This window comes from Triturus cristatus, chromosome 3_2, assembly GCF_964204655.1.
Source record: "Triturus cristatus chromosome 3_2, aTriCri1.1, whole genome shotgun sequence".
Classification (NCBI taxonomy): domain Eukaryota; kingdom Metazoa; phylum Chordata; class Amphibia; order Caudata; family Salamandridae; genus Triturus; species Triturus cristatus.
The window spans coordinates 517,320,437-518,473,869 of NC_140584.1; the positions used below are offsets into that span (position 1 = coordinate 517,320,437).

At 45.2% G+C, this 1,153,433-nt stretch overlaps 2 protein-coding genes across 9 annotated transcripts; one reads left to right on the top strand and one right to left on the bottom strand.

Annotated features, from left to right (window-relative positions):
- Positions 1–57,844: 57,844 nt before the first annotated feature.
- BMAL1 (basic helix-loop-helix ARNT like 1) lies at positions 57,845–560,980 on the top strand. Of its 5 annotated transcripts, none has more exons than XM_085648204.1 (20): positions 57,873–57,993; positions 183,018–183,141; positions 218,600–218,725; positions 233,713–233,860; positions 254,611–254,631; positions 272,793–272,831; positions 306,054–306,092; positions 307,549–307,706; positions 325,503–325,582; positions 339,190–339,282; positions 379,461–379,578; positions 389,809–389,958; positions 420,667–420,913; positions 429,237–429,343; positions 453,599–453,749; positions 479,078–479,166; positions 494,395–494,503; positions 509,402–509,495; positions 530,730–530,832; positions 560,351–560,980. In XM_085648204.1, the coding sequence occupies exons 4-20, from the start codon at positions 233,721–233,723 to the stop codon at positions 560,509–560,511; spliced, it is 1,899 nt and encodes a 632-aa protein (XP_085504330.1). In that variant the 5' UTR covers positions 57,873–57,993; positions 183,018–183,141; positions 218,600–218,725; positions 233,713–233,720; the 3' UTR covers positions 560,512–560,980. The 5 variants fall into 5 exon arrangements, with proteins under 5 accessions (XP_085504332.1, XP_085504333.1, XP_085504334.1 ...); XM_085648205.1 differs by having other exon boundaries at positions 420,670–420,913; XM_085648206.1 differs by lacking the exon at positions 254,611–254,631 and having other exon boundaries at positions 57,845–57,993; positions 272,767–272,831.
- Positions 560,981–592,110: 31,130 nt separating this feature from the next.
- Positions 592,111–726,321, bottom strand: BTBD10 (BTB domain containing 10). Of its 4 annotated transcripts, none has more exons than XM_085648212.1 (8): positions 726,174–726,321; positions 687,256–687,452; positions 659,457–659,742; positions 656,577–656,679; positions 643,839–643,959; positions 618,460–618,657; positions 606,547–606,657; positions 592,111–595,843 (listed from the first exon to the last, which is right to left on the bottom strand). In XM_085648212.1, exons 2-8 carry the CDS (start codon positions 687,407–687,409, stop codon positions 595,533–595,535), a joined length of 1,284 nt encoding a protein of 427 aa, XP_085504338.1. In that variant the 5' UTR covers positions 687,410–687,452; positions 726,174–726,321; the 3' UTR covers positions 592,111–595,532. The 4 variants fall into 4 exon arrangements, with proteins under 4 accessions (XP_085504338.1, XP_085504337.1, XP_085504336.1 ...); XM_085648211.1 differs by having other exon boundaries at positions 687,238–687,452; XM_085648210.1 differs by lacking the exon at positions 726,174–726,321 and adding an exon at positions 697,476–697,698.
- Between the last annotated feature and the right edge of the window lie 427,112 nt (positions 726,322–1,153,433).

Genomic DNA, 1,153,433 nt, shown 5'->3' on the forward strand with positions numbered 1-1,153,433 from the left:
TGTTTGGTGGCTCCGGTTCCTTTTGAGTGGGAGGGGTATCAAATTCCTTAAGACTTAGATGTGAGTCCATAGACTTAGATGTAGCTGTGAGTCCATCTATACCTGTGGATTGTTTGCTGGGCAATGACCAGGAGTGTAACACCTGGAAGGAGGTGGAGCTCAGGTCCCACATAGAGATGTTGGGATTGACTGAGTAGGTGTGCTTCACCACACAGTCCATGGCACTACAAAAGGGTAGTCAGAAGGACCTGGAGCCTGAAAGAGTGTCCCTGGTTCCTGCCAAGAAGGGGGAGTGCAAGGGGCATGAGAGAGCCACTCCAGAACCCACGAACTGGGAGGAGGCTGAACCTGAGGGGGACACCCCGGAATCTACAGGTGAAAATATGGCCAAACTGGGGAACCTGCTGGAGCTGGAGTGGCAGCAAATCGCCCCCCCCCCCCAGGTAGGAGTTCCTGGGCAGTGCAGAAAGAATGTCATACTCTTGTGGGTCTTCTGAAGGAGGCCCAGGCAGCTGGTGACGCCTCTGGAATTTACCTGATTTACTGGGAGAATGATCTCTTGTAAAACGAGCCTAAGGTTGCTGATCCTGGGGCAGTCCATGTGCTGGTGGTACCCCTGCGCTTCAGAGCTTTCCTATTGGGTCTGGCTAATGATGTGCCTCTGGCAGCTCATTTGGGGCAAGACAAGACTTTTGACAGGCTTGTCACCCTCATCTATTGGCCTCAAATGAGGAAGGCCTCAGATGCATTTTGCAGGTCCCGTCGTACCTTCCAGACGAGTGGCAAAACTGGAGGGAGATGTAAGGATCCACTGTAACCCTTTCCTTTTGTGAGCACCCCGTTTGAGCAGGTGGGCATTGAAATTGTGGGGTCTCTGAATCCCAAGACAGCCATGGGCAACTGGTTTGTCCTGGTTTTGGTGGATCAAGCCACCCGGTACCCAAAAGCTATCCCTCTGAGGACACTTCTAATTCTTTGTCATGCCTTTTGGGTGGAAGAATGCCCCTGCCACCTTCCAGCGATCGATCAACCAGGTTCTGGTTAGATTGGAAAACTTCAGTGTAGCCTACCTTGATGATATTGCAGCCTTCAGCTCTAGTTGGGAGGACCATTTGCACCACCTCCAGGAAGTGTTGAAGGCCCTGCAGAGTGCAGGCCTCACTATGAAAACTAGCAAATGCCAGATAGCGTAGAGGTCAGTGGTATACTTGGGACACCAAGTAGGGGGCAGAAAGGTGCAGCCCCTGCAACCAAAGATTGCTAGCAAATTGGCAGTCCCTCCAGACAGCACAACAGCTCTTTTTCCAACCAGAATGTACTTATACCCATTTTATCATTTGAAGAAGGGAGACTTCAAAGCTAGGTCTTTGTAGTTGTCACGGTGGCCGGGGAATTCTCTCCTCAGGATGACGCTGATGCTTTAATGGGGTCCACCTCCCATCCGTCCCCAGTCCGGAAAACGTGTGACACACACGGACTGTGGAGACAGGTGGGCGAGGGAAGGAAGGGAAGGAGCAGCTGGGAGAGGGATCTGGAACGAAACAAGCACACCATAAGAAATACGTCACTTGTGACCCTCCCGTTACCTCCCCACCACTCTGTAGTCGTGTTCTCACCTGCTACCGTCCCACCCTTATGAAGGAGGGTCCCCTGGCCTGGAACGACGTGTAGCTCAGTTGAACGAGAGCACTGGCTAACGGTCGCAGAGCCAGGGCGGACCCTTGTGACTGGTTCGGATGGTCAATGGGGCGCGGCCTCTCTGGGAGCAAAGACCAGCACTTCGAATGCAGTGCTTAATGCCCCAGAGCGCGCCCACGGATCAGGGTCAAACACGGAGAACAAAGAAAGACGCCTCCCTGAAGGCAAAATGTAAAACAGTACTCACAGTTACGTAGAACTGAGAACGGAGCGGGCGCTGCGACTCTGAACCCGGAACTCCGTGGGCAGAGGAGCGCCCCTGTTCGCGCTTCGACTCTGGACCCGGCACTCCGTGGGCAGAGGAGCGCACCTGTTCGCGCTGCTACTCTGGACCCGGAACTCCGTGGGCAGAGGAGCGCCTGGGATTTCTTCAAGGAGACTGGAATGTTGAGGGCACAGATCTCTCAGACACCTTGCCAGTGTCGGGGGTCGCCGGCGAGGTTTTCACCTTCGCGCTACCACTCTGGACCCGGTACTCCGTGGGCAGAGGAGCGCCGGTGGTGACTTCCGGGAGGCTGGGACGCTGAGAGCAGGGAACTCCCCGAGGTCTTCCTCGCGTCGGGGCTGCCGGCGAGGACACACCGCTGGAGCAGGGGAGTCTGGATCGGAAGGACGAGGGCGAGGCCGAGGACACAGGACTGGAACATTGCGTCAGCACAAAGGTTGAGACTGGACAGGCAGGAATCATCGGCACCGCTCATTGTCCGTCGGCGGCTTTATCCGCTGTCGCGCTCGGCGCAGGTCACGTGGGGCGTGTTCCGCCGGGCGTTCTGGGAAATGTAGTTCCCATGGAGTCCGTTTGGCGGGGAAGGCGTTGCGGTGATGCGAGCAGCGCGCTACCGGTTCTCGCCACCTGACAGTACACCCCTCTCCCCACCGACTCATGCGCTGAGAGCAGCACCGGGCTTGCCGGGGCAGCGGCGGTGAAAAGCAGCCACCAGGAGGGGGGCGTGGATCGCCGTAGCCGGCTCCCACGAATGTTCTTCCGGACCATACCCTTTCCATGCCAAGAGATACCACACCCGGCCCCGCACCAGCTTGGAATCAAGTACCCTCTCCACCACGTATTCCCGCTCGTGTTGCACCCATACAGGAGGAGGGACTCGCTTCACCGGACAAAGCGAGGGTTTGAGCAACGAGACGTGGAACACGGGGTGTATGTGGATGTGCGCCGGGAGACGGAGCTGCACGGCTACAGGGTTGATGTGACGGACCACTGAACAGGGGCCTATGAACTTGGGTATGAACACACTGGGTTTTTTGAAGGTGATGTTTCTTGTGGACAACCATACTTTATCCCCCTTGCGGTATACGGGATTGGGCCTACGGTGCTTGTCGGCCTGCGCCTTGTACCTCTCCTTTGCTAGGCGAAGGTTTTCGCGGGCAGTCGTGAGGGTCGAGCGTATCTGCGCGAGTCGGTGTTGGAGATCGGGCAGAGTGACGCAAGAGTGTGGGAGCAAAAAAGGGGTGAAACGAGGGTGAAACCCAGAAGAGAGGTAGAAGGGAGTGTGTTGTGTGGAAGCATGGACGGTGCTGTTGTAAGCTATCTCAGCTACCCATAGCCAATCCACCCAGGCCTCAGTGGCTTTGTTCACGTAGCAGTGGAGGTACTGCTTCAGGGTTTGGTTGAGGTGCTCAGTTTGGCCATCGGATTGGAGATGAAAGCTTGTGGACAGGGATGATTGAATACCCAACTCGGTGCACCAGACCTTCCAAAAACGGGCGGTGAATTGGGACCCTCTGTCCGACACGATCTCCAAGGGAAGGCCGTGTAGCCTCACCATGTCTTTTAACATGAGCTTTGCCAAGGTACCTGCCGTGGGTATCTGCTTGCACGCTATGAAATGCCCCATCTTGGTGAGGTAATCGATGACGACCACGATAGCCGTGCAGTTCTGGTCTTTAGGTAGTCCTACTATAAAATCGATGGAGATCTTTTCCCACGGAGTCATAGGGGTTGGCAGTGGACGCAGGAGGCCTTGTTTCTTGCAGCGATCAGTTTTCATCTGGACGCATGTGGAGCAGTTCTTGACCCAGCGCAAGACATCCGGCCGAACCAATGGCCACCAGAACTGTCGCAGAACCTTTTCCAGGGTCTTGGAGCCACCCATGTGACCGGCGCTGGGGGCGTCGTGACACCAGCTGAACATGAGTTTTCGGAGGCGGAGAGTAGGGACCAGAACCCGGGATCCACACAGAGGGAGGCCTTGCTGCATTCGCCACTCCCTGTGACTGCGCAACCAGGACGACCAAGCGAATGCTCTGATGCCTCGTTTCACTCCATCTAGTAACGATTCGGTTTCCACTCCTCCCACCACGTTGTCGGGGGCTATGATAGATCGTTCTGTGTCCGCCGAGGGGAGACAGGCCATACCCTGGCGGGACAAGGCGTCCGCTTTTTGGTTCTGTGTTCCTGGTCGGAACGTGATGAGGAAGTGGTACTCCGCGAAGAATAGCATCCACCGTTGTTGTCTGGGAGTGAGATGCCGAGCTGACCGTAAAAACTGGAGGTTGCGGTGGTCGGTGTAGACCGTCACCTAGTGCTGCGCTCCCATCAGCCAGTGTCTCCATTCCAGGAAGGCTTCCCTTATGGCCAGCAGCTCTTTCTCGGCGATGGTGTAGTTCTTTTCGGTGGGGTTCAGTTTCCTGGACATGTAGGCCACGGGATGGAGATGGCCGGTGTCTGGATGTCTCTGTGACAGAACCGCCCCTACTGCGATGTCAGAGGCGTCCGCCTCTACTATGAACGGGAGTTCGGGTTTGGCGTGGCGCAGTATAGGGGCGGTGGTGAAGGCTGTCTTGAGCTGTTCAAACGCCCTCTGCGCCTCGGGATGCCAGGAAAACAGAACACCTTTGCGAGTTAATCTCGTGAGAGGGGCCACCAGTTGGGAGAAATGGTGGATAAAGCGCCGGTAGAAGTTGGAGAAGCCGAGGAAGCTTTGGACGTCTTTGACAGTTTGAGGTGGAGGCCACTTCACCACGGCTTGCACTTTCCGATCCGACATGACTTGTCCGGCGGGGGTTAGAAGAATGCCCAGGAATTCCACTATAGTCACGTGAAACTCACACTTAGTGAGTTTACAGTACAAACGGTGTGCACGAAGGGCTTGCAAGACCTGTCTCACATGGACGACGTGTTCCTTCGAGTTGGACGAAAAGATAAGGATGTCGTCGATGTATACTATGACGAATTTGTCCAGGTAGTCTCTCAAGGCCTCGTTGAGGAAGAACTGGAAGGCGGCAGGGGCGTTGCAGAGCCCGAAGGGCATAACAAGGTATTCGAACAACCCATACCGCGTCTTGAAGGCCGTCTTCCATTCGTCCCCCTCTCTCATCCGAACCAAGTGGTACGCCCCACGTAGGTCCAGCTTGGTGTACAGGGCCACCTCCCGGACCTGTTCGAGTAGCACCGGGATTAACGGCAAGGGGTACTGGTTCTTTATAGTTACTGCATTGAGCGCGCGATAGTCAATGCAGCAGCGCAACTCGCCGTTGGCCTTCGGGATGAAGAAGAGAGGAGAGGCCGCGGGTGACCGGGAGGAGTAAATGAATCCCAATGCGAGGTAAGTGTCCAGGTACTCTCGGAGGTGGCTCGTTTCGGGACCCGTGAGAGCATAGACAAGGCAACAGGGGACGATAGCGCCGGGTTCTAGGTCGATGCGGCAGTCGTAGGCCCGATGAGATGGCAGCTCTTCGGCCTTCTGTTTGTCAAAGACGTCCGAATAGGAGCTATACCAAGCCGGAAGGACCACTTCTTTCTCCGCTGCCGTGGCGATGTGTTGCGGAGAGGCCAACGGAGGGGCTGGCGACGACTCGGTCAGCGTACAGTGTTGACGGTAAAAGGTGGAACAAAAGGAAAGGGTGTTCGCGGACCACTCTATGGTTGGTTCGTGTTTTCTTAACCACGGTAGCCCCAGAATGAGCTTGCACCGGGGAGCTTTGATGATGTTCAAGGCCAGCCATTCGCCGTGGGTTTTCCCTATGGTCATCCAGAGGGCCGGCGTGACATAGCGAATGGGCCCTGAGTCCAACTCCTTGCCGTCTACTGCATAGACGAGTTCAGGCGTGTGTATAGTTAGAAGAGCAACCCTCAACCTCTGGGCTTCGGTCTCGTCCAAAAAGCAGCGAGTGGCACCTGAATCGATCATGGCCCGAATAGTCCGAGTGGTATGGTCAATCTCTACTTGAAGCGTAAGGAAGAAGTGATCCGGTTCTGCATCCGCGTCTGCCTCGACAGAAGGGATGGAGTGGTAGCATGAAGGCTTCCCTTTGTGGTCCTTCAAGCCCGGGCGTTTCCCGCCTCCCCATCTCCTGTCACTGCCGCGGCTTGTCCTGCGCGAGGCCTCCTGACCTTGGGTCGAACGGGACACTCTCAGAGATAGTGACCTTTTTTGCCTACAGTACAGACAGAGGCCCTGTTTTCTGCGGTAGTCTCTCTCGCTCAGCGTTAGGGACGCTCTTACCGCCCCTATTTCCATGGGCTCGGGCCGGGCCGGTCGGTGGTCAGGTGTTCGCATCAGGTCAGAGGACGGAGGGGGTCTTTCCTTCCTCCTATGGTCCCCCTTTCTCTCTCGGAGGCGATATTCCAACCGTGAGGCAAGCTCCACCATCGCGGCACAGGTGCGTTTTTGGGGGTCTATTTGAGCGATGACGTCCTTCAGTTCCTCCGTCAAACCCCGGTAAAAGATGGCTGATTGTTTCGACTCCGGCCAGTCCGTTTCCGCCACCAGCCTCCTGAAATTGTTGAGGTATCCGAGGAAATCGGAGCTGCTCTGTTTGAGGTCGAGAAGATCACGGTCCGCGGAGAAGGTGTCGGCCCGTCGGTCGAATGTCTTCTCGAACTCCACGTGGAACGTATCCCAATCATAGAGCAGGGCGTCGTCCCTCCTGACGATAGGGATTGCCCATTGAGCCGCATCTCCTGACAGGTACGAGATAAGGAAAGCCACCCTGGACTGGTTAGTAGTGAACAGCTTGGGCTTACAGTGGAAATGTAATAGGATCTGCGTCATGAAGACTTGCACTTTCTGTATATCCCCATGGAACCGCTCAGGAGGGGCCAGGGGAACGTGCGTGGGCATCTCAACCACTACCTGGGGCGCGGGGGCAGGCCCTATGGGCCCGGCATCAAAGGGGTTCCTTTGGAGCCGGTCCATCCGGGAGTGGAGGGCAGCAGTCTCCTGCCGTGTTGCGGCTAGCTCTCCCTGGACAAGGGCCAGGGCCGCCAACACATCCTCTAAGATGGCCATCCCCTAGGTCAGCGCGATCGGGAGGAGCGTTAATTCGTGGGCCGATGATTCTGTCACGGTGGCCGGGGAATTCTCTCCTCAGGATGACGCTGATGCTTTAATGGGGTCCACCTCCCATCCGTCCCCAGTCCGGAAAACGTGTGACACACACGGACTGTGGAGACAGGTGGGCGAGGGAAGGAAGGGAAGGAGCAGCTGGGAGAGGGATCTGGAACGAAACAAGCACACCATAAGGAATACGTCACTTGTGACCCTCCCGTTACCTCCCCACCACTCTGTAGTCGTGTTCTCACCTGCTACCTTCCCACCCTTATGAAGGAGGGTCCCCCGGCCTAGAACGACGTGTAGCTCAGTTGAACGAGAGCACTGGCTAACGGTCGCAGAGCCAGGGCGGACCCTTGTGACTGATTCAGATGGTCAATGGGGCGCGGCCTCTCTGGGAGCAAAGACCAGCACTTCGAATGCAGTGCTTAATACCCCAGAGCGTGCCCACGGATCAGGGTCAAACACGGAGAACAAAGAAAGACGCCTCCCTGAAGGCAAAATGTAAAACAGTACTCACAGTTACGTAGAACTGAGAACGGAGCGGGCGCTGCGACTCTGAACCCGGAACTCCGTGGGCAGAGGAATGCCCCTGTTCGCGCTTCAACTCTGGACCCGGCACTCCGTGGGCAGAGGAGCGCACCTGTTCGCGCTGCTACTCTGGACCCGGAACTCCGTGGGCAGAGGAGCGCCTGGGATTTCTTCAAGGAGACTGGAACGTTGAGGGCTCAGATCTCTCAGACGCCTTGCCAGCGTCGGGGGTCGCCGGCGAGGTTTTCACCTTCGCGCTACCACTCTGGATCGGTACTCCGTGGGCAGAGGAGCGCCGGTGGTGACTTCTGGGAGGCTGGGACGCTGAGAGCAGGGAACTCCCCGAGGTCTTCCTCGCATCGGGGCTGCCGGCGAGGACACACCGCTGGAGCAGGGGAGTCTGGATCGGAAGGACGAGGGCGAGGCCGAGGACACAGGACTGGAACGTTGCGTCAGCACAAAGGTTGAGACTGGACAGGCAGGAATCATCGGCACCGCTCGTTGTCCGTCGGCGGCTTTATCCGCTGTCGCGCTCGGCACAGGTCACGTGGGGCGTGTTCCGCCGGGCGTTCTGGGAAATGTAGTTCCCATGGAGTCCGTTTGGCGGGGAAGGCGTTGCGGTGATGCGAGCAGCGCGCTACCGGTTCTCGCCACCTGACAGTAGTGTATAAAACCCTGCCCTTCCTGGCTCTGGCTCCAGACACACTACAGGTTGGGTAGACAGCTCTTTGTGTGGGGACAGGCTCAGTCCTAGGTGCTGGTCCAGGTGCAAGTGTCAACTCCTCCCACCACTCTAGCTCAGGAAGACCCACAAGCCTGGTTATGGGCCATCAGGATATGCTGAGCTATAGAGAGTGAATTAACAAAGCCCAACTGTCATCCAACCCAGATTTGTATTCAAGGGACGGACAGAGGCACATAATGGTTAAAGTAAGAAAATGCCAACTTTCTAAAAGTGGCATTTTCAGGCTTGCAATTTAAAAACCAGCTTCTTTAAAAGATGTGTTTTTAATTTGTGAGTCCAGAGACACAAACTCCAATGTTCTATCTACTCCCAACTGGAAGATACTCTTGTAAAGTGCTACAAGGCAGCTCCAAAACCTGCCAATATGAGAGATAGGGCTTAATGTAGTGAAAAAAACGAATTTAGAATGTTTTCACTACTAGGACATGCAAAACTCAAAGGCACATGTCCTACCATTAAATACACTGCATTGCCCCTGGGACTACCTAGGGCCTAACATAAGGGTGCCTTACATGTAGTAAAAGGGAAGGTTGGGGCCTGGCAAGTAGGAACATTTTCCAGGTCAGCATGGCAGTTTAAAACTGCACACACAGGCTCTGCAGTGACAGGCCTGGGACATGTTTGAAGGGCCACACGTGTGGGTGGCACAATCAGTGCTGCATGCCCACCAGTAGCATTTGATTTTTAGGTCCTGGGCACGTGTAGTGCATTGTACTATGATCTTATCAGTAAGTCAAATATGCCAATCATGGAGAAACCAAATGCCATTACATTTTAGCACTGCACTTTAGCACTGGTCAGCAGTGGTAAAGTTATCAAAACCCTAAAACCAACAAAATGAAGTTCAGCACACAGTCAAAAACATGAGGTCAGAAGCAAAACGACAGGGGAAACCATGCCAAAAGATGCCAGTTCTAACATGTGTCCCTCCTAGCAGAACATGGGGAGATCTTTGCTAAGACCCAGAAAGAGGTGAGAGCCTTCTTGGGTCTGTCCGGTTACTACAGGAGATTCGTCAAGGGATACAGCACCATTATTACCCCCTTGACAGAGCTGGCTTCCAAGAAGTGCCCCATCAGGTGATTTGTACAGAGGCATGACAGACTGCTTTTGACACCCTGAAAGAAGCCATGTGCACAGCGCCCATGCTCAAGGCTCCTGATTTCTCCAATAGATTTATGGTACAGGCTGAGGCCTTGGAGCATGACATGGGGGCCGTGCTTTCACAGCTAAATGAACCTGTAGCTTTCATCAGTAGGAGGTTACTTCCCTGGGAACAGAGGTGGAGCACAATAGAAAAGGAAGCTTTTGCTGGGGTCTGGGCACTGAAGAAGCTAAGACCCAACTTGTTTGGGCTCACTTCTGAGTTCAGACAGACCACATGCCTCTCAGATGGTTAATACAGATGAGGGGTGAAAACCCTAAATTATTGAGGTGGTCCATCTCCCTACAGGGAATGGACTTTACGGTGGAACACTGTCCTGGAACTGAACAGGCCAACCCTGATGGTTTTTCTAGCTTTTTCCAATTTAGTGAAGAGAACTCCCAAGAGGTTGGGTAGTTCTCCCACGTTCACGTAGATGTAATGTATTACAAAGCATTAGTTTGTTTTGTTTTTACACTGCTACAGGCTCTGTCTTTAATGCTTTACACCCGATTCAAAATGCAAGTCAGACCAAGCACCTTTGCCAAATCGTGTTTTCCCCTACATTCTGGTATTTGAAGTGCAGCTTATCCCGTTATGAATTTCATAAAGGGCCACAGATCCCAGATGGCAAGTATAAACATGGACTGGTTGACCTATAGTGGGAGCTGCTGATGCTGCTTGTGCAATGGGCGGACCACAAGCCCCAGTTCTCTTCGTGGCAGGGAGCCACAGTACGCTGCCGGCTGTTTTTCGACCAGGAGGTGCCTGTCCAAAACCCACCAGGATCTGGCAGACCGGGAGCCGCTGTTACTGCTTGTGCAAGGGGTGGACAACAAGACCCAGTTCTCTTCATGGCATGTAGCCGCAGGACGCTGCAGGCTGTTTTCGCGCCAGGAAACGCTTGCCAAAAACGCACCGCGGGAGCCACTGTTGCTGCTTGTGCAAGCCTGCGGACCACAAGCCCCAGTTCTCTGCGCGGCAGGGAGCAGCAGGACGCTGCTGGCTGTTTTAGTACCAGGAGGCGCTTGTCAGAAACCCACCAGGGCTACTGCGGCGCAGGAGCCGCTGTTGCTGCTTGTGCAAGGGGTGGACCACTAGCCCCAGTTTTCCTCGCGGCAGGGAGCTGCAGGATGCAGGACGCTGCCGGCTGTTTTCGTGCCAGGAGGCGCTTGTCAAAAGCCCACCAGGGCTCCCACAGTGCGGGACCCGCTGTTGCTGCTTGTGCAAGCCTGCGGACTACAAGGCACAGTTCTTTTCGCGGCAGGGAGACGCAGGACGTTGCCAGCTGTTTTTGTGCCAGGAGGCGCTTGTCAAACATCCACTTGGGCTCATGCAGTGTGGGACGAGCACATGACACGCCCGGGCACGTGCCCAGGTAAAGACCAGGCCAAGAGCAGACGCGTCTGCAGCCCATCTGCGGCCGACCGAGGCTGCGCTGGGCCACGTCCCTTGGTTTGGTTGTAAGGACTAAGGTACTGTGTGCTTCTTTATTTTGTTATAATCATGAATTCTGGCAGTGTGCTCTATTCTCCAGCTGGCTGTCTTCCTTCTTTTTTTGTAATCTGTGCTAGTGTTTTAAGCTCCCGTTGCCCTGTTTCATGAGCCCCATATAACGTGCTTAGGGGGCCACTCAGACTCTAAGAGACTCTGAGAGATTTGCTTAGCACCCATTGCATGCCCTGATTAATGGGGAAAAAAAATAACCTGCTGGGGCAACAGGGGGAGCTAATGCCACCACTATAGACTCATTCCTTATCAGGGCAGCCAACGTTTTCTCTAAGGAGATAGCGCTGACTGAATTGAGGCTATTTCTAGAAGCAGACAAGATTAGCCAGCATTTGCTGTCATTAGACAACCACGATATTGACAAGAATGCAAAACCCGGTATTGGCCCCAGATCCTCACCTACACTAGCACTTTATACAACGACCACTAATGGCGCTAACGGCAACGATGGGCAGTCAATCGTAGAAAAGGAATCCGCTCCGGTAGGGCCCCCAACCAAAAGACTGGGGGTGGGGGGGGGAGGGGAGAGTGACTCGGTCCCAACTACAGAGCAAGCCTTCATTACATGTTAATACAGATATGGGCCAATTGATAGACATGTTACTCCCCAGGCTGGAACTTCTGCTTAAAACGTTGCTAGCCCCCGTATGCTCACGGTTGGAAGGTATTGAGGCAAAGCTGCAGGCCTTCTCTGTGATAGCACCTGGCCCGATAAACCCTGGCACAAACCATGTGGCTGTGGGAGGCAGTAGAGTGGGTTTACACATGCGTGCCTGATTTACACAAGCCCCACAACTAAAGTTTACTGCAGCGCTGTTCTGCTCGATTTTCCCGGCCTTCTTGTGAGGAACAATAATGGAATGTGACTTCAGTCTCTTATCATTCAAGTCTAAGGGTTAGAGTAGTGAATGGAGCCTATTTACTAGGCACTTCGACATGATTCTGTGCTCTTCCCCATAGATCAGGGCTTGCACACATAGCCTAGGGGATAGATTCGTTAGTATTAGGGATAACCTGTCCTGTAGTGAGGGTATTTCATGGAGCTGTGCTGAATTCAGGCCTGGTAGGCCTCAAACGGGAGAGACTCCATCTTTCTTTCTGCTCCGGCAGCTTGGGATGCTTCTAGGTCAAATGTAATGTTTTAGTTATGAGGTGTTATTCGCTTGGAGAGAACCGGTTCAGGCCGGCCCTTATCGAAGGATTGTATTTTTCTTCATGCCGAAGACACTACATCAGGCCGGCCGGCTGGGAACGTGTCCTTGGTACGGGGAGGTACAAGAATTTGGTGGGCGGCAGGTTACGGGCCGGAATTTTCCATGAGGAAACGCACCTCTATATTAGTGAAAGTCTGAGGCAGTTACATGTTCAGTCCGCAGGCGGCATCTAGCCGTTAGCAGTAAAGCTACTACTTATTCCAGGGAAGACAGACGCCATCTTGAAGGCGGAGAAGAACCGAGAGACAGATGCTCTCCTAGCAGAATAGCCAGAGAGGAGAGAGTATCCGATAAGGAAGAGGTCCCAGTGACTCGGAGAAGGGTGATTCCAGGCGAGCCGAGGCACAGACGAGAAGGGAACCTAGATGACCACTGAGTGCAGGCTACATACTACTAAGGTGATGTCGACCCTTTCTTATTAGAGTGTACAACTTAATCTTTCACTTTTCTTTGCAGGTTATGTGTTATAGTGTAATGTTATGTGATTGCGTATGTAATGAGTAATAAAGTACCCAGTTTGTAGTGAACCAACATGTGCTGCGTGTTCTTGTATGAGAGGGTAGCCTATTCTTCTAGTCAGCTGCGGCTACATGAACAGATGTTAACCCTGATCAGGTAAGTGGTAACTGAATAAGGGAAAGAGGAGCCCCTTGAACCTGAGAACAGGCTATGCTCGAACTGGCAATCCTTGTGTGATCTGATGAATAGTGAGACTGATTCCCTTTTTGTATGTTATGGTGATCATAGGATGAACTGTCGTATGAGACTGCCGTCTGGGTAGAGAGGTCTGGATTCGTAGGGGATCGCGAGGCCGCCACTTGTGATACTGTCGTATGGGCAGAGAGGTCTGGATTCGTAGGGGATCGCGAGGCCGCCACTTGTGATACTGTCGTATGGGCAGAGAGGTCTGGATTCGTAGGGGATCGCGAGGCCGCCACTTGTGCTGAGACTGCCGTCTGGGTAGAGAGGTCTGGATTCGTAGGGGATCGCGAGGCCGCCACTTGTGATACTGTCGTATGGGCAGAGAGGTCTGGATTCGTAGGGGATCGCGAGGCCGCCACTTGTGCTGAGACTGCCGTCTGGGTAGAGAGGTCTGGATTCGTAGGGGATCGCGAGGCCGCCACTTGTGATACTGTCGTATGGGCAGAGAGGTCTGGATCCGTATGGGATCGCGAGGCCGCCGATTGTGCTGAGACTGCCGTCTGGGTAGAGAGGTCTGGATCCGTATGGGATCGCGAGGCCGCCACTTGTGCTGAGACTGCCGTCTGGGTAGAGAGGTCTGGATTCGTATGGGATCGCGAGGCCGCCACTTGTGATACTGCCGTATGGGCAGAGAGGTCTGGATCCGTATGGGATCGCGAGGCCGCCACTTGTGCTGAGACTGCCGTCTGGGTAGAGAGGTCTGGATTCGTGTGGGATCGCGAGGCCGCCACTTGTGATACTGTCGTATGGGCAGAGAGGTCTGGATCCGTATGGGATCGCGAGGCCGCCGATTATAAGAGGTCTTGGTATGTATAGTAGGAATTCCCTGTCCTTAGGTGGTAGATATTTGTGGTTGCACTATTGTAAATAGGCCCTAGGGAGGGGGTAACGTTCTGTCTGGGTTAGTGAGGCTCTGATGAGCGGGTTCTATCTGATCCGAAAACCCAAGCAGAACATTTGGCGTCACAAACCGTTTACGACTCCTGTGTGCGTTGTGGTTGTATCGTGTTTGCTTTCGGCGCGTGCGTGGTTTCGTTTGTATATTATTTCTTTATATTTGTGAGTGTAGTCTTTTTTTTTTCTTTTTCTTCTTTCTTCTTTCTCTTTTTCTCTTTTTCTTTCTTTTCCGAGATGTTTTCTAGAAAGTCGAAATCTACTTTTAAGTTGCCCGTTGATATTCCCGGCTGGGATTCAACGCCTTATGAAGCCTTAGCCCGTGAATGGGCTGATTCTACTGGTTTGAGTGAGAATTGGAATTCTTTTTTGGAGCTGGCGGAGCCGGCTAATGTGATTACTTGTTTACAGAAGGCGCCGGTATCTAAGGGTGATGAGCTTCCCGTTTTGGGGCGCAGAGGTTGGATTGTTCCGTCTGCGTACAGGATTCTGCATGAGAGGTTGTTGAAGTTACAGAACTTGCATAAGCATTTGGAAGCGAACTTTGTTGAGATTCAGAATGCTCATACTTTGTTGCGGTGTCAAAATAAGTTGCTTGCTGACAAACTTGAGACGTACCAAACTATTGCCGAGATGGCGGCTGTGCGAATTGCTCGTTATAAATACAAAAATCGGCGTGGTCGGGTTTCAAAGCGAAAGGTGCGTCTGGTCGTGGCGAAAGCCGGACTGGATTGGAATCCTGATGAATGGGATGGTAATATCTGGAACTCGAGTGATTCTCCTTCCTCGGGTGAGGAGTCTGCCAAGCGCGAGTCCTCTCGCTCCGGCCGTGATTGTAAGTCTGCTTCTTGCGCCTCTGATGGTGCACCCTGTGATTGCGCTCGTCCTTCGAGCGGGGTCGATGCTTCTTACACTGATTGTTCCTCTACGTGTACTGGTCGAGCTCCTTGTGATGCTCGTCCTGCGGTCTCGGTGCATCCAGTTTTTCGGCGGAAGTTGCAGCAGGCTCCTGGTGCTCCGAATGGTATTGCTTTAGACTCTTTGGAGGATTTTACTCAACAAGAAATTAGTGATATTTTGCAGCGATTTCGGCAGCGAGCTGGTGAGACCTTACTCACATGGATGGTGCGCCTTTATGAACTGGGCGCTGCTGGCATTATGTTGGATGCTGGCGATTGTTTGAAGTTTTGTTCCTTGAGTTCGGATTCTACTGTACAGGATCATTTTCGTAACTTTAATGTTGGTGGTCAAATTTCTTTGCTTCAATTGGCGACTGAGGGTTGTAATCAAAAATATCCTACTGAGTCTGACTGGCCTGTGAATGACAAACCGTGGTATACTTTGCGCGATGCTGCGCAACGTCTCAAAGAGGAGGTGATGAAAACGGCAATTTTTCTAAATACTGCTGACAGGTTGCTTGATGGTTTCTTGACATCTTCTGTGCGGAATCGTATTATTCGTTCTTCCCCTGTTGCTTATAAGCAGGTCATGATGACTTTATTGATTAATCAGACTGGTAACATGTTATCTGTGGTGCTGGAATCGGTACGCCAACTCGGTGAGTTGGGTGAGTGGTTTAAACCTGAACGGCAATCCCGGCCTGACACTCGTACTCCTGGTGACAATAAACTTACTAGACGTGATATGTTTTTTGGTCTTATGGCCGATGGTGTGCGGAAGGAGGACATTGATGGTGAGACTACCGTTTGTGGGAAATGTTTCGCAAACGTGGCTTGGATCGAAAGGAGGGTGCCCGGGGTGTTCGGACAACTGAGTGTGATCGTGGTTTTTCTGACGGTAGCGGTGATGACGACCGCCGTGGGCGCTCTGATCGTCGTGATGATCGACGTTATGTACGTGATTTGTCCCCCCGTCGTGAGAGAGACAGGGAGAGAGAGGGGGAAAGAGAGAGGGGGAGAGATGATTATGTTAACAGCAGACGTAGAGATGATAGGGATCAATCCCCTGAGTTGAGAAGGAGAGAGGATCGACACATATTGGCCGATCGAAACCCGCAGTACAATGCAGAGAACAGGAATCCATTTCGTAATGGAGATGGATATGAACAGGAGGTATCGATACCTGGGAAACGTGAGAGTCTTTATCCTGATTTATCCTGGTACACAGAACGCAGTAAAACTGACTAGGAAATAGGTCAAGCTCCAGTACACAGATGGGCTCACAGAGATAATAGACCCTATGTAGATATTGATATTTATTGGAGACATCGTAATATCCAAAGGGCCCGAGCATTGGTAGATACAGGAGCGGAGGCCACTCTTATTCATGGAAAATGAATGAAGTTTAAAGGTCAGCCTTTTACAATTACCGGATTAGGTGGAAAGGAAACTCCCGCAGTTCAAACTTTACTTGAAATGAGAATAGGTAGAATTCCTAGAAAAGAATACTCTGTATTAGTGGTGCCACTCTTAGAATTCATAATTGGAATTGATATTTTGAAAGGAATGACTTTGCACTTAGATGATGGATGTTACCAATTTGGAACTAAACATTATATATCGTCCAGGCCTGTACGGGTTGGTCGTTTAAGAATGCCCCCCATAAAAGTTCCCCAGGCGACAAAAGTGGTTCGTCAGAAGCAGTATCGTATTCCAGGTGGTCATGAAGAGATTAGTACCACTATTCAGGAGTTGGTGGATGCAGGAGTTATAACCCCAGTTACTTCTGCTTGGAATAATCCTGTTTGGCCTGTACGTAAGAGTGATAATTCTTGGCGCATGACTGTTGATTATCGAGAATTGAATAGACACACACCCCCTTTGACTGTCGCAGTACCGGATGTTATTACCCTAATTGAAAGAATCCAAAAACATCCAGGTACATGGTATGCGTCCATTGATATTGCTAATGCTTTCTTTTCGATTCCGATTGCCCCTGAGTGTCAGGAACAATTCAGTTTTACGTGGAACGGGCGTCAGATGACGTTTAGAAGTCTTCCCCAGGGCTATGTGCATAGTCCTACGATATGTCACCGGCTGGTGGCAGAGCATTTGGCTGAGGTACCGGTTCATCCGCGAATTCAGATATGTCACTATATTGATGATATTTTGATCCAAGGTGAAACACAAGAGGAAGTTCAGACCCAATTGGACAGAGTCATTGAGTGCCTGCGTGAGAAAGGTTGGGAAATCAACCCGGATAAATTACAAGGTCCGTCCCAGGCTGTGAAATTTTTGGGTATTAATTGGCATGAGGGGCACCGAGAAGTGATCCCTCAGGTTAAACAGAAAATTCTTGATTTTGCAGTTCCGAGGAACAGGAAAGAAGCCCAAAGCTTCATTGGTTTGTTTGGTTTTTGGCGCCAGCATATTCCTCATTTGAGTCAAATATTGGCCCCTTTGTACCGTGTCACTCGTAAAAAGAATGCATTTGAATGGGATAAACCACAGCAAGATGCGTTCAGTCTGGCAAAAGAAGCAATTCAGCATGCTCTGGATTTATGGCCTGTATGTGATGGTGATGTGGATTTGAATGTGTCTGTACAAGGCCTTTATGCGAATTGGAGTTTGTGGCAGAAACAAGGCAAGAGTAGAGTACCGTTAGGTTTCTGGACCAAAAAGTTACCTGATGCTGGTGAGCGTTATACACCTTTTGAGAAACAGTTACTTGCATGTTATTGGGCTCTGGTGGATACCGAGCAATTGACTTTGGGACATGATATAGTTTTGCGACCTGAAATTCCTATCATGCAGTGGGTTATGAGTTCGCCGAAAACTCACCGAATTGGACACGCTCAAGAGGCGAGTGTGATTAAATGGAAATGGTATATACAAGACAGGGCACGTGTGGGACAAAAAGGAGTTGCATCTTTGCATGAGCAGGTGGCACGGGCGCCATCGACTGAGACTGAGAGTGAATGTTCCGTACCTTTAGTACAGGAGTCTCCTGTTCAGTGGGGTAGACCTTTTGATGATTTGTCCGCAGAGGACAGAAACCATGTCTGGTTTACGGATGGTTCAGCAAGGTTCATAGGGACGAAACGGCATTGGAAGGCAGTGTCCTATAATCCGATCACACAAAAATTGCTGAGTACAACTGGTGAGGGTAAAAGCAGTCAATTTGCTGAACTCTATGCTGTTTATCAAGTTCTGAAACAAGAGTTACCTGGCACATGTCATATTTTCACCGATTCTTGGTCTACTGCCAATGGACTGGCAGTTTGGTTACCGACTTGGCATTCCCATAGTTGGAAAATCCATTCAAAAGAACTGTGGGGAAAAGAATTATGGCAGGAGATTTGGGAAATGCTCCCACAGAGTACTGTTACAATCTTCCATGTGGATGCTCATACCCCGATAGACTCTCTTGACAAATTCTTTCATAACATTGCAGATGAGAAATCTAAAATTGCTGAGGCAGTGGTTGACAGGCAAGATTCTGATCTTGCGGGATTGGCGAAATGGGCCCACCAGAAAGCAGGACACTTTGGAGAGAAAGCCACTAGCAGGTGGGCTGCTGATCGAGGAATTTATATTCCCCTAGATTTAATTAAAAATGTTATTCTACATTGTCCCATTTGTCAGCATATCAGGCAGCGCAAAGTGCCCCAAATTGTTAAAGGTCATTTACATCGCGGGAAATTACCCGCTCAAATTTGGCAGATTGATTACATCGGTCCACTTCCTATGAGTAGGAATTGTCAATATGTTTGCACTATTGTTGATACATACAGTGGCCTGTTGGTGGCCTTTCCCTGTAAGCAAGCTACCCAATTGAATACTATTAAAACATTGGAATTGATTATGATGTATTATGGTGTGCCCTTCCAAATTCAATCTGATAATGCATCCCATTTTCGTGGAAGATTGGTACAGGAATTCTGTGTGGAAAACAATATTGAATGGGTGTTTCATATACCATATTATCCACAGGCCTCAGGTCTTGTGGAGAGGTTGAATGGACTGCTGAAAAGCCAGTTACGTAAATTAACAGATGACAAGTATAAGAATTGGCGAGACTTTTTGCCTCAAGCGCTATTGATTTTGAATAACCGTCCTTTTCTAAATGCTGAATCCCCACTTATGCGTTTGTTTCCTCCGAATGTTGATGCTAAGCCCAATGAAATCAGAGAGACTGTGATGTACTGGGAGATTACTCCCGGAGCTTTGGCTCCATGTAGAGCGACCCCAGGGTCGGCAGGTTTAGACTTGCATGCCATGGATGATACCGTTATAAAAAGTAAGGATCGAGTCATCATTGAAACTGGTGTTGGTGTTCATATACCAACTGGAAATTTCGGATTAATCGCCCCTAGATCGGGGCTGGCTGTAAAAGGCATTCAGGTGCTTGGAGGAATAATTGATAGTGATTATCAGGGAGAGATTAAGGTGCTCCTGCTGAATAGCAGTGAGGTTGACTTACTGATACATCAAACTGACCGAGTGGCTCAATTGCTAATAATGCCTGTTTTCAGTGGTGAGATCACAAAAGGCACTGCCCCAACGTTGCTAACTGTACGAGGCCAGAAAGGTTTTGGCTCCACAGATAATCCTGGGGCCAGAGTTTGGGTGCAGTCGCCTAAGAATCCCCCTGAGCAAGCAGAAGTCATTGCAACCGGTCAAGACAACACCATTTTAGTTATGAGACCAGGGAAAGATAGCTGGGAAGCAGTCCCGGCTGACAAATGTTACTTACGAGAATGAATAATGCTTGTATTTGATTCTCTTTCAGATCATTCTTTGGACTGTTGCTGCAGGATGTGTCGGCGTTGGACTCCTTTTGGGCTGGTACGACGAGAGAGGAGGGATCCCATCAACCCGGGCTGAATTGAGAACCCGAGTGTCGCGTTCCTTCGCTGCGTGGGATTCGTCGTCGAACTTTTGGATTACATTGGCCAAACAAGTGACTAAAGCCCCTCATTTCTGCTTGACACCGATGAGATCGGTGACGGACATTCTAGCGACTTGTTTAGTGGCTGTCCCTGCTTCATTGGAGACTTTGACTCATATTTTTAATATATCAAATGCTCGCCCCAATGTTCTTCTGGGCGATTTCGCTGCCCATGAGTATTGCCCCTTGTGTACTGTACTGTCAGACCCGATACCCCCCATCCAGTCCCAAATAGTTACTTATAACATCACACAAGGTGATTTGTGTTTTTTCCTTACTTGTGATCCTAGTGCGATTTCTGAATGTATGCGTTTAAAATTGAAAGGTGCCACTTCATTCACCGCTCATGAACGAACTTTGTGCCTTCAAAGGACACCTAAAACATGTACTTCTGTTCGGAATAACATGACTTGCAAGAGTTTGGTGGTTACCCCCAGTCATTATCGCACGATGTTACTACCTGCCGGATGGCTTTTCTCATGTGGTAATACTTCCTGGCCATATATTCCCGCAAATATTTCTGGAGGCCCTTGTGCCATTACTAGACTGAGCTTGTTAATGTTTTCGTCACATCCGAATGCCAACTCTCGTGTGATTCGAGATACAGTGAGGTTACAGGAGGATTGTGACTCATCTTTGCATTTATATTCCAAGTCTGAATACCTTAGCCTGGCTATTTCAATTGTTGGTGTTCCTGCTTTGGCAGTTTATAATGCCAAATCTATTGGGAAAATGGCCTGCTGGATGGTAAAATCCATCAATCATACTTCTACAGTCCTGTCTGACATGCTATTAGACGCCCAGGGTGAACGTAGGGCTATCTTGCAAAATCGAGCGGCCATTGATTATCTTTTGCTTAAACATGGACACGATTGTTCTGATTTTGAGGGTCTTTGTTGTTTTAACTTGTCGGATCATACAAAATCCATTCAAGCTCACATTGATAAACTACATGACTTGACAGAAGAAGTTAGAAAACACATTGACCAGGGCTGGTTTGACTGGCTCTTTAATTGGTTACCTGATTTGCATATGTTACGTCAGATATTAGGAGGTATTCTGATTACTATCGGCATTTTGATTTCTATCTGTTGCTTTATTCAGTGTATTCCTTCACTACTTCAATTCTGCACACCTGGTGCTAGACATAGATCAGTTAGTCTTGTTTCATATTATTCTTCCACAGATATTAGTTCTGTTTAATGAATGTATAATAGACTGAAGTCAAGGGTGAAATGTTCTGCTCGATTTTCCCGGCCTTCTTGTGAGGAACAATAATGGAATGTGACTTCAGTCTCTTATCATTCAAGTCTAAGGGTTAGAGTAGTGAATGGAGCCTATTTACTAGGCACTTCGACATGATTCTGTGCTCTTCCCCATAGATCAGGGCTTGCACACATAGCCTAGGGGATAGATTTGTTAGTATTAGGGATAACCTGTCCTGTAGTGAGGGTATTTCATGGAGCTGTGCTGAATTCAGGCCTGGTAGGCCTCAAACGGGAGAGACTCCATCTTTCTTTCTGCTCCGGCAGCTTGGGATGCTTCTAGGTCAAATGTAATGTTTTAGTTATGAGGTGTTATTCGCTTGGAGAGAACCGGTTCAGGCCGGCCCTTATCGAAGGATTGTATTTTTCTTCATGCCGAAGACACTACATCAGGCCGGCCGGCTGGGAACGTGTCCTTGGTACGGGGAGGTACAAGAATTTGGTGGGCGGCAGGTTACGGGCCGGAATTTTCCATGAGGAAACGCACCTCTATATTAGTGAAAGTCTGAGGCAGTTACATGTTCAGTCCGCAGGCGGCATCTAGCCGTTAGCAGTAAAGCTACTACTTATTCCAGGGAAGACAGACGCCATCTTGAAGGCGGAGAAGAACCGAGAGACAGATGCTCTCCTAGCAGAATAGCCAGAGAGGAGAGAGTAGCCGATAAGGAAGAGGTCCCAGTGACTCGGAGAAGGGTGATTCCAGGCGAGCCGAGGCACAGACGAGAAGGGAACCTAGATGACCACTGAGTGCAGGCTACATACTACTAAGGTGATGTCGACCCTTTCTTATTAGAGTGTACAACTTAATCTTTCACTTTTCTTTGCAGGTTATGTGTTATATTGTAATGTTATGTGATTGCGTATGTAATGAGTAATAAAGTACCCAGTTTGTAGTGAACCAACATGTGCTGCGTGTTCTTGTATGAGAGGGTAGCCTATTCTTCTAGTCAGCTGCGGCTACATGAACAGATGTTAACCCTGATCAGGTAAGTGGTAACTGAATAAGGGAAAGAGGAGCCCCTCGAACCTGAGAACAGGCTATGCTCGAACTGGCAATCCTTGTGTGATCTGATGAATAGTGAGACTGATTCCCTTTTTGTATGTTATGGTGATCATAGGATGAACTGTCGTATGAGACTGCCGTCTGGGTAGAGAGGTCTGGATTCGTAGGGGATCGCGAGGCCGCCACTTGTGATACTGTCGTATGGGCAGAGAGGTCTGGATTCGTAGGGGATCGCGAGGCCGCCACTTGTGATACTGTCGTATGGGCAGAGAGGTCTGGATTCGTAGGGGATCGCGAGGCCGCCACTTGTGCTGAGACTGCCATCTGGGTAGAGAGGTCTGGATTCGTAGGGGATCGCGAGGCCGCCACTTGTGATACTGTCGTATGGGCAGAGAGGTCTGGATTCGTAGGGGATCGCGAGGCCGCCACTTGTGCTGAGACTGCCGTCTGGGTAGAGAGGTCTGGATTCGTAGGGGATCGCGAGGCCGCCACTTGTGATACTGTCGTATGGGCAGAGAGGTCTGGATCCGTATGGGATCGCGAGGCCGCCGATTGTGCTGAGACTGCCGTCTGGGTAGAGAGGTCTGGATCCGTATGGGATCGCGAGGCCGCCACTTGTGCTGAGACTGCCGTCTGGGTAGAGAGGTCTGGATTCGTATGGGATCGCGAGGCCGCCACTTGTGATACTGCCGTATGGGCAGAGAGGTCTGGATCCGTATGGGATCGCGAGGCCGCCACTTGTGCTGAGACTGCCGTCTGGGTAGAGAGGTCTGGATTCGTGTGGGATCGCGAGGCCGCCACTTGTGATACTGTCGTATGGGCAGAGAGGTCTGGATCCGTATGGGATCGCGAGGCCGCCGATTATAAGAGGTCTTGGTATGTATAGTAGGAATTCCCTGTCCTTAGGTGGTAGATATTTGTGGTTGCACTATTGTAAATAGGCCCTAGGGAGGGGGTAACGTTCTGTCTGGGTTAGTGAGGCTCTGATGAGCGGGTTCTATCTGATCCGAAAACCCAAGCAGAACCTTTGGCATCACAAACCGTTTACGAAACCTGTGTGCGTTGTGGTTGTATCGTGTTTGCTTTCGGCGCGTGCATGGTTTCGTTTGTATATTATTTCTTTATATTTGTGAGTGTAGTTTTTTTTTTTTCTTTTTCTTCTTTCTTCTTTCTCTTTTTCTCTTTTTCTTTCTTTTCCGAGATGTTTTCTAGAAAGTCGAAATCTACTTTTAAATTGCCCGTTGATATTCCCGGCTGGGATTCAACGCCTTATGAAGCCTTAGCCCGTGAATGGGCTGATTCTACTGGTTTGAGTGAGAATTGGAATTCTTTTTTGGAGCTGGCGGAGCCGGCTAATGTGATTACTTGTTTACAGAAGGCGCCGGTATCTAAGGGTGATGAGCTTCCCGTTTTGGGGCGCAGAGGTTGGATTGTTCCGTCTGCGTACAGGATTCTGCATGAGAGGTTGTTGAAGTTACAGAACTTGCATAAGGATTTGGAAGCGAACTTTGTTGAGATTCAGAATGCTCATACTTTGTTGCGGTGTCAAAATAAGTTGCTTGCTGACAAACTTGAGACGTACCAAACTATTGCCGAGAGGGCGGCTGTGCGAATTGCTCGTTATAAATACAAAAATCGGCGTGGTCGGGTTTCAAAGCGAAAGGTGCGTCTGGTCGTGGCGAAAGCCGGACTGGATTGGAATCCTGATGAATGGGATGGTAATATCTGGAACTCGAGTGATTCTCCTTCCTCGGGTGAGGAGTCTGCCAAGCGCGAGTCCTCTCGCTCCGGCCGTGATTGTAAGTCTGCTTCTTGCGCCTCTGATGGTGCACCCCGTGATTGCGCTCGTCCTTCGAGCGGGGTCGATGCTTCTTACACTGATTGTTCCTTTACGTGTACTGGTCGAGCTCCTTGTGATGCTCGTCCTGCGGTCTCGGTGCATCCAGTTTTTCGGCGGAAGTTGCAGCAGGCTCCTGGTGCTCCGAATGGTATTGCTTTAGACTCTTTGGAGGATTTTATTCAACAAGAAATTAGTGATATTTTGCAGCGATTTCGGCAGCGAGCTGGTGAGACCTTACTCACATGGATGGTGCGCCTTTATGAACTGGGCGCTGCTGGCATTATGTTGGATGCTGGCGATTGTTTGAAGTTTTGTTCCTTGAGTTCGGATTCTACTGTACAGGATCATTTTCGTAACTTTAATGTTGGTGGTCAAATTTCTTTGCTTCAATTGGCGACTGAGGGTTGTAATCAAAAATATCCTACTGAGTCTGACTGGCCTGTGAATGACAAACCGTGGTATACTTTGCGCGATGCTGCGCAACGTCTCAAAGAGGAGGTGATGAAAACGGCAATTTTTCTAAATACTGCTGACAGGTTGCTTGATGGTTTCTGGACATCTTCTGTGCGGAATCGTATTATTCGTTCTTCCCCTGTTGCTTATAAGCAGGTCATGATGACTTTATTGATTAATCAGACTGGTAACATGTTATCTGTGGTGCTGGAATCGGTACGCCAACTCGGTGAGTTGGGTGAGTGGTTTAAACCTGAACGGCAATCCCGGCCTGACACTCGTACTCCTGGTGACAATAAACTTACTAGACGTGATATGTTTTTTGGTCTTATGGCCGATGGTGTGCGGAAGGAGGACATTGATGGTGAGACTACTTCTCGTTTGTGGGAAATGTTTCGCAAACGTGGCTTGGATCGAAAGGAGGGTGCCCGGCGTGTTCGGACAACTGAGTGTGATCGTGGTTTTTCTGACGGTAGCGATGATGACGACCGCCGTGGGCGCTCTGATCGTCGTGATGATCGACGTTATGTACGTGATTTGTCCCCCCGTCGTGACAGAGACAGGGAGAGAGAGGGGGAAAGAGAGAGGGGGAGAGATGATTATGTTAACAGCAGACGTAGAGATGATAGGGATCAATCCCCTGAGTTGAGAAGGAGAGAGGATCGACACATATTGGCCGATCGAAACTCGCAGTACAATGCAGAGAACAGGAATCCATTTCGTAATGGAGATGGATATGAACAGGAGGTATCGATACCTGGGAAACGTGAGAGTCTTTATCCTGATTTATCCTGGTACACAGAACGCAGTAAAACTGACTAGGAAATAGGTCAAGCTCCAGTACACAGATGGGCTCACAGAGATAATAGACCCTATGTAGATATTGATATTTATTGGAGACATCGTAATATCCAAAGGGCCCGAGCATTGGTAGATACAGGAGCGGAGGCCACTCTTATTCATGGAAAATCAAAGAAGTTTAAAGGTCAGCCTTTTACAATTACCGGATTAAGTGGAAAGGAAACTCCCGCAGTTCAAACTTTACTTGAAATGAGAATAGGTAGAATTCCTAGAAAAGAATACTCTGTATTAGTGGTGCCACTCTTAGAATTCATAATTGGAATTGATATTTTGAAAGGAATGACTTTGCACTTAGATGATGGATGTTACCAATTTGGAACTAAACATTATATATCGTCCAGGCCTGTACGGGTTGGTCGTTTAAGAATGCCCACCATAAAAGTTCCCCAGGCGACAAAAGTGGTTCGTCAGAAGCAGTATCGTATTCCAGGTGGTCATGAAGAGATTAGTACCACTATTCAGGAGTTGGTGGATGCAGGAGTTATAACCCCAGTTACTTCTGCTTGGAATAATCCTGTTTGGCCTGTACGTAAGAGTGATAATTCTTGGCGCATGACTGTTGATTATCGAGAATTGAATAGACACACACCCCCTTTGACTGTCGCAGTACCGGATGTTATTACCCTAATTGAAAGAATCCAAAAACATCCAGGTACATGGTATGCGTCCATTGATATTGCTAATGCTTTCTTTTCGATTCCGATTGCCCCTGAGTGTCAGGAACAATTCAGTTTTACGTGGAACGGGCGTCAGATGACGTTTAGAAGTCTTCCCCAGGGCTATGTGCATAGTCCTACGATATGTCACCGGCTGGTGGCAGAGCATTTGGCTGAGGTACCGGTTCATCCGCGAATTCAGATATGTCACTATATTGATGATATTTTGATCCAAGGTGAAACACAAGAGGAAGTTCAGACCCAATTGGACAGAGTCATTGAGTGCCTGCGTGAGAAAGGTTGGGAAATCAACCCGGATAAATTACAAGGTCCGTCCCAGGCTGTGAAATTTTTGGGTATTAATTGGCATGAGGGGCACCGAGAAGTGATCCCTCAGGTTAAACAGAAAATTCTTGATTTTGCAGTTCCGAGGAACAGGAAAGAAGCCCAAAGCTTCATTGGTTTGTTTGGTTTTTGGCGCCAGCATATTCCTCATTTGAGTCAAATATTGGCCCCTTTGTACCGTGTCACTCGTAAAAAGAATGCATTTGAATGGGATAAACCACAGCAAGATGCGTTCAGTCTGGCAAAAGAAGCAATTCAGCATGCTCTGGATTTATGGCCTGTATGTGATGGTGATGTGGATTTGAATGTGTCTGTACAAGGCCTTTATGCGAATTGGAGTTTGTGGCAGAAACAAGGCAAGAGTAGAGTACCGTTAGGTTTCTGGACCAAAAAGTTACCTGATGCTGGTGAGCGTTATACACCTTTTGAGAAACAGTTACTTGCATGTTATTGGGCTCTGGTGGATACCGAGCAATTGACTTTGGGACATGATATAGTTTTGCGACCTGAAATTCCTATCATGCAGTGGGTTATGAGTTCGCCGAAAACTCACCGAATTGGACACGCTCAAGAGGCGAGTGTGATTAAATGGAAATGGTATATACAAGACAGGGCACGTGTGGGACAAAAAGGAGTTGCATCTTTGCATGAGCAGGTGGCACGGGCGCCATCGACTGAGACTGAGAGTGAATGTTCCGTACCTTTAGTACAGGAGTCTCCTGTTCAGTGGGGTAGACCTTTTGATGATTTGTCCGCAGAGGACAGAAACCATGTCTGGTTTACGGATGGTTCAGCAAGGTTCATAGGGACGAAACGGCATTGGAAGGCGGTGTCCTATAATCCGATCACACAAAAATTGCTGAGTACAACTGGTGAGGGTAAGAGCAGTCAATTTGCTGAACTCTATGCTGTTTATCAAGTTCTGAAACAAGAGTTACCTGGCACATGTCATATTTTCACCGATTCTTGGTCTACTGCCAATGGACTGGCAGTTTGGTTACCGACTTGGCATTCCCATAGTTGGAAAATCCATTCAAAAGAACTGTGGGGAAAAGAATTATGGCAGGAGATTTGGGAAATGCTCCCACAGAGTACTGTTACAATCTTCCATGTGGATGCTCATACCCCGACTCTCTTGACAAATTCTTTCATAACATTGCAGATGAGAAATCTAAAATTGCTGAGGCAGTGGTGGACAGGCAAGATTCTGATCTTGCGGGATTGGCGAAATGGGCCCACCAGAAAGCAGGACACTTTGGAGAGAAAGCCACTAGCAGGTGGGCTGCTGATCGAGGAATTTATATTCCCCTAGATTTAATTAAAAATGTTATTCTACATTGTCCCATTTGTCAGCATATCAGGCAGCGCAAAGTGCCCCAAATTGTTAAAGGTCATTTACATCGCGGGAAATTACCCGCTCAAATTTGGCAGATTGATTACATCGGTCCACTTCCTATGAGTAGGAATTGTCAATATGTTTGCACTATTGTTGATACATACAGTGGCCTGTTGGTGGCCTTTCCCTGTAAGCAAGCTACCCAATTGAATACTATTAAAACATTGGAATTGATTATGATGTATTATGGTGTGCCCTTCCAAATTCAATCTGATAATGCATCCCATTTTCGTGGAAGATTGGTACAGGAATTCTGTGTGGAAAACAATATTGAATGGGTGTTTCATATACCATATTATCCACAGGCCTCAGGTCTTGTGGAGAGGTTGAATGGACTGCTGAAAAGCCAGTTACGTAAATTAACAGATGACAAGTATAAGAATTGGCAAGACTTTTTGCCTCAAGCGCTATTGATTTTGAATAACCGTCCTTTTCTAAATGCTGAATCCCCACTTATGCGTTTGTTTCCTCCGAATGTTGATGCTAAGCCCAATGAAATCAGAGAGACTGTGATGTACTGGGAGATTACTCCCGGAGCTTTGGCTCCATGTAGAGCGACCCCAGGGTCGGCATGTTTAGACTTGCATGCCATGGATGACACCGTTATAAAAAGTAAGGATCGAGTCATCATTGAAACTGGTGTTGGTGTTCATATACCAACTGGAAATTTCGGATTAATCGCCCCTAGATCGGGGCTGGCTGTAAAAGGCATTCAGGTGCTTGGAGGAATAATTGATAGTGATTATCAGGGAGAGATTAAGGTGCTCCTGCTGAATAGCAGTGAGGTTGACTTACTGATACATCAAACTGACCGAGTGGCTCAATTGCTAATAATGCCTGTTTTCAGTGGTGAGATCACAAAAGGCACTGCCCCAACGTTGCTAACTGTACGAGGCCAGAAAGGTTTTGGCTCCACAGATAATCCTGGGGCCAGAGTTTGGGTGCAGTCGCCTAAGAATCCCCCTGAGCAAGCAGAAGTCATTGCAACCGGTCAAGACAACACCATTTTAGTTATGAGACCAGGGAAAGATAGCTGGGAAGCAGTCCCGGCTGACAAATGTTACTTACGAGAATGAATAAAACTTGTATTTGATTCTCTTTCAGATCATTCTTTGGACTGTTGCTGCAGGATGTGTCGGCGTTGGACTCCTTTTGGGCTGGTACGACGAGAGAGGAGGGATCCCATCAACCCGGGCTGAATTGAGAACCCGAGTGTCGCGTTCCTTCGCTGCGTGGGATTCGTCGTCGAACTTTTGGATTACATTGGCCAAACAAGTGACTAAAGCCCCTCATTTCTGCTTGACACCGATGAGATCGGTGACGGACATTCTAGCGACTTGTTTAGTGGCTGTCCCTGCTTCATTGGAGACTTTGACTCATATTTTTAATATATCAAATGCTCGCCCCAATGTTCTTCTGGGCGATTTCGCTGCCCATGAGTATTGCCCCTTGTGTACTGTACTGTCAGACCCGATACCCCCCATCCAGTCCCAAATAGTTACTTATAACATCACACAAGGTGATTTGTGTTTTTTCCTTACTTGTGATCCTAATGCGATTTCTGAATGTATGCGTTTAAAATTGAAAGGTGCCACTTCATTCACCGCTCATGAACGAACTTTGTGCCTTCAAAGGACACCTAAAACATGTACTTCTGTTCGGAATAACATGACTTGCAAGAGTTTGGTGGTTACCCCCAGTCATTATCGCACGATGTTACTACCTGCCGGATGGCTTTTCTCATGTGGTAATACTTCCTGGCCATATATTCCCGCACATATTTCTGGAGGCCCTTGTGCCATTACTAGACTGAGCTTGTTAATGTTTTCGTCACATCCGAATGCCAACTCTCGTGTGATTCGAGATACAGTGAGGTTACAGGAGGATTGTGACTCATCTTTGCATTTATATTCCAAGTCTGAATACCTTAGCCTGGCTATTTCAATTGTTGGTGTTCCTGCTTTGGCAGTTTATGATGCCAAATCTATTGGGAAAATGGCCTGCTGGATGGTAAAATCCATCAATCATACTTCTACAGTCCTGTCTGACATGCTATTAGACGCCCAGGGTGAACGTAGGGCTATCTTGCAAAATCGAGCGGCCATTGATTATCTTTTGCTTAAACATGGACACGATTGTTCTGATTTTGAGGGTCTTTGTTGTTTTAACTTGTCGGATCATACAAAATCCATTCAAGCTCACATTGATAAACTACATGACTTGACAGAAGAAGTTAGAAAACACATTGACCAGGGCTGGTTTGACTGGCTCTTTAATTGGTTACCTGATTTGCATATGTTACGTCAGATATTAGGAGGTATTCTGATTACTATCGGCATTTTGATTTCTATCTGTTGCTTTATTCAGTGTATTCCTTCACTACTTCAATTCTGCAAACCTGGTGCTAGACATAGATCAGTTAGTCTTGTTTCATATTATTCTTCCACAGATATTAGTTCTGTTTAATGAATGTATAATAGACTGAAGTCAAGGGTGAAATGTTCTGCTCGATTTTCCTGGCCTTCTTGTGAGGAACAATAATGGAATGTGACTTCAGTCTCTTATCATTCAAGTCTAAGGGTTAGAGTAGTGAATGGAGCCTATTTACTAGGCACTTCGACATGATTCTGTGCTCTTCCCCATAGATTAGGGCTTGCACACATAGCCTAGGGGATAGATTTGTTAGTATTAGGGATAACCTGTCCTGTAGTGAGGGTATTTCATGGAGCTGTGCTGAATTCAGGCCTGGTAGGCCTCAAACGGGAGAGACTCCATCTTTCTTTCTGCTCCGGCAGCTTGGGATGCTTCTAGGTCAAATGTAATGTTTTAGTTATGAGGTGTTATTCGCTTGGAGAGAACCGGTTCAGGCCGGCCCTTATCGAAGGATTGTATTTTTCTTCATGCCGAAGACACTACATCAGGCCGGCCAGCTGGGAACGTGTCCTTGGTACGGGGAGGTACAAGAATTTGATGGGCGGCAGGTTACGGGCCGGAATTTTCCATGAGGAAACGCACCTCTATATTAGTGAAAGTCTGAGGCAGTTACATGTTCAGTCCGCAGGCGGCATCTAGCCGTTAGCAGTAAAGCTACTACTTATTCCAGGGAAGACAGACGCCATCTTGAAGGCGGAGAAGAACCGAGAGACAGATGCTCTCCTAGCAGAATAGCCAGAGAGGAGAGAGTAGCCGATAAGGAAGAGGTCCCAGTGACTCGGAGAAGGGTGATTCCAGGCGAGCCGAGGCACAGACGAGAAGGGAACCTAGATGACCACTGAGTGCAGGCTACATACTACTAAGGTGATGTCGACCCTTTCTTATTAGAGTGTACAACTTAATCTTTCACTTTTCTTTGCAGGTTATGTGTTATATTGTAATGTTATGTGATTGCGTATGTAATGAGTAATAAAGTACCCAGTTTGTAGTGAACCAACATGTGCTGCGTGTTCTTGTATGAGAGGGTAGCCTATTCTTCTAGTCAGCTGCGGCTACATGAACAGATGTTAACCCTGATCAGGTAAGTGGTAACTGAATAAGGGAAAGAGGAGCCCCTCGAACCTGAGAACAGGCTATGCTCGAACTGGCAATCCTTGTGTGATCTGATGAATAGTGAGACTGATTCCCTTTTTGTATGTTATGGTGATCATAGGATGAACTGTCGTATGAGACTGCCGTCTGGGTAGAGAGGTCTGGATTCGTAGGGGATCGCGAGGCCGCCACTTGTGATACTGTCGTATGGGCAGAGAGGTCTGGATTCGTAGGGGATCGCGAGGCCGCCACTTGTGATACTGTCGTATGGGCAGAGAGGTCTGGATTCGTAGGGGATCGCGAGGCCGCCACTTGTGCTGAGACTGCCGTCTGGGTAGAGAGGTCTGGATTCGTAGGGGATCGCGAGGCCGCCACTTGTGATACTGTCGTATGGGCAGAGAGGTCTGGATTCGTAGGGGATCGCGAGGCCGCCACTTGTGCTGAGACTGCCGTCTGGGTAGAGAGGTCTGGATTCGTAGGGGATCGCGAGGCCGCCACTTGTGATACTGTCGTATGGGCAGAGAGGTCTGGATCCGTATGGGATCGCGAGGCCGCCGATTGTGCTGAGACTGCCGTCTGGGTAGAGAGGTCTGGATCCGTATGGGATCGTGAGGCCGCCACTTGTGCTGAGACTGCCGTCTGGGTAGAGAGGTCTAGATTCGTATGGGATCGCGAGGCCGCCACTTGTGATACTGCCGTATGGGCAGAGAGGTCTGGATCCGTATGGGATCGCGAGGCCGCCACTTGTGCTGAGACTGCCGTCTGGGTAGAGAGGTCTGGATTCGTGTGGGATCGCGAGGCCGCCACTTGTGATACTGTCGTATGGGCAGAGAGGTCTGGATCCGTATGGGATCGCGAGGCCGCCGATTATAAGAGGTCTTGGTATGTATAGTAGGAATTCCCTGTCCTTAGGTGGTAGATATTTGTGGTTGCACTATTGTAAATAGGCCCTAGGGAGGGGGTAACGTTCTGTCTGGGTTAGTGAGGCTCTGATGAGCGGGTTCTATCTGATCCGAAAACCCAAGCAGAACAAGCGCAAATGGGGCGACCCATCGAAATAAGTCCTCGAGTCAGATGGAGACTCAAGGAGATGGGAATGTCCGGGCCACTAACAATAAATTAGACACCATTATACAGGAGAACGACGTGACAGGGGCAGCATATTTAAAGGAGTCTTCACTTGCTCCACTGACCACAAACTCATCCCCAATGCCCAGTGCAGGTCTCTCGACTTCCCTAGAGTTGCCCCCGGAGTCAACGCCCCTAGTGGCTATTTTGCTAGGAGTTCCCCCCACCACCCAAGGTTCAAAAGAAACCACAGTGGACATTATACACGAGGTTACTTATTGGTGTGACAGCAATGTATCAAATGGGCACTTTCTATCCCCCCACATTATTATGGCCAGAAGGGTGGGCTGGGTGGGCTACAGGGTTAGGAAAAACATGGCAGGAGATTGTGTAGTAATTAATGTAAGACATCCTGCTCATATTAAAAGCACTCGTTGAGAGTACTTTACTTTAGACCTCTAAAACATCAATCAAGTCTGTTTCCCTGCAGTACTTTAATCAAACTAATCTTTTCCGCCCCATTTTCCCCAGCCCGTTCACCCTAAGGCCGGCTAGAATAGCCCAGGCTGACACTGGTAAGTCTGTACTTCCTTTTACCAATAGATTTGATCCCCTGCAAGAACAGGGTGGTCTAGATGGTAATGACTGACTACCTCCTGCTGGGGTTGAGCTGCAGGGCCCAAGTATTGTACCGAAGATGGGTAATGTTTTCACCTATCCACTCAAACTAACTTCCACTGTCCTAGATTCTTCTTGTCTAAAGATCTGGTCCTGGAACATAGCTGGTCTTAGAGATAAAGGTGATGATGTTTCATGACAGAGGCTGACAGTGTGTTGTTCACATAATTGCACTAAAGGAATGTGGGACACTACTGAGAATTTTTATTAGGATGGCTTTACTTCCTAGTTTAAAAATTCAGTTCCAGCTATAGAAGGTAGACCGAAGGGAGGTCTTCTTCCACTTGTTTCACTTAAACTCATTGTACTAGACTCCTCCCTCTCCATGAACCATCCGGTCAACGCCATCACCTCCAGCTGCTTCAACACCCTCCACATCCTCCGCAAGACTTTCAAGTGGATACCCCCGGAGTCAAGGAAGACAGTCACCCACACCCTCATAACCAGCAGGCTCGACTACGGGAACACTCTCTAGGCCGCCATCAACAAGTCTCTACTCCGCAAGCTCCAGGTGATACAGAACACCGTCGCCACACTCGTCCTTGGACGCCCCCAACACGAACACATCAGCCAACACCTACAGAACCTTCACTGGCTCCCCGTCGAGAGGAGAATCACCTTCAAATTACTCACACACGCCTACAAATCCCTCCACAACACCAGACTCCAATACCTCAATCAGAGAATCACCTTCCATGCACCCAAGAAAAACCTCCGATCTGCCAACCACGCCCTCGCCGAAACCCCAGGCATACGCAGAACCAGAACAGGGGGAAGAGCCTTCTCCTGCATCGCGGACAAGACCTGGAATGAGCTCCTGATCGACATCAGACGCACCCCCTCCCTGAACACCTTCAGGAAGGCCCTCAAGACATGGCTCTTCAACTGAACGGAGCTGCAGACCCTTCCCTCCAACCCCCCCCCCGCCCCCCAACGCCTTTAGACCCTCGCGGCTGAGTGGTGTGCTTACAATTCCCTGATTGATTGATTAATAGGTGACTTTAACATGCATCTCTGACACTTGGGCTCTATTTTCATGGAGGGGCCACATAGATGCCCTATCTCTAGTGTCCCACTTTGAACATACGGAATCAGGCCATGTAATTGAGGAATTCCTGGCTGCAAATAGCTTGTTCTGTCTAGAATAGCTGGGCAAGGATGCACCAGTCTGCACTTTTGCAGGCAGGGGTTTCTCTAGTACAATTGACTTCATATTGGTCTCTGCTCCCCTAGCCCCCGCAGTTTACAAGCTGATGGTCTCTTGGACCACTTACAGCGACCATAACCCTCTAATGCTTGAACTGGTGAACTGCATTGAAGCCCGTAGAGCGGAGGGTAGGAGCATTCCAAACTCTGACCTTAGCACAAAAATCAAGCCCGTAGGTAAAAATGGACAAAGGTGGTACCCAAGACTTTTTTAGATAGCCTATATGCAGAGTGTGCCGATGAGATTCTGCTTTGCATGGATACGAGATCATAGGACAGAGTAGTTTTAAATGCATTTGATAAAATACCAAAGTGCATATCCAATGGCCTTATGATTAAAACCAGGCCCATAGGCACCAAGGAGTGAAGGTGGTTTGATGGTACCTGCACAAGGGCCCATGGGAATTTAATCCACGCCCTCAAGCAATGCCCGAGGGATGAGGCACTGGCTAGATCTGCTAAGGGGACCTATAAATCCGCAACCCAAAATAGGAAGAATATCATTAGGGCCCAGGCCTGGGAGGCACTTGATGTGGCAAGTGTGCTGACAGACAGTACAAAGTTCTGGGAAGTGGTTAATAGCCCCATCTTTTCAGATACAGCAAACGCTAAATCAGATTGTCCCATAGCTGCCGAAAGATGGGTTCTACACTTTGGAAGATGATGTAGGGGGGTTCGATATACAGTGGAACTCTGGTATAGATAGTGCCCCATTGCATTTTAATACTGAAGAGGTACAAAAAGCTATCCTGCCCACAGCTGGAGGGAAAGCGCCTGGCCTGGATGGGGTACCAGCAGATCTATTTAAAGCAGACTCCCTAACGTGGGCCAGGATCCTTACATTAGTGTTTTTATTTTTTTTAAATAAACATTATTCGTGCTCCGCAGGTCATTATACATACTACTGTATCTTTCAGGTTTAAGGCATAATTCTCTGACATGCGGCCTTTAGACTGTATCTCTCTCCCATTTCCTGATAAATCCCTTTAAATGTCCATGTTTCCTGCATTATTTCCTGTTATGCCAACTTATCCCTGTAACTCCCTCCCACACCAGCTGTCGGATATCTGTATTCCTTTTACTGTCTGAGTAATGTATTGTTTGTTCAATTATCCTACGTTTGTGTACCCTGTGAGTTCTATGAGTTGGTTGTCCCAGTCTGTGACTTCGCTACTATTGAGAGCTGTAGGTCAGTTATCATTACCGTCCATGCTTGGAGGTCATCTACAAATTTTTCGTCTCTCCCAACTTGTTTCATTCTTACTCTCTCTGCAGTTGCCCATTCACACGTCTTTCAAGCATACTTCGGGTATGTCGGTTATTGCCATTCAATTGCACACGCGGGCCTGGTTATCATGTGCCGTCCTTGCCCCATATACAACATTACCTGTAGAGTTCCCATTATCGGAGGTTTCTCTGGGAATGTTGGCCATATCTCACTGGCCACCTGCGAGATCTTTGCATATTGCAAGTACTGTCCTCTGCCTAGATCAAAGGAGGTCTCCGCATTTTCCGGCGTAATAAACTGCCCATTGTGGTATAAGTCTCCCACCGTCAGGCATCCTCCTGTTTTCATTTACGGATTGACATTGATTCTGCGATCTTAGCGAACCCTGGAATTGCCCACAGGGGGGCGTCAGGCGCATATGGTGCCTGCCACACCACTCTTCTGATTGTGTTTTCCCAGACTTCCGCGACGTATCTAATAAGGTACAGAGAATTGCACCGGCGACTCCTCTACCTCTCATTAATAATTCCGGTAGGGAACCTCCCTCATACGACCCCTCCAGCAGTCTTTTTTCCCAGTTATCCTGGTCAACCAACCAGTGGATCGCATGCTGTAATTGTGTGGCCATATAGTAGTATTCAATACATGGGACCTCCACCCCACCCATTTGCCAGGGTCTCTGTAACGTTGACAGACTAACACGCTTGCGTTTGGGACCCCACAGCAGGTCTGTCATCAGGATATCTTGTTTTTTAAAAATACTGGGCGTACTTTTATACAATAAGAAATAGCTCTGCACACTTGTAAGCATTAGATATGAACAATCCACAATAAGGTACGTCTATAGTACAGTTGTTTGCTTAAAAAGGAGTCGATATGTTCTGTTGGTATTGAATTTCATCTTATTTCACATGTATACTTTTTTTGCAACCGCCAACGCGTTTCGTCCACAATCGGACTTCTTCAGGGCTCACAATATAGATTTTTTTTCTATTTTCAAATATCCAATTCCAGTATGTCTAATCGAACCTGTTTGAGAGGAAATGTTTCCAGACATTGTGCATCTATAATTTCCTTGCGCGATCATCTGGTTCGGGGAACCTCGTTCCGAACCAGATGATCGCGCAAGAACGGGTGCACACTATCACCGACATACGCCTAGCCCTCAGGAAATTATAGACGCACAATGTCTGGATAAAGTTCCTCTCAAACAGGTTCGGTTAGACATACTGGAATTGGATATTTGAAAATGGAAACAGTCTATATTGTGAGCCCTGAAGAAGTCCGATTGTGGACGAAACGCGTTGGCGGTTGCAAAAAAAGTATACATGTGAATAAAAGATGAAATTCAATACCAACAGAACATATCGACTCCTTTTTAAGCAAACAACTGTACTATAGACGTACTTTATTGTGGATTGTTCATATCTAATACTTACAAGTGTGCAGAGCTATTTCTTGTTGTATGTTCTTAGAGGAACCAGTTAGGTCTCTCCTGGTTTCTCTATTTTGGGAACTAGGGGTTTGTGTCCCAGGCTCCTTTGCACCTTGCTTTGTGGCTAAACTACAGAGATGTTAAGACTGGTGCGGGTATTCATGCTTTGATCCCCATTTCTTCGTGACGTAATTTTATACAATGAATTTTGTAGTGCATACATACATCTCGACAAAATGACATTTTTTGTAATTGCAACCTTTCCCATAAGAGATAATCGCAAGTGCCTCCAGAATCGCACTGAGCTATGAATACCTTCTACCACCCTGACTATCTTGAGCTCCAGGAACCTTTCAGCTGGCTGTGCCAGTCTAAGCCCCAAATATCTAAGGGGGTCAGTCGTCCAGGGCAAGCCCACCTCAGGTAGCATGTCCACGGACAACTTGCCAAACACCCCAGTGGCAGTAATTTCAATTTCTTTGGGTTCGCCCGGAGGCCAGACACCTTTCCGAATTCCTTCAGCAATAGCTAACAGAACTGGGATTGAGCTAGTCGGCTGTCTACAATACATCTGAGTGTCGTCAGCATACATTGAGACCACATGAGTAGTATTCCCCACTTTGATTCCCCATTCCTTTTAACCGATTTCTGAGCACCCAAGCCAGTGGCTCAATGGCCATAGCAAATATCAGGGGGGATAGGGTGCAGCCCTGCCTTGTATCCCTCTCCAGTTGGAATGCCCTTGAAATTCTAACCCCTGCCTTCACCCTAGCGCTGGGCAATGTATAAAGTAATTGTACCCACTTGATAAACCCCGCGCCCACACCCATTTTTTGCAGTGTTTCCCATATAAAGGGCCAAGCCACCAAATCAAATGCTTGTTCAATATCTAGGAGGACTAAGGCATGTTCCTCCTGCATTATACCCGGGTTGTGCCACACATGGGCTAATCATCTCAGATTGAACATGGTGTTACGACGTGAGATAAATCCCGCTTGATCTGGGTGGATCAGGTGTGACATATGGGGGAGAAGTATGCTTGCCAGAATGCTACTCAGCTCCTTCACATCTATATTTAGGAGCAAAATCGGTCTGTATGAATTCGGTCACTGTGGGTCTCTGTCTTGTTTTGGGATCATTATCACTAAGGCTTCTCGCATTGAGTCCGGCAATCTCTGTGCGTGAAGTACCTCGTTATACACCTTCACTAATCTGTCCACTAATATTGGTGTGAATTGTTGGTAAAATTCTACTGGGAAACCATCGTTTCAGGGTGATTTCCCTGATTTTAGGCGTTTAATAGCCCCCAGTATCTCTTCTCTAGTGATAAGACCCCTTAGAATTTCTTCCAGCCCCTGATCTAGTTGGGGTAATTCAACAGAGGACAGAAACTCCTCTAGTTCGATACTCGAAGGCTCGGTACCCTTCCCATACACTTCGGCTAAGTGCCCAGCGAGTATTTCAATGATGCCCATTTGCGTGTACACCGGTTTCCCAGCCCCATCTTGAAGATTCAATATTGGTTCCGTGGACAATTCCATTCTCAGTAATCTGTCTAACATTGCCCAACTTATTTCTCTCCCGGTGGAGGCGCTGCCGGTACACAGTGTAGTCATGCTTTTCTAGACGTTTCCATTCCCCTAACAATTCAGCCATAGCTTCGCACCACTCCCCTTACTTCTGTGGGACTACGTGTAGCCTCTCCTCAAGCCTGGACAACCTACGTTCCTGATCAGCTATATCCTTTATTAGTTGCTTCCTTACACTGTATGCCGTATGTATACAGACCCCTTGAAGGACAACCTTCATGGCGTCCCATTCATATGCTCTGTTCGAGGCTGACCCCCAGTATTCTTCAAAGTATTTGGTTAATGCCGTCAATACCGCTCTCTCAAAAGGAGGGTCCAGCAATGCCTCCGCCCTGAAGCGCCACGTAGGGATAGTTGGTTTAGGACTATCGCCCTCAAAACTAAGCAGAACCGGTGAGTGGTCTGAAATGTATCTTGCTTGATACGATACCCCCTTAACTTCCCGAGCTAGTGGTGGTGAGACAAAGCAGTAGTCCAGACGGCTAAAAATATTAGTAGCTGGCATGTGGCATAAGATTGTTTTCTGTGTGGGGTTACGTTCTCTCCATATGTCCGTGAGTTGCATTTCTCTGAGCATGTCTGTCAATGTTCCAGTCATATGTAGTTTGGTGTGCAATCATGGAGGCTCCCGGTCTAGGTTTACATCTAAGACGCAATTTACATCCCCAAGCATTATTATCGCCTCCCCCATGTACAGCGCAGCTTTCGCCATGACAGACGGGAAGAAATTTGGACAATCTATATTTGCAGCATAAATATTTACACAATTCCCTGCCCTCCAATGTACCATGCACAATCACATTTCTTCCTTCTGAGTCCACTAGCTGATTTAAACACTTGGAGGGAACCCCGGGTGCGACCCAGACATGAACACCTCTTGCGAAACCTGAATAAGATGTGGCATATAACTGTCCCCTCCATCTGCATCTCAAACACGGGATTGCATCCCCCCACACATGAGTCTCCTGTAGGCATGTTATTGACACTTTATATCTTTTCAAATAAGCATATACCCTTCTGCGTTTCTCGAATGCTGCCAGCCCCGGGAACATTCCATGTGAGAGTTTTTGCCACCTTCCTCCCATTGTCACTAGTCCCCCTTTTACAGACTGTTTGTGGACTTGGACTGTCACTCCATCGATACTGAAAAGAAGCCGCTGCATCTTCGTGGACATCCGACTTACCCCAACTTTTGCAGCTAAGGAAACATCCCTACCCCCCCCCCCCACCACCTGGGCAACCCGGCTACACCCCATGCTTCTCCTACCCGGCAAGACGGGACTCTCCTTAGCCGCCCTATACCTCCCTAGCTAAAAATTTACAACTGAATAATGGCTATAGCTCCAGCGGATCTGTAGCACAACACCAAGCTAACTTAAACTTTTAACTTTGCGAGCCAGAGTTTCACCCTAACAGACCTACAAGCAACCAGACAGGCAGTCGGGTGCGAGGCGGAGGATCTATCTCCTGGACTGCGGCCCGGTCCCTAAGGGGGATGAACAGGAACCCCTGCCAGTTGTTGCAATGCTAATACCCAACACATCCCCTTGTTTGTACAGACTTTCCACTACCGACTTTACAATCCCTTATCTGATACTGTGCGTTTAAGCCTCATTGTCCCCTCTCATCTTGCTTCTTCCCTCGACTAGAGGGTGTCCGGCACTACGTCCTGTGATCCTCCCTCCGAATCATGGGTCTCCTCCATCTGTAAAGTTACATCTGAATGTACTCTGATTTGTCCTGGACTGATGTCTCGCTCCTCCTGTGACTTCTGGGCGGGCCGGGTTCTGTCGCTTGATCGCCCCCCTTCGCCAGGATCTGTCAGATCCCCCCCGAGTGCCAGGCTCGCATCCGACAGGCCCGCTACATCTAGCCATGACGTTGCCACCTCCACCGTCTGAAAGAAGCACGACTTTCCTTTGTGCTCCATCCGCAGCTTGGCCCAGTAGAGCAGACTATACTTCAACCCAGCCTCTCGCAGCTGGCGTTTCACTGCCAGGAATGTCCTCCTCCGTTCCTGGACCCGCTGTGTATAGTCAGGAAAAATCGCAACAGAGTGACCTTGGTACGTCAGCTGTCCCTTCGCTCTGGTGGCCTGGAGGATAATGTCTTGCTCCCTGTATTTAAAAAAGCAGGCTATGATCGCTTTTGGGGGGTCCCCCATTCGAGGCGGCGGACCCAGTGCTCTATGGGTTTTCTCAATAATGAAGAACTTAAATGGTCGGGGTGCCACTTCATTAACAATCCAATTCTCCAGAAAGAGATCCGTGGACTGACCCTCCGCCTTTTCAGAAAAACCAATGAAGCACAAATTGTTCCTTCTGCATCCTCTGCGCACTCATCAAGCTGCACTACTCTTTGTTGTAATCGCACCATCGAGTCCTTGAGTGAGGGGACCTCTTGCTGCATGGTCTCCACATTTTGCTCCACGGCAGATACCCTAGCCGAGACCTTGTGAAGATCGCATCTCAGGAGATTCACCTCTATTGCCATGGCGTCAATCCTATGTACCATATCTTCTCTGGATGACTGGATCGCCGCCATAATCTCCGCCAGTGATGGAGACGTGTCTGGGAGATGTCGCATTCCGTCCTCCTATTCTTCCAGATTCGCTGCCGCCCCGGCCGGCTCCGCAGGGCACGGCTGTGCATTATTGGAGATTTTATTGGACAGTACCTTGGTGGCCTTCTCCTTCACCATCTCGCCAGTTATGTTCAGGTCCAGGGGGTCCAGTCAGAGACCAATATTCTCTCTTCCGAAGGGCCATTACGCCAAAGGGCACTTACTGCTCACTTTCACCCGAGGTATACTCGTCACCCTCAGTTACTTGGAGTTATTGGAGTACCTCGGAGATCAGCCTGCCCCCACCTCACTCGGGCCTTGGAACCAACAATGTCTCGATAGCACCCAATCACACCGATCAGTCTCGTTATCTTTGGCACCGCCTCTGCCCATGGCACGTCTCAGGCTGTCGCAGCTTAGAGGCCCAACTGCGTCTCTGCTCTCCTGCTACGGAGCTGGCTATGCGTTCTGTACTGTTGTTGTGGGCCCGGTAGCCCAGCCTGGCACTCGGTTGTTCCGGCTCCTTTATTTAGTTTATTATTTTTTATTTTCCCCTTTGTATCCAGCAGACCGCAGAGGGGCTCCATTGGGTCCGCCCCCCTCAATAGTGATGGAGCAAGGTTTTACATAAAAAGAAACTTGCTCATATGCAATCCTCTTGAATAACCTGTAATACTATAATCAGTCTGTCCGTGAGTACTAAAAGTGCACCACATTCAACATATTGTATCTAGGGGACACTTTTCTATGTGCCTTACTAATAAATAACCCGAGTGTTCTAAAATGGCAGCCGAAAACGCGGGAATTCTTCTGCGCATGCGTCTACTACATCTACGTAGTATGACGTTTTCTGTCGCTTGGGGGGAAAACTTTCCAGCTGCGCAATAGCTTCTAAAATGGCGGCTTTAAAGTAACGCACTAACGCACAAGCTGAGCTGAAACTAACCCATGCAAGTTCTACTAAGCTATTAATGCAAAAGATGTATTAAGTAAATGGGGTTAGAGTATAAGTAAGTGGTATACGGTGAATTCATTTAAGTTTGTATTCTAACGTGTTTTTCTTTGACTTTATTAATAGTTCATATTTGGGCCTTGGAGGGTGACCGCGTCTCTGTATCCTTGTGGCTTCTACGCATGTGCAAAACGTCTGCTTATTCTGAACAAGTGAACTAAATTAACTGGCTGCCAAACCCTAAGCCCAGCAAGAACGTGGGAAATCAACTTTTGACCCTACGAGAGGAAAGAGAAGCAACATTGTAAAAGAGACTTATCGGTTCACATATGAATTGCTTGTGGGAATAAAGCTTGTGGGTATTAAAATTAAGGGGCAGGGGAACTAGACAATAGATTAAAGAAAATGATTGCACTTAGTATGGTGTGATGTCCTCACCCCACTGCTTGGCCCAATCAAATTGCGGGTGAACATGGAATTGAAACATTTGGGGGTGGATCATTCATTTGAATTGGTATAACAGAGGTAAGTTCTAGTTAGTTAGACACCCTTGATGCTGAGATGCTGATGCTATGCTGAGATGCTACTCGATTTTGCTTCAATCTGAATGAAGAGTCCAACACTAGGGAAAATTCACGGAACAACCGAGGAGGCACATCTAGGAAGGGGTCCGGACGAGACCGAGCCAGAGAGAGTAGCACCAGAGAGGGGTGTAACGCTGGCATTACACTAGAAGAGGTCACCTTTTCCCTGTCCCAAACCTGTCCTGAATCCTTGACTCTCTGATGTCGGGGTCCTCACACCATTCTAGGTAAATATAACTGTAGGGTAAATGCTCCGTACTTGCTCTCTGTCCTTTCTCTCCTCAGGTGCTGTCATTGCAAGATTTTATTAATGAAAACTGATTATGAGCTAACTGTACTATTTTTCCTGATGGAGACTTCTGGTATATTCATGTGTATTTGATTTGACTCACAAATTTATTAATTCAGATCAAATTTTAAAACTCCTTCTGAGTCTGTGGTTCTTTAAAATAAAGATAAATGCATTGTTGTCTTTCCTCCCTATTCTAATCTACTACTAGATCTTTCTAAAGTGCATTTACTCAGGAGACAGGAATGGTAAGAATACTGGTATAAGGCTTTCCTAGGGTAAAATAAAATTGATGACCAGTGGATATATACTAGCTCATTCAGTGTGTGAATGTATATGGGCCCAAATGAGTGTTGTGTGTATGAATGTGTAGAGCTGGTAAACTCCGCTGCATCAGTTTTACTTGGTAGCAGAGGCATGGTTAGTGTAGTTAGTTAGATGAGGAGTGTACTTGAAAGTTGAATTATTGATTTATGTTTAACAAAAACCCGTTATGTATTGTTTTATGTTGTCTGGAAATTCCCGGGAATATTGAATAGTGGGTGGTGAATGGAAGCAACACTACAGTGAGGTTATTGGTCTGGATCGAGAAAGTGCTGACAGTTATGCAGGACTGGAAGCACTAAGTTAGGGAAAAATTCTTGTATGTTAGTGAGAATAATTGATAGCGAGTAGTTCGCTGGTGAAATTTTGGTATTATATCACCTAGAAAGGGTAATACTGAAGGAGTAGCAGGTTCTGCTTGTGTGAAGAGTAAGCGGAAAGGTTTTACTCGTAGTGTGTGAAGAGTAAGCAGAAGAATTTTACTCGCAGTGAAAGAAATCTTACTATTCTTTGAATTAGTGGGTCAGACACAATAGCAAATGGTTTGTGAGAAAATAAGTTTTCGCATTACCTTGTAAAGGAGGGGTCAGTTGCGGGTGCTGCACCGACGTCACTGAGAGCCGCGCTGGGATTTGTTGAAACAGTGGGCATGTAGCTGATGCGAAATTGTAAAGGAGGGGTCAGTTGTAAGGAGTGATACTGACTTCACAGAAAAGCCGCGCAAGTATTGGCCGAGCGAGCGAGCAGAGTAAAAGTTGATTGCACCGCAGACTAGAAAACGCGCTGGTATTGGAGAACTATTAGAATCAAAACAAGCGTTTGATTGGCCATCCAAAATAAGAATCCCGAGAATAATGATAGATAATGGAGTTTGTATGGATGATACAACTTTAACAGGGACTTGAAGATTTATAGGGTTTGCTTACGAGCAGTACCTTAACAAGCACAAGCACGCAATGTACGGAGAAAAGAGAAAAATTACAATTATGCAAAAGGTTAAGAATTATTTCAAAAAGGATAAACCCATTAAGAGTAGAGAAGGGATTCTCATTCCTCCTCCAAATACGCCTGCATCATACATGATGGTGGAAAGAGGCTATCATACCTGTGTATGGTTAGAAAATTGGTTAGAATACACAGAGGATGATGGTATATTAGCATTTCCTGAGTACGGAAGTTTTAATGGAAGAATATTGTACAATTTAAGAACACGAATGAATGAATTAGAACCCAGACCTAGATTGACTCAATATGAGACTTTAGAAGAGAGGGAAATGGAAGCCTTTGAACGTGATAGACCATGAAGTAACAGGATCTTAAGCAAATTTCTCAGAGAGACTAGAGATAGTCAAATGAAACAATGGAGACAGGCCATGGTGGCAGAAGGTTTATATCCTGTGTTAACATCAGAAGAGTAGGGGTGGGCGGAATTTGCGAAATTATCGCGAAAATGTTAAAAATCTCCGCAAACACGCGGAAATATCGCGAAGATGCAGAAGTTTTTTTCCTGCCCGTTCGCGGTATTTTCTGCGTGGTCGCGGCTCGCCAACTTAATCATGCGGTGGCTCGCGGGCGCGGCCATCTTGTTTTCACTCTTCTCGCGGTGCATGATCGCGAGAAGAAAGACGTGATCGCGCGACCAATGACATTACTGCGGGCGCGAACTGTCGCGAGGCAGCGCAAATGGCTACCAACAATCCAACACCTCGTGGAGAACGTGACCGGATCGGGAAAACTTGTCGGCGAACGCGGGGATTCAGGTAAGGCGATCGCGCGCGAGAATGTATTATTTTACAGCGTGAGCAAGAAACAAATTATCGCTAAGCTGCGGAATGCGGAAATTTTGACATTTTCGCGCTCTCCGCGGAACGCGAAAATGTCAAATTATCGCAATTTCCGCGAGCGGAAAAGAAATTTAGCCCAGGCCTACAGAAGAGCAGATGGGAGGTAAATGTACAGAGAAAACCAAGCACTTAAGAATGATAGATAACGAAGAAGCAGAAGAAGGGTATTTAGAAGACGTATTGATGAAAAGTCCTCCACCTTTTAATGAAGAATTTGATAGAATAACCCCTTGTGCCCCAATGGTAAAAACACCTTTGGTTCCACAAATAGTACATAACACCGTCAACAGGGTACTTCAAGAAAAGGAAGCAATAAATAAGAATAAAGATCAACTGATACAGAAAATAACTCAGATGAATATCCATCCTGATGCCTTGACCATACCAGTGACAATAGGTCCAGTAGTTCCATTGTATGGAGAAAAATCAAACTGTCCTAAAGTTCCTATAATGCCTACCCCAAGTATAGAACCTAGAAAAGAAAAGGTAATAATAGATGATCAAGCAAGTGAATGTGAATCAGTAATATCATTGATGGATTTGCCCATACGGGAGCCAATGATGGAAACCCCGAAAAGAAATTTGCCCAGATGTTCAAAGGAAGTTAGATTAGAAACATCATCAGAAACTAGAAGTGCCACAATAGTAACGCCAGAAGATATAGAGAGATGGTCTCAAGAAATAGAGAAGCCAAAGTCTCACCCAAAATTATTAGACATTTTTAAATTGAGAGTAGAATTGGAAGAAATGGTTGCTGGAAATGTGGGTCTAGACAGATTAAACTCATACAGTGAGGAAGAATTACTGTTTATTTGTAGAAGCATTACACGAAATTCAAAGGCATTCCATGAAAAGCTGACAAATTTGGGCATCGGAAATGGGAATTGACATAGGGAAATCAAAGGTGTTGCAGAAACCATATAGAATAGAATTTTCTGATAAGGATTTGGAGAACATGAATGTGTCTGGAAGAAAGTTACAGATCAGAGAGTTGTTATTTCTGTTACAAAAGTGGGGAGATTTTGAAAGATGGAAAGTTAAATGGGCAAAGAAAAAGGAAGAAGCACATGTAAATCAAACGACATCTGAATATGTCATGAGGGAAACAGAAAAAGCTGAGTGGTTGTATCCGATGAGAGAGGTACCCTGAGGGGGGTACGTAGATGTGCCATGGAATAGACAGGATATTTTGTCTTTTACAAATGATTTCCCAAAACTGAGAGAGAAACCAGTGGACTGGTACAGACAGGTTGAGAGGTTTGTGAAAGTTTCAGAAGTTTTATTGAAGGATCTGCATGGTCTGTTTGACATAGTAGTACCTGCAGATTTGTGAACAGAATGTAAGATTACTGTGGATTGGCCTAGTGAGGAATATCCAAGAGACGCAAAAACAGGAGCCCCGTCAGAGGATGTAATGAAAAAGTATCATCAGGTAATCACCTTTCTAAAGAGTAAAATTCCCCTGAAAGAAACCAATTGGGTAAAGATAGACAGAACACCTCAAGAAAATAATGAGTCTGTACATGCCTACTACGAAAGTTTTTTACAGGTGTTCAAACAGTAGAGTGGGTTTGAAAGTTTAGAAAATAAAGACATGACCCATTTTGTGTATCAATTTGTGTCTGGGCTGAGATTGGATATATCTCAAATGATTAAGCAGCACATGCTGTGCTGGCAGTCAAAGCCCATTGAAGAAATGTTAAAATATGCAAAATATTGTGGGGACGAAATTGATAACAAGCGAAAAGCTTTAGAAGAAAAAGTAATGTGGGCTCAAGTAAAATTAGCTGAACAGCAAGAGCTCCAATTAAATAAACAGTCGGAAAATCAAGGAAGAGCACAAGGTCAAGGTGATAATAATGGGGGAAAGCCACGGGGAAGATGAAATCGGGAAGAGGCAAAGAAAAAATTCCCTTGTCACGGGTGCTGAAAGTTGGGGCATTGGAAGAACGAGTGTAAAGCTATACAAATTAATAATGCCCCGAATCAAAATTTAAATCCACAGACGCAGAATGAGGTGTTAATGAGTCATCAGCAACAGGGTATAGATCTTCAGAGTCATTTGCCACCTGCCCCTAAATCAAATTTTGTGAGTCAAGCCAAGTACAGTGTGGACGCCGGATTTCCAGAAGGAAGTGGTAAGAAAACTTTTGTAACATCACAGTTTCTTTTGCAGGACCCACTGATTGATTATGATCAGGAATGACGGTGCCCGAGTGGGGAGGAAGGGGAGTGCGTACTTGGCGCATCCCTACCGGTAGTTCAGTCAGGACCTTACATAGAGGGTAAAGTAAAGGGAAATGATATTACCTTCTTGTTGGATACTAGTGCTACCAGGTCTACTGTGAGAACAGCAGACATTCCTAACCTCTCCCTCTCGGGAGAGAATATACAAGTTGTAGGTGTTTCAATCAAACGGATTAGCACTCCAATCACAGAACCCATGGAGGTGCGAATTGGTAATTTTAAAGAAATGCATAAGTTTGTGGTTTGTGACTCATGCCCTGTAAACTTGCTTGGGAGAGATCTGTTGTGCAAAATGAATTGCACTATAATTTGCACACCGGATGGTGTTGCAATACAAACACCAGATGAAGATGGAGTTTATAAGTTCATGTTAGCTAAACAGGGAACAGAAGTAAATGAATTATATTCAATGATGACACAATTACCTGCAGAAGTCAAATTGACTGTAAATGCAGAAATATGGGAGTTTACTGGAAAAGAAATAGGATTAGTGGCAAATGTAGATCCCGTAAAAGTGACTGTGACAATACAAAATGAGTCCAGAAGTAAAGGCAGGTGTCGCAGCAGAGATAGAGCGATTGGTCGAACAAGGTATCCTGGTAGAAATAATGAGTAGCCCCTGTAATTCACCCATAATTGGCATTAAGAAACCTAACGGAAAGTATAGGGTGGTTCAAGACCTCAGGAAAATTAACAAGATTATTGTACCATGCTGCCCAGTAGTGCCTAATCCAGCTGTGATACTTTATCAGATACCATGGAAAGCAGGATGGTTCACAGTAATCGATTTGTGTCATGCATTCTTTTCTATTCCTAAGCATCCAGATAGTAAGTTTTTATTTTCATTCAAATTTGAAGAGCATGTTTATGTCTGGAATCTTGTGCCTCAAGGGTACATAGAAAGCCCTTCAATCTTTAATCAGATTTTCAAAAGAAGCCTTGAATCTCTTGTATTGCCCATAGAGTCAGACCTGTTGGTGGCGTCAAACACGCTAGAGGACTGTGTTACTGATTCAATTGCATTGTTAAATCATTTGGCAAAGGGTGGACTTAAAGTGTCCCCTGAAAAACTTCAGTTTTGTAAAAATTCAGTTAAATACCTAGGACATCAAATAGAAAGAGGAGTTAGAAGGGTGACCTCCCAAAGAATCCGAATAATAAGACAAATGCAGTTGCCACGAACCCAAAAAGAAATAAGAATGTTCCTTGGAGTTGTAGGGTATTGTAGACAGTGGATTGTAGGATTTGCTTTACTAGCCAAAACTCTGATACAAATTACCAGAAAGAGAGCAAAAGATCCTACAGAATGGGATGAGGAAAGTATAGGATCTTTTAGAAAATTGCGCGAATACTTGTTTGAAGCACCTGCTTTAGGCATGCCCGACTATTCAAAAGAATTTGCATTATTCTGCTATGAGTGGGGTAATTGTGCGCTTTCGGTCCTAACACAGAGACACGGATTAATGAGAAGACCAGTGGCATATTTTTCTGCTACCTTGGACCCTGTGGCCTGTGCATTACCAGGTTGCCTGAAAGCTGTGGCTGCAACTTGCATAAGCATAGAACAGAGTGAGTCAATTGTGATGGGACACCCAGTCAAGGTGTATGTTCCTCATGCAGTAGTGATTTTACTGACCAGGACCTGAACACAGTACTTAACTCCGAGTAGGCTGACAAAATATGAAAGAATAATACTGGGAGCTGAAAATGTGACGATAGTGAGGTGTACTGTTCTTAATCCAGCTACCTTACTACCTGATCCTTACGAAGAGGAAGTGAGAGATGAAGCTGAACATGAATGTCTCGATGTGAATGAATTTAGCACTAAACCACGTCATGACATACAAGAAGAACCTTTGAAAAATGCAGAACATGAGCTGTTTGTAGACGGCTCATGCATGAGACATGAGGAGGGGGAATTGAGTGCTACTTACGCTGTATGTACATTAACTGGAATAGTCGAAGCATCCTATTTACCAGAAGTCAGATCTGCACAAGTCGCTGAATTGATGGCTTTAATTAAAGCATGCAAAATTGGGAAATATTGGAGAGTAACCATATTTACTGACAGTCAATATGGTTATGGGGTTGTGCATGATTTTGGCCAACTGTGGATGCAGAGGGATTTCCTGACTTCTTCAGGGACTCCTATTAAAAATGGAAAAGGATTACTGGAGGCAATTCAATTACCATAAGAGGTGGCCGTGGTTAAGTGTGCTGCTCACCAATCAGGAAAGGACTATGTGACAGCCGGTAACCGATATGCTGACCAGGTTGACCAACATTGTGCAAGGCATAAGATTGCCTTAAACCAGAAAATCGAAACTTGTGGAATCAGCTGCCAACTTATGCTACTTGCAGGAGTGGGGACCTGGGAGGAGGTGAAAGATCTGCAGGATGCAGTAGACATGAGAGAAAAGGAAGAGTGGGTGAAAATAGGATGTCAAAGAAGGGCAGAAGATGGTGTGTGGGTTTGTTCTGATGGCAGACCAGTCATGCCAGACAGTATGGCTAGAATGTACCATGGAAACACACATGTGGGCAGGGATGCAATGATTCGACTCTTCAGACAAGATTGGTTTAACGCAAAGTTCAGGAATGTAGCAGAGAGCCTTTGCCAGAGATGTTTAATATGTCAACAAATGAACCCTGGCAGGAAAACTGTGTTCTGCATGGGAGAGATTGGAAAGGCAGAAGGTCCTTTTGTGAGACTCCAGTTAGATTTCATTCAACTGCCTGCTTGTCGAGGGTTGAAATATGTATTTGTCATAGTTTGTTTATTTTCAAAGTGGGTAGAAGCATACCCGACCCGAAGAAATGACAGCTTGACAGTGGCCAAACTTTTACTAAGAGAACTTATTCCTAGATTTGGTTTTCCAGTAACGATTGAATCAGATAGAGGTTCTCATTTTAATAATGAAATAATTCAACTAATCTGTGAAGCGTTCAAGGTCGAACAAAAATTGCACTGCGCTTACCGTCCAGAGGCTTCTGGAGTGGTAGAACAATTGAATGGCACAATCAAGTCAAGACTCAGAAAGGTGAGTGCATCCACCCCACTGGAATGGCCTGAAGGTTAGCCTCTTGTTCTGATGGGATTCAGAAGTATTCCAAACAGAAATACTGGACTGAGTCCCCATGAAATACTCATGGGAAGAGCAATTAGACAAGCATGTGTACCAGGACACATGCTGCTGAATATAACTGATGAATTGGTTTTGGAGTATTGCAAAGAGTTGGCTGACAGAGTGCGTTCTATCTCTCATCAGGTTGGGGAAGACGCTTTCAACAGACAGCTGAGCCACTCGCATGATCTGAATCCCAGTGACTGGGTAGTTGTGAAGAATGACACTCGAGAATCGTGCCTGGCACCAAGGTGGGATAAACTGCATCAAATTATATTGACTACCTCAACCGCTGTAAAGTGTGCAGGGTTGCCTAATTGGATTCATGCAAGCCATACCAAAAGGGTACCAGCTCCTGAAGAAGAAGAGTTACAAGTGAAACCAGAAATCGATGATGCTGAAGGTTGTGCAGCTGAAGAACTTGCTATAGAAGATCCTGAAGTAGCTGCCCAAGATCGACCAAGCACTTATCAGGATGACTGGATCCCAGTGGTGGACATACCTGAAGTACTTATAAGAACTAGAAGTCAAACACAGTTAGATAGACAGGAGGAGAGTGTGGACCAGACAGGAATAGAAGAATTCGCTCAGGAAAGTAGGGAAACGACTGTTAGGGAGCCTGAGCAGGAACAGCTAAGGAGATAACAATATACTCAGACAGAAGAAACTCAAAGCCCCAGTCCGGAGTCTGAGGAGGGACAGTTAGGACTTAGACAAAACGTTCAGGCAGAAGAAGGTAAAAAGGTAAAAAGACCTGAACAGGACCAGATAGGCATAGAAACACAAGTTCAGGATACAGAAGAAAAAACCAGATATCACCAGTCCTGAACAGGGTCAGATTAAGGCAGATGAACGCATCCAGGTAGAACAGGCCGAAATAATAAGCCCTGGACAAGGTCAGATAGTGAGGAAATCTGAAGACGAAGCTGATCAAGTTGTGCCAAAATCTAAAGAAAATAAGAGGGGTCTTGAAGAACCTGGCAGTGCAGTGAAGTTTAAGCAAAGTCGAAAAGGTGATAATTGGCCAAGAATTATCAAGAGACTGAGATATCGACTTCAGACAATCAGTGAAGAACCTGATCAAGTAAATGAAGTAACTAGTCAATCTGGACCTTCCAAAGTAATACCAAAGCGAAGGAGTCAAAGACTGAACACATTGAATAACAAGTTCAAGGATCCTGAATGGACATATGTTATTCTGGAAGACTTTGAAGATCTCAATTTAAATGAAGAAAGTGATGAAGAACTGAGTGTTGAACAGGTTAAAGAAGAAGTGACACTGACCTGAAAGAGAAAAGTCGCCTAAGGTGTTATCTCATACAAGGTTCTGAAGTTAAGAAGATATAATCTTATTGCCCAAGATGTCTGATAATAAATTTGCTGGAAAACCAAAACAAAGCTGTATAAAGAAGTGTTGTAGGATCTGTATATGTAGTTTAATATTAGTCCTCATAATATGGGTGATATTAGCAATAGCTATTCCCTATTTGATGGTGACTGACAAACAGAATAGTACTAATGCACATACAGAAGTTGCAAACATTAAGGGCAATAGAGTAGACTTAGAAACACCAGATGAGTTAGATTTACACCACACTGTAGATAAGAATGAAACTGATTTAAAAGTATTTGCAAATCTCTTAGGACATTATGTAGAAACTATGGAACTTAGTGATTGTTACATTTGCATGAAATTGCCAAGCTCAGTAGCTGAAGGGGTAACTTACCATCATTTAGCATTAACATATGGTATTTCATGTAGTGTACTAGCTAGTTTAGTCTATCGAACTGGAAAACTGCAGTATTATTATTCAAATGTAGATGTAATATTTTCAGACGTTCCCATGCGAATGAGCATGAAACCTGTCCTTAGTACTAATGACTCACAATTCATGGGTGAATATTTCCTAACAATGAAGACAATAGATATAGCTGATGCACATAAGCGCAACCTAACATGTAAATTACATGAAGAAGAAAAGATATTTTTGAATTTGATAGAAAACAGGAGACAGGATTTCCAAAGAAGAGCCTCTGAACCGAAACCTCAGATACCTAAATGGGCTGAAAGGGAAGACCTTTTAGTAACTGGCAAGACTCATGCTGCTATGTCTCTGGACTTTGAAAAGAAAGGGAAAATCTGTCTCCATAGACTTAAAACAGAATATAACAATGTATTTATTGGTTCCAGTGAATGTGAGCATAATTTTCAAGTAATTGGGGGTTGGGGACTAAAAGGAGGAACTGATCCAGTATTTCCTGGAATTTATTATATTTGTGGAAACAAAGCCTATTTCAGGTTGCCTGATCACTGGTATGGGAGTTGCTATTTCGGAATAGTATTCCCTAAAGTCTATCACGTTAAAAGAATCACTGGAAACAATAACGACAGTAGTGGACTAACTAGATATAAGTTTTTATGAAATAGTCGGTGATATATTTGGTGCATTGATACCTTCAGTGGGGGTTCTGCTAAATTCTCGAAAAATGTGTCAATTGTCAACAGTAGTTGGTCGGTTATCTACTGACACTGCTGGAGGATTTTTACTGATCAGTAAAGAATTAGTTGCTGTTAGATCTATGGTTTTGCAAAATCGACTTGCCCTTGATATCTTATTGGCAAAAGAGGGTGGAGTCTGTAAAATGATGAAACCGCAACATTGTTGCACGTATATACCTGACAAAAGTGTAGAGATTGGAAGATATATAAAAAATATTACACATTTGGAAGAAGAACTGAAACCACTGGAGGTTGACAGCGTATGGAAGAAAATAACAAATAGTTTTTCCACCATCAGTAGTTGGTTTTCTAATATAGGCAAAGGTATCTTAGGTCAAATATCATTGCCAATCATGGGCATAACTTTGCTAGTTTTGATGATAATGTGTTGTCACAAATGCAGTTGGAAAAGAAAGAAGTGCGAAGTGAATGAGAAAGGTAGGAAAAGAAAATTAGAAGAAATACGACTTGAAGAATTGAAGGGAAATATCTACAAAAGAATGAAAGTATCACAATTTAGGAAAAATAAAGGAAAGAATAAAAGATTTGAAGACATCGAAATGGTAGAATGCTAAAGTTGGCATCTGATTTAGTAAAATTTTGTGATGGCATAAAATGCCATCAGAGAGGGGGTTGATGGAGCAAGGTTTTGCATAAAAAGAAACTTGCTCGTATGCAATCCTCTCGAATAACCTGTAATACTATAATCAATCTGTCCGTGAGTACTAACAGTGCACCTCATTCATCATATTGTATCTAGGGGACGCTTTTCTATGTGCCTTACTAATGAATAACTCGAGTGTTTCTAAAATGGCCGCCGAAAACGCAGGAATTCTTCTGCGCATGCGTCTACTACATCTACGTAGTATGACATTTTCTGTCGCTTGTGGTGAAAGCTTTGCAGCTGCGCAATAGCTTCTAAAATGGCGGCTTTAAAGTAACTCACTAACGCACATGCTGAGCTGAAACTAACCCATGCATGTTCTACTAGGCTATTAATGCAAAAGATTTATTAAGTAAATGGGGTTAGAGTAGAGTTAAGTGGTATACAGTGAATTTATTTAAGTTTGTATTCTAACGTGTTTTTCTTTGACTTTATTAATAGTTCATATTGGGGCCTTGATGGGTGACCACGTCTCTGATTCCTTGTGGCTTCTTCGCATGCGCAAAACGTCTGCTTATTCTGAACAAGTGAACTAAATTGTCTGGCTGCCAAACCCTAAGCCCAGCAAGGACATGGGAAATCAACTTTTGACCCTATGAGAGGAAAGAGAAGCAACATTCTAAAAGAGACTTATCGATCCACATATGAAATGCTTGTGGGAATAAAGCTTGTGGGTATTTAAATTAAGGGGCGGGGGAACTAGACAATAGACTAAAGAAAATTATTGCACTTAGTATGGTGTGATGTCCTCACCCCACTGCTTGGCCCAAACAAATTGCAGGTGAACATGGAATTTAAACATTTGGGGGTGGATCATACATTTGAATTGGTATAACAAAGGTAACTTCTAGTTAGTTAGACACACTTGATGCTGAGAAGCTGATGCTATGCTGAGATGCTGCCCGATTTTGCTGCAATCTGACTGAAGAATCCAACACTAGGGAAAATTTGCGTAACAACCGAGGAGGCACATCTAGGAAGGGGTCCGGACGAGCCCGAGCCGGAGAGAGTAGCACCAGAGAGGGGTGTAACGCTGGCGTTACACTAGAAGAGGTCACCTTTTCCCTGTCCTGAATCCTTGACTCTCTGATGTCGGGGTCCTCACATCATTCTAGGTAAATATAACTGTAGGGTAAATGCTCTGTAGTTGCTCTCTGTCCTTTCTCTCCTCAGGTGCTGTCATTGCAAGATTTTATTAATGCAAATTGATTATAAGCTAACTGTACTATTTTTCCTGATGGAGACTTCTGGTATATTCATGTGTATTTGATTAGACTCACAAAATTATTAATTCAGTTAAAATTTTAAAACTCCTTCTGAGTCTGTGGTTCTTTATAATAAAGTTAAATGCATTTTTGTCTTTCCTCCCTATTCTAATCTACTACTAGATCTTTCTAAAGTGCATTTACTCAGGAGACAGGAATGGTAAGAATACTGGTATAAGGGTTTCCTAGGGTAAAATAAAATTGATTACCAGTGGATATTTACTAGCTCATGGAGTGTGTGAATGAATATGGGCCCAAATGAGTGTTGTGTGTATGAATGTGTATAGCTGGTAAACTCTGCTGCATCAGTAGGCCCAAGCAGTGTTCAGCACAAAGCCTCTCTCCTTGCAAGGGGGGGGGGGTGATCCTTCTTATCCCCACCGCAGTGCTGGTGCTTCTTCAAGAGTGTGGCCTTTCCTCATCTCCCACTCAGGATGTAATGCCTGGGTGGAGGTGGGGGCCGGGAACCATCAGCGTGTGCCCCCCCTGCCTTCTCACCACTATGGCTAGTTTTCAGCGGTGGCTTCCAATCCGGGCTGCTCCAAAACCGCAGCCCCAATGTCTCCTTATGGCCACTTGCGGCATGGCAAGGTTAACTTTCTGGGCCCAGGTGCAATGTGCACGAGTCAATCCCCGGAGCTCTGTGCCTCGCTCCAGGCTGGCCCGCTGCTCCCCCTGCCGCCATTAAACGTTGTTGTCCGCCTCACTTCCTGTCGTGCGACTGGACCCCAGGTCTTCTTGTTCTCGAACGGGCTCACAACAAGATGGCGCCTTGCGGCCTCTGACGTGGCAGCTTCTCTGTCGTCCGCCGCTGACCCTGGAGTCGATTTTTGACTGCTGATGGGCTGAGTGGGTCAGCATCAGCTTCCAAACCTATGAGGGGTGTTCATGGAGTCTGGGATATGCAGGATGTATGCCGGATAAGCGATCACCGGCGGGAGCTCCGACAAACTCAACATGTCCGCCATGCGTCCAAGCCACGCCCCCTAACATGAGTGTTTACTGCGGCTTGTTCTTGTGATCTTTCCCCTTCGTGGTCAATGGCCACTATTATACCTATTTTTAAAACGGGCTTGAGGGATGATCCAGCATGTTATCGACCAATTTTCCTCCTGGACTCAGCTACAAAAATCATGGGGAAAGTGGTTCTGGATCGGATAACCACCTGGTTAGACAAGTTTAATATTGTCTCAGACTTACAGTATGGCTTTAGACTGGGGAGAGGGTGTTAGACCAGTGTATTAACCTACATTTGTTGGTGGGGAAGAATACAATAGCAAAAAAGGGATCTTTGCACATGGCCTTTATGGATCTATGTCAGCTTTCAACTGCATCAACAGATCCAAGTTATGGTCAATTCTTTTGGGGTTGGGTCTTGAGGTGGATCTAGTGGCCTTTCTACACTCTGCCCATAATAACACCAGGGCAACTGTGAGATACAATGAGGATGGTTGTGTGTACGCTTCCTGGGCCGTCAAGAGAGGGGTCAGGCAGGGGTGTATACTGGCCCCCCTACTGTTTACACTCTACATTAACAAGTTAGGGGACATCCTCTGGGCTACCAGAAGAGACATCCCGAGAGCTGGTGCCAAACTTATACCCGCACTTCTGCATGCAGATGATGCTGTGTTGTTTGCCAGGACAAGTGTGGGACAACAAAAACTTTAAGACACTTTTAGAGATTTATAAACTCGCTTTATCTAGCAACCAATTTTTCTTAAATCACATACCATGACAATTGGCTCTAAGAAGGCTGCAAGGTGTAAGTATTTCTGCAGGGGGCTGAACTCACTAAAGTCCAAACCTTCCCCTATCTGGGTGTGCTGTTTGACGATAACGGGTCGTCGGTTGCGCAGAGAGCACACAAAGAAAACGTTCTGGCAAGGGCGGTGGGGGCTACTATGGACTTTGCGAGAAGGCTGGGAACAAAGCCCGCCCTTGCACTGTTAAAAGTGTATAGGGAAAAATGTATCCTGATGGCCTCCTATGGCTGTGACGTGTGTGTATCCCCGCTTTCACAGTGCACAAGGAGCTTGACATGTCTGATCATACTGCAGTTGCACCTTTAGTACGATGGATGAGAATTTGGTCCTCCCCAGTCCCCACCCTGAATCAACTTTTTATAGTGGACTGCATGGCTCTGGAGCTGGTTCTGCGTATTCCTTGGCTAGGGTACATAGCGGAGCAGATGAGAGGTCTAAGCTGCCCCGATCTGTACACAAACCCCAGACTGTTACAGCCTACTGACATCAGGAGGATTACATCCCAGTTTCTGGCCAGGCGATAGGAGGAGAGGAGGGTGTGGAAATTGTTAAGCCCACAGTGAGAACTTACATCACACTTAGTTCATGCCCACAGGCGCTCCCCTAACCTGTCTCGTGTCAGTAACGTCCATCCTTGTTTCCTATTAACCAGACTCAAACTGAATCTTATCCATTGGCTACTAACCTTTCCAAAAGGCTTCTTGAAGCCTGGGGACTCAAGGCCATGTCCCTGTGACGATTTTTCCGATCAGGACACTTTGCACTTTACTCTTTTTTGTGAATTGTATGTCCCTCTGTGTAAAAAATACATTCTTCCGCTTCTGACCCCATGTCAATTTGTCCAAGTAAGACCAGCATTACTATACCTGCAGATACTCTCCTAGAGGAATTTGTACCCTCCCTGATGAAATGCACAAGAATAGTATCTCTTTTTAATAATGAGCCATATATCTATTTTACCCTCTTCTTAAACATGGTTTTAGGGAAATGTATATGTGTAAAATGTATTCACTGTGTATTTATGGTGCTCTATTGTCTTGCTCTAATAATTGCTCCTGGTGCTCTATTGTCTTGCTCTTATAATTGCTTCTGGTGTATTTATGGTGTGATTTATGGCTTTTATTAGCCGAATAAAGAATATTTGACTGACTGACTGCCCTATAGTGTGGAAAAAAGGAAACTTCAAAGCTGTGAAACCGACTTTGGCCACAGACTCTAACTCAGAAGGTTGTGTAACTGGTATAAGAGCTTGCTTCCAGGACGTCGCAATCTGATCACTGCAGTGAGAGCATTAACCAATTGCTGAGATACAATTTCTGAATCTGCAGGTAACGTGCTTCTCAGCAGCAAATATACGAACTCACGTTTCATTACAGCACAGCACCCTTAAGCAAGATGGCGGATAGGAGATTCCTTGTTGCCGCTGCGTCACGTGATAACTGCGCTTAGCCCTCACCCCTCCCGCCGGGATTCTCGGTCTACAAATAAAGGATAAAGCAGATAGTGATGCAACTGAAATGCAGGTAGCTCTTCTGCAGTTGCGGATTGGCTAGGGCAGACCAAGAGCGCACCCTGATTGGCGGACTTTTTCCCTGGGTCATCGGTGAACGTCATTGGCTGAAAAGTAGGTTAGTGGTGCGACATTTAGTGAAGGCAGAAAGTAGGTCAGGGATGGGGCTGCTGTTTACAGCCTCGCTGTGTGTTACATAGATCCAGGGAGCGAGGCGCTGTCACTGGAGCTGCTGCTGGTGAGTACCCCAGCCTTGCTAGCCTGGCACGTTTTGAAGTACTCACTGGGATGACGCCGGCTCTTTCCTGGTAGGAGAGTGAGATTTACTTTGAAAGGTGTGAAGGGTGCGGGTTTCAATTATACAAGACTGATTCAGAGATGTTGGCTTGAATGCGGATATGGGGGTTAAGCGCAGATGTAGACTCACTGCTGAGAGGTGCGACTCAGAGCTGTCAGCAAATCTCCGGGAACAGGGACTAGCCGAGTCCGAACCCGGCTCTGTCAGCTGGTGGTTACGGGATGCTGCCGCACTTCTGTGCCCTGTGTCGCACAGCTGGTGCCTTTAAGAGGCTCGCGTTGAGGGCCGAGCCTGGCCGACGCGGTGAGCGGCAGGTTGTGATCCTGTTGAAGGGGTGCGTCTCACTCCAGGTAAGGAGACATTTGGGGATCCAGCAGAGGGTTTACTTGAGCTACATCTGAGACACGGACGGGCACGAAAATCAGAGATGGCAATTTAAGACATCACCTCCCCTAATGTGGCATGCTACTAGAGGTGGTCAAGCCACTGACAGCTCGAGCCAAGTGCCTGGCTCGGTTGGAGATCCTCTTGGAACCTCAAGCCCAAGTCTAACCGGGATTTCACGGGAGGACATATGACTGCAGCTTCTACAGACCCTCCAACATGGGCAACAAGGTTCGAATCCTGGCGAATCTCCATGCCCCGAAAAAGGGTATATAAGGTTGTATATTTCTGAGTGTTGAGCGAGATTCGCCCATCTAAAAGTGGCAACAATGATGTCCTGCCCGTCACCTTGTCTCTAATCTCATCCTTCAAGAATTAAGGTGGCAGTATTAGCATTTGTTGTACGAAAGAGATACTCGTCTAGTGGCTGAATTGCACACTGTGAAACCAGTGGCATAATGCAACCTCCCCAACCTCCCTTCTGCACAATATGATCAGGGGCCCCTTGGGCTTAATGGATGCCTCTGAAGGTTTGTGGCCTCTCTGTGCAGCAGGCTGCAGGAGTCTGCATTATGCATGAACCTAGAAATCTGGAATCAATCCCATTTTTTTTTTGCTTCGCTGAATTATGTGATCCTAGGCAAATCATTTATTTCGCCGAACTCCCTCATTGTTCATTATCAAGCGCAAATTCAAATACGTAAGTTGTACATTATCACATATGAGCGTTCATTCAAATGGTGCGCCCGGGATGTGCACTGTACAACAACCTCTCTTCTAGTGAGTTAATAGCCTATCATTTTGCTCCATCCATACTAAGAATCTAGGCCACACACAGGGTCACAAGGCAACTAACTTACTTCTTACTTTACTGTTAGCATTGTCATCAGCGTGGGGGAATGTTTCTCAGCGTGTTTTAAAATACTCTCGCTTGTAATATTTCTCAATGCTGAGATATAATCTGATGTACTAAGGTGAGATGCTTCCACGTGTAAAGAAATGCACTATTTTTTAGTGCTTAAAACAATTTATTATACTCTAACTTGATGTTTATTACATACTTTACATGCCAAATATAATCAAGGCTAGGCTTTTACTCGGGCTCTTGGAGTCAGAGCCGACCCGTGGCTAGGCTCTTCCTTTTAATTTATTGTCTCGTACTCCTCTTGATGCAACAAGCAGCAAACGAGACCCGAGTGCTCAAGGTTAGAATTTTGTGGTCCAAATGAGGGCCAGGCACCATATTAAACTGCTCTTAAGGCGCAATTTGTATTGACCGGGCATTAGTGAAAAATCATTCTGAAAAAGATTTCTGAGTCGCTCGTCGATTTGAAGAGAATCAATATGGCATTTTATGTCTTTGATTAAAACATCGTTGTTTATGTAAACAAATAAAAAGTGAGGTCCGGCCCTGGATGTTTGTACCCTTTTCTTTCAGACTGCGCTTTGGGTTTGCATAAGAGCCCACTTTTACACCTTCTGGTCACCTTTTTGGATGCTAGAGCAAGATCCATTCGCCTTCTGTAAGCACCTCTGCGTGAATCTGCATCATATCCACTCTTATTCGTTTGCTCACTGACTATCTGACCGTGCAGGAGGATGATCGTTCTGCAAAAGCATGACTTGGTTCTCTTTACTCATACCAGCCCTCTCAAGCCTTCAGCCACATCCCTTGCGCTCTAGTTGGCTGTATACATCATACTTGTCCCCTTCCCACGCTGCATCTACTCTTTCTCACTGCACTCCTTCCCGTGCGCTCGGTCATTGTACCTCCATACCTGCTCCCTGGCCGCCTCAGCCTCACGTCACTCCGCCCCCTTCCTAGCGCTGTTACCTTGTGTCTATCACACAAGTGAGTGACCCTTTTCATGACCCTTTCTGCTACTCGACACACGTCTCTTGTTTATCGGTTCCCCCGTTCTTGCCCTAGGTTGCTTCACGTCACACCAGCCCTACCGTCTCTTTACAATGTTCGGACGTCAGCATTCCGAGTCTCTTTGGCACCGCGCGGCTGGTTTTCATAAACCACTGCCGCGCAGCGCAGCACATTATGGACTGAATGGAGACCGCCGCTACAGCCAGATAAAGCCGCCTACGTTTTATTGTTAAGTCGGTGTTTTGTTTGAGCCTGCAGCCGATTTACTTGCGCAATATAAACTGGCACGTCTCAGTTGATTGCAGTATAGTGGCTAAACATCTGCATATTAACCCTCCATCCTGAAACCTATAAATAATCATAATTTTTGTCACTGCTCTCCTGTAAATGTAAGTTGCCGTATTTTTTCTCACTTAATTTTTTTTCTCCGTGTTGGACAAAATGTGTCAAAGCTCATATTTTCAATTCACAAAGTCTTAAATACTGAAACTGCCATAAATATTTTTGGGTGCAAATGGTACGAACTTATGTCATAGGGAGAAACAAGCGAGTTTTGTAACCTCATACATTTTTGAACATGGTCTATTTCCATTTCTGTGGGCCTGATTTGTAAATACCATTTACACTTACATATTCATTTGCACCGAATACATGGAGTGTGCAGCCATCTGGACTCGTGAAAAATGAAAATATGTCTGCCTTTTATAAATACTTTTCATAAACGCAATCATTGGTTTGGTGATAAGGAACCAGCACTTCGGTTTTTAGCTCACAGATGTGTTTTCTAAGCACATGCATGAAACAGCTGTTCTCATTAAACAGGCAGAAGGTTGAGGTTTGAGGTAGTCCATGGAACTGCATCGGGGTCTTGCCACACGCCAGAAATCCAGCGCTCTAAAACGTAGAAGAAGATATGCCGATAAGAAATACGTCTATTTACACCCCACTGCCAACTGTGTGCAGTAAACGTGATGAAAGGCCATGGCAATATTTTTGCCTTGGTTTTAGGGCGTTATACAGATCCTTTCCTCAAATTGAATTCCTCTCAATAGCACCTTAATAGGTTATACGGATGGCTACCGAAATTACATTACAGTGGAAAACTAGATTATGCCGTTAAAGCAAGCAACATTATGTGCCAATTTGCTCAGTATTATTCAAATAGAGGCAAGTAATGTAGCATAACATGGCATCCGTACTTCACGTTGACCTATCAGGGATTGTTGGTTCAACAATCAATGTTTATTGTTATCCAACATATTGATACTCATTTTATCAATCTCAGACAAATGAAACGCTCAACGGACGACCTACTAAGATTAGTACCTGTGAACATGAGGCCACTTCCAGCTCCCTGAAATGGCTGCATTGGTTCCCTGACCCACCAGACCCCACATATCTACCTATCTTCACATTTTAGCTCCCTTTGATAACAAAGGTGACATCAATGCTAAATATAATATGTAGACTTCTTAAGAAGACAACTAAACTCATTCGTCAGTCTCTATTCCAAGCGTTATCCCATAACAATCACAAGTCATAACGGTAATTGTTATGCGATAACACTTGGAATAGAGAATGACGAATGAGTTTAGTTGTCTTTCGACTACGTTTAGTTGTCTTTCTGTGACACAGAAACAGTTTTATTAGTAGCAAGTGGTTAAAACCAATATGCAGCGACATGGGCACTCGCGACTACCGGTCCGCTCTGCGCATTCTAAAATCTGATCCTAGTATCCTATTTTCATGCCGAGTGGCTACGTTTTTAGGCTGAGCCTGGCTAATTAGAATCAGAGCTACTTGAGGTGTGACCCCAATGTAGACAGTTACGACTTATCATAGGTGTATAAACCATATACTGTACTGGTCTGCCCCTTAACTCTCAAAATATTAACTTTGACATAGATAGCACTAGCATCGTAAATATTCTTATACACTGCTTACTATGATTGATTTCTCCCTTATATGTACAAAGTATCCTAGAATGAATTCTTTTTATGAAATTTGTTTAAAGCTTTTAACTAAATATGCTGCTATTAATTTTATCTCATGAGACTTTTAAACAACCCTCTGTACTACATTGGTCCTTTATTGTACAGATTTGTTTTTATTGCATAGATGCTGTTCCATGCTTTTATGATACATGCTTTCGAATAAAGCTATTTGAAAGTGAAAGTTCTATTAGTATTCGCATTTTTGAGCTTCCAGAGTAAAATAATTTGTGTAAAGCAGCCACTCACTGTGTTGCCTCAATCAGAAACACACATACATGCAAGCAGTGTTTTTTTTAATGAAAGGCATTTCTTTCGAATTCTCTGGACCCCACTGAAAACGTGTTCGAAGTTTCTGATTTACTCTGTGCTCACTCCGTATGGCCTCTATAAGCAGAAAAAAAGACATACACTATGGAGTTTTTTTGGTACATTGCATATCAATTACATACGTGTTTCTTAACGAGGCTCTTACTGATTAAAACTATAGGACTTTAAAAAGGAATACAACATGTTTGGTCTCATTCTCCTTAACTTGAATGCCATGAGGAAATGACCAGTGCTTTGAGAACAGTGGGTTGCAAACATACGTTGGCATGAATGATGAAACAAACAGTTTCAGAGAGTTTTTCCAATTGGATTGGCACTTAAGGTTGTAGTTTGTTGCAGTGAAACAAAGCTCCAGCCCATCAGTTTTCCCCCAACACATATTAAAGTGAGACAATAGTAAGGTAATCAAATTGGTTTTCCGAGGGTGTGTCCACAATGCTTGGTGTAGTTGCTTTGATTATTGTAGCCATAAAAACCTTCATGACATGGTTGGCAGCACTCTGTTGTGTATTCGAGGACTACTGTCTGGTTTGTAACCTAGTGAACTGAGCCATATTGTGAATAAGGGAAAAAACAGTCAAATCAGACTGTAAAATAATTTGATGGGAGCAAGTTTGTCGTGTGATAGGGGCGAGCAACAAGGTCTCGTTCCCATGCCCCATCTATTTAATCTGAAGCTCCGTCATTTCAGTATCAGTTTGGTTAATGCTAAACAATTTTTATGGACCTACCTATTGTACTGTATCCTTATGCAGATGACATTCGATTCCAAGACAGAACACCTACCGGTCTCCAGCAAGCTCTAGATATTTTGTTGTACCACACAGTGTGTCATTCCGTGGTTGTTATCTTCATTAATGCCCAGGTACTGTGCTTTGCAAGGCGCCCACTAATCAGAATTGGTTATATATATTTGGGTGAAACAATTAATCATAAACTGAACAGGAGCCTGAATTACCCGATGAAAAGGAGCAACACCATAAATATGCTATGTAGTTTTTATAGCAACTGCGAGTATATTTTTCTGGGGGCAATTTTCAAAACGTAAAGATTGGAACTCGTACCTCCCATAACTTATGGTGCTGTGGAATGGCTTTGTCACATCAGGCTTTGTATTATACTTGCGTGAGGTCGGAATGTGGAACCTATGACCGGATTCTACATTCCTATGACCGCGGTGGGATTTCGACAACAGGCAGTTGGAGCTGGGCTGGCAGGGAAAGAACTGCTGATGGTCGCAAGGGGAGTTCTATATATAAATAAATCTGTTCATGAACTTACCTGCTCTGTCGACTCTTCATCTGGCTACAAGTCTTTCCAGTGACGAGTTGGGAACTGCTCTCTGGCCGTTTTAAGTCGAGCCTGGGCAGCGCATGCGCTGCGCTGCGAGCCATGCTGTATTGGAGTATGGACCTGAAGCCCTGCCCACTCTTCACCCATATTTGTCATTGGCTTGTGTCATTGTCCTTTGTAAATGCTGGCCTCTGAGTCTTTAATAGGCTTCTTAGCCCCTCCTTAATACCGCCTTGTCTTCATTTGTAACCTCCCATGAGAACTGGCCCTTTTACTCTGTTGTTACACGGTACGTCTTATTTACTATTTAAGCACTAGTTTCTTGAATTGTTTCTCCTACTGCAGGCACCACATGCTTTCCTGCAACATTCAATGCGTCATGCGTGCTTTTATGGGGCTCTTTTACAAAAAAAGCAGTTTGTCAACTTGACAAACAAATGCTTTTTTGGTAAAAGCTCCCCATACCATGTTTTTCACTTTAATAGAGGCCACGGGCTTTTCTTCAGACATGGCTTGTCTAAAGAAAGGGGCGTGGCCTCCATCAACGTGAAGGCACTGCATGGGATGATTGTAAACAACAATCATTTGCAATCCAATAGGTCTCGCATTTTAGAAACTTTGACCTATTGGTATTGTACATGACATTGCATTTTATTATTGCAGGGTTGTTAAACACAAATAAAAGACATTGTCATTACAATGCCAATAGCTCAAAATCACGCAGTTGTGAGACTTATTGCATTGCAGATGCTTGTTTCAGATTTATCAGTGTCTGCTCGTTGAAGGTGATCAGAATTCAGCTCAGTTCTGCACAGTGTCAAAGTATTCATATTTGTCTTAAAAGTATCTGTGGCTAATAATAAAGTGCTCCCTGTGCTAATCTACACAGAACATGTTGCTCAAAGTCGTCTAGAGTTCAGCGGTTATGTCTTCTTTTGTATAGACTGGATCAAAATACTTAACTGCATCTCCATTTTTATGATAGTAATTCAATTCTCCATCGATTTAAGGGTGGGATTAAACATCAGTAAATCTAATTTGCATGTATGGCAGAAAATCAAATTATTGCCGGGAAACAATCATACACTTTATTCGTCACTATGAGAGAAAATGTCTTTTAAGCATGTACATTGAATAAGTAACACTGGTTCCTTCGGATTCAATTACATAACAAATGAGCACATCACTGTTTAACTCTGCTTCAGGTAATACCTAAGTTGCACGTTTTGGACATCAGTCTAAAGAATAACTTGGCAATAGATACGTCAAGCAAAGCAGAGTTTTTTTTTAAACCTAAATTATAGTTTGCAACCATACCCAGTAAAGTTGCTACAAAAGAGTGATGGTGCAGTGCTTAAAACTGATTCAAATTTGTCTGAATAAAATGGTAGTACAACACAAATGTTTAGATGCTAGAGTACAAACTTCAAGAAATGTGGGAGCCAAGTTGTTAATCAAGTAATGGTCATTTGGTTAAAGGGATTGTTGTGTTAGTTAACTTGTCCTTCCTTAGTGTTTAGGCTGTTTGTAGTAAGGTGTCCCATGCGCTCTCATGGGGGCACAGAATGTTTACATATAATGTCGTGTCCACATTCTGCTTTTGCCATTCTGGGTGTTCTGTCAAACAGTTACCTTTGGACAGAAACACTGGGAACGCGAGAGGAGCGGTCTTGGGCTCTTGTACTCTACGGAACATTTTTAATAAATTACTTGCTTCAGAACCTGGACGGTTCCCATTATCTATCACATAGCAGGGATCCTATTTGTTACAATCCAAACTTTGGGCCTGATTACAAAGTCAGACGGACTGGCACCGACAGGCCGCTGGTGGTGCCCCTCCCGACAGACAGGCTATCGGTCTGACCACTGCATTTCAATGCAGGTGGTTGGACCGCAGAGGTCTTGTGGAAAGACTGCAGCCTACAGCAGGATCTAGGATCCCGTTGTGCCGGCGGTCGGAATCGTATCCCTTACATGGAGGCGATGCCTAAGCAGGTACTGCTGTAGGGGTTACGATATCCCTCTCCGACAGTCTTTTCTGGCGGTCCAACTGCCATGAAAAGGCCATCGGAAACAGATGTTTGGGCCCCAAGCAGGGCCCCTATTACCTGTGGCCACTGTAAAGTGACCCCACACATTCATGCAGAATATTGCCTTGCACACGGTGCACAGATGTGACAAAGTGTTTTTTTCCTCTGAGGCTTGTGCCGCGGCCCTTCTCCTGGGCTGCAGTGGAAAAAAGCACTTTCCGACCGCCACCACTGCAGTCAAATAGTAATTTGACAGTCGGACCGTCGATTGCTTGTCGGGGGTCTCCTGACTGCTGCAACATCGGTCGGCGGTCCGCCCACCCGATATTGTAATCTGCCCCTTTCTTTTTTATCAATGTTCCAACCCTTAAAGCAAAAGATACCATGCTGGGTCCCCATCAGGACAGAGGAAATAGGGAATGCTGAGTCAAGCTCCACCTTCAGATGATATAGTAGCTATTTTGCAAGTGTGCACCTATCTCTTGAAGAATCCGCATGGGAGAGGATTCCTGGTTTAATGATCACTTTTAATATAAGGACTCTCATACTTAGGAACATCAAGAAACTTCAAAGGAATTGCTTGTCTCGTATGCAGCATAATATTGTTTCTCTGTCTGCTTTACAGGTTTAATGTTAACAACATATTGCTAATTCTTTTAAACCTTAAGTGCATTATGATATTTTCAAATTCGAGTTGCCTTTTAAACATCTTAAACTAATGCTTGGATTAGAATTTTAAGCGATAGCATATAATAGTAAATTCTTTAGATGACAGATAAAGTAAAATCACAGACTGTTATATGCCTGCTATCGAGTAATTATAAAAAATGTTTATTAATACTATATATAGTCTGTTAAACTGTGAGAGATTATTTAGTTTAAAAAAATCATTAGACAGTTAAACACTTACAAATCTTCCTATGCGTATTAAACCAAGAGAAACCTACGGACCACCCGGAGTACGTAAAAAAATTTGCACATCAAATAAGAAACCTTCTTTTTTCCATCCTTGTATTTATTCCATATTTAAATGGAACAGGCTTAAAAAATAAATGTCTTGATGATTTAAATATATACAATGCATGTACATTGGAACAACGCAGCCTTAGCCCACAGCCACAGTTCCTATCTCCATCGAGGAGAGTTTTCACTCTGCCTCAGCGAGAAAAAATGGGTTTAGCCCAATTCGGAATTTTAATAATACCTTTTGCACTGAGGAGTTGAGTAACCCTAAAAATTATGGGTACATGGTTTTAATCCTGTCAGAACTCTCTTAAAAAGAAGGTGGAACTCTTTAAGGCTTGGCAACTTAGTTCTCTAAGCCTGGATTCAATAGATCATTTTTCATTTAATCCCTTCTTCGATAAGAGTTGGGGTTCTTCAGTCTTAAAATCTTTTATCTTACAATATTTGGCTATGCAGTAAAGCGGTTCCTTAGATGTCCCACCTACCTTAATTTGTTCTGGCAAATCCCATTGGTGTAAAGGGTTGACACTTTGATGTAGTTGCTCTTAACTGTCTTTGCTAAAACAGTCTACTTGGGTTCATTGCTTACTGTTACAGGATTTCAAATTGTCTTCAACTCTTAAAGCTTGAACCATGGCACATAAAGGGAGTCCTAGGAAAATTTTAAGAGATTTACCTTCAGTTTTCTCCCAATTAAGCATTCAACTAAAGTATAAAATCGCAGCACCAAATCTTTGTGGTGGGACTATCGCTTTATATGCCCTAAGCACAGGATCTAAAGAAGGATCACCAAAATCCCTTTTGAATTTCTTTAGCCCTTCAATCATGGTCTGTGCCCGAGGTTTTTAAGGTGTTGAGATGCATTTTCCAATCTAATTTCTTATTAAAAGTAATTCCTAGGTATTTATAGGAAGACGTTTCTTCCACTATCCCCTTCCCAGTCGAAAAATTAAAGAGGTTACAATTTTCCCTATCACAAAGACTTTTTTGTTTTCTCCAAATTAATTGTTAAACGTTTTCCTGACACTATTTATTAAGCAGTCCCATTTGCTTCATGTCCACAATTGCTAGATCATCTATATATTGTAAACAATGGACATGCCTCCCCCATCCCAATTCTTAGGGCAAGAAGCATGTATTTTCTATAGAGTTGCGGGAAGGTCAGCAAGGTACAACATGCAAATAAGATGGGAGCTAGAATACATCCCAGTTGGAGGCCCTTCTCAATTGGGAGTTTGTGTTATAACGCTTATCTATTACAACCTCGTCCCAGTTCCCGCTGTAAAGTGGTCTCAACACCTCTAACAGGCTTCTGGATATATTCATGCCTCTTAGTTTTCCTCATAGGGTCTCCCAGTTTACTAAATTAAAGGTAGATCGGAAATCCATTAAGCAACAGAATAGATTCCCCTGTGTTTCCATTGCTTTCTGGCCCATCGCCAAGAGGCTAGAACAATTTGTTGAATGCCACTCTTTGAAAACACCTTGCTTGATAGGAACCTGTTCAATACAATCTATCCAATCCTTCGTTTATTAGTGTATTGCTTTTGCTTAGTTTTGCCCCTACATCTATTAGATTATTTAGATGGTAATTTTTGGGGTCAGAGAGACTGTTTTTCAAGATTGGCTTAAATACCGCACCTTCCCAATTTAAGGTAAATGTCCTTCAGTAGTACTTGATTGGAATACTTTGGAGATGAAACGAGACCACCAGGCTGTATTTCTCAAACTACTCACTTTTTTACATTTAGCTTGGTACACATTGCTAAAGTTTACTCCAAAACTCAAAGGACACATTATATATATTCTAATTATCATCCGTGGTTTTCAGGCAACTGCTAGAGAATATAAACAAAGCACAGAAACTGCAAAGTCTTCCTGAATAATATAAATAGTATCTGTATTGGTCCCAGGAACTGAACTATTGGAACTGTGGTGATAGTTTGATGTGATTGGTTTAAGTTATCTATTTGTTGTTTGTATAGTGCCAGTTAGCTGCCCGCTGGAAGCTTCAGTGCACCTTTTCCAGTATATAAAGGTCTAGGACAGATACAAGAGATTTTAATTTTAATATGTACGTATACACAGCCTATATTGTTTACAGACATGAATGCAGTAAACCTTGGAACTGCATCTAATGCAAGTGGAACGATTCTTGATGGAGGGCTGGAATATGGAAGGCTAGAAGCCTGACATGCAAAAATGTTTCATGCCTGTGTGCCAGTATTCGGAGAAGGGTGGAGTGTGTCAAGGTGCGACTTTAATTTGTATTTTCTGTCTGGTTTGCAAGGATGCCATAATTACCCTCCATTTAATATAATGTGTGTCAATGGCATAGAGGTTTTCTACTTTATAAAATAAAGTCATAGCTATCCTTGCTCCGATTGAAAACAGTTGTATCTGAACACAACTGTACTTTCCCCACATCACTCCATGGATATAATAACTGTGCATCCCTCTTACAAAAAAGGTACAGTGACTAAGTGTGTAGCAGACACGTCAAAGTAAATTGAGTTTTGACTTTTATAATATTGGACATAATCAATGACAAGTTCAGAGATAGCAAAGCTGTCCCTCCCACTGTTGCAATCTGTTACCTACAGTTTGCACACAATTACCTGTAGCAGACACACTAATCAAATGAGCTGCTCTATGCCAGGCATACTGACCGTGTACAAAATGTAGTTAGGATTGGAACCCAGTGTCCAACGAGATGGAGTACAGATTGGAGCTCACCACACCTTGTCCCATTAATTCTCTTTATGATTCAGTAGTATCATCTTTACTCCCAGTATAGTACTGAACACCCTCACAAATGAATGTTCAAAGTAAAAAACGCCTGTGATATCCATGACCTCATCCTACATAAGGGCACCCACTTCCTGTCAATTACTGAGTCTTGGTTAAACAATTCCACAGTCTCTGGCCAAGTCATCCTCTTTTCACTGTATAGCAACATCCTTTGTTATTAAATTCGTGTAATGGCACATGTTTATTTGAATATCAGTAGAACCAGTATTATTAATTTTTAAAGTTGTTAAGAAGAAAACTAGTGCCTACAATTTCAAAACACCAACCACGGATATCTAGACATGCGAGACCGGGGCAAAGTCGAAAGTTATGGCCGACCGCAATGAAGCGCGGGGTCAGATATAAAGAGTGGACTGGGCCCGGTCTGGGCTTACCTTCAGGCTTAGAAGAAATTTAATGTAAAAATGTCTGATTAGATAAAGCTCAGCAGGGTAAGGCTGCAGGCGCTGTCCGAGGGGGAGTAGTGGTCGGGGAGCCAATGGATAAAGTTGTGGTGAAGATTTCTACGTTAGGGCTTAGTTTTTTTGGGGGGAGTCGGAAATATCTAGCTGGACTAAGCTGCAGGCTGTAGCCAACGAAGCATCCACAAGGCCAAAATACCCCTTTTGTGAAGAGCCACTGAACAGAATTTGCTACGGAGAAGCTGCCGCGAAGTCAGGCCGCCGGCCATGCACCTTGGGCGGATCGATAAGCAGGTAGTTCCCGGTCTCCTCTAGGTTCTAGGCCCACTAGTAGCATTTTATTTTCATGTCCTCGGTATATGGTGTACCACTTTACTAGGGACTTATAAGAAAGTTAAATATGCTGATCAGGTGTAAGCCAATTTTACCATGTTTTAGGGATGAGCACAAACACTGAAGCACCGGTTAGCAGTGGTACTGTGCTCAGAGTCCTACGGCCAGCAAAAAGTAATTCAGAGAAATAGGAGGGTGAAGGCAAAAAGTTTGGGGGAGGACTACCCTAGGGCTGGCAGGTCTAACACCACATGTTGCCTTGGTCTGTGTGACCTTCTGCCATCGACCCAAGAAATGCCTTTCTACTTTCCAGTTTGATAACCTACACCTTGCACGTCATATTCTAACTGTCTCGGGCCGAGATTGTATTCTGGGTGATTGAAAACCTGTGCTTATGATCCATCAGATGCATATAGCCAGAGCATTTTGAACATGTGGACTTCCTTGACTTGGTCCAACTGGTTAATAAACCCATCTTGTGTCTCCCTTTTGATGCAAAGACATTAGAAACTATACCAACTGCCCTCTCAGCTGAATTAAATAACCTAAGTGGCAGCCAGTCAGGCTTCAGGCCCCACAAGGGCACATAGAGAATTCTACTAAATAACAGGAAAGAAAGCCCTACTTCCCAGGACAGGGCTGCCCCTATGCACTGATCTTTTTAGACCCCTCCGCTGCTTTTGATACCATTAACTTCCAGGTGATAATTAATCAACAGTCCACATTGGCTGCCATGATTGGAACAGCATTGCCATGGTTTGCTTTATTACTGCAAAACTGAGCTCAAGTCAGATTCAGTCTATTTCTCTTCAGAACATTCAACATTAAATGTAGCATTCCTCAGGGCTCAGCCTTATCGCCAGCTTAATTTAACACTTTCTTGCAACCACAGTTTCCCCCCATCTGCCATCTTAGACTCTTAGATGATAGGAAATCACATGTGGAAGATAATGAAGTCTACCTCAAGCTTTCAACTTATTCTGACAACCTATTCACCTTATCTCACTGACTTTCTCAGGTATATCTGTGGATGCAGAATAATAGATTCTGTCTTAACAGCACACAAACTGAAACTCTGCTTGAAGACCCTGCCTGTCCAACCCCATTTCCCTCTTCTGTAAATAGAGGTACTGGAAACACCCCCTCAATTCCTACTGACAAAGCACACAATGTGGTCGTGCTATATGATAGTGATCTATCCTTTTTTACAGCAGAAAGTGTGGTTGTCAAAATAGTTTACTACCATCTGCGCCTGCTAAATGGAGTTCTGGCACTATTGCGCTGCTTTCAGAAAGTTGTCCTATTCCTAGGTGTGGTCATGCCACACGTGGGTTACAGGATATGTTTATATATTGGTCTCCCTGCATACCTCTTGAAAAACAGTTTGATCTGATATTACACTACTATAACACATCTGCCTTGAAATGTGTCCTGGTGAAACAGATGTGCCAAAAAAGCAGTTACCAGAGGACTACTGGCTCCTCTAATTTAGAAATAAATCTGAGGTAACCCAAGTCACTTGATGGAAGCCCCACTGAAACTGTTGTATTAAGTAACACCAGTTCCAGAAGGACGAATCCATATAGAAAACAAGTGCTGGCAGGAGTGCTGAAATAAATAAACTGGAGCGAGGAGTGTCAGGACAACTTGTAGGAGTGAGAAGCATCAGGAAGACAGGTTGGAGTGAGGTGAGACACTGGACAGGAGTAGTTGGCGTGAAGAAAAAATTATGTAAAGCAGCACTGGGGACCTTTACTACTGGATGCAGAAGAGACAGTTGTGAAGCAACTTCTTGGAGGTTGAACACATTTTTGTAGTTCTCAGTACCTAATGCATGCATACTGAGAGTTATTAGGAACACTTCTCTTTAAAGCATACACAATGCAGATTTGTGTAGAAGAGACACTACTCCTTGTCGCTTGTGAAATACATACCTAAATAATTTCTGTGCAGATGGCATTTTTTGCTAATGCCACTATCAACCTTATGGAAAGAATTACAATATTTTAAAAAATAAAAATTTGTGGTAGAAATTGGTTTAATATTAAGGAAGGCTAATTTCAGGACCAAACATGAGAAGTAAGGTGAGTTTATGCATCCAAGTCTTTATGTTTGTAACATTCCTTACTAATGGCCTAATTATAAGTTTGACGATCCACTGTACCGCCAAACCCAATGTGGAGGTGTGGTGGCGATTGGGGACTGCCACACCAGCGGTCCGATGTCGGTATTACGACTGTGTCGGTCGGACCGCCATAGGGCTTACAAAACTTCCAGGGATCTGCTATCCCTGGCTGCGGCGCGGCTGTCTAAAGCTACAATATGCTTGGCAGTGCCACAGCGGCACTGCCACACAAATTACAAATTTCCTCACCACCAGAGTCTCATGACGGTGCTCATGCCATGAAAATGCTGGCGGTGAGGAAGGGCCTGGGAATACATGCATTGAATGCCCCCTGTGTGCATGCACTCAAGATCCTGCACGGCATGGACTGCAAAGTCCATACCGTGCAGGATCTTGCTTTGGTGCTCCTTCGGCACTGCAGTTCAAACGCTCACATATGAGCCTCTGAACAGCACCGCCGCACCTCCCTCCCACGAGACCACAAAATGACTTGTAATCTGGCGGCTGGGCGGCGGTTGACTGTGGCGGTGTGGGAGCGGGGCGCCGGCATGGTTACCCGCTCCCACACCACCAAAGTCGGTATCCGGCCCTAATTCTCTTCAATGGCTCCAACTAAATTAAACAACTTGGCCCTTACAAACTGACTAAAAACCTCAATTCTTTAAATAGGTCCCTATTGTCATCCTGATTTTCCAGATGCAGTAGATTTGGTGAATGATCGCTCCGTATTCAGTGCTCCTTCCTATGAACCTCCCCACCTCTTCATTTGAGACTGGAAAATGACCACCTCATATTTGGAATACCCTTGAAGACTCACTTCTTTACCATAGGATTTGAATAATTGAATCCTCTCCGCAGCTGTCTCTCCAGCTTGATCCGACGTCCTGCTGGTCAGGTGCCTAAGATCAGCTTTGCCTGCTCATAGGGGCTCTCAGGATCCTGTCTTTAAAGGCTCTGTCATCTGTTGGATACACATTCGAAGTTGGGCAATCTCTGCTACTTTCTGAGTGATATAACCTGAAACTAAACCCTTGCCAGAATTGAAGGCTATGACCAGCTTCCAGTTGCAAACAGTTCTCGTCAGTAAGGACATTAAAAACCATTTTGGGCCAGTGACTTGCCCCCTCCGAGCTGTCTCACAATGGAATTGGATCCTGTGCTTCTAGATAGCTCTTGTGGTTGCTGTACCAACTGTAGCTGTGTTATTAGGCTAGAAACCCATGACATTCAGTCTGCACACATTTCAGGATTGATAATTAACATATTCTGACCTGGAGTGATTCATCTGTAGCGCTCGATTTATACATTGGCCTTGCAGCAATAATAAACTGCTAATCCTTTTATCTGGTAATGGAACCGTCAACGTGCACCAGGGATGACGGTAGACTTTCCGCTTGTAGAGCGGTTAGAGGGTAAACACGAACACTTTATTTTGCATGACATTGAGCAGTACAGTAATGCCAAACAGATTCTCTTAATCCAGGTCCCTGCTCTGCACCCTGTTTATCTACTCTTCTACTCACCCCATCTTGTGCCCTGGCTTTTAATTTTCACCTGACCGATCTCTGTGAATGAGTTAAATGGAGGCCTTGTAGTATGCGATTTAGCTCCACATACAGAAAAGAATTACCATGGCAACAGGCATTCGGTAGGATCATTAGTACTAAATGCATTACTCTTCGCGAAACAAATATCACTTTTATAGCGAAGTGCTCTATCCATCTCCACGTAAAACTCACACTTGTGGCAAGTGCAGAACTCTTAAAGTAACAAAAATCAACAAACTATCCAACTGAAAGCAGCATCGTCTTTTAGCTCAATATATCACAGAATAATACTTCAACAATCCACATACTCAACATATATACTCACGCGTGCATTTACTGATTTAAAAATACGTTTATTAGCTGTGTCAGGACTTGTTTTCTTCGCTAAATCTGCAAGAGACGAATATGTCTTCAAAGCTAACGTAAATCATAAATATATTTCAGATTCCAAACCAGGGAAATGCTTGTTGTGAGATCTGAGAACCTTAAATTGCAGTGAGCGGAAACCATGAAAACAAATGGCAGTCATATCATTGTCGCTAAATTTTCTTCAAGCCAATGCTTTCCCGGGGCTGCTTCAGACTGCTTTGCGCAGGGGCTACGGAGACCTATGTAACACGTAAGTGGGGTTGGGGTGGGGAGGGCAAGAGGATGGCTTCATATGCTGAGAAGTCAACTTGTAAAAGTGCCATGTTGATGGATCACCTCGCAGTCACATGTTGCAGAACCATAAGTTTGCTGGAACAGGTCAATGTTCAGGGCTTTTCTAATTCTCAATCATTATTTTGAGGCAGAGGTTGAGTGGGAGTGTGTTTCAGTGGGAGAAGCGTTGCACCTGTAGTGTTTCACTCCCAAAATGTTTGTACCTCGTCTGGTATAGTCACTGTCTGATTTGTCTCAAGGTCTTTAGGCACCTGGAATGGATTTGCACATTTGGAGAGGTAGGAGGAGGCTGCAATGTAATTAACTGTATCCATAAGGCACCTGTTGCTCTATTGAGAACAAGCAATGTGATCTCTGTGTGATCCATGGACGGAACACCTCAACTCTAGGATGGTATAGTGCTTCATGATTCGGCCTTTTGCAGCATTGGCAATGCTTTGGCAAAAAATCCAGCACACATTGCATTAAAGTGATCGAATCTGTACAGTAGCACTTTTAAAACAAGGGAACATGTTTCAGACAGAAGCAGCAGAGTCACAATTTCAGAGGTCAAATAATAATTGGTAGAATGTGAATTTAGGGATGTTCACCTGTGGTGGTATAGTATCAATTGACTCCCAGGTTGTGGACCGTTTGAGACAGAGAATGTCGAAGTACTAAAGAGGGAGGAAAGTCATTTGAAAACACGGTAGGATATTACCCAACCTTAGAAGCAGGATCTGTACTTTTGATTCATAGAGTCAGAACCTTTTTGATTTTCTATTTTTGGACCTGTTAGGCCGTCAATATGTTCATGATCCTCAGAGTTAATGTGAATCTGACTGATATTGGCTTACATGTGTTAGTTAACATATAATGATTAAAGGATGTTTGCAAGGGGTGCCATTGTATGTGTTGAATAGGGCTGCTAACAGTCAACCCTTGTAGGAATGGTGGAAGTGGGTAGGCAAGAGTTAAATGCTTACCATGTGAGGCCTGTTGTACAGAAAGTAGACCAGGTTTTTAAAGTCTGTTTGTCTGATGCCAAATATTCTTTAGTGCTGTTCTAGGAACAGTTTGTGGTGTATTGTGCCAAAGACTGATGAAAGGCAGAGGAGGGTTTACACACAGGCTTGATCATGGTTTAAAAGCGTGGGTAATTCTTATTTATTTTTAGGCAACATCTCTATCCATCACCAGTTATCAAACCTAGATTGGGTGTGGATGAGTAGGGGATACTGCTAATACTGTTTGAGGTGGGCATAGAGCTTTTCACCCTCATCCTGGATTTGTTTTAAACTCTTTTTATTGAACATACCGCAGGTTATCAGTACATTGCAAGCGATCATTGACAACATTGCATCAACTTGTCTATCATAAACCATGTCCATCCCTCATCTTGGATTTTTGATCAGCAGAGCAGACTAAAGTTGTTATAAGAGCTATGGCTTGGCACTGCCTTCTTCAGCAACACGTTGATTGGTGCATTCTTTAGTTTCTAGGGCTCAACATCTTGTTTAAGTGACACCTTAATCAGCTTTGTATAGTAGTGAGGCCTTAGGTTTCAGTCATTAATTTAGCTCAAGTAATTGTAACTGATCTTTGAAACGATGGTGGCAGTGTTATTCAACAAATAGTTGTTTCCTCAGAGTCATCTTGGATGAAGACAACCAAATGGTTGCCAGTTCATGGAATGCTCTGAAAAGCTGTTGATGATGATGATGAGGATTGATTTATAAAGTGTACTAATACCCAAAGGTCTCGTGGCACTTTAAGAGGTAGCAACAGAATTAGGCTCAAGAGTAGCAGTTATAAGGTAAAAAGATGGGTCTTCAGTAATTTACAAAATAGAAATTGATTTAGGTTGGAAATGTAATTTGAGAGGGAGACTGTTTCAGGTGGAAGCAGTGATTATAGAAAAACCTCAATATTCAATTGAGGATTTTTCTGAATGAGGAATAGGCACTGAGAAGGACCTAAGAGTACAGGTGGGTATGAAGAAGGCGAACAAAAAGGACATGTAGATTTTAAGTTGGAGAGGGAACAGTGCCTTCCGACGGATATAGTGTCTTTAAGATGATACGTTTTGAAATAAATTGGGAGCCAGTGTAGAGATTGTAGCTTTGGATTGTTTAGTAGCTGTAAAGATCAGACTTGCAGTAGCTTTTTTGTATGAGTTTGTGAGTTGAAGATGCTGCGAGACCAATGTATAGAGAATTGCAGTAGTTCAGCCTGTTCAATATTGGGAACTAGACTAAGATCTACCTGGAAGCCAGAGGAAGGAGGGAAGTTATTTTCCTTAATACAAATTCTGAAAAAAAATATGATGTGGTGAGTTTGAAGATGTGAGCTCTGAAAAAGAGGCTGGAATCCAAGGTCTCTCCCAGATTGTGAGTTGATTCATCTGGGGTGGGAGTTGTGCGAGACGAGCTAGACCACCAGCAGAAAAAAAGTCATGTTTACCAAAAACCAGTGCTTCTGTTGTATCGCTATTCAGGCAAAGGTAATTATCCTTCAATCAGGTTGCCAAAGTTAGCAGACAGGATTTGGATTGTGTGTGCATCAACAAGGAAACCTTTGAGCCTAATCATAATTGGGTTTTGTCAGCATAGACTAAAAATGACAGTCCAATTGATGCTACATGTTTTACAAGAGCGACGACATAAAGGTAAAAAAGAGTGGGGCTAAGGGATGATCCTGGAGGCACACCACAGAAATCAGGTTTGAAGGCAGAGTGTGAGGCAGAGAGAGAACAGCTTGTGCTTGTCTGCATGTAAAGGAGCCAAGCCAATGAAGCACTGTTTAACCTCCCCGTATACCTATCTCTCTCTCATCTTTTTTAACTGATATTATGGGAAACCATGGCAAAAGCGGCAAAATGGTGAAGGTGGAGGACAATAGCACTGCTGCTCTTTTCCAGCACACACCTGATGTTGTTGTTTGTTGCCACGATCAACACTGTCTTGGTGCTAAGACCAGAATGACATATTGATATGGGAGTGGAATTCCAGGATCTTAGAAAGGGATGGCAAAAAGAAGATTAACTGGTAGTTGGATAGTTGAAGAGTTTCCAATGTGGACTTTTTCAGAAGAGGAAAAAATTGCCCATTTCCTGGAATCTGGAAATTGACCAAATGTCTGGCACTTGGAAGTGCGGGGTGGAGGAAGGAAGTTTTTACCAAATGTCAAGGAATTACATCCGAGGGAGTGCCGGTTGATATTGCAGTGAGGTGACTCTTGATGTCCTCCATAGTAATCTCTTCAAAGGAAGTCCATTTTGACAAGTTGATTAAATCGGATAGAACCCTAGGTGGGGTGGAATGTTAGGTTGGATTGATCAATTTTGCTATTTTGTTGTGGAAAAATCCTGAAAGTTTGTTACGAAATGTTTGGAAGAGTGTGTGTTGTAACAAGGACCTTAGGGTATGCAAGAGATCTAAAAATGAGAAAACCTCCTTAGAGGAATTATGTGAGTTACGAATCTGGGTGTGGTAGTAGTGTGAACTGGAGTGTGTGACTAGTTCTAATTTGTATTCTTCTCTGGCAAACGTACAGTTTAAGAGACTCTCCAGATTCCTGCAATGCTTTTTTGCTGTGTGGAGGCCTTCATTGTATCATGGGGCCCAAGGCATGCTTCTGTGAGACCTTGTTAGCTGAAGAGAGGCAGTAAGCTCAAGGATATTATTAATTCATAGATTAAATTGGTCTGTCACTGTTGCCAGAAAGGGATGATCTGGTTGATTTGAAGGCAGAGTGTGAACCTTATGTTTGGCTCAGTTAGAAGTCAAAGTAGATACATGAGGACAGGGAAAATGTGTCCTCATTGGAGGTGTAGTCATAGGAAAACAGACCCTTGTGGTCAGTCCATGAAAATTCAGATGCCTCTACTAGTGAGACCAGATCTTCTTGGACAAACACGTTATCAAGGCTATGACCTCTTTTTTGTGAATGTGTTATTAAAAGGCGGCTTGTGACAAGTGTACTGAATTGCATATATCAATAAGTTCTTTATTCTGATTATTGTTAGGATTATCAAGGTGTAGGTTAAAGTCGCCTAGAAGCATTAAACTAGTGGAGTGGACAAAATGGACCAACACAAATTCTTGAAGTGAGTAAAGTGAGTTTTTAATAATACTGCTTGAAGGGTGGTGTACCAACAAAACTCACACGGTCAATTGATGATTAAGCAATTGTCAAGGCTAGGGATTCGGAATACCGGTGAGGAGTGATTTCCCAATTAGCCATCTGGAGAAAGGATTTAAACAAAAAGGTGATTCCGCCTCCTGATTTAGAAGATCGAGTAGTTTGATAAATGGAATTATCTGAAAATCAAGCTAGGGCAATGTCAGGGGAGAACTGTTCTTTTAACCATGTTTCTCCATCTGCAATTAAATCAGAGTTGTAGTCAATAAGATGCTCCTTGAAATCTATTGTATCCGTAAAAAGGGATCAGCAAACCAAGTAAGTTGCCGTAGGCCTCCACATGACGTCAGTAATGGAAGACGAGCAATAAACTGGAAGTGGGGGAAAAAACTTTCTCCGCTGTTGTGCAGACCGGAGAGTAAAGTGCAAATGCTAAATCAGATCAACAAGTAGCCTCTAACCTAAAAACCTTCCAGCATCTGCCAAGTATTTTAAAATCGTTATCCAATGATAGAAACAGGTAGAAACAGTGGTCCAAGTTGTTGTCTTCAGATCTGCAATTTTTGGATGGGTACTTGTGTTAGGGGAAGAATGTTTGAACTCTCTGATAGTTGCAACTTGCTATGCAGACTGCAATGAGATTAGACTTCTTCCACTATCTTTCCAAGGCTCTGCTTGGTTTACCAGACTGGGTAGTGCTTCAAAGAGCCCTCAATTATATTCTGATTTTGCACATTACACTGTTTTGATCTAGATGGCATTATTTCCATTAAGGCAGGCGTTTAATATGTGTGATTGAGTGCAAGCACCCATGTGGCTGATATCTGCAGCAGATTGGAGAATTGTTTTCCACGTTATTGCTCGTATTTCTGGACCATATTCTAGCAGGTCTGCAGGCTTATGGTTAAGAGGAGCAACTTAAGATTTACCACAGGACTGAACCAGGAAAGTGGTAGGTGGTATGATGTGACTAGATTTAGATTCTGGAAAAAAAGTTTGCAGCGATATTTGTCTTATGGGTAGAGTTACATTTTTTTTATTTAGAAGTAGACTAGGCTATCAGAATTAACAATTACTATTGGATAGCACAAATTGAAGGGGTCATACACCCAGGTGCTCAACTAAGACGAGCGAGCACTTCAACTTATTCATGTCTGTGTGTGTGTGTTGGTTCAAATATAGAATCTCTGTATACGGTGCTGATAGAACCATTCTTTGTGAGTGGTATGCTCCCGGTCAGTCAAAGGTGAGCTATGGTCTATAGATGCACTTAATAAATAGGCACTTAAAAACATGAGATGCGGCTCCTCATGTCCTTTGCATCTGATTTTGCATTGAGGAGTATGCATTGAATTGAATGTGGTTGGGGCGAGAGAAGTTGTGGAGGAGGATCTAGTTGGGCGTGGAGGAAGTAGTGTGGCCATTGTGGTGTATTTGTGGGTGCACACAGGACAGTCAGTGGTTATTGCGCAGTATCCTGTGTGTTTGCTGTCATTTATCCCTGACCTTCCAGGGACATCAATAATATTTTAATCCAATTTCGGAATCCAAATTTCTATCTTGGGGTACTTGATCGAGTATAGGGAGGGCAGTTGTATATTGAAGGGTTTCCCTGGGGCTATGGTGAAATAAGCCTAGGTGTAGCATGAAATAATAATAGCACCTTGTACAACCTGTGGCCAGCGAGTGCTACTGCTCCAGGAAAGAATATAAACTTTTTGTACATTTAAATGAAACAGGAAATAATTATGCTACAGAAAAAATCCTCAAAACCTTCCCTCCCTTTGTGGGACTTGGATACAACAGCAAACATTTTAATAGTGTTTACTTGCTATGCGCTAAATATAGTTGTTTGTATAGAAAATGTTATCCTATCAGCTTTGGTTTGGTGACCTTTTGCAGACTTGGAAATCTTCAAGTTTACTATTTTGTTTGAAAAAAAACAAGGTGTTAATGGAACAGAGGTGCCTGGCAAATAAAAAAACAAGCGTATAGAGTAACAATATTGCAGTGATGTTTGTGATTTTGTATTTTAGTTGTCTTCGAGCTTACCGAAAACCGAAGGAGTCATTCTAGTCCTGGACCCTTGATTTACCTCCATAAAAATTTAATTGTCCAGAGATTTTAATTTTAGATTTGTGTTGACATTCACCTCGCTGTTCAGATCAGCTACTCGACCGAAAACTTCATCTTGGAAGAAACTAGCTGTATATAAGATGTTTGTCCTTTGAGACTCACATGTTATGTTATGCAGCACTTATAGCGCGCACGGATACTCGAGAGTGTCCCGGCGCGGCGCATACTCTGGACTTTGTTCTTTCATCAATCCCTTTGGCGCTTGTTTTGGCTAAAACCACAGATAAAACATTGAATATCCTCTGCTTTTTAATCAGTTGTTGGCTGTGGGCGAGGGGTAGCCATCGATGTTCGTGGATGGGCATTTGGTTTGATTGTCATCGCTTTCTCAGAAGACTCGGATTCTTGTTGTGAATCACTGATTTCTGCTATTTTTTGACAATGTTTTTCCAGGCTTTTTTCCATTGTATACAACTTGTAGTAATTGTTTTTACAATAATAAAATATTTGACCCTCTTCACCCATCAGTTTCAATCTTTTGTGTACTTCGTTTTGCCGTGTTTCTGCAGCATCTCAAAATCTATTCTGGCCAGCTGCAGTTGATGTTAGTTTATCTTTTGGATTAGTTTGGCATATGACACATTTTTCTTTGTTTAAGGAGTCCTCAGATTTTGTAGTTAGCAACACTCTGTCAGGAAGTAAAGATCCTCTGCTATCTACCACCTGCTTCGCTCATGAATTTGAATCGACAGAAAACCTGAAACAAAACAATATGAATATAATTTGCCAATATGATGGCTAAAACACATCATTATAGAGATTCCATTTTGGAAATGGCAGAATGACTGCCCTGAGGTGTTGTTTTCTGTCTCTATAAGACTATTTGACCCCCAAAACCTATGTTTTGACACCAAAATAAAGTATATAGGTCTGAAATATAACATCATCACTGCAACAAATCCTCCATTTTTAAAAATGTCGCACAGAAAAATTCGGCCTGGATCAACAATATCTACCCAAGCGAAATTACTTCTCTAATGATGCAAAAACAAAAATCAAAAATGAAAATCTCTGGATAACCATTTTCTTTCCGGAGGTATATCAGGGTGCCGGGATTATTCTTGTTCTCTGCTTTTTTGCCTGTTTTTCCTTCTGTGAAAACGTAAAGAGGATGTCACATAGGCATGATATATGCGCAGGGAGTCGTACTGTAAGCTTGCAACCTCTCTCGGGCAAAAGGTGGCAATGAGGGACGTAAGGGAGTTCTCAGCTTTCAGGGATGATTAAGCAAGTACTAAATTATTTCCATGCTCGACACGAGTTGCTTAGTTGTTTTTCTATTTTAGTGCAGAATATTGGGCGAGAGTTTCATACAGGTCTGCTGAGTGGACAATTGGTTTAGCTTTTGAGTGTGACTGTTGTTGTAGTACAGACAAAAGAGTGATTTAATCATTTAAACATACTGAGGCCGAGAGCACTTTCCCTCACTCTAAAGTCCTGTACAAGCATTAAGACAATCTATGTTAATTTAAAGAAACACACCATTTTTGTACCAAAACAACCCACTGTCTGCTTGGAGATCTCTCTCTGTCCCAGCAACCCAGCTCCTTTTGTTCACTGTGGAAGATTCAGATGAACCTTTTCCTAACCATTAGGAATGCAGAATGCCTTGGCACTTAATTCAGATACCGGGCAACAGGATATTTGGTAAATGCACTTTTTTGATGAACTGATCAGCATATGTTTTTTATTTTAATGCACATCTTGGATGTGGTAGGCCAGATTAAACATATTAAAAGTAGCAATGGCCCATATACAAATAAAGAATATCATGTAATTAAGATCACGTTGCTTAAGATTTAATCATTATTCATGAAATCAATTCATAACTATAAAGAATAATAAAAAAAACACTCCTTATGATTTTCTTATGAGCACCTTTTCCTTCCTGAGATCTGCCCATGCCCCCCTCAAGTAACCTCTTCCTAAAACAAGAGCAGCCTTTAAAGTGTACTGAAGAGCCTGACTCTTCTACCTCCAGTGTATGTCCCACCCAGCTCACGGGAATGCAGCAATATGTCTGAGGGGATTCCGCAACCTCCTCATGTTGCTTTAGTCAGCCCTGGGTATCCCAAAATGAAAACTCTAGTATTTTATGTATTCTCACTTTCACAGACACAAATACAAATACACCCAGCATACAACACACATGCTGCACAGTCCTACAAGCTAAATTAATGTAGGACAAGGGTGAGCTAAACACACATCAGCTGAACTTTATGTCAGTGAGCCGTATGCCACACTCCAGTGACACAGATAAAAAGGCCATCTCACTTCTTAAAACCTATATCAGGGGCTGTCAGAATTTGACTAAGTTTTTCAGGCGACAGGACATTTGTGTACTCTTTATTCCACAGTGAAGCCCTTCTTTTCTTTCATGTGCTGCATCTATACCATTCTGTTTGTATGCCATTCAGTGAACATGCAGACTGAAAGTGTACAGCTGCTCTGTAAGTCATTGTCCCCATCTTTAAATAAATATTCAAGTATGAATTTTCTTTGAGGTTGGTAAACTATAACTGTGCCTCCTATGTTTAAATGTGTACAATTGATGCACTTCATACTGAAAACCCTAAAATGTATACACCACTCCACCACCTTTCCACAACAGACAAACCTTGTTCTTTCCTGAATTTCTATTATAGTCGAACAGTGTCTCAAAATAGAAATATAGGTGTTTCTCTTTACTAATTTCCTTCTTTTTATACATCTCATGTTTGTAAGCTGTACTAAAACCTTTGGTAGAGCACCCCTGTGGTATAGCCAATCCCACGTTTCAGATATACCTTAAACTGAGGCCATCTCCTTGATCTATTGGTACCCTGATTGTTGCATGAAAGAAAACCAAAATATTTGCAGTGTTTTTCTGACCGCTTTTTTCCCCAGGTTCTTTCTCTAATATATTTGCAGTGGACATAAAAGTCTGATTTTGAGTGCCTTTACAGTGCATTTTAGCTTCTTTGGTTGCAAATACATGAAGTCTTTAAGTAATATAGTTTTAAATATTTTTGATTTGAAATGCCTAATCATGCTAGTCTGGGACTAATTCTGAGTGATTCCTGTAAATCCTTTGTCTGTCGTCGCTCCTCTTTCTCTGTAGATGATCCGAAAGGACTCAGTCTCACATTTTGTCAGCAATACATAAAATTAGCAATTTTGTTGTGCTAAACACAAACTAGTGGGAGTAATCCTTTCTACTACATCACACTTTAGAATGATTGTATATATAATATATTCTACAAAGTTCCTAAGTGCCGCTATTGTATATTGCCCTGAAGATGTTCTCATAAATATATTTAATTGCTAGACTGAAAAGTTGACTGCTTCTCCACATTAGCTTTGGAAAATCTCATTTTCTTTCTAGTTAGGTACTAAATGCAAAGACTGTTAATCTAGAGTGAGTGGTTGTTGCACCATCGAAGGCCGTTTAGATAAACTTGTATCTTATATTTTATGTGACTTTGTTGGTGTATATAAATGAATGTGACTCTCATGAGAATTGTACATAGATTGTTATGTGATTGCTGTTTTAGCTTTGAAAAAAACGAAATTCTGAAAAATCTTTTTTTTTATATTCGTATTCAAAAATCCTTTGTTTATTACATCAATCTTTTATTAATATATTTTTTAGAACTGGCACAGGGTGCGTTTATTTTCCTTCTCCCATTAAACTTATTAATTAATTTTTCTTTCACAAAGAACCACTAAGATATATACTTGAGTGGATCTATAGACCAGTAATTTAATTTCAACAATTCTATAACCCCAAACAATTCCTTCAGGAGTTTCTTTGTAGTTATTAGTCTATAGTTACCCATTTCCTGAGGTATGACTATGATCCAGCGTGAACCCAATATTTTGGACAGGGACGAGCGTTCAATAATTTCATGTAATGTGGCCCATACACATACACCCAAATTGTTCCTGTTGCGCTGGGGTCAAGTTAGCGTTTCTTCACATGCAATACGTAGTCATTAATTTACACAAATTCTCATTTCATCACCTCGGGTCAATTCATCATCTACTTGATCGATGGATCAATTAGTTCATTAATTGAAGGTCAATAGTCATTTCAAATCATTGACAAACACAAATAACCACAAGTTTCTTGTAAATTGTTGAATTTTATCTAACTTAATGCATACATTCGGGAAAACACCTCATGAGAGAGAATACAATCTAACATTAACCTAGCAAGTGATCAATCTCAGCAAATACATTGTCGCATGGAGGGGATAGATGAAGAGACATCAGGCAATAATCATCAATTCAAATTCTCAATTCGGAAAGAAAGAAGAAGAAACAAATGCGCAAAAATTTGAATTACTCGAGTTATCAAAGATACCAACCCAAGGAAATAAGGACGTGGAAAACCACCACACTGGCCTAGGTAGAGGCAAGGGACCCCCGATCAGAGTGTCAGAGATCAAAGTCTTAAGATCAGGATAAGGACAGGCCTGGATCAACTAGGCCTCTCTGCAACCTGACAATCAGCAACGCTCCCTCACTTTCCCGTCTCCCTCAAAGATCCCGTGACCGCAACCAGACAGCACCACCGACATCGACGACTACTAAGTCACCTATTCTTTATACCCTTTTCGTACATGTCCATCTCACTAAAGTTGCTAATGCCATCCATTCTAGCTATGAGATTGGTTAAAACAAGGGGTGGATGGTCACTTGACATTAGATCATGCTTTCTTCTACTACACCATTGTTCATTTTCGTTTCCCACCTATCAATATACATCCCTACTCTCTCATGAGGAAAAAGTTACAGGATGAGGACAAAGTTTATAAATTTTATAAATTCGCAGACTTTCACACGGGAGCCCAGAAGTTGGCTGCACGTCAAGCGTAGTGTCCTTCACCGCATCACATTCTTTCAGCAGGCTCAGCAAGTTTTTCCACACTGTCACGTGGTTCGTGCGCGCTGCAAGTTTCACTCATCACAGTTTGGTCAAGTTTAAAATGATCACGACTTGTCCATTTACTAAAAGTACTGAAAACAGACATTAATTAATAATGTGGTAATGAAACGTTCACGGTTAACCACCCTCCTTCACCTAGATCCACATTAGCAGTTATTCCAGCAAAGCATAAGTAAAAGCAATGTTACTTAAGCATCACACAACATGCCTTTCAGGGCACAATTGCGCACAATTTGCAGTGGAAGCCACTCATAACACATTCTACTCACCATATTATTACATGTTCGATTATTTACGTTTGGTGAATATTAATTTTCATGTGATTTGCAAAGCGGTTTACCCTCATGTAATGTATGGGTGCACATTAGTATTCTATCTACTTAACGTTAGTATATGTTACGGGGGTACTCAACAAGAGCGGGTTTCTTCACGAATCCCCGCTCCATCAATCCCCCTGTGATGACTTTTGAAGCCATCACAAATACTCACCATACCAAGTACCACCTTTTGTGTTATTTAATGCTCCAGTATCTTTCTCCTTTTTCATGGCACTCACATCTAACTTTCATCCTATCATAATATTCTTCATTGATTTCCTCAAGCTCTATCTCCTCTCTTTTTCTCTTCACTCCTTTCTTTTTATACCTTTTATGTAATGCAACTTTCTTTCTTTTTATGCACTTACAACATTTATACGCTATTATTAATACTAAAATTACTATTGCTGTTGAAACTATGGTCATTACTACTTTCCCTAAAAGACTTTCTCCAAACGTTGTGAACCAATTTTTCACAGCTGTTAGACTTTTTCCAACTCTTTCCCAAATACCGTCAAACTCCAGTTGGGATAAATCCTTGTATAACTTCATAATATTTCTAATGTATCCTTCTATCCCTTTAATTTTATAAGGGATATATGTACAGCAATGTTACATTTTTAACATTCCACAGACTCCACCCTCTTTTGCCAAAATAATATCAAGGGCAAGTCTATTTTGGAAAACCATTGATCTGATTGCCACCCTTTCGGTATCAATCCTCAAAAAGCCTTCCGCAGTATCTGTTGTTAATCGATCAACTACTGTAGACAGTTTTAGAATTTTATGCAAATTTAATACTACCCCAATTGATGGTATTAGTGCAGAAAATAAATCACCCACTATTTCAATAAAACTAGCTCTCTTTCTGCGTGTTAGTCCTTGTTTTATTTAATTGACACTATTATCCTTTAGGTTTAAATGATAAACCTTTGGAAACACAATCTCAAAGTAGCAACTCCCATACCAGTGTGCAGGTAACCTAGAATAGGCTTTTCTACCACATACATAGTATATCCCTGGGAATACAGGATCAGTTCCACCCTTTAATCCCCAACCTCCTGTAATTTGAAAGGTATGTTCACATTCACTAGTGCCAATGAAATAATTATTGTAGTTAGTCTTTGAGCTCAATAAGCATAAATTCCCTTTCCTCGACCAGTCTAAAGACATTGCAGCATAGCTTTCACTCTTTTAATAATTTTCTTCCTTAAATGCCCAAGGTGGTAGTTGTGTCTTTTGTTCAACCGCTTTTCTCTGGAAGCTCTCTCTTTTATGTTCTACCATATCCAAAAACAATTGTTCCTCCTAATGCAGACAGGTTAAGTTATTTCTATAAGCATGGTCTAAATCTAATGGCTTGGTAATATGGAAGAACTCACCCGTATAACGTGCATGTTTAGCACTTTCTACTTTGTTTAGTCTACCTATTATTGGTACCTTTTGAAAATACCAAATCTACATCTGTATACTGATACTCCAATTTACCTTCCATGTAAAATAGACTACTAAGGACACTACATGAAACAGCATATGTTAGAGAAAGGTGATGATACGTTAAACCCTCAGAGACAGAAGAGGGTAATTTCATGCAAACATAACAATCACTCACATTCATGGTGTTAGTCTATTCATACAATAAAGGACAAACCCTTAGAGGTGGAGGAAGTTAGTGACCCACCCCCCCGCTACAGCATGGATGCCTGTCTTCTGCAATTCCCGAATATCAGTCTCAATCAATCTCTCTCTTTTATGAAAAACCTCAAGTCTGGTTCACCCTCAGACCCATATCCAGCTAAAGTTTTGTCAGCCATAGCTGAAGTGATCAATCCGGTTGTTAATTCAGTTTTAAACACCACATTGCGGGAGGGCCTTATGCCTCAAATCTGGAAAAACACCCAGATCTCCCTCTTTTAAAAAAAACCTACGGCAGACCCTGAGGTTACCAGCAACTATAGGCCTATCTCCCTCCTGCCCTTTTTCTCCAAGGTCTTGGAGAAATATGTGAACAAAGTTATTTAGAACTTCGCAGAGGCCAACGCTCTCCTACACCCCAGTCGTTCGGGTTTCAGAGCCAATTTCAGCACTGAAACTGCCTGTTAGAGGTTGTGCGACGATTAAAGCCACGTTGGATAGAGGAGGGAGTGCGGTTTTGGTGTTGCTCGACCTCTCCGCGGTCTTCGATACTGTCCCCCACAAGCACCTTTTGCAGAGACTTGAGGGGGGCGGGTTTGGAGGCACGGTATTGAAGTGGTTGACATCCTTTCTCAGCAACCGCTCTCAAACAGTCTGGCACCACCTTTTTCGGCAGTTATCCCGCCCTTGAATGTGGGGGTTCCGTAGGGATCGATTCTCAGTCCCATGCTGTTTAATTTGTACATGGCCCCTCTTGCCCTTCTCTCAGAGAAGCATGGTTCTATGATAGTATCATACGCGGACGACACTCAATTGTTGTTCATGTGCGAGAAGGGCTGTGACTTCGATGGGACCAGTATAAAGAACTGCCTTTCTGAGGTCTTTTTGTGGTTTAGTTGTAATCAACTAAAATGCAACTCTGATAAATCAGAGATTATTTTCTTTGGCCCTCGTTCACACGAAGCTTGGCACTCTTGGTGGCCACAAGACATGTCCCCCCCCATCGTCGGAGGTCACTACTGTGAAAAATCTGGGGGTCAAATTGGATTCTGCACTTTCTATGAAGGTGCAAGTCCAATCAGTGGCAGGTACCTGTTTTGGGACATTGAAAAAGTTCCTCCCCCTACTACCAGTCTCATCTTAAAACAGTTGTCCAGGCCTTAGTGATATCGAGACTGGATTACGTTAATTCTTTGTATCTGGGACACCCAGAGTACCTAATAGGCCGTCTGCAGATTATTCAGAACATGGCAGCCAGGGCCATCTTCCTTACTAGACCCAGGACACAGACCTCTCATCTCCTGTCCTCACTGCACTGGTTTCCAGTGCAAAGAAGAATCCATTTCAAAGCCTTAGTCCTGGTCTTCAAAGCTTTCCATGGGATCGGGGCCCCATATCTAAGGGAAAGATTTCAGCCTCACATGCCTCAGCACTCTTTAAGATCTTCTACCCAGTACTTGATCTTGACTTCGAAGGTCAGGCTCTCATGAATAGGGGGAAGATCTTTTCATGTAGTAGCATCCTGACTCTGGAACAGCCTTCCCCCCCTGTTGCGACAGATCCCGGACCTTCTGACCTTTAGGCGGAATCTGAAGACTGGGGGCCCGATTCACAGAATTAACTTAAGACTAAATCCTAAACTTACTACTTTGTGGTATTCACAGAATGCACTTACTACTTTTGGTATTCACAGAATGCACTTACTACTTTTGGTATTCACAGAATGGATTTACGACTACTAACTTTACGTCCGCACTCGGGCCGGAAATTCCGGCCCGGAGGCGGAGCTTCCGGCCCGGAGGTGGGGAGTCCGGCCGGAGGTGGGGAGTCCGGCCGGTGGCAGAGATTTAGCCATGGCTGAAATCTCCACCTCCGGCCCGGAAGCTCCGCCTCCGGCCTGGAAGCCCCGCCTCCGGCCCGGAAGCTCCGCCTCCGGGCCGCGGACGTAAAGTTAGTAGTCGTAAATCCATTCTGTGAATACCAAAAGTAGTAAGTGCATTCTGTGAATACCACAAAGTAGTAAGTTTAGGATTTAGTCTTAAGTTAATTCTGTGAATCGGGCCCATTGCTTTTCCAGCTTTAGGCTTCTTTCTGGTTCTGTGGTTGGGGGCGACTGTCTGTCAGAGGTTAAGGTGGTCTTTTCTCAGCGCCGGGTCACTCTTCTGAGTAGCCGTGCGCTCTACAAATTCCAGATAACATAACATATCACAGTAAATACATTTAGCGAAAAATCATTATCTGATTCTTTATGATGGAGTATGCATCCATCTAACTGTTTTCCATTAGTACTTATGGTCTGTTTAGCAACATCTTTCATTCTTTTAGGAGACACTTCATTAGTATTATTTCTAGTGTTATTCACATCAAAAGTTGGTATGACTACTGTTAATAGGATCCATATAAGTGTTAGTACGAAAATATTACAAAAGCAAAACTTAACACATCTACGTTTTAGTTTAGATTTTGGTTGTTCAATCACTTTGGTCTTCGCCATTGAAGTATGCTACAAAAATAGAAAAGTCTAACAATTTCTTTTCGCCAAGTCCTAGGAAAAATCTAAATGAACTTCTACCTAAATAGAAAAGTGTGGTGATGGGGGGGCGCTAGAGAGCCCGAAGCAAGATGGTCTCAGATTAGTGCAGCTCTGCTGGTCAGGGACATAATCCTGCAAGTATCCTGTCCTTCTCTGCGATAAAGGTTGGCATATCGTGGCGGCCCTGTATCCCCTGCACCTGGGCAGCGAAACAATATGACTGTGGTGTTCCTTGGAGCCGTTTAGGCGCTTCATTTTATCGACCAGTGCGGATTCGCGGATCGCGAGTGAAATGGCAGCTGGAGTCCGGCGAGATAAGCGGCGGCTCGACTGAAGTTGCGGGCGCGCTCCGGACACTTGTTGTGAGGTGGCTGTGAGGGGGCTGCTGTGTGAGGAGCTCAAGGTGCCTCTGCAGAGTACTACGAGGCGCCGCTGGTGGTCATCTCTGATCGGCAGCCTCGGTGGTGAGCGGAAGGGCGCCGGGACTGTTCGCGCCGACTGGGCGGGCTTGCTTGGTCTCCAGCACTGAGATCGCTGCGGCTGCAGATGGACGCGGAGCGCTTGTGGCCCCCTGTGCTCGACTGGCCTGGAAAGTGACGTTGGGTGAGTGCAGGCTTACGGGTGGTGTTCTCTGGCGGCCTTTGAATGCTGCATTGGCGGGAGCAGTCTGCCTGCCTGTATTGGGGAGAAGCGCGAGACGCTCGGCGCCTGCCATTTTACAGCGTGGGTAACTCCTGACAGTGAGAACGGCTCCCTGGGACGGTGGGGGTTGCGGACTTGGTCTGCTTGCTCCCCACAGCGCTCCACATACCTTTAATTGCCCTGGGTCGTGTCTATTTGGATTACTGAAGCGCGTACACAGTGCTTCTTGACCGGTCAGCTTCTCCCTCAAGTGTATAAGCACCCATCGCCTTTCTGAACTCTGTAGGCAACCGGCCCCCAGAAGGTGGAAAAGGCTGGGAGAGTCGGCACAGCACATCAGGGGGCTCTCATTGTTAGCTACATGCGCCCTAGGGTACTGCTCTCTCAGTCCCCTCACCGATGGACTGGTGAAGTCGCTGACTGCTACTGAACAGGATAGTCCTTGCAGAGAGTGACCAGGAGGTTGGGCACATTTAGTAAAGCACATTTGTGGAATAGCGGCGTGCTGAGTTGGTTCATTGCTGAGATGGGGAAATCGGATAAGCAGGTGCAGCCCAAAATATCTTTTGAATCCAAGCGCCTTAAGACTGCGGTGTCGCAAGCAGCATCTGATAATGAAACGGACATGAAGGCTGGGGGCACTAGTAAGCTGGAACTAATGTTGCTGACCATGCAGCAGAGCCTACGTACCATTGATGGCTAAATAGACAACATTAACCTCCGCATTGATAACATGGCGTTGAAGCTAGACAAGCACGGAGAGCGCTTGAATGAGGCCAAACAGCGCATTGTAAACACCGAGGACAGGGTGGGCAGCACGGCTAAATCCTGCGCACAGATGGAGAAGCTGCTCGCAGTAATAAATGCGAAGAATGAGGATTTGGAAGACAGGTCCCTACGCAACAATCTGCGCAACAATCTGCGCGTTCTTGGGGTTCTGGAGTCCACCAATGTAGGGAGGATGGAGCTTTACATAGAGGACATGCTTAAAACTTTATTTGGCGCAGAGAAATTCTCCAATATGCTGGTGGTTGAGTGGGCACATAGGTCATTGGCGCCACGTCCAGTTCCGGGGGCGCCTCCCCGGCCAATCATCGCTCGGCTTCTTAACTTTAGGGACCGGGACACGGCCCTTCGGCTGGCAAGAGAGCTGGGCCCTACTCAATATCAGGGCGTGGAGGTTCAGCTATTCCCGGACTTCACAACAGCGGTGCAGCAGGCGAGGCGTGAGTTTCAACCAGCGAAAGAACGCTTGCAGGCGATGAAGGTCCAATACGCCATGCTGTATCCAGCGCGACTACGCATACATCACGACGGAAAGACCAAGTTATTCACGACTCCCAAGGACGCCATGCAATACATCAAGCAGCTTGAGCGCAGAGATTCTACACGAAGGGCTGGAGAGGAGGCGGACAATGAAGACCGATGGCCTAGGCAATTGGCTGGGTTGATCTGGTATTTTATTGTAGGGTGGTGGCTGAATAGAATGGTTGGTTTGAAAATGGGGCTGAGATGTAATGCGACTGGTATTTTTGTCTGAGTTCGGCATTCTAGTGCGCTGTCTAACATGAGAGATGTCACTAATGTTCATGACTATGATGATTTGCGCTTTGAATGCCACTATAGCTTCTGTCCCCAGCACTTGATTTTTCTGCTGTTGCTGTTTGGGTGTTGGGGTGAGCGGAGTAGTGTGCCGAGGCATATATGGGGACCTTCGAGGTATCCTGATGGAGGTCCTATGACAGTAGAACTTATCGCAGGGATAGTACCGAGTGTACTCTGACCCCCCCTTATTACAATGAGGGGGTCACTGGGCAGCTGCCATCCTCCATGAGGGTGATACCCGCACAGTTAAGAGCAGTAGTTATCTTTAAGGAGCAGGCTAGCTGCTCAATGTGGGCTGGGAGGGGGGGATTAAACTGGCTGTTCAGTTATGTGAGTTTCCTAAGTGTATTTGGGATGCTCGGGTGGGAGGGGATCCCGGTTGGGGAATTGTTTAGAGATTCATTCTTGATTTACAGAATACTAAGCTGGCAAATGGTTGCTGTATATAGGTCACATGCTGTATATGCCAAGTATGTTGTTGCTATAAATGTGAATGCCGCGGGCAGAGGGTAGAATAAACTGGGTAACGTGGAATGTTAGGGGGCTTAATAATCCCCAAAAGACTAGGCAGGTATTGGCGTACCTTGACTGTCATAATATACAGGTGGCGTTGTTGCAGGACACTCACCTAACCAGGGCCGCAGCCTCCACTATAGCCACAAAATGGGCAGGCGCCAGGTTTAGCTCCTCGTATTCCTCGTATGCGCGGGAAGTGATGGTCCTCATAAAAAAGAGTGTTCCATTTGTCAGCACATATGAGGAGGTTGATGAGAATGGCCGCTATGTGATTGTTCAGGGTAAGCTATGTGGTAAGCCGGTTACCATAGTAAATGTGTATGGGCCTACTTTCTATGTTGAGCTATGGAACAAAGTGTATTTGTTACCGCCTACAGCGCTGATATGTGGGGGGGATTTTAATGTGATATTGGATGCTGCCCTGGACCTCTGCACTGCTTCAGATATTCCCACCAAGAAGGCCGCACAAGCACTACACACTGGTATGCAAAATTTAGATCTATTGGATGTGTGGAGATTGTGGCATCTGGGGGTACAGGAGGGTACGTGCCACTCATTTTCACATAAGTCATGGTCTCGTATTGACTATTGGTTGATCACGGCAGATGTTAATACATGGACTACTGGGGTTGTGCATCTCCCATGCACGTTATCTGATCACTCCCCTGTAAAACTCACTATGGCGATACCCACTTACATGCCTCCTCTCTTTCAATGGAGATTACAGCCCTCTGAGCTGCTAGACCAAGTGCTCAGGGAGGGAGTGCGTGAGGTTATAGCGAATTACTTCACCGAAAATGCAGGATCAGTACAGAGTCTTGGCACTATATGGGAAGCGTTTAAGGTTACTATACGGGGGTGTGTATAGGCCTGCAGGCTGGGGTGCTTAGATCACTTCGGGCCTCCATGGTTCGGCTGGAAAGTGAATTGGGGCAGCTGGAATGGCAGTATGAAGTGGCGCCAGATGCGGCATTACTTGCCTCTATACACTCCGAAGTCACAGAGTACAATGAGGATATTAATATGTGGGGCGATAGTGAAGTGCTGGATTTCAGTTTGTAACTCTCCTCGCACTTTACGTTGGGTGGTTCCCTCATTTATCGCCCCCCCGGCCCGGCTAGCTCCTTTCTCAGGGCCTTTAGTGATGCCGTGGTGAAACGGGCAATTCGTTTTTCTCACTACCTGGTCCTAGGAGATGTTAACCTTCATCTTGACCAGCCAGAGTCCAGTGATTCCAGAGATTTTCTGGAATCACTCAATCTGGCTCAACTTTCACAATGGGTTCGCCTTCCCACGCATCAGGGAGGCCATTTATTAGACCGTATCTGCTCTAATTACCCCATACAGGCCGACCAGCCTCGGCCGCTTTCCTGGTCAGACCACTTTCTTGTCTGGGAGGTTCAGCAGCAGAAGTTGCCGCTGGAGTCTAATTTGCCCCCAATGTTTCGCAAAATTGATCCTCAGCATTTTAATAGTGCCTTAGTTTCTTCGCGGCCTATGTGTCAGCAGGACCTGGAAGAGTGTTTGTTGGGGTTCACCAAATGGATCTCTAATTCAGTGACCGCGCTTTCTTCATCTCTTTCTTCTAGGCTCGCTAGAGATTCCCCCTCCAAACCCTGGTTCTGATTATGCTGGACCTCTCGGCGGCATTCGACATGGTGCCTCATCCCCTTCTCCTTGCTCGCCTCTTGGAAATTGGCATCGCTGGTTCCGCTCTGGGCTGGCTCACTTCCTTCTTGTCCAACAAGTCGCAGCAGGTCTGGCTTCCTCCTTGTGTTTCAGCTTCCCAGCCAGTTCCCACAGGCATTCCGCAGGGATCTTCCCTTAGCCCCTTGCTCTTTAACATCTATGTCACCCTGCTGATATATTTAGCGGAGGAGCTCGGGGCTAAGGTGATCGCATATGCGGACGACACTCAGTTGCTGTTTACCTGCTCAGCACTGCTTGTCTTCGGTGTTTCATTGGTTAGCTCAGGCCCAACTGAAGTGTAATGAGGATAAATCCGAAATACTTCTTTATGGCAAATTTCCTCCTAACTTTAGAGAGTCACTATGGCCGGCAGAGTTTCCCCTGCCTAGTATGTCAGACAATGCTGTAAAAAATCTGAGCATTTGGTTTGAGGAGAACTTAACTTTTGCTACAAGATTAAGAAATTGGCGGGGTCCTGTTTTGACATTTTGAAATCTTTGAGTAAGTTTCTGCCTCTTCTCCCAAAGGATGCGAGTCTGTGCATTGATTCTTTCTCGCCTGGACTATGCTAACGCGCTTTATGTCGGGTCCCCCGGCTATTTGGTGAAGAAGCTCCAGGTGGTGCAGAATACAATGGCCCGCCTCCTTCTGGATCTTCCCAGAGAAAGTAGTGTGCGCTTTCACTTACGCTCCCTACATTGGCTTCCTATGGAGTTGCGGATTAAATTCAAGGTTTTGTCTATTGCCCATTCCGCCCTGTATGGTCGTGGACCCAGCTATTTGCAGAAGAAGTTCTCTTTTTACCTACCGTCAAGACAACTGCGCTCTGCATCCAAATTGCTGGTTCAGGCCACTCGTTTCATCCGCCAAAGGTTGGGCGGCTGCTCCCTTGTTCGGAAGGTGGCTCTTGGTTGGAACGCCTTGCCTTTGGCTGTACGTAGTATTCAAGACACTCGGATTTTTAAGAAAAAGCAACCTGGGCAGACTGTATGCCTTTTAGACAAGACGCTTCCAGAGCTCCAGCTAGAGTACAGACAGCATATCCAGCGCACAATTCACCTCTTTCATTCCTTAAACAGAACGCATCTACAAACAGTTTGCAATCAGACTCTTCCAGTGGTTCCAGTGGTTCATCTGAGATATCTGGGCAGGGCTTGGTGCAAAGCTATGTTACTTCCAAAACAATCATGTTCTGCTTCTTCTCTCACCTCTTCACACATCGAATTTGGTAACAATGTGGCAGGGTTCACAGTAGTGCATCTTGCCACGGTTAAATTTTCAGCACCTAGGATTACCCTCTCGTACTTAGCCAGCCGACTATTTGTCATATGTTGAGTTCGAGTACCAGTAAAGAGTATTTCAACAGAATGTGGTACATAGACTTTTACTGGGTAACCAATCACAATTTATTCACTCTGTTCCAAACTCACACAAGTGGCAGCCACAGCTTTTAAGCAACCTGGCAATGCTTCGGCCACTGAGTCAAGAGTAGCAGAAAAATTCGCTATTGGACGCCAGGCCATTCGTGTTTCTGAGTTAAGACCGCAAGCGCACAACCATCTCTCTCACAACAGTATATTGCAAATTCTTTAGAGTAATCTGGCATACCCAGGGCCGGTGCCTGGCAAAGACTGTTTCACATTCTATTGAAAGACTCCATACTCTCCTCGTTCAACACAATTGGATCGGTCACATCTTTTCTGGTCAATTTCTGTAAAGGCTTTTCAATCAATGAAAACCCACATTTCCACTGCCTACAATATCCGACCATTCCCAAAAACCTTCTCACTTCTTTCTGATTCCGGGGATAGATACATCTTTTTGATTATACTGATTCTCTCTGGGGTCACTTTCCTAGTCCTTTTTCAGTCTTATGACCTAAGTACTGAACTTCCTGTCTACAGTACTATAACTTTGATGGGTAGACTTTGTGTCCACCTTCAGCCAAATGATTCAACAAAGCAATGGAGTTGGTTACATATGCTTCATGAGTTTTGGATGCCAACAGTAAGTCATTAATGTATTGGCTCAGAACAGAGTTTCCGGGCAATTTCAAAGTTTCCAGACATTTTTTCAAGATCTGATTAAAGATTGAGGGATTTTCAGTCTACCCTTGAGGAACTCGGCACCGTGCTAAAACATGATTTCTGAACCGGAAGGCAAACAAATTCGCAAACTATCCGGATGCAAGGGGATGGAAAAGAATGCCTGACACAAATCAATGACTGTATACCATTCAGCATCACATGGGATCTGATACAGAATTGCAGCAGGGTTTGGCACTATTGGGCAACACGGTACAACAATTTTATTCTCTTTTCTCAGGTCTTGAACTATTCTATATTTTCCGTTAGGCTTTTTGATACCAATAATGGGAGAGTTACAAGGACTGCTCATTATCTCTTTTAGGATACCTTGTTCAATAATCTGAGCAATCACGGGCGTGACTCCAGCAATTATTTCTTGACTCCTCTTGTACTGGGCGGTATTGGGGTACACTGCTCCATCCTTTACTATTACTTGAATAGGGTCCACATTTCTCATTACGCCAATTTCTTTACCAGTAAAGTCCCACACATCTGGACTCACAGTACCTTTCAAATCCTCTGGTAAATCTTCTTCAGTCAGTAATGAATATAATTCTTTTACTTCTGACTCTCGTTGGGACATCAATAATTTGTATTCAACATCCTCATCCGGTGTCATTATTGCAACCCCATCCGGTGTACAATAAATAGTGCAATTAATTTTTCACAACAAATCCCTGCCCACGATATTCACTGGACTAGTATCACACACTACAAACCAATGCATGTCTTTGACATTTCCAATGTGAACTTCTATTGGGGCTGTAACAGGAGTTTTTATGTGTTTGTTTGCAACGCCTACAACTTGTATAGTTTCTCCCGAGTGGGGTAGGTTTGGGATTTCCGCTGTTCTCACAGTGGAATGGGTAGCACCAGTGTCCAATAAAAAGGTGACATCTTTTCCTTATACCTTTCCATCGATAAATGGACCTGACTAATCTACTGCTAAAGATGCGCCAAGTATGCACTCTTTCTCCACCTCAGGCACCATCATTGCAACAACTCAAACTCATTCTCACTATCACGCTCCAAATACTGCGAAACAAGCGGACTCTTACCAAACTGCTCTTCTCCTCTAAATCTCGAACTGGTACTGTACAGCTGCATATGAGCATTCACATTTGGAGGTATGGGCAGTTGTGGCACCTGTAACTGGATGGTAACTACCTGCTGCTGCTGCTTTCTAATCACTTCATTCTGCATCTGTGGATTTAAATTTTGATTTGCACCATTACCCTTTTGTGCAGATCTACACTTTTTCTTCGAATGTCCCAACTTCCCGCAAGCATGACAAGGACATTTCTTTTTAGATTCTTCTCTACTCATTTTAAGTTTTCCTCGAGTCTCACTGTTTGTCGATCCCTCTTGACCCTGGTTCTGTGAAACAGTATTTGTCTCCTGTTGCTGTTCAGCCAATTTTACTTGAGCCCACATCATTTTCTCGCTTAGCTTTTTCAATCGAGAATCAATGTCATCGCTACAGTACTTTTCATATCTCAAAATTTCGTCACTAGACTTGCTTTGCCAGCATCGCATATGTTGTTGTAGCATCGCACTAATTTCAGGTCTCTATAAACAAACCGATACACAAAATGTCTCTTATCATTATCGCCAATGTTTTCAAATCCATTATACTGTTTAAACACCTGTAACAACCTCTCATAATAGGCATGGACAGATTCTTTAGGCTTCTGGGTTGTTCTGTCAATTTTCACCCAATCTGTTTCCTTTGGACTGATTTTCTCTTTTAAAAAGGTAATAACCTGATGATACTTTTTCATCACCTCTTCAGATGGGGCACCTGTCTTTGAAACTCTGGGATATTCATCTTTTGGCAAATCAACCGTAATCTTGCATTCGGTCCACAAATCTGCAGGAACCACTATTTCAAACAACTTATCTAAATCTTTCCGCAACACTTTGGATACCTTCACAAATCGATCCACTTGTTTATACCATTCAACCAGTTTTTCTCTTACTCTTGGAAAATCATTTGTAAAAGACAATATATCTTGTCTGGTCCAGGGTATGTGGACATACCCACCACCTGGAACCTCTCTCATGGGACAAACCCTTTCTGCCTGCTCCGTTTCCTTTACGGGAAACATGGATGTGCCTTTCCCACTAGCTTCCTCCTTCTTTTTCACCCATTTACTTCTCCATTTTTCTATCGTTCCCCATTTCTTCAAGCTATTCATAATTTTTTTTATCTGCAATCTTTTTCCAGACGTATTCAAACTTTCTAAATCTTTGTCAGTAAAGCCCATGCGGTACGGTTTCTGTAACACCTTTGATTTCTCAATATCAACCCCAAATTCATTTGCTACTTCTGACAATTTCTCGGGAAAATTCTTTGTTCTCCAAGTAATACTCTTACAGAGAAACAACAACTCATCCTCCGCACAAGTCCCTAATCTTTCTGGACTTATCGTCCCAATAATCATTTCTTCCAAGTCTACCTTCAATTGGCTTACATTCACACCTTTAGGCTGAGTATCTGTCCTTGTTAATTCCTTTACCCAATTACTAAGCTCTTCTGGGGTTAGACCCGTCGAACCTCCTATGGGAGTCATATTTTGACCTAAATTTCTTGGCACTAACTAGGTATTTCTTTTTGGGGTTTCGGTCATTAAATCTCCATTTAGTAGATCCAACAAGGTATTATTTGATCCACTTTGACTCTCGTTACTCACTATGTTACTACTTCTTGGAACGGTTAAAGTAGGTATTTTCTGTAATTACAAGTTTTCTCCAATTAGAGGAATCACAGGACCTATAGTTACAGCTTCAGCATTTAAATTTAATTAATTCAATTTCTGTACCTGTTCTATTCTTGCCTTATTAAACAGTCTAGCTTAATTCTCTCTTATTTGTTTAGCTAAATCAGTGACTTGAGGAGTTAACGGTGTCATGTTTATCATTCGTGGGGCACTCGGAGTCACTTCCCCTGAACTCTCCTCATATGGTGGGGGTCTTTTTGTCATTATATCCTCCAATAATTCATCATCCGATTCATTCACACCCTCTCTAGATGTTTCCAGGTGCTTAGATTTCTCTTTACATTTATCTCCCGTTTGACCCTCCCCTGTCAAAACTGAGTATAATCCTGCAGTCACTACAGCCTTTCTCCATCTTTTCATTTGATCCTCCCGCCTTTCAAATGGATAACCTCCGAACATCGTCTTGTCTCTCCTTCCCCCTCGATCCTTTTCTCTCTCAAATGCATCCATTTCCCATTCTTCCAGTGCTGCATACTGAGTAAGTCTTGGATTTGGCTCTAAGGAGTCCATTTTCTCTCCATCATCTTTTGTATACCAGTTTTCCAGCCATACACACGTATGATACCCTTGCGCCATCATCATATAAGATGTGGGCGTTTTCGGAGGTGGAATAGGAATTCCCTACCTTGTCACAATTCGCATATCTTTATTGAAAAGATTCTTTAGTTTCTTCCACAAACCCATCATTATGGAACAAATCCTTTTATTGATTTAGTTGGAAGGCATCTCAACTCATGTACACAGCCAATCGCCTACAATCACAGGGGCCGGCCACTAAAAGACAATGCATAGAGTATGTATATACACCCACAGCTTTAATGACGACATCCTGGAGGCTGGCAGCTCTTAAAATCAAGCTTAAGGAATAAGCTTTTGTACCGCTTTGTTCGCCATAAGTTGGCAGGGTATGCTCAGACGTGAGTCACTTGCTCACTTTGCCACTGGATTCAAGCAAGCCTGGCTGAAGACGGCTGAAATGCCAGAAACCGGTCCTAGGAAGCTTGTTTCCGGTCCAGGGAAGGCATGGCTTGGCAGTTCGGGCTGGACTGTTCCCATGAGGCACAGGGTCAGACTGATTTGCATATGGCCATGTCTGAACTGGGGTGGCAGAGTGGGCTAAAGAATGGTGATGGATCAAACCCAGATCTGTTGACTGGGTGTGAGTGTTTGATTGGTTCTGATGCTCCGTCCATCACCACCCCCCTTTTGTACCGCTTTGTTCGCCATAAGTTGGCAGGGTATGCTCAGACGTGAGTCCCTTGCTCACTTTGCCACTGGATTCAAGCAAGCCTGGCTGAAGACGGCTGAAATGCCAGAAACCGGTCCTAGGAAGCTTGTTTCCGGTCCAGGGAAGGCATGGCTTGGCAGTTCGGGCTGGACTGTTCCCATGAGGCACAGGGTCAGACTGATTTGCATATGGCCATGTCTGAACTGGGGTGGCAGAGTGGGCTAAAGAATGGTGATGGCTCAAACCCAGATCTGTTGACTGGGTGTGAGTGTTTGATTGGTTCTGATGCTCCGTCCATCACCACCCCCTTTTGTACCGCTTAAGGAATAAGAACAGCGTACACTGGCAAAGAACAGTGCAGGTGCAGAAACGAGAACCCACCAAACAAACAAAAACCCCACCGTCACATCAACCCCCCAGAAGAAAAGGGAAAATAAAGGGGGACCCGTACCAAGGTTTTCAGGAGCTATATAATGACCCGTTCCACCCACCAAGCTCGACCCCAGTCCTCCCGCAAACCCAGCTGGAGAACTCCTTTTTCCTGTGCTGGAGGTATCAGATGTAGGACTTGCAGGAGTTTGGGGCAGGTGACCTCGCGGAGGTCTTTCAATAGTAACATTATAAAAGGAGCCCAAAGTTCTGTATATTTCTCGCTCTTCTGATCTTGAACCAGCGAGAGGCGTTCCATGGCAAAGGTCATCCAGAGTCTTTGGAGCCAAGCTGTGTGATACAGAACAATGGTAGTACCCCAATAAACCAATATCGCTTGCCGCGCCTCAAGTAATGCTAACGCCATCTGCCCACCTCGCAATGACCGCAACGGGAAAGTGAGTGGGTTCGAGAGTCCCAGCAGGGTGTAGGCCGGGAAACGAGGAATCTCAGTTTCAAATGCTGTGTCGATATCATTGAGTACTTACTACCAAAATCTCTCTAGCCTCGGGCAGTGCCAGAAAAGATGTGCGAGGGAGGCCGTCAGGCCGCAACCCCGCCAACACTCCTATGTGTGGTTCTTGTCCCATTGGTGGATACGAGCCGGCGCAAGATACCAAGGTCTGCGACCTTGAACGCGGATTCAGTCCCAGCAGTGTTGTATGGAGTGTGGTGGGCTCTGTAATGGATGTTGTCCCATTCCTTGTCGTAAAGGGCCCGCCCCAATTCCGCCTCCCTCCGAAGTTGACCTCGTGAGCGCTTCCCTGTCTTGTGTGGGACAAGGAGGACATAAAGATCCGCTATGAGATGCTTGTCATCTTTCTTATTCGCTATCCATTTCTCAAAAGGGGCAAGCTTATGAGAGACATGTGGTAGATAGACCCCAGAGGTAGCCCAGTGCCAAAGCTGTAGGTAATAGAACTCGTCGGTTCGGGGAAGGTCGAGGTCCTGGCGAACCCGGTCAAAAGGAATGATACCATCGAGGTCGAATAAGTGGCCCAAGCGCTTACAGCTTGCTTCCCTCCATCGCTGGGCAACCGCAGTCTTACATCCCAGGGGGAAATCCGGCTTATTAACCATCGGCGTCATCGGGGAGGGGAAGGTTGTAAGGCCTCTCGATAGCGCCACCACGTCCCACACCTTCATTGTCGCTGCCGTGACTGGGTAGGAGTAGAGACAACGCGATCGGTGAGGGAGCCAGACTTCACACCAGACATTCGCGCCGGCTACCGCCTGGTCCATGAAGGTCCAGTGCTTCTCGGAAAGTGGGCGGTTCCACTCCAGCACATATCCAATGTGTGCAGCCTGTAGATATCTGTGGACTAGTGGCAGGTTCACCCCCCGTCACTTTTGGATCGTGACAGTCGTGCCATAGAGAGGCGTGCCTTCCTGTTGCCCCAGATGAATTTGTTAATGGCAAGCTGCAAAGCTTGCAGGGCTTTAGGTGGTGGTACTAAAGGCAGAGTCTGGAACAGGTAGAGTATTCACAGCAGGACCGTCATTTTTACTACTGTGATGCGCCTGAACCAAGACAAATTGAGTTTAGTCCACCCGTCCAGCACTTTCCGAGTCTGGGCCACTAGAGTCGAGTAGTTCAGCTCCAACGTGTGTTGGAGTGAGGGGGTCAGGAGAATGCTCAATGGTCGCTAGATCAATACAGAGGGAGAGTCATCCGGAGGACCTCCACCTGTGCTTTGGGTAAGGACAAATTGAGCACCTGGGACTTGCCAAGATTGACCTTAAAGCCAGAGAGTCGTCCAAAGGACTCGAGTTCTCCGACCAGCGTGGGGAGGGAGGTGAGAGGCTGCGCGAGGGAGACATCATCCGCATAGAGGCTTATTTTGTGAGTATCGCCTCCGAACCGGAGACCCTGGATGCCCAGGTGATCACAAATTTTCTGTGCGAGGGGTTCAATGTAGAGGGCGAATAAAAGGGGCGAGAGTGGACACCCTTGGTAGATACACTGCACCCATTGGGCGAAGCTGGGGCCGAACCTGAAGCCCCGCAAAACGTCAAAGAGATATTTTCAGCATACTCTGTCAAACGCTTTTTCGGCATCTACGGAGAAGAGCACGGCACCCACCTAGGAGCGATGAACACTGTCCATGAGGTGCATAATGCGTTTGGTATTGTCGCCGCCCTGGCAGGTGGGAATGAATCCTGCCTGATCTGGATCAATTTGGCCCGCCATTAGGGGGTTCAGCCGAGATGCTAGTATGCCCGTGAAGAGCTTCGCATCGATGTTAAGCAGCTAGATCGGGCGGTAGGAGCTACAGAGCCCTGGGTCCTTATTAGGCTTAAGGATTACAGAAATCGCTGCCTCAGACATAAAGTCCCTAACCGCCCCACTGTCCTGGAAAGATTTGAACAGCCGGGTTAAGAGGTGAGCTAATTCGTGACAAAATGTTTTATTAAACAGGGCACGGTAGCCGTCGGGGCCCGGGGATTTGTCGAGCTTCAGCCGAGAGATAGCTGAGATAACCTCTTCTATCCGAGTGGGATCTTCCAGGGGTTCTGCCTGCACTTTAGGGAGGCGGGTAAAGTTCCTAGATTCCAGGTACTCGCCTGCGTCAGGGGGGCCATTTGCATCCGCACTTTAGAGAGATTGGTAGAATTGTCGAAACTCCTCCACGATCTGGGAGTCCAGGTGGAACTCGTAGCCCGTAGACCCTTTTAGAGAGGGAATAGCCCCTGCCACTGCCCTGGCGTGCAATCTCTGTGCTAACATCCTCCCACATCTATCACTACCCAAATAAAACTTATGGGGGAGGCGGGGCAAAGCATATTCCGCCCTGTCAAGGTCTATACGTTTAAGAAGCATCCGCTACTTTTCCAATGACCGCCAAACCCTCGGGCCCCCGTGCGTTTGTGTATCGCTTCCAGTTCTGCCACTTTCTTTTCCAGGCCCTGACGGGCTTCCTTACACTTTCGGGTATCAGCAGAGGAGATTGCTATAAATTCCCCGCGTATCACCACTTTGAGAGTTTCCCAAACAGTAGCTAGAGGGGTGTCGCCAGTGTCATTGTGTTTAAGGTAGTCCAAGGGCTTGGCACGTGCACTCTCTACAGTGCTTGGGGAATGTAGGAGACCTACGCGCATCCGCCATCTAGCCGGAACGTGCCCAAACCTTTCTGGTCTTATTGGAAATAGAGATATGTGCATGGTCAGAGAGAGAGCGTGTGGCTATAGAGGTGTCACTGATCCTGGGGAGCAGCGCATTAGAGACCAAGAACATGTATAGACGTGCATAGGATTTGTGAGCCGCAGAGTAATGGGTGTAATCTCGCATGTCTGAATGCTTAAGGCGCCAGACATTGTGAAGGCTGCTATCGGCCAGCCATTGCTTACCTTCCGAAGAGAGGGCACCCACCTGTGTGTAGTGCTGATCCGATCGGTCACAATCGTTGTCCATGACCAGGTTCAAGTCCCCACCCACCACCAAGGCAGAATCCGGGGAGGCCAGGCCTTCTGCAACATGCTTGCGTAAAGAGGGCTCTTGATGTGCGTTAGGTGCGTAAATATTAATCAAAGTGAGAAGCTCGGACCCCCATTGAATCCGGGGAGCTAAGACCCTGCCCTTGGACTCATAAAAAATGGACAGTACCTTGCCTTCGAATTTCCCCCCCAGAAGGATGGCCACCCCGTTCTTTTTCGCTGCTCCTGAATACCAGTATTGACAAGGGAATCACCGCATGCGCATATGGGGAGTGTCCTTAGCAAGCAAGTGGGTCTCCTGGAGCAGACAGATATCCTCCTCGGAATGTTCCAGTAAAGAAAGAATCTAAGTGCGCTTTGCAGGGTGGTTCAGGCACCTAACATTAAGGTTCACAATTTTTAGATCTCTAACCATAACGGGTGGATGTTAGCGTGCAGGGTGCAGCCATAGAATTTAGGGAGAAAAGCACAAATGTTAAGCTGGAGTGAGTGTGGGTCGATGAGAAGGAGATGGAAGCGCAGGGCCTGGTACGGGAAACCCCTAAAAGGAATACCAACAATCACAAATAATAAGACAACCATCCGTAACTCAACCCCAAAAAGGAACAATAGACATAAGTCCGCTAATAAAGGAAGAGCATAAGGGGTCGTGACTTTGGCGGTAAGCCGCAGAACAAAGTACCTGGTAAACCAAGAACAGTGGAGGGGCAGTCTGCTCATCTGGGAGAAGAGACAGTCCCAGGTGCCCCCCCAGCTTCACTCCGTGACACCCATCCCCGTGAAATTGATTGAGGTGCTCAAGTATAACTTGTACGATCTTGAGGCTGAGAGAGAGAGGAGAGCACAGCCTCCCGTTCCTTAGCCATCGCCTCCGGGTCTGGTTTCGCAGAGGCTGACGGTTTACCAACAGTTTGCCATCTTGGGAGTCTCCGTGTGGGACAGTCTCTAGGGCCTTCCCTCTGCTCTGTAGTCATAGTGTTGTCCAACCCCAGCAGGTCAAGAGCCTGATCGAGCGAGCGAATCAGTCGCAATTTCCCTTGATGCTTAAGAATGATGCAAAAGGGATGGCCCCATGAATATGGAATGCCATTGTCGCGAAGATGGGAGGTGACCAGTCTGAATTCTCTCCTTTTGGTTTACGTGGACGCTGCAAGATCCTGGAAGAGGGCAGGTGAGTGCCCCTGAAACTGAATCGGCTGTGCCGCACGGCTTTGCGTAGGATTTGCTCCTTAAGCTGGAAGTCATGCACGCAGACGAGTATGTCAGGCGGGGAGGCCTTCTCTCCCCTGGGCAGGCCCACACGATGCACCCGGTTCATCTGCACCTCCCGATGGCCGTCGTTTCCCAACACCTGCCAAAAGAGGGCCATGATGTAGGATCTAAGGTCACCCCCCTCTGCTCGCCAGGGCACCGCACGGATGCGGATGTTGTTCCTCTGTGAGCGGTTCTCGAGATCCTCAGCGTGGGCCTGCAGGTCCAGGTTTTGATCCCGCAGCCGGAGTACTTCCTGCTGTAGCTGGTGAAGGTCGTCTTCCCAGCTCAATTTGTGCTCCTCAAGGACAGCCACCCTTTCGCCTACCTCGTCTATGTCCCGCCGGATATCTTTGAGATCAGCAGAGAGCTGGCCCTTCAAGTCTAGGATGTCCTTTTTGATGGTGGAGAATAGCTCCATCATGAAGGCTTTCGTAGCCGGGCCGTCTGCCCCTTCCAGTCGCTCCGATTGTCCTGGGGCGTTGCGTTTGCAGTGTCAGGGCCGCTTGACTGTTTGAGCAGCAAGTCTTTGAGGGACTTCTCCCTCTTCGCTCTGGCTGATGCCATGGTGCTGTGCTGCGCCCGAGGAGGTATCTAAAGGACTTCCGTGATTATGTAGCCCAATAGCCCCACCGGGCCCAAGGAGTCGACCGCTCCGCTGTGCTGGCCGGAGACCGTAGATGCAAGCTACAGGGTTGGTGCCCGGGGTATGTGCGTTCGTGGTGCGCGGCGGGAATGCGCCCAGTCTTGCAAGTCCTCCTCGACTGGGCCCCGCGCTTTCCAGGCGGCCCTGCCCTCCTCAGAGATCTTGATGCCCAGGCGGCAAGATGGCGCGTGGAGAGACCTTGGTCCGCTCGGGCTAGCAGTCGTGTGAGGGGCCCGGTGATATCACAGGCCTGGAAGTGTCGTGGGATGCACGATTTTCAAAAGGGCACAATATCGGCTCGTGGCCCCCATTACCGGCATCAGTCCAGTTCCCCCACCTGCTACGATAGTGGGCCTTCAGTCTTTGCGCCCCATCCATCAGCCGGGGGCGCTCGGGGGGGGCGGGAACTTGATGGTCAGCTGGGCCCCCACCCAAAGTCAAGGTCAAGCCAGCGAAGCAGCCCCTGCGAAGACGGGCCCCACCCCAGGCAGGATCGCTAGTGCCGGGCAGGCCCTCACTCACCTGTGACCCAAATGGCTGATACGGTGCTCTCCGGGAGGTCTTCAACTGCGTTGGGCGCCGACTCCCGCGCCGGGACAGACAGGCCACGGGTCCGGTTACTCTCTTAGACCCCATGGAGTGGTGCTCCCAGGCCCCAGGCTTAAAGACTTCCAACGCGCAGGCCAGGGCAGGGGAGGAGAGAAAATGGCAGGCGATCTTCAGGCCCCCAACGGAGCGGTCACTGCCTCCCCGTGCCGATCCGGAGGCTCTTTAGCTGTGTGCTGCATCTACCCCAATAGACAGCCGTTGCTCAGTGCACCGGCTCAGGGGTTCTCACCGTTGCGTGCAGCACCCAGGTCCGTCTGGAAGCACGGCCGCGTCCACTACAGTTACCACTCCAGCTTCTTTGCGGTCCGGCTAGGCACCGAAGCAGGGAGCGCCGAGGCGGCCGCCCGTAACCTCCGCACTGGCACCGGAGGAATCACGTTTACATTCCGGTCCCCGTGTGCATATTTGGGAACCGGGAATGGGGCAGAAACAAGGCCATAGAGCGGCAAAGCCAGAGGGACGGAATCGCGCATCCTACCGTGCCGCCATCTTGGCCACGCCCCCCACAAACCCATCTTTAGACTGTCTTTTATTAATAATTTCCACTGCACCAAAACACAAAAACCTTTCCGGACTTCTCTTTATTCAATTGTCACCCCTTGTCCTATCCCAGCGTATCTTACATTAATTAGCCAATCTCAATAAGCTATGTAATTTCAGTTTTGTCCAATGTCAGCGCGACTCACACTAATCACCACTCCCGCTGTCTGACCAATGCCAGCGCGGCACCTTGTGATGTCCGTATCACTCCTGCTACTGACCCTCCCTTTACAATCTGCTCCTCGCTACACACCCTCTGTTTCCTCCAATACCAGCGTGCCACCTTGATGTCAGTATCGCTCCTACCACTGACCCACACTTCACAAAATCTTACGGCAATATTTTTCTGAGTTTTTCTTTAAAAAAAAATTAGTTATAACATAAAATGACAATGCTACCTTGTCCATTCCACTAAGTAAAGAGATAGTATTCACTTTTCAAAGAGATTTTCTTACACTACAAGCAATAATAACATCCAGCGTCATTTCACTTTTCTGTCAAGCTCCGGAATTACCTATCGGCTCCTCTCAAGATCGCACCGAGGTATCACAAGAGGGTCTCTTGACGTACAAAGAGGGTTGTCCTGTTACTGATCTCGGCTTCCCTTACCAGAGTTACAAATACGGTGACACTTCACTATCACAATCTTTCCTTTTTCACAAGAACATTTCCCTAAACATAATACTGACAGCCCTACCTGGCTTTTCAGTATTATCACAACAGACAAGGTACTTCTGCAGTGTGATTTCTTTACCACACTCTTCAAATTCCTTCCCGGGATTCCTCAGGCACCTTCTGTACCTGTACTCTTAGACAACATATAAACAAGAACACTGACTCTTTAGGTTAAAATTATATAACGAGTATTCAGTAACTATTACCTAATCAATCAATAATTAACCATCGCTCTGCTACCAAGTAACTGATCCAGCGCGAACCCAATATTTTGGACAGGGACAAGCATTGAATAATTTCATGTCCTGTGGCCCATACACATACACCCAAATTGTCAATGTTGCTCTGGGTTCAAGTTAGCGTTTCTTCACATACAATACATAGTCATTCATTTACACAAATTCTAATTTCATCACCTCGGGTCAATTCATCATCTACTTGATCGATGGATCAATTAGTTGATTAATTGAAGGTCAAATTCAAATTCAAAAATCTTTATTTCGGTTATTGCTAACCATAAAAGACATACATAAAATATACAATTCATTATTACAAAAACACCAACCATTTCAGTACAAAAAAAGAGTGCTTTCTAAAGTATGGACACAAAACGAGGGGCATGGTTTCACTGGTCCAGGCAGTTTCTCAATCTAATACATAGTTTTAAAAATTCCTTAATTTGGAGAATACTGTCACTGTGCAAAAGCTGCAGGTACAAGAGAGCCGGTCTGATTTGTTTAAAACCAAGTTTTTTTAAAAGAGTCACTAAATATAATTTACGAGGAAATTCATAGAATTTGCATAAAAAGATAAAATGCAGCATATCCTGCGGAGACTTTCCGTCGCAGCCGCAGGGTGCTGCCGATTTATTAAAAATGTCACACTTAGGTCGAATAAGCAGGTGATGGAATTGATTAAACCTAAATCTGGTCAGTAAAAATTTCTCATGAGAAGACAAAGACCCTTCCAAATATGGTTCGATGGCCACGGTAGTCTTAAGCATAACAAACTTTCTCACACTTGGTTTCTGAAGCTCCACATCTTCTCTCATAGTCCTCTTATCCAATAGAAATGATTGTTTAATTTGCTCCAGATCTCCCCTTGTAATTAATTGTGGTTTGGAAAAGAGTTCAGGGCGACCAAGTTTATCAAAATTTGATTTTAGGTAGCTTAGCCAAGGAGAGCTCAGTGCTTTGTCCAGTGACAAGAAGTCCTTCATGATTAGGTGTGTTAGGGGTATGTTCTCATTTAGCCAAATTTTAAGCCAAAACATCAAAGGGCGTAAGGAAAGCAAATCACATAAATATTGAGACCCCAACTCCTCATGAACAGCAAGATTAGCCGTACCAGGTGGGACACACAGTAGACGCTTCATGAAACGATTTTCAACAATCTGTAATTGCTCTCCATTAACATACCCCCAAAGTTCACTACCATAGGATACAGTTGCCACAGACTTAGCATTGTACAATTTCAACATCGCACAGATTGGCTTTTTTCCCAATTTGGTGGCAAAATTAAATATTGACGCATTAACCCTCACCATCTCACCCAATTTAATTTTGTATCGAAGAGAACTCCTAGGTAAGAAAATGTTTTAGTTGAAGGGATTATTTCTCCGCCAATCCTAAATTGGAAGGGTTTTCTTGGTTGCTGTCCAACTTGTAATACAAAAGATTTAGTGTTGTTTACCAAGAGGTCTCTATCTCTCATAAATGTATTAAATGCTGTTAACAATGATTGCAGTCCCCTCTCGGTTCTAGATATAAGTACTGCATCATCTGCATAAAGAAGTATTGGAATTCCTCGCCTACCAACTCTAGGACAGTCAGCATGAACATCTTGTAACACCCCATCTAAGTCATTAATATAAAAGTTAAAAAGAAAGGGGGCCAGGATACAGCCCTGCCGGACACCCTTTCCAATACTAAAATTATTAGATACACTCAAATCCAGGGAATATCTCACATTGGCACTGGTATTGTAGTGTAGGGCAACCAAAAAATCAACCAAACCGCTATCAACCCCTTTTGACCTCATGGACTGCCACAGCTTACACCGGTTGACACAGTCAAACGCTGAAGACAAGTCCATAAAGGCAAGATGAATGGTACCTTTCTGTATTATAGTATATTTGCTTAAGATCAGGAAGAGGTTAAGGCATTGAGTAGTTGTTGATCGGCCTTTACAAAATCCGTACTGCGAGGGAGACATAATATTCTTTTCCTCCACCCACTCTACCAATCTTTGCAGTACAATTCTTCCTACAATCTTGACCATAGAATCTAATAAAGAAATCGGTCGGTAGCAGTGTGGGCTACCCTTGTCACCCTTTTTAAAGACCGGGACAATTGTGGAAACACCCCATGATCGTGGACATCCTTCTTTTGTAGCTGCATTAAAAACTGACTCTAGAATCGGTGCCCAAAAACTAGGATCAGATTTATACAAATCAGGGGGAATCCCGTCCGGGCCGGGAGCTTTTCCACCTGTGATTCCCTGTATGCCCTCCAAAACTTCAGCTCTATTAAAAACAATCTGTACACCAGTTTTACTACAGTCAGGTGTAATATCCATGTCCTCTGTGCAGCAGTATAACTTTTTGAAGTGCACTTCCCACTCCTCCTTATATATGTAACTTTCAGTACCATTTCCCGGGTCCTGTGTCAAAAATGGTTTTCTCATCAGGGCCCAGAAAGCTGTACTACTTCCAAGGGTGGCAGGATCTAAGATCGCTAACCACGCCTCTTCCCTGAGAAATTCCTTATGTCTTGCGATAGTTTTTTTGTAGATCATTCTACATTGCTGGACATCAGCTTTTATCCTAGGCTTGGATGACAATGCTACTCTTAGGTTTTTAGCTGCTAGAGAACAATCCTTGTTAAACCACCATGGACCTTTTAAGGAGTCCGAATTTTTTATAGGTACTGATAGTAATTGAGATACCTTCCCTGCTAAACAGTTGAAGGCATTTAGGACAGTGTTGGGGGTGCATCCACTTGTGTGCATAACGAAATTTCGTCAGCACAAGTTGTTTTTATTTTGGTGTACAGCTGATCAGGGGTTACCATGGACCATCTCAGTCGGCGTCTGCCATCAGTGGTATTCACCCTACCGATAAGGGGTTCCACTCTTTCTTTTGCTATCAGTGGACCCCTCATAAGAGCAGTGAGAGGATTGTGGTCACTGAATTCACTGACTTCAATAGAGAAGGATCCCACAAAAGACTGCATTACGGTTGTTAACAAAATAAAATCTATAAAAGTTGCCCTGCCATTCCCCTTGAATGTTGGGGTATCAAAGCACTTATTCGGGGCCATCAATGCCATCATAGGAGTTAGTTCTAACTCATTAAGCATATTATTGAGGTGTTCCCCCTCAGTTGTGTGCTCAAAATGAAAATTCTCACAGTCCGGGCAATTAAATTCTGTGATCATTTTAAAAAGAGGGTCTCCACAGGGATGAACATTAAAATCCCCGACCACCATGAGGTTGTGAAGACAACCCTTCATGGAGTTACTAATAAAGGAATTCAATGTAACTATCTGACTAGAGTTGGTACTACAATTAGTGGAATTATAAAAATTGACCAGACCGGCCATACAGTTATCTCCATTTAAAACTAAACCAATAATGCCAGTGTGGTTTGTTGTAATTCTCCGAACCTTACAACATAAAACTATAGAGATAAACACAACCAAGCCCCCCTTTGGTCTACCCCTGTTAGTTGCTACTGCCGGTACGTAGTAGGCCTTATACCCTTCCAGGAAGTAATTACAATCGATTGACCAAGTTTCCTGTAGACAGATAACTTGGTACTTTTTAATATACTCAATCCAATTGCAATCCTCCATTTTGGAACCAAGACCCGCAATGTTCCAAGAGATTATATTATTAGAGTTGTTGACGGCCAAAATACATTCCGAACATTCCATATCCATTAAGCCACGAGTTGCCTGCCCACCGGATACCTCCTGTCAGTCGCATAGCTCTAATCCCGAGAGGACATCAAATCTGTTGTGAGTTACAATGTTAAAACCATTACCTCTCTGTAACCCCACATTTTGAACGTAATCCTCATTGGGAGGCAGTGACTGTGAGGGTATACGTGATCTAAATGGGCCAGGGGTTGGTGGATTTCTAATAAAATGGGAATAAAAAAACCCCAGTGGGCGTATGCAAATACTGTTAGGAGTGTTGGCCAATGCAGCAGCTCTAAGTAGAACTGTAGCAGCATGCTGAGGATGCCTAAAATTAATGATAATGCAGTCACCATTTGTTGTCTTGCTAGATGATCCAATCCAGCTCACCCTTCCTGTTGTTAATATTTGATCTGCATACTTAACGGGAAACCCACAATTCTTGTTAAGCCAGAAAACCGTCCTATTCTTTAAAGAGTCATGATTTTCTTCAGGCACCTGATATGCTTGGGGCTGAATGGGTGGGACATTTGTGAGTACAGCCACGTAAGGAGCGCAATCAGGAGGAAGGTTTACATGACGATTTTTCTTAATGTGGCTATGGGGCAAATTTCCCTCAAGAGATCTCGTATTAATGGTATTCTGCATTGTTAATGTCGTGGGATCCGATAAGACAGGATCAACAACAACCACTGTATTCTGTGTGTTAATCTGCCTATTTAATGGAATATTGGATACACTTCCTTTTGATGATCCCGGGTCATCCACAGTTGGTCTATTATTTGCTGCATCAGATTTACCTGATACTCCAGCCAGGTGGGATTTTAACAGGCCACCTAGTCTTTCTACTTCTAAGGCCATAGTATCTAATTTGGCTAGCAATGGTTGCATCAACTCAACAATTTTTGCCTCTAATTTTCCCTCCAGTGAGTGAAATAGAAGTCTTAATGGTTCAGGGGCGATATTAGAACTCAATCCGCCCATGCCACTACCCTCTCCTAGATTCTTTTGCAGTCCCCCACTGTTAGAGACTCTATTGCCCCTCCCGGTTTTACTCTTGCAATAATTGCCCACGCGCTTAGCTTGCACCTTCCTGCACAGTCTCATTGGTCTTTGCTGGGGCGATAGGGGTGATAAGGGTGATGACTCTTCCTCTATTAGATCAGAAGCAACTTCAAGGTCATCTGCAGTCTGATCTAAGTGTGTTTGTGCTGCAATGATTACAGCAGCCCCGCTTCCCTCGTCCAGTCCATCTATAGGAGCTGTGACTATCAAAGGAGACGATAATTCAGCACACACGACAGAATCATTACCTCGCCCTAGGGAAGCTCTACGGGTGTTGTTAATTTGGGTCCCCTTTTGCACCAGATAGTTATCCATAGAACCCGCCCCCTTGGTGGGTTTATTCGTCTTGACCTTAGACATAATAGCAACCCTAACAGTAATCCTTGGAACCGGGGACTATACAACCGGCTAACTTCACTTAGACCCTGCGAATAACCACAATAACAATAACAACAAAGTATAGTGACTACACAGGGTCTGTCTCACATACGTACAAAGTCCGTGGCCCAGTCCAGTCTCTTCTGTCCTCTGAGGGCCTCAGAGGGCCCGCCCTTTGTCTGGGCTTCGTCCGGCGCCAGCCCGCGCGCGTCCCGCGACGCGGGAGAAGCGGCGTTCTTTTAAGCGCCTCCGGGCGCTTGGTCAGCGTGTGTGGGGCGCTAGGGCGCCTGGGAAATGCAGTTTTTCAGCCCACGCCGGGGCGATGTAGTGACGGCAATACAGGCCAACGGGACCAACGTATTAGTTGATTAATTGAAGGTCAATAGTCATTGCAAATCATTGACAGACGCAAATAACCACAAGTTTCTTGTAAATTGTTAAATTTTATCTAACTTAATGCATAAATTCGGGAAAACACCTAATGAGAGAGAATACAATCTAACATTAACCTAGCTCGTGATAAATCTCAGCAAATACATTGTCGCATGGAGGGGATAGATGAAGAGACAGCAGGCAATAATCATCAATTCAAATTCTCAATTCGGAAAGATAGAAGAAGAGACAAAAGCAGAAAAATTAGAATTTCTCGATTTATCAAAGACACCAACCCAAGGAAATAAGAACGTGGAAAACCACCACCCTGGCCTAGGTAGCGGTAAGGGACCCCTGATCAGAGTGTCAGGGATCAAAGTCTTAAGATCAGTATAAGGACAGGACTGGATCAAGTAGGCCTCTCTGCAACCCGACAATTAGCAACGCTCGCTTACTTTCCCGTCTCCCGCAAAGGTCCCGGAAACGCAACCAGACAGCACCACCACTGACATCGACGACTACTACCCCCGCCCCTAAGTCACCTATTCTTTATACCCTTTTCGTACATGTCCATCCCATTAAAGTTGCTAATGTCATCCATTCTAGCTACGGGATTAGTTAATATGAGGGGTGGATGGTCACTTGACATTAGATCATGCTTTCTTTAACTACCCCATTGTTAATTTTCGTTTCCCACCTATTCAATATACATCCCTACTCTCTCATGAGGAAAATGTTACAGGATGAGGACAAAGTTTATACATTTTATAAATTCGCAGACTCTCACACGGGAGCCCAGAAGTTGGCTGCAAGTCAAGCGTCGTGTCCTTCACCGCATCGCACTCTTTCAGCAGGCTTAGCAAGTTTTTCCACAATGCCACGTGGTTCATGTGCACTGCAAATTTCACTCATCACAGTTTGGTCAAGTTTAAAACATGGTGACTTGTCCATTTACTAAAAGAACTGAAAACAGACATTTATTAATAATGTGGTAATGAAACTTTCACTGTTAACCACCCTCCTTCACCTAGATCCACATTAGCAGTTATTCCAGCAAAGCATAAGTAAAAGCAATGTTATTTAGTGTTACTTAAGCATCACACGACATGCCTGTTAGGGCACAATTGCGCACGATTTGCAGTGCAAGCCACTCATAACACATTCTACTCACCATATTATTACATCTTCGATTATTTACGTTTGGTTAATATTAATTTTCATGCGATTTGCAAAGCGGTTTACCCTCATGTAATGTATGGGTGCACATTAGTATTCTATCTACTTAACATTAGTATATGTTACGGGGGTACTCCACAAGAACGGGTTTCTTCTCGAATCCCCGCTCCATCAACTAGATTGCACAAGCATGTTTATAACATTTTTCAAAGAAGCCTCATTGATTCCCTCTGCCTACCTACAGCTAAAGAAATGTCCCACTGTTGGTTCCAGATATATCCAGATAAACTTCTTCACTAAAGCGGAGGATTTATGGTGGAAGACCACAGGAAGAAAGAACAGGATACAGAAAAAAAGATACAGGTACCTAGGGAGAATGATCCTCCTAATAAGGTTGCAACGCCTGATGAGTCCCAGATGGAAACGATTTTACTTCAGAAAAGCGTCAACGAAGTGTTGAAACAGCTTCCCATAATTATTCTCGAGGATCTCCGAGGCATTAATATTTAAGATAACTCCCAGATAGTCCAGTGACTGGCCCTCCTCACATCCTGTCCTGACGGAGTAACATTAAATAAGATCTGGGCTTTGTCTGAATTCACCTTATAACCAGATACCTCCCCAAATGCCTGGGCAGCTGAGACCACTGCTCTTAAACCACTTACTGGAGCAGGTGTCAAGACAGCCTCATCATCAGCATATGCAAGGATTTTAACCTCATGAAGATGCAATATTAGAAAAGCTCTCAATCCAGATGTGAAAAGCAGCCATTTTCAGCTCTTCATTACCAACTTACTTCTCTTATGCAATTTGTTTGCAAAGACTTCAACACAAATATTTAATTTTCCACCTTGAGATCTCAATGAGTATCAATTAAAGCTTTTAGAGAGCTATGCAAAAGTTAGGTGAGGAAGAAAATCTAGTCTTCCATCTTAAGTTTTTTTGTTGGAATGACCAAGTGAGAGGTTCAGAACTCTTACGCTGGATTTGCTTTTTGTTCAAAGAGCCCTGCCAGATTATCCATTTGAGCCTCTAGAATCTGCTGATGTTGAAGTTCTCACTTTGAAAGTAGTGTTTTTAGTGGCTGTTACTTCAGCAAAAAAGTAGGATAATTAGTAGCAGGGCTGCATCATCCTTTCTTTTTGTCTAGGATGATAGATAGTTATTTTAAGATTTGACCCTGCCTTGCTTCCTAAGGTGTCTACAGCAGTTAATAGTAAAAAATCTTGCCGGAGTGTTTTTCCAACTCCTTCCTTGCCTGAGAAGGGGAAGTTGCGATTGTTATGTGTGAAGAGAGCATCGTACATGTATACCAATAGATCATCTTCATTCAGAAGAAGTGATTCCTAGTTTGTGGTATTAGGTGCCTCAGGCCAAAGGAAAATGATTCTTCATTAACTATTAGCAGGTGGATTAGGTCCACTCCCATTTTCATTAACCACGCTCGCCAACTGGAATTACTTTATTTTGAGCAAGGTGGTATGAGTTGATCATATATAATGTCACTTTCCTCATGTCTGGAAAGACTCATAGAAGCTTTCTTACCAGTCCTCAAGAAACCAATGTAGACGCATTGCTTGATGGATACCAAGTGGTGGGACCCCGCCATTAAAAGGGTGCAGAAGGTTTCTGGCGTTTTGCAGATTTTATAAGTTATTGCCATTACACACAATGCCATCAATGGACCAGAGGGGCATTGGTGTGCAACCATACCCACTCAGATTAGACATCGAATTCACTTCAGTCATTAGGTGCAAGGGGCTTACAAAAGTCCCCTTACATGCCTGTGGTATCATGCAGAGAGCTGAAGTAGTAAATTATGCTTTTTTAGTTATGGAAATGTGTGCAGTATAAGATGAACAAGGAGAATCTTTTAATGCAAACACCTTGTTGAACACTGTCTTGGTTCTTGTGAAATTGCAAACTAATGGGATGCACAGAGTCCTAGAATAAGCAGTTTATAACATCACTAGGCTATCATTTCCTGCACGGGGCACCTTCAACAAACGGTATTCCTTTTGATAATAAAATAGCACTTGCAAGCTTGCACACACTCATCCATTTATACTGGAATTCGCATGTTTGTTTTTTTGTGCTTTGACGTCAAGTTTCTGAATTAATTTCTGATTTGAAGCATCTCCACAGTAGGTAGCTCGTTTAGCTCCAGAAAGGCATGTTTCTTAACTGGATCAGCAAGCGGGCTTGATATTACCTTTAATTCGTATTGTTACAATGTAGAAAACCTTCCTGGAAGTCTATGTGAATTGCATTCGGGGGCTAGCAAAAGAGTAGCGAACACCAAATATTGCATTGTCTTTTTTCCTTTTACACTAAGTTTAGTTGTCAAATAATCCAATGGAATAATGCAGGTTTCGATTAATTCTCAGATATGTGCAATACTGCCACAACTTTTACTTATAATGAGTGACCATGTGTATAATTCCCTTTGAGCCTCAGAAGTGTCTGGTTTACAGTTCAAAATGTAAGGCTCAGGGAGCTGTTGACTTATGAAAGACCGCACATCATGCCAAGAGACTACTGTTGTACTTGTATTTCCAGACTCTACTTGCAATGCCTAACTATCAAACGTAAGTTCCTGGCAGCCAGGCTTTTTGTGAGGTCTGGGACAAACATATCAGCCTGGGCTCACATATCACCATCTGGCGATCTCTAGTACTTCAAGCCATGTCATCCTTCATGAATAAACCAGGGAGGTTTGTTTCAAATTCTATAACTACATTTTTGCAGCAGGAGTGCTGTAGCCCTGGAAAAGCACTGACCTGGGAACTAATGCTTTCTCTCAGTTTTTTATGACAATGCGCAATCTTACTGCATTACTTATAGATACTTTTGTAGTGTTTGAGAAGACATTAATCAGAAATCCACTTCCAGAGAGAGAGCACCAGACTTGTATCTAGAATTTTACTAACTAGAAACCTAACTGCCACTGCTACCTGAGATAAGAGACAGTAAATAGAGATGGCTTCAGAAAGAGATAATAGCGGAGAGAGTGTAAAACGGCAAGCAAGGTAAAGATATGTTTCCCACTCATTTTTTACTTCTTTTCTTGGCAAGCAACAGTTTACACTGCGGAGGTAATCAACAATAGGGTAGTTTTTAGGTCTCGCCTGGCGTTAGCAGTGCGCATGCACTGCTCTCACCATGCAAGGGCTTCTTGGAATCGATACGATTCCAGAAGCTCACTTTCTGCTCCGCCCATGTTTTGCATTGGTGCGTAACATTTTGCGTAACCAGTTATGCAAAACCGGGTGTTATGATTGTCCAGGAGGCTTTTTAGTCCCTCCTGGTTACGACCCTGTCTGTTTTAGGCCCGGGACTGGATCTTTTACTTGCGGCGGGAGACAGTGTCTCCTAATTAGCCGCTAAGCACTTTTTTCCTTTTTGGGAGCATTGCTCTTTAAATTTTAAATACGCTCCGTTCCCTCTTGCAGCTGTTTTTTTTTATTTATTTAATCAGCTGAACCATTCTTTATTGGTCGCTCGCTATATTCAGGCTTACAGACAGATGTTTTTTGTTTTTTTTAAAGCACTGCACACGCTGCAGATTTAACATGGTGAGCACACCTTTCATTTGTGCTGGGGCTCGCCAAAATCAACTTGTAAAAATACTTTTTTTTTCTCCCCATCAACACCAAATTACCACACTTTAACAGTGGTACCCGTGCGTTCATTGTCAGCAGTTGGGCGGCTTCAAACACTTCCCCCGTTCTCCCTGCGTGACTGCGTTGGCCTGTTGTGTTGCTAAGGGCCGAGATCCCTACTACAGCCCTTGCAGAGCAGGCGCGACGGACTGCTGCAGGTTTGCTTACATCGGATAGATGGCCCTTCGCCTTTCATCTGACGATAATCTGGGTAACTTGAAGGGCAGTGTGAATTAATAGGCTGGGGTGGCTCGGCTTGTTATTAGCACTTTGCAGATCTAGAGCGAACCTGACCGGAATGTATTGGAGGGTTTTACGAGAGCAGCACTTCTGTTCCAGTGGCTCCTCGCCGCGCTTTGCTCCTTGGCTTACTTGTGGAAAACCATGACTTCAACAAACGGCTTTCACCGTCTTTTTCCTCGATTTGTTCCCCTGTGAAATGGATCCAAAAACAACACTTTGGCTTCAAATGTCTTCAGGCCTTTTTATATTCGAACATGCAGCTGTAGATTTAGAAGTGAGGGTGGGGGGGTGGCACAGCTCTTTTTCTCTTCCCATTGCTTGTTTAGTCATGCAATACGCATGTGCTGTGTAGGGGTGTGCGTGATTTAATTCAATATTTTGAAGAAAGCAAGGTGGGGTTCGCTCACTTATTTAGTGCCACACAAAACGCCAGTGTTTCCATCGGCGAGACGCCGATTTCCAAAGAAAACATTAAAATCTGTGTTTGAAAGGAACAAGTTTCTGCTTTTTTGTGTGAATATTTTCGTCATCTGCTGGGCACTGCAGGAAAAACTTATTTATGCAACATGACTCGTATTTGGCAAATTAGTTTGTGGTATGAAACGTTTTAAATGGCTGTTTAAGCTCTTCACACAAGTATTTATGCCGTTTCTAAGCGCAGTGGGCTGTTGGCTCTATTATCTACTTTAATGCTAGTGAATTTAATGACCATGGTACATTCAAAGGTGTGACAGTTTTGCTAAGATCCGATAGGATGACTAAAAGGTAGCCATAGAGGTCATCTGTTAGTCATCTTCCCGGTAAGACACTTCATTAATACATGCCATCAACCAACAAACTGTGAAAGCCCTTGCGTCAGCTAAGTATATATATGTTTGTTTGATTTGGTGACCATTAAACCACAAACTCAAAAAATACATGTACAAACAACCATCATAAACATATAAATCACCAGAAGGGGAAAAATAAAATTATCCAAATATATATCATGTATATGAACATTGAGACTACGTGATTGGTAAATAGTAACAAGCAGGATCCAACTGGGACAAAACTTTAATCCGGACACCAAAATAAAAGTGTTCCCCATTAGCGAGCAAGAGAGATGATAAAGTGGCCCACCTTTGCAAATCAGGGCAGTTTTGAACTTGTAAAGACATACTGTATCGGTATTTTGCAAGGTAGTTGGGGGAGGAGCTGCATGCGTTTGTGTTTGCTGCAGTCAATACTTGTGACAACAATATCATTGACATCAACAGGAAACAAGCATTAAAAATGCAATAGGTCTCGCCTTTCATTAAGTTAAAACCATTTTCTTTGCTATACAATACCATTATCAAAGCAAATGGCTTTAACTTAATCAAAGGCGAGACCTATTGCATTTTCAATGCTTGTTTTTCTTGTGGTGGGTTTTTAATGTCTAGTCGCTTTCTAGGCCGAGTTTAAGCTAGCCCCTCGCCCCCCGTTAATTTATACAATTAATTGAATGCACCATTACATCTACATTTGTATCATTTACATACGTTCCAATCAGCGTGTTCCATAAAACTCTGTAGAATTGATTACTTACAGAGACTGACTAGAAGAGTGACAGCCTACACATTTAAGGTTCTTATGAAGAAAGCTTAAATCACCAAATTCTTATTTTAAAACGTGTGAGTTTTGGAAATGATCCTGAGCACCACCAGCCCCCTAGAAATCTCCTTCTGTTTAAAAGAGAAAGTTTATCACCACCTACTCAACATTGCAGAGTTGATTAGCAAAAATCGGTATGCCCTGAACACTCATAATGGCCGCTACAGTCCAATTGAGTAAGCATGAAACAGTCTAGCAGCTGGCTTTTTTGCCTTTGTACAATAAATAGTCAAAAATGCCATTAATGAAAACAAGCATTGGCAAGGCCAATAGGTCACACCTATGCAAGAGCTATTGGGTTTGCCAATGTGTTTTAGCTATGTTGTTCACCAGTGTGGCTATTGTTCAGAATGACTAAAAGTTAGTGGCATAGAGAAGAGTGGCGTGTGTCATAGAGTAGCATTACATAGAGTGGAGCAGAGTGTCGTAGAAAGAAGTGGCGTGGAGTGGACTGTTAAGGAGTTGCGTGGATTGTTGTAGAGTGGAGGGCCTTAGTGGAGTAGAATAGGGTGACAGGGAGTGTCTTAGAGTTGAGTAGAGTGGAGGGGCTTGGAGTGGGTCAGAGGGTAGTGTCATGGAGCGGAGTAAAGTAAAGTGTCATAGAATGGAGTAAAGTGTTTTAAGGTGTCATAGTGGAGTTTAGTGGCTTGGAATGTAGTGAGTGGGATAGAGTGGAGTGTTGTGAAGTGGAGTTTCCGGGAGTAGGATAGAGTGGTGTGGCGTGGAATTGAAATTTGTGGACTAAAGTGTCATGGAGTGGAGTGCCATAGAGTGGAGTGATGTGGAGTGTCCAAGAGTAAAGTGTCATGGACTGGAGAAAAGTGTTGTGGAGTGGAGTGTCATAGAGTGGAGGGACGTGGAGTGTCATAGAGTAGAGTAAAGTATTATGTAGTAGTGTTGTAGAGTGGCGTGGATTTGAATGTTGTAGAGTGGAGTGGCCTAGAGTTAAATGGCATGGATGTGGATAGAGTAGAGTGGCCTCGAGTGGAGTGGCGTAGCATACAGTGCCGTGGAGTGTAGAAAAGTGGCATAGATTGTCGTAGAGTGGAGTGTCGTAGAGTGGCATTGCGTGAAGTGACAAAGAGTAAAGTGTTGTGGAGTGGCGTAGAGTGGAGTATTCATGGTATGGTAGTGCACTGCCATTACAGACAACACATTTTCAGTTGAAATTACCATTACATTTGAACAGACCTACAGGTTTACTGACAAAACTGCACAGCACACAAATGATAATGTGTGGAAATGGCATCACCTACTGCATTGATTTGTTTTGGTCCTATTCAAATATTTGTTTCCACCACACTTCAGAATTACAAAAAAATTGCTTTATTTGTGCTTTCCTAATTTAAATGTATTCTGAAATATTTGTACATTTCATTTACAGACATTTAAATTTTGCTGTGTGATAGAAAAAAAGATCTTTCCTTTCACACCACCATATTGTCACATAAGTTCTCTCACTTTGAAGTCAGAGAAAGAAAAGTAAACACCGAGCTCCTTTGGAAACGTTAAAAGACAGAGCCTGACATTTGTCCTCTGTCTTTGAATGCACAACAAATGTGACAAAATTACAACATTTTAAGACCTATTTACAGAAAGCGATCACTCGCGGAAGAATACAGTAAACATGCTATACTCTATGGGAAGAACAAAGACATGCTGGACAACCTAAAACATAAAGCCAGCAAATAGAAAGCAAGCACATAAGGGTTACAAAACGCAAAGCCAATGGTAAGAAATTGGTGGAATGCATTCTCAGGGAAGCTTTCAGAATATTCCCAAGAAGTCGTTTACAAATTAGTCAGCTCCGCTGTATGGTAGACTTCGACCTAAAGACACAATTTAGGTGTTTTAGAAAATAATCCAACCGTCAATTGACCAGTGGAGGGCAAGTCTCCCGAAACTTATCTGCAGTGCTGAAAAGATATACAATGTCCTCTTCTTTCAAAACTGTTGTGCCCACGCAAAGTAACAATTTGCATGTTTCAGATGTTAGCTGAGTAACTGTACGCAGTACGCTCCTACGTGTATGTAAGCATTTTGCTTTTTTAAATCTGTTTTCGCGTATATAGGCATTTTGCTTTTTTATCAGTTTTTATTTATTATCGCCCACCCTACATGCACTCACTGCTTAAAATATGACAATTTGATAGAACATTTAAATCACTGAATGAGTTTTGATTTTGAAGAAATACAAATATATCTATTACATAGACAGCCAGAACCACTCTTGGGTAATTTATGTATGTCAGTTTAAAGTGAATTAAAGCGTTTTAATGATCTACACTTCCCACCTTTATGCTGAACTGTTAATATGTAATTTTGAGCTACTTACACCCAATATGAATGTTGCGCCTCGGCGAGACTATAGAGGGCAGATGGGGTTATCAGTGAGACAGATAATACACACACTCTTAATTCATTTATATTTTCCTCAGAGTGCTGGATTTGTCCAGTCGTAGCAAATTGATTAGCAAACCAAAATAAGCCTTTTCTGTGGAACGTTCTCCAGAACCATAACTACACAGCTATTATCACTATTGTTAAGCTTGCTCACCTGTTGGTCTTCTATTTTTTTTAACTGGCAATATACGTATTCCAAATATATACTATTCATAAGTGTAATACAAAGCAGTTTATGTGGAAATAAATGTACCAGCAATAGATATCGTGCAATAAAACAGTTAGTTTATGTAGTAAGGAGCCAGGAAATAGGTGATGTCTTGAGTAGATTTATTGTAGGGTTACATGGATGAGGAGCTAGCTTGAAGGCAGCCATCTCCAACAGACACCAACTCAAGAATAAACCATGTACATTCTAAAGTATCTAAGCAGCAGGAGAAACCAATGCATAACAATTAAAGACTAACAATAATAGGATTAATAAAACAGTTAACTATTATCTAATTTAACAGATTACTACATTACCTTCCCTTCTTCTAACAAGAAAAAAACCAAAGACAACAAAAAAAAATTAATCTCTATACCTATCAGGTTTAACAACAACATGGGAACTCCTCCTGACATTCCTCGGGACAGATTCCGTTCCAACAGAAAAGCTACTATCACGTTTGGAGTATACATGCTGAGCAGGACATTGAACTTTGGCAACCTTGCTTAGGTTCCACCAAAATCCACCTTTGACTTGAATATCATTGCCCACCATCTTAATTACCTTGACAAGTGGAACAAATTTGCTTTCACCTTTGTTAACATGCACAGACTTCTTGATCTTAACAGAATCCCCAACCTTGAGGATAGTGGTCTTCGAACCTCTCTTAGTGTCAAAACAATCTTTATGCTTAGCTTGTGTGGAATAAACATTACTTTTTACTATAGACATCAATTTCAGGACATCTGACTCCGCATTTATCCACTTGGACATCCACCGTGGACAAAAAGATGTATTTGGCTTTCTTCCCCTCATCAATTCAAAAGGAGAGACTTTGGTGGATGAATGTGGGGTGGTTCTATAAAACCATATCATGCTGTTAAGGGATTTAAAAATATCATGGTTGCTAGCTTTAGCCCATTTCACGCAGTCCCCAATCACTCAATTCATCATTTCAACAAGTCCATTCCCTTGAGGATGATAAAGAGAACTTATTATATGCTTTACACCAGAAACAGACAAGAAAGATTCTAAATCTTTACTGACAAACTGTTTCCCATTGTCTGAAACAAGTATTTCAGGAAATCCTTCCCTAGACCATACCTCGCTTAAAAAATCCATAATACTTTTAGTGTCCGCTTCCCTGACAAGTTTGTACTCAGGCCACTTGGATGCATAATCAACCAGAACCAAAATAAATCTTGAATTACCATTAAGTGTCATGCAAGGTCCCATGACATCCACACCTAGTTTCACCCAAGGATGGATAGAACACTCAACACGCATAAGAGGAGGAACTGAAATGTGAAGGAATTTGTCTGATGGTCTGCAAATACAACAATCCATTACAAACTCATCAATTTCTGAATCCATTCCCGGCCACCAAAACGTGTCACGAATGCGACGCTTGGTAAAGGAGGAATCTAAATGTCCTTCATGAGCTCTAACAATAATCCCTTTTTTGAACGAGTGTGGAGGAATAAGTTTGTCATTGCGTAGCAAAATACCATCTTCCAAAGAAATTTCATCCTCAATTTTAGAAAATGGTTGAAGTGAAGGAGGCAGAACTTTTTCTCTTGGCCACCCATTTCTAACTAGATTCCACACTTCTTGAAGTATACAGTCATTGCTAAATGCTACTCTCCATTCGTCTTCAGAACAAAACTTGAGCTCAGGAATGTCCACTCCTGCCACAAGACAATCCTCTTCAATAAGGTCAGAAAAAGAAACTTCATTCTCATGAATATCAGTGGGAGGAAAACGAGAAAGAAAATCTGCCCTCCCATTCTTACCCCCAGAGATGTGTCTGATATTGAATTGATATTGGAGCAACTTAGTAACCATTCTCATGATTTTGGGAGTGCAACACTTTACTCAGACTACCACCCAAGATATTGACAAGAGGCTTGTGATCAGTTTGGAGTAAAAAACGCTTTCCCCACACATATGGGCGAAAGTTTTCAATGGCCCATGTGCAGGCCAATAGTTCCTTCTCGATGACTGAGTATTGCAACTCAGGTGACCTTGGTACTCTAGATGCAAACCCAATAGTTTTTTTTAACTCCATCCTCCACTTGTGTCAGGGTGGCACCTAGCCCTACTTGACTAGCATCAATGGTTAAGCAGCATGGTAAACTGGGGTAAAAGGGCTTTGAGTGCAGCACTTTTCCTTAAGAGATCTTGAACTTCCCCAAACGCCGACACACATTCATCACTCCAAACAAATGTAGTCCCCTTTTTAAGGAGATTACTAATGGGGTGTATTATTGTGACATAATGAGGAATAAACCTTGAATAATATTCACAAAGACCCAGTTGAGATTTGACTCCGGTTTTGTCAGTGGGAGTAGAAGCATTGGTAATGGCATCCAGGAGACCCGGTCTATGTTTAACACCATCTTGAGTGAGAACATGACCTGAGTACGCTACTTCGGTACAAAAGAATTTGCATTTTTCTAGTTTTAGAACAACTCCATGTTGCTGAAATAAATCCAACACTTTGTGCAAAATGAGGTAATGTGAAGAAGCATCTTTGGCAAAGATAAGTACATCGTCTTGAAAGACCAACTGTCCGTCAACTCCCTTAAGGATGTTACACATTACCCTCTGAAATACCGAAGCAGACGATGCCAAGCCAAAAGGCATGCGCCGATACTGAAATGTGCCTAGAGGGGACACAAAAGCAGTAAGATGACGGAAATACGGATGCAATTCAACCTGTTGATGTGCGCTGGCAAGGGCAAGCTTGGTGAAGAATTTGGCACCTTCAGTGGATGCAAAAAACCCATTAATTTTCGGAAGAGGATGTGAGTCAATCCAGATCTCCTTAATGAGAGATCTTAAGTCAACACACACCCTGAGTTGACCACACCTCTTCCTAGCAACAACCAAACGCGATAGCCAAAGAGAGGACTCAGTTGGCTCTATAACACCTTTCTCACACAGTTACAACAATTCCTTCTCTAGGTAATCTCTCACACTATAAGGTACGCCCTTGAGTTTGTGTTTGACAGGTAACGTCCCTTCTTTAACTATGATTCTGTGTTTAAAACCCTGAATTTGACCTAAATCAGAGCTGAAAACAGAGGGAAATTTGTCTTTAAGTATTTGAACCTCATCGGAATACCCTACAACAAGGACTTGCTCTTTGGTTCCAGGTTTAAGGATCATTCCAAAAAGTCCTTGGTGGAACCACCCTAGAATGTTTAGTTCTTTTAGAGCAATATAGATCTTCCCTTTTATTCTCCTTCCATTGAAGCACATCTTCGCTTAAAAAAACCCCCAAAAGGTCAATTTTATGACCCTCGTGTGACACAGGCGTGCGTTCAGGGGGAAGAAGAGGTTGACTACCCTCCCATGTTTCATCAAAAAGTTTTTTCGTGATCATAGTTATTTTAGCACCAGAGTCAGCTAAAAGCTTAATACAATTGCTTCCTACAGAAATGTCAATGATGGGGTCAACACAGGACTTGGGATCACCTTCAACGACATCGCTGGCAGTTGGTCTGTGAAGTTCTCAAACCTACAGTCTGCTGCCAATCTGCGCAAAACAGAAATATAACAATCAACGTCTTCGCTTTCAGATTGCTTCCTCTTAAAAAATGTATGCCTGAAAACCATGAGGCTTGGCTGCTTGTCAAAGCGAAGTTTGAGCTTCTGAACAGTGTCTCTGTATTCATCGTTTGGTGTGCCTTCTTCTTGAGGTAAATCTACTTGAACACAGATCTTCCTTCAAAACCCAGAGAATGTAAGAGTAAACATTTCTTTCTATCCACACTGAATCTAACTGCCCATATGGCTCCTAAATAAGTTTCAAAGGCGTCATGCCAAACCTCCCATCTGATAGCTGGTTCTCCCGGGGTGTCTAGAGATGCTGGAGGCGGGTTGTAAGGTGCACATTACTATTGTAGAAAAAATGTTATAAGGAAGAAATTGGGTGTGTGTATCACTGGTGAAAATGTACACTACAGTTGCCAGAAAGTGGTGGAGATATGTTGTACAAGTAATGATTTGTGTGTCACCGTGAAGTGCACACTGTAGTAACCTGTAAGAATGGTGTGCGCGTCACCGGGTGAAACACACAAAAATAGTGGGAAAGAACAAGGTGGAAATAAATAGTAGAACTGAAATGGATAATAAAAGAGACCAAGCTGTGCGGATGAGCGATATTGACATCACGTTTATTGTTTAAATTGAGTGAAACCACCTGTGCGCATCAGCATTAACACTTGTAGGCTGAGCGCAACATGATGCGTTGAGAATTTGAAATAAACAAAGACAGCTGTGCGCATCAGCGTTCAAAATTGCAGGCTGAGCGCAAGACGGGACACAGAGCGTTAACTAGATTAAAGCATATGGTGCGCGTCAGAGTTAATAGAAACAGTCTGTTCGCATCAGCGTTGAACGGTTGCCAGGAAAACGAAAGACGCTGACGTCAGCGTTAACAGGAACGGTATCTGCGCATCATCGGTGAAGGGTTGCCAGGAAACAGAAAGGTGCTGATAGTCACGTAGGGCCGTATTGCATCAGGGAACAGGAACGCGCTGACGGTGATACGCTGGGACGATAACGCCACAGGAGACGCATTCAAATGCAGAGAGACCTCGCGCTTTCTTCAAGGGCTCGAGTGATGAAAGACTGCATGCACAAGATATGTCGTGTAACAGGTGAGAGAATCTTGGAGCTTGGAGCGTGCAAGACAGTGGCGAGAGAAAATTTAAATAATTCTCTCAGCGCAACAACGTTGGAAATATATGCTAAGTTGAAGAAGGATGGCAAAGTCTTGAAACAAGCACAAGTAGCGCCAGTAACAATAATAAGTCTTATTGAAATCAAGAGAAAAGTATAGTGTAGGGGTGCATTCCGAAGAGTGGAATGAAATCAAAACGCCCTAGCGTGTCTGCTAACTTGACTGGTACAGAAGAAAATCTTCAAACACGTTGTTGAAGACAAGGTATCTCTTGTGGGAAAACAGACTTGAGGCTAGAGGCTTGAGATAAGACAGACTTGAAGCTTGAGGCATGGAGCTTGAGGCTTAAGTTGTCTTTATTGTAGGCAAATCTCATAGAAGAGATATCTTGCACGCTGGATAGTTTATGTAACCATCCTAGTCGCCAATCAAATGTAGTAAGGAGCCAGAAAACAGGTGATGTCGTGAGTAGATTTATTGCAGGGTTACATGGAAGAGGAGCAAGGCTTGAAGGCAGCTAGCTCCAATAGACACCAACTCAAGAATAAACCATGTATATTCTAAAGTATCTAAGCAGCATAACAATTAAAGACTAACAATAATAGAAGAATTAATAAAACAGTTAACCATTATCTAACCTAACAGATTACTACAGTTTACAATGTATATCAGTTAAAAGCATTTAAGTTTTACTAATTTCATCCAGGTCTCCAGGAATCAATATACTAGGCCAGTCAAGATAAGGGGCCCAGACGTTTCCTTGATTAGGGTGACATAAAACATATTTTTTTTAAATCGTGGAGAGATGTGAACATAAATGTGAACATGAGTCAAATTTTATCTCCAAGTCCACTTCCTCAATTGTGACTTTACCAGTTGGATGATCACCCTTGTGACCACCCACCTGAAACACTTTCTATTTTTGACTTTGTTTCCTTTCTTTTTACCATTTCCCTCCTGAACATTTTGCAAAGTGTCCTTTTCTTCCACATGCTTTACATGTGGATTGTAATTCTGGACATATGAGTGTGTTAGCCTTGTGTCCTGTTCTCCCACATCTGTAACATGCGCCTCTAAAGTACAATGTAATTTTCCCTTCTATCCCTAGTGTAACTTTTTGTTTAACCTGACACACTGCTTCCTCTTATCAGCAGCTTCCAATTTCGATGTATTCTTTGCGCTACTCAGCTCATGAATGCACTTTGCCTTGTGTTAAACCCGTTTAGCAATTGCAGTTACTTTTTCAAAAAGTGGCAGCTCGTCCTTTAACAAGAGTTCCTCTCTTATTATTTCATTAAAGCAAGGCGAAAGTAATGCCTTGCCATAATCGTGCTTATGCATGGCAGATAGTGTCCACCTAATTTCAATACACATATCTCATATTGATTTAACAACCTTTGATCTTCTACACTTAGTTCAGGTAAGTTTTCTAAACTTTTTTGACCCTCACTTCCAAGACAATGTAACAGTAATGAGTATTTCCATTTGGACCTTAATTTGGTACCACAGATCTTTGCATAATTGGCAAATATTTTCTTCCACTTTTGCCACTTAGCAGGTTCTCCTGGACTGCATAAGAAAAATGTTGGAAGAGTGACGTTCTGCATATCGCAGTTTATGAGTTATTAAAATGACACAAGTTCCAGTCCCAATTTTCTCCTCCTTCACCAATTTACCTTTGTGTGGTTAGAGTAAACTTAAATACACCCACACATCACCAGTCATGCAATAAAATAAAGTATTGTTCTTCATGTAATCTCAGGTGTGCCTGTCACTGACTTGATAGGCCACAAGCAAATAATTTCCTCATAAATTAATCACCTCAATGCAGTATTCAGCTGTGAAGTTCTTGCTTGAAAATTATCCCACAGCAGACAGTTACTCAGCGCCAGACTTGGAGATATAATGAAATTAACCACAGAGTTGCTTTAAGTACAAAACAAACAGTGTGCCTATTACCAATTTGCACAGGCACTAGTGGTGTGCCTATCACCGAGATAGGCAGGCTCTGACTCCAGCACTTCCAAATTAGCATATATCTCAGTGTTAAGTTCTTTGCTCACTCTTACTTTTAGATGCTCCCAATACACTTTTATAGGATATCTCCCAATCAAAATAGCCAGCGATATGCATCATGCACAGCATCTTACTGTAGACGGTAGACCTTGTTTTTCAGAAACAAAATAGTGGCTGTGCATCAGTACGCAAGCAATTGGGTTCTTTTCTAGGAAAATAGACATTGTTTCACTCAAAAACACGATGGCACCAACTTCAGCAATCAGGTTGCTTCTTCATTTCGTGCAGCAATTCTTTTCTCTGTGAAGTCTCCCACCAACACACAAGCATCCTAATTAAGGAACAGCATTTTCCAAGTGTGACCAGGTAAGCTGTGCCTCATGATGTTGAGGTGCAGGCTTTCATCAATAGGTGTATCCCATCCTCATTGCCATTGCATGTTGTCTTATGGATGCCAAGCAGTACTCATACCAAGTTCAATGTAGGACAGCTCTTGAATGCATCTCAGCCATCAATCGCCAAGTCTGAACTGACTCCTCTTAGAACTACCCAACATTCCTCCCCTTAGGATAGAATCTACAGTGTGAGGCATTCCATCTGAGAACCCTTACTAGGTCATTTCACAAGCTACAAGTAACAAATGGCATGGCAAGGTATATGTGAGGAAAAGATGGCAACGTAGGGCTGACAGTCGGAGTTACAATGAGAGAGCTTTGAAAGATCTGGAAGAAGTTACTCTCTCATTAAGGGGCACAGAGTTTCTTTTCTTTACTTCACACCCCATAGCAGGCAGTAGAATAAGATTAGTTTCCTAAGGATCGAGACTACAAATGTGACTGCAAGGCAAATATAACCGCAACAAATTTTAAAAATCCTCGTAGTTATCACAGGTGTCTAGCAGTGCTGGTCTACTTTGCTGTAGCATGCGGGCAGGGTACTAGACCACTTAATTCGCCCTTGCTCTCCTTTAGGTCTTCCTGGCATGGTTGAGTCAGGCCGCACAGTGGTTGCTTCACTGAGTCTGTGCTGATGGCTGGGAGGAAGAAGGAAGCCTACTGACCCGATGCTGCTCTCCTTGCTCACAGGGCCCCCCAGAACGTACAGGTCATCCGTCAAGAGGGAAGATGGAGACATCACTTCCAAGCGTGGAGGTTCCTGGGGGAGATCTTCAGGAAGGTGTCTTTATAGAGAGACCCACTCCTCAGCCCTCGCAAAAAAACAAAGGACAGTGGCTAACTTCTTTCATGCTCTCCCTCGCATATCAGAAGATAATGATCTCCAGCAACTACAATAACCATATCATGGATTCGTCTCTGAGCATTCTGGAGTTGCTGTTGATTTGCCCAGCCAGCAGGTGGCACAAACTGTAGAACCTGAAAAGAATTCAGGGCTCAAAAGCTGGCTGCTTCAGGCACCGGACTGGAAAAAGGTTCCAGAGTGTAGATTTTTTCGGGGTCGGCAACTCAAGCTCTATTTAATTGATGGTCTACTAACATTCGCAACATCGCTAATACTTGGCATGTTTATTGATTTTTTTTCATTTATTTTTTTTCCTTTAGGTTGCGATAGGTTGGATTCTTCTATGGCACTGTTTTCTAGGCTGTCAGACCTGCTAAATTAAGTGATTCACTGGGAGGGTGTTTTGGTCTAACCATATGATTCCTCCTAAGATCACAGGACAGGGGGGTTGAATCCTATCGATGGCAGGTGGAGGTTGGTTTGGGAGATCAGCAGTTTTTGCGGTGGGTGGTCAGGTGGAGATGGGCATTAGGGTGGTTATTCGCTGGGTGGAAGGTAGGTTAAGAAATTCAAACATGGCAAAGTGTTAGGAAAATGACAGAAGAATTCCTAAAGAGTAGCAGTAACAGATTAGAAATTTTAATGTGTGACTCTAGTTAAGGAAAATCTTGTATCCGGGATCTTCATATAATTTTGTGGAATATTAATGGTTTCAGAATGCCTGCTACATTGAAAATCTGGTTTATCACAGTAGACACATCTTAACCATGCGAGATTTAGGCTAAGAAAATGGTTATAAGTTATTAGTTACTTTAGAATATGAAAAACCGCAATGAGGGTTGCACTGTTCTCTCAGGAGTGAGGCTGGAGTGTTGCTGGGGCTAAAACTGTGATTCAGGAAGGTGGCTAATTGCCAATGTCAAGAAAGATCACTGGTTTCTTGTTCAGTATATTGTTCTAATGAAGATGGTTTTGCATTTTTTTGGGATTAGGGAACTCTATCAATGTCAAGGCCCTATTCTACTTAGTGGAGATTTTAACCTGCCATTAGATTCCTGACAAGACTTAAGAGTCAGACACACACAAATGCGTAAATCGGAGAGGATATGGCATTATGGCCAGAGCTGCTGAATTTCAAACTGAGGAACCAGGTTTGAGCCTCAACAGCAAATTGCAGAGATCAGGGTGGTAGCATCAGTATCCTAGAAGATATGCAGTGGTCCAACACAATCTGGATGGTGGAGATACTACAGACCAAACGGAATTCTAGATCACACCACCTGCAGACCAATGCTTATGTACAAGAAGCATTTGCAATGCAATAGGTCTTGCATAATAAAAGTGTGAGCAGTTGGCATTGCTAATAATAATGCAACACTAGCTATTGGCATTGTAAATGATAATGGCATTTATGTGTTTGCTTTATAAAATAGATAAAAAAGGCATTGTCATGAACAATGCCAATAGCTTAAACTTTTGCAAAGCGAGACCTATTGCATTGCAAATGCTTGTTTCAGTACTGCAGGTTTTTTTAAGTTTTAGTCACTACTCAAAATGAAATCCATTTTATCAGTGTTGCCAGTGCTCCTTTATGTTCAATGCCATAAATAAAACACAATGTTCTAAGCAGATTGCTAAATAGCATCTCCAGCCCCGATCACAATTTCTCACTTCATGCTGGACAGTGGGCACCCTGTTTTCATGCAGCGCCAAGACGGGGTGAACTAATGCACAGACTGAGGTCTGTCAGCCTCCGAGGCTCAAATCATTCCTTGCAACAGTCCGCTATGTCAAGGTATTGCCATGTGTACAGCACACACTCTGCAACAGCAAGTGGTTTCAAAGTTGAGGGTGACTTCCCAAACTTTCCCGAGGTGTTCATCGTGTTTGGTGACAGCGTATTTATGCTGACAGCCCAAAAAACTGGTTGTGTGTGTGTGGTTGTGTGTGTGTGTGTGTGGTTGTGTGTGTGTGGTTGTGTGTGTGTGTATGTGTGGTTGTGGTTGTTTGTGTGGTTGTGGTTGTTTGTGTGGTTGTGTGTGTGGGTGGTTTTGTGTGTGGTTGTGTGTGTGTGGTTGTGGTTGTTTGTGTGGTTGTTTGTGTGGTTGTGGTTGTGTGGTTGTGTGTGTGGGTGGTTTTGTGTGTGTGTGTGTGTGTGTGGTTGTGGTTGTTTGTGTGGTTGTGTGTGTGTGGTTGTGTGTGTGTTTGGTTGTGTGTGTGTGGTGTGTGTGGTTGTGTGTTTGTGGTTGTGTGTGGTTGTGTGAGTGGTTGTGGTTGTGGTTGTGTGTGTGGTTGTGTGTGTGTGGTTTTGGTTGTGTGTGGTTGTGTGTGGTTGTGTGTGGTGTGTGGTTGTGTGTGTGTTGTGGTTGTGTGTGTAGTTGTGGTTGTGTGTGGTTGTGCATTTGTGTTATAGTGTGTGTGGTTGTGTGTGTGTGCGGTTGTGTGGTTGTGGTTGTGTGTGTGTGGTTGTGAAGACTCAGGATTAAAAACATAACACGGTGGCTGGTGAAGTCTATACTAATGAGAATTTCTATACTACTTTTAGAGACCAAGAAAAGATTGACGAAAAAAAACCAGTACATTTCTAAGCCTGTGCATTCAGTTTTTACATGTTTCTTTCTTGCCACTTCATAGGTCAGTCAGCCCTGAGTGGGGGGGCCCCCTCCATGTACTTTGCAGGGGGGCCTCATCAGGTTTTGTTACGCCCCTGGTTAGCTCAGCTCCCCATTCCTCTAAAAATGTTTGTCTAGTTGCTCCGCTGGTTGACGGTCCTTTTTTCGCGCAGATCTGGCCTTCAAGCAATTTGATTCACTTTAAGTAGAGCATGTTCTTGCTTGTGTTTGTGGGCGTCTTATGGCTTTTGTACATGTATGAATGTTCGTGTCTGTGTGTATATGTGCCTGTGGGTAGGAGTCTTTCTTTTTGGCAGTGCGTGCGTATTGGTTTTGTCCCATGTATCAGTTTGTACATGAACACACGTTGCCAGTCTGTATCAGCTCTAGGTTGTGTGTGCGTCAATGTTTGTGTGCGTTTGCCTTTGTGCGTGCATGTCAATGTTTCTGTCATTGTGCGTCCGGAATTGTGCTATGGGTGTTATTTTTTGATTGCATGTAAGTTGGTGTGTCCGCTTGTACGTGTATATGCTTGTTAGTGTGTGTATCTCAATCTGCTCGTCAATGTATGTATTTGTGGGTCGGTATGTGTTTATAAATTGGTGTATGTGTTGCTGTTAGTATGTGCGTGCGTAAGGAAATGTGCCAGTGCGATTGTGTGCATATGTTCATGTTGAAGCCTCGGTGTGTCAAGTGTGTTAGCCGGTGTCCGTGTATGCAGTTGTGCCTCTAAGTGTGCTTCTCCGCGTTAGTCGGAGAGGATAGGTGTGAGTTGTGTGGTAGTTTACGTGTATGAAGATGTGTCAGTACTATGTTACCAACAAGCCTTCTCTTGGCGCTAAAAATAGACCGGAATTGTGACATAATTAACCTGCTAACCTTACGAAACAGGGTAGTGAATAGATGGGTTTTACGGGGACTTTCTGGAAGCATCGTAATCAGTGATTGCCCTCGGGCTAGCTGGCAAAGCGTTCCAGGCGTTCGGGGCGTACAAAATAGCTGTGTGATGGGCTTCCAGTCAGTGAGGCCGTGTGGGCCGGCCCTTGACACCCCAGGGCCTCCCCACAGACGCGCGAGCCAGAGGGAGCGGCCTCAGCTGTCAGAGAAGAGGGCAGAGCTTGCCATGCACGCCGTGGAACAGGCGTGGAATGTTTACAAGGGGAAGCCTGTAGGATAAGAGGGGTAAAGAATGGGAAATGTGCAGGAGAGGCTGCAAAAAGAGATCTATGCAATGAAAGGGAGGAGAGAAAGAAAATATGTAGATGAGACAATGCTGAGATAGGAAGGAGAAGGGTGTAGCGGGGCAATATAAAGGACGTAACGTAACTGGTGCTCATGTAAAGCACTTCCTTCGGGTCGAGTTCGCTCTATATAAATCAGCAATAAAAATAAAAAAAAGATTGGAATGTGCCGTTGTATAGGGTGAGTAGAGGAGCTAACCATGAGTAGGGGTTGACGATATACATGGGTCATGTGTAGGGGAGATGATGGCAAAGGCGGCATCTTATGGAGAAGGGTTGTAGATACTGAAACGGGCAGTGGGCTGGAAGGTGAAGCAGTGTAGGGAAATATGTAGGGTGTAGAAAAGTCAAAGAAAGGGTATATAAACTAAGCTGTACAGAGAGTTGTAGAGGGGTAGAGCCTAAGACGTGGGTTACTGAAGAAGAAATTTGTTGGGGACAAAAGGTGTCATGGGAGGGAGAGGGTGCATAGGCAGACATGTTTAGAGGAGTAGATGTACTGGAGTAAATGTCTGGGGGGTGCTGCATGGCACGTGCAAAGGACAGTGCACCGAAGAGGTAGTGAATGGAGCATGTGAATTGTTTCAGGCTATGATATAGAGTGAGACATAGATATGAAAGGCAGGGACTCTAGAAGGAACAAAATGAAGGGGGGGTGAAGTTATTGGGGTACTGGAATGATAAGGAGGAAGTCTGCAGTGCTGGGAAAAGGAGGGCACATGGGTATGAAAGGATGAGGTGCAGCAGAGGGCCGCGCTGTATAAAAGGGAAGGTTAAGGAAACAAGGAAGTTAACCGCGGGGCCAAAGTGAAAGTGATTGCGGGGGAAAAATGCTACCGCCGGCCACAGCTTGCAGTGCATGTGCGTGAGTTTTGCGCGCAGCAGTAATCACGCCATATGACGCCTCTGCTCAAGCGCTCTCCCGCGCACATGCACTGCAATCTGTGGCCGGCGGTAGCATTTTTTGAAGCCCTTACTTAAAGTCTCGCCAGACCAGCGCAGGCACTGGGTCAGGCGAGACCTAAAAAGATGGCAACTTGCCACGTCCACGCTTCAATGTCTAGAAAGACAAAGACCAACACCTGATTGCATTTAAATCAGCAGCTCTGATTTTTACCACAGATTTTAAGATGAGTGGGCCTAGAGATACTTTAAATAAGTCAAACATTCTACACCTCTTAAATAACATACCTTCGCTTTCCTACCTTACATCGGCACACCTGGTATCAGTGAAATGTATTAACTATTCCTGTATCGGTCATAGAGAGTCCACACTGACAGAGTGGTTCGACATTGCAGATGCAAAAAATAACATTTCAGAAACCAAGCAATTCAAGGAGTGGGGCATCCTCATCAACAAGCCAGTGATGAAAAAATATCCTCACATCCTGTCAGAGAGGCATCATGCTTCGGCATCTTGAGAGGAACAAAGCAAATAACACCCAGTCTAGGGGTAAAAAAGATCACAGTATAACTGACAAGGGACATAGGAGACATCTTCCTTACTGAAGTGGCAATAGCACACACAAACACCCATCGCATTGATCAGTCCGACTGTCCCTGGCTACCAGTGGCCCTTGCAACAAAGGGGCTGTAAAATTCCTAGCACCAATTGAAGAATTTAGAAAGCACTTAGAGCCACAAACAAGATAATGAGCTGGAACGGGACAGGCTTAAACTCTTTAATGGGCAATGAACATACCATGGAACATCTGTACATTGTATGCCTGCAAGAAACATGATCGACCATGCCTGTCTTCATTCCAGGTTACTACTCAATCCACACAGGAGCTCATAAGAAAAATCTGTTTGGGAGACCAATGGGAGATCTCTCCATCTACGTGAAACTGGATTTGCAGGTTAAGGCAAAGGAATGGAGGAAGTACTCCTGCAACATGCAGGTTCTCAAACTCAAAGGCCTGCTAATGGATGGAACATACATCTACTCCTATTGTGGTGGTAAATCTGTACGTCAATCCACACACGGATGTGAAAACTATGAATGAAAGAAATATCTGCGACCTGATAAAAACCCTCCTCTACGATTACCCAGGATACGAGTGCATAGTGGCTGGTGACTTTAGCACACACGATGTGTCAACCTGGGAAATACTGCAGGGATCGTTCCTGCAACATTTTAGAAGCTTGCTTTAGTGAATTGGAGTTGGAAATACATGTACTCCCTGCTAGCCCCCAGGGAATTCTGGGGTTATGTAAACAGACTGGCAACCACAACCACTGGCAAGGAGAACGCTGTTCCAGTTGACAAATGGACTACTCACATAGGAAAGCTTCCTGTAGACCCCGCTAAAACAAGGGCCACCATCAAGATCTCACTGGCTAATGCCTTAGAGGTCTTGGAGGAGAACCCAATCGTAGTCTCCACAAACGAGACGTTAAGCATCCTGAACAGCAACATTTAAATACAACAGGAAAAAATTTACGTTGAATGTTGGTTTTGAACATGTGTTGTTTTTGGGCAAATTATTAATCTCCCTGTGCCAAATTGTAAGCGGAATAGTGCTTTGCATGGGCCGATAATATGGTGCATACTGGGCAAATAAGGCAATTACATATTGGAAACCGCCACTTCTGAACAGCTAGTAGGGCTTGGGATATGAGATATGCAGCATCTTAAAAGGGCCAGGAAGAAGCCAATTGTATACTAGTGAAATATTAATTAAAAAACAGCATTTGTGCATGTTAGATAGGGCTGGGGATGTCGCAGGCAGCTATACGGCTGGAACAGAATAAATTGTGGTGTAACCGTCGGTGCAGCTGATGTTGGAACTTTGGAACTGAGTAGAGTGTTAGTGTTGGCTTAAAATGCTGTTGTTATGGGCAAATTATTTAATCTCCCTGTGCCCACTATAATTAAATGTGTCCTTGTGAAACACAACAGGTGCTTATCTAAAATGCTCAGATACCTTGTGTGCAAGTTCACGGGATATAAAACTGCATAAAAAAATTAGATGTAGGGCTAACATGCACTTACATATAATACGTAGCGTCTTGCAAATGCCAGCAAAACCTGAATCATAATCAATTGTAAGCAGAATTGTGCTTCTAAGCAAAAGCTTTGTTAACCCAAAAACATTAATTTTCTCGCAAGGGCCAGTAAAACGAGTGAATCACAGTCAATTGAAAGCGAAATGGTGCTTCTAAGCCAAAGCCTGGTTAACCTCAAAATATTAATTTTCTATAAAATATGCAGAATTTAAAAGCAACGCTGAAAAGGTCACAGCGAGTGTTGATTTTGAAGACTGAAAGCAATTAACCAACCCAACGGGCACATGAAATCCCAGCTAAACACGGGCTGAGTTAAAAAACAATTAAAAAAAGAAAAATGAAAAATGAAAAAGAAAGACTATTATGCAGAGAGAATTTTGATTTCATTAAAGACAAACGGAGGCTAATATTATGCAAATACGTTTATTTGCTGCCCAACATGCAGCCCTTTAAATAATGTAAACACATCACAATAAATAGAACATTAGCAACATCATAAGAAGACAGTGCAGACTCATATCTTCCTCTTGGGCTGCGATGACACAGGCGCACAACGTGGCATTCCAGATGCTCCTAAACATTGTTATCTGAGAAAAGAAATCACAGAAACACTGTATAGTGAAAGGAATAATGACAGAAATATGCAGTGCAGAAAAATGAAGCGAAAGCCAATATCAGCATATTAAAGAATACTAAACCCTAACCTCTGCGGGAGCAGAGGGTGGGATAATGTTAGCCTCCATTTGTCTTTAATGAAATCAAGATTCGCTCTTCATAATAATTGGAGAATCGTCATTTCATTACAAGACTGGAGGCTACCATTATGCATGTTAGAAGCCATGTAGAGCTGCACTGCTAACATGCTCTATTGGTCTCAAATAGAACTTTGAGACCAATCTGAGGCTTTAAGTATTTCGGGCAGGGAGCCCCTGCCCCAAAATACCTGGCTAGCCATTGCTCCCCTAGAAGAGTGAGCTCCAAATCTAGAGAGATCCACGCCAGCCTCATGCATAATCAAATGAACCCATCTGGCTAGGGTGGCTGAAGAGACATGTTTAAAAGGACTAACACATGACAGAAGAAGTTGATCAGTACCAACAGGTCTAAAAGTAGAAATTTTATTTTCATAACACTTCATGCAGTTCACAGCACACAGTTTTTCACACTCGTGAATAAAGGGATAGAAGACAGATTCTGACATTGTTTTAGTTCTTTTCCAAATATCGAAGTGAACAACTTCGGAGGAGTAGTACCTATTAGAAAGTTCCAGTCTGAGATCAGACACAAGAGAGTCCCCAGTTTCATGGAGACCCTTTTAAGGGGGAGTAAATCATTGACAGGCCAGGAAAGAAAGAGATTAAAGATAAGGTTAACGTCCCAAAATGATTTATAACAAGCCTTGGGAGGGCTCCTTAATATTATACCCTTCATAACCCTTTTGATTAGAGGGTTGCTACCAATAGCAAGGTTATTAATCAAAGCATGGCCCGAAGAAATGGCTGATCTGTACCAATTGATAGTTCTATAAGAAAGACCTGACTCATAGAGATAGGCAAGGTAGTTGGCTACCTGTTGTAGAGAGGTCTGTACGGGATCCAGATCCCTTTCCAGGCACCAACAAGACCACTTTCTCCAAACACCCGTGTACCTCTTCCTCGTTCCTGGTGCCCATAAATCTTCCAAAAGGCTCTTAGCCTCTCCTGAAAGGTCAGAATATCTTCCTGAATCCCTGAAATCCTCCAGACAAGAAGTTCATCTTCCCTTCTAGAACCAGTGGATGTTCTTCTCCGTCTGGACCCTGGAGAAGGCCTAAGGATGATGGGATCAGTCATGGAAAGTCCACCGCTAACTCCATTACCCCAGGGAACCAAACCTGGGATTTCCAGAAGAGTGTTACAAGAATGATGGAGCAGGACTCCAGTCTCACTTTCCACAACAATCTCTGAATCATTGAGAAGGGGGAAAAAGTGTAACCCTTGATCCCTTCCCAAGATTTGGAGAAAAGCATCTACCCCTGACGCATTCGGGTCTGGTCTCCAGCTGAAGTAACTCTGAACTTGGTGAGTTAGTCTGCTGGCAAACAGGTCTATTAGAATTGGACCCCATAATTCCTGAATCGGGGAGAACGTCTCGGGATTCAATTTCCAATCGCTGGAATCGTGGAGATAACGAGAATTCCAGTCTGCCCTCAAACTCCTGATTCCCGGAATGAATTCTGCCCTGAGAGAATTCTTTTGATCCCAACAAAAATACCAGATTTGTTTGGCGATATCTGAGAGATTCTTGGATCTCGCGCCCACCCCAGGCGATTTATATAAGAGACAGCTGAAAAATTGTCTAAGTGGATTAAGGTATTGGAGCTCTTTAAAGCTCATAAGTGCATTCAGAGCTGCCAACATCTCCAGGGAGTTTATATGACGGGATTGTTCCTCTAAGGACCACCTCCCCCCAATCTCTAAATTGTTTAGGCGAGCACCCCAACCGCAGTTGCTTGCATATGATTCTAGGGTAAAATCATAAAACATTTCCGAAAATAGCTTTTCCATTCCAGGCTTGAAGGTTTTTCAACCACCAGTGAAGATCTTCTCGAGCGTCCTCAGAGAGGGGAACTGAGTCTTCGTACCACAGGCCTTTCCTCAAGCCTAGAGCTTTTAGTCTTTGTAAGCCCCTGTAATGAAGCGAACCAGGTGAAATAGCCTGGATGGAGGATAATAGAAGACCTAGAACCCTGGCTAGGTCTTTCAGACGGATTAAGTCTTTCGAAAGGATAAATGAGATTTGTTCTTTTATCTTGGTAACCTTTTTGTGTGGAAGAATTAGGTTGGAAAGAATAGTATTTACCTGGAAACCGAGGAATTCCAACTCCTGTGTAGGGAGCATGATAGATTTCTCTTTATTTATGATGAAGCCCAAGTTCTGAAGGAGGTCTACGGTCATTTGTAAATGTTCCAGGATTACCAAACTGTCTTGAGACATAATGAGGATATCATCTAGATAAATTATTAGATGAACCCCTCTCTCCCTGGGATAAGAGACCACTGGCCACAGGACCTTGGTGAAACACCAAGGTGCTGAGGAGAGGCCGAAGGGAAGACACTGGAACTGATAAAGGGTACCTTTCCAAGTAAAACAAAGGCACTTTTGACAGTCCAGTTTTACCAGCCAATCTTTGGCTGGCAAGAAGTCCCTCAAAAGATGGATACCCTCCATCTTGAAGTGTCTGTACGTTAGAAAGTTATTCAAATATCAAAAGTTTTAGATTTATGACGGGACGCCAACCCTTGTCCTTCTTTTTGACTAGAAAGATAGTACTTAAAAAGCCTTTTGAAATTTCTGATAAAGGGATCTTTATAATGGCTCCCTTTTCTAACATTTGGGAAATCTCCAATCCTATCAGCTTTGAATTTTCCGTATCTAAAGTCATCTCCCTTGGAAGCTTTATCTGGAATGGTTTTTCCCAAAGATCTATCCAGAGCCCCACTACTGTTTGCAAAACCCAGGGGTCGTGAGTAATTCTTGACCAATTGTGTGCAAAATGGTTCAGTCTTCCTGCCACCTTTGAGAGGAAAGAAGACTTTTGGCTTACCTTGATAGGTTTGATTGGTGGATCTGAGTCTGCCACCACGGGATCTTGAACCCCTCCCTCTCTGGGGGTAGAAATTTGAGTTGGAGCGGTATCCTCTACTGAAATGGTATGAGCCTCTTTCATCTTGTGGATAAAATTGGGACCTGTAGGAACTTCAGCTGACAGACTGTCCCCTCCAAAAACTGCGTGACCTCCAAAGACTCTGCATGCTTGATTGGTCTCTACTGAAAGCGTTAAAGGTGGACACATACTTGCCCAGGGATTTAAAAAAATTGTCTCAAAATAATAGACCCTTTGCGTCACGCATTTCCTCCCTAGCAGAAAGATCGGCGAGCTTGGGGTTCATTCTCAAAAGAACCGCTTTCCTACGCTTGGTAATGAGAATGGCGTTACCAATGAAGCAGATTGCTCGTTGTGCCCAACCTCTTAAGAGTTCAGTGTTAACCGTGGGTATTGTTGGTCCTAGCCTTTCATATCAAGGATCTTAGACAAAGGACCAAGAACATCGAGTAATTTGTCTAGGCATTGCTTAAGACATTTTTCAATTCCTTTTCTGGGGTCCCTTCCAGATTTGAAGAGGAAGGTGATCAACTCGGGGTCAGGGTTGAGGGTATTGCAAATCTTTTCCTCCTCTGAGGGCACTCGTTCCACAGTAAATTGCGTGTTTCTCTATTTGGAGGCTTCCTCACCCACTGAGACAGGTATTTTCCGACGTGGTCCATAGGCCACCATTCGGAATTGCGAGTGTGACGAATAGCAGTAGTGTTAAGCATCTCCCCACCCAGGGGATCTTTGACAACAGAGGATGAGATTGAGGGTTGATGCAAGCCCACATCAAGATCCTCCAAAGTATCCTGAGGATCAGAAATGAACTCATCCATCCCTAGTTCCTCATAGACCGGGCATTCGCGAAGGATATGTAGGGAATCATCATCAAAGTCATTTGTACCGTAAAGGTTACTGCATTCTATCATGCCGCTACGGGCAACTCTTCTCTCCATTTCAAGGTATTGGGATTTCTCTTTTGTACTGTAAGAGCACCAACAACTATTGTAGCGCGTGAGCTACCAATCTCAAATGCATGGGTAAATAATGGTGCTATTTGCACTCTATCTGTCTACTATTTTTGTTTTAAAATGAGAGAGAGGTGGACGGAAAGAGGCTCCGGCTCAACCAGGCAACGGTACGCGCTCGAGATAATGAGCCGTAACCCAGGTAACCTGATTCTGAGTCGGAGGCTGGAGCGCAGCGTTACCAGCACGCCTGTGGCATAATAGCACGCTCTCGCGTCTCCCAGAGGGTTGCTAGGAGACACAAGAGTCAAATGACGCGAGCTCTGGTTTGAGACTCGTTTCCCCTCTCTTGTTTTTTTTGTGTGCCAATAGAATAAAAGATTATTAAGCCCGTAAATGGGCTTAAGGGCTTGACTGAAGGAGATTGAATCGCCCGAACACGCTTGATTCAGTAAATGCGACGCGCTCGCATAAAATGAACGCCGTCAACCGGCAGGGGGTAATTATTAGGATAATAACACTATCCCTGGTCCTTCGGACGATCGCAGAGTGATTGGAAGGAAAAAGAAGTGAAAGCCACTCCCCGCCATAAATTGGACAGGGGAGGATGGCGAGCTGTAAAGGAAAACCTGTTGTTAATTACAGGGGGAAAAAAACGTAGGTAAAGTAGGAAAAAGACTTGTGTTAAACTAATACAGCTCACCAATAAAAAGTAATACAAGAGTATTAAAAATCATAAATACAGTTAAGGATATGTAATGCCAATGAATGAAAAGTGTACTTAGCAGTGTCAGGAGCAGCAAACAAAAGAGGAAGATAGGAGTCTGCACTGTCTTCTTATGATGTTGCTAATGTTCTATTTATTGTGATGTGTTTACATTCTTTAAAGGGATGCATGTTGGGCAGCAAATAAAGGTACTTGCATAATGGTAGCCTGTGGTCTTGTTATGAAATCGCTCCATTACCTTGCATGCGAGTTCACAGGATATAAAACTGCCAAAAAAGTAAACGTAGGGCTAAATATGAAACAGGCACTTATAAAGCATTTACATATAATACGCAATGTCTCACAAGGGTGCAGTAATATGTGTGAATTAGGATCAATTGTAAGCAAAATGGTGCATTCAAGCAAAAGTCTCGTTAACCCAAAGATTTTAATTTTCTTGCAAAGGCCATTAAAACGTGTAAATCGTTGTCAATTGGAAGCGGAATGGTGCTTCTAAACAAAAGCCTTGTTAACCCAAAATTATTAATTTTCTACAAAATATGTACAATTTAAAAGCTTCAGTGAAAAGGTCATGGCGAGTTTGAAGACCGAAAGCAATCCAAGATTAACAACCAGCCCTAGGGGGCACACTGAATCCTAACTAAACATGGACTGAGTTGAAAACAACAAAATTCAACTCTCGCAAATGTGAGACCTAGTGCATTGCAAAGGCTTGTTGATCTCTGAAATGGAGGTGACAGCAGCCATAGGAAGGCAGGGACCATGACGCAAGGCCATGCGTTTCAAAAGCAGGAGGGAGGAGGAGGCAGCTACAGCCAAAACAGACCTCGGTCTTTGAGTATAGAGGAAATGTGGCAAGATAAGAGCAAGATTTACAGCCCTGTTTACCACAGAGCTTTGTAAACCACGAGCAGTGGTCACAAGCTCTGAGTAACAACACATGTAACAGGGGCTGTCTTCAAAAATGGGCGGAACTTTTAAAGCCTTTATCCTTAATACAGCATGTCTCCCGGAGACAGTGCAAGCGCTGCCTAGGCGAGACCTAAAAAAGGGGCCAAAACCTCACCTGAAAACTACAGGTTTATAGCCCTATTGTACGTAGATGGTAAGGACTTTGGATTGTACTCCTTGGTGAGCGTAGGACTAAATAAACGAAAATAACATCATTCCATACTATCAGACGGGGTTTAGGCCGAACTCCTCAACTATGGACAATGTTAATTCTCTTTCCTACCTGGGGCCAAGGCCATTGAAACATCAATGCCCCCACTCTATGCCTGTTTCGTCGATGACAGCCCTGCTTTTGATGGAATCGACCGGAACACCCTCTGGATCAAACTCACGGTAAAGCATTACATTACAAAATCCGGTGACTCTGACCAAATCAATTAATCTCCCTGTGCCTACAAAATCAATGTGACCTTGTGTAATATAACTAGTGCTCATGTAAAATGCTCCAATACCTTAAGGTTGAGTTTGGGGAATACAAAACTGCAAAAAGAAATCCAGAACTGCACTTAGACAGCTCATGGATAATTATGCCCTGTTGGGTGTGTGGTCATTCTGCCAACCTGCAGAACTTTCTTTCACTTATTTTTCCATTCCACATCACACACTCCCCCGGAACTATGTTTCTTGCAGAACACAGTCTATTCCAAGTCTAGTAAAAAAAAAAAAAAATTGAGAAACCTATCAGATCTCAAGCCCCTTTATTTGTTAGAGCAAATGATAGTTGCTCAAGGGACGTTTGATCAAAACTCCTATTAGATATTAGCTTTCAGAGTTATATGCTCAATCATTGGGGAGTTTATCAGTAATAGCGAGGGATCCATGTCAATATGGATGCTTTGAAGGCAACAATTTAGATAAAAAAAAGAAAGAAAGAAGAGCTTAATGATAAACATTTGCGTGCATGTCTATTGCCATTGGAAATTGTTCACACATGGCAGTATTGTGTTGAATTGGCCACCCTATTTAAACAAGCATTGGCATAGCCAATAAGTCCCGCTTTTGGGGCCCTATAAGTGTTTAGCCAGATGTATTTGCTTTGCCAACGTCTTTAAGGTACATTGTAGAGCAGAATGGATGCTGTGCAGTATGTTGAAAAGTTAAAATTACAAAGTGTTGTAAGCATTTTTGTTACTTTATACATAACCAATAAGATATTATTTGTTCTTTGCCTTTTATGCTTGAAACATTTATTTTGTTTAGTCATTTGTGGACTGTATTTCAATACTTCAGCTGAGCAATAATGCACACTTATTGGTTCCTCCCCATGGTTGAGTTGCAATACAAGTAAAATGTGCAATCGCATTTTCAGCTGCTAGTGTGCTCTCTTTCCAAATGTCTCATGGCTACGAAGAATTGGCTGCATTTGAGTGTTATGGACTGATTTGTAATTCTCTCTACTTTCAGTAAAGCGTCTTCCACCGACTGGTGTCATTGGAGGGGAAATTTGTTTTGGGGCTGCCTAATGAATAAATTAGCTGTACCTCTGCTTTCTGACTCCTGAGTCCATGCCAAATCGCACTGATACCTGGGAGGAGTAAACATTTACAAAACTGTTGAGCGCTCTGAGCTTGCCATCAGAGTTGATGTGCCAAGTAACTGAAGGCACTTTACCAATGACATGTTAGGGGTGGAGAAAATGTTCAATCAATAAATCGCTCTTGAGCCTCCAGGCAAATCCACTTTTTGGTTGATTGATAGATACAGCAATGAAGGGGACTGCAAAATAGGAGTAAATAAAACTGCCACTACAGTCTGCCTCTTATTATTGTGCCTTAGGATCCAGCTGCTAGCTCTGACATGGTCCATAGGTGTGTGAACTGATTCTTGCTTCAAAAGGTTTTTGGTTTAAAAAAAGTCTGAGACCAACGACCCACCTGGTCCATGAATGTAGCTTCATCCCCGCTTTCTTTTCTACCATGAGTGTAATAGACGTCTTGTTTGTATTTTGCATATAATACATAGATATATTTATCCCTCACCTGATTGTTGCATGAGATGCTTTATAAACCCCAACTGGATGCTGTCAGAAAATAACAGCTGCCCAGTTAAAGCACCGAAAGACAAGGTCCTGCCCGCTGTAACCCTGTCATATGAGATTCTTGCTGACAATTAAAACGAACTAGTCCTGCACAGCTCATATACAACTAGGTGGTGCCTAGAAGTGCCGAAATGCAGCTGTGTGTGCAACATTAGCCCAAATAGAATAACTAAAAAAAAAAAGAGGGAGCAGTTTCCAAGGAAGGAATGGGAGCATAGTGGAGGGAGGACAGCCAGAGTAAGGGGCATGACAATAGGCAGTGTAAAGGAAATGATTGGGCGAAATTTGCAGACCTGGGCTTAGAAAGGGCAGGCAGTGGCACAGATAGGAGGCAGGGCGGGAGCATTGTGCTTCTATTTGTAGAGAGATGGGAAGGGTGGGGACAGGGAGAAAGTTGGAATCAGTGTACCGGAAAAGAAAATAGCCTGGTGTAGTGAATAATTTGTAATTCTATTTATATAGCACTTAGTACCTCTGGAGAGGCGTTGAAGTGCTTTTCACAGCTGAGAGCATGCTTTTGTGCCAACTGAGTCACACTAAAAGTTAATCTTATGAATGTCAGTTTTCAGCTCCATAATGGACAAAGAATGGCGACGTGAGAGGCCAGTGAGGCTACCCTACGATATGAATAATTACATACAGGGAGCTCCAGTCTTAGATCCCATAACAGAACCTTAGTCAGATCAGATGCCCTAGCCAGGATCACTAAATAATGATTTCAATGACCGTGCTCGCCCTTTATAATCCTTCACAAAGTTTAAGCATCAACAGGGGTGGCTTTGAGAATTATGCAGACACATCATCTCTGGTCTTATCCTCACACTCTATTCTGGTGATTGCAACTTTCATACCCACCCACTCGAAGAGTTTCGAGGCAGACACCAGTAACATAAGGCTTTTTGCAACTCACCATAATAAATAGCACACTTCAGTTTTAACATGTGAGTCCGTGGTGGAGAACAATCCTTAGCTGGGGTGTGCCATTGGATGGAATTCTGGAAGTTGCAAGCCTGGCATATGATATACCATGCACAGGGATATACAGATGTACAGACCAGTTTATGCCTGACATCATGTAAGTCCAAGCACCCGTTTCCGCTAGGGCAATCTACGGCTTGATAGCAGACCATTCCCCTATCCTATCAGAGGGAAAATAATTCTCAGGGGTGGTAGAATATAGGCTTGCCTCCCCTTCACTTAACCTGGCTTCTAGGATCTAAGCAGGTTAGTTACAGTAGTTTTAACATTCACGCCAGCGCTGCCCCTCCTATGATTCATAATTTTAAACAAACTTGCTAAAAGCAGTGAAGTCCTTTTCAATGGCTGTGATGTCACATTCCCGGAATACGATAGCCAAGCATGTGGCCACAATGCAAATTTGCAGGCACGTCACTCCCACAATACGATGGCCAGTAACTGATGTCATGGTCGAGTTGTGACATCATGCAACCTATGACGTCCCCCACCTGATGAAGTGCGCTGATGCCATCGATGTTGGTGCTATTGAGTAAGTCGCTCCCGCATTTCCCCCTTAGCATGGCCTTGGCCTCTTCCAGGTCACCTCCTGCGCAAGCTACGAGGAATTCGGCGGGGCCATTGAAGTGAACGGCCGGCGACTAAATATAGACCACGGGAGGGGGGGCAGGAAGAAAGTGAACACAGATAATGGGAGGGGGGCTGGAAGAAAGTGAACACGGACAGCGGGAGGGGACGGGATTAAAGGCAACGCAAACTATGGCAGGAGGGGGGGGTGAACCAAGTCAACAAGGATGGCGCTCCGAGAGAGCTGCAGGCCTCGGATCATGAACAGGAAAGCTGACGCAAAAGAAAAAGAAGGGAACAGACACTATATGTGGCCCATATTGAAAGGATCCATGTAGCAGGGCCGGTTGCCAGGGCGGGAACAAAACATCTACAAGGCATGACAAATGTACTCTACTAAAGAACAAAAACTGGAATTTATATAGGCGGGCCAAGCAACTAATGAAAAGCTGTGGGCGCTTGATAGTGTGTTCAAACTCACAGAGGGATTACAGCATGCTCACTGCCTCAAAGCTCGACTTAAAAAGGTATATCTTTGATCACTTAATAACTCTTCAGATGCTGATTAAAAAGAAAATGTAGGACAAAGCCATTTAAAGGGCTCATCTGCTGTATGGCCAGAGAACAAACTAGTAGAAATTCGATACATTGTATCAAAAATCCTGAAGATCAGGAGGGGTTAGCCAAGAGGGGATTCAACACGTTTTTTAACCATATTACTAATTATTATATGATGAGGATTGAGCTTGCTCTCTTGATGAGAATAATGAATATTTAGAGCTGTCTTAATACACTGACAGGATATCAAAAAGCAGCTCTTGAATCCCCTATTTCCATCTTGATATAGAAAGGGCAATTAATAAGCTAGCATCTGGCAAGGCAGCTGGTCTAGATATGCTACCTACTGAAACCTATAAGACATTTTCGAGTAGTCTCAGTTCAATGATACATACATTTCTTATATCAATAAATTGAGGCGGGGAGATGCCACCATCCTGAAAGGAAATACATATGTCCATTTCTAAAGAAAGATAAAGATCCAACACTATGCAGCTCCTACTGGTCAATTTCTCTTATTAACTCAGATTAAGAAATATATATACCAGAATAGTAGCTAATAGTTTGGCGACTATCATAACCGGACTAGTGGATCTCATGCAACACTGGTTATTCCTGCCAGAGACACTACCTCACACATTAATTTGGCAATATCTGTATTCAACATGGCTGGTATGCTTGTTTAACCTACCGAGATGATCCTCTTGAATGCTGAAAAAGCATTTGATTGGGTCTCCTGGCAATTTCTTTGGGCTGTTATGAACATTATTAGCTTCAGACCTACCTTTCTGTCAAGGATAAGGGCACTTTATCAAGATCTATCAGCCCAGATTGCTTGTATGGGCGGAATTTCCGATAGTGTTGTTATTAATCGTGGAACCTAACAGGGCTGTCCCATCTCCCTGCATCCGGTTTGCTTTATATATGGAACCCTACATCTGGATGTTCAAGCATCTAAAAACTCTCCCTCGTTTAATTATTCATAGCAAAGAAGTTAACTTGCTGGCATACGCAGGTGATCTATCCATATTATCTTCTGATACCATGGGAGCCATGCAGTCTAATGAGGAAACAAAGATACCATTTGGCCGGATTCCAGTTGTAAATTAATATAGATAAAATACAGATTTTGAGAAATGTAATTTCTGACAGTACAGATAAGTGCTTTGTATCTTCAGCTAAATATTTTTTAGCTCAAATCTCCATTCAAATGTAACAAGTAATTTCCCTAAATGATGATACAATCTTTGCTGAATCCTTGAATATGATGAAAAAATGGGTTGGACTAGATTTGTGTCTTGTTGGACACTGCAGTTTATTTAAATGATTATTTTTCAGAGATATTCATATTTTTAGGGCTATTTCTTCATAGGAAAGACCTACTTTACAAAAATTGAATCAGACAATTGAACCATTTGTATTCAGTTTATTTACTATACAAACCATGAAAGATAAATGCAATGCTTAATTAAAACAAGTAAAACAATGTCTATTTTCATTAATACATCTCATCACAGTTCCTGATTCATGTCTTCTTAATATGTAAGACTGTATCTCTCTAGAATCACCTGTTGAACAAAAGTGACTATTGCAAAATAAATTGCTGGTTTATGGAATTATTGTAAATATGTAAAAGTCGGTCTCTACTGATTAAAATTTCTTTTAACAAGTACAGGTTTTTAAAAAATGCTCTCAGATTTTTAAAAAGCATACAGAAAAGTAAAAAGAGCAGGGTGTTCTGCTTAGACCTCCCATCACACGGACATTTTGATCTTATCTTAGTTCATTGGCCCACTTTGAAGAAATTCGACCATTCAGCCTGAATTGTGTCAAAATCTAGCAATGCTGTGTCTTTACTACCGTCCTAAGATATGATTGAATACCTTTGTTCAGCATCTATGTTTAGGAAGTTTTCACTGTTTTTTTAACTTCATTAGTACCCATTACTTCAACTATAAAACTATTACACAGCATCTTCATGTGAGAGATCCCCGGACATTGCAAGGCCGACGCCCCTTCCCCGCTCCTACCTGTGGACTCAGCCTGGGGAAGCAGTCCTCGAGAACTCCCACGATCGGCCAGTCCCATTCCGGAGGCGGACTCCGCCCCGTGACCCTCAGAGGCGAGCAGGTCCTGGCTCCGACAGGAGTGACCCGGAAGGGGGAGGGATTAAACCCGGATGTCCTTCTTTACTGCAGGTGAAAAGGAGGACCGAGAGAGGAGTCGGGCGCACTTGTGCCGGAGAGAGACGGGAGACGGAGGAAGCAGCGAAGGCGGAACGAGAACGAGAAGAGGACCGAAGCGAAACAGAGAGCGTGGAAGAGCAGACCGAGGAGCCGGAGGACCGAGGAGTAAGCGCGAGGTTGCAGAGGACCGAAGAGGAGGAAACCGCAGAGGGTCCGGACGAGGCGTGGTGCGAGGACTGGTGGACCCCACAGGAGGAGGCTGGAGAGCGGCCGCAACCAGGAAGTGTTGCGGCGGGGCCGCCTCCCTGGGGAATCCATCCCGACCAGACTGGAGCAAGCCACCGGGGGAGAAGACCGCAGAGAAGAAGACGAAGCAGAAGAGATCCGAAGACCACATCAAGAGTCCCTGATATCTGAACCACCGGCCATATCACCTGATGTCAAAATAAAAACCTATCCACTGGCTCACTATATTCAGCCTCCGCGTCTGTTTATCCGGCCCGCCCTCCCACAAGTGGTGTCAGAAGTGGGATCCACCGGAGACATGGAGGCTGTAATCGCCCGAATGGCGGATAACCAAGAAAGCCTGGGGAAGGCCATGGAGAAATTTCTCACCATCGTAGAAGAAGACCGGGGAAAGCTGCAACAGGCCCTTACCAATCAGGGACAGACGCATGACACGGCTATGGGGAAGATTGCCGACGTGTTGGGACAGCAAAGAGGTCCGAGTACCCTCCCGTCGGTGATACTGCAAAAGTACGTAGCCGGGGAGGATCCTGAATATTTCTTTAACAATTTTGAACGGATGGCTCTGGCCGCCGCCTGGCCAGCAGATAAATGGGGACAATACCTGGGACCTCTCCTGTCTGGAGAATTACAAGCATCCTACCAAGCCACTAACATCCTGGGTACAACCCCATATGCAGATATCAAACAATGCATCATGGAACGGTTAGGAGTGGACGACGAGTGTTATAGGATGAAGCTACGCCAGATAAAGGAAGGACCCCAAGAAACCCCTAGGGCCCTATATTTCCGGGTGAGAGACATGGCGGATCGGTGGTTAAAGCCCACTACCGCCACGAAAGAAGAGATAATGGCCAAGGTCTACTTAGAACAATACCTGACCTCACTCCATCCCCCAATACAAAGATGGGTAAGGCAACATGCACACCTTACGTTGGAAATTGCTGTGGACATTGCCAGTGCCTACAACAGAGCACAGGAAGTGCAAAAAGGACGGGAAGAGACAAACTGGAAACCTGGCTCAAGCGGGGCCCATCGACCTCCCAGACCTCTACTCAACAGAAAACCAGACCCCGTCACCATCATCCCCGGACCCCCTATCTTCAGACCTCCTGGACTCCCGGTGGTGCGAGCCTCAGCCCCTGGACCTCAGTGTTACGGATGTGGAGGACTGGGTCACATAGCTCGGTTTTGCCCACAAAAAGAGGAGCCAATGGAAATTGGCATGACCAGGAACTTCTATTGCCTTCCCCCGAAGAATGCTAACCCTCCTTATCGCTGTGAAGTGGCTGTCAACGGACAACGAATGACGGCCCTTGCGGATACAGGATGTCGACAGAGTGTGATACGCCCCCAGGATTTGGGAACCCGAATCGGACCGGTGGAAGGAACTGTGAACATCCAATGTGTCCATGGAGACACTAAGACGTATCCCACAACCCATGTCCAGGTTCAAACTTCCACGGATCCGGGGTCAGCGTTAAAAGTGGGCCTCATTCAGCGCCTCCCAGAACAGGTCATCCTAGGCAATGACTATCCCCATTTGCCCGCTTTACTCCAGGAAGCCCCGCCTTCGGACAAAGACTGGTTGAACACTGCCCCTTTCTCCCAAGAAGAAAATCCCGAGTGGCCCCCTTCCAAAACCCGGAGATCCCGAAACCAAAAAAGAAAGGAAAAAGGGAAACTCCTATGCGCCCTTCCAGCTCTTCCAATTGAAAATCCGTGGGAGCACAATCGTCAATTCCTTACGGCCCAACAGGAAGACCCGGTCCTACAGGAAGCCTGGAGTAAAGCCCTGGCGCAGGAAGATCCATTGCACGTATGTCCTTATTTCTTTGTCAGAAATGGGCTTCTGTATCGGAAGGCAGATCCCCACAGCAACCCTCAGTTACTGATCCCTTCCCCGTTCCAAGAAAAGGTCCTCTATTTGGCACATAGTCATCTCTTAGGGGGGCATTTCGGGGAGGAGAAAACGGAACAGTTAATCACCCGACAGTTCTACTGGCCAGGTATTTACAAGAAAGTAAAGATGTACTGTCGGGAGTGCCCGGTATGCCAACTAAATAGCCGATACCGCCCACCCCGAGCTCCCTTGCATCCCCTACCCATTCTCGACGAACCATTTCGTCGAGTGGGTATGGACGTCATTGGTCCCATCTTACCTTCCCGAAGCGGATGTCGGTACGTGCTGGTCCTCGTCGATTACGCGACGCGGTTCCCTGAGGCCATAGCTCTACGACACCCAAACGCTACGGCCATAGCCAAGGCCATGATTACAGTGTTCTCTCGGGTAGGTTTCCCAAAAGAGGTCCTTACGGACCAAGGAACCCCGTTTATGTCAAAGGTCATGAAGCAAGTATGTACTCAGTTGGGAGTCAAGCAAATAAGAACAGCGGCATACCATCCCCAAACGGATGGATTGGTGGAGCGGTATAATGCCACTCTGAAAACTACCCTCAAAAAACTCCTCGACCTTGAAACCAAACGGTGGGAGGATCTGTTACCCCTAGCCTTGTATGCCATCCGCTGCCAAACCCAGAAAAGCACGGGGTTCTCCCCCTTTGAGTTATTATATGGACACCAACCCCGATCCCTGTTAGACATGGCCCGGGAGGCCTGGGAAACCGAACCTAACAGTAGTACACCCCTGATTGATTATGCCTCAAACCTGAAAACCCATCTGGGACAGATCCGCACTATCGTGCGAAACAATATGGAAAAAGCACAAGAGGCCCAAAGATCCCAATATAATAAAAGAACAAAGGATAGGTCCTTCAATGTAGGGGATGCTGTACTCCTGCTGATGTCGTCTTCTGACCATAAGCTGTTGGGTCAGTGGCAGGGACCCTACTTGATTCTAGAAAAAGTGACCCCCGTTACCTATAAAATCGAGTTGGATAAACAGAGAGGCACATCCCAAGTGTATCATGTAAATCTCTTAAAGAAATGGGAGGGACCCCTTCCTATATTAACCTCCCTGAACGTACCCCAAACCCCTTTATACTGCCAGTGTATAGATAAGGAGGTGCCGGGCGACAAAGCCGCTATGCTGATAAACTCCCTACTCCCGTTACAAGATGTATTTTCCAACACTCCGGGAAAGACCTCTGTGGTAGAACACGCCCTCAAAACCGTCCCCGGGAAGGTGGTACGCCTAAGACCTTATCGTGTCCCTGAGGCCCGCCGACAGGTCATACGCAGTGAAGTCCACCAAATGTTGCAAATGGGGGTCATAGAACCCTCGGTGAGCGAGTGGAACTCACCTATTGTGCTCGTACCGAAGCCTGATGGTTCGGTGCGTTTCTGCATTGATTTTAGGGAAGTCAATAAGGTGTCCGAGTTCGATACCTATCCCTTACCTCGGGTGGATGAAATGGTGGAGAGGATAGGAAGAGCTAAGTACGTCAGCACCCTTGATTTGTGCAAAGGGTACTGGCAAATCCCTCTGCGCAAACAAGACCGAGAAAAAACAGCGTTTTCCACCCCTGATGGCCTATATCAATTTGTCATGTTACCTTTTGGTTTACACGGGGCTCCCGCCACATTTCAGCGGGCTATGAATCTCATCCTGCGACCCCACGAACGGTATGCTGGGGCATATATTGATGACATCATAGTCTACAGCGAAACCTGGGAGCAGCATCTGTCCCATCTATATAGAGTGGTCCAAACCTTGGGGAAATATGGGTTTAAAATAAACCCGGCGAAGAGTCACTTAGCTGCCCAAACGGTACATTATCTTGGCTATTTACTTGGGGAAGGTATGATTAGGCCTCAAGATAAAAAACTGGCAGCCATATCCCAGATACCCTTCCCACGTTCCGCAAAAGCACTGAGAGCATTTCTGGGTTTACTAGGGTACTATAGGAGGTTTATACCTCGCTTCTCCCACCTAGCCGCTCCTCTCACCGACCTACTACGAAAGTCCGTGAAAACCGAAGCCAGACTGAGGGATCCCAGCCCCGAGGTAGTACAGTCCTTTCTCGCTTTGAAATCCACCCTAACAGCAGACACTGTATTAGCCAGTCCTGACTTTTCCTTGCCCTTTATACTCCAAACCGATGCATCGGACCAGGGTCTGGGGGCCGTGTTATCCCAGAAGAACGACCAGGGGGAAGAAAAACCCATCTTGTACCTTAGCCGGAAACTGTACCCCCGGGAACGGAACTATGCCGTCATAGAAAAAGAAGCCCTAGCCATCAAATGGGCTATTGACTCTTTGAAATATTACCTCGAGGGACGAGAGTTCACCCTTTTTACTGACCATGCCCCCTTGGAATGGCTCGCCCGCAACAAAGGAAACAATGAAAGAATACTGAGGTGGTTTTTGTCTTTACAACCCTATAGATTCCACACCCTGCATAGGAAAGGTGCAGACCAAACCAACGTGGACTTCCTTTCCCGCTATCCCTGTGACACCCCCAGTAGAGAGACAGCAAGGGAAAAGGGATGTGAGAGATCCCCGGACATTGCAAGGCCGACGCCCCTTCCCCGCTCCTACCTGTGGACTCAGCCTGGGGAAGCAGTCCTCGAGAACTCCCACGATCGGCCAGTCCCATTCCGGAGGCGGACTCCGCCCCGTGACCCTCAGAGGCGAGCAGGTCCTGGCTCCGACAGGAGTGACCCGGAAGGGGGAGGGATTAAACCCGGATGTCCTTCTTTACTGCAGGTGAAAAGGAGGACCGAGAGAGGAGTCGGGCGCACTTGTGCCGGAGAGAGACGGGAGACGGAGGAAGCAGCGAAGGCGGAACGAGAACGAGAAGAGGACCGAAGCGAAACAGAGAGCGTGGAAGAGCAGACCGAGGAGCCGGAGGACCGAGGAGTAAGCGCGAGGTTGCAGAGGACCGAAGAGGAGGAAACCGCAGAGGGTCCGGACGAGGCGTGGTGCGAGGACTGGTGGACCCCACAGGAGGAGGCTGGAGAGCGGCCGCAACCAGGAAGTGTTGCGGCGGGGCCGCCTCCCTGGGGAATCCATCCCGACCAGACTGGAGCAAGCCACCGGGGGAGAAGACCGCAGAGAAGAAGACGAAGCAGAAGAGATCCGAAGACCACATCAAGAGTCCCTGATATCTGAACCACCGGCCATATCACCTGATGTCAAAATAAAAACCTATCCACTGGCTCACTATATTCAGCCTCCGCGTCTGTTTATCCGGCCCGCCCTCCCACACTTCAATTCTGTTTAAAAGTAGTAAACTATAGATTCAGGGTTTAACGAACAAAACAGATTAATCTTCAAAGCAATATATGTTTTTAACATACAGTTGCAGAACTTTAGATACATAGTCCAGATAAAAATCTATGATTGTCTTCATTAATTATATTTCAGCTAAAGGATTGGCTGTATTTTTATAGTATCTTCAAGATGACCCATTCCTAATTCCTTATGTAATATGTATTTGGCGGTCCTCTGAGTTCTGCAAGGAGTCTTGTAAGAAACCGATTCTCTGTTCTTTGGAGTGCAGTGTTATCAGTGAAGCCCCAGATTCCCGCTCCAAATGTGGTGGCAGATAAGCATTTACTATTATAAATTGTACAAATGAATTAAATTAGCTGTTATTTAATTTAAAGGCAAATCTAATAATTCTCTCAAAGGATTTATTGAGATTCTGTAGTCTAATATTTCTTAGGTTTCCCCAATTTCCAGTGGGGTCAATTTGCAGCCCCAGGTATGTGAACTTGGTCTCTCTGTTAAGTTTTATGACATTAATGTTATGACTTGGAACCATAAATCATTTTTAATTACATCTATTTGATTAAAAAACAAATCTCCAGATTTCAGAAACCATCTTTGGTCAAAGACATTATGGTGCCTAAAAGTCTATTGATAAAGCATTGGAAATCTTCTAGTTTGACGACTAAGATTTGGTTTGCAGCAATGTCTGTTTTATTCTGATTGAAAAGCGTGATACCGGAGATCAGGAAAACGTTGGTTACTGTTACGAGCCATTGTCTTCATCTCTGACTTAATATGTTGGGATTATTTTATGTGTGTTATGCTGAATTGTGCCTATATGTCTGGCATGCTGCATTGTGCCTTCTGTTCTATCATTTTGCCTTCTGTTTCCTAATCAGTGAGTTTATTTATAATAATTATTTATCAAGTAAGCACTTACGTTTTACTTCATTTAAGTTTGTTTATGCATGTCTATGATGACATACATCTCTTTTACTTTTCTGTTTTTTAATATTGAACTCTACATTTTTATTTCTGCCATGGGCTAGGGATGACCAAAGATACCCAGCTGCATAAACAATGTTTTTCAGTGTAATTACCACTTGACAGGCTTCCCTGATGTTTCACGGAACTGGGCTGATGCTGAAACATATCAAAATATTAATATCTCAGTTCGAGTAAGTCAGCGGTATTGTTGTTTGGGATGCCCATATGGCTTTGCATGGATAAATTATAAAAGCCTCCCCCTTCCCACACCTAACTTCTCCCTGAACAGACAGAAGTGCATTTTCAGTCCCCTCCCTCTTTTAAATCGAAATGTAACTGTTCATTTGGCTCAAAGTTTTGGAAAATACAGTGAGCAAAAAAAGATAATTTGACTTTTGATGTGGCATGACAACCTCAACTCAATAGCTACACTTGATGTACCTCACTACTGACCCATGAAATATTTACCCAATTCTAGTAGAGAGGCCTAAGGAAATGCACGCCTTTAGCTTATGCCTTTTTGAACGCTTATTGGCACTTCTGCTACAGAGCCCTCCTGAGAGGGCTGATGTTAAGCACACACAATCGCCAGGATGATGCTGGGGCAATTGCTCAAGAAAAGATTAGGCCCAAAAGCTATCATGAATTGTTTGCAGAACATTCGCAACATGCTTGAAAAACACTTGTGGCGATGTGGGATGGGCTGGTAGGCAGGACATGGGTTTGGGAAGGAGCTCATTGTCTTAATTGGTCTCCTGTACCATCATGAAATTCATAGCACAACCCTCTTTGGGAGGGTTTGGCACAGTACCATACTCACTCTGGAGTAAATGTGGTGGTGGGGTCTGTGAGAACTGTACAGATTGACATAAAGTCACTCTCTCAATAGTACTGTACCTCCCCTTTTGCGCATCCCTGCTTGGCTCTCTGGCACTACTTAACTTATATGAAGCATTGTTAAGGAAGAAACCTCCCTGCTGAAATAAAACTATACTGCCTTCTCGGGGAAACAGGAGAATTCTTCTCCCCTTTTCCTTGAATCCCTTATGCTCAGAATTCTGATCCAGGTCTGGGAAAATTAATTTCCTCACTTGGTTGACAAGGCTATATTGTTCCACTTCTGCTAAGGAAACTGTCCGGTGGAATGAGCTAGCTCACAGAGCTGTGTGTTGGTAAGCTGAAAAGATCATGGCCACTGAGGAAGGTGCTGTCACGAGCCACCCTAAACCATATTCATTGATTTCCGAAAATCCAGTACTGAAGGTCTGTTAGTTTGAATACAAAGAATCCTGTGAATCTATGGAATGCCTGCTAACTTGTGCTGGGACAGATCAAGCATTCCAATGCCACTGTGGTTGTGGAGTGTCCAAAACCATTTTGCCAAGTGGAGACAAGTTAGGAGAGTTAGTTGTGGAACTTGTGTGGAATTTTGAATGTGGATTCTTACAAATATGTGACGTTTCTATAACTTCACCATTACAGCAGCATTTTGCATCAGGTTAGTCTACCGGATTTCCCGCCTGTTCTTCTCCTTCAATGAACGTCTTCAGTTTATTACTGTCTCCTAGTAAACATTTTGGATAAAGCAACTCTTTTCTTTTTTTTTTTTTGAAAAGATTTTATTGTGCATAAAGGGGTTACAAACACGGGCCTACAACCACCAGGGCCGGCCGCTAGTAGTCAAAGTGTTCCAGCATATCAGAAAACAATGGCTAGCCCACAGGGGCTCCGCACTATCGCAGTAAATCAGACTGCACATAAAGGAAATCAGAATACACACTTTTAGTATAAATAACAACAAAAAGGAAAAATACAAAAATACAACAAACAAGGCGAAACGACTGACGAAGGGCGGCGAACACCAGCCGGGGGAGTCAACACCTAACCACCCGAGGGCGGTCAATAAAAGAAGACCTGAGAGGGAGGGGGGGGGCAACGAGAGAACCAAATCTGTACTCCTAAGTACGAGATGCACAAGGAACCCTCAAGGATCAGGGGGACGAGGCAACCCCGGACGTATCTACCAAAGGGGGAGCACAGATAGACCCACGATACGCGTTCCACTGCCCCCAAATTTTACCCCAAGCCCCCGGCTTACCACGGGCCACATACACCGTTTTCTCCCTGAACATGCACCAGTCCATGTTTTCCTTCCAGACGGACACGGTGGGAGGCCGCTGGGAACCCCAAAGCTGCGCAATATCTCTCTTTGCAATCATGTTCCCCAAGGCCGCCCACCGAGCCTGAGCCGCATTGCAGTCATTGGGCTCCCATACATTCAGCACACAACGACGCACCTCCGGCAGCAGAGCGACCCCGGTGACTCGTCTCATGATGTCATGCACCCGGCGCCAGTATTCCGCCACCTCGCGGCATTCCCATAGGATATGGAGAAAAGTAGCATTGAGCCCGCAGCCACGCTTACAGAGTCCGTCGTCTGAAAACCCCATCGAGACCAGGCGGGGGCCCGTCACATATACACGATGGAGAATCTTAAGCTGGACCAGGCGGAGACGGGCCGGGATGGCCACCTCCTTAGGGGATGACAGTGCAGTCTGCCAGTCCTCATCGTCCAGCTCCACCCCATCTCCCGTCCATGCCTCCCGAAGACGCACCAAGAGGTCAGCCCGATTGTTTATCAGTTTTTTTGTAAATCAGGGAAATAGTACTGTCGGGGACGTGACCGTCGAGTATGCGGTCCTCGAGAGGCGAAGAAGAAGGGACCGTGGTCCCCTCCCCAAAGACCGAGAGCAGGGCGTGCCGAACCTGTGCATAACGGAAGAACTCTCTGTCACTAAGCTCATACTCGCGCTGAAGCGCCGCGAAGGATTTAACCGCACCTTTAACCCACAGGTCCCCCACTCTGCTGATGCCAATCGTATCCCAGCGCTCAAAGCCTTTCGTTGTCCAGAGGTTTCCCAAGCGGTCTGAGTCGAATAGAGGAGTGGCGCACGTTAAACGCTCACTCCAGCCCATCGCAACGTTAGCCGCCTTCCATACACGGACCGCAATCCTGGTAGGGCCCGTAAGGGCCCTACCAGCTGACCGCGAGTAAAGCGCTCTGTTATAGTTACCGCCGGGGAGCAGGAATTTATCCATCTCATATGCCGGGTTCGAACCAGGAGCGTACGTAGCATGATTAATGGCAGACAGCTGGGAGGCCCAATAGTACCGTCTAATATCAGGAAGCGCGATGCCCCCGTCATACCAGGAAAGAGTCAGCTTGGCCAACGCGATACGCGATCGCCCGTCCCAAACCAGTCTCCTCTGCAGACTCTCCACCTCCCTAAAGTAGGCCGCAGGAATGACATCAAAGGAGTTCTGGAGTGCATAAAGGAATCTGGGAACGGACATCATTTTAAACAGCGCCGCGCGACCAAGCGGAGACAAGGGCAGCTTACACCACCGAGCCGTATCTGCCCTCAAACGCCAGAGTGGAGACAGGAGATTCTGCTCATAGCGGACCGCCGGATCCAACGAGACGTACACCCCCAGGTATTTAAAGCCGGACTGAGATATTTGGAGCGGAAGCCGAGGCGGCAAGAGAGGAAAACCACCAGAGATAGGATACACACAAGATTTGGACCAGTTGATTATCAGACCCGAGTTTTTCCCGAAGGAAGTAAGGACATCAAAGAGAACGTTGAGCGACTTCCGCGGCGAGGTGAGATACAGGAGAATATCATCCGCGTACAATGAAACCCGATCCTCGAAGCCCGGGGCCCACCGGAGCCCCCTAATCGAGGGCTCCCAACGGAGCCAGGCAGCGAGCGGCTCCAGGGCGAGAGCAAAGAGCAGCGGGGACAACGGGCACCCCTGCCTAGTTCCCCTCCCGAGAGCGAAAGGCCGAGAAACCCGCCCATTGACAACCACCTGAGCCATTGGTCCAGCATAAAGGAGCTTCACCCAGCCAAGGAACCCCTCCCCAAACCCAAACTTCGCCAAGACGGCCCAAAGAAATGGCCATTCAATGGTATCAAAGGCCATCGTGGCGTCTAGGGAAACCAATATGGCCGGTTCAGCCAAGTACTCAGCCCTAGCAAGGACGCCGTGCAGACGCCGTAAGTTGAGAGCGGTATTACGATGTGGGATGAAGCCACATTGATCCGGATGTATCAAGTCACATATAACGCTCAGCAAGCGATTAGCGAGGACCTTAGCAAGAATTTTGGGTTCGGCATTCAGCAGGGAAATAGGCCTATAGGAGGCACAGCGGTCACGTGGCTTACCCTCCTTGGGAATCACTACTATAGTAGCCAGACGCTGGTCGTCAGGAAGGGAACCCCTCTCGAGCGATTCCTGAAACATATGACGGAGGAAAGGCGCGATTTTATCCGGGCGCAACTTATATAGTTCAATCGGCAGGCCGTTGGGGCCCATAGCCTTGCCCGAGCGGAGGGAGCGAATCGCAGTAGCCATCTCTTCGACAGACAAAGGGGCATCCATCAGCTCGCGGTCATCGACGGATAAGCCGGGCAGGGCAATATCCCGAAGCAGAAGACGAGAGTCGTCCTCATCTCTATCGGACACCGGGGAGTACACTGTACGGAGGTGGTCAGCAAAACACTCAACAATCTCACCAGGCTCAGTCACACACACTCCATCCGACACCCGAAGCTCCGGGACCACACGATTCACTCTCTCCTTCTTGTCCAACCAGGCAATCAGCTTACCCGCCTTGTCTCCAGCGTCATACAACCTGCCCTGCTGCTCCCTGTATATAGTCTTGGCAGCATCAGTGACGAGAGACTTATATTCAAACTGCTTCAGGCTGAGGGCATGCAGCCCATCCGGGGTGACACCCGCCTCCAAGGCTGCCTCCAGCCCCGATATTTCAGTCTCCAGCGTCACAACCGCCTCTCTCTTGACCCTCTTGGCCTCCACTATCTGGGACAGGGCATGCCCGCGGAGCACTGCTTTGAAAGCTTCCCAAAGGGACACCGAGGACAACACCGACCCCTCATTCTCAGAAAAATATTGATCAATCGACTTAATCAGGCTATCACGGATCTTGGGGTCTCGCAGGTACCAAGGGTTAATAGGAGCGATCCGGCCAGCGGACCGCGACCCGGTGTCAAAAAGCAACCACAGTGGGGAATGATCAGAAATACCCCTGGCCAGGTGTTTGACCTCTCGAATCCGAGCAGCCTGGGCCGCGGGCATAAGGAAATAGTCCAGTCTGGAGAGACTCCCATGGGCCCCAGAGTGAAAGGTGTACTGACACTGTGTCGGATGCATTAACCTCCAACAGTCCACCAGACCGAAGGTCTCCAGGAGCCCGCCCAGCCACGCCTGGGCAGCAGGGAGGGCCCTGGGCGGATGACGGTCCAGGTCACCCGAGACAACCGAATTAAAGTCCCCACCCATAAGCAAAAGACTGTCAGGAAGCCCAAGCAACATACGACCCAAGTCTGAGAAGGTGGAGTTCTGGAGGCCCGGGGGAACATAGACTGAGATCAAGGAAAGGGACTGCCCCTCCCACCTCCCAGTCAGAGCCACATAGCGCCCTCTGTCGTCTGGGACCACCCTGGTGATCTCCAACGGAAGTGAAGCTCGCAAGAGAATGCCCACCCCTCTCGAACCAGTGGTGAAACCAGAGTGGGCCACAAGTCGATATCCCCCCCTGTTCATAGCCCGACAAACATTGCCAACCAGATGCGTCTCCTGTAAGAACACCACATCAGGAGTCAGACGACGCAGATATTGCAGCACAACACCCCGTTTGATACGGTCCCCCAATCCATTGACGTTCCAAGACATCAATCTCAACCCGTCCCCCCCCATCCCATCCAGTAGATCAAAGGCCCCCTAGCAAAGAGCTCAACACCCAAGGATGAACCATAGCCAATACTTCGCCTTGAAAACAAAAAACACAAATGCAAACAACCCCCCCCAACTCCAACACCCCCCACCCTGCACCCCTGCGGTCCAAAAAACCACCCCAACTTGCAGTGTGCCTGTCGCCCTACAAACCCCATTCTACGAAAAGACCCCGGAGGAGGAAAGGGACCCGTCCCCGCCCGCTCCCCACACACAACATAGTGAAACAAAATGCACAAAAGAAGTAGAACCCAGCCGGACAGTACAACCTGGCAGAGTCTGGGACCATAAGTCACTCCAAAGGAGACCCACCACCCTCGGTACCGGCAGAGGGCCCAGTCCGGTCACCCCGGTCTGGCAGCGAATCCAGCCAGTCACTCACAGTCACAGGAGAGTCAAAAAAGGTAGTCCGATCTTCATGTTCCACTCGGAGCCTTGCAGGATAAAGCATAGAGTACTTGAGACCGAGGTCCCGGAGACGCCGCTTCACCCCCTGGAAGCCCATCCGCTGTTTCTGGACAAGTTGGGTGAAGTCCGGGAAAAAGTTAATGGGCGAGTTCTCATGTCGGACCGGGCCATGAACCCGTGAGGCCTGCAGAATCGCGTCTCGGCCTCTGTAGTGGAAAAGTCTCGCAACGATAGGCCTCGGGGGGGCACACGGTCGCGGCCGGCCACCTGGGACTCGACGGGCCCGCTCCACAGCGAAAAACTTACTCAGGCCAGCGGGAGCAAGATGTTCGAGGATGAGCTCCTCGACCTGAAGATCAACCGGGCGGTTATCGGAGGTCTCCGGAACGCCTATGACGCGGATGTTATTGCGGCGGGCCCGTCCCTCGAAGTCTTCCAGCCGCCGGGCCATCAGATCGTTGGCCGACTTGAGATCGCCGAGAGTGGCCTTCAGGTCCGACACGTCCGTCCCAAGGGAGGACGTCCGCATATCCAGCGATTGAACCCTCTCGTTGGTCTTAGAGAGATCCGCCCGGATTAGGGTAATGTCAATGGCCACAGTGTCGATTTTACGGGCCAAGGCCTCGTACTGTGTAGCGATGGTCTCTCTGATGCCCGTAATGGCGCCCATGATGTCCTGCAGGGACAGATCCGGAGAAACGGACGGGCCACCACTGGCGTCATCCGGGGGGACATTGGCTGTCCCGGGGGATCCTTTACCCTGAGTGTAGCGGTCCATGTTGTTCGTCTGGACCGGTCCCCCACGTAGGGATGTCTTGGTCTTACGCCTCTCGGGGTCTCCCCTGCCTCCCATGAGAACCTCGATCGCCGAAGGGGACCACCGAGGAAGCGTCGAGGTGGCACAGACCAGGCAGACGTGTGTCGCACCACAGGCCGCAATATGGCGGAGCGAAGGGACCACCGTCAATGAGCACACTGGCAGCAGACTAAGCCACCGGCATCAAGCGAAGGCAAAATGGAAGCCCAGTCGCACCAGGCAAGTCCACAGTCCAGCCCCTCAAAGACCAAAAGTGAAACCGAAAGTGATGTGACGGCCACTGGCACCGCTCCGCTGCCGTTGTTGTTCAACTACGCCCCGGCTCCACAGATCACCCTCGCATCGGGCACTGCCGTAGGGTGGGCCTCAAAAGTTCAAATCACCATAACTCCGGATTGCCAGGTCCGATTTGATTTCCGAAATGAGTTTAGTGTTCAGCCAGCATTCGTCTCCCAGATTCCATCAACCGGGTCAGGATAGATTCAGGATAAATTCCGAGGAGCAGCAAGGGTCCGGGGAGCCCTGTGCTCACGCGACCATCTTGGATGCGCGCTCAGCAACTCTTTTCTTGACTTTTATTCACTTTCATGTGGTTCTAATTGTTATTGTTTTGTTTTCTATAACGTCTGGACTCTTCAGTTTATTCTGCTTAGTTGGCTAGGGACATGTTATTTTTTTCCCTAAACTTGAGTTAGACCTTTAAGACTTTTATTAATTGTATTATTATTTGGTTTTGGTGTTACATATATAACAATTCAAATATCTTGTTTTTGAAGGTTGATTTGTCACTCTTACAGCACCAAGGAACCCTCTCTGGATTTTCCATTTCTTTTATGATGTCTGTTGGAAAATGGCCCTCTCTAAAGAGTCACACCGGACTTTTTGCTGAATTCTTTTTGTTGCCTTTATGATTCTGAGCACTTTACCACTGCTGACCAGTGCTAAAGTGCATGTGCTTCTCCTCTAAACATAGTGACATTGGCGTATATACCCAATTGACATATTTAGTTTTTTATTTAGATTGTGCTACACAGTGAAGTAGCCTTTCAAACCTATCTCAGACCTGCGATTGCAAGGTTTGTGTATGCAGTCTACTGCCACTTTGACTTGGCATTTAAATCCACTTGCCAAGCCTTAAACTCCTCTTTTATTATACATAAGTCACCACTAAGGTAGGCCCTAGGTGGCTCTAAGGACAGGGTTCTGTGTAATTAAAAGGTAGGACATGCACTTTTTAAGTTTTGCATGTCCTGTTGTTGACAGACAGCTAAACTCATTTTTCACTTCTATGAGGCCTACTCATAAGACTATTGTGGATATTTCACATCAACTATTTTTTCTTTTATTAGTGATAGCTTATTACCCTACAGATCCCCTGCCCGAGTGCTTACATATGTTGCTAACACTAGTTCTTTTTCTTTTCCTCACAGTATTTCCCTATTTCTAATTCTTCTTCTCTGGTCTTCTGCCTTGTATTAAATATTTTTTCCTCTATCACACAAATGTTGTAAATTTTCTGAATTGGGTATTTCCTTTTATTAACAAATGACTGTACATCCATATAGTGATTGTTTGTCTGTATGTTAATTTTTCAGCCCAGAAGAAGCCCATGCTTGGGCGAAACGTGTTGGCTGGTTGATTTCTCATGGAGTACAACAAAGAATAAAGACACTTTGAATTTACTTATGTGTAACTTGTTTTTTAGAAATTTATATGCGCTTAAATGCTTGTTGCTTATGTATTCTCTCTCATCCCACACAATTTAGTCTAAGCATGGAACTGCAATAAGTACATTTCTACATTCAACAGATAAATGTGCTCTCATGTGCATGGCCAACAGGTTATAGTTGTATACAGTACAATGTAATCATCTAAAAACATTTCATTGCCTGACAGCTCATAGAATGGCACATATGCAGTTATGCAATTTTCACAAGGGAATAATATATATATTTTTTTAACTGTCACTGACCTGGGACTTGTGAGTGACAGTAGTGATAATCATTTCGCCCTTTTACATATTTAAAAATAAATACAGACATAAGAATAGATAATTTTCCGTCTGTATTTATCTGTGAAAATCACTCAAAACAGAAAATTGGTAGCCTTTGTTATAGCCTACCTTCATTGTTTTCCATAGGAGTGTGTTGCAGTGCCAATGGTTGACCATGTGTGGTGCTTGACACACACCAAGGCTGGGTTTGAGTACATTTAAGTCTGTTTTGACACTGTTAGGGTGGTAGTGGAAATTTATTTGGTGAATAGCAATTTCCTTAATCTTATGTAGATGTGTATTTTGTATTGGCTTGTCTCGACCTAAAACCATCCTTAAATTCCCCTTATCCTTACTATTTTATAGTAATTATTGCCAGCTTTACTGTTACCTCCACTTGTCACTGCCTTTTTTTCTGCTAAATCCTATATTTACAAGTGCCGAGATCTCCACACAGAAAAGACAGGAGAGGTGGAAATCTCTGGTTTAGGTTTGTGAATTGCATTTTGTAGTGAATCAGGTAGGACTACTTTACGTGCTCCAAAATGTCATTAATCAATCGAGTTCAAAGACTTCATTATGTGTTTGAAGCTGTTGGGAGCACCAACAAAATGTGATAGAAAAGGTGCTGTGCATGTTGCTCGATGTCTTCATAGCAGAGACTGCAGGATGCTTGAGAAGGATTACATTTTTCGTAAATCAGCAAGGTAAAATGTAAACATTTGCAAACCTAAATTAAAGGCCTGCAGAAATTTACTTTAAGAAGCTATAGAGTGTTAGTTGTTAATGCGAACTATTCACTCTTTCAAGGCTAAAATCAGGTTGGCATCTGTGGTGTTCTGTGAACTTCTCCAGGTACTTAAAGCTGTATAGAAGAGCTGAAGCAAAGAAGGTGGAGAGGGACTGGCTAAGTTTTTTCTTTTCTTTTCTATTTTTTTCATTTTATTTTAAATAAATTGTGGGGCATGGTGCATTCTAAAGTTCAAACTGCAGTAATACTGTTCATAGCTGATATGGTTTGAATATAATATTAGTTATATTTATGAGAAATTTGAGCAATAGTGCACTTTAATTCTAATTTCACCAGTAGCATTGTTCATGACTGGCATGGCTTAAATGCCTTTTTAAAGAGTGGGCCTCATCCAGGAAGACCGTGTAAAAGCTGGAGAAATTATTACTTTTGAAGTACACAGTGACGCTAACATTTGTCTGGACTGGATAGAGCTCAAAGACTACTTTATTTTGGCCCGAACATCTCCAGAAACTGATTTGAAAATATGTATTTTGACATACATTGAGCAACTAATTGTGAGCAGAATTTAATATGACTATCATGCATGGCGGGCGAGGTGAGAAATAGTCTTCCCCGAGTATTAGATGGGTAACAGCATTTTTTAGGACGTTTGAATTGTAGGCCTACTTCCTGTTTCAATAATTTGTCTTGTTTTATTTGTTCGTACTGTCTCCACTCCCTCATGCTCACGTGTCAGGCTTTTCAAACTAGGCCACGGTATTCAACCGCCTTTCTATCAGACTGTGACTTTGTGTTTAGAAATGGCAGCTCTCCTTATGTTCTCTCAGCAGTGCCTAATTGAAGCCGGAGGTTGACAGTGGGGGGCACCAGCCCTTATTTTATGGGACTGGCACTTATTTTTCCGTATCAGATATTTACAAAGTGCAAAAGAAGGAAAAACATACAGATCGGAAAGATGGAGGAAGAAAAAGATGGCAAAACAGTCACAAACCGAAAAAAGGAACCTGCTAAAGGGGGTAGGGATTGTCTGGTCGTCGAGTAAAGACTACCAACCTTGGTATTCAGCCAGCGGAGGTTCAATTGCACCGCCCGCCAGCTTTTGAGCAGAGGTACGGCACAGATTAAGCACTGTCTCTCAGGAGTATTGGTTAGAGGTATCAAGGGTTTTACAGCTGCTGTTTACAAAATTAGGCAGTGGACCTGTACAAAAGGCACTGTACACCAAAGTGAACCTTTGGTAAGTTTGAAGACAGTTCAAAGCCTCTTACTCACCACCTTCACGTCTCGGTTGTTGACACAACTCTGTTCAGCTGCATGAAACAAGTTCTAAGTCAGACCCACTAAGTCCTGAAGCTGCCACTGGAGGCAGAGTTTTTATGTTTCCATATCCGTGTGTGAGACGCTTTTTTACTTTGCCTTCTGAGATTTATGGATCTGTTGCTGTGTTTTTAGTTGGGGTGTGCAAAACTCTTGTCATTTGCTGTAGCCTAATTACGCACAATTACGTGAAATTATGCCTAATTACCTGACATGCGTCTTATACTTAAATAGAATTACCCTGTTGGTTCGAGTAAAAATTCAACTTGAAAAAGTAATTTTGAGTTGATTACCAGTTCTTCTCATTCAAAACACTGACACTCTCATTCATATTTGAAGTTTTGCACTCAAAAATTATTCGAACAGTCCACTTGAGTAAACAATCTACATGAAATCCTGCATGTAAGACCTGACCGAATGGTACATTTGTGTTCAAATTTCTACCTGAAACTATGCAATGTGGTGCATTCTTATTTTGTTTGTGTATAGTTTGTTACACAAAATTACCAAAATTATGCTGGCATAATTAAAATTTCGCCCACGCCTAGTTTTTAGTAACATTTGATTCGTTTAAGCTCAAAACAACAGTTGTTCTAGTTAAAATGAAAAAACGATTCAAATGCAGCATATCCATAAATATACAGAAAGTGTAGTTTCTGTAGAATCACACTACTCTAGAGAACAATTTTTGCATCTCTTGTAGGGTTGAATAAATAACAAAACATTTACACAAGCACAACAACTGCCTAAGTCCCTGACCTTTCAACCAATAATAGCTTGCAGGCCCCATGTGGAACACTTTCTACAGATGAGCAGTATGGTCATAACCCAAATTATGTAGGTTGTCACTCATCCGTCTCACTTCCTCTCTCCGTTTTAGCATTTTATATGCACATGTATCAGTAATGTCACACCCAACATAAACTAGAATCCCACTGACAAATTCTCAGCAAGCTGTCAGATGTGTCTCCTTCTCAAATATCAGTTCCAGCATGGGTGAGCATCTCATAAGTGTAGGTGTCAGTGACTACAACATATGCCTACTTCTTAACTGGTACACACAAAACTATATTTGTGTGCATCGCTCAACTATATGTGCTGGCACCTTCGGAACACATTTAATTTGACTTCAATTTTAAATGTGTGACACTGTTGAGTTTCTGACAACTCGCCCACGGACGAAAATGAGAACGTATCTAGTTCCACCTGCTGCCATTTTGTTGAACATGAACTTAATTTGTGTCAGAGCTTGGGTAGAGGACATTTTAGGTTACTGTTAATTTAATGAACCGTCTCACTTAAAAACTGTTTCCAAAATCAGAAATTTCATTAACATTCATGTGATAAAAATGTAATTGTCATTGTCTTTTCTTCAAAAGTTAGACATAACTTAATGCACAACCTCGTTACAAACTTGCAACAGGTTTTGCAACAATACCTGCTCACCTTATCCCAGTGTCAAATATAATAAAATGTTCCCTTTTGCCTATTTTTAGAGTATCTCAGTAGTGCCTCCATTTCACGCAATAAGTTCCTTGTTTATTTTCATTCAAAATAATTTTGGGCGCAAATGTTAATAATTAACCTAAGACGGTTGTGAAGTGAATCTTTCCATTTAACGGTAGAAGTCGCCTCACTCTTTCATCAATATGAACTGGACCTGTCCCATGCCAGGTAGCCAAAGTTTTATGGTCAGCAATGTGGCTAAGGCTCCATCAAAAAAATTGGATAAACTCCAAAACGTACTATGACGAGTTACAGAAAAAGAATTAACCAACAGGATGAAGTAAGTTCTTTATACAATCAGTGTATCAAGTCCCACCATCTATCCTAATTCTTGCATCATAGAATAAATGTTCCTCCGCTGCAAGATGGGCGTCAACTTCATTGATGAAACAAAATGAAGTTCACAGTAATAAACAATTGTTCACACTAATATTGGATGTAAAACATTATTTTGTTTATTAACTTTTAATCAGACAATTGAACCTTTAGATCATCCCAGTTTCTGTTGTAGATATTGCTAACTCACATTCCGATTTGTTAGCTTGAATCCAGTGGCAAAGTGAGCAAGGGACCCACGTCTGGGCATGCCCTGTCTACTTAGGCCGAACAAAGCAAACACAGTAAAATGGTGGACGTAGTGTTGAAACTTTTCAGGCACTCATCCCCAATCAGTATTTGATCTGGGTTAAAACCATCATCATTCTTTTGCTCACTTCACCACCCCAGTTGACACCCAGTCTTGACCCTGCTCCTCATGGGAACAGTTCAGCCCAAACTGTCAAGCCAGGTCTTCCCTGGACTGGCAACAAGCATCCTGGGAACGGTTTCAGAGAAACACCCCTCATCAGCCAGGCTAGCTTGAGTCCAGCGGCAAAGTGAACAAGGCACCCACATCTGGGCATACCATGCCAACTTAGGCTGAACAAAGCAAATACAATAAGATGGATGGAACACTCACCCCCAGCTACCATTAGATCTGGGTTAAATCCATTAGCATTCTTTTCCTCACTTCGCCACCCCAGTACAGACCCAGCCATATGCAAATTAGCCTTGACCCTGTTCCTCCTGGGAACAGTCCAGCCTGACCTGCCTGGTCCGTAAACAAGCATCCTTGCATCAAATATCAAACAAATACAATTACATTTTAAAATAAACTTTTTGTAGTGCAAATTAAGTAAAATTAAAAAATATTTTACATTAAAACACTTCCCTCCCTACTACAATAAAAAAGAAATGACAAACGTATACAAAATTGTTATAAAATGAACAATTATATAAATGTATTAAAATGAAAACCATTACTAAAACTGACCTTAACAAAATGTAATGATTACATAAACTGATCAATTAACAATTATTTAAATATTATCAAATTAAAATAACCATTAATTAATTCACATAATTACCAGATAAAAAATTATATTACATAAAGCATTTTATAAATTAAAATTTGACTCCTTTTAAAGGGTAGATATAGTGCAGCATACCTACTTCTGGTCACTTCATGTTGCTTACAGCATTTCCATGTGCTACACATTTTCTAGCAGTACAGAAAACAAACATGTATTACAAAGTGCAAGTGTAGATACTTTTTTTCAGTTTAATGCTTTCATTTACAAAACACCTATTGAGTCATTGCACCTTTATATTACAGGCAAGCAAATATCCAGTCCTATTGGTTGTGCAGCACCTGTACATGGACTGCGCCAAGTCTATAACATTCTCCACTCTAAAACCATTGGCATGAAAATGATGTTAATCTTTTGGAGCATCGCACTCCTGCTTGGTTTTAGGCATCTTTATTACCCCTGCTGTATTGTGTAACTTGGCCGTTCTAACTTAGAACGTTCCTTCTTTTTTGTTGTTTTTTGCTGTTTTGGTTTTTGCGTGTTCCGGGAATCTTGGAATTAACTATAACGTTAACTTTGGATGGGAATATCTGTAAATAAATCATAGTTTGTTTACCTATTATAGTACAGTAAAAGGTCGTAGTCAGTGTGTGGATAGTTTGGAACGTGCCCCTTAACACACTCATATTATCCCAAGGAGCATAATAGAACGCTTTTTTTCTAGATCATGAAACTTTCCATGCAAAGAAAAAGGGGAACAATTTAAAACAGAAAAAGTGTATTTCCATAACACCTAATCTCCTGTGTTGACAATCGTGCAGGAGTATTTTATAGTGGGATTACCATGGAAGTGTACAACATGAATGTACACTTTCGAAGGTGTATTCCTTGCAAATCAGTAAATACCAGAAAGGCATAAATTGATGCAAATGATCAGAATAACATTAGGTTGAATGAAAGAAATTTTTCGGTATCAGGCTTTTAAGCAGTGGTAGCGATTTTTTGGTAGTTTTATCCAGACTCCTACTATTGAGACAAGACCGTCGGTTCTCTGTAGTATCATTATTTTCTTTTTTATAAACATTATAATTTTCGACAAAAAGGAGAACATGGACAGAAAGAACCACAAAATGATACATCAAATATCAAGTGATGTTAAATCAATTCGATACAGAGGTAATTCCAACACGTATAAGAGCATTAATACACACAACAGTACAGACCACAAGAGGGTACAAACATTCTCAAGTAAGGTGACTTAGTAAATGCTATAATAATTGAGACTGTTTCGTGACTGGTGGGATAAGAAAAGGGTGCAGCGTGGGGTTAGTAGGGGTCCTGGCTCTGGGTGTCTGGTTCCAGAGAGAGCACATAGAGGTTGCTAAATATCTTTCAGTCTAGCAGTGGGGGGTTGCAACATGGCATATACCTCACTTTTCATATTGCAAAATGTCATGCTGTGTAGCCATGCCTTAATATTGGGGTGGTTTCCTCTGCCCCAGTGTAATGCTATCTCTCTCTTCACCAATAATAGAGCTATAGCAAAGAATCTGCGGGCACACTTCGGTACATCAGCCACATAGCCCAGAAGTGCCACCAAGGAGGATGGCTTGAGAATTGTCGATCATGTGGGAAGGGGTGCTAAACACGTCAGTCTAAAATGTGGTGATAGGGGTACAGGCCCACGTTAGGTGAGCAAAGTCTGTCTTTGGAGATCTGCGTTACATAAAGAGGACCTTGAATGGTCGAGGTTGGCCAGGTCTACAGAGGTGGTGTAATGTGTGAAGATGGTTGGAGGATATCCTTTTAGGATGGCCTAGTTCTCATTCCCATCTCATCGCAACCTTGCTGTCACTTGTACGTTTGAAGGCCCTGCAGGCACAATGAAGTTTTAGCAACCATGTTATTCCGCTCCATGTCCGTTGTTAACATTTTCAAGGGGGTAAAATCGTCTGGAACCAAGGGGCAAGAAAGGATTCAAGAGCGCAGTGTCCCATGCAGTCATCGATGTATGAATTTGTCTATATAGGTGGCGTTAGTGAACCTATTGTGTTCCGCATGGAAAATCACATGCCCGTCCGGGAACAAATCACCCAAAAAGTTTGCGTCAGGTCAATGTATGTTGGACAGTTTTTTTGATTGTCAAAGGTAGCCATGGATTTTTGTGAGAGAGAATGTGCAGTGGAATACAAAAAGTCACTGCCTGGACGCGACTGAGTTTTCTCCAGATCCAACACATGGTAGACAATGTCTGAATATCAGAGGGGTCTAACTTGAGGCACTGTGATAATAGAGCCGCCAGGAGTGTCACACCCGCCAAATCGCGCTCGCGTTTAGCAAGGGGAGGCGGCCATCCGGGTGGTACCAATAGTGTGCAAACTGGGCCTGAGCCAAGAGGAAATATGTCTGAACCTCAGGAACTGCAAACCCTCCCCAATCGTAGGGAAGGAAAAGAGTGTCCCAGTTGATCCGGCGCCTGCAACCAGCCCAAATCAATTTCAAGAGTAGACTACCCAATATGAGGAAAATTAGTTTGTCAATGGTGTAGAAATTTTTAAAAACAAATACAAGAAGAAGGGGAGTGCAACCAGTTCAATAATGGCCATCAGACCCGCCAGGGACAGACTAAGCTGAATCCATCGCTCAATTGGGACTGTAAGCCTGTCCACGAGGGGACCATAGTTGAGGTGTATCTCTTGTTCATTGTTTCTATGTAGAATTATACCCAAATACTTGGTTGAGTCTACATCATTTAAGAGGGTATTCACAGGCTGAGTGATTAATGACTTCCGTCGGGGGGAATAGTTCTATTTTCTCCCACTTAATATGTAGACCAGAGAGGCCACCGATTTGAGTAATTTCTCACACTAAGGGTGCCATGCAGGTTGTCCAAGGGGTGCTGAATAAATAGCAATATGTCATCCGCATACATAGAATGAAGCAATAGGGCAGGTTTAAAATGTAGACCATGGTGTGTGTGATTTTCTTGAAGATGGCGCACCAGGAGGTCCGTGGCTATAATGAATAAAAGGGGCGATGGGGCATCCCTGCCTAGTGCCTCTGGAGATAACGAAGGGCTCAGATATAGAGCCATTCACCCATAGGCGGGCTACTGGGTCAGAATACAGAAGCTTGATCAGGGAAATGCCGCCCCCCCCACCCCCGCCCCAGAGAAACCCAGTCTCTGCAACGTTGCATGGCGAAAATGCCACTTTAAAGAATCAAAGGTCATCTCCGCACCTAGAAGGGCGACAGCTGCAGGTACATCTGGGGAAACCCTGTTGAGGGCTGAGAACACCGTACGCAAATTGAGGGAGGTGGACCTATGCAGATCAAATCTGATTTGGATGGGTGAGACCTGGTCCAACAGTAATGACACTCTGTTGGCAACCACCTTGCAATTAAGCAAGGAAAGGGGCCTATAAGAGGCGCAGCTATGTGGATCTTTACCGAGTTTGACCAAAGGGGTAACCAATGCTCCTCGTAGTGAGGGCGGAAGGATTCCAGTGTTGAGGGCCTCGGCGTGCATATCTTATAAGTGGGAGAACAAGGATATCCTTATATGCTTTGTAAAAGACACCTGTGAGGCCATCAAGGCCGGGAAGCCTGGAGCTGTCTAGATAATCTCTTCACTAGAGATGGGTTCGCTCAATATTTGACGTTGCCCTTTGGTAATCCAAACCCAGAGCTATTTCCTCAAAATATGATGTTTCGTCAGGATCCAACCATGAGGTGTACAGTTGTATATAGTATGACAGTTATTCACAGATGTTGTCCTCATTAGCGGTAACCCGGTATCCCCGTCCAAATGGAATTCAGTGATACATTTTGGGCCTCAACTGGGGAGCTAGAGATGAGCCAGAGTGCAGCCCGGGCGTTCTCCCTCCGCAGATCTGCAGGCTACAGAGTATTAACTTAGAGAGGATGTTTCCCTTTCAGCCTGTTCCTGGAATTCAGCAATTAGAATGGAGTGTCTGTGGAGCGAATCTGACCCAGGGTGTTGGAAGTTGGCCCTGTCAGTGTCGGTGAGTTCGGCCTCTACCTGCACCATACTGTTTCGAATGTCTCAAAGGTTCCCTGCATGTTTCCAAATACAAATGCCATGTATGTATGCTTGGAAGGTATCCCATAATGTAGCTTGACTGCGAACAGATCCCGAGTTTAGCTCAAAATATTCAAGAATGAAGTCATGGACTTCTGAACGGAAAACAGTGTCCAAAAGTGCTGTACCAGGGAAGTGCCACTGCCGCCTCAACACCCCTGAGTAGGGGATATCAAACACTAGCTTTGCTGGGGCACGATCTGATAATGTACTTGGCTATACGTCTTTCAGCCACGGACCTGCACTTGCAGATAAGTGCCAGTAGTCTATCCGTGTCCATACCGTGTGGGGGCTGAATAAAACATTTATCCGGCGTCGTTGAGTGGCAGAAACGCATGCATCTTTAAGAGAGTGTGTGCCAATGATATCATTTAGGACGCACAGCACATGTGGATTACCACCAAAATTTAAGTTGCTAGTGTCCAGCAAGAGGTCAAAAATCTGATTAATATCCTCACCCAGCAATATGATGGTGATAACAAATTGCCATCAATTCCTGGAAAAAGGAGATATCATCTATGTGGGGGGCATAGACATTCAGTAGAAGGACCGGCTGTCCCAGCAGTGTGCCGGCCACGAGGACATAACAGCCATTCTTGTACGCAGCAGTAGTATGATGGCAGAAGGGGAGACTTGAATGGATGAGTATGCATACATGGTGGGACTATAGCTGGCAAATAATCTATGGGCCCCCAGGATGCTGCAAACATAGGGGATGGTTGTGGAGGGAGGTATGTCTCTTGCAAAAAAGTGATGTTTACACCATGTCTAGTGAGATATGACGGTACCTGTTTGCCTTTTCAAGGATTAAGGCCACTGATATTCCATGTCATAAACCTGAGATCCAGCAGCTGTTTGCTACCCCGAGGAATTGTTATAAAAAGAGCAGTTGTGTAGGCAGTTGTGTGCTTAAGGCAAAGGGCGGTCTCATCCAACATGCTAAGGATACAAAAAGAAAACAATACACACTTAAACCACCAAACACCCCCCACACCAACCAATAATGACCAAGTGAATCCCAACAAGGCCCAGAAAACAAACAAGAAACCCAACATGTGTACTTTGGAGTATTCCTTGGAGAGCAAGCAACACTCTAGCAATCAGATCCCTAATTTCAGAGCAATACCTGGTGAGGGTGCATAACTTTGGATTTCAAGAGAAAGGTTACTTCGAGATGCAAGTGAGAAGGATCATTAACAAGAGTAATCAGCCAGCGGACACAAAATATGAATGTTAGTGGTAGTGGAAGAGTCAGGGAGCATATTAGACTGGCAGAAAGAGGTCTGTGTAAGAGTTTTTATTGGGACCCATCTGTTTGCATAAGGTCAGCACCTTTGGCAGAGTGTCAAAGAATAACGACTTGCCATCTAAACCACCAGGAGCCTTGCTGGATACAGCATGCCATATTGAAGCATCTGTATGAGAAGCAGGGCTTTAATGTCATTAAAGTTTTGCTGCTCTTCATGTACAGAAAGTGTGAAGTCGAGGTATAAGGAGATCGTGGCACTCTGATACTGCAATGGACCCTCCTCCTGGGCCTGACGAAGCACAGTGTCTCTGTCTCTGTTAAGCAAGTGTGTGACAATGAGGTGTTGGGGGGGGCACCCGAAGGTGTATGGGGACCCAGCGATCTGCCACAAACGTGGACGTGAAGTGTTGGGTACCGAATAGGTAAGTGAGTAGTCGCTCCACAAAATTTCTCAGGGTGCCCCATGTATGTATATTCTGCAAGTCCCACTATGCGAACATTATTCCTGTGTGAGTGCACCTCGAGATCTTCATTATTTTACCTCTGTGATGACAGAGACCGGGTAGGTTCTCAAATGCACTTCACATCAGGGCACAAGTTGTGTCCAAAGCCAGCTAAAATGTAGCTTGATCTCTGCATCCACGAGAGGGGACCCTTTACTTTCCCTATTTGGGTTGTTGGTTTACCACTAATGCAGGTATAATCTTTTTGCTTCAACTTGATGGTAGTGATTGGATAAATACACACTTATATCACTGTGTAGATTAGGAATTCAGGTCCTGATGAATTGCCTTTGAAATGTCGACCAACCTATGCACTAGTTCATGAGCTGATACAGACTATCACTTCTGATTACAGCCATTAATTTTGATTTTAACCTAGAGAAGGGAACCCACTAAATAAAAATATTATTAGGGTACTTTAGCTCACCCACATTTACACTAACTACACCTGAGAGCCCATACACGTACACCCTTGCTTCACATATGGCAAAAAAAACAAAAGATCTCCAGAAAAGAGCCCCTTTGTGGGTGCCAGTCATACACTGCAGAGCTGGCCAGACGAGGGGTATGCTCTATGATGAAGCATGATGTCCTTCTGGGTATGTGAGGGTTCTTGCTCCTGAGTATTGAGATGCCCCCCATCTGGATCCTCAGCTCAGGTTTTGGAGCATTTATGCACGTTTTGTCCTTTAGCTTAATTTTTTATAGCCTCTGCTTTCAGAAGTGACCGTCTTCTCCATTCGCCTGCTCACAGAGACCACACCATCCTCAAGGTCAGAGACTCGTTCCTCCGCCGCGTCAAGCCTAGTGCCATGCTGCACTCCAAACGTTCCCCCATGCAGTCCAGTTGTTCAGCCTGGGTGTCGAAACAGGCGTTGGTGGTGCTGAATCCCGCTTGTAGGTCTACAGTAAAAGCCACAGTACTCCCTTGTGGATCAGTGACCTGAGTCGTGCCGGGGCAGTACTTCGCATCAGATAGGAAGTCGGACTTTGCGGTTGCCGTGGCATGGTAAAGGTGAGCTCATGCTGTTTTGGGTCTCCCGACTCATGGCGATCAGTCCACAGAGCACACAGCGTTGATGGCTGAGGCAGGAGCTGTGCCCGCCATGCTTGTGAAAGGAGTAGTTGTGGTAGAGGGGGTACCACGTGTACCCAAAGGCCAAAGCAAGGCCCAGACTGTGCTTGATCCTGCAGGTGTCAGTGGGAGGATGCAGGTAGGGGCTTGAGGCAGAGAACAATGGAAGTAGATGGGACCGGCGTTGAGTAGCTCAGACACCACCCAGCCCCTCACACACAATGGGAAGTGCGAGCTGGGGAGGGGGTACAAGGAAAGCAAGCATGTCTTCGAAGAGCAGTATATGGTTTGGCTGAAAGGTAGGGGAGACCTCGAGGTGCAGGACCCAACCAGTTTACAGAGGCTTCCCAGTAGTGTGGCAGTGGCTAAACAGTGGGTGGCAGCCGGCTCAGGGGCTAAAGGAAGATCACAAAGGGGGGCAAGCAGTGTACTCACAGGCAGGATCTTCCTCATGATCCAACACCAATGCAGAGGAGGTGGGAGTCTCCACCGTCTCCTAGAACCAAGCGTGTTGTGCAAGTCAGAGGGTAAACCCGCTCCGGTGAGCATAAACAGACTGCAGGGTACCCTCGAGCCGTTGCAGCGCCGGCCGTCAGGTGTCAGGATACTCCGCAACAAAGTGGCGGAATGAGAGCAAAGGAGGAGGTGGCATCACCCACGAGCCATACCGTCAAGGCGCGAATGAAGTCCAATCAAGGAGGCAAAGGGTCCAACATAGCCCATGCGCAGGAAGGCTCAGACAGAGTCTGCAGAGGCCCAATGCACGCCGATGGATCCCCAAGGTGACCGCGGCCGGCAGGAGGTGTAGCTAGGAGGCAGGGAGGCCGGCGCAGGCTCCAGGGCGAGACGGGGGAAGCACAGATGGAGGGCCCAGTGAGGTTCCTTAGCCTCTAGGCTAGGCCTCTCCTAACCATCTCCAAACTACAGCTCTATGGCTATTCATCGTGGCAGCAGCTGGCATAAATCAGCTCCACCGGTGAAAGGGGATCAGCATCTTGTCCCTCTGATGGTTAGGGATTGCTTGGAATACAGTAACCCAAAGATGATGACTATTGGCACCGGAGCTTGTCTGCCCTATGCCTATTTCGGTCAACGGCATGGCCATGCCCCTCGCTCTCTTTGGTATCATTGACTCATTGCTTCGATTGATGAAGATTTTACAGTGTCTTGAATGCTCTTCAGGAAGACATGACTACTGTAATACGTGTGCAGAGTTTTAAATACTTTTTGTTAATATTGTAATAGTAGGATACAATACTTATTTTATACATTGCGAGTAGTGGTACAGTTGTTTACAATGATGGTTTCATGTGCCATTATCTCACAATTTTTGCTTAGCAGTGTCCAAAGATATTTGTATCTTGATCCGGGATTTGCAGCTGTTTTTGTTAAGAAGTCTTCCCGACTACTCGTCCTAATTTTGACCACTTTGTTCCTCTTGAACAGTCGGCTGTTATTAAACTTCTCTCCGAGATTCGTTCTGGATCTCCGCTTGATCCTTGCCCTGCATCGGTTCTGAGACTGGCTCCGGATATCATCGGAGAGGCCTTAACCCCATTGTTTCGGTTTATTTTTCTATCTGGTTGCTTTCCCACTCTCTGGAAAACTGCTTCAGTTCTTCCCCTACTAAAAAAACCCAACCTGGATCCAAAAGACCCGAGCAGCTATAGGCCCATTTCTCGTCTTCCCTTTCCAGGCAAAATGATAGAGAAAAATATGAATAATCAATTAAGCCAATTTTTGCAACTGAGTTCGTCCTTGGATCCCACACAGTTTGGGTTCCGTGCTGATCATAGCACCGAGCTCTCACTGCTGAAGTCCACCAATGAGATCAGAGAGGCCCTGGATCAGGGTGGAGCTGCCATTCTCATTCTTTTAGATCTGTCGGCCGCATTTGATACGGTCCATCATCAAGTTCTGATGGACCGTCTTGACAGTGGTAGGGGTTGGAGGTAAGGCATGGGATCTTTTAAAATCCTTTCTGACTGACAGATCACAAACGGTGGATCTCGACAGATATAGCTCTAGGCCTTTTGCTCTTCCTTGTGGTGTCCCTCAGGGGTCATCACTTAGCCCTACATTATTTAATCTTTATGTCACCCCGTTGGCCACTTTGGTTAAATCTTTTAATTTCCAGTTGTCATCGTATGCTGACGACACACAAATTGTGCTGTCCATCAAAAAAGGGGCAGAAGCTGAAACAGCCTCCAAATGCCATAATTGTATCCAGGCTATTGCTACCTGGATGAAAGCAAACTGCCTTAAGCTTAATGCGGAAAAGACCGAGGTTGTACTCTTCGGGAATATCACCAATCTTTGGACCCCTGACTGGTGGCCGACGTCTATGGGGAAGCTTCCTGTTCCAGTCACTAAAGCGAAAAACCTCGGGGTGATTGTAGATGCAAAATTGTCCTTTGAAGATCAGGTTAGCAGGGTTGTCTCTTCTTGTTCCTTCACTCTTAAACTTCTGTGGAAAATTTGATCTTTTCTCCCAGAAGACTGCCTAAGAATTGCAGTGACGGCACTTATCCTCTCACGGCTGGATTATTGCAATGGTCTTTTCATCAACATTCAAAAGAAACATCTTTCCAGACTCCAGACCATGCAAAATGCTGCGGCCAGACTCCTTACTGGTATCCCCAGATTTACCTCAGTAAAGGATGGAATTAGATCTCTACACTGGCTTCCGGTAGCGGCACGAATTCAGTTCAAGGCACTATGTCTAGTCTTTAAAGCCCTTAACGGCATTGGCCCAGACTTTTTAAAACAATCCATTCAATGGTATGTGCCAGGCAGAACTCTGCGATCAATGCAGTTTAAACTCGCCATCCTTCCTCGCTACCGCAAACTTAGCTGGGGTGGCAGAAGTTTTTCTCACTGTGCCATCAAGGCCTGGAATGGCCTTCCCTTTCATCTTAGGAATTCCTCGGAACTGCTTGCCTTCAGAAAGGGGCTAAAGACTTGGCTTTTCTCATAAACTCTTTGTGTTTTACTCAGCTGTTTGGGCAGAAAGTGCATAGCGCCAGGACACCTCAGGGTAACAGTGCGCTTTAGAAATCTTGTTAACATTAACATTAACATTAACTACCGTATGCTGGGGATTTTTTTTCTCTTCCAGAATAATGAAACTGATGAGATTAAACATCCAGCTCTTTTAAAAATATATCATCTGTTCGGGCTGATGACAGTTTTTTTTTCTTCTGCCAACGCCCTCTAATTTAGATTTTTTCCCCCAGTTACTCATTTCTTTCTCTATACAATGTATGGCCATTGAAGACCAGACCCAAAGATGCAAATCTGTATTGCAATGTTTTCTTGCAGGGGCTCGAGTACAGTTCCAGAAAACAACACTTGGTATTGTGTTGTGTCATGGTTTCTTCTGTTTTACGTAGCCTTCTCACCACCACTTCCCTATATTCTCCTATTTTACCACATTTTCACGTCGTTTATACTAGATAATCACCTGAAGTGTTAAATTTGGGAAAAGCATCTGACTTGCTTTGGTATATTTTATTGAGGACCATTTTAGGTGCAATAGATTCTGAATAAGTATTTCCATTGTAATAAATGAAATATTTCCTTACTGGAGCTAGCTTTTTGATAATTTATTGCAACTTCCTATTGCTTGTTAGTTAGTGAGCTTTGCAAGCTCACTTTCAATTATGTGCATGGCCATTCATCTGCTAGGGCTTTATATATGGCCGAAATATAACGTCCTGATCCAGTAGTGAGGTTAATGTCTGTGATTTCAGAGGTCTGTTCCAGAATTGTGGCCAGAGAACCCTCCTCTTTCATGTTAGTCTGGCATAAAATAGGAACTGCTCTGGCTATATTTGGTGTCCGTCTTTCATTTTATCAAATGGTTTCATTTTTTCCGTCTGTACTTAAGGCTCCTATCTTAATGCACCCGGCCTAAGTTAAACCTGCATGGCCAACTTTTTTCTCTGGCACATTTACCTCAGAGTAGAGCCACATGATTGTCTTTATGGGGGCGGTTGGAGGGCTACCCTTAGTACAGAGCACGGCCTATTTGCCCAGATGAACTATGAGCACTCTGATTCTTGAATCTGGACCAGGGTGTCTTCACTATTGTGAAAAGAAAGCTGCAAGCTACTTGGTAAAGTTAAAAGAATATCGACAGCTCTTTCATAAAATGTTGTGGCTGTGATTAGTCAGCTTTTCCTTGAACCAAGATTGGCAGACATTCCAATAAGTTATGATTCAAAATGTACATGTTTTGTAGGTTTGCACAGGTGTTTGAATACAACACCGATAGAATGCTGAAATTATCAAAACTGAAATAGCTCTTCCAAAAACACGCTGTGAAAAATATGTAAAGCATTGTGTAATATTTTCTGGAAGAGAATCAGCGAATTTTATTGGTTAGTACACTGCACAATTTAGAGGAACATATTGCTGCACTAGAAGTGGCGTCTGTAAGATCCCTGCAAGGTCTTTGATATAACATCTATGATCCATTTGAAACAAAACATTGAATGTTTAAATAGCTGTCCATATATTCTCTCAATCTGTTTTGTTGTAAACAGTGTTTTAATAGTAGTATGTTTTTTTTCTAGGTTGATCCTGGATATCTTAGATACCAAATGTTAATCAATCATTCAGAAATAAACCTTCTTTCACAATGGAAAAGCAGAGCTCATTTCATCTGACCTACAAATCATCTCTCAAGTAAATACTTAAGTAAGTATTCAAATACACCTGTATACATTATTTTTTAACATAAAGTAACAAACTGTTATACATAAAAATAGAACTCCAGGACTTGTATAGATAAAAAAATGTTTCACACAATTCTTTTGCAGGGCCTAAGGGCACGATCCATACAAAATACTGTGTACCTGTGTGTTAATTAGTTGTGCAAAAAGTAGGTTTTTTTCTTTTTAATAATGAGAAAACCACTTACCACTACGCAAATCGGACAGTACGTTGTTGGATGGAGATGAAGGGAGGTGCTGAGGGACTTGCCATATTTTATAAACTTCCACAAAATTGTATCTTTAAATTCAAAAACTTTTGCAGGACTTTCAAATAAGCCTCCAAACCCTTTCTCTCCTTGTAATAGTGACGTTGCCTTCAGCCATAGTTCATATGTCCCTGTATAAGAAAGAGAAGGGGGGAACATCCTAAGGGGCCGATTCCAATTTCGTCCAGAAGGGCTCCGAACGATGGTCGGAGCCCTTCCGACCGAATCGGAACATGTCAGCCCGATTCTTTTCCGACAGCCATTCCGATGGGCTCGGTCGGAAAGGAATCCGACTCAGATTTCTGGATGGCTGACGACATGCTCGGAGAGCCCGTCCGCGGTCCGGAAATCCCTCAGTACTCCCCCGGCTGCCTATTTACGACCAAGGGAGTACGATGGCAGTTTGTCACTGCCTTTTCGTGCCAGTCTTTCTGGCACGAAAAGGCGGTCGGAAACTGTCTTTGGGGGCCCCAAGTAGGGCCCCCATGGGTGCGAGGCTGCCGAATGGCAGCCTGGGGGCACCTATGGTGCCCCTCTGTGGATCCCTGCACCCGGTGGCAGGCACCTCGGGGTGCCGGCCACAGGGTGCAGGGATTATTATTTGGGATCTTGTAAAGCGCGAACTGTCGCCAATTACAGGCATCCTGGCGCTGACAGAGTCTGAGGAAGAAAGAAGACCACAGAAGACGAAAGGCTAGCCAGGGAACAGCCACGTTTTTACCTTTTTTCTAAAAGGCAAAAGTTCATCAATGTGTCTGATCTCATTGGGAAGGGTGTTCCAGAGTCTAGCAGCGGTGACCTCAAAAGATCTGCCTCCGGATCTGACCTTCTTGAAACTGGGAATGACCACCAGTTTGGCATCCGAAGATCGGAGAAGTCTAGTAGGGACGTACCACGTAAATTTAGATTGAAGAGGGACAGGGCCAGAGCCATGGAGGGCCCTAAACACAATACAGAGGGCCTTAAATTGCACTCTCTGTCTAAGAGGGAGCCAGTGCAGTTGTGCCAAGGCGGATAGTCCATGGGATCTCCTCGGAAGCCCCAGGGCTAGTTTTGCAGCCGCAGATTGGACTCTTTGGAGCCTGTCTAATAGGTACTCCGGGGCCCCTAACAGGAGGGCATTGCAGTAGTCCAACCTGCTCAAGATGGTACATCTAACTATTTGGGCGCGCGCCTGGGTGGGCAAGAGGGGCAGAACTTTCCTTAGCGAGCGCAGGATGGCAAAGCAGCAGGCAGAGGTTTTCTGGACATGTGTCTCCATGCTGAGCTTGTGATCAAGCATGACCCCCAAGTTACGGACCGAGTCTACAGGTTGTACATTAGAGGCTGTTTCCGGGGGCCAGAAGTTGCTAGGAAACGAACAGGGAATCCTCGAGCCACTATTAAAAAGCACCTCAGTTTTCCCTGCATTAAACTGGAGAGAATTGTTCTTCAACCATCTTGAGGTCTCCCGCAGGCAGTTGTGAAAGGTCTCTATGGAGATGGAGTCTTCTCCTTCCAGAGAGAGAATCATCTGCGTGTCATCTGCGTAGTTGATGGTTTTAATGCCGAAGCTTTTGATCAAAAGAATTAGTGGCCTAAGGTAGACATTAAAAAGTATTGGGCTGATAGCAGAGCCCTGTGGGACACCGTGCGCCACCGGAGAGAAAGCAGATTGAAAAGGAGGTAGAGATACTGCTTGTTGCCTGTCCTGCAGAAAAGAGTGGAACCACTGCAGAGCCGTATCCCTCACTCCTGCCTCCCATAAGCGTCTCAGTAAAATCCCATGATTCACCGTGTCAAAGGCGGCAGACATATCGAGCAGTATCAGAAATGATGCCTGACTTCTGTCTGCTCGCCTTTGTAGTTCGTTCATGGCGATAACCAGGGCTGTTTCGGTTCCGTGCGCAGGCCGGAATCCAAATTGGTCTCTGTCTAGTAATAGATGATGCTCCAGATGGTGGGAGAGGGTGTTACTGACCACCCGTTCCACTATCTTAGCAGGGAACGGCAGTAGTGAGATGGGCCTGTAATTTTTCGAACAGTCAGGGTCAAGGGAGGGTTTTTTCAGCAACGGGGAGACTAAAGCTTGTTTCCAGAGGGCAGGGACACTGCCAGTCAGCAGAGATTGCTGACAGATTAAATGGAGCGGGGGGAAAAGTTCTGCTTCACACTCTTTCCAGATTTTAGGGGGTATTGGGTCCAATGGGGACCCAGACACAATCCCTCTAGCTATCTTGGTAAAGATTTCAAAAGTTAGCGGTGGAAACCTGCAAAGGAGTTCTTCTGGGGACCGATGCATGATTAGTGCTTGATTCTCCAGAGTACCGGTGTTCATAGAAAAGGGATTACCTGCAATAGGAGAAATATCCAGTTCGTTAAGGATAAGTTCAATTTTCTCCTTGAAGAAGAAGGCCAAATTGTCACAGAGGTTCTGGGAAGGGACGATCAGGTTTTTACAAGACTCCGGGTTGGTGACGCTATTTAAGATGCTGAAGATACTCCTGGAATTTTTAGTAGTATTACAGATCAAGGAGGAGTAGTAGTCGGCTTTCGACTTTTTAATGAGAGTTTTGTACGCGTGGACCTTGGTTTTCCACGTGTCTTTACAAGTTATATTATACTCACGTCTCCAACTTCTCTCAGCTTGTTTACATTCAAGCTTTAATTGTTTTAGGTCAGAGTTAAACCAGGGAGCAGAGTCTTTGCCCCTACAGGTCCGGGTTTTGAGGGGGGCGTGGGTGTCGACCACCCTAGAAATATGAGAGGCAAGGGAATTGTAGTTGTCGGTTGTGCTTTTATTTGCATCAAAGATTTGTTGTAAATGGAACATTTCGCCCAAAGAGATATCACGTGAGAGAGCCCTCCAATCTCTGCATTTGATTACCTTAATCGGTGCCGGTACTTTGTAAGGGTCAGTTGTCTTATGAAGACAAAATTTAACCAGTGAGTGGTCAGTCCAATCCATTGGAAGAATATCTCCCATTACCACTAAGTCAGGTGCCGCAAAGATCAAATCAAGCAGATGACCGGATTTATGGGTAGCCTTGAAGGTCAGCTGCGAGAGGCCAAAGCTGTCGCAGGTAGAAAGTACATTCTTAAAAGCTACGTCAAGGGTACCGTTCTGCCATAGATTGAAATCGCCAAGTATAAACAGTTTCTGATGAGATAAGGCGATATTGGTTAAGGTGTTAATTAAGGCTTGTTGCTGCTGAAGGCTGAAAGCTCCCGGTGGACGATAGCACAGAATCCCTGTAATGCTGTTTCCAGCGGGGGTCTGAATTGAAAGTCCTAGTAACTCAGTGCCCAAAATAGGGTCAAGAGTAAGGATTTTAATGCTACAAGAGGCTCTGAAAATGACTCCCACACCTCCGCCTCTGCCAGTAGACCTAGGGAGGTGGAGACATTTAAACCCTGGAGGGCATGCAAATCCCGGATCAACCAAGCAGTCAGGACGTGTCCATGTTTCTGTCATGAAAAGGATGTCAAGTTCATGAGAATCAATCAGGAGTTGGATCTCTGTGTAGTGTTTGGGCAGAGACCTGACGTTTAGTAGCCCACAGTGAAAAACATTGTCACTTAGTACATCAGCTCGGGTAAGGGAGGAGGGTAGGAGGGACAGTGTTCCTTTGTTGACACCCTGAATACCTATTTGAATGAGCTCCTCTCTGGAATAGGGAGGCCTATTTGGGAGCGGAGCCTGGTATAAAGGGTCAAAACCGGCAGCATGAGGGGCCCAAGGCCCTACCTTGGCGCGGACGGGATGAACTGCACCCCTGCTTTTCACAATGCAAGCATGCATTCCGCTCGGAATGCATGCTTGCATTGGGAAGTATACGAGTGCGACCGAACACTGTTCGATCGCATCGTACTTGCAGGGCCGTAACCGGCGACAGCAGGTCGGTCGGTCGGTTACGGCTCCTGACCGATGTCGGACGGACCCGAGTCCGTCCGACATCGGAATCGGCCCCAATGGGATAGGCTAAGGAGTTTTTCCACTCCTTGAAGAAAAAACATAAACTGTACTGTAAATATATGCCAAAAACTGGTCATTATTAAAGGGTCAGAGGGCAGTCATATGGCTAGTAGATTTATTCATGGAAATGTATGTATATCACACAGTTTTGAGTGTAACCCTTAGAATTCCGTTAATGGCCTAGGTATAGTTGTACATCAATGTCCCTAGGCTTAATTTTGTTTTGTGACAGGGATGCTAATTCACTGATATTTGTAGTTCTGATAGAATGGGAGCGGGTCTTTTGCAAAAGGAAGCTAAGGTATGCATAATGGATTGATTTCAATCAATTTTTTCTTTTCAGTTCTACACATATTTTGTTAGAATGTCAGCCACTCATTGAAGCAGTGATCTTTACTACTGTTTACCGCCAATTCAATAGTCAACCCTATATTTTCCAAAAATAGATATTATCATGGTATCCAAAATTTGTCTTTGATTAGTCATTTTCCATATGCGATAGTTACTTGTCAGGATTTTTTTTTTCATAAAGTTGTCATGAAAGATCACCCTTTTTCAAAAAGCTAAACTAGGCGAACCTTTTCTTTTTAATTGCAAAGTTCTGCGGGGGCTATTCACCAAGGCACCTTCCAGTATGTAAAGTAGTACGCTTGTAGTACTTCTTTACACTCTGTTAGACCTGTCAGCCCTTTGGGTGGTCCCTCCTCATCATTATTTATTTTGTCCCACTTTTGCCTCAAACCCTGTTAGAATTTTTCCTTTTTGGGAACCACCAGACTTTTTAGTATTGATGCAGATTCAGGGAGCCATTTTATCTACCCCTGGAACTTCTGTCTGAGGGCCTGAAACACAAAATGGTGGCCACCCATTGTCACCTGTGACATCACTGGAACCTACCAGCACCTTCCAGAACATTTCAGAACCCTGTGACAGTTGGAGGCGGTTTAGAATGTTGGGAAGCTAAGTCACGGTTGGCAGTTGGAGTTGGCAGTTGGCACCTGACTGGTGAAGAGAGAGGAGCACAGAACTGAAGGAGGAAGGAGTGAGGCAACAGGGGTGGAAACTTGTGCCTGGAGTGGGGTCCAGAAACCCACCCTTGATACTAGTCCCTGCTGACTGAGCCCAGCCTGGAGCCCTGTGTGGGAGAAAGCAAGAGGAACCATCTTAAGGACCTGGACAGCAGGAACAGGCCTTAAAAGTAAAGAACAGCAAGTTCCTGACCTGGTTACTGGTAACTTCTTGAAGTCCGACGTCGAGAAGCCTGGAGACCTGGAGCCCGAGGTGGAGAAGCGGCGCTGACTGGAAAGCAGACGTCGTACCCGGAGCCGCCAGAGGTCGAGAGAGGGTGCCGACGGAGGTCGTGGAGAGTACCAGAGGTCGAGGAGGAAGTCACCCGAGGTCGAGTGAGCGGCGTCGACGGGGGAGTGAAGTCCGCCCTCCGGAGTTGCCAGAGACCGAGGTGAAGCGTGTCGGAGGTCGGGAGTGGAGATCGCACTCCGGAGTCGCCGGAACCTGAAGAGAATCGTGCCGGAGGTCGGGAGTGGAGGTCGCACTCCGGAGTCGCCGGAACCTGAGGAAAGGAGCACCGGAGGTCAGGAGTGGAGATCGCACTCCGGAGCCGCCGGAAGTCGACATCGAGCCAAGGCCGCCCGACGTCATCGAACCGGAGCCGCCCGAAGTCGACATCGAGCCAAGACTGCCCGACGTCATCGAACCGGAGGTCGACATCGAGCCGAGGCCGCCGACATCGAACCGGAACCGCCTACCGACGTCGTCAAGAACTGACATTGCGCCGAGGCCGCCGACATCGAACCGGAACCGCCTCACGGCGTCGACACGACTCCAGCGGCGTCGGAGCTTCATAAAAAGGGCAGTAAGTGGAATAGAGGGTGCCTAAGGCCCTGTGGAGCCCTAAGAGACCATCCTAGAGGCTAGAGAGGTGCTGGAACCAGCTTGATAGTGCCAGGGGTGAGCTGAGACTAATACAGAGGGGTTGTGTAGTGTGGGAGAGCCAGATCTCTAGTTTCCCCCTTGATCTACCTCAGTTTAGGCCTCAACCTTGTCCAAGCCAAGTAGTACACCCCTCAGGTCATCCAAAACTCTACAAGCTGGGATTGGGTCAAATCATCCCATAGTACCTCAGGAATGTGAACTGATTTTCAAGTGTCACTGTTGGCTTTTATTATTTATTGAGAGCACTGTATTTATTGAATTCATCCTATTTATTGCCTCACAGTATTTATTGCCTCACAGTATTTATTGTTTCACAGTATTTATTGTCGCACAGTATTTATTGTCTCGCAGTATTTATTGCCTCATAATATTTAATTGCCTTTTATGTAATGCACTTATATTTATGCCTGGATTATTTATGATCTACCTTATTTATTGAATCGTTGAAGTATTATTTATTTGACGTACCCTTCCACAGGAAAAGCCTTGTGTACTGTGATTGTATTATTATTTATTTAATCAGCAACTAAGAGAAAAGAAGATAAAGAGATATATTTTCAGTATAATTTTTAAGGTGTAGAGTCGTTTTTGGAACGGATGCACGCATAGTTATTGTGTGGGTATGACGTATGCTTAGCACGGTGCCTGACCCCTGACCACTCGAGCCAAGCTACCACAGTGTATGTCTGGGAGAACACCACCACCCTTCCGGTGTGGGAGTGTTTTTCTAACACACTCCCTTACATGCTTTTGCGAATTTGGCCCAGTGAGAAATTGGGTTGTTGGTTGAGAGGGAGTTAAACCCTGCTCAAGCAATAGCCACGATTCCCGTCAGGGTGAACCACTAAAGTCACTACATTTACAGGTACTTAAAACTCTGGTAGCTGGATACACAAGCTGTCAGGCTTAACTTGGAAGGAATGTGTAAAGTATTTATGCAGAACACAAACAGTAATAAAGTGGAAACACAACATAAGAAAAATCCCACACCAATTTAGAAAAATGAAGTAAAATGGTATAAATTATTTGACACCAAAACAACCAGTAGAATCAGAGATATGCAATTTAAAGAATTAGGTAAAATAGTGCCTAAAGCACAAAGTGTCAACTGTGGTTATCTGGTCGCACCAGACTGGGACAAAGTCACAAATTCAGGCAGACTGCAATGGAGCATGGACCGGATACAGGGCCTAAGCTACTCCTGCTGAGTAATGTACCTTAAATTCTGGTTGCAGTGGTGTGCATTTGTGCGTTGGAGATGCGTTGCCTTGCAGCGGTTTATGAAGAGCTGTTGGGCTCCGAAGCGAAGCTGCGAGGAGTTACATTGCGCTGCATCAGTTCTGCTGAATACCAAAGCTGGGTTGGCAGGGAGCCTTTAACCCCACTTTTAGAGTCCAGGACTGAAGGGGCACCACTTGAGGGGATTCAGTCCCAAAGCAGATAGATTCCAGGTGCAGAGTTCAAAATGTATGTATGAGCAGGAATTGAAAGATTGAGGTTGCCGGGGTTTCTATTAGGTATATGGGCCTAAGTCCAGCAAAAGCCACAAGATGCCAACGATTTGATGCTGCAATTCAAACTTCCAGAAATTGCATGGTGTTGCAAATATAATTTACAAATTTGGGTTGGATCACTGACACAATATCAAAATCAACAATATTGTGTAACACAAATATTGTGTCAAAAATATTGTTTACACAAAAATATTGTGTCCCTCAATTATTTTAGACTATATATAAAATATGCTTACACAATAAAGTCATAAAAGTATAAACGATGTATTAAGATAAAATATATTAATTCATGTACACAATAAACATAATATAAAACATTGAAGAATCCCAAATACACATATACAAAAAATATTGTAAAAATAGTATAAACATTAAAATAAAATAAAATATATTAATGCTATAAACTCTATTTAACCAACATTATTTAAAATTTTGGAGTCTCAGAATATGAAATATACTATTCCCACTCTAGTTCATGCAACGGTAGGGAGAGATTTGGACATTGTAGGCATACAACTTACTATTCCCACTCCAGTCTGTGTAACAGTAGGGAAAGTGTTGGGTTGCAGAGGGGTGACATTTACTATTGCCACTCCAGTCAGTGCAACACTAGGGAAAATGTTGGACCTTTGAGGGCTAAATTGTACTATTCCCACTCCAATCTGAGAAATGGTTGGGAAACCATTGGATTTTGGAGGGGTGAGGTTTACCATTCCCGCTTCAAACAGCGCAGTAGTAAGGAAAGTGTCAGATTGCAAATAAGTTAATTTTACTGTTCCTATTGTAGCCTAAAGAAGCAAGGGAAAGTTTTTCCCTTCAAACACATTACATATAGAAGTAACGCCATGAATGTAGAAAACATCTCAAACTCTTGATATAAACATTAATAATGAACATATTTATATACATGTACATAGATATACATGTTTAAAAAATAAATTTACATAATTACAGTTCATTAAAATAATTATCAATTAATAAAAATGTGTTATTCATTTGTTAATTAACTTTGCAACCTATACCCTTACAAACCTAGCTGCCCACACCTACAATGTCCCTTAAAAAAATAAGTATTCCATAATTTACATTTATTAAATGATTAACCATTAAAAATTGTTAATTATTACTTCATTTACTTCCCACCCCGACCCCTACAAACCAGTTAAATAATTAACTAAAAATATATTAATTATTTAACTTCCTATCCTAGACCTCTACAAACCTAGCAGCCTCCAACTAAAATGTAACTTAAAACAACAAGTGTTCCATAATTTGCCTAATAAATATTAAGTAATTAACCATTAAAAATGGTTAATTATTACTTCATTCATCTCCCACCCTTTACCTCTACATACCTAACAGCGTAAAATAACATATAATGAAAATAAATCAGTGGTACATAATAAATATCAATCATATAGTTAAATAATGTTTTAAGTAATTCATAATTATTATTAGCTAAGTAACTTTCTACCCTAGCCACATATAAACCTAACAACCCACTACAGCATTATAAATTACTATGCAAAATGTAATACATTTTAACTCACTAAAACTAACTTTATATAAACAATAGCAACAAATAAAATTAAGATATTAATTAAAACATTCAAATAACTTAGGATGGCTGTGCAATACATATGTGCAAGTAAATGTCTTGTAAATATATTTTCGTTAGAAAATCTCCTTGAGATATGTAAGGGATATTGTATTGAAGACCACTCATCTTGAAGTGAATAGTGGGGATATTTATTTGTTGAGATCCTTCAGATCTATATTCATGGGGAACTCCCCTGAAAACTTCAGGACCAAAAAACTCTTGAATACCAACCTATCCCCGATTGCTCTTGAGGAGCCTGAACAATAGGCTTCTTTTGGATCAAGGACACAGTACTCTCCAACATCGCCTTCCGCTTGATCTTATTGATTGGACCAATAGTTTTCACCACTATATTATTGAAAATAATATTATTAAAAACAATATAACTTATCCCAAAAAAAGCATATTCTCGTCAATGATATTTGTGCATCACGATATTTGTGTATCACAATGCATCGTTCTTGACTTTATTGAGATTCCAAGTATGCAGACTCCCTGGTGATTGCTGTCTAATTGTAGTGTGCAAGACTTTTCTTCTCTTGTCAGTGAAGCCCCTGTATCAGTGTTTGGGGTTTATGGCACTCTTCTGGGAATACATCCCAGACACGCCCTCCCAGGACTTGTAAACTTCCACTTTTCCATAAAATATCTCGGCATATTGGACGATTGGTATATCATGGACAGCCTGAGGGAACAAGCCTCTCAAAGGTGCTGTGTTTCCGACTATTAAAAGTCTGACCTCAGGAAAGCTTAACTTAGGTGGACAGTGCCAAAGGCCTGACCCAAGGCAGCTATGTATTCTGCTCTGCTAAGCCCCACTTGTCTAGGCACAAACATGGCTGTGAACTGAACAAGATGGTACGTCTAATTAGTAATGTATTAGGAGGAGATAGAGGATGCAGAGCTCTGCTTGTTTTATTCCAGATTGTTGGAAGAACAGGACAGAAGATAAAGGCAGCAACCTGCCAATGTTTGTGATCCCTTACACACATGCAAAGGCACACCTACCCCGTACAACCCCTTACTTATTGAAAGGGAATTCCCCATTTGGCAAAGTTCTATTGGAGATTTGTTCTGACTGCCTTTAGGCACTTTCTAAAAGCCACGTTTACTAAAGTCATAAAATTTCAAACCTAAAATTACTTCATATATTTTAGGTTTGGAATTTTATGGCTTACTCTTCAAAAAAATAAAGTAGATTGAAGCCAAGTATCCTTGAATTACATTCCCTTTCATGATGAATGAAACTCTAGAGATTGTATTTTTCGAAACAATGCTGTACGTTTTGAAGCTGCCATGGCAACGTTTTTAAGTGGGAAGGTGTGCTGGAATGGAGTTGGCATGCCTGTGTGACTAAATTAATGGTTATTCTAGTTTTGAAAAAAATAGTCTTTAGAGTGTTATATTTACCATGAAATTGAATCATTTCAAACCTATTGGTGTGTAAAGTTGCGAATCGTGTTACTAGTAAATTCACAGGATTTTTTTTAACGTGTAATTTTGCAAAACTCGTGAAGATTAAAAGAGAAAACGAAAATGGAAGCTCCATCGGTCATTTTCGGCCACAAGAAACTGTTCTGCTGCAGTGAGTAGGTGGACTGGTGCTTCATGTAAACTGTCACCATTGGAGCCAGCAGCCCTGGTTATTCTTTGACCCATTTCTGACACTTGACAGTTCCCTAGAAATTCCCCCGTTATAGTTAGGTCAGCTAACTATAACTCGCGCCCCCGCAATGCACTGCTGATGATGTCACATATTACATCACTCATGACATGGTCAGTGACATCACTGATGACATCACTGATGACATCTCAAATGACATCACTGATGACATCATCCAGTGACTGTGTGTTTCTATAAAGTTTAAATATGTTTTATATATATAGGGAAAGGCCTATGGAAGAATGAGTGGGTGTATAAGTGTGTGAATGGATGATTTAGTAGATGCGTGACTGACTATAAGTGAGTGATTAAATCTATGTAACTGCGGACTAGTGACTAAACTGTGTGAATGTCTGTATCTGTCTGTTTGTTGGTGTTTAAGCAGCTGCATGGGTTTGTGAACAGCTACATGAGTGTCTATATGGGTTATTGATTGGTTGTCTAAGTATCTGTATGGGTGCCTGAGTGTTTGAGTGTGTGTGACTGCATAGATGTGTGAGTTGGTGATTCAGTGGGTGCATGGTTTTAAGAGTGCAACTGTGATGGACTGTATGGGTGGGTGAGTGTATGTATGGTTGTGTTAGTGAGTGAATATATATTTCATTAGTCCATGTGTAAAATACTACATATGTGAACGGCAGTATATATGTATGTTGGAGTACAGAAATAACTATAACTGAGAGTGTGTGATAGTGTGAGTGGCTGTATGGATGAGTGTATGCTTGTATCATTGATTGTATAAGACCATAACAATTTGCTAGTATTTGTATGAGTATTTGAGCTTGTTCGTGTATAATTGTATAGGTGAGTAAATGGCAGTGTGATTAATTACTTGGATGACTGAGTATATGTGTGAGTAACTCTGTGGATGAATAGCGGTGTGGGAGTGTCTATATAGGTGTATGAGTGCATATGATAGTCCTGTACTGAATGACCATAAGTATGAGTGAATGTACAATGAGTGAGTGGATGAGTGTTTAGACCTAAGAGTCAGTGATGGGGTATGTACTTATTGGTGTTGGATTGTCTATGGTTTTTAGAGTGGCAGTATGTAATTTAGAGTGGGTGTATGAAAGGTTATATTAGGGTGTGACAAGAAGCATCAAATGATCACATGAATGACATCATCAGTGATGTCATCAGTGATGTCATTTGAGATGTCATCAGTGATGTCATCAGTGATCTCACTGGCCATGTCATGAGTGATGTAATATGTGACATCATCAGCAGTGCATTGCGAGGGCGCGAGTTATAGTTAGCTGAACTAACTATAACAGGGGAATTTCTAGCGTTTTGTACGAGGGAAATGTCCAGCTAACTATAACACCCCTGAAACCTATGGTTTTTTCACTGAATTTCTAAGGTTTTTTAAATGCCAATTCCTAACTATAACGTGCATGAAACCTATGGTTTTTTCAGTGAATTTCAAAGGTTTTTTAAATGCTAATTCCTATCTATAACTTATCTCTAAAGCTATGATGTTTATTGATTTTCATTGGATTTCTAAATGTTTCTATTTCAGTGTGTCAATTCCTTTAAATATGCTTTTCTAAATATTTTTTACCATTTTTTTTACTTATTATTACAATTCTTTTAAAAATGTAAAAATATTATTTGTTTTTCGTTTAAATTTTTTTTTTTTCCTGCTTTCGAATGTTGACAGACACTTGACAGCCAATTAGCATTCAGCGCTTGATCGGAAGGGTGCGCGCTCGGTTCGCAGAGGGTGCGCTCAGGGTGCGCATTGGGTGCGCGGATCCTCCGAGGCGATAGATATATCTATCTTTTTTACTCTAATTTTCTCAGGAACTACTGAACGGATTTACACCATTTATGCAAAAGGCACGGATCTGAACTAAGGACTACCTCTTTGCCAAATTTGGTGTAATTCCGTTCAGCAGTTCGGGCTGTAGCTGCGTCAACAGGTCCTATGGGAAATTGCATGGGGAAAACGCGTTTTGGGACTCCCCTTTTTTCTCGGCCCCTGCTTGACGAATCACCACAAAACTTTCAGGATAGGAGCGGACCGGAGCTGGCCAAAAGTTTGGAAAATTTCACGAAGATTCGTCAACCGGCGCCAGACTTATTGGGAATAGAATGTTGCGGATTTTCTATGGAAAATAGGTCCTAACTATAACTATCTACTGGCGACCACCAGTAGATAATGTGTGTGTGTGTGTGTGTGTATATATATATGTGTGTGTGTGTGTGTGTGTGTGTGTGTATATATATATATATATATATATAACAAAACCGCAAGAACAGCGTAAACGCTGTGAAGCCTTCCCCTCACTCACTTATGATGGTGGTCCGCAGCGAGGTGGCAATCCTCTATTTCTGACAACAACTCTGTAATTCTCCTCTTACTCGAACCAACAGCAGCCTCGGACACCTTTTAGCTTCCAAACAGTCCTTATTGGAGCAGCGAACAAACGACCAACTCAACGCGTTCCGGGATAAAACCCTTGCTCACGAGTATAGCGTTGATCAACCAGGAAGTGTTTTTTAACTAATCATGTGATTACAAAAGGGTAAACAGTGAAAACATACTCCGTGGTTTTCGTTTACTTCACGAAACCGCTGTGTTTTTTCAACATAACTTTACAAATAATTTTCATGACATTACGTTTGTCAAGGCTGGTAGCAGACCTCAAATTTAACTGGTTGTGTACATTACTGCCATAATGCTAAGACATTTAACATGTGTGATATTTAGATATCACCCAAGTGGGCATAATGTCCGAATACGTTCAAGTTCATAGGTAAAGAACGCCCAATTTCGGGTTAACAATGCACATTCGCTCTGAAACGTGGCTTCAGTGAAAATTCAAAATACCACCTTCAGCAATTAAATAACTTCCAAGTGACCCATAGTACCTCTTAATTATAACACTTCTTGATCTTCAACACTGAAAATTACATTAATTAAAACCATTTTTTACATCAGTTATAAACATACAGTGGCTGCCGACTTTCAATTCAACAGTGCGGAAACCACCTGATGACAGTAAAGTAATGAATGTGCCTATGTTATTACCCCAAATGTACTGCCAATTCTTCATCACAATTGTGGCTTATAGGGGCCAGAGTTCTATACTGGATTATAAGTTTAGATTCTAGACGTCTAAGATCCTGGACCCTATTGCCTCCTCTTTCATTACTATTTACTGAGTCGAGAACACAAAAGCTAAGTAAATCACTGTTCTGACTGTGGTGACTTGCAAAGTGGCGTGCTATAGGGTACTGTTTGTCGCCATGTTTAATGGCGCGCAAATGTTCTAAAATCCTGATTTTAGCTTTATGAATGGTACTTCCAATGTATGCTTTTTTACATGGGCAAAATAAAGCATAAAATGCAAAATCTGTATTGCATGTGGTGTGTTTCAAAATTCTGTAAGGCTTGTTCTCTGGGGAAAGTATACATTCTTTGCAATTTTTACTGTGTTTGCATGCTTTGCACTTTCTGCATGTATAAAAGCCTTGTACTCCTAGGGTGTTAACATGTGTGGGTTCTATAGCTCTGCACAGCGTATCTTTCAGTGATTTTGCTTTTCTGTACGTAATCTGCGGAAAAGTTTCAACATTCATTGATAGGTCTTTGTCTGTGTGTAGTACCGGCCAAAATTTATTGAGGCTTTTTCGTACCTTATGAGCTTGATTGTTGCAGGTAGTGATGAACCTGATTTTATCAATTTCTTCAACGTTTTCGTTGACTTTATCAAACAACAATGATTCTCTAGGTCTTTTGGCCACTTCTGCTTTTGCTTTGTTAATTTGTGTGAGCAGTCCTGTTCTTGGCCTGACCTCCAGCGAGTGCGTTCCACCGGAGCGGCAACTCTTTCAAATTACATTTGTGTGGCCAAGCCCAGACCACGGCTACGCACCACCACGAGACCCAAGTGGGTCCGCAGCAATGCACTTGCTATGCACCGCGGAGCTGGAGGGGCCCCTTTGAATTTCCAGGACGCTTTGCAGAACTTTGTTTGTCCCATGAGGAAATTGCAACACGTCTTAAAGGCCAGCACCCACATGGGTATTATAATTAGGACTTCCAGTCCCATCATGCAGCAGTGTTACTCACCTGATTTAACATGAGGTTTGAAATATGCAAAATAAAGAAGGGACTGCCTTTTAAAACTGCTGTTGCCTCGCACTGTGTTTTAGTCTGCCCAGAAGAAGGGCGGTGTCCCGAAACGCGTAGGCAGCGTTTGCGTGTGGGGAGAAGATTTGTGTGAGCAGTCCTGTTCTTGGCCTGACCTCCAGCGAGTGCGTTCCACCGGAGCGGCAACTCTTTCAAATTACATTTGTGTGGCCAAGCCCAGGCCACGGCTACGCACCACCACGAGACCCGAGTGGGTCCGCAGCAATGCACTTGCTATGCACCGCGGAGCTGGAGGGGCCCCTTTGAATTTCCAGGACGCTTTGCAGAACTTTGTTTGTCCCATGAGGAAATTGCAACACGTCTTAAAGGCCAGCACCCACATGGGTATTATAATTAGGACTTCCAGTCCCATCATGCAGCAGTGTTACTCACCTGATTTAACATGAGGTTTGAAATATGCAAAATAAAGAAGGGACTGCCTTTCAAAACTGCTGTTGCCTCGCACTGTGTTTTAGTCTGCCCAGAAGAAGGGAGGTGTCCCGAAACGCGTAGGCAGCGTTTGCGTGTGGGGAGAAGATTTGTGTGAGCAGTCCTGTTCTTGGCCTGACCTCCAGCGAGTGCGTTCCACCGGAGCGGCAACTCTTTCAAATTACATATATATATATATATATATACACACACACATATATATATTATAACAAATACATAAATGGGTTATAATTAACTGGTAAGTTTTTACAACACATATACCTTTACCATACATGCCTTAACATCGCAAATTTTGTTGTAAAGGCATATGTGTGGTATAGACTTGCTTATAGGGAGTGTTTCAGTTATTGTAATGACCGCGTTATAAAGCCATGCGTGGTAATGGCTTGCGGAGTTCAGTGAATCATCCCAACCTCACATGTCAACTCTGCTATTACGGCTCTTGACGTTGCTTCCGCGGATGGGGCCTCTGTTGGAATGATTGTTAGATGCAGAGAAGGCCTTCGACCGGGTTTCTTGGCCATTCCTCTTAGTTATGGGGGCCTCAGGATTTGGCCCGCCTTTTAAATCTAGGGTTCACTAACTTTATTGTGGCTTGAAAGCTAGGATTTGCAGCTCTGGCTCACTTTCGGACCCTGTTGAAATCTTCTGAATCAACCAGCAGGGCTATCCTTTATCACCTCAGCTGTTCATGCTATTTATCAAGCCATATATTCATGCTCTTAAACTGTGCATGGGTATTCACTCACTGCACATACATCGATTTGATGTGACAGTCCTTGCTTATGAAGATGATGGCAGTAATAACTCCTACCCCAGCACGGCTTTTAGTGCAGTGGAGGCGGTCGCACAGTATAAGCTCAACCTCGATAAAACACAGGTTCCGTCTAATACTATCCATGATAAGAGGTGAGTATATTTGGCTACCTATCTGGGGGTAGAATTGTCTTTACGAGTGAAGGATATCATTGAATACAAATATGGGAAAATTCATCAACAATCAATCGCGTTCAAGAACAAGTGTAACCATCTATATCTTGGTCTGATTAGGCAGTGTAATCTCATTAAAGTGATTATTCTTCCCCAATATTTATATATTTTTAGATGGATCTTCCTCTCTCTTTGTACTGCTTTCTTTAATAAGTTTGAAGCCTGTTGGTAGAAGTTCATTTGGAGTTCTAAGAAAGAAATCCAGTTGTAGGATACAGCTATTTCCACAACCCTGTGATAAAGGTGAGGTCTTCATCCCAACACTGCGGCTGTAGTATCTGGTTACTTTAGTGTTGTGACTTTGGCTGGTTATGGACATGGATGTTGGATTGTATATTTATGAATGATCTACCTCTATGGGACTCCATTGCCCCCTGTATTGGCATGATCGACACTGTCAACTTTAAGAGGACCCGTATCAAGCCTCTGAGGGTGTTCCATCTAATTCAGGGGTATCCTAAAATTGTATTTCCAGACGCCACCCTATTTAATCCATTTACGTATCTGGGATACACCCTTCTCTGTATCCAACATAGCTTCCGGAAGAGCTGGGAGGCAGCTAAACTGTACACTTTAGGACAAATGTTTGAGGGTGATGTACATTTTCCCCTTGCGACTTTGTAGCAATGGTTTTCTCTTCATGTATTGGTTTCTTTAGGTATTTACAAATCCGACTTTTCATAACTGGCATCAGAAAAGATGAGATTGGTTGCCTGCAAAATATTCTTTTATATTTTCTAATGAGAGCTCCTGAGAAGGGGAACATTAGCCTAGCCTATAAGTTCATTCTTTCGGCTGCGATGGAGCAATGGGTTGATCTCTTCCAGCTAAGAGAAGATGAATGGAGCAGGCTTCTTGGTATATAAGTGACTGAGGATGATATGAGGGTTAGTAACTCTCTTGCGCAGAGTGTCCTCAATGTCTCTCTAATAAAGGCTCATCATATCAAATGAATTCATGACTTTTATTATATCCCCATTGTTTATTCATCATGAAGCTTAGAAGGGATAAGAAGTGCTTTATGTGTGGGGCTGATGGGGCAAATGCAGTTCATATCTTTGTTGATTGCCCAGTGCTATGTAATTACTGGGCTTTTATTTTTGGGACAGTTAACAGCATCTTTCACGTTGATATTGCGTGGGATTCTAAATTAATTATGTTGGGGCACTCACCTGCTATCATACCAAATATTGTGGGGTTATATTTGTTTTTGTCTTGTTCTGGCACAATATTGTTTATTAAGCGGGGCTCCAAGTCTCTGGGTATGGTGTCATATCATTTTGAATACATGTTCTTAGGAACTTTCTTTGTCAGAGAACGATGCTCGAAGGAGGCTGAAAGGATTTGGGACCCAATCAAACTTTGAATGGGTCAGACTCTGTCTGGCCGAAACACCATTTCTTTTCTATGATGGTTACACTTGGGCCACAAATGACCGCTTTGGTGCGACGCTTCCTTTATTAGTATTGTTTTGATATATTTCTGCTTGTATATACCAGATCCTGTTGATATTACTTCCTCAGATGTTATTTTGCTCTTTAGTGTGGATAATGTTCTCCAATAAAAAAAAAGACAACCTCCTCTCAGCTCGCCACTGTATATAAAAACAAATCCATCTTCGATGACCGCTCAGCGTATCAGTAAACTATGCATATACCACAGGACGTTATTCAGATTTATCATTTAACCATATCAGACATTCCCAAGTGTCCCCACTCCTGCCTACGTATTGTTTGCAATTGGAAGACTCTGATAATGATGATGGGCATTTTGGACTGGCTTATAGTCCTACCCAATCACATGTAAAGTGCCAAGACGATGATGACGACAAGGAAAATGGGAGATTACTTTCTCCAAGACAGAGTGAAGTCTCGATCTGAACTCTATGATGCTTTTGAAGAACCATATTCTTTTGAGGAGCCCTGTGATGAGCAACCTCATTATCAGGAGGATACGATACAAGTGCCACTAGCATTAATGACCGCTCTCCAAACGATGTTGGCAGACTATCATAGAAGATTACCCAAGACAAGTGCACTGGCAATCCTGCACCAGCAGGATTCTCCGAAGCTTTGCTTCTTCTCCGTGTACTCCTCGATTGCAACAACTGGGAAATAGTCTGATGGTGCAGCAACTTCATTCTGAGCCACAAATTGCACCTCCAATCACTATTCATGATGATTATGTATATAGTGATGGAGATGAGGAACAGTCTGAAGAGGGTGTATAACCCATGATCATCATTTACAGAACAAGAATGGGATGATTAAATCACCCCACTTTCTGCTTCACCTACACCACTGATAGCTAGCTCACCTCCAGATGATATTGGAGCTTTCCATGAGCTTTTAAAGCGAGCTTCAAAAAGATTCAACCTTGCTATCCCTATAAAACAAACCGATTTTATGATTTTAAGAACCCTGCAACGGAATCAGTGAAATCTTTTCCCATTGTAGATTCAATTGGGATGAATGTCTGAAGCTAATAAAAGATATCCAGTGACTGTGGTGGGGTCATTCATCACCTCAATAAAAAAATACAAGGCCCCAGGAGACTCACTGACATGTCTAATCGGACATCCATGCCCAGACTCAGTGATAATGCAGGCGGTTCAAAGAAGATCAAAGAACCCTACTACTCCATGTTCTCCTACACCAAATAAAGAGGGAAAATTCTTAGATAACATAGGTAAAAGATTTACAGTGGCCACAACCATCAGAGCCTCGAATGCGCTTGCCATTTTTGGAAGGTATGTTAGACAAATGTTGCCAGATATTGCAGCCTGAGGACAAAAGGAAAGAAGCTGTAGAAAGTTTGCAGGAAGGCAAACAAGCCTCATCAGAAATCATAGACATGACAATTAATTTAGACTCTACAGCTTTCTAACAAATGGCTGATGCATCGGTCCTCTGCCTAAAGGTTGTCTGAAGGCAGCCCCTTTCAGGTCAGAGGTGCAAGCGAAATTCCTAAATATGCCATTTGTTGGAGAAAATCTCTTTGGCAAACATGTGCATGTCACCCTGCAAGCCATCAAAACAGATACAGACACAGCACGTTCTGTGGGGGCCTTACAACAATGATATTTTCAAACCTTATGTGGAAACAGAGAAAGAAGGCAGTTTTCATATAGGAGAGGTCCCAAATGATATGGGTATCAGCCCCACTCTGAATTACAGCGATGTTACTGCTAACCATGCGCACAGCAACAATTTTACAGAAAAGCATCTGTTGCATCTTACTGAAAACAGTATACTCGTAAAATGCCCACACCCAAAGGAAAGGGTCACAAAACATCAAGGAGTCAGTGATAACTTTCAGGCACTAGTCACCTTTCCTTTCCTGCCTCTGCAAGGGCGCGCAGAATTAGCCTGGAATTTGTTTAAACACCTCTTTTAAATACTCCTCAGAGGTCGCATCAGCATCCAAGTCTGTTAAAGCAGGAAATCTTTTCTCTCATTTTAAAGGGAGCAATAGATGAGGGCCCATTGATCCACTACAACAACTGTTACTATTAAAACTCTTTTCTCGTCAAGAAGACAATGGAAAAATAGAGGCGAGTGATGTATTTACGACTTTTTAGCAAATTCTTAAAGAAACAATCTTTCAGAATGCTTTCCTTCCAAGAGACTCTGCAGCTACTGAACCTGGGATATGTCATGATGCTGCTGTCTCTCCTTGATCTTTACTCTCACATCCCAATACATGTAAAATTTGAAAGTATCTGCGGTGCGAGATGGCGGTGTCCCATTACCAGTTCAAGGTTCTTCCCTTTGGTTTATGTTCTGTTCACCAAATGCATGGCAACAGAAGCAGCATTGCTAAGGAGAAAAGGTCATCAGGTTGTTCTGCATTTAAACAACTAGCTTGTCAAAGACATGTTGTTAAAAATGTATAAAAAAATGTCTGCTAGAGCCTGTCTATAAGTCTTTAAAAATCTAGGTCTCAAATTAAACAAAGATAATTCCTCTCTAATATCATGCAGATTGAGTATTTTTCTGGGGACAGTCTTGAATACAGATCTAAGGAAACTTTTCTCAACAAAAAAAAGAATTCAACGCCTAATAAGTTTAGTTTTGTTCCTTTCAAAAAGAAAGTTCCTTTTTGTTCAGAAGTACAAGTCAATGTTGGAATTGTCATCTTGCATACCGTTTATTCCAAACTGCTGACTTCAAATGAGACTGCTGCAGGAGCAACATGGTGCTCAATGGATACTAACTCAAGGGATATTCAAGGGCACAGTCCACATTACTCCAAAAATTAAACATGCTATGGCCTTGATGAAAGAAAAAGGACCATATCTCTCAGGCCTCTTTTGTTTACTACCATCCTCAGTTTGTAATGACAACAGATGTTTCTCTAGAGGTTTGGGGAGCGCATTTACAAGACTTCGAAATCTATGGCAAGTGTACGCCTCAGGAAACACAGATACACATAAACTTTCTGGAGTTGAGAGCAGTTTTTCTGAGCATCCTATCCTTATTCCCCAGGATAAGGAAATCTGTAGTTTTAGTCCGTACAGACAACACCACTACCATGTTCTATCTAAACAAACATGGTCAGACAAGATCGGAACTCCTGTCTGTAGAAGATCTGGAGGTGGATTCTTCTTCTCAAGATTACCTTATGTGTAGAATATGTTCCAGGGACAGAAAATAAATGTGCAGATTCTCTCAGCAGAACGTCCAGAGACTGCCACAAGTGGGAGCTGAACTAACAGCAGCTACTGAACATCTTCCGCAAATGAGGAACTCAAAATCTGGACTTGTTTGCAACAGATCAAAACAGAAAGATCTTATTCTTCGCAAGCAGATATCCACAAAAACACTCATGGGGGAAACACGTTTCACATTGCCTCGACAGGAATAGTCAACTGCGCCTTCCCTCCTTTTTCTCTGATCCACAGAGTACTTCAAAAGATGAAAATATAACCCTGCAGGGTAATCCTAATAGCCCAGGGTTGGCCAAGGCAATATTGGTGCACGGAGTTCCTATTGGAATGTCAACACATTCCTTTCAGGCTAGTGAACCAATTGTCTCAAAACTTTCTTCAAAAACCTATCTAATGCAGCTGTGAAAGCTCTACATACTTTGGATTTGAGGAGAAGTTTAAAGTTTTATATTGAATGGACTGAAAACGTCAGAAAATCAGATCAGCTCTGGATATCCTTCGCTCCTCCTAGAAAAGGCAATGCTCTATCGAGGAATAGCATAGCTTGCTGAGTTTCTCAGACCATCTGGTATTGTCATAAAAAAGCTGGGCGACCATTGCTTGATAATGTGAAAGCACACACTATCAAAACCGTAGCCACTTCTACTGTTTACAGGGGTCTCGCCACCAGACATTTTGCGGGGTGGCAATTTGGTCTAACGTAACGTTTACCAAGAATTACTGTCTAGATTCAGCATCAAAAGCAGATGCAGCAGTGAGGCAAGCCATTCTGCATCATCTTTTCAAATGAGGTGAGGTTTTTATGTATATGCCAACAGATGTTTTTCTTTTCTATTATATGTATATGTTTTGACATAGCTTTATTTCATATGTTCAGTTGTATCATGACCTTAAAGTATTCTGTGCCGTCGACAATACCCTTCATCACACCTTCAGGTATTACAGCATGCTACTCTGATTCAAACATGTGAACCAATGAAAGATTTACATGTGGAAAAAAACCACAAGTTACTTACCTGTACACTGGTGGTTCTTCAGTGTTGTCATATTTTCATAGATTCACATGTGACCCTCCCCCCTCACCATTGGATGTCATCACTCCCTTTTATCACACTCTCTGAGGTATGGTGACCCTTAATAGGGCTTCAGGGCTGCTCTCTGATTTGTTGAGCTTTTGTATTTCCAAAAGAATGTGAATTGGTTTACAATGTCACTGGGTTTCTTATTGTTTTCAATGAACTGCTTATAAATATTACGTGGGACTCTCACCATGATGACGGAAAAGATTCAAGCATGTGATCTATGAAAAATGTCAGTTCTGGAAAACCACAATATACAGGTAAATAACTTTTTTCCCATCTATTTCCCTAACAATATTATGGCACTTGCTATTGTAGATTTGATGCTGTTGCTGGTCAGTATTTTGTCTGTGTTATTGTGACCCTCCCAGCACAATACTAGCTATAATATGATAACCAACTCCAGCGTGCAATTTTATGTGAAGAGCTATTTTCCTTTCCATTGCCATGGTTTTGACGCACTTTTTCTATACCAGAGCACTGTTTCAAGTATTTTCATTTCACAGCTGCGCTGCTTGTGTAAATCACCTAGAGACTGTTTTTTTATATATAGCTAAAGTAATTGTTGTATTATAGATACAAGCTTTGCAGCTATTTCATGGATTAGTCATTGGTGTAGTGACTAACTCGTTGTTCGTGTAATTCATCTGCTTTGAAAACTATTTTTTGGCAGTGCTGGCCTGTTGTTCGCGTACCAGATCTGATCAGGGAAATTAAATATAGATTTTGAAAGCCGTGTGCCGCTTTAGCCGTAAAACATGAACATCTTTTGAGAATAATGATTCAGGAGTCTGGAGCCAAAGATTTCTGGCTTTTTTCCTTTGTTGGCCTAGATATATTGCATCTTACTCTGGCATCTCATTTAATTTATTTTCAATGATTTCTTGTGATGAGAAAAACAAGGTCCTTTACGAATTCCTACTGTTGCATGTTGATGTGAGGGACAAACACCAAAATTGGTGAATCTGCTCCCAGTGTCCTCTAGCCCTGGTTGTGTCAGAACGTTTCTTACAAACCAGCACGTTTTCATTATTCTCTCTTGTACCATACGTGGGACCAGGGTACTCTACTCAAAATACGGAAAATGCAACCCGAATATATGCAACATTTTACTCTGGGGTCCGGTTCTCTAACCGTAAGGATGCCTGCCTCGAGATGTAAAAACATTCCACACTCATTCCTACTGGTGCTTTGTGTGAACCCAACTGCCAGACTTGTTGCCAGTGATATCTGGTCACAGGTATCAGGTGGCAATGTGAAAATTCAGTGGAGTATCTGAGAGGCTCATCGGGAGGTGGCAAAGCTGGGTCAGCTTAAAGTGCCATTGGAGCCAGTGACTTCAGCTCCTTTTTACCTTGCCTCACAGTTGAAGGGTCCGTGTTTACTGAGTTTTTTTTCTCCTACTTTGTCCATTTGGGTTATTTCCATGTCTTGGCTAAAGTCTTGATGGAAATGTCTCAGGCAGTTGTCTGTGACTGACCACATTCAATTGTTCATTTCTTTTTTATTTTATATTTACAGAAAACACTGATCTGGGCCATTAATTCATAGGAACCTCCCTATATTTTGACTAAAGAGGCACTTTCATTGAATTTTAATTCTACCACAAGGTGGTTCAAGGCTGCTATCAGAGAATCCTATTTACCAGTTTGTTTTTCTTACAATCTTTGATAATCTGAACTGCTGCCTGCTGGACAAATGTAAAGTGTCCTTGTCCCGTAAAATAAGTGCAGTGGTGTCCATTGGCAACACTGGCTCAAGTTAAGTTCTGTCCACATTACCAGTCCCGTCAAGTGGCACACATTGCAGGTTAAACTAACGCATCCAAATTAATAACTAATCACTGGTTCGGTATATCGCTCTGCAAGGTGGTATTTCAGCATACTGTCTTCGTAGCATCTGAATGGTGCCCCCAGCAGTTGCCATGGACACAGCTGTTATGACACAGCCTGCCTTGGTCCTGAGTCTGTTTTCATCACCTGATCGCAAGGCAGCCCCGTTGTTAAATCCAGAAAGAAGACTAGATGTACAATTTGGGAGATGGTTTATTTGATTGCAGCACAGTACCCTGGTACAGCTCCAACTGCCAAAATAGAAAATCAATGTTAGAACTAAATTACATCATACAATGACATAGGCAAAGAAAGCTAGACAGCTGCAGCTCTAAAAAACCTTTTCCCTAAACAAGAAAACAAATACAATTCAATGAAACTATATACAAAAGTAAAATAAAGAAAAACTGAAAAGAGAAAGACAAAAGACAAAGAGGAAAATACAGATCACACAAAATCAGCAAATCTGGTAGGACAACGTCTTAGACGTGTTCCCAACTTAACTCTGGAAGCTACAGAATCTTCAGCAAGAGAATCACAAAAGATTTCTCCATCAGATGCATTTGTATGCATAAAAGAGTCACTTTGTGCCAATTCAGCATTTTAACACCCCGACCTTTAGAAATTCTATCCCCACCGATAGCACCAACTAGATCAAGATCATCTTTGTTGATTTTTTCAGAAGTATGTACAGATTTCATCCATCTTTCAGATTGCTCCTACGCTTTGGCTGTAGAAATCACATCTTGCAAATTAGGAGCCCCCATGACCCACAATTGTTCTTGAACCTTCCTACTTTTCAAATGTACTATGATCTGATCCCTTATAATCTGATCTGTAATCCCTCCAAAATTACAATGCAAAGATAGACCCCTTAAAGCAGTAAGAAAATCATCAAAGCTTTCCTCCCTTATGGTACCACCCAAGTATGTTCAGACCCTTCCTTGCTACGTACACCTTCCCAAAAATGACTTGGGCTTTGAACTTCATGTGACATTCAAATTTATCCCATAAGCTCACTCTTCCTGCTATCATATTTTACCAGATTTCTGTTTGGCGGGTGCAACCTTCTCTCGCCCCATGTTCATTGGAACAATTTATCGGTGACCATCGTCATTCTTGTCCATCAACAGATTAAGCACTTTTTAATCGATCACAATATTCTCATATGGGTCTACACAATTGGTCTCTCCACCCTGGACTACCATCTTCACTAGATTCTCTGGTGTTCATATCACTGTGAATAGGCAATAAACATGAAGAGTTGAGCAGTGACTGTTCTAAGTCCCACTCACAGCTGTGAATGCACAACATGCACTAAGTAAATAACGTGTGTATAACTGTTAAGACGAAATATACAAAATAAACAGGTGTGCAAATCACTGTAAGAAAAGAGAAAACAGTCCCTCAAACTTGATTGTGGCTTGGGAATAATCGATGTGTAGGATGACACATTTGCCTGAGCAGTCAACATATAAGTGGTGTGGACATCACCAAAAGGCATATGCCGACAACTTCCGATGGAAGAACTACTTCAATTTCCTGATACAAACACCCAAATTAAGGCTAATATAATTGTGTTGCACGTAGCAAGCAGAGCATGGAAACAAACCTAACGTCCATCCATAAGCGGCAATGACATAGATAGCATAATCATGTGCGTTCCACGTTGCCATGTTGAGTAGAATTGAGCCCAACCTTCGCCTGAAGTGACACCAAAACACCACAATGATGTGGATAGCGTGCAATCACACGCTCCACAGCGTGCTATGCCTTTTTGACGCAATAGTGAGCCCAATTTCCAACTGAAATGGCACCAAAACAACACAGTGATGTTGATAGAGTGCAAGCACACGTTCCACTGTGTGGTATGCATTTCAATGATGCAACGCAACGTGAACACCAACATTTCAGAAAAGGGACCGCAGAACACCTTGTCACAATTCTTTCACCCTACCAGCTGGACACGGATGTCCATCTTGTGAAGAAAATGGCATCGCACCGCTGCTTCCACAATGTTGTGACAAGAAGGTTGAAGTTGTCTCCTTATCCTCCTAGTACCTTTGATGCTGCAGCCAGGGTACAAACTGCTGGTCGCTAGTGCCTAATCTCCAATGAGAGGATGCTGTCTACATGAAGTACATTTGTTTTTTTAAGCATCCATGTATGTGACTGTTGGACTTGGCCCTTTTTGCTGGGTCATCCCTGAACTTTTTGCCTTTCTCCTAGCCTTTTTTCTGACATGGTGTTGGTGGTTTTAGGACTCTGGGCACTTTAGCACTGCTGTTCAGTGTAAAGTGCGTGTGCTCTCTGTGGTAAATATGGTAAGATTGGTCTAAACCTGCCTGGCCTATTTAATTTACCTGTCAGTCCCTTGTAAAGTGGTATCTCCTATACCCAGAGCTGGTAAATTAAATGCTACTGGTGGGCTTGCAGCACTGATTGCGCCACCCACCAAAGTAGCCTTTCAAACCTATCTCAGGCCTCTGCCATTGCAGGGCCTGTGCGTGCAGTGTTACTGCCGCTGTGACTTGGCACCTAAAGTGTGTGCCATGTCTATGACCCCCCCTTTTACTGCATGCCAGTCACCCCTAAGGTAGGCCCTAGCTAGCCCTATGGGCAGGGTGAATTGTAGGTAAAAGATAGGACATGTACGTTAAGTGTGTGCATGTCCTGGTAGTGACAAACAGCCATTTTGGTTTCTCGCTACTGTGGGGCTGCCCTCCCATAGGAATGCATTGGGATCCCCTGATAAGTGTTTCAGTGGTAATTCCTGATATGGGAGGCGCAGCGTGGTCAAGTTTGGTATGTTTGGAATAGTGATAATAAATGCTACACAATGGTGTGCGCAGATTTATTATAACTATTTTAGAAATGCCACTTTTAGAAGTTGGCATTTCTGTGTGCTATGTGTCTGCCTGCCTAAAGTGAATTGTATGTCTGGCTTGTGAGTGACAGGGCTAGGAGGTGTGTGTGGCTCCAGGAGGGGCAGGGTGAGTCAGCACTAGGCTGAATGGGACATCTGCATAGGGAATAGTGGGAGGAGTAATCCCCTGAATAGATCTGTGCCTAGCCTGGACAATGCTGTCTCCGCCCCTGCGGTGTGTCTGTTCACCTAGTCCCCACCTGACAAAGGGGAAGAGGAGCTTGGAAAACAAAGTGCTCCAAATCCCCCCTGAACCAGTTGCATCTGGTTCCCCCAAACCCTACACTGCAGTCAAAGGAATGCCTAATATAAAAATAGGCGCTGTGACCCCATGAGTCTGTTCTGTACTTGTGCTTACTTGGAGGGGACCCTCTGCCAGCAGGAACCACTGTGGGACCCAGCTACTGTCTCCTGGGGGTCCCTGCATGCTGGCCTGCCTGGCTGTGCAGTGGTCTCCCCAGCACCAAGGACTCTTTATTTCTGCCTGCTTTTTAGCACCTTGCGAGCGCAATATTTTGACTATCTGGGGAAAAGGTGCGTGGGGGCCTTGCAGCGCTGAGCTGCGTCCTCTACAGAGGGAATCCCGACGTGGTTATTCCCTTGCATCGCGTAAGGAGAGCGGGAGCCTACCCCGCTTTGTACGTCTTTGGAACGGGTGCCCACCCCGCGTTTCTGCACCTGAGGAGGGCGTATGCCCACCCCTCACTGTCGCTTATTTGGCAGGTGCCCACCCCGCTTGTGTGTGTTGTAGGCAGGCTGGATCCCACCCCGCACTGCGCCATAAGAGGGAATCCCCACCATGGCCGGGGAGCACCAACAGCGGAAGACAGGCGCCTGCACCTCTCTGTGGGCAGGGCCTGCTACGGCAGCGGGACGGAGCCTCGCAGGCTCTATTTCTGCCTCCCCCTGCCTTGGGGAAGCCATCCGGAGGCTTGCGGGCTCCGCATCGAAGGCCCAGGTAAAGTGAGGAGAGGCTCGGTGGGGGCCCTTCGTCGTAGCCCAGAGACGACCGCAGGGACTGCCCGTGGCTTCCGCAGGAGACCAGAGTCAATTTGGAGAGGTCCGGTGGGAGACCGAAGGAGTTCCCCCCCGCAGCCCCGGTGATTGGGGCTTCTTCATTATTTAAGGTCCCTGAGGCACTACAAGTGCCAGTCTTTGTTTTTTGTTTTTTTATGGCTGCACCTCAATCACGGGCAGCTGCATCTTGGGGGCATTTCTCGGCACTCGGCTGATAGTGCCAGTCAAGGCACAGTGCCTAAGCGGGCCCGCCATTGCGGGCCGCTCCAACGTTGGCGGCATTTGTTTTGCAAAGTCCCGGAGTGGGGCTTCACAAGGGCACAGTAGTGCCGATCGGGGCACATTGTCGGTGCCCATTGGGCTACATTTATTAGGAGAGCCCCAGAGCAGGGCCCCTGAGGCCAGCGCCGTTTTTCCAGTGCCCTCATCCTTGCCTGCACAGCTGCACCGCAGTTAGCGGCAGCTGCACCGTTTAGGCCATTTGCTGACAAAGTCCCAGTGGGGACCCAGGAGGTACAGTAGTGCCAGCGCTTTGTGCACTTTGGCTTTTGCTGCTGAGGCAGCCTGGGGGGCCCTTTGCGAAGTCCCTCTCAGAGCCCTTACTTTGCTGGATTTAGGGCATTGGAGCCCTAGAGAAGGCCAGTTGTCCTGGGGGTCAGTTTTATGTGGTAGGGCGCAAGGCCATAACGTGATGCCTATGGCATAATGTGATTTATGTGACATGATTTATACGCTCTGATTTATGCCTAATGTGATTTCTGCTTATGAGGTGATTGCATAATGTGTTTATGCTTAGGGGGTTTGGGCCTAATGTGTTTTATGCCTGACGTAATAATGCTGAGGTCATTATCGTACCAGTAGCTACTGGTTGTGTTTTGCAGTTACTTACCTGTTCTGATGGTTCTGATCATAACCCGATTGGCCTGGTCCTGTATATAATCCTTTGTGAACATTGCCCATGCCAGTTGGCACAGTGTAAATGTGCGATTATGTTTCTAATGTGTTTATGATAATACAAGGCTATTTTTTATATACCTTGTGTGGAGTTTCTTTTGTAGTGTGCCTAGTGTGTTGCTACTGTGTGTGTGTGTGTTGCTCAAACACTTTACACATTGCCTCTGGTGTAAGCCTGACTGCTCGTGCCAAGCTACCAAGGGGATGAGCAGGGGTTATCTTCAGCGTGTAACTCCCTTGCCCTGACTAGAGTTGTGGTTTCTGCCTGTCCTTGGCGCAAGCCTTAGCCAACCAGAAATCCCATTTCTAACATTGGTTGTCAGCGGTGAGGATAGGACTTGCGTTTGCGCAGTACCACAGCAACAAATGGTTGCACTACAAACTCTGAATTGAGATAATCACGTGTTTGGGGATTATTTTTCCTGAGTTTTATTTTTCTCCTAAAAGTGTCATTTCTGAATTGTGTACTCTTGCTTCGGCTCAGACGCCTAGGCCACTTGTGTTGCACCTGTGTATTAAGTGCCTTGCCAAAATGGAATCTACCTTTAACTTCCATGATATGTTGAACTACAGTCTAGAGGAGCTAAGGGGGTACTGTGATCAGAGAGCCTTAGAAGTAAGTGGAGAGGGCACTCGTGGAAACCTCGGGTGTGGCCTGATACGCTGGCAACCGGATAGGTGGAGACAGGAACATAGACCAGGTCGCACTCCAAGAGGGTGGTGAGTCTGAGGGTGGCCCTGAAGAGTCTGAAAGAGAGGAAGAAAATGACAGGGCAGGGACGCCAGTAGATAATGGGGACCCCATAGATAGGGAATTCCTTGCTGGGTCCAGTGTCGGGGGCAGTGCCCATTCCCTTTTCCTGTCCCCAGAGGAGAGGGTGGCTAGGAAGGAAGAAAGGGAGCGTCAGCTGGCTTTGGACGAGCTCCAGTCGGAGTATGCCACAGAGATAGTGCGGCTGGGGTGGGAGGAGAAAAAGTCCTTGTTGGCTCAGGAGCTGAGGCTCAAGGAGTTGGCCCATGAGTTGAGCCTCAAGGCATTGGGCCTTGAGGAGCAAAAGCTAGAGACCGAAAGGGTCTTAGCTCAGGAGAGGATGGCTGAGGCAGAGAGGGCCTTCGCCAGAGAGAAACTAGCTCTGGAGGGTAGATTGTCCCATGAGAGTAGTTTTAGTTGTCTGGATTCACCAGTGAGGGTGGGGTCCAGTGCAGGAAGTCCCACTCCCAGATCCCAGAGGGGGGTACCTAGTTCCCAGGAGGAGGGTGTCACACCTGAAGGGTATAGGTTGAGGTTCAGGGGCAGTAAGAAACTGTCTCACCAGTCTTGGGGGAAATTTGTGGATGAATGTTGTGATGCACTGGAAGGATGGGTGATGAGTACCACGGCAAATGATTTTCAAGGGCTGTTCAATCTGGTTGTCAGAGAGCACATGTTCAGAAATTGTTTTCCGGGGTAACGCTAGCACCTGTTAGAGTGTGAGTTCCTGATCCCTGGGAGCATGCACGGGAGGCAGACCTCTGGGTGTGTGCCGGAGGGTCTGAAGAGGCATTGGGGAGTGATCCCAAAAGAAGTGGCTCAGCTATCTTCCAGACCTGTGTGGGGGAAGAGGTTCAGAGTAGCCCAGCTAGGTCCCAGTGTAGTGGGAAGGGTGTAGGGGCTCACGTCCTGTCTCAGTGGAGAAGGAGTGAGCGTGGGACTGTGTGTCCCAAGGTGCCCGAAACCCAGTCTCAGGGCCTGGAGGGTTCCCTAAGGGAACACCAGGTTTGGAGCCTAGGCTGTACTGGTAGACCATTTGAGGGGGAGCGCCTAGTGTCAGGAGAACCTGGAACGTCTGTAAATGGAGCTCCAATGGTTCTGGTGTCTGGCGGTGCTGCTCCAGTTGGGAGGGTGCAGAAGTCCAGATTGATGGGTGAGAGGGGGATGTGTTCCCCAGTGGGAGAACCAGTGGGTCAGGGACCAGCCAGAAGGGCTGAGTCTCCTAGAAGTGACCATGGTGACACCACTCCTGTCCTGGGGGATCGTCGCGCACTGTCAGATGGACAGGGGTCGGGAGATCTGCGCCAGGCAGACTGTCACACGACACATGAGTCACATGTTAACCTCGAGGGGGATACTGTGCGAGTCCCCAGAAGTCCTGGCGTGCCAGGCATGTGTTCAACCGCAGGGGTTGGTCCCTGGGTTGGGAGGCCAGGTTCAGGTCTTGCCTGACCTGGAGGGAAGGGCATCGGTAGGTGGTGTCCTGACCGGGGGTATACTGTGTGAGTCCCCAGAAGTCCTGGCGTGCCAGGCAAGTGCTCAGCCGAAGGGTTCAGCCCCAAGGTGGGGAGGACAGGTTCAGGATCTGCCTCACCGGGAGGGACATCTGTAACCAGTGTCCTGACCGGTTTAGCTTCCAGGGGTACCGCTCCTGTTGGGAGGGTGCAGAACTCTGGAAGGGGGTGCCGAGGGATGCAGTCCTCGCCTCTGACCCCAGTGGCAAGTGCCGGAAGATTTGTGCACAGGACACTTTACTTACTGTGATTGGAGATTGAGGTGCAGCATAAACAGTCCACCGTTGGAGTGTCCTCCTGTTTTTTTATCTAGCCACAGATTCCTTAACTTTGAATCCTCCCCAGGCGCCAGACTGGATCCGGAAAGTTTTTCAGCAGTACCTCGGTGCACCAGAGGGCACCGTTGTACGACTCAGTCAGTTCCTTCTTTTCCGTGCTGCAATGCGGACCCGGAATAGCTGTTCATTAGGCTGTTTTTGGGCCTACATTGATGCCCTTTTTGCATCAGGGAACAGTGTGCTTATGTCTTCAGGCTTTAAAACATGCGAGTCCTGTGCTCAACAGATGTCGGCTATAGACCCCCCATTACATCTACATGTGGTGCCTGGGGGAGCACCACAACTCTGAGGAGTGCGACGCCTGTAAGCGACTGAAGACAAAAGCCTTGCGAGAGAGGAGGATGATGCTTCTGATGGCACGATTCTCCTGCTCTTCTGAGCCCAAGGACTTCAGTCTCCTTGCTTCTCTGAGGTTCCTGCCCGGGGCTGGTCAAGGAGTCGTTCCTATGTCATGAAAATCCTATCGTAAGAGATCAAAGTCGCGGCAGCCTTCAGCCTCACCGCTTCGCAACGTAATCTCAGCTGCTTCCTCCCATTCCTTAGCGGAGTTTGTTGCACAAGGGTTGACTCCGCGCCTCCCTTCTTATTCTGGAGGCGGGCTACTATGGCCCAGATGCAGGCATACTACCATGCTCTACATGCTATTTTTGGGTCCATGCCTTTCCATGGAGCTCTTTTGGGCCCCAAGGAGGTAGAGGGTACTCTGACTGGGCCCATGCTGGTGGGTTCGCCATCTGTGCCAGTTGAGATCCCCGACTCTGTTTCTGAAGCCGTCACGGCGTCGCTGCACAGCACGGTGCGGCTTCCAGCTGTCACACCAGCTTCTTTGAACAAAGTTGTAGAAGTTGGAGTAGATACGCCGCCGCCCTGATATCGGTTGGCGCCGGAGACGCCGCTCTTAGATACTGCGGTTCCCGCATCTTCTACTTTGCAGTCCGGAGTCGGTGATGTCTCTGTTGCTGTATCCTCAGTGTTGCAAGGTTATTCAGGAGTTGGTGATGCCGGGGACGTTGACTGCTTGGTTGATCCTGTTCGCCTCCAATAGAGGTTCCTTAGGCTGCATTGGATGAGGACAGTAGTCTGCAACCATCCTCTGTTTCTGGCTCCCACAACCAAGTGTGTCTGCAAAGAGCAAAGACCTAGCCATGGCCCCACCAATAGAATCGGTGGTGCCCATAGCAGACTTAATGGTAAACTTCGCCATGTCACTGCCATCTTGCACAAACTGAAAGAGTTTAGTCCTGACCCCTTCAGGAAGGTAAGGAAGCGGATGGGCAACAGAGTCCCATAAAGAGTAAGAAGTTCACTCTGCCCAAGACACAGGACGTGTTTAACAACCTCAAGGCCGAACTAGCTAAAGAAAATACATTTTGGCCACACAAATCCAACCACCTGGATTTTCCACCCGGTGGAAGCAAGGGAGCAACATCTGGATCTGGTGAAGCCGTAGCAGCTTGCACCATGAGCCCCTTAGTGATAGGGTGTCGCGGAAGACAGACAGGGTAACCTGAGCAAGGCAATGGGGATGGGAAATGGTATCATCAACAGTAACCCCGGTCACTGGTCTCATCCACATTCCAAGTAAAATATCAAACAGACCCTCTATAGGGCAGTAAGGGTTCAATACTTGTCGCACCCTGATGAAGCAGATCCACTAAAGGATCGGATGACAAAGTTACGGAAGGCAGTTGTAATTGCAAGATACCAGCAGCTCTCTTCACAACCTCTGCATAAGCTGCACTAGCCTCAGTCACCATTTGGAGCAGAGAAAGACATTTTTTGGTACACCGTTTCCACAGCTGTTTTCTATAGAGGCTCCGCGTTGTGGTGCGGGAGATTTCACAGAAGAAACTGATGTCATGCGCGCCAGAGGGGTCTTATAACTCCACTGACATCAAATCCAAAGTCGACGTCAGCGCAGAGTGGTACGATGCCACCCCGCCTGCGTGCGGAGTCACTGCTAAAAAAAGTTCCGGATACAGTCTGGCGCCTGGGGAGGATTCAGAGTTTAGGACTCTGCAGCTAGACTATGTCTCTACCTGATAATGTATTACCGTAAGTTACTTGTTCATTGCTCTTCATTCCTTGGGTGAATTCCCTCTTAACCTGTGTGTTGCTTCTCATTCGTCCCACCTGAACCTCCCTCCCTTATTTCCCTGTCACTCGCTTTTGTAACTGAAGAAAGCACTGTCGTGATAAGTAGACCAGGTACCAGAGATGTAGTTAAGTAGATTTATTGTTCAAGTAAGATGGTACAGGGTGCCCCACTGGGAGCAGCATCCTGCTGCTCAGCCCCATTCAATCTAACTGCTCATTCTTCAAAACATGCACACACTCCCAACATTCCATGACATCATACTCATACAAGCTGAGCAGCCAGGACTAGGAAGTATAGGATGTAACACTCGCCACCCCCGCGCCTCCCTCTTGTTCTGTTCTCCCGCTCCTACATCTTTTTTCCAATATGTAGTTACTCCTTTTCCCTTCATGTGGCTCTTTGTTTTCCCTGTGTGTCACTGTTTATTCCTCTAGCAACTCCTTCCTACATCCCACTCCCCCCCCTTCCCCTGTCCATCACGCCTCCTTTTTCCCACCTGCCACTCCCTCCAGCGACTTTTTATCAGTGATGCTAATATGAAAGGCGAACTATAATGAAGGCTCCTTTGTCCCATTTGCAGTCCTAGTTTTCTTTCTAAGTGAATCGAAGGCCAGGTGGCAAGGAAACTTGTGCTATACAGGGGCGTAGCTTCAGGCGGGGTGTTTGGGGTCTTACACCCCCCTAATAAATGTTTTTTTCTGGTAAATAGTTGGGTGCAGGTGCTTCTCATACTCTTTCCCCCTCTGTTTTGAATGTCTTCAAAAATGTGGTTTATTCTACAAAATATTATTTTTTCTCTCACTTACTTCCCATACCAATCTGCATTTGTTTTCCTTTCCATTGCCCCTTTAGCCCCTCTCATGTACTCTGATTGTTGTATAATGGATTTTAACATTACATGCCAGCATGATTGTTGGAAAATATAAAGTTCGCACACCCCCAATCTGACTGTCAAAGCTATGCCCCTGGTTATTATAGTCCATGGACATATAAATAAGCTAAGAACTAGAACGAAGGTTCCCTTGCCTTCTGCCTTTATTTTCAGTTCTGTTTGTTTGTCATTTCTTATATTTGTCTGGCTTTAATGAGCTTACACTGTGTTTCCATGCAGTAGCACATTAAATGCAGACCTATGTTCCTTGATGCCCTTTTAACCTCTTCAGTGCCCATGACGAGGTAGTCTCGTCATGGAGCACGGTTGCGCTATGCCCATGACGAGACTATCTCGTCATGAACCCCACCCACTAGTGCAACGCCCGGCACAGGAGGGGGAAAGGGCGTGGCACTGAAGGGGTTAAAGTATCAATCACTGTATTTCTGGTGCTCCAACGAGTGCATCTTCTCCTTCCCACTCCTAAGAATTTTCTTTGATATCCTGAGAGTCCCAGGCACTTGGTGGAAGAGAGGCAATCGAAGATCCATGTGGTCTTTCAGCCATCATTATATGAAGAGGGGTTATCAGGACACGTATGGGGTAATTCTGGTTCTAGCTAAATATATATATATATATATATATATATATATATATATATTCTGATAAATGCTAATTCCTCCAAAGGTTTATCTCAGATGTTGTGGAGAAGAGAATATTTTCTCTATCGAGAAACCTTCAACGGCGAGTTTGAAAATTCATAAGTAAATACTGCACATTGACACATGAACAAAAGTAGTGATTAAAGGTTGGGTGAGTCCCTGCAAACGCATGTATTTGATTTGTTGTTTGTTCTCTAGGCCTTTAGAAGTGTGGTGAAGCCGTCTGGAATGAATCACATTTTAAGGTGACTAGTTGCCTCTGCCTCATCTGCAGACTATCCTACCAAACTGGTGATTCTAGGTGTTCAGGCGCCAAGTTCTCCGGTAAGAACTCTTATTTTTAAAAAAAATTATTATTCATGTCTATTTTTCAAATGCATTTATTATTAAGTTGTCCTTACAGTTCAAATACAAAGTAAAGTTGTAGTCTTAACAATTTATTTTGTGGAGTTTTATCACTGGGTGATGCAGTGTGCCGCAGAGTATAAATAGATAAGATTAAATTGCTTAATTTTTCAATAACCTTAACATATTTCACACAATCTGGTTATGGTCATGCTCCCCCCTCATTCACATTGGTTTGGTTTTTACCTGCACCACAAGCTGAATTGAATAAGGCTTTTTCAAGCCATGCTGTCAATTTAAAAATTATTAGATTAGGCACAGTGTTTTTTGTTTGTTCATAGGACTTCTGTTACCTATGTCATCAGATGTCTGACTCCAGTTTTTGTTTTTATTTTTCCACCCATCCCCTGATGCTTGTATTGTTTAGTTGGCTAAGAAAAAGATTGCCTCTTCTATGTACACTACTGAATGCCAGCTTTAGTCAGTGGCACTTAGGTAGCAGGGATATGGGTTGTTTTCTTCTTCCTCAGTATTGGAGGTTTATTCTGACGTTATTTCCTTTCTTTTTGTGCCTGCAGATCTAGATTACTGCATAGTTTGAAGAGGTTTTTTCTCAAAATTCTTCTTGTGTTCCAGAGAACATGCCACCTCCTACAACAACAGTATTTACGTTTTGTGGGGACTGTTGCAAACAGATGTCTGTGACCAATCCTCAGGAGGTGTGCCACTGGTGTTTGGGTTCGGTATACGACCCCAAGGCCTATGGCAACTGTACCTAGGTGAATCAGAAAGCTATATGAGGAAGTGAAGCAATTCACTATGTTGCAAAATACTGCAAGACTCCACACAGGTCCCGCTCCCCGTCAAAGTTGAGAATTCTTGGTGCTGTATGTGCCTTTTAAACTTGTTTCCTGTTCTGCACCTGCATCGGTGTCAACTTTGGTTCAAGTGCCAAAATCTGAGCTAGTTGCTTAGACATCAACACCACCAGTGCCTTAGGAGGATCTACAACCTATTGGGGTGTCCAGCTCAGATCCGAATTCATCTAGAGCTCAGTCGAGACTGTGCCCTGATCCTGATGTGACAGAGCCGCCGAAACTCAACCCCTCTGACTCACACAATAACGTCGCACACAGACAAACATCTGTCTGGCTTGGATGCCAACTACAGTCAGCCATATGGAGACTATATTGGGAGTGATGGGGAAGAGTTTGCCCCACCCTATGATGAGAAAAAATGGTATTTGAACCTGCAAGATGCCAGTGTGTTGTATACCGCACCCAATACTGGGTTGGTTTCCCTTCTTGAACCAGTGACTGATGAGAGTACATCATTTGCCACAGTCATTAGGACAGCTTCTTGACCCCCTCACCCCACCTCCCCACTAAGGAGGTAAAAAATAATGTCTTCACTGAGGTCCTTCAGCCTGGTCAGGCACTAACCAAACCTCTTCTGTGTTTCAGTGAGGCCCGCCATTATACGCCCTTGGGCCTTGGTCACAACTATGTTGTGGCCATCTGGTCAATAGCCAAGTCGCATGTCACCGTATGCCAGCTCAAGGCGATCATGATTTTTTTAAAACTCTGTGTAGTAACTAAGAGTGTTTAGGTTAGGTTGCATTATTATTATTCAGTGTTACTTTGTATGTCGTGTTCTCTTTAAGAAGCCTATGTCATGCTTAGTTACTGTGGAATGTTAAGATGATTATTCTGTTTGAGAGGCTGTTGGAGCTGGCTGCATTCAGACTGGCTCCTCTTCCATGTAACCAATAAATAACTTAACCAGCAATCACTTGGAACCTAAGTAATTACTACATTTTACATTCAGCTCCTGAGAGTATGGCGGTGCAAGCAGAGTGAACACTAACGCCTTTCCGACTACTTCTCCAGACAGAGTACACATATATGAAAACATTTGGCAGCAGAATGTTGGCCAGCCTCACCTTGAGGTCGGTCCATTCCAGCTGCCTCGTAGGATGCTACACTCATACACTCTGCAACATGGTTGGTGACATCTTACCTGCAGTGCCAGAAGACTCATGGGACTCTTTGGCCCAAACCATTCAGGATGTGACTAAGTTTGTCACATGATGAAGCCTAGACAAAACTGATTACTTAGGGCAAGCTATTGGCATGAGCATTCTGCTTCTGTACCCCATTTGGATGAGGACCAGAGGTTTCTCCGAGGATGTCAAGGCTTCCCTAATGGGCATGTCTTTGGATGGATCCTGCCTATTTGGCAAAAAAGCGGCCTCTGCCCTGGAGCTTTCTAAAGAGAGCTGTGCTTTGAAGTGCTCCCTGGGCATGTCGGCACCAGTGCGGTTATCACCATAACAGTTTTGCTCTTTTCAGGATTATGGCAGGGACTTGGCATACCAGCAGCACCAGGCCCTTCTATCTGCACATCAGGCCTCCCATCCTTTCATAGCCTGTTCCATGGGCTCAACAGACAACAATGGGGCTATCCAGGGCAGCATACGTCTCAGTCCCGTACTCTTCCAGGAACATCTTCCAACCCTTGTAAGTGCACTCTTAGTGACACACAACCACACCGTAGGAGTCTGTGTATGCCAATTCAGGGGTGGCAGATCATCACATCTGATAGGATCATTCAAATAATCCAATAGGGCTGCCACTCTTTTTCCACCCGCCACACCAACCACCTGCATCAGAGCAACTTTTGCAGGACCATTTTTCCGTTTTGCATCAGGAGGTGCAGACTCTTTTGACCAAAGGAGCCATAGAGTGGGTATCGCCTCTGAAGTGGGGACTAGATGTTATTCCTGCTCCTTCTTTTGGTCGAAGGACAGGGGCCTTCATCCTATTTTGGATCTTCTCCCTCTCAATGCCTTCCTGTGAAAATGAAAATCAAAGTGCTCATGCTGGCCGAAGTTCTATCTGCCCAGGATCCAGGTGGTGTTGGAACTACAGAACACCTATTTTCATATACCCTTCCAGCAGGCCCGCAAACAGATCAAGGTGGGCCAAGAGCATTTTCAGTTTGCTGTGCTCCCTTCGGCCTCACCACTGCCCCTTGGGTGTTCGTTAAAGTGATTGTGTTGGTCGCTGGCCATTTTTGGAGATTGGTGGTACCAATTTTCTTCTACCTCAATGACTGGCTGTTGAAAGTCTAGAAGAAGCGGAAACTCCTGACATGGCTGGGGCTTCTCAATCAACTTGCCAAAATAACACCTGACTGCTTCTCGGATGCTTCCTTCTATCTCAGCTATCCTGGATACAGTGTGCTTTTATGTCCAGGACATTTGGGCTGCAATTTTAATGTTTCAGCCTCTGCACTAACTGTCAATGAGGCTGGCTCTGAGGCTTCATCGCCTACTGGCCTCCTGCATCCTGCTCTCCGACTATGCCAGATGGCACATGCAAGCACTGCAGTGTATTTTGAAGTCGCAGTGGGCCGAGCACCAGCGTGACCTGTCTGATGCCACCCTGGTTTTAGAAGAGACTACAAAAGATCTGCAGTGGTGGCTTCTCAGCAGCAATCAGACCAGGAGCATACCCCTCACCCGACCCAGAATTTACAGCATTGATGTATGTTTCACTGCTGGGTTGCGGAGAAAATCTGGGAGAAGTAGAGATCCCAGGTGTCTGTTCTCCCTCAGTGACCCGCCTCCACATCAATTTGTTGGAGTATTCGGCAATTCAATTGGTATTGAAGGCCTTTCTGCCAACCATCAAAGGATGGTGCAGGTTCTCACGAACAGCAGCACAGCCATGTGGTACTGTAACAGCAGGCCAGGGTTGGGTCCTGAGTCCTGTCAGAAGGCTCTGAGTCTCTGGTACTGGGTTGTCAGGGCATCTCCATGATCATGAACCACTTGCATGAATCGTTGACCATCAGGGAGGACAAATTCCGATAGCAGATTACAAATGACAGCTGAATCCAGAGCTGGCACAAGGTATCTTCAAGCAATGCGGAGAACTCTGGCTCGATCTCTTCACTACTGTCAAGAACGTGGAGTGTCAACACTTGGTTGTTTTGAGTTCCCAAGAACGCTCTCTCTTGGAGATGCATTGTGCCTAGAGTGGAGCTCAGAATTTCTTCCTGCCTTCCTGCCACTCCCTCTCCTGCCTTGAGTTCTGAAGAAGAACAGAAATGACCAGGCCCAAGTCACATTAATGACTCTGAATTTGGCAAAGAGACTCTGGTGCCCAGAACTTAGGGGCTTGAGCATCTGTCCTCCGATCAGGCTGCTTCTGGAGGACCTTCTGTTGCAGCAACAGGGCAGGGTATTGCACTCGAGCCTGCGCTATATGCACCTCCTTATGTGTTGATTTAGCAGCGACAGTTGCTCACCTTAGATCTGCCTTCTGAAGTCACTGATGTGATCTTGGCTCCAGGTGTCCTTCCACAAAATTAGTGCATGCTGAGCGCTGCGGTTGGCTTGGTGCAGCGTCAGCCAAATAGATCCATCGCAAGCCAAACTATTGGATGTTTTGTTTGTGTTTTCTTTGGCCCAGTAAAGACTTGCAGTGGCCACTGTTAAAGGTCCCTTTTTAGTTCTTTCCTTCTTTTTACATTTGCCAGTCTAGCCATCCTTTCTCAAAACTCCTATTGTAGTGAGATTTCTAAAAGGTTTACAATATAGGTTTCCGCCAAAGCCCTAAGTGCTAACACATTAGGACTTAAATTTGAATCTCACTTTCCTAATGTGTACCCCTTTTGAACAAATGCACATTAGTATTATGCCTTTTGTCCTTGAAAATGGTCTTTCTGTTTAAAATAACATGAGCATATCGTGTGAGTGAGCTTCAGGCCATCTCTGTCCAGCTGCCTTATACCACCTTCTTTTCCTAACAAATTGATTTTAAGAACTTGAGCTGCATTAATGGCAAAGGTGGTAATGGCCTTGTCATGTCAGACAAGATATCACTCTTCTGACAAACTTTGCTCCACCTCATCCCTCGAAAGAGATCGCAAGGCTTCACCACTCAGACCCGTAAAAAGCACTGAGCTTTTACATAAATCGTACCAAAGTCCATCGGGTGGACGATCAGCTCTTTGTGGGGTTCTCTGGAGCAAAAAAAGGAAGGGCATTGCAGAAGCAAACCATATTGCGATTGATACTCCTCTTTAGTAAGCTCTAATGCATTGGGTCAGAAGCAGACTCCAAAAGGTCTGAGGGCTCATTCCACCAGACAGACCCAGGACTGTGGCCACTGCTTTGGCAGGTAGAGTGCGTGTCCTGGATATCCGTCAGGCTGCTATGTGAGCATCAGTGCACATGTTCATGAAGCACTATTTCCTCTACAGTCAGGTCTGTTGGGATCAGCATTTTGCTGGCTCGGTCCTGCAGGACTTTTTGATCTGAGCCTTTCCACAGACCAGTTTGGGAGGCACTGTTTTTGTATCAATACATAAAGTAAGTAATCTGCAGTGAGGCGTATCCTTCATAAGAACAAGTTTTATACCTTCGGTAACACTTTCTGGTAAATACTGTATCTAACAGCATATTCCTCACTGTCCTCCACCGTGCTTAATTTGAGCTAGTGGTTGCCGGTGCTCGGCACCGGCACTTAATTGTCAGCACCGGCACTTATGACAGTCTGCCACATTGTGGCACTGTCAGCCAAATTTAGAGATAAGGACAACAGCTGTTTTTATAGCTTTGGGACCTGGAATTGTCACACATGTAAGAGTGTGATGATTAGTAGTGTATTGGTGCTGTCATTGACAGCTCTGGCAGAGGCAATGCGTGGTGCAAACTGCAGTGGCCTTCTGATGAGGACCCTGGCACTTATTTGTTTTTTTGACAAATTAAGCACTGCCTCACACTACCCCGTTCTGTGGAATGGTCAACTTTTCCTTCTAAAAGGGACCCTGTTAGACTTAGCCCTCTTTGCAGAGTCACCCCCAAATGTATTGGTTTCTCCACTCCTGGTTTTCTGAATCACACATTTTTGTTGGCACTCGGACTCTATGCACTTTACTATTGCTAACCTGTGCAAAAGTGCTTGTGCTCTCTGTTTTAAACATGGGTAAATTGGCTTACACTCGATCAGCATGTTTAATTTACTTAGAAGTTTTTTTGATTGATACTTAGAAGTCCCTAGTAAAATGGTACTACCTCTACCCAGCGCCTTTAAAAATATGTTTCAGACCTGCCATTGCAGCCTGTATGCAGTTTTAGACTGCCAATTTGACCACCTAACAAAATAAACCTTTTACCATGCCGCAACCTCGCTTTTCGAAACATATAAGCCACCACTAATGTATTACAACAAACAAGTGATGGACGGAATGCTGACAATGCATACATTCTCCCCCAGTCAAGAGATCTGGGTTAAATCCATCGTTCTTTTGCCCACTACACCACCCCAGTTTAGACATGGCCATATGCAAATCAGTCTTGACCCTGTGCCTCATGGGAACAGTCCAGCCCGAACTGCCAAGCCATGTCTTCCCTGGACCGGAATCAAGCATCCTAGGACCGGTTTCTGGCTATCAGCCGTCATCAGCCAGGATAGCTTGACTCCAGTGGCGTAGTGAGCACGGGTCCCACGTCTGGGAATACCCATCCCACTTAGGGCGAAAAGCGTTACAACAAACAAGTGATGGACGGAATGCTGACAATGCATACATTCTCCCCCAGTCAAGAGATCTGGGTTAAATCCATCGTTCTTTTGCCCACTACACCACCCCAGTTTAGACATGGCCATATGCAAATCAGTCTTGACCCTGTGCCTCATGGGAACAGTCCAGCCCTAACTGCCAAGCCATGTCTTCCCTGGACCGGAATCAAGCATCCTAGGACCGGTTTCTGGCTAGGATGCTTGTTTCCAGTCCAGGGAGGACCTGGCTTGGCAGTTCGGGCTGGACTGTTCCCATGAGGCACAGGGTCAAGACTGATTTGCATATGGCTGGGTTCAAACTGGAATGGCATGGTGAGCAAAAAAACGATGGATTTAGGCCCAGATCTCTGTACTGGGGTGAATGTATGATATTGTTCTGCATTCTGTCCATCAATTGTTGTTTTTGCATTTGTCACCCCGAGTGGGACGGGTATGCTCAGACGTGAGTCCCGTGCTCTCCATGCCACTGGAATCAAGCTATCCTGGCTGAAGAGGGGTGAAACCCCGAAACCGGTCCTAGGATGCTTGTTTCCAGTCCAGGGAGGACCTGGCTTGGCAGTTCGGGCTGGACTGTTCCCATGAGGCACAGGGTCAAGACTGATTTGCATATGGCTGGGTTCAAACTGGAATGGCATGGTGAGCAAAAAAACGATGGATTTAGGCCCAGATCTCTGTACTGGGGTGAATGTATGACATTGTTCTGCATTCTGTCCATCAATTGTTGTTTTTGCATTTGTCACCCCGAGTGGGACGGGTATGCTCAGACGTGAGTCCCGTGCTCTCCATGCCACTGGAATCAAGCTATCCTGGCTGAAGAGGGGTGAAACCCCGAAACCGGTCCTAGGATGCTTGTTTCCAGTCCAGGGAGGACCTGGCTTGGCAGTTCGGGCTGGACTGTTCCCATGAGGCACAGGGTCAAGACTGATTTGCATATGGCTGGGTTCAAACTGGAATGGCATGGTGAGCAAAAAAACGATGGATTTAGGCCCAGATCTCTGTACTGGGGTGAATGTATGACATTGTTCTGCATTCTGTCCATCAATTGTTGTTTTTGCATTTGTCACCCCGAGTGGACGGGTATGCTCAGACGTGAGTCCCGTGCTCTCCATGCCACTGGAATCAAGCTATCCTGGCTGAAGAGGGGTGAAACCCCGAAACCGGTCCTAGGATGCTTGTTTCCAGTCCAGGGAGGACCTGGCTTGGCAGTTCGGGCTGGACTGTTCCCATGAGGCACAGGGTCAAGACTGATTTGCATATGGCTGGGTTCAAACTGGAATGGCATGGTGAGCAAAAAAACGATGGATTTAGGCCCAGATCTCTGTACTGGGGTGAATGTATGACATTGTTCTGCATTCTGTCCATCAATTGGTGTTTTTGCATTTGTCACCCCGAATGGGACGGGTATGCTCAGACGTGAGTCCCGTGCTCTCCATGCCACTGGAATCAAGCTATCCTGGCTGAAGAGGGGTGAAACCCCGAAACCGGTCCTAGGATGCTTGTTTCCAGTCCAGGGAGGACCTGGCTTGGCAGTTAGGGCTGGACTGTTCCCATGAGGCACAGGGTCAAGACTGATTTGCATATGGCTGGGTTCAAACTGGAATGGCATGGTGAGCAAAAAAACGATGGATTTAGGCCCAGATCTCTGTACTGGGGTGAATGTATGACATTGTTCTGCATTCTGTCCATCAATTGTTGTTTTTGCATTTGTCACCCCGAGTGGGACGGGTATGCTCAGACGTGAGTCCCGTGCTCTCCATGCCACTGGAATCAAGCTATCCTGGCTGAAGAGGGGTGAAACCCCGAAACCGGTCCTAGGATGCTTGTTTCCAGTCCAGGGAGGACCTGGCTTGGCAGTTCGGGCTGGACTGTTCCCATGAGGCACAGGGTCAAGACTGATTTGCATATGGCTGGGTTCAAACTGGAATGGCATGGTGAGCAAAAAAACGATGGATTTAGGCCCAGATCTCTGTACTGGGGTGAATGTATGACATTGTTCTGCATTCTGTCCATCAATTGTTGTTTTTGCATTTGTCACCCCGAGTGGGACGGGTATGCTCAGACGTGAGTCCCGTGCTCTCCATGCCACTGGAATCAAGCTATCCTGGCTGAAGAGGGGTGAAACCCCGAAACCGGTCCTAGGATGCTTGTTTCCAGTCCAGGGAGGACCTGGCTTGGCAGTTCGGGCTGGACTGTTCCCATGAGGCACAGGGTCAAGACTGATTTGCATATGGCTGGGTTCAAACTGGAATGGCATGGTGAGCAAAAAAACGATGGATTTAGGCCCAGATCTCTGTACTGGGGTGAATGTATGACATTGTTCTGCATTCTGTCCATCAATTGTTGTTTTTGCATTTGTCACCACTAATGTAGGCCCTAAACAGCCCATAGGGCAGGGTGCATTATATTTAAAAGGTATTACATGTGTTTTTAAGTTTTACATGTCCTGGCAGAAACCTGCAAATTCCATATTAACCACTAAGAGGCCTACCTCTCCCATAGTATAATATTGTGTTACCTTATTACATTTAATAAGTGTTAACTTTGTATTTGCCACAGGTAGAAATACCAGATTTGGGCTCAATAGTATTGTAATTAAAAACCCTTGTTAATGGTAAAGTCAGAGTATAAGTCACAATTCTGAAAATGGCACTTTGAAAAGTAGCATTTTCTTGCCCTAACCATTTGGTGCCTGCAGCCTGTGTCCTGGGACACATGGCTGTGTATAGTTGGCAGTTAGCCTTTGTGTATGCCTCCCAGACGATGGAACAAAGGGGCATTAAGTTTTGGCAGGATGGGCCAAGCTGCCAGGATAGATGGGGCGGAGCTATTCCCTGCCCTACTAACATTTCAAAGGGAAGCCTCCAGCATGCTCACAAAGTAACTTAATGCCAGTCTTTTGTCACCCTAGACCACTTGGAGCCTGTGCAGGGGAATGAAGGACATTTTCAAAACCAGATGGGGGATAGCCTAGAAATGTCTCCCAATTCAAAGGCTGGCTGACAGCAGGTACAAAAATTGAATATTGGACCCTCAGACCAACTCTTCAGTACATTCCTGGACCTACGGAGGACCTCCAGAAGGACTGCCTTGTACTTCGGAGGACTACTCTGTTGCTTGAGGCCTGCTCTGTACCTCAGAGGACTGCCCTACTATTACCAGAGGACTGCCTGGCTGTTTGAAGCCTGCCTTGTACCCTCAGAGTACTCACGGCTCGAAAAATCATAAAAATGTTGCTAGACCTGCAGGTCTAGTAACTTTAAAATAATCTACTGAACCTAACTGGAATATACTTGACTCTTTAACTGCTCTCAACGCGATTGTCACAATTCACTTTACAAAATCCTCTAACTTCAGTCACAGAAAGAAAAGTAAATGTAGAAAGACATTTTGACCTCTGTCTCTGAAAGCGGTAAAAATTTGACAAGATAACAAGATTTAAAGGCATCTTTATTGCTCGTTCACTTTGTGAGCAAGCAGAACACCTGTTGTCAGCTCTCCAGAAAGGCCAAGTAGGCCCTAAAATAGCTCGTCATGATAAAATCTGGTTCGCCATAGCGAATGGACGAGTGGATTTTTCGAGCTCTGGTACTGCCCTGCTGCTTGAGCCCTGCCTTGTTGCTAGATCCAGGATTCCCAGATTGACTACACGGTCTGGTTGGTTGGCCGCCGTGTGAGCTACAGGGACATAACAAGCTCCAGAGACCTTGACCCTTGCACCTGACGTTTGCTGGGAGTGAGCATTAACCCCCCATTTACTGCTTCAGTGCCATCAAGAGGTAGCATATTCAGTATTTGAGGTTTACTATTGGAGGCCACCATCACCAGTGAAAAAGACAGGTGCAGCCGGTTAACGTAGGTGCAGCCAGTGGGGTGAGGGTGCAGGGGGCGGTGAGGTGGGTGGGGAGTCAACAGACGGAATAGGAAAAAAAATATTTAAAAAATAAATAAAACCACTTACCTTGCACTCGCTGCATCGCCAACGTGGGCGCAAGGTGAGTGTTTTTAAAAACAAAATGTATTCTACTTTCCCCATTCCATTGTCTGTCGACTTTCCCGCCTCACCGCTCTTACCAGAACCGACCGCGCCTGGAAAAAGAGCCTTCTATTTCACCTGAAGATAACTCTGAGAGCTTTCAGAAAGTACATTTCTAGTGGCATTATATCTTTGCAGGGAGTACACTTTTTTCTTTTTTTTGATCACTCATCACTCAGTGCTACAAAAAAAAGTGAAGATTTTTATATCTATCTATAGTATTTTTTCTAGCATCTCTTTCCCTTACTCCCCGGATAAACACTTAAAAGTAAATCATTCACCATTTCCACTCAAGCATGGCGACACATCCTGTTGATCGTTTCAGAGTCTACCCGGCCAACTGGTATTGTAAATTTACACTGTGCCCCAAGCGCATTTAGAAATTAATCATTTATTACTGTTGGTACTTTACACTACTAATTTTAAAAGCATGATCCGCATGATCGGGGCTGAGTGAGTCCCAAAGGATAGGGACCCAAGTTTGATTAAGAAAACCTTTGCAAGAAATTACTCGACATCAAAACCATAAGGGTTTATCAAAGAAATAATCATTACAGAAAGCAGAAAGGTACTTAGTCAGTTAGTTTGTAATCAGCGAGAGATTTCAACATAAGGTCTATCACCAAAACAAATCAATAGATAAAATCACAAATATTCTGAGTACAGACTCAAATAACAGTCCTACATGGGGACTGCCAGGTATGAAAGCAAGAAAAGATCTGTAAAATATATCTAAGTAGAAAATCAGCAAGAGGATCGACATGAGTTCTGCCCCCGGAGAAAAGGCAAAAAGCTCCAACAAACCTCCCAAAAATGGCACTTTTTTAAATAGGTTTTCAGTCAGTAAAAAGCAGACTCGTAACATGGAGCGAAATGAGGTAATAACTATAACAACCCATACATTTTCATAAAGACATGATACCTTAACTGCAAAACTGCTAGAAAATGCCTTCAGGATGCATAATTGATGCTAACCCTTAACCTAACAACAAGAGAATGGCACATGCACTATCTTTACACATATTCAATACAATGGACCCGTCACAGTCATCAGCAGGAACCGGAAACTTCCTTGATTATAGTTAATCACAGCTTCCTCTAAAGCTAGGAAAGAAATCATTTCTCTTCAGCACAACACCACAAAATAGATCCTATTTCTATTTTCTGTCAATGGAAAAGACCTCAAGCAGGCCTTTTAAACATGAAGAATGAAACAGCATTTCTTTTGTAGTTGCAAAAATGTGCATGTCAGTACAGGTAGGATGACGCCCAGTTATGTCACCTGGAGGCTTGGTTATGCTAACTTAAAACAAAAATTAATTAAACATTATTATAATTAATAAATATGATCTAACATTACCAATGTGGCCCTTCATTACAATCAAAGAATAGAATCTAATACTAAAAGGGTATGTCAACTAGTAATATACTCTCTTTGTTGGTGTATTCTGTAGCAGAATTGTCTGAAAGGTGTTTCTTTTTAGCCTCCTGTTCAGTGATTTCTTCACTCAGATTTATTTTGAACCCAAGCTCTCAATCTCACGATTATGGGCCCGATTACGATCTCGGTCGTAAGTCCTCCGACCTAAGGTCAGAGGCCTTAAGACCAAGATCATCGGTTTCAATTCCGACCAGCTGATTACAATACCACCAGTCTGAATTGAAACCGGCTAGTCATTCCGACTGGCTTCTGACGGGCTCCAGGAGCCGGTCTGCTAGTCGGAGACCGGCCAGTAATCCAAATGGAAGGCGTTTCCGCCTTCTCGGCTTATAATGCACGGTTTCCGGCAGGGTTTCCATGCTGGCCTTTCCGACATGGAAAGCGTGTTTGGGGGGCCTTCGACCTCCGGTTGGGGGCCGAGGGGGCGCCATAGGTGCCCCTTGTTGGTCTCTGCACCTTGTGTCAGGCACCTTAAGGTGACTGCCACGTGGTGCAGGGATGAACATAAACTCCCATTCCTCTGTGGGAGGTTGTGTTATGGCAGAAATACGGCCGTAACACAAGCTCTCATAGAGGAATGGGAGTAGTGCAGTCTCATTGTGATTAGGTGGTCGGGACTGCCGACCGGAGGTCGGTCGGTCGGTCCTGTTTCGGGGATGGCGGACATCGAAATAAGCCCCTATATGTCTCGCCTGGAAGCAAGGTAATAGTCTCTAAATTATCATTTTCTCCCGAACTGGTTGAACAAAATTATTTATGGCTTTGTTCCCGCCCTTGTTGTTAGCCGGACCCTCCAGGTTTTTGAGCACCAGCAAGTGTGAGATGTTGCTCAAAGAACTCTTGGCCCTCGCAATATGTGTTTTATTCTTCTATTGTATAACCGTTTCCTGTAATTTCCTCAGATTCTGGTGCTCCTAATTGGGCAGGATGATCCAATTCTTCACCCGTTCTCCAATGTCTGAACTTGAGTTCTTTGTTCCCAAGTGCTAGCATGTGCTCATCTGACATACCAGATTGTCAAAAAGAACTGTACTGACCATCACACCTTTTACTAACTCATGTTCATTGGGATTTCAAAGACATCTACATGCTCAAAGACATTTGTAGATGATGACTTTTCTTTTGTTAATCCATCATGATTTCTGGAATTCTGCTTGATAATCAATAGTCCATGTGATGTTTTCTCTTTGAAAACATGAGGTTATGATTGATAGGTTGCTTCGTTTACATCCTTCCGTTAGAGATTCTGCTCCTCAATGTCACCTTAAAAAGGCCTTTGCAAGTTTAGTCTTTTTTTTAAGCTTCATGCTTTTATCTGAAATACAGCGTTTTGTTTGAAATGAGTTTAGCTATAAGTATTGGAGAGCTTTAGGTTGTTCTGTAAAGACTAATACGTTGTATCCAGGAGATTCTATTTTTAAGTTTTCTTACCTCCTCTTGTGAAGGGACCCTGCTCAACCAGGGGATTCCCAGGCTCCAAAGCTTTATATGGCGAGAACAGGTTCCTTCAGAATTTTGGTCCACCTATTTGCGTCTTGGACTGACTCCATACGACAAGGGTGTGATGTTCTAGTTGCCAGACGGATGCTTCTTTTATATCGCTAATTACTTTGGCATTAGTAGTACTATTGCCTGCTATAATGTATGTTCATTTTCCAAGCCAAATTACCCTCAAGGAGATTGGGGGGGCTCACTTAGTCCATTCTGCCTCTCCTTTCCAAAGCCCACCCAGCCATCCAATCCATAATTATAGACCAGTGGTGCTGGATAAAACAAGGATTGGTCTGGGTGGCAGTTTAGTGATAGTGGGTGGGGCTTATACATGACAAAGATTTCTGTACAGGGGCCATGCTTACAATTTTAAAGTGCCAGTACATTTTGCGATCGAGGTTGCATGGCCTCCCACCAGTGGAAGTAATTCCGAGCTAATTGTGAACGAAAAAGTAAGAGTCAAGTCATAGAAGATTATTTTCTCTTTTTAGTCAGTCCCAAGGAATTTAATTAGGAGCGATTAGGTCGTCATCAAATGATGTACATTTTACCCAATTATTTCTCTGTTTCAGTAACCGATTTCGGTGAGGCCTTTTACTGTGTAGTTCCCATTGTGATACTAGTTCAGATTACATGCTCATTTCACAGGTCAACATATTTCCAGCACCTGAATGTTTTCTTATGGGTGCTTTGTCATGTAGGGAGGTCACCAAGACCATGGGGACGCGAGCTGGACACCACTTCCTGTGTTGGAATGGGGAAAGAAGGAAAGGAAAGTAACTATGGACATTTCAGGGCAGGACACCTTAGAGACAGCATGGATGAAGACATGCTCCCATATGAGTATAAAAACCAGTAATAGTGAAGGACTTGGCAAATAAAGAATCGCAGCGCTGTATCTGGTGTGATTCGCTTACTGTGAATGCAGACAAAACACTATACAGACCAGGTTTTAATGGTGGCCTACTAAAGGGAGACGTGCCTATTGATAGAATGTATTAGATACATGAGACATCCAGTGTTATTTTCATTTTCTCACATTTGCTTTCTCTGTGTTTCAATGTATTGCTTGTAGGTCAAACACGATTTTAATAAGTCGATTACATTGTGCTATTCAGGAACAGGCAGCTCGCCTTGGAAAACTGGGTTACTGTTATGCAACACACGTTTACTTGAAATAAGATCTTATATATGTATTTACTAACAGTCTTTTGACGCACTAATTGTTGGTGTTGTATAACGGGAATCTGATACACCTCCGCTTTCAGAGCTTTGTAGCTAAAGCAAGATATGGTGAGCAAAATCAGAGGCAAACCAGTAACAAGCGGTGTTAATGTGGTTTACACAAATGCAATGTGTTATTAAATATTGGAGTGAGTGATTCTTCTAATTAAATTTTTTTAAATTGCAGATGATCCAATGGCTGACCAAAGGATGGATATTTCTTCTACCATCAGTGATTTTATGTCACCTGGGCCCACAGATCTTATTTCAAGCTCTCTTAGTTCTACGGGCATGGATTGCAGTCGGAAAAGGAAGAACAGTTCAACCGATTACCAGTAAGTACAGGTTTCAGCCATGCTGAATGGATATTAAACTCTTGGTAAGATTAGCATTCTAGCATTCTGTCAATACTTCTTCGTTTGATGTTTTGTATTGTAGTCTCTAGTACTTAATAAAAATAACAGTACAGCCCACCAAGCAGGGACTGGTTTCTGAAAAACTCTAGTGTTATATTTCCTCTTCACATATATATGAATTTCTGACTTGATTTTGCACGTGATATTTGGGCATTATATACTTGTGGGGATGTCTGTCTTGTTTCCGTTGGAAGAACGTCATAACCTTGCACCAACCCATCGAAGTGCCAGAAACAGTGTGTTTTTTTAGGTGCCAAATAAACACTGCATAATGTACTACAGCGATAGTATGAAAATACTATGCTGCCTTTCCTATCACCTTCATTGGTACATGTGTGTTTTTATTTTTTGTGCATTTTATTTTATGCACTGTCTATTAGCAAGCACTCATTGGCAGTGAACACAGGAGAAGAGAAGGAAAATTAAAGTTGACTCTGATAAGGCCTATTTTCACAACCTGGAGTGTTCGTTTAAGTCTTCTGCAGATTGCCCCACTCAATCTCTGGAATATACTGCAAGAAATTAAACTGGGTATTTTATTTCAAAATACCACTAGCCCGACTCAAGTTGGAAGAGCCCAACACCATGTATTGGTAAGAACTCCTTATTCACGTACAATAGCAAGACCAACCCAGGGCATGTTCTTTTCATTAAGTACTAAAAAAAGAAAGTCGGTCCTATTGTCCCTTGAGATTGACCAGCCTCTCTGTATTTCATTTCTCAAAGATGTTTCAAAGGACTCACTATGGGATATCCCTCCCCAGGTTTTCTATTGTACATTGTGACAAGGTAGCTTCTGCCCTTTCTCTGCAAAGGAATAAATGGTACAACGGCAGTGTTGTAATGTAACTATTTCCTCACACGCAGCCTTTTCTACAAGCTCCTGTAATTACGTCTCAATAACTGAGATATGCTGGAGATAGCATTTAATAAAATCCATCTCGTTTTGCAATAAATCCATTAGTTATTTTGTGCTGAGATAGCACTAAATTAAATTCATATACACATTTAAACCTATTGATTAAGTGGCTATCGCTCTCGTGTTACTTTGTGCCCCTGTTACAGCTATAAGATGTACTTGCATTTGAGAAGACGACTGCAAGTGATTGCATTCTAGATTGGGCTTGTACTTCACCCAAAAGCTTTAAGAGGAATTTGTTAAACCTCAGTGATTGTTGCTCAGTGGGGTTGTAGTACAGTACAGTGGGGTTGTAGTACAGAACCTCCCCCACCCCCCTCCGACTATCCTGTTCCTCACATAGTATACACTGGGACCAAGTCTAACCTTTTAATTAAGTGTGGAAATTCAAAGGCTGTTATCCCTGGTCCAAACATGCACTTAGCATACCTAACAGGTAGAGACTGTGGACCTATCTAAGCTTGATAATGTATTGTGCCTATTAAACATTCAGGCTTTGAGTGAGGTTTCAAAGTTGACTGGACTAAAACCAATAACACGAAAAACAAAAGTATATATCTGATAGAGACTTCTAGCCTCAGATTCCTTACCTTAGAATTAGCCCTAGGCGTCAGACTAGGTCTGGAAATGTTTTATGAGAAGTGCCCCTGTATGCTGGTAGGTAGCTTCCTTCGGCTCCACGTGGCATTGTGGATGTCGCCCGCACGACATGTGATGTGCCTGGTGCCTATATAGGCCTCACCCCAGTGCACTGGCATCTGTCATTTCTTTCCGCTCTAGTCAGCACAGATCAGGAAAGAGCTACCCCCAGTCTCTTTTTGACTGACCATTTTTACGACTTTTGTCAAAGTTTTTCAAGACTTGTCTCCTGGTGTGGCAGGGATTCACATGAAGAAGGCTGCGTTTAAGCGCTCCAGTGCCTGTCCTAGGCAAATGTCCTAGGCAAATGCCAGTGACGGACCCACACCTCATCTGTCTCTGGTGCATTGAGCACGACCACAACACCTGTGTTCGTTGTCGTGCCATGCACCCCCAAACCTTGAGGGAGTGATCCCTCAAGCTCCTTGCCGCTCAACATGCGACGCTGTGGTGGTCTCGATCCCGGTCAAGAAAAAGGTCCCAGAGCCATTGATCTTCATCGCAGTGAAAGTTGTCCCACTCCTTTAAGATAGGGATAGGGAATCCAAAAGGCTGGATACTTTTGGAAGAAAATGTTTTCTTCTGCCTGACTGGAATTGTGGTCTATGGACACTGCTTGCCTTTTGGGCCGTTGCTCTAATTTCTTTTGGGATTCGGTTGCGCAAGTGCGGTCTATGGTCCAGGTGGAGCCCCGGGTCATACTCTCTCAAGCTTCAGCTGATGGGAGAGACACATGGACACAACCAACTCGCTAGGCAGAGTGGTTTCTTCATCATGGCCTTACGGCATAGCGCCGGGCTAAGGACAACTGGCTTTTCAGGGGAAGTCCAGGCTTTGCTTATGGACATGCCCTTTGCTCACTCCCTTCTCTTCGGAGAGAAGGTGGACTCAGCGCTGGAGCGCTTCAAGAACAGCAGAGCTACGGCCAGGTCCTTAGGCCTTTCCATGGCCCCCGTCAACCACAGTCCACCTTTCGCTTCTTTCATAGCCACGGAAGGAGCTTCCAGCTGCGTCTCTACCCGCCTAGCCACCATGGCCCACAAGCTTCTCAGACCCTATATTGCCGAGGACACAGCACCCACTGATCCCGTGGGTCAGGCAGGCAGAGCTCGGCCCAATGCACTTCTGGCAGATGAAGCCTGCAAGCCTCTTTAGTTTGCCCTCCAACCATCATGGGCAACCAGTGGCCGGCAGGATGCACAATCACCTGCACCACTGAAGGTCAATAACATCAGACCGCTGGGTTCTCCAGATTGTCAGAAAGGGCTTCTCCCCTTATTGACTACCTCTCCTACCATGCCACCCACTTACAACAGGTTCAGTGATGACCATCTATCTTTGCTCCGCCAGAAAGTAGCTGCTCACTTGGTCAAAGGTGCCATAGAGGGGTTGCCCGCATCACAAGTAGGTCATGGTTGCTATTCCCGCTATTATTTGTGCCCAAGATGCACGGAGGCCTTTGTCCTATCCTAGACTTGCACCCTCTCAATTTATTCTTTTTTGAAAAAGGAGAAATTCAAAATGTACACTCACGCACAAGTCTCGTCTGCCCTAGACCCAGGAGACTGGATGGTATCATTGGACTTTCAGGATGCTTATTTCCACATACCCGTCCTGCTTGTCCACAGATGTTACCGGTGGTTCGCAGTAGGCCGCGAGCACTTTCAGTTTGCCGTGCTACCCTTTGGCCTTACCAGCACCCCTTGGGTTTTCACTAAAGTAATGGCAGTGGTTGCAGGTCATCTGCAGAAATCAGGGATACCAGTCTTCGCCAATCTCGATGACTGGCTGTTGAAGGCAGGCTCGTCTCAGGCAGTCGTCGCCCACATTTAGACTACGGCCGACCTCCTTCACTCAATGAGGTTCACTATCAACATGCCAAAGTCACACCTGAACCCTTCTCAGATGCTCCTTTTCATCAGACCTGTTCTGGACACAGTGCAGTGTAGGGCTTATCATCCCAATTGGCAAGGCCAGGATATTCAGGCTATGATACCGATGTTTCAGCCTCTATCCTGGGTTTTGGTGAGACTGACTGCGAGGCTGCTGGTCCTCCTGGCATCCAGCATCCTGCTTGTTGCACATGCCCATTGACAAATGCTGGCTCTGCAGTGCGATCGGAAGTTCCAGTGGACACAACATCAGGGGAATCTTTATGATGTGGTCCAGATCTCAGAGGGCATTACAAAATATCTGCCGTGGTAGCTAACAACCATGATTGGGTCAGCAGAAGACCCATCTTCCTTCTCCAACCAGATGTAGCAGTAGTGACAGAATGCATCACTCCTTGCTTGGGGCGGCCACATGGGAGAGGTGGAGATCAGAGCCTCTGGTCTTCGGTGGAATCCGGACTCCACTTCATCCTATTGGAGCTCCAAGCGATCCGGCTGTCAATGAAAGTCTTTCTGCCCTCTGTCAAGGGAAAGCTAATGCAGGTGTTCATGGACAAACCCGCCGCCAACAAACAAGGTGGGGTGGCGTTGTGGACCATTTTTCAAGTGGCTCTGCGCCTCTGGATATGGCTGGAACACCAGAGCATATCCCCTGTGGGCCAACATTGGTGGACTCTTTGTACGCCCGGGTCCACAAACTCTGCTGAAGATGCCTAGCAGATCACGAATGCCATCTAAATCCGGAGGTGGTGCACAGTATATTTCTGCAGTGGGGAGATTCTTGATTGGATCTGTTTACCACTGCTGAGACATCTGGAGTAGAGCTCAGGCCACCTGTATGCCTTTCCGCCCATACCACCCCTGCCCAGAGTCCTCCAGAAGATCAGGAATAACGGAGCTCAAGTCATCCTTGTGGCGCTGGACTGGGATCCTAGAGTTTGGTATCACAAGCTGTTGAGTATAACCATCGGTCCTCGGATCAAGCTGCCCCTTCAGGAGGATCTTCTGTTGCAACAGCAGGGGAGAGTTTTCTACCCGAACTTGTCAACGCTCCGCCTTTATGTGTGCGCGATTGAGCGGTGACAGTTGGTGAACAACCTTTACAACGAAACTATTACAACGCACTACACTTACAACAAAATTTTTACAACGCAACATCCACTACAACGCATTCCATTACATAGCATGACACTACAACGCATGTTTAAAAACTACCTTTACAACGCATTCCATTACATCGCATACTACCTTTACAACTCATACCATTACAACGCAATCCAACACTTACCCTACTGTTGCACCCCCTGGAGTTAGAATAGTAATTTTTACCCCTATACTATGCGTTGTAATGGTATGCGTTGTAAAGGTAGTATGCGATGTAATGGAATGCGTTGTAAAGGTAGTTTTTAAACATGCGTTGTAGTGTCATGCTATGTAATGGAATGCGTTGTAGTGGATGTTGCGTTGTAAAAAATGCGTTGTAAGTGCATGCGTTGTAAAAGTGTGCGTTGTAACGACATACATCCGTGACAGTTGACAGCTTTCGACCTTCTGCGTGAGGTCTGCAATGTTATCTTGGCAGCCCTGCATCCTTCCACCAAAACACTATACGTCGGCTATTAGAATAAATTTGTGGCACGGTGTGAGAAACAGATTGAGCCCTTATCTGCCCCCTTTCCCTTTTTCTTTTGTTTATCCTTACCCTAGCCTTGCACGGCTCTGCGTTGGGCAACTTAAAGGGCTATTTATCTCTATTTCCACCCTCCTGCGGCTGCCAGATCAGCCCTCTCTCTTCAAGTCCTCTATTGTAAATAGTTTTCTTAAAGGTCTACAACATGTTTATCCTTGCTCCCTTTGTTATGTCTCAATGGGACCTCAACTTGGTTCTTACTTTCTTAATGTGCACTCCCTTTGAGCCGCTTCCTTCTTGTCCTCTTAGGCTTCTCACCATCAAGACGGCCTTTCTGGTGGCAATGTCATGTGCCTGGAGGGTCCGTGAACTTTAGGCGTTTTCCTCTTAGCCTCCCTATATCTCCTTCTTCCCCAACAAAGTGGTCCTTCGGACTCGAGCATCCTTTTTGCCTAAGATAGTCACCCAGTTTGACGTAGGACAGTCCATCACTTTGCCTACCTTTTATACGCCACCTCATTCCTCTAAGGAAGAGGACAGACTCCACCAGCTGGACCTAAAAAGAGCATTGTCGTTTTACCTTGACCAAACAGAACCATTCCAGGTAGATGATCAACTCTTCATGTGGTATGTCGGGGCCAAGAAAAAGAAGGCCATGCAAAAACGTACAATCTCCTGATGGATTGGGCACTGCATTAAAATCTGCTACGCATTGGTCATGAAGCGATCCTCAGAAGGTTTGCGTGCTCATTCTACCAGAACAAAGGATGCAACCACTGCGTTAGCATGCGGAGTTCCAGTCCTGAACATCTGCTAGGCAGCAATGTGGACCTCGCTGCGCATGTTCACCAAACATTACTGCCTGGACAGTTGGGTCCGTTAGGATGTGGACTTTGCTCATTCGGTGCTGCAGAATTTTCTAGTTTAAATCATGTTTACAGACCCACCTCCAGAAAGGTATTGCTTGTGTATCTATTCTAAGGAAAGGAATCTGCGTCTAGAAATCTCTATCAGATGAATAAGGTACTTACTTTCGGTAATGCCGTATCTGGTAGAGGCTCTATTTAGGCGCAGATTTTCACCGTCCTGCTAACTGATTTCTAGGGTCAAGGCTGTTCACCTTTTAGGTTCCTAGTTTTCCACCTCTGCGGTCCATGTTCTTCGTCGCACCTGCATAGGCACCACATGTATTAGATCCGGCGCAGACAACACCACCAGGAGCACTTCTCACATAAAATTTCCAAATCTAGTCATATGCCTGGGGATAATTCTAAGGTAAGGAATCTGGGCTAGAGTCTCCACAATCTAAGGCATTACCGAAGGTAAGTAACTTTTTCTTCTCCATCATGGGGGTCTTCATCATATTCATAATTATTATGACAGGGGTGTCCAACATAAGTCTGACAAAGGCAGGATCCATGTCAACATTTCCGGAAACCACATAGTACATTTTACACGCAGTGACTCTGAGTGGAGCTCACTTTATATAGCAAGCACATAGTGAAAATTTGACATGTTGCATGCACCAGCATGGAAATGCATCGGCAGGGTCAAGCCGCATCAGCAGACAAGCTTAGGTTTTTTTAATGATGTTAAAGTACTAATAAAGTAATTTTAATTGCCATGCACATGAGACAAAATCCTAATACAGGCAAAATCGGTCAAGGGTTGCTTGTGTTCTGCTTTAGGTAGGACCTGACTTGGTGGTTTGGGCTGGAATGTTCCTATTGGAACAGAGTCATATGGCTGGGTCCAAACTGAGCTGGCATAGTGTGAAAAATAACAGTTGACTGGGAAGCGGCTCTGAGAAGTTACCAGTGGCTGCGATTAATTCAAGTATTCAATCCCTCACTTTTTTTGTATACTTAAGCGTGAGGCAGACTGCATGAGATATTATAGATATCTCCTTCTTTAAGGTTGCTAGTCCTCTACGCCCTCCATAGGACCAATCTAGCTGTTTCATTTTCCATTCATCTTGAGAGAATTCCTGAACACTAAAGGATCTCTATAGGACCTGCATTTCTAATGGCTAACCACTATTTCTCCAATTTGGATTTTTTCAATGATTGTCTACCATTTTCCTGAGGGATGGTTATTCTCTTCCCTTTCCTCGTCATTGAAACTATTTGGGAGTCCCTTCAACAGTGTTTATGGCATCTTTATTTTGCCACGTCCAAGCATGGTAGTAAGATTGGAAAAAGAAGATGGCCATTCTAAATGTATTTAAAAAAATCTTTTTTAAACTTCAGAATGTGAACTCTGTAAACAAATGCCACATCAGGCATTGAGGTAAAAGGAAAAAATATCTTGCAGTACAAAATAGACATACCGTGCACTAAGCCCAGCTCTTCAGGTAGGAGGTCACAAAGACTCATACCTGAAAATCATAAACTAGAAGCAGGCAAGTATAAATCTTAGCCTTCCTGAAAGAAACTGAGGAGTGCTTTAGATTTACCTAGCCTTAGTGTTTTATAATTCTCGCTAAGAAGCTCATCAGGGTCCCTCTGATCTGACACTGTATGCCAACTTCCAGGTTCGCTTTGTACTCGTTTTCATAAAGTAAATGGTTGAAGGCCAAGGGCTATTATTTCTTCACCAAAACATGCCTCAAATAGCTTTGGTATATCGCAGCAGGAACCTATCAGAACAGGGAGATAGAGGTATCTCCACCAGGCAAAGGCTGCCAATGGAACAGAGTTCAGCATAGAAATGGTCAGCACAATATCAACCCCCACCCCACTCATGCACACAGAAAACATTGTAAAGTACCTGATAACATCAGGAGTGTCCCCATGCAGGTAAGAGCGGTGGGGCGGGGTGGGAGGGGAACTCGACAGACAACGAGTGAAAATTATAATAAATAATTAATTTTACCTTGTCGTCGTCTGTCGAGTATTACCCCTTTCCCCACCGTCCCACCGCTCTCACCTGCACGGGACGCTCCTGGATAACATCCTCCTGCCATGGTGCCTTGGCTCACTAGATTCAGCGTGGTTATCATCAACCTCCCACCTCCAAACAAGCACTGTACGCAGCTCATCAGCCTTTCACCACATAGTTAATTTCTTTTGGAACTATCATCAGCCTCCAGAACCCTAAACGGTCTTTACATTTGTATCTCTTTTGTTATATTTTTGGGTTTCAGTATTTTAATTGGAATCAACTCAGTTCAGTCGGTAATGCACAAGCTGTTATTGATACAACAGGAACATTTGAAAAACCCTGCAGCATAGCTCTGCGCTAGCATACAATTAAAGGATATTTAATATTTAAATCTCAAAATAACCTTGCACTCTGCTGTCCTTAGTGGACGTCTGGAGGGGAAAGCAAAGGAGGAAGCTCCAAAGGGTCAAAGAAGCAATTGAACAATAACAGCGCTCCAATTAAAAGGCTCTGTATCCCCGTGCAGGTCCCATCCTTGCTGGAAATGCTTTGACAAGGTTTTCCTGGAAAAAAGGACTTAATCCCAAGCCAGCCTAAGGTAAATCAGCGCTAGAGGAAGGAGAACAAGCGCCATTTCTAAGGGATGGGGCTGTTGTGCTTTCTCCTTTTTACATAACACAGAGTCTTTGGTTACTACTGTGTGTTGTTTGAAAACATAGTAAATGTTCCCCTTCGTGTCTTCAGAGGAAGCAATTTTAACACATTATGCCTACGAGTATGGGTGACATGTGACTTCTAGACCTTGTATACCCTCATTGTTTTACTTAACTTTTACACATTCATTCTTACATGATTTACTCATTCATTCATTGTCTCTCTATAATATGTGTGTGATGCAAAGCCCTCTTACATTCTACACCAGTGTTTCCAAACAATGGGTTGCTACCCATTGGTGGACTGACAGCTGATTTCTGATGGATCACGAAAAGCAATAAATAAAGCTGCCTTTACATTTTGCATTTATCTGATAGAGACTTCTAACTGCAGATTCCTTATCTTCTAATTATCCCCAGGCATCTGATTGGATCTGGAACTTTTTCATGAGCAGTCCCCCTGCATGCCGGTAGGTGGAGTCATTCAAATCTGCGTGATGTCGTCCGCAGCAGAAGTGACATATGTGATGCCTGTATACGCACCACCCGAGCGCACCGATGTCAGTTCTTTTCTTTCCGTGTCAGCCAGCGCAGATCCAGAGAGCTACCCCCAGTCAATTTTTGAATGATTTTTTTTCTTTTTGTTGAAGTCTTTTAGAGATTTTTCTCCTGTTGTGGCAGGATGTCAGCTAGGAAGGCCAGCTTCAAACCCTGTGGCGCCTGTCACTGGCAGATGTCATTGAAGGACCTGCACCTTGTTTGCCTTTGGTGGCTCAAGTGCAATGACTATGTGAAGACCTGCGTCAACTGCTGCGCCATGCACCCCAAGGCCTTGAGGCAGTGCTCGCTAAAGCTTCATGACGCCAACTATGCGACGCCACGACAGTCTCTCATTTGAGAGGAATGTCTTGGGATTGGTCACAGAACTCAATATCCTCACTGCACTCCAAGTCGTCTTGGGGAAAGTCCCACAAGACTAAGAAGAGTAAAATCAAAGAGGTCTTCAACTTCGCTCCGTCCGTCAAAGTAATCCTAGGAGACAAGGGAGCATCGTCTTTCGAGGCCTGGCTCTGTGGTTGAAGCTAAGCTGACTCTGTGCCTCCCGAGTTTCTGGGAGCTGGAGCGACCCCCACTAAACATAGCGAGTTCTAGGAGGCCATGAACCTCATATTTGGGTGGCCCGTTCCCGCTGGCGTGCCTTCTGGTCCCATGGGTTCGGGAGGGGCCCCTACTGATTCTCTGCTGGCGGTTCCGGTTCTAGTCGGGCCCCTTGGATCCACGGATGTATCGGACTAGCACAAGTCGTACCACCTTGACCTTCTCCAGCGCCGGTCCCGATGCCGATTCTCCCAGCGCCCTTTGACGATGCGTCCCTATTCTCATCCCCAAGCCCTATTCTTATGAGCTGGGACTCAGGGAGGATTGAGAAGGATTGCTGAACCCTGAATACCAGCCCCAACATGGACTGCTGTGAAGAATTGGCAGATGGCAGTGGACTGGACACTTCTCCAGATACTGGCATGATCTTTCCTCCTACTGTGGCTATGGAGGAGGGGGCTTCTTTTACTATGATGGTGATAAGGGTGGCCGAGGTCCTGGACCTTAGCCTACCCTCAGTGGCAGTCAAGGCTAATGTCTTAGCAGAGGTGCTTCAGCTGGCAGTAACCCCCTCAGAACTGCTTCTCCCATTTAATGAAACCCTCACGGACATCCTGCTTGGGACGTGGTCCAAACCATGTACAGGGTCTCTTGTGAACAGGACGAATGTTCTCCGCCACCACGCCGCCGAAAATCTGCAGTGGTGTGGTGGCTAACTGCCATTTGGTCAGCGGCCGGCCACTCTCCATTCTCCAGCCACATGTGACAGTGGTGACAGATGCCTCATTCATGGGATTGAGCGACCATCTGGGAAAATGGAGATCAGAGGCCGGACTCCACATCAGCCTACAAGAGCTCTGGGCGATCAGTGTGGCATAGAAAGCCTTTCTACTCTCCATCAAAGGAAGGCTAGTGCAGATGTTCACGGACAACACCACCACCATGTGGTACTGCAACAAACAAGGCGTGGGTTAGACCCTTTGTCAAGAAGCCCTGCATTTCTGGACATGGCTATAACATCAGGGCATATCCATGGTGGTTCAACACCAGGTGGGTTTTCTGAACGCCAGTGCAAATGAACTCAGCCGAAGGTGCCTAGCAGACCGTGAGTGGCATCTCCATCCGGAGGTTGTGCAATGTCTCTTTTAGTAGTGGGGAGAGCCTTGGTTGGATCTGTTCGCCACTGCTTAGACCACGCAATGTCAACGGTTTTGCGCACTGGAGTTTCCAAAGTAGCTCTCACTGGGCTCTTCAGTAACACCTTTTCTGGTAGAGACTCTGTCTAGCCTTAGATTCCTTACTGACCCAACCATCCTCCCAGCTCGCCAAACGGATTTCTAGGGACAGGGCTGTTCCCCCATTCAGAGACCTAGTTTTCCACACCAGTGGTCAGTGTTCTTCCTGACTCTGTGCTCCTAGCGTGGAAAGTAGCGAAAAGAAACTGATGTCAACGTTGGGGTGGTACATATATAGATACAGCACACATCACTTCTGGCATGGGTGATGCATTGCAGAGCCGAGCGTCACTACCTACCGATGCACAATGGTACTGCCAGGGCCGGACTGGGAACCAAAACCGGCCCTGGGAAAGTGCTCGGCCGCCCCCCCCCCCCCCCTGGGCTTAGGGGTGCCGCCGAGCTCTTTGCCAGGGCGGGTATTCAGCCGATTTTGATACTGTCATGGTTCCCGGGGTCCCATGCCTGCCTCCCGACAGTCCGCAGCGTGTTAGCCTCATTGCGCATGCGGGATCGGGTTTTCCTTCCTTCCGCGTGGCAGGCGGTTTGCGGTCTAGCTTTCTGACCGGAAACCGCTGCCACGTCACTCAAGGGCTTCCGGGGGACACCGCATAAACCACAGCGGTTCCCGCCGGTCCAGCGCTTCGGATTGATGCCCATAGACTTCAGTTCCTGCCTGCAGATTCAGCAGACCTCTGAACAGGTATTTCCCCGCTCGCGCTGGAGTGCTTTGGTAGCTTCTGATACACCACGCTGGAGCGCTTTATTTGCTTATGACACGCTGCGCAGGAGCGCTTTGGTAGCTGCTGATACACCGCGCTGGAGCGCTTTATTTGCTTATGACACGCCGCGCAGGAGCGCTTTGTTTTGGTTTTTTGACACACCGCGCAGGAGCGCTTTGTTGTGTTACTCATCACCGCGCAGGAGCGCTTGCTTTTTTAGTTTGCTTACAGTTTCTTTGGTTTCTACGTGGAGCGCTAAGACTGTAACTTAGCGATTGCCAGCGTATGCTTACGTCATGCTGGCGCGCTTGCCATTGTACTAAACTTCATTTCTCTGGAGCACTGCGGAGTTAGTGCTACCTACCTTGTGAAGCAGCCGTGTTTCCCCGAAAACAGCGCAGGAGCGCTGCTTACTACTAGACTTACGCCACACAAGGGGCTCTCCTTCACAAGGTGATTATCTGACCCGCATGTGCGCAAGGAGTAAACCTAGAGAGGGCGTTGCCCAGGCCAGGTATAATAGGGTGTCCCTTGTCTTCCTTTCAGCAGGAGTTGATGGCTATTCCCTAACCGAGGGTGGTTCTCCTCTGGCCTTCCGCGCACCATTCCCTTCCCCGGTCCCATCTCCAACCCAGTTGGTGTACACTCCGTAACAGGGGTAAGGTGGGTACGGGGGCGATAGCTCATGTCGTCTCTGTGAGAATACTTCGAAAGCAACAGGTAACACTTGTGGGGTCCATGACAGTTACAGGGCCGATTTTGCAGCTATGCGTGGTTACAACGAAAAGTCTTTACCACGCATGCCTTTACTACGAAATCCGTAGTAAAGGCATGTGTGCTAAAGTTAAAAGAAAAAAAAAGGGAGGTTGGGGGATCTCCCCCCCCCCCCCCCCCCCCCCCCCAAAAAAAACGTGGGATTAAAAAAAGAGGGCTTGGGGGGGCACCCCAAAAATAAAATATAAAAAGAAAAACGTACCTGATTCCGTCAATTAAAGAGAGATAAGGAGGCAATCCACGTCGTTAGAAGAAATAAAAGGATACTTCCGCATCCTCTTAACGACGTGGAACGTCACCAAGGAAGATCGAGGAGAGGAGAGGTAAGGGGGAATGAGGGGGTGGTGTCCCGCAAGGGAAAACTTTAAAGAGTAGATAATAAGTGCAATATCCTTTAACAAGAAAATGCCATTAACATGCATAATTTAACAATGAAAATCGATGTAAAAGTATGCGTGTTAAAGGCATTTTTGTGGTAAAGGATATTCGTGGTGATGACATTCGCGTTGTAACGCATGCGTGGTAAAGGCATGCGTTACAACGGAATGCGTTGTAAAGTCATACATTCTTTAATGAAATCAATTGCTTTGTTCAGAGCCAACGCAGGGACTCGAACCTGGCATTATGCCAAATACATATTTATAAAATTCATACGTAAGTGGGATGAATTTCTGACGCATCTGTTAATCCTTGCGCCATAGTGCACCGTATTGTAAATACGGCGCATCTATGGTGGCACAAGGATTTTTCATGCAGGTGCAGGGAAACTGATGCCTCAGAGACTCATGCACCCACTAACACAACAACTCAGACTCACACTCACTCACAGACCCACTCAGAGACTCACAGACCCACTCAGACTCCTGCAACCACTCACAGACCTCTTCACTAATGTGCCCATCCACAGACCCACTCAGTCATGTACCCATGCACAGACACACTGAGTCTCATGCACCCACTCACAGATACACTCTAAGACTTATACAGTTGCTCATGGACCTAGTCAGATACTCATGCACACAGTCACAGAACTAATCAGATACTCCTGCACCCACACACAGACTCTCTCAGAGACTCAGGCACCCTCACACAGCCAGTGAGACTCATGCACCCACTCACAGAACCATTCAGATACTAACACTCACTCACAGAACCACTGAGACTCACACACACACTCACAGACCCATGCAGTCACTCACACACCCACAGACCCATAGCAGCACTCACTCAGATACTCACAGACATACACAGGAACTGGCACAACCACTCACATACCCAAAAAGCTATTCACACACACACTCACAGACCCATAGTGCCTCTCACAGTCCCAGTCATAGACCCACTAAGGCACTCACCGACCCACACAGCCACTCAGACCCATAGCGCCACTCACAGACCTACACACACCCATTGAGAAACTCACACACTCACTCCCACACCTACTAAGACACTCATGCACTCACTTACACACTCTCTCACACTCAAAAGTGACAGGTTACAGTTAGGATCAAACCTTGGGATTGGCCTGATTCTGAAAAGGTCGAGTAGTACCTCAAGTCTTACTTTGCGGACTTCTTCGGGTGATCAGGGAGCTAATTCCTGCTGCTACGCGGTGCGGCACGACTTGTGCTGTCTCTTTCTCTGGTGACCAGATATTATCCCCCTGATCACCCGAAGAAGTCCACAAAGTAAGACTTGAGGTACTACTCGAACTTTTCAGAATCAGGCCAATCATACCCAGATTCAAGGAGACCCTAACAATTAGCAGCCTCCATCTTCTCTAGGTCCTGAAGAAAGCCCCCTTGACCCACATGGGCAACCACAAGTGCTGAAACATGTCGACCTTTTTATGGACAAATTTAGTGCGATAGACCCATAACTAGTCTACTCACGCACGACACCCTTTTTAAACATCTTGAACCCAGACTAAATAAATGAATAAATCTGGTTATACAAGATTTTAACACCACACGCATTATTATTCACTTCACTAGAGCACCCTCACCCTTCTCTGATCACTACTGCAATAACCAGTGGTTTACCTCCGGATGGAAGAAGCATACATAACAAACCCAATGATGATGCTGTCACGTTTTTAAGAAAGTAAGGCGGAGAATCAAGATACACCGCCACCCCGACTTGTGTACGTGAATGAGGGTTTTTTAATATATCATACGAACTGTATGAACCCTGGTTACTCAGGTCAAGTGATCCATTCCCATTCTTGATTTTTAAATAGAAATATATTCACCAAAAGCAAATTTAGAATGGCATTGAAAAATATACTCGAGCAGGAAATTAAGCATGGCATAGAAATAATCCACAAACAGCAAATTCAGAAAAGCATATATAGTAAAGCAGAAAATTCAGCATGGCAATAATAAAAATACACAGGCAGCAAATTCAGAATATCATTGAAAATACACTCAGCAAGACATTACAAACAAACTCAGTGTGGCATAGAACAATATCCACCAATAACACCCCGGTGAGCGACCTCTCACCCGAAATTACTCTCAAGTCCCTGATGCTTGGAGTTCCTTCATAGTACTTCAGGTGCAAGGTGGAATGTCCAATCAGATGTATGAAATCCTTGCGCAGCCATTCCTTCATAGGAGCTGTATTCTTTTAACTGGTTCAACTACAGGCAGCAGAGCTTTGACTCGAAGCAGAAACAAGTAGTTACCCTGATGTGGCTATTACAGTGCTTCACATCTGTACACACAGCTGTGATCACCCGGAACAGCTGATCAAGTGTGCAAGAGGCAAAATTATTCTGCAGAGCAGCAGTGAAATAAATATTAAACGGAAAGCCTGTGATAGCCTGGGAGCGTATGAGGTCAGTAAAGAACTGTTAACAAAGCGACGCACACCCAATTCAGACGTGTAAGAAGCTGAGTCTTGTGCAGATTCTCGTGCTCAGGAACGGTACGTTTATAAACCATAACACTAACCGATAACCGTTTCTCACCAATAAATGCCTTACAACATACTGCTTCTTCAACAGGCCAAACTTGTAGTCTTCTTAAACAGCGAGGCACACTTACCCCGACGGAATGGCTATAAACAACTCAAAACATAGCCCATCTTGCACGTGCCCAACTTGTAGTCCCCATAAGCAGCGTAATATGCTTTACCCAACAGGGTGATTAAAATTGACAAAAAGACACTCTTGCCCCCAGTAGAGAGTCCTCACACGTAAAATCCAGGAAGTACTCATTGCCAGCTGACCATACAGGCACGGCCGGCATGACTCGCGGGTGGGGGTAAGGTGGCTTTGGGTGCCGCACGGGGGTTCGCATGGGCGGGATAGCACGAGGGTTCACGCGGGGGAATTTAATATTAATAAATAAACTTACCTTCCCGGGTCCTGCTCCGTCTCAGCTCCTGGACGGGTCCCGTGTGGAACAGGAAGCAGGCAGCCTCCCTCCCCTTCCCTAAGCCAATCACAGCGCTGCAATGGCAGAATTGTGATTGGTAGGGGGCGGCGCCCAGCCAGGCGCCAATGGTGAGGCCATTTTCTCCATGTAGGGTGCATGTAGCTTACATGGAGAAAAGGGAGAGTGTGCATGACTGGTTTGGTCAGCCCCAGAGGGCCGACCAAACAGTCAGGGTCCGCAGCATTGGGCTAGCCACTCCTCCCTGCCCTCCAGCAGACCCGCCCGCCACCAACCAAACCCTTCTGCTTTCTCGCACTGTGAGAATCAGAAACATAAAATGGTAGTTTTACCATTTTATGTTTTCTGCTTCTCGTACTGTGAGAAAGCAGTGGGGCGACACTCCTCTGCCCTAATGCAGGAGCTGCCCCTGTGACCATACAGCAATAAAGTTGCATTTCTGCCCTCAAATGGTTAATTGCACACACTGCCGCTTTCCTACATCACACTTGCTCCATTTCTTGTTAATCAGCGCTGCCAGCTAACTCCCCACCGGCACGTCTTGGCCAAGCGATGAAATTCTGTATCTGCCAAATTTAACTTGTTGGCACACAAGTCACCATAAATCAGCAAAGACTTTAAATTTAAACAGGTTAAACGCCAAGACTTCTGATGACTGCAGGCTGTCTTGTCACAAAGACACTGGTGGGGCTTTCAGGGTGTTTCTCTTTTCTTCTTAAGCTTAAATCACTCTTTCTCTTTGTTTCTTGTAAACTTAATTTTCTGCTTCAATCCCCTTTCACACGTAGGCTGTTTTCCAACTCCTCGCATGTGTTGTAAATGAAGATATCCTCTTTGTAGGCCTGTAGTCAAGTAACCAAGGTTATAAGGTAGATATATTAGATATATTAAAGAAAATATCTCTTAGTTCCAGGTTACAAGTTAATTATAAATAGCCCACCAAGAACAGCATCCTCACTGTTCAGCCCACTCTGTCAAACTGAAATTCTTAGCAACCAGGCACTCGTCACTATTCCATACATCACACACACACTGGCTGAGCAGCAGGGAACTGGGAAACTGAAGAGGATGCATTTCAACAACACAGGTTGAAACACCATTATTTAAAGTTAATTAAAAAATAATTAAATAAAGCACACTTTGAGCCAGCTTTGCCCTTGAAGAGAAATTAACTATTTTAAGCCAAAGTTAACAATGTGCAAGGGCTTTGTGCAGTTTCTCAAAGTGAAGCGGGCTGAGGGGTAATGAGGGTTGACCCATTGCCCCATGCAGTATACTGCAAATGAGCGGAAACACGATATGAATTACATTTAATATCCCAAAGGATGAAATCTACTGACGAAAAGCCTCTCTCTATGTGCATTATGCATAATATTTTTGGAAAAACAATAGTCTGTTGAGACTTCTAAAGCGTCCCGAAAGGACGCGCCTAAAAATGCATTGCCTCTTATCTCTGTAGTACATTGCACTTAGGTTGCCATTTTAAAAGTTGTAATGGGAAATGCACGTAAATGAATGTTTTAGAAGATCCCTGACATGTCCTCCTAAAGTGGTGGTGCTCTCTTTGGAAAAAACCCTTGAATTCCTAGATTGAAGTAGGGGTTATCCTTATTAAAACTGGCCGTTTTGCAGCTTTTGGCAGAATGCTTATTGCGGTGCACTGTTAATTTAATAAGGAACTCTTCCAGTACTCTCTGCAGTAGAACAGTGCATGATACAGGGACGCTTGCCGGGCGATCCTATATCGCCACTGAAAGGCTGTGCTATAAAGTGTATATTTTTTTATATCACATGGGATAACCATACAGCAAATGTTCTGACAAAGTGGAGCACACTGAAATTATATAATAAATAAATGTACTCCTATTGAGCCTTGTAGGTTTATTTTGTGTTTTCGCCTCAGAGCTCTTCTTGTGACCTACTTTCTTCTGCTGCCAAAGAGTATTTACTTTCATTTAGCATTTTCACCATTAGGAGCATATCATTCCACAGACTGATAAGGGAAGCGCGTCGGTGTATACTGATAACAGGCCATTAATTGTAGGAGCCTGGTTACAGTTGAGATTTCTGCATCACCCAGTCATAAAGGCAGCACCAATGACTCTGCCTTTTAACATGAGTAAGAGCACAGCAGTCCCAAAAGGTAACCTGGAGACCTCGAATCGTACTAGAGATGGATTCATATCTGGCTTAACACAGTATATCATGTAAGTGAAGTGTGAATCACAATAAATATAGAGTTATGAAGCCCTTTTGGGGTAATGTCTACGTCATAGGAGAGGACTAGGACTTCGTTCTCGTACTAATATTTAAAAAGTGTTAAACATTTTCACACAGTGTGATGTTGGACAACCATTTGCCCGTCAGTTGTTTGGCAGTATGTTTGTGACGTTTAAGGGTGAAGTCAACTCGTTCCCAAGATGGCTTTGCAGCTACGAAAACAGTGCCACGTCACCAGCTCAAGGTCCCCTCCAAATAATTAGAAATTGTCACTCCATGTCCCAAAACTGCCGCCTCTAAAATTTTGTGAAAATGAAACATGATTTATCCTCAAACGATTTTCATTTTCTTCATATGCACTTCTGCACTCCCAAATTTCAACTTGTCATTTTCAATATGCGAGTCAATGGTATAAACTTGCCCAGGTATCTCTCATTTGCCAGTCATGCCATGATGTGCACTTGTTTTCCAGCCTTGCTTTTTTGGGCTCCATACTCCCATATGCCAGCCATGCCACGATATGACCAAGCATGTACACCTGTTATACATAAGCCATGCCATGCTAGTTTCTCTTCATGTGCCTCATGTCAGCTGAGCCTTAATGTGTCCCTGTTCCTATATATCCGAGTCATGATATGCACATTTCCCTCATATGCTAGTTGTGCCATGATGTGCTGATTTCACCTCATAACAGTCATGCCATGATGTCCTCCTATCTCCATATGAAAGCAATGCAATCGTGCTACTGTTCTCACTCATATGACAATCTTTGGTGTAGTGTGCCCGTGGGCCCTATGCCAAAGCAAACACATTGCAATGGTTCGCTATACCCTGATATAGTTCCCTGACGTGTTTGGTTTTCAAAATATGTTCCAGCTCCGCAATGTTGTTTCTATTTTTTGCAATAGCGATATCATAACGTACCTATTCTTGCGCCATCTACCTGCCATGATATTCTCAACTCCTCCATATATAATTTGGAACTGATTCAGACACAAGATCACCCCTCACCTCACACACACTTTCGCTTTCCCTCTCTCCCTCTGGCTCTGCTTAGCTACACAGAGCATTGTTCCAATAGATGAGAACAAGGGCAGCACATCCACATCATATCGCACTGCAGGACCTTCCCTTTTGGCCTTGCTAAGGAGAGTTGCCCAGTGTCAGGACCTAGAACCAGAAGAGAGGCAACTCTAGGTGGGGATTGGTAGACTTGAAACTGCTCTTTTGGCACAGCTGTCACAGCTGGTCCTCCGGACTTGCAGAGGACCTAAAGACGGTGCCTGCTCAGCTGTTGAGTCCTTGGTGTGGCACCCATGACAGTGCTGGGGACTGAAAGGGTCCTATTGTAAAAAGACAACAACAAAAAATCGGTAACTGGTGAAGTGGAAAACCTAGTCAGCTTGTGAAGCTGGTGCTTGTGCACTGAGCCCTCTATAGAACCTGGGATGGTGAAACGCTAGGAAGGTGAAGGGGCTGTGCTCATTGTGGAGAGACCACACAATCATCAGGTAAAACAGATGTATCTTCTTAAGCAGTAATGTAGAATAAGTAACGGTCCATGATCCCCACAGCTCGTATCGATACTAGCCGAAGAAGGCAAAAAATCCAGGAAGTTGTCCTAAAAAACCAGAGGCAGCATTCCTGGAAGAACATACATGCTGAGCTATTGGTAGAGAACCTCAACACTTGAACAGCTAAATTCAAATCCCATAATAGAAGCCAGACGAGACTTGTATAGAATCTGCCACAACAATTGCAGCCTGCATTCAGAGTAGATTGGGGATAATGGCAACAATGGGGCAGGAAATGGGCATGGAAATAAGTTGAAGCAATGGTCAATGAGGCTTTCTCCTGCCATAAAATGTTTCCAATATTTCAACACTGGCCTCATTCTCAACTAATGGTTCTTCTGTCCAGTGTAGCAAACATACTAAATTAGAACAGTCAACCTTCAAATTCAAAGCTCCTCAACCTAACAAAGGATTTAAGATTCAGAACAGCTACTCTGACTGGCTTAACTATAAGAGTGGGCAATCAAGCGTCCAAACAGAGCTGCAGAAAGTGATGTAACTGACCCATAAACAGCAAATGTAAAACGCTAAAAGCCCCAAAAAGGCATTGGCAAATCATAGGGGAAGAGGAATGATCACAAACAGCCAAGAGAGACCGGAAGCGCAGAACAGCAAATTAAATCTTAAAGCGATTAAAAAAAAAAAAAGACACTCTCTACTTGTTGAAGTGACCACAACCTGGGCACTCACTAAAAAATTGAAACTAGCTCAGTAGGAGGTTGTGAATTGATACCAAAAGCTATATTATGTGATTGTAACTGGCAAATCTCTCATAAAACTCACACTGACTCCTTTCGGAGTATGAGTGCATGGCCTTCTTTCTCTTATATTTCTCTTATCCACGACTTGATGGTGTCCATAACGTTTGTACTTAAAAATGTAATAAACAGATTGGAAACTTTTTGCGTTGTTAATTAATAATGATGTTAGGTGGTACCAAAATGTATTAGTCATTCAATAGAACAGCTAATAATAACAATTGTATTTTCTTTTTGAGATTTATTATCCCAAATTGTTTTCTTTATCTTTTAGGCTTGATGGATTTTCCTTTGAGTAAGTACTGCGAAATATTTGACTTGCTTACACGTTTTAGATCTTTATAGCAAAAGAAATTTCTTAAACAAATATACATTTGTGGAAAGTTGTGCCAATGTTTAATACTTAATAAATACAGTCTTGTTGGTGTGGCCAGAAATCAACTTCTATAATAATCAAAGGAAATGATTTGATATTCGTGGATCAGAACGTACATGGCAGCAGAACTTTGGATAGTAAGCAAATCATACACGCTGACTCCCGCTTTCTGTCATCCGGGCTTGGGTTTCTATGCTTCCATATTTTAACTTTACATTTCTTCCGCACCCTTGCGGCAACAGAGTTGCAATGATTTAAACGTTATTGCCAAAAATATATGTTTTAATTACTAAAACAGATCGAATGCTTGACAGTGCATATACTGCATTTTGTTCCATATCCTTTAGTTTCTTTATAAAACATTTTCCTTCTGAATTCATGTCTTATTTTAGAAGTATTTGTAACTGCCATTCGTCCCGTTTTCCCTTCAATACCCTAGCCATCTCCATTGCATATTACTCGATTTATCAACTATATTTGAGAGGAAGTGGGGTTATATATAAACGGCTGGGCTCTGACGTAATTCGACTACTTACTATGGCCAAAATATGAGAAATACAGCCATACATAATATGGACAACAGACTCTGGGCTTCAACTGGCAAGAGGCTGGTTCCCTCTAGCCCGCCTGCCTATGGCTCATGTCTAGCCCCCTAAATAGTGTCAAAGGTCTAATGCTGCCTTTTTAGACTCTGGTAAAGGAAACCTTGTGCAATAACTCCACGGGGAATGCGTGTCAGCCATCTCCTACGCAAATGCGGACATAACCCTCACAAATAGCAGCCTGCTTATGTGGGGCACATTTTAGAAAGTCTTACAGCCCCTGTCGTTTCCCCTACATGTAGGCACACTCGTTGCGATGCATAGTGTGGTCAGCCTGTGTGTGCCTAAGACGACAGCCCAGTGTGTTTGAATGCTTCACTTTTTTTCACTGTGGATGCTTAAGCGATCGTGGTGAGCATTATTTAATTCATGGAATGTTACTGGTTTTAGTTTTGACAGATGAATTCTTACAAAATGCATGATGTGGCAACAGCAGTTAAATATTTTCCATTGTTTTGGCTATACCTGCTTTAAAGGTGAATTAGTCTCCAGGTTGTGCTTATGTGCTCCAGTAGGGCCCTTGCACTGCAGTATTGAGTATAACTAAATGTGTCTGGCCTGACCATGAATTGAATTGAGAAGGGGGTAAGAAACAAACAGTGGCAATACCAGTCGGTTTGGATGAATGAAAGCACCTTTTGTTTCACTGATGTAGTCACTCAATAAGTCATCATACATATACTCTGTCTCTCATCGTTGCACTTGTGCATCTATTCATCCATACGCTGACTCATTCTTGCATTCACACTCTGACACAATCGCAACAAAACACACAAACTCTAAAACATATGCACGATAAATTAAAAGAATGCAGGTAGAAAAATTCAAACATGCTGCCATCTAAACATAGTAAGCAAATGTTTGCAGTAAAAAAACAAAAAATAGCTGCAGGTGTCGGCCTTTCAGACCTATTGTGAATAGCCTATTGTTTTAAAGTCCGGCATGGCCGCTACATTCAGAACCAGGGTGTTGGCCATCTTGGAATAGTAAAACAGTGATACATTTTAGACGACAACATTCCATAATGGCCTCCCGGTTCAGCGGAAGTAGCCAGTTGGATGAGGCACACTGCAGATTAAATGAACGACATGCAAGTGACCTGTTAGAACTGCCTGGAGAGCTGGTAGTATTGTCTTAAGAAATATTAAAATAAAAAGAGGAGAAACAAAGAAATTAAAGGGGAACTATAAAAGGAAAACATTGAACATAAAAGGACTGGCCAGCCAGCCCTAACACTGATGCATGCGCTTTTTCAAGTGGATGTACACATGGGATCAGAAAATGCTATAATTTACAGGGCACAAGAGCCAATGTCTGATGTGTACTGAACTAATACCCCATGGAGTACACAGTCATGGATTGAAGCAGAGTGTAAATGACAGTGAAAAAGGCCAATGGCAGAACAGAGCTGAACAAAAGGCCAACTATATATATATATCTATATATCTATATCTATCTATCTATCTATCTATCTATCTATCTATCTATCTATCTATCTATATATATATATATATATATATATATATATATATATATCTCAAGAAACACAATCCTGGATTACCACCTTCCTTGGTAATTATCAAAACAGGTACGGACCACAGCAGTGCAGTTTGATTATGCTTTTATTTTCCCAGTCACAAAATCAGCATGACGCGTTTCGGCTGCGTCTCCGCAGCCTTGATCACATGACATACCGGAACACCAGTGAATAATTTATAGTGCTTCCCTGAACATATGCGGGTCACCTGACTATAGGGCAATAGTAAAGCTAGAAAACATACTACTGTGAATTGAAAATCTTTATGTGTCCTTTAGTAAGAAGACACATAGTATAACATCTTACTTATTTATCCATAAATATTGTTAAAAATGTTTCTCATTACATATCCAAATAAATAATTAGTCTAAATGATATAAATACCAAATAAAACCTAAATGGACAGTGCCTAAAACGCAATGTAATGATGAGGCCAAGTGGCCAACGATTCTCTATCTCGTATATACACAGCTGAATTTCAAAACCAACATATCCTAATGTTTAAATAACACCAATGATCAGGGAAAGTGCAAGTGCAAATATTATATAAGTAAAAAAAAGATATTAAATATCATATCTTAAAACAGATAAAAAACTATGTGTCAAGGGAGGTGGCTTCTGAACGCTCAAATTTACATCATCTTTCAGCAAATTGTCATTGTTGATTAAAGTGCCAGTGCATAGCATTATGTGCAATAATAAACATGTACATACTCCGACTAAAACATATTATGGATTAGTTAATATACACACAAATAATTCCATAAAACCAACTACAATAAAATCAATTCATCCTACATCAGCCACAACTTAAAAACCAAAGTTTAAAAATTGTGAAATCAGTAAAACGTAGTTGAATCCATTGTAGTAATGTTGTCACAATATTCCTAATCAGTTTGTCCAATATTAACATATGTGCGGAACCTTACATAAAATGCAAAGCATGTAAATGGCAGCTACTGAGAATCTTTCAAATGTACATCTATACAGTATGCTGATTTATAAGAAATTATGCAGATCCTCTCCTGTATTTAGACCGTTGGGGATCCTGGTGTCAAGAAGTACAATATATTTTGATTCCAGCTGTCTCAATTGTTTTTCCCTGTTCCCTCCTCTTATGCTTTTGGGTACTGCATCAATTACATAGTAGCTCAAATCATTTAATTTATTATTATGCACCAATTTAAAGTGACGAGCTACTGGATAACTTTGATCTGAGTTCACTATTGCTCTTAGATGTTGTAAGATGCGGTTATAAACTTGTAATTTGGTACTTCCAATATATTTTAATTTACAAGTACATTCCAGTACATAAACTGTATATACATAAACTATATATATATATACCAACAACACACACTGAAGCTATTTTGAAAGGGCTCACCACGGCACTCCAACCATCCGGTTTTCTTTGCCCCGCATGCAGCCTCACAGCCTCTCTCCACAATTATTAAGGTCCGACGCGTTTCGGGGCTAGAACGCTCCTTCCTCATGAACTCAACACAAGGGCATGCACGGCTCACCTTCATTAATTCAAAAACATTTTATTAAATTAGTTCGCCCTAAGTGGATGTGGCTTACATGGTTTCAACCGCAAGGATTGCTGGTTGCTGTAGTCCATAGAGGTGAGCATAAGTATTGACCTTAAGTAGGTTGCATGCCTCTGTGCACAGTTGTCAATATGTATTTTAAATCCTTTAGTAGGAAATGAGAACAGGTTCTGAGGCCACAATAATTGTGGAGAGAGGCTGCATGGGGGGCAAAGAAAACCGGATGGTTGGAGTGCCGTGGTGGGCCCTTTCAAAATAGCTTCAGTGCGCGTTGTTGGTTTATATATATATATATATATATATATATATATATATATATATATATATACATACATACATACATATATTATCATCCCGCAAAGATTATCACGCAGCCCTCCTTTTGGCTTCAGAAAGTATTTATTTTTGCATCTGAATAAATACTTTTTGAAGCCAAAAGGAGTGCTGCGTGATCATCTTTGCGGGATAATAGAAAGCGAGATACTGTCCTGGTCTCGCCGCAGGCCCCAACTGTCAGGGCGCTCCTCTCGAATGGGACATTGTGCGTTTTAATATTTATATATATATATATATATATATATATATATATATATATACACACGCAATGCAAAAAAGGTTAAAGTAATGTTATAGTTAAGCGAAATGTTCAGGTACAGTATAACGTTTTAAACTCTAAAAACCAGATAAATTCACCAGTTATAGTTATCTCAAGTAACTATGACTCATGCCCTCATGCAAATGTAACTTGCACCCCACCATGCACAGTTTCCTCAGCAATAATTTCATTGCAAATGTTGCAGTGATATCAGTGATGTCATAGATGTCATGACTGATGTAATATGTGGAGTAATTAGCAGTGCATGGCTAGCATGCAAATTATAGTGACCTTAGGGCACGAGTCATAGTTACTTGAGATAATTATAACTGGTGAATTTCTGTGTTTTTAGAGTTTAGAACGTGTCTTTGTTACTGAACATTTCACCTAACTATAACTGCCTTAACCATTGTTTTTGTTTCAGACAAACAGCAGTAGGTAGTTATAGGTAGGACCATGTTTCCATAGGGAAAGTTATTTTTCATTTGCTCTATTGTTGGCACTTTTTGATGTATTTTCACAAAATGTTCCTAAAACACTCAATGCTCACTTTAGCTGCTGTCTGGAAAGTCTCTGGGTGATCCATCAAGCAGGGGCCGCGAAAAAGAGGGGGTCCCCAAACAATTTTTCACCATGTTAATTCCCATTGAAATTTTGATTTGAATATGACTGCAACCCGAACCACTAAACGGGATTACACCAAATTTGGCAGAAAGCTAGCTCTTGGTCCAGAAAGCGTGCTTTTGTGATTTGTTGTAAATCCGTTCAGTAGTTTTGGAAATATTACCAAAACCAAATTTGTATATCTAGGGATGCGGATCCTATGCATATCCTCCCAGACCGTCTGCGGATTTTTGAATCTGCGCGGCAACTGCAATACTGTGATTATCTGGTGGCAACATGAGAGGAAAGTTACAGATGCCATTTGGTCATCCGGACTTGGTTCCCAGCAGGGAAAATGACCCTGACCCCATGGGACTAATGGGGGGGTGGGGGGTCTGTGAGGGACCCCTCATAGGCAAAAAATTGTCCAAAAACCTTTTTTTGGATCCAGATTCTCATGGGTCCAGATCCCAATTAAAAAGAAAATACACTCACTCACAGACCCTCACAGTTACTCACAAACTCATGCACCCACTTACACACTTATTCAACCACTCACAAACACCCATACAGCCACTCACACACCCACATAGCCACTAACACCCACTCACAGACTCACAGACGCTCAAACACACACACACTCACACAGCCTTCACACACCCACTCACACCCTCACAGCTTTCACACACCCACTCACAGACTCACTTACACACCCACACAACCACTTGCAAACCCACTCACAAAATTATTCACACAGCCACTCGCGTGCCTACTTATACACCCACACAGGCACACACCAACTTACACACCCACACAACCACTCAAACACCCACTCACACACCCAGGTTACAAGGATATTATACTTAGGAAATATCATTAAAAACCATACAAATTCACAGAAAAAAACAAAGGTTACAAGGATATTATAGTTAGGGAATAAAAATGAAAAAAACCTTTGAAATTCACAGAAAAAACAAAGGTTTCAGGGACGTTATAGTTAGGTTCAGATTTTACACACACACAACCACAGAAATTCAGCATTTGTAGTTATCTCAAGTGACTATAACTATTACCCTACGGTAACTATAACTCACACCCTCGGCATGCACTGTTAATTACCCCACATATTACATCATCATGACATCTTCTATGACATAATTCATAATATCACTGCAACATTTGCAGTGAAATTATTGATGAGAAAACTGTGCATAGTGGGGGTGTGAGCTATAGTTACCTTAAGGCACGTGTTAGTAACTTGAGAAAACTATAACTACTGAATTTCCTTGCAAAATGTATTACATTGCAAATCTTCCTCCCCCCTCCAGGGTTTTTCAGGGGCAGTAACCAACACACACATCTGTCTCTACAAAGATAATTTGTGACATTTCATTGAACAGAATACCAACCTGTTTCTTAGATGTAAAGAAATAACAACCCACCATTAAATGCCTATTGACTTGAACATATGCTTTTACAAACAATAGATCAGGCTACTGCATCTATCATAATTTTTCATAATAAGCAGATCATACCTATAGTGTCGGAAATATTTTTTTTACTAGTAAGCTGATCAGTATTCTAGCTGTTATTATTGACTTGTCACAATAGCCATCTCAGACACACTATGTTGGTTATAAGGCTTCCCCCAAGGCACCCATTAGGTATACCATAGTAAAATTACAAATATATGCAAAATGTGTTAAACCAATATAAAATCCCTACTAATAAATCCTAATAAGGATTACCATAATGTAAATCATGTATCCCCATGTTTTGGTCAGGTGGATCACCAGCATCAAAACCTTTGCCTACTAAAGTAATCTGCGAGATTCCTTTTAACAAAATACCTGCGTACAGGCTTTATCACTGAGTAATAACAATTCACTCTTAAGAGCCTATTGTCATTTACACATGCTTTCCACAATAAGTAAAGCCTACTTGTTTCACTATAACAATTCCCTAGAAACCTATCACACCTAAGGAATCTGACAATACTTTTTCCATTTTACTGACTAACCCTCTAGCCTTCACCAATGGCTTGAAACTGTATAAAACACAAGTTTATTGAAGGCCACATAAACTGGCAACCATCATGCATAAGGTTGTAAAATTAAAAAAATGTACACAATCACAGATGGAAAAAATATATACAACCACGCTCGATAGGCCTAACAAGGATCAACACAGGGAAATTCTGCTTCCAGGGGTTGAGTGGGTGACTAACACCAAAATGAATGGCTATTATGGTAATCTCTGAGATTACATGTAACCACATTTCTAAGACCTGTAATCTAATGTTACAGCAGTCCACTGTTAGAGGAATATAGCCCTTTACATCGCATGCGTTTACAACACATGCGATTACAACGCAGTCCTTACAACGACTGCATTATTACATCGCAGTACAATTACAACGCAAGATGTTACAACGACTTGCTCTAGATGGTGCGCTAGATTTAGGAATAGTATAATTTACCATTTCAACTCCAGTGTGGGCAACAGTAGGGAAGGTGTTGGAATAGTAAATTATACTATTCCTTAGTTTAGAGCTCCCCCTAAAGCACGTCATTGTAACAACTTGCGTTGTAATGGTACTGTGATGTAACAATGCGGTCGTTGTCACGACCACGTTGTAATCACATGCGTTGTAACACATGCGATGTGATGGCTGTTTCCTCTGTTGGAGGCTCATTGGATGTACTATATGTTTTTCACAATAAACAAGCCAGGCGTACTGCCTTTATAGTAACATTTCATAATAAACAGGTCAAACATTTGGCATCTGGCATAACATTTTCCTGTACACCAATCAAACATGTAGCTGTTACCATTGGGTCATTAGCATAACCAACTCAGGCCTGTAGTGAGTTTAAGCTGTCCCCCAATGCAACCATCAGGTGCGCAGTCATAAAATTACAAATGTATATAAAATTACAGTTGAAATGGCCAAATACTAGCTCTTCTAACAGGGCTTAACACTGATTCTCACAGTGCAAATCTTCTATACCCATGGTTTGTAAGACAGGGTGACCAATATCAAAACATATGCCTGCTAAAGCAGTTTGTGAGAATTCTTGGAATAAAAAAATTGTAGGCTTTAATTCAGACCAATACCAATCCACCCTTAAATGCCTATTGACTGTAGCATATGCTTTCACAACCAATATGCCAGGCCTACTGCCTTTATTGTAACTTTCCATAGTAAAAAATCAGGTGTATTATCTTTATCATTGTCATGTCGCTAAAACCAGCTGAAGCCCACTGTACTGAGCGTAAGCATTTTACAAGGCAACCATCCAGCATAGAGTCATCAAAGTACAAATGTATACAGAATTACAGTTGGAAAAGCAAAATACTATGTCTTCAAAAGAAGCCTAACTAGGATTATTGTTGTGCATATCTTCTGTTCTTGCAGTTTGTTTGGGTGAATCACCAACACCAAACCCCTTGCCTACTATATAGCCATCTGTGAGATTCCATGTAACAAAATACCAGCTTACAGGCTTTTTTAAAGTGTATAAACAATTTATCCTTAAAAGCCTGTTGTCTTTAACACATGTTTTTCACAATAAGGTTAAGCCTACTGGCTTTAGTTTAACATTTTATTGTGTTGTCTGAATTGTAGCATGACTTTTCCCAGTGAACCGCTGAGGCCTTTACCCTTTAGTATTAGCTTTCTCCAGTATTGAATCTTTCATAGATTCACATGCGTGTATCTTCCCCGTCGTCATGGTGGGAGTCTCACGGTAAAGGAAACAGATAGCAGTAAAAGAAAAAACTGCATAGATACCATAGATAACTATAGACTTTGGTATCCCGGTATCATCATTATGTGGACCAAATGACAGCCAATGAGAAGCCAGCCCTGAGATCACACTCCCCAGCAGAGCCATCATACCTCAGATTTCCAACCGGCGTTATTTGAGAAGGAGTCTCCCTGAGCTTTGCTCAGTTTGTTCCCTTGGTTGAACTTTGACCTGTATTTTCAGCATTTCCTCTGGTATTGAGGTATTGTCTTTTCTTCAACTTTACTTCAAAATGTTTGAAAGCTCTAAAAAGAAGCTGTTCAGACCTTGTAAGTCTTGTGGGAAGGCCAGGTTGTTCTCTGAGGACCCCCACAAGGATTGTTTATACTGCCTCTATCCAAAGCACGTCCCTAAGGAGTGCAAACATTGTAGGACATTTTCAGCAAAGACACTTAAGGATAGAGAGGCACGTTTGTTATTGTAGCTCCAAAAGAAAAAGGCCACTTCAGAATCTGACTGAGGATATTCCTAAGGCTCACTCCTCTTCAACACGCAAAGGAGGAGCTTCTGAGGCGAAATCTGATTTAAAAAAGCAGAAAATAAGTAAATCAAAGGAAAAGGAGTCTTCTTTCTTTTCTCTGCCTCATACTCCTGTCAAAAGTCCTCAGAGACGAGGGCTCCGTCGTTGGATTCGTCGGCGAAGAAAAGAGTTTCGATGACCATTCAGTTGACGAAGGTGTCGACGACGACGACAACCTCGTCGACGACGACAGTTACAACGACGACCTCGTCGACGGCGATTACAAAGACGACACCATTGGCTCGTCGATGACTCCGTCGACGATTGGCTCGACTACTTTTTCGACACCGTCAACGATCTCGTCGACGATCGTCCCTTCGACGACAACTTTTAAATCTCCAATGAAAAAATCGCTGACAACGAAGGTTGCCACCGTCGACGGACTCGTCAACGGAGAGATCAGGCAATGTAGAATTTCCTTCTTGGCCAAAAATTTCTCCGCTATCTCCGTCAAACCTTCTTGAGATGCAGGATTCTGAAGGGGAAAGTCTGTATGAGGTCGCATATAGTCCTTCTCAGCTGAAAATTTAAAAAAAGTCAGGACACTGATTACGAGGAATACCAAGAAGTGCAGGAGGATTTCTCTTTTAAAGATCATCCTCTATCTGGTTCAAAAAGATATGAGTCTTTTCACCAATCTTACGATTACCAGGAAGAGGAGGATAACGCACCCAGGGCCATATGTAGGTGGGCTAATACCGGTCGGTAATGGCCGAAAATCGGTAAATTTCCTGTTACCGACCGGTATTTAGCCCTTTACGATGTAGGAGGCTGGATTTAAGGATTCGGTAATTTACCGATTCGTTATTTTAAGGAATCGGTAAATTACCGAATCCTGAAATCCTATGTAGGGAGCACTCAAGTGAGTGCATATTTGGTTTAAGGATTCGTTATTTACCACCAATTACAAGTTAGTGGTAAATACCGAATACCTTTTAAAAAGCAATTTTGTGCTTTTTTAAAAGTGCCATGTGGCAGACATACATGCCCTTAAGGCATTTATGTGCGCCACATGTGCACACATGCACGATTCAGGGGTGCAACAGGGTGTCAATGTGACACCCTACCACCCTTGAATATGCTCCCCCTATTATCGATTCGGTATTTACCGAATCGGTAATTCCTTATTACTGATTCGGTAAATACCGAATCGGTAATAACGAATATTACCGAATCTGTCAAATTTACCGATTGTTTACCTACATTCTATTTACCGATTCTTAAATACCGAATCGGTAAAATTCGGTATTTAGGAATCGGTAAATAAAAAATTACCTACATATGGCCCCTAGTGTCAGAGAGGAGTCTGTGTCCATGCCTCTATCCCTGGTATTGGATCTCAGGAGCACGATCAACAATTACTGTTGTCGCTTCCCAGAAGCTATTGCCTCTTCTTTGGACTTTACAAGTAAGCAGCAACCTGTTGCGCAGGCTCTGGTTAAACAGCCTCCGCCCCCGGTGCAGAAGGTACTCTCCCCAAGAGTCATTACCATCAGAGATGACTTAGCGGACAGCGAGGTTGAAGATCAACCTGAGGAAGGAGAACTGAGCCAAGACGACCCTGTGGGTGATGAATGGGACCAATATATTATCCCTTCTTCTCCATCACCGTCACAGTCCCCTGCGACATCTCCACCAGAAGACATCCTAGGATTCCATGAACTCATGGAAAAGGCTTCTAAGAGGTTTGATCTTCCTCTTCCAGTTAAGGAAACTGAATGTTTCCTATATGATTTCAAAGCGTCTTCTAGGAAATCAATAAGGACAATCCCCATGGTGAAACATATATGGGAGGAGGAATTGAAAGTTGTGAAGAATCCAGCTTCTGTTGCAGCCTCGCTTCCCAGAATAGAGAAGAAGTACCGGGCTCCAGAATCCTCCCCGGCATGTCTTATTGGTCATCCCCGACCAGAGTCTGTGGTGATGCAGGTTGCACAAAGACAATCAAAGAATCCATCGGCTACATGTTCAGCTCCTCCAGTCAAAGAAGGAAGGAAACTTGATGGTACAGGCAAATGCTTTGCAGTCATGGCGACAGCTTCTATTAAAGCATTAAATGCGCTCACCATAATTAGCCATTTCAACTGCCAAATGTGATCGGATATAGCTCCTCTTTTATCACATCTGCCGGAGGACAAGAAAGAATAGGCTATACTAATTTTGCAGGATGGAGCTAGAGCAGCTTCGGAATCCATAGACATAGCCATGGATATATCAGCGGGGCGTTCAGACAAATGACTGGAGCCATAGCACTTCGCAGGCAGGGATGGCTTAAAGCTACCTCATTGAGGCCGGAAGTGCAGACTAAGATAGTAGACATGCCCTTCGACTGAGAAAATGTATTTGGCAGCCATGTGGATGATGCCCTGCAGGGTATTAAAAAGGATACGGCGAGGGCATTAGGTTCACTGCAACAAGGCAGATTTCACTCCTTTCGTGGCAGAGGATCAAAAGGACACTTTAAACAAAGATCGTCCTATCAGTCCAGCCGTACCATCAGCAAGGGTATCGTCAGTATGCAAACACACAGCAATTTCGATCCTCAAATTCGTCTTATCAGCAATAGTCCAGACGAAAGCCATCGGCAAGAAGAAAATTACAGGACACCAATCGAAGATAGTGACAATTGCAAGGCGCCAACCACCTCGTCATTCCACAGCCTTCAGACCCATTATCTTTCTTCCTATTTCCACTAATGGCTATCTATAAAATCGGACAGATGGGTGCTAGACATAATTCGTCAGGGTCACAATCTAGAGTTCCTCTTCAAACCACCAGATCATCCTCCCATTCACAGAAAACAGCAACATCTCTCAGCCCTCAAAGGCGGAAATTCTGTCTCTTCTAGTAAAAGGAGCAATAGAGGAGGTCCATCTTCAACAACGAGGTAGAGGATTCTACTTGCAATTTTTCCTCATACGAAAAAAGCAATCAAACAATTGGAGACCGGTAATGGACCTCAGAGGCCTAAACAAGTTCATCAGGAAACAATCTTTCCATATGCTATCTCTTCAAGAATTCCTGATGATGTTTAGAAGAGGGAAATATATGACATCCTTCGATCTATTGGATGCATACTTCCATATTCCAATCCACGTACGATACAGACGGTATCTCAGATTTGTGGTGGCGGGCGCCACTACCAATTCAGAGTGTTGCCCTTCGGTCTTTGATCCGCGCCAAGGGTGTTCACGAAATGCATGGCGGCGGTGTCAGCGTATTTGAGGCAGCAAGGTCATCAGATTTATCCATATCTGTACGATTGGCTGATAAAAGGCGCGTCTTACAGAGACACTCAGCAATCCTTGGAATGTTGCATAAATCTCTTCCAGTTTCTGGGGTTAAGATATACATGGAAACATCCTATCTAACTCCATCCTAGTCTCTTCAATTTCTAGGAGCACTATTACAAACCAGAGAAGCAAAAGCGTACCCATCAGAGGAACGCATACAAAAGATTCTGAAGCTTTCCTCACAACTAAAGAAAAGAAAGTCCACTTCAGTAAGGATATTCAAGTCCTTGTTGGGGATGATGTCATCCTGCATCCCCTTAGTGCCAAAATGTCGGCTTCACATGTGGCCTTTTCAAAAACTTCTAGCCCTTCAATGGGTGCAACATCAAGGTTCCTTCGAGGATCGGATCTTCATCAATCCTCAAATAAAGGAGGCGCTGTCATGGTGGGGAAAAAGTCAGAACCTATTAGAAGGGCTAATCTTCGTGCCGCAATCTCCCGGTTACATAGTGACAACAGATGCATCATTGCAGGGATGGGGAGCGCATCTTCAAGACATAGAAATCCAAGGACATAGGAGCAAACAAGAGGCTCATTGGAGTTAAAGCAGTGTTCTTGGACCTCCAAACCTTCCTCACTAGGATTCGCAATTCTCCAGTTCTAGTCAGAACAGACAGTACAACAACTATGTTTCATTTAATAAAACAAGGGGGAACAAGATCAAAGCCCCTGTCAACGCAAGCTCAAGAAATCTGGAACTGGCTTCTTGTACACAATATTTCCCTACAAGTTCAACATGTGCCCGGAATACACAACACAAGAGCAGATTCGCTAAGCAGATCAGCAAGTGTTTGTCACGAGTGAGAACTGAATCAGGATCAGCTCATTCGAATTTTTCTCTTATGGGGCACTCCAGCTCTGGATCTGTTTGCCAAACGAAGCAACAAAAAGTGCTTTCACCTTCTTCATGACAGTGTTCTAGAAATTTAGGACGTAGCTAGTATTTAATTTCACTAGGCTTTCCAATGACGCAGTTTGCTTTCGCAGTCCGTGATTGAAGATGTCCCATTTATTTAAAACCTTCATATTAAAACCAAACAATGTTGGTTGTGTTCGTTCGTGGCACCGTTCTATTGTTGATTATACGTAAAATCAGAAGTAAAACTATAAATTTGTACATCAGTAACACCAGTTGATGAGCCGTGGTTGGATACAGTACAGTGTGTATACAGGATACAGTGTGTATCCTGACCCAGAAGCTGTTCGTTGTGTGCAAGGAGGCCGTCTCGGTTTTAACAGGTTTTTAAACTACTGGATGCACGTTCATCACGGCAACCATATCAGCCGAACGGGGTAGACTTTGGTTTTGGGATCTGTGTTTGGTTTGGTTGTAAGAGTACTGCTTTCCATTCTGATACAAGCATATGAATCTATGAAAGATTCAATACTGGAGAAGAAACAAGTTAGTTACCTGTCCACTATAGTTCTCCAGTATTGATATCTGTCATAGATTCACATGCGACCCGACCGCCTCCCCGTTTCTCAGGTAGACCATTTTTTTTATCTCTGATTACTTCCTTGGCTCACACTCGGGGCTGGAAATCGGAGGTATGATGGCTCTACTGGGGAGTGTGATCTCAGGGCTGGCGTCTCATTGCTGTCATTTGGTCCACATAATGATGATACTGGGATACCAAAGTCTAAAGTTATCTATGGTATCTATGCAGTTTTTTCTTTTACTGCTATTTCCTTTACCGTGAGACTCCCACCATGACGACGGGGAAGATACAAGCATGTGAATCTATGAAAGATATCAATACTGGAGAACTATAGTGTACTGGTAAGTAACTTGTTTCTTATGCTTTACCCAATAGTGGCCTTTTCAAGTGAACATAATTTGGCAAACATCATGCATACAGTTAAAAAACAAATATGTAGAAAAATACAGCTTACAAAACAGCATACTTCCAGCTCAACATGGCCTGACAAGATTCATCGCAGTGTATGGAGCCAAAGTAGCACTCTCAGTAGTACTCTGAAAGTTATTTTTTGTTGAGCACATAAATTCAGGCAACAGTTGCACTTTCAAACCAAATGTAAAAATCCATGTAAATTAGTGTAGCCCAGGGAGTAACATGCTGCTGTCAAACTCAAATCTGCACTCTAAAATCTAAAGTTAATGATGGGAGGGGAGGGTGCTAGGACTGCAGTACATTGCTCATGGCTGCCCACCTTCCATCTGTGCTGCTGCCAAAAAAAAGACAAACACAGCATATTATCTAGTTATCTAAGACACTTTAGTAGAATTAGTGTTGTGTGTGCCCCTAAAAGTTCAATAACATGAAGCTGGGTAAGTAAAATTATCACAGATACAAGGAGGGTAAGCACTTTTTGTAGAAACACACAACTTCTGCCCAATCAAAACATGTACTCCTGGGTCCCAACATGTGGGCAGAGCCAAAGCCCCTCTCTTGGTGATTCTCACATAATTGTCTGGTGACAGCTACTCTGTCAAGCCAGACCATAAAAACTACTGATGTCTTCTATGTGTGTGTATGTGTGTGTGTGTTTTAACCTTGAACTGTCAGCCATCCTATAAGAGCACAGGCCTAATCCTCACTCCTCCTTCTCACACTCATCACCACACATTCTGCTCTCATCTGTTTCTTGAGGTGGAGAACTTCTAGTTCTAGGTGCAATGACGAAGTACCACAAGTGGTGATTTCCTAAGTTTCTATTTCCCCTTATTATCAGTGTATGAAAGGATAAAGGGTCTTCAAACATCTTGATACCCTCTTGGATCTCCTTCGTTTTAACTATATTCTGCAAAACGCGTTATTAAAAAGGATGAATGTGTTGGATCAAAGAGGGCAATGAACTTGGCAATTTTCTTGTGCTATGTTTCATTAAGGAGAACTTCAATTGTAAAGAGCTTTTGTATCACCAACAGGTGCTGGCACCAGAGAGAGTCCCATTTAGTATTTAAAAATAATAACATTTGTTTTTCTTTTTTATGTCCCTGTTTTGCAAGTACATGGCCTTTTGTGTGATATGATATTCATAAACCTTTGATGTAACCATCTCAAGTGCACAAGCGTGGGCTAACCCAAATAGTTTTCAAACCATTATAGCCTGCGTCCACTGTAATCCTTACAAGATTTTATTTTATTTATTTATTATCTTACTGCGATTTTATATAGCGCGAACATTACCCGAAGGTGTGGGAGCGCTTTACAAAAGAACCAGTTGTGTTACATAAGGACTTTGGATTACATGAGTTACATAAGAGATATAAACAGGAAAACAATTGCAAATGTACAAATGGAGCAAAAGGAGGGAAAAATTGCAAATGTACAAGTTGTAAAGTCACTCAAGGAAGAGATACAAACAGAAACTCTAAAATCACATAGGAATGGTAGTAAGTACAAAGGTCTACTACATAGATTAGTGGTTAGAGATAAATATATATACAAATTGCAAATTCACTCAGGATTACACTTTAACAGCGATTAGGCTTGGACAATTATTTATTACATATTTACAGAGCAGGAAATTCTTGCCATCGTTCAGCCAGGTGTTCAGGGGGCAGGGGACGGAAGAGGGGGTAGAACAGAAAGAAGGGGAAAGGAAGGCAGATAAGGACAGGAAAGTGAGAGTGAAACAAAACGGGAGAGGGACCAGAGATATTAACAAGATCGAAAACGAGGAGTAGGTCCGTGGCACAGGAGAGACGATAGAAATATCGCCCAGCTGGAGACTGGCAGGGACAGAGGAAGAGGTAAAAGATCACTAAGATGGCGGATCAGGGACAGGGGAGTCAAAGAAGAAAGTCACAAAATGGCAGGGTGCAAAGGGTCCAAGTCAGAAAGTCAAGGGAGCAAATTCCAAAAACACCAATAGCAAATTTCGCGGAGGGTAACTAGAGGGGGAAATGAGCATGAGAGTAAGGAGGGGGGAGATGGGTACACAGGATGATGAAGACAACCACAAATAACTGCCTGTTTCTCATAAACATTTGGCAAATAACTGCCTGTTTCTCAAACATTTGGCTTGAGGAGCATTAGCCTCTAAGGATTATGGTTTGGATGGAAGTTTACGGGAATTGGTATTCATATTTAATCTTCAGCTATGCCAACTCCCCTTTATCACAATAAGGCAGCTCAGTTATCTTAAGCCGTTACTTTTTTTCTGTCTAAATACTGATATTCTTTCACAGGATTAAATGGTAATGGAGAACATATATTCTTGGGATCACTCATCGCACCTATTTTAGAGGACTGTTTCAACCTTGTTTTATTCCCTTTTATCCAAATTCACTTCTCCTGGCCTTATGAGTATCATGGAAAAGTGTTGATAAGGCTTAAAAGTAGTTAAGCCTCTAATTAGACATTAGTGCATTCAGACTCTCTAGGGGTTAGTTTGAAGATAGACTACACAAGTCTGCTGTGAAGAAGCCCCAATGCAGCCTGCAACAAATTACTAGTTTGAATCAACAAAAAGAGAAATATGTTTTCTCAGAGTGATGGCAATACAGGTAACCCAACGTTTCCCCTTTGTAGAACAAGTCTTGCATCACATGTACATTTGTAAAAAGTTGTATGTACAACTGTTCTTGATGCGTCTTTATACTTAGTCAACATGTTGTAGAGCCTCTATGTTGCCTACTTCATCCTCAAGCCTCAACTGATTAAACAGGAATGTTTCGTAGGTTTCTGCCTTTGGTGCGCTATCTTTGTGAATAGAGTATACATTATAAAATACTCCAATACTTTTCATTAAATGTTCTTTGTTCTCTGAAACGCATATTTCCTGAGGCGTGTTTCATTTTGGTTGTTGGTTTGATAAAATCGAACACTCTTTTAGTTTCACCTTTAAAGAATGTCCCGATTCTTAGCTGTAAGTTTCACCGCACTTGCAGATGACACTTGTTGTTAGCCATCTCCTCATCGCCACCAGTCTAAATCCCACACAAGAGTCTATCCACTTACATTAGAGAGCTGGCCAGTGCTTCGCTTGTAAAAGAGAGAGTGATGGTGCCCAAATCTCTGCTCAGAAGCCCGCTGCCGGACTGTCAAATACCAAGGCTGCCTAGTCTTGATTCCACTTCATGCCACTGCTAGACACCCCCTACCCCTTTATCTCACTCTTGCAAGTTCCTGTTTTTCATTTGTCAGGTTTTTCTCCTTTCTCTAATTCCTTCTTTCCCCTTTCTGTGCGTTTTACTTCTCTTGCTCTCCGTCTACCTGTGTTGAGGAAAAATAAGTGTCTGCCCCCAAAATGAGTGCTGGTGGGACCCACCGGTAGCTATCTAAGCACTGCCGGCTCAGAACTAGGTAGGTATTTCTGTAGGGAAAGCCTCAGACTGAGACTGTCAAGCTTGGGTCAAAAAGACTATTTACTAATATCAGGTGGTTTATTAACTGTATGTCGAGATTGTTTTGCTCGAAGGTGGGGAATTTTTGTTTCAGAAGTCTCCACAAATATCCTACCAAAACACTTCGACAGGCAGGTTTCATAATTAAAGTATTTATATTGTTAGTGGCACCGAGACAAATATTTTAACTGGGTATTAAATTCTCTCCGACATAAGATTTTGCTATAACAGCATTTCTGTTTTTTTTCATTGCAAAGTGATGGCATGGACACAGACAAGGATGATCCACATGGAAGGTAATGTATTATGGGCTCAGTTGCATTATTTAATTTACAGAAACGTGTTGACTGTTGGAACGTTAGCACGCATGCAGTGATTCGCACTGCCTAGTACATTTCCACTTTTATATTTGGGACAGGTGAACCCGTTTTTATCTTCATAAATAGTGTTAGAAGTATGCGGTGCAGAGTATCACATGGTTCACATCATACCTTATCAATCTGTGTGTTTCACTTAGGGTAATGTCTGTTGGAAGTTTGGCACAATATCGAGTCACAAAATATCGTCGTGCACATTACTGACAACACAATATCGTCATCGTCAAAATGTGTGTGTACGTGTACATTTACTTTCCTTAGCTCCACATTGACTCACGGAATAGTAAATCTATACTCACCTATACATACTTACCTTAACAATAGTGGTGGTCAATATCTTGAACTCATTGTTTCATGAGAGTAATAAATATTCTATTGTGGTAGAACACCCTTTCTCCATACTTCTGGGATGTCCAGGCTCGTTGAGAGGCATTTTCAAACACAAAAGCAACAAAATGATAAATATTTTTAGGAGACATTTGGACTTCAGGCTCTGCCCCCTTTCATGGTCAGCCTGCTCCAATGCCTCATTACTTTCCTTTCATTTGAGGTTATTGGACGTACTTACAGATGATACCAAAAGCTCTTTTTCTCGCCCACACCCCATGACCTGCCTGCTACTGCGAAGTCTTGGCACCCCATACGCTGTTGATAAAGGCCTGTCCAAAATGCTGATCATGCAGATCTGAAGCTGGCCCACATTGTTGGTGCCTGGGACAGCGTAACCCTTTCCTGATTAAAAGCTTTGCTATTCTCTATCCTGCAGGACCTTGTTTAAATGCCTTCTGTGCGGGCCTGCCATTATGCTTTGGCCATCCCATATAATTTACAGGTGTTTGTGAAACTGAAACAGTGGAGACGCAAACTGTCTAAAATGCGAGAGTCCTGTTTTTTGACACACACCCCTTTCCCCAGTGTACTGTGGGCCTTGTGGTCTGTGCTTTATGGACAGTTAGTCCTACCTTCAGGGAACCGCGACCACGTTGTAACAACGCATACCATTACCCCGCAAGTCATAACGACTTGCGGAGTGGGCGCTCGATGTTGGAATAGTATAATTTACTATTCCAACTCCAGTCTGTGCGGAAGTAGAGAAGGTGTTGGATTATAAATCCAACATTTTCCCCCTACCTGCCCAAGTATTTGTTACGACTTGTGGGGTATTGGTATGCCTTGTTACAACGCGGTCGTGGTAACGACCGCGTTGTATCAACATGCGGGGTGATGGTTTCGCGGTGAACGTTGTTTACCGTGGCCGAATATGCCTCTTTTTTTCCGCAGCCTGTCACCCCGCATGTTGTTACAACACGGTCGTTACCACATAAGTGTCAAATTGGACCCAATATTACCTGGGTGTTTTTATTAAGTTTTAAAAATTACAAATGCATGTTAAAATGCATTGTTTTTTTTTCTTGTAACAATTTTATTAAAAGTGAAAGCACAGAGTCATCATTGCAATATCATATTACATTCCAAGTTCAGTGAAATACAATGCATCAATATTCACAAACTACATAAATTAAGCGGCTGGGAGTTTACTGTTCCAGCCTTCTCCGCATCGCCATATCCTCTGTTGGTGACGTACAGATATCCCCCTAAAGGCGTTCCACCCCCCCCATTTTCTGTCCCATTTCTTGGGGCACCCCGCAGTTTGTAGACCTCCTTCTCTGCTATAATGCATCTATCCATCTCCGCCACCCATCCGATCGTCAAAGACCGTTTATTGGATCCCCAAAGCATTGCTATAGCCCTTTTCACTGGTAGGTACCCCAATGCCACCCATTGTTGCTCGATTTCCGCCAGGTCGGTGGCTTCCCATATATTCAAAATTCCCAACCGTGGTGACAGTTGGAGCTGCTTACCTAATGTGTCCCTCATTTAATTTGTTGCATTGTTCCACAGAGGACGTATCTCGGGGCAGTCCCACAGAATATGATAAAATGTGCTGTCTTGGCCACATCATCTAAGGCATAGTGCGTCAGCACGGTTGCCTATTTTGGCCAGGAGCACCCCGGAGAGATAGGACCTGTGTAGGATTTTTAGTTGCATGAGGCGAAAACGATGATTTATTGCCGTTTCACTGGGGGACATTAATGCAGTCTGCCAGTCGTGTTTGTCTATGGGCCCGATGTCTGTCTGCCAGCGGTCCTGAAGAGTCTGAAAGGAGTCAGGTAATTTGTTACAGAGTTTACAATATGTGCAGGAGACAGCCATCGTCAAGAGCGGTTCTGAAAGCAGGCGATCCTCCAGAGGGGAGGAATCCGGTAAGGAGGGTATGTCTGGAATATTGGGGAGAAGTGCATGTCTGATCTGCAAATATCTATAGACTTCGCCTGGTGCGAGAGTATGTTTGGTTTGCAGTTCTTTGAAGGTGAGAAGTTTCCCCATGTATGTTAGGCCTCCTATGTTAGTTATACCAATGGTGTCCCATTTATCTAACCCTGTGTGGTGGCAGAGTAATCCCAGCCGCTGTGAGGAAAACGGTGTAGCTTTTGTGAGTTTATCCGCCCATCCCAGGCACTTGGTGGCCTGATGCCAAATGACCACAGTTTGTGACATAGGCCCTAAGTAACGGCCCCTTCGGACCTTGCTATAGAGGGCGCCTCGATAACCCTCTTGCCCAGTTTGGTAGCGTCCTAGGTGAAAGGCCGGATTCGACGGGGAGCCATGAATCCAATGGTTAGTTGCTACTAGTTGTGAGGCCCAATAATATAGACGCAAGTCTGGAAGGGCAATCCCCCCATCGTACCACCCCTTTGTCAGCTTCTTGAGGGCGATGCGAGGCGCCTTCCCATCCCATAATAGAGTGCGGATCTCTTCTTCAATGGTAGTAAAATAAGTGTCAGCAAGTGGGAATGGACAGTTTTGGAGTACGTATAAAACTCTAGGGAGTGCAAGCATTTTAAATAGGGCTGGCCTTCCCAGGAGGGACATGGGCTAAAACGCATTGTTATGCAGTGTATACAGCTAGCATTGCATACATGTTCATACATAAGTATTCGTTGAGAATATGCGGTGTCTCATGGATTCCATATAAAATGGGTGAGAAGGCAATAGAGTAGTCGGGGATGTACCAGAGTGGTTTACCCAAACTATTTGAGAAGGAATGCTGTCCTTACAAACATTTTGTCAGAAGCAGCATGCCTTATCAGACATAGTTTGGGATGTAGCGTTGCCACTAATGAACCTGTGGAGTTTCTGGCCAAGACCGAATACAGGTTGAACCACTCTTGAGTGTTCTGGGCACACATGTGGACACACAAACAAGATTAAAGACATTGACCTGAGCTCACAACTTTGCAAAATGTCTGGTACAATGCTTACCAGATGCACGCAGAGTACCCCCTTGTGGTAAATGAACACCTCTTAAGTGGCTTCCATCTAACTAGTCCATTTCAAATATGTAGAAAGGAGCTTCTACCCTATACGGGTGTACTCATTCCATACCGGCAGCAAGTCAACCTGTGGTCATTCTCTGCGAATGTGCCTACGCTACAGGTTTGTTCAAACTATTGATTAGTCTGTGCCACTGCTGTAGCGGGACCATGCCTCTTGCCTATTATTTAGGACTGATTGAGCCTCGCTACATTCCCTTTTATTCACATTCATTTCTCCTGGCCATGTGAGTATCATGGAAAAGGGTGCAATGGGTTGAAAGTAGTTTTTGACTGGACTTCATCTCATCCATTAGTGCAATAGGACTCTCAGTAGGGGTTATTGTGAGACTACACAAGTATGCTGTGGAAAGATCCAGATACACCAAGATTTGACCCTACTGCTTTATGGACGGGAGGCAGTGCTTGTGTGTGTAACCTCAGACCTTCATCATTATCTCTCTTTTGACCCTCTGTCCCATGTCTTCAAAGCATGCAACCTAAGTGCTATTGTAACTTTACGTTTTTTTTTGCTTGCTTACATAGTAGACTAATCAGTGTTTTATGGGTGTATAATGTCTGCATATATTTTGGTTTGCATCTCTTTAACCTATGCATGACAATGCCTCATGAGACAGTCATTACAGTACTCCATTTTATCATTTGTGCAAAAAGTCGCTTTTGTTGGGAGCAAGTTTGACAATTCTACCTCATTCGGCATAGCAACGTGTACTAAAATTCCCTACTCAACTTTCTGACCATTTGCTACTAACCCATACCCCACTGCTAAACAACTCCCCCATCAATATTTCCCTCCATCATTCCCCTAAATAATGACAACTCCAATGTTCTGCCTTATGAATCTAATGTGTTCTCCTTCCCAACAATCCATTTCTTTGATTCGTTTCGCCACCTTGGAGCCATGCCCCACTTCATTGATTCCTCTTTCTTTCTCTCTCTTCCCGTCCTTCCTCTTCCTCCTTTCTCTCACTTAGACATTTCTTCGTCTTTGCCACCTCAAACCACTTGCCCTAAGTGACAAAACTTATTCTGATACCTTCTAACTGTCCAGTCTACTCCCAAATCGTGCACCAGGGTGTGTGGTGGACTCGCACTTCAGTAAATTAAACAAAAGTGATTTATCAGTGTTTTTGACAATGTGACGTGTTTCTGTGGCAGCCCACATCATTTATTGGAAGCAAGCTGGACAATTCTACCTCTTTCAACCAAGCTGCACACTATAAAATGCGCTATTCAACTTTCTAACAATGTGTTATGAAGCAAGTCCCAACCCAAAACATCTCTATGCCCTACAATAGCCTCTCCACGCCCCTAAACAATGACAATAATACAACACTATGCATTAAGAATCTCATATTTTCTCCTTTCTAACAATTTATTTCCTTGTTTGAATCGCCTTCCGCCCTCAGACCATATCTCATCTCATTGTTCCTCTTTCTTCCTCTCTCTTCCAATAATTTCTCTGTCCCCTGACTCTCTCCTGCTTAACTATCTCTCAGTCTTCGCCCCTTCAACCCACCACTAGAAAAAACCCCCTCTGAGGTATTATTTCTGCCCCCCCCACTCGTTTACAGACACAGTCACACACTCTCCACCCAACACCATTAGCATCTCCAGATATAGCCTGTTTCCAAGCATAGAGAGATGGAATCCATCATGTTGGAAAAGCACCAGGCACTCATAAACTATCTCCTTATGTTTGAGTAGCTTAATACCTTTGGCCCTTCAAAACTCTCAAATTTCCCTGTTGATCTCTTTCCGTGCTCTGTTAATCTCTACCAGCTTCCAAGCTCCTCTCCAAACATTTCTGGGCAACATCTATGTCCATCCAAACTAAATCCTTGCCCACCTTCCTCATAGGCTTTCCAGGTCTCTCTTCATCATCTTAATCAACTCCAGCCCCGGGGACTGAACCAAGTCGTTCTCCCTAAGGTGCAAAACCACTCCACCAGGTCCCGGGCTATTTCCCTCTCGGCTTCCGTAGCCTAGGCATCAGCTGAACCCGTGTCATCTCACCTAAATTAAACAGCAGTTTCACCTTTTCTTGATACAACCTCAGCTGTTGATCAAAGAATTGCTTCCTGGCCTCATCCCAACCCACTTCACAATGGAATACTCACATATCCAAACTTCCTTCCTTTTATCTTTCTCTTTCTCCACACAGGTGGGATAAAATGACAAACCATTGAGGCTGCTTTAGCCTCTTCTGTGCCCATGACGAGATGGTCTCGTCATGAAGCACAGTCGTGCTGTGCCCATGACGAGACTATCTCGTCATGACACCCACCCACTAGGGAAACGCCAGGCACAGGAGGGGGAAAAGGCCTGGCACCCAAAGGGTTAAAAGCCCTGTGTCTCCGTCTTCACATATCCCTACATACAGTCAATCATTCGTCTTTCTCCCCCAAAGTTTTTCAGCCTGCCGGCACTAATCCCCTAACTACCCTTCCATCACCGCACCTTTCTGAAATCTGACTCATTGCACCCCACTTGCTTCAGGAGCATCTCATTGCCCCCGGCATATGCCTGGCTAAAACCCATTTTTTCCAGTTTTATGTCTAAATACTGACCACTCCACTATGCCCAGCATGGTCAAAGACTAACCTAGCCAATGAGCCAGGCACACTCCATGCTCCCCCGACCTTCTTAGGCATACTACACTACCTCTGCCCTTCTCATCTCTATTAATCCTCTTGAACTGAAGGCCCAACCCTTGAACATTTCTCATGATATCTTCCATCTAAAAGCCCTGTTCATATCTTGTTCCCACTATTTGTGACATTCTAAATGCCCCGAAAAATAATTTTGTAAGAAGTGCCCCAAATAGCAGACTCTCCCAGGTGGTTGCACATGCAAATCACACCGGGTCCATCCCTTCATTAATTACTTGGCCCCGGGGTATGGTGCATTATCAAGTTTCAAATATTGTCCTGCAAAAATATTATATCCAGAATATTGACTGATACTATCTCTTGAAGGTAAGCACATATAGGTAGGTATAGGTCGGCTATCCTAAACTCCACATCTATGATCCTAAATAAATTAATATAATTATATACTCACATATACATAATATATTACATAGTATGCGATATTCACTGTGTAGTTATGTTTAGTTCAGAGTCTCAATTGAAAAGGAATTGCTTGATTTCTTGATAACTTTGGCACAATTAGACAAATCAGCACAAAACTTTCCCAAAAAGTTAATCCGACTTGATTTAGACTTTGCAGGTTTTGTGCTGGAATATGGGAGTTGGGGTAGGGTCAAAGTAGTGACATTTCCCATTTCAACCCCCATTTTAAAGGGAGAGAAATCTGCACCGTTAGTCCAAGGACAGTCTGCACCACAATTGGGCTTGGGGATTCAAAGGCAATGATTGGCTGGTCGCAAGAGAAAATTTTATTTTGCGTCCACCATCACAGAACACACAGCATGGTCCCCAGACCCGAAAATGAAAACAAAAGGTCACGTAATGGGGCTGGGTGAGCTCAACTAGGACCCCTAGGATGAATGGGAGTTTTCAAAGGGTCCCTTGTAGAATTGTCAATGTCTGTTCACCGAGTCTTTCGACTAAATCTCTAGGTGATCCTGAAAACACCTAAAGGTCCTGATTACAAATGGAGGGCTAAATTCCAATCTCTATGCAAACGCATGTTTGCACAGGAATCCGAATAACAAGTTGCGTGATATCACTCTCGGAAAGTTCCCCTCACTAAATTTGGGCAAGTCACACCTGCTGAGATTTGTTGGGGGGAAATGTTCATAAAAAAGAGAAAAAATGCAGAATTAGATGTGTTAAATAATGATTCCGCATGTTATGCCTCGTTTGCAAGTTAGAAAGTTGTAATAAGAGGCATTTACTTCATGTGGTAATTATCTAACTGAAGGGTAATGATATTTACCACATGTTACAAGGCCAGACAAAGGGCCTTGCCATGTAAATGGCCAGGGCCTGTGCAGGGCCATGTAACGTGGCCAGGACCTGTACCCATCTGGCCATTTGCAGCCAACCATGTTACAGGACAAAAGAGATGAGTATGTTTTATTGTTGGTTTCTAATAGAATTTTTTTTAGAGGGCTTCAGCTTTGGCTTTTTTGTATTTCAGTTTTGTTTTCCTTAACTAGTGTGAAAGCCGCTTGTTAAGGCCACCTGTCATTTTTGTTTTAATGATGGATCAAAAAAATACCATTCTGTGCCCCCTCCGGCCGCTGACCCACCCCATGGGGGTTTTAATAAAACAAGCACAGATCCTGCTCTGTTGGATGGCACTGTGCTAATCCTATGGTTAAAAACGTTGCTAGAAAACCAGACATTCATGGTGAGCAGATTCAGAGTGTCACTGTTGTAGGGTGCTCTATACACGAGCTGTTCTCCACCTAAACCTAGGAACTATCCAGAGAGAGAGAGACTAATTTCTAGCCAAAATCAACTTAAACTACACAAACCTTAGACATTTAAAAGTTATAGTTATAACTTGAAGTTATAATTTCCACGTGAACCAAAATGTTCTATAACTCGCACACCTTCATACAGTGTTGTGAACCCACTAGGCAGACTAAATCTGTCACATGACAGTCAACCCTGTTTATCCACCATCTGTGATGTCACATTTATGTGGCTTGATTCCAAACCAGTGCCTCCATTTGGATGATTCTGGTTGGACTGGCTGGGACGTGATGGACTAGTTTCAGTTCAAGCAGTACTTTTAAGCCTCCCTCCCTGGCTCCCTGTGCCATATGTCCTCTTGTGTGCCCCACCCATCCTGCTTACCGTGCCCGAGGACTCTACTAGGAAAGTATGCCACCAACCATTTGGCTCCTTACAGCAGGCATGCACGAAGCAGCTTCCTCCACGGGTAGCAGAATTGGTGATGAAAGCAATCTGTTGAAGATCTGTAGTGTCTCGTTACTGGACTCATGTTGTTATGGGTGGGTTAGTGAAGTAGGCAAATAAGCTAGCTGACGGCACACCCGATTCATCCAAAGAGCTGACTCTTGACGAGCCTGGTGCCCGAGTGCTAACCAAGCTGCCTGAAAGCAACTCCATTTGTGAGTGCAGCTGCGCCATCTCAGGTGAGAGAATTGTGCCACTTAGTCTGCCAGAAGCCCAATGTCTAAGCAAATAAATGATAGCTTCAACCTTTTGTGAACATATTTATGTGTTCCATGTGCTTGGCTCTAGTTTTACACTTTGAGAGACAATTTTTCACAAGTTTGAACGAGCTGCATTGCCATGCCTTTTTTGTTTGCATTTAGGTGCATGCAGTTTTTTTTTTTTTTTGTATTTCTTTTTATAAATGAAGAACACAACAAACAAGCAGCACAGATATTCAGGACTTGTTTGTACAATATACATAGGGGAGTTTGCACAATTACAATTCATGAATCAAGGCTGCAATATACATTTATCCCCAGAGCTCGGTATAGACCAATCAAGATATTTCCTGGTCATCTAGGTCAATGCTACGGGATGGACTACAGATATCTCCATGGCATGTGTTCCAGGCCTCCCAAAGTAACGACCATTTCTTCGGGCACCCCCTTGCAACATAGACAGTCTTTTCTCTAAACATGCACCAGTCCATGTTTTTCTTCCATTCTGCTAGTGTAGGAGGCTGGGCGGCACCCCAGTGTTTAGCTATATTCCTTTTCGCCACCATCAGTCCCAATGTTACCCAGATCCTGCCCATCCTTCCCACGTCTGTAGGCTCCCACACGTTCAACAGGCATCTCTTCGCCTCAAGGCTCATTTCTAGTTTCGGAACTTCACTCATCACCGCGTGAATTTGACGCCAGTAGCGCTGAATGAGATCACACTCCCATATTATGTGCATGAGTGTTCTCTCAGATCCACACTTACGCCTGCACTCACTCTCCTCAGCTCTCCCCATTCGAACCAAACAGTGCCCAGTGACATACACTCTATGGAGAATTTTAAGCTGGACGAGTCTCAACCTGGCCGATATGGCCACTTCCCTTGGGGAGGATAGGGCCTCCTGCCACTCCTCGTCGTCTAGCTCGAATCCGTCCCTCTCCCACTTCGTCCTGAGATCCTGTAAGGGTCCGGCTACGTTATTGATTAGCTTTTTATAGGTGAGAGATATCGTTTTATCTGGTAGGTAGCCGTCAAGCAGCCTGTCTTCGAGAGGAGTATACTCTGGGACAGAAGAGCCCGAGGGTATGTGTGTCTGTAGTGCATGGCGGACCTGTAGATATCGGAAGTGTTCTGTGTCTGAGAGTTCATACAGCTGTTGTAAGTCAGTAAATGATACCACTGCCCCCTTAACCCATAAATCGCCAACGGTCATGATCCCGATAAGGTCCCACCTATCGAATCCCTTTGATTTCCAAAGATCTCCTAGGATCTCGGAGTCCCAGAGAGGCGTAGCTGCTGTCAGCTTCCGTTCCCAACCCAGACTCTTAGTGGCGGTGTGCCAGACATGTACTGAATGCTTCGTCAGTCCTGTCAGGGGGAAACGCTTTGGTTTGGAATATAGGGCTCTGTAGTAGTTCCCCCCCAGGAGCATCCATCGGTCCATTGCATAACCCGGGTCATCTATTCTTCGGTATGTACAGTGGTTAATTGCCGCTAGGTGGGCCGCCCAATAGTATTTTTTGAGGTCGGGGAGACTGATACCTCCGTCGTACCAGTTAAGTGTGAGTTTGTGTAGTGCTATCCTAGGCTTACCATCCCATAATAGTCCTCTCTGCATTTCCTCGATTTCTTTGAAATAGCTAGCCGGTACCGGATCCGGGAAGTTCTGTAATACGTACAAAAAGCGAGGCAGGGACATCATCTTGAAGAGTGCTGCTCTTCCTAATAAAGAGAGAGGAAGTGCCATCCATGCTGCAGTGTCTCGTTTCAATCGTTGTAAGGGCGGGCTTAAGTTGCGGTTATAGCGGAGCTGGAGGTCAGACGTCACGTATATACCCAAATATATAAAGCCCTCTGTGGTGACCTGGATTGGGCAGTCCATTGGAATTGCGGGGCAGTCCCTGTGCAGTACATATAGTAGGGATTTGCTCCAGTTAATGGAGTAGCCAGAGAATCTCCCGAAAATTGTGAATGTCTAGCACTGCTATCAGCGACTTCTTGGGGGCGGCCAGGAACAACATGATATCATCCGCATATAGTGATATGCGGTCCTCCCATGACGGGGCCCACCTCAATCTACGTATGACCGGGTCTCTGCCTATCCATGCCGCCAGGGGCTCGAGCACTAGGGCAAAGAGAAGAGGGGAGAGGGGACACTCCTGTCTAGTTGGGTGCATGCAGTTTTGTGTTTATATTGAAAACCTCAAACTCCAAATTCCATACTGTATCTGTAAATGACAAGGGTGCAGGCACTGTTCCTGAAACGAGACAAGTCAAATTAAGACCTCCGAAATAGTATTTTACCAAGTTCCAGCCTAGACTCTTATTTCTTTGTAGGAGTCAAAAGTTTCATAGAACCAGGTCTGGTGGCTTAGTGGACTAATTTGTCCTCTGTAGGGGCCTGTGTTTGACCTTATGGGTCAAATCCCGGTGGGTCCACTCAGCCTTTCATCCGTCTATGGTCGATAAAATGAGTACCATTGAATTGGGTAACAATAAACATATGTTATTCTGCGCCAAGAAACCCTTCTGGGTTACAAATGCAGGTTATGTTCATGTTATAGAAAACCGCATCATGATATTTTTTACAGAACAGAATAGTAATAGTAAACTCTCGCATTGATCTATGTGTGATGTTAGTAGCTCACCAAGTTCTGATTTTCTTGTATTTCTGGTGTTCTGGTGCAGACCTACAAGCTGCAGAATGCAAGAAAAAAAGCAAAACCAAGCTTGATGATCTACCTACATAACGAACTCTAGTTCCCCATTTATTTATGAGCTGGCTTGACAGTGCAGCTGTCACCATACCTTATGTAGTCACCAAAGCTTTAGAAATGCTACTTTGGAGCAGCTTCAGCTCTTCCTATATGTTGATTTCCTCAACTCCACCATTTGATTGGGCAGACAATGTGTACTTCCACTGCCTTGTTGAGAAACTTATGCCCAATACTGTAGGCATGAAATGGTTATGTTGACAAGTCAGTGAGGCCATATGTCAGATGCTTCACAATAGTGACCAGCACTTCCCTATACATGTGACATACATCTTTTTAAGATATGGGTTGCACAAAATTCATACACAAATTCTTTATATTTTTTTAGGAAACTCCTTCATTCAAATCTTCATAAAATCAGATTTTTCAAGTAGCCAACGCGTTTCATCTCCTTACAAGAGACTTCTTCAGGACTTAATTAAATATCCAATCCTATAACGCTGGTCATGTCCAACTGCGTGCGCTCTATTGGTTCTTATTAGACTTGTGAACCCGCTACGTTACAATTTTCTTTATCCTTATGTTGTATTTCTCGTGTTATTGTAGGCACAAATTTTCCATATGTCACAAGCCTATGTTGGCTTACCAATTTATTCAGGCCTATGTAGGCATCCCAATCTTTCTTCTCTGCGAGCAGCAACTCGTGTATGCATGCTACTTGAAAAATCAGATTTTATGAAGATTTGAATGTATATATGCCTGCTGACAAGGTTTCTGCTCAGTTTAGTAAGCTAGTGTGCGTTATGGTGACAAGCCAGTAATGAAGGCTACGTACCTTAATGCTTAATTGAAAAATGATATGTTGGGTGCATTATGTCTTTTTTGTTTATTACTAAAAACGCATGACCAAGGCAGAAGGGCTGACTTATTTACAGTGAAAAACATATGTTAAATACAGTAGGTCTTTAAGGAAGTTTTGTGTTTGTTGCCTCCCACTACCTTTTGATAAGCCCAGGGGGTAGAATATTTATTTTTGATAATCCTTGTGTGGCATCTAATGAGGGGTTTTATATTAATTTGCCAAGTATTATTTTATACATGTTTGTAATTTAATGCATTGCTCTCTTGTGTGGCATCTAATGAGGGGTTTTATATTAATTTGCCAAGTATTATTTTATACATGTTTGTAATTTAATGCATTGCTCTTGGCGCAATAGTTATTTTTTATTGCAAGCATATGTTACAAAACTAGAGGTAAAAAACATATAGTAACCTTAATGTGGCTGTCATAAGCTTGCAATAATTGTAAAATGAAAAACATTCCCTGATGTGGCCGCTTTACGAGTGATGTTTATTCAATAACAACTTTCAGTTTCACCATTTATTTTAATATTTTTTGAGAAGGATACAAGAATAAATTGTCACCTAACCAAGCACTCAAATTGCGGACAGCTTTAATTTTTTATCAACAAGTTTAAACAGGATACAGAGAATATATCGCCATGAAACTGGGCACTTGATGTGGAGGCAATATAAATAGCCGATATTTAAAGTACATATAAAAAAAAAATCAAATAAAGCACACTGTGAATCAGATTTGTCACTGAAATGAAAGGCACTATCTGTGAGCAATGTGCAAAGGTTTTATCCAGTCTCTCAAAGTGAAGGTAGTCAGTAGGTAAGGTGGGCTGACCCATCACCCCATGCAGGATGCTGTGGTAAGGTGAATCGAATTATAACAGTTTAAAGGACCAAAAATGAAGTCCACATACGAAACCTCCCTCTATAGATGTGTATTTTGTAGTAATGTTTTGAGAAACAGTAGCTTGGCGAGACAGAAAAAGCTGTCATGCAGGTCAGACTTAAAATTTACGTAAATTACTTTGGGTCAGCCCTCTTCAGCCATTGGTCTGTTTGAGTGTCTTTCACATAATGTTTCCACCCATGACGGCTTATAGCATCTTTGTACTGGGGTGAATGCATGACATTGTTCAGCATTCTGTCCATCCATCATTTGTTCTTTTTGCATTTGTCACCCCGTGTGGGACGGGTATACCCAGACATGGGTCCCGTGCTCTCCATGCCACTGGAGTCAAGCTAGCCTGGCTGATGAGGGGTGAAACCCTGAAACCGGTCCTAGGATGCTTGTTTCCAGTCCAGGGAGGACCTGGCTTGGCAGTTCGGGCTGGACTATTCTAATGGAGAACAGGGTCAAGACTGATTTGCATATGGCTGGGTCTAAACTGGTAAAGCCCAGATCTCTGTAATGGGGTGAATGTATGACTTTGTTCAGCATTCTGTCCATTATTTGTTCTTTTGGCTTATGTCATGGAGCAATAAGCTATCCCTCTTTAGCCACTGGTCTTTTTGTACTCTTTGAGATAGCATTTTGCATGGTCACATGTACACATCTGCCTGAAACTGATTGTACCTTATTGCAAAGGAGTGTGCACCAGTCATTTTAGTTTTGCATTTTCTTCTTTTTTAGGCACCCATCTTTTGTTTCCTTCTTTTTTACATTTTTTAAATGTTTTTTGTGTGCCTGGTAGCTCCCTAGACAATGGTAATGTGTTACTTGCTTACTACTCATTTATTCTGAAGTGCACTGCATCCCTCATGGCCCCTGTTTTTAAACCAGGGGAGGATCTTGAAAGGTGTTGCCCATAGTCTAGTATTTTTTAATCATTCCAAGGTGACCGCCACATTTACAAGCAGCATGTGGACCATCTTGGATCAGTGCAGCAATTAATCACTCTTCACAATACCATTTCAAGATAATTGCTCACTACTATGAATAATGTTTTACCGATTCTCAATTGCAGTCACATACCCACCAGTTCATATGGTAGCATTTTTCTTTTTTCTTTTATTCTTTTATCTTGCATATGTTTCTTGTGTTGGTGTGTGTGTGTTTTATTGTGGATGGGTGAGTGGATGAAGGCAAGAATGAGTCAGTGGATGGATGAATGGATGCACAAGTGCAAGGTTGTGTGACAGAATGCATATATCTTGAGGTGTTAAAGAGGAACTTTCAGTTATAAGCCAGATCTATTGACATTGCCAGTGCTCATTTTAAAGCTAGCCTTGTGATACTTTCAAGGATGTTCTTCAGTAAGCACGCCTTTATTCACTAGCCAAAGCGTATAAAGAAAGACTTTTTTTATGAAGTAAAATGGTAACATTACTAGCTCTTTATCAAGAGCTTCCACAAACAGCACAATATAGCACAGGCTGTGTGATCCTTTTTTTGCGCCCTCATTATTCAGACAATGGAGCATTCATGTATAAAGTAACTGGAAGCCTTAAAAATTGTTTGCCAGCAGAATATAACTGTGCTTTATTTGCAGCCGGTTACTACCGCCACTGCAGTGACATTTGTCTGTAGCTTGACTTTTGAGGCTCTGTCATTCATCAGCTGGCCCCTAACATACTGACACTTTTAATAAAGACTAAATGTAAGAGAAGAACACAATGTCTTCTAGGTCAGCCAAGGAACATTAGTTTTCAACTGGCAAACCATAAAGCAGCCTGACAGATTTATTGCATTCATCCATCCATGGCCTGCCTCCTTAGTAACACAACTTGCATGAAGGCCTGGTGCTAACGCCAGTGGCTGACGCTCATCCTGGGAGCGTGTGGTTGAGGTGGGCAGCCCTGACTGTGACAGTCAGTCCCTTCCTAAGTTAAGAATTAGGTCCCAACACTTATTTTAAATTAGGAAATCCTTGTCCCACTGGGTTTTGATGAGAATAGCCCTGCTCTTACTACCTCCCGCTTAGTCTGTAACCCTACTAATATTTTCAAAACGCAACATGAATATTCATGGGGAGCAACAGCCTTAGTGATTATAAATTTCCAAAGAAATATGCAAGTCACACTCCCCATATATCTAAATATTTATTAGGAAAATATGTATAATTGTATCCTCCTTTGATTAGCATTCAAAATGTAACACTCATACAGACATTCCAATAAGCTCTGATATCACACGCGTTTGTAGCCCAGATGCTGGTCTTCTGAGAATGATCATCAGTCTATAAACATTGGTAAAATAAAATCACTAAAGCCAACATGGGTTTCACGGTTGTGAGCCCCTTCTTTGGGGCTACAAAATGACACCACTAATCCTTCTTGATTTTATTCTTCAGTTTTTCACTGATTATCATTGATCATTCTAGTCTATACATGATCAATATTATTCTCTGACCAACCAAAGTGTCTCCTTTCTTTTTATATTGTTTGATCCCCATGCATATTGGGGCCTGTCAGACCCCAAGTCCATCACTCCACATTACATAAAGATTATGGCGATCCAAAGATATTCCTTGCGCCTGACTTCTCTCCAGTGTCACCAGATAATCACATATCAAAATCACTTATCTTCAAATGCCCATGCCACTTAGGAACATTTGTAATAACAATTTAGGAATATGATTATTGTGACTTGTATATTTCTTTGAAAATGTACAATCATTGAGGATGTTGCGCCCCAGGAACGTACCAGTTATTCTGAAAATCTTACCTATTTTGGTTTACATATTAGGCACTGTTCTATGCTGAGGATTGAAACACCCATTTACACACGCCCTGGATGCCCACTTTCCCAAAAGAACAACTAGCTGGAGAGGCAAATAAGAGCACCAAAGTCTTTAGACACAGTACATACAGGCAGTGGCCCGGGCCAATGATGGAAGTGGGTGGCAGCTTCATAAAAAGCGTTAGACCAAGGTGCTTTTTTACAATACAAATAATACACTGCGAGCAAGGATTACACAAAGATTCTAGCACTCAATGTATTATTTGCATGAATTTATTGCTGCCTTGTTGGTATGCAGTCTTAGCATACTGCAGCAACAGAGATTCCACTGGCAGAGTTACAAAAACGTTGCTGGAGAAATCTTTATCTGGATAGAAATGGCATTACAAGTTTTAATTTAGGGAAATTAATTAAATGTGTCTTTATGAAGGGACCTAAGCCACAGCTTCTTTAATATTAGCAACCTCTTATGCAAGTGATAAGACCTTGAAGCACAATTTATTTTGATGGTGTTGGACCTGGCCCTCTCTGCAGGGTGGCCCTCAAAATATTTCCCTTTCCCCTCCACCTTTTTCTGACCATATATTTGCTGGTACTAGTACTCTGTGCACTTACTCCTTCTAACCAGTGTTAAAGTGCTTGTGCTCTCTCCTTTAAACATGTTAGATTGGCTTATGCCCAATCGGCACATTTAATTTACTTGTAAATTCCTGGTGAAGTGGCACTACATGTCCCCAGAAAGGTGTGAATTAAACTGTGGAAATATGGATTTTTCTGGTCAGTTATGTCCCCTATCTTGGACCCCAACGGTTCTATGTGCATGTTACAAGTACATGTATGTTCCCTCCAGTTCCAGTTATGAAGACGCAAATACATGTGCGTCCACCGTCGACATGTCCTTTGTCAGATCCGCCATGAATAGGCCGGATATTCCATTCCTAAGTATGAAAAGCCACCGGCCTTATATGGTTCACTTATGCCATTTTACAGTCCAGGCAAGTAGGCCCTGATTCTGTCATCAAACTCTTCTTGCCTTCTGCCTCTGAAAGCTCCAGTCTGAGCCTGCATCTGTGACCATGAACTTTGTCTCATTCTCTGCGCGGCTCACGAAGCCTGACATCAGCCTATTCTCTGCCAAGAACTGTATTTCACCTTCGAATTATCTGCTTCCCCCTCAGCCGATGCATTCCTGCCTAGTAGTTTAGGTAAACATTCTTCCAGTTACCAAGCAAAAAGGCCCAACTTCTCTGTCTTCATGCAAGTGATTCATAGCCCTGTTACCATGGAATGTTCCTACCCCCTCGTGTTTAGTGTAGACACCTAGACGCTTGTACACGCACACACAGTCAGTATAGAATAGATTCTGTCCGAGAGTCCCTCTTTTATGGATAACATAGTTCTTTAAACATAGGATGCTAGATATGATTTGGGATTAGGTTGACTTGACCCCCCAGACTTCTTGTCTCCACATGTAGAGCTAAATGTCAAGTCCCCTTCACCCCCTAGTTACACGTCAATTACACGTCATACTGCTGCGCGCGCATTTAGGCCAAGTATTATCTTATAGATCCACCTATGTATGACATCATAACCAATCATGTTCCTTTTTACCCATTATTACACCCATTTTCGGTTACGCAGACCAAACGTCAATTTCCTTATCAATTGTTACGCCTACTGTATTCACTTCATTATAATGTATGTACTATAAAAGTTACTTCTTGTCAATAAAGGGTGTGCTTCACTTCCTGAACCTTCGTGGTGACGGAACATTGGGAGCAACCGATTATAATCGATTATTGGAATAAAGCCCATTCCGAACCTCTAATACCACGGATTCTGCCTCTCATTTTATTGAGCTATTTTACTATGTTCCTGTATCAAATTCAGTCCCGGTAAAGGAATTTTTATTTACCACATGATGGCGCCCGAACAGGGACACTTTCTCATCTCACGCGCCGGCGGTGCGTTGCAGGCCCGGTCTCCTGCCACAGCTGGACGGACAATAACGCGTACCAGCAGGATTTCCTGTATCTCCCTCCGGTCAAGCGGGGGCGACTGAGACTGCGATCAACACCCAGACGAGGCGGTGAGAAGTGCGAAGTATCCCGACCAGAGCCTAGCTGAGAGAGCAAGATCCGAGGTATACAGAGACCCACCAGTCCGAAGTCAAGCCCAGTGTCCGACGAGTCGAGTCGAGTCGAGTCCAGTCCGGTTCAAGTTCAAGTTACTGAGGCCTTCCGTTTCCGAAGCTACCCGGTGAGTACCATTGCTGGGGAGGCATTTCTGACGTGCACATCGGTTGTGCCGGTCAAGACGGGTTTGGGTACACAAATCCGGTCTGCACTGTTTTAGCAGTGTATCTGTACTGTTTAGCAGTATATCAAGTATTCCGAAGTATTCCGAAGTGTCTAGTTATTGTCTAGTTATTGTCGAGATTTAAGCTTGGTGATTAGTTATGCAGACGATCATCATTGTTGTTTCAGTTAAGGGTTTAATGTTTAATGTTTAAAGTGTTTAAGTATGTTCTGAATATCGTGGTATGAATGACTGTTCATTATCGTGTTTATTGTATTAAGTCTGTTCAAATTCAAGTATCAGGTCAAAATCAAGTATAAGGTCAGTTCTCAAGATGCCGCTCTTTTCGAAATTAAGACAGATCACTACCAGAAAAGGGGTTCTCGAAGAAGCCGTCCCTATTCCTCCTAGGGACACTCCAGGGCACTTTATGTATCACAAACATGGCTTAGACGCTATATTATTTCTTGACTTATGGGTAGACTATACCAAGGGATTACCAGAAAGTCAGAGGTGGCCCACAGCGGGGACCTGGGATGCAGAGTGCATCATGAAAGTCGAGGAAGAGTTATGGAAAAGGAAAGTCAGACAGTCACAGAAAGACGCCGTTGAATTATGGCGTAAAGAATCACATAGACGAACAGAAAAGGCACGTAGACAGGAAGAGAAGAGTAAAGAAAATTCCAATAAAGTTCGGGAGAATCTATTAATTGAGGAAGGTATCCGAGTGAAATCAGAACAAGTTGACAGACAAAGAAATGCCCTTATGAATGGTATGTATCCCCTTCTGGCCGAAGGATTACCTAAGGCTACTCCAGAAACACCAAAAGACTTGCCAACCCCATTGTTCCCAATAAAGATACATCCTAAGGGGCATCCTAGAACCGCAGAAGATGTTTTTCTTTCCTCATATTTAGATGACGCAGCTCCCGAGTATGCTAATTCCGCCCCACATAGACCGCATACCAGGGAGGTTCAACGCCAAGATCCAGTGCCCGTATCCCTACAGCAACAAATCGAGTCACAAGTTCCGGCAAGCACATCTGTTTCTGCATCTGTTCCTACAGGTACTTCTATAGCTGAGTCCACACCTATAGTTGCTGTGTCACGTTCGACGAATCCTTTCACACCCGACGCCCCAGACGGGGCCACGGGAGGTGCTACCAATATTTTTTCTACGCCACCTAGAATAAATAAACTTATTTTTCAAGAGTCAGCGCATTCACGTACACCCAAATTCGTAAGTGATCGTACGCTTAAGGAACTTCTTATAGATTGTAGATATGACCCGGTGCTCGGTAAGGAGGACGAAATGATCCTGGCATCATTACGTATCAGACGAGCCGCAGGGTATTTAGCGAAGCTACCAGGAATGACTGCGCATCTAGATAAAATATATCATTTTGTTCAAACAGGGCGAGATCCAGAATGTATTAACAGAGCTATGGAATACCAGAAAGTAGAGATACAGGGGGAACTGTTACGTTTCCTCATAAACTGTGTGATCAGAAATCAAGACCGACCGGGGGTAGATCCGGAAGCAATGAAAATTCTTACAAAATGGAGCCAGAATATATCAGAAGGGAGACACGATAAGCAAAATTGTATAATAGCCATGTGCCGAAAGATCCGTAAAGAAATAGAACGCCTACACGAGGAGAGATTAGAGACAGACGAGTTCGAACAAAGCGAGGAAGAAGGGTCAGGACTGCCTGCAGGACAGTCGGACACCATAGCCTATGTAGGTAGAGGAAGATCTTGTAATAGGGATCAGACTAGATGTCATACTGACTCAATACGTCCAATATGTCCAGATAATGACAGGAATTTCCAAATACCTATAATTAACATAAGGTCTAACGAGCATTCGTTCCAAACCGCCGACAAACTACTCCGAGAACGAAGGGGTTATCATTTTCTCGATTCTATGGATGAACAAGATTTAGCAAGGGCAGCTGTCCATTGGGTGGACAGTCCCGGAAAATATAGTGATGAGACAGTAGTACGCACATTTTTGAATCTTACCCCAGATGAACAGAGGTTAGCTGGGATTTATATGATTCAACAACTCATTGTACTATATCGGAGTCAGCATTCGGATCCTGGTCCCTTACCTGACATACTGACTGAATTGCTTATGAATAAATGGAGAGGTCCAGGTACTAAATTAATTAAAGAAATTCTAGTATCAAGAAAGCAGTATATTCTTTTTGTATGCTCAGAGCATGTCTCATTGCCTGTCAAGGAAAGAACTACGTATCACCTGGATAGACAGAATCCCTTACGAGAAGTACACCCAATAAAAGGTGAGGACAATCAGTTTAAACGCGTATTTGTATATACGCCCATATCGAAAATAGAATTGTTAGAAATGAAGAAAGTGGTACCCAGTCATGACAAAGACCCAGCGGGTTTTCACCGAGAAATTAAGGACATGTTACTCATGGGAGAGTATACCTACCCCGACATTATGACAATATTAAAGGTGTTGATGCCTGCTGGCATTTATGAGAAACTCAAGGAAAAAGAGTGGGAGGTAGGTGACCAAAAGATAGAATGGTCAGCATTAGAAGCAGAAGAAAGGGCCCGAGGTCCAGGTTCGGGGCTTGGGGACAAAACTAAAGCACTACCCGGTCTACTAGTACAGGTACTGCCACGTTTATTAACTACGAAAAAGGAAGATTGGGGTACAATTTCAGCCTGTAAACAGAAGCAAGATGAAGACACTAGCGATTACTATGCCCGATTCGAGAAATGTTTTGGTATAAATAGTGGCATAAAAGCAAGTAGCGAATCATACCCACATCTGTTTGTAACAAAATTAGTGGAAAATGCCCTGCCCCCAGTAAAGAATAGAGTATTAAAATTCGAGAGTACCTGGCAAGGTAACACTCCAACACAAATGTTACAAATGTTACAGTACCACCACAATAGAATTAGAGAGGAACAAGAACATGAACACAGACGCATGAAAGACACAAAAATGAAAATGCTAGTCTCCCAGACAGTTCCAGCTGAAGGACATAAAAAGGGTATGACACATTCCGATTCAGCAGGACCTGTAAAAGGGACATGCAACTATTGTAAAAAGCCAGGTCATTACGTACACGATTGTCCAGTGCTAAAACATAATATCGCCATAGGTAAAACACAGGAAAGATCACGGCCACTAAGACAAGATCAGAACGAACAAGGAGCTACGCAGCATGCCCAGGCCATGCCAGCCGCACAACAGCCAATACAGTTTGTGCCAGCTGCACCACCGTTGCCTGTTGCTGCCACACAGACAACAACACGACAAATGTATCAGACCGCACAGTATGAATATCCCGAGTATCAGCGTTACGCATGAACTAGCCTAGAGAGGGAAGTTGACTTACCCCTTATCGAGATTCCTGTAGATCAAGAAGGACCTTATGTACATAGTGAATTATTAGGTCAAGATAGAAAATTTTTACTCGATACAGGGGCAAGTCGAACAACTATAAAACGTAGTGAAGTTCCAGGGGCACCCCTCTCAGGCTCTCAGAATATTTCCCTTGGTTTTTCAGGAAAACCTATTGTTAATGAAGTATCACAGCCTCTTCCACTTACGATAGGACCTCTGACCCGAACTACAGATCTATTGCTTACTAAATCATGTCCAGAAAACTTGTTAGGAATAAAAACGTTGAAAGCCCTAGGAGCCATAATATGTTGTTCTCCGGAAGGAGTAAGGTTGTTTTTACGTGATTTTAAAGGTCACTATGTATCTAGAGACATGGATCCCCGACTGCAGACTTTACCTACACATCTATGGGCACAAGGCCCTACTGATGTTGGATGCATGAATATTACACCATATCGAGTCACATTAAAGGCAGGAGTGGTGCTACCACGAATGCGACAATACAAGTTACCACCAGATGCTGTAGTGGCTTTACTACAAATCATTGACGAGCTCATTGCCCAAGGAGTAGTTGTGGAAACAGACTCCAATATATGTAATTCACCGATAATACCGATTCTTAAACGAACAGATCCTACAGCGCCGCCAGTATATCGATTGGTTATTTATCTGCGCGAGTTAAACAAATGCATTGTGCCACAATTCCCTGTGGTCCCAGATATCTCGTCATTACTGACAGCTATTGATTCCGAAGCAACATTCTTTACTGTAATTGATCTCAAAAATGCCTTTTTCAGCGTCCCAATAGATCCGGAAAGCCAATATTTGTTCGGATTTAGTTTAAATGGACGTAGCTTTAAATTCACACGCGCACCTCAAGGATTTACAGAAAGCCCCAGCATCTATAGCCAAGCACTGAAACGAGAACTAGACAGTATCCACATGCCAGTTAACACTGCTCTGCTTCAATACGTCGATGATCTGCTGATCACCGCCCGAAGCGAACCTGAATGTGAAAAAGCATCACTGACAGTTTTACAATTTCTAGCCGAAAAAGGGCACAAGGTGTCCCCTTCTAAGCTGCAATTCTGTGTCCAGCGAGTTGTTTATCTTGGACACTCGCTGGACAAGGAGGGAAGGCAGCTTACACCCGACCGCATTCAGTTGATAGCTAACATGTCAATACCCAAGACACAAAAGGAGGTGCGGGCTTTCATAGGCCTCACTTCATATTGTAGACAGTGGATCCCTCAGTATGCATTTCTAGCAAAACCACTCATTCAATTGACAACACAGGAGGCAGCCACACCGACTGTTCTCCCTTGGACTCAAGAACATACACAAGCTTTTGAAAGCCTAAAGAAAGCTTTATGTCAAGCACCTGTTTTAGCAACGCCATGTTACAGAAAACAGTTTACACTCTTTGTTACAGAACGCGAAGGTACTGCTTTGTCAGTACTCACACAGGATCAAGCAGGAGCACACAAACCATGTGCCTATTTCTCTAGTACATTAGATCCCGTAGCTCAGGCTTTGCCTGCATGTCTGAAATCAGTGGCAGCGACAGCTTTAGCAATCAGACAAAGCGATGCCATAGTGTTAGGACATCCATTGACAGTTCAAGTACCACACGCAGTAGAGGTTCTTATAAATAGAACACAAACACAACACTTGACCATAGCACGACTTACAGGGTATGAACTTACATTGTTTCAGCCACATATAGAAATCAGACGCTGTAACACATTGAATCCTGCCACACTTTTGCCAGTAACCGGAACAGACCCACTAGCCCATGACTGTATTGAAGTTATTACTGTAACGACAAAACCCAGACAAGACTTGACCGATGTTCCATTGTCAGATCCAGACTTGACATTTTATGTCGATGGTTCATGTATGAGAACAATTACAGGAGAATTAGTGGCCGCTTATGCAGTCACAACAGATACTGAAGTCATTGAAACTAATCGTATAAATACTTTGTCAGCTCAAGCCGCAGAGCTCATCGCTCTGACACAAGCCTGTATTCAAGCCACGAATAAAAAAGTCAACATATACACTGATTCACGTTATGCATTCGGAGTTGTACATGACTTCGGCGTGCTGTGGCGAGAGAGAGGTTATTTAACTTCCCACGGTGCCCACATTCAGCACGGACCCCTCATTCATGCCTTATTAGATGCAATACATCTACCTACTGCAATATCAATTATGAAATGTAAAGCTCATACGAAAGTTACTGATATCATTTCCCAAGGCAATGATCTAGCCGACAGAACGGCTAAACAGACTGCTCAAACTCAAACTCCCGACATGACAAAGACAATAGTCCCGATGCCGACACATTGTATGACAGTTAAAGATCCTACTCTTGACGTAATTGACATACAGACACATGCTACACCAGACGAAATAAAGAAATGGACTGAATTAGGAGGGATCCAAACGGACCAAGGATGGATGATGAAGGAAAAGTCTGTATGGTTCCTTCCTGATTCAATGGTCCAAGTTATAATTAACACTATACATAGTCCAGCACATCTAGGAGAAAAAGCTATGCTGGACAGCATTCAACACATTTGGTTCAATAAACATTTACGAGCAGCAGCAAAACAAAAGGTCCGTACCTGTATGATCTGTTGTCAGTTTAACCCAGGTAAAAGCATTCCCGTAGAACAGGGTGGATTTCATACCCCTAATCATCCTTTTGAAGTACTCCAGATGGATTATATCCAGATGGAACGATGTCGAGGATTCAAATATGTTCTCGTAGTTGTTTGTGCTCTGTCCCGTTGGACGGAGGCATACCCGGTTTCAGATTACACTGCCCCGACTACTGCCAAACAGTTGGTTCGAGAATTCTTCCCACGATACGGTTTACCACGTGTTGTCTACTCAGATAACGGCCAGCCGTTCTCATCCTAATTAATGAAACACGTTTCACTTCTGTTAGGTTATCAGTGGAAATTCCACTGTGTCCGACACCCCGAAGCAGCAGGTCTCGTAGAAAGACATAACCAGATACTGAAAATCAGAATGTCCAAAATATGCAGAGAAAAAGGTATCGACTGGGTAGTAGCGTTACCCGTTGCACTCTTTTACATGAGAATGGTAGCACACTCTCGAACAGGGCTATCCCCGTATGAGGTGATCTTCGGTAGACCACCGAATATGTGGGGGACGCCTATACCACGCAAAATAACTGATATTGACTGTAATATGCTGACAGATTACTTGGCTTCCTTGATGTCTGCACTACAATCTTCTCGTTCACAGGTAGCTGCAGCCTTTCCCGACAACACTGAGGTGAAACCCCATGACGTTGTTCCGGGTAATCTTGTCTTTGTGAGGAATTTCGACCGAAAGACTCAGCTGGAGCCCAGGTGGAAGACACCCAAGTTGGTTCTGTTGACCACAAGAACAGCCGTGAAGATCGAGGGCCGCAAGGGCTGGATTCATTCAAGCCACATCAAGAAATTTCATGGACTATCCTCGGATATAGACATTGTGCCCTGCACTCCCTCACAGACTGATACAAAACTCCCTTTTGTTGAACCGAACAAATCTGAAAATTACAAACTAAAGCTTAGGCCCACCAAGTCGAGCAATTTGATTGTTTAAGTCCTCTCCAAGGTGAAGCGGTTGAATTGTCTCTGACATGTATCCCTTGGACCTGAGTAGAGAAAATACCCGAAAAATGTTGAAACGACAGGCGTATTGTAAATCACTGCGTAGCCACTGCATAGTGACATTATTAATTTTGTTTTCCTTAAGTCTTTTAATAATTATTACCAGTATGTTGTTGCACATATATTACCCTATTGCCAGAAATGTTCACAATGTTATTGCAGAACATTCTTTTAGTGACTTACCCCCGCATGAATTGTCCTATAGACTTGCGCTGCGCAATAACACTTTCATCAGTATGTTACATCATTCCCATCAGACTAGTAATGCTACTAATTGTTGGGTGTGTGGCCGACTCCCTCCCTATCAGAATTATGAAGGAGTCCTGCCATTCTTTCCACACCCATTTACACACAATGGCTCCTGTGGAGCATGGTTCAGTTTAATCAATTCCATAGACTCAGACACAGCAGTTTACCAAGATCATTGGATATGGGGAAACCTGAACCTAGTTTTACTCAAAGTCTGCTACCCTGACAAAGAGGGTCGCCCCAAAAGAACAGGAACTGATCTAGAAAATGAAGTGTATGGATTAGGTAATTTTACACCTAATCTCATGATTCTAAATGTCGTATCCGAAGTTGAGCTAGTCTTACCCACCATGTCAGTATTCCCAGCGAAGGGTGAATTATGTGTAAGAAAGGTTGGTTCCATACATATGGGCCATAGTAAATGCACTACTATAGTAGAATTCAGTGATCAAGGAAAATCTTCATTTAGAGCTTCCCGCCACTCCTACTTTATATGTGGTCAGACGACATATATGCGTCTACCCCTAGATTGGGATGGTACCTGCTACATTGCATTCCTTTTGCCACCTGTTTTCCTAGCTCCTCCTGATTATTATAGGAATATTCATTTAGTACACAATAGAGAGCGGAGAGATCTCCCAATTGTCGATTATACTGAGACGGCATGGGACAAGTATGTAGATTTCAATAAAGGCATCTTTCCCTATATAGGTACAGTTACCAATAGTAAGCTGATACGTAGATTAACTAGAACCCTTGAAGCAGTAGTGAATGAAACTATTTCCGCCTTAGGCAATTTAACAGAAGAGCAGTCTGCTATGCGGATTGTTGTGCTTCAAAATCGTCTTGTCCTTGACGTCATCCTGGCTGATAGGGGCGGAGCCTGTAGGGTCATCGGATCAAGCTGCTGCGTATTCATACCAGAAAATTCGCCATCTGTATATAAAGCCATCACTCGCCTTCATAAGATTGTAAGCCAGATACACCAGAACCCAGGCACTTGGACTTGGTCCAGTTGGTTTTGGAATGCGGTATCAGCCTGGGGATGGAGAGTTTTATCCTTCCTAGGTATTGGCCTTCTCATACTATTCAGTTGCTGTCTATGTCTACAATGTGGACCAGCGATTTGTGGTCTGTGTGCCACATCGTGCATTCCACATCAAGATTTTCATTCAAGATCCCGGAAGAAGAAAGAAGAACAAATGATGCTATATGAACAGATCAATGGATTGATGAAGATTGATATCTCTTGAAGGGCAAGTAGGGGACAAGGAGGGAATGTGGAAATATGGATTTTTCTGGTCAGTTATGTCCCCTATCTTGGACCCCAACGGTTCTATGTGCATGTTACAAGTACATGTATGTTCCCTCCAGTTCCAGTTATGAAGACGCAAATACATGTGCGTCCACCGTCGACATGTCCTTTGTCAGATCCGCCATGAATAGGCCGGATATTCCATTCCTAAGTATGAAAAGCCACCGGCCTTATATGGTTCACTTATGCCATTTTACAGTCCAGGCAAGTAGGCCCTGATTCTGTCATCAAACTCTTCTTGCCTTCTGCCTCTGAAAGCTCCAGTCTGAGCCTGCATCTGTGACCATGAACTTTGTCTCATTCTCTGCGCGGCTCACGAAGCCTGACATCAGCCTATTCTCTGCCAAGAACTGTATTTCACCTTCGAATTATCTGCTTCCCCCTCAGCCGATGCATTCCTGCCTAGTAGTTTAGGTAAACATTCTTCCAGTTACCAAGCAAAAAGGCCCAACTTCTCTGTCTTCATGCAAGTGATTCATAGCCCTGTTACCATGGAATGTTCCTACCCCCTCGTGTTTAGTGTAGACACCTAGACGCTTGTACACGCACACACAGTCAGTATAGAATAGATTCTGTCCGAGAGTCCCTCTTTTATGGATAACATAGTTCTTTAAACATAGGATGCTAGATATGATTTGGGATTAGGTTGACTTGACCCCCCAGACTTCTTGTCTCCACATGTAGAGCTAAATGTCAAGTCCCCTTCACCCCCTAGTTACACGTCAATTACACGTCATACTGCTGCGCGCGCATTTAGGCCAAGTATTATCTTATAGATCCACCTATGTATGACATCATAACCAATCATGTTCCTTTTTACCCATTATTACACCCATTTTCGGTTACGCAGACCAAACGTCAATTTCCTTATCAATTGTTACGCCTACTGTATTCACTTCATTATAATGTATGTACTATAAAAGTTACTTCTTGTCAATAAAGGGTGTGCTTCACTTCCTGAACCTTCGTGGTGACGGAACATTGGGAGCAACCGATTATAATCGATTATTGGAATAAAGCCCATTCCGAACCTCTAATACCACGGATTCTGCCTCTCATTTTATTGAGCTATTTTACTATGTTCCTGTATCAAATTCAGTCCCGGTAAAGGAATTTTTATTTACCACAAAACGCTACTGGCGGTCCTGCAGTAATGGTTGTGCCACCCACTTAACTAGTGCTTTAAACATTTCTCAGGCCTGCCATTGCAAAGCTGGTGTGGGCAATTTTAAACTGCCATTCCGACCTGACAAAATAAACATTTTGCCAAACCCAAACCTTCCTTTTTAATACATAGAAGTCACCGCTAGAGTAGGCCCTGAACAGCCCAGAAGGCAGGGCGCAATATATTTAAAAATGCTTACATTTGTTTTTTGACTACTGCAAGACCTATCTCTCCCAGAATAACATTGGAGGTGCCTTATTACATGTTATAAGTGCAGTTTCCAAATGGGAAGAGATAACCAGATAATGTTTGGAGTCTGTGGAGTCCCAATTTAAAATCCTAACTTATGGTGAAGTCGTATTTTAAATCGCAGTCCTGAAAATCGCACTTTTAGAAAGTTGGCATTTTCTTGCCATAGCCATTTGGTACCTGTAGCCTGACATGGGTCACTTGACTGGGTGTATCTGGCAGGTAATCTCCCAGACAGTGTAGAGATATATCAAGTATTTCGACTTGACCTCTGCGCACTTTATCCTGCTGGCTGTTGCTATAGAACACCAAAATCTGAGTACATTACATGATAAACAATTTTAAGAAGCAAAACATTCAAAACATATGACTTAATAAACAGTGTTTGTTGATCATTCTCTTTTGCAAGTTTTTATTCCATTAAATTCAAGAGTGCTTGTCTTGAGGCGTAATTTCTTTGCATTTATACATTAATGTCCATGAAATCCAATACTTGAACATGCCCAATGCATTTCGGGCCCCATCGGCCCTTCCTCAGGGGCTATAGTCTGTAAATTATATAAACAAAATAGAACAATTTAATATAATGCTCTGAATGTGCAGGGGAACAATAAAGATTACAATTCAATTCTTATTTGGTTAATAAAGTAAAACACTGTGGGTCGACACAGCAGTTCGTATTTCAAACAAACAAAATATAACTTTTCCTAGTTCAACCATTTGAATTATTCGTGATCATAAAAAAAAGGGACAGAAAACCTGACACCATTGTTTCACTAACACCCTGTGACTGTGATTTCCGTGATAACAGCACTCTTGTTAATAATCACAGCGTAACGCATAGGTTAGGATGCACTTTACCTAAAAAAATAAAAATAAACGGATCTCATCGGAGTGCTTATCTGCGAACCGGTATATTGAATACTCGTGGTACTGATGCCTCTGTTAAACACCTAAAATGAGCAAAAAGACGCCATGAACTTCCTCGCCTCGAAACTATATACGGCATTACAAGTCCGAGAACGGGCTCCTATTTACCTTAATCTCCCAGACAGTCACATAATAGAGGGATTAGGTGTGCCTGATTGGGCCTTCTACTGGCAGGATGGGGAGGTAGAGCTGAGCACAGCCCCACTTGGAACTGAATAGGCTGTGCCCTGCCTTCACACAAAGGTCCTAACAACCCTGCATTGTCACTTCAGCCAGCTGGGAGCCCAGGTAAGGGAGGCAGGGAATTTCTTGCACTTCGAAACTACTGCTTCTCCCACCTTCCAGAACCAGGACACCAAGTTATAAAAGATGGACCTCAGATACCACCACTTTAGTACACTTCTGGAACTGTGGATATACTGCTAAGAAGGACTGCTGTGCTGCTGAAGGACTGCTCCTCTGGTGGACTGCCGGACTCCTGCTTTGCTGTGCTGACCTGCTGACCTCTTGCCTGGCTAAGAAGGACTGGACCTGTATCACTTGAATCCAGATCCCAGAATGACTCCAAGGGCTAGTTGGCTGGCCTCCTGATCTGAAGTCTCAGGGATATAATTGGCTTCCATAGCCTTGCATCTGCACCTGGACTCTGCCATCTGCGAGTCTACCCTGCCAGGTGGTGCGACCACAGTCCTGGACCCTTGGAAGTAGGCTTAAGGTGCTTTGCCAGACACTGTGGACCCAGCGGGACCAACAGATTAGCTCTGATGCACAGCGGAACCCTGAGCAGAACTGACTCATCTGTGCCCATGTAAGGATTGAACCCATTGCAAAGACTCACATCGGCACCACAGCTCACATCGCCTTCAGATCCACCACATTGCGACGCATCCTTGGCGCAGGCACTCACATCTCTCATCGACAGCAGCCTGGACCTATAATCCAGGGTTCTTTAGGCAAATGATTCCCAAGAGCAATAAAGGCTATTAATCCAACTACAGCTAATTTATCTAACTTGGCTATCAAGTCTGGTCTCCTGGGGGTTGTTGGATATCCAACCTCTCATTGGAGCCTTTTATGGGATGAACAATAAGAGTCCCAAGTATATACCGTATGCCAGTCATAATTGTTGTACTCCTGTTACAACCTGAAACTGTAAACCTTGTGTGCCATGATGTTTCAGTGTTTCACCAATTTCAATTCCAATAAAGAGAATTTTTTTTAAAGTTGGACTCTTGGTTCTGAATTTACTTCGATTAACTGTGTAGTTTTGTAAAAGATTGTATATTTGCTAAAAGCTTTGATAAACAGGCACTGATCACAAATTGTATCTAGCGGGTTCCTAAAAGCATGTTCTGCTGGTGCAAAGCAAAAGGCCTTAAAGTAAAGTGGTAGATTTTGTCACAGAGGTTGTACATTAAATCAAAAAGGATGGGTCTTTAGCCTGTTTTATACAAAATATAAGTGGGTGGATTTTGGTATTGTACTCCTTCTTTAAGGTGAGACTAATAGCTAATCATCTAGAGTCACCCATAGGCAAAGTCAACATGTGTAGCTAAATTCATTGATTGATAACTTTGCATGTGTGATTCTGGAAGTGGATGAGAAAAAGCGATTGTGTGAATGAGTGAGTTACTGAGTGCACAGCTAATTAATGGGTGAGCTGGTTCATAAATGATTGCATGATTGATTCAGTGAGTGTATTTCTTGGTAAATGCGTGAATGGATGGATGGGTCAAAAAGTGGTGCACCGTTTATTATAGTCTGAAGCTTCAGACAGTAGTGGACATAAAGTTCTATTTAGGCAATAATTCTCATTATTATGCCAGGGCAAGCATAATGCCTGGGCTCAGCCTGATTGTAATGAGAATGCCCACAAAGTGTCAATAGTTGCCATCTTTATGCGTGTTCTGATTTTTCCCATCACTTAGTGAGCCTTACAGCATGCTCAGTTTTACAGGATCATTTAATAATCCTGAATACACTTAAGTGACAGTGTTCCATATAAGCCATGCAGATGTCACGCATATGCACACAAAAGTGTCAAACATGCATACTGGAAAACTTGATAGCTACACTTTCTAATAACCGTCTTAGCTTTAATCCTGTGGCAGAGTGAGCACGGGACCCATGTCTGGGTGTACCGATTGCATTTAGGGTGTCTACTGCGACAAACCGCTATGGGATGCTGAAATGCTGGAATTAATCTCAGCCATTGGTGATTGCCTGGATGCATTCAAGACCATCTTTGATACTGTGCAATAGGACACAAGCTCCACTCTGCTGCACCATGCTGAGGAGACCCAGATGAGTTGAGACCAGTCTGGCATCGCTTGCTCCATTCGAAGGAGACCTGGCCTGCAAGTTCTGCCTGGACTATTTCCATTGGAACAGGACCGAGACTGATTTGCACAGGGCTGGTTCAGGTCTGTAGTGGCTAGATGGGGAAAGAATCATGGACTAGAATGCGGTTGAAATTAATTGAAGCATTCCACCCATTACTTTTTTGCTTACTTCAGGCCAATCAAAGTAAGCCACCATATTCCGTGAGCCAATGTTGTCCTTCCATGATGCCAGGCAGCTCTGGCCTATATCCATCTGCTACCATTGGTCCACTGTCTGGCCTTTCTCTCCAAGAATACATACCATTACCCTTAGGTGTCACTTCTTTGTAATATCATTCATTAGTTTGTTTCCTTTCCCTTCAGTAACAACTGGTACATTCAGTAAGGATATTTCTGTTTCCACTTTTGGAAGGTTTTGTGGGAACTTGTAAATTTTGGTCTCCTTCAGGTATCAAAGTGCCCATATACGTAGTGCTGGCTACAATGCCCCAGCTTCTCCTTCACAAACCAGGGCGTTCGCACAGGAGTTGTCCTTCCCTGAGAAGTTTGTCTTTAATAGTCCTGTCCATTGTGACCCCAGAAGATTTACCTTGGAAGCTAACCTTGCCTTCTGTGATTGGCACTGACATAATATCTACTGACCTTAAAACCAATTCTGGATTATGCAGAAGCAATATGTAGATCGAGCTCACTTGCTTTCTTTTCATTTCTGTGCATCTGTGGACACCACAACTGCAAAACTCAAACCCAGGCGTGGTATTGGCAAAGGTGAGTAACTGCAACACCGTGACCAGCCCGTCTGCTACACCCATTCCTCTCAGGTGGTGGTCTGGGCATTGATGCCTCTTACTTCTCTAAACAAAGCATGCCACTGTCGGAGACACACAACACCAATGTACCCATCATTAACATGGCGTCCAGATGGATGAACCGACAATGGTCCCTCCTACCAAGCTACGTGAGAGGAGCAGACCAGGCCAGGTGTGCAGCTAGTGGCACTAGGTAGAAGCAGCTACATAGGAACAGGTGCAACAGCAGGACTCAATGTGAGCTGCATCTGCTGTTTGAGGGGTAACATATATTAAAACAACAGGTCTCCATTGCAGTGCATGGGCAGTTCACCATCTGTGCACTGCAGTTGATGCTCTCCCTCGATGGGCAGTCAGTTGCTGAGCTGCAGGAAGAGGCAGGGGCGTGCAACATCGAACGGCTGACTTGAGCTGACCCAACAGCTCTCTCTGTATGATTTTTTGTTTTGACACCCCAGCTAAGACTAACTCTAGAAAACCTAAAAAAAGGCCTATGACAGGGCTCTTTTTATAAGTTTCTTTGAATGTTGACTTGGTTGAGTTCTGTCTTATCTGTAGTTATTTCCAAATGCTGCGAGAACTAGGGGGTGGGTGTACAATGTAAGCATTCAGTTGGTAAGTTTAGGTTAACTAAATCAGAAGTGGTGCACATGACTGGCTCTTAAAGGGCCGTAGCTACTTCCCCTTAATTTTCAACTACAATGAATTAGGCAACCAAAACTGGGCCTCTTGAAATATTTTGAGAGATCAGTGTACTGAAGCATGGCAGAGCACCAATTGTACAGGGTGGAAAGACGTTCGTTGTTAAAGGAACGACTTGGCTGCATAAGGTTGTGCTCTCTTTGTTTACTTGGCACTGCATTTATCTGCTTAAAAACTGCAATCCACGAGGCACTTTCTTGGAGTATTTAAAGTATGTAAATATTTTTGCTGATGCCACAATTTCTTTTTGTGTTTTTTAGACTCGAATACACAGACCAAGGTAGAATCAAAAATGCGAGGTAAGCATTTGTCTGCTGCGTATGTTAGTGGTGATACATGTGCTATCTGTAGATGTCCTTGCTTTCCCTGCACTTTGTAGGTTGAAGGTCATGCAGTGTGCTCCAGCGACCTGTGTCTTTGTGTCTCTTTAATATTTTAAACTGCTATTGGATTGAAACCGAGAAGATGTGAAACAGCAGATCAACAAGTATTTCGTTTCATAAAGTGTTGCACATCATTGTCATAGTGATTAATTATAGTGCCGAATCCAGTAGCCACTCCTATTAATATTTTGACTAAGGTAAATACGTTTTTACTAGAGGTCCGCCATCTAATGAGGCGTGTGCATCATAGTGTAAGCTCATGTGGTGTGGCCTGCTGTATTCCTGGGGCTGTAGATGTGTGTATTCACTCTATGGAAAGGCAGTTTCTTCAGTCCAAGAGCAGTAAGAACACTATATACATTTATTTTCAGTAATTTCTCAGATCACTTAAGAGCGAGGGGCTTTGTTTAGGCTGAACAATTGGTCATGCCAGAGACAGATGAAGCTGATTTAACACAGGCCTATCATCTAAATATTAGTAAGGTACATTTCCAGGCAAGTAAGGCCTCTTTTTAGATAGGTGTGTCTGGTGGCGATTGTCCACTTCAGGTGTGGCTGTGTGAGGTGTTAACTTTGAAGTGCAAACATTGGAATTAATCTTATCAATATATTTTGTTTGTAACTTGTTTACTCATTGTTGATGCTTTATGATCAGTGTTGAGAAGTTGTTACATGTGGTATTGTGTGATATCTTTCTCTTTGGTTATTTTGTACTTTGTTTATGTTACGAAACGGTTAATAGAGCGTGATTCGTTAAAATAAGTGGTTGTTCTTGTGGAACATTCCATCTTTACTGAGATCCTGTGTCACACTGTATCTATTGTTGGACTGAGTTCTAAGAAGTGTCTCTGCAAGGGAGGTTTAAAACAGTTTTTGAAATGACACCACCTTTCCGAGCTCCTTGAATGAAGTCTGCATCTTTTTCGAAGAGACACTGGTCAGAGAAAGTGCTTGGCATCCGCAGTTGCGGGATCTTCAAATCTAGGTAGAGATGGAAGGATTTCTTTGCAGAGCGTGGACGAATCATAGGTGTTACAATTTTTTGATTCTAGAAGAGTGCAGCCACTGTAGAGTATACGAGGGAAGCTAGTCAATAGTGTCTCTGGCTAGGCTCAGACTTGGTGTCTGGTTTAGAAAAGGACTCTTGTGGGAACAGCATCTTTTTGAATGGTCTGTACACTGCTGGTGGTTGAATTTGCACATAAGACAAGGAGTGCCCCTTTTAGCAATGAGGCATGTGAAGCACTCCTTATGCAAAGAAGCGTATGTGATGCATCCAGATACTCCCTGCCCCTTGGTTTATTTGTACACTACTCCTAATAGTTTCCCACAGTGGTGATTAATGTATGTTTCTGCTTTCTGTGTCATCCAGGGAAGCGCACAGTCAGATTGAAAAAAGGAGAAGGGACAAGATGAACAGCTTCATTGACGAACTAGCGTCGTTAGTACCAACATGCAATGCAATGTCCAGAAAGCTCGATAAACTAACAGTCCTGCGAATGGCTGTCCAGCACATGAAGACATTACGAGGTAGGTCTTCATAGTCATTAGAAATCTCTTTTAACATGCATATTACCCCGACTTCTCTCCTCCGTCCAGTCTTGCCCATTACATTTAAAGTGCTGTATCGGCCATGATGCTTTGATTGTCTCTGTTGCATTCCAAGTACATTCAGCATCACCAGCAGTTCCGGCGGCGCAAATGCGGTCTGCCCTGTGCTCCATCTCTGATACCTCGAGATCCAAGTGTGTTTGGTGGTAGGGATCTATCCTTTATAATGATTGTTTTCCTCCATTTTCCGAGGCAAACCATCTTCAACTTCATCCTGTCACGCCTTTCGAAGCTTAAAACTCAGCGATTGAAAAAACCACGACGGATTTATAGGCTCAAATAGCCCTTCGACGGAAAGCCCGGTGCATAGAAATCAGTAATAGCCTTCAACATTTCACGTACCAAAAGGTGCTCAGAAATAGAAGCTGTCATGGCTGGGCCGAGTTACTGCTCCTCTGCGTTTGCGTTTTGCTGTAAAATGTACTCCTACATAGCTTTATAACGTGTGCCGTATTTTTAAATTAAACAGTATTTTTCTTTACCAGTTTTTTTCAGGTGCGAGTACAGAAACTATAGATTTAACTTGGTGATAAACCACCCTTCATTAACATTGCACTGCAGAAGAGCTGCCCAGGGGCTATTCTTGATGATGATTTTGTGCTTCTAGTAGCGTGGTTCTGCAGTCTCCATGCAAGCCTCGCTTATCTTCTAATTAGGACAACAGGAGGTACCTCAAGGAATGTTTGAGGATGTTCTAGGAAAGCATACTTAATAGACAACATCAAACAGTACACATATGTCTAATTTTGGATCAGCCCTGCCTCAAATTTGTTGTTCCAGTTCAGCTGCTTTTAAATATGGGTTCATTATTTCATTCAAAGAAGTACTATTTAGTCAATCTCGGGTATAATCCACTTTTCACAAAGATGTTATTTTCTGTTCATTTCTTTATTTATTATTGTTGAGCACATGGCTACAGTTTGCAGGCTCAGTGTTGTACGTGGAATTCTGCCAAAATATTGAAAGAAAAAGTATTACTGTTGGACCTGGCCTTTTCTGCTGGGTCATCCCCAAGCCTTCACCTTCATGTTTTCTGAACTCGCTTTAAAAGTTGGCTTTTTGAGCTCTGCGGACTCTGTCACTGCTAACCAGTGCTAAAGTGCTTGTACTCTGACTTTAAAGGCGTAATTGACATGCCCATTTGGCATATTTAATTTACTTGTAAGTCCCTGGTAAAGTGGCACTATATGTGTCCAGGGACTGTAAATTGAATGTTATTAGTGGGTCTGCAGCACTGATTGTGCCATGCATGTAAGTAGCTTTTTAAACATGTCTCAGGCCTGCCATTTTAGCCTGTGTGTGCAGTTTTTAAACTGGCATGTCGACTTGACAAAATAGACCTTTTGCCAGGCCCAAACCTTCTTTTTTAATTCATATAAGTCACTCCTAGGGAAGGCCCTGAACAGCCTAGAGGGCAGGGGGCAGTGTGTTTAAAAAGTTGGACATGTACTTTTAAGTTTACAGGTCCTGGTATTAAAGAACTCTTAAATTATTTTTTGACTACTGGAAGGCCTACCTCTCCTATAGCATAACATTAGAGTTACCTTACTACATTTAATAAGCTGTAATTTCCAAATTAGAGCAGATGACCATTTCATGTTTGGTGTCTTTGGAATTGTAATGACAAATCCTCTCTTAAGTTTAAGTACAATTTTATATAACAATTTTGAAAATGCTACTTTTAGAAAGTTGGCATTGTCCTGCCTTTGCCATTTAATGCATGTAGCTTGTCTCTGGGTCAATTGACGGGTTGTAGGTGACAGTTGAGATTTGTGTATTCCTTCTACAGAACCATACACAACAGAGAGCTTAGGTGTGCCCGGATAGGCAATCACTGGCATGATGGGAGGGAGGAGCTGGGAAGCCCTACTTACTAATGAATAGGTTGTATCCTGTCTCCACACAGAGGGCTGCATACCCAACCCTGTAGTTAGTGTGGAGCCAGGGCAGGGAAGACAGGATACCTGGGGACTTAAATGGGTATTCTAAAAGTTTCTCCCACTTTCCAGAGGAAGGGCACAAGGTATAAATATTGGTCCTCAGACACCACCTCTTTGGTACAGTTCTGGACCTGTGGGTACTCTTCCAGGAAGAAGACCTGCTGTGCTGCTGAAATGACTGCCACTCTGCTGCCCTCTTTACTGGGTGAGAAGGAGTAGACCTGCAACTCTGATCCCAGGACCCCAGAGTGTCTCCAAGGGTTACTTTGCTGGCCTCCTGATCAGATGCTTCAGGGACATAACAGGCATCCAACAACTTTACACCCAACACCTGGACTCTGCCATCTGTGAGTCCTGTCCTTCAAAGTGGTGCCACCTCACTCCTGACCCTTGTAAGTGGTCCTGAAGGTGCTTTTGCCAATCCCAGCTGTAGTCCCCATTGGAAACACCTTGAAGCCCCGCAAAGCCTCGCTGCACAGCTGCCAGCTCATTGGAACCAAGGCACAGCAATGCAAGCCATGCTTCGGCACACAGCTCACTGCAATCGATTCAAAGAAGTGCCAAATCCCTCCTACAAAGCCTCAGCGCACAAGCTTCTTCAGAACTGACGCCGGATGATGCAAAGCAATGCCACGCAGACCGTTCACTACAATCTAAGGTGATGTGTTCAGTGAATCTAAGTAGGTCCTTGTAGCCGGGCTACACTCCATTGTGGTCGGCCTGAACGTGTGACATTGTGCTGGTCTGGCACGATCAGATAAGCACAGTTGGCGCTTTGTGCTTTTTGGCGCTATTTTCACTCAGATGTTTAAAGTTGTATATCTCCTGTTTTACTGATTGAATATTTGTCATTTTGGTCTTGTTTTACTTATTAAAAATAGCTCTATTTTTGTAACTTGGTGGGGGATCCTTTTTGTGTGGTGTTTTTCACTTTATTACTGTTTGAGGTTCAGCACAAAAACTTTACACACTGCCCTAAAGTCAACCCTGACTGATCTGTGCCAAGCTACCTTGGGGATGAGCACAGGTTAATTTAGGGTTTGCTTGTCCCTGACCTTGACAAGGATTGTGGTTGCTTCTTGACCAGGGCTCACACCCCAATCAACCAACAACCCAATTTCTTACAATTATGATGCAAGAATATTGTGTCAAAACATTGTCAACTTAAAAATATAGTGGGACTGAACGTAGAAGGTAAGAATATTTATATATATATTATATATATATATATATATATATATATATATATATATATGAGAGAGAGAGAGAGAGAGACAGAGAGAGAATAATACAATATCGTTTTTAATCATTGTTGTCTGTTTATATAATATATAGTTTTCTGTATAGTTGTGAAAAATATCGTTTTTAAAATAAATTAATATAAATGAGTTATATTACTACAAGGTATTATCTTTATATGTTTATAATTATAGCTTTTAATTTTTAATGTGAAATTTACATTTTTATAAATTGAATCATTCATTTTTATTTAGTAGTGTGTTGGGTTTGTAGGGGATTAGAGTGGGGATGTATTTAAAATATAATTGTTTTGGTAATTAAATATTAATTGATTGCCAAATATGCATTTGATTGTGGTAATTATTTGAGGTTAGTTATTTTTAATGTGAAATGTAATTTGTCACTTTTAATTTATTAGTGTATCATTGGTTCTTAGATGAATAGGTTGGGAAGGTATTAAAAATAATATTTGTTTTTATTTGAAATTCATTTTTATGTGGAAATTATAATTGATAATTATGTAAATGGTTTAAATCTGTCATTTAATTGTTTTTTAATTAATAATTAATAAATTGCTAGGTTTAATTATAAGATTTTGTAAGCGTTTTATATTATTTGTTTTCATTTTTATTGTCCTACTTCGTTTTATTTTTTAATTATCTGTAATTGCTACTTGATCATTTGAGTATTAAGGAGTGAATTGTATTTATTTTAAATATTTTCATTGTTTTTATTTATTTTGTGATATATTTTTGTTTTAATTTAATCTTTTTGATCTATAAATAAATTATGAATATCATTTCTAATTTTAAATGTTTATATATCTTTATCATATTTTGTACATGCTTTTTAAAAAAATCTTTAGGAGTTGGAATAGTAAATACAACCCCTCCAGAGTCCAACATTTTGCATGATTTTGTTTCTGTTGTAGTGGGAATAGTATATCTAACCTCTCTAGAGACCCCACTGTGGCTAAGATTGGAGTGGAAAAAGTAAATCTCTCCAAAGCCCAACACTTTCCGTGTTTTTGTTACGATGGTAATGGGAAAATTACATTTGACCAAAATAAAAACATCTAAGAAATGTCAAACCAACACAAAACGCAGAAATATAGTAAATACACTGAAATAGCTGCAAAGCATAATTGTGCCTTCAGAGCACCTTAGGTAGAGATATATTTGACAGAAACATCAAAGGGCTTGCAGGTCAAATGTTTAGGGAGAGAAATTTGGATTCCAGAATCTGGATTATTTAAGGGATCGGGGAAGCAGGAATTTGTGGCTCAAAGTAATTAATCATAGATGTCTATAATGTAAAATTCAGAAACTTGGAAGCAGTACATTCTAAGGCATGTGTCCCCCCACGCTCCACTCCAAATAAAAACCCTCTGAAAATGGCAGTCTAGCACATGGAAATGAAAACAATTGGGTACAGACCTCTTAGCGTTGCTTCTTTAGCCATTTAAGTCTGATGAATGGAAATGCAACCATTTCCAAGCATGGAATGTACTCGTTTGGGTAAAAATACAGATTGAAAGAGAGAACGATTTTTGGGAAGACTAAGGGAAAATACATTTCTAACAACAGTTATCAGAACAAATTCATTGAAAGTGCTGCGTTGCTGTCTGGAATTTATATATTTTTTTCTTCGATCTATCGGAGGCAAGTATATTTTAATATACTATATCATTTGCCATGCAGTGTTCCAAGTTAAAGTGTTTCCTTTTGATTTGTCTCAAGAAGTTCCCACCAAGGGTTTGTGTTTAGTAAAGTGAGGATCCTAATTCCAAGTAAGCCTGAATTGCAATATCTATTTTTCCAGTCTGTCTTGTGAACGAACCAAAGACTTAATCCCCAGAACATCAAACAAAACCTTTCCACATTGAGGCTTCACCAACCAACATACGTCTTATTCACTCATCTACATGATCCTGAGGGGAGTTGACAGTCCTTAATACATCTTGAGTGTTAGCCAGTACTATGTAAATGACATAAGAATCAGAGTGTAAGGTCATGCGATGATGTATTATTATGTTTGTGATGTTGCATATGGTAACAGAGTGCATTGACTAAGTGTGTTTAACTATTGGAGATTTAAAATGATACCTTTAGCTGTGGGGGCTGTGTATCCATTACTTTCCATTTACGTTATTGGTTTGACTTATGTTTAGGGGTGGGCGGAATTTGCTTAGTAGCGCTATGCAAAGCTCCGCGAAACAGTAAAAAATCTCCGCGAGCACGCTGAAATTCCGCAAACACGCGAATTTGCTTGTTCGCGATGCTTTTTTCCTGTCCGCGAACGCTGTTTGCGTGCTCGGGGGAAATATCTCACGAACACGCATTTTGAGAATACGAACAAGCAAAAAATTCCGCGAAGCCGCGGAACGCAGAATTTTGGGCAATTCCGCGTTCTCCGAGGAACGCAAAATTACCCAAATTCCGCAAGCGGAACAGAATTTACCGCCCAGGCCTACTTATGTTGCTGCGTGTTCCTGTGCTCCTGCAGTGCTTTCTTTCAGTCTAATGCGTTCACAGAAGGTTTTCACATGATACAATGACAGCATCTCAGTTTGTGGTTGTGTTCTAAATGGCATTTGGAGACAAAACTGAACTTCAAGCGACATGCTTCTGGCGGGAATAGCTTTTCTTCCATGCCTATAAATTACCGAAACTGCCTTCTCTCGATGAAAGGAGACACTTCAGATATTTAGGAGATTTTCTTGTTCATTCATACATGCCTCCCTACTAGCTTCACTAGGACATTGGAGTGAACGAGAAGCAGGCGAGAGGTCAATTGCATCGAACTGGAGGCAGTTCAAAGATCTGGCATTGAAACTGCAAAATATTGTATAAAAGCAGCTAAATAATTGCGTGGATTTCGTTCACACACTTTGGTTTGGTGAAAGGATATATTTTTGTAATCTACTCTAGGTAACTGTCTGTAGTAGAGGTTTAGTTGATCATTCGCCTCCATGAAGTGTACTGTAGGTTTTACAAGATCTTGCTCAGAGAATCAGAATTTGCCAAACAGAGGTGAGGGTAAGTTCCAATTCTATTAAGGACATGGAGGCGAGGATTATGCTAATATCTCTCTTCGCTTTATTACAAATGAAACATCCAGCAGCCAGAAAGATAAGAAACATAGTCATGAACAAGAAAAAACTACAACTCCCTACAACTAGGGAGATACAGGAGTCCATAGTCCTTCCATTATTTCCAGTAACCGGCAATCATAGTCCACTGTTTGTCTCCTCTCCTCCTCTTTCTTCGGGCGGGTCATGCCAATTTATCACTGGTCCTGCTTTGGCCCCTCAGTTCCTGGAAGGAAAAAAATACCAAATATCAGCGGAGCGGAGATCCCCACAAGACTAAAGACATCCCAAAACAAGCCAACTAAAAGAACAGCATCTTAGGCAAAGTAAGAAGCACTCAAAAGTTTTTACTTACTACTGTACAGGCGGGTTCGCACCATCGTGGGATAATCCTCGCCTCCGTGTCCTTAATAGAATTGGAACTTACCCTCACCTCTGTTTGGCAAATTCCGATTCTATGGCAGGACCGGAGGCTTCGGATTATGCTAGTTCAAAGCTTACTTACCGCCAACTGAGCTACATCCAAAACAGGTTTAAAATAAAACCTCTTAAAGGTCGAGACCGAGGACCAATCTGCCGCTCGCATCAGATCCTCCAAACGAGCTCCCAATGTAAACGCCTTAGAGGCAGTAGCGGTCCGTGGAGGGAGTTTCGTGGGGCGGTGAGGCGGGGGAGGGGCAGGGTGGGGAAATGTAAACACCGTAATATAAATAAAACAAATTTCGTGGTGCGCGCTGCATCGCATTTTGCGATACAGCGCGCTCAAAGGAATTCGTTTTATTTATTTAAATGTGTACTTACCTCCGTTCATCCATATTCCGGTGTTTACATTTCCCCACCCTGCCCCTCTCCCACCCCGCCTCACTGCCCCACGGATCTCCCTCCACATACGCTACTGCTTAGAGGCCATGGCTCCCCTGGTCGAGTGCGCACCAAATTGTTTTGTATCAATGCCCGCTTCCTGCATGACCCAACGCACCCATCTTGCCATTGTAGGCGAAGACACAGCTTTGTGTGGCTTCCGTAGTGCAATCAAAAGTTGTCACTCGCCCGGAGGGCGAAGTTCCAGGGTCAAGTCTTCGTAAGCCTTGAGGCAATCTACCACACACAACTTCGGGGAGTCCCGAAACGCCGGATATGACACAGTTCGGGTGTGGGACTTGGTTCGACGCCCAATGGTAAAGACTACGCCTTCAGGCGAAAAGGTGCGTGCCGAGATATCCATAGCCCGGACATCCGAAACTCTCCTACATGAAATCAAACACAACAGCGTAGCCAATTTAGAAGATAGCTCCTTTAATGACAGATATTTGTTGGGCTGCCAAGACAGAAAGAGATTCAGCACCAAATTAACGTCCCAAAGGACCGAATACCGAGGTTCCGGCGGCAAGGACAGGCGGATTTCTCGCAAAAGTCTACAAACCAAAGGATGTTCGCCGAGCGGTTTACCATCCAAAGGAATATGACCTGCGGAAATTGCTGATCGAATCGTGTTAACCGAACGATACGCCAGGCTGTCAGCCATCAAATCCGCCAGGAAATTTAAGACGTGAACAACATCTGCGACCACGGGATCCAAGTCCCTTCGAAAACACCAGTGAACCCATCGAGACCAGGCGGACCTGTAAGGTTTCGTGGTACTGTCTGCCCAAGCCTTAGACAAGAGCGTTGCAGCCAGTCTCGAAAGGCCTGGCAGCGACCAGCGTTGCCGGAAAGCTGCCACGCCATGAGATGGAGCTGCCCCTGAGTGACCAGATGGTGTGGCATCCCGTCCGGACTCCGAAGCAGATGAGGACACAGGGGGAGTAGGATTGGAAAATCCCAAGAAATTTCCAAAGGAACCGGAAACCAGACTTGAGACCTCCAGCACGGAGTCACCATCGTCACCTCCGCCCCTTGACGGCAGATCTGGGCCGCCGATCGTGTAATCATTGAAAATGGGGGAAACGCGTAACCGCTCTCCTCCGACCAATTTTGAAGGAAGGCGTCCGTGGCCGCCGCCATCGGATCCGGCCTCCAGCTGAAGTAACGGGGAATCTGGTTGTCCAATCGGGAGGCGAAGAGGTCCACCGTGAAAGGACCCCACAACGACTGGAGCCATTGAAAGAACGGAGGGTCCAATTTCCAAAGACTGGAATCGAACAGATGCCGGGAATGTCAATCCGCTACCTGATTGGTCCGGCCCGGGAGATATTCTGCCGTGACCGAAATGTGGTGGTCCAGACAGAAACTCCCAAAATCTTTTGCCAAATTCGCTAACGCCCGAGATCGGGAGCCCCCTAAGCGATTGACATAACGGACCGCGGAGACGTTGTCCATTTTCAGAAGAACACAGGAATGCACTCTGTCCTCGGTCCAACATCGAACTGCGAAGGACCCTGCCAAAAGTTCCAGACAGTTGATGTGGAGACCCTGCTCGCCTACGGACCACAACCCGCCGGTGGAAAAATCCCCGCACCTCACGCCCCAGCCTGTCTTGCTGGCATCGGACTCTATGACCAGGTCCGGAACAGAGCCGAAAATAGCCCGACCGTTCCAGTTCTCCATGTGGGATAACCACCATGTTATCTCTTCCTTGGCCTCTTCTGAGAAGTGAACGATATGATCGTAAGATTTCCCCTTTCTCAAATGGAACGCCTTGAGGCGCTGTAACGCGCGATAATGTAGGGGTCCCAGAAAGATCGCCTGAATCGACGACGAAAGGAGGCCCACAATCCGTGCCAGTTTCCGTAAAGAGATGCGAGGTTTGGAGATCGTTTGGCGCAGCTTGTGATGAATGTTCGCCATTTTCCACGATGGAAGGCTTAAGGTGGCTTGTACGGATTCTATCACAAAGCCCAGAAAAGTTACCTTTTGGGAAGGCTGTAGAATGGACTTGCTTTCGTTTATCACACAGCCTAAGCCCTGTAAAAGAGAAACCGCCAGCTGAAGCTGCGAGGCGAGGACCCACGGGCACTGCGCCATGAGCAGCAGATCGTCCAAATAAACGATCATGCGAATGCCTTGAGCGCGGAGGAACTCCACCGCTGGATGGAGCACCTTGGTGAAGCACCATGGTGCTGAAGGCAGACAGAACGGAAGGGCGGTGAATTCGTACACCATCTCCCTCCAGCAGAACTGCAGAAACCGACGATGGGGAGGATGGATAGGAATCACTAAATAGGCATCCTTTAAGTCCAGGCATACCATCCAATCGGACGGCAGAAGGACGTCCCGTAGAAGATGGAAACCTTCCATCTTGAAATGTTGATAAACCAACCACCCGTTGAATTCCCTGAGGTGATCACCGGTCGCCGGCCACCATCGGCTTTGTCGACCAGAAATATATTACTGAGGAATCCCCGGTGATGGAGCATTGATCGACAAACAGCCCCTTTGTCGAGCAACGCGGAGAGCTCTTCGTCGTGCAATTGAGCATTGTGGGTGCTGAAAGAAATCCGGTGAGGTGGAGCCTCCTGCCGGGGTTCTCCCTGATAGTCTATGTGAAAACCTCAGATGGTCTGGAGAACCCAAGCGTCTGAAGTTATTTCCGCCTAAGCGTCCTGAAAATTCGCTAGTCGACCCCCAATGCGGATCTGAGCCGCCAGAAGTACACTTACCGGAGGAATTGGCACCAGAGTTGGACTTGAAGCCTCCATGGCCCCGGAAGCGTTGCCCTATTGTCGGGTAGAAGTTATTGAAGTTGGTTGAGGTATTATTATACTGGCTACGAGGGGAGCCTTGCCCCCTTCCGGAGTTCTGTTGGTAGCCTCGGCCGGGAGAGCGGCCCCTGCCTCTCCCGGCCCCGCGGAAAACCCGCTGATTAAAAACCCGCTTGATACTGGTTTGCGCTTTGTCCAGTGACGTGAAGGTTGCCACAAACTTACCCAGCTCCTTAACAAAGGGGTCTCCAAAGAGACCCCCTTGTGCCACAGCACCAGCCTCTGAGGACGCTAAGTCCCCAAGTTTGGGGTCTAGTTTAATTAGAAGCGAGCGATGGCGCTCGGTAGATAAAGCACAATTAGCGTTGCCCAGGAATATGATGGCACGCTGGGCCCAATTCGAAAGGACTTCCGGGGAGATGGAAGACACCGAGACCTTCGCCTCATGGGGCCAATAGCGTCCAACAACTTATCCTGACAGGAACGCCAGGACCGGTCGATGCCCTTTCGCCGGTCTTTCACAAACTTAGCCAAAAAGGTAGCCATCTTGGGGTCTAGCTCCGGCGTGAAAGCAATCTTGTTCTCCAAAGAGGGCCTCGGGCATTCCACCGAAGGCAACCCCGAGCCTCCTTCTCCAGGGGCTTCCGAAGCCTACTAGCCACAAAGCTAGCCACTTTATCCCCAGGAACCCAAGCTGCTGAACGGGGGTGCATAATCTCATCGGGGTTAAGCATGTCCGAATCCTCCGGAATCGCAGAAGTGGAGGTGGAAGTGGTCGCCGACCGGAGCCACGGCCGTGAAGACCCCGCCTCGTCATCGGTATCCCCTAGCGTACCATCATCATCCGTCGCAGGGGAGGGAGGTTCTACAGGTTCCTGCGGGACATCCGCCGGTAAAGGCGGAGGAACAGATGGTCCTGCAGAATCGCCAAAAGCGGACCTGAGGTGCTCAAACGCGCCCACATCTACCCCTTCGATGCAATGCTTCTTAGGAGGTGGAGGTTTCTCCCCAGACTGTTTGAGAGGCTCGGCCAGGGGGATCAGTGCGTTGCGCCACCAATTTCACGCATTCCTGGACAATTTGTTGGGAAAGACGTTGTTCCATGGGACCCACCACCTCATTACCCACTCTATAAATGGAGGTGTCCACCGCCTCAAAGAAATCATCGTCCCAGGGTGAAAAACCCTGGACCTCCTCCTCATAATAATCAGCCTGATCAGCCATGAGTGACCAATAGCCCCCAATCAAACCCAAGCTGAGGTAAACACACAGAACTTAGTGGTAAAAAACACTCTAAGTTACAGGGGGAAAAACCCCAATCAAATTCCAGGCAGGCCTGTAGACTGCAATAAGTGTGGGCAACCAAGTGGTTACAATAGGGGCAGCACAACCCCCTACGCGCGTAGCCCTTAGTGACCTGACCGGGATTGCTGCCTCTCTGGCGCGTACCGCCAGATGCGTGAGATTTGGTAGGCGCGATCACGCGCTTCAGTGCAAGCGGGACTTGTGTGCTGAATACTACGCTCCAACGAGCACGTCCAATTTGAGGCTGGAAGAAGGCTACTTACGGACCCCCGCTGGGGAGGTAAAGGGAATAATATGCGGGAAACTCGGGCGTCAGGGTGAGGCAGACGGGGCAAGGCAACCGCTCGTGTCTCTCGCAGCGCAACTCCTTCGTGAGGAGCGCCGCTGCGAAAGCAACGAGAGGGCCGAGTCCCTCTAGCGGGCAGTACACGCACCGCACAAGCAGGAATAAAGCCGCGTAAGGAACGAGGTGAAGCGCTCCCGCGGCAACTCTGGAATCTGTAAGAAAAGGGAATATGGCAATAATATACAAGAAAAAACACTGCAATATGAACAAAACAGTAGAAAAGTAAGAATAGAATATAGGAGCACTTAACTGGCTGCGAAGCAGTGAAGAAAGAGGAGGAGAGGAGACAAACAGGGGACTATGATTGCCGGTTACTGGAAATAATGGAAGGACTATGGACTCCCGTATCTCCCTGGTTGTAGGGAGTTGTAGTTTTTTCTTGTTCATGACGATGTTTCTTATCTTTCTGGCTGCTGGATGTTTCATTTGTAATAAAGCGAAGAGAGATATTAGCAGAATCCGAAGCCTCCAGTCCTGCCATAGAATCACAATCACCCGATTCTGTTTCTCAGGTGAAAGAATAATGGCCAATAAGTATACCTATCCCTCCGGTTAAAAGCAGAGGATGACACCCATCAAAAGCCACAGACTGTACATTTGTGTTGTTTCTTTGTAGACTCTGCTCTGGCAAGTCCCGAACAAACGAAGGTCAAAAGAAACACATATAATCAGATTTTTTTTCTATGTGTAAAGAGGATACAGGAGATGGGCAAAATGTTCTGTGTTTGTACAGTATGGTAAAACTCACTCAGGATATGCATTAAAAAAGAAATGACAACATTCTGCTTTACATATGAATAAGCGCAGAAAGGTTGGCATGGAGATAGATGCTGCGTAGTTGGCAACCAAGAATTGCGTTTGTGAGTGAGCCCTTAAGGTACATAGTTTTCTAAGATAATGTTGATAGACATGTATGTGTGTTGTTATGGCTGAAACAGGCATGTGCATGATTTCCATACATATCTGCATTGATCGTTACGCATATGCTGTCTTTGTACTGTTGGATGCCATACATCCTGCATATATTCAAAACAACATAGGAACAGCTAAACCATACAAACACAATTGGTTTGTGATGCATCTCCTTCTAATTAAAGACACAAGTCCTTACAATGTGTACCTCCTATTTTCAAAACAAACGAGTGAGCCTTATGCTCCTATCGTGTACAACACTATTGCCCCTGCCGCTCCAAAGGGGCGGTTAGTTTAACCAACATACACTTTGCCCACTATAGATTGCACCACATAGTCCAGGTATTTATAAACAGTCAACTTTACAAATGTTCATCCAATATTGGTAATATTCAAAAACTCCTTTATTCTTCTTTCCAATTATGAAATGTACACCATACAGCCAACGCGTTTCGTTCTATTTGAAGAACTTCGTCAGGACGAGTGTATTATTGTTTGCAAGATGAATTGCAAATGGGGAAGGAGTCATTCAGTTTGTTCCACCAGATTTAAGATCCCCTTCCGTTGACACAGCAAAGAACTGAGACTACATTTGTGTATCATGCCTATTAGGCCATTGTGTCAACAATAAACGTCCAATTCCGACAAACGAAACAATTTATTATTAAGAGGCTGATGTGCCAGAGTAACGTGGTCCCGATCTTTAAAGCGTGTAACGTTTCCAGTCCTGCATATATGCATAGACAAATTAATATTAAAAGGTGATAACTGCTAACAAGTACATCTGGTGTGCCCATGTGGCCCCCAGTCTCATGCCTAGGCGGTCTCCCGACTCGTCTTCCTGTGAGGCTGTTAGTGCTGGACACTGCTGGGAGGGGCTCGGAGACTGTAGCACCTCCATCCGACGTTCTCTGCTCTAGCCATCCAACCCTACTGCAGCTAGTCACACCACGGGCAGTCGTAATAGTGGCCAAGGCCCATGCCTAGACCTCCTTGGAGATTTGAGGGCTATCAGTCCAGGCCTGGGTAAGGGGCAAGGTATTAGGAAGGCTGCAGGTTTTTTTTCATTCTGTCCTACCTCAATTTCCAATAGTACTAGGGCACCGGCAAGCTCAACCAGGGCGGGCTGCCTCAGCTCCCACCACCATTTTGTTTGCTTCCCGATCGGGCCCGTCATCCCAGGTTCTCAGGCCGGCTGTCGGCAGGTCCCTTAGTGTCCCTCAGCAATTGGGGCTTTGATGATTAAGCTCTGACCCCTAATCCTGGGATATCCCCGAGGTTTATGCATCCAAGATACCTGCTGCTGCTTCAGGCCTGGGGGCTCGCAGGCATGGACCTCGCCCGCCAGCGAGGGGCACCTCTGTGCGGCTCAGGGGCTCACGTCACAACTGGCTGCTCCGGATGGTACAGGCTTTGTGGTGGCCCCTGATCCCTCTTTCTGCACTCAACTGGCTGGGAATCAGTGGTGGGCCTCATGGGCGCTGCAGACAGTTACGCGGCCCAAGGCCTGGAGGGGGCGGTAAGGTCATCCTATGGAGGCTTCGTATGCTCTGGCGGTGTTTTCAGGGGTCAGCGTTGATTACTGCTTTTGTCTCCAGCAGATGGCGAGGGGAGACCTGTATTCATGCAGGACTCATGCGTGTTCCACCTCGTTCTACCCCGGAGCTCTGCCAGCGGCGATCCACCATTTACAGCTGCCAAGCCACCCCCACGGTTTTAGATATCTTATGTATGTCCACTCCATCAAGGTGTAGGAGCAACTAGCTGTTCCTGCCATCTTCAATAGCTAGTTCCTCAAAATACACTTCCAGGTGCTCCACCCATGTTTTCATTCTCGCTGCTTGTGTGGGTGGGGGACCTATGAGCATGAAAGGTTGAATGGGTGGTATGGATGCCATGCTGCTTACGCCCTGTCTTTTTAAGGCAGGATGGTGGTGCTGGAGAGCATAGGTGGGCGCAGAGAGAGCACTGCTTGGCACCTGTGAAACAATGCCTTCTCGGAGATGGGGTGTCTGTCACAGTTGGGCTGGTGCAAAAGACCATGGCAGCATGTGGCTGGTCACTGGTAAGTAGCACTAGGTGGCGGATATCCAGCTGACCTAGGGTGTGGGGCGATGTGTTCTGCCTGTGTGGGGCTGCATGCAGCTAGTTGTGCCTTGCCACATTGGTGAGGAATGTGGTGAAGCCAGAGAGGACCACATGGTAGACCCACTCACAATGGAGTCAGGTGCCCTAGGCCTCTGAGGCTGACTGTTGAGGTGGCCCTGCTCACGCTAGCAGTGAGCAGGGGCGGAGACTGTAGGACATGTCCATGGTTGGTCGGCTTGGGTGCACACATTGTGAGGTGTGGCTTGCACATGCCCTCCCTTGTGGCTGGTGGGGCAGTCTGTGTGGCCTGCTTGCTTGTTAGGGACCCCCTTGCAGAACAGTGTAGGTCAGCCGCAGGAGAGTGCGGCTGCAACCAAGGGGTGGCAGGAGGTGAAGCAGGTCGCCCCTCAACCTCCTCGTTGCCAATGTAGATTTGCTAATTGAGCGGCAGGCACACCAATAACAATTTGGACACGTAGTGTGATTACTACTGTGGCCACGCTTAGCCCAGCTGCCCTTTTTTCCGCTCTTTACATTACTCATGGGCCAACCCCTTCTTCAATGATCGCGGGTGGCTAATCCAAAACCCCGATACTACACCCAAGTGCCTGCTTTATAAAGATTCTTGTTTTGGTAAATATTCTTTTTTTAAAGACCATACTCCTGAAAGAACACTACAGCATAAATCATGCACACCCACTTGCAGGGAACCCTCACCAGATACCCTTTTAAATCATTGTGCACAGCTGTTCTTCTTCATCCCCACTAACCACAACCTCTATCTAGTCCATAGTATGGCCACTATTTTCCCCATACCTTAGCATGTTTTTTGGGCAAACTTGTGCTATGTAAATAGGTTCTTCCTTCTTTGCACATTGAGCCATGACCGGCCTCCATTCTCTGAATCGGGGGCCCGGGCTTCTTTGAGCATTTTGCTGTGTCTCTTTTCACTAATAGTGTTCTCATTCCTACCAGGATTTGTTAGCCCCTGGCAAGTCATCTAATATCCCTAGTAAAGCGACTGTAGGAGAGGCATCAAAACCTCTGAAAGTGTTTGGAAGATGACAAGCCAGTATCTCTGAATGGGAGTGCATCCCCACACCTTATGAAAGAAATCTACCATGCCATCCAGGCATCTAACACAGGTAGGGTCCGGGAGTCTTTTCACCTTCCACAACCGTCCAGGTGTAAGGTATGTACAGTGTAAGCAATTCACTTGGATGAGGTGTCATCTAGCTGATATTCCCAGGGTGCGTGGTGCTATACCTGCTTCTCTTCAATCTGCATCCTTGAGAGGACTCAACCAGTGCTCCCACTGCGTTCTCATATCTGATAAGCTACAAGATGAGTGGTTCACCAGGGCTCATTACATCTGTCAGCTGCCCCCCTAGCTAGTGGACCCTGTAGTATCCGTGCCTCTGGGGGGTGGGGGGAGGTAGCGGTAGAATTGGAATTTGTTAAGAATGAATTCAGTTTGAAGAGTAAGAAAGGACTTCATATGGTCGCCCTCATACAGATCGCCCAGTTTTGACACACCTATTCTGTCCCAGCCGTTGAAACCTTCCAGCTGTGAAACCCGAGTCAGCCATCAGCCTGTCCAAAGGGGGAGCCTTCCATAATCACCCTGCAGTCCCATCCCATCAAGTGTACCACTGCACAACAGTCCTGAAGCATTACCCTGGTTATTTTCGGATGGGCCCGAGGTATTGCTGTTCCATAAAGCATATAAGTGAAGTTATCAAGACCAATCAGTGAGTCCACCCACCCCCATGCACCCAGCCATTCACCATCAAGGTTTGCTCGGCCCAGCAGTAGAGAGGAATGTCTGACATTGCCGTCCATCAAATGTACAAATACATTTGCACGCTTTAGCGGTGATGGCATCAAACCAGTGGTTTAGGATCAAGAAAGGGAATTTTTGGAGGGTTTAATAAGTGTGGACGGACCACCATTTTATATAAGGCTCCTCTACTCAACAGGTTGAGCGACAGCTTGGTCCATCTATCCAGATCCTCCTGAACTGCATGTGCTGGGTGGGGCTCTAATATTAATTCTTCAAGCCACTTCAGGTTCCCAGGTCTTTTGGATGCCCAAGTATGGGAAACTCATGCACATGATAGGGAGGCCTGGGTCCCAGAGTTAGTCTCCCTTTTTGCAGAGAAGCCAGAAGTGATTTAGACCAGTTCACTTTTAATCCTGATGTGGACCCAAAGGTGTTCAAAGTAGAGATTAGGAGGGGTCAGGTCTTTACTATAAGGGCCATAAATAAGAGGACATCATCCGCGTGAAGCGCTATCCTGTCCTCCAGGGCCATTTCCCAATCGAAACCCCACACCTGGGTGTCACATCGTATCCAAGTACTTGAAGTACAGTAGCACTTGTCCAAAGGACGTATTCCAATATTAGGATTATTGCATAAAATGTAATTTTGTTACTTTGCCCACATGTGTATTATTACATTTCATAATGACTGTTTAGAGAGCCTGGGTTCACTTGTGGACATCCCTGAACCTTTTTGGATGAATGTGAGCAATACCTCAATCTGGCTACAAGTAACCCAACTTCTGGAACCCACCTACAACCAGGAACATACCATACAGAAACAGATTCATAAAAAATTACTAGGGCGTTGGTTATGACTGCTTCAGAGGTTCCAATAGGGGAGGGAGTAACAGTAGCGACTGACTCCTTCAAAATTCTAATTTTGAAGTACATTAAATCCAGGGCTCTGAAGTCTCTGGGTGAAAATCTTGGGAAGAATGAAAAATTACCTGGGGACTCATTTCAGGGTCCCACTTGTAAACCCTTGTTAACTCCACCCTCTACCATGCTAGTATCGGTAACTCTCGTGGGAGCAGAGATACCGGGTTCTTTTCCGGGGCATCTGGCATGAGGATTTTGATTGTGAATGTTCTGATTTTTTTTTATTTTTATTTTTAAATGTGTTGTTGAATGGCAACTGAACAAGTAATATCATTGACAGAGCAATATCATTAACTACAGCTCCTGAATCTATGTAGGATAAATGTGAAGTTTTTTTCTCCTGATATTCACTGTCCATTTTAACAAGCAATAATATCACATTGAATTTGAATGAGTCTCTGTTTAATCTGAGTTTTACAAAGTGTCTGATATTTTTTACATTTTTTTTAGGTGCCACAAATCCATACACAGAAGCAAACTATAAGCCAGCTTTTCTTTCAGACGATGAGTTAAAGCATCTTATTCTCCGGGTATGTAATGTTATATTGTCATTATTTTTAAATAGATGAGAATATAATGTAAAAAAATTGATGGTGTGGATAAAAGGCCATTTATTTTATAGTGATTTTAAGTAATTTAAATACACAGTTAATAGACTTAGGGCCTGACTACAGGTATAGGTGCTGTTTATCGCATCTGGTAAATAACGATACGATGGAGTTCGTTATTTATCGGGTATGATAAATATCACCTTTTACAAATTTCTGGGGAATAACATGCCATGTCCACAGATGCGTTAAATACCATATGCTTTGCTCCGTTAAATTGTGACAATTGTGCCCTGCTAAAATTCAAACTATTGAATTATTTAAAACATCCAATAATTATCAGATGTGTTTAATAAAACCAAACTCGTAATTCCGACCCATGCGTAAACAGGAATTTAGGCTTGGGTCGAAATTTAACAAGCAACTTGTAATCAGATCCTTAGTTAACGTATGGACCTTTTCTCAGTATTTGCTAAAGTAGTATTTTGAAATTTCTACAGTTTATTTTTATCTTAAATCATTTGATAACCGCTGACTTTGACCTGTACATCAAATCGAACCTCCTTTCAGGCACAGAACTTATATAGTGCACAAAACAGGGTGTGTCTTATAGGTATAATTTAAAGGTGGGTGAATCTTGTGAAGTTACCTGAAAATTCTGCAAAATTCCAAGAGTTCCGCGAGCGGTGGAATTTTAGCACATTGCTCTCGCTGATTTCTTGCAGCGGGAGCTTGTTCTGCGCTGTAAAATCAGTGTGAACGGCACGTCGCGGCACACCGGGGGGCAATGCTTTTTCTGGTGCTGGAGCCGGTTTTCTACTGGAGCGGCATCTTTTTCAACACGAACGGTAGCAACCTACAGTGACTGACTGCGTTGAGAAATCTCACCCGGCCATGTTGTAGCTCTCGAAAACCACGCTAGCAGATGCAAAGTCTCGCTTGCCAACTTAACAATGGCGAGAAGCGCTAAAGGAAAAACTACGCCATGCGGAGCGCGGAGTGGACAAACCTCTGCCTGCGAAGTGGAATTTTTCGCCCACCCCTAGTATAATTGTAAGGCACTTGGATGTTTACGGATTTCTCTCAGCTGGAATGCATTATTTTTTCATGAATCCCCATTATAAATGGTTTTGTGTGAGTGAAACAATTGGCAGGGGGTACCTGCGGTGCCCGGAGTTCAGTCACAACTTTAAGGCCTGCAATGACTGCATGTCAATTAACCCGAAGACTATACAAGACCGTAAGGCGAAACCCTACATTGCGACGACACTGGTAAAGGTTGAATGTTCAGTCCCGTTCGTGATACAGTAGTCACAGGGGCAGTCGTTCAAGGGATCGGTCTTCGTCTCAAACAAAGTTGTTGGGTGAGTCACAGAAAAGAACACAAGAAATCTAAGTGGTATTTGGCCCCTTTCCTACCACTCACACTCTTCAGAAAAGCATGAGGGTGGCACCAGACATCTTGATCTCGCTTCCAAAGTTGTTCGACTCCGGAGGCTATCCCGCAATTTGTTTTGGTACAGCCCAATTTTCCTGGGCTGTCGCTACTCCAAAACAGATTGAAGAGTTCCGCAAGGCCATTCTCCGGCTCTTTGGATCCTTGCTGACTCCCTCTGGCATGCCTGCAAGCCCCACAGAGCGGAGAGATTCTCCACCTGGAATGCCACCAGTGGGTTTGCCCTTCATGCTTGTTGGACCCTCTGAGTCCACCTTGGGACTGCCTCCGGCTCCATTTCTGACTTCAACTTCAGTGCCATGGTCTATTCCAGTTCCAAGTACTTTGATGCTGATTCCATCGATGCCAGAACACTGTATCCTAGTCATCCTCTCTCATGCCAAGTTGGCATCAGTTCGGGGGTGAGTGTTTGAAAGGTTTCAGCATTCCGTCCATCATCTCCTTGTGTTTACTTTGTTCGCCCTAAGTTGGCAGGGAATGCCCAGACGTGGGTCCCGTGCTCACTTTGCCACTGGATTCAAGCTAGCCTGGCTGATGAGGGCTGTTAGCCCGAAACCGGTCCCAGGATGTTTGTTTCCGGTCTAGGCAAGACATGGCTTGGCAGTTCGGTCTGGACTGTTCCCATGAGGCACAGGACCAAGACTGATTTGCATATAGCTGTGTCTGAACTGGGGTGGCAAAGTGAGCTAAAGAATGATGATGGATTCAACCCAGATCTGTGATTGGGGGTGAGTGTTTGAAAAGTTTCAGCACTCTGTCCATCATCTCCTTGTGTTTGCTTTGTTCGCCCTAAGTTGGCAGGGTATGCCCAGACGTGGGTCCCTTGCTCACTTTGCCACTGGATTCAAGCTAGCCTGGCTGATGAGGGCTGTTAGTCCGAAACCGGTCACAGGATGTTTGTTTCCGGTCCACGGAAGACATGGCTTGGCAGTTCAGTCTGGACTGTTCCCATGAGGCACAGGGTCAAGACTGATTTGTATATAGCTGTGTGTGTACTGGGGTGGCAAAGTGAGCTAAAGAATGATGATGGATTCAACCCAGATCTGTGACTGGGGGTGAGTGTTTGAAAGGTTTCAGCACTCTGTCCATCATCTCCTTGTGTTTGCTTTGTTCGCCCTAAGTTGGCAGGGTATGCCCAGACGTGGGTCCCTTGCTAACTTTGCCACTGGATTCAAGCTAACCTGGTTGATGAGGGTTGTTAGCCCGAAACCGGTCCCGGGATGTTTGTCTCCAGTCCAGGGAAGACATGGCTTGGCAGTTCGGTCTAGACTGTTCCCAATGAGGCACAGGGTCAAGACTGATTTGCATATAGCTGTGTCTGAACTGGGGTGGCAAAGTGAGGTAAAGAATGATGATGTATTCAACCCAGATCTGTGACTGGGGGTGAGTGTTTGAAAAGTTTCAGCACTCTGTCCATCATCTCCTTGTGTTTGCTTTGTTTGCCCTAAGTTGGCAGGGTATGCCCAGACGTTGGTCCCTTGCTCACTTTGCCACTGGATTCAAGCTTGCCTGGCTGATGAAGGCTGTTATCCCGAAACCGGTCCCAGGATGTTTGTTTCCGGTCCAAGGAAGACATAGCTTGGCAGTTCGGTCTGGACTATTCCCATGACCCGCAGGGTCAAGACTGATTTGCATATACCTGTGTCTGAACTGGGGTGGCAAAGTGAGCTAAAGAATGATGATGGATTCAACCCAGATCTGTGACTGGGGGTGAGTGTTTGAAAAGTTTCAGCACTCCGTCCATCATCTCCTTGTGTTTGCACCAGTTCGACCTTGGCAGAGGCACCACTTCCTCTATTTAATCTGTTGCCTCAAAAAGACAAATTCTCGGTTTAGCATGGATTCGGACAATGACTAAGATGGAGGTGATGAGATTGGCCAGCCATCCCAGAGAAGTATTCACATGGTGACCTGCAGGAGGATAGTGGCATTGATAGCTTCCCTTATTCTGGGCTCCTCTCTCCCCCTGAACCTGCCGATGAGAAGATTTCTTCTTATGCCATGGTAATGTAGGCTAGTCTTCTGACAGAAGTTCTTCAGCCGGGGACAACACCCTGATCCCCTTTCTCATTTTAATGAGGCACTCATGGAGACCTTGTTGGAGGCGTGGCCAACCCTTGATCTGGACCACCGGACAACTGCCAGATCACATGATGCCACTGCCTGGCCCTAGGCGACCCAGCTTTTTTATCTCAGCACCCCTCCCTCAAAGCTCGGTGCTGCAGGTGTGGACAAGCAGGACTAATCAAAAAGCATCCCCAACTGCTCCCCCTAGATAGGTAGTCAAAATGGGTGGAGACGTTTGGTAAGAGTCTTCTCATCCACCAGTTTGTCGCTTTGATCTGTAAATGCCAGCTGCCTCCTGGGGTGCGATTTCCATGTCTGTGGAATTCTGTGACTCAAGTCCTCCCAGGTGTTCCTTAAGATCTCCATTCAGTCCTCGCATAGCAGTTTTGTGGTCAAGGCGATGGTACTCACCGCCCTCCCAGTCAAGTTCAATGAACCGTCAAGTCCTCACCCCTCCTGCAGCCCCACCGACAAAACCCCTTTAGCGTGTTCTTAGAGAAGCACATCCACCCAATGGGAGGCAGGATCCAACAATTTTTTCCGGGTTGGCAAGCCATAACATTGGACAGCTGGGTCCCGCAAATTGTTCAAAAGAGCTGTGTCATACCTTCCTTTTCATGCCACACCTTCCACCGTTCCCCCCCAACGACTGACGTAGGACCATCTGTCTATTTTGTGGCAGGAAGTGCAAGTCCTTTTGGCTAAACAGGCTATTGAGAGGAAGCACATGCCAAAAGTAGGAAGTGGTTGTAATTTCCACTAATTTGTGGTGCCCAAGAAAGATAGAGACCTCCATCCCAGTTTAGACCTGATACCTCTCAACGCCTTCCTCTGGAGGGAAAAATTCAAGATGCACACACTGGCCCAGGTCTATGCTTCCCTCAATCCTGGAGACTGCATGGTGGCGGTAGATCTGCAGAACTTATATTTCCATATACCTGTCCTGCAGACCCATCAGTGCTACTTGCGGTTCGTAGCACGACAGGAGGATTTTCAGTTCACTGTGCTTCAATTTGGTCTTTCCAATGCCCCTTGGGTATCTGAGGTTCCAGTCTTCCTTTACCTCGACTACTGGCTGTTGAAAGTGGACTTGCCCCAAGTAGTCATTAACCACCTTTAGATGACAGCAAACCTCATGTCATTGTTGGGGTTCACTATTAAGATGCCAAAGTCACACCTGACTCCTTCTCAGGCACTGCCGTTCATCAAGCCATTCTGGACACTGTTTTGATTTTGTGCCTTCCCTTCGGAAAAAAGTGTCCAGGATAGTCAAGATGTGATTCCAATATTTCAGCCTCGGTCCTGGATTTCAGTGAGGTCGAAACTGAGGCTTCTTGGACTGATGGCCTCCTGTATCCAGCTAGTCAAGCATACCAGGTGGGATATGCGGGCTTTGCAGTGGAATCTGAAGTCTCAGTGGGCCCAACATCAATGAGACTGCACCAACCACCTTCAGATTTCGGAGGAGACTGCAAAAGATCTACAGTGGTGGTTACTGGACCGCGATTGGGTAAGCAACAAACCCCTCTCCCTTTCCAGAGCTGACTGTGGTGACCGATGCATCACTTCTGATGTGGGGTGGTCATCTGGGGTGGTGGAGATCAGATGCCTCTGATCTCCGGCAGAGTCCTGGCTCCATATCAACCTTCTGGAAGAGGGTCTTCTGTTTGACATTGAAAGCCTTCCTTCCATCCATCAAGGGAGACTGGCAGAGGTCCTTTCGGACAACACCACTGCCATGTGGTACTGCTGTAACAAATGGGGCAGGAGGGGGTCATGGACCCTGTGCATGTGGCCTTGTGCTTTTGAAAATGTCTGAATACTTTTCCTGGTGGTGAATCACCTGACAGGTTGGGTGAATGCCAGGACTGACAAGCTCAGCATTCAACGCCTAGTGGATCACGAGTGGCGGTAACAACCGGAGCTGATTTAGGGTATCTTCTTCAAATGCGTAGAACTTTGGCTCATCTGTTCGGCACTGCAAAGATCGTTCAATGTCAGAAATTCTGCAGGTTGAAGTTTCCAAGGTGCCTTGAGTGGAACTCTGGACTCCTGTATTCCTTTCTGCTGATACCACTCCTGCCTGAGATTTCAAGAAGATCAGGACCGACTGGGCCCTAGCCATCCTAGTGACCCTGGTGTGAGTACGGACAGTATGGTATCCAGAACACAGGGGCTTGAGCATCTGTCCTCTGATCAGGCTGCCCCTGCGAAAGGATCTGCTGTTGCAGAAGCAGGACAGAGTTCTGCACTCGGGCCTTCGCAGTCTCAACCTTCATGCTTGTAGAGTGGCAAGAGCTAAACAGCTAAACACCTTTGACCTTCCTCCAGAAGTGCTTGATGTCATTTTGGCAGGTAGACCCCCTCCAGGCAAAGCTGTCTGACGTTTTGTTGCATGTTCTGTTCCTGGTCCGGCACAGCTTTGCACTGGGATCGGTTAAAGGGTACCAGTCGGCTCTTTCTGCCTTTTTTCAGTTACTGGATCAGCCCTCATTGTTTAAGCCTTCAGTAATTATGCGCTTTCTGAAAGGTTCACAACATTTGTTTCCTCCCTCTCCCTGTGTCATGCCTCAGTGGGACCTTCACTTGGTCCTCGCTTGTCTGATGGGCACTCCCTTCGAGCTACTTCACAGCTGCTCGTTGTGGCTTCATACCCTCAAGACAGTGTTTCATGTTGACATCGGAGTGGCGTGTAAATGAGCTTCAAGCTTTCAGTGTCAACCCTCTGTACACTGCCTTCTTCCCAGACAAGCTGAGTTTGCGGACACTGGCATCCTAAATTAGTGATGCCATTACAGGTCAGTCTAAACTTCACCTTATGGCATTCTAAGCTTAGCCTCGCCACTCTAAGAAGGAGAAGGAGAGACTCCAACGTTTGGACTCCAAGATACCGCTAAGCTTTTATAGTGATTTTACCAAAGAACAGTGAGTGGACAATCAGCTCTTTCTGGCGTTCTCTGGAGCCAAAAAAGGGGAGGCTGTGCAGAAGAGCCATACTCCAGCTTGATTGTGCTCTGCATTAAGATCTGCTATACCTTGGCTATAAAGCAGTCTCTGCAAGGACTTCATGGTCATTTTACCAGGACCTGCCACCCCTACAATGTCAAATGGAGTCCCTGTCCTGGACATTTGTCAGACGGCTATGTGGGCATTCCTCGCATTATTGTCTGTTTTGCCAAGATAGGCATTGTGCCCACTTAGTCCTGCAAGACTTTCTGGTTTGAGTCTGTTCACAGATCCTCCTCCAAATAGGTATTACTTTAGTGTCTATTCAAAAGATGAGGAATCTGTGGCTATAAGTCTCTATCAGAAGAACAAGTTACTTACCTTTGATAACGCTCTTTCTGGTAGAGACTCTAGCTGCATTTTCCTCACTGACATTCCCATCCTCCCCGTTCTGTGATTACACTCTATCCAATAATATGATACCAAGTCTAGGAATCTGCATACTGTTCTGAATCTGGTGGCGTGGACAGTTTCGAAAGTAATTGACGTCAGCGTGCAGGAGTGGGACCTAAATAGGCTCCGCATGTCATTTTTGGAGCGGAACAGCATTTGTGCAGAGACTCACTGCTCCACCTACTCCCCAAAGAGGTACTGCTAAAAGGTTTCCGGATCCAGTCTGATTCGTAGGGAATATTCAAAAGGCGAGGAATCTAAGGCTAGATAGTCTCTACCAGAAAGAGCTTATCAAAGGTAAGTAACTTGTTTATTACACAGGATACCTATTAATCAATACAGTGCTCTTTGAAAAGAACCCTAAACTATTATACACGTAAAACTAAAGCAGCTAACTCCCATATTAAGTAGAGGGATTTTTGATGCATTAGGGGCATTTGGCTCTACGTTTCTAGTTTATGTGTACTTTTTGTATGTGAAGGATTACTTTCTTTTTTGCTATTAAAATTATGTGTTTAATAAACACGATTATTATTTTTTTTTAGTAATTTTTGAAGGATAAGGGTGTTGCGTGTTTTGGTTGAACAACAATCAACTCAACTTATTCTGTTGTAAATTATATTGCTTTAAAATGCCTCGGTTATCAACTACTAAACCCTGTTGTCAAACGGGCAAATTAATTAGACATAGATTCTTATTTTTGTACATCTTTACAAAACCTTGACTGTTGGCTATATACTTTCATTTACAAAAGGCTATTTTGAGTTAAAGCTTTTTCATTGAGAGGACTGCTAACACATCAAATGTTTTGGGCTATATTTTCAGAACGTATAGAATGGTGTTACACTGTCAAAAGCTACGCTCGTGCCATCCTCTTTACATTCAGCAAAGAAAATATGTAAGGGAATTCTATGTCAGGACTGGAGGCGAGGATTATGCCTTCTTCCTTCACTTTATTCCACAGCAGCCTGAAGGTTAACAAAAGACTACATTTCCCATGAACCATAGGGAAAGAGTAGTCAAAAAAAACCAACATGGTAACAACCAATGAACACAGAGTATGAACGTCCAATCCACAATGAGAGCGTCCCACATAGTCCTTTGCTAGTGTCCTCTCTTCCTCTTTCTTCGCTGCTCCGCAGCAAGATAAGTACCCTTTAATGCTTTCTCTTTGTAGTGCTAAGGGGTTCTGGTTTTATATTTCATACTAGCGTTTCTATTCATATTGTTGCGCGTAGAGGCTTTACTTATTGCCATGATGTTGGAATGTGCTGTGAGACATTTGTTTTTGCCGGTATTGTGATCGCGCTTCAGCGCTACTTCTCAAGCGCTTCGGACGTGTTGGTTTTGTTCGCGCTTCAGCGCGTTCGGTAGTTATTCTCTCCCGCCGCGGGGTCGAGGTTCTCCTCGTCCCTACGCGGCGCAGCGCTGGCTGGCTCTGGTCCTCCCGCCTCTAGAGGGCGCAGGTGGGACGCGGGAGGCGCGTCGCGGGGTTTGATTCTCTTCAGAGAATTCAAACACCGCGCGCGCGTCAGTTCCCGAGGAGCTCCGGTCTGAGGCTTACGCCCGCTTGGGGGTCTGTACCGGCGATCGGCGGTAAAGTTAACCCGCGATCGGCCGTTTTGTTCACATTACGCCCTGTTCACCCAAAGAGCAGTTGGTGAACAGGGTCTGGTATTCTGCTCTAAATAACGCCTCTTTTGAGGTCTTGTACATTTTTCCCTGTCAGGGATTCATAAAGGGACCCAGCCCAGACCGGCAATCACCTCTTGGCATAGGGGTGGAGTGTTATATATTCTTTGGTAGCCAGCAGTGGTCCCTGGGAGGCTTGTTCCCTGTAATTGCGGCTTTTTAGCTGCGCCTCTGATTTGGCTGACACCCAGCCTCTACTTCAAGGCCTATTCACGGCTGTTAAATTGCCACTCCGCTATTTTGGCTCATGGAGTACTACGATCAATACCCGGAGGAGGAGGACCCTCTTGCGGAGATGCCCTGGGGAGATGCATTTTATGAGGCGGTAGATTCCTCGATTTACCAGGCCGTGGGTCAAGTTATTTCTCCCCTGGAAGACAGGCTGTCGCGCCAGATTACTGAGGCATTTTCTCGTCTGGAACACCGCATGGGTTCTCAAGCTGCCCTGCCTATTCCACCGGCCCCCCTTCCCACAGGTTCCCCTCCGAGTAAGCGCCCTCGGGTGCCTGGAGTGGATGGCGACGCTTTTGAGCGGTTGCGGCAAGCTTTTCTCGACACTCAGACAGTACAGCCAAGGGTCGTTCCCCCTACCCCACCTCCTTCTACCCCTAGGGATATGGATCAGGGCGCGTCTGGTGATCCGGACTCCGACCCCGGCCCTTCCAGGCCGTGGCTTCCCTCTCGCCCTACTGTTCCCCCCTCGATTACCGCAGACACGTTGGATCCGAATGAGATCGTTCACCCGCGCTCTTCGGAGTGGGTCCCAGGGGACAAGGTGGCAGCTTATGTGGCGGAGCACATCCGTCGTCCTTTAGAAAAGGAGGCCCGCAATTGCTTGCGGGCAGAGTGCCCTCGGCCCTCGCTGGAGGGTAAAGTAGCTCTCACCCCCGAGATTGACTCCAGGATGTTCACCTTTTTACAAAAATGTATTCGCGATCCCAAAAAAGGGATTGATCGGTCCTGGAGGGCCTGCCAGGACAAGCTTCTGGACGCCTTAGGGCCGGCCACCAAGATTTTGGATATGGCTGAAGAGGCCAAGGAGTCAGGCTCTGTTATTTCCCCGGAAAACCTCTCCAACTGGGCTCAACGAGTGATCATATTCCTGGGCAATGCCAATTGCGCTCTTTCAACCGAGCGCCGCAGGTCCCTGCTCATAAAGATAGATCCGAAATTGGGAGACCTAGCGGATTCCGAGGCTGGCGCCGTGGCTCAGGGTGGCCTGTTTGGCGAGCCTTTCGTGAAAGAACTGGGCAAGTTCGTGAATACCTTCACATCCCTCGACAGGGCACAATCCACCATCAAGAAAGTTTTTCCCCGTGTTTTTCACGGGGCCGGTCGAGGCAGGGGCCGCTCGGCTGGTCGAGGTCACCAGCAGGGTAACCAGAAGGGCTCCGGTCAGTCACAGGACCAGTCGCGATTTGGGAACTTCTACCCTACCAGAGGCCGCAGAGGCAAAGGACGAGGATTCCGCGGTGGCTCCACCCCCTCCAACTCCGGTGAGTCTTCTAATTTTTTCCCCATCGCAGATAGGGGGACGGTTGCAAGGTTGTTTTCAGGCTTGGTTGTCCCTAACACACGATGCTTGGGTTCTCCAAACAGTGAGGGGGTTCCATATAGAATTCACAGGGTCCCCGTTTCAGCGGTCAAGTCCCCGCCCCATTCAGTTTTCGACTCCAGACGCCGCCCTCGTGGACGAGGAGATCGCATCCCTCCTTCACAAGGGCGCCGTCCTTCCCGCCACCCGCCATTCCAGAGGTTTTTTGAGCAATATCTTCTTAGTGGACAAAACAGACGGTGGCAAGAGGCCAGTCATCAATCTAAGCGAGTTCAACGAATGGCTGGTGTATCGCCATTTCAAAATGGAGGGGATTCACCTCCTGAGAGATGTTTTACGACCCTACGACTATATGGTTCGCCTAGATCTCAAGGACGCCTACCTGGTGATCCCGATCTTTCCTCCGCACAGGCGGTTTCTCCAGTTCTCCTGGCGCGACCGGATTTACGAGTTTGCTGCCCTCCCGTTTGGCCTCTCGTCGGCGCCGTGGTGCTTCACCATGGTTCTCAAACCGGTGGTGGAGTTTTTGAGGGCAAGAGGGGTCAGAATGATCGTATACTTGGACGACCTTCTTTTGATGGCGTCTTGCCCGCGTCAGCTGGAAGGCCATCTTCAGATGACGGTGAACCTCCTTCAAGATCTCGGGTTTGTTATCAACCAGAGCAAGTCTCTCTTACATCCGACCCAATCGCTTACCTTTCTGGGGTTCGTGATCGACTCGCCCTCTTCCACTCTCAGCCTCCCGGCCAAAAAGATCGCCAAGATCAGACACGAGTTGCGTCGTGTCCTGACCAGACAGAGGATCTCCCTCCGTCAGCTCACCCGTGTGGTCGGCCTCCTGTCGGCCTCCATTCAGGCCATATTTCCGGGCCCGCTTCATTATCGGGCTTTGCAGCGCCTCAAGGCTTACTTTCTACGGAAGGGTTTCCCTTATTCGCACATGGTGACTCTCACCCCAGAGGTGAATGCCGAGATCCAGTGGTGGCTGGAGCATATGGAGGCCTGGAACGGCCGAGCGATTTTTGGGTCCGCCCCGGATTTGGTGATCGAGTCAGACGCCAGCCGGTTGGGCTGGGGTGCGCGCTGCGGGGAGCTATCCACAGGGGGCTTGTGGTCTCCAGACGAACAGAAATTACACATAAATTGTCTGGAACTTTTGGCAGGTTCGTTTGCCGTACGGTGCTGGACGAAAGACTTGGTGCGGTCGTGTGTTCTGCTGAAAATGGACAACATTTCAGCGGTCCGCTACGTGAACCATCTGGGGGGCACCAGATCCAAGGCTCTCTCGGACCTAGCGGCCAGCTTTTGGCAGTATTGTCTGGACAGCCAGATCTCCGTCACGGCAGAGTACCTTCCCGGTCGGGACAATGTAGAGGCGGATTTCCAATCTCGTCATTTCCGAGACTCCAGCATGTGGAGGTTGGACGCGAGCGTTTTTGTGGCCCTGAACGAGCGGTGGGGTCCTTTTTCGGCGGATCTGTTTGCGTCCAGACTGGACCACCAGATACCTCGGTTCTTCAGTTGGAGACCGGACCCGCTGGCGGCGGCCACGGACGCATTCCTGCAGGATTGGAGCTTAGAGCGGGGGTACGCGTTTCCCCCCTTTGCGATGATCACGCGCTCTTCGGCGCAGGTTCGCAGGCAGAAGGCAGACCTAGTGATGGTCACTCCCCTGTGGAGGTCGCAAGTATGGTTTCCGGTTCTACTGGAACTTTCCTGGGATTTTCCAATCCTACTCCCCCACTTTCCCACTCTTCTCACGAATCCCGACGGGGGTCTCCACCCGTTAGTGTCAGCAGGGTCGCTGTTTCTCATGGCGTGGCGGATTTCCGGGGTAGATGGGAAGCCCCAGGACTTTCGCGCGCAGCTGAGAGTCTCATCTCAAAGGCCTGGGCGGACGGCACAGTTAAACGATACAAGTCCGCATGGAACAGATGGGTCAGTTGGTGTGTGCGACGGGGTTACGATCCCTTGGGCGCAGACGTGGTTCAGGTGGTAAATTTCTTGGCCCACCTGGCCTCTGAGGGTTTGGCCTACCGATCCATTAATACCTTTCGGTCGGCTATTTCGTCGGGTCACCCCCCGATTAATGGTAAACCTATAGGAGAACACCCCTTGGTGTGCAGGTTGCTCCGTGGAGTGAGGCTCTCGTTACCCCCAGAGCCTCGTTACTCCGCTTTGTGGGACGTGAATCTAGTCCTTAATCTCTTTCTCTCTTGGCAGCCTAACCGGTTTCTTTCTCGGAAAGAGCTTTCAGCAAAATTGGCAATGCTCCTTTGCTTGATCTCTTGCAGGAGAGTTTCAGACGTGCGAGCCCTGGACATCTCTGGAAGAATGTTTACCCCTGACGGGGTAACCTTCACCCTTTTACGGCGTACGAAGTGCCATACTAGGGTAATCTCGTACCCGGCCTTCCCGGACTCGCCGAAGTTATGCGTAGTTCGGTGTCTAAAAGCATATGAGGAGATGACGGAAGAATTTCGTCCCCCGGGAGAACGCCAGTTGCTCATCGCACTCCGGAAACCCTTTAAGGCGGTTTCCTCACCCACCATTGCCAGGTGGGTCCGGTGGGTGATGCAGGAGGCTGGGATAAGCCTTCGGGACTTTGGAGCACACTCTGCTCGCGGTGCAATGGCGTCGAAGGCGTTTGGCTTGGGTGCTCGCCTTGAGGATATCCTCAATGCTGCTGATTGGTCTTCGGACTCTACGTTTAAGAGGTTCTATTTCAAACCAGTTCTGAATATGGCTCAGCTGGTTGTGGGCAAGCTTTGAACAAGCATAATCCTCGCCTCCAGTCCTGACATAGAATGAAAATTTTCCTAGCTAACGTAACGGAAAGTTTCAATTCTATTAAGGACTCGGAGGCGAGGATTATCCCGCCCGTCACTCCTGGAGGAGGTCCCTCCCCGTATGACAGTAAGTAGATGTTTTCAATGTTGATGGACAGTTTTCTGATGTTTGTAACCTGTCTTACTCCGTAACAGGGTTCCTTTGTGTTTCCTGGAGTAATACGTTTCTGTTGTTCGCAGGTTCAGACACTCAAAAGCAAGATGTTTGAGGAGTTCGGGTCAGCTGGCGTCGCGCTCCGAAAGAGGAAGAGAGGACACTAGCAAAGGACTATGTGGGACGCTCTCATTGTGGATTGGACGTTCATACTCTGTGTTCATTGGTTGTTACCATGTTGGGTTTTTTTGACTACTCTTTCCCTATGGTTCATGGGAAATGTAGTCTTTTGTTAACCTTCAGGCTGCTGTGGAATAAAGTGAAGGAAGAAGGCATAATCCTCGCCTCCGAGTCCTTAATAGAATTGAAACTTTCCGTTACGTTAGCTAGGAAAATTTTCATTATACAGAGATCTCTAAACATAAGCGTTGTGAATTTTCAAAAGTTTGTCAGTAACTGAATTTCTTTCTTTTTCAGGCAGCTGATGGATTTCTATTTGTTGTGGGTTGTGACAGAGGAAAGATTTTGTTTGTTTCTGAATCCGTTTTCAAGATCCTCAACTACAGTCAGGTATTGTATTTTACTGGATCCGTTTAAATAAAGAGTGTATATCCCACGCGCGAGTACAAGTGTTCCAAAAGCAATTCTGATGCTCCGCAGTAAAATGAAAAATGCTTTTGTGGTGGTTCATGCTAGTTTTTTAAATATACATACCTACTGAAAGTTCAGGATTTTTCGATTACAGTTGGCAACAACATCTTACATCTTATTGCATCCCACACCAGCAACATGGCATTAACGTAAATTTCACTGAATTTTTTAGTTGTATTGTAAAGAAATCACAGGATATTTGAGTTAGTTTCTGTGCTAATTGCTCTCTAAATTGGTGGTTTCCCTACCATTCACCATTTATGTAATATAAATAATAAACATTTGTAAGAGGCAACTATTGAAATCCAGAATGCAGTTTAAACATTTTAGAACACCTTTATTTTGTCACTTTGATTGTGTTTTACAGTATGCAATTATGTTTGGATACAATATATATTCTTATAGCATATTCATTTAGTTATAAGTACTTCATGATTAGTTGCAATGATTCTATACTACATTGTCACCTGATAAAGAAAAATTAAACAAATAAGCTCCCACACAAATTAATGTTGATGACGTAATTCAGCCAACACGTGTTCTGCCAAGCCTGTCGCTTTTTCAAGACTGTAAGGAGAAAGTTTATTTACAATCATAATTACCAAAATTCCATTTTTAGTTGATAACGTAATATATTTATCATGTAATCTGACAGTACAAGAACATCTATACTTGGATATTAAACCAAAAATCCTTTAGTTACAATTACCAATTCCAATAATTATTCTGGTACAATTAGCAATATTTACTAATTTTACATGATTTGGCATGGAAAAATAAAAAATACTACCACAATTTCAAATCCAAAACTGCTCATTACATAACAAAAACATCTTTTTATTACAAGGCTAAATACTCCATGACATATTAGAGAAGAACTTGCAAGGATAAAAAATGAATAAGTATTTGTGGATCACATTATGATTGATAAAATAAATACATTTCTATTATGTTAATTTCACGGAACTTTGTCATCTCACACTGCACCCATTAGCCCATAAAGTCTTCTGAATGACTAGCGTTTAGCACAATGCCCCTTGAGAAATTCCTCCTTACCAGATGGTATGTCTATAGGAACAAGAAACAGAAACAGCTGGTCTCCTGTTCTGTCTTTTTTTGCCTTTTACTTTTATCATTTGTTCCCACCGCCCTCAGCAGCTGACTTCACCCATCTGCCCTAATTTCCCTGATGTTTAGTGCCTTTGCAACACGGCTGTAGGTGTGCAGCCTGTCCACGGCTGCCAGGGGTAGTGCCTGCTCTGCATCCCTAGAGTTGCCTATAACCTTCACCTATTTATTTTCACTCTAGCCCTGAGCTATTTACCCTCTGATCACTGTATGCTTGCCTTCCTTTTTAGACCGACTGCAATGTTTGTAGGCTAAATATTCTTTTTTTTAAACTTCGTTAAAGAAATGGTGTAGGGTGGGCCATGTTGAAGCGACACCTCCAGGCTTTTCAGTCTTTCCCTGTGATCATAAAGGAGAGAAACACGGCAGTGAAGTAGCCATCTGCCGATCTGTGAATCAGGCCCTAATTCTGATGTGTTGCTATCAACATATCCCAGAACCCCACATTATTCTTTCTTTCTCAGTTAATTCAAAGACCATAAGCAACCTTTCATTCTTCATTTGTTATTTTACAGAGGTTTCTCCCTCTTTTCAAATGACTTAATCACTCCTATCTTTTGAGGAGATTCTATATTGCATCTGGAAAATTCTCAGACCTAACAGCCACGATTTCATCTCCCTGGTTCAAGCCTGTTTCTAGCGATACTTCATCAATAGTGGCACCCTTATTGCAGGCAACTTGCTTGATTTGGTGATTTCCTCTGAAAATACTGCTCTGGACTCCACTCTGGGTGAATGAGCAGACCATTAAAATACTTATCTTTCAAAACCTCTTCTTGGTTCAATAAAACTCTTTGCGTGCAAAGATGCCATTACAACAGTTTAACACTGGTAGTGACGTGACTATAGCCCAAACAAAAATAGCAAATATAGAATCTCCTTTAGATTATATAAGTAAGTGATTCACTTAGCTCACTCACAATACTACTCTGCTAGAATTGTGAACACTCATAATAAAAATAAACTTTTGAAATTGTAACTGAACTATCTTCCGCCTCCGACCTAACTCCATATGCCCCGGCTTCATAATCCTTTAGCAAAGAATGTAATTATGTTTTCCTATATATAATTAAAACCATTTGAAACATAATTTCCAATTAATTTGTTCAATGTCAAATTCTGCTCAACCCAGGCACCATGGTAGCTGCTTGGTGGAAGAAATTTGATAGTTGGCCTTCCTCTAGAGGCACCTACACTATAAGGCCTTCAGAGGAAGCTTTCTATCAACTGAGCCTTCTGGGCTATGCTGACAGAAGGCATACAGTCCCCTGTCTGCCAAACTCTAAATAAGTGCCTCCGGTATTGAAGCATGTCACAATCAAGCGGGTCAATACAAAACTCTTTGTCAGAGATAGGCTCAGTGCAGCAAGATCTATTTATTTCAAAGGTCTACTGAAGCCTTGAGCAGCTTAAAATGGGACAAGTTTGACATCTGTAGCTGTCAAGGTCGCTTTGCTGCGTTTCTCCCCTCTCAAAGGTTAGGACTAAGTCTTTTTTGCAAACTCTTGGTCCTTCTTAAGGAAGTGGCTACGTGCGGCAGTTGGACTGGGCTCCACAAAACTCCCAGCAGGACTAACCGGGAAGTCTTGCCCCCAAGTGTTTTTCTAAAACTTTATTTTGTTTTTTTGGGCATTGGAAACATTCCAAGTCCCAACTTTAGAGCAGTCCAAACATCTTCCTCCTAGTAACTCCTAAAACTTCTAAAATTGAATTCCAGGGACAGTTTATATGGTCCGAGGGGATAAATAGCTGTGGATAATAATCTCAACCAGTCTCTTCAGGAAGTGTTTCAGCTGAAATCTAGTCCCTCTCACCTACTGATTCTTCTATGGTCTCCTTTCTTTTATCTCTCTGTGGACTTCATGAAACCATCTTTTTCACCTTTGAGATTCACATTCAGAAATTGGGTTCAAGAAAAAGCAGCCTACAATTCCTAAGTTCGTTCTCAGGCAAACAAAGGTACTCTGACATCAGTATTCTTCTAGTCTTCTCCAACTTGTACTCTGTGGTTTGATTTGTAGGTGATGGGAGCGGCACGTTTTAGGTGCTCCTTCCCTATTTTTTTATTACTTCCTCTGCCTTACTGTCAAAACTATCTGAAAAAGTACTATTCTTAATGTATTCTAAGGTTGTGTAAGACTATCTTATCTGCTTGAAGTCCCCTTCCCAACCTGTGGGTTGGCCTATTAAAATGAAGTACAACTTTCCCTCCAACAGCGAAATATCTACAGAAACTGTGCATTTTGTAAATTTTGGATAGGAGGGCCTAGTGAAATTATGAAAAGTTGCTTTAATTTGTCCTGGTATCCAAATCTTACCATTGATATATGGTTTAAAGTTCCAGAAAACATTACTTGTCTTTGGGCCATATGTAGGTAGCAACACATTTACCGATTCATAAATACCGAATTTTACCGATTCGGTATTTATGAATCGGTAAATGTGATGTAGGTAATGAATCGGTAAATTTTACCGATTCGGAAAAATTCGGTAAATATGAATCGGTATTTACCGATTCGGTAATGGGGCATACCTTCCCATTGATATCTATGGGCCTGGAGGCCCATAGGAATCAATGGGAAGCCAGTCACCATTACCGATTCAATAAATACCGATTCGGTAATGGGGGAGCATATACAAGGGTGGCAGGGTGTCACATTGACACCCTGTTGCACCCCTAATTCTTGCACGTGTGCACATGTGGCGCACATACATGCCCTAAGGGCATGTATGTCTGCCACATGGCACTCTTACATCTGCAAAATATTGCGTTTTGCAAGGTATTCGTTATTTATCACCAACCTGTATTTGGTGGTAAATAACGAATTCTTAATTCTAATTTGCACTCTTTAGAGTGCTCCCTACATTCAGGATTCGGTATTTACCGATTCGGTATTTTACAGAATCCTGAATTATGCCTCCTACATCCCAAATAGCTAAATACCGGTCGGTAACGGGATATTTACCGAATTTCGGCCGTTGCCGACCGGTATTTAGCTACCTACATGAGGCCCTTTGTGTGGCCTGGTTGTCTCAACTTTCCACCTTATTCCCACAGCAATATGAAAAGTATAGGTTCATGCGTCCTGATGCCCCCATGTATTGTAATTATACTTATCTTGTCCTGCTAATGGAGAGCTTCAGTATGATCTGCTGTAAAAGAAGCTCCATTCTGCCCTCATTAGGTTAAAAAACGCACTAGATATCAGGTATATGTATATTACTCCAAAGCAAGAAGGGATGTGGCAGCCCACCCAGGCATCAGGAAGTGCCCTTACCCCATAATAGGCATAACAGTCTTTCTACCTCCCAGTGGGCACGTTGGCGGAATGTCTGCCTCCAGGGGTATGGGATAAAATTCACTAGACATTAGGGATATTATTTTGTTTTTAAAAAACGAACATAAGTGTTCGGGTGGCCTCCTCCAGGAATCATGCTGTATTCCACCCCATTACAGGCCTAACCATCCTGCTTGCCCTTCCTGGTGGCCAGATGGGAGATTTAGCAGAATCTGAGGCGATCCACACAATTCCTGCTACCCCGTGTTCCATCACTTTTTCTAATAAAAACGGTGCCCACATGTGTGACTGGGCAGACTACCTGAGTCATAAACAGACCAATCCAGGTACCAAGCAAAGACCACATTGACTTCAAATAGTCACAGTTTTGGTCTGTTCCTGTCATGGGTGATAGGCCCAGTCACACAAGTGGGGTCTTGTTTTTTTTATCTGGCGAAGTCTCGGAAAACTGGGAGGTAGGAATTTTGTGGCACCCCCCAGATGCCGGAACTTTCCCTACACAGAAAGATGAAGAAAATGCATGAATTTAGAGCACGTTTTGAAACATTCCCTCTGAATTTGAAGTAACCTACACTATCAGGTGATTCTGAGCTGTATAAATAACCACTGGCCCTAAACTTAGTATATTGGGCACATTTAAAATATGCAGAGGTTTCCTTCATACAATTTGTTCATTCATTAGAGTTTACAATATGAATTGATGTGTGGTAGGTACACAATGAAATATTATTATAAGCTGCAACTCAGCTTTTGGTTATGGGCATTGTATGCTTTTTGGACAACCAAAAAACACTGATATCCCTGCGACCAGAAGGCTCTGATCGACGTAATGGTAGATTACTTTTGTATATTGGCCATTGGGACAAAAAAAATACAGATGACATTTCCTATTTCTGCTTTTCACCACTTTTCTTTTTTTTATTCCAGCAATTAGTGTCTTTAGGAAAACCATGAGCAGTCTACACACAAATGACTCCTTGCTGAATTTGTAATTTTGTCTAATTTTCAGAAATGTATAGCTTTCTGGAATCACCCCTGAGTTTCCCTTGTGTGTGTGTGTGTGTGTGTTCCCTGAAAAATTGGAAAATGGTGATGTTAGCACATTAAACATTTTGTTAATACCTTATCTAGAGTTTGTCATATGACGATGAAAAGGTTCAGTCTGAAACTGGAAAATAGGAGGGCAAAACTTATAGTCGATAATATCTACTATCGCTACGTTACAGGTAATACAACTTTGCCAAAAATCAGTCATATTAGAGTGGGATGCCAGACCCATGGGCATCCCACGCTTCATTCTCACTATGGTATTATCAGTTAGAATATATAAATAGCACGCTAATGATATATTATGTACCCAGAAGTCGTTTGTCAGGGAAGAATCATTTCCTATGACCTCTTCCCTCCAAACTTGGCAATTACTTTGATAAAATGCTTCATTGTGTTTTCTCTCTATCTATGGGCATATCACTGCCAATTCTGATTGTTCGTGTCCTAACGGTGTAGCAAGACAACATTTTACATGCTGATTGTTTGCATTGACTTTTTTTTATTGATGCGGAGACTGCTCTCCTGCATGGGTATATTTACGATTTTCATGAATCACGTTTGAAGCAATATTTTAGATAACATTTGTTTCTGATTTATTTCCAATGTAGTGTAGTTTCATTATTTGTAATTTTGAGAGCTCAAACACTTAGGTTTTAGAACCTCCGAGAATTGGTGCGTTCCACTCCGGGTGTCACCATTTTGGATATTGTACCACCTTTCTTGTTTCATCATGCTTATCGCTCATGATTCATGGGCAACATCAGTTAGAATCAGTTACTTCTGAGTGACAACTGCTATTTTATACTATTCTTGTAAATGCACCTGTAGGAAAGCAGTTGAATGTTTTTCCATCTGGGTATACCAATAATTCCTAATGTCTTGCTACCTTTTATTGGCAGACCTGCACTGTAACATGCTTTAACTCAAGTTAGATTTCCTAGGCTTCTGTGCTTACTGGCCACCTTGCACATCCCCAACATTTGCACACGCTCTAACCCAATTTGCTTTTATGTGCCCCTGCACCTTTTGAGAGTGTTTCTTCTGAGTTGATCAGTTTTAAGATACTTCGCAACAACAGTGACAACAACAGTGGCAAGAAGCTTCATTGCAAATAGGGCAACAAAGACAACTTGTCACTCTGTTTTTGATACCTTCAATTTTCTGTTTCAGCACAACATTGCCATGCCCTTTTTGTGGTAAGTGTTTTTCTTTTACCACTATGATACCTTCCCCTCCTAAACTGAATTTCTGGGTCTCATTCCTTTCAGGCACACTAGACCCATAGTGATCATTACTGTCTAATGAAGCTATGTCCTTCTACTTTCATGTTGGACATTTTCATTTTCATTTGACAAACTCTTTTCGAATTAATAGTATTTCCAGACGTTCTACCCCAGTTGTCTTTTTGAACCCCCGCACTGATGAAGATCCAAATATATATTGCAATAGTACATTAAAATGCTGACTGAATTTAGACTGCCTTTCGCCCTAAGAACTTTGTCAGATCGTGCGAGACATCAGTTACTCCTGACATTTTCACATTACCAGATTACTGCTGTAGCCAAACATTACGTCTGTCAATTTGCTGCTCAATTGATATAATTGTTCGGCACACCATTCACTGGTTTAAGCAAGGACCAAGAACATTTGTTTTACAACAAAATCTGTGTTTAGTTTAAAAGTGTTTAGTTTTACAATATAAGTAACTTATGTTTAATTGTAATTCAGTCTCCACGTTAAGGTCTACTAGCATCAGTCTCTCTTAACCTTCTCTTCAAATGAAAAATTGTGTTTATATGAATCCTCAGGAACAACTCTTGGATGTATTGGAGTAGAGCATACACACTGGGACGGGTAAAACCCCCTTTCAGTGTCCAGAAATGCCGATATTTCTGTCAGAAAATGGAAGAGCTGTGCAAAAAAGTTCATTTCCTACTCTGTCAAAATTGGAATAGTGTTTCTGCGTCTATTTAATCCCAGAAAATAGCATGTATCTGTGACCAACATTACACATTGACAATGTTTTGAAAGTGTTTTTGGTTTGTTAAACCAGGTATTTGGAAAGGGGCATAAGCACTCCTTTCGTTTCAAAATGTTTGTGAATATACATGCAGAAAAAAAGAGCAAAAAATAAAAATAGGAATATGAGGAACATTGAGTTCCATAAAAAATAACTAAGTATGCCTACTAGTCTTGTAAGAAGTTAGGTTATTAGTTGGGAAGGGTAGAAGCCCCATTCAAATAATATACCTAATTCTTGTCAGGGTGAACCACAAAGTCACTAAATTAACCTGTGCTTAACCCTCTGGGAGCTTGGCACAAACGCAGTGAGGCTTACCTAGAGGCAACGTGTAAAGTATTTATGCAGTACTTAAACTGTAATAAAGTAAAAATGAAAAAAAATCCCATACTAATGTAGAGAAAGTTGTGTAAAACATAATTAATTATTTGACAAAAATCCAATCAGTAGAAAAGGAGTCATGAATGTTTAATGTTTAAAGTGGAAAATAGCCACATAAAGATCAAAGCGCGGTTCAGATACACAAAGTTAATTGGGCCCAGTCTCTGCTTATCTTCGGACTTGGAAGAACTTTTGAGAAAAAGTGTCTAGGAAGGTAAAGTTCAGCGGAGCAAGGCAGCCAGTGGTGTCCTAGAAGGATGCGGCATCAGGGTGCCGCTGGACAAAGTTGCTGTGACGATTTCTACATTTGGAATTAGTCTCTTTTTTGAAGGTCGAAAATCTCTAGCAGAACGAAGCTGCAGGCTGTGGCCACCAAGGGATCCACGAGGCCAGATACCCATTATGTGAGGGGCCACTGAACAGGATTTGCTGCTACAGAGAAGAACGTAGCAGGAGCTGCTGTGAAATCAGCCCAATCGGCGATGCACCTTGGGCAAATCGGTGAGCAGGTGGGTCTCAGTCTCCTCTTGGTACTCAGAGCACTTTCTGGTAAAAAGTTTCTAAATCCCAAGGTTTGGACTTGCGGTTTTGGGGCACTTTTAGCACCAGTTCCAAGGGTCCAGGACTGGAGGTGCGCTACTTGGATGGTCAGGACACACTCAGGCTGGGTGCAAGAATGGATTCAAGATGGTTGAGCCTTTTCTGTCCCTGAGGCTCTGATCAAGAGGTCAGACAACTAGCACTTGGAGTCACTCCAGTAGTCCTGGGTTCAGGCAGAAAAACAGGTCTCAAGCCGCAGGGCAGTCATTTGAAGGCACAGGGCAGGCTTCAGGCAGCAAGGCAGACCTCTTGGTGCAATAGGGCAGGCCTTTGAAGTACATAGCAGCCTCAAGAAATAGGGCAGTCCTCTGAGAGTCCTCTTCAGGTCCAGAAGTGAATGGAAGAGAGACTCTGAGGTCCTAATGTTTTATGCGGGCCACCTTTGAAGTGGAAGAAACTTTTAGAGTCCCCCTCCCCCCAACAGTTGATGTTGAAATTTCCTTCCTCTCTGCCCTGATCCTAGGATGTCTGAGGGCACAAAGGTCTAGTGTGAAGTTATTTGTGTGTGAGCCAACACAGATTCCTTAAACTGCAAGTGGGGCAGCGCACAGTTATAACATTCCCATCCTTTCAGGATAGCCCATCCTGCCTACACCCAACCCCACTATTCTGTGACTGTCCGGGAGGAATACACAAAGGCCAACTACACCTAATCTTGTGAACTATGAAATAAGCTGCAGGCACCAAATGATTAGGACAAGAAAATGCCAACTTTCCAAAGGTGTCATTTTCAAAATTGTGACTTAAACTCTGACTTTACCATTAAATAGGATTTTATACTACAATCCCTTAGACAACCAACATGACCAACATGACATGTCTACCTGCTCCCAAATCTATGTTTTTACTTATTACATGTATTAAGGTAACTCAATAGTATCCTATCGGAGAAGTAGGCGTCACAGTTGTAAAAAACGAATTTGTGGATATTTGACTACCATGACATAATAAACTTAAAAGTAAATGTCCAACTTTTTAAATACATGCACCCTGACCTATGGGCTGTTAAGGGCCTACTTTAGGGGTAGCTTATATGTATTAAAAAGAGAGTTTTAGACCTGACAAGGGGTTTATTTTGACAGGTCGAATTGGCAGTGTAAAACTACACACAGTCTGCAGTGGCATGTCTGAGGCATGTTTTCAGGGGCTACTTAAGTGGGTGGCACAATAATTAATTTACCGGCCCTGGGTATATGGTATAGCGCTTTACTAGGGACTTAAAAGTAAATGAAATATGCTGATCAGGAGTAAGCTAATTTGATCATGTTGTAGGGAGTGACACAGGCACTTCATCACTAGTTAGTAGTAATGAAGTGTGCATAGTCCTATAGCCAACACAAACTAATTCAGCAAAACAATGGGAGGGAAGGCAAAAGGTTTTGGGAAAAACATCCTATTGCTGGCAGGTATAGCCACCTTTATCCCCAGTGGCAGTCTTTGTGTGGGGGGCAACATCTGTCCTACTTCCCTGCCCTTCCTGGGTTTGGGTCCCAAATGTCTGGGGTGACAAAAGACTAATGTCAGGTCCTTGTTTGTGTTGCAGGTTAGGTCTTTTGAAGTGTAATTCAGGACTGGGCACAATCCCCACCCCCAGCCATCCTTCCAAGATGCCCAATCCTGTTACATCTAAGCCCCCTTTGTTCTCAATGGGGGTAATACACATCCCACTGCAGGAGAGCAAATTAGTGATTTGGCACTGGCAGTAAGTCACACTTGCTTAGGCACAGAAAATTGCAACTTTCTAAAAGTGACACCTTCATAATTGTGACATAAAATCCAATTTTACCACTACAGAGGATTTTAAATTACAATTCATTTGGGTGTAAACATTTCTCTACCTGCCCGAAAACTTAAGTTATCTCTAAGTGTAGTAGGGTAACCCAATATTAGTCAAGGGGAGAGATAGGCCTTACAGTAGCGAAAAACGACTTAAGGAGTTTTCACCTTTAGGATATGTAAAACTTAAACCCACATGTCCTACTTTTTAAATACCATGTACCCTGCACGTTGCTCTATAAGCTTTTACGACCTACCTTTGGGGTGACTTATAAGTAGTACAAATGATGGAAGGTTTAGGCCTGGCAAAAGGTTTATTTTGGCAGTTTAAATGTACACTACAGGCTGCAATAGCGGGCCTCAGACCTGTTTTAAAGAGCTACTTTATTGGGTGGCATGAGTGCTGCAGGTCCACTAGTAGCATTTAATTCACGAGCCCTGGGTACTTATAGTAGGGACTTACAAGTAAATTAAATGTGCCAATCAGTAGTCGTCCAATGGAATCATATTAATAGCGAGAGAGCACTTTGGCATTGGTTAGCAGTGGTAAAGCGCTGAGCCTTAAAGCCAACAAAATAATCAGCGAAACAGGAGGGATTTAGGCAAAAAAAGTTTGGTGTGAACTTGCAGAGAGGGCCAGGTCCAACAAGTCTGTAGTTAGGGGTAAGTATTTTCTTTATGGAAATGATTCTTGTGATATTGTCAAGTTCATATTTATAACATTTAAAATAAACATTATACAGAAGGGTAATTACGTTACAAACAATGAATTGATGATGTATAACTGATCAGAGGCATTCCATAAACATCTAAGACATGTAAGCATTTATAAGTGTATCTCCATATAAAATACTATAATTTATGTTCTCACTAAAGGCGCCGTACGATTTAGGGACAAGCCAGTAATACGAAAATTTGTCACTACTTGCTTATAATATCGAATTACAAGAAAATAGGAGCATAAAAGCACTACGTTTCTTTCGTGCTGCTGAATATGTTCCCATCCTCCCTTCTATGACCCCACCTATAGGAGAAGACAACCGAGTGATCCAGCTGTAACAAAACTGCCAGCTAGAGCAGCTATGCCCTGGAAGCAAGCCCCACCTGCATGCCTGATGCCTTGCATGCTAGCTAGCCATGTATATCTGATACTTGTAATTAGCAGGCTGTTCGCATTGAAACTTGAAGCCCATCTCATCTCTTGCTGCCTTTCACACCTAAGATCCCAAACGATATGCCTGTTAGGGCAGGGAGGCTTTTAACACTAATGCTGCCCATCCAAAAAATTCCAGCTGCATCAAACACACCTAATTACAGCAGAAGACCAGGTTGGTAGAGCTGTGCTGGTTGAGCATCAGTTCCCACTCTTTACAAAATCCATATCATTCTGCAACCACCACATCTTCTTTCTCCCCAGCTTCACTGGTTCTGCAAATAAATCCATAGGGATGGTGAGGCTTTCATTTTACACCAGCTACTCCTAGGCAATCTAAGACAGGCCCATGAACCAAAATGATTTCGGCTTCAAGCAGTGCCGCTCTCATGCCCGCCACACTTGTCCTTTACACAGCCTTGTTCGCTCTTTTTTCTCTGCGTCGTCATACTTCAGATAATTGCTGGCCTCCTTCCTGTAGTCACGTCTCTTCCTGTAACACTCCGTTTGCCCTCCTGTGATTGCTTTGTGCTCCACTTATAAATCTATCAAAGCAGAATTGATGCTGCCTGCACCAAAACAGAGGTGTCAGTTACTAGTGACTGTGATTTATCAGCAGACATTGACCCCCCCCCCGCCCCCGCCCCCCCCCTCCCCCTTCAGAAGTATTGTGACATACCTCACAACGACCAACGCAGAAATGTCTTTGGTACAAAGTAACGTGATAAGGTCCTCAATACGTCAAAAAAAGTCTGGGTCTTATTTGGCCCAGTATGTTTTGTCAATGGTGGATGAACCCAAGTAAGTATGGTGCGGTCACTGTGAGACAGTGTTTGGGAACCCACTGGGTTGGTTAAAAGACCCCTCACACACCAACCTGGTTGGTGTCATGCTTCATCATTGGGGTCCCAACTGGGTGGCCGAATGCCCCCCGGTTGTGCTATGACGCCTGGTTACAGCGGAGCTGGTGTGGTGCAAAGGTGTGATGTCATGTGGTTTAAAAATATCTCTGAGAATCTTTGCCGTTTAAATTTTATTACTGGCAGCTCAGGATATGATTAAAAACTATATATGTGATGCAACTACGAAAGAAGTAATTATCTTATAGTTGTATGTGTGGTGGGTCTACATGTTTCAGCCCGCATGGAGATGTATGTGGGGCTTTCGTCAGGACCAGTGAAAGTGGTGAGTGGCAAAGTGGGTAGTGCCACGTGAGAAGTGAAAAAAATAAAAAGATATTTATACCTACACACTCGCTAAGGTTGTGTGGAACCGGTGTCTGCAAACTTGCGGACACCGCAGCGAAAAAGACATGTGGGAGAGAAAGAGACAGCACAAAACATGTATACATCTGACACATGGGTGCCGAGCATTTCAGCAATTATAAAATGCAATCTTAGGTGCTGTGATGAACCAAACAACTCTGTCAAGAGATCGTAGCTGTGGCCGCATATAGAGCATACAGTGATAATATTGCATGCTGAGAAGCGAATGGTTTGTCTAAGACAATATTAAAATGCTATGACAAACCAAACATCTCTGTTAAGAGATCGTCCATGTGGCTGCATTCAAGGCATATCGCATGTTGAAAAACGTTGTGGTGGAGAATTGTTTGCATGCTAGATGCCTTGTGAGTGAAGGACATTAAAAGGAATATTAAGACACAGTGAAACGCGGGGTGGCATCAATCAATATGGAGCCTACTCACAGTGTGAAACCCAATGTTGAATGAGCGCATTTATGTCAAAGCTGGCGGGAGCCGAGTTGCGGAGCGTGTAGCTATGTCAATCAGGGTTTTAGGTAGTTAAAAATGAGCAAGTGGAGCGGCGTTGCTCCTGTACGCAGCGCTATGGTTGAAGAAAGCATATTTACACTATGGCTGAGCTAGATCGCTGGTCGGGGTACGGGAGGAGTGTGCTCCTCAAACAGACTCTGTAGGGAGAGAAGTGACAAACGTGAGGGATGCGAAGTCGAGGAAAAGCATAGGGATCCCTCATGGGAACTGAAGCACGCCACCTTACTTGGTAGAAGTGCTGCACCCGCCTTACACCTATTGCGGTCTCCCGTGGTCCCGGATGGTGTGGGGCCCGCTGAGTACGGAGACTAAGTACTGCGGAACTCCATGGAGTACGAGCAGGCTGGCCAGTGGGCGTGTAATGGGGAAGTGGTGTTAGCGCATGTGCGGTGGGGGAGTGTTTGAATGGCGCGCATGCGCTTGGAAAATGAATGGCAGCCCCGGTGCGCGCGTGCGCAGAGAGTGCTGGCAGTTCTGAAGGCTCGAGCTGCTCGTAAAGTCATGGCAACTGATTAAAAAGGGCGGTGTATGGCAAAGAGAGCATGGGAAAAACGGGGCTGTGAGTCGATATAGACTGGAAGCCCTGAATGGTTGTGGCCTAAGCGCCTAAGATGTAGAACCTATGCAATGCAGGTTACAAATTAAAAATTAAATATTCAAATTAAAGACTGGGGGTGGCAGATTTATGATCTTCTTAGGCTATTCCAGGGGCTATTGTCGTTCAAGCCAATGATATGGCTTGACAGGCGATATATCCATCTTTGTTCTTGCTCCAAAAGACGGTTCTGGATGTATGGCAGGTTGGGGTCCAGAGCTTCCAGGACGACCCATCTCATGTCGTTGGTCGTGTGGCCTTTTTCCAGAAAGTGGTTAGTAATTTTTGTTGGTGTTTTTCTTGCAGCGTATCGTACTGCGATGTTCACAAATCCTGGTTTTGATTTTGCGGGTGGTCATACCAATGTAAGTGAGGTTACACGGGCAAATTATCCGGTAGACAACCTGTACTGTGTTGCAGTTGGTGTGTTTACGTAGTTCCCATATTTTTCCAGGTTCTAAGTTTAGGTACTTAGTCATTTCAGTGATGTGGCAGACGCTGCAACTTCCGCAAGGGAAGTGCCCTTTGATACTTGGAAGACCCCAGGCGTTCAGGACCGTGTTCATAGGTCTAGGAGGGGGTGTGGGTCTGGTGGATACAATGGTGTCTTTAATGGATCTTGCTCTTTTGTTCGAAAGAAGGGGCCAGCCAGCTCATGAAACTGTCTCTAGCAACACAGTTTAACTACCTGAACCAGCAGCAATAACAGAACACAGTATGTTATCCAACCAAATCTCAAACTGCATACACTTTATCTGGTACTAAAGACATAGAAATCTCTGTTGCATCTTCATACACTAGAATAGGGACAACGCTTGCAGACTCTCTTAATGATCACGACAATCAGACCCTAAGAAATAACTCGACTACTCTCTTAAACGCAGTCAATACTAACTCCAGTTTACATTTTTAGTCCAGTACTCCTTTTAGGGATGAAAGCAATCCGGATCTTCCTGCTATGTGCCAAACCGATGATGATGTTCAAGTAGCTTTTGACAAGCAATTTGAAACTGCTTCACGTTATGAACAGCCTGATATGCATGCCTCAAAAATGGAAGAACATAACCACTCTCTCCTTCTAACACCAGAAAATATTTCAAGGGGTCACAGCATGATATACTAAATGGAGGCAACATTCTTAAATTACTTTACTCTCATGAGATGCGAATTTTGAACACAAATAACAAGGTAGGAAGTTGATATATAACTCACCACAACACCGGTGCCACACACCAGCTCAAACACGCTAGGCAACTTGCTTAAAACCATCAAAAATCTCACAGCTGGAACACCCCATGCTACTCAGGTTGATGAAATGCTACTGCAAGCAACTAGAGTGCAAATGGAGAACAAGTCTAGACACCACAGATAAAGACCTTTTCAAATCAGCCTCAATACACTACCACTAGCAGATACCGACACTAAGTGCACAGCTCTTGCAGATCACATCGACACCAGCACTTAAATCAGTAATGAAATCTTTTCCATCATCAAAGATTTCACCACGCCTCCTGCCACTTCCAGCAACATCACCTACTCACCTTCGCAACAAGCTCACAGAATCTTCTGTAACAAAATCACCTCCATATACAGTAACTTTGACCCTCAACCAGACCCCAACACCTCCACAAGTAAACCTTCCGTCACAACCGAAGATCGAACCCTAATCTTGTGGCCTGCTGTCTCTAGAGTCCAAATCACTGTTTCCATAAAGACCATCCACTCGGGGGACCCATCTGACCTTTGCCCCCACCCCGCCTTCATCAAAGGACTCCTGATTTTCTGCCAGAGACGACATCAGCATAATCCTTGACAAAGGAGAAATGGCAGACCTTATTCTCCTGCACTTCTCTGTAGCATTTGACATGGTCTCACACCACATCGTAATCAGGCACTTGCATGAAATTGGTATCCAAGGACCCGTACTACTCTGGATCTGATCCTTCTTAACTAATAGAACACAAGCTCTCAGTCTGGCACCCTACTCCTTGGAAGCCCACAAACTAATCTGCGGAGTGCCTCGAAGTTCATCGCTCGGACCCACCATCTTCTACGCATACACGATCCCTCTGGCCAGAATCATCCGCACACATGACCTCCACATCTTCCTTGGATGATGACACCAACTCATACTCTCCCTGTCGGACAAGATCTCCCAACACAAGAAACAAGTTCACCACCTGAATGTCCAAAGTAGCTATCTGAATGAAAGCCAACCTTCTCAAGCTCAACACCTACAAAACAGAAGTAGTGATCTTTGGCAAAAACACCTCACCATGGTACTCCAACTGGTGTTCGGCCAAACTTGTACACACACCCATACCTGGAACCTCGGAATAATCATCAACAACAAACTGGACATGACTGCACAAGTCAATATCATCACTATATCCTGCTTCAACACCCTGAAGATGTTGAGGAAGATCTTTAAATGACTCCCAAGCAAAACTAGAAAAGCTGTCACTCATTCTCTGTTCACCAGAAAGTTAGACTACGGGAATTCCCTCTTTGCCTGGATCTTCAATCAACTGACTAGAAGACTACAAACCATCCAGAACTCGGCAGCCAGGCTCATCCACAACCTCCCACACAAAACTCACATTGCACTGCAACTCAGGGAGCTCTAGTGGTATCTGATCCACAAACATGCTCATTTCGAACTCCTTACACACCCATTCTAGAAACTACACAACTGAACCCCACCCAACTGAACAGTTTCATCTCCTTCCACCAACCACCCAGACACCTCTATTTCTCAGGAGTCCTACTTGCACACACCCCACGCATACACAGACCCAGATCAAGAGGGCGGTTGTTGTGTTACATCGCTCCTAAAACATGAAAACAGGTTTCCAACCACATCAGAGCCTCCTATTCTCTTCTTGAATTCGGCAGGAAGCCGAAGTCCTGGCTTTTCAATTAACCAACCTACCATAGACAGGGCTTAGCACATGCACCTGCTCAGCACCAGGATGCACTCACGGGTGATAGTTCACTTTACAAATACACATAACCTAACATAATAAACAGTGCTATTCTACCAGGGAAGGAGTCAACACAGGTAATGTTGGCAAATCTCGAAGCAGCCAATTGTATTTGAACTCACAGAGATACATTTGTAACATGGGGTAGAGTGGCCTCAAAACTGATCACAGTAGGATACCTTCTATAATTCATTGCCCCTTTTGGGCTGTCCTACCTACTGTATGAATGCCGGTAAAGTGAATGGCAGAGGTGGAGTGAAAGGTAGTCTCACTGTCTATGTATAAAAATCCTTTGGTTGTGTAACAAATTACATTGATTTAGCATCTGAAAGTATTCAAGCTTTAGAGTTTAAGTGGGTCAGTATATGAAGCCTTTTTGTCAGATCCTTTTTTAAACCTATACCTTCTTCTTGGAAATAAGTCAAACACCATTGGAAAACTGATGATGCATTTAACATGCTACTAACTTTGCACTATTTTAAAGGGCAACCATAATCTAAACCTGAGGCACACCTAAATGGAAGAGCCAGTATGTATACATATGTATTTCATGTTATGTTATGCAGATTTGTAAAGCGCACTACCACCCGAAAGGGTATCCTGGCGCTGTTTGCAATGCGCATAGAGACTGTCCCCACACAAGGGTATAACATGCTAAGGACCCTGCACCTTTCACTTTTTGAAATGAAGGCTACCTGCAGAAATCCCCATAAAATACACACACACTCAGCGTAATGCAGTGCTCAATTACACTTTTGTTTCAATGGAACACTTCAATTTTTTTTTTCCTTTGAAATTATTACAAGAGAGTGATCACGCAGCCTAACAGGTGCACTTTACATGCCTGCCTCTTAGGCTCTAGGGGTCTGATTTACAAATTAAACTGAGACGAAAGTCAAAATTTACGACTTTCGGTATTCACAAAGGGCATTTACTACTCGTAAAGTTAGACTTCTGTCTCAGTTTACCTTTTTGTATCGGGCCCTAGATATTTAAGGCAATTAGCAGTCCCAACGTCGCCCAATAGCCCAATAGCTAACACTAATTTCTTTGTCCAGTGTAACAGCAGATATAACGAACAAATAGCTTACTTGAGACTCTTGCACCCCTTCAGACCAGCACATTTCTCAGCAGGAGACATCACAAATAGATTGTTGTACTATATAGTAACAAATTACAAAGCAAATGTTTCTCATAAACAAAATGCCGCTTAACAGCAAAATTCTCTTATCTCTATGAGGCCTAACGCACAAACCTTTGTTTAAAACAACAACAAAAAATTCTTAAATAGGGCTCAGAAAAATTAAAAGTCTATCTGTTAACTTAGCAGCAATGGCTGAGGTTAGAAGCTCAAGAAAATGTTATTAACAACGGGTTTAGGAGGCTAAAAGGGCCTACACTGAAAGACAATTACAAAAAATTACACAAATCTGGAAATCAGGCTGCCCCCCAAAAAATTGAAATTTCATAAATTCCCTTGTCCCCAGTTATCCAAGCACGTTGGGTAATTCCATCTCCGAACAAGGTCGGATTGCCCACATTGTGAGGCAGTTTGTTGACATTGCAGCCCGGTGTAACTCCCCTGATGCCATATCTCAAGCTGGAGCTTCTGTAGTTTGTACCACAATTTTGAACATCATTAAAACCTCTAGATCAGATGATGCCCCAGGCCCTAATGGCATTCCTAACATTCTTTTTAAGTCTAAAATCGACATGTGGGCTTCTATTCTCTCCACCTTGTACTAGAGTGCCCTAGAAACCTAGATGGTCCCACACTCTTGACAAGGATCTATATGAAATTCAATACATAAGCATTAAGAATGTCAATAGGTCTGGATTTAAAGTAATGTTGTATGGTAATCTGAAGTAATATATGTAAATAGCATGGGAATTTATATGTATTTGGGTGGAAGCAAACAACTGTAAAATAATATTGGTATAGGTAAAAAGGTCAGGTGGCAGTTGCATTGTGAAGCCAGACCTAAACATTCATATAGGTTAATGACTACCCTCCTCCCATCTGTGCTGCTGGCAGAGAAAACACCATACATTATCTAGTTATCTAAGGCACTTTAATGGCATTAGTGTCATGTGTGTGCCCCTGATAATTCATCCTCAAGCAGCTGGATAGATAAACAAAATGATCACAGCTATGTGGAGGCTGAACACTTTTTTTTGGAAGCACACAAATTCTGCCGGATCAAAACATGTACTCTTAGCTCCCAGCATGTGGGTGGAGCCACTCCCCCTCTCTAGTGATGCCCACATAATTGTCTAGCGACAGCTGCGCTGTTGAATCAGGCCATAAAAAAGTGATGCCACAAAAGCATGTAACTATAGAATGATTGCACTGCTTTATGTTGAAGCCACATATTACGCTAAACTCCTGATAAAGAAACAATATGCTTGGGTGGACTCAAAACATCATTCCAGCAACACACCAGATAATTTATTTACAATTTCATTGTTAATCCTTGGATCCCTCACCATTAATCCACTCCTTTCAGTTATAAACACTAAATAACTGCTGTTCATTGATTATGGTAGGATCGCTTTTCCAGGGAAGTTAGATCCATGGTTGGATAAAGCACAGTGCAATCTATTGAAGCAACTCTTTTATCTACTGAATTCCATCACTGAGAGATTAGACTTGGTTGTTAGCTACAATAACCATCAATAAAACTCATTTCCCAATTCCTGGTTTGTTGCTGCACAATGAGTTATGCTAAGGAAACTTCTCTTGAAGCAAATATGTGTCAAGCACTTTCAACAAGTCACTCTAGGTTTCACCCTTGGACTGGTTAATTCAAAATTGCTTCACATTTTACAGCTGTAAATGTTATGGGATTACATTGGTAGAGACAAATCAGTTAAAAGCTCTGTCCTTTGTGAGGAACACTAAGGAGATGAACTCAAAAAATATTCTAAATAAATTGAGGACATTTTTGATGAAAAAAAGTCAACCAACTACCTCTCCAGTTCTCTGACCAAATCAACGTGATACCACTGTATCTGTATTGGCATGCTGTGCATACCTATATAAGAGTTCAGACATGCAGGTAAAGCTTACATTCACTATATGAAATCCTGTTGTCTGTGTGGCAACATACACAAATCATTACCTCATCTTTTGTGATACTGCAGCAGAAGCGGTGTAATTTTTATAATCATACACATTAACCCTACTATATTGTTAATAGGATTTTCCTCTATAACTAAAGTTTCGGCTCCATGTAATCTCAATAACCTCTTACATATATCAGGTCCTTCAATAGATCTTTGGTAGAGCCAAAAGGGACCCGATAATAAGAGACGGATGCTACTTTCCTCATGAGGACCTATAATGAAGGAAAAGACTGTCCAACAACAGTAATCACAATATACATTATATCCAAAAACTCACTAATAAAGATAAACTCAGAATACTTATCAAGTCACTTTTATCTATTGTTTCATAATATGAATGGTCAAATTCACACATACATAAGAATGATAAATTCAGGGATATTTCGTTGTTACAGGTAAGTACACAATAAGAAATACAGTTCATTACAAATACATCAAATAATAACAGCATTGAAAGGGGAGAGAGGGAGAGGGAAAAAATAAATATTTCATTGCAACATCAGTATGCACTTTGTATTTTCATACAAGCATAGAAACAGAGAAATACTAATGCACAGCGTGCAATAATCAGAGGTATCTAACACTTCGGCCGAATGGGTATAGCTTAAGCAACATCATCAGCCAATGATGTGCAAAGTAGATAAAAAAATAATCTCACACAGACAGCCAGAGTAGCATAGAGAGTACAGCAGCAAAGCTCTCTTCTCATAGAAACAGCTACTGCTAAGTTCTTTTCTCACTGTAATAATTATACCCAAATGCTAAAAAGTTCTATCTGCTTAAAGGTACGATTTTATAAATTTCACGCAATTCAATTGGTCCAAAAGATGAGGTGATCATCGTCTCAATTAGTTCATCCAGATTTTGTTGTCTATGTTCTTTGTTAGAATAGATGTCATCATCGCCTTCGGAAGCAGGAAGAAAAATTGTATTCCTTTTCCATGTCCTTGTGTGCACTTCCAGATCACCTTGCAACATTAGTTGACACAAGAAATACTATAATCATAAGGAAAGGGAAACATAGTGATACACTACACACAGTCAAACAAATAAATCAGCTTTTTAGAAATAATCAAGGACAAAATACATTCTTCTATGGTCTATGGGAGGAAACGAAAATAAATCTAGCAGGGTTTGAGGCCTTCTGAGAAAACATAGGAAAAATAAAACACACGCATTAATATTTCAGAAAAAGATTGTAACTCCTAAAATAATAAGAAATAAGGATTCATTATTTCTAACTAAATCTATAAGCATAATCTAACTTTCCAATTAATCAAACTATTAATAGGATTTATTTTCTCTTGTTATAAAGATAGAATAAACATTTCACGAATCATTTTTGCCATATATTTACTATTTCATATTTCTACGTGCATAATTCTAAATGCATAATTACTCAAGTCTCGCTCCCAAAATTTTGTAAAAACATTTCATTGAGTTTTTCATGCTTTCAGCTTCCAGGATGTTAAGTATTGCGGCTAAATAAACTATTTATTCAAACATGTTCAGCCATCTTTCCACAATTTCACGTCGTATTTTCAAATATCTCCATGTACGATAATGTTAAAAGTCACACCATTAGTCATTGTTTTGTTAATAACATGGTTATGAGCAGGTTTGATGAAGCTAGATTATTTCGCTAAAATCATGCTTCATCGGTGGCCTAGACCTTTTTTATTAGAAAGGGAAGTCCCCTGGTGATGTGCTGAGTGGGGCTGGCCTTCAAATTATTATGAATGTAGTAAAATACGTTACTGTTGTTTTTCACTATCTGTTGAACTAGCAACTTTAAGGCACTCTTCCTGATTTAAACTCATGGCCCTTGCTGTTATACTGTTCTTTTATTTACTACATTGCAATGAATAAAAGTATTATTACTATAGTAACTTAATGTTGTTCGAAATGTTGATTATTTAAATTTTCGAACAGTTTTTTTCTTCCTTTCGATGTGACTTTTGAGCAGTATTCTCGGCCATGTGTTTTCATTCCATACAGAGTATTTTTCTTTGCATTCTAAGATTTGTAGTTCTGCTACAAAAGAACAAAATGCAAGTGCATGCATATAAAAAAACACAAGATTACATTTATTACAATTAGAATTTTGTTGGTTAAGACTGAAAAAAGATAATTTCTCTTTTTTTTGTCTACAGGTGGAATAATGTGATGGTGCAATCACCTTCATTATCTTTTATTGCTAGCTCCCAACAAAGCGTAATCAAATTGTAAATAAAACGAGATCATAGTAAAATCTGTGTTCTTAGCCATTTATGATGCTGACTTTTTGGGGTGCTTTGCATACAGCACTCATGGTTGCACTAAATAATTGTCAAAGGAGGTCCCCCCCATTAGGTCTGGCTACTCCCATAGCCCCAAGAAAACCTAAGTTAGGACAGTGGGAAGGTGCGGCCAGTCTGAAATCTTCTAACTGCTGGGCTCGTCATGGCTAAACCTCCATGCTGAGTTGTATTGCACTCATTTGCTAGAAGAATAGATCCTACTACACACTCAAATCTACCTGGTTGTATTGTGTTAAACCACAGATTCCAGCATTGGCACTGCAATGCATTTGGAATACTCCAAAGCCTGTGATCAACAGCGATCTGATTGTATTAAGAGATGCATTTGTGGGAGAGCAGAAGAATGATACATCTTGAGAGAATGAGGTCCACCAGTAATGGGTCTTGGTATCTTGAGGCAAATTTCACCTGTGAGTGACTTACCTGTATAGAACAACATCTCTTCAAATGTCAATGGGTACTTTAAATTGCAAATGTTAACTTACCAATGAAGCAAAACAGTCGCCCTGATCATAGTTTGCACAGTACCATGTGGTAGTGTATCATCAGTCTAGTACAATTACAAGAAAACCCCCAAGGAATGGGAAACTACTGATCGGACTGATTTTTCCAGTTGTAAAATCACGCTGAATTTGTCATTACATGGGTTTTACCACATATATTTACCACCTACTCTGAGCAGGTGGTAAATGTATGCGCAGGCTTCAAATGATCTGAGAGGAGGGTTGGGACGTACAGGACGGAAGGAGAAAGTATGTTCTGACATGGGGAGCATACGGTGCTACCATACATACAGAAAAAAACAGGAATCAGACTAGGTGGCTGCTGCAGCCTAAATCTTGTGTGATATATAGTTTTCCCCATTTTCCTCCAGGTAGATAAGGTTTAGAAAAACATAGCTACTGCATATCTGGTGTAGCATAATTTCATGAGGTCATTTCGTTTTGCTTGAATTATAAACCCTTACAGGGTTAAAATCTGGATTTCCCTCCCACAGTGATGATCAAATATGCGACACCTTATAAGCTTGTTTCTTTCTTGCCTATGTCATGTTGATCTCAGTATGGAGCATGGAAACACTGTTGGAAAGATAATGTCTGAATTCACGAACCTATGAATGCATTTAGCATTGAGGACTTCTGGGGTTGCACTACACTTTTAAACTTACCATGCCTGAAATCCACAAGACTAGAAAGAGTATAAATTAGACAATGCCACACAGTGAGGGTGCTAACAGATTACAAGACATCATGAATTGGAATTCAGAAAGATGTCTGTTAAATAATCAGACAGTGTGAATTCAGAGACAGTTATTTCCTTTTAACATAATACGGATGTTAGGAAAGCGTGACACAGCATGGTGAAATGGAGAAAATACATATACCAGCATTAAAGATCAGTAATTGTTTAGTTTCCCTCCCAACAATGTTCCTGACCCCCATCGTGCAGATTGGAGATGGGGGGGGGGGTGTTACTCCCAATCACCTCAATCCTACGAGCATCAGGGAAAATGGTGATGAGAAAAGGAGCCCCCTAACTGGCCCCAGCAGTCTTTCTGCCCCCCTATTGGGCAAATTTGTGGGAGAGGGCATTGTTCTCAGTCTGTCCCCCCAAATGGTAGATAGCCCACTAAAGACCAGGGTGTGGTTCATCCTCACATTGGACTGTCACCTCCCCCCAAAATGCCCTGGTGGGGGAGATTGGGGTGTTCCATTATTATCTGGAAATAGGTGGGAACACTGGGTGGTAGGAGATTTGTGGATCCTTGCAGGATCTGTAACTTTCATACACAGAAATGTTAAGAAAGTGCATTATTTTGTCCAAGGTTTGAGGTTTGCAAGGCATTTTGGGTAAGAAAACATATTGGGATCCATGCAAGTCTGCTGGTGTCTGGACTTCACTGTGTGTTTAGTATTCAGAAATGTCTGTTTCATAGGTTTCACTGAGAGGTAGCTGAGCCTGAGTCCGAATACCGCAGATACCATCCTTGCCACAAATGGTCAATGTATATATTGGGGCATTTCCTGCCGTGAGTAATAGCCCCAGCCACACAAATGGAAGAAGTGTAGAAATACAGCATAACAGAAAATGTGTCATTAGCAACTGAACTTCTATCCATTTTGGCCTCTAAAAGTAAGCCAGTGTGTGAGAAAGACTGCATTTTGTGAAATGCTCACCGAATCGCATGATAGTAACAACAAATTCAGAGTTGTACAAATAACCACTAATTCTAATGTCAGCATCTTGGCACATTTCAAAGATGCATAGGTTTCTTTCATAACCATTTTATGAAAAAGCTAAATATTACTATATTTTGTCTATTTCTTGGTTCTCGCGGGTGATTCCATAAACCCTGGGTACCTTTAGAATCCCCAACAAATTGTAGAAAATTATGCATAAATTCTTAATCACATCCCCTTGTAAAAAGACTCGGGAGTTGAGTATTTAATGGGAAGTTCAATCATAACTTGTTAGTCGGAGGTTTCAATTCATCAGGCTTGTCTGTAGTTGATAAAGTTGGTTCCTCTCACTCAAGCATCATAAGGCAGTTCAGTTTGCAGTGTGCAAATACTGTCAAAAGGTGTCTGATCATAATTTATCTTCAGATTTCAGGTTCACAAATGACATTTAGACCTGTGAAATTGTCAGCTTTGCAAATTGTTTTCAATTTAAAAAAAACATACAAATGGCCTTTGCTCAGCAGCCTCGCTCTCATTAGTAGGTATATTATTATTTTATGTATTATTTTGATTTATCACACAAGAAACTCAGACAGCTAAGCATATGTTAATGCTTTGTAGTTGACTTTTCCAAAGGTATCCACAACAGGGATCTCTAGGGCATTGTTGTAGTGGTTTGATTAAGGAATGACACAATGTTTGTGGTCAATGGTAGAAAATGATGGAATGAAAAAGATATACTTACCTACATGCGGCAAAGAGTTCTAACATCACAATATCTGCTGCCAAAGTCAGCAGCCAGGATGAAAGGCAGGTCATAGAGAATGTGTACAGCTGCAGTTTAAACATTGAAAATGGGAACTAGCTTTTTCTACTTCTCATATCTTTTTCTAAACAGAACACAGGATCAGCAGAAAGATTTAAGACAGTTTATTTTTTAAGATGTTTATTTTTCCACGCTACCGGTCACTGAATTCAAGATAAAATCTCTGCATGTTTCTACATGATCTGAGCCACAGAATGTTAAACCTGACTTACATTTAACAGATTCTAATATCTTTTTTTCAAAAATGCTAACTGCTTTTTGCGTTAAATTTCACTGTATATGTTATGCTTTTATTCATCTTGTCTTTAATGAACATGAAAGAGCCCACACCAAGCTTTTAAGCGTTTTGTGTGAAGTATAATGGTATGACCACGTTTCAATGGAAGAATATACCACCAGCCCTACATTATAAGGATATTGCAAGACACCTTGGAATTTCATGAACTTTCAGTGAATTAAGTCTTCGGGTATTGCAAGTCTCCTTGAGTTCCGTGAACATTCTGTGAATTCGACCTTCTGATTTTGCAAGTTTCCGTGGAGTTCCATAAACTTTCCATGAATTTGTCCTTTGACTTTGTATCTCTTTATGTTAACGGAACTCCTCGGTGACTTGCAATATCCTTGTAATGCACAACAGGGCACACTTCATCCCTTATACAACAATTGAAGCAGCATTATCTCTTTGATAAGGTTGTTGGTGCCTGTTGATATGTGCAGCTGGCTCTTTGTTAAAAAATAAATAGTTGTGGAATGGCAGTTAAGATATGTGGAACCTAAATTGGCCGAGAGGCTAGTAAAGTACTAAAAGAAGTTGTTAGAGACAGCAAAACTAACTCTAAGGGATGTTCTTAAGTGATGACACTCTTGTCACTTTCGAATATTGTTTTAAGGTCCCTGAGGTAAGTGCAACGTCATCATTCAGATGATCATTTAGCAACAGAGTGACAATTACATTCCCCATGACACCCAAGTCCATACAGGTTACCCCTCGACTGACGTGCAGATTACGGTCTTTGTCAGAACTGAAGTGGAAGGTCTGGGTGTCAAGAGAGCATATTTATAAGCAAAAGGGACTTTAAGGACTCCCAAATAATAGAGCTGATGGATTTTTAAATAGTTTTAAATTCTTGAGGTCCAAGATGTTTTGTTGCACAGACATTTTTTTGTGGATCCATTATGTACCATGGATCCAAGGTAGTGGAGTGTTTTACATAGAAGTGTTTCTTATATGCCACTGTGTGCAGTCTACATGAGACTAGATGAAGGTTTACACAACAAATTGAAGTGGTTACAAACCTATTGAGCTGCAAAAGTGGAAATTACATCGCCAACAATGTTATGTATTGTATTTTGCAGAATACAATAGTCCTACTTTGACAATATGTACAGGTTTGTAGTGGTCTCTCTGTGGGTCCGGGTGTAATTCACTGGAATGGGAGTTTTGGTTTTAAATGGTTGTTCCTGGTTAGTAACTTTGTTTTATGTTCCATTGGTGCTGTAATTTTTCACTTTAAAATATTTGACAAAGAAACAATTCTTATTTGGAAGGCACATTTCAATAACTGTTGTGGGATGTCTGTGTTCTGTGAACCCAGTTGAAAAAATGCCTTATTCCACCCCAGGTTCCGTTTCTTTTCAATATTCATGTTTCATGATTTTTGATGGAAACTTCTAACAGCAGATTCCCCATCTTGTGAATATCCCCAGACACCAGACTGGATCCAGGTGATTTTTACAGCATAGTCCCTACATGCTGGTAAATGGCATTGTGCAGCTTCATGTTGGCCTTGTTTGGTTGGAGTTTCATATAAATGCCACCTCTACATGTGACATCAGTTTCTTCCTTACTATCTGTGCCTTCGAACATGGATCTGGAGCTAGCTCAACTTTTTCTTACCTGTAGTCAAGTTTTCTGTCAAAATTCTTCTTTTACAAAGTGCAAGGGAACATGCCTTCTCCTAAATATATAGGACTTGAACATTGTAGAGAATGTTCCAACCAGATGTCAGTTACAGAGCCTGACAATGTGTGTCTCTGGTGTTTGGGTCAGGCCACAACTCCAAGTCTTGGAAGGAGTATGCCCTTGTGACTCCAAAGTTGATTCCGGACTGCAGAGCCAATCTGTACATTGTTGAAAACCAAAAGAAGCTGCGTAAGTCCTGTACCCACTCAAAGTCTCCTTCTGCTCTCGGGCTATTCACACGACAGTTCATTGTTGCTGTCCGAGTCTTTTGGTAAGTCGGAAGTGGAAGAAGAAGCACAAGAAGGCCAAGCAGGACTCTTCTCAGTCTCTTCACTCTCTTCCAGAGAAATCCTGAGGGTGTCAAGGTGCCCCTTCACCTCGCTCCTGGTCCCCCACCGAGGAGCTAATTTTGCATCTGATCTTGATGCACTCTGAATTTCAGTGACATCACAACAGATTGAGGCTGTCAGAGAAGCCAAGCCACAGAACTTTGGCACCCTTCCAGCTCCCTCTGGTGTGTGTTTGTGCCCCACAGATTTATGCAGGCCACTAGTCGTTACCAATGGCGGATCCATCCTATGTGCCATTGTGCCTCCCAAACATGCTTCAGGGTCAGCTCTGACCCCGGAGCTGACGGCAAGATCCATGCCTGTTCCTGCCATGTTGATGCCAGCCACAATGCTGCTAACACTAGAGAAGGATTCAGTTCTTGTCCAACTAAGAACCGATCCTTCTTGACCTTGGTCTAGATCGCGTCCCTAGAATTGTTCTGATGCTCCCTATTCCAGTTCATTCTGACTCTGACAAAATATTGCCTTTACCTAGGAGCTGCATCCCAGCGTTCCAACAACTTTTCAGATCACACCCCGACCCAAGGCAACCAGCTTTCAATGAAGATGGGGATGATAGGGATTATTTATCCCCACAACATGATGACGTCAGTTTCTACTTGAACCTTTATGATGCCAGTGGCTTGGATATTTATTTATTTTTATTTTATTTTAGCGATTTCTAAAGCGCCTGGTGACCCAAGGGCATCCCCGCGCTATGTAACTTGAAATCCTAGTGAGGGGGAGAGAGGGGGGAAGGTGACCGAAGGGTGTTATTTAGGAAACAGATGGGTCTTTAGTTTTTTGCGAAAAGCAAGGTAGTTGGATTCTAGTCTGAGGGCGCGAGGGAGTGCGTTCCAGCCCTTAGCCGCTTGAACGGAGAATTGTCGACCTCCTGTGCGGGTTCTTTTGAATCTGGGGGTGCTGACTAAATTCTCATTTTGAGATCGTAGGGATCTGGTTGCTGTGTAAGGTGTGATCATTTTACTAAGGATCGCTGGACCAGATCTGTTGTAAAGCTTGTGTGTAGTACACATTGCTTTAAAGTGCACCCTTTGGCGCACGGGGAGCCAGTGCAGGGCTTTGAGGGCTGGCTTGGCGGACATTCTGGAGGGAGTTTTAGTAATCATGCGTGCTGCCGCGTTCTGTGTCCGCTGGAGTTTCGTGATAGTAGACTCGGGGGCTCCCAAGTAGACCAGGTTGCTGTAGTCCAGGCGGGACAGCACTAGTCCCTGGATGAGGAGCTTCCTGGACATAAGTGGGAGTAAGGGCAGGATTTTACGGGTCGTGCGCATGAGCCCGAAGCATGTGCCCGAGGTTTTGGTTGCTTGGGTTTTCATCGTGAGCTGTGGCTCAAGCCACACCCCGAGTGTCTTGATTTCGCGTTTGGGGGGGGGAATTTCTCCGAACACATCGGGCCATAGTGTAGGAGGGATAGTTGTCCATTGCTTGCCAAGTAGCATTACTTCTGTCTTTGTCCCATTCAATTTTAGTGATGAGTCATTCATCCAGTTGTGGATACCTATGAGGCAGTTAGTCAGATTTTCAGGATGGTCGATCAACTGGGACAAGGAGACGACTAGTTGGGTGTCGTCAGCGTAACTCACCATTTTTATGTTAAATGGTGTTACCACGTCCTCGAGGGGGGCCATATAGACATTAAAAAGCGTCGGGCTCAGGGAAGAGCCCTGGGGGACGCCGCTGGTGAGTGGGAGGGTGGATGAGTGATGGTTATCGTCCCACACTTGAAAAGTGCGTCCTGTAAGAAAGGATTCGATCCATTTGATTGCTGTCCCGGTAAGTCCTGCATTCGCCAGTCTATGCAGAAGGACACGGTGGTTGACCGTGTCAAAGGCTGCACTTAGATCCAGGAGGATCACTGCCACTGATCCTCCTGAATCCAGTAAGCCCCTTGCCTCTTCAATGACTGCGAGGAGTGCGGTGTCCGTTCCATGGCCCGGGCGAAATCCGGTTTGGGATTGTCGGAGCAGGTTATTAGTTTCAAGGAACTGGGATAGTTGGATGTTTACCAGTTTCTCAGTGACTTTGCTGATGCCAGGGAGTAGGGATATTGGTCTGTAGTTGGACAGGTCCGATGAATCTAGCTGAGGTTTTTTTAAGAGTGCTTTGACCACAGCACTCTTCCAGCTGTCGGGAACAGTTCCGTGGGCGAACGAGCAGTTGATGAGATCCGTGATGGTAGGTACAATTACTGAGGCTACGGTCTTGAGGAACCTGATAGGGGCTGGGTCCAAGGGTGATCCACTTTTCATTTTTGTTAGGGTTCGCTCAACCTCTAGGGGGGTGACAGGTCGGAATGTCTGTAGCGTGGGGCGACAGATGCTTTCAGTCTGTTCGAGGGGAGTACGGCTTTCCGTGAGGCTGGGGGAGCTGGGGGGTGGGAGGGAGGCCAGGATGCGGGTGATTTTATCGTTGAAGAAGTTCGCTAGCTCATTACTTCTGTCAACTTTGGGGGTGTTGGAGGGGGAGGTGGTGGGGACCTTGATCAGCTCTTTGACGATTAAAAAGGATTCTCGGGCTGAATTAGATGCTTCTTGTATTCGCGTATCATAGTATGAAGCTTTAGCTGATTTAATGGCCTCTTTGTAGAGTTTGACCGTAGACTGGTAGGCTTCTTTGTTGGCATGTTGCCAATTTTTTCTCCAGAGTCGTTCGGCTTTTTTGCAGTTTTTACGAAGTATTCTTAGATCTGCGGAATACCATGGTGCTGAGCCATGTTTGCCGTTTTTGTCTTCCCTATTTCTGAGTGGGAGTACTAGGTCTAGGGAGGCGGTAATCCAGTCCCTGAATCTTCTGTCTGCCGTAGTTGGATCTCCAGCGTGAGCAGGGATGTTTTTTCAAGGGTCTTAGCCCATTCATCCGTGGGGAGTCTGGACCAGGTCCTGTCCTTACTGAAGGTGGGGGGTATTCGGTTTTTCCTGAAGGTTCCAGGTAATTGGAAGGGGACAAGGAAGTGGTCTGTCCAAGGGAGGGGAAGGGCCTCCTTCGCTAGCATCAAGGGCGAGCTGGTAAACACAGGGTCTAATAGGTGGCCCTTGGTGTGGGTGGCTCCGGAGTTTAATAGGCGGATGTCAAAAGCCGCTAGATCTTGAATCAGATCATTGGCTACCGAGTCGGCCGGATCTTCTAGGTGGATGTTCAGGTCCCCAACTATCATATAGTTTGATAGGGAGTGGGCCTGAGTTGTGACTAGGTCTAGAAGAGAGCAGGTGAAGGGGCCTGGGAGGCCAGGGGGGCGGTAAACAAGGAGTCCTGTTAGAGAAGTGGTTGGGTTGAGTGTAACAGTAAAATGCAGACTTTCTGCGTCGGTAATCTGTGCGTCGTGGGTTTTGCAGTGGAGGTGTTCTCGATGGATGATAGCTACACCGCCTCCTCTACCTAGAGGGCGGGGTAGGGATTGGATACAGTAGCCCTGTGGTGTTGCTAGTACCATGTCTGATTGCGAGTGAAGGCCGAGCCACGTTTCCGTAAGGAAGAGTATATCAATTTCATGATCTTCTATGATGTCGGTAATCTGTGTCGCATGTTTTGGAAGTGAACGACAGTTTAGAGAGGCAAGGTTAAGGATGGCGGGTTTGATAGGTTTAGTGGGGAGCGTGAGCTGGACTGGCTTGCATAAGGAGCAGCGAGTGAAAGGTCCCTTGAGATCATAGGTGTAATCACAGGAGGGTGGGGGGGGTCTGAGGCTCAGTAGTTCTCTACGAGAGTACCTTATGTTAGGGTAAAATGATTCGGGCAGGAGTTCTGGCCCTAGGCCCGGTCGTGCGCGGACGGGCGCAGACGGGCTTGCCTTAGGCGCGCCTTCGGCGCGCAAACGGCGCTCCCGCTGCGCTCGTCCGCTGCGCTGGTGGGGGCGGCACATTTGTAGTAAATGGTAGAGGGCGTGGCCTCGCAGGGGGCGTGGCTACACCTTTGCCGCGCTGGCGGAGAGGGCGTTTTCCAAGTCGATCTGGGGGTCTGGCTGGCGCTAAGAGGCAGCGCTTCAGCAGGTGAGCTCGTGAAGTAAAGTGGTCTAAAATCAGAATTACAATTTTTTTAAAAAACAAACAAACAGTGCGTGAGCAAGTAGCAAACCTCCGGCTTCCGCCTCAGAGGGAGTTTCAGGTTATATGATTCGTTGAGCTTTTCTAGCGTTTTTATACTGGTTCCTAGGTGGGCGTGGCCTCGCAGGGGGCGTGGCTACACCTTTGCCGCGCTGGCGGAGAGGGCGTTTTCCAAGTCGATCTGGGGGTCTGGCTGGCGCTAAGAGGCAGTGCTTCAGCAGGTGAGCTCGTGAAGTAAAGTGGTCTAAAATCAGAATTACAATTTTTTTAAAAAACAAACAAACAGTGCGTGAGCAAGTAGCAAACCTCCGGCTTCCGCCTCAGAGGGAGTTTCAGGTTATATGATTCGTTGCGCTTTTCTAGCGTTTTTATACTGGTTCCTAGGTGGGCGTGGCCTCGCAGGGGGCGTGGCTACACCTTTGCCGCGCTGGCGGAGAGGGCGTTTTCCAAGTCGATCTGGGGGTCTGGCTGGCGCTAAGAGGCAGCGCTTCAGCAGGTGAGCTCGTGAAGTAAAGTGGTCTAAAATCAGAATTACAATTTTTTTAAAAACAAACAAACAGTGCGTGAGCAAGTAGCAAACCTCCGGCTTCCGCCTCAGAGGTAGTTTCAGGTTATATGATTCGTTGCGCTTTTCTAGCGTTTTTATACTGGTTCCTAGGTGGGCGTGGCCTCGCAGGGGGCGTGGCTACACCTTTGCCGCGCTGGCGGAGAGGGCGTTTTCCAAGTCGATCTAGGGGTCTGGCTGGCGCTAAGAGGCAGCGCTTCAGCAGGTGAGCTCGTGAAGTAAAGTGGTCTAAAATCAGAATTACAATTTTTTTTAAAAACAAACAAACAGTGCGTGAGCAAGTAGCAAACCTCCGGCTTCCGCCTCAGACCCAACCCAGTATCCCTAATACTGGGTTGGGTTGTCCTTCTTGTCCCTCAACAGAAAAGACAGCCTTATTTGCTGTGTTTATCAGTCACGGAACTAAAGTCCTAGATCTACTCTTACCTCCTATTGAGGTACAACCCAATGTTTTCACAGGCGTTTTACGAACTAGGTGGGCTTCGTCCGAGCCCTTTTTGCCTTTTACCAACTCCCTAACTGACACTCTCATGCGTACCTGGGATAAGTGTGGCTTTTGTTCAGTTGTGTATAAGCAGGTAGCCCGACGATACAAGCCTACTCCAGGTGATCCTGCTTTCCTGTCACAGCACGCTATATCAGAGTACCTTTTAGCTCAGACATCGACCAGGGGAGTTAATTCCAACTCATTTCCTAGGCCGCCCCTCCCTCGAGACAGAGTAAATAAATATTGAGGTATTGGGGAAATGAATGTTCTCCTTGGCCTGCCTGGCACTTTGATCAGTGTTTGTTGGGTTTATATTTCCACACGTTATAGGAGATGATCGCCAAGATCCTGCCGGCTGTCCCAGAGAAATTCCATGCTAATCTGGGGTAAACTAGTCTTGATGACTAGGACACAGCAAAATACATCAGCTAAGGACTGGACACTAGTGATTGTTTAGGCAGAACAGTCTTGAGTAGCGTGGTGCACCGATACTATACATGGATGAGATCCACGGGCTTCTCTGGTGATGTTCAGATGTCACTTATGGCTATGACTTTTGAAGGGTCTCACCTCTTTGGCGAGACTTCTGGTTCTGAACTGGACCGCTCCAAAGATAGCTAAGTGACAGTGCATGTTCTGGGCCTCTCTATGGCCGCGAGGCAATATGATCAACAGTTTTGCTCCTTTCAAAGCCCTGACAGGCTTTTAGCATACAGGCAATACGAAGACCCCCCCACCCAGGCAACAGGCACCTGGGTCCTTTTGGGTCTGGGATCCAGTTGACTACAACCAAGCCATCACAGGCAGCAAATCTCCCGGTCCCCTATTCCTCTGCCATCAAGCTCCAAACTGCTTTAATTTGCCCTTAGCTGCACACAGCTGCTATGTAGGATGCAGGATCAGTCTTCTCCTCCAGAGGTGGTTGAACATAACATCTGACCTTCAGACTGTTCAACTGAGCTTTACCATGCTATTCCTTTCCAACCTACTGCAATTTCCACTCACATCAGAGTGGCTTTGAGTAGCACCTGTCCCTTTTACTGCAGGGAGTACTGTCTTTTTTGGTGAAGAAAGCCACTGAAAGAGTGTCTGCCTCTGGAATAGGGCGTGGATGTTACTCCAACTATTTCCTAGTGCCGAAAAAAGGACGGAGGCCCACTTCCTATTTTAGATCTTAGACCTCTCAACTTCTTCCTGTGGAAGGACAAATTCAAGATGCTCTCACTGGCCTAGATTCTGCCTGCCCTGGATCCAGGAGACTGAATGGTAGCATTGGATCTGCAGGACATTTATTTCCATGTTCCCATCCAGCAGGCACACAGATGCAACTTGTGGGTAAAAGTGGGACTGGAGCATTTTCCGTTTCTCTGTGCTCCACATTTTGCTTGACCAGTGCCGCTCAGGTGTTCATTAAAGTGATGGTGTTGGTCACAGCATATCTTCAGAGGTCGGCTCTACGAGTCTTCTTCTACCTCAGTGACCGATGTTGAATACAGGCTTGCCACAGTCAGTTGTGGACCACATCCATACCACAGCAAACTTCTGAAAATCTTTGAGGTTTACTATCAACATGCCAAAGTCACACGTGACACCTCCACAGAGGCTCCTGTTCATTGGAGCCATTCTAGATACATGAATGTTTTAGCATTCCCTGTGGATCAACAAGTCCAAAACATTCGAGCCATGATCCAGATGTTTCAGCCTCTGCCCTAGGTCTCAGAATGACTCAGAGGCTTCTTGGCTTCCTGCATCCTGCTCATCAACTATGCCAGATGTCATATGCAGGCTCTGAAGTGAGATATGTAGTCTCAGTGAGCCCATCACCAAGGGAACCTGTTGTATTCCATCCAGGTTTCAGAGGAGACTGAAAAAGATCTGTGGTGGTGGATGCTGGACTGCAATGGGACCAACAGATTCCTCTCATTACCCCACCCAGAGCTGACAGTGATGACAGATGCATCATTGCTGAGATGGGGAGGTCATCTGGGAGAGGCAGAGATTAGACGACTCTGGGGAACTGTTGGATTTGCAGGCCAATCGATTGGCGTTGAAAGTTTTCCTACCATTCATCTAAGGGAGGCTGGTTCACTTTCTTATGGACAAATCCACCATCACGTGGTATTGCAACCAGCAGCGCACACTGGGTCAGAGTCCTGTGCCAGGAGCCCCTGCGCCTTTGGAACTGGCTGAATGGTTAGGACATTTCAGTGGTCATGCACCACCTGACAGGATATTTAAACACCAAAGCAGATGAGCTCAGTGGATGACGCCTTCTGGACCAGGAATAGCAGAAACACCTGGAGGTGTCGGAGGGTGTCTTCCAGCAACTGGGAGCAGGCTGGCTTGATCTTTTCACCACCTCCGAGAACATGCAATGTCAGCACTTTTGCGCACTTGAGTTCCCAAGAGGGCTCTGTTGGAGACTCATTTCGCATAGAGTGGAGCATGGGACTCCTGTATGCCTTTCAACTGTAGCCTCTCCCACCTTGAATTCTGATGAAGGTCAGGAACGACTGAGCACAATTCATCTTAGTGGCTCCAGGATTAGGCCAGGAGACTGTGGTACCTGGGATGATGCACATCTGCCCATTACATCTGCTGCATCTGAAGCAGGTGTCTCGAACCAGTGGCTCCCGAGCTATCAGTAACTCGTTGACACCTTCAGAGTAGCTCACGTCCCTAAAATCATTTTTTTAAAAGCTCAGGGTCACACTTTTCTTTTAAAGTTAAGGGAAGGCTGAGTTTATTTTACATTATTTTCTTCAGGCTGCAAATAGCAGTGCCTGATAATAAGCAGTGCTAGAGTCAGATTTATGACCCAGGGCCCATAGGTGAAGAAGAGAACCACCGAGATGTGTAACTCTTAAGTCCTTGTCAACTCAATATTTGAGTGTGAGAACAAAATTATGTTTCTGAATGCTTTTAAATGGTAGAAAATTAAAATGAAAAGTTACATTTTATGATTAAGTTATCTCTTCATTTTAATTATCTCCCATTTCAAAGTGTCAAATTTACAAACAACATGCCTCTTGCACCCAGTAGCGACACTGTGCATTGTTTACTCTGAAAAATACAGTCCTTATTTTTTAAATCGGAGAAATTTAAAGTGAAGAAAAGTATTTCTATGAAACATGGTTCTTAATGTTTTTCTCCACCTTCAATCAATTACGTTTTGGGGGAGGAGCCAAGATGGCGACCGGAGCAGTCGCTTGAGCGCCCGGCTCCGTCGGCCCTTGGCCTCGGACTATCATCCTGATTCCTATCCTTGCCGATTTTCGAGGTGCAACGCGTGCGACGACGCGCTGACTGCGCCGCCGCTTTCCCGAAGTCTTAGCCCGCCCGGATGCCGGAGTTTTTGGTGCCTTTGTTCCCCGCCCTGGACCCTTGCTCTACTGTGGCCTCGGCCGACCCCCTGGAATCGTTGCAGTCACCGGACCCGCTGGTGCAAATCTGAGCCCGAGGTCCCGATCCCGCCTCACGCCACGCACGGTCGCCAGAAGGGCCGGGAGAGAGACGCCCGGACACCTCCTGTACCCTGCATCTGATGGGCTGGAGCCAGAGGGTAAGCCCCGGTGTGGCGGGTCTCCTACCCCGCTCTGTGGACCACGCTGTAGAAGGCTGCAGACCCCCTTCTTCTATGGTCTAGTCGGCTGCAAAGAGAGCCTGAGGGAGGGGAAGAGACTGCTGGCTTTCACCTGTTGCGGCGCAGACCTGTTGGGAATTGCCTCCTTGTCACGATCCCCCCCCTGGCCACGGTACCGTTCAACGGTAAAACATGGCGCTGATTGCCTGCTCGCTGCGGGGGGGTGATGCTCCGGTCTCGCCCGCTGCCCGCTTCGCCCTCCCTCTACCAGACTCCAGCTCCCCAGTGCCGTCCCGGATTGTTGCCGTTGGGGGGACGCAGCTTCCGCTGACATACGGCTCCGTTCTGGCTGCCCTGCGGGACTTTCGTCTGCAATTGTGTGTCGGCTTGCAAACGCTGAGTGAGCGGTTCGACTCTACACTGTCTGCTGCGGGCCGTGAGCGCCCCGTTTGTGATCAACAAGACGTGAGTCTGCCAGTGCTGTGGTCCTCCTGCGGGGAAGCAACGACTGGGTATAACGGTGCTACACTGGTGTCTGCATTTGGCTTTCCCGGCGCTCAGGATCAATCGCTCTCCTGCTCAATGGCAGATACTTTGTTTCCCCGGTCATTGCCGCCTGCTTTGTTGTTGCCTGCCTCACCGTGCCCGCAGGAGTTTCCAGCTGAACTACACCTGGCGACCTCGAGGAACTGTTCACGGTGGCCTACGACTCCTTTTATGTGGAACTCATGTACTTTACAAGCCAGGTCTGGATTTTATATGGTGTGCAAGGGGACCTCAATAGATGATCGGCGGCCATTTTGTGACTCTACTTCTCCATCTTCTCCCAAGTGGCCATATTGTCTTTGTCTGTTCGGGATGCGGGGCATTCACGAGGGGGCGGGTCTAATCGTACGCCCGCGATCGGGCCAGGGCTAGATTACTTTCTATCATCATGGCTTCACGGCCGGGCTGGACTGGGACTGGAATTGTCTACTTATGTTGTGCGCACTCGTCGCGATCTGTCTGCCTTCATTTCCGTGGTGTTACATGCTATCTTCCCACGACCGCCTTTGGGTGTAGTGGGGTTTCAGTGTGTGGAGGCTTGGTTGGCCGGTGGTGTCGGGCGCTCCTGAGGATACGTGGGCTCCTCCCCGCCTCCTTTCTTCTTTCTTCTCTTAGTTTCTTTACTCTATTCCTACTTTCTCTCTCGGCTATATTTCGGGTTCATTGGGCGACAGGCACTATGCTGGGGGGGGGGTAGGCCATAGCCTCCGCATTGGTGTAGGGTGGGGGGGTAATTTACTGTTTCTTTTTTAGTTCTATGGGCCTCTTTCTTTCATGTCTCTGCGCTATACTTGTTTCGATTCGGGGTCCGGGTGTGGGGTGGATTGAGTGGGGGCGGCTTTTAGGGGGTGCGTATTTACTACTGTGATGATCCTGTTATCTAATTGCATCGCCTTACTGTATGAGATTTTCTATGGCTGTTTTAATGATGCTGCTGCTCTCCAGTGTATGAAGCCGACTTGCGGACTCGAATCTCCTTGTTTCTATCCTTTACTGACTTTTTTCCCGAAAAAATTTTTTTTTTTTGAAAACCTTAAAATTAACCTTCACTTCTCCTTCCCCCGGTGTCAAGGCTCCCTCCAGTGTATGAATCCTGAATCGTTGCTAATCTTGACCTTGACGCACAGGGGATGTATTGTTTGTCTCTGTGCTCAACCGTATTGTGGCCGGCCTGATGGTTGTAGGCCCGTATTTGTTCTTTTACTATGCACAAATAAAGGTTTTTAAAAAAAAAAAAAAATAAAAAAAATAAATAAATACAGGCATGAAAAAAAAAAAAAAAAAAAAAATCAATTACGTTTTAATGTTTTATCGAGCATGTTTTTTCACTTTAAATTCCTCCCATTTAAAAATATGGCTGTATTTTTCTGTTATAAATATGACATACTGTCTGCAGCCACTGGGAGCAAGATGCCTAGTGTTTGTAATTGTGATACTTAAAAATGGGAGTACATTTAAATGATGAGTTTAATGGAATCCATATAAACATTAAGTTAGCTCTTTAGTTAAATTTTCTACCGTTTCAAAGTGTCGCCTTTACACACAGCAGGCATCTTGCTCCCAGTGGCTGTTAGACACGGTGCCATACTCATTTCAGTAATTTTTTTAAGTGGGCGAAATGTAAAGTGCAGAAAAATGTTCCATATCATGAACATTTTTGCTGAATATTTTCTGCACTTTAAATTTCTCCCATTTAAAAAAAATGGTTATATGTTTGTATTATACACGTACGGGTGCCACATATGACAGGTATTCTAGTGCCACAAGTATATTACATAGGCTCTCAGTCACCCATACGCATTTATCCCATTCATACACATACATGTTGATACATTCTCAAAGACCACACTCTCACTGACAGACATGGCAGTCCCGTCATAGTGCCCCTAGTTGAAATATTTTGTTCAAACCATAGTATCTGGTTTTATGGACATTAGACTTGAAGTCAATGGAGATGGGCTTAAGCGTGTCTCGTAACAATGCGTGAGCTGCTTGGCCTTCAGTAGCTCACAATGATTTTCACTGATCAGAAGTAGCTCTCACTACAGAAGAGGTTGAAGACCCCTGCTATGAAGACTGCCTTTCTCCACACAATAACTCAGGCTCTTTCAGTCCAGCTTCTCTACACCACCTTTTCCAGATAAACTGGTGAGGACTGTAGCAGCCTTCTGCCAAAGGTTGTGACTACTTTTCATACCTGGTAGCCCATTGCTCTTGTGACATGCTTTGCTCCACATCTCCCCTCGAAGGAGAAAAGAGAGACTCCATTGTTTTAACCCCAAAAGATTATTGAATTTTTACATCAGTCGTGCTACAGACCATCCTGTGGATAAACAGCTCTTTGTGGAGCTCTCTAGGCAAAGAAAGTCAAGGCAGTGCAGAAAAGCACCTTATCAAGATAGCTATACCTCTGTGTAAAGTTCTGCTAAGCATTGGATAAGAAGCAGTATCAAGAAGATCTGAAGGCTCTTTCCACCAGAGCCAAGGCTGGTATCGCTGCACGTGAGGTGCCTGTACTGGATAACTGTCAGTCCACAGCATGGGCGTCAGTGCACTAGCTCACAAGGCACTACTGCCTTGACAGCTAGATTCAGCTGGAAGAGCATTTAGCCCATTCGGTCCTGCAGGACTTTTTGATCTGAACCATTCCACGGACCCTCTACCTTGGGAAGTACTGCTTTGATATCTGTTCCCAATATGAGGAAGATGGGAAATATCCATCAGAAGCACAAGTTACCTTGTGTTACGGTCTTTCTGGTGGATATTCTATCTACCAGCAGATTCCTCATGCCATAGTACCTCCTTGTTCTTTGGAATGGTCTTTTTCTTCTTTTGAAAAGGTCCCAAATCAAAGATCTGTTTTCTGGTACATCTGGTTAATTGTTGAACTGTATATCCGTGAATGCGGCCAGTGTAAGGAAATAAACTTATGTCAGCTCTCAGAGATGGCTTTATGCGGCTCTCACCATCACTCATAAGGTTACATAGGGGCCATGTTGTAAAAACCTTCCAGAGCCAGAAAGGGTTCCTGGTGATATTCTCAAGGTGAGGAATCAAAGGTTAGATAGAACATACACCAGAAAGATCATTACCAGAGGTAAGTAACGTGTTAATTTTGCTACACCTTGGAACTGTTTTTACTTAATAGAGATTCATGATTTAGGTGTTCCTTGACAAAATGCATAGTTAAAGAACACTTGATGATGCACAGCTGGATACGTAGAATACATAATATATGCATACAGGCACAGTCTAATAGTTAAACACACTACAATTTTTTGTTGTGGTATATTTCTTCTAAATATATATTCTAATTACAATTTATTTTATAAATGTGTTTTTTTCAGAACGATCTGATTGGTCAGAGTTTGTTTGACTACCTACATCCTAAAGATATTGCCAAAGTTAAGGAGCAGTTATCTTCATCAGATACGGCACCACGGGAAAGACTCATAGATGCTAAAAGTATGTTTCAATTTCGTTCTCTTTCCGCATAAAATAACTCCATACGGGTATTTTGGAGTATTTGTCATCTATTATTTAAAATATGTCACTGGATCAATTTTTAGGTTTGCACAAACACTATCTATGATATATGAATTTTCAAATGTATTCTTGAAACTATTTTGTATTGTGGATTTACTTTGTAGGTTGAGTAGTTTTATGCTCGGATTTGAGCATTGTGTCCAGTCTGTGATTTGGAAGTGGCATGTGCTACTTGGTCTTTTCTGACGTCACCGTGGTCGAGTGTGGGGTCACCTGTGCCCTGACGTTGCACTGTTTCTTTGATCTGTCTAACCATTGGGGAACACAGTCTGACAAAAGGGCCCATTTACCATTACAGTGCTATACTCAGATTTGTTTGTTGGTGATAAAGCACAATAGGTTTCCATGAAGGTGCACAATTTTCCCACCCATATTCCAAGTTAGACAAATATTCTCATCCACAGGTTTAGCTGCAGACGTACTCAATGACGTACATTTCTCATTTAGTGGAATCTATTTTGCACACAATATTTAGGGACCTTCTTATAAAACGCTTCTGCTGTGGCCTGGAAATGAACCATCACTTTGACATGAGCCTGTTGGGAATGTGATTATGTTCATTGACCAAAGTCACTTATGTTTGTGTTTGATTGGAAATGAAAATCGGTATCAAAAACGTTGTTGGCTGCTACAAAAATATTGCCCTTTTATCATTGGCCTAGGTTAGAATGTGCTTATGAAATGTTAAACTGAATTTCTGTACATTCTTAGTTATTTTTCATACTCCATTTTCTCCTTTTCAATTCATTGGTAATTTTGACTGTTGACTTAGATCTCAGAATATCGTCCACATTGCCCAAAAAAACCCCAAGAACATCAGACATGTCTTCAAAACACTTTTTGGAGGATTAGATCATGCCTTGATTTCCCCTTTCATCAACAACTATACTTCCACATCATATAAAGTTTGTGAATATAATATGTTGGCTATGTGCTAAATATTTCGGTTAACATGGTGGTGGAAATAGGATTATACACTGAACCTCATAATTTAAAAATCAGATAGGCCAGATGGTCTCTCTAGAGGTATTTGGTGGAAGATGATGGCAAGGCCGAGAACGACTTAAAATATAATTTGGATCGAAAGCCCACAACTGAAGCCCTGCTGTCAGCAAACATCAATGATATATTTCACATTCAGATTCATATGATTGTCATAAGCGTTCCGTTTTCAACAGTTTGTTGTATTGCTGAACTTTGTATGTCGGCTTTTGTATACCACCTTTCAGCAGCTCAGGCTTCACTTGATTAGTGATCTGAGTAATTGTGATTTGTTAGAAGGAAATGTAGAAACCTACAAACTAGTGGCGGTTGGAAATTAGTACCTTTTACCACCGTATTTAATTCGGCATTACGGTTAGGTCAGTGCCAAAACTTACTTCCAGATAGCTTGTTTTTTGGGCAAATTCTTCAAAAATCAGCTTTTAAAAAGCAACTGTCACACGGGCTACTAACAGACATATCAACGCATGCAAATATGGAACTACTGGATTGTTTATATCACAAAATGTGATGGGAGGAATGCTTGCAAATAGTGCAACCACTGACAATCCCTAGCGGAAGCATTCCAACCCATTGGTTGTTTTGCCCACTGTGCCACCTCAGATTAAACCCAGCAATATGCAAGTCAGTCTTGGTTCTGCTTCAGTAGCAATAGTCCAGCCTGAACTGTAAAGCCAGGTCCTCACTGAACCAGAATACAAGCAACCCAAGACTTCTGGATTGGTTCTAACCTGGCAGTTCTCATGAAAATCCTGGGAAAAGCAAAGGATATCTCTGCAGAATGTTTGTCTATACCAAGCTTAAATACTATGAGAAATTGGGTTGTTGGTTGAAATGGGGGTTGTGGGAGTGACCCCTGTTTAACAAACAGCCACAATCCATGTACAGTTGAAGCACAAAAGTCACTAAATTAACATTTGCTTAACCCGTGGTAGCTTGGCAAAAAAGCAGGCAGGCTTAACTTAGAGGCAATGTGTAAAGTATTTACACATTACACAAACAGTAATACAGTGAAAATACAACACAAGAAAAATCCCACACCAATATAGAAAAATAGAATAAATTTGAATACATTATTTAACACCAAACAACAAAAATGCAATCAGTGGAACCTGAGTTTGAATTTTTAAAATGTAACTCCAGAACTAGCACCTAAAAATTCAAAGCGCCAACTGCGAACATTTGGTTGCGCGAGACCAGGTCAAAGTAAAAAAAAAACAATGGTCGACAGCGATGGAGTCGTATACAAGAAGTGGATTGGTCCCGGTCGCCACTTACCTTTGAATTTAGAGGAAATTTCAAAGAAAAGTGTTCTCAGAAGGGGAAGCATCATCATCGGGGAGCCGCTGGATGAAGTCGTGGTGAAGATTTCTATGTTCACACTTAGGGCCATATTATCAAGAACAGCGATAACATTATCGCCGCTTTCTAAAGTGGCAATAAGGGGCTTGATAATATGTCCTAGAGAATTCCAATGGAAGCCCAGATTTGTGGTCCTTCACACCAGATCCTGGTTCCATGAGGCCGTGACCCCTTTGGCAAAAGACCACTGAACAGGACTTGTTTCTGCAGAGAAGCATGTAGCGGGAGCTACTGCAAAGTCAGGCCAACTGGCAATGCACCTTTGGCAGATAAACAAGCAGGTTGGCCACCGTCACCTCTCGGTCCTCAACAGTTTTTAACCAGAAATATTCTGAGTCCCCAGTTTGGGCACCTTGAACACCATAACTAAGGGTCCAGGAATGGAGGGGCGCCACTTGGTGGTTGGGGGTGCTAGGACTTACTCAGGCTGGGTCAAGTTGTGGGTTCGAGATAGTTGGAGCCTTTTCTATCCCTGAGGCTCTGATAAGGAGGCCAGTCACCTAGCTCTTAGAGTCACTCTGGTAGTCCTCTATTCAAATGCTGAAACAAGGCTCAAGCAGCAGGGAAGGCTTCTGAGGATTCAAGGTAGCACAGCAGTACTTCCAGGTACAGCAAAGCAGTCTCATGGAGTACACATTAGGCCACAGCGGCAGGCAGTCCACTGAGAGTCTTTCCGCAGGCCCAAAAAGGGAAATGAAGACTGGGTCTGAGGGCCCTATTTTTATACCTGGTGCCTTCTTTCAAGTAGAAGAAGTTTCAAGGGAATTTCCTTTGAAGTGCTTGACGTTTTCTGCTTCCCCTGCCCTGGCTCCAGGCTGGCTGCATGAACAATGCAGGGATGACAAGCCCTTTTTGTGAAGGCAGAGGTCAGCCTAATCAGTTGCAAGTGGGGTTGTGCCCAGCTCCCCCACCCACATCCTTCCAGTTGATGGCCCACTCAGGCACAGCTAATCCCTCTATTTGGCGGCTGTCTGGAAGGAATGAACAAAGTCCAACTGCCCAGTCATGTTACCTAGGAAAGGCTACAGGCACCAAATGGTTAGGGCAGAAAAATGCAGACTTTCTGAAAGTTGCATTTTCAAAACTGTAAATTAAAATCTGACTTTACCATTAAAGAGGATTTTTAATTACAACTTCTAAGACACTAAACATGACATTATTTCCTGCCCCCAATCAACAGTTAGCGCATAATAAATGGAATAAGGCAGCCCAATGTTATCCTATGGGAGAGGTAGGCTTCACAGTAGTGGGAAAACAAAGATAAGATTTTTTTCACTACCAGGACATGTAAAACTTAAAAGTACATGTCCAACCTTTTAATTACAATGCACCCTATCCTATGGGCTATTTAGGGCCTACCTTAGGGGTGATTTATATGCAATAGAAGGGTGGGGTTTAAGGTTTCTCAAGAGGGCTATATTGCCAAGTTGAATTGGCAGTTCAAAACTCAATTCAGGCTGCAATGGCAGGCCTGGGACATGGTTTAAGGTGCTATTTAAGTGGGTGACACAATCAGTGCTGCAGGCACTCTAGTACCATTTAACTTACAGACCCTGGGTATAAAGCATACCACTTTACCAGGGACCTATTAGTAAATTAATTATGCCAATGAGATGGAGGCCAATTATACCATGTTTTAGGGAGTAAGCAACATTAGCACTGGGTAGCAGTGGTAAAGTGCACAGAGTCCTAAATCCAACCAAAACAAATTCAGCAAAAATAGGAGGGTTGAAGACAAAACGTTTGGGGTGACCCTGCAGAGAGGGCCAAGTCCAACAAATACACTTTGTGTTTATTGTGAAAAGACCAGACCTCATGATACATAATGTAAAATGAAAGAATTAGCATATGCATTCTGTTTCACATATAAATACACTACACATTATAAATCAGTTGAATAAATATATAAGAATAACTTATGCACTGTCAACCTATAATGAAGCAAAATGTTATCTTGTCACCAAATGAAACTTGTTCATAAATGAAAAATGTGCTCTCGAATACATGAACATATGAAATGCATTAGGGGCACTTAAGCAGAAAACACAAAGTGCACATCACTATACTACCTTTGTATTGCTTAGAGAATGTAAGTGTTATTTATTGCTTGCACCTCTGATCTCAACACGATGGAACAAGGGCTTGTTTCCAGTTCTCTCAAAAACCATCAGTGGCTGTTGCCATGCACAAGTCAAAGAAATTCAAACGTCTTGATATCTTTAGCGTTGCTTAAAAGCTGATCATGACCAAGGATGAACTTTATTATTATTAACTTCCAATGATGTATTCAAGGGTTTTAAAAAGATTGATGTTAAAGAGTGTCCTCTGTCAAGTTGATTTTTTTGTGACCCTTATTTCATCCTTATCTGGAAATCTGTAGACACGGCTATACCCTCTAGTTGGTCAAAGTTAAAGTTCCAACTTTAAACATTCTGTTTGATTTGAAAGTTTTACTGTTATTTTATGCAGTGCTCAAAGCATATGCTGCCTTTAATACACAATCTCTATTGTATTTTTTTTCATTTTCTGAAAAGTAGATTTGACTGTGTGTGTATTTAACGCAGTCAAGAACATTCCTCAATTGATGTGCCCTACTTTCTTTTGTCAACCGATTATCAAACTGCTGAAGCTTGTCCGTTCTCCTAATGAACACATTTAGATATGGCATTCATATGCGCCCAAACTGACAATATTCTACACTGTGATTTAAAAAGTCACAGTTTATACATCATATTACAGAGACTTAAATGAACGTGAATAAAAAGCAGGCATATTGACACGTTTCTCTTTTTTGGTTTTCTAAGATATGTAATACTAGGTCCAAAACCAGCATTGTGACAACAATAATGGCTGACGCTAAAGTTACAAGTCATTACAGCTTCTCTGTGTAAAGGAATAGAACAGGCTATGTCACTTGCTACACAACTCTCACTTAGGAAAGTCAGACAATTCTGGTCGTTAAGAACACTGAGTGTTGTGCCCATTACTGTTGCTCTCCTCCATAATAGCATGACATCTTGCACCAGCTCCATCATCTACCAAGACTTGAGAGATTACTGAAATGAGCTGGCATGAGCAGAATCATAGAAATTCAGGTACAGCTTGCAAAGCAGACGGTGCTAGGCTAGCAAATGTGTGAATTGTTATGGTGTCCCTCATCATTATAGTCATTTGTGCATCTTCTGGTGATCCTTACAGCAGGATTAGGAAACAAAGTCCGAAGACCTTGATGATCAAGCTGCCCTCTCTTTGTCCAGTGTTTACTTTTGTAGTTCCCCTAGGCCACAGTTACTGGGCACAGTTTACAAAGGTAAACTTAGAGCTGAAGTCTAAGTTTACATTTGTGAACCTGGCCCTTGGGCATCAGGTCTATACTTAGACTTCATGTCTAAATTTACTTTTGTGAATTGGGCCCACGGTGTTAGATTTCATTCGGTTTCGCAAATAAGACCACTTTCCCAGCCATGCCATTCATCACGCTCTGTGACACACATTCATCACCTATGGGATGCATCTTTGGATTATGGACTGTTGATTACCAATATTTTTATAGTATTGAAAAGAACAAAATGATACCCTTCCACTCCTCACATAGATGTTGAGATGACTGACAATCTGCTTGAAAGAAGAGCTCTTTTCACCTTGGAAGGCAATGAGCAGAGAGGGCTAGTTGTATAAATGGAATTATGAAGGCGGTTGCCCTCTATAGTAGAATAACAACCATTTTACAGAGTTTGCAAATAAAAGCAGATTAATTTAATGCAAAGGAATTTGACTTGCAAAATGATCATGTTCACTGGAACTTTTTCTAATTTTCTAACCGAATACTGCCAGGAACTGAGCAATACTTTCACAACGTAACAAACCATAGAAGCTTAATGTAACTTTTAGATGTTTGCACTGTGATTTTAAGGGTTTTAGGATACTTTAGTGGTTGCAGAAGAAAATGTATGTGGTTCCTCAAAGGACAATTTCCAAATGATACTGTATCTATATAGTATTTCTTTAGCGCTTACCTAGCGAAAAGGCAGCAGAGCTCTGTACATGGTTAAAGAGAGGCATAAAGTCAACTAGTTATAGAAGTCGAAGTTGGGTTGTAGTCTTTGGTTTTCTGGGGATGAGTTCCTTGAGGGTGAAGTTGATGTCCAGGCTAAATCTAAGTGACTTGGCATTCGGGGAAAGTTGAGGTTTTGAAGTCATCAAGGTTCATGTCAGTGAGTCAGGTCTGTACTCAGTCTTGTTGTTTGTGCTCGACAAATACCAGGAATTCTGTCTTCGTTGAGTTGAGCTTCAGGTACGTGCTGGACATCAATGTTTGGATGAAATGCAAGCAGTGTTTAAGCAACGGATGTCTGAAGCGGAGGAGACTTTCAAGTAGAGTTGTGCACGATTTGTATATTGGTGAATCTGGATGCTGTTATCTGTGAGCAACAACAAGGTGTTGGATGGAATGCTTGAATAAATCTAGCCATTGGCAATTGCTCTGGCTTTCCAGCTCTTTGTTTTTCACCCACTATGCCACACTACACAGAGGCCTGCCTTATTGAAAGCAGTATTGACTCTGCTCCTCATGTGAACAGTCCGTTGTGGACTGTCAGGCTAGACCCTCTCCAGAAAAGACCACAAGCAATTCAAGACCAGTTTCACCCAACTTAGCGCTCATCAGTTGAGTGCAGCTTGAGTCCAGTGATCACGGGATCAATGTATGGGCATACCTGTAAATTTAAGGCTACAACTGTCTGTGAGAAGAGCACCTAGCGGCCCCATATAATGGTTAAATATCACAGGAGACTGTATGGAACCCTGGGGAACTCCACAGGTGTTACGCGTATTTTGAGACCTGAAGGTGCCCATGTGAACAAACCTGGGTCAATTGGAAAGGTAGGAGGAGAAGCAGTGAAGGGTATGGCCGGTGAACCCTTGTTAAAACTTTAGAGTGCAGATGAGGGAGGAATGGTCGACAATCTCAAAGGCAGCTGAGAGGTCCAGCAATATCAGGACATAGGGGTCATCTTCATCTGGGGTTAAGAGGACATCATCTACAATGTGTAAATTACAAGTCTCCATGCTGGAGCATGATCTGAAGCCAGAATGGTAGACGTGCACACGTCACCCTCAAACAGCTTCAGCCTAAACTACATTCTATTAACTCTTCGGAGTGATCAAGTCAAGTCAATAGTTCTTTATTCGGCCAGTGTAGACCATAAAAGCACATTAGTTAAGAAACATATATTTTACCTAAAATCAAGATAAACACATGATTTCCTTAAGAGAGTGATTAGCATAAATTTGTCTCCATTTTAGCAAGAAAAGTAACAATCTAAAACCATTTGTGCAAACTGCAAATTGATACTGGACAGAAATAGAATATTGTAGAGTCACATAAAGGAAAAAACATATAGATGCAGAAACCACAGTTCATTAACAAAAAAACAAATTCATCGGGTTCAATCCTTAATGATAAAATATCTCAGTTCAATGTGAGCATCTAACGTTCCATGTTCACAGTCTCAATGAGTAGCCCTCTATTCCTTGAAAAGTTTTTTCCTGAGTCTGAGGGCTCCCGAAAGAAAACTTGCAACCCGAAGCAAACCATGGGAGAGGGTAACATTTGCAAGTACAACAACGCTGGCCTTACTTGTACAAATTGATTGTTTTTTACCAGCAGAACAATACATTTTTGACTCAAAGTACAATAAAAATCACAAAAAATATAAAGTGCATGGTGTCTTGCTCTGAAAAGTTATCACAAGGACAGGGCTTTAAAACTCTCTTCTTTGAAAATCCTTCAGGGACTGCTAAAACCAATGTACAAAATTAAGTCTAAATCTAGCCAGTAGAAAACGATGGCGAAGATTATTGACTAATGAAAAATATGGCTCCCCCTGTGAGCTTGTTCTCAACATCATGTATTGTCTCAAGGCGGGTTTAACAAGTTCCATGTCATCCCTTTACCCAGACCACCTGTCCAAGAACATAATTTTGATGTCCCTCAAGTCACTGGGGCATAAAGGTCTTGGGTGGCTGAACAGGTTTAGACAACCTTTCCTGTTCAACTGTTCCATAATGTATCCTAGCCACTGCATGCGTAGAGCTCCCACGAGAGCAATACAATCCTCTAACACATGTTGATTCAGGGTGGGGACAGAGCTTGACCAGATTCTTAACCGGCAAATTATAGGTGCCACTGCAATGAAGTCAGATATGTAGCCCACTCCAAGCTCTTCATGAGTCATAAAGGAAGGGCTGCTAGAAGGAACAGAGAGAAGTCTTCGCTAAAATGTATTCTCCACCACCTGCAATTCTCTTACATCTGTGTAACCCCACACGTCACACCCATAGGTAGCCATGGGAATATATTTTTCCTTAAAGACCTTTAGTAGGGCAGGCACGGGTTTGGCCCCTAGTCTCTTGCTATTTGGGACAAAGTGGTCAGCTGGAGGGCATACATTGAGCTTAGCCTCTATCCCTTCAAGCCGCAACAAAATAGGTGACAACAGTGTTTTTAACAGTGATTCAGACCTAGGGAGTAATACAATCCATAGCTTGTTCCAAATCAGGATTAACACACGTAGCTGGAGAGACCACCTTCTTGTGCAGCTGTGATCCTCTCTTCCCTCCAGCCTTCTTCTTTTTGACGGGGCTTCAATTGGTGTGAGGTCATCATCTGACAAAACCACTGCGGTCTTATCCTATGTGACGATTGTGGGTAACTTATTGTTATGCTGAATGGCAGTTACTTCCTCTGAATTAGTTTGGGGCAGTGGTTCCTTAATACATCTCTCTGATTCCAATGAGAGTTACCTTTCAGTCCGGACTATTTCCTTAGATATGACACTTGCTGCCCTGGCCAAAAAGGAATCTAAGGTTGTTACAGTGTTCCCCCCTGCACCTCTCCTGGATGTAACCCGAATTCATCTACATTTTGCCCATGGTCACGTATATTTAAGATATTAATATTAATAAGTACACCGGGTGGCGACCCTTAAAGATCAACGACTGACCCAACCAGGGGTCTATTACTCTATACTAGCCAGGGTAAGGCGAAATAGTTTGGTGCAAAAACCTCCCTTAGTGGCTCCTGGGAGAATAAACAGCAAAGAAAAATGACAGTACCTCAAAGTTGCTGAGCTGAATGTAAAAGCCAAGAGGGGTGACCTAGCCCTACCTCGACTGGCTGAGAATGGGCACAGACGAACCCTGTCTTGGCCAAGTACATAAGTGCATTCTGAGAGAGATTTTTGTTTCAATGAAAATGGCATGGGATCTCTTGGAAGTTAAAATGCATTTGCTCTGGCACAAACAGTCCACAAGCCCAAATCCTCGCACAAAGCACCTGTAACTGATGGCACTCCAAAGTGAGAAGTACCTTTTTTGTCTCACCGGTCAACCGACTAAACCGCAATGCTACAGAGACAACACACACTGTGAAAGGTAGTTTTATTCTGACCTGTCACTCAAATTGAGGTTGTTGGTTGCTAATAAGAGCTGTTTAGGGTGACTATTGTAGATTGCATATCCTATTATTACTGCAGCTAAGTTTGGAATACCTGCCATTAATATGTTCTTCTGTTGTCTTTTTTCTGTATGTATCATGGCTTTAAACACAATTTTATCTCATACTAAACTCTATAGCTTTTTAAATTAAAATTTCTAATGTCAAAACTATCCAAAAGTCTAGCGTTTTATAGGTATATCATCCTAGTTATGAGATTGCTTAGATATGTGTTGTAAAACATTCTATGCAGTATGTTGTCACTGAAATTAATTGTTTCGTGTTTATAGCTGGTCTACCAGTAAAAACAGATATCGCACCTGGACCGTCAAGACTGTGCTCTGGAGCAAGACGCTCCTTCTTTTGTAGAATGAAATGTAATAGACCATCTGTGAAAGTTGAAGACAAAGACTTCTCTTCTACCTGTTCAAAGAAGAAAGGTAATATAGTTTTAGTCTCAAACTGGTTAATTTGATTATATAACAAATTAATATTACTTATATTTCTCTTGTACAGTAAACACCCATTACCATCCAAGCTATATGTACCTTAAATATCCTACTGGTAATGGTACAGAAAACCTATAAACAACAATTTAGTACACTTCATTATTAATAGGTACTTTTTTAGGACAAAGTTATTGACCACTATTGGGCATTTTTTCATCCCCCAAAAACATGAAGACTGTATTTGAAGGATTGTATATGGCAATTGTGTAACAACTAAGAAAAATGTTCTGTAACTCTCTTTGATTTTGTATTTATTAAATGGGGTTACAGTTCTATTCAGCTTTTCCATATCCTCCATCCAGAAAATTATACCCGATTATTTCTAGTAAAGTACTAGGAAAAAAATATATTGCTGTGCCATTTCAAACAAGTAATTTTGTAAATTTACAATATGATACCTTTCATACTCAAAGTTAGTTGGCAAGTCCAAAATGTTAAGCCTTAATTTGCAAAAGAGAAGTGAATGTTGCTTGGGAAGCTCCTTGCATGCATGCTGCTTCCATTCTGCTTGCATAGCCTGTCTTGCTCTGCCTCAGATTCAGTTGTATTCCCATCGATCAAAATGGGCAAGAGGCTCCATTGAGGTTTTTGTGTCTCTGAGCTGAAGGTAGACAATGTCTCCTCTACTTAATATATAAAACCTTCCCATCACTTTATGTTGATTTATATTTACGTTACATTACTGTATCAAATTATTTCTTCACAGTTTTGGTTTTTATATTTTTATGTTATTCTTCAACCCACAACATTTATTCCAGTGAAAATTCTCTATTACATGTATACCGTAGCATTGGTGTAGACCAGTGACACACAATACTAGATACAAGCTGTGTATTTTTTTGTCTGGTTGTGTCATCCAGCTGCTCTCTTGTTGATTCAAAACACACTGAATTACATGCATCCATTGCCTATTGCATTGGTAGAATGAGTGGCACACGTGTGCTCTGATTTGTATGCTGATGTGGATGGGGATGAGATGAGCCTAACTGCAAGATGAATTATAACCAAGAAATTGGATTGAAATCAATTGGTAGAACAGATACACAAGAATCAGTGACGTCTGTGATAATTAAAACGTACCAAAGTATATGTGGACTGGCCAGTGGCTTGACTACAGTTTAGTATTTCTCTATATGCAAATCAGTGAGTTGAGCTCTTCTGAATATCGGTAAAAAAAACGTTCAATGTTTTGGACTTTTTTAACTTTTTCTCAATTTAAAGTAAGTACGATTCTGATATGAAAGACTGCAACTATTAGCATCCATTGTGGTCTCACTGAAAACCAGAAGCTGAGTACTATATATGTTGAAGCTGCCTTGCTGGAGTGCAATCACTATCACTACTCAATTTCAATTTCTAGGATTTTTAAACAATTATCTGTGCCCTTACGGCAATAAGTTATGGCTATGTCAGTTACACTAATGTTTATTGGATTCCTTTTCATTGTACATGCAGTTCAGCTTTGCATTAAATGTTATCTACTTCTGACACTGCATGACATAGCGCATCTTTGGTTTTGCAGCACTTTTCAAACGCACAGATCAGTAGCCTTCAGCGGGGATCCCACCTTCCTCTTTTCCTGAATATATGATCAGCAGCTGATCTCATCCCGAGACTTTGTTGACACATATAGGGACTGGTTTAGAGTTCAGTGGTAACTGAAAACACTCAAAATCTGAGACGAAACTAAGTAAGCTGAATTCCCTCAGTGATGAGCTTGTCAGCCCAATACCTCAACATGGTGCCAATCACAAAACCGAGGGAGGGAGCACATTGTCAGGCATATCATCACACTGTTCGCCCAGATGCTCCTTTGAGTTAGTGGGTTGATGAGCTCATTGGGATACACCTTTGTCTTGGAAGTGGTACAGAAACCTGAGAAGACTGGGCAGCATTGTAAGCACCCACAAATGTAATGTGTTACTGTCTGCTGATGAATGTCAAATATCCTGAAACGTGTCTAGAGATACCCAGCATTGGCTTCACCAACAATGGTGAATGCTACAGACTTTCGACTAAAGTGATTTTTAGGTCGAGCCTAGTGTTGCAGCGCATGCGCTGTGCGCTTTGTGAGGCATGCAGTATTGAGTATGGCGTGTAAGCTCTGTGTAAGCTCTGCCTACTCTCCGCCCATCTTTTTTATTGGCTTAGGTCCTAAATGCTGCCTTCCCATTGGTTTAAGCTTGTTAGTCCTTCCTACTGAAGGCCATGTCGTCATTTGTATCCTTCCATGGTTACTGGCCCCTTTACTTTCAACACTATTTTGTTCCCGTGCCGCCCCACCTCCCCTCCCGCAGTCCATGACTTCTCGGTCCACCACCACCACCCCCTCCCCACTCCCGTTCGTGCCTTTTTGCCCGCCCGCACTCCCGTTTCCAATGCAATAGGTCTCGGGTAAAAGCGAGTCCTATTGCATTGCAAATGCTTGTTTAAAGTAGTTTGTGCTTGTTTTTTACATCATCCAGCAGCACTGAGGAGGAGTAGAGAGCTGGCACAGGATGGTAGAGTGTCTGTGCAGAAGCATGTGCAGTCAGACGTCGGCTCACGGGTTGAGACTGGCATCTCGTTAATCAGTGGCAAAGCCTGCAGCGCCCCCTAGGTTTAGACCCACCAACCCTAGACTCTAGCTCTGCGGCCGGTGTGAAAGTTATGTCTGCGGAGAGCCACTCTTCAAGCAGATAAATCTGAACTGCGCACAGATAATTCCCCTCATAATTTTTATGCAAACACTTACAAAAATACAAAGGAATGCGAGTGAAACACCTCGATGCTGCGCATGCTTTATAATTGTAAGTTCTGGGATTAAGAACAAATGTTTATCAGAGTTATGCACCACATTATGCGAAAACGAGCCGTCTTCAAAGCTGGTCGGACGCTGGATGAACAAATTGGATCCATCATGGGCAATGTCCAGCGGGCCCAGGCCTTGTTCTGCCAATCTGGACCACAACCGCGCTGCTGTCCCTAATGCCCCCGGCATCAATGCCAGAAGAGGCCTCCCGAGAGAAGATGAGAGGGGAAAACTCAGCGTGCTCGTCCCCTTGGCTTCCCCATGAGTGGTTCCAGCCCCCAATCCACAGAGGGAGCGCTCTGCAGTTATGGTAGGTGGTGTGAGTCCTTGCACTCGCTCCGTTTTATCTTAGCGCGGGAAAAAGTGTAGATGAAGCTTCGATGAAGAAGCATCTGTAGGGAGTGCCACCTGGGTCTGAGGTGAAACGGGGACTATCTTCATCTGATGTAACACAACAAAAGTGTACCTCGTCTCCTGGCACAAAGGTTATCCGCAAACATCTCCAAGCAAAGTCTGCTGCTAAAGTTGACAGTGAGGTGAAGAGTTCTGCATATACTTGAGAGAGTTTGGGTGGCGATGCAGCATTGACAAAGCACTAGACATAGATGGTAATATTTTGTTTGTTTGTTATGAACACTATTTGTGTCATGTATAAATGGCTTCACATACTGCCTTATCTGCAATTATGTGTTTAGTTGAAGGAGGCATTTCAAACATAAGCTATGCGCTTTTTGTATTCTGTGCTTAAAGCAGGAACACATATTGTCAGCAACGCGTGCATTGTACTATTTTTATCATTAAGTTATTGCACGCAGACAAGCATATGTATTTGATTCCTCTCATTAGTGTCAGGAGATACAGATTACTCTAATGTTTTTGCTAATTGTATTGTTTCCTCGGTGTCGGAATGCCGAAAGAATATTAACATTTACTATTTGTATAATGCTTAGTATAGGAACACGCCGACCGGAGGTGGACACTGTACTGTGCCATGATTTGCCAGTGTTAATGTGCTCCTTTAATGTCTTCTCACTTCCCGCCATGTGACACAGTGTACTCCTTTGGGCCCCCTCTTGCTACTGTCGATACATCAAGATTAGGAACATTTAGGAGTGAATAATAGATTATTTTAAAATCAACGAAGGAACGGTGGAACTATTTTCAGTTTGGGGGGGTTCAAGGCAGCTTTACGCAGGCAAATAATTGCTTTCTCTGCCGCCCAGTCAAAAATTAGTCGTATTAAAATTACCAAACTTCAGCAGGCTGTTGATAGTGCTTTGAGGCAGAGAAATATCCCACCACAGGGAGATGGGGAAGCTATGGATCAGCTCGAAAGGGCCAAAAAGGTGCTCAGGGATTTTTTTCTAATTGAAGGTGTTAATAGCTCCAGGACTTTCCAACAACGGGTATATGAGGAAAGCCAAATGGTTGGTAAATTATTAGCTGGGTTAGACAAGAAGCGGCCTTAATTACCGAGGTCATAGATCCCAAGACTAGAGTTGCGGTAATGGATAGGGATAGAATTGCCCAAGTTTTCATGGCGCATTATCAATAGCTCTATGCTACTAAATATGTGGTTAGGCAGGACTCAATCCAGGAATATTTCGAGTGTGTAAATCTTCCGAGCTTATTAAATTCCCTTGTGGAACAGATTCAACTAGAGATATCTGACGCAGAAACTTTAACAGCCCTGAACTCTATCGCAGGGGCGAAAGCTTGTGGAAACGATGGGCTGCCTATAGAATTTTTTAAGGCATTTTCCAAGGAGTTGATTCCCTTCTTGACAAAGCTGGTTAATTATATTAGGACGGGGTGTGCCACCCCATCTAGTTTTAAAGAATCTATAATTGTAAGCTTTGTGAAGAAGGGTAAAAATTCTAAGGATGTTAATTCCTACAGGCCGATTAGCCTTCTAAATGTCGATTATAAAATTCTAATGAAAATTTGGGCCCAACGCTTACTCTCTTAGCGCAGGAATTGATTCATAAAGATCAGTCTGGGTTTTGTTGCCGGAAGGTCGATGTCCTTTAATACCCGGTTTCTAATTCAGGCTCTTGACTATTTTAACAATAATTGCACTCCAACGCTCATTATGAAGGCGTTTGACCTGGTTAATTGGGACACACTCTTCTATGGTCTGGGCAAGTTTGGTGTCCCTTTCCAGATTATAGAAATGCTGAGTAACATCTACCAGGGGGCCCATGCCCAGGTGGTGATAAACGCAAACCAAGTAGGGACAGTAAATATCAATCGTGGGATCAGACAAGGGTGTCCGTTGTCCCCCCTATTGTTCACCTTCTTTATTGAGCCCCTGGCTACAAAAATCCGCGACTACTGGGAAATTAGAGCGCTGATACCGGGTATGACAAAATTAAAGTTGTTCGCGGATGACATTATTTTATATTTAAGTCCTGAGAGTCTGAATATAGACCAGGTATTAACAGAGTTTAGTCTATTTGAATTGATTGGGGGCTACAAAATAAACCAAAGCAAAACTGAGATTTTAACTTTAAATACTGATTGTGATTTTCTCCCCTCAAATCTTAAACCTCAGGCTTTAAAATTGGAACCAATACACTACTTGGGGATATTTGTTTCTAATCAGTATGAGCATCTATTTAAACTAAATTATCAAGCAATGCGGGGTAAAATTAAAGTATTGTTGGACAACTGGTCACTTTTACCTTTAACCTTAATAGGCCGTGTAGCCCTCATTAAAATGTCCATACTCCCTCTACTTGTGTGTTTTTTTTTACAAACCTACCTTTAAAAATTAACACTAACTACTTTAAGGAGCTAGAATCTATGTTCAGAAAGTTTTTCTGGAGCAAAAAGGCTTCCAGGGTCAATCTTGCAGCAGTACAACTAGATATCAATCAGGGTGGGTTAGCTTTGCCGAAAATCCGAACTTATTATGAGGCAGCGATTTTAGATCTTACTGCCCGTTTGCTGGAACCAAATGGAATATTAGATAACTTTTTTTTAGACAAAATGGTACAGGAATCTGGCTTGCAAATTCTGATATTTCTAAAAACATCTAAACTGCCAAAGAGGATAAGGTACAAGACTCTGCAGGACTATGTCTCTAGACTGCAATCCTTTTTTAAGCAAGCCGGCTCTTCCGGATTTTACTATTTAAAGCTAGGTGAATGCAAAAGTTTGGGTCTCCGAATCCACAAACTGAAGGACGGTGTGTTAGAAGAGCTGGGGCGATTTATTACGCAAAATAAAATAATTACCTGGCAATAGGTTCAGAATAGATGCTGTGAACGGAACAAGCTTGGCCTTTTTCAATATTTACAGATTATAAATGTTTTAACTGATATAATCTTTCGTCTAGTGGTGCCCCGACCAAGCAGATGACAGCTTTATTTTGAGCCAAACTAAGAGGGGTGGGCAACTGGTATTCTCAGCTGTGTAATCAAAATGTATCTCCTCTGGTTGAGAAATTTTTAGAAAAAGTAACCAGGGAAACCAAGTGCACCCTATCAAGTCGGGAGTGGCAGTTTAGATCACAGTTAGGGAGTAAGGCTTTAAGAGCTGTCGATTTCAAAAGGATGGCCTTCCTATCTCAGTAGATGGCATACTATACTCCTAAAATACTTAATAAAAAATATCCTAAGGTGGAGAATAGATACTTCCGCTGCCTGGCAGAAGGGGAAGGGGAAGGGGCTTGGCTAGATATATTTTTCACTTGTTCAAAATTAGAGCCATTCTGGGTCAAGATTTTTTCGGCCCTCAGCCAAGCAATCCAGAAGAGGCTAGATACAGAGGCTGAGGTAGCCCTTTTTGGCATTACTAGAGTCAGGGAAGACCTGACAAAAGCAGGGGAGACTTTTATAGCGATTTGCTCCCTTGTTGCTCGCTCTTAAATCCTCCAGAACTGGAGGTTGGCGGACGCACCTTACTCGAAGTGGTTAAATAAAATGAACTATGATGTTTGAAGAAGCATATGCTAAGAGGGTAGGTGCCATAAGAAAGTTCACTGCTGTTTGGAAATATCTAGCGAACCTTGAAACTATGGCGGAAATGAAAGTCCTATAGATATTTTAACCTGCATTTATTAAAAAAAACGTAGTATAAAATAAAAAATAATCAATAGTATATGTATTCGAATTCCGGCTCATCCCGCTTAGATATCCTGTCTGGTGTACTATAACATTTTATATTTTATGCACTTTGCACTTTAATATGCTAGATTTGATCATCTATAAAAAGTAGGGACTTTAACCAAAGTATTTTTAATAATTGAGGATGTAGCTAGCTTACAATTGTTATTGTTACTTTTGTATTTAATCGGTGCTGGTTTTATGCCAGGTAAAAGACATTATAACACTTTGGCACTTTAGCACTTTATTATGAAAGATTTGCACATTTGTAAGAAGTCATGATATTGACTAAAGTACTGTTTGAAAATTAAGGTTGTAGCGAGATTAAAGTGGTAATATGCTTTTTTCTATTTTCCTGTATCTAATCCATGTTGGTTTTATGTATAACATACAGGTTTATGAATATAGAATGCTATTTAAACTCCCTGTTATAAATTTTTTTTGGTTATGTCTAATATGCTCTGCTCAATAAAATTTGTTTAAAGAAGAAAAAATGTAATATTAGGAAAACTCCATCCAGCGATTCATTTAAAGCAGTTGCCTCTCAAAGTAGGCTGAGCCATTTATCCACTCATAATCTTTCATGGAGCAAGCTTCCCTACCATGGGAGATCAAAGTGGGTTTAGCCGGGAAAAGAAATCATGTCACTTCTGCATGATGTCCGCTCAGCTGTCAACTAACCTGATTTCATGAGGATGACTTTTAGCCAGACGCTCAATGCTGGCTGCTTTTGTAATGTATTTATTAAAATTATAGCACATCCGCTTCAACTATAATAATAATCCACATTTGTGAAGCGCGAACAATCACCCGTAAGGGTCTTTAGGCGCTGGGGGCCGTCGGGAAGATTAAGCAAGCTATTGCCCAGAGTCCCATGGTGCTGGGCTAATCTACCGCCGGCACCGGGGTTCGAACCGTGATCCCCAGATTCCGGAAACAGTCGCCCTGGCTTTAACTATAGTGGAAGTGCTTATTTATTTATTTTATTAATCGTGCAGGCAGCTTTCGTTAGGGCCGAGCGGGGGGGGGGGAGGCACAACGTTATAACATTTGTAATGTAATAGGACTCGCATTTACGCATGTTCAAGGTATTGTCATTGTAAATGGCAGTGCCGTTTATTTATGTTTTAAAAACCAAACATAAATAAAAGGCATTATCATTTACAATGCCAATAGCTCAAACTTGCGTAAATGCGAGAACTATTGCATTGCAAATGCTTGTTTTGTCATGCGCTGCATTTACCATAATGCATCTGGGTGAATTGTGTATCGGTATCCAGGGTGCTCCCTGCCCCCTTCTAAAAAAAAGTGACATGCTTGGGCCCTGTTTCAGATAGAAAGGTCAACCATTCTTCAGCATCTTTGCATTTTAAAGAGATACTGTCGTGCTCGAAGACTTGTTTGTTTGAATGGGTCCCTTGCAATTGTGCTTTTACCAAACGGAAGCATAAGTGTGAATTTTTTACCCTTGGGTCTATTTTTCTTTGAAATATTTCTCTGCTTTTTTTACCACTTATTCTTTTCCTTCTAAGCAGTGACGGCCAGCGGCAATTAGAACTGGTGGAGCGACGGGCGAATATTAACACACTGACGGGCACTAATAAAAACCAGCAATGCCCCTTAGCTCAAAGCCAAGGCTCTCAATCCTGGTCCATTGTAAACATATAACAGGTCACAGTTGAGAGCTCTGGAGTTGAGACTGAAGGCACTGCGATATCAGTGGGTTAAATAAGCTTTCAGGCAAACTGGTAATGCACATGCCACAGGATCTAAGGTAGCAGAAAAATATGCCACTGGTCTTCTCATTAATCCATGTCTCTGTGTCAGAACTGAAAGTGCACAATTACCCCGCTCATAGCAGAATAATGCAAATTCTTTTGAATAATCCGGCATTCCTAAAGCAGGTGCTCCACACAAACAATCTCGCAGCTTTCTAAAAGATCCCATGCTTTCATCATCCCATTCTATAGGGTCTTTCGCTCTCTTTCTGGTCATCTGTATCAGGGGTTTAGCTAATAAAGCAAACCCTACAATCCACTGCCTACAGTATCCTACAACTCCAAGGAACATTCTTATTTCCTTTTGGGTTCGAGGCAACTGTATTTGTCTTATTATTTTGATTCTTTCAGAAGTCACTCTTCTAATTCCTCTCTCTATTTGATGTCCCAAATATTTGACTGAGTTTTTACAAAACTAAAGTTTCTCAGGGGACACTTTATGTCCACCCTTTGCCAAATGATTTAGCAATACAATTGAATCAGTCACACAGTCATCTCGAGTGTTTGATGCCACCAATAGGTCGTCAATATACTGCACCAGGACTGACTCTCTGGGCAACACAAGAGATTCAAGGCTTCTTTTGAGAATCTAATTAAGGATTGAAGGACTTTCAGTGCACCTTTGAGGCACACGATTCCACATGTAAACATGCTCTTCAAATGTAAATAAAAACAAAAACTGGCTATCTGGATGCAATGGAATAGAAAAGAATGCATGACATAAATCGATTACAGTGAACCAACCTGCTTTCCATGGTATCTGATAAAGAATCACAGTTGGGTTTGGCACTACTGGCCAGCATGGTACAACAATCTTATTAATTTTCCTAAGATCTTGAACCACCCTATACTTGCTGTTAGGTTTCTTAATGCCAATTTTAGGTGACTTACAAGGGCTACTAATTATTTCTTTCAAGATACCTTGTTCAACTAATCGCTCAATCTCTGCCCTTCCTAGATGTGCCGCCTCGGTTGTTCTGCGATCTGTCCCCAGTGTTGGAATCTTCAATCAGATTGCAGCAAAATCGGGCACCATCTCAGCATAGCATCGGCATCAAGTGGGTCAAGTGGGTCTAGCTTACTAGAACCTACCTCTGTTATACCAATTCAAATCTATGATCCACCCCCAAATGTTTCAATTCTATGTACACCCCTCAATTTGATTGGGACTGGCAGTGGGGTGAGGACATCACACCATACTAAGTGCAATGATCTTCTTTGGTTCTATTGTCTAATTCCCCGCCCCTTAATTTTAATACCTTCAAGCTTTATTCCCACAAGCATTTCATATGTGGATCGAGAAATCTGTAATACAATGTTTCGGGTTCTTCCTCTCGTAGGGTCAAAAGTTGATCTTCCCATGTCCTTGCTGGGCACATGGATTGGCAGCCATTCAATGATTTCATTAGTTTCAGAACAAGGAGGTTGCGCGCATGCGTAGTTGTAGCAAAGGATAAGGACATCGGTCACCCTCCAAGGCCCAAATGCGAGCTAATAATAAAGTCAGAGAAGAACATGTTAGAATACAAAATTAAATGAATTCACTGTATACCACCTACTTCTACTCTATCCCCATTTACTTAATATTTATTTTGCATCAGTGGCTTAGTAAAACTTGCATAGGTTAGTTTCAACACAGCATGTGCGTTAATGCGAGGTTTTCGAGCAGCCATGTTAAAAGCTATTGCGCAGCTGCAAAGATTTCCCACCAAGCTACAGGAGACGTCATACTATGCAGATGTAGTAGACGCATGTGCAGAAGAGTTCCCGCATTTTTGGTGGCCATTTTAAGGACACTCGGGTTACTCATTAGTAAAGCACATAGAAAAGCTTCCCCTAGATACAATATGTAAAATGTAATGCAAAATTAGTACTCACAAACAGGTTGGTTATAATGTTACATGTTATTCGAGAGGATTGCATACGAGCAAGTTTCTTTTTATATGAAACCTTGCTCCATCAATCCCCTCTCTGATGGCATTTTATGCCATCACTATGTTCTATTAAATCAGATGCCAACTTCAGCATTCTACCATTTCGATTTCTTCAAATCTTTTATTCCCTCCTTTATCCTTCTTAAATTGTGAACCTTTCATTCTTTTGTAAATATTTCCCTTCAATTCTTCGAGTCGTATTTCATCTAATTTTCTTTTCCTACACTTCTCTTTCACTTCGTACCTTTTTCTTTTTCCACTGCATTTGTGAACAAAACATTATCATCAGAACTAACAAAGTTATGCCCATGATCGGCAATACTATGTGACCTAAGATACTCTTACCTATGTTAGAAAGCCAACTACTAATAGTGGAAAAACTATTTGTTATTTTCTTCCATACACTGTCAACCTCCAGTGGTTTTAGTTCCTCTTCCAAATGCGTAATATTTTTAATATACCTTCCTATTTCTACACTTTTGTCAGGTATATATGTGCAACAATGTTGCGCTTTCAACATTTTACTGACTCCACCCTCTTTTGCTAATAAGATATCAAGGGCAAGTCAATTTTGCAAAACCATAGATCTAACAGCAACTAATTCTGTATTGATCAGTAAAAATCCTCCAGCAGTGTCAGTAGATAACCGATCAACTACTGTTGACAGTTGACAGATTTTTCGAGAATTCAGCAGAACCCCCACTGAAGGTATCAATGCACCAAATATATCACCGTCGATTTCCGGAAAACTAGCTCTTTTATATCGGGTTAGTCCATTACTGTCATTACTGTTTCCAGTGATTCTTTTAACATGATAAACTTTAGGGGATACTATTCTGAAATAGCAACTCCCGTACCAGTAATCAAGTAACCTAAAATAAGCTTTACTGGATCAGTTCCTCCTTTTAGTCCCCAACCCCCATTTACTAAGAAGTTATGTTCAAATTCACTGGAACCAATAAATACATTGTTATATTCTGTTTTTAGTCTATGGAGACAGATTTTCCCTTTCTTTTCAAAATCCAGAGACATAGCAGTATGAGTCTTGCCAGTCACCAAAAGGTCTTCCCTTTCAGCCCATTTAGGTATCTGAGGTTTCGGTTCTGAGGCCCTTCTTTGGACATCCTGTCTCCTCTGTTCTACTATATTCAAAAAAATCTTTTTTTCTTCATGTAGCCTACATGTTAGGTTGTGTTTGTGTGCATCAGCTATATCTATTGTCTTCATTGTTAGGAAATATCCACCCATGATTTGGGAGTCTCTAGTACTAAGGACAGGGTTCATGCTCTTTCGCATAGGGACTTCTGAAAATATTACATCTTCATTTGAATAATAATACTACAGTTTTCCAGTTCTATAAAATAAACTAGCTAATACGCTACACGATAAACCATATGTCAAGGGTAAATGATTATAAGTTACCCCTTTAGCTACTGAGTTTGGCAATTTCATGCAAACATAACAATCACTCACTTCCATTGTTACTAAATAATGTACTAAGAGATTTGCAAATACATTTAAATCAGTTTCATTTTTGTCTACAGTGTAGTGTAAATCTAACTCGTCTGGTGTTTCCAAGTCTACTCTATCCCCCTTAATGTTTGCTACTTCCGTATGCGCATTAGTACTATTCTGTTTGTCAGTAACCATCAAAAAAGGAATAGCTATTGCTAATATTACCCATATTATGAAAACTAATAATAAGCTACATGTACAGATCCTACAACACTTCTTTATACAGCTTTGTTTTGGTTTTCCAGTAACTTTAGCGTCAGACATTTTGGACAAGAAGATTTGTCTCTTCTTTAATTCAGAACTTGGTATGAGATTACACCTTAAGCGTCTTCTCTCCCCTTTCAAGTCGGTCTCACTTCTTCATCAATTCGTTCGACATTCAACTCTTCATCACTTTCTTCATTTAAGTTGAGATTTTCAAAATCTTCAAGAATGACATATGTCCACTCAGGACCCTTGAACTTGTTATTCAATCTCTTCAACCTTTGACTCCTTTGATTTGGTGTTACTATGGGAGGTCCAGATTGACTGGATACTTCGTTTACTTGATCAGGTTCTTCACTGATTGTCTTAAGGCGGTATTTCAGTCTCTTGATGATTCTTTGCCAATTATCACCTTTTCGACTTTTCTTAAATTTCACAGCACTGCCAGGTTCTTCCAGGCTTCTTTTATTTTACTTTGTTTCTGGTACAATTTGATCAACTTTGTCTTTGGATTTTCTCTCTATCTGACCTTGTCCAGGGCTTATTGTTATGGCCTGTTCTGCCTGGATAGGTTCATCTACCTCAATCTGACCCTGTTCAGGATTGGTGATGTCTGGTTTTTCTTCTGTATCCTGAACTTGTGTTTCTATGCCTAGCTAGTCCTGTTGAGGTCTTTTTACCTCTTTACCGTCTTCTGCCTTAATGTTTTCTCTATACCCTACCTGACCCTCCTCAGACTCAAGAGTGGGGCTTTTGTTTTCTGTCTGAGTATATTGTTCTCTCCTTAAGTGTTCCTGCTCAGGTACCCTAATAGTAATTTCCCTACTCTCCTGAGCGAGTTCTTCTACACCTGACTGAACCTCACTCTTTTCCTGTCTATCTAACTGAGTTTAGCTCCTAGCTCTTATAAATACTCTTATAATGTCCACCACTGAGATCCATTCGTCTTGATATGTGCACGGTTGTTCTTGGGCAGCTACCTCAGGATCTTCTATAGGAAGTTCTTCAGCTGCACAACCTTCAGCAACTTAAATTTCTCGTTTCAACTGAAACTCTTCTTCTTCAGGAGCTGGTACCCATTTTTGTATGACTGGCATGAATCCAATTAGGCAATCCTGCACACGTTACAGCTGTTGATGTAGTCAGTATAACTTGATGCGGTTTGTTCCACCTTGGTGCTAGGCACGATTCTCGAGTGTGATTCTTCACATCTACCCAGTCACCGGGATTCAGATCATGCGCTTGGCTCAGCTGTCTGTTGACTGTGTCTTCCTCAACCTGATGAGAGATAGAATGCACTCTGTCAGCCAACTTTATGCAATACTCCAAAACCAAGTCATCAGTTATATTCAACAGCTTGTGTCCTGGTACTCATGTTTGTCTCATGGCTCTTCCCATGAGTATTTCATGGGGACTCAATCCAGTATTTTTGTTTGGAATACTTCTGAGTCCCATCAGAACCAGAGGTAAAGCATCAAGCCAGTCCAGTGGGTGGATGCACACACCTTTCCGAGTCTTGACCCGATTGTGCCATTTAATTGTTCTACCACCCCAGAAGCCTCTGGACGGTAAGCGCAGTGCAATTTTTGTTCAACTTTGAATGATTTCCAAATTATTCGAATTATTTCATTATTAAAATGAGACCCTCAATCGTTACTGGAAAACCAAATCTAGGGATGAGTTCTCTTAATAAAAGTTTGCCCACTGTCAAGCTGTCATTTCTTCGGGTCGGGTATGCTTTCACCCACTCTGAAAATAAACAAGCTATGACTAGTACATATTTCAACCCTCGACAAGCAGGCAGTTGAATGAAATCTAATTAAAGTCTTACAAAGGGAACTTCTGCCTTTCCAATCTTTCCCATACTAACCTCAGTTTTCCTGCCAGGATTCATTTGTTGACATATTAAACATATTTGGCAAAGACTCTCTGCTACATTCCTGAATTTTGCATTAATCCAATCTTGTCTGAAGTCGAATCATTGCATCTCTGCCCACATGTGTGTCTCCATGATACATTCTAGCCATCGGTGTAAGCATACTGTCTGGCATTACTGGTCTGCCATCATAACAAACCCACACACCATCTTCTGTCCTTCTTTGACATCCTATTTTCACCCACTCTTCCTTTTCTCTCATGTCTACTGCATCCTGCAGATCTTTCACCTCCTCCCAGGTTCCCACTCCTGCAAGTAGCATAAGTTGGCAGCTGATTCCACAAATTTCGATTTTCTTGTTTAGGGCAATTTTATGCCTCGCACAGTGTTGGGCAACCTGGTCAGCATATCGGTTACCGGCTGTCACATAGTCATCTCCTGACTGGTGAGCAGCACACTTAACCACAGCCAACTCTTTTGGTAATTGAATTGTCTCAATTATTTCTCTCACAAAGTTTCCATTTTTAATAGGAGTTCCTGAGGAAGTCAAGAAATCCCTTTGCATCCATAGCTGGCCAAAATCATGCACAACCCCATAACCATATTGACTGTCCATGAATATGGTTACTCTCCAATGTTTCCCAATTTTGCATGCATTAATTAAAGCAATCAATTTGGCTACTTGTGCAGATCTGACTTCTGGTCAATAGGATGCTTCGACTATTCCAGTTAATGTACATAAAGCGTAAACAGCACTTAATCCTCCCTCCTCGTGCCGCATGCATGAGTCATCTACAAATAGTTCATGATCTGCATTTTTCAAGGGTTCCTCTTGTATGTCAGGACGTGGTTTGTTGCTAAGTTCTGTCACATCAAGACATTCATGTTCAACCTCATCTTTCACTTCTTCTTGGTAGGGATCAGGTAGTAAAGTGGCTGGATTGAGAACAGTACACATCGCTATTGTCACGTTTTCAGCCCCCAGTATTATTCTCTCATATTTTGTTAGCCTACTGGGAGCAAGGTACTGCGTTCAAGTTCTGGTCAGCAAGATCACCACTGCATGGGGAACGTACACCTTGACAGGGTGTCCCATCACAATTGACTCACTCTGTTCTATGCTCACACAGGTTGCGGCTACAGCTTTCAGGCAACCTGGTAATGCACATGCCACAGGATCTAAGGTAGCAGAAAAATATGCCACTGGTCTTCTCCTTAATCCATGTTTCTGTGTCAGAACTGAAAGTGCACAATTACCCCGCTCATAGCAGAATAATGCAAATTCTTTTGATAGTCCGGCATTCCTAAAGCAGGTGCTCCACACAAACAATCTCGCAACTTTCTAAAAGATCCCATGCTTTCATCATCCCATTCTATAGGGTCTTTCGCTCTCTTTCTGGTCATCTGTATCAGGGGTTTAGCTAATAAAGCAAACCCTACAATCCACTGCCTACAGTATCCTACAACTCCAAGGAACATTCTTATTTCCTTTTGGGTTCGAGGCAACTGTATTTGTCTTATTATTTTGATTCTTTCAGAAGTCACTCTTCTAATTCCTCTCTCTATTTGATATCCCAAATATTTGACTGAGTTTTTACAAAACTGAAGTTTCTCAGGGGACACTTTATGTCCACCCTTTGCCAAATGATTTAGCAATGCAATTGAATCAGTCACACAGTCATCTCGAGTGTTTGATGCCACCAATAGGTCGTCAATATACTGCACCAGGACTGACTCTCTGGGCAACACAAGAGATTCAAGGCTTCTTTTGAGAATCTGATTAAGGATTGAAGGACTTTCAGTGCACCTTTGAGGCACACGATTCCACATGTAAACATGCTCTTCAAATGTAAATAAAAACAAAAACTGGCTATCTGGATGCAATGGAATAGAAAAGAATGCATGACATAAATCGATTACAGTGAACCAACCTGCTTTCCATGGTATCTGATAAAGAATCACAGTTGGGTTTGGCACTACTGGCCAGCATGGTACAACAATCTTATTAATTTTCCTAAGATCTTGAACCACCCTATACTTGCTGTTAGGTTTCTTAATGCCAATTTTAGGTGAGTTACAAGGGCTACTAATTATTTCTTTCAAGATACCTTGTTCAACTAATTGCTCAATCTCTGCTGCAACACACGCCTTTACTTCTGGACTCATTTTGTATTGTCGGGTAAACAGCACCTTCTTTCACTGTCACTTTTACGGGATCTACATTTGCCATCAATCCTATTTCTTTTCCAGTAAAATCCCATATCTCTGCATTTACAGTCAGTTTGACTTCGGCAGGTAATTCATTTTGTGTCACCATCGAATATCATTCATTTACTTCTGTTCCCTGTTTAGCTAACATGAACTTGTAAACTCCATCTTCATCTGGGGTTTGTATTGCAACACCATCCGGTGTGCAAAATATGGTGCAATTCATTTTGCACAACAAGTCTCTTCCATGCAAGTTTACGGAACTTGAGTCACATACCACGAATTTATGCATTTCTTAAAAATTTCCAATTCGCACCTCCATTGGTTCTGTTCACCGGGGTTCTAATCTGTTTGTTCGAAACACCTACTACTTGGATGGCTTCACCCGAGAGGGGCAGGTTAGGAATGTCTGCTGTTCTCACAGTAGACCTGGTAGCGCCAGTATCCAAAAAGAAAGTGATATAATTTCCTTCTACTTTACCTTCTACGTATGGACCTGACTGATCTACCGGTAGGGATGCGCCAAGTACGCACTCCCCTTCCTCCCCACTCAGGCACCGTCATTCCTGCTCATAATCAATTAGTGGATCCTGCAAAAGAAACTGCGATATTACAAAAATGTTCCTACCACTTCCTTCTGGAAATCCGGCATCCACACTGTACTTGGCTTGACTCATAACATTTGACTTAGGGGCAGGTGGCAATTGACTCTGTAGATCTATACCCTTTTGCTGATGACTCATTAACACCTCATTCTGTGTCTGTGGATTTAAATTTTGACTCGGGCCATTATTAACTTGTACGACTTTACACTTGTTTTTCCAATGCCCCAACTTCCCGCACCCATGACAGGGAAATCTTTTCTTTGCCTCCTTCCGATTCAACCTTCCCCGTGGTTTTCCCCCATTATTGTCACCTTGACCTTGCGCTCGTCCTTGATTTTCTGACTGTTTATTCAATTGAAGCTCTTGCTGTTCAGCTAATTGTACTTGAGCCCACATTACTTTTTCTTCTAAGGCTTTCACATTTGTTATCAATTTCATCCCCACAATATTTGCCATATTTTAAAATTTCATCAATGGGCTTTGATTGCCAACACAGCATGTGCTGCTTAATCATTTGTGATATATCCAATCTTAACCCTGTCACTAATCGATACACAAAATGAGTCATGTCCTTGTTTTCTAAACTTTCAAACCCACTATACTGTTTGAACACCTGTAAAATATGTTCATAGTAGGCATGTACAGACTCATTCTTTTCTTGGGTTGTTCTGTCTATTTTTACCCAATCAGTTTCTTTCGGGGGGAATTTTACTCTTGAGAAAAGTGATCACTTGATGATATTTTTTCATTACATCTTCTGACGGGGTTCCTGTCTTTGAATCTCTTGGATATTCCTCACTAGGCCAATCTATAGTAATTTTACACTCTGTCCACAAATCCACAGGTACTACTATGTCAAACAGACCATCCAGATCTTTTAACAAAACCTTTGAAACTTTCACAAACCTCTCAACTTGTCTGTACCACTCCACTGGTTTCTCTCTCAATTTTGGGAAATCATTCGTAAATGATAAAATATCCTGTCTAGTCCATGGTACATGTATGTACCCCCCTCCAGGTACTACCCTCATCGGATACAACCTCTCAGCCTTTTCTGTTTCTCTCATGGCATATTCAGATGTCGTTCGATTTACCTGTGCTTCTTCCTTTTTCTTTGCCCACCTAACTTCCCATCTTTCAAGATCTCCCCATTTTTGTAACAGAAATAACAACTCTCTGATCTGTTATTTTCTTCCAGACACATTCATATTTTCCAAATCCTTATCGGAAAATTCTGCTCTATATGGTTTCTGCAACACCTTTGACTTCACTATGTCAATTCCCATTTCAGATGCCAAATTTGTCAGCCTTTCATGGAATGTCTTTGTATTTCGTGTAATACTTCTACAAATAAACAGCAATTCTTCCTCACTGTATGTGTTTAATCTGTCAAGACCCACATTTCCATCAACCATTTCTTCCGATTCTACTCTCAATTTGAAAATATCTAATAATTTTGGCTGTGATTTTGTTTTTTCTATTTCTTGAGACTATCTCTCTATATCTTCTAGGGTTACTATTGTGGCACTTCTAGTTCCTGTTGAGGTTTCTAGTCTAACTTCCTTCGAACAACTGGGCACATTTCTCTTCAGGGTTTCCATTATTGGCTCTCTTATAGGCAAATCCATTAATGATATTACTGATTCACATTCACTTGCTTGGTCATCTACTATCATCTTTTCTTTTCTAGGTTCTATACTTGGGGTATGTATTACAGGAACTTTAGAACAGTTAGACTTTTCACCATACAATGGGACTACTGGACCTATGGTTACTGGTATGGTCAATGCATCAGGATGTATATTCATCTGAGTTATTGTCTGGATTAGTTCATCTTTATTCTTATTTATTTATTCTATTTCCTTTTCTTGAAGTACCCTGTTGGCGGTGTCATGTACTATTTGTGGAACCAAAGGTGTTTTTCCCATTGGGACACTAGGGGTTATTCTATCAAATCCTTCATTATAAGGTGGAGGACTTTTCATCAATACGTCTTCTACATACCCTTCTTCTGCTTCTCAGTTATCTATCATGGTTAAGTGCTTGGTTTTCTCTGTAAATTTACCTCCCGTCTGCTCTTCTGATGTTAACACCGGATATAAACCTTCTGCCATCATGGCCTGTCTCCTTTGACTATCTCTAGTCTCTCTGGGAAATTTCGGATAATATTTGCTTAACGTCCTGTTACTTCGTGGTCTATCACGTTCAAAGGCTTCCATTTCCCATTCTTCTAAAGCCTCATACTGGGTCAATCTAGGTCTGGGTTCTAATTAATTCATCCGTGTTCTTAAATTGTACAATATTCTTCCATTAAAGCTTCCGTACTCAGGAAATGCTAATATTCCATCATCCTTTGTGTATTCTACCCAATTTTCTAACCATACACAGGTATGATAGCCTCTTTCCACCATCATGTATGATGCAGGCTTATTAGGAGGAGGAATGAGAATCCCTTCTCTACTTTTAATGGGTTTGTCCTTTTTAAAATAATTCTTGACTTTTTGCATGAATTACATTTTTCTTTTTTCTCCATACATTGAATGCTTATGCTTGTTAAGGTATTGTTCGTAAGCAAACCATATAAATCTTCTGTCTGGACGAGTCCCTATAAATGTTGGATCGTACATGCAATCTCCACTTTCTATTATTATTCTTGGGACTTATATTTTGATGACCAATCAGACTCTTGCTTTAATTCTAATGATTCTCCAATACCAGCATGATTTCTAATATGAGGACCAATCAACTTCTACTCTGCTCGCTCCCTCAGCCAATGCTTGCGCGGCTTTTCTGTGATGTCAGTATCACTCCTTACTACTGACCCCTCCTTTACAATTTCGCATCAACTACACGCCCGCTGTTTCAACCAATCCCAGCGCGGCTCTCAGTGACGTCAGTGCAGCACCCTCAACTGACCCCGCCTTTACAAGGTAATGCAAAAACTTATTTTCTCTACAAAATTTCACACAATTTTCATTAATTAACAACATATAAACATTCACTATTGTGTCTGACCCACTAATTCAAAGAATAGTAACATTTCTTTCAATGCGAGTAAAACCCTTCCGCTTACTCTTCATACAAGCATTAGAGAACCTGCTACTTCTTCAGTATTACCCTTTCTAGGTGATATAATACCAAAATGTCACCAGCGAACTCCTCGCCACCAATTATTCTCACTAACATACAATAAATTAATCCCTAACTCAGTGCTTCTAGTCCTGCATAACTTTCAGCACTTTCTCGATCCAGACCAATAACCTCACTGCAGTGTGGCTTCCATTTACCACCCGCTATTCAATATTCCCGGGAATTTCCAGACAACATAAAACAATACATAACGGGTTTTGTTAAAACATAATCAATAATTCAAATTTCAAATACAATCCTCACCTAACTAGCTATACTAACCATTCCTCTGCTACCAAGAAAATCTGATGCAGCGGAGTTTACCAGCTCTGCACATACATACACACAACACTCATTTGGGCCCATATACATTCATGCACTCAATGAGCTAGCTGGTCATCAATTTTGATTTACCTTAGAGAACCTTAATACCAGTATTCTTACCAACCCTGTCTCCTAAGTAAATGTACGTGTCGAAACATCTGGTAGTAGATTAGAATAGGGAGGAAATGATAATAGTAATAAAATACATTTAACTTTTATTCAAAGAACCACAGACTCAGAAGGAGTTTCAAAGATGTATCTGAATTAATAATTTTGTGAATCAAATCAAAATTCAGGTAGATACACCACAATCCTCCATCTGGTAAAAGTAGTACAGTTAGCTTATAATTCAATTCACATGAATTAAAATCTTGTGATGACAGTACCTGAGGAGAGAAAGAATAAAGAACAAATACGTAACATAACCCCACAGAGCTATATTTACCTAGAATGGTGTGAGGACCTAGACATCAGAGTATCAAGGATACAGGACAGGTTCAGGACCGGGAAGGTGATCTCTTCTAGTTGGAATACCAGCGTTGCACCCCTCTCTGATGCTACTCTCTCCGGCTCGGGCTCGTCCGGAACCCTTCCTAGATGTGCCTCCTCGATTGTTCTGCGATCTTCCTCTAGTGTTGGATTCTTCAATCAGATTGCAGCAAAATCGGGCAGCATCTCAGCATTGCATCAGCATCAAGTGGGTCAAGTGTTTCTAACGTACTGGAACCTACCTCCGTTATACCAATTCAAATGTATGATCCACCCCCAAATGTTTCAATTCTATGTACACCCCTCAATTTGATTGGGCCAGGCAGTGGGGTGAGGACATCACACCATACTAAGTGCAATAATCTTCATCTGAAAGAAACACGTTAGTTAGATTCCTCACCTTAGAATATCCCCAGGCGTCAGACTGGATCCGGAAGATTTTTCGTCAGCAATACCCCTTGCGCGTCGCTAGGCGTCGTCTGCGGCTCCGCGTCCGTCGTCGGCGTCGTGCGCCGGGATGACGTCGTCGGAGTACTTAGACGCCGCCCTCGCGCGCTGACGTCAGTTCTTCTTTTTTCCGCGCCAGTAAGCGCAGATCCGGGAGAGCAACCCCTTTAGTCAATTTTTGACTAGTTTTTTGATCCTTTTTGATCCTGTCAATCGACTCCGGTGCCGGTAGGATGCCTGGTTTTAAAGCCTGTGCTGACTGTGACCGCCTGATGTCGGTTACGGACCATCACCGCCGGTGCCTGTACTGCTTGGGCCTCGACCACGACACGGAGTCGTGTTCCGACTGCAAGGCCCTGACCTCGAAGGCTAGACGGGAGCGGTCCCGTAAGCTTCTCGAGATCCGCTACTCGGCTCCGCGCGTCGCTCGATACCGGTCCAGGAGGAGGTCCAAGGATCGGTCGCGGAACCGCAGCCGACGTCACCATCGGTCGTCGGGATCCAAGTCTTCGGGTAAGTCGAAGCATTCCAAGAAGTCCAAGAGGCGACATCGCTCTTCGGACTCCCCTCGCGCGACTCGGCCGAGGGTCAGGGTGGTTCCACCCCCGCGGCTCCGGCGGAGCCGCAGGCGCCGCGCACGTCCCCATACCCTCCGGTCCCTGGGACTGACGCGACGCCGGCGGAGGTCAGTGCCTTCCTCTTGGCCATGAGGAACCTGGCTCCGCCGTCGGCGCCCGCTGGTGCGCCTTCGGGCCCCCGACTGGGCTGCCTTGCCTGCCGGTGGCTCCGGTCCCGGCGCCGTTGACGGCTCCGGCCTCGACGCCGCAAGCGCCCGAGGGACCCGTTCTCGAGTCCCCGTCGACGCCGGTCGACCTCGTCACGCCTCCTCCGCCGGCGTCGACACCGGTACCACCCCCGACGCCGACGTCGACTCCGCTCGACGTCGTGCCCCAGTTCAGTCCCGCTCCGGGCCCGGCGTCGATGGACGCCGAGATCGACGCCGCTAGAGACACATTTTGTCTACCGCCCGGCTCCGTTACTTTCTCCTCTACACCAGGAGTCGGATGATGGGGACTACTGGGAGGGATCCGAGGATCCTATGGCCGCTCAGGCCCAACTGTCCCCGGACTGGGCAGATGAACTGGGGGAGGCCAGTGGTCTGGATACCTCGCCAGACACTGGATTCATCTCTCCTCCGACTGTGGCGTCGGAGGAGGGTGCTGCTTTCTCCGTGGTGCTGCGCAAGGCGGCCGCAGCCCTTGGGCTCGAGCTACCTGCCGTGGCTGTGAGGACGAACGTCCTCACTGAGGTGCTTCAGACTGCAGCAAGCTCCACTGAGCCTCTGCTGCCGTTCAATGAGGCCCTCACTGACGTTCTACAGGGCACCTGGTCCAAGCCCTCCACAGTTCCTCCTGTGGACAGGAACGTCGCCAGGCGCCACCGCCCTGCTCCGGGCGACCCCAGTTTTCTGTCCCAACACCCTACCCCTGAGAGCCTGGTTATCCAGGCCTCCACCTCCCAATCCTCTTTCCCGACCGCCCCACCGGACCGGGATTCCAAGAGACTAGAGCAGTTTGGCAAGAAGCTGTTCTCTTCCCTTAGTTTGGGCCTGCGGTCTTTGAACACCGCTTGTCTCTTGGACCGTTATTCCCACTCTCTGTGGGATGCGGTGGAGGACGCGCTGCCCCTGTGTCCGGAGGAGGTCCGGACACGACTTACCCAGGCTCTGGCCGATGGGAGGGATGCCGCGCGACATGCTATAAGATGTGGGCTTGACACCACGGACTCGCTGGGTAGGGCCATTTCTACCTCAGTGGCGCTTCGACGTCACGCCTGGCTGCGGTCCACGTCATTTTCGGGTGATGTCCAGAGCTCTCTCATGGACATGCCCTTTGATGGCACTCGCCTTTTTGGCGAGAAAGCGGACAGTGCGCTGAATCGCTTTAAGGACTCCCGGGCTACGGCCAAGTCCTTGGGCCGCTCGGCCCTGCCGTCGCAATCTTCCGCCTTTCGCCCCTTTCGTGGCCAAGGAAGGGGTGCGTCCTCACGTACGCCTAGCCACCAGCCGCAGAACCAACCTGCGCGCGGTCGCGGACGTGGTTTCCGCCGAGGCGGTTCTGGAGGACGACGAGGTCAGTCCACATCCACCCCGGCAGCATCCGCCTCAAAACCTTCCTAGTCCGAGCTTTCAGGCCCATTCCACGCCAGTGGGCGGCAGAGTTCGCCATCACCTGCTCCACTGGCGGTCCATCACATCGGACAGGTGGGTGCTGCAAATCGTCCGAAGGGGCTACTCCCTCCCCTTCGAGACGACCCCTCCAGCCATGCCACCGCAGCACCACCGTATCTCGGGGGATCATTTGAATCTTCTCCACGAGGAAGTTTCGGCCCTCTTGGCCAAGGGGGCCGTCGAGCACGTTCCGAGTCCGGAAGTAGGTCGTGGTTGTTATTCCCACTACTTTCTGGTTCCCAAGAAGGGCAAAGGGGGCCTACGCCCTATCTTGGACCTCCGGAACGTCAATGCCTTCCTCCGGAAGGAAAGGTTCAAGATGTTGACTTTGGCTCAGGTTCTAGCTGCCCTAGACCCCGGAGACTTGCAGGACGCATATTTCCACATCCCCGTCCTGCCGGCCCACCGGCGTTACCTGCGGTTCACGGTGGGCCAAGAGCACTTTCAGTTTACCGTGCTCCCCTTCGGCCTCACCAGTGCCCCTCTGGTGTTCACGAAAGTGATGGCGGTGGTCGCAGCTCATCTGCGCAGATCAGGGGTTCCAGTCTTCCCCTATCTCGACGACTGGTTGTTGAAGGCGGGCTCGCCCCAGGCAGTCGTCTCCCACCTCCAGACTACGGCGGATCTCCTGCATTTGCTGGGGTTTTCCATCAACGTGCCGAAGTCACACCTGAGTCCCTCTCAGAAGCTCCTCTTCATCGGAGCGGTTCTCGATTCGGCGCAGTTCTGGGTCTATCCACCGGAACAGCGGGTCCGGGATATACAGGCCCTGATTCCCATCTTTCGGCCTCTATCCTGGGTTTCGGTCAGGCTAGTGTTGCGGCTTCTGGGGCTGATGGCCTCCTGCATCCTACTAGTGCATCACGCCAGGCGGCGCATGCGGGCTCTGCAGTGGGACCTGAAGTTTCAGTGGGCCCAGCATCACGGCAACCTGTCCGACCATGTCTTGATCTCGGAGGGCACTGCACAGCAGTTGCAGTGGTGGCTCACGGACCGCGATTGGGTCATGGGCAGAAGCCTCTCCCTTCCCCAACCGGAGCATGTCGTAGTGACGGATGCGTCCCTCCTGGGATGGGGTGGCCATATGGGAGAGGCGGAGATCAGAGGCCTCTGGTCTCCGGCGGAGTCTCGTCTCCACATCAACCTGTTGGAGTTGAGAGCGATCCGACTTGCACTGAAAGACTTCCTTCCCTCTGTCCGGGGAAGTGTCGTGCAGGTGTTCACGGACAACACCACCGCCATGTGGTATTGCAACAAACAGGGCGGGGTGGGGTCGTGGACCCTTTGTCAGGAGGCCCTGCGCCTCTGGACATGGCTGGAACACCAGGGCGTCACCCTGGTGGTTCAACATCTGGCGGGCTCTCTGAACGCCAGAGCAGACGAACTCAGCCGCCGGTGCATGATGGATCACGAATGGCGTCTGAACTCCGAAGTGGCGCAAGGTCTCTTTCAGCAGTGGGGAGAGCCTTGGTTAGATCTATTCGCCACCGAAGAGAACGCGCAATGTCAGCAGTTCTGCGCGTTGGAATTTCCAAGGCGGCACTCGCTCGGCGACGCTTTTCGTCACGAGTGGAGTTGCGGTCTGTTGTACGCCTTTCCGCCTATACCACTTCTGCCCAGAGTGCTGAAGAAGATCAGGCGCGACCGGGCCCAAGTCATCTTGGTGGCTCCGGACTGGGCACGAAGGTACTGGTATCCCGAGCTACTCAGTATGTTGACCGATCCTCCGATACGTCTGCCCCTTCGGGAGGATCTTCTGTCGCAGCAGCAGGGGACGGTCCTCCACCCGAACCTGCCCAGCCTCCACCTCCATGCGTGGAGATTGAGCGGCGGCAGTTGATGCCATTTGACTTGCCTCCTGAAGTCTGTGATATCATTCTGGCAGCCAGGCGTCCCTCCACAAAGACGGTATACGCCTGCCGGTGGAACAAATTTGTGGCATGGTGCACAGCAAAGGCTGTGGATCCCCTTTCCGCCCCTCTTTCTGAGGTTCTCCTCTTTCTTCTTTCTTTGGCCCGGCAGGGCTCTGCCCTGGGTACCCTGAAAGGTTATCTTGCTGCCATCTCTGCCTTCTTGCGGCTTCCTGATCAGCCTTCTCTTTTCAAGTCCCCTGTAGTTACACGCTTTCTAAAGGGCATTACTCACACGTTCCCTCCTGTTCCGTTTGTAATGCCTCAGTGGGACTTGAATCTTGTCTTGACATTCCTGATGTGCGCTCCCTTCGAGCCTCTTCACAATTGTCCCCTTCGTCTTCTGACTCTTAAGACTGCTTTTCTGGTAGCCATCACCTCGGCTAGACGGGTGAGTGAGCTCCAGGCTTTATCTTCAAAGCCTCCTTTTCTGTCTGTTCATCCGGACAAGGTTGTCCTTCGGCCTCGTCCCTCCTTTCTTCCGAAAGTGGTGACTCCATTTCATCTTGGGCAGTCTGTCACCTTGCCCACCTTCTTTCCGCCTCCGCATCCTTCCAAAGAGGAAGAGAGGCTCCACCGTCTGGACCCAAAACGTGCGCTCTCCTTTTATTTGGACCGCACAAAGCAGTTCCGGGTGGACGACCAACTTTTCGTTGGATACGTGGGTGCTAAGAAGGGGAAAGCCGTGCACAAACGGACCATCTCTCGGTGGGTCGTTTTGTGCATCAAAATTTGTTATTCCTTGGCAAAAAAGGACCCTCCTGCTGGGCTGCGCGCCCATTCTACTCGGGCCACTGCGGCTACTACTGCTTTGGGACGGGGTGTCCCTTTGCAGGACATCTGTCAGGCGGCAACGTGGGCTTCGCTACACACGTTTGCCAGGCATTATTGCCTTGACAGCCAAGTCCGGAGGGATGGCTTCTTTGGCCGTTCTGTCCTCCAGGACTTTCTGGTGTGATCTTGGTTCGCAGACCCACCACCGGGGATGGTATTGCTTGGGTATCTATTCTAAGGTGAGGAATCTAACTAACGTGTTTCTTTCAGATGAACAAGTTACTTACCTTCGGTAACGATGTATCTGTTAGAAACATTAGTTAGTTAGATTCCTCACCGACCCACCCATCCTCCCCGTTCTGCGAACTGACATCTAGGGTTAAGGTTATCCTTTTCAGGCCCCTAGATTTTATTTTTGGCACCAGTGTCGGTCTTTGCATGGCTCTGCGTTCCTGGCGCGGAAGGCTATGTACAAGAACTGACGTCAGCGCGCGAGGGCGGCGTCTAAGTACTCCGACGACGTCATCCCGGCACACGACGCCGACGACGGACGCGGAGCCGCAGACGACGCCTAGCGACGCGCAAGGGGTATTGCTGACGAAAAATCTTCCGGATCCAGTCTGACGCCTGGGGATATTCTAAGGTGAGGAATCTAACTAACTAATGTTTCTTACAGATACATCGTTACCGAAGGTAAGTAACTTGTTCTTTAGTTCTGTTGTCTAATTTCGCGCCCCTTAATTTTAATACCTTCAAGCTTTATTCCCACAAGCATTTCATATGTGGATCGATAAATCTGTAATACAATATTTCGGGTTCTTCCTCTCGTAGGGTCAAAAGTTGATCTTCCCATGTCCTTGCTGGGCACATGGATTGGCAGCCATTCAATGATTTCATTAGTTTCAGAACAAGACGGTTGCGCGCATGCGTAGTTGTAGCAAAGGATAAGGACATCGGTCACCCTCCAAGGCCCAAATGCGAGCTATTAATAAAGTCACAAAAGAACATGTTAGAATACAAAATTAAATAAATTCATTGTATACCACCTACTTCTACTCTATAGCCATTTACTTAATATTTCTTTTGCATTAATGGCTTAGTAATACTTGCATATGTTAGTTTCAACACAGCATGTGCGTTAATGCGAAGTTTTCGAGTAGCCATGTTAAAAGCTATTGCGCAGCCGCAGAGTTTTCCCACCAAGCTACAGGAGACGTCATACTATGCAGATGTAGTAGACGCATGTGCAGAAGAGTTCCCGTATTTTGGGCGGCCATTTTAAGGACACTCAGGTTACTCATTAGTAAAGCACATAGAAAGCTTCCACTAGATACAATATGTAAAATGTAATGCAAAATTAGTACTCACAAACAGGTTAGTTAAAATGTTACAGGTTATTCGAGAGGATTGCATACGAGCAAGTTTCTTTTTATACGAAACCTTGCTCCATCAAACTCTGCCTTCCACCATCTGCCTCACACTGGGCCACAGCTTCCATATGCATAGAGTAGGTGGTTAATGGAAGCGTATTTATCCTGCATTGGGACACCTTTTGCAGATTTGGATCTGGTAAATTAGAATGCATATTTTATTCCCCATTCCTGAGACTATAGTTGCGATAACAAGATTTATGTGTAGGTATGCTGTCAGAAAATGTATTTTGGGTGGATACGTCTGCCTGCAGTCATACGTTTTGTGAGGAAAAACTCCTCAGATAGAGCTAGCTCCAGTCCTTTGTGGAAGTTGTGGACAAAAGGGAACTGAAATCATTGCACATGGTTGGGTGTTACATGGCTTTTGTGACGTCACCAGACACCACTTTCGGCGTCGATGTGAAGCCAGCACCCCTACTGGCGACTTGAGAATTTTCTGATTCTTGAGAATGTTTTACAGGTGAAGAATTTGCAGGTAGATAGAGTATACACCATAAAGATCATTACTTTAGGTAATTAACTTTTTCTTCTGGCCACACGGTATCCCTGCATATAAATCCGGCCACCTTGTAATAGGGGCCTAATTGTAGACTAGAAGTATGGACCCATATAAACAAGAACAGCTTGTATTCGTAGTTACAACAAATTTGCCCAATTCATGTTTATATTAGGATGGATAGAGGCAATGGTTTCTAGGTCTCCTGAATTAACTTTAGGTTAAGTCAAAGCCATCCTACACTATTCCACCTGTCTTGCAATGAGAGCAAAGAAATTCCACCATATAACTCCCCATTTTGGTCAAACCTTACTGCCTCCCCTAGAAAGATGAAAGACGACATTGTTTCAAAGTATTTTAGCCTCGAAAAGTATTCACCTAGGTCAACTACACCACTTGTTAGCAGACATAACATTGGTGGCTTTGAACAAACAGTAGCTCATCCTCACCCTGAAATGGCTCAATCCAAAAAGTAAAAAAGTTAAATGATATTGTCATATGTTCTTTATGCATGTAGAATTCTATTATGTATCACTTTAGTTTGATATCTTATTTGAAAAAAACAAGGTTTCTCCTGCTTCAGTCAGAATTTTTTTAACTATCTCCCTGAGGAAATAAGCCCAATTTCTAAACTGTTTGCTTTTAGGAAAGCTTTAGGAACTAACTGCTTTCAGCCAGCATGTACGAATTATTTTTCTTGACGGTTGTTCAATTCTCATGTAAACCCAGTACTAGCCCAGATTATTATGAAGTACCATTCCTTATGTTAAGACTTTGTTTTTACCTCTTTGTGCACCTTTTATGTAGCGCAACCTCGACCCGAATGTATTGAAGCACTTAGCTAAGCACCTGTTACATTACACAAGGTCACCATTCCTTTTTTAGGGATGGGGGAATTAAGTGATTTGCCCAGAATCGCAGGATGTTGAGCAACACTGAGACACAAATCGGGTTCCTTTGGTCCAAAGTTGACAGCTCTGGCCCTAACACCACATCCATTGTACAGGAAGGGTGGCAGACAGAAGCACAGGTTCCAACAGGCCCTCGAGCTGAGCAAGAGCCAGGATTCAGGCTCGAGCCCGGCTCGAATTTTTGGTGACTTTCCCACTTTTATGGCAAACTGTTAACATATGAAGCACCAGCAACATATAGGCTCCCCCAGGTGGTTTAAAAATAAAGAAAAAGCAGATTACTCTTGGGTGTGGCATCGGCTCAACATTCTGTGATTGTAGACAAATCACTTACTCTCCCTGTGCCTATGGACAGCGCCTAGAGACCCTCACGGGTGATAAGCTGAGCTACATAAATCCACATGTTATTATTTAACGGCCTTTTGGAGCCTATTGGTGTTTTCGATATATATCTCTCCCCTTGTTTCTTTTGACCATGTGGAGCACTCCTTTGCTCTTCCGGTTAGGTCACCCAGTCGTGTTTTTTATCGGCACGTCATGTATTTTGGCGGGTACAAAAAATTTGGGAAACACCTACATTTTGCATTTTTAACCCTCATCCGCACATACTTTAAACAGTAAATATAAGAGGAATGCGCTTTAGAATGTGTTCTGGGGCTACCTTAATGCTCGAAGGCTGATAATTAAAGTAAATAATGCCATAAAGGTCACTCTAACGTTCTATTTCAATTATCATACCTGGCCTTCTGCAAAATCATAAATCTTGAACCGATGGTGAAAACCCTATCTGCAATCAGTAAATGTTAAAATGTATCATATAAAAATGAATTGTGTGAAAACTTCGACTGCAAAATTCCATTTTCTTTGCATCTTTGTTGCCAAAAAATGACAGTTTTGCCCACATTCTTAACACAGTGGTTTCATATAAAAATCCGCCAAACCGGTTTACAGATTTGTGTTTTTAATTGCTTTTTATTTTTTTTTAGTCTTAACATGATGCCATCTAATGTGCATATGTCAAAGGCACCACATTCTTTCTTTGTTATGGGTTGTCTGGCGTCATCATGAGCAATTTATTACATTTTTTATATATTAAAACATGATCAACTTAAACTATAAAAGTCGGCTGGTCTGGTCTTGTGCTCGCGCGTCCGTGTTTTGTCCCCGATGAGGCGCTCGGACTGTCACTCATCTTATTGCTGCTTCGCTCCAGTGTTCCCAATGCCCGTATCGAGCAATGGGAACTGGGTCGACTTTGTTGTCTACTGTGTCAGTGGTTCTCCTACCAATCTCGTGTTGAATGTGTTGTGTGCCTGGTTTTCAGATGACTCGGAGGGTCGTTTGGCTGTTTTTGTGACAAGGTTTGTCTGGATGTCGAATTTTGACAGAAAAGTGTTCTGGTACTGTCACTGAGCCTCTAAATGATATCTCTGGGTTTATTGTAAATCTCAACAACGTGATCTCTCTTGTTAACAGCAGACCGAAAAAGCTTTTGCACTATACACAGCACGGGATACTTAAAAAGCTGGCCACCCACAAAAATGGGTCTTGATGAAGACAACGAGCCGGATAATGAAGGCTGCAACCTGAGCTGTTTAGTGGCAATTGGACGTTTGCATCCTCATATTGTTCCACAACCTCTCAATGGTGAAATCAGAGTTAAATCAACAGAGTATGTTTCACGACATGCCATAGATGGAAAATTTGTTTTTGTAGACCAGAGGTAAGAAATGTATTAAACATTGTTTTATTGTAACTAAAGAAGGGATTTACCAATTTTTCTTTGCTCTGTCCCATGTTTGAGTCTCACATGAACAAGTATTAGCAAAGATTCTCTAACTAAAACCAGACCTGTTGGCTTCCAGCATTGTTTGTTTTAAGATTGAGGCAATTACTGAGAATTTGCTCAGTGACATCATGCAATTATTTTCTCTAGGTGCCGTTTAGGAACTTCACAATTCAGTGTCTTGGCTATTTAAGCTTTGCTCATTTAAACTTGTAATGTCGCTAGTTATTTTGTAATATTATCCTTCATGTTCTTTGCATGCATATTTACATTTTATACTATATCCAAGTAAACATGATTTGACATCCATAGGCAAGTCCGTGGTATTATTAAGCATGTATACTGTTGGGGAAACGACCTTTACAACGACTCATTCACAACGAAGGGCCTGAACCACGACTCCTTAACAACGACTGAACCTGAATCACGAGTCTTTTAACCACTAATGCATTTACAACTACCTCTGGCCAGCAGATGGCACTCTTGGATTGTATATGAAAGATGTATTACTATGGATTAAATGGTGGATGGCTGTATTTTATATGGTTTTGTAGAGTGGATGTTTTTTTTTTTTTAACAAAAGGAATTTAGGAAACCATTTTCTAAAATAGTGTTTATATGTGAAAACGTTTTTGAATTTCGTTGCAAATGCATTAAAGCTAACGGCATACCGCGGTACAAAAAAAATTACTTTAAAAGGTAAGTATTAAAGGTAAGTATTACGTGATATCTATATATATATCTATATATATCTATATATATATATATATATATATATATATATATTCACTGAAAAAACCATAGGTTTCACACATGTTATAGTTAGCTGGACATTTTACTGATAAAAAACCAATGAAATTCCCCCGTTATAGTTACTGTAGGCAACTATAACTCACGCGACCGCAATCCTCTGCTGATGCTAATACTGTATTTAGACACTTATTTGCCCATGTCTTCTTCCATTAAATTTTAGCTATCCATATATTACAAATATTTTTTTTTCATAAAGACACATATGTCATCAGCAGAGGATTACGGTCGCGTGAGTTATAGTTGCCTACAGTAACTATAACGGGGGAATTTCATTGGTTTTTTATCAGTAAAATGTCCAGCTAACTATAACATGTGTGAAACCTATGGTTTTTTCAGTGAATTTGCAAGGTTTTTTAAATGCTAATTCCTAACTATAACGTGTGTGAAACCTATGGTTTTTTCAGTGAATTTGTACGTTTTTTTAAATGCTAAGTTACTTTACGCCATTTGTGGCGTGCGCGCCCACTTAACGCAGTTCGTTCCGTGCGCGCACGGTGCGCTTCGCGCACCGTGCGCGCACAGTGAGCACGCGGTGCGCTTCGCGCACTGCGTGCCCACGTTACGCTAGATGGGCCATGAACGCACGATGCGCTTCGCGCACCGTGCGCACATGGAGGACATATGATGAGCATCGTTGTGACAGGTAAAATATATGTTTTGTTTAGCTATATTAAGCCATGCACGAAATGTGCCCTTCGGGCACCTTTTGCACACGGGGTGGGGAGAATGAGGATATTTTTTTTTTTTTTTATTATTATTTCTTACCGTACGCGTACGGTAAGCGTAATCGGCGAAATTTTCGAAAAAATTAAAATTGCCTTTTTTCACTTGGGGGATCGTTGGGGACTCCCTCGACATGGCTAGGTGCTTGGGAGCTGTGTAAACAGCCCCTTTACATGTTTTTGCACTTGGTTTTTCAACCCCCTGTCAGAGTGCGAGAGAGAAAATGGCGGCCGCCGCTTCCTGGTTTCGACCGATTCGAATGTTTACTAAGATCTAAGGGCCAATCAGAATCGCGCTCGCGCACGCCACCGTACGCGTACGGTAAGCGCACCGTAAGCGCACCGTAAGCTGGCTCAGATATATATATTGATTTAAAGGCTATTTTCTCAGAATCTACTGAACAGATTTACACCAAACCTACAAAAGGCACTTCCTTGACCTGAGGACTACCTCTCTGCCAAATTTCAAGTAATTCTGTTCAGCCGTTCGGGCTGTAGCTGTGTCTAAAGGTCCTATGGAAAAATGCATGGGAAAAACGCGTTTTGGGACCCCCCTTTTATCTCAGCCCCCGCTTGACGAATCCCCCCGAGACTTTCAGGGTAGGAGCGGAGCGTAGCGCCCCACCTATTTTGAAAAATTCGCGAGGATTCGTCAACCGGCGCCAAAGTTATTCAAAATAGAATGTTGCGGATTTCCTATGGAAACGTGGTCCTAACTATAACTACCTACTGGCGACCGCCAGTAGGTAATATATATATATATATATATATATATATATATATATATATATGGTTGCAAGTGTATTTTTAAGGGTTTAGGGTGAGTATGGGTTTTTGGGTGGCAGTGTAATTTTGGGATTTAAGGTGGGTATGGGTACTTTTAAAGTTTTGGATGGGCATGGGTTTTTGGGTGGTAAGTATATTTTTAGGGTTACGGGTGGGTATGGGTTTTCGGGTAACAAGGGTAATTTTAGGGTTGGTATGGGTTTTTAGGATTGCAAGGGTATTTTTAGGGTTTAGGGTGGGTGTCGGTTTTTGGGTGGAAAGGGAATTTGTAGGGTTTAGGGTGGGTATAGGTTTTTGGGTGGAAAGGGAATTTTAAAGGTTTGGAGTGGGTGTAGGTTTTTTGGGTGGAATGGGATTTTATAACATTAATAGTGAGTATAGGGGTGTGTTTGTGTGTGTGTATGTATGTGTGTGTGTGTATATATATATATATATATATATATATATATATATATAGTGTTAATAATTATCAATATTAACTTTACAATGCATATGTCTTTAGCATGCATGCCTTTACCACGAAATTCAAGTGTTTTACAGGTACATACAAACCCATTCCCCATACAGACATGTGTATGTATGTATATATATATATATAAATTCACTGAAAAAACCATAGGTTTCACACATGTTATAGTTAGCAGAAATTTTACTGATAAAAAACCAATGAAATTCCCCCGTTATAGTTAGTGCAGGCAACTATAACTCACGCGACCGCAATCCTCTGCTGATGCTAATACTGTATTTAGACACTTATTTGGCCATGTCTTCTTCCATACATTTTTAGCTATACATATATTAAAAATATTTTTTTTTCATAAAGACACATATGTCATCAGCAGAAGATTGCGGTCGCGTGAGTTATAGTTGCCTGCACTAACTATAACGGGGGAATTTCATTGGTTTTTTATCAGTAAAATTTCCGCTAACTATAACATGTGTGAAACCTATGGTTTTTTCAGTGAATTTGCAAGGTTTTTTAAATGCTAATTCCTAACTATAACGTGTGTGAAACCTATGGTTTTTTCAGTGAATTTGTACGGTTTTTTAAATGCTAAGTTACTTTACGCCATTCGTGGCGTGCGCGCCCACTTAACGCAGTTCGTTCCGTGCGCGCACGGTGCGCAGTTCGTTCCGTGCGCGCACGGTGCGCTTCGCGCACCGCGCGCCCACTTTACGCAGTTAGTGCCGTGCACGCACGGTGGGCACGCGGTGCGCTACGCGCACCGCGTGCCCACGTTACGCTAGATGGGCCATGTATGCACGATGCGCTTCGCGCACCGTGCGCACATGGAGGACATATGATGCACTTCGTTTTGAAAGGTAATATTTTAATTTTTCGTATATGTTATAAGCCATGCACAAATGGTGCCCTTCGGGCACCATTTGCACACGGGGTGGAGAGAGTGTGGATATTTTTTTTTTTTTATTATTTTTTTTTTTAATATTTTAGTTTAACTCATCTTTAATAAGCCATGCACAATTGGTGCACCTTCGGGCACCAATTGCACACGGGGTGGGGAGAGTGTGGATAATTTTTTTTTTTTTATAATTTTTTACCGTACGCGTACGGTAAGCGTAATCGGCGAAATTAGCGAAAAAATAAAAATTCCGTTTTTGGCCTTGGAGGATCTTTGGGGACTCCCTCAACATTGCTATGTGTGTGGGAGCTGTCTAAACAGCCCCTGTACATGTTATTGGGCTTAATATTTTAAACATCACTCTCAGTGCGAGAGAGAAAATGGCGGCCGCCGCTTCCTGGTTTCGGCCGATTCGAATGTTTACTAAGATCTAAGAGCCAATCAGAATCGCGCTCGCGCACGCCACCGTACGCGTACGGTAAGCGTACCGTAAGCGCACCGTAAGGTGGCTCAGATATATATATATTGATTTAAAGGCTATTTTCTCAGAATCTACTGAACAGATTTACACCAAACCTACAAAAGGCACTTCCTTGACCTGAGGACTACCTCTCTGCCAAATTTCTAGTAATTCTGTTCAGCCGTTCGGGCTGTAGCCCTGTCTAAAGGTCCTATGGAAAAATGCATGGGAAAAACGCGTTTTGGGACCCCCCTTTTATCTCAGCCCCCGCTTGACGAATCCCCCCGAGACTTTCAGGGAAGGAGCGGAGCGTAGCGCCCCACCTATTTTGAAAAATTCGTGAGGATTCGTCGACCGGCGCCAAAGTTATTCAAAATAGAATGTTGCGGATTTCCTATGGAAACGTGGTCCTAACTATAACTACCTACTGGCGACCGCCAGTAGGTAATATATATATATATATATATATATATATATATATATATATATAAACATATGGGTTTGTACTTTCCAGTAAATTAGATACATTAATGGGGTAAAGGCAAAAAGCAAGGTAAAGGCACAGTAGTTGTAAACGATAGTTGTGGTAATTTAGTGGTTTAGACTAAGTAGTGGTTAAGGAGTAGTTGTTTAGACTGTAGTTGTTCAAGTGGTAGTTATTCCATCATAAATCATACAACCATACTGTTGCTCAGACAGGCAATATTTCTATGCATACTTGTGACATATTTATAAATGGTGTGTTTCAGTTCATAGGGACTGATCTTGTGTTGGTCGGATTGCCACCGAAAGGCCATCAGTGGCAGTCCAACTGACCGACAGCCCTTCGGTCCGACCGGTGGATTACAATATCGGCGGTTGGACCACAAGCTGCCAGAGGAAAACTGCTGCTTCCGCCACAATCTTGGATCCCGACAGGACCGCGGTTGGAATCGTAGTCCTGACAAGAGGCTGTGTCGAGGCAGGCACCGCCATTGGATTATGATATCCCTTTCCGACAGCCCTTTCTTGTCGGATAGACCACCATGACAAGGCTGGTTGAAACAGGTTTTGAGGGACCCCAAACAGGGCTCGTGGGTCACAGTAAAGTGGTTCTGGGGACACATTTGGTGCCCCAACACACCTCCATGCACCCCGTGGTAAATGACGCACGTTGCATGGAGGTGCAGGAGGTGCTCCATACCACGCCGACTGGTGTGCAACTGCCTGTCAGGTGGTCTCCTGATAGCATAGTTAGGGAATAATCCCATTCCCTTTCGAGAAATATTATGCTACGTATCATGAAAACTATAAATATTCAAAATAGTTTTACTCCATTTCCAAAACTTTATTTGAGGGATAAACCCCATCATAAATCAATTTTATGTAGAGACTATGCTTGACCAAGTGTATTTTTAAAAACACTTTGAAACAGACTTAAAAAAATATATTTTTTAGGTAACTATTTGAAACTGGCTTCACCTAGATATATATTATATATATATTTCTGTCATCTCTTTGAAAATTCTCTGCCCGCAGCTGCAGAATTCAACAAATCATTTAATAATTTCGTTTTAATGTTGTATTTTAGTTTTTACATGCTTAAATGATTGATTCTTGATCACCATGATTTGTATGCACTAAACTACACAATACATTTCTTCATATTTTGAGTTCTGTTCATGAATGCATATTCTGTTCATGAATGTTTTGAATGCATAAATCATACTTTGAACACAATCAAGCATTGGCAAAGCCAGTAGATTGGGCCTTGACAAACTGATGTGATGATTCATTAAAAAAATATATCTATACTTCAAGCATATACCACAAAAATAAAATGGAAAAAAACAAAAGCATGCTGTCATCCAAACTTGACTGCCTTATGCTTGCAATAACAATTTTAAAAATAAAAAACATTCACCTCTGCAGCAGTTCTACTACCAATGTTTTTCAAACAACAAACCTTTCAGTAGTGCCACACATTTTTTTATTATTATTTTTATTTATGAAGCAGACAAGATTAAATCACCACCTAATCAAGCACTCAAATGACAAGCAGCTATAATGTTACAATGGCACTTTAAAACATAAACTTTACTAAGGAGTGCAGGCAAAATAAATAGCCGGTATGAAAGCTTTTTTTCTGAAAATATAAAAAAGCACTGTGCCAGCTTTGCAACTGAAGAGAAAGGAACTATTTTTTGGCAGACGTGAACATTGTGAGCATGCTTTGTGCAGCCATTCAAAGCGAAAGGAGCCAAAGGGTGAAGTGGGCTGACCAAGTGCCTCATGCTATAGGCTGTGGTAGGCAGAAGCAAGTTGTGAACGCCAGTTTAACAAACCTATGGCTGAAGGCATCTGACCAAAAGCCACTCTGTGTGTATATATACTATGCATTGTTTTTTTTTGTTTTGAAAAACAGTAGTCTGGCGAGAAAGCTAAAGCTGTCTTAAATGCCAGTTCTATAAATTTACTTGTCTACTGTCATTGACAAATCATTGTTTTGAAGTATTCAGTTGTGACCAAGACCCCTGGAATGCTCACAAATTAACTGACCAAGTATATGGTAATAAGTGATTGATTGAATACTCGGGTTGCTCACTATCTCACTCATGATTAAAGACTTGGTAAAATATGTTCTGACAGGCACCTGTGTCGCTCACTTTGGATGTGCATTTTTGTATGAAAGGACAAATGTCTACTAAATTTCATTAGGCAAGTATTATTAAACTATTAGCCTGTAACTAAAAATAAATGATGGGCAATACATTGCAAATATGAACTGAAAAATGTCAAACAGTCAAGGAACCCAATTCTGTTATATAGTCTAAACTATTACTAGAGAAGGGAGTACAGGTTCTTTTTAGCAAGGTCTCCTACCTACGCTGCAGTGTAAGGGACTCACACTGTTTAGGCAGAATGGGGCTCAAATTAATCCAAGACCTTTGTATATTTGTAAATACGGTCTAATTACGAGTCAGTTGACGACTTACACTGTAGGCGATGTGAATGGTGGGACCTCTGACACGTTATACATTGACCATATGATGAAAATAGACACACATTTCTAATTCAGCCAGATAGGACTATTTTTATACAGTGGCTGATTTAGCACAGGCAATGCCAGTCACAATTACTGGCTGCTGGGTTGAACTCTCCATCCACAGTTTGGAATTTAGAGTTGCTAGAACAAGCTCTATGAAAATAATAACACCATGAAGAGGAAGTATATTTCATTATTATTGTTTCCAGAACTATATTGTGGTTGACCGTATTGTTGAATGTATGAATTCTGATAAACTATGTTGACTTTCCTCCTCACATTGGCTACTTAGGGGGTCATTACGATGTCGGGGGAATCACTTCCGCCCGACATCAACTCAGTCATGGGACCGACCGACACCCAGTCGGCGGTCCCGACCGCCCCATTAGGAAATGACCGACCATTTTTCGGTCACATTCCTATATTCCACTATACGGCCGTAATGCATGCTTCCATAGTAAAAATGTGAGATGCGGCTCATCCCTGCACCCTGTGGTAGGCACCTCAAGGTGCCTGCCAAAAGGTGCAGGGATTAACAGGGGGGCACCTTACGTGTCCCCTCAGCCGCCAACCGGAGGCTGTGCACCAAGGGGCAAGGGGGGCCCTACTGGGGACCCCCTAACATGCTTTCCGACATGGTTTCCATGTCAGACACACCGACATGGAAACCATGTCATACACCGTGCATTGTAATCTCAAGGGCGGAAAGAGCCGCCCTTGAGATTACAGGCTGCATTCCAACCGGCCTGTCGGTCTGTCCGAGCACATCGGAAGCCAGCCAGAATGACTGGTCAGATTCCTTTTCGACCACCTCCATTAAAATGAGGCGGTCAGAAAGGGATTTGACTGGCCCATTACGATGTGGCCCAAAGGCTCCAACCAAACGTCTGAGCCTTCACGGGCTGTATCATAATCGGCCCCTTATTGTAACATCCGAAACTGATGAAGAATTCAGATCGTGTTTGTGATGTACAAAGTGTGAACCTAGTCATGAGGGCAATAGAGTACTGTACATGGATATATGGATTAACATTTTAAATGTATATCCTTGTTCATTTATTCCTCTAAGACTCCTATTCCTGTTTGTTTTTAGGGCAACCGCGATACTGGGCTACTTACCGCAGGAACTCTTAGGAACTTCATGCTATGAATATTTTCATCAAGATGATATAGGACATCTTGCAGAATGTCATAGGCAAGGTAAATGTATTCATGTTGTGAAATGCATTTAATTATACTGTTCCTAATTGAGAAGCCATATTAAAAACAGACCTGCATGTCATTTAAAAAAAGAAAGGAATTATGGAAAAGAACGTTTAGTAGTGTAAGGGAGTGCATTTGTGAATTTACACATGATTAGCTACATGGAGAAGAAGAAATGGGAAAACAGACCAATTTAAATATTTCCAAGCTGCATTGGAAGCAATCGCCTTTACATTTTGAATGTTATCTTGTCATGGCAGAAGGATTTCTAATAAGTCCTCAAGCAAGATACTAAAATGATTCCCCCAAAACTTTATAAATCATATAATGGTTTTGAGTTATACACTCTGATTAATCCACCAGTTTAAGTGACATCTTAGCTAAAAAGCTACTGAATAGTTTTGTGTCATACGTTCTAGGTAGTCCATCAAAAGGTAGATTTAACTTATAGGCCACTTTTTACAACATCCCATTGATCCCGCATCAAACTGGGCCGACTTCTACCGGTTCTATGAAGGTAAAAACTCACAAGTACTAGGACCCGACTGTTCTTACTTAAAAATCAATATTAATTGTTGATTTTGCTAAATTTCACTTGTTTTGACTGACTTTTTTTGGGCTGGGAATCTTGACTCGAAGCATTGGTTGTTTAAAATACTTTTATTACCATCAGTGGTGGCCGGTACAGATCAGGGGTGGCAGGGCCGGGGTGGAGGGAGGAACGGAGTGTAAAAAATAATGCCAAAAAAGTACCTCTCCTCTGACGTCGTCACGTCTCTCCTCCATCTTCTTGCCGTGTCTCTCCCAACAAGGAACAAGAGGCACATCCAGGTTCCCCTGACCAATCACAACGTTACAATGCAGCACTGTGATGGGTCTGAGCTTCGTGGTTTGGCGCTCAGCAAGGGACTGGGAGCCTGGGCATGTTCTCCACCCAGGCTGTAATGCAGCCTGGGTGGAGAACATGCAAAATACGCATGACTGTTTGGCCGGCCAATCAGTCATTGCACACTTACAGCGTGCCCACCACTCCTCCCCCTGCTCTGAGAGCAGAGCAGCCCTGCCCCGCAAAGACGCCGCAGCAGGAACAAATAAAATTATAATAACAAGTTATTACCATTTTATTTTACCTTTATTTCCACTGCTGAAAGCATTGGGGCGACTTTCTTCTGCTTTAGCTGTTTACCATATACATTGTCATTAAAACCTCTGAACACAAATGTCATCGGTCTTTAGTCTCCGTTTATGTCAGTGGATGAGCACTCAAATAATGTAAGAGTTGGTGTATCTGCACGTTTTGTGCACAGGACTGTAATGTAAGGACCTATGGTCCTTTGTATTGAGAAGCTCTGTCATGTTTCCAGTGTTTACTACATTGGAAGGAATATGTTGAGTCCTATCTTTTGGAGGGCCATTTGTTATTTAAATGGAAAATACATACATCTTTCTTCAAGTTTAAGTCAGACTTTTAGTGGGTTGAAGGATTGTAAGGCCCACTAGTGTTAGACATGGCCATGGTTCTGTTTTCTCCAAAAATATAATAGTGTTGTGGTTCTGGAAAAAACTAATTAGACTAGCATGTCTGTTAAAGGGGCCAATCGTGTTAGTGTGCACAAAGCTGGGACCTTTTGCTAGAATGCCAGTTTCCTCAATGTATGAAACATTATGTTTTGGAAATTTGATGACGTTTTAAGGTACTGCGAATGATCTGTTTGTATGCTCTGGAGAGGGTTGTAGGTATAGCGGTGATCTCTTAGTCACCTCATTGTAAAATATTTTGCTGAATTTTGAGTCTTATCAGAGGATTTTATTGTTTTGATAGTATGGTAGTTAACAGTCAGATAAGATAGCTGTCAATATACAGGCATCCCAGGACTGTTTTAAGGTTGTTATATTTTATTGTCTTAAGTACAACCTAAACCAAATGTTCTTCCCAGAACCTGGATCCCAATGAAGAGCAACCGAATATTTAATCAAGCTTCTCATATCTCCCCACCGCAACGCCATTTTTGCAGGGATTTCTTCAGAACTCTGAACTGTGATTTTTCTAATAGGAATTACGTCTGTGCATTGGTCTCTTTAATAGGTCAGCATTATTTGTAGCACACTAAGTACCTGGGGCATGTGAGCTCTCTCAGTTCAGAAGATACGGATTGTAGTAGTAAGAAATACTTTTTTTCGGCCAAAGGCCATAAAAAGTTTCACAGCAATACAAAATATTCACAAAATATACAATTACCTGATTACCTGCATGATATGATGAGAAATTTATCAAGCAATATATATCTTATTCTCAGAAAAAGGATCATTGATCTCAGGAAAAAACAGTATAAGCTGGTCACTGAGTATTCCAGTACATCCCCCTGATGTATACATATTTAAAATCAGCTAAAACTTTGTATGATTCAATTAAAATAACTGATAGTTTTTTTGTAATTTAAAGTGCTCTTCCAATTAAAAGTTTTGTTATTCATTGCCGCATCACAGCTTTAACCCCATTTTGCTTCTTATAATCCCTACTACAAACAAGTATTGGGATACGGCAAATATTACATACGTTACAGTGGTAACTGTCAGCACCCCCAATGCATCTTGGTGCTTCCTGAATCCCGTGTATTGCACAACGGCGTATCCATTTCCTCCTTGTCCGGGCATATGCTGGGCATAAGTATAGGATATGTGCTGTATTTTAGGTAGACCCTAAAGTGCATGTAGTGCATAAAGTGCAGGTGTGGTCTCCCTTTGTTCCCCAATTTGCTGTATAACTCTTGGGATTGTATCAGCAGGATCCTATTGTGATTCACAGTGCTTCAAAGTTCCTGTAAGAGGGATAGCTATTTTTTCCTTCCCCAGAATGTGCCAAAGACTATCCAGCCATCCCTGATGTCTTTGCCGTCGAAGGCCGTAATCACGTGTTTGGCATGCACAGCAAAAGGAGCATCATCTTTCCCTTCTTTTAATGTAGAAGGTACGTTTTGGGTTTGCCACTCCTAACACCACATGTGGTGGGAGCTTTGGGATCTAAATTTGGAAGATCTTGTTAATTGTGTCTAAGATGCCTTTCTAATCTGTCTACCAATTGGAGGTGATTCAAAGAAGGATAATCAAAATGCCGTCAGATGTACAGACTCTCGGTGTTGCTTAACCTAACATAAACCCTGCCACTCTTTTGGGGACGGTTCTCTGGCCACTTCATTCTCCCAATGCTTTATCCATGGGTATTGGGGATTCTTGAGCTCTTTGACAGTAAGTGACTGTTATCCAGTATTGGGGTATCTTTCATAGATTCACATGCCTGAATCATTCCCCGTCGCCGAGGCGGGAGTCCCACGGTAAATACAAAAGTAGTGCCAAGAGTAAATAATAGTAGTAGGCTAAAAGAAAAAGCCTAAGGCCTAAGTCTTAGTAGCCTATCTACATCATTATAGAAAAAAGAACCAAAGATTGGTCCCAGCCAATCAGCTGCCAGCACCCTCCAGAACCTTCCCAGCAGAGGCAGTTCTCCTCAGATTTTCACCGCACGTCGTGTGTGAAGGGAGTCTCCCTGAGCTCTGCTCAGTTTCTTCACCTATTACTACTTTTTGGATCATCCAAGATCATACTTCATTTCTCTGACCCTATTAAGGCAGTAATATGGCAGAGTGGCAGGAAACAAGGTAATGGACTACGAAATATGTCTAACCTTTCCTCAATAACTCTCACGTTCTGCGAGATGAGGCTATTATTGGGACTACAGAGACTTTCATCTGTCACTTCTGATGAGAACAACGAGGATTCCTTCACCTCATAGGAGAGGTCAAAGGGAGAAGTCGCGCCAGGAGCCTCAAGAGGGCGCGCAAAAAAGCCATAAAGACCTACCTTGAGTCTTGATAGGCACTTCTCACAGAGAGAGGCAAGTGGGAAAAACTTCCTCAGAGTCTGATCTTACAACTCCCTTTTCATCCCTACATCAGGGAAATCTGTTTAACCTGACATTAAGGAGTCTATTACAAAACTCCATGTCTAATATTACTGCCTCACCAATATTGACCTCATCTACGATGGCCTCGTCTATGATGGGCCTCCTATGATGGTCGTCTACGATGGTCGTCTACGATGGTCATCTACGACTGCCTCATCTACTACGGTCGTCTACGACGGCCTCATCTACGACGGTCGTCTACGACGGCTTCATCTATGAGGGTCGTCTACGACGGCCTCATCTACGACGGTCGTCTATGACGGCCTCATCTACGACGGTCGTCTACGACGGCCTCATCTACGACGGTCGTCTACGACGGCCTCATCTACGACGGCCTCATCTATGACGGTCGTCGACGACGGTCCCATCTACGACGGCCGTCGACGGCCTCATGTACGACGGTCGTCCACGACAGCCTCATCTACGACGGTCATCTACGACGGTCATCGACGACGGCCTCATCTACGACGGTCGTCGACGACGGCCTCATCTACGACGGTCGTTGACGATGGCCTCATCTACGACGGTCGTCGACGACGGCCTCATCTACGACGACCGTCGACGACGGCCTCATCTACGACGGTCGTCGACGACGGCCTCATCTATGATGGTCTCACCCACGAATGGCCTCATCTATGATGGTCTCACCCACAAATGGCCTCATCTACGATGGCCTCCTCTACAATGAGATTGCCCAGGACAGCCTCATCTCGAAGAAAAACTCATCATACGATTGCCTCATCTAGGACTGCCTCATTTACGGATGGCCTCACCTATGATTAACTCATCTATGATGGTATTGTCTATGACCATCGTCTACGACAGCCTCATCATGTATGGATGGCCTCATCTACGAATGGCCTCATCTACGAATGGCCTCATCTACGAATGGCCTCATCTACGAATGGCCATCATAGGACTGCCTCATCTATGATTGCCTCATCTATGATTGCCTCATCTATGATTGCCTCATCTACGGATGGCCTCACCTATGATTGCCTCATCTATGATGGCATTGTCTATGACGGTCGTCTACGACAGCCTCATCTATGATGGTTGTTCAGGACGGTCATCTATGACGACGGCCTCGTCTGCAATAACCTCGCCTACATACCCATGTCTACGACAGCAAAGTCTACGATGAGATCGTCTACGTTGGCCTCATTTATGACTGCATCCTGTACATAATTTAATACAGCGGACAAGAACTAGACTTCTACTGCCAGTTAGTCGAACAGACAGAATGTTTCCTTTATGATTTCAAAGAGGAGTCCAGGAAGATCTCGAGTGTGGTATCTATACTAGACTACATCTATTCCAGCAGTGTTTCCGCGCATAGAAAAGAAATACTGTGCACCTGCTAAAAGCCCATACTGTCTAATGGGTCACCCTCGGCCAGCTTCAATAATTTTACAGGCCGCCCAACAGTGATCTAAAATCCCGCAACGCCTATCACCACACAAGGAAGGACGTTGTCTGGACCTTATAGGCAAAACATTCTCTACCATGGCAGCGGCCTCTATTAGAGCTGCCAATCCTCTAGCCATAATCGGCTGTTATGACCGTCAAATGAGGTCAGACATGGCGAGTCTCATTGACCTAATTCCTGAGGACCGAAGGCAGAAAGCAAGAAAGATTCTGTTGGAAGGAGAACGTGCCGCATCGGAAACTATAGATGCGCCTTGGACATAGTGAACACCAAACACTGCGGCCCCTGCTAGCTGACGGAAGGTGGACACCAGGGATGCCTTAAAGCCACTACTTTCAAACCTGAGGGGCAATCAAAGATTCTAGACATGGCCCATGATGAAGAGGTTTTTGGTTTGGTGAACATATTGATGAAACCCTCTTAGCTATAAAAATTAACACAGATACTGCAGAATCATTAGGCACCCTTTAATACGGGTGCAGGTCTTTCGGAGGAGCGAGAGGACGTGGTTTTTTCGTCAAGAGGAGGATACCAAAACCAACAGAATAGGCAGTATCAATCCCAGTACAGCCTTACAGCCAGACATCATACCGTCAATAGTCTACGGCTAGTTTCTCCCGTCAGAGTGGTCGAAAGAGATCGCAGTATCAAGGCCGAGACGCTAACAGGAAGCAGTGATCTCCATAGGGCACCAACCATTTTACCCTTCTTACCCGTGGGCCAGAAGATATCAGCTTTGTTCACAAGTGGCAGGAAATTACATCAGACCAATGGCTTCCAGACCTAGTAACCAATGGCCACACCCTGGAATTCATCAAACAGCCACCTATTACTCTGCCCAGGGGTCCCCCTCGTCATCATGAGATTTTGAGTTGTTTAAACAAAGGAGATTGTATGGCTTCTCTGGATATGGAAAATGTGTATTTCCACATACCTATCCACCCCAAACATCACAAATATCTTCGCTTTCAAGTGCCTTGCGCCCATTATCAGTTCAAAGTGCTCCTGTTTGGGCTGAAATTGGCACCAAGAACCTTCACGAAGTGCTTGGCACCAGAGACAGCAGCATTGCGATCTCGAGGAATACAAGTGTTCCTTTATCTAGACGATTGGCTGCTCAAAGGTCCTTCAGAACATGAAACCAAGATTGCCACAGCAGAATGTATCCATCTCTTCTCTTCTCTGAGACTGTTTCTCAACGACAGCAAATCAGTTACGTCCTCTCCAAGTCATGTTTTTTCTCGGAGCAAGGTTACACACGGTCCAATGCAACGCATTCTTGTCACTTGGTCACCAACTGCATCTTCAAAAATTGGCAAGGTTAATTTGAAAAAGAAAAAAAAAAAAGGCCAGTTTCATTCCGAATGTTCGCTTCGCTCCTGAGGATGTGCTCTTCAACGATACATCTCATACCCTTGGTACGGCTCAAAATGCGACATCTTCAGGAGGAACCGCAACTTCAATGGCAACAAGCATGGATTCGTTTGACGATACCATCAAGGTCACGCCGCACATGATAAATTCTCTACATTGGTGGTCGCAGACAGAGAATCTAACCCAGGGTCTCACGTTCCTACAGACCATTCCAGATTTCGTTTTAACGACCGATGCCTCCATGGAAGGATGGGGAGGTCATCTGCAGGATTTGATCTCAAAGATAAAAACAACAGCAGATCAACAGGCTGAGCGTCACGCCGTTTTTCTGTTTTCTCCAAGCATTCCTCCCGAGGATTAAGGGTTCGTCGGTGCTAGTCCGGACTGGCAATACCATCAGCATGTATTATATCAACAAACAAGGAGGATACAAATCGGCAATGCTCTCGCAAGAAGCTTAGGAATTGTGGGAATAGGTCACTTTCCATGAGATGCCCTGAGAGCCAAACACGTCAGGGGTCTCCTCAATACCCTGACGGACACGCTGAGCACGTCTCAGTCGGACTGTTAGGAGTGGAAGCTGGAAAAGGAACAGGCGAACACAGTGTTTCCAAGCTTGGGGTAAGCCAGCCCTGGACCTATTCACAACAAGAGAGAACAAAGAATGTCAATATTAGGACAGCAGGTTCCCTCAACAGGGATCAGGGATTGGTGTGTACGCTTTTCCCCAATACCATTGATTCCGAAGGTGCTCCGCAAGATGAAGCTGGAAGGTTGCCGTCTAATTCTGATTGCACCCCGTTGGCCAAGACAATATTGCTTCCAGGAACTTCTACTATTGTCTCAAAGCAAACCCATTTGCCTACTGTTGACGCCTATGATGTTGTCAAGGGTCGGAGGCCAAGTGGTTCATCCGGACCACAGTCACTGCACTTGCATGCATGGCTCCTGATTTCTTAGAGTTCAAGGACCTCAACATTTCACAAGACTGTCGTGAAATATTGGCCAAATCTGGTGCCCAAAGCACAATCAAAACTTATCGCTTCAAATGGAACCGATTTTGCTGTTGGTATGAGGCAAATAATATTCACTCAATTCAAGCTACTGCAGAACAAGTTCTCCATTATCTGCTTTCTCTAGCCAAGTCTGGGCTTACTTTTTCACCGGTCAAAGTACATCTTGCTGCACTTTCTAGATTCAGGAAATGCTCAAAATTCCCTTTTCTCTGCTCGCCTTTACTTATCAAACAATTTATGAAAGGAATCTTCCGAGCCTTCTCTCCAGTGCGAGCACCCCTCCAGAGTGGGAACTCAACACTGTGCTAGTGCAGTTAATGAGGTGTCCATTTGAGCCTATCCATAAAGCTGATCTCAAATTCCTCACTTGGAAGGTTGCCCATTTACTGGCTCTTACCTCGGCAAGAAGGGTTAGTGAAATCCAAGCTTTCACTTTAAATGAACCCCCTTTTACATTTTGCTCGGGACTATGTAACCCTTCAAACAATTCCCAGGTTCTTTCCTAAGGTACCATAAAATTTCACTTGAACAAACCGGTAAGATTAAAAACATTCTTTCCGGATCCATCCACTCCAGCTGAAAGAACATTACACTCGCTGGATGTTACACACTGTTTTAAACTCTACCTACAGAAAACTACGGATATCAGACGATCCAACCGGCTGTTTGTGGCGAATGGTCAAGCAACTCTTGGAGATGCTGTAACAAAGCGGAACAATAGCCAGATGGCTGGCATCTGCTATTCATTTCTGCCATGACAAGGCTAACAGACCTTTGCAGAGGAAAGTCAAAGCTCATTCAACAAGAACAGTATCGACGTCGACAGTTTTGTTTGCTGGAGTAACTCCGGAAAATATGTCGTGCTGCGACAATTAAAAATGTCCACACGTCGACGAAGCATCACTGTCTTCAATTTTCGCATCAAGATGATGCAGCGGTTGGACAGGCTGTTCTATGCCATCTCTTTCATTAAGACCAGACTCAGATACTTTGCCCTTTTATGTATTATTCCATTCTTTAATATTCATGCAAATGTACAGATTTATATATCTGCAAGATTTTAAATATTTGTATATATATATATATATATATATATATATGTATATATATATGATGGCTAATACTTGGATATAGGTTTGCTTCCTTTAAAACTACTCTTTTAAAAAAAAAAAAAAAATGAAAGAAAGATGTGTTTTTTCCAGCACTGAGGATGCTATTTGGGAGTTTATGAACCAGTGTCTCCCACCATCCGCAAACGACAGTATATGGTTATACTGCTTACTACTCTGATTCAGGCATGTGAATCTATGAAAGATACCCCAATACTGGATAAGAAAACAAGTTACTTACCTGTAACTACAGTTATCCAGTATTGGTATCTTTCATAGATTCACATGCACCCACCCTCCTCCCCGGCTAGTCAGTTCTCTATATCTGGTATACTTACTTCTCACTTGTGCTAGGAAAATCTGAGGAGAACTGCCTCTGTTGGGAAGGTTCTGGAGAGTGCTGGCAGCTGATTGGCTGGGACCAATCTTTGGTTCTTTTTTCTATAATGATTTAGATAGGCTACTAAGACTTAGGCCTTAGGCTTTTTCTTTTAGCCTACTACTATTATTTACTCTTGGCACTACTTTTGTATTTACCGTGGGACTCCCGCCTCGGCGACGGGGAATGATTCAGGCATGTGAATCTATGAAAGATACCAATACTGGATAACTGTAGTTACAGGTAAGTAACTTGTTTTCATATCTGACATTCGTTTATTATTGTGTTTGTGAGACAACAGTCAACGTTCAGATTTAGTGAGGTGTCTACAGGCTTGTAACTTAATAGAGGGGTGTAAGACCCGCTGCCTGACCTGCAGGTGCCGGAACCATTGTTATCCAGAAGGTCATATTCTAAATGCATATTCATAAAGGTTTTGATTTCTAAGCCTAGGAAAATGTCACGTATTCCTTTACACCTTTCTGTCTCCAAATCTCAAACCTACTGTTCTTATATGTGGCTTTAATTCTGGTTTTCCAAGAATTGCTGTTTGGGGGGATGGGAACACGGTGAGGTTGTTCATTACTACCAGGCGATTTCAAAGTTACAGGGTCACCCTCATGACCGCAGAGGTGTATATTCTCTTTGGTCTGTTCGTTTTAGGCTTCCAAGGAACCAGTTTGGCCCATAAAAACACCAATGTTTCTCCAATTTATATTGAATCCATTCTACCACATATTTTAACTGGGAGGCGTAGTAGTTTTGTTTAATGTCTGGAAGTCTCATTCTATTTGTCCTATTAGGCAATTGTGTTCTTACTGCCAACCTGTGTTTTTTTTTACCTATTCTTACAAAATTGTCCAGTAGCACTGATTTTATTTTTTATTATTGGGTTACCATTTTGTCCTTCATATGGCAAGGCTGTAGTCTTCGTGGCAAGGACTTGCGAAACCATCATAGCTCAACTCATGGTGTTTGTACCATTGATGCAGTTTGCATTCCCAAGTCCAGAAAAGTGCTGATCGACCACTGGAATGGAAATTGTTGTTTAAACTCTTGGACTTGATCGTGGCAGTATGTAAACTTCCTCTGGGCTCCTTATTTCTTGATTTACATCTGTGCAGTTTACTGAAAACAGCTATATGCTATTATATTGATTAAATGCCATCAAAGGTGTTTGATTTGGCCCTTTTTATAGGGGTATCCCCAAACATTTTGCCTTCTTCCTCGTATCATTTTTGACCTGTTTTTTTTTGTTTTTTTTTTAACTCTTTTTTTTTATTGTATATAAAGTTTGGCACAAGCATTGCAAACAGTACCCAAGGACAGTATATCGATACATCTTTGTGTTTCCATGCAGCGGCACAGGGGCTATACAGGCATCATAACTGTGAACAACTTCCCAATCCTCAAATTCCAGCCTATCCATCACTCCCATCTTCCGAATCCCCCTCCACCCGCATCCCAGAAGGCTCACAGATGAATCCCCTGAATTTGTTCCACTGTGGAAATATGGATTTTTCTGGTCAGTTATGTCCCCTATCTTGGACCCCAACAGTTCTATGTGCATGCCACAAGTACCTGTGTGTTCCCTCCAGTTCCAGTTATAAAGACGCAAACACATGTGCGTCCACCGTCAACATGTCCTCTGTCAGACCCGCCATGAATAGGCCGGATATTCCATTCCTAAGTATGAAAAGCCACCGGCTTTATATGGTTCACTTATGCCATTTTACAGTCCAGGCAAGTAGGCCCTGATTCTGTCATCAAACTCTTCTTGCCTTCTGCCTCTGAAAGCTCCAGTCTGAGCCTGCATCTGTGACCATGAACTTTGTCTCATTCTCTGCGCGGCTCACGAAGCCTGACATCAGCCTATTCTCTGCCAAGAACTGTATTTCACCTTCGAATTATCTGCTTCCCCCTCAGCCGATGCATTCCTGCCTAGTAGCTTAAGTAAACATTCTTCCAGTTACCGAGCAAAAGGCCGGCTTCTCTGTCCTCATGCAAGTAATTCATAGCCTTGTTACCATGGAATATTCCTACCCCCTCGCATTTAGTGTAGACACTTAGACGCTTGTACATGCACGCACAGTCAGTATAGAATAGATTCTGTCCGAGAGTCCTTCTTTTGTGGATAACATAGTTCTTTAAACATAGGATGTTAGATATGATTTGGGATTAGGTTGACTTGACCCCCCAGACTTCTCGTCTCCACATATAGAGCTAAATGTCAAAGTCCCCGTCACCCCCTAGTTACACGTCAATTACACGTCATACTGCTGCGCGCGCATTTAGGCCAAGTATTATCTTATAGATCCACCTATGTATTACATCATAACCAATCATGTTCCTTTTTTCTCATTATTACACCCATTTTCGGTTACGCAGACCAAACGTCAATGTCCTTATCAATTGTTACGCCTACTGTATTCACTTCATTATAATGTATGTACTATAAAAGTTACTTCTTGTCAATAAAGTGTGTGCTTCACTTCCTGAACCTTCGTGGTGACGGAACATTGGGAGCAACCGATTATAATCGAATTAATGGAATAAAGCCCATTCCGAACCTCTAATACCACGGATTCTGCCTCTCATTTTATTGAGCTATTTTACTATGTTCCTGTATCAAATTCAGTCCCGGTAAAGGAGAAATATTTACCACATGATGGCGCCCGAACAGGGACTCTTTCTCATCTCACGCGCCGGCGGTGCGTTGCAGACCCGGTCTCCTGCCACAGCTGGACGGACAATAACGCGTACCAGCAGGATTTCCTGTATCTCCCTCCGGTCAAGCGGGGGCGACTGAGACTGCGATCAACACCCAGACGAGGCGGTGAGAAGTGCGAAGTATCCCGACCAGAGCCTAGCTGAGAGAGCAAGATCCGAGGTATACAGAGACCCACCAGTCCGAAGTCAAGCCCAGTGTCCGATGAGTCGAGTCGAGTCGAGTCCAGTCCGGTTCAAGTTCAAGTTACTGAGGCCTTCCGTTTCCGAAGCTACCCGGTGAGTACCATTGCTGGGGAGGCATTTCTGACGTGCACATAGGTTGTGCCGGTCAAGACGGGTTTGGGTACACAAATCCGGTCTGCACTGTTTTAGCAGTGTATCTGTACTGTTTAGCAGTATATCAAGTATTCCGAAGTATTCCGAAGTGTCTAGTTATTGTCTAGTTATTGTCGAGAATTAAGCTTGGTGATTAGTTATGCAGACGATCATCATTGTTGTTTCAGTTAAAGGTTTAATGTTTAATGTTTAAAGTGTTTAAGTATGTTCTGTATATCGTGGTATGAATGACTGTTCATTATCGTGTTTATTGTATTAAGTTTGTTCAAATTCAAGTATCAGGTCAAAATCAAGTATAAGGTCAGTTCTCAATATGCCGCTCTTTTCGAAATTAAGACAGATCACTACCAGAAAAGGGGTTCTCGAAGAAGCCGTCCCTATTCCTCCTAGGGACACTCCAGGGCACTTTATGTATCACAAACATGGCTTAGACGCTATATTATTTCTTGATTTATGGGTAGACTATACCAAGGGATTACCAGAAAGTCAGAGGTGGCCCACAGCGGGGACCTGGGATGCAGAGTGCATCATGAAAGTCGAGGAAGAGTTATGGAAAAGGAAAGTCAGACAGTCACAGAAAGACGCCGTTGAATTATGGCGTAAGGAATCGCATAGACGAACAGAAAAAGCACGTAGACAGGAAGAGAAGAGTAAAGAGAATTCCAATAAAGTTCGAGAGAATCTATTAATTGAGGAAGGTATCCGAGTGAAATCAGAACAAGTAGACAGACAAAGAAATGCCCTTATGAATGGTATGTATCCCCTTCTGGCCGAAGGATTACCTAAGGCTACTCCAGAAACACCAAAAGACTTGCCAACCCCATTGTTCCCAATAAAGGTACATCCTAAGGGGCATCCTAGAACCGCAGAAGATGTTTTTCTTTCCTCATATTTAGATGACGCAGCTCCCGAGTATGCTAATTCCGCCCCACATAGACCGCATACCAGGGAGGTTCAACGCCAAGATCCAGTGCCCGTATCCCTACAGCAACAAATCGAGTCACAAGTTCCGGCAAGCACATCTGTTTCTGTATCCGCTCCTACAGCTACTTCTATGTCTGTGTCCACACCTGTAGTTGCTGTGTCACGTTCGACGAATCCTTTTACACCCGACGCCCCAGATGGGGCCGCGGGAGGAGCTACCAATATCTTTTCTACGCCACCCAGAATAAATAAACTTACTTTTCAAGAGTCAGCGCATTCACGTACACCCAAACTCCTTAGTGCCCGTGCGCTTAAGGAACTTCTTATAGATTGTAGATATGACCCGGTGCCTGGAAAGGAGGACGAAATGACCCTAGCATCATTGCGTATCAGACGAGCCGCAGTGTATTTAGCGAAGTTACCAGGAATGACTGCGCATCTAGATAATATATATCATTTTGTCCAAACAGGGCGAGATCCAGAATGTATTTACAGAGCTATGGAATACCAGAAAGTAGAGATACAGGGGGAACTGTTACGTTTCCTCATAAACTGTGTGATCAGAAATCAAGACCGACCGGGGGTAGACCCGGAAGCAATGAAAATTCTTACAAGATGGAGCCAGAATATATCAGAAGGGAGACATGATAAACAAAATTGTATAATAGCCATGTGCCGAAAGATCCGTAAAGAAATAGAACGCCTACACGAAGAGCGATTAGAGGTAGACGAGTTCGAACAAAACGAGGAAGAAGGGTCAGGACTGCCCACAGGACAGTCGGACACCATAGCCTATGTAGGTAGAGGAAGATCTTGTAATAGGAATCAGACTAGATATCATACTGACTCAATACATCCGATATGTCCAGATAATAACAGGAACTTTCAAATACCTATAATTAATATAAGGTCTAACGAGCACTCGTTCCAAACCGCCGACAAACTACTCCGAGAACGAAGGGGTTATCATTTCCTCGATTCTATGGATGAACAAGATTTAGCCAGGGCAGCTGTCCATTGGGTGGACAGTCCCGGAAAATATAGTGATGATACAGTAGTACGCACATTTTTGAATCTTACCCCAGATGAACAAAGGTTAGCTGGGATTTATATGATTCAACAACTCATTATACTATATCGGAGTCAGCATTCGGACCCTGGTCCCTTGCCTGACATACTGACTAAATTACTTATGAATAAATGGAGAGGTCCAGGTACTGAATTAATTAAAGAAATTCTAGAATCAAGAAAGCAGTATATTCTTTTTGTATGTTCAGAACATGTTCCATTGTCCGTCAAGGAAAGAACTACGTATCACATAGACAGACAGAATCCCTTACGAGAAGTGCACCCAATAAAGGGTGAGGACAATCAGTTTAAACGCGTATTTGTATATACGCCCATATCAAAAATAGAATTGTTACAAATGAAGAAAGTGGTACCCAGTCATGACAAAGACCCAGCGGGTTTTCACCGAGAAATTAAAGACATGTTACTCATGGGAGAGTATACCTACCCCGACATTATGACAATATTAAAGGTATTGATGCCTGCTGGCATTTATGAAAAACTCAAGGAAAAAGAGTGGGAGGTAGGAGACCAAAAGATAGAATGGTCAGTGTTAGAAGCTGAAGAAAAGGCCCGAACTGCAGGAGCAGGGCTTGGGGACAAAACTAAGGCATTACCAGGATTACTAGTACAGGTACTGCCGCGTTTATTAACTACGAAAAAGGAAGATTGGGGTACAATTTCAGCCTGTAAGCAGAAGCAAGATGAAGACACTAGTGATTACTATGCCCGATTTGAAAAATGTTTTGGTATAAATAGTGGCATAAAAGCAAGTAGCGAATCATACCCACATCTGTTTGTAACAAAATTAGTAGAAAATGCTCTGCCCCCAGTAAAGAATAGAGTATTAAAATTCGAGAGTACCTGGCAAGGTAACACTCCATCACAAATGTTACAAATGTTACAGTACCATCACAATAGAATTAGAGAGGAACAAGAACATGAACACAGACGCATGAAAGACACGAAAATGAAAATGTTAGTTTCCCAGACAGTTCCAGCTGAAGGGCATAAAAGGGGTATGACACATTCCGATTCAGCAGGACCTGTAAAAGGGACATGCAATTATTGTAAAAAGCCAGGCCATTACGTACACGATTGTCCAGTTTTAAAACATAATATCGCCATAGGTAAAACACAAGAAAGATCACGGCCACTCAGACAAGATCAGAATGAACAAGGAGCTATGCAGCATGCCCAGGCCATGCCAGCCGCACAACAGCCAATACAGTTTGTGCCAGCTGCACCCCCATTACCTGTTGCTGCCACACAAACAACAACACGACAAATGTATCAGACCGCACAGTATGAATATCCCGAGTATCAGCGTTACGCATGAACAAGCCTAGAGAGGGAAGTTGACTTACCCCTTATTGAAATCCCAGTAGACCAAGAAGGACCTTATGTACATAGTGAATTATTAGGCCAAGATAGAAAATTTCAACTCGATACAGGGGCAAGTCGAACGACCATAAAACGTAGTGAAGTTCCAGGGGCACCCCTCTCAGGCTCACAGAATATTTCCCTTGGTTTTTCAGGAAAACCTATTGTTAATGAAGTGTCACAACCTCTGCCACTTACGATAGGACCTTTGACCCGAACTACAGATTTATTGCTTACTAAATCATGTCCAGAAAATCTATTAGGAATAAAAACGTTAAAAGCTCTAGGAGCTATAATATGTTGTTCTCCGGAAGGAGTAAGATTGTTTTTACGTGATTTTAAAGGTCACTATGTGTCTAGAGACATGGATCCCCGATTACAGATTTTACCTACACGTCTATGGGCACAAGGCCCTACTGATGTTGGATGCATGAATATTACACCATATCGAGTCACATTAAAGGCAGGAGTGGTGCTACCACGAATGCGACAATACAAGTTACCACCAGATGCTGTAGTGGCTTTACTACAAATCATTGACGAGCTCATTGCCCAAGGAGTAGTTGTGGAAACAGACTCCAATATATGTAATTCACCGATAATACCGATTCTTAAACGAACAGATCCGAAGGCCCCGCCAGTATATCGATTGGTTATTGATCTGCGCGAGTTAAACAAATGCATTGTGCCACAATTCCCTGTGGTCCCAGATATCTCGTCATTACTGACAGCTATTGATTCCGAAGCAACATTCTTCACTGTAATCGATCTCAAGAATGCCTTTTTCAGCGTCCCAATAGATCCGGAAAGCCAATATTTGTTCGGATTTAGTTTAAATGGACGTAGCTTTAAATTCTCACGCGCACCTCAAGGATTTACAGAAAGCCCCAGCATCTATAGCCAAGCACTGAAACAAGAACTTGACAGTATCCACATGCCAGTTAACACTGCTCTGCTTCAATACGTCGATGATCTGCTGATCACCGCCCGAAGCGAACCTGAATGTGAAAAAGCATCACTGACAGTTTTACAATTTCTAGCCGAAAAAGGGCACAAGGTGTCCCCTTCTAAGCTGCAATTCTGTGTCCAGCGAGTTATTTATCTTGGACACTCGCTGTCCAAGGAGGGAAGGCAGCTTACACCAGACCGCATTCAGTTAATAGCTAACATGCCAATACCCAAGACACAAAAGGAGGTGCGGGCTTTCATAGGCCTCACTTCATACTGTAGACAGTGGATCCCGCAATATGCATTTCTAGCAAAACCACTCATTCAGTTGACAACCCAGGAGGCAGTCACATCGACTGTTCTCCCTTGGACTCAAGAACATACACAAGCTTTTGAAAGCCTAAAGAAAACTTTATGTCAAGCACCTGTTTTAGCAACACCATGTTACAGAAAACAGTTTACACTCTTTGTTACAGAACGCGAAGGTACTGCTTTGTCAGTACTCACACAGGAACAAGCAGGAGCACACAAACCATGTGCTTATTTTTCTAGTACATTAGATCCCGTAGCTCAGGCTTTGCCTGCATGTCTGAAATCAGTGGCAGCAACAGCTTTAGCAATCAGACAAAGCGATGCCATAGTGTTAGGACATCCATTGACAGTTCAAGTACCACACGCAGTAGAGGTTCTTATAAATAGAACACAAACACAACACTTGACCATAGCACGACTTACAGGGTATGAACTTACATTGTTTCAGCCACATATAGAAATAAGACGCTGTAACACATTGAATCCTGCCACACTTTTGCCAGTAACCGGAACAGACCCACTAGCCCATGACTGTATTGAAGTTATTACTGTAACGACAAAACCCAGACAAGACTTGACCGATGTTCCATTGTCAGATCCAGACTTGACATTTTATGTCGATGGTTCATGTATGAGAACAAGTACAGGAGAATTAGTGGCCGCTTATGCAGTCACAACAGATACTGAAGTCATTGAAACTAATCGTATAAATACTTTGTCAGCTCAAGCCGCAGAGCTCATCGCTCTGACACAAGCCTGTATTCAAGCCACGAATAAAAAAGTCAACATATACACTGATTCACGTTATGCATTCGGAGTTGTACATGACTTCGGCGTGCTGTGGCGAGAGAGAGGTTATTTAACCTCCCATGGTGCCCACATTCAGCACGGACCCCTCATTCATGCCTTATTAGATGCAATACATCTACCTACTGCAATATCAATTATGAAATGTAAAGCTCATACGAAAGTTACTGATATCATTTCTCAAGGCAATGATTTAGCCGACAGAACAGCTAAACAGACTGCTCAAACTCAAACTCCCGACATGACAAAGACAATAGTCCCGATGCCGACACATTGTATGACAGTTAAAGATCCTACTCTTGACGTAATTGACATACAGACACATGCTACACCAAACGAAATAAAGAAATGGACTGAATTAGGAGGGATCCAAACGGACCAAGGATGGATGATGAAGGAAAAGTCTGTATGGTTCCTTCCTGATTCAATGGTCCAAGTTATAATTAACACTATACATAGTCCGGCACATCTAGGAGAAAAAGCTATGCTAGACAGCATTCAACACATTTGGTTTAATAAACATTTACGAGCAGCAGCCAAACAAAAGGTCCGTACCTGTATGATCTGTTGCCAGTTCAACCCAGGAAAAAGTGTTCCCGTAGAACAGGGTGGATTTCATCCTCCTGATCACCCTTTTGAAGTCCTACAGATGGATTATATCCAGATGGAACGATGTCGAGGATTCAAATATGTTCTCGTAGTTGTCTGCGCTCTGTCCCGTTGGACAGAGGCGTACCCGGTTTCAGATTACACTGCCCCGACTACTGCCAAACAGTTAGTTCGAGAATTCTTCCCACGCTACGGTTTACCACGTGTTGTCTACTCAGATAACGGCCAGCCGTTCTCATCCGAATTAATGAAACATGTTTCACTTCTGCTAGGATATCAGTGGAAATTCCACTGTGTCCGACACCCCGAGGCAGCAGGTCTCGTAGAAAGACATAACCAGATTCTGAAAATCAGATTGTCCAAAATATGCCGAGAAAAAGGTGTCGACTGGATAGTAGCATTACCAGTTGCACTTTTTTACATGAGAATGGTAGCACACTCTAGAACAGGGCTATCCCCGTATGAGGTGATCTTCGGTAGACCACCAAATATGTGGGGGACGCCTGTACCACGCAAAATAACTGATATTGACTGTAATATGCTGACAGATTACTTGGCTTCCTTGATGTCTGCACTACAATCTTGTCGTTCACAGGTTGCTGCAGCATTTCCCGACAACACTGAGGTGAAACCCCATGACATAGTTCCGGGGGATTTTGTGTTTGTGAAAAATTTCGACCGAAAGACTCAGCTGGAGCCCAGGTGGAAGACACCCAAGTTGGTTCTGCTGACCACAAGAACAGCCGTGAAGATCGAGGGCCGCAAGGGTTGGATTCATTCAAGCCATGTCAAGAGATTTCATGGACAATGCTCGGATATAGACATTGTGCCCTGCACTCCCTCACAGACTGATTCAAAACTTCCTTTGGTGGAAAGAACTGAAAGCGAACTTTACAAAGTTAAGTTAAGACCGAGGACGTCAGACGGTTTGATTGTTTAAGTCCTCTCCTAGGTGAAGCGGTTGAATCTGTCTCTGACATGTATCCTCTAGACCTGAATCATGAACAGTCGCGAAAAATGATGAAACGACAGGCGTATTGTAAATCACTGCGTAGCCATTGTATAGGGACATTATTAATTTTGTTTTCCTTAAGTCTTTTAATAATTATTACCAGTATGTTGTTGCACATATATTACCCTATTGCCAGAAATGTTCACAATGTTATTGCAGAACATTCTTTTAGTGACTTACCCCCGCATGAATTGTCCTATAGACTTGCGCTGCGCAATAACACTTTCATTAGTATGTTACACCATTCCCATCAGACTAGTAATGCTACAAATTGTTGGGTGTGTGGCCGACTCCCTCCCTATCAGAATTATGAAGGAGTCCTGCCATTCTTTCCACACCCATTTACACACAATGGCTCCTGTGGAGCATGGTTCAGTCTAATCAATTCCATAGACTCAGACACAGCAGTTTACCAAGATCATTGGATATGGGGAAACCTGAACCTAGTTTTACTCAAAGTCTGCTACCCTGACAAGGAGGGTCGCCCCAAAAGAACAGGAACTGACCTAGAAAATGAAGTGTATGGATTAGGTAATTTTACACCTAATCTCATGATTCTAAATGTCGTATCCGAAGTTGAGCTAGTCTTACCCACCATGTCAGTATTCCCAGCAAAAGGTGAATTGTGTGTAAGAAAGGTTGGTTCCATACATATGGGCCATAGTCAATGCACTACTACAGTAGAATTCAGTGATCAAGGCAAATCTTCATTCAGAGCTTATCGCCACTCCTACTTTATATGTGGTCAGACTGCATATATGCGTCTACCTCTAGATTGGGATGGTACCTGCTACATAGCATTCCTTTTGCCACCTGTTTTCCTAGCTCCTCCTGATTATTATAGAAATATTCATTTAGTACACAATAGAGAGCGGAGAGATCTCCCAATTGTCGATTATACTGAGACGGCATGGGACAAGTATGTAGATTTCAATAAAGGCATCTTTCCCTATATAGGTACAGTTACCAATAGTAAGCTGATACGTAGATTAACTAGAACCCTTGAAGCAGTAGTGAATGAAACTATTTCCGCCTTAGGCAATTTAACAGAAGAGCAGTCTGCTATGCGGATTGTTGTGCTTCAAAATCGTCTTGTCCTTGACGTCATCCTGGCTGATAGAGGCGGAGCTTGTAGGGTCATCGGATCAAGCTGCTGCGTATTCATACCAGAAAATTCGCCATCTGTATATAAAGCTATAACTCGCCTTCACAAGATTGTAAGCCAGATGCACCAGAACCCAGGCACTTGGACTTGGTCCAGTTGGTTTTGGAATGTGATATCAGCCTGGGGATGGAGAGTTCTATCCTTCCTAGGTATTGGCTTTCTCCTACTATTCAGTTGCTGTCTATGTCTACAATGTGGACCAGCGATCTGTGGTCTGTGTGCCACATCGTGTATTCCACCACCAAGATTTCATTCGTCACGGAAGAAGAAAGAAGAACAAATGATGCTATATGAACAGATCAATGGATTAATGAAGATTGATATCTCTTAACGGGCAAGTAGGGGACAAGGAGGGAATGTGGAAATATGGATTTTTCTGGTCAGTTATGTCCCCTATCTTGGACCCCAACAGTTCTATGTGCATGCCACAAGTACCTGTGTGTTCCCTCCAGTTCCAGTTATAAAGACGCAAACACATGTGCGTCCACCGTCAACATGTCCTCTGTCAGACCCGCCATGAATAGGCCGGATATTCCATTCCTAAGTATGAAAAGCCACCGGCTTTATATGGTTCACTTATGCCATTTTACAGTCCAGGCAAGTAGGCCCTGATTCTGTCATCAAACTCTTCTTGCCTTCTGCCTCTGAAAGCTCCAGTCTGAGCCTGCATCTGTGACCATGAACTTTGTCTCATTCTCTGCGCGGCTCACGAAGCCTGACATCAGCCTATTCTCTGCCAAGAACTGTATTTCACCTTCGAATTATCTGCTTCCCCCTCAGCCGATGCATTCCTGCCTAGTAGCTTAAGTAAACATTCTTCCAGTTACCGAGCAAAAGGCCGGCTTCTCTGTCCTCATGCAAGTAATTCATAGCCTTGTTACCATGGAATATTCCTACCCCCTCGCATTTAGTGTAGACACTTAGACGCTTGTACATGCACGCACAGTCAGTATAGAATAGATTCTGTCCGAGAGTCCTTCTTTTGTGGATAACATAGTTCTTTAAACATAGGATGTTAGATATGATTTGGGATTAGGTTGACTTGACCCCCCAGACTTCTCGTCTCCACATATAGAGCTAAATGTCAAAGTCCCCGTCACCCCCTAGTTACACGTCAATTACACGTCATACTGCTGCGCGCGCATTTAGGCCAAGTATTATCTTATAGATCCACCTATGTATTACATCATAACCAATCATGTTCCTTTTTTCTCATTATTACACCCATTTTCGGTTACGCAGACCAAACGTCAATGTCCTTATCAATTGTTACGCCTACTGTATTCACTTCATTATAATGTATGTACTATAAAAGTTACTTCTTGTCAATAAAGTGTGTGCTTCACTTCCTGAACCTTCGTGGTGACGGAACATTGGGAGCAACCGATTATAATCGAATTAATGGAATAAAGCCCATTCCGAACCTCTAATACCACGGATTCTGCCTCTCATTTTATTGAGCTATTTTACTATGTTCCTGTATCAAATTCAGTCCCGGTAAAGGAGAAATATTTACCACACCACGCCCCCCAAACTCTGCTCCATTTTTTCGGGCATCTACGATGAATGAAGACTGCTCTCTCAGCCACCATAGCGGTGTCCATATTTCCACACCATGCAGTGAGCGTTGGTGACTCTATTGCGCCCCATTTCAGCGCGATGTTGCGCTTCGCTACTAATATCCCCAGTGTGGCCCAGTCCTGCAGTGGGCGCGTGAGGTTGTTTGGTTCCCACACATTTAGCAAGCATCTCCTGGGTTCCGGCGTCAACGACACCCCCACCGCCTGCGATATGGTCCTCATTACTTTTATCCAGTAATCCCTGATCTTAGCACACTCCCACACCGTATGAAAGAATGTGCCCACCTCCCCACAGCACCTCAAGCAGTATGGGTGTGGTGCCGACCCTATTGCGTGAAGAGTTTGTCTCGTGTAGTAGGTCCTGTGTAGGATTATAAGTTGTATTAATTTAAGTGTGGAGGGTATTCCCACCTCCCGCGGCGACACCAACGCCTCCCGCCATTCGAACTCATCAAAATCTCCCAGATCCCGGGACCACCGCTCCCTGAGCGCTGCATGTGGATCGGGTAGATTGTTTATTAATTTACGGTAGGTTAAGGAGGTCGCCCGCTTCGGCATGAATTCTGTCAGCAACCTATCCTCCAGGGGGGTGGCCTCCGGAACCTCAGTACCGGATGGCAGGACCGCTTGCAATGCATGTTTGATTTGTAGGTATCGAAAAAGCTCTGATGGTACTAAGTCATACTGCGTCCGCAGGCGCTCAAAGGGTATCACCTCCCCCTGGTGCCATAAATCCCCCACCGTGGATATACCAATATCGTCCCATTTGTCAAATCCTTTGCACTGTTTTAGGCCACCCAGACGTTGTGTTTCCCATAAAGGGGTTAATTGGGTTATCTTTCCTTTCCAGCCCAGCTTGGCATGTGCTTCGTACCACAGGTCGACCGTCTGTTTGGTAGGTCCTATCACCGTCGGTGAGCGCCTTTTATTATATAGTGCAGACATCATGCCCTCATTCCCTAGCCCATGCCTGTCCACCTTGAAAGCGGGATCTGCCTGCGGGGCGTGTATCCATTGGTTGATTACTTTCAATTGGGCCGCCCAATAATATAGTTTTATGTCGGCGACTGACCTGTTTTTATTGGCATTTACATAACAAGAAAATTCAATTAGACAATAAGGCAATATACTTGAGGGCTGGCTAAATAAAGTCACACCTATGGATAGTGACTTTGGTACCTTTACAATACCATATAGTGTCTTGGAAGTGCAGTGTAAATTTGGCTCCAATAATCTAGATTTTTACAATTTCTTGAGACTAAAAGTTGTCATCAAAATGGGCAGACTTCATGAGCCCGATCTGCTACAGGTTATAAACAAATTATCTAAACTTATCACTTAACATCTAAAATCTTGAGACTGCTATCTCAAGAGACCGATAAAATCAATTTGGCTTTCCAGAGACATGGGAGAAGGACATACTTAGACTACATTAACCAAATTCTTGAGTTTTAAATTATTTACAATATATACTACTTTTACTTGAAAGAGTGGCCTGTCTTGCACAGTAAAGAAAGTTATGAGAAAATGGTGGTAATCAATCTTTTTAGGGAGCTGCAGCCAGTCTGTGGACCCATCTGGCGGTTGATTTAAGGACCAAACTTTCCCTTCTATTCCTGACATTTGAATTAAGTCTGTCTCTTGACTTCTTGTACCTTCCTAAACCCAATCCCCTGCTATCGGTTTACTGCTAAAGAGGTACCATTTATGTTGTAATATGTATGTTTAAATTTTACTGTTTTACTTCTGAAATCACCCTGATTTTCTTGTCAGTTTAGGAGTGCTACATAAAAATGTTAGGCAGATAAATGCAATGGGTTCTCTTCAATGCTTTTAGCTCTGTGTGCAGTCCTATGCAGTATGATAGCCAGGTCATGTTCTAGTCTTTGGTTTGTTGAATCACATAGAGTTGTAGTTTATATTTGTTCAACTGAAAAGCCTCCCAACTTTAAGACATACAGTCTATTCTATAATAAATGTGTTTGAAGATCCAGTGAGTCAGGGAGAAATGGGATGAGTTGACTAATGCAACAATGCTTAATGTTTTCATACATTTTATATATATTCGTAGTCAGACGTTGATGTTTGTAACATGATTTTATTTGCTTAGTTTTACAGACTGGAGAAAAAATTACAACAAATTGTTACAAATTTAAAATAAAAGATGGATCTTTTATTACTTTAAGAAGTCGATGGTTCAGTTTCATGAACCCTTGGACCAAAGAAGTAGAATACATTGTCTCTACCAACACTGTTGTCTCGTAAGTATTTTTCTTAAAACACCTAAAACACTACCCCCTCTGAAACATATTAAACCTGATTCTAGTGATAGCTAACACCTTAAGAGCCCTCTCTCTTCATCTGTCCATCTATCCATCTATTCCTACTTCAGTTATGCAAATCTGTATATCCTCATGGCTTCAATGTCCTCTCCTAACAGAGCATTGTCTCTAAATATTGGGATAATGGCTCTTGTGGTTTTGCTTCACCCTGACCTTCTCCACACAGTTTGCTTTTGTTTATGTTCCACTAATCAATAAGAAATGTATGTATAGTTAGTAATACCTTAGAATGGCATGGCTTCACTGTGGTCAGCACGGCTACAAATGAACTTAAAAATAATAGTCAAGGAACTGTAAATTTGAGCGGCTACATTTATCTTTAACATGATACATTAGTAACTCTGCCCTTTGAACTCTTTCTCCAGTCCTCCCTTGCCTTCAGCAGAACTCCTCCTACCTTGTCATTTCTCAGAGCCATTGGAACTTACCCAGCATGTCCAGACCCAGAATTACTGAGTCTGCAAATAATGTACCTAGTAATCCTGGGTCCAGAGTCACATGCAGTTCTGTGGAGGCAATGGGCAGCTGCTACACCTATTCTCTGCCCACCCTCCTGCACAATGGGAAGAGCAGTAGATGCCTCCTCTGCTCTACATCCCTAACACCAATTTACCAACTGCTTCAAGCAGGTGGTAAGTAGACACAAATTTGGCCCTGATGAATTTCCCAGAATGGGGGGAAACATGCATAATTTGGACCTAGTATTCCCAGATCTTCCCGGGCTATAATTTATAATCCCTGTATTTTGGTGTGGGAATACCAGCCGGAATCCGTAATTCTGGCACTAGTATCAGGGAGACCCATAACGATTGTCTTTGCCTTTGAACCATGTTATGAAAGGGAGAAGCGAAATCATACATACTAATCACATGGATCATTTTGAGAGAAGACTAGGGATAACAGATTTGGGATGTAATTTGACCCTGGACATTAGCGATTTTGCATTCACCTCCATGTACCCAGATTCTAAGGCAAACATTTCCCTTAACATATAGCCGTGAACTTGGGTGGCTGGAACAGCCTGCCTATAGTAGTAGAGGGATAAATAGAGGTACTGCAGAACACCAAAGAATGCATTGGTTTGCAAGGGTGGATTTGCTATTTAAAATATTGAGGGTCTTCCACATTCATTCCTCTCTAACCTGAAGGAATGAGCAACTCAAGGGATACCTATGATATCTTCTTGGGTTGATCTACTAACTAATCTAGTAACTTTTGTGATCCCCACCTCTGCCCCAGCCTGAAGAAAATATGGTGCTTACAATTAAAAAAATTCATGATAGAACAAAGAAAGGTAAATTACTCTTTTGCCTACAAAAGTTAAATAGAAATCATAATCCAGATGATTTGCATGGCAAGATTTGTAGGATAAAGGAGTGCCAGAAAGTAACATGCAGAACTGAACACCTTTATATCAATCTGAGGTGGATGTAAATGTTTGAAATCATAAAAGGGCGTACCACCAGCGGGTCTGGAGAATAGAAAATGATAATTCCAACTGTAATAACCACCTGTGGGGCATTAGTAGGTGTTTTGTACAGTACTCGTCATCTTGTGATAACTTTGAAATGGTTGTTGGTGTAATGCTATATATCGCAGTGCTGCAAACACCTATCATAGTACTATCATACAGATTGTACTCAACATAGGTCATTGTAGTCCAGAGGGCAAGATGAAAAAAATCCACCATAACTTTTTGAATGCGATCCCGAAGGTGAATTCATGAAAATGCATTCTCGAAGAGTTTGTTTTTAAATAATTTCCTGAATTAGGTATTTTGGTTAGTCTCTAATTCAGGGCCCAAACCATTTAACAGTTTGAGGCCTTATACATCCAAACATTGGCCACCATGTTTCACGTGCTTCACTAAGTGTTAAGGCATTAATTGTTGAAAGTCAAAGACAAAGGTTCTTGGAAGGATTGTAGTGTGGGTCCAGTTTTTGTTGTATCAAGCCTTTGTTCCAGTAGGCCTTATGAGTAATGTACAGTATTTTGAATCTGATCTTGGTATCTGCTGGGGACCTGTGGAGTGCTTACAAGACTGATTTGGCAAGCTCAAATTCAGGCACGTTTTGGTGGCATGGCTTTGGAAACTGCTAATCAGCTTCTGTAGAAGCATATTACAATAGCCAATACATCCCATAAACAGCCATCTTGTAAACTCAGATCTATGGGTGTCTTGAAAACTGAGAATTTCTCAGATCATGGAGTGCTGCATGTTGGTGCCCTTCACAGTAGCAAAATTAGTTTGATTGGGAGTCTCTTGCTGAATAAAAATGAATTACATATTTTTGGCTTTAGGATATTTTTATATATTGATATCGGTCCTAGATGAGCAGACCATACTTAAAAGAGAGACATGTGCCAGGATTTCTGGATTTCTTCAACAGGAAATTTTCTCTCATCCAGTGTTGGATATAAAAACATTTGATGATGTGGAATAGTCTCTCTGGGTTGTTTTTTTATTATCGAAAAGGAGGTAAGGAATTAGAGGACTTCTATAACTTAAGTCATACAGCATGCTAAATGTACAGTTTGACTCCTAAAAAATATAATTAATTAAAATTACATTTGAGAATCAAGCCATTCCCTAACAGCCCAAATGGAAGTAAAATGTCTCGTGTCTACACACAATATAGAATTTTTCAGTCCACAATAGTACATAAAGTAGTGCCCCATGATGCCTGAGACTGTGGGGGTTGTAGCTCGAGCCAGTTCTTGGCAATACATAGTCTAGCATTAGGATAGCGGAGAGGCTATACCTTCATGTTCCAGTAATATTTCTGTGGAATGCCCAAGCATAATTAACGTTGGGGTAGATATTAATAGTTTCCCCTAAAAAACATTTATTTTATTGACTATGACTCCAGTATTCCTGGACTTTCTTGCATGGGGCAAACAGAGGAGTCAAAGACTGCATCTTCACCTCCATACCTGAAACTATAAACGTATGATCTATGTCCCTGTAGATTGAGAATGTCTTGTGCGTAGTATGTCTTGTATTGTTTTCTAGTGCTGCCACTGTTGCATTTTCTGCCCTTGAGGCAATGATTTCCTTTTTTAAATCCACAATCATGGCACTGATATCCTTCAATGAGGCCATTTGGTAGTAATTGTTCAAGACGATCTTTTATTTCGTGGGCCTGTAATTTTGTCAGGTAGAAGGATCTTCTAGAGCAGTACCTCCCAAAAACCCACCTTCTTGCAGCTCTGACTTGGTTGGATGTTCCACAGAGTATCAGAGTGGTCAGATGAGAAGATGGAATATTAGGGAAGAGTACTGCGGGGAAGTGTAAGTCACGATTACCTGGAAAAGCAATGAACAATTAGTGTTACAAGATTCCCAAGACAACCTTAAAGTGTTTCAAACCCTTAACCGGCCTGCAAAGTTCAGCCAAGTTTCTAGGACAAGTTTTCATCATAGGCTTACCTTTTACATACCTTCAAGGCAAATATTATTTTCTACCTTTGGTAGAACCTTGGTTTGGAATCCTCAGACTCACACAAACCCAGAACTGCTGCTCTTAACTTCTCATGAACTCCAAATTCTCTCTCACAAGATGTCTTGCTCAGTTTCCTGAGCAAGACATGTTTCACAACTGCCGTCCTAGAAACTTGATCACTAACTGCCAAGAAGGCTGCCGAAAGCTCATGTAGTCTAGCAAGAATTGCCAAATATTGCAGGATTACAGGCACCTTTGACTATTTGTCATCAGAAAAACCACCACAGACCTTCCTTCTGGTAAGCCTTACCACAAGGTTGGGCCCACCAATGTTTGGCATATGGGTTCCATTGACTGGCCTCCTGTTCACTATTGCGTGAGCGAGATAGTCATGGATAATTCTCATGACAGAGGTAGTTTCACAATACTTTACTTATTTCAACCCTACGGGTACAGGCTTGGATTATCTCATGTATGTTATGTGGATATGTTGAACAAAATCAGTTGTTGTTTGACCTTCACTAAGAGTTCTGCCCCATGAGATGAATAAGCTCTTGTGGACAGAGAGGACCTTCTTTAGTCTCTTGAAGGCTAGGAACCTGCTTTGTTTTGTGTGCAGCTAACAAAACTGTAGATCCTGATATATGACTGACCAGCCTATAAGAACAAGCTACTTACTTTTGGTAATGCCTTTTCTGGTAGAGAATCTATTTAACCACAGATTCCTTACCTTGTGAATTCCTCCAGACGCTAGATTAGATCCATACATGTTTTATAGTAATTCCATATGTGTCAATAGGTGGCATCATGTGGCTCCACATTGGATCAGTCCCACTCCAGATGTGATGTCGAGGCCACAAAATCTGTGTGACCACTTCTCGCTGACATCAGTTTCTTTCTGATCTCTGTCCACACTGTTGGATGCAGGGCCCACAGAAATCAGAATATGCCAGTGTGCAGGTCTCTGTATTGGGATCTTATTAATAGACTGTATATGTCCATTCCACAGAATGGGAAATGAGTTGGTTGGGAATCTGCAGTTAGGTAGAGTCTTTATCAGAAAAGGCATTACGGAAGGTAAGTAACTTGTTTTACTGGTAGACTTCTAACTGCATATTCCTCACCTTGTGATTAGATACCAAACTATTAACCCCAGGATGGCCGCGCTAGTGTAAAGCTCCGGCAGCCCCGCTTGAGGGAAACGAAGAAATGGGTCCATAACCTGATCCAGTGTGATCCACATCCAGCAACAGTGCTGAGACCACCTCCTGCTTCGGATGTGGCTGGCTGTATTCCATACATCGATGGGAGGTGGGAAGTGTGCGGGCTTCCCGGCCTACCTCGGAGGCCCCGCGGTGAGCCTGAGGTTGGGCCCGCCAGTGACTGCTGCTTCCGCCAACCTCAGCCATCTGATTACCGCGCTGACCACCCAGCCCCGAACTGCACTTGGGCCCCACCCGAGGTGCCGAGCTATGCTTCCAGGGGGCCGCCGGTTCACCCTGCTGCTGGATGCTGTGGCTGCATGAAGATCCTCGGTGGCGCTGAGCCAGGCCCCCCACGATCCTTCTACTGCCGGTGGCTGCTGCCTGGTGCCTCTCCATCGTGGATGGCGGATGGCCCTATGTGAGCCAGAACAAGCAGAATTGCTGGACTGCTGGGCAGTGGCTGATCCCTGTCCCTTGCTGTGAGTACTGTTAACACGTTTTGCGCTTTGGGGCTGATCGCCAGCCTGCCTCGGTCTCCTACGTGGGCAGTCCAGACATCAATCCACAACTCAGGCGTAATCTGCCGTAGTGTGCTCTCCCCACCACTAGACCGTGCCGCCGGGGCCTACTTCCTCAACTTGCCTACTGCATACGTCTATATATGGGCCCTGTATTGGTCCCGTATCTGCTCCGCCTACCACACCACATTGCTGCTGACCGCCCTGATTCAGCTGTCTGACCAGTGGGCTCGGCGTGGGATACTGCTCGTAGCTCTGGGTTCTGCACCTTAGGTGGGCAACCATAATCCAGGCACCTTACGACGTGCTGCCTCTGCTATGTTTTGTGGAGACCCTAAGCATCGGAAAATGGCATTTGATAGACCTCGACCCTTCGATATCCAGGAGCCCATGCCCACCTGGTGCGGTGGGGGCTCTGAGACTGAACAAATGTCCGAAAGGGACGCTATTATGGCGGAGCTGAGGGTGGGCTTTTGGGACATTGATGGCAGATTCGACACCCTAACTAGGCACCCTTACACCTTGGCGAGAGGGTTGGACGGGCACGCTGCCTGGCTTGATGCGGCTAAGGGGAGGGTCTCTGGACTAGAGGACGGGGCGATCCAGACCACCAAATGCCTTGAAAAACTGGGGAGACTGATGAAAGCTGTGGCAGTCCAGAACGGGGACCTGGAGGCAAGGGGACGCCCCAATAATTTGCATATACTGGATGTTGCAGAGACCACCCACACAGGCTGCATGAATCTATTTGTATAGCTCCTACTATCCGACAACACTTCACAACCACTTCTGAGGTGGAAAGAGCACATCACTCCCTAGGACCACATCCCAACCCTGGCCTCCCCTCTAGACCCATTATTGCCGGACTGGCCCGCTTCACTGGCACGGGGCCGAGATCTCTTTATTTCCAGACTTTACCCAAATGGTGCAGGATGCCCACCACAAATTTGTCTATGCCAAATCCTCACTTGGGGAAACTGGGTCTCCGATATGCCATGCTATATCCTGTGAGGCTCAGGGTAGATGTGAATGGGAAACCCAGCTTCTTCGATACACCAGCAGCTGTCCAGTACTCAAACACTCACACACATCCGGGACACTCCACTACCGAGAGGTCTCCTCCGGACTCTCTGTCAAATTCCAGTGCAGACCTTTTCCCCTCCGGCTGAGCTGAGCTCTTCCTGGCCTGCGCTATTTGGCTGGCTGCATTCCACACGCTGGCGCTGTATTGGGATCCTCTTCACACGGTGTGACTCTGCACTCTGCACCCCGTTATTGTTCCTCTGGGCCCATTTCACAGTATGTTACTTCTTGATATGTATTTTTCCCCCGGGCCACCGCTGTGGCGTTACCACCCTGCAGTGGTATACACACTTAAGATTGATGTTTTTCTTTGGTTGAATTCTTGGGGATTCATCGGTGCTTGCATTGCCTGGTGTCAATGATGGGAGGGATCTTAAGAAAAATTTGTTTAATGCTACTGTCTTCCCATGTAGTCCAAATTACATGTTTTACATAAAAAGGCACAATTCCACTATCTATTGAGCACCCGGACTGTTACCCACACGCACCCCTGATTCACAATTTATAGAATGTACACTGCTGTCGTGGAACATTAGAGGCCTTAACAATCCTCGCAAGGGCAAGCAAGTCTTGCGATACCTTACACGTCACGGCGCCCAAATCGCCTTTCTGCAAGAGACCCACTTCCCCCAGGCAGATTCCACACCTTCGCATCCAACTTGGGGTCATACTGGTATTTCTCTTGTTACAGCATCTACTCCAGAGGAGTCTGTATTTTGATTCATAAAAATGTCCCCTTCCGCCCGGTGACTGTAATACTTGACAAACATGAACGATAAACTTTGGTGACTGGGACACGGGCGGGTAATTTGGTTCTTTTGGGTAATATTCACGCACCAAACGTTGACTCCCCTGAATTGTTTCAGGACCTGCACACACATGTCCCCAAACTGGACTTTGACCATCTCATAGTGGGGGTGACCTTAGTCTTTTAATGGATGGTAAACCACACTCCCTCTGTATCCTACAAGACATCTGTACTACTTATACTTCAAGACGCCTGGTGTGCCAAAAGGGTGCCTCCTTGCAGGCTTTTACCCACTGTTCTGCCCCACAATCTACCTGGGCCCACATTGATTATGCCTAATTTCTGCTGCAATAGGCCCTCGGCTGAAATCGGTCCACCACCTAACGCGCACACTCTCCTTTCATACCCCAGTGCTAGCCAACTTCCATTTTCCCCTCAGGGGCACTCACGCCCATCCTTGGTAATTCTCCACATTGGGCCTACAAGATACACTATTCTGCTCCACTTTACAGGAGTCGATCTTGGACTATTTCAAACTGAATGAAGGCTCAGTGGCCACTTAAGCCACAGTCTAGGAGGCTTTTAAAGCCTACACCAGAGACATTTGCATTTCACAGCAGTATGAGGTAGTGCAGGAGATCCATAAGGAACTAACATGAGTGGAAAACGTCCTCACCCATCTTGATTTTGAAGCCCATCCACCTCATGCTACTGCACACTTGCTTAAAAGTGCTACACTCCTGACAGAGTACCAAGATTTGGGGGACCGCGAGTTCTTGTTCCTTGGGAAATATGCCAGAGCTCGCAGGTACTGGGAGGACGAGCATCCTGGACGCACATTTGCTCGGCTGCTGCAAGGGACACCTTCTACATTACAGAACTACATACTGACTCTGGATTTCAGTTAACCTCATATACTGACATACTTGCCACTCTCCTCCGATCTTACATGCACCTTTATACCACTAGACTTTCCGGTGACCTCTCGGCCCAGTCTGCCTACCTCGATGAGGTGGCCATGGTGTGGCTTGTCACAGCACAATAGCAATTCCTAAACCACTCACATGTGATGAAATCACACAATTGATTGAAATCCTGGGTGGCAGCAAGGCTCCAGGCTTCACAGGAGATTTTTACAAACGCTTTAAACACATCCTGCTGCCACGATTGCTGGCGATGTACACATCGTCCATTGCTATAAGGTTACCCCTCCACCCTAACATTACGTTAAGCAGTTATAACCCTGCTTCTCAATCCAGGCAAAGACTGTCGCCATTGCGGATCTTACCGCCCCTTATCTTATCTTACTAAACTTTGAGAATAAGATTCTTGCCAAAGTGCTATCTAACCGCCTTGTGCTGCTAATGGACCAAATAATTTCCCACACACAATCTGGGTTTGTTCCGCCCCTCTCCACCTCCTTAAATCTACACACAGTTTTTTCATCCCTGAACAGAGTCTCTCTGAGCACACCAGCAGCTGTGGCCTCCAAGACGCAGTGAAGGCTTTCGACTCCTTGGAGTGGCCGTTTCTCCATGCCACATTACGTAAACCAGGTGATCCACTGAGATTTTCCTCCTTGACTAGTCTTTTATATTCTGCCCCATCAGCACGTCTTAGAATTAACTCCTCATTAACCCACTTGTTCCCAATTACCCAGGGCACATGGCAGGGATGCTCGCTATCCCCTTTGCTATTCATCATAGCAGTGGATCCTCTTGTCTGGCAGCTACAGCAGGACCATATGTACCGTGGCTTACAGTTCCGCCCTAGACCAGTATTTGCATCTTTGTATGCAGATGATGTCTTTCTCTTCATCGTTCACCTAGAGGAGAACCTAGTCCCTGTCCTTCAGGATGTAGTGCATTTTGGGAGCCATTATGGGCTCCTGATTAACTGGTCCGAATCCGAGCTTTTCCCATTGACTGATTCCAGCACTCAGTTCAATTGTGATATTCCCTTAAAATGGTGTGACTACTCAGTTAAATACCTCTGAGTACACATACAACGTGATAAGGTACAAATGATCCAATTGAACAATGGTCCTGCTATTGATATCATGACCACTCAGGTGGAGCGTTGAATACGCCTCCCACTCTCCATTGCAATCAAAATGGTGGTTCTTCCCCGTTTTTTAAATTTCTTCCAAAATATCCCACTCCCTTTGAACAACTCTTTTTTTCATCACTTTATGGGGGATACTATTGCAGCTCATTTGGGCCGGTAGTCGTCCCGGCATTGGCTGTGACACACTAGTCCTACCATATGTACGGGGAGGGTTTGGAGTGCCACATTTCTAACTGTACTATCTCGCAACCCAATGCCAGTATGCTCATCACTGGTTTCATAGGGATGCCAGGCTCCCATACACCAGGCTAGATATTGACCTGGCTGCACCAGTGCTGTTGGAGTCGTACTACCGAAGGGTTTCCCCATGGACACTACTAACAAACAACCATTGTCCACCACCTGCCAGACTTGGTGCAAGCTACAGCACATATTGAAACCTGCATTGCTTTATTCCCCTTCTCTGGTTGTTTCCAGAAACCTGTGGCTCCCTATTACTGATGAGACCTTGGTTGGACACACCCTGACACACTACAACTTCATACATTTAACTTCCTTTTTGCCAACGGTCATGCCTTTCCCACTCCACTGACTCCCTATTTGCTGCTTTGACGGTGATGGACCGCTTTGTGTTTCAACATTTTCACAGCGCAGATTCCATCTTACCCATTAGCGCCTGAGGTGTTTGTGCCACTTACACTCCAACAGCAGCGGCACTAGTTTGGTATCCAAGCTCTATCAGTCATGCCTGTCCTTACTGCCCACCTATTACCAAAAGCTTTGCATCTGTTGGGAAAATGATTTGGGCTTCCCTCTGACAGACATGTGGTCCACCTGCTGTCAACAAACATAGTCAGTTTCCCCCAATCACCGCCATAAATGTATTCATTTTAAATTCCTATGTCGTGCTTATGTTACCCTGGCTGATGTTCATAGATTCGGCTATTCAAGATTCCCTGAATGCCCTAAATGTCAAGACATAGATGCAGACGTTTTACATATGACTTGGAATTGTAGACATATGGCATGATACTGGGTAGAGATTGTTTCCTGTCTGACTCAGATGGTGGAGACTAGCATTAGCCCAGCCCCTGTTGTTGCTCTGCTGGGTTATTTACAGGATCTTCCAAAAGGCATCCGTCGATATACGGCGATGCCTTTCTGCTTGCCAGGCGAGAAATTGCCCTTCATTGGGGTATTAACTGCCACCCAACTGTTCAAAATTGGCTCACAAGCCTGGCTTATTGCGACACCACCAGCAAGTTATATGCCATGCTTCAGCCCCCCTTCTCCAGTCCTAGGAATATTTGGCAGCCCCTCTGTACCTGTCTGTTGTCAATGGCACATTCTACTCCATGTACCTGGAGCAACTCCACTCCATCCGTCACCCTTGCGGGCTCATCCCACTTCCCTACAGTGAGGTCTACCCAACCTACCCCTCCCCACCGCAATGGCTCTGACCTCTTTCCCCCCCCCCCCCCATTACCCCCTCAGTTCCATGACGCACTAGTGAGTTACACGGCATGAGATGAATGGTCACATATAGTTTCTTATTGTGCTAGATTTGGGAAGACGAAGTTAATGACACAGCATGTAATTGTTACAGTTGGTAGTTACAAAAAAATCAAATCTGTCATTTGTTAGTGTTATTGGCATGCACGTTTTCTTTCCTTCTCAAAACCAGTCTTTTATTTGCTGTTTTTGATTTATACTGCCGCTGTGGTGACTGACAGTCCTGCTACTATATACGCATGTGCTATGCACCATAATAAAAAATTATATTTAAGTAAAACAGTACCTCCATAGGTGGTAGATCTGTGGAATGGCTCAGACTAGGAAATTCTGCAGGACAGATTAGGTGAAATGTCCATCCTCTTGGGCTTGGTTGTCCAGGTAATAGTGTTTTGTGAAGGTGTAGAGAGATGCCCACCTAGCAGCCTGGCAGATGTCTAAGACTCGCACACTGCATGCCAGCACAGTGGTAGCAGCCTTTCCACTAGTAAATTAAGTGGGCAAGTCTCCAGGGGGCTGCTTTTTGGCTAGCCCAAACTAATATTATTTCATGGCACAATCCATCAGACGATGGTTCACTTGCACCGTTCCCCTCCCCCCTTTTTTTTAGCACAAGACAATTCCACAAACAGTTGATCATCCAAACAATTGTTTATGTTCCGATCAATGTAAAAACTGAGGGCGCTCTAAGGGTGAAGATAGTAGGGGTGTGCCTCATACTTAGAGAGGTGAGGGGGAGCATAAAAGGCCTGAAAGGTAATGTATTGCCTAATGTAGACGGGTGTAACGATCTTTGTCAGGAATACCACTTTCTTCTGGAGGCCCAACTTTTCTTGTAAGACTCTGTATGGCTGTTGGACAGACACGCCCTGAAGTTTACTCACTCGCCTTGTAAGTGTAATGGTGATGAGCAAAGGGGTCTGGATGGTCAACCAGCGGAGAGGACAGCTGTGCATCGGTTCAAAGGCAGTGCACATCAGATAAGTGAGAACCAAATTAAGGTCCCACTGCGGCATTACAAAAGGTGTTGGCTGCAACATGTCGATGAGCCCTTCCAAGAAATGCAGTACAGCAAGTGATTTGAAAAGTGATGACTGATTTGGTCAAAAGATAACCCTTAAATATTGCCACAGCAAGGCCTTGCTGGGCTAAAGACAGACAAAACAACAACAAGATGACAGACAACTTTGGTGTTGAGGAAGGAGCACCAAGCAATAAACATCTCCCAGCATCCTGCACATACCATTTTGATGTATGGACGTCTGCCTGCTAAGATGACACTAACCACCTTGGGGGAGGGGGGGGGAGGGGTGAGATCAGAAGCCATTAACTGTTGTTGCTCAGTCTCCACACAAAGAGATGCAAATATGCAGGCTTGGATGCAGCACATGGCCATACTGCTGCGACAAGAGGTCTTCTGAAGTTGCAGACTGATCAGAGGACAAATGCTCATGCCCAGAAGTCTGGGTACCACAATGTCCTTGCCTATTGTGGAGGACAGATGCCCTGGTTGAAACTGAAAGCGTCTCCGAAGTAGTACTGCCTTGGGAACTTCAATGCGCATTCTCTATGGTGGTGAATAGATTGAGCCAGCCCTTTGCTGGAAGATGCTCCTTTTGTAACGTTCATTTATGGTCCACTAAGCAACAGCAGCTGAGTTTGTCTGCCCTGGTGTTTAAAGAGCCTGCCAAGTGCTGGACAATCGCAGAAATGGACTGTCCGTTTAGTCACTTCTAGAGCTGTAGCTCCTCCTGGCACAGGACCCACAACCCCACTCCGCCCTCCTTGTTACAGTGCCACAAAGCTGTTGTTTTGTCCATGAGAGCAGGTACCTGTTCCTCTTTTACGTTTGAAAGGAACACCTTAGTGGCAAGCAAATCACTCGCAACTCCAACAGATTGATGTGAAGGTGAGTTTTCGTCGGAGCCCAGAGTCCTCTGATATCCACCTCTGCATGATGACCTCTCTAACCCAGCATCGATGCATCCGTCAGTTCTTGGTGGGTCTCCTTTGACTCCTGAATTGACTCTGACAGGCCTCCTTGGTGCTGGGCTCACTGAGACTTTAGATCTCACTGTAAAGCCCATAGCCTGGTGTGGGTGGACTGCGTAACCTCTGCAGATGAGCTGCAACCACCACCATCACCTTTGTGAACTAACAAGGACTTTGGTAATGCCTAAGGGGAGGATAGAGAACTGAAAGTGCTCTTGGCCTACCTGAAATTGCAAGTAGCGTCTGTGGGACTGCAGGATAGGAATGTGGAAATAAGCATCCTGCAAATCCAGTGACATCATCCAGTCTCCCTGATCCAAGGCAGGCAGAATTTGAGCCAGAGTGAACGTTTCGAGCTTGTCCTTCTGGAGGACGAAGTTCAGAGGGTGAAGATTTAAGATGGGAAGAAGGCCTCCATCCTCCTTCGGCAAGAGAAAATAACAGGCGTAACAACCAGTCCCAATTTCTGGTGCCGGCACCCTCCCTATGATTCCCTTGGCCAAGAGAACCTGAACTTCTCCTCGGAGCATGGGCTAATGGTCCTCCGGGAGGTGTTGCAATATGGGTGGCATATCTGAAGGACCTGAGAGGAAGGGATAGGGAGTAACCATGTTCCACAATCTGGAACAGCCATTAGTCGGATGTGATGCTCCTCCATCGGGGCGAGGTAATAGGTGGTGCCGCCTCCTACTGGGTGATTTTACAGCAGCTGTGGGAGAAGGCCCTGGGGTTTGGGTAGAACATTACCTCTCGGAGCCTGGGGGGGTGTTGGCCTCAGCCTCTACCTGGAAAAGACCAGGATGCCCATTGCTACTGAGGCTCCCGTACTGATGCACCCTTTGCTGGTATCCCCTTCCGAAGTCTTGAAATGGGTGAGTTTGCTGGAGGAACTGCCAAACCAGGGGAGCTAGGCATAGAGAGCAAGGAGTGGCTTTGCTCTCCGTAAATCTTTTGAAGGCTGAGTCCGCCTTCACTCCAGAGAACCTAAAGCTGCCGAAGGGCATGTCCATCAAGGATTGTTTGATGTAGGACGAGAAGTCTGTGGAGCGAATCCAGGCGTAGAGGTGAAGCACCATGCTGGTTTCAATCCGTCCCAGACAGTCAGTCGTGCCCAAGCCCGATCGAATGGAGTACTTCACTGCATGCTGGTCATCAGTGATAAGGAAGGCATTGCAGAGTTGATCATATGTCATCCAGGACAGCTGGCAAGATGTCCACCACTCAGTTCCACAGTGCATGCGAGTAGTGCCTCAGGAGATAAGTAATATTGACAGACCAGAGGACAAGGCTGCCAGAGGAAAACATCTGCTTGGTGAATTTCTCCATGCCTTTGACTCTTTCCAGGGGGGTTGTAAGAAACGCATTAGGGTAAAGGCGACTCGTGCACACCTGTACTATTAAGCTCTCCAGAGTGGGGTGGAGGAGGAGAAAGTCCAGATCCCCGGGAGCATATCTATGCCACTTGCCTATTAACTAGGTTTGCAAGATCATGGCTTCATCCAGGTGCTCACCACCACATGTGTAAGTGCCTTATGAAGAGAACCAGAGCTTCCTGGCTCATTTTGCTTGGGTTGAAACCTCAGTTAAAATATTTGTCTTCACCTTTTTGTGGGCAGGATGAGACCCAAAACTTCTGCCTCTCTCCTAATCACTATTGCGAAGGAGGCAGAATCCTTTGTTGCCATAGTCCGGCTTGGAGATGAAAGGCCAATGTCTGTAGATTTGTCCAGACCATTGGCATTCTACAGATCCTGAAATCGGTTTTCGTCATCATAAGGAGTATCATTGACAGCATCATTATCATCAGCATAACGTTGGGAGGTTTCTGGGTCAGAGTAGGAGTCCATGTGTTTTGTGTGCGACCTCGGGTGGTAGTAAGTGAGTTTTGGAGTTTGATAAAACTATCAGCTCCTCTTCCGTTGTCACTAATGTTAAGTCCTGCATTGAGACCCATGATTGCAGCATTGGTCATGGCACTGGGACTGCGTGAGATGTTGCACCGGAGCTGTAGTTAGCAGAGCTGGACTGGGCTGGCCTTAAAACAAGATCAAGTGGCACTATTTTGCATTGAGGAGAGTGGATCCGCTGGCAGTAATCCAACTGGAGACCACCACAGATCTTTAGTGCACAAACGTGCTCCAGAGGGATCAAGTGGGGTACCAAATATTTTGTTCATGGCCAGTTTAAACTCCTGGAGCTTTGCAGTGTCACTGACGACCTGGGGAAATTGAGGTGCATCAGATCATTTTCAGAATCAATTCCAAATGGGGGGTGACTCTGCGGACTAGAGGTACCCAGGATATTGTGCAACTCTGGACGATTGGAGCAAGGGCGAGCCATGCCTCGTCTTCTTGTGCTTTTTTGGTTTCTTGGATTTACCTAAAGTCTGCTGCATCATGGACCATGACCAGGACCGGGCCTTCTTCAACTACACCAGAAGTTCTGCAATGGCAAGTTTAGCTTTGTATTCACAAATGAACTTCCTATTCATTTACAAGCCACATGTGCACATCACAGAGTAGTGCTTGAAACTGAGGCACCAGAGGCGGGCATCTGTGTTGTCTGTTACTGACATTTGATGGTTGCTGTTTTTACAAGGTGTAAACCCTGTAGTTTTTGGACGGTACATGTCTCTTGCTCACCGGAAAAGTTTTGAAGGAAATAAAAACCTGTCAGACAGATAAGATGTAATGGAGCTCTGGATCTGTGTCGAAAGACACAGAAAGAAAGGAACTGACCTCACCAAGCGGAGGATGTGCATATATAATGGCCCAATGTCATATCTGAGGTGGGATGGATCTGATAAGGAGCCACTCAAAGCCAGCTATCAATGTGCAAGCAATTGCTATCGAATTTCTCCAGATCCTGTCTGCTACCTATAGGAGTTCACAAGGTGAGAAGTCTATCAGAAAAAAAATTCTGGAATATCCAAGAATTTCCTAAAATGGATCTCTTCTGTCTATAATCATAGCAAACAATACACATCTGATCGAAAGAATCCTCCTTTAGTGGATCACTAGACATTTTCCACCACAACACCATTCCTTTTGTCCCATTATTGTTAAAATGCTAAATACATCCCCCTTACCAGCTGCTGGTTCAGTATTATATCCATTTGTAGGTCTATATCAATGACAACTGTAATAAAATGCCTCTTTTTGTACGATCATCTCTATTTTTGTGGACTCGAGCTGCTAGTTGTTTGACTCTGTGCACTTGGACTCTGTTTATCAAGCCCAGTTTATGTGCTCTGACCTCTAAAACATGTTGAAATTGGCTATACATCTAATTGACATATTTTACTACCTATAAGTCTCTAGTATATGCTACAAAGTGTACCTCTGGCCGGTAAGGTAAACAAATGGACTACAGTACATTGTATGCTCTACTCAAGTGACAATATAAAACATGACTTCAGGTCTGCCACTAGTAACCTGGCTGTGCAGATTTAAACTGAAAATTCGACCTGTCAAAATAACTCCTTTTGACAGGCTTAAACCCTCCTTTCAAATATTGATAAGCCTAATAAGGCAGGGTGCATTATATTGAAAAGTAGAACATCTAAAGGTTTGATATGAAACGTTCCTTCCAGTGACAATTCCCCAAACCCCTTTTGTTCTGCTTTGTTCGCCATAAGTTGGCAGGGTATGCTCAGACGTGAGTCCCTTGCTCACTTTGCCACTGGATTCAAGCAAGCCTGACTGAAGACGGCTGAAATGCCAGAAACCGGTCCTAGGAAGCTTGTTTCCGGTCCAGGGAAGGCATGGCTTGGCAGTTCGGGCTGGACTGTTCCCATGAGGCACAGGGTCAGACTGATTTGCATAAGGCCATGTCTGAACTGGGGTGGCAGAGTGGGCTAAAGAACGGTGATGGATCAAACCCAGATCTGTTGACTGGGTGTGAGTGTTTGATTGGTTCTGATGCTCCGTCCATCACCACCCCCTTTTGTACTGCTTTGTTTGCCATAAGTTGGCAGGGTATGCTCAGACGTGAGTCCCTTGCTCACTTTGCCACTGGATTCAAGCAAGCCTGGCTGAAGACGGCTGAAATGCCAGAAACCGGTCCTAGGAAGCTTGTTTCCGGTCCAGGGAAGGCATGGCTTGGCAGTTCGGGCTGGACTGTTCCCATGAGGCACAGGGTCAGACTGATTTGCATAAGGCCATGTCTGAACTGGGGTGGCAGAGTGGGCTAAAGAACGGTGATGGATCAAACCCAGATCTGTTGACTGGGTGTGAGTGTATGATTGGTTCTGATGCTCCGTCCATCACCACCCCCTTTTGTACTGCTTTGTTCGCCATAAGTTGGCAGGGTATGCTCAGACGTGAGTCCCTTGCTCACTTTGCCACTGGATTCAAGCAAGCCTGGCTGAAGACGGCTGAAATGCCAGAAACCGGTCCTAGGAAGCTTGTTTCCGGTCCAGGGAAGGCATGGCTTGGCAGTTCGGGCTGGACTGTTCCCATGAGGCACAGGGTCAGACTGATTTGCATAAGGCCATGTCTGAACTGGGGTGGCAGAGTGGGCTAAAGAACGGTGATGGATCAAACCCAGATCTGTTGACTGGGTGTGAGTGCTTGATTGGTTCTGATGCTCCGTCCATCACCACCCCCTTTTGTACTGCCAAACCCTATTTTCACCATAGCAGGGTTAACTGCTCCATGGGAAAGCATTGGGATACAATAATAACGTTTGTAAAGGTATCTCAGCCTAGCAACCAGCTAAAAAGTACATTTATGTACTTTTTAAAGTATTTATTACATACCCAATTTATTGTTAAACTCAGGTTGTTAAACTCAGGGTTGTAATAAATATTTTAGAATTATTATTTTTTTAAGTCATCTTTTGCCTGCCAAGTGCCTTTAGAAGCCAATTTGCATGACCGTCCAACTTTCACCCAGGGGCTGCGAAGCTCCTTGATGAGGTGTGAACTTGCTCCCTGTGCTGAGACTTGGTTGTGGAGAGGACTTCCCTGTCACAGGCAGATGTACCTAACGTGTGGATCTGTCTTTTTTGTCCTGATAGCCAGCCAAGCAGCAATCACAGGGGGAGAGGAGTAGCTCCCAGAGCCAGTTTTCAGTGACTAGAAAGGAGGGGCTTTTCATTTCCCCATCCATTCCTCTAAGGACGGCACAAATGGTTCTGCCATCTTTAATTTAGGTAAAGAGAGGCCTTGTGGGATTTTTTGCCATTATGACACACAAGAACTGCTGCAGGGAACTTTTCCCCCATTGGTTAGGGAAAGACCATGAGTTCCCTCCAGCCACAGGCTAGTGCCAGGCAGAAATATGGCACCTTCTTCAGAACACTAATGGACCTGTGGAAGACAGAAGAATGACTCATCAAGCCTACAGTATGAGCAATATAAAGGTAACTTTGACTAGGACCAACCTGGCCGTTGTCTTAAACCTTACCCTTGTACCGGTCCAGTGCGACCAATTGCCCACAGTTGACGGTTTGTTCTTTTTGGTGCTATTTTCATTGAAAACGTTAAGAATTCATATCTCCAGTTTCTCTAATTGGATTTTGTCGTTTTGGTATAATTGTGTTCTTTAAATTGTTCTTTACCTTTATAAATTGTGGTAGGATTTTTATTATGTTGTGTTTTAAAAAAAATATATTTTTTACAAACTGTTTTGGTACTTATAAATGCTTCAAAGCCTGTGTGCTCTGTGCTATAGCTGCCAGGGGTAGAGTTCAGGTTTACATTACTGAAACCTGTACTGGACCTAACAAGAATAGTTATGTTATTGCTTGTGACTGTCTTCCATCCACCCCAACTAATAATCCATTTTCTCACAACACCAAAATCTGCATGCACATGGAAAAGTATTCATAAAGTCATCCTAACATCACTATAAGAAAGTGGGTTATTTTTTGAGAGGGGTGGAAGCCACATTAGGGCAACAACCACAATCCTTGTCAGGGTATACTACAAAACCCTGTGCTTATCCCTCTGAGAGCTTGCACTAAAGCAGTCACACGTACCTTACAGGCAATGTGTAAAGTATTTATTCAGCATACAAATAGTGATAAAGTAAAAACACAACAAATGATGAATCCCAAATCAATTTAGAAAAATAGGATACATTTTAATAAATAAAATGATACCAGAATGACAAACATCTAATTGGTAGAAATGGAGATATTCAAGGTCAAATATTTTTAGTACAAATAACACCTAAAAGCACAAAGTGCCACTCACGGTCATCTGGCCACGCTAGACCGAGAGAAAGACACAAGTTCAGGCTGACCATAATGGAGTGCAGGACAGATATTCTGCCCAGGTTAGTCCCACTGAATTGTTATCCTCTAATTTTGGCGCAAAGTGTTCAGTTTACGGTAGAGGAGCCTCTGAGGAAGAGGATGTGTGTAGTGAACGGTTACTGCTGTAGTGCGAAGAGCCAGTCAAGCGTCATTGACAGTCATTGCTGTAGCTTTGCGTTGGCATTCATCGTATACTGTCATTGCGATAGCTCGAAGTGCGAGTCTCACATTGCCGATCGTTACTGGCAGTCGCAGTCAACATGAAGAGCAAGTTTCACCAGAGCTTTGCGTTCGCAGTAGTTCGGGCAGGCAAATCTTGGTGCAAGCCGGCCTGTACACAGTTGTGAGGAGCTTAAACTTCAGGAGTTTCACCTTTTCATTAAGAGTACACCCTGATGCCAGTTGAAGGTCCAGGACCTGGGGGGCACCTCTTGAGGATCAGGGACTCACTTGAGCAGAGGGCAGCAGGGCTCAAGTAGGTATAGACAGGCCCAATTGCAGCAGGTCACCTGGGCAGTTTCAGGGAGGCTTCTGAAACTTCTTGTGTCCCTGTAGGTCACATACGAGGCTAGCCAACTGACCAGTTTTCCTTTTCAGACAGAAAGGCAGACCTTCTTCTGCAACTTCCACAGGCCTAGAAGTGTTTTAATGAGTGATTCTGGAGGTCCAATATTTATTGTTGGTGCCCGACTTTGGTGGGGGTCTCCCTATCCTACCCCACATCTGGTTCTGAAAAGTTCTTTCCCTTCACCTTTCAAGTCTCCAAACTGTCTGTGGGTGACAAAAGGCAGGGCAGGTCTGATGCTATATTCCTTTGCGTGTGCAGGAGGCAAATTGAAATGTAAGTGGGGCTGGATACATCCCCTCCCCAGTTATCCTGTCATGATTTCCCATGATATCCACCACTAAGCCCCCGTTGTGTCCCTGCAATTGAGACACAAACACCAACAGCAGGGGCATTCAAAGGAATGTGAGCCATGACACTGGCAGAATGCACATATAGTTGGAACAAAAAAATGCCAACTTTCCAAAAGAGACCTTTTTAGAATTGTGACTTGAGACCTGACCTCATCATTAAAGAGGATTTTAAAATAAAATTCATTTGAGTGTAAATAGCATAGCTCTATCTGCTCCCAATCTAAAGTTAGCACTTAATAAATATAGTAAGGTAATCCAGGGCTAGTCAATGGGATATATAGACTTTACAACAGTGAAAGACGACTTTAGGAGTTTTTCACTGTCAGGACATGTAAAACTTAAACACACATGTCCTACTTTTTATATTCCAGGCACCGTGCCCCATGAGCCTTTAGGGCCTACTGTAGGGGTGACTAATGAGTAATAAAATGGAAGCTTTGAGCCTGGCAAAAGGATTATTTTGCTAGGTCGAAATGGCATTTTAAAACTTCATTGTAGACGGCAGGCCCGAGACATGTTATAAAAGGCTACTTTAGTGGGTGGCACAGTGAGTGCTACAGGCCAACTAATAGTATTTAATTTTGAGACTCTGGTTACATGTAGTTCCATTTACTAGGAACTTAAAATGTATGGCATACAGCCTTCCAATTAATGTTATTGACAGGTAACAATGACTTAAAAATCATGACACAAAGAAGTGCTTAAACCTGCATAGCTAGGACAAGTGATAGTACTGCAGTAGCTCACAGTGGATGCCAGGTTCAAATTCAGGATGCTTGCTGTATTCATAAGTCCATTTTTATCTACAGCAGCTGAAACCCTTCCTCCCTACCCCATTTACACCCCAATAGAAACCTTGATTTGATCCTCCATTCGACAGAAACATGCACAACTTTGTAAGAGTCTTGAAACCCTGCTCTGGAGCACTCTGGATCTCCAACTCAAGCAGCATCAATTTTCCTCTTATTGCAGAAACTCTTTAAAAATGAACTATTCAGGAGTTCATTTAAAAGAATTCTTTTGCCAGGATCTCCGATCGGGGTCCCGCCTTCATCCTACTGGACTCCTATGTTTGTTTATAATTTTACATGTTTATGTTTACTGTTTCATTTTCTATAGCTCGGCATTCTGGGGGTATTATAAAATGATAACCAGTATCTTACAGAACAAAGAACTTAACAAATGCATGCTGTTTATCATCTTCATGTCGTTGATGTGCTTGTAAATAACGTGGGAGCTTGCTTAGAACCTTACCAATCATGTGCTTAATTGCTGCATGCAGTCCACTTCGTTACCCAGACAACTTGAAAATGTAAGGCTATTTAAACATGCTATTGCCAAAGAATAACTGCTGTAAGAATTCTTGTATTTGAGAATGCTCAACTATTGCCATTTTGCCTAGTACAAAGTCAGAACTTGTGAACAAGAGAGCTATGATTTCAAAACAGAAGCAGAGACATGATACTTTGTTCTACTACCCTAGCCTGCTTTCCACTACCTGCTACTTAAAAATAGTTGGAATTGCCTTCATTTACGTATTCTTCTCCCAAACGATTACTGGACTTTGGTTGGGTAGGAGTGAACTAGCACTCCTCTAATCCCTTTAAAAGGAACTGTACCTTAAAGTACTGTATGAGGGCCTGTTGAGTATTGTGTGCTATACAACACAACCCCTTTGTTGTTGTTTGCCTTGGCAATTATTAGGAACAATATTTGCAATTTTTTTGTCATACATAAGTAAATTATTTTCTTTCACATGTACGCCTCTGGCTATATTTGCCATTGTTCATTTCGGATATCATACGACAATAAACGAGTTATGATTGTATAAATTTCTCTTAAACTGATGTTTTTGTTCTTTTGAATGAATCCATTGTTTGCATTTTTCTATAGTTTTCTATTTAGAGAGGCATCTTTTAGCTGTAAAGCAGATTATTTTGCCTGAAGCTTAATACGTACTATGCCAAGTCAAGTCAGTGTGTGTTGCATTGGGTTTAAGTATTGGCAAGGCCTGAACGCAAAGAGACTCATCCACTGTGCATGACACACAACATTTGTACTTGTTCCCCTATGGGGCTCCATATATTGCCAGCGGGTTTATCATGTGATTGTCAGCTCGTCATAAGGGAGTAATAGAAACTTCACCATACCTTCCATCAGACAGTGTTAAACTTCATATAGCTGCCTATTGCTGGTCTGTAATTATTTGACCGGGTCAAAAACAAAGTAAAATTGTGCTCCAACTAATTACATACTGGGAACAACTTTAGTTTATACCACAATTGGTCCCATTGCTGACCCCATGTGAGGCCTTTCTAGCCTTCAGATGTCTTCCACGTTTTGAGCTCACCATAGTCTTTGTTGTCAGGGTTTGGAGTGCCACCAGGGTACCTTGTGCACATTGAAACTATTCATGCATATTGCAGATTCTGATTCCACCGTAGGATAAAAGGAGTCATTTAGAAGACAGGATCTTCTACTCATTGACCCCCAGATTCACCACAGGACCAATTTGCCTTACTTAGTGGGATGAGTGGTTGCAGCTGGCTAGGGTTTCCTAAATTGATTTTTTCAATTGAGCACTTTGTGTTGTGCTTTGAGATAGAAACATGACGGAGTGCTTGTGGTGAACTTAGCTCCTTATTGTTGCTGTAGTCATGTATTAACAAACTGGTGAAGAGCAGAGGAGGTTGAGGAATACTTCCTTAAGAGTGTGTGCTTTCCTTCTTTTGAGGAACACTGCCTTAATTTACCTAGACCTCAAATCATGACAGTCAACCCGAAGGAAGATGATGATCTTGGCAGGTGTGTTTCCTTGCATTGCAAACCATCCAAACACAGGAAGATATAATAAAAAACTGCTATAAAGTTGTAACAGAAGCCTAGCTCTTCTCCTACAGCTGTCAAAAGGTTTGATGTCATCCTCGGCTCCGACAGAAAATATGGGGTGCTTCTTCTAACACTCAACAACAGACTTAAGTAGTAAGAGACTTCATCAGTGCAAAGTGGGAGCCCCTTTTTGCCTGGTGCTTCATTGAACAAGGAGGGTATGTTCCCGGACAAAATTGCACAGAAATTCTCCCACAAAACATCTCTCCAGTTGTACCAAGTCAATGCAGATTATTAAATTCAACAACAAATACCTGGTTCAGAAGTATAGCAACGCTCACGTTGTACACAGGTCGCAGGATATCACTGGGTAGGTGTGACAGTGTGGTTAAAGAAGCAAAGAGCATTTCTAACCATATTACTGTGAGCAGCTGAGCTTCATTTGGTCTACCTGCCAAATCAATAAAATGGGTCAGATTTCCTTTAGTAGTTAGGCCCTCTACCCATTCATCAGGTTTGAAGTTGCTCTTCATTGTAAGGCAGTGCTAGTAGCAAGGAAGTATGAGAACTACTATATTGAGGATTGAATTATAATGTTGAAGACGAATGAAGCAGGATAGTGTGAAGGCTTGTATAAAATGTGCATTCCAGTGATATCCCTTGCCCCTGATGTGTAAGGTGGTGTGCATAGTAGAAGATAGGTAGTGCTGAAACTCTGGAAGTAGCAGATTTAAAAAATCAATGGCAAATACTGACGTTATAAATTAAGGTAGAAGTTTAGCAGGGCAGGTCTGCAGGCGGTGTCCTAGGAGGTGGAGGCGCCGTCATTGGGGAACCTTTGGACAAAGTCGCTGTGAAGATTTCTTCGTTCTGACTTAGTCTCTTATTTAGAAGTCGAAAATCTCTAGCGGGACAAGGCTGGAGGCTGCTGCGAAGTCAGGCCAACCGGTGATGCACCTTGGGCGGATAGATGAGCAAGTCTCCGTTCTCAGAGCAGTTTCTAGGCAAACATTTTTTAGTCCCAAGTTTTGTCTTTTGGCTATCTTGCCACCTTTAGCACCTCTACCAAGGGTCCAGGACTGGAGGGATACCACTTGGGAGGTTAGGTCTCACTCAGACAGGGGTCCAGGTGCAAGTTCAAGATGGTTGGAATCTTTTCAGTTCCTGAGGGTCTGTTCAGGAGTGCAGCCAACTAGCGCTTGGATTCACGCTGGTAGTCGTGGATTAAAGCAATGGAACAGGGCGCAAGCAGCAGGGCAGCTCCAGGCAAGAAAACAGTCCTTTTAGGTGCAGCAAAGCAGTCGTGCGGAGTACACAACAAGCCACAGAAGCTGCAGTCCTCTGAGAGTCCTTCCACTGGCCCAGAAAGAGAACAGAAGAGTGAGTCAGAGGGGCCTATATTTATATCTGATGCCTTCTTTGAAGTAGGAGAAGTTTTTGGAGAAACTCCTTTGAAGTGCTTGAAGTTTCATGCTTGTCCAGCCGTACTTTCTGGCTGTCTGAATGAGCAATACAGGGGTGGCAAGTTCTTTGTTTGAACGCAGAGCACTGCCTATTCAGTTGCAAGTGGGGCTGTGCCCAGCTCCACCTCTCATTCTGCCAGTTGATGGTCCATCCAGTCACACCTAATCCCTCTATTGTGTGGCTGTCTGGAAGGACTAAACAAAGTCCAATTGCCAACTACATTGTCATGTGACCCAGGAACAGGCTGCAGACACCAAATAGGGCAGGTAAGGCCAACTGTCTAAAGGTGGCATTTTCAAAATTGTAACTTAAAATCCAACTCTACCATTAAAGAGGATTTTTTATTAGGATTTCTCAGACACTAAAGATGAATTGTTTACCTGTTCTCAATGAAAAGGTTAGCACACATTAAATGTAATAAGGCAACCCAGTGTTACCCAATGTTCTTCTATTGGAGAGTTAGGTGTCACAGTAGTGAAAAATGAAATTAGGAGTTTTTGTCTACCATGGCATGTAAAACTTAAAAGTACATGTCCAGCCTTTTAATTACGATGTACCATGCCCTTTGGGCTAAATAGGGCCTACTTTTTTGGTGCCTTATATGCAATGAAAGGGGAGTTTAAGGCTTGGCAAGGGGGTTATATTGCCAAGTCGAATTGGTGGTTTAAAACTGCATTCAGGCTGCAATGGTAGGCCTTGGACATGTTTTAAGGGGCTATTTAAATGGGTGGCACAATTAGTACTGCAAGCCCACTAGTAGCACTTAATTTACAGGCCCTGGGTATATGGCATACCACTCTACACGGGACTTATAAATAAATTAAATATGCCAATCCGGCGTGAGCCAATTTTGCAATGTTTAAGAGAAAGCGCAAGCACTTTTGTACCGGTTATCACTGGTAAAGTACTCAGAGTCCTAGAGACAACAAAAACGAATTTCAGCATAAAGTTGATAAAGGCAAAATGTTTGGGGAAAGACAAACCTCAGGTTGACAGGTCTAACAATAATGCTTTGTGAAATGCTCTTATCTGATGCGGTATTCATTGAACCATGCTTTTGATATGTGTATAATATAATGCTCCAAGTTAAAAATGTATGGCTTCTGCTCATTTGTCTGTATAACACTTTTCTACTACGATCAATACAATTTGCCATGTGCAGCTTAACGTCTTTCTTTTGTTTTTTTTGTGTGTGTTTTTTTCTAAGTGCCAACATACTTGATGGTGGAGACGCAACCTTTCCTCCATTAGCAGCTTCTCCTCAAAGTATGGACAGCGTTCTTCAATCTGGAGAAGGTATTCATATTCTCAGTGGTTTCAAGACTGTCTTTTAAAGCAACGGCCTTTGCTAACAATTAAACAACTTAGCCTACCTCCAGTGATTAGCGTTTTAGTAAAGAATGTATCTGAAAGAAACACGTTAGTTAGATTCCTCACCTTAGAATATCCCCATGCGTCAGACTGGATCCGGAAGATTTTTCGTCAGCAATACCCCTTGCGCGTCGCTAGGCGTCGTCTGCGGCTCCGCGTCCGTCGTCGGCGTCGTGCGCCGGAATGACGTCGTCGGAGTACTTAGACGCCGCCCTCGCGCGCTGACGTCAGTTCTTCTTTTTTCCGCGCCAGTAAGCGCAGATCCGGGAGAGCTACCCCTTTAGTCAATTTTTGACTAACTTTTTGATCCTTTTTGATCCTGTCTCGACTCCGGTGCCGGTAGGATGCCTGGTTTCAAAGCCTGTACGGACTGTAGCCGCTTGATGTCGGTTACGGACCATCACCGCCGGTGCCTTTATTGCTTGGGCCTCGATCACGACGCGGCGTCGTGCTCGGACTGCAAGGCCCTGACCTCGAAGGCTAGACGGGAGCGGTCCCGTAAGCTTCTCGAGATTCGCCACTCGGCTCCGCGCGCCTCTCGATCCCGGTCCAGGAGGAGGTCCAAGGATCGGTCGCGGAGCCGCAGCCGACGTCACCATCGGTCGTCGGGATCCAAGTCTTCGGGTAAGTCGAAGCATTCCAAGAAGTCCAAGAGGCGACACCGCTCTTCGGACTCCCCTCGCCGGTCGTGCGACTCGGCCGAGGGTCAGGGTGGTTCCACCCCTGCGGCTCCGGCGGAGCCGCAGGCGCCGTGCACGTCCCCATACCCTCCGGTCCCTGGGACTGACGCGACGCCGGCGGAAGTCAGTGCCTTCCTCTCGGCCATGAGGAATCTGGCTCCGCCGTCGGCGCCCGCTGGTGCGCCTTCGGGCCCCGCGGACCCGACTGGGCTGCCTTGCCTGCCGGTGGCTCGGGCCCCGGCGCCGTTGGCGGCTCCGGCCTCGACGCCGCAAGCGCCCGTGGGACCCGTTCTCGAGTCCCCGTCGACGCCGGTCGACCTCGTCACGCCTCCTCCGCCGGCGTCGACACCGGTACCACCCCCGACGTCGACTCCGTTCGACGTTGAGCCCCGGTTCAGTCCCACTCCGGGCCCGGCGCCGGTACGGCGTCGATGGACGCCGCGATCGGCGCCGCTAGAGACACATTATGTCTACCGCCCGGCTCCGTTACTTTCTCCTCTACACCAGGAGTCGGATGATGGGGACAACTGGGAGGGATCCGAGGATCCTATGGCCGCTCAGGCTCAACTTCCCAGGACTGGGCAGATGAACTGGGGGAGGCCAGTGGCCTGGATACCTCTCTAGACACTGGATTCATCTCTCCTCCGACTGTGGCTTCGGAGGAGGGTGCTGCTTTCTCTGTGGTGCTGCGCAAGGCGGCCGCAGCCCTTGGGCTCGAGCTACCTGCCGTGGCTGTGAGGACGAACGTCCTCACTGAGGTGCTTCAGTCTGCAGCAAGCTCCACTGAGCCTCTGCTGCCATTCAATGAGGCCCTCACTGACGTTCTGCAGGGCACCTGGTCCAAGCCCTCCACAGTTCCTCCTGTGGACAGGAACGTCGCCAGGCGCCACCGCCCTGCTCCGGGCGACCCCAGTTTTCTGTCCCAACACCCTACCCCTGAGAGCCTGGTTATCCAGGCCTCCACCTCCCAATCCTCTTTCCCGACCGCCCCGCCGGACCGGGATTCCAAGAGACTAGAACAGTTTGGCAAGAAGCTGTTCTCCTCCCTTAGTTTGGGCCTGCGGTCTTTGAACACCGCTTGTCTCTTGGACCGTTATTCCCACTCTCTGTGGGATGCGGTGGAGGACGCGCTGCCCCTGTGTCCGGAGGAGGTCCGGACACGACTTACCCAGGCTCTGGCCGATGGGAGGGATGCCGCGCGACATGCTATACGATGTGGGCTTGACACCACGGACTCGCTGGGTAGGGCCATTTCTACCACAGTGGCGCTTAGACGTCACGCCTGGCTACGGTCCACGTCATTTTCGGGTGATGTCCAGAGCACTCTCATGGACATGCCCTTTGATGGCACTCGCCTTTTTGGCGAGAAAGCGGACAGTGCGCTGAATCGCTTTAAGGACTCCCGGGCTACGGCCAAGTCCTTGGGCCTCTCGGCCCCGCGGTCGCAAACTTCCGCCTTTCGCCCCTTTCGTGGCCAAGGAAGGGGTGCCTCCTCACGTGCGCCTAGCCACCAGCCGCAGAACCAACCTGCGCGCGGTCGTGGTTTCCGCCGAGGCGGTTCTGGAGGACGACGAGGTCAGCCCACATCCACCCCGGCAGCATCCGCCTCAAAGCCTTCCTAGTCCGAGCTTTCAGGCCCATTCCACGTCAGTGGGCGGCAGAGTTCGCCATCACCTGCTCCACTGGCGGTCCACACATCGGACAGGTGGGTGCTGCAAATCGTCCGAAGGGGCTACTCCCTCCCCTTCGAGACGACCCCTCCAGCCATGCCACCGCAACACCACCGTATCTCGGGGGATCATTTGAATCTTCTCCACGAGGAAGTTTCGGCCCTCTTGGCCAAGGGGGCCGTCGAGCGCGTTCCGAGCCCAGAAGTAGGTCGTGGTTGTTATTCCCACTACTTTCTGGTTCCCAAGAAGGGCAAAGGGGGCCTACGCCCTATCTTGGACCTCCGGAACGTCAATACCTTCCTCCGGAAGGAAAGGTTCAAGATGTTAACCTTGGCTCAGGTTCTAGCTGCCCAGACCCCGGAGACTGGATGGTAGCGTTGGACTTGCAGGACGCATATTTCCACATCCCTGTCCTGCCGGCCCACCGGCGTTACCTGCGGTTCACGGTGGGCCCAGAGCACTTTCAGTTTACCGTGCTCCCCTTCGGCCTCACCAGTGCCCCTCGGGTGTTCACGAAAGTGATGGCGGTGGTCGCAGCTCATCTGCGCAGATCCGGGGTTCCAGTCTTCCCCTATCTCGACGACTGGTTGTTGAAGGCGGGCTCACCCCAGGCAGTCGTCTCCCACCTCCAGACTACGGCGGATCTCCTGCATTTGCTGGGATTTTCCATCAACGTGCCGAAGTCACACCTGAGCCCCTCTCAAAAGCTCCTCTTCATCGGAGCGGTTCTCGATTCGGCGCAGTTCCGGGTCCATCCACCGGAACAGCGGGTCCGGGATATACAGGCCCTGATTCCCATCTTTCGGCCTCTATCCTGGGTCTCGGTCAGGCTAGTGTTGCGGCTTCTGGGGCTGATGGCCTCCTGCATCCTACTAGTGCATCACGCCAGGCGGCGCATGCGGGCTCTGCAGTGGGACCTGAAGTTTCAGTGGGCCCAGCATCACGGCAACCTGTCCGACCATGTCTTGATCTCGGAGGGCACTGCACAGCAGTTGCAGTGGTGGCTCACGGACCGCGATTGGGTCAAGGGCAAGAGCCTCTCCCTTCCCCAACCGGAGCATGTCGTAGTGACGGATGCGTCCCTCCTGGGATGGGGTAGCCATATGGGAGAGGCGGAGATCAGAGGCCTCTGGTCTCCTGCGGAGTCTCGCCTCCACATCAACCTGTTGGAGGTGAGAGCGATCCGACTTGCACTGAAAGCCTTCATTCCCTCTGTCAGGGGAAGTGTCGTGCAGGTGTTCACGGACAACACCACCGCCATGTGGTATTGCAACAAACAGGGCGGGGTGGGGTCGTGGACCCTTTGTCAGGAGGCTCTGCGCCTCTGGACATGGCTGGAACACCAGGGCGTCACCCTGGTGGTTCAACATCTGGCGGGCTCTCTGAACGCCAGAGCAGACGAACTCAGCCGCCGGTGCATGATGGATCACGAATGGTGTCTGAACTCCGAAGTGGCGCAAGGTCTCTTTCAGCAGTGGGGAGAGCCTTGGTTAGATCTATTCGCCACCGAAGAGAACGCGCAATGTCAGCAGTTCTGCGCGTTGGAATTTCCAAGGCGGCACTCGCTCGGCGACGCTTTTCGTCACGAGTGAAGTTGCGGTCTGTTGTACGCCTTTCCGCCTATACCACTTCTGCCCAGAGTGCTGAAGAAGATCAGGCACGACCGGGCCCAAGTTATCTTGGTGGCTCCGGATTGGGCACGAAGGTACTGGTATCCCGAGCTACTCAGTATGCTGACCGATCCTCCGATACGTCTGCCCCTTCGGGAGGATCTTCTGTCGCAGCAGCAGGGGACGGTCCTCCACCCGAACCTGTCCATCCTCCACCTCCATGCGTGGAGATTGAGCGGCGGCAGTTGATGCCATTTGACTTGCCTCCTGAAGTCTGTGATATCATTCTGGCAGCCAGGCGTCCCTCCACAAAGACGGTATACGCCTGCCGGTGGAACAAATTTGTGGCATGGTGCACAGCAAAGGCTGTGGATCCCCTTTCCGCCCCTCTTTCTGAGGTTCTCCTCTTTCTTCTTTCTTTGGCCCGTCAGGGCTCTGCCATGGGCACTCTGAAAGGTTATCTTGCTGCCATCTCTGCCTTCTTGCGGCTTCCTGATCAGCCTTCTCTTTTCAAGTCCCCTGTAGTTACACGCTTTCTAAAAGGCATTACTCACACGTTCCCTCCTGTTCCTTTTGTAATGCCTCAGTGGGACTTGAATCTTGTCTTGACATTCCTGATGTGCGCTCCCTTCGAGCCTCTTCACAATTGTCCTCTTCGTCTTCTGACTCTTAAGACTGCTTTTCTGGTAGCCATCACCTCGGCTAGACGGGTGAGTGAGCTCCAGGCTTTATCTTCAAAGCCTCCTTTTCTGTCTGTTCATCCGGACAAGGTTGTCCTTCGGCCTCGTCCCTCCTTTCTTCCGAAAGTGGTGACTCCATTTCATCTTGGGCAGTCTGTCACCTTGCCCACCTTCTTTCCGCCTCCGCATCCTTCCAAAGAGGAAGAGAGGCTCCACCGTCTGGACCCAAAACGTGCGCTCTCCTTTTATCTGGACCGCACAAAGCAGTTCCGGGTGGACGACCAACTTTTCGTTGGATACGTGGGTGCTAAGAAGGGGAAAGCGGTGCACAAACGGACCATCTCTCGGTGGGTCGTTTTATGCATCAAGATTTGTTACTCCTTGGCAAAAAAGGACCCTCCTGTTGGGCTGCGCGCCCACTCCACTCGGGCCACAGCGGCTACTACTGCTTTGAGACGGGTTGTCCCTTTGCAAGACATCTGTCAGGCGGCGACGTGGGCTTCGCTACACACGTTTGCCAGGCATTATTGCCTTGACAGCCAAGTCCGGAGGGATGGCTTCTTTGGCCGTTCTGTCCTCCAGGACTTTCTGGTGTGATCTTGGTTCGCAGACCCACCACCGGGGATGGTATTGCTTGGGTATCTATTCTAAGGTGAGGAATCTAACTAACGTGTTTCTTTCAGATGAACAAGTTACTTACCTTCGGTAACGATGTATCTGTAAGAAACATTAGTTAGTTAGATTCCTCACCGACCCACCCATCCTCCCCGTTCTGCGAACTGACATCTAGGGTTAAGGTTATCCTTTTCAGGCCCCTAGATTTTATTTTTGGCACCAGTGTCGGTCTTTGCATGGCTCTGCGTTCCTGGCGCGGAAAGCTATGTACAAGAACTGACGTCAGCGCGCGAGGGCGGCGTCTAAGTACTCCGACGACGTCATTCCGGCGCACGACGCCGACGACGGACGCGGAGCCGCAGACGACACCTAGCGACGCGCAAGGGGTATTGCTGACGAAAAATCTTCCGGATCCAGTCTGACGCCTGGGGATATTCTAAGGTGACGAATCTAACTAACTAATGTTTCTTACAGATACATCGTTACCGAAGGTAAGTAACTTGTTCATTTAAAACAATATGCTACTCTGGTGGATACTAAGGGCCTTATTAGCGATGATTACCTACCTTTTTATTTATATTTCGGCCTACTGCATAAGTTCATGTACAGTTTACAATGTATCTTGTTGAACCGCACACTGCTATGTAAAGCGCTCTGATTCCCTGGTGACTCTTGTTCAAATAAATAAATGGTTGTTGCTGAAAGGAATGAGGCACTTTCATTCAGACAGGTTACTTTTTAGCATATTGTTCCTCACTCACCGTCATGCGCTCTTTGTTTATGGTATCATAGAAACTTTCTGTTGAATGGAACCTCAAATACGTTCCTCAAAAAGAACATGGGTTACCCCTCAGCCCCATTAGTACTTCAACCCTAAAATGACAAGTTCTTCATTCTTCACATCCAATGGAGAACTGTACATTAATTTCTGCTTTCTAGTGTATGCTAGTATTACATTGTTATTAATATTTAGTCAGCATTTGCTCTCACTTGACCAATCTTAATCCCCAAAATATTTGGGGTACTTCCTCTTCCTGCAGGTTTTTATGTTGTCTTTGTGCCACTTGCTGAATTGAATATTTTTTTGTGAATTTCTTTTTTTATTGACCAGTAGAGAGCCCAGTTTTCAAAGTGCAGGTTAGCTACTAAACTAGAAGCTGGGTTTTTGCTTTTTGTAAAACATATGGTCCATCCTTTCTTAAACTACTCCATATTGGGGTTTCTTGCTGTTTGTGTCATAAGCAATGCTATTATACAACTCCATGGTGAAGACATTTTCGGGCCTTTTAGAAGAATATTTGTATATCTGTTAGTGACTTAAAGCCGCAGATTCCTTATCTTAAAATATTCCCCCGGCATCAAAATGGATCATGAAAATCCTGAACAGTACCTCTACACACCAGTAGGTGGCCCTGAACAGCTCCACTGTGGCGCAGTAGCGGCTGGCAGGAAACGAGGGTGGAGGGGAGGGAGGGGACTAAATACAAAAAATAAATAAAAAACACTTACCTCCTCACCGCTTCTCTCCTCCGTCGTCCCTACGCTCCAGCCGGAATCAGGAAGCACACCAGGCTCCCCTAAGCCAATCACAGTGCTGCAATGCAGCCTTTTGATTTGTCTAAGTGCTGTGGTTTGGCACTCACACAGGCAGTGGGAGCCTGGGTATGCTTCTCACCAAGCGGTGCATTACATCTCAAGACGTCCGGCCAAACCGTCATGCACACTTGGAGTGTGCAAACCACTCCTCTCCCTGTGCCGCCAGCCACGCCCCACACTAACCCAACCCCAAACCTATTACAAATAAAACGATCTTAACAACGTTATAATTTTATTTTTCCTGCACTAAGGGCAGTCGGGGCGAACCCGCCACACCTGCTGTGGCGTCATCTGCACTGGCTGTGACGTGCATGGTGCCTAAATAGGTGCCACCCCAGCGTTCTGACCTCAGTGCCTTGTTTTCTGCCCTATCAGCGCAAATCTGAAGAGCTCCTGCTGTAATTTTTTACCACATTTTCAATATTTTGTCAACCTTTTTGAGCCCTCTTTCTCCTAGTGTTCCTTAGGAAAATCCTCTAGGAAACCTGTGGGTTTTAAGCCCTGTGGAGCCTGTCACAGGCAAATGTGTGACATACCCCCTTCCTGGTTTGCTTGTGGTGCTTGGAGCAGCACCATGACTCCAGGGCATGCTGGACTGCCGTAAGGTTAACTCAAAGGCGATCCACTGGACAACTCCACACTGTTGCAGGTCCCAATCACACAAAAAGTCCCAAACCCACTCTGAGTCATTCCTGCCGCGTGTTGTCAAGGTCAAAGATCTCATTGGGCAAGTCCCACAAAAAGAAGCCCAAGAACTGAAGCACTCTTCGAGTTCACCGTACAAAGTCATCGGATTAGACACGGAACAATGTCACAAGTGTAGACCCCACTCCCATACATCCAATGCAGAGCCTGGGTCTGCTCCACGCCTCCCTAAATTTTCTTTAGCCACAGAAACCCCACCAAACTTAAGCAGTTCTACGAGTCCATGCATCTAATCTTTGGGTAGCTGGACCCCTCTGGAGCGCCTTCGGGCCAACCAGGTTCAGAAGGAGCTCCAACTGGGTTCACTTTAGTGGCAGTCGGGCCCGCTGGATGCATTTCTGGATCCGGACCAACTCCAGTCTCAACCTTATTTGGTTTGGTTCAGTGACGCCATTCGGCGGTGCCAAACCTATAGTCCTTCCTGACTCAGTTACGGACCCGGGACAATGTCAACTGGTGTCCATTCTGGTGCCGACCCGACCATGATTTTCCGGGTCAGAGACAGTGCCTCCTTTTCCTGACGGGCCCTCTGAGGAGTATGATTCGAGTGGATCTGAGGATCCTTACAGCTATCCTGACCCCCTTAAAGAATGTTTGGCCGAAGACAACTGGAATGAGGACCTGGCTTATGCCAGTGGTTTGGACACCTCACCGGACACTGGCCTGTTCATTCCTCCTAGAGCAGCCATGGATGAAGGGGCCTCTTTTGGTCTGGTGCTACAGAGGGCAGCTGAGATCCTCCACCTCACTCTACCTTCATTGGAAGTCAAGTTTTTTTTTGTCTTAAGCCAGGCAAGGCCTTGCTCTGGGCACGGTTAAGGAGTATCTTTCGGCCATAATGGCTTTCTTGTGGGTGCTTGATCAGCCCTGCCTGTTAAAGTCACCTGTTGTGACACGTTTCCCAGGGGTGTGCAATACAGGTTTCCTCCCAAGCTTTTTGTTATGCCCCAATGAGAGCTTAATTTGGTTTTGCTCTACCTGATGTGTGTCCCCTTCAGACCCATAGTTGTCCCCTCCGACTCCTGACATCAAGGTAATTTTCTTGGCGGCCATCAAATTGGCCAGGAGGGCCATCGAGTTACAAGCTCCATGTGTTCAACCTCCATACACCAGTTTTTTCCAGATTAACTGGTTTTCCCCACCCATGCCTCTTTCATACAGAAGGTGGTGATAGCTTTCCATGTAGGCCAAATCATCAAAATGCCGACATTCTTTGCTCCACCATATCCCGCCAAGGAGGAGAGACTCCACCTCTGGGCCTTAAAAGAGCGTTGCCCTTCTATCTCGATCGCACCATAGAACATCAGCTCTTTGTGGGGTTCACTTGTACAAAGAAAGAAAAAGCAGTGCAGAAGCTGACCATCTCCAGATGGGTTGAACTCTGCATTAAGATCTGCTATGTCCCTGTCTTGAACTTCAGTCAGGCTTTTACATGGATGTCCCCACACATATACACGAAACACTACTGCCTTGACAGTCAGGTCCGTCATGACAGGCACTTTGCCCATGAAGTCCTTCACGACTTTTTGGTCTAAATCAGTTCTCAGACCCACCTCCAGCTTTGGTATTTATTCTAAGGTGAGGAATCTGCCGCAAAAAGTCTCACTTAGTTACTTAACTTCTGTATTGCCTTATCAACCAGATAAGACATTACTGAAGGCAGGTAACGTGTTCCCTTGCATCCTGTTTCACACACCAAATGCAATTATAGTCATATCCTCTTGTTGCCCAAATTTCACATTTGATCATTTAAACTAAACCAGTGTGCATATTAAGTCTTTAATTGTAAACTGTCTTATAAGTCTAAGTAGTTGTGCAAAAAATGACAACTCCTTTACAAAATGGGGGGGGGGGTGGAACATGACACAGTTTATGATTTTGTTTCAATGGTTTGTGTACTTCCGAATCTAGCTGGCCAGTATAATTTGTGTCTACCACTAATGATTGGTAAAGTACATATGTACATATTCTATTCCCCCAAAATGATATTATAGAACTACTGCAGCAGACTCATCTAGCTTCCTTATGTACTGAACTATTGCTTCACCTAGAAGCTGTTCTTCCTGTTCATTTTCACTTATTTTTTCGTTTCACCTTAACTCTATGCATAATGTGCTCTTGGTTTCATAGTTTATTGCTGCCTACTACTTTTACAATGTTCACTCTCCATGTGGTAGTTTTTTTTTCTTGACCTCGATCAGGCATTCTGGTAGATACTTCTTTTTGCACAATGCTCACCTCATGAGTCTGCACCTGGCCCATACAAGATAAGAAAATTTGTAGTAGCTCTCCTGCACCAACAGGTAGTTCTATGGCTCCAGCACCTCCACATATTTGACATCACTATGGCATATATAATGCCACAGCATTCTACCCTTGGTTACCTTTCTTTCCCTACCCTTCAATGCAAATCTGATGCGCTCTTTTGAATTTTTCTTCTGGTCGAAAGAATTTTGCAGTGCTATACATCCTGCTTATTTGGCTATTCGATCTCCGCTGCCATTGCTAACCATTCTGGTGTCGTCTTACTTGATGAGTCTGAGTTTAGAGGCGTCCTGGACCCTGTTTGGTTCAGGCTGTCATCTCCACATGCATTGGTGTTTGGGGCACACTCTGATAGACTGCAGAGGCCAGCAAAAGTGCTACTAGTTGAAATGTTGTTATGGATCCAGCTCTGCGGGTAATTTTGAGGATTTGTCCTGTTTGTTGTTGTTTCTATCCCTCTGCCCCTTTATGTTGATCAGGTTGAAAGGTGTTCCTCCTATATGACTTTGCTTCTCAACCTCGGGCAGGTTTCCTATTCCAGGTTGTCCCTCAACTCCTACCTTGTCTTCATACTGTACTGCTGCTCAGTTCAACAGGGGCCTACCACTCGTTCCCACCTCTGTACAAGTGCCATACCTGCTACTGCAAGGTGCACTCCTGGCTTTTCTTGCACCTGCCACTGACCTTGCTCAAGTGGGGGCATTCACCAAGGCTTTGCTGGCTAAGCCGTGGGCCACTCCAACACTCTCTGCTACATTTTCAGTCCCCGTAGAGCTTCCAGGCTGGTCATATATCCCATCACCAATGGTATCTACTGTTGCGCTGGTTAACTTTGAACAACTAGTCAGTGTATTACTGGCCTCGATGTCTTCCACTTTGCTGTGAAAAGTCTTATCTATTTCTTTACCATCACTGTCGATATTGGTTCCGGGGTTAGCGTAGGATCAGAGCTCTCAGTTGGTATTCTAGGTTCCTACTGTTCTGTCGACCAGGCATTTAGGGCAAACCCTGGTCGTGTTTATTCGCTAATCTTCAGAGCCCCAGTGTTGTTTTCTATTCCCTCTACTAAAATATCAGGGAAGGTGTCTGAAGACCATGGGGGATTATGTGCCTTCTCAGCTGCAGAGTCTCAGAAGTTTCTATTGTGCCTGCCATTATGCTAATGGATGTGAGTCTGAGGCTTAGTTGGTTCCAAGGACATTTCTTCCTATAATGAGACACTGTGAAAGGCTGCAAAGACCTTGGCTTTTCCACTATCTAGGATTAATGTTAAAACTAAGATCTGTTGGAGACATCTAGCCGCAGATTCCTTACTTTTGAATTTCCCAGGTATCAGACTGGATCTGGAAGATTTTTCTTCGAGCAATACCCTTGCGCGCTGGTAGGTGGCATTGGTCGGCTCTATGACGTTGTTGGCAGAGTCTCCGCGGTTGTGACACCCACGTCACCTATACATGTACCACCTCGCCATGCTCATGTCCGCGCCAGTTAGCACAGATCCGTGAAGAGAGCTACCCTCGGTCACTTTTGGGCAGGCTTTTTTTGACATTTTGTCAAGCTTTTTTGGAGTGTAGAATGTTCAAGAAGCACCTGTTTTGCCTGTAGCGTGACCACGACTCGAAGTTGCGCTCTGACTGCTTGCCCATGGCTTCAAAGACTTTAAGGGAGCGGCCTGTAAAGCTACTTGCGGTCCGGTGCTCGGCATCGTGTCGTTCTCCCTGGAGGTCTCATTGTCAGTCCCGGTCGAGAGGAAGGTCCAGGAGCACTAAGTCTTTGAGTCGGTCAGGTAAGAAGCATAAAATCACAAGAAGTCAAAGTGTGATTCTACTTTTCCCGGTCAGTCGGCTGGCACGACGGAGGAGCCTTAGCGTTCTAGGCCTCTTTTGGCTGAACCTGCGCCTGGGTTGACTCTGCGCTTCCCCACCTTCCTTTTGGAGCTGGAGCGACCCCTGCCCAGCTCAAGGAATTTTATGGCACCATGCACCTCATATTTGGGCGGCCTCACCCTCCCAGCGCACCTTCGGGGCCCGGAGGCTCAAAGAGGGCTCCATCGGGTTCTGCACCAGCGGCTCCAGAGCCGATGACTGCCTCATGGATCCGGTAATGGAGGTAGACCGATGCTGGTCGAGCCACTGAAACCTTCCCCAATGCCAGCCAGCACTCCAAAACTCCAGACGTCGCCAGCCCCATTGTCATCCATGACAACCCAGAACTGGATCGGCACCTATCGATGCGGATTCCAGCACCGACCGAACCCTTTGGTCCTAGGTCGCTTCTGCAGAAGACTAGGAATGGAGGAAGATTGGAAGGAGTCGCTGGACCCTTTACAAGACCAGCGAGAGCAAGAAATGGACTGGTATAAGGAATTGGGTGAGGCCAGTGGACTGGACACCTCTCCAGATTCTGGTTTGCTTTCTCCCCCTACTGTGGCTACAGAGGAGGGAGCTTGATACGCTATGGTGGTGCAAAGGCAGCTAAGGTCCTGGACCTTCAGCTCCCTTCTGTGGCAGCCAAGACGAACATCTTGACGAGGTTCTGTAGTTGGTTGTTTCCTCTGCGGAACCCCTCCCTCCTTTCAATGAGGCCTTGACTGATGTCCTACTGGGAACCTGGTCCAATCCCAGCACAGGGGCTCCTGTAAATAGGGCAATAGCCTACCGCTATCGCCCTGCACTGGGCGACCCAGATTTCCTCACCAACCACTCTACCTCCGGGAGCTTGGTGGTACAAGCCTCTACATGTCAGGGCATGGTCCCTTCTGCACCCCGGACAGGAAATCCAAGAGGCTTGATAGTCGGGGCAAGAAACGTTTTTCTTTCGCCAGCATTGCATTGCGGTAGGTGAACACTGCATGCCTATTGGGCTGTTACTATCACTCCCTGTGGGAAACTGTTGTGCATGTGCTGCCACAGGTCCCGGAGGAGGCCCAGGCTATCCTCTCCCAAATACAGGAGGTATGTGGCAAAGTTCTCGATTCATTGTGGACTTGACACCACCGACTTGCTAGGTAGAGCGATTTCATTGATGGTGGCCGTTCAATGACACGCCTGGCTGAGAACTTTTGGCTGTTCTGGGGATGTCCAGGCTTCCCTCATGGACATGCCCTAGGATAGCGCCCATCTCTTTGGAGACAAAACAGACAGGGCCCTGGAGCTCCTTAAAGACTCACAGACTACGGTCATGTCCTCTCAGTGGCTACACATCCACAGTCTCTTTTTTGCCCCTTTCATGGCTACTGAAGGGGCAGCCACGCCATCCGTACCCCAGCCACTAGACTGCGCAAGTATAGCAACCTCTGCGTGGTCGTGGGCGTGGCTCGTTCTGACCCCCTGGGTCAGGCTGCCAGAGGTTGGGTCAGTCCACAGCCCTCACTGCACCCTCATCCTACAAAACCCTGCTAGTCCAGCCCTTCAAATCATGGGTAACCAGTTGGTGGCAGGATGAGCCATCCCCTCCACCACTGGCAAAACTTCATGTCAGACAGGTGGGTTCTTCAGATAATCCGAATGGGATACTACCCTCACCTTCGAGACTACCCCTCCCTCCATGCCCCCATCTTACGACCGGCTGACGGAGGATCACCTGAATCTGCTTCAGGAGGAAGTCATGCCATAGAGAGTGTTCCGGTGCCAGAGGTAGGCTGTGGTTATTATTGCCTCTACTTTCTGGTCTCGAAGAATGACAAGGGCTGCGCCCTATCTTAGATCTGCAAGCCCTCAACTACTTCCTCAAACAAGGAGATTTCAGGATGCTCACTCTGGCTCAGGTATTGTCTGTCCGAGGCCCAGGAGACTGGATAGTAGCGTTGGACTTGCAATACGTCTATTTTCATATTTCCGTCCTGCCTGCTCATCAGTGCTACCTGCGGTTTACGGTAGGCCATGAGCACTTTCAGTTCACAGTGCTCCCCTTTGGCCTTACCAGCGCCCCTCAGGTGTTCTCCAGGGTGATGGCAGTGGTTTCAGCTTACCTCTGCAGATCAGGGGTGCCAGTCTTCCCCTATGTCGACGACTGGCTGTTGAAGGTGAGCTCACCCCAGGTTGTTGTCTCCCACCTCCAGACTACAGCGAACCTTCCGCATTCGCTAGGGTTCACTATCAACGTGCCAAAGTCACACCTGACTCCCTTTCAGATGCGCCCTTTCATCAGAGCTGTTCTGGACACTGTTGTTTTGGGCCTAGCCTCCAGAGCAGCGATCCTGGCTATGATACCGATATTTCAGGATTTTGGTGAGAAGGACTCGGAGGTTGCTGGGCCTCAGGGCCTCCTGCATCCTGATTATGACACATGCTAGATGGCACAGCATAAGGGGAATCTCTCTGACATGGTCCAGATCTTGGTGGGAACTGCACCGGACCTGCATGGTGGCTGACCAACCTTGATTGTGTCAGAGTCAGACCCCTCTCTCCCTTCCCCAACCAAATCACACAGTAGTGACAGATGCGTCGCTCCTGGGATGGGGTGGTCATCTGGGAGAAGTGGAGATCAGAGGACTTTGGTCTCCGGTAGAATCCAGACTCCACATCAACTTCCTGGACCTCTGAGCAATTTGCTTGCCATTGAAAGCCTTTCATCCTTCAATCAAGGGAAAGCTAGTTCAAGTGTTCACAGGCAACATCACCACCATGTGGTACAGCAAAAACAGGGCAGGGTGGGGTCGTGGACCCTTGCCAAGAGGCCCTGCTTCTCTGGACGTGGCTGGAACAACAGGGCATATCCTTGGTGGTTTAACGGCTGGCAGGTTCGTGCTCCCACAACATTGTCTCCGGCGTGATAGCTATAATGTCACCATGGCATCTCGTTCTGCATTTCAGTTGTGGCCAAACTGAAATCGCTCGCCTCTTGCAGTCTGTATTCCCTTGAGAGAAAGAGTAATGGGCACTAGGTGGTGGTATAACCGGAGATGCTTTATTTCTTGTGTAGTGACGTTATTGTTCAAATGGCGGTCAGTGTTGTGAATTCGAAACCTAGAATCTCGACACTAATTGCCCAGCACAAACAGCAGAATATACAGGCAGATCAGGAAACAGCTATAGGGTGTGGCTTATTTTCAAGCTCTCTTGTAATTAATTACTGGCATTAATGCCCAGAGTTACATTAAATAAGGCTCATTTACAGCATGTCCGATTTCAGCTTCTCTCATCATTCACTTTTTCAAAAATTGTGTAAACCACACAAGGCGCAAATAATAATCCTTCTCTCAATAGAATGACAAAATGGTGTCTTCAGTCAGATACATCAGTATGTGTTTGGTTTGCTAAATACATTTGTGTTAATTTGTAATAAAAACATGTCATGTCGCAGTATATAATAAAAAGACTAATTACTGCAGGTGCTACAAAGAGGTCCCATCCGACGGTTCCTGGAATTCCTGGTGGAACACGAGCAGGAGCTGGGAAAATAGGCCGAATGATTGCCGAAGAAATTATGGAGATTCACAGGTAAGAGGATGTAATGTAAAGCTTACTTAAGGCTTCACATGTCTATTGTTTTGGGGGCCGGCTGTCATGCAGGTGGGACGCTGGAAATATAATCTCTGCCACCCCAGCTTTCAGGAGCCACTATGCCTTGGCTGTATGGCTGACCTGCCGCCGCTTATACGTGTTTCCGAAGACAGACACCGATATTGGGGTCTTTCAGAATTCATCTAATAAATGTCTCACATGTTCTGTGATTTTTAATCCCAGCGCTTGGAAGATATTTCTCCCCGAGACACCATGATCAACATAGCAGACTCAAACAGACTAGACACTGGCAGGATTGGTGACAGGGGAGCTGCCCTGCCCTAATTTGGCCCTACACCCCTCTGATGCCATTTTCACTTGCATCTGGGTTTGCGCACAAGTGAGTGGCTACTCGTCAAACAGTGAAACCACACTTCTGTAACCTCTGTGTGAGATGAAGGTAGCCAGTGAATATGCCAGTCTTCGGGAACCACCCTCCCCAAAATAAAGGCATTTGTTCTTTTTTTCAAAATGGACGAAGTAAAATCCATAAATGACAGGAATATTGTTCCATAAACATGAACAGTTCTACAACATGGTGCACCTAGCTCTCCCATGTCAGTTTCTTTCTAGTTACAGAGGCACATGCAGCATAGTAGAGGAGATAACAAAATATAGCCAACAGAGCTGTGTGGTGACATTTTAAAGTGGTGGAGCAAAAAAGTTAGGGATGAGTTTTACGTAATGAGCAAAGCGAGTGAGCTCAACCTACATAAGCAAAATATGAGCTAAATTTGATCTTTGAATTTTGGGTCCATGTGCAGTACAGTAGACCTGTGGACAGTATATGAGGCACACAGGGGAACAGCTGAGTTCTGCCTGGAAGCAGGGGCTGGAAGGTGGTGAATGAACACAGATTGACATGCCCTTCCTTTTGATACTAGGTCTGTGGGGTAGAGGGATAAGTGGTGAAGCGAGGCAGCACAGGAGGGGATGTAGAGGCTCTGGCAGGGAGCTGAGGAAATACAAGGTTGGGAGGAAGGCTTCAGGGATAATATTCCTACCCACCAACGACAAGTGCTTTGAGAACGACTTATAAAACATTAGCAGTGGAACACATCTCAGCTAAATCACAGTGGGAAAAGATAGAGCAAATACATAACACCAAATACGATAACCCAGTATGCGCTGCCGCGGACACCGCAGCAAAGGGTTACAAGGCAGTTGCAGTATGCAGAACGACAAATAGAGCTATCGACACTGTGTCAATAGACGTAGGAAGGGCAAATAGACACTGTGTCAATAGAAGCAGGACAGTTGCGTGCAGATCTGCAGATCTCCGCAAGGTGTCGGAGAAAGGGATAGTATTTTAACAAAGGATTGGTGACGTTACTCAGGTGGTTAGAATCTTAAAAGAGCAAGTGGTGAGATTCACAACCATGACGAAAATACTGGAGGACAGGGCAGAGGATGCCGAGGGCAGGTCTCACCGAAATAACCTGCATCTCATGGGACTTATTTAGAGGGCAGAGGGTGCCTTGGCAGAATCTGTTTTGGAGGACTGAATAAAACAACACTCTGCGACCCAAGGGATCGTCGCCAATGTTTGTGGTGGAAAGGGCGTACAAGGTGTTGATGAGGCATCCCCCCAGCAGGAGCGCCGCCACTGGCCCTAATTGTGTGAATTTTAAATATCCGTGACGGGGATAGTATCCTTAAAGCATCAAGAGAAGCAGGAACTCTTATATTTGAAAACCACAACATAACATTTTTCCCAGATTACACATGGAAGGTCCAGGCAAAAAGAAAATCAGTTGTCGAGGTAAAACGGAAACTCAGAGCAATGGGACTGCTGTGTAGACTAATGTTCCCGGCGAAGCTCTGTGTGGTGGCGCTGGGGAGGACTAATTTCTTTTTGAGTCCTGATGAAGTTTGGGCATGGCTAGAAGCATGGGATAAGCTGCTGCTGCCGGAGAGGGGCACCCAGACAACTGGTGGGAGGTTATGGGGAGTGGCACAATGAACTATCAATTGAAGTATGTCCCTGGGGAAATCAGTGGAGGAGGAGGTCACTGAAACACCCCGGATAGAGGTGCAGGGAAATGGATCCCTAATGGCGGTACGACTAGGGGACGACGACTCATGCAATGCACATGATGGTATTGGTGAAGTTCTGGCTACTGAATCATTGGGAACGGCAGCACTAGGGGATGCAAGCTTAAGATGTAATCCCTTTTTGGCACTGCATGGACCCTGGAAGAGGTACAGGTGAGAGGAGAACTGCAAGTATGAGAAGTAAAAGGAGGGACAATTACACATCTTGGAACGTTGATGGTATAAGTCAAAACTTAATGGCAAATGCGATGCTAACAGCTGCTGAACTATTAACATGGGAACTGGATAGGGCAGCTGGGGCAAGACCCGGTGCGGTACCCTGGCTGTTCAGGGTGGGGGGGCCTGCTGGACTTACCTCTCATGACGAGGGAGAACTTAGTAGACATTTGCAGAGACTTGCAGTACACCTGTTACATCTAGTTGGGAGAAGTATGTGTTACCCTGGGTATTGGATGTCCAATCATTGATGTTGTTGTTATTGTTTTTTTATGATTGTCCAGGGAGAAATGGGTTGGGAAGTTCAATTTGTGGTTATTGTTTCTTTCGTTACAATGCAGTGCAACACACTTTGGGTTTTGGAGTGCAGGAATGAGGGAACAATGGCTAACACAGTGTACTCCACTTCAGGAGAGGACTTATCACAAACAAGAATTGGGACACCCATCTCAACAACATGGTACAACACTTTAATATAATATTATGGAATGTCAGAGACCTTGGCAGCTATGTGAAAAGGTACAGGATACATTCTTATCTGAGATGAAAAGGGATAGGCATAGCTTGCCTGCAAGAGACACACCTCATGGATGAGGAAGCAGTGAAACTAAAGAAAAAATGGAGAGCTCAGTTATACACGTCTGCTTTTCCCCCTCTGTCCTGGGTGTGACGGTATGGGTAGAGCCTGGGGTTCCATTCCGACTGATTTATTTGAAAGCAAATCCAAAGGGAAGATATGTACTAGTGCAGGGGGTGTTGGATGTTATTGATGTGACTATTCTTTACATATATGTGTCGAATAGGGATGACAGAGATATCTTCCCCAAAATGCAAGCATTAATAACAGCCAACATGATAGATATATTGCTTTGGGTGAGAGACTTTATTTGTGTATTAGATGCAAATATGAACAGGCAACCCCCATATGCTACAACTAAGCCGGGCAGGGTGGGTGCACTTAATGAAGACATGCAAAATTTGGGCTGCAGGGATCTCTGGCGAGAACGTCATCTGGCACACAGAAAATTCCTGTTATTCGGCTACCCATGACACCCATAGTAGGCTGGATAGGCCGCTAGACACGTACAATTACAGGTGGAAATACATAAAGTGGGTTACCTGGGCAGATATCTATAGGATCATTCCCCATTGCTGTTTAAATGGAGTGGAACTCGAACGTGGTGTTGGGACAGATATTGGCATCTAAAGATGGATTTGCTGCTGGATGCACCCTTTAGGCGGGATTTGGCTAGCAAGATCACTGATTATATGGAAGGTAATAAGGGCACAGCAAATAGTGGGGCATAAAATAGGAAGCGCTCAAGGCAGTGGTGAGGGGGGCCGCCTTAGATACAGCTTTTGATGCTGTTATACCAAAAAACAGGGTTCCTTCCAACGGCGGCACTCTACCCCCTGGTATACGGAAGAACTAAAAATGGAAAAAGCCATATGTAGGCGTTTGGAAAGAACTTGGCGAACCAGTAAGACCTTTCAAAACAGACTTTTCTATAGACAGTCTCTATCCAAATATCATCTGAACCTAAAAGCAGTCAGACGCCGGTTCATCATTAACCAAATAGAAAACGCCAGCAACACCCCGAAAACCCTGTTTGGTATAGTAAGGGACTTTGTCTCTCCTAAAGTCTGTAGACAGTCGCAAATGGAATCCCAGGAGTTTTGTAACTCCCTGGCGACCTACTTTCATGAGAAAATAGCTAAAATCTACGAGAATTTCCTTCCACTAGTCCATCCTGACTTTGTATCTCCTACCAAATTAGAGGAGCAGGACAAGATAGTAATTAGCTCCCTATACAGCTTTGAACCAACCTCAAGTGAGGAGGTCGCAAAAGGCCTAGCTGCTTCCAAATCCGGGTCGCCATCAGATCTCTGTCCGCCAAAAACTATGGCGCTTCTAGCCTTGAGCTGTGCCCCTGTAATCCGAGATATATTTAACCATTCCATTCAAACCGGTACCATATCCTGGATCCATCGCAATCGGGCTTCAGGCCAGGTTTCAGTACAGAGACCGCCATTTTGGCGGTAACTCAGGCAGACAATCGACGCAGGAGGCTCAGTAATACTGATCCTCCTAGATCTCTTTGCAGCATTCGATACCATCTCCCATTTAAAGCTGGCAGAGAGACTGCTCTCCTGTGGTATTCAAGGGACAGCCCTGAAGTGGCTTCAACACTTCTTTTCTGAGAGAACCCAAACTGTTATGTTAGGACGATACACCTCGGCGAAAATGCATCTCGACAAGGGCGTCCCGCTGATCTCTTGTCTGAGCCCAACTCTCTTTAAAATATACATGGCTCCCTTGGCAAAGATTGTCGAGCAGCTGGGTTTTGAGATCATCTCGTATGCTGATGAGATGCAGCTTATGTTTACCATCGGATCAAACCCAGAGCTTGACAAAATCTGCTTTGCCACTGGCATGCTCGCCATCTCCAACTGGATGACAGGAAACTGTCTCCAGCTGAACCCAGAAAAAACGGAGGTTATGTTAATGGGTGAAACCATGGCCATCTGGTCGGACGATTGGTGGCCTGCTCAGTTGGGCACAGCCCCCACTCCCAAACAATCAGTAAAAAACTTAGGTCTAAAATTGGACCGGGCTCTGACCATGAAGGATCACATCACAGCCACCACCAGATCATGCTACTATAGCTTACGGGTACTTCGAAAAATCCTTCCCTACATGCCCACCCCCCACCACAGAACCCTAGTCCAGGCAATGGTGATTAGTCGTCTGGACTACGGTAATGCTTTGTTGGCGGAAGTGAGAGAGACCCTACTGGCCAAACTCCAAGTAGTACAGAACACCGCAGCTAGAATGATTCTAAATTGTCCTGCAGGTTCCACCTCGATTCCATTGCTCAGGGAACTGCACTGGCTATCAGTGAAGAAGAGATCTTTTTTTAAATCTGTTGTCTCTCATATAATGCGGTGAATGAAAGAGGCCGCCTTTACTTGCGAAAGAAACTCTCAAAATACTCTTCCGGTAGGAAACACAGATCCAGCACCCTGGATCTCCTTCAGCTTCCTCGAATTCGTCTCACCCACACTCGGGGTAGAGCCTTCTCATATCTCACGCCTAAATATTGGAATGAGCTCCCCCCAGCTTTGCACAAAATTACAATCTACAGCATTTTTAGGAAACCGCTTAAAGCGTTCTTGTTCTAACTGACTCACCCTGTCTCTATCTTGTTTTTCTAACCCTCAGAATACTACTTCTAGACAGTGCCGAGATGCCCCAGGGTGATTTGAGCGCTTTATAAAACACTTAACATAACAATGTATGAGCAAAGCCTGTGGTGTGCAACGACAGCTACAAACTGAACTGAGGGATTTGGAAGCTGAACTGACAGGCTCAAAGAAGGGGGAGATAGAACTAGAAGTGGGGGCACGGTGGTTCATATTAAAAGACGGCTAGAACACATGTGGGATAGGTTAGAAAAATTTACGAGAAGGAAATATAGACAGAAATTACATAGTGAAGGGGATAAACCCAGTAGAATGTTGGCTTGGTTGCTTTAAAGGGAAATGGTTAGACACCCCATAGTTATATTACGTAGACAGGATGGGACGCCCGCCACCACTCAGCAACTGATCAATGACACGCTGAGGGATCTACAGGAGGTGTTTGCAGGGGTCAGGAAGCCGGAAGGGCCAAAAATAACAGAGTACTTGGAGAGAGCAAGGCTTCCTCGATTGAATGTTCTATCCCAGAATGAACTTGATGCAGACGTCACCCTAGAAAACGTTTAAGGGGAGTTAAAAAATCTAGACAGGAGTAGGAGTCCGAGGAGTGACAGCTTCACTGTAGAATTTTACCAGACTTATGCAGGGCAGTTGGCGGGTCCGCTGCTGGAGGAATACAATGAGGCCGGAGGAGGGTAGCCCTGGCTCAGATGTTTAGAGAAGGAGTGTGTTATATCCTGACTTTTATGTATTCATGCAATCTCTTGCTCTGCCAGTGGAATGTTCATTATATGATGTGCTACAGAATGTTGGGACCCAGAGATGGCAGTTGAGAAGGGCTAAGCAGCATGCTGGCTGCTCCTGGTGGGGTCTTGTACTGGCCTTGTATTGGATTTAACTGTATGACTTGTAACTGTCTACAAATAAACATCTAAAGATCCTCTACACGTCTGGACTAAGTCACTACAATCTTTGGCGACGATCTTCTAAAGAACCTGCTACTTCCACCTCTTCAATCTTCAATCAACTTCTACTACAGATTTAACAGTAACTGAAGCTGTTTCTACCTTCAACTGGCACCCTTGACCCCACCAGTGACCTCCCACCGGTCGCCCTCAACGCAAAGGTGCCAGTTTCTGTCTCTACACAGCTCATGTCTCTGACTGCTGTTCCTACAGTGTCTCAAAAGGTCTGTTTTTCCAACGCATGCAGCACCTCTACAAGCAAATCTGTTTCAACCGCAGCCCAAGTCTGTTCCTGCTTTGTCTGCGGTGTCTCTACAATCAAGGTAATCAACTGCTGCCTGTGCTTGTTGTCTCCAGTGTTGTATATCTGTATCTTCACAAACCTGTTCCTGCATGTGCCTCACAAGATCAAGTTTCCGTGCCTACGTTTGTATCTACAGTGCCTCAACAAGCAGGGTAATTTCTGTCTGCCAGTTGTTCCAGTGCATCTGACTTTCAACAACATCTGTTCCCGTGCTGTGTCAAAGTTTTCTTTAAGCTGTTTCTACAATGACTGGGTATTTACCAAAGATTTATACCAGTGCATGGTAATTGGACAATTACAACGTAATTCGTCTGCTTCAACCTAGGTATCCTGCGTTTTCTTCACGGGCACACAGTTAGTGTCACAGTTAGTGGTGAGCAACGTTTTTCTACTGCCAGATACCTGCAAGTTTTTTCTCTTCTTCTACAGAATCTATGCTTGCAAGGAAAGCTTTACAAAAGGGGGTGGTGATGGACGGAGCATCAGAACCAATCAAACACTCACACCCAGTCAACAGATCTGGGTTTGATCCATCACCGTTCTTTAGCCCACTCTGCCACCCCAGTTCAGACATGGCCATATGCAAATCAGTCTGACCCTGTGCCTCATGGGAACAGTCCAGCCCGAACTGCCAAGCCATGCCTTCCCTGGACCGGAAACAAGCTTCCTAGGACCGGTTTCTGGCATTCCAGCCGTCTTCAGCCAGGCTTGCTTGAATCCAGTGGCAAAGTGAGCAAGGGACTCACGTCTGAGCATACCCTGCCAACTTATGGCGAACAAAGCGGTACAAAAGGGGGTGGTGATGGACGGAGCATCAGAACCAATCAAACACTCACACCCAGTCAACAGATCTGGGTTTGATCCATCACCGTTCTTTAGCCCACTCTGCCACCCCAGTTCAGACATGGCCATATGCAAATCAGTCTGACCCTGTGCCTCATGGGAACAGTCCAGCCCGAACTGCCAAGCCATGCCTTCCCTGGACCGGAAACAAGCTTCCTAGGACCGGTTTCTGGCATTCCAGCCGTCTTCAGCCAGGCTTGCTTGAATCCAGTGGCAAAGTGAGCAAGGGACTCACGTCTGAGCATACCCTGCCAACTTATGGCGAACAAAGCGGTACAAAAGGGGGTGGTGATGGACGGAGCATCAGAACCAATCAAACACTCACACCCAGTCAACAGATCTGGGTTTGATCCATCACCGTTCTTTAGCCCACTCTGCCACCCCAGTTCAGACATGGCCATATGCAAATCAGTCTGACCCTGTGCCTCATGGGAACAGTCCAGCCCGAACTGCCAAGCCATGCCTTCCCTGGACCGGAAACAAGCTTCCTAGGACCGGTTTCTGGCATTCCAGCCGTCTTCAGCCAGGCTTGCTTGAATCCAGTGGCAAAGTGAGCAAGGGACTCACGTCTGAGCATACCCTGCCAACTTATGGCGAACAAAGCGGTACAAAAGGGGGTGGTGATGGACGGAGCATCAGAACCAATCAAACACTCACACCCAGTCAACAGATCTGGGTTTGATCCATCACCGTTCTTTAGCCCACTCTGCCACCCCAGTTCAGACATGGCCATATGCAAATCAGTCTGACCCTGTGCCTCATGGGAACAGTCCAGCCCGAACTGCCAAGCCATGCCTTCCCTGGACCGGAAACAAGCTTCCTAGGACCGGTTTCTGGCATTCCAGCCGTCTTCAGCCAGGCTTGCTTGAATCCAGTGGCAAAGTGAGCAAGGGACTCACGTCTGAGCATACCCTGCCAACTTATGGCGAACAAAGCGGTACAAAAGGGGGTGGTGATGGACGGAGCATCAGAACCAATCAAACACTCACACCCAGTCAACAGATCTGGGTTTGATCCATCACCGTTCTTTAGCCCACTCTGCCACCCCAGTTCAGACATGGCCATATGCAAATCAGTCTGACCCTGTGCCTCATGGGAACAGTCCAGCCCGAACTGCCAAGCCATGCCTTCCCTGGACCGGAAACAAGCTTCCTAGGACCGGTTTCTGGCATTTCAGCCGTCTTCAGCCAGGCTTGCTTGAATCCAGTGGCAAAGTGAGCAAGGGACTCACGTCTGAGCATACCCTGCCAACTTATGGCGAACAAAGCGGTACAAAAGGGGGTGGTGATGGACGGAGCATCAGAACCAATCAAACACTCACACCCAGTCAACAGATCTGGGTTTGATCCATCACCGTTCTTTAGCCCACTCTGCCACCCCAGTTCAGACATGGCCATATGCAAATCAGTCTGACCCTGTGCCTCATGGGAACAGTCCAGCCCGAACTGCCAAGCCATGCCTTCCCTGGAAACAAGCTTCCTAGGACCGGTTTCTGGCATTCCAGCCGTCTATAGCCAGGCTTGCTTGGATCCAGTGGCAAAGTGAGCAAGGGACTCACGTCTGAGCATACCCTGCCAACTTATGGCGAACAAAGCAGTACAAAAGGGGGTGGTGATGGACGGAGCATCAGAACCAATCAAACACTCACACCCAGTCAACAGATCTGGGTTTGATCCATCACCGTTCTTTAGCCCACTCTGCCACCCCAGTTCAGACATGGCCATATGCAAATCAGTCTGACCCTGTGCCTCATGGGAACAGTCCAGCCCGAACTGCCAAGCCATGCCTTCCCTGGACCGGAAACAAGCTTCCTAGGACCGATTTCTGGCATTCCAGCCGTCTTCAGCCAGGCTTGCTTGAATCCAGTGGCAAAGTGAGCAAGGGACTCACGTCTGAGCATACCCTGCCAACTTATGGCGAACAAAGCGGTACAAAAGGGGGTGGTGATGGACGGAGCATCAGAACCAATCAAACACTCACACCCAGTCAACAGATCTGGGTTTGATCCATCACCGTTCTTTAGCCCACTCTGCCACCCCAGTTCAGACATGGCCATATGCAAATCAGTCTGACCCTGTGCCTCATGGGAACAGTCCAGCCCGAACTGCCAAGCCATGCCTTCCCTGGACCGGAAACAAGCTTCCTAGGACCGGTTTCTGGCATTCCAGCCGTCTTCAGCCAGGCTTGCTTGAATCCAGTGGCAAAGTGAGCAAGGGACTCACGTCTGAGCATACCCTGCCAACTTATGGCGAACAAAGCGGTACAAGTTTAAGAATTGGCTTGGTAGTTTGGTTTGCCCTGTTCCCATCATGCACTGGGACAGGTACAGACTAATTTGCATGTGGCCAGGTTCTGAGCTGGGATGGTGCAGTGAGCTAAAAAACGGTGATGGATTAAAACCATGATCTCTTGACTTAGTAAGAGTATTCTGCATCATTCAGAAACTCTGTCCATCACCACCCCCTTTTTCCCAAATTGCAAGGAAAGCTTGCCTGTTGAATATACGGTGTACACGTGTATATACACAGCATCGCTACATCACATTGTAAGTTACGTGTGGCTGCCAGAATGGTGCATGGTGACACTACGTGTTTGGCTCTTCACTACGTGAAGCTTCCTGCATTTTTACTTTGACTGTTTGTGCCCATCCACAAGATGGTCTACCTTTGCTGGGAGTTCAGTAACCCAACTCCTGGTCCTGACTTTGTCCTTCGACTGTGTGCTGACAAGTGTGGGAACGTGTTGGGCACATTTTTGTATGCAGTAGTAACTTCGGTTAAAGTCAGTTCAAACGTGTCAATTTTATTTTTGTGTCATCTTTGGACCTTACGTCCGCGGTCTCAACTGCCTATTTCAAATTTTAAAATTGTTGGGGCACGAGCGTTCGATACCGCGCGATATCTCACCTGCATTGGCGATGCGCCGTTGGCCGGAGGCTCTTTCTGTCATGGTGATTCCACGTTTGCAGTGCCGTAAGGGGATATGCATAGACGTGCCGGGAGTCATCCGGCGTTACGTCTGCAACATGCCGCCATTTTGAATTTGGCTTCACACTCTTTTCATTGCCTGCATTATTTTGACAACCACGTTGTGCTTGAGTAATAAAGTTACGACGATATCGAATTACATCTAACGACAACGCAAGTATTTCGCCGTGTCTACCAACACATCGGTAGGAATGAAGAAGCTTAAACTGACGACGTGGGTGCACTCTCGACCTTACTTTTATACCTGGATTTGTGTTTCTCTGCTGAACTGGACTGTGGGGTATAAGACTGTCCCGCACCACATTAAAGTCTGTTTCTTCATGCCTCTTACACGGTCAGGTGACAGATTCACTCACCACCCTGGTTCAGTCCATTTTTACTAAAATCTTCATGTGTTTAACCTGTTCAGATTTGTTTTAGCCTCAAAGAAACAGTCACATATGCCACACGTATGTCTTAACTTTACCCTACATAGGGTGTCGTGAGGGTTCCTGTCGCATTGCTAGAGTACACAACTTTGTTGCATCTATCGAGGATGTTTATACTCTAAATTTGCAGTTACCTCACACTATGCACAATATCACTTCCTCCACACAGGGTAGGGGTGCTGTTTATTTTTACCCTACATAGGGTGTCTAAGGTTTTTACCTTCACACAGTGCACAATCTTTACCTCAACACAAGGTGTCTCACAGGGGTTTTAGTCCCGTTTTTACAGTGCACATTGTCACATGGGTCACACTCCCATCTTTTACTAGTGCACAACACGGACCTCTCCATGAGGTATCTCACATGGGTCACAGTCCCATCTTCTACTAGTGCACAACACTGACCTCTACATGAGGTGTCTCACATGGGTTACATTCCCTTCCTCTACGGTGCACAACAATTTTTAGGCTGAAAGCAGTGGTAGAGGCATTGGTACATGAAGATCTGTGTGGACTCATACCAGGACGGAGCACAGTCCTTAAGTTGCGCAGGCTTGTGCACGTCATGCATGTTGTGAGGGGGAGTCAGGAAGACATTGGCTCTAGTATCAGTGGATATTGCAGAAGCATTTGATACTGTTGAGTGGAGTTATTTGCAACAGATGCTACAAGATATAGGTTTTGGTCCACAATTCTGTCATTGGGTTAGGATACTATACACCTCACCTAGAGCCAGGGTGCACAGTGGGGCCATCATGTCGGAAGACTGGGGTGTACGGAGAGGCACGTGACAGGGTTACCCGCTCTCATTTATCATTTGCACTTGCGATTGAACCCCTGGTGTCAAGATTCAGGAGGGAGTGGGCGACTGCAGGACTAAGAGTAGGGGAAATGACACCCCTGATATCTTTATATGCCGATGAAATGCTGGCCTATCTGCAGCGACTGGCGGAAATAGTTCCACAGCTTCTGCGACAGTTAGATCAGTTTGGAGAGATAGCAGGGCTGTGTGTTGATAAATGGAAATCACTGCTGTTCCCCTAGGGGACTTTAAAGGTGATTCTGAAGGCGGAACTGCCACAGTTGAGTCTTCAGTGGGAATTGTCGCCCTTTCGGTAACCTGGTATCATGGTGGCCCACACCATGGATGACCAAATACTCTTTGTTATAGAACAATTGGTGAATGGACTATCTAGATCAATTAAGTTTTTTAACAAGCTGCCGCTCTCCACAATGGGGAGGGTGGCAGTAGCTAAAATGTTATTTCTCCCCGGATGTCTGTATATCATTCAAAACTTATTTTGCACTCTGCCCTGTAGTCTATTCCGGAAACTGGACAGTCTCTTGACATTACTGGTATCGACGGGAAAGAGAAGTAGGTTTGCGCTCTCACAACTCAAGAGACCCGCAGAGGGGGGAATTGGGTCTTCCTAATGTGGAATTGTAATATTATCCCTCCAAGCAGCAATACGTAGCGCAGTGAGCGTCTGGAATGATAATAGAGGGCAGCAGTTTTTTAGGAGCATGCATGGTTCACACTGCCTCATGGAGCTGCTCATGTGTGGGAAAAGAGTCCCACCGATAACTCCATACCTGATAAGCCATATTGCAGAGATTTGGGAACGAACAATCACAAGGGTGTTTAAAAAACGCCCTTTTCCAGGGATCTAGCTAGATGGACATAGCTTCCATTTTACCACATTGATCAAGGCATGACCATGGTCAGGTGGAGGGAGGATGGCTGAATGACTCTGGGGGATCTGTATCCAGGGGAAAAATGCGGGACATTTGAGGAGGCACAGGCAGTGTTCGGGGTGGGATGGGGAAAATGTCTCCAATATGCTAAAATAACACATAGGGCATGGGGAATATGGACAGATATCCTGAATCCCCCGAAGAAAACTTCCATAGTACAACTGTTATTAACGGCAGGAGCAACAAAACATATGGTGACCTTCCTGTATAAGACATTGCAGGAGGAAAGGGTGTGGAAGGAGGCTGCTTCTACACAACCATGGGAGGGGGATTTGGGCACTCCCTCTGCAGACGCTGCCTGGAATGCGACATGTGAACTAGTTAAGAAACTGTCTTGCAACGCTCGTTTTAAATTGACCCATTTTAATTACTTGCACCGCACATACTTAACTCCGATTAAACTTAGCAGGATATATGTGCAAAGGGGAGCACATTTTCTCAGGTGTAGTTTGGATGGTGCAACGTTTCTTCACATGTCATGGGAATGTCAGACGGTTCAACAATACTGGCAAAGAGTGACCGAAAGGATGAGGGAGGTGACCAGCCTGATACAGATGGCAACTCCACAGGTGTGTTTGTTGGGTTTTGTTAACGAAGGTTTTCCATCGGATGGCTGAGTACGAGGAAGCCGTCCATAGAATTATGGTATAAAGATGAGGTTGAATGGGCCCAGGCAGAGGAAGTGAACATGAAACGTGCCCGCATTCCTGATTAATTGGAAGAAGATACAGTGGATTGGGCGGCCCTCATGAGGAACATGAATCAGAGGGAGGGAGAGGAAGGGGACGAAGGAACGGGGAGAAAGCACGCAGGCAAGAGACACACAGGATGCTTAGGAGTAGGAATGAAGACCGGTACTGTTGCAAGAAATGTAGACATGATTAGCATGAGAGTACTGTGGGTCTGAACTTACATGACTTGACATGGACGGGAAGCTGATGGGAGAGTGGAAGATTTACAATGGGATAAGTAAAAGTGAATGAGTCTGCTTCCCTAATGTTAACGGAGGCCAATACTAGAGATTGTGTGACAGCACTGTAGTGGTTGCTGGTTTAGAGTTTGTTTATTATGCAAAAACAATGTACAAGTCATTACTGGTGGGAAATGATTTACCTGTTTGTGTACTAAATGAACAAGTGCATTATGATTGTTGAAGGATACTGTATAATGTAATGATTAATACAAACAGTTAAAAAAAAATACACTCGGCAAGCAGAGCTAGTCGAGTAGGTAACTATTGATGCAAATGAAGACTATAGTGAGAACCACAGAATAGGGGAATGGGCAGAGAGCTTAGGTTCCTGCCTTCAATCACATTTATCTATTTTTCGCTTAGATTCCCGTGGTCCTCAGTGCCCCACAATAAAGTCTTTGGGGCAGATTTACAAGCCCCTTGCGCCACTTTTGCGTAATTTTTCCCATGTAAAAAATGACACAAAAGTAGCGCAAGGGGCTTGTAAATCTGCCCCCTAGTATTTTCACCTACGCCACGTTCATCCATTCATCTGTCCACTTCTATCCGCCATCAGTGCCAGGCAGAGAAACAGTAGTGATCTCTTTTCCATAGTTCTATGCTGCCATACACTCTTATACTGAGATACTCCAGGTTATGAGTAGTGTCTTGTGTGCATAGTAATACTGCGTGTATAACTGGGACACCTGATTCCCACCCAGTGTGTGCCGGCAGGTATGGTAAATGTAAGAGCCGATCAGAGGTGTTTGCCTTTCCCATCAATCATAGTCCTATTTCAGCTGTGTCACACATAAGTAGGCATCAAGGAAGTAGGGGTAGAGCAGAAAGGATGCAATATGGAAATGTAGTGGAACCCTATGTTGCAAAATGAGTAATGCTGTCGAAGGCAGCCTAGGAGTTAGCTAATATCTTTTCAGGGGCGATATAAAAAAGTAAGTTATGATTCCTCTTAAGAAAGACGGACCTCAAGTATTATACACCGATTACTCAGTTTTAATGTCATTTAAATTCTGAAAATACTTTAAATTTCGTATATTTGACTGTGGCACTAGCAGAAAATATTGTTCTTTCCTTGTATTTGTGTTGACTAATTGATGGGTATGTTGCAGGATCCGAGGGTCTTCGCCTTCCAGTTGTGGCTCGAGTCCATTGAATATTACAAGCACGCCACCTCCAGATTTGTCCTCTCCTGGGGGAAAGAAGGTACCGAGACCTGTTTTATATTATTAAATAAGGAAACTCGATACTAAGTCTGATGATAACAGCATAGGAACTAAAACTATCATGTTATAACTCTGCTCGCAGTGGTTGACTAATTCCTTACTTTAAAACGCGTGTTACCAATTTTGAAGGCGAACATTGCGCGTTTCTTTCAGCATACAGCATTCGTAAATTCCCTTTGCTTGGAAAATATCGCATCTTAACAGGTAGAACTTCATAGTTAAGTGAACGGAAATATATTGATGCCTCCCTTTCTCTTTTTCACAACAAAATATCGGTATATTAGTGAGCCATATTAGTAAAGATTTCCAAACATATTTTTGCCGAAAAGAAATTACTGAGGAAGTTCATTGTGGTTAGGCCGTGAATACGTGAGGAAAAACCCATTCGAACCGTGAGGCAATATCACTGGGTACCAAGGTAAGTGTGGTTTTAAGTTCTGCTGTTAATGTGTTTCTGTCACTTTAATTGTTTTGTTTTCATAGCAAGATTCAAGGTGTATTCTTCAGAGGCTAGAGCCACAACGAGAGTTTACCTCAACCATCTTTATCCTTTTTATTTCCTACTGCTTTGACTTTACCTTAAGTCTCAACAGAAGTGCACAACTTTGGATCGTTTGTGATCTGCTAAGGTGGATGGTGCAGTGCCGGGACTTTACTTCCTATTGCTCACTGAGGCACGGTCCCCATTACTCAATCCTGTAAAATCAATAATAAGTTTGACATCGACTATTGCTTCCAATTCTTACAGACTCCCCTCTGTACCAACTATGCTCTCGCCTCAACTCATAAAATCTCTTTAATTCCTTAAATGCATATTCCTTCATTCCAGATCAATGAATGAAAAAACTCAAGCCGGAATCAATCGGTTCCCTGCTATTAGTGACATAAGAAGTTGGGTTACTGGTTGAGGGGGTGAAATCCTACCTAGAAACCACAATCCTTGTCACGGTGAAGTCACAAGCAAACTCTAACTTAACCTGTGCTCAATCCTTTGGTAGCTTGGCTCAGAGCTGTCAGGCTTAACTTAGAGGCAATGTATAATTATGCAGTACTTAAAACAGTAATAAAGTGGAAAACACACAAGAAAAACCCCACACCAAGTTAGAAAAATTGAGTAAAATGTATTAAATAATTTTAGACCAAAATGACAAATATTCAATCAGTAGAACAGATAATATTAAATTTTAATGATTTAAGTGAACATAGCACCAAAAAGCACAATGTGCCAACTGTGGATATCTGATCGTGCTAGATCAGGACAAAGTCACAAGTTCAGGATGACCGCGATAGAGCGCGGGCAGGCTACAGGGACCCAGTTAGGCCCGCTGAACTAGAATACCTTAAGTCCTGGTTGTAAAAGTTTCAGAGTCCTTTGTCAAGGATCTGTCGCAGAGGTTGGAGGTGCACCACGCAGCATCAGTCCCAAGGAGCTCTGAGGCTGTGATGAAAGGTCCTGTCATAGTCGAGAAGCCATTGATGAGGGGGCTTGCAATGCAAAGTCCTGCGTCAAGGATGCGTCGTGCACCGGCTGGTTCCAAAGGAGCTACGGGGCTTGCAAAGTGGAGTACTATTTTGTCGTCAACTTCACTCTTGAGTTTCGCAAGAAGCTGAAGATCTGGCTTTTTATGTATGCACCTTGGGGGGGACACCTACACAGATTGCCCAAGCGTCTGTATTCCCTCTCAAGTTTTAGTGGGGTATACAAATCAACATAACATGTTTAAAGCGCATCTTAAGTGGTTGGCAACAACTAGTGCTGCAGGACCACTAGTAGCATTTAATTTACAGGCCCTGAGTACATGTAAGACCACTATACTAGGGACTTAAAATTAAATTAAACATGGCAATTGGGTATAAGCTAATTACACCAAGTTTTAAGGGGAAAGCACAAGCACTTTAGCACATGTTTGCAGTGTTAAAGTGGGCAGAGTCCTAAGGCCAGCAAAACTGAGATCAGCAAAAAATGGGAGGGTTGAAAGCAACATGTTTGAGGGAAGACCACTCTAAGGTTGACAGGTCTAACAGTGACAGACACCTGTTCAAGCAATGTTGTGCCGCCTATCGTACACATAAGCAGTTTAGGATTATCTCAATATAAAAAGCTCGTAAAAAGCAAACAGCTTGAAAGTCTGGATGTGGTGTAGGCATTACTCACAAAGCAGCCCCTTAGAGCGAGTACAATATAGCCCCTGAATGTGAATCACTAGTAGTCCGATCCACTCCATTGCTTATCTATACAAAGTGGCATTTGATAAACCTTTCCTAGACTTTCTTGCTGAGACAACCTTAACGCATCCAAACATTTGCATTTTCGGGGCTTGAACATATAGTTTGAAAAGCCCAGCTTCTCTCAAGCCAAAGGCTTATTCAATATCTTCAAGTTACTGACTTTTCCATAACTGGTCTCTGGACGTACCAAGACATCAGGTCTTATTCTTGATGCAAGATTTGCTTTCCCTAACATGATTTTAGTAATTGAGTTGTGTCCCATCACCTGCACTGACTATCTTAATTACATTTTACCTCTACTCGTCATCATCACTAAAAATTACTCACTTTTAAGCCTAAATCATAATTATAAGTATTAGCTCATGGTAGAAATTTAATTTGTATACTCTTTGCTCCTCATTATACTACCCCACTCCAAAATCCAGAATGCATCAACTCGCCAGTGACTCACTCCCATAAGCTGTGTGATTTTTCTAGTTGATCACTTTGTTTTAAAAAAACAAAAAAATTAAACACAAGCAGCCTTGAAACAGCCATTGATATTCTGCCCCGGTTGCCAAACCTTTCTCCTATGCACAAACCAAACCCTGATTTCAATGTATTCTAATCCATGCGAATCCACAGCAAGCAAAGTCATGGGGTAGGGGGAGACAGGGGAGGGAGAGAAGGGGGGGAGAGGGGTGTTTAAACAGCTTTCAGTGAAAAAGAAGCCATTTTCTTGGCAGCCTAGGGCTAACAGTGGGCTAAATTCCACTTATTTTCACATTAAGAAAATGAGCCATTTATATACAAATGGTCATTAATTTAATAACAAGTGAATCAAAACACCTTTCACTGTTATTTTTTACAGAAAAGAAAGGAAAAACAGGGCAATATTAGCTGATAGGCTGCCATCGGTACAGACTGAAAATTTGGCACAGTGCCTTTAAAGAATCACCCTCTTCCAGTGTCCGATCATGCACTCAAGTCACAGTTAGGCCAGTTCTTCTTTTTGAGTACTGGAAATGCCTTTCCTGTAGTAAAAGAGGGCTCAGACTGATCCTGTGACATCTGCATTGTCTGTCAACCAGAGGATCAAGCATCTAAGAATTTCCTGGTTCGTCAAAAAATGTCTAGTGGCGCAAAGAGAAGATCAGGCTTCATGACCTGCATAAGAGAAGCCTGGAATTTGTTTCAGGACGTTCTGGAGGGCATGGAGAAGGGTCACCTTCTACCAGAGTACCCGCCATTCTCTCAAAAGACTCCCATTAGGGAGATTGACAAAAGGCATTAAGGCAAGAAAAAGTATTGTTCCCGGTTGACGTCTAGAACTGTCACGACCTCTTTATCGTAGAAACAACCAGCACCAAGACACTATTAAACGTCGAAGACGAAACCATGAACGATGTGAAAGCATTGCTCCTAGTCAACATTGAAGTATTTGGTAATGTCAACAATGCACTTTCCATCGTTCTGTCTAGGTCTGTCAAAACTCACCTAGACATTGACATCATCAATATCCAGTAGGTTGAAACTTTCTGAAGAATCAAGAAGATGAAATGGAGGATACTGCCAGAGACTTCCGATTCTGAAAACCCTAGTGACTTGTGAAGTGACTTTGTCAGTCCACCGTTCAGAAGCTCCTCCAAAGAGCCAAGTGTTAGAGCTGTGGAGCGACAAAGACCTGTAGGACACAAAGAAGGTATCAGGTTTGTCTGATTTAATGAGAGTGATAATAATTGCTTTCATAAGAACGGTGGATGGTAGCCTTGATTATATCCCTCATCCAACATGGCAAGAAATGTGGGGCCAGGACACCTATGTATGTCTCATATAAGTCTATTGTGAGGTGTTTCCACCAGAGGCGCAGACACATGGCACATCTTTGACTGCTTTATATGTACTCCTCTGAGTGCATAAGAGGTTCACAGTTCAGGTCCTCAAGCCATACCAACATAAGCCTGTTTACGTATACCGATATGTTGACCTCAGAGTATGTTGTGTGTGAGGCGTGTTGCTGCTTATAGTGGTCGATGAATTGATTTAGAATGCCAGGGGTGTCACAAAGTACGTGGTGAACTAAGGATTTAATGGCAGAAGTATAAATCGTAGCTCATACAGGCATTAGCAGCCTGTAGCTATTCCAGAGTGCTCACCCTTTCAGTAGGAATTCTCCACAGGATAGTTACCTCAAAATTTGACTTGTCGGTCGGTCATTTCTCTAAATTCACCCAACATGGAGCAGAGATCCTTAAGTAACTCAGCTTTTCAACTCGAAGCATGAAACAGTTCAGGTGCATGCTTAAGGAAGTCTTTGAATTTCTGCTTCCAGTAGGTCTAGGCTCCTATTCTATCATAGTCAAAAACGCTCACATTTCTGAGCCCGCGCCCGCATCTGCCTATAGCCACCGAAATGACTGCTCCAAGCCTTAGATTTTGGTTCTGGAATGTCAGTGGCCTAGGGGACAAATTAAAGAGTATTGCTGCAATATCTTAAACGTCATTCTCCAGATAGTTCTCCTACAAGAGACACATTTCCAGACAAATGCCTACCGTGCACTGGACAGGTGGGGGTATGAATATCATTTCCCCATGCCATGCCAGCTTTACCACTGGTTCTCCTGGGGTGGGAATTCTGCTACGCAAATTCTTGCCATTCATCGTACAAAACACGTGGCCTAACACACATTGGAGGTATATCACGATCTCCGGATTGTGCAATGGCAAAAGACTTGACATCATATCAGTCTATATTACCCCACGACTACATGAAGCTGCATTCGCTGAATTGAGCAGCCTCCTTCTCCGTCTTTCCGATGGAGATTCCTAATGGGAGGTGATTTCAATAACACACTTAATGATGCAATAGACCGCTGGACTCCCCCCCCCCCCCTGCCGTCCCCTGGCTGACTTCCTAGTGAACTTTGGACTCATTGATACATGGCGTACCCACAGTACCATTACACAGCAATATACATTTCCCTTGGGAGCCGATGGTAGTCTTTCACAAAATAATTACTTCCTTGCCATGACTAGCCAACTCCCTCTTTTCCGAGAGGTTCGTCATCTGACCAGGAGTATTTCTGACCACTCATCACTTTGGGTGATCTACAGCTTCCCAGACCAACTTGATTGCTGCAATATTACAATCAGCCCTTGGTATCCTAAAGTCCCTGTATCCGCAGGAGTATTCTTAAACCTACGGAGAACTATTTCACAGAAAGTGAGGGTTCAGTGGACTCCGCCCAGACTATCTGCAAAGCCTTCAGGGTAGTCATCAAGAGCCACGGCCTCTCAGTGATTGCAGGTCACAAAAAAAGACCAACTTGAGTAACTGGATGGAGAGATATGGGACTTGAAGTCCAAAATGGTAGATCCAGGGTATGAGAACACTTGTTATGCTCTCTCATTAAAGCAGAGGGAGTACAGACATATTTATTTTGAAGATGCTAAGACTCCTCACCAGGCGACTCGGTGGCGCCCATATGAAGTTGGTGACAGCTGGGAAACTCCTTGCCTGGTTCGACAAGAGAGACAGTGTGAACCGTTGGGTACAGGAGATTCTGACAGAGCAAGGTGAAAGGGTAAGCCATAGACAGGCAATAGCAAATTCCTTCATGACCTATTACGAACAGTTATATTCACCAGAATCTTTGGCCTCTGCAGAAGAGTCACATGAATTTTTAGCAGATATTCGATTCCCGAGGCTCTCATAGCTAGACAGAACATCTCTAGATCAAGACGTGACTGAAGATGAAGTAGAACAGGCAATCTGTGCATTAAACTCCGGTAAGGCGATGGGCCTATTGAACTATACAAACTCATGGCCCCCGTAATTGCCCCCTCATCTGCTTCGCATGTTTCAAGAAAGCTGTGATTCAGGTTCACTACCCAAAGACCAGCCACTGGCCAATATAGTGGGTATTCATAAACCTGGTAAGCTGTCGGACAATTATGCCTCCTACCAACCCATTTTGTTATTAAATGCAGAAGCGAAAATTCTGGCAAATCTGCTCGCAACCCGGCTGATGAGATTGATCATCTCACTTGTACACCCGGATCAACCCAGCTTTATGCCTGGTCGAAGTACAGCTCTTTATTTGCGACTTTTACGCAGTGTTCTTGGCTGGGCTGCTAAGCTGCGTTTGGATGCCCTTGTGATGTCACTTTGCATATGTATGGCATTTGATTCAGTTGAATGGCCCTTCCAGTTCGAAGTGCTTGCAAAAGTGGGCTTTGGCCCATGTTGTGTGGAGTGGGTATGGCTCCTCTACACTGACACTGACCCGGGTTGCCCATTATCCTCCATTATCTTTGCTCTGGTCCTAGAGCCGCTGGCGGCCTGGATCAGACAGGACCTCCTAGTGCGTGGACAGACGAATAGTATGACAGAATTTCCCTTTACGTGGATGACATTTTACTCTGTCTCTGACCCAGTTTTTACACTCGACAGACTTATCTATAATCTTACACCGTATCATCTATATTCGGGATACACTATCAACGTGGATAAATCCCTGAGTTACCATGTTTGGGGGGCCGCGCCATGCTTGCCCCAAGACTGCGGAGCCTGAGTTGTCACAGAGGGGTTTCGTTATCTGGGGATATTTGTCACCTCTAACCCAGCCAGATTTCATGCTGACAATCTTGAGTCACCACTGACGCAACTAAAGGTGAACCTTGCCCCTGTCCATTCGTGGCAGGGCAGCCTTATTTAAAATTATGGCTCTACCCCGATTTTTCTATGCACTCCAAAACACGCCCTACCCTCCTACTTTAGAGCAATAGAAAGAGAAATCTGCACTATATTATGGGATGGTGGTCCTGCACGTATTGCCATTAAAAAGCTAACTAGGGCCATGTGCGATGGGGGTAGTAGCCCTACCAGATGTACAACTGTATTAATGGGCGGCACAACTCTCTGTTGTCAGTCAATGGGTTCATCTTCCATTGTCAGAACCAGGCCACCAGTTTGACAAACATGCCCTGCAACCGAGAGGCTACCTTAAAGCCATTTATGGCATGAAACATTGGAAACCCCTCCCCTGTCTGGCAAACGTCACACTCACCCTATGTATAGCACACAGCATTTAATGCCCTGGGTTGGCGAGGCAAGATTATACAGGCCACGCCCCTCTGGCACACTGCGTAACTGGGTACACTGGGGACACACCCAGGTTTTGATAAATGGGACCTTATTGGCCTCTCTAAGGTGAGGGACCTCTGAGCACACGGAAAGGTTGTCCCATTTGCTGAGCTCCAGGTCCAATACCATCTAGCACCCACTGATTCGGCATGCCCTGCAAAAGGATGTGCCGAGGGGAGAGGGACTCCCTGAATCCTCACCAATAGAATATAGACTATTGACTGACTTTATGCCTAACAAAATGATCTCACTCACCTTTCGCAAGTTGGTTAATAAATCCCATGATGCCCTTGCACGTCTCTGTGAACATTGGGAGAGGGATCTTCGAGGTATAGAGGATGATGAATGACTTGAAGCGCTGGCATCCCCCCAAGAGGTGGCCATACGTACTAGATTCCATCTGGTGCAACTAAAGATTTTACACAGATCCTCCTATGCATTCACCACTATTACAAATGGGAAGGGTGCCATCCGCATTGCGCCTCAGGAACTGTGGGCATATAGGTAAATTTTTCTATATGATCTAGGAGTGTCCAGCCATTCAACATTATTGGGAACCGTTCATTTGTTTAAACAATGTCTGTGGGAGTGAGGAGGGGGCCTCTGCAAAGTGGTGTCTTCTGAACATCTGGAAGGCCACTGAACTTATCTGCATGGATCAGCTATGGATGAGGTATGCTCTTCTGATTGCCAAACGCAATATAGCACGTTTATAGCAGGCAAGTCAAGCCCCACAACTAGATGCCTGGAAACAGCACATGGACTGGTGTATGTTAGCCGAAAGGGTTGTCTACGAAGGCAGGGGTTACCTTCATAAATGGATGAAGATCTGGGGAGACTGGAATGATTATCGAGCGGATTTATGGGCCACGTTGTCACTACCAATAGTGCTGCAGAAGCGCTGGGATGTGTTGGACTGGGGGCAGTCCTGTGAGGATGGGGGACTGAGAAGGGGAGGTTGAGGAGTCTCAGGGTCTATGGGAACTGTGTATCAAGTTGATGCTGTTTCTGTGCTACAAAACATTTTATTTGTAGAACTGCGTTACTTTGTACATGTGCACTGTAATAGTAATAAAAAGATTTTGAAAAACAAAAAGTAGTGCTCTCATGCCTTCACTGTTCCGATGTACTACTATACATTTGAGTGCCTTTGCTTCTCGATTAAAAAGCTACAGAGAATCCAAATAGCAGTTGACAGAAAACTTCTCAATCTACCAATGGAGACCAATATCATGCCTGGTCCCATAACCCTATAATTGCTGCGAAAAAATACACTAATAACCTTCAAATCAATGTGCATTGCTCATCGACCAATTCGAAGGCCTTGGCCACTCTTCCTTTGACAAAAACAAGACTGCTGCACTCGGTACTGGCCCGCTATTGACTGCGCCACTCTTCAAAAAGTCACAAATTCGCTGAAGCTCCTGTTCTGCCCAGAAGGCACCACTTTGGACCTCGGTGTCAGCGCACATCAAATAATGTCAGTCACCTCCAGTTCGGAGAGCAGTGAAAACATGGCTTCTCGCATCTTATAGTCTAAAAGTGCAGATGGAGATCTACGGAACTGCCAGGCAGGTATGCGCAAATGGGCCTAGTTGTACTCTCTGCTAAAAGCTTCATCCTTCTGTTCAGCGAGGTGTGCAGCACCATGTTTGAAGCACACATACCTTAACCTGCAGGCTAACCGGCACCACTTGAATGTTTCCACAGTCACAAAGTCAATAGAAAGAGCCTAACTGAATGCAGAACTCAGCCCTGAAAGTCCCCTCCACAACCACATTGATGCCGTGACTAATGCCGGTGACTGTCCATTGGAGATGTTAGCTCTGCTCGAGACGCCACCTCAAGAGGAGTGTATACCCTTGTGCTGAGTCATAAGACTTCAGCAAGAGGGTGCTTCATGAAAGGAGTCTGAGGTGTCCTCGGACCGCCTAGGCAGGTCTCTGCAGGTGGGTGCATTCTCCAGCTCCACGCGCCTGCCTGTAGATCTCTGCCGGGTGGATGCCTGCACGGCGGCTTCAGACTGCTGTCCACCTTTCGTTAAGCGTACTGGCCTCGGGAGTTTGCGTCTGCGCTGGGCTGGCAAATGAACTACAATGGTGCACTGACCCAGCTAAAGGTGCATTTTGGCGCAGACCAGGGCCGTTCACCTCATACATTATACAGACCTTGGAGTTCTCTGCTTTCTGCCATGGAGAAGCCAGTTTATCGAGATTACAACCTTAATAAAGCTCACTATTCACCACGATGGACAGAGCTACATCACTGATCCTTGCTTTATATAGATCAGCAGCATCAATTTGCTTTCCCGGAAAAGGACTGTGGGCCTCATTTTTGAGTTTTTGCTGTAGGGCAGCGCCGCAGGCCTTCCTGCTGCACAGTCCTACAGCAAAAGAAAAGGGCAGGAATGCGCTGTATCTATCAGGTACAACGCATTCCTATCCTTCTCCACTGCGCCGGCACACAATGGGCTGCCCTGCGCCAACGCAGGTAGCTTTGCACCATGGTGCAAGGGTGCCTGCATTATTTTTATGCAGGAAGGGAAACCTTCTTGCACAAAAACAATCACAATAGGGTTTTCCTCCTTCTATGTGTGCTGCATAATGCAGCAGACATAGATAAAGGAAAGACGGGGAGAAATAAAGATATTTCTCCTCGTTGTACCTGGCGAAGGTTTTTGGCGCTGCCTCAGAATTACGATTTCTCGTAAATCTGGGGCAGTGTCAAAAAGCCGTGGATGTTGCTAGGAACGCCCCGAGTAACACCCATTGCAGGGCCCTTTAACGGCGAAAACTGCTTTCAAGGGAACGATATTTACTAGACCGCACTAAGCCACAACAAAGTGGCCTCAGTGCTGCCTCATTAATATGAAGCAGGCTCCTGCGCCACGGAACATCACAAAAAGTGACGTCCCGGCAGCACAAGGGGCCTCATAAATGAGGCCCTGTATTTTTCTACATAACTCTCTCCTTAAGACATTGAGATGATGGAAAGACCAGGGAGGACTCTTTTGGTAATGGGCTGTTAGCAGTTGAATCAGCACAGAAATACATTGATTGGCTTTAACTTTGAACATGTTGCTACCCCTGTTTATTAAAGTGATACATCATACAGGTCTTTCATAACAGGGTTTACTCATAAGTGTATTCAGATAGCCTCACGATTTATGAATCCCATTGCACCAGTCGAAAGGAGAACACCTGCTTCTAAATATTGTAAGGGAAACAAAATGATCTGCCTGTAAAACGTCCGACCAACGTTATGACCTACATCATAGATTACACAGTAGACAAGTTGTTAAATCTCAGTGACCCAGTGTTATGGAAAATATCTAATGTAAAGCTTTTCCATCAACATGTACAGTATTGTGCTAGGTCAACCCAAGGTCACTCATGTCTTGGTGGCTAAACTCCACGATTAAATGTGCGCACTATTTCCCTTCAATCAATCAATCAGTCGTTTGTTAAGCGCGACTACTCACCCGTAAGGGTCTCAGGGCGCTGGGGGGGGTTAGCAGGCTCCAGTCCAACCCCCACTCCCATTGCACAAGGCGTGGTCATCACTATGAGTACCAAGTCATGTTGGAACACCCGACCATACCAAGACCTCTATTTGAATGGAGAATCCAATATACCGTTAGAGCCAGATAGTCATCCATGTTAGAATTAGAGAGCCAGGCTACCATATCCGTTTTTGTACAGCACATTTCTGCATTTTATATGGTCTTGTAGTGCTCTTGGCAGTTTGAACACTGTTTTTCCTTCTGGTTCTTAATTTTCTGTCTGACCAGAGTCTATAAAACAGGCCCTTAGGCAAATATAATGCATGAATGATGACTGCTAACAGGTACCATTTATACCTAGCAATGCATTTATCGGCATGACCCTCGGATCATGATTTCTGGGCCTAATTTCACATTGTGTATTCACGGCTATGTTTTCCCCGTGGAGACTTAACAGCATCACCTGCTGAGGAGATGACTGTAGGTACTTTGTTTTCTTAGACTTGGACCCCACAGATTCTGAGAAAAGATGGCCCTTAAAAATATCTAAAAGAATGGAAATTCAAAGGCTATGACTAGCACACTTTCGCACAAGAGACTCGAATGTACCATGACCTGATCCTGTGAGGCACATCACAGGTAGCGCATGTCCACAGCTTGCTCGCCTTCAGTGATTGCATGGGTCACAAAAAGCTACATAGAAACAAGCAAAAAGAGTGTCAAGCAGTTGCAGACAAAATATTTCAAAGAAGGCTGAAGAGCAGGAAGGTAGCATTATAATAACACTGCATAGATCCTGTTTCACTTTTAGATTTTCTTCCATGAAAATCACTGCAGTCATGTAGTGAGTGAGTGACATCAGGATAGAGTGACAGGGTCTAATACTTTTAATGACAGTGTTGTTGGGCAAGTGGTGTCCATGAGCAAGTTCTGGTAACTTTTTCAACAACGCTGGGTGGTGCCTGTCAAAAACACGTGGGATGTGATTGGAGGAGATCTGGATTTTCCAGACCATGTACCGTCTGAAGACTGATGGAGCATATTTTATCTTTCCAGCTCAACTTCTCATGAATATATCAGAGAGCAAGATGATAGGCAGCCGTTCCAATGGATTGTGATAAACTTGGCTTTATGGTTTGTTTCCTAAAACGATACCTTGCTCCAGCTGCTCACCAGTATCTCCGAATTTAGTCCACATAGACAGTCCAGTCCCTCTCCCACTAGAAGAGTTTCTCAGTTTTTGGCAGTCACTTGGAAAGGTTTATGGCACTTCGGGATTCAAAGAGGCTCATGGCGGTGTGAAATGCTGAATTACATATATTTACATACAGTACATTTTCCAATATTTCCAGTTTTCATATATATCAAAACTGGCACAATATACTTTGAATATCTGGAATGTGCTTTACTGCTACAGAAAGAGTAACTGTGATCACTTGTTTTCTTTAACCATCTCTAAGATATTTATGAAGGATTGGAAACTTCTGCATCATTTAATGTTGTCCCTTACGCTTTTTGCTCAGTGTATGATTGATTATTTTAATAATGCTCTTGATTGATTTGCATATATTGTGAAATTGGTTGCATTTCTCGTTAACGTATCTCCACATGTGTTTACTTATTCATGGAAACTATTCACGTCAAAGCAATCAAGTACCATGTTATCTTTTTTGCCACAAAAATAGTAATCTCAAGCAGAACTTTTTGTCTCTCTCTTATTTTTTAGACTTCTGTGTTGCTGTGAACACAAATTTATGTTTGATATGTGTCTAAGAGGTTGCCTTAATATCAACAGTGCAACTTCTATCTCCCTACAGTTTGCATCTTGTTTAATAATCTATCACTTTTTAATTTCTTGATTTATTTGACAAATTTCTTCTCAGTTGTGACTGTATGTATATGACCGGTTCAGGCTCTGCACGTAGTGCTTTGTTGTGTTCCCGCCTTCATCACTTTTCAGGGGAGCAACATGTCTGTTATTACTGTTACCACTATTAGTATACTGTCCCAGTCATTGTGTGCTGGACTTTCCCTTGTCGTATCTTGTGGCTTACAATAACTTTGCTCTTTGCACTTGCCCAGTTGCCTAAATCTGCTAGCCAAGTCTTAGAAAGTATGGTTATAGTTACTTTCCAACTCATTGCTATTCTTCATTATCCTTGCTATTCTCTTTAGACTAGGAGTGGCTGGAATTTGCGGAGTTTCATTCCGCACAGGTACCGAAAAAGAGATTCTGGGGAGTTCCACGAGTCGCAGAGTTTTGGTACGTCACGCTGCTCATGTTGATTTTTAGTGACGGGAGCTTGACCTGTGCTGTAAAAAAGCAAAAACAGCACCACGCGGTTGCTTCTTTTAACTGCTCGAAGAGATTTTCTACTTGAGCAGCAGGTTTCTCAACACGAGCAGCAGCTTTCTCAACGCGAGCGGTAGCAACCTGCCACAACCGCCCGCGTTGAGAAATCTTGCCGGGAGCTGCTCTAGCGCTTGCCAGCTTAACATAACTTAACGTTTGGGAGCTGCGTGCGAGAAAAAACTTTGCCACCGGGTGGTTGGAGGACTTTTTTCAAAACTCCACAAACTCTGCCGGAGGAGCAGAGTTTACCGCCCACCCCTAATTTAGACATACTATTGGAGCATTTTCCAGCTGTCTGCTGCCGGTTATTTCTGCTTTGCGGGCTATTACAATTGACCAGTATTGTTTTAACACCTCAACTTCTGACATCATATGTTAAGAGCCTGCTTGCAATGTCTCGACATCTAGGGGAGCCTGATAATAATTGGATTTCGTAAATTTAAGCCGAAGATTTGTGGAAACTTTCTCTCTGTAGACTAGGGTCTGTCCTGCTCTGTGTCTGAGAGCTCTGTGTGATCAATTCTTAGTGTGATCTTATGAGTTGTAGTCCTCCCATGGTAAGGGAAACTGTCATGTACTGCCCTAGTTCAACTTTGTCTAACTTACTTTAGATTTTTAATTTAGTGGATTGAATAGTGTGGGTCTCCCATATTTGGTCCACATTTTGTCATGTTCATCAGCAGGGCACAAGGATAGTCCCTGCTTGTCGGATGATTTACCCAGAGTCTACCCTTTACCTCTCGTCAAAAAGGACTACTGCTCTCCTGATACCAGCCTATGGACAGACTGGACAGACTGGACAGTTTATGGCAGTTAACTATAGATATAATTCGAGGGAAGAAGGCATATCAAGTAATCCTTGCAAAATCCCTGCAGTCCCTCGTTCAATTGTGAGATTTTTAGGTCGACCCTACCAGACAGGTAATCTGTCTGGTTGCAAAAAAACTATTCTGAATTTATAGTGGCCTTACCACCCGCTCAACTACGATCGGTTGACTTTGTCATTCTCATTTGCTTCCTTCATATTTGATCGCTTGCCATGTCCATCTTGTGTTTGTCCCTCCCCTGGAGCACATGCTCTTTATTTGTGTCCTTCCACTGCTCACTTTTAGAGGGCTATTTCTTTCTTTTATGTTAAACACTTCATGAGAGTGCATGTATTTCCCAATTCTCTACCATGTGAGCTTATATGCCTCTTCAAAACATCTCACAGCTGTCTCTCTCATGGGGTTTTCTTGCCCTGCAAAACACCCCCTCCAGCAACCACCATATTGTCGACTGGACTTCACCCTTCCATCAAATTAAAGCATTGCTCAGTTCACTACCTGGCACACTGCTTAACCCCATTTCTGCCATCACTTTGAATATTTTTGTTTCTTAGTATACCACTGGCATTCCAGAGCTGAGATAGAGGTTTCATATAATTTAAGCAGTTATGCTATGCTGTTGGTTTTGTGTAGGGTACATCTGCCATTGGTAGGGCATCAAAGCAGTTTTGGTAGTTTATGGATGATTTTCTTGAGGTTGCCATATTTCCATTAAAACCACATTCTGATTTATCATGTGAATGTGTGTTTATTTGTTAGTTAAATGTGTCAACTTCACTGAGCTGTAGATTAATAGTCTTGGTGTTTAAGTGGGTGAGATACTGCTCTCTCTTTTTGATTCTGTTCCTATCCTAGCACAATGTGTTGCTCTGCTCCTCATGTGTTGCTTTGTTCCTCCCCCACCTGACTTTATTTTTATTTAATCCACCTCCCCCCTTTGCTTCCACCCATGTGCTTCTCAGTTGCTCTTCCACCCCTCACAGGCATTTCCATTTGTTTTGGTTCATGGTTTTAGGGGGGACCGGTACTTGCCATTTGCTACTGGTCACTCGGCTACACCAAAAGCACTATCTGAGACTTCTAGCCACAGATTCCTTACCTTAGAATTCTCCCCAGTATTCTGACTGTATCCGGAAATGTTTCATGAGCAGTACCCCTGCGTGTCGGTAGTTGGCGTCTTTCTGCTCCACGTGGCATCGTCTGCACTCGAAGTGGCGTACGTGGTGCCTATATAGGCGCCACCGAGTGCGCTAATGTCTGTCCCTATCTTTCCACGCCAGTCAGTGCAGATCCAGAGGAGAGCTACCCCCAGTAACTTTTTGACTGACATTTTGTTTACCCTTTTTTCTAAATGTTTTGGGACTTTGTCTTTGGACAGGCCTTCATCCCTTTTGATGTATAGTCTATGGATCTTGCTTATGGATTTTCCTGGTCAGACTCGCCTCTCTATCTGGAAATACAGAGTCTTCAATTTCCTTGTGATAGAGCACTAATGGGATTCACTATCAACATGCCGATGTCACACCTGATCCCCTGTCAGACGCTCCCTTTCCGGAGCTATTCTGAACACGGTGCAGTTTCAGGCCTATCCTCCTGAATGGCAAGCCCAGGATATTAAGGTTTCATCCTCTATTCTGGATTTCAGGGAGACTGACTGAGGCTGCTGGGCCTCATGGCCTCCTGCATCCTGCTTGTGACACATGCCCGCTGGCATATGCAGGCTATGCAGTGAGACCTGAAGTGGGCGCAGCATCAGGAGAATCTCTCCTGCATGATAAAGATCTCAGAGGGAGCTGCATATGATCTGCAGTGGTGGTTAACAAACCGCAATTGGGTCAGCTACAGATTCCTCCCCTTTCCCAACTAGATCTGCCAGTAGTGACAGGTCCAGCATTCCTGGGATGGGGCAGCCATCTGAGAGAGGTGGAGATCGGAGGCCTCTGGTCTCCTGTGGAATCCCACATCAACCTTTTGGAGTTCCGGGTGATCCGTCTGCCATTGAAAACCTTTCTACCCTTCATCAAGGGAAAGCTAGTACAGGTGTTCACGGACAACACCACAGCCATGTTGGACTGCAACAAATAGGGTGGGGTGGGGTTGTGGACCCTTTGTCAAGAGGCCTCTGTGAACATGGCTGGAAAATCAGGGCATAACCCTGGTGGTTCTGGCGGGCTCTTTGAAATCCAGAGCACAGGAACTGAGTCGAAGATGCCAAGCAGATCACGAATGGCGTCTCCATCCAGAGGTGGTGCAAGGTCTCTTTTAGCAGTGGGGAGGGTCTTAGTTATATCTATGTGCTACCGATGAGAGCACACAATGTCAGCATTTCTGCGCGTTGGAGTCTCCAAAGCAGCTCTGAGATGCTTTTCATCTCGAATGGAACTCGGGCCTCCTGTACTTCTCACCGCCCATACCACTCCTGCCCAGACTTCGCAAGAAGATCACGTACCACCGGGCCCAAGTCATCCAAGTGGCTCTGGACTGGGCACGGAGAGTCTGGTATTTCAAGCTGTTGAGCATGGCCATCAGTATTTCGACCAGGCTGGCCCTTCAAGAGGATCTTCTGTTGCAGCAGCAGGGAAGGGTTCTACACCCAAACCTGTCAACTCTCCGCCTTCTTGCTTGGTGATTGAGCTGGGACAGTTAACAGCTTTCAACCTTCTGCCCGAAGTCTGCAATGTTATTCTGGTAGCCAAGCGTCCCTCCACCAAAACAGTATATACCTGCCCTTAAGGCAAGTTTGTGGCATGGTGTGCAGAGAAACAAGTTGACCCTCTTTCTTCTCTCTTTTCTCAGGTTCCCCTGTTTGTGAGATCTCTGCTATGTCTGCTTTTTTGCAGCTGCCTCACCTACCTTCCTTCTTTCAGTCCCCTATTGTGCATATGTTCTTTAAAGGTTTGCAACATATGTTTTATCCTTCTCGCTTCATTATTCCTCAGTGGGACCTTAATTTGGTCCTGACATTCTTGATGTGCACTCCATTTGAGCCCTTGTACAACGGTCCTCTCAGGCTCCTTACCATCAAGACAGTCATCCTGGTGGGAATAACATCTGCCCGGAGGGTCAGTGAGCTTCAAGCCTCGTCATCCAGCCTCCCTACCTGAACATCTACTCAGACAAACTGCTGCTTCATACGAGGGCTTCCTCTTTTCCGAAAGTGGTAATTCCATTTCATGTAAAACAATCCATCACTTTGCCTACTCTTTGCGATCCACCTCATCCCTCCAAGTAAGAGGAGCAACTTCACCGTCTGTACCCAAAAGGAGTATTGTCGTTCTGCCTTGACTGCACACAAGAGTACCAGGTAGATGACCAATTTTTGGTGGGGTATGTCTGAGCGAAGAAAGGACAGGCCATGCAGAAGCAGATCATCTTCCGATGGATCGTGCTATATATAAAGATCTGTGATGCATTGGCTAAAAAGCAACCCCCCTGAGGGTTTGCATGTTCATCTCACTGGAGCTAAAGCTGCAACCACTGCATTAGCATGCGGAGTTCCGGTCCTGTATATCTGCCAGGCAGCAACATGAACTTCCTTGCACATATTTATCGAGTACTACTGCCCGGACAGGCAGGTCCGTAGGGATGAGAACTTTTCCCTTTCAGTCCTGCAGGACTTCCTTGTGTGAAATTGGTCCACAGACCTACCTCGGGGGAGGTATTGCTTGGGTATCTATTCTAAGGTAAGGAATCTGCAGCTATTAGTCTCTATCATATGTACAAATTACTTACCTTCGGTAACACCTTATCTGGTAGAGACTCTAGCCACAGATTCCTTACCGTTCCACCCATCCTCTTCTCTCTGTGAACGGATTTCTTGGGACAGGGCTTTTCCCTTTCAGGGCCCTAGTATTCCACACCAGTGGTCCGTGTGCTTCGTGGTTATGTGCTTCTGGCGTGGAAAGTCACGAAAAGTAACTGACATCAGCACGCTGGGGTGGCATCTATATAGGCACAGTGCACGTCACTTCTGGCGTGGACGATGCCACACGGAGCTGAATGACGCCACCTACCGGTGTGCAGGGGTACTGCTCAAGAAAAATTTCCAGATCCAGTCTAACGCTTGGGGATAATTCTATGGTAAGGAATCTGAGGCTAGATAGAGTCTCTATCAGGTAAGGCGTTGAAGGAAGCTGGCTCTGCATATACTATACCAAAGTAAAGTATAGTGTGCACATAGTCCAGTGGATCACCAAAGGCTTTACAGAGGCTAATTTAGATAATACTAATGCTCTCTTTTGTTGTAGTGTGGGCGAGCAGTTAGGCTTATCACAGGGCAGTGCTATGCATTTGTTGTACACACCCAGGCAAGAAATGATTACACACACTCAATAACTAAATCCAAGACCAATGCTTTCTAAAAATATTACTTTTTGAATATTTATTTTTAGAACCAAAGATACTTTGCTGCAGTAAAATACGTTTTGCAATATCACTGTTTGTCAATGATAAAAGTGGACACCGTGCATTTTTCAATCAATACAATGTTATCCAATGGGAGGCAACACAACCAGCAATTTGCAGGGAAGTAAATGATTTATGATATTGAGCTTTTGGATGAAGACTCAGTACCAGGCAAGGTTCAGGTAAGTGACAGAACTGCACAACCAGCGGCACTCTTGAACTATCATACTGTTTCATACCAGTTCTATCTGGAACGAGGTGGAAATTCCTCCATGTAGGGTAATGGTCAGTAGTCATTACTATCAAAACTACATCAAGTGACCAGTGATTGAGAGAGAATCTCCCCCCCCCCCAGGGTGCAGATCCAGACGCAGATCCATATGGATACACCTTAACTGAAAAGGCATCAGCAAGACTACCAGAGGTTCTGCAAAGCACTGGTGCCAGGATTGTGTCCTTGCACAGACGCAATCTCCCTGACCGTTTGCTTGAAATAGCTGGCAAGCTATTACAAACAGATAATAAACGTTGTTGTTCCAGCTATGCACACCACCTCTGAAATTCAAGAACCAGGCATATTATGTATTCATCTGCTAGAACTAGTATAGCACCTAGAGATAGAATAGTGAGGGTGTTAAGAACTACAAATTGTGATGTTTGAATTGTTTCCCTATTGTTTTTACTGATCTTGAAACACTTAGCTGCTTTCAGTTCTAATCTTCTGTAATGTTACCAAACAATATTGTGTGCACTAGATTCAGGGGTTTTAAAATAACTATTTCAGAATAAATATGTTGAAATTCATATTATTTTTCTAGTGATCCTTGAGTGTGTAACTCATTAATGATAGTTTCTTTGGAGTACCACTGTTCCCTGGTAGTAACACTGACCACATTGGTAAGCATGTTTTGTGTAGGTCTACAGTAACTTGTAACTAACAACTCATTGCTGGTGATTTGAACTCCGTGTCATCAGTGGGTTGAGAATCCAAACCTTGTACAGCTAGGCCATAGAGCTAGTTTACACAACACCGAAAAGCAGGCTTACTCCAACAGAGCCAATGCTTTTACCACTGTGTTTGCATGCGAGTGACTGTTCTGATTATTTGTCAGACTGCTATGTGAGCCTCATTCCACCACGAAGCATTACTGTCTGAACAGCCAGGTCTGATGAAAAGGGCCGTTTGCCTGCTCAGTCCTGCGGTGCTATTTGGTTTGAGCCAGTTCAAAGACCTTCCACCTGAGACATACTGCTTTGGTATCTATTAAAAAGGTGAAGAATCTATATGCACATGTACTGTACTGAATGACTTGACAAATGTGGTCTAACTATTTCTGTTTGTCAGTTACTAGAACCAATAAACATATTTAAAAAGAATCACTGATTGAAGATTTTGAGTCTTAGGGACCTATATATAGTATTTAACTTATTTAATATATTGGAGATTGTATTTATTGAAATAAAATAGCCCTTAAAAAGAAAAAAAAAGAGAAAAAAAAAAGGTGAAGAATCCTCGGTTAGAAGTATCTACCGGAAAAACAAGTCACTTACCTTCGATACCACTCTTTGTGGCAGACACTCTATCTAACTGTAATTTCCTCACCGATGCTCCCCCTTCTGCGAACTGCACCCTGTAACACCTAAAAAGGTCCCAAGTCTAGAGACCTGCACATCTTGCTTAATATGATGGTTTAGTGGACTTGTGCATCAGCTCCTGAAATCTGCATTTGACCTCATCAACAGGTTTTAATCCGAATTCTTGCGAGGCTGTTAAATGTACACTAGTTAATTAGACATTCTTTACCATTTTATAACAGCAGCAGTGCTTAATTTGAGCCGGTGGTTTCCAGGGCTCAGCACTTAATCAACACCGGCGCATGAGCACCAGTAAAAGACACATTCCTTTTTGGTGGGCAAAGGGTGATTACATGATTCACCTTGAATCACAGGATATTGAGCTGACTGCTGATACTCGAACTCAGTTGGTCAGCACCAAAGTCGGCAGCTCTGCCCATTACGCCACGTCCCTTCCCCACCTGTAGGGTTTGTTGGTTCTGTGTTAGGCAACGCTAACATGAGGAACAGTCTGGTCGAAGCTGCCTGGTGATGAGAGCCCCGGCACTTACAAATTAACCACTGAACAGCAGAAGATCCTATCGGAGTTAAACGTGTTCGCTGTAAATGAACCCTTTTTGTAATTTAATCCCAGTGCCATGAACTGCATTTGCAGGCAAAGGAAAGGTAATTTTTTGTTTTTTACTACTTCAGCATTACATTTCAATAGTGATTACATTGCGAAGTTCTTTTTGTGTCAATTTTCAGTCTGTAGGCTGACGTTCTCTGAATGGGTACACATTAATCCCAGTAAATATATGTGTAAAACAAAAAAGGCAAATGTGTTTGACTCAAACATCACCACATCTGTTTTTAATACGTTTTGCATGCCTCTTCCTTTAGAAACATTACTCTTTGGTGGTAGTTATTTATGGCAAAGAAATTGTTATCACAACCAACACAAAGCTGGTACCTAAATATGACAACTCAATGAAATGTCGCTCTTTACTTCCTTACAAAATGTGCACACACTTGGGAATAAGGAAGAACATTGCAGTAATACAATGAGTTCATGGTTGACATGTTCATCGATGAATTGCTTCAGGTTTTTTTAATTTCCTTTTAGTAAGAAGTTTGTAAATTTGTTGCGTAACAATTGTTACGTAACAGTATCATCTACAATGAATATACAAATGTAAAACAAGTATTTTTCTTTGTAGATTGTGAATGGTGGAACACCAGACATACCGTCGGCTGGTTTGGTGCCAGGACAGTCCCAGGATAATACTGGGTATCCATATTCTGACAATTCCTCTATGCTTGGTAAGAATGGTGTTTATATCTTTTAGCTCCCTTCGTTTACTGTCTAGATAAACATAAATATGTTTCAGATTCACAGTGTGTTTGTGCCCATCTGAGCCTCCATTTCTGGCAAAAAATACATGCAGCACTGCTTCTTTTCCCTCATATGGTTCTGCGCTTCTTTTCTTTTTTTCTTTTATCTTTTTAGTGGGTTTTAGCAGTTCAGTACATGGAAATATCGGACAGTACATAGCTTAGCATGGTCTTCATCTTTGATCAGTGTGACGTGTAACGGATCTCTCAATTACCGTCCGCTAAAATATTAATACATCAGTATTCCCTGCTGAAGGAATAGTCCCTAGGAGAGAAAAACCTCACAGTAACAAAACAGCAGGCAACATTCCTTATAAGCCCATACTACACAGTTTGAAATTGATAATGACATCCAACGACCAGTGCAGCAATAGTGCATAGATACGTGTAGACCAAGCTACAAGGCTGTATTGAATAATAAAATCCAGGAGAGCAGCTTGACTACCCTAGTGGGCGGAGTGGGCACTGTTACATTCGCAGATGTTTCTACCACCTGCTTGCGCAAGTAATCCACCAACGGAGACCAAATATCTTTTGGCCGAGTTTGCGCAGGCATTAATTCCCAATACAAAGTAAGCTGCTCTTGACAGTATGTGGCGTCTTTGATCCTGTCAGTAACTAAGGGAAGGGCACGGTGCTCCCATCCAGTGCTTTAAATGGGAAAAAATAAGTGCAGGTACTCTTAAAATGAGCTATGAGTGTAGCAAGTGGGCGGGGCTAGGAGCGGGGCTAAGGACAAGACATACAAGACACTTTTACTATGTGGCCGAATACTTATATATTCTTGAGTGCGCACTCACAGAAACAAGCAGCAATGCTCACGCAAAGCATTCCAAGAATGTCCTTTAAAATACCTCCCTAGTGTCTGGATTCTCTCCCTCTTTCACTCGCTTTTCTCACACACACACAAACATGCGCACACAAGCAGACAGACACTCACACAAAAGACTCAAGTGGGATAAAGGCCATTTTACACTCCTTATCTCCCGCGGTTTTCTTAATTGCTGCTATTGCTACTGTCAGCGGGATGCCTGGATTCCAATGTGTGCACAAATGCACACCATGGTGTGAATGTGATTAACAGCACAGGGCCTGAATGGACCCTGCTCTGTCAAACACAGGTGGTGGTGAACACCGGACATTATGCAAATGAGGCCTGCTGAATTGTTTAGAGGTGGCTCAGCTTGGACTAGAGGTGCTTTGGCTGTCAGACAGCCTCGTTCGTGCTCGTGAGCACTAGCAACAATGAGCCTACCTTTGATGAGTACCGGTACTCTCCTTGGCAGCAGAGAAGTGCCGGTACTCAGAGCGATAAAAATTATATGTGCCGGTACTCAGTACCGGTGAGTACCGGCCCATTTAAAGCACTGCTCCCATCTCATCGTTACTCTACGCTTTGCAAGCAGGAGGAGAAGCGCCGTGAGTTTGCGCCTCTCAGGCAGGACCTCCTTCCTGTACAAACCCCAGCAGTGCCACCCATGGGGAACGGTCCAGAGAGCTGCCCAATATGTCCTCTGCCGTAGTAAAGACCTCTCCCAGTATTTAAATATGGTTGGGAATTCCCAAGAAAGATGCAAGAAATCAGCATCCGGAAAGTGGCATCTGTTGCACCCGGAGTCTGCACCGAAACCCATTCGCGCCATGCCAGCAGGCGTGTAGTATAACCTATGTAAAAATGTAAAATGAATAAGGCGAAGGCGATAGGTGATAGTGCATGTGATTGAGAGCAGCAGTACTGCCATTGCTCATGTCAACTGCGGTGAGATATCATGATCCCATGCCGCCTTGCTGTTCGGGGTGTGTACTGGCGCCTGTCTTTTCATGTCAGCATATAGTTTCATAATGAGTCTGCGAGGAGGGACGTAGGAAAGGTTTTCAGTAATCGGAATGTTGGTGGGGCCTCGGGAAAAGTTTTGTGTAAAGAGCGAATAGCTGCGTGCAATTGGCAACACGTATACGTGTCTAGGAATGTGATTGTGTCAGGAGGCAAGGCCTTCTGTGGTGCAATAAAATTATCATTAGGATGAATTGCGCTCAGTGATGTAAGCCGAGTGTGCACAGCCTAGTGCATATTCCAGAGTCTGACATTATGTGCAAAAGGGGGTGACCCACAAGTGGCAATGAGTGTGCATAAAGTAATTGCAGAGGAGCTCTACATCTAAGTATATCCCATGCCCACACCGTGTAGGCCAGTTTTTCCACCCGATTGCGCAGGCGTGTCGGAATCTGAAACAAAGCCATCTCCAGGGGACAAGGAGCCACATGGTCACCCTCAGGGGCCGTGTGGGCCATAAAATGGACTGGGAACAGCCAGTAGCGCACAAACGGAGCCTACGCACAGTAATAGTATAGGTCCAGGTCCGGAGCACCAAACCCTGCTCAGAGGGAAGTGTCAAAATCTCCCAGGCAATGCGCAGCTGGGAGCCTGCCCAGGCCATTGAGATGAGTCGCGACTGCAGTATTTGGTGAAATTGAAAAGATAAGGGAAGTGGCAAGTTCATGAAAAGATAAAGACACTTAGGAAGGATTATCATTTTGGCGATGGCGAGCCGCCCCGTTAGAGACAGCGGAAGTTGCATCCATCTGGTGAGTCTTTCAAATAGCCATGTTATCAAACTTCCAAAGTTGTTTGTCAATAATTCATCAGTGTTCCTGCTGAGCCAAATCCCAAGATACTTGACCGCCCCCTCTGCCCACATCAGAAACTCTGAGTCAACTTTAGAGGGACTTCTGTCAGGGGAAAACTTGTGGACTTGGACCAATTGGTGTAAATCACCATAGTGAATTCCCTGATCAATGGATCAAGATTCGCATTTGGATCTACATTTCTTATTTAATAAAATCAGTACCGTATACATGAAATGTAAAAACATACTACAACCAGGAGTAGCACATAATCATTTGGCGCACATGAATTGATGTCCTCTGATGGTAAAAACACCCTCTGACACAGATAACATTATTATGTGTAGTACAAATTGGTGGTAGTTCAGTCCATTTACCCCACAGGACAGTATGACCTCAGAGGCAACCTCAGAACAAAGTATAGATGTTGTACATGGGAACATTCCTAGAACACAAGACCAGGTAAGTCGCTGTACAAGTTAGGGAATTGAAGCTGCAAATACATTGATCAGTTGCCTTTTTAAATAGAATGAACCAAAACCTAGATCCGAAATTCTATACAGTCCACAGTGAGGAAGATGAGATCAGGGGATAAATACACATTATGGGGGTCTACCACAAAGTAGACATAAAGATGAGTAAGGTGTGCAAAGCTCCTAAACCACTCCAACAAAAATTGTTTTATTGCTCAGATTCGCCTGCCCTAAAGAGAGACCATTTACAACACTTCAGATGTTTCCAGGCCCTGGTTATGTTAGACCAGTCCATGCTTACAGAACCTGACATTTTTTGATTAAACAGAATAAGCAGTGTATGCTAACAATTGGGTTACGTGTTCTAAGCTTTTCAAGTCACCGGGCAGCCAAAAGAGCCACATTCAATTCAACACGGGACAGAAAATGTACCTATTCATACAAATGTTGATCCCTACAGGACTTCCCTTTGGACCAAATATTATGACAGTATAGTTGCTTCCACTGAGATTATTCTGATCTACAAACTTTGACAGAATTAAATGCGTAACATCCTGCCTTTTGTTCACTAAACATGCTTACAATTAATGAGCGAGTCACTTCTATACATTGTTCTACCCTCCCAGGCCTCGAAGTTCAGAAATTATCTTTCTTCAGCCTGACACCCATTTTTCAACCATTGTTGGACTGCATTCGATTTTGCTATGTTGCACTTATCACCTGTTATGTGGGCCTCATGTTTGGATCAAGTATCTGTTGAACTGACAACTCTTCAAGATGGGCTTAAAAACACTAGGCCATGTTGGCTAAAGAACATCATGTATAGAAATCTTATGCCATTTTCTCTAGTGGCACAAGGAAGAAAATATTTGTTGACCAGACAGGCAGTATTTTCAATATCAGTAATATCTGTTCGCAAAGAAGTACAACAAGTATTTTTCTCCAGTCAGAAGAAAAGTAGACATATTCAGTGCATCAATGTTTTGCTTTGTCTAGTACACATTATTTGAACTAGACACATTAGTACGCATTATTTTAAGTTGTCGAGCACTCAGCTGTTGTCAATACTTTAATTGAACCCCACCCCCCTCCATAGGTAGCTTTCCTGAACCATGTGAGGTCTGTCACAATTCTTGAATTTTTTGGAAACAATGCCAATATTTAAACTGCTCATCTGCCAGGGAAAACAATGTTTAGACATGGTCACAGCAAGCTACAGACCTCTTCACATCAATCACCATAGTGTTATAAAAGCAACTACAGCTCAGCAAATCAAGAGGCGCAGAAGAGACTAGACACACGAGGTCTTCAATTTATTTCTAAACGCGAATACACAATTGAGCGACTTGAAGCAGGTGAAATGCTCACTCTATACCTCAAACTGTATTTTACACTCAGAGTACAAGTTTCTGGTTGAACATAAAGTTTTAGGTGACTTTTAAGATACTATGAAGTGACCTGGGGTCAACATTCTAATTTTTAAATATACCCTGCACCAGTGTTTGCTTGGATAAAGTTTAAAAAAAGGGGCCAGAACCCTCGTCGAAAGGCCACCGCTGCTAGCACCACCCATTGCCAATGACGGTACCTTTGCAACTACTAACTATCACACCTCTACAAGTTATGTTATGTTATTTATACTTGTAGAGCGCACGGTTACCCTGAGGTGTCCTGGCGCTGCTTGCTGGTTACCTGGGGGCTGATAACATGCTACTGAGAGAAGAGGCAAGTCTTCAAGCCCTTACGGAAGGAAAGAAAGTCCGTGGCATTTCTGAGCAAAAAAGGCAGCTCATTCCAAGCTCTGGAGGCACCGAAAATAAAGCCTCTACCTCCCCAGTTAGTTTTTTTGAAGGAGGTAGCTTGCACTTGTTTAGCTCCTGTTGATCTTAACTGCCTACCTGGAACATACCATTGAAATTTGCATCTAAAAAAACTCAGGTCCTATTCCATTGACTGCCTTGAAAACAATACACAGAGCCTTGAAACGTGTTCTTAGCTTTACTGGAAGCCAATGCAATTTTTTCAGTTCACTCTTAACAGAGACAAACTTAGGAGTTTCGGACAGCATTCTAGCCGCGGCGTTCTGGACCAATTGAAGCCTGTTCAAGTGTTATTTTTGAACGTTGAGATAAAAGCTATTACAATAGTCCAGACGTGACATTATCAGAGCCGTCACCACTGTCCTAAGATTGTTCTCCGTAAGGAAGATCTTGATTTTCCGAATTACTCTGAGAACCATAAAACAGGCTGAGGTCAACATGCTTACTTGGTCTCCCATGGTAAGTTTGTTGTCGACCCAAACTCCCAGACTTTTGGCTTTTCTTGAAGGTTCTGGACATGTGGATTTTTGCCAAATTTCAGGACCTCGGTCTTAGAGGATTTCAATTTTAAACAGTTGGAGGACATCCAAATCGAGATTGCACTCATGCAGTCATGAAACCGACCCCCCAGCCTCCTTCTCAGCTCCCTCTTTCAGAGATAACACAATTTGTGTGTCATCTGCGTAGGAGGTGAGCTGGAAGCCAAAGGACCTAATGACTCCAGCCAGTGGTGCCACGTATATATTAAATAACGTGGGGCTGAGCGACGAGCCCTGTGGCACCCCGCAAGGGAGTGAGATGGTTTATGAGGTATTGCCATCCAGGTCGACAGTCTGTGACCTATTTGATAGAAACGATTGTAACAGTTTCCACGCCGACCCCTTTACGCCAACTTCCGACAACCGGTCCATCAATATTTCATGATGGACCATGTCAAAGGCTGCAGATAGGTCCAATAGGATAAGTACAGCATTTCCTCCTCTATCCACTGCCTCTCTGATTTCCTCCGTGGATTAACAGAGCCAAATTCAGTACTGTGATAAGCTCTGAACCCATATTGTTATATGTCCAAAGAATTATTAAGATGGAAAAAAGCACTGAGTTGGTTGTTCATTACCTTTTCCAGTAACTTAGCCGTGAAGGGGAGCCTAGTGATCGGTCTGTAACTATTAGGGTCTTTGGGATCCAGAGTATTCTTCTTCAATAAAGGAAGAACTGAAGCTTTTTTCCATGCATTGGGAAATAAGCCTCAGGATAAAATGGCATTCAACAGCGGGGTCAGTGCTGTTTCAATAGTTTCGGGGATTTGTTTGAAGATCCGTACTGGACAGGGGTCACTAGGCAATCCTGATTTAATTGTATTCAGTGCTTTAAGCGTGTCTGACCTCTCCAAAGGGGTAAACAGATTAAATGACAGTGAATGACCTGTTTCCTTCGTATTGGGGCTGATGTAACTTTTTTTAATCATGTTGGTAAATGAAGAAAAGATTATTTCAATGTTTTGTCTAAAGAAGTCTGCAATTTTATTGCAGAGTTCAGGGTGGCCTTGATTTTTAGCAGTATTTGGGTTAGATAATTTAATAATAGTTTTAAAAAGTTCTTTAGAGTCAGATTTAGCCAGTGCAATTTGCCTTGAATAAAACTCTTTTTTCGCTTCTAAAAGTGTGACTATTCAGACTGCTTGAGGCCCCCAGAGCCATCTGCTTGGCTTGGCCGTCAGGTATTAGTTGTTTTAATGTATATTGAATTATTAAACAACTGTTGTTCTGCTCATCTCTAAATTACACAAACAGCACCTCCATGGGGCAGCTGTCATAAGTGTTGGTGTTGACAATTTACTATTGGTGCTGAGCACCGGATACAACCGGCTCAAATTAAGCACTGCCCTGCACTGAGAGTTAATACAGACTTCTGTGGGTGAAAGTTTTATTCTCACCGCGACATATGATCCACTGCATTGCAGATTACATTTTGCTCAAATCCAGGAATTGTAACATTTTCTTTGACATTCCAGCCAACAGAGAATTATTATGATCGAGTTGGATCCTATGCTATAGTCTTTCAACTAGTGGCTCTGTGAGGAACTGGAAGAAATATGGCAATGTGTCTTATAAATCCACACAGTGGTGCCACAAGGAAGAACAAGCATTGGCATAGCCAATAGGTCTCGCCTTTGGGACCTTATAAGTGTTTAGCCAGAGCTATTGCCAATGTTTTTAAGGTATGTTGTAGAGCAATTTAGCTGTTGTGTTCAATACTGTAAAGTTTGTGCGCTTTACATGAGCACTAGTTACGTTACACAAGGACACTTTAATGAGCCTGTGCACGTCAAAAGGATTCTGGGAAAGTTTGCATGCGGTGGCCAGTTTTTATTATGTATAGGCATTACTAACATGTTAAACAGCTAATGAACATAATATACCAGTGCCAACCTGGCAGTTCCTTCTGCAACAGCACCGCCTCCCTGCCCTTCCCCCACCTTTACAAACCTTACCTGGTGCATGCGCTGCACAGAATTTGGAGCGTTGTGTTTGCCTCCTCTCGTGCTTGCAGAGCTCACACACAGCCACTCAAGCGTTGTGTGCTTCTCCTCTCATGCTTGGAGAGCTCACACACAGCCACCCAAATGTTGTGTGCGCCTCCTCTCGTGTTTGCAGAGCTCACACACAGCCATCCAAGCGTTGTGTGCGCCTCCTCTCATGCTTGCAGAGCTCACACACAGCAATCCGTGTTGTGTGTGCCTCCTCTCGTGCCTGCAGAGCTCACACACAGCCATCCAAGTGCTGTGTGCGCCTCCTCTCGTGCTTGGAGAGCTCACACGCACTATGGTATGTGTGACAAAGTGTGTTCGTCGCCGTGGCTGCTCACGAAGGGCTTCTGGGGCTGTGGGCGGTGCTAACTTTTTCTGTAGTAAATTAATTGCAAGTATGGTGTAGGTCCTTTTTTTGAGGTTAATTCCCGTGCATTTAATTTGTCGAGCATATCAAAGGCATCTGCGTACAACAAGCCCTAAGTTGTCAAGCACTGCGGCATAACCCAGTGACTTAGTTTGAACTGTTTAGAATACTAAATAACTCCGCCTGAATGCTTATTTCTGCGAGCATGTTCGTCACTTGTGAGTGCGGCTCTATTTGCCAGTGCAACCTGCGAGAAGCGCACAGGAATTCCCACGAGCAGCGGAGGACATTCAAGCCTCGCCCATCACAGAGCTGCGTGTACGTAGATTGGGGTTGTTGTTTGTCGACCAGCCACCACCCAATGCACCGTGGGTTGGGTCCGGTCTGTACTCACTCTGAAGGCAACAACCAAGCTAGGCAGCTTCCTAAATAGTTTTGCGGCAGTACCAAACTTCAATGCCTTTGATGTAACTTTGATGAGACTCGCTACAGTTCTTTCAGCCTCATCATGTCAGAACTGCAGCAATTTCAATATTCTATACAACAAAACCGTAGTTGTTGCTTATTTATCTTATGAAACTAACAACCATTGGCAAAGCCAGTAGTCCTGGCCTGTTATAGGTGTAATGTTACTAGTTGTATTATATATCTGGGTGCAATACCAGAAGCAGAAAATTACCACTCGTGCAGCATGCTATGCTAATCTCAGATTTTTAGCTCCCGTTTTTCAAGTCACACCCTAATTACATGGGCCACGCCCATTTGAGAGCCCCCCCCCCCCTTTAGTTATTCATCCCACTTAATGCCCTGGGCGCTATCCAAGTCCCGTTGCATACATACACGCTTCTTGACCCCCACACTGCGGCAACACGCTCACTGAAGAAGTCAGGGAGTGAGTACTAAGCATAACAGCAGGTTAAGGCATCGCAGTCTCGTTGATCGAGAGGAGGAAGGCGATGCGTCCGACTGTCACTGGCAGAGAATGCCGAGCACTCCCCCAACCCCACATCCGGTTGAGCAACGACACCTCGGTGCGAGGCTTCGGACACCAGAACACTGCATCTGAGGTGGGACCAGAGGCGCACAACTGACTCACAGCTCCCTGTCAAAGCAAGGCAGCTGCGAAACCCCGAGTGGACCGAGACAGACATGCTCTGATCGGTGTAGTCATGGCTACATGTCTTTGCAAACACAAGCCCCAGTTTGTGGTAAATGCAAACTATGAAAGAAGTATTCACACATGAAACACAGACAGCAAAAGCCAAACAAGCACTGGCAAAGCCAAATATTTAGACATTTTAGAAAACGGAATGATCGGCTGTTCCCCGATAACGCTTCCATCTCAGAGCTCCCTCTGAGATGCTTCATTGACTGATTATACCGAGAGAGGCGCTGCAGGGGGGCAAACTAATGGATGAGCACTCCCACCCTTGAAAGAGCCACGTAATACGCTTGTGCAGGCCTCAGCACTGAAAGAGCAGATGCTCTCGTCGTCGGGATAGAGGTGCACTGGCAGAATTCACGGTGCGCGTTGGCAGCACACAATAGCACAGGAGTGGGAGGGCAGGAGTTATATTGCAGGTGCACATGCAGAATGAGCTGCGTTCGTGGCACACATGGGAACAGCAAATAGTGTTGCTGGACAGGATTGACCTGAACAGGGTATGGTGTTTGTGGGTACCAGCGGCGGAGTAACAAGCGCAGCTGCAGAGCAGGGCTGAACATGAGCACCTGTGCACTCATGAATCCACGCACGGCCGGTCTCGGTCTAAGGACTGCACAAGCCTGCTAACTGTGCGCCGCTCTCGATCCTATAACGAGGAGTCCTGCTGCAGTAGAGGGGGGTGTGAGCACGGCAGCGTGGTGAACGCGCGAGGGGCAGGGGGAGTGAGCGCGGCAACATGGTGAACGTGCGAGGGGGAGTGAGCGCGGCAACGTGGTGAACGTGCGAGGGGCGGGGGAGTGAGCGCAGCAGCATGGTGAACGCGCTATTTAGAACAAGATGGCGTCGGACTGTCCACAGTCCATACGGATACACGCATGCTGTCTGCTTTGGACAGATGGCGAGAGCAGCCATCTTTGTCCATGCAGACGCGTGCACGTAATGCCACGGGGAGAATTGATTCCAGAAGGTCCTCCCATGGCAAGAGCAGCGCATGCGCTGCTTTCGCCAGGCGAGACCTAAACATTTACATAACTGTCCAGAGGTAACCCGGAGCCAAAAATGACTAAGAGCTTTATCCTTCAACATAGATGCGGTGGTGGCCTTACAAATCTGTATATTTTTAAATAGGCCCTTAATATATTTCCGTTTTGTATTAGAGTCAGTCATTACATGCTGTGCCTTAGACTCAGTAGAACAGAACCAGTTTCATTCATGCTTGTACTGCTCTCAAAACTTGCTGGATTTACAGGAGGTCTTGCTTACTGCAGTTGGTAAGCCCAAATACCACATAGGCATCATAATTGGTCACGGGTGACCAAGAAGCGGAGGCTCGGAAACGCGTCAGGCATTTTTCATGCTGCTGTAATTGTAAAATAAATTCTCTGATGTATGAAGAGTCATGGCTGTCTCGGGTATTTATACGTGAGCGACGTATTAATAACAGGAGGCGTTGGAGTGAGATATATATATATAGATATATATAAAATATCTGTTTCATGGACTTTGATCATGTAAAGCCAGAATTAAAAGTCTAACTTTTTCATGGTTTCTTCGTTAATATTCCTGATCACTGAATAGCAAGCTTGCTCATCTAGCATGAGAAGATAGGCTAAGAAAGAATGACATAGCAAAATCGGGACATTGTGTGTGTATTTTCCAAACCAGATTACAGAGAGGCCCTTGTCTGGACATTGTCTTGCAAAAGTATGCACTGATCTTGAAATCGCTGCTTGCATATTTCTGCAATGTGTAAGTTTCGTAGTAAGGTTGCAGTAGTACCTTTATCCTAGTTTGAATCCTAAGTATTTTCTGGCGAGGCCTCTTTGCTTTCTGCGATCAGTCCGTTATGTAGGTTACAGTCTTCTGTATAGTTTGTGTGGTAACCGTCATCAATGTTATGAATAGGTTCATATTTTAAGAAAAGCTGGTCTGGCAGCTTAGATTATTTAGTATATTTATAGATAGTATCTTAATGCCCTCATAACGTCGAGCATATGCATGAAATTTTCTGCTGGAGATGACTTATTTGGAAAGAAAACCGGTAACAATATTAATTCATTGATATGAAAATCTGAAACTACCTTTATTTGAAAAGGGGGGGGGGTCTAAGATCTACCGTATTGGTATGAAAATGCTGCATAATACTGTACAAGCATAGGTAATTCCAACTAGAAGTGGTGACTGGTGAAGTCTACGAATAGTGTGGGGGGTGCTTAACAAGCATGTATCCCATCTTCACCTAGCTAGACCTCGGAGATATTCATAACCGTTTTGTGAGCACTATTGCCAGTTAACTGAAGTCTCCCTTAAATCGAGTCTCCCAATGTTAAGCACATTGCCAGCCATTCCACTCAATTCAAGCTAAAACCGTCTGTCCTATGAATAACCACCAACCCATATGCCAGAATCAGCACACTGAAGTTACACACGTGCATGTGGCCAAACACAGGAACGTAATCTCTCACTCTCTTAGACCCACACACCCACAGACACATTCCCTGACACAAGCACACAGAGTAACACCAGAAACATGTTTAACTTACCTTGATTGTGCTCCCCTGATGGGCTGTTGAAAGGTCTGGTCACTTTCCAGGTCAGACAGCAACAGAAGTTCCACCCCAAGGTATGAGGAAGCCAGACAGAAAAAACTGCAGGGAAGTGATCAGTAATAGGAAGCCCCATCTGAAACCCTCTCCCAGCTTCTGATAAGGATGGATCGTTCAGCCCTATCACGAGCCAAAACCGGCTTGGGATATTACTCCTGCAGTTTGCTCACAAATTCAGTTGGTCATATGGATGCACTGGTGAGTGCTCTTACTGCCCTGTTTTAGCAGATGTACTGCGCTATCTGAGGCAAGCGCAGTACATTGGCTAAATAACTTGGAGTGTGCCTGTGTGAGCAAACTGCTTTGAATTATGTCCGTCACCCATGAGCAATCCATACATCCATCTGCAGATACCTTTATGCAGGAGTGCAACTAGACCCGAACTTCGAGTGAACTAGAACTAAACAGTTTTGGTGGGGCTACCATTTCGCATACTGGGAACCCAGACAGTATTAGAAGAATAGGAAGGCCAATAGGTTCGGGTTTAATGTGCTACCGCATGAAAAAGACACAAGTCCATGCCTCTTCTTTCTTGCAGTAGCACATTAAAGCCATATCTTTTTTCTTTGCCAATGCATTCCCCTGAGATCCCGAGCACTGCTTGAGCTCATAGAGTGTCCACTGTGAGCATCGGATGTCTGCAAGATGGTTGGTACCAAGCGAGCCCTGTGTATTTCAGAAATAAGAGCACTGAAGGCTTACTGTAAAACTGTATTTTCAGATTAAAAGCAGCATGAGCTGCATGATGATAATAATAAGCTGGGTGTCTGTTCACAATGTAAAACCTTGCATGTGTTAGTATTTCTATAGCATAGACCTAACAAGAGTGCAGTGCAGATATGGTTTCACATACCAGCGTTAATGGGCAAGCATTCTCCGTCTGGGTGATCAGTAAAGCCACCGGTGACACCCCATGCCTCTTTTGAGCGCATTGCAAGCGGCAAGATAAGCTGTTTGTCGGAGAAAAGACAATTTTCCTTCTGACGCGCTCTTCTCCAGCCCTACTTCGCCCAGGCTTTCCCTGCGACATACACCCACACAGCTTCCACCCAGGCTACGGAACACGACGGGGGCTGAAGCCCTTTCACTATAATGGGCGTTGCAATGCAGCCTCCAGATGGATCGTCATCATGCCAGGTTCAGCGCGAAACCCCTCCTTTCTCCTGTCAAGTCTCTAAGCACGTAGTCTGGCACTGTACCTTCAGCTTCAATGAAAACACGATCTGTTTTCATGCAAGCTGCCTCGAAAAGTATCGGAGGAATTTTCGGTGATATAAATTCAGGACCTGTGAGGCAGGGTTTACAGAGGTGGACACTGCCAAATAGAACGGCAATCCTAAATGAAAGTAATTGAAAAGTAGATTTATGCATGGAATCGAATGAAAACCAATAAGAGCGATATTAAAACCAACTAATGATAAGCAATGGGTAGACTGTAAGCCCCTGCCTGTCTGTTCTTAGTTATCCCACAATAGGCCTTTTGCAACCAGACAGTATGTGCTGTCTGGTAAGCTCGACCTAAAAAAACTATCTTCACTCAATATCTTGTGCTGACCTCAAAGTGATTTACGTTAGTATGCACTAGGTTTCTATAATATAGCACACACTCATGAAAAAATAAAATAAGCATATGAACATATAGATGAATAGTTTGAACCAGTTAATTTTGTTAGTCATTTATACGCTAATTTTATAAATAAAACAAGCTACAGGAAGTAGGGCACATTGCCCTAGAAACATTGCCAAAGGCAATGGTCGACACATCTGGTCAGCAACTGTAATTGCATCAGTAAAAGAGAATTTTCAAAAGCTGCTATTTACTTGTGACATTAATATATTAAACAAATCCATGGACCGTGACCTTTCTATGGGTAGCAGCAACAGCACAACCAGAATATAGGTGTAACATGATTTAATTAAAATAGTGATTACTACTTACCAAACTCAGTATTCAGGAGACAGCATGAAAATATTTCTACCAAACAGTAAAAAGCATCCGTCAGAAGTCATGGGAGGTCCTGTGTTGAATGTATAAGACATCTTACATCTTGGTAAGCCGGCTACAAAATATTGGCCTTTCAAAAAAGCGTGGTATTCAAAGAGGTGTAAAGTATGGGGCATATTCTCAAGGAGTCATCGCCGAGTTATCGGCACTTTATCACAGCCAAAGTCACGATAACTTTATCACCCCATTCACAAGCCAGTGTTAACAGCCCATATCACCAGTTAACCCGCAATAGCAGCCTCAAAAAACATCGCCACAGATGACCCTGGCAACTATTGCTAATGAGATGCAGAGTAGGCATTCCCGTGCAAAAAGTCGCGACAACACCACTCCGCAACATTCAACGACCAGCCAGATCAGCGATAAGAACTCAAAACAGGTGATATGGTGCGTTAGCAGCAAGAAACTAACACCTGCTCTGACCTGGTGTAAAGTCTGACGGCAGCCGGCACCAGAAAAGGGAGCCCAGCCCAGACCCACACCTGAAGGACAACAGATGCCAAGGAGCTACTGATCATGCAGCTCGGAGCCCCAACAGGCCCACAACACCCATCGCCACCACCCCCAGGCCCGCCACCACCCCCCGGTCTCTCCCGCACCACCACAGAGGCAGCACAGACACAGACCGCGGACCTTCAGAAAACTCACCAGCCTCACTGACTTAACACCAGAGTATGTCATTGCCCACTAGAGGCTCAAAAGGACAACCATCCTTCTCATCCTGAACATCATTGCCCACAGGCTGACGGTACCAACACAGCGGATGTAGGAGAGTAGGATCTGCACTTGTGTTGCCCCCACTTTTTTTCTGATGTATACACTGGTTTCTGGCTATAGTCTGGCTGGGTCCCTGCTAATCAGGGCCCCAGTCTAACTGATCTCTCTAAACAACTTGGTGTGCATATTAGATGCACTAGTGATTGGATACTGTGGTACCTTATGAGCCCCTAGTATATGGTACCTTAGGTACCTAGGGCATTGTTACTTCACAGGCCTACCAGGGGCTGCAGCATGTATTATGCCACCCCTGGGAAGCACTCACAATCTGACACCACAGGCCTGCTACTGCAGCCTGTGTGAGGTAGTGTTAGCACTCCTCACTGAGGTATAGGTTCCTATATCTCACCATACACACACATATAAACCTATCAGTCACCCCTATGGTAGGCCCTATCAATCCCAAGGGCAGGGTGCTTGGTTTACTATGTGAGGGGGTGCTTCTGCCTGAGCAGGACCCCTCTGCAGCTGGCAGAGTCTATTCTCTGCTGCTGTTTGTGGATGCGGTTAAACCATATACTCTTAAGTGCATTATAACCTCGCGGTAAATGCTAACTTTGGAATGACTGCATCAAAACATGTCGTGTTTGGTGTCAAACAACTTGGAATCCTACCCCCACACCAGTAACTGGTGTGGGAGTAGGATCCGACCCTTCTAGAGGGGACGACATGTACCCACTGTACTACATGGTAGAAATCTTTCAGAGCCCTGGCATCACAAAATGGATGCCACCAGCACAGACACCGGGCTGCCCTCCTGCTGCTGACCGAAACTCGCAGTGGAGGGAGCCCAACAAAGGGTTTCCTGTCACAGGGAGGTGTCACCACCTCCCAGACAGGATTTAGTGTATTGGAGCTGGGTGGGTGCACTCTTAGAGTGCTTTGAAGTCCTTCACTGGGGGAGCAGTAGGCTCCTCTGTGCATATGCCAGCTCAAACCGGTTCAGGAGCTACCTGCCCTTGCTCTGGCGCGAAACTGGACAAAGGGAAGTGGGTGTAACCACCCACTACCCTGACCCTCCTAGAGGAGTGGTCATAGAGCTAGTCCCTCCCATCTTTTCACTATAAGATACCACACATTGCCAATGCAATTTAGATTACACCTGGACGACGCTCAACTAAGAAGAATCCTGGCCCTTCGACGTTCCACTATCTCTGAAAGACTGAAGAATCTCCCTTGGAGTCAAGGAGTGACTCCCCTGCTTGGCAGGCACTAAAACTCTTCTACAACGGTTGCAAACTTTACCGCTCCCGCCGGAGCCCGATGTCCCTGCGTTCTCTGAAGCGGATTTCTTGACCTCTCGACGGCCATTTTGAGTCCCCAGCGAAGCTGTGGCATCTGGACCTCACGAGTGACGAGGAACAGCAATACCAGGGAACCATGCACTGATTTCGAGTGCAAGCCCTAAACTACGTCCAACGAAGTTGTGCTTTGGACCACTTGTTGTCCAAGTCCCGAGCAGGTCTAGTACCAAAGATCAGCGGCCTACCCCGTCCCGAGTGACCGTGGGCTGTTGGTAAACTTTTCCTGCAAAGGCGTCTTCGCGGTTGCTTGCCCGTTGGCTAGTAACCCTTCTGAAGACTTCCACATCGACTTCAAGGGCTCGCCTGGTTGCTCTGGGCCTGCCCTCACTTACCCTCGCTGGGTAAGTCCATCAGACCTTGCTGGTCTGCACCATTGTCAATCTTCACTCTACACAAGACTTGCGGCTGCCAAGGCTTGTTGGCTCCAATCCGGGTGCCGACACCGTCGACAGCTGCAGACGTCGTGGGACCTCCCGAATCCAGCTGCTGGTCATCGTCGAGCCTTCCTGGACCTCGTGAGCGAAGAGAGAAAACACCATCATCGACCTGAAGAGACGCGACAGCTGTGGTCATCCATCTCACTGGCCACCGGTCACTGGCAAGTGACTCTGAACTCTGTCCCCTCAATTTCTAGGTCTTCTGCAACTCCAATCCATCGTCGGATTCGAACAGACACCTCTCCAGTCGTCACAAGCAGCAAGTCTTCAAGGATCTCCATTGAAAACAGCATCGCGACCCGACACCAAAGGACACCTATGTACCCGGCTTCCCTGGGTGAGGTAACTCGTGCACTCCGGTGCCCAAGTGTGTGTTGGCTCTCGAAATACTTACCCTGTAAGTTTCTTGCTTGTTGACTTTTGCGAAGTGCCCTAGAATTGTAAAATACATACCGCGACATTTGCCATTGAAACGCATTGAAAACCCACGTGTGTGTTTAGACACTGCACACGTCCCCTGTGGGCTGATTACTTACCTGCTAACACTGCAGAAGTGAAGCCCCAGCGATTCCCAAGGCCCTAGGCCTCTTACTTTTGCAAGTCGAGTTTGTTAAACCACTATTTTAGTATATGGTCTGGTACGCCCCTAGGGCTACAGCCATATTTGTGCTTAATTTATTGAGAACTGTTGATCTTTTGAATGTTTACCTGGCTCTAATCTCATAAAGAGATTAGTAGAGTATATTTAGAAATAAATACATATATATTTGATATATATACCTGTGTGATGTCTTTTCATTTGGTAATTCAAGAGATTATAAGGTAAAACAAGCTGCTTTACATTCCTCAGAGACTTAGCCTGAAGGCTGCTCTCCACAGCTACCACTAGGATAGCTTTCTTTAAAAGGTTGTCTTTAAACCTATCTACCAAGAGTCGAATTGGACTGGTGCAAGGTGGGCACTATAACTAGTGACCAGCATATGCCAGGCCAACTTCTCACAGCGGATAACTAACATCCCTCCGCAGACAAAGCTGCTGGCTGTGCTGCACCTGTTGGCCTCTGGTACCTTCCAACCAACAACCGCCAGAGTCGGAGGAGTCTCACAGCCAGCCCTATCAAAGTTCCTCAAACCTGTCCTGGATGCCATCATTAGCTTGGTACCCCAGTCCCTATACTTCCCCTCACACTGCGCAGGAACAGCTGGAGACTAAGCAAGGCTTCTACGCCATAGCTGCATTCCCGCACGTGTTGGGGGCAATAGACTGCACACATGTCCTACTTGTGCCCCCAGCTGACACTGCACACAATTATCGCAACAGAAAGCACACGCATTCCATCAATGTGCAGGCGATAGTGGACCACCAGGGACTATTCACCAATGTCGTCGCCAACTACCCAGGCAGTGTGCACGATTCCTACATCTTCCAACAGTCCATCATCAACCGGCGCTTCCAGGATGGCACCTACGGAAATGCTCTGCTCGTTAGTAAGTACCAAATGAACACACCACATACCTCAACTCCACAATCATACAACTCACAACTCTGGCAATACACACGTTTCAAACCCACATACAACATGCCAAACAACATGCCCACCCACCAGACTCGACAGCACAACTTACTGCGGGAGCCTGGTCTAGCCATGTACATGAGCCATCAATGGCATGGCACCTCAGCCACACATTAGCAGAATGTAGGAAGAGGAGGGAACCAGGCATGTGCGAAGGAGGCGATGTGACCGATGAATGAGACTGCACACAATGCCAAGTGTGGCGTGGATGTGTTGGACAGACTGCAGTATGCAGACCACACACATATTCATGTCGACTTACACCGCTGGTGTTTGATGTAGTGGACAATGGACACAACCATGTCACCCCAGCCAGTGGGGGAAGATCAAGGAAATGTAGCTTGTTACGTCCCCCCCTGTAAGGGTGAGAGGAGTGGGCTGGCACGGCGTACGCCAGGTCAGCGTATGGTTGTGAATAAAAAGCATGCAGCCCTGGGCGTGGTCCTCTTCCGGAATGCCCAACTTCCCTGCCAGGGCGGCGCTTCTCACCCCACCACGAGGCCGACGCCTTCGTCGTGAGCGAAGTTGCCTGGGATCCTGTGCGCCTGCTGCACCTCGGGCCGCTGGTCCCACGAAGCTGTCATGGCCGCCCCTGCGCATCCAGGCACACTGCTCACCTGCCGACACCGGCGTGTGTCAAAGAGGGCCCACCACGTGCAGGTGCAAGCTCCAAGCCCGAGGCCCCCGACCTTGGCAGACTCCTCGGACCATCACGACCTCCACAACACAGGCCCCCGGAACTCCTTTCTCATTGACGTACTCCACCTGCATTCACAGCGGACAAGTAGGACACTCATTTGGAACTGAGTCTTTATTACACCATGGCAGAGTACATGATTTAAGGCTCAGTTCATATCACTATACTCCCTCCAATGTGGTGCCACAAAGTCTGTGCATAGGACTTCCACCAAACGTGTCTGTGGGCCCTTGCTGACTCCGGCCTTCGGCCTGCACTGCGGTCCTGCAGGCCTCACACCAATCCAATGCAGTCTGTCACTGGCAGAACACGGCTTCCTCGCCGGCTGCACACCCGCTCAGCTCTGGTGCCACTACCTCCGTCATCCATGTAGGAGAGTAGGATCTGCTTTTCATGGGTACCCCCACTTTTTGCTGGTGTTCCACAATTTTTCGACCTTAGTCTGGCTGTGGCCCTGCTAATCAGGACCCCAGCCTAGCTGCTTCCTCTCTAAAATGGTTTCAATGTACATTAGGTATATTTCCAATTGGAGTCTGGAGTGCCTTATAAGCCCCTAGTATATGGTATACTATGTACCTAGGGCATAGGTACGTCAGAGGCCTACCAGGGGCTGAAGCATGTATTATGCAACCCCTGGGAAGCACTCCAAAATGGCACCACAGGTCTGCTACTGCAGCCTGGGTAAGGTGGTGCTTGCTCCCCTTACAGGGGTATAGGCTACCTATATCACTACCATTGCACACACTTATAAAACCTATAAGTCACTCCTATGGCAGACCTTAACAATCCTGAAGGCAGAGTGCTTGGTTTTTATGTGAGAGGGTGCCCCTGCATGAGCAGAGCCCCTCTGTAGCGTTCGGAGTACCTACTCTGATGCTGTGTGTGGTGCAGCCTGACCATATACTCTTAAGTGCATTATAACCTCGCGGTAAATGCTAACTTTGGGATGGCTGCACGGAAACATGTCGTGTTTGGTGTCAAACGCTTTGGAATACTACCCCCCGCCAGTTCTGGCGACAGGGGTAGCATTCCACCCTTCTAGAGGGAGAGACATGCTCACACTGGTCAAACCCGGTAGGACTTTCTACAGCCCTGGCCTCACAAAATGGATGCCTCTGCCACAGACACGGGTCTGGCCTCCTGCTGCTGACCGGAACTCTGGCAGGGGAGGCCTGGACAATAGGTTTCCTGTCCAAGGGAGGTGTAACCACCTCCCCAGACAAGCAGATGTGTATTGGGGCTGGGCGGGAGCACTCTCTGGTGCTTTGAAGTCCTGCACTGGGGGCACACTTGGTGTCCCTGTGCATAGTCCAGTTCAAACCGGTTGCAGGGGCTACCTGCCCCTGCTCTGGCGCGAAACTGGACAAAGGAAATGGGTGTAACCACCCCTCTTTCCAAACCCTCCCATAGGTGGGTCCCTAGAGTATGTCCAACCCCCAAACTTTGTATAAGTATGGGAACCCAGTCCTTGCGACTTTAGATTACCCTGGACGAAACTCTGCAATATATATCTTGGACCTTCGACGTTCTACTTTGCTTAGAAGACTGAAGAAATCTCCCTTGGGGTCAAGGAGTGACTTCCCTGCTTGGCAGGCACCAAAGAAGCAACTGACCGGTCTGCATCGCTGAAGCTCCCGCCAGACGCTGAAGTCTTTGCATCACCAGAGGTGGATTTGCAGACTTCCCTGAGGCTACCCTGAGTTCACAGCAAAGCTGAGGCCCGTGGCTATCGTGGGTGACGTGGAACCGTGACCTCTCGACACTGTGATCTTTTGCTGCTCCAACACCTTCCTGGTCTTCCTCGAAGTTGTGCTTTGGGCTCCGAGTAGCCCCAGCCTTGAGCATCTCGTGCACCGAACGAGTGACCCGTGGGCCAGTTTCCAGTGCGACCGCTCGAGACTCCTTCGCGATCGCTAGCCTGTTGACTGGTGGGTCCCCACGAAGGCAACTCCTCTTCTGATTGGGCTTTCCTGGTTGCTCCAGACGTGCCCCGACTCATCCTCGCTGGGTGAGTCCCCCAGACCTTGCTGGTCTGCACCGATGACCTTCCTCTGATTCCAAGTGACTTGCCATTGCCAAGGCTTGTTGGGTCCAATCTGGTCGCCGACACCGCAGCACTCGACAGACTTTGTGGGACAGCTCGAATCCAGCTTCTTGTCGTCATCGGCGCCTCCTAGACCTCGTGGCTGAAGAGTCAAGACATCCGTCAATTCACCTGAAGCCCCGACATCTGTCGGCATTGGTCTATCGTGCCCTTGGTCACTGGTAAGTGACTCCGACTCTGTCCCCTCTGCTTTCAGGTTCCTTCCATCCTAGATCCAGGCTTGGATCTCTCCGGACACTTCTCTTCACGGCAGCAGCACTTCCTGAGCAGCTTCCATTGAAGACAGCGACGTGACCCGAGACCATTTGACACCTATGCACCCGGCTTCCCTGGGTGAGGTAACTCGAGTACTCCGGTGCTCCCGTGGTTGTTGGCCCTAAACACCTCTTAGTCCAAAAGGGTTCGCTCGTAACTATCTCCTAAGTGTCCTTAAACTCTAAATTTCCAACCGCAACATTCCCCATAGAAGTAAACGGCGATTCGCGGCTGTGTTCTCACACTGCACGCGTCCCCCGTGGGTCCCCTGTGTCACTACCTTGGGTGGTTCCTTGTGGTCCAAGCACTTCTACAGGCTCTAGGCCTTGTGTCTAGCTCAGTCGTGGTTCTTATGCCACTTTATTGGTATATGGTTAGGTAAGCCCCTAGGGCCCAAACGTGTATTTGTGCTATTACTGTTGATTGCTAACTTGTAAATTAAGTACTTCGAACTCCAGTCTCATAAAGAGACTAGAGGGGTGTGTTTTATCTTAAATACATATATATTAAATATATACCTGGTGTGGTTGTCCTTTCATTTGATCATTCAAGAGATTATAGACTGGTAAAACAAGCTGCTTTACATTCCTTCAGGACTTAGCCTGAAGGCTGCTCTAAATAGCTACCACTAAGATAGCTTTCAACAAAGGTTGTCTTTGACCTATTCCCCATAAGGGGTTGTTTGGACTGATACAGGGTGCCCACTATAACTAGTGAACAGCATATATCAGGCCAACTTCTCACAATCCACAAATCTAATACACATGCAATTCCAAAGTCGTGTGTTAGAGATCCAGAAGGAGATGGCTGGACAGCGGTTGACACACGCTGACCGCAGCCTCCGGTCGACACTGCAGCCAACTAGGTCGCACTTTTGGAACTGAGTCTTGATTCTTCATGGCAGTGTTCATGTCACAGTACGCAAGGAGAGGAGTAAGAGAAAGATGCGCTTCAGTCCGGAGGAGAAAAGGCTCACCTATACGGAGGTGATGGGATACTACCAACAACTGCACTGGTGCCACTGACTGTGCAGCGCATGCCTACCACATGTGGCTGTGGGTCCCTGCTGACCGCTGCCTCCGGCACACACTGCGATGGAGTAGGTCACACAATTTGAACTGAGTCTTGCTCTCTACATAGCAGAGTCCATGTCATTGTACAGGCCTCATCACAGACTGCTCCCCTTCCAGCTCTGGTGCCACTGAGTGTGTGCCCTGAAATTCATGGACAATCTCTGTTTGGACGTCGGTGGCGTCTGAGCCCATGGGCTGGAGGCTGTCTTCAAGATACTGACAAGGTGGAAAAGTGGGGTCTGTAACATTCAACTCCGCCATCTGCCTGTTTCAGCTTGCTTCTGCCCTCTGCATCATGCCCTGGAAGGATACCTTCCACTGTCCTCCGCAACCCTCCATGAAATTCCCCTTGGACATCGACGAGTACGCGCTCAGCTCGCGTGGCACTACCTCAGTGCACCGCAAGTCACCGTCCCGTGGCGGTGTGCCTGTGCCCGGTGCTGTGCATCCGGGGCCACAAACTCTGTGCTGCTCAAGTAAGGGACCCATGATGTTCGTACCATGTCCTGCTGATTGTCTGCTCACTGTTGTAGCTGTGCACAATAGTGGATGTGCTCGGGGGGGAGGTGCAGCAGTGAGACTACGTAATACACAGTGATGCCGCTCATTTGCAACACGCAGTACATGTCATACTGGAATCACTAAGTCACACAAATCACACACCAATGAACCAGTGAGCCTGCCAACACATCATGCAGTACGTAGTCTTGGCTCATGTCTCTCTGCACTGTCACAGGTGACCAAGGATATGCACTCTGCGTTTGGATGATGACACCCCTCCGAGCCCCAAACACACAGGCCCAGAGGCAGTACAATTTGGCCCACAAACGCACCAGGGCATCGTGGAGTGCACATTTGGCGTGTTGAAGTCACATTTCAGGTGCTTGGACGTCACAGGTGGAAAGCTCCTAAACAGCCCAGGCCTCGTGTGCAAGATGATCGTTGCATGTTGTGTGTTGCACAACTTATGTGTACGGAGCAAAGCCCCATGGATATGAGTGCCAGATGCACCGGACGATGATGATGAAGATGAGGCAGGTGGACCACACCCCACTGCAGCCGCAGCAGGAATAGCCCGTAGGGACTACTTCATTGACTATTTCTTCTCTGGTTGACGTCACATTGTGAGGGTCCTTAGCAGTAATGGCACAGTACGTTGACTAACCACAGGCACAGCATGTGCTATTAAATGCATTCCAAAACACATTCCCTGCGTGCATGTCACTCATCTGTACAGGCACTTCACTCAGACAAGTGTGGGTGCGACATGTGCTGACAATTTAGGAATTTGTTAATGGTTGGTGTGTCACCTCTGTGCAGTGAGGCTGTTTAGGGTGTCATGTATTCGAACTGCCAGTTCTGTGTGTCACAGTTGGTATGGTATCCCACTCTTAGGCGTTTCACATCTGTCCCAATTCATTCCATTTTGGCTGTCATTTGTGGCCTACAAGTGACAACAGGGCTTCTTTTGGGCTCTGATATGTGCCGCCATGATGTAGAGATGCACCCTGTGACTCAAGTCCTGTGACATGGGCGACATGTGGAGAAGTGTGGCTCAATGGTGAGAGCGGCAGACCTCGATGCAGAGCACTGGTCCGGGACCAGGGTTCGATTCCCGTCGCGGCAGGGTCTCGGGCTATAAATTCCGCGGACCGGATATTCTCGCCTCAGTGCCTATTCTAATCATGGGTCCCACGCTGCAACTCTGGGCAATAGCTTGCTTAATCTCCACAACGGCCCCACAGTGCTGGGGATGCCTTGCTTCACCCTGGGGATGCCCAGGAGTGGACATTTCACAGGGAAAGCCAGGAAGGGTTCCCTAGCGGTATGAATACAGCGCCGGGAGACCCCGGTCCGGGGTAGCTGTGCGCTATATAAGTACTAGCACATTTACATTTTACATTTACATGTACGTGAGGGAAGTCACTACCCCTACATTGGTCAATGCTTTCATTATTGTTTGGTCATGGACATGGCACGTCGGTGTGCAGGGGGTGTTATTTGTCCCCCTGCAATGTGAAGAGGAGATGCCGTTTCTCAGCGCGTTCCATGTTTGTTTCTGCATTGGCGCAGGTTACATACTGAATGCATGTCAATATACATTGTGGCTGTTTGTGGGGAAATGCCTATCTGATTTGGACAATGGTCATTTGTTCTGCATCACAGCTGTGGGGTCGTGCTCATATGTTGTCATCTCACCGTTTATATGGTCTGCTTTTATGGTGCATTTTCCTGCCAGACGCGTGTGAATTTTAGGCCTGTCGTTGGTTTTGGCTGCTTTTTGTATCGCGATTGGCCTCATCGCAACTTTATTTGCATTCGTGTTTCGCATTTTTGTGGCGTGGCGTTGATTTTATCGCGGTCATTTGATGCGTTATCTGGGGACTATCGCATGGTGCCGCCGTGTTGTGAATACTTGGTTAACACGGCGTAAATTTCCCATGATAGACTGCGATGTTGAAGGTTGCGTTAAGTTACTTTTGCAATGGTTATCACGCGTTCTTGAGTATATCCCTCTATGTGTAGTCAGGGCACATAGATGGAAATTAATTGGGTACGGTGCAGAAAAATGCACCGAGCAAAGTGTTTTCTTAAAGATAGGTGAAAACGAAGGGTAACCAAATGACTGCCCACTTTTGCATCGCAATCGCTTATCTGGTGTGGTAGTGATGAAATTTTAGGGTATCGCATCTCAAAAAACAATAAAATTGTCCCGTTACCATCAGCTGGTAACTGAAAATTTGCAAACGTGCAGTATTAAGAAGCTACAGAGTTATTCCTTATTTTTCCAAATGAAGCGCTAACACCCTCTTTATATTATTTCCTGAGCGTCTGCCTAATTGGTCCTGCTAGGTAGCACTTTCGAGAGAGGGGTCGCTGGTAAAATGTCTGTTAGAAACACAGAAAACCGGGTAGGGCTTTTAATCAGGTCACCATATTTCGTTTTGCCATCGGAAAAAAAGTAGCCTGCAAGTGACAGTCCACAAGAGGATTCCGCAAAAAAAGAAACTAAGATTACTTAATCTGCTTCATCACGTGAGACAAAATGCAGCTATTTCCCATGAGTAAACTGTGCAAGACGAAACACGCAGGCAGCAGAGCACGGGAATTGTCTGGTTCGCGTTCGACCAGGATAATCTAGGTTTCGATGTTCTCGTTTCTCAGCCGAAACTAACCGCTTATCAATTCTTGTGTGCTGGGTCATATCTAATTTCGCAGTCAAAACAAACGTATCACTTTAGCGCTGCCAACGGCTGTTACACACATATGGTGCTGGTTAATGTTAATTACCATAACATAAATGGATCCTCATACTTTGTGCCTCACCTGGTTAGGTTTTTTTGAGGAGATTTCCGTTTTCTTTTCAGCATAGTCAATCAAGACTGTTGCCTTCACGTGATTAGGCACAGAGTGGCGTGTGAACTACCAAAAGATGGTATGTAATTGTGATGTTTACAAATCATCCCTCACTCTGCTCATCAAGGAGTGTGGTTGGCAAACAAAAACAAAGCAGAAATGGAGGAAACGGGAAAGTGCTGGGGTAGAAAAGCACACAGCGGAGAGAAAAGCTACACATGTACTCGCCTGAAAGTGGTCCACAAAAAAGAAAAGCAGACACTTTTGGAAACTTAGACAGGCAGTCAGAGAGGTGGTAAACAAACCATGCTGCAGGGGTGGAACAAATAGGAGCTGTACTGTCTAAAACAAATAAAATCATTAAACAGAAAGCAAAAAAATTAAAGTGTAGGAAAGTTCCCCTCCTTACATAGTTACCTTCCACTTTTTGACCAAAATCTACTGCAACCTGACTTGATGTGCCCTGGGTCCTTGCCAATCCGGCTCCCAAGGCCTGTGCTATTTGCTAAGACGGTACCTTTGTACCCACAATTGGCACCTCTCTGGCCACAGATAAGTCCCTTGTAAAAGGTACCATGGGTACCCAAGGCACTGTGAGCAGGGAAGGCTTCTAAGGGCTGTAGCACCTATTGTGCCACTCTTTGCGGCCCTGTACCTTAACACCCACACACTGCCATTGATGGCTGCGTGTTTTGGTGCAGAGCAAAGGGAAGAGTCTGCATGGCACATCTGTGTACCATGCCTGCAACCCCCTGCCTGAGGCCTAGATAAGTCACCCCTCTAGCAGGGTGCATTAGCCCTCAGGTGAGTGAGCTTCAAGACGCCGTCTGCAGCCTCAGCCTGAAGGGTCCCCCTGGCCATGACCGGAGCTGGTAAGAAAACCAGATGCCAGAAGATACCCCTGCATCCGATGCCCCACAGATCTTGGTGGGGTGTCCAGGCATCCCCCAAGATCCCAACTTACCTCGCCAGCCAGTGGTTGCCTTCAGGAAGTCTCCGTGTTGGACCCTGCAGTAACTTTGCCGAACCGGAGATCTTCATTGAAAAGCACTGGGTAGCCGACTTCTTTTTGGCTTAGGTTGGCGGAAGAGAACATCCTCTAACGAAAGCTGTTCAATGTTTTGGATTCCCTATCCAGGGGAGTAGCAGGAAACGTGCCAGGGTTAACTTGGGTGGTCGAAGCTTCGACCACCAAGCTATCCAGGATGGGATGCTGGGTGAGGAAAGTGGGGTTCCAAGGAGTGGGCCAATGGTAGCAGCAATCGTCCTGTGCACAGGTGCCCCTGTGCAGGACTTTGACTAGGCCCCAAGCAGGCCACACTGTGGTCAGTAAGCACTGCGTGCCTTTTGGCCCGATATACCCACACTGTGTGGGATTGGGTTGCGCAAGTGCTGCCCATGGTCTCGGAGGAGGCCCAAGCCACACTCCCCCAGGCTATTGCTAAAGGGTGCAATGCAGCAAATTTCACCATCCAATGTGGGCTGGACATAACCAACTCTTTAAGCAGCGTGATTGAGTCATCGGTGGCATTTAGATGCTGTGCCTGGCTTTTCATGGGATGTCGAGACTTCCCTCATGGGCCTGTCATTTGATGGCTCGTGCCTCTTTTACGAATCAGCACTGGAGCGCTTTAAAAACAGTACGGCTATAGCCAGGTCTTTGGGAGGTCCTGCATCAGATCCAGTAAAGCTGCCAATTAGGAGCTGCGAGGCACTGTGATACATCCAGTGCAGCAGCTGATCAGGTTATGCGAGGGCCTTCGTCGGTTTCTGTGAAGCACAGATAATGAGCTTTGTGGTGTTTCAGTCCGAGGCCCTGCATTGGTCTGTGCTGCTGTGCATCGGGTTCAGTGAAGCCGCCGATCAAGATCTAAAAGATGCTGCAATGCAAGGCGCTGTGTCTGATCCAGTGAAACCTTTAATTGTGCAGGGAGGAGTACACTATGACTCTAGGACATCATGGTGGGGGGGGTTGAGAATCCGTACTCCCACATAAGCTAGCGGAGAAAACCAGGTTGGTCCAGTGGGGCCTGGTCAGTTGGGAAGCAGAAGAGGCTTCAAAGAAGTTTGTTGTGACCCTGTAGATTAAACAGGAAAGTCAATCGACCCTTGGAGTCACTTATGGGGATTCTGGGTTCAAGGTAAGTACGTCCAGTCTTCCTTTTTCAGACAGCAGGGCAGTCTTTCTCCTGGCTCTTCGATAGGTGCAAGAGTGTTCTGATGAGAGGTTCTGAGGGTGTCACTTTTATACTCAGTGCCAGCCTGTGTGTGGGGGGAGGTTCCTTTCTTTTTCTACCCCTCAGCTGGTTCTGCCACTTCCCCTGCGCTTGGCTCCAAATTGTCTATTGTAGCATTGGGCAGGCAGGCCTAGATGCCAGCTGCATTTCCTATTGACAGAGCAGGCAGCTTCACAAGTCAGGAAATTGGTGGGCATAGCCCCTAGGATACCGTTTGAAGCTAAGGAAGGGGTGACTACAACCTCTCTCTCCCTCTCTCTCCCTCTCTCTCTCTCTCTCCCTCTCTCCCACTCCTCCTTTTCTTTGTGCCCCGCCCCCCCCCTCCCCTCCCTCCTCTCAGCTATCCGGCTCAGGAAAACAACTTCCCCACGCCCAAGGCCTTTTAGTCACCTGTCTGGAAGGGATACACATCCATCCATAGCGAGATATTACAAGTCATGTGACATTGGCAGAAAGGCACATTTGGTTTAGGCAAAAAAATACCAACTTTCTGAAAATAGTACTTTCAGAAAAGTTACTTAAAATCAGACTTTACCATAAAAGAGAATTTTAAATTACAATTGAAATGAGTGAAAGCAGTAGTTCCCTATCTGCTACCAAACTGAAGTTATCACTTATTAAGTGTAATAAGGTGACCCAGTGTTAGTATATGGGAAAGATAGCCTTGTTACACTGAAAAACTACTTTAGGAGTTTCTCACTGTCAGGATGTGTAAAACTTAAGTACACATGTCCCACTTTTCAAATAACATGCATCCTGCCCTATGCACCTTTTGGGCCTACCTTAGGGGTAACTTATAAGTATAAAAAAGGAAGGCCTAGCACAAGGTTTATTTTGCCAGGTCATCATGACAATTTAAAACTGCTCTACAGGCTGCAGTGGCAGGACCAAGACATGTTTTACAGGGCTACTTTAGTGGGTGGCATGAGTGCTGCAGCCCACTTGTAGCATTTAATTTACAGGCCCTGGTAACATGTAGTACCATTTATTAGGGACCTATAAGTAAATTAAATGTGCAAATAAGTTGTATACCAATGTTACCATGTTTGAGGGAGATAGCCCCAGCAGTTAATCATTGGATAGCAGGAGTGAAGCAAATGGAGTTCTAATGCCAACAAAAACAAGCTCAGCAAAAGCAGGGCAGTGAAGGTAAAAAGTCAGAGGGAATACCACACCAAAGTTGTCAGGTTCAACGCAACTTACCCATTTCACAAAAGTAAGGAAGAATTGAAAAAAGAGGGGTCTGGTAATTAAGAAATTTGCAGTTTTGCAGTGTTTCCCAAACTTTTTATAAACACAACCCAGTTTTTAGAACAATCTTTCCTAACCCTTTAAGAGAAATGAGGCAGGGGCTTATTATTTTTTTTATTGAAACTAAAGCAATGTGTTGTAATACACTGTCGTTTACAGATAGCACATTTTTCATTGAAATGGCTACTAAGGTTTCACAGACAGTAAAACTGTATTGCACACAAACGATATTGTGTGGAAATTGTGTTTCAGTGAACATTTATCATTTGTGCGCCACCAAGTAAAGTGCCTTGATTTGGTTTGATCCTATTCAAATTTTTGTTTTCATCACACTTCCGAATTACAATGAAATGTGCTTAATTTCTGCTTTGCTAATTGCTGAATGTGTACACTTTTCTTTTACCGGTATTTATATTTTGTTGTTACCATGAAATTACATTCTACAGCCTTTCAATTCACACTCCTTGTACATAATTAACTTTACTTTTCTTTCACTGGATGCAAAGTGAGGGGAGTTTTTAAACACCAATCCTCAATTAAAGAAAGCAGCAATTTGTCATCAGACATAGCCTAATATTTGACCTCTGTCTTTGAACCATTTCAAATGTGCAATATAAATACAGAATTTAAAGGCATCTTTATTTATTGCTTGGACTTCCGCGACCCACCAAAAATCGGCTTGCGACCCAGTTTGGGAAACACTGGCATAGAGGAAGCTGCTTGAAACTTGTAATCAAACATGTTTTATCAATATGGTTTGCACCAATTAATGCTATTGTTTTCTTACAGGTGAGAACTCTCATATGGGTATCGATATGATTGATAACGACCAGGGATCAAGCAGCCCCAGCAATGATGAAGCTGCCATGGCGGTCATAATGAGTCTTTTGGAGGCAGATGCGGGATTAGGTGGCCCTGTAGATTTTAGTGACTTGCCATGGCCCTTATGAAGCTCATATTCTGCTTACGCAACTTCTGCTGTATCAAAGTGCATTATTTGGGGGTGAAGATATGTGAACCCTGTAGGGCTGGAAGACCTGTGCTTTTATGTACAAATATCATAAAAGCCATATCAAAGCACACAAGTAAACATATTGTGTCTGATTTCAGGCAAAGTGGAAAAAACATTTGCTACAGTGTTCATCATGTTCACCAGATTAGTTGTGAATAGCTCTCATAAATTATATATTTTGTTTGTGTTATTTTTTAATCACTGTGCAAACGAGCACTGTTACCATCAGTAGCTTTTATACGCAAATGGTCTTTTCAGAGGTCTGTTTTTACACTGCAAAATCCCTGTGGATATTTCTAATATTGTACCATAAAACTGTTTATTTCTTGTACGCATACTTTCTTATAAATATGGTAAAAGTGTAACGTATTAGTTAAATATTTTTCAATAAACAAAATTAAATTTTACCTTCCTCTTGCTTATTTTTTTCAATATGTATGACTTTATATAGAAATGTCTATTACCATTTTTGCAACACTCTACATAATGGAGATTACTACTCCCCTTCAATGTACTATATTTATCACTTTCAAAACTTTGCAAAGGTGGGACTGTCGTTCCAAGATTTAAAAGAAAGACAAATTTAGGCAACAGTAACTTGGACATCCACACTTCAGAAGGCCTAAGTAACATTTGTTGTATAAAGATCACTTAAAGGTTTTGGGTACAGTGCTTAAAAGTATGGCCAAGAAATTCACCCAAACAATTTTTGAAAGAGGTTTACTGTACACCAGAAGAATCCCTTTTAGCATACACTATGGAACACAAAAGGTTCTCCCTTCACTTTCGGACCACAAGGATACGACAATTTTCCTTGCTTGGCTTAAAGACTCTTGAATCTCCTCACATTGGGTACAGTAGGTTGTTTGCATAACAAGCACTTCAGTGCACTATTGTGTCAACATACATATCTGAATGTTGAATTTACAGACTATCACATGGGAATATTCATAATTTTGAACAAGGTGAGAGTGCTGCACTAAGGGAAACGCTGTTTATATAGATAAGCTAACTATTTGGCAATTTTAAACAATGGATTTATAGCCTTTTTTCATCCTTTAGGTTCTATAATCTTTTGGTATAGCTTTTACAAGTTTTACCGCACGGTTGTTGTCGGGGGGGGGGGGGGGGGGAGTTTGGGGGGGAGAGCACACGTCAGAACAGTAGTCCCACAACCATAGAGAAGTAGTGTTATCCCTCTCTACCATAGAGCGCGGCAGAGCAGTTGGAGGTTGGCGCGCTAGTTGTTAGCAGCCCACTTCCTCAAATGCCGGCCGGGGTGCGGGTGAGCCACTGGCATGCCAAAGGCAAGCCCGTCCGTGCACGTTTGCGCCTGAATGGGGCCAGGGGCCAAGATCCCTGCTCAAAATTGCCCCAAACAGATACATTATACATCAGAACAGTTGCTGTTTGTAAGGCCACCTCCTGAGTCACAATGCGACCTCTCATGGAGTGTAGAAAACCTGTACGAGGGATTTAAGGTATGTGCATAGTGTAATTATGAGTTAAAAGGGCAAAACAAGCGGACTACTTGAACCGATTCTTACAACCAGAAGCTAAGACTTGGAAATTAGCCTTAATCAATTGTCGCTCCCTCCCAAAATATAAAATAGAAACATGGCTTCTGTTACAAGAGGAAGACCTAGATGTTTTGGTCATCACGGAAAGTTAGCTTAATGATAGTTCTATTCCGGAAATTTGCATGCCCCTTCCCCCTGGATTCCAAATACACAGACATAATCATATAGGAAAGGAAGGGGGCGGAATAGCTATTTTACTAAGGTGACCTTCATATACTTTATATCTGTGGTGCTGTGGATCCTGGAGGCGCGCAAGAGTTGTTGATGTTCACTTTGTGTAGCAAGGGATGAATGAAGTCAGTAACTGACTTCCAAGTTCCAACCCCAGTGAGTTAATGCCCCATAAGCATAAGTGACTTGAGAGAAAAATGCATCTCATGTTACACATATTGTTCATATACAGTGCCCCCCTCAGCCAATCAATACCTAATTTATAAAAGTATATTAAACAATATGGATTTTATTTTTATTTCTTTATTCCTTACATACTTCATATGCTAGTGGCCCTCTTGGGATCAAATGAAAGGGGCGGGATTGTGTTTATACATATATATGTACAGGATAGATAATCTCAAGGAGATTTTATGTTAAGTGGTTGATGTATCATGAATCTAACTGCAAGATGCAGTGTCACTTTGTATTAAACATTTTTGTCTGCAGAAGCGTTCCAAACGTATGGTGCTGCAGAAGGTCTGATAAAATCTGACTACAAAGAGATAAGATTTTACATTACACATTTTTTAAATAAATATATTATATATATAGAGAGAGATAAATAATGTAAACTATGCATATTACATTTATTCACATTCTCTGGTTCCTCAGTCTACAACCTCACTTTGGAGGGCCTGCTATCTGCCCAGTTGAGACTATTATTGGGAGGACCCACCACAGCTGACAGCAATTTTCACCTCAAAAGTTATACGTCAGACACACTTGGACAACAAGACAGTAGCATGCACACAGAAACTAACAACACTTACAGAGTTTGTTTGAAAGTCACACAAAATACACCCTGCATAAACAGCGCATGAGAAAAAAAACACATGAACACAACAACATGCAGGTAAGTGGAAGGTTACAAAACTTGGGTTGTGCCTGCCATTGGGAAAGCACCAACCATCAGACAACAGTCTCATTGTTATGGGCAAGCAGTAAAAAACTGGCATGCACATTCTAACAAAACCCGAAGGCGTTTGTGATGAATGCTCTATCCAAACCAATGCGGTGTAATATGATATAAAACCCTAAAACTGATTTCTGCATTAGGTATCATTCGCAATCATGAAATCAGCCAAGGTGTCGAACATGAGCCAGTAAAACATGAGATTTATAATTTGTTCTCTTAATAGCTTGTATCTGAAGAACAGAAAAAAGTTGTCATGGTATCATAGAATATACCGCCATTGTGTCACAACCCTGGTCTTTTTTTGTCAGTCTAATATAATGATATGAAGCCAGTCTAAAATATACAGGATTATTCTAGCTGGTTGGATGCTTAGATAATTCCACTCAAACTAATCACAGGTCACCTAAAACTGCAGGAAAGAACACTTGTTTAAAGAAACTTTCTTTGTGCACAAAAGCATCCTGATTAAAGATTTCAGGTCAATGATATGCTATGCCATAAGAATGACAAATAGGATCCTCTTTTATATTTCAGGAAAATAGGTTTCATGCAGTGCTTAGTTTGAAAAAAAATGTAAGTTCCAATGCCCATCTCAGGAGGCCACTGCATCCTGCACCACCCATTGCCCCTATTAGCTCTGCCAATGATAGTACCAACACAAATACTTACCATCTTACTCCTACAAGCGTGACAATTCAGACTATTGCTGGCCATCCAAAGCAAGAAGGATGGCGTGGGTGGCAGGTATTCATTTTTAATGTATATTGACATATTAAACACGGTTGCTGTGCTCATCTCAAAATTAGACAGACAGCTCTGCTATGTGGTGGACTTTCATTAGTGTCTGTGTTGAGAATTAAGTGTCATTGATAAGCATCGGAAACCACTGCCTCAAATTTAGCACTGGTTTCATGTAGTTTGTAGAAAGCATCGCCTGATGACAGGCATGCATGATGCAGCTAATTTAAAAGAAAGTATAAAAGAAAAACGGGTCTTTGTGCCTCAGGGGCAGTAATCATTATGTATGTTATAGCTGTGCATTCGAAGCTCATGCCATAGTGCGTAGCAGGTTATCAGCTATTAGCACTTGCCCCTTCTTTGCTTGTGACCATTAGTACTGAAGCTTGCATAGGAGATCAGTGAGCACTGCTGTGATTGTAGAGAAACAGGTGAGGGCACACTGCAGCAAGTGTGGAACATCTTTGATGTGGCAAATTTTGGGCCACACTCTACGTGAGACGATAACAAATAAGCATGACTATCTAATCCAGGCAGAATTTGGGCCATGCCCTCCTAAGAAGCCCATGTAAGGACGCAGAAGAGCAATAGAAGGGCAACTGAAAACAAGCCCTTGTGTCTCTCGCTCCCTCTCTTGCTCTTTTTCTTGCAAACACACTTTGCCAGCAGTGCCTCAGGTTTATATGAGACATGTCAATTCAACAAAGACAAATTTATGGTTAGATGTCCCTGCTTGCAATGCAAGTCATGGGGTTGCGTTCCACAGCATAAATAAGATGATGTGTGGCAACTCTAACAGCTCTCATTAGAAAGTGTCCACAAGCACATTTAAGAACTACAGTGTCAGCCACATGCATCACTGGCCAAGTTATTGCCCAATTTAAACAACTACTTACACTGGCAGGAATGCAGAGCACCAGTGCAGCAAGCAGTTATTTCTTTAACAGCAACTGACTGCTGCTAACTTGCTTCCCTCTTGTCAGAGGAATGCAAGGAATCTATTAAAGTCAAATACGATTTTGACATTGAAATGGAGTGCCAGCATTACTATTGTTACAAATGGCTGTCTCTAACCAACCCACACACTCACAAAGATGATGTCTTGATTTTGTTGCGGTGAAAGGGAACTGGTGGACTAATGTGTGGGGATGGTGTAGATGTCTGACCGCTGTCTCATCTTCAGCAGCATGGAACCTTTACATTGCCAGAGATTAATCTATTGAGTTCCATTTAAATCAATTCTTCCATTTTTACTTAATCGACACTCTTACAACCCACATCCACCCACCCACCCACCAAGATTACGTAGCTAGATGGTATTAGAGAGAATTCAGGCAATAAGTGCTGAGCCACTAATAGCACTATCTAGCAAAAGGTGGGAGACACTGCACTCTCTAGACAGCAAAGTACAGTGTTTTGCTATTGTACTCCAACCTGGTGTTGGCATATTCTACATATGTCAATGTCTAATTTGTTCACTCTGCCTTTAGCATAGAGTGTGTTTGTGTGTGTGTGTATTTGGGACAGTGAGGGTGGAGGACAGGTAATGCTCAGTATGGAATGGTTTAGGTTTTTGTGTGTTTGTATGTGAAGGGCACATATTTTGATTCTATGTAAGTCTCAGTTGCTCTGGTTCATTTTAATTTCTGTCCTCGGTCTTTGCCACTGAGTATGTGCAACACCTTTGTATTGTTATGTTTATGCACTCTGCGTGCATCCTGTACTATTCACAGATGTAATATATCTTTGTATGAGCATGTATATGTACAGTTGTCCTTGTGTGTGTCTTTGTTTGTGTGTCTCTGGTTTATTCAGCCAACTCAACAAACATCACAGACCAAGATGTTTTATGTAAAGTACTTGTTAAATAAATTGTGTATGACGGTCCTTCCATTGTGATCCTTGCACTGTGGACATGCCTTTTGGCCATAGATGGATTGTTATTGATTTTAGGTGTGATGTTTGGATTTTTCAAAATCCTCTGCCTTCAGTGATATGTAAAAGTTGTATCTTTGAACTCATTACACACAATTAGACTCTCTTAAAAATGGCATAACCCAGTATTGTCCTTTCCCCAAATTGGCACAGAGCACTAGAATATTTCTCATGTCCCTATTCAATGCATTAGTCATTTTAGCTATTTTATTCCAAAATTGAGCTTTAAATGCACTTTTAATTTACTCTTTTTCAAAAATGTTACAGGGCAAGGGAACCTCCTATCAAAACCTTACTTGGAGGAATGCTCCCTTGCTGAAATTCAGATCGGGCATTGCATCTGACTTTCAGCAGTACCAGTTTAGGATGTAGGTGGAGCCAATATATGAAGTGGGTGGATCCAGTGAAGGAAGTGGGTGGAGCCAGTGGAGGAAGTGGGTGTGGCCTCCGAAAAACATTTGAGCACCTGGACTTCATATTTGACAAATTATGCAGCGTAAAGAACTAACTTAAATGTCCCACTACTTCCCTCCCAATATTGGACTGTGAAAATCTTCAATTTGCTATCTCATTCTCCCCTGCACACACTTTTTTGGGACTCTTAATTTAAAGACCCCCTAGGGCCTAGTGAAAACTTTATTGGCAACCTATTAGACACCCTAGCCAGTCTAGTAGTGAGAAAAATGCACATAACTATCCTTGGTGATCTTAACATTCATCTGGATGAACTTAACCTCCCCTATATTAAAAGTCTGCCGCAGGATCTAGAGGCGGTGCAATTAACAACATGTAACCACCTCTACCCACTTTAAAGAACATATACTTGATCCATTAATCTCCAATGATCTAAAGATTCAAGTATCTGCTCCAATATCTGTGCCATGGTCGGATCATTATTTTATCCCTTTCACATTGACTAACATAGCAGCCTAAAAAATAAACCAAAATACTACCTCCCACCAAATGAAGAATTGGTCAAAATTCAACCAGGAAGTATGGCTGAAAACTTTGGAAACCTCTACCCCAATATTAAAGGGAAATCTGGATGAGGCTTATACTCATTGGGAAAGCTGGATTACTCAGTCACTAGATAAGGGTAGCCCTAAAACTGCACCCAAGTAAAAAACGAACACCAAAAGGGCACCTTGGTTTAATGCTCACCTAGTTTCTCTAAGAAAGGATTGTAAGAAGTTGGAGAGAAAATAGAGGAAGGATTACAATCCACTTCTAAAAGCTAGTTATGAGTCATACATTAGGCTTTACTATAATGATATCAAAAAGACCCAGGCAAACTTCCTTGAGGAAAAAAAATCAGGCGGCAAACTCCCCTAAGGAACTTTTCAAAGTTGTTAAATCTTTGATGAATTTAAGGTAGGGGAACTCCCTTTTAAATCCCTCCAAGATAAGATGTAACGAGTTAGCTGTCTTTTTCCGTAAAAAGGTCGCAGATATTTCCGACTCATTTCAAGAAGGGACCGGTACAGCTCCAAACCATGCATCAGACACTTTGATGACTCCTACTCCGGTCAAAACCCATTTTTCATCTCTGCTTAAAGATACAGTACGAACTCTTATAAGTAAGACTGAAAAAGGATCTCCTCTCGATCCAGCACCCCGCCCCCCTCCATTTTACAGAAAGGCATAGAGGCTATACTTCCATCGATAGTTGAAATTCTTAATCGCTGATTAGTATCTGGTACAGTCCTAAAAATATGGAAACATGCAAACATCAGACCACTGCTTTAAAAAAACAAAAAAATCAGGTGTCTGATTTTTTGAAAGACAATAACAGTCTTCACCCCACTCAGATTGGTTTTCGATTGCAGCATAGCACTGAATCTGCCCTGCTGGCAGTTAAAGAAGAGCTTAAAAGCACTCTTGATCTAGGTGGATCAGCCCCAATACTGCTCTTGGATCTGAGTGCGGCATTTGAAACAGCGGATCATGCCATTTTGCTAAACAGACTCAGGGATATTGGGATCCAGGAGAAGGCTTTGGACTGGCTGGTTTCCTTTTTAAATGATAGACCCTTCCAAGTCATGGAATCTAGCTACCCATCATACAATATGCCTTTGATGTGTGGAAATGCTCAGGGTTTCCCGCTCAGACCCCCTTTATTCAATATCTATATGCGACCATTGGCAGATATCATCCAGGCGTCCTATCCGTGGTCTCGTATGCAGACAATATGCAGCTGGTGGTCTCCTTTGATAATGGAGCAAATTTGGACTGTAAACAATTAGCGCAATGTTTGCAAAAGGTGGCTGACTGGATGATGAGCAGCTGCCTGAAGTTAAATGGGGACAAGACAGAGTTGATGATTCTGGGGAGCAAATCGGTCCTCAGACTTCTGTCCAGCTGGCCAAGCTGTATGGGGAACTCGCCAGCTCCTAACCCGTCCATCAAGAATCTTGGAATCTGGATGGACAAGGAACCTGATGATGGAAAATCAAGCAAAAAAAGCTGCCGGGCTCCTGCTTTGGACTGCTTGTAATGATCCGAAAGTTCCTGGAGTTTATCCCAAAGTACCCAAGGAAAATAGTATTTCATGCAATGGCGATTTCTTGTCTTGATTATGGTAATTCTCTTTACCTTGGCTCCCCAAAATGCGTTATAAAACAACTTCAAGCTGTGCAAAACGCGGCAGCTAGGATTCTGTGCAAGGCCCCAATTCATGAACCAGTAAGGGAGCATTTAAAACAGCTCCATTGGCCCCCGATTGATGCCAAGATTACATTCAAGGCACTTTGATTGACTCTTAAAGCAATAAATAACAGAGGTCCTCCCCAAAATCAGAGGCATGGTTGTGCCATATGTCCCCAACAGAAGTCTAAGAACATCTCAAGAATGCCTCATCAGAACCACAAGAATGAAAAGAGCAAAATAGGTAGTTAGATACTTTTCACATTTTGCACCAAAGCTTTGGAACACGTTGCCACATGAATTAAGATTCGTAGAAGTGGAATCTGGCTTCAGGAAAAAGTTAGACATGGCTATTTCCGCAGTACTTTTAACATACTTACTTCCCTTCCACAGCTCAATCACTTAGTGCCGGGAAGCCCTTAGGCAGCTATGCACTTTCGAAATCCACATAACATAAGGTTACGAAGCAAGACACTTGTTGCATAGCACAATCCCCCATGAATGAGCAGCTTCTTACCTTAGTTCTTACTATAGAAAGGCCATAAATCTTCATGTGACACAACATAATTTAGTAGCATATAAAGTAGGCTAAGTTGGCCAATTCCATTATTTTGCTTTAAAAACTAAAAATATACTATAAAAAAAAGAAGGGTCAATAGAAAAAACATGTGACACTGTAAAACCTCTTTTACAAATTGTTTCTAAAGTAAATGGAGTCAATGAATCCGGGTAATACAACCATTTAGATTGCAGCCAGAAAATGACACTGTGCCTTTAACGGCTCCGAACCCTCCAGTGCCCCACCATGCCCTGTAGGTAGCAGTTACCTCAGTTGATTTTACAATGCAAGGAAAGAAGCAGAATTATATAGAGTATTTATCATCTTTTTGACTTCTACCAGGAGAGAGTGTTGCTTGTTGTTAGACCTGGGGGTCGCTAGTTGGCTGAGGTAGGTACCTTAGGCCAAATTGGGACCTTTGCTTCCACGTCAGGGAAAGGAAGGACACCTTCTCAGATAGCCCCCACTTACCCCCTCGGTAGCTTGGCACGAGCAGCTAGGCTCATCTTCAAGGCAAGTGTGTAAAGTATTTACAACCACGCTCTCAGTAACGCAATGATGACACCACAAATGGACTCCACACGAGTTTCATAAATACAACTATAAATTTATATAAAAAGATATACGATGAGACCACACAATATAAATCCAACATATGCGTATTTATAATATTCCTCCTGGCCGGTTGTTAGGCCAGCCAGCCCTTGTAAGTTCTGACAATATTAATGAGGAATTCTAAATGATCCACTGCAGTCCTAATGCAATGCTATGCAGTTCGTAATGCTAGAATCTTTGCAATGTAAAAATAATGCAGTTTGTTATGCAACAATCAAGCAGTTCGTAATGCCAAAATAATGCAATGCGTAAAGCAACAATCAGGTAGTTCGTTATGCAAAAATAGTGCAATGCATAATGCAACAATCAGGCAGTTCGTAATGCAGAAATAATGCAACGCGTAATGCAACAATCAGGTAAGTTCGTAATGCAGAAATAATGCAATGCGTAATGCACTCCAGCCCTGATCACGGTGCCTTAGGCGGTCTCTCTGCCACTCATTCGGACACGCGGTCAGCTTCTGTCAACAGATGCCCCCACACAGGTATGGTGTAAACCAAAGTGCAACTTCGCACTCTGGCCCCGGTACAGCCACTCCGTGGCAAGTACGGGCCGTGATACGGGCCAAAGTGGTGGCTCGCGCTGCAGGAATGGGAGAGGCCGAGAGCGTCTCGCTCCGAGTCCGCACCCCACTCCAGACAGTGACACACGTTACCTAGGGGGTGCGACCTCGCTCTACTCTCCTCTTCCCGCGACTTGGGCCTCCGATGCAATCTTTGTGGATTCCGGGCAGTGGAACTTGTGCCCTCCCTCGACGGGGTTGGTTCGAGGTCCCACCCTGGCAACGGCAGGCTTGGGCCGGCGGCTCAGCTCCTTTGGGACTGCCGGTCCGGGCCGCTGGTGCTACGAAGATCTCAGGCTGCAACAGGCACACAGCGTTGCTGAGACTCACTTGAACTTCGGTTGTGCACGATCACAGGTCACTCCTCACGAAGGTCTCAGGATGCACAAAGCACACGGCGTCACTGAGACTCACTTGGACTCCGGTGCACACGATCACAGGACAATCCTCACGAAGGGCTCAGGCTGCAAAAAGCACACGCACACAGCGTTGCAGAGACTCGCTTGGACTTCAGGTGTCCACGATCACAGGGCAATTCTTACGAGGGTCTCAGGCTGCAAAAAGCACACTCACACAGCCTCACCGAGACTCCTGGAAACTTTTTGGTTTTTTGTTCCTGAGTTTCCACAAAAGGGAGCCATCTCACCTCGGGCCCATGGGGATCATTTACTTCCGGACACAGCACACAGCAAAGTCCTTTCAAGCAGGGGCACACAGCAAAGTCCCTTTAGCCTCTCCTTGGTGAAAGCAGCAAACTGCAGGCCAGCCCCAGAACACACAGCAAGGGTCAGTCCTTTCCTTCAGTCTCTTCAGCTGTTTCTTCCTTGGCAGAGGTTCCTCTTGACCACGAAGTAGGTTCAATCCTTTTCAGTCTTGATCAATCCATTTCTCCCAAGTTCAGGGGCTTCAGCTCTCATAGTTATACCCCTAAATGTCTTTGAAGACTTTGTGATCAGGGGGGCACTGACCCCTGTTCAAACCAGTTCTGGGTGCCTCCCGGCCAGTGACATCTTCTTCCTTTGATTAGTGGCGTCTGGATTCTCAATCACTCAGCAGGAGATGGGACCATTGTTTTATGGCAGCAATCCAGGCCTCTTCACCTCTAACGTCTACTCCTCCTCCCTACACTCCAGATGCAGGTCAGCCTGTTGCTGCCTCACCTCCTCCCCTGGGTCAAGACATTCCCCAGATCCTATCACTTTCAAATCCAGACAGTCAATCCACAACCAGGTGGACACGCACAGAAATGTTAGAGGACAAAAACCCAGCCACTTTTAAAAGAGTGGTTTCTAAACACACAATGCAAAAACCACCCTCATAAAAAGATGTGTTATTACATTGTGAGTTCATGCACACTATACGTCACCACTCCATCTTAAGCCGTTGGTAAGATAGGCTGGAAAACATATTACACAGCCTCCCCATTCTATCCTAGGGGCAAGATGGCCTTTCAACAGTGAAAAATGAAATGAAGATTATTTCACTGTCAGGACATGGTACACACCTTAGTACATGTCATACCCTTCACATGTACTGCACTCTGCCCAGGGGGTACCTTGGAACTACCATAAGGGTGTCTGATGTGCATAGAAAGGGATGGGTAAGGCCAGGCAAGTGGGTGCAGGATAAAATGGCAGTTTAACAAACTGCGCGCAGGCACTGCTGTGGCAGGCCTGATTTCTCTCTTTAAGGCTACTTGGGTGGGTGGCACAATTAGTGCTGCAGGCCCACTAGTAGCATTGGCATTACCATTCCCAGCACACATAGTGCACTTTACTAGGGACTTCACTAGTAAGGCAAACATACCAATCATGGACAACCAATTACCATTACACTTTACACAGGGAGCACTTGCACTTTGACACTGATCAGCAGAGGCAAAGTGCCCAAAGCATCTAATTTGGCAACACCATGTCAGAAAAAAGGTCTAGGCGGAAAGCAAAACGTTTAGGGAACTTTAGCCAAGAAGGGCCAAGTCCAACACTTGTGATTTTAATGCAGATCAGATTCCCGTGGAGGAGAACTAGGATTACAGGTAAAGAACTCTTCCTTCTCCTTCTGGGGAGCTCCATACATAATTGTAAGCACCGAGTGGGACAGCAAAACGATCCCATATACATGCAGCAGGAGAAAAAAGATAACCAATGAAACCTAGGGAAAGAATGCTCAAGGAGGCCTGCCCTGCTTGTGTTCTAGAATCCAAATGAAGACAATAGTATCGAATAATGGTGTGAAAATACCTCGAGGTAGCGGATTTAAAAATGGAGATATTCCTCAATATGCAGCTATTGCAGCTTTACTTCTGGTTGAATGGTCCTTTGGTTTGCCAGGTAAAGTTGTATTTACTTACCTGTAGCAAAATAAAATGCAATAAACTATCCAGCTTGACACAGATTGCCTGGCTGTGGCTAGACTTGTACCCAATGGACCATAATTCACAAACAGCTGTTTGGATTCTATGTCCTTAGATAGAATTTTAGAACTCTTCTCACATCAAGTGTATAGCGGAACCTTTCTTCTAGAGAAGAGGATTTTTGGTAGAACATTGGTAAGATAATTTAGTTTGCATGGAAATCCGAAACTACCTACGGCATAACGTTTGAATGTGTTCTCATGGCTTTGCTATTAAAAAACTTTTTAATACCCTCTAGGACGTCCTTAACCACTGGGATCTTGTTTAAAACTGTGAAGGACATTTGTTGTGAGACATAACTGATAGGTTAACTTTTATGGAAGAGAATTCTAAGCCTGATCTGGCCAAATTAAGAAGATATGGCAGTAAGGATTCTTCTGGACAGATGGCAGGATAAAAGCTGTTTGAGAACACCAGATGCAGAATCTCTTCCATTCAAAAGATCTAGGAAGCTCTTGTGGATGGACGTTTAGCTACTCTCAAAATTTCCATAAAATCCTGTGGGAGGTTACAGTGTCCATATTGGATGAGTTCAGAAGCCAGTCTGCCAAATTCAGTCATGGTAGGTTGAGGTGCAGACGGTCTGGTCTGCATGGCAGCCTCCTGTGTGGTCATTCTGGGAGGTTAAGGAGGTGAACCACCACTAATTAGGCCACTCCAAGACCATTGCAATCATTCTGGCTGAAGTACATCAGCTTGATGATTTCTGCTGGAATTAGGTGAAATGACAGAAAAGTGTGTAGAACTTTGTAAGACCAGCCGATCCATAGGGCATCGCCCTGCAACCCATGTTGATAATATCTCAGGCAGAAGTCAGGGCATTTTTGTTGATTTAACAGAGTGAAAAAACAGTTGCAGAAGATGTTGTGAAGAACTGAATATTTTATGACCACCTTGTGCTTCTCCTGGGTTTACATGCTTAGAAAGTCTACTTGAGCATTTTGAAACCTGGAACAATGACTGTTGTGATCTTCAAGCTCCTGACTATCTGAAGCTGCCAGGGGTCTCTGGACCTTATTCCTCCCGGTTTGTTCAGGTAATAAATACATTGTTGTTACTTATTTTGCCATCTGAACAAGAAGGGAATCTGTTGTGAACAAGAAGAGAAAAGCTCTGAGAAACAGTTGAATAGATCTCAGTTCAAAAAGAATGATGTGCTGTGTCATCTCCTTTGAGGACCATGAGCCCCGGATATGCAGGTGACCCATGTGAGCACCCCAATCTGAGAGGGAGGAATCAGTCACAATTATTTGTGAGAGAACATCTTGATAAAACTAAAATCACATTCTGCAAAGAAGATTCTATGGATAGCACCATCATCTGAGGGACTGGGCAGCTCAGAAAGAGTAGGGAAGCTTGTCTTTCCACTTGCCTGAGAACTGGCTCCACTGGTCCACTAGGTGTTGCTGCAGTGGTCTCATGAAGATACTTGTGTTCAGAACTAAGAAAATGCATGACACAATAAAGCCCAGAAGTTATGTTATTTGTCTTTGAATTGGCTGGTTTGATCTCTGTAAATTGCGACACTTCAGATGTGGGTCTGAAACAAATCTTGTAGGACTGAGTGAAATGGCCATTCTTCTTCACTTCAGAATCCAAAAAACAAATTACCTTTGGTGATGCTTTTGTTGTCAGAGACTATCTAGCTGCAGATTCCTTATCTTTTGAATACTCCCTAGGCGTCAGACTGGATCTGGAAACTTTTTTCGTAGTACCTCAGTGACCCAGAAGGTGGTGCCATGTGGCTCTGGAAATTACATGTGGGGCCTATATTGGCACCACTCACGCACGCGGACTTCAGTTGCTTTCAAGACGGCATGTGCCTTGAAACATGGAGTCCCAAAAGCAATTGGTATATCTGTGTGCAGACTCCTCGACTTGGGATCTTATTAAGAGGTGGAGTCCAATCACAGAACCAGAAGAACAAAGGGTCAGGCTGTTAAAATGTATAATCTGATTCTCTCGTTGTTTGATTAAGCTATGCCTCATCCATTTCTCACCCCTGCTCTGCTTTCAGCCTGGCTCTATCCTTGACACCGCATCTGTATAAACATGAGTAAAGAATCTAGATTGGGGCATTGTAGGCTGTGTATACATGCAGAGTCAGCGCAAAAGAACAGCTGGTGTCTGTACGAGGTTTTTTAAGACAGTGGTAAAGCCTCAAGTAAAGTTTGCTCTGATAGCATATCTTGTTGTGCAGCTTCAGGACGCGACTTGCTATTTGTTTTGACTAACATTTTTTCTTACAAGTAATGTGAGAATATTTTTTTTATTTCTCTCTGTTTATAAGTTTTTTATATCTATAACATGCCTGTGATTAGCATTCTTTGGAAGTTTTGTTGTTGCTGCTGCGATAAGCAGAGCATTTTGGAAGCAAGTCAGCCAGCGCCACCAGAAGGTACGCCGAATTTTGAGATGTACATCAAATATGGTATTTATCCCATCATGTATAACGCATTGTGGAACAAATATACAAAAGGGGATCCCCAGTTGCAATGGCCATTAGAGGAAACAATGGGCCCTCACAAACTCGAGTATCTAGAGAAACGATTGTTTTTAAAGAAAGTTAGGCCAGCTATGTTTGACAGTTTACATATGTGGAGGAAAGAAGTGAAGGAGCGGCAGCTCAAGGCAGAGAAGGTACAAAGGAAACAGGAAAGGAAGACAGAGTATCAGAAGTATAAGGAATTGAAAGATAAGGAAGTTCAGGAGAAAAAGGAATTTTTAGATAGAGAGCATCGATTATTAATATCTAAGGAATATATAGTTAGACCGACAGTAGCAGTTCAGGTCCACCAAGAGGATGTGGATTCAGACATTGATGGACTATTAATCGAACGACCCCCCACCCCCATATGTACCCTTAACACTTCTTCCCCCTGGACCACCAAATGTCGTTCCCCCTGTACCTCTGACTCCACCTCCTTTGCCCGCGGTTATCCAGCTCCCTATTTTTCAACCAGTACCGGTACATCCTCTACCCCCTCCATCCCAGGCCACTCCGCCCCCATCCTAGGCTACTGCATCCGAAATGACTGATGATTCTGTGCTTTCTGTATCTGTCCTGACCCCTCAAATTCTTCATTCTACTGTATCTCAATCACGTCAGGATGCGATAAGATTGTTGGTATTAAATTGGTTGAGTGATCTAGAAATGGAGGTAGGAGAAATGATAGATCAGATACAGGATTTTTCTGAGGGCGAGCTTCTTTGTCTCATAAATAAGCTTTCTCATCAACTTATGGTCCAATGGGAGATGACTACAGGACAGAATGACCCTGATGATGTTAGAGCTATTAATTGACAGCGTCAGATAGGAGCCTTCCCTGTAAGTAGGATTAACACTGCCATAGTAACGATAATTGGATATCGTAATGAACTCTTGCTCTCCTCGAATAAGACCTATGAGGGAAGCTGCGCCACAGTTCATTCCTGGAAGAGTAAACGCAGATAATGATGGCCCTAATAGTCCTGATGCTAGAGACCATTTTTTGTATAATTGGATATATACGCCATGGAAAATGACAGATGTACTCACTTTAAAAGCCTCCTTACCAGACATACGGAAAAATCCTAATAGTCCTGATGTACAGGCAGCCATTGATTCTTGTATCATGACCTTAGCAGATATTGATATGTTTTTTGGTATGATCCTGCCACCAGATATGTGGCGACTTAACCGGAAACAGGATCATGCTGTTGACTTGGGAGGAGACTGGGCTGCCATAGAAGCAGCCGATAGGGATAGGAAGCCTGGTAAGAAACCTAGTCAGCTCATCTGGGAGAAGAGTGAGTTCTCATGACACCTCTTCTGTTTCCTTAAGAACTTAGAAGACAGGGAGGAACGAGATGGAGATCTGGACCTCATTCTGGCTGTAGACCAGTCTTTAACAGCTGTTCATTCCTGGCACGAGCCATAAAGAGCTTGGCCTTAGGATTTTTTATCGCCTTAGAGTTCATTCGAAGGCAGAAGTAACATGACAAACAGCTGTGCCTCAAACCTAGAAACCACAATTATGTGGCCATGTGATCTCCATCAAACCTGCTGCAGGGTTTAAAACCAGACTTCTTTGGTGGGGGCATATTCCTGTACTGCAGCAAACATTTTGCTGGAAAGCAAAACTTCGCTTCACCTTGGAGTTCAGGAGAAAGGTTACAGACCCATATTGTAAGGCGTGGAAAAAATAGAACTGCAGGGACATCACCAGGACTCCACTTCTGCCATCCAGACTGAGCCATGACCCACTACCGGTGCTGGAGACCCAGTCTGGCCACTGGGAAATTCAAAGGGGAGGAATTTGCAGGTAGAGGTATTCACCAGAAATATACATTTTGAAATGAGCCCGCCAATATCCCCCATACTTGAGCAGGGATATTCAGTACTCATCATTATAAATGGAAATCCCATGAAGGAGAATAAGAATTCATACAAGAAAATAAAATCAATGAGAAAAGCAAAGAACATCTGCATTTTCTACAATTGTTTATGATTAGCTTATTTAATGTAATATATAGACTATATATATATATATATATATATATATATATATATATATATATATATATAGACCTGTTACCTGCAGGATCCTCACAAATCTTAGTAGCACGTGCTTAACTCACTTAGTTGTAATTGTGGCAACATAACTGTTCTAGGAGTAAGTCAAAATGCATGCGAGTACAGTCATATGCTTATTTAATTAGCTTATCTTTGAGACATTTAAAGAAACAACTTTAGCCCAGATGAGAACAACTGTGTAGTATCAATGAAAGGAGAGTGTGCTGGACAAGCTTACTTACCAAGCTACAATGTCTGAAAAGTCCTGGTCTGCTGATGACGCACATTCTCTCTTCCATTTGTGGCATTGATAGTTTCTGCTACTGCCTAGGCTGTAGGAGGGCTTTAATCAAAGACCCTTCTTCACAGTATCTGATCAACCACTTGGATGTTAGACTCAAACCATCTAGTGCCGGCCCTACACATTATTGGGGGCTGTACTTTATCTCTTTTGTTCCAGGAGGCTTTGACGATGGCCCTAAGGTGACACTTTAAAAATTGTCTCAGAATATATTGAATTTCATTTTTTTCCCTATGATAAAGGAGGTCACTTCTCACGGTGAAAATGATAAAGGTGGGTTAATTTGTTCCATACTTGTTGATGAATGAAGCTCTCCTTTTCTCAATGTATTAAGCAGTCCATATTAATAAAGTAGTTTGATCTAATGGCCATGATTTTCTTAATTATTAGCTTCCATTTAGACAATGGCTAAAGCAACTGACTGTAACAATTATAATCTACTGTCTTGCATGCATCCTATTCCTGCTATAGCATTAAAAGGCAGTCATAGGGGGGCATGCAGAAAGGAAAATGCTACTTACCCAGTATGCATCTGTTCTTGGCATATAGAGCTGTAGAGTCATATGCTTTGTGTTGGGTCCGGATGTTTGCACTTTATTTTTGTTCGAAGAAGTCTTGTAGTCAGGAGGTAGGAGACTCCTCCTTTCAGTGATAGTGCGCATGGGCATCGACGCCACAAAGGGTGAGGATGGAGTTAGTAAAGTAATAAAGAGATGTCCATGTAAATTGTATCTAATTAAGATATCACTGCAACAGGTAAAGGTACCCGGGGAGGCAGGTTGGTGCATATGACTCTACAGCTCTATATACCAAGAACAGATGCATACTGGGTAAGTAGCAATTTCCGTTCGAGGTATATGAGCTGTAGATCATATGCTTTAGCATAGACTAAAAAGCAGTTATTTCTGAAGTGGTGGCTAAGCTGTAGCTGTTGCAGTGGTTTGAAATAGTGTTCGTAAAACTGCCTGACCCACACTAGCTTGTTGTTTTGCCAACGCATCCACACAATAGTGTTTTGTGAATTTGTGTGGTGTAGACTATGTTGCAGCTTTGCAGATGTCATCTATGGGTATGTTTCCTAAGAATGCCATAGAAGCCCATAGTATGTGTGTAGAATACGCCCTAGGGGGAATAGTTAGTGTGTATTTAGCTTTGATGTAGCATATTCGAATGCACTTAACTATCCACCTTGCAATGCCTGACTTTGATATGGGATTGCCTTTATGTGGTGGAGCAAAAGCAACAAAGTTGTTTAGTTTTCCTAAAAGGCTTTGTTCCTTCTATGTAGTAAAGTAATGCTCTCTTGACATCTAATGTGTGAAGGGCATGTTCTGCCACTGAATCTGGTTGAGGGAAGAACACAGGCAACTCAACAGATTGGTTGATATGAAAGGCAGAGATAACTTTAGCGAAGAATGTGGGGTTAGTCTTAAAGACCACTTTGCTTTGGGGTATTTGCAAAAATGGTTCCTCTATGGTTAGTGCCTCAAGCTCACCGACTCTTCTTAGAAGTGATGGCTATAAGGAAGGCTACTTTCCAGGTGAGGAATTGTATTTCGCATTTGTGCAATGGCTCAAATGGTGGACCCATGAGTCTTGTAAGGACTATGTTATGATTCCACACTGGAGAAGGTGGAAGTCTGGGAGGAATGAGTCTTTTGAGTCCTTCCATAAAAGCTTTAATACCGGACACTCTAAAAAGAGACCAGTGCTGTCTGTTTTGCAGATATGCAGCTATTGCAGCAAGATGTAAGCGTATGGATATGTACGCTAAATTAGAACGTTGTAGGTGTAACAGATAGCAAATGATGTTTTGTATTGAAGCATCTAGTGGATCAATCTGATTGTAGTTACAATAAACAACAAATCTCTTCCACTTTGTTGCGAAACATGCTCTAGTGGTAGGGCATCTAGCCTCTTTGATAACATTCATACAGTCTGGCGGAAGATTAATATTTCTTGAATAGAGGCTATTTTTCATGAATATTCTGTGTGTGGTATTATGAGTGCCTCTAAGATTCTATGCGCTGAATAACCTCATCAAAAATTAGTATAAGATATGCCATTCTAAGATGGCCGCTGCATTGGCACGTTGGATAGCAGTGTCCTGTTGTTCCGGGCACACAGCCTCGTTTTCAATCCAAGCCCGGAAGATTGAGGTACGCGCTGCTGGTTGAAATTGCAGTCGCGTACCATTATGCTTTGATCCCGGAACCAGTGACAGTGCTGACTAGGAACCCTTCCGGTGAGAGTAGACTATTATGAATGGGCCGGTATTAAGGTAATGGCAGTCGCATTATTATTAAGGGGCTTCTTTTAAAATGAAACGCATTGAAACTCGGACACAGTGCTAGATGATAAGACGGTGATAAGGTTGTACTGTAAAGGGGTAGGCAATACAATGAATAACGCTAACACTTTGTTAAGTGCTACTTGTGAGAACTAGTATCACATAGTTTATTTGGGTCATGGCTGATACAAGCAGATGATTTTAGTACAATATATGAATTCACTGATTTGATGTATCTGTCTCTCCAGATAAAGGTGTAAGTAACGGACGTGCTTACAATAGGGAAGAGAAGTGCAACTAGCATGGACTCCCTGAACTAATTGAGAGCTGGTACGCGGGCCCGTGGCTCTCATTAGGTAATTGACATCGATGGCCTTGGGTCGTTGTTATGCGTTTTTAAGCCAGATTACCTGTCTTTGAGTTTTGAAGTGGGATGTAGGTGTTGTCTCATGAATTTACCAGCCATGTTTCTTTTTATTCTGTTTGCATATTTGCAGTCACTCTTTTTTTTAAATAGAAAAAGTCCAGGGAAAGTGAACACAGACCCTCGATGCCCTGATGAATTTGCCGTAAATTTGAAAAGGCAATGAAACATGTTGGCCATTACTGAATGTGGTTATATGACATGACCGTGTTTTTAACCTTGGGATGACTCACATAATGAAATAAAGAAATTGGAATTATATACGTGAGTCAGACCTAATTTTACTTAAGACTTCACAGGTCTTTCTTTTTTGGTTTTGGGGTTTGTCCTTTTCAAAAAACAATTCATAATTTTTCACACTTTCCTAAATGGGACACAATTATTTTCATGAGAATGATATTGATGATAAAATCGTGAGCAAACTGGTGAGAACCTGCCAGCAGCTCCTCTGGTGTTGCGCACGTGAGATACTTTCTCATTTTGTCCTCACTTTTTCTTTCTTTCTACTGCACCATAGTCACCTATAGATGCTGGTTGAGTGACTTTATACATGGCTGGGTATTCTCACCTTTTGGGAATTAGTAAATATTAAGTTGTATGGCACCAGGGATTTAATGATAGTTCACGACAAGAACTACTAATGAAGGAGTAATAGATTTTCACATTACCCTACTAGGAATCCCATGTAATTAATTGGTTTAAAGGAGTGCCTTGGTGTTACTAGGTCTGTTTTGTTGTATGGAAGATTAAGGTAGCCAAACTATAGGATTTCAGGTGCCAAAATCGCAAGGTTGAGCTGATTGGGATCTGGATGTCTTATCTCTTTGTGGTTCTGAGTAAGGTACTTGGGGGAAGAGGTGCAGTTTTTGGTGGGGAACTACTGATAGTTCTAACAGAATTGTGAACCAGGGTAGTCGGGCCCATGTGGGAGCAACTAGGATAAACATCAGGTAGTGCTGTTTGTGTTTCCGTACCACTCATGGAATGAGTGGGAGAGGTGGAAAAGCGTAAGCAAATATCCCTGACCAATTCATCCATAGTGCATTGCCTTTGGACAATGGGTGTGGATGTCTGGACGCGAAGTTTGGGCATTTGGCGTTTAAGTGAGTGGCAAACAGATCTATCTCTGGGAAGCCCCACATTTGGAAGAATGGGAGGAGAACTTGAGGGTGAGGTTCCCATTCGTGTATCTGCTGCCGTTGACTGAGCAGATCTGCAACTTGGTTGTTTACTCCTGGAATGTGTTCTGCAAGGAGATATATTTGAGGTATGGCCCATCTCCAGATGCTCTGTGCTAGCTGTGACAGCTGTAGAGATTGGGTCCTCCCTTGCTTTTGTATGTAGTACATGGCTGTCATGTTGTCTGTGCGAACCAGAACAGCTTTGCCTACTAGATAAAGTTGAAATGCTTTCAATGCTAGAAAAATTGGTAGCGGTTCAAGATGGTTTATGTGGAGTTGGTTTTGTTGTAGAGTCCACATGCCCTGAATGGTACGTTTCCCAAATGTGCTCATCAACCAGTGAGGGATGCGTCTGCTGTTAGCAGTATCTGTGGAACCGGATCGAGAAAAGGCCATCCCTTGGAAAGGTTTTGTATGATCCACCACTGCAGAGAGCGAGGACTACAGCCATCTATCAACACCAGATCTTAAAACTGACCTTGAGACCGGTTCCACTGACGTGCTAAGCATTCCTGTAGGTGGCGCATTTGAAGTCTTGCATAGGGAACGATTAGGATGCAAGAAGCCATCATTCCGATCAATTGCATGAACACTGGCTGGTAATGAGTGTGGAGGCTGAAAATGTGATATTAGAGCTTGCATGTTGCAAATCCTGACTGGGTTGGGGTACGCTAGAGCTTTGTAAGTGTCTATTGTGGCTCCTAGATACACTTGTGTGTTGGATGGCTGGAGGCGAGACTTGGTGAGGTTTACGGTGAACCCCAAGTTGTGAAGCAGTTGGACTGTCCTTTGAGAGTGATGTAGGCAGCTTTGTTGTGATCTGGCTTTTATTAGCCAGTCGTCTAAGTAAGGGAAGACATGAACATGCTGTCTTCTTAGATGAGCTGCGACTACTGCCAGGCACTTGGTGAAAACTCTGGGTGCTGTAGTTACTCCGAATGGGAGAACTTTGAATTGGTAATGTTGTCCGTCCACCACAAACCGGAGATATTTTTTGTGAGCAGGGTGAATGGGAATATGTAAATAGGCGTCCTTTAAGTCTAGAGTGGCTAGAAAGTCGCCTTGCTGAATTAGTGGGAGCACCTGTTGGTGTGGCCATGCGGCAGTGGTCTGACTGTATGTATAGGTTTAGCTATCTGCGGTCTAGTATAGGCCTGAGAGAGCCATCCTTTTGAGATATTAACAAATACAGGAAGTATACCCCGGTCCCTTGATTTATTAACGGAACAGGTTCTATAGCGTGTTTTTCTAACACATAGAACCTCTTGTTTTAAGAGGGTGAGATGTTCCGGTGACATTGTATGTGCTATTGGAAGAATATTTGGTCGAGTGCTTGTAAGCTCCATGCAGTAGCCATATTGGATAATTTGTAGCACCCACTTGTCTGAGGTGATTCAATTCCAGACAGGTAGGATTTGGAAGAGAGGTTCCCCCGACAGGAGTGGGATGATCGGGGGTAGCGGAGGGTAGTCATTGTTTATTTGCGGGGGATGATCGGGGGTAGTCATTGTTTATTTGCGGGGGAACGGTGTGTGGAATTAACTCTACCTCTTCCGTTGTTTCCTCTAAAACCTCCTTTAGAATAACCTCTGTATGAGGGGGGGATTGACTGTTGCCCTTGTAAGAGGAGGAGGCATTGTCAGTGGACATAATTTTTGAGCCACCCCTGTAAAATGAGCGGTGGAAGAAAAAAAAACACTTTACTGGCAGGTAACTGTAAAGCGCAACACAAAACGATAATGGATGGAATGTTGAACATTGTCAAACATTCCCCCCCAGTCACAGATCTGGGTTTAATCCATCGCTTTTTTGCTCACCACGCTACGCCAGTTCAGACACAGCCATATGCAAATCAGTCTTGACCCTGTGCCTCATGGGAACAGTCCAGACGGAACTGCCAGGCCATGTCTTCCCTTGGCAGTTCGGGCTGGACTGTTCCCATGAGGCACAGGGTCAAGACTGATTTGCATATGGCTGGGTTTAAACTGGAACGGCATGGTGAGCAAAAAAAACATGGATTTAGGCCCAGATCTCTGTACTGGAGTGAATGTATGACATTGTTCTGCATTCTGTCCATCAACTGTTTTTGCAGGTAACTGTAAATCCCCTATGGACTTTGCGACCTCAGTGTCCTTTTTCATCTTTGCCAGCATGGTATCAACAGCTGGGCCGAAAAGACGCTCTTTGTCAAAGGGTTGGTTAAGTATGGAGATCTTGAGCCAAGCGTGTCTTCATAATAATATACTGGTGTTAATTGCACAAGATGCTGTCTAGTGCACATTTAATGGAGGTGTTGGTAATAAGTTTCCCTTCCTGAATAAGGTCGTTAGCCTTAGATTTGTATTGGTCAGGCAAGTGTTGTATGAGTTTTATTAGCTCATCGTAATGAGCCCTGTCATAACGTGCCAGCAACGCCTGGGTGCTAGCAATGCGCCAGTTGTTTGCTGCGTATGAAGCTAATTTTGCATGAGGCATCAATAAGCTTGGACTCCTTGTCAGAAGGAAGGGTGTCTCCTGTGGCTTGGGAGTTAGCTCTCTTGCGTGCGTTGGAGACTTCAAGAGAGTCGAAGGGCAGCTGTCCTTTAATATAAATAGGATTGGTAGGAGCGGATTTGTATTGTTTATCCATTCTAGGTGTGAGAATTCTGGTCCTTACAGGATCCTTAAAGACCTAGTCTGTGTGTTTTAACATGCCTTTCAGCATTGGCAAATTAAGAGTAGTTTTTTGTGAGGAAGAAAGTGTCTCAAAATGTAAATCCTCTTCTAAAGGCTCCTAGTGAAGTTCTACCCCATGGTAAAGAGCAGCCCTATATTAAGGCTCTCAAGATAACCAATATTGTCATCAGGTGGAGAAGGTCTGGAGGGAGACAAATCCAGGTCATTATCTGTATTTGGATCAAGCATCAGTGTCCTGATCCTCATCCCCATCATCCTGTGGGTCAGGTGTAATTGGCCTTAGTGGTGAATTTATAGTTGTAATGAGCAAGTTAGGATTAGGAGGAGGAGAAGGAGGTGGAATATAAAGTAGGAGAAGGGTTAGTGCCCATATTCTTTTTAGGAGGGGCATGATGGTCCTCTGGCAAGTCAGCTTTCCGTTTCTTTGGAATGGTTGCTTGAATATGTCCTGTTTTAGGGTTTATAACCAGCTTTTTCTGTTTTGGGTCGAAAGTTGGTTCATCAGATGGAAGCTCTTTAGGGAGAGCATCTTTGTCTTTCCATGGAGATTTCAGCGCCGAAAGTTTCGGCTCCGAGCCCTTGGGAGTCAATAATTTTGGCGCTTGGTGTTTGGACTTGAAGGGTTTCGAGGATTTCAGCTCTGAGACTTTGGCCTTTGAGGATTTCGGCTCCGAGCCTTACGGTGTGAAAGGTGGAATATTCGGTGCCGAAGGTATCTTGCTCTTATGTTTCGAAGCAGATGGTGTCGGTTCGGCATCGGAGCGGGGCTGGCTCGAGCCCGAAAGCTTTTGTTTCTGTTTCGGAACCTGGCCGGAGGATGGGGCATCAGAAGGAATATGCTACTTACCAGTATGCATCTGTTCTTGGCATGTATAGCTGCAGATCTATACACTGTGCATAGATCGCCATCTGGTGTTGGGCCCGGATGTTTGCAGTTTGTTTTTCTTCTTGGTCAGTCTTTGGAAGTCACGAGTTCGGTGACTCCTCCTTCGGTCCGTACTGCGCATGGGCTTCGGCTCCATCCTCAGATTGTTTTTCGCCAGCTGGGAAAAGATGGAGCGTAGTGATAATTGTGAAGAAACCCATGTGTGTTGTATCTAAATAAGATAGCCTGGAACGGATACAGGTAGCCGGGGAGGCGGGTGGGCATGCCAAGATCAGATGCATACTGGTAAGTAGCATATTCCGTTTGAGGCATATGAGCTGCAGATTATACACTGTGCATAGATTATAGAGCAGTATCCGACCCTAGCAGCGACCACCGGTATCCGTTGCAGTAGTTTGAAACAGTGTCTTTAGTACAGCGTGGCCCACACTAGCTTGTTGTTTGGAGTGCACATCTACACAGTAATGTTTTGTGAAGGTGTGCGGTGTTGACCATGTGGCTGCCTTGCAGATGTCATCTAAGGGAATGTTCCCTAGAAAAGCCATAGAAGCCCCTATCTTTCTTGTAGAGTGGGCTTTAGGTGGAACAGATAATGTTCGTTTTGCTTTGTGATAGCAAATTTGTATACACTTTACAATCCACTTAGCTATCCCTGATTTTGAAATGTGGTTGCCTTTATGCGGTGGAGAGAAGGAGACGAACAACTGTTTAGTCTTTCTGAAAGGTTGCGTTCTTTGTATGTAGTACAGTAAGGCCATTTTAACGTCAAGTGTATGTAGAGCCCTTTCCGCAACAGATTGAGGTTGCGAGAAAAAAACCGGTAATTCCACCGATTGAGATGGAAGGGGGAAATGACCTTAGGCAGAAATTTTGGATTTGTGCGAAGTATCACCTTGCTGTGATGTATCTGTAGAAAGGGTTCTTGTATAGTGAATGCTTGTATTTCACTAAACCTTCTAAGGGAAGTGATAGCTACGAGGAAAGCTGTTTTCCAAGTAAGGAACTGTAGCTCACATTTATGCATTGGTTCGAAAGGCGGACCCATTAGCCTTGTAAGAACTACGTTTAGATTCCATACAGGTGAAGGTGGTGCCCTGGGTGGAATTACTCGTTTAAGGCCTTCCATAAAGGCTTTAATAGCAGGCACTCTGAACAGTGATAAATGCTGTCTGTTTTGTAGGTAAGCAGCAATTGCTGCTAGGTGTAGACGGATGGATGAGTACGCCAGGTTACACCTTTGAAGATGGAGCAGATAGCATATGATGTGCTGTATGGAGACATCTAAAGGGTTGATTGTATTGTTACGGCAATAAACAACAAATCTCTTCCACTTTGCGGCATAGCATGCTCGAGTGGTAGGACGTCTGGCTTCCTTGATAATGTTCATGCAATCAGGGGGGAAGATTAAGGTATCCAAATTCTAAGATTTCAGGAGCCAGATCGCAAGGTTGAGCTGAGCTGGGTCCGGGTGCCTGATTTCTCCATGGTTCTGGGTTAGGAGGCATGGGGACAGGTGCAGTTTTTGATGTGGTACCACTGATAGCTGTAGTAGTGTGGTGTACCACGGCTGCCTGGCCCATGTTGGGGCTACCAGAATGAGTGTGAGGGAGTGCTGCTGTAGCTTCCTTACCACTAACGGAATTAGGGGGAGAGGTGGAAAGGCGTATGCAAATCTGCCTGACCAGTTCATCCATATCGCATTGCCTTTGGACAATGGGTGTGGGTATCTGGCGGCGAAGCTTGGGCATTTTTTGTTTTCGTGGGTGGCGAAGAGGTCTATTTGAGGATGCCCCCACTTGTGAAAGAATGGGTGAAGAACTTGTGGATGCAGTTCCCATTCGTGCATTTGCTGCGTTTGTCTGCTGAGCAGATCTGCGATGGTGTTTTGTATGCCTGGGACGTGTTGTGCCAGGAGAAAGATTTTTTGTGGAATTGCCCATCTCCATATGCTCTGCGCTAAGCGGGAGAGTTGGGGAGAGTGTGTCCCCCCTGTTTTTGAATATAATACATTACAGTCATATTGTCTGTGCGAATGAGGACTGCCTTGGCTGAAATTTGTTTCTGAAACGATTTCAGGGCTAGAAAGATTGCCAATAACTCCAGATGGTTGATGTGGAGTAACCTCTGTTGTGGCGTCCATAGACCTTGGACTGTGAGGTGTGATAGATGCGCTCCCCAGCCGGAGAGCGATGCGTCCGTTGTTAGAATCACCTGAGGAACCGGGTCCAGGAACGGTTGGAAAGGTTTGTGGTGTTCCACCACTGCAGAGATCGATGGGTGCCAACACCAGATCCGTCAGCTGTCCCTGGGCCTGGTTCCACTGGCGTGCTAGGCACTCTTGGGAGTGGACGCATGTGAAGTCTTGCATGGGGCACTATGAAAATGCAAGACGCCATCATCTCTATTAGTTTCATGAACACTCTTGCTGGGAGAGAGTGCTGAAGAAGGAATTTTTGGCGCAGGGCTTGCATGCCTGCGATTCTGGCTGAGTTGGGATAGGCTATAGCTTTTGAGGTGTCTATAGTGGCACCGAGGTACTGTTTTGTGTGAGACGGTATTAAGTGGGACTTTTGGTGATTCACCGTAAAGCCTAGCTGGTGGAGTAGTTGTATTCTGCACACACTGGTGGTAGGACGCGGCTTTTATGAGCCAGTCGTCCAGGTAGGGGAAGACGTGAATGTTTTGTCTTCTGAGGTGTGCTGCCACTACTGACAGGCATTTGGTAAACACCCGTGGTGCGGTTGTGACCCCGAAGGGGAGAACCTTGAACTGATAATGTTGGCCGTCCACCACAAATCGGAGGTACGTTCTGTGAGCAGGGTGTATTGGAATATGAAAGTATGCGTCTTTCAGGTCCAGTGTAGTTAGAAAGTCGCCCTGACGGAGGAGTGGGAGAACTTGCTGAAGAGTTACCATATGAAAATGGTCTGAATGGATGTATGCATTTAGAGGCCGGAGGTCTAGAATGGGCTGTAGGGTCTCGTCTTTCTTCGGTATGAGAAAGTACAGAGAGTAGACCCCTAGATTTTGCTGATCGACGGGTACCTGCTCTATCGCGTGTTTTTGCAGGAGGGAGAGTACTCTTGTTTCAGAAGTGTGGTATGTTCTTGTGACATCGCACGGTGTCTGGGTGGGATATTTGGGGGGGTAGAAGTTAGTTTGAGACAGTACCCTGACCGAATAATTTGGGTCACCCATTTGTCTGATGTTATGGCCTCCCAGGTTTGAAGGAAGTCTTGTAGTCTGCCCCCGACTGGAGTGGAATGGTCTGGGGGGAGCGGGGGAAAGTCATTGTGTGGGCGGTGTGGCAGAACGGGCGGTGTTGGTTTTGCCCCTGCCTTTATTATTGTTTCCCCGATATCCACCTGTTTGGTAGCCCTTTGAGAAGGTATTCTGAGGAGGGGACTTGTAGGACGTGGAGGCGCTATCGGAAGAGTAACCTCTGCCAGAGCCTCGAAAGGAGGTACGGCGAAAGGAGCGTCTAGGGGTTTGTGATTGCAGGGCTCCCATAGACTTCGCCGTATCTGTATCCTTCTTCATTTTTTCCAGGGCTTCGTCTACTTTTGGGCCAAATAAGTATTGTTGGTCAAAAGGGTGGTTTAATATAGACGCTTGGATCTCTGGTTTAAAGCCTGAGATCCTGAGCCAGGCGTGACGGCGAAGCAGAACACTGGTGTTTATAGCCCTGGACGCCGTGTCTGCTGCGTCAAGTGCACATTTAATAGAGGTGTTGGTAATAATCTTTCCCTCTTGTATCAGTTCATGAGCCTTATTCTTATATTTCTCTGGGAGATGCTGCCTGACGCATCTAAGAGCTTGGACTCCTTATCAGGTGGCGGTGGCGGAGCCTCACCAGATGACTGAGAGTTGGGAGCGCTTCCTAGCTGTGGAAAACCACTAATGAGTCTAGGGGCGCAGGTCCTTTAATATAGGCAGGATCCGTGGGGGCTGCCTTGTACTTCTTTTCTATTCTGGGGTTTAAGACCCTAGCTCTGACGGGGTCTTTGAAAACCTCTGTGGCATGCTTGGTCACCCCTTTTAGCATTGGTAATATAGCGGTGGATTTATCTGCTATGTCAAATGTGTCAAGTAGGAAGTCTTCCTCAACTGGATCACTGTGTAACTCCACCCCATGATAATGTGCCGCCCGTTGTAAGAGGTGGTGGAACCCCAGGGAGTCCTCTGGTGGAGACGGCCTGGATGCGGGGCATCTGTGGGATCATAGAATGGATCTCCGTGGTCATCAGGGTCTGGAGACGGGGTTGGAGACCGATGAGGCAAGGGCGGAGAAGTTGGGGGTGGAGGAGGGGGAGGAGGTGGAGGAGGAAGAGGTGGAGGAGGAAGAGGAGGAGGTGGAGGGGAGGGTACTCTGAACGGGGATGTGGCAGAGTCCTTCCGTTTTGGTGGTGGAGGAGGAGTTGGCTTCTCCAAAAGTCTTTTCTTGGAAGACAAAATTAAATGTCCAGTTCTTGGATCCTTTGTTAAAGTCTTTTGAAGAGGATCCGGTGTGAAAAGCTCCTCCGGCACCGATTCCTCCATCGGTGCCGATGTCTTCGGAACCGAAGGCTTCGGCGGTTTATCCGCGCCGTGCTTTCTCGGGGTGTCCGATTTTTTGGTCGGCGCCGAGGCAGGCTTCGACACGGAAGCGTCGGTGCCGAGGGATTTGTGTTTCGTCGGCACAGAGAGGCCAGGTTTCGACACCGATGGCTTCGGAACGGAGCTTGGTTTCTTCAGTGCCGAAGAATGTTTTTCGGCGCCGCTAGGAGGCTGGCTCGGGCCCGAGCCGCCAGGAGACTTGATGCTTTTTCACCGGGCCCGAAGGTGGGGTGATTGAAGCAGTATGCTTGGTTTTCCCTAGGCCCGGAGGCGAAGGGGTAACCAGAGTCTCTTTCGGCATGGGCGCGGGAGGGGGTAGAGTACTCTCGACCCTCTGCGCCGGTGTGATCTCCTCCACGTCGGCGTCGTCGGCCTCGGAAGCGCTGACGACGTCGTCCTCCAGCTCGGTGTGCTGCTGTCCCGAAGCTCCGGTGTCTTCTCCGAAGATGTCAGGTGGAGCCGAGGTCGATGAGTGCGCCATGGTGCGTCGAGCTCGTTGATCCCGAATAGTCTTTTTCTAACGAAAAGACTTGCAGGCGGGGCAGTCTCGGGCCTCGTGTTCGGGAGAGAGGCAGAGGTTGCACACCTGATGGAGGTCGGTGTGAGGAAATTTAGACCCACATTTTGGGCACTTCTTGAAGGGAGTCCTTTCCATCGGCCGAGACCGGAGTCGAGATAGGCCTGAAGGCCGCTGCCGATGCCTGGAATCGAAGAAGTGCCGAAGAGAGAGAAGAAGAAGTCGATTTTGTCTAAGAATCTTGATGGACGAGGATTTTTTGTCGAAGGTCGAACTGGAAAGGTTCGAAGCCGGAGCACGAAGTATTACATCTGAGCCCGATGGCGGAAAAAAACAATCTGAGGATGGAGCCGAAGCCCATGCGCAGTACGGACCAAAGGAGGAGTCACCGAACTCGTGACTTCCAAAGACTGTCCAAGAAGAAAAACAAACTGCAAACATCCGGGCCCAACACCAGATGGCGATCTATGCACAGTGTATAATCTGCAGCTCATATGCCTCAAACACATTATGTTGGTGTCGACCCGAGCCCAAGGGCGAAGGAGGGACCGGAGCCGTTCTCTTCTGTGGAATGGGCACAGGGGAATCTGTACTCCTGGTACGCAGTGATGTCTTCCTCCTCTTCCATGTCGGAGTCGGCTTCGGACACGGAGACCTGCTCTTTTTCCTCTGGCTCTGGAGGTTGGGTATCGGAATCCTCTCCGAAGATGTCCGGAATCGAGTCGCTCTGATGCTGCATTTTCGTCGTGTTCTGGGGACATGCAGAGGTTGCGAACTTCGTGCAAGTCGGTGCGTGGAAATTTAGCATTACACCCGGGACATGGTTTAAATGGAGTCCGCTCCATCAACTGCTAGCATGGTCGGCACGGGTAGGCCAGACAGCCCGCCTCGAGTTTTCCGATGGAAAGCTTTCCGCAGTGAGAAGATGCGCGTCGAATGATGCATTACGACTGATAATACCGTCGAGGGTAGTACATTGAACGTCAAAGGGGGTCCGAAAACGGTACCAAACCGGAGCACAGCAATACACATCCGAACCCGATGGCGGAAATAAAACAATCTAAGGATGTAGTCGATGCCCATGCGCACTATCACCGAAAGGAGGAGTCAACTACCTCGTGACTACAAGCCTACTTTGAACAAAAACAAAGTGTAAACCTCCGGATCCAACACCAGATGGCTATCTATGCTAAAGCATACAATCCACAGCTCATATGCCTCGAACACAAGCTTTTCATCATCACTTTGTAATCCAAAACTAAGTAGAAATAAATCTAGTATCATTAATACACTCATTCTTTTAAACTCAGATCCCAGTGGTGAGGTACTAAAGTGATTTAGCTTGAGAATAAAATATTAATTGAAAGTTATGCAGAACGTCTGTACTGTTTCTCAACCATCACCTATTCTTTGGACATCATCCTTTTGGATACTCAACATGTGCAGACTGCATTGACCGAGTTTAAACATGGCAACCTGCTCAACCGTTGATGCGCCTTCTTTCTGTGTCAGGTTGAAAGTACAATATCAGTTTCCCTTCGTGACGTCCCAAACCTCTCTAACTTCGGGAACATTCTTTCTGCTTTTAAGACTACCATGTCTAGACTCATTTAAGAATTCTAATTATCATCCTATAACTAGGTCTTCCAGAAGAGTCCAAGATTAAGAAACGCTTGCCAAACAACTGCGGTCTAAGTTAGAGCTCAGTGGCTCACAGGACAACTACAGGAATCCACTAGTTCTTACCTCACCCAACAAATTGCTAGCAACCAAGAGGGTTTGAATGGGAACTGAACAAAAACGCAAAGCAAGGAATTGGAAAAAGGTAACAGTGAGACAGTACTGCTTGTGAAAAAAATCATCCATTAAAACATTTTCAGAATAATGTTAAACATCTTAACATGGAAAGTTTTATCTAAAAGACGTCAACAGAAACATTTAAATAATGAAACTTTATTTGAATGAAAAAGCATACAATAATTTAAGTAACAAGGAATGAACAATACTCATTTTTTCACTCAACATTACTGAAGTCCAACAATTCTCTCCACAGCTGCTTAACACCTGGAATAAGCCATTATCTTACAACAGCATCTGGGAGTTTTCAGTTGACCAACAAGGCAAATATGGTGGCCCCAATACAAATAGTGTAGCAATGCTTCTTGTCTCACTGTCCCTTTATTCTATATATTTTTTTTTTACTTCAGCAGTAAAAATTCAAATCTGTGATTCACAAAATCTTTGTTACGTTTCAAACTATTACAATGTGTATTCCATTTCTGGCTTGAGTTTCCAATTTATTTTTATTATACTAAAAAAAAAAAAGTTGTGGCCTTTTAAATAAGTGTAATATGTGTACTCTATTTGGCAAAGCATGCCTCTGCACTACAATGTGTTCTAGTGCTAGTACTGTGCATTCCTTGCTTGTAAGCAGTAGTGTAATGTGGCACCCAACATCAATTTTGAAACTGTTCAGTCCAAAATCATAAAAAAAAATGTTTTAACTAATGATTTGAGAATTGTGAGGAATGTAAGAACTGCAGACGAATTTAGCTTGAAATCTTACATTACCAATATTTACTTTCTTAAGAAAGTTAGCAGTATTTGTAGGGTCTGGTGACCACCAAGATCAGCATTCATTTATTGTGCAGGGCAAGTTCTTAAAACGAAAGTTAGATCTTCTACTAACCCTCAAAAGGTTGCATTTTTAAAAACATTTTGCAGTCTCAATCACTAGCTAGATCTACTAGCTAATGTTTGACCGCATTAGATCAGCCATGAACTGTCATTTAACCAAGTGCCAATCACAGCAGTGTCAAATGTTTAAACCACTTGAAAGGCCATATACTTAGTAATTTAGTCAAGCTTCAACTGCCCTGCCCATTATCTTAAACTGGTAAATTTAGCTCACTTTTCAGATTACTACTGTAGCTTATCCGATCACGCTGTGTAACACCTACCATGCTTTCAAGATTCAACTGTAAATGGCTGCACTCTAGTCTAGAGGCTTACACTAGCTAATGCTGCAGCAGTACGTTGCAGACATGAATACATATTGAGACACCTCCACTAGAAAACCACTGCCTATACTTGTTTTTTTCCCCAGTAGGTGTTCATGACCATGCCTATATAACAATAATATCTGTGTCAGGTTTCATTTGGATGTTTTACAAAAGTTTCACAATTAGACACGGTTTTCTAATAATTGTTTTTGTTGGACTTCAAAGTGTTGATTTCAGTCGAACCTGCATGAAAAAAAACTATTTTCTTTAGTTAATCTGATTGATAAATAGTCAACAGTTTACTCATGTAAAAAAATTACGATAACCCTTCACAGGACGAGTTTGTACTACAGATGCTTCAGACAGCAATCTTAACCACTGTAGGTGGTTCGTACAGCACTGTTTTCCTGCTTACATTTCTTTCAGGTATGCCATCCACTGATGCCTCTTTAAAGTTGGGACAATTTCAAAGGGCCCTTGCATCACAAGTGTGTGCGATGCTTGTTTATACGCATCCCTGCTGCTCCACATAAAATGCCAAACATGTTACCTTATGGGAAAGCCTGACAACAGTTCTTGATAGGTTAACAGCAAACGGAGCGCTTCAATGCAAACATACATAGCAATTATTGTCAACTTATTAGGCATACACAAGAAAAGACTGCAAGTGAAAACTACACATTCAATGTTTTAAGACTTCAATCTTTGAGTGGTTCGGCCAAAGGATAAAGATGCAAAAAAGCACCACAATTTCAAGGAAAAAAGCAGGCACAAAGGTTTTTCTGCTCTGCACTGTTACACAATGTAAGATGGTCCCAGGGAACACTTGCTACTAGACTGATTTGATGCATACGCATAACAACTTCATAAATATATTGTTGCAACCGAACTTAAAATAAAATTACAATAACTATAATAAAAAGTGCATACAGATGCACACGCAATATGCTGAAGTCATTGCTTTCATCTGGTGTTTAGATACATCCATTTTAGCAAAAATATCAAGTTTGCGTAATTGGATTATTCCGAGATGTAGAAAAAAAAAAAAAGTTAGAGAAATAGATTATCACTAAAATACAAGCTTCATTTGGTGTAGCTGTAGGGAGTTGGAAGGTGAAGATGCTAGTCTCTCAAGTAATAAAATTGGAACTGTGCAGCAAGCATGTATCAAACTGCGGGCTGAACAACATCATAATGCTCCTTACAAAGCTTTCTCAGAGAGATGGTTAATTTTACAACTAAGGCTCCAACAGAAAGTAGCAAATACTCAAGCAAAAATACTTCATACACTAGCCTGGTTTAGCAAATACTCAAGCAAAAATACTTCATACACTAGCCTGGTGTACGATTGTTATGTTATTTGCTGAAGTGATTATATCGATTCATCAAACAACTGCACAATCCCATCTATAAACAGACAAGATCTCTGCATACATCAGCATCAGTGTTTGTATGGACTACAAGAGGAGGAAAACAAAAAGCAATATCATTTCTTGTGTATTTTCCACAAATAAGTAGAGCTGCTAACAAATTACATATAAGTTGACCTCCGTCCCATCAATGTTTCGTTCACTGTTACCAGGGTTTTTAATTATAGGTCACATATACCATTAGGGCAAACAACAGTCGCAATGTGGGGGTTATGTGTAGAAGATAAGTTTGAAAGTACAAGAAAAGTAACTTTAATGAGAAACAGTTAACAAAAATCTCAAAAGGTAACGGAATGGCAGTCAGCTGTTCGAGGCATTATTTACTACACGTTGGGTGTCTCAAATGATACATGTACCCAGCCACTGTAAAGTTACTGTTTCAGTAGTAAATACATTTCTTTTTTCCTCACTCCTATGCATGCTACTTTCAAATGGTTTGGAACAGTTACCATTTACAATAAAGGCAATAATCACAAAATTAGCCCTAGGCTTTTTGAGCACATAAAATAATAATTTTAGAAGCTCCATTGTGTCCCCATTTGTAAAGTGCTCTTCTTAATGCCGTGTTATGCATTTACACACTGCGTAACACGGAAAAACGTTTAATAGCCTCCATATACCATCTTTTTGACAAACGTTTTTAGAGTGATGAAGTGAGGAAAGTGCAGTCCAGCAAAAACAGAACCAATATCACCAGTAAACAAATGCATTTACAAAACGCGAACCTCAGGAACCTCAGGAACTAGAACTACTCATTTTAAAACCTCTGAAGTACTCAATGGTCTTTTAATAATAAAAGTCCACACTGCGAGAGCTCCAATTGCTTTTATGTTCATATAACAAGAAAAACTGAAATTGCAGCGCAATTTTGAATAGAGTACAGTTTTTCTTTTCAATTGTGTAACATGCAGTGAATATGAGCATAGATCAGAGTGTTGGGTTTTGACCATCAGGGTCCATATCATTATTTCCAGGAGGAAGAGGATTAGGCAAAATGTCCAACTCGTCGACTTGCGGTGTTGGGTGCATTACCACAAGTTGGTCCTGAGGAATGTCGGCTGCAGCGGCTGCTAGGTTTGTTATAGACTTGCTCTTCACACACTGAAAGTCCACATGACGACTCTTCCCTTCTTCCTTTTCCCAGGACATTCTAATGAACGGCCTTTGGACATAATTATAAATAACTTCAGGCCTGCCACCTGGCCTCTTCTTCACTTTTTCTTTGTATGTTGGATAACCTATAAAAAAGGAAATCATTTTCATAAAATATTAGTTTTTAAATTTAGCATCAAAGTTCAACATTAAACAAAATTGAAGGGTGATGCCAGTTATATCCAACCTAGAATGCCCTGAAAATACTTGTAAAACGTTTGTATAATCTGGAACTGCACCTTTTTAACAATTTATACTGATAAAGATGAGTGTTCCTATTACCTGATGATCTGGGCGAGAAGAAATGTTTTGATGCACCATGGGGCTACTACAGGGCCTCACCTGAAACTGGCTAATACAAATGCCCAATTACCAAAATAACATTAAACCGTTCCTGCTCCCTGCTGCCTAAAGCATGCTGTGGTATGGTCTGCATGGTGGCGGAGGAATCAGAGAAAAACATACTAGCTGCATGTAGGGAGCTGGGTTCTTGTTGCAGCACCCACAAACTTTTTGCCTGGTGTTTGATGCAATTTTAACTGAAGTGTACTGGGTTTCTGCTAACCCAGTGCCAAGTATCAGTCTGACCCTGTGCCTCATGGAAACAGTCCAGCCCGAACTGCCAAGCCATGTCTTCCCTGGACCGGAAACAAGCTTCCTAGGAACGGTTTCTGGCATTTCAGCCGTCTTCAGCCAGGCTTGCTTGAATCCAGTGGCAGTTTGGGCTGGACTGTTCCCATGAGGCACAGGGTCAGACTGATTTGCATATGGCCATGTCTGAACTGGGGTGGCAGAGTGGGCTAAAGAACGGTGATGGATTAAACCTAGATCAGTTGACTGGGGGTGAGTGCTTGCAATGTTCAACACTCCGTCCATCATTTCCTTTGGTTTTTGCTTTGTTCGCCATAAGTTGGCAGGGTATGCTCAGACGTGAGACCCTTGCTCACTTTGCCACTGGATTTAAGCAAGCCTGGCTGAAGACGGCTGAAATGCCAGAAACCGGTCCTAGGAAGCGTGTTTCCAGTCCAGGGAAGACATGGCTTGGCAGTTCGGGCTGGACTGTTCCCATGAGGCACAGGGTCAGACTGATTTGTATATGGCCATGTCTGAACTGGGGTGGCAGAGTGGGCTAAAGAACGGTGATGGATTAAACCCAGATCAGTTGACTGAGGGTTTTAGGTACTGGTGTAGTGCTGGACAGAGCTCAAATGAGGCTTCTATCCACAGACCTAAGCTCCTCTGTTCAATTCAACATTCAAACAGCAGAATGTTGGCGTGTCCTGGTGTTAACTTAGTAGGACATAGACCATGTCAAATAAACCTCTTGAATGTGTTTAAGGAGCATCCAACCTTGACCTTCATTAGAAGCAGACGTCTGACCCGCTCTGCTAGGGGTTGAACCTGTGACTTGCAGAGCAGAAGCATCAACCCACTGAGCTATCTTTCCAGCCTTTATCTGGTCTATTTTTCTTGGCTTATCTTCTAAAACTGAACAGTTTGATGGGAGACTGGCTGACCACATACTGTCTGTCCTTTGCAGGGATCTTGTAGGATTTAACGAATAGTTTCTTACCAGTCGGTGTAGTTTTGCAGCTTGAAGATCTTTCTGGATTCACTATGCTGTGCATTATTCCGCGATCTGGTGGTTGGGTCCGGATTCGTAGTCTTACTTTTTTTTTTGTGTAGCCCAGGTGGGCGTCGACGTCCCACCATTTGGTGCACCTCTCGTGACGTCGTCGTGCTTCCTGCGGAAGTCCCACCTTTGGGGCGCAATCTTCGGGTTCTCTTTTCCCCCTTTTTTTTTTTTTTTAACCCTAGGCGTTCTCTTAATTTTCCTTTTCCAATTTCTTTTAGTATTCCAATCATTCTGTTCTTCCATGTCCTTCCACCTCTTCCTCCATCCTCATCTTTCTGGCGGATGTGGGTGGGTTCGCTAGTGAATCCAGAAAGATCTTCAAGCTGCAAAACTACACCGACAGGTAAGAAACTATTTGTTTTGCAGCGTGAATCTTTCTGGATTCACTATGCTGTGCATAGACTTTGTAGCGGTTTGTTATCTTTGTGGCGGCTGGGTGGTAGAGGAGTGTTGGCTGTTGAATATGTGTTGAAGCACCTTCTGTCCTACTTGTGCTTCCTTGTTCATCTGAACGTCCACGCAATAGTGTTTAGTGAACGTGTGTACTGCAGCCCATATTGCCGGCAGGCATATGTCCTGAATGGGCGTATTTGCCAGAAAGGCAATAGTTGCTCCCTTCTTCCTTGTGGAGTGGGCTCTCGGCCTCTCCAATAGCTCCTGCCCTGCTTGTTTGTGGCAGAATTGTATTGTCAGTGCAATCCATCGTGCAATGGTGGCTTTTGTCACGGGTCTACCCAGGAAACTAGTTGCAAAGGAGACAAAGAGCTGCTTGGTCTTCCTGTGCTCTTTGGTCCTCTCAATGTAGTGCATCACTGCCCTTCTAGCGTCCAGAGTGTGCAGTGCCCTTTCTGCGCTCGTCGTGGGGTTTTGAAAGAAACTTGGTATCTGAATTGTCTGGTTCATATGGAACGCTGACACCACCTTAGGCATGAAGTGTGGGTCCGTTCTTAGAACCACCCTATCCTTGTGTATCTGGATGTATGGCTCTTGCAGTGTCAGAGCTTGCAGCTCGCTCACTCTGCGCAGCGAGGTTATCGCTACCAGGAAGGCTGTTTTCATTGTCAGCATTTGCAGCGTGGCCTTGTGGATGGGCTCAAACGGCTCCTTCATAAGCTCAGTTAGGACCACGTTGAGGTTCCATGCCGGCGGCGGCATCCTCTTTGGAGGCGCAATTCTTTTCGCCCCTTCCAGGAATCTCTTTACTACCCGTGACGTAAAGAGACTTCCTCCTCTCTCCCCTCGTGTGTAAGCCACGATTGCCGCCAGGTTTACCCTTAGGGAGGATGAGCATAGATTACTTTTTAGCAGGTGTGTGAGATATCTAAGCACCGTTGACTCTGTTGTCATTTTATTCAGTAGTTTATTTCTGCTGCACCATATTGTGAACCTTTTCCATTTCTCCCCATAGCATTTTCGTGTTGTAGGTCTCCTTGCCTCCCGCAGCACTTGCATAGTGCTTTGAGGTAGGTTTAGGTGCGCAAACTCTAAGTCTTCAGGAGCCATGCCGCCAGGCTGAGGCTCTCTGGTTCTGGGTGCAGGACCTCTCCGTTCTGCATGGAGAGCAGGTCCTTTCTTCTTGTGAATTTGTGAGGAGTGCCTTGTGCCATTTCCACTATTTGAGAGAACCAAGTTTGCCTTGCCCACTGTGGTGCCACTAGGATCAGTGTCATGTTGCTGGTCCTGCACTTGTCGAGCACCCTGTGTAACAGCGGTATCGGTGGAAAAGCGTAGGCAAATGTCTTTGACCAGCTTATCCATAGGGCATTCCCTTGCGATTGCCATTCTGGTTGTCTGGATGCGAAGTTTTGGCATTTTGCATTCAGGCGTGTTGCAAACAGGTCTATTGTCGGTGTTCCCCACCTTTGGAATAGCCTCTGTGTTTCCTGCCCATTGAGCTCCCACTCGTGGGATGCCGATGTCTGTCTGCTGAGCCAGTCTGCCTCCACATTGTCCTTCCCTGGTAGGTGTATGGCCAGCAGGTCTATCTTGAGTGGGATGGCCCATCTCCAAATCTCCTGTGCCAGAGTGGAAAGGGGGAACGATTGTGTCCCTCCCTGCTTGTTGATATAGAACATGGTAGTGGTATTGTCCGTCTGTATCAACACTTTCTGGTTGTATAGCTGTTTCTGGAAGGCCTTTAGGGCTAGCAGGACAGTCTTCAATTCCAGGTAATTGATGTGTCTGACCGCATCTGTCGGAGTCCACAGGCCCCTCAACCTGAGTTTGTTCATGTGCGCTCCCCATCCTATTTGTGATGCGTCCGTGGTAATGGTCACAGTTGGGTTTGGTGGTTTCAAGGTCTTTCCTGATGTTAAGTTCTCCCTGTTCCACCATGTTATCTCCTCTTGCACTGCGCGCGTAACAACCACTAGATCCTCCAAACTCCTGCTTGCTTGTGACCATTGCTGGTGCAGCCATTCTTGGAATGGTCTCATGTGAAGCCGTACATTGGGGACTAGGTGGATGCATGACGCCATCATCCCCATGACCTTGCTCACTGTTCTCACTGTCAGAACTCGCCCCTTCTGGTAGAGACGCGTCTCGTTCAGCAGGGCTATTGTTCTTCTGTCGCTGGGCATCACCGTTCCGTCTATGGTGTTGATCTTCGCCCCCAGGAAGATCTTCACCTGCTCTGGTTTTATCGATGACTTCCCCCAGTGTATCGAGAACCCCAGGTTTGTTAGTGTTCTTGTCACCCGTCCTGCGTGCTCCTCGCACTTTTCGCGAGTGCTTGCTTTGACTAGCCAGTCGTCTAGGTAAGGGTACACATGAATCCCTTCCCTTCGTAGGTACGCTGCTACTGCTGCAAGGCATTTTGTGAAAACCCTTAGGGCTGACTTTAGGCCGAATGCTAGGGTTGTAAACTGGTAATGTTCCTGGTTGATGTTGAACCTTAACAGGCTTTTGTGTCGCCTGTTCATTGGGATGTGCAGGTATGCGTCCTTGAGATCCATGGTGGACATGAAGTCTCCGCCTCGCATTTGGGGTAGCACTTCTTGTAGTGATGTCATCTTGAATTTTTGCGTTTTTATGAATTTGTTTAGGAACCTTAGGTCCAGGATGGGTCTTAGTGTTTCGTCCACCTTTGGTACAAGGAAGTAGTTTGAGTACACTCCCTTGTTCCTTTCTCTGCATGGCACTGGTTCTATGGCTCTCTTTTTTAGTAGTTGAAGTGTCTCCTCCCCGAGTTGAGCGAGCTCTTGGCCCGAGCGTTGTCTTCTCTTTGGTTTCTTGTTTGGAGGCCTTCTCTCTAACTCTATGCAGTATCCGTGCTGTATGACGTTGAGAACCCATTTGTCTGAGGTTATTTTTTGCCATTGTTGTAGGTAGAGGCCCAGTCTTCCGCCCACCGGTGTTGCATGCTCGTAGGCGCTTGTTTTGTGTAACCCCCTTGGTGTTTTTACACTGCGCTTCACCCTTCGGGGTAAGCTGTGGGTGAGCGTCCTCTTGCGTGTGTAGTCACTTAGATGAGGGTTGATCCCCCCCCTCTCCTCCTTTGGCCACGTCCGTTTCCTCTCTCTCGAAAGGACTGGCCTCGAGGCTGGTACTGCCAATTCTGCTTCTGCTGTCCCTGCTGGCTGTGACTGTCACCCTGCTGCCCGTGTTGGAATGTCTGGTGCGACGCACCCTGCTGGCTTCCTCCCCTTCCGTAGGGTCTCCGATTTGGGGTGCCTCTTCGCATCCCACTGAATTGCAGGGCCCCCATGGATCTTGCCGTCTCATTTTCCTTTTTCAGTTGGGTGAGCTTCTCGTCCACAGTTTCCCCGAACAGTGTTTCACCGTTGAAAGGGGTGTTCAGTATGTTATTCTGGACTTCCTACTTGAATCTAGAAATTCTGAGCCAAGCCTGTCTCCTTTCAGTGATCCCTATGGCCATCAGTCTGCTCGAAGTTTCCGCCCCGTCCAATGCAGTCTTGATGCATGAGTTGGCGATATTCTTCCCTTCCTCCACTAGAAGGGAAGCTCCTTGACGGTACTCTTCAGGGAGATGCTGGACTAGTTCCCCCATTTCATCCCAGTGCTGGTACTGGTGTCTGTTCAGTAGCGCGTTTGAGTTTGCCATGCGCCAGTGCATTGCGGCGTTTCTTTCTACCTTCCTTCCAGTGAGGTCCATCCTTCTGCTCTCCTTATCAGGAGGTGGCCCCGATGTCGCCGGCACATTGGCTCTTTCCTGGCCGTGGAAGCAATGATGGAATCTGCAGTAACCGATCCCTTGATGTAAGGAGGGTCCTGCGAGGAGTGCTTGTACTTCTTTTCCGTTCTGGGTGTGATGGACCGGCATGTTCCAGGGTCCTTAAACGCCTCCTTCCCTTGGTTCATCACGCTTTGGAGCATGGGGAGGAACTGGCTCCTTGTCTGTATGGGAAGCAGAGTTTCGAGTAGGAAGTCTGCTTTCGGCTTCTCCTCGTCCAATTTCACGCCAAAGGCTGCTGCAGCACTCTTGACGACCATGTTGTACGCCCCGATGTCGTCAGGCGGCGAAGGCCTCGAAGGATACGGTGGTTTTCGGTGTCGATGTCCTGCCATTCCAGCTCCTGGCTCGTCGACGGCGCCGAGCCGTAGAACGACTGCTGATCCTCTTCATCACCTTCTCCCTCATAGTAGGTGCCTTCTTCCTCCTCTTCAGGACCCCTCGACTGATCTTCGGCGTCGAAATCTCCTTCTTTCTCGATCTCCACGACCTCCGTCGACGGGACCGTTGGGATTCTGAATTGTTTCATCGAACTCCTTCCTCTGAAGGATGCTCTCCATCTCCGCCTCGAGCCTTCTCTTTTTCTTTTCCATGCTTGAGATGTGCTCGGCGTCGACCGCAGGTCTCTTCGACAGAGCTTGCGTCGACGCGGCCTTGTCTTTCGTCGCCGAACGTCCCACCTCGTGGATCTGTTTCGACGAACTCTGCCTCTCGGCAGCCTTAGGCCCCTGGGAGTCCTTGTCGAAGGATCCACTTGGCCTTTTGTCCTTTGAAGCACTGGCGGACATCGAAATTTTCGGCGCCGGTGTTTCCTTCGTGGACTTGGACTCATTTTTTCGAGAGTCACCATCCGATTTTCGGAGCCCTATCGGTGGTTTTGAACTCGACGTGTCTCTTACCTCGTCAGGCGTTTTCTTATCGGTCTCTGCGACCGTGAAGACATCAGGTCCCTCGGCGATGTTGTCTTCATCGTCGGTGGAGAGGCCCAGATCGTACAGCGACGGGGCCTTACCCTTGCCTTCCATGCTGAAGTTGGCTCTCCTCTGACGTTCTCTCACCCGGAGAGTCTTCGGCGCGAAGGCGGAGCAGGCGTTGCAGTCCTTGCTCTCGTGGTCGAACGGCAGGCAAAGGTTGCAGACCGGATGTTGGTCCTTCTGCGCGTACTTGTGGTGGCAGTTAGGGCAGAACTTAAATGGTGTCTTGTCCATTGCGCTCAGAGCCTCTGAGTGCGGATTTTCCTATGTGCGTCGAAGAATTTCGAGGATCCCCTCCTTCTTTGTCGTCCCGGCTGTAATACCTTTCTCTCTGTAGTCTTCTAAAAGTTCTCCTTCGATGAAACTCGCGTATTTTCCTTCTTCCTTCGTCTAAAACTCTGGAGCTTCTCGATGACGATCCAGACCCAACGGCGGAAAAAAGAATCTGAAGATGGTGCCCCAAAGGTGGGACTTCCGCAGGAAGCACGACGACATCACGAGAGGTGCACCAAATGGTGGGACGTCGACGCCCACCTGGGCTACAAAATAAAATAAAAAAATAAAAAAATAGAAAGACTACGAATCCGGACCCAACCACCAGATCGCGGAATAATGCACAGCATAGTGAATCCAGAAAGATTCACGCTGCAAAATTATTTTTCTCCATGGCAATCACTACTGGAGAAGTGCCTGTGGAAAGGGATCGTGCTAAACTGATTCCCCACAACAACGATATTTTCCAGTTGCAATATTGTAAAATAATAACTAAGAAAACTACTACTGTTTTACGAGCCGATTTCTTCATGGCCCTGATCAGCAAGTTCAAAGAACCCTTAGAAGGTTTATAAATGTTCTACAAAAACTTATATGCAACTTATCAGCCTTCATGGGCTGACTCAGTCTTTCTCTCTTCTGAGGGCAAGAAAATGAAGGTGGTCCATTTGGGCAACAGTGACACATTTTGTTTATGGTCTTGGGAAGATGCAGTGGTGTAGCACCAAGCGCTGTAAACAAACAGTGTTAATAAAGTGTCCCATGCGGCAAAGCAAGGGAGCTATGGGCCTCATAGGCGAGACATATTGGCTTTGCAAATGCTTGTTTTTCAGCAGTAGCCATCTTTTTGAAGGAATACTTCGGAATTCTAGGACAGGGTTATGCCCACTTCCCACAGGAAGTGGTAATATAGGGGGCATATTGGCCCCAAGGGTGACTAGCCCATTTGCTACTACTTTACACTTTCCTAATGTCCTCAATTCAGTATTTAGGGGAGTCCCTAGCACAAGAGAAGCAGATCCTGATGACATAAGAAGAGGGAGGATACAGAAGAGCCACAAAAGCAGAGAGGAGAGAAGCAACTCCAAAAGAAAGGACTCGAGGCCTCTGGAACCCCCAAAACCTTAAGTTACCACTGCACCCGTTACTCCAAACCAGAGTCAAAGTGGGCCACCGGTGCCAAACAGGCCTTGAACAATCTATTCCCCCACTCGCAATGAGTAAAATTTTATCAGGTCGAGCTATTTTTAGCACCTACTAGTCCCATCTGGCAAGTAAACTTAGGCTGGAAAGGAACAGGTGTTTTGCTCATTCATAAAGTGAATGAGCAATAAAGATGCCATTAAATCTTGTTTTTATCTTGACACATTTGCTGTCTGTTCAAGGAAAGAGGTCAAATGTCAGTTTGCCTTTTAACTAACTGCTGCTTTGAAAATGAGGTTTATTTTTCTCTTACTAGAGTTTGAGGTATTTTGTCAAGTGAACTGTCTGAAGAGGTCTGTTATTTTTCTCTAAAGCATAACATTTAAATAAATAGCCTGTAAATTATTAGAAACATTTCAAAATATATCAGGAATTACAAAAGCAGTTTTTTTTGTAATTTAGAAGAGGTAAATAGGAGCAAAACAAACCAGAACATTTTACCTGATGTGCAAATTACACATTTGCAGAAACTATTTTCAACCATTATTGTTTGCACACTATATAGTTTTATCTGCAAAACCGCATGTCAGTGGTAAAGTTTGTGGCATTTCAATGTAAAATCTGCTGAATACAAATAACAGTGTGCTACCACTCCATGCTTTAGTTATGTATTTATTAAAAAAAAATTTAAAACATTATTTGAGAAACATTCCTGCCCCCGCCCAGATGAAAATGCAGTTAATGAACTAAGAGGCAAGTCCGGGTTCATGTGTATCCTATATATGGCTAGATTTGTATTATAAATGGGAAAAATGTTTAGTCTATTAAACTAAACTAAATATTTTTGGAAAGCAGACATGCTGAACTTGCATATTTGAAGGTGCTCTCATATGTGATAATGAAGAAAATGGTGGCTCAATGAATTAAATTATTTGCCCATGATCACATAATTTGAAACCAGTTTATGGGTCAAGAGCAAATAGGTTGATTAGATTATTTAAGTCACTAGACCTGCAGGTCTAGTAAAATGTTTATGATTTTTCAAGGCCTGATTAAGGTCCCCTAGCCATCCAGAGCCATAGTCCATCGTGGTTTCACCCCTCATTGACCCTCGGACGTCACCTACAGCCTCTGCACACAGGCCCACTCTACTAAGACTGCTCCGGTAAGGAAAAACCCAATGCTTAAGGACACCTCTGCACACGTCGGCCCTGGACAGTGGAGAAGAGGACAAAAGGTGTCCCTACATCCCAGAGCATAGTGAGGCCTGAGCCCAGACTATTAGTTCAGCCCGACTGGCCTCCTAGCCAGAGCTTGCAGGCTCTTTTTGCAGAGACAGATATCCATAGAATAACATTGGGCCAGACGCTGTTTTGCACCATGCACCCACCTGCCCTCGTGGCGCTGGTGGGTACTGTTGGTGCTGCCTTAGACCTTGCCCACCACTCACCTTAACTCTTGGAGACTGGTTCCGTAAGTCGTTGTACTATACCTTAGTGCAGAACTTGTTTTTCCTTCCATAGGATAACATTGCAGAACTCAAAAATTGCAGTGTCCACTTTTGAAAATAATTTATTTTTAAAAACATACTTCCCTGAACAATGTTTCTTTGGCGCAAACACATAAAAGTACTTTCTATTTTTAAAAAGTGGGGTGGATCTCCTCCTTGAGTCATGTGTGGCTTTTATTGATTATGGTGTGTATTTGCAGATGTCTTGCACTCCTCTCAGTTAAGCCTAAGGCTGCTTGAACACACTAGCCCTAACAGAGCACCTTGGGATTGCTAGGGCAAGCCCCAGTCCACTTATAAGGCAACCCCAGGACTCTTTACACAGTATAACAGATTCGTTCATCACAGAGAGCCAGCCTCCTACACCGCATATTTAATGTTTTGCATAGCATCCCATGTCTGTTACTTAGGATATCGTTATACAAAAAACGTAAGTATTTGACCAGGGAATGTTGTGGAAAAATGCCAACAATTAAGAATTCAAACAGTGTAGTGGGAAATCTTAAAAACTTTATTCAGCATAAGCCTGAAGATGTTCTTCAGTTTGCTAGCATTCCAGCTCGGCAACAAGATACAATGTCATTTAATTTCCTACCTGTAGTCAACAGTAATAATTCTGACACTACGGTTGCAACTAGACTGCTGAATGAGTTCAAGTATGTCACTGTATTCATAGCTTTATCAGCAAGCATACTACATAATCAGCTGAGAGCTACAAGTGAGGAAATTAACATAGGTCATGGAAAAATAAAGGAAAGGGAACAGACAGTAAAGAGCAATAAACTAATTATGATTTTTTGGCAAACAGACACTACCATGAACATAAAAGCTACAGCACAATTACTAGGGAAAATGAAAAGATGCACATCTTAAATTGTGGGCTACTATATGCACCAGATGCGACTAAAAAGGTTCAAAGAGCTTAAGGCATGACTGACACCATGAGTAGTGGGCTTGGTCATAGAGAAATGCAGTCCAACAGTACTAGGTTTGACTCTTTGGAGAATGAGCGGAGACAAGCACAACCATCAAAAAGAAAATTAACAGATGTCTATGTTTACCTTCTATGCCAAGTCGAATTTTCTTGAGACCTCTTTCCTTCAGTACAGATTTCGCAACATCTCTATTTTCTATGTATTTGAAGAACCTATACAGCTTTGTACTGTAGATAACTGAAAAGGAAAAGTGACATTTCAAGAAATGGTTAAAACTTTAGACAATTCCTAGAAGACGATTTACCCTAGTCTCAGAAAGAACATGGTTCAAAAAGGAAATTGGAACACCAAATCACCAATTAAGTCAATAAAGACAAATAATTTCATGCACCGGTTTATGGCAAAATCAAGTAAAATCACTGTATAGTTCATAAAGTATGGGTGCTCTTACGCAATATAGAAAAAGGTTTATGCTGTTCCTCTGAAGGAAGAGTCAAGTAAAGGAAATAAGGACCAACCGGTCCAGAGTGGTTCAAAGCTGGGAATCCATTTTATTGGATTATAATTAGGGCTCCCGGTTTTATGGTGTTTATTTTTTTGCCATTTCCGTCTGTATTTATCTGTATTTATTTTTTGGGCATTTTATCTGTATATATCCGCAACCAAAAGACGACGCTGCAGTTAGTATTTTTCCACATTTATTTAAGGCTATCAACAGCTCAATACTACCACAATTTATATTCGCATTTTAATGCAAACTAATATGATCTTACAATAGTGTCAGTGTGTGTGAAAATCGGCCACAGTCATGTCCTTGCCCTAGCCTTTAAGTGCAGTTACAACTTTGCAGCTGCCATAAGACATAGAAGGGGCCGTCATGGAGAAAATGATACTCATAAAATTTACTCTTTTAAGAGACCTGCCACAGTTTGCATGGAGCTAACAGAGATGAGGGATTGTCCCTCACTTAGTGCAGAAACTGGCTTCTAAAAAAAATTAAAAATATTAATACAATAGGGCTTTCAAAAGAACAAACATCCACAAATGAATAAATCTTCGCGAGGCCGATGTGATACATGTTTTTTTACAGGGTGAGATGTTTTGTTACATTGAAACTCAAATAGGTCTGTGTGTTTTCACAAAACAGTGTACACAAAATTCGCTACAGCTGTAGTATATTTTGTATTTCAACATATTACTTAATTTTTACAGTTCACTCCGACATCTGGCTACAATCCCTCTTTTTTTAATTTCATGCAGTAACTTTCATTGCACAGCCTCTGGAACAGCTCCCGAGGCAGAGATAGACACAGACAGTATATCTGCTGGGTGCAGAGGGGCAGGTACAGTGTACTGCTCTGCACATGTGTTTTTGGGACGTGTTTGCGGTGCGCTGTGGACGTTGGGAGACTGTACTTACCCAGCTTGGCTGTGAATACGCAGTGGCTGGAGTGTTTGCCGAGTTTGTGGCCAGATTGTTCTTGCAGCCAGGCGTGCAACACCCATTGGATCTAGAGGGCTTCAGCCCTCCCCGTCGTGTGTGGCAGCCCGGGATGAGACAGCTTCCCGGCGCACACACAGCCGCACCCGAGCACTTCACAGGTCTTTAAAAGACCATTTGCATGTTAATGAGGCCTCACTGTTGTGTCACCCCTTCTAAGAGCCCCTGCAGCTCCACTCTGCCCCCCCGACATTTTTTCTTAGCCCCCCCCCCCCCCCACCCCCCCCCCCAGAAATTTGGCTCTAGTTGCACCTCTGCTTGCAGCCACATGTTCTTGTTGCAGATTTATAAAAGCGCAAACTCGACCTGAAGGTATTTAGAGCACTTAACAGAGCACCAATTATGTAACAAAAGGACAACGTGTACTGCACTGCAAGAACAACCCGGCCACAAACTCAGCAAACACTCCAGCCCCTGCGAGTACACTGTGAAGCCGCCATTCATCTGTCCCCCGGGAGGAGATACGTCGGTAAAAGACACTTACCTTTGGCGTGAAATGGCAGCTGGCTGACCCTCAAAAATAAAGGGCAAAAGGTATGGGGGCGGGAACAGAGAACTGGTGACACATCCACACAGTGACGCCTGGATCCAACCACGATTGGCTCAGGGGGCACAGCAGCAGTTAAAAAACGACCCTAATTGGAAGGAATTTCCAGCAAACCACAAGCTGTAGGGCCCTCCAAGTGTTTTGTGTTACTGGTGGGCAGACACACACCTAGAATCAGGGAGAGGGGCATGGCGAAGCAACTCGGCTGGAGCACGGCGGTGCAGCAAAATTGGTAGTATTTTCCCGCTTTTAAATATAAATACAGACGAAGGAAAAAAAAAATTCTGTCTGTATTTATATGTAAATATCCGTTTAAACGGAAAACCGGGAGCCCTAATTATAATGCCCTCACACACCCTGTCGGGTGTCATGCTTAACCATCGGGCTGCTCCTCGTCGGGTCGGCGGTGCAATACCCGACCGGCTCCCTATAGTAGGGGCACTTTCGCAGAGATCAGTTTCCAACAGCCGCTTGGTGAAGTGGGGGTGAGGGGGGTCTAGTGTGTGTAGATGAATGTGTGTTTAGAGTGTGTATTCAAGTGATTCTAAAATAGGGTTTGGAGTACCTACGACAACTTTAATCAAGGGGTCTCCTACCCTAAGTAAAAACAAGGATACATGACTAGTTAGTCGTATGGTTGATGTGAGTGTGCAGCCACAACACCATTTGAGTTATTAGTTGTAGATAGGATTTCACCTCTTTGGTCCTGACGAATCGCCCGCAGATTATGCAATTGGCGAGAAACATGTTGACCCATCACATATAAGAGCGCCACAACCTGAGACATAGCCACAACCTGAGACATGACCTCAGCCTAGCGCCTTATATCCTTGTTTTTACTTAGGGTAGGAGACCCCTTGATTAAAGTTGTTGTCGTAGGTACTCCAAAGCCTATTTTAGAATCACTTGAATACACACTCTAAACACACATTCATCTACACACACTAGACCCCCCTCACCCCCACTTACCCAAACAGCTGTTGGAAAAAGATCTCCGCTAAAGTGCCCCTACTATAGGGAGCTGGTCGGGTATTGCACCGCCGACCAGACGAGGAGCAGCCTGATGATGAAGCATGACACCCGACAGGGTGTGTGAGGGCATTATAATCCAATAAAATGGATCTCCAACTTTGAACCACTCTGATCAGGTTGGTCCTTATTTACTTTACTTGACTCTTACTTCAGAGGAACAGCATAAACCTTTTTCTATACTTCACGTACGGCATCTATGCTGGACCTGCCTAAAAGCCCTTTGCCCCCCCTTTGATTATTGCTCTTTTGCAATGTTCGGTTCTATTTCCGTTTGGAGGGCTAAGCTGCTAGGGGTATCTGATAGAGACTTCTAGCCACTGATTACTTGCCTTAGAATTATCCCCAGGCATCAGACTGGATCCGGAAATTTTTCGCGAGCATTACTCCTTAACGTCAGTAGGTGGCATTACTCGACTGCGTGTGGCGTCAAACGTGCCAGAAGTGACGTGTGCGGTGCCTGTATGGGCGTCACCCCAACACACTCACATCAGTTCTTTTCTTTCTGCGCCAGTCAGCGCAGATTTGGAGCGAGATACCGCCAGTCACTTTATGACTGACCCTTTTTCATCCTTTGTCAAAGTCAGTCTCGTGAGAATGTTTCTCCTGGTGTGGCAGGTATGCCCACTAGAAAAGCTGGTTTCAAAACCTGCAGCACCTGTCACCGACAGATGTCAGTGAAGGACCCACATCTTGTTTGCCTCCGGTGTCTCGACATAAAGACCTGCATCGACTGCCCCGCCATGCACCCAAAGGCCTTGAGGGAGCAATCCCTCAAGCTCCTGGCTCCTTGACGTCACGATTGTCTCGATCCCAGTCAAGAGAAGGTCCCAGGATCAGTCACGGAGCCATCGATCCTCATCGGAGTGGTCAGGGAGTTCTGGTAGCTTCCACAAAAAGTAAAACAGCAAGAAGTCAAAGACATCTTCGGCTTCACTCCTTCCTAAGTTATCCGACAAGATGTGTAGTCATTCGAGACCTGGCGCAGCAGTTCAGACAGCACCTGAGCTGGCTCCAAGCTTCCTCAAGTTTCCGGGACCAGGAGTGACCTCCACCCAACTCAGTGAGGTTTAGGCAGCCATGCACCTCATCTAGGTGGCCAGTCCCTACACCTTCGGACACCGTGGCATCAGGAGGGACCCCTGATGGTTCCGCAACAGCATGTTCGCACCCGGTGCCAGTCCAGCACTGTGATTCTACGTATGGATCCGGACCGGCGCTGGGATTACCATCTCAACCTTCCCCAATGCTGGTCCCGATGTCGACGCTCCCAGCGCAGTCCTCCTTCTCATCCCAGACTACGACAGAGACGGAGGGCATCGTCTTATGCCATCTGGAGTCAAACCGTTTAGACCAGAGATGTATTTCTATGGGCTAGCACAAGGGGAACATTGGGAGGGGCCACAGTACCCTGAGGAAACCATTCCCTAAACCCAACATGGACTGGTGTGAGGATTCTGAGGATGCCAGTGAAGTGGACACCTTCCCAGATACTGGCATTGTCTCTCCTCCTACCATGACTATGGAGGAGGGAGCGTCTTTTGATATGGTGGTGAGAAGGGCGACTGAGGGCCTGGACCTTAGCCAACCCTCAGAGGCAGTCAAAAACCCTCCTCGAACCGCTTCTCCCAGTTAAAAAAGCCCTTATGGACGTCCTGCTTGGGTTCTGGTCCAAGCCCAGCACAGGGGCTCCAGTGAGCAGGACAACTGCATGCTGGAATCACCCCCATCCCAGGACAATTTCCTCATCCAGCACCCTACACCAGAGTGCTTGGTGGTCCACGCCTCCACATCCTGTCTAAACCCCTGCACATTTCCTATCACCACACTGGATAGGGAATCCAAAAGGCTGGTCACCTTAGGCAAGAAAATGTTTTCCACTAGCCTGCATTTTGGGACATTATTCTCATGCACTGTGGGATTTGGCTGCCCACATGCTGCCGATGGTCCTGTAGGAGGCCCGGTCCATACTCTCCCAAGCTATGGCAGACGGGAGTTATGCAGCCAAGTTCACGATCCGATGTAAGCTGGACATGACCGACTCGTTGGGCAGAAAGGTTTCCTAGTCGTTGGCCTTACAGCTCCACACCTGGCTGAGAACTTTAGTCTTTTCAGGAGATGTCCAAGCCTTGCTTCTGGACACACCCATTGATGGATTGCGTCTCTTTGGAGACAAGGCAGACTCCGCACTGGTGCGCTTCCAGGATACCGGAGCTATGGCCAGGTCCTTTCCGTGGCCCACCCCCAACTCCAGTATGCCTTTTGCGGCCATATTTATCTGGCCCTCCAACCATCATGGGCAACAAGTGGGATGCAGGATATACCATCCCCTGCACCACTGGAGGTCCAGCCCATCACACTTCTGGGTTCTCCATATTGTCCAAAGGGGTTCCTGCCTCCCCTTCATGACTACCCCACCACCCATGCCACCCACTTGCCACAGGCTGAGAGAGAGCCATCTCTCCTTACTCTGCCAGGAAGTAATGACTCCCTAGGCCAAGGGAGCCACTGAGAAGGTGCCGACACCAGAAGTAGGTTGTGGTGATTATGCCCACTACTTTTTGGTGCCCGAAAAGGTTTGAGGCCTTTATCCTATCCTAGACCCGCGCCCTCTCAATTTCTTTCTCAAAAAGGAGTAGTGCAAAATACTCATGCTCTCTCAAGTCCAACCTGCCTTGGACCCGGGAGACTGGGTGGTAGCTTTGGACTTGCAGGATGCATATTCCCATCCTGCGGTTCACGGTAGGCCACGAGCACTTTCAGTTCACTGTGTTCCCCTCTGGCCTTGCCAACACCCCTTGGGTGTTCACCAAAGGGATCACGGTGGATGAAGCTCATCGGCAGAGTTTAGGGGTACCAGTCTTTCCCTATCTTGATGACTGGCTGTTGAAGGGGAGCTCGCCCCAGGCAGTCATCTCCCACCTTCGGCGGACCTCCTGCACTATCTGGGGTTCACCATCAACATCCCAAAGTCACACTGACTCCCTCTCAGATTCTCCTTTTCAACATAGCTGTTCTGGACACTGTGCAGTTTCTGACTCGAACGGTGAGTCTAGGATATTCATGCTATGATACTGGTGTTTCAGCCTCTATCCTAGGTTTCGGTAAAACTGACTGAGGCTGTTGGGTCTCATGGCCTCCTGCATCCTACTTGAGACACGTCTGCTGGCATATGCAGGCTCTGCAGTGTGACACAAAGTTACAGTGGACACATCAGGAGAATTTCTCCGACATGGTCCAGATCTTGGATGGGACTGCATAAGATCTGCAAATGTGGTTAACGAAGCGGCAGACCCCTCTCTTTTCCCTAACCAGATCAGACAGTGGTGACAGATGCAGCACTTCTAAGATGGGGGGGGGGCATCTAGGAGAGTTGGAGATCAGAGGCCTTTTTACCCTCCAAAGGAAGGCTAGTGCAGGCGTTCACAGACAACACCACCACCATGTGGTACTGCAACACACGGGGCTTGTTGGGGAAATGGACCCTCTGTCAAGAGGGTCCTGCACCTATAGACATGGCTGGAACGTCAGAGCATATCCCTGGTGGTTAAACACCAGGTGGGTTCTCTGAATGCCAGGGTGGACCTACGCCATCAAAGATTTCTAGCGGATCATGAATGGCATCTCCATCTGAAGGTGGTGCAAGGTCTCTTTCAATAGGGGGAAGAGTCTTAGACCGGTCCACTACCACCAAAAACGTGCAATGTCAGAAGATCTGCGTGCTGCAGTTTCCAAGCCAGCTAACGCTCAGACGCTTTTCATCTCAAGTGGAGCTCATGCCTCCTGTACGCCTTTCTGCCCATACCAATCCTGCCGAGAGTTCAAGAAGATCTGGAACGACCAGACTCAAGTCATCTTTGTGGCTCCGGACTGGGCTGGGAGAGTTTGGTATCCTGTGCTTGGCCATTAGTCCTCTGATCAGGCTACCCTTTCGGGAGGATCTTCTGTCGCAGCTGTAGGGAGGGTTCTCCATCCGAACCGGTCAACGCTCCGCCTTCATGCGTGGAGATTGAGCAGCAATTGACAATGTTTGACCTTCTGTCCGAAGTTATCGTGACAGCCATGCATCCCTCTACAAAGACTATATACACCTGCCGCTGGGGCAAGTATTGGCATAGTCTGAGGGTGAGTGTCTGAAAAGTTTCAGTGCTCCGTCCATCATCTCCTTGTGTTTGCTTTGATCGCCCTAAGTTGGCAGGGTATGCCCAGATGTGGGTCTCCTACTCACTTTGCCACTGGATTCAAGCTATCCTGGCTGATGAGGGGTGAAACCTCAAAACCGGTCCTAGGATGCTTGTTTCTAGTCCAGGGAGGACCTGGCCTGGCAGTTCAGGCTGGACTGTTCCCCTTGGGCACAGGGTCAAGACTGACTTGCATATCGCTGGGTTCAAACTGGAATGGCATGGGGAGGAGAAAAACGATGGATTTAGGCCCAGATCTCTGTACTGGGGTGAATGTAGGACACTGTTCTGCATTCTGTCCATCAATTGTTCTTTTTGCATCCTTTATGGTGAATGCCTACAATTCTTTAACTTTCCTTGCTGAAGTGAGAGCAAGCTGAACAGGCAGCAAGCTGAACAGGGGTCTTCCACAAAAGAAATTTAAAGTACATGAATGGGCTCGAATGGAGGAAGCATGAGTAGGCTCAAAAGTATTTAGTGCCCACGTAACTGGAAGACACCTCACTGGATAGAAGGCCCTAAAGTTTTCCTTCAGTAAGTGCTTTAGGATTCCATGTGAGAATGAAGATGAGGAACAGTCGTTTGTCCTCCTAAATCTGGAAATTGAGGCCAAGTGAACCAAGACCGACGAATACTTGAGCCCAACTCACATAGTTCTTACCAGTAAGGTACCACCTACAGTCTTTAGCACTTAGCACTGTAAGTCTTAGTAGTGGATGGCACACATGCCTAGGTTAAAATGTCCTGGTTTCCTGAAGGGATATTCGGATGACCATACTTAGAGTGGCAGGAACCATGTAGTCAGACTCCGTGATTTAAAGTAGTGCCAGGAGATCTCTCCTTTGTGTCAGGAGAAGAGTCTAGCTTGATTCCTCAACTAAAATGAGGAGTATGTAGCCAGCCTCAGTAGGTTGCAGTGCCAAAACTGACAAGCCCATGTCATGGAAATCAGAAACCTGAAATACTGATCGGTCTTCGTCCTCCTACGCACTCTGAGAAGGAGAGGAACGACTTAAGGGAAGATGACTGCCCACGTGATTGAAAAGGCATTGCCCTCAGACACTGGATGATGGAAACATGAGGTGCAGTACCTCCATTTACAGTTCTCCAGGGTGCCAAACTGGTCTACGGATAACTAGTCCCACTTTAAAAAGATGCATTTAGCTTGGTTCTGATGGAGCTCGTATTCATTTCAATCTGAAAGAGTGCAGCTGAACACATCTGCCTGGTTGTTTTGGCATCCAAGAGATGTTCTACTACAATGTTCACCTACCTGATGGCCCAGTTCCATAATCTCTCTACCTCGGATACAGAAAGGGGCCTTGTTCCTCTTTACTATGCGATGCAATACAGAGGTTGTGTTGTAGGTCTAGATCAACACCTTGTTTTGTTAATTACAGAAAAAACGGACGTCAACCTAAGCCCGATGGGTCATACCTCTAGGATGCGTATATGGAGTTTCTTCTCGGCTTCTGACAAGAAGCCTCTTGTGAACTGCTCCTGCATGTATGCACCCCATCCTTCAGTGACATGTGTAGTCAATGATTTTTCAATTTACAAAAGGTTGGAACATACCACCTACTATGAACCAGTCCCCTGCTTCCACATCTAGCTTCTGCTGTTTAGGCCGCATTCGGAGACAGCAGATAGGAATCAGGCCAGTGCAAGAGGATATGAGACCTGAGGTTTGATTTGTGCAAAGGTCCCATAGCGATGCCTAAAGTGTCATCGCTTTTTCCTTCTGAAGAGAACGCTTTCCCCAATCCAACAGCCGGGAATGACCATGGGAATTGCTATCTTGTCACGGGAAGGATGGTGGTGGTTTTGGTGGTGAAGGGGGGGTGAGAAGATATTCCTCATTGGTTAAGGTAAGTCCTAGTACTTCAACTAGGCAGAAGCAGCCAGTCATCCAAGTATGGGTACTTGGTAACAGTCTTCAAATGAAGAAAGCTGTTGGCACTAGGCACTGTAAAGATCTGGAGTGCAGACTTCAGACCAAATGGAGGCTGTGACAGTGCTGCCTCACCACCGAAACTTGCAGGTATTGTTTGCGACCGATGTACAAGGACATGAAAATACAAAACCTAAAGATCCAAGGAGATTAAGTTCTCTCCTTCCACTCCAAAATGTCCTTTCAATGTTTTAGGTACTATTCGGAAGGATTTTGTTTTCAGGAATTTGATCAAATTTGAAGGTACAGTATCCTCCACTCAACTGAAGTTGTAGTGACCAGATATATATTTGGAATAGAATCCTTAATTCCTCTGTTTGTTTGGTAACTTTTCTGTAGGTGGTAGTGGTAGTAGTAGTAGGAGGAGGAGGAAAATATATTGCTGTAGTATAGGTCATGTTGCTTTCTGGGTGAATGGTTTCTGTATAAATTCAAGAGAATTCCCAGACTGCACTATTTGAAGCACACTGATCTGTTACTGCGGCCAAATCGGGGGCCAAAGAAAACAAACACAAAAAAAGCATGTTTCAAGATCAACCCTGACCAGGTAAGCAGCTTGAAGGGGGTAACTGGTGAAAATTAAGCTCTCCGTTTCTTCACCAAAGCTATGTTGTAGGATTGCTGTCACCTATTTTTCAAGTCTCCTTGATTGGGTCCAGACTGTGTTGGAGGACTTTAAAGGTTGCCCAGGAACTCCTTTCTAGGAGAATGCTCCTCTGTAGGCTCGAGATCTTTAGCCATAAAAAAAAAAAAAGAAGAAAAAAAAAAGGTGAATTTGGGTGCCTCTACTGTAAAATTCCTAGGGAGCGAGCGGTCTTGTTCTAAAGGGTGTCATTTAGGTATTTTCCAAATAATGTTTAGCCATCAAAAGGTATGTTTAAAAGTTTTGCCTGGATTTTTGGATGAAAAACATCCATGTCGGAGTAGGACTGCTGCTGCAAGTTGATAGCAGCCTGCTTTGGAAAAATCTATTGCGGAGTGGATTATGGTGGCTGACACAATTGCACCCTTATTTGATAATGGTGTTAGCATCTTTCCTCCTGTTCTCTGGGATGAATCGTTTAAGGGCTGAAGTGTGCCACATCTGGTGATCGTATCGCCTCAGAATGGGCAAGGGTTTTTCAGCTGAAGCACTTCCACAAAAGGAGTTGTCAAACATGCTAGCGAATATTATGCCACTTCTCCAGTTGGGATATGGCTGTCTAACCTGTGGCAGGAAGCATTTGTTTAAGACTCTCCAATCAAACAAAAACCATCATTGGGGGGGGGGGGAGGGGGGGTATGGGGAGGTCAAACCCTCTTGCTGCTCTTCCCAGTAAGGTTTGATAGTGGGTGATGTCATCCGTAGGCGAAACAGCTTGTGTAGGTGATTTGTCGTCTTCTTTAGGAAGGATGAAGTGTTCCCACTCTTTATGATCTTCATCAAAATCTGGTTCTTCCCCAAAAAGGTCCCAGAGTTGAAAATGCCAAATATCCTCCCCAAAAACACATCAGTTTGATCCAAACTGACTGAAGTCCATGGAGGACAAAGTAAAAGTCCAGAAGGGGCCAATATAAGGTCAAAAACAGGCTAGTGCTGAACTGTTCTAATGGATTCCTTCACACATTGTTAGAAGTAGAAATCTGAGCTACGGTAGCCTCAAGGAGCAGATAGCTCAGCACTTCCATCTCACTGTCTGAGGTTCAGGTTATTTCAAATGAAGCGGATATACTACTAAACAAACACTGCTGCTGGGCCCATGACCATTTTCAACTGTTTACTGCTATTTCAAGTTACTGTGAATTCCCAAACTGACAGGGAATGATGCAATCATGTGAATATATTCAGTATCTACTTCTGATATGAAATTATGGGACACTGCATCTTTTCATACACTTGGCATGATAGATTCACCTGCCCCCCCCCCTCAAGTTAACAGTTAAAATCACTTCAGTTCTGAGTCACAACTTCGATTCAAAACATATGGATCAGACAGGAATGTGTGCAGTATGATGCTCTCTGGTATAAGCTTCCTCTGTACCACCATTTTTCGTGATAAAGATTCAACTGAGAAGAACTGTATCTAGAGATGTGCTTCTTAAGGCCTAACTTCTGTTATGAGTCTTAGCCTGACTGAGGTCTGCCGTGTCAAAGGTTGTAGATCAAAAAGGTTTCATTTTGACCGAATATGTAGGTGATGACAAGATCAGAGATAGTGCACCCACTTTGTCATTTATGTAGGCGAGAAAAATGAAATCTTTGGAAGCCTAGGGTTTAAAAGTATGACTCAAATCTGTTGAATTAAAAACATAACAGATTGTCATCAGTCTTTAGAATCAAGTGAAAAAAGTGGTGTATGTAGTCTTGTTTTCCAAGGTGAGAGAATAAACACTGAATTGTTGTCTCTCCGCAGGCTTAAACAAGGGGGACCGGAGTCAAAACCACACAAAATAACTTGATGTTTACTGGCCTTTGTTGAGCACACTCATATTCTAGCATTAATCATTCGTAGTCCAAGAACATCTGCAAAACTCTGAAATAGGTTCATTTTGGGTTTCAGTACAGCAAAACCTGAACATGACATGAGAAGTGGGGGAAATTAATATTGTAGTGGGAATCACTGGAGAATATCACTAAAGTCACTCAAGCACCACTACATTTTATTAAATAGGGGTCAAACACAACATTTCTGTCTGTAACCAATTCATGCCGCACAAAAACTAGAATTGCACTTCAGAGCAGATGAAGCATCTTCAAGCTGCATTTAAATTAAGATTACACTGCCAGATACCTATTTTGTACTTTATGTAAACATGCTATACCACAGGGAAGAATAAAACTCCAGCTTACTTTGTGAATACTCCTCTCCCATCTGGGGAGGATACTCTTCATCCCAATCAACCACATCGTCGTCTGTGAGCACAACAATGTGGCATTCCCTTTCACCACTCTGGGCACTGGCTACCATTAGAGGGAGGATCATTTCTTCCAGGTAAAACTCAAATTGCTTCCGGGCACCATCATTGGATAACTCATGCATAAGTGCACCTAAAAACAAATTAATAACACTTATTAGGAACGTTTACATCCCAAATTATTTTCTCAAGGGTAGCCTCATTCACTACCACTGGCTTTAGAATAGAAGTCAATTCGATAAACTGATTTAAATGCATAAAGTTAAAGACATTCAACATTTCTCACATGGTATAAATATGAACATTTCCTATAAAGCTTCCTGAAACTAATCTATATGGAGACTGCCAATTTCCAGTTATCTGTAATCCAACATACATCTGCACACTGAAAATTATAACTGCAATGCAGAATGAAAGAAATATGATCTGCCATTGGATTTGGAGTGCACAACGCAGCCCACGAAATGCAACATTGCAGTGTAGACAGCCAGATAAGCAACAATCTGCAAAACTACCTTTAGGCATACTGTGGTTACAAAATAAGTGCCGATATGAATTTTGGAAATTATTTAAAGGTTGCATTTTCTTAATAGGAATGTGGATATTTTAAAAAATGTGTCCATGTAACGATTATAGACCGTACTAAAATGGTGACACGGACCAGATTTTTATACAAACTAAGAAATTGGGCAATTAGCAGAGATGGGCGAGAGCCCCACTAAAGTAATAAACTCAATTCTTGTCAGAGTGAATCACTAAAGTCACTAAATAAACCTGTGCTTACTCTGATAGCATGGCAGAAAAGCAATCAGGCTTTAGAGGCAATGCACTAAGTATTCCAAGATTAATAAAGTGAAAACGCACAAGAAAGTTAGTTTAGAAAAAATACATTTTAATAAATTAAATTACACTAAAAACAACAAAAATCCAATAAATAGAACCACCAGAGTTATGAACTTTTAAAGTTTTAGATAAAAATAGCAGCAAAAAGCATAACATGCCTAATTGCGGTCATCTGGTCATGCTAGACCCGGTCAGAGTCAAATTCAGGCCGACCACGATGGCTTCCATGTCGGATACAGGGACTAGGTTTGTCCCAGTGGCAAGTTTACTTTTTTAACTCTGTCTACTTCGATGTTAGGAGCCTCAGTCAGAGCTTCACGTTGGTGGAGAATTGCAAGAAGTTCGCTGTTGGAACGAAGAGCTGGTAGGAGCTTTGTGTTGGCAGGAAATGCGGGGTGGTCGCTGGTGATGAAAAGAGCACTGTGTGGGCAAAATCCCAATTCTGTAGCTAGGAAAATGCTGCACTGGCCCTGGTAAAGATGGCTTGCCCTGAGACCAGGGATGGTTCTTTTTCAAGTCCAGTTTTTGCAGTTTATAGGTTGCAGGAATACATTAACTCAATCCAAGGGTCCATGACCAGGTGGGGAACTTCTTGGGGCCAGGACTCACTCCACAAAGGCAAGCAGCCTAAGAAGGATTAGTTACTTACCTGTAATCCTAGTTCTCTTCCAGGGGTATCCTCATCAAAGTCATAAGCACTAGAATATTCCCGCCCGTGCGCGGGACCCCCAAAATATATATATATATATATATATATATATATATATATATATATATATATATATAATAAAAAAGTAAATGCAGCCTTTCATAACCAGAGCTGAATAATGCTGTAAGGACTCCCCTGTATATTATAAATAATATATGTAATATAAACAATATATCACAAAAAACAGGGAAGAAACAACAGCAAAGCATGTTTGAAAACTGTTTTAATGCTTAGCATTTAGCCCAAAACCTCAGATAGGACTGAAAGCATGGACAGCTCACAGGCTGCATTGTAGAAAACCACAGCCTAGAAAGGCTAGAAACCTAACACATAGCAACATAGAAAAACTGGCATCGTGCCTTTAAGGCAGCCATGACCTCTAGCTTCCCATCATGCCTCAGGGGTGACAGTTAGGTCAGTTGTTTTTTGCAGTGACACAAAGCCATAACACAAAGAGTCGACAATCCCTTAGAAATAAGGATCCTTTTCCCGGGGAGGCGGGAGGGTTGCTTATGACTTTGATGAGGATACCCCTGGAAGAGAAGGAATATGCTACTTACCAGTATGCATCTGTTCTTGGCATGTAGAGCTGCAGATCTATACACTTTTGCATAGATCGCCATCTGGTGTTGGGCCCGGATGTTTGCAGTTTGTTTTTCTTCTTGGACAGTCTTTGGAAGTCACGAGTTCGATGACTCCTCCTTCGGTCCGTACTGCGCATGGGCTTCGGCTCCATCCTCAGATTGTTTTTCGCCAGCAGGGAAAAGATGGAGCGTAGTGATAATAGTAAGAAACCCATGTGTGTTGTATCTAAATAAGACAGACTGGAACGGATACAGGTAGCCGGGGAGGCGGGTGGGCGTGTATAGATCTGCAGCTCTACATGCCAAGAACAGATGCATACTGGTAAGTAGCATATTCCGTTCGAGGCATATGAGCTGCAGATTATACACTTTTGCATAGATTATATAGCAGTACCCAGCCCTAGCGGCGACCACCGGTATCCGTTGCAGTGGTTTGAAATAGTGTCTTTAGTACAGCCTGGCCCACACTAGCTTGTTGTTTGGAGTGCACGTCTACACAGTAATGTTTTGTGAAGGTGTGAGGTGTTGACCATGTGGCTGCTTTGCAGATGTCATCTAAGGGTATGTTCCCTAGAAAAGCCATAGAAGCCCCTATCTTTCTTGTAGAGTGGGCTTTAGGTGGAACAGATAATGTTCTTTTTGCTTTGTGATAGCAAATTTGTATGCACTTTACAATCCACCTAGCTATCCCTGATTTAGAGATGGGGTTGCCTTTATGCGGTGGAGAGAAGGAGACAGACAACTGTTTAGTCTTTCTGAAAGGTTGCGTTCTTTGTATGTAGTACAGTAAAGCCCTTTTAACATCAAGTGTATGTAGAGCCCTTTCCGCAACAGATTGAGGTTGCGCGAAAAAAAACGGTAATTCCACCGATTGATTAAGATGGAAGGGGGAAATGACCTTGGGCAGAAATTTTGGATTTGTGCGAAGTATCACCTTGCTGTGATGTATCTGTAAAAAGGGTTCTTGTATAGTGAACGCTTGTATCTCACTAACCCTTCTAAGGGAAGTGATAGCTACGAGGAAAGCTGTTTTCCAAGTGAGGAACTGTAGCTCACATTTATGCATTGGTTCGAAAGGCGGACCCATTAGCCTTGTAAGAACTACGTTTAGATTCCATACAGGGGAAGGTGGTACCCTGGGTGGAATTACTCGTTTAAGGCCTTCCATAAAGGCTTTAATAGCAGGCACTCTGAACAGTGATAAATGCTGTCTGTTTTGTAGGTAAGCAGCAATTGCTGCTAGGTGTATACGTATGGATGAATATGCCAGGTTACACCCTTGAAGATGGAGCAGATAGCATATGATGTGCTGTATGGATGCATCTAAAGGGTTGATTGTATTGTTACGGCAGTAAACAAATCTCTTCCACTTTGCGGCATAGCATGCTCGAGTGGTAGGACGTCTGGCTTCCTTGATAATGTTCATGCAATCAGGGGGAAGATTAAGGTATCCAAATTCTAAGATTTCAGGAGCCAGATCGCAAGGTTGAGCTGAGCTGGGTCAAGGTGCCTGATTTCTCCATGGTTCTGGGTTAGGAGGCATGGGGACAGGTGCAGTTTTTGATGTGGTACCACCGATAGCTGTAGTAGTGTGGTGTACCACGGCTGCCTGGCCCATGTTGGAGCTACCAGAATGAGTGTGAGGGAGTGCTGTTGTAGCTTCCTTACCACTAATGGAATTAGCAGGAGAGGTGGAAAGGCGTATGCAAATTTGCCTGACCAGTTCATCCATATCGCATTGCCTTTGGACAATGGGTGTGGGTATCTGGTGGCGAAGCTTGGGCATTTTTTGTTTTCGTGGGTGGAGAAGAGGTCTATCTGAGGATGCCCACACTAGTGGAAGAATGGATGAAGAACTTGTGGATGCAGTTCCCATTCGTGCATTTGCTGCGTTTGTCTGCTGAGCAGATCTGCCATGGTGTTTTGTATGCCTGGGACGTGTTGTGCCAGGAGAAAGATTTTTTTGTGGAATTGCCCATCTCCATATGCTGTGTGCTAAGCGGGAGAGCTGGGGAGAGTGTCCCCCCCCCCCCCTGTTTTTGAATATAATACATTGCAGTCATATTGTCTGTGCGAATTAGGACTGCTTTGGCTGAAATTTGTTTCTGAAACGATTTCAGGGCTAGAAAGATTGCCAATAACTCCAGATGGTTGATGTGGAGTAACCTCTGCTGTGGCATCCATAGCCCTTGCACTGTGAGGTGTAATAGATGCGCTCCCCAGCCGGAGAGAGATGCGTCCGTTGTTAGAATCACCTGAGGAACCGGGTCCAGGAACGGTCGCCCTTTGGAAAGGTTTGTGGTGTTCCACCACTGCAGAGATCGATGAGTGCGGCCGTCCACCAACACCAGATCCGTCAGCTGACCCTGGGCCTGGTTCCACTGGCGTGCTAGGCACTCTTGGAGTGGACGCATGTGAAGTCTTGCATGAGGCACTATGAAAATGCAAGACGCCATCATCCCTATTAGTTTCATGAACACTCTTGCTGGTAGAGAGTGCTGAAGAAGGAACTTTTGGCGCAGGGCTTGCATGCTTGCGATCCTGGCTGAGTTGGGATAGGCTATAGCTTTTGAGGTACTATAGTGGCACCGAGGTATTGCTTTGTGTGAGACGGTATCAAGTGGGACTTTTGGTGATTCACCGTAAAGCCTAGCTGGTGGAGTAGTTGTATGGTAGTGTTTGTATTTTGTACACACTGGTTGTAGGACGCGGCTTTTATGAGCCAGTCGTCCAGGTAGGGGAAGACGTGAATGTGTTGTCTTCGGAGGTGTGCTGCCACTACTGCCAGGCATTTGGTAAACACCCGTGGTGCGGTTGTGACCCCGAAGGGGAGAACCTTGAACTGATAATGTTGGCCGTCTACCACAAATCGGAGGTACTTTCTGTGAGCAGGGTGTATTGGGATATGAAAGTATGCGTCTTTCAGGTCCAGTGTAGTGAGAAAGTCGCCCTGACGGACGAGAGGGAGAACTTGCTGAAGAGTTACCATATGAAAATGGTCTGAATGGATGTATGCATTTAGAGGCCGGTGGTCTAGAATGGGCCGTAGGGTCTCGTCTTTCTTCGGTATGAGAAAGTACAGAGTAGACCCCTAGATTTTGCTGATCGACGGGTACCTGCTCTATCGCGTGTTTTTGCAGGAGGGAGAGTACTCTTGTTTCAGAAGTGTGGTATGTTCTTGTGACATCGCACGGTGTCTGGGTGGGATTTTTGGGGGGGTAGAAGTTAGTTCGGGACAGTTCCCTGACCGAATAATTTGGGTTACCCATTTGTCTGATGTTATGGCCTCCCAGGTTTGAAGGAAGTCTTGTAGTCTGCCCCCGACCGGAGTGGAATGGTCTGGGGGGAGCGGGGGAAAGTCATTGTGTGGGCGGTGTGGCAGAACGGGCGGTGTTGGTTTTGCCCCTGCCTTTATGATTGTTTCCTCTATATCCACCTCTTTGGTAGCCCTTTGAGAAGGTATTCTGAGGAGGGGACTTGTAGGACGTGGAGGCGCTATAGGAAGAGTAACCTCTGCCAGAGCCTCGAAAGGAGGAACGGCGAAAGGAACGTCTAGGGGTTTGTGATTGCAGGGCTCCCATAGACTTCGCCGTGTCTGTATCCTTCTTCATTTTTTCCAGGGCTTCGTCTACTTTTGGGCCAAATAAGTGTTGTTGGTCAAAAGGGTGGTTTAAGATAGATGCTTGGACCTCTGGTTTAAAGCCTGAAATTCTGAGCCAGGCGTGACGGCGAAGCAGGACACTGGTGTTTATAGCCCTGGACGCCGTGTCTGCTGCGTCAAGTGCACATTTAATAGAGGTGTTGTTAATAATCTTTCCCTCTTGTATTAGCTCATGAGCTTTATTCTTATATTTCTCCGGGAGATGCTGCATGAGAGCCTCCAGCTCATCATAGTGTGCTCTATCGTACCGTGCTAGCAGCGCCTGCGTGTTGGCGATGCGCCACATATTGGCAGCCTGCGAGGCAGTGCGTTTGCCTGACGCATCTAAAAGCTTGGACTCCTTATCAGGTGGTGGAGCCTCACCAGATGACTGAGAGTTGGAGCGCTTCCTAGCTGTGGAAACCACTAGTGAGTCTAGGGGCGCAGGTCCTTTAATATAGACAGGATCCGTGGGGGGCTGCCTTGTACTTCTTTTCTATTCTGGGGTTCAAGACCCTAGCTCTAACGGGGTCTTTGAAAATCTCTGTGGCATGCTTGGTCACCCCTTTAAGCATGGGTAATATAGGGGTGGATTTATCTGCTATGTCAAATGTGTCAAGTAGGAAGTCTTCCTCAACTGGATCACTGTGTAGTTCCACCCCATGGTAATGTGCCGCCCGTTGTAAGAGGTGGTGGAACCCCAGGGAGTCCTCTGGTGGAGACGGCCTGGATGGATAGAGATCATCCTGAGGCACATCTGGGACATCGGGATTGTGATAATCCTCCCATGGGTCAGGTGTTCCCGGAGGAGTGGGGTCCTGCGGGGCATCTGTGGGATCATAGAATGGATCTCTGTGGTCATCAGGGTCCGGAGACGGTGTTGGGGACCGATGAGGTGGAGAAGGTGGGGGCGGAGATGGAGGGGGCGGAGATGGAGGGGGTGGAGGAGGGGGTGGAGGAGGGGGTGGAGGAGGGGGGAGGAGGAAGAGGAGGCGGTGGGGAGGGTACTCTGAAGGGGGATGTGGCAGAGTCCTTCCGTTTTGGTGGTGGAGGAGGAGTTGGCTTGTCCAAAAGTCTTTTCTTGGAAGACAAAGTTAAATGTCCAGTCCTGGGATCCTTAGTTAAAGTCTTTTGAAGAAGATCCGGTGTGAAAAGCTCCTCCGGCACCGATTCCTCCATCGGTGCCGATGTTTTCGGAACTGAAGGATTCGTCGGTTTATCCTTGCCGTGCTTTCTCGGGGTGTCCGATCTTTTGGTCGGCGCCGAGGCAGGCTTCGACACGGAAGCGTCGGTGCTGAGGGATTTGTGTTTGGTCGGCACCGAGAGGCCAGGTTTCTACACCGATGGCTTTGGAACGGAACTTGTTTTCTTCGGCGCCGAAGAATGTTTGTCGGCGCCACTAGGAGGCTGGCTCGAGCCCGAGCCGCCAGGAGACTTGTGATGCTTTTTCACCGGGCCCGAAGGTGGGGTGATGGAAGCAGTATGCTTGGCTTTCCCTAGGCCCGGAGGCGAAGGGGTAACCGGAGGCTCTTTCGGAATGGGCGCGGGAGGGGGTAGAGTACTCACGACCCTCTGCGCCGGTGTGATCTCCTCCACGTCGGAGTCGTCGGCCTCGGAAGCGCTGACGACATCTTCCTCCCGCTCGGTGTGCAGCTGTCCCGACGCTCCGGTGTCTTCTCCAAAGATGTCAGGTGGAGCCGAGGTCGATGAGTGCGCCATGGTGCGTCGAGCTCGTCGATCCTGAATAGTCTTTTTCGATCGAAAAGACTTGCAGGCGGGGCAGTCTCGGGCCTCGTGTTCGGGAGAGAGGCAGAGGTTGCACACCTGATGGAGGTCGGTGTGGGGAAATTTAGACCCACATTTTGGGCACTTCTTGAAGGGAGTCCTTTCCATCGGCCGAGCCCGGAGTCGAAGTAGGCCCGAAGGCCGCTGCCGATGTCTGGAATCGAGGAAGTGCCGAAGAGAGAGATGAAGTAGTCGATTCCGTCTAAAGAATCTTGATGGACGAGGATTTTTCGTCGAAGGTCGAACTGGAAAGGTTCGAAGCCGGAGCACGAAGTATTACATCAGAGCCCGATGGCGGAAAAAAAACAATCTGAGGATGGAGCCGAAGCCCATGCGCAGTACGGACCGAAGGAGGAGTCACCGAACTCGTGACTTCCAAAGACTGTCCAAGAAGAAAAACAAACTGCAAACATCCGGGCCCAACACCAGATTGCGATCTATGCAAAAGTGTATAATCTGCAGCTCATATGCCTCGAACCTAGGATTACAGGTAAGTAACTACTCCTTCTCTTCCAGGGGATCCTCATCAATATTCATAAGCACTAGAATAGAATAGCGAGCCTCACCTCATCCACTGCGGGCAAAGTAAAAATAATTAACAATCAAGCTCAGACAACTAAACTCGACAATTCAGACATTTCTCTGATCTGAACAGATTTCTCAAGGAGGCCTGGCCTATTTGACTATCCACCCTGGAGTCGGATTCAAGACAATAATGCCTTGTTAAAGTATGCACAGATCTCCAGGTTGCTGCCTTGCAAATTTCTGTAATCGGAACGTCATGCAAGAAAGCTACTGTAGCTGCTTTCCCCCTAGTGGAGTGTTCTTTAGGTGACAACAATAGGGGTTTATTTGCCAGCTGGTAGGCCAATTTTATACAAGACACTATCCATCTAGAAATATCTCTTGGTAGCTGGAAAACCTGTCCTCGTGGAATCATAATTTAAAAACAATTGGTCCGATTTTCTTATGACCTTCGTTCCCTCAAGATAGAATTTAAGCACTCTTTTACGGTCTAGGGAATGGAGTGACCTTTCCGCCGGAGTTGCGGGATTGGGGAAAAAGGACGGCAACAAAATTGACTGATTAACATGAAAATCAGATACAACTTTCGGCAGAAAAGCATGGTGAGTCCTTAATACTACTCTGTTGTGGTGAAAGATTGTATAAGGCTCTGTGGAAGACAACGCTTGGATTTCGCTTACTCTTCGAGCTGATGTAATCGTGACTAAGAAAGCGGTCTTCCATGTCAAACGCTGCAGCGTGGCTTTATGGATGTGCTCGAAAGGAGGACCCATCAACTTAGTGAGGACAAGATTCAACTCCCAAGGAGGAGAAGGAGGCCGAACAGGGGGATACACTTTCTTCAACCCCTGTAGGAAATCCTTGACCACCTGTAGTTGAAAAAAGGAAAGCTGGCTTGGAGACTTTCTATAGGCCGTAATAGCCGCTAAATGTACTCTGATCGATGAATACTTCAACCCTGATTTAGCCAAGTACAGGAGGTAAGGAAGAATAACCTCCTCCTGCCCTGTGGTTGGATTAAAGTTATTACGAGTGCACCACAGGTAGAACAGTTTCCACGTAAAGGAATACGAAGCCCTTGTGGAAGGTCTCTTAGCCTCCTTTAGTATATGCATACAGTCCTGTGGTAAGTTCAAATGTCCATATTGCAGGACCTCAGGTGCCATGCTGCCAAGTTCAGTGAGGGAAGGTTGGGATGAAGGATCTTCCTGTCCATCTTGGTCAGTAGGTCCGACCTGCAAGGAAGCCTCTTGTGGGGGTGCACCGACAGCTGTAATAGGTCCGGGTACCACCACTGTCGAGGCCAGTCTGGGGCTATCAGGATCAACATGTTGGACCGGATGAGCTTGGACACCACCTTCGGAATCAGAGGCAGGGGAGGAAAGGCGTATGAAAATATTCCCAATCCATCAAAAGAGCATTCCCCTTCGTCCCTGGACGGTGGAACCTGGAGGCGAAGGTGTGGCATTTTTTGTTTAGATCGTCTGCAAACAGATCTATGGAAGGCTGTCCCCACTGATGGAAAATTTCTGCCACTACTTCGTCGTTTAGCACCCAGTCTGGCTGATCTTCGAAGTGCCGGCTGAGTGAGTCTGCTCGCACGTTTCGTTCCCCTGGAAGGTGCACCGCTGTGACAAAGAGGCCTCGGGCTAGAAGCCAATGCCATATCTTTTGAGCCTCCAGGGAGAGAGGGAGAGAGGGCGAGAGCGCGTACCACACTGTTTGTTGAAGTAATACATGGTGGTAGTGTTGTCTGTTTGGATGAGGACTGAGTTGGACATGATCGAGGGCTGAAAAGCTTTCAGGGCTAGATGGACTGCCCGCAGCTCTAACATGTTTATGTGGTAGAATTGCTCCCCGACAAACCACCGCCCTTGCATTTGTAGACAATCCTTGTGCGCTCCCCACCCTTGAAGCGATGCATCCGTTACCAAGGACTGGGTAGGAACAGGCTGATGGAATGGGACTCCAACTAGGAGGTTCCGCGGACGAGTCCTCCATAGAACAGACACTTTTGCTGCTTGTGAAAGCACAATCCGGTCTTCCCAGAGACCCGTAGCCTGGTCCCACTTGTCCTCCAGGTCCTGTTGTAAAGGCCTCATCCTCAGCCTGGTGTTGGGAATGAGGAATATGCAAGAAGCCATTGATCCCAATAGGGATGCCACCTGCCGGACCGTTGGGCAATTTGTCTGGAGAAGAACTTCGCACTTCTGCCGAATTGATAAGTCTCTGTTCCGAAGGAAACGCTCTGCCTAGGCTTGCATCTAGAACGGAACCCAGGTATTGGATCACCTGTGTAGGCTGGCAAACAGACTTCTCCATATTCACGTGCAGGCCTAGCCTGTGGAGTAGAGATAAACACACCTGGAAATCGCTCTTTATCTGCTGAGGAGATGGCCCTTTCAAGAGCCAATCGTCCAAGTATGGATACACGAACAGTCCTCTTCTGTGTAGAGCTGCCGCTACCACCGCCATGCACTTGGTAAAGACTCGTGGGACATATTTTAGTCCGAAGGGCAACACCCTGAACTGGTAGTGACTGCTGCCGACCACGAATCGCAGGAATTTGCGATGACGGGGAATTACAGGAATGTGGAAATACGCATCCTGGAGATCCACTGAACACATCCAATCTCCTGCTTGCAGATGTGGACATATTTGATGAAGCGCCAGCATGTGAAATTTCTCTTTCAAGATGAGCTTGTTCAGCGACCGCAGGTCTAGAATAGGTCTGAACTTGTGCTCCTGATCTCTTTTTGGCACAAGGAAGTACCTGGAGTACACTCCTTTTCCCCGCTGAGAGTGGGGAACCTTCTCTATGGCCTTTTTTTGTAGAAGCGCCACCACTTCTTGACGTAGCAATTTTAGCTGGTGAGGACGAGATCTTTTTGGAGGAATGTCCTTTAGAGACACACGGAAACGTAGTACGTATCCATTGCGCAGTATACTGAGCACCCAACGATCTTTTGTTATGTTGCACCACTCTTTCAGATGGCATGAAACACTTCCTCCCACTGGAGTGGGCAACGGCGTCAGAGGAAGCTCTGGTTCAATGCTTTCCTGCTGTTCGAGTGGTGGAGGAGGATTGTTGTTGGTTACCTCCTCTACCTGGTAGACTTCCGACCCTGTTGTGATCTTCCTTGGTTCTTACTTTGGGACCACTGAGGGGTTTGAACCCTCTGTTGGTACCCCTTGCGCTGGCTGGGTCTGTATCTTCGTCGGAAGTACTTTTTCTTTTCTAACCCCACCGCCTTCAAAGTGTCTAACTCGGCTTTCATTCGCGCCATCTCTTCATCTGTGTGGGAGCCAAATAATGAAGAACCAGAAAAAGGAAGGTTAAGGATCCCCTGTTGAGCATCCGGTTTTAGAGCTGTAAGCCTTAACCAGGTAGACTTCCATGCGCATACGAATGTGCCGATAGTGTGGCACCATCCGCTGCAGTGCTAATCATTTGATTAGCTACCAAGGAGCCCTCTGCAATGATTTCTTCAAAGTCCTTCTGATCCTCTTTTGGTAACTTCTCCTTGAAACGATCCAAAGAGTCCCATAAGGATCTGTCGTACCGATCTAATAAGGCCGCTGCACTGGAGACTTTAAGTGAATAAGCTGCAGAGCCACAAACTTTTCGGCCCCAAGAATCCTGGGACTTACTCTACTTGTCCGGAGGGACCAACGCATGAGTAGAGACTGCGTGCGTTTTACGTGCCGCTGCAACAATCACTGAATCCGCAGGTGGAACCGTTTTCAAGAACACCGGGTCTACATCAGCAGGTTTGTATTTCTTTTGAATCCTGGCCGGTGTAGCCTTAATCGTTGAGGGTGTTAGAAAAATGTCCATTACTGGTTCCAGAAGCCCAGGAAACAGAGGTAGCAAAGGGCGCGAAGCAGATCTTTGGTGCAGCGTCTCAAAGATCACCGTCGTCGCGACCTGAGGGGTGGACATTGCAATGTTCAGTTTCTGTGCCCCTCTCTGCAGCACATCATGATAGGTGTTAATGTCATCTATCGGAGACACTCTCGACTGAGGGCTGTCCGATAGATTAGACGAATAGTCCCTCTTAGAGGAGTGGGTGGAAGAAGATGACCATGAAGGAGACCTCCTTCTGTGGTGATGAGACGTAGAAGGCCTGCGTTCCTTAGATCTTCCTGCACGGTGCTGACGTACCGGCGAAGGCGATTTATCCACCTCCTGTACCAATCTCTGTAGAGGGGATCTGTGGACAGGACTCGTATATACTTCCTCCCTTCTTGATGCGCCTGCCGAAGTCTTACTACAGTGATGGACTGGTAAAAGCCATCTTGGAGATAGGTGTATAGACGGAGAGGCCCTTCTCTGATGTGACAGGGATCTCTGTAGCGATCTCCTCGCATGATGTTGTGGAGACGCAGATGGAGAATGAGTCGATGGAAGTCTCGAGGAGTGAGAAGAGGAGTGTCTCGATGCTGATTCAGTCACTAAGACCACTGAACCTTCTTCAGACCTATGCGATGGGTGTCTCGACGTCGGGCGTATAGCCCGCTGTGACGGAGCTCACCTCGACGTCGACCGAGATCTTCGTCTAGCCGTCGAAGCTCGACCAGGTTCTGGGAGCGGTCTCGGTGTTGAATGTGTCGCCGACGAATGGCGCCTCAACGACGGCAAAATACTTCTTCGTCTCGACGTCGAGCGTTGTTAGATCGATGTCGCTGAAGGACTTCCTCTCCTCAACACCGATCGCCGCTGGGATGACGACGGTGGAGGGCTGCTAGCTCTCGACGCCGAGCGTCGTTGGACTGACGCCGGCGGAGGGCTTCTGGTCCTAGACGTCGAAGGACTCTGCGACGGCGAATTCTCTCCCCTCGACGTCGAACGTCATCTGTGCGACGGCGACAGAGGGTTATCAGCTCACGACGTCGAACGTCTAACCGACGTCGATGGAGATCTGCAGGCTCTCGACGCCGATCATCGCCGGGATGAATACGGCGGAGGGCTTTGGCTCTTCTAAGCCAATCGTCACCGTGATGCGGCCGGTGGACTGGAACTTCGACGCTGATCGTCGCCGGGTTGACGACGGCGGAGGCTGTCGAATTCTCAACGTCGAATGTAGTGACGTACCTTCATGCCTGCATTCTCTCGACGGCGAGCCCGCCGTCGACGGTCTTTTCTTAGATGTATGTCCCTCCGGTGGCTGTTTTCTCAGCACCGAGCCCGACGGTCTAGAAGAGGATCTGGGCCTCTTGGAACCTTTTCTTACCGGAGACCTGCCTCTGGAAGCCTTTTCCGCCAGCCCATAAAGACGAATTCGTTCTCTGTCTTTCAAAGTTCTTTTTGAGAGAGACTGGCAATGAGGACAAGACTTGGGGCAAAGAATACAGACTGAGTGAGTCTGACCTGGCCTTCTTTTTTCTACAAGAAGGGCAGGGATCAAAAAGGGATGGCATTTTGAGTGGAAAAAAATGCCAAAATCAGTCAGAAAAAGCAAACACCTTACTTGACTGGATGAAAGACGTCGAAGTAAGATAACATTTTTTCTGAAAAAGTAGATTATTTCTGAATAAAACTAGAAAAGAGTGGAGCTGTGTAACCAGGGTCCTGACTGAAGGAGCCGGAAAGAACAACTGACCTAACTGTCACCCCTGAGGCATGATGGGAAGCTAGGGGTCATGGCTGCCTTAAAGGCACGGTGCCAGTTTTTCTATGTTGCTATGAGTTAGCTTTCTAGCCTTTCTAGGCTGTGGTTTTCTACAATGCAGCCAGTGAGCTGTCAATGCTTTCAGTCCTATCTGAGGTTTTGGGCCAAATGCTAAGCATTAAAACAGTTTTCAAACATGCTTTGCTGTTGTTTCTTCCCTGTTGTTTGTGATATATTGTTTTTATTACATATTATTTATAATATACAGGGGTGTATATATCTATATATATATCTATCTATATATCTATATATCTATATATATATATATATATATATATGCATATATGTTATCACATATATGATTATGTTTCCGGGGTCCCGCGCATGGGTGGGAATATTCTAGTGCTTGTGACTATTGATGAGGATCCCCTGGAAGAGAATGGTACTAATCGACGTGACAAATTCACAAAAAAACACTCTGATCTACATTTAGGGCATACACATTCACTATAGTCATCTCCCAGCCCTTCAAGTCCTCAAATCCATCATCGTGTCTACGAGCTGGTGGGGACCCCAACCCCCCCCCTCGCCCAGGGTGAGCAGAGGAATGCCACCCTTCCAAACAGTGAAAAGTCAGCAACAGTTGTGGAAGTTCGTCCACGGCACTCGGTAGTGAGAGAGGGGTGGTTCATGAGTCCCCCCAGCTACTCAAACCCCCATCCAGCCCTTTTGAGTAGTGGTGAACTCATAATATAAATCCCCAGGTATGTTGCAGGTGCCCCTCAGGAGAAACAATAGGCCAATAAAAGTTACAAGCCCTACTAGACCCCCCCCGCCCGTTACCAATTCATTGAGTGTCTCAGATTAAGTCATACGATGTTCTCGGGGTCACTTTGGGCATCCCCAGGCTCAAGCCCTCTGAAGCATTAGACTCAGGTTTCGAATCAGACTCTTGGGTGAGAGGGCTCTGTCCTGGTGACCCCAAGTTCATGTCTACCGCTCAGCTGGGCCATGACTTCCATCGCCTTTTGTCGTCCAAGCTGTGCCTCAGCCTGAGAAGGGGTGGCTGAGCTTAACCGAAATTGCTTGCGACGGTAACTAGGTCAATGTTGCCGCCACTGTCCGTCACCCGTGTCTGTCTTCAATCGTCTCTGGTCCGCCAGCCAGTCCCATACCTCCTGTGGGGAGTGAAAAAACTGAGCACCTCCCAGGGTCGTCAGTCACAGCTTCACCTGGAACAGCATTGCATATTTGAAGTCCAGTGTTGAAACTTTTTAGATTCCCGGTATGATGCTCTCTGCCTTTGGACCTCTCTAGTGACATTGTCAACTCCGAACTCCTCTCTCATTTGTGCTTGTGCAAAAATACAGTCACAGTCTTTATAATACAGGAATCTCGCCACAATCTGTCTCACGGGAAGAGTCGGGCTATGGTGTCTCATCGGGACTCTGTGTGTTCTTTTCAGAGCAAAGAACGCAGAGAGGCCTTCAGTGGCCACCTCTGTGCGCAGACAATGTCCCATATAACCTACCATGTCAGTGCCCTCAACTTTCTCAGGAAGACCCACCACTTAAATGTTGCGGAGGAATCGGTTTTCAGCATCCTCCTCCCTGATCTCTAATGTCCAAACCTTAACCACCACCGCTTCCACTTGTTCCTACATAGTCTACATGGCTGGAGGAAGTTCTCCCAGATAGCTAATTTGTGGTGCCTCTCTCTGCAAGGCGCTTATGGTCGTAGAAGGGTCAAATCCATGCCAATAGCATCAATCTTAAAATCTAGCGCCTCGTGGAAGGCAGTTGTGGCTTGGAGTATGTCCTGCAGGGTGGGGTCACCAGTGGCTCCCATCTATGGGGTGCATTCGTCTCACCAGTCAGTAGGGTACTAGTCCCCTCCAGGTGATGCTCCTTTCTGCGGGAGGATTTACCCATCTTCTACTGCGTCCTGGGTATCCGGATGCTATTCAGTCCTGCCCATGGTTCGTTCTCTCCACCGAGTACCTGGGAGGGTACAGGCTGCCTCCCGTCATTTCTCCGGGGCGCTGGGTAGCCAGAGCAGCAGGGATCAGCAATCCCCCTAAGCTGCAGGCACAGCGAGAAAAAAAGCCGGTGGTGTGTCAAGGTCGCAGACCAAGAGGGGCTAGATCTCCCAGTTTCTGGGCTCGCTCTCCACCCAGAAACAAGGGGCAGCAATTGTATTCTCTGGCACAGACGACAGGCGCCTCCTCCTCATGCAGGCCAGTCAGCTTACTCACCGCCTCTGCTGTACATGCGGATTCTCTGCTGTCAAGGTTGGAGAGAGTGCCTCCGATTCAGTCCCACTGGCATGGTTCTCATCACGTTCGCGAGTTGCAATGGTCCCTGGAAATTAGTTTGCACATTTATCCCCAGGGTGGCCACTCGGCACACTCCGGCTCCCTACAGGCAGCATGCGCCTCAGCGGACTCTCCGCTTCTCTCAGGACAGGCAAAAGTGTCTTCGCACAGGACAGGAAGAAAACAGTACTTCACAGGGCTTTAGTGGCCTCCGTGGCAGTCCGCCTTATAGTCCCCGAACGGGAATTGCAGGGTGCCCTCGGGTCAGGTCCGCCCACCTCTTGTGGGAGAAGGCCTCTACCAGAGCCTCTAGGATCAGGCAGCACTTCCTGGCAGGTATCGCCCTTGGTAGCAAGAGGTCGCGAGCGAGCACCTCCCCTCTACCGCAAACCTCCTCTCAGTGTGTGGACTGAGACTCACCGCGGTTCCGTCTCACAAAGCCTCTCGCTGCCTGTTCCTCTCCAGGTTGTCGGCAGGCAGGTGGAACATCAGTTCATCGTCCCGTCCAACCAAATCTGGGGTCAGCTTTGTGGCATCAATATGCTGGTGTAGCTCCAGGGCTCCAAGGTAGCGGCTTCACTGGTGGCTGCTTTGTCTGAAGGCCACCGCCAGCCTCTACAAGTGTTTCCCGGTACCTCAAGACAGGGGCTCCAGTATCCTTAATCACAGCAGCATTTTAGGGCTAGTCTGGGGGGTTGCCTGCCATGTCTTCTCATCCATCGCGGTCACACCACTTCCACTATCGGCGTAATGACCTGGCACTGTCAGGGTCGAGAGCCGCCTTTGTTCTCGAGCATACAGCGGTCATCCGTTTTCACTCGTAATATGGGCTTCACGGTCCTGGGATACCTCGCCTTCTCAGCCGTCGTGAGGTAAAGTATTGCAGAGGATTCGGACCCCCGGTCAGTCCTCCGAGACTCAGATGGCACAGGATATAGGCCAGCCGAGAGAAGTTCAGAGCAACACTTCTCACTCCATCGAGGTCAGGCCACCCTCCCCCCCCTCCCTTCCCAAGCACATATAATGACAGCGTACATTAGTTATTATCCATCAATAGCACTTGATTATGTAAAATGGCTTCAGTTGCTAACACGGCTTAACAAGTTTGATACAAGTTGATTTTACAGTGTAAATTGAAAAACAAGTACAGTGCTCTCTGAACCCACTTTCCCGCCAAACAAACAATAAGCCATGCCGAAAGACAAATGAAGAGGAGAGTCATTTAATACATCAGGTAAAGAGGTATCGGCTGGGTTGGGCAGTTTTGGATAAGGCCAAGAAATTTTGAAAATGCTCCTCAAGCTAACGGGAGGGGCAACATTTAAAGAGATTTAAAGCTCTTGTGCGGGTTGGACAGGCAGTTAGTGGTAGGTTTTCTTAAAGAAAGGTAACCAGCGCTCTCCATTTGTATCCAAACTTATTGCAAGAATCTAACAGTGGGACTGCCATTCATTCCATAGATAATGCTTGCCATAGCCAGGCATTCCACTGAATAATAGAGGGTTGTCGTTTTCTTCCAGACGGCCACCACGGTCATTTTAGCAGCTTCTAAGCAGAGACAAATTGGCATGATTGCTTACAGTTTGACATTTCAAGGAGTTGTAGTGTTATCCCAGTAGGGCAAAACTTGGGGAAGCTGGAATGGGATAACCTAATATCGTTTCAATTTGTGCTAAGATTTCTGCCCAGAATGGTTGCATGATCGGGCAGTCCCACCATATTGAATATGCTACTTACCAGTATGCATCTGTTCTTGGCATGTAGGGCTGCTGACATTCATATCTGTGCATAGATCGCCGCCTAGTGTTGGGTCCGGATGTTTGCACGTTGTTGTCCTGGAAGAGTCTTCGAAGTATCCTTGGATAGGTGACTCCTCCCCTGGACTACAGTGCGCATGGGCATCCCCTCCATCCTCAGATTGTTTTTCGCCATTGTGGCAGTGATGGAGTAGATACAGAAAGTGATGACCATGCTTTACAGTAATTCTGAGAGCTGCAGCTGCGACAGGCGCCGGGGAGGAGGGAGGGCGATATGAATGTCAGCAGCCCTACATGCCAAGAACAGATGCATACTGGTAAGTAGCATATTCAGTTCGAGGCATGTGGGCTGCTGAATTCATATCTGTGCATAGAATGTATAGCAGTGCCCTCTATTAGCGGCGGCTACCCGTGCCAGCTGCAGCGGTCTGAAAAAGAGTTTTTAGAACAGCCTGTCCTACAGCTGCCTGCTGTTTTGACTGCACATCTACACAATAGTGTTTAGTAAATGTGTGTGTAGTGGACCATGTGGCTGCTCTGCATATATCGTGCAGGGGAATATTTCCTAGAAAAGCCATGGAAGCCCCTAACTTGCGTGTTGAGTGGGCTCGTGGTGGAATAGTTAATGTGCGCTTTGCCTTTTGATAACAGATTTGAATACACTTAACTATCCATCTGGCTATCCCTGCTTTGGAGATGGCGTTACCTTTGTGGTGCGGGGCAAAGGCAACGAACAGTTGTTTTGTCTTCCTGAAGGGTTTAGTCCTGTCGATGTAGTACATGAGGGCCCTCCGTACATCTAGTGTATGGAGTGCCCTTTCTGCGACAGTTTGCGGGTTTTGGAAGAAAACGGGCAGTTCGATAGTCTGATTCATGTGGAACTGCGATATTACTTTGGGCATGAATTTTGGGTTGGTACGTAGTACGACCCTGTTGGCATGAACCTGTATAAATGGCTCTTGAACGGTTAGTGCCTGGAGTTCACTAACTCTTCTTAAGGAAGTGATCGCTACCAGGAAAGCTACTTTCCAGGTGAGGAATTGAATCTCGCATGAGTGTAGAGGTTCAAAGGGTGGACCCATTAGGCGTGTGAGGACCAGGTTGAGGTTCCACATGGGAGCCGGTGGGTGACTAGGTGGAATGACTCGTTTGAGTCCTTCCAAGAATGCTTTGATGGCAGGCACTCTGAATAGAGAGAGGTGCTGCCTGGTTTGCAGATAGGCTGATATTGTGGTCAAATGGACACGTATAGAGGTGTACGCCAGATTGCATCGGTATAGGTGTAATAGGTAGCAAATGATGTTTTGGATGGATGCGTCCAGCGGGTTAATGTCATTATTACTGCAATAAATGACGAACCTTTTCCATTTGGCTGCATAGCAAGCTCTTGTAGTGGGTCTTCTGGCCTCCTTGATGATGTCCATACAGTCAGGTGGCAGGTTGAGATAGCCAAACTCTAGGACTTCAGGAGCCAGATTGCCAGGTTCAGCTGTTGCGGATCTGGGTGCTGAATCTCTCCATGGTTCTGCGTCAAATGAGCGGGTTTGATCCGCAGCCTTTGATGCGGCACCACGGAAAGTTCGAGGAAGGTGGTGTACCATGGCTGGCGTGCCCACGTAGGAGCAACTAGGACGAGTGTCAGGGAGTGTTGTCTGAGTTTGCGAGCCACCAGCGGTATCAACGGCGCTGGGGGAAAAGCGTACGCAAATCTGCCGGACCAGTTCATCCATATCGCATTGCCCTGCGACTGCGGATGTGGGAACCTGGCGGCAAAGCTTTGGCATTTTGCGTTTTCGCTTGTGGCGAACAGGTCTATCTCCGGATGACCCCACTGCTGGAAGTACGGCTGGAGTACTGATGGGTGTAACTCCCACTCGTGCATCTGGTGGCTGTGTCTGCTGAGCAGATCCGCCATCTGGTTGTCCTTGCCGGGGAGGTGTTCCGCCATGAGGAACATGTTCCTTTGAATGGCCCACTTCCACATGCTCTGAGCCAGATGAGAACTGTGGAGAGTGTGTTCCTCCCTGTTTCTGTATGTAGTACATTGCGGTCATGTTGTCCGTCCGGATCAACACGACCTTGTTGCACAGATGTACTTTGAATGCCTTCATGGCCAGGAAGATTGCCATCAGTTCCAGAAGGTTGATGTGCATCTTCTTCTGTTGTGTCGTCCATAGTCCCTGCACTGTGTAGTGGAGTACATGAGCTCCCCATCCCTGGAGAGACGCGTCCGCTGTCAGTACTATTTGTGGAACAGGCTCTTGGAACGGTCGGCCCTTGCAAAGGTTTTGTGGATTCCACCAATGCAGAGAGTTGTATGCCCGACCGCTCACCAACACTAGGTCTTTCAACTGTCCTTGAGCCTGATTCCACTGACGTGCTAGGCACTCCTGAAGCGGGCGCATATGTAATCTCGCGTGTGGGACTATGACGATGCAGGAGGCCATCATGCCTATCAACTGCATGAACACTCGCGCTGGAAGTGAGTGTTTGGGTTTGAACTTGGAAATCAGCAGTTGCATGCTGTTGATCCTCACTAAATTTGGCTGAGCTGTGGCCGCCAGAGTGTCTATAGTCGCACCTAGGTACTGTTGTACGTGTGCGGGCTGGAGATGGGACTTTGGGTAATTTAGTGAGAATCCCAGACTGTGAAGAAGGTGAATGGTGCGGGACATGTGGCTGGCAGACTGCTGGGCTGACTTCGCTTGAACGAGCCAGTCGTCCAGGTAGGGGTAGACGTGTATGTGCTGCCTCCGTAGATGTGCTGCCACCGTAGCTAGGCACTTCGTGAAAACCCTGGGCGCTGTTGTCACGCCGAAGGGAAGGACTTTGAACTGGTAATGCTGTCCCTGAACAGTGAACCTGAGGTATTTTTTGTGTGAGGGGTGAATGGGGATGTGGAAATACGCATCCTTGAGGTCCAGCGTGGCTAGGAAGTCTCCCTGCTTGAGAAGCGGAAGGACTTGCTGGAGAGTGAGCATGTGAAAGTGCTCTGAAAGAATGTACCGGTTCAGGGGTCCTAGGTCTAATATAGGTCTGAGTGACCCGTCCTTTTTTGGTATTAAGAAGTAGAGGGAGTACACTACCGTACCCTGCTCGTGGACGGGTACGACCTCTATAGCGCCTTTTAGAAGCATACTTTGCACCTCCTGCTGTAAGAGCGTTAAGTGCTCTGAGGACATAGGACGGTTTCTTGGCGGTATTGTGGGTGGAGTGGAGGTTAACTCCAGACAGTAACCGTATTTGACAATATCTTTGACCCACCTGTCCGTGGTGATGGAGTTCCACGTGGACAGGAACCTTTGTAGCCTTCCCCCGACAGGTGTTATGTGGTCGGGAGGAAGGGAGAGGGCGTCACTGCTTGTTTTTGGGGGAGGACCTGGTGTTGCCGTAGCCGCGTCCTCTGCCCTTTGTACTGGAGCCACGATATCCACCTCGGGTGTTTTTATCGTAGGTGGTCTGTGTATTGCCTTTGTTATATGTTTGTTGTGACCCCTGTCCTCTACCTGCTCCCTTGTTTCCGGGGCGACGAAAGGAGCCGCTCCGAAAGGACTGAGTTTGGAGAGCGCCCATGGACTTTGCAGTGTCCGTGTCCTTTTTGATCTTCTCAAGGGTGGTGTCAACCTCCGGCCCGAATAAATAGTCGGGGTTGACAGGCTGGTTGAGTATATTATTTTGTACCTCAGGCTTGAATCCAGAGATTCGTAACCAGGCATGTCGTTGCAGCATGGCGCTTGTGTTTATGGCCCTGGCAGCTGTGTCAGCGGCATCTAGTGCACACTTGATGGAAGCGTTCGTGAGTAGCTGTCCTTCTCTGATGAGAATTTCTGCGCCTTCTTTGAACTGGTCAGGGAGATGTTGGAATAGTTGCTCCAATGTGTCATAGTGCGCTCTATCATAGCGAGCAAGGAGCGCTTGAGTGTTGGCTATGCGCCATATGTTGGCAGCTTGGGCGGCAACTCGCTTGCCAGAGGTCTCTAACACCTTGGACTCTTTGTCCGGGGGAGGAGCGTCACCTGTCGTTTGCGAGTGTGCCCTCTTGCGAGCATTCGCTACGACAATGGAGTCTAGTGGTAATTGGCCTCTGATGTAAGTAGGATCCCCAGGTGCTGATCGGTATTTCTTATTGAAGGCGATCCCTCGACCGGAGCCATAGACTGTGGCACTGGGCTTTCTTCGGTCTGAACAGGCAGGCCTTGTTCATCATTGGAGCTACTCTCTTCGGCCCCTAAGGCCTCCTCGTCGTCTCCTACCTCGGTGTCGTCTTCACCTCTGTGGAAGAGTGATTCGTCGACTTCGTCCGATCCGGAGTCGTGTTCGGAAACGGGACTGGAGGGTAGGACTTCCAATTCTTCGACATCTTCGGCCTCGTTGAAGATGTCCGCTGGTGCCGGTGCCGCGCTTCGAGTCTCGCCGCTCGTCGATTCCGTAGAGTCTTTTTGGAACGGAACCGGGCACAGGCCATGCATGTCGATTCGTCGTGGTCCGGCGAAAGGCATTTGTTGCACACCGGATGGACGTCGATGTGGGGGTACTTCGCATTGCATACCGGACACCTCTTGAATGGCGTCCTCGATTCCATCGTCGAAGTAGTCGATGGACAGGTAAATGCGAAAAAAGTCGGTCCTGAAAGTTAGTAAACTAACAAGGTGGTATCGAAAACCGATCGATAAACAGTACCGACGCGAACTAAAGGCCTTTTGGCCTTGACAAAGTTTTTTCCTAACTTGAGCTAAGATAGCACATCCGAACCCAATGGCGGAAAAAAACAATCTGAGGATGGAGGGGATGCCCATGCGCACTGTAGTCCAGGGGAGGAGTCACCTATCCAAGGATACTTCGAAGACTCTTCCAGGACAACAACGTGCAAACATCCGGACCCAACACTAGGCGGCGATCTATGCACAGATATGAATTCAGCAGCCCACATGCCTCGAACATGAATGAAATCACAGAGTAAACCTCAAACACTCCAACAGATATCTGATGTGTACGGAAATGTGTTTAAGTTTGGTGGGATAGAGACACCAATCGAATGAAACTTTATAGTTTCTCTCCAAGTCCCAGAGAGTGATTGAGTCAGGGAATATCCTTCAACACTTTCTGCCATTGATTTTCAGATATGGGATCACCAAGTATGGTCGTCCAGAAGTGTACATGTCGTGGTGTGGCCAAAGGGGCAGTTTGAGGAAATACGAGTAAAGGGACGAGATTAGGCCCTTGGTTTCTCCGCCTTGCCATATTAATTTCTCAATAAAAGGAAGTTCTCTGACTAATCTCAGGTTATAGAGCCCAGTGTTTCAAATGACTGTAATGGTATCTTTCGGATGATAGTACTCCGAAATCACATCGACAATTTTCAAAAGTAAGAATATCCCACCTATGTTAGATCTGAGATGATAGACAGCCTCCTTCCCTCCAGGAATTAAAAGTACCTGGTAGAGAGGCTGGGATGCATGGGGGAAGGGAAAGAGTTCCAGCCGGGCAAGCAGGCAACCATTTCCCACACCACGAGGTCTGTTTGTGTATGTGTGGTCAAGTAAGCATTCGGCGGACGATCAGTTTTTGGCTTCCAAAGAACATTCCAAAAGTAGCGAGCTACCACTGCCCTGTCCAAATGGAGCTAATGTTTGTCTCTCTTTGGAACCATTCTACTATAACCCTCCGCTGTTCTGCTTTAAAATAGAAGTGAAAGTCTGTCAGGGAGTGGCCTCCTTTGGGAGTAGTTGACGTTTATAAGGGAGTCTGGCTCCACGGTTTTGCCCGATGAAGCGTAGGACTAAAGAACAGAGTTCTGAGAAGAATTCTTGGGGCACTACTATGGGCAGGCTTTGAAAAAGGTATAAAACATGTCGCAGAGCGGTCATTTTAATGGAATTAATATGCCCCAAGATTTTGGGGGGCCCCTCTTTTGAGATCCAGTTTAAGTTGGCAAAGGAACGGGAGAAAGATAGCTCCATAAAAGTTGGAAATTCTGAACGTAAGATTGATGCCTAAATAGGTTATTTCTTTCTTCTTCCATTGAAAAGGGGTCATACACACCAGTTGTTTCATTTCGTGTGTGGGAACCTGCCCAGGTTTGGAAGAAAAGATTTGTGTACGTTTATGCCATATTCCATCATTGTCTCAAAGATAGCAAATTCTCTTTGTACAACAGCTAAAGTGGTTCAGGGTACATTGAGTAAGAGTAACTCATCATCTGCAAAAAGAGAGATCTTGTATTCTACAGACCCAAAAGCAATGCCCTGGATCTCGATGTAGCTTGGATGGTTGTTGCGAGGGGTTGAATGCTGAGAGCATATAAGAATGGTGAGAGTGGGCATTCTTGGCGGGTTCCCAGACTTAACTCAAACAAGCATCCTGGGACCTGTTTCTGGGTATCGATCTTCATCAGCCAGTCTAGCTTATATCCAATGGCATAGTGAGCAAGTGACCGACATAAGGGCATACCTTTTCCACACAAGGCGATTAAGCAAAAGAGGGACAGAATGCAGAATATTGTCAAACATTCACCCCCAGTACAGAGATCTGGGGCTAAATCCATCGTTTTGTTGCTCAACTTGGAGGCAGAGGGATGACCTGGCATGGCAGTTCAGGCTGGACTGTTCACATGGGGAGCAGGGTCGAGACTGCTTATATATAGCTGGATGCAAGCTGGGATGGCATGATGAGCAACAAAAAAACAAAACAAAAAAAAAATGGATTTAACCCAGATCTGTGGCAGGGAGTGAATGTTTAACATTCCATCAATCATCTTTTCGTGTTGCAATAGTCGCCCTAAGTGGGAACGGTATGCCCAGCATGGGTCCTGTGCTCACTATGGCACTGAAATCAAGCTAGCCTAGCTGATATGGGGTGATGGCCTGAAACCGGTCCAAGAATGCTTGTTTTCCGGTCCAAGGAGACCCTGGCCTGGCAGTTTGGGCTGGACTGTTGCCATGGGGAGCAGGGTCAAGACAGATTTGAACATGGAGCAATGGATTTAACCCAGATCTGTGCCTGGGGGTGAATGTTTGACAATGTTCAGCATTCCATCCATCATCTTTTTGTGTTGCTAAAATTTCCTGAGACATAGGCACACAATGGGATTGAGGGTCCCTGAAGTTATCCAAGTGGAGTGTTAAGCCAGGTTGTATAAGGAACCTAAAAACAAAGTCCAGAAGTCCCACTGCATTTTGTAACTTCAGTTTTCCAAATTTCAGAAGTGCAGTCTTCCTGTAAAGAATGAATATTATCGGGACTGTAACCTAAAAGCAGTTTGGAAAGGGACCTCTCCTAGTTGTGCCTCTGCGATACCGAATCAACCCCGACAAAACAATTTTGAGCCATTTTATTCTACATTCTGCCAACACCTCACAAAGTATAAACTTAACCAAAGCATTAAAACGCCCCAACCTAATCTATAGCACAACAAAGAATAAAATTCACATTTTCTTTTAACTCCTATTTGTCCTTTGTTCATGACTGCGAAATGCATGATGCTAGCGTATTAGAAGTGTAGCTATAAATTAAATAATTTGTTTTAAAAAACAAAAACATACTTACTGAGATCTCTACATTTGATAGTGCTATATTCAAATGAGATACATAGATAGTCACATGCTTCTCTTAGTTCAGGAATAGATATACCATCTGGGCATCGGATTATTCCAGTCTTGTAGTAATCCTTTTGAAATTAAAAACAAGCATACAATAGATTAAATTCTAAAACAAAACAGTTTAATGAAAAACAAAAAAGTCTAAACCCCTGTTTCTGTAACTAGTTCCCCATAGGACCATTTATGTTAATGCAAAGGGCTAAACCAAGCTGAGGAAACATTTGCTATTCCTTTTTGGAAATGTTGGTGAAACATTATGTACAATTACCAACAAGTTCAGAGTGAATAATGCTCAGATGTGGATTAGATTGGAAGACTGTTCCATTTATAAACTAAGATAAAGAAATATTCTTCTCTTCAGGGACTTTCAGGTTCAGAACATGCTCAGACGTGCAGCTGTACCCGATTCGCCACATGTTCACACAGATGTGAATGATGTGGTGTAGGAGAATCTGTGTAGGAAAGGTGTAGGCTAGAGAGACTTATTTTTCTCATATCTGTGAGAAGCTCTCAGTAGAAATAGGTCTTTGGTGACTAAAGGATCCTGTGTGCCTAAAGGAATATGCTACTTACCAGTATGCATCTGTTCTTGGCATGTAGAGCTGCAGAGTTGTACACTTAGCATAGGTCGCCATCTGGTGTTGGGCCCGGATGTTTGCAGTTTGTTTTTCTTCTTGGACCGTCTTTGGAAGTCACGAGTTTGGTGACTCCTCCTTCGGTCCGTACTGCGCATGGGCTTCGGCTCCATCCTCAGATTGTTTTTCGCCAACAGGGAAATGATGGAGCGTAGTAATAACAGTGAGAAACCCATGTGTGTTGTATCTAAATAAGATGGACTGGAACGGATACAGGTAGCCGGGGAGGCGGGTGGGCGTGTACAACTCTGCAGCTCTACATGCCAAGAACAGATGCATACTGGTAAGTAGCATATTCCGTTCGAGGCATATGAGCTGCAGATTGTACACTTAGCATAGATTATATAGCAGTACCCAACCTTAGCGGCGACCACCGGTATCCGTTGCAGCTGTTTGAAAGAGTGTTTTTAGTACAGCCTGGCCCACCCTAGCTTGCTGCTGGGAATGCACATCTACACAGTAGTGTTTTGTGAATGTGTGCGGTGTAGACCATGTGGCTGCCTTGCATATGTCATCTAAGGGTATATTCCCTAGAAAAGCCATAGAAGCCCCTAACTTTCTTGTAGAGTGGGCTTTAGGGGGAACAGATAATGTTCTCTTTGCCTTCTGATAGCAAATTTGTATGCATTTTACAATCCACCTAGCTATCCCTGATTTTGAGATGGGGTTGCCTTTATGTGGTGGAGAAAAGGAGACGAACAACTGTTTAGTCTTCCTGAAGGGTTGTGTTCTTTGTATGTAATATAGCAACGCTCTTTTCACATCTAGTGTGTGTAAGGCCCTTTCCGCAACAGATTGGGGTTGCGAAAAGAAGACAGGTAATTCCACTGATTGATTGAGGTGGAAGGGGGTAATGACTTTGGGCAGGAACTTCGGATTAGTTCGAAGTATGACCTTGCTGTGATGCATTTGTATGTAAGGTTCCTGTATGGTGAACGCTTGTATTTCACCAACCCTTCTAAGGGAAGTGATAGCTACAAGGAAAGCTGTTTTCCAGGTGAGAAATTGTAGCTCACATTTGTGCATTGGTTCGAAGGGCGGACCCATTAGTCGTGTAAGGACCAAATTTAGATTCCATACAGGGGAGGGTGGTGCCCTGGGAGGAATTACTCGTTTGAGGCCTTCCATGAAGGCTTTAATAGCGGGCACTCTGAAGAGTGACAAATGCTGTCTGTTTTGTAGATAGGCAGCGATCGCTGCTAGGTGTAGGCGTATGGATGAATACGCCAGGTTACACCTGTGAAGATGGAGCAGATAGCATATGATGTGTTGTATGGATGCATCTAGAGGGTTGATTGTATTGTTACGGCAGTACATTACAAATCTTTTCCACTTTGCGGCATAGCATGCTCTAGTGGTAGGACGTCTGGCTTCCATGATGATGTTCATGCAATCAGGGGGAAGGTTAAGGTACCCGAATTCTAAGATTTCAGGAGCCAGATCGCCAGGTTGAGCTGAGCTGGGTCCGGGTGCCTGATTTCTCCATGGTTCTGGGTTAGGAGGCATGGGGAAAGGTGCAGTTTTTGATGTGGTACCACTGATAGTTGTAGTAGCGTGGTGTACCACGGCTGTCTGGCCCACGTCGGAGCTACCAGAATGAGTGTGAGGGAGTGCTGTTGTAGTTTCCTGACCACTAATGGAATTAGTGGGAGAGGTGGAAAGGCGTATGCAAATCTGCCTGACCAGTTCATCCATATCGCATTGCCCTTGGACAATGGGTGTGGGTATCTGGCGGCGAAGCTTGGGCATTTTTTGTTTTCGTGGGTGGCGAAGAGGTCTATTTGAGGATGCCCCCACTGTCGGAAGAATGGGTGAAGAACTTGTGGATGCAGTTCCCATTCGTGTAGTTGTTGAGTCTGTCTGCTGAGCAGATCTGCTATGGTGTTTTGTACGCCTGGAACATGTTGTGCCAGGAGAAAAATGTTTTGGGGAATTGCCCATCTCCATATGCTCTGGGCTAAGCGGGAGAGCTGGGGAGAGTGTGTCCCCCCCTGTTTCTGTATATAATACATCGCAGTCATGTTGTCTGTGCGAATGAGGACTGCTTTGCCTGAAATCTGCTTTTGGAAAGATTTTAGGGCTAGAAAGATCGCCAAAAGCTCCAGATGGTTGATGTGGAGCGTTTTTTGCTGTGGCGTCCATAGACCTTGCATTGTGAGGTGTAAGAGGTGCGCTCCCCAGCCGGAGAGCGATGCGTCCGCTGTTAGAGTCACTTGGGGAACCGGGTCCAGGAACGGCCGTCCCTTGGAAAGGTTTGTGGTGTTCCACCACTGCAGAGAGTGATGTGTGCGGCCGTCCACCAACACCAGATCCGTCAGCTGACCCTGGGCCTGGTTCCACTGTTGTGCTAGGCACTCCTGAAGTGGACGCATGTGGAGTCTTGCATGGGGCACTATGAAGATGCAAGACGCCATCATCCCTATGAGCTTCATAAACACTCTTGCTGGTAGAGAGTGTTGAGGAAGGAATATTTTGCGTAAGGCTAGAATGCTTGTGATTCTGGCTGAGTTTGGATAGGCAATACCTTTTGAGGTGTCTATGGTGGCCCCGAGATATTGCTTTGTGTGAGATGGTATGAGGTGGGACTTTTGGTAGTTCACCGTGAAGCCTAGCTGATGAAGCAGTTGGATGGTGCTGTTTGTATGTTGCACGCATTGGTGGTAGGACGCGGCTTTTATGAGCCAGTCGTCTAAGTAAGGGAAGACGTGAACATGTTGACGTCTGAGGTGTGCTGCTACTACTGCTAGGCATTTGGTAAACACCCGTGGTGCAGTGGTGACCCCGAAGGGGAGAACCTTGAATTGGTAATGTTGCCCGTCCACCACGAACCTGAGGTATTTTCTGTGAGAGGGGTGTATTGGAATGTGAAAGTACGCGTCTTTCAGATCCAGTGTTGTGAGAAAGTCTCCCTGGCAGAGGAGTGGGAGGACTTGTTGTAAGGTGACCATGTGAAAGTGGTCTGAATGTATGTAGGCATTTAGAGGCCGGAGATCCAGAATGGGTCTGAGGGTCTCGTCTTTCTTTGGGTTTAAGAAATATAGGGAGTAGACCCCTAGATTTCGTTGATTGTCGGGTACCTGCTCTATGGCGTGTTTCTGGAGGAGCGAGAGTACCTCTTGTTTGAGCAGTGTGGAATGCTCTTGGGACATTGGACGGTGCCTTGGTGGGATATTGGGTGGGGTAGACGTTAGCTCGAGGCAGTACCCTGACCGAATGATTTGGGTCACCCATTTGTCCGATGTTATGGACTCCCATACGTGGATAAAATCTTGTAGTCTGCCCCCGACCGGAGTGGAATGGTCTGGGGGGAGCGAAGGGGAGTCATTGTGCGGGTGGGGTGGCAGAACGGGTATTGTTGGTTTTGCCCCTGCCCTTATTGTTGTTGCCTCTGTAACCACCTCTTTGGTTGCCCTTTGAAAAGGTATTTTGAGGAGGGGATTTGTAGGAGGTAGAGGCATTATCGGTGGAGGAGCCTCTACCTGTGCCACGAAAGGACGAGCGTCGAAAGGAACGCTTAGAGGCTTGGGTCTGGAGCGCTCCCATAGACTTCGCTGTGTCTGTATCTTTCTTCATTTTTTCGAGCGCTTCGTCTACCTTTGGGCCAAAGAGTGTTTGCTGGTCAAAGGTGTGATTAAGTATTGATGTCTGGACCTCAGGCTTGAACCCTGATATCCTGAGCCAGGCATGGCGTCGAAGCAGGACACTGGTGTTTATGGCTCTAGAAGCAGTGTCTGCTGCATCGAGGGCACACTTAATGGAGGTGTTTGTGATTAGTTTGCCCTCCTGTATCAGGTCATGAGCTTGGCGTTTGTATTTCTCTGGAAGGTGCTGCATAAGAGCCTCTAATTCATCATAGTGTGCTCTATCATATCGCGCAAGCAGTGCTTGTGTATTTGCAATGCGCCACATGTTTGCAGCCTGGTAGGCGGTGCGTTTACCAGACGCGTCCAGAAGTTTAGATTCCTTGTCTGGTGGTGGGGCATCTCCTGAGGATTGGGAGTTAGCCCTCTTTCTAGCTGTGGAGACAACTAGGGAATCTAGAGGAGCAGGGCCCTTGATGTATGCAGGGTCTGTGGGTGCCGCCTTGTACTTCTTCTCTATTCTAGGGTTTAGTACTCTGGCTCTGACAGGGTCTTTGAATACCTCTGTAGCGTGCTTGGTGACACCCTTAAGCATGGGTAAAATAGCAGTGGAACGATCTTGTAAATCAAATGTATCCAGTAGGAAGTCTTCTTCCACTGGTTCCGTGTGCATGTCCACCCCATGGTAGTGTGCTGCTCTCTGCACTAAATGGTGAAACCCTAAAGAGTCCTCTGGAGGAGACGGCCTTGATGGGTATAGGTCGTCTTGAGGTACATTGGGTACATCAGGGTTATTATAATCCTCCCATGGATCTGGGGTCCCTGGTGGAGTGGGATCCATTGGGGCGTCCCCTGGGTCATTGTCCGGGTCCCCGTCATCCGGGTCTGGGGATGGGGCCGGATCGTAGTGAGGTAAAGGTGGAGGGGGTGGTGGTGGGAGGGGGGGTGGCAGTGGGGAGGGTACTCTAAGGGGAGAAGTAGCTGAGTCCCTCTTTTTGGGTGGAGGAGGAGGAGCCGGAGCCTCAAGGCGACGCTTCTTAGTAATCACAGTCAAAAGGCCAGTGTTTGGATCTCTGGACAAAGTCTTTTGTAAAGGGTCTGGTGTAAACAGAGCCAATGGCGCCGAGTCGTCTGTCGGCACCGGCGATTTCGGAACCGGAGGTTTCGATGTTCTGTGTACGCCCTGCTTTTTGGAGGTCTCCGTGTGTTTCGGCGTCGAATGCTGTTTCGGCGCCGGAGCGTCGGTGCCGACCGATTTCTGTTTGTGTTTGGTCGGCGCCGAGTGTCCAGGCTTCGGCACCGGTGGTTTCGGAGTCGAGCTGGATTTTGCAGGCTTCGGTGCCGAGTGGTGTTTATCGGCACCGGGCGTCGGCTGGCTCGATCCCGAGCTGCCGTGAGACTTTGAGTGCTTCGACACCGGGCCCGAAGGTGGGGTGATCGAGGCTTTGGTTTTGGTTTTGCCCAGGCCGGCAGGCGAGGGAGTAACCGGAGTCTCTTTGGTTTTCGGTGCGGGGCTGGGAGGGGGCATTGTACTCACGGCCCGCTGTCCTGGTGTTACGTCCTCCAGGTCGGAGTCGTCGGCCTCGGAAGCGCTGACGATGTCTTCTCCCAGTTCGGTGTGTGTCTGCCCCGAAGCTTCGGCGTCGTCTCCGAAGATGTCCGGTGGAACTGTCGAGGATGAGTGCGCCATGGTGCGTCGAGCCTTTCGATCTCGGATCGTTTTCTTCGATCGAAAAGACTTGCAGGCGGGGCAGTCTCGAGCCTCGTGTTCCGGAGAGAGGCAAAGGTTACACACCTGATGGAGGTCGGTGTGGGGAAATTTAGACCCACATTTTGGGCACTTTTTAAACGGAGTCCTTTCCATCGGCCGGGACCGGAGTCGCGGAGGGCCCGAAGGCCGGTGTCGATGTACGGGATGGAAAAAGTGCCGCTTCGAGAGATGAAGATGATGAAGGAACTCGAAGAATCGAGGATTTTCCGTCGAGGCTGGAACCGTAGAAGTTCGAAGCCGGAGTACGAAGGATCACATCCGAGCCCGATGGCGGAAAAAAACAATCTGAGGATGGAGCCGAAGCCCATGCGCAGTACGGACCGAAGGAGGAGTCACCAAACTCGTGACTTCCAAAGACGGTCCAAGAAGAAAAACAAACTGCAAACATCCGGGCCCAACACCAGATGGCGACCTATGCTAAGTGTACAATCTGCAGCTCATATGCCTCGAACATCTGTGTTATGCTTTTTTCCCTTCATTTTGATATTTTATTTTTTACATGTTGCAGATCAGGGAAAATTGCAAAAGTACTCTAGTTAACTACTTTTGTTTAAATATGCAATTAGTTCCTTGCTTCCACTGCTGCTTACACATGCTTCACACACAAGTGAGGCTTTGACTGCAAGAATGGGTCAGTGAAGGCACAAGTCACGGTCTCTTAGAAGGAAAGAGGCACAGGGGAACTTTTAGGGAGGCAAAGTAGACTAAGATATAATTTGTCCTGGAGAAGGCCATCAACCTCCAACACCTGGAGAAAAACAACCTTCTTGATCTTTTACAGTCACGCTTCAGATCCAACCACAGCACCAAGACAGCCCGGAGCACTGCGACGGATGACATTCACACCCTAATGGAAAGAGAAGAATCAGCTGCCCTAATCCTGCTCGACCTATCCGCAACCTTGAATGCAGTCTCCCACCACACTCATCAATTGCTGTAGATCTGCATCACAGACGACACTCTCGAGATGGCATACTTCCTCACGAGATGCACCAAGAAAGTCCAAATCCCCTCCCCCTTTCACATCGCAGGCAAAAACAACATCTGCAGCGTACCACAAGGTTCATCTCTCAGACCCACTCTCTTCAACATCTACATGATACCCCTCGCGGACACTGTTAAATCTCATCACATCAACATCATCTCCTATGCCGATGACACCAAGCTCGTCCCATCGCTCTCAGCCAACTCCACCTCAGCAAAAAACACTTTTCACAACTGTATGAAGAACGTCTCATCCTGGATGAAGGACAACTGCCTCAAGCTCAACACGGACACTTTATTGGTCTGAGAATGTTAAATGAATTACACATCTCACAGGCAATACAATGGTCTATAACCAAGATTTGCCCTTTAGGAGTCACTGTCCATAGTAAAAAGAACAGGCTGAAGTGTGAAATCATTGACCTGGCACTAGTTCTAACAATAGAGTAGGCAACTTTGAGAGAGTTGAGGATAAAAGTTTAGCTTCATCTAGGCAACAGAGACTAGTGGCAGTTCCTCACAGCTAATGGACGAAGTCATAATGTTACTAAGATTGGCTGCAAAGGAGGACACCAGAACCCCTTAACTGCAGGACTAGGCAACCTCATGTTTCGACACAGGAATCATGTCATCCACAGTGTCCGGTTTTAGTATAGTCTACTGTAGTTGACACCATTTCTTTGTCAGAGATGAAAGCTGTACAATGTGAACGCACACTGTAAATGAGGTTACACCTTAAAGTTTGATTAACCGGTATGCTTGCTTTTAGTTTTTGCCAACTTTGGGACCCATTTTGATAACCATGTAGCACTATGATGTGGCGAAGCTCGGGCCAAGGGCGGGCCATTCTGCGCCCGTCAGTGCCAAGAAGAGGCGGGGCAGTGCCACACCCCTTGGCTTTGGTTAGCTGGCTAGGGACGCTTCGCCTTATTGGTGCCTCGGGCGCCCAAAACTTACCAGTTTCTCTCCTTTAGCAGTGCTCCACTATGAAGGATTCCCTTACAGAGGCTATTGGTCACAACAGGTAGTTTAACAAAAAAGGGGTTCCCCTCTACGGGGGGGGGAGGCGGGGGCATACTCAACTGCATTTTTTTTCCTAACCCCGAGTCCCAGCTGCTTAATCGCCCCTGTTGCTAATAGAAGTCTTATCTTTTTTTTCCTCTGTTCCCTGCCAAACTTTGCTCTGACTAGTACTGTTGGAAGGTTTGCAATAGGCATGTCTAGTCATGGGCAAGAGAAAGGGTCACCGCAAGGCTCAGGGAACGTACGGCCCCAAAAAAGAAGAGTACTGGTGCGGTCTGAAATGAGGCTATGTACAGGATAGAGTCCTTAATTACAGAGTGTAACGAGATAGCTTTTACAACGGAGTTACAATCCCCCTCCTTAGATAGTAGTCCCTCCAGCCCAGTCCCCAATTACGGGCTCACATTCAACTGCTCTCCTGTCTCCCCCCGTCTCCCCCCCTCCCCCCTCCCTCCACGGGCTAAAATAAAAACCACGGCTAAGCATATACCCCAGATGTTCAAAAACTCTACTAAAAATAAAGCAAAAAACCCTAGCTGTAGGCCTACTGTCCCAGAGCCTGAATTAGATCTCCCTTTACTCTGCAGCGAGCCGCAGGGACGCCCAGTTGTGGTGCGTGCTATTCAAGTGGAATGACAGAACAGATTTGAGTTTGTTGCTGTGGAGGAGATTGGGATCCTAGGGGGCAGGAAATGTTGGCATTGGAGATAGTTGTAAAGTTTATGCTGATTAACTAAAGGTTAAGAACAATCACAGATTTTAGGACGTTGCTGTGGAGGAGATTGGGGTCCCAGGGGTCCCGTCTGTTGGCGTTTGAGATGGTTGTTAAGTTTATGCTGATTAACTACAGGTTTTAAGAACAATCTCTGAGTCCCTGAAAGCTGAGGTAACCTCTCTGAGGCGAGAGGCTGTTAATCTAAAGGAAAAGGTAAAATGTGACAAGAACATCCAAGTGGAAATTAGCTCAGAGCCCCGGAGTAGTGTACCCAAGTAAGCGGTTGTCTCATGCCCTAGTGAACATAACACTAGAGTAAGTTATAGTGCCTCTGTCCATCGGCCCATCTCCAAAACCCCTCCTTGCTGGTGTTGGCGTTTCACAAGCCATTTATACCAACTACCCCGCCTTACTAAGGAACCCACACCAGGGTGCGGGGGAAGAGAGGGAGTACGACAAAGGGGAAGGGGAAGGGGCACATTGTCGGAGGTGTGCAACACTGTATGGCTTAGGAGGAATATCTGGACTGGGGATCGTGAGGAATGGAGTCTACAGTAGACTGGGCTGCCGGGGGAGCAAAGCAGAAATTTACCTAGTTGAGGTACCCAAATTAGAAAAGAAGGGGACAAAGATCTGGATTCCCTTGGGAATAAGGTAATTTACTGGCTTAGGACTACCCGGGACTGTCATTCAATTATAAGAGATGACATTAAGTTTGTTGAAAGGTTATCACTCCCGGGAACGTCAAAGGACAAAGGATGTGATTAGAGTGATCTTCTCCCATTTGGCTATAGTAGCTAGCCTTATGTCAATTGACTCACGCACAATCCCTATGGTTAACTCCTCAATTGCTATCAGATATAGACCACCTGAACAAATAGCTATACTCCCCATTATAGGGGTTTCGCAAAGGGGACTCCCTAGAAACCTTGGTGGTGCGGGAAGGCAGAAGTGACTACCCCAGCTACTTGGAGACTACTCAAGACGCAATTCCAGGGAATCTCGTGCCTAAAGTGATTATGTACCAGCTAGAGGCCTGCTCTCTTACAGGGATGGCTCTTAACTCAGGGAAAGCCACAAGCAATCCAACGAGAGATCAAGGCGGAAAAGAGTAGCCAATTCATCTGTGAGCGAGGCAGGGAGGGTTCAAGTATTCCTGGTACTGTTAGTAATAACATCATAACTCCCACGGACCTTTGAAGGTCCTGGTTTGGAATGTGGCTGAAATCACCAAATTGTTAACAGATCCAGGCTGGTTTATCGTTGTGGACCTACACGATGTGGTTTTATTTCAAGAAACCTGGAGCCTATATACCCTCCACAGGAATGGGTTCTCTTCCTATGGCTTAAATGTCACCAGGAAAAAGTGGGGGAGTCCCTCAGAAGGCCTAATAATTTGGGGAAAAAATACTTTGGGCTCCAGAGTTAGGCAGGTCCACGTAGATTCCCAAGACATTCTAACAATCGCTCTGGCTCTCCATTGTGGCTGGACAAGCAGGATCTTTGATGTTTAAAACAGGAGTTAACCAGTGTTCTAAGGAAACCAGCACCATCCGTATTCTAGACCTTCCTTTGTCAGAACATTCCGACAAAATCCCAGCCTTGGTAGCTGGTGCCTTAAATTGTACATTTGAACCGTTCTCCTTTGCCCCACCTGATCTGACCGAGGAGTGGGATTTTAAGTGGCAGATTCCACAGCTTGATCTCCCTCCAGTTAGATGGACAAGTAGAGGAGGCCAGGTGCTGGACCTCACTCTTCAGCATTACCTGAGAGCCAGAACCAAATCAGACTTAACAGGCGAACTTAATTTAAATCGACCCGGCCATGCTACCAGAATTGACTACTGTTTGGTGGCCAACAAACTCTGGCATTCTGTCTATGATATGCTAGTAGCCAAAAGATAGATAGTGATCACAACGCCCTCATCCTCACCCTTACTATTCAGGGCGTCCTTGAACCAGCCATAAAGAGTAGGCCTGACTTTGGGATTTATCTATCTCAAATATTCAGAGGACAATCAGATGGAACTGGGTGGCGGAAACCCCATGGGCTCTGGAGATAGTTAAAGACAAGGTTCGCTCGGTGGTGGAAGAGCAGGCTCTAAAGCCCATAGACGCAGTATCTAGGGAATTATGCACCCAACACAAACTTTTGTATAGTGAGATCAGGGATCTGCTAGGCAAATCGTGTAGTGAGCATAACACACAAAAAGGTAAGCATCATCAGAGAACTGAAACCCAAGTCGCATGGTATAACCAAAAATGCAGAAAAACCAAGGAGAACCTGGTACGTGCAGCAAAATCTAACGTTCACCCTGAGATAGAGGCTAGCAGAGCAAGATATAGGCGTCCAATAGAGGTAGCCAAGGAAAACTCGCTGCGGCTTTAACAGCTAGAGATGCTAGAACCTTTTGGAAAAGGGCAGCCAAATGGCTTGATGGTAAAAGGACTACACTGGAGTTTACCGTACAGCCTGAAGCATCGGTGTGCCATTTTGAAACCTTAGATGCAGTGGGCCACATAGAGGTAGATGACCCTATAGAAAGGGGGTTGGAGGCAGTCCCTATAGGAGCGGGAGATGCTCTGGTTTTCTCCCTGGAGGAAACTCAAGCTGCAATCCACTCATGTCCCTACCAGAGCTCCCAGCCCTTGAAAGAATCCAAAATGACCTGTACATGGAGGATCCAATAGTCTGGGGTCCGTATATTTTTATGCTAACGAACGCCATTGTATCGGGCATGGGTATTCCACCATCATGGAAGTTAGCTGAAATAATACCCATCTACAAGAAGGGCAATAGAGCTGCTCTATGGGCAGAACTGTGGGGCACTGGGAATACTCATTGTCTTACTGTAGTAGAAACCAGTTTAAGATCTCTTTTAAACCTACCCCTTAGCACTCCCCCGATTCCCTTGGGTCTGGACTTTGCCCAGAGAATACTGGCTCACAAGCTTGACTATAACCTGCTATTGTTCTGGCATCGTTTGTGGTCCGTCGAAGAGTTAGCTCCATATCGAGCACCAGTGATTGGCCTTTTTGTACCATCCCCGGAAAACCTCGACCCCCTGGTTCAATTCCCAGAGAGGTCTATTCCAGCGACTAGGGTCGGAGGTCTACTGGTTTAATCCTGAAAGCCTCTCTCTATTATCAAAGGCAAGGGCCAAATCGATATATTGGCAATTAACTATGGAGAAGGAAACATTGAATGGGGCAGACACCTTGTCTAGGGATTTTATAGACTTTAAGCCTACCGCAAGGTATGAGGACACAATTGATGAAATAGTTTCTCCCTTGGCTCGCAAATTTTTTATACAGTTTTGTTATAAGACTTTACCAACTAGAGTGTTTTGCATAAATGGAGTCGTAATGTTTCCATGGATACCCTCTGCCCAACTTGTAAAGCCAATGCAGAATCAATAGTCCACTTGTTATTCTTATGCCCCTATTCTAAAAACTTGAGGGGCAAGTGGCTCATTCCATTATGCAGACTGGTTGGTCGAGGTCACTTTCTCGAGGTGTTGAGAATTCTCTCTACGGATACTAGCAGGACAACTGAATTTTGCCTGGCCAAATATTGGCATCCACTTTGGATTATGTGTGCCAAATGTATTGAATGAATTGTTTTTATATTTTTATTGCATATGCTGCATTTTACGACTGATATGTCTTATTCTATTATTCAGAGGAGGTGTTTTGCGCTTTTTATGATCTTATGATCAAAAATAAAGTCATATGAGGATACTTTAAAGATTATTGTTGATACTGTCAATTTACCACTATTATTTTTATCTTAGTTGTAGCTGGGCAATACCATATTGTACTGGATAGTATTAAATCTTCAATATTGATACAAATGCGGAATCAATGTTTATATACATAAATTCTAATAAAAATACTTTAAAAATAGCGGTTTCATCTGGTAAAAGCTTTTTTTTTAAAATCCAGTGACAATCTGCCAATTTGCAGACAAACTCACCAGAATAGCACGGAACACAGTTGAGCCGATCCCTTCTGCCACTTCAAACTCTCCTTTTTCATTAGGACGTGTGAAATTGTGCTCTCTGCCTGATCCGAACATCCTGTACAATATAATCAATGTAAGAACATTACAAATTTGTTTTTAAATAGCAAGTACATTACATATTTAAAATGGTCATGCTATTTTACGTTTAAAGAAATACACAGAATAAGTTTGGATGACTGGCATCTACCCCGCACTCGAGTCCTTCTTGAACCAGAAAGTCAATACTGTATGCAGTTATCAATGGAGTGGGATGGGATGGACGGACACAGGTGGAATGCAGGTTCCAGGTAGGCGAAAGAACTGGAAGCACGTTCCATAATAGTGAAAAACAATCAGGAAGCCATAGCCAAGCTACAAGTGTTGACCTGACCTCTTTAACTTTCTGCTTCTTTCACTTACTGATTTTCTCAACTTTAAGCAAGTATACAAAGATCATGGTCATGTATATAGTGGGAAAGCTGATTGAAGAATTAGTAATGGACCAGAGCTACCAAACTCACTACAATAAAGTATATTTCACTTATTCCTAACTCTTTCAGATCTGCCTCCAAGGAGAAGCTTCTCAAGTATAATCATTTTGGAAGGTGTTGAGGGGGCAGGTGGGAGTAAAGGGATGCAGCCACTACTGTCAATTAGACCCTGATCAAAACAGTTGGAAGGTTTCTAGACTAGTGCACTGAGGTGGTTAGGGGGTTACGGACAGCTACACCAGCCAAAATGCTGGGAAGGCACAGAGGTCTTACCCTAGTGTAAGACCTCTAACTACATAGCCAAGAATGTAGGTGAATATGATCATTCTTTGCACAAAGGGAACCCTAATATCTAAACTGGTGCATGTCACAGTCTCTCGCAATTTATATCCTTTAAGGGCTAAAACGACATAGGAGCCTGTGGAATTTGGGGGACTGCTATTTGAACAACTAGCGGATGACCTAGGAAACCAGTATCAAAGGCACTCGTGGAGTCAGAAACACAGCATTATCTTCAAGCAAAGTAACTGTGCTCAATCCCAGGATGTATGATTAGTTAGAAGGTTCGATACAGGCCTTCCAAGACCCAATCAAGTACACTTAATAAGCATAAGTTGACTTCAAAGGCATTCTGTAAAATGAATTGCCCATTTTGTTGAAATGCATAAAACTTAAGCAATCTTGTACAATTCTGCCGGTTCTAGATCATACGGGGCACAACTGGATGTAAATACAGCCATAGAACGATTTGCTGGCAGACGACTTTTGCCCAACACATCCACTGCTGGAGACTATCCTACCGGTTTGACTTTTTAATTAGTGCCTTTTTTCCTCTCCGGCCCCCTCTTTTAAATCCACTGCAATCCCTGTCTGTCAGCGCTGACTGGGCTTTCATTCCCTCCTTCCAACTGTACCAAACTTTAACATTACAAGTTTGTTTGAACCCATTTTTATTCAAATGATTTTTCCTCCCTACCGTTTCCATGTGGTGTCCCACATCTGTGTTCCTGTACTTAAGTCAATGTACAACCTGCTGCTTTTATTTTCGGGGTCACCACTGTATGTTGGTTGCTGTAATTCCTGTATAAAGGCCTGTTGCTCCGTTTTTCTGCTTGTTTTTACAATTCTTAGTGTCCGGTCTGAAGGGGGTCTGGCAGCTGGTGTGCCAAGAACCACCAGAGATGGAAAGCATATCTGCAAGATAAGCTTGAGTGTTGATCATGATGGCTTTGTAAATGATGCTGCTGGTTTTGAAGAAAGGAGGAGGATGGCAGTCTGGTCGAGTGCCTCAACCATTCACTCTTCCAAGGTCAATAAAATGAGTACCATTTAAAATAGAGAGTGTTAGTACCTCTTACTTGGCAGACAAACTATTTATACAACTGTGGAAATAAACACCATACAAGTCCATTATGTTGACTAAGGAATGACCAAAAGGTCTGCATTTCAAACAATACATCCATAAACCTCAGCTAACTCCTGATACATTTACCAAAGTGTATTTTCTAAGAGCAACCTAGTATAGGGTCTTTGCAGTTAGATCGTATTCTTGATAAGGAAACGACCAGTGAGGAGGCTAAAGCGGATATAAATTTGCCCTCTTTTGTAAGATGACCAGACGAAAGAAAAAGGAAACTAGCACCTTTCTCAATCACTAGAATTTCTGAGGCTGATAAACAATACCTTCTCTTTAAAATGAAACTTCAACACACAGATTTTTTGTGATCTTGGGATGGTACTGAAAAGAATCAAAAGTATACAATTAAAGTTCAGAGAAGAATAAACTATCTGTGATGGAAAGCAAGAGCAGTAAGTGTGGCGATAGGATCCACAATTAGGAAGAGAAAACGTATGTGTATTGCAGGTCCCAAAGATAATATTGTATATTATGCATCACAATACGTTTCAGATTAAAGACATTGTTTTAAGTATTAGTAACCAGGTCAAGGAGACATTTATTTTATCCTACATCATTGTGATGTGCAGGAAACACATACACAGCCAAATACAGAATGTGCATAATAGGCACCAAATTAATAATTATGATTCAAATATGTCTGCCATTAAGCAAAATTACTTTCAAACAAATTAGTTGTATTTTACACAAAGACCGTAATCTAAGAAGAGAAATCTGCTAAGTAATAGCAAGCAGAAAAGATGAAAAAACCAACAAAATATGTGATTCATTTCAAGGTACGTGTGAAATGCAAATAGTGAGAGACACAAAAATAACTTCAAAGGAATAGGACAAGACAATATTTATTGTGGAAATACATTAATAAAGATTTATGCGAGAATGAAACCAATGCCAGACAGAGCATCAAGAATACCCTACATGTAGTAACAGAACAATTTTACAAACCTGCCCAACATGGTGTTTGGCTGTGCAGTAAAAATAGACGGGTCTACAACAAATCTGGTGTTGTCCACTATCAGTGTCACACGTTCTGAAGTTCTTATATTCCGAGCTCCATCTTTTGGATTTTCGTACACAAACACCATCTCGCCAGGAGCCTTGCACAACCCATCTGAACTTGATTGAATACAGTTTCTGCTACTGGATGTAAAACTACTACTGGAGCCATTCGGGGAAAATCTTTGTGGACGTGGGCTGCTTGGGCGAGATGAACTGTGCTCTTTCTCTCGATCTACAATAAAGAATTTACAAACAAAGAATGTACATCAATGAATGTTTTTTTTTTTTTAACAACTAAAATTTGTTAAACTGCAGCTTCTTCCGTTTTTTACCTGCCAGGTTACAGTGGCGAAAGAATGTTGTGTTCCCAGTAAACTGATGTGAAAGGGGACAATTACTTTTGGAACGGTTAATGCCGTGCCTTTACAGAATTTCCACCAATATATTAACTTCAAATCTTAAGAAATTTCAAACGTAGATTTGGTTACATTAATACACATGTAGAAGACGTACAAGCAATACTGGCTGTATGGGAAACTAAATATTTGTGCAGATATGAATAGGTCTCGGATGTACATATTTTATGTCTGTAGTCCCTAATGTGTTAAAATGAACACTGTGGAAATATCCTACCTTGTTTGATAATTTAAACATCTACTTGGCATATTATAGGATACTTGAGTTCAGACAGTGTTCGTCTCTGAGACAGAAAGCTTATTAATCAGAAGCACTAACAGCTAGATTATAACCTAAAATGGCTGGATTAATCTTCAACATACCCAATTTTTCCTCCAGTAGTGATGGACTTTACAATTTTTCCCCACTAAGAATGACCCCTAGACAGATTTATACAATCCAATATTATCAGGCCACACTATTCTTTTCAGGTTAACGGCTAGGGAATGTGGGGATACTTTTAAGAATTTGATGCTTGTTCACTTATTTCTAGACTTGCGGTATTCTATGCTGGGAAGAAGATGGACATATGAATATTTCGGTAACAGCACTGTACTTAATATAGACTATAATTAAATGGCTCATTAGTGTATCATTCATGCCACATGTCACAAACAGGAGTGTGTGATATTTCAATTTCTACACAGTTAAATATACACTACATTTCGAAATGTTACAAGACAAACTTGATATCAAAATAAGGAGGCAAGTGCACACAGGACAGCTAGTGAGGTTGAGTGTTTGTTACTGGTGGGGAGGTATGCGCTGCAGGACTAGAGGTAATGCTGCAGCCTGCCCATTGCCGATTTCCATCTCAACTCTCCATTGCTTCCCATCCAATTTTGATCTCTTGCAGTGGCTGCTAAAGACTTTAGAACCAAATTTGAGTGGTTAACACGATCTGGCCTTTGGCTCTCATCCAAAACGTTTAGGGGTGGGATTTGGTTCTTAAGATCTGGACCTGGCCAATCGCACTACCAGCCCAGCCCAGAGGAAACTGGCATGGCACACCCTTTTTCTTTGAAAGGAAGAATCTCAAAGTAAATTGAAGTTTTTAATATGGCATAAAAAGGTCTTTTTGGGAAAGTATTGGACCAATCCCAATGTGCGGTTCCCATGTGAGTAGTTGCACGCTTTTGTTGACTCATCTTTTAAACTACATTAGTCTGCTTTTTAATTGATCCTGCTTTGACATGCCATAGCTGGGTAAGGAAGGTTTTACAGTTATATTGGGCAGGAACGAAACCAAAATATTACTCTCTGCTCCGTAGGGCACAAAACAACCCAATGAAATAGGAAAAGACACAATGACATTATATTTATCCTCCTAATTCAAGTTCAATTTATCTCAATAAAGAGGAAGCAGTTCCCTAATACATCTCATTAAATGACACAAGAAAGGGGGCTGGTATGGAAGGTGAATTGGCCAACCCGCAACAAAGGGTATTTTTTATGCCCCCTTGTGAAAAGGATTTTGAATAACTTCTTTACGGAATAATAATTCCATTGACATTAAAATTGTGGGTTCATACGTAAAATGAAAGCACATAAAAAAAGGTGTGGGGTGTAAATGTATGCTCCAGGTGTGGGGTGAATCGCAAATGTTCAGAGACCTATTAGTTCAGGCTTGAGAAGTAAGTGACCATAATGTTCTGGAGATTAAGCTGCATCAGCAGCTGAGAACCACCTCACAATGCGAAGGGATAAAAAGGTAGTGCTCCCAAGTAGTGTTCCCGGGTATCTCACATGGTACAAGTTGAATAGCTTTCACATCAATGATATTATTCTTTTAAAGGGCAGTAGATTAAGGCAATAGGGGCTATATTTTGTAAATGGCGCAATGCCCTGTTCTGCGCTCCTTTAGCACGGGGTGGCAGTTGCAGATATGGTCAGTGTATCCTATTAGAGATCATGTGCTGCCTGCCCCTGGGGGCAGCACATTAGTGAAAAGTGGACTGGCTGTGTGTGCAGGCAGCAACACAGTCCACATGTATAATATAGCGCAAGTGCAGAGGCAAATGAGGGAACTCTTATGATCATGCCACTTATACATGTGGTAATCAAAGCAAGAGTGCAACCCAAAAAAACGTCTCTAGTAACAGTCTCAAAAGAATTTCATACAGAGATCCACATCCACTAGTGTCTGTAGGAAGGTGGAATCTGACTATATGGTTGCCCCCACCTTTTTCCTGGTGTTTGAATGGTTTTTGACTAGTCTGGCTGGGATCCTGCTATCCAGGACCCCAGCCTATCTGCTTACTCATAAATAATTGGTGTGCATATTAGATGCACTAGTGATTGGATACTGTGGTACCTTATGAGCCCCTAGTATATGGTACCTTAGGTACCTAAGGCATTGGTACTTCACAGGTCTACCAGGGGCTGCAGCATGTATTATGCCACCCCTGGGAAGCATTCACAATCTGACACCACAGGCCTGCTACTGCAGCCTGTGTGAGCACTCCTCACTGAGGTATAGGTTCCTATATCTCACCATACACACACAAATAAACCTATCAGTCACCCCTCTAGCAGGCCCTAACAATCCTGAGGGCTGGGTGCTTGGTTTACTAGGAGGGGGTGCTTCTGCCTGAGCAGGACCCCTCTGCAGCTAGCAGAGTCTATTCTCTACTGCTGTTTGTGGATGCGGTTAAACCATATACTCTTAAGTGCATTATAACCTCGCGGTAAATGCTAACTTTGGAATGACTGCATCAAAACATGTCGTGTTTGGTGTCAAACAACTTGGAATCCTACCCCCACACCAGTAACTGGTGTGGGAGTAGGATCCCACCCTTCTAGAGGGGACGACATGTACCCACTGTACTACACGGTAGAAATCTTCTAGAGCCCTGGCATCACAAAATGGATGCCACCAGCACAGACACCGGGCTGCCCTCCTGCTGCTGACCGAAACTCGCAGTGGAGGGAGCCCAACAAAGGGTTCCCTGTCACAGGGAGGTGTCACCACCTCCCAGACAGGATTTAGTGTATTGGAGCTGGGTGGGTGCACTCTTAGAGTGCTTTGAAGTCCTGCACTGGGGGAGCAGTAGGCTCCTCTGTGCATATGCCAGCTCAAACCGGTTCAGGGGCTACCTGCCCCTGCTCTGGCGTGAAACTGGACAAAGGGAAGTGGGTGTAACCACCCACTACCCTGACCCTCCTAGAGGAGTGGTCATAGAGCTAGTCCCTCCCATCTTTTCACTATAAGATACCAAGCATTGCCAATGCAACTTAGATTACACCTGGACGACGCTCTACAAAGAAGAATCCTGGCCCTTCGACATTCCACTATCTCTGGAAGACTGAAGAATCTCCCTTGGAGTCAAGGAGTGACTCCCCTGCTTGGCAGGCATCAAAACTCTTCGACAACGGTTGCAAAATTCACCGCTCCCGCCGGAGTCCGAAGTCCCTGCGTCCCCTGAAGCGGATTTCTTGACCTCTCGACGGCCATTTTGAGTCCCCCGCGAAGCTGTGGCATCTGGACCCCACGAGTGACGAGGAACAGCAATACCAGGGAACCGTGCACTGATTTAGAGTGCAAGCCCTAATCTACGTTCAACGAAGTTGTGCTTTGGACCATTTGTTGTCCAAGTCCCTAGCAGGTCTAGTACTAAAAATCAGCGGCCTACCCCGTCCCGAGTGACCGTAGGCTCCTGTGAAACTTTTCCTGCAAAGGCGTCTTCGCGGTTACTTGCCCGTTGGCTAGTAACTCACCTGCAGACTTCCACATCGACTTCAAGGGCTCGCCTGGTTGCTCTGGGCCTGCCCTCACTTACCCTCGCTGGGTAAGTCCAACAGACCTTGCTGGTCTGCACCATTGACAATCTTCACTCCACACGAGACTTGCAGTCGCCAAGGCTTGTTGGCTCCAATCCGGGTGCCGACACCGTCGACAGCTGCAGACATCGTGGGACCCTCCGAATCCAGCTGCTGGTCATCGTCGATCCCTCCTGGACCTCGTGAGCGAAGAGACAAAACACCATCATCGACCTGAAGAGAGGCGACAGCTGTGGTCATCCATCTTGCTGGCCACCGGTCACTGGCAAGTGACTTTGAACTCTGTCCCCTCAATTTCTAGGTCTTCTGCAACTCCAATCCATCTTCACCTGTTACTCTATTCCTGCTATTGTTTTTAAATCGTTTTTAAATAACTGTGTATATTTTAACTGTGCGATTTTACCTTGTGCCTGCTTGTGAATCCACCAGATCCTCATTCCTCATTCCTTTGTGGCCACTGGCGTAGTCCAATCTCTGGCGCTGACGCTGCACGCTGAGGATAGACAACGCCATCTTAGGGGAAGGCAGGGTAGCGGTCCAGATCTTGGACGCCTCCCACCCTCCTCTCTATGTCTATAACTAAGCGACCTCCCCGTCCGCGCAGCGGGCGCGCCGTTGGCGCGCCGTTGGCGCGCCTAAGGCAAGCCCGTCTGCGCCAGTTCCGGGCTTAGGGCTGGTCCCCCTGCCAGCTCCTCTGCAAATACTTCGTTAGGCTGGACCAGAGAACAGCTTCTACAACTGCGAGTGGGTATGTGTCTGCCACGCCATTGCTGCGATCCGTGTGGGTTGGAGGGGAGCCCTTTTTCCTGCCATCATTGTGACTTGGTGCTCCCCCATGAGGAAATTGGCCTTACCTCGCTCCCACTCTATTAAGAGACCTACTCTCCCTTTGTTGGTTAAGGCTGGTTTAATCAACTGCCGCTCTCTTCCTCGTCATGCCAGTGAAATCTGGTCATCTCTTCATTCCCACGCTTGGGATATTCTGTTTCTCACCGAATCTTGGTTAAAAGATTCCTCCAACCCTGATATTCATCTTGCCTTGCCCCCTGGCTATCTTCTTTCGGGCATTAATCGTGGGGGAAATAAAACTGGGGGGGGGTCTTGCCATCATATTAAAATCCCACTTTCACTTGACTATTAACAAACTTATGCACATCGGTTCAATTGAAGCCATGTATTTCACTATTTCAGACTCGGCTGCTGTCATCCTAGCAGGCATCTTAGTATACAATCCCCCCAATGCCTCAGCTTCTTCTTTGTTACCATTGATACATCAGATAGCTGATCTATCCCTTAAACATTCATATTTCCTAGTACTCGGTGATTTTAACCTTCATGTCGACAATCCATCCTGCTCCCAGGCCAATCAGCTAATAGACACTTTACAGGGTCTAAATCTGACCCAATTAGTCCAGGGCCCGACGCACGTTGCAGGCCACACTCTTGACTTAATCTTTTTTAATCATTCTGATATTACTGTTCACTCTCCTCTCCCCCTCACGTGGTCAGACCACTACCTTATTCCTTTCGATCTCACTTTCTCTGTGGCATCTGGCCCGGGGGCGCCTGACAGGGTGTTTAGGAGAAAATGGCATAAAGTCTCTTGCTCGGCTTTGGACCCTTTTTTTGTATATCCATCTGATTCCTTGTCCTCAGACGTTGATGTTTGCGTGGCTCAGCTCAATTCTGCTTTATTGTTGTCTATTGATGCTATTGCCCCGGTTCAACACGTCACTTCTGCCAGATCTCGCCCTGCTGCCCCCTGGTTCTCCCCAGCTCTTCGCATGGAAAAGAGCCGCTGTAAAAAATTAGAACGCAATTGGCGTCTTACTTATGATCTAGAGGCTAAGAATGTTTATAAATCTGCCTTAAAATCTTTTTCTAAATTGAAAAAATCCACGATGCGAGATTTTTTTACCCTACAAATCAAAAATGCAGTTAATTCGTCTAAAACTCTTTTTAAGATCGTAAAAGACTTTGTTAAACCCCCTGCTATGGTACCTCAGAATCCCTCCAGCCAGGTTCTGTGTAATGGTTTGTCGGCTTATTTCTACGACAAAATTGCCAACATTACGTCCTCTTTTCCTGCGGTGTTCACCTCTGCTATCTCTGGTACTTATGATACTGCAAGCCCATCAATGATGGCTTTTAAAGAACTTACTACTGAGACTGCATTTAATTTGCTCATTCAGTGTAAGTCGGGCTCTCCTACTGATCCTGTCCCTGCCAAAATTATGAGTAATTTGGCCCCTCTGTTGATTGGTCCTTTCCTTTCCATTTGGAATACCTCACTGCGCTCGGGCCAGTTTCCGTCTGCTTGGAAGGAGGCTTTATTAGTTCCCATTTTGAAGAAAGTGGATGTGGATCCTATGCAATTTTGTAATTATCGACCCATCTCCCTTCTCCCCAAGCCTGCGAAGGTTCTGGAAAAGGCTGTGCAGCTACAATTGGCAGAGTACTTAGAAACCAACTCTTTACTGCATGATTCACAATCAGGTTTCAGAACTGGCTTTAGTACGGAGACTGCTCTTTTAGAGGTCTCTGAAACGATCCGTGAGTGTGTGGATAGGGGAGAGGAGGCCATGTTGGTCCTCCTCGACCTATCCGCCGCGTTTGATACAGTCTCTCACGAAATTCTACTGGATCGTCTAATGCAGTTTGGATTGGGAGGCTCTGCTTTAGCTTGGATTGCCTCCTTTCTTACCGGACGCACCCAGAAAGTCCTTCTTAACCCGTTTGTATCAGAGAGTAAACCCCTTTCATGTGGGGTGCCTCAGGGCTCCTCACTCAGCCCTCTATTTTTTAACGTGTATCTTGCACCTCTGGCCGAGACAGTGGAGTCTTGGGGTATTAGGGTGATCTCCTACGCTGACGATACTCAGCTTATGTTCTCCTTCAGTGATCACTCAGATTCCAGCTTCGCCAGATTTCGCATGTGTTTGAGCAACATATGCTCTTGGATGTCTATCAATCCTCTCAGACTCAACACCGATAAGACTGAGGTCTTATTTTTTAATCAGAAATCCATCCCTCCTGCCACTCTGTGGTGGCCATCTGTGCTTAACCCCCCTCCTGTACCTGCTCTAACAGCTCGCAACCTGGGCTTTCAATTTGACAATGACCTCTCCTGTAAGGCTCAAGTTAATAAGGCCACGGCAGCTTGTTTTGGGAAGCTGCGCATGATCAGAAAGATCCTCCCATATCTGCCTTTGGATGCTCGTAGAACTGTTATTCATGCCCTGATCACTTCACATCTGGATTATGCCAACAGTCTTTATGCCGGAGCTCCTTTGTACCTAATTGGACGTCTTCAGATTGTTCAGAATGCGGCGGCAAGACTTATTGGCAATATCCCCTATCGTCAGTCGGTTGCGTCTTACCGTAAGCAGCTGCATTGGCTCCCCATTTCTCGTCGTATTCAGTTCAAGATGCTGATTTTTGCCTTCCGCGCCCTTAATGGATCAGGCCCAGGTTATTTGAGAAAGAGACTTGTGCTTTCTCAATCGGCGAGATCTCTGCGGTCTAATAATCTTCGCCTTTTGACGGTTCCTCGTTTCCGTCGCTCCAGAATGGGCGGTAGATCTTTTACCGTCATGACGGCTAAACTGTGGAACAACCTACCACTTGAGCTTAGGTTTCTCCCTTCAGAATCCCTCTTTCGCAGCAACTTGAAAACCTGGTTGTTCACCTTTCAGTAAGCTGTCTTTCTTCTAAGCATTTAGGTCTACAGCGCCGGGACACACCCTTGGGGGTAGCTGCGCGCTTTATAAGCTTCTTAAATAAATAAATAATAAATTCAGATTCCAGCGGACACCTCTCCAGTCGTCACAAGCAGCAAGTCTTCAGTGATATCCATTGAACACAGCATCGCGACCCGACACCAAAGGACACCTATGCACCCGGCTTCCCTGGGTGAGGAAACTCGTGCACTCCGGTGCCCAAGTGTGTGTTGGCCCTCGAAATACTTACCCTGTAAGTTGCTTGCTTGTTGACTTTTGCGAAGTGCCCTAAAACTGTAAATTACAAACCGCGACATTTGCCATTGAAACGTAAAGGAAACCCGCGTGTGTGTTTAGACACTGCATGCGTCTCCTGTGGGCTGATTACTTACCTGCTAACACTGCAGAAGTGAAGCCCCAGCGATTCCCAAGGCCCTAGGCCTCTTCATTTTGCAAGTCGAGTTTGTTACACCATTTTTTTTAGTATATGGTCTGGTACGCCCCTAGGGCTACAGCCATATTTGTGCTTAATTTATTGAGAACTGTTGATCTTTTGAATGTTTACCTGGCTCTAATCTCATAAAGAGATTAGTAGAGTATATTTAGAAATAAATACATATATATTTGATATATATATACCTGTGTGGTGTCTTTTCATTTGGTAATTCAAGAAATTATAAGGTAAAACAAGCTGCTTTACATTCCTCAGAGACTTAGCCTGAAGGCTGCTCTCCACAGCTACCACTAGGATAGCTTTCTTTAAAAGGTTGTCTTAAACCTATCTACCAAGAGTCGAATTGGACTGGTGCAAGGTGGCCACTATAACTAGTGACCAGCATATGCCAGGCCAACTTCTCACAGTGTCCAATACTGGCATCCGCTTCAGGGAGGATCGAGGGGGTGTCAGACCCAAGCCAGTCTCTTTGATGACTGTTCGAGTACAGGAACAGCCTGCCTCCAGTGTACCCTATGGGAACGTAGAGAGCCTCTCCTGAAGGTAAGGGTAATTGTATCCTTGAAGATTTGGTACGAGCTATTGCACCCTCCAAGATCAGCAAGCGGTTTACATCTCTAGTAAACCACTGCAGCTATTTAACATTTATTTTTAGCTTTATGTAACACAAACTCGACCCGAAGTTGACCCAGAATAGGATACTGTCCTGATATCTACACTGGGGCTCTGTTTGATATAGGTCCTGACGAAAGGCACAAGACACTTGTGGGTGCACTCGGTTGAAACCTGTAGACCATTGACCTTGACAGATGTAATGAATCATTGGCTCATTCCTATGTTTACATCTCTTTCCATTTTTAACCTTATCCCAACTCCAGTGAATAACACCAACTTGGAGTAGGAGGTGATTTTAGTAGTTTTTACCTCAGACCCCCCCACAACTCGAGAATATCTAGGAAAGCACCATTCCCATGAAGGTTGAGCCCATTCCCTTACACTGGGTACCTGGAATGACAACCCAATGATAAAGCATACCACAAGTGAACACTGGTGATGCAAATAGCAGATATTAGGGATGAGGGTCTGTTTATGAAATTCTTTTGAGACTGTTACTAGAGACATTTTTTGGGGGCTTCCGCTCTTGCTTGGATTAGTAATTTGTCCTAGGAAGGTGAGTGGACTTACCCCCATGGTTTTTCTTCTGTCCCCCTTGTGTGATTATGAATGGTTATACGTGTGCACCAGTGCGATCAGTATTCAAGCAGGGGCATCGCAAGTGTCTAAAGTCCTTTGTGGAATACGTCACGACTGTTGCACTCTAGGGGCACTTTGTGATACAGGCCCAGAGGTGCTAAATTCATTCACTTTGAGCTCATGCAGGAATGTGCTGGCCTTCCATCTGAAATGGAGAATTTAGATTTCCAAAGTTAACTTGAATAACTTTAAGATCTTGTGTGTATATGAAACCTGGTTCGTGCAAGAAATATGCAGGCAAGGGTATGCTACATAATATACTGGAGCTGGTTCTTCTTACTGCAAGCAGGTCCCTCTGACGCAGATTTAAACACATGTTGATGCCTTTAACAGATTGAGAAGGTGGAGGGGGATGTTAATCACACATTAGCACCTACGACAAGGGAGAAAGCTCTGTTATTTCCATCTGGTCACAGTCTGGAAAATTTAAATAGGAACTTTCCTTCAGATTCTCGTGCAGAAGACACTTTTAGAAAATCTACTTGGGGTTTCCTTATAGACTATAAAATAGCAACTATCGAGTGCTTACGGTTGCTTAAAGATTTAGAAGTGGTGCAAAAGCAGAAGGTGGCCAGGACTCATCTGTTCATCAGGTGAATTATGACCCCTCCTGTACAATTTCATGCAATAAGAAGGCAATTAAGGGGAGCAATATAGACTTGGAACTTGTAGTCCCACAGATCTTCTCCTCAATTATAAACCCCATTAGTGAAGATCAAGTAACAACAAGGTCCTAGTTTGAAATAATAATGTTAAGTTTTGTTATCGTTATAAACCAGGTGCTCCAAAGTGTGGACAGTCAAAGAACCATCTCATGCCACCCTTCAAAAAGAGTGACCGAGACAGTGGCAAAAGTCAGGCAGTAGTAGGAACAACTTATTGCCACAAAGGAAAAAAGTTTTAAACATAAACAACTGGAATAGTCTGTATTCAACCCTCCAAAAAAAAAAAAAAAAAAAAAAAGATACAGGGTTTTAGAATCCCTTACCATGGGGCAACATATTTTCTAGTCCCACACAAAGGGTAAAAACCTGAAGAGGGCAATGGTTATTTTCTGGTCTTTCTGCTACTTGAGGGGGTTCTTGGACTGAATGACCTACCAAGGACAAAAAAGTTGGGAAAGATTAAACCTTTTATGCTTCAGGGAATGTACAGGGTGAGGCTGTGTAAAGCCCCATGGCAAGACTGAGTTCTAGCAGAAACCTTTATAAAAAAACGAATACCTAGTGCAGTAGGCTTTTATCCTGTGTGGAAAGCAAAGTAATGTACTCAGGCTTGTTTCCTGGATCAAGGAAATAAACAAATTTGATTTGAGTTTTGTAAAGCGTGAACGAATACCCTGAGGTGTCTCAGCACTAAGAAACAAGGAAACAAAACAGTTAGGATTGAGTGAAGAGCCAAGTTTTTAAAAGCTTGCAGAAACTCCAAAGAGAGGGGCAGATTTTACTTCTAAGGGAAGGGGATTACAGTTTTGAGCTGCCGAACCATTAACCTTCTACCTCCCCAGGTGGAGTGCTTGTAGGGTGGCACCACCAGATTCCTGGCTGTACTGGACCCAAGAGTCCTATTGGGAAAATACCTTTTACGTTTTTCTCTTAAAAAGGCAGGACCTCATCCTTGAAGTGCTGTAGAGGTGATACAAAGAGCTTTAAGGAGAATCCTTTGATGCACAGGGAGCCAGTGAAGCTTCACCATGGTTTATGAGGCTGACTGAAACCAAATCAATGAACACAAATGCTTGAAAATAAAACTCAAGGAAATTCTGCCCAATATTTTTTGATACGATAAACAAATCTTTGCTAACTTCGTTCTAGAACGCCAGATCTGGAGACCTTAGCTACCCAGCACGATTCCAGAAGGAAAACAGCAAATTTAATAACCTGATCAATTTATTTATTATGATTATTAATTATGAATAAATGAAAGAACAGGTTTCTGGGCACAAAATGTGTTTTTACTGAGTTGGGTAAGCATAAGTGAAATTAAAGGACATCGGGAGCGCTACTTGAATTAAAAGATTAAGTCACCACATCATTTTCTGCTCAATTAAGGCATACCACACATGTTCAACCATATGCTGCATAATTTGCAGATTAAAAGAATATGTATATGTATATATATATATATATATATATATATATATATATATATATATATATATATATATATATATACACACACACACACACATATACATACATACACACACATATATATATTTCTGACCAAATGGATCAAAAGTTACTCAAAAACAAGTGGTACTGTGCACAGTAGAAATTCCTTCAGTTTTTCTTTGTCACCTTTGTCGATTCCTGCATTCCACGGTTAAACTCATTCAGAGGTGAAATGTTTGTCCGGACTTTAGTTATGTATACCAACATGGCTACATTGCGAAATACTGCTATAGAATATGCTATATTATACTGCACAATTTGTAATTTCTTATTCGAGAATTTTATCTTTCTGTAGTCTCATAATTCTAGTGGATTTGCTTATAGGTTTCTGCCCAGACTTCATGGAGAAGATTAAGTGAATGGAAGCTCTAACCTCTACAAGGTTAAGATGGGAATCCAACATTACTCCAATAACAAAGTGCGAAAGTCAGGACTGCTGATCCTACCTCATGTACTGTTTAATATTGAATATGCTACTTACCAGTATGCATCTGTTCTTGGCATGTAGGGCTGCTGACATTCATATCTGTGCATAGATCGCCGCCTAGTGTTGGGTCCGGATGTTTGCACGTTGTTGTCCTGGAAGAGTCTTCGAAGTATCCTGGGATAGGTGACTCCTCCCCTGGACTACAGTGCGCATGGGCATCCCCTCCATCCTCAGATTGTTTTTCGCCATTGTGGCAGTGATGGAGTAGATATAGAAAGTGATGACCATGCTTACAGTAATTCTGAGAGCTGCAGCTGCTACAGGCGCCGGGGAGGAGGGAGGGCGATATGAATGTCAGCAGCCCTACATGCCAAGAACAGATGCATACTGGTAAGTAGCATATTCAGTTCGAGGCATGTGGGCTGCTGAATTCATATCTGTGCATAGAATATACAGCAGTGCCCTCTTATTAGCGGCGGCTACCAGTGCCAGCTGCAGCGGTCTGAAAAAGTTTTGAGAACAGCCTGTCCTACAGCTGCCTGCTGTTTTGATTGCACATCTACACAATAGTGTTTGGTAAATGTATGTGTAGTGGACCAGGTGGCTGCTCTACATAGGTCATGCAAAGGAATGTTTCCTAGGAAAGCCATTGAGGCCCCTAACTTACGTGTTGAGTGGGCTTGTGGGGGAATCGTTAAAGTGCGTTTAGCCTTTTGATAGCAAATTTGAATACATTTAACGATCCATCTGGCTATTCCTGCTTTGGAGATAGCGTTACCTTTGTGGTGTGGGGCAAAGGCAACGAAAAGTTGTTGTGTTTTCCTAAAGGGTTTGGTCCTGTCGATATAATACATGAGGGCCCTTTTGACATCTAGTGTATGGAGTGCCCTTTCTGCGACAGTTTGTGGGTTTTGGAAGAAAACGGGCAGTTCAATGGTTTGATTCATGTGGAACTGCGATACCACCTTTGGCATGAATTTGGGGTTGGTACGTAGTACGACCCTGTTGGCGTGAACCTGTATAAATGGCTCTTGAACGGTTAGTGCCTGGAGTTCACTAACTCTTCTCAAAGAAGTGATCGCTACTAGGAAAGCTACTTTCCAGGTAAGGAATTGAATCTCGCATGAGTGTAGAGGTTCAAAGGGTGGACCCATCAGGCGTGTGAGGACCAAGTTGAGGTTCCACATCGGAGCCGGTGGGTGGCTTGGTGGAATGACTCGTTTGAGTCCTTCCAAGAATGCTTTGATGGCAGGCACTCTGAATAGAGAGAGGTGCTGCCTGGTCTGCAGATAGGCTGATATTGCGGTCAAATGGACACGTATAGAGGTGTACGCCAGATTGCATCGGTATAGGTGTAATAGGTAACAAATAATGTTTTGGATGGATGCGTCCAGCGGGTTAATGTCATTATTATTGCAATAAATGACGAACCTCTTCCATTTTGCTGCATAGCAAGCTCTGGTAGTGGGTCTCCTGGCCTCCTTAATGATGTCCATACAGTCAGGTGGCAGGTTTAGGTAGCCAAACTCTAGGACTTCAGGAGCCAGATTGCCAGGTTCAGCTGTTGTGGATCTGGGTGCTGAATCTCTCCATGGTTCTGCGTTAAATGCTCGGGTTTGACCCGCAGCCTTTGATGGGGCACCACGGAAAGTTCGAGAAAGGTGGTGTACCACGGCTGGCGTGCCCACGTTGGAGCAACCAGGACGAGCGTCAGTGAGTGTTGGCGCAGTTTGCGAGCCACCAGCGGTATCAGTGGTGCTGGGGGAAAAGCGTACGCAAATCTGCCGGACCAGTTCATCCATATCGCATTGCCCTGCGACTGCGGATGTGGGAACCTGGCGGCAAAGCTTTGGCATTTTGCGTTTTCGCTTGTCGCGAATAGGTCTATCTCTGGATGACCCCACTGCTGGAAGTACGGTTGGAGTACTGATGGGTGTAACTCCCACTCGTGCATCTGGTGGTTGTGTCTGCTGAGCAGATCCGCCATCTGGTTGTCTTTGCCGGGGAGGTGTTCTGCCATGAGGAACATGTTCCTTTGAATGGCCCACTTCCACATGCTCTGAGCCAGATGAGACAACTGTGGAGAGTGTGTTCCTCCCTGCTTCTGTATGTAGTACATGGCAGTCATGTTGTCCGTCCGGATCAACACGACTTTGTTGCACAAGTGTACTTTGAAAGCTTTCATAGCGAGGAAGATTGCCATCAGCTCTAGAAGGTTGATGTGCATCTTCTTTTGTTGTTGTGTCCATAGTCCCTGCACTGTGTAATGGAGTACATGAGCTCCCCATCCCTGGAGAGACGCGTCCGCCGTCAGTATTATCTGTGGGACAGGCTCTTGGAACGGTCGGCCCTTGCAAAGGTTTTGTGGATTCCACCAATGCAGAGAGTTGTATGCCCGACCGCTCACCAACACTAGGTCTTTCAACTGTCCTTGAGCCTGATTCCACTGACGTGCTAAGCACTCCTGAAGCGGGCGCATATGTAGTCTCGCGTGGGGGACTGTGAAGATGCAGGAGGCCATCATGCCTATCAACTGCATGAACACTCGCGCGGGAAGGGAGTGTTGTGGTTTGAACTTGGAAATCAGCATTTGCATGCTGTTGATTCTCACCAAATTTGGCTGAGCTTTGGCCGCCAGAGTGTCTATAGTCGCACCTAGGTACTGTTGTACGTGTGCGGGCTGTAGATGTGATTTTGGGTAATTCAGTGAGAACCCCAGACTGTGAAGGAGGTGAATGGTGCGGGACATGTGGCTGGCACATTGGTGGGCTGACTTCGCTTGAACGAGCCAGTCGTCCAGGTAAGGGTAGACGTGTATGTGCTGCCTCCGTAGATGTGCCGCCACAGTAGCTAGGCACTTTGTAAACACCCTTGGTGCCGTTGTCACGCCGAAGGGAAGGACTTTGAATTGGTAGTGCTGCCCTTGAACAGTGAACCTGAGGTATTTTTTGTGTGAGGGGTGAATGGGTATGTGGAAATACGCATCCTTGAGGTCCAGTGTGGCTAGAAAGTCTCCCTGCTTGAGCAGCGGGAGGACTTGCTGTAGAGTGAGCATGTGAAAATGCTCGGAAAGAATGTATCTGTTTAGGGGTCTCAGGTCTAATATAGGTCTGAGTGACCCGTCCTTTTTCGGTATTAAAAAGTACAGGGAGTACACCCCTGTACCTTGCTCGTGGACGGGTACGACCTCTATTGTGCCTTTTAGAAGCATACTTTGCACCTCCTGCTGTAAGAGCGTTAAGTGCTCTGAGGACATATGACGGTTTTTTGGAGGTATTGTGGGTGGAGTGGAGGTTAGTTCTAGACAGTAACCGTATTTGACAATATCTTTGACCCACCTGTCCGTGGTGATGGAGGTCCACGTGGACAGGAACCTTTGTAGCCTTCCCCCGACAGGTGTTATGTGGTCGGGAGGAAGGGAGAGGGCGTCACTGCTTGTTCTTGGGGGAGGACCTGGTGTTGCCGTAGCCGCGTCCTCTGCCCTTTGTACTGGAGCCACGATATCCACCCCGGGTGTTTTTATCGTAGGTGGTTTGTGTATTGCCCTTGTTGTATGTTTGCTGTGACCCCTGTCCTCTACCTGCTCCTCTATTTCCGGGGCGACGAAAGGAGCCGCTCCGAAAGGACTGAGTCTGGAGAGCCCCCATGGACTTTGCAGTGTCCGTGTCCTTTTTTATTTTCTCTAGGGTGGTGTCAACCTTCGGGCCGAATAAATAGTCGGGGTTGACGGGCTGGTTGAGTATGTTGTTTTGCACCTCAGGTTTGAATCCGGAGATTCGTAACCAGGCATGTCGTCGCAGCATGACGCTAGTGTTTATGGCCCTGGCAGCTGTGTCTGCAGCATCCAGCGCACACTTGATGGATGCGTTTGTGAGGAGCTGTCCCTCCCTGATGAGGATTTCTGCACCTTCTCTGTATTGGTCAGGGAGATGTTGGATTAGTTGCTCTAATGTGTCGTAGTGCGCTCTATCGTAGCGAGCGAGGAGTGCTTGAGTATTGGCAATGCGCCATATGTTGGCTGCCTGGGCGGCAACCCGTTTGCCAGAGGTCTCTAACACCTTGGACTCTTTGTCCGGGGGAGGAATGTCACCTCTTTGTGAGTGTGCCCTCTTGCGAGCATTCGCAACGACAATGGAATCCAGAGGTAATTGGCCTCTGATGTAAGTAGGGTCCCCAGGCGCTGATCTGTATTTCTTGTCGATCCTGGGGTTTATCACTCTTGCCCTGGTGGGTTCCTTGAAGATGTCCTTTGCTGGTTTGAGGACACCCTTCAACATGGGTAGAGTTTTTATATTCCTTTCTGAGGATGCAAAAGTATCCATAAGAAAGTCGTCCTCGACGGTGTCCGAGTGAAGTTGCACCCCATGATTGGCCGCAGCACGTTCAATTAGAGCGTTTAACGCTGCAGTGTCCTCTGTGGGAGATGTTTTTGCTCCATAGAGTTGCGGGTCTTGTGCATCCATAGGTGCACCTGGGTCCACAGGGTCATCCCAAGTTTGATCAGGGTCCTGTTGGCCGTCAGGGTCCGTGTCTCCGGGGTAGGGGACTTGGTCACCCATGTAGTCCACCAACGCATCCGTGTCGGAGTGTGTGGGAGAGAAGGATTGTGGATCCTGGTAGGGTGAGTGGAAAGGTTCGTAAAGAACTGGTTCTGAAGCCACAGGCAGCTTTCTTTTAAGTGGAATCCTGAAGGAGTCTAAAGCCGGCTCCGAAGTTATTTTCCGTTTGTGGATAATCATCCTGCCGGTGTCGGCGTCGATTAGATGCGATGGAGACGTCTCCGCAGAGCGTTCGGCAGGCGTGATCGTGGTATGGGTCACCCGTGTCCTGATTTGGAACAGTTTCGGGGCCGTGGATGGTGGCAGGCCAAAAGTAATGTTGGCTGGTGTCGAAGAGGCTGCTGGAGCTTTAATTGGTTCGGAGCCCGACGTGTCCTGGAGGACCATTTTCTTTTTGGTGCTTTGCGCAGCAATGGGTCGCGTCTGGAGCGCCCTCGATTCTTTTGCACCGACCGGTTCTGTTGAGGCGGTCGTGGATTTTTTCGGCGCCGGTGGGTCGAGTCGAGGGGCGGGAATGGCCGTCGACTTCTTCGATGAGTGTGGCTTTGGTGTCGCTGTGGAAGCGGTGTGAGACGCAGCAGGCTGTTTGACCTTTGGGGTCGGAGTCGATTGCGTCGGTGCCGGGAGCCGAGCAGGTTTGGTGGTACCGAAGGCCTTCTTCCTTATGTCGACTCCGACGTCGGCCGCTTCGAGTTCGGCACCGAAGTCTCGTTTGGTGCGCTCGGTGCCGATGTGTTTTGCTGGCGTCGAAGGTGTGGAGGGCCTCGATCCGACCAGCGCCACTTTCGGTTTCGGTTTCAATTGAACCAATACAGCTTTCGGTTTCGGTTTTGAAGAAGGGAAACCAGCCGTTTTGGGCATTAATGGCTGCCGCTGAATGTCCGAGGGCGGGGCCGAAGAACTGCGGGATAGGTCTTGGGTAAGGCCCGAAGGCGATCCCTCGACCGGAGCCATAGACTGGTGCACTGGGCTTTCTTCAGTCTGAACGGGTAGGCCTTGCTCGTCACCGGAGCTACTCTCTTCGGTCCCTAAGGCCTCATTGTAGTCTCCTACCTCGGTGTCGTCTTCATCTCTGCGAAAGAGTGTTTCGTCGACGTCTTCCGATCCGGAGTCATGTTCGGAAACGGGACTGGAGGGTAGGTTCTCCACTTCTTCGACATCTTCGGTCTCGGCGTTGAAGATGTCGGCCGGGGCCGGTGCCGCTTGCTGCGCCTCGAGTCTCGCCGCTCGTCGATTCCGTAGAGTCTTCTTGGATCGAAATCTGGCACAGGCCATGCATGTAGATTCGTCGTGATCCGGTGAAAGGCATTTGTTGCACACCGGATGGACGTCGACATGGGGATATTTCGCATTGCATACCGGACACCTCTTGAATGGTGTCCTCGATTCCATCGTTGATGTCGAATCGACGGTCGGGTAAGATGCGAAAGTTTGTTCTGTAAGTTAGTAAACTAACAAAGATACTATCGATACCGATCGAGAACAGTACCGACGCGAACTAAAGGCCTTTTGGCCTGAAAAAAGATTTTCCTAACTTGAGTCAAGATAGCACATCCGAACCCAATGGCGGAAAAAAACAATCTGAGGATGGAGAGGATGCCCATGCGCACTGTAGTCTAGGGGAGGAGTCACCTATCCCAGGATACTTCGAAGACTCTTCCAGGACAACAACGTGCAAACATCCGGACCCAACACTAGGCGGCGATCTATGCACAGATATGAATTCAGCAGCCCACATGCCTCGAACACATATGAACAACCTGGATGTCAATCCAAAGCCACTTTATGTTGATGCACCTTGGTTACATTGGACAATGCTTCAACTAATTTTCCCTCCTTTATGTGAAAAATTACTGTACGCAACATTTTATATAGAACGTAGCATGCGGATTTATATTCCAAATCCAGAACACTTGCCGCTAGAGAGGACCAAACCATCAAATGACCAGGGAAAACTAACTCTACAGAGCCTACAATTGTCTGGGAAATTCTCACCGCTTGGATTTTGAGTGAACAAAAGCACAGAATGCACTATCCCGTTTTCCTTGTGTGGTTTCAGGCAGATTCATAAGAAATTTGTCAATGTGAATGTACATAATACAAAGTCACTTATGTGTGATCCATGTGGCAGAGACATGCAGCTGCTGGAAGATAGAGCTTTTACATTTCCCTGCCGCAATCAACACTGAAACTCACATTATAATAGGAGCTTCATTTTTAGCGTTTAGAGGGATGGGCCAAAGTAGATTCTTTGTTCTAATGGATATATGCATTAACAAACATAAATGGCCTTTTTAAGATGTTTCTACAGATGGGCTTATAGGTCTGGCTCACGACACCACAATACACAACTAACAGTGTATATACCATAATATACAACATTGAAATTATAGAAAGGGCTTCAGTCATCAGCAATTAACTCGGACGGAATTTCACAAGTTTTTTTGGCGACTGCAGCACGAAGGAGTGATGACAATAAAACATTTTTTTTTCAAAAACAGTTGTAGCTTGCATTGTAAGGTTCTGTAATGTTCTAGAAGTTTATCTTATTTTGCAACCATTTTAACGTTGGTTTCTTTTTCTTTGCGAGTGCTTTGCATGTTGCATTTTTTCGGTCATTTGCTAAAAGGCATGAGCTGCACTGAAATATAGTACTGTCATTGAGAGAGGTTATGGTTATGTGTTATGGTTGGAACATGCATCGGAAATTGGTGTTTTTTGGATATTAGTTTTGTTACAAACAAAAGCGGAGAAGCTGCTGCTGTAGGTTACGGCAAAAACAGCCATAAAGAACTGCTTGTCGGTGCAGCATATGTTTAATATACAACTGCGGTTTCACAATTCTTCTTAGTAATGTAAACTGCAGCGCTCTCTTTACATTACATTCATTTGACTTCTAACAGTACATATCATACTGTATCTGACTGGACACAAGGACTGGATGCACAGAGATCAGTGGGTTCAAGAAGGACGGCTGAAACCTTCATAGCCTTGAACAAGCTCTATTGTATGGGGATGAAGAGCCTTGTAGTATTTATTTGGGGGTGCAACTTGGTTACTATCGGATTGCGTTTAAAGAGCATGCCTCAGTAGTTTACAGTGCAGCACTCTTCATCAGCATAGATTACACAGCATGATATTAACTAGTTTTAACGAGTAGTGTTTTCTGCCTGGGCGTCTTTTTTCATCTGCAAAGAGTACAAATCCTTAACCTTTGAGGACGTGTCTACCAATTGCTTCTCCAACGTATGCACTCCTCTCCATTTTGTAATCAGTCGATTGCACTATTATTTCCATTACAGAATTCCCGGTTTCCCTTCCACAGTCTTAAGTTGTCAAAACCTCAAAGATCATCACTCCAAAAGCAGCATCTAGTGAATTTATAAGGGTCCGCTCATCTGTTAACCGAGTAGAATTCCGAAGACCCAACCCTAATTTGCTTATTTTGGTTGTGTTCTTCCGAGGTTAAAGGTCCTCTTTTACTCTTTTTCCCTGCCATGGCAAGGTCCGAAGCCACTGGCCCTTCTCAATACAACAACCACGCAGAGGGAAGTTATACCCTTCCACGTCATCCTCTGCACGTTTCCTTAGTGCAATAATTCAGGTTGTGGCTGAAAAACAGAGTTGTAATTCCAGGTCCCTCGACCACAGACCCTACCAGTCTCTTTGCCACCAGTGCTTGCCAATCCACTCATGCAGTCAGTGGCAAGGCTTAAGAGCGCCGCCCCTGAGGAACGGCACATGTTACGCCATGTTGTTTAGAGGTTGGGTTGGCCTGAGCCATCTAATGTGATCTGTCCTGACACTTCTTTGACAAAATGCACGCCAGTGTATGTACTTGATCAGCACAATAATTAGCCCACAGGCAGGGCCTCTTCAACACCCTCAGGTTGCACAGCACCAGAGGATATCAGTGAGCCAATCGAGAGCCCAACAGATCCATGGCCATAATGGTCCCCATAAGGCTCCTTCGCTCCAGTCATACACAATAATTATGTTTGAGAGTATCCTATCAAGCCATGTACTGTTAAATAACAGTAACTTCAAGGGGCATCTTGGAGAATACCGGAAGGGAACATACTGTTTGAGTGACAGACTGATAGGATGGTCAAGAAGCTTTGAGCCTCTTTTAACAAAGCTGAACATAACCTGAAAAAGAGTGGGTGGTAAATTTGATTGATACAAAAATCTAAAAGTAGTGCTCTTCCTATAACGTACAGTTTTAAAACTGAATGCAAATACATGAAGGGAAAAAGAACTGATCAGCCAGTACAAATCATTTCAGCCTGAATTTACAGTGAAAATATTCAAGTATTCTCAGGACCTAATGACTTCTCTAGCAATGTCTTTGCTCACCTTTTTGGAATCCAACGATGATATTCAATTTAACATAAGACTAATAGTCTAAGAGAATTTATTGTAAAGTGTGTTTTTTAAAGCGCAATGCTCTAAGGTATTGCACAAGTACCCAAAAATTAATAACAAACGTTGTTACAAAGGAATTCTGTTGTCAAGCAAAGGTAATTCCAAAGTAGCAAAATATTAAGTACTATACCACCATGATGGAGCTTGGAGCCTCATTTAGACTTCTTCTCACTACTGAGACAGCCACATTTTCAAACCCTCCCGTTCAGAGAAATAGGCCATCATACAACCCCTGACTGAGCTTCAACAACAGTGTCGACAAAACAAGTGAATCAGTTAATAGTCACCAGTTTGGCAGCTGCGGGTCGTGCAGCACTCCCTGTTTTTCAGTGCTGTCATGTCATAAGGAAACCAGTCCTGCGAGACAGAGTCCCCTGGCAGACTCCGAGCACTATCAACCATGTCAGCATTCGTAACCATCTTCTAAGGGTTAGGAAGAATGTCTAGTTCTATGCCTGGTCAAATAGGAAATTACTTCTGCCTGGATCCAACAGACGCTGCAGACATCAGCTTCTCAGCATGTCTGCTTTCCTTCACTGAATACACAGCGCGAGAATGGGAGGTGACCCAGTTCAGCTCTTTGGATTTTATAGCTTGCTTCGCAAGAGTATTCTGAAAGTGGCTACTAAAGAGCTTTTACTTACACCTGCCTGTCGGCTCTCCCACTGCCCACACACTCCCTCTTACCCCCTCTTCATTGTTATGCTAGTTATGGTTAGAAGTTCCTCTGTGATGGTTATCGTCGATTGGCACCTAGTCCCTACGGCGCAATTTCCCACATCATCCTACCATAGAAGCCATGCATACAACAGGACTGCTAACCGCAGATGCGGAACTCTGATAATGGGTCCCCTCAAGACACTACCGCCCAGATAGCGCTTGCTTCTTTATCCTACTTGACATGAGGACCGGGTCCCTGCTCCTTTTTTTGTGTGTGGGGGGGGGTGGGGGGGGAGGGATCTCTTTATCTCTTTTCAGCTGTCCTTTGTTATTGGTAGCATTTGTTCTTTCATTTTTTCTCATTGGTGGTCAACGCTGTATTTTCTTTCAAAATATAAAGTTTGGAAAATCCTAAATAAATAAAACCCAGGAGCTTGAGAGGAGGTCTGCCATCAGAGAGACCAGCACGAGAAACAGCAGAAAACTGAAGTTTCGTCACTGCTACACCACTATTCTTCCTAAGAGGCTTGATGACTTGGAGCCATTAGCCAGGTCGCATCGTCCTACAGCTGCCATTGGGACTTTCTCCTACTCAGCCTACTTCCAAACAGGAAGATATGCCCTAAAAAGTGCTGCCTGGGATGACAGAAAACCTTAGTACAACGTTTTTAAAGTTCTGTCTGGAAAGAGAAGACGGTAAAACTGGTATGCCGCCATGTCCCAACCAACTAAACCCCGCCCACACCCCAGTAAGAAGAGGTCAAATGTGATAAGAAGAGGATGGGTAAGGCGATACCATCAAGAAAAGTTGTACTTCATTGCAGAACCGACTTAATTGCAGGTTGTCAGCTCCCCCCTCGGCAACTGACCATTAAAGAAATCACCAAAACGCCTAAGTCCAGCCACCGACTCCTGTGGGAATGGATCTATGCTGATGGAAAATACAGGTCTTTCAATGGGTGGACAAGATGCTTCATAGAAAGCACAATACAATGGAAACTTCGAAGAGGAGTTCCAAGCAAATGGTGGTGAATAAAGATTTCAATAACCAGAACAATTTCTCACTGTTAAACTTATCTGCTGAAGAAATCTCAGACAGTAAAACTAGCGAAGGACTGGACACCAACGATTGTGGGGATGCAGAAGATGCAATTCCACCATGGAACATTTCACACAGATCTAACCGTTCAAAAAAGGTTGATGAAAAACTTCAGAAGTCTCCCAAGTAGGACCACTTAGCATCACAATTTACTTCACTTTGTGCAAAAAAAAAAAACATACAACCAGGCCAAACCATGAAGCAGGGCATCTACAGTAAATCTATCTATTCATTATGTCAATCCGTGAAGAGACACAAAGATAGTCTTCAAGGCTGAACACACAAAAAAAAAAAAATTCAGAAGGCTGTGAGAAAAATTACTGAGATCTGTTCGATGAGGACTGAAAGATGTTGACAAACACACTAAGGAAACAGATGCACATTTTCCAGAGTTTCATTACAAGTAAAAGGTCATGAGAAAAGTCTGGTAGATATGCAATGTTAACCTGAAGATTTTGAAAAGATTAAGAAATAATCCGTGTATCCAGACAACTGAGGTAGATAAAAGGACCTATTTCTTCACGTCATTTACAATATTTTTTCAATTACGATTTAAATACCAATACTTTGAAAAATGCACGGCCTCAAACCAACTCTTATTTTTCCATTTCAAGATAATATTTTAGCATTTGAAAAATGTCACTATGTTACAGCGTGCACATCATACTGTGGCAAGATTGGAAAGCAACAGTAATTAATCTACTGTACAGGTTTGCCGTCTCTGCCTGTTAATCTCACTGAAGCATGTTAAGCAGGGTACATTTAGAAGTAAGGAGGGAGAGGAAAACAGGGCAGAAGGGGGGTACGGAATGAAGGAAGGGAAGCTACGTTTAACTACAGTCCAATATGAGATATTAAGGATAAACAAGTCACTTCTCAGTAGCAAACGATTCAATTGGACTAGGCATTATTCAAAGCATATTAATCTATAAGCAATCCAGTGCAGAGACAGCCAAATAAATAAATAAATAAATGCCCCCAGGATGCGCCTCCAACTTATTTCGTAGGTGTGTGCATGCATGATGACTAATGCGCATGCATGCAGCACCAAGGATTTCAGAGCCATTTTTAGCAATCAATAGAAGATGGAGGAAGGAAAGGGATCAGATTATAATATATATTCACTGAAAAAACCATAGGTTTTAGGGATGTTCTAATTAGTTGGACATTTCACTGGTACAAAAACCAGAGAAATGTCGCAGTTATAGTTAGTTGAGCTAACTATAACTCGCGCACCCGCAATGCACTGCTGATGACATCATTCATGACATGGTCAGTGACATCACTGATGACATCTCATATGATGGCACTGATGACATAATCCAAGGACTGTTTCTATAAAGTTTAAATAGGTTTTATATATATGCCAAGGTGTATTGAAGAATAAGTGGGTAGATAAGTGTCTGGATGGATGATTTTGTAGGTGCGTGACTGACTGTATAAGTGAGTAATTAAATGCGTCTTACTGAATGCATGGGTTAGTGACCGATACAGAGATTCACACAGTTTAGTTTGCTAGTTGGTGTGTAAGCGGTTGCATGGGTTGGCGAGTAGCTAAATGAGGATCTATATGGGTTATTGATTGGTTGTCTGAGTATCTGTATGGGTGCCTCAGTGTCCGTGTGGGTGGGTGGGGGTGTGATTCTGTGCATAGATGTGTGAGTGAATGATTCACTGGGTGCATGGGCTCAAGAGTGCATCTGTGAAGGGCTGTATGGGTGAGTGAGTGAATGGATGGATGGATGGATGGATGGATGGATGCCTCAGTGGTACATGTGTGAGTAACTGCATATGTGAAAGGCAGTATATGTGAGTGTTGGAGTGTATAAATGACTATGTGAGAGTGAGTGATTGTGAGAGTGGCTGTATGGATCAGTGTGTGCTTGTATTAGTTATTGTATAAGAGTGTAAGTATGTGTTAGTATAGGTTTCAATAAGTAAGGTGGTGAGTGTATAACTGTATACGTGAGTAAATGGGAGTGGGATTGATTCTTTGCATGACTGACTAGGTGTGTGAGTAACTATGGATGAATGGCGGTGTGTGTGCCTGTGTAGATATAGGAGTGCATATGATTATGCTGTTTTGATGGTTGACTGCATTTTTGAGTGACTGTGTGGGTGAGTGAGTGGATGTGTGTGTAGACCTTGGAATTAGTGAGTGGGTATGTACTAACTGGTATTGGTGTGTATGGTTTCGAAAATGCTAGTCTGTATTTTAGAGCGGGTGTATCAAAGGTTATATTAGGGTATGAGTAGGTGCATCAGATTATCATGTGGATGATGTCATCAGTGAGGTCATTTGAGATATCAGTGAAGTCACTGACCATGTCATGAATGATGTAATATGTGACATAATCAGCAGTGCATTGCGGGGGCGCGAGTTATAGTTAGCTGAACTAACTGTAACGGAGGAATTTCTCTGGTTTTGTACGAGTGAAATGTCCAACTAACTAGAACATCCCTTAATACCAGTGTTTATTTCAGTGAATTTCTGAGGTTTTTTAAATATCGAACTACTATTCTTCTATTTGTCATTAGTACTGTTTTCTGTAACTTTTCCACAACATAAAAGAAAATAGACTGTAAAACGGTTATGTAATGTAATATATTTCACAAGTTTCAGTGTTACTTTTCAAATAATACAACATAATTTAACATCCAGAAAACATATTTTTCTCCCTTTTTTGGGTTTGGAAATGCTTATGAAGGACACCTTTGGACAATTGATGTTGCTTTTACCTCAAACTGTCTTTGTATATTCCAATATATGCCAAAGACGGAAGTGGAAATGGTCAAACCAATTTTGTCATAAGACTGAAAAATCTAGGAAGAATGTCAAGAAAGCTGTGTCTGCATTCCTCAGAGACCATAGAATGTGGTCGATCTACAACAACAACATACGTTTTGATATGGCTCCTATCTACAGAAGTGATGGAGTACACCTGACAAATCAGGGAAACCAAGTTTTTCTGAATAACCTGAAGCTGTGCATCCACACTTACATGTAGCTCCAACACAAGGGCTCTTTTTAGAGCCGGCTTATATTCCCAATATCTGCTTGCAGAGTGGCAGCTGCGGTCCGGCTAGCAGAGGGAGACCTGCGGGCCGTCGGGCAGGCTTGCAGAGGGAGAGCTGTGACCCATGGGCTCGGCTCACATAGGGAGAGCTATGGACCGTCAGCTCGCAAAGGCACAGCAGCGTACTGGCTCGTAGAGGGAGAGCTGTGGTCTGACTCACAGAGGGAGAGCAACGGGCCGACTGGCCTGCTAGCAGAGACACAGCTACGAGCTAAAGGGCTGGCTCGCAGAGGTAGAGCTGCGGGCCCAAGCTGCGAGCAGACGGGCTGACTTGCAGAGGGAGAGCAACGGGCCGACGGGCCTGCTAGCAGAGACGCAGCCACAAGCTGGCTCTCAGAGGTAGAGCTGCTGGCCCGACAACTCGCAGACGCAGAGCTGCGAGTCGACTGGCAGAGCTGCGAGCTGGTGATGTGGGGAGAGGGAGCGTTAAAGGGGTATCTTGCACAGACAGAGCTGCGGTATATTTTCAGTGTTGCCTTGCAGAGGTAGAACTACGGACCCGATGGCTTGTCGAGGGAGAGATGCGAGCTGACAGACTGAATCACAAAATGGCTGCCAACACTTCCTAGTTTCAACAGTTCGCAACCAATGAGCCACAAGCTCGTGCTTGTAACGCCTCACGCAATCAGATGTCAGAATTCTCAAATATCGATATCTGTAAAATGTGATATTTCCCAAAAACTACTGAATGGCTTTACCCCATTTAAAAAAAGCATGCTTTCTGGACCAAGACCTTTCTCCCTGCCAAATTTGGCATAATTCCATTCAGCAGTGTGACCTGCAGCCTTGTCTAAAGTTTCCTATGGAGAAAACACGTTTTGGGACCACCCTTGACGAATCACCCCCAAACTTTCAAGATAGGAGCTGATCTGAAAAAATAATTTTTGGGGAAAATTTCGTAAAGATTCGTCAAACGACGCCAAAGTTATAAGCACATCAATAAATGCTTTTCCTATGGAAACCTGGTCCTAACTAACTACTTACTGGCGACTGCCAGTAGGGTGTGGGGGGGGGGGGGGGGGGAGGTTTTGGGGGGGGGGGGTGTGTACACACACACACACACACACACACACACACAGGTAGGAGACATCTATAGTGAAGATATATAACAGCAGCCTTATTAGATGAAGTACACTAACAGATTAACGAGACACAAACCAGATTGAATCGTCGGGTTTTGGAGCGATTCACTTTTTTATTAATAAGCCGATTGGGTTTAGTGGCTTGTTACTAAGAGGGAGCGGAATGTTGATCCATGCTCACCCCACCGACCAATCACTAACTGTTAATACCACTGCACGATTCTACGCTTAGGAAAATCAAAATGTAGATTAAAACCACAACAAACAATATAAGAAGACAAATCAAAGATTTCTCTAGCGCACACTTTATAGTCCGTTCCCATTTCTTGAGTGCCCGGTCTGCATTAATCTCTGTGATAGGTCATCATGTACTTCAAACAACGTTATAAAACCTAAAAGTTGGAACATTCCATTAATATGAACAACCGATCACTATGAACACTTTGAGACAGCAAGACTTGAATATGTAGGAACAAAATGGTGTGCGGTAACATGAGCTAGACAAAAAAACGGGTTTTTTTTGTCATTCATGTATATTTACCATAGGAGAGAGATACTAACTTGAAAGTTCGAGCATACCACTTTGAAGCTGTCGTGTTGGCGATGTAACATTGCGGATGCATGGAGTGAGTTGACTTTCGGCTCTTTCATGGGATGAATCACGAGACCTGTCACTGGATCGGCGTCTGTCTCTAGATCGCTCATGGCCACCGCAGGCACCATGCGCGTTCATTTTGTTGTGGCCCGATCGGTTCTTATTGCCACAGGATGAGGAACTGAAAAACAAAATACAGCATTAACTTGGTAATGGAATATAAAGAGCATTTCTTGAAACAAGATACTACATGGTTGAAAAAAGCCCAAGGCAGTGCTCAAGAGTCACAAATTCTGCAACCTTCCGGGCTCACAATGTAGCCCAAAACTTGTGTGCAATTTAGTCCCGATTTCCCATGACATATGTCGGAATGGAGGGTCATGCACAAGTAGCACATGTAGGTCTCCCATATGTCGGTGCGTTTGTTAGTGTGGCACATGCACAGTTGATTTTGAACAGATTCTAATTGCCACAAATAAGTCAGGTAAAAACTGGATAAAATGTTCAAAGATTTACAAAATTTTAAAGATTTTGAGAATGAATATAAATGTATGTGTGGGCCAAAGAGTTTTATGAAACAAAATGCTGGTCTTCGTTCGTAAAATTAATGATGTGTAGTGGGCATCAGTTTAAGAGGAAAGGGGGTTTTGTACAAGGTCCCAATTCAGCAGTGGACACAGAAGCATACAATTAATGCATTTAGGTTACTTAGTGAGCTCATCTACAGGAAAGGAGGTAGGTTTCTGTCATAGAATGAGAGAAGATGCAGGAAGATACAATTGTGAAATGGGAGCAGTTTGGTGTCCTATTATAGTTACAGCTTGATGTGTAATTTAATAGGGAACAGGAGAAAGGGTGTGAGAATGCAATTGCGAAAAAGAGGCTTCCCGTTTCATGGCTATTTATAGAAAGAACATAAATGGAGAAAATCGACTATGTGAAGACACACTAAAAACAGCTCGAGCCAATCACTGCCTCGGCAGACGTTTTGCACTTTTACTGCGCTCAAATAAAGACAAAAGCCACCTTAAAGAACAAATGCACTGATAGTCAAACACCAAAAACATAAAATGTTATCAAAACTATAGAAAGCGAACAATCTAATTTACGAATTCAACTATTTCAAAAGTGGCTGCAGATCTGGCCAAACTGGTAACTACCGTAGTTAACCATTCTGGTTACAGTTTATGTAGTTGCTATGCACCGTGCAGATTTGCCTAAGACATTGGATGAAAAGACCGCGAGGAAGAAAAAACAGGCCCCAAGAGAATTTCTCCCATTCACAAACCTCCATCTCGGAATGACCACTAACCGTACTAAATGTTATGCTTTGGCACACTGTTAGAAATGGGGGTCTCTAGTAGGCAATGGTTTGCACCTTTGTCCAAGTAGGAACCCTTCTTCCTAGTCGGGGTAAGGAGGATACACTGCTCACCCCCTTGGTAGCTAGGCACGTGCAGACAGGCTAATCGCAGTGTGTGAAGCATTTGTGCATGCATACACTAACACTACAAATGAACACCACACCAGATTAGAAAAATAAGGAAAACTTTATCTAAACCAAACAAGCCAAAAATCCAATAAACAATACAATAAAAATAGTCACTTTGCAAGATAACCGTAGAATTGTAGAAATATCCACAAAACACAGTTCTTCTGAGTCAGTAGCTCCGTCCGGGGCTACAGCGATGCTGACAATGTCGAGTGTAACAATTCCAGCTGACTGCGTCGGTGCGGGGTCAGCTAAAGCTAAGACAGACTCGAAAACAGTATCTTTCTCGTTGCAGCCGAATCGATGGTACGAGCCGGTAGGGGCAGCCGTCGCGGTTGCTTTGCACAAATGGAAGTGGTGCAGGGTGCGGTGCCCTCACGAAGTGATGCCGGCTGCGGCTCGGTGACGATCGTCCAGAAAGCATTGGTAAGGCCAAGGCTTACGGTGCAGGCTGAGGTGGTGCTCGATTCGGTGCTGGCAGGCTGCGGTGCAGGCGACGGAGTTGGTCGATGCTCCGGTCGAGCAGCAACAATGTCTGTCATCCAGGCCTGGTGGAGTGAGGTGGTGCAGAATGCAGTGCCCACAGGACGCGGTGCGAGCAACATCTTGTTGACAATCGTCAAGACAGCATCGGTGAGACCAAGGATGCAGTGCGAAGTGCAGCGGTGCCTTCTCCGGGGCCTTCAGGACACGGAATCCTGCGACGGACTCTGACAGAGTCGGATGCCCTTTTCTTCTGCAGCGACTGAAAACGGCAGTTCCAAAGATGCTGCCAGAAGGATGGTGAGGCCTTTGCTGTTTTTGAGACCTCTTGAACAGGTGCAAGATCCACTTCCAAGCCCTTGGAGATACTTTCTCAAGCAGAATACACTAAGTTCTTCTCCTGGTCAGAAACTGCTACTGCAGGTCAACCCCAGACAGCACACAGCAAAGGGGCAGTACTTCTCCAGTTTCTTCCAGGTCTTCTCATCCAAAAGGGATCTTTGAAGTCTTTTCCCGTTCCTGAGACTTCCAACAAGAGGCAAGCTCTATTTCAAGACCTAGGAAAAAACCTCTAACTGCAGGATGATGAATGCACAGTCCACTCCTTTCCCAGCCCAAGTCAGAAGCAACCACTTCAGGCCAACCCCAACAGCACAGGGGCAGTACTCCTTCACCAGCTTTCCCGGTTCTTCTTCTTGGCAGGTTCCTTAGTTCAACAGTAATTTAAAATACTGGGGTCTGGGCCCCACAATTTATTCAGCAAATTCCTTTGTTCTCTTGGTGCAGAGAGGCTCTGTGCTCAGCCAAAACCAGTTTGATCCTCTCTCGTCCAGCTTCCCGGCAGGAGGTGGAGACAGTCTTGTCCAAGGCAAACTGGGCCTATTCAGGTGCAAGGGAAATCTCCTCCCCCCTACTCTAAATGCAGCCCAGGTCTATTCAGCCCAACTCATTCAGGAAAGGCAGGATACACATCAAACACCACCACCCCACCCTCCTCGGGTGGCCATCTGAGCGAATGCACATCCCCAGCCCATGTTGTTCAAAAGCCAGACATTCGATCCATAAACCAACAGAGGCACACAGGAAGGTTAAGCAAGAAAATACCCTCTTTCTAAAATTGGTATTTTCAAACACACAATATAAAAATCATCTTTACTAAAAGACGCATTTTTATAGTCTGAGTTCAGGCAAACTGAACACTATCTTGTCCCAATGGGAAGTTATATTTATAAGTTGCTATAAATAAAATTACATTTTATCCTAAGGGACAGATAGCCTTTAAAAAGTGAAAATACTGCCAATTTCGTTTTTCACTATCAGGACATGCCACAAACATCAGGGAATGTCCTACCTTTCACATACACCACACCCTGCCCACAGGGGTACCTTGGACCTACCTTAGGGGTGACTCGCATGTAAGGAAAGGGAAGGTTAGGGCCTGGCAAGTGGGTGCACTTGCCAGGTCGACACAGCAGTACCAAACTGTGCACAGACATTGCAGTGGTAAGTCTGAGTTACATTTGAAAGGCTGCTTGTGTGTGTGGCACAATCAGTGCTGCAGGCCCACTAGCAGCATTTGATATACAGGCCCTGGGCACACTCAGTGCACTGTACTAGGGACTTACAGTGAATCAAATATGCCAATTATGGAATCACCAATCCATAAATACAATTTACAGGGAAAGTGTATGCACTATAGCACTGATCAGCAGTGGTAAAGTGCATAGGGTCATAAATTGATAATCCCGCTGGAAAAGCAAGGTCTAACACACACTCAATGGCTACAGGGCAAATATGGGTGTGCCAAGCATGGTGCATATACACTTTTCAGGGCAATTCCCAATTAACATTACCTTTAATTATGTAATCAAAGAATAATGTAGCCATGTTCTACCAACTATGGGAGTTTAAAATACTTTGTTTGATCCATCTGTGAAATAGATTTAAAATTTGCCAAAACTATGCAATCCTCATCATACCTGAAGAACAAGTGCTACCCTATTTTCCATGATGAACTGAATGCATACGATATGCGGTAGCTCAGCATGTGCAATGGCAGCAATGGTTTTCCATTCATTCATAAAGGTGGGGGTGTATCGTCTTATTTTATTAAGTCCCCATAAAGCAGGAATCTTTCACTAAGTTTCATTAAATCCTCATGCCCTGCACATGACAAATCATCACATCACCTAATTCATGTCTTATGTAAGGTCTGAATGACTAAGTTTCTGGCGAATACCATCCAATGTGGGGTGTGAAGTATTCAACAATACCACTGTTCACTCAAATTTGCAATGATAGACACTATTTTACTAGTTTGATCAGTGTGCGTCCCTGTCACAGCACTGTCTGAAAGCGCTGGACAAATAATGGCTACAGGGGTGCCAGGTTTGGAAAAACCGCTGACCGGCTGACAGGAGCACTTATCATGATAACCGTCCAGTTTTCTTTTTTAGATTTAAAGAGTTTATTAGAGATACTTTCCAATTAATTCCAATTCATCGATTGATTCATTATCTCCTTTTATTCATTAATTTGGAAAATTCTTATATACCAATTACGTCTTGGTAATTGTTGCAGTTTAGACCAGCGTTTCCCAAACTGTGGTCCGCGGACCCCCAGGGGTCCGTGACACATTCCCAGGGGGTCCGCGAACTGGAGTGCCTTCGAGTCAGCTATTTTTAAATATTACAAAGCATTTAAGCATACAAGCACTGTGAATGACAGCGCAGGGGCGGCGGGACCAAAAAAAATCGGGCCAATCACCATTTCAGCTTAGGCCGGGGAAGCTGAAGGGTGATTGGCTTATTTTTTCATAGACGCGCACGCTCCCACGGCAGTGCGTCTTCCCTCGCGTCTGCAGCCAGCCCAGGAGCATTTTGCCGCCCAATGCCCTGTCTCCGCTTCGCCTCGCTAAATACCTGCATTCCGGCACCTCGGACCACTACTAGAGCACGTGAGTGTTTATTTCTTTATCATTAAATTAATTAATTTAAAAAATGTTACATTTACACCTGTTGGGCAAGGCCAGGGGAATTAGGTCGTCGTGTGTAGGCCGGGTGTACCAGTCGCGCAACACCCATTGTACTCCCGTTGTGTGTGTCGGCCCTCAGCCCTGAATGAGACTTCACCCGAGCACTTCAGAGGTATTTAAAAGCCCATTTGCACGTTATTGTGGCCTTACTGTTTCACCCCTTCTAAGAGCCCCGCAGCTGCGCAGGGCTCTTAGAAGGGGTGAAACAGTAAGGCATCAATAACGTGCAAATGGGCTTTTAAATACCTCTGAAGTGCTCGGGTGAAGTCTCATTCCGGGCTGAGGGCCGACACACACAACGGGAGTACAATGTGTGTTGCGCGACATTTATGTGAGGCCTGGTAATTGCCGGCGGAAAGAAACGCTGCAGCAGGTGCTTCTAATCTAAAAAGCATAAAAAACTTTCAAACACGGACCCAGGAAGCCAGCGGCCAGTGGGCTTTAGGGCGGTGCGACCGGTGCCACCGCACCGGCCGCTGGCTTCCTGGGTCCGTGTTTAAAAGTTTATTATGCTTTTTAGATTAGAAGCACCTGCTGCAGCGTTTCTTTCCGCCGGCAATTACCAGGCCTCACATAAATGTCAAGATAACTCCTGTGATTAATTATCTTCCTGGAGAGAGATCAGCATTTTGTGTAGTTGAGGTTTTGACTTCTGTGAAGTTAGTGCAGAGGGTTAATATGCCTGCTGCAAAGAACGTGTGCCAAGTGATTACAGAGTGCGTATGTACAGATCAGCAGGTTACTGCTTTCAAAAGAAACCTCCTTTTATTACTTGCAATTTATAACTTTAAGAAGCATGGAGCGCCAGGGCCGGCTTTAGGGCGGTGCCACCGGTGCCACCTTTCTGGGGGCGCCGTGCTTGAACGTTTATTGCGCTTTTGAAGCACCTGCTGCAGCTTCTTTCCCCCGGCAATTACCAGGCTCACATAAATGTCACAATAACTCCTGTGATTAATTATCGTCTGAGACAGATCAGCATTTTGCATAGTTGAGGTTTTGACTTATGTGAAGTTAGTGCAGAGGGTTAATATGCCTGCTGCAAAGAACGTGTACCAAGTGATTACAGAGTGCGTATGTACAGATCAGCAGGTTACTGCTTTCAAAAGAAACCTCCTTTTGATACTTGCAATTTATAACTTAAATTCCTAATATAGAATAGTGAGCTATTGACTTTCATCCCAGAACTGCATACACACTGCAAAGAATACATTATTAGAAAATTTATTAATGTTGCAAAAAGGATTCATTTGGCAGAAATCGATTCTTATTATTAAAGAGAACTCCCAACTATGCAGTTTCTTTTTCGACTCTGAGTTTGGGCTTCTCCACACCAAGTACTCTTAAACTATACTGCCTACCAGTATGGATGACATGTGACTCCTACACTTTTAGTCTTTTGGCTTATGTAACATTTCCTATACACTGATTTACACACGTATGATTGATTGTCTCTGTGTAATGTGTGTGTGATGCAAAGTGCTCGAACACCCTGCACTGGTATGAGTGGCCCTATATAACTAATTCAATGCATCTGAGAGAGTGGGGTTATGGAGACTTGGTCACTGTTAAAGGGTGCTAGTGAGAGACTCCCTGGTGGAGGTGGTCATTGGGGGGGCGCCAACAAACATTGTCGCACAGGGCGCCACCAGCACTAAAGCCGGCCTGTTTTAATTTTTTGACATTTAAATTGTAAAAATTGCTTGGGGGTCCCCGGACTCCAGTAGTGATTCAATGGGGGTCCTCAGGAGTCAAGAGTTTGGGAACCACTGGTTTAGACTGTAAAATATTTTAAACCAAATGCATTTCGGGTGATTGGCGGCCCTTCCTCAGGGGTCTCATCATGACAGTCCAACCGACTTAAAAAATGTGCGTTCTCGCTTAGGAGACTGGACGCGCTCTCGCTTGTTAAGTATCTAACAATGCATGGCAGCACTCTACACACAACTGAGAAGAGGGAAGGAACAAGATTGCACCCGTCTTTTAGGACCTTCAGAGAGACCTCCCAAAGCCAGATAATGTGGTGGTGTTTTTGTACATAAACACCACACATGAGCAAAGAGTTGAAGATAACTAGGCACACTGGCATATTTATTAGAAAAACAATAATCAGTACTCTCGGTCTACTTAACACATTTGTGGTTAAGTTGAAAGCCCAACCCCCAAGGACACATTCTTGATGCAATACAGAAATGCTGCCTAGCACTCGCTGATAGGAAGCAAATTAATAAGAACATTCTAGTACAGTGATTCTTAACCTGTAGTCCAGGGACCCCTGGGGGTCTGAAAAACCTGCTCAGTGGGTCTGTGACTGCTTAGAAAATTCAATAATATTAGATTGATAACATGTATACAATTAAAGGAGCAAAATGTACAATTTAACATTTTAAACCGTTCTGTAAATTTGAAGGAGTTTGAAATTGGCGGCTCGTAATCAAATTAGTAATCTCCGACTCATTTCTGGGAGCAGTGCTAGTGCAACTAACAGAATATAGGATGAACGACAAGTGGCCTCAATTAAATTTAGAAAAGCTTCAACCTTACTATTGAAATTAGATTTTTTAATGTTTGTGAATTAAATAAAATATTCAATTGTTTGAGGAAAGCTTGTTTCTGTATTTTTATAGTTCAAATCATCTAAAATGTTGGGGTCCCCGGCTTCTGGTAATGATTCAATAGGGGGTTGGTCCCTGGATTCCAACAATGAGTCAGTGCGGGTCCCCAGATTCTAATAATTAGTAAGTGGGAGGTCCATAGAGGTCAAAAGGTTAGGAGCCACTGTTCTAGTCTTTATAAATACATATAAGGAGATTAGGGATACTACCAGCATTGTTAAACTAGAGTAATAAACAAATTGAGGCAGTCTTGAGAAATAATTTCCAAAAGGACAGCCCTCATTTCGGACCACCCTGTCATTGTGCTATAAATCCTAAACACTGTTACAATGTCGTTTGAAAAGGTGGGATACACAAAAACACTAAGACAACGTACACTGGTATAGTCATTAGAATCTATAACTACGTACATAGCACTGCTTCAAATCACTCAACTTCACAAGAAAGAACAGACATCCTGGGTTGATTGAAACCACAAAACAAATGCAGACGAAAAATAGAAGCATACAGATGTACTTCCCAGCGATTTCTGCCAAATAAAACCACAAAGTACGTTCACAATACAATTCTTCAGGCAGGTTTATGTTTTCTTTTTTTGGTTTGGTTAGAGTTCATTGCTTTCAGTTGCTCCCAAGAGAGAGAAAAAGGTGGAGGGAGGGGTTGTTGTAGCTACAATGCATACTTGTCTAGGCACAGCGTATTTACATAATTACAAATTATGTATTTTCAGAGTGTAACTGCAACCACCACCCAACAAAAAGGGAATAGGGCTATGCCTCCATTAAGCACCACACTGAACATTTGTCAACCGTGACCACTGCACGCGGATTAGTGTAGAAGCACAATAACCATAACTGTGGCAGCCATTCACCTCAAAATAACATATAGGCGGTTTTGGGGGCAATATTCCATGCACCAAAGTATGGCATCCTGGCACATGCATATAGCACCAACAGAATAATTCCAGGTTTCCTAAAAAGCTGAATTCATGCCGAATTATCCCTAACAGACAACATATTTTTGAAGCTTCAAGTACGCTTGATCCATACACTTCTGTAATAAGCGCTTTAAAGTTGGGTTACCAAGAGAATGGTGCTGAGCTCCTCCCCTTTAACAAGTACAGTTCAGCAAAGCTAACCAGACAAGAAAGATATCTTGAGTGGGTGCTAAAAACGGAGTATATCAGTTACCCAAATGGTCTACATCTCTATAACAGGTTGCAATTCCGACACTGTAGTTGACCCCCTACAAGTCTAGAGATCTTCATTTTCACTAAGAACCAACCATGACATTGTTTTCACACTCGCGCAGGTTCCTAGTCAACCGTAATTTGATTGTCCCTATTGCTGATCAAGGGGAACATTAAGTAACACAACACGTTTATCTTAAACTAGATTGTCTGCTTGTAAATATCCAAGGAGAAGGCATCAATAATGGCACATGTAATGCTATCACAGCAAAGGAGGTAGCAGCAGGGACCACGGTGGCTTAGCAACTCACAGCTCTGAAAATACACTAAAAGGTCTTTGACCAGACTGTTGTGCAAGTTATTTCTGTTGATGGAATCCGTAGACAGATGTTTATTGGGATCAAATGGCTTCTTATGGATGAAAATATACAGAACTTACCAATACCATTTGTAGCTAAAAATAAAACTGGTGGTATTTTTGGGAGAAGTTTTGAAAAATAAGCTACTGACGAATAACATCTAAAAAAAAGTATTAGCAAAGTGCATAATGAGCCAATGGCATTTATAAGATAACCAAAACTTCAACATAAAAAAAAAAAATCCATAGAGCTTAATCTGCAAAAGAAAGACTGTCAGGGCACAAATTATTGACCAGAAGCCCACGGCTTGTGCTATCGAAGTTCGTGATTTGGAATACCAAGCCCGCATAGTCTCCATTCAACTTCAACCCTCTTTAACACACCACCAGACATTCCATGCCTCTATCTCGCTCGTGCGGGTTCGTTTTCATCCGTTCTTTCGGTCTTTGTCACTTTTCTCTTCTCTCTCTTCCTCCTTTCCCGTTTTTGTTTTTTCACTTTCTTGCGCTGGATCAAAGTCCGATGAAAGGACCACCAGCACAAATTAAGCAATGCTATTAAGTGTTCACTAAAGTAAAGTAACTGTGCAATTACCCAAGTATAGGGTCAAACAAAGAATGAACCACAAAATCAGATTACCTTAGAATCGATGTCTGTTCCTATCTCATGTCACAGAAAACACCAAAACACAGTCATTATGAGCGCTGCAAGATTACAATTTGCTACAAATAAAATAAGTCAAATCATTTAAAACCAACCAAGTAAACATTTAATTCTTCAGAATTCGTGAGTCGTTCTAATATGGTTGCATTGGCACTCCAAGTTACAGATAATCCTTTGTCTAATATTAAACAGGAAAACGGAAATAAAATCTATCCATTTTTGAAGAATAAAGAATGACGACTTGTACTGCATAGTTGCCAGGAAGGGCTTATTTGACGAGAAATAGAAAAGTGGCCGTCCAAAATACACAATCCAGCTCCTAGTCGTTTTGTGCTGCTCACAGATGTCTATGAATTATTAATGAGTACGCACCTTCCCCCTGCACATGACAGGGCACAAAGACAAAGGCATGAAAACAGCCTGGGAATGGGAGTACAAAGGAAACGTGCTCCGACAAATAAGGAAGCTTTGGAAACCAGCTCAGCATCCCTGGGCATCACTTGTGAAGTTCGGCGTGCTTGCCATCTTCGTCACCGTCCTAGTATTTCGCTGCATTAGCCAACCTCATTCACTCGTTTCTTTGTTTCCTCCGTGAAGTGTAGTAACTGTGCTGCTTCCATTAAAGGTCACTTAATGTGGGAGAGACGCAGCCTTAGAGTCATTCAAAACGCCTGCTCCCAATCACTGACTCAGATGTGGGTAGTGCGAGGCTGACGTCTGCCAGATGCATTTATGCGAGCTACTTGCCCATCTGAAAGCTACCATTGGATACTTCAAATGACAAGAAAAAGGGTGTGGGGGAGGAGTGCAGAAAGCTTTCTGGATCACTGCCAAAGCGCTCCTGTGACGCGGTTTCCAATCCCACAATCTTGTTAGGCTTCAGCAGGCTACGATAAAGCACCGAGGAGGACGGACAGGCTGCAAGCAGCCTCTGACGACCCCATACTTACTGTACACACTTATAGCGTGCAGAAGTAAGCCCCGCTTGAAATACGCCACATCACCTACAACCACGCTGGAGCCTGCTGCACTGGCGCACTCATGAATGTCAGACATTACAGGCTCTCAAATCTAGACTGAGGCAACATTATTTTAGATTAACATTAACAAGGTTAATAACTAATTTCTTAAAAAACAAAACATTAAAAAGGTAACTTATTTGAAAAAATGGCATTTAAAATAATCCTTCTGATCCCCTCTTTCACCATGGAGACCACGGTTATAGTTTAAAAACTCAAATAACTGTCTATTAAAAGTCCTTCACGAAAGAAGCCAAAGCACCAATATTAGAGAACGTACCAGTCATATGAAATACAGTGGTAATGAGGTGAAAGGAGGGGAAAGTCGAGCTTCATGTAATGTAACAAGTCTCCAGAGACGCCAATGTAGAAGACAGCGTGCCGCTCAACAGAACATTGGCCAGGGAAGGTATTGATGCTTTCCATACGTGATGTACGCTCATAGAACAGAAGAAGGAAGGTTTTAAGCTCCAATCAAGGGAAACAAAGTAAACACACTGTAACATCTACTTTCATGACAAAAGATAAGAAGATGGTTGTACAGAGAGAATTTCGAAGTACACTAAAAGCAGAGGGTCACTTCTTATCCACATTTAATCCTTAGTCTAGATTGCTTCATCAACAGGTGTCTAGATCTCAAAATGCATGAAACCCTGAGCTGGCTTCCAGTACTAGTGTGTCTGCCAATGCTTCTGCTTTACCATGACTTCATTAATTTGCCGGGGCACACAACGCTCCATTTTCTAATACAAGTAACCAGGTTTCAGATACATTCTGTGATTCTCTTACTATACGTATATACAAACAAGCCATTGAACAGATCGCAAAAATTCATAGTCAACCAAGTATTGTCAGGTTCAACCAGAAATACAATCGGAGTTCTGCAAGGGTCAACACTATCCCTGGCGTTATTTAATCTGTACGTAGAACCACTCACGGAAACATTACAAAAAGCAAACATCTCTTTCCACATGTACGCAGATGACACTCAGCTGTACATCAAAGTCACATCGACAGAAGAGATAGGTAGCATGAACCAGGCACTAATGAGAACCATCCAATGGCTAACCACCAACCACCTGAAGCTTAACCCTCATAAAACCGAATTTCTACTGAATACGCCCCAGAAAAGCACATCGAATAGATTAGAATGGAACAACCTAATCACGGCTTTAAAGTGTACTCCGAAGATTGTTGACTCTACTAAATCCTTGGGAATTATACTGGATCAAAATTTTAACATGTTAGCACATATTAACACGATGGTAAAAAAAATGCACGGTTCCATTAAAGCTACCTCAAAAAACTAAAACCATTCTTAAATAAGACAGATCTCAAAACAGCAGTTCAGGCATTGGTCATATCAAGGATAGAGTATGGATGCACAACTCTGGCCGGTCTCCCCAAGATCTCAACAGCCCCACTGAAAGCTTGTCTCAAGGCAGCTACAAGACTAATATCTGGATCCAAAATATTCGACCATATCTCCCCTCATTTGAAAGCACTCAACTGGTTGTCCTCCGAATCAAGAGTTCAATTCAAGTTGGCATGTTTTACTCACAAAGCGATACATTACAAAACACCAGGGTACCTAGCCCAGAAACTATCAGGAGGGTGCCGGTTCTCCAGGAGCCATGCAAACCTATTATTGAAACCGGCTCGCTTTTGTAAGAAAAGAACTTATGACCGAGCGTTCTCCGGTGCAGCTCCTAGAATCTGGAACGCTCTCCCTCCTAACATTAGAAGAACCCCATCCATCGCGGCATTCAAAAAGGAAGCAAAATCTTTCTATATGAGGAAATATCTCCCATAATCTCAACAGTCTAGGTATCGTCTCTGGACCGGTCGGGATTGTATTCTTGCTACCTCTTGTCAAACATTAACCCTTTGTGGGCTTGTATATATGTATATTAAGCTCAATGTCTAGTTCTAATCATTGTACAATAACGGACCTGTCATGATCGTATTCTTGCTACCTCTTGACGTACATTAACTCTTTGTGGGCTTGTATATATGTATATTAAGCTTAATGACTAGTTCTAATCATTGTACAATAACTGAGGACTTGGTAACGTAAATGGTTTTGGAAATGCAAATGTAAAGCGCTCCGATACCCTACGCAGGGTCATGTTCGCGCTATAGAAAACACCAAATAAATAAATTAAAAAAAAATTGCAGACTATACAGGAATTCCTGAAACTCAACCATCTTTCCTCTTAGAACCTTATAGTCTTAACTCATTCTGTGGATATGCCTGACATTTTTAGTTTGCTTGTGTGCAAGCTACCTTGCCCAGAACCTGCTTGATGTGGACAATTACACTCTTTGGAGACAAGGAGAAGTCATTTTAAGACTAGGTCACGCCCCCTGATCAGCAAGGAAAGTGCTTGCCATTTTATACTCCTTGACACACCACTTTCAGAATAGATTCAATCTAACTCAATGCTCTGGCTAGTACCAATCGAATGCATTCCTTCACAAATCAATTAGTATTTCTGCCAAGACATTAAATCATGGATGGTATATGCAGATGTATTTAAGCTAAACTGGTCTTTTCTGCAAATCCATTCCTTGCGGAAAACATAATTCATTACAGTTTGGATGATGGCAGAAGTATGCAGCTCAATAAGACTAAATTCAGAGCATTTAGAACACAGAAAATCCCAATCTCATTAAAAGAATCACCAAATGTATGGTTGTATTCCTTCAAGGCTGCTATGGACCAGAATCTGCACAAACATCCACCCTGCCTCACAAACACCGCATCCAGCAGGGGATAGCTCAATCGGACATAATATTTCTGCTAGCAGCAAATGATGGGTGGCGGGAATACCAGCCTCCAACATGGACATGATGACAAAGGATTTGTAATGCATCTTCAAGTTGACAGATATTCCCAGAGGTCTTAAAACATATATTCCCAAAAACAAACCAAGACATCTTTGTCAATGAATAATTCAACTCAAGTATCTTAGAAAGTATTATTAGTATACATAGATACATATTTAGTAGTAACCAAGGACACTACAAGATATATAGCAGGTAGAGGAAAGAAATGTACATACTAACTGCAGGTATATTTGAACAAAGAATGTCTACTTCAGAATATTTATTACATCCAGGTTATTTTGACTGACTCCCACTGAACTAAGGGAGGAGTGACATATGCAATTACACAAACTGAAACAAAATCTTAAGCAAGACGGATGTGTATCCATGTTCCTGATAAAACGAAGGCAAGCAAGTTTGTGCATGTCTGCACCAGCAACAGGGAAGAATGGTGGAAGACAGTGTGGCTGGTCATTAACCTCAGATTACTTAACTTTGCCATGGCCATACTCCTGTAGCTAACATGACCACATTCTATGTGCATTTCAGATACTACTGAATGACCAGACTCTTTGGCCACCACAGGCTCGGTGACAATCTGGTGCTTCAGTTCCCTTACTGCAATGTTTTGACACCATATTGATCACCATATTGGTGATTACGAAACAAGGCATCCCTGTATGCTTAAGACCCATTCTTATTAAGGAATGATCTTTCTGAATAAATAATCAATTGGTCAATGAACTATATAGATGCACCTTAAAGCACAGATCTGGAGAACAGCAATTATTTAAAAGTGAAATATTTCCCCCATAAACTCACCCAAAATGCAGAATAATGGTTAACTCAAGTAACAATCTCACCTCCAACATGTTAGACATTCTTTTAGACCTCTACAGGGCCTCTGCCCCATTTTCATATGCCAAGTTCCCCGATAAAAATATCAACATTATTGCTAAGGGTATCCCTCATGACACAAACATAATAAGTCTTGAGGATTTTTATATCTTGGTGGATGGCTTGGGTACTACGGTACCAGATTCTCTTTGGAAAGCTTTAATCTTATACAAAAACAACAAAAATCACTAAAGCTAATGATAGTCAGAGAGGACTGGGAAAACACCTGCAGACATTTGGAACATATTTTTTGTCATTCTTCCACCTATAAATGACCAAAGAATTGGTGCATTTAAACACCTGTATCACAGAGAAACTGGACAACAATATTCCACGGAATCCCTATATAGCTGCATAACCTTAACTGGCAAATATGTTACTTATATTGGGATAATAATGCTAAGCAGATTTACATTTTCCCTCGATATAGTGGTAGCAGTCCGGGGGAAGGAGAGGGGGGGGGGGGAACCCACGAATTGGTCCTACCGACACCGTAAACTACAGCCCAATCATCAAATTCCTTTGTACAGCCAACTTAATGAAACAAGTGGTCACTAAGCAGCTGGATGCATATTTTGAGGGCTTAGACCTCCTGAACGGGAGACTAGCTGATTTCAGACCATGTTTGAGCAGTGAGTTTGTCGGTACTTCCACCCAAGATGACCACAGAACTGTAATGGACAGAAAAAGGGATAGAGCCTGTACGTTATTAGATCTGTCACTTCAGTCGGTCAGTCATTCAACTTACTCAATTTTATAAAAATCATAAAAGTGCACAAATCAAACACTTCCGCCTAAACATCCATAAAATAAATTCCCATATACAAAAGTCAATACAATGTATTAAAAGTGTCATTACAACATCATAAAATGGATTTTAAATGACCGTGGCTGGGAATAGCGGCATCATGACCCAGTACATACCTTCTGTAATAACTGTAAACTAATGTCTTCAGCTAAAAACACCTGCCAAGAACCCAGATATGTGAAAACAAAATTGTAGGAGCAAATAAAAGCTGCAAATATAAAAATGCAGGTTTAACTGGTCTCAAATACATGGTTAACAAGAGGGACCGTATGAATTTATGGTGAAGAGAATTAAATCTAGGACAGATAAGAAAAATATTAAACACATGCACACAGTGGTAAATCATAAGACACTGAAGGTAATCAGTTCCTCTGTTGTGGCAAGTATGTGATAGATGTCACTGTATGCCTGAAAAAATTGTCGCTGGGAGATCTGAATTTCAGATCATAATGCCCTCACACACCTGTTAAGGTGTCATGCTTCATCATAGGGCGCTCCTCGTCGGACCGGCGCTGCAATGTCCAACGGGCCTGGTGGCTTCTTTGGCAGAGTTCTTTTGATCTGAGATCGCCGTATGTGAAGGGTGTATGTGGGCAACAGGTGCTGGGTATGTGATAAAGTGAAAAGGTGATTTTAAAATAGGCTCCAGACCTATGAATATTTTAATTTGAAAAAAAGGGCTGGGACTATGTAAAAACAGTGGTGCCACCAACAGGTCGTAAGGTACCTAGGTAGCTAGTGAATAAGTGTGGTCGACATGTTGTGTCATCTGAGCTCCAAAATCGAGCAACACTTCTTCAGGACCAGGGTAGGTAATAGTGTTCCCCAATGGAGAACACCAAAAAAGACACACCGTAATTATGGGGATGTGATTAGAACAAATGTAGGTCCCAATAAGGGAACCTACCATGCCTCTCCACCTTACTGGGTGGAAAGATTCACTTCATGGAAGGTGGGGAAGTTGGCCCAAGTACTCATGGGTGAACAACGATTAGAAGGTGGGCACTGCCTGCTCATCTACGTTCTCCCCCGCTTCCGAATCTAGAATCTATGTATGTATATACATTGATGAGCATAGGAACAGGACCTCTATAAATATTAGCTCTTCTGTTCCCCTATCAATTACACACATAGTGGTAAATCAGATATTTTAAATCGGGCACCTTTTCAAAACAATTGATGAAATATGCCCAATATATATGTCATGATATACTGACTGATTTGCTAAGGCAGCGGCATCTCGCTCTGCTGCTACCCTGAGAGAACACACCTGCTTCTTTCAAGCAAGGCATTATTTTACGATGCCATCAGGGTCAGCGAAAAGCTCTCGTCTCCCTAAAGTTTTGAGGTTAATCATTATATAGTGCACCCATTGTAGATAAAGCATATTGTTCAAATTCAAGTAATCCTGGATAATTAACCTATTTAGGTTTCGTTCCTTCTTGATTCAAACCAGGTACATTTTATTGGCATGGTTAATAAAAATCTTACAATTACTACATTCTTAGAGAAAACACACCAATTAAAAATATAGTTCAAAAGTTTTTTAAAAAAATTTAAAGGGCTGAAAAGAGTTCTCTTAAATATACAAATACAATATATAAACATTACATCAAACCGTCATCTTTCCAGAACTTAATATAAATAGTGTCAATTAATATTTCTATAACTTATGCATATCATCATAAATTTAGTCCTAAGTTTTGTCCTTAAGTATTTTAGACTTCCGGATTTCCTGTGGCCAACTCACAGGTATCCAACTTCTTTTTAACAAGTATTAGAAATTTAGTAAAATTGGAAATCATTTTAATATCCGTTGGTCTAAAACAGACTACCATGCCGTGTCTGCAGGTATGAACACCTCTGTCAATGAAGCAGTTTTTCAAGTATCGTTTTCTTTCCGCCATCATTACTGCACATATACAAACAAGATGTAAAATACTTTCGTCCCATAAATTGCATAATCTGCACAGTCGGCTTAGATGGTCTCAACCAGGGCACTGCATGTTTTAAGCCAGGTAAATTGCCGAATGGTGCTTTAATAAAAGTGTTTTTAGTTTCTACAGACCATGGTATTTCTAAGTATGGTTGGACCTTAAGACTTGTATATTCCTGGACCAACATCCATGCGTGGGATCTCTTAATAAACAGATCTTTATCTTTTAAAAAGGGACACATTTTTAACTGATTTGTTAACTATTTTCTTAAAACTTTGTACTGTTAAAGACATTTCCCAGATTTCAGCAACTGACAGTTCTTAAAGTACTTTTTGTAGATATTTATAGAAGGACAGTTTTTTATTTTGTTGCATTTCTTTCCACAAGAATGTGCACATTGGATTATTGATATTAGTTTTAATTTGTCTCTAGGTCTTAACGTACTGACCCATTCATGCATATTGTTGATTACAAAAGCCAAATTCTAGCCTTATATGAGCAGGTGATACATTAGGTGGAAGCCAAAATAGATGTTTAAATGTATTTGTAATAGCATTATTTAATAATGCAGATTCCATACCACACAGTATTTCACTTCCGTATGTAAGGCTCGGAAGCAATTTCGCTTTTATTAATGGGGTATAAGTTGGGCCTCCCAAGGAGCTATAAAGTAGACTTAAAGCCCCCTGTAGACTTTTGGCTCTTTTCCTTATCTCCATTTTATGGAATGTAAAGGTTCCTTTCTCGTCAAATAGTATCCCAAGATACTTGTAACATTGTCCTTTTTCTAGTTCCCGCTTTTGGTGGTACCATTTGTATTGCCTGTCCTTCCTTTTCTTGGTACTGACTTCCATTACTTTTTGTTTCGTTTATAGTCATTTTGTTCTCAATTGACTACATTGATGTTTTGTTTATTAAATCGCTGCAGCCCGATCCTTGTTTGGCTTAGCAGGATGACGTCATCAGCGTATAATACATTCAATATTTGTTTCTCCGCCAGCTTTGGTGAGTGTGCTAATTCATTGTTCACTTCAAGGGTAAAATCTGAAAAAATAGGTTAAATAGATATGGGGCTAAAACACACCCTTGCTTCAGGCCTCGAGTTGTTTTAATTTTCCTCAAGAGCTTTGAACCATTCCCTAGCCGGACTCTTGTCCAAGTATCGGTATAGAACAATTGTATTGCATTTATAAGGCTGGAGCTAATGCCACAACCATCCAATTTTCTCCATGATTCAAACTATACACCACAATAGGAGGGGATGGAGACAAATGAAACCTGCAATGTTGCCCATGCCCAACTCTCCATGTAGAATCTCGGAGGGATACCCTGCATCACACTAAAAGGCCCCTCAAACGGATTTTCCACCACTTGAATTGGAGCAATAGGGGCATGTCCCCATATCAAACAACCAGAGGTGGCTATAGGGATACACTTTGCTTTAGATAAGTGTATCAGTATCTGAATTGGCTCTTATCCTAAGACAAGAAAAATCATTTACACTAGAAATAGGCCTCTTAAAACACCCTGTGTTTTTCTTTATCAAAAGTTGCCAACTAAGACCAGAATCTAGTCAAATTCCCAGATAAGAAAAATTGTCCACCTTACGCAAGAGGATGCCTGACATTTTCAAAGAATCTGGCAAAAAAGCGATGAGAACGAACTCTAAAATCACGCCTTCGTCTAGAACTCTGGCCAGAATCTTAGGGAATTATCTGGACTACAGCACCTGAAGTAAGAAACCTTGGTATCTTGCCTCACTTACACTTCAATCACAGCACATTCAGAGCCTAATGTCAGTGTACCCTATTATGTGCCCAGCTGAGGATGCAGACTCTGACAGGCAGCATCAATGAAGGAAGCCCATGAAATGATCAACTTACCCGTTCTGTTGCTTCTACATATATAAAAGCATAAAAATGTGCTTGATCCACACAAGAGCTTGTATATAGAGCACTGGCACACCATTCTACAGAGATTAGCTCCCTTGCAGCAATTTACAGAGACAACACAGCAGGTTGGGCAAGCTCTTGTATCCAAGTTTGCTTCAGGAAAAAGGTTGCTTCAGCCAAATATGTCAAACACTCACTGTTAAGAACAGAGCTACTCTTTTCCCAGCCTTATTCTTACCTCACTGCTGAAAGCAGAGATATAATCAACTTGCAACAGGCAGCAGAAAGCACAGCTATAATCAACTTGCTACAGGCAGCAGAGACATACCTCACATGTAACAGAGTGCCACCCCTCATCTACAACAGAAACATGGCCTGCACCTTGCTTAAACAATTGACCCTTTTCAAGTGCAGATAGCACAGCTACACTCTCTAGCCTTTTAACATAAATCTATTCCTAGGAGCCCTGTAGAGCCTATGTATAGAGACGACTGAGGGACAGACAATGGGAGGGCAGGGGCAGCAGGGACTCTCACCCAATGACAAGACACTCAAGATCAACTGTAACAGAACAAGATGGATGTTTCCCAAAACTACAGAAGGCATGAAATCAGAATGTGAAAGTGTATCCATTAAAACTATATCTGTAAAAGACACACCCCAAAAAAACCGCAACAGCCACAAACACTGCACCACAAGAGCTCTGACATGCAGCTCCTTAAAATCAAATGGAAAGCACAAGATACACTGCCTGTGCATGATACCTCTGCCAAAGCAGCAGCATCTTAACTGGAGAACTGTGAGCCCCACAACCTCCTGGGTGGGAAAATTCTTTCATGCTCAGGTTAATGAAGAGGTTGCAAAAGCCATCTCTTTACATGGAACACTAGTTATAAAAATTATTGCTGTACAAACTTCCTCAACCATGAATTTAAAATACTGAGCCCTACTGAATTGGGGACTCCCAGCAGATTTGAAAACATCACACTACAGTCGCTTAGGTCTGGGACAGACCTATGCCAACCCTCAAGTGAAGATGCATGAGCACAGGAAGGATATAGGTCAGAACACCAGATTCACTAGGATCAGTGTTGGAAAGGTTATTCTCAAGAGAACATAGAACAATTTTGGAGGGCATATGAACGTTGAGGGGCAATGCTAAACTAATTGGAGTTCAGAAAAGAGGTAGAAGATCACGTCAAGAACAGAAAGGGCCAATCAGTGAAACTCTTAACATAGTTACACTTTTTGTAGCTTGTCATATTGAATGAATTCACATGGCACAACCCAAACTTTAAAATACTTTTTCACAAATATGCTGTGACACGGCCAGATGACTCAAAATTTTAGCTTTTCTGTATGCTGCAAAGGTTGTATGGTGAGAATTGGCGCTAGGAGTCGGGAGAGGGACGATGTGTAAGTGACAGAAATGGCTTCCATCTTCTTCAAGACGCTGTCTTACAAAGATAAGTGCTCAACAGACACGGCAACCTAATGTTCCCCCAAGGAACTGGGTAATGTAATCTACAAAAGAAAAAATGTTCCAGGCAGATTTATGTTAAACTCCTTACACTGGTCATAAAAATGAGCCCCGGGGCGTGGCCAAAATGGTGACCTGAACAGTCGCAGGACTCCAAGGCTCCTCGCTGCCGGGCCCCTTATCCAGCCTAATTCATACAAAAACACCCCAGTTGTGCCCCGCAAACAGCGGTACGACAAACGGGACTACGGCGACCACCCCAGGGGCATATTTGAGCATGGGACGCTTTCAAACTCCACTCTCCAAGATCTGGCAGCTGATCGGCGGGAATGGTGCCCAGGTCGGGAACTCCGTAGAACGGCAGAACGGGGAAGAGAGACACGGCCCCTGGCCAGCGGGGGCACAGACCGTTATGAAAGCGACACATAGAGACAGTGCCCAGTAAACCGGCGCTTGAGTACCCGCGGTAGAGGCGGCGGTAACACAGCAGCAGGGAGCGGCGCGGGGGGTGGGGGAGACAGTGAGCTTCCCCTGGGCCACAGCAAGTAATGGAGGATTCGGCCTGCAGGCCCTCTCAGGCGCGCACTCGCAGCTCGAGGCAAGTAGCAGGGAAGCAGCGGTGCTCAGTGCCCCCACCCCAGAGGCCTACGAGGGGAGGCGACTGACTCCTGGGGAGGCGCCCGACTATCTCCGCCCCCAGTCCCCGGGCCACGTAGGCGGTAAACACCAAGGCCGCAAACCACGGGGAGCGCCAAGCAGGCATTGGCGGTCCGCGAACCCACTCTCTGTACACAGCAGCAGCTTTGGCGCCAACAAATCCGGTAGAGGAGCCGGGGACCCAAGGGAGGTCGACAAGCACACGCAGGACATAGCTCAAACACCAAAACCGATAGCCACAGAAATGGCGCCAAGACTGAGCAGGGGTAGGGCGGCAACGCATACGCGAGCGGCAGCACCCTTTCACAGCAGAGGTAGCAGCGGTCCCAGGGGCTGTCCGGTCCACTGAAGAGCGACCACCCGCAAAGGATACAGAAGCCCGGGACAGCCGGGGTGGCCGACACTCGGTTGGCAGTGGACTTTCAGTTCCGAGAATTAAAGACAAACCTGAGCACACCTTGGCCCCTATGCGGAACAGTGACGGAGGATCCTACTCACCTGTGGGCATGAGCAGAATGAGGTTTAAACTACAAGGGGCCCACCACTACCCACTCAGGGTTAGCCCCCAAGCATCCAAACACTGTGCGACAAACCCTAGGAGCTGGGCTTCCGCCATCTGCACGGGAACGGACTCCTGAGGCGAGAGGGGGGCAGATGCCGGGGCATGCCAGAGAATTGTCTGAGCGGTCTAGCAGCAAGGTACTCTAATCATACTTGGGGGGGCGGGGGGGGGCAAGCAAGAGAGGGAATTTCTTTTTTTTTTTTATTAAAAAATTGCACAGCTTGCAAATCCTGTATACCCCCTGAGCCCCAAGGAGTAAAGCGATGCAGAACACAATTGCCTGAGTCTATAGGGAAACCCCCAAACCAGCTCAGCACTCAACATGGACCGGAAAGGAGGAAGAACCCCATAGCATCACACCGCAGCAGGTCCAGAATCCGTTTGCCTTACATCACATCCAGAGGTGTCCTCTTGTAGCACACGTGCTAACCAGAGCAGAGACCCATAACCGGCGAACGGAAGGACCCACTATGGCCACCACGAAGAAGAGAGGGGAGAGATCGCTAAAAGAAATGCTTACTAAAGGCTCCACGACGGGAGACAAAGGGGGTCATGCCTCCCGCCACCTAAACCACAGGCGGAACAAGAAGATGGGGGAAGTGCCAATAACGCGGGCGTTTCTCGAAACACTCTTTAACACCCTACGGGAGAATTTTCAAATGCTCAAACAGGAAGTGGCAGGCGAGGTGAAAGAGGTACGCCGAGATGTGGACGGGTGGCCGCCATAGAAGACTGTGAACAAACTAAAAGCGAGGAGATAGAGCACCTACAACAAGAACTTATCCGCCTAAAAGACCAGCAGGTGGACCTGCAGGCCCACGCGGAGGAACTCTAAAATCCATCCAGGCGGAACATCCGCATTATGGGGGTTCCGCCAAAAGAAGAGGGAGCAGACGTCGCCCGATACCTACAGGGCATGTTCCGAGAGATCCTGGGAGATAAATCTGATTTCGACATTCGCATTGACTGAGCACACCGGGTGGGTATGGCGAGACGGGCGACCGCCCCTCCACCTGACATTTTAGCCTTCCTACTCAAGGAACGCATACTACGCGAAGCAAGGTTGAGACAACCCCTCCAATATCAAGGCCAGTCCATAGCACTATCAAGACCTGGCCTTCATTACCCTGTAAAAGAGGAAAGTTTTCAGGGAAGTGACAACATTTTTAAAAGACAAAGGAGTGCCGTATTCACAGGGTCATCCCTTCCGCTTGATTTTCAAATGGAACGGCAAGCTGCATCAAATGCGTCTCTTCAGGAAGCACAGGCACTCCTCGGCCTAGAACAGCGGAGCGAAGACGAAACGCCTAGCCACACACAGCGGTCGACAGGGGGGGGGGGGGGATGGCAGAGAGTGGGCCGCAGGCGCTCGCCTCAGGTGGAATCACGACCAGATCTTGCTACCATGACGCACGAAAGGTCAGCGGCCATAGAAGCGGTGTCACGGGATACGGCATCGCTGGACAGACTGTAACAGGCACGGGGGACATACAAGCATTGAACTAAAGCTGGCTGGGGGTCGGGGCAGGGGGCCGTGTCGCCTGGTTCTCACATTAACCCTATCCTTTTTTCTTTCCCAAAAGCCCGCATTCAAGGAGGAAGGGCATTGGACTATGGTAAAACTGTGGGTTTGTTTGGTTGGGGTTAGGGAGGGAGACTGGGAGTATCAGGGGGTTAGGCTGGGGGGTGGGGGGGGGGCGGGCCATGGACGAGGACATGATTCAGTGCGGGACAGTACCATGACACGGAGGGCTGGGCGCACCAACAGAAGGGGCAGACTTCCACAGACACAGCAGACATTACCCGGGTGCGTGTGATGTCACAACATACCCTTCAGGTGATCACGCTCAACGTGAAAGGGTTTAATTACCCTGTTAAAAGGTGAGCCATTTTGTCTTATCTAGAGAATTCCGGAGCCTCGGTGTGCCTTCTACAAGAGACACATCTTCTCTCCGGAGATTGGCATAGAATGAGTTCCCGCGCTTTCCCCCAACAACAGTATTCCTCTACAACAGACAAGAAGGCGGTGGTAGCTATACTGTTTGACAGATACTTCCGGGGCAAAGTGGGCGATAAAGTGGCGGAGATCAAAGGCCGGCTACTGGCATACAGGATATGGGTGGGCGGGATTCCCGTGGTGGTGGGGTCCATGTATGCCCCCCAACTCAAGTCAGGAGAACTTCCTCAAAGGAGTCATGTCAGAGGTTCTTAGCGCGCAAGAAAGACAAATACTTGTAGGAGCCGATCTCAATCTGGTCATGGACCCAGAGAAAGATAGGTCGGGTCAACGCTATGGAGAGACGAGGGCACTATCAACGGACGGGAATGAATGGCTGGGACACAAAGGGGTTGGTGGACATATGCCGTGAGGCCCAACCTATGGGTTCACAGTTCTCCTTTTACTCCCATGCACATCACACATATGCCAAACTGGACCACTTTATCGGGTCATCAGAGATAAACGCACTAGTTACTTCAGTGAAAAATTACCCCAGCGGCACTTTCTGACCATGACGCAGTAATGGCAACACTTGATGTTCCCCCGACACACAGACCGAGGGGGAGGTGGAGACTATGGGAGACCTTACTTCAAAGCGAAGGGGTATCCAAACAGATACACAACTCCATCACGGACTATCTCGAGACAAATGACAATCCAGACACATCCATGGCAGCAATCTGGGGGGCCCTCAAGGCGGTAGTGAGGGGCAAGCTAATAGCTATTTCCGCTACAGAGGCTCTAGAACGGAAGGCAAAGAGACTCACTCACGGCTAAGGTAGTCGAACTAGAGACAGTTTATAGTCATATGGGCGCCCCTAGGGTATGGCGCTAATTGAAGGCAGCAAGAGCGCAATTGGCCAGATTGGACTTAGAGCTGAATACGTGGCCCTGCGGCTCAAACATACATACTAGATAGGGGGAGACAAAACAGGATTCCTACTAGCGAGTAAGCTTAGAGCCCGCACCCAGTGTTCTAAAATCGCGGCCCTCCATTCTACCTCAGGAGAGAAGGTGGAGCACGATACCCAAATAGCGGAAGCCCTCGGGGACTACTATGCCTCATTATATAGTGTAGACATGCAACTGGAGGTCGATGGTGGGGCATATCTCCAACGAGCTGCGACGACAGCTTTGAGCAAGATAGGGGCGGAAGCGCTAGACTCACCGTTCAGTATTGACGAAGCGGTAGGTGCAATTTCTCGTCTTATGCCTCTGAAATCACCAGGGCCGGATGGCTTCTCGGACGGATTTTATAAAATGTTCTACCCACTCCTTGCCCTGGTCCTAACCCGCCTTTTTAATTCCTTCCGGGGCCCTGATCTATCCCCCCCCTCAGACATGCTCACGGCGGATATGATCGTTCTTCCCAAACCTGGGAAAGACGTCACCCAATGCACCTCCTACCGGCCGACTTCCCTACTCAATTTGGACCTGAAGTTATTTACAGGGGTTCTTGCGGCCAGACTCTGTCCACGAATGCCCAGTATTATCAAACCGGACCAGGCGGGCTTCATTCCAAATAGACAGGAGCGACAACACCAAACGCATCCTGCACCTTATTGACAAAGCCCATCGCCCCAAGATGGATGCCATACTGCTGTCGGTAGACGCCGAAAAGGCATTCGACAGGGTAGACTGGAGCTTCTTGGACGCAACGTTGGTGCACTTTGGCATCGGAGAGCGGTTCAGGGCGTGGATCGCTAGCTGCTACGACAAGCCCCAAGCTACAATACAGGTGAATGAACATCACAGCCCTTCCATATCCAACGAGGCAGGGATGCCTGTTGTCGCCCCTTCTCTTCGCGCTCTATGTTGAACCCCTAGCACAAAGGATACGAGACAGCCCTGATATCCTTGGCATTCCCTTCGGCGGGGAACGGCACACGGACGATATTTTGGAGACTCTAGAAGCATCCGAGCGCTCTGTGCCAGCTTTCCTTCGGGAATTGCTATTGATTCGGCAACGTGTCCGGCTTTAAAATAAATGTGGGGAAGTTGATGATCCTACCGTTGGGGGGGAAATGAGGTCCAACCCGATAGAGAACATAGGGAATTTGGAGAGCTCCAGCCCCAAGCCACGATTCCATACCTGGGAATAGTCTTGGCCCCTTCCACGAGGCAAACAGTTGCAACAAACTACACCAACCTTCTCTCCCAAATACAGGGGGAGATCTTCGCCGCTGGCAGAAGCAACCTCTGTCACTCCTTGGTCGCATCACAGCCGTGAAAATGTCCATATTGCCTAAAGTGCTGTACATCTTCCAGACCCTCCGGGTGGGGCCCCCCAAAGGGCACCATACACAAGCTGCAAGGGGCAGTGCACCACTTTATCTGGGCCAGGAAGCGACCGCGGATGCGTAGAGATCTATCCTACAGCACTCCTGACGAAGACGGGTTAGGGGTTCCAAACTTTATGGAATACTTTCAGGCAGCACAACTCAGATTCATGGTCGAGTGGGAGTAGACAAGAGTCTGAGAAGAGATGACTGTTTCAAGACAGGGCTCTGGCACAGCTATCCCTCTGGAAAGTGCTCTTTCTCAAGCAGTCTGTTAGACCAGCGAACCTAGGAAGCTCCCCAATTTCACGCACTGTGTTGCGGGTGTGGGACACTGTAGCGGTCAAACGTGGACTCATCTCCTTTCCTTCACCATTAACACCCTTGTTCGACAACACGGAATTTCCGCCAGGGCTAGAGGAACGGGCGTTCCCGCAGTGGAGGGCCTCTGAGTGCAAGTCAGCAGGACATTTATTTGACCTAGACTGGCTTCCTCACGTTCTCAGACATGTCCCATCTTCACGATATTAAGGACCCGAAACGTTTCCAATACTTCCAAATTAGTCACTGGCTCCTGCACCCAGATGTGCGCCCAAAGGTCGGTAGAAAACTAACAACCTACGAGAAATGGCTCATAACTAAAACCTCAGACCGAAAGACGATTTCTGAACTATATAGAATGCTACGACCCTCTGTGGCGTCAGGGCCCTCGGTTGGGCAGAGGCGCTGGCCAAAGGAATTGGGTAGAGACCTTTCAGAGAAGGAATGTCATGATGGTTACTTCAGGGCAAACCACACGGCCAGAAACATAGCAAGTAGAGAAGAAGTGGTTAAGGTGGCAACCTACAGGTATTTGACACCTGCCAGATTGCATAAGGGCAATCCTGATCGTAGCCCGACATGTTGGCGAGGCTGTGACGACGAGAGCACGCTAACTCACTTACTCTGGGACTGTAAGGAAGTGACAGGATACTGGACAGATGTCCTAGACGACATTGAGAAACAATTCAAGCCGTAAGTACCTCGCTTTCCTGCCTATACCCTCCTGGGGCTTCCCAACTCGCTTAACTTTCCACTGAAGTCAGTTAGGGGGAAACAAATGGGCCTGGCAATGGGAGCGGCAGTTCAACACATTGTTTCTCTATGGGGCACGCGAACTCGGCCAACACACACGGGATGGTTTCACAAACTCTGGTACATTATCGGTATGGAGAGAATACAAGCCAAGCTTACATGATCAACAGACTCATTCAATATGGCGCCCTCAACTATCGCTGCTAGTGTTGGAATTCAATGAAATAACACGCCCGAAATACCTTTGCCTTCTTTGTCGCATAGACGCTCAACGGGCACTGGAGGCCCCTCGAGGTACGAAATGAATTAGGCCTCTCACGCAGCACCCTAGCAGGATACCAATACAGTGGTGGTGGTGGGGGGGGGGGGGGCCGGGGGGGGGGGCGGGGAATTTGGGCTCAAGGTTTTTTGTTCAAGTCAGGCCTTGCATACTACCTCTCTCGATGGGGCTCCTATCATTATCTTTCAGCCTTGAATATGGACTGAAACACCAGACTGAGTCAGCAATTATGTTAGAGAGGACACAATTGCGATGTTTCGGTCTCAGATGGCACAAATGATCCACAAGACCATTATCAGGACTGTGTTGAGAAGGAATAAAACCTGCAAGTTCTGATAAGAACCATAAAACACTAAATGAAACAAAAACTAACAATATGTCATACATCAAAATGCACCACTTGCCCACAATCCCTCGGAACACCAAACGGTTGTTAAAGGTAACATCTGACATCGCCATGTCCACTACAAACACCTGAGAAAAAGTGATAGAACACTTACTGTGCAATGAAACATTAAACAACAAGGTGCAGAAACCATATATTATCTGAACAAAAGATACATACCTATGGTGGTAAGAACAATCAAGCTAATTTACCTTGCCACACAGTTAATTCTGCAAAAGAAGCTCAGCAGATGCCTCATGCATCGAACAATGCACACTAAAAACAAGAACACAATTAAGAGTCCTCCGCAACCACTGTGAATACAACACCACCTAATGGTACATAAACACTGGTTCGCTTACCCAAACAAAACATTTCAGGGATGTGGAATTCCTATAGCCCGACGCCCAGGACATATTGTTTGGGTTCAAGGGCAACAAGTTTTCATGTGTAATTTGTCTTGGGACAAGTAGGCCCAACCCCCTGCAGCACAAACCAGGTAGTTTTTGTCCATATGTTAATGCTATTCAAACTTGTATTTATGGTTCATTTATTGAAAGCTTATATTATTAGGGTGTGCGCTCTAGGTAAATGTTGTAAGCTCTGACTGCACTACTGACAATGGTTCCAGTATCAAGATGTGTACACATGTTTTCAAAGTTTAGTAATATGAGGGTATGTATAATGCTCCCAGAACGCGCTCTGATTTGATGCAAATATATGCAGAAGCTTGAAAGCAAGACTGGTGAGTCTTTGCTTTCAAAATAAAATGTTCATATAAAATGAAAGCAGGAAAAAAAGATATTTTGCTAAACTACCCTAAAATTGCAGGTACCATTTCTTTGCAGCATCATTTAGTAATGTGTTGATGCATGCTAGTATTTCCCAAAAATATTCGTAATGGAAAATCAGCATAACCACTTTCAATTAGATTATGGGAAACAAAAATAAACAAGCATTGGCAAAGCAAGTAGGTTTGAAATTGGTGGTCAGCGTTTTAGTTTTGTCAATGTGTGACTTGTTTTGGCATGGTTTTTGTAAAACCTTAGTGGTGTAGGAGCTGCCGGGCCCTCACCATCATAACAAATATTGGCAAAAGCAAAAATTGTGTTTTGGTCTCAAAAGGTACACACTGCCACAGTAGTTACTGGCACTGAACAAAACTACTTGGTGTGCCAATATGCTCCTTGTTAAAGAGCAGTATGCTGTCACTCACAATGATTTATGCTACTTAAGACTACTAGATAATCCAGTCCATGCCCTGAAGAGAATTCCCTAAATATTTGTGGGAATTAAAACACGTCAGCATCATACAACGCGGGGGATTTCTTCATTTAAGAAAGTTTTCCTCAGTATAAATGTTGCAAAACTCTTAACTACTAGGCGAAATCACTTTACCCCGTGTGTAGCAGCACCATGAACATTTTAGACAACCTGACTGCTAAAGATTGTCGAGTTGCTGCTCTTTCTTCTCAAATCAAGATTGTTTTTTTAATCTAGACTGTTTTTATTGTACACAATCACTGTTGTCTATTGTTGTTTGCAATTTTTTGTTTCTTTGTCAAACCAGTGTTTACTGGTGTTTTCTTGTTTATGTACGTTTTGTAACATGCATTTCCATAATGCGTACTAATTTATACGTATCCACTTTTTCATGACTAAAGTATTTATGTGGATTTATGTCTTTTCCAAAAAAAAGTTAAATACAAACCAAATACATGCTTTAAGTCCAGACTAATTGAGTTAATGGGCTTCAGTCTGTTGAAATACTCTAACAGCATTTGAATGCGACGGCATGAACACTTTTTTTGTACTATTGTAGGGCCCTGTCCAGCCGCCTCGGGCCAAACCCCTTCTTTGCTATAACATCACTCACAATGAAAGCAGCCGATCTAGAGAGAGAGAATTTTAATAAATGCAGAAGGTTATGGTCAACGGCCAGACCAAATTAGGGACCCAATTATTAAAGAAAGTCTCAAAAGTGCACCCATGGTATATATCCTTGCATTAAGTGCAGCTATACAGCTTTCATGAATTCCCGAGAATTTACAGAAGTAGGACAAGAAATAGTAATCCTAGAAAATATTTGTGAACTGCATTTTGGCATTGAGCAAATATGCATGTGTAGATGTGCTCATACGAAAATCTGAGTGTTTGCAAGTTCACTTTCCCTTTAATCACCTTTTTCCCCCAACTCAGGAAGAAGGTCTACCACTGCCATTGTCAGGAGTACATTTCCAACATTTCTCAGTATGGCAAAAGATTAGAGAAGAGTTGTTGAAAAAACTTAAAAGATGCAAGTTAATAGGTTTGAACAAACTCATAAGGGCTTTTAACCCTGAAACTATTGCTTACCACTATCTTCAGCCCCAGTATGTAGATCTGCGAAAATGCAGCAACATAAGGGGGTTGCAAGTATTCAAACACTACTATGGTATGAGCCCAGGCATAATCAGAGACTATATCAGAGCTCCTATACAATGAGATAGCTGCTATAATTTGTCGCCGCACTACATGGCACCAAAGGGACAAGTGGATTTTGTTACAGGACAAGTAGATTTATGAACCAACCTGTCTTATGGACAAGTAGATATTTTATTAAATGTCTGCACTTGTAACTTGGGGAATTCAATCCATGAACAAACAATATCAGTTAACAGAGAATTGTAAAGGTTGACAAATTACAGGGAGTCAGGGACACATTAAAACACAGAACTTACTTCTAATTTGAAATCTGGGCTAACCAAGCACATCCCGAAACACAGAACTTACTTCTAATTTGATATCTGGGCTAACCAAGCACATCCCGAAACACATTCAACCATCAAGTAGAACTGAGACACTTTTAAATAGAATAACTTTTTTTTTTTTTTTTGAAAGCTTTATTGAAGTTGACATAACATTACAAACAGTAACCAACAACACAAGCCAGCAGAATCACATTCTTATTACATCTGTGGTACATGTCAATGCATTCACTTATACGTATCCAAAGCGTTGGGTGCGTCAGACAGCGTGTTCAACGTCACCTCGAGAGCCTATCCCCGCGGGGTCAGATCTGACCTATTAATTCTCCCAGCCAGTTGTACATCCCAACAGACCCGGCCGTCCCCGTGTCTAAGTGTGCGACCGCCACCCGTTAAATAGAATAACTTGGACACATAGGCATGCCCCTAGCGGGTTATGTGTATGAATGAAGACTGCAGGGGCCATCTTATAATGGCCAAAAAGAACATGAGCAAGAAGGCAAACACTAGGGCCAAGGAGTATCAAAAACTTTTCAAGAAAGCAAAAACGCCTGCATCCTTCAAATGCCACCCGGATCAAAAATGAACAACATTGTTCGGAATCTGAAACGCACTGTGTGCATCTAAATTCATACCCAATCTCCGTTCAAATACACCTGCAACTGGTCACGAATCCCGCTAATGGGGCCATGTTGAACAAGCTCATAGATAGTCAAAATCTATTGATAAACAGGTCCAATAGTGGCCGGTCGAAATGCCTCTGCCGCCCTCATCTATACACATGACTCGCTGGAGGAGTGCCTACGTGTCCAAGTCATTCCATTTAAATGTGTATCGGTTCTACTTGAGGGTTGGGCATGTTGCAGGATGCATTTGGTTTGCCCGGAAAAAACAGCCAGGGAGTATAGTGATAAGAGAACATGGCCATCTGTGTTAATCACACGGATTGCAATGCCAGAACAAGTACTTCATTATGTGGATTGGAGGAGCTGGATGATCAGTAGCAGCTCTAATGACCCACTGACATAACAGTCTGGAGTTCGATAGTTGGACTAGGTCACACATCATTTAGGACATGAACAATGGAAACCCTATATATACCAGAGCCCACATTAGTGCATGTTGAAGAACCATACAATACTTTCCCACTCATAAGAAATTCTAAATGGCAGTGGTCCCAGGGATGTGGAATTCCTATAGCCCGACGCCCGGGACATACTGTTTGGGGTCAAGGGCAGCAAGTTTTGATGTGTATTTTGTCCTTGGGACAAGTAGGCCCAGCCCCCTACAGCACAAACCCTTTAGCTGCCAGTTTACAGTACTACATTATGGATCAGGGAAAGGCACTGCCTGCAGTTAAGGTAATATGTGTGTCCATGTGTTAATGCTGTTCAAATCTGTATTTATGGTTCATTAATGCAAAGCCTTTATTATTAGGGTGAGCTCTCCAAGTAAATGTTGTAAGCCCAGACTGCACTACTGAGAGTGGTTAGAGTATACAAATGTGCCACACGTTTGCAAAGTTTACCAATATAAGGATATGTATGCTGCTCCCAGAATGCTCTCTGATTACATGCAAATATTTGCAGAAGCCTGAAAGCAAGTTCGACGATTCTTAGCTTTCAAAATAAAATGTTCACAAAAAAAAAATACTAAAACATTTTGCTAAACTACTGAAAAAATGAAGGTACCATTTCTTTGCAGCATCATTTAGTATAATGTGTTGATGCATGCTAGTATTTCCCAAAAATATTAATAATGGAAAATAAGCATAACTAGTTTTAATAAGATAATGGGAAACACAAATAAACAAGCATAGGTAAAGCCAGTAGATCTGAAATTGTTGGTCAGCCTTTTGGTTTTGTCAATGCGTGATTTGTTTTGGCATGGTTTTTGTAAAGCATTACTAGTGTGGGAGCTGCTGGGCCCTTGTCATTATAACAAACACTGGCAAAAGCAAAAATTGTTTTGGTCTCAAAAAGCACACATTGCATAGTAGTTCCTGGCACTGAACAAAACAACTGTATCGATATGCTCCTTGTGAAAGAACAGAATGCTGTCACTCCCAGTGAAGCTAGCTGATAGACAGAAAGAGAGAGACATCATTTTAATACACACAAAAGGTGATGGTTAACGCCAGACCCAATTAGGGGCCCAATGATTAAATAAAGTGCACCCATGTCCTTGGATTAAGTGCAGATGTACAACTTTCGTGAATTCACAAGACTTTACAGAAGTAGGCCAAGAAATAGTACTCCTAGAAATTATTTGTGAACTGCATTTTAGCATGATCATATATGCAGGTGTAGATTTGCTCATGCAAAAATCTGAGTGTTTGCAAGTTCACTTTACCTCTAACCACTTATTTCCCAACCCTTGAAGAAGTTTTAGGTCTGCATTGTCAGGAGTAAATATCCAACCTCTCTCAGTATGGGAAAAGATAAGAGAAGAGTTGGTAAAAACTCTTAAAACATGCAAGTTAGTAGATTTGCACAGACTCAGAAGGGCCTTCCAACCCTGGAACTACTGCTTACCATTACCTTCAGCCCCAGTATGTAGATCTGTGTAAACGTGGCAACATAAGGGATTAGCTGGTATTCAAACCCTACTATGAAGGAGCCCTCACATAAACAGAGAGGCTATTTCAGAGCTCTTATATATTGAGATTGCTGTCCTAATTTGTCGCCGCATTATATCGCACAAAAGGGACAACTGGATTTTGTTACAGGACAAGTAGATTTATGAAGCAACCTGCCCCATGGACAAGTAGATATTTTATTAAATTCCACACCCCTGGTGGTACATACATTGCAAAATTGGACAGAAATGTTCTATCCACTCAGAAATCAAAGTATAGCAGTACACTTGCTAACTTACTCAACACAATGTAACCAAAAGGTCTGGTCTTGCCCGGTACACAACTTTAATCTTGAGGATTTTTTTTATGCCAAAACTAGTTTACATTGCAAATGCTGCCTAGGGCCACCTTAGTCAAACAAGTATGCAACTGAGCCTTCTTATTTGATTTCCAATTTGCTGGATAGTGAATGCAAAACAACCCAGTTGAAAAGAGAAGTGCACTGAGTATTACGAACAGACAGACCAACCCCAAAATACAACTTGGACAGGGGTATGTCACACAGTTATCGGTACCCAGATTAAAGTGCAATCACAGATTTCCCTGTACTGGAGAGAAGTACCCCAAGTGTGTTTACATCAAATGTAACACAATTCAAGTTTCAAAAGGGTCCAAGTAAGGATCCCAGAAATGAGCAAATAACATTCACTTATGGCAACAAGGAGGACAGCAAGAACCATAAAGAAATGTTGGTGCACTGCCAACAATAAAGCCCAACCGAGTTATTTGTATGTACAGCTGCTGCACACCATACAGTATCCACAAAAGTAGTGTGGTTGCTTGTTGATTGTGCCCTCATTAAGATTCTTGTGACATCATAAGGGCAAAGCAAAACAATCATTAAAGAGATCGATATATAGTGCAGGAACATAAGGAGCCAGGCGCACATTTTCTTTCTTCAGCGGCATTCTCAGATGTACAAACACCCCACACATGTGAAAAGAGGGCACATGGTTTCTAACATTTGCATGCCTCTACACAGCATCCACCAATATAACAGCAGAGACAAATTAAGGCTATTTTACAGAACCGCTCCCGTCAATGCACAAACACAATATAGGACACCCTTATATCCCAGAGGAATCTGGGCACATAGATTTGTCCAATAGGATTCCCAATGATGAGCATTTATTAGAACTCTTTACTCATGTGTCAAAGTCATGTACAGCAAACAATCTCACTGATGTGGATTTGTTGAACTATAAATATTATTTGCAAAGAAGTGTGTGCAGTTTGGATTAACAGCACTAGCAATCACTTTTCAGAACACGGGAGTGTGACACATTGCACTTCGGTGACATGCTTAGAAACCATTGTTGGATTGACGTGTCCGCTGCATTGGGAATTGAGTTGAACAGAGAGCTGCCAAATAACTTGAGCTGCAACTTAAATATATACATTTTAAATCGGCTATAAAGCTCTTGCCTGTGCTACAACTGCAGACTCAACAAGGACTAGAACTACCATGAAGAAGCCCTTTAAAATAAAAATAAAAACTGTTCCGGGAAAGGGGCTACTTTATAAAAGTAATTGTCAAAAAGAAGCTAACCAGATGGACACACAAAGGTTACTCATCAAAAATGAACCGAGACTGAAAGACAAATTGAAAACCCTTTCATGAAAAGAAAGGTCTCAACAGAGTCCAAGTGGAACCAATATTGTGCATCGTCACATACAGTAAACAAGACAAAGAAACTAAGAAGATTTTGAGACAGTGGACTGTACACATCAATGGTATAAAGCAAAACAGGAGATCAAATGTAGCAGACACATAGAAAATTGCAATCACTGGGTAATCTTAACCAGACGTCACTATGTGAGGCAAACAAATCAATTGAAAATAGAAACTGGTTAAAAGTGCTGGCAGTATTCTGAAAATGTGGAGAATGTTAGGCATGCACCTATGCTTTCCATAGAAGAAGCTGCTATCAGTTCATGTTAGAGAAAAGCTAAAGCCAAAGAAAATAACATTTGGTGAAACACAATGAGCACAAATACAACTGCACATCTAAAACTAGAACACTAAATTTATAAACAAGGAAATAACGAAAAGGATGAATACATTTAATTAAAAAGCATTTGGGAAATACTACTAAACACACACTTAAAAGACCACAGAACGTAATAGCTACATTATGTGAAGAAAATTAAAGCATCAATCTGGTTCATTCTTCATAGTACATAACTCACCAGTATGTAGCATACACTTAAAGGCACACTGACAGTACAGCAATTGCAAGTTGAGATTGACTTACACAAGCCATCATACACACGAAAACAGTTTCTAAATATATGAAACTTATGTAAACCCTTTCATTGCTAGGCCTTTCCCGCCACTAGCCTTTTTGGCTATTTTGGGATAGTTTGTACTTAGGCCACCATAACTCTTTTTCCACATGAGGTATCTATGCCAAATTTGTGTCCTCCCCCCCAAAGGGGACAGATGTCACCAGTGATTTCATTTGAGATGTCATAAATTAGATCATAGAACATGCTACGAGTGATGTAATATGTGAGGTCATATGCAGTGCTGTAACTGGTGAATATCTGTGGGTTTTTTTTTAGCTTAAAACGGTAATGTTGTCACTGACATTCACCTAATTTAATGTTACTTTAACCTTTGGTATGGTTTTTTGTGTGTGAATTTGTATGTTTTTTTTCTAAAATCAAAAACAGATCTTTTTATCACAACTAACTATGTTGCTTTAACCTTTGGCTTTATCGGTGAATTTTTAAGGTTTTTTTAAATATAAAGTAATATTTTATTACCATACATAAAGCCAACCTCACACCACTAATGGGCGAAGGGCCTTGCCAGTGGAAACACCCCCCCCCCCCCCCCCCAGGCAGCTAACCTCGCACAGCCATTGGCCATGCACAGCAGAGGGTTGGCACCAGGGCCTGGCCTGCAGCCAGCTCTGAGGGTAACCCACCCAGATCCAGCACTGTTTCATACTATTAACGTGGAAGGGGCGGGGCTAAACTAGCAGAGCATGTAGATGATTTGGCACCTTTCCATACTCAGCAGCAATTAAAAGGAAGAACAGTGGAATCTGCCCTCAGACCATTAGACCAGTAAGAACCTACTTGACTTAGACAGTTACGACAGAACGGATTGTACTCCAATAATCAACGATGCATTCACCTCCATCAAAGACTTCTGATTGTTTTTTTCAACGTGCAATTGTAAAGAAAACACACTGTCCAGCCTGGAAAATGGTGGGAACATTGTTGCATACTTCTAACATGGAAGGGACAGGGACAAACAGGTGGAGCTTCTATGTATTCTTTTTTATTTAAGGGAAGAGGGGTCGCACAACCAACCTCTGCACTTTAAAATGGACCTGGGAACATCAGTGCAGGCAGGGAAACCAATCAAAAGTCTGCTCCCAGCTGGCAGGTGGATTTTTAAAGCTCCCTCCAGCTGAGAGCAGAATATGTTTGCTCCAGTTTGGCGTGCGTTTCAAAAAGGCTCCTTCCAGGTAGGAGCAACACACGTTTCCCCTGTCTGCGCAGGTGCGGGCAGAGAAACTACTGTGTCCTGGGTGAGCTCCGCAGGACACTGTGATTCTGCCCATGGGGATGGGGTTCTTGGGGCCATTAATGGTGCCGGGAGAAGGGCCATGTGACCCACCTCCCTTTCTGCTGAAAGTTTCAGCCCCGTTGTAGACTCCGCACCCCTTTAATTAAAGATTTCAATGCCTTCTATTAATAAAAAAAGGTCAATATTGGCAGCAGTTAATTTTCTCTTGAACAAAGCTTATCCTGAAGCAATTGCTAGCCTCATACAGTTCCAGACAGAGCGGATAAAAAAAACCACAGGAATTCAGGCTTTCTTCTAGGCCCCTCGAGTGTAGTTGCCGTATTGTACACCGCTGGATACAAATAATGGGGATATGCAGCAAACAGTGGATTGGCAACTCCACATGGTTATCACAGGGGGCTTCCAACTGATCAGCCTTTCTACTCAAAACAGCAATACAAACTGTCTGACAGTTCAAAGGACCATAACTGTGAAAGACTCTCCATTGCTTGGTATTTAAAATTATTGTCTTCAGAATATTGCACAAAAGCAACTCGAGCTGCGCAAGGCCTTTTACTTGAGCCTTAGAAGGCTCCCCCACCTCTATGATGTACTTACCACATGAATTCTATGTAGTTGGGCATTAATTAATATGCAATACATTTCAGAGTGTTTAATACAAATATGTATTTAAGTTAATTCATTCTATTTGATAGTCTTTACATAAATCATCGATGGTACTATAGTTCGGACACTTACCCAGAAGCTATATCTTCAAAGAGTGACAACTACTCAACAGGGGAATAACGAAACCTGGTCTTTAAGTAACTTAATAGTTAATCAAAATCTGTAATCTTTAAAACTACTTTACAAAGACATTCAAGTCCATTAAGGTCCCAAGTGAAAAATACCAAGAAGTGTACAAGCACAAGTGTTTTGAACGTAACATTTGCACTAATGAACAACACGTTGTGCAGAGCAGTCAATGCGTATAAGGTAAAATATAAAGTGAGTTCATTACATAATAACAATAAAACAACAAAACGAGCCGAGATTCATAGTGACTTCTGCTTGCCACTCATGGTCTACCATCAAGCATCAATATTTAAAAACACAGCATAAACCTTTGGTATTAAAAGGGAGAGACTGAGGTTTTCATTTAGTGGGTGAATTGTATAATGGTAAACTAGAAAACATTGAACCAATACTGGCTTCCCTGGTTAACCAAACAGTCTGATCCTAGGCAAATATTTTACAAAGCCTCCTTTTTCCTTTATCAAGTATGAGGGCAGCTTCCAATATGCGAGTTCTGGGAGTGCCCTGCACAAAAATAATTGGATGTATTAAGGTGAAATGCTTCTGAATGTTAAAGAAGCACGTGTTTTATTTGCATACGTTTATCAAATTTTGACGTTCTGTTTGCTGCATTATTGATATACCAACTAGATTTAGGACTCGGCTAGTGCATGAGCTCTTAGAGCATATCTAGACCTTTGGCTGGCCCAATTTTAGCACATCCTGGTTTTGAAGCTTTCTTATAGCACGAGAACGACCCTGGGCACTAGCCCGATTTACAAGAAAATCTGGCGTTACAGGTTTTTTCCGTTTAGGCACAGGGGGATTGATCGATTTGCCCCACTGAATGTTGAGCCAAGGCCGGTACTCGAGATTGATTCCCGATTTCGGAGGACGGCAGATCGAGCCGCATCTCAGATGAAATCCTTGAATTAAAAATGCTTCTTAACGAGTCTGTCAACTATTTATGTTTTTATTATGTAAGGACGTGGATGTTTTTATTATGTAAGGACGTGGCTGTGAGGCTACGAATGAAGGGAGAGCGTATCAGTGCAGATAGACGTCGTTAGCTTGAGAGCAAGACCTCTGTTCATTACACACAAACATTACATGTAGATTTATTAGTCTCAAAGTGGATACATATTTTACGGCTAAAACTATAGATTGAGGTCTCTGGTGACATTAAACCTAATAACTGTAAGATCTAACTGTCGGACAAGGTGTTTTGCTATCATGCGCACAAACGGTTACCACCTGCCCTTTACTTACACGGGTCAGCAGTAAATTCAGCCTCATGCCCGACCGACGTCCACAGCCGATATATCAACGGATGTCATTTCTCTATAAAATGTAACACTTCCGGGTTACATAGCGACCAATCCCACACCTGAACATATTCTGCGAGCCACCCGGAAGTGTGCGGTACTGCTAATATGCACCGTGACCTGTGGTTTGGTCAATCGAGGATAACCCAGCCAATCCTAATGCGCCATACAGAATTCTAAAAGTGTTGGCTGGCTGTGGAGCCGACGATTGGCTCTCTCATATCCCATCCCGTGACTATCCTGTTGCCGCACATAGCGTATTTATATTTGGGGTTTAGGTACGGTACACCCTGAGGTGAATGAGTCACGGGCCTGGCAGTGATAACCTGTTTCTGGCAGGACAGACTAGGCTGCTGCTCGAATGTCTGATTAGGAAGGAAGAAAGTGGTGTACGTGATCGGACTGGGACAAAAAATAGACCTTGCCACCGAAATAATAGGGGTCTCTAACAGCGGACCAAATAACAACAAGCATTTGCAATGCAATAGGTCTCGCATTATAAAAGTGTGAGCAGTTCGCATTGCTAATAATAATGCAACACTAGCTATTGGCATTGTAAATGATAATGGCATTTATTTATGTGTTTGTTTTATAAAATAGATAAAAAAGGCATTGTCATGAACAATGCCAATAGCTTAAACTTTTGCAAATGCGAGAACTATTGCATTGCAAATGCTTGTTTAGGTATGCTGCTGCCGTAGGCGGCTATGAGGACAAGTGGCGCGATCTGTATTTAATGACCCACCTGCCCCGAAGTCGCTTTGATTCTGTGGTGCATGATGATTTTTGACACAGGAAAATGAAATCTCACCAAATTCTCTTGACTATCCTGGAATATTCCCCAGGATGCATCACTATTTGACCCGCGTCAATGTAAAAAAACAAAAACTCCATCTAAATCTGTACAAAATCTGGCTGTTCATATTTTCATACATTTTCCTTTGATGTGCTGGTAATTAATGTTAAAAGCACATTTTTTTCTATCTCTAAATGTTTGAAATAATCCTGTCCTGCCTTAACCTGCATTTCATACTGTGGCCGTAAGGGCCTGAGTTTAGTCACAGTTAGATTATGGAAATAACATGTACTTGGCTTCGTCTGAGCGAGATCTAAAAGAAAACTACAGTTGGTTCAAAGATGCAGCAATCGACCTGATTGTGGGCCTGAAAACGATGACAATATATTAGCCTTGCTTCGTAAATTCCTCTGGCATCCATTCATAAAATACGTGTGCCTGAAAGCCATGAACTTGGCACACAGAGTTATACATGCCACAGGTTTAAATATGGAATAACCCATAGTTTAGCCTTCTAAAATGAGGTGATGTTTTCCATCCCTGGTCTTAAGTTCGGTAAACTAAAATCTTATAGGGTGGCAGTCTTCTCATTACTAGTGCCCATATATATAACTGGTAACTTTGACCCTCCCCACCCCACCCATGATAGTGCCAGGTGTACCAGTAACTCGATAGGTGTGGAGTTGCTGAAGATTAAAAACGAAACCCTGAGTTTCCGCTGTGAAATTAGGAATTCCGGGCAGAAGTGAGCACACTCTGAAAATCTGGCTTTTTAGTAATGTTTAGAGGGGGTGAGTAAAGTCTGTTGTACTGTTAAATATCCCTTAGCGCCAAGAAGCCTTGGTGCATGCCTGCTTCAGGAGCAAAACAGAACAATATGTAGAGGAGCAGTGGGAAAACATGGGGGAGTAGTCATTTTGTGGCACAGAGACAATGGCGGTCAATGAAAATGAAAGTGGAACATAAGTAGGAAACCTAGTGAAGAGGAGGACTGGCTAGATGAGAAAAAAGACAACAGAAAGAGAGAGCGCAGGAGTGAGTAATTTAAATATAGGAGCATAAAAGATCCAGAGGAGGTACACAAAAGAAGCTCTGACTTGACAATTCGGCGCTGATATAAGCTGCCTGAAAATATCACTTTTTATATGCGTGAACGTCTGCAGTGAATCATATCTCATAACATTAAAGCCAATCCTTTTAAGGATAATATTTCAACGTTCGCCCCAGTTTGCATCGCCAGATATCGTCAAAGACTCACATTGCTCATCCCTACGGCTCTTCTTGGCGTTTCTTTATTACACGATGAGAAAACACGACAGTGACATTTGCGGGGCTTCTGATTAACATTCGTGTTTCCCTCCGTGATAGGTTCGCTCGCTATTTGCCTGCATCAAGAAGCATGCTCACGCCCGGCTGGCAATCTTGGAATTGTGTTTTTTATTAAATAAACCCCATTCCAAGATGGCAGTCAGTGTCTCATGATGTGTGTTCATTAGTGTGCAAATACCTGTGCATGGGTCTCGATGCAAACGGCCGGTTTTAGTTTGCATTTCTAACAGAGCAGATGCCCATATTAGAATGGTTAAATGAAATTACAATAAATAAAAAAATAATAGTGCATGAAGCACAAACAATGACTCAAGCTGCCCAAAAGCACATTCCTGCTGCACAAATAATTAAATAACTAAATGGGAGTGAGGTGAGAAACAGTCCCGGGAGCATCAGGGAGTAGTAGAGGACACAACTTACCCAATCAGAACAAAGCACAAAGGGTACAGGAGGAAGGAAGCGAGGAAGAGAGGATCACGAAAGGCAATGATAGAGAAACAAATACCACAGGAGCAAGTAAGGACGATAAATTGGCACGAAGGAAGGAGAGCTTAAGAAACTAATGGGGAGAAGAGAGAATGAGAAGACATAGGAACTTTGTCAGCATGGACAAGAGGTAAGAAAAGGAGCATGGCACAGAAAAAAATGCAGGCAGGGTCGATACGTAAGTTATAAAAAGGAATGAAGTAAAGTAGGTAAGTAGGGAAAATAAGGAAGGTTAAGAATGGAAGGCATAGACGAGAAAGCGGATGAAGGAAGGATGAAAAAAGTAAGGAAGGTTGTAAAGAAGGAAGGGAGGAGAGCAAAGAATATACGGTGAAGGCAGATTAAAAAGAGAGGAAGGTAGAGGAGAAAGGGCAGGAAAGTAAGAAGCAACAAGTGGCGTTGAAGGTGATTCAATGAAAATAGTGGGTGTGCCGGCAGAGGAGGCTGGATCTAAGCAGCGAGACCTAAAAATGCAATTAGTAAATCCCCAGGAAACGACGAAACTCTGTACCTCCACTGCAATGTACGAAAAAACTCTAGTCGGGTCCACTGCCCGTGCGCATATGTTAACTGCCCCGTAACTCGGAGCGACTGGTACAACCAAGGAACCCTATATAATACAAAGAATATACAACGTTCATAAGCACACTAGCTACCGCCATGCCATTGCTTAAACACAAACCAAGAGTAAATACTATGTAAAGCTTACCAATTAATTAGTGGTATGCAGAATCTAGGTAGGCACTAGTAAACCCAAAGTACTAGTGAAAATTAATGGCCGTTCCCCTGTTTGCCTGCTGACCGTTATACTGAAAAGGACAAGGAGAAAACGCTCATGAGTCCCGTCTGTACCATAACCATAATCAATAAAAATGATCCGATGTGTGCAAAAAATATAACTCAAGGCTTACCGAAAATGTAAGTTGGCCAGAGAACGCTTAATAGTACGTAAGACCGTAACTTGATATCTTGTCTCCTTGTGAATCACGTTGCATACTGAAAAGAGGAAACGTGCATAAGAACATTGTCTACTGCAGTGTATTTTCTGCAAGACCGTGACAAAATAAACTTACCAAATTGGCGTACTAAAGGTGTCTCACAATCTTCTAAGAACCCGGGTGTAAAACTTCCACGGGGCATATTTAAAGTACCAGGATGTCTCCGATTCATCACGTCAAGCGTACATGAACGTAAGGAAGGTTAGAAGTACAGATAGAAATAGGACTAAAGCCTCTGCAAATACTAATCATGGAATCATGTTAACATTCATAGAATAAACATGTCGCATTCATAATGATTCTTTAATGTAATTGAAAATTATACTGCGCTAAAATGAATAATTGTATGCTCATACGAGCCAAATAGTGGGTGTGCCGGCAGAGGAGGCTGGATCTACGCAGCTAAGCGGCCGCGTGAAAGTGATCGCGATCAAAGCGGCCGTGAATGTGAAAGTAAACGCGGTGCGCGCGCCCGCGCACATGCACTGTAGCTCTAGGCTGGCCTGGTAGCACTTTTGGGAGCCCACATATAAAATGTCTCTTCGAGCCTTTGGCTCGCGAGACCTAAAAAAACATAGCGGCCCGCATTTCTAAATAAAGCCAATTAAAGGCAAGCTCTATGGGTCTTGTACAAGATGTGTGCGGCTGCATGTATGTTTGTTTGCTGCAGGGAATGTTTGTGGTAATATCAGGGAAATCAACAGTAACAAACATTGGCATAGCCAATAATTCTCATATTTGGGACCTTTTAAGCGTTAAGCAATGCAGCATATTACCCTAGGTGCTGTGCCACCAGGGATCGAAGAGCTATACAATTACTACACACTGGGTCACACAGTCTGATTCAGTAATACATGCTTGCCTCAGGAAAAAGAATGAAATCTTGGCGCGTGTAATGGAAAATATTGATGTGTTTTTTAGTGCTACGAGGTGAGAGCCTGTGTGAATGTTTAATTTTTATTTAAAACTTGCTTTACACACAGTATAACACAGACCTCTACAAAAAGGTTTAATATACATTGGTGTTTCCAAAATTTTGATTTTAGTAATACCCAGACTGTACATAATGCAATTTGTTTTACTGTCCTTCAACACCTAGTCAGGGCTAGTAAGTGCTATATTCTGTTGAAAGCACACACTTCACAGCTCAGTTGTTAACTCATTGCACTACCATTGAATGAGCATAAATCTTTATCATCATAAAGTTTTGAGTTATTCCACCAATTAAAGCCTTGACAGGCTCCCCCTTTATATTTGCAGATTACCTTCTTGCGCACATTTGCATTTCTTTCTGGCAGTGGATACCCAGTCCTGCCAAGTGTCATGCATGAGGCGTGATGCTAATGCATTTCAGTGTGGTGTTCCCGCATCACCTCACTGAAATGCATTGTCACACATTTTGCCCAGTCTGCTCTGTGACGCACTGAAACTGGCTTAACGCCAGGGTGCTAGTGCGCGGAGCGCGCTGCCTGGCTCAGGTGGTGGTGCCTCTGACCTGTGTGCGCCGGTGGGGGGGATAGGCTCAGATCTGCTCTGCTGAGTGCACTGCTCTCGCTCCCATCCCGCAGACTCCAGGAGTAATTGACATCGGAGCACGCCCGTGCCACGTGCCCAAATTGAAATAATGCTTCATGCTTTTGCTACAATGTTGCAAAACTAAAACTGTGCAGGCAGAGTGCTGGCTCTTGATTCCTGCTGCGGCGCTATCGCGCTGTTCACATCATGATTAGTGAGAGTCAATCATGACGTCTCAGACACCCTGCTACTGCCGAATTAAACTACAGGGACCCGGGCCTGCCCTCTCAGAGAAGTGAAGCCCGCGTTTTAACTGGCTGTGTGTGGTGCCTGGTGCCCAAACCTCACGTCCTGTTAGTTAACAGGAAGCAAGTTAGTGAGGCTCGTGAAGAAGGCGTGGCCGCGGGACTCAGTCGCTGCCCAGAGTCTCACGTCAATGTCATGGCCAGGCAGCGCGGCATAAGGCCTTGCCTGTGGCTGCAGCATGATCGGGCCCGTGTGCCGCGGGGAGACTGGCGCTGCAGAGTTGTGCACACTGCTGCAGGCTGGCATGATCATGATGTGCAGCGCGCCGGCCGCTGTCCAACGAGAGGCTCCAGGCGCAGCGCAAACAGCACTCAGAGGTCTGGCACCCCCGCGTACCGTGCGGCTCAGCGGCGAGCGCCTGGTTGACGGGCTCACCGCCCACCGCGCCATCACCCGTGGTTAGCAGAGAGTAGAGAAGTTGATGAACTTAGAAGACAACACAGTAAGTACTAGTAGAACTTTACAAGTAACGCTGGTCTGTTTGAGGCAGCATGCAGTGCTCAGACAGTGCTCTCTGCCAGTCTATGTGTGTAGTGTGTTATGCAGTAGTTTCGTCGGCGGCGGGCTAACTTGTTGTGGTGTCGTGTGACGGGTGTCTCTACTCTTAATGTCACACAGAGCACGGCACTGACTGACTCACACATTTGAGACGTTCTCAGAGGCCCCTGAGTCCTCTCATCATCCTCTCCAGATTTTCCAGGCAGAAGCTGCCCAGGGGGCGTACTAGGGTTAGTGCCTTTCAATTTCTGGTGCTCTGCAGCAGTTTCAAGAACTTCTTGGTGTTTCTTGTTGCTCAAATGGCTGTAATTTCTGATATTTAAAAGTTTCCCTAGTCTTCATTGCATGATTTTTGCTTGTGAGAAAGTGTCACTCATAGTCGTTGAAATGTCACTCATGATTTCACTAAATTATGAGAATGTCACACATGGCAATTTGAAAACTTGGCATCTATGGATACCCTGGTAGAAAGGATTATTCAGCTGTCTACTCAGTGTTGATTTTACTGCACAGAGGACTCACGCGTTACACTTCAGCTGAAGCATTTATTATTAGGCACACAAGTGTTGCTGCCTTAGTGCATTATGTGAGCGATTGTCCATAGAAAAAAACACGCATTGAAATCTGAACATTTAAGGTCACCACAAACTCTGGTTTACTTTCTGAAAGTAAGATGAACTTGTGGTAGTCTCATATATTCAATTTACAGAATGGACTCGAAGCACTATGCTTAAATTATGGAGACCCTGATAGGCTTAAATGTACACTTCACTTATTCTTCACTGTGTTCATTTCGAAGAAATTCCTAGCACTTTTGTTACACATTGCCCTCTTTGATGTCAATCTCAGCAGAGAGACCAAAGAATGAGCAGTTTTTAGGTCTCGACTACGCAGCGCGCATGCGCTGCATAGGAGGACCTTTAGCCGTTGTTCTGCTCTGTTTCGAAGCACATACTCGTGGCGGCATCCACCTTGCGGGAGCGCGCGGGGGCGTGCCACAAGCACGATTATGTGCTTTCAAAAAGAGCAAACTGCTGCTGCTTTGCGCGCGCATACGGATTCATTCCCAGGGGTCTCTTCTATTCTGTGCACTCCCCCCACCCCTCCCACTTGTCAAAAGAGATGAAGATGTGTTGAAGATGAGTTGTTTTGTAAATATAAGTACCGCATGCAGCACTAGAAAGGATGGACACTGCGCTGGCTGTGTTTGAAGGGGTTTGTTCTTTGTCTGAACTCTGGGACGTTGTCTTTAGTCAGGGCACACGGGCCAGTCAGGGGCTGCGGCGGGGAGGGACGCTCGGTTTTTATTATGTCACTTGGAGGTATTTTCGGGAATCCAAGGCATGTCCCCCTGAGACAGTGCCTGGTTCGGGGCCTCTTCACATGCCCCGTGCTGGCTGCAGTCGGTTCTCTCCTGCTGGCTCTTTGCTCTGCTGTGTTTTTTTTTTTTAAACACATATCTCCGCGTTCACATCGCTGTCTGACAAGCATTGGCATAGCCAATAGGTCTCGTCTTTGGGACCGTATAAGTGTTTAGCCATGCAAGTTGATGTTGTTGCACCAAGGATATTATGCTGCATAACTAAATACGTATAAGGTCCCAACGGCGAGACCTATTGGCCATGCCAATGCTTGTTTTTTTAACCATATGTTATTGGCATTTAATCTTTAGTATCACATTCTTTACATTATGATGAATACGCTTTCAGCATGTATGAGAATTGGGTCCATGACCATTTGCAGAACAAAGAATGAGCAGTTTTATCGTCCTGATTATGTAGGATGCACCCCGGTGGGTTTAAGGAAGGTTCACACTGAAGGGGAGGGCTTTTGTCTACAGTACTCTGAATATGGCATTTAATTATGAATAGGCTTCTGTAAATTAAGTATGTAGAAGTCAATCAAGCTGTACCGTGTGCTATACAGAAAAACATTTTCACAAAGAGCTGACGAGGCAGGGCAGAGAAACAATACATCCAGTGGAGCCGTTTGTCAATGCATAGTACCTAACTCTATCTTTTTGCTGCCTGAGGAAGACCTAAAAAGATTAATAAAGTTGTCAAAAGAGATGAAGATGTGTTGAAGATGAGTTGTTTTGTAAATAGAAGTACCGCATGCAGCACTAGAAAGGATGGACACTGCGCTGGCTGTGTTTGAAGGGGTTTGTTCTTTGTCTGAACTCTGGGACGTTGTCTTTAGTCGGGGCACATGGGCCAGTCAGGGGCTGCGGCGGGGAGGGACGCTCAGTTTTCATTGTGTCACTTGGAGGTCTTTTCGGGAATCCAAGGCACGTCCCCCTGAGACAGTGCCTGGTTCGGGGCCTCTTCACATGCCCCGTGCTGGCTGCAGCAGGATCTCTCCTGCTGGCTCTTTGCTCTGCTGTGATTTTTTTTAAACACATATTTCAGCGTTCACATCGGTGTCTGTGCTGCTGACAGCTTGTTTTCTGTTTCTTATGTTTTCCCTCCGAGTGTCAGCACTGATGTCAAGAGCAGTGCTTGCTTGTTCTTAAGCTCTTTTTTCACAGTTGTATTGTTTTCTGTTTTCAACGCGGGCCGTGATTTCAGTGAGCTATTGCAGTTACTTTGGAGGTTGGTGTTGCGTTCTGAATTTTTTAACCTGATGACAGCAGTGGTTTGTCGCAGTGACTTCTTTTTCCAAGGCTGCCGGTACTTTCTCTTCCTCTGGCAATGTGACTGTTGAACATAAACTTATTTTTACTTGGAATTTGGAATTTGGAGGGGTATTTCTAAAGCGCAGACGTTCGCTCCGGAAGGAGCATCATGGCGCTGTAAATCCTGTAACCAGTCCACAGAGTGAAAGGAGGGGGGGCTAGATGGCAGCTTTAGTCCAGTCGTCGGAAAGATTAAAAATCCACGTTTTGAGGAGCTTCCTAAAAGGCTTCTCGAGTGTCTGAAGTCTGAGATGCCTTGGCATGCTGTTCCAGGCTTTAATAGCCAGGGTGCTGAGAGTTTTTCCGCCTTTAGACTTCAGATTGAATTTGGTAGGGGTCATGAGGTTTTCTTGTGAGGATCTGAGGGAGCGGCACGGAGTATAGTGAGGGAAGCGTCTAGACAAGTAGGACGGACCGGATTTGTTGCAGGCTCGGAAGGCTACAATGAGAATTTTGAAGAGTATTCTCTTGTGCAAGGGGAGCCAATGTAAGGTTTTAAGGGCTGTAGAAATAGAGGATTTGCGTGGAAGTTTTAAGACAAGACGGGCGGCAGTGTGCAGAACACTTTGAAGTTTCGAAAGAGTGGACTTTTTGGTCCCTGCCAGAAGACCATTACAGTAGTCCACTCGAGAGAGTATAAGGGCTACCGCCACAGTCTTTCTGGAGTCGAGCGGGAGGAAATCAAAAAACTTTCTCAGGGACTTAATTATGCCGAAGCATTTTCCTGCTACGGTCGAGACGTGGAGATCGAAAGAGAGCTCAGAGTCGAAAAGGACCCCAAGGTTTCTGGCCGATGAAACTGTCTGAGGTGGAGCAGCAGAATTGTCAGGCCACCACAGGGCAGGGCAGAAAGAGGCATTCTTTCCAATGGGAAGGATCTCGGTTTTATTTGAGTTGCAGCGGAGGTGGTTAGCGTCCATCCATTGAAAGACTTCTGTTAGGCAGTGTTTCAGATTGAGCTCTGCCATATTGGAATTGTCGTCTAGGGGGATGATAAGCTGAGTATCGTCGGCATAGGAGGTGACGGTTATGCCGAACGATTCTATAAGGGTAAGAAGAGGGATAAGATAGATATTGAAGAGGAGGGGACTTAGGATGGAACCCTGGGGAACTCCACAGGACACCTTTTTCTCATTAGATTGGAAGGGGCCAAGGGTGACAGTTTGGTACCTGTCGCTGAGGAAAGAACTAATCCAAGATAGAGCAGAGTTGGTAACGCCGATGTCCATGAGTCTATTAATCAGAATGGAGTGGGAAATGGTGTCGAAAGCTGCCGTGAGGTCAAGAAGGATCAAAATGGCCTTCTTCCTTTGATCCTGAAGGATTTTGATGGTATCGGTCAGTTCGATCAAGGCAGTTTCGGTAGAATGTTTAGACCGGAACCCGGATTGCTGGGGGTGAAGTATGTTATGGGAATCCAGAAAGGTCTTGAGCTCCTTGTGGACTAACTGTTCAGTTATTTTACCCAACGCGGGTAGCAGGGTGATGGGGAGGAGGTTGGTCAAATCCGAAGGGGGTTTGTTCGCCTTTTTCATGAGTGGCTTAACCACACCTTTTTTCCAAGAGAGGGGAACAGAACCGGAATTGAGGGATAGGTTAATTATTTCATTGATGATGGGGTTAACTTCATCAATGATGAGGTGAAGGACCTTTGGGGGACAAGGGTCTGAGGGGGAGCCAGATTTGCAGGAAAGGATCGCTTCTCTGGTCTGAGTCAGAGTCACCGGGGTAAAGTTTTTGAGACTGTTAGCAATCAGGCGCGGTTGATCCAGATCCGAGATTGATTGAACAGGAGGGGGAGGGGGGAAGTTTTTATGGATGGAGGTGATTTTATCATCAAAGTAGTCGGAAATCTTGTCACATAGTTCTTGAGATGGGGGGATTTCCGGTTGGAGAGCTTTGGGTTTGGTGAAGGATTTTACTATTGTAAAGAGGGTTTTTTGCTTTTGGCTGGCATCCTTAATGGCGTTTACATAATAAGTTCTTTTAGCTGATTTGATAGTTGAAAGATAGTTTTTCCTCTGTAGAATGTAATTGCTACGATCGCCATTATTGTAGGTTCTGCGCCATTTACGTTCCGCTTTCCTGCAGAGGAGGTGTGCGGCTGTTAGGTCAGGCGTGTACCAGGGGGCTTTGATTTTAGTTTTCTTCAAAGTACTGTCCTGTTGATTGGGTGGGCATCGTTTTGTAATTTCTTGAGAGAGCCAGTTATTGAGACAAACTGCATCTCTATCGATGTTACCAGAGGGAGAGGGGGCATTGGTTGGGGAAAGGGGATGAAGAATAAGATTTTTCTGGACAGTTTTCCAAGTAATGGAGTGAACGTGTTGGCGCGTGCGTTTTTTGCAGGTAGGAGGGTGACAGCTAGAGATATGAAAAGGGATCAGACAATGATCAGTCCAAATCTGGGGAATGGGGAGCAGGGTGGAGATGGACGGGATATTGGAGCAAACGCCGTCCAAGGTATGGCCAAGGGAGTGGGTAGGCAGCTTGACGCTTTGTTGTAGATTAAAGATATCCAATGTCTGCAGGAAGTTTCTGGTGTGAGAGTCGGCTAAGGTCTCGAGGTGTAGGTTGAAATCTCCCAGCAGGGTAAAATGTGGGTAACGGAGTAGGAAGTGTCCAAGGGCATCGTTTAGGGAGTCAAGGAATTTAGCAGCATTGCCAGGTGGGCGGTAGATCAGGCCACCGGAAAAGGAGAGATCTTCACTGAGTTTAATACAAAAACCTAGTCCCTCTACGTCAGTAAGAGGGTCAAGGCAGAAGGTGTGGCAGCTAAAGGTGTTCCTTAGGATAAATGCAACACCTCCTCCTCTACCTTTCTGTCTATCCTGTCTGTGGAAGGAGTAACCCGGGGGGAGGGCAACGGCTATGTCTGGGTTACTGTCTTCAGTGAGCCAGGACTCAGTGATCATGAGACAATCCAGGTCATGGTCAATGATGAGATACTTTTGAAGGCAGAAGTCAAGCCCGCTAATGCAGACTTGGCAATCTTTATTTTGAGTGGTGAGGGGTGGAGCGGGGATAGCAGCGTGCAAGTGAACCAGTGCACTCACTCGCAGTGGTGGCTCAGTGATGGGGGCGGTGGAAGCGGCGTCATTTGGTATCCGTCCCGAGTGTATGGATCTGAGGGTCTCCAATTAATAAGCGGGTATATATTCACTAGATGTTTTTCAACATACCAACTCTTTCACTTACTTGGAGACGCACTTGCTGTAACTAAGATTAGCAAAATCAAACACTTTCCAGTGAGTGGAAACGATATATCTATACTCTACATTAAATGCTGATGTAATGAATAGTATATTGCACTCTGTGAGTGAGTGTGGGTGTGTGTATCTATCTAGAGATAGATAGATAGACAGATAGACAGATAGACAGCGTGTAATATGACATTCATTGCCATTGTTGAGTATGGAAAGACTCCTGCATGATGCTTGAGAGGCTAAGCCTCAGCAGTGGCGTAACGGAACTTGAAAGGGCTCCCTTCAAAGCACATGAAGGCCTCCTACCCCACTCCAGACCCAGTCAGGAGCTTTTGGGTCAGGGGCCATGCATAGTAACGGGGAGGGCCCCTTGGGCTCTGGGACCCCTCCTCACCATGGCGCTGCAGGTCCTAATGTTATCCCACTGAGCCTCAGGTTGGTTGTGATGTCACATCCCTCACCTCCTTCAGCATTGGTAATAAACAGCACATCACTCTGCTGATCAGGTTTGTGACTTGGTATTTCTCATGTGCATTTGTTTTAGAAATTGTATTTAATGAAACCAGGGTGCAAGGGTTTTCGTCTACGGCCTTATGACTACTGGGGGCATTTTTCTCATTCAGTTTCGCTGCACTGTGGGAATAACATGGAATGTGATATTTGTACTGTAGTAATGAATACCTGGAAATGCATCTTTCGTGCACTTGCTCTTAATAACGTGCAATTGGACCAGTCTACTGTGGCATATAGTCTGTGTGCAGCGCCGCGGAGGAGTCGCAAAGCTGGTCTGTGAGCCTGAGGGAGAGGAGCTCGGTGTCCTTGGTCAGTTCTCCGCCATTCATCCAATGAACTGCTTCCGCTGCACTCAATAGGGAAGAGCCGGCCACGATGCCTGGGAGCAGAGGAAAGCTTAGGGTAAATGGCCTTTCAGACTGCTGCACCAGATGGCACATACTTCTAGGCACTGCTGTTCGGCACTACACATTAAGTGGAAAAATAAACTGCTTTACGTTTTGTTTTTTCCTTAACACCTCGAATACGGTTTAATAATTCACTGAGTTCTGAGCTGGTGCATATGCAAATCTGCAGCCCGTTAATGCGTGTCAGCTAATGGAATGTCCTCAAAATTAACATTTCACCAGCACACGGTTTTTAGTCTCTGCAAAAAAAAGAAAAAGAAAATGATGCAACACAGCTCGCATTTGTTTCCTATTATAATGCACCAGAGGGGGCCAGCCTCCCACGATTTATATCCCGAAGGGCCGGCCTTTATAATGATATTTAATTTCCACGCAAACTTGGACCGGAATCGGTCGTGGAATTTGGTGCACATACTCTATGCTTTCTAAATTGAATTGTCCCGGTTGCCCCCATACGATCCAGACTCTCCTTGGGTTACAGAAGTTTATGTTCCCTTTGGGCATAGAATGAATAGCCATATGTGTGATGAGTGTACAGTGGGGGTTTAGCGTCCCTTGAAAAACAAGCTTTGGGACGAATAAGTGTTTAGCCATTCAAGTTGATGTTGTTGCACCAAGGATATTATGCTGCATAACTAAATACTTATAAGGTCCCAAAGGCGAGACCTATTGACCATGCCAATGCTTGTTTTTGTAACCATATTTTATTGGCATTTAATCTTTAGTATCTCATCCTTTACATTATGATGAATACGCTTTCAACATGTATGAGAATCAAAAATTAGCTAGCATTCGCGCCAAGAATTTTCAATTCTATTAAGGACACGGAGGCGAGGATTATGCTATCTCCTTCTTTACTGCGTAAATCACAGCAGCCAGTAAAACATACAATTTAGTATAAACAAACTACATTGTCCATGGTACTTTGCGTCAGCCACGCCTTCTTAGCCCTCCATAAGAGCCCTGGTCACTGTCCCAGCCTCCTAATTCTTTGCTCGAACTGTGTAGAAGTCCACTAAGTCAAGAATATTTCACGAACATCCTCCAACACGGAAGTTAACAGGGAACCAACTTTCATCAAAGGCTTCAACTTGAAGACATCTTTTATTCAGACTTCTTGTCTGCACCTTGGAAAATCAAACATGAACAACCCGTAATTTCTGCATGTTACCATAATTCAGTACAATATCAACGGGTGGGTAAGCATGAACAATCATATTGTAACATAGCCGGGTGGGATAATCCTCGCCTCCGTGTCCTTAATAGAATTACAGGACCGGAGGCTTCGGATTATGCTTGTTTAACGCTTATTAAAAACAACAGATGTTATGTCTCCCACCGGCTTATAATAAAATTGCTTGAACGTTGATTCAGATGACCAATCAGCACAACGCATAATGTCCTGAATACTAGAACCTAGCATAAATGACTTTGATGCCATGGCACCACGTACAGAATGTGCACCAAACATTTGAATATCAACACCAGCTTCTTTCATGATATAACAAAGCCATCTGGCTATGGTTGCAGCAGACACTGGTTTAAAAGGTTTTTGCAATGCAAGCAAAAGTTGAGTAGAGCCCTGAGGCCTCAATGATTGAGTACAATCCTCATAAGTTTTCAAGCATTGGACAACACATAATTTCTCATTGCTAGGAAAAGCATTATACTCTATATGTCTGGAAAGTGTCTTGGTACGGCCTGTGATAGTAAAAGAAACTCCTTCCGGAGTAAATACTCTACCTGTAATCTCCAGTGCCCGCACATCCGATGAACGTCTACAAGCTGACAAACATAGGAGCATCGCTAACTTTGCAAACAACTGTTTCCTTGATATTAGATTATTTGCCGGCCAGCAATTGAAGAGAGAAATGACTAAAGAGACATCCCATAAACCTGAATACTTAGGGTTGGGGGGATTCGCTATTCTTATACCTTTAAGAAGTTTACAAATCATAGGGTGCATACCCACCGATTTCCCATCTACCGGGTTATGCCCCGCCGAAATGGCTGATCTAAAGTTATTTACCGATCGATATGCCAAACCACTTGCCGCCTTCTCTGAAAGAACATTTACAATATTGGGTAATCCTGCCTCCACGGGATCAAGATTTCGTTCCACGCACCAACCCATCCAGCCTGTCCAGGCTGAAGAGTATCGCTTCCTGGTGGAAGGCGCCCAAGCTTGCCTGATGAAACCTGAAGCTGTCTCCGAAAATCCCGGCATTTCCCACTGCTGCCGGCAATTCGCCATGCCATCAGCGACAACCGCTCTGATAGAATCAGAGGGTGTCGTTCCCCGTGAGGTCCAAGGAGAAGAGACTCCGACCAAGGGAGCCTCCTGGGGAGATCGCAGCTCATCTCCAATAATATCGGGAACCATGGTTGCGATCTCCACCGTGGCGTCACTAAAATCACCTCTGCCTGTTGTCTGAGAGTATGAGAAGTCACTCTCGGGATGAGAAGGAAAGGCAGGAATGCATAATTCACTGGCCCCGACCAATCCTGAAGGAATGCATCCATTGCTTTCGCTGCTAGGTCCGGCCTCCAACTGAAAAAGTTGGGAATCTGACGATTCAGCCTGGAAGCAAACAGATCCGTCTGACACGGACCCTATATATCCTGCAGCCATTGGAATATGCTCGGCAGTAATTTCCAATCGCTGTAGTCCCTGAGATGCCAGGAATTCCAATCCGCTATTAGGTTGGCCTGACCCAGAATATACTCCGCTATTACTGTTATCTGACGGTTCAGGCAGTAATGCCAGAAGTCTTTGGCAATCTCCACCAACAGGGACGATCTCATCCCTCCCAATTTGTTTATGTATCTCACTGCCGATACGTTGTCCATCCGTAGCAGGATGCAGCAGGTCTGCTTGGGGGACAGGGCATTGCAAAAACCTTTTAAACCAGTGTCTGCTGCAACCATAGCCAGATGGCTTCGTTATATCATGAAAGAAGCTGGTGTTGATATTCAAATGTTTGGTGCACATTCTGTACGTGGTGCCATGGCATCAAAGTCATTTATGCTAGGTTCTAGTATTCAGGACATTATGCGTTGTGCTGATTGGTCATCTGAATCAACGTTCAAGCAATTTTATCATAAGCCGGTGGGAGACATAACATCTGTTGTTTTTAATAAGCGTTAAACTAGCATAATCCGAAGCCTCCGGTCCTGTAATAGAATCAAAAATTAGCTAGCATTCGCGCCAAGAATTTTCAATTCTATTAAGGACACGGAGGCGAGGATTATCTCACCCGGCTATGTTACAATATGATTGTTCATGCTTACCCACCCGTTGATATTGTACTGAATTATGGTAACATGCAGAAATTACAAGTTGTTCATGTTTGATTTTCCAAGGTGCAGACAAGAAGTCTGAGTAAAAGATGTCTTCAAGTTGAAGCCTTTGATGTAAGTTGGTTTCCTGTTAACTTCCATGTTGGAGGATGTTCGTGAAATATTATTGACTTAGTGGACTTCTACACAGTTCGAGCAAAGAATGAGGAGGCTGGGACAGTGACCAGGGCTCTTATGGAGGGCTAAGGAGGCGTGGCTGACGCAAAGTACCATGGACAATGTAGTTTGTTTATACTAAATTGTATGTTTTACTGGCTGCTGTGATTTACGCAGTAAAGAAGGAGATAACATAATCCTCGCCTCCGTATCCTTAATAGAATTGAAAATTCTTGGCGCGAATGCTAGCTAATTTTTGATTCTTATACATGTTGAAAGCGTATTCATCAAATCGCAAAGGAACCCGCCGACAATTTATGTGTAGCGATAGTTCCTGTGGAGACCACCTTCCGCCTGTGGAGATATCGCCGCAGCGCGCGCCCCAACCCCAACGACTGGCGTCGGACTCGATGAACACTTCGGGCAGGGAGCCAAAAATGGCTCTCCCGTTCCATGCTTCCAGGTGGCCTAGCCACCACTGCATCTCGTCTCTTACTGCCTGTGGCAGGGGAACCAGGTCTGTGTAAGCCAGACCCTTCTGTAGATGTTGAATCTTGAGCCTCTGTAATGCTCTGTAATGTAATGGCCCTGGGAAAATCGCTTGAATGGACGATGCCAATAACCCCACTACTCAGGCAATAACCCTGAGAGAAACCACCTGCTTGCTGAGGATCGCCACTATCTCTTTCTTCAAGTCTTTGAGCTTCGCTTTGGGAAGACGCAACTGGGCCGTCTGGGAATTTATCACAAACCCCAGAAACTCCGTCGTCTGAGACGGGGTCTGGGCTGATATGGCATGGTTGATTTCAAACCCCAGACTCTGTAAGAGAGAGACCGTCATCTGGAGATGATGTGAAACCAATTCCGGACTGTGAGCCATAATCAGGATGTCGTCCAGGTAGATAATCATGCGTATTCCTTGCTCCCGCAACCGTGCAACCACCGGCTTCATCACTTTGGTGAAATACCAAGGAGCCGAGGAGAGCCCGAAAGGAAGGGCCAAATACTCGAACCACCGACCGTTCCATTGAAATTGCAGGAAACGGCGGTGTGGAGGAAAAACGGGAATGGACAGATAGGCATCCTTGAGATCCAGTCTGACCAGCCAATCTCCCTGCTTTAACAGGTCCGCCAAAAGGTGGATCCCTTCCATTTTGAAATGTTTGTAAACAAGGTAGTGGTTGAATTCCCTCAAATTCAGGACCAGTCTGTGACCCCCACCCTTCTTCTGGACCAGAAAAATATTGCTGCAAAAACCGTGTGGGTTGTTGTTGCATAAAGCTATTGCGTGTTTTTGCAGCAAATCCTCTATTTCGCCGTTTATAAAATTGCATTCTTGTTGAAAAAAACGGAGAGTGTTTCCTGGCAGGGTGGCTCGTAAAATTCCAGTTGGAACCCTTGAACCGTCTGAATAATCCACGCATCCTGGGTAAAGTTGCGCCAATTGTGTATAAAGAATTGAGTGCGACCCCCCAAAGGTAGAAGATACAAATCTGACATGCTTACCTGCGGAATTCTGTGCTTGAAAGCCCGCTCTGTTGCTACCTCCTTGGAATCGCGTTTGTTTAATCGACGACGGGTGGGATAGAAGGTTCCCCCTCTAGTAGAGTCCCAATCACCTCTTCCGCGACCGAAGTCACCTCTAGGGGGACCTTGATTAGCGAAACGGCCCGACGAGTGTCCCCTGCCTCGTCCGGCCCTGTTGAAAAGGCCTTGGGTAAACACGCGCTTGATTCCTGATTGAGCCTTATCCAAGGATGTAAAAGTTCCCACATACTTCGACACATCCTTCACAAAATGATCTCCAAAGAGATTGCCCTCAGCGACGGGACCGGGCTCAGCATTTGCTAGATCTGTAAGATTCGTGTCCATACGCATGAGCAAGGATTTGCGTTGTTCAGTAGATATGGCGCAGTTGGCATTACCAAGCAGGCAAATGGTCCTCTGCGTCCATCCTGCCTGGATATCCGGATCCACCGGGGTCGCTGTTTCCTTGGCCACCAGCGCCATCTCCCGAATTTTTGCGAGGGGTCCTACGACGTCCAGGAGCTTGTCCTGACACCCTCTCCAGGTGCAATCTATACCTTTTTTGGGGTCTCTGGCAAACTTTTTTAGAAAGGTAAGTAGACTTATGTCTATTTCAGGAGTCGCTGCAACTTTATCAGGCAGGTCTGGACGAGGGCACTCTGACCTAAGTCGATTGCGAACCTCCTTGTCAAACCCTTTTCGGATGTTCTCATGTAAATATTCAATGACCTCGGGCGCTGGGGCCCAGTCCGACGATCTTGGGTGTACTATTTCACTAGGGTTGAAGGTGAAAGGAGTATTTGGAGTCTCCAGACTTTCTTGGCCTTCTTCTTGGGAGGGGCGTCATCATCAGTTGTAGTAGTATCGGTGTCAGTGGTCGTGGTATCGGTATCCACATAGACCTTTTGCTTGCTCTTTGCCTTGCCTCCCGTGGAATACTCATGATCGCCTGCAGGTGGCGGAAGCGAATCCAGGGCCGTAGCATGCGGCCATCGACGCGCTTTGACTACGTCAGTATTTGGGCCCGCAGTACGTTTGTCTTTAGTAAAACCATGACGCTTGGCAAAACTTTCAAGCTGCTTGGTGATAGGTTTTAGTGCAGCTGCCAATGCTTGTTGCACAGTATTGGGGACTGTGGTCTCTAGAGCCCTGTTCACTGAGGATTGGACAGAAGCGTCCAGAGCCTCCACTATATTATCTTCCAGGACAGTCTCCTGCTGTCCCTCATAATAGACATCCTCCTCATCCTCATATCGCACCCACTCATCCATGGTAGTAACAATAATGCAGTGGGGCAGAGTAATTAATGTCAGATAGGTTTGCCAAATGACATAAAGTATATATATGGAGGAGTAAACGGGGGGGGGGTCAGCCCACATGCACACAAAAGTTAATATTCGTACCAAGCCCCCTCAGCAAAGCTGTACTCAGATTATTGCAGCCTATTACAGGTGTAGGAGCCGAAAAGACCTATTCCTGGAGTGTGTGCTCACTCCTGCAGGGCGACGATTCTTACAGCCAGTCAGGCATCCTTCCTACTACCGGTTTGTGTTCAAAACTCAGTAGAAATGGCAAAAACGGGCCGATCCCGGCGTGTGCAGCCCAATGCGAGCCCAAAATAAACCCAAAAGTAGCCCAATTCAGATCACGTGGGCTGCACACGTCGGACGGGAACCACCCGGCTCCTGCGGCGCACCAGGGCGATGAGGGAAGCCCAAAACACCGGCGCTTGAAGCGCTGCGACCTGACCGGTCGTTTTCACGCCGCCCGGCGGCTCGGTACTTTTGCGCTTACTGCGCGTCTTTCAGCACATCATTCCAGCAGCGCTGGGGATCGGAGCAAAGCTCCCGCTTACAGCGCAACCACGCTCCCTGTACAATGCTGACCGAGGCAGCAATCCGTGAGTAAAATCAAAACCCCTTAAATATAGAATATCTGGTGTGCATCTAGACAACCACCTCTAAAACGCAGCGCGCTCTATCGCTCTTGGCATATAACAACCAGTCCAACATTCAAATAACAGTATATTGAGGGGTACTTATCTTGCTGTGAGCAGCAAAGAAAGAGGAGGCTGGGACAGTGACCAGGGCTCTTATGGAGGGTCAAGGAGGCGTGGCTGACTCAAAGTACCATGGACAATGTAGTTTGTTTATACTAAATTGTATGTTTTACTGGCTGCTGTGATTTACGCAGTAAAGAAGGAGATAGCATAACCCAAAGCCTCCGGTCCTGTAATAGAATTGGGTCCATGTCCATTTGCAGAACAAAGAATGAGCAGTTTTATCGTCCTGATTATGTAGGATGCACCCCGTTGGGTTTAAGGAAGGTTCACACTGAAGTGGAGGGCTTTTGTCTACAGTACTCTGAATATGGCATTTAATTATGAATAAGCTTCTGTAAATTAAGTATGTAAAAGTCAATCAAACTGTACCGTGTGCTATACAGAAAAACATTTTCACAAAGAGCTGACGAGGCAGGGCAGAGAAACAATACATCCAGTGGAGCCGTTTGTCAATGCATATTACCTAACTCTATCTTTTTGCTGCCTGAGGAAGACCTAAAGAGGAGATTGAAGTTTAAAAAGGAAGTGTGGGCGTTCAACATGTACCTCACAACTTAATGTACAGACTCATTCATGTAACTGTAACTTGTCCAGCCCATTAACTTAAATGAAGTCTTGCGCCCATCAGACAACACTTTTCTGTAAAACCTTAAACTTTTAATCCCACATCAGATCTCCGCTGTCATAATCTTGATGCTGATTCTTCATTTTTTGGCGCTCTTGGTTCCAAGCCTTTGATATCTTGACAGGGCATACTGCGCACGTGTTTTTATGTTTTTAAACATAGTCAAAGGTCAAGTAGTTTTGTGGGGAGCAGTCTGGAATGCACAGACAGTATAAGTCTGACCAAATTCCCTCATCCCGCCTTGTGGGTTCCAAACATTCCTGTAATGCCTCACCTTTACGGTGTAATCAATGACCCGTTTCACTCCAACAAGTACCCTCAATGACTCAATGACACCTTGACAACCCAGAGACCAGAAACCAGTGAATAGGACCCACAGGCAATTTGTGGAAATTCAACCAATCACTGCGCTGGGGAGGACCAGTACTCCCGCCCTACATTCACGTTCCGATCTCGAGCCAGTCTGTGAGCTGTTGAAGCGAAGGCCGTTACATGTGACCAGTTGCCGGCACAGAGCATGAAGATAGACAAAAGTCACTCCTACTATTGTGTACGGAAGGCCGTCATGTTTGAAGGGACTTTAATCTGGGTAATGAGAAGCATGTACTGTAATTTAAACAAAATCGTACTACAATTGTAACTTTCTCCAGGTTGTCGGAAAAAATCCAACGAAATCCTTGAATTTAAAATACAACTGCAAAGTACAAAGTTTTGCCGTGCATTAAAAAAGAAGAGCGTATGGCCCCCTGAAGCGGTCAGATTGCATGAAAGCGTGTGCCATGCTGAAACCTGAAGTATGGTGCCTGGGGTGGGCCGAAGGGGACAGCACACATAGAGTAGGTGGGTGGGGAAAGCAGTAACAGAAGACAAGCGTAACACATGAAGTAAATAAAACACAACAGTTAACAGGAGTAGAGGCAGGCCAACCAAAAAAATGAATGCTCCGAAAAAATGGTAAATAACATGAAGAGTAAGAGCACATGTAGCAGGGGCAGTCAATCAGTCAATAAAAAATGTGTTTGTTGAGCGTGACTACTCACCTGTAAGGGTCTCAAGGCACTGGTGTGGGGGGATGCACAGGGTCCTGTCCATCAAGGAGGAGGTCTATTGAAGAGCCATGTTTTGAGGTCCCTCGTGAAGTTGGGGAGTGATGTCGGCTGTCTGAGGTGGAGCGGGAGGGCGTTCCAGGCTCTGGCCGCGAGGAAGGAGAAGGAGCAGTCTCCCGATCTGGACTGCCTGGTGCGTGGGAGAGCTGGCCTGCGTGGAATGTGAGTCGGCTATTCAGGTATGCTGGTCCGGTGTTGTGGAGGGCTTTGTGAGCATGGGTGAGAATCTTGAAGGTGATTTTTGCCTCGATGGGGAGCCAGTGGAGTGTGCGCAGGTGCTGGGTGATGTGGCTGTGTCGTTGCAGGTTGAGGATTAGTCTGGCAGCGGCGTTCTGGATGTTTTGAAGTTTGCGGGTGAGGTTTTTGTTGATGCTGGCATAGAGTGCGTTACCGTAGTCAAGTCTGCTAGTGGCGAGGGCATGTGTGATGGTCTCTCTGTGCTCGAGGGGGAACCATTTGAAGGTCTTGTGTAAGAGGCCGAGGGTGTGGAAGCAGGAGGATGCGACGGAGCTGATCTGGCAGTCCATTTTGAGTTCGGAGTCCAGGATGATTCCGAGGTTGCATGCGTGGCCCATGGGGGTGGGCGGGCTTCCGAGGGAGGGGGCCACCAGGTGTCATTCCAGGCGTTGGGGTGTGGGCCCATGATGAGTACTTCTGTTTTGACGGGTTGAGTTGTAGACAGCTGCTCTTCATCCATTTGGCGACTGCTTCCATGCCTTCTTGAAAGTTGTGTTTGGCTGCGTTGGGTTCGTTGGATAGGGAGAGGATGAGTTGGGTGTCGTCTGCGTATGAAACAATGTTTAGTCTGTGGGAGGGCAAGCGACTGTGTCGAATGCCGATGAAAGGTCGAGGAGGATGAGGGCTACTGTCTATCCTCTGTCCAGGAGGGAGTGGATGTCCTCTGTTGCGGCAAGGAGGGCGGTTTCCATGCTGTGGTTCTTTCTGAAGCCAGATTGGGGGGAGTCAAGGATGTTGTGCTCTTCGATGAAGGTGGCGAGTTGGCTGTTGATGGCTTTCTTGATGGATTTCGTTGGGAACAAGAGCAGGGAGATGGGTCTGTAGTTCTTAAGGTCGGTGGTGTCCGCCGAGGGTTTCTTCAGGAGGGGGTTGAGCTCAGCGTGTTTCCAGTCGTAGTGGAAGGAGGCGTTCGCGAAGGAGCGGATGATGGTGTGGCGAAGCATGGGGGCAATGGTGTTGGCGGCTCAGTTAGATGTGGTGGGGGCAGGGGTCCGTGGGGGCCCCGGAGTGGATTGACTTCATCGTCTTCAGTGTGTCTTCGGTGGTGAGGGCTGTCCAGCTGTCAATCGTTGGCTTCAAGGTCTCAGGGGTTCTGTGTGTTGGCTGTATCCGTCGAAATTGTCGTGGAAATGTTCTTGATTTTGTGGTGGAAGAAGGTGCTAAGTTTATGGCAGAGGTCTTGTGAGGGAGGGATGTCTGTAGACTCGCTGATGAGTTGGGTGAACTCCTTGATGATGCTGAAAAGCTCTTTGATGTTGTGCACATGCGTGGATATTCTGTCTTTGATCGCTTTCTTTCTTGTATTTCTGATGAGTTGGTTGTGGGCGTTGGTGGCGGCTCTGAAGTTGTTGTGGGTTTCTGTAGATTTGGAGTTCCTCCAGGCCTTTTCGAGGCGGCAGCATGTGCATCTGGATTCTTGGAGTTCGGTGGTGAACCAGCTGGCTTTCCTGGCATGTGTGTTGTTGTTCGTCTTGAGGGGGGCTATGGTGTTGGCGCACTCGAAGATCCATCTGTGCAAGGTTCGGGCTGCGGTGTTGGGGTTGTCGTTGTCTGTGATGGTTAGGGTTGAGTTGCCGAGTGAGGTGATGAGCTGTTCGTCTGTGATTTGAGTCCAATTTCTGTGTGGGAGCAGGTGAGCTCTGTGGATGGTGGGTGTTCTGAAGGTGAAATTAATGCAGCAATGGTCTGTCCACGGGAGTTCAGTGGTGTGGCTGAAAGTGATGGAGTTTCCTGTGGTGAAGATTGGGTTGAGGGTGTGTCCTCCTGTTGTGCAGGTTGTCCAGGAGGGATGTGGTGTTGGGGTCTTGTTGGTTGTCGAGCTGGAAGTTGAGGTCTCCCAGCAAGGTGTAGTTGGTGGACGCGATGGCCTGCGGGGTGATGCTGTCCGTGATGGAGTTGGTGAATGGTCCGCGGGATCCGGGGGCGGTAGATGAGGGTTCCCTGGAGGCTGGCCTGTATCTAGAAGTGAAGGTGTTCCATCAGGTCTGTGGGTTTGTCGGAAAGTGTGCTCAGTCGGAAGGTGAATTTGTGGATGATGACGATTCCACCCCCACCCCCCAGGGCAGGTGGGGCGGTTCTTCTGGGAGATCTTGTATCCTTGGGGAATGGCGATATCAGGTCCCGTGGTGGTGTTGGTCCAGGTTTCAGTGAAGAATGCGACGTCCGGGGTTGTGCTGTTGAGGAGGTCCCAGATTTTGGTGGCGTGTTTGTGGAGGGATCGGACATTGAGTAGGATGCATTGCAGGGTCTTTGGTGCAGTCGCGTTGTTGCGGGCGGGTTGTGCTGGATCCGTGGTCTTGGCAGTGCTGCAGGAGTGGCGGCAGCAGTGACAGCTGAAGGGTCCGTGGGTGTCGGCTGGTGATGCTAGCTTGCAGTTGTTGTTGCGACCTGGGTACAGTGCGTAGAGTGCCACTGGGTTGTAGCGTTGGCGGTTGGGATGTCCAGGGTTCCTGGTGATGGTCTCGTTCGGGTCGCAGACGGGCTTGCCTTTGGCACGCCATAGGCGGGCCCGCAAAGCGGCCGCCATTAAGTAGTTGTCAGGGAGGGCTGGACAGCTGGGAGGGGAAACTGGCTTGGGTTGGTCACGCTGGGGGGGGAGGGGCTGCCGGGGCAGCAGCAGCGGGAAGAAAACAGGAGAGAGGTGCACAGAATAAAGAGTGGAGTGAAAACAGAGTAAAAGTGAAAAGGAGGATGGAAAGTGATAGAAAGAGAGTGACAGTAAAAGGATGAAAAACAAAGGTGAAAGGAAAGAGGTGAAAGGAAAAAGCAAGTAGAAAAACAAAGCGAGAGAAAGAGTGAGAGGTCCACTGGACCACCAGGGATGAGGCGCAGTTATAGCCTGCGGGTGGAAGAGGGCCTCGACAACAAACACTCGAGAGTGCAGGGGCTCAGGAGGGCCTCACTTGATGCTGGAGCTGTGAGGGTGGGAGAGCAATTTCACTGATAATAAGTCAGTACATATGGGAGGTTACAAAAGTGCAAAATTAATTATGTTGATATTTCTATTGTTTATATGATACTCATGTTTTATTTTTTCTGCTTCTTCAGTTTTGTACTTATGGCTAAATAAATAAAAAAACGTTTTAAAAAGTCCAAAAGGAGGGACTAGTAAGCTATTTCACAAATCAAAAGCCGGAATTTACAAAGGACAGTAAGAGGACCCCATTAAAAAGACCGGCGTGCTTGAAGCCAATATTGTAGATACAGCATATCTCAAGGAGATAGCGCGCATGTGCTGCCTAGGCAAGATCTAAAAACCAGCCTGCCCTGCCATAAAACAGGCATTCAAGCTGCTAAAAAAACATCCCACACACTGATTTATCAGACCAGCCCATCGGGCAGTCCAACCCTTGTGGTGTAGGACCCCCAAGTGATGAAAGTGAGTGATGTTCTCTGTCCAAGACTGGGGCTCGAGGCTCAAGTGAACAACAAAAAACAAACTTAGACTACAAACACATTAGAAATGTAAAGTTATAGTGTCGGACTGTGCCCCGTCCCTCGCGGACCTCACCTGACAAGTACTCTGATCCGTCCGCTCTTTCTTCCTTCCAGCCCCCTGACGATCGCGATTACCTCGGACCAAACGAGGAAGAAGACGAGGATTGGCCCTTGTCTCCCGCCCCTTCCTTCAAGGGGGCGGAGTCTCGCCTCCCGGAGACCAACAAGAAGAAGCCACCCGATGACGAAAGCGGAACCACAAACCAGGAAGAAGACGACTTCCACTTCACGAGCACGCCAGAGACCGGGAGAGAAGCCGTTCGAGAAACCGAGACCAGGAGGGAGGACCGGAGAGGCCCCCAGGAGGACGTAGCACCCAGCCACGGCCCTGGAGGGTCTTGGCTTGAACAGGTGCATGCCAAAGTTCGTGGGATCGGGAGCGGGGTGGGGACAAGAAAGACGACAGGCTAAAGAGGGACAGGGTCATAGACCTACCGAGAAGAACCGAGAGTTCCTGTGAGCTAGTCCGCCTCTGTCCCCCGCCTCCTCTTTTCTGGTGATGGTGCTCTTCTTCAAACTTCGCGCTGAATACCCTCACTCATCGTATACATAAAATCCCACACGGGTGCCCCCCCTACTTACCTGTTGTGGTACCCTGAGCACTGACCAGTGCCTTTTTGTTTGTGTTTTTATTTCTTTTCCGGTTCACCTCGACGTCCACAAACAACGAGAGGGAACCCAGCCCAACCCTGACAAAAGAAGGGAGAAGAATCCTTTCCAAGAGGGAGAACGGGGTCGGATTGACTTTCCACACAGTTCCTTTTGGTTTGCTTGTATTTCGTGATCATCAGTAATAAATACGGGGACCCAGAACCCTTTACAAAGATCCCCGTGGTCCGCCTGTCTCTATACCCTTACAATTGGCGAGCCAGATAGGAGTCATACTCCATTGCACGACTAAATGGAGGCCTTAATCCAGCACTTAACCGAGGGGCAAAAGAAACTGGAGTGGGCCATGGAGAGGCAAATGAACATCGCCCAAGCTGATCGGGACCTGTTTAAAGACCTGATCAAGGGACAAATGGATGCCCTTCTGCGTGTGAGGGAGGAGGCAGCACAGGGAGGCGGAGCCACTAGAGGGAGCAAGATCATCCCCTCTGCACCCACGGTCTCCCTTCAGAAGTACATCCCTGGGGAGGACCCCGATGCTTTCCTCTTAAATTTTGAGCGGGCCGCTAGGGCCTCTGGTTGGCCGGTAGCAAAATGGCCCTTCTTTTTAGCCCCATTGTTGTCTGGCGAGGCACAGGCAGCCTACCAGGTTGCCAACGCAGGTGGGGTCACACCCTATGAAGAGGTGAAAGCTATAATCTTAGATCACCTCGGAATGGACTCAGAGACCTATCGAATGAGGTTCCGGAAAGAAAGGGGAGCTCCAGGGGATAACCACAAAACATTATACTTCAAACTTAAAATGGCGGCGGATAAATGGTTGAAACCCACCGAACGCAGCATGGAAGAAATCATGGAGTCCATTTACCTGGAGCAATTCGTGGAGGCATTACCCTATCCCACACAGAGGTGGCTGAAACAACATTCTAACCTGACGCCTGAGCAAGCTGTGGATATGGCTGCCTCATACTCCAGGGCCCAACCTCGCATACCCCATGTGGAGACGGAAAGAACCTCCCGAGCACACTCCGCCCCTCGGAAACCCTTACGACCCATCAGAGACGCAGAGAGAATACCGCCACCTCGAGGAGACATCCCTCCCCATCGGGGACCGCAATGTTTTGACTGTGGGGGTTGGGGCCACATTGCCAGAACATGTCCTAAGAAACACACCGACGAGCCCATGGATGTCAGCTGTATACCCCGCAGCCTCTTCTACACGTCAGAAGTGGGCTCCTGCTTCTATGAAAGTGTTGTGGTAAACGGGATTCCCATAGAAGTCCTTTTAGATACGGGATGTAGGCAGTCAGTAATCCATGCAAGTTTGGTGAAAAAGGAACAGATCACTCCAGGAGGGAAGACACATATCCGGTGTGTCCACGGCGATGTAAAGAAATACCCCACAGCCACCGTGTCCCTGACCTATCAACACACCCCTCCCACCTGTATCACAGTCGGGGTTTTGACCACCCTCCCCGAACAACTGATCCTAGGCACTGACAATCCAGGTTTCATGTCCCTTATACAAGAACAAACAAGGAAAACCCGTTCCCTCCTAAAGAAAACGGGGGGTCAGACGGCTCTTCTTACCCAGGAACCCTGGCAGCAGGATACAAAACTCCAGTGGGCCCAGACTAGTGATCTATCCCTTTCCACCGCCTGGCAACAAGCCCGGAACACAGCTAAAGACAGCCCACCCCTCTATCCCTTATTTAGGATAACCAAGGGGTTATTGTATAGGATGGCTAAGGATGGCGAGACACCTCAACTACTAGTTCCCCAGCCCTATAGAGAACAGGTCATGTTTTATGCACACTCTCACCTATTAGCAGGACATTTAGGTCCGGAGAAGGTGATCCTTAACCTCCTTCGGTATTTCTACTGGCCGGGCATATATGCCCACATAAAAAAATACTGTCAGGAGTGCCCCATATGCCAGGTTAAAAACCCCTACCAACACGGGCTGTTCCCCTACAACCTCTACCGGTTATAGGGAAACCTTTTGAACGTATCGGTATGGACCTCGTAGGACCATTACCTAAGACCGCTAAGGGATACCAATATATTTTAGTCCTGGTGGACTATTGCACACGGTTCCCGGAAGCTTTCCCACTCCGTGCACCCACCACCGCGGCTATCGCCGATCGCCTGCTGGAGTTCTTCTCCCGTGTTGGATTTCCTCGTGAAATCTTAACAGACCAGGGAACCCCTTTCCTCTCGCGATTGATGAAACAAGTTTGTACCCTCCTGAAGAATAAACAGATAAGAACCTCGGCCTATCACCCCCAAACTGACGGTCTAGTGGAACGATACAATGGGACCCTAAAGTTGACTCTTAAAAAGATGTTGGCCCTAGAGGGGCGACGTTGGGATCATCTCCTCCCGCTTGCCTTGTTTGTCATACGAGGACAGGTCCAGGCAAGTCTGGGATGCTCATCGTTTGAAATGTTATACGGTCGACAACCCCGGACCTTGTTGGAGATGACCAGTGAAGCATCGGAGCAGGAACCCAACGACGCCCGTGACCTTCTGGAATATAGCCGACAGTTGAAGTTGCATCTGGCTAAATTGTGTGACCTAGCCCACACCAATCTTGAGAAACAACAGGAGAAACAGAGAGCCCAGTACGATAAGGGAACAAAATGGCGTTCTCTTCAGGTGGGGGATTGGGCCTTGGTATGTTTACCAAAATCCCTGACCTCCATAAAGAAGGAATGGAAGGGACCGTATAAAGTGGTAACAGTTTTTGGGAAAACCACCTATAGACTAGCAATCGGACCAAATCGAACCCAAACCTATCACATTAATCTCCTAAAAAAATGGCTAGGACCCATCCCTGCCACCCACGACAACCATCTTATCCAGATTCCTAGTGCCATAGATAGCACCTTTGAAAACCTAGTTGTAAATGACCTCCTGAGCCCCTGTCAACAGACCTCCCTATTGAATAGGTTAATTCCATTCACACACTTATTCTCAGATCAACCCGGAAAAACCTCGTTAGTTGAACACGCCATACACACCATCCCGGGTAAAGTGGTTTGCCTGCGACCCTATAAAATACCCGCTAATCGTAGGGCAGCCGTGACCCAAGAAATCCAAAATATGCTACGAATGGGAGTTATTGAACCCTCCCACAGCGACTGGTCATCTCCCATCGTCCTTGTTCCTAAACCGGATGGCAGTATCCGGTTTTGTATCGACTTTAGACAGGTGAACGCCATCTCCACTCTTGATGCCTATCCCCTGCCTAGAGTCGACGAACTTATAGAACAGTTAGGCGACGCCCAATACATTACCACCCTAGATCTCACGAAAGGGTATTGGCAGGTGCCTTTATGTAAAGCGGATCAGAAGAAAACAGCCTTTACAACACCCTTTTTCACTTCACTGTCTTGCCCTTTGGGCTACACGGTGCCCCGGCCACCTTCCAACGGCTTATGAACCATATCCTGAAACCCCCATCAGGGATACTCATCCGCCTATCTGGACGATATAGTCATTTACAGTACACGTTGGGAACTACAACAAGACCACGTCCAGCGGATTTTGGGGGCCCTGCAACAAGCAGGACTACACATAAACGCGAAGAAATCAAAGGTCGGGTTTTCCAAAGTCAAATACTTGGGGTATCTTCTAGGTAACGGTTGTATAGAACCACAAAAGGAAAAAGTAAAGGCCATAACAGACGCCCCACTTCCCACCACAAAGAAGGGGATACGAGCCTTTCTGGGCCTCTTGGGTTACTATCGACGCTTCATCCCCCATTACTCTACCCTATCTGCACCACATAATGATCTTCTAAAAAAAGAAGCAAAGACCTGTGATTTGTTATCTCCCTCCCCTGCTGTGCAGCAAGCCTTTTCCAATCTAAAATCCGCCATCGTACAAGGCCCTGTGCTCCTTTCTCCTGACTTCTCCCGGCCCTTCCTCCTACAGACTGACGCTTCTGAGGTTGGCATAGGGGCCGTTCTCTCACAGGAAACGAAGGACGGAGTGGAACGCCCAATCTTGTTTATTAGTCGCAAACTATTCCCTAGAGAAACCGTCTATCCTACCCTCGAAAAAGAATGTCTGGCCATCAAATGGGCGGTGGAGAAACTGAGATATTATCTGGAGGGTGGCAGGTTCACCCTGTTTACACACCACGCGCCCTCGGTCTGGTTGGCTCGGAACAAGGGAAACAACCCTAGAGTGATGCGTTGGTTCCTCTCCTTACAACCCTTTGCCTTTGATGTCTGCCACCGAAAAGGGATCCTGAACGCTAACACCGATTTCCTTTCCCACTTCCCTGTCCTCCCCGAACGGGATGACTCTAGGAGAGGGGTGTGTCGGACTGTGCCCCGTCCCTCGCGGACCTCACCTGACAAGTACTCTGATCCGTCCGCTCTTTCTCCTTTCCAGCCCCCTGACGATCGTGATTACCTCGGACCAAACGAGGAAGAAGACGAGGATTGGCCCTAGTCTCCCGCCTCTTCCTTCAAGGGGGTGGACTCTCGCCTCCCGAAGACCAACAAGAAGAAGCCACCTAATGACGAAAGCGGAACCACAAACCAGGAAGAAGACGAGTTCTAGTTCACGAGCACGCCAGAGACCGGGAGAGAAGCCGTTCGGGAAACCGAGACCAGGAGGGAGGACCGGAGAGGCCCCCAGGAGGACGTAGCGCCCAGCCACGGCCCGGAGGGTTGTGGCTTGAACAGGTGCATGCCAAAGTTCGTGGGATCGGGAGCGGGGTGGGGACAAGAAAGACGACAGGCTAAAGAGGGACAGGGTCATAGACCTACCGGGAAGAACCGAGAGTTCCTGCGAGCTAGTCCACCTCTGTCCCCCGCCTCCTCTTTTCTGGTGATGGTGCTCTTCTTCAAACTTCGCGCTGAATACCCTCACTCATCGTATACATAAAATCCCACACGGGTGCCCCCCCTACTTACCTGTTGTGGTACCCTGAGCACTGACCAGTGCCTTTTTTTTGTGTTTTCTTTCTTTTCCGGGTCACCTCGACGTCCACAAACAACGAGAGGGAACCCAGCCCAACCCTGACAAAAGAAGGGAGAAGAATCCTTTCCAAGAGGGAGAACGGCGTCGGATTGACTTTCCACACAGTTCCTTTTGTTTTGCTTGTGTTTCGTGATCATCAGCAACAAATACGGGGACACAGAACCCTTTACAAAGATCCCCGTGGTCTGCCTGTCTCTATACCCTTACATATAGTTATACCCTACATTTTTAATTTATACACCACCTTTAAATTGCTGTAACTTTATTTATTCTTTCTATACAGAACTTGACCCCTTAGTTGTTGGGCCTTTTGCCTTGAAACCAAGACTACTGAAGGTGAGCCATAAAGCTGTGTCAAGGCATAAGGCTGTGTCAAGGCACCAACCGCTTTATGGTCCATTCACGCCTCAACATTCAAGATTTTCATACCACCGTCCACGGGCCTAATCCAATAGATCAGTGCACTCACATCAACATACTACTGCTTTGCAAGGGCCCATCACATTCGTACGCCACAGGACGGAATCCTCATTTATGGCAAACACGCTGAAGTTTCCTTAAGGAGAACGTCATACACTATGAAGAACTGTAGTTTTTGTCACACTGGGTAGTCTGTGAGAACGTATCGTGTGTCCCATCTACTGTTTTGTGCAGTGCTGTGACTGTAATGTACTTCTGATATAGCAAACGAAACATCTCATAAGTCCTGACGAAGGATGAACATGGCAAGCAGGATAAATATCTTACCCACACGTGTAGCTTTGGGTGCAGAGTTATCTGTAATGTTATGAGCTTTTTGTTAAAATGCACTATCACCAAGAGGGTATCCTGATGGATGCAGGAGCAGTCAGGGGTGACCATGGAGTAACCTGGTGGAAGAGCCAAGTGTTCAGCTTTTTCATAATGCATACATTTTAGACATGGTGCAAATATGTAGAGGCAGGTCATTACGCCCCATTTGGAGCCAATTAGGAGAAAAATATTCTCCTTGCTCTGGTGCTGCCTATGCTGAGCAAAGGTGTTTGAAAGGTTTCTGAAATAAAAGGTGCTATTGAGATATGCTGGACCAGTGCTGTGTAAGACTTTGAAAATATGTTTCAGGAGTTTGAAAATAGCTGTGAATTGGGAGTCAGTGAAGCGGTTTCAGGTGCTGGGTGTGTGCATGTTAGGGTGTTGAGTGATGAAATGAAATGAAATTAAAAGAACATTTATAAAGCGCATGGCTACCAGAAGGCCTCCCAGCGCTAGGCATGACTAGTGATCAGATGGAAAAGCATAATTTAGGGGAACAGAAAGGTTTTGAGTTGTTTCCGAAAGGTAAGATGACCAGTCTTTTATCCGGAGGTGGAGGGGCAGAGCGTTCTAAAGACTACCGGCATTCAGGGAGAAGAATCTGCCGCCACTTCTGGCTCGTTTGATTCTAGGGATGTCAATTAGGTGAATATCATCTGAGCAAAGCTCTCTCCTTGCTTTATATGGGTGAATTACAGTAAAGAGAGAAGGGGAGGACCAATCCCTTGCAAGGATCTATGGACGATACAGAGAGATTTAAAGATGATTTGCTCTTTCACTGGGAGCCAGTGTAAGAGGCGGAGGGCTGGGTTTGCGGATAGCAATTTGTGTCCCATCAACAGTCTGGCTGTGCAGTTCTGAGGCTGTCAGCTGCATTCGGTATGGTTTGGAGCCATCCGCTTAGTTGAGTGATGGAGTAATTCAGTATCTGGGCGAGTGCAGCGCCAATGGTTTTGAATCTGTAGGTGAAGATGAAGTGATGGCATGTGTATCAGTACTACGTTTACTATCTGTCTTCTACCTATGCAGTATCCTTGTGAAAGCACACAAAGCTTAAGCTTTTCTTGCCCATTCATGTCTCTGTCCTCATTAGAGTCCTGATAAATCCTGTATACTTGTCCAGTGAACCTATACTAACGCCTTCAGTCGCCAGCTCCTTTAAGCTCAAGAAAACGTGTCTTTCATGCGCCTTCAGCACATTCACTGAGGTAAATCCAACTTCCAGTTTGTGGATGTAATTTGGAGGTGTCTGAGTATCCCTCCAAGGCTTCATTTCTCGAATTGAGTGAGCATATCTACCTTTGAAACTAAAGCAAACAAGCTCGGGAATACTGCCTACCTTCCCTAAACTAATAAGCCAAACAAATGTCCTGTGGGACTCTTTCCCTGACACTTCTACTTTTGCTTTGAATGCATGCAAACTCAATTAATAACTTGTATCATAACCAATGTTTTTGAAAAAGGGTACAGGACACAATATCTTGTATGATTGTTTTTACATCTTTAGTATAAGGCCAATATATCTTTGTGCTCAGGAAGTGAACAAGTATATATATGTGTGTGTGTATACATATATTTATATATATATATATATATATATATATATATATATATATATATATATATATATATATATATATATATATATATATATATATATGTCCTACTGGCGGGCGCCAGTTATGGTTAGGACCTTGTTTCCATAGGAAAAGCGTTTTTTGATTTGCCAATATCTTTGGCGCCGTTTGATGAATCTTCGCGAAATTTTCAAAACTAATGGCCCGCTCCAGTCAGCTCCTGTCTTGAATGTTTCAGGGTGATTCGTCAAGGGGAGCCGAGAAAAAAGAGGGGTCCCAAAATGCGTTTTCTCCATGTTCATTTCCATATGAACTTTTGTCGCGGCTACAGCCCGAACTGCTGAAGAGGATTACACCAAATTTAGCAGAGGTAGCTGTTGTTCCAAAGTGCACTCTTTGCTTTAAATGGTGTAAATCCGTTCAGTAGTTCCTGAGAAATAAAAAAATAAAAAATATTGATATCTGGTGACCGCAGTGGATTTGCGAACCCTCCAGAGCACGAGCTTCATTCTGATTGGCTGTCAAGACTCCAAACCAAGAGGTAAAACTGAGTCACAAGAAAAAAGGTAATAAAAAGGTGAACAAAAATAAAAGGGGCAGGGTAGAAACACCCTGACCCCCTAGGACTGGTCAGGGGATCCCACAGGAACCTCCAGGGCCCAAAATGATCATTAATTTAAAAGATTTTTGGCGGAATTTGCCCTGGGTGCGCAAATCCTGCTGAAACCCCCCCCCCCCCCAAAAAAACAGAGCGGTATGCCGCGCTGTGTTTTAATGAGCCCCGGTGGGCCAGGTCCTTAGGGCAGCCGCAGGGACCACCACCTCCCCAGGGCTTTTCATAACAATGGGCGGGGGGCCTCGCGGCCCTCTTAAGCCACCACCTCCCTGGGGATAACACAATAAGTAAGTGTGGGGGGATTCGAGCCCCCCCACACTGCCCCGGGGACCACCACCTTCCTGGGGCACAAATTATGTTAATGCGGCAGTCCATTGCGGCCCCCCAGCCCCGGTTTCCACAACCTCCCCAGGGCTTTAAACTTGTTGGGAGGGGGCAGCACCCCTCCTGGAGCCCTAGATGGCCCTGGGGACCGCCACCGCCCAGGGCCGGCTCTGGCAATGTTACGGGGTGCCCACCCCGGGACATTGCAGTTTGCAATTACAGGGCGGGAGCACGACTCCCGCCCTGTCATTGCAATCTTCTGCTTTGATTTGTGGAAGCGAGGGCAGGACACCTGCTCTCGCTTCCATGAAGGAAAGAAGTATTGCTTTTGGACAAAGGGAGCTGCATGTCAGCAGCTCCCATTGTCCAAAAGCAATGCCGGCTGGGACCAGGAGGGCATTGGGGCTCCCCTTGCGGTTCCAGTGAGGGCATGCCCCGGGGTATCGGGGCCCGGGGCAAAAACAAAAACCCTTAGGGAGGGTACATTCTTTTTTTTAACGTACAAAATGCTTGGCCTTGGGAGATTGGGTCCCGGAGGCAGAGTTTGAGTAATGAGAATGGGGGTCATTTTCTTTTCTCGCAAGCCTGGAGTCGCGACTTCATTGCGGCTCTCAGCGCGGCCCCCCTGTGTATCCGCGATGGGTTTGTGACTCCAGGCAAAATTAAAAAAGAGTATATATGTTTTTTGAAAAGTAAGATTCACTGTTGGGTAATAGGGTGGCTCTAAAAAGAGCCCTTGTTTTTTTTTATGAGTTTGTTGTAGCTACATTTAAGTGCGGATGCACAGCTTTAGGTTGTTGATAAAGACTCTGTTTCCTTGATCTGTGAAGTGAACTCCATCACTTCTGTAGATGTCATCCATATCAAAACGTAGATTGTTGTTATAGATGCACCCCATTCTATGATCTCTGAAGTATGCAGAAACAGCTTTATTGACATTCTGCATAACATTCTCAAACTGTGGACAAAATTGATTTGACCATTTCCATTTCTGTCTTTGGTATATATTAGAGTAAACAAAGATAGTTTGAGGCAAAAGCAACATCAATTTTCCAAAGGTGTCCTTCATTACCATTTCCAGACCTACCCAGGTCATTGCCACCACAGTGCACAATCATGATGTCAGAGGGTTGGAGATGCAAAAAGGTTTTAACCAAAGGCAACAATTGGTGCCACTTTAATCATGTGCAATCCATTTAATGTCCACATTTTCCAAACCTAGGTCTTTGGCAATACCTCTGCGTTCAGCATACCTTTTGCACCAGAAAACATAGCTGTGCCCTACAATCCACACTGTGAGCATCATGAAGGGAAATCTGAAAGGAATGAAAAGATGTCTGTAGCTGAGGTAGTCAGTTAGTAGTATAAGAGGTATCTAAAATGGTGGAGAACATGTTTTTTAAAAAGCTGAAAAGTGATTGGCTGTTCATCTAGATTGTGCACTCAAAATAGCACGCATGTTACTTTGCTGAGGTATCATGTTTGTGATTCGTTATTAGACAATGTTTGAAAGGTACAGTAGATACCATAAGGTAATATTTTGCATAAGTCAACCACACCTGCTGTTTGCATTAGTAAGCTTGCATGCTTAACTTGAAACTACGGTGAACTTGTGACCTGCCAGTACAGTTGAATGTTCCATGAACTGTTACTATGGAAACTTGCATTAAGTAGAATGGGGGAAAGGTTGAAACTTAGCTGTGAACTTAAAATGTGAAATGGATACTTAAATATAAGTAAAAAGTTAGTAAATTAAGGTTTTCTACGACAGTAGTATGTGTAGAAGTAGTGTTTTGCGGAAAATCTATACTAGTATTATTAAAAATAGGTTTTTGAACTCCCATGTGGATTCGCGGCTCCACCGTGGTGGAGTCGCGACTTCAGAAAATTACAGAAGCAGTTTGGGCACCATTTGAAGACATTTAGAAAGGGTTAATATGTCTAACCAATAGAACTGTGTTTTACAATTTGTAATAATGATGGAAGCAATGCGATTTGATACTTACATTTATTTGAGTGCAAAAAGAGAGGGAAAGTTTGCCATTTCTGGTGTCACCTTTCTGAGAGAGGTGCATTACATTTCTTGTGTGGAAAAGATAATCTTTTGAGAGTTTCTGATATTTGGTATTCTGCAATACTTCCTCAAACGAGTAATCAATTTGTAACGTGTAATATATATTATTCAGCACTGTTTTATTGTTTCTAGTGACATTTTTAATTTTAAAAAAATCCAAGTGTGGAAATTGTAAGACAAATGTAATGTATGAAATATGTTATGAAATGTACAGCTCTCTATTGTACTTTGTATTATTGTACTGAAAAGATTTTTGAAATAGTTTGTAGATAGTAACATGGTAGAAGGATTAGTGTTTGCTTTCTGGAATTACCCAGGCAGTACTCTTGTGCTGAATTTTTCACCGAGGCAGTACTCATCCAGTCATGTACTCTCACAGGCACTACCAATCTATTTGTATGTTTATTTGATATATGATGACACTTTTAAAAGGTACAGACGCATGCTTGCATGCTTTCTGGAATATTGTGAGACTTTTAACATAGATTTAAAAAGTTGCTGCTTTGTTTTTGGCTAGGCTCAACACCCTGATTAGTTGCTGAATAGTGAAGCTGCAGCCAAAAGGTGAGATTTAAGACATGTTGGCAGAGGGATTAGTGATTAGGTTATTGGTCTGTGGAGATGTATAATTGAAGTATGCCGCATAATTGTAGGTGTCTCTTTAAAATGGGAAGTGCAGTCTCAAGTTTAAGGGACTTTTTAGTCTTATAACTGAGGTATGTGGTTGTGTGCACATGTATTCTCTCACGTGTTATAACTAAATAGATGGTAGAGGAGTAAAACTCTGGTAAACATGTATTTGTATGTTTTTATTACATATAATGCCGCTAGGATAAGGCACAGACACATGCATGTTATGTAATCCTTCAGACATTAACCATAGCTTTGTGCAATCATCCAGGCACTACTATTGCACTCAAAGAATCAGTCAGACACCACCCTTATGAGTTAGGTATGTGTCTGCATGCAAATGTATTCTGTCACGTGTTATGTCTAAACAGATGGTAGATGTATCTGTATGTTTGTTTTATATATGATGCCTCTAGGAAAAGACACAGACACATGCATGCCATGTAATCCCTCAGACATTAACAATAGATTTGTGCAATCACCCAGGCACTACTATCCCAGTCAAAGATTCAGGCAGGTACTACCTATGCTCTTATCTACTCACTCTGAGACTACTGATGCACTCTTAGAATGGTCCAAGCATTACTCTTACACTCATATATCCTCTCAGGTGCTTCTCATACAGTCATACAATCATTCAAACATCCAGTTACTACCGCTGTTGTCATAGAATCACCCAGGAAGTACCCATGCACTTTCTTTGTTCCTTCAAGCACTACTCATGCACTCATGCACTCTTGTCTTCAACTATGTGTTAGCCTTGCACTAATGATTTGTCTAAGGTATTTCCCCTTCACTGATCTAACCACCTATTGAGTACTGCTGCTCTCATGCAATCACCCAGGCAGTACTCTTGCACTGAACTGTTCACTCAGGCGCTATCCATCCGGTCATCCATTCTCTCAGGCACTACCCTCTATCCATCAATTTTCATGTTTCTTTAATATATGATGCCACTTTTAAAAGGTACAGGCACATGAATGCATGCTCTCTGGAATATGGTGAGTCTTTTAACTGACACATTGAAAAAGTTGGTGCTTTGCATTTGGCTGCGCCCAACACTCTGAGTAGGTGCTGAATAGTGAAGCTGCAGCTCAAAAGTAAGGTTTAAGAGTTGTTGATAGAAGGATTAGTGATTAGGTTAGTTATTGGTCAATGGAAATGCATACTTCAAATATGCCCCATAATTTTAGGTGTCTCATTAAAATGGAAAGTGCAGTCTGTCAAGGTTAAGAGACTTTGTAGTCTTATGACTCAAGTATGTGTCAGCTTGCACACATATTCTCACATGTGTTATTTCTATAGAGATGGTAGAGCTATAAAACACTGGTATATATGTATTTGTATGTTTCTTTTACATATGGTGGCACTAGGAAATGGTAAATACATATGTATGCTTGTTTTTAGGAATATGGTGAGAATTACATCTATATACTCAAGCCCTAGGTGTGCACTAATGAAAAGTGACTCATATCTCTCTTTGACTCATGAATTCACTTAGGAAGTCTTATTCAGTTATGCAATGAAGGAGGCACTACTTATACACAGTTTTCGTCAGTTAGACATTAACCATACATTCATATAATCACCTATACACTACTATTCCATTCAAACATTTACTCAGTGAGTACCTATGCACTCATGTATTCACTGAGACACTAATGAGGCACTTATGCAATGGTCCAAGCATTAACTTGATACTCATACTTTCTCAGAGGTATTTCCCATACATTCATACATTCATCCAGGTAGTACCTCTGCAGTGAGAGAATCACACAGGCAGTATGCTTGCATTCATGCATTATCTCAAGCTCTAACCATACAATCATGCAATAAACCATTCTTTAGGCTCATATTTATAGTTTCTCTCAAGTATTTTTCATGCACTGATGCAATCACCCAGGCAGTATTTCTGCACTCATTTAATGATCCAGGCACTACACCAGCACTGAACTATTGACTTAGGGAGTCGTCATTTAGTGATCCATTTTGTTAGGCACTACCTATGCACTCATCCAATGATCCTACTATTACTCTTACACTCATCCTTTTACTCATGCACTACCATGCAGTCATACAGTTAAGGAAAAGCTACCTATACCCATACTACCCCTCTTCCCTCTTGCAATACCTGTCTTGCTTCTTTTTGCACTTTTCTTGTCTTTTTCAACACCTTTCTTGCCTCTTTATGGACTTCTCTTGCCTCTTTATGCACCTCTGTTGCTTCTTTCTGCACTTCTAGTGCCTGTTTCTGTAACTCACCTGATTCTTTCTCCACCCCTCTTGCCTCTTTCTATACCCCTCTTCTGTACCTCACTTGCCTCTTTGTGCAACTCTCTTGCATCCTTCTGCAGTTCTCTTGCCTCTTTCCTAATCTCTGTTGCTTCTTTTTGCACTTCTCTTTCTTCTTTCTGCACTGCTTTGTCCTCTTTCTACACTCTATTTCCCTCTTTCTGTAGCCCTAGTGTATGTTTTTGCTCCTTACTTGTCTCTTTCTGCACCTCTCTTTCCTCTTTCTGCAACTGTCTTGCCTCTTTCTGTACATCACTTGCCACTTTCTGCACCTATCTTGCCTATTTCTGTTCTTCTCCAGCTTGTTTCTGCATCTCTCTTGCCTCTTTCTGCAGTGCTCTTGCCTCCTTCTGTACCCCTGTTCCCTCTTTCTGCACCTCTCCTGCCCATTTCTGCCCCTCTCTTGCCTCTTTCTGCACCTCTGTTGCTTTTTTCTGTACTTCTCTTGCTTCTTTCAGCACCCCTCTTGCCTCCTTATGCATGTTTGTTACTTTTTTCTGCACTTCCCTTGCTTTTTTCTGTACCTCACTTGCTTCTTTCTGCACCTCACTTGCTTCTTTCTGCACCGCTCTTGCCTGTTTCTGCACCCCTCTTCCCCCTTTCTGTACCTCTTTTCTATCTTTCTGTACCCCTGTTCCCTCTTTATGCATCCTTCTTGCCTCTTTCTGCACCTGTCTTGCCTTTTTCTGCACATCTCTTGCCTGTTTCTGCACTTCTCATGCCTCTTTCTGCATTTCCTTGGCCTCTTTCTGCACTTCTCTTATTTCATTCTGCACTTCTCTTGCCTTTTTCTGCACTTCTCTTGCTCCTTTCTACATTTCTCTTACTTCTTTCTGGACTTCTCTTGCCTCTTTCTGCAACCATCTTGCCTCTTTGTCCACCTTTGTTGATTCTTTCTGCACTTCTCTTGCTTCTTTCTGCTCCTCTCTTGCTTCTTTCTGTACCCCTGTTGCCTCTTTCTGCATTCGTCTTCCCAGTTCCTGCACCTCTCTTGTCTCTTTCTGCACCTCTGTTGTCTCTTTCTGTACCTCTTTACCTCTTTCTGCACCTCTGTTGCTTCTTAATGCACTTCTCCTTTCGGGTGAGTGACCACTTTTTCTTTTCTTTTTGAAGTTATTTTGCTCATTTTTATACTTTTCTCTCTTTATGTGTTATAAATGTAATAGGAATTTAATTGTAATTTTGTGCTTAGTTGTTATTTTCAAAATTGAAATGTTATTACATTAAAAATTGTAATTGATGTACCCAAATAATTAAACTATTATTTGTTTTTTAGGAAGATATTTTGATTGGATTCTAAATAAAAGATGGCAAGGAAATATGAAAAGAAAAGAGAACAAAGGAATCAGAAGTACTTAATGAAAATTAAAGAGAGTGGAGTAGACAAACATCAAAAGGATGCTGAGGGTAAAGTGGCTTCTGGTAAGAGAACTAAACAAATTATTAAAAATGTTGTGGAGAGATTGAACGATAAAAATACTAATCAAAAGAGGAAAGAAATTTTTAGAACAAAGGAGAAGCAAATAAAGAAACACAATGGAAAAGAAACACGTGACAAAAAGACAGAAACAATTTAAAGACATACGTCTATATATCTTCCGTGATAGAGTAATCCAAAATTTACTAAAATATGGTAAAAAGTATAAAAAAACAGATCAGCAGCATATAAGAAGAAGCAACAGATTGAAACTGTAGTAGACACTGTTTTTGAATTGAAACAAAAATTATTTATATTGGTATTGAAGAGAATGAAAACTTTGAATAAAACAATGTACTTTATGAAGGAGAAAAGCAAAAGAAAAAGACTGGTTCATAGAAGTAACTTTCGCAAAGCTTTTTCTGGTGAATAGAAGCACATAGTACTGAGCCTTTTTTAATGAAGAAAGCTATCTTGAACAAAATCCGTTAGTTCATGCAGTTGAAACCAATTGTTGTTGTTATGAAATAAAAGATGGTTGTCCAATTGAAAAAGAAAAGATGGTTCCTAGAAATGTGGAAGAAGTAATAGCTGAAGAAATTCAAGGGAGACATGCACAGGCTCCGGTGTATTAGTTGGATTGTAGTAGTATATGTAGTATTCAATAGGAATCTATTGATATATTATGAGTTTTCTTGCAACAATATGCCAAAAAAAGTGTTAAACAGAAGATTAAGATGTTGCAAGGACTAGATCCATGTAAAGTAAGAAAATATACTAAGTTGCAGGGTCATTCTCTGGCTTGTCTTTCTAGAAAAGTGTGTAAAAGTACTTTTCATCATTTGAACATGTTAGCAGTACATTACTCTGAAATGCGGAAGTTAGTAAGGAGATTGTACTACATAAAAAGTCCTGCATTATCCTTAAGTGAAATGAACACAGCTCTTTTGCATGGTTTAGTATCGGATGTAAAATAATTTGTGATGATATATAGTTTTGTTTCTTTGATTCACAAGAGGAGTGTACAGAAAGTGAGAGCTTGAAGTGTAGGTGTTGAACAACAGTTGGAAGATATTAGTACTGAGATGTTTGCAGAAGAAATGACAAAGTTTAAGATACTGTTATGTGAAAAACTAAACTATGTTTGTATTTGTTGTCGATATACTCACTATAGAAGTCAAACTAGGAATGTTGATGTGTATTTAGAAAGTGAAAAGGAAAATAATGATAAGTGAGGGTATTTTGGTGCTTATTTGTTGGTGGAAGGTCGTTTTGAGTTGGGTACTGAACAACGTATTTGTAAATATTGTTACAACAAATTAGAAGAGAACAAAATGCCAGCTAGAGCAGTACATAACAACTTAGCCTCCAAACTGGCAGATTTAAATACATATGAGTCCATTCTCATTTAATCTGTGCACCAGTTTCAGTCTATAGTTCGTATGGAGCCTAAAACAGGTAAGCTGCCTCCAATAGATTTACAAAGAGCTCTAAAAAGAAGAGTTGTGTACTTACCGTTAGATTTTAAGAAAAATATTTAAACTGTTTTTATAGAGAGAGAGGAAAGTGAGCCTGTAGTTATTCTAGTTAATGGTGTACCAACAAAGAGTCGGAAAATATGGCAAGAGTTAGTAGATGTCACCAAACTTCAAAAGGCTACATTATATCTTGTACAGAACAATATTTATTTATAATGAGTGTGTAGGAAAAAAGTTTAGAAGCTCATTGTTTTCAACAGCTAATCCCCACTGGAGAAGGTGGACGATATAATGAACAAGCAGGACAGATTCCAGCTTCAGAATACTGCTTGACAAGATTGTACTCAGAATATTCAAGATTTTGACAGTGCATTCCATATTTATTTCATCTCCTATTTGAAAGTGACTTGTCTAGACTTTCATATGCAGTGAACCACATATTAAAAACAGGCGTTCATCTTACACATGTTTCTGCAAAGGAATTTAAGGACAAAGTTTAACAAAGAGACAATGGTAGAAATTGGGGGTTTCTAGTTGGCAGAGGTAGGTACCTTTGTCCAAATAGGGACCCTTGCTTCTAGTCAGGGTAAGGGGGATACACACTTCAGATAACCCCTGCTCACCCCCTTGGTAGCTTGGCATGAGCAGACAGGCTTATGCCAAAGGCACTGTGTAAAGTATTTGTACCAACACTCATAGTAACACAGGGAAAACACCACAAAAGGACACCACACCAGTTTAGAAAAATAAAATATCTTTATCTACACAGTTAAAACTATGACTTTCAAAAGGTTTCAAGAACTTGTACCATAGGAAACTATGGATGCGTGACTTTTCACCAACGTACCTGTAGTTGCATCAAAGTTCACCAAGCCAAACAGCCGCAGCATCGGAAAACAAAGAGCTCTGACACTCCTTAAACCCTGAGGAGGTGATGCAACTGTCCCGCTGCTTGCAGAGGAAGGGTTGCGTCGATTCTGGTCTGTATGGGGAGCGAAGCGGCGACTCTTCGTGCCAGTTCCGGCCCGCAGGTGACGTGTCGGAAGAACTTGCCGCACAGGTATGATGCTTGGAAATCCGGGATGCGTCGGCGATCAATGCAACGGCATTGGGTGGTGTTGTGTCGGTTCTCTCCAGCCGCAATCCCTAGATGCGTCGATTCTTGCAGCGACGACAGGCTCTGCGACGGTTTTCGCAGCAGCGCAGCGATGCGTGGAAATTCTTCTTGCATCGTGAAGATGCGTGGGAAAAAGAGCTGCAAGAAGAGTGATGCATCGATTTCTGTAGTTCTTTCAGTTTCTTCTCTCTTCCAGCTCCCAAACAGTAGCAACAACCTCCAGAGGCCCAAAACAGGCACATGCACCTCAAGGCAGGTCAGAACTCACAGCAGCAGAGTTCAGGGGAGCTGGGGATGAAGTCTTTGTGTCCCTGAGACTTCTGAAGAGGAGGCCAGCTCTCTTCAGGCTCTTGGAGATCTCCTTCAAGCAGGGGACACAGCACACAGCAAAGTCCTTCTCCTTTCCTTGGCAGAAACAGCAACTGCAGGCCAACTCCAGACACACAACAAGGGCAGTACTTCTCCTCAGTCTCTCCAGCTCTTCTCCTTGTCAAAGGTTCCTCTTGAATTCCAGGAATGATCTAAAGTTCAAGGGTTTTAGGTCTAATACTTATACCCCAAAATGTAGTTGTTATCTCTGTGCAAGGAGCTCTGAGCCTAGTTCAAACCAGTTCTGGGGGCACTCTGCAAGTGCACAACAACCTCCATTGTCAGTGTGTGCCTTGGCTCCAGACACACCATAAGGAGGGGGGGCGGAGCCAGCATTGTTGAGGGCAGGAACAGCCCTATTCAGGTACAGGTGCTACTCCTCCCACCACTCAAAATGCAGATCAGGCATATTCAGCCTAGTGCTGACTCATCCAGACTCCTGGAGCCACTGCACCTACCCAGCCCCTGTCACTCCAAACCAGAAAGTGAATCCACAAACAGGCAGTGGCACACAGGATGGTTTAACAAGAAAATAGCCACTTTTTGAAAGTGCTATTTTCATACACACAATTTAAAAACCATCTTTACTAAAAGATGTGTTATTAAATCCTGAGTTCAGGGATACCAAACTCCATTTTTCCATCTTAACTCTATGGGAAGATATGCTTGTAAAATGTTACAATGCATTCCCCATTCTGTCCTATGGGCAAGTTAGCTAAAAACAAAATTGGCAGTATTTCACTATCAGGACATGTTACACACACCTGTACATGCCCTAACTTTCACGTACACTGCACCCTGCCCAGGGGGGTACCTTGGGCCTACCATAGTGGTGTCCTATGTGCAACGAAAGGGAGGGTAGGGCCTGAGAAGTGGGTGCACTTGCCAAGTCGACATGTCAAGTCGCCTCTTTTCAGGGCCACTCATGTGGGTGACACAATCAGTGTTGCAAGCCCACTAGTAGCATTTGATTTTCCCGCCCTGGCACACTTAGTGCACTTTACTGGGGACCTACTGGTAAAACAAATATGCCAGTCAGGGAGAACCCATCACAATGTCAATTCACACAGGGAGCACTTGCACTTTGACACTGATCAGCAGTGGCAAAAGTGCCCAAAGCATCTAAGCCAGCAAAAACGAAATCCAGCACAGCATCAAAAACACAGGAGGTAGAGGCAAAAAGTCAGGGAAAACCACAACAAGGATGCCAGGTATAACAGACGATTATTTGGAATCTCTGTTAATTAATTTGATGGTGTGTCAACGTGGTACTAATGAGTATTGGTATCATTATCAAAGCAAACTTAAATGTATGTTAAGAAACTTAGGTACTCCTGCGTGGTTTCTAACACCTAGCTGTGCTGAATATGCATGGAATGATTTACTTGAATTTTTACAACAAGCAAATTCAAATGTAAAAAAAATTGAATTGAAGACAGCTGGAGAATTGTGTTCCTTGGAGTCTGTGAATGTGTGCAGATATTTTAATCATAGGTTTCAAGCTAATATGTCTTTTATCTGCAATAAAAGTAATCCACATATTGGATAAGCTACTGATTTCTATTGAAGAAAGGAGTACCAAGCCAGCGGTGCTCCTCATATACACATGCTATTATGGATCAAGAATGCACCAAAATTTGGAACTGATACTGATGAAAGTATTTTGTCTTTCATCGAAGAGTATTTTACCTGTGCCATTCCAGGAAAAGGAGAAGAAAACAGCTTGAGACAAGTTTTACGGTTTCAAAGTCATCGATATGGTAAATATTGTCGATGAAAATACAAGACAAAGGGAACATTGTATATGAAATGTCGTTTTGGATTCCCACGTCCAATAATTTCAAAGGGAAGAGTAAATAGTTTTATGTCAGCAGTAAGACATACTATAACTATAACTAAAAAATCTCCGAAGAATACATACAACATAAAAAGAAGTGAAGATTCAAAGTATATTAATGACTACAATCCAGTGATTTTGACAATGTGGAATGCAAACTTGGATATCCAGTATATTGCAAATAATTCAATTGCAGTTGCTCGCTATGTTACATCATATATAACCAAATCTGAAAAGACAGAGTTGAAAGAAATGTGGGATGTAATTTCATGAGAAGAGTCTTAGTAACAAATTGTACAGCTTTAGTTTGAAAATGCTTCCCCATCGAGAGATTAGATCCTATGAATGTTCGGATCGGTTGAGTTCTGCCAGTTTATATTCAAAGTTAAGAGGAATCATTTGGGTAAGTCAAGGTCTTGCTGCCACCCGAAATAGAGTATTGAAATCTCTTCAAGAAATTGAATACTTAGCATTGAATGAACCAAAAAGTACAGATATTGTTAAAACTAATATGTTGGATACGTACTATCCGACAAGGAGTCGTCATCTGGAAAACCTCTGTCTCTATGTAGTACTGCAACATTACAGCTTTAAGAGAAATGTTACATAAAATATAAATGAAGAAAAATATGCAGTAATTGGATGTGATGGATGTTTGGTAAAACATGCCAAAGAAAATCTTATTGCTACAGATAAAAGGGAATTTTTCTATTTAGCACTTCTGCAACTCTTCAAGCCTTGGCGTAGTGAAATGGAATTACTTGGAGATTTTGACTGCTGTGAAGATTCTTTTAATGCATATAAAAATAACATTCAATGCACAATTTTCCCTACTTATCTACAAATGTTAAATGAAGAGATTGAACAAGAAACTACTATTGCAGCCGAAATAGCTAGAGACAGTTCTCAACATAGTCAAAGTTCTGGTCCACTAAGTCAAGATCCACTAGGACAACCAGTTATTGAAAATGAAGCAGCAATAGCCATGAATGAAGTAGAAACAACAATGCAACAAGCACAACAGGATATTATTGAGTTGGGAAACTTGGAAGAAAACTTAATATTGAACAAAAATAAATATATCAGCAAGTGAAACAACAGATACAGCATGGTTTGCTGCATGAAAAAGAAGAATGCCAATGCACATCATTTAAACCTATTCGAATGTACATCAGTGGTCAAGCTGGAACAGGAAAACTTTTCTTAATTAAAGTTTTCACTAGTTATCTACACTAAACTACTGAATCACATTTATCTTGTATTGTAACAGCTCCAAATGGATTAGCAGCACACAACATTAAAGTGATTACTTTAAATCAATTACTCATGCTACCAGTTAAACCTGAAAATAAAGTGGAATGTCACAAGCTATCTGGAGAAGTTTGTTATGAAGTACTGAAGAAAATGAAACTTCTTATCATTGATGAGGTGAGCATGGTCTCAAACCTAGTGCTTGTCTTTGTACATTTAAGAATACAACTGATTTTAAAAACAGATTATGATGTTCTATTTGGAGGAAAACATGTAATTGTATTCGGTGATCTACCACAGCTTACTCCTGTGAAAGGAAAAACGGTTTTTAAAACACTTGTCCATGAAAACACTAGTAAATCTTTGGGAAGTATTGGAAATGTGAACCATTGGTCTCATGTTGAATATAAAGAACTTATTAAGAATATGCGACAAGCAAGTGATGAACATTATGGAAACATTCTTCAAGATATAAGAATTGGCGTTTTGACAAAACATGGTAAAGAAGATTTACAAAGTCGACTACTAACTAACTTGTTTGCAAATGAAAACATAGCACCTGAAATAATGTACAAAAAAATTGGAGAAAAGAAGTCTATAGTTTGCCTAATGCCTACACTGCAAGAGTTTTCTACATTCAATCAAGAACTTTTGAAATTGGAAAAACAACCAATAGTGAAAATGGAAGCTATTGATAAAATGGAACATGTAGGAGTTACTATTCTTCTCTCCGAGTAATTACAGTCAAAATTGGATTCTTTGGAAAAGTCTGTCTCTAAGACTGCAGGTATAGAAAATAATTTGTATGTATGTGTAAACTGTCAGGTAATTTTACGGCGTAATTAGAATGTAGAAGAAGGTTAAGTAAATGGAGCAATGGGAAAAGTTGTTGATTTTGTACATTTTCAGAACAGAGATGGAATTTAATTTTTGAAGATTAAATTTTATCAGATTGAAGAGGTAACACAGATTGGACGTTATGCTGTTCTTTTTTTTGCTTGTGAAAGACTTGTATGTTCACAAAAAACTGTTTTCTCTTTCTTTAGCAAATGCAGTAACCATTCATAAATCTCAAGTTTTAAGTGTAGACAGTGCTTTGGTAAATATTGCAAGTGCAGTGTTTAAAGAGGGCATGGCATACTTAGCATCGTCTCGAGTAAGAACATTATCTGGTTTGTATTTGATTGATTTTGATGAGAAAAAGATCAGTGCTGATGCAAATTGTGTATGCTCCTAACTTAGGTGAATATCCTGTATATGAGAAACGTGTAGTGTGTCCAAAACAGAAATATGACATTCTACTGAGATTCCAAAAAAGAAAACAATTCAAGAGAATCACGAAGGTGCAAAGAAAATGAAAATGGACACTGTTGATGATACTGTAGGATACCAGTTAGAAAATAGTTCAGATATCAACTGCTATGCTAATGTAATTGTGACTGTTTTATATAGAAGATCTTCATGATGAAATTATGGAAATTCAAGGAAAAAGATTCTGTTCTTTACTACATTATATTTTTCAAAAGTCGGCAACTGGTAAAAGTAAAATCCATACTGCTTCTGGCATTAGGCATCTTTTGTACATATGTACTGGTTTATTGAAATTTACACTGAATATACAACAGGATGCACAAGAATTTCTTATGTTTATGCTTTGAGTATTGGAAGATGAAGGAATAGAAATTCAAAATTTATTTGGACTAAGTTACAGATGTAATCATAAATGTGAAAAGTGTTCATTTTCTTCTACTACTGAAATAGACAATGAACGACTCATACACTTGACGATACTAGATTGTAAATCAGTGTATTTTAACAAATTAGTAAAAACAGCTAATCAAGATATGAAATGTTCTCATTGTAAATCAGAAATGTTGTCAATGTTATATATAGAAAGATTTGGAAAACATGTAATTTTAATGCTACAATGTTGTAGAGCAGATGAAAGAAAATTGGAAACCAAAATAAAACATTTTGTGACAAGTCAAGTATCAATTTCAGGAAGAACCTTTAACCCCTTCCATGCTAGGCCTTTTCCCCCCTGTGCTAAGCCTTTTTTGGGCCATTTGGGGTAGTTCACGCTTAGGACTCAGTAACGTTTTGACCACATAAGGTAGCCACCCAAATTTGCGTCCTTTTCTTCCAACATCATGGGGATTTTAAAGGTACCCATGGTTTGTTGATTCCCCTGGAGGGGACCCAGAAATTAGCCAAAATACAGCAAAATTCTTTTTTTGTGTGGAAAAATTGGAAAAAAGGTCTACAGATAAAAGCGTCTGTTTTTTCCCCTGAAAATGGTAGCAACAAAGGGGTTGTAGTGCTGAAATCACCATCTTCACAGGGACAAGCAGACTTTTGTCAGAAAACTAAAACGTTTTACACAGTTTTGGCATTTTACTGGGACATAGCCTATTTTTGTTATTTTGTGTGCTTAGTTTCAACCTCCTTCCAGTTAATGGTAAAAATGGGTATGAAAGCAATGATGGATCCTGGAAAGCTAAACATTTCTGAAAGTAGATACAATAAATTCAGCATGTTACATCTGCTGGACCTTTCTGGTTGTGGGGATATATAGGACTTATAGGTTCACCAAGAACCTGAGGAACCCAGAGCCAATTACTGAGAAGTGTCTTGCAATGGTTTTTTATTGTGTACCGGATATATAGCAATTCATTTGGGAAAATATAAACAGGTAAAATCGGTATGAAAGATACCTTTGTATTTCTGAAATGGGAACAAAATATAGAGTTTAGAAACAGTAGCTATTTGCACATCTCCGAAATTGTGGGTACCCGTACTAGCATATGAATTATAGGACATTTTTTAAAGTGACTTCTTTTTTACAAATTGTCTAACATTTGGAAGGCGGAAAAGCATTGAACGTCCATAGGTAATAACAGTTGCTCTACAATCCTGTGTTTCCCTAAGTCTCCCGATAAAAATGGTACCTCACTTGTGTGGGTAGGTGTAGTGCCCGCGACAGGAAACGGCCCAAAACGCAACGTGGACACACCACATTTTCACAGTAAAAACTGACCCTTTTTTTGCAAAGTGCCTAGTTGTGGATTTTGAACCGTAGCTCTGCCGGCACCTAGGGAAACCTAGCAAACCAATACATTTTTGAAAACTAGAGACACAGGGGAATCCAGGATGGGGTGACTTGTTTGGCGCTGACCAGGTTCTGTTACCCAGAATCACTTGTACACCTCAAACTTTGTCATATAAAACAAATTTTCCTCACATTTCTGTGGTGGAAAGTTCTGGAATCTGCGTGGATCCACAAAATTCCACCCTCCCGCATTTCCCAAAGTCTTCTGAGAAAAAGGGCACCTCACTTTTGTGGGTTGGCCTAGTGCCCGTAACAGGAAACAGCCCAAAATGCAACGTGGACACACCACATTTATACAGTGAAAACTGACCCTTTTTTTGGAAATTGCCTAGCTGTAGATTTTGAACCCTAGCTCTGCCGGCACCTAGGGAAACCTAGCAAACCTATACATTTTTAAAAACTAGACACACAGGGAAATCTAGGATGGGGTGACTTGTCTTGCTCTCACTAGGTTCTGTTACTCTGAATCCCTTGCAAACCTCAAACTTTGTAAAAAAAAGCCACATTTTCCTCACATTTCTATGGTGGAAAGTTCTGGAATATGCATGGTGTCACGAAGGCACCCACCTGAATTCCGGGCTGTTCCTTTCTTGATGCCGCCGTACCCAACTCCCCCGGAAACCAGCCAGAAAGAGCAAGGTAGTTATGCACTTACTATTCCCAACTGATTCCCAAGGGAAGGGGGGAATGGAAGAGAAAGAGAGAGAGACAAAACACTGCCAACTGGATGTTGTTTTCAGAAGTGGCCCGGGAGTAGGCCTCTTGAGGAACATGGGACAAGTCTGAGTCCGGCGGTGCTTGTCTTGGTCAATGTTGAGAAGAATATCCTGAAAGAGTCAATACAATAGAATACAATTGTGTCTCTTGTTGGTTCACTCAACTGTAACCGTTACACTATTGCATTAATATAATTTACACATTAACATACCCTAGTGGCTTAACAGCTATATTCCGTTAATCTATGTTATCAGTTTTTCCACATTGGTTCTTGACCTGACCTTCTTAAAAGACATAAACAACATCACTTAAATACTATGGCTAGATATTCTATGTTTCGTAAATATTCTTTGTAAAAAGAAACCAGCCTCTGTCTATAATGGGGGGGTCTGGAAAATAAATAAATTACATATGAAGAGCACAACAATTTTTTGGCTTATTGCAGCCTTTCACGTGTCCTTGAATTTTCTGTAACAAGAATGATTGGCTTTTGATCAGCCCTTTTCACATTATTCAATAGTCTCTTGGAAAAGTACTCCTTTTGGGCTTCTGAAGCTTCAACAAACAAAGAAAAGAAAGATATTCATACCAATAATGTTTTAGTTATTTCTTTTGCAAGAATTACTCTACTCAACACATGTCTTTTCATACGTGCAAGAGTGCTTAATTAACGTCCATGAAATTCACACGAACTTTTGTGCAAACGTCTTTACAGTCTCAAGCGTTTAAATTAAACGTCCCTGAAAGACGCTACCGAGTTTTGGTGAAGATACTACTAGACCTTAGAAGGGGTTTATCTTACCGGTAGTATCTTGAAAACCGAAATAAACGTTACCGCGATGTAGCCAGGTTGCTATGTGACGCTTTTTGTTGATGTGTTGTCTTTCTTTCTTTTTAGGAACAGGAAGCAGGAAATCTAGCCGGATGTTTCGTGCTGAGGAAAGGGAACCGGAATCAACAGAAGAACGCCGGGCGTGCGGAGGAGCCAGCCGGATGTCTCTGTTGAAGTCTGCAAGGGGTCTTGAACACGGAGACAGGTAGGAGTCGCTTTCAACATTAAGCGAAGCACTGGGAAATGACGGGCGGGGTTTAAATAGGCTTCCAGTCATGCGTAGGATCGTGCTGCAAAAGGTGCTCAAAAACGTGTTAATCTACATACACGTGTTAATCTAAATACACGTTCCAATGAACCAAACAGCACCTGCTCTGGATATCAGCCGAGTCAGAGAGTATGGGATTCAACAAGCATTGGTCACAACAATCAGGTGCATATTGTAACAAGCATTGGGCGCTACAAATGAGCATATTGTAACAAGCATTGGGCATTACAAATGAAGATGTATTTCAATCAATAGGAGGGAGCATAATATCAACTACAGGATGGGGTTTTCACAACACATGGATCCACAAAATTCCACCCACCCCGCATTCCCCAAAGTCCTCAGAGAAAAATGGTACCTCACCTGTGTGGGTAGGCCTAGTGCCCGCGTCAGGACACCGCCCAAAATGCAACGTGGACACACCACATTTTCACAGTGAAAACTGACCCTTTTTTTGCAAAGTGCCTAGCTGTAGATTTTGAACCCTGGTTCTGCCGGCACCTAGGGTAACCTAGCAAGCCTATATATTTTTGTAAACTAGACACCAAGGAGAATCCAGTATTGGGTGATTTGTCTGGCGCTCACCAGGTTCTGTTACCCAGTATCCCTTGCAAACCTCAAACTTTGTAAAATAAAAACACATTTTCCTCACATTTTTGTGGTGGAAAGTTCTGGAATCTGCGTGGATCCACCCACCCTACATGCCCTAAAGTCTTCCAAGAAAAATGGCACCTCACTTGTGTGGGTAGGCCTAGTGCCCGCGACAAGAAATGGCCCAAAACGCAATGTGGACACACCACATTTTCACAGTGAAAACTGTCCCCTTTTTTTTTGCAAAGTGCCTAGCTGTAGATTTTCAACACTAGCTCTGCTGGCACCCGGGGAAACCTAGCAAACCTATACATTTCTGAAAACTAGACACCCGGGGGAGTCCAGTGAGGTGTGGCTTGTGTGGCCCCCATAATCCCCTGTAAACCTCAAATTTACCTGAAAAATCACATTTTTTTCAAATTTCTGTGTGGAAAAGTTGTGGAATTAGCGGGCTGACATAAATTTCTGACCACCCAGCGTTCCCCCAGGTCATCCGATGAAAATGGTACCTCACTCGCATGGGTGGGTCAAGTACCCATGACAGGCAAGGGCCCAAAACGTATTGAGACATCAAAATTACGTTGGAGTGTCCACGCAAGCCGTACCTCTCTGGTCTCCCCTGAGTGTATAGTTTTCAGAAATGTGTGGGATAGGTAGGTTTCCCAAGATGGCCACCGAGCCCAGGGCCAAAAATCCAGGTGACCCCCCTTGCAAAACCAGGTTGTTTTGTGATAGGTCATTTTGCTGTCTCCTAAATACGTTTTGGGCCCTTGCCTGTCATGACCCACCCACACGAGTGAGGTACCATTTTTACTGGGGGACCTGGGGGAACGCTGGGTGGTAGGCAAATTGTGTCAGCCCAGTGATCCCACAACTTTCCCACACAGAAATGTGAGAAAAATTTGATTTCTCAGCTAAATTTGAGGTTTGCAGGGAATACTGGGTAGGAAAATGTTGGGGGGCCCCCAAGCTATTACTCCCTTGACTCCCCCAGGTGTCTAGTTTTCAGAAATGTGTGGGTTTGGTAGGTTTCCCTAGATGGCTGCCCAGCCTGGGACCCAAAACTCATGTGACCCCCCTTGCAAAAGCAAATCAGTTTGTGATAGGTCATTTTGATGTCTCCACAATTCGTTTTGGGCCCTTGCCTGTCGTGGGTACTTGACTCACCCACACAAGTGAGTTACCCTTTTCATTGGGAGACCTGGGGGAACGCTGGGTGGTAGGAAGTTTGTGTCAGCCCAGTGATCCCACAACTTTCCCACACAGAAATTTGAGAAAATCTTTATATTTTCTGTAAAATGTGAGGTTTGCAGGGGATTCTGGGTAGGGAAATTTTGGGGGTCCACACAAACCATACCTCCCTGGACTCCCTGAGGTGTCTAGTTTTCATAAATGTGTGGGTTTGGTAGGTTTCCCTAGATGGCTGCAGCAGAGGGATTTTTTTAAAGTGTGCTCATGACAGAATGGCTCTGTCATGAGCACACTTGCACTTGTGCTTATGATGGAACAATTCCGTCATGAGCATGGAAGGAGTTAAAGCAGTGGGTATTATTCTCCATGATGGACCTACTACAACATCTGGGGCCCGAATCACAGAAGTAATCTGAGACAAAATCCTAAACTTACTGCTTTTGGTATTCACAGAAGGCATTTAGTAGTAGTAAAGTTAGGATTTTGTCTTACGTCTGTCCTAAGTTTGTCTTAAGTTTGTCTTAAGTCTGTCTTAAGTCAAACGTAAGACAAAATCCTAACTTTACTACTACTAAATGACTTCTGTGAATTCCAAAAGTAGTAAGTTTAGGATTTTGTCTGAGATTTGTTCTGTGAATCGGCCCCCTGGACACTATACTGTGTTTTTAAAGTGCAATAAAGGATGGACACATTGCAATGATGCCCATTTGGAATTCAAATGTAGGTTGCCTTACGAATTACCAAATTCATATCTTATATTTTTGATGTCAAAGTTTTGAAAACATCATTCGGCCTATTGGGAAGATGTGAACATAAATTAACAAGTTTATTTTGGATATTTTTAATGCAAAAGTTTCGGAAATATTATTCAGCCTATTGGGAAGATGTGAACAATTAGTGTATGGATTATTGTTTGTGCTAATTCATATTGCATTTGGAAAGTTGTGTTTAGAAACAAGTAGTTTATATATTTGTTGTTTATATTATACGAGATGTAAATGAGAGTGTACATTTTACAAAATGTACTTGAGAGAAATAAAAGACTTGATGTAGTTGAAGAATGTAATTAAGGAACACATAGTTGCACATGTTCTAAATAATGCTCAATGCTGATTTTTTTATTTTTACCATCTCGTCGATTGTTTTTTCCCCCCGCTGTTGTATGATGATACTACATTGAAATCACTGTGTATGGTGAAATTCAGTAGAATCTGAGAACAACAAAAAAGGGAAACTGAAAATGTTTATGTAATTCTAAAATTATGTTGTGTTCTTAAAAGTATAATATTATATTCAATAAAAGTGTTCCTTCTTTTTTACAGAAGGTAATGGTGAAGTTTGAAAAGATATTAAATTCATTTTACCGGCTTGTCCCTGCCGGAAAGGACGCACCGCCTTAGAGGAGAGCGCCAGCGTCGACACAGGGGCTACACTGTGGCTATATATATATATATATGCTGATATGGTTCTCTGGCTCTACAACAGCTCTGCTGACCTGGTTCTCTGGCTCTAAAGCAGCGCTGCTGACCCGGTTCTATGGCTCTAAAGGAGTTCTGCTGACATGGTTCTCTGGCTCTAGAGCAGCTCTGCTGACCTGGTTCTCTGGCTCTAAAGCAGCTCTGCTGATCTGGTTCTATGGCTCTAAAGCAGCTCTGCTGACTTGGTTCTCTGGCTCTAGAGCAGCTCTGCTGACCTGGTTCTCTGGCTCTAAAGCAGCTCTGCTGACCTGGTTCTCTCCCTCTAAAGCAGCTCTGCTGGCCTGGTTCTCTCGCTCTAAAGCAGCTCTGCTGACCTGGTTCTCTGGCTCTAAAGCAGCTCTGCTGACCTGGTTCTCTGGCTCTAGAGCAGCTCAGCTGACCTGGTTCTCTGGTTCTAGAGCAGCTCTGCTGACCTGGTTCTCTGGCTCTAAAGCAGCTCTGCTGACCTGGTTCTCTCCCTCTAAATCAGCTCTGCTGACCTGGTTCTCTGCCTCTAGAGCAGCTCTGCTGACCTGGTTCTATGTCTCTAAAGCAGCTCTGCTGACCTGGTTCTCTGGCTCTAGAGCAGCTCTGCTGACCTGGTTCTCTCCCTCTAAAGCAGCTCTGCTGACCTGGTTTCTCCGGCTCTAGAGCAGCTCTTCTGGCCTGGTTCTCTCCATCTAAAGCAGCTCTGCTGACCTGGTTCTCTGCCTCTAGAGCAGCTCTACTGACCTGGTTCTCTGGCTCTAAAGCAGCTCTGCTGACCTGGTTCTATGGCTCTAAAGCAGCTCTGCTCATCTGGTTCTCTGGCTCTAGAGCAGCTCTGCTGACCTAGTTCTCTGGCTCTAAAGCAGCTCTGCTGACCTGGTTCTCTGGCTCTAAAGCAGTTCTGCTGACCTGATTCTCTGCCTCTAGAGCAGCTCTGCTGACCTGGTTCTATGGCTCTAAAGCAGCTCTGCTGACCTGGTTCTCTGGCTGTAGAGCAGCTCTGCTGGCCTGGTTCTCTGGCTCTAAAGCAGTTCTACTGACCTGGTTCTCTCCCTCTAAAGCAGCTCTGCTGACCTGGTTTCTCTGGCTCTACAGCAGCTCTGCTGACCTGGTTCTCGGCCTCTAGAGAAGCTCTGCTGACCTGGGTCTCTGGCTCTAGAGCAGTTCTGCTAACCTGGGTCTCTGATTTTAGTGCAGCTCTGCTGACCTGCTTCTTAGGCTGTAGAGCAGCTCTGCTGACCTGGTTCTCTGGCTCTACAACAGCTCTGCTGACCTGGTTTCTCTGGCTCTACAGCAGCTCTGCTGACCTGGTTCTCTGCGCTCACGATGCACGCACCCGACTTCGCAAAAATATATTTAAAAATAATATAAGTTTATTATAAGTACAAATATATTATTTTTATGAATATCTTAGATAATCTCTTGCCCTAATATGTATATTGAAGACACATACATATTATTTTGGAACATAATTTTTTTTTGCGGGAGTCACGCACCCAGCACGCCCCAGCATGTATATGACGTCACGCAGGAACTGCCACTGCGCAAGCATCTCGTACCATAATGCGCATGTGTCGCAAATGCGCGGGAGCAGGAGTCGCAGACTGGTCGCATACCAATCGCGCACATCACGCAATATTAAATGGATATGATGTAACTGAAAAACACGCAGCCATCGCACACCGTACGTGGATCCTTCACAACTTTTCTAAAATGGCAGCTAGAATCCGCACACCCACCGTGATGTGTACGCTTTGAGTGCGCGACTCCGAAAAAAAATTTGATTTAAAAAAAAAAAAAAGAAAAGAATATAAATATATTAATATAAAAAATGAAAACAACAAAATTAATCAATATTTCAGTTTGAATGTTTTTTTTTTAAATTGTGCAATTTTCAGAAAAATATATAATGTTATTTAATGAATAAAATATTTATAAATAAACAGTTAAAAAACTGTAGAAAATCAGAACATAAAATAGGTATAACTACTATCACACTTAAAAATTAGCATTTAAAAAACCTTTGAAATTCACTGAAAAAACCATAGGTTTCAGAGATGTTATAGTTAGAAATTAGCATTTAAAAAAGCTTTGAAATTCACTGAAAATACCATAGGTTTCAGAGACGTTATATTTAGAAATTAGCATTTAAAAAATCTTAGAAATTCACAGATAAAAACATAGGTTTCAGGGGTGTTATAGTTAGCTGGCCATTACACTCATACAAAACCATAGAATTTCCTCTGTTATATTTAGTTCTGCTAACTATAACTCGCGCGCCCGCAATGCACTGCTCATGACGTCACATATTACATCATTCATGGCATGGTCAGTGACATCACTGATGACATCTCAAATGACATCACTGATTACATCATCCAGTGACTGTGTGTTTCTGTAAAGTTTAAATTGTTTTTTTATATCTATGCCAAACTGTGTTGAAGAATGAGTGGTTGTATAAGTGTCTGGATGATGATGTCACATATTGCATCATTCATGACATGGTCAGTGACATCACCGATGACATCACTGATGACATCTCAAATGGCATCACTGATGACATCATCCATGTGACAATCTGATACACCTCATCTTACACTGGTATTACGTTTCATCACTCACTGTAAAATACAGAGTGCCAGATTTAAAATCATTGACACACCAATACCAGTTACTACATACCCACTCACTGATTCCTAAGTCTACACACACAACTCCCCATTCAACAACAGAATCATTTATACATGCAGTCACTAATTAATAGAACACTATCAAATGCACTTATACACATATATAGACATTGACACATCACCAGTCATCTTAGTCGGTTATGCAGTCATCCTACTCACTCATGAAAAAAATTAATCACACTTACATTTACTCACTTACACAATTATCCAACAACACCTCATTTATTCAAACACATAGTAACTCATAGTTAATATGTTAAAAATCACCATTACAATTATACACTCATTCATATAGTTACTCTCACAATCACTGACTCTTACTCATACTTATTTATATACACCAACTCTCACATACAATGCCTTTTATTTTTTTACTTTGTTGAAGATGTACAACTAAAACCAACAAACAAATAAATACACTCAGTCACCCAAACAACTGTTTCCACATGCACTCATAAACCTATACACCTAGTCAATCAACCATTCACACATCTATGCATAGGGTTACACACACCCCATCCAACCACACACAATCTCAGTGTCACATACAAATACTCACCCAACTAATCAATAACAAATATACACACTCATGTAGTTAGTGACCAACTGATGCAGCATTTTATACAACAACAGAGACAGTGATGCACACATTCACATAGTTTAGTTACTAATCCATGTATTAAGTGAGACACTTTTAATTACTCACTTAAACAGACACTCAGACAGCTACTAAACCCTCCATCCAGACAGTTATATATCCACTCAATCTTCAATACAGATTGGTATATATATAATACATATTTAAATTTCAAACTAAACCACATTCACTGGATGATGTCATCAGTGATGTCATCAGTGATGTCATTTGAGATGTCATCAGTGATGTCATCAGTGATGTCACTGACCATGTCATGAATGATGCAATATGTGACATCATCAGCAGTGCATTGTGGGCACGCGAGTTATAGTTAGCAGAACTAACTATAACGGAGGAACTTCTATGGTTTTGTACGAGTGAAATGGCCAGCTAACTGTAACACCCCTGAAACATATGGTTTTTTCTGTGAATATATGTATATATATATAAGTTCCAAAAAGTTCCCCAGAGACAAGACCGCAATCCAACAACCGGTATGTTCCACTCTTTATTAGAAAGACATGTGGCATCTCTTCCCCATTTCTCGTCCCCGGCCTGACGTGTTTCAAAGCGATGCTGCTTCTCTTCAGAGGCCGTGTCAGCAGGCTTCAATCACAGCTTAACCACATTCACCTGCATACTTTTTCAATGTCCGTGGCTTCCGGTGTGCCACTCCCTTTGTTATCCAGATTTTAATGCAGGCTGGGAATGGTAGTGTTTTCTGCCCAATTACTACCCTCCAGTGAGTTATCCTGCTGACACATAATTTAGGACACTACTCACAGCCCTCCAGTGTGCTTCAGAAAGGGATTACACATGTCAAATTAATTTGCCAGCTGTTCCCATCCGATCGCAAAATTTCACTCAGTAGGGTCTTCACTGAAAGAAGCGGTGCGTCGTCTCTGTGGCCTGAAGGCGCCGCGATTAATTATTTCCAAAACGTTTCCCAGAGGCAAGACCGCACTCCAACAACCGGTAAGTTCCACTCTTTATTAGAAAGACATGTGGCATCTCTTCCCCATTTCTCGTCCCCTATATATATATATATATATATTTCATTAATTTTGCTCCGTCTTACAAATTCCTCTCCTTTGGAAATAAAACGGGCACAATCCACAGCATTGTGCAGGAATATTTATTGCTGCTCTGGGACCTCTACAGCCATGACGCGTTTGAGCCCTCCTCGGGCCTTGATCCCATGACACGCTCTGTCAGGTGAGCTCTTTTTTTATACCGTTTTTTTACCCAATAGTCATTTACTCAACCAGTGTTTAAAGTGACAAGTGCACCATTATACATAACGTTAAAATAGAAGAACAATTTCAGAAGTTTTGATGGAAATAGGGAAATGTATAATGGAATAATTACATTTCTGTCATTGTTATAATAGAATAGCACAATAACATTTCCTAAAAAACTTGCGATAAAAATGAATGAAGGTTTATCAAACAAATTCATTCCATCATTTGTACTTGTTGCTGAAACTGCTTATGGATAATTTCAGAGGGGAACATGATTATAAAAGTATCTGAAATCATGTATAAAAGAAAATTTCGGTATAAATACCATTTCATAAAAATTATAAAGTCCCAAATTACTGTGCAAATTTCGCTAATACAGTACAAGACTTCTGTGATTTTATATAAACGTTAAATGTTGCAATATACTATTACTAACATCCTAAAAAAACAATTTTAAAATCTTACTAAAAGATTCTACTAACTCACCCTATGTGTAAAACTATGTGCAAATGTGGCAGTTCTACTGTTCTAGTTGATATAAAAATAAATATTTACTGAACACCAAAATCAAAATATTTAAAATATTTGATGACTGGGTGGACATAACGATTTCAGAATCTGTTTCTCTTGCAGTTAACTTGTATTAGAGACAAGTATATAGTTCCTCTGTGGCATTTAGACCCTTAGGATATTTATTGTCGAGGTTAAAAATATACTTAGCCTTGAGTAGTCTGAGCACTCTTTCTCTGTCTCCTCCTTTTTTGTTGGGGGTGACTGCATCTATTAAAAATTATCTCAGAACACTGGGGTCAGATTTGTGTGATTCACTAAAATGCCTGGCAACCGGATACGCCTGATCTTGATTTTTTATCGCCCTTAGGTGCTGTAGTACCCTCTTGTGTGCTTGTAAGATCGTGCTACCAATGTAGCGAAGTCCACAAGGGCACTCCAGCACATAGACGGCATAGTCAGTTTTACAATTGAGGGATTTGGTTATCACATTTTCCTTTTCACTGAAAGTGGTTTTGTATGCGGTCTGATTGCAGCCATACTGCATGCCTTACGTACTCGACATTTGAAAAAACCCTTTCTTTGTTATAACCACAAACTCTTACTGGGACTTGTGGGGTCATTTTGGACCAAGATATCTTTCATAGACCTCGCTCTGCTATATGTGATAGCTGGTTTCCTAGGGAGCAAGTGCCCAATAATGGGATCGCTAAGGACAAGAGGCCAATTTCTGGTTAAAAGTTTCTTAATGTGTCTTTCTTGTTTGTTAAACTGTATGATGAATCTAAATATGTTGCTGCACTTAGTCTGTTCCTATACGTGGCTGAAATAATAATGTCTTCGCCCGGTGCAGCTTGGTGTTCACGGTCAGCAAGAGATAAACAGAAGGTTACTATTTCCAGTGTTTGGTTTGTTGATACCAAAAGTGGCCTGCACTTTCGCTATAGAATACTCCTCTGAAAGACATTTTACTTAAGCTCTCTGAATCCGATTAAACATATTCTTAGAGGGAACACAGAGATATTGGCAACTGTCATCAGCAGAGTGCAGAATATTGACAGACTGTTATTGGTGTTCCTATTCCATGCTTTACTAAACCACCAAGAATGCTTTATTTGGAAATGTTCTGATTTTATTTCCTTTTGAAAGAGGATTGTAGCTTCAAGTGACCATATAGACATCGAATCCCAGGTCAGGCTACATCTTGCACTTCTAAACAAGAGACAGGTTACAACATTGTCCAACCAAGCTACCTTTATTGAGTGTCTCCCCGATTTTGTGTGAGCATGTGCACTGATGTATGCATATATTGTTTCCTGCAAAATGAGACCAAGCCTATGTCTGCATGTAGTATGGTTAGCGCCACTGGAATTATGCAGCAGGGACGGGCGAAATTATGCAGCAGAGTTAAGTTAATTATGCATCAAGAAAAGGCAAATAATGCGGCGTAATTTGGCACATTTTCTGATGGTATTACTTTATTATTTTGTCATTTTCAAACTTGTTAACTCTGTCTGGGCATTGGTTGCACCTCATTAGTATGCGGCAGATCTTTCATTATGCTAAAATCACTGCAGCCACACAACCACATAATTCTAGTGGCCTTGATTATAGTGCATCATTGTTCATTGTGGTGATAGGCCTTCGCTGCTGTCTTTTATTGGTCCTAAACCAAATCCTGGAAAGAATGAGGAACAAGCATTTACAATGCAATGGTCTCGGCATTGGTAAAGTTAGAGCTATTGGCATTGCTCATGACATTATTTTTGTTTATGTTTTTGTTATTAAAACATTGAAAGAAACGGCATTGTTATTTACAATGTCAATAGCTTAATCACTCTCAAATGCGAGACCTATTGCATTTGCACCCACACACAGAGCCACCTACACACACACTGATTAAGCTATTGACATTGTAAATAACAATGCTGTTTCTTTACATGTTTTAAAAAAACATAAACAAAAATAATGTCATGAGCAATGCCAATAGCTCCAAATTTAACAATGCCGAGACCGTTGCATTGTAAATGCTTGTTTGCTTTAAGTTTGCATGATCGGTAAGTGAAGGGTCATTGACAGACAATGAGACCCACATTTGAGAAGCAAGATGGCGATAACCACTCATTCTGGCGTTAGGGGAGGGTTGGGGGGTCACATTCAGCGATGCGCATTTGCGATTTCCTAGCAATGCGCTCCCACCTCCCGATGTTAGAAAACCAATACACTAGCGACAAAAATACATTACGTTTGTTATAGAATGTCGAAAGCACTGGAAAGCAAAACAATAGTGTACATACACGTTTACAAGAAGGAAGAAATAATGCAAGACGCGCTAAAATATTATGCATGAATTCCAAATAAATACAGGGATGCGGTCGGACTAGCACATATTAGATCTGAATCGTTGATCTCCAATATATCAAATAAACTAAAAACAATCTGAAATGCCAGTTTATACACAGGTCTACACCGCCAGTGTTACGTGAGTGCATTTCCAAACAGTGAAAGGGATGTAGTTGGACATCTGCTCCTACGGTCTCATGGAAATTACGCATCCTCCGAAAGGGAGAGATGGTCCAGTTGTTGGAAGGCAAAACAACACTGAAACTGAAATAAAGAACTCCACTGTCGGAAAATAAAGTCTTAAAGAGAAAAAACTGGAGGTCAAATTAAACGGGCGCTATTATCTCTCACTTCAAAACAACAATTTACTGAACATGTCCGCGTTCAAGGTGGCTTGGTGGTGGTACTAGGTTACTGCTGACCGCCACACAAATAACACCTTTCCATATCATTGACAAAAAGTGCTCAAAAACCGAATATCCAAATAGTTTGATAACATTTTCCAGACTAGAATTTAAGAGACCCGATAAACAAACGGGTGAATAAATGCACGGCATTTTCAGATATTGTGTTCTAATAATATCGTTGTTTGTAACACCATCTGAGCCAATTTATATATCTACCTATCTGCCATTACTAGTTTAAAACATCCTGCGCTTCGGACGGGTACCATGCTGCATTGGTTACGGCATATTGATCAACAAAACGCCAACGACAGTCTAGAAGAAACGGCTGCTTCGCCTGTAATATTTCTAACTTCTTCTGTAAAGGTTATGGATTTTGGTCCTTCTTCCGTTTCTCTCCCCCCTTACGCATGCGCTCTTGTTGTTCAAGGGGGTATGCGGGGGGCATCGAGGGTTTCGCTCGGTGGTCTCCATTTCAGGGCAGCAGACATAAAAGAAAGCCAGTATGTTTGCTTTTCCAACGGCTTTTGTGTGATCCGCGCAGGTGACACAGTATCCGAAACGCAAGAGCCGTCGACGCATTAAGAACTAAGCAGCAGTTTTAACGTATACGGAGAGCACTTGCAGTGTTAACCAACAAACAGTACGGTGTATGTTATATTATGAAAGGATTATGGTATTTATTTATACGAAACCCCCTGGGCCAACTACATTTTGCAGTGCTTGAAAACGTCTTAGCCTTATAATAAACATTGTATTTCATGAGTATAACGAAGGTTGCAAGCTCTCTGTGACTCCGCTCGTGCGAAGGGTTCACCGGTAGTCTATTTCCCAACATGGCGCCTGCGCTCTAGCGCTAGAGCCCGCCTCTTTCCATTCCCACTAACTCCCCTTGCTCAGGCTCCGGTTTCCGACCGCGCTCTACCGCTTCCTTAAAGTGACTTTGAGGGCAGCTGAAGCGGACTCTGATCGGGCGGTGCAGGAAGAGAACAATACTATAAGTGCAGGCTTGTGCCGGGGCGCACGTATGCAGGGCCCAGGGGAGAGGCCCGGGGAGCGGTGCGCGTGACTAGGGGGAGGCGCTGCGGCGGGGGATGTGAGGCTGCCAAAGGAAATTAGTGATGGCTTCTTTTCAGTGTCTCCTGCAGCCGAGTGGTGGAGGGTGGAAAGAATAGTATTGCGACCGCACGCAAGACGGCTAACAAGCACACCACCGCCTTTCTCCGAGGCGAAGCAGAAATGCCTCGGAGAAAGGCAGCGTCGTTTCCAGATTCGGGGGCGTGTTTTGCTTTTCTCTCCTCTTGCCATTGGCTGGAGGAGATAATTAGAAAAGTTGAAAAAAACACGCCCCCGAATCCGAAAAGGACGGGGCCTGTTCGGAGTGACGGAGCTCTTCTCCAATGGCTGGCCAGCATTGAAGAGGCCAGCCAATGGAGAAGAGTGGAGAAGAGGGGCGGGTGCAAGCCCCTCTTCTCCAAGTCATTAAATCTCGCAAGCGAGACTGCGCAAGCGCAGCCTTCGCTAGCCGAGACCTAAAAAGGGGACGAGGGAACGGAATGAACAGGGCAGGGAAGCGAGGCAGAGTGTCAGGAGCATTATAGATGGTCAGAAGCAATGAAAATAATAAGATGTGTTACGGATTACAATAGGGTATCGCAGGTACTTAGAAAAAGCATGAACAAACACTGGCACATACTACGATCGGATAAGACATTGCACGACAGGAAAACCCAGCCTTACAATTCGGAGGCAAAGGACACCGAGAGCACAATTGAGCCCTAGCTACCTGAGACCGAGTATGCTAGAAAACTGGTTGAGCCAACTTATGACCGGCTTTTACAAAGGTGGCAACTGCGTGGCATGCAGATGGGCAGCAGGTAAACAGAAGCAGTTCATAGGGGCGGATGGTAGAACATATGATATTAAACATAACATCAACTGCAGCACAAAATATGTAATTTACATTCTGGAATGCCTATGCAAAAGAATATACATGGGCAGCACTTTCAGAGCACTCAAAGAGCGCATAGGGGAACATATTAGGGCAGTCAAATATCAGGATCAGAGATATCTGATTGTGGTACACATGAGAGAATGCGATATGCAGGGTACGCATAAGAAGTTCAGATTTTTGGGAATGGATCATTTACAGCCTGCACCCCGTGGAGGCAACAGGGAACTCGCTTTAAGAGGTCAGGAGGCATATTAGATAATGCATTTGTGTGCGGTTGAACATGACCTCAAGACAGGACCATGAACTACAATATTTTTGGGGGGACTAAAGAAGGAATCTTAGGAATAAGACTATTCCTTACTGATACCCCCTTCACTTGTTACAAATGACACATGAAATTGGAACGTGACCATCTCTGTACTGTTCCCTTCACTATACTCGATCACAAGTGACATACATAATAGCCCACAGATACCTGTATTGACACAATCACAGTATTACTCGTGATAGGAGATATGTGATTACCCAAGAGACCATTTGAATGGGTATTATTAGGACGGAGATGCTATATTTTTATACATAATGTACATAGGAGTTTTCCTTAATGTGAATGATTAATATGTATTATATGTGTACAATAACTGTCCTTTCGAACCTCTTCCGCATTAAGAATGTGATGAAAATGTATATAGGATATCTGAATACACGCATGCACGTGGCATATATACAGCCAGTAACTGAATATATTTTGAATCTGCTTAGACAATGTACATGAAAATATTCCTCAATATATAGGAGTGTCATGCACATATGCAGATATGACTGTTCTATGCGGACCTTTCCTGCAATAATGATTGAATTAATATGTATATGTGACACTTGAATACACATATGCACTGGGTACTGTACAGCAAATGACTACAGACTGTTCAGGCCGATATAACGTACCATCACCATTGAGACGCGATGCAACTATTTGTATTATTTTTTGGAGCATCTATTTGTGCCACTCAGATCTTGCATAAGTTCCAATTGATTTTGTGGACGGATCTAGGAAGGTAAAAAAATGGATATGTTGAGAACTCACATGTTATAGGGGTCGTGACTTCTGGGTGCACACAAATTGAAGGAGAATTACTACACCGGGAGATAATATAATAACACCCAACCAAGATGGCACCTGTGTTGGAATACTAATGAGAAAAGTCACAACATGACGTACGATTTCTGGGATAAATAGAACTTCCTTTTGCATGTTGGTTACACAACAGGAGAGAGAACGCCGTGTGAACGTCTGGGTTACAGGTACGAGCTTTCTGGCACTTAGAAATCACTCTATGGATGCTCCCATTTTTCTGCATAGACTGGCACTGAATTTGATTAGGTAAAGGATAAATATATTCCTACCGAAGAGCTAATTAGAATTATATTTAATAGAAATAAATATTAAGATACTCAGACATATACATCTATATAAAGTCGCCGTTTGTGGTGCATAGACTGGCACCGACTTAAAATGGTCGAAGTAATTATAGTTTTACCGAAGATCGTTTTTTCTGCCATAGCTTATAAGAACCTGAACATGGTTGACTATTGATTCTGGATACTCCCTTTTATGGAAACAAACAATTTAGGACCGACAAGAAGAAGTACATATGATTATGTTTGACTGAGAAACACCTATGATACCACCTGGATGGAAGTAGAACCGTGGACAAGGTATGAGTTGAAAATTGAGGATGACACACATATGTTCTCTATGGGTGGTCTTTAACATTATATGAGATCTTGATGTGCCCAAACCTTGATCACCATACAGTTTATTGCGTAAAAACCAAGAAGAAGACAGGTATGCCCAGTATTTCTGCTGGACTTAGATTTTGGGTGCTTTGGCTATCTTTGCATGCTAGTTGTTTGGTCACACGGAACCACTATTGGTTCTCTATATTTTGGCATTATTGGAAACCTAATACGGGTGATTTTTTCCACTGTGTCTCATGGATGAAATTGTATGGAACTTGGAATGTTTTGGATTTTACCTGTGATTATTTATATACCTAAGATTTGCAAGGGGTGATGATCTACACTGGATCTGAAATCATGATGTTTGACCGTATGAACTGTAATAATCCCTGTCACCATATTGTATCTCTGGGATGCTAATACATATAACAAGGAGGCACTGTCGAGTAGGACAAATCCACTAGTCGGTGAATTATCATTGGTTTCCACTTCGAACACATTTATTAGCGTGTGGTGTGTGTGCTCACACACTACAGAGCCAATATACCCTTTTCATTGTATTTTAGCCCTGAGGAAGTCATGGGAAATACCCAATACACTGAAGCACGTAAAAAAAGAACAGAAAAAAAAAGATTGACCAAAATATTGCATATTGTATACCGACATTTGAGAGCGCCTGTAAGAGACTCAGGAATTTATCACCCAGGGTGTGTATCAAGCAATGGAAGGTTAAAAGATGACGATTTGACGCATTATGTTTGTGATGACGATTGAAGTGCCATGAATGGCCCCCTATATATGAACAAATTGTGTGACATCGTTATTTTGCCTGTTGATGATTTGTTCATGTTTCTCCAATCTAAGAAGTTTTCTGCTCATAAATTTAAAGAACCCTCGAAATTCACAGGGACCTCATAGTTAGGAAATAGCATTAAAAAAAGTAGAAATTCACTAAAGGAACAAAAGTTACAGGGATGTTATAGGTAGGATAAAAACTTTTTTTTAAACTTACAAATTCACAAAAAAATTTAAGATTACCGGGACATTATAGTTAGGTTCAAATTTTACACATACATAACCATTTCAGCAGTTATAGTTACAGTTATCTCAAATAACTATAACTCATGCCCTAAGGTAACTTTAACCCATGCCCTCGCCATGCACTGCTAATCACCCCACATATTACATCACTCATAACATCTTCTATGACATAATTGATAATAACACTATAAAATGCCACCTCCCCAAGGCTTTATTTTTATTAAAATGCATGGGGGGAGCTCCTGCCCCTCCACGCAGCCCCGGGGACCGCCACCTCCCCGTGGGCTATAGTTTTTACATGTAGGGGGGCCACACATCCCCCTGCAGCCCTGGGGGACCACCACATCTCTGGGCTTCTGCTTTGAAAAAATGTAGTGTGGGGGGCTCAAGCCCCCCATGCAGCCCGGGTACCACCACCTCCCCGGGGCATACATAAATTATTAAGTGCGGGGTCCGTTGCGGGCCCCAGGGTCCACCACCTACCACGGGCTTTAAACACGATGGGAGGGTGGCCGCGCAGCCCCTAACCAGGACCCCGCCAAAGGCCCAGGGGACCGCCACCCCCAGGGCCGGCTCCGACAATATCCCAGGGTGCCCTCCCCCGGGACATTACAGTTGGCTGTACTCGCTTTCAACTTTGCTCTTACTTGTTCAAAGTGAGTGCACTTTGCTTTTTACCCCGAGGGAACTGCATGTTAGCAGCTTCCTGCAGGTAAAAAGCAATGACGGCCCCCGCAGGAGGCGGGAGCCGGCCGGGGCCGGGACCGTGAGCTACCCCCACGCTCCCTTTAAAGATGGCTAAGCCCCAGGGCAGAAAATGGCCCGGGAGGGGGGCCACTCGGCCCGCTCCCTTTTTAAAAAAAAAATAAAAGGAACGGCCGGGCCCCGGGAGATGGGTCCCTGGGCCTGAAATCGGTCAGAGGAGGGGGGCCCCCCTCCATGAACATGACATTTTTTTTTTAAATAGCCAAGCCCCGGGGGATGGGTTACTCGGGGGCCAAAAATGGTCTGGGAGGGGGCCGCTCAGTGAGCAAGGAGCGTGGGCTCCGAAACGCGTTGAGTGTTGTGCCACCAACTGCAATAAAATAATTTTTCGCTATATGTCCTTGTCTGCGTTTTTTTGCTGTTGAAAGGAAAAGATGTGCAGCATGGTTCAAGGATTTATTGGGAACTGCCATCCCACTGTGTGACCGCCGTCCCAAAGAAGGCTCGGGTAAGGCGACTTTGTTTTGTGTTTTATATATCCAAACAACCCCTGCTCCACAAGGAAGAGAGCATGCACACGAGGCTGCTGGTTTAAGGCTTCTTTATTTTATAAGGCCTCCACCGACCCAGCAACAGGAGAGACGCGTCTTGGCTGACACAGCACCCTTTCTCAGTCTGGTGAGTGCCATTTTGATTAAAACATTTATACATGTCCCACTCATAGGCATAGAAAAAATTCTACATAGAAGAGTTACATTGTCACACAATAAAAAGTCGCAAACGATACATCAGACCAGGCAAATACATTCACATTAAGTATGGCTAGTGGATGTAGTTATAGCTGAAAACATAAACTCGCATAGTGCATTGAAATATACAAAATAAATACATAATGCAACATAGAACCACTGTACCGTATGTGCAACATTTAATTAATACATTGGGAATGTATCACCTACTTGTGTTGGAACATGATTTATTATTTTACCATTAAAAACCCAGTGTTTAGCGCAAACCCCTCTCAGGTATTGCTAATAAACTAAAATGTGCTGCATGGAGGAAATAAAACACTCTAAGGCAAATTGACCTCTAAATCATTCCTTAATTAGCATGAAAGTGGGCGTCAAATTCCGTTCTGCTCACGGAATTTGCGATATTTTGACATTTTCGCGTTCCGCGGAGAGCGCGAAAATGCCCAAATTTCTGCTATTTGCCGTGTTGCGACAATATTTTTCATGTTGGCGCTCTGAAAATGCGTTCTCGCGTGCGATTGCCTTACTGGGATCCTTGCATTCGCCGACGAGTTGTTCAATCCGTTCGCGTTCTCCACGAGATGTTGCTAGCCGGTCGCGCTATCCCGTGAGAGTTCGCGATCACGTCATTCTCCTCGCCATCAGACACCGCGAGAGTCTGAGATCACAAACACGCTAATCTCCACCGTGACAAAGAGCATGAGATCGCGAACACGTCATTATGGACGCGCCATCAACATCCGGCAGAAGTGTGGTGAAGGTCGCGATCGCGAACACGCCAAATTTTCAATTTGGAGAAGAATATTAACTCTAGCTGCATAAAACGTTCTGTAAATGATGATTTGCTTGGAAGAAACTCCTCAGATTGACATTTGGCTGTCCTTTTTTGTGCAAGGAGTCCTTTTTAAAAAAAAGAAAACTTTTTGGGGGGAGAGGGAGGAAGTGCCACAGAGTCTCCAACTTCCTGTTCCTGTCTAGCAGGCTCCTCTCAGTGCTTTGTCCATCTCCTGTTCATTCTGCCTTTGGATTTCAGCTGGAAGGATCACTTGTGTCTGCTGCATCATTATCATTGGATTTGAGGACTTTTGAATTTGATATTTTACAAGTTAGTTGGTGTTGTGTCTGTTTGATTGGGGGCATTGCAGTTGCTGCAACTACAATTTTGGTACTTATCATTCTTTTTTTAAAATTGTTGGGGGTAGCCAGTAGGCCCAGAGCTAGTCATGGGTGGGTGCATGATGAAGCAACTGTTGCTTTGGTGTGTGTTGAATGTTTTTCAAACATAATTTAGGGCATGGATGGCATTGGATTGAGTTGGAAAATGTGTTTTTGGGGGTATTTCTGTTTTTGGTTGTGTGTTAAAGAAATGCCTTTTTTTGTGTGTGCTTTTGCCATATATAGGCCTGCATGGTATTCCTTTGTGGCCTAGGCTTCTTGTTGTGGGCCTGGCCATGAGGCTGGCGGCCATTTTGAAGGCAGGCATTGTGTTTTTTGCAATAGGCCTGCATTGTCTGTCTTCTGTTTCTTGTAGTTGGGTGGGCCTGGCCATGTGGCTGGTGGCCATTTTGAAGCCTAGGCCTGCAAGCGTGTGTGGCCTTGTCTGCCCACGGGCCTGCTTTCATCCAGTAGGCTCAGAGCAGGTAGCCACAGGTGCATTAAACAAGTGTTTATCTATGTGTTCTGTTGAATTTAAACATCATTTAGGGCATGGATGGCATTGGATTGAGTTGGAAAATGTGTTTTTTGGGGGGTATTTCTGTTTTTGGGTGTGCGTTAAAGAAATGCCTTTGTTGTGTGTGCCTGGTGTGTTGGTGTGCACCATGCAGACCTTGTTTTGCCCTGTGGATTTTTGTTATTGCATTTTATTGCATTAAAAAGGCACAGCAGTGAGGTTTTGCATGCATCTTTTGCCTGGCTTCTTTATAGGCCTTTTGTCAGTTAATTGTTTCCCAGGCCTCCTGCTTGTTGCTTGTGATTTGTGTGTGTCCATGTGGCCGGTGGCCTTTTCTGGTGGGAGTTATTAGTGTGCTGCTTTTGCCATATATTGGCCTGCATGGTATTCCTTTGTGGCCTAGGCTTCTTGTTGTGGGCCTGGCCATGAGGCAGGCAGCCATTTTGAAGGCAGGCAGTGTGTTTTTTGCAATAGGCCTGCATTGTCTGTCTTCTGTTTCTTGTAGTTGGGTGGACCTGGCCATGTGGCTGGTGGCCATTTTGAAGCCTAGGCCTGCAAGCTTGTGTGCCCTTGTCTGCCCATGGGCCTGCTTTCATCCAGTAGGCTCAGAGCAGGTAGCCACAGGTGCATTAAACAAGTGTTTATCTGTGTGTTCTGTTGAATTTAAACATCATTTAGGGCATGGATGACATTGGATTGAGTTGGAAAATGTGTTTTTGGGGGTATTTCTGTTTCTGGGTGTGTGTTAAAGAAATGCCTTTGTTGTGTGTGTCTGGTGTGTTGGTGTGTACCCTGCAGACCTTGTTTTGCCCTGTGGATGTTCGTTTTTGCATTTTATTGCATTAAAAGGCACAGCAGTGTGGTTTAGCATGCATCTTTTGCCTGGCTTCTTTTATAGGCCTTTTTTCAGTTCATTGTTTCCCAGGCCTCCTGCTTGTTGCTTGTGAGTGTCCATGTGGCTGGTGGCCTTTTCTGGTGGGAGTTAATATGGCCTGCATGGTTTTCCTATTGGCTTACTGCTTCCATCCATCCCCTTTGCCAGAAGCAGCTCCCTTCCATTACATTTGTATTTTGGTTGTTGTTTTTATTCTTTCCTATCCTTCCTGAGAGTGTAGTGTGTACACTGTAGCCCTTGTTGCCAAAGTCTCACAAATGGCTACAATATATCTTTTATTTGTTTGTTTGTACTAGTAGTAATTGAACCACAACAACAAATGCAACATTTCCCTGATGTTCTTCTCCTGGCTTATTTGCTTTTAGGTGCACAAAAAGACAGAGGAGGAGGTAACAATGAACATCATCCGTTGTACTGCCAGACAGAAGTCCTGCTGCGCACCACATCACGTCCAACTGTGACCATAGACATCTCTGCAACATGTGCACCTGCGTCCTGTCTGACCTCTGCAGAAAATGAACCCAAAGAAATGTACCAGGTCCTCTAGTACCAAGAAAGGTGCCGGTGAGAAGAAGAAGGAAGAGAAAAAGCAAGAGGCACCAACCACGACTGGTGTACCGGAAAATGTGTTTTTTGGGACCAAAAAACACACGCCTGCAGTAGCGTTGTCCGGCGGGAACCAAGCTGGGAGCAGCACATCCGCACCAGCGGGCCAACCCCACTAACCTAGGCCCAAGCCCATGAGTGTCGCAGAGGTAGCCAGTCTACTAACGAGCAGCGATGTTGAAATGTCATTATCGCAAAATAGTACACAATCAACGCAGGCGGAAACTCAGCAGATAAGTCTGCAGCAGCAGGCGTAGCTGCAAGAACAGCAGCAGCCGCAAGAACAGCCGCAAGAACAGCCGCAGCCGCAAGAACAGCTTATGCCACATGAACAGCAGCAGCCACAAGAACAGCCACAACAACAGCCCACAATAGTAGTTGTTCCTCCTGAAGTAGGGGCATTTCAGTAAATCGAGCTTCCTGCAGACAAAGAGGGGCAAGCCACTGTTTCAGAAGATCCATTGTCTTCCAGACCCCCAGCAAGGAAAAGGAGGGTTAGTCCATCATCTTCTCCTTCAAGCCCCGCTTCTGATGATCTTGATGCCACTTGTAAGCCTCCTGCTCAGTCTGAGAGTGATGCACGCCACAAGACAAGGCTAATGAAAAGGAAGGTTCTAGAAAGCCTTAGAGTTATGGAGGTAGATGTACAAGAGGGGGATGATGATGATGACGACGACGAGCCAGTCATCACGGACATCACTCCTGGCCCAAAGGATATGGAGACCAACATTATTACCCTATCCAAAATGGCTTCAAGGGATGTAGCACGGATACCACCAACACAGGTAACACCACCACAACCTCCAGCTTCCATATTTTCATTTGCAAAGGAAAGGCAGGGACCTACATCCAGCTCAACCACCACCTCAGTAGGTGTACAGAGTCAGTGTAGCTGTACAGAGTCACATTCCAAGCACACCCTCCAGTTCATCTGGTATTGAAAGTGGCACATCCAGAAGCACCAGAAAGTTCTCCTCGCCAGTTTGGGACTTCTTTTCGGTTAGCAGTAAGGAAGAGAACATTGCTATATGCTCAATTTGTCGACATGCTGTTAGGCGGGGTAAGCTTGGTACAAACTATGGTACCGGAGCCCAAACAAGTCATCTCAAAATACACCACCTACTTCGCTTAGAACAAAGTAAAACTCAACCCATTGTTGTTGGGCATGTAGAATCAGGGGATGATATTATCGCGGTGGAAGGTGAACAAGAGGGAGACATTCCTAGCCCTGTCCTCATAAGTGTAGTGGTACCGCCCACATCCTCCTCAGCTCAGTGGCACCGCAGTAAGAGTCAGAGTCAGGCTGAGACACCAAGGCGACCGAGTAGTACTGCAATGAAACAAAGTGTGTCGTTGAGCCTAACTGGGTTAAAGAAAACAACTGCACCACAAAGGAAAATAATCCAGCCTACCATTGACAGCATGCTTAGGTTGGAGGGTCAGTACCAACGCAGCCACCCAACGACACGGTTGTACAATGCGAAGCTGGCTAAAATGTTAGCTCTGGACCTTCTCCCTTTTTCTTTTGTGGAAGGGGTGGGTTTCCTTGAATTTCTGTCAACCATCTGCCCTAAATGGAAGGTTCCCAGCTGGTCCTATTTCGCAAGAGTTGCTGTTCCAGCACTACAGCATGATGTGCTGGAATTAGTTGGACAAGCTTTGCAGCTGAGTGCTGTTCACAATATCCACCTAACAACAGACATGTGGACCAGTTGCCAAGCCACTGATTACATGTGCATCACTGCACACAGGGTCTCATTTGTGGGGGTTAGAGATAAGCTATCTGAAGAAGGTGCTGTTGACATAGCTGAGATTTTTAAAGCTACTCGGAAACATGCAACTGTATCCATGTTCGCCATGGAGAAATCTCCTACTGCTGTAAACATATTGGAAGGGTTTCACAGCAAGGTTTTTGAATGGCTGCACACAAAAGGGCTTAAGATTGGTTTTGTTTCCACAGATAATGGCAGTAATGTACTTAAGGCCATGGAGCTTGGTTCCTATTTCAGGGTTCCATGTTTGGCGCACTGCATTAACATTATTGTTCAACAAACAAAGAAGCCATAGTCAGCAACTTACTGACCACCTGCCGAAGAATAGGCACTCATTTCAGCCATTCTTTTAAAGCTCAGAATCAGCTGAGGATCATTCAACGTGACTTTGGAATGCCAGTCAAAGCACTCATCCAGGAGGTGGCAACACGGAACTCAACTTATAACATGCTTGAGTGTCTGTTTCAGCAGTACAGGCCAATCAATGAATATGTCATGCGAAGAGGGGATGCTACTGTGAAAGGCATGACCCTTCAGATGGACCAATGGTGCCTAGTTAAATGCCTGACTGAGATGCTTCTTCCTTTCTAGGTCTTCACACGTGAAGTCAGCAAGGAGGACTGTACTATGGGCCAAGCTATCCCATTGTTGCAAATCCTAGAGCATCAGCTGAAGGAGGTGTCTGAAGCATACAAAGATGTAGAGGGGAAAAAAGAAGCATATGAGTTGGTGGAGAGCTTAGCCCGTCGCTTAGCTGACAATACAAGGGTGCAAAATAAGATTTGTCACAAAAACATTACATTTGTGCCACAATTCTGGATCCACTGACAAAATGGGCACTGAACACATTCATTCCTTTTTCAGAAATGGATGTTGCCCGATACAAAACTTGGATAGCTGAGTCAGCGAGTAAGTTGGAAAATGAACGGTTGCTAATTAAGAGCCCGCTAGATAAACCCACAACAAGTACTGCAGCAGGTCATCCGGCGTCAAGTTCAACTTCGGAGCCTGAGGGCAGTGCGTTTGGCTCAGAACACTCACCAACACTATCGACAACAGCAAGAATCTTCAGGCCCAGTAAAATTGTTCCAGGATTGGTATTTACAGCAAGGCATTGGTAAGTCCAGTGCTAATGCAACGAGAAAAGAGCCCGAAAAAAGTTTAGCACCCCTGAAAATTGAGCGGATGGTCCAGGCCTATCTGGACGACCCAACAGAGGTGTACATTGATCAAAACCCATTGCGGTATTGGTATGGGAAAAGGGGCCAATGGCCACTGCTCAGCAGGATGGCAATAATCTTTCTGGCTTGCCCTGTCGCAAGGGTCTCTTCGGAACGTGTTTTCAGTGCTGCTGGTTCCATTGTAACAGTGAGAAGGACCAGTCTCTCGCCCAAAAACGTGGAGAGGTTAACCATGATCAAAATGAATCAGCACTTTATAGCACCGAATTACACAATACATGAATCAAGGGAGGAAGATGAGGACGGCGGCTCAGGTGACGGAAGTGGTGTGTTAGATGATGATTACCTACTTATGGTTGAACCCACAGAGTTGGAGGACGAGCTATACTTTCCTGACAATTAGGCTTGCACTTCCAGTTCTTACTGTCTTCCTCCCTTATTTTCTTTTATTTGTGTCTCTGTCTTTCTGATTAGAAACTTTGAATCACAACAAATCCATCACCACCGTCTTCTAATTGTTTTATTGCCATATACAAGTTTTGGCTGTCTGCATATCACAGTACACTCCTCCGAATCCTGCTCCTCTATCCTCCTGAATCTCCCTAAATCCATTGCCCTCAAGAAGACAGATGATGATTGTATGATGCAAAATAGAAGAAAAAAGAAAATATTTCCTAGTCCCTCCAAAATAAGTGGAACATGATTGATGATGACTGCTATAGCTATCCTCCTTTTTGATCCGAGAGAGACTGCCCATTAACTGAAGATGAGAAGGAACAGGTAATGAATTATGCCATGCATTGGACGCTGACTGAGTGATTTTGTTGTTGTTGGTTGTGCATGAAGTTACTTCATTGTGTACTTTATGTAATAATCTACACACTAAAAGTAACTCAAGTCCCTTTTCCCTTCTTGTATTTTTAATAACAAATTTGTACTTCTACTGCAGGCCGATATATTGCATTTTGAATATAGGAAGGGGACTCACTCGGTACACTGCAGACTGAGTTGAACAACACCATCATGATGACCACAGTGACATAGTATCTTCACAGTCACTCAGTACACGGATCGTAGATGATTGATGGAATAAGTCAGGACGTTTCATGAGTGGCATAAAAGGTAAACAAGTAAACAAAAACCACCGCAGACCTAAATGTCTGTTTAGTGGTGGAGTCAAGTGTAGCGGTGGTATGACTGCGGTACATTGATTTAGTCTCTTAAATTGTAAAATGCTATGTTGCTGGATATGTGCTTTGTCCAACTCTTTCAAAAAATGTACGCTAAATGGAGGATGTGCAAAGGGTGCTGTCACCGTGGGCCTGCTCTGTCCTGTTGGTGTTGTAGGTTAATGCTGGAAACAGACTAGAGTAGAGATGATGCAGCCATGCCACCTCGGAAAGTGTTCTTGTTGCACTACACCATAACTTGTGCATTTTTTTCAACTTGCTTTCCCAATATCCCTTTTGTTTTTGCATCTACAATTACAGGCCGGGCCTTACCCTGTGCTATACTTGGGAAAGTATTGCACACTTACTTTACCAATGACTCTACATCTGCCAGGCAGGCAGTGGCGTCACCCAAGATTGATGGACGGAGCATCCATGGAAGGGAGGACCAAGAGGAATGCAGAAATTCAACTCCCCATTTGACCAGGATAACACAGTAACAGTATCAACTTTCATCATCTTTTAAATAATTTGATTCATTTTTTTGTCTACAATCATTACAACAGTGTGTTCTTGTTGTTATTACTATTATTATCATTAGGTTTGCTCTCTGTCTATAATTCATCCCTACAGATATTTTAAAATTTTCTTTTCTATCTGTAAAAGTAAGCCCGGTAACACTGAACACAAAATGTATGTAATCTGGGTCTCCTTATCATCATCATGCATGCATTTCCTTTTTCTCCCTTAACATATTGATATAGATATGGTAGTCTACAAAGATTCTGTTGTTTGATGTTTGTCCATGCGTACTGTTTTTCTTTCTCAAACCTTTCCCCAAGCCCCCCTTCCCAACCATTCAACAAACCCTAACCCTCTTCCCCCGGGCTGTGTGACTTATTGAGGTATGACTACATTAAATGTACACCAATAATTTATCACACCCTTGCTGGGGCGGATGTGGCAAAAGCAACAGTACTTCATTTTCAAGGCAGGGCGGGGATCTTCTTCTGCTAGCCCACCCATGAGCAGTATATTTGTAGGAGGTAATTTTTTTACCAAAGGAACCTAATACATCAGCATTAATTGCCGGCATTGATTGGATTAATGGATTTCATTTGTTGTCATCCTCCTACACAGCACTAACAGTTACGCTTGTGTCCAGTGTACTATAGGCCTAGTCAAGTGACTCGACACAACTAGAGTTTATAACTCTGTGTACTACTAGGCTATCCCCACCACCATTGTGTTTTGTTGTATTTTTGCATATTAATGTTTGCCAGTAAGTTCTGTACTGTACTTCATTCTACTACTCCTCGAAGAGTCTCTCTCAGGCTACTGACTGTCTCATTTTCTTTTTTTGCAAATGCTGCTGCCAGTGTCTACTACTACTACTACCACCACCACCAAAACCATGGCATGTTAGGAAAGAAAACCATCATCACCATGCAGCCATCGCTGTGCCTAAGTTAATCATCAAGCAAAGGTAAGAGACGTTTGGGGAGGCATAATTAATATTGGACATGTTTTCATTAATTCAATTTCACACACCCGTTTGAGTCCAGTTGCAGAGTGCCTAGAGTAGAAATGACTGACAGTACTAGTAGGACAAGTCACTCAGTGAGGGGTGCCGCATCTATCTGTTTCTGTCTTACAAAGTCATCCAATTATTAAAATCAAACACTGGCTGTGGGCGGCCCTGCACCAGCAAGGAAAGAAGGATACAGTGTGATGTAAAACATTTACCCCACCAAGAAAACATTAACAACATTGTATGTAAAGTAGAAATATATTATTATTTTTTTTTTTTTTGAAAATTTTATTGAACAATAAATCAATTACAAGCATGGGCCTACAACCACCAGGGCCGGCCGCTAGATTCAGAAAGGATCATACAGTTCTTAAGGCAGTAGTCGACTCCCGGGGCCCAGCCCCGTACATGGCTCCGGATAGTCCTAGGGAAGCAGGATACATAGGTTTAACATAAATAACAAATAAAAACAAAAGGCGAGGCATAAGGGCAAAAAGTGTGGGTCAGGCTACCTCCGGGGGACTCTACTTCAGACCTTCAAATAGCTATCAAGAGGAAGGAGTACTGATAGGTCGGGGGGGGGTCACGGGAGAGGAACGTCTATATTCGGTTATTCCAAAAGTCGCAAGGAACCATCAAGGGTCAGGGGGACAAAGCAATATCGGTGTCCACTAGGGGGGGAGTACAGATACCCCCACGATACGCGTTCCATTGCCCCCAGATTCTACCCCATGCCCCCGGTTTACCACGAGCCACATACACAGTCTTCTCCCTGAACATGCACCAGTCCATGTTCTCCTTCCATACGGACACGGTGGGAGGCCGCTGGGAACCCCATAGCTGCGCTATATCTCTCTTGGCAATCATGTTCCCCAGGGCCGCCCACCGAGTCTGAGCCGCGTTATAATCATTGGGCTCCCACACATTCAGGACACAGCGACGCACCTCTGGCAACAGCGCAACCCCGGTGACTTGTCCCATGACCACATGAACCCGGCGCCAGTATTCAGCCACCTCGCGGCACTCCCAAAGGATATGGAGAAAGGTGGCACTGAGCCCACATCCCCGCTTACAGAGCCCGTCTTCAGAAAATCCCATCGAGACCAAACGGGGACCCGTCACATACACCCGGTGGAGAATCTTAAGCTGGACCAGGCGGAGACGGGCTGGAATGGCCACTTCCTTGGGGGACGACAGTGCGGACTGCCAGTCCTCGTCGTCCAGTTCCACCCCATCCCCCGTCCACGCCTCCCGGAGGCGCACCAAGAGGTCAGCCCGATTATTGATAAGTTTTTTATAAATTAAAGAGATAGTACTGTCGGGGACATGACCATCGAGTATGCGGTCCTCGAGGGGCGAAGAAGCCGGGATCTTGGTCCCCTCCCCAAAAACAGAGAGCAGGGCATGCCGAACCTGGGCGTAGCGAAAGAACTCCCTTTCCGTAAGTTCGTATTCGCTCTGGAGCGCCGCGAATGTTTTAACCGCACCCTTAATCCATAAGTCTCCCACTCTACTAATACCAATCGTGTCCCAACGTTCAAACCCCTTCGTTGTCCAGAGGCTTCCCAGTCGGTCGGAGGCAAACAGGGGAGTAGCACATGTTAATCGCTCACTCCAGCCCATGGCTACATTGGCCGCCCTCCAGATCCGTACCGCAATCTTAGTAGGGCCCGTAAGGGTCCGTCCAGCCGAGCTGGAGTAAAGTGCCCTGTTATGGTTTCCGCCGGGAAGCAGGAATTTATCCATCTCATACGCCGGATTCAAGCCAGGCGCATACGTGGCATGGTTAATGGCCGATAGCTGTGAGGCCCAATAATACCTGCGAATGTCGGGAAGCGCGATGCCCCCGTCATACCAGGGGAGAGTAAGCTTTGCCAGAGCGATACGAGCCCGTCCGTCCCACACCAGTCTCCTCTGCAGGCTCTCCACCTCCCGAAAGTAGGACACAGGAATGACATCGAAGGAGTTCTGAAGTGCATAGAGGAATCTGGGAAGGGACATCATTTTAAACAGCGCTGCCCGACCCAGCGGGGACAAGGGCAGCTTACACCACCGAGCCGTGTCCTCCCTCAAACGCCGAAGTGGAAGCAGGAGATTCTGCTCATAGCGAGCCACCGGGTCCATTGAGACGTATATTCCCAGGTATTTAAAGCCGGACAGAGATAATTGGATCGGAAGCCGAGGCGGCAAGAGAGGAGGGTCTCCGGAGATAGGATAGACACAGGATTTAGACCAGTTGATCGTTAGACCCGAATTTCTCCCAAAGGAAGTCAGAACATCAAAGAGAACATTAAGCGACTGCCGCGGCGAGGTGAGATACAGGAGAATATCGTTTGCATACAACGAGACCCGATCCTCGAAGCCCGGGGCCCACCGGATCCCTCTGATCGAGGGCTCCCAGCGGAGCCAAGCAGCGAGCGGCTCCAGGGCAAGAGCAAAGAGCAGAGGGGACAACGGGCACCCCTGCCTCGTACCCCTACCGAGAGCGAAGGGCCGAGAGACCCGACCATTAACCACCACCTGAGCCATGGGTCCCGTGTAAAGAAGCTTCACCCAGCCAAGAAATCCTTCCCCAAAGCCGAATTTGGTCAAGACAGCCCAGAGGAATGGCCACTCGATGGTGTCAAAGGCCATCGTGGCGTCTAAAGAAACCAGCACGGCCGGTTCGGAGAGGTACGCCGCCCTGGCGAGGGCGCCGTGAAGACGCCGCAAGTTAAGAGCGGTGTTACGGTGAGGGATGAAGCCGCATTGATCAGGATGAATCAGATTGCAGATGACGCTCAACAAACGATTGGCAAGGACTTTGGCCAGGATTTTAGGCTCTGCGTTTAGCAGTGAAATAGGCCTATAGGAGGCACAGCGGTCTCGTGGCTTACCGTCCTTGGGGATCACGACTATCGTAGCCAGACGCTGGTCGTCAGGAAGGGAGCCTGCCTCAAGGGACTCCTGAAACATACGACGGAGGAAGGGCGCGAGTTTATCCGGGCGCAACTTATATAATTCAATAGGCAGACCGTTGGGACCCATCGCCTTGCCCGAACGAAGGGACCGAATCGCAGATGCAATTTCATCTACAGACAAGGGGGCGTCCAGCTGCTCACGGTCTTCGACGGACAGGCAGGGCAAAGCAATATCCCTCAGCAGAAGTCAAGAGTCTTCCTCGTCCCTATCAGTCACCGGGGAGTACACGGCCCGGAGGTGGTCAGCAAAACATTCCACAATCTCACCAGGCTCAGTCACACACACTCCATCCGAGACACGCAGCTCCGGGACCACACGATTCACTCTCTCCTTCTTATCCAGCCACGCAATCAACTTTCCCGCCTTGTCCCCGGCATCATACAATCGACCCTGCTGCTCCCTATACATCGTTTTGGCAGCGTCAGTGACAAGAGACCTGTATTCAAACTGTTTCAGGCTGAGGGCATGGAGCCCGTCCGGAGTGACACCCGTCTCCAAGGCCGACTCCAGCCCCGAGATGTCAGTCTCCAGCTTCACCACTGCCTCACTCTTATGCTTCTTAGCCACCACTATCTGGGAGAGGGCGTGTCCGCGGATTACGGTTTTAAAGGCTTCCCACAGGGACCTTGCGGACGACACCGACCCCTCGTTTTCAAGGAAGTATTGGTCCATAGCCTTAACCAGACTGTCGCGAGTCGTAGGGTCTCGCAGGTACCACGGGTTGATGGGAGCGGTCCGCCCTGCAGACCGCGACTCGGTGTCAAAGAGCAGCCACAGCGGGGAATGATCGGAGATACCCCGCGCCAGGTGCCTAACCTCTCGTATCCGACCAGTCTGTGCCGCGGGCATAAGGAAATAGTCTAACCTAGAAAGACTCCCATGCGCCCCAGAGTGAAAGGTGTACTGACATTGGGTCGGCTGCATTAATCTCCAACTATCTACCAGACCGAAGGTCTCCAGCAGTCCACCAAGCCATGCCTGGGCAGCGGGGAGGGCCCTGGGTGGGTGACGATCCAGGTCCCCCGAAACCACCGAATTAAAGTCCCCGCCCATAAGCAAAAGACTATCCGGAAGTTCAAGCAGCATTCGACCCAAGTCCGCAAAGGTGGAGTTCTGGAGGCCCGGGGGGACGTAAACTGAGACCAAGGAAAGGGGCTGCCCCTCCCACCTCCCAGTCAGACACACATAGCGCCCTCTGTCATCCGAGATTACCCTAGTGATATCCAACGGAAGTGAGGATCGCAGGAGAATGCCCACCCCCCTGGAACCAGTTGTGAAACCAGAATGGGCCACGAGGCGGTATCCCCCCCTGTTCATTGCATGACAAACATTACCAACCAGATGCGTCTCCTGGATAAACACCACATCAGGAGTCAGACGGCGCAAATACTGCAGTACTACACCCCGTTTGATACGGTCCCCCAACCCATTGACGTTCCATGACATCAGCCTCAACCCGTCCCCCCCATCCCCTCCAATAGATCAAAGGCCCCCCATTCAGTAGCACAGTTCCCGAATCTGGACAAAAATCAGTACCTCGCCCTGCAAACAAAAAACACACAGCAAAACAACCCCACCCTCCCCCCAACCCCCCCCAAGTCCAACTCCCCCCACCCTGCACCCCTGCGGGCCAGAAAACCCCCCCAACTTGCAGTGTGCCTGTCGCCCTCCTAACCCCATTCTACGAAAAGACCCCGGAGGAGGAAAGGGACCCGTCCCCGCCCGCCCCCCACACAGGTCCTAGTGAGACAAAATGAACAAAAGAAGTAAAACCCAGCTGAACAGTGCAAAATGGCAGAATCAAGGACCAAAAGTCACTCCAAAGGGGACCCGTCACCTTCGGCGCCTGCCGAGGGCCCGGGACGGCCACCTCTGTCCGGCAGCGAGTCCAGCCAGTCACTCACGGCCACAGGAGAGTCAAAAAAGGCAGTCCGATCCTCATGTTCCACTCGGAGTTTTGCAGGGTAGAGCATAGAGTACTTTAGGCCCAGTTCACGGAGACGACGCTTCACCCCCTGGAATCCCATCCGCTGTTTCTGGACAAGTTGGGTAAAGTCCGGATAAAAGTTAATGGATGAGTTCTCATGACGAACCGGGCCGTGGACCCGTGAGGCCTGCAGAATCGCATCTCGGTCTCTATAGTGGAACAGTTTGGCCACGATAGGCCTCGGGGGGGCCCCCGGCCGCGGCCGACCGCCCGGAACTCGATGGGCCCGCTCCACGGCAAAGAACTTGCTTAGGCCTGCAGGGGCCAACTGTTGGAGGATGAGTTCCTCGACCAGGAGGTCAACCGGGCGGTTGTCGGAGGACTCCGGTACGCCTATGACACGGATGTTGTTGCGTCGGGCCCGTCCCTCGAAGTCCTCCAGCCGCCGAGCCATCTGATCGTTGACCGCCTTAATGTCACCCAGCGCGGCCTGCAGGTCCGACACATCCGCACCAAGGGTGGAGGTCCGCGCATCGAGAGCCTGAACCCTCTCGTTAGTTTTGGAGAGATCTGCCCGAATTAAGGTGACATCGATTGCCACCGTGTCGATTTTACGGGCCAGGGCCTCGTATTGCGTAGCGATGGTTTCCTTGATGCTATCAATGGCGCCCATGATGTCCTGCAGGGAAAGCTCCGGAGAGACGGTCGTGCCACCGCCGGCGGCATCCGGGGGGGGGGCGGTCGCTCCAGGGGACCCTCTGCCCTGAGTGTAGCGGTCCATGTTGTTGGCCTGGACCGGTCCCCCGCGGAGGGAGGCCTTAGTCTTACGCCCCTCGGGGCCCCCCTTGCCCCCCATGTGGTCACGGATACCGAAGGGGACCGCCGATCAAGAGTCGTAGGGGCACCGGCACCGCAGACCAGCGCCTCACCAGGGACCACAATATAGCGGTGCGGGGGGACCCAAGGCGATGGGCACACTAGTGGCAGGTGGAGACAAGGCCTCGTGCAGAGGCCAAGGAAACACCCCGCCACATCAAGTGCGTTCGCAGGCCAGCCCCCTGAAGTCCGAAAGTGAAACCGAAAGTGGTAGAGCGGCCACTGGCACCGCACTGCAGCCGCTGTTGTTCAATTACGACACGGCTCCACGGTTCACCTTCGCCCCGGGCACCTCCGTCGGGTGGGTCCCAAAAGTTCGAACAACGACAACTCAGGATTCCCAGGTCCGATTCGAGTTCTGAAAAGAGATACGTGCTCAGCCGGTCTTCATCTGCCAGATTCCATAAACCACATCAGGATATTCTCAGGATAAATTCCGAGGAGCAGCAAGGGTCCGGGGAGCCCTGTGCTCACGCGACCATCTTGGATGCGCGCTAGGCTCCTCCTCCCAGAAATATATTATTTAATACCCTAACAAAAATAAACTATGTAAAAAAATCCCACAACACCTGATCCACCCCACTCCCTAACCCCAACCAAAGTCCATAAAGAAAATGTCCAATTATTCAATGAAAAGAGAAAACCCAACGCCCGATTCCCACCCACCCAAAGAATAATTAACAAAAGGGGCAATAAACAGGGTCTAAGTTCGGCGTGCTTGACTCAAACACAAACTTGCTCCTCCAGGCGGGCAACATGGCGCTTCAATGCATGGCAGTTGCATCCACAGGGAGGGGGGCAGCACTGATGGAGGGGCAGCGGCGGGCGGCTGCCAGACGGTGGCGCCATACCACTGGAGGGCGGTGGCTGGGGCCCGGGGAATTGGAGGAGCCTACAGCTGCTGCCCCCTCCTCCTCCTGCTCTTCCAGAACCACCAGCCGACGATATTCAATCTGTATGGCATCCAGCTTCCGGCGACGGGCCTTGACTGCCAACTCCTTCCGGTCCGGTTTCCCCTTGGAAGGAGTAGTTATATATGAAGAAGAAAAAACGCACTCTTAGCAAAGCAGTAAGACAAATGATTTCTACACATAGTGTCACGGTAGCACTAGCAAGCACAGTACATAACATTTGTGGTATGTATCTATCCTCCCACTTTCTTGGACTTTAACATTTGTGGGAGTTTCAGGCATTCAACCAATCATGCATCTGATTCCTATCAGCCACCTATGCATGCTGCATGCATCCCACAAATCCTTTTCTGCCAGTCATAAATATTAAATCTTGCCCGTACTTCTTCCTTCCACTCTTCTTTCCCTTTTCGTTCAACCCATCCATCAAGGTAATCTGATCTGACTTTTAGTCTTCTCCATAGAACTTTCACAGCTGAGTTGAAATCAGATAGAAGAGGCCATTGGTTACTCAACACTCCCGCCACTAATGCTTTTACTAATGCTAAGTAAAGGGTGTCTTCAACCGTTCACAACAACTTCTTACTTAGTAAGTCTCAACTGTACAGTATTATACAGTACACCCTTGCAGTGAGTGTAATGTCAATAAGTAAGGATTAGGAATCTAACTTACCACTACCCGCCACTTTTGCTGGCTCACCCCCTGCAGCTTCTCCTGCAACTGCCGCATCCTCTCCTCCGTCAGCAGCCACGTCGCCTTCGCCACTGGCCCCGGCACTGGTGGTTGGTAGTGTGCCTTGAAAAAAAAAGCAGAGTGGGCTAAAGAACGGTGATGGATTAAACCCAGATCAGTTGACTGGGGGTGAGTGCTTGCAATGTTCAACACTCCGTCCATCATTTCCTTTGGTTTTGCTTTGTTCGCCTTAAGTTGGCAGGGTATGCTCAGATGTGAGTCCCTTGCTCACTTTGCCACTGGATTCAAGCAAGCCTGGCTGAAGACGGCTGAAATGCCAGAAACCTGTCCTAGGAAGCTTGTTTCCCGTCCAGGGAAGACATGGCTTGGCAGTTCGGGCTGGACTGTTCCCATGAGGCACAGGGTCAGACTGATTTGCATATGGCCATGTCTGAACTGGGGTGGCAGAGTGGGCTAAAGAACGGTGATGGATTAAACCCAGATCAGTTGACTGGGGGTGAGTGCTTGCAATGTTCAACACTCCGTCCATCATTTCCTTTGGTTTTGCTTTGTTCGCCATAAGTTGGCAGGGTATGCTCAGACGTGAGTCCCTTGCTCACTTTGCCACTGGATTCAAGCAAGCCTGGCTGAAGACGGCTGAAATGCCAGAAACCGGTCCTAGGAAGCTTGTTTCCCGTCCAGGGAAGACATGGCTTGGCAGTTCGGGCTGGACTGTTCCCATGAGGCACAGGGTCAGACTGATTTGCATATGGCCATGTCTGAACTGGGGTGGCAGAGTGGGCTAAAGAACGGTGATGGATTAAACCCAGATCAGTTGACTGGGGGTGAGTGCTTGCAATGTTCAACACTCCGTCCATCATTTCCTTTGGTTTTGCTTTGTTCTCCATAAGTTGGCAGGGTATGCTCAGACGTGAGTCCCTTGCTCACTTTGCCACTGGATTCAAGCAAGCTTGGCTGAAGACGGCTGAAATGCCAGAAACCGGTCCTAGGAAGCTTGTTTCCCGTCCAGGGAAGACATGGCTTGGCAGTTCGGGCTGGACTGTTCCCATGAGGCACAGGGTCAGACTGATTTGCATATGGCCATGTCTGAACTGGGGTGGCAGAGTGGGCTAAAGAACAGTGATGGATTAAACCCAGATCAGTTGACTGGGGGTGAGTGCTTGCAATGTTCAACACTCCGTCCATCATTTCCTTTGGTTTTGCTTTGTTCGCCATAAGTTGGCAGGGTATGCTCAGACGTGAGTCCCTTGCTCGCTTTGCCACTGGATTCAAGCAAGCCTGGCTGAAGACGGCTGAAATGCCAGAAACCGGTCCTAGGAAGCTTGTTTCCCGTCCAGGGAAGACATGGCTTGGCAGTTCGGGCTGGACTGTTCCCATGAGGCACAGGGTCAGACTGATTTGCATATGGCCATGTCTGAACTGGGGTGGCAGAGTGGGCTAAAGAACGGTGATGGATTAAACCCAGATCAGTTGACTGGGGGTGAGTGCTTGCAATGTTCAACACTCCGTCCATCATTTCCTTTGGTTTTGCTTTGAAAAAACATTATACATTTTTTAGGTGTCATATACACCTCCCCCTATTTTTCACTAGCAAGGTTGAAAAATGAGTTAATAGTAATACATACATATACAACATACATCACTAGAACAAATCAGGTAGTAGTAGTGTAGAGTAGACACTAGTAGTTATATGGTCCCTAGGGTCATTTTAGTCTTTGCTTAGTTAGCCCGAGCCATGCTACCATTTTACCTTTGTGTCTTTTAATTTGGCACACGCGTCGTTATCTCGCAGCTTGTTGTATAAAGAGTGACGCCTTTGAGCCCACATGAGCTCATACTGCTACTGTCTAAACGTTGCGTACAAGGTAAAACAAAACAAGCCACTTTGTTATGGAGTACTGATGTTAGTCCATATTGCTTATCCAAAATGCTACACTTTTTGGCACGACTGAGAAATGCTTGCAATATACTAACGCACACCATTTTTCGCCTAACAGACGGAAGATTCCCTTGTACGAACCAGAGCTTTGCAGAGCTTATGATGTAACCAGTACTAGGTTCTTCTAAGGTGAGGGGTCCACAGAATTCGCTCAGACATCTTCATTTATAATTTTATATAAACTATATTCCTACAAAGGGGGGATGGTGGTGTTTCCACCACTGTTCAGTTATCATGATTTCGCATTTTGTTTTCTTCGTTCTATGGACTTGTAGTTGTTGTAAGTGTAACTAAGTGTAACAATGTTTATAGTTTTAATCTTATGCATTTTGTTGTTGGTGCTGCATTATAAACAACGTACAGAGCTTGTCAGTTGCAAATAAAACTTTTGAACTTACATAGACTCAGTGGTATTTGGTGTGGATGGACTTACACGAGTGAGCGAGTGAAAGGAAGGGTGTGCAAACTGTGCATGTGCATTGCTTCCACGACTGAGAGGTCGGGAGTGTTATGTTCTGGGTTGTCTACTCATTGGGTATCTTGGGGGGCTTCGGAGAGCTAATAGTAATGAAACACTATTATAATTAGTCGGGCAGGGGATTGTGGTGGGAACTGTTCTGATTGAGGTGTGAGGAAGGTCCAACCTCCCATCACCAACATCCTATTTTCTTGTGCAAAGTTCTGTATGTGGAAAATCCCTACAACAGTATGTCCTATCCTATCAAAATAGTAAAATCTGGTTGGGCATTTTGTTGGTGGGAATTGTCGAAAAACATCAAGATTAATAAAGCCTCAAAGATTAAGAAGAATAGAAGGAGTACAAGAGGACAACCCAAAGGACTGGACTCAATGGCTAGAGCTACTGGTGAATCTGAGTTTTATTTAAAACCTTTTAAATAAAGAGTGGCCAACTGGGCTTGCTTAGCTACAGACAGACTAATAGTAGTAGTACAGAGAGTCATAGCAGAGGCAGTTAGAGGCAGGGATAACAAGAATTTAGAAACAGATAGTCTAGATCGAAGGATAATTGTTGGTAAAAAATAGCATTTGGAAACGGAAACAATAGTTCGAAAAAAAAAATACCGTGCAGTAAAAGTTAGTGAATAAGAATTATTAATATTAAAAACAGGAAGACTTACTGGGGCCAGCAGAAGAGCCCTCCTGTCCGACTGGAACTGCTCCCGCCGACTCTGCCCCCGTCTTCTTGCCCCTGGGTGCTTATCATGAAAGATATAAGAAAGAAAGTGACAAACATTGATGATTGGTGTGAAACAAATAAAAAAAAATTATAAGTCTGTCAAAAAAACATTTGTGTAAACGACAATTGCACTAAAATTGACCTATCTAATCTGGTCGACAAGTAGTATCTGGGGATTCGCGGACCGACTAGTAATTATTTATCTACACTAATCCAGTGTTCCATTCTGATTCCAGAATACTAACTAAGCCTAAGTAGTACGTACCACCTGACCTAGCCCACCTATTCCAGGCGTGCCAATTGTGCATTAAGTAAGCATTTCCACTTCTTTTAGTCCTCAAAAATGCATAAATGGAGGACATATGCCTGCATTTTTGCATACACCAAATTGTTGGTTGGTTGATGCTGATATTCTGCTAGTGCTAAGCCTATTACAACTCACTGAACAAACTACAAAAGGTTCTACTAAGGACTGGGGTAAGCACTAGCAGCACGTGACGTAACAGAGGGGGCGTCACGCATCACAGACCACTAAAAAATTACAAACTCATAATAAGTAACTAAACCTAAGTATCAATCCACCCCTATCTAATAGTGACAGGACAAAGGAAGGACTAGAGTCACTCTAGCATTACCTAACTTAAGTTTTCTAAGATAAACTCTTACATAATCACGCAAAACAAGCGCAAACGCAAAGTTTCAAATAACAAGATTAGTAGCGCAGAGTACCTGTGTCATAACAATCACAGAAGACTTTTAAACGTAAATTACCTGTAATGTAAGCAGCAGCATTCTAGCTGGTCGGAAAAAAAATATATTCGCAATATATAACACAGAGCAGAAGAACAGACACAAAGTAGTAATAATTAAATAGCTACACACCAAGTCCCGGGACCTCCACTCCTAGCAGGTCCTGCTCCCGGTCCAGGATATCGGACCACCGGTGCGGCAACTGGTTCTGGCTGCGCCGGACACCAGAGCAGCGAAAGATTGCCCGGCGCACCTTTCCCCAATGCTGCCGACGCTCCCGGAGCCCGTACCCGGACCCAGGCCTGCCGCCTGCTGCCAGGGTTGAGGGGGGATGGCGTTGCACAAAAAAAACCCAGTGCGGTCAACTCCACCTCCCCAAATAAGGCCCGTGCCTGCACCCCTTGTGGGTGCTGCCTTCCGCAAGGAAGGCGGTCGCGGCTCTGGCTGCGATGCGCCCTGTGGCCCTTTGCCATGGTACTGGGGTAGTAGGGGGGCGAAAAAGAAAAGGTACAAATTAAAAAAGTAAGTAAAAGAAATGAAAAAAGCAGGTAATAGAAAAAGAGTGAAAAAGTAGTTAAACAACACAAAAAGTAGACAAAAACAAAAAATAGAGAATCAGGAAAATAGAGAGATCAGAAACAAAGGATTGAAAAGATAGAAGGAGGATTGAAAAGCAGGCCCCAGAACCATAGCATAGAGTGAAAAACAAGATGGCCGCGCCCATTGCGACCGCATGGGCAAGTTCGCGAGATATTTTCCCCCCGAGCATGCAAAAAGCGTTGCGAACACGTAATACGTGTTCCCGAACAGGAAATACCTATCGCGAATGGGTGCGAGCATGCATTGCGCGACCCGGAACAGGAAATAGCATTGCGAGCGGGCGGGGCAAGTGAAAACAAGATGGCCGCGCCCATTAGCGACCGCATGGGCGAGTTGGCGACACATTTCCAACGCGATCACGCAAAAAACATTGCGAACAGGCGGGGCAAAAACCTTTGCGTCTTCACGATATTTCCGCGTGTTCACGGAGACTTTTAACGTTTTCGCAAAGATTTGCGTAACGCGATTAAGCAAATTCCGCCCACCCCTACCCGTGACCCAGGCTTGTACTTTACACTCTGAGACAATATTGTTTGGTGCCAAAATGAATTAACACGAAAATACGCACTGATCATCTCGGGGCAATTACAGCTGTGTGCTTTAAGACTTCAATGCCGTCCTCTCAGTTACGTCTTGAATCTCGCAGGTTTTGCTAGATTTTTATAGATATATATATATATCATTTACAAATTTGCAAGACTACTTTTATATAACATTAGCTATGACAAGACCTCTACCCTGTATCTCGCTGTTCTCCTCACCACTTTGTCTCCCCTCTGCGGGGAGCATGCAGACAATTTCCTCCAGCGCTGCCTGATATAGATACAATATTTAAATTATTGCAGTCTTTAGTGGCGCCTGGCAAAAGCTGAGTATAGTTGCAATTCTGCTTTGCAGGATGACTTGATCTTTGTCCCAAAAACCAGGACATGTATTTAAAATTAAGAAAAGAAAACAGGGACTGTCCTGGGAAATCCAGGATGTCTGGTCACCCTACCTTTATGATAAGGGGCATTTAATAGCGAGCACATGTGACATTTCTAACATTGACTTACAGTGGATAGTCCTTTTGTTACGTGACTCTGATATGATTTATGTCCTGCTCTCTGGCATGACTGACAGCATACCAAATGCTTGGGGCATTACTGACTGGACAGGCCCCATTTGTAATGGCACCTGTCATATTCTGTATGTCAGCCATAGCCCTAAAAGGCTTTTAGGCTAGACCTATAATTTAGTTCCTCTACAATTGCATGTTGGATTGAATAGCAGCTACAAACGTTTCTGATTCAACTTTCATACAGTAAATATAATACAACTGTTACTGACTTCCTCTAAGAAGGTACTGGGCTGTTTAGTCATATATATTATACACTGCTTTCTTAGTGTTACTGACCATAGGCTGCTAATATCTCATTCTGTTCAGTAGAAAACATCACTGCTCTCAGAATATTAGATTTTTATGATAAACAATAACTCCTGCAAAAGTGCAGACTTCACCACTAATTACCTTCTTTATACGCAGAACAAATATGCCTGATGTTGGCCAAGGGTTTAGCGCCATGACAAAGTGCTTTCACCACACCTAAAGTGGGCTTTCTGGCATGATACTCTGATGGTTCTTTAATTTTAGAGCACTTTTTGACATTGCAGATTCCTCTTTTCACATCACAGTCAATTCCATTAATGTGGATTTCCTTAAGGCTTTGTTCTCAATTTTTTCACTTCTTTGTAATGCGACATATACTTGTTGTAATGCTTCCCTCCTTTTTTTGATTCTACTCATTACACGTTTGGAAATGTTACATTCAAATTCTGCTGCAGCTTAAGAGCAATCCACAAATAAGCTTGTGGCATGCTTGGAGAAGTACATTCTGCAATGGGAGTCTGAAACCTAGTTGTGAAGATTCAGGTGATTCTATGGTCAGGCTATGATGCATGCCAGGTGTCATGGAGCATTTCCTACTCTTGTCCACCAAGTGAAGAATCTGCAGGTAAACCTTGACAGTTCACTACAATAGTGGCCACTAGGTTGAATGCACTAAAGCAATTTGTTGCAGTCACAGCTGTTAGAAATATAGCACACATCATGTGGATCCATTCTGAAGGCCTTCAGGGGCTGTTGCCAAATTCCTTGTACTGTATGTTCCAACATATGCTCTTATATGCTTTTGCCTTCCTACCTTGACCTTTGTAGGGCAAAACACGTGCCATTTAACTCAGTTCCTAAGGACATTATTGTTATTTGTATAGCACCTGACCACCCCAAGGTTCTTGGTGCTAAAGAAACTATTCCATAATACCCTGACCACACAGTTACATTGTAGTGTGAACAACCTAATTTATAGTTGTTCCCTAAACGTGAACAGCAGTGACAGGATGTCTACTTCAAATGGAAGGGAATTTCAAAGACTGGGTGCTGCTACAGAAAATGACCTGTCTTCTGACCTTAATTTATTAATTTGAAGAATATGTACATAAAATCGATTGGTCGCTTATTCCATACATTTAAATACCAATTGAATTTTACAACTAGAAAGGTAGGCGAAGCTGCACACACCACCTTATAGACGATATTTTATCATACTTATTTTGCATCCAGGTAACCAGTGTACTTGCTAGAGAGATGCAGAAATATGTTCCACTAAATAAGTATGGCTGCTGCATTTTGAATAAGTTTAAAGATGCATTAGAACGTTTTGTTTCACCCAAGCATACACTAATTCTGTAATCCATTCATGATTTTAAAATTGCATTGACCAATGAATTGTGATATTTCAGATCGTGAAGTGGTCTGATGCTTTGCAGAGTCTTCAGTTGGACATAGCAGGAACACTCAATTATGGCTACTTGGGGATCAAAAGAAAGATGTTCAGCCATAAGAGTACCAATGTTTTTCCCTCCTTCATCCCTCACCTTTATCACCATTTGGTTGTTGGTTGGTTTAAGACGCTTAAAGCATCCATCTTGGTTGACAGTCAAGAATAGCTTATTTAAACCCAGCCACTCCACACCGCACAGCAGGTATGCCAAAGACAAGCCTGTTTGCACCCACCAACCACCAGTCTTACTGCTGTTGCGACCCACCCCACAGCATTCAATTTTTTTATGTGGGTGAGACCTGTTTATCTCAGGATAGTGCATCAGTCATTGATGATTTAGTGACATATAGTTTTAAAATCTACTGACATGATAGGACAGATAAGAAAGGTTGCAGAATTGCAGTTATTGTACATTCAGGGCTCTCAGTTTAATTACGCTCTATGAGCCCGAGATCTGGTTATGGGTTCCAGTAGGGCTAAAGGTTTGTATGAAACAATTAATTTTTTATTTTAGTCTATAAATTTGACAAGTTTGTAAAATGAAGAAAGGCAGCCTGATGTACGCATTCTGACTAAACCTCATTTGAGATATATTTTCAGGAAAACATGTTTCCTTTGAAAAAGAGGAGGCGTGGATGGGGAAAGGGAAAATGTGAGTGAATTGAAAAGGTGGGAATGGGACAAAGGCTGTGTGATAGGAAGTGAATCTGGAGTGAAGGAATAAGGAACTTACAAAAACAGGAGTAAGGCATTAGCTGGCACATGCATCAAGCAAAAATCAACTCGCAAAAATACCGAATCGCTAAAATCACCCGTTAGCGAGTGGCAAACAACGAATCCCAATGCATCAACACCAATAGCGAAAAAATAAAGATTCGCAAAATAAATCCCCGTTAAAATAAAGAATCGCAAATAACCTCCCCGTTAAAATAAAGAATCGCAAAATAAAGAATCGGAAATACCAAATTCACTAATAGCGTCAGGCATTAGCTAATCGCTAATGAATGCATCAAAAGTCGCAAATACCGAAAAAACCCAAAATCGCTATTTTGCATGAGCAGATTAAGGGGAATCAGAACCAGGAGGTAAAGTTGCAGAAAAAAATAACAAAAAACCTGAAAAACTCCCAAGTGTTCCACAGATACAATCAATCAGAAAGCCATACAAATTTGGCCTGGAGACCCTGTTTCTTTTCACAAAATGGCAGCCCTCTACATGCTTGCAAGGAGGATGAGAATAAATGCAGCAGCACAGCGCAGGAGAAGGATCCAGGAGAGAGTATTCAGAGTGCGCATCATATTGCTTTGCCAAAATGAGGATGAGGTATACGACAAGTACGGTCTCAATCGTGCAATGATAATGCGCCTAATTGCTGACCTGGAACCACTACTGCAGCACCAGACACATCGAACCAATGCCATTCATGCGCACGCCCAGGTCCTATGCAGCCTGCACCTACTGGCGTCTGGAAGTTTCCAGGGGGTCATAGCGGTAGCGGGAGGCGTATCACAAAGCGCACTATCGCGCTTCTTCCGTAAATTCATTGATGCCATGCTGACAATGATACATACCCACATCAGCTTCCCCACAACCCCCCAGCAGATGGACCACACCAAACAGGAATTCTACCAGGTGGCCCAATTCCCCCATGTCATAGGATGTATTGACTGCACGCATGTCCCCATCTGTCCACCCTCAGCCAATGAGTACATCTTCCGTAACAGGAAGTCCTATCACTCCATCAACGTGCAGGTCGTGTGCGATGCCAAGCACATCATCACGGACATAGTGGCACAATTTCCAGGGAGCTCGCACGACTCCTATATATTCAGACACAGTGGCATCCACAGGCGTCTGCTCAATGGAGAATTCGGAGAAGGACTCCTGCTTGGTACGTACACATACCTATTCATAACATCAGCATCACACATGTATCACTATGACTGACGCTAACCCTTTGCTTCCATCCTGTAGGTGACAGTGCATACGCCCTGCGGGAATATATCCTCACCCCCTACATCAACCCAGCAACACCACAGGAGCAACGCTACAACGCGGCCCACATAAGCACCAGAAATGTGATTGAGAGGACATTCGGGATCCTGAAGAGTCGCTTCCGGATCTTACATAAGACTGGTGGTGCCTTGCAATATAAACCAGACACCTGCTGCAGGATTGTAGCAGTATGTGCCATGCTGCACAACATTGCAACCAGAAGGGGGCTACCCATAGAGGTGGACAGGAATGACAATTACCGGGATGACCAACCACCCGCACAACACCGACAGGCACATGTTCCAAACACAGCTGAAGGTCAAAGGAGGCGGACATACATCACACAACATCATTTCTGAGACAGGTAAGAATGAGCCATGACGATATCATTAGTAGTGCTACTGTTTAATTCACAGGAGCACTGATGTATGTAATGTTAAACAGAAATGCAAATTAGAGTTCACCCACACATTGTTGCCAAAAACATGACCGTTGGATTCACGTGAGTGCAAAAGCAAAATTAAAGTGGGCCATGGTTACCCCACCATGGTCAGGGATGCAGAACAGAATGTCTAATGGCGCTTCCCACGAACGCCCAGCCTCCTTTCGCGTGTCTCCTCCACCTCACCATGCTGTGTCTCTGTGGCTGTGGAGCAGCGCGAACTGCGCCTCCTGGTGCAGGTCTCCATCACCGTGACGCTGCTTACACTGGATGCAGCCTCACTGCCATCCTCCCCTCCCAAGTTGCTGCCACTGAATGTCCCTGACTGCAAGTGTTCCACTGCAGTGGTCACCTGGCCTAAGGCCTTTGCCACGTCACCACAGTAATGTCCGAGGTCCACCTGCAGTGACACGGAGCGGCGGGACAACACAGCAGTGCTGTTGCAGAGCTTTGTGAGGGCCCTGGTCAATGCTGTGGAATGGAGCAAGTTCTGTCTATACCTCCGGCGCTCGCTGTGTTGTCCTGCTCGGATGGCACGGGTGAGCTCCTGGAGGTTTTCACATGTCCTTATTGCCCTCTGCCACAACTGTGGTCATGTGCCGCACTGCGCCAGTTAGAGTGCACATGTGTTTTGCAAGACGTGAAATGTTGAGGTTCATTGTCCCCATGTGTCTCCCCTGCAGGCGCTGAACACGCAGCATCTGAGCCTTGACTTCACCATAAATGTTCCTTGCCTGGTCGGCTCCCTCAGCAGTACTGCGCAGGGACCTGCACCGCTGCGTGACTCTGCCACGTGCTGGTGGTGGTGCTGGCGGTGTGACACCTGTAGGACTTGGCCCAGTTGTGAGAGCAGGACTCGGGCATGCATCCATCACCTGCATGGAGGGGACTTGTGCCCTGCGTCTTGGTGGTTTTGTCGCAGGTGTTGGTGGTGGTGGTGGTATTGTTGCTGGTGGAGGTGGGGATTGACCCTCCTGCAGAGTGTCGCCATCGGAATCAGCCGGTGTTTCGGAGATGATGAGGCGCTCGCTATCATCCGAATCCCCAGGAGATGCATCTGTGTATGAAACAGTGCATGGTTAGTTATTTTTGTGACTACATCTGTTTGTCATGCTGCATTTATGTCCTACAATGAATTACATTATTTGACTCTATCTTGGGCCTGTACTGCTGATCTAATTTATTTTGCATTTATGACTATACATGCACACTTTGCTGACATGACTACGACTCCCATGATGCAATACTGATGTGAGGGCATATGTGTTATGCACTTCTGCCTGCACACTGTGATTGAGCTGGGGGGATGGGGATGGGTATACGATACGCAGAGTATGGGCGCAGGCATGCATCTTACCTTGTTCAGTGGTGGCTGCGCCAGAGGTGTCCATCTGCGTAACTCCGACAACCGCCTCTGGCTCAATGGTCCCCTCGACGAGCTCCTCCAGGGCAGTGTTTGCAGGTACTATGGATGGCCCCCCTCCTGTGCCAGCTGCCTCCTTGACCCTTTCTGCAATTCTTTCCTTGGCCCTCTTCCTGAGGTCATACCACCTCTTCTTTAGTTCGTCGATGCTGCGTTGCGTCACTCCCACAGCATTCACCCTCTCCCTGATGCGAAGCCAAATCTTCCTCTTCTCAGCTTCGGGCACCTTGAGTGACAGTTTGCCAAACAGCTTGTCATGCTTGCTGCTCACCCCCTCAACCAAATGCTCCAGTTCCCTATCAGAGAACTTTCTCTTCCTCTTCCTGGGCGTGTCTGCAGTGCCTGGTGCATCCTTGTCCATCCTGGATGAGGGTAGGGTGGATGGTTTCAGAGAGAGGATTCTCTTGCCTCAGCCTGTGTGCTCTGCCTCCTCCTGTGAGCTCCTCAGGCCAGTGAATGAGGGTGGGGCAGCTTGACTTCCTGGTTGTGATGTCATCAGCCCGCTCCAGGAGCGACCCGTTTTTTGCGAATACGCTAATACCGAACTCGCTAATACCGATTTCGGTAATAAACTCGCTAATTGCTAATCGGTAATTTCTGTACTCGCTATTGTGTAATCGGTAATTATTAGCGATTTTTAAGGAATCGCTGAAAATTACCGAATCTGTTCATGCATTCCGAAAAGTGATTCCTTATTACCGATTCTTTATTTCTCGCTAATAAGGATTCGCTTTTCGGGATGTTGATGCATGTGCACCTAAGTTGAGTAGGGTGTTTAAAAAATTAAGTGAAGCTTGATGAAGATTGAGGCTTAAAAACGGGAGTAAAGAAAGAGTGGGAGTAAATGATTTAGTGTTTGTAAAAAAGGGAATTAAAGCAGGAAGTGGAGTAAGAGGTATTTAAACAAGCATTTGCAATGCAATAGGTCTCGCATTTACGCAAGTTTGAGCTATTGGCATTGTAAATGACAATGCCTTTTATTTTCGTTTTGGTTTTTAAAACATAAATAAAAGGCATTGCCATTTACAATGCCAATAGCTTATATTCTCGCAAAAGCGAGACCTATTTCATTCCAAATGCTTGTTTGTGAAAGCGCCCCATGCATCGCTTTTATTTTAATGTCGGTCACTCCCCTTTCTTTAAGACGCAGTTCGTGTAAAGAAAGGTGCGTCCACCAATAAAGTAAAAGCGCGGTATGAGGCGCTTTTAACAATAAAAAGTATTTGATTAGCTGGATAGCGCCTGCAGAAGTGCTGCACTGTGCAGGGAGAATTTTTGAAAGATAAAGCGCAGCGTCCATAATCGGGTGCCGTGCTGTCATGAAAACAGGGTGGGTAAGGGAGAGACTGTCGTGCCTGCAAATGCAGCCAGATTAAATATAATAAAGAAAATAGTGCTCACAGACTGTAGATAAAACAGACCATGTAACAACACGAGTAAAAAGTCCAGTCCTCATGGGAGGTTACAAATGCAGACAAGGTGTTACTAAGGAGGGACTAACAAGCCTATTAACAAATCAGAGGCAACCATTTAGAGAGGAGAGTAACAGAAGCCAATTGAAAAGATGGGCGGAGAGTGTGCGGAGCTTCACGTCCATACCTGAATACAGCATGCCTTCCAAAGCAGCGCATGTGCTACCCAGGGTCAACCTAATATAAACATATTGTTTTTCAAATGTGCTTACTCTAAATGTTAACAAAAGCCCCAAAGACTGAGCTGTGATTCAAATGGTGAGGTGTATTGAGTTGTTCTTCCCTGATCAAATTGAGTGGGCCTTGTCTGTCAACGATGTAAGCAGTTGAGAGCCGAAGCCATGTATTATGTTTTGTAGAGACACAATTATGATTTACATACGTTCACATAAAATGAATTAGAAAAAATGTATCTCCACTACGTCCACATTTCACATCAAAATGCAATGGATGATAGTTCTGCAATGGCACGGGTCAACAATGCAAACACTCTTAAAACAATAGGGGTAGATTAATTGTTCCCATAAGTCCCATGGGAGACATATCCTGGCTCTTCCAGAAGTTTTGCCTCCCCTGTGTCTTGATCAATGCAGCATGGTATATACCCAAGCTTCCAGAGGTTGTTCTCTGTCACTTTTAGGTGGACTTCACTGAGTCACATGCTATGCACACTATCACAGTCTTAACTTTAGGATAATGGCTACTTCCAAACTAGTACGTATGCGCTGCTGCATCTGTTCTCACATCTCTGCAACTTCTCATGCTTATATGCAGCAATGTTCACCATGCCATGTTTGAGGCACATCTATGACCCTCAAGCAACTCAGACAACACTACCCAAAAAGGCCAAACTACAACCAGCACCCTATCAACTAAGCATTCCTAGATAGTACAAGGAACCTGATGCAGATTTTAGCACTTCATGATCTCATCAAAAGTACAAAGCACTATATAGATGCTTCGAATATGCTGAGGTTTTGTGGTAAATATTTCGTTACCGGTACTATTTTTTATGCGGTAAAGTCTATTAAGAATAACTCAGTAAATATAAGAGGCAGAATCCGTGGTATTAGAGGTTTTAAAAGGCTTTATTCCTATACAAAGGAATACAATTCGAATTGTAGGCATTCTATTCCATCACCACGAAAGTTCAGGAAGGAAGGGCATATATTATTGACAGATAGGCAGTTTTATAGAAAATACATTACAGTGAAACAGATGCAAGAGGCGTAACAGCTGATAGTATAGATAAAAGGTACATACGTAGCTAATAGAGGCGTATACATGGGTGTAACTAAAATACGTCATTAAACATGATGTCACAAGTGGGTGGATCCATAAAAGAATCCTGCAATGTCAGCAGACATATTTGGCAGAGATGCGCGCGCAGCCGCATGACGTGTGATTGACGTGCAACTAGAGGGTGAAGGAGACTTGACATTTAGCTCTACATGTGGAGACAGAAGTCTGGGGTTATGTCAACCTAATCCCAAATCATATCTAATATCCTATGTTTAAAGAACTGTGTTATCCAAAAGGAAAGGTCTCTAGGATAGAATCTATTCTATACTGACTGTTAGTGCGTGTACAAGCGTCTAAGTGTCTACACTAGATGCGAGGGGGTAGGAATATTCCATGGTAACGGGGCTATGAATTACTTGCATGAGGACAGCGAGGCCTGGCCCCTTTGCACGGTAACTGGAGGAATGTTTACCTAAACTACTAGACAGGAATGCATCGGATGAGGAGCGGAGGAGATAATCTTGAAGGTGAAATACAGTTTTTGGCAGGCGATATGCTGGATCAGGCACCGTTAGCCGCGCAGGGAGTAGGACAAAGTTCATGGATACAGATGCAGGCTCAGACTGGAGCTTTCAGAGGCAGAAGGCAGGAAAAGGCTTGATGACAGAATTCGGGCCTACTCGCCTGAATCTGTAAAATGTGGAAAGTGAACCACATAAAGTCGGTGGCCTTTCATACTTAGGAATGGAATATCTGACCCATTCATGGCGGGTCTGAAAGAGGACATGTTGACGGTGGACGCACATATATTTGCGTCTTCAAAACTGGAGCAGGAAGGAACATACATGTACTTATAGCATGCACATGGAGCCGTTGGGGTCTACGATAGGGGACATAACTGATCACAAAATTCACATTTCCTCATTCCCTCCTTGTCCCCTACGGACCCTTAGGAGATATCGATCTTCATCAATCCATCGATCTGTTCATATAGCATCATTTGTTCTTCTTTCTTCTTCCGGGATCTTGAACGAAAACTTGGATGTGGGATACACGAGGTGGCACACAGACCACAAATCGCTTGCCCACATTGTAGACATAAGCAGCAACTGAATAGTATGAGAAAGCCAATACCTAGGAAGGATAGGATTCTCCATCCCCAGGCTGACAACACGCCCCAGAACCAACCGGACCAAGTCCAGGTGCCTGGACTCTGGTATATCTGGCTTACAATCTTATGAAGGCGAGTTATGGCTTTATATACTGACGGCGAATTTTCTGGTATGAAAATGCAGCAACTTGATCCGATGACCCTACAAGCTCCGCCCCTATCGGCCAGGATGACGTCAAGGACAAGACGATTTTGAAGCACAACAATCCGCATAGCAGACTGCTCTTCTGTTAAATTGCCTAGGGCGGAAATAGTTTCGTTCACTACTGCTTCAAGGGTTCTGGTTAATCTACGTATCAGCTTACTATTAGTGACTGTACCTATATAGGGAAAGAAACCTTTATTGAAATCTGTGTATTTCTCCCATGCTGTTTCAGTGTAATCGACAATTGGGAGATCTCTCTGCTGTCTATTGTGTACTAAATGGGTATTTCTATGATAATCAGGAGGAGCTAGGAAAACAGGTGGCAGAAGAAACGCTATGTAACAGGTACCATCCCAATCTAGAGGTAGACATATATATGCGGTCTGGCCACATATGAAGTAGGAATGATGGGAAGCTCTAAATGTAGACTTGCCTTGATCACTGAATTTTATTACAGTGGTGCATTTACTATGGCCCATGTGTATGGAACCATTCTTTCTTATACATAATTCCCCTTTTACTGGGAATACTGACATGGCGGGCAAGATTGGTGTAGCTTCAGATTCAACGTTCAGGATCATGAGGTTAAGTGTAAAATTACCTAATCCATATACTTCATTTTCTAGATCAGTTCCTGTTCTTCTGGGAAGTCCCTCCTTGTTAGGGTAGCAGACTTTAAGCAAAACTAGGTTCAGGTTTCCCCATACCCAGTTGTCTTGATAAACTGCGGAATTTGAATCTAGGGAATTAATCAAACTAAACCATGCTCCACAGGAGCCATTGTGTGTGAACGGATAGGGAAAGAGGGGCAAAACTCCCTTATAGTTCTGATAGGGAGGGAGTCGGCCACATATCCAACAATTTGTGGCATTGCTGGTTTGATGGGAATGATGTAACATACTAATGAATGTGTTGTTGCGCAGCGCAAATCTATAGGACAACTCATGCGGAGGAAATTCGCTAAAAGAATGTTCTGCAGTTATATTGTAAGCACGTTTAAGAATAGGGTAATACATGTGCAATAGTATGCTGACAATGATGATCAGAAGACTTAGAAAAAACAAAATTAATAATGTTACTGTGCAGTGACTACGAAATGATTTACAATACGCATGCTTCTTGAGCTGCATCTGATGATTTCTTTCTCTATTCCGGTCTAGAGGATACATGTCAGAGACAAATTCAACCGATTCACCTTGGAGAGGACTTAAACAATCAAATTGTCTGACTTACTAGACCTCAATTTTAGTTTGTAAAGTTCTGGTTTTGTTAATTCAGCCAAGGGGAGCTTTGAGTCTGTCTGTGAGGGAATACAGGGTTGAGTATCTACACTGGATGGTAGTCCATAAAATTTCTTGATATGACTCGAGTGCAACCACCCTTTCCGTCCCTCGATTTTCACGGCTGTCCTTGTGGTGAGTAGAACCAACTTCGGTGACTTCCACCTAGGATCCAGTTGGGTCTTCCGGTCAAAATTCCTGACCAGCACCAGGTCCCCAGGAACCACGTCATGGGGCTTCACCTCAGTATTGTCGGGAAAAGCTGCGGATACCTGTGAACGACAAGATTGTAGTGCAGACATCAAGGAAGCCGGGTAATCTGTCAGCATATTACAGTCAACATCAGTGATTTTGCGAGGTATAGGCGTCCCCCACATATTTGGTGGTCTACCGAAGATCACCTCATACGGGGATAGCCCTGTTCGAGAATGTGCTACCATTCTCATGTAAAAGAGCGCAACTGGTAAGGCTACTATCCAATCAACTCCTTTTTCTCTACATATTTTGGACAATCTAATTTTCAGAGTTTGATTATGACGTTCCACGAGACCTGCCGCCTCGGGATGTCGGACACAGTGGAATTTCCATTGGTAGCCTAATAGAAGGGAAACGTGTTTCATTAGTTCGGATGAGAACGGCTGGCCGTTATCTGAGTAGACAACACGTGGTAAACCGTACCGTGGGAAGAATTCTCGAACTAACTGTTTGGCAGTAGTCGGGGCAGTGTAATCTGAAACCGGGTATGCTTCTGTCCAACGGGAAAGAGCACAGACAACTACGAGATCATATTTGAATCCTCGACATCGTTCCATCTGGATATAATCCATCTGGAGGACTTCAAAAGCATGATCGGGGGTTTGAAATCCACCCTGCTCTACGGGGATGCTTTTACCTGGATTAAACTGACAACATATCATACAGGTACGAACTTTTTGTTTAGCTGCTGCTCGCAAGTGTTTGTTGAACCAAATGTGTTGAATGCTGTCTAGCATAGCTTTTTCTCCTAGGTGCGCTGGACTATGTATTGTGTTAATGATAACTTGAACCATTGAGTCGGGAAGAAACCATATAGATTTTTCCTTCGTCATCCATCCCTGATCTGTTTGGATCCCTCCTAATTCAGTCCATTTCTTTATTTCTTCTGGTGTAGCATGTGTCTGTATGTCAATTACATCAAGGGCGGGATCCTTAACTGTCATGCAATGTGTTGATGTCGGAACTATTGTCTTTGTCATGTCAGTTATGCGAGTCTGATTCTGAGCAGTCTGTTTAGCTGTTCTGTCAGCTAGGTCATTACCCTGAGAAATGATATCGGTAACCTTTGTATGGGCTTTGCATTTCATAATCGATATTGCAGTAGGTAGATGAATCGCGTCTAATAGGGCTTGAATGAGGGGTCCGTGTTGGATGTGGGCACCGTGAGAAGTTAAGTAACCTCTCTCTCGCCACAGTACGCCGAAGTCATGGACGACTCCGAATGCATAACGTGAATCTGTGTATATGTTGACTTTCTTATTTTTGGCTTGAATACAGGCTTGTGTCAGAGCGATGAGCTCTGCTGCTTGAGCTGACAAAGTGTTAATACAATTTGTTTCAATGACTTCAGTGTCTGTTGTGACTGCGTAAGCGGCCACTAACTCTCCTGTACTTGTTCTCATACATGACCCATCTACATACAATGTCAAGTCTGGATCTGACAAAGGGATATCTGTCAAGTCTTGTCTGGGTTTCGTCGTGATAGTAATGACTTCGACACAATCATGTGCCAATGGATCTGTTCCGCCTACTGGTAACAGTGTGGCAGGATTTAACGTATTGCAACGTCTGATTTCTATGTGTGGCTGAAACAATGTTAATTCGTAACCGGTGAGTCTCGCTATAGTCAAGTGTTGTGTTTGTGTGCGGTTCAAAAGAACCTCTACTGCGTGTGGTACTTGTACTGTCAATTGGTGTCCTAACACTATGGCATCGCTTTGTCTGATAGCTAAAGCTGTTGCTGCCACCGATTTCAGGCACGCTGGAAGTGCCTGAGCTACTGGATCTAATGTACTAGAGAAATAAGCACATGGTTTGTGTGATCCTGCTTGTTCCTGAGTGAGTACTGACAAGGCAGTACCTTCGCGTTCTGTAACAAAGAGTGTAAACTGTTTACTGTAACATGGTGTTGCTAGGACAGGTGCTTGGCATAAAGCTTTCTTTAAGCTTTCAAAGGCGTGTGTATGTTCTTGAGTCCAAGGGAGGACAGTCGATGTGGCTGCCTCCTGTGTTGTCAACTTGATGAGTGGTTTTGCTAGAAATGCATATTGAGGGATCCACTGCCTACAGTATGAAGTGAGGCCTATAAAAGCCCGCACCTCCTTTTGTGTCTTGGGTGGTGACATGTTAGCAATTAACTGGATGCGGTCGGGTGTAAGCTGCCTTCCCTCCTTGGACAGCGAGTGCCCAAGGTAAACAACTCGCTGGACACAGAATTGCAGCTTAGAAGGGGACACCTTGTGCCCCTTGTCGGCCAGAAATTTCAAAACCGTCAGTGACGCTTTTTCACATTCAGGTTCACTTCGAGCGGTGATCAGCAGATCATCGACATATTGAAGCAAGGCAGTGTTAACTGGCATGTGGATACTGTCAAGTTCTCGTTTCAGTGCTTGGCTATAGATGCTGGGGCTTTCTGTAAATCCTTGAGGTGCGCGTGTGAATTTAAAACTTCGTCCATTTAAACTGAATCCGAACAAATATTGACTTTCCGGATCGATTGGGACACTAAAGAAAGCATTCTTGAGATCAATTACAGTGAAGAACGTTGCTTCTGAGTCAATAGCTGTGAGTAATGAAGAGATATCTGGGACCACAGGGTATTGTGGTACAATACATTTATTTAATTCGCGCAGATCAATAACTAATCGATATACTGGTGGTGCTTTTGGATCCGTTCTTTTAAGAATCGGAATTATCGGAGAATTACATACATTGGAGTCGGTTTCGACAACCACTCCTTGTGCAATGAGCTCGTCAATGATTTGTAGTAAAGCCACTACAGCATCTGGTGGTAACTTGTATTGTCGCATTCGTGGTAGTACTATTCCTGTTTTCAGTGTAACTCGATATGGTGTAATGTTCATGCAACCACATCAGTGGGGCCTTGTGCCCATAAATGCGTAGGTAAATTCTGCAGTCGGTGATCCATGTCTCTGGACACGTAATGACCTTTAAAGTCACGTAAAAATAGTCGTACTCCTTCCGGAGAACAACATATTATAGCTCCTAGAGCTTTCAATGTTTTTATGCCTAACAAGTTTTCTGGACATGATTTAGTAAGCAACAAATCTGTAGTACATGTCAATGGACCGACCGTAAGTGGAAGAGGTTGTGTTACGTCATTTATTATAGGTTTTCCTGAGAATCCAAGGGAAATATTCTGTGAGCCTGAGAGGGGTGCCCCTGGAACTTCACTGCGTCTTATAGTTGTTCTGCTTGCCCCTGTATCAAGTAAAAACTTTCTGTCTTCCCCTAATAATTCACTATGTACATAAGGTCCCTCTTGGTCTACAGGAACCTCAATAAGGGGTAAGCCAACTTCCCTCTCTAGGCTATCTCATGAGTATCGCTGATAATCGGGATAATCTGCTTGTGCATACTGATACATCTGTTGTGTTGTCGCTTGTGTTGCAGCAATAGGCTGCGCTTGTGGTGGTGCTACGATCTGTTGTGGAACTGTCTGTTGCGGAGCTAGTTGTTGCGGAGCCAACCTAGGTTGTGCATGCTGAGGGATTTGTTGTTTATTCTGATCCTGTCTAGGTGGTCGTGGTCTCTCCTGAGTTCTACCTGTAGCAATATTATGTTTCAGGACTGGACAATCGTGTATATAATGACCTTGTTGTTTACAATAGATGCATGTCCCTTTCATTGGACCTGCGGAATCACCCTTTTGATGACCATCGGCTGGAACTGACTGTGCAACAAGCATTTTCATTTTTGTATCTTTCATACGTCTTTGTTCGTGTTCTTGTTCTTCTCTAATTCTATTGTGGTGATATTGTAACATCTGTAACATCTGTGATGGGGTATTACCTTGCCAGGTACTTTCGAACTTCAATACTCTATTCTTGACTTGTAGCAGAGAATTCTCAACTAATTTTGTCACAAACAGATGTGGATATGACTCACTACTTGCTTTTATGCCACTATTTATACCAAAACATTTTTCAAATCGGGAATAGAAATCACTAGTGTCTTCATCTGGCTTTTGTTTGCAGGCTGAGATTGCACCCCAGTCTTCCTTTTTCGTAGTTAATAAACGTGGCAATACCTGTATTAGTAATCCTGCTAGTGCTGTAGTCTTTTCCCCAAGCCCTGCTCCTGCAGCTCGGGCTTTTTCTTCGTTTTCCAACGCGGTCCAATCTATCTTTTGGTCTCCCACCTCCCATTCTTTTTCTTTGAGTTTTTCATAAACACCGGTGGGTAATAGGACTTTTAATATTTTCATAATGTCGGGGTAGGTATACTCTCCCATGAGTAACATGTCCTTTATTTCACGGTGGAAACCTGCTGGGTCCTTGTCATGGCTGGGTACTACTTTCTTCATTTCTAATAATTCTAATTTAGTTATAGGCGTGTACACAAACACGCGTGTAAAATTATCACCGGCACCTCTGATTGGGTGCACTTCGCGTAACGGGTTCTGTCTATCTATGTGATACATTTTTCTTCCCATAATGGGAACTGGAACGTGTTCTGGGCATACGAAATTTAAATATTGGCTTCGGGATTCTAGTATTTCTTTAATCAAATCAGTACCTGACCCTCTCCATATGTTCGTGAGTAGTTCTGTCAATATGTCAGGTAAGGGTCCTGGATCGGAGTGTTGGCTTTTATATAATATAAGGAGGTGTTGAATCATGTATATACTAGCTAAACGCTGTTCATATGGGTCTAGATTCAGAAACGTGTGTGCAAGTACATCATCATTGTATTCGCCGGGACCGTCAGCCCATTGTACTGCTGACCTAGCTAATTCTTGTTCGTCCATGGAATCGAGCATGTGGTACCCCCTTCGATCTCGGAGTAATTTATCAGCGGCTTGGAATAGGTGTTCAGGGGATTTTGTATTTAACATAGGGTTTGGAAAATGTCTATTATATTCTGGACGTATTGGACGTATCGGATCGTTAAAACCTCTGGTATTATTATGGGGTCTTCCTCTACCTACATAAGCTATCGTTTCTACTTGCTCTGACTCTTGCTCCTCCTCTTCTTCTGATTCTACTCTGTCTGTTTCTCGTCTTTCTTTATGTATTCGTTCTACTTCCTTGCGGATCTTTCGACACATGGCGATTATACACGCCTGTCTATCATGTTTCTCTTCTGATATGTTCTGACCCCATTTGGCAAGTCTTTGCATGGTATCGCGATCTGCCCCTGGCCTGTCTTGATTCCTAATTACACAATTTATAAAAAAACGTAGTAGTTGTCTTTGGACATCCACTTTCTGGTATTCCATAGCTTCGTTAATACTTTCTGGACCTTGCCCTGTTTGGACAAAGCGATATATTTCGTCTAGATGTTCACCCATTCCTGGTATCGTCATTAAATATAATGTAGCTCGTCTTATACGTAGTGATGATATGAGTAATTTATCCTGTCTACCTGGTACTGGGTCGTATCTACAATCTACAAGCTGTTCTTTAAACATGTCGGATGTCGCTAGTTGGGGTGTACGTTGGAGTGCTAAATCTCTAAGGGTCTGTTTATTTCGCGGCGGTGTGGCAAACATGTCTGTCGTACCTCCTGTAGCACCTTCTGAGGTGCTAGGCACGAAAGGATTCGTTGGGCGTAGGATAGAAATTGTAGATGCGGGAAAAACTGTAGAGACGGACGGACCTGTTTGAACTTGTGTAGGAGTTTGTAGTTGCGGGGATACAGACGAATGCTCTTGGTGTTGAACACCATCAGCAAGCGGTGTGGGTGGTATGGCATTAGCATACTCGGGAGCTGCGTCATCTAAATAGGAGGAAAGAAAAACGTCTTTTGCTGTTTTGGGATGTGTTTTGGGATGTGCTTTTATCGGGAGCAATGGAGGAGTTAAGTCTTTTGGTATTTCCGGAGTGGCCTTAGGTAACCCTTCGGCCAGGAGAGGATACATACCATTCATAAGAGCGTTTCTTTGTCTATCTACTTGTTCTGATTTTACTCGGGTACCTTCCTCAAGTAATAGATTTTCTCGGGTTTTATTTGAATTCTCTCTACCTTTCTCTTCCTGTCTGAGTGCTTTTTCGGTACGTCTATATGATTCTTTACGCCATAATTCAATGGCATCTTTCTGTGACTGTCTGGCTTTCTTTTTCCATAATTCTTCTTCTACTCTCATGATGCAATCTGCATCCCAGGTCCCCGCTGCGGGCCATCTCTGACTCTCTGGTAATTCTTTGGTGTAGTCTACCCATAAATCAAGAAATAATACGGCATCTAGCCATGCTTATGATACATAAAGTATCCTGGAGTGTCCCTAGGTGGAATGGGAACGGCTTCTTCGAGTACCCCTTTTCTAGTTTTGATCTGTCTTAGTTTCGAAAAGAGCGGCATTTTTAGACCTTACTACTAGAACACACTTTATACAAGAAAACACAATAATAAACAGTCATTCACACCACAATATATAGAACGTATTTAAAACATTTAACGATTAACAGTTTTACGAACAATGATAACTAATAGAAAACTAGTTACTGACATAATACTGACACTAGATAATACTTATTTATATGCAAGACATACTATATATACTGCTAAACAGTACAGATACACTGCTAAAACAGTGCAGACCGGATTTGTGTACCCAAACCCGTCTTGACCGGCACAGACTATGTGCACGTTAAATGCCTCCCCGGTAATGGTACTCACCGGGTAGCTCGGAACGGAAGGCCTCGGATCGGAACTGAAACTCGACTGGACTGGACTCGGCTCGACTGGACTCGGAACTTCGGAACTTGGTGGGACTCTGTATACCTCGGATCTTGCTCTCTCAGCTAGGCTCTGGTCGGGATACTTCGCACGTCTCACCGCCTCGTCTGGGTGTTGATCGCAGCCTCAGTCGTCCCCGCTTGGCCGGAGGGAGATACAGGAAATCCTGCAGGTACGCGTTTTTGTCCGTTCAGCTGTGGCAGGAGACCGGGCCTGCAATGCACCGCCGGCGCGTGAGATGAGAAAGTGTCCCTGTTCGGGCGCCAATTTATGTGGTAAATATTTCGTTACCGGTACTATTTTTTATGCGGTAAAGTCTATTAAGAATAACTCAGTAAATATAAGAGGCAGAATCCGTGGTATTAGAGGTTTTAAAAGGCTTTATTCCTATACAAAGGAATACAATTCGAATTGTAGGCATTCTATTCCATCACCACGAAAGTTCAGGAAGGAAGGGCATATATTATTGACAGATAGGCAGTTTTATAGAAAATACATTACAGTGAAACAGATGCAAGAGGCGTAACAGCTGATAGTATAGATAAAAGGTACATACGTAGCTAATAGAGGCGTATACATGGGTGTAACTAAAATACGTCATTAAACATGATGTCACAAGTGGGGGGATCCATAAAAGAATCCTGCAATGTCAGCAGACATATTTGGCAGAGATGCGCGCGCAGCCGCATGACGTGTGATTGACGTGCAACTAGAGGGTGAAGGAGACTTGACATTTAGCTCTACATGTGGAGACAGAAGTCTGGGGTTATGTCAACCTAATCCCAAATCATATCTAATATCCTATGTTTAAAGAACTGTGTTATCCAAAAGGAAAGGTCTCTAGGATAGAATCTATTCTATACTGACTGTTAGTGCGTGTACAAGCGTCTAAGTGTCTACACTAGATGCGAGGGGGTAGGAATATTCCATGGTAACGGGGCTATGAATTACTTGCATGAGGACAGCGAGGCCTGGCCCCTTTGCACGGTAACTGGAGGAATGTTTACCTAAACTACTAGACAGGAATGCATCGGATGAGGAGCGGAGGAGATAATCTTGAAGGTGAAATACAGTTTTTGGCAGGCGATATGCTGGATCAGGCACCGTTAGCCGCGCAGGGAGTAGGACAAAGTTCATGGATACAGATGCAGGCTCAGACTGGAGCTTTCAGAGGCAGAAGGCAGGAAAAGGCTTGATGACAGAATTCGGGCCTACTCGCCTGAATCTGTAAAATGTGGAAAGTGAACCACATAAAGTCGGTGGCCTTTCATACTTAGGAATGGAATATCTGACCCATTCATGGCGGGTCTGAAAGAGGACATGTTGACGGTGGACGCACATATATTTGCGTCTTCAAAACTGGAGCAGGAAGGAACATACATGTACTTATAGCATGCACATGGAGCCGTTGGGGTCTACGATAGGGGACATAACTGATCACAAAATTCACATTTCCTCAGTTTGCTTGCCCTTTTGAGGCAATATCACCTATAAGCTATTATATTGGGCAAACCTGAGCAGAAGTAAACCTTTTCTGTTGTTATGATTGAAAGGCGAAACCAATTTGGTGTGTTGCCGGAGTTTCTACATTTGTGAAAGCAACTTTCACACAATTGTCTGAATACACCTTCTGAATGTCACATATGAACTCTGGGTGATGCTATAGTATTGTAGCCACATCTCATTCCTTTCACCACTGCTAGCGGTCCCTTCTGCGCCGAATATGGCCTCAATCTGCTTTCATGTTTGATTTTTTGAGTCAAAAGTACAGGATGAAAAAAATATCATCAGACTACAGGTAAATTGTAAGTCATAATGGTAATGGCTACGGAAAATAGTAAAAGACAAAAATGTAGAACTGAGTTGATCAATGGCAGCACAAGCTGTACAACAGGATCTACTGTCTTTATTAAAAACATTTTTTTAAAGTAATACATTGAGAGTTCCAGAGTGAATATTGCAAAATTAATCTGTCAAGATGAAACTCAGAATTATTAATTAACTCAAAATAAACACAAGGAACCGTCTTTATGTATGTTATGATGTGACTGTTGGCTGCTATTTCGTATGGTTTTATCCTTTTACCATGTATTATGTAGCTGAGTCTAGTACTAACATGACTTCAGTCTCTCTATTGGAGAACAGGTTGCACTTAAAAAGGCTTGTTATTTGTTATAAATGTATACAGACTTTAGAAGCCGAACTACTTAAGTCAATAAAAGAAAGCTACTGGCAAGTGGTTTGGAAAAGCAAAAGAGCCAAAGAGCCCCGTATAAGCAGGTTGTCGGAAAGTAATGAAAAAATACACAACAGGGGGGAATACCAAAAGCAAGGACAAGCAAAATAAGGGGCCTCGTACTCAAAGCATTTTCAGTGGTAGGTGTGTCATACACCTGTTTTAGCAGTGAGTTACACCTAAATGTTAAGGACTGATTACACTAAACATTTTTGCTATTTTTCAGGAATAAGACATTCTTACTCACAGAAACCGTGAGTAAGCATTAAACTCCAGGAATTTCATGAATAATTCTCACATAATACGCATTTACTCATAGAAAAGGCTTTGTGAAACTGGTGAAAGGATTTCAGATTTCAGGTGAATCGTAGCCACAGTTACAGCTGTGGGGAAAAGGAGAAAATAGAGATAAGGGAAAAGGGAAAAGGACGGCTTGTGGATGTGATTTATCAGTTGGTCTACAGGCCACGGATGAGGAGGGTTGAGTAGGATAGAGAGAAGAAGACCGGAAGGGGAAAAGCTTACAGGAAGGGAGAACCTAGAAGAGTTGCAATGATGGTCTTTAAAGGTCACAGCCAGGATTAGTGTGAAAAAGTTGGAGCAAGGGATGCCAAAATGGTAGGTTCAGGGAAGAGGTAAGAACGCAATGATCTGGAAACACTGAAGCCTGTGCTTGATTGTACCCCGGGGGGACTGCTGTGTGCACGCTCCATTGGAGTGAAATGCCTTTTGTTGTATGCATAAAATTCCAAGCAGAAACGAAATCCAACCCCATAATTATTAAAACAGCACCTTAAAAACATTACCTTTTCAAGCCATTAAAAACGAATCAAGGGTACAAAAAACGAGTGTTCGTGGCGAAAACAAGGGGGGAGGTTAGCATTGCAGTCTACTGCAGCGAGCATGAGCAGCCTCGTGAAAACTATCGTAAACAAGAGGAACAAGCCCAATCCGCCTTAAAACAAAGCCCAAAACCAAACTAACATCCTACCAAAAAAAAAAGGCGCAGATGACGGTCGACAGCGAAAATTGCTAAAAGCCTAAAAAATATATCCATCAAAGAGGGAGGCATGGAGAAAGACATACCCCCAATACAACTTTGGAATTAGGAGGAGGTGGTAGGTAGGAAAACTATATTTACATGTAATCGGCTATGGTGAAATAACTACACACAGGCAAACAGAAACAGAGCAGGAAACCAAGATAAAAAGTAGTCACCCAGAGAACAGACAAATAACTGTAGTGTGAAGAGAAAGTACTTAGTACCTTCAGCATGGGAGGAACGGAAGAGAAAAAGGAGGGACAAAGAGCAAGCAAGGATTCTCGAAGGATACTGAAACAAACAAATCAAAAGCAGGGGGATGGCTTTAAGCCAACATAAGAAATTACAACAGGTCTAGAATGCTCGACCTATAAAGGGAGGAAATCGGGTGGTGGAATAAGCGGTTTGTTAAAAAATCAGGAATAAATTGGAGAAGGGGTAAAACACTGAAAAAAATTGGATTAAAGTGGAGGGGAAGTAACACAAGGGGCTTGAAAGGTAGAGAAAAGGGTCTTGAAAAAAGGGTGATAAGGGAAGGAACCCTCCCCTTAAATGCCACAAAACTAAAATCAAACATGAAGAAAGTGAAGTTTTTTCAAGAATGACTTTCCACAGGTTGTTTTACTCAAGATTGAGTGAGACATTCTAAAAGAAAAAATGATCAAAACTTTTCAATTAAATAAATTAGTCAGAACCAGTTTCTTCGTGTTTGATTTTCATCAAAATCACATAAAACACTACAGAGCACCTCACTCCTCTCAGGCATGTTTCTGTATTTGCAGGGGAAATAAGCAATGTTTGCCTTTCAGATAAAAAAATCTTATTCTCTTATGGGTATTCTAACCTATGGATCGATTCTCCTGTGGCATCTATCCAAGCCTACTTTCATGATCTTGCCATTTAAGATCTAGAACTCCAGAATGCCTATCATACTTATGTATGAGGATATATGGTACTCTGTGGGGATAATTTGTAGGTTTTTCCAAGGACAAAAGAGCAGTTAATCAATATTGTCTATCATTAAATATAAATAAGTTTACTAATCCTACTTTGTGTATAACATTAACCTCGACCCTGGCTGTGTACATACTATAACTGATGTATTGTCCTTGAATTGATCTACAAATTATCCCCACATGGCACCATAGATCCTGTATATTTTTTGTTTCCAGGTACAAATGCAGTCATTTGGGAGATCCCTTGTATCATACTCATGTAGTTTGCTGCTTTTGTATCCTATTTTTGCAGAACCGGACCTTAAGACTGATTCTCCCATTTCCCTTCCATGGACAGACCATCTGGTGATTCATTTTTAGGTCGAGCGTGGGCAGCACATGCGCTGCTCTGCGAGGCATGCTGTATTCAGGTAGTGATATGAAGCTCCACCCACATTTTTCATTGGCTTGTGTCATTGTCCACTCTAAACTGTGGCTACTAGACTTAGTAGTCCCGCCTTACTACCGCCATAACTCATTTTGTAACTTCTCATGGCGAAACCCCCTGTTACGTGTGTTGTTACTCAGTAGGCTTTAATTACAGCCTCCAAGGACTGTTTTCTCAAATAGCTTTGTCCTGCCTGCTGTTACAGACAGAACACGCTCTCTTCTAACGTTTTTTTTTTTAATGTTTATAGCACGGGCGCCGAACGCATTAGCAATGCGTTTAAGTTATTGGCATTGTATATGGCAATGCCTTTTATTAATATGTTTTAAAAACAACACATAAATAAAAGACATTGTCATTTACAACGCCAAGAACTCAAACTCTCGCAAATGCAAGACCTTTTGCATTGGAAATGCTTGTTACCATTTGGGTTCCTGTTAGTAAAAAATATCCGGTAGCCTCTTTTGAGGTTCTGAAACATGACTGAAAGGACTATCCAGAAATATCCACACAGGTCTGTAATTGTACACTAATGTGTTACTGGCAGATATCAACGCTGCTCATACAACAGTGTTATGAAATGATGGAGTAATTATAATTCCAGTCTTAGAGACATGTATAAAAAAGCTCCCACTTCTATAAACAAAAAATGAAAGAAGTTAAACAAACCTATGTATGCCTTGGCTAGGCCCCCAATTTAGCTGAAGAGCTCTTCAATATTACCTTGGAGCTATAAGACGCTAAAGTTCAAAAATAAAATGTTCCCCTTCCGACCAAATGTGTGAACATATGGCTATGGCACATTTATGTTAATAATTCACAAACAGATTTTAGAAGTAATTAAAAATGCAAAGACGCAAGGTCAACCAGCTTGGGGTTGACTCTAATAATGATGAAGCAAAGACGTTCTGCAGAGATAGAACATTTGATAATGGAGAGAAGGCAGATAGCCCTCAGCAGCCATTTTGCTAGTACCTCAGGATTTATAGGCAGACCCTTGATCTTGACTGAGATTGCCAAATCTGTACTTTTAGTGAGGCTTCCTACCAGGTTGAGGAGCTTGTTCTTACAGCCCCTCCATACCTTATCAGCACTCTTCTTTGGGTTTCTGGAAAGGATGGCCCACAACATTCCAACCCTAACTTACTACTGACGTGCACCATTTCTTCTGAGAAGAACATACCCAAGAAGATCTGCTTGGCCGTGTCACCAGAGCCCCACGTTCAATTGCCTCTTACGTTATGTTACTTGGAAGAGGCCTCCAGTAGCTGCCTTGGTACTCATCAGACCTCTAACTATTTCAGCTGTGATTCTGCGAGTCCCCTTCCTCCACATATTTATCTGCCTGAACTTCTGAACTTCAACAGCTTCTGCCACTGAGTCATTCATATCTGGCTCCCATGAGCCCACTTTGCCAGGATGTCTCTCTTTACATTTCGCTGTAAAGGTGGATTTACATTTCTGGAAAGTGTCAGTATGCATAGTGCTTAGCTTTTGAATCTTTATTGGACTGGCCCATCCACAATTCCACTCCCTGCAGGAAGCATCGGGACCAAGGGTTCTTGAATGCACAAAATATGTGACAGAGAATTAATAGCCCTATGTGATCGCCAATTGATTTCAGGGCTGTGTAAATAACTTTATGTATGGACGCCTTTAAAAGGTGCTTGACCGTCACAGTTCCACTTTGGAATTTACTGAACCCTGCTCTGGACGCCATGTCCAGTCCTGCTTGCACTAGAGGTACTTGAATTGGGACATTCTCAAAGAGTGAGCCGACCCCTAGAACAGAGTTCTGCAGTCACCGCGAAAGTGAGTGCACAGCTGATCATAACTACCCCTTATGATTTTGGGTTAGCAACCTGAAAACCTTCAGTGAAGGATGCGGGGAATAGCTAACCCTCAAGGAAGCCAACACTAAGAAACCTAAGGCCTACACCAAATAGGGCTAGGACACTTAGCTCATCATCACGGCTAAGCTACTACTGAAAATTTACAACCCCTGCACTAAGGCCTGGCCGCATATTCTAGAAATAACTTTTGCAATCGTTATGCTGTAGGAATACATTTCTGCTTTAAACTTGCCGCTCCTCCACCCCCTGTGCAAATTCAAAATTGTGCCTGCAGTGATGATACATGCAGAACACATCAGGGACAGAGGCCAAAAGCAACCAAGAGGAATCAGTGGTGGCTCAGAAAAAGCCTAGCACCTGAGGTGAGAAACTGGTAACAGGCTGAGTATCCCAAGGAACAATATATAAGGACCTGCCTGCAGTGTGAGACTCAGTAAGGCAGGCAAGACTTTGAAGTCACTGCTGAGGCGAAACAAGTGGTGTGCAGCTAACAAACGACTGAGAAATATAGTGCACACGCATGAGTATATCACAAAGCAATATGCAGCAATATCACCTGAAGCAAATAGAAATAAAGAGCCACTTGTATTGGCTGCTGAGGAATCATACACCATTCTGTTTGGCTGTAGATCTAATGTTATTGTCATGTTTTACTGAAGACTCATGGGACATGTTAGTCCTACTGTTTGTGCTGATGTGTTTTTGTTGTGTCTTGGGTAGATGTTTGTGCTAGCTTGTGCTTTCCGCTCTCCATTGGAATGTGGAATGTTGTTGACATTCGATGGCGTGCAGGATGACGGCTGTGCGCTCGCAGCTGCCTGTATTTCCCCAGAACGAATCTTCAAGTAATGGTACTCTTCTACTGAACTTGGGCAGATTGTCTTTCATTGATTTAACACTGGTGACGAGTTGGTGAACTGGAGAACTCACCTAGTATTCCATTGCAAGTGAGTGTGGGTGAATGCGTTCTGATCATCCTGGAGATTTTCTTGGATTCCCACGCCGTGTGCAGTGCGGAGCTCTGTGATGGTATTCTCAGGAATTTCGTTGTATTGCTATGCATTGTAGGCAGCTGTTCTTCTCCAACTACACCTACCGCACCCTTCCACAAAGCCATTTTCTTCTCCCCTTCAAGGAGTTGGCTGACTAAATGACGTCACACACGTTACGCATGTCCAGCGGCCATTTTCTGTTTGCCTGATGTGTCTGGTCTTCAAGTTAGGCATACTGGTGATAACTTTGGATGTGCAGTGACCATCTTGTCAAAGTTTACGTATCTTGCATTTGAGTTGACAGACAATTTGTTCCCTATTGTTAACATTTTCATCATTGTTTTGTTGCAGCATTTTTGGTGATATTCAACTTCAAGTTAATGTAAGGTGACAATACATTGGCTTCTTGCAGCTGAACATATGATGCTTATGTTTTTTTTAGCCGGCATTGGTAACACGTTTGGAGGAATTTTATATTTTCTTGGTAGTTGATACAGGTATTTTCATTCTAAAGAATATGCAGGCAATTAACCCTCCACCACCTATCCTACAAACACCCTGTGAACCACCGTTAGACTGGGAATGTTTCAGAGCTTATCTATCAGCAATTGATGCAATTAAGTTTACAACAGAAAGAAATAAGTGGTTACTCGAACATTCGTTGGACTTAGAAGATCAAGAAATATTTGCTCACCTTCCTCCTCTTACACTAGAAGATGAAGAGGAGGAACTAGAGGAATGTGAGACAGTGGTTACAAGGTTGGAGAGACATCTTTGTAACCCACTTAATTTGATTGTAAAGAAGGCATACATTTTTCTCCAGGGTACAATTTGCGACGAAATCAGTGCATATGAATGCTGCATCTCTACATGTTTTGGCTGACAAATGTGAGTATGGGATTTTCACAGATCAATTAATCAGAACTCAACTGGTGACTCTGTGCTATAACCAGAAGATACAAGAGAGATACTTACTTTCAAGAAGAACACCTTTGGAAGAAGCTGTAGATATAGAAATTAGCATTCAGGATTCTAAAAGGTCTGCAAAGGAACTTAACAAGACCAATGATTCAGTTTTGCTTGTCAAAAGCAATAAGGTTTGGGTTGACAAGTTTGCTGATAAGAAGAAAAATCTATATACTTGCAGTGCTTGCTACAGGTGTGGATCCAAGTTTCATGCAGCATTGTTCAAGCAATGTCCTGCTGTAACTAAGGAGTGCAACAAGTGTGAGGTTACCACCAGTGGCGGCTGGTGGCATTTGAAGTGGTGGCTCGTAAAACTTGCAGCTGAATGCATGGTGGCGAGCAAGCGTAGCAAGCAAGGCTGACTGGCATACAGGGAGAACATTTTGAAAAAAGAGTGGGCAAATGGTGCCTTTTCAAGCAAGTTTGAGAAAGCAAGAAGGTTAATAAAACAATTGTCAAAGCCAAGTTAATGCATGCCACCCTTTTTAAGTGTTCAAATCGAGTCTGCTAAGCTGAGGCGTTTTGTCCGGTCTCTGCAATGATTCTCCCCAGGGAAAAGGGGTATGACCTATGTAATTTGATACATGGCTAAAACAACTAACGTACAGTTCTGTGATTCCTATAGTGTGCCACCGACCGATATTTTGATTTCTGTCTGAAATTTCAGTTTTTGCATTCAGATATATAACCCAGCAACTGACATACATTTTATACCAGACAGGACTTTTGGGTTTGTCAAGCAATGGTTGTTAGCTGTTTAAGATAAACAAGTACCAATGAGTTTGTTGTAAATATATGGAAAATGTTTCAATTCTGAAATTGTGAGACTGTGAATTTAACATTACTGAGGCTTTTGGTAGGGGTAGTGGTTTTCAGAGTGTCTAAACACGGTGTAGGAGGTATGATTCCATGCACTGTAAAGCTCCTCCGTGAGGCCCTCAGTGCTCCTGGTACCAGTCTTCCAGAACCAGACAGCAAGCTAGGGTTGCTGACGACCAGAGACATGTTTCTTCTCTCCTGCTGCTGAACCAAACTCGAGCAGGGGAAGGCAGAACAAAAGATATCCTGTCACAGGGAAGTGAGACCACCTCTCAAACAGGGTTTAGTGTATTGGGGAAGAGTGGGGGCGCTTGCCAACACCACTGAGACTGCTTGAAGGGTTCCCACGGACTCCGAAAGGCTCAGGAAAACACGTGGTGCTTCTACAACTCCCTCAAGGCCTGCACTGTCTTCTTACCAAGTTTGAGGCCAGTATCCCTTGTCGGAACTGCAGGAACCAAACACCTATGCACCGTATTGACTTGAAGTTGCTAAGGCTTGTTGGCTCCCTTCACCAGAGATCTTTGGGTTCCAAGAAACTCCAGTCTCAAGCATCTCCAATGACCAAGATCTTTGTCCTTACGACATCTCTTGCACCGTGCGCCTGCATCGTTGGTGAGCTACTCGAGGTCATCTTGCGACTCCTATGTCTCCGGCCTGTGGGTCCTCTGAAGGGTCTTCTTTGAGTCCAGTGGGCTGCCCTGATTACTCAGGGCCTACTTCAACTCTCCTGCTTGTGGAGAGTCCCTTGGACCTTGCAGGTCCTAACTTTGCACCCTTTTCACTTACCATGTTATTTGCAGTTGCCAAGGCTTGTTGGTGCTCCCGAGGGACACCAACCCTTTTGCTCTCCTCATCCAATGTGGGACAGCTCGTGAATAGCTCCTGGTCTTCCACAGCATCGACTGGTCTACACAGCTCCAAGGTCATCGACACCTCTCCTGCATCAACCCACATCGGTGGGCATTGGTCTCACGTGCCTCCTGGTCACTCCTGAGTGGCATAGACTCTGTCTCCTCTGCTTGCAGGTACTTCTCAACTTGAGTCTACCTTTGGTTTCCACCGTACACTTTCACCTTCTCCAACAGCGGCATCTTCCTGAAGTCCTCCATTGAGTTCAGAGGTGTCCGACGTCACTTCACACCTATGTACCCGGCTTCCCTGATGCAGGTATCCTGTTTCCTAGGTGGCTCTCCAACCTTCGGTCTTTCACGGGGTTTCTTCAGGATCCACTGGGAAGGGTCCTTCTTATTTAAAATTGCAACCGTGACTTACCCATTGACTTGACTTGAGTACACAGTTGTGTTCCCACACTGCACACGGCCTCCGTGAGGTTCCTGGGTACTAACCTCGGGTGGTTCCCTGGGTCCCCAACACTTCTACATCTTCTGGGTAAAGTCTTGACTCGAGTCGCGATTCGCATTTTTCTATTTTAGTATATTGTTTGGTTTCCCCCTTGCGACCACTGTGTATTAGTGCTACTTACCTGTTTTGATTGCAAAGTACTATGTGCATTGTGTTATATCTCCAGGTAGGAGATATCATTGTGTGTTAGTGAGTGTCTTATAATAAATACCTATTTTTTATAAATACAGTGTGTGGTTCGCTTTCACTGAACCTATACCAATAAGATTAAGATCTGGTAAAACAAGCTGCTTTACACTCCTTCTCGACTAAGCCTGAAGGCTATTCTCCACAGCTGACACTTAGAGAGCTTTCTAAGGTTGTCTAAGACCACTAAAATCAGCATAAGGTTTGTCTGGAATAGTGCAGGGTGCTACACTTACATACGTGAGCACCATATACTAAATCAACCCCCTGCACTATCCCATTCATCTTAGTGGGGCCCGCAAACCAGCGGAAGCGCATGGGAGCGGTTACCTTGGGGACGAGGTGAGTCTCTTGGAGCTAACATATGTCTCCCCCGATCGTTCCAAGAGAGCAAAATTGAATGCTTCTAAAACGAAAATACTCACGTGTGGCGATTTGAAACATTATGACCCGCTTGCTGCTTGGCCTGATAAACTGGGATCACCGCCTAAAGTATCGAAGGAAGTAAGAAACATTGGAATGTGTAGTATCCTGCATATATATTGTAAGGTATTTTACCACCTCTGCTCAGTCAGTGCCTGTGCTCTGACTCATTAGAATGTTGGAGTCTGATTATGCCTCGGAATGTTGGGATTCGCAGAGGTGAAGGGGCAGTTGGCCATGGGCTGAGCAGCGGACAGGCAGCTCCTGGTGCGGCTCTGCTATACTACTTAACTACTTGATGTCCTGAACCTTACTACTTGTTATCTTCATGAATAAAACATCCTGAATTTCAACCTACCTGCGTGGACCTCTTCACTACAGAATGCCAATGGGCTCCAAGCTATTGAGGAATTTCCAAGTTGACAAACTAGCAAGATCAAGCTTTGTAACTATAAAAACTCAGTGATGAATCTTCCCCCATTGGGATTTCCACACAAGGTCCAAGCTATCATCTCCCTTCTTCTGTCCAAACTCGATTACGCCAATAGCCTCTACCACGTATCAGCTTTAACGACCATGAAAAGACTACAACGGATTCAGAACTCGGCTGCCAGACTACTCTTGCATATCAAACCGCAAGACCGCATCTCCCCGGCCTTGAAAGCCCTGCATTGGTTACCGGTTGCCAGAAGATCCACGTTCAAGCTGCTTTGTATCACCCACAAAGCGATACATGGAATGGGGCCGCTCTTCATCAGGAAAACAATCACCAAACACATTCAACAAAGGAACCTCCGCTCTGGAGTGGCAGCTCGCCTCAAAATCCCAAGATACAAGAAAAAAAACATGGGTGGCACATCCTTCTCTGTTCAAGCAGCCTATGTAACTCTTTACCCCCCAACATAATATCCACGGACAACTACCTTATCTTCAGAAAACTACTCAAGAATTGGCTCTTCCCCACATAAGCACCATACGCAAACAGAAATATACAGCATATCCTCCGTATATAAGCATTTATTTGCACTATAGATATGTACTTATATATGTGTATTGCTTTGTATAAACATGTAGAATAATTATGTTTAAATGTTTTGTTTTAAAGTACAACACTTGAAAGCCAGAAAACCAGAGTTCATCTAATGTATCTTTAATCTACATATACTTACTTCCTGTACTTGGATCTCTTGGATTTCTGTATATTTATAATTTTCTCCTATAAAAGCATATTCAATGCACTACCCTATTTTTCACCCTATACCTCTGTCAATGTCTTTAATCTACATATACTTCCTTCCTTTATGCATCTATATACCTCCAATGTACTTATGGATCTGTATATTTATTACTTTCCTCTAATTCATCATATCCAATGCACTACCCTATTTCTCACTCTATGCCTCTCTCAATTTATCTTCTACCTCAACTCTCTGACTCATCTCAAACCTCTTTCTACCACTCTTTTCAATGCATTACCCTATTTGTCACCCTATACCTCTATCAATATATCATCTACATTCACTCTCTCATTCATCCCATACCCCATACCACTACTATGATCCCCAAAATAACCCTTTCTAGACTCTCTCACTACTCTACCCCTCCTTGCATCAACTGACACCTCTTTTACTATATCGATCCCCCAAAACAAGCCTTTCTAAACTCTTCCCACTGACTTTTCTTGTGGCATTTCTACTTGAATTAATGGAGAACTTGGTAAAGAATTTGTCTCCACTATATTCTGTTCCTCATGATAAGGCGGAGATTTATTCATCAAAAACCCATTTAAAAATTCATCATCTTTGTCACCAATTCCCTCAACAAATTCACTATTTCTATATTTTTGTTCTTCAGCATTCATCTTTTTCTCCTTACATTTATCTCCCTCATTAGTCTCAGCTACCATGACTGGGAACATCCTTGTTCCTTCAGCTATATCTATTCTCCACAGTTTCTTTTGAGCATCCCATTTGCTTCTGAATATCTACTCACATTATTCTTTTATCTAGTCTGATACTTTTCTCTTTTCCTTTTGTATGCCTCATGTTCCCATTCTTCAAGAGCTTCGTACTGCAGAGGTCTAGGATTAGGTCTCAAATTATTCATTTGTCTTCTTAAATTATCTAAAAATCTAGGATTAGAAGTCCCATTCTCTGGAAATGCTAAATTGTCATCTTGCTCAGTATACTTCATCCAATTTCCTAACCATGTGCACGTGTGATAACTTCTTTCTAATGACATGAATGATGCCGGGGTCTCTTCAGGAGCCACAGGAATTCCTTCTCTAATGGGTATCTGCTCATCTTTACTAAACAATGTTTTTAATAATTTCAATAACTTCATGATTTCTCTTCGCTAAAAGTAACCTTGAAAGGGAAAAATCTCTAACTGTTCCCTTTCCGTGTTATGACTCTTTGCTGCCAATCAGAATTATTCACGCTGTCCAATCCCAGCGCAACTCACACTAACCAACCTATACCAGCGCAGCACCTAGTGAAGATTTTCAGCAACTGACCAATACCAGCACAGCACCTTGTGACGTCAGTTTAACTTCTGCGACTGACCCGTCCTTTACAAAATCAACATCAGCGTCTTTACGAAGTCTTAAACAGTACAAACAACTGGAAAACAACTTGTCTGCTCCACTAAAAGAAACAAACAATAGAACCGTACACTCTGAGAATATTTTTACTTCCAGCAAAATCTTGACCAGTGTGATTTTACCCACATTCGAGTGAAAACTCGCAGGACTTCTTCAGATGGGCTTCCTTAAGTTACCTAAATAATCCTCATTATTCACACTTCAAGATTCCCTTTGCAAGTACTGACAGTACTACCATTGCTCAGCACTGCATCAACAGCAGACAACACACCAAGGTGCCGATTACGATCCTGGAAAAAAATTCCCCGTACGACTCGTATCCGGTCTTTTTACCATACGAATCGTACAAGTGCCGTACAAACTGCCAACTACGATTCGCATGGGAAAAATTCCATAAGAATCGCATTGGGAAGAATTCCCCACACGTCCTCGGGTCGGAAAATGTGTCCGACACGTCCCCGGACGATTTACCGTACAAATGTGAAAAGTGAAGTCCGACCGCGCAAGTACGATCCATCCCGTGCGTCTGATGTTACAACCGGATGGAAAAAACGCCGTCCGCACCGAACTCCTATAGCAACCATGGAGACATGTGCCTGCATACGCGCCCAACACCCCCCCCAGCCCCCGTATGTACGCGCCCAACCACCCCCCCAGCCCTCGTATGTACGAGTCGAACCCCCACCCGTGTATGTACACCCGTGTACGTACGAGTCAAACCCCCACCCGTGTATGTACACCCGTGTACGTACGAGTCGAACCCCCACCCGTGTATGTACACCCCGTACGTACGAGTCGAACCCCCACCCGTGTATGTACACCCCCGTACGTACGAGTCGAACCCCCACCCGTGTATATACACCTGTGTACGTACGAGTCGAACCCCCACCCGTGTATGTACACCCCGTACGTACGAGTCGAACCCCCACCCGTGTATGTACACCCCCGTACGTACGAGTCGAACCCCCACCCGTGTATATACACCCGTGTACGTACGAGTCGAACCCCCACCCGTGTATGTACACCCCTGTACGTACGCGTCGAACCCCCACCCGTGTATGTACACCCCCGTACGTATGAGTCGAACCCCACCCGTGTATGTACACCCCCGTACGTACGAGTCGAACCCCCACCCGTGTATGTACACCCGTGTACGTACGTCCCGTCCCCCCACCCGCATATGTATGGAGCATACCCCCATCCCAACAGTGTATGTACGGACCGTACCCTCTCCCGCGTATGTATGGAGCGTACCCCCACCCCAACAGTGTATGTACGGACCGTACCCTCACCTGTGTATGTATGGAGTGTATCCCCACCCCAACAGTCTAAGTACGGAGCGCACCCTCACCCGCGTATGTATGGAGCGTACCCCCACCCCAACAGTGTATGTACGGACCGTACCCTCACCCGCGTATGTATGGAGCGTACCCCCACCCCAACAGTGTATGTACGGACCGTACCCTCACCCGCGTATGTATGGAGCGTACCCCCACCCCAACAGTGTATGTACGGACCGTACCCTCACCCGCGTATGTATGGAGCGTATCCCCACCCCAACAGTCTAAGTACGGAGCGCACCCCAGGCCCCAACACCAGCACCCTCACCCAACATCGCGCATGTACGAGTCGTACCAAGCAAGACACAAGGACAGCACTGTACAACAAAATGGCCGATGTACACACCGTACAGACGCTAAAAACACACGTACACAACCAGGACAAAGCAAAACAACCCAAGAAGACTCCATTTGAATCGCACAAAGCCACAAAACATGTCCAACAAGCACAAATACAACACATTCACTGACCTGCAACTGCCAAACTCCCAAACAGAGGCCCAAAACACAACCACTCCTTATAACACACCCATCCAAAGTTCAAACACAGCCACACCCACCAATGGACCAATAAAAAGGCCCAACACACACAAACCATGATCCTTTGCAACAGACCCACTGCTGCCAGACCACACAGAGAAACAACTGCACCATACTACTACCTCCACTACACCTTACACCTGCACACCTTCACACAACCACCTTCACAAACACCCCCTCATCACATTCACACACCTGCACAACCACACCCACACACCCACAACCATCCACACCCACACCCCCCACAACCATCCACACCCACACCCCTCACCATGCCCACTAACAAGAATCCAAAGTTCACTAGCCAAGAGTTGGAGGTCCTTGTCGACGAAATCCTCAGAGTCGAGCCACACCTCTTTGGAACATTGGTCAGACAGACCAGCATTTCCGAAAAAACAGCCATGTGGCAGAGGATTGTTGATGCTGTGAATGCTGTTGCGTCCACCAGAAGGACCAGGCATGAATGCCAAGCCCGGTGGTACGATCTGCGGAGGACGGTCCGCCGCAAAATGACCGACGACCACAACCAGGCCAACATCACTGGAGGAGGGCCGCCCCGCAGACGCGTACAATACCATCCCTGGGAGGAGAAGGTGATGGCCATACTGCCGGTGGTGGCAGTGGACGGAGTAGAAGGACTCCGAGAGCCTGGTGAGTACACAAACAACTCACCTCACATGGGGGGAACGTCATCCACAACCAAACTCACAATCATGCACGCAACCACCCCAAGCTATCGCATGACTCAACCACACTCCATAAACACGCACATGCCACTAGCGCCACCATGCCCCATGCACCCAGCTGGACAATGCCAAGTCACAGGCCACAGAAAACACCAACACAAGACACGGTAACCCGGATGGCGGGAGTGTGGGCCTCAAAAATCACATAGTGCAACTCAGAAGCAGACAACAATGCCCTCTGCCCATATGGCCTAGGTCACAGCCAGACAAACAGTGTGTCCCCACACAGGAAAGACTTGCCTGCAAATGGCGGACGCCTTCCATGAAGACATGGGGGTGAAGGCACCTTTTTGCACATGACAGCAGCCAATGAACAGCCAACACTGTGAAAGAGTGGCAGCACACACCACCACAGCAGCAGCGCAGACACAGACACTACACACAATGGGTGCCTGGAGATCAGAAACAAACTCAAATGAACAAGCCAAGGGCCATTCAAAGATCTGCAAAAACGTGTGTGCCTAGGAAGCTGGGCTGAGGTGACAGAGGGTGACACACAGAGGGAGGGAGAGGGGGAGAGAGAGGGAGGGTGACACAGGGAGACGGACAGAGGGAGGAGGCTGACACAGGGAGGGAGGGAGAGGGGGACAGAGAGGGAGTGAGAAAGGGATACACAGGGAGACCAATTCAGCCTTGGGTGGTGTGGGAATGTCTGCTCGTCAGCAGGTGGACTGCGTGCATGTAGACAAGGGTGGCCAGTGCCTGAATCCCCCTCTCTTCTCCATGGCAAAACACTGGGCCATGTCTCAACCTGTGCACGAGCACAACGACAGCTACCTGCATTATATAAGTGTGTGGAACAACTCCATGTGCCCACGTACAGTGCAACATGGAAGGCGCCAATGCATGGCTCGCCACACCTGCTCACTTCACTGCTGACTGCAGTCACAATTGACGCAGCAAGTAAGACTGTGTCACACATAGGTAAAGTCTCAAAAGCTGTGGCCAAGGGACATACCCATGCACAAGTGCACTGTGAGTGGAATGCAAGACATATCCAAATACCCAGAGGAAATGCGCCAACTTTGAAACGAATGAAACATGGATGTTGCATGGAACAAAAATAACATTGTCTCTCTCACACACAGGTCAACGTCGTGGATCACCCCCCAACACTGTGGGGGAAGACTCACAGGACCCGGCTCTGCGGGATGACGATCCCACCGGCAGCGACGACTCTCACCACTCTGTGGACGACCCCGACCAACCTGGCCCCTCTGGTGTCCAACCACCTGCAGCACCTGCGTCAGGTACAACTGGGCCAACCACCACCCCCACTCCTGCCACATCCCAGGAGACACCCAGGATCCCTGCCGCACCACCACAACGCAGCCAGGCTGACCAGGAGGAACACGGTGTACCGGGCACCCAGGAGGAGGCAGGCGACAACACAAATGCCACCCCTCAGGGGTCCCGGAGACCCGATGTGCCGACTAGGGCAGGCCAGGTGCAAGTGGGCAGGGGTGGTGGGAGTGGAGGATGGCAGAGGCGCGAGCCTGACCAGTTGGCTGCGGAACCAGTATATTCCCATGTAAGAAACATCCTGGACACATACCGGCAGGACACCACGGGCATGAGCCAGGTTGTGTCCACCCTCAACGAGATGAAGGGGACCCTCGAGGAGATCAAGACCCAGCAGGCCCAGCAACATGCGGAGCAACATGCCTGTCAACTGCGACACCAAGGGCGGATGGAGGACAGACAGGCTGAGCTCGTGACGGTGCTCACGGGAATTAACCGTTCACTCCGTCGGATAGCCGACAACATGGGCAACCCTCCCTGTGCCACCAGGCGTAGAACATCACCACCCACAGGGAGGGATCAGGAGGAGGAGTATACATCCGACGGAGCATCCCAAACATCGTCACGGCCTGCTTCTGAGGGTTCCCGCAGGAGGGCGGGTCGTCCACGGAAAAGACCGTGAGGGTCGGCGCAATAGCACCATCTCCCAGGACACCTGGCCTGGCACCTGGCCCACTGGACCAACAGCAGCACATCAGCAAATGACATTCTCTGCCACATGGACTTGCTGGTCACAGTCTGACCAATGTTGACAAAGACTGTGGCATGGACTCTGATGATTTCCAATGGCAAGGACCCCAACTCCCCAGTGAACTTTGGATTCCACACACCCGGAAAGCCCCTCTTGTCATACCCCCCCCCAACACGTACCCCAACACAAATAAAAACTAACACGATAAAGAGATGATGCCTACATTGTGCATTATTACCTTACATGTGTCTTGTAAAGTCTAACCATGCCTGAGTTCTCATATGACTTCAACCATCCATACCCTGGGGCCTGAGTCTGGCACAGGACACACATGGGTCACAATGTATTAGGCAAGACAGACATGGAGCACCATACACACCCGTGATGGGCCCAACCAGCTGAGGGGGTGGCCGCACAACCGTGCCGACAGACATATTGAGTACAGCAACAGTCATGCGCAGAGGTCAGGGATCATGTGGAGTGTCCTGGGGGGCACCCAGGTAAGTGTAGACAGGTGGCAGAACCATGTCCTGCAAGCTTGAGTCAGGTGGATGCAGAGAATGGTGGCCTGGCCAACGTTGGATGCATGGGGATGGCACATGTCACAATACCCACACAGTCATGGACATCATGCACAATGCAGAGTCTAATCCCACACAAACAGCTTGCATCTTGCTACTCTACACATAGACACATAGCCACTATCACTGAAAACCATGCCAGACATGCCGTATGCACCGTGGCAACACACCAGCATTGACTGAGAAGAGGCACTTTGGAGGCATAGGGACACCTTTATTAGTCATGTATTCCGGAATGCAGAGGCAACTCGGAGTACACATACACAGGTCATGTGGATTAACATGTGGGTCCAACACTGGCACCCCCCCTTCTGCACCACAAATGCGTGATATCCATGGAACTGGCACACAAGTGTCGGGTAACAGCTAAACACCCCCTGCTGCTCACGGAGAGGCTGCCATACACCATTGATCCTCTGATGTGGAAGTCCCACACCATGTCAAGCCAATGCAAACCGTATGTGTCCGAGGGCAGTGTTACACACATTGATGCCATCATCACAATCCACTATCCCATTACAGATGACTGTCAACAAGTCTGACCATCTATTCAGGTGTATCCAGCTACATGTAATGTGTCCCATGGTGACGCGACATGTCTGCAGAGGAACCAAACATCGACAGGGGCAGTGTGCACACATCGTAAACAACTGCCACACCCAATACACCCCTGATGCATCCCTTACCCTAAGGAGACTTCTAAACTTGTCCATGCGTGTAACGCTGAGTCAGCACACGATGACGTGTCCATGAGGAATGGCAGTGCCAGAACAATGCAACCAGCAGACGGCATGCGCAAGTACCTGGGGATGAGAGACACACAAGAAGTCAGCCACAAAAAGCACAGCCATTTGCATGTGCATGTACTCGACACATGTAAGGATGACAACATGCTAGGTCACAATTATGACTGGGGAAATACACTCATCACTGGCACCATCACTCGAGTGACACATCCACACACACCTCTGACTCACGTGGCATACATGCAGATGGACACACACATCGCAACACATGCCACACGGGGACCAATGCGTGCACACTCAGACACTGGTACTCACCACTAAGCAAAGAAGTCGCGTATGAGCCGACTCCGGATGTCCTCTTGCAGAACCACATCCTCCACATCACTAGCCCCATTGCCAAGCCCTTCGTCCTCCACGGGTGGATGGTCCTGATCATCTTGATCCAGGATGAGTGGCACAGCTTTCTCAACTGCCATGTTGTGCAGCATGCAGCAGACCATGAAGATTTTGCAGACCTTCAACAGGGCATATGGGAGGGCGTCGCCGGTCTTATGTAGGCACCTGAATCGGCTCTTCAGGAGGCCAAATGTCCTCTCTATCACTCGCCTTGTCCGGCCATGGGCGGTGTTGTAGCGGAGCTGGGCCGGCGTGCTGGGGTTGCGGAGAGGTGTGATCAGCCATGGCATGTTGGGATAGCCAGCGTCCCCTACATGGAAACCACATGGACATAAGTAGGACAGGAGAAGCGGTCGGGCTGGAAGTCTACGCAAAATACAGGACAGACAGAGTGTACCCACCAACAACACATGCTCAATCGTTGCGCAGCTGCGTCATCATTTCAGGCACCCTGCTACGCCTCATGATGTCGGCATCGTGTGCTGATCCTGGAAAACGAGCACAGACATGTGAAATCACCATGTTGGACAGACACACCACAAGGGCATTGATGGAGTGGTAGTGCTTGCGACTCCTGTACGCTACCTCCTGTGCCTGTGGTGGTACCAAAGCCACATGTGTCCCATCTATGGACCCAATGACATGGGGCATCCCTCCCAGGGCATAGAATCCACGCTTGACAACAGTCAACTGTTCAGGAGTTGGGAAATGGATGAACTCATGCAGGTGAAGCAACATTGCCTCTAAAAAATCATGCAGCACACGGCTGAACATGCTCTGGGACATGCCACCAACATGAGCTATGGTATTTTGAAAGGTACCCGTGGCAAGAAAATGTAGGGCTGCCATTACCTTCAGCTTGGGTGTCAGTGCCGTAGGATACCTGTGCAGCGGTTGCAGGTGTGGTGCCAGCGTTGCCGTCAACTCCTCAATCAACGGTTGGGGGAAGCGGTAGCAGCGTATACAGTCATTCTCCCGCATGTCAGCCAAGTCCGGAATTGGTCGGGGAAGAGGCTGCGCTCTGCAGTAATTTGGAAGTGACAAGGAAGAGTGAGTGCACTACAACAACAATTTATATGTACTGAGCACATGTTAAGCTGTCAATACACATATGCTACATAGGGAGTCAGGTATGTGCTACATGCCCTGGACACATATGGCTGCCAGGTGACACTCCTACCAAGACCCAGCTACACACGGAGATTGTGAACCTCCACATCCCATGGCATGGGACTAGCTGTGTCCCAGTGTAAGTGAACAGCCAGACGCAATACAGGAGTGACATACATCAACATAACAGCAGAAGTAGGATGTTGATTGCAGAGACAGGTAGCGGAACACTAGAGCCACAGGTCACATGACATTACACTAGGACAGCCCACACACCTTGCCATGAAGGTGTACATGACATGACTGACCACACATACATTGAGAGGATGCAGACAGGTCCTTGTTACGCTACTCTGTGTCCCATGCATACATATACACCTTACATCCGATAGCACATGTGGCCTGGTGTGCGTAACAGTGTGCCATGTCCATCTACACACAGACACATGTTGGTTGCAGCAACAGCAGATGCTTATGAGGGAACACCAACATCAAGCTAATGTGAACATACCACACATACATGACATAGTCACATCGTGCACCGTGGGTAGTCACATGTCTGGTGTGGTAACCCCTGTAGCGGGCATCAGGGGATACTTGCGTGTGTTGTTGACTGTGCCATGCCAGTGATGCTCATCTCAAGTGTGCTGTACGACATGCACACATGTCAAAGGAGTGAAGGGCATGTCTGGCACATATAGCACCGTCACACATAACATCTGTACACATTTCATCATACATCTATTGCCTTCACAACTCAGGAGTAATGTGCCACCTCACAGCCTTTCACACCTGTGCCCCACACATGTAGTACTGGCCAGACAATGCCTTGATGTCCATCCATGGACAAGTATGTCAGCTCTATTCCTTTCTGTGTGCTGCCTGTCACCACTGTTATGTGTGTAAGGCACCGTACATTCGCTCTGAGGGCGTGTGTACGTTCCCTATCACTGTGGGAGTGCTGCCGTAGGCCTACCCATAGTGATAGTGAGCGTACAGGCGTGTGTACGGTCCGTATCACTATGGGTACGCATACGCGAGCAAACCCATAGTGATAGTGAGCGTACAGGCGTGTGTACGGTCCGTATCACTATGGGTACGCATACGCGTGCAAACCCAGGCATGTGTACGGTCCGTATCACTATGGGTACGCATACGCGAGCAAACCCATAGTGATAGTGAGCGTACAGGCGTGTGTACGGTCCGTATCACTATGGGTACGCATACGCGAGCAAACCCATAGTGATTGTGAGCGTACAGGCGTGTGTACGGTCCGTATCACTATGGGTACGCATACGCGAGCAAACCCATAGTGATAGTGAGCGTACAGGCGTGTGTACGGTCCGTATCACTATGGGTTTGCTCGCGTATGCGTACCCATAGTGATACGGTCCGTACACACGCCTGTACGCTCACTATCACTATGGGTTTGCTCGCGTATGCGTACCCATAGTGATACGGTCAGTACACACGCGTGTACGCTCACTATCACTATGGGTTTGCTCGCGTATGCGTAGCCATAGTGATACGGTCCGTACACACGCGTGTACGCTCACTATCACTATGGGTTTGCTCGCGTATGCGTACCCATAGTGATACGGTCCGTACACACGCGTGTACGCTCACTATCACTATGGGTTTGCTCGCGTATGCGTACCCATAGTGATACGGACCGTACACACGCCTGTACGCTCACTATCACTATGGGTGTGCTCGCGTATGCGTACCCATAGTGATATGGACCGTACACACGCCTGTACGCTTACTATCACTATGGGTAGGCCTACGGCAGCACTCCCATACTGATACGGACCATACACACGTGTGTACGGGCCGTTTCCATGCATTTGTGGTGCCCTAGGGCCCCGGGACGCACCGTACCGGTGTGTGAATCTCCAAATTACATAGGGGACACATGAGGGACAAGTATAAAGCCCTACATGCATGCTGGTTGTCATGGAGACCAAGTTTAAAGTTTGAATTTTTTTCAGCAGGTGCCCAGCAAAAGTCGGTTTGAATTAATCTACTTTGTTGCAATGTAGTTGTGGAGTTTACATCATGCTCAAGTAAAAAAATTAGCAAAGCCACTGACTGTGCTAGGTTTAAATGGATTGGAGGAAACATAGGATGCAAATGTGAGTGACCAATCACTCTGTACTCCTGTGCATGAAACAGGCAAGCAAGGCAGATATAAGGCAGCCAGGTCCCATGAGAGAGCACTTGCCTGCACATCTTTTGAATCTACAAGACTGCTGCTGCTCGTGATTCCCTGGCACCATGTCAAGGTCTGTGGAGAGGGCCCAGCCATTCACCCTGGAGGAGAATCTGGCATTGCTGGATGTGATCCTCCCACAGTACCCCGTGCTGTATGGGCGACCAGGGTTTCAGGTGAGTGCAGAGTCCACTAGCACAAACTGTGTCCCTTTTTTGTGACTGGGACTTCTGGCATTGTGTCCAGGTGTGACACACATGCATTGTACTGTGGAGTGGGTCCCAGGGGGGGGAATGCCTGATGTCTCCCAGCCAGAGCATGCTGTGGTGCATGTCTGCCGTCCACACTTGCATTGTGTTTACTGTGACAATCACTGCATGGTGCATGCCACATTCTACTTGTCTAAGCCTCCTGGGAATGTTGCTTCTACAGTCCTCATGTGATTCTGTGGTCAGCCCAGTGTGACAGGTGACTGTACCCACAGATGTGTGTTAGTTCAGTGTACCTGTGCTGATAGTGTCCACATGATGTGTTCGTACCCTGGACATCGGTGTGTGTGTAAGTCCCCTGTCATGTGGGTGGGTGCATATGTGGAGTGTAGCGCCCAAGCTGCGTGAGGGATGGATATACCCTGGCCATCTGATGCGAGCAGGGAGCAGTGCTGTGTGTCTGACGTGCAGAGCCAGCCCCACACCTGTGAGCCCCCCCAGTCTAGTGGCACATGTGCAGAGTGAGGTTTGTAGCTGCATTTGGCAATGGCAGGTGAATGTCCTGTGCCTGTGTGTGTCTGTGTACTCTGCTGAGGTAGCGTCAGTGGCCTGTGGCATGTGACTGCTTTGAGGTGTTGCACATAATCATGGTGTACCTTGTGATGCACAGTGTGAGTCTGGATCATTTATTGTGTTGTACCCCTCATGCCACCTGTGTACTTTCAATGGCACGTGGTGCATTTGCCATTACACAGAGACAAATGTCCCTATGACAAAGGTGCAATGCTTTTGCTGCATATTATGCCTTGTTGAAACAAGCTAAATTGTACTAATGTGTGTCTCTGTGACATGTGGCAGGTGTATTGATGTAGTCTCACTTTTTCAACCCCACAGGTAGGCGCCGCTGCCAAGGAGCAGATCTGGAGGGACGCCGTCAGTGCCGTGAGGAGGACGGATGGTCGCAAGCGGCGCCTGGCCCAGGTGAGAAAACGCTGGTAGGATATCCGGTGCTGGACGCGGATGATCGCACGGGTCCTGCTCGGGGACTCACCTGTGGGCCCTAAGAACCATGGGCGTCGCCGTCTGACCCACATCCACAAGCGTGTGCTGGCGGTGGTCTTTCCAGACATGGACAGGCGCTTACGGGAGAAGCAGCAGCAGGAAGGGGGTAGGTACATGTGTGTTTGTTGTGTGTCACCAGCATTTGCAAGTGCGCAGTTGCATGGATACACTGCCAGTGTTTAATTTTGCAGTGCAGGTCGTGTCACACACAGTATAGCGGTGCTGTCCTTCCTCCCTTCCCCTCCTTGCCATGTGTTCCCTGGTCTGTGTGTAGTCACTCTTTCACAAGGTCATCTGGGCTGGCAGTTAATCCACGTGACCAATGCTTGCAGCATCATGTGTGGGGGTGGTGTGTAACAGGTTTTGGCACCTTGCCTGTGCCCTGTCCAGTACAGTACTTGTGGGGTCCATGTCAATTGGTACTGATGCTGAGTCCAGACATAGGAGTATGTTTCTGAAGTGTAATGCCTTACAGCAAGCATGTCCTATGTTGTGGCCTGTGACATGATGTGCATGAGTGTGCTATACGCAGAGTGCAGGGATGGTGGCCTGTGTTGCAGTCATTACCATTCAGGACCATGGAATATTCTGGCCACTACTGTCCCCTGGGGCATACTTTGCTAGGTATCATGTGTGTCATCACAATATGTGGACACCCTCAGTGTCTACAGCATAGGATGTGCTCTGTGCCATTGTCCCCTGGCACCATGTATATTTACGTAACGTGTTGTACAAGTGTCCACTGTACAGCCTGACCTAATTTTCCTCGTTCATACTCACGGTGGCCAGTGCCTGTGTGTCTTGTTACAATTACTGATGATGGCCATTTGTAAATGAGATCGTTGTACAGGCGCACATGGGGTATTTTGGGTGCAATATGGGTTTCTGGCAGCCCATGTGTATGTCTCCCAGACTAAGAGATGCAAGTGCTTCCTGTGTCTCATCACATTGTCTCATGTAGGGGGTGGTTGGTGCGGGCAAGGCCTACATGTCGACCCCTGAAATCTCATTGCTCGGTCTGGCCAGTGTGTGCTGTTTGTCTGGACATACACTCAAGGTGCAGTGTCCCATTCATGTTGGGCATGTATTTAAGTATTACCTTTGCAGCATGTGCCTCAAGTTCATGGAGATGGTCCCTGCTCATCCCTAGTTAGGGCAATGCTGTGTGGTGCAGATGCAGTGCTGGATTGTCCCCAGAGCCTGGCTCCTCTGTCCAATTCCATATCATGTCATTTGCAAATGTGTCATGCTCTCCATAGTTTCTCAGTGGCATGGTGGGTGAACCAACTGTGTGTTGCAGGGCCTATATGTACCTTGTATTGTAGATGTTACTCATCTTTCATTTCAGGCTATGCACTGTAACCTATGTTGATATGACTCATGTGACATATGTATACAGGTGTCTGATTAATTCCTCTTCATTCACCTTGCCCACAGCATCGTCGGGGGACACGGATGGAGACACCGGCACGGACCGTGCGGAGGGACCGGGCACCAGTGCCAGCAGTGACACATTAGCTGGCACATCGAGTGTAACTGAGGCCGAGGGGAGTGAGCCGGAGGACCTGTCCACTGCCACCACAGATTATGAAGCTGACGGGTCCGAGGCTGACCACTCCGAGGGGGCGGAGGATGCTCCAACAGCTTACAGCAGCACAACATCTCACCGCCCCCTCCATTTCCATCACCGGCCTCCCACTTGCTCGTGTCCCTTCCTGGTGTGCTAGGTCACCACGTGTCTCTTTCCTGCCAGGCACCGCACCCCCTGCCCCTGTATCCACTGCTGCCGCCAATGCCGAGTCTGTGGACATCCTGCGGCAGTTGCAGGTTGGTCAGGCTGCGATGCTTAATGTCCTCCATGGCCACGGCCAAGTGCTCACCAACATGGAGGCATACTTGGAGGGCATTTCAGCATCGCAGGCTGACCAACGCAACTTGCTGCGGTCTATTGACTCAACACTGTCTGCAGCAGTGGGTCTCCTGCAGCACTTTGTCCCACCCCCTACCCATGCCCCATCCACACTTCCCACTCCCATGCCTGTCCCATGTACACCCAGACGTCAGCATGCACACACCCCACCAGACACAGGCACCACACCAGCAGGGAAGGCAAAGCGCACACTTCCTGGCACGCACACACAGGGTGAAGTAGGCACACCCACTGGGTCGGGGGGGAAACAGAAGACACGCAGCCAGAGTGGGAGTCCACATTCCTCATGACCACCACCCTCCAAATCCACTCCCCTCAGCTCTCCTGGCCAAGAGTCGGACACAGGGTCAGTCCTGCCCAGTCTGTCCATCAGCCCCAGTGTGGCACCACCCCGCAAGCGGTGGAGGCAGGACACCAGCAGGGGAGTTCAGTCCCCCCCTGTCCACACGCCCCCCCAGTAGCGCTGCGACCCATCCCTGTGGCCCCCCCCCTCCTTGGGGCCTGTGGTTCCTTCGGGTGCAGGGGAGACGCTGAGCGACCTGGCAGTAGTGTGCAGCACCGTGCTCGAATCCACCTTTGGCGCTGCCCCACCCCCTGTGTTGGAGTCATCCGTCCCTGCACCCACAACACCTCCCCTTGCCCCTCCTGTCCCTGTGGTGCCTGGTCCTTCCCCCCAACATGATGCCCCCCCCTGTGGAAGACAAAGGAGTCTGACTGTGCAGGCAAGCTAGGGGACACACGTACCACTGTGTCCCCCATCCGGATTGGAGTCATGGACTGCCCTATGGGCCTTGTATATATTGACATTTATGTTTCTTTTTACTTACATCATGCTGAATAAAGCAATCTTTTTTTTCCTTTGAACACTACTGTTTATCTGGTGTTGCTGTTGGTGGACCAGCTCCATGATTTTGGGTGGTGATAATGTGTTGGGTGTGTGGGAAATGTAGTCTTGTGCTGGTCATAGGGTGGACCCTGGTATCTGTGTGCCATCACAAGCTGTTGGCTAAATTACTTTGTTCATGTAAGCAGTTACTGCATGGTGACATCGTACCAAGGTGTGTTCCTTCCTATGTGTAACCTGACATCTTCCCTGCAGGGTGTTTCCACTATGTGGTGCTGAGCTGTGTCTACATCAGCTGTGGGTGTGACGGACTCCTTCAACTTTGCACATGCATGCTGTGCGATGTCTCCACCTGCATCATTTGTGGCATCCTTGGTGGTCACTGTACTTGTGTGTGTAGACTGTTGAGAAGACTTCATGTGGACATGTTCTCTTTTAGGCGCTATGCATGTGTGTACTCACAGCCTCGCACACATGTGGTACATGTACTGCAGGGTCTTTGTGCACCTAACTGACATTTGTGGGCATTGTATCTGTGGGTACTCCACCCTTTGCGTTCCATGGGCACTGCTGGGAGGACTCTACACACACCCCTCCTGTGTCTGGGCACTGCTGGGAGGACTCTGCACACACCCCTCCTGTGTCTGGGCACTGCTGGGAGGACTCTGCACCCACCCCTCCTGTGTCTGGGCACTGCTGGGGGGACTCTGCACACACCCCTCCTGCGTCTGGGCACTGCTGGTAGTGATAGGCACCCACCCCTCCTGTGTCTGGGCACTGCTGGTAGTGATAGGCACCCACCCCTCCTGTGTCTGGGCACTGCTGGGAGGACTCTGCACACACGCCTCCTGTGTCTGGGCACTGCTGGGGGGACTCTGCACACACCCCTCCTGCATCTGGGCACTGCTGGTAGTGATAGGCACCCACCCCTCCTGTGTCTGGGCACTGCTGGTAGTGATAGGCACCCACCCCTCCTGTGTCTGGGCACTGCTGGGAGGACTCTGCACACACCCCTCCTGTGTCTGGGCACTGCTGGGAGGACTCTGCACCCACCCCTCCTGTGTCTGGGCACTGCTGGGAGGACTCTGCACCCACCCCTCCTGTGTCTGGGCACTGCTGGGGGGACTCTGCACACACCCCTCCTGCGTCTGGGCACTGCTGGTAGTGATAGGCACCCACCCCTCCTGTGTCTGGGCGCTGCTGGGAGGACTCTGCACACACCCCTCCTGTGTCTGGGCACTGCTGGGGGGACTCTGCACACACCCCTCCTGCGTCTGGGCACTGCTGGTAGTGATAGGCACCCACCCCTCCTGTGTCTGGGCACTGCTGGTAGTGATAGGCACCCACCCCTCCTGTGTCTGGGCACTGCTGGGAGGACTCTGCACACACCCCTCCTGTGTCTGGGCACTGCTGGGAGGACTCTGCACCCACCCCTCCTGTGTCTGGGCACTGCTGGGGGGACTCTGCACACACCCCTCCTGCGTCTGGGCACTGCTGGGAGGACTCTGCACGCACCCCTCCTGTGTCTGGGCACTGCTGGGAGGACTCTGCACACACCCCTCCTGTGTCTGGGCACTGCTGGGAGGACTCTGCACCCACCCCTCCTGTGTCTGGGCACTGCTGGTAGTGATAGGCACCCACCCCTCCTGTGTCTGGGCACTGCTGGTAGTGATAGGCACCCACCCCTCCTGTGTCTGGGCACTGCTGGGAGGACTCTGCACACACCCCTCCTGTGTCTGGGCACTGCTGGGAGGACTCTGCACCCACCCCTCCTGCGTCTGGGCACTGCTGGTAGTGATAGGCACCCACCCCTCCTGTGTCTGGGCACTGCTGGGAGGACTCTGCACACACCCCTCCTGCGTCTGGGCACTGCTGGGGGGACTCTGCACCCACCCCTCCTGTGTCTGGGCACTGCTGGGAGGACTCTGCACACACCCCTCCTGTGTCTGGGCACTGCTGGGAGGACTCTGCACCCACCCCTCCTGTGTCTGGGCACTGCTGGTAGTGATAGGCACCCACCCCTCCTGTGTCTGGGCACTGCTGGGAGGACTCTGCACACACCCCTCCAGTGTCTGGGCACTGCTGGGAGGACTCTGCACACACCCCTCCTGTGTCTGGGCACTGCTGGGAGGACTCTGCACCCACCCCTCCTGTGTCTGGGCACTGCTGGTAGTGATAGGCACCCACCCCTCCTGTGTCTGGGCACTGCTGGGAGGACTCTGCACACACCCCTCCTGCGTCTGGGCACTGCTGGGGGGACTCTGCACACACCCCTCCTGCGTCTGGGCACTGCTGGGGGGACTCTGCACCCACCCCTCCTGCGTGTGGCCATGTGCGCTCCATACATACACTGTTGGGGTGGGGGTACGCTCCATACATACGCGGGTGAGGGTACGGTCCATTCATACACAGGTGTGGGTATGGTCCATTCATACACGGGTGGGGGTACGGCCCGTACATACACTGTTGGGGTGGGGGTACGCTCCATACATACGCGGGTGTGGGTACGGTCCATTCATACACGGGTGGGGGTACGGTCCGTACATACACTGTTGGGGTGGGGGTACGCTCCATACATATGCGGGTGTGGGTACGGTCCATTCATACACGGGTGGGGGTATGGTCCATTCATACACGGGTGGGGGTACGGTCCGTACATACACTGTTGGGGGGGACGGTCCGTACATACACTGTTGGGGTGGGGGTACGGTCCATACATACGCGGGTGGGGTTACAGTCCGTACATACACGGGTGGGGTGGGGGTACGCTCCATACATACGCGGGTGTGGGTACGGTCCATTCATACACGGGTGGGGTACGGTCCATTCATACACGGGTGTGGGTACGGTCCATTCATACATGGGTGGGGGTACGGTCCGTACATACACTGTTGGGGTGTGGGTACGGTCCATACATACGCGGGTGTGGGTACGGTCCATTCATACACGGGTGGGGGTATGGTCCATTCATACACGGGTGGGGGTACGGTCCGTACATACACTGTTGGGGTGGGGGTACGGTCCTTACATACACTGTTGGGGTGGGGGTACGCTCCATACATACGCGGGTGGGGGTACGGTCCGTACATACACGGGTGGGGTGGGGGTACGCTCCATACATACACGGGTGAGGGTACGGTCCGTACATACACTGTTGGGGTGGGGGTACGCTCCATACATACGCGGGTGGGGGGACGGTCCGTACATACACTGTTGGGGTGGGGGTACGCTCCATACATACGCGGGTGAGGGTACGGTCCGTACATACACTGTTGGGGTGGGGGTACGCTCCATACATACGCGGGTGTGGGTACGGTCCATTCATACATGGGTGTGGGTACGGTCCATTCATACACGGGTGGGGGTACGGTCCATTCATACACAGGTGGGGGTACGGTCCATACATACACTGTTGGGGTGGGGATACGCTCCATACATACGCACGTGTGGGTACGGTCCGTACGTACCCGTGCCCACGCTGTGGAGTGATTGTGCGACCCGTACCCAGGCCTTTGGCACATGGGTACGGGCCGTACCGCCATTGTTGGGGTGACGTGGGTGTGGGCATGGTACGACTCGTACCCATGCTCTTAAGGCATGGGTACGGTACGTACCTGTATTGTTGTGTTGCCGGTTCGCGTCGTCGCCCACTTCCGTTGTGGCGGACGCTGGCGTTGCTGGACACGCCCCCACCCCCTCGAAGTGACCAGGGCCTGGAGGTCAGGTATGTCCAGGGCATGTGTGCTGTGTGACTTGGGTGGGGGTTTTGTGTCCTGCCCCTGCCCCCCCTCCCCTTTGCCCCTGGGTGTTGTTCTGACCTTCTGCGGCGTCTGCGTTGGTACCTGTAGAGAAGGTCGACTGCTATGAGGGCCGGGATGACACGTAGGTTCGGGTCCATGTCTGTCCGTCGCGTACAGGTGCTCCTTGTGCGTGTCGTCCTGATTTCCCGGCAGTTTTTGGCTGCCGGAAAATATTCTCCGTGCGGGATGACGTCGGTGCGAATCGTACTTCCTGGTTCGTGGAACGCAGGCTGCATGCGTCCTGACGTCACGTCGGCGCTTTTCCTGATGTCATTTGTGTGTATATTTTCCTCGATTGGTGTTTTGTACGATTTGTACGGAAATAGTGTTTCCGTGCGAATCGTACTTTCATGTTTGTAAAGTTTTGCAACCGGGTACGAGTCGGACGGAGAATACGCTCCGACCGACGGTTCATACCCGGTTTCTCCAGGATCATAATCGGCACCCAACTGTATGCCACACTAAGACATAGGAGAATTGAAAATGCTGAGGACTTCCTGAGTCGTTTTTTTACCGCAAGTACGTTTTTTTACTACAATCACATTTGTTCTTGTTTGACAAAGGCACACACACAGTACATAAGCACGTTGGGTGTTTAATCACCGGGAATAAAGTTTTTTCTCATCAAACTCACTGTCGTTTTTCAACAAGCCCTTATCGCCACCAGTCGTTCTCACATGAGCATGTTTGCAACCCGTCTATTCACCAGCTTTTTCAGACACGCTCGAACTCCTCATTCTAGCGTTTTTCACCCCATTATCATTCTATTGCCCTATTGAGTGTTCTCACAACCACCAATCGATGTATATGACATGTATATTATCATTTATAGACTCAGAGAAGTCAAAATGTACTGAGCCGCTGTCAATTCTATGTTTGCAGAATAAGACCCCTGACGAAGGGTAATGTCCGAAATGCATTGGCTAGAAATTCATGTTTTGAATGGATGCTAATGAGGAAAAGTAAAATCCAATGAAACAAAAAAACTGAGCAATGAAGAATTTATTGAATTAAAGTTCCAACACGTATGAACTCATTGAACATTTCATCTTCGAGTGCGATTGGGAGATGTCTCCCCAGCCGGGGACAACGCTTGCTTTCATAGTATTCTATCCTCATACTTAGGAGGATTTACCCATCGGCACCAACAAAATTAATGAATTTATTTATCGTTTTCAACTCAATCCACAAAGGACTGCGACGGTCCAATTGCCATTTGGATAATTTCAATTCCGTTTTACTGACATCATTTAGATGCATTTGATCTGGTTATAAGAAATCTGTCTGCCAGTTGTAAAAAACGTTTTAGTGAAGATAAGCTCTGGGTGAAGATAGAGACGACCTGCCGCTCTATAGATCCTAGGAAATTTCGATCTTGGTCAGTAGATTTGGCAACTTTACACTAAAAATGAATGAAAATCAAGTAAGAGGCTAACAGAGGCCCAACTACGTAAATCTGGCATACACCCAGAAACATTCAATAGAGAAGCATCAGACACCAGAATGATCTGTTTTACTGACACTGTTTCTCTAGGATCACCGTAATGGCATACTTTTAATAATGGCTGTGCATATGAGGCACAGAATATTGAGTCAGCTGGAGTAGGACAGGTAATAAACAAGATTCCCACAGAGGATCTTAATTTATCATCTGTGTGGATAGTGCAGGATCAGCTGTTAGAATGATCTGTGCTATTGATATTGTCTTCTCAGGTTACTGCACTTACACACTCTTGGTCATGATCGTGAAGATGGACCATGGAACAAGGTGTTATCTGGGTTAGGTCAGTAATCACATGAGATTCTCATAGCTGCTCACATCACACACATTTGGATGAATACATAAATAAAGATTAGCAAAATACAGTAAATCAGGAAGAAGTAGCGGTAACCCGATGTTATGCATGCTGCATTACTAAAAAATATCTCTCTTTTTCGGTAGACATACTGACATTTTTCCTCTGCGCTTGTGTTTTAAAGTGAGGTCTAGCAGGCATTTGTTGACATCGGTGGAATGTGCACTCATGATACTGAGGTCACTGGATTCTAAAAGTCGGCCGTTGGTTAGTGAGGGAGGAGGCATTCATACCTCCTTTGACCTCTTATCAGACTAAAGACTGCATTCAAACTGCTGTCTGAAGCGTCATTGTTAGACCCGGCCTCGTAGCATGGCTCTTCCTGTCCTTGCACTACCTAACCTGGTACCTGGGACCCCAAGCACACGGCCCAGCCGATCCTCCCCACCAGAACACACACACGCGACCCGGGCATCCCCGTCCATGGCCTCTCTCCTTTCGGCCACCCCGGGCACGCGTGCCCACTTCATGCACCAAGATGGCCGCCCGGCCCCAGCACAACCCGGGCCTAGAGGCGCCACTCCGGCTGGAGGACATCACGCTTCCAGGGGATGAGAGAGGGAGGAGCAGTTTCTATCGCACCTCTGAACTCCCCTGGGACGATGGGTTTCGATCGGCCCTCCGGCCTCCCTGAGGGCTGGCTCCACGCCTGCTGGGTGTCTGGGACTCCTCCCGACCCGGCCCTGAAAGGATCAAAAGACAATGGCAGGAAACCTCGACAAGCGACCCCCAGGTGACAAGACCCCTGCCTGCACGGACTCCGGACATCAAAGAGGGGTCGACCTATAACAAGGGGTGCTCTGGGACTGTCCGGCAGATTCGCCTTGGAACATCCGAGCCCTGCTGAGTGACTCGCGGCTCCCTGAAGATCGTAAGACCTCCGAACTTGTGCTTGAGCCCTGCTGAGTGACTCGCGGCTCCCCGAAGATCGTAAGACCTCCGAACTGGTACCTGAGCCTGCTGAGTGACTCGCGGCTCCCTGAAGATCGTAAGACCTCCGAACTTGTGCTTGAGCCCCGCTGAGTGACTCGCGGCTCCCTGAAGATCGTAAGACCTCCGAACTTGTGCTTGAGCCCTGCTGAGTGACTCGCGGCTCCCTGAAGATCGTAAGACCTCCGAACTTGTGCTTGAGCCTGCTGAGTGACTCGCGGCTCCCCCAGACTCTCTTTGGTCCCGCCGGACCCCACGACGACAAGCGTATCCCCCAGCTCGAGGATTGTGAGCTGTGCGCCGGGTACGCTCCTGCATTTGATCCATATCCCCCCAAAGACTGTCCCGCTACCTCCTACCCCTGCCAAGACTCTGTGAGCCCACGCTCTGCTTGTAAATATCTGCCTTGCTGATCATAAAGATCCTACCACTTCGATTTGATAAAGCTTGAATCCTAAGAACCCTCGGTGTGGTGTCTCTTTGTCGTGTGGTGCCGAGTGTACGATCCTAGATACGAGATTCCTCCCCTGCGGAGTCTCCCGCCAGTGCCCGGCTACGATACTTTGAGGGTGGGTCTCAGGACAGTCAGGGCCCCCTCCGGGCCACTCTGAGGTCGCCTTCAACATTGGTGGCAAGCGACGGGATTCGGGCCCATAACCTAGAGATCGTACCGTGAACGACTGACGCACTACCGACAAAGATGGCAGAAGGAAGCGCCATGAGCCCCGCAGAAACCAACACCAACAGGGTGTTGTTCCAGGTGGAACAACTAGAAGAATACACACACAAAGAACTGAAGCAATTCTGCAAAGAACTTAAAATCGCTACCACCGGTCTCAACACCAAAGAAGATTTGCAGAAAGCACTGAAAGCTTGGGTGGATGCCGGGGCCTCCCGCCCAGAAGGCATGGGGGAGCGACACGACGAAGCAGAACCCCCCCAAGGCGAAAGCAGCAGCAATCAGGTGCGAGGCTTCGCGCCAGACGGGGGCCTTTCCCCGGAAGAACTCGCAGACAGAGAGAGAAGTCGCAATCACGAACTCGAGTTGGCCAAACTCAAAATCGAAGGCGAATTGTAATTAGCGGAAAAAAAGCTAGCAGTAGAACAAATGCGCGTACAAGGCGAATTGGAAGAGAAGAAGCTCCAACGGGAGCACGAAGGAAGGAAGCTCCAACTAGAGCACGAACGCAGCTTGAAGGAGATCGAGCTCAAAGCCAGAAACGAGGAAGGGAGGCCCCAGGGGAACCGAGAGGCGGCCTCCCCGGCGGAACAGAAGGTCCACATCCCCAAGGACGTGGTCAAAGAATATTATAAAAATGATGACATTCAACAATGGTTCAGGGCCTACGAGGTCGCCATGACCTCTCATCGGGTCCCGCAGAAGGACTGGGGGGCAGGGCTGTGGGGACGGTTTCTGAGCGAAGGAAGGGACACCCTGCTCGACCTACCCCTCTCCCTGCAGACCTCCTACAGCCACATGAAAGAGGCTCTCCTCACTAGGTACGGCCTCACCCCAGAGATGTACCGTCAGCGATTCCGGGACTGCAGGAAGATCCCGGGCACCACCTGGGTGGAGTATGTAAACTTTTTCAGTCGGGCCTTCGATGGGTGGATCAAGGGCAGCAAGGTCACCACCCTCGAGGAACTCACCGACCTCATGTTGTGGGAACACCTGGCTGCGAACTGCTTTGTGGAACTACGCCAGCATCTGCTCGACAGCAAACTCACCGATCCCCGGAAACTGGCTGTGGAAGCAGACCGCTGGACCAACACCCGGGCCCCCAGGAGCATTGTAGGAGTATACCCCCGAGCCAGTCAGGGACCACCCCGCCAGAGAGGGGGAGGGAACCAGGGAGGGCAGAGAGAGTCCCAGTCGAGTCCCCCGAAGGCCCAACCTCCACCTTTCCCGGCGCCCCCCCCACCAGTCTCCGGACCCCCCGGGAGACGGGGGCACCGGGTAACCATCACTTGTTTCCGTTGTCAGAGGCCCGGGCACTACGCCAATGACCCGGAGTGCCCCATGGCCCCCCAGGTCCCCCCTGCTGCAAACCCTGCTAGACAGATAGCCAACGTAGCCCTGGGGGAGGAGGTTGAGGACACCGGGGAGTGGGAACCTGCAGCTATGGCCCTAGTATCCCTGGGAGATAGAGAGATGGTCCCTGGTAGCCTCCTGCCCTCCAACACGAAGAAGTACGGGCAGCTCGTCAAGATCAATGGCCACCAAATAGAAGCCCTGCAAGACACCGGGGCCAGCATCACCGGTGTCCTCAGGCACTTAGTCCCCGAGGAGCAGATCCTACCCAACGTCTTTTGCCCCGTAATTTCCGCAGATAATAGAGAGAGTATGTGTCAGGTAGCCCTGGTGCCGTTTGAGTGGGGAGGGGTGATAGGTAAACTGAGGGTTGCCGTAAGAACCTCCCAGCCGGTCGACTGCCTCTTAGGGAACGACCTGGAGAGTTCTCCCTGGAAGTACGTCGAGCGCAAGGCCCACCTAGGAATGATGGGACTCCCCGAGTGGGTGTGCGCCACCACCCGATCTATGTCCGCCCGACTCACCCCCCTGGGGGAAGTCGAGGACACCCCGACCGAGGGAGTCAGAGCAGTCCCCGCCGAGGGTCCTCCCGTCCCCCCATCGGGAGGGTCAGTCGCCAGCGACGAACCCTCACCGTCCGACACCACCCCGGTCCCCGAGTTAGGCGATCTGGCCGAATTGGCCCCGTGGCGCCACGAGGGCGGGCCCACCCGGGAGGAGTTCTGCCAGGAGCAAGCCACCTGTCCTTCCCTGGTCGGACTGCGGCACCAGGCCGAGGGCCAAGCCGCAGGCGACCAAACCGGAACGCACCGAGTTTATTGGGAGAATAACCTCTTGTACAGTGAGCAGAAGTCGGTGGAGCTAGGATCCGGCCGGGTGCTGGTGGTACCCCTACGCTTCCGAGACTTCCTCCTGGGCTTGGCCCACGACGTCCCCCTCGCCGGCCACCTGGGTCAAGACAAAACCTACAGCCGTCTCGTGACCCCCTTTTACTGGCCTAGGATGAAAGCAGCTGTAGAAGCCCACTGCAAGTCCTGTCCCACGTGCCAGGCTAGTGGGAAGAGTGGGGGGAAGCGCAAGGCTCCCCTCCAACCCTTCCCGGTCGTCAGTACCCCATTCGAACGAGTCGGAATCGACATCGTGGGGCCCCTGGATCCCCCCACCTCCCAAGGTCACCGTTTCATCCTGGTCCTAGTGGATCACGCCACCCGATACCCTGAGGCGATCCCCCTACGCACCGTCACGCCTCCCGTGGTGGGCCGAGCCCTGATGGGGATCTTTTCCCGGGTGGGTTTTCCCCGCGAGGTCGTGAGCGATCGCGGCACTAATTTTATCTCAAAATACATGACGTCCCTGTGGCAACAATGTGGAGTGTCCTATAAGTTCACCACCCGTACCATCCCCAAGGGAACGGCCTAGTAGAAAGGTTTAACCGGACTCTGAAAGGGATGATCAACAGCCTAGAAGAACCCCTCCGGCGTAAGTGGGACGTCCTGCTCCCCTGCCTCCTGTTCGCTTACCGGGAAGTCCCACAGAAGTCCTTGGGGTTCAGCCCGTTTGAATTACTATATGGACACCCCGTCCGAGGTCCCCTTAGCTTGGTTAAGGCAGGGTGGGAGGCAGCACCCCAGACCACCCCACGAGATGTGTTCCAATACGTTCTGGCCCTCCGGAACCAGACCAGGAAGTTCCGAGAGCTGGCCGAGGCCAACCTGGAGGCAAGCCAAGAAGAGATGAAGCGCTGGTACGACCAGAATGCCACTCTGGTCGAGTTCCAGCCGGGCCAGCAGGTATGGGTCATGGCCCCCGTGAAGCCTGGCGCCCTCCAGGACAAGTGGACCGGGCCCTTCAAAGTGATTGAGCGGAAGAGTCCAGTCACGTACTTGGTGGACGTCCAGTCGCCCCGGGATCCCCTGCGGGTCCTACACGTGAACCGCCTCAAGCCTCACTTCGTGCGGACAGAACTGAGCCTCCTGCTGGCCACCGATGACGGGGCCAAAGATGAGTCCGATCCCCTCCCGGACCTCCTGTGTGTCAAGGAGAAGGATGGCTCCGTGGAAGGAGTGAACCTCTCCCCATCCCTCACTGACCAGCAACAAGCGGACTGTCGCCAGCTCCTAGGACAATTCTCCGACCTCTTCTCCCTGATCCCCCGAGTCACCGACTGGTGTGTCCATGACGTGGACACCGGGGACAGCCCGCCAGTAAGACACCGAGCCTACCGAGTCCCTGACCGGGTCCGGTCCTGCATTCAAGCTGAAGTCTCGAAGATGTTGACCCTGGGGGTGATCGAGCCATCCGATAGTCCCTGGGCCAGCCCCGTGGTCCTAGTTCCGAAGGCAGCGGCCCCCGGTGTCGCCCCCGAGCTCCGATTCTGCGTGGACTACCGGGGGCTCAATGACATCACCCGGGCCGATGCCCACCCCATCCCCCGAGCCGACGAGCTCATTGACCGACTCGGGGCGGCCCGGTTCCTCAGCACATTCGACCTCACCTGCGGATACTGGCAGATTGCGCTCACAGAGGAAGCCAAGGAGCGGTCCGCCTTCTCCACCCCAGATGGGCATTATCGCTTCCGCGTAATGCCCTTCGGAATGAAAAATGCCCCGGCCACCTTCCAGCGACTGGTGAATAGGGTCCTGGCCGGGATGGAACAGTTCAGTGCGGCCTATCTAGACGACATCGCCGTTTTCAGTTCCGGATGGAGTGAGCACCTTCAGCACCTCCGGAGAGTGCTAACCGCCCTGCGCCAGGTAGGCCTCACAGTAAAAGCCAGCAAGTGCCAGATTGGTCAGGGATCAGTAGTCTACCTGGGGCACCAGGTCGGGAGCGGTCAGGTCGCCCCTCTACAGCCAAAGATCGACGCCATCCTAGCCTGGGAACCACCCACCACCCAAACGGAGGTCCGAGCCTTCCTGAGCCTCACTGGCTACTACCGAAGATTCATCCGGGGGTATGGCAGCCTGGTTGGCCCCCTCACCGAACTCACATCCAAAAAACAGCCCAAGAGGGTGCAGTGGACGACTGTCTGCCAGGAAGCGTTCGATGCCCTAAAGAAGGCCATGTGCACGGCCCCCGTCCTCCGGGCTCCCGACTACTCCAAGGAGTTTGTAGTCCAGACCGATGCCTCCGAGCATGGCATTGGAGCCGTCCTGTCCCAGGTGAATGACCAAGGCCTAGACCAGCCCATCGCCTTCCTCAGCCGGCGGCTGTTGCCCAGAGAACAGAGGTGGAGCACCATTGAGCGCGAAGCATTTGCCGTAGTCTGGGCCCTCAAGAAGCTGCGCCCTTACCTGTTTGGCACCCATTTCAAAGTCCAAACCGACCATCGGCCCTTGCGATGGCTCATGCAGATGCGAGGAGAAAACCCCAAGCTACTGCGGTGGTCAATCTCCCTCCAGGGGATGGATTTCACCGTAGAACATCGCCCTGGTACGGACCACGCCAACGCTGACGGCCTCTCCCGGTTCTTCCGCCTCAGCGAAGAGAACCCCCCAAGATGATGGGTAGTTCTCTCCGGCTTTCAGCTGGGGGGGACGCGTGTTAGACCCGGCCTCGTAGCATGGCTCTTCCTGTCCTCGCATTACCTAACCTGGTACCTGGGACCCCAAGCACACGGCCCAGCCGATCCTCCCCACCAGAACACACACACGTGACCCGGGCATCCCCGTCCATGGCCTCTCTCCTTTCGGCCACCCCGGGCACGCGTGCCCACTTCATGCACCAAGATGGCCGCCCGGCCCCAGCACAACCCGGGCCTAGAGGCGCCACTCCGGCTGGAGGACATCACGCTTCCAGGGGATGAGAGAGGGAGGAGCAGTTTCTATCGCACCTCTGAACTCCCCTGGGATGATGGGTTTCGATCGGCCCTCCGGCCTCCCTGAGGGCTGGCTCCATGCCTGCTGGGTGTCTGGGACTCCTCCCGACCCGGCCCTGAAAGGATCAAAAGACAATGGCAGGAAACCTCGACAAGCGACCCCCAGGTGACAAGACCCCTGCCTGCACGGACTCCGGACATCAAAGAGGGGTCGACCTATAACAAGGGGTGCTCTGGGACTGTCCGGCAGATTCGCCTTGGAACATCCGAGCCCTGCTGAGTGACTCGCGGCTCCCTGAAGATCGTAAGACCTCCGAACTTGTGCTTGAGCCCTGCTGAGTGACTCGCGGCTCCCCGAAGATCGTAAGACCTCCGAACTGGTACCTGAGCCTGCTGAGTGACTCGCGGCTCCCTGAAGATCGTAAGACCTCCGAACTTGTGCTTGAGCCCCGCTGAGTGACTCGCGGCTCCCTGAAGATCGTAAGACCTCCGAACTTGTGCTTGAGCCCTGCTGAGTGACTCGCGGCTCCCTGAAGATCGTAAGACCTCCGAACTTGTGCTTGAGCCTGCTGAGTGACTCGCGGCTCCCCCAGACTCTCTTTGGTCCCGCCGGACCCCACGACGACAAGCGTATCCCCCAGCTCGAGGATTGTGAGCTGTGCGCCGGGTACGCTCCTGCATTTGATCCATATCCCCCCAAAGACTGTCCCGCTACCTCCTACCCCCGCCAAGACTCTGTGAGCCCACGCTCTGCTTGTAAATATCTGCCTTGCTGATCATAAAGATCCTACCACTTCGATTTGGTAAAGCTTGAATCCTAAGAACCCTCGGTGTGGTGTCTCTTTGTCGTGTGGTGCCGAGTGTACGATCCTAGATACGAGATTCCTCCCCTGCGGAGTCTCCCGCCAGTGCCCGGCTACGATACTTTGAGGGTGGGTCTCAGGACAGTCAGGGCCCCCTCCGGGCCCCTCTGAGGTCGCCTTCTAACAGTCATCAAGTGACGCCAGCTACATTCAAGCCGTCAAGGAGAAAAGGGCAAATGAACCTGTAATTCAGAAGCACTATTTGAACTAGAGACATGTTCTACAAACCGTTGCTGAGGTGGTTGCCAATATTTTGTGCATTGGATGACAGTGTGTCGTAAGTCGCCACCTCATAGGCCAAAGTGAGTGAAAAGACATGTTTATTCATCATACTAACTAGCAAGCTGCTGGTGGCACACATATCCTTCACCAATTGACCCTCATTCAAATCCCACATTTCACATGGAATCCTGAATAACAAACACAGAATTTCATGTGCAGAAAGAACTCGATATTGCATGGCTTTTCCTTTTTACAAAAACAAGTGAGTACCAAATTATAATATTTAATATTCTACTCACTATAAAGATCTAATGCAAATACAACAACTAATGACCAGATCTCATCTAAGACAACTGAAGAAAAACAAGAAAACACATACACATAAATATAGTACCTAAAATAACTAAAAACAGTGTTACACTGTAGATTAGCCAACATAACTATAAAAGATATCATTACAATAGAGGGCAGAATTACACTCTGGATCTACGGGACAGTGCCCTCATCTGCCCATTGCCTCTCACACTTGACCCAGAAGCAGACTCCTTGAACTTCTCACTCATACTTTCACATCCTCCAGACACTGGTGACTGACTTTACTTCTGACAAAACATTAGTACCATGAAATTTCCCAGTATTCATAATTACAGCACCATGAAATTTCCCGACATTCACAAGCATTTTTATTCTCTCTCATTTTTGCTACACAGCCGCTATTTCACCACTGACCATCCTTCACTTTGACACTATTTACTTTCACTTCCAGTATTTTGTCGGTAAACAGACATAATATCGAGTTGGAAATGTCGACTTGCACTAATATCGAGTGCAAAATATGGTAATACAAAAATATCGACTGTCAGAATATCGTTGTCAAGAATATCGAGTTTAAGGTAAGTAATATCGTTTTTAAAAATATCGAAGTCATTAATATCGTTTGCAAAAATATTGTTGTTAAAAATATCGTTGTTAAAAATATTGTTGTTTTAGTTAGTGTTATGTATTTTTGTGTGTATTTTAAATGTATGTGTTCTATTTTTTGTGTGAGTATTGCATTTGTTTTTTAATAAATGTGTTACATTTTTATAAGTAATTTTTTTTAATGTATATTTTGCTTTTTAGTTCCGTAGCGGGTTGTGGGTTTATAGGGGAATAGAGTGGGAAGTAATTTAATGATATTTAATTAATTAATATTTTGTATTAATTAATATGTATGTATTTAATATTGTATACTGTTACTAGGGGTGATTATTAAATATTAATTCGTTATTGGTTGTTTAATATTAATAATTAATTGTCAATTATGTTAATTGTGTACTTTTTAGGAGTGGGTTGTGGATGTATAGGGGAGTAGGGCGGGAAGTAATTTAATTATAATTAATTAATATTTTTTAATAATTAATATTTATGTATTTAATATTTTATATTGTTAATTGTAGAAATGAATGTATAAATAATTACTTATTAATTGATTGTTAATAATTAATTGTTAATTATGTTATTTGAGTCAATCTTTCAGGGGTGGGTTGTGGGTTTATAGGGGAGTAGGGTGGGAAGTGATTTAATTATGATTAGTTAATTAATATTTTTTATTAATTCATATTTATATATTTCATATTTTATAATGTTGATTGTGGTGAATAATGTATTATTAAATCGTTATTAATTGGTTATTAATATGCATTGATTGTTAATTGTTTTGATTGTGTAATTTGTTTAGGGAGGGTTGTGGGTAGGGTGGGAAGTCATTTAATTTTAATAATTAACTTTCAGGAGTGGGGATAGTAAATTACTCCCCTCTGCTATCCACCACTTTCCCTACTGTTGCACTCACTTGAGTGGGAATAGTAATTTTTACCTCTCCGTTATCCAACACTTTCCCTACTGTTGCACTCCCTGGAGTGGGAATAGTAAATTATTCCCCTCCGCTATCCAACACTTTCCCTACTGTTGCACTCCCTGGAGTGGGAATAGTAAATTAGTCCCCTCCGCTATTTAACACTTTCCCTACTGTTGCACTCGCTGGAGTGGGAATAGTAATTTTATCCCCTCCGCTATCCAACACTTTTTCTACTGTTGCACTCTCTGGAGTGGGAATAGTTAATTTTATTATTTATTCTATCCAACATTTTTCCTACTGTTGCAATTGCTGGAGTGGGAATAGTAAATTATTTCCCACCCCTATCCAACAATTTCCCTACTGTTTTACTCCCTGGAGTGGGAATAGTAATTTTTACCCTTACGCTATCCAACACTTTCCCTACTGTTGCTATCCCTGGAGTGGGAATAGTAATTTTTACCCCTACGTTATCCAACACTTTTCCTACTGTTGCACTCCCTGGAGTGGGAATAGTACATTATTCCCCTCCACTACTTTCTCTACTGTTGCACTTGCTGTAGTGGGAATAGTAAATTATTTCGCTCTGCTATCCAACACTTTCCCTACTGTTGCACTTGCTGGAGTGGGATTCCCCTCCGCTATCCAACACTTTCCCTAATGTTGCACTCCCTGCAGTGGGAATAGTAATTTTATCCCCTCCACTATCTAACATTTTACCTACTGTTGCAGTTAATGTAGTGTAAAATGTTTAAAAAAATATTTGAATTTATTACATATATATTTTATTTTTATTTTTAATGTACAGGTGTATGTATATTTATGTGTATTTATAAGTTTTAAACATTTTATAATGTATTAAAATTATTATTTAATAATATTATTAAGTAAATATATATATATATCATATGTTATATATGTATGTTTAATTTATTTTATATTATATTTATTACTTATATATATATATATTTTTTTTTAAATAATTCTAACTTATTTTTAATTATATGTATTAATTAATTTATTTTACATTATTTTTTAAACATTTAGCAAAAACAATATTTTTAACAACAATATTTTTTTCTCTATATTTTTGTACTTACCAATATGTAGCTAGGAGGTCGATATTTTTGACAGGTCGACATTTCTGTTGTCGATATTCTGTCAGTGATCTATTTTGACAGGCGGATCAAACTTGCAGCTACATGTAGAGGAGGAACTTGTATATAGCTGAGTAGTTGTAGATGTCAAAAGTGTTGTTTAAGTTGGTTAACTTATGCATCAAGCACTTTATGAATCGGAATGAAATCTGATAGGGGTGGAATGCCGTCCTCAAAGTTGTATTAGTCAATTGGTAGTTTGGCGGTACGGCCTGCAGTCTTTAGCGCTAACAGACTAAGGTTAGTTTTAAAGTACTGTCATTAAGAAATTTTTTACATTAACTTTTATGGTGTATTTTAAATGAAATGTTGTGGTATGTAACTTTTATTTTGTACTGTCCTTTTATGATCTATGCTTAATTGGATCAAATAAAGTTATAAATGGAAGCGACCCTTGACCTTCCTGGTAGGTCGCTCCCCCCCTGCTGCAGCTCCATCGTCACCCCCGCTGTCTTCTGCTGCCACCGGTGATTTTGAGGCCCTCCACCACCCGCAGGCTCCCACCTGCGCCTCATCCCTGGTGGCCAGTGGTGGCCTACGGTTCGTTTCCGCTGTGCCTGTTGCCTGCGTTGCCTGTCTGCCCGCTCCTTCTTCTGTGCCCCCCGCTCGCTGCTTGCTTCCGTGCCCCCCTCTGATTCCGTACCCCTCGCCAGTGTGCCCCCTTATATCCTGTACCACTGACTTCTGTGCCCCTCTGATTTTGTGCTTTTCTCGTATTTCTGTGCCCCTCTGATTTTGTGCTTTTCTCGTATTTCTGTGCCCCTCTGATTTTGTGCTTTTTTTGTATTCTGTGCCCCCTCCTCGAAGCCCCACGCCGGTCTCCTTTCCCCCATCCCCGCCGCTGCCTCCCCTGCGGCCCCGTCCCCTCCGCGCCCATTCGCTCAACCCGTCTCTCGCCTCCCGCCTCCCAGCTGCTCCTCCTTCCCCACCTCCCCATATATGGCGGCCGCTGTGCGGTGCGCCGATGGCGTGCCGAAGGCGCGCCTAAGGCAAGCCGTCTGCTCCCATCCGCGCCTGGACCGCGCCCAGCACCAGAACCCCTGGCCTCCGCAGCAGCCACGAGGACCGCCGCCTCTACTACGACGCCAACACCCTCGTCACTCTCAACCCAGGAAGGACCAACCCCTGCTGCAAGGCTGCCCCGAGGCGCACCCACGGCCCCTTCACCTGCCGGAACTGCAGTTTCTCCTGCCGCGAAAGCGCCAAGACGCCTGCCACGACGGAACCCAACCAGCTTAGATGCATCCTGATCAACACCCGCTCCGCACCCAAACACGTCGTCGAACTCTGGGACCTACTCGACACCACATCACCGAACGTCGCCTTCCTGACCGAGACCTGGATGAACGAAACCTCCTCGCCAGACATCGCCATAGCCAACCCAGACGGGTACAAGATCACCCGCAGAGACCGCACCAATAAGGCCGTAGGAGGAATCGCCATTGTCCACAAAATCACCATCAGGGTCTCAACAAACACCAACGACACCCTCAGCACTGCCGAACACATGCACTTCCAGATCCACACGGACCCCAAGACCACCCTAAGAGGCACCCTCGTCTACAGACCGCCAGGAGCCCGGCCTCAATTCTGCGACTCCATCGCCGACCTCATCAGCACGCACGTGCTGACCTCCACCGACTACATCCTCCTCGGAGACCTGAACTGGCACCTGGAGAACAACAACGGCAACAACTCCTCCACCCTGATCGACAACCTCGCCAACCTCGGACTGAAACAGCTCATCACGTCACCGACCCACATCGCCGGCCACATGCTAGATGCCATCTTCTCCTCAAGCCCACACGTCACCTTCAGCCATGCCTCCGAACTCACCTGGATAGACCACCACTGCATCCACTTCTCCTTCCGAAAACCCCTCACACACCACTGCACACTACAGACCCCCCGCCGCTGCTGGGGCAAAGTCACTGAAGAACAACTACAGACAAGCCTCGCAGTCAACCCTCCAACCAACCCCACCAACCCCGATGAGGGTGCACTCACCCTCGAACGCTGGATGAACGACTGCACCAACACCGTAGCCCCGCTGAAAAATCCCACCAGCAGAGACACCAGCAGAAGAGTCAGCTGGTTCACCCCGGAACCCCTCGACTCAAAACGCACCTGCCGGAAACTGGGAACCATATGGCACAGCGACAAGACGCCAGACAGCTGCGCTGCCCACAAAGACACCATCCGCAACCACCACCACCTCATCAGGACCGCCAAAAGGACCTCATTCACAGACCGCCTTGACAACAATGCACACAACAGCAAGGAGCTCTTCACCATCGTGAAGGAACTCTCCAACCCCAGCTCCAACGGCAACGACATCCCACCATCCCAAGCCCTGTGCGACTCCCTCGCCACCTTCTTTCACCGGAAAATCACCGACATCCATGACAGTTTCAGACCCCGGACGACCCCTGCAGACCTCGCCGCACCGAACCCACCGCACCCCACTTCCCACGACACCCTGACAACCTGGGCCAACGTGAGCATCGAGGACACAATCAAGACCATGGGAACAATCCACTCCGGATCCCCGTCTGACCCTCTCCTGCACCACATCTTCAACAAAGCCAGCAACTCCATCGCACCCCACCTGCACAAAATCATCAACCTCTCCTTCGAGACCACCACCTTCCCTGAGAACTGAACGCACGCAGAGATCAATGCCCTACTGAAGAAACCCAAGGCGGATCCGAGCGACCTCAAGAACTTCCGACCCATCTCCCTGCTTCCATTCCCAGCAAAGGTCATCGAGAAGATAGTTAACACCCAGCTCACCCGTCACCTCGAAGACAACAACATCCTGGACCCGTCCCAATCAGGATTCCGCAGTAACCACAGCACCGAGACCGCCCTCATCGCCGCCACAGACGAAATCAGGATCCTGCTAGACAACAGCGAGATGGCGGCCTTCATCCTCCTGGACCTCTCCGCCGCCTTCGACACCGTCTGCCACCGCACACTATGCACGCGCCTCCACGACGCAGGGATCCGAGACAAGGCCCTGGCTGGACCACCTCCTTCCTCTTCGGCAGAACTCAGAGAGTCCGCCTCCCCCCTGTTCTGATCCGATGCCTCCGAGATCATCTGCGGCGTCCCTCAAGGATCTTCCCTCAGCCCGATGCTGTTCAAAGTCTACATGGCACCACTAGCATGCATCGCCCGACAGCACGACCTCAACATAATCTCCTACGCCGACGACACTCAGCTGATCCTCTCCCTCACCAAGGACCCCCTCACCACCAAATCCAACCTCCACCAGGGAATGAAGGTCGTCGCAGACTGGATGGAGGATAGCCGCCTCAAACTGAACACAGACAAGATGGAGATCCTCATCCTCGGGTCCAACCCCTCCGCATGGGGTGACTTTTGGTGGCCCACGTCACTGGGGTCCCCCCCAGCCCCCACCGACCACGCACGCAACCTGGGAGTCATCCTCGACACGAAACTCTCCATGACCAAACAAGTCAACGCAGTCTCCTCCACCTGCTTCAACACCCTCCGCATGCTCCGCAAGATCTACAGATGGATCCTGAAAAACACAAGGAAAACAGTCACCCAGGCTCTAGTTAGCAGCAGACTCGACTACGGAAATGCCCTCTACGCCGGAGCCTCGTCCAAGCTCATCAACAGACTGCAGAGAATCCAGAACGCCTCTGCATGCCTGATCCTCAACGTGCCACACCGCGACCACAGCATCCCCACCTGAGGAACCTGCACTGGCTCCCCGTCGACAAAAGAATCTCCTTCAAGCTCCTGATCCACGCACACAAGGCACTCTACAAAACCGGCCCAGCCTATCTCAACAGTCGACTCTCCTTCTACGTACCCAACAGGAAACTCCGCTCCGCTGACCACGCCCTGGCCACGGTCCCGCACATCTGGAGAACAACTTCCGGAGGCAGATCCTTCTCCCATCGCACCGCCAGGACCTGGAACACCCTCCCCCTCTACCTGCGACAAGCCAAAGACCTGCTGACCTTCAGGAGACAACTCAAGACCTGGCTCTTCGACTAGTAGTAGCAGCTCCCCCCCCCCCCAGCGCCTTGAAACCCTCACAGGTATGTAGTGCGCTTTACAAATTAATTGATTGATTGATTGATTGAATGGGTCTGAGTTAGTAGTCGCTCAGATGTGTTGGAGTATCAGTTTGTGTGCTGGCAACTTGGTGCTTCCAACATAACGCAGTCCACAAGGGCACTCTGACACATGTACCACATTATCTGTTCTACATATCAAAAAATATTTGATCTCATAATATTTGTCACTGAAGGGTGTTTTATATGTGATCTTATTGACCCCAAATTTGCATTCTCAACAAGTTGTACATTTGAAGAAGCCTTTTCTTATTGAGAGCCAGAGCATTACTCATGGATGGGGCTTTTCTATAGGTAATGGCGGGGTTCTTAGGGAGCAAGTGGCCAATTATAGGATCATTTAACACAAATGGCCAATTGCGTCTTATGATACTTCTCAGGTGTTTATCTTGTTTGTTGAATGTAAGTCTCAATCTGATTTGATCTTTCTTTCCTTCATTTTCCGTATTGTGAGTGACATTGGCAGTTGTTTCCCTGTTGAGGTCATCTCTGATGTTTGCCTTTGCTTTAGTATTAATCAATGGACCAGATCTATTTAATAATCTTGTTTTACTGATGGCCTGATCTAAGGTTTTTTCTAAGTAGCCTAGTGATAAAAATCTAAGGGGCATATGCATCAACATTAGCATTTGCGATTCCTTATTAGCGAAAAATAAGGATTCGCTAATAAGGAATAGCAAAAGGCTATGCATGTAGGAATCGCTATTCAAATAGCGATTCCTTAACTTTCCTTAATTGCTACTAGCAAATAGCGAGTAGCAGTTAAGGAATGCCGTCCCAATCATTCCTATGGGCCTCCAGGCCCATAGGAATGAATCGGAGATTGCATGAGCAAATAGCGAGTACCAGTAGGTTCTCGCTAATTGCTCATGCAATTTCAAGGGTGCAAGGGTGTCAAAATGACACCCTATAGCACCCCTGAAAATGATATGTGCACATATGTTGCACACACACATGCTCTAAGGGCATGTGTGTGCGCAACATGAAAATTTGAAAAATGCACAAAAGTGCATTTTTCAAAGTTTTTGCAAATTACCATGCAGTTCATCTTCATGGTAATTTGCTCCCCCTATTAGCGAAATCGCTAATTTTTTAACTTTGATGCATTGCATTTAAGGAATCTCACTTTGGGATTCCTTAAATGCAATCCCTATTTAAGGAATCGGTATTTAAGGAATCCCTATTTAAGGAATCGGTATTTAAGGAATCCCTATTTAAAGAATCGCTATTTAAGGATTCCTTAAATAGCGATTTCTGCTTTTGGGTTGATGCATTGGGATTGGGTATTTTTAACTTAATACCGGGAGCTATTAGCGAATCGGTATTTTACCGACTGGATTTTGGGTTGATGCATGAGGCTGTATGTTTACTTTCTTTTTGGGCGACTTCAAGGTCTATGTTGTTGCTGCAAATTATTTTAAGCCTAAGCATTTCCACATAGGTTATACTTTCTATTGAATGCCCAGGATGAAAACTTGTAGCTGTTTCTTTTTGATGTCATTTTGTTTCAGTTCTATTATTTACAATGTAGACCTGAACGTCCAGAAAATTGACTGTAATATCACTCACTGTGGCCGTAAACCTCAAATTTATATCATTGTTGTTAATTATTGATACAAATTCTAAAGCACTCTACTTGGTACCCTTCCACACCACAAAAAGATCATCTATAAATGTTAACCAGATGATCACATGCTCATTGACCATTGTCCCATATTACTTTTTGGGAACCAGCTCCTCCCACCAGCCAATATGTAAGCAGGCAAAGCTGGGGGAGAAGCTGACTCCCATGGCAACTACACACATTTGTTGATAGATTTGGTTCTGGAACATAAACAGATTTTTGCTAAGGCTAAAGATCAACATCTTGATTAGCGTTCTGCTGTGTTGCTTCAACCAGATCGATCTATAACTGAGGAAATGTTCAAGTTCTCTAGTTCCATCCTTATGATGAATGCTCGGATAGATCGATGTTACGTCCAGAATCATACAGAGGTATTCCTTTTGCCAAATGAACTCCATTATCTTCAGAAGGAAGTCTCCTGTATCCTGGATATACAATGGTAACCTTTGTACATGTTCTTGCTCAAAATAGTCTATGTATTGCGAGGTGTTTTCTAAGAGACTTTTTTGTGCAGATATAATTGGTCTTCATGGAGGTTTTGCAGGATTTGTGTGAATTTTTGGTATGAAATATATCACTGGCATTACTGGGTTATCATTTTTGAGAAATGTATGCTCTTCTGTATTAATAAGACCTGCGCTTTTCCACTCTAATAACTTCGCATAATACTCATTATATATCGCACGAGCTGCTAGAACATTACTTTTTCTGTAACAGTCTTTGTCACTTAACTGAAGTAGTGCCTCTTGCATATAATCTTGTAAGGGCCAAATGATAATATTTCCTCCTGTGTGGGAGTTATGAATGACAATTTGGTTGTTCTTTTTTAGCTTGTCTATTAGTTGATATTCTTAATTTTGTTTTCTGGATCTTGACTTCATCCTTTGAGTTTGATGATTTAAATTCTTAATTTACTCTATTATTTGGCCATTAAGGTGCCGATTCCGATCCGTTAAAAATATTCCCCGTACGAATCGTATCCGGATTTTTTTACGTACGAATCGTACAAGTCCCGTACAAACTGGCAAGTACGATTCGTATGTTAAAAAATCCATACGAATCGCATTGGGAAAATTCCCCGACACGTCCTCGGGTCGGAAAAAGTGTCCGACACGTCCCCGGACAGTTTTACGTATGATTCGGGAAACTGAAGTCCGAGCGCGCAAGTACGATCCGTCCCGTCCGTCCGAATGCACAACCGTATGGAAAAAACAACGTACGGAGCAAACTCCCATAGCAACCATGGAGACATCCAAACATGTGCCCGCATACGCGCCGAACACCCCCCCAGCCCACCCCCCCAAGTACACGCCGTACCCCCAGCCCTCCCCCCATTTACACGCCGTACCCCCACCCCACCCCGTAGGTACGGAGCGTACCCCCACCCCCGTAGGTACGGAGCGTACCCCCACCCCCGTAGGTACGGTGCGGACCATCAGTGCGTAGCGCTGGGGGTCCGCACCGTACCTACGGGGTGGGGGTACGCTCCGTACCTATGGGGTGGGGGTACGCTCCGTACCTACGGGGTGGGGGTACGCTCCGTACCTACGGGGTGGGGGTACGCACCGTACATACGGGGGGTACGCACCGTACATACGGGGGTGGGGTGGGGGTCCGGTGCGTACAGGTACGGGGCTGTGGTACAGAGGTGGGGTACGGCGCATACACATATGGGTGCTGGGGTCCGGTGCGTACATGGGGGGGCTGGGGGTACGGTGCGGAAGTGTAGGGATGGGGGTACGGTGCGTACCGGGCCCCCTTTTCGTCATGCATCGCGGCGTACTTCGCTTTTCCGGCACTTTTTGGGTCCCGTAAAAATATTGCCGTGCGAAGTGCTGTGGGTACGAATCGTACTTACTGATCCTTAAAACGCTGCCTGACTCCGTGCGAATGTCATGTACGCGGTGTCCCGGATCCGAATTGTGGGTATATTTTAGCCGGTCGGTGTTTTTTACGATTCGTACGGAAATGGTGTTTCCGCACGAATCGTACTTGCAGGTTTGGAAGGTGTTTTTCCCGGGTACGAGTCGGACGGAGAAAACGCTCCGTCCGACGGTTCGTACACGGGTTTTACAGGATCGGAATCGGCACCTAATTGTGTCAATGTATTCCCGAGTCATGATTGGAGTAAATGAAGATTTTGGTTTAAATTGTGTCAATGTTTGTGCATTAAAGTTGAATTTGGGGCTGGAGTAACTATCTGACATTGTTGGTTGGTTGCAGAGCTCACTTTGGGAACCTGATATTTCGTTCTCATTTTGAAGTTCTTGTAACTCTCTCAGCAACGGTATGTCTGAAATTGTTAATTTCGTTTTGTGTGAGTGCACATCTACTAATTTACATTCGTTGTTCTTTATGTTGGAATTGCCCTGGATCTGAAATGTTTTCAACTTTAATTTGTGGACAAATTGATACACGTCCATCCTTGTTTGTGTGTAGTTAAAACTACTTTCCGGGCAGTAAGAAAGACCTAGGGATAGTAGCTGTGTTTCGGCCTCATTTAGATTAATTTGTGAGTGGTTTATGATTGTATTGTTTTGAATCTTCTTTTGCATTTGATTTTGATTTGAAATCATATGCGTCTCCATCTGCCTACAGGCTGAGTTTTGTTGCATTGTTCGTTGCCGAAGCGCTTTTCTCCTATTGCGTCGTTTTGTATTTCTCCTTTTCTGATTTTATTTTTCATCATTCTTGGATGTAACATTTGTCACCTGTCCTGGTGTAAAAAATCCAACTCTTCAGCTAGAGAGAGTTTCTGAATTAGTGGACCTGTTCTTGATTGGTTTGTTACCGGTTCTGATTCACTCTCCATTGTTGAACTTAGATCTGAATTTGATGTTGCTGCTTGCTGGTCTCTATTATTCAGTGATGTTTGCATTTGTTCATTTCTCCCCTTGAATTTCGGCACTTTTAGTGAATCATACCTTCTAGCAAAAGTAGAAATCTGTCCATTTATATAATAAGCTTTATCTCGCTGAAATTGATAAGCCTTTCTGACCTTGATTTTGTCTTTTTCCTTGTGTAGTCTGATGGTCATTTCATCTCTCATTTTAGTTATACTTTCAGTTGGTCATATTATGCCAAGTTCTTCATTAAGCTCATCTATCTGTTTCTGTAGATCACTGCAGTCTAATTCCGCATATTTAACCAAGATCGGGACCAGCCTTCTTGAAGATTTTAAATTACACTCTACCCATTCCTTCATCATGGTGAGGTTGGGATTTTCGTAGCTGGGGACAATGAGAATTCTTAACCCGCTGGGAATTCTCACCACAACTAAATAGAGCTGTAAAGATCTGTGCTCCCACCATTTAGATTGCTGTTGTCTCATTAACTTCTTAAGCCTTTTCATAATTTCTTTCACATTTCTTTCGTTTCCACCTTGTGCTCTGTCAGTCATCTGTAATTCTGAACTTGTAGTTGGGGCATTATTAAACATTTCTTTAGCTGATGCCTCCTGGTTCTACAGCCCGTCGGCAGACATTTTGATTCTCTGTCTGAATTCTTTTATGTCAGAGGAATCGTGGAGTGTGAGCGTGTATGCGTGCATGCGTATATATATATATATATCAAGAAACACAATCCTGGATTACCACCTTCCTTGGTAATTATCAAAGCAGGTACGGACCACAGCAGTGCAGTTTGATTATGCTTTTATTTTCCCAATCACAAAATCAGCATGACGCGTTTCGGCTGCGTCTCCGCAGCCTTGATCACATTATATATATATATATATGTTGCGAAGGAAGAGTCTTGACTCACCGTCAGCAGGGTACAGCAGGAACGATGCGTTGCTAAGAGGCCCTCTCCCCACAGGGGTGACACCCCTGCGTGCTCATAAAACACCGCATGTATGTCACCCTTCTAGGGGGAAGGGTAAAAAGGGAGAAAAGAACCAAAACGAAATAATCTACTGCTGGCAGGCTCAGGCACGGGAGGTCCTTGCTAGATACTCATTCTCTGGTAAGGTTCACCCCAAGAAGCCCTGCAGGTGGGACAGAAGCACACAACACATCAGACGCGCGCTCTGCTCCTAACCCCCCTTCTCTAGCTCCCCTCCCCGCTTATACACTTACTTCGGCCAGTCCTTGCTTTTCCCTTAGGTCTGCAGGTTGAAGAAACACACGTCTCAGTACAGTACTAAATGGTAGGAATGTTAATAGTACTTATCTGCAGTGAGGGAATACGGGATCTTCCTTGGTTACCTCACCAGGAAGTCTTCATGAATCTCGGCCTGCCCATCTACCGGCGTCTCCCGGGTGTCCTTGGGGAGTCAGCCCGGTAGGGAAGCACGTCCCCGAAAGGGTAGGGAGGAAGGGAACAGAGAGCCGCGCTTTCGCGGTAAGTTGGGGGGTGTGCGGTCGTCACCGCGATGCAAAGGGGGAGTAGCGGTTTATAATCCGGTAGCAAAAACCATAGAGCCGGGTAACGCGTAGAGCGCGTCACCACCAGGTAGGCGAGTGTGTACCACGCACCCGCCCTGCACTCTGGGAATGGGAGCCGCGCTCACCACAGCGGGGCTCGAGGGTTTTCAGTTCCTTGCCGCGCTCTGGAAGGGCGGCAGTGGTGAACACGGGCCAAACGCCCGTGAAGAATCCTGGAAGTGGAGAGGTCTGTTCCGATGCCGAACTTCTCGCTCCGTAGCAACGAGGCCAGTCAAAGAGATCTCCGTCTGAGACCCGGAAGTACTCAAAGTGACAAGCCCCGCGTTACAGGTAGGCGGAGCTTATAAAGGCCCCGTGCGACTCACCCGAGGAGTCTGGGAAGTGTAGTTCTAGTCGGGCTCAAGCCTACGCTGCGCCTCAGCTATCTCCTCCGTCCCTGCACCCTGACAGTACCCCCTCCCCAGGTCCGGCGTCTCGACGGCCTGCCTGGCTTCAGGGGGTGACGGGAATGAAACTGCCGCAATAATAAGGGGCAGTGGAGATTGGACTTGGGTTCCCAGGACCGCTCCTCTGGGCCGTACCCTTTCCAGTCCACTAAATAGTATACCCGTCCCCTGATGACTTTAGAATCTAGGATACACTGCACTTCGTACTCCTCTTCTCCTTCTACCTCGATGACTGAGGGGCGGACCGGGACCCGTGTGTCTGGGTGACAGGGTTTGAGTAAGGAGACATGGAATACTGGGTGAATTCGCCACTGGGGTGGCAGTGTGAGTTTCATGGCGACAGGGTTAATGATTTTGGCAATCAGATAGGGGCCCAGGTATTTTGGCTGTAAGCGGGTGTTGCCCTTGAGTCTTAAATGTTTGGTACTAAGCCACACTCGGTCTCCCACTTGATATTCTGGTTCAGGGTTTCTCTTTTTGTCTGCCTGTTTCTTGTATCGCTCTTGGGCTTCTTTCAACTGGTTTGTGGCTGCGTCCAAGGTCTGTTTGAGGTGCGCATGGTGTTCTTGTATAGAAGGGTGCGAGGAGGTTCCGGGCTGAGCGAAAGGCAACATGTTGGGATGAAACCCTTGGAGACAGTAAAACGGGGAACATCCTAAGGAGGAATGGGTAGTATTATTGTAGGCAAACTCGGCGGACCACAGTAAGCTGCTCCATTCATCCTGATGTTGAAGCGTGAAGCACCGAAGATACTGCTCTAGTGTTTGGTTAAGTCTCTCCGTTTTCCCATCAGTCTGGGGATGATAGCTGGAAGAGAGACGAGCATCGATCTTCATACAGGCACACAGGTGCCTCCAAAATTTTGATGTAAATTGGGTTCCCCTGTCGGTGATAAGGACGGATGGCACTCCGTGCAATTTCACAATGTTTTGTAGGAAGACCATGGCTGTGGTGCTGGAATTTGGTAATTTGGTAAGAGCCAAGAAGTGCCCCATCTTGGTTAAATGGTCAATCACTACTAGGATGGTGTCATACCCTTGACTAATGGGCATCTCTACTATAAAATCCATTGATACAGTGTGCCATGGTGTTGGTGGAGTGGGTATAGGTCGTAGTAATCCACTGGGTCTTTGGTGTTGCGCCTTAGCTTGTGAACAGATGGAGCATCGGGCCACATATGCGGCTACATCCTTTCGTAATGATGCCCACCAAAAATATCTGGCTAGAGTCAGTTCTGTTTTCTGTATTCCCGGATGTCCTCCCAAGGGGGAGTCGTGAATCCACTGCAACGCCTGTTGTTGGAGGTTCTCGGTAGGCAACAGGATTTTGTTTTCATGGAACAGGTATCCCTCCTTCATATGTCGTTGGTGGGGGGCTTCTTGGATCCAGGTATGGGGATCGACTGAGGCGGAGTGTTCCTTTAGTTCGGTACAGAAGTCGTGAGACGACAGTATTGCCACTGTCTCTAGTGGAAAGGACGCCCTTTGCATGATCACGGGAGGTTCTTCGTTTTCTTGGGGGGCCAGGGGTTCTGCCACCGGGGGTCGCGACAAGGCGTCTGCCTTTCCGTTCTGGGGGCCGGGCCTGTACTTGATCACGAAGTCAAAGTCCGCAAAAAATAGCGACCATCGGAGTTGTCGAGGTGTCAGGGCTCGGGCACTTTTCAAAAAGAGTAGGTTTCGATGGTCCGTGTATATTTCCACGGTGTGTCTGGCTCCCAACAGATGATGACGCCACTCTTCACAGGCTCGTTTAATGGCTAACAGCTCTTTGTCCGAAATAGTATAGTTGATCTCGCACGGAGTCAGCTTCTTTGAATAGAACGCGACGGGATGGAGTTGTCCGGTTCCGGGGTGACGTTGTGACAAAACACCTCCTATGGCGTAATACGAGGCATCCGTTTTAAGAATGAAGGGCAGCGAGGCGTCCGGATGTCGCAATACCGGGGCGCTGACAAAGCGTTGTTTGAGCTCTTGAAAGGCCTTTTCTGCTAAAGGAGACCAGTGGAATGCCGCCCCTTTTTTCAAAAGAAGAGTCATGGGCTGAATGATTTTCGAGAAGTCCTGAATAAAGCGCCGATAAAAGTTGGCAAACCCCAAGAAGCTTTGCAGGGCCTTTACACAAGACGGCGACATCCATTCCCGAATGGCCAAGGTCTTCTTAGTATCCATACAGAGTCCCTTAGGGCCTATGACATACCCCAGGAACTCCACTTCTGGGGAATGAAAGAGACATTTTTCGAGCTTCGCATAGAGAGAATGTTGTTGGAGTCTCTCCAGTACCGCAGAAACATGGGTAACATGGTCCGTCAAGGAGGTGGAATACACTAAAATATCGTCAATGTAGACGATGCAGAAGACGTCCAATAGGCCCCTCAACACCTCGTCCATAAAGTACTGGAAGGCGGCGGGGGCGTTACAGAGACCAAATGGCATCACCTGATATTCATATAGGCCGAATTTGGTTCTGAAGGCCGTCTTCCATTCATCCCCCCGCCGCACTCGTACCAAATGATATGCTCCCCGAAGGTCCAATTTCGTGAACACTGTAGCCCCTTTCAATTGATCTAACAGGACCGGGATCAGGGGGAGAGGATATCTGTTCTTCTTTGTGATGCGGTTGAGGGCTCTATAATCGATACACGCTCTCAATCCTCCCTCGCGTTTTGGTATAAAAAAAAGAGGAGATGACGCTGGGGAGGTAGAATGTCTTATGAAGCCATTGGCCATGAGGGTTTTGAGATATTGCTGCAGATATTCCGTTTCGGCTTCTGTGAGGGCGTATATGCGACTACAGGGAATGCTGGCTCCCGGTTCAATGTCAATGACACAATCATATTCCCGATGAGACGGGAGGGTGTTCGCCTCTTGTTCACTGAACACCTTTTGGTATTTGAGGTATACGTGGGGTAGAGTTGTCGTACAGTTCACGCTGGCGGGTACCTCACTGTTGGCCAGAAACCCCGCGGGGTTGATTGTGAGCGGCGGTGATGGTCCCGTTACTCGGGTACAATGCTCCTTACAATAAGGAGAATTCAGCGTAACCGACCGAGCGGTCCACTGTATTAAGGGGTCGTGGAGCGTGAGCCAAGGCATGCCTAATATCAGTGTAAACTGGGGTGCGTCAATAAAATCAAAACGGATGGCTTCTTGGTGGTGGGCTCCGATTCTCATCTGAATTGCAGGAGTATGATATCGTATGGGCCCTGATGTTAGTTCAGACCCGTCCACCGCCTTGACCATCTCAGGTATTTTCTTCTTCACCCCTTGTAGACCTATGGCTCTAGCATATGTTTGGTCAATAAAGTTGCCTGTTGCTCCGGAGTCCAGCAACGCATGCACCGATCTCAGGCCGATATCAGGAACGTCCAAGGTCACATAGATGTTGATATGGGCAACCGCGTTCTGGACGGTGTTGACCGCCGCGTGGCAGACCTCCTCCTCATGGGGCCACAAACAAGGTGTCTGAATCGTGTTTGGGCCTTCTAGTTTTCCGGTGACTCGGGGGAGTAGGCCATCGCAGGCACTTTCTGTTCTCCCTTGCTGTCTCGAGACGGAAGTCGTACTCTTGCTTTGCATTCCTTGATGAAATGACCAGGCTTCCCACAATAGAGACAGAGCCGTTGCTTCCTTCTCTTCTCTCTTTCGTCCTGGGTCAGGGGTCCTCTGATCCCTCCTATTTGCATGGGTTCGCTTCCATCTGTGCCAAGGGTAGTACTCTCGTTGGGAACGCGGGCGCGTGGCGTTGAGAATCGAATCTCTGGGCGCTGTTTATCCCCCTTTCTATCTAGGAGTTGATGATCGAGCTGTACCGTGAGATCTATTAGCTCGTCACATTCGGAGGGTAAATGTATTACCTGGGCCAACACATCCTTTAGCTCACTTCTCAATCCTTGGTAATACAGAGATGACCGTTTTTCAATAGGCCAGTCTGTTTCGGACACAAGTCTGTTAAACGTCGTTATATATGTAAGCAAGTCTTGACTTCCTTGTTTTAAGGTGAGTAATTCTCTGTCCAAGGAAAGGAGATGCGCCTTCCTATCAAATAGTTTACGCATCTCGTCACAGAAGGTGTCGAAATCTCTCAGGATCGGGTCGTTTCTTTCAATAAGGGGAAAGGACCAACTAGCAGCATTCCCACCCAGATAGGACATGACAAATGCGGTCTTGGTTTGATCATTATGGAAGATCTCGGGTTTACATAGAAAGTGTAATTTGCACTGCCCCAGGAAAATGCCGAATTTCTTTGGGTCGCCATAATATCGTTCGGGAGGTGCCAGAGGCAGGTATGGGGGATGGAGGACCTGGACCGTCGAAGAACTAGCACTCCCTCCTGTCGCTCCTCCTCCCATCCCTTGCTGAGTGGGTGGTGGTAGTGTCCACGGTTTAATGTATTGGGACCCTCGCTTATCGCTAACCCCCTGACGAGATATCCCTGCGACCTCTCTCCTCATTGTGCTCATCTCATTGCGGAGGTCTAGATTCTCCCCGCGAAAGGCGTCTACTTCCAGCCGTAAGGCTGTTAACGTTTCTAACACCGAACTAAGTACGGTGTTAGTATCCATCGTTCGGGCTGTACTAAAACGTGGGCTTGTCACTCTGTCGCGAAGGAAGAGTCTTGACTCACCGTCAGCAGGGTACAGCAGGAACGATGCGTTGCTAAGAGGCCCTCTCCCCACAGGGGTGACACCCCTGCGTGCTCATAAAACACCGCATGTATGTCACCCTTCTAGGGGGAAGGGTAAAAAGGGAGAAAAGAACCAAAACGAAATAATCTACTGCTGGCAGGCTCAGGCACGGGAGGTCCTTGCTAGATACTCATTCTCTGGTAAGGTTCACCCCAAGAAGCCCTGCAGGTGGGACAGAAGCACACAACACATCAGACGCGCGCTCTGCTCCTAACCCCCCTTCTCTAGCTCCCCTCCCCGCTTATACACTTACTTCGGCCAGTCCTTGCTTTTCCCTTAGGTCTGCAGGTTGAAGAAACACACGTCTCAGTACAGTACTAAATGGTAGGAATGTTAATAGTACTTATCTGCAGTGAGGGAATACGGGATCTTCCTTGGTTACCTCACCAGGAAGTCTTCATGAATCTCGGCCTGCCCATCTACCGGCGTCTCCCGGGTGTCCTTGGGGAGTCGGCCCGGTAGGGAAGCACGTCCCCGAAAGGGTAGGGAGGAAGGGAACAGAGAGCCGCGCTTTCGCGGTAAGTTGGGGGGTGTGCGGTCGTCACCGCGATGCAAAGGGGGAGTAGCGGTTTATAATCCGGTAGCAAAAACCATAGAGCCGGGTAACGCGTAGAGCGCGTCACCACCAGGTAGGCGAGTGTGTACCACGCACCCGCCCTGCACTCTGGGAATGGGAGCCGCGCTCACCACAGCGGGGCTCGAGGGTTTTCAGTTCCTTGCCGCGCTCTGGAAGGGCGGCAGTGGTGAACACGGGCCAAACGCCCGTGAAGAATCCTGGAGTGGAGAGGTCCGTTCCGATGCCGAACTTCTCGCTCCGTAGCAACGAGGCCAGTCAAAGGGATCTCCGTCTGAGACCCGGAAGTACTCAAAGTGACAAGCCCCGCGTTACAGGTAGGCGGAGCTTATAAAGGCCCCGCGCGACTCACCCGAGGAGTCTGGGAAGTGTAGTTCTAGTCGGGCTCAAGCCTACGCTGCGCCTCAGCTATCTCCTCCGTCCCTGCACCCTGACAATATATATATATATATATATATCTTCACTGAAAAAACCATAGGTTTCAGGGGAGTTAGCTGGACATTTCACACGTACAAAACCATAGAAATTCCACCGTTATAGTTAGTTCAGCTAACTATCACTCGAGCCCCCGCAATGCACTGCTCATGACGTCACATATTACATAATTCATGGCATGGTCAGTGACATCACTGATGACATCTCAAATGACATCACTGATTACATCATCCAGTGACTGTGTGTTTCTGTAAAGTTTACATTTTTTTTTTTTATATATATGCCAAACTGTATTGAAGAATGAGTGGTCGTATAAGTGTCTGGATAGGGGATTTAGCAGGTGTGTGACTGATTGTATAAGTGAGTGATTAAACGTTTCTCTGTGAATGCATAGATTAGTGACTAAACTGTGTGAATGTCTGTATCAGTCTGTCTGTTGTTGTGTAAGCTGCTACATGGGTTGGTCAGTAGCTACATTAATGTGTATATGGGTTATTGATTGTTTGCCTGAGTATCTGTATGGGAGACTGAGTGTGTGTGTGGGTGGGTTTGAGGTGTGTGACTTTGTGCATAGATGTGTGAGTGGTTCATTCACTGGGTGTATGGGTTCAAGAGTGCATGTGGAAACAGCTGTATGGGTGGGTGAGTGTGTGTATGGGTGTGTTGGTGAGTGAATGGATGTCTCAGTGGTATGTGTGTAACTACATATGTAAAAGGCAGTACATGTGAGTCATAGTGTATATAAATAACTATATGTGAGAGTGAGTGATTGTGAGAGTGGCTGTATGGATGAGTGTGTACTTGCATCAGTGATTATATACGAGAGTAAGTATGCGTCAGTATCTGTCTGAATTAGTGAGGTGGTGTGTGTATAACTGTATAGGTGAGTAAATGGGAGTGTGATTGATTCTTTGTATGACTGACTAGGTGTGTGAGTAACTCGATGAGTGGCAGTGTGTTAGTGTCTGAATATGTATATGAGTGTATATGATAGTGTTGGATTGATGAGTGACTCCATGTATAAGTGATTGTATGACTGAATGAGTGGATGTGTGTGTAGACCTAGCAATCAGTGAGTGCATATGTAGTAACTGGTATTGATGCCTCAATGGTTCCAAAAATGGTAGTCTGTATTTTACAGTGGGTGTATCAAAGGTTATATTAGACTGTGAGGAGGGGCATCAGATTTTCACATGGATGATGTCATCAGTGATGTCATTTGAGAAGTCATCAGTGATGTCATCAGTGATGTCGCTGACCATGCCATGAATGATGTAATATGTGATGTCATGAGCAGTGCATTGCAGGGGCGCGAGTTATAGTTAGCTGAACTAACTATAACGGTGGAATTTCTATGGTTTTGTACGTGTGAAATGTCCAGCTAACTATAACGCCCCTGAAACCTATGGTTTTTTCAGTGAATTTTAAAGGTTTTTTAAATGCTAATTTCTAACTACAACGTCTCTGAAACCTATGGTTTTTTCAGTGCATTTCAAAGGTTTTTTAAATGCTAATTTCTAACTATAACGTACCTGAAACCTATGTTTTTTTCAGTGAATTTCAATGTTTTTTTAAATGCTTATTTCTAACTTCAATGTCCCTGAAATAAAAAGACGTACATACTTTTTGTAGTGAAAAGCTAACTGTAATAGTAGTCTGTTATAAGTTATAATTTGACAATGTTTGAAACGTAATTAGCAGTAATTATCATATAAGTGTGGAAAAAGTGTGACGCAGCAGCTATGATACCTGACTTCGAACAACAGCGTTCACAGTTCGATTCCCGGCTCCAGCGGCATGTTAGCCCACCACTATGTCACTGTGGGCAACACCTTACTTAATCTTTCCGACGAACCCGAACACTGGCACACCTTTCCAGGGGTAGCTGTCCACTTTACAAATGCTCCCATTTTTTTAAATGTAAAACCATAGTGATGAGAAATATTAGCACTTTTTTTTCTTCTATTTTGAAAGATTTTTTTTTTTATGTCTTATATTTAGAATTACGGCAATTAATAGATGTATTTAGTCATGACAATGGAATTTACATGGTTTGCCGGGTATCAGTTTTTAAGCTCTCCAACGTATGTACATATTAAGGACCTTATACGTGTTAGGATCGAAATCGAAACCTTTTCCGCTTCACATTTTGTAACTTTTCCTAACACATGCACAAGTTAAACAGTTAAAACGTGAGCATGTGTCAACTGTAAAACGTGACATCTAAATGGGCAGAGCCGCATCTTCCTTCCATAGACTACTCAATAACCAAAAAGTATATAAACCACACCCGTTGATTGATTAGTTTCGTTTTTGCGAGTTATTTACGCGTGTGCATTCAGTGGTGAAGGTGCGATTTTCTAGAGTCGGATTCTTCTTTTGTGGCCACAAAACATAATCCCGAGTTGTAAGTTGTTTGATTATGGCATAGTGGATATTTATTATACGTAGCTATTTGTCAATATTTAAACACTTGTATTTAGAAAATAGTGTTATTGATTGTTTTTGCCATTTATATGTAACGTCAGCAGCTTGTTTTCAGAAACAGACAGAATACAGCAAACATTGTTCCTTTTCTGGCTCCTTTAAGCTCATATAGTGTGACTTTGTATATTATAATATTGACACTGAACTTGACGTCAGAGGTGTTGGTGACCCGTCGGCGTGAAGACTACAGATTCATATGTAACGTCAGCCGCTTCTGTGTATTCTTCTGTTTCCCCCTTGGGGATCATATACAGTGAATATTTATATTATAATATTCACAGTCATTAGGATCTCAGAGGAGTTTATGACTCATCGACGCATAGAATAAAGATTTATATGTAACGTCAGCAGCCTCTTGGTCTCAGTCTGTTTCCCCCTTGGGATCATATAGTGTGAGTATGTATATTATAATAACCACACATTATGATCTCAGAGGAGTTTATGGCAATACCGCACATTCACACTACCTGTGTGTGCACCGTTATACAGCCTACTGAACATAGCCGCAATACCGCACATTCACACTACCTGTGTGTGCACACTACACACTGCTTGCCGCAATACGTCGCATTGTTTTCCCGACGGGATTTCCAGACCCTAAGCAACCTTGCCGCAATACCGCGCACCGTTGTTCTGCAAATGTAATTTCCATGGCCTACGCAACATTCAAACTCCCTGCCTCTGCACCATACAGACTGCTTAAACTAAGACCACAGTGTTCCTACTATACCCTCTTATACAATTATTCTCATTTTTTCCACCCTACGCTTTTCAACTCAGTCATAAAATGGCTGCCAACACTTCCTAGTTTCAACAGTTCGTAGCCAATGAGCCACACGCTCGTAACGCCTCAGCCAGTCAGATGTCAGAATTCGCAAATATCGATATCTATATTTTCATATTTCTCTAAAACTACTGAACAGACTTACCCCATTTAAACAAAAGCGTGCTTTCTGAACCGAGACCTTTCTCCATGCCAAATTTGGCTTAATTCCGTTCAGCAGTTTCACCTGTAACCTTGTCTAAAGTTTCCTATGGAAATTGCATGGAGAAAACACGTTTTGGGACCCCCTTTTTTTCTCAGTCCCCCCTTGACCAATCACCCCCAAACTTTCAGGATAGGAGCTGACCTAAAAAGAGGAACTTGTTTGAAAATTTCATAAAGATTCATCAAACAATGCCAAAGTTATAACTAAATCAAAAAATGCTTTTCCTATGAAAACATGGTTCTAACTATAACTATCTACTGGCGACCGCCAGTAGATAATACCTGGAATTCCTTTGCGTTCCTTGCAAAGTTCTTCTTCACGGCAAAAGTCACGGCACCACAGCAAAAGGTAATGATTTTAGGGATGATTTATTTCACACACCATAGTGAAAATGAACAAAACAGGACGGTCTACACGTTTCGGCTTCCAATAGCCTTCTACAGGACCATATATATATTCACTGAAAAAACCATAGGTTTCAGGGGCGTTATAGTTAGGTTTTGGGATTTAAAAAACCTTAGAAATTCACTGAAAAAACCATAGGTTTTAGGGGCGTTACAGTTAGATGGACATTTCTCTCGTACAAAACCCTAGAAATTCCCCTGTTATAGTTAGTTCAGCTAACTATAACTCGCGCCCCCGCAATGCACTGCTGATGACGTCACATATTACATCACTCATGACATGGTCAGTGACATCACTGATGACATCACTGATGACATCTCAAATGACATCACTGATGACATCACTGATGACATCATCCAGTGAGTATGTGTTTCTGTACAGTTTTAATATGTTTAATATATATAGGGAAAGGTCTGTTGAAGAATGAGTGGGTGTACAAGTGTGTGAATGGATGATGTTCTAGGTGCGTAACTGACTCTATAAGTGAGTCATTAAATGTATCTTACTGCAGACTAGTGACTAAACTGTGTGAATGTCTGTATGTGTCTGTGTGTAGGTGTATAAGTGGCTGCATGGTTTTGTGAATAGCTATATGAGTGTCTATATGGGTTATTGATTGGTTGTCTGAGTATCTCTATGGGTGCCTGAGTGTTTGTGTGGGTAGGGTGTGTGTGACTCTATGCATAGATGTGTGAGTGGGTGATTCTATGGGTGCATGGTTTTAAGAGTGCATCTGTGATGGACTGTATGGTTGGGTGAGTGTATGTATGGGTGTGTTAGGGTTTGAATGTATATCTCAGTGGTACATGTGTGACTAACTACATATGTGAAAGGCAGTATATATGTGTGTAGGAGTATATAAGTGGGTATATGTGAGAGTGTGTGATTGTGAGAATGGCTGCATGGATGAGTGTGTGCTTGTATCAATGATTGTATATGAGCGTAAGAATGTGGTGCTATTTTTACATGTAATAGTATGTGAACTTGAGTGTGTTTAACTGTATAGGTGAGTAAATTGGACTGTGTTTAATTACTTGCACGACTGACTAGGTGTGTCAGTACCTCAATGGATGATTGGCGGTTTGTGAGTGTCTATATAGGTGTATTAATGCATATGATAGTCTTGTACGGAGTGACTGTAAGTATGAGTGACTGTACAGGTGAGGGAGTGGAGGTGTATGTAGACCTAAGAGTTAATGAGTGGGTATGTAGTTATTGGTATTGGAGTATCTATGAATTTCAAAATGGCCGTCTGAAATTTTGAGTCGGTGTATCAAAGGTTATATTAGGGTGTGAGAAGATGCACTAATTTATCACATGGATGATGTCATCAGTGATGTCATAAGTGATGTAATTTGAGATGTCATCAGTGATATCATCAGTGATGTCACTGACGTCATCAGCAGTGCATTGTGGGGGCGCTATTTATAGTTAGCTGAACTAACTATAATGGGGGAATTTCTAGGGTTTTGTACGAGGGAAATGTCCAGCTAACTATAACGCCCCTAAAACCTATGGTTTTTTCAGTGAATTTCTAAGCTTTTTTAAATGCCAAAACCTAACTATAACGCCCCTGAAACCTATGGTTTTTTCAGTGAATTTCAAAGGTTTTTTAAATGCCAATTAGTAACTATAACGAGCATGAAACCTATAGTTTTTTCAGTGAATTTCAAAGGTTTTGTAAATGCTAATTCCTATCTATAACTTATCTCTAAAGATATCATGTTTAATGATTTTCATTGGATTTCTATATTTTTCAATTTCAGTGTGTCAATTTCATTAATTATGTTTTTTGGAAATACTATTTTATCACCATTTTTTTAACTTATTTTTTCAATTAATTATTTTAAAAATTAAAAAATATTATTTGTTTTTATTGGGTTCTTTTAAAAAATTTTTAAATATTTTTAAAACAATTTTTAAAATATATTTTTAAAACTTTATCTTTTATTTTTTTTTTCTCCATTTTTTGGGGATTCGCGCACCCTATGCGCACCGTTCTCGATCCCTACGGGAAAGCATCCGCGCACAGTATGTGTTGGGTACGTGTTTCCAATACGACCGGTACGCGACTCCAAGCCTATATGCGACACGTACGATGTATGTAACGCGACGCATGCGCGCTGCCGGGATGCGTCATATGCAGTGACGGCCCGTGTAAGGCGTTTTACCGGGGCGGTGACGTGGCGCAGAGGAGGGGCAGGGTGGGGGGTTGCAAAATGCGGCATACGGCCGAGTTCAGGTAAGTTACGCAAAAATTAATAAAACAAATTTCGTTGCGCGCGCTGCATCGCCAAATGTGATGCAGCACGCGCAACGAAATTCGTTTTATGAATTTTTTTCATAACTTACCTGAACTCGGCCGTATGCCACATTTTGCAACCCCCCACCCTGCCCCTCCTCTGTGCCACGTCACCGCCCCGGTAAAACGCCCTACATGGGCCGTCACTGGTCATATGCGTCTATGACGCGGTAGGTGCGCGGATCCCACGAAATATTTAACATTTAAAAAAACATATATATGTATTTCATGTGAATATTAATTGAAGACAAACTCTAAACTAGTCTTAAAAGTAATATATTTTTACATCTAATCCTATATTTCTTTTTAATTGAATTTCGCGGATGCACGCTGGGTGCGTGATGCGTAAGCGCAGGGTGCACGGATCCCATGTGACCTGCAAAAAAAGAGATTTGATTGGTTCATTACACTTCCTATTCTAACTATTGAAAGACCCCACCCTTTTCAATCTTTCTTCTTTGAGCTTCTTTGGAGGAACATCTCACACTTTAGATCTAGAAGAACTTTTTGGGGAAGATTTCCACAGCTGCAATTTTTCTGAAGACAATGGCTTCTGCACAGCAGCCACCATCAGAATCAGACCATTCGTCCAATGAGGAATTTGTTGTGGAACCTCCACGCACAGAAAGATACACCTCTGTGGTGTGGAAATTTTTTACCTTCCCAGAAGGACAAAATAAAACGAATTCAACTAAAGTGACATGTAAAATATGTCAAACAGTGCTTTCCAGAGGAGATCCATCAAAAAAATACTCTTGCGGGACTGCGAGTATGCATCCCGTGAACCTGGCAGGAATGCAGAAGACTCCGACAGCAGCCTCAGCCAGCAGTGGCAAGCACTTCTGCAGCATCACCATCGAGCACTCACCCGGACATACGTCCAGAATTTGGAAAACTAAAAATTAGTTGCATTAAATGCAACAAACTACTATGTTACGGCGAGCAGTCAATTGAACTAATCTGCCGAGCGCAGCAAAACCACAAGTGCTAAACTTGTGTTTATTTTTTTTTTTGCAGAAGTTGACTGTTTTGTTCCTCCTGTTGTCTTTTGAAAAAAACAAAAAAATAACAAAATTGTTCCAAAAGGTACAAAACAATTAAAAAACAAAAAAGAAAAAAAAAGTTCTTCTAAGAACTAACTTTCCTGGTTTAAAAAAAGAGCTATATTTGTTTGTTTGTCTGTGAAAGTTTAGATGAATGTATGTGTAGTACGTAATTGACTGAACAAATACATTAGTAGCGTATGGTGAATGAATGAGTGCAGAACTATGAGGAAGTGCTGCAGCATCACACATTAACCTCATTAAATACAGTGAGCTGTAGTAGTTCCGAAGCACAGGGATGCAACATATGTACATAAATATGTTGCAAATCTATGCTTCTCTCTGCACGGCTGCTTAAACTGCAGCCATGTGGTGACACAGGCACCCTTGCACCATAGTGCAAGGATATCTGTGTCATGTGCTGTTTGTTTTTGTGCAGGAAGACACACCTTCCTGCACAAAAACAATCAGTAAAGGCATTTTTCTCCTTCAATGTATGCTGAGCATTTTAGCATGCGTTGATGATGTAAAAATATGGAGAAATGAAAAAATTCTCTTTGTTGTGCTTTCCTACACCAATTTTAGAATGGTGCAGAATTCACACACAAATCGAGTTTTATGATTTCTGACAAATCTAGACATGTGTCTTGTTCTATGAGTATTCAGTGCAATCATGCACAACAACACTTATAGAACACCCTTTCAACGCAAACTGGTGTGCATGATGAGGTTGTATTTACATGGAGTATAAAAAGTGCACAGAGTGCCTTTTCCTCTCTTTGTAAATATGAAAGAGTGTCTTGCGCAATAACTATGTTACAAAAAGTGACATATTTCCAGTTTAAAAATTCCTTGCGAATGATAGAAGGTAAGCACAGAGTTTTGTCTGCAAAGATGTTCAAAGAAGAATGATTGAAATGATTGTGGTCCTTCAATAGGTACAATGGGAAATATTATGAACCTCTCAAATCTCTTATTTGCAGGTCACATGATATCTGATTATGGTCAGATTTTAAAACTACATAGGTATAAACAGAGTATTTTTAGAAACGTGTTTCAACTTTGTAGCTTCTTGCAGACCTCCTCATTCTGCATATTGAGACTTAGTTAAACTTACCTTCACAGTAATAGCAATAAAAAATGGTATACATTATTTTCAGATTTTCATTGCAATCTAAATTCATATAAATTGCTTATTTTTAAATTTAGATCTGTGAAAGAAAAGAAAAAAAAATTATAACATGTAATAATACATTTTTTACAACACAGCATAATTTCCACAAAGTAATTTGTTTGCCTTTTTTGCTGTTCTCAGAATATATTAAATTTCACTAAAAATGGTGATTTCAATCGTACTCATCACTTAACAGCGGGCAAAAAAAAAAACAATCAAAAAGATTGTTAAAAAAACAACAACATGCTATTCTCAACAAAATACCGCAAGATACAAATCACAGATATATAATTGCTTACAGCCAACAAAATTTTATAAGTTTAACTTACAAAAACTGTAAATGTTGTCGCTTTAAAATATTCACCGAATCTAAGGCTGAATTTTTGAAGGACGCACCATGCCCACAACGTTTTCCTTCAGTGGTGTGGAAATATTTTATTTTTCCCGAGGGGCAAACAAAGATCAATGCCACCTTGGTCACGTGCAAGATATGCAAAAGAGTTCTGTTGCAAGGGGATCCTACAAGAAATACTCGTACGGCACGGCAAGTATGATGAAACACTGAAGGACCCTTCATCCAAACAATCTTGCACGAGAAGAGTGCAAACAGATGAGAAACACTCCTGTTCTGTATCTGTAAAAAAGAATCACAAATAAATGTATATTAATAACTTTCACATTTATACTATTCCATTACTGTACAAACACATTTTATATAAAAACTGACTAAGAAACTATAGCCCTGAACCACAAGTGTGACGATGGTTAAAACACTACATGCATAGTGCATACTACTTTGAAGCAGTTCATGCCCTAAAGCCTACCTCACTAAAAGACTACATGCTAACTGACTGAATGATTACAGTACTATAAGGAGACACACTGGGTGAGTGACAGGGTGTTTGCTAGAAGTGTATGAATACTGACTGGGGAATTGAAGGTGTGAAAGACAACTGTGTAGGTGGTTAGAGGCCTGCATGCATAGTGAATAGGCATTTGAAGCAGTCTATGTGCTAAGGCCTGGCTCACTGCATGAGTACTTGGGAACTGACGGAATGATTAGAGTACAGTAAGGAGAGTGCCTGGGTGAATTTATAAGTGGTTGGCTTTTGGTACAGTGAATGGATTCGTACTTGGTACTGAATGGGTCACTAGAGGAGTGCAAAGGGAGTGACAGGATGTTTGCTGGACTGTATGGATACTGACTAGGGAATTGAAGATGTGAAAGACAAGTGTATAGTATGTTAGAAGACTGCATGCATACTGCACAGACATTTGAAGCAGTCTATGTGGTAATGTATGGTTCACAACATGAGTACTTGGAAACTGACTAAATCATCAGACTACTGCTAGGACAGTGCCTGGGTAAAACCTTTAAATTTTCAGTTCTGGCACAGTGAAGAGAATAGTACATGGTACTGCACTTTAGTGTCAAACCCTGACTCACTTTATCAATGCATAAGGAAAGACTAGCTTCTAATGCTACTAAAACTTGACAACATGACCGGTTTTAAAACAGTTATCTGTCAGCAAATACACGATGTTACCAAACACTTCTATCACAATCCTTACCCAAATGTACACAGACTCACAGTGTGATTTTAGACAAGCAACACTATCCCTAGCAGTTTGCCAAAACTCATTTACTAGTCTAGAAGAGGTAAGGGTACTGCACGCAATCTACATATTTAAGTACAGCACATTAGTTTCAAAGCATGACTCATTTAATCAACGCATAAGCAAAGACTGGCGTCTTATGCTACTAAAACTTGACAACATGACAGGTTTTAAAAGAGTTATCTGCCAGAAAATACACAATGTTACCAAAAGCTTCTCTCACAGTGGTTCCCAAATGCACAAAGACTCACAGTGTGATTCTAGACAACAACCACTATCCCTAGGAGTTTACCAAAAATCATTCACTACTGTGGAAGTGGTAAGGGAACTGCACACAATCTACATATTTCAGGACTGCACTATTGTGTCAAAGCCTGACTCATTTAATCAAAGCATAAGCAAAAACTGGTTTCTAATGCTACTAAAACTTGACAACAAGACAGGTTTTAAAACAATTATCTGTCAGCAAATACACGATGTTACCAAATGCTTCTCTCACAGTGGTTCCCAAATGCACACAGACTCACAGTGTGATTCTAGACAAGCAACACTATCCCTAGCAGCTTACCAAAACTCATTCACTACTGTGCAATGGGTAAGGAGACTACACACAATCTACATATTAAAGTACAGCACATTAGTGTCAAAGCATGAATCATTTTATCAATGCATAAGCAAAGACTGGCTTCTAATGCTACTAAAACTTGACAACATGACAGGTTTTAAAAGAGTTATCTGTCACCAAATACACGATGTTACCAAATGCTTCTCTCACAGTGGTTCCCAAATGCACACAGACTCACAGTGTGATTCTAGACAACAACCAGTATCCCTAGGAGTTTACCAAAAATCATTCACTACTGTGGAAGTGGTAAGGGAACTGCACACAATCTACATATTTCAGGACTGCACTTTTGTGTCAAAGCCTAACTCATTTAATCAACGCATAAGCAAAGACTGGCTTCTAATGCTACTAAAACTTGACAACATGACAGGTTTTAAAACAGGCATCTGTCAGAAAATACACAAGGTTACCAAATGCTTCTCTCACAGTGGTTCCCAAATGCACACAGACTCACAGTGTGAATCTAGACAAGCACCACTATCCCTAGGAGTTTCCCAAAACTCATTCACTACAGTGGAAGTGGTAAGGGAACTGCACACAATCTACATATTTCAGGACTGCACTTTTGTGTCAAAGCCTAACTCATTTAATCAACACATAAGCAAAGACTGGCTTCTAATGCTACTAAAACTTGACAACATGACAGGTTTTAAAACAGGCATCTGTCAGAAAATACACGAGGTTACCAAATGCTTCTCTCACAGTGGTTCCCAAATGCACACAGACTCACAGTGTGAATCTAGACAAGCACCACTATCCCTAGGAGTTTCCCAAAACTCATTCGCTACAGTGGAAGTGGTAAGGGAACTGCACACAATCTACATATTTCAGGACTGCACTTTTGTGTCAAAGCCTGACTCATTTAATCAAAGCATAAGCAGAAACTGCCTTGTAATGCTACTAAAACTTGACAACGTGACAGGTTTAAAAACAATTGTCTGTCAGCAAATACATGATGTTACCAAATGCTTCTCTCACAGTGGTTCCCAAATGCACACATACTCACTGTGTGATTCTAGACAAACAACACTATCCCTTCCACTATACCAAAACACATTTCTTCATCTAGAAGGAGTACTACATTTTAGTGTAGAAACATGACTCATTTTGCAAATTCATAAAGAATCACTGATTTCTAATTGTACCAAAATATAAAAACAGCACAGTTATCTTTCTGCAACCACATGAAAAACATAAATGCTTATCACAGAATGGTTTCTACATGCACACACACACTGTCAATAAGATTGTAGAGAAAAAAAGTACTCCCTACATTTTAGCAGGAGAACATTAGTCTGATTAAAATCAAAATAGTCTACATACATCCCATCCCAATTAAATAACTCACCTTTCAAGTTGTTTTGTAGATTAAGAAGTATATCAGTCACACACCAGATTTTCTTTTACGAATCTCTGCACTGTGCACCTCTCAGCAAAAACAAAGAATGGAAAACGTTTCCCTTTCATTTTCCACACATATACATGTAAACATCAAGTCACAATCCTTCAGACATAAATTCAAAAGCAAACACACATTTCTATTGGTTAAACATTTCAACCCTTTCCAAATGAAATACATTTCAACCCTTCCCCCAATCTGCCTTCTGCCTGTTACCATAGAAACAGGCCATGGAACACTGCACTGAGCACACAGGTCACAAGTTCAGCACACAATGTTGCTAAACAAGACAGAAAGTGTGCTTGACTTTTCAACATATCAGCTTATCATATATAATGTTCCTTACAATCAGTTTTTGTTAACCAATAAGAATCATGCCTTTAAAAAACAGAAATATACACCCTACCTTTCAGTATAGAAAGTTGTCATACAACCAATGATTTCTTGTCTTTTTTTAAAAAAAAATTCCTTGGATCCGCGCACCCAACGCGAGAGGATCCGTGCACCAAATGCGATAGAATGCGCGCACCGTGTGCGCATTCCGACATTTTTTTTTTAAAAAGGGGGCCCCCTAAGCACCTCTACAGGGTCAGAGTATTTCCACTCTGCCCCCTTTATATGTTTTACACACTTATTCCCCTTGCTTCTTCAGCCTCGCTTCTACCGAGGCAGAAAATGGCCACCAACAGTTCCTGGTTTCGAATGTAGACAGACACTCGACAGCCAATGAGCATTCAGCGCGCGATCGGGAGGGTGCGTGCTTGGTTCGGGGAGGGTGCTCTTACAGTCCGGCCATAGATATATATGTACTTTTAACTCAAATTTTCTCAGGAACTACTGAACGGATTCACACCATTTATGCAAAAGGCACGAGTCTGAACTGAGGACTACCTCTTTGCCAAATTTGATGTAATTCCGTTCAGCGGTTCGGGCTGTAGCTGCGACAACAGATCCAATGGGAAATTGCATGGGGAAAACACGTTTTGGGACCCCCCTTTTTTCTCGGCCCCCGCTTGACAAATCACCACGAAACTTTCAGGGTAGGAGCGGAGTGGAGCTGGCCAAATATTTGGAAAATTTTGCGAAGATTCGTCAACCGGCACTAGACTTATTGGGAATAGAATGTTGCGGATTTCCTATGGAAAATAGGTCCTAACTATAACTGTCTACTGGCGACCGCCAGTAGATAATATATATATATATATATATATATATATATATATATATATATATATATATATATATATATTATCTACTGGTGGTCGCCAGTAGACAGTTATAGTTAGGACCCTGTTTCCATAGGAAATCCGCAACATTCTATTTGGAATAACTTTGGCGCCGGTCGACGAATCCTCGCGAAATTTTCAAAACTAATGGGGCGCTACGCTCCGCTCCTACCCTGAAAGTCTCGGGGGGATTCGTCAAGCTGGGGCTGAGAAAAAAGGGGGGTCCCAAAACGCGTTTTCCCCATGCATTTTTCCATAGGACCTTTAGACACAGCTACAGCCCGAACGGCTGAACAGAGTTACTTGAAATTTGGCAGAGAGGTAGTCTACAGGTCAAGGAAGTGCCTTTTGTAGGTCTGGTGTAAATCTGTTCAGTAGTTCCTGAGAAAATAGCATTTAAATCAATATATATATCTGTGGCAGCTTACCTTGCGCTTACTGTGCGCTTACGGTAAGCTTACCGTACGCGTACGGTGCCGTGCGCGAGCGCGATTCTGATTGGCTGTTAGATCTTAGTAAACATTCGAATCGGTCGAAACCAGGAAATGGCGGCCGCCATTTTCTCTCTCGCACTCTGAGGGGGGGGAGGAAAAACAAAGTTGGATATCATGAAAAGGGGCAGGCTAGACAGCTCCTAACCACCTAGCCTTGGTTAGGGTGTCCCAAAAGAACCCCCAAGGACAAAAATGTAATTTTTTTTTAAAAAAACGCCGATTACGCTTACCGTACGCGTACGGTAAAAAAAAAACAAATAAAAAAATATCCACAATTTCCCCCCCGTGTGCAAAAGGTGCCCGAAGGGCAACTTTTGTGCATCGCATATTTAGATACTGAACATTTAATAGATAACCTTTCACAACGAAGCACATAATATGTCCTCCGTGTGCGGACGGTGTGCGAAGCGCATCGTGCGTACATGGCCCATCCAGCGTAACGCTGGCACGCGGTGCGCGTAGCGCACCGCGTGCCTACCGTGCGTGCACGGCACTAACTTCGTAAAGTGGGCGCGCGGTGCGCGAAGCGCACCGCGTGCTCACTGTGTGCGCACGTTTTTGGGTTTATGATGACAATAAACCCCCATTGAAATATCCTTGGTGTTTGGTGAAGTCCTTTCCTTGATCTGAGTGCACGAGTGGAACTCCGTTTTCCGACAAAATTAACTACCGGCATACTCCACCGGCCTCGGGCCACTTCTCTACGGGCTACGCTCTCCGACAGGAGTGCATCTTCAGTTGGATATATATATATATATATATATATATATATTTATATATCAATGCACTAATTCCGGTCACGAAAATCCAGGCTGTCGCGGGCGATCCGAAAAAAGACGCCGGAAATCTTTATATTTTGTACACAAAAGTTACTGTAATCCACAGGAACCACTCGAACACCTTCACATGCTGCAAAATGCTCGTATTTAATGGCAAGTTTGAAACTACGCGTTTCGGCTTTACGCCTTGGTCACGCTTACCGAAGCGGATAAAGGGGGAAATGTAGTGGTTCAGGACAAACACAAATATCTAGCGGAAGGGATCAGACAATTAAGTGATGGTGACTGTTACTGCAAATCGAGCATGGCAGATATATTGAAATCTAATGCGACTTACAGAGAATTGTTGGTAGAATGGAGGGAAAGGGGACTTTTGGAGTGGGAGGAATACAATTTTTTGTATTGTGCCCACCCAAGGATTCCCATCCTCTATTTACTTCCCAAACTCCATAAAAATTTGCATGACCCCCCAGGGAGACCTATTGTCTCCTCAATTGGCTCTTTGTTAGAGAATACTTCCAGATTCATCGATCATTACCTTAGACCGTATGTGGTAGCTCTTCCTTCTTACCTAAGAGACACTACACACTTTCTCACAGTAAATGATGGGATTCATTGGGAAGAAAGCTTCACCTTAGTGACCATGGATGTGAGTAGCCTCTATACATGTATCCAGAACGATCTAGGTGTACAAGTTATCCAATACTTCCTGAAGTCACGATCTATCTCATTATTGTACCATTCACAGATGATTGTTGACATGATTCAATTCTGTTTAGTGAACAATTTTTTTATCTTCAATGATACCATCTATAGGCAGTCACAGGGTACTGCTATGGGCACCTGCTTCGCCCCCAGCTATGCGAACTTGTTCATGGGCTAGTGGGAGGAGCAGGTGGTCTCACAGATGATTGAATTTGAGAGCAATGTAACCCTGTGGCTGTGCTATATTTGGAGTGGTGATGAAAGCTCAGCAAAGAGTTTCATTGATAAATTGAATGTGAATAAGTACAATTTAATCTTTACTGAACACATCAGTAAAAGTACTATGGAATTTCTAGATGTACTTTTAGAAGTTAGAGGAAATGTATTGGAAACTAGATTGTTTCGAAAGGAAACTGCTGGCAACAGTATTCTCAGTGCAAGCAGTGCACATCCACGGAATCTTGTTTACAGTATCCCCTATGGGGAACTATTACGTGCAAAAAGAAACCGCAGTACAGTTAGTGCCTATAAAAATGAGGAGGCAATCATGTGTGAACGCTTTAAGGAACGTGGATATAGTGACAAAACTATTGTAGAGGCAAAATCAAGGGTTGAAGGAGTAACCAGAAATGAATTGTTACACCCCAGAAGAAATGAAGAGGGCAATGAGGGTATAAGATTCATTACCACATTTTCAGGACAGGCGAACGAAGTTCGTAGAATTTTTAACAAACACTGGCATGTACTGTTAACAGATGAACATCTAAAGAGAAATCTTGGCAGTAACCCACAAATAACATTTAGGAAAAGTCGCTCACTTAAAGATGAACTAAGTCACAATTATGCGACAGAGGGGGGGGCAGGCAAATCCTAAGGGCAAATCTGGTTTTAAATGTTGTAGGAAGTGTAAAGCCTGCAAAGGCAGTTTTGATTGCGGCATATTAACACTACCTAATTCCAAAAGAGAATTTCAAATAAGGAAAAGCTTGACATGTAATACGACATACTGTATTTATGTATTGATTTGTCCTTGCAACAAATGGTATGTGGGGAGTACTAGACATCCGGCCAAAAAGAGAGTCCTGGAGCATATTCGGGCGATCAGGAATAATAACAGACAATATCCAGTAGCCCGCCATTTTTATGCTAAACACTTCCAGGATGAGACTCGAGTTCGCATGGTTGTTATTGATTCAATAAATTTGGGATTGAGAGGTGGCAACAGAGAACTGTCTCTTAGAAAATTAGAGTCAAGATATATTATTGATTTAGAAAGTTTAGCACCTAATGGTCTAAACTCAAGTGAAGAGCTGGCAATCCACTTGCATGACAAATAATGACTTATTGACTGTTATAGAGCAATAGAAGCTTTCAGTAATTTTAATCTTTTATATTTTAGGTGGTGGCACTTCATCTATCTACTATTGAAGATTCTTTGTGGCCATATGTAAATTCACTAACTGTGACAGACTGAGATGATTGGATCTAAGTACTGATGTATACTTTACACCCACTTGGGTCAAAGAAGTCGATAGCAATTACTGATATTATTGTTTCATTAAATTCGTAGCCCACTAGGGCTTGAATTGGTATGCTTTATACTTATGTGTGTGGAGCTTGGCTGTTGGGGATGAGGCCCAATCATTGCACATTATGTGACATTAAAATTGTGTATTATTGCCATTAGAATGTAGCCTGTGGCCTTTGGTAATATAGAAGTTGATTTACTTGATGCATAAACTGTTACATGCATATGTTTGCAAGATATCAGTATAGCCATGCTTAGATACGCTCTCAGCTTTACACATTACAAAAGGGCTGCCATAGTAGTGTATAGACACAGGCTGTGCAATAGTCCTTTGTTTGTTTTGTAAAAAGTGAATATAATCATGATGACAATGAGCTTCGGTAAGCGTGACCAAGGCGTAAAGCCGAAACGCGTAGTTTCAAACTTGCCATTAAATACGAGCATTTTGCAGCACGTGAAGGTGTCCGAGTGGTTCCTGTGGATTACAGTAACTTTTGTGTACAATATATATATATATATATATATATATATATATATAGATATACATATATATCTATCTATATATATATATATATATATATCCTATAGATATAGTTAGGACCTATTTTCCGTAGTAAATCCGCAACATTCTATTTGGAATAATGTTGACGGCGATTGACGAATCTTCGTGAACTTTTTCCATACTTTTGGCCAGCTCCGGTCCGTTCCTATCCTGAAAATTTCACGGTGATTCGTCAAGCGGGGGCCGAGAAAAAGGGGCGGTCCCATAACGCGTTTTCCCTAGGCATTTTCCCATAGGACCTGTTGACGCAGCTACAGCCCGAACTGCTGAACGGAATTTCACCACATTTGGTAAAGAGGTAGTCCTCAGTTCAGACTCGTGTCTTTTGCTGAAATGGTGTAAATCCGTTCAGTAGTTCCTGAGAAAATCAAAAGTAAAATCATAGATATATCTATGGCATTGTAGGATCCGCGCACCCTCCCCGCACCCAGCGCGCACCCTGCCGTGCACGAGCTGTATTCTAATTGGCTGTCAACACTCCAGATCAGGAAGTGTTGTCAGCCATCTTGTGCCTCGGTAGAACCGAGGCACAAGAAACCTAAAAAACAAACGCGAAAAACGCAAAAAGGGGGCAGGGTAGAAACACCCTGACCCCCTAGGCCTGCTCAGGGGGTCCCACAAGGACCCCCAGGGCCCAAAAAAGATTTTTTTTTTTTTAAATCGGTTAGATTCGCGCACCCAGTGCGAATTTCGGTCACAAAAAAAAAAAAATCAGCGCGGGCTTCCGAGATGAATATTCTAATTTGCCCCCGGGGGCCAAATCCCGGGGGCATAATAAAAAAAAAAGCGTGGGGAGTCCCAATCCCCCCCGCAGCCACAGGGACTGCCACCCCCCGGGGCTTTGTTAACGGAGGTGGGGGGGCTCGCAGCTCCCCAGCCCCGGGGACCGCCACCCCCGGGGCTTAAAACAATTTGATGTGGGGGGGCTCTCAGGCCCCCGAGCCCCAGGGACCACCACCCCCCGGGGCAACTTGTACATGTGGGAGGGGGGCCATGCGTCTGAATTAATCAATTATTTTACAGAAGAGTGTCTCTAGAGAGGCCATTCTGAAAGTCAGAGAATCCCAATAGATTGAATAGAAAAAATCAGTCAAGATCCGTGAAGTAGGCAGAGTTAGGATCCTAAAAGTCCAGAAAAGACGGAAGAAGAATAAAAAAACACAAAAATATAGTAAAACCATAGCCTAAGTGAAAAAGAATCAGCTAGTGAATCAAGAGGAGCCCAAATGTAGCCAAATAAGTACACTAAGAGCAGAAAAAAGGCTCAAATCCTACATACTTTTAGTAACCTGAAGCAATCTGTTAGCCAACAATAACTATGTCTAAGCGGCTTTCTTCATGAAGATCAAAAGATACGTTTTCAACTGGAGATATGATAGTCGGACACACGCTATTGCGCCCAAGGATATCAAACCATGGGGCGGTTAAGTATTCATCAAGCTTTGAAGGTTGAGATGTATAAACAGACCTCCACTACAAAATAAAGGGAATAAATATACAGATTACGATCTAAAATTTCGAACATAAGTATTGTATTGAATCCAAAAATGAACGAGCACCAACCTATATTGGATGAGGTGCTAGCGTGTACAAAGTAAGCAGTGCACTTGGTCAGGCGGTACAATTCAGAGTGTACACTTCCTAGTCAGAAAGTTGCTAAAATAAGAAACAATTGAACAGTGAGTAAGCCATGGAGCAACAATTCCTTATAGATTCCATAAGGTATTCATATAAAGGCAAACTGCCTAATAAAATCAAAATTGCTTACTCGATATAGAAAGTAGCTAGAATACTAGGAGCGTTTTCCCATCCGTTCCGAGTTCCTTTTGGAGAGCAGTTAGCACAGTTTTGCATCAGTAAGATTAGATCTAAACACAGAAAAGTTCAGGTTGTAATTAGGTATCCACTAAAGTAGTCATGTATTCAAAGATACTAATGGCTACTATAAATAGTCACATGTGAGGCAAGAAAACCTCTAAAGTATTATGTCAGAAAAAAGAAAGACCCTTAACGGTCCATCATGTCAAAAAGTTACACAGAGATCAAGTGCCATGACTACAGAATAATTAACCGAAACACCAAGAGGTCATAGGCATCCAAATGTAATTACACTTACTTACTAACGAAATTCCTTCAGATACGCAAATACGCCACGCCGAATGGGCTTGTATGTAGCCAAGGATCGCGGATCTTAATCTAAACGCCATTATATACGGATCTAGTATGTCGAATTATTATTATTATTAGGGAGGTTTATAAAGCGCTTGGTTACGCTAGAAGCGTGTCCCCGCGCTACATTTGAAAACTCAAAGCAGAAGTGGGGAGAAGGCTCAGTTATCTTGAGAAAAGGTGTGTTTTTAAGTTTTTCCGGAAACTGGATTCCGAAGGGTCTAGGCGGAGATTAAGAGGCAGGGCGTTCCAGCATTTCAAATGGACCTCCCCTGTGTGATAGATAATAATCTGGCCCGCGGAAATCCTCAAAAACGTGTAGCAATGTCGTCGCCATTTTGGAAAAGCGTGCATTCATAACGTACTCTCGCAACGTGAACGTACTGCATCAAGGGCTGAGAAAACGCCCAGTTCGAGTATCTTATTAGAAAGTAAGCCTATGGGCGCCGCCATCTTAGAGTGGTATAGATATAGACAGGGCGATTCAATCAAGAATTGAATAGAGCGCGCCAGCCAAAGAAAAGACCAGGGAAATATCCATATTGCACGTACATAGAAGATCGTATTAAAATGCGGGGGGGATCCAATAATCCGCCCTTAGCGAATAGAGTAAATGTTCTAGTAGGCTCAAACTCTAACCAACGCCACAAAACTATATTAAAAAATGTACAGGTGGCAAGTAGTCAAAGGGTTTAGTTTTGTATATAAAGAAGAGAAGGACATTCTAAATGCAGAGGGGGACACTAGTACACCATAAGAGTATAACATAAGATCAGATATATAGACAGCCAATATTCAAGAAAGGGGAAATAAACATTACTAACCCCCAACAAGCCAGTTATAACACGGGGTATATCAGTAATGAATAAAAAGAAAAAACAGAAAATAAATATCCCACATTTTTAAATGAAAATTCAGAAGCACTACTAAAGAGAGTATAGGGAAATAGTAAAAACAGAACAAGAATGAACGATCCGCTGAACGCGAACAAGGTGTAAAATGAATAAGACCTAGATTAGGTCTACATAATGGCATTTTCCCAGGGTAAACATTCATTAAGGCCTGTATCAAAGGGCTGAAGGGTATATATCCAGAAAACTTCCCTTTTTAATCTGAGGGCACCAGAATCGCCATTTTTAGGTGCATGAACTCGTTCTAATATCAGCCACTTAAGATCCATGATGGAGTGTTGGTTCTCTAACCAATGTTTGACCATTGGGGCTCCTAAGCGTTTGTTTTTTATAGCAGATTTGTGCTCACTGAATCTAACCCGCATTTCTCTGCTAGTTTCGCCCACATATCCCTTGCCACAAGGGCCAAGGATAAGGTAGATCAGATTCGAGGTTTTGCAATTAGTCATCTCTTTAAAATGAAAAGTCCGGTTGCCCCATTGAAGGCTAGATGTAGTAATTACAAAGGCACAAGCATGGCATCCGCCACATTTATGAGTGCCTAAGATAGGATTTGTGCCAACAATGGAACACTGAATCATACCAATTTCTTCCGGCAGCTTGGATTCAACCAATACATTTCTTAGATTCCTGTTTCTGCGAAAGGTAAAAATAGGTTTGGGAATATTCTTAATATGATTGCCTGCATTGAGAATATGCCAAGAGGAATTTATAGCTTGACGCAATTTGTTGTTAAAACTGGAATGTCTGGTAACACAGACTAAACTTTCTTGTGTTGTTTTAGGTTTCTGTTGTAGAAGACTGTCACAATTGTAATACTTAGCCGTTTTATAGGACTCACGGATAAGTCTCAGTGGATATCCTCTTTTGTGAAGTTTGATTTTAAGGTTTTCAGCATGTATGTCAAAGGATTTAATACAAGTACAATTCCTGCGGAGACGCAGGAATTGACTGAAACGAATACTGTCATTTTGACTCCGCGGATGGTAACTTTGATATTGTAAAAGAGTGTTTCGTGCTGTAGGTTTAGTATACAGTGAAACCTCAATGTGTTCATCAATTGTCTCAATCCATATATCTAGAAACTCAATTTTCTCCTTGCTAATTTTAGGGGTAAACTTGAGGTGTATATCACATAGATTGATCCATAGAATAAATTCTGAAAGTTGAAACTCATCTTTTGATCTTCATGAAGAAACCGCTTAGACATAGTTATTGTTGGCTAACAGATTGCTTCTGGCTACTACAAGTATGTAGGATTTGAGCCTTTTTTCTGCTCTTAGTGTACTTATTTGGTTACATTTGGGCTCCTCTTCATTCACTAGCTGATTCTTTTTCACTGGGCTATGGTTTTACTATCTTTTTGTGTTTTTTTATTCTTCTTCCGTCTTTTCTGGACTTGTAGTGGAGGTCTGTTTATACATCTCAACCTTCAAAGCTTGATGAATACTTAACCGCCCCACGGTTTGATATCCTTGGGCGCAATAGCGTGTGTCCGACTATCATATCTCCAGTTGAAAACTTATCTTTTGATCTTCATGAAGAAAGCAGCTTAGACATAGTTATTGTAGGCTAACAGATTGCTTCAAGCTACTACAAGTATGTAGGATTTGAGCCTTTTTTCTGCTCTTAGTGTACTTATTTGGTTACATTTGGGCTCCTCTTGATTCACTAGCTGATTCTTTTTCACTTGGGCTATGGTTTTACTATCTTTTTGTGTTTTTTTATTCTTCTTCCGTCTTTTCTGGACTTTTAGGATCCTAACTCTGCCTACTTCACGGATCTTGACAGATTTTTTCTATTCAATCTATTGGGATTCTCTGACTTTCAGAATAGCCTCTCTAGAGACACTCTTCTGTTAAATAGTTGATTAATTCAGACAAATTCATTTGTTGCAACTGTTCCCACAGATATGATTTACGGAGCTCTGATTTATACCTGAAAGCATCATTGTACCGAATTAAACTCGTGTATGAATAAACCCTAAGTTTCTCAAATTTTACCGTCAGCGCCCTGAGGAAGGTTGGTACATGGAATTCCGAAACGCGCGTCAACGCATTTGTGTTGTATATATTATTTGTAATATATATTAGGATTATGTATTGTCAATGTTTATATTGTATCTGTTTGCCTGATTTGCTGCATTTTTTTCTTTGTGTTTTTGATTGACTGCCATTTGTTTCTTGTTTTTTGTCCTTGTTGTTATTTATGTATTATATTGTATAGTCATGTATTTTCACTAAGTATTTAGCTTCGTCGTTCTCCTGAGATTTTCTCAGTTTGTTCTAATGGATTTATGTACATTTTATACATTTTGGATATCTACTTACTGAAAAAGAAAAAAAGTCAAATAATTCTGAAAATACATTTTTATATATATAAAAAATAATGTTGTAGAGTTAGATTTATCTTGTCTGTGGGATAGTTCTAATGTGAATACTATTGAAAGAGGTTTTCTGTTTATTGACAGTGACATCACTGATGACATCTCAAATGACATCACTGATGACATCACTGATGACATCATCCACGTGACAATCAGATACACCTCATCATACACTAGTATAACCTTTCATCACTCACTGTAAAATAGAGAGTGCCAGATTTAAAACCACTGACACACCAATACAAGTTTCTAAACACCCACTCAGTGATTCCTAGATCTATACACACATCTAATCGCTTACCTATAGATTCACTTATACATGCTGTCAATGATCAATAGAACACTATCAAATATACTTATACACCTATATCGACATTACACACCAGCACACATCCTAATCACTTATGAAGTCATCCTACTCACTTATGCAAACAATACTTACTTTTACTTAGCTATACACTTTTAAAACACTACTTCATCTATTCATATAGATAATAGCTCATATGTAGTGTGTTTTAAAATCCCTATTACAATGATACAGTTATCCATACAGTCACTCATGCAACCATGATGTATACTTATTTATATACAACAACTGACACATACACTGGCTTTTATTTTTCTAGTTTGTTGGACATGTACCATTGAGACATATATTTGCTCATCGCCGCACCCATAAAGATATTCACTCACCCAAATAACTGTTATAACATGTAGTTTTAACTTCATATACCTACTGAATCAACTATTCACACATCTGTGGGCAGTCACCCCCCCCCCACTGAACCACACACACATTCACTCTCCCATACAAATACTCAGTTAACTAATCAATAAATAATATAGACTTTCACGTAGCTAGTAACCAACTAGTGCAGCAGTTTACACAACAACTGACAAAGTGATACAGATATTCACACAGTTTAGTCACTATCCAATATATTTAGTGAGACACTCTAAATTAGTCAAGTAAACAGTCAATCACACTGCTACTAAATCCTCCATCCAGATATTTATATTTATTTATCCACTCATTCTTAAATGCAAATTTCTATATATATAATACATATTTAAATAACAAACCAAACCACATTCTCTGGATGATGTCATCAGTGATGTCATTTGAGATGTCATCAGTGATGTCACTGACCATGTCATGAATGATGTAATATGTGACATCATCAGCAGTGGATTGCGGGAGCGCGAGATGTAGTTAGTACAACTAACTATATCGGAGGAATTTCAATGGTTTTGTTCGAGCGAAATGTCCAGCTAACTATAACACCCCTAAAACCTATTATTTTTTCAGTGAATTTCTAAGGTTTTTTAATTGCTAATTCCTAACTATATCAGGCCTGAAACCTATGTTTTTTTCAGTGAATATATATATATATATATATATATTGAAACCAATCCTCCCTACGGAAGAAGTAGGTCGCACACCAACAGCTTTCCAATTTCTTTTCTTTATTTCAAAATTCCGTAGTTTTAACAAAACCAATAAGTTGACCAACGCGTTTCGGTAGACTCCGCTACCTTGCTCACGGTCGTCGTTTTTACTGATGTTAAAACAAACTTTTTAAATAAAGATATTTGAAGGAAGTCCATTTGACACCAATTTCCTGTTCCCACCCATATGATGTCCCACAGGTTTGTGGGTCTTGTAGTTCATATTGGAACAATCAAAAAAATGCATGATAACATTTCAATTTGTTAGTTATTGTCCATCTATTTACTTTACCAGTTAAGAGGTGTTACTCGTTATTGTAACGGATTCATTCTGGCCTGAGAATGGGCATTGCAACAATTCTTTTACAAGTCTTCAGTACGCAACTTTGTTAACGAAGCCCTCCAGTGGGCCTTCCTATATAATGTGTTGTCTGTGCACACATGTTGCATTGTTGCAACCAATTTAATATGGTACTTTTAAGGAGCCTAACGTTGCTTTTACGTGTTTTCCAGACTCCTAACTTTTTTGTGTCCCAATATGCAATTGTTCTCATTATAGCCCTCCAGTGGGCGTTATCATGTGATTCTTTTCCTGTCGTGGGAAGATGACTTTCATAAATGAATGTACAATTCCTCTGATTGATTTAATCCATATGGGGTCATGGACCGCAAATTCAGAATATGACACGATTCTTTTTGGCGTAGTGTTTTCTCCCTGTTTCCGCCACGAGAGCTCATCGGTACTGCTTCAATGCCGTAAAATCTTAATAGTTTCCAGTTAGCATTATGGTGTGTTTCCATGTGTTTGGCTATGGCATTGTTCCTGTCTTTGTTTTTGGTCGCTCGTACATGTTCCAATATACGTTTTTTTAATTCACAAATGGTAGATCCCTTGCAAGTTATCAAAGTTGTGATTTGCCAATTTTTGTTATTCGCCATCCTCACATCCTTAGTCGGCTTTGCAATTTCGCAGACTTTGCAGTTGTAACACTTTGTGAAGCCTGTTGTTTGTAACCAGGATTCTTTTGAGTGTTTGGCGATGAAGTGGCTATGTGTTAAGCGGTCCTTCAAACTTTTTGCCCTTCTGAATGTTATCACTGGGTGGCCACCCATTTTTTCTCCCATCATGCTGTCCATTGTTAGAATCTTCCAATTCTTCTTCAAGATATAAGTAATATCTTTGGCTTCTTGACTATAATCTGTGATCAGTCTTATGGGCTCATCCATGTTATCTGATTTTTGCTGTTTTGGAAATAAGCATTCTGCCCTTGTTTTTAGATTGGCTCTGTTCCAGCTTGTGATTAGGCTTTTTTTAGGATATTTTCTCTGTATGAATCTTTGTATTGTGTTGCCACTGTGCTTCAGCCAATCTACATCTTCACTGCAGATTCTTCGCAATCGAAGAAATTCTCCATAGGGTATGCTGGAGATTGTTGATGGTTGGTGGAAACTGGTTGCTTCAAGAGTAGTGTTTGTCGCAGTACTTTTGCGATGTAACGTCGTTGCCAGATGATTATCTTTTACAAAGATTTCCATGTCTAAAAAGACCACTCGTTCTTTGCTGAGATTGTGTGTGAATCTCAAATTGGGTGTGCTGTTGTTTAAGATTGTGTAGTACTCTTGAAACTTCTGAAAGCTTGTGATTGGTTTTTAAAAAACAGAAACATTCATTACAAAGAACACAACAGAATGTTATTGGATATGATGGAATGTTGCCTGCAAAATAATGTCTTCATGTTTGGTGATAATCTATACCGCCAACGCAACGGAGCAGCAATGGGCTTTTCCTTCAGCCCCAGTTATGCCTGCCTGGTAATGGGGTGGTGGGAACAAGAAATTGCCTGGAATCAGAAACACCATCGATATACCAAACACATTGTCACATGGGTTCGGTTTATAGATGACCTTCTAATTGTATGGAATGGCAAGGAGGAGAAGTTTCAAGAGTACTACACAATCTTAAACAACAGCACACCCAATTTGAGATTCACACACAATCTCAGCAAAGAACGAGTGGTCTTTTTAGACATGGAAATCTTTGTAAAAGATAATCGTCTGGCAACGACGTTACATCGCAAAAGTACTGCGACAAACACTACTCTTGAAGCAACCAGTTTCCACCAACCATCAACAATCTCCAGCATACCCTATGGAGAATTTCTTCGATTGCGAAGAATCTGCAGTGAAGATGTAGATTGGCTGAAGCACAGTGGCAACACAATACAAAGATTCATACAGAGAAAATATCCTAAAAAAAGCCTAATCACAAGCTGGAACAGAGCCAATCTAAAAACAAGGGCAGAATGCTTATTTCCAAAACAGCAAAAATCAGATAACATGGATGAGCCCATAAGACTGATCACAGATTATAGTCAAGAAGCCAAAGATATTACTTATATCTTGAAGAAGAATTGGAAGATTCTAACAATGGACAGCATGATGGGAGAAAAAATGGGTGGCCACCCAGTGATAACATTCAGAAGGGCAAAAAGTTTGAAGGACCGCTTAACACATAGCCACTTCATCGCCAAACACTCAAAAGAATCCTGGTTACAAACAACAGGCTTCACAAAGTGTTACAACTGCAAAGTCTGCGAAATTGCAAAGCCGACTAAGGATGTGAGGATGGCGAATAACAAAAATTGGCAAATCACAACTTTGATAACTTGCAAGGGATCTACCATTTGTGAATTAAAAAAACGTATATTGGAACATGTACGAGCGACCAAAAACAAAGACAGGAACAATGCCATAGCCAAACACATGGAAACACACCATAATGCTAACTGGAAACTATTAAGATTTTACGGCATTGAAGCAGTACCGATGAGCTCTCGTGGCGGAAACAGGGAGAAAACACTACGCCAAAAAGAATCGTGTCATATTCTGAATTTGCGGTCCATGACCCCATATGGATTAAATCAATCAGAGGAATTGTACATTCATTTATGAAAGTCATCTTCCCACGACAGGAAAAGAATCACATGATAACGCCCACTGGAGGGCTATAATGAGAACAATTGCATATTGGGACACAAAAAAGTTAGGAGTCTGGAAAACACGTAAAAGCAACGTTAGGCTCCTTAAAAGTACCATATTAAATTGGTTGCAACAATGCAACATGTGTGCACAGACAACACATTATATAGGAAGGCCCACTGGAGGGCTTCGTTAACAAAGTTGCGTACTGAAGACTTGTAAAAGAATTGTTGCAATGCCCATTCTCAGGCCAGAATGAATCCGTTACAATAACGAGTAACACCTCTTAACTGGTAAAGTAAATAGATGGACAATAACTAACAAATTGAAATGTTATCATGCATTTTTTTGATTGTTCCAATATGAACTACAAGACCCACAAACCTGTGGGACATCATATGGGTGGGAACAGGAAATTGGTGTCAAATGGACTTCCTTCAAATATCTTTATTTAAAAAGTTTGTTTTAACATCAGTAAAAACGACGACCGTGAGCAAGGTAGCGGAGTCTACCGAAACGCGTTGGTCAACTTATTGGTTTTGTTAAAACTACGGAATTTTGAAATAAAGAAAAGAAATTGGAAAGCTGTTGGTGTGCGACCTACTTCTTCCGTAGGGAGGATTGGTTTCAATATTGGCGGTTTGGTTCAACCGCGAGGCAACGCACCCGCCGAGTAGCGCCCGGAGCGAAGCACAACGGAACCACCTGGGAGGATATATATATATATATATATATATTATCTACTGGCGGTCGCCAGTAGATAGTTATAGTTAGGACCGAGTTTCCATAGGAAATCTCAAAATTCTATTTTGAATTACTTTGGCGCCGGTTGGTGAATCCTCGCGAAATTTTCAAAACTAATGGGGCGCTCCGCTCAGCTCCTACCCTGGAAGTCTCGGGGTGATTCGTCAAGCGGGGGCTGAGAAAAAGGGGGGGTCCCAAAACACGTTTTCCCCATGGATTTTTCCATAGGGACTTTAGTCGCAGCTACAGCCTGAACGGCTTAACATAATTATGTGAAATTTGGCAGAGAGGTAGCTAAAAGGTCCATGAAGTGCCTTTTGCAGGTTTGGTGTAAATCTGTTCAGTATTTCCAGAGAAAAAAGCATTTAAATCAATATATATATCTGTACGCGCGCAGCGTACGCGCTGGGTGCGCGCACTAGCAGTGCGCGAGCGCACTTCTGATTGGTTGTTAGAAGTAAGTAAACATTCGAATCAGTGGAAATCAGGAAGCGGCGGCCGCCATTTTGTCTCTCGCATTTAGAGGGGGTGAGAAACAAAGGGGGAGAACGTGTAAAGGGGGCAGAGTGGGGAGATATTGACCCACTAGGCATTGTCAGGGGGTCACAGTAGGACCTTGTAGGGCAAAAAAAAAGATTTATATTTTTTTAAAAAATATCGCCGAGTGTGCGCACCCAGCGCGCACCCGAATTTTTTTTTTTTTAAAAAAAAGAATAAAAAATCGCATTTAAGTGTTTAGATATAAGGTGTCTCTAAAAAGAGCCCTTGTGTTCATTGTGTGTTTTTTGGTACCTACAAGTAAGTACCGATGCAGAGTCTTAAGTTCAAGAGGAAGACTCTGTTGCCTTCATCAGTGAAGTGTACACCATCTCCTCTATAAATGTCTTGCATGTTGTAACGCAAGTTGTTGTGGTATATAGAACCCATACCATAGTCTCTGAGGAAAGCAGAAATAGATTTGTTGACGTGCTTCCTTGCTTTGTCAATCTGTGGACAAAATTGGTTGGACCAGTTCCACTTTTGCCTTTGGCGTATATTAGAATATACAAAGGCAGTTTGTGGAAAAAGCGCCATCAATTGCACAAAGGTGTCCTTAATAGGCATTTCCAGACCTACCCCAGTTAAAGTGCCTAGGTCATTTCCACCACAGTGCACAATACTAAGGTTAGGCTGTGGGAGATGTAGAAAGGTTTTCACCAGAGGCATTAATTGGTGCCACTTTAACCCTCTCTGACCAATCCATTTAATGTCTACATTTGGCAAAGCAAGGTCTCTCACCATACCTTTTTTTTCTGCATACTTTTCACTCCAGAAGACATAGCTGTGACCTACAATCCACACTGTGAACATCTTCCAAGGAGATCTGGATGCACTCAGGAGGTGTCTTTCAGTAGAAAGGCAATATGAAATGAAAGACAGTTGTAAAATGGAGGCATACATATTTTTTTAACATAAAAAGAACACAATGGCTGATTCAAATCTTTTTACAGTAAAAAGTAGGCTGTATGTGTATATTTTTAGAAGCATGTTTTGTATTGGTTCAGAAAATTGTGTTCCCACAGAAGATTAGATTGGATTTGCTGTTAGGTTGCACAGGTGAACCACTCTTGCTCTTTGGATTTGAAACATTGTGTGCTGAACTTCTGACCTCTCTCCTCACAGCAGTGTTCCATGAGCTGTTGCTATGGTAGCAGGCAGAAGTCAAGTTGGGGGAAGGGTACATTTGGAAAGGGGTTGAAGTTTTCGACCAATAGAAATGTGTGATTTCATTTGAAAAAAAGTGGGAAGCACTGAGATTTGAAATTAACATGTATATGTGTGAAAAAAGAGAGGGAAACATTGCCATTTACTAGTTCTGGAGAGAGGATAGAGGTGTAGAGCTCTGATATTCTGACTCTGATAGTCTGCTGTTTGAGTGGCACATTTCTTTCACAACTAACTAATTTTAAAGGTGAGTTATGAGTTTGAGAGGGGATGTATGTGGTGGTTTTTGATATAAATATTAGAATTGTGAATCTTCTTTAAAAGTTATGTTTTACATTTTGAGGTTTGGGAGATATTTAACTGTCTTTAACTAGTTAAATATTATGGAGTATGTTTTCACCATAAGTTAATGTGTACTGGTAACAATGAGGAATACTGTTTTGTGCCTACCATCAAACCATGAGTCTGTGTGCAGAGAAGAATTGTTGACAGAGATTTAATTTGTGTTGCTGTTGAAAAGTAAGACTTGCAGTTGAAAGAAAAGGACAGCTTCTTATTAACTGTGATGGTTAGGATTTAGCAGAAATCACTTTGAAAGAAATGAGAGGAACATGGCAACACATTTGAAATTAGCATTAGTTCTGTAAGAATTGCAGTCCCAGGAAAGGGGCAGCCTGTGTTTTGTGCCTAAAATCACAGCATGAGTTTGTGTGCATATAGGAATTGTTGTCTGAGATTTAATTTGTGAAGTTGTTGTTCTGTAAGAATTGCAGACCCAGGAAAGGGGCAGTCTGTTTTCAAAACTCAAATTAACCCTTACCACACATGCACTGTTACATACATCCCAGCAGTCTTCATGCAGTTTTGGAAGTCTCTTTGCTCATTTCTTTTGCACCAGAGAATACACAGTCTCCAGAAACACACTCTTGGCACACACGCAGCAGCTTCTCCAACACTCCCATGCGTAGTACTCAGCTCTATGTGGTGTTTCAGATAGCACTGTGTAACGCAAACACATTCAACGTCACCAAGGCTCATTTCCTTTGCTCTAGTGTAGTCACTCACCCAGGTTGCACATGCTCATGGTATGAAGTAGCTGTTAGGACATGTGCTCTTTTCTGTCTCTGTAATCTACAAGGAAAATGTGTCAGGCTGTAACAGTAATTATCACTTGCTCTACCACAGTAGTAAATGTGCTTTGAAATTGCCAATCAAATTCTGTTTTCTGCTTAGAATTACACCATGAGGCTGTGTGCGCACAGGAATTGTGGCCAGAGATGTAATTTGTGTTGCAGTTGTTCTGTAAAACATGCACTTGCAGGAAAGGGACAGCTTGTTTTCTTCAAATGTGGTGGTTAGCACTCAACAGAAAACACTAAATCGCAAATGAGAGGCAAATGCTAAAACATTTGAAACCAACAGAGTAGATTTTCCTTTCAAAATAGCAAAGGCACAGGTAGTTGCCATATGTTCAAAACTCAAATTAACCCTTCCCACACATGCACTGTTACATACATCCCAGCAGTCTTCATGCAGTTTTGGAAGTCTCTTTGCTCATTTCTCTTGCACCAGACAATACACAGTCTCCAGAAACACACTCTTGGCACACACGCAGCAGCTTCTCCAACACTCCCATGCGTAGTACTCAGCTCTGTGTGGTGTTTCAGATAGCACTGTGTAACACAAACACATTCAACGTCACCAAGGCTCATTTCCTTTGCTCTAGTGTAGTCACTCACCCAGGTTGCACATGCTCATGGTATGAAGTAGCTGTTAGGACATGTGCTCTTTTCTGCCTCTGTAATCTACAAGGAAAATGTATCAGGCTGTAACAGTAATTATCACTTGCTCTACCACAGTAGTAAATGTGCTTTGAAATTGCCAATCAAATTCTGTTTTCTGCTTAGAATTACACCATGAGGCTGAGTGCGCACAGGAATTGTTGCCAGAGATGTAATTTGTGTTGCAGTTGTTCTGTAAAACATGCACTTGCAGAAAAGGGACAGCTTGTTTTCTTCAAATGTGGTGGTTAGCACTCAGCAGAAATCACTAAATTGCAAATGAGAGGCAAATGCTAAAACATTTGAAACCAACAGGGTAAATTTTCCTTTCAAAATAGCAAAGGCACAGGTAGTTGCCATATGTTCAAAACTCAAATTAACCCTTACCACACATGCACTGTTACATACATCCCAGCAGTCTTCATGCAGTTTTGAAAGTCTCTTTGCTCATCTCTCTTGCACCAGACAATACACAGTCTCCAGAAACACACTCTTTGCACACACGCAGCAGCTTCTCCAACACTCCCATGCGTAGTACTCAGCTCTGTGTGGTGTTTCAGATAGCACTGTGTAACGCAAACACATTCAACGTCACCAAGGCTCATTTCCTTTGCTCTAGTGTAGTCACTCACCTAGGTTGCACATGCTCATGGTATGAAGTAGCTGTTAGGACATGTGCTCTTTTCTGCCTCTGTAATCTACAAGGAAAATGTGTCAGGCTGTAACAGTAATTATCACTTGTTCTACCACAGTAGTAAATGTGCTTTGAAATTACCAATCAAATTCTGTTTTCTGCTTAGAATTACACCATGAGGCTGTGTGCGCACAGGAATTGTGGCCAGAGATGTAATTTGTGTTGCAGTTGTTCTGTAAAACATGCACTTGCAGGAAAGGGACAGCTTGTTTTCTTCAAATGTGGTGGTTAGCACTCAACAGAAAACACTAAATCGCAAATGAGAGGCAAATGCTAAAACATTTGAAACCAACAGGGTAGATTTTCCTTTCAAAATAGCAAAGGCACAGGTAGTTGCCATATGTTCAAAACTCAAATTAACCCTTACCACACATCCACTGTTACATACATCCCAGCAGTCTTCATGCAGTTTTGGAAGTCTCTTTGCTCATTTCTCTTGCACCAGACAATACACAGTCTCCAGAAACACACACTTGGCACACACGCAGCAGCTTCTCCAACACTCCCATGCGTAGTACTCAGCTCTGTGTGGTGTTTCAGATAGCACTGTGTAACGCAAACACATTCAACGTCACCAAGGCTCATTTCCTTTGCTCTAGTGTAGTCTCTCACCCAGGTTGCACATGCTCATGGTATGAAGTAGCTGTTAGGACATGTGCTCTTTTCTGCCTCTGTAATCTACAAGGAAAATGTGTCAGGCTGTAACAGTAATTATCACTTGCTCTACCACAGTAGTAAATGTGCTTTGAAATTGCCAATCAAATTCTGTTTTCTGCTTAGAATTACACCATGAGACTGAGTGCGCACAGGAATTGTTGCCAGAGATGTAATTTGTGTTGCAGTTGTTCTGTAAAACATGCACTTGCAGAAAAGGGACAGCTTGTTTTCTTCAAATGTGGTGGTTAGCACTCAGCAGAAATCACTAAATCGCAAATGAGAGGCAAATGCTAAAACATTTGAAACCAACAGGGTAGATTTTCCTTTCAAAATAGCAAAGGCACAGGTAGTTGCCATATGTTCAAAACTCAAATTAACCCTTACCACACATGCACTGTTACATACATCCCAGCAGTCTTCATGCAGTTTTGGAAGTCTCTTTGCTCATTTCTCTTGCACCAGACCATACACAGTCTCCAGAAACACACTCTTGGCACACACGCAGCAGCTTCTCCAACACTCCCATGCGTAGTACTCAGCTCTGTGTGGTGTTTCAGATAGCACTGTGTAACGCAAACACATTCAACGTCACCAAGGCTCATTTCCTTTGCTCTAGTGTAGTCACTCACCCAGGTTGCACATGCTCATGGTATGAAGTAGCTGTTAGGACATGTGCTCTTTTCTGCCTCTGTAATCTACAAGGAAAATGTGTCAGGCTGTAACAGTAATTATCACTTGCTCTACCACAGTAGTAAATGTGCTTTGAAATTGCCAATCAAATTCTGTTTTCTGCTTAGAATTACACCATGAGGCTGAGTGCGCACAGGATTTGTTGCCAGAGATGTAATTTGTGTTGCAGTTGTTCTGTAAAACATGCACTTGCAGAAAAGGGACAGCTTGTTTTCTTCAAATGTGGTGGTTAGCACTCAGCAGAAATCACTAAATTGCAAATGAGAGGCAAATGCTAAAACATTTGAAACCAACAGGGTAAATTTTCCTTTCAAAATAGCAAAGGCACAGGTAGTTGCCATATGTTCAAAACTCAAATTAACCCTTACCACACATGCACTGTTACATACATCCCAGCAGTCTTCATGCAGTTTTGAAAGTCTCTTTGCTCATCTCTCTTGCACCAGACAATACACAGTCTCCAGAAACACACTCTTTGCACACACGCAGCAGCTTCTCCAACACTCCCATGCGTAGTACTCAGCTCTGTGTGGTGTTTCAGATAGCACTGTGTAACGCAAACACATTCAACGTCACCAAGGCTCATTTCCTTTGCTCTAGTGTAGTCACTCACCTAGGTTGCACATGCTCATGGTATGAAGTAGCTGTTAGGACATGTGCTCTTTTCTGCCTCTGTAATCTACAAGGAAAATGTGTCAGGCTGTAACAGTAATTATCACTTGTTCTACCACAGTAGTAAATGTGCTTTGAAATTACCAATCAAATTCTGTTTTCTGCTTAGAATTACACCATGAGGCTGTGTGCGCACAGGAATTGTGGCCAGAGATGTAATTTGTGTTGCAGTTGTTCTGTAAAACATGCACTTGCAGGAAAGGGACAGCTTGTTTTCTTCAAATGTGGTGGTTAGCACTCAACAGAAAACACTAAATCGCAAATGAGAGGCAAATGCTAAAACATTTGAAACCAACAGGGTAGATTTTCCTTTCAAAATAGCAAAGGCACAGGTAGTTGCCATATGTTCAAAACTCAAATTAACCCTTACCACACATGCACTGTTACATACATCCCAGCAGTCTTCATGCAGTTTTGGAAGTCTCTTTGCTCATTTCTCTTGCACCAGACAATACACAGTCTCCAGAAACACACACTTGGCACACACGCAGCAGCTTCTCCAACACTCCCATGCGTAGTACTCAGCTCTGTGTGGTGTTTCAGATAGCACTGTGTAACGCAAACACATTCAACGTCACCAAGGCTCATTTCCTTTGCTCTAGTGTAGTCTCTCACCCAGGTTGCACATGCTCATGGTATGAAGTAGCTGTTAGGACATGTGCTCTTTTCTGCCTCTGTAATCTACAAGGAAAATGTGTCAGGCTGTAACAGTAATTATCACTTGCTCTACCACAGTAGTAAATGTGCTTTGAAATTGCCAATCAAATTCTGTTTTCTGCTTAGAATTACACCATGAGACTGAGTGCGCACAGGAATTGTTGCCAGAGATGTAATTTGTGTTGCAGTTGTTCTGTAAAACATGCACTTGCAGAAAAGGGACAGCTTGTTTTCTTCAAATGTGGTGGTTAGCACTCAGCAGAAATCACTAAATCGCAAATGAGAGGCAAATGCTAAAACATTTGAAACCAACAGGGTAGATTTTCCTTTCAAAATAGCAAAGGCACAGGTAGTTGCCATATGTTCAAAACTCAAATTAACCCTTACCACACATGCACTGTTACATACATCCCAGCAGTCTTCATGCAGTTTTGGAAGTCTCTTTGCTCATTTCTCTTGCACCAGACCATACACAGTCTCCAGAAACACACTCTTGGCACACACGCAGCAGCTTCTCCAACACTCCCATGCGTAGTACTCAGCTCTGTGTGGTGTTTCAGATAGCACTGTGTAACGCAAACACATTCAACGTCACCAAGGCTCATTTCCTTTGCTCTAGTGTAGTCACTCACCCAGGTTGCACATGCTCATGGTATGAAGTAGCTGTTAGGACATGTGCTCTTTTCTGCCTCTGTAATCTACAAGGAAAATGTGTCAGGCTGTAACAGTAATTATCACTTGCTCTACCACAGTAGTAAATGTGCTTTGAAATTGCCAATCAAATTCTGTTTTCTGCTTAGAATTACACCATGAGGCTGTGTGCGTACAGGAATTGTGGCCAGAGATGTAATTTGTGTTGCAGTTGTTCTGTAAAACATGCACTTGCAGGAAAGGGACAGCTTGTTTTCTTCAAATGTGGTGGTTAGCACTCAACAGAAAACACTAAATCGCAAATGAGAGGCAAATGCTAAAACATTTGAAACCAACAGAGTAGATTTTCCTTTCAAAATAGCAAAGGCACAGGTAGTTGCCATATGTTCAAAACTCAAATTAACCCTTACCACACATGCACTGTTACATACATCCCAGCAGTCTTCATGCAGTTTTGGAAGTCTCTTTGCTCATTTCTCTTGCACCAGACAATACACAGTCTCCAGAAACACACTCTTGGCACACACGCAGCAGCTTCTCCAACACTCCCATGCGTAGTACTCAGCTCTGTGTGGTGTTTCAGATAGCACTGTGTAACGCAAACACATTCAACGTCACCAAGGCTCATTTCCTTTGCTCTAGTGTAGTCACTCACCCAGGTTGCACATGCTCATGGTATGAAGTAGCTGTTAGGACATGTGCTCTTTTCTGCCTCTGTAATCTACAAGGAAAATGTGTCAGGCTGTAACAGTAATTATCACTTGCTCTACCACAGTAGTAAATGTGCTTTGAAATTGCCAATCAAATTCTGTTTTCTGCTTAGAATTACACCATGAGGCTGAGTGCGCACAGGAATTGTTGCCAGAGATGTAATTTGTGTTGCAGTTGTTCTGTAAAACATGCACTTGCAGAAAAGGGACAGCTTGTTTTCTTCAAATGTGGTGGTTAGCACTCAGCAGAAATCACTAAATCGCAAATGAGAGGCAAATGCTAAAACATTTGAAACCAACAGGGTAGATTTTCCTTTCAAAATAGCAAAGGCACAGGTAGTTGCCATATGTTCAAAACTCAAATTAACCCTTACCACACATGCACTGTTACATACATCCCAGCAGTCTTCATGCAGTTTTGAAAGTCTCTTTGCTCATCTCTCTTGCACCAGACAATACACAGTCTCCAGAAACACACTCTTTGCACACATGCAGCAGCTTCTCCAACACTCCCATGCGTAGTACTCAGCTCTGTGTGGTGTTTCAGATAGCACTGTGTAACGCAAACACATTTAACGTCACCAAGGCTCATTTCCTTTGCTCTAGTGTAGTCACTCACCCAGGTTGCACATGCTCATGGTATGAAGTAGCTGTTAGGACATGTGCTCTTTTCTGCCTCTTTAATCTACAAGGAAAATGTGTCAGGCTGTAACAGTAATTATCACTTGCTCTACCACAGTAGTAAATGTGCTTTGAAATTGCCAATCCAATTCTGTTTTCTGCTTAGAATCCCACCATGAGGCTGTGTGCGCACAGAAATTGTGGCCAGAGATGTAATTTGTGTTGCAGTTGTTCTGTAAAACATGCACTTGCAGGAAAGGGACAGCTTGTTTTCTTCAAATGTGGTGGTTAGCACTCAGCAGAAAACACTAAATCGCAAATGAGAGGCAAATGCTAAAACATTTGAAACCAACAGGGTAGATTTTCCTTTTAAAATAGCAAAGGCACAGGTAGTTGCCATATGTTCAAAACTCAAATTAACCCTTACCACACATGCACTGTTACATACATCCCAGCAGTCTTCATGCGTTTTGGAAGTCTCTTTGCTCATTTCTCTTGCACCAGACAATACACAGTCTCCAGAAACACACTCTTGGCACACACGCAGCAGCTTCTCCAACACTCCCATGCGTAGTACTCAGCTCTGTGTGGTGTTTCAGATAGCACTGTGTAACGCAAACACATTCAACGTCACCAAGGCTCATTTCCTTTGCTCTAGTGTAGTCACTCACCCAGGTTGCACATGCTCATGGTATGAAGTAGCTGTTAGGACATGTGCTCTTTTCTGCCTCTGTAATCTACAAGGAAAATGTGTCAGGCTGTAACAGTAATTATCACTTGCTCTACCACAGTAGTAAATGTGCTTTGAAATTGCCAATCAAATTCTGTTTTCTGCTTAGAATTACACCATGAGGCTGTGTGCGCACAGGAATTGTGGCCAGAGATGTAATTTGTGTTGCAGTTGTTCTGTAAAACATGCACTTGCAGGAAAGAGACAGCTTGTTTTCTTCAAATGTGGTGGTTAGCACTCAACAGAAAACACTAAATCGCAAATGAGAGGCAAATGCTAAAACATTTGAAACCAACAGGGTAGATTTTCCTTTCAAAATAGCAAAGGCACAGGTAGTTGCCATATGTTCAAAACTCAAATTAACCCTTACCACACATGCACTGTTACATACATCCCAGCAGTCTTCATGCAGTTTTGGAAGTCTCTTTGCTCATTTCTCTTGCACCAGACCATACACAGTCTCCAGAAACACACTCTTGGCACACACGCAGCAGCTTCTCCAACACTCCCATGCGTAGTACTCAGCTCTGTGTGGTGTTTCAGATAGCACTGTGTAACGCAAACACATTCAACGTCACCAAGGCTCATTTCCTTTGCTCTAGTGTAGTCACTCACCCAGGTTGCACATGCTCATGGTATGAAGTAGCTGTTAGGACATGTGCTCTTTTCTGCCTCTGTAATCTACAAGGAAAATGTGTCAGGCTGTAACAGTAATTATCACTTGCTCTACCACAGTAGTAAATGTGCTTTGAAATTGCCAATCAAATTCTGTTTTCTGCTTAGAATTACACCATGAGGCTGTGTGCGTACAGGAATTGTGGCCAGAGATGTAATTTGTGTTGCAGTTGTTCTGTAAAACATGCACTTGCAGGAAAGGGACAGCTTGTTTTCTTCAAATGTGGTGGTTAGCACTCAACAGAAAACACTAAATCGCAAATGAGAGGCAAATGCTAAAACATTTGAAACCAACAGAGTAGATTTTCCTTTCAAAATAGCAAAGGCACAGGTAGTTGCCATATGTTCAAAACTCAAATTAACCCTTACCACACATGCACTGTTACATACATCCCAGCAGTCTTCATGCAGTTTTGGAAGTCTCTTTGCTCATTTCTCTTGCACCAGACAATACACAGTCTCCAGAAACACACTCTTGGCACACACGCAGCAGCTTCTCCAACACTCCCATGCGTAGTACTCAGCTCTGTGTGGTGTTTCAGATAGCACTGTGTAACGCAAACACATTCAACGTCACCAAGGCTCATTTCCTTTGCTCTAGTGTAGTCACTCACCCAGGTTGCACATGCTCATGGTATGAAGTAGCTGTTAGGACATGTGCTCTTTTCTGCCTCTGTAATCTACAAGGAAAATGTGTCAGGCTGTAACAGTAATTATCACTTGCTCTACCACAGTAGTAAATGTGCTTTGAAATTGCCAATCAAATTCTGTTTTCTGCTTAGAATTACACCATGAGGCTGAGTGCGCACAGGAATTGTTGCCAGAGATGTAATTTGTGTTGCAGTTGTTCTGTAAAACATGCACTTGCAGAAAAGGGACAGCTTGTTTTCTTCAAATGTGGTGGTTAGCACTCAGCAGAAATCACTAAATCGCAAATGAGAGGCAAATGCTAAAACATTTGAAACCAACAGGGTAGATTTTCCTTTCAAAATAGCAAAGGCACAGGTAGTTGCCATATGTTCAAAACTCAAATTAACCCTTACCACACATGCACTGTTACATACATCCCAGCAGTCTTCATGCAGTTTTGAAAGTCTCTTTGCTCATCTCTCTTGCACCAGACAATACACAGTCTCTAGAAACACACTCTTTGCACACATGCAGCAGCTTCTCCAACACTCCCATGCGTAGTACTCAGCTCTGTGTGGTGTTTCAGATAGCACTGTGTAACGCAAACACATTCAACGTCACCAAGGCTCATTTCCTTTGCTCTAGTGTAGTCACTCACCCAGGTTGCACATGCTCATGGTATGAAGTAGCTGTTAGGACATGTGCTCTTTTCTGCCTCTGTAATCTACAAGGAAAATGTGTCAGGCTGTAACAGTAATTATCACTTGCTCTACCACAGTAGTAAATGTGCTTTGAAATTGCCAATCCAATTCTGTTTTCTGCTTAGAATCCCACCATGAGGCTGTGTGCGCACAGAAATTGTGGCCAGAGATGTAATTTGTGTTGCAGTTGTTCTGTAAAACATGCACTTGCAGGAAAGGGACAGCTTGTTTTCTTCAAATGTGGTGGTTAGCACTCAGCAGAAAACACTAAATCGCAAATGAGAGGCAAATGCTAAAACATTTGAAACCAACAGGGTAGATTTTCCTTTTAAAATAGCAAAGGCACAGGTAGTTGCCATATGTTCAAAACTCAAATTAACCCTTACCACACATGCACTGTTACATACATCCCAGCAGTCTTCATGCGTTTTGGAAGTCTCTTTGCTCATTTCTCTTGCACCAGACAATACACAGTCTCCAGAAACACACTCTTGGCACACACGCAGCAGCTTCTCCAACACTCCCATGCGTAGTACTCAGCTCTGTGTGGTGTTTCAGATAGCACTGTGTAACGCAAACACATTCAACGTCACCAAGGCTCATTTCCTTTGCTCTAGTGTAGTCACTCACCCAGGTTGCACATGCTCATGGTATGAAGTAGCTGTTAGGACATGTGCTCTTTTCTGCCTCTGTAATCTACAAGGAAAATGTGTCAGGCTGTAACAGTAATTATCACTTGCTCTACCACAGTAGTAAATGTGCTTTGAAATTGCCAATCAAATTCTGTTTTCTGCTTAGAATTACACCATGAGGCTGTGTGCGCACAGGAATTGTGGCCAGAGATGTAATTTGTGTTGCAGTTGTTCTGTAAAACATGCACTTGCAGGAAAGAGACAGCTTGTTTTCTTCAAATGTGGTGGTTAGCACTCAACAGAAAACACTAAATCGCAAATGAGAGGCAAATGCTAAAACATTTGAAACCAACAGGGTAGATTTTCCTTTCAAAATAGCAAAGGCACAGGTAGTTGCCATATGTTCAAAACTCAAATTAACCCTTACCACACATGCACTGTTACATACATCCCAGCAGTCTTCATGCAGTTTTGGAAGTCTCTTTGCTCATTTCTCTTGCACCAGACAATACACAGTCTCCAGAAACACACTCTTGGCACACACGCAGCAGCTTCTCCAACACTCCCATGCGTAGTACTCAGCTCTGTGTGGTGTTTCAGATAGCACTGTGTAACACAAACACATTCAACGTCACCAAGGCTCATTTCCTTTGCTCTAGTGTAGTCACTCACCCAGGTTGCACATGCTCATGGTATGAAGTAGCTGTTAGGACATGTGCTCTTTTCTGCCTCTGTAATCTACAAGGAAAATGTGTCAGGCTGTAACAGTAATTATCACTTGCTCTACCACAGTAGTAAATGTGCTTTGAAATTGCCAATCAAATTCTGTTTTCTGCTTAGAATTACACCATGAGGCTGAGTGCGCACAGGAATTGTTGCCAGAGATGTAATTTGTGTTGCAGTTGTTCTGTAAAACATGCACTTGCAGAAAAGGGACAGCTTGTTTTCTTCAAATGTGGTGGTTAGCACTCAGCAGAAATCACTAAATCGCAAATGAGAGGCAAATGCTAAAACATTTGAAACCAACAGGGTAGATTTTCCTTTCAAAATAGCAAAGGCACAGGTAGTTGCCATATGTTCAAAACTCAAATTAACCCTTACCACACATGCACTGTTACATACATCCCAGCAGTCTTCATGCAGTTTTGAAAGTCTCTTTGCTCATCTCTCTTGCACCAGACAATACACAGTCTCTAGAAACACACTCTTTGCACACATGCAGCAGCTTCTCCAACACTCCCATGCGTAGTACTCAGCTCTGTGTGGTGTTTCAGATAGCACTGTGTAACGCAAACACATTCAACGTCACCAAGGCTCATTTCCTTTGCTCTAGTGTAGTCACTCACCCAGGTTGCACATGCTCATGGTATGAAGTAGCTGTTAGGACATGTGCTCTTTTCTGCCTCTGTAATCTACAAGGAAAATGTGTCAGGCTGTAACAGTAATTATCACTTGCTCTACCACAGTAGTAAATGTGCTTTGAAATTGCCAATCCAATTCTGTTTTCTGCTTAGAATCCCACCATGAGGCTGTGTGCGCACAGAAATTGTGGCCAGAGATGTAATTTGTGTTGCAGTTGTTCTGTAAAACATGCACTTGCAGGAAAGGGACAGCTTGTTTTCTTCAAATGTGGTGGTTAGCACTCAGCAGAAAACACTAAATCGCAAATGAGAGGCAAATGCTAAAACATTTGAAACCAACAGGGTAGATTTTCCTTTTAAAATAGCAAAGGCACAGGTAGTTGCCATATGTTCAAAACTCAAATTAACCCTTACCACACATGCACTGTTACATACATCCCAGCAGTCTTCATGCGTTTTGGAAGTCTCTTTGCTCATTTCTCTTGCACCAGACAATACACAGTCTCCAGAAACACACTCTTGGCACACACGCAGCAGCTTCTCCAACACTCCCATGCGTAGTACTCAGCTCTGTGTGGTGTTTCAGATAGCACTGTGTAACGCAAACACATTCAACGTCACCAAGGCTCATTTCCTTTGCTCTAGTGTAGTCACTCACCCAGGTTGCACATGCTCATGGTATGAAGTAGCTGTTAGGACATGTGCTCTTTTCTGCCTCTGTAATCTACAAGGAAAATGTGTCAGGCTGTAACAGTAATTATCACTTGCTCTACCACAGTAGTAAATGTGCTTTGAAATTGCCAATCAAATTCTGTTTTCTGCTTAGAATTACACCATGAGGCTGTGTGCGCACAGGAATTGTGGCCAGAGATGTAATTTGTGTTGCAGTTGTTCTGTAAAACATGCACTTGCAGGAAAGAGACAGCTTGTTTTCTTCAAATGTGGTGGTTAGCACTCAACAGAAAACACTAAATCGCAAATGAGAGGCAAATGCTAAAACATTTGAAACCAACAGGGTAGATTTTCCTTTCAAAATAGCAAAGGCACAGGTAGTTGCCATATGTTCAAAACTCAAATTAACCCTTACCACACATGCACTGTTACATACATCCCAGCAGTCTTCATGCAGTTTTGGAAGTCTCTTTGCTCATTTCTCTTGCACCAGACAATACACAGTCTCCAGAAACACACTCTTGGCACACACGCAGCAGCTTCTCCAACACTCCCATGCGTAGTACTCAGCTCTGTGTGGTGTTTCAGATAGCACTGTGTAACACAAACACATTCAACGTCACCAAGGCTCATTTCCTTTGCTCTAGTGTAGTCACTCACCCAGGTTGCACATGCTCATGGTATGAAGTAGCTGTTAGGACATGTGCTCTTTTCTGCCTCTGTAATCTACAAGGAAAATGTGTCAGGCTGTAACAGTAATTATCACTTGCTCTACCACAGTAGTAAATGTGCTTTGAAATTGCCAATCAAATTCTGTTTTCTGCTTAGAATTACACCATGAGGCTGAGTGCGCACAGGAATTGTTGCCAGAGATGTAATTTGTGTTGCAGTTGTTCTGTAAAACATGCACTTGCAGAAAAGGGACAGCTTGTTTTCTTCAAATGTGGTGGTTAGCACTCAGCAGAAATCACTAAATTGCAAATGAGAGGCAAATGCTAAAACATTTGAAACCAACAGGGTAGATTTTCCTTTCAAAATAGCAAAGGCACAGGTAGTTGCCATATGTTCAAAACTCAAATTAACCCTTACCACACATGCACTGTTATATACATCCCAGCAGTCTTCATGCAGTTTTGAAAGTCTCTTTGCTCATCTCTCTTGCACCAGACAATACACAGTCTCCAGAAACACACTCTTTGCACACACGCAGCAGCTTCTCCAACACTCCCATGCGTAGTACTCAGCTCTGTGTGGTGTTTCAGATAGCACTGTGTAACGCAAACACATTCAACGTCACCAAGGCTCATTTCCTTTGCTCTAGTGTAGTCACTCACCTAGGTTGCACATGCTCATGGTATGAAGTAGCTGTTAGGACATGTGCTCTTTTCTGCCTCTGTAATCTACAAGGAAAATGTGTCAGGCTGTAACAGTAATTATCACTTGCTCTACCACAGTAGTAAATTTGCTTTGAAATTGCCAATCAAATTCTGTTTTCTGCTTAGAATTACACCATGAGGCTGTGTGCGCACAGGAATTGTGGCCAGAGATGTAATTTGTGTTGCAGTTGTTCTGTAAAACATGCACTTGCAGGAAAGGGACAGCTTGTTTTCTTCAAATGTGGTGGTTAGCACTCAACAGAAAACACTAAAACGCAAATGAGAGGCAAATGCTAAAACATTTGAAACCAACAGGGTAGATTTTCCTTTCAAAATAGCAAAGGCACAGGTAGTTGCCATATGTTCAAAACTCAAATTAACCCTTACCACACATGCACTGTTACATACATCCCAGCAGTCTTCATGCAGTTTTGGAAGTCTCTTTGCTCATTTCTCTTGCACCAGACAATACACAGTCTCCAGAAACACACTCTTGGCACACACGCAGCAGCTTCTCCAACACTCCCATGCGTAGTACTCAGCTCTGTGTGGTGTTTCAGATAGCACTGTGTAACGCAAACACATTCAACGTCACCAAGGCTCATTTCCTTTGCTCTAGTGTAGTCACTCACCCAGGTTGCACATGCTCATGGCATGAAGTAGCTGTTAGGACATGTGCTCTTTTCTGCCTCTGTAATCTACAAGGAAAATGTGTCAGGCTGTAACAGTAATTATCACTTGCTCTACCACAGTAGTAAATGTGCTTTGAAATTGCCAATCAAATTCTGTTTTCTGCTTAGAATTACACCATGAGGCTGTGTGCGCACAGGAATTGTGGCCAGAGATGTAATTTGTGTTGCAGTTGTTCTGTAAAACATGCACTTGCAGGAAAGGGACAGCTTATTTTCTTCAAATGTGGTGGTTAGCACTCAACAGAAAACACTAAATCGCAAATGAGAGGCAAATGCTAAAACATTTGAAACCAACAGAGTAGATTTTCCTTTCAAAATAGCAAAGGCACAGGTAGTTGCCATATGTTCAAAACTCAAATTAACCCTTACCACACATGCACTGTTACATACATCCCAGCAGTCTTCATGCAGTTTTGGAAGTCTCTTTGCTCATTTCTCTTGCACCAGACAATACACAGTCTCTAGAAACACACTCTTTGCACACACGCAGCAGCTTCTCCAACACTCCCATGCGTAGTACTCAGCTCTGTGTGGTGTTTCAGATAGCACTGTGTAACGCAAACACATTCAACGTCACCAAGGCTCATTTCCTTTGCTCTAGTGTAGTCACTCACCCAGGTTGCACATGCTCATGGTATGAAGTAGCTGTTAGGACATGTGCTCTTTTCTGCCTCTGTAATCTACAAGGAAAATGTGTCAGGCTGTAACAGTAATTATCACTTGCTCTACCACAGTAGTAAATGTGCTTTGAAATTGCCAATCCAATTCTGTTTTCTGCTTAGAATCCCACCATGAGGCTGTGTGCGCACAGAAATTGTGGCCAGAGATGTAATTTGTGTTGCAGTTGTTCTGTAAAACATGCACTTGCAGGAAAGGGACAGCTTGTTTTCTTCAAATGTGGTGGTTAGCACTCAGCAGAAAACACTAAATCGCAAATGAGAGGCAAATGCTAAAACATTTGAAACTAACAGGGTAGATTTTCCTTTCAAAATAGCAAAGGCACAGGTAGTTGCCATATGTTCAAAACTCAAATTAACCCTTACCACACATGCACTGTTACATACATCCCAGCAGTCTTCATGCAGTTTTGGAAGTCTCTTTGCTCATTTCTCTTGCACCAGACAATACACAGTCTCCAGAAACACACTCTTTGCACACATGCAGCAGCTTCTCCAACACTCCCATGCGTAGTACTCAGCTCTGTGTGGTGTTTCAGATAGCACTGTGTAACGCAAACACATTCAACGTCACCAAGGCTCATTTCCTTTGCTCTAGTGTAGTCACTCACCCAGGTTGCACATGCTCATGGTATGAAGTAGCTGTTAGGACATGTGCTCTTTTCTGCCTCTGTAATCTACAAGGAAAATGTGTCAGGCTGTAACAGTAATTATCACTTGCTCTACCACAGTAGAAAATGTGCTTTGAAATTGCCAATCCAATTCTGTTTTCTGCTTAGAATCACACCATGAGGCTGTGTGCGCACAGGAATTGTGGCCAGAGATGTAATTTGTGTTGCAGTTGTTCTGTAAAACATGCACTTGCAGGAAAGGGACAGCTTGTTTTCTTCAAATGTGGTGGTTAGCACTCAGCAGAAAACACTAAATTGCAAATGAGAGGCAAATGCTAAAACATTTGAAACCAACAGGGTAGATTTTCCTTTCAAAATAGCAAAGGCACAGGTAGTTGCCATATGTTCAAAACTCAAATTAACCCTTACCACACATGCACTGTTACATACATCCCAGCAGTCTTCATGCAGTTTTGGAAGTCTCTTTGCTCATTTCTCTTGCACCAGACAATACACAGTCTCCAGAAACACACTCTTGGCACACACGCAGCAGCTTCTCCAACACTCCCATGCGTAGTACTCAGCTCTGTGTGGTGTTTCAGATAGCACTGTGTAACGCAAAGACATTCAACGTCACCAAGGCTCATTTCCTTTGCTCTAGTGTAGTCACTCACCCAGGTTGCACATGCTCATGGTATGAAGTAGCTGTTAGGACATGTGCTCTTTTCTGCCTCTGTAATCTACAAGGAAAATATGTCAGGCTGTAACAGTAATTATCACTTGCTCTACCACAGTAGTAAATGTGCTTTGAAATTGCCAATCAAATTCTGTTTTCTGCTTAGAATCACACCATGAGGCTGTGTGCGCACAGGAATTGTGGCCAGAGATGTAATTTGTGTTGCAGTTGTTCTGTAAAACATGCACTTGCAGGAAAGGGACAGCTTGTTTTCTTCAAATGAGGTGGTTAGCATTGAGCAGAAATCAACAAATCACAAATAAGAGTCAAATGCTAAAACATTTTAAATTATTGAAAAGCTAAAAATTTTTTTAAATGAATTATAATTACAAAAAGGTATTTTTTTTTAAAGTTTCTTCCAGGTATTGCCGAGCAACAGTGAAAAAATAAAAAAAATGCCTTTAAGGACAAGAAAGAGGAAAGAAAAGCAACAACAACTATATCTGGAAAAAACTGGAAAAAAAATAGGAGGAAAAGCTTGTGATGGCAAAAAGAAAAAGTCTACTGGTAAGCAAAGGTGAGATTTCTTAAAAAAGATCTTCAAAAAAAAAAAGGGAAAAAATAAATGTAAAACAAACAGTGTTTTAGGTACAAAGCAACAACAGAGTCAACAGCAAAAAACAAAAGCTAATGTACAATCAGAAGTAAGTAAAAGTGATTTCACACGAAAATTAGATTTTAAAAACATTCGTCGAAAAATGTTTCAGAGAAGAGTGATGTTAAATTTGCTAAAGGATGTGAAAAAATATAAGAAAAAAACAAAATTTATTAAGAACATTTTTTTTATAGAAAATATTGTAAGTAAGGCTTTGGAAATAAAAAGAAAACTTTTTATTTTAATTTTGAATAGGATGCGTAGATTAGACAAATTAGTCAATGCAATGAAGTCACAAAGCAAAAGGAAAAGAGAAGTGAAAAAAAGTAACTTTTGTAAAGTGTTCTTGGGAGAATGGAAGCACAGTTCAAGTACTGAACCATTTTTTAATGAAGAGAGTTATCTTCAAAGTAATAGTTTGTTGCATGCAGTTGACACCAATGGTCGAGCATATGAAGTTAGAGATGGTTGTGTGATGGAAAAAGAGAAAATGGTTCCAAGAAATGAGGAAGAAGTGATGGCTGCTGAGGCTATGGGGAGACGTCCAAAAGCCCCAGTGTACACTTGGAATTGTAGTAGTATTTGTACTGTGCGTCAGGAATCTATTGATAAATTACGTGACTTTCTAAGAGAATATAGTAAAAAGAGTGTAAAACAGAAGATTAAGGTGCTTCAAAGACTAGATCCATGCAGAGTGAGAGAGAATACTGGTTTGCAAGGACATTCTCTGGCTTGTCTATCTAGGAAAGTGTGTCAAAGTGTTTTTCACCATTTTAGGATGCTGGCTGTTCATCATACTGAAATAAGAAAGTTTGTGAGAACATTGTATTTTGCTAAAAGTCCAGCAGTAAAGTTAAATGAGTTAAATAATGCTCTGTTCCGTGGATCTGTATCAGATGTAGTGAAGGTTACCGATGAGATTCAGTTTTGTTACTTTGGTCCAGAACAAGAAAGTGCAGAAAAGGACACAGTTAATGAGGAAAATGAGGAACAGAATGTAGAACTCATTATTACTAAAAATTTTGAGGATGAAATGACAAAATTTACTATCATCTCTAATGAAAGACCAAATATTACTTGTATTTGTTGCCGCAGAAGCCATTATAAAATTCAAACAAGGAATGTTGATCTGTATAAAAAAAGTGAAAATGAAGATAATTATAAGTGGAAGGATTTTGCAACATATATATTTCTGGAAAATTGTTTTGAATTGGGTGAAGATCAGCGTATTTGTAAATACTGTTATAATAAGTTAGAAGAAAATAGAATGCCGACCAGAGCTGTACATAATAATTTAGAATTGGATGCTATTCCTGCCGAACTTTCTGATTTAAATACATATGAGTCTATACTCATTCAATGTGCTCATCCGTTCCAGACCATAGTACGTATGGAGCCCAAAACTGGTAAATTACCTCCTTCAGATTTACTGAGAGGTTTAAAAGGAAGAGTGGTGTATTTGCCATTGGATTTGAAAAAAAATATGGAAATTATTGATGCAGATACTTTGGAAACTGAACCATTAGTTATTCTGGTTAATGGTGTACCTACAAAGAATAAGAAGATTTGGCAGGAGCTGGTAGATGTACGGAAAGTACAAAGAGCAAATTTATATTTGAAAAGAATAATAAATGGTATGAATCAATTTATATAGATGAAGATGAAGAAGATTTACAAGAAGACACAGAAACACCAACTGGGCAAATTGAAAAAGTGGACAAGTCAAAAGAAGAAGAAATTTATGAACATTTTAGCATACATCCTCTTCATTCAAAAGAAGTTATGGGAGACACTATTGATCTGTTTCAGATGAAGAAAGCAAAAGGAACTCCCGTGAGTGTATGGGAGAAGAGCTTGGAAGCTCGATGTTTTCCCCAGCTGTTTCCTACAGGAAAAGGTGGACGATACGATGAACGCCCAGAACAGATTCCAGCTTCTGAGTATCGGACTACAAGATTATATGCAGAAGATCCAAGATTTCGTCAAAGTACTCCTTATTTGTTTCATCTTTTATTTGAAAGCGACTTGTCTGCACTATCTTATGCAGTAAATCACATTTTAAAAAGTGGAGTACATCTACATAATGTGTCTGCTAAGGATTTAGAACCCGGGCCGGGGAGGCGAAGCCGGACCAAGTAGAGGCCCGGGCAAAACGCCGTCCGGGGGCGGCGCCCCTCCCCCGGCCACCCCCTCGCAGGCATTTACATAGGGGCTAGGCCGACGGGGGCCAGGATTGGCCACCGATGGCCCAAGCAACCCCTCCCAATCAGGGAGCAAGCTCAGGGGCTAAGGGGGGGGATAAAAGGGGGGACACCCGGGCCAGTAGCCACGAATCCCCTCCCCGGGCCAAGGGACCCAGTCACAAGAAATTAAGTAGATACACAAGAAAGGCCCTTGGGATGCCAGCCGGCAGGGGCCTCTGGGAGAAGGAAGGGCCCACGCAGGGCGAGTGGGACGGCACTTGCGGCCCAGACAGGTCCAAACGGAGACCCGCCTAATCGGTAGCAAGCTGAAGCCTAAACCCAGTAGTAGGAAACACAGAAAGGGCTCCCTCCTCTCCCAGGTGATTGATAAAGCTAGGGCAAGAATAACAATGCAACATGTACATAACCACGAGCAATGTGTGACAAATGTGGAAAGTTGTATGATGCGAATAAACTGCGACCTTTTCAGGCACCCAACAAAGTTGTCAGTGGTGATTTAAGGTAGCAGAGCATAGCGGGTTGGTACGACGGGGGGAAGCAGGGAGGGGAGGTCCGCCGCCTGGATGGGGTTTATGGACAAAGTACAGCACCGAGATGATCATTTGGAAACACAATTGATCAATCTGATGGCTTGTCAGCGTGGGACAAATGAATATTGGTACCGACGCCATGGAGAATTAAAATGCATGTTACGGAATTTAGGAACTCCAACATGGTTCCTTACCCTAAGCTGTGCCGAGTACGCTTGGGATGATTTACTGGATTTTCTTCGAGAGGCAAATTCTAACATTAAAAACATCGAATACAAGACAGCAGGAGAATTGTGCTCATTGGATCCGGTTAATGTTTGCAGATATTTTAATCATAGATTTGAGGCTATGATGTCCTTCATCTGCAATAAAAAAAATCCACCTCTTGGAGAAGTTGTGGATTTCTTTTGGAGAAAAGAGTACCAAGCAAGAGGAGCTCCTCATATTCATATGCTGTTGTGGATCAAGGATGCCCCAAAATTTGGAACAGATGCAGATGAAGCAGTTTTAAGTTTCATTGAAGAATATGCAACACGTGCCATACCTAAAAGCACACAAGAGAAAAAGTTAAAAGAGCAAGTTCTACGTTTTCAAAATCATCGGTGTGGAAAATACTGTCGGCGAAAGTACAAGAGCAAAGATAAATTCTACACAAAATGTCGATTTGGATTTCCACGACCTGTTCTTTCAAAAGGAAGAGTAAACAGTTTTATGTCAGCTGTGCGACATACTATTACAAGAAAATCACCTAAGAATACCTACAACCTACGAAGAAAAGAAGAGTCAAAATACATAAATGACTACAACCCAGTCATTTTATCCATGTGGAATGCTAACATGGATATTCAGTATGTGGCAGACAATTCTATTGCTGTTGCTCGGTATGTCACATCATACATCACTAAATCTGAGAAAACAGAATTGAAGGAAATGTGGGAAGAGATTTCTCATGAGAAGACTGTCAGTAAGAAGCTATACAGTTTCAGTTTAAAGATGTTATCGCATCGAGAAATTGGATCCTACGAATGCTCAGATAGGTTATCATCTGCAAGTCTTTACTCGAAATCCAGAAGAATAATTTGGGTAAGTGTAGGCCTTGCAGGAATGAGAAATCGGGTACTGAAATCTGTTGCAGAAATTGAATATTTGGCCGAGTATAACCCGGAAAGTACAGATATTTTGAAATCAAACATGTTGGACACGTATTACCCAAAAAGAAGTCATCATCTTGAGAACATGTGTCTCTATGAAGTGCTGCAGAACTACATTTTTTCACGGAAAGCCACAGAAGACATCAATAATGGAAAATATAAAGTCATTGGTGAAGAAGGATGTTTGGTGAAGCAAACAAAAGGAAGTTTGATTAATCACAGGAAGCTCAGTTGTGATACAACTGAGAAAAAGGAATTTTACTACTTGGCACTTTTACAGCTGTTTAAACCATGGCGTTCAGAGGACGAACTACTGGGAGAATTTCACAGCTATGAAGATTCATTTAATGCGTATAAAGAAACAATTCAATGCAGTACTTTCACGAATTACGTGCAAATGTTAAATGAAGAAATAGAACAGGAAAGTACAATTGCAGCTGAAGTAGCTAGAGACAGTTCTCAAGACAGCCAAAGTTCTGGAACACTCAGTCAAGATCCCCTAGGACAACCTATTGTAGAAAATGAAGCTGCAATAGCCATGACTGAAGTAGAAACAGCTATGAATCAAGCACAGGAAGATTCAATAGACTTACTAAATCTGGAACAACAACTGAATGAAGAACAAAAACAAATTTATGAAGAAGTCACCAAAAAAATTGATCATGAATTACTACATGAAAATAAAGAGTGCTCATGCACATCATTTGAACCAATCAGGATGTATGTGAGTGGACAAGCTGGAACTGGAAAAAGTTTCTTAATAAAAGTCATCAGAAGCTACCTACAGCAAAAAATAGCTTCCACTTTGTCTTGTGTTGTAACTGCTCCAACTGGGTGGCAGCCTATAACATAAAAGGAATTACCTTACATCGCTTGCTAATGTTACCAGTGGAGCATGAGAACCAAATACAATATCACAAGCTAACAGGAGAAGCATGCTTCGAAGTTTCAAGAGTGTTGAAGAAGATGCAAGTTCTCATTATTGATGAGGTGAGCATGGTATCAAACTTAATGCTTGCCTTTTTGCATTTAAGAATGCAACAAATTCTAAAAAGAGACTATGACGTGTTATTTGGAGGAAAACACGTCATAGTTTTTGGGGATCTTTTACAGCTCACTCCAGTAAAAGGACAACCCGTGTTTAATACTGTGACACATGAAGACACGAAGAAGTCATTAGGAAGCATTGGTAATGCGAATATTTGGTCGTTCTTTGAGTACAAAGAACTCACTACCAATATGAGGCAAGCAAACGATGAAGATTATGCAAGTATTCTGAAAGATATTAGAATTGAACTTCTCACAGAAGATGGCAAAAAAGCATTACAGAGTCGGATGCTACATAATTTATTTCCAAAGGAAACAATAGTTGCAGAGAAATATTCAAGAACATTGCTGAAAAAAATACTGTAATCTGCTTAATGCCAACACTACGCGAATGCTCAATATTCAATGAGGAACTTTTGAAATTGGAAAAAGAAGAGATTAAGAAAATGGAAGCAGTGGACAAAATTCAGCATGAAGGAATTACTATTACATTAACAGGCAAACTGAAAAATAAATTGGATTCACTAGAGAAGAACATTTCAAAAACAGCTGGATTAGAAAAAAATCTATATGTTTGCATGAATTGTCGAGTGATTTTAAGGAGAAATTTGGATGTAGAAAAAGGTTTAGTAAATGGAGCTATGGGTAAAGTTGTGGGTTATGAGAATTACCAGAAAAAAGATGGAATTGAATTTTTAAAAATAAAATTTGACCAGATTGAAGAGGTTAAAGACATTAGTCGTTGTTCAGTTCGTTTTTTGCTAGTGAAAGACTTGTATGTACGCAGGAAGCAGTTTCCATTTTCTCTAGCATATGCTGTAACTATTCACAAGTCTCAAGGATTAACTGTAGATAGTGCTTTTGTAAACATTGGTTCTACTGTATTCAAAGAAGGTATGGCATATGTTGCTTTGTCACGAGTGAAAACATTATCTGGTTTATTTATGATAGACTTTGATGACTCAAAAGTTAGTGCTGATGCAAACTGTGTAAAGGAGTATAATAGATTAAGAAGAACCTATGCTCCTCATTTAGGTCAGTATCCTGTGATTGAAAAACATGTTGTTTCTCAGAAAAGGAGAATTGAGAATATCTGTAATGAGGATGGACAGAAGAGAAAACAAAAGGAGAGTGAAGTGATTGTAAGCAAAAAGAAAAAGGACAGTGTTCAAGAGGTTGTTGGTTGTCATTTTGAAAATAGCTCTGGTGTCAACTGCTACGCAAATGTAGTGCTGAATGTTGTATTTTATCTTGAAAATTTGCAAGAGCAGATAAAAGTAAATCATGGAAAAAGATTCTGTTCTCTGCTGAGTCTCCTTTATGAGAAGCTCAGTAATGATAAAACTAAAATAGAAAGTGCTTCTGATGTTAGAAATCTTTTAGATGTATGTTCAGGATCTACGAAGTTTAAAGAAAATGTTCAGCAAGATGCACAGGAATTCTTAATATATATGCTGACGGTACTTGAAGATGAAGGAGTACAAGTAGAAAACTTATTTGGTGTCTCTTATAAATGGGAACATTGCTGTGAAAACTGTATGAACACATGCAGTAGTAATGTTGATTCTGAAAGGTTCATATATTTACCATTACCACAAAGTAAATCAGTGACTTTTAGTAAATTAGTTAAAGATGCCAATCACAACATGGAATGTTCTGAATGCAAATCTGACATGTTTTCCACGTTATTTTTACAGAAATACGGTCAGTATGTAATTTAAATGATGCAACGTTGTAGAGCTGATGGTTCAAAATTGGATACTTTAATAAAGAAGTTTATAGGACAACAATTATCAATTTCTGGAAAAACTTTTGTTACAGTTGCAATAATTTTTCATGAAGGACCTACTGTAACTTCTGGACATTACACAGTTTATCTTAAATGTGAAAAAGGCTGGACACTGTGTAATGATTCCCAATTGATTTTCAAGCAACGTTTGCCTTATGATTTACTCAATTCTTACTTAATTTTTCTGAAACCTAAATTTTAAAAACTAAAAATTGCATCTGAAGAAAGCATTTTTTGAAATTTTAAAGGATTATAATTGAAGATTTCACTTAAAAAGGATTTTGAAATTACTATTTGGCCTAAAGGAAAAGTAATAAAAACATATGTGGACTTCTTTGACAGATATTATTTTAGCATATGTGCTTTTGCAACAATGTTTAAAGATGGAATATCTACAAAATGTTTATTCATCTAGAAAGGTATTTGTAATATATATGTAATATTTGTATCAAAGTATATTTTAGTGTGGATAGTTTTGGGGCTTGAAAAATGAAAAAATTCTGAAAACAGCAAGAAAAAGGGCAAAAAATTGCTTTGTAAAATATGTAAAAACATGTACTGCTTTATAAAATGTATGATTGAATATTAATACTTTTTTTCTTTTTTTTCAGAACTTGAAAGAAAAATTAAAAAATGAAATTCTGTTTACTTGCAAATTAGTAAAAATGTTTTTTATCAAAATAAGTAAAAAATATTTGTATTTCTTAATCCTTCCTTTTCATGATTCCTTTTCTTCACCTCTCTTTGTTCATTAAAATAAAAAAAAAAACCTCCTCGGGTGCGCGCAGCGTGCGCGCACCCCCAAAAAAATAAAAAAATAAATCCCCAAAAAATATTTATGGGTTTAGTTTTTAGGTGGCTCTGAAAAGAGCCCTTGAGTTAATGTAGGGAAACAGGAAGAGAAAAACGAAAAAAAGAAAAAACATCTATGGCCTAGTGCACTGATGCGCATCAAATTTTCGCTGAAGGAGATCAAGACTGGTCTCCCCCACAGAAATAAGACTACCGCAATCAGTGCACCGTGTAGACAACCTCGCCAAACAAGGTGGACCAACAAGAGGTGTAGAAAAATGTGAAGGCACCATCGCAGTAGAAGTGCTTGCCTGAGCTGCCGAAGATGTGCTCGGCTGAGCTGCTGCAGATGTCGTCGGCTGAGCAGGTGGAGGGTTTGCTCCAGAAGCTCGACGAAAAGTCACTGGATGCATTGCCTCAACATGCCTCGTCATTGTGTGTATGCTAAAAGAATACTTCTTGTTAGCATTCCCACGTGATAAGACTTTTTGACACAATACACAAGTAACTTTCGGTGCATTCACTTTTTTTTGTCCCTCAGGGAAAGTAAAGAACTGCCATATAAAGCTGTCTTTCTGCTTCCTGTTCCTCTGTCTCTCAAGAGTGTCCTGTTCACTCTCTGAAGATGGTTGCTGCTCAGCCATTGTCTCTCAACAACAGAATAGCTCCTTCTCCAAGGGAATCAGAACTAATAATGAAGAAAGTGGGAGTGGTGTTGGAAGAATCTGGAACTGAAAGTACATCAAACCAATCAAAAGTGATTATTGTTGGCCACATGACTTGCCAAGAGGGGATTGGGTGTGGTGTTGAAACAATCAGAAACTGAAAGTAATGAAAACCAATTAGAAGTGTTGTTTTATTATGAACATAACCCGAGGTGCGCGCATGGAGCAAGCGCAGAGCGCGCACGGTGCAATTACGCATGCGCAAACGCATACGCGTGCATGCGCATACGTGGTATACGCGTACGTAACGCGCATACGTAGCACACGGGTATACGCGAACAACAGCGCGCGTACTCTACGCGTATACGGAAGTGTACCGCGTGGAGCACGTACGACGCACGCACGCATGCGTACGGACGCATGCGTATGTACGCATGCGTACGTACGCGTACGTACGCATGCGTACTGGGTGCGCGCTCCGAGCGCGAAATAAAACGTATGTATGCGTACATAAATAACGTAAAACGGAATTCATAAAAAACGTACGCAAACGTACTAGGTGAGCGCTCTGAGCGCGCACCCTAAGAATTCATATTAAAAAAAAATGGACATAACTTAATAGAAAATATTAACTATGCTGTGCAACTTTATCCTAATTGAAATGTTTTAAAAACATGAGCCAAAAAAAATTAAAGGATAAAGATAATATATAAATGAATACATAGGAAATTTAAAAAAAAAAGACATATTTTAAAAATATAAATAAAAAATACATAACTTAGCATTTAAAAAACCTTGCAAATTCATTGAAAAAAACATAGGTTTCACACACGTTATAGTTAGGAATTAGCATTTAAAAAACCTTGCAAATTCACTGAAAAAACCATAGGTTTCACACATGTTATAGTTAGCTGGACATTACACTCGTAAAAAACCAATGAAATTCCCCCGTTATAGTTAGTTCAGCTAACTATAACTCGCGCGCCCGCAATCCACTGCTGATGACGTCACATATTACATCACTCATGACATGGTCAGTGACATCACTCATGACATCACTGATGACATCTCAAATAACATCAGTGATGACGTCATCCATAAGAAAAATTACCACATCTTCTCACACCCTAATATAACCTTTGATACAACAAAACAAAATTAGGAGTTCCATTGTCAATACCATTCCAATATCTACTTATTAACTCTAAGGTCTACATACACCTCCACTCATTCACCTGTACAGTCACTCAAACTTACAGTCACTCCATACAAGACTAGCACATGCTTTTGTACATCTATATACTCAGTCACACACTATCAATCATCCATAGAGGTACTTTCACACCTAGTCAGTCATGCAAATAATCACACTCCCATTTACTTACCTATGCGGTTATACACACTCAAGTTAACTTACTCATAAAAATAGTACCACATTCTTACGCTCTAATAGAATCATAGATACAAGCACACACTCATCCATACAGTCACTCTCACAATCACAGACTCTCGCCTCTACCCACTTATATACTCTTACACACATATATACTGCCTTTCACATATGTAGTTAGTCACAAATGTACCAGTGAAATATACATTCAAAAACTAACACACCCATACATACACTCAGTCAACCATACAGTCCACCACAGATCCACTCTTAAAACCATGAACCCACAGAATCACCCACTCACATATCTAGTCACAGAGTCACACACACCCTACCCACACAAACACCCATACAGATACTCAGACAACCAAACAATAACCCATATAGACACTCATATAGCTATTCACAAAACCCTGCCACCACTTACACACCAATACACAGACACATGAAAACATTCATACAGTTTAGTAACTAGTATGCATTAAGATACATTTAATGACTCACTTATAGAGTCAATTAAGCACAATGTAATATATCCATTCACTCACTTTTACAACCACTTATTGTTCAACAGAGCTTTCCCTATATATATTAAACATATTAAAATTATTCAGAAACACATAGTCAATTGAAGAAGTCATCAATGATGTCCTCAGTGATGTTATTTGAGATGTCATCAGTGATGTCATGAGTGATGTCACTGACCATGTCATGAGTGATGTAATATGTGACGTCATCAGCAGTGGATTGCGGGCGCGCGAGTTATAGTTAGCTGAACTAACTATAACGGGGGAATTTCATTGGTTTTTTACGAGTGAAATGTCCAGCTAACTATAACGTGTGAAACCTATGGTTTTTTCAGTGAATATATATATATATAGATATTCCTGGGATTCCCTCACCTCTGTGTAGAGCTTTTCAGTCACGGCACCACAGCAAGGTACTGATTTTTTAAATTGATTTATTTACCACACCATTGTGCAAAGTGAGCAAAATTAGGACGGCCTACGCGTTTCGGCTACCACTCACCTTCTACTGGACCATAGAGTCCCACGCATCTAGACAGTATTTAAAGAAAGTGCTTTGTGCTTCACCCTTTGTTTGTGTTTACTATTTTTTGATGACTAGACTGCTAGCCTTAATCAACAAACATGGTTCAATTTGATTGCCATTTTTACATTACTTGTAAAGTACATTCTTATGTCAAGAAAAAAGTGCTAGTGCAGGATAAAAATATTTTCCTCAAATTGTACATTTAAAACATAAAGCCATAGTTGCATTTCATTTTTTTGTTATATTCCTTCCCTGTATATGTTTTTAAATACATTTGGCAATCACCTGCAGTTGTGATTATCCAACCCATTTAGAGGGTCCACTGTGAGACATATGGTACTATATCGTATGAAAATTCAGAGTTTTAGTCTAGTTCTATCCTTTAAAAAGTGGAATTCAAGATTAGAATCGACATTCTTCTAAATCTCATAAATATGTCATATGATAAAAATTAATTAATCGAGGTACATGCAAAGTACAATTCTAAAACCAAGATCAATTAAAAACACTGCTCCAGTGACCCTTTAGTGGATATCTATTTGCCAAGAATTCACAAATTAATCTTATGGGAAAGAAAGAGATACAAAAACCTATACTTGAAGTTCATCCTCCCTCCTATACTAATCCCTGGAGGGGTAAGGTTGACTTTAGTCTATTATTATGTACAATTATATCATGGTGTGAGTGAGAGTTGTTTTCGAAGTTGTTTAAAGTTCTATGTACAGTGTCAGGGAATTCATAAACAGAATAAAAAAAGAGAATATATATATATATATACACCAAATTCAGAACGGCATTATGATTCAGCTCTCTAGTTGGCTCGTGTTCCTTCTTCGCTATTTACAAATGAACAGATAGTTCTGCATCTTGTTTATGTCCATAGAGATATTCTGTTCCAATCGCCAGGGTCAGTCGAGATTCCATTCTGCACAGCTTCAGAGTTCTGTTCCTGCCTCTTTCTGTAGGTTTCACAATTTTATTCCAGAATATTTCAGTTGTTTACAGTCACTCTGGTGGTATTCATGAAAATGTTTTGCTATGGGATAGCTGAAATCCTTGTTCTTTATTGCACGCAGGTGCCGAGGATTCGTAACTTTGATTTGTTAATTGTGCTTCCTACGTAATGTTTTTTGCAGGGTCAGGTTAACCCGTAGACCACATATTTTGATTCACACGTAATGTGGTCCAAGATGTTCTCAGTCTTTCCATTCTGAAGTTGGTAGTTCATGGTATTCGAGCCATGCTCACAAGCTCGACATTTTGCGCACTTCCAAAATCCTAGTGTATTGAGCCATGAGGTTGTTCTCGGTTCTCGTATCTCTAGATGTCTCCATGTCAAAATATCTCCTAGGGAGGCTGTTTTTCGGTAGGTGATGCTCGGATGTGGCATCAAGGTTTCTCGTAGTGTTTCATCTAACATTAGGATTTCCCAATTCCTGCTGATGATATGCTTTAGTTCTCCGCTTTGATTGTTGAAGTCCATGATCAATCATGTTGTTGCTTCTTCTTCCTCTCGTGGTTTTCTTTTTGACGGTGTTAGGAGATCAGTTCTTACTATCAATTTGACTCTAGACTTGGCGTTTTTGATGACTTCCAGAGGATATCCTCTCTCCATGAAGCAACAGCTCATTTAGTTGATTTCACAATCCAGATCAGACTTTTCAGAGCAATTCCTTTTTGCCCAAAGCATTTCACCATAGGGTATGCTCCATTTTAGATTCTGCGGATGCCCACTATTTGCATGCAAAATACTATTGCATGACGTGGGCTTACGATGCATTTTGGTGCATACCCTATCTTCTCTGATAAAAACTTCAACGTCCAGGAAAATGATGTTAGATTCACTGATTGTTGACGTAAAGCTTAGATTGTATTCATTCTCATTGAGAGAGTCAATAAAGGTCTGTAAGTCAACACGATCCCCTTCCCATACGATGAAAAGGTCATCGATGAATCAACACCAAGTTTTTATTTTTGAATGTTCTCGTCTTTTCAGAGTCTCTGTCTCACACACTACCATAAGCAGGTTAGCGTATGTGGGGGCAAAAGATGTCCCCATCGTTGTACCTTGCCTTTGCCTGTACAGATTACCTTGAAAGAGAAAGATGTTGTGATGTAAACAGTAGGTCAGCATTTCTATCAACATGGCGGAATGTTCCAGATGGCTTATTGATCTTGTCTGCAGGAATTGTTTAACAGCTTTTATTCCATCAGTATGACGGATTGATGTGTAAAGCGATGAAACATCTATTGTTGCCATTAGTAAACCTGCCTTCCATTCAATCTTTCGGATTTTATTTAAAAAATCCATGGTGTCCCTTAGATATGAAGGTAGGGAGGTCACATAGTTCATTCATAAAATGTCCACGAATCTCAATGTAGATTCTAATAGCGAAAGGATGGAACTGACTATCGGTCGACCTGGTGGATTGTGGATTGCCTTGTGTACTTTCGGTGGAAAGTGGATTGTTGCTTTTATCGGGTGGTCTGTTTTTAAGTATAGGTATTCTTCAAGATCAATGAAGTCATCCTCTTTCCATCCTAGTAACATCTGATGATATTCTTCGGTCCAGATCTGTGTTGGGTCATCTACAAGCTTCTAGTAGTGGTCGTCATTCCCCAGTTGCCTTTTTGCTTCTGCTATGTAATCACTCATGTTCTGGACCACGATGTTACCACCTTTATCTGAGGCCTTAATAATAATCGTTGGGTCTTCTCATAGTTCTTTAAGTGCTTTGGACTCTCCTGATATTAGATTCCAATTTTTTTTTGTGCTTGGGCTTGTTTTTTGTTAAGTTTGTTGAGATTTTATTGACTTCTTCAACCATGATTTCATCAAATAAATCAATTTTATTCCTAGGTGGAAGTTGCGGACAGAACGTAGATTGTTTTTTTAACGGACTATCGCCCCCTCTGTTTGTGGCTATCCCTATATTATGACATAATTCTCTGTCAGATTCAAGGGAGTGTTGAGAATTCCCAATTGCAGATTCTTCTCCTTCCTCCAGTGATGTCAATGTTCTTAGTCCTGGTAGATCTTTTTGTGCAACCAACGATATATCATGATTTTCATTAGTGGGACAGTTTAATCTAGATGTTTTCTCCACAAAGTATTTTTTTAGTTTAATTTTGCAGCAGAATTTGTAGAGGTCCATAGGCACATTCGGTATATCAATATCTTTGTTGGGACAGTAGATATATATATATATATATTCACTGAAAAAACCATAGGTTTCACACACGTTATAGTTACGAATTAGCATTTAAAAAACCTTGCAAATTCACTTAAAAAACCATAGGTTTCACACATGTTATAGGTAGCTGGACATTTCACTCGTAAAAAACCAATGAAATTCCCCCGTTATAGTTAGTGCAGGCAACTATAACTCACGCGACCGCAATCCTCTGCTGATGACGTCAGATATTACATCACTGTATTTAGACACTTATTTACCCATGTCTTCTTCCATTAATCTTTAGCTATACACATATTACAAATATTTATTTTTCATAAAGACACATATGTCATCAGTGATACAATATCTGACGTCATCAGCAGAGGATTGCGGTTGCGTGAGTTATATTTGCCTGCACTAACTATAACGGGGGAATTTCATTGGTTTTTTACGAGTGAAATGTCCAGCTAACTATAACATGTGTGAAACCTATGGTTTTTTAAGTGAATTTGCAAGGTTTTTTAAATGCTAATTCGTAACTATAACGTGTGTGAAACCTATGTTTTTTTCAGTGAATTTGTACGTTTTTTTAAATGCTAAGTTATTTATTTATTTATTTTCAGGTTTTTCACCGTGCGCGCACCGTGAAATATATATATTTTTTTAAATCGCGAGGTGCACCGTGTGCGCTCTGTTGGCGCTCGGTGCGCTTCGCGCACCGAGCGCCCACGGGTCATAGTCTGTGCCGTGCACGCTGAGTGCGCGCACCTCGCGAATTTTTAAAAAAACAAAAAAATGTTTTTTTCTCCCTTGGGGGTCCTTCAGTGACCCCATGACCAAGGCTAGGGGGTCAGGAACTGTCCACTCTGCCCCCTTTTCACGTTCTCCACCTTTTTTTTTCACCCCCTCAGACTGCGAGAAACAAAATGGCGGCCGACACTTGCTGGTTTCGACCGATTCGAATGTTTACCGACATCTAACAACCAGAATTGCGCTCGCGCACGGCAGGGTGCGCTCACAGTGCGCGCACGGTGCGCGCGTATAGATATTGATATGCTTTTAAATGCTATTTTCTCAGGAAATACTGAACAGATTTACACCAGACCTGCAAAGGGCACTTCCTTCGCCTTATGGCTACCTCTCTGCCAAATTTCAAGTAACTCTGTTCAGCCGTTCGGGCCGTAGCTGTGTCTAAAGGTCCTATGGAAAAATGCATGGGGGAAACGCGTTTTGGGACCCCCCTTTTTTCTCGGCCCCCGCTTGACGAATCACCCCGAGACTTTCAGGGTAGGAGCTGAACGGAGCGCCCCATTAGTTTTGAAAATTTCGTGAGGATTCGTCAACCGACGCCAAAGTTATTCAAAATAGAATTTTGAGATTTCCTATGGAAACTAGGTTGTAACTATAACTATCTACTGGCGACCGCCAGTAGATTATATATATATATATATATTCACTGAAAAAACCATAGGTTTCACACATGTTATAGTTAGCGGAAATTTTACTGATAAAAAACCAATGAAATTCCCCCGTTATAGTTAGTGCAGGAAACTATAACTCACGCGACCGCAATCCTCTGCTGATGCTAATACTGTATTTACAGCCTCATGCATCAACCCAAAATCCAGTCGGTAAAATACCGAATCGCTAATAGCTGCCGGTATTAAGTTAAAAATACCCAATCCCAATGCATCAACCCAAAAGCAAAAATCGCTATTTAAGGAATCCTTAAATAGCGATTCTTTAAATAGGGATTCCTTAAATACCGATTCCTTAAATAGGGATTCCTTAAATACCGATTCCTTAAATAGTGATTGTATTTAAGGAATCCCAAAGTGAGATTCCTTAAATGCAATGCATCAAAGTTAAAAAATTAGCGATTTCGCTAATAGGGGGAGCAAATTACCATGAAGATGAACTGCATGGTAATTTGCAAAAACTTTGAAAAATGCACTTTTGTGCATTTTTCAAAGTTTCATGTTGCGCACACACATGCCCTTAGAGCATGTGTGTGTGCAACATATGTGCACATATCATTTTCAGGGGTGCTATAGGGTGTCATTTTGACACCCTTGCACCCTTGAAATTGCATGAGCAATTTGCGAGAACCTACTGGTACTCGCTATTTGCTCATGCAATCTCCGATTCATTCCTATGGGCCTGGAGGCCCATAGGAATGATTGGGACGGCATTCCTTAATTGCTACTCGCTATTTGCTAGTAGCAATTAAGGAAAGTTAAGGAATCGCTATTTGAATAGCGATTCCTACATGCATAGCCTTTTGCTATTCCTTATTAGCGAATCCTTATTTTTCGCTAATAAGGAATCGCAAATGCTAATGTTGATGCATATGCCCCTTAGACACTTATTTGCCCATGTCTTCTTCCATAAATTTTTAGCTATACATATATTACAAATATTTTTTTTTCATAAAGACACATATGTCATCAGCAGAAGATTGCGGTCGCGTGAGTTATAGTTTCCTGCACTAACTATAACGGGGGAATTTCATTGGTTTTTTATCAGTAAAATTTCCGCTAACTATAACATGTGTGAAACCTATGGTTTTTTCAGTGAATTTGCAAGGTTTTTTAAATGCTAATTCCTAACTATAACGTGTGTGAAACCTATGGTTTTTTCAGTGAATTCGTCCGGTTTTTTAAATGCTAAGTTACTTTACGCCATTTGTGGCGTGCGCACCCACTTAACGCAGTTCGTTCCGTGCACCGCACCGCACGCGCACCGCATGCCCACGTTACGCTAGATGGGCCATGTATGCACGATGCGCTTCGCGCACCGTGCGCACATGGAGGACATATTATGCGCTTCCTTGTGATAGGTAATCTGTTGAAATTTTTTGGGGAAATGCTGTGCTCTTATATGCCATGCACAAATGGTGGCCTTCGGCCACCATTTGAACACGGGGTGGAGAGAGTGGGTTTTTTTTTTTTTAATAATTATTTACCGTACGCGTACGGTAAGCGTACGGTAAGCGTAATCGGCGAAATTTTCGAAAAATAAAAAATTACCGTTTTTTGCCTTGGGGGATCTTTGAAGACTCAACTAACATGGTTATGTGCATGGGCGCTGTCTAAACAGCCCCTTTATATGTTTTTGGCATTTGTTTATCAGCTCCCCCCTCAGAGTGCGAGAGAGAAAATGGCGGCCGCCGCTTCCTGGTTTTGACCGATTCGAATGTCTACTAAGATCTAAGGGCCAATCAGAATCGCGCTCGTGCTCGCGCACGCCACCGTACGCGTACGGTAAGCGCACCGTAAGCGCACCATAGTTAGTGCAGGCAACTATAACTCACGCGACCGCAATCCTCTGCTGATGCTAATACTGTATTTAGACACTTATTTGCCCATGTCTTCTTCCATTAAATTTTAGCTATACATATATTACAAATATTTTTTTTTCATAAAGACGCATATGTCATCAGCAGAGGATTGCGGTCGCGTGAGTTATAGTTGCCTGCACTAACTATAACGGGGGAATTTCATTGGTTTTTTATGAGTGAAATGTCCGCTAACTATAACGTGTGTGAAACCTATGGTTTTTTCAGTGAATTTGTATATATATATATATATATATATATTATCAACTGGCGGTCGCCAGTAGATAGTTATAGTTAGGACCTATTTTCCATAGGAAATCCGCAACATTCTATTCCCAATAAGTCTGGCACCGATTGATAAATCCTCGCAAAATTTTCCAAACTTTTGGCCAGGTCCGCTCCGCTCCTACCTTGAAAGTTTTGCGGTGATCCGTCAAGCGGGGCCCGAGAAAAAAGGGGGTCCCAAAACGCATTTCCCCCATGCAATTTTCCATAGGATCTGTTGTCGCAGCTACAGACCGAACCGCTGAACGGAACGACACCAAATTTGGCAAAGAGGTAGTCCTCAATTCAGACTTGTGCCTTTTGCATAAATGGTGTGAATCCGTTCAGTAGTTCCTGAGAAAATTAGAGTTAAAAGTACATATATATCTATGGCCGGGGAGGATCCACGCACCCTACCCACACCGTAAGCGCACCCTCCTCGAACCGAGCGCGCACCCTCCCGATCGCGCACTGAATGCTAATTGGCTGTCGAGTGTCTGTCTACATTCGAAACGAGGAACTGTTGGCGGCCATTTTCTGCCTCGGTAGAAGCGAGGCTGAAGAAGCAAGGGGAATAAGTGTGTAAAACATATAAAGGGGGCAGAGTGGAAATACTCTGACCCTCTAGAGGTGCGTAGGGGTCCCAGAAGGACACCCTGGGGCCCCCCCTTTTTTTTTTTAAACGGTGAAATGTGCGCACGGTGCGCGCATCCTATCGAGTTGGGTGCACGGATTCTCTCGCGTTGGGTGCGCAGATCCAAGGATTTTTTTTTAAAAAGAGAAGAAATCATTGGTTGTATGACAACTTTCTACACTGAAAGGTAGGGTGTATATTTCTGTTTTTTAAAGGCATGATTCTGATTGGTTAACAAAAACTGATTGTAAGGAACATTATATATGATAAGCTGATATGTTGAAAAGTCAAGCACACTTGCTGTCTTGTTTATCAACATTGTGTGCTGAACTTGTGACCTGTGTGCTCAGTGCAGTGTTCCATGACCTGTTTCTATGGTAACAGGCAGAAGGAAGATTGGGGGAAGGGTTGAAATGTAGTTCATTTGGAAAGGGTTGAAATGTTTAACCAATAGAAATGTGTGTTTGCTTTTGAATTTATGTGTGAAGGATTGTGATCTGATGTTTACATGTATATGTGTGGAAAATGAAAGGGAAACTTTTCCATTCTTTGTTTTTGCTGAGAGGTGCACAGTGCAGAGATTCTGTAAAAGAAAATCTGGTGTGTGACTGATATACTTCTTAATCTACAAAACAACTTGAAAGGTGAGTTATTTAATTGTGAGGGGATGTATGTAGACTATTTTGATTTTAATCAGACTAATGTATTTCTCCTGCTAAAGTGTAGGGAGTACTTTTTTTCTCTACAATCTTATTGATAGTGTGTGTGCATGTAGAAACCATTCTGTGATAAGCATTTGTGTTTTTCATGTGTTTGCAGACAGATAACTGTGCTGTTTTTATATTTTGGTAGAATTAGAAACCAGTCATTGTTTATGAATTTGTGAAATGAGTTATGTTTCTATACTAAAATGTAGTACTCCTTCTAGATGAAGAAATGTGTTTTGGTAAGCTGCTAGGAATGGTGTTGTTTGTCTAGAATCACACTGTGAGTCTGTGTGCATTTGGGAACCACTGTGAGAGAAGCATTTGGTAACATCGTGTATTTGTTGACATATAACTGTTTTAAAACCTGTCTTGTTGTCAAGTTTTAGTAGCATTAGAAGGCAGTTTTTGCTTATGCATTGATAAAATGATTCATGCTTTGACACTAATGTGCTGTACTTTAATATGTAGATTGAGTGTAGTCTCCTTACCCCTTGCACAGTAGTGAATGAGTTTTGGTAAGCTGCTAGGGATAGTGTTGCTTGTCTAGAATCACACGGTGAGTCTGTGTGCATTTGGGAACCACTGTGAGAGAAGCATTTGGTAACATCGTGTATTTGCTGACAGATAACTGTTTAAAACCTGTCTTGTTGTCAAGTTTTAGTAGCATTAGAAGGCAGGTTTTGCTTATGCTTTGATTAAATAAGTCAGGGTTTGACACAAAAGTGCAGTCCTGAAATATGTAGATTGTGTGCAGTTCCCTTACCACTTCCACTGTAGTGAATGAGTTTTGGTAAACTCCTAGGGATAGTGGTGCTTGTCTAGAATCACACTGTGAGTCTGTGTGCATTTGGGAACCACTGTGAGAGAAGCATTAGGTAACATTGTGTATTTGCTGACAGATAACTGTTTTAAAACCTGTCTTGTTGTCAAGTTTTACTAGCATTAGAAGGCAGTTTTTGCTTATGCTTTGATTAAATGAGTCATGCTTTGACACTAATTTGCTGTACTTAAATATGTAGATTATGTGCAGTACCCTTACCTCTTCTAGACTAGTGAATGAGTTTTGGAAAACTCCTAGGATAGTGTTGCTTGTCTAAAATCACACTGTGAGTCTGTGTGCATTTGGGTAAGGATTGTGATAGAAGCATTTGGTAACATCGTGTATTTGCTGACAGATAACTGTTTTAAAACCGGTCATGTTGTCAAGTTTTAGTAGCTTTAGAAGCTCTTCTTTGCTTATGCATTGATAAAATGAGTCAGGGTTTGACACTAAAGTGCAGTACCATGTACTATTCTCTTCACTGTGCCAGAACTGAAAATTTAAAAGTTTTACCCAGGCACTGTCCTAGCAGTAGTCTGATGATTTAGTCAGTTTCCAAGTACTCATGTTGTGAACCATACATTACCACATAGACTGCTTCAAATGTCTATGCAGTATGCATGCAGTCTTCTAACATACTATACACTTGTCTTTCACATCTTCAATTCCCTAGTCAGTATCCATACAGTTCAGCAAACATCCTGTCACTCCCTTTGCACTCCTCTAGTGACACATTCAGTACCAAGTACTAATCCATTCACTGTGTCAAAAGCCAACCACTTATAAATTCACCCAGGCACTTTCTTTGCTTTACACTAATCATTCCGCCAGTTCCCAAGTACTCATGCAGTGAGCCAGGCCTTAGCACATAGACTGCTTCAAATGCCTATTCACTATGCATGCAGGCCTCTAACCACCTATACAGTTGTCTTTCACACCTTCAATTCCCCAGTCAGTATTCATACACCCTGTTACTCACCCAGTGTGTCTCCTTATAGTAGTGTAATTATTCAGTCAGTTAGCATGTAGTCTTTTAGTGAGGTAGGCTTTAGGGCATGAACTGCTTCAAAGTAGTATGCACTATGCATGTAGTGTTTTAACCATTGTCACACTTGTGGTTCAGGGTTATAGTTTCTTAGTCAGTTTTTATATAAAATGTGTTTGTACAGTAATGGAATAGTATAAATTTGAAAGTTATTGAAATACATTTATTTGTGATTCTTTTTTACAGATACAGAATAGGAGTGTTTCTCACCCGTTTGCACTCTTCTCGTGCAAGATTGTTTGGATGAAGGGTCCTTCAGTGTTTCATCATACTTGCCGTACGAGTATTTCTTGTTAGGATCCCCTCGCAACAGAACTCTTTTGCAAATCTTGCACGTGACCAAGGTGGCATTGATCTTTGTTTGCCCCTCAGGAAAAGTAAAGAATTTCCACAGCACTGAAGAAAAACGTTGTGGGCGTGGTGCCTCCTCCAAAGATTCATCCTTAGATTCGGTGAATATTTTAAAGCGACAACATTTACAGTTTTTGTAAGTTAAACTTATAACATTTTGTTAGCCGTAAGCATTTTATATATCTGTGATTTGTATCTTGTGGTATTTTGCTGAGAATAGCATGTTGGTTTTTTTTAACAATCTTTCTGATTGTTTTTTTTTTGCCCGCTGTTAAGTGAGGAGTACGATTGAAATCACTATTTTTAGTGAAATTCAATATATTCTGAGAACAGCAAAAAAGGCAAACAAATTACTTTGTGGAAATTATGCTGTGTTGTAAAAAATGTATTATTAAATGTTATAATTTGTTTTTCCTTTTCTTTCACAGATCCAAATTTAAAAATAGGCAATTTATATGAATTTAGATTGCAATGAAAATCTGAATAAAATGCATACTATTTTTTATTCCTATTACTGTGAAGGTAAGTTTAACTAAGTCTCAATATGCAGAATGAGGAGGTCTGCAAGAAGCTACAAAGTTGAAACACGTTTCTAAAAACACTCTGTTTATACCTATGTAGTTTTGAAATCTGACCATAATCAGATATCATGTGACCTACAAAAAAAGAGATTTGAGGGGTTCATAATATTTCCCATTGTAGCTATTGAAGGATCGCAATCATTTCAATCATTCTTCTTTGAACATCTTTGCAGACAAAAGTCTGTGCTTACCTTCTATCATTCGCAAGGAATTTTTAAACTGGAAATATGTCACTTTTTGTAACATAGTTATTGCGCAAGACACTCTTTCATATTTACAAAGAGAGGAAAAGGCACTCTCTGCACTTTTTATACTCCATGTAAATACAACCTCATTATGCACACCAGTTTGCGTTGAAAGGGTGTTCTATAAGTGTTGTTGTGCATGATTGCACTGAATACTCATAGAACAAGACACATGTCTAGATTTGTCAGAAATTATACATTTCGATACGTGTGTGAATGCTGCACCATTCTAAAATTGGTGTAGGAAAGCACAACAAGGAGAATTGTTTTCATTTCTCCACATTTTTATATCTTCAATGCATGCTACAATGCTCAGCATACATTGAAGGAGAAAAATGCCTTTACTGATTGTTTTTGTGCAGGAAGGTGTGTCTTCCTGCACAAAAACAAACAACACATGACACAGATATCCTTGCACTATGGTGCAAGGGTGCCTGTGTCACCACATGGCTGCAGTTTAAGCAGCCGTGCAGAGAGAAGCATAGATTTGCAACATATTTATGTACATATGTTGCATCCCTGTGCTTCGGAAGTACTACAGCACACTGCAGTTAAAGAGGTTACTGTGTGATGCTGCAGCACTTCCTCATAGTTCTGCACTTATACATTCACCATACACTACTAATGCATTCATTCAGTCAATTACGTACTACACATACATTCATCTAAACTTTCACACACTAACAAAGAAATGTAGCTCTTTTTTAAACCAGGAAAGTTAGTTCTTACAAGAACTTTTTTTTTTTCTTCTTTCTTCTTTTATATATTTTTGGGGGTTTTCTGAACAATTTAAAAAAAAAATTGGTTTTTCTTCAAAAAAAAAAAAAAGAAAACAAGACAGGAGGAACCAAACAATGAACTTCAGGGAACAATAAAATAAAAAAAACAACCTAGCAAATGTGACTTTCTTGCCGGCGGCAGATCAGATCGATCGACTGCTCACCGTAGCACAAAGTCGCATTGCACTTAGTGCAGAGCACTTTTAAATATTGAAATTGAGGACGGATTTCCAAATTTTGGGCTGATGGATGCACTCTTGAAGTGCTCGGCTGCGATGAGGTGGAAGGCGCAGGAGCAGGAGTGTTTCTCATCCGTTTGCACTCTTCTCGTGCAAGATTATTTGGATGAAGGGTCCTTATGTGCTTCATTATACTAGCCGTGCCGCACGAGTATTTCTTGTTAGGATCCCCTCACGACAGCACTCTTTTGCAAATCTTGCATGTGACCAAGGTGGCATTGGTCTTATTCTGCCCCTCGGGAAAAGTAAAACATTTCCACACCACTGAAGAAAAACGTTCTTTCGTGGTGCCTCCTCCAAAAATTTATCCTCAGATGTATGAGGAGATGCAGGTAATGCCTGCTGCCCTGAAGCCATTTTTAGTTGAAAAAAGTTAGAGCTAAGTGTAAACTTAGTCTAAAAAATATTCTTCTCTGCAAAGAGATGCTCCTCCAAAGAAGGTCAAAGAAGAATGATTGAATTGGGTGGGGTCTTTCAATAGTTAGAACAGGAAGTGTAATGAACCAATCAAATCTCTTTTTTTGCAGGTCACATGGGATCCGCGCACCCTGCGCTTACGCAGCACGCACCCAGCGCGCATCCGCGAAATTGAATTAAAAATATTTATAGGATTAGATGTAAGAATATTAGTTTTAAGACTAGTTTAGAGTTTGTCTTGAATTAATATTCACATGAAATACATATATATGTTTTTTTAAATGTTAAATATTTAGCGGGATCCGCACACCTACCGCGTCATAGACACAGATGACGCATCGCGGAAGCGCGTAAATGCCGTGTTACATACATCGAACATGTCGTGTATAGGCTGGGAGTCGCATACCTGTCGCATTGCGATCGCGCACTAAACACGTACCCAACGCATACCGTGCACGGATGCTTCCGTGTAGGGATCGAGAACGGTGCGCATAAGGTGTGCGGATCCAAAAACATTGAAAAAAAATATGTAAAATAAAGTTTTGAACATATAGTTAAAGAAATATTTTTAAAAATATAAAAAAATATGTTTGAAAAACCCAATAAAAACAAATAATATTTTTTTTTAAAGAATTAATTAAATAAATACATTTTAAAAATGGTGATAAAAAAGAATTTAAAAAAAAACATAATTAATGAAATTGACACACTGAAATTGAAAAATATAGGAATCCAATGAAAATCATTAAACATGATATCTTTAGAGATAAGTTATAGATAGGAATTAGCATTTAAAAAACCTTTGAAATTCACTGAAAAAAACCATAGGTTTCATGCACGTTATATTTAGGAATTGGAATTTAAAAAACCTTTGAAATTCACTGAAAAAAACAAAGGTTTCAGGGGCGTTATAGTTAGGAATTGGCATTTAAAAAAACCTTAGAAATTCAATTAAAAAACCATAGGTTTCAGGGGCGTTATAGTTAGTTGGACATTTCCCTCGTACAAAACCCTAGAAATTCCCCTGTTATAGTTAGTTCAGCTAACTATAACTCGCGCCCCCGCAATGCACTGCTGATGACGTCACATATTACATCACTCATGACATGGTCAGTGACATCACTGATGACATCTCAAATGACATCACTGGTGACATCACTGATGACGTCATCCATGTGATAAATTAGTGCATCTTCCTACACCCTAATATAACCTTTGATACACCGACTCAAAATTTCAGACGGCCATTTTGAAAATCATAGATACTCCAATACCAATAACTGCATACCCACTCATTGACTCTTTGGTCTACATACACCTCCACTCACTCACCTGTACAATCACTCATACTTACAGTCACTCAGTACAGGACAATCATATGCTTTTATACACCTATATAGACACTCACACACCGCCAATCATCCATTGAGGTACTGACACACCTAGTCAGTCATGCAAATAATTAATTACAGTCCAATTTACTCACCTATACAGTTAAATACACTCAAGTTCACTTACTCATAAAAATACTAACAAATTCTGACGCTCTTATACAATTACTGATACAAGCACTTACTCATCCATACAGCCACTCCCAAAATCACACACTCTCACATATAAATAGTTATATACTCTTACACACATATACACTGTGTTTCACATATGTAGTTACTGACACATGTACAACTGAGATATACATTCGATCACTAACACACCCTTACAGACAGTCACCCAACCATACAGTCCATCTCAAATGCACTCTTAAAACCATGCACCCACTGAATCACCCACTCAGACATCTATGCACAGAGTCACACACACCCTACCCACACAAACACTCAGGCACCCATACAGATACTCAGACAACCAAGTAATCACCCATATAGACACTCATATAGCTATTCACAAAACCATGCAGCCACTTATAAACCAACACACAGACACATACAGACATTCACACAGTTTAGTCACTAGTCTGCAGTAAGATACATTTAATGACTCACTTATAGAGTCAGTTACGCACCTAGAAAATCACCCATTCACACACTTATACACCCACTCATTCTTCCATAGGCCTTTCACTATAAATAAATAAAACGTATTTAAACTTTTCAGAAAAACACACATTCACTGGATGATGTCATCAGTGATGTCATCAGTGATGTCATTTGAGATGTCATCAGTGATGTCACTGACCATGTCATGAGTGATGAAATATGTGACGTCATCAGCAGTGCATTGCGGGGGCGCGAGTTATAGTTAGCTGAACTAACTATAACAGGGGAATTTCTAGGGTTTTGTACGAGGGAAATGTCCAGCTAACTATAACGCTCTTGAAACCTATGTTTTTTTTAGTGAATATATATATATATATATATATTTGCTACCAAATCCGACTTTCTCCAAAATCAGACACCGACACTCAGGATGCTTTCAGCCGTCCGGCTTGGGTTTTTATTTCCTTACGTAACGCGTTTCGGGACGTATCCCTTGCTCACACCTTGCTCCCTTGCTATATATATCTCATACCATGACTCAGCTAGAGGTCCAAGATAGGCTCCTGACTCCAATGGGTCGTTTGGCGAGGCATAGACAACAAAGCTCACTCTGCTTTTCGACATAGTAGTAAATGAAAGAAGAATTAGAGGCAAAATCCTCATTGCCGCTTTGACGCTGTGAGGGTGCTCCGTCGACACGCGATGCGCTGATGCGTTCCACCGCTGCTCGTGTGACATCAGAGTGAAATCACCGTACCTACCTGGTGGGCGAGGCCCGAGAAGGCTTATTTCTGATGCAGCAACTACCTCTCTCCACTTCTGATACCATGAGATAATCACCCTTATACAGGTTACCTGTGTGCCCTTGATACCAGGAAACTCCTGGTGGAAATTGTACTGCGAGGAGCTTTTCTGAAATTGAGTCAGAATGACAGCAGTCGGATGAATCACTTCTGTATGTTTGTGACAGCAGCTCGCTCGTCGCCACAAATTATGTTATTAATCACCACCAAGTAGGCCAAAGGTGAGTGAAAAAACACGTTTATTCAGCATACAAACTGGCGCCTTGTATGGCATTCAAATCCCGCATGCCACATGGAATCCTGAACATTAATCACAGGATTCCATGTGCAGAAAGACCTAGATTGTGCTAAAGACAGAGGTAGCATTTTTTCCTTTAACCATTTGTTTAAAAACCATTGAAAAACTCTGGCACTGAACTTTGAATATCAACAAGAGTCGAAGCACGGCAACTCTCACAGTGTTGGAGCGCTTGCGTCAGCGCAAGTCAAGTTGCTCACCTGAAAAGAGAATCTCAAAAGCAGTGTCATTGTTTACTTACACAGCACGTATCACACTGCTTATACGTAAAGGATTGATGACTGTGTCATTATTCTCAAGGATTCCGCAAATTGACTACAACACAGTCCACATCCCTCTCTGTGAAAACTACATCCGCGACAGAAACTGAAAAGGAACCGAAACATTTAATTTGGCGAGTTTCTTAAACCTTGGCTACACTGCCATCTAGTGGATTTAAAGCATTACAGAGCCACGTATTATTTAATCTAGCGTATGCTGCTACTTTAGGTTCAAATCGTTTACTGTATAGTAATATTTTTATTTTGAACACTTCAAAAGAAAGTTTGAGGAATATTACAAAACTCAAATTCTGATCAACCTATAATATGGAATGCACATAGGCAAATGTCACCCAGTGTTCTGCCTCTTTCAGGTCCTTCTTTCAAGGAGTGGGAAGAGTCGATAGACATTTTTTTTTTTAATTACTTAATCGATATGGATGGATAACATTTCAACTCTGGAAGGAATAAAGCAGTACTGGTTAGTGCACTTGGCAGAGCAGGGCAACATACATTTAAGTGGCCTTGGATCGTTTGGGATATGCAATTGAAGATGTGTACAACGAAGACAAACGTATGTTGGAAACAAGATGTACCAATAAAATTAATCACTATGACTCGTCATAAATTTTACACCCAGGCAGTTGGTAGATGACTTTGTGGCACGTTTTACAGAACTGGCTATCAAATGTCAGTTTGGAGAAATGGATGATATGATTACAGATCAACCAATTTTACAGTGCCATAATAAAAAGATGCAAGACAGACTATGTGCTGCAATGAATCCAACTTTAAAGGAAACTATGGAAACAGCCAAAATAGTTGAAGAATCCAGCTCCTGCAGATTGAGCATAAAAATAACAGGAGAGAAGTAGATGTGGCATCGACTAGTGTAAATATATCCTAAATTGTACAGATTTCAGAAAGCATTAACTTTGTTCATAAGAATGGAAAAAGTGTTAAAGGATATCCATGAAAGGGTGGAATATGACATATGCATTATACATTATTGGGATGATGTGATATAATGTAGAAATTACGCTTGACAAGGTGAAACGTTTGTTTTAAAATACCTTTTAAGGTGCAGTGCATATGTGTTTACTTTCATCACTTATCAAGTACAAATAAACACATCTGTATCAACACTTCAAATAAAAATGTGATAAATCAATTTTTTGGTGTCCATCATCATGATGAATGCTTGCACCAAATTTTAAATTCCATCACATACTATTATTACTAGTTTATGAAGTTTACAAATTAGACAATTTAAAAACTTGCATTTTCTGTCATGATTTAAAACTTTAAAGCTAAAATATGTAAATCACATTTTAATCATGAAAAGTTCTAGGAAACAAAAAAAATGTAAATGAAAAATAAAATCAGGACAAACTTGATGAAATAATGTTTTTTTATTAATAAATGAGATATTTCTTTCAAATCAAGATATATTTTATTTTCAAACATAAAAACGTGGAAGTGTTGGTGGGGGTGGTGATTAAAGGTGTGACAGAGGTTGTGGTGAAGGGTGTGGTGGTTGGGGGTGTGCTGGTGGTTGTGGTTGGGTGGTGTCTGTATGCTGTTTGGGTGTGTGCTTGGGTTTCTTGGTGTGTTTATATTTATGTGTGTGTCTGCTGCTTGCGTCTGTTGGACTGGGTACGTGCAAAGGAGTGTGTGTGCTTGAAACTGGTATTTGGGAGGGGTAAGGGGCCTGAGTTGGGGCACAAGGTTGGGATGCTTGGGAGGCTGCAGTCAGTAAAGAGGCTACAGGCCAGAAATAGCACCTTGAATGTCTTCCAGGTATGCTACCATTTGTCACTTATGACAACTGAGGCCTGGATGGTATTCAGAAGTACAGTCTGGCCTACAGAGATTCTGCATAGGTGGTGTATAGCCTCCTCACTCACTCAGCGCAGCCAAGGGGACAGGGACATGGGTTGAGTTGCCTGCAATGAAAGAGACCACAGCCCTTTTTAGAGGTGGTTTGGCCAACTCAGGGGGAGCAAGAGGGAGGGTCGAGATGGGTCTCTGGGTGGCGAACAAGGATGTAGGTGGAACTGTTGCTGTAGGGTCTATAACACTAGAGACTGGTTGCTTGTGGAGGCCTCCAAAGATGATGTTGAGCGGATGGTCTCTGTGCCAGCCCCCTCACCCTCTATGCCACTGTGTCCATCAGTACTGGTGGTCTTTCCAGTCAAAACACAGTGGCCAGCTGCTTCCCTGCCTACATGGCCTATTTCTCCTTCGCCTTCTTCTAATCATGCTGGAAAGGAATATACAATAGTTTATTATATCTGTATAAATAGAACTGATCATGAACTGTGATCTCAAAACATTTTAAGTTTTCATATTTCATCTGCTTCAAGGCTCTCAAACTTTGGTTCTTTACTATCAATATTTCATGCATGTAGGGCACATCTTCAGAAACCATTTGGTCACAGTTTTGTAATTTCTCATGACAGCTCCTATATCATTTATGAGCTTGTCTCTTATCCATTTTTAATTCTCTCCAGGAACTGTTTAACACCTTTGAATGGTTGGCTTTGTTGTCTAGAATAGTGAACTTATGTCACCAAAAAGGATATAAACCAGAAATACCTTTGTACAGTGTGTGTTTGGGCATTTCACACTGGTAACTCTTACTTCAAGTAACTAAAGTATATTTCCAATATAAAAATTAATATATGGATTCAGTGTTGAAGTAGCTTATCAATGTATCATGCACTATGTATATTCCTATGCTGTAGAAGAAATTTAGAACTATGTTTTTTGTGGATTGACAAATGACTTCTATGGCATAAGTCAATACATAGGGCTTGATTCATTTCTAAACTATTTTTCATATTTGACTCCTAAATATCTCAAGTAATTTCAAGTTTGTTTTACCATTGTGAAAATGTTTTACAAAATATGATGCCCTTCACTTCAGACAAAAATTGGTACAACACCACAGTAAAAATTACAAAAACTGATTCATACATAATTTTTACATCAACAATTCCCATGCAGTTCACAATATGCAACAGATTACACCTTGAAGCATTTCTACATTTTCCTATTGAGTAATGAGTTGGGCGTGTTTTTGAGTTTTCCAGATGGGATATTCCAACATATATGTGATGGAACATTCCATCTGCAAAAGTCCCTTCAAGTATCCCATTTTTCTCCATCATTGATATCTCATCTGGACATAACAATGGAGATTGTAAAATGGTATTAGGTTTGTTTTACTCTGTAACCAATGTGTACACATCCTGTATGAGTATTTCCCAAAAATTTATGGCTATCACAATTATTTTCCAAAAAACAGACTGGGTTACATGCACATTTGTGAAGGAGTAAGACATCATGCAAATCTGTCACTTTTAACATGAATGAAATAGTATTTTGTAATCAAAACACATATGGGGTATGTTTTGAATCTAAAATGTATCCATTTAATCTTATGTTCCTAGTCATTTTGGCTCACTTGCTCACTCTTGTTTGTTTAGAAAAGCAACTTATCAATGTGACGTGTGGAACATCCACTGTATCATAAGTGAATTTTATGCTAAGTCACCTGTTATAGGGCTATCCTTACATCATTCACAATAGTGAAGGAGCATCCCACCTGACAAAATATAGACTAGTGGACTGTTTGGTACAACTGTCCCTTATAACATAAAACAACCTGATGTATATTTGTTGTTTAGACAGGCATGTGTCTGCTGCAACCTGTCGTTTGGTAGTCAACAGAAATCTGGTGGTATCCCTTTCCACAAATTCATATACAAAACACATTATCATACACTTTGAAAATCTTACACCTTCAAGAACTCTTCTTGTGCATTGGACATGTGACAACCTTAATGTTGATGGCAAAATTAGTTGCTGTAACACAACTTTGTTATTTAACATGTTAAGCTCAAATTAGAACTTACCCCCTTGATGCTGCTGTTGGACTTTCAGCTGCCAATAAAGCTCCAAATAGGCCACCGCAAGTATGCGGGCCATTATGGGGATCAGGGTGCAGCACACGCGCTTCCCTAGGTTGGGAGGACTGGCCGAGCTGGACTTCTGATGACTTCTTGGTCCAGCGTCATAGTTCCTCCCACCTCTTCGGATAATGAATGTTGCGCCACTTTTAGACTTCCAGAGTCCACACCTTCTTAGCGATGGCCTTCCAAATGTTTTTTTTTCTGATGGGCATTGACATGTAATACAAGAAATAAAAGAAAAAATAATTGTTTTATAACGTGTTGCTTATCTGTATTGACTTAACTCAATTTTACTACATCAATCACAAACATTAGTCAAGAGTTGCTACACAATATATATTTTTTTCATTCTGCCAAAATGAAACAATAAATAATCCTTTTTTTGTAACCTGTTGACTACCCTTACCCCTTGTCATTTCCTAAATTCACTAATCCAGGCCAGTGACATCATCTAGGCCAGGGGGTATCAACATTTTCTGTAATGAGAGCTACTTCTCATCAATGAGTATCATTGTGAAATACTGAAGGCTAAACAACTTGTGCATTGTAACCAGACACCCCCACGCCCAGCTTCATTGACTTGAAGTCTAATGTCCATAGAGCCAGACACTATGGTTTGAAGTAAATACTATGACTATGGGACTATGAAAGACCTGCCATGTGTGCCAGTGAGAGCGTGGTCTTTGGGGATATATATGAACATGTGTGCGTATGAACCAGATATATTTGTGCAAATGACTGAGAGCCTTTGTCCCTCATCTACTTGCAGCACAGAACCCACCTTTTGCCATATATGGCACTGTTGCATGAATGAACAAATATACCCTTGTATGTTCTTTTTAATTTGGAGAAATTAACAGTGCAGATAAATATTCTACCAAACACTTCTTATCATGGAACATTTTTCTGCACTTAAAATTTGGTATTGCATTGTAAATGTCAATATTGTTTACTTATGTGTTTTGGAGTGGAGTGGAGGTATGTGGTTTGTTGTGGAACTATGTGGTATGCTGTGCATTGGAATTATGTGGATAGAAATTATGTGGTATTTAGTGTATAGGAATTATGTGGAGTGGGATTGTGTGTTATGGAGAGTAATTATGTGGTATGGTATTGTAGAGGAGTGTTATGGGTATGTAGTGGAGTTTAATTATGTGGTGTGCTGTTTAATTTTGGGGTGTGATGTTGAATTCTGTGGTGTGGATTGTATTTCTCTGGTGTGTTAAATAATTGTGCTGTTGATTTGTATTATGTAGTTTCTTGTTGAATTATGTAGTGTGTAATGGAACGTGTTGGGGTGCTTGTTGTGGCATGGAACTGAAATTATGTTGATTGTAATTCTGTGGCATTCTGTGGAATGTATTAAAGTGGATTGTTGCTATGTGGTATAGTTTGGTTTTATGTGGCTTTGTGGTTCCTAAAGAGCACCGAAGGAAGGCAAACTCTACACAGCAGTATGACGGCAGAGTGCCTGCCTAAAGAAGTCCGTTGTCAGGAGTTTTCTGAAAAGGGGGAGGGGGAGGTTCTGCTCTCAAGTTGGGATTTCAAGTATTCTGGGTCCTGAATGTGCATGAGCCCGCTTCTTGTTTGTATATTAATATGGTGTACATTTGCTGATAAAAGGTTCCTCACTGAAATTCATTGTATGTGTTTGGTTTTGAAGATATCAGTCCTTACATCAAGGGGGCGGGACCTCACAAGTTACCCTTCACATTGAACTTTGCTCCATTCTGAAGCACACCTGCTTGCTTCTTATATTGGGAGAAGAGCAAATCCATTGTAAGGCTGTGCCAGATGCCCCAGAATTGGAGAGGGATGAAGTTCTGTTACACACAGGGACCTGAAACCTGACTGGAGGTCATGGAGGACATGGTTAGACTCAAAATATTTTTTGTACTTGGTTAGCCCTTTTTTCTTCAAGATTTTGTTTGTAAACTTTGTGTTAAAAATTTGGCTGATAATTTCCAAACTTTTCTTGATCTACAGTGGATTTCTTTTAAGTAGAGGGGCAATAAAGGCATTGTTAAGATGTTCTGGAACAGATCCTCTAGCAATAGAAGTGTTACTCACATCTGTGATGTCAGAGCAACAGAAACTCCTCAAGAGAGCCGTCGGTTGCATTCCCATTTAGACACATTGGTTGATATTTTTCAGAATGAGTGGATTCCTCCTTTTTTCCATTCACAGTTTGTTTTGACCATGAAATGTCTCCCACACCCAACCCTGAGCCAAACAGCACAAAAAAGAATCTTTGCGAAAATAATGCTGAGTGGAGCAGAGCTCTGAGAAAGACCCTGTTACACAGATCATGTCAGGAGGAAATTGTCAACATGTTATTTACTAATGGAGTTACAGCGTCATGAGGGCAGAGTCAGCTGAGTGAAAATATGAGCTACGGGCTTGAGAAAAAGGCCTAAAGGACGTTGTATCCTATTTTTAAATTGAGGGATATCTAAATAATTGCTTTAACTGAAGATTTCCAGTATGAAAGATGGAAAAGCTAAAACACATGCAAACCTATTAAGGTTAGAATGAAGTTATGTCCCTCAAATCCTTTCTGATAACAGCGCGAAGCAAATGATGAGATAATACAAAGGAAAAAACGCAGGATGACTAAATAAATCTACAGAGAAAGTGCATCTCCAAAATAGCAAGTACTAAGTGTAAAAGGTTACAGCAACACAATGACGTCTCATTAAGACCCTCTATCACAACCCTAATCAGATGCAGCCGGATGCTGTCTCTGCGAGACATAGGAGGGCAGCAGCACTTTATAACTAATCTTGTTTAAGATGCATTCAACGCGCTTTCTAAACACTATGCGTTCACCAGATGGGATTTGTTTAAAAAAACAATAAACTAACAGGAAGGATTTCTGTTTTGCTTTTTAAGCACAAGTGAAAATGCTTTGTAAAAGTGCATTCCATGTCAGTCCAAAAAGAAGCAAAAACAGCAATCCTTTCTAAAATACTCCAGACGGGTGAAAGTGTTGGGGTCAGAAAGCTTGATGAATGCATGGAATGCTATTGCGCCGGCTCGCTATAATTGATGGCCGGTATGACGAGTCCAGGAATAACCTATTTTGTATCTGCTATTATGTTTGTAATGGAAAGGCACCCACTTAGCCCATTTGCCCTATCTTCGATGCAGCTGGGAAACATCATCCAGAGCAGTGTTGTCTCTTTTGGTGCAGCAGGAGAGACACTCTTGTTTTTTTTCAATGCATGGGACCATATTGTTAGTGGCTCACATGTGGCTAGGTAACGTTATCTGGAGCAGTGTTTTCTCTTCTAGTGCTGCAGGGGTAGAACAAAGAAGTTGGATGTTTAGATCTTGTGGCAGAAATAAAGGCAAGGCTCGGAAACTCCCACACGATTCTCGAGGTCTATTATGTATGATCCCTGCCATATTGGTAGGTGCCCTCAGTCAGTGTATATTATTGACAATAAAACGTGCTTTCACTGATATGTACTTCAATGTCTTGTGGTGTAATGGAGACTTTGCGCTCTTTGCCCTACACTCAGAGGGGTCGATTGCAGATGGGGTGGAGGTGCCGATAGAAGTCAATTAACTAGCAGTTCCAAACGAACTCCCGTTCGGTGAACTCAACATTTAGAAAACACGGGCAGAAAGCAACGGGCTGAAAGCAACAATTTAAAAAAACAGTTCTCCTAAACGACAGGTAAGGAATGCAAGGGTACGGAAACTGTACTTGACTAGTGCTCCTCAGCCTTAAACGGAAGTGTGGTATTGGTTGCACGAAAGCGTTAGGAGGCAGCCAAGAAGAGCAACACTGGACTGTACCTAAAACAAGCAGGAGTCGGGAAAAAACTTTTTTGTGTATGAATACAGCAGGTCTTGCAGACAGCGCATGCATGCTGCCTAGGCCCGACCTAAAAAGGACTGTATTTTTCCTATTTACTTATGGCACAGTGTATATGGCCCACTGGGATTAAGGGGATTAAGGGGCGTTCTATTTGTAAATGCAACACTTTGAAATGTGCGAAACCTGAAATGAAGTGTTAAATCAATTATTAGGTAACTCTGCGTTTCATTTATCATCCATTTAAAAGCATTCAGAAGCATCATTTTGTTTGCAACTCCAATTCTGAGTTGACAATACATTTTTCTAAGGGTCAAGTACCTCAGTGCCTCCATTATTCACCTTTGTGACTCAGCCCCAGCCTGTCCCACTGCTCATTGTCAGGGCCTGCTATCTGATGCCTGATGATCATGATGTCAAATGGACACAGAGTTCCCTTAACTTTGAAATGAAAATATGACCCTGTGCTCGTCTGAAAATGAATCCTAGGCTGGGAGCTACTCTGAATGGTCTGGAAGCTACTGCTAGTTCCCAATCAGCTGGTTGGAGACATGTGATCTAGGTTGAGTGATGTGTGGGATTATACACATAGCAAACATCATTTTTATTTGGTATGTAAAAAAATTATATACTTGTGCAGTTGTAAAGAAAATATAATATGTTTTCTAATTTTACATGCTGTGAAATGTCTACATTTCAAATGAATGTCACATCAAATAAAATGTAGAGCTTAAAACACTCAACAAATACTCCTGTTCTTCTGGTAAACCATACAGCTGGCTGTATAGAGACAGAACCTCCACTGCAGGCAACTCAAGCTCCTCTGGCGAGAAGGCTGGTGCTCTGTCATCTGCTCTTCCTGGCATCATAGCTCCCAGAGGTTGGAAACCTCTACGAAAGTTGAGGATGTCTTGTTGGCTGCCGAGTTAGGATGCAGATGAGGTTTTTTCAAAACCCTACATCCATGTGCAGAACGATTGCGATCGTCAATGTAGACGGACACAAGCATTGGCTTTTGTACGTTGCTTCCACACACGTTCGCCTATGGCTGTGTCCGTTATGGAGTTTCCCACCCACTACCCAGTCATCTTCTACCACGGCCGTCTAATTCTATATGTCCTGACGGTGAGGCCAGGCGTTCACCATTTTAGATGGTCAAATAGTGTGTTTGTTAATGTTTAGTGCATCACCACCACTCTAAGGGGCACATGCATCAAAATTGTAAATTTCAAACACCTAATTGCGAATTCCTGAGAATCGCAATTAGGTAATCGCAATTTACAATGGATGAAACTCAAAGAGTTTCAGATTGCGATTCCTTGGGGGTCGCAAATTGCTCTACCTCATTAATATTAATGAGGTAGATCACAATTTGCGACTCCCTAGGAATTGCAAAATTCACGGGGATGGTGGCTTGCTGAGGTCAGCAGACCATCATGTCTGTGATTAAATAAAGCAATCTTTTTTTTTGTAAAGCAGCCCGTTTTCCTTAAAGGAAAACGAGATGCTTTACAAAAAGTAAAATGAAAAGTTTTCTTTTCATTTTGTAAGACCAGGCAGTGGTCCGTGGGACCACTGCCTGCTTTTAAAAATGCTTTTACAACCATTCACAAAGGGGAAGGGGTCCCTTGGGAACCCCTTTCCATTTTCGAATGGGTTACCACTTACTTGAAGTAGGTGGTAATATGTGAATGTTTTGTGACCTCACAAAACATTCATGCATACCGTTAGGATCTGGTATTTGGAAGGGATGCCCTAAACACACCCCTTCCAAATACCGAATCGCAAACCTATTTGCGATTCGGTAACAGGTTAACAAATCGCAAATTCGGGTTTGCTGCATCTCAAAAGCATTTTTTGTGTTTGCAAACGGGCCGATTCTGTGAATCGGCCCATTTGCAAAGGCAGAAATGCTTGATGCATGTGCCCCAAAATTTTGGCTAGTTTGTTTACAAATACAAAATGCTAATGCGAATCATTAATTTAAAAATAAACAATTATATGTTGTGTGTTACTGTGGTTAAATTCAATAGTTGTGAGCTGTTCTTTACACTTTCATTGATAGTATTTTGGTTGAAAAATAATACAAAAATAAAAAGATTGTATAAATGATACATTTAGAATTTATTATTTACACAATCTTTTTTTTTATAACCAAACACAGGTAAAACATTTTACATGCTGTGGTGAATTATGTTAAGAAACCATATATACTTTTAGGAAAACATGACATTTGTATTATTTATCAAAAAAAGTTTGTAAACGTTTTAAAATGTTGACAATGCAGACATATGAACCCAGGGAGGGTGTGGAGTCGACAACCTCAAGTGTTCCATCCATTTCCAGACCTTAACACCATGGAAGAACAGGATATTATCAAACACTTCTGGTTGAATAGGCAGATCTTCTGCTTCACAATAGAAATCCCACATCTATTATACCAATTTTCAAACTCATGGCAGTACTTTGTTTTGTGGCCACAGGATCATTCCAATACACTGTGGCAGTATCTTTGGAATGTCACAACCAACTTTTAGTGGTGTGCTACAGGAAGTTCTCCCTTCTATGATGAGACACACCAACAGCTTCATCCAGTTTCCACAACATGAGGATTTTGCAAATGTGATGGGATTTGTTTAGAATTTGGGTTGCCTACCACATGGGGTTGGAGCAATTGATGGCACACATATTGACTTAGTTCCACCACACGCCATGGAACAAGTCTATCCAGGATCTAAGAACTTCCATTCAATCAATTTGTAAGTTGTCTGCTTACCTGAGTGTCTGTGTGCATTTCCCTGTATCAATATATCATTTCTTTGTACTACGGAACAGCAGCATACCCCAGCAAATGTCACAACTTGGACCTGAGAGAGGGCCTGGGTTGTTGGTAGGTACAATCACTCACAATATTGTTTAAGTAATTGCAAGCTGACTAATCGTTACATATTTTGGCTATTTTTTTGTCTATCTATCAGATAGGGGACTCCGCTTATCCTAACTGACCATGGTTGTTGTGTGAGAGGCTTTCAGTGTAGACATACCCTAGGGATGGAAGGGTGCAATTGCACAGGAGGTGCTTTTACATAATGGTGTACATAATGGTGTAACATTTGGGGACTGTAGGTTACCTGTAATATGTGATTTAATAAGTAAATTGAAAATATGTTTCCAGGAATCCAAGCCAGGTTGCCTGGTTGTAATTGCATAGCCATGTGATTATAAATGTGATGCCTTTTAGGGGCTGTGATTGACTTGCATTCTTCATGTTACCAGATATAAGCACCTATCATTCAAAGTGATGCTTAGACATGTATTCTTGCTGCTGCATTAGTTGAAAAACCAGACTGCCAGCCACTGTGATTTAAGTGTTTATACTGTTTGGTCAGTATGAGGTGCTCTCCGTCAGGGTTATGTGTCACTATGTCAGGTGTTCCCATTATAAATGCTTGTTGAAATAATGGGGTGGGCCGCCAGTGAGGTGGTGCCACTGTGAAGGGCCCTCACTCCAGGTTATGTTCAACCCAATGCATTTGGGGCAAGATGATGTTCATACATGTGAGTGGTGATACTACAACCCCCTCCTGCCGGAGGGGTGGGAATGTTTACGCAATGTCAAGAAGTATTTACAACAGCTTATGTATATTTGTAAATTGATGCATAGTATTGAGTAGTGTGTGTTATGAATGTACTCTTCCTTTTTATAAAGAATCTTACAGACTGGACAATCAATTATTTAGTGTTAATGAATGTTATTTCTGCGTACCTGTAAATATTAATTACGAGCCCACACCACCTCCCTTGGGTACGCCTTGGACTGCTCTGCAACACTACCCTTTGAGAGTCAAGTGCTACAATGGGGTGTTTGGTTTCCAGTGAAGGACAAATGTAGACCCATTATTTGTGCAGGCCTCACAACTAATGCCTCTTTTTCCAACACCAACTTTTAATCTAATGAGGGTAACAGTCTGTGCTGGACATTTTTCAGAAAGGACAGGTTGATGAAATGCAGGCCAAAGAGCTTTGTGGATCAAAGTGTTGACACATTGACTACTGGGTTCATTTATATTGATATCTTAGATTGCTCTTAGTAAATGTGTCCTTAAAAGTACTCATTTGTAATGCGTCTTAGATGAAATATAATCAAATGCTTTTTTTTATTTTCATTTGTTTTAGGAACGTTCACCATGTCATCTTCATATGGACGTTTCAAAATTGTGACATTAGCTGGGATATGCTGCTGTTGTGAAATACAAAGGGAACATGGGTTGATCCTGTGGAAGACACACACAAACTTTGGATGTACATATCTTGTACTGAGAAAACTTGCACAGTGATTGAATGAAAGTTTTTAAGATTGCATTAGACTTGTTTTCTGTTGTACGTTGGCAACAAGCCAATATGTGCTGCTTGCATTGCCCTAACCACATGTGGTAATTGACCGAAAGCATACTAATCTCCCTTCACATTGGCAAATTTCCCATTTTGTGTTAAGTCAATGAGGCGGATTACGTGTCTCACCATTATAGAAATGACTTTTTGTGGCACATCACTTAAATTTGGTTGTGACGTTCACCCAAATACTGCAACAGGGTATTAGAATGATCCTGTGGCCACAAAATTGAGTACTGCCAAGATGTATGACTATTGGTGACATATGATCTGGCTCCAGCTAATGACATAATTTAATAATATTTTGCCTATTGAATCTTATTACTTGAATTATATCCCCTTCTTCCATGGTGGCAAGGTGTGGAACTGGAAATGCAAAAATAGAACTGAGTATTTGTGTTATGTATGGTTTATTATGTTTCAGAAACATTTGACTGACACATTTTTTTCAAATTTAATCAAATACTAGTTGATGAATTTTGGGTATTTTTACTTTGTTGTCACTGTAGAAAATTATGAGAAGCATTACCTACTTGCAATTCATTTACGAATAAACAATCAATTTATTTTTTGCATTTTAAAATGTATGATGGAAGGAAAAAATAAATAAATACAGAAAAAAACAAGTTTTGTTTTTATTAACAAAACCAAATAAACTAAAACAGGATGAAAAACAAAAAGCAAACAAAAAATGAAATAGTCAGTCATGGTGACTAAAACCATTATTGAAGGGGCAAAATTGTTTGAAGTCCAATTACCAAAATATAGCTAGCCTCAGAAAGGTTAATGTGTGTAGCAAAAAGTCCACAGAGTGAATGGTAGTCAAACACTGGCGGAAATCAGGCTCTGCAACTCTTGCTGGTGGTGGTGGAGGTCTTGCCATACACTCTCGGTACTCCAGATGAATGTGTACTCCTGCTGGTGGATCCACAGTTGCACAGACTGAGTTGGGTGCAGTTGTTTCCTCTTGTGGCAGGGCCTCCCTTTCTCTGGCTGAGGCAGATGTACTTGGCCGAGGTGTTGTAGGACCACTGAAAGGCGACGATAGTGCTTGAACAGTCCTGCACACATGGGTGTAAATGTCATGCAGCTCCCCAGTCAGGGAGCCCACATTTGAGTTCAGATTCTCCATCTGTACATTGTTGTCCCTCTGCAACTCCTTCATGTCCTGGAGCTCTGTAAGTACCTGACCCATCATGTCTTAGGACAAATGGATGGATCCCAAGACTTGTTCGATGGTGGCCTGGGTGACAGTGAACCCAGTGGCTTCACTATGCTGGCCCACAGATTCCCTCTCACTACACCTACCCCCACTACCCTGTGCCCTTGACCCAGTGTGCCCCTTCCCACTGGGTCCTGGCTGAACTTGGGATGGTGGTGCTGTTGTCTCAGCAGCCAGGACTGTGGTACACAAGATCAGTGTGATTCTGTTTTGGACATAGGAAGTAGATGTATCCCTAAGCTTAGGTTTTGTAACAGCTGGGGTGGGAGGTGTAGGTGTGGGCCGAGTGAAGCTCATTGAAGCAGTCTGCCCAGGCTGACCAGATGGTCCAGGCCACTCCTGTTCATCTGGAATTTCAGGAGTGGAGTCCTCCATGAAGAGTTAATCTTGGTCTGAAGTGTAGGTATCCTCAGTAGTAGATGTTTGGCCACATTCTCTGGCTGTTGGATCTATTATGAATGACAAAAAATAAATAAATAGAAAGGTGCAGATCACGATCCGGTAAAAAAATTCCCCGTACGACTCGTATCCGGTCTTTTTACCGTACGAATCGTACAAGTGCCGTACAAACTGGCAATCACGATTCGCATGGGAAAAAGTCCATACGAATCGCATTGGGAATCATTCCCCACACGTCCTCGGGTCGGAAAATGTGTCCGACACGTCCCCGGACGATTTACTGTACAAATGTGAAAAGTGAAGTCCGACCGCGGAATTACGATCCATCCCGTGCGTCCGATGTTACAACCGTATGGAAAAAACACCGTCCGCACCGAACTCCCATTGCAACCATGGAGACATGTGCCCGCATACGCGCCCAACACCCCCCCAGCCCTCCTATGTACGAGTCGAATCCCCACCCGTGTATGTACACCCGTGTATGTACGAGACGTACCCCCACCCGTGAATGTATGGAGCGTACCCCTGCCCCAACCGTGAATGTACGACCCGTACCCTCACCCGCGTATGCATGGAGCGTACCCCCCACCCCAACAGTGTAAGTACGACCCGTACCCTCACCCGCGTATGCATGGAGCGTACCCCCACCCCAACCGTGTAAGTACGACCCGTACCCTCACCCGCGTATGCATGGAGCGTACCCCCCACCCCAACCGTGTATGTACGGACCGTACCCCCACCCCAACCGTGTATGTACGACACGTACCCCCACCCGCGTATGCATGGAGCGTACCCCCACCCCAACCGTGTATGTACGACCCGTACCCTCACCCGCGTATGTACGGACCGTACCCCCACCCCAACCGTGTATGTACGACACGTACCCCCACCCGCGTATGCATGGAGCGTACCCCCACCCCAACCGTGTATGTACGACCCGTACCCTCACCCGCGTACGTATGGAGCATACCCCCACCCCAACCGTGTATGTACGGACCGTACCCCCACCCCAACCGTGTATGTACGACACGTACCCCCCACCCGCGTATGCATGGAGCGTACCCCCACCCCAACCGTGTATGTACGACCCATACCCTCACCCGCGTACGTATGGAGCGTACCCCCACCCCAACCGTGTATGTACGGACCGTACCCCCACCCCAACCGTGTATGTACGACTCGTACCCTCACCCGCGTACGTATGGAGCGTACCCCCATCCCAACAGTGTATGTACGACCCGTTCCCTCACCCGCGTATGCATGGAGCGTACCCCCACCCCAACATTGTAAGTACGGAGTGCACCCCAGGCCCCAACACCAGCACCTTCACACAACATCACGCATGTACGAGTCGTACCAAGCCAGACACAAGGACAGCACTGTTGTGAGAAGTTGGCCTGGTATATGATGTTCACTAGTTAAAGTGACCACCTTGTACCTTGCCAAGCAACCCTTATGGTGTGGTTGTAAGTCAACCTTTTCGGACTAGCTGCCCTAGTGGTAGCGTAGGCTAAGCAGTCTTTGAGGCTAAACTCGTGAAGCGTGTTAAGCCAGCTGTTTTACCAAATGTAACCCCCTTTTATACCAATGAAAGGACACCTTACAGATATATATTGAAAATATATATGTATTTATTTCTCAAAGTAACCCCTAGACTCTTTATGAGCACAGGAGCACAAATCGTTAAACAAGAATACGTTAGAATACACAGAAGTTGCACTTTATATGGATAGGCCCTGGTGGCCGCTCAAACCATATACTAAAATAGTGGTATAAGTACCACGAACAGAAAAGGGAAAAGGCCTAGGGCCTCTAGAATCGCTGGGCCTACAAGGAGCTAACTTCAGTTAGTGACCAGGAGGTCCACGGGTTGCGTGTGCAGAGCAAATAGTCACACGCGAGCTCCCATAGGTTTTCAATGGGTGCGTAAAAGTTACAAAGTTACTGCAAAAAGGATCTTCCGGATGGACTATGAACTCAAGATTGGAAACACAGACACTAGAGATTGTGGTAAATATTCTTTTTACCTAAACTGAATTTCATACGGAATCTTTAAAATAAAGTAAAATAGCTCAGAATAACAAGAGGCAGAATCCGTGGTATAAGAGGGTTTCTAAATGGGCTTTATTCCATCCAAAATGGCCGACTCGAGTCGCGGCCTTCAGGTTCCGTCACCACGAGGGTTCAGGAAGTGAAGTACAATACTTTATTGACAAGAAGTAACTTTTATAGGTCATACATTTACAATGAAACAAGTGCAAAAAGGCGTAACAATTGATAAGATAAATTAACATAGTGATACGTAATCGAAACTAGGCGTAATAAGGAGCAAAAAGAAACATGATTGGCTCTGATTATCTTACATAGGTGGATCTATACGATAATACTTAACATGGATGCGTGCGCAGCAGCATGACGTGTGATTGACGTGCAACTAGGGGGTGAAGGGGACTTGACATTTAGCTCTACATGTGGAGACGAGAAGTCTAGGGGGTCATGTCAACCTAATCCCAAATCATATCTAACATCCTATGTTTAGAGAACTATGTTATCCACAAGGAAGGACTCTCGGACAGAATCTATTCTATACTAACTGTATGTGCGTGTACAAGCGTCTAAGTGTCTATATGAGAAGCGAGGGGCAGAAAACTTTCCATGGCAACAGGGCTATGAATCACTTGCAGGAGGACGGAAAGGCTGAGTCCTTTGCTTGTGAGCTAAAGGAAATGTTTACCTAAATCACTAGACAGGAATGCATCGGCTGAAGAGCAAAATAGATAATTCGAAGGTGAAATACAGCTTCTTGGCAGGCAGGCGAAAACTGGCCGAGGCAGGCACCGTTAGCTGCACAGGGAGTAGGACAAAGTTCATGGATACAGATGCGAGCTCAAGCTGAAACTGTCAGAGACAGAGAGCAGGGAAAGGCTTTGAGGAAAGAATCGGGCCTACTTGCCTGAACTGTAAAAATGGAGTACCTTAGCCATATAAAGTCGGTGGCTTTTCATACTTAGGAATTCAATATCCAGCCCATTGATGGCGGATCTGACAGGGAACATGTCGACGGTAGACACACATATGTTTGCGTCTTGGAAACTGGAACTGGAGGGAACACACATGCATTTGTAACATGCATATAGAACCGTTGGGGTCCAAGATAGGGGACACAACTGATCAGGAAAATCCACATTTCCACATTCCCTCCTTGTCCCCTACTTGCCCTTCAAGAGATATCAATCTTCATCATTCCATCGATTTGCTCATGGAGCATCATTTCTTCTTCCTTCCTTTTCCGGCATTTTGAACGAGAACTTTGATATGGAATGCATGATGTGGCACACAGACCACAAATCGCTGGTCCACATTGTAGGCATAAACAACAACTGAAGAGCATAAAAAGGCCAATACCTAGGAAAGATAGAACTCTCCATCCCCAGGCTGATATCACACTCCAAAACCACCCGGACCACGTCCAAGTGCCTGGATTCTCGTGTATCTGGCTTACAATCTTATGAAGGCGTGTTATAGCTTTATATACAGATGGCGAATTTTCTGGTATGAATATGCAGCAGCTGGATCCGATGACCCTGCAAGCTCCGCCCCTATCGGCCAGGATGACGTCAAGGACAAGACGATTCTGGAGAACAACAATTCTCATCACTGATTGTTCCTCTGTCAGATTGCCTAGGGCGGCTATAGTCTCGTTTACTACAGCTTCAAGAGTCTTGGTGAGTCTGCGTATCAGCTTACTATTTGATATTGTACCTATATAGGGAAAGATACCTTTATTGAAATCTACATACTTGTCCCATGCCGTCTCAGTATAATCGACAACTGGGAGATCTCTACACTCTCTTTTGTGTACTAAATGAACATTTCGATAATAATCAGGGGGAGCTAGGAAAACAGGTGGCAAAAGGAATGCTATGTAACAGGTACCATCCCAATCTAGAGGCAGACGCATATATGCCGTCTGACCACATATAAAGTAAGAATGGCGAGAAGCTCTAAATGAAGATTTCCCTTGATCACTATATTCTACTGTAGTAACGCATTTGCTATGGCCCATGTGTATGGAACCAACTTTTCTCACACATAATTCACCCTTAACTAGAAATACTGACATAGTGGGCAGAATTAATTCAACTTCGGATTTGACGTTCAAAATCATGAGATTAGGCGTAAAATTACCTAATTTATACACTTCATTTTCTAAATCAGTTCCTGTTCTACTGGGGTGACCCTCCTTATTAGGGTGACAGACTTTGAATAAAACTAGATTCAGATTTCCCCATATCCAATGTTGTTGATAAACTGCTGTGTCTGGGTCTATGGAATTTAGTAAACTAAACCATGCTCCACAGGAGCCATTGTGTGTGAACGGATGTGGAAAGAAAGGCAGAACTCCTTTGTTATTCTGATAGGGAGGGAGTCGGCCACACACCCAACAATTGGTGGCATTACTAGTCTGATGGGAATGATGTAACATACTAATGAAGGTGTTATTGCGCAGCGCAAGTCTATAAGATAATTCATGTGGCGGTAGGTCACTAAAAGAATGTTCAGCAGTAATATTATAAACATGTCTAGAAATAGGATGATATATGTGCAAAATCACACTCGTAATCATTATTAAAACACTCAGTAAAAACAGAATTAATAATGTCCTCACACAGTAGCTACGCAGTGATTTACAATACGCCTGTCGTTTCAACATTTCTCTGGTATTTTCTCTACTCAGGTCCAAGGGATACATGTCAGAGACAATTCAACCGCTTCACCTTGGAGAGGACTTAAACAATCAAATTGCTCGACTGTTTGGGCCTAAGTTTTAATTTATAGTTCTGAGAGTCATTCCTTTCAACAAAGGGAAGTTTTGAATCAGTCTGTGAGGGAGTGCAGGGCACAGTGTCTATATCCGAGGATAGTCCATGAAATTTCTTAACGTGGCTGGAATGTATCCATCCTTTGCGGCCCTCCACTTTCACGGCTGTTCTTGTGGTCAGCAGGACTAGCTTCGGTGTTTTCCACCTGGGCTCCAATTGGGTTTTCCGATCGAAATTCCTCACAAACACCAGATCCCCCGGAGCAACGTCATGGGGTTTCACCTCAGTGTTGTCAGGAAAAGCTGCAGCTACCTGTGAACGACAAGATTGTAGTGCAGACATCAAGGAAGCCAGGTAATCTGTCAGCATATTACAATTAACATCAGTTATTTTACGTGGTACAGGCGTCCCCCACATATTCGGTGGCCTTCCGAAGATCACCTCATACGGGGATAGCCCTGTTCGAGAGTGTGCTACCATTCTTATGTAAAATAGTGCAACTGGTAAGGCTACTATCCAGTCAACACCTTTCTCCTTACATATTTTAGACAATCTGATTTTCAAAATTTGATTATGTCGTTCCACGAGACCTGCTGCCTCGGGGTGTCGGACACAGTGGAATTTCCACTGATATCCCAACAAAAGTGAGACATGTTTCATTAATTCGGATGAGAAAGGCTGGCCGTTATCTGAATATACAACACGTGGTAGCCCGTACCGTGGGAAGAATTCTCGAACTAACTGTTTGGCAGTAGTCGGGGCCGTGTAATCTGATACTGGGTACGCCTCAGTCCATCGGGAGAGAGCGCAGACAACTACAAGAACATATTTGAATCCTCGACATCGTTCCATCTGGATATAATCCATTTGGAGCACTTCAAAAGGATGATCAGGAGTCTGGAATCCACCCTGTTCTACGGGAACACTTTTTCCCGGGTTGAACTGACAACATATCATACAGGTACGGACCTTTTGTTTAGCTGCTGCTCGTAAATGTTTATTGAACCAAATGTGTTGAATGCTATCTAGCATAGCTTTTTCTCCTAAATGCGCCGGGCTGTGAATTGTAGCTATAATGGCTTGGACCATAGAGTCAGGAAGAAACCATACAGATTTCTCCTTCGTCATCCATCCCTGATCTGTCTGGATCCCTCCTAGTTCAGTCCATTTCTTTAATTCTTCTGCAGTAGCATGTGTCTGTATGTCAATTACGTCAAGTGCGGGATCCTTAATTGTCATACACTGTGTTGGTGTCTGAACTATTGGCTTTGTCATGTCTAATGTGCGATTCTGAGCAGTCTGTTTAGCTGTTCTGTCAGCTAAATCATTGCCTTGAGAAATGATATCAGTAACCTTCGTGTGTGCTTTACATTTCATAATCGATATAGCAGTGGGTAGATGTATTGCGTCTAACAAGGCATGAATGAGGAGTCCGTGCTGAATGCGGGCACCATGGGAGGTTAAATAACCTCTCTCTCGCCACAGTACGCCGAAGTCGTGTACAACTCCGAATGCATAACGTGAGTCAGTGTATACATTAACTTTCTTATTTGTGGCTTGAATACAGGCTTGTGTTAGAGCAATAAGTTCTGCTGCTTGGGCTGACAAAGTATCTATACAATTTGTCTCAATAACTTCAGTGTCTGTTGTGACTGCATACGCGGCCACTAAATCTCCTGTACTTGTTCTCATGCACGATCCGTCTACATACAACGTCAGGTCTGGATCTAACAATGGAACGTCTGTCAAGTCTTGTCTAGGTTTCGTCTTTATTTCAATGATTTCAACACAATCATGAGCTAGTGGGTCTGTTCCAATTATAGGTAATAGTGTAGCAGGATTCAATGTATTACACCGTCGGATCTCTATGTGTGGTTGAAACAATGTCAGTTCATAACCGGTAAGTCTTGCTATGGTCAAGTGTTGTGTTTGTGTTCGGTTCACAAGAACCTCTACTGCATGTGGTACTTGTACTGTCAATGGATGTCCTAATACTATGGCATCGCTTTGTCTGATTGCTAAAGCTGTCGCCGCCACTGATTTCAGGCATGCAGGCAAAGCCTGAGCTACGGGATCTAATGTACTGGAAAAATAAGCACATGGCTTGCGTGATCCTGCTTGATCCTGAGTGAGTACTGACAAGGCAGTACCTTCACGTTCTGTAACAAAGAGTGTAAAATGTTTGCTATAACATGGTGTTGCTAAAACAGGTGCTTGACATAAAGCTTCCTTTAGGCTTTCAAAAGCTTGTGTATGTTCCTGAGTCCAAGGGAGAACAGTCGATGTGGCTGCCTCCTGTGTGGTTAGCTGAATGAGTGGTTTTGCTAGAAATGCGTACTGAGGGATCCACTGCCTACAATATGAAGTGAGGCCTATAAAAGCCCGCACTTCCTTTTGTGTCTGGGGTATTGACATGTTAGCAATTAACTGAATGCGGTCGGGTGTAAGCTGCCTTCCCTCCTTGGACAGCGAGTGACCAAGATAAATAACTCGCTGGACACAGAATTGCAGCTTAGAAGGAGACACCTTGTGCCCCTTGTCGGCTAGAAAATGTAAAACTGTCAGAGAAGCCTTTTCACATTCAGGTTCGCTTCTCGCGGTGATCAGCAGATCATCGACATATTGAAGCAGTGCAGTATTGACTGGCATGTGGATACTGTCAAGTTCTCGTTTCAGTGCTTGGCTGTAGATGCTGGGGCTTTCTGTGAATCCTTGGGGAGCGCGTGAGAATTTAAAGCTGCGCCCATTTAAACTGAATCCGAACAAATATTGGCTTTCCGGATCTATTGGGACGCTGAAAAAGGCATTCTTGAGATCAATTACAGTAAAGAATGTTGCTTCGGAATCAATTGCTGTCAATAATGATGATATATCAGGGACCACAGGAAATTGTGGTACAATGCACTTGTTTAGTTCACGCAAATCAATAACCAATCGGTATACTGGTGGGGCAGTAGGATCAGTTCGTTTAAGAATCGGAATTATCGGTGAATTACATACATTGGAGTCTGTTTCTACAACTACTCCCTGGGCAATTAGCTCATCAATGATTTTCAGCAAAGCCACTACAGCATCATGCGGTAACTTGTATTGTCGCATTCGTGGTAGTACCACTCCTGCTTTCAATGTGACTCGGTATGGTGTAATGTTCATGCAGCCAACATCCGTAGGGCCTTGTGCCCATAGATGTACTGGTAAAGTCTGTAGTCGGGGATCCATGTCCCTAGACACATAGTGACCTTTAAAATCACGTAGAAACAACCTTACTCCTTCCGGAGAACAACATATTATGGCTCCTAGTGCTTTCAGAGTTTTAATTCCTAACAGATTTTCTGGGCATGATTTAGTAAGCAATAAATCTGTAGTTCGTGTCAAAGGTCCTATCGTAAGTGGGAGAGGCTGTGATATTTCATTAACAATAGGTTTTCCTGAAAAACCAAGGGAAACATTTTGAGAGCCTGAGAGGGGTGCCCCTGGAACTTCACTACGTTTTATAGTTGTTCGACTTGCCCCTGTATCGAGTAAGAATTTTCTATCTTGACCTAATAATTCACTATGTACATACGGTCCTTCTTGATCTACAGGAATCTCGATGAGCGGTAAGTCAACTTCCCTCTCTAGGCTTGTTCATGCGTAACGCTGATACTCAGGATATTCATATTGTGCAGTCTGATACATTTGTCGTGTTGTGGTTTGTGTGGCAGTAGCAGGCAACGGTGGTGCAGCTGGCACAAACTGTATGGGCTGCTGTGAGGCTGGCATGGACTGTTGCTGAACTGGCATGGACTGTTGCTGAACTGGCATGGACTGTCCATGCTGCATAGCTCCTTGTTCATTCTGATCTTGTCTAACTAATCGTGGTCTCTCTTTTGCAATACCTGTAGCTATATTACGTTTCAGGACTGGACAATCGTGTACATAATGGCCTAGTTGTTTACAGTAATTGCAGGTTCCTCTTACAGGAGCTGTAGAATCACCAGAATGTGTCACACCCTTTTTGTGACCCTCTGCTGGTACTGTCTGAGAAACTAGCATTTTCATTTTTGTATCCTTCATGCGTCTATGCTCGTGTTCTTGTTCATCCCTAATTCTATTGTGATGATACTGTAACATTTGTAGCATTTGTGACGGAGTGTTACTTTGCCAGGTACTCTCGAATTTCAATATTCTATTCTTCACTGGAGGCAATGCATTTTCCACTAATTTTGTCACAAATAAATGTGGATATGAGTCACTACTTGCTTTTATACCACTGTTTATACCAAAACATTTTTCAAATCGAGCATAATAATCGCTTGTGTCTTCATCTTGCTTTTGTTTGCAGGCTGTGATTGCACCCCAATCTTCCTTTTTTGTAGTTAATAGACGTGGCAGTACCTGTACTAGTAAACCTGGTAACAGTTTAACTTTATCCCCGAGCCCTGAACCTGCAGTTCGGGCCCTTTCTTCCTCTGCTAATGCTGTCCAGTCTATCTTTTGGTCTCCCACTTCCCACTCTTTTTCTTTCAGTTTTTCATAGATGCCAGCAGGCAAAAGCACCTTTAATATCATCATAATATCAGGAAAGGTGTACTCTCCCATTAGTAACATGTCTTTAATTTCTCGGTGGAAACCCGCTGGGTCTTTGTCATGACTAGGTACTACTTTCTTCATTTCTAATAATTCCATTTTTGATATGGGTGTGTAAACAAATACACGGTGAAACTCATTGTCTTCGCCTTTTATTGGGTGCACTTCTCGTAAAGGATTTTGTCTATCCATATAGTACGGCGTTCTTTCTCTGTGGGGCAGCGAGAGAGAATCCGGATTTACAAAAAGGACATACTGTTTACGTGACACTAATATCTCTTTAATTAGCTTGTTACTAGAACCTCTCCATCTGTTCGTGAGTAGTTCCGTTAATATATCAGGTAAAGGACCAGGGTCAGCATGTTGGCTCTTATATAATATAAGGAGTTGCTGAATCATATAGATTCCAGCTAAACGTTGTTCGTCTGCACTGAGATTAAAAAACGTGTGTGCTACGGTCTCATCACCGTATTTTTCAGGACTGTCAATCCAGTGAACAGCTGATCTGGCTAATTCTTGCTCATCCATGGAATCGAGGAGGTGGTAACCCCTTCGTTCTCGCAGTATTTTATCTGCGGCTTGAAACAAATGTTCAGGAGACTTCAGATTTATTACAGGCGTCGGATACGTTCTGCTATTATTTGGGCATACAGAGTGTATGGGATCAGAAAAACATCTAGCATTATCACAGGATCTTCCTCTGCCTACATAGGCTATGGTCTCTGACTGTCTTGCGGAATTCCCTGATTCGGACACTTCATCTTGCTCGAACTCGTCTGTTCCCAATCTTTCTTCATGAATACGCTCTATTTCTCTACGGATTTTTCGGCACATGGCTATTATACAATTTTGCTTATCGTGTCTCCCTTCTGATATATTCTGGCTCCATCTTGTAAGAATAAGCATTGCATTCGGGTCTACCCCCGGACGGTCTTGATTTCTGATCACACTGTTTATGAGGAAACGTAACAGTTCCCCCTGTATCTCTACTTTCTGGAATTCCATAGCTCTGTTAATACATCCTGGATCTCGTCCTGTTTGAACAAAATGATATATGTTATCTAGATGCGTACTCATTCCTGGTAACCTTGCTAAATACTCGGCGGCTCGCCTGATGCGTAATGATGCCAGGACCATTTCGTCCTCTTTACCAACCACCGGGTCATATCTACAATTTACAAGGAGTTCCTTAAGCGTACGTTCATTTACGAATTTAGGTGTACGTGAATGCGCTGATTCTTGAAAGACAAGTTTATTTATTCTGGGTGGTGTAAAGGTATTGCTAGCACCTCCCGTGGCCCCATCTGGGGCGTCGGGTGTGAATGGGTTCGTTGAACGTGACACAGCAACTATGGGTGTCGATACCACTGTAGAATCGACTGCGGGGACAGATGTGCTTGCCGAAGCTTGTATCGGGACTTGCTGTTGCACGGGGTCGGATACCTGATCCTGACGTTGAACCCCTCCGCCAGACGGTCTATGTAGTGTGGCGTTAGCATACTCGGGAGCTGTGTCGTCTAGATATGAGGAAAGAAAAACATCTTCTGCGGTTCTGGGATGCCCTTTTTGATGTACCTTAATTGGAAATAACGGGGGTGGCAAGTCTTTTGGCATCCCTGGAACAGCCTTTGGTAGTCCTTCGGCTAGAAGGGGATACATACCATTCATAAGAGCATTTCTTTGTCTATTTACTTGTTCTGACTTCACTCGGATACCTTCCTCAATTAATAGATTTTCTTGAACTTTATTTGAACTTTCTTTACTCCTCTCTTCTTGTCTACGTGCTTTTTCTGTACGTCTATGAGATTCTTTACGCCATAACTCAACAGCGTCTTTCTGTGACTGTCTGACCTTTCTTTTCCATAACTCTTCCTCCACTTTCATGATGCACTCTGCATCCCAGGTTCCCGCTGCGGGCCACCTTTGACTTTCCGGCAATCCCTTGGTATAATCTACCCATAGATCAAGAAACAATATGGCATCTAAGCCATGCTTGTGGTACATAAAATGCCCTGGAGTGTCCCTAGGAGGAATAGGAACTGCTTCTTCAAGCACCCCTTTTCTGGTAGTAATCTGTCTTAACTTCGAGAAGAGCGGCATATTGACAACTGATCTGATACTTACTCTTGAAATCACTTAATACGAAAAACACAATAATGAACAGCGAACAAAGAACAATCATTCATACCACAATATGCAAGACATTTGAACACTTTAAACATTGAACATTAAACATTTTAACAATAACCGACAATGATGACAGTCTGCCTAACTAATCACCACGCTGAATTCTTGACAATAACTAAATACTTCGGAATACTTGATATACTGCTAAACAGTACATATACACTGCTAAACAGTGCAGACCGGATTTGTGTACCCAAATCCGTCTTGACCGGCACAACCTATGTGCGCGTCAACACGCCTCCTCGGCGATGGTACTCACCGAGTAGCTCCTTGAAACGGAAGGCCTCAGAGAATGGACAGGACTCGATGACTGCGGACAGCGGACCCTCTGGACATCGGGATTTCGAAAAACCTGGTGGGCTTCTGTATACCTCGGATCTTGCTCTCTCAGCTAGGCTCTGGTCGGGATACTTCGCACTTCTCACCGCCTCGTCTGGGTTGGTCGCAGCCTCAGTCGCCCCCGCTTGACCGGAGGGAGCTTACAGGAAATCCTGCTGGTACGCGTTTATGGTCCGTCCAGCTGTGGCAGGAGACCGGGCCTGCAACGCACCGCCGGCGCGTGAGATGAGAAAGTGTCCCTGTTCGGGCGCCATTATGTGGTAAATATTCTTTTTACCTAAACTGAATTTCATACGGAATCTTTAAAATAAAGTAAAATAGCTCAGAATAACAAGAGGCAGAATCCGTGGTATAAGAGGGTTTCTAAATGGGCTTTATTCCATCCAAAATGGCCGACTCGAGTCGCGGCCTTCAGGTTCCGTCACCACGAGGGTTCAGGAAGTGAAGTACAATACTTTATTGACAAGAAGTAACTTTTATAGGTCATACATTTACAATGAAACAAGTGCAAAAAGGCGTAACAATTGATAAGATAAATTAACATAGTGATACGTAATCGAAACTAGGCGTAATAAGGAGCAAAAAGAAACATGATTGGCTCTGATTATCTTACATAGGTGGATCTATACGATAATACTTAACATGGATGCGTGCGCAGCAGCATGACGTGTGATTGACGTGCAACTAGGGGGTGAAGGGGACTTGACATTTAGCTCTACATGTGGAGACGAGAAGTCTAGGGGGTCATGTCAACCTAATCCCAAATCATATCTAACATCCTATGTTTAGAGAACTATGTTATCCACAAGGAAGGACTCTCGGACAGAATCTATTCTATACTAACTGTATGTGCGTGTACAAGCGTCTAAGTGTCTATATGAGAAGCGAGGGGCAGAAAACTTTCCATGGCAACAGGGCTATGAATCACTTGCAGGAGGACGGAAAGGCTGAGTCCTTTGCTTGTGAGCTAAAGGAAATGTTTACCTAAATCACTAGACAGGAATGCATCGGCTGAAGAGCAAAATAGATAATTCGAAGGTGAAATACAGCTTCTTGGCAGGCAGGCGAAAACTGGCCGAGGCAGGCACCGTTAGCTGCACAGGGAGTAGGACAAAGTTCATGGATACAGATGCGAGCTCAAGCTGAAACTGTCAGAGACAGAGAGCAGGGAAAGGCTTTGAGGAAAGAATCGGGCCTACTTGCCTGAACTGTAAAAATGGAGTACCTTAGCCATATAAAGTCGGTGGCTTTTCATACTTAGGAATTGAATATCCAGCCCATTGATGGCGGATCTGACAGGGAACATGTCGACGGTAGACACACATATGTTTGCGTCTTGGAAACTGGAACTGGAGGGAACACACATGCATTTGTAACATGCATATAGAACCGTTGGGGTCCAAGATAGGGGACACAACTGATCAGGAAAATCCACATTTCCACAAGATGATACTCTACACTTGGGCACTGGAGTGCCAGCTTTACCTCACCCACAGGAAGCGGGTGCATAGGTCTCGAAGTGCGTCGGGTTTCTTCTATATGTTCAATGGAGCCTGAAGACAAAGATGCTGCAGGCGGTCGGTCCGGAAGGGATGCGGTGGATCCAAGGGTGGATCGGAGTTGTAGAAGACCTGTAAGCAGAGGGGACAGCGTTCACAGTCACTAGCCAGTGACCAGCGTGGCACCAGGTGGGTACCAGGCGATGTCGGGTGCAAACAGGAAGAAAGGTGTAGCTTGTCTCTGCAGCCACGTGGTCCCTGGAGGTCGACGACATCCAGGAGTCGATTCACGAGCTGTCCCACGCAGGCTCTCGCTGTCGGCAGTGTCGGCGACTTGATCAAAGCAAACAAGCCTTGGCAAAAGCAATTGTAGCAGAAAACGAAATAAGCTGATGGCTCTGACCAGCAAGGTCAGAGGGGCTGCTCCTTTGGTGGGGAGCAACGGCCAGTCTGGAGCAACCAGACCAGTGGTGTATTTCTTGAAGTTCGTCGCCAAGATGGCCACTAGCCAACGGGCCAGCAACCGGTTAGGCGCGTCGAGTGGCAAAATGCAGAAGGGCCCCACGCAGATCGTGGAGATGCTTGAGGGCTCACCTTTGGTGCAGATGCTGCTCGGATGTTGGGCTTCTCAGATCCCAAAGCACAACTTGGAGGGAGCCTCGGTTGTCGCGCTTGCAGCTTGTCGTGGTCGTTTCAAGATGGCTGGCTCCACGTGTCTCGGTGCCTCCACGGGTTCCTTCTTTTCAGGGACTGTGGATCGGGCGGTGAGAGGTCTGGAGGTCCAGGTCTTGTCAGTCTCTGGGCTCGGGCTCCGGCGGGAGGCGGCGGCAAAGCAGATGTTGATTCGCTGGATGGTGCTTGCGTTAGCAAGGTGGTCACTCCCTGACCACAGGGGAGATTGGCTTCAGTCCTCTGTGCAGCAGAGTGTCGAAGTTCCCGTCTTCTTCTTAGTTTCAAGTTGATTCCAGGATGTCTGAAGTCTTAGGACACAGCTCCTACCTTTAAGCGGATTCTAGGGGCCGGACTACCTGCTAGGTCCCTCCCTAAGGGTGGGACCAGGAAGGGGGGGGGTTACACCCCCAATCCTTTGTCCAGGTCGCCCCAGGTCCAGGGCTGGTGTGCCCCAGGACCGGTTTGAACTGGCATATGCACCGAGGCTCCTTGTGAGCCTCAGGCATGTCTCATTCTATTCAAGCCCTACCTGACCAATACACAAAATCCTGTCTGGGGTGGTGCACGCACCTCCCCTGGCAGGAAACCCTTTGTCCACACCTCCCAAGCTGGAAGGACTCCCAGCAGCAGGAGGGCAGACTTGTGTCTGTGGTGGCAGCATCCATTTTGTGGAGCTGAGGCTATGTCTGATTTTACCCGGGTTTCAGGTACTGTACATGTCGTGTCCCTCTAGAAGGGTGGAATGCTAACCCCGTCGCCAGAATTGGCGAGGGGTTAGTATTCCAATTCGTATGACACCTTACTCGACATGTTTTGATAAAGCCAAACCAAAGTTAGCATTTAACCGCGAGGTTCATAATGCACTTAAGAGTATATGGTATGACGATATCTGGAAACAGTAGAAGGAAGTTGTTCCGACCACTGCAGACAGGCTCAGCTCATGCCAGAGCACCATCTCACATGGAACCAAGCACTCTGCCTTCAGGATTGTCAAGGCCTGCCATAGGAGTGACTTATAGGTTAACATGTGTCCCATTTTAAGGTTAGGTATAGGTATACTACACCTAAGTAAGAGGTGGTTACACCAACTTACCCCAGCTGAGTGATCAGCCAGTTGTGTCAAATTTGTTAGGCCAGGCCAGGGGTGGCACAATACATGCTTCAGCCCCTGGTAGGCCTTAGATACACCAACGCCCTGGGTACCTAGTGTACACTGGTACAGGGGCTCACAGGGTGATCCACTTCCAATTGGTTATGCACCTATGGTGCATAGTGTAAATTTAGTAGAGAGAACAGCAGGCTGGGGGTCTGATTGGCAGGCCCACAGCCTTAATATGTCAAAAACCAGTGAAGCAAAAAGCAAAAATTTGGGGTGACCATAGGATAGCAGACCCTACTCTCCTACACAACCCCCCCCCCCCAAACGCAGGGACATTAAACTAGCCTTGACCAGTCTCGTCTTCATGTCCTAAGTGGAAGTACCTGGAGAGACCATCTGCATTCCCATGGTCAGTACCTGGCCGGTGCTCCACTGTAAAGTCCATCCCCTGTAGGGAAATGGACCACCTAAGCAGTTTGGGGTTTTCACCCTTCATCTGATTTAGCCACAAGAGGGGCTTATGGTCGGTCTGAATCTTGAAGTGAGTGCCAAACAAGTATGGCCTCAGCTTCTTCAGGCCTCCCTCTCAATAGCTGACCAATTCTTCTCTCTGGGGGTCAACCTTCTGCTAATAAAAGCAATGGGTTGGTCTTGACCATCTACATTAAGTTGTGACAGCACAGCTCCCACACCCAACTCAGAAGCATCTGTTTGGACAATAAACTCTTTGGAGTAGTCAGGACTTTTCAGGATAGGTGCAGAGCACATGGCCTCCTTCAGGTCATCAAATGCCTTTTGACAGCTTACTGTCCACTGAACCTTTTTGGGCATCTTCTTGGATGTCAGATCATTAAGAGGAGTCACAATGGACCCATAGTTCTTAACAAACTTCCTGTAGTACCCAGTCAAGCCCAAGAAAGCTCGAACTTGAGTCTGGGTGGTTGGAGGAGACCAGTCCTTGATGGATTGTATCTTACTCTCCAGTGGTTGAACTTGGCCTCCACCTACAAGGTGGCCCAAATACACAACCTTACTCTGCCCTATCTGGCACTTAGTAGCCTTGATAGTGAGGCCTGCCCTTTGCAGAGCCTCAAGAGCCTTCTTCAGGTGGATCAGGTGATCCTCCCAGGCGGAGCTAAAGACAGCAATGTCATCAAGATATGCTGCACAAAAGTCATCCAACCCAGTAAGGACTTGGTTCACCAGCCTTTGGAAGGTGGCAGGTGCATTCTTCAGACCAAAGGGCATCACCACAAATTGGTAGTGCCCACCTGGGGTTGAGAATGCTGTTTTGGCCTTAGACTCCTCAGCTAATCTGATTTGCCAATAGCCAGCTGTCAAGTCAAATGTGCTCAAAAACTTAGCAGAAGCTAGTTTGTCTATGAGCTCATCTGCCCTTGGAATAGGATGTGCATCTGTCCTGGTGACAGCATTGAGACCCCTGTAGTCCACACAGAACCTCATCTCTCTCTTGCCGTCTTTGGTGTGAGGTTTGGGGACCAGAACCACTGGGCTAGCCCAGGGGCTCTCTGAGGGTTCAATGACACCTAATTCCAGCATTTTATGTACCTCAGCCTTTATACAATCCCTGACGTGGTCAGGTTGTCTGTAAAGCTTGTTCTTTACAGGCAGACTGTCACCAGTGTCCACCACATGGGTACACCAGTCAGTTTGGCTAGGTATTAGGGAAAACAGATGTTGAAATGATTGTAGAACTTGTCTACATTCAGTCTGCTGATGGGCAGTGAGGTTGCCTCCAAGGGTCACTCCTTCAACTGAGCCATCTTCAGGGTTCTGAGACAACAGGTCTGGGAGAGGGTCACTCTCTTCCTCCTGTCCCTCATCTGTAGCCATGAGCAAGCCCATGTCTGCCCTGTCAACATACGCTTTTAACCTGTTAACATGGAGTACCCTGTGGGGACTCCTGGGAGTTCCTAGGTCCACCAAGTAGGTGACCTCTCCCTTCTTTTCCAAGATTGTATGGGGTCCAGACCATTTGTCTTGGAGTGCTGCTGGGGCCACTGGCTCCAACACCCATACCTTCTGTCCTGGCTGAAACTCAACCAAGACAGCCTTTTGGTCATGCCAAGCTTTCTGTGAGGCCTGGCTGGCCTTAAGGTTTTTGGATGCCTTCTCCATATACTCAGCCATCCTGGAGCGGAGACCAAGTACATAGTCCACTATGTCTTGTTTAGGCTTTTTGAGAGGTAACTCCCACCCTTCCTTCACCAAACACAGTGGGCCTCTTACAGGGTACCCAAACAACAATTCAAAGGGGCTGTAGCCAACTCCTTTTTGTGGGACCTCTTTGTAAGCAAACAGAAGGCAGGGTAGAAGGATGTCCCATCTTCGCCTGAGCTTTTCAGGTAATCCTTTGATCATACCCTTTAGGGTCTTGTTGAATCTCTCAACAAGCCCATTGCATTGTGGGTGATAAGGAGTGGTGAACTTGTAGTTGACACCACATTCCTTCCACATAGCTGTCAAGTATCCTGACATGAAGTTGGTACCTCTGTCAGAAACTACCTCCTTAGGAAACCCCACTCTGGAGAATACTCCAGCAGGGCCCTGGCCACAACAGGTGCTGTAGTGGTCCTAAGGGGAATTGCCTCTGGATACCTGGTGGCATGATCCACTACCACCAGTATAAATCTGTGCCCAGATGCAGTGGGAGGATCCATGGGACCCACTATATCTATTCCCACTCTTTCAAAGGGGACCCCCACCACAGGTAGTGGTATTAGGGGGGCCTTTGTTGTGCCACCTGATTTGCCACTGGCTTGGCAGGTCACACAGGAGCGACAAAACTCCTTTGTATCTTCATTCATATGAGGCCAGTGAAAGTGAGGGACAAGCCTGTCCCAAGTCTTGTTCTGGCCTAAGTGTCCTGCTAAAGGAATATCATGGGCCAAGGTAAGAAGGAAGCCCCTAAATTGCAGAGGTATAACCAACCTCCTGGTTGCACCAGGCTTGGGGTCTCTAGCCTCTGAATAAAGGAGCCCTTCATCCCAATACACTTTATGGGTACCTTGAGCATTCCCAGCAGCCTCAGCAGCAGCCAGCTGTCTGAGGGGTTCAAGAGAGGGACAGGATAACTGAGCCTGCCTCAAGTCAGCCCTTGAAGGTCCCCCTGTCCCCAGAAACTCAACCTGATCAGGTTCAAGCTCTTCAGGGACAGTTCCTTCAGGGTTCTCTAGATCAGCTTCCTGGGAAGGTTGATCATCACTCTGAGGCAGGGGGGAAGGCACAGCCTTGACCCTCCTGTTCTTCTTCTTGGTAGGTGCTTGGTCCATTGTTCCAGGATCCAAGACCTGAGGTTCAGTAAGGCACTTTTTGGCCTGTGACCTGGTCACAGCAAGGACATGTGATGATATACCTAACATCTCTGCATGTGTCCTGTACTCCTCTTCAGACCATAGAGAACTCTCTAGGTCATTGCCCAACAAACATTCTACTGGGAGGTCTGCACTAACCACAACCCTTTTGAGGCCAGTTACCCCTCCCCATGAGAAGTTAACAACTGCCACACTATGTGAAGTAGTGGCATTGCTGGCATTGGTCACCAGGTAATTCTCACCTGGTATGTACTGTCCAGGGTCCACAAAGCCTGGTGTCACCATAGTGACACTGGTACATGTGTCCCTGTAGGCTTGAGCCACTTTTTCATTAATTAAAGGAGTCTGTCTGTACTTGCCCAGGTTACTGGGGCTCACAGTCAGGGACAAATCCATGTCCCCATCACAGATCAGGACTGCCTGTGTCAGGGTTCTGTCTAAGTCAGAATCTCCTTCAGTTCCCATAGTGCTTCCCACTACACCCTTTGTCTGGGGACCAACACTGCTAAGAGTAGTACTGGGAGCAGGTGCCTTAGGGGCAACAGTGTTGGGGGCTCCACCCTTCTTACAATCACTAGTCCAGTGATTTGTATTCTTGCAATGATTGCACCAGGGTTTCTTTTGACCTTCTTTCTTCTTTCCCTTGGATTGTTGTTGGGACCCACCCTCCTTAGCAGTAGTTTGGGGCCCTGATGAAGACTTCTGGTCTTTAGATTTCTGATCTCCACCCTTCTGGTCTGTTTTCTTCTGATCACCCCCTTGGCCCTGCTTCTGGTTCTTTTGCTTAACCTTGGTTCTGACCCATTTGTCTGCCTTCTTTCTCAATTCTTGGGGAGAGGTCAGATCAGAGTCAACCAAGTGTTGATGCAGTTGCTGGTTTTGACAGTTATTTAAAATCTGTTCTTTCATCATCAAATTGTACAATCCTGTATAATCAGATACCTTACTTCCCAGCAACCAACCCTCCAAAGCCTTAGTGGCACATTCAATGTATTCAGACCAGTCCTGAGTCTGTGTCTTCTGGGTGTCTCTGAACATTAACCTGTACTGTTCAGTGGTTAAGCCTAACCCATCAACTAGGACACTCTTCAGGACTCTGTAGTTTCTGACATCCTCCTCCCTAACAGTGAGGAGTCTGTCTCTGCCTCTTCCTTCAAAGGAGAGCCAGAGGATTGCTGCCCACTGGTCTTCAGGAACCTGCTGCACTTTGCAGGCTCTCTCAAGAGCAATCATCCATTTGTGGATGTCATCCCCACTTTTGTAGGGGGGCACAACCTTAGACAGGTTCCTATTATCAAAGACCCTATCTTTGTCCTTAGGGACAATGCTGCCACCAGTGGGTATAGACCCACTCTCTCTAGGTTGCCTAGCCTTGTTCAGTTTTTCTTCCATCAGGGCTACCTCTAGCTCCTGCTTCCTGATCCTCAGCTGGGCTTCCTGCATTCTGGCCTCATGTTCCCTCCTCTGAGGGGTGGTCATCCTTCTCCTGGAGTGACCTTGAGAGCCTCTAGAGGTATGAGAATCATTAGAGTCACCTGAGTGATTCCTTTGCCTCCCAAGCCCCTGGTTAAGTCCACTGGGGAGATCCAATGGGATAATCCCATTGTCAGTCCCCAATAGTCTTAAGTTAGCTGGGCCACGTATAACACTTGGCACTGGGCTATTTCTCCCTTCATCCTCACTACCATCTGTATCCTTATCACTTTCATCCTCTGTGGTATGAATCTCACCTAAGGGGTGACTATTGGAAAGGGGTACCTCAGTAGCATCTTCAGAAGGGAGGCCTCCTGTTCCAGTCCCCAAGGGGCCTAACTGGGAGGCTTTCCTGAGAGCTTTCTGATCTTCATCAGCCTGTAAAAGCTCTCTGAGTTCAGCAGAAGTAGGATTCTTGGGCTGTTTAAGGCCCCTGATATTTGCCAACTGCCTGAGCTTATTTTAATTAAGGGTAGCAAAGATGGACGGTGCCCTCTGGGGGTCACTCTCAACAGAGATGGGTACATTGGACCCCTCTGCCCCAGCCATTGCTCTTAAGTGTGGGTGGATGTGTTGCAATCTACCTACACTTGGGTTTACCTACTAAACCTATCTAGTAGTTGTAGTCAGGGTGTGCTAGTCCCTTTGCTCTACAACAACTAAGTTCAGTAGAACTTAAGTATATCTAATCTTGTTTTATATGTACCTACAGGTACCTATGTGATCTTTCAATTGGTAACCAAGAGATTACAATGGTAAAACACAGCAAGCTCAAATCCAACCGCTGCTCACCAATGTGAGAAGTTGGCCTGGTATATGATGTTCACTAGTTAAAGTGACCACCTTGTACCATGCCAAGCAACCCTTATGGTGTGGTTGTAAGTCAACCTTTTCGGACTAGCTGCCCTAGTGGTAGCGTAGGCTAAGCAGTCTTTGAGGCTAAACTCGTGAAGCGTGTTAAGCCAGCTGTTTTACCAAATGTAACCCCCTTTTATACCAATGAAAGGACACCACACTGATATATATTGAAAATATATATGTATTTATTTCTCAAAGTAACCCCTGGACTCTTTATGAGCACAGGAGCACAAATCGTTAAACAAGAATACGTTAGAATACACAGAAGTTGCACTTTATATGGATAGGCCCTGGTGGCCGCTCAAACCATATACTAAAATAGTGGTATAAGTACCACGAACAGAAAAGGGAAAAGACCTAGGGCCTCTAGAATCGCTGGGCCTACAAGGAGCTAACTTCAGTTAGTGACCAGGAGGTCCACGGGTTGCGTGTGAAGAGCAAATAGTCACACGCGAGCTCCCATAGGTTTTCAATGGGTGCGTAAAAGTTACAAAGTTACTGCAAAAAGGATCTTCCGGATGGACTATGAACTCAAGATTGGAAACACAGACACTAGAGATGATACTCTACACTTGGGCACCGGAGTGCCATCTTTACCTCACCCACAGGAAGCGGGTGCATAGGTCTCGAAGTGCGTCGGGTTTCTTCTATATGTTCAATGGAACCTGAAGACAAAGATGCTGCAGGCGGTCGGTCCGGAAGGGATGCGGTGGATCCAAGGGTGGATCGGAGTTGTAGAAGACCTGTAAGCAGAGGGGACAGTGTTCACAGTCACTAGCCAGTGACCAGCGTGGCACCAGGTGGGTACCAGGCGATGTCGGGTGCAAACAGGAAGAAAGGTGTAGCTTGTCTCTGCAGCCACGTGGTCCCTGGAGGTCGACGACGTCCAGGAGTCGATTCACGAGCTGTCCCACGCAGGCTCTCGCTGTCGGCGGTGTCGGCAACTTGATCGAAGCAAACAAGCCTTGGCAAAAGCAATTGTAGTGGAAAACGAAATAAGCTGATGGCTCTGACCAGCAAGGTCAGAGGGGCTGCTCCTTTGGAGGGAAGCAAGGGCCAGTCTGGAGCAACCAGACCAGCAGTGTATTTCTTGAAGTTCGTCGCCAAGATGGCCACTAGCCAACGGGCCAGCAACCGGTTAGGCGCGTCGAGTGGCAAAATGCAGAAGGGCCCCACGCAGATCGTGGAGATGCTGGAGGGCTCACCTTTGGTGCAGATGCTGCTCGGATGTTGGGCTTCTCAGATCCCAAAGCACAACTTGGAGGGAGCCTCGGTTGTCGCGCTTGCAGCTTGTCGTGGTCGTTTCAAGATGGCTGGCTCCACGTGTCTTGGTGCCTCCACGGGTTCCTTCTTTTCAGGGACTGTGGATCGGGCGGTGAGAGGTCTGGAGGTCCAGGCCTTGTCAGTCTCTGGGCTCGGGCTCCGGCGGGAGGCGGTGGCAAAGCAGACGTTGATTCGCTGGATGGTGCTCGCGTTAGCAAGGTGGTCACTCCCTGACCACAGGGGAGATTGGCTTCAGTCCTCTGTGCAGCAGAGCGTCGAAGTTCCCGTCTTCTTCTTAGTTTCAAGTTGATTCCAGGATGTCTGAAGTCTTAGGACACAGCTCCTACCTTTAAGCGGATTCTAGGGGCCGGACTACCTGCTAGGTCCCTCCCTAAGGGTGGGACCAGGAAGGGGGGTGGTTACACCCCCAATCCTTTGTCCAGCTCGCCCCAGGTCCAGGGCTGGTGTGCCCCAGGACCGGTTTGAACTGGCATATGCACCGAGGCTCCTTGTGAGCCTAAGGCATGTCTCATTCTATTCAAGCCCTACCTGACCAATACACAAAATCCTGTCTGGGGTGGTGCACGCACCTCCCCTGGCAGGAAACCCTTTGTCCACACCTCCCAAGCTGGAAGGACTCCCAGCAGCAGGAGGGCAGACTTGTGTCTGTGGTGGCAGCATCCATTTTGTGGAGCTGAGGCTATGTCTGATTTTACCCGGGTTTCAGGTACTGTACATGTCGTGTCCCTCTAGAAGGGTGAAATGCTAACCCCGTCGCCAGAATTGGTGAGGGGTTAGTATTCCAATTCGTATGACACCTTACTCGACATGTTTTGATAAAGCCAAACCAAAGTTAGCATTTAACAGCGAGGTTCATAATGCACTTAAGAGTATATGGTATGACGATATCTGGAAACAGTAGAAGGAAGTTGTTCCGACCACTGCAGACAGGCTCAGCTCATGCCAGAGCACCATCTCACATGGAACCAAGCACTCTGCCTTCAGGATTGTCAAGGCCTGCCATAGGAGTGACTTATAGGTTAACATGTGTCCCATTTTAAGGTTAGGTATAGGTATACTACACCTAAGTAAGAGGTGGTTACACCAACTTACCCCAGCTGAGTGATCAGCCAGTTGTGTCAAATTTGTTAGGCCAGGCCAGGGGTGGCACAATACATGCTTCAGCCCCTGGTAGGCCTTAGATACACCAACGCCCTGGGTACCTAGTGTACACTGGTACAGGGGCTCACAGGGTGATCCACTTCCAATTGGTTATGCACCTATGGTGCATAGTGTAAATTTAGTAGAGAGAACAGCAGGCTGGGGGTCTGATTGGCAGGCCCACAGCCTCAATATGTCAAACACCAGTGAAGCAAAAAGCAAAAATTTGGGGTGACCATAGGATAGCAGACCTTACTCTCCTACAACTGTACAACAAAATTCCCGAAGTACACACCGTAGACACGCTAAAAACGCATGTACACAACCAGGACAAAGCAAAACAACACAAGAATACACCATTCGAATGGCACAAAGCCACAAAACATGTCCAACAAGCACAAAAACAACACATTCACTGACCTGCAACTGCCAAAATCCAAAACAGAGGCCCAAAACACAACCACTCCTTATAACACACCCACCCAAACTTCAAACACAGCCACACCCACCAATGGACCAATAAAAAGGGCCCACACACACAACCCATGAGCCTTTGCAACAGACTCACTGCTGCCAGACCCCCACAGACAACCTACAGCACCATACTAGAACCTTTACTACACCTTACACCTGCACACCTTCACACACACACCTTCACAAACACCCCCTCATCACATTCACACACACACACACCTGCACAACCACAAACACACCCACAACCATCAACACCCCCCACCATCCACACCCACACCCCTCACCATGCCCACTAACAAGAATCCAAAGTTCACTAGCCGAGAGTTGGAGGTCCTTGTCGACGAAATCCTCAGAGTCGAGCCACACCTCTTTGGAACATTGGTCAGACAGACCTGCATGACCGAAAAAACAGCCATGTGGCAGAGGATTGTTGATGCTGTGAATGCTGTTGCGGCCACCAGAAGGACCAGGCATGAATTCCAAGCCAGGTGGTACGATTTGTGGAGGAAGGTCCGAGCCAAAATGACCGACGACCACAACCAGGCCAACGTCACTGGAGGAGGGCCGCCCCGCAGACCCGTACAATACCATCCCTGGGAGAGGGTGATGGCCATACTGCCGGTGGTGTCAGTGGACGGATTAGACGGACTCCGAGACTGGGTGAGTACACAAACAACTCACCTCACATGGGGGGAACGTCATCCACAACCAAACTCACTAACAGGCACGCAACCACCCCAAGCTATCGCATGACTCAACCACACTCCATGAACACGCACATGCCACTGGCGCCACCATGCCCCATGCACCCAGCTGGACAATGCAAAGTCACAGGCCACAGAAAACACCAACAGAAGACACGGTAAGCCGGATGGCGGGAGTGTGGGCCACAAAAATCACATAGTGCAACTCAGAAGCAGACAACAATGCCCCCTGCCCATATGGCCTAGGTCACAGCCAGACAAACAGTGTGTCCCCACACAGGAAAGACTTGCCAGCAAATGGCGGACGCCTTGCATTAACACATGGGGGTGACGGCACGTTTGTGCACATGACAGCAGCTAATGAACAGCCAACACTGTGAAAGAGTGGCAGCACACACCACCACAGCAGCAGTGCAGACACAGACACTACACCCATGGGTGCCTGCTGATCAGAAACAAACTCACATCAACAAGCCAAGGGCCAGTCAAAGATCTGCAAAAAGTGTGTGCCTAGGAATCTGGGCTGAGGTGACAGAGGGTGACACACAGAGGGAGGGAGAGGGGGAGAGAGAGGGAGGGAGACACAGGGAGACGGACAGAGGGAGAAGGCTGACACACAGAGGGAGGGAGAGGGGGACAGAGAGGGAGTGAGAAAGGGACACACAGGGAGACCAATTCAGCCGTGGGGGGTGTGGGAATGTCTGCTCGTCAGCAGGTGGACTGCGTGCATGTAGACAAGGGTGGCCAGTGCCTGAATCCCCCCTCTTCTCCATGGCAAAACACTGGGCCATGTGTCAACCTGTGCTCGAGCACAACGCCAGCTACCTGCATTATCTAAGTGTGTGGAACAACTCCATGTGCCCACGTACAGTGCAACACGGAAGGCGCCAATGCATGGCTTGCCACATCTGCCCATTCCACTGCTGACTGCAGTCACAATTGACGCAGCAAGTAAGACTGTGCCACACATAGGTAAAGTCGCAATAGCTGTGGCCAAGGGACATACCCATGCACAAGTGCACTGTGAGTGGAATGCAAGACATATCCAAATTCCCAGAGGAAATGTGCCAACTTAGAAATGAATGAAACATGGATGTTGCATGGAACAAAATTAACATTGTCTCTCTCACACACAGGTCAACGTCGTGGATCACCCCCCAACACTGGGGGGGAAGTCTCACAGGACCCGGCTCGGCGGGATGACGGACCCACCGGCAGCGACGACTCTCACCACTGTGTGGACGAACCTGACCCCGACCAACCTGGCCCCTCTGGTGTCCAACCACCTGCAGCACCTGCGTCAGGTACAACTGGGCCAACCACCACCCCCACTCCGGCCACATCCCAGGAGACACCCCGGATCCCTGCCCCACCACCACAATGCAGCCAGGCTGGCCAGGAGGGACACGGTGTACCGGACACCCAGGAGGAGGCAGGCGACAACGCCAATGCCACCCCTCAGGGGTCCCGGAGACCCGATGTGCCCACAAGGGCAGGCCAGGTGCAAGTGGGCAGGGGTGGTGGGAGTGGAGGACGGCGGAGGCGCCAGCCTGACCTGTTGGCTGCGGAACCGGTATATTCCCATGTCCGAAACATCCTGGACACATACCGGCAGGACACCACGGGCATGGCCCAGGTTGTGTCCATCCTCGAGGAGATCAAGACCCAGCAGGCCCAGCAACATGCGGAGCAACATGCCTGTCTACTGCGACACCAAGGGCGGATGGAGGACAGACAGGCTGAGCTCGTGACGGTGTTCAGGGGAATTCACAGTACACTCCGTCGGATAGCCGACAACATGGGCAACCCTCCCTGTGCCATCAGGTGTAGAACATCACCACCCACAGGGAGGGATCAGGAGGAGGAGGAGGAGACATCCGACGGAGCATCCCAAACATCGTCACGGCCTGCTTCTGAGGGTCCCCGCAGGAGGGCGGGTCGTCCACGGAAAAGACCGTGAGGGTCAGCGCAACAGCACCATCTCCCAGGACACCTGGCCTGGCACCTGGCCCACTGGACCAACAGCGGCACCGCAGCAAAAGACATTCCCTGCCACATGGACTTGCTGGTCACTGTCTGACCAATGTTGACAAAGACTGTGGCATGGACTCTGAGGATTTCAAATGGCAAGGACACCAACTCCCCTAGTGAACTTTGGATTCCACACACCCGGAAAGCCCCTCATGTCATACCCCCCCCGTACCCCAACCAAAATAAAAAGTTACACCATAAAGAGAAGATGCCTACATATTGCATTATTACCTTACATGTGTCTTGTAAAGTCTAACCATGCCTGAGTTCTCATTTGACTTCAACCATCCACACCCTGGGGCCTGAGTCTGGCACAGGACACATATGGGTCACATTGTATTAGGCAAGACAGACATGGAGCACCATACACACCCGTGATGGGCCCAACCAGCTGAGGGGGTGGCCGCACAACCGTGCCTACAGACATATTGAGTACAGCGACAGCCATGCGCAGAGGTCAGGGATCATGTGGAGTGTCCTGTGGGGCACCCAGGTATGTGCGGACAGGTGGCAGAACCATGTCCTGCAAGCTTGAGTCAGGTGGATGCAGAGAATGGTAGCCTGGCCAACGTTGGATGCATGGGGATGGCACATGTGACAATACCCACACAGTCATGGACTACATGCACAATACAGAGTCTAATCCCACACAAACAGCTTGCATCTTGCTACTCTACACATAGACACATAGCCACTATCACGGAAAACCATGCCAGACATGCCGGATGCACCGTGGCAACACACCAGCATTGACTGAGAAGAGGCACCTTTGAGGCATCGGGACACCTTTATTAGTCATGTATTCGGGATTGCAGAGGCAACTCGGAGTACACATGAACGGGTCATGTGGAGTAACATGTGGGTCCAACACTGGAACCCCCTTCTGCAGCACAAATGCGTGATAGCCATGGAACTGGCACACAAGTGTCGGCTAACAGCTAAACACCCCCTGCTGCTCACGGAGAGGCTGCCATACACCATTGATCCGCTGATGTGGAAGTCCCACAGCATGTCAAGCCAATGCAAACCGTATGTGTCCGAGGGCAGTGTAACACACATTGATGCCATCATCACAATCCACAATCCCATCACTGATGACTGTCAACAAGTCTGACCATCTATTCAGGTGTACCCAGCTGCATGTCATGTGTCCCATGGTGATGCGACATGTCTGCAGAGGAACCAAACATCGACAGGGGCAGTGTGCACACATCGGAAACAACTGCCACACCCAATACACCCCTGATGCATCCCTTACCCTAAGGAGACTTCCAAACTTGTCCGTGCGTGTAACGCTGAGTCAGCACACAATGACGTGTCCATGAGGAATAGCAGTGCCACAACAATGCAACCAGCAGACGGCATGCGCAAGCACCTGGGGATGAGAGACACACATGAAGTCAGCCACAAAAAGCACAGCCACTTGCATGTGCATGTACTCAACACATGTAAGGATGACAACATGCTAGGTTACAATTATGACTGGGGAAATACACTCATCACTGGCACCATCACTCCAGTGACACATCCACACACACCTCTGACTCACGTGCCATACATGCAGATGGACACACACATGGCAACACATGCCACACGGGGACCAATGCGTGCACACACAGACACTGGTACTCACCACTAAGCAAAGAAGTCGCGTATGAGCCGACTCTGGATGTTCACTAGCCCCATTGCCAAGACCTTGGTCCTCCACGGGTGGATGGTCCTGATCATCTTGATCCAGGATGAGTGGCACAGCTTTCTCAACTGCCATGTTGTGCAGCATGCAGCACACCATGAAGATTTTGCAGACCTTCGCCGGGGCATATGGGAGGGCGCCGCCGGTCTTGTGGAGGCATCTGAATCGGCTCTTCAGGAGGCCAAATGTCCTCTCTATCACTCGCCTTGTCCGGCCATGGGCGGTGTTGTAGCGGAGCTGGGCCGGTGTGATGGGGTTGCGGAGAGGTGTGATCAACCATGGCATGTTGGGATAGCCAGCGTCCCCTACATGGAAAGCACATGCACATAAGTAGGACAGGAGAAGCGGTCATGCTGGAAGTCTACGCAAAATACAGGACAGACAGAGTGTACCCACCAACAACACATGCTCGTTCGTTGCGCAGCTGCGTCATCATCTCAGGCACCCTGCTACGCCTCATGATGTAGGCATTGTGTGCTGATCCTGGAAAACGAGCACAGACATGTGAAATCACCATGTTGGACAGACACACCACAAGGGCATTGATGGAGTGGTAGTGCTTGCGATTCCTGTACGCTACCTCCTGTGCCTGTGGTGGTACCAAAGCCACATGTGTCCCATCTATGGACCCAATGACATGGGGCATCCCTCCCAGGGCATAGAATCCACGCTTGACCCCAGTCAACATTTCAGGGGTTGGGAAATGGATGAACTCATCCAGGTGAAGCAACATGGCCTCTAAGAAATCATGCAGCACACGGCAGAACATGCTCTGGGACATGCCACCAACATGAGCTATGGTATTTTGAAAGGTACCCGTGGCAAGAAAATGTAGGGCTGCCATTATCTTCAGCTTGGGTGTCAGTGCCATAGGATACCTGTGCAGCGGTTGCAGGTGTGGTGCCAGCCTCGCCGTCAACTCCTCAATCAACGGTTGGGGGAAGCGGTATCACCGGATACAGTCATTCTCCCGCATGTCAGCCAAGTCTGGAATTGCTCGGGGAAGAGGCGGCGCTCTGCAGTAATTTGGAAGTGACAAGGAAGAGTGACTGCACTACAACAACAATTTTTTTGGTGCTGAGCACATGTTAATCTGTCAATACACATATGTGACATACGGAGTCAGGTATGTGCCACATGCCCTGGACACGTATGGCTGCCAGGTGACACTCCTACCAAGACCCAGCTACACACGGAGATTGTAAACCTCCACATGCCATGGCATGGGATTAGCTGTGTCCCAGTGTAAGTGAACAGCCAGACGCAACACAGAAGTGACATACATCAACACATCATCAGAAGTAGGCTGTCGATTTCAGAGACTGGTAGTGGAACACTAGAGCCACAGGTCACATGACATTACACTAGGACAGCCCACACACCTTGCCAATAAGGTGTACATGTAATGACTCACCACACATTCATAGAGAGGATGCAGACATGTCCTTGTTACGCTACTCTGTGTCCCATGCATACATACGCACCTCACATCCGATACCACATGTGGCCTGGTGTGCGTAACAGTGTGCCATGTCCATCTACACACAGACACATGTTGGTTGCTGCAACAGCTGATGCATTTGAGGGAGCACCAACATCAAGCTAATGGGGACACCCCACACATACATGACATAGTCACATCGTGCACCGTGGGTAGTGACATGTCTGGTGTGGTAACCCCTGTAGCGGGCATCAGGGGACACTTGCGTGTGTTGTTGACTGTGCCGTGCCAGTGACGCTCATCTCAAGTGTGCAGTACCACATGCACACATGTCAAAGGAGTTAAGGGCATGCCTGGCACACATTGCATCATCACACATAACATCTGTACACATCTCATCATACATCTGGTGCCTTCTCGACTCAGGAGTAATGTGCCACATCACAGCCTTTCACACCTGTGCCCCACACATGTAGTACTGCCCAGACAATGCCTTGATGTCCATCCATGGACAAGTATGTCAGCCCTATTCCTTCCGGTGTGCTGCCTGTCACCACTGTGATGTGTGAAAGGCACCGTACATTCGCTCAGAGGGCCTGTGTACGTTCCCTATCACTATGGGAGTGCTGCCGTATGTGTACCCATAGTGAAAGTAAGCGTACCCACGCGTGTACGGTCCGTATCACCATGGGTACACATGCGCGAGAACACCCATAGTGAAATAGTGAAATAGTGGTCCGTACCACTATGGGTACACATACGCGTGAACACCCATAGTGATAGTGAGCGTACAGGCGTGTACGGTCCGTACCACTATGGGTACACATACACGTGAACACCCATAGTGAAAGTGAGCGCACGCACGCGTGTACAGTCCGTATCACCATGGGTACACATACGCGAGAACATCCATAGTGAAAGTGAGCGTACAGGCGTGTGTACGGTCCGTACCACTATGGGTACACATAGGAGTAATGTGCCACATCACAGCCTTTCACACCTGTGCCCCACACATGTAGTACATGTAGTACTGCCCAGACAATGCCTTGATGTCCATCCATGGACAAGTATGTCAGCCCTATTCCTTCCGGTGTGCTGCCTGTCACCACTGTGATGTGTGAAAGGCACTGTACATTCGCTCAGAGGGCCTGTGTACGTTCCCTATCACTATGGGAGTGCTGCCGTATGTGTACCCATAGTGAAAGTAAGCGTACCCACGCGTGTACGGTCCGTATCACCATGGGTACACATGCGCGAGAACACCCATAGTGAAATTGAGCGTACAGGCGTGTGTACGGTCCGTACCACTATGGGTACACATACGCGTGAACACCCATAGTGATAGTGAGCGTAGAGGCGTGTGTACAGTCCGTACCACTATGGGTACACATACGTGTGAACACCCATAGTGAAAGTGAGCGTACGCACACGTGTACAGTCCGTATCACCATGGGTACACATACGCGAGAACATCCATAGTGAAAGTGAGCGTACAGGCGTGTGTACGGTCCGTACCACTATGGGTACACATACGCGTGAACACCCATAGTGATAGTGAGCGTACAGGCGTGTGTACGGTCCATACCACTATGGGTACACATACGCGTGAACACCCATAGTGATAGTGAGCGTACAGGCGTGTACGGTCCGTACCACTATGGGTACACATACACGTGAACACCCATAGTGAAAGTGAGCGTACGCACGCGTGTACGGTCCGTATCACCATGGGTACACACGCGCGAGAACACCCATAGTGAAAGTGAGCGTACAGGCGTGTGTACGGTCCGTACCACTTTGGGTACACATACGCATGAACACCCATAGTGAAAGTGAGCGTACGCACGCGTGTACGGTCTGTATCACCATGGGTACACATGCGCGAGAACACCCATAGTGAAAGTGAGCGTACAGGCGTGTGTACGGTCCGTACCACTATGGGTACACATAAGCGTGAACACCCATGGTGATAGTGAGCGTACAGGCGTGTGTACGGTCCGTACCACAATGGGTACACATACGCGTGAACACCCATAGTGATAGTGAGCGTACAGGCGTGTGTACGGTTCGTACCACTATGGGTACACATACGCGTGAACACCCATAGTGATAGTGAGCGTACAGGCGTGTACGGTCCGTACCACTATGGGTACACATACGCGTGAACACCCATAGTGAAAGTGAGCGTACGCACGCGTGTACGGTCCGTACCACTATGGGTACACATACGCGTGAACACCCATAGTGAAAGTGAGCGTACGCACGCGTGTACGGTCCGTATCACCATGGGTACACATGCGCGAGAACACCCATAGTGAAAGTGAGCGTACAGGCGTGTGTATGGTCCGTACCACTATGGGTACACATACGCGTGAACACCCATAGTGATAGTGAGCGTACAGGCGTGTGTACGGTCCGTACCACTATGGGTACACATACGAGTGAACACCCATAGTGATAGTGAGCGTACAGGCGTGTGTACGGTCCGTGCCACTATGGGTACACATACGCGTGAACACCCATAGTGAAAGTGAGCGTACGCACGCATGTACGGTCCGTACCACTATGGGTACACATACGTGAGAACACCCATAGTGATACGGACTGTACACACCCCTGTACGCTCACTATCACTATGGGTGTTCTCGCGTATGCGTACTCATAGTGCTACGGACCGTACACACGCCTGTACGCTCACTATCACTATGGGTGTTCTCGCGTATGCGTACTCATAGTGGTACGGACCGTACATGCGTGCGTACGCTCACTATCACTATGAGTACGCATACGCGAGAACACCCATAGTGAGACGGACCGTACACACGCCTGTACGGGCCGTTGCTATGCATTTATGGTGCCCTAGGGCCCCGGTACGCACCGTACCTGTGTGTGAAACTCCAAATTACATAGGGGACACATGAGGGACAAGTATAAAGGCCTACATGCATGCTGGTTGTCATGGAGACCAAGTTTAAAGTTTGCATTTTTTTCAGCAGGTGCACAGCAGTAGTCAGTTTGAATGAATCTACTTTGTTGCAATGTGGTTCTGGAGTTGACATAATGCTCAAGAAAAAAACACAATAAGAACCCACTGACTGTGCTAGGTTTGAAGGGATTGGAGGAAACATAGGATGCAAATGTGAGTGACCAATCACTCTGTCCTCCTGTGCATGAAACAGGCCAGCAAGGCAGATATAAGGCAGCCAGGTCCCATGAGGGAGCACTTGCCTGCACATCTTTGGATTTGACGACCCAGCTGCTGCTACTGATTCCCTGGAACCATGTCAAGGTCTGTGGAGAGGTCACAGCCTTTCACCCTGGAGGAGAACCTGACTTTGCTGGATGTGATCCTCCCACAGTACCCCCTGCTGTATGGGTGACCAGGGTATCAGGTGAGTGCAGAGTCTACTAGCACAGACTGTGTCCCTTGTTTGTGACTGTGACTTCTGGCATTGTGTCCAGGTGTGGCACACATGCTATGTACTGTAGGAGGGGTCCCGGGGGGGGGGAATGCCTGATGTCTCCCAGCCAGTGCATGCTGTGGTGCATGTCTGCCGTCCTCACTTGCATTGTGTTTACTGTGACAATCACTGCATGGTGCATGCCACATTCTGCCTGTCTTGTCCTCCTGGGAATGTAGCCTCTACAGTCCTCATTTTATTATGTGGTCAGCCCAGTGTGACAGGTGACTGTACCCACAGATGTGTGTTAGTTCTGTGTACCTGTGCTGAGAGTGTCCACATGATGTGTTCATACCCTGGACATCGGTGTGTGTGTAAGTCCCCTGTCATGTGGGTGGGTGCATATGTGGAGTGTGGCACCCGGGCTGCATGAGGGATGGATATACCCTGCCCATGTGATGTGAGCAGGGAGCAGTGCTGTGTGTCTGATGTGCAGAGCCAGCCCCACACCTGTGAGCCCCCCCGTCTAGTGGCACATGTGCAGAGTGAGGTTTGTCGCTGCATTTGGCAATGGCAGGTGAATGTCCTGTGCCTGTGTGTGTCTGTGTACTCTGCTGCGGTAGCGTCAGTGGCCTGTGGCATGTGACTGCTTAGAGGTGCTGCACATTATCCTGGTGTAGCTTGTGATGCACAGTGTGAGCCTGGATCATTGATTGTGTCGTTGCCCTCATTCCACCTGTGTACTTTCAATGGCACGTACTGCTTTTGCCCTTCCCCAGAGGATCATGTCCCTATGACAAAGGTGCAATGCGTTGGATGCATACTATGCCTTGTTGTATACAGCATATTTGTTCTAATATGTCTCTCTGTGACATGTGCCTGGTGTATTGATGTAGTGTCACTTGTTCTTCCTCACAGGTAGGCGCCTCTGCCAAGAAGCAGATATGGATGAACGCCGTCAGTGCCGTGAGGAGGACGGACGGTCGCAAGCGGCGCCTGGCCCAGGTGAGGAAACGCTGGCAGGATATCCGGTGCTGGACGCGGAGGATCGCACGGGTCCTGCTGGGGGACTCACCTGAGACCCATAAGAACCGCGGGCGCCGCCGTCTGACCCACATCCACAAGCGTGTGCTGGCAGTGGTATTTCCAGACTTGGACAGGCGCTTACAGGAGAAGCAGCAGCAGGAAGGGTGTAGGTACATGTGTGTTTGTTGTGTGTCACCAGCATTTGTAAGTGCACAGTTGCATGGATACACTGCCAGGGTTTAAAGGTGCTGTGCAGATCCAGTTACCCACAGTATAGCGGTGCTCTGCTGCCTCCCTTCCCCTCCTTGCAATGTGTTCCCTGGTCTGTGTGTAGTCACTCCTTCACAAGGTAATGTAGGCTGGCGCTTTCTCCACGTGAACTATGCCTGTAGCATCATGTGTGGGGGTGGTGTGTAACAGGTTTTGGGACCTTGCCTGTGCCCTGTCCAGTTCAGTACATGTGGGTTCCATGTCAGTTGGCACTGATGCTGAGTCCAGACATGGGAGTTAGTCTCTCAAGTGTCATGCCTTACAGCACGCATGTTCTATGTTGTGGCCTGTGACATGATGTGCATGAGTGTGCGATACGCATAGTGCAGGGATGGTGGCGTGTGTTGCAGTCATTCCCATTCAGGACCATGGAGTTGTGTGGCCACTACTGTCCCCTGGGGCATATTTTCCTAGGTGTCATGTGTGTCATCACAAAACGTGGACACTCTCAGTGTCTACAGCATAGGTTGTGCTCTGTGCCATTGTCCCCTGGCACCATGTATATTGACTTAAAATGTAGTACAAGTGTCCACTGTACATCCTGACCTGATTTTCCTTGTTCATACTCACGGTGGCCAGTGCCTGTGTGTCTTGTTACAATCATCTGATGATGACCATTTGTACATGATTATTTGGACAGGCGCACCTTGGGTATTTGGCGTCCAATGTTGCATTTATGCAGCCCCTGTGTATTTCACCCAGACTAAGAGATGTAAGTGCCACCTGTGTCTCAACAAATTGTCTCATGTAGGGGGTGGTTGGTGCGGGCAAAGCCTACATGTCAAAACCTGAAATCTCCTTGCTAGGTCTGGCCAGTGTGTGATGTTTGTCTGGACATACACTCAAGGTGCAGTGAGCCAGTCATGTTGGGCATGTTTTCAGTATTACCTATGCAGCATGCGCCTCAAGTTCATGGATATGGTCCCTGCTCATCCCTATTTTCGGCAACGCTGTGTGGTGCAGATGCAGTGCTGGATTGTCCCCAGGGCCTGGCTCCTATGTCAAACTCCATTTCATGTCATTTGCTATTGTGTCATGCTCTCCATGGATTTTCAGTGGCATGGTGGGTCAACCAACTGTGTGTTGCATGCCCTACATCTGTACCTTGTTTTGTAGATGTTACTGATCTTTCTTTTCAGGCTATGCACTGTAACCTATGTAGATTGGACTCATGTGACATATGTATACAGGTGTGTGATTAATTGCTGTCTCTTCACCTTGCCCACAGCATCGTCGGGGGACACGGAGGGAGACATGAGCACAGACGGAGCGGAGGGACCGAGCACCAGTGCCAGCGTTGACATCGTGGCTGGCACATTGAGTGGAACTGAGGCGGAGGAGAGTGAGGCCGAGGACCTGTCCACTGGCACGACAGAATATGAAGCTGACGGGTCCGAGGATGATCTCTCCGAGTGGGCGGAGGCTGCACCAGCAGCTGACAGCGGCACAACATCTCACCCCGCCCCCTCCATTGCCATCAGCCGCCTCCCACTTGCTCGTGTCCCTTCCCAGCGTGCCCGGTCACCACATGTCTCCTTCCTGCCAGGCACCGCACCCCCTGCCCCTGTCTCCACTGCTGCCGCCAATGCCGAGTCTGTGGACATCCAGCGGCAGTTGCAGGTTGGTCAGGCTGCGATGCTTAATGTCCTCCATGGCCCCAGCCAAGTGCTGAACAACATGGAGGCATACTTGGAGGGCATTCTTTCATCGCAGGCTGACCAACGCAACTTGCTGAGGTCCATTGACTCGACACTGACTGCAGCAGTGGGTCTCCTGCAGCGCTATGTCCAACCCCCTACCCCTGACCCATCCACACTTCCCACTCCCATGCCTGTCCCATGTACACCCAGACGTCAGCATGCACCCACCACAACAGACACAGGCACCACACCAGCAGGGAAGGTCATACGCACACCTCCTGGCACGTACACACAGGGTGAAGTAGGCACACCCACTGGGTCGGGGGGCAAACGTAAGTCACGCAGCCAGAGTGGGAGTCCGCATTCCACCAAATCCACTCCCTCCAAATCCCCTCCCCTCAGCTCTCCTGGCCACATAACCGGCAAAGACTCCTTCATGGCCGCTCTGTCCCTGAGCCCCACTGTGACACCACCCCGCAAGCGGTCAAGGGAGTCCCCGGTCAGGGTGATTGAGTCCCCCCCCTGTCCACACCCTCCCCCAGTGGTGCTGCGACCCATCCCTCCGCCCCCCCCCCTCCTTGGGGCCTGTGGTTCCTTCGGGTGCAGGGGAGTCGCTGGAGGACCTTGCTAAGGTGTGCAGTGCCATCCTGGCCTCCGCCTTTGGCCCTGCCCCATCCCCTGTGGTGGAGTCCTCCATCCCTGCACCCACGATGCCTACCCTTCGCCCTCATGTCCCTGCGGTGCCTGGTCCTTCCCCCCCACATGATGCCCTCCCCGCTCTGGAAGACGAAGGAGTCTGACTGTGCAGGCAAGCTAGGGGACACTGTGTCATCCATCCAGCTGTGACTCATGGACTGCCCTATGGGCTTTGTAAATATTGAACTTTATCCACACACACTTTATTTGAAAATGCTGAATAAAGCCTTTTTTTTCCTTAGAACACTACTGCTTTTGTGGTATCGCTGTTGGTGGGGCTGCTACATGATTTTGGGTGGTGATCATGTGTTGGGTGTGTGGGAAATGTAGTAGTGTGCTGGTCATAGGGGGGCCCCTGGTATCTGTGTGCCATGACAAGGTGTTAGCTAAGTTTCTCTGTTCATGTAAGCGGTTACTGCATGGTGAAATTGTCCCAAGGTGTGTTCCTTCCTCTGTGTACCCTGACATCTTCCCTGCAGGGTGTTCCCAATATGTTGCGCTGAGCTGTGTCTACATTAGCTGGGTGTGTGACGGACCCCTTGTTGGACCCGGCCTCATGGCATGGTCCTTACCCCCGTGGATTGTGCCCGTTCCCCGCCCCGGCCTTCACGGGCCACCCTTCTGAACTGCACCGAGGCCCTTCCTCCTGAGCGGCACGAGGTCGCATACCCCTCGTGGCTCCGCCATCTTTTTGGCATCCACGTGACTCTGTGCACCAGCCAGCACGACCCCGCTCAACCCGGCCTCGACCCCAGCGAAGCCCCGACATCGAGGCACCACGAACTGGCCAGGGGGTGCCGCAGGAACCATTCATCGCCCCCGGCGGAGGACAGTATCGATGGGACCCCCAACTGTCCTCCCCTCTCGAGGTGTGATCGCCCTGCAACTCCCTTGGGCCTGGCGCCTCTCCTGCTGGGCGTCTGGCCACCTCCACCCGGCCTCTCCGCCCCCACCGGGCGCCTGGGTCCGGACATCAAAGGGCTCCAGACCTATATCTGGGGCGACCCCGCCACAGATCGGCAGTTGTATCCCGGAGTCGAGAGCCCTGCTGATTGAATCGCGGCTGACCCTACGGAGAAGAACTCTTGTCGGAACCATCACGAGCCCTGCTGACTGCGTCGCGGCTCCTTCTTGTGAACACTTTGAAGCCACCTGGAACATCGGAGCCCTGCTGACGCTGTCGCGTCCCAACCTCGCTGAAACCTCCCTCGGAGCCCTGCTGACGACGTCGCGGCTCGAGCTGAGCAGAAACCATCTTGAGAGCCCTGCTGATTGGATCGCGGCTCTCCACGAACTGTCCGCCAGAGCCCTGCTGACGCCGTCGCGGCTCGACCCCTCCGAGATCCGGAGGTCCTCCAGCTTGAGAATAAGAACTGGGCCCCAGGTACCCTCGTACCGCACTCCTGCCGAGGACTGTCCCGCTACCCCTACCCTTCCAAAGAGACACTGAGACTTTTGGTGGATCCCTCGATCCCTTCGTGTAAATATTGACCTCGTAACCTTTTTATTGCTGATAAAGAATTGCTTGTCTTGAGACAACCTCCTTGAGTCCTGTGTGGTGGTGTTACTGTGCTAGTACGTGATAGGAGAAGGATCTCTCAGGAGACTTCTCGGCAGCGCTCGGCTACTTCATACAGTGTGAGGGCCCCCCTTGGTGGTCTCGCCGACTCCTCGGGGTCCGCCTTCCAACATTTGGTGGCCAGCGACGGGATCCGAGCCGAACGCAGTACGTACCAGCCAGTACCCACTAGCTACCCATCCAAACGTACAGTAATCATGAGCAGCCAGGAAAACAACGCGACAATGGAGTTCCAGCCCGAACGGCTGGAAGAATATACGCACAAAGAGTTAAAACAGTTCTGCAAAGACAAAGGCATTGCAACCACCGGCCTAAGTACCAAAGAGGACATGCAGAAAGCTCTGAGGACATGGCTGGAGGCCGGGGCAGGCCCCTCCCAGGAAGAAGGTCCCTTACCCCTAACTGAGACCTCATCAACCGCACGGACTCCGGCAACCGGAGGAAGAAAGAGCCTAGAAACCGGCCTTTCCGAAGAAGAAATACGAGAGCGGGAGAAGGTCCGGAACCACGAGCTAGAGCTCGCACGACTGCAGCTGGACGGCGAACTCCAGCTGGCGGAAAAGAAACTGGCCCTAGAACAGCTACGGCTTCAAGAGGAGATAGAGGAGAAGAGGCAACACTGGGAGTTGGAGGAAAAGAAACTGACCCTTGAGCACGAGCGCAGTCTCAAGGAGCTCGAAATCAAGGCCAAGAACGGAGGGACCAACGCCCCCAGTACTAGAGACACTCTACCGCCTGCCGAGACCAAGGTACATATCCCGAAAGAGGTCGTCAAGGAGTACTACAAGAATGACGACATCCAGCAATGGTTCAAGGCCTACGAGGTGGCCATGACCTCTCATCGGCTGCCCCGAAAAGACTGGGGCGCGGGCCTGTGGGGGCGGTTCCTAAGTGAGGGTCGAGACACACTGCTCCAGCTGCCGGAGGAGGTGATGACCTCCTACGATCACATGAAGGTGGCTCTGCTCACCCGCTACGGGCTAACCGCAGAAATGTACCGCCAGCGGTTCAGAGACTGCAAGAAAATCCCGGGCACCACCTGGGTGGAATATGTGGACTTTTTCAGTCGGGCCCTAGAAGGGTGGATCAGAGGTAGCAAAGTAACCACCTACGGGCAGCTGGTCGACCTCATCGTGTGGGAACATCTCTCCAACAATTGCTTCGTGGAACTGAGACAGCACCTCCTCGACAGCAAAATGACCGACCCGCGAAAACTCGCCGTCGAGGCCGATCGATGGGTCAACTCCCGGGTCCCCCGGAACTCAATGGGGGAGTACCCGAGGAACCCCACCGGACCCCCCTGCCAACGCGGTGGAGGGGGAGGGCCGAACAGGAACCGAGACCCTCCCGCCGGGGCCCCCAGGAGTCCCCCTCGAGGGCCACAGCAGCAACAACTCTCCCCGAGCCTAGCCCGAAGGGGGGCGCCCCCGGTCAGATCCGGACCACGGCCACCAGTAACGTGCTACGGCTGCCAACAAACCGGACACTATGCCAGCGATCCGGTCTGCCCCCTGAACCGAAGAAACGGGGCCGGCGGGCCCCCGCCCCGACAGCTGGCGGCTGCCGCCCTGGGAGAAGGAGAAGAGGAAGAGGAGACCCTCGACCGAGGGACCACTGAATGGGAGCCGGCAGCCATGTCCCTGGTCTGCCTGGGTAGCCGAGAAATAGTACCCTGCACCCCCATCCCAAGCAACACCCAGAAGTACCGGCAGCAGGTCACGGTCAATGGACAACGGGCCGAAGCCCTTCGTGACACCGGCGCCAGTGTCACCGCTGTCCGCTGCCACCTGGTGACCCCCGAACAGATCCTACCGAATGTGCTGTTTCCCGTCCGGATGGCCGACAACAGCAAAAGCCTGTGCCAGATGGCCCTGGTCCCCTTCGAGTGGGGAGGGGTGACGGGCCTGCTGAAGGTGACGGTACGTGACGACGCCCCCGTCGACTGCCTCCTGGGGAACGACTTGGAGAGTTCCCCCTGGGCTCAAGTAGAGCGACGAGAGCACCTCCGAATGCTGGGACTATCTGACTGGGCCTGTGCCATCACCCGGTCCATGACCGCCCGGGCCCCCCGCTCATTCTCGGCCTCCGGGGCCGCCCAGCCCGAGGGGCTCGCACCACCTCCCGCCAGCAGCGAGGGGGAGGCGGACACCGACCCTGGACCTAGTGAATCCTCCCCCGAAGAGATGGCTTCCCCGTGCGCCCTACCAGAGCTGACACAATGGCGACACGAAGGGGGCCCCACCCGGGAGCAATTCCCACAAGAGCAGCAGTCCTGCCCCACTCTCGAAGGGGTCCGCCAACAAGCGTCCGCCCAAACCAACGGGGACCAGACCGGCACCCACTGGGTTTACTGGGCCGAGGGCCTGCTATACAGTGAGCAGAAAGTGGCAGAACTCGGGGCCAGCCGAGTGTTGGTGGTCCCCCTCCGCTTCCGGGAGTTCCTGCTCAACCTGGCACATGATGTGCCCCTCGCCGGACACTTGGGGCAAGACAAAACGTACAGCCGTTTGGTGACCCACTTCTACTGGCCTCGGATGCGGAGGGACGTGGACAACCACTGCCGGTCCTGCCAGACCTGCCAAGCCAGCGGGAAGACGGGGGGTCGGGTCAAGGCCCCCTCCAACCCTTTCCAGCCGTCAGCACCCCGTTCGAACGGGTCGGAATCGATATCGTGGGGCCCATGGACCCCCAGACCGCCCTGGGCCACCGCTTCATCCTGGTCCTCGTGGACCACGCCACCAGGTACCCGGAGGCGGTCCCGCTAAGAACTGTAACGGCCCCCGTGGTAGGCCGGGCCCTAATGGGGATCTTCTCCCGAGTGGGATTTCCCCGCGAAGTGGTGAGCGACAGAGGCACGAACTTTATTTCCAGATACATGCGGTCCCTGTGGCAGCAGTGCGGGGTCACATACAAGTTCACGACCCCCTATCACCCTCAGGGGAACGGACTGGTTGAGCGGTTCAACAGAACATTAAAGGGAATGATCCAGGGCCTAGAAGAGCCCCTCAGGCGGAGATGGGATGTCCTGCTGCCGTGCCTCCTGTTTGCCTATCGGGAGGTCCCGCAGAAGTCCCTGGGGTTCAGCCCGTTTGAACTATTGTACGGACACCCGGTCCGCGGACCGCTCAGCCTGGTCAAAGAGAGCTGGGAGACGAAGCCCCAAGGCACCCCTCCTGACGTCTACCGATACCTCCTGACCCTCCGAAACCAGACCCGCAAGTTCCGAGCCCTGGCCGAAGCCAACCTCGAGGCCAGCCAGGAGGACATGAAGCGGTGGTACGATCGGAACTCCTCTACCATAGAATTCGAGCCAGGTCAGAAGGTATGGGTTATGGCCCCGGTTGAACCCGGCGCCCTCCAGGACAAGTGGACCGGGCCCTTCAAGGTAGTGGAGAAGAAAAGTCCCGTCACCTACCTGGTCGACCTGGAGTCCCCCAGGAACCCCCTTCAGGTCCTACATGCTAACAGGCTAAAACCCCACTTTGCCCGGACCGAACTGAGCCTGCTACTGGCGACCGACGAGGGGGGCGAGGACGACTCCGAGCCCCTGCCCGACCTCTTGCAGTCCAACGTCCATGATGGAACAATCGAGGGTGTCCAACTCGCCTCTTCCCTGACTCCGGAACAGCGCAACGACTGCCAGCAACTGCTGCAGGACTATGCAGCCCTCTTCTCCCTCACCCCGGGGGTGACCCACTGGTGCGTCCACGACGTTGACACCGGGGAGAGCCCCCCCGAGCGACACAGAGCCTACCGGGTACCCGACCGAGTGCGGGCATGCATCCAGGCCGAAGTAACGAAGATGCTGGCCCTGGGGGTCATCGAACCCTCCGACAGCCCGTGGGCCAGTCCTGTCGTCCTGGTGCCAAAGGCCGCAGCTCCCGGCCACCCCCCGGAGTTGCGATTCTGCGTGGACTACTGGGCCCTGAATGCAGTGACCAAGACGGACGCCCACCCTATACCCAGGGCCGACGAACTCATTGACCGCTTAGGGGCCGCTCGCTACTTGAGCACGCTGGACCTCACCGCCGGGTACTGGCAGATCCAGCTCACCCCCGGCGCTCAAGAAAGATCCGCCTTTTCGACCCCGGATGGGCATTACCACTTTCGGGTTATGCCCTTCGGAATGAAGAACGCCCCGGCCACTTTTCAAAGACTGGTGAACAAGGTTTTGGCCGGGCTTGAGGCCTTCAGCGCGGCCTACCTAGATGACATTGCCGTGTACAGCAACCACTGGGCTGGCACCTCCTTCACATTAAAGCCGTCCTGGCCGCCCTCCAGCGGGCCGGGCTCACAATCAAGGCCAGCAAATGCCAGATCGGCCACGGATCCGTGACCTATCTGGGCCATCAAGTGGGGAGCGGGCAGGTGGCCCCTCTCCAACCGAAAATAGATGCCATCCAGGCCTGGGAACCCCCCACTACCCAGACCGCTGTCCGGGCCTTCCTGGGTCTCACCGGATACTACCGGCGGTTTATCCGGGACTATGGGAGCATTGTTGGCCCCCTCACAGAGCTAACGTCCAAAAAGCAGCCCAAGAAGGTGCACTGGACACCCCGCTGCCAAGCAGCCTTCGACACCCTAAAGACCGCAATGTGTACTGCCCCGGTGCTACAGGCCCCTGACTACAATAAGGAGTTCGTGGTGCAGACGGACACCTCTGAGTATGGGATCGGGGCCGTCCTGTCCCAGGCCGATGAAAAGGGGCTCGACCGACCCGTGGCCTTCATCAGCCGACGGCTACTGCCCCGGGAGCAACGATGGAGCACCATCGAGCGCGAGGCCTTCGCTGTGGTGTGGGCCCTTAAGAAACTCCGGCCCTACCTCTTCGGTACCCACTTCCGGGTCCAGACCGACCACCGGCCCCTGCGGTGGTTAATGCAAATGCGGGGCGAGAACCCCAAGCTGCTGCGGTGGTCCATCTCGCTACAAGGGATGGACTTTGACGTTGAACACCGGCCCGGCAATGACCACGCCAACGCCGACGGCCTGTCCCGCTTCTTCCGCCTTGACGAGGAGAATCCCCAAGGAGATGGGTGACTCTCCATGCCTTCGGCTGGGGGGGACGCCTGTTGGACCCGGCCTCGTGGCATGGTCCTTACCCCCGTGGATTGTGCCCGTTCCCCGCCCCGGCCTTCACGGGCCACCCTTCTGAACTGCACCGAGGCCCTTCCTCCTGAGCGGCACGAGGTCGCATACCCCTCGTGGCTCCGCCATCTTGTTGGCACCCACGTGACACTGTGCACCAGCCAGCACGACCCCGCTCAACCCGGCCTCGACCCCAGCGAAGCCCCGACATCGAGGCACCACGAACTGGCCAGGGGGTGCCGCAGGAACCATTCATCGCCCCCGGCGGAGGACAGTATCGATGGGACCCCCAACTGTCCTCCCCTCTCGAGGTGTGATCGCCCTGCAACTCCCTTGGGCCTGGCGCCTCTCCTGCTGGGCGTCTGGCCACCTCCACCCGGCCTCTCCGCCCCCACCGGGCGCCTGGGTCCGGACATCAAAGGGCTCCAGACCTATATCTGGGGCGACCCCGCCACAGATCGGCAGTTGTATCCCGGAGTCGAGAGCCCTGCTGATTGAATCGCGGCTGACCCTACGGAGAAGAACTCTTGTCGGAACCATCACGAGCCCTGCTGACTGCGTCGCGGCTCCTTCTTGTGAACACTTTGAAGCCACCTGGAACATCGGAGCCCTGCTGACGCTGTCGCGGCCCAACCTCGCTGAAACCTCCCTCGGAGCCCTGCTGACGACGTTGCGGCTCGAGCTGAGCAGAAACCATCTTGAGAGCCCTGCTGATTGGATCGCGGCTCTCCACGAACTGTCCGCCAGAGCCCTGCTGACGCCGTCGCGGCTCGACCCCTCCGAGATCCGGAGGTCCTCCAGCTTGAGAATAAGAACTGGGCCCCAGGTACCCTCGTACCGCACTCCTGCCGAGGACTGTCCCGCTACCCCTACCCTTCCAAAGAGACACTGAGACTTTTGGTGGATCCCTCGATCCCTTCGTGTAAATATTGACCTCGTAACCTTTTTATTGCTGATAAAGAATTGCTTGTCTTGAGACAACCTCCTTGAGTCCTGTGTGGTGGTGTTACTGTGCTAGTACGTGAAAGGAGAAGGATCTCTCAGGAGACTTCTCGGCAGCGCTCGGCTACTTCATACAGTGTGAGGGCCCCCCTTGGTGGTCTCGCCGACTCCTCGGGGTCCGCCTTCCAACACCCCTTCAACTTTGGCCATGCATGCAGAGCGATGTCTCCACCTGCATCATTCGTGGCATCCTTGGTGATCACTGTACTTGTGTATGTAGTCTGTTGACATGACTTCATGTGGACATGTTCCCTTTTAGGCTGTATGCATGTGTGTACTCCCAGCCTCGCACACATGTGTTACATGTACTGCAGGGTCTTTGTGCACCTGACTAACAATTGTGGCAATTGGATCTGTGGGTACTCCACCCTTTTTTTTCCATGGGCACTGCTGGGGGCCTCTGCACCCACCCCTCCTGCGTCTGGGTACTGCTGGAAGTGATAGGCACCCACCCCTCCTGTCTCTGGGCACTGCTGGGAGGACTCTGCACCCACCCCTCCTGTCTCTGGGCACTGCTGGGAGGACTCTGCACCCACCCCTCCTGTCTCTGGGCACTGCTGGGAGTGATAGGCACCCACCCCTCCTGTGTCTGGGCACTGCTGGGAGGACTCTGCACCCACCCCTCCTGTGTCTGGGCACTGCTGGGAGGACTCTGCACACACCCCTCCTGTGTCTGGGCACTGCTGGGGGAACTCTACACCCACCCCTCCTGTGTCTGGGCACTGCTGGGAGGACTCTGCACACACCCCTCCTGTGACTGGGCACTGCTGGGAGGACTCTGCACCCACCCCTCCTGTCTCTGGGCACTGCTGGGAGGACTCTGCACCCACCCCTCCTGTGTCTGGGCACCGCTGGGAGGACTCTGCACCCACCCCTCCTGCGTCTGGGCACTGCTGAGAGGACTCTGCACACACCCCTCCTATCTCTGGGTACTGCTGGGAGGACTCTGCACCCACCCCTCCTGTGTCTGGGCACTGCTGGGAGGACTCTGCACCCACCCCTCCTGTCTCTGGGCACTGCTGGGAGGACTCTGCACCCACCCCTCCTGCGTCTGGGCACTGCTGGGAGGACTCTGCACACACCCCTCCTGTCTCTGGGCACTGCTGGGAGTGATAGGCACACACCCCTCCTGTGTCTGGGCACTGCTGGGAGGACTCTGCACCCACCCCTCCTGTGTCTGGGCACTGCTGGGAGGACTCTGCACCCACCCCTCCTGCGTCTGGGCACTGCTGGGAGGACTCTGCACACACCCCTCCTGTCTCTGGGCACTGCTGGGAAGACTCTGCATCCACCCCTCCTATTTCAGGATATGTACGCTTAGAACATACACGGGTGTGGGTTCGCTCCATGCATACGAGGTGGGGGTAGGGTCCGTACATACACGGTTGGGGTGGGGGTACGCTCCATACGTACGCGGGTGAGGGTACGGGTTGTACTTACACTGTTGGGGTGGGGGTATGCTCCATACGTATGCGGGTGAGGGTACGGGTTGTACTTACACTGTTGGGGTGGGGGTACGCTCCATACGTACGCGGGTGAGGGTACGGGTCGTACTTACACTGTTGGGGTGGGGGTACGCTCCATACGTACGCGGGTGAGGGTACGGGTTGTACTTACACTGTTGGGGTGGGGGTACGCTCCATACGTACGCGGGTGAGGATACGGGTCGTACTTACACTGTTGGGGTGGGGGTACGCTCCATACGTCCGCGGGTGAGGGTACGGGTCGTACTTACACTGTTGGGGTGGGGGTACGCTCCATACATACGCGGGTGAGGGTACGGGTCGTACTTACACTGTTGGGGTGGGGGGTACGCTCCATACGTTCTCGGGTGAGGGTACGGTTCGTACTTACACTGTTGGGGTTGGGGGTACGCTCCATACGTCTGCGGGTGAGGGTACGGGTCGTACTTACACTGTTGGGGTTGGGGGTACGCTCCATGCATACGGGGGTGGGGGTACGGTCCGTACATATCCGTCCCCACGCAATGTGATGCTTGTGCGGGCCGTACCCAGGCCTTTGCCACGTGGGTACAGCCGTCCCGCCATTGTTGGGATGACGTAGGTGGGGGCGTGGTACGACTCGTACCCACGCTCTTAAGGCGTGGGTACGGGACGTACCTGTATTGTTGTGTTGCCGGTTCGCGTCGTCAAGCACTTCCGTTGTGGCGGATGCTGGCTTTGCTGGACACGCCCCCACCCCCTCGTAGTGACCAGGGCCTGGGGGTCAGGTATGTCCAGGGCATGTGTGCTGTGTGACTTTGGTGGGGGTTTTGTGGCCTGCCCCTGGTCCTGCCCCCCCCTTTCCTCCCTCCCTTTGTTGTTCTGACCTTCTGCGGCGTCTGCGTCGTAACCTGTAGAGGAGGTCGACTGCTATGAGGGCCGGGATGACACGTAGGTTCGGGTCCATGTCTGTCCGTCGCGTGCAGGTACTCCTTGTTCGCGTCGTCCTGATTTCCCGGCAGTTTTTGGCTGCCGGAAAATATTCACCGTGCTTTCCCGGATCACATTTGTATGTTTATTTTCGTCGGTCGGGGTTTTGTACGATTCGTACGGAAATGGTATTTCCGTGCGAATCGTAATTCCATGTTTGTATATTGTTACGACCGGGTACGCGTCGGACGGAGAATATGCTCCGTCCGACGGTTCGTACCCGGTTTTTACAGGATCGTGATCGGCACCTATACGTGTGGATTACACATCCAGTGAGTGTTAAGCAAAAAATGTATCAACCTAAAAGGAAAAAGGAATTGAAAATCATAATTATACCTTTCCGTGGTATTGCAATTAATTACACAAACAGTTTACATTTCAGACAAAACTACTTAAAATAAATAGCTAAGAAGATGTCCTGAAATGAACAAATGTTCAGTAACTATACATGAAATCTACCAACCATTCAACACAGTAGAAAGGAGAAATGTGAAATTAACCATTCCAAGGCCTAGGCGGCTAGAAAATAGACATCTGACCAACTTAGAAGGATGCTTTGAATTAGTCATATAAACAGTGCAGAGTAAATGTTTCACATATAACTATACTCAGCATACAAATTTACATACCTTAACATTTTTAGGTCAACAATCTTTGATTTGGGAAACTAGTGACATCAATTCTATCACATAACAAGAAAAGGACAACATACAAAATTCTACACAATCAATTTTCAAAAGAGAGCATTAAATAGATATCGAAAATAAATGACACGTTACCATGTGTGAAAATATGATAGAGAAGAGAGAATGAGCAAAATTACACTGCAATGTTATTTCCAGAAAAAAGGAATCATGGTAGTTGTAGTTATTTCAAGGAACCATTCACAACACTTGCAAAATTGTAACTTGAACATACCTAGTGAAAAATTGCAGTAAAAATAGAACAGACATTTACTATATAGATCACATATATGTAATTTGTTATTTGTTGTACAAACAATTACAAGCACCATAACATTATGTGAAATGTAATGGAGATTGAAACCTGTAATCCTACAGACAACACAATACATTCAAACAAGGAAGTCAAACAAGATGTTCCTGATACATTTAAGTTTCTATGTTAAACAAAATGTGCTGAACACATTAGCAGAAGCTAACTTCAAAGCAAACAGGACATTTAGGTTTAGGTACCCACTGGAAAATCTAACTTACCAGTCTCCACCTCACTTGGTATTCCTGTCAAGCGTTCAGGATATAGGATCTGCAAGACCTTTGCCTCCTTGGGAAAAAGTTGCAAGGGGGGGAGAACTACCACCAGTCCTCTGGGCCTCCAGGTGATGCTTGGAGGCCAGGGAACATACTCTACCCCACAGGTTGTCGACCTCTTACTAATGTCCTCCTGTGTGTAAAGGTTTTCTTCTACAGCATTCACTGTGTTAACTATTCTGGCCCCCAGTTGCCTTTTATGAGATATGCTTTTATTTTGTATTTGGGATCCAAACAATTGTGGCTTACTCTGATAATGTTATCTACTATGACTGCCAATTCTCTGTTATATGGGGATTTCTTCTCCCTGCCATTATAATTTAATTAAATCAAATACATTTCTGAACCCACAAATAAAAGAAAATGTAAAATGCAGAAGAAACAGAGGGAGCAAAAAGAAAACCCTGAATATTTGACAAAACATCACCAGGAAAATGTTGTGCTGTGTTGGAATGGCAAAGGACCATGCTCTGAAATGGAGGGTGTTTTATAGTGTGGTATACAGGTGCAAACAATCAGGCAAAACACCTCCGGTGCGTGATGCTAGCATTTATCCTACAGCCATAGTAATAGTCCAATGTTGGCCGCGTCCCGCGACAGAATCACTCTGCCAGCACAATGGTGAAATCTAAATAGGGTTGGTACAATACTGTCACCCTGATGGTGACAGAGTAATGTTAGCCAGCAGAGATGTCCACTCAACAGTGGTGAACCGTTTATGAGACAGGAAACACTCTATTGATGCAGACGCCGGTTCAGCCAGCACACATCTAAATAGGACGGGCGGGATTCCGTCAGCTTGGCGGAGCATTTGTAAACTCCGCCACGAGGCACGATGGTAGTCCTTTCAAGATCTAAATCAGGCCCTTCATTTGGAAAGCTGTTTATTGATGAGAGGAGAACACTTCATTTTACCCTGTATGGTGAGGAAGAGAGTGCAAACTTGCCCATGAGGAATATTTGGGTCAGTCTCTAATGATTAAGTGTGTCAATAAGAATGTTTGATGGCCCAAAATATATGAAGAGATCACTGAGTCAGTGCATTGGTGTCCCGTGTGTACAGAAAGTGAAAAAAGAATAAAAGTAGGAAGAGATGAGCAAAAGCATATAAAAGACCCAGGGGTATTGTGGAATAAAGGATGTCTAGATTTATTTGAACCATTAAAATGGTTATCAAATAACATGAGGTATGCAATGGTGTTGGTGGGTGTGGCCACAAAATGGACTGAAGAGTTTGTAAGTGACATCACCACAGCCAAAACCACCAAGATTTTAAGAAGTATCTTTGCAAAAGAAGGTACTGCCAATGTGCTGGTTACTGACAATGGTACGTAACTGATTTCAGATGAAATGAGATTTGTGACACAGTGTGGCATACAACGCTCTAGAACGCCATTGTATAACCCCAAGCAAATGATATTGTAGAAAGGGTGAATCGCTAAGTGAAAAGAGTGATTGAAATGGCTGTCAAGAGTAACTCGGATGCAGAGAAAATCATGCTTGCCATGGTTTGGGCACATCATACTTGTGTCATGGGGTACACCGAATGCATGCCTTTCAGCATGATGAAAGGAAGAGAAGCGAAAACTCAGTTGGGTCCAAGGTGGTTGAAGAGTAAAACAAGTGACCGAAGTAGGTGTGCAGTGTTGAAGAGTGAACAGTGTGAGATGGGTGGGAAAAGGATGAGAGGTGGGGATTGGGTGAATGTTAAGATTTGGAGGTTGAGTGGAGGAAATTTCAAGTTCAGAGAACCCCATCAGGTCAGTGGGGTTAGGAGAAACTATGTCAAGTTGACTAATGATCAAAAGTGGCATAGGAGAGTAGCATTGTATGAGTAACATGGGAGCAACACAATCATATATCTAGTAGGATAGGAAGAGTGTAGTGGTCTAATGTTGATTCCAAGATTGTAAATGACTTTCAAACTGGTGAAGTGAGACAGACTGGTGGTAATGTTAGAATGTGTGCAGGAAATGTGTCTAGAGTGACATGTGTAATGCCAGGTGGTAGTAGCGGCAAAGTAAGAGAAGTGCAGGCACATAGATTGACTGTGTAGGAAATAATAAAGCCTTGTGGATTGAGCCTTAGATTTACTTCAAGATATTATTAGGAATTTCATTATATGTTTATGTTTCGTTAATCTCATGTTTTAATTATTTTTCTTTTCATAGTGCACATTTTTCACTGAGGTTAAACTGATTTAGGGGCCGATTCACAGAACTAACTTAAAACAAAATCCTAAACGTACTACTTTTGGAATTCACAGAAGTTAGGATTTTGTCTTAAGTTTGTCTTAAGACAAACTTAAGACAGACTTAAGACAGACTTAAGACAAATTTAAGACAAACTTAAGACAGACTTAAGACAGACTTAAGACAAACTTAAGACAGACTTAAGACAGACTTAAGACAAACTTAAGACAAAATCCTAACTGAAGCCTGTCTTAAATCTGTCTTAAGTCTGTCTTAAGTTTGTCTTAAGTCTGTCTTAAGTCTGTCTTAAGTTTGTCTTAAGACAAACTTAAGATAAAATCCTAACTTCTGTGAATACCAAAAGTAGTAAGTTTAGGATTTTGTCTTAAGTTAGTTCTGTGAATCGGGCCCTTTGTCCTTTAAATTCCCTCTATTTTTATCATAAGTTTCCTTTCATGCAAAATTCATTTATTTCTACTGTTTGCTATTTGTGAAAAGATAGGAAGAAAGGCGATGTGTTATAATATCAGACCTAGTAGGGATTTGATGACATTAGTGGAATGTGCACACAGGTCACTGAGGTCATCGAATTCTGAAGGACTGAGTTGACCATTGGTCAATGAGGAAGGAAGCCCTTTTTTCTCCTTTGGTCTCTTATCAGAATAAAGACTACATTCAAACTGCTGCCTGTCTGGAGTGATCAATCTACAGCTGCTTGCTATGTCATTGCTATAATGCCTGACTCGACAAATGGATCTGTGTTCCATCCAGTTTAAAAAAGGTTTCAAAGAGCAATTCTGCCAGTTAAAGGCTTTACACTCTTTTCGATGGAGAGTTGAAATGATTTATGTCTTTGTATTATAAGATCTTCAGAAATCGGCTTGTAAAAAAATCATCTGGTTTCAAACCGAGTTTAGGCCATCTAGCAACACTACCGAAAAGTTTGTAATATTAGCCATGCTCATTTTATATTAAAGGGCCATCATGACAGTTCTACACATGCTTCATCGATTTTTAACAGCTTTTGACGACATAGATAGGAATATTCTCTGGGGAAGGGCCCAAAACAGAGAATTAAAGGTTGTTACTTGCTTGAAAGTTAGTTTGCTGTGGAAAGCATTGCAGGATGGCTGTAAAGAAGACTTATTGGGTCGGAGTAGATCGTCGGTGCCGTAATTAACTCTTAAAGCAGTTAAACACACGCAGTTTCTACAACGTATCAGGGTCAAGGCACAGCTCTCCGCAAATTTTGTAAAGGTAGATATCCATTTGGATATCTTTAGGATCAGGATAAGTTTATTGTATAACTAACCCTGGGCGTAGTTCGCGAAGTAGCACTTCGCGAAGCTACGCAAAGTGCAGTTCGCACTACGCAAGCTACGCGTAGCACTTCGCGAACTGCGTAGTACCTTGTTCGCACTGTGCCAGATGTCGTTTTCAATGATTGCACAGTGCGGACAAGCAACCGGCACTGTGCAATCATTGAAAATGGCATCTTGCACAGCGCGAGCTGTAGTTTTCTGTTGCTCGAGTAGATTTTTACTCGAGCGGCAGCTTTCTCAACACGAACTGGTAGTTTCTCATCGCGAGCGGTCGCGAGCATACGCGACCACTCGCAATGAGAAACCTGACCTCTTCGGGTTGGGAATCTCGCCGGGAGGTTTATTTTCCATGCTCGCGATCGCCAACTTGATGTTGCTGATCGCGAACAAGGAAAAAGTCTCGCCGGGATGTCATTTTGCTTGCTCGCCGTCGCCAACTTGACGTTGAGGACCGTGAGCAAGCAAAAAATGACTGCAGCACTATGCAACACTACGCTACGGGTGTTCGCACTGTGCTACGTGCAGTTCGCGTAGTGCGAAGTAGCGCGAACTTCGCAAACTACGCAAGCGTAGCGTAGTGCTTTGCCCAGGCTTATGTATAACGCGATCAGTGGTGGCTGGTGACCTTTAAAAGTGGTGAGACGTAATCCTTGGTTTGAATTCCAATGAGCTGCTTCTTGAAGGGTTCTTTCACACTTTCTTGCATTAAGGGCCTCATTTGCAAAGATTTGGCGTATGGCAGTGCTTCAAGTCTTTTTGCAGCGCTGCCCTACACCAAATTGAAAGGGCAGGAATGCCCGATATTAATAAGATATGGGGCATTCCTACCCTTTCAGCTAGCGCCGGTTCACAATTTGGTGCCTAGCGCCAACACAGGCACCTTTGCTCTGCATTGAATTCCCAATCGCAACAACGGCGGACCATTCTTGCCGCACCTCACACCAGTTCCAATATTTAGAATGGTCGTGCAAAACAACCCCTACGCCAGCCGTTGAAAGGCGTAACTGTGCTCCAGATTAAAAGAAACTTTTTGAATAGAAGGGGTTGCACCGTTCCAAAGAGTCTGCACAATTTTACATCAGATGAAATCTTTAAAGACAAAATAAAGAAGTTATTTATCTAGAATTATTTGACTTTGTTGACTGTTTGGAACGGTGCACCCCCTTCTATTAAAAAAACACAAAACTTTGCTCTGCATTGTTGGTAGGATTGTTTTAACGCAGGAAGGGACATCTTGCAGGACAAAAGCAATCCATTGAGGCATTGTCCTCATTCTGGTGCCGATTCCGATCCGGTAAAAAAAATGTCAGTACGACTCGTGTCCGTATATTTTTACGTACGAATCGTACAAGTCCCGTCCCACCGGTGAAGTACGATTCGTACGTGAAAAATACATACGAATCGCTTCGGGAAAAGGTCTACGAGACGTACCCGGACAGTTTTACATACAAATCGTAAAACTGAAGTCCGAGCGCACAAGTACGATCCGTACCGCCCTTCCGAATATACAAGCGTAGGTAAAACGTCCTGTACGGAGCGAACTCTGTACCACTCGTATCTCGGGTAAACTTGTGCCTGGGATACGAGTCGTACAGCCCCCCCTCCCCCGCGTAAGTCCGCACGTCCCCCATATGTCAGCACCGTACCCCTCGTATGTCAGCACCGTACCCCCCATGTCCACACCGTACCCCAGCCCCGTACTTGTACGCACCATACCCCAACACCGTACCCCAGCCCCGTACTTGGACGCACCATACCCCAGCACCGTACCCCAGCCCCGTACTTGGACGCACCGTACCCCAGCCCCGTACTTGGACGCACCGTACCCCAGCACCGTACCCCAGCCCCGTACTTGGACTCACCATACCCCAGCACTGTACCCCAGCCCCATACTTGGACGCACCGTACCCCAGCACCGTACCCCAGCCCCGTACTTGGACGCACCGTACCCCAGCACCGTACTTGGACGCACCGTACCCCAGCACTGTACCCCAGCCCCGTAATTGTACGCACCATACCCCAGCACGTACCCCAGCCCCATACTTGGACACACCGTACCCCAGCACCGTACCCCAGCCCCGTACTTTTACGCACCGTACCCCAGCCCCGTACTTGTATGCACCGTACCCCAGCACCGTACCCCAGCCCCGTACTTGGACGCACCATACCCCAGCACCGCACACCAGCCCCGTACTTGTATGCACCGTACCCCAGCACCGTACCCCAGCCCCGTACTTGGACGCACCATACCCCAGCCCCCGTACTTGTACGCACCATACCCCAGCACCATACCCCAGCCCTGTACTTGTACGCACCGTACCCCAGCACCGTACCCCAGCCCCGTACTTGTACACACCGTACCCCAGCCCCGTACTTGGACGCACCGTACCCCAGCACCGTCCCTCAGCATCGCTTATGTACGGACCTTACAACAACATTGCGTATGCGAGCACGGTACAACAACATCACGTATGGACGCACCTTGCATACGCGAAAACGGCTCGTACTGAACCAGGACACTCTAAAACAGCACAAGGAGGGTCAATTCGACTCGCACAACATCTCAAAACACGTCTACAGTACAAAAAACATCAAAATGACTGACCTGGCACATCCAAACAGGTAAATAGAGGCCCAAACTCACAACCACCTCTTATAACACACCCACCAAAATGTCAAACTCAGGCCCACCCACAAATGGACCAATAAAAAGGGCCCACACACACAAACCATGAGCCTTTGCAACAGACTCACAGCAGCTACAGAGCACACCCCAACAACTGCACCCATACACCTTAACATATACACCTTCACACACACTCCTTCACACATACCCCCTTTTCACGTTCCCACACACACCTTCACATTCACACCCACACACCCACAACCATCCACACCCTCACCCCACACCATGCCCACAGACAAGAATCCAAAGTTCACAAGGGAGGAGCTGGACATCCTTGTCAACGAAGTCTTCAGAGTCGAGCCACAGCTCTTTGTAACATTGGTCAGACAGACCAGCATAGCCGAAAAATCACGCCTGTGGCAGAGGATCGTCGATAGGGTGAATGCTGTTGCGCCCATCAGAAGGACCAGGAATGAATGCCAAGCCAGGTGGTACGATCTGCGGAGGGCAGTCAAGCGGAAAATGAACGAGGACTACGCCCAGAGCAACATCACTGGAGGCGGGCTGCCCCGCAGACCGGTACATTACCATCCCTGGGAGGAGAAGGTGATGGCCCTGCTTCCGCCGGTGGGAGTACACGGAGTCGAAGGAGTGGCAGAGCCTGGTGAGTACACAAACAACTTACGTAACATGGGGGTAATGGCATCCACACCCCAACTACACCAAATGCACACAACTACCCCCAAGACCTCACCGAACACCACCACACTCAAAAACAACGCTCATGCCACTAACATGTGTATGCCCCATCCACAAAGCAAGGCCATACCATGTCCCAGGCGACACGAAGCACAAACCCAAGACTGGATGTCCGGGATGCTGGGAGGGTGGGTCTCACAAAACACATTGTTCAACTCTGAATCAGACACCATTGCCCTCAGCCCATATGGCCCAGGTACACACCCATGCACCATGTTCAATGCACAGGGACTGGCAAAGTACTGACAAGGTAGCTGACACTTGGCCCTGCTGTAGGCAGCACAAGGCCCTCCTGTGACCACTGTAAACTCAAACACCAACACCACAAGCTCAGCTATCTAGGACAGGAACTCACACTCACTGTCATGGCAGCATGCACCATGAGGGGACAGATACATCACCTGGGAGACCCACTGCCAAATCACACTACACCCACCAGCAGGCCCTGTCACACACACCCCTTACACAAGCACACACCCCCGGGGCAGGCAATGGATTTACCCACTCTCACAATGGACATGTGACACAACAAGATCAATCCATAGCCAAAGAAGCATCCAAGCCAAAAATCTACATGTCAAACACTCAGGAGAACATATCAATCTGTCCCCCGCAACATACCCACCCACAAGTGAACAGTGAGGGGAATGCTAAGCACATACAACTACCTGGAGGAACTGTGCCAACTTGAATATGTATGAAACATGGATGTCGCATGAAACAGCATTAACATTGTCTCACTCTCACACACAGGGCAAGGTCATGGATCTCCCCCCAACAATGGGGGGGAAGAATCACAGTCCCAGGCTCGGGAGGAACCTGATCCCACAGGCAGCGATGCCTCTCAACACTCCGCGGATGACCCCAACCCACCTGGACCCTCTGGTGTCCAAGCCCCTGCAGCACCTGCTTCAGGTACATCTGTGCCAACCACCACCCCCATTCCTGCCACATCCCAGGAGACACCCAGGAGCACTGAACAACTGAGCCAGTCTGACCTGGAGGGACAAGGTTCGCCGGGCACCCAGGAGGAGGCAGACAGCCCCGCAACTGCCATCCCTCAGGGGTCCCGTAGACCTGATGTGCCCACAACGGCAGGCCAGGCTCGTGTGGGCAGGGGTGGTGGGAGTGGAGGCAGGCGGAGGCGAGAACCTGACCAGCCAGCTGAAGGGACCGGTATGTCACACATATGCAACATCATGGACGCATACCGGCGTGACACCAGGGCCATCAGCCAGGTAGTGGAGACCCTCACAGAGATTAAGAACCAGCAGGCCGAGCAACACGCCAGTCAACAACACCAAGGACGGATGGAGGCAAGACTGGCTGAGCTTCTGGCGGTGCAAACGGACATAAGCCGTTTACTCCGTCGGATCGCCGACAACATGGCCAACCCTCCCTGTGCCACCAGGCGAAGACCACCACCAGCCACAGGGAGGGAGGAGGAGGAGGATTCGTCCGACGTAGCATCCCAAACATCGTCAAGGCCTGCATCTGAGGGTCCTGTGAGGAAGGTGGGTTGTCCACGGAAAAGACCGTGAGAGGCAGCGGACCATCCACATCTCCCAGGTCACCTGGCCTGGCACCTGGCCTTCATGTGCAACAGCAGCACCTCATTCACTGACATTCTCTGCCACATGGACTTGCTGGTCACAGTCTGACCAATGATGACAAACACTGTGTTCTGGACTCTGATGACTTCAAATGCCAAGGATCCCATCTCCCCCTGTGAACTTTGGATTCTAGGCACACTGTATAGCACCTATTTTTCCCCACAATACAGGCCCCCCACCGAGAATAAAACTAAATTTCTTTAATTAGATGTTGCAGTCATTTTGCATGAGTCCAAAACATATGTGTGGGGAAATGTCAAACTATGCCTGAGTGTTGAACTAACTCCAGCCATCCATACCCTGGGATCTGAGTCCGGTACAGGAAACACATGGGTCACAATGTATCATCCAATACAGACATGGAGCACAATACTGACCCGTGATGGCCTCAAGCTGCTGAGGGGGGGCTTGCAATACTGTGCGGACAGACTCATTTGGAAGAGTATCATTAAGGTGTAGAGGTCATGGCTCATGTGGAGGTTCCCGGGGAGGGAGTCCCAGGTATGTTTAGCCAGGTGGGAGAACTATGTCCTGCATGCTGGAGTTCGGTGGATGTGAAGAATGTTGGCCAGGGCAAGTTTGGATGCACGGAGTTGGCCCAACGGGTCTTGGATGACAGACGTCCAAGGTTGGTTTGGGGTCTGGGGTTGTGGACTGCCTCCTGAGTGTGGGTGAGGAGTGTGAAGGTCATCCTGCAGCAGACAGTGATCCATTGCAGCTATCTCAGGTGGACGCTGATGTGGCTGGGGCGCGGGATGTTGAAGCTGAGGTGTGCAGATGCACCCTGGATGTGGACAAGTTTTCCGGGAGTTTGGCTGTACTTGCTCCGTAGAGGGCAGGGCTGTAGTTGACACAGCTGGTGTCGTGGACTTGGGGGGCGGTCTGTCTTGCCTTGGAGTGGATCTATCTGTGGGTCATGTGCATCATGCGGAGGGTGTTGCAGCATGAGGTGCAGATGCTGATGAGTTGCATGGCAATTGTGAGCGATGAGTCCATGATGCACACCATCTTGTGTGCGTGGCCACTGGGTGCTGGTGCAGTGCTCTTGCGGGTGGGACACAAGGAGTTGACCCAGCTGTAAGGGGACAATCCTCAGATCATTACCTCAGTCCTGTACAAGTCCAGCCTCAGGTGGCTGATGTTCAGCCATTCATCAACGGACCTCATGCCTTCTTGAAGGTTGGAACTGGCAATGGTTGTGTCTTTGTTGAGGGTGAGGAGCAGCTGGCTGTCAATGGCATATGAGATGATGATGAGGTTGTGTGCGCATGTGATGGTGGAGAGGGGGGTCATGGACACATTGAAGATTGACACGCTGAGAGATGAGCCCTGGGCCATGTGCCAGATGATGCCACTGTACTACATGCTGAAGGCTTGAGTCCCACTCCCATGGTCTTGCTGGTGAGCTACTTGTTGATTTCATCCTGGTCCATCCCCTGGATACCAGTGTTGGAGATGTGTGAGCTGACAGTGTGTTGGCACATCGTGCATAATGCTGTGGAGAGGTCTAGGGGGGTGGCCTCACCATTGTTGAGCAGGGCAAAGTTGTCGGTGTTCGTGGCAATGATGACGGTTGCAGTGGGGTGATTACTGTGGAAGACGGTCTTGTGCAGGTTGCCTGGAGCTCTTTGCGTGGAGGAAGTTTGTCAGTTGCTCGTTGACTGTCTTCCTGATGACATTTGCTGGCTAGGGAAGCACATTGAGGTTCCTTGAGAGCCAGCGTTCCTGCCGTCCATTGTCTAAGAAGGGCCTGGGTCACTGCATGCCTCTATCTACCATGGAACGTGGCTAACTCCAATGATACATACATGACGTGCTTGACGTGGGCTACAAGGATGGGGAATGATGTGGTTGAGATGTTGTGTGGGAAGGGTCCTGATGGAGATCCCCAGGGGATGTTGCACATGAGCCGGTTGTTGTATCTGCTGATGATGGAAGTCCAAAACCTGAGGGTGGTTGGTCCCGCGTATAATAGTGCGTTCTGCCTCTGTGTGCCAAGGCTTGCGTGTATGTCCATGAGCTTGCAGTGGTAGAAAGTTGCAAGGGATTGGCTCAGCCTTGCAAGGGTGGGGTGTCTTTTGGATGGAGAGCTGATGTCAGTGCACTCACAATGCTGATGAGCTCCTTGATGTCGTGCGTTTTTTGGGCCTCGGCCCCATCTGAAGGATCTCCAATTATCCTTGCTGATGATATGGTGATGGCTGTGTGTGCCATTTTCCAGGGTTGTAAGGCCACTGATGGTTATTTGTGTTGCAAGCTGTGCACAAGAGTCCTGCTAGACGTGTATGAGTCCAGTAGGTCTGCCTTGTCCCAGGTGGCTTAATTGTTGATGTGCGTCACAGGAAAGTCCGTCAACGTGGCTTGATTGTTGGAACAGTTGCTGATCCAGTGTGTGAGGTTGCAGGGTGTGGCGGTGGTGTTGGTTCCAGTGTCCCACACAGCATGTCTGTGTTGACTTACATCAAGCATCTTTGGGGGATTGGTAGTGGGGTGTGTGGTAGTGTGTTGCCCGTCAGAGACATGGATGCTAATGTGGATTGACCAATGATGGATGCTGGTGTGGTTCTCATCCAACCAGAAGTTCCTGGCCCACAGCCACATGTATCCTGTGGATGTGAGGGCCTGCGTGACGATGGACGTGTTGATGGCTTTGCGGAATTGTGGATGTAGCCCTGGAGATCTGTAGATGAGTGTTACTCTGAGGGTTTGCAGGGGGTTTGTGCCAAACCGGATTTGTGACCCTAAGTGCGTACTTGGGAATAGATATCAATTCATCCTCCGGGATTGTTAGTGCCGTCCCTGCGGGTGCTCTTGTATCTGTCTGAGATGGCAATGAAGAAGTAGTGTGCTGAGGATGCTTTCATCCAGGTCACTGTCATGAAGGTGATGTGTGGGCCTGTTGTGTTGAGGAGGTAACAGAGCCCAATGGCGTGCTGGTGGACGGAGCCGGTGTGGAGTAGGAGGGACATGACCTGGTTGGTGTGACAGGGCCTGGAAGGCGGGGCATGGCTGTGTAGGCAGTTGGAGTTGCACACTCAGCATGCAAAGGTGTGGTGTGTGCGCTTAGGGTATGCCTGAGAGCAGGCGGTTGATTTTCGCTTGGACATTGCTTGGAGGGTGGCTGCAACATGAGACTGTTGTGTGATGTGGGTCATGCAAGGACATGAGGGTCGTGCAATGTGCACGTTGCATGCGCTGACGGTCCTGCCTTTGGCACCGCGTGGCCGCAACAGTGGCACAGACAAGCTAATGACAGCCTAATGAATGAGTGGAGGGAGGAAGGGAGGAGCATCTTGGAGGCGTGTGGGTTGCAGAATCTGGGAACTTGGTGGGCCCTTGCCGCAGGGCCCGCAGCAGCAGGCGGCATGTACTGGAAACTAGGCTGAAAGTAGCACACAAAGACAAGGATGTTAGAAAGGACAACTGCAACAGGCGTATGTAAAGGAAGGAGTGTCAGGTTACTCATGGCTCACCCAGAGAAAATGGATGAACAATCACCAAAGATGACTGACACAGGATCAGGAAACAGAAGGCCGAGCTGCGCACAGGAGACACACCCTCAGCAGGCGTTGACGGCCCGTTGGTGGGAGCAACCTGCCCAAATACATACACAACCATGGACTTCATGCACAATAGAGATTATTAGCCATGAAGAACTGCATGCATGTTGCCGAACTACACATACACTCATATGCACAATCTTTGACAACTATGCCAGAGATGATGCATGCAAAGTGGCAAGAGACCTGCATTGACAGAGATGAGGCACTTCGGAGGGCGAGGAACACCTTTATTACTCAAGCTCACACAAAGGGAAATGCATCAATATGAACAGACTCACAGGTCATTTGACTGAACATGTGGGACCTACGCTGGACACCCCCTTCACAACACAGATGTTGTAAATCCAAATGAACTGGCACACAAGTTAAGGGGATGAGCCAAACACCTTCTGCTGCACACGGAGAGGCTGCAATTCCCCATTGAGCCTGTCATGGGGATGTCCCTCACTATGTCCACCCGTAGCATCCCGTATGTTTCAGAGGGAAATTTTACACACATTGATGCCTTCATCAGAATCCAAAAACCATTACAGATGACTGTCACAAAGGGTGACTGTCAATTCATGGGAGTCATGCTACATGTCATGTGCCCCATGGTGAGTTGACATGTATGCATGGTAACACGACAAGCACAGAAGCAGTCCCCACACATTCCAAACACATACCACCCCCAAAATGCCTTGCTGCAAACCTTACCCAAAATGACATTTCCCCATGTCCGTGCATGGAACACTGATTCAGCACACGTTGCAATACTCATGAGGAATAGCAGGAGGACAACGAAGACACGAGCAGACAACATGCGCAAGAACCTGGGAATGACAGACACACAAGAAGTCAGCTAAAAGATCTTTCTCCGCATACATGGTAATATACTAAACATGAACAATGTTGTCCCCATGCTAATTTAAAAGAAAGTGTTTCAGCTAAAATGTGTGGAATGACATCATCACTCGAGTGACCAGCCGCGGTCAGTAGTAGGAGTAACTGCAGGACGGTGATGTGGGGAGGGGGAGGGGCAGGGTGGGGGGTAGTAAACTATGGATTACGGAGGTTTACAGGTAAATTAACATATAAATTAATAAAACGAATTTCGTTGCGTGCACTGCATCCCCAAATGCGATGCAGTGCACGCAACGAAATTTGTTTTATTAATTTATATGTTAATTTACCTGTAAACCTCCGTTATCCATAGTTTACTACCCTCCACCCTGCCCCTGCCCCTCCCCACATCACCGCGCTGCAGTTACTCCTACTACCGACCGCGGCTGCGAGTGACACATCAGAACACACATCTAAGTCACTTAGCATACAGTCAGCTGGACACACACATTGCAACACATGCCACCCAAGGCTACAAGCGTGCACACTCAGACCCAGGGACTCACCATTATGAGAAGAAGTTGCATATGAGCTGACTCCGGATATCCTTCTCCTCCTCCTCCTCCTCCTCACTTGCCTCGTGACCAAGCCCTTCATCCTCCACGGGTGGATGTTCCTGCTCATCCTACTCCAGGATGAGTGGCACTGCCTTCTCCACTGCCATGTTGTGCAGCATGCAGCACACGAGGAAGATTTGCAGACCTTCGCCGGCGCATATGGGAGGGACCCGCCTGTCTTGTGAAGGCACCGGAATCGGCTCTTCAGGAGGCCAAACGTCCTCTCAATCACTCACCTGGTCTGCCCGTGTGCATTGTTGTACCAGTGATCTGCAGCTGATCTTGGGTTGCGGAGAGGCGTCATCAGCCATGGCATGTTGGGATAGCCAGAGTCCCCTACATGGAAACATCATGTAAATAAGTGGGTCAGGAGATGCCGTAAGAGCCAAAGATATCGCAACACACAGGACAAACAGAGTATACCCACCAACAAGACATGCTCATTCGTTGCGCAGCCGCAGCATCATTTGTAGCACCCTGCTACGCCTCATGATGTAGGCATCGTGTGCTGAGCCTGGAAAACGTGCACAGACATGGGAAATCAGCATGTTAGCAAGACACACCACAAGGGCATTTATAGAGTGGTAATGTTTACGGTTGCGATAGGCTACCTCCTGTGCCTGTGGTGGTACCAAAGCCATATGTGTCCCATCAATGGACCCAATGACATGGGGCATCCCTCCCAGGGCATAGAAATCACCCTTGACACCTGTCAACTCCTCAGGAGTCGGAAAATGGATGAATTCATCAAGGTGCTCCAACATGGCTGCCAAAACATCACGCAGGACACGGCTGAACATTTTCTGTGACATGCCACCAACATCAGCAATGGTGAATTGAAACGAACCTGTGGCAAAAAAATGTAGGGCTGCCATCACCTTCATCTTGGGGGTCAGCGCAGTAGGATACCTGTGTCGTGGTTGGAGGTGTGGTGCCACCTTGGCGGTGAAGTCCTCAATCAACTGTTGAGTGAATCTGTAACGTCGGATGCAGGCGCGTTCCCTCATGGCACCCAAGTCTGGCATTGGTCGGGGGACAGGCGGTGCCCTGCAGAAAATTGTGATGAATGATGAAGATTGAGAGCATGACAACATCAATGTCAATGAACAGAGCACATGCTCAACTGCTACTACACATCTGCTAAATACAGAGTCTGGTGTGTGCAATACATCCAGGACACGTATGCTTGCTTGGTGATACTCCTATGAAAAGCCAGATACACCCGTTGCTTGGCAAGTCTACGTGACATGCCCCGAAACGAGCTGGGGGCCAGTCTGAGTGAACAGCCAGAGACATCACAGGAGTGACATACATCCACATAGCTGCATTTAAAGGATGTCATCTCATACAGACAGCTGACGGCAAGCTAGACGCACAGGTCACATGGAATGTCAAATGTACATATCCAACACATTTCGATGAAGGGGTACACATGAAAACAGAAAACACAGACATTGAGACGACGCAGATATGTCCTAATGTGAAAATATCATGTCCGATGCATACAGAACCTGCTTATGTAGGAATCCACATGTGGCATGGTGTGCGTAGATGTGTGCCATGCCCATCTCTACACAGACACATGTTGGATGCAGCAACAGCAGATGTAGTTGATGGAACACTAACAGCAAGCTCATGGGACACACACATGACATAGTCACATCGGGGCACACTGATTGTGAAATGTCAGTTGTTAGAGTCCCTGTCCCTGGCATCAGGGGACAGTTGCGGGTGGTGGTGACTGTGCCATACCAGTGATGCTGTGCTTGACACGTTTGTACTACAGGCACACATGTGCAAAGTGTGAAGGGGAAGTGTCCCACATAGTGCCCCATCACACATGACATGTGTACACTGCGGGATTCGTGAGAGGATGTAAAGAGAGAGAATTAGACTTTGAAATTGGCAGAATACTTAGTTCACTACCAAACCGGACTGCCCCCCGTTGAAGAATTGTGCATACAGATAAGGGGGTATCATTGCCACCAGACCCAGAAACATAACCGGACATGCTGGACTCACGCTCATGCCAGTAAAAGTGGTTTGATGAGCGGTTATGTTGACTTGAGATTGTTGCTGCTTTCCTTGTCCTGAAGAGGCCAAAAGGAATTAATTGGCTGAAACGCGACCGCGTCGACATTTTGGTTTCAAAGAGATCTTGTAAAAAAATTTGGATTGTGTTGGGACTTATGACTTTTACATTGCCTTTAAAACTCTTTGGAGATAATGTTTTTCCGATGCAATGTATATGCTCTCGTGGAAGTCCACACTATTGAAAGGTGGACCCCTTAATTGAATATTTATTTTTGGATAGTAGCGTATTTACGTTTTATGTATATAGGTTATGTTGTGTAAATATATGTTTGTTATACATACTCAGCAAAAGAAATGAAGAATGAGATGTGAATTTAATACACACGAAAGGATAATTAAAAGTATCCTTGTCTAAATAACTTTGGTCTATTTGTTCCTCCATACTGATTTGTTTACATTATGTGTACACAGGTCATCACACATCAATGGTGCAACTACATGAGGGGACATGTGCAATATCACTGCCTGACACACCTAGGCCCTGCACATGAAAGTCTGCAATGATAATGACTTGATGTACAGCCTTGTGCGAGTCGGAGACCTCCATTCCTTTTGTGTGCGCCTCCTATCACCAGCGTAAGCGTGTGAAACGCACCGTACACATGCTCTCAGAGCGTGTGTACGGTCCGTATCACTATTGTGGTGGTGCCGTAGGTGTACGCATGTTACGGACCGTACACACGTCGTGTTTACGGTCCGTATCACTATAGTAGTGGTGCCGTAGGAGTACGCGTGTGTGTACGGTGCGTACCACGCGTACTCCTACGGCACCACTACTATAGTGATACGGACCGTACACACGCTGAGAGCGTGTGTATGGCCTGTACCAAGCGTACTCCTACGGCACCACTACTATAGTGATACGGACCGTACACACGTTGTGTGTACGGTCCGTATCACTATAGTAGTGGTGCCGTAGGAGTATGTGTGGTACGGGCCGTACACACGCTCTCAGAGCATGTGTATGGTTCGTATCGCTATAGTAGTGGTGCCGTAGGAGTACGCGTGGTACGGGCCGTACACACGCTCTCAGAGCGTGTGTACGGTCCATATCACTATAGTAGTGGTGCCGTAGGAGTACGCGTGGTACGGGCCGAACACATGTCGTGTGTACGGTCCGTATCACTATAGTAGTGGTGCTCTAGGAGTACACGTGGTACGGGCTGTACTCACGATGTGTGTACGGTCCGTATCACTATAGTAGTGGTGCCGTAGGAGTACGCGTGGTACGGACCATACACACGCTCTGAGAGCATGTGTACGGTCCGTATCACTATAGTAGTGGTGCCGTAGGAGTACGCGTGGTACGGACCCTACACACACGCGTACTCCTACGGCACCACTACTATAGTGATACGGACCGTACACAGGCTCTCAGAGCGTGTGTACGGTCTGTATCACTATTGTAGTGGTGCCGTACGAGTACGGGTACGTGTGAAACGCACCGTACATGTTTTTTGGAATCAAAAATTACATAGGGGACAAGTATTAGGCCCAAAATGCATGCTGGTTGTCATGGATACAGAGATTTAAGTTGCAATGTGGCCATCATGTGGGCTTGAAAATTCAGTTGGGCCAAAAATTACAATGTTGCAAAGTAGTGTTTGCCTTGCTATGATGCTCAGAATTTGAACCATGCTAATTTGTGTCATTGGTGTATGTTTAAAGGGATTGGAGGAAACGTAGGATGCAAATGAGTCTGACCAATCACTCTGTACTCCTGTAAATGAAACCCCCAGCAAGACAGATATAAGTCAGCCAGAACCAATGAGAGGGCACTTGCCTGCACAACTTTCCTGTCGACCACACTGCTGCTGTCTGTGCTTCCTCTGGCACCATGTCGCGGACTGTGGAGAGGGCCCAGCCATTCACACTTGAGGAGAATGAGGCCTTGCTGAATGTCCTCCTCCCACAGTACCCCAGCTTGTATGGGAGACCAGGGGAGCAGGTGAGTGCTGACCCCACTACCTTTGACTGTGCACTTTTTTGTGACTGTCACATTCTGGCATTGTGTCCAGGTGTGACAGCCATGCAATGTGGTTTAGAGTGGGTCCCAGGGGGGGGAAAGGTTTATGTCTGTCATGCAGAGCATGAAGTAGTTCCTCACTTGCATTGTGCTTACTGTGACATTCACTGCATAGTGCATGACACATTCAGCCTGGCAAATCCTTGGTGGCATTTTTTGGCTATTGTCCTGAGGTGATTCAGTGGTCCCCCCGTGTGACAGGTGACTGTACCCACAGATGTGTATGAGTTGAGTGGAGCTGTGGTGAGAGTGTCCAAGTGATGTGTACGCCCTCTTGGACATTGATGTGTGTGAAGGTTCCTTGTCATGTGGGTGAGTGTCTATGTGAAGTGTTGCACCACAGCTGCATGGAGGAGGCAACAGCTCTACCCATCTGATGTGAGAATTAAGCTGTGCTGTGTGTCTGACTTGCTGAGCTAGCCCAACACCTGTGACACCCCACAGGCAAGTGGCACATGTGCAGAGTGAGGTATGTATTCGCTGTTGCCAATGGCAGGTGATTGATCTGTGCCTGTGTGTGTCTGTGTACTCTGCTGAGGTTGCGTCAGTGGGCTGGGGCATGTAACTGCTTTGAGGTGCTGTCCATCAGCCTGGTGTTGCATGTGATGCACAGTGTGTGCCATGATCAGGGAGTATGTCGCACCCCTCCTGCCACCTGTGTAGTTTCAATGCCATGTAGTGCATTGGGGCTTCCACAGAGGCCAATGTCTATATGAGTAAGATGCTATTCCTTGGCAGCATCCTATGCCCTGTTCAACATATCATCGATGTTCAAATGTGTGTCTCTGTGACATGGAGCAGGTGTAGTGATGTTGTCTCACTTTGTCATCCTCACAGGTAACTGCCTACGAGAAGGGGGGGATCTGGAAGCAGATCGTCAGGGCCATGAGAGTGGCGGGGGGTCGCAGTCGGCGCCTAGCCCAAGTCAGAAAACGATGGCAGGACATCCGGTGCTGGACCCGGCGGATCGCCCGGGTCCAGCTGGGGCTCTCACCTCCACGCCCCCACGGCGGGCGCAGACGCCTGACCACCCACATGATGCGTGTCCTGGCGGTGGTCTTCCCTTACCTGGATAGGCAGTTACGGGAGGGACAGCAGCAAGGAGGGGGTAGGTACCTGTCTGTTTGTTGTGTTGTGTGTCCCCAGCTTTTGGAAGTGCTCTGTAGCCTGGATACACTGCCAGGGTTTATATGTGCAGTGCATTCTGTTCCCCAAAGTCAACCGGTGCTCTTATTCGTCCCTTCCCCTGCTTGACATGTGTCCCCTGGTCTGTGTGTAATCACAATTGCACATGGTCATCTAGCCTGCCAGTTGATCCAAGTGCACATTGCTTTCTGCATCATGTGGGAGGGTGGTCTGTGACATGTGTTGGTACCTTGCCTGTGCCCTGTCCTCTTCACTCTGCTGGGGGTCCATATTTGTTGGCACTGATGATGAGTCTCAACATGGGAGTGTGAGGTTTCAAATGAACACACTTGCAGTGTGCATGACCAATGTTGTGGCCTCAGACATGATGTGCATGAGTGGGAGATATGCATAGTGCCAGGACGGTTGCTCATGTTACAGTCAGATCATTCCAGGAACAAGGAGCAGTGTGCCCACTACAGTTCCCTGAGACGCCCTTGCCTCGTAATCATGTGTGTCATCCAACACTGTGTCCATTCTCAGTGTGTTCAGCATATGTTTGCCTCTGTGGCATTGTTCCCTGGCCTCATTTGTATTTATCCAAAGTGTGCTACATGTGTCGACTGGACAGGGAGACCCCATTTGGCTTGTGCATACTCACACTGGGCAGTGCCTGTGTGTCTATTCACAACTATCTGTTGATAGTTGTTTGTCACAAATAAGTGTTGGCAGCCTCACAAGGTGATGTGGAGTACATTTGGGAATTCTTGCTGCACATTTTTGTAAAGCCTGATTAAGAGGTGTCACTTCTTGATCTGTCTCAATCACATTGTCTCAGGTATGGGGGATTTGTGCGGGCGAGGCCTACATGGCCAGACCTTATGTCTCCTTGCCAGGTCTGACCTGTGTGTGATAATTGGCTGGACGGAGACTCAACGTGCAGTGACCCAGTGATGTTGTGCAGGGTTTAATGTTTTGCTTTGCAGCATGTGTCAATTGTTTAAATACATGATTCCTGCTCATTCATTTTTTGCACCAGTGTGTGGTCAAGATGCTACGTAGTTTGGTCTTTGTGTGCTGACATCTGTGTGGACATTCTGGCTTGCAATGGGGGTGTCTCTTCAGTGCAGGTATGCCTTTTTACAACACAATAGCAGGCCCATTAGCTCATGCATTGTCCTGGGTTTGGACATGTGTGCCACTCCACATGACAGGCAGTGGGTCAGATGTGTTGGCAAATGTGTCATCAGGTAACGGATGGCCATGTGACAACTGACATAATTGAAGTTGTTAGTCACAAGGTATTGTACCTTGGCACTCACAACACTTGTCAACAGGTCTTCATGTTTTCTATGTTTTAGTTTGACGTTTTGTTGTTAAGAACAATAATGTGCCTGCATGACAGATGTCTCCCAAGGAAGTGCACAACAAACCACCTTTACACTTTCAGGGAACACGCTGGCACAATTTAAAAGAAGGCACTGTTCTAATGAGACTGTTTTTCAGATTATACATATACATGTTACCCCAGTGTTGTGGAAATTGGGTAAGTCCTTGGTTGTTGGTGATACCAACTTACGAGTGTCAAGTCATCAAGCCCTCCGTGGGCCCATGCATATGTACTTTCTGCAACAGCATTTCTTTCTAACAGTGGCTTCTTTAAAGAAGGCTGCCAGCGTCTTCAATGACTGGGTAAATGTAGTTTTGTGTGCACCTCCTTGGGAGCCATCTGTTATGAAGGCACATGTGTGTTCTGTTCACAAAATGGCACATTCCCACATTCTGACCATGTTGATTGTGTTAAGTATTGTGATTCCCAAGGGACCAACTTTTTTTCGTTTTGTGTTCCAAAGTACTTACAGGTCTCTGAGTGTGGGGACACCTTTGGGATTGAGGTGTGTTACTTTGCCTTGGGTGGACCACCACTGTTTCTTTCAGGGTAAACAAGAGGTGGCATGACTTCATTGTATTGCTGTGCTCACCTGTTCCCAGACACTAGCTCCTCAGTGTTTTCTCATTCAAGTTTTGGGCTGGTGTGTCCTATTGTTCCCTGTGTCCAAGTGGCATGGTGGGTCTACCAACTGGGGAGTACAGGGCTTACATATGTACACATGCTCTGAGGGCGTGTGTACAGTCCGTACCACGCGTGCCCCTACGTCACCACTACAATGGTGATACGGACCGTACACACGCTCTGAGTGCGTGTGTACGGTCCGTTCCACGCGTTCCCCTACGGCACCACTACAATGGTGATACGGACAGTACACACGCTCTGAGGGCGTGTGTACGGTCCGTACCACACGTACCCCCACGGCACCACTAATATAGTGCTACGGACCGCACCCATGCTATGTATGTGTGAGTACGGTGCATATCACTATTGTAGTGTTGTCGTAGGGGTACGCGTACACGTCCACTTCCGTTGTTGCATGACGCAGGGATTGGTGGACACGCCCCCCAGAGTGACCAGACCCTTGAAGTAATGTATGTCCTAAATATTGTAGGTTTTAATTTGTGTAAGGGGTATGTTTCCTGCCCCTCACCCCCCCTTGGCCCCTGGGTGTTGTTCTCACCTTCTGCGGCGTGTGCGTCGGGTTCGGTGCACCAGGTCGTAGGCTAAGAGGGCCGGGATGACATGTAGGATGGGGTCCATGGCTGTCCGTCGCGTACTGGGGCTTCGTTTTCACGTCGGACTCAGTTTTCCGGCTTGTTTTGGCTGCCGTAAAAAAATAGCTGTGCGGAGTGACGTAGGGATGAATCGTACTTGCTGGTCCATAAAACGCTGCCTGACTCCGTACGGACGTCGCGTACGCACTGTCCAGGATCAGACTCGTAGGTATTTTTTAGCCGTACGGTGTTTTGATACGATTCGTACGGAAATGGTATTTCTGTATGAATCGTACTTGCTGGATTGTACGGTGGATTTCCCGGGTACGAATCGTATGGAGAATACGCTCCGTACGACGAATCGTACCCGGGTTTTACAGGATTGGAATCGGCACTTCTATGTGTGCTGCAGAATGCAGCACACATGGAAATAGAAACAATCGAGGAGAAATGAAAACATTGTTCCTCGTTACGCCTTCTCTGTTGAGGCGTAAGGTTTTGGCACTGCCCCAGATAAATGCGACCCACCACAATGTCCATGGAATGCCTCCTTGACACATAGAAAGGCATGTAGCGCTTTGCACTGCCTGGCCTTACTCCATGTATATGAGGCCATGCAAAGCCACACAGGGTGGCTTTGCGGTGCCTCATGGATATGATTGAGAGGTCTGTACCAGGAAGTATCTAAAAAAGTGACACTCCGGTAGCGCAGACTTCTTGTAAATAACCCCCTAAATTTACTGTCTCACTTTTACTCACTCAGTCTTACTCGGTCTCACTAATTCATGCAGTCTCACTCATTCTACGCTGACCCACTCTGTTTCACTCAGTCCCAATCATTCTCACTCATTCTGAATTACTCAGTCTTACTTGCCTCACACTCAGTTGCACTCATTGTCATTCTCCCTCACTCACTATGTCAACAATACTTTTATTTGATTTCATTAAAATCATAAAAGGATGGGTTTAACCACCAAGGTACATTAAGCATCAAGTAATCATTTAGTAAAAAACAGGCGATAAAAACATGACAAAATTCATATCCTCAAGATAGAAAATGTATAAAAATGTAAGCAATGCAATAGAGAAATGTGCAAGTAATTCAGTTTAAAAATATTAAGGTAAGTTCTCTTTTTTGTCCAATTCTTTTGCCGCAACGTTCCAGAATTTTATGGCTCTACAGGACAGTTGGATCGACGAGCCTCCGAGGCATTTTATAACTGCCGCTCTGCAAGTCCTTATTTGTTCTCTCCTTAATAATTCCCGAAGGTCGATTTTTCGAATTTCTGATACTGATGGACAGATACATAAAAGATGTAATAGAGACTCGTCACCTTGTCCGCAGAGACGCCATTCCTTTGTCAGCCATGTCTGTTTCCAATTTGGTGTAAGATCTTTCGAGCGGAATGACCCCAGCCTTAATAGCATAAAGATTTGCTTTTTTTTGGTGGGAAAAGTGTTTGGAAAGGTACGGTTGGGGTTTCAGCATTTTATAAGATTGTATCACCGCCTATGCATGTTGTTTTTTTGTGAATGCTGTTTTGTCCATTGACAGTGAGATCCGTTTGGTTGCGTTGTTCACTACACTAACTAACATTCATTCTCACACATACTACCTTACTGTCACTCATTCTCAGTATCTCTGACTTACTCCTTCACTGACTCTCTCACCTTAACTCACACACATAGTCACACAGAAATGCTCACAGTGCTGGAATGGTGCAGGCACCTTCATGCACCTGTGTCAGCAATCAAACAATGCCATTGATTACCCCGGTTTGTTGCTGGACTGAAGTGGATCTGCATTTTATTTGTATTGTACCAAGAGTGAATAATTATTCATTCTTGATACAATAAAAATGGACCATAAAACAAGGAGGGTGTAGTGTAGCTATGCAGCCCATGAAGGAGACCCGCCACTGGTCCAGGGGCTTCCATACATCAAACCATTCCATCCACTCAATCATCCATCCTTTCACTTATCCATCCCCCTTTACTTCATCCATTCATCCATCCTTTCGCTTATCCATCCACCCTTTTGCTAAGGATGTATGTCGTTACAACGCACACTTTTACAACGCATGCACTTACAACGCATTTTTTACAACGCACAATCCATTACAACGCATGACATTACAACGCAGGACACTACAACGCATTTTTAAAAACTACCTTTACAACGCATTCCATTACAACGCATACTACCATTACAACGCATACCATTACAACGCATAATATTAAATTGCATTTAAGGTAAGTATTAGATAGTATAGGGGTAAAAATTACTTTTCAAAATCCAGGGGGTGCAACAGCAGGGTAAGTGTTGGAAAGTATAGGGGTAAAAATTACTATTCTAACTCCAGGGGGTGCAACAGTAGGGTAAGTGTTGGATAGTATAGGGGTAAAAATTACTATTCTAACTCCAGAGGGTGCAACAGAAGAGTAAGTGTTGGATAGTATAGGGGTAAAAATTACTATTCTAACTCCAGGGGGTGCAACAGTAGGGAAAGTGTTGGATAGTGTAGGGGTAAAAATTACTATTCTAACTCCAGGGGGTGCAACAGTAGGGTAAGTGTTGGATAGTATAGGGGTAAAAATTACTATTCTAACTCCAGGGGGTGCAACAGTAGGGTAAGTGTTGGATAGTATAGGGGTAAAAATTACTATTCTAACTCCAGGGGGTGCAACAGTAGGGAAAGTGTTGGATAGTATAGGGGTAAAAATTACTATTCTATCTCCAGGGGGTGCAACAGTAGGGTAAGTGTTGGATAGTATAGGGGTAAAAATTACTATTCTAACTCCAGGGGGTGCAACAGTAGGGAAAGTGTTGGATAGTATAGGGGTAAAAATTACTATTCTAACTCCAGGGGGTGCAACAGTAGGGTAAGTGTTGGATAGTATAGGGGTAAAAATTACTATTCTAACTCCAGGGGGTGCAACAGTAGGGTAAGTGTTGGATAGTATAGGGGTAAAAATTACTCTATTATGCGTTGTAATGGTATGCGTTGTAATGGTAGTATGCGTCGTAATGGAATGCGTTGTAAAGGTAGTTTTTAAAAATGCGTTGTAGTGTCATGCGTTGTAATGTCATGCGTTGTAATGGATTGTGCGTTGTAAAAAATGCGTTGTAAGTGTAGTGCGTTGTAAAAGTTGCGTTGTAAAGGTTGTTCCCCTTTTGCTACATCTATCCACCCTTTCACTCAGCCATCCGTCCTTACACGCATCCATCCACCCTTTGTCCCATCCATCCATCATTCCATCCATCCATTCATCCACTCATACATCCCTCCATTTAATCCTTTCACTCAGCCATCCATCCTTTCACTCACTCATCCATCTATTCACCCATCTACCAATTCACCCTTTCATTTATCCATCCATCCATCCTTTCATCCAGACATTCATCTACCCTGCCTTTCACTCATCCATTACTCATCCATCTTTACATACATCCTTTCACTCATTCATCTTTTCGCTCATCCATCCATATTTTCATTCCATACATTCTTTCTCTCATCATCCATCAACCTATCCTATTACTCTGCAATCCTTTCACCTTTTCACCCATTCATCCATCCACCTCCCTTTCACTCATACACCCTCTCTCCCTTTCACTATTCCATTCTTACATCCAACTGTTCATGCGCTCCATGCTGTTCTAATTCAGCACTCCCTCTCATGTGATGTCACTGCTGTAGCTTGTGCATGCAAGTCAAAGAAAACCTTGCTCGACTGGCGCTTGCGCAGTAGGACATCTGCAAAATTAACTGGAGTTCACCCAGGAGATGCTGCACACCGCCTCAGAGCAGTAATTTCTTATCAGCTGTTCTGTGTTTATTTTACCTGTTCTTGCCTCTTCCCCGAGGGTGGGGGGGAGCAACACCCCTTTTGCCTATGAACACCAGTCGCCCCAAAATGTGACCCTGACACAAAGCCTTGGGAGAACAGCACAAACACGTCCTATCCTATAGGCTTCATCAGCACTCATACGATTCCATAATTCTCATACTCCAGATTCATCCCCTAACGTATTGTCATCACGATATGGTGCCCCTAAGGGGATACTTCTAGAAAGGGACAACAAAACAGTGGTATTTGTTTTGCTTTCCTTATCTTCCCCTGTACTTTAGTGGTTTGTCCTGATGGTCATGTGTGTTTACAACAGGACAATGGCACATTCCATATAGAATGCTATAGGTTGAAATGAGAAGCTGTGAATGTGGTTAGAGCTGTGGTAGGCTGCACAGCAGTGAAAGGAGTTTCCTCAAATTAGCATAATACACCAATTGAGAGGTTGAGGTATCCTAGTTGGTATGCATTCATAATATCGAGTTTCAAATATCGATATACCAAAATATTGATGTTGAAATCTCGATATGACAGAATATCGACCAGCAAGAATATCGTCAACAAAAATATCAACATGCAGGTAAGAAATATAGTTTTACAGAATATCGAAGTTAGTAATATCATTAGTAAAAATATAGTTGTCTATAATATTGACTTTTTTTAGTGTTCTGTATGTTAGTATATGTGTTAAAAGTATAGCTTATTTTTTAATGTATGTTTGAATTTTTTTAGAAATAATGACTTTTATGTTAATTAATTTTTGCGTATTTTAGTTCCGTAGCGGGTTGTGAGTTTATGGGGGAATAGGGAAGGAAGTAATTTACTTATAATATATTTATTATACATTTTTTAGAAGTTATTGATTTTAAAATAAAATGTGCTTTAGTTCCATAGTGGGTTGTGGGTTTATAGGGGAATAGGGTGGGAAGTAATTTAATTGAAATTAATTCATTAATATTTTTATTAATTACTATTTTTGTATTTAATAATTTATATTATTATTTGTGACAATTAATGAGTTATTAATTAATTATTAATAATTAATAACTAATTGGTAAATATGGTAATTGTGTAATTGTTTTAGAAGCGGGTTGTGGGTTGATAGGGGAGTAGGGTGGGAAGCAATTGAATTATAATTTATTCATTAATATTTTTATTAATTAATATATTAGTAAATACTCTTTTATATTGTTAATTGCGTTAAATGTTTTATTAATTAGTTAATAAATACATATAAATTATTAATAATTAATTGATAAATATGTTATTGTGTAATTGTTTAGGGGCAACTTGTGGGTTGATAGGGGAGTAGGATGGGAAGTAATTAATTAAAATAATTAATTAATATTTTTTTATTAATATTTATGTACTTAATATTTTATATTGTTAATTGTGTAAAAAATGTTATTAATTAGTTATTAATTGGCTAATAATTTGTAATAATTAATTGATAAATATGTTAATTGTGTAATTATTTTAGGAGCGGGTTGTGGGTTCAATGGGGAGTAAGGTGGCAAGTAATTAAATTTTAAGAAAATGTTCATTAATTTATATATATAATGTTTATTTTAAGTAATTTTATAGTGTCAATTGGGTGAACTAATTTATTTGTGATGATTTTTAAATTGATTGTTAGTTGTGATTAGTAAATTAATTAATTGTTAATTATGTTAACTGTGTTATATTTAACAATATTGGTGGTGTCGTTTATAGAGGAATATGGTGGGAGGTAAATTATTTTTGAAAAATAAATTATTTGGTAATTTATATTAATTATTTTGCAGGAGTGGGAATAATAAATTATTCCACTCCGCTATCCAACACATTCCCTACTGTTGTATTTGCTGGAGTGGGAATAGTAAATTATTCCCCTACACTATCCAACACTTTCCCTACTGTTACACTTGGTGGAGTGGTAATAGTAAATTATTCCCACCCGCTTTCCAACACTTTCCCTACTGTTGCACTCGCTGGAGTAGGAATAGTAATTTTTAGTCACCCGCTATCCAATACTTTCCCTACTGTTGCACTCATTGGAGTGGGAATAGTAATTTTTACCCTCCCGCTAACCAACATTTCCCTACTGTTGCATTCGCTGGAGTGGGAATATTAATTTTTACCCACCAGCTATCCAACACTTTCCCTACTGTTGTGCTCACTGGAGTGGGAATAGTAATTTTTATCCCCCGCTATCCAACACTTTCCCTACTGTTGCACTAACTGGAGTGGGAATAGTCATTTTTACCCCCTGCTAGCCAACACTTTTCCTACTGTTGCACTCACTGGAGTGGGAATAGTAATTTGTACCCCCCTGGTATCCAAGACTTTTCCTACTGGTGCACTCGCTGGAGTGGAAATAGTAATTTTTACCCACCCGCTATCCAACCCTTTCCCTACTGTTACTCTTGTTGGAGTGGGAATATACATTTTTACCTCCCCGCTATCCAACACTTTCCCTACTGTTGCACTCGCTGGAGTGGGAATAGTAATTTTAACCCCTCTGCTATCCAACCCTTTCCCTACTGTTACACTCCGTGGAGTGGGAATAGTAAATTATTCCCCTCCGCTATCCAACACTTTCCCTACTGTTGCAATTGCTGGTGTGGGAATAGTAAATTATTCCCCTACGCTACCCAACAATTTCCCTACTGTTGCACTCTCTGGAGTGGGAATAGTGATTTTATCCTCTACGCTATCCAACATTTTATTTACTGTTATAGTTAATGTAGTGTAAAATATTTTTGTAGAAATAATTATTAATGTAAATATTTATGTTATTATATATGTATTTTATTTTTTATATTCATATGACAGGTTTATGTATGTATATATATATATATAAATATATTATATATATATATATATATATATATATATATATATATATATATATATATATATATATATATATATATATATATATATATATATATATATATATATATATATATTACCTACTGGCGGTCGCCAGTAGGTAGTTATAGGACCCTGTTTCCATAGGAAAACTGCAACATTCTATTTGGAATAACTTTGGCGCCGGTCGACGAATCCTCGCGAAATTTTCAAAACTAATGGGGCGCTACACTCCGCTCCTACCCTGAAAGTCTCGGGGGGATTCGTCAAGCGGGGGCTGAGAAAAAAGGGGGGTCCAAAAACGCGTTTTTCCCATGCATTTTTCCATAGGACATTTAGACACAGCTACAGCCCGAACGGCTGAACAGAGTTACTTGAAATTTGGCAGAGAGGTAGTCTACAGGTCAAGGAAGTGCCTTTTGTAGGTCCGGTGTAAATCTGTTCAGTAGTTCCTGAGAAAATAGCATTTAAATCAATATATATATCTGTGGCAGCTTATGGTGCGCTTACGGTGCGCTTACGGTAAGCTTACCGTACGCGTACGGTGCCGTGCGCTAGCGCGATTCTGATTGGCTGTTAGATCTTAGTAAACATTCGAATCGGTCGAAACCAGGAAGCGGCGGCCGCCATTTTCTCTCTTGCACTCTGAGAGGGGGAGGAAAAACAAAGGTTGAAAACATGTAAAGGGGCAGGTTAGACAGCTCCTAACCACCTAGCCTTGATTAAGGTGTCCCAAAAGAACCCCCAAGGCCAAAAATTCATTTTTATATTTTCTCGAAAAAACGGCGATTACGCTTACCGTACGCGTACGGTTAAAATTAATAATAAAAAATAAATATCCACATTTTCCCCCCTCCCGTTTGCAAAAGGTGCCCGGAGGGCACCTTTTGTGCATGGCATATCAGAAAACTGAACATGTAATAGTTTACCTTTCACAACGAAGCGCTTAATATGTCCTCCGTGTGCGGACGGTGCGCGAAGCGCATCGTGCGGACATGGCCCAACAGCATAACGTGGGCACGCGGTGCGCGTAAAGTGGGCGTGCGGTGCGCGAAGCGCACCGCGTGCTCACTGTGCGCGCACGGAACGAACTGCGTTAAGTGGGCGCGCACGCCACGAATGGCGTAAAGTAACTTAGCATTTAAAAAAACGTACAAATTCACTGAAAAAACCATAGGTTTCACACACGTTATAGTTAGGAATTAGCATTTAAAAAACCTTGCAAATTCACTGAAAAAACCATAGGTTTCACACAAGTTATAGTTAGCTGTACATTTCACTCGTAAAAAACCAATGAAATTCCACGTTATAGTTAGTGCAGGCAACTATAACTCACGCGACCGCAATCCTCTGCTGATGCTAATACTGTATTTAGACACTTATTTGCCCATGTCTTCTTCCATTAAATTTTAGCTATACATATATTACAAATATTTTTTTTTCATAAAGACACATATGTCATCAGCAGAGGATTGCGGTCGCGTGAGTTATAGTTGCCTACACTAACTATAACGTGGAATTTCATTGGTTTTTTACGAGTGAAATGTACAGCTAACTATAACTTGTGTGAAACCTATGGTTTTTTCAGTGAATATATATATATATATGTATATATATATATTCACACTAATCACTGTTCCAATCCGCGCGCTCTCAGGAATCACAGACCCGAAAACAATTTAAGTGGACTGCTGTTTATTTACACAACGCGTTTCACCAAAAGGCTTGATCACGAGGCCGGAAGGAGTTGTTTGTTGTTTGATATATATATATATATATTTTCCACACAAAAGTTTGCTTCATCTGGATGCCACAGCCCGTAGACAGTTGGTGCGTTATGCCGGGGAAGCCTCCCGGCCGTAATATTCATTCCAAACTGAAAAAACAGATGAAACGCACTCTCAGGAGATACAGCCAAGCTCAGGTAATTCGGTTACGCGTTTCGACAGCGTAGGTGTGAGCAAGACAGCTACGCTGTCGAAACGCGTAACCGAATAAACTGCACTTGGCTGTATCTCCTGAGATTGCGTTTCATCTGTTTTTTCAGTTTGGAGTGACTATATATATATCTATATATATATATTATCTACTGGCGGTCGCCAATAGATAGTTATAGTTAGGACCGTGTTTCCATAGGAAATCAGAAAATTGTATTTTGAATAACTTTGGCGCCGGTTGACGAATCCTCGTGAAATTTTCAAAACTAATGGGGCGCTCCGCTCAGCTCCTACCCTGAAAGTCTCGGGGTGATTCGTCAAGCGGGGGCCGAGAAAAAAGGGGGGCCCCAAAACGTGTTTTCCCCATGCATTTTCCCATAGGACCTTTAGTCGAAGGTACAGCCCGAACGGCTGAACAGAATTACTTGAAATTTGGCAGAGAGGTAGTCCTCAGGTCAGGCATGTGCCTTTTGCATGTATGGAGTCAATCTGTTCAGTATTTCCTGAGAAAATTGCAGTTAAAAGCACATAAATATCTATATTTAACGTGCGCGAGCGTAATTCTGATTGGTGGTTACATGTCAGTCAACGTTCGAATCGGTCGAAATCAGGAAGTGTCGGTCGCCATTTTGTTTGTTTTGGGTGCGAGAGTGAAAAAGAGAGGTGGCGAACGTGAAAAGGGGGCAGTGTAGAGAGTTCCTGACCCCCTAGCCTTTGTCAGGGGGTCCCTAAAAGACCCCGAAGGGCGAAAAAACATTTTTTCTTTTTTTTTTTTAAATCGCGGGGTGCGCGCATGGTGCGCGCACGGTGAAAAACCTTAAAAAAAAAGAAAATTAATACATACATAAGCATTTAAAAAAACGTACAAATTCACTTAAAAAACCATAGGTTTCACACACGTTATAGTTAGGAATTAGCATTTAAAAAACCTTGCAAATTCACTTAAAAAACCATAGGTTTCACACATGTTATAGTTAGGTGGACATTTCACTCGTAAAAAACCAATGAAATTCCCCCGTTATAGTTAGTTCAGATAACTATAACTCGCGCGACCGCCACTCTATCACAAGGATGATGTCATCAGTGATGTCATGAGTGATGCCACTGACCATGTCATGAGTGATGTAATATGTGACATCATGAGCAGTGGATTGCGTATGAATACGTTAATATATATAACAATTTAAAAATATGTATGTTAAAAATCTTTCAGGTGTCGATTCCGATCCGGTAAAACCCGGGTACAAATGGTCGTACGGAGCGTCTTCTCCGTCCGACTCGTACCCGGGAAAAACACCTTACAAACTCGCAAGTACGATTCGTACAGAAACACCATTTCCGTACGAGTCATAAAAAACACCGACCGGCAAAAAAATACATACAAATCTGAGTCTGGACGGCGCATACGCGACGTCCGGACGGAGTCAGCCAGCGTTTTACGGACCAGCAAGTGCGATTCGTGCCGACGTCACTCCGCACGTAGCATTTTTTACGGGAGCCAAAAACTGCCGGGAAATTGAGGACGACGCGAACAAGGAACACCGGTACGCGACGGACAGCGATGGACCCCAACCTACGCGTCATCCCGGCCCTCATAGCCTACGACCTCGTGTTCAGAAACCGACGCAGACGCCGCAGAAGGTCAGAACAACCCCCAGGGGCAAAGGGGGGGTGCAAGGGGCAGGAAACATAACCCACACCCCACAAAATACAAATACAACCTGCACATTAATTACCTCCATGGTCTGGTCACTTCGGGGGGCGTGTCCACCAATCCCACGTCCCGCCACAACGGAAGTGGACGTGGACGCGTACCCGTCACCACCATAATGGTGTTACGGGACGTACCCACGCCCCTCAGAGCGTGTATGGCCCGTACCCACGCCCCCAGAGCGTGGGTACGGTCCATACACGCGTACCCCTACATCACCACTACAATGGTGGTACGGACCGTACCCACGCCCCCAGAGCGTGGGTACGGTCCGTACACGCGTACCCCTACATCACCACTACAATGGTGGTACGGACCGTACAAACGCCCCCCAGAGCGTGGGTACGGTCCGTACCACCATAGTAGTGGTGATGTAGGGGTACACGTGTACGGCCTGTACCCATGCCCCCAGAGCGTGGGTACGGTCCGTACACGCGTACCCCTACATCACCACTACAATGGTGGTACGGACTGTACCCATGCCCCCAGAGCGTGGGTACGGTCCGTACACGCGTACCCCTACATCACCACTACAATGGTGGTACGGACCGTACACACGCCCCTCAGAGCATGGGTACGGTCCGTACCACCATTGTAGTGGTGATGTAGGGGTACGCATGTACGGCCCGTACCCACGCCCCCAGAGCGTGGGTACGGTCCGTACACGCGTACCCCTACATCACCACTACAATGGTGGTACGGACCGTACCCACGCCCCCAGAGCGTGGGTACTGTCTGTACCACCATTGTAGTGGTGATGTAGGGGTACGCGTGTACGGACCGTTCCCACGCCCCCAGAGCGTGGGTACGGGCCGTACCACGCATACCCCTACAGCCCCATTACATGATGGATACAAGGCATACACACGCCACGGATGCAGGCGTACAGCTTGGTGCAGCACATCAGCTGTAAATTGGGGGTGGTGTATGGCCAGGACAGCAGTGTACCACAGCAAGGGCGCAAGTGGGTGGGTGGGTGCAGAGGAATACCAGCAGTGCCCAGACATATGAGGGGTGGGTACCTATGACTCCCAGCAGTGCCCAGACATATGAGGGGTGGGTGCCTATCACTCCCAGCAGTGCCCAGACATATGAGGGGTGGGTGCCTATGACCCCCAGCAGTGCCCAGACATATGAGGGGTGGGTGCCTATGACCCCCAGCAGTGCCCAGACATATGAGGGGTGGGTGCCTATCACTCCCAGCAGTGCCCAGACATTTGAGGGATGGGTGCCTATGACACCCAGCAGTGCCCAGACATATGAGGGGTGGGTGCAAAGGACCCCCAGCAGTGCCCAGACATATGAGGGGTGGGTGCCCATGACTCCCAGCAGTGCCCAGACATATGAGGGGTGGGTGCCTATGACTCCCAGCAGTGCCCAGACATATGAGGGGTGGGTGCCTATGACTCCCAGCAGTGCCCAGACATATGAGGGGTGGGTACAGAGGACTCCCAGCAGTGGACAGAGCCATGGGGGTGGGTGCAGAGGACTCCCAGCAGTGGGCAGAGACATGGGTGTGGGTGCAGAGTACTCCCAGCAGTGGACAGAGATATGGGGGGTGTACATCATTATCAGATAACCACAGCTCCATGGGTGAATGTACGTATCCCTAACTTAGGACAATGATGATAGTGCCATAACAACACATCACTGACAGCAGTGTCCCACTCCCAGGAGGATGGATGTCATTCCCCCACTGAATGACACACCACATGTGGGTGTGAGGACAAATAACACATGCATAACCACCCCTGGCAGATGCAGCACAATGCACACACTGAGATCATACCACAAGACTGTATAGTCATACCACTGCCTAATGAACTAAGAGAGCCAAATAGAACACACACTGACACGCACATCCCAGGACTGATAGGAATGTTCAGGTGCTGGGCTAGCCACCAAGATGTTGTCTGTCACGGAAGGAATCGGGTGGAGTTCCCACAGATACAAAGGCCACAATTGTGAGTCAGGTGTTCAAATACCCAGCAGGACAAGTACCATATGTGTACTAGGCTGGGATTACACACATGCATTGTGCAGAAAAGGGACAATGTCTCCATGAAGGTATGGCAAAACACGTACAGTGAGTACCAAGGATGGCACAGACTATGCAGCCGGACACATTGCTGAGCAGTCATGGCCAGAGTTGAAGGGATCCATCACCAGCCAAGGATATGTAGACACAGGGCAACACAACAATTGTGCAACTCTCTGCAGGGGGGATGTCAGGTGACACAGAGGAAAGAACACTCCTTGGGACAATGTCTCCAAACACAAAGAGCATACACGACAAAGAATCTTTGCAGAGACCTTGTGAAGCCACGCAGATACCAGGTTCCACCCCATGAGCAGCCGAGTACAACATGCCCCTGAAACATAACACATGCCCACAACCCCAACTCCTGTAGCATCAGCATCAACATCAATACCTGAAATGCAAGACTTTACGAACGAAAAAGAAAAGGCTTTATTCAGCATCAAAATAAGAATGTGTAAACAAGACTATTCACAAAGGCCAATGGCCAGTCCATTACATCAGTCCGTGGGGGGGGGGACACACATGGCCATGCGTCTCCCCTAGCTTGCCTGCACATCACAAGACTGTGTCTGTGGGGGGGGGGCATCATGTGGGGAAGGACCAGGCACCGCAGGGACAGGAGGGGGAAGGGTAGGTGTGGTGGGTGCAGGGACGGACGACTCCACCACAGGGGGTGGGGCAGCGCCAAAGGTGGAGGCGAGCTCGGCGCTGCACACTTCTGCCAGTTCTTCAAGCGTCTCCCCAGCACCCGGAGAAACAACAGGCCCCAAGGATGGGGGGGGGGTCGGAGGGATGGGTTGCAGCGCTACTGGGGGAGGTGGTGGACAGACTGGGGGACTTAACTCCCCTACCCGTGGAGTGCCTTGACCGTTTGCGTCCAGGTGAACTAGTGGGGCTGAGGCCCAGCCCAGCAAAGTAGGCCTCCTTCTCCGAATCTGGGGCAGGGGAGCCAAGGGGAGTGAGATCGGAGGGACTGGGGAGTGATTCATGTGGACGAGGACTGTGGCTGCGTGCCTGCCTGTGTGCCCCAGTCCCAGTGGGTGTGCCTGCTTCCCCCTGAGTGTGTGTGTCAGGAGGTGTGCGCTTGCCCTTATGTGGTGGTGTGCTGCTACTGTCTGGTGGGGTGCGTGTGTGTGGATGTCTTGGTGTGCCTGGGACAGGCATGGTTGTGGGACTTGTGGATGGGGCAGGGGTAAGGGGGGGACACAGCGCTGCAGGTGATTCGCTACTGCCGTCAGTGTCGAGTCCATGGACCTCAGCAACCTCCGTTGGTCAGACATCGCTGATGACATGCCCTCCATGTACGACACCATCTGTGTCAGCAGTCTGGTGTGGCCATGGAGGACAGTCAGGATCGATGTCTGCCCAACTTGCAACTGCCGCTGAATGTCCACAGACTCGGCAGCGAGGGCAGTAGGGGGGACAGGGGTAGGGGGTGCGGTGCCTGGCACGAAGAAGACATGTGGTCGCCTAGCACGGACAGAAGGGACCCGAGCAAGTGGGAGGTCGGTGATGGGAATGGAGGGGGCGGCGAGAGATGTACTGCTACTTTCAGCTGTGGGAGCAGCCTCCGCCCCCTCTGGGAGCTCAGCCTCGCACCCGTCTGCCTCGTAGTCAGTGTTGGTACTGGGCAGGTCCTCCGCCTCACTCCCCTCGCTCTCCGTGCCACTAGATTCCACCGACTCCTCAGCAGTGGTGGCACCACTGCTCGATCCCTCCTCCACGTCCGTGCCGGTGTCTCCCTCTGTGTCCTCCGATGATGCTGTGGGGAAGGTGAAGAGACAGGAAAAAATCAGTCACCTGTATACATCTGACACATGAGTCCAAACAAAATAGGCAACACTGCATATCAGGAAAGGCATCATGAGTAACATCTAGGATACTCCCCACATATGTAAGCCCTGCACTCCCCAGTTGGTTGACCCACCATGCCACTTGGATAAAAATAAAATTAGGACACAACAGCAAATAACTTGAAATCCCAAGATCATGAGAAGCTAGTGTCTGGGATCAGTTGAGCACAGCAAGACTATGAAGGCATGCCACCTCTTGTTCACTGTGAAACAAACAGTATTGTCGCAACGAAGGCCAAATACCACATGCCAATGCAGAAGGTATCCCCACACTCAGAGACCTGTGAGTACTTTTGACACCCCAAAGCAATACATTGTGACTCCTGGAGATTCACAACCCTTTACATAATGGACATGTCTAGCATGTGTGATTGTGGCACTCTGTGAACACAACACACATGTGTCTGTATAGCAGAAGTCACACAAGGAGGTGCACACCAAACTACATGTACACAGTCATTGTCTGAGCTGCCAGACTCATTCAAATCAGCCACTGTTAGGCAGAAATGGCGTATCAGTAAGTACATATACATGGCACCAGGGTGGTCTGGATGACTTGACACTCGTAAGTTGGTATCAGCGACAACCAGGGACTAACCCAATTGCTAGCACACTGTGGGAAGATGTATATGTATGAACTCCAAACAAGTTTTGTACTAACTGTGCCTTACTTTAAAATGTGCCAGCGTGTCCCTGGCAAGTGTAAAGGTGGTGTCTTGTGCACTTCCTTGGGAGACATCTGTCATGCAGGCACATCATTGTCCTTCACAACAAAACAAGGTCACGCATATGAAACATTGAGACATGTTGACAGGTGTAGTGAGTGCCAATGGACATTTTCTCTGAGTAACAACTTGAATCATGTCATTTGTCACATGGCTATCCGTCACCTGATCACACAGTTGGCTACACATATGACCTACTGACTGTCATCTGGAGTGGCACACATGTCCACACCCAGGACAATGCATGAACTAATGGGCCTGCAATTGTTTAGCAAAAAAGCCTAGCTGTACTGTGGGTTCCCCCTCATGGCAAGCCAGAATGTACCCACAGATGTCAGCACACAAAGTCACAACTGTGTAGCATCTGAACCACACACAGGTGGCAAAAATGTACAACCAGGATACATGATTGTCAAAAAATGACACTGGCAATGACGCACGAACATTAAGCACTGGCCAACATCACGGGGGCACTGCACGATGACTTTCTGTACTGCGACTCATCACACACAAGTCAGAACTGGCAATGAAACATCAGGCTTGAACATGTATGCCCCTCCCGCACACACCCACACATACCTGAGTCAATGTGACTGATACCGATCAAGAAGTGACACCTCTTATTCAGGGTTACAATAACTGTGCTTGAAAACTAGCTTCATTAACACGACATCACCTTGTAGGGCTGCCAAAACATATTGGTCACAAACAAACATCAACAGATTGTTGTGAATAGCCACACAGGCACTGCCCAGTGTGAGTATGCACAAGCAAACTGGTGTATCCCTGTCCAGTGACCAAATGTATCACACATGTGAAAAATACTACCTAGGCCAGGGAACAATGCCACAGAGGCAGAGCCATGATGTACCCACAGTGAATGTGCACAGTGTTGGATGACACACATGAGTAGGAGGGCAGGCTGTGTCAGGGGACTGTAGTGTGCACACTGCTCCATGGTCATGGAATGAGCTGACTGTTACAGGAGCAACCGTCCCGGCACTAAGCATATGTCCCACTCATGCACATCATGTCTGAGGCCACAACATTGGTAATGCATGCTGCAAGTCTGTTCATTTGAACCCTCACACTCCTTTGTTGAGACTCAGCATCAGTGCCAACAATTAAGCACCCCAAAATGACCGAACAGGACAGGGCACAAGCAGACCACCCCCACACATGATGCTGAAAGCAGTGTGCACCTTGATAAACTGGCAGCCTAGATGACCATTTGCAATAGTGATGGCACACAGACCAGGTAACACATGTCAAGGAGGGGAAGGGAGGAAGAACAGCACAGGTTGACTTTGGGGAACTGGATATGCACTGCACATATATAGCCTGGCAGTGTATCCAGGCGACTGGTGAGATCCAAAAGCTGGTGATACACAACAAACACACATGTACCTACCCCCTTCCTGCTGCTGTAACTCCTGTATCCGCCTATCCAGGTCAGGGAAGACCACCGCCAGGACACGCCGCATTTGGTGGGTCAGGCGCCGGCGCCCGCCATGCTTGCGAGGAGGTGAGTCCTTCAGCATGACCCGGGCGATCCTCCGGGTCCACCACCGGATGTCCTGCCATCTCTTCCTCACTTGTGGCAGGCGCCGCCTGCGACCCTCCACCGATTGCACGGCCTTGACGGCATCCTTCTAGATCTTCCCCTTGTGGTAGGGGGATACCTGTGTGTATGACAAAGTGGCACAACATCACTACACCTGCACCATGTCACAGAGACACACATTTGAACATCTTTGATTTGTTGAACAGGGCATAGTATGCTGGCAAGTAATAGCACCTTAGTCATAGGGACTTTTTCCACTGTGGGCGCACCAATGCACAACACGGCATAGTAAGTGCACAGGTGGCATGAGGGGTCCGAAACAATCCCTGATCATGGCACACACTGTGCATCCCAAGCAACACAAGGCTGATGGACAGCACCGAAAATCAGTCACATGCCCCAGGCCACTGACAAAACCTCAGCAGAGTACACAAACACACACTGGCACACATAAATCACCTGCCATGGCCAACTGCGGATGCACACCTCACTCTGCACATGTGCCACTTGCCAGGGGGGGTCACAGGTGTGGGGCTAGCTCAGCAAGTCAGACACACAGCACGGCTTACTTCACACATCAGATGGATTGAGCAGTTGCCTCCTCCATGCATCTGTGGTGCAACACTCCACATAGACACTCACCCACATGACAAGAAACATTCACACACATCAATGTCCAAGGGGTGTACACATCATTTGGACACTCTCACCACTCTCACCACAGCTCCACTCAACTCTCACACACATCTGTGGGTGCAGTCACCTGTCACACCGGGATGACCACTGAATCACCGCAGGACAATAGAACAAGAATGCCCAAGAGGATTAGGCTGGCCAAATGTGCCATGCACTATGCAGTGAATGTCACAGTAAGCACAATGCAAGTGAGGAGTGCACACATGAACTACATCAAGCCCTGCATGAGAGACATAAGCCACCCCCCACGGGACCCACTCCAACCAACATTGCATGTCTGTCACACCTGGCCACAATGCCAGAGGTGACAGACACAAGAAAGGTGCACAGGCAAAGGTAGTGGAGTCAGCACTCACCTGCTCCCCTGGTCGACCATACAGCATGGGGTACTGTGGGAGGATCACATCCAGCAGGGCCTGGTTCTCCTCCTGGGTGAAAGGCTGGGCCCTCTCCACAGTCCTTGACATGGTGCCAGAGGGAGACAATACAGCAGCAGTGGAATCGACTGACATGTTGTGCAGGCAAGTGCCCTCTCATGGGTTCTGGCTGCCTTATATCTGCCTTGCTGGCCTATTTCATTTACAGGAGGACAGAGTGATTGGTCAGACTCATTTGCATCCTACGTTTCCTCCAATCCCTTTAAACATACACCAGTGACAGCCTTTGCATCTTTCGATTTTGCAGCATGATGTCAAGTCAACAACCACTTTGCAACAATGTTAAATGTGGCCAACTGATTTTTCCAGACCACATGATACGGCCCGTATCCCTAGGATCTACGGTAACCCCCAACTATAGTGATACGGGCCGTACACTCGTGAGTACGGCCCGTATCACTAGGACCTACGGTAATCCCAACTATAGTGATACGGGCCGTACTCACGCGTGTACAGGCCGTACACGCGTGAGTACGTGCCTATCACTATAGTTGGGGGTACCGTAGGTCCTAGTGATACGGGCCGTACTCATGCATGTACGGGCCGTACACGCGTGAGTACGGCCCGTATCACTAGGACCTATGGTAACCCCAACTAAAGTGATACGGGCCGTACTCACGCGTGTACGGGCCGTACTCACGCGTGTACGGTGTGGTAAATAATTTAATTACCGGAACTTAATTTGATGCGGAAAATTAATAATAATAGCTCAGAAAAATAAGAGGCAGAATCCGTGGTATTAGAGGTTCGGAACGGGCTTTATTCCAAAATCAATTCGAATTGATGGACTCCATATTCCATCACCACGAAGGTTCAGGAAGTGAAGGACCATACTTTATTGACAAGTAATCATTTTTATACAATAGGCATTACAGTGGAACAGATGCAGGAGGCGTAACAATTGATAACACATACATGCGTAACTAAAGTGGGTGTAACTAGGCGTAACTTAAAAAACGTCATCAGGTATGATGTCACAATAGGGTGGTTCCATGAAAGAATTTCGCAATGTCAGCAGAAATACTTGGCAGAGGTGCGCGCGCAGCAGCATGACGTGTGATTGACGTGCAACTAGGGGGTGAAGGGGACTTGACATTTAGCTCTACATGTGGAGACAGAAGTCTGGGGGGTCAAGTCAACCTAATCCCAAATCATATCTAACATCCTATGTTTAAAGTACTATGTTATCCAAAAGGAAAGGTCTTTCGAACAAAATCTATTCTATACTGACTGTGAGTGCGTGCACAAGCGTCTAAGTGTCTACACTAGATGCGAGGGCAGAAATCTTCCATAGTAACAGGGCTATGAATTACTTGCATAAAGACAGGGAAGCCGGGCCCTTTGCTCGGTAGCTGGAAGAATGTTTACTTAAACTACTAGACAGGAATGCTTTGGATAGGGAGCAAAAGCAGATAATCACAAGGTGAAATACAGTTTTTGGCAGGCAACAGGCTGGAGTCAGGCACCGTTAGCCGCGCAGGGAGTAGGACAAAGTTCATGGAGACAGATGCGGGCTCAGACTGGAGCTTTCAGAGGCAGAAGGCAGGAAAAGGCTTAATGGCAGAATCAGGGCCTACTCGCCTGGACTGAAAAATGGGATAAATGAACCATATAAAGCCGGTGGCCTTTCATACTTAGGAATGGAATATCCGACCCATTCATGGCGGATCTGAAAGAGGACATGTTGGCGGTGGACGCACATGTGTTTGCGTCTTCATAACTGGAACTGGAGGGATCATACATGTACTTGTGATTTATACATGAAACCGTTGGGGTCCAAGATAGGGGACATAACTGATCATAAAAATCCATATTTCCACATTCCCTCCTTGTCCCCTACTTGCCCTTAAGAGATATCAATCTTCATCAATCCGTTGATCTGTTCATATAGCATCATTTGTTCTTCTTTTTTCTTCTTGGATGAATGAAATCTTGGTGGTGGAATACACGATGTGGCACACAGACCACAAATCGCTGGTCCACATTGTAGGCATAAGCAGCAACTGAATAGTATGAGAAGGCCAATACCTAGGAAGGATAGGACCCTCCATCCAAAGGTAGATAATACACTCCAAAACCAACCGGACCAAGTCCAGGTGCCTGGATTCTGGTGTATCTGGCTTACAATCTTATGAAGGCGAGTTATGGCTTTATATACAGATGGCGAATTTTCTGGTATGAAAATGCAACAGCTTGATCCGATGACCCTACAAGCTCCGCCCCTATCGGCCAGGATGACGTCAAGGACAAGACGATTTTGAAGCACAACAATCCGCATAGCAGACTGCTCTTCTGTTAAATTGCCTAAGGCGGAAATAGTTTCGTTCACTACTGCTTCAAGGGTTCTGGTTAATCTACGTATCAGCTTACTATTGGTAACTGTACCTATATAGGGAAAGAGACCTTTATTGAAATCTGTGTATTTTTCCCATGCTGTCTCAGTGTAATCGACTATTGGGAGATCTCTCCGTTCTCTATTGTGTACTAAATGAGTATTTCTATGATAATCAGGAGGAGCTAGGAAAACAGGTGGCAAAAGGAATCCGATGTAGCAGGTACCATCCCAATCTAGAGGCAAACGTATATATGCAGTCTGACCACATACGAAGTAGGAATGGCGAGAAGCTCTAAATGTAGACTTGCCTTGATCACTGAATTCTATTACAGTGGTGCATCTACTATGGCCCATATGTATGGATCCATTCTTTCTTACACATAATTCACCTTTAACTGGGAATACTGACATGGCGGGCAAAATTGGTGCAGCTTCGGATTCAACATTCAGGATCATGAGATTAAGCGTGAAATTCCCTAATCCATATACTTCATTTTCTAGATCAGTTCCTGTTCTTTTGGGAAGTCCCTCCTTGTTAGGGTAGCAGACTTTGAGTAAAACTAAGTTCAGATTTCCCCATACCCAGTTGTCTTGATAAACTGCAGAATTCGAATCTAGGGAATTAATTAAACTAAAACCATGCTCCACAGGAGCCATTGTGTGTGAATGGATATGGAAAGAGAGGCAGAATTCCCTGATAGTTCTGATAGGGAGGGAGTCGGCCACATATCCAACAATTTGTAGCATTGCTAACCTGATGGGAATGATGTAACATACTAATAAAAGTGTTATTGCGCAGCGCAAATCTATAGGACAACTCATGCGGGGGTAATTCACTAAAAGAATGTTCAGCAGTAACATTGTAAACATGTTTAGAAATAGGATAATATATGTGCAACAATATACTTGCAGCGATTATTAAAAGACTTAAGAAAAACAAAATTAATAACGTCACTGTGCAATGACTACGCAGTGATTTACAGTACGCATGTTGTTTCAGTCGCATCTTTCGGTTTCTTTCTCTATTCAGGTCTAAGGGATACATGTCAGAGACAAATTCGACCGATTCACCTTGGAGAGGACTTAAACAATCAAATTGCCTGACTTGTTAGACCGTAGTTTTAGTTTATATTGTTCCTTGTCATTCAGTTCAACCAAAGGAAGCTTTGAGTCAATCGGTGAAGACACGCGAGGTGTGTCGTTTACATCGGACGGTAGTCCATGAAATTTCTTGATATGACTTGAATGTATCCAGCCTTTTCGACCTTCGATCTTCACGGCTGTCCTCGTCGTTAACAGTACGAGTTGAGGCGATTTCCACCTAGGATCCAGCTGAGACTTCCGGTCAAAGTTCCTCACTAACACCAAGTCCCCGGGAATTACGTCATGGGGTTTCACCTCGGTGTTGTCGGGAAAGGCTGCAGCTACCTGTGAACGACAAGATTGTAGTGCAGACATCAAGGAAGCCAGGTAATCTGTCAGCATATTACAGTCAACATCAGTTATTTTGCGTGGTATAGGCGTCCCCCACATATTTGGTGGTCTGCCAAAGACCACCTCATAAGGGGATAGCCCTGTTCGAGAGTGCGCTACCATTCTCATGTAAAAGAGTGCAACTGGTAAGGCTACTACCCAGTCGACACCTTTCTCTCTACATATTTTGGCCAATCTAATTTTCAGAGTTTGATTATGTCGTTCCACGAGACCTGCTGCCTCGGGGTGTCGGACACAGTGAAATTTCCACTGATAGCCTAATAAAAGTGAAACGTGTTTCATTAGTTCGGATGAGAACGGCTGGCCGTTATCTGAGTAGACAACACGTGGTAAACCGTACCGTGGGAAGAATTCTCGAACTAACTGTTTGGCAGTAGTCGGGGCAGTGTAATCTGAAACCGGGTATGCCTCTGTCCAACGGGAAAGAGCACAGACAACTACGAGAACATATTTGAATCCTCGACATCGTTCCATCTGGATATAATCCATCTGGAGGACTTCAAAAGGGTAATCAGGAGGCTGAAATCCACCCTGTTCTACGGGAATGCTTTTACCTGGGTTAAACTGACAACAGATCATACAGGTACGAACTTTTTGTTTAGCTGCTGCTCGTAAATGTTTGTTGAACCAAATGTGTTGAATGCTGTCTAGCATAGCTTTTTCTCCTAGGTGCGCTGGACTATGTACAGTATTAATTATAACTTGGACCATTGAATCAGGAAGGAACCACACAGATTTTTCCTTCGTCATCCATCCTTGATCCGTTTGGATCCCTCCTAATTCAGTCCATTTCTTTATTTCATCTGGTGTAGCATGTGTCTGTATGTCAATTACGTCAAGAGCGGGATCCTTAACCGTCATGCAATATGTTGGTGTCGGAACTATTGTCTTTGTCATGTCAGATGTTTGAGTTTGAGCAGTCTGTTTAGCTGTTCTGTCAGCTAGGTCATTGCCTTGGGAAATGATATCAGTAACTTTCGTATGAGCTTTACATTTCATAATTGATATTGCAGTGGGTAGATGTATTGCATCTAATAAGGCATGAATGAGGGGTCCGTGCTGAATGTGGGCACCGTGAGAAGTTAAATAACCTCTCTCTCGCCACAGCACGCCGAAGTCATGTACAACTCCGAATGCATAACGTGAATCAGTGTATATGTTGACTTTTTTATTCGTAGCTTGAATACAGGCTTGTGTCAGAGCGATGAGCTCTGCTGCTTGAGCTGACAAGGTATTTATGCAATTTGTTTCAATGATTTCAGTGTCTGTTGTGACTGCATACGCAGCCACTAGCTCTCCTGTACTTGTTCTCATACATGACCCATCTACATACAATGTCAGGTCTGGATCTGACAATGGGACGTCTGTTAAGTCTTGCCTAGGTTTCGTCGTGATAGTAATAACTTCAATACAATCATGTGCTAGTGGGTCTGTTCCGTTTACTGGTAACAGTGTGGCAGGATTCAATGTACTACAACGTCTGATTTCTATGTGTGGCTGAAATAATGTTAATTCGTAACCAGTGAGTCTTGCTATAGTCAAGTGTTGTGTTTGTGTGCGGTTCAAGAGAACCTCTACTGCATGTGGTACTTGTACTGTCAATTGGTGTCCTAACACTATGGCATCGCTTTGTCGTATTGCTAAAGCTGTCGCTGCCACTGATTTCAGGCACGCAGGCAGAGCCTGAGCTACGGGATCTAATGTACTAGAAAAATAAGCACATGGTTTGTGTGATCCTGCTTGTTCCTGTGTGAGTACTGACAAGGCAGTACCTTCGCGTTCTGTAACAAAGAGTGTAAACTGTTTATTGTAACATGGTGTTGCTAAAACAGGTGCTTGACATAAAGCTTTCTTTAGGCTTTCAAAACCTTGTGTATGTTCCTGAGTCCAAGGGAGAACAGTCGATGTGGCTGCCTCCTGTGTTGTCAACTGAATGAGTGGTTTTGCTAGAAATGCATACTGAGGGATCCACTGCCTACAATACGAAGTGAGGCCTATGAAAGCCCGCACCTCCTTTTGTGTCTTGGGTATTGGCATGTTAGCAATTAACTGGATGCGATCTGGTGTAAGCTGCCTTCCCTCCTTGGACAGCGAGTGCCCAAGGTAAACAACTCGCTGGACACAGAATTGCAGCTTAGAAGGGGACACCTTGTGCCCCTTTTCGGCCAAAAATTGTAAAACCGTCAGTGAGGCTTTTTCACATTCAGGTTCGCTTCTAGCGGTGATCAGCAGATCATCGACATATTGAAGCAGGGCAGTGTTGACTGGCATGTGGATACTGTCAAGTTCTCGTTTCAGTGCTTGGCTATAGATGCTGGGGCTTTCTGTGAATCCTTGAGGTGCGCGTGTGAATTTAAAGCTTCGTCCATTTAAACTAAATCCGAACAAGTATTGGCTTTCCGGATCTATTGGGACGCTGAAAAAGGCATTCTTGAGATCAATTACAGTAAAGAATGTTGCTTCGGAATCAATGGCTGTCAATAATGAAGAAATGTCTGGGACTACGGGGTATTGTGGTACAATACATTTATTTAATTCGCGCAGATCAATAACCAATCGATATACTGGCGGGGCTGTTGGATCAGTTCGTTTAAGAATCGGAATTATCGGGGAATTACATACATTGGAGTCGGTCTCCACAACCACTCCTTGGGTAATAAGTTCGTCAATGATTTGCAGTAAAGCCACTACAGCATCTGGGGGTAACTTGTATTGTCGCATTCGTGGTAGTACCACTCCTGCCTTTAGTGTGACTCGATATGGTGTAATGTTCATGCAACCAACATCTGTAGGGCCTTGTGCCCATAAATGTGTCGGTAAAGTCTGCAGTCGGTCATCCATGTCTCGGGACACATAGTGCCCTTTGAAATCACGTAAAAACAATCTCACTCCTTCCGGAGAACAACATATTATAGCTCCTAGAGCTTTCAATGTTTTTATGCCTAACAGGTTTTCTGGACATGATTTAGTAAGCAATAAATCTGTAGTTCGTGTCAAGGGGCCAATCGTAAGTGGAAGAGGCTGTGATACTTCGTTAATGATAGGTTTTCCTGAAAAGCCAAGGGAAATATTCTGTGAGCCTGAGAGGGGTGCCCCTGGAACTTCACTACGTTTTATGGTTGTTCGGCTTGCCCCTGTATCAAGTAAGAATTTTCTATCTTGGCCTAATAGTTCACTGTGTACATAAGGTCCTTCTTGATCTACAGGGACCTCAATAAGGGGTAAGCCAACTTCCCTCTCTAGGCTGTTTCATGAGTATCGTTGATAATCAGGATAGTCATACTGTGCGGTCTGATACATCTGTCGTGTCGTTGTTTGTGTGGCAGCAATAGGCTGCGGTGGTGGAGCTGACATAGACTGTTGTGGAGCCGGCATGGACTGTGCATGCTGCGGGGCTCCTTGTTGGTTCTGATCCTGTCTAAGTGGCCGTGGTCTTTCTTTTGTATTACCTATGGCGATATTATGTTTTAAAACTGGACAATCGTGTACATAATGACCTGGCTGTTTACAATAGTTGCACGTCCCTTTTACAGGACCTGCTGAAACACTGGACTGTGTCATACCCTTTTTATGACCGTCAGTTGGAACTGTCTGGGAAACTAACATTTTCATTTTCGTGTCTTTCATGCGTCTTTGTTCATGTTCTTGTTCCTCTCTAATTCTATTGTGATGGTACTGTAGCATTTGTAACATTTGTGACGGAGTGTTACCTTGCCAGGTACTCTCGAATTTCAATACTCTATTCTTAACTTGGGGCAAGGCATTTTCAACCAATTTTGTCACAAACAGATGTGGATACGACTCGCTACTTGCTTTTATTCCACTATTTATACCAAAACATTTTTCAAATCGGGAATAGAAATCACTAGTGTCTTCATCTGGTTTTTGTTTACAGGCTGAGATTGCACCCCAGTCTTCCTTTTTCGTAGTTAACAAACGTGGCAGTACCTGTACTAGTAGACCCGGTAGTGTTTTGGTCTTTTCCCCAAGCCCTGAACCTGGACCTCGAGCTTTTTCTTCGTTTTCTAATGCTGTCCAATCTATCTTCTGGTCTCCCACCTCCCAATCCTTTTCCTTGAGTTTTTCGTAAATGCCCGCAGGCATTAATACCTTTAATATTGTCATAATGTCGGGGTAGGTATATTCTCCCATGAGTAACATATCTTTAATTTCACGGTGGAAACCCGCTGGGTCTTTGTCATGACTGGGTACCACTTTCTTCATTTCTAATAGTTCTATTTTGGATATGGGTGTGTATACAAACACACGTTTAAACTGATTATCCTCACCTTTTATCGGGTGCACTTCGCGTAAGGGATTCTGTCTATCCATATAATACGTCGTTCTTTCCTTGATGGGCAGTGAGACATGTTCGGGACATACAAAAAGAATGTACTGCTTTCTGGATTCTAGTATTTCTCTAATTAACCCAGTACCTGAACCTCTCCATTTATTCGTGAGTAATTCAGTCAATATATCAGGTAAGGGACCGGGATCGGAGTGTTGGCTTTTATATAATATAAGGAGTTGTTGAATCATATAGATACCAGCTAAACGCTGTTCATCTGGGGTGAGGTTCAAAAACGTGTGCGCTAGTGTATCATCACTATATTTTCCGGGACTATCAACCCAGTGAACGGCTGACCTGGCTAATTCTTGTTCGTCCATAGAATCGAGTATATGATAACCCCTTCGTTCTCGGAGTAATTTGTCAGCGGCTTGGAACGAATGTTCGGGGGACCTTATATTTATTATAGGAGTTTGGAATTTTCTGCTATTATCTGGACGTATCGGACGTATCGGATCAGTAAAGCATCTAGTATTATTGCAAGATCTTCCTCTACCTACATACGCCATAGTTTCTAACTGTCCTGTGGGCAGTTCTAATTCTTCCTCGTCCTCGGTTTGTTCAGGTTCGTCTACTGCTAATCTTTCTTCGTGTATTCGTTCTATTTCTTTGCGGATCTTTCGGCACATAGCTACTATACATGATCGTTTATCATGTCTCCCCTCTGATATATTCTGACTCCATGTGGTAAGAATTTGCATTTCTTCCGGATTTACCCCTGGTCGGTCTTGATTTCTGATCACACAGTTTATGAGGAAACGTAACAGTTCCCCCTGTATTTCCACTTTTTGGTACTCCATGGCTCTGTTGATACTCTCAGAATCTCGCCCTGACTGGACAAAGTGATATATATTTTCTAAATGTGTAGTCATTCCTGGTAGCTTCCCTAAATATATTGCAGCTCGTCGGATACGTAATGATGCCAGCATCATTTCGTCCCCTTTTCCGGGCACAGGGTCATATCTACAATCTATTAGAAGTTCCTTGAGCGTGTTGGGAGTTACTAGTTTGGGCGTACGTTGGTGGGCTAATTCTTGAAAGGAAAGTTTATTTGCTCTGGGTGGCGTGGAAAAAATGTTTGATGTACCTCCGGTAGCACCACCTGGGGTGCTGGATGTGAAAGGATTCGTTGAACGTGATATAGCAACCATAGGTGTGGATACAGATGTAGCAACAGATGTGCTTGCCGGAACTTGTGTCGGAGTTTGCTGTTGCGTAGGTACAGACGGAGGAGGGTCTTGGCGTTGAACCCCCTCGGCAGGCGGTCTATGTGGCGCAGTATTAGCATACTCGGGAGCTGCGTCGTCTAAATAAGAGGAAAGAAAAACATCTTCTGCGGTTCTGGGATGCCCTTTGGGATGTACTTTTATCGGAAACAATGGGGGTGGCAAGTCTTTTGGTATCTCCGGAGTAGCCTTAGGTAACCCTTCGGCCAGAAGAGGATACATACCATTCATAAGGGCATTTCTTTGTCTGTCTGTTTGTTCTGCTTTTACTCGAGTACCTTCTTCAATTAATAGACTTTCTCGGACTTTATTTGAGTTCTCCTTACTTTTCTCTTCCTGTCTGAGCGCTTTTTCTGTACGTCTATATGATTCTTTACGCCATAATTCAATGGCATCTTTCTGTGACTGTCTAGCTTTCCTTTTCCATAATTCTTCTTCTACTTTCATGATGCAATCTGCATCCCAGGTCCCAGCTGCGGGCCACCTCTGACTTTCTGGTAATTCCTTGGTGTAGTCCACCCATAAATCAAGAAATAATATGGCGTCTAGGCCATGTTTATGATACATGAAGTACCCTGGAGTGTCCCTAGGAGGAATGGGAACAGCTTCTTCGAGTACCCCTTTTCTAGTTTTGATCTGTCTTAATTTCGAAAAGAGCGGCATATTGAGAACTGATCTGATACCTAATTTTGAACACGTTTAATAAAGCAAAACACAATAATGAACAGTCATTCACACCACAGTATGCAGAACGTATTTAAAACATTTAACATTTAACATTTAATGAACAACAATGATGGTCATTTAGGGAACTAATCACTAAGCATAATACTCGACACTAACTAGGTAATTCTGAATTATATATACTAGACATACTTGATATACTGCTAAACAGTACAGATACACTGCTGAAACAGTGCAGACCGGATTTGTGTACCCAAACCCGTCTTGACCGGCACAAACTATGTGCACGTCAGAACGCCTCCCCGATAATGGTACTCACCGGGTAGCTCGGAACGGAAGGCCTCGGAACTGAACTGAACTGGACTTGGACCGGACTGGACTCGACTCGGAACTTCGGAACCTCGGAAACTGGTGGGCCTCTGTATACCTCGGATCTTGCTCTCTCAGCTAGGCTCTGGTCGGGATACTTCGCACTTCTCACCGCCTCGTCTGGGTGTTGATCGCAGCCTCAGTTACCCCCGCTCGGCAGGAGGGAGATACAGGAAATCCTGTGGGTACGCGTTGTTGTCCGTCCAGCTGTGGCAGGAGACCGGGCCTGCAACGCACCTCCGGCGCGTGAGATGAGAAAGTGTCCCTGTTCGGGCGCCATATATGTGGTAAATAATTTAATTACCGGAACTTAATTTGATGCGGAAAATTAATAATAATAGCTCAGAAAAATAAGAGGCAGAATCCGTGGTATTAGAGGTTCGGAACGGGCTTTATTCCAAAATCAATTCGAATTGATGGACTCCATATTCCATCACCACGAAGGTTCAGGAAGTGAAGGACCATACTTTATTGACAAGTAATCATTTTTATACAATAGGCATTACAGTGGAACAGATGCAGGAGGCGTAACAATTGATAACACATACATGCGTAACTAAAGTGGGTGTAACTAGGCGTAACTTAAAGAACGTCATCAGGTATGATGTCACAATAGGGTGGTTCCATGAAAGAATTTCGCAATGTCAGCAGAAATACTTGGCAGAGGTGCGCGCGCAGCAGCATGATGTGTGATTGACGTGCAACTAGGGGGTGAAGGGGACTTGACATTTAGCTCTACATGTGGAGACAGAAGTCTGGGGGGTCAAGTCAACCTAATCCCAAATCATATCTAACATCCTATGTTTAAAGTACTATGTTATCCAAAAGGAAAGGTCTTTCGAACAAAATCTATTCTATACTGACTGTGAGTGCGTGCACAAGCGTCTAAGTGTCTACACTAGATGCGAGGGCAGAAATCTTCCATAGTAACAGGGCTATGAATTACTTGCATAAAGACAGGGAAGCCGGGCCCTTTGCTCGGTAGCTGGAAGAATGTTTACTTAAACTACTAGACAGGAATGCATTGGATAGGGAGCAAAAGCAGATAATCACAAGGTGAAATACAGTTTTTGGCAGGCAACAGGCTGGAGTCAGGCACCGTTAGCCGCGCAGGGAGTAGGACAAAGTTCATGGAGACAGATGCGGGCTCAGACTGGAGCTTTCAGAGGCAGAAGGCAGGAAAAGGCTTAATGGCAGAATCAGGGCCTACTCGCCTGGACTGAAAAATGGGATAAATGAACCATATAAAGCCGGTGGCCTTTCATACTTAGGAATGGAATATCCGACCCATTCATGGCGGATCTGAAAGAGGACATGTTGGCGGTGGACGCACATGTGTTTGCGTCTTCATAACTGGAACTGGAGGGATCATACATGTACTTGTGATTTATACATGAAACCGTTGGGGTCCAAGATAGGGGACATAACTGATCATAAAAATCCATATTTCCACAACGGGCCGTACACACGTGAGTACGGCCTGTATCACTAGGACCTACGGTAACCCCAACTATAGTGATTAGGGCCATACTCACGCGTGTACGTGCCTATCACTATAGTTGGGGGTACCGTAGGTCCTAGTGATACGGGCCGTACTCACGCGTGTACGGCCTGTACACACGTGAGTATGGCCCGTATCACTAGGACCTACGGTAAACCCAACTATAGTGATACGGGCCGTACTCACGCGTGTACGGGCCGTACATGCGTGAGTATGGCCCGAATCACTAGGACCTACGGTAACCCCAACTATAGCGATTCGTTCCGTACTCACATGTGTACGGGCCGTACACGCGTGAGTACGGCCCGTATCACTAGGACCTACGGTAACCCCAACTATAGTGATACGGGCCGTACTCACGCGTGTACGGGCCGTACACGCGTGAGTACGGGCCCTACACACGCCCTCAGAGCGTGTGTACTGCCTTTCACAGCTTACACTAGTGATAGGAGGCGCACACGAAAGGAATAGAGGCGTCAGACTCGCACAAGGCTGTACATCAAGTCATTGTCAGTGTAGTCCTTCATGTGCAGGGCCTAGGTGTGTCAGGCAGTGATGTGGCACATGTCTCCTCATGTTGTGGCATGATAGATGTGTGATGAGCTGTTTACACATGTCATGTGTGATGGGGCACTACGTGACACACTTCCCATTCACACTTTGCACATGTGTGCATGTAGGACACACATGTCAAGCACTGCATCACTGGTATGGCACAGTCAGCAACACCCGCAACTGTCCCCTGATGCCAGGTACACGGATAATTACACCTGACATGTGACTCCCAGCGTGCCACGATGTGACTATGTCAAGTGTGTGTTATGTGTTCCCATGAGCTTTCCGTTGGTGTTCCGTCAAATCCATCTGCTGTTGCGGCATCCAACATGTGTCTGTGTGCATATGTGCATGACACACATATACACACACCATGCCACATGTGGACTCACATGTTACATTTGTCATGATGGTTCGAAGCTGACTCCCTGACATGAGGCAATATCTGCATTCTCTCAATGTCTGTGTCATCAGTTTTTGACATGTACCCCTTCATGGAAATGTGTGTTATCTGTCCTTTTCAAGATTACATGTGACCTGTGCGTCTAGACTCCCGCCAGCTGTCTGTATGAGATGACATCTTTCAAATGCTGATATGTGGATGTCTGTCACTCATGTAATGTGTCTGGCTTTTCACTTACACTGGCCCACAGCTATTTTAATGGCATGTCACGTCAACATTGCCATGCAACTATTGTGGCTGGCTCTTCGTAGGAGTATCACCTGGCTGACCTACGTGTCCTGGATGTATTGCACAGCACAGACTCTGTATTAAGCAGATGTGTATTAGCTGTTGAACATGTGCTCACCTCAGTGAAATTGGTGTGGTAATGGACTCGCTCTTCGTTATTCCTTCCAAATCTCTGCAGGGCACCGCCTCTCCCCAGACGAATGCCAGACCTGGATGCCATGCATGAACATGACTGCATACGCAGATACCGCTTCTCCCAAGAGTTGATAGAGGACTTGACCCGCCGGCTTGCACCACACCTACAACCACAACACGGGTATCCTACAGCTCTGACCCCCAAGATGATGGCAGCCCTACATTTTTTTGCCACCGGCACGTTTCAATTGACCATAGCTGATGTCGGTGGCATGTCCCAGACAATGTTCAGCCGTGTCCTGCATGAAACCATGTTGGTGCACCTGGATGACTTCATCCATTTCCCCACTCGTGAGCAGTTGACAGGTGTCAAGGGTGAGTTCTATGCCCTGGGAGGGATGCCTCATGTAATTGGGGCCATTGATGGGACACATGTGGCTTTGGTACCACCACAGGCACAGGAGGTAGCCTATAGAAACAGAAAACATTACCACTCCATCAATGCCCTTGTGGTGTGTCTTGCTAACATGCTGATTTCCCATGTCTGTGCCCGTTTTCCAGGGTCCGCACACGATGCATACATCATGAGGCGTAGCAGGGTGCCAGAAATGATGCTGCAGCTGCACGGGGAACGAGCATTTCTTGTTGATGGGCATACTCTGTTGGTCCTGTGTTCAGCGCTATCTTTGTATCTTACGGCATCTCCTGACCCACTTCTTCACATGATGTTTCCATGTAGGGGACTCTGGCTATCCCAACATGCCATGGCTGATGACGCCTCTCCGCAACCCCAGAACAGCCGCAGAACACTGGTACAACGACACCCATGGGCAGACGAGGCGCGTGATTGAGAGGACGTTTGGACTCCTGAAGAGCAGATTCCGGTGCCTCCACAAGACTGGCGGCGCCCTCCCATATGCCCCGGTGAAGGTCTGCAAAATCTTCATTGTGTGCTGCATGCTGCACAACATGGCAGTGGAGAAGGCCGTGCCACTCATCCTTGATCCGGATGAGCAGGATCATCCACCCGTGGAGGATGAAGGGCTCGGGTACAGGGCAAGTGAGGATGAGGATGAGGATGAGGACATCCGGAGTCAGCTTATCCGCAACTTCTTCTCATGATGGTGAGTCCCTGTGTCTGAGTGTGCACGCTTTGAGCCTTGTGTGGCATGTGTTGCAATGTGTGTGTCCAACTGACTGTGTGCTAAGTGACTTGGAGGTGTGTTCTGATGTGTCATTCAAGTGATGATGTCAGTCCACACATTTTAGCTGGGACAATAAATTTATTAAGGGCATGGTGACAACATTATTCCTGTAGAGTACATGTACATGTCTGCGGATTACTAGCTCTTTGCTGACTTGTTGTGTGTCTGTCCTCCCCAGGTTATTGCGGCTGTCGTCTGCTCATGTCATCATTGCCCTCCTGCTATTCCTCATGAGTATTGCAGCATGTGCTGGATCGGAGTTACATGCACAGACATGGTGAAAAGTCATTTGGGGTAAGGAGTACAGCAAGGCATTTTGTGGGTGGTACGTGTTTGTGATATGTGGGAACTGCTCCTGTGCATGTAGTGTTACCATGCATACATGTCGACTCACCATGGGCCACATGGCGTGTTGCATGGCTCCCATGAATTGATAGTCACCCTTCCTGACAGTCATCTGTCATGGTTTGTGGATTCTGATGAAGGCATCAATGTGTGCATAACGTCCCTCAGGCACATACGGGATGCTAATTGTGGACATAGTGTGGGACATCCCCATATGAGGCTCAATGGGGAATTGCAGACTCTCCGTGTGCAGCAAGGGGTGTTAGGCTCAACCCCTTCACTTGTGTGCCAGCTCAGTGGGATTTACCACATCTGTGTGTTGAAGGGGGTGTCCAGTGTGGGTCACACATGGTCAGCCAAATGACCTGTGAGTCTGTTCCAATGGATGCATTTGCATTAGTGTGAGGCTGTGTAATAAAGGTGTTAGTCACACTCCAAGGTGCCTCATCTCTGTCAATGCAGGTCTCTTGCCACTTTGCATGCGGCATATCTGGTATAGTTGTGGAAGATTATGCATAAGAGTCCATGTGTAGTTTAGCAACATGCATGCAGTAGCTCATGGATTAGGCTCCCTATTGGGCATGAAGTACATGGTCGTGTATGTATTTTGGCATGTTGGTCCACAGAATGGGCCATCAACAGCTGCTGAGGGTGTGTCTCCTGTGCGCAGGTCAGCCTTCTGTTTCCTGATCCGGTGTAATGCTTATTTGGTGATTGTGCATGCATTGTCTCTGGGTGTGCCATGTGACAATGGACACTCCTTACTTTCCACACGCACCTGTTGCAGTTGTCCTTCTGACATCCTAGTCTCTGTGTGCAGATTCTGTCATTTTGCAAGGAGATGCCGCCTGCTGCTGCGGCCCCTGCAGCAAGGGCCCACGGAGTATCCAGATTTGGCAACAGACACGCCTCCAAGATGCTCCTCACTTCCTCCCTCCACCCATTCATTTGGCTGTCCTCAGCTTGTCTATGCCACTGTTGCCGCAACGCGGTGCCAAAGGCTGAACCATCAGCACATGCAAGGTGCACATTGCACCACCATCCTGTCCTTGCATAACCCACATCACACTACAGTCTGATGTATCAGCCACACTCCGAGCTCTGTCCATCCACACATCTAACGCCTGCTGTCAGACATACCCTGGGCACACACACAACACCTTTGCATGCTGAGTGTGCAACTCCAACTGCCTACACTGCGCTGCCCCGCCTTCCAGGCCCTGTCACACCAACCAGGTCACGTCCCTAATACTCCCCACAGGCTCTGTACCCCAGCAAGGGCATGGGAGTGGGACTCAAGGCTTCAGCATGTAGTATGGTGTCATCGTCTGGGACATGGCACAGGTATCATCTCTCAGCATGTCAATCTACAGAGTGTCCAGGACCCCCTCTCCACCATCACATGCGCACAGCACCTAATCATCAGCTCGTATGCCATTGACAGCCAGGTGCTCCTCACCCTCAACAAAGACACAGACATTGGCAGTTCCATCATTCAAGTATGCATGAGATCCATTGATGAATGGCTGAACACGAGCTACCTGAGGCTGGACTTGGACAGGGCTGAGGTGATCATCTGAGGATTGTCCCCTTCCAGCTGGGTCAAGTGCCTGTGTCCCACCCGCAAGAGCCCTGCACAAGCACCCAGGGGCCAGACACACAAGATGGTGTGCATCATGTTTGGCTCGCTCACATATGCCATGCTAGTCCACAGCATCTGTACCTCATGCTGCAACGCCCTCTGCATTATGCACATGATCCACAGATAGATCCACTCCAAGTACAGACAGACCATCCCCCAGGTCCATGACAACATCCGTGTCAAATACTGCCCTGCCCTCTACGGGGCAAGTACATCCAAACTCCCAGGAATCTGGTCCACTTCCAGGGGGCGTCTGCACACCTCAGCTTCAACACCCTGCGCCCCAGCCACCTCACCGTCCACATAGATAGCTGCAATGGATCACTGTCTGCTGCAGGATGACCTCCACACTCCCCACCCACACTCAGGAGGCAGTCCACAAACCCGACCCCACACCAACCTTGTACGTCTGTCATCCTAGATCCCGTTGGGCCATCTCCGTGCATCCAACCTTGCCCTGGCCACCGTTCTTCACATCCACCGTACTTCAGCATACAGGACTTTGTTCTCCCACCTGGCCACACATACCTGGGACTCCCTCCCCGGGAACCTCCACATGAGCCATGACCTCTATGCCTTTGTTAGAAATAAGAGGGCTCTGGTTGACGCAGGTGTGTACCCACAACAAGCAGGGACCCTTTACTTCTTGTCAGGGCGAAGGATGACTCCCCAGAATAACCCCTGCTCACCCTCTAGGTGCGTGGCGCGAGCAGTCTAGGCTAAGTCTCAGGCGTACACGGTTAAGCAAATGTAATTACACATACAGTAAACCCCTTGCATGCACCACAAACGGACACCAATCAGGAAGTATATAAAAATAAGCTTTTATGTAGATTCAGCAGATTCAAATACAAGGCCCAGTAACGTTGAACCGATGGGGCCACAACTCTTGGAAATACGGTAAAGTCTCTTTGTTACGGAAAGTTCTTTAGACGAGCACAAGGTAACTGTGGGCCTCAGCGCACTTCGTGCTGAGGCGGCACCCGGGAAGCACACGGCAGATGACAGGGAAATCAGAACGTTGCGGACCCTGGATCCGATGCGAGCTCGCGGTCGAGTGCGTAAGTACAGTACCTTGTTTCTTGACGCGAAGGTGGGTGCGGGATTTCAGCGGCTCTTCGACAGAAGGGCGAGGCGGCGTCCGGGGCTCCCACACTTCATGATGGGGGTCTGATCTTCAGGCTCACGGCAAGAGCAGGGGTGTGCAGGTGGCGGGTGAACAAAGCGAGGCAGCCGGGCACGCAGATTACATCCGGGCCGTCCGAGGCTTGGAGATGCTCACAACGCCGATTCCGGCGGGAGGGTGAAGGTGCACAGCGAGCCTCCAGCGAGCGAGGTGACAGGGGCAGCCCAGCACAGCGTAGGGGGAGCGGCTCCGATCAAGCGAGGCTCTTCCCAAGGCGGGGGCGGCTAAGCAGTCCTGGTCACGGCTCAGGGAGGGACTGGGGCACGAGGGTCACAGCTCTGGCGAGGGAAAGGACACCACCGTCCAGCGGCAGGCGAGTGAAGATCAGGTAGAGCCCAATGGTCCTGGGGCTCACTTCAGGGGGCAAGCTCAGTTCCAAGCCCTTAGAGATCGTTTTGGAAAGCACAAGTCTTGAAAGTAAAAAATAAAGCAAAGTCTTCAGCAACAGTTTCTCTTCTCCCCTTTGGTAGCAAGGTCGCCACTGCAGGCCAATCCCCCCGGATAGGGACAGTCTTCCTCCTACAGCTTTCCCGGTGCCTCCTCCTCAGGCAGAGATTCTTCTTGGTCAAAAGCGGTTCTAGTTTCTTAGGAGCAGGGCTCCTACATTTATACAGCAAATCTTTTGTTCTCCCAGGCCAGGGGGGCCCTTGCCTAGTCCAGTCCGGTTTCTGAGCACTTTGTTTACGCGATGCAGGCTTCTTCTTTCAGAGTGCAGGGCAGAGTCCTCAGACGCTCCACAGGGGGCGGAGCCGGCATTGAGGTGGCAGAGCACTGTCCTATTCAGAGTCTAGGAGTACTCCTCCCACCCATCTACCTGTCGATCGTCCTATTCACCACCAGGCTACCTAGCCCTGCCCATCTGGGTTCCCCCAGCCCTGTCACTCATACCAGCCAGACATCAGATACACATCACGCAGAGGCGGGCTGAAATGTGTAGGCAAGCAAAGGCCAGCTTTCTAAAAGCGGCATTTGCAAACCCGGAATATTAAAATAAACCTTGGGAAAAGATGTACCTTATTATTCCGAGTTCAGGCATACTAAACTCGATCTTCTACCATGTTCCCTGGGTCGGTCAGGATCATAGGGTGTAACAATCCAAGCCGCCCATACTGGCCTATGAGAACAGGGTAGCCTTGCAGTAGTGAACAACAAGATGGCGGTAATTCACTACTAGGACATGCCACGCATCTAGGCTTGTCCTACCTTATGCTCACAACGCACCCTGCCCGTGGGCCTACCAGAGGGGTGACTAACATGCAGCTAAGGGAAGGTTTTAGGGACCGGCAAGTGTGGGCACTGGCCAGTCAGCATGTCAGTACCAGACTGCACGCAGGTTCTGCGATGGCAGACGTTAGACATATTTTACCGGCCGCTTCTGTGGGTGGCACAACCAGTGCTGCAAGCCCACCAGCGGTGTTTGCATTTACATGCCCTGGCGCTCCTGGCGCACTTTACTGGGGTCTGACAGTAAATCAAACGATCCAATCATGGAATCCAACCAACATATACAATTTACATAGGGAGCACTCGCACCGCGACACTGGTTGGCAGTGGCACAGCGCGCTGAGCGGCCAACACCATAAAATCACATGAGGCACAGCGACAAAAAGAGGAAGGGAGACTCACGCCAAGGTGCCAGGTCTAACACGTGTCCCCTCCAGCTGAAAAGTGGGGAGAACTACCCTACCCCAGGGAGTTGATCATCACTAAGGCGGAAAAATCTGGACAGACCGTCAGCATTGGCGTGATCTGTCCCAGGGCGATGTTCCACCGTGAAATCAATACCCTGTAGGGAAATGGACCACCTCAGCAGCTTTGGATTCTCACCCCTCATATGCATCAACCATCTGAGGGGCCTGTGGTCCGTCTGAACCCGGAAGTGAGACCCAAACAGGTAGGGTCTTAGCTTCTTCAGCGCCCAGACCACAGCAAATGCCTCACGCTCAATAGCACTCCACCTCTGTTCCCGTGGAAGTAATCTCCTGCTAAGAAAGGCTACGGGTTGATCTAGGCCCTCCTCATTAATCTGTGAAAGAACACCCCCCACACCATGCTCTGAAGCGTCTGTCTGAACGATAAACTCTTTGGAGAAGTTGGGAGCCAAGAGCACGGGTGCCGTGCACATAGCAGTTTTCAAGGCCTCAAAAGCTTTCTAACAGGTGTCAGTCCAAATCACTTTCCTGGGCTGCTTCTTCGAAGTCAGCGCTGTCAAGGGGGCAATCATGTTGCCATACCCCTTGACAAACCTCCTGTAGTACCCAGTGAGACCTAGGAAGGCTCTCACCTCTGTCTGGGTTTTGGGCGCCTCCCAATTCAGGATGGTTTCTATCTTGGGCTGAAGGGGTGCCACCTGGCCACTCCCAACTTGGTGTCCCAAGTACACCACGGAACCCTGCCCGATCTGGCACTTACTCGCCTTGATCGTGAGGCCTGCCTTGCGCAGCGCCATCAACACTTCCCAGAGGTGTCGCAGGTGTTCTTCCCAAGTGGAGCTGAACACCGCGATGTCATCCAGGTAGGCTGCACTGAACGAATCCAGCCCAGCCAACACCTGGTTGACCAATCTCTGGAAGGTGGCAGGGGCATTCTTCATCCCAAAGGGCATAACCCGGAACTGGTAGTGCCCATCTGGGGTGGAAAATGCTGACCTCTCTTTGGCCCCCTCGGTCAAGGCGATCTGCCAATACCCAGACGTTAAATCAAACGTGCTGAGGTAGTTGGCAGCCCCTAGCCGATCGATGAGCTCATCAGCTCTGGGGATGGGGTGTGCGTCGGTCCTAGTGACCGAATTGAGTCCTCTGTAGTCCACACAGAACCGGAGTTCGGGTGTGGCTCCCAGCGCTGCAGCCTTTGGGACCAAGACCACTGGGCTGGCCCAAGGACTGCTGGAAGACTCAATTGCAAACATCTTGGAGACCTCCTCCTTGATGCATGTCCTCACCCTGTCAGTCACCCTGTAGGCCTTGTGCCGCACAGGTGTACCATCCCCAGTGTCCACATCATGGACGCACCAATCAGTGACACCAGGGACCAGGGAAAACAGATCAGAAAATTGTCCCAGCAACTGGTGACAATCATTCTGTTGCTCAGGGGTCAGGGTGGAAGAGAGGAGGACACCATCCACTGACCCATCGTGCTCCTTGGCTGACAGGAGGTCAGGAAGAGGTTCTGTCTCCTCTTCCACCCCAGCATCTGTTGCCAAGAGCATGCCCACTTGGGACCTCTCCAAGTGGGGCTTGAGGCGGTTGACATGTAGGACCCTTAAGGGGTTCCTAGGAGACTTCAGGTCCACCACGTAGGTAACAGGACTCTTGCGCCCCACCACCTCAAAGGGACCGGTCCACTTATCCTGGAGCGCACACGGCTCCACGGGGGCCAAGACCCATACCTTCTGTCCAGGCTGAAGCTCTACCAGAGTGGCATTCTGGTCGTACCACCGCTTCATCTCCTCCTGGCTGGCTTCCGGATTTGCCTCAGCAATTTCCCTGAATCGCCTAGTCTGATTCCTGAAGGCCAGCATGTAACTATATACATTCTGGGGAGGTTTCCAGGGAGATTGCTCCCAGCCTTCCTTGACCAGACTTAGAGGTCCTCTGACTGGGTGACCATACAGAAGCTCAAAGGGACTGAACCCCAGAGACTTCTGTGGCACCTCACGGTAAGCGAAGAGAAGGCATGGTAAGAGGACGTCCCACTTACGCCTCATGGGTCCTTCTAGGCCCATTATCATGCCTTTGAGGGTTCGGTTGAATCTCTCAACCAACCCGTTTCCTTGGGGGTGGTAAGGTGTGGTGAACTTGTAGGTTACACCACACTCTTGCCACAGGGATTTCATGTACTTGGACATGAAATTGGTACCTCGGTCAGACACCACCTCTAGAGGGAATCCCACTCGGGAGAAAATTCCCATCAGTGCACGTCCCACCACGGGGGCCGTCACTGTCCTCAGAGGAATGACTTCCGGGTACCGGGTGGCATGGTCCACCAGGACCAGGATGAACCTATTGCCCATCGCTGTCCTGGGGTCCAGTGGCCCTACAATGTCAATCCCCACTCGCTGGAATGGGGTACTGACCACAGGGAATGGCTGGAGTGGAGCCTTCTGCTTCCTTCCACTCTTTCCACTTGCCTGGCAAGTCTGGCATGTCCTGCAGTGAGTATCTGAACTCCTGCGCATTTGAGGCCAATAAAAGTGGGTGACAAGCCTTTCAAAGGTCTTGTCCTGCCCCAAATGCCCTGCCAATGGCACATCGTGAGCCAGCCCCAGTAGGAAGGCTCTGAAGTCCTGGGGTACCACCAGCGCACGGGCTGACCCAGGCTCAGCAACCTTAGGCTCTGTATATAGGAGGTCGTTCTCCCAGTAAACGAAATGTGATCCTGACTGATCACCTGTGGCCTGGTCTGCAGCCTGCTGCCGCATACCCACGAGAGAAGGGCACTCCTTCTGTGCCAAAGTCCTCCCTGGTGGGACCTCCTTCCTGCTGCCAATGGGTCAGCTCCGGCAGGTCTCCCAGTTCAGCTATCTGTTCCCCTGTAGGCTCCAGGGCATCCCCCTCAAGGTCTGCTTCCTCCTGGACCGTGGGAACTTCAGGGGCCGGCTTCCCGCGCCCCTTGCTCCTGCTCTCTGAGGCCGGTTCCTGGGCCTCCCTCTCAGGCTCCAAGACCTCTTGAGTCCCTCTACTGGCTGCCATGGACCGTGTGGTGACACACGCCCAATCCGGCATACCCAACATCTCCAGGTGAGCACTCCGCTCCACCTTAGCCCAAGGTGAGCTCTCCAAATCGTTCCCTAACAAACAGTCTACAGGCATGGCGGGCCTCACAGCTACCTGAAGAGTACCAGAGACCCCCCCCCACTCAAAGGGAACCTGAGCCACCTTGCAGTGCCTCTCTGTGTTGTCAGCGGCAACAACAGGATAGAATGCATTGGGGACCACCTGCTCCTGAGACACCAGGTGACACCTGACAGCTGTCACACTGGCTCCTGTATCTCTAAGAGCCTCCGCTCTATGGCCATTTATGGTCACCCACTGCCTGTACTTCTTAGTGTTCTCAGGCAGCTGGGTTGGAGGGACCACTTCACGGTCTCCTAGTGAGACCAGGGACATCTCTGCGGGACCCCACCCACCTTGGACATCCCTCTCCTCCCCCAAGGCTACACTAGTCACCTGCCGGGGTGGAGCACCAGTGGGTGCTGGTTTACCAAACAATGGACACTTTACATCAGAGGCAAAATGCCCCAAATTGTTACACCTGTCACATCTGACGGGCCCCTTCTGAACAGGAGGACCTGTCGGGGCCCCGGTCGGTTTCTGGGGTGGAGGAGGCTGAGAACCCTTCCCTTGGTTCCCTTGGGGACTACTTTGGGGCCCTTTTTGGAACTGCTTCTGTTTACCCCTGTCCCCCCCACTCTTCTGCTGGGGACCCTGCCCACCTTTGGCGGAATCTTCCACGGGACCCTTGTGGACCCTGGTACTGACCCAGCGGTCCGCCGCCTCAGCAAGCTTCCTAGGGTTAGTCAGCCTACTATCTATCAGGTGCTGGCGTAGCTCAGGAAAACAATTACTGGACAAGTGCTCCCATGCCATTAAATCAAGAAGCCCTTGATAATCATTTACCTTACTACCCTTTACCCAACCATCCAGCGCTCTGCAAAAGAAAGTCACATACTCCACATACGTACTATTGGGAATCTTAGTGCAACCCCTGAACCTCTGTCTATATAACTCAGGGGTCAACCCATACCTAGTCATCAAGGCTTCCTTCATATGGGCGTAAGAATTATGAACATCAGCAGGTAAATCTAACAGTGTGTCCCGCCCTTCACTCAGGAACCGTCCCCACAACCCCGCTCCCCAATCTCTCTCAGGGACCCGGTGGGAAGACATGGCTACCTCGTAGGCTCTGAACCACTTCCCGATGTTGTCATTCTTGAAGAACTCCTTCACTACATCCTTGGGAATATAAATTCTTGGTTCCGCCGGTACTGGCGGTGTGCTGCCACCAGAGGGATTAAGCTCCAAACTTTTTGCTTTCAGCTCCAGCTCCCTCAGCTTCATGTCATGCTCTAATTGTAGTTTCTTTTCTTCCATGGCTAATCTTTGTTTTTCCATATCCATTTGCCCATGAAGTTTTGCCATCTCCACTTCATGTGCCCGGGTTGCTGCCCTGTCTGCCAACTCTTCTGGCGACAGGCCTCTGCCAAACTCATGGACACTTTCTGGTGGAACCACTTTCACCTGATTCTCTGGTGCCCTTGACTCATACCAGGCCCTCAGCGCCTTCACGATTTGGGTCTTGTTTCTCAATCCAGTTTGGGCAATTCTGAACTTGGAGCAAAAACCTTTCAATTCTTCATTTGTATAGTCCTCAAGTGCGCCTTCTCCCCAATCTATGTCATCTAATCCAGAGATTATAGAGGCTGCCCTTCCGGCGGGGAGTGAACCAGGCATGGCTTAAACAACGGAGATTCTTGGCAAAACAAAAACAATTCCCAGTCTTGTGGCTGTGTTACTGGTCTGCTCTCACTACGTGGTGATCAGTGATTCACTATATGCAAACCACAACTGCAAATCCGTAAATCCCACCGCTGCCACCAATGTTAGAAATGAGGGGGCTCTGGTTGACGCAGGTGTGTACCCACAACAAGCAGGGACCCTTTACTTCTTGTCAGGGCGAAGGATGACTCCCCAGAATAACCCCTGCTCACCCTCTAGGTGCGTGGCGCGAGCAGTCTAGGCTAAGTCTCAGGCATACACGGTTAAGCAAATGTAATTACACATACAGTAAACCCCTTGCATGCACCACAAACGGACATCAATCAGGAAGTATATAAAAATAAGCTTTTATGTAGATTCAGCAGATTCAAATACAAGGCCCAGTAACGTTGAACTGATGGGGCCACAACTCTTGGAAATACGGTAAAGTCTCTTTGTTACGGAAAGTTCTTTAGGCGGGCACAAGGTAACTGTGGGCCTCAGCGCACTTCGTGCTGAGGCGGCGCCCGGAAAGCACACGGCAGATGACAGGGAAATCAGAACGTTGCGGACCCTGGATCCGATGCGAGCTCGCGGTCGAGTTCGTAAGTACAGTACCTTGTTTCTTGATGCGAAGGTGGGTGCGGGATTTCAGCGGCTCTTCGACAGAAGGGCGAGATGGCATCCGGGGCTCCCACACTTCACGATGGGGGTCTGATCTTCAGGCTCACGGCAAGAGCAGGGGGGTGCAGGTGGCGGGTGAACAAAGCGGGGCAGCCAGGCACGCAGATTACGTCCGGGCCGTCCGAGGCTTGGAGATGCTCACAACGCCGATTCCGGCGGGAGGGTGAAGGTGCACAGCGAGACTCCAACGAGCGAGGTGACAGGGGCAGCCCAGCACAGCGTAGGGGGAGCGGCTCCGATCGAGCGAGGCTCTTCCCAAGGCGGGGGCGGCTAAGCAGTCCTGGTCACGGCTCAGGGAGGGACTGGGGCACGAGGGTCACAGCTCCGGCGAGGGAAAGGACACCACCGTCCAGCGGCAGGCGAGTGAAGATCAGGTAGAGCCCAATGGTCCTGGGGCTCAGTTCAGGGGGCAAGCTCAGTTCCAAGCCCTTGGAGATCGTTTTGGAAAGCACAAGTCTTGAAAGTAAAAAATAAAGCAAAGTCTTCAGCAACAGTTTCTCTTCTCCCCTTTGGTAGCAAGGTCACCACTGCAGGCCAATCCCCCAGGACAGGGACAGTCTTCCTCCTACAGCTTTCCCGGTGCCTCCTCCTCAGGCAGAGATTCTTCTTGGTCAAAAGCGGATCTAGTTTCTTAGGAGCAGGGCTCCTACATTTATACAGCAAATCTTTTGTTCTCCCAGGCCAGGGGGGCCCTTGCCTAGTCCAGTCCGGTTTCTGAGCACTTTGTTTACGCGATGCAGGCTTCTTCTTTCAGAGTGCAGGGCAGAGTCCTCAGACGCTCCACAGGGGGCGGAGCCGGCATTGAGGTGGCAGAGCACTGTCCTATTCAGAGCCTAGGAGTACTCCTCCCACCCATCTACCTGTCGATCGTCCTATTCACCACCAGGCTACCTAGCCCTGCCCATCTGGGTTCCCCCAGCCCTGTCACTCATACCAGCCAGACATCAGATACACATCACGCCGAGGCGGGCTGAAATGTTTAGGCAAGCAAAGGCCAGCTTTCTAAAAGCGGCATTTGCAAACCCGGAATATTAAAATAAACCTTGGGAAAAGATGTACCTTATTATTCCGAGTTGAGGCATACTAAACTCGATCTTCTACCATGTTCCCTGGGTCGGTCAGGATCATAGTGTGTAACAATCCAAGCCGCCCATACTGGCCTATGAGAACAGAGTAGCCTTGCAGTAGTGAACAACAAGATGGCGGTAATTCACTACTAGGACATGCCACGCATCTAGGCTTGTCCTACCTTATGCTCACAACGCACCCTGCCCGTGGGCCTACCAGAGGGGTGACTAACATGCAGCTAAGGGAAGGTTTTAGGGACCGGCAAGTGTGGGCACTGGCCAGTCAGCATGTCAGTACCAGACTGCACGCAGGTTCTGCGATGGCAGACGTTAGACATATTTTACCGGCCGCTTCTGTGGGTGGCACAACCAGTGCTGCAAGCCCACCAGCGGTGTTTGCATTTACATGCCCTGGCGCTCCTGGCGCACTTTACTGGGGTCTGACAGTAAATCAAACGATCCAATCATGGAATCCAACCAACATATACAATTTACATAGGGAGCACTCGCACCGCAACACTGGTTGGCAGTGGCACAGCACACCATAAAATCACATGAGGCACAGCGACAAAAAGAGGAAGGGAGACTCACGCCAAGGTGCCAGGTCTAACAGCCTTGATGATGATCTCCCAAATAGGTCTGTCCGCACAGTTTAGCAAGCCCCCCCTCAGCAGCCAGAGGCCATCACAGGTGAGTGTTGTGCTCCATGCCTACATTGAATGATACCTTGTGACCCATGTGTGTCCTGTACCAGACTCTGATCCCAGGGTATGGATGGCTGGAGTTAGTTCAACACTCAGGCATAGTTAGACATTTCCACACACATATGTCGTTGAATAATGTCAAATGACAGCAACGTCTCATGTGAAGAAAAATAAGATTTTATTGTTGGTGGGGTGAGTCTTTTGGTAGATGTGCTAAGGTGCTCTACCGGGGGATATAGAATCCAAAGTTCACAGGGGGAGATGGTATCCTTGGCATTGGAAGTCATCAGAGTCCAGACCACAGTGTTGGTCATCATTGGTCAGACTGTGACCAGCAAGTCCATGTGGCAGAGAATGTCATTGGATGAGGTGCTGCTGTTGCGCCAGAGGGCCAGGTGCCAGGCCAGGTGACCTGGGAGATGGGGAGGGTCCGCTGACACTCACGGTCTTTTCCGTGGACGACCCACCTTCCTCCAGGGACCCTCAGATGCAGGCATTGACGATGCTGGGGACGCTCCGTCAGATGAATCCTCCTCCTCCTCCCTCCCTGTGTCTGGTGCTGGTCTACGCCTGGTGGCACAGGGAGGGTTTGCCATGTTGGGCGATCTGACGGAGTGATTGGCTCACGTCCCTGTGCACCGCCAGGAGCTCAGCCATTCTTGCCTCCATCCGTCCTTGGTGTTGTTGATGACTGGCATGATGCTCGACCTGCAGGTTCTTAATCTCATCGAGGGTCCCCGGCATCTCGGAGAGTCTTGACACGACCTGGTTGATGCCTCTGGTGTCACGCCGGTATGAGTCCATGATGTTGCGTATGTGTGACATACCGGTGTCCTGAGCTGGCTGGTCAGGTTCGCACCTCCGCCTGCCTCCACTCCCACCACCCCTGCCCACTTGAGCCTGGCCTGCCCTTGTGGGCACATCGGGTCTACGGGACCCCTGAGGGATGGCATTTGCAGGGTGGCCTGCCTCCTCCTGGGTGCCCGGAGAACCTTGTCCTTCCTGGTCAGACTGGCTCTGTTGTTCAGTGCGAGCAGGGCTCCTGGGTGTGTCCTGGGATGTGGCAGGAATGGGGGTGGTGGTTGGCACAGATGTACCTGACGCAGGTGCTGCAGGGGCTTGGGCAGCAGAGGGTCCAGGTTGGTCGGGGTCATCCACGGAGTGGTGAGAGTCGTCGCTGCCGGTGGGATCGTCTTCACGCGGAGCCTGGGACTGTGATTCTTCCCCCCCAGTGTTGGGGGGAGATCGACGACGTTGCCCTGTGTGTGAGAGAGAGACAATGTTAATGGTGTTTCATGCGACATCTATGTTTCATACATATTCAAGTTGACACAGTTCCTCCAGGTAGTTGGTTGTCCCTAGCATTCCTCTCAATGTCCACTTGGGGATGGGTATGTTGCGGGGGACAGATTGGGATGTTCTCCTGAGTGTTTGACCTGTAGATTGTTGGCTCTGATGCTTATTTGGCTCTGGATTGGTCTTGTTGTGTCACATATCCATAGTGGGAGTGTGTAAATCCGTTGCCTGCCCTGGGGGTGTGTGCTTGTGTTAGGGGGGGGGGGGGTGACCGGGCCTGCTGTTGTGTGTAGTGTGAGTTGTCATTGGGTCTCCCAGGTGATGTGTCTGTCCCCTCATGGTGCATGTTGGCATGACAGTGAGTGTGAGTTCCTGTCCTAGATACGTGTGCTTGTGGAGTTGGTGTTTGAGTGTACAGTGGTCCCAGGAGGGCCTTGTGCTGCATACAGCAGGGCCCAGTGTCAGCTACCTTGTCAGTAGTTTGCCAGTCCCTGTGCATTGTGCATGGGTATGTACCTATGCCATATGGGCTGAGGGCATTGTTGTCTGCGTCTCATTTCCACAATGTGTTGTGTGGGGCCCACCCTCCCGGACATCCAGTCTTGTGTTTGTGGTTGTTGTAGCCTTGGACATGGCCTTGCCTTGATTTGTGAAGGGTGCATGGAGACGTTAGTGGCATGAGCGTGGTTTTTGAGTGTGGTTGTGTGCGGTGAGTGCTTGGGGGAAGTTGCATGCATTTGGTGTATATGTGGTGTGGACCCCATTGCCCCCATGTTACGTAAGTTGTTTGTGTACTCACCAGGCTCTGCGACTCCTTCAACTCCGTGTACTCCCACCGGCGGTAGCAGGGCCATCACCTTCTCCTCCCAGGGATGGTAGTGTACGGGTCTGCGGGGCAGCCCACCTCCAGTGATGTTAGTCTGGGCATATTCTTCATTCATTTTCCTCTTGACCACCCGGCGCAGATCGTACCACCTGGCTAGGCATTCATGCCTGGTCCTTTGGATGGGCACAACAGCATTCACCTTATCGACAATCCTCTGCCACATGGCAGATTTTTCAGATATGCTAGTCTGTCTGACCAATGTTCCAAACAGCTGTGGCTCGACTCTGATGACTTTGTTGACAAGGAGGTCCAGCTCCGCCGTAGTGAACTTTGGATTCTTGTCTGTGGGCATGGTGTGGGGTGTGGGTGTGGGTGTGGATGGTTGTGGGTGTGTGGGTGTGAATGTGAGTGTGTGTGTGTGTGAATGTGAAGAGGGGGATGTTTGTGGAGGAGGTTGTGTGAGTGAAGGTGTAGTGAAGGTATGAATAATGTGGAGTTGTTTCTCTGTGGGGTCTGGCAGCAGTGGGTCTGTTGCAAAGGCTCATGGGTTGTGTGTGTGGGCCCTTTTTATTGGTCCATTTTTGGGTGTGGCTGTGTTTGAATTTTGGTGGGTGTGTTATAAGAGGTGGTTGTGATTTGGGGCCTCTGTTTGCCTGTTTGGATGTGCCAGGTCAGTCATTGAGATGTATTTTGTCGTGTAGATGTGTTTGGTGGTGTTGTGCGAGTCGAATTGACCCTCCTTGTGCTGTTTTACAGTGTCCTGGTTCTGTATGAGTCTTTTTCGCGTAGGTACGATCCGTACATACGCGATGCTGGGTGAGGATGCTGGGGTACGGTGTTGTAGTGCGGTGCGTACATGCGGTGGGGGTACGGTGCGTACACGTGCGGCCCTGGGGTACGGCGCGTACATGCAGAGGTACTGCACGTACAGTGGGGGGACGGCGCGTACATGGGGGGTGCTGTGCGTACATGCGGTGGGGGGCAGGGGGTTCGGTGCGTACATGTGGTGCTGGTGTATGGTGCATACATGCGGTGCTGGGGTACGGTGTGTACATGCGGTGCTGGGGTACGGTGCATACATGCGGTGCTGGGGCACAGTGCGTACATGCGGTGGGGGGCAGGGGGTACGGTGCATACATGCGGTGGGGGCAGGGGGTACGGTGCGTACATGCGGTGGGGGAGGCAGGGGGTACGGTGCGTACATGCGGTGCTGGGGTACGGTGCGTACATGCGGTGGGGGGCAGGGGGTACGGTGCATACATGCAGTGGGGGGCCAGGGGGTAGGGTGCGTACATGCGGTGGGGGAGGCAGGGGGTATGGTGCGTCCATGCGGTGCTGGGGTACGCTGCGTACATGCGGTGGGGGGGGTTGGGGGTACAGTGCGTACATACGGTGGGGGTATGGTGCATACACGTGTGGCCCTGGGGTACGGCGCGTACATGCGGAGGTACGGCACGTACATGCGGGGGTGATGCGCATACATGGGGGGGGCGCGTTCAGTTGCAGGGCTGCGGTACAGTGCGGACAGGGTCCCAATATAAAAAAATACACCCACTCATGCACTCACTCACTCACACACCCCCTTACACACCCACACAACCATTTACAAACCCACTCACACATCCAGACATCCACTCACACACCCACTCCGATACCCAGAACACCACTCACACAAGCAGTCATACACCAATTCAGCCACTCATACAGCCACTAACACACCCACCCAGAAACCCAGAGAATCACTCCCACATACCCACTGACAGACCCACACAGGCACACCCATGCAACCATGTACACACCCACATACACAACCATGCAACCACACACACACCCACTCACACACCTTTACAGCCACTCACATACCCACTCAGAGATGCACAAAACCACTCGCACACCCACTCACAGACCAACACAGCCAGTCAGACATGCACTCACACATCCACACAACCACCCACACACCCACTCATGAACCCATACAGCCACTCAGATACCCACTCACTCAACCAGGACTCCTTTCACACACCTATATACCCACTCACACACCCACCCAGAGAACCACTCACACACCCACTCATGAACCCATAGAGCCACTCACACCCCAACATGCACACTCATGCCCTAAGGTAACCATAATTTGCGCCCTAGCCATGTACTGCTAATTACCCCACATATTACATTACTCATGACATCTTCAATGACATCATTGATAATATCAATGCAACAGTTGCAGTGAAATTATTAATGAGAAAACTGTGTACGGCGGGGGCACGAGTTATTGTTACCTTAGGGCAAGAGTTATAGTTACTTGAGATAAGTATGATTATAACTGCTGAATTTCTATGGTTTTGTGTGTGTAAAGTCTGAACCTAACTATAAAGTCCCTGTAATCTTCGGGTTTTTAGTGAATTTCTAAGGTCTTTTTAATTCTATTTCCTAACTATAATGTCCCTGAAACCTTTGATTTGTTTCTGTCACTATGTATGCGCCATACACGACCATAAATATCCATCAGAGTGGATGGATGTGTTGAGTAGGAAGTATCTGGCAGATCATGAGTGGTGTCTAAAGTAAGAGTGGGTGGCAAACTCTGCTCCGATGGCAGAGTACATTGAGTTTTTGCCACTCCACGCTTTGCTTGGAATGCGGAGTTCAGCAAAACTCTGCCTACCGCCGGCAGTGCAGAGTTTACTGGTGCTAGTGTCTCTGAGATTATGAGGCAAGGCTAGCCGGGAGCACAAACACAGCTGCAGAGCTGCAAATCCACATGAAGACAGCCCCGGCACAGCTTCTCCGTCACACAGTGACAATGGGATGGAATGCCTGTCTGGGTCAAGGACGAGCAGACCCTGCTGCCTGTGCCTTCTCGAGCGTGAAGGCCTGGCAGACATGACCAAAGGCTGTTCTTCTATCGTTTCTTCTGCCCTCATGACTGTTCACCCCTTCAAGTCAAACCTGCCACAGCCCCCGGCAATACCTGTGTTACTCAGAGCCTACTGCCTGCTGGGGCCACTGCTGGAATCCCTTAACCTGCACTGGCGAAAGCAGTTCTGTGATAGTCGGGGCCTGAAAGGATGGCAGCGGAGCACTTGGGCAGAGCTCAACATGGCTATTGGCTAATAGTAGCAAGACGTGTGCTACTAGGGTGGAATTTAGCACAGTCAGTGGAAAGGTAGAAGATGTGTCTGGCGGATGGCCAATCGGTGGAGGGCTGGCAGTGAAAGTGAGGTGGCATTGCAGTGGCTCCATCCCTTTGAATTGCTGTGGCACGTCAGAGCACCACGTCTCCTTCGCTGCAGACGGTCAGATGACGCCCCTCCATCGTTCCCTGGCATGCAACAGCTCAACATTCAAGAAGCCAGGAGGAGGGGAACGGAATGGAGCCTGCTGACATGAGCCACTGAGTGGCTTAAATCTGGGAGTGTATGTAACCCTGGTAGGTGGGGTGCCACACCTTAGAGGTTTTACCTAGGCGTGGCTGTCTACGTGCAATACTCCGTCTACGTACAGAACTTTCTGTGACTCCGTGGAATTCCACAGAGTGCAACTCCGCAAACTCCACCCAGACCTAGTCTACATCCCGAGGTGGTGCACTGCATCATTCAGAAGAGGGGAGAACCCTTGCTAGATCCATTTGCCACCATCAAGAAGAACCAATTTCAAAAGCTTTGTCTGTTTGAGTTTCCTCAAGAACAATCAGGTGATCCTAGTTATTCCAGAATGGGCCAGGAGAGTGTGACACCCAGAACATCTGGACAAGAACATCTGCCCACTGATCACTGATACAGAGGATCTTCAGTTGTAGCGATAGGGCGTGGTACTCCACCTGAATATGCAAAATCCACAACTACGTGCATGGAGTTTGAGAAACAGACCCTGACTGCATTTGTCTTGCTGCTTCAGGTAGTGGATGTCATTTTTACCACAAACACCATTCCACAATATCCATTTATGCCAGTCCTAGGACAAGTTTGTGGCCTGGTGTACCACTCTCAAGATTGATCCCTTGCATGCAAAGCTGTCGGAAATTCTTGTATTTGTTTTATCTTTAGCCAGCAAGGACTTACAGTGGTCACTATTTATGGGTATTTTTTTACCTATTTAGCCTTTCTGCATTCACCAAACCAACCATTCTTGTTTAAATCGCCCATTGAGATGAGATTTATTAATGGTTTGAGGCATATTCCCTCCGAAGCCTTTTGTGATGCCACAGTTGGATCTTAACTTGGTCTTGATGATTCGAATTGGTATACTCTTCAAGCCAATGCATAGTTGCTTGCTGTGTCTCCTGACTTTGAAGACTGTCTTCTACATCACAATTACATCAGCATTTCATGTGAGTGAACTCCAGGCACTATTAGTGCGACAGCCTTACAACACATTTTTCCCAGACAAGTTGGTGATGAGGAGTCTGGTGTCATTTTGCAACTGCACCCTAAATGGTTCTAGGCTTTTACATTGATTGTACAGAGAAACATCGTGTGGACAATCAGCTTTTTGTGGATTTCTTCTGGGCAAAGAAGGGAAGTCTAAACAGAAGAAGACCTTATTGAGGTGGATAGTCATCTCCATCAAGACCCATTACTCACTGGCCAAGAAGCAGCCCACAGAAGGTCTAAGAGCCCATTCCACCAGGGCTAAGACTGCTACCACTCCATTGCCTCAGGAAGTGCCTGTCCTTGACATCTGCCAGATTACAACATGGTGTCAGTGTATATGTTCACAAAGCACTACTGCTTTGACAGAGAGGTCCAGCAGGAAGAATACTTCACCTGCTTGCTTCTGCAGGACTTTTTGGTCTGAGTCCATTTCCCAGACTTTCCACCTGGGGAGTTACTGCTTTGGGATCTCTTCTAAGGTGAGGAATCTTTTGTTAGAAGTATCAAGCAAAAAAAGAAGTTACTTACCTTCGGTAGAACTCTTTCTCGTGGATTCCTCACTGCTCTCCCATCACCACATTCTATGCATTGGCCTATTTTTGTTCATCTAAAAAGGTCCCAAGTTAGAGATCAGCACACTGAAACCAACAATTGCTTATGCTCTGCATCTGAGAGACCGTAAAGGCAAATACGCTGATGTCAGTGAGTTGGGGGTGGGAGGAGGCGCGCTTATTTGAAGCTCCACTCCATCACATCTAGGGCATTGCAGAGTTGTACAGTGCCACCTAGTGGTGCACAGGAGCACCACTGATTAAACATTTCCAGATTCAGTCCTGTGCCTAGGGAGTATTCTAGGATGAGGAATCTGCAGTTAGAGTTTACAACAGAAGGCGCATTACTGAAGGTAAGTAACTTGTTCATTTAGTTAATAGAGTAAATATGTCAGATGTTTTTAATGCATCTCTTAATCCTCAGTGCCAGTGTTTATGATTATTAACAAAGTGCTTAGTTAATAAAAAGCATTGCACATAGAAATACACATTAAAACAGAACATAGGACAGATTGAATTTTTTTTTTTTTACATTATACAATCTGCAAAATGTTCTGAAATATGATATCTGCTTAATTGTTTTAAAAGTATTTCTTAAACCTTGTTTCCTCCTACTCTGAAATTAAAGTAAATTTGATCTGGGCTCCTAGTCTAGCATAAAACTAGACAGCTGTCTAGACATTGGCATATCTGACATAGTAGCCTCCACTCTGCAATGCTGTTACAGGAATGAAGGATTGGCAAACAAGATGTACTGGAGAACAGGATAGATTTTCTTTTTAACCTCCAGGTGTTCTCTGCACAATAGCACACATACTGTATAGCTAACCAACCAGTCAACATTTTCATGTCGAAGGGCACCTGTAGTTCTACATGTAGCAAGCAGGAGTGCGTATTTTAAAGCTAGGTGATTCCAACATTTGTAAGCATAATAAGTTGGAGCAAAAAGTTGCTTGGGAATATCTCCAATAATTGAAAGTACAGAAGGACCAGTAATGCATAAAAGAGCCATCTCAAGAGTCCAAGGAAAGAAGTGTGAAACACTAGTGTTTCTCTTGGGCATGGGCATGGGCATGGGCAAAGGAGCTACAAGGACATCCCAAAGTCAAAGGGGTTGTAGCGATCTCTTCTATACCATAGGCCCTGACAGTCAATGGATCCCAGGTTCACACTAGTAGAGTATAGGGCAGAAACACAATGGTTTATGTCAAGGAGTCAGTGAATGCTCACGAGCAGTGTCTCTGGCACATCAATGACCTCTTGGATCAGTACCAGCCTTGTGGGAAGCGGCAGCTTCAAAGTTAAAGTTCCATAGGAAACTGTGGGCTTTGGTGTGAAGTCAGTGCCCAGTTCTCCCTTAAAAATAGTAGAGAGCAACTTCATTAGAATGTTATCCTACTTCCTACACTGGAAACAGAGGAGAGTGGCAAAGAGAAAGTGGAATTAGGAAGTCAAAGGCCAAGCATCCCTAGTGGGGTCAAGTTATAGATGACTGATCGGAGACTGACTTTATCCATGCAGCTAAGTTGATTTCAGCCAGAGGCAGATCATGGGGCTGAATGCAGATCACCCCTATAATGCAAACCTGTGTAAAACCCCTTTGAAGTTTTTGAGGTGCTAACTACAGAGTCTGCTTCTTGAACAAGTAAAGCAGAATTGTCTCAAATATAATGCTAGGAGCCTTCATCTTGCTCTTTCTACAGTGTGTTCTCAGAGAGGACACCATTCACACAGCAGCTAGTCACCCCACTTACCACATTCATTACAGCCACACCACATACAGTATGAGGTACCCATAGGACCACAGTTTTTAGGGGTGTAGAGTTTGCTTCTTCTCATGCTTTACACTCATGGATGCCCTTCATGAGGTATTCCATACTACCCCAATTGCGCAACTCTTCTATAGCATGTGGACGATTCACTTTTGCCTTTTTCCATCCTTTGTAGTACATTGCCATAATTGATTATGGCTACATATCTTATTAGCCCATTAATTGAAGCCAACACTTGTCAGAACCCCGTTCAGAGGGCAACGGGCAAGATGGAGCTACTGGGACCAACCGTGAGGGTTGAGTCCTTTTACTCCTGATGGCCTAGGCCTGGCCTACTATGAGTATCCCTCCAGCACTTGGTTCTCAGAGGTTGCTCTGGTCAAACGGTCCAAGGCTTCTAAGTGAAGGTATGTAGACACAGCCGGGTGAGTACAGGCTGACCACTCAAAATAAGTTCAATAGCAGCAATAAGTGATTGTCCAGGCAGATACGTTCTTTTATGATAATAGGAGTACTTATATGTGACCACAAAGTAAAATATTGCAGACACAAACAATACACACAGCCCCCTGAGGTTGGGGCTCTAGTGTTTAATACAGTCGCCACATTTCCACTTCCTTCTCACTAGTGGTAGTGGTTATTCCCCATTCACAATAGGTGACATATAGGTTAGTCTACGTGAGCCGTCGGAGTCTCTGGAGTCCCACTCTGGCTCTGTTAGAAAAGTAAAAAGCTTTCTAGCACCAACGCTCTAGCTGACAGAGGTTCCAAGAGGGTGTTCTGGTCCTTGCTCAGTCCTACCTGCACCAGCTGGGATTGTCCGACCAGAGTTTCCGAAAACATCTCTCTCATGAGCATGGTGACTACAACTCAGGTGAGTATCACAACATGGCTCTGCAGGGACCGTGGCTGGGTGTCCTTTGCGCTCCTTTGATGCAATAGTAAGCTTCCGTTGGTCGCCCCACAAAAGGGGGGGAGATATTTCAGCAGCTAATGGTTACAATCCTCAGTTGGGCTCATGCTCGCATGGGTCACCATGGCTGCCTCTACTCATGATGATGGCATCCACTAAGCTGCAATCCTTGTCTCCTCGCGGAGGGCCCCTGTGGTATATAGAGTCACCACACCTGGTCCTTACTGGCGCAAAATCTTGATCGGCACAGCAGCAGGTCCCTCTTCACGCCAGCCACCTGTGGCATACGGGTTTCGGTGACTTACACAATGCACACAGGCGGACGGCCCGTTCGGCACGGCAAACTTCACGGCAGTCTGTCTGGGCATACGGGGTTGCCGACTTGTACACGCACACGAGCGATGGACCCATCAGCATGGCAATCTTCACACTGGCCTCCTCTGCTATACAGGATCACCGCCTTATACACCACACACAGGCGACGGCCCGATAGGCATGGCCAACTTCACACTGACCCCCTCTAGCAAACGGGGTCTCTTACTTACATGCTGCACATGGAAAACAGCCCAGTCAGCATGGCAAACCTCATAGCAAACTTCATGGCGGTCCCCTGTGGCATACAGAGTTGTTGACATAAACCTGCACAAGGGCAATGACCTGATCAGTGCAGCAGCCATCTCCTCACACCTCACTACAGGGATCCACTTGCCAGGATCCCCCATGGACCTTGCACCTTCCAGCTCTCTCCTCTTCCTCACAGGACTCACTGGTCTTGTCAAACAGGCAGATACCAGTGCTCCAAACTTCAGGGGCATGTTTCCCCTCACCCAGCTTGGGGACTGTCAGGCCATTTTTCTCCAGCCTTGGTCACAGGCAGAATTTCCCTTCTTTGCACAGCCCGTCTGGCTGCTTGACAGTTGACAGTTTTGTTGGCCTTTAGCTCCCCTTCTTATAGTCCATTTCCAGACACCAAATGTAATTTAGGGTCTGAGTCTTTGAAGTTTATGCTAGGGGTCTGCTTCTTTTTGTAGTGCCCACGCTTCTGCTCTGCCCTTTCTCCAGAAGTCAGACTCTCGCGGCTGGAGTGACTCCAATTCTGATATACCCACAGCAAAGGCCATGGGAGTGACTATACGTTCATATCTGGATGTCACCCATAGTGATACATGTATAAAAAGGTTACTCTAGGGCCACAATCATACTCTGTATGATTCTTTTATCAGCCGCAACTCCTTACTGATATGTGTCCAGACGCCTTTCTAGTGACCTCTCTCTCTCTGAATCAAAGAGTACCCTTTGAAATATGCTGGAAAGCCTGGCTCTCCTTCCTCCCGAGTGTGTCTCACTCAGCTCACAAGAATGCAGCAAACCAAAAACCTGTCTGGGGGAGGGATCCTCTACCTCCTCATGCTTCTCCAGTCAGCCCTGTGTGTCCCAAAATGGAACCCAGAATCTTCCATGTTTTATGTCATGCCCAGGCACACATACTTAAAGCACATGCATACAACACACATGGACCGTACAGCACTACATACTAACTTGAGGTAGGCCAAGGGTGAATTAAGCACACAGTAGAGGAACATTACATGAATGAGCCTGGAGGCCTCTCTCTAGTAACACAGGTAAAAAAGGCCATTTCACTTCTACTGATCATTAAACTGTATGGTGTCACCACATTGCTTGTGCTGCTTAACTTCTTGCAAAGGCAGTAGCCTCTCACCTATGTCAGGGCATTGCTTTGGCCGCCCCTTCCAGTCCACATGATCCATTATCCTCCATGACACCAAAGATCAGTACCAGGGAACGAGACATTATTGTGGCTGGGCACTCAACAACATGCAAGGGACTTTTCTGTCACAGCAATAATATAGGGGCAACCTCATTTACAACTGGGTTGTTATCACGCAATACCGTTACCATGCATGCATTACCACACATATGCCTTTACCACACACATTTTTACCAGGCATATACCTTTATCACGCATGCCTTTACAATGAAAATGTCAGTATGTCGCAGGTAAGTATAAAGCCTGAAATACTCATCCACCCATAACACCATTCACACACCCATTTACTTACCTATACATCCACTTACATAGTCATTCACACACCTATACAGGTACTGCCACACCCACTTACACACCTATACAGCTGTTAATGTACCCAGCACTCAGTCAGTTACTCATACACTTACAAACCCATACACCATGTCACCCAGCCAGACAGCCACTCACATACCTATTTACAAACCCATACAGCCACTCCATACAGCCACTCACATACCCAGTCAGACAGCAACAAAGGTACTTACACACCCACACACATACCCACACAGAACTAATGTACCCATCACTAACAGAGCCACAAGCACACACAGTTACATACCCAAAAACCCACTAATACAGCCAGTTACCAATCCATGCAGTTACTTACATACCCATTTAGACACCCACACAGTCATTAATACACCCAGTCACAGACCCACACAGCTACTCACACATACAGTGACACACTCACAGAGGCACTGATACACTCATTCACATATCCACCCAACCACCCATATACACAGTCACCCACATATACAACCACTCAGATACCCATTTATACACTCATACTAAGACACTAACTCAGCCGCCTTTTATACACTGACATATTCACTTATGGAGCTACTCACTTGTTTATGGTATATACTCTAATAGAATGTAATGTAAAGTTAAATGTATTCTATATTTGCTTTTCAGATATCTACTTGTGTTTAAAGAGGAATAGAAGATGGAACAGTGAGGTGGAACGAATGTATCAATTATGCTTGTTGACAGCATCCATTAACTGGGCAACAGATGACCTTTTTAGTGCAACTGGCATATGGTATTTGACACAATGAGTGACCATGTCTTGCAGTTTTGGTTAAACAGCGGGGGTTGTAACCATCTGTTCAGGAGGTTAGGGTCCCACAGATGGTCCAGCTGTTGCTGATGAAACAGTACCTTCCCTCTCTCTTATCATGTGTGATGTCTTTGTCTGAATGTTTTTCAGGTGTTCCAAATAGAGGATGTGCCATGTGAATATTTCTTCACCATACCTCTTGACAGTTTTTTGCTGCATTAATTACACTGGACACATTTTAGACAAACTTTAATTTCTCCTGAGGGGATGGAGAAATATTTTAAAATGTCAGAGAAGTTCTTTGTAGGTGGTAAGTCTTCTTCGTCCTGCTCTTTCCCTGCTTTTCTATCTTCAGTAGATGAAGCCTTAACTTTGATACTCTCTGTTTTTTTTAAGGAAAGCCAAAAATAATGATGTAGCTGTGATTTTCAGACTGTCTCTGGAGAGATGTGAAACCAAAACAACTGATTTAGGGTGTGGTTTACAATGTGATGGGTGGAGACTTACTGTATACAATGTTCCTGGATTTGAGGTGGATCGGGGTTACATCACGGCGGATCCACTGATCCATAAAATGAATGCAAAGAAGAGAAAGACCTGCTGTAATGAATTTGTATGAAGTTTACATAAGTTACGTTATGTTGATTTGTTAATCGTTATGTTTAAAATGTATAATAAGAATAAATGTATGAATAAAATGTATTTATAATATTGTAAAAATGTATATTACTAAGTTGAACTTATAGGTGAAATTGTAGTACAATTGATATTAAAAAAATGGTGAAATTCACTAAAAAACCAAAGGTTATAGGGACACTATAGTTAGGAAATAGCATTAAAAAACATAGAAATTCACTGAAAAAAACAAAGGTTACAGGGATGTTATAGTAAGGCTCAGATTTCACACACACAAAACCATAGACATTCATCAGTTATAGTTACCTGAGCAAACTATAACTTACGCCCCGTAATACACCGCTAATGCCCTCACATAATACATGACTCATAACATGTTCAGTCACATCACTGATGACAACTGCAGTAACATCACTGAGCAAAATAAACTTCAGTATACTTCATAAAATACCATTTACATTTTTAAAAATAAGAATACATAGGTGAGAGACTTCCAGCACAGATCTCTCTGCAACCTTATCAACTACTACACTCACTTTTCACCTAAGAAACTGTTCTCTTTGCATAGTCCTGTCTTTTTTGAACCACTATTCTAAACATGAATGACCAAAGAAAAATGTCTAACTGTATACGCTAGTCTATTGCAAACCACAATAACCTATTTGCGAACCTGGAAAGAGTTCACACATCCACATCCACACACCCACTCATGAACCCATACAGCCACTCAGATACCCACTCACTCACCCAGAACACCTTTCACACACCTATACACCCACTCACACACCCACCCAGAGAACCACTCACACACCCACTCATGAACCCATAGAGCCACTCACACACCAACATGCACACCCATACAACCGCTCATACACCCACTCAGAGACATAAAGAACCACTCACAGACCCACTCATGAACCCACAGAGACACTCACACACCAACATACATACCCATTCAGCCACTCACACAACCACTCACAGACCCACACAGCCACTCATCCACCCACTCACAGGCCCACACAGCCAGTCACACTCACACTGACACACCCACCACACACTCACACCCACACCTACACACTCATGCCCTAAGGTAACCATAATTTGCGCCCTAGCCATGTACTGCTAATTACCCCACATATTACATTACTCATGACATCTTCAATGACATCATTGATAATATCAATGCAACATTTGCAGTGAAATTATGAATGAGAATACTGTGTATGGCGGGGGCACGAGTTATTGTTACCTTAGGGCACGAGTTATAGTTACTTGAGATAAGTATGATTATAACTGCTGAATTTCTATGGTTTTGTGTGTGTAAAGTCTGAACCTAACTATGATGTCCCTGTAATCTTCCGGTTTTTAGTGAATTTCTAAGGTCTTTTTAATTCTATTTCCTAACTATAATGTCCTTGAAACCTTTGATTTGTTTCAGTCAATATGTATGCGCCATATGCGACCATAAATATCCATCAATGTGACTTCATGCAGTGCAGAAAACCAAACGTGTGCTCAGGACTTGACGATACAAAAAATAATTATTTCAAAAACAGCAGCTCAGCTACGCGTTCGTCCACAAAGCCTTGCTCAAAATAACTGGCAGCTGTGTAGATACCAATTATATATACTCAAAGATATGAAAAGAGGACCGTTCAAATTTTCCACAGTAGGCGCCATATTGGAATCATAGAATACCCATATATGCAAATTGACACAATATATCAATCAAATGTAATCATACATCTTATTACTACAGCAGATGCAGGATTTTTTGAGAACATGCCCTATGGTGTGAGTTTGCTGTCTAAGTAAACACTGATAATATAAGTGTTCCCTCACAACTTTTTGCATTTTGCTGTTTTTGCATGCCTTGCACTTGCCATGTATGAAAATAACAATCAGATATGTTACTGTGGTATTCAGTTTGGTCATGATGTCACTGCACAAGTGTATCCCTCAGTGACCTGCTTCTGCAATATGTTATGGATGGTTTTTTGCTTACCAAGTTACTATTGGTAGTATTACATTTCAATAAATCCCAGTTATTTAGTAGAATCTTTCTCACACACTCTGATTTTGTGTTATAAGTGGTGACCAACTTCCGCTTAGTTTTGTCTTTCTTTGCCAGCAGGTCAAGCTGTATGTTGCATGACACATTATGTCATGGCCTTCACACAAATCCCTTTTTCGCTCCAACTCGTTGACCTGGACTCGGTCACATTTCTGAGGCTGTACCCTCAAGCAGTCAACATTGTGCTCAAAGTCCTTTGGTAAGTCCAAGTGGAATTCAAAGCAGAAACATAAAAATGCAAAGGGGAACCCAACCCTATCCTGCTTCTCTGAGCCAAAGGAATAGGTATGAGAGTGTCATGATGTGAGTGTGTACCCTTGAGATCTCAGGTCATGCAGCTGACGTCTCAGCTAATTCCAGGGTACCCAGAGCTTCCCACCTCACCGGCGATGCCATAGCATATAGAAGTCTTCAAGGAGACCATGCTGCAAATTTTTGGTGTGGTTCCGGCTCAGGCCCTGTACGGACTTCAATACAAGCTTCAACTCCAGCTCCAAGACTCTTCCACGTTCATGCCGGTACCGACGGCACCAGAACTGGAAGGGGATCCTGTGCAGATTCCGATGTCAGACAGGAAACGAGTTTGGCTCTATCTTGACCAATGTCACACTATGAGATTACAAAAACTCAACCGGTTGTTATAAATCTCAACTCAGAGTGTCTACCACACGGTTGTGGCAGCAGAAGATTCCATTATCTCTAAGCCTGAACAAGGAACACCCCAGTTTGTCGATGATTATGGTGGGGATGGAGTTGGTCCCTGCTTCCCTCATTAGACAGATGATAACTTTTACATGGATTTACAAGAGGATAGTAAGCTTGACACCTGCCCTGAGGCAGAGTTTGACTCGCCACTTGGGTCACCAGTGGAAGAATGTGTTTCCTTTCATAGGTGGTCTGGAAGGCAGCTGAGGTCCTAGATTTGCAGCTGCCCTCAGTGAGACCAAAACGAACATCCTTACAGAACTTTTGCAGCCTGGACCAGTCATGTCTGAGCCTTTGCTCCCTTTTAATGAGGCTATCACTGATACGTTGATGGCCTTCTTGTCAAAACCCTGTTCCTGCCCACCGGTGGATAAGCAGGTGGCAAGGCGTCACAGACTGGTCCTGGTGATCATGATTTTCTTTCTAAATATCCTTCTTTAGAGTGTTTTGTGGTTCAGATTTCAACTAGTAAAGTGAATTCCAATTCATCCCCCGTGACCTCTCCGGATAGGTAGTCCAATAGAATTCATGCTATTGGCAAGTGTATGTTTTTCTCTGCCATTTTAGCATTGCGTTCAGTTAATGCTGTCTGCCTATTAGGCTGAAACATGTATACATATTGGGATATGGCCAGCAAGTTCTTGCTGGTGGTCCTGAAAGACATTAGAACCTCCCTTGCTTACACAATTCACTACTGAATTTTCTAGCACTCTACAACAACCCTCTCTCCTGGATATGGCACTTGATGGCACACACATTTGTGATGAAAAGGCACATTTTTAATTGGAGCGTTTTAGGAAAAGTAGAGCTCAGGTGCACTTCCTTTCTCTGTGGACCTCTGTCAAGCAGATACCACTCCAATTCAAAAGGTTCAGAGGCTATTTCAGAGGGTTAACATATTGGCACATAGAGTCTCCCTATTCAGTACAGCAGTCATCCCAGTTCTTTTGAGGCCATGTAAGTGGGTCTGGCAGGTAGCATACAGCTCAGCAGGGGCACTATCCTTCCCATTCCCCTTCCCCTACTGCATCCACCAAACCAGTTTAGTTTTCCCTTAGTAGCACATGCACATCCAGTGGATGCAGGATCCATCACTTCCTCCCAGGGTGGCAATCGATCACGTCCGACAGATGGGTCTTACAAATTGTTCAGAATGGCTATACTCTACCTTTTGTTTTTGCCCTGTCAAACATGCCCCCCACATCAGAGAGAATTTCAGTAGGGCACCTGCACATTCTTCTGCTGAAGGTGAGAACATTAGTCTCCAAGCGTTCTCTTGTGCGGATACCAGACTTGGAAAAAGGAGAGGGTTGTTACTCTTGTTATTTCCGGAAGAGGATGGGGGTCTCTGGCCTATTTTAGATCTTTGACCTCTGAATAATTTCTAGCAAAAGGACACATTTTGGAGCCTTTTTAGTTTGCTGTGCTCCCTTTGGCCTCGTCAGAGCATCTTGCGCGTTCAGGAAAGTGATGGTGGTGGTTGTGGCCCATTTTCAAAGGCCAGGGATACCAGTCTTCTCCTACCTTGATGACTGGCTGTTGAAGGAAGGCCCGCCAGTCACTCTTAGACTACCTACACATAAGAGTAAACCTTTTTACATTGTTGGGCTATTAACGAGCTCTAGTCACTCCTGACTCTTTTGCAGAGGCTTCCATTTACTGTAGAGAGTGCAGTTCCGGACCTTCCCTCCACTGCAGCAAATGCAGGACATTTGGGCTATGTTCTTGATGGTTCACCCTCGGTCTTAGATAATGGTGAGAGCAGCTCTGAGATTTCTTGGCCTGTTAGTCTCCTTCTTGTCAGCTATGCCAGGTAACATATGCTGGTTCCACAATGAAATATAAAGTTCTAGTGGGTTCTACCTTGAGAAAATCTGATGAATTTCATCCAGATTTCAGAGGAGACAGCTTGCTATCTGCTGTGGTGGCTCAAACAGAATTTATACACTGACATGCACCTCTTCCTTCCCCACCCAGAGCCAATAGAAGCTCCACTCCACATCAGTTTTTTGGAGTTGCAGGCCATTGGTTTGACACTGAAGGCTTTCCTGCTGTCCATCATGGGGAGGCTGGTGCCTGTTCTTATGGACAACACCACCGCCCTTCGGTTTTGCTATAAACAGGTCTAAGTGGGGTCCTTTGACCTGTGCCTGATGGCTGTGCACCACTGCAGTTGGTTGGAGCACCAGGGCATTTCATATATCACAAACCACCTGTCATGGTCCCCCTGAATGCCAGAGTGGATGGATGTGTTGAGCAGGAAGTATCTGGCAGATCATGAGTGGTGTCTACAGTAAGGGTGGGTGGCAAACTCTGCTCCGCTGGCAGAGTACACTGAGTTTTTGCCACTCCACGCTTTGCTTGGAATGCGGAGTTCAGCAAAACTCCGCCTACCGCCGGCAGTGCAGAGTTTACTGGTGCTAGTGTCTCTGAGATTATGAGGCAAGGCTAGCCGGGAGCACAAACACAGCTGCAGAGCTGCAAATCCACATGAAGACCGCCCTGGCGCAGCTTCTCCGTCACACAGTGACAATGGGATGGAATGCCTGTCTGGGTCAAGGACGAGCAGACCCTGCTGCCTGTGCCTTCTCGAGCGTGAAGGCCTGGCAGACATGACCAAAGGCTGTTCATTCTATCGTTTCTTCTGCCCTAATGACTGTTCACCCCTTCAAGTCAAACCTGCCACAGCCCCCGGCAATACCTGTGTTACCCAGAACCTACTGCCTGCTGGGGCCACTGCTGGAATCCCTTATCATGCACTGGCGAAAGCAGTTCTGTGATAGTCGGGGCCTGAAAGGATGGCAGCGGAGCACTTGGGCAGAACATGGCTATTGGCTAATAGTAGCAAGACGTGTGCTACTAGGGTGGAGTTTAGCACCATCAGTGGGAAGGTAGAAGATGTGTCTGGTGGATGGCCAATCGGTGGAGGGCTGGCAGTGAAAGTGAGGCGGCGTTGCAGTGGCTCCATCCCTTTGAGTTGCTGTGGCACGTCAGAGCACCACGTCTCCTTCGCTGCAGACAGTCATAGATGACGCCCCTCATCGTTCCCTGGCATGCAGCAGCTCAACATTCAAGAAGCCAGGAGGAGGGGAGCGGAATGGAGCCTGCCGACATGAGCCACTGAGTGGCTTAAATCTGGGAGTGTATACAACCCTGGTAGGTGGGGTGCCTCACCTTAGAGGTTTTACCTAGGCGAGGCTGTCTACATGCAATACTCCGTCTACGCACAGAACTTTTCTGTGACTCCGTGGAATTCCACAGAGTGCAACTCCTCAATCTCCACCCAGACCTAGTCTACATCCCGAGGAGGTGCACAGCATCATTCAGAAGAGGGGAGAACCCTTGCTAGATCCGTTTGCCACCATCAAGAAGACCCAATTTCAAAAGCTTTGTCAGTTTGAGTTTCTAGTTATTCCAGAATAGGCCAGGAGAGTGTGGCACCCAGAACATCTGGACATGAACATCTGCCCACTGATCACTGATACAGAGGATGTTCAGTTGTAGCGATAGGGCATGTTACTCCACCTGAATATGCAAAATCCACAACTACGTGCATGGAGTTTGAGAAGCAGACCCTGACTGCATTTGTCTTGCTGCTTCAGGTAGTGGATGTCATTTTTACCCCATACACCATTCCACAATATCCATTTATGCCAGTCCTAGGACAAGTTTGTGGCCTGGTGTAGCACTCTTAAGATTGATCATGTGGGGGGGAAGGACCAGGCACCGCAGGGACATGAGTGCGAAGGGTAGGCATCGTGGGTGCAGGGATGGAGGACTCCACCACAGGGGGTGGGGCAGGGCCAAAGGCGGAGGCCAGGATGTCGCTGCACACCTTAGCAAGGTCCTCCAGCGTCTCCAGCGTCTGGTTTTGACATGTAGGCTTCGCCCGCACCAACCACCCCCTACATGAGACAATTTGTTGAGACACAGGTGGCACTTACATCTCTTAGTCTGGGTGAAATACACAGGGGCTGCATAAATGCAAGATTGGACGCCAAATACCCAAGTTGCGCCTGTCCAAATAATCATGTACAAATGGCCATCATCAGATGATTGTAACAAGACACACAGGCACTGGCCACCGTGAGTATGAACAAGGAAAATCAGGTCAGGCTGTACAGTGGACACTTGTACTACATTTTACGTCAATATACATGGTGCCAGGGGACAATGGCACAGAGCACAAACTATGCTGTAGACACTGAGAGTGTCCACGTTTTGTGATGACACACATGACACCTATGAAAATATGCCCCAGGGGACAGTAGTGGCCACACAACTCCATGGTCCTGAATGGGAATGACTGCAACATACGCCACCATCCCTGCACTATGCGTATCGCACACTCATGCACATCATGTCACAGGCCACAACATAGGACATGCGTGCTGTAAGGCATGACACTTGAGAGACTAACTCCCATGTCTGGACTCAGCATCAGTGCCAACTGACATGGAACCCACATGTACTGAACTGGACAGGGCACAGGCAAGGTCCCAAAACCTGTTACACACCACCCCCACACATGATGCTACAGGCATAGTTCACGTGGAGAAAGCGCCAGCCTACATTACCTTGTGAAGGAGTGACTACACACAGACCAGGGAACACATTGCAAGGAGGGGAAGGGAGGCAGGAGAGCAGCGCTATACTGTGGGTAACTGGATCTGCACAGCACCTTTAAACCCTGGCAGTGTATCCATGCAACTGTGCACTTACAAATGCTGGTGACACACAACAAACACACATGTACCTACCCCCTTCCTGCTGCTGCTTCTCCTGTAAGCACCTGTCCAAGTCTGGAAATACCACCGCCAGCACACGCTTGTGGATGTGGGTCAGACGGCGGCGCCCGCGGTTCTTATGGGTCTCAGGTGAGTCCCCCAGCAGGACCCGTGCGATCGTCCGCGTCCAGCACCGGATATCCTGCCAGCGTTTCCTCACCTGGGCCAGGCGCCGCTTGCGACCATCCGCACTCCTCACGGCACTGACGGCGGTCATCCATATCTGCTTCTTGGCAGAGGCGCCTACCTGTGAGGATGAACAAGTGACACTACATCAATACACCAGGCACATGTCACAGAGAGACATATTAGAACAAATTTGCTGTTTACAACAAGGCATAGTATGCATCCAACGCATTGCACCTTTGTCATAGGGACATGATCCTCTGGGGAAGGGCAAAAGCAGTACGTGCCATTGAAAGTACACAGGAGGAATGAGGGCAACGACACAATCAATGATCCAGGCTCACACTGTGCATCACAAGCTACACCAGGATAATGTGCAGCACCTCTAAGCAGTCACATGCCACAGACCACTGACGCTACCGCAGCAGAGTACACAGACACACACAGGCACAGGACATTCACCTGCCATTGCCAAATGCAGCGACAAACCTCACTCTGCACATGTGCCACTAGACGGGGGGGGCTCACAGGTGTGGGGCTGGCCCTGCACATCAGACACACAGCACTGCTCCCTCCTCACATCACATGGGCAGGGTATATCCATCCCTCATGCAGCCCGGGTGCCACACTCCACATATGCACCCACCCACCCACATGACAGGGGATAGTGGCTATGTGTCTATGTGTAGAGTAGCAAGATGCAAGCTGTTTGTGGGGGATTAGACTGTGTATTGTGCATGATGTCCATGACTGTGTGTGTATTGTGACATGTGCCATCCCCATGCATCCAACGTTGGCCAGGCCACCATTCTCTGCATCCACCTGACTCAAGCTTGCAGGACATGGTTCTGCAACCTGTCCACACATACCTGGGTGCCCCCCAGGACACTCCACATGATCCCTGACCTCTGCGCATGGCTGTCGCTGTACTCAAAATGTCTGTCGGCACGGTTGTGCGGCCACCCCCTCAGCTGGTTGGGCCCATCACGGGTGTGTATGGTGCTCCATGTCTGTCTTGGCTAATACAATGTGACCCATGTGTGTCCTGTGCCAGACTCAGGCCCCAGGGTGTGGAGGGTTGAAGTCAAATGAGAACTCAGGCATGGTTAGACTTTACAAGACACATGTAGGTAATAATGCAAAATGTAGGCATCTTCTCTTTATGGTGTAACTTTTTATTTTGGTTGGGGTACGTGGGGGGGGGGGGGTATGACATGAGGGGCTTTCCGGGTGTGTGGAATCCAAAGTTCACTAGGGGAGTTGGTGTCCTTGCCATTGGAAATCCTCAGAGTCTATGCCACAGTCTTTGTCAACATTGGTCAGACAGTAACCAGCAAGTCCATGTGGCAGAGAATGTCTTTTGCTGCTGTGCCGCTGTTGGTCCAGTGGGCCAGGTGCCAGGCCAGGTGTCCTGGGAGATGGTGCTGTTGCGCTGACCCTCACGGTCTTTTCCGTGGACGACCCGCCCTCCTGCGGGGACCCTCAGAAGCAGGCCGTGACGATGTTTGGGATGCTCCGTCAGATGTCTCCTCCTCCTCCTCCTGATCCCTCCCTGTGGGTGGTGATGTTCTACGCCTGATGGCACAGGGAGGGTTGCCCATGTTGTCGGCTATCCGACGGAGTGTACTGTGAATTCCCCTGAACACCGTCACAAGCACAGCCTGTCTGTCCTCCATCCGCCCTTGGTGTCGCAGTAGACAGGCATGTTGCTCCGCATGTTGCTGGGCCTGCTGGGTCTTGATCTCCTCGAGGATGGACACAACCTGGGCCATGCCCGTGGTGTCCTGCCGGTATGTGTCCAGGATGTTTTGGACATGGGAATATACCGGTTCCCCAGCCAACAGGTCAGGCTCGCGCCTCCGCCGTCCTCCACTCCCTCCACCCCTGCCCACTTGCACCTGGCCTGCCCTTGTGGGCACATCAGGTCTCCGGGACCCCTGAGGGGTGGCATTGGCGTTGTCGCCTGCCTCCTCCTGGGTGTCCGGTACACCGTGTCCCTCCTGGCCAGCCTGGCTGCATTGTGGTGGTGGGGCAGGGATCCTGGGTGTCTCCTGGGATGTGGCAGGAGTGGGGGTGGTGGTTGGCCCAGTTGTACCTGACGCAGGTGCTGCAGGTGGTTGGACACCAGAGGGGCCAGGTTGGTCGGGGTCAGGTTCGTCCACAGAGTGGTGAGAGTCGTCGCTGCCGGTGGGTCCGTCATCCCGCCGAGCCGGGTCCTGTGAGTCTTCCCCCCCAGTGTTGGGGGGTGATCCACGACGTTGACCTGTGTGTGAGAGAGACAATGTTAATTTTGTTCCATGCAACATCCATGTTTCATTCGTTTCTAAGTTGGCACATTTCCACTGGGAATTTGGATATGTCTTGCATTCCACTCACAGTGCACTTGTGCATGGGTATGTCCCTTGGCCACAGCTTTTGCGACTTTACCTATGTGTGGCACAGTCTTACTTGCTGCGTCAATTGTGACTGCAGTCAGCAGTGGAGTGAGCAGGTGTGGCGAGCCATACATTGGTGCCTTCCGTGTTGCACTGTACGTGGGCACATGGAGTTGTTCCACACACTTCTATAATGCAGGTAGGTGGCGTTGTGCTCGTGCACAGGTTGAGACATGGCCCAGTGTTTTGCCATGGAGAAGAGAGGGGGATTCAGACACTGGCCACCCTTGTCTACATGCACGCAGTCCACCTGCTGACGAGCAGACATTCCCACACCCCACAAGGCTGAATTGGTCTCCCTGTGTGTCCCTTTCTCACTCCCTCTCTGTCCCCCTCTCCCTCCCTCTGTGTGTCACCCTCTGTCACCTCAGCCCAGCTTCCTAGGCACACACTTTTAGCAGATCTTTGAATGGCCCTTGGCTTGTTGATGTGAGTTTGTTTCTGATCTCCAGGCACCCATTGGGTGTAGTGTCTGTGTCTGCGCTGCTGCTGTGGTGGTGTGTGCTGCCACTCTTTCACAGTGTTGGCTGTTCATTAGCTGCTGTCATGTGCAAAAACGTGCCGTCCCCCCATGTGTTAATGCAAGGCGTCCGCCATTTGCTGCCAAGTCTTTCCTGTGTGGGGACACACTGTTTGTCTGGCTGTGACCTAGGCCATACAGGCAGGGGGCATTGTTGTCTGCTTCTGAGTTGCACTATGTGATTTTTGGGGCCCACACTCCCGCCATCCGGGTTACCGTGTCTTGTGTTGGTGTTATCTGTGGCCTGTGACTTTGCATTGTCCAGCTGGGTGCATGGGGCATGGTGGCGCCAGTGGCATGTGCGTGTTCATGGAGTGTGGTTGAGTCATGCGATAGCTTGGGGTGGTTGCATGCCTGTTTGTGAGTTTGGTTGTGGATGACGTTCCCCCATGTGAGGTGAGTTGTTTGTGTACTCACCCGGGTCTCGGAATCCTTCTAATCCGTCCACTGCCACCACCGGCAGTATGGCCATCACCCTCTCCTCCCAGGGATGGTAGTGTACGGGTCTGCGGGGCGGCCCTCCTCCAGTGACGTTGGCCTGGTTGTGGTCGTCGGTCATTTTGGCTCAGACCCTCCTCCGCAGATCGTACCACCTGGCTTGGCATTCATGCCTGGTCCTTCTGGTGGCCGCAACAGCATTCACAGCATCAACAATCCTCTGCCACATGGCTGTTTTTTCGGTAATGCAGGTCTGTCTGACCAATGTTCCAAAGAGGTGTGGCTCGACTCTGAGGATTTCGTCGACAAGGACCTCCAACTCTCGGCTAGTGAACTTTGGATTCTTGTTAGTGGGCATGGTGAGGGGTGTGGGTGTGGATGGTGGGGGGTGTGTGTGTGGATGGTTGTGGGTGTGTGTGTGTGGTTGTGCAAGTGTGTGTGTGAATGTGATGAGGGGGTGTTTGTGAAGGTGTGTGTGTGAAGGTGTGCAAGTGTAAGGTGTAGTGAAGGTTCAAGTATGGTGCTGTAGGTTGTCTGTGGGGTCTGGCAGCAGTGAGTCTGTTGCAAAGGCTCATGGTTTGTGTGTGTGGGCCCTTTTTATTGGTCCATTGGTGGGTGTGGCTGTGTTTGAAGTTTGGGTGGGTGTGTTATAAGGAGTGGTTGTGTTTTGGGCCTCTGTTTTGGATTTTGGCAGTTGCAGGTCAGTGAATGTGTTGTTTTTGTGCTTGTTGGACATGTTTTGCGGCTTTGTGCCATTCGAATGGTGTATTCTTGTGTTGTTTTGCTTTGTCCTGGTTGTGTACGTGCGTTTTTAGCTTGTGTACGGTGTGTACTTCGGGAATTTTGTTGTACAGTGCTGTCCTTGTGTCTGGCTTGGTACGACTCGTACATGCGCGATGTTGTGTGAAGGTGCTGGTGTTGGGGCCAGGGGTGCGCTCCGTACTTACAATGTTGTGATGGGGGTATGCTCCATGCATACGCGGGTGGGGGTACGTGTCGTACATACACGGTTGGGGTGGGGGTACGCTCCATGCATACGCGGGTGAGGGTGCGGGTCGTACATACACGGTTGGGGTGGGGGTACGCTCCATGCATACGCGGGTGAAGGTACGGGTCGTACATACACGGTTGGGGTGGGGGTACGCTCCATGCATACGCGGCTGAGGGTACGGGTCGTACATACACTGTTGGGGTGGGGGTACGCTCCATACGTACGCGGGTGAGGGTACGAGTCGTACATACACGGCTGTGGTGGGGGTACACTCCATGCATACGCGGGTGGGGGTATGTGTCGTACATACACTGTTGGGGTGGGGGTACGCTCCATACGTACGCGGGTGGGGGTACGAGTCATACATACACGGTTGTGGTGGGGGTACGCTCCATGCATATGCGGGAGGGGGTACGTGTCGTACTTACACTGTTGGGGTGGTGGTACGCTACATGCATACGTGGGTGGGGGTACGTGTCGTACATACACTGTTGGGGTGGGGGTACGCTCCATACGTACGTGGGTGAGGGTACGAGTCGTACATACATGGTTGTGGTGGGGGTACGCTCCATGCATACGCGGGTGGGGGTACGTGTCGTACTTACACTGTTTGGGTGGGGGTATGCTCCATGCATACGCGGGTGGGGGTACATGTCATACATACACGGTTGGGGTGGGGGTACGCTCCATGCATACGCGGGTGGGGGTACGTGTCGTACATACACGATTGGGGTGGGGGTAGGCTCCATGCATATGCGGGTGGGGGTACGTGTCGTACTTACACGGTTGTGGTGGGCGTAGGCTCCATGCATACGCGGGTGGGGGTACGTGTCGTACATACACGGTTGGGGTGGGGGTTGTCTCCATGCATACGCGGGTGAGGGTACGGGTCGTACTTACACGGTTGTGGTGGGGGTACGCTCCATGCATTCACGGGTGGGGGTACGTCTCGTACATACACGGGTGTACATACACGGGTGGGGATTCGACTCGTACATAGGTGGGCTGGGGGGTGTTGGGCATGTATGCGGGCACATGTCTCCATGGTTGCTATGGGAGTTTGGTGCGGACGGTGTTTTTTCCATACGGTTGTATCATCGGACGCACGGGATGGATCGTAATTCCGCGGTCGGACTTTACTTTTCACATTTGTACGGTGAATCCTCCGGGGACGTGTCGGACACATTTTCCGACCCGAGGACGTGTGGGGAATGATTCCCAATGCGATTCGTATGGACTTTTTCCCATGCGAATCGTGATTGCCAGTTTGTACGCCACTTGTACGATTCGTACAGTAAAAAGACCGGATACGAGTCGTACGGGGATTTTTTTTACCGGATCGTGATCGGCACCTTAGCCTTTCTGCATTCACCAAACCAACCATTCTTGTTTAAATCGCCTATTGAGATGAGATTTATTAAAGGTTTGAGGCATATGTTCCCTCCGAAGCCTTTTGTGATGCCACAGTTGGATCTTAACTTGGTCTTGATGATTCGAATTGGTATACTCTTCAAGCCAATGCATAGTTGCTTGCAGTGTCTCCTGACTTTGAAGACTTTCTTCTACATCACAATTACATCAGCATTTCATGTGAGTGAACTCCAGGCACTATTAGTGCGACAGCCTTACAACACATTTTTCCCAGACAAGTTGGTGATGAGGACTCTGGTGTCATTTTGCAACTGCACCCTAAATGGTTTTAGGCTTTTACATTGATTGTACAGAGAAACATTGTGTGGACAATCAGCTTTTTGTGAATTTCTTCTGGGCAAAGAAGGGAAGGCTAAACAGAAGAAGACCTTATTGAGGTGGATAGTCATCTGCATCAAGACCCACTACTCACTGGCCAAGAAGCAGCCCACAGAAGTCTAAGAGCCCATTCCAACAGGGCTACGCCTGCTACCACTCCATTGGCTCAGGAAGTGCCTGTCCTTGACATCTGCCAGATTACAACATGGTGTCAGTGTATATGTTCACAAAGCACTACTGCTTTGACAGAGAGGTCCGGCGCGAAGAATACTTCACCTGCTTGCTTCTGCAGGACTTTTTGGTCTGAGTCCATTTCCCAGACTTTCCACCTGGGGAGTTACTGCTTTGGTATCTCTTCTAAGGTGAGGAATCTTCGGTTAGAAGTATCAAGCAAAAAAAGAAGTTACTTACCTTCGGTAGCACTCTTTCTCGTGGATTCCTCACTGCTCTCCCATCTCCACATTCTATGCATTGGCCTCTTTTTGTTCATCTAAAAAGGTCCCAAGTTAGAGATCAGCACACTGAAACCAACAATTGCTTATGCTCTGCATCTGAGAGACCGTAAAGGCAAATACGCTGATGTCAGTGATTGGGGGGTGGGAGGAGGCACGCTTATTTGAAGCTCCACTCCATCACATCTAGGGCATTGCAGAGTTGTACAGTGCCACCTAGTGGTGCACAGGAGCACCACTGATTAAACATTTCCAGATTCAGTCCTGTGACTAGGGAGTATTCTAGGATGAGGAATCTGCAGTTAGAGTTTACAACAGAAGGCGCATTACTGAAGGTAAGTAACTTGAAATTTTTTTTTTACATTATACAATCTGCAAAATGTTCTGAAATATGACATCTACTTAATTTTTTTTTAAAGTGTCCCTTAAACCTTGTTTCCTCCCACTCTGAAACTAAAGTAAATTTGATCTGGGCTCCTAGTCTAGCATAAAACTAGACAGCTGTCTAGACATTGGCATATCTGACATAGTAGCCTCCACTCTGCAATGCTGTTACAGGAATGAAGGATTGGCAAACAAGGTGTACTGGAGAACAGGATAGATTTTCTTTTTAACCTCCAGGTGTTCTCTGGACCATAGCACACATACTGTATAGCTAACCAACCAGTCAACATTTTCATTCTGAAGGGCACCTGTAGTTCTACATTCAGCAAGCAGGAGTGCGTATTTTAAAGGAAACTTGTTTCCGGTCCAGGGAAGACATGGCTTGGCAGTTCGGGCTGGACTGTTCCCATGAGGCACAGGGTCAGACTGATTTGCATATGGCCATGTCTGAACTGGGGTGGCAGAGTGGGCTAAAGAACGGTGATGGATTAAACCCAGATCAGTTGACTGGGGGTGAGTGCTTGCAATGTTCAACACTCCGTCCATCATTTTCTTTGGTTTTTGCTTTGTTCGCCATAAGTTGGCAGGGTATGCTCAGATGTGAGTCCCTTGCTCATTTTGCCACTGGATTCAAGCAAGCTTGGCTGAAAACGGCTGAAATGCCAGAAACCGGTCCTAGGAAGCTTGTTTCCGGTCCAGGGAAGACATGGCTTGGCAGTTCGAGCTGGACTGTTCCCATGAGGCACAGGGTCAGACTGATTTGCATATGGCCATGTCTGAACTGGGGTGGCAGAGTGGGCTAAAGAACGGTGATGGATTAAACCCAGATCAGTTGACTGGGGGTGAGTGCTTGCAATGTTCAACACTCCGTCCATCATTTTCTTTGGTTTTTGCTTTGTTCGCCATACGTTGGCAGGGTACGCTCAGATGTGAGTCCCTTGCTCACTTTGCCACTGGATTCAAGCAAGCCTGGCTGAAGACGGCTGAAATGCCAGAAACCGGTCCTAGGAAGCTTGTTTCCGGTCCAGGGAAGACATGGCTTGGCAGTTCGGGCTGGACTGTTCCCATAAGGCACAGGGTCAGACTGATTTGCATATGGCCATGTCTGAACTGGGGTGGCAGAGTGGGCTAAAGAACGGTGATGGATTAAACCCAGATCAGTTGACTGGGGGTGAGTGCTTGCAATGTTCAACACTCCGTCCATCATTTTCTTTGGTTTTTGCTTTGTTCGCCATAAGTTGGCAGGGTATGCTCAGATGTGAGTCCCTTGCTCACTTTGCCACTGGATTCAAGCAAGCCTGGCTGAAGACGGCTGAAATGCCAGAAACCGGTCCTAGGAAGCTTGTTTCCGGTCCAGGGAAGACATGGCTTGGCAGTTCGGGCTGGACTGTTTCCATAAGGCACAGGGTCAGACTGATTTGCATATGGCCATGTGTGAACTGGGGTGGCAGAGTGGGCTAGAGAACGGTGGTGGATTAAACCCAGATCAGTTGACTGGGGGTGAGTGCTTGCAATGTTCAACACTCCGTCCATCATTTCCTTTGGTTTTGCTTTGTTCGCCATAAGTTGGCAGGGTATGCTCAGACGTGAGTCCCTTGCTCACTTTGCCACTGGATTCAAGCAAGCCTGGCTGAAGACGGCTGAAATGCCAGAAACTGGTCCTAGGAAGCTTGTTTCCGGTCCAGGGAAGACATGGCTTGGCAGTTCGGGCTGGACTGTTCCCATGAGGCACAGGGTCAGACTGATTTGCATATGGCCATGTCTGAACTGGGGTGGCAGAGTGGGTTAAAGAACGGTGGTGGATTAAACCCAGATCAATTGACTGGGGTGAGTGCTTGCAATGTTCAACACTCCGTCCATCATTTCCTTTGGTTTTGCTCAGATCATTTATAAACAGTTCTATTTCGCTTTCTGTGCCCTGCCACAGCACAAAAACATCGTCTATAAATCTGACCCACAATAATATATGATTTGACCATAGTTCCGGGAGGGGGGGGGGCCCGAGCACTTGCTCCTCCCACCAGCCTAGATGTAAGTTGGCATAGCTGGGGGCGAAGCAGGTGCCCATCGCCGTTCCCTGCTTCTGCTGGAACAATTCATCACCAAATAAAAATATATTTCTGGTTAAGCACCATTCCATTAGTTCCAAAATCATTAAATTCTGCTTCATATGTCTTATGGGTCTTCTATTCAAGAAGTATTTCATCGCTTTCAGGCCGTCCCTATGTCTTATGCTGGTATATAAAGTGGCAATATCAAGAGTCACCAGTACCATATTACTCTCAATCCAACGTATATCATATATACATTTCAAAAAGTCTGTTGAATCCTTGATAAAAGATGTTACTGTCCTTACAATGGGATTTAAAAAGTAGTCTATGTACTTGGAGGCATTCTCGAAGAGACTACCACATGAGGAAATTATAGGTCTCCCTGGTGGATTCGTGGTGCTTTTATGCACCTTAGGGAGCATATAGAAAACTGGTAAAACCGGTTTCTCTTGTTTAATGAATTTAAATTCATCCCAGCTAAGTAACTCTTCTTGTTTCCAAGCTTACAGCCTCATGTAGAATTGTTTCTTCATTCTTTCATAATCCTTCATGGTAATCCTCGAGTAACATTCACAATTGTTTAATTGACTGAGCGCTTCTTTTTTATATAGCTCTCGTCCCCACAGCACGACATTTCCCCCTTTGTCCGAAGGTTTTATCAGTACCCCTTCATCCTTCTGTATTTTAGCCACTGTTTTGTGCAGCATTGACTTCTTCAGATTATATTTCTTCTTCTTTTGGAGAGTTTTACAATACAGTTGTTTCAACTCCTTTGTTAGATTCTCCCCAAAGATATCCAAATTATCACGTGCACTTTGTGGTGTAAACCTTGAAGGTAATCGGAATGGGGTATGATCTTCTTTTCGTAAAGTCTCAGTATGGGATTCAATTGGATTGTCATTTTCTGATGCTTCATTAGTACTAGAAATATCATTATTGAATAGTGCCAATAGATCTTTTAGGAAAGGTACATCACTTACGGTCAGGTCATTGGGGTCATTTGATAAATTCAATTGCATTGTCGTTCTAGAGGAATTTCGACTTAGATGTAATTTCGACAGCTTCAACTTTCTAATAAATCGGTATAGGTCCATTCTACTGTTTGGATAATCAAAATTGTTCTCATCACAGTAGCTGAGTCCCAGTTCTAACACCGATTGATCTTCTTTAAATACAATCATTGTGCTCAAGTTGATAACTGTCTTTCCATCACTTATTTCTTCACTGGCTTCTTCACTTGGGAGCGCATGGATCTGTTTGTTTGCCACTTTGATGCTCCTTCTGTAGCCTTCTCTTCCTCTTCTCTGTTTCCTCTTCCTCGACTTTTTCCTCTTCCCCGGCCCCTCATTGTGCGATGATCGATTTGTTGCTCTAGTTGCATAAAACGGTACTCATCTGTTACCCCAAGTCTTACATCCCTATTACTTCTTCCTCTCGGGTCATCTTGCTCTTGCTCGTAGCCCGTATCTGAGCTTGGCTCACTTCGTGAAACTATTTGTCGTTCCATCAACCCACTCTGGATTTTCTCTCTTCTGACAGAATCAAACTTCTTAGCGAAAGTATAAATCCGCCCTGATTCATAATCAAGGCGGTCGCGTAAGAACTTAGTGGCATGTGGGGGTAATCATTATTCGTAGCCCATGCAGGACTCTCCTCACCTGTAGGTACTGGCGCAGCGATGCCACTTCCCAACACCGTGAGATTTGACATTTCTTTAGCTTTTCGTATTCGTATAACTGTTTGCCCAGATCATTTAATCCTGTAGGAGTTGCTCCCCCTCTGTCACGTAGCACTGGTAAAGACGATTCTTCGAAGAGATTCAAGGCTTCCTGTTGCCTTGCTGCACACTCTTCATCACTCATACTTAACTTTCGATGTCCTCCCTCTCACAAAAGCAGTGGCGTTTATAAACAACAAGTTTGTACTTTGTAATATCGCCACTCTCCAGCCCGACTCCCGTTGCTTCCCTTATTAGCCTTGCTTACCGGAGTTCACCGCAAGCAGTCTCCCTCATTCCCGTGATCCTCCGATCGCCGGTTCTGGGTTCTTCCTCACGGATCACCAACACTCCTACTCGCTTCAGGCTATTTTGAGGTACAACAACACGGGGGAACGCCTGGCTCCTTTTCACAAGTCTCGATTTAGCGGTTCCACTGGTGTGCTTCCAAACCGTTGGTGGTGCCGTCTCTAAATATCAGCATAAAATTATCATGTTTGGCAATAATTATCCAGAACTCCAAGAGGTAGAGGTCATTAGACTTCTTTATTTAAAGTGATGAATACATATATATATGTATATTACCTTATTGACCCCCAACCCCACCACTAGACCCTAAATATACCCTGACCACCTAATACCTGTACCTACCATAAACCCTAAAAACGCCAGTAGTTAAAATATATATGTATATATGTATATACATTCGCTTGATGGATCACCAAAAAACTTTCAAGAATGCAGCTGAAGCAAGCATCATATTAGTTTTGAAGATTTCATGAGGATTAGCCAAACGACGTCAAAGTTATTTGCACAAGAAAAAACGCACTTCCTATGGAAACTAGGTCCTAGCTCAACTAACTATAACGGCCAAATTTCTCAGGTTTTGTACGAGTAAAATGTCAAACTAACTATAACGTCCCTGAAACCTATGTTTTTTTCAGTGAATATATATATATCTATATCTATATATATATAGATATAGATATAGATATATATATATTCACTGAAAAAAACATAGGTTTCAGGGACCTTATAGTTAGTTTGACATTTTACTCGTACAAAACCTGAGAAATTCGGCCGTTATAGTTAGTTGAGCTAACTATAACTCACGCCCCCGCAATGCACTGCTGATGACATCACATATTACATCATTCATGACATGGTCAGTGACATCACTGATGACATCTCAAATGAATTTCAAAGGTTTTTTAGATGCTAATTTCTAACTATAACATCTCTAAAACCTATGTTTTTTTCAGTGAATTTCAAAGGTTTTTTAAATGCTGATTTTCCATAATATAACGTCCCTGAAACCTATGTTTTTTTCAGTGAATTTCAAAGGTTTTTCAAATTATAATTTCTAACTATAACGTCCCTGAAACCTATGGTTTTTTCAGTGAATTTCTAAGGTTTTTTAAATGATAATTTCTACCTAACAGAGGTAGGACATGTGAAGAAAGAGGAATAAAATCACAGAAAGAAGCAAGAGAAATGCAGAAAGAGGCAACAGAAGTCCAGAAAGACAAAGAAAAGTGCTGGAAGAAGCAAGGGATATGCAGAAAGAACCAACAGAGGTGCAGAAAAAGGCCTGTTGCAAAGTCATCCTGTGCCCCAACCTTTTACTGACTTCTACTGGTTGTAACTGACTCTGACTAACCAGGCCCAGAGCCAGTGCTATGCTGAAAGACACAGAGAATACAGTGAAAACACTTATATACACTAGGGTACACCATGGGTTGCGGTACCCCTATGATTGGCATGACCTCACCTGTAAGGCCCTAGTACATAATAGGGCAGGGGGTTTAAAACTACCTCTAACTCAGAGGTGCAGAAAAAGGCAGAAGAAGTGCATAAACAGGCAGGAAAGGAGCAGAAACAGGGAACAGTGGTGCAGAAAGGGACAAGAGAGGTACAGAAAGAAGTAAGAGCAGTGCAGAAAGAACCAACAGAGGTGTAAAAAGAAGCAAGAGGGGTGCAGAAAAAGGTAGGTGGGGTGCACAAAGTTGCAAGAGAGGTACAGAAAGAGGCAGGAGGATGCAGAAAGAAGGACGAGAAGTGCAGAAAGAGGCAAGAGAAATGCTGAAAGAAGCAACAGAGGTTTAAAAAGAAGCAAGATAAGTGCAGAAAGAGACAAGTGAGGTACAGAAAGAAGCAAGAGCAGTGCAGAAAGAACCAACAGAGGTGCAAAAAGAGGCAAGAGGGGTAAAGAAAGAGGTAGGAGAGGTGCACAAAGAGGCACGAGAGGTATAGAAAGAGGCAGGAGGGATGCAAAAAGAAGCAAGAGAAGTGCAGAAAGAACCAACAGAGGTGCTGAAAGAGGCAACAGAGGTGATGAAGGAACCAAGAGGGGTGCAGAAAGAAGGAAGAGGAGTGCAGAAAGAAGCAACAGAGGTGCTGAAAGAGGCAAGAAGGGTGTAGAAAGAGGAAAGAGAGGTGTATAAAGAGGCATGAGAGTTGCACAAATAGGGAAGGGGTGCACAATGAGGCAGGAGGGGTGCAGAAAGAAGCAACAGAGGTGCAGGAAGAAGCAAGAGAAGTGCAGAAAGAGGCAAGTGATGTGCAGAAAGAAGCAAGAGCAGTGCAGAAAGAACCAACAGAGGAGCTGAAAGAGGCAACAGAGGTACAGAAGGAGTCATGAGGGGTGCAGAAAGAAGGAAGAGAATTGCAGAAAGAAGTAACAGATGTGCTGAAAGAGTCAAGAGAGGTGTAGAAAGAGGGAACGGGGTGCAGAAAGAGGCAAGAGATCTGCATAAAAAGCAACAGAGGTGCTGAAACAGGCAAGTGAGATGCAGAAAGAGGCAAGAGATCTGCAGAAAAAAGCAACAGAGGGGCTGAAAGAGGCAAGTCAGCTGCATAAAGAAGCAAGGCATGTGTGGAAAGAGGCAATAGAAGTGTAGAAAGAAGCATTAGAGGTGCTCAAAGAGGCAAGAGGGGTACGAAAAAGGAGAGAGAAGTACAGAAAGAAGCAAAAGTGGTACACTAAGAGGCAAGAGGAATACAGAAAGAGGCAACAGCAGTGCAGAAAGAAGCAACAGAGGTGCAGATGGAGGCACGAGGAGTGCAGAAAGAAGGAAGAGAAGTGCAGAAAGAAGCAACAGAGGTACAAAAAGAGGCAAGAGTGGTACAGAAAGAGGGAAGAGAGGTGTAGAAAGAAGCTAGAGAGTTGTACAAAGAGGGAAGACGGTGCAGAAAGAGGCAAGTGGGGTGCAGAAACAGGTAAGAGAACTTCAGAAAGAGGCAAGAGAATTGCTGAAAGAAGCAACAGAGGCGTAGAAAGAAGCAAGAAAAGTGTAGAAAGAGGCAACTGAGATGCAGAAACAGGCAAGAAAGGTACAGAAAGAGAGAAGACGACTGCAGAAAGAGACAACAGGGGTGCAGAAAGAAGCAAGACAGGTGCAGAAAAAAGCATGGAAAGTGCAGAATGAAGCAACAGTGGTGCAGAAAGAGGCAAGAGAAGTGCAGAAAGAAGTGACAGAGGTACATAAGGAGGCAAGAGAACTCCAGAAAGAGGCAAGAGTGTTGCAGAAACAGGCAAAAGAGGTGCAGAAAGAGGGAACAGAGGTGCAGACAGAGGCAAGAAAGGTAAAGAAACAGGTCAAAGGGATGCAGAACGAGGCAAGAGGGGTGCAGAAATTTGCAAGAGGGGTGCAGAAAGAGGGAAAAGGAGGGCAGACTGAGGTAAGAGCGATGCAGAAAGAGGGAAGAGGGGTGCAGAAAAAGGCAAGTGGGATGAAAACATTTGGAACAGAGGTGCAGGAAGAAGCCAGAGCAATGCAGAAAGAACCAACAGAGGTGCAGAAAGAGGCGAGATGGGATACAGAAAGAGGCAAGTGAAGTGCAAAACAAAGCAAAAGAGGTACAGAAAGAACCCCCAGAGGTAGAACAAGAGGCAAGAGGGGTGCAGAAAGAGCTAGGAGAGGTGTACAAAGAGGCAAGAGGGGTACAGAAATAGACCGGATGGGTGTAGAAAGAGGAAGAGAACTAAAGAAAGAAGCAACAGAGGTGCTGAGAGGGGCACGAAAGGTGCAGAAAGACACAAGACAGGTGAAAAAAGAAGGAACGGAGGTACAGAAAGAGGCAAGAGTGGTGCAGAAAGAGGGAAGAGAGGTGTAGAAAGAGGCAAGAGCATTGCACAGAGTGAAGAGGGGTGCAGAAACAGGCAAAAGGGGTGCAGAAAGAAGCAAGTGAGGTACAGAAAGAGGCAAGAGAGTTTCAGAAAGAGGCAAGTGAAGTGCAGAAGGAGGCAAAAGAACTGCAGAAATAGGCAATAGAGGTGCAGAAAGAGGCAAGCGAGGTGCAGAAAGAAGCACAATAAGTGCAGAAAGAAGCAACAGAAGTGCAGAAAGAGGGAAGAGGGGTGGAGAGAGAGGTAAGAGGGGTGCAGAAAGAAGCAAGACAGGTGCAGAAAGAAACAAAATAAGTGCAAAAAGAAGGAATAGAGGTGTAGAAAGAGGCAAAAAGGATGCAGAAAGACGTAAGAGGGATACAGAAAGAAGCAAATGAGGTACAGAAAGAGGCAACAGACGTGCAGATAGAGGGAAGAGAGGTGCGGGAAGTACAAGAGATTTGCAGAATAAGGTCGAGAGAAGTGCAGAAAAAGAAAGAAATGTGCTGAAAGAAGCAACAGAAATGCAGAAAGAGGCAAGAGAGGTGCAGAGGGAAGCAAGAGTGGCTTGCACACCATTAGTACCAATTTAACATGCGCATTTAGCAATAGGTAACAGGTGACCATTCTAGGCTTGCAAAGGGACTTCCACCACGCTGTAACACTTGTCGCTGCATTTTTAGTAACGTTTGAGCTAGAAACAAGGCTTATTTTTGTTCAAATCTGCAGATTAAGGTGCAGATGATGAATTATGTGGCTAATGCAGAAAATGTATAATTGTGCGAAAGTCGGTGCAGCCAAACAGTAACATACTTCCAGTGGCACTGCTCATACCTCTGACTAGGTCCACAAGTGCTCCTCAGTGATTCCCATTTTTTTGTCTCACTGAGTTCAGAGTTGAGCTTTGATGGAAATGAGGAAGACTAAACCTGAGGTTACCACTCCACAAGACAGACTACCATACCACATAATTACTCTCCATAACGCATAATCCCACGCTACATAATTCCTGTACACAAAATACCACATACTTTCTATCCACATAATTTCACTGCACAAACATACCACATAATTCCACTACATACAACGTACATCCACAGCTCCAAAAAACATTCGTAAAAAACGTTTGCATTTACAACGCCAATAGCTCTAATTCTCGCAATTGCGAAACCTATTACATTGCAAACACTTCTTTAACTAGTAGTCGCGTTTGCAGAGTGGTGGAGAAAGGGTGCTGGGCCTCCGATCAGCGCTCAGGAATTCCAGTGTGTAGGGCTTGCAGGAGGTACCAGTAGGGCTTCTTGGCCCTCAAAGTCCCTCAGGTGTAAATTGGACTTCATCCCCCATCCCGTAGTCTGCCAGGAGGCGCGTTTGCAGAGTGGTGGAGAAAGGGGGGCATGGCCTCCGAAGATGTCTTAGCAATCCCACTGTTAGGGGCTTACTGGAGGTAACAAGAGGGGTAGTTGGCCCCCAAGGTCAACCTTGGGGGCCAATTACCCATTCTATTACCTCCAGTAAGTCCCACACAGCAGGATTGCTAAGTTCTCAGAGCAGACCACGTCCCCTTTGCTTACCACTCTACAAACGCGCTCCCTGGTGCGCTCGTGGATGGGGATTGAAGTCCCCATCGCTGCTGGGGGTCCTTTAGGTGCCAACTAGCCTACCTCTTACCTCCAGTAAGCCCCACACAGAGGGATTGCTGAGAGGTGGGCAAAGGCCACGCCACCTTTCTCCATCACTCTGAAAACGTGCCCCCTGGTGCGTTCTAAGTTGGGGGATTAAGTTCCCTTGAATACTAAGGGTCCCTGGGGGCCAACTAGCCCACCAGGTACCTCCAGTAAGTGCCACACAGCTGGACTGCAGAAGGTGGTCCGAAGCCATGGCCCCTTTTCACACCACTCTGCAAACGCACCTCTTGGTGCACTGCTGCTCGGGGGATGAAGTCCACTTGTGTCCTGAGGTCCTGTGTGGTGCTTACTGGAGGTACCTGGTGGGCTAGTTGTCCCCCAAGAGCCCTCAGTATTCAAGTTGAATTAATTACCCAAATAACAACGCGCCAGGGGGCACGTTTGCAGAGTGGTGGAGAAAGGGACCGTGGCCTCCGGCGAGATGCCAGCTTTTTTTAAATGTATTTTTTACAAGGGGGCTGTGTGGCCCCCATTCTTTTACATGTTTTGGGCCCTTAGGACCCCATCCCTCAAGGTGTGCCCCTTTTTATATAAAAAAAATATTTAAATTGGGAAGGGGGCCGTGTGGCCCCCCTCCAGAGGCCAATTTCGGCGCCAGGGACCACATCCCCCGGGGCATGGCCAAACTTTTTTTAACTTAATTATTTAATTATTTGGAGGGGGGCCGCGTGGCCCCCCTCCACAGGCCAATTATGGCTTCAGGTACCCCATGCCCCGGGGCCTGGCCTCACCGTTGGGGACTGTGGAGGGAGCCCCAATGCCCCCACAATCCCGCCGTCTCCCCGCCTCCTACGGGAGCCGGCATTGCTTTTACACAAGGGGAGCTGCTGATATGCAGCTCCCTTTGTGCCAAAGCAATTCTGCTTTGGTTTTTGGAAGCAGGTTTCCTGCTCTCTCTTCCAAAAACCAAAGCAGTGTTTGCTATGGCAGGGCAGGAGGCGTGCTCCCGCCCTGTCATAACAAACAGCAATGTCCTGGGGGTGGGCACCCCGGGAAATTACAGGAGCCGGCCCTGCATGGTGGTGGTCCACGGGGCCATCAAGGGCTCCAGGAGGGGGCCGCGCAGCCCCCTACCTTCATTTGCAGAGCCCCGGGGAGGTGGCGGTCCCCAATCCGAGTGTCTGTAACAGACCCCCATATTACCATAATCAATGCCCCAGGGAGGTGGTGGTCCCCGTGGCAGTGTGGGGGGATCAAGCCCCCCACACTAATTATTTTCAAAGCCCCGGGGAGGTGGCGGTCCCCGGGACTTGGGCGGACCGCGAGGCTCCCCACCCTTATTTCATAATGCCCCGGGGAGGTGGCGGTCCCTGGAGCTGCGGGAGGGCCACGTGCCCCCCTACACATCATAAATGAAGCCCTGGGGAGGTGGCAGTCCCCGGGGTTGCAGGGGCCCCGTGGGCCCCCGCAATATAAATTGGCATGCCCCTGGTACCTGGGCCACCCGGGGGCTTAAATACAACAAAGCGCGGGAGGCCGCGCTTCGTTTTTTTAAATGTTGTCAGCCGGATTCGCCCACCCAGCGCGAATTCAGCTGATTTTTTTTTTAATGCTTTCTTTGGCCTTCTGGGTCTTTCTGGGACCCCCCGAGCAGGACTAGGGGGTCAGGGTGTTTATACCCTGCCCCCTTTTCTTGTTTTTCACCTTTTATTTACTCTTTTCTTGTAACTCGGTTTCCGACTCACAAGATGACTGCCAACACTTCCTGGTTTGGCGTGTTGGCAGCCAATCAGAGTGAAGCTCGTGCCCGGGAGGGTTCGTGAAAAATATCGATATCTGAGCACCGAAAAAACACGGGCTACTCAGAAAATCACTGACAAATCACTGGCACTTGATCATGAATGACCCGGTAGTGGGTAAGGATTTTCCCAAAAGACCACAGATTATATATAGGAAAGCTAAGTCTATGAGAGACTTATTGGTTAAGAAAGAGATGGTGACCACAGTGTCGATGTGGCTAAAACCCCAGCCAGGGTTTAGGAAATGCAGTAAATGCAAGGCATGTGAAAATGGAGTGAACCGTACAAAAATACAAACACCCTTAGGTAAAACATTGAACATAAAACAGAATCTTACTTGCAAGACTGACTTTGCTGTATATGCACTAAGTTGCCCATGTTCCAAGCAATACAATTGGAAGTACAATTCTTCCAGTGCATAGACGAATATTACAGCATTTGAGGGCTATTAAAAACAACGACCCTAGTTATCCGGTGGCACAGCATGTCTACCAAATGCATGGTGGAGACCACAAACTGCTAAAAAATAGTGTTATAGACAGTGTACCCAAGAAAAAGAGAGATGGTGTTAGGGAAAAGGAACTCAGGAGACTGGAGTCCTTATACATCCTTGAGATGGACAGTAATGAGCCACAGGGCTTAAATATTGATGAGGAACTATACATACATCTCTAGCCGTCTACCCCTGCCATATTTAGTGAATCACAAATGTTTTTTTCATTGTAGATTTTATTGAAGTCTGAGTGATCTTAGAGAGCAAAGTAAGGGTGGTTCTAACATAAAATTGTTTTCTATGTTTGTTGTTTTATAGGAGCATTCCCGGAAAGGAACATTATTAATTTATGGTTGGGGGATCACAACACAATGGAGAACTATATATTTCCATCCAAGGATTATAAGCTGAATCATGACACCTGCTTGAAAAATTTGGTTTGAAAATTGCCTGCTAGGGCACGATTGTAGTAATAAGAATAACCAATGCAGCTACAGAGAGTTGAGTGCTAAGAATGCAGATTCAATGCTTTCCACATTCTTGGGTGTGCTCTGTAGATAGAATGTCTCTCCCCCCTTTTTATCTCGCTCCTTTCAAAACACTGATAAAGGCTAATGGGTTGGGCTATAACTTTTTGGAACAGAATATGATTTGTAAAATAGCATAGAAAGAGACTTGTGAGCAAAGAGAGTGGGCGTCGAAATGCGTAGAGTGTTGTGCCACCTTTTGGAATAAATTAATTTTCTTCGCAAAGACTTTGGTTCACGGTCACTGCTGTTTGGTGATTGATTTGCAGCATCTTTGAAGGATTTGATGGGAATCGCCATCCCGCCGCGGAACCGCCGTCATCAAGAGGCTCAGGTAAGGTGACTTTTGATGTTAATATATATATCCTACTGCTGATCACCAGTAGGGAGTTATAGTTAGGCCCTAGTTTACAAAGGAAAAAAAATAATTATTTGCCAATATCTTTAGCGTTGTTTGACGAAATTTCACGAATCTTCGTGAAATTTTCAAAACTAATGGGGCGCTCCGGTCAGCTCCTGTCTTGAAAGTTTCGGGGTGATTCATCAAGTGAGGGCCAAGAAACAAGGGGGGGTCCCAAAACCTGTTTTCTCCATGTTAATTTCCATAAGAAACTTTAGAAAAGGCTACAGCTCGAACTGCTGTACGGAATTACACCAAATTAGGCAAAAGTTAGCTCTTGGTTCAGAAAGCGACCTTTTTGTTAAATGGTGTAAATACGTTCAGCTGTTCCTGAGAAATTTAAATATTTACAGGTATCTATATATGGACGCAAAGGATCCGTGAACCCTCCCAATCACGAGCCTTGGAATCTGATTGACTGCCAACAGTTCCAACCAGGAGGTGTTGGCAGCTATCTTGTGTCTCGGTTGAACTGAGTCACAAAAAAAAGGTTACAAAAATGTGAAAAGGGGGCAGGGTGGAAACACCCTGACCCCCTAGGCCTGCTCAGGGGGTCTCACAGGGACCCCGAGGGCCCCAAAAAAATTCATTTTTTTTAAAAACAATAATCAGCGAGATTTGTGTAGGGTCTGTGAATCCCACTGAAATTATTTTTTAAAAATGAAGTGCGGTCTCCCGCGCTTCTTTTTCTTGAATCCCCCGGGTGGGCCAGGTCCCGGGGGCAATGGTAAATTATGATGCGGGGGCCTGCGGAGGTCCCCGCAGCCCCGGGGCAGCCACCTCCCCGGGGCTTTTTTTAAATAAGAAAATGTGTGGGGGCTCCTGCCCCCCACGCTGCTCCAGGGACTGCCACCTCCCCGGGGCTTTATTTAATTGTAGGCAGGGGGCCACCAGCTCCCCGGGGCTTTGTTTAATTAATTGGAGTGTGGGGGTTCCTGCCACCCCACACTGCCCCAAGGATCACCGCCTCTCCAGGGCTATATGCTTTAAATGTGGGGGGGCACGCAACCCCCACAGCCTGGGGACTGCCACCTCCCCGGGGCTACCTTTAAAAACTAATTGTGGGGGGGCTTGAGCCTCCTTGGCCCTGGGCACTGCCACCCCCAGGGCAGGCTCCAGGAATGTCCCGGGGTGCCCACCCCAGGACATTGCAGTTTGCTACAGCAGGGCAGGAGCACTGCTCCCATCCTGCCATAGCAAACTATGCTTTGCTTTGCTTCATGGAAGTGAGAGCAGAAAAACTGCTCTCGCTTCCATGAAGCGAAACAGTATTGCTTTTGGGCAAAGGGAGGTGCATGTTAGCAGCTCCCTCTGCCCAAAAGCAATGCCAGCTCTCGCAGGATGCGGGGAGCCAGCAGGGACTGCGGGGGCCTTGGTGTTTCCCCGTGGTCCCAACAAAGAGGCTATGCCCCGGGAGATGAGGTCTTAATGGAGGCAACAGGTAAGCTAGTTGGCCCCTAAGGGTCCCTAGCAGCGAAGGGGACTTCATCCTCCAACCAAGAGCACACCAGGAAGCGTGTTTGCAGAGTGGTGGGCAAAGAGGGCGTGGCCTGCTATGAGAACTCAGCAATCCTGCTGTGAGAGACTTACTGGAGTTAATAGGAGAGGTAGTTGGCCCCCAAAGATGTCCTTGGGGGCCAACTACCCCTCCTGTTACCTCCAGTAAATGCCACACAGTGGGATTGCTAAGAGGTCTTCGGAGGCCACGCCCCCTTTCTCCACCACTCCGCACACGCACCTCCTGGCACACTACTGGTTGGGGGATGAAGTCCACTTTACTCCTGAGGGGCCTTGGGGACCAAGAAGCCCTCCTGGTAGCTCCTGTAAGTCCCACACAGCGGAATTCCTGAGCGCTGGTTGGAGGCCCAGCCCCCTTTCTCCACCCCCCTGCAAACGGGACATCTAGTTAAAAAACCTTAGAAATTCACTGAAAAAAACAGGTTTCAAGGATGTTGTAGTTAGAAATTAGCATGTAAAAAAACCTTAAAAATTCACAGAAACAAACACAGGTTTTAAATTAGAAATTAGACTTTAGAAAAACGTAGAAATTCACTGAAAAAAACACAGGTTTCAGTGGCATTGCAGTTTGAAATTAGCATTTAAAAAACCTTAGATATTTACTGAAAAAAACAAAGGTTAGAGGGACATTATAGTTAATCTAACATTTCACTTGTACAAAACCAAAGAAATTCACCCATTATAGTTAGTTGAGGTAAGTATAAATCGCGCCCCGCAATGCACTGCTTATGACCTCATATATTACATCACTCATGACATGGTCAGTGATATCACTGATGATATCTCAAATGACATAACTGATGACATCAGTGATGACATCATCCACAGCATCTCTGATGCACCCACTCATACCACTGTAGCATCTTTTACACACCCACTGTCACTCCCACACAACCGTACACAAACCCGTTCACAGAGCTATGCCAGTACTTACACACACACTCACTGATTCATTAATCTATACACACATCCACTCGCTTACCCATACTGCCACTAATAGACTCACTCATTCACTAATACAGCCATTGACATATCCATTCATACAGGCATACAGGCGCTGACACGCTGAGTGAGTCACCCATAGAATTACTCACACAACTAGACACTCACCCATACAGTAAATCATACAGCCACTTACTCACCCAAACAGTTACACACACACCCACTTACTTACTCATACAAATAGGAACACATACTCGCTCAGTATACAGTCATTGACAGAAGCATACACTCATCTATATAGCCACTCTCACATTCACTCACTCATTCATACAGTAACTCATGTACCCCATCACTCATGTACACTGCCTTTCACATACTCAGTTACTCACCCATACTGACACATGCACTCAATTACCAACACAGTCATACACTCACTCATACAACTTTCCACACATGCAACAGCACCCCATACGGCCACTGACTCATCCACTCACTGATCCACACAGGCAGTCACACACCTCCCTCTTCACCCACAAACACAGACAGACAGACAACCATAGACATAGTCAGACAACCAATCAATCACCCATTAAGCCACTCATGTACCCACTAACACAATCATACATCCACTTAGACATTAACAGACAGACAAATACACACATTCACACAACCAGTCAATCATCCAGACATTCACTGAGACACCTAATCACTTAGTTATACAGTCTGTCACGCACCCACTGAGTCATCCATACAGTCACTCATAAACCCACTGATTCACCAATACAACTAGGTGTATATATATATTTAACACCCATAAACTTTTAAAAAACACTCACATTCACTGGGTGATGTCATCACTGATGTCATCAGTGAAGTCATTTGAGATGTCATCACTGATGTCATCAGTGATGTCACTGACCATGCCATCAGTGAGCTAATATATGAGTTCATAAGCAGTGGATTGCAGAGCGTGAGTTATAGTTATCTCAGCTAACTAAAGCGGCTGAATTTCTCTAGTTTTGTATGAGTGAAATGTTGGACTAACTATAACGCCCCGCTAACCTTTGTTTTTTTCTGTGAATAGATATATAGATACACACACATGCACACATACATATATATATGTATATAGATATTATCTACTGGCAGTCGCCAGTAGATAGTTTTAGTTAGGACCTATTTTCCATAGGAAATCCGCAACATTCTATTGGGAATATCTTTGGCGCCGATTGTCGAATCTTCGCGAAACTCTCCAAACTTTTGGCCAGCTCCGCTCCGCTCCTACCCTGAAAGTTTTGCGGTGATCCGTGAAGCGGGGGCCAAAAAAAAAGGGGGGTCCCAAAACATGTTTTCCCCATGCAATTTCCCATAGGATCTGTTGTCGCAGCTACAGCCCGAACCGCTGAACGGAATGACACCAAATTTGGCAAAGAGGTAGTCCTCAGTTCGGACTTGTGCCTTTTGCATATTTAGTGTAAATCTGTTCAGTAGTTCCTGAGAAAATTAGGGTAAAAAAGTTAGTGATATCTATGGCCGCGGAGGATCCGCAGACCGTACCCGCACTGTAAGCGCACCCTCCCCAAACGGAGAGCGCACCCTCCCGATCGCGCGCTGATTGCTAATTGGCTGTCGAGCATCTCTCTACATTCGAAACCAGGAACTGTTGGCGGCCATTTTCTGCCTCGGTAGAAGCGAGGCTGAAGATGGAAGGGGAATAAGTGTGTAAAAGATATAAAGGGGGCACAATGGAAATACTCTGACCCTCTAGATCTGCTCAGGGAGTCCCAGAAGGACCCCCTATGGCCCCCCTTTTTTTTTTAAAAGCGGCAAAATGCACGCATGGTGCGCGCATCCTATCGCGTTGGATGCACGGATTCTCTCGCGGTGGGTGCGCGGATCCACGGCAACGTTTTTTGAAAAACGACAAGAAATCATTGGTTGTATAACAACTTTCTACACTGAAAGGTAGGGTGTATATTTTTGTTTTTTAAAGGTATGATTGTTATTGGTTAACAAAAACAGATTGTAAGGAACATTATATATGATAAGCTGATATGTTGAAAAGTCAAGCACACTTCCTGTCTTGTGTAGGAACATTGTGTGCTGAACTTGTGACCTGTGTGCTCAGTGCAGTGTTCCATGACCTGTTTCTATAGTAACAGGCAGAAGGCAGATTTTGGAAGGGTTGAAATGTATTTCAGTTGGAAAAGGTTGAAATGTTTAACCAATAGGAATGTGTGTTTGCTTTTGAGTTTATGTGCGAAAGATTGTGATTTGATGTTTACATGTATATGTGTGGAAAATGAAAGGGAAACTTTTTCATTCTTTGCTTATGCTGAGAGGTGCACAGTGCAGAGATTCTGTAAAAGAAAATATGGTGAGTGATTGATATACTCCTTAATCTACAAAAAAACTTGAAAGATGAGTTATTTAATTGTGAGGGGATGTATGTAGACTATTTTGATTTTAATCAGACTAATGTATTTTTCCTGCTAAAGTGTAGGGAGTACTTTTTTTCTCTACAATGTGTGTGCATGTAGAAACCATTCTGTGATTGGCATTTGTGTTTTTCATGTGTTTGTAGACAGATAACTGTGCAGTTTTTATATTTTTGTAGAATTAGAAACCAGTCATTGTTTATGAATTTGTGAAATGAGTTATGTTATGTTTCTATACTAAAATGTAGTACTCCTTCTAGATGAAGAAATGTGTTTTGGTAAGCTGTTAGGAATAGTGTTGTTTGTCTAGAATCACACTGTGAGTCTGTGTGCATTTGGGAACCACTGTGAGAGAAGCATTTGGTAACATCGTGTATTTGCTGACAGATAACTGTTTTAAAACCTGTCAGGTTGTCAAGTTTTAGTAGCATTAGAAGACAGTTATGGCTTATGCTTTCATTAAATGAGTCAGGCATTGACAGTAAATTGCAGTCGTGTAATGTGTAGATTGTGTGAAGTTCCCTTATCACTTGCACTGTAGTGAATGAGTTTTGGTAAACTCATAGGGATAGTGGTGCCAAAATTCAGATTAGATTCTTTTTTCAGATTAGTTTCTTTCCCCGATAGAAATAGTTGGGATTCGATTCCCACTCTTTGTCCTTGCGATGAAGTATCAACACAGTCAAATTTACATACTATCCTGTTTTGTAAATTTCATCATCCATATAGGAAGGTTTGGTTACTACCTGTTTTAAAGCGATGGGGATTAAGACAATGTCGCCCGGCGATGCCACGTCTTCAAATGTTAGACTCTGAATTGATCTGTTATCATGTCCTCAACTTTCTAAGATGTATTGTGAAACATAGGAATAACCTGTAAATTGGAGTTTGATTTGAGTCTATGTTGACGAAACGTAACTATGTAATTCCATGGTTTACAGCTATATGATATGATATTGGATTAGTTTTAACCAACACTTTTTAAGATTAGTGTGTTTTTTTCTCTCTTTCTTTTTCTTTTATTTTGTATTGTATTGTCGAAACAATTGTTCTTTTATGGTTTTTAAAATTGCAAAAAAACCGAATAAAGAAGATATTATTATTATTAGTGGTGCTTGTCTAGAATCACACTGTAAGTTAGTGTGTATTTGAGATCAGTGTGAGAGAATCATTTGGTAACATCATGTATTTGCTGACAGATAACTGTTTTAAAATCTGTCATGTTGTGAAGTTTTAGTAGCATTAGAATCCAGTCTTTGCTTATATGTTGATTAAATGAGTCATGCTTTGACACTGATGTGCTGTACTTAAATATGTAGATTGTGTGCAGTCCCCTTCTCCCTTCCACAGGAGTGAATGAGTTTTGGTAAAGTTCTAGGATGGTGTTGATTGTCTAAAATCACACTGTGAGTCTGTGTGCATTAGGGTAAGGATTGTGAGAGAGGCATTTGGTAACATCGTGTATTTACTGACAGATAACTGTTTTAAAACCTGTCATGTTTTCAAGTTTTAGTAGCATTAGAAGCCAGTCTTTGCTTATGCGTTGATTAAATTAGTTAGGCATTGACATTAAAGTGTAGTCGTGAAATATGTAGATTGTTTGCAGTTCCTTTACCACTTCCACTGTAGTGAATGAGTTTTGGTAAACTCCTAGGGATAGTGTTGTTTGTCTAGAATCACACTGTGAGTCTGTGTGCATTTGGGAACCACTGTGAGAGAAGTGTTTGGTAACATCGTGTATTTGCTGACAGATAAGTGTTGTAAAACATGTCATGTTGTCAAGTTTTAGTAGCATTAGAAGACAGTTATGGCTTATGCTTTCATTATATGAGTCAGGCATTGACAGTAAATTGCAGTTGTGAAATATGTAGATTGTGTGCAGTTCCCTTACCACTTGCACTGTAGTGAATGAGTTTTGGTAAACTCATAGGGATAGTGGTGCTTGTCTAGAATCACACTGTGAGTTAGTTTGTATTTGGGATCACTGTGAGAGAAGCATTTGGTAACATCATGTATTTGCTGACAGATAACTGTTTTAAAACCTGTCATGTTGTGAAGTTTTAGTAGGATTAGAATCCAGTATTTGCTTATGCGTTGATTAAATGAGTCATGCTTTGACACTGATGTGGTGTACTTAAATATGTAGATTGTGTGCAGTACCATTAACTCTTCCAGAGTAGTGAATGAGTTTTGGTAAACTCCTAGGATAGTGTTGCTTGTCTAAAATCACACTGTGAGTCTGTGTGCATTTGGGTAAGGATTGTGAGAGAAGCATTTGGTAACATCGTGTATTTGCTGACATATACCTGTTTCAAAACCGGTCACGTTGTGAAGTTTTAGTATCATTAGAAGCCAGTCTTTGCTTATGCTTTTATTAAATGAGTCAGGCTTTGACACAAAAGTGCAGTCCTGAAATATGAAGATTTTGTGCAGTTCGCTTACCACTTCCACAGTAGTGAATGATTTTTTGTAAACTCCTAGGTATAGTGGTTGTTGTCTAGAATTACACTGTGAGTCTGTGTGCATTTGAGAACCACTGTGAGAGAAGCATTTGGTAACATCGTGTATTTGCTGACAGATAACTAATTTAAAACCTCTCATGTTGTCAAGTTTTAGTAGCATTAGAAGCTAGTCTTTGCTTATGCATTGATAAAATGAGTCAGGGTTTGACACTAATGTACTATTCTGTTCACTGTGGTAGAACTGAAAATTTAAACGTTTTACCTAGGCACTGTCCTAGTAGTCTGATTATTTAGTCAGTTTCTAAGTACCAAATAGACTGCTTCAAATGTCTATGCAGTATGCATGTAGTGTTCTAACATACTATAGACTTGTCTTTTACACCTTCAATTCCCTAGTCAATATCCATATACTTCCAGGAAACATCCTGTCACTTCCTTTGCGGTCCTCTAGAGACCCATTCAACAGTATGTACTAATCCATTCACTGTGCCAAAATCCAAACACTTATAAATTCACCAAGACACTCTCTTTCCAGTACTCTTATGATTCAGTCACTGCCTAAGTATTCATGCACTGAGCCAGGTCTTAGCACATGTACTTCTTCAAACCCCTATCCACTATGCATGCAGTCCTCTAAGCACCTACACACTTGTATTTCACACCTTCAATTCCCCAGTCAGAAACCGTTCACTTCCAGCAAACACCCTGTCACTCCATTTGCACTCCTCTAGTGACCCATTCAGCATCATGTACTAATCCATTCACTGCGCCAAACCCTAATAAATTCACCCAGGCACTCTCCGTGCAGTACTCTACTCATTCAGTCAGTACCCAAGTACTCATCCAGTGACTCAGGCCTTAGTATATGGACTGCTTCAAACCCTTATCCACTATGCATGTAGTCCTCTAACCACCTACACAATTGTATTTCTCACCTTCAATTATCCATACACTTCCAGGAAATACCCTGTCACTCCCTTTGTAGTCCTCTAGTGACCCATTCAGCACCATGTACTAATCCATTCACTGTGCTAAAACCCAAACACTTATAAATTCACCAAGATACTATCTTTGCAGTACTCTAATCATTCAGTCACTGCCTAAGTATTCATACACTGAGCCAGGCCTTAGCACATGGACTGTTTCAAACCCCTATGCACTATGCATGCAGTCTTCTAACCACCTAGACACTTGTCTTTCACACTTTAAATTTCCTAGTCAGTATCCATACAGTCCAGCACTTGTAACTGCTTTTGCACTCCTCTAGTGACGCATTCAGTACCAAGTACTAATCCATTCCCTGTGCGAAAAGCCTAGCACTTATAAATTCACCTAGGCACTCTCCTTGCTGTACTCTAATCATTCAGTCAGTACCCAAGTAGTCATGCGGTGAGCCAGGCCTTAGCACATGGACTGCTTTAAATGCCTATGCAGTATGGATGCAGTCCTCTAATCACCTACACAGTTGTGTTTCACACCTTCAATTCCCTCGTTAGTATTCATACTCTTCTAGCAAACACCCTGTCACTCACCCAGTGTGTCTCCTTATAGTACTGTAATCATTTAGTCAGTTAGCATGTAGTCTTTTAGTGAGGTAGGCTTTAGGGCATGAACTGCTTCAAAGTAGTATGCACTATGCATGTAGTGTTTTAACCATCGTCACACTTGTGGTTCAGGGCTATAGATTCTTAGTCAGTTTTTATATAAAATGTGTTTGTACAGTAATGGAATAGTATAAATGTGAAAGTTATTAATATACATTTATTTGTGATTGTTTTTTACAGATACAGAACAGGAGTGTTTCTCATCTGTTTGCACTCTTCTCGTGCAAGATTGTTTGGATGAAGGGTCCTTAGGTGTTTCATCATACTTGCTGTGCCGCACGAGTATTTTTTGTTAGGATCCCCTCGTAACAGAACTCTTTGGCAAATCTTGCGGATGAAGAAGGTGGCATTGGTCTTTGTTTGCCCCTTGGAAAAAGTTAAAAATTTCTTCACCACTGAAGAAAAACGTTGTGGGCGTGGTGCCTTCTGCAAAAAAATTTCCTCAGATTCGGTAAATATTTTAAAGCGGCAACATTTACAGTTTTTGTAAGTTAAACTTATAAAATTTTGTTAGCTGTATACATTTTATATATCTGTTATTTTTTTTCTTGTGGTATTTTGTTGAGAATACCATGTTGTTTTTTTTTTAACAATCTTTCTGATTTTCCAGGTCTGTCGTCGACATCCGTGGTTCCTACAGGAGTGTTCCGCCTTGTTGTTTTGTATTATTGTTGTTACATTTTGTTTATTAGTTTATTGTTTATATTTATGTTAATAAAAAAAGAAAGTTTGAAAATAGTTTATCGTTTATATATTTATTATTATAAAAAATAAAGTTTGAAAAAAAAGTAATAATGTTTTTGGTTGGTCTCTTAACTGCTGTGTGACTCTTTCTTGTTCTTATTACTGTTATTTGATGGAGTCCACCATGGTGTTACATTTTGGGGCACTTATCACTGGAATACTGGTGATATCTGCAGTTTGCACCAACTTCTGAATAGTGTGTTAGATTTATCTCAACTTTACTTCCGTTAAAGTCCTGATAATGAAATGGAGAGTAGCCGTTTCCGTGCAAAAAGACACGAGGTGCACCTTTGCGATTTATTCTAAATACTAAAATCCTGTATTGTATTGCACTGAGGTATTGGCTGCACTTACAGTGTACACACAAAATCTATTAAGAAATCTCATTGTATTTATATTGATTGGGAATAGTGCGTCAGGTGCTGGATCTTGACGAGATACACTGCTCAGTTGGTATATTGTTGTGCACACGAAAAAAATCACATCACAACTTTCACACCAATTGCAATGCGAAACAAATTCCGGCGATAAGACACGTTAGCACCAGGGTTTTACACCTGCTTTCTGCTAGTGTTAAGCAGGACAACTACCTGCACCATGAAAGGGAACACAGCCAAGAGCCACACCAGAACACCCACAGGTGCCATAGAGTCAATGAGCATGATACAGGGATACCCATGATGGCCAAAAGACTCATCTCAACAACTGCAGGACCGCCAATGCCCCCCAAACCCACATCTTAGTAAGTGTGTCCCTGTGGTCATTGTCTTAGCATGATAGGCACGAGCCCTGCAACATCACAGTGTGCTGTCACCTCAGCGTTGGCAGTGAGCCTGGATGTGTAGCTACGTACGCATCCTCCTGCATGCACAACTGGCGTGTGCTGGTCTGTCGTTCACAGGTCAGTGCAGGGGTGTGCCTATCCGGCAAGGGAAACGGGTTGTCTCGGACATGTCCGTGTACAGGAAGTGCGATAAGTGTGTCTCTGTGTTCTGGTGTGGCCTGTTACAAGAGCCGCAGTGGTCGATGTTGTAAAGTGGCATGCACCACCTCCAAACGGCACTGTGATGTTGTAGCTGGAATGTAGCAGGAGATGCGCAAATAGGCATTACAATGGCGTGCTGTACGAGCGCAAGAGATACAACAGCTCACCGTACAAAAGTGTTAGGGCTTGTGGGAGAGAGGAGCAGCCGTTTGGCAACATAACACACAGTGAACTCGACCATGTGCCACATTCTGGGCACCTCATCCATGATGACCACAGTCGCAGACATCCCACAACACCAACAACTGGCCTTTGTACACATCCTCTATGAATGCAGCGTGGTTTTCACTTCTATGCTCATTCAGTGGTGTGATGTTGGCAGGTTGTGTGACTTGTGCTCCTTGTTGGTGTGTTTCATTTTGGCCATTGTTAGTCTATATGTGTGTTGTACTTAATTGTGCATGTGTGCCATTCTGCCCATCCCCCCCTCCCTGCTTCTTCCTTTTCTTAGTGCTGTTGTGTCTATAATTTTGTTGCTGCACACATAAATACATGTAAAGAATAAATTAGAATAGTTCCTTGATTCTTTTAGGTTTCAAAACTTCTCTATTGGTTTCTTTTGAATTTTCCATATGAACCGGTTTTTTTAATATTCAACAACACATAGAAGTCAGAAGTGCAACGTATTCTATCAACACACTTTCTAGAACATTCTACAATACGTGCAGGTTAAAAGTTCATCAATTTTTAAAAACTGTACGATATTTTTTTGTAACATTTTCTTGAACATTTAACGACATGTGCAGGTTAAAAGTTGACGATTGTTTTAAGTTCGAACAGTGCCTTTCAAATGCAAGTAGCAGGTGTGGTTGAGCTGAGCAAATTTTATCCTATGATATGTACTCCACGTTGAAACTGCTTTTTCCTAACCAATCACAAAGATGCTTTTCCACAAAACTAATGTGCACCCTACTTTTAAAAAAGAATGCTTTTCATGATATCTTCAGAGATAAGTTATAGATAAGTATTAGCATTTAAAAAAACCTTTGAAATTCACTGAAAAAACCATAGGTTTCATGCACGTTATAGTTAGGAATTGGCAATTAAAAAACCTTTGAAATTCACTGAAAAAACCAAGGGTTTCAGGGGCGTTATAGTGAGGAATTGGCATTTAAAAAACCTTAGAAATTCACTTTAAAAAACCATAGGTTTCAGGGGCATTATAGTTAGCTGGACATTTCCCTCGTATAAAACCCTAGAAATTCCCCTGTTATAGTTAGTTCAGCTAACTATAACTCGCGCCCCCGCAATGCACTGCTGATGACGTCACATATTACATCACTCATGACATGGTCAGTGACATCACTGATGACATCACTGATGACATCTCAAATGACATCACTGATGACATCACTGATGACGTCATCCATTGAGTATGTGTTTCTGAACAGTTTTAATATGTTTAATATATATAGGGAAAGGCCTGTTGAAGAATAAGTGGGTGTACAAGTGTGTGAATGGGTGATTTTCTAGGTGTGTAACTGACTCTATAAGTGAGTCATTAAATGTATCTTACTGCAGACTAGTGACTAAACTGTGTGAATGTCTGTATCTGTCTATCTGTTGGTGTATAAACGGCTGCATGGTTTTGTGAATAGCAATATGAGTGTCTCTATGGGTTATTGATTGGTTGTCTGAGTATCTGTATGGGTGCCTGAGTGTATGTGTGGGTGGGGTGTGTGTGACTCTGTGCATAGATGTGTGAGTGGGTGATTCTATGGGTGCATGGTTTTAAGAGTGCAACTGTGATGGACTGTATGGTTGGGTGAGTGTATGTAAGGGTGTGTTAGTGATTGAATGTATATCTCAGTTGTACATGTGACAGTAACTACATATGTAAAACACAGTGTATATGTGTATAAGAGTAAATAACTATCTATATGTGAGAGTGTGTGATTGCTGGACTGGCTGTATGGATGAGTGTGTGCTTGTACTAGTAATTGAATAAGAGTGTCAACATTGTTTAGTATTTTTATGAGTAAGTGAACTTGAGCGTGTTTAACTGTATAGGTGAGTCAATTGGACTGTGTTTAATTATTTGCACAACTGACTAGGTGTGTCAGTACCTCAATTGATTATTGGCAGTGTGTGAGTGTCTATATATGTGTATAAATACATATGATAGTCTTGTACGAAGTGACTGTAAGTATGAGTGACTGTACAGGTGAGTGAGTGGAGGTGCATGTAGATCTAAGAGTCAATGAGTGGGTATGTAGTTATTGGTATTGGAGTATCTATGGTATTCAAAATGGCCGTCTGAAATTTTGAGTTGGTGTATCAAAAGTTATATTAGGGTGTTAGAAGGTGTACTAATTTATCACATAGATGACGTCATCAGTGATGTCATCAGTGATGTCATTTGAGATGTCATCAGTGATGTCATCAGTGATGTCACTGACCATGTCATGAGTGATGTAATATGTGACGTCATCAGCAGTGCATTGCGGGGGCGCGAGTTATAGTTAGCTGAACTAACTATAACAGGGGAATTTCTAGGGTTTTGTACGAGGGAAATGTCCAGCTAACTATAATGCCCCTGACACCTATGGTTTTTTCAGTGAATTTCTAAGGTTTTTTAAATGCCAATTCCTAACTATAACGCCCCTGAAACCTTTGGTTTTTTCAGTGAATATATATATGTGTGTGTATATATATATATATATTACCTACTGGCGGTCGCCAGTAGGTAGTTATAGTTAGGACCACGTTTCCATAGGAAATCCGCAACATTCTATTTTGAATAACTTTGGCGCCGGTCGACGAATCCTCGCGAATTTTTCAAAATAGGTGGGGCGCTACGCTCTGCTCCTACCCTGAAAGTCTCGGGGGGATTCGTCAAGCGGGGGCTGAGATTAAAGGGGGGTCCCAAAACGCGTTTTTCCCATGCATTTTTCCATAGGACCTTTAGACACAGCTACAGCCCGAACGGCTGAACAGAATTACTTGAAATTTGGCAGAGAGGTAGTCCTCAGGTCAAGGAAGTGCCTTTTGTAGGTTTGGTGTAAATCTGTTCAGTAGATTCTGAGAAAATAGCCTTTAAATCAATATATATATCTGTGGCAGCTTACGGTGCGCTTACGGTGCGCTTACCGTAAGCTTACCGTACGCGTACGGTGGCGTGCGCGAGCGCGATTTTGATTGGCTCTTAGATCTTAGTAAACATTCGAATCGGTCGAAACCAGGAAGCGGCGGCCGCCATTTTCTCTCTCGCTCTCTGAGTTGGGCAGCAAAAACGAAGCCCAAAAATGTCTAAAGAGGCAGTTTCTTGAGATCCTAACCACCCAGCATTGATATAGGGGTCCCCAAACAACCCCCAAGCCCAAAAAAAAATATTTTTTTTTTTTCGGAAAATCGCCGATTACGCTTACCGTACGCGTACGGGAAAAATTAAAAAAAAAAAAAATTATCCACATTCTCCCCACCCCGTGTGCAAATGGTGCCCGAAGGGCACCATTTGTGCATGGCTTATAAGAGAATTATGAAATTAACAAATGTGCGCACGGTGCGCGAAGCGCATCGTGCGTACATGGCCCATCCCGCATAACGTGGGCACGCGGTGCGCGCAGCGCACCGCGTGACCACCGTGCGTGCACGGCACTAACTGCGTAAAGTGGGCGCGCGGTGCGCGAAGCGCACCGCGTGCTCACTGTGCGAACTGCGTTAACTGGGCGCGCACGCCACGAATGGCGTAAAGTAACTTAGCATTTAAAAAACCGTACAAATTCACTGAAAAAACCATAGGTTTCACACACGTTATAGTTAGGAATTAGCATTTAAAAAACCTTGCAAATTCACTGAAAAAACCATAGGTTTCACACATGTTATAGTTAGCTGTACATTTCACTCGTAAAAAACCAATGAAATTTCCCCGTTATAGTTAGTGCAGGCAACTATAACTCACGCGACCGCAATCTTCTGCTGATGACATATGTGTCTTTATGAAAAAAAAATATTTGTAATATATGTATAGCTAAAATTTAATGGAAGAAGACATGGGCAAATAAGTGTCTAAATACAGTATTAGCATCAGCAGAGGATTGCGGTCGCGTGAGTTATAGTTGCCTGCACTAACTATAACGGGGGAATTTCATTGGTTTTTTACGAGTGAAATGTACAGCTAACTATAACATGTGTGAAACCTATGGTATTTTCAGTGAATATATATATACCATGCTCAAACATTAAATACGGACACTACAGAAATTCCCACAGAAGGTACCAACAGGGTGATACTTACTTTTAGTGGTAACTCAGAACCAATTCACAAAATACTAACTAGTAATTGGAAGATTCTACAAAGTGACCCTATTATTGGCCATACATTCGAAAGTAGACCTAGAATAAGCTACAGGAGAGGTCGTAGTTTAAGAGATCTTTTGGTACACAGTGATGTAACTTCCAGAACTCCTGGTAATGTACAGAACCTTACTGGCTTTTATCCCTGCGGCCACTGCAAGGCATGCCGTAACAGCCATATGACCAAAACTGTGAATATTCCTGGCCAAACCAAACCCAGAATGATCAACCAATTTCTAACTTGTAGCACGTCCTTTTGTATTTATGTATTGATATGCCCATGCAAACTATGGTATGTGGGGAGCACTACATGTATGGCTAAGAAACGAGTGATAGAGCATATGCGGGCCATCAATAAGAAAGATACCAACTATCCCATTGCAAGACACTTTGACCTTTTCCATCTATCCAACAGCTCCCTGCTTAGTTACTTCATCCTTGAACAAATCCATCTTGGCCCAAGAGGGGGTAACAGAACTTTACTACTCCGAAAACGTGAGTCCAAATGGATAATGATATTGGAAACCAAGTTCCCTAAGGGACACAATTTGGATGAAGAACTGAGTGTACACCTACATGAAGAATAATTACTGTTTCATACGTGCCTTCTGTTTTTCCGTCAGAAAGTAACCCCCTTTGGGGTTAGATATATCCTATTGCTGGTTGTTCAAATATGAATGTTTTTAGCCATTTATAGGTACTATGACCTAATAGTACTAATATGTGCAATTTTAACTTATGTGTTTTTTTAGGAAGTTGGGCATAATTTCCCTTCTCTTCTTTTTCTTTTCTTGTTGCACAGGAGGAAAGGAAGGGTCGCCATCTCTTCGGATTATTCTCATCCGTACCGGTTACCCTACCCTTTTCTTCCCGGTTCTGGGGGCACAGTAAGGAAAGAATTTTATTATTATATTCTTTCTTTGTATTTTTCTTGTTTTTTGATGAGCTTATGATTTATTTGAGCACTGATTTTGCATAAGAGGTGGTACAGTGCTGGTGGTTTTAGAATTTTGTCCGATTTGAGAGGCAACTGACATTGCAACAAACAAAAGCTTAATGTGCATAACATAAAGGGGCACTATGCCGTATATATTTCTCTTCAAACATGGATATGTATTGAATTTCATGGGGTTATTTGACTTCTTAAATAAGATAATGTAATATATATAGAAATATACAGTATGTCATGTGACCACCCACGCTCCCCAACATGGGACATGTTTCTATGCACCGTTTACATTGCCTCTATTTATTTGCCGAGGAGTGATGCAGTATACTAGCGAGCACACACTATTCGTGTATGTAAATACAATGCTTGCAAATTTATGCTATTATTTGACAGCGTGTTAAATGCATGGCACTATGCAAATCATAAGGTTCACAACCAGCTGGATTTAGCCCATTATGTAGATACACTTGTGTACATTGATTTTGACTACTAAGGTTTAATTTGACCTATGGGCACAATATGTAATGAAGCATATAGTCATGGTATTTTATATTCTGACATTTTCTCTTCGACATTTAGTAATGGCTGCCAAAGCTGTATGCACTATGAGACAAACCTTTGTCTGTTGTTTATTTTCCAGTATTTTCTGGTTACATCAAGCTGATACACTTTGTATATTTACTTTTGTATATGCTGATGTCACTAATACAGCATGTAACCATTTATTTAGTTGTATATATGTATAAACTGGCAACCTTTTGACATTCAGTAATGGCCGCCAACGTTACAGACACCAC

Bases quoted from the DNA above. Each gene is read 5' to 3' on its own strand.
- BMAL1 (XM_085648204.1), top strand. From the start codon at position 233,721: ATGGCTGACCAAAGGATGGATATTTCTTCTACCATCAGTGATTTTATG. The intron at 339,283-379,460 runs GTATTGTATTTT...TGTTTTTTTCAG, and splicing joins AGATCCTCAACTACAGTCAG to AACGATCTGATTGGTCAGAG. The intron at 429,344-453,598 runs GTAAATGTATTC...TTATTTGCTTAG, and splicing joins TGCAGAATGTCATAGGCAAG to TTTTACAGACTGGAGAAAAA.
- BTBD10 (XM_085648209.1), bottom strand. From the start codon at position 697,600: ATGCCCAGGGATGCTGAGCTGGTTTCCAAAGCTTCCTTATTTGTCGGA. The intron at 659,743-687,237 runs GTTAGTATCTCT...TCTTTATTGTAG, and splicing joins TGGTATGCTCGAACTTTCAA to ATCGAGAGAAAGAGCACAGT. The intron at 643,960-656,576 runs GTGAGTTTGTCT...TAATTTCAAAAG, and splicing joins CTGTGTTCCGTGCTATTCTG to GATTACTACAAGACTGGAAT.